General features: G+C 39.8%; 55 protein-coding genes, 8 long non-coding RNA genes and 6 other non-coding genes across 141 annotated transcripts; 34 read left to right on the top strand and 35 right to left on the bottom strand.

The window, feature by feature from the left end:
* Positions 1-14897: 14897 nt before the first annotated feature.
* On the bottom strand, positions 14898-68480 carry LOC125969205 (uncharacterized). The gene is made up of 7 exons (XR_007481504.1): positions 68387-68480; positions 66233-66316; positions 65826-65965; positions 44888-44947; positions 43663-43792; positions 39478-39573; positions 14898-16444 (listed from the first exon to the last, which is right to left on the bottom strand). It is a non-coding gene; the product is annotated as an uncharacterized lncRNA (long non-coding RNA).
* Positions 68481-89980: 21500 nt separating this feature from the next.
* Positions 89981-102196, bottom strand: suclg1 (succinate-CoA ligase GDP/ADP-forming subunit alph). Its single transcript, XM_049719951.1, has 9 exons — positions 102040-102196; positions 101175-101275; positions 99271-99387; positions 98939-99151; positions 98578-98635; positions 98273-98356; positions 96383-96534; positions 92600-92788; positions 89981-90363 (listed from the first exon to the last, which is right to left on the bottom strand). The coding sequence occupies exons 1-9, from the start codon at positions 102071-102073 to the stop codon at positions 90337-90339; spliced, it is 975 nt and encodes a 324-aa protein (XP_049575908.1). The 5' UTR covers positions 102074-102196; the 3' UTR covers positions 89981-90336.
* Positions 102197-102643: 447 nt separating this feature from the next.
* cisd2 (CDGSH iron sulfur domain 2) lies at positions 102644-105059 on the top strand. Its single transcript, XM_049719953.2, has 3 exons — positions 102644-102915; positions 103743-103957; positions 104334-105059. Exons 1-3 carry the CDS (start codon positions 102813-102815, stop codon positions 104421-104423), a joined length of 408 nt encoding a protein of 135 aa, XP_049575910.1. The 5' UTR covers positions 102644-102812; the 3' UTR covers positions 104424-105059.
* Positions 105060-105327: 268 nt separating this feature from the next.
* Positions 105328-112203, bottom strand: si:dkey-162b23.4 (sodium/hydrogen exchanger 9B2). Of its 3 annotated transcripts, none has more exons than XM_049719949.2 (13): positions 112061-112203; positions 110949-111216; positions 110446-110647; positions 110196-110366; positions 109715-109857; positions 109308-109435; positions 109044-109219; positions 108434-108540; positions 107889-108038; positions 107650-107758; positions 107322-107458; positions 106998-107220; positions 105328-106300 (listed from the first exon to the last, which is right to left on the bottom strand). In XM_049719949.2, the coding sequence occupies exons 2-13, from the start codon at positions 111114-111116 to the stop codon at positions 106239-106241; spliced, it is 1776 nt and encodes a 591-aa protein (XP_049575906.1). In that variant the 5' UTR covers positions 111117-111216; positions 112061-112203; the 3' UTR covers positions 105328-106238. The 3 variants fall into 3 exon arrangements, with proteins under 3 accessions (XP_049575906.1, XP_049575905.1, XP_049575907.1); XM_049719948.2 differs by lacking the exon at positions 112061-112203 and adding an exon at positions 111465-111992; XM_049719950.2 differs by lacking the exon at positions 112061-112203 and adding an exon at positions 111465-111680 and having other exon boundaries at positions 107037-107220.
* Positions 112204-112336: 133 nt separating this feature from the next.
* On the bottom strand, positions 112337-117192 carry bdh2 (3-hydroxybutyrate dehydrogenase, type 2). Its single transcript, XM_049719952.1, has 10 exons — positions 117039-117192; positions 115800-115890; positions 114942-115020; positions 114661-114757; positions 113867-113975; positions 113493-113553; positions 113231-113344; positions 112874-112932; positions 112706-112798; positions 112337-112563 (listed from the first exon to the last, which is right to left on the bottom strand). The coding sequence occupies exons 2-10, from the start codon at positions 115869-115871 to the stop codon at positions 112510-112512; spliced, it is 738 nt and encodes a 245-aa protein (XP_049575909.1). The 5' UTR covers positions 115872-115890; positions 117039-117192; the 3' UTR covers positions 112337-112509.
* Positions 117193-120745: 3553 nt separating this feature from the next.
* On the bottom strand, positions 120746-135211 carry tacr3a (tachykinin receptor 3a). Its single transcript, XM_049721153.1, has 5 exons — positions 134577-135211; positions 131174-131362; positions 130845-130995; positions 122670-122866; positions 120746-121153 (listed from the first exon to the last, which is right to left on the bottom strand). Exons 1-5 carry the CDS (start codon positions 134942-134944, stop codon positions 120832-120834), a joined length of 1227 nt encoding a protein of 408 aa, XP_049577110.1. The 5' UTR covers positions 134945-135211; the 3' UTR covers positions 120746-120831.
* A 7277-nt stretch (positions 135212-142488) lies between these two features.
* cnga1a (cyclic nucleotide gated channel subunit alpha 1a) lies at positions 142489-147655 on the bottom strand. The gene is made up of 8 exons (XM_049721215.2): positions 147323-147655; positions 147194-147238; positions 147022-147084; positions 146788-146847; positions 146579-146683; positions 145809-145915; positions 144617-145227; positions 142489-144527 (listed from the first exon to the last, which is right to left on the bottom strand). Coding segments are annotated over exons 2-8 (1851 nt in total). The 5' UTR covers positions 147196-147238; positions 147323-147655; the 3' UTR covers positions 142489-143624.
* An 831-nt stretch (positions 147656-148486) lies between these two features.
* enam (enamelin) lies at positions 148487-151593 on the bottom strand. Its single transcript, XM_049721272.1, has 7 exons — positions 151498-151593; positions 151363-151421; positions 150723-150746; positions 150497-150559; positions 150359-150421; positions 149254-149352; positions 148487-148969 (listed from the first exon to the last, which is right to left on the bottom strand). The coding sequence occupies exons 2-7, from the start codon at positions 151414-151416 to the stop codon at positions 148688-148690; spliced, it is 585 nt and encodes a 194-aa protein (XP_049577229.1). The 5' UTR covers positions 151417-151421; positions 151498-151593; the 3' UTR covers positions 148487-148687.
* An 11318-nt stretch (positions 151594-162911) lies between these two features.
* On the bottom strand, positions 162912-169791 carry sparcl1 (SPARC-like 1). Its single transcript, XM_049719462.1, has 12 exons — positions 169568-169791; positions 168685-168791; positions 167010-167065; positions 166873-166926; positions 165891-166796; positions 165226-165319; positions 164775-164896; positions 164525-164645; positions 164305-164441; positions 164007-164155; positions 163733-163881; positions 162912-163549 (listed from the first exon to the last, which is right to left on the bottom strand). Exons 3-12 carry the CDS (start codon positions 167061-167063, stop codon positions 163521-163523), a joined length of 1815 nt encoding a protein of 604 aa, XP_049575419.1. The 5' UTR covers positions 167064-167065; positions 168685-168791; positions 169568-169791; the 3' UTR covers positions 162912-163520.
* A 3064-nt stretch (positions 169792-172855) lies between these two features.
* LOC125968427 (dentin sialophosphoprotein) lies at positions 172856-177053 on the top strand. The gene is made up of 9 exons (XM_049719461.1): positions 172856-173013; positions 173262-173316; positions 173462-173506; positions 173718-173777; positions 173973-174026; positions 174112-174138; positions 174224-174289; positions 174432-174494; positions 174803-177053. Exons 2-9 carry the CDS (start codon positions 173263-173265, stop codon positions 176843-176845), a joined length of 2412 nt encoding a protein of 803 aa, XP_049575418.1. The 5' UTR covers positions 172856-173013; position 173262; the 3' UTR covers positions 176846-177053.
* Positions 177054-177337: 284 nt separating this feature from the next.
* Positions 177338-177411, top strand: trnai-aau (transfer RNA isoleucine (anticodon AAU)). The gene has a single exon. It is a non-coding gene; the product is annotated as a tRNA-Ile (tRNA).
* Positions 177412-177498: 87 nt separating this feature from the next.
* trnai-aau (transfer RNA isoleucine (anticodon AAU)) lies at positions 177499-177572 on the top strand. The gene has a single exon. It is a non-coding gene; the product is annotated as a tRNA-Ile (tRNA).
* Positions 177573-177944: 372 nt separating this feature from the next.
* On the bottom strand, positions 177945-181111 carry aptx (aprataxin). Of its 2 annotated transcripts, XM_049719465.1 has the most exons (7): positions 180962-181111; positions 180650-180696; positions 180283-180549; positions 179621-179680; positions 179319-179545; positions 178871-178974; positions 177945-178490 (listed from the first exon to the last, which is right to left on the bottom strand). In XM_049719465.1, exons 1-7 carry the CDS (start codon positions 181089-181091, stop codon positions 178327-178329), a joined length of 999 nt encoding a protein of 332 aa, XP_049575422.1. In that variant the 5' UTR covers positions 181092-181111; the 3' UTR covers positions 177945-178326. The 2 variants fall into 2 exon arrangements, with proteins under 2 accessions (XP_049575422.1, XP_049575423.1); XM_049719466.1 differs by lacking the exon at positions 180650-180696 and having other exon boundaries at positions 180962-181099.
* A 34-nt stretch (positions 181112-181145) lies between these two features.
* dnaja1 (DnaJ heat shock protein family (Hsp40) member A1) lies at positions 181146-186691 on the top strand. The gene is made up of 9 exons (XM_049719464.1): positions 181146-181280; positions 182034-182185; positions 182259-182445; positions 183675-183779; positions 184544-184771; positions 184846-184960; positions 185121-185236; positions 185322-185422; positions 185516-186691. The coding sequence occupies exons 2-9, from the start codon at positions 182054-182056 to the stop codon at positions 185747-185749; spliced, it is 1218 nt and encodes a 405-aa protein (XP_049575421.1). The 5' UTR covers positions 181146-181280; positions 182034-182053; the 3' UTR covers positions 185750-186691.
* An 837-nt stretch (positions 186692-187528) lies between these two features.
* On the bottom strand, positions 187529-194090 carry LOC125968429 (WD40 repeat-containing protein SMU1). The gene is made up of 12 exons (XM_049719463.2): positions 193907-194090; positions 193142-193352; positions 192640-192792; positions 192435-192551; positions 192188-192307; positions 191765-191884; positions 191552-191668; positions 191195-191322; positions 190522-190648; positions 190066-190227; positions 189194-189346; positions 187529-189017 (listed from the first exon to the last, which is right to left on the bottom strand). The coding sequence occupies exons 1-12, from the start codon at positions 193930-193932 to the stop codon at positions 188919-188921; spliced, it is 1533 nt and encodes a 510-aa protein (XP_049575420.1). The 5' UTR covers positions 193933-194090; the 3' UTR covers positions 187529-188918.
* LOC125968434 (perilipin-2) lies at positions 192462-198700 on the top strand. Of its 5 annotated transcripts, XM_049719468.2 has the most exons (8): positions 192467-192596; positions 193953-194045; positions 196592-196618; positions 196817-197012; positions 197332-197414; positions 197546-197783; positions 197869-198005; positions 198292-198700. In XM_049719468.2, the coding sequence occupies exons 2-8, from the start codon at positions 193953-193955 to the stop codon at positions 198643-198645; spliced, it is 1128 nt and encodes a 375-aa protein (XP_049575425.1). In that variant the 5' UTR covers positions 192467-192596; the 3' UTR covers positions 198646-198700. The 5 variants fall into 5 exon arrangements, with proteins under 5 accessions (XP_068506734.1, XP_049575425.1, XP_068506736.1 ...); XM_068650633.1 differs by lacking the exon at positions 193953-194045 and having other exon boundaries at positions 192462-192596; XM_068650635.1 differs by lacking the exons at positions 192467-192596; positions 193953-194045 and adding an exon at positions 192616-192726.
* Positions 198701-199197: 497 nt separating this feature from the next.
* Positions 199198-202240, bottom strand: rps6 (ribosomal protein S6). The gene is made up of 6 exons (XM_049719467.1): positions 202124-202240; positions 201425-201556; positions 200895-201105; positions 200295-200441; positions 199688-199845; positions 199198-199332 (listed from the first exon to the last, which is right to left on the bottom strand). Exons 1-6 carry the CDS (start codon positions 202127-202129, stop codon positions 199237-199239), a joined length of 750 nt encoding a protein of 249 aa, XP_049575424.1. The 5' UTR covers positions 202130-202240; the 3' UTR covers positions 199198-199236.
* A 534-nt stretch (positions 202241-202774) lies between these two features.
* On the top strand, positions 202775-212897 carry acer2 (alkaline ceramidase 2). The gene is made up of 6 exons (XM_049719578.2): positions 202775-203117; positions 203392-203506; positions 205192-205333; positions 205806-205943; positions 210150-210287; positions 211020-212897. Exons 1-6 carry the CDS (start codon positions 203004-203006, stop codon positions 211204-211206), a joined length of 834 nt encoding a protein of 277 aa, XP_049575535.1. The 5' UTR covers positions 202775-203003; the 3' UTR covers positions 211207-212897.
* A 416-nt stretch (positions 212898-213313) lies between these two features.
* LOC125968471 (tetraspanin-5) lies at positions 213314-219985 on the top strand. Of its 2 annotated transcripts, XM_049719577.2 has the most exons (10): positions 213315-213738; positions 215019-215069; positions 215808-215954; positions 216031-216201; positions 216284-216409; positions 216990-217037; positions 217640-217756; positions 217845-217906; positions 218251-218303; positions 218579-219985. In XM_049719577.2, exons 1-9 carry the CDS (start codon positions 213655-213657, stop codon positions 218261-218263), a joined length of 819 nt encoding a protein of 272 aa, XP_049575534.1. In that variant the 5' UTR covers positions 213315-213654; the 3' UTR covers positions 218264-218303; positions 218579-219985. The 2 variants fall into 2 exon arrangements, with proteins under 2 accessions (XP_049575533.1, XP_049575534.1); XM_049719576.2 differs by lacking the exon at positions 217845-217906 and having other exon boundaries at positions 213314-213738.
* Positions 219986-220116: 131 nt separating this feature from the next.
* mttp (microsomal triglyceride transfer protein) lies at positions 220117-230506 on the top strand. Of its 2 annotated transcripts, XM_049719573.1 has the most exons (19): positions 220117-221936; positions 222386-222415; positions 222996-223183; positions 223262-223405; positions 224476-224583; positions 224661-224777; positions 224862-225001; positions 225068-225218; positions 225339-225496; positions 225605-225773; positions 225843-225950; positions 226060-226272; positions 226483-226694; positions 226780-226877; positions 227074-227195; positions 227278-227505; positions 227667-227791; positions 229421-229591; positions 229672-230506. In XM_049719573.1, the coding sequence occupies exons 4-19, from the start codon at positions 223343-223345 to the stop codon at positions 229814-229816; spliced, it is 2328 nt and encodes a 775-aa protein (XP_049575530.1). In that variant the 5' UTR covers positions 220117-221936; positions 222386-222415; positions 222996-223183; positions 223262-223342; the 3' UTR covers positions 229817-230506. The 2 variants fall into 2 exon arrangements, with proteins under 2 accessions (XP_049575530.1, XP_049575529.1); XM_049719572.2 differs by lacking the exon at positions 220117-221936 and having other exon boundaries at positions 221974-222415.
* A 3113-nt stretch (positions 230507-233619) lies between these two features.
* On the bottom strand, positions 233620-239528 carry LOC125968468 (uncharacterized protein C4orf54 homolog). The gene is made up of 2 exons (XM_049719571.1): positions 235563-239528; positions 233620-233874 (listed from the first exon to the last, which is right to left on the bottom strand). Exon 1 carries the CDS (start codon positions 239463-239465, stop codon positions 235587-235589), a length of 3879 nt encoding a protein of 1292 aa, XP_049575528.1. The 5' UTR covers positions 239466-239528; the 3' UTR covers positions 233620-233874; positions 235563-235586.
* A 50-nt stretch (positions 239529-239578) lies between these two features.
* On the top strand, positions 239579-245951 carry LOC125968470 (leucine-rich repeat LGI family member 2). The gene is made up of 8 exons (XM_049719575.2): positions 239579-242320; positions 242593-242664; positions 242999-243070; positions 243161-243232; positions 243349-243420; positions 243600-243769; positions 244046-244210; positions 244409-245951. The coding sequence occupies exons 1-8, from the start codon at positions 242154-242156 to the stop codon at positions 245242-245244; spliced, it is 1626 nt and encodes a 541-aa protein (XP_049575532.1). The 5' UTR covers positions 239579-242153; the 3' UTR covers positions 245245-245951.
* A 549-nt stretch (positions 245952-246500) lies between these two features.
* On the top strand, positions 246501-251284 carry LOC125968890 (coiled-coil domain-containing protein 149). Of its 2 annotated transcripts, XM_049720389.2 has the most exons (13): positions 246501-246781; positions 247537-247698; positions 247780-247818; positions 248246-248353; positions 248745-248861; positions 248954-249126; positions 249211-249283; positions 249440-249524; positions 249636-249780; positions 249847-249923; positions 250422-250457; positions 250530-250571; positions 250649-251284. In XM_049720389.2, exons 1-13 carry the CDS (start codon positions 246731-246733, stop codon positions 251080-251082), a joined length of 1542 nt encoding a protein of 513 aa, XP_049576346.1. In that variant the 5' UTR covers positions 246501-246730; the 3' UTR covers positions 251083-251284. The 2 variants fall into 2 exon arrangements, with proteins under 2 accessions (XP_049576346.1, XP_049576347.1); XM_049720390.2 differs by lacking the exon at positions 250422-250457.
* A 337-nt stretch (positions 251285-251621) lies between these two features.
* On the bottom strand, positions 251622-253857 carry LOC125968892 (extracellular superoxide dismutase [Cu-Zn]). Of its 2 annotated transcripts, none has more exons than XM_049720393.2 (2): positions 253701-253857; positions 251622-252611 (listed from the first exon to the last, which is right to left on the bottom strand). In XM_049720393.2, the coding sequence occupies exon 2, from the start codon at positions 252596-252598 to the stop codon at positions 251978-251980; it is 621 nt and encodes a 206-aa protein (XP_049576350.1). In that variant the 5' UTR covers positions 252599-252611; positions 253701-253857; the 3' UTR covers positions 251622-251977. The 2 variants fall into 2 exon arrangements, with proteins under 2 accessions (XP_049576350.1, XP_049576349.1); XM_049720392.1 differs by lacking the exon at positions 253701-253857 and adding an exon at positions 253248-253460.
* An 87-nt stretch (positions 253858-253944) lies between these two features.
* Positions 253945-257318, top strand: LOC125968891 (uncharacterized). The gene is made up of 2 exons (XM_049720391.2): positions 253945-255763; positions 255969-257318. Exons 1-2 carry the CDS (start codon positions 255660-255662, stop codon positions 256585-256587), a joined length of 723 nt encoding a protein of 240 aa, XP_049576348.1. The 5' UTR covers positions 253945-255659; the 3' UTR covers positions 256588-257318.
* A 146-nt stretch (positions 257319-257464) lies between these two features.
* LOC125968635 (ATP-dependent RNA helicase DHX15) lies at positions 257465-263721 on the top strand. Its single transcript, XM_049719910.1, has 14 exons — positions 257465-257632; positions 258476-258818; positions 258896-259089; positions 259167-259326; positions 259689-259907; positions 260223-260390; positions 260699-260785; positions 260904-261053; positions 261128-261236; positions 261331-261522; positions 262416-262538; positions 262638-262828; positions 263051-263220; positions 263299-263721. Exons 1-14 carry the CDS (start codon positions 257571-257573, stop codon positions 263414-263416), a joined length of 2286 nt encoding a protein of 761 aa, XP_049575867.1. The 5' UTR covers positions 257465-257570; the 3' UTR covers positions 263417-263721.
* On the bottom strand, positions 263684-272277 carry LOC125968637 (uncharacterized). Its single transcript, XM_068650647.1, is given in 18 exon segments — positions 263684-264180; positions 264317-264425; positions 264499-264713; positions 264794-264903; positions 264978-265101; positions 265618-265843; positions 265846-266060; positions 266764-266867; positions 266942-267458; positions 268105-268202; positions 268696-268903; positions 269376-269484; positions 269558-269772; positions 269854-269963; positions 270038-270161; positions 270662-271105; positions 271617-271720; positions 271796-272277. Coding segments are annotated over 18 exon segments (3651 nt in total). The 5' UTR covers positions 272168-272277; the 3' UTR covers positions 263684-263933.
* A 484-nt stretch (positions 272278-272761) lies between these two features.
* ndnl2 (necdin-like 2) lies at positions 272762-275785 on the bottom strand. The gene is made up of 10 exons (XM_049719915.2): positions 275532-275785; positions 274991-275110; positions 274859-274922; positions 274673-274752; positions 274435-274529; positions 274284-274360; positions 274175-274217; positions 274043-274105; positions 273608-273722; positions 272762-273045 (listed from the first exon to the last, which is right to left on the bottom strand). Exons 1-10 carry the CDS (start codon positions 275580-275582, stop codon positions 272953-272955), a joined length of 801 nt encoding a protein of 266 aa, XP_049575872.1. The 5' UTR covers positions 275583-275785; the 3' UTR covers positions 272762-272952.
* Positions 273810-273945, bottom strand: LOC125969682 (small nucleolar RNA SNORA11). The gene has a single exon (XR_007481678.1). It is a non-coding gene; the product is annotated as a small nucleolar RNA SNORA11 (small nucleolar RNA).
* Positions 275786-275857: 72 nt separating the features above from the next.
* Positions 275858-289190, top strand: cygb2 (cytoglobin 2). Of its 3 annotated transcripts, XM_049719919.2 has the most exons (6): positions 275858-276356; positions 277023-277143; positions 278241-278352; positions 278592-278935; positions 283468-283699; positions 285025-289190. In XM_049719919.2, the coding sequence occupies exons 4-6, from the start codon at positions 278745-278747 to the stop codon at positions 285187-285189; spliced, it is 588 nt and encodes a 195-aa protein (XP_049575876.1). In that variant the 5' UTR covers positions 275858-276356; positions 277023-277143; positions 278241-278352; positions 278592-278744; the 3' UTR covers positions 285190-289190. The 3 variants fall into 3 exon arrangements, with proteins under 3 accessions (XP_049575876.1, XP_049575873.1, XP_049575875.1); XM_049719916.2 differs by having other exon boundaries at positions 278241-278935; XM_049719918.2 differs by having other exon boundaries at positions 275858-276128; positions 278241-278935.
* Positions 289191-294554: 5364 nt separating this feature from the next.
* Positions 294555-297744, top strand: LOC125969338 (uncharacterized). Its single transcript, XR_007481524.1, has 3 exons — positions 294555-295498; positions 296842-296892; positions 297156-297744. It is a non-coding gene; the product is annotated as an uncharacterized lncRNA (long non-coding RNA).
* Positions 297745-304910: 7166 nt separating this feature from the next.
* LOC125969070 (sphingosine kinase 1-like) lies at positions 304911-314958 on the top strand. The gene is given in 6 exon segments (XM_049720755.2): positions 304911-304967; positions 304969-305404; positions 309572-309721; positions 312015-312109; positions 312369-312484; positions 313765-314958. Coding segments are annotated over 6 exon segments (1692 nt in total). The 3' UTR covers positions 314603-314958.
* An 842-nt stretch (positions 314959-315800) lies between these two features.
* On the top strand, positions 315801-336508 carry ube2o (ubiquitin-conjugating enzyme E2O). Of its 4 annotated transcripts, XM_049720181.2 has the most exons (28): positions 315818-316348; positions 319093-319152; positions 319658-319768; positions 320071-320168; positions 320235-320298; positions 320505-320648; positions 320799-320908; positions 321254-321404; positions 321530-321587; positions 322057-322213; positions 322568-322723; positions 322872-323026; positions 323227-323339; positions 323474-323602; positions 323895-323984; positions 324068-324380; positions 324687-325036; positions 325138-325318; positions 325690-325826; positions 325941-326144; positions 326269-326326; positions 326789-327527; positions 327900-330371; positions 332962-333086; positions 334137-334294; positions 334376-334451; positions 334522-335387; positions 335656-336508. In XM_049720181.2, the coding sequence occupies exons 1-23, from the start codon at positions 315938-315940 to the stop codon at positions 327907-327909; spliced, it is 3999 nt and encodes a 1332-aa protein (XP_049576138.1). In that variant the 5' UTR covers positions 315818-315937; the 3' UTR covers positions 327910-330371; positions 332962-333086; positions 334137-334294; positions 334376-334451; positions 334522-335387; positions 335656-336508. The 4 variants fall into 4 exon arrangements, with proteins under 4 accessions (XP_049576141.1, XP_049576138.1, XP_049576139.1 ...); XM_049720184.2 differs by having other exon boundaries at positions 315801-316348; positions 334137-334451; XM_049720182.2 differs by having other exon boundaries at positions 324690-325036; positions 334137-334451.
* A 4862-nt stretch (positions 336509-341370) lies between these two features.
* LOC125969556 (inactive rhomboid protein 2) lies at positions 341371-366581 on the bottom strand. Of its 29 annotated transcripts, none has more exons than XM_068650903.1 (27): positions 366414-366572; positions 365039-365111; positions 364279-364376; positions 361393-361493; positions 361144-361287; positions 359649-359800; positions 359346-359529; positions 358980-359174; positions 358252-358380; positions 358002-358111; positions 357628-357846; positions 357334-357445; positions 357072-357146; positions 356831-356992; positions 356468-356553; positions 356285-356348; positions 356080-356174; positions 355898-355973; positions 355722-355822; positions 355208-355361; positions 350349-353040; positions 346425-350149; positions 346039-346140; positions 344730-345938; positions 343416-344673; positions 342492-343353; positions 341371-342223 (listed from the first exon to the last, which is right to left on the bottom strand). In XM_068650903.1, exons 5-21 carry the CDS (start codon positions 361273-361275, stop codon positions 352609-352611), a joined length of 2478 nt encoding a protein of 825 aa, XP_068507004.1. In that variant the 5' UTR covers positions 361276-361287; positions 361393-361493; positions 364279-364376; positions 365039-365111; positions 366414-366572; the 3' UTR covers positions 341371-342223; positions 342492-343353; positions 343416-344673; positions 344730-345938; positions 346039-346140; positions 346425-350149; positions 350349-352608. The 29 variants fall into 29 exon arrangements, with proteins under 29 accessions (XP_068507004.1, XP_068507003.1, XP_068507009.1 ...); XM_068650902.1 differs by having other exon boundaries at positions 364274-364376; XM_068650908.1 differs by lacking the exon at positions 364279-364376.
* On the top strand, positions 349369-351289 carry aanat1 (arylalkylamine N-acetyltransferase 1). The gene is made up of 3 exons (XM_049721774.1): positions 349369-349516; positions 350022-350176; positions 350366-351289. Exons 1-3 carry the CDS (start codon positions 349369-349371, stop codon positions 350669-350671), a joined length of 609 nt encoding a protein of 202 aa, XP_049577731.1. The 3' UTR covers positions 350672-351289.
* Positions 366582-367235: 654 nt separating the features above from the next.
* On the bottom strand, positions 367236-375347 carry acox1 (acyl-CoA oxidase 1, palmitoyl). Of its 2 annotated transcripts, none has more exons than XM_049721772.2 (14): positions 375114-375347; positions 374123-374282; positions 372129-372289; positions 371470-371577; positions 371203-371322; positions 371003-371118; positions 370584-370753; positions 370300-370462; positions 369934-370124; positions 369563-369742; positions 369374-369479; positions 369052-369195; positions 368414-368620; positions 367236-368328 (listed from the first exon to the last, which is right to left on the bottom strand). In XM_049721772.2, exons 1-14 carry the CDS (start codon positions 375220-375222, stop codon positions 368278-368280), a joined length of 1986 nt encoding a protein of 661 aa, XP_049577729.1. In that variant the 5' UTR covers positions 375223-375347; the 3' UTR covers positions 367236-368277. The 2 variants fall into 2 exon arrangements, with proteins under 2 accessions (XP_049577729.1, XP_049577730.1); XM_049721773.2 differs by lacking the exon at positions 372129-372289 and adding an exon at positions 373422-373582.
* Positions 375348-375351: 4 nt separating this feature from the next.
* ten1 (TEN1 subunit of CST complex) lies at positions 375352-379332 on the top strand. Its single transcript, XM_049721775.2, has 3 exons — positions 375352-375588; positions 376005-376162; positions 376242-379332. Exons 1-3 carry the CDS (start codon positions 375500-375502, stop codon positions 376397-376399), a joined length of 405 nt encoding a protein of 134 aa, XP_049577732.1. The 5' UTR covers positions 375352-375499; the 3' UTR covers positions 376400-379332.
* evpla (envoplakin a) lies at positions 376776-389169 on the bottom strand. The gene is made up of 22 exons (XM_049721745.1): positions 388933-389169; positions 386014-386113; positions 385792-385946; positions 385476-385599; positions 385256-385387; positions 385103-385144; positions 384772-384933; positions 384575-384682; positions 384095-384190; positions 383887-383997; positions 383281-383427; positions 382972-383126; positions 382807-382904; positions 382549-382721; positions 382157-382329; positions 381884-382022; positions 381606-381799; positions 381364-381514; positions 380997-381080; positions 380792-380899; positions 380621-380713; positions 376776-380535 (listed from the first exon to the last, which is right to left on the bottom strand). The coding sequence occupies exons 1-22, from the start codon at positions 388971-388973 to the stop codon at positions 377146-377148; spliced, it is 5976 nt and encodes a 1991-aa protein (XP_049577702.1). The 5' UTR covers positions 388974-389169; the 3' UTR covers positions 376776-377145.
* A 2295-nt stretch (positions 389170-391464) lies between these two features.
* On the bottom strand, positions 391465-399897 carry srp68 (signal recognition particle 68). The gene is made up of 16 exons (XM_049721717.2): positions 399728-399897; positions 399278-399344; positions 399062-399175; positions 398595-398790; positions 398046-398128; positions 397832-397941; positions 397662-397741; positions 397447-397587; positions 395741-395839; positions 395566-395630; positions 395004-395157; positions 394840-394934; positions 394636-394765; positions 394453-394528; positions 394289-394341; positions 391465-393650 (listed from the first exon to the last, which is right to left on the bottom strand). Exons 1-16 carry the CDS (start codon positions 399813-399815, stop codon positions 393423-393425), a joined length of 1779 nt encoding a protein of 592 aa, XP_049577674.1. The 5' UTR covers positions 399816-399897; the 3' UTR covers positions 391465-393422.
* LOC125969540 (uncharacterized) lies at positions 395839-397620 on the top strand. Its single transcript, XR_007481614.1, has 2 exons — positions 395839-397069; positions 397383-397620. It is a non-coding gene; the product is annotated as an uncharacterized lncRNA (long non-coding RNA).
* A 134-nt stretch (positions 399898-400031) lies between the features above and the next one.
* Positions 400032-404036, bottom strand: polg2 (polymerase (DNA directed), gamma 2, accessory subunit). 2 transcript variants are annotated; one of them, XM_049721719.2, is made up of 9 exons: positions 403811-404036; positions 403249-403600; positions 402970-403078; positions 402606-402711; positions 402342-402527; positions 401605-401742; positions 401451-401531; positions 401271-401371; positions 400032-400468 (listed from the first exon to the last, which is right to left on the bottom strand). In XM_049721719.2, the coding sequence occupies exons 1-9, from the start codon at positions 403820-403822 to the stop codon at positions 400303-400305; spliced, it is 1251 nt and encodes a 416-aa protein (XP_049577676.1). In that variant the 5' UTR covers positions 403823-404036; the 3' UTR covers positions 400032-400302. The 2 variants fall into 2 exon arrangements, with proteins under 2 accessions (XP_049577676.1, XP_049577675.1); XM_049721718.2 differs by having other exon boundaries at positions 403249-404036.
* A 188-nt stretch (positions 404037-404224) lies between these two features.
* Positions 404225-410360, bottom strand: LOC125969535 (probable ATP-dependent RNA helicase DDX5). The gene is made up of 13 exons (XM_049721716.2): positions 410191-410360; positions 409425-409605; positions 409206-409302; positions 408942-409075; positions 408688-408753; positions 408048-408189; positions 407774-407934; positions 407499-407671; positions 407304-407414; positions 406947-407008; positions 406672-406731; positions 405108-405329; positions 404225-405023 (listed from the first exon to the last, which is right to left on the bottom strand). Exons 1-13 carry the CDS (start codon positions 410229-410231, stop codon positions 404566-404568), a joined length of 1908 nt encoding a protein of 635 aa, XP_049577673.1. The 5' UTR covers positions 410232-410360; the 3' UTR covers positions 404225-404565.
* Positions 410361-411287: 927 nt separating this feature from the next.
* On the bottom strand, positions 411288-413453 carry LOC137840335 (uncharacterized). Its single transcript, XR_011086916.1, has 3 exons — positions 413306-413453; positions 412966-413055; positions 411288-412451 (listed from the first exon to the last, which is right to left on the bottom strand). It is a non-coding gene; the product is annotated as an uncharacterized lncRNA (long non-coding RNA).
* A 4176-nt stretch (positions 413454-417629) lies between these two features.
* LOC125969533 (centrosomal protein of 95 kDa) lies at positions 417630-423906 on the top strand. Of its 3 annotated transcripts, none has more exons than XM_049721712.2 (21): positions 417630-417867; positions 418243-418371; positions 418741-418848; positions 418934-419044; positions 419328-419451; positions 419658-419773; positions 419908-420137; positions 420257-420314; positions 420407-420468; positions 420540-420727; positions 420807-420942; positions 421114-421231; positions 421373-421500; positions 421591-421686; positions 421757-421895; positions 422011-422180; positions 422254-422328; positions 422414-422566; positions 422644-422790; positions 422966-423037; positions 423120-423906. In XM_049721712.2, exons 1-21 carry the CDS (start codon positions 417843-417845, stop codon positions 423294-423296), a joined length of 2562 nt encoding a protein of 853 aa, XP_049577669.1. In that variant the 5' UTR covers positions 417630-417842; the 3' UTR covers positions 423297-423906. The 3 variants fall into 3 exon arrangements, with proteins under 3 accessions (XP_049577669.1, XP_049577668.1, XP_049577670.1); XM_049721711.1 differs by having other exon boundaries at positions 417631-417867; positions 421319-421500; XM_049721713.2 differs by having other exon boundaries at positions 417631-417867; positions 420609-420727; positions 421319-421500.
* Positions 423907-425274: 1368 nt separating this feature from the next.
* On the bottom strand, positions 425275-459587 carry LOC125969534 (E3 ubiquitin-protein ligase SMURF2). Of its 2 annotated transcripts, none has more exons than XM_049721715.2 (20): positions 459172-459587; positions 447273-447311; positions 446294-446402; positions 443897-444030; positions 441412-441477; positions 441174-441258; positions 440672-440755; positions 438976-439187; positions 437755-437839; positions 436837-436995; positions 436360-436413; positions 431448-431661; positions 430217-430320; positions 430023-430137; positions 429749-429927; positions 429176-429313; positions 428951-429071; positions 428671-428872; positions 428464-428539; positions 425275-427848 (listed from the first exon to the last, which is right to left on the bottom strand). In XM_049721715.2, exons 1-20 carry the CDS (start codon positions 459221-459223, stop codon positions 427749-427751), a joined length of 2328 nt encoding a protein of 775 aa, XP_049577672.1. In that variant the 5' UTR covers positions 459224-459587; the 3' UTR covers positions 425275-427748. The 2 variants fall into 2 exon arrangements, with proteins under 2 accessions (XP_049577672.1, XP_049577671.1); XM_049721714.2 differs by having other exon boundaries at positions 436360-436416.
* Positions 456830-458130, bottom strand: LOC125969541 (uncharacterized). Its single transcript, XR_007481615.1, has 2 exons — positions 457761-458130; positions 456830-457123 (listed from the first exon to the last, which is right to left on the bottom strand). It is a non-coding gene; the product is annotated as an uncharacterized lncRNA (long non-coding RNA).
* Positions 459588-460306: 719 nt separating the features above from the next.
* trnar-ccg (transfer RNA arginine (anticodon CCG)) lies at positions 460307-460379 on the top strand. The gene has a single exon. It is a non-coding gene; the product is annotated as a tRNA-Arg (tRNA).
* Positions 460380-460968: 589 nt separating this feature from the next.
* On the top strand, positions 460969-467840 carry LOC125968529 (UPF0450 protein C17orf58 homolog). Its single transcript, XM_049719693.2, has 5 exons — positions 460969-461200; positions 461550-462179; positions 462356-462442; positions 466299-466490; positions 466895-467840. The coding sequence occupies exons 1-5, from the start codon at positions 461002-461004 to the stop codon at positions 467080-467082; spliced, it is 1296 nt and encodes a 431-aa protein (XP_049575650.1). The 5' UTR covers positions 460969-461001; the 3' UTR covers positions 467083-467840.
* Positions 467841-468885: 1045 nt separating this feature from the next.
* LOC125968528 (nucleosome-remodeling factor subunit BPTF) lies at positions 468886-495281 on the bottom strand. 4 transcript variants are annotated; one of them, XM_049719689.2, is made up of 35 exons: positions 494441-495281; positions 492753-493575; positions 491067-491118; positions 490774-490942; positions 490363-490623; positions 489371-489547; positions 489055-489224; positions 488545-488721; positions 488280-488461; positions 488010-488141; positions 486972-487101; positions 486461-486596; positions 486047-486349; positions 484033-485884; positions 483468-483592; positions 483008-483136; positions 482746-482896; positions 482604-482643; positions 482194-482419; positions 481860-481997; positions 480084-480211; positions 479812-479905; positions 479531-479709; positions 479082-479304; positions 478723-479003; positions 478381-478494; positions 478025-478186; positions 477824-477906; positions 475548-475773; positions 475145-475464; positions 474838-475011; positions 474530-474722; positions 473617-473701; positions 472231-472417; positions 468886-471436 (listed from the first exon to the last, which is right to left on the bottom strand). In XM_049719689.2, exons 1-35 carry the CDS (start codon positions 495015-495017, stop codon positions 471400-471402), a joined length of 8436 nt encoding a protein of 2811 aa, XP_049575646.1. In that variant the 5' UTR covers positions 495018-495281; the 3' UTR covers positions 468886-471399. The 4 variants fall into 4 exon arrangements, with proteins under 4 accessions (XP_049575646.1, XP_049575648.1, XP_049575645.1 ...); XM_049719691.2 differs by having other exon boundaries at positions 479570-479709; positions 489371-489550; XM_049719688.2 differs by having other exon boundaries at positions 489371-489550.
* A 680-nt stretch (positions 495282-495961) lies between these two features.
* On the top strand, positions 495962-496043 carry trnas-aga (transfer RNA serine (anticodon AGA)). The gene has a single exon. It is a non-coding gene; the product is annotated as a tRNA-Ser (tRNA).
* An 885-nt stretch (positions 496044-496928) lies between these two features.
* On the bottom strand, positions 496929-504020 carry nol11 (nucleolar protein 11). Its single transcript, XM_049720759.2, has 18 exons — positions 503842-504020; positions 503088-503201; positions 502922-502978; positions 502572-502720; positions 502413-502470; positions 502002-502143; positions 501655-501861; positions 501070-501146; positions 500564-500687; positions 500051-500142; positions 499769-499834; positions 499280-499464; positions 498740-498865; positions 498404-498634; positions 498229-498307; positions 497961-498053; positions 497571-497678; positions 496929-497404 (listed from the first exon to the last, which is right to left on the bottom strand). Exons 1-18 carry the CDS (start codon positions 503986-503988, stop codon positions 497291-497293), a joined length of 2169 nt encoding a protein of 722 aa, XP_049576716.1. The 5' UTR covers positions 503989-504020; the 3' UTR covers positions 496929-497290.
* A 367-nt stretch (positions 504021-504387) lies between these two features.
* LOC125969259 (beta-2-glycoprotein 1-like) lies at positions 504388-508114 on the bottom strand. Of its 2 annotated transcripts, XM_049721146.2 has the most exons (9): positions 507918-508114; positions 507073-507143; positions 506296-506472; positions 505937-506033; positions 505630-505706; positions 505288-505476; positions 505025-505204; positions 504682-504879; positions 504388-504552 (listed from the first exon to the last, which is right to left on the bottom strand). In XM_049721146.2, the coding sequence occupies exons 1-9, from the start codon at positions 508007-508009 to the stop codon at positions 504488-504490; spliced, it is 1146 nt and encodes a 381-aa protein (XP_049577103.1). In that variant the 5' UTR covers positions 508010-508114; the 3' UTR covers positions 504388-504487. The 2 variants fall into 2 exon arrangements, with proteins under 2 accessions (XP_049577103.1, XP_049577105.1); XM_049721148.1 differs by lacking the exon at positions 507073-507143 and having other exon boundaries at positions 507918-508079.
* An 801-nt stretch (positions 508115-508915) lies between these two features.
* On the top strand, positions 508916-576220 carry prkcaa (protein kinase C, alpha, a). 3 transcript variants are annotated; one of them, XM_049719335.2, is made up of 18 exons: positions 508916-509250; positions 511137-511168; positions 532651-532733; positions 543729-543840; positions 543991-544119; positions 552152-552308; positions 552395-552529; positions 552608-552701; positions 553648-553683; positions 555057-555200; positions 555311-555484; positions 556435-556526; positions 556857-556919; positions 557148-557286; positions 564565-564645; positions 565420-565527; positions 566964-567104; positions 572937-576220. In XM_049719335.2, exons 1-18 carry the CDS (start codon positions 509084-509086, stop codon positions 573099-573101), a joined length of 2052 nt encoding a protein of 683 aa, XP_049575292.1. In that variant the 5' UTR covers positions 508916-509083; the 3' UTR covers positions 573102-576220. The 3 variants fall into 3 exon arrangements, with proteins under 3 accessions (XP_049575292.1, XP_049575293.1, XP_049575294.1); XM_049719336.2 differs by lacking the exon at positions 553648-553683; XM_049719337.1 differs by lacking the exons at positions 508916-509250; positions 511137-511168 and having other exon boundaries at positions 532731-532749.
* A 2487-nt stretch (positions 576221-578707) lies between these two features.
* On the top strand, positions 578708-588558 carry LOC125969145 (voltage-dependent calcium channel gamma-5 subunit). The gene is made up of 6 exons (XM_049720900.2): positions 578708-578931; positions 583677-583917; positions 585728-585814; positions 586209-586349; positions 586810-586955; positions 587212-588558. The coding sequence occupies exons 2-6, from the start codon at positions 583722-583724 to the stop codon at positions 587473-587475; spliced, it is 834 nt and encodes a 277-aa protein (XP_049576857.1). The 5' UTR covers positions 578708-578931; positions 583677-583721; the 3' UTR covers positions 587476-588558.
* A 4386-nt stretch (positions 588559-592944) lies between these two features.
* Positions 592945-607264, bottom strand: LOC137840292 (uncharacterized). The gene is made up of 2 exons (XR_011086830.1): positions 607124-607264; positions 592945-593948 (listed from the first exon to the last, which is right to left on the bottom strand). It is a non-coding gene; the product is annotated as an uncharacterized lncRNA (long non-coding RNA).
* On the top strand, positions 593942-602776 carry LOC125969569 (voltage-dependent calcium channel gamma-4 subunit). Of its 2 annotated transcripts, XM_049721792.2 has the most exons (5): positions 593942-594345; positions 598768-598851; positions 599555-599695; positions 599940-600307; positions 600398-602776. In XM_049721792.2, exons 1-5 carry the CDS (start codon positions 594123-594125, stop codon positions 600458-600460), a joined length of 879 nt encoding a protein of 292 aa, XP_049577749.1. In that variant the 5' UTR covers positions 593942-594122; the 3' UTR covers positions 600461-602776. The 2 variants fall into 2 exon arrangements, with proteins under 2 accessions (XP_049577749.1, XP_068506719.1); XM_068650618.1 differs by having other exon boundaries at positions 599940-602776.
* On the top strand, positions 605028-614711 carry LOC125969570 (voltage-dependent calcium channel gamma-1 subunit). Its single transcript, XM_049721793.1, has 4 exons — positions 605028-605586; positions 612602-612676; positions 613231-613377; positions 613451-614711. The coding sequence occupies exons 1-4, from the start codon at positions 605349-605351 to the stop codon at positions 613681-613683; spliced, it is 693 nt and encodes a 230-aa protein (XP_049577750.1). The 5' UTR covers positions 605028-605348; the 3' UTR covers positions 613684-614711.
* Positions 614712-615030: 319 nt separating this feature from the next.
* Positions 615031-640787, bottom strand: helz (helicase with zinc finger). 3 transcript variants are annotated; one of them, XM_049721788.2, is made up of 34 exons: positions 640704-640770; positions 639231-639298; positions 638053-638283; positions 636652-636688; positions 636311-636435; positions 636031-636087; positions 635720-635771; positions 635547-635622; positions 635137-635335; positions 634736-634843; positions 634297-634438; positions 633805-633960; positions 633085-633355; positions 632259-632385; positions 631945-632157; positions 631638-631777; positions 630892-631071; positions 629908-630012; positions 629363-629541; positions 627702-627820; positions 626157-626302; positions 625595-625742; positions 625323-625506; positions 623907-624135; positions 623376-623652; positions 622275-622320; positions 621624-621811; positions 621268-621472; positions 621111-621181; positions 620209-620704; positions 619872-620118; positions 619139-619751; positions 618436-618736; positions 615031-618098 (listed from the first exon to the last, which is right to left on the bottom strand). In XM_049721788.2, the coding sequence occupies exons 3-34, from the start codon at positions 638263-638265 to the stop codon at positions 617752-617754; spliced, it is 5997 nt and encodes a 1998-aa protein (XP_049577745.1). In that variant the 5' UTR covers positions 638266-638283; positions 639231-639298; positions 640704-640770; the 3' UTR covers positions 615031-617751. The 3 variants fall into 3 exon arrangements, with proteins under 3 accessions (XP_049577745.1, XP_068506718.1, XP_049577744.1); XM_068650617.1 differs by lacking the exon at positions 639231-639298 and having other exon boundaries at positions 629908-630009; positions 640704-640787; XM_049721787.1 differs by lacking the exon at positions 639231-639298 and having other exon boundaries at positions 640704-640787.
* A 744-nt stretch (positions 640788-641531) lies between these two features.
* On the bottom strand, positions 641532-645239 carry psmd12 (proteasome 26S subunit, non-ATPase 12). The gene is made up of 11 exons (XM_049721790.2): positions 645025-645239; positions 644571-644630; positions 644258-644386; positions 644033-644140; positions 643720-643824; positions 643448-643597; positions 643061-643195; positions 642855-642967; positions 642539-642713; positions 642179-642256; positions 641532-641971 (listed from the first exon to the last, which is right to left on the bottom strand). The coding sequence occupies exons 1-11, from the start codon at positions 645130-645132 to the stop codon at positions 641762-641764; spliced, it is 1371 nt and encodes a 456-aa protein (XP_049577747.1). The 5' UTR covers positions 645133-645239; the 3' UTR covers positions 641532-641761.
* A 3391-nt stretch (positions 645240-648630) lies between these two features.
* On the top strand, positions 648631-684807 carry LOC125969571 (cytoplasmic phosphatidylinositol transfer protein 1). Its single transcript, XM_049721794.2, has 9 exons — positions 648631-648940; positions 673755-673903; positions 675432-675520; positions 676377-676384; positions 677433-677504; positions 679117-679212; positions 679513-679668; positions 679766-679829; positions 681140-684807. Exons 1-9 carry the CDS (start codon positions 648893-648895, stop codon positions 681496-681498), a joined length of 1041 nt encoding a protein of 346 aa, XP_049577751.1. The 5' UTR covers positions 648631-648892; the 3' UTR covers positions 681499-684807.
* An 866-nt stretch (positions 684808-685673) lies between these two features.
* On the bottom strand, positions 685674-691951 carry LOC125968825 (von Willebrand factor A domain-containing protein 7-like). 3 transcript variants are annotated; one of them, XM_049720265.2, is made up of 17 exons: positions 691804-691951; positions 691384-691603; positions 690204-690408; positions 689865-689950; positions 689645-689738; positions 689358-689453; positions 688909-689095; positions 688645-688815; positions 687961-688072; positions 687720-687836; positions 687377-687577; positions 687166-687301; positions 686949-687101; positions 686783-686875; positions 686553-686662; positions 686258-686422; positions 685674-686017 (listed from the first exon to the last, which is right to left on the bottom strand). In XM_049720265.2, exons 2-17 carry the CDS (start codon positions 691582-691584, stop codon positions 685703-685705), a joined length of 2442 nt encoding a protein of 813 aa, XP_049576222.1. In that variant the 5' UTR covers positions 691585-691603; positions 691804-691951; the 3' UTR covers positions 685674-685702. The 3 variants fall into 3 exon arrangements, with proteins under 3 accessions (XP_049576222.1, XP_049576220.1, XP_049576223.1); XM_049720263.2 differs by having other exon boundaries at positions 689358-689486; XM_049720266.2 differs by lacking the exons at positions 691384-691603; positions 691804-691951 and adding an exon at positions 690736-690940 and having other exon boundaries at positions 689358-689486.
* LOC125968828 (uncharacterized) lies at positions 691512-695855 on the top strand. Of its 2 annotated transcripts, none has more exons than XR_007481377.2 (4): positions 691512-691719; positions 691830-692412; positions 694946-695030; positions 695716-695855. It is a non-coding gene; the product is annotated as an uncharacterized lncRNA (long non-coding RNA). The 2 variants fall into 2 exon arrangements; XR_007481378.2 differs by having other exon boundaries at positions 691830-691877.
* LOC125968824 (von Willebrand factor A domain-containing protein 7-like) lies at positions 692665-702558 on the bottom strand. Of its 2 annotated transcripts, none has more exons than XM_049720261.2 (18): positions 702424-702558; positions 698866-699085; positions 698580-698787; positions 697958-698043; positions 697781-697874; positions 697081-697209; positions 696570-696756; positions 696283-696452; positions 696042-696154; positions 695692-695808; positions 695372-695548; positions 695159-695294; positions 694870-695022; positions 694701-694793; positions 694470-694579; positions 694053-694217; positions 693547-693870; positions 692665-693457 (listed from the first exon to the last, which is right to left on the bottom strand). In XM_049720261.2, the coding sequence occupies exons 1-18, from the start codon at positions 702426-702428 to the stop codon at positions 693011-693013; spliced, it is 2934 nt and encodes a 977-aa protein (XP_049576218.1). In that variant the 5' UTR covers positions 702429-702558; the 3' UTR covers positions 692665-693010. The 2 variants fall into 2 exon arrangements, with proteins under 2 accessions (XP_049576218.1, XP_049576219.1); XM_049720262.1 differs by lacking the exon at positions 702424-702558 and adding an exon at positions 699283-700962.
* Positions 702559-702648: 90 nt separating this feature from the next.
* On the bottom strand, positions 702649-706516 carry ftr84 (finTRIM family, member 84). 2 transcript variants are annotated; one of them, XM_049720268.2, is made up of 7 exons: positions 705845-706516; positions 705384-705479; positions 705045-705278; positions 704335-704491; positions 704205-704261; positions 703663-703746; positions 702649-703501 (listed from the first exon to the last, which is right to left on the bottom strand). In XM_049720268.2, exons 1-7 carry the CDS (start codon positions 706487-706489, stop codon positions 702960-702962), a joined length of 1815 nt encoding a protein of 604 aa, XP_049576225.1. In that variant the 5' UTR covers positions 706490-706516; the 3' UTR covers positions 702649-702959. The 2 variants fall into 2 exon arrangements, with proteins under 2 accessions (XP_049576225.1, XP_049576224.1); XM_049720267.2 differs by having other exon boundaries at positions 703663-703716; positions 705845-706514.
* On the top strand, positions 705150-711738 carry tppp2 (tubulin polymerization-promoting protein family member 2). Of its 3 annotated transcripts, XM_049720270.1 has the most exons (5): positions 705150-705289; positions 708442-708614; positions 709282-709473; positions 710202-710355; positions 710553-711738. In XM_049720270.1, the coding sequence occupies exons 3-5, from the start codon at positions 709283-709285 to the stop codon at positions 710742-710744; spliced, it is 537 nt and encodes a 178-aa protein (XP_049576227.1). In that variant the 5' UTR covers positions 705150-705289; positions 708442-708614; position 709282; the 3' UTR covers positions 710745-711738. The 3 variants fall into 3 exon arrangements, with proteins under 3 accessions (XP_049576227.1, XP_049576226.1, XP_049576228.1); XM_049720269.1 differs by lacking the exon at positions 708442-708614; XM_049720271.2 differs by lacking the exons at positions 705150-705289; positions 708442-708614 and adding an exon at positions 708649-708819.
* A 16211-nt stretch (positions 711739-727949) lies between these two features.
* Positions 727950-773521, top strand: LOC125969068 (uncharacterized). 7 transcript variants are annotated; one of them, XR_007481430.1, is made up of 6 exons: positions 727950-728141; positions 729067-729218; positions 757325-757536; positions 763197-763250; positions 763339-763402; positions 773435-773521. It is a non-coding gene; the product is annotated as an uncharacterized lncRNA (long non-coding RNA). The 7 variants fall into 7 exon arrangements; XR_007481428.1 differs by lacking the exon at positions 773435-773521 and having other exon boundaries at positions 763339-763550; XR_007481427.1 differs by lacking the exons at positions 757325-757536; positions 763197-763250.
* LOC125969067 (tumor suppressor candidate 3) lies at positions 742522-769121 on the bottom strand. The gene is made up of 10 exons (XM_049720752.1): positions 768966-769121; positions 757335-757504; positions 755652-755769; positions 754406-754546; positions 754097-754237; positions 753926-754015; positions 747326-747389; positions 746257-746331; positions 743760-743850; positions 742522-742803 (listed from the first exon to the last, which is right to left on the bottom strand). The coding sequence occupies exons 1-10, from the start codon at positions 769068-769070 to the stop codon at positions 742788-742790; spliced, it is 1011 nt and encodes a 336-aa protein (XP_049576709.1). The 5' UTR covers positions 769071-769121; the 3' UTR covers positions 742522-742787.
* Positions 773522-773686: 165 nt separating the features above from the next.
* LOC125969198 (zeta-sarcoglycan) lies at positions 773687-944451 on the top strand. 2 transcript variants are annotated; one of them, XM_049721032.2, is made up of 8 exons: positions 773687-774684; positions 875570-875779; positions 892748-892849; positions 911861-911948; positions 925325-925447; positions 925671-925743; positions 936459-936582; positions 941969-944451. In XM_049721032.2, the coding sequence occupies exons 1-8, from the start codon at positions 774646-774648 to the stop codon at positions 942176-942178; spliced, it is 969 nt and encodes a 322-aa protein (XP_049576989.1). In that variant the 5' UTR covers positions 773687-774645; the 3' UTR covers positions 942179-944451. The 2 variants fall into 2 exon arrangements, with proteins under 2 accessions (XP_049576989.1, XP_049576990.1); XM_049721033.1 differs by lacking the exon at positions 773687-774684 and adding an exon at positions 774701-776218.
* A 1109-nt stretch (positions 944452-945560) lies between these two features.
* On the top strand, positions 945561-945633 carry trnar-ccu (transfer RNA arginine (anticodon CCU)). The gene has a single exon. It is a non-coding gene; the product is annotated as a tRNA-Arg (tRNA).
* The last annotated feature ends 21771 nt before the right edge of the window (positions 945634-967404 follow it).

The following is a 967404-nucleotide window of genomic DNA, read 5'->3' on the forward strand; positions in this document are numbered from 1 at the left end:
AACCCTCGCACTAACTCTAACCCTAACCCTAGCTCTAATCCTAACCCTAGCTCTAACCTAACCCTCGCACTAACCCTAACCCTCGCACTAACTCTAACCCTAACCCTAACCCTAGCTCTAACTCTAACCCTAACCCTAAGCCTAGCTCCAACCCTAACCCTAACCCTCGCACTAACTCTAACCCTAACCCTAGCTCTAACTCTAACCCTAACCCTAAGCCTAGCTCCAACCCTAACCCTCACACTAACTCTAACCCTCGCTCTAACCCTAGCTCTAACCCTAACCCTCGCTCTAACTCTAACCCTAAGCCTAGCTCTAACCCTCGCACTAACTCTAACCCTAACCCTCGCACTAACCCTAACCCTTGCACTAACTCTAACCCTAACCCTAGCTCTAACCCTAACCCTCGCACTAACCCTAACCCTAGCTCTAACCCTAAGCCTAGCTCCAACCCTAACCCTAACCCTCGCACTAACTCTAACCCTAACCCTAGCTCTAACCCTAACCCTCGCTCTTACTCTCGCATTAACTCTAACCCTAACCCTCGCACTAATTCTAACCCTAACCCTCGCACTAACACTAACCCTCGCACTAACTCTAACCCTAATTCTAACTTCAAGCCTAGCTTTAACCCTAACCCTCGCTCTAACACTAACCTTAAGCCTAACTCTAACCCTAACCCTCGCACTAAGTCTAACCCTAACCCTACCTCTAACCCTAGCTCTAACCCTCACTCTAATTCTAACCCTAACCCTAACACTAGCTCTGAGATTTTTTGGGTCCCATTGAGATTCGAACCTGGGTCGCTGGGGTGAAAGGCCAGAGAACTAGCCACTACCCTATGGAAGCCTTGCGCTCAATGCATGGGACATGTATGGTTTTATGGTTACACGAGCAACTGTGTTGCAAATTTTCTATGATAAAATTTTTTGGGTCCAACTGAGATTCGAGCCTGGGTCGCTGGGTTGAAAGCCCAGAGCACTAACCACTACCCTATGGAAGCCTTGCTCTTAATGCATGCGACATGTATGGTTTTATGGTTACACGAGCAACTGTGTTGCAAATTTTCTATGATAAAATTATTTAGGTCCCACTGAGGTTCGAACCTGGGTCGCTGGGGTGAAAGCTCGGAGCACTAACCACTACCCTATGGAAGCCTTGCTCTCAGCGCATGGGACATGTATGGTTTTATGGTTACACGAGCAACTGTGTTGCAAATTTTATATGATAAAATTTTTTGGGTCCCACTGAGATTCGAACCTAGGTCGCTGGGGTGAAAGCCCAGAGCACTAACCACTACACTATGGAAGCCTTGCTCAGTACATGGAACATGTCTGGTTTTATGGTTACACGAGCAACTGTGTTGCAAATTTTCTATGATAAAAGTTTTTGGGTTGCCACTGAGATTCGAACTTGGGTCGCTGGGGTGAAAGCCCAGAGGACTAACCACTACCCCATGGAAGCCTTGCTCTCAGTGCATGGAACATGTATGGTTTTATGGAGCAGCTCACAAGCGACTAGCCTAAGATTCCACAGCAGATGTCATCACAACACGTTGTGTACACGAACACCTAGCAAAGTACAATACATAAATGTTTATTAAAAATAATAATATTAAAAGCAAATTTCAAACCAGCAATTTAATGTGAAATTGCAGTAGATATATTGGATAACAATATTTAGGTATACACGTTATTTAAAAACGACTATAAGTGTTATACTACGATACAAGCGTTTACCAGCTCAGTGGCCTAAGAGGAGAGTGTCCGCCCTGAGATTGGGAGGTTGTGGGTTCAAACCCCTGCCGAGTCATACCAGTGACTATAACAATGGTACCCATTTCTTCCCTGCTTGGCACTCAGTGTAAGGGGTTGAAATGGGGCCCCCCCTGCTGCTCACGATCATTGGGACTTTTGGCACTCGGTGTACTATAAAGGGGTTAAAATAAAGCAAGACAAGAACTTACTATAAAGGGGTTAAAATAAAGCAAGACAAGAACTAACATGGGTCACGATCATTGGGACTTTTGGCACTCAGTGTAAGCAGTGTCCGTATAAAACACATTGGAAAACATATTGGAGGACTTGAACGATTCGTTTGAACAAATCTATTGAGTGAACTGCTTCAAAAGATGTGGTTCACCTAAACTAACTAGAATGCACATCACTATCTCTCACGCTATATTTTCTCTTACGTATTCTCCCACAAGTTGGCCATTTCACATTAATCTCAGACACAATTCAAGTAATGGTTGAAATTTGCTTCACTGGCTGACTGGTGAACATGCATATGTGAAAATACTGGTGAGCCAAGCTGGTACCACACCTAATTAGACAGCCAACACTAAAAGAGTCCCTCGAGGGCCACTGCATATGCCAGTCCTTTTCAGATTTGGACCTGAATACAATTGCCCAGAAATGGGCTCCAATTTTAGAATCACTGGGGAATGGAGACAGCTTTGGAGAAAAGTAGAATGTCTGATGGATTCAGAATATTTGAAGGCCTTTTAGCATCTGACAGAAATAACTCAAGCTTGAATGCAAAATGTTCTTTCAACAGTATTTGTGGCATTTACTGGTACATATACATGGAATTAAAAATGGTTAAAATGAAGAGTATACAATGAAGAGTATACAATTTTAACCTCTACTTAGAGCTCAACATCCTGTAATATCAAAAATAACTAATTTGACTATTTTTGGTGGTATACATGCTTTTGGTGAGAATACTATTTGCTGATTTTATTCCGCCCTTTGAGACTTCACGCTTCATACCATTTTTCGTTTTTGTACTTTGTTACTTTTATACATGTGGGTGTAAAAAAAAGCCCAATATTTATTTGTTAGTTTTTGCTCTGAATCTTTTGTGTTGATGGCGCAAGATTCATTCCACCTTGACCTTTTTAGTTTCACACTAGATCGTTACATATTAAAAGTACTTTTAAACTACTTTATAGCATGGATTTTAAAACCATCCCGTTACTGTAACATGAATAACAAATAACTATGGTTGCACTTTCACACATGCACATGATTGAAGTGATGTGTGAGTATTCATGCATCCCATCATGTCACAAGGTTGCTCAAGCATCACATGCAGAAAAGCTCATTTGATTAACCTTTTAACTGCAGAAACATGCACCATCCAACAGAAAGGCGCACGCAGTAGCTTTGCTGAATATGTAACTGTTAATTAAGCATTTGCAAGATGATCAGTTGCACCAAGCGATGAAGTGAAACAAAGATTGAGTGAGCACGGGCATACCGCTCAGTTGGGACAAGGAAGGTTGCGTAAGGGCCTGTAGAAATCAAATACAGTTTGAATATAACATTAAGAAAGAAAGAAGGGTTACTCACTCGATTTGTATTTTTCCCTCATTGTTTAAATATATTGATTGGCCTTTGATACTATATTTGATGGAATAGTATGGAGAATTTCAGAATCATCAATAGTTGGTCGAGTGCAAAACAGAGACTGATGTACTTAAAAGAATAAAACTTTATTTTTAAGGTATTGTATACCAGCATTTCTTAAACATGCAGTCCTGCCTGAGTGATGCTCATATTATAGTTTTAATGAATGAAAGGATTTAATTGTGTTAGTGTACTTATTTCCGTGCAACAAAACCAACTTTGACAGCACAAGCCACATCGTCATGCAGCACATTAGATGTATGCATTATTCCACAACAAATGTTAGCAACATGCACACATGAACCCTGAATCACTATTCAAAATTTGATTTATCTATTTAACAAAATTATATCAGTCAGAGGAAGGCAGCATGCATCATGTGTGTGCGCGTGGGTGTGCTTGTGTGGGTGCATCAACTCTTGTCATAGGGCATTTTATGCTCCCCTTTGATGGGAAAACAGTTTTACATTAAAGCTAAAGCATTGCAGCGTGCTCAAAAATATTTCTCATCAAGACAAACATAACTTTAGATGTAGACAGAAAACAAGACCCACAATAATTTTGTACTGCAGCATTTTTACACATATAGTGTCCTAAAAAGTGAGTATAGTTGTCTAAAACAGTAAGTCCAATGTGTTAATTAATCAGTGTGCCAATTCTGAACTTCATTGGAACATTAAACCAATCAATTGCTACTTTAACGTGTCATTTGTTTGTGTTCCTATACAGATTCTATGACTTATTTAATGAACCATTTGTGATGCATCTTTAATTTGGTGAAAGTGTTAATCAGGCAAACCTTTATGAGATAAAAATGGGGACCAACTGCTTGATTATCTTTGTATATTGATGCAAAGGCAGTTTGAAATATGTTGAAGATCATTCATTGCCAGTCAGGGACTGAGCACAGCTAAAGAGCTGCGTGAACAAAAAAATGTTCACTTTTGTTTGTTTTAACCTCCTCTGTGCTTATCTTAAATAGGTCAAAGTCATCTATATTGCACATGTATCCTGTTCAACACAAAACATCAGAGAGATAAAAGATAACGGAATCAAAAGCAGATTTGAACAGTTTAAATTAATAATGACATTTTTAACATACATGAATTTTAATTCACAGCAAGTGGGAATTTATGCACATTCTAATTAATGCATTCTTTTTCATCTTTGTTCATTTCAAGGTGTTAAGCACTTAGCATTTTATTTAATAGTAAGGAAAAATGTGACACGCCATTTTATTTTTCAAATTACATTGACCTTTATCAAATGTTAGAACATAGTGTAAAAATGAGCATTTGTTTTCCAGGTTTCCTTTGAAGACTGCAAAAGAGGCTTTCACTATTGTCATATGAAAATCGTGGAGCTAATTATAATTTATGAACGCTTAAATGGAAATTTTCCAATTTTCCTAGATTTATTCAAGTCATTCTCACTTGATAGAAATGTTTTGACAGGCCTTCATTACAGCCACAAGGCAGAGTCGAGCTGATGGGGATTACAAGGGCATCTAGTTAGAACGTGGAAGTTTCCGTTGGGACGTGTTCCGCGGGTGTTCCACATAAAGCTACCACTGAGGAAAATTTGCTGCTGGACCATCGTTAGTGGTGTTTTCTGACTTTGTAGCCCTTTTCAAATGTATCTCTTTGTTTTCAATTATATATTTTATTCAGCCTGGTTATCCTTAATAGCTGCAGTCATATTTACTCGATGTCTTGATTATGCACCGGTGCAAGACGCTGGTCACAGAAGGCCATACTCTAAGCAAATTGTAAAAAAGAACCAGTGAAGGAGTGTTAACTAGACCATCCTTCGCACTCTCTAAGGATGATCACATTTCTATTAATGAAAGATGTCTATGGGGCATTGAGGGGGTTGGATTCTGACATCTGTTTCTGAAAAGAAGACGTAATTTTGCTCAAGTATTGGCTGTTCTTCTGCATCATGGAGACATTTCTGAACATTCTATAGAAACTATCCATGTCTAACCTGGGAAAGCTGCTATTGGTATCTTTGTGTAATCTTCTGGTGTTATGAGATACAGTGTGGATGACGTGTGGGAGACACACCATTTTTGTCAGAGCGTGGCATTAAGGCATTTTTTAGCATTCCTCCAGAGATTTGTAACTTCACACTATAAAATATGACTTTGCTATGAGTTCCTGCTCAATGCCAGAGCGACTGTGTCTGTCTAATCTCCTCATCGTTCCCCTGAGGACATTACCCACACTCTTTTTCATCAACATTTCTTGGTGAAATGAACACCAGTTCGTCTTCAAGTCCTATTTACTAAACTCCCTTGGGTACCCCGTCTCTACCTTGGGAGTGCATATAGGCCTATTGAATCAAATGTGAATTTTAATGTGATGTGCACTCATGCATAAAGCGTACAAAGTGACATTTTCTGGAACAAATGATGGCTTGGAAAAATGGGTATAAGAGCATCATCTCTGCAGTATAACAACATACTGAAATGTGAGAACAAGAATAAAAGGATGAATACATTACAGGACCCTAAAATTCAAGTCAGTGCAATTAATTTTTTAATGTAGTTGTGTATGTGAAACCAGTGAATTACTATTAGTAGTAGTAGTAGTCGTAGTAGTAGTAGTGATTTTCTAGTACTGACAAGCTCCTACATTTCAGCCCATTTGTCAGTAGTATTGTAAAAATGAGTGGAAGTGTGAACATTTACATAAGTTGAATTACAGTGTGCACCCCTGAAATGTAAGGTTGGGGCCCCTGTGCTCATAAAAAAAAGTTAGTCTGTAATGCCTGCATATAAAACTTGTATAGAAGTTCATCTTTGTTTTATATGTCATTGTAAAGCGCAATGTGCGCTCCTCGACGAATCCTGCTGAGAGTTAAACATTTACTGTAATTTCCGTACTATAAGCCGCACCGGACTATAAGCCGCACCAGCTAAAATTCAGGGATATTTTAGTTTTTTTCTTACATAAGCCGCACTGGACTATAAGCCGCACGTGCACATGAGTTTTTTTTTACAAAGAAAGACAGTACACAGAAAGCCGTAAAAATCCATAAATACGCCGCGCCGCCATTTAAGCCTCAGGGTTCAAAGTAACCTTCTGAATAAAATGCATTAAAAGTTCACATTCATTACAACTTGTTTTTGATGAGCAAAATGTCAGAAGAATTGAATTTAAATGCTGATTGATTGGGTTTTAATACAATGCAAATGGTCCAAACAGTGCCACTGCTTTGTGTAATCTCTGAGTCACATGGCAGAGTAAGAGAAAGGGTTTAGAGCCCTTTGACGCAGGTCACCTAGCGTGCATTCCTACTAAAACTCATAATAGTCACAAGCAACACAGCCAGAATAAGCAGCAGCCATAGTAGTGTTTCAAAATAGTATTTTTGTTGTTGTTTTTTTCTTCAAGATACCGCACAACAGTGGTCCACAGCCTTTTTACGAGTGTGTAAAAGTGATCAAGTCATCACAAAAATCACCCAAAAAAAATCTTATATAAGCCGCACCTGACTATAAGCCGCAGGGTTCAAAATTTGGGAAAAAAGTCGCGGCTTATAGTCCGGAAATTACGGTAATTAGATTAAAAATTGTCAGACTCATACCAAATAGCCATCTTATCATCTCAATTGAAATTCATTTTTCAGACGCTTTTCTACATATGAATGTCTTATTATGTCACTGCAGTCTATATTTAGGTATGCAAAGATGGATAAGAGGCCATTTTGCTGACGGCAGAGGTAGACACAGAGCCGGACATCATTAAAAAGAAGTGGCACTCCGTGAAAGCACTTGTGTTTTGAGACTTTGCTCTTCTTATATTTGGAACAATGACTAACTATTCACAATATACAAATGTAGCAGTTATGGCGTCTTGATTTGGAACTGGACTTGTGAGTTTTCTTGAATATCTCAGTCTTCTGGATTGCAACTGTATATTAATCATTGCTATGGTGCAATAATTGTGAGCAACTAAAACAAGCTGAGAGGAATACAAATGGTTTTGTTTGTCATAAGAAGCGATACAGAAAGCATTTAATGCATTTCACTGATTCCACTAAATGACCTTTATACCAAAATTGATTTAATTATGTCCCTCCCCTCAGAATCCTGCACTAAACATCCCATAATCCCAATATATTTCTTTATAGTTCATAAAAAAAATCACATCCTTCACCATGAAGGTCTATTCTTTTTTCACTGATCACTCTTAAAATGTTTCTACTACGTACTTAATTTAAGTACATCGCCAGGAAATTAAGATGATTGAACTTTATAGAACTTTATAGAATTTCCTGTAGTTTTACAGTGCATGTCTGAGCACAGAACAAACATAAAGTTAAAGGGATTGTCTGTAGACATCAGAAGCAGGATTGTCTCTAGGCACAGATCTGGGGACGGTAACAGAAAAAAAGAGAGCTGATTTTAAGTCCCACTGAGCACAGTAGCCTCTATCATCCATAAAAGGATGTTTGTGACCACCAGGACACTTCCTGGAGCTTACTGCCTGTCTAAACTAAATGACAGAGGGAGAAGGACTTTAGTGCAGGAGGTGACTGATGGTGACTCTGTCAGAGTTCCAACATGCCTCAGGGAAAGAGGAGAACAGTATGGGAGAGTGGCCCGATGGGAACACTTTGCTCAGCAATGGGCACATAGCAACCCACCTGGCAGTTACCCAAAGGTACCTCAAGAACTCTCAAAACACAAGAGACACAATTCTTAGGGATGATGAGACAAAGATTGAACTCTTTGGCTGGAGTGCCAGAAGTCAATTTGGGAGGAAACCAGGCACCACTCATCACATGGCCATTGCTATCCCTACTGAGAAGCATATGGTGTGGGGATGTTTTTTTTTTTGTTTGTTTGTTTTTTCTTCACTGGTGGGATGTGAGATTAGCTTGTGCAGCAATGTATAGAATCATGCTTGATGAGAACCTGCTCCTGAGTATGTATGACTTCAAATTAGGGTGACACTCCGTTTTTCTGCAGGATGACGATGATCCTAAGCACACAGACGTGACATCAAACAAGCAGCTTCATAGCAACTCTGTGAATGTCCTTGAGTGACTCAGCCATAGAACATCTCTGAAGGGCTCTAAGAATGGATGTGCCAAAACATGCACCCTCTAAAAAGATTACGCTTAAGGTACTGCAAAGAAAAATAATCGAAGGACAGATTTGGCATTCTATTCAGAAAAAAATGTATTTGCTTCGAAAATATTAAGCAAAGTCTGTTTATACAGATGATTTCTTTCTTTTTTTTAATGTGAATTCATTTATTCAATTTGGAAATATAAGCTGAATGGGATAAAGAGTAGAAAATGAATAGATGGATAGTCAAATATTGTTGGGAATGATAATGCAAGTGTGACAATTAAGCCAGGGCTAGAATGCCTTGTGCTGATACAACTAACAAAGCAGACGATTTATGTCCTGGAAAGTTGGAAAAGTCACTAAATGACTTGGTCTTGCCCTTCCTGTCCTGTTTGCTCCCACTCAGGTCTGATTTGGTAGATAAGAATCTGCACTTGCGAGGAGCCAAGCCATGGCACATTAGACAGATGTAAGCCCAAAGTAAGGTCACGATCAAACTTAAGTGGCCGAGACTGTGAACCTGTACCCTGCTCATTGTAGAGGTTAATAGGCTTTAACAAAGAATGGCTCCCCTGAGGAGAGGATGTGGAGTTGCTTGTTTTCAAAACTGAGCGTAGTCATGTCATGTAGGAAAAAGATGTGCCAGGGGTCATTCCTGCCGCGCGCATTCTCGTAAATGTATGACTGTGCACATTTGCACAAGCAATATGGTGGAAATAAGTGCATCAAGCTTACAGTATGTGAGCAAGGAAAGATTAATAATGGTAAGATAATAGACTTGTAGCACTTTGGGCTGGGTCAGCATTCTCCACCTCAGGATAATGAAGAGACTGATCTGCTTTCCAAGACATGATTAAAGACAATGCATCAACCCTTAAACTTGATTAACAATACACCTTATCTAATAGCTGGGTGGACAAAGTCCAATACATAAAACTTGCTCGTTAACTCATTGATGTGTTTGCAGATCTGTTCTGATTTTGATAGTTGCTCAAAACTATCGGGAAACACTTCTGGGGTTGCCAATTTCAATTGTGCAAACACAGTATCCGTACGAGCATGGATTTTTTCGAAGATATTTGCAAAGGGATTTCAGGGGGGCGCTACAATTTGAGAGATTACGAACTAGGTTGATTTGAAAAGTTACCGACTCGACATTATGTAACTGTCACGTTACAATTCTACAAGATCTATACCATGTGTATATTTGAATGGGATAATGAAAAATGCAGTCTCTGTTGGAAAGTGATGTACAACAAATGCTCAGCACATAGTGAAAATCGCTCTTAAAAAAGCCCCAATATAGATTTTCTTCCGCCTCCCCTCTTTACGGCAACCAGTTTCTTCCTTGACAATAAAACCACATTTTTGTGGTTAAATAAAAGTAATAAAGTACAATATACTGTATGTGAAGCTTCAAAACCTGTTACAGGGTGACAGTTTCTTGTGGCAGCAAATCACTTGGCTGTGAGTCCCCAACTTTTATCAAGCTGGTCAATTCCAGTCTAGCACAATGTGCAGAAAGCAAATCAGAGAACACAGATTGATTGGTTTAGGTATGTTGTTAAAAATATGTGTCTCAGTTTTCAACAGTGTTTCAGAGTGTGGAAGTAATAACAGTAAGATAATTGTTACATAAGTGTAATCTTTACTTGAAGTAGGATCACTGCAAGATGAGGTTGCCTTGAGGTTCATGTTTTCTCTGGAATTGGATATAAAACAAAACAATTTGACTTTAATTGAAAAACATTTGTTTTTATAGTCTTTAATTATTGCATCAATCAATTTTACAATGTTAAGAAAATGTGATAGAATAAAAACACCAACTATTAGACACACTATTAAACATCAGCAATGCAGTACATGAGGGATAAAACCCGTATATTGGGGATTTAAAGACTATGTGATAGGGCTTCCGCCAACTGCCTACGTCGACAATTAATGTGTGCGTATTCGCTGGAGGCGCTGAAAGTGCAATTTCTCTCTTCCCATCTCGGCAATGTTTTTGAACAGAAAATACGCAAATTCAGCTCCTTCATTCATTTTAATGATGAAATCATTGACTTTGTTGAAAAATCAATGTAAAGCACAAACCAGTAACTAAAATGGGAAAAAAGTATTATTAGTAGTAGTAGTCTTCAATTTGCATGTTTTTAGAACATGGGAGAAAACAGGAGTGCCCGGGAAAAAAAAACACATGGCACAGGGAGAACACAGGAAGGCTGAAGCCTGGAATTGAACCAATGACCTTTGCACTGTTTGGTGGATGTGCTAATCCGTCGACCATTATGCCACTCACTATTTTCGTATCTTTGTATAATTATACCACTCACTATTTTCATATCTTTGTATAATTAATTAATGTATCAGTTTCACATGCAAAGGGTAGCCGTAACCTCTGCCTGATCATACATCTGTGTCGCGCTCCTTGCCTGCAGGTGTATGCTGTGGTTCACTGTGTACTGTAACGTTTGTGATGCAAACAACACAGTGAGGAATAATTGGCATAGTGAACAAAAAACAGAAGAATACACATCCAATGAATAATTGAAATAATATGCTTGTGTGCTTCTTGCAGTTAAGAGTTTTTCTGTATCGTATGCCTGAATAGAAAGAAATCAATGGTTTTAGAAAATAAAATAAAAGAAAGGCATGTCAGAAAATGGCCTGATCTGATCTAATATTCCGCCATTAGAATTTATTGGGCACTGCAAGGTTACTCTCAAAATCACATACAAAATGATGCTTTTGGTAAATCAAGATCATTCAAGTGCGTGACTGCAGCTACAAATGCTCAGGCAGTGAATGTTGTTTCCTATGACGACTGGAAAGAGAGATTAACGGACCAGAAGAAGAAGGTAGCAGGTGGACAACAATGACCACCTGGTCCATCGATTCACAATCCAAGACTCATCCCAACTATTGGAAGCATTTGGTGAATATTAATGAGGGTGAACAAGATTAAACGCAGAAATGTCGTTGACACATTATATAAACTTTACAATTTTGTTTGTTTACATTGATGGGGCACAAAAAAAAATGAAATCAGGTTTAAAACCAAACTTTCTGTTGAAATTGTAAGACCAGATGGTGCTGGAGTGGACCATGACATGCTTGTCAAGCTCCTCACTCCCAGCTGCCAGCGGCACAGTCCACTTCCCAGAGCTTTCCACAGGAATATCGTCACCATGGCCACATCATGACCAGAGAAGTTGTCTAGAGGCCAGCTGGCTCTCCCAAAAACCATGAAGGGCGCACACAGGGATAGGAGAACAACGTTTTGATGCTTGATTAAACAATTATTGGAGATCCTTGTTTAGAAAAGTGCACATCTTTAAGAATTATGGGTTTCATTTGCCTTCTATAAATGTAGATGTTATGGTTGTTGCATTAGCGGTTTTAGTTGGAAATTAATGGCCTATTAGAACCATTTACTTTTAAGACAAGAGACCTTTTATTGTGCATCGCATTTCTTTAATTGTGGTCCCAAAGGACAACACAGCTCTTTCATCAATTATAAAAAAAACAACACATTTGTTATTTAATCCTGCTAATGCACTTTTTAAGGTGATGGTCCAACGTGCACTTATCAAGTCAACACTTAACAGCATGATCATCTAAAGTTTAACGTCCAAACTTGAACACATTATTCTGAATTATGTGAAGCTGGACAAATTAAATGGAATGGAAAAAAAGGTTTTATTTACAGTTTTTATATACAGTTTCTATTTCTTTATTTTATTTCTTTATTTATTGACGCTTTAAATTTTTTAGCAGAGCATAAATTCAAAACGGTCATTGCGGTTTCAAATGCATTAGTGCGAAATGAAATAAAATTAGGTATCTATTATTCTCATAGTTCACATGCAATTAATGAATGAATGGAATGATTTAACTTTTTTTTGCATTGGAACTGTGTTAAGGTTGTCAGACCAAAGGTAAAAGCAAGTCTAAATGATGAATCAAGAGAGTATTATTTTGAGGGAACACTAGCTTGTAAATACTGATAATGATTTGATGAAACACAGCTTTAAAAGTTGTGTAGAACGTGCCTTTTCTCTAAATAACCACTGCTGGTCACTCATCAATTAAGATTTGTCGTTAACCGGTTTCAGTTTCAGCCTTTTTGTTTGGGTAACCTTTTTTTGTCTTGATTATCATTAATGACTAACCATCCCCTTCTTTTTCCTCAACCTCTTCCTTTCCATCATTTACTTTTACTTACCTATTGCCTATTGCTCTACCCTCCCCCCTTACTTCATCACTCCATCTTCATGCCGGTGCAGGCAGAGAAATGCGACTTGGCTGTGACTAATCTGCTGGCAAAGCCTCCGAGAGCCCCTTGCGGTGGCGCCTCTTTGCGGAGGATACGTGATTGATTGGACCGAGGGAAAACTTTGTCAGGTCGGCCTTCATGACTGGATCTCTTGCCTGATAATAAATTCCCTCCTCCTCCTCCCAAGTACTGTGTGGAGACACATTATGAGACACATTTCCATGAGACATGTTGCCCTGGACTATTACAGTCCAACTCGTTGCCATATTTTCTACTTTCTCTTGGACAAACAGGCTTGACTCTCCACAGCCACCACGTTTAACGTGCAGTATGCTGATTAGTTCTGAAAGATGAGCTTGAAGCATGTGGGAGTGTGTCCCAAAATGGATGCGCAGGGCTTGTATTTGGTGCGCATATCAGATAAAAGCTGAGGGGAGAGAAGGAGGGGATTACTTCTATCGGCAAAGTGTCATGACAAATTGATTTTCTTGCTCAAATCCCAGACAATGGACAAGACAGAACAGGTTGATAGTTTCTCTCCCTAAATGGCACATTTTCTGTTTCCTTCACACATCAATGCCATGATTCATTAAAAATAGGGAGGTAGACCCGTGAGCCCAAAGAAGAGGAGCTAAAGCTTAGATTTTTCCTCTCTCTCTGCTCAATTCCCTCATCACAGCGCCCCACGTATTCATTTATCAAGTTTGTGAGTGATGACTATGCAGCAGTAGTCCATGTCCTCCATCACAGGCTCAGTCACCCATTGGAAAGACGAGAACGGTGTCTTCGTGAGCTCTCCGCCTCTCTCGCTCACTCACCCGTTCGCTCAAAGATACAGCACATCTTAGCTGAGAGGTAAATAAAAGATGGTGCAAAAGTTCAAAAAAGGATTGTGGGTCAGGAATAACTAGAACATGTTCAAGAGCCTGCAAGATATCAGTATTCTTATGATTTTTTTTTCAGTCAACTTTTTAGTGGAATAACATAATGACAGAATGAGCTGACAGAATGGAGTCATGCCAGAGAGCAGTAAGTAAAGCTTTGAGTCAAGATAGAGATAGCAAGTGTTGAGTGTGACTGATATCTGGATGGGCAGTTAGCAGAGGCATCCAAATGGGGCGGGAGATTGATCCAATCAGAGCTGTAAATAAGAAAGTGATTGTGAAATATCAGCAGTGATAAACACATTCATTATTGGAGGATCACAGCGCAATACCGAGGAAGTGGTTAGCCAATTCTGTCAAAAGAAAATGGTTTTGTGTCATAACAGCGACCACATGCTCAATTATATGCCCACGATAAACATTAAACAGCGATGAAGAGCCACGTGCAGAGAAGCAGAGGTGAAGAGCACTAAAAAACAATTGCATTTACAAAGAACAAAAAGCAAACAAGATACAATATCAAGATTCAATGGCAAGCTACACATAAGAAGGTCCAAATCCGAACTTGAAAGCAAAAAAATGTGTTATGCTTCCAAAATGAGATTTGTCGAGTAATTCAATTGTATGTACAATTATTCTTATTATATCATTTTGATTATACTGCATAAGAGGGGAAAAATGGCAACTTTTTCTCAATCTGAGTCTTTTCCTGACCAGTTACATATGGACATCTGGGAAGTATGCTCCATCGCTAAACTGTGCCTATAAAACCTGATTTTAGATCTCAGTCCACTCTAAATATGCTTTGACTGAGTGAAAATTGGTAAAATTAAGACAATATGAGCACAAAAAAAAACTTTTTCTAATGTGAGATCATCCAATCCCTCGAGAACACCAAGATGGAAAAAAAATGTAAAGAATAATGTCAAAGGCATTTACAGATTTGACCTATCTGTAGTCCATTGATGTCCAATATTGAGAAAAATGAATATTGCTCTTCTTTAACTGTACGGCAATAATCCCTGACCGTCTAAAACCAATTGTTTCAGAAATGTAACTTGTAGACTGCTAACAAAGAACCCCCTGCAGACATTTCAGAGTAATTCTGTACTTAATGGCCCATAGTCTCATAAAGCTAAATGTTAACACAAACGGCTGCCCCCTCCCCCCGCTGCCCCCTTTTAGCATTACATACAGTCCATAGTGTAGGGTAAAAAGCATTTTATTTTGTTGTCTTTCTTTCTTTGGTGTTTATCCATTTGTTTTGCAAGGCTGTGACCACATTGTGCTGGTGATATACAAAATGTACCACAATGACCAACCAAAACATACTATTTGTATAAAAATCCCATTGAATGCACCCTAAAGCAATATGACAAATAATACATCAATCAGTACCACACAAGCGCAAATTGAAATATTTTCCACACTTCCATGAATCAGCAAACACATTCATGCTCCTTGAAAAGCCACTCATCAAAGCTTATTTGTAAAAACATGAAGCACAAACCAGGGATAGGAAAAATAAATGTGATTGGCTTGTCATCTCAGTTTCAATCGCTGCACTTCCTGCTTTTCAGATATAACATGGATATGATTTCGTTCAGTGCTATTGAATCGTCATGATGTACGAACAAAACCGTAAATCAATGTCAAATGGGTGTTTGAAAATTGCTCCTTTGTGCAGTGAACTCACACTTCACTCAGTATTTGCAAGTTTTGACTGTTTTGGGGATTTTGCATTGGTTTACCATCGCTACTACTACCAGGAAGCACCTGTGCCGTGACGACATGGAATCCTGCTTTTACATCTGTATATTACTCACCTGAAAAACAATGTTATCTTTCCTGTCATGTAGGGGGAAAAGCCACAAACATGTTTCAGTATCTTATTAATCTGTACTGCTTCATGCTTAATTCAAAAAACAACAGAGGTACAGGTTAATGTTTATTCTGGAGGATGAAATCTGGCAGGATAATCTGAGATAAACATGCAACTATGAATGAAGAGGCATGCCGGCATGACAGAAGACTACATTGAGAATACAGATGTTGCATTTTTGTTTAAGATTTGGAGGAAGATGTGCTTGATCAATATCTGTTATTAGACTGTGGTTAAAAATGTCTTCAAACTAGGACTTGTTCTAATAAAACTGTTTAAAACCAATGTAAATTTTGGTACTGAAGCAGTCCGGTTTCAAAAAGTATGTCACCCTACTGCTCATCTCCAGTTTTTTTCCCCATCTCACAATCTGAGCTATCAATAATTGGCATTCGTGTTATAGTAGTATTTGTTTTAGTATTTTTCTTTTTTTAATTCCTGATTCCTGCTTCCTCGGAGCAAAATCAACAACTCATAATTTAGAATGTTCTAAAACTATTTGTACTTTGTCAAAACAGTAAGGGAATTGGTGTCACTTTCTGATCTGTAAAAATGTGGTTGGGGTCAGCTGAGGTTGTCTCGTTTATTGCTTCTCCCTTGAAAACATTTCAAACTGCGCCTCTGTCCAACTTAGAGCTGATATGACATTGGCTAAACAATTTGCTGGACACTGAAGGCAACATGGAATAAAAAACATTCCATTAAAAAAAAAAAAAAGTGTTTCACAGCCCGTTTTCATTCCATTATCACTGTATGGAGATAGAGATAGCTTCACACATCTGTACTTGCCCACTGTGAAAGTGGTGGTTGAGGGATGTTCTTCACCACAGCCTGTCATGGCTTTGACTTAGCTTGTCAGCATGATCTCACAGATGTTCTCTTGGGGTTCTGTCCGTGATGGCTATCCTGTAAACAAGTCACCCCATGTAAAGCTGAGAAGCTGCCTCCATTTATCAAACACACCATGTTTTGCTGTGTTCTGCCCTGTCCTCCCTGGTGACCAAGGTATAGCGTGTGTCAGAGGGGCATGTTCGTGGAGAGAGGTGTAATGAGCAGAGAGCAGGGTTAGCATCCCTTGTATCAAAGTCCGTGATTGTTTGGTGTGAGAAGGACATTCTGCACCAGTGAGCAGCTCCTTTAATAGAACTCTTCTTCCTAGGTCACAAGCATTAGTCTCTTTCTTAATGATATATAGATATATATAAAATTTATAATAATGTACCAACACAAAATGCTGGAGTCTGACCTGTTCTTTCATTTTTGTGAAATCAATGTACTGTAGGTTACACAGCTAGACAATCAGGGTTTACTGGTCATAACTGTGCTGGGGAAAACCAAAGCAAACAGCTTTACTTAATGGAAATGTACCTGAACAGAGGAGTAGCTGAAATCAATAAATCACACCTGACTCTCAGTGGCACTTACTGTACATTTCAGTGTGCTTCAGATAGCATGTACTGTATAAATAAATTAGATTCAGTTGACCATGAGATAAGTGCACTCCTATACTGTGAAATATTCAAACTGCAACTGCAGACAAATGTGCAGCTAGTTTCAACGGCAAGATGTTGACAGCAACATTAGTGGCCAAAGAAAGTCACCATATAATGTTTGTCCCATATTTAGTATTTTTATATGATTTCTTTTGGGGGTACATTGAATTACATACAATTTTTTTTTTTTTTTTACAAATTTGTGTTTAGTTACTGAGGGTTCACCATTAAATTATTTTAAAAGCACAACGAATTGTGCGGTAAAAACTATAATGAAACGGATCTATAAAAGCTGTTTATTAAAGAAATTCAATTAAAATATTTTAGTCTGTGTTTGTGTGAGGGTGTTGGTTTGTATTTTCCCAGAGTAATGTAGCAAACACAATGTACGCCTATGTCCCTTGAGGGGTCATCATAATCACCTCCTGCTCGTTTGACTGGCCTTGAAGATGTTAAAATGAGTGCTCTCGGCAATGGATGTGTCAGGAAACTAGGGGAAAAAATGATGGGGGAACTTTGATAAGTCCTCAACAGGGACATGAACTGTCAGCAAGACAGATAACTGGTGTGAAGTGGGGACCTTTCATTAATGTACCAGAATCCCTCGACCATCTGTTTAAGCTGACATGGCTTTTCAAACACTTGCAAAACTCATGTATGAATCACCTTGTGGCATTGTTTGTCATTGACAGTCCTTGGACTCTGCAGGTGATTGAATGTCTGTTTTTAGCAACAATATCCTTGGAGGTGTGAACGGTACTTATTTAATTGTGATTTTGGTAAATGTTTTAGTAAATATGAACAACGCCAATGATATGGTTTTTGATGTTTGACTTCATATGTAAAAACTGGAAAAACAATAACTTTCATGTGCAACAGTATTTAAATCTATAATTTTCATTTTCATTTTGGTGATCGCAGTTTTTTACCATTATATGCAACGTAAGTTAAGAATTTTAGAATGTACTAATTATCTCAAGAAAATGGTTTGAAGGGCATATTGATTTTGCAGATAAAAAGGGGCCTTGTGTTCATTGGATCTGTTTTAATTTGACCCCACATGTCACCTGGGGAAAAAGAAACAGACTCACAGAGGCAGGTCAAAAAAATCAAAACAATACCAGACAAATGCATCGCTGCACCGTGTGAGTTGGATTTATTACTGTGACATGGGAATTAACTGCGTCACATTTCCAGCAGTGACCGAAAGAACGAGATCTCGGATACAAGCGGCCGAAATGAGTTTTCTCCGCAGGATGTCCGGGCTCTCCCTTAGAGATAGGGTGAGAAGCTCGGTCATCCGGGAGAGACTCGGAGTAGAGTCGCTACTCCTCCACGTTGAGAGGAGCCAGATGAGGTGGCTCGGGCATCTTATCAGGATGCCTCCTGGACGCCTCCCTGGGGAGGTGTTCCGGGCATGTCCCACCGGTAGGAGACCCCGGGGACGACCCAGGACGCGCTGGAGAGACTATGTCTCTCAGCTGGCCTGGGAACGCCTTGGGATCCCCCGGGATGAGCTGGATGAAGTGGCTGGGGAGAGGGAAGTCTGGGAGTCCCTCCTGAAGCTGTTGCCCCCGCGACCCGACCCCGGATAAGCGGAAGAAGATGGATGGATGGATGGATGGACATTTCCAGCACTCGATTGATTCCAAGCAATGCATACTGTTTTATTGTTTCATTTAGAATATCACAGGGTAAACAATTGGAATGTTCTTTGCTTTGCACAGTAAGCCACTCTCACCCGCGGTGTCAACAATGACTGACCGGATTCAAATAATAATAGTTATCACAGGAATTTACATTTTGCCACACTTGCGGGATTCTAATTACAGTATACAATATACAATCAGTACTAAGAGGGTTATGTGGTACTGTATGATGTGATAAAAGGTTGTTTTTCCATTCAAGCCAACAGAACTCACAGTTAGTTGATAATGTTTCCACGCTGTTTCGAGTCAGTCAGAAAATTGAACAGTGATCCATAGTTTAATAACAGCTCAAAATGGGGAAATGATTTTGCTGCACTCCTCCCCACTAATTGATGCATTTTTTTTTTTGTCAGGAGAATTTGAAAATAAAAAACACAGTCCCTTCAGTGTCTAGCAACATCCCCTGCTCACCCGTAGAGAAGAAATAATATATATTTATTTTCATAAACTAAATAAATAGAGATAAAATAAAATAATGAACATCAAAAAGAGGAGCTCAGACACAAAAAAAGTCAAAGCCCAACTCTGTCAAGCCAACACTGAAAAAAGTGTTTTGTATTTTTACTTATCAGCAAACATGAGATACTGTCTTCCCAATGCACAGCAGTATAAATTGCAAGTCACAGGTGAATATATCGGACAAAAGCATTATTATTCCAGCATGTCCACACTATCGCTATGTCCTCCATTTACTATAAGCATTGCCCTCAACAATTATTTTTTGTCCTAAGTCAAACAAAACAGCACAGGCTGGTGGGTGCACCCTTGCTCAGGATTGGACAGCACTGTAATATCCTCAATATTAGTATTCAAACCATAGGCTAAAGTCCCATTTTCAAAACAAAGCAAATACAGCAGATTGAAGCTCCACTGAAGGCAGATGAGCAAGCTCACTGGAGTGGGCCATGCAGAGGGAGAGCTAATTTTTCATAATCAGTGACAGTTGCACTGATGTCAGGGCAAAGCAATCACTGAGCAGCATGAGTACAACTATCTTCGGCGGTGTCTGACGGCGTGCCAAGGGACCGAGGGCGAGACGGCTGCAGTGAGACAGAGAAAGTACTCAAAGCATGTGACAGGCAGAAAAGGAAAAACAACATTAGGAAACCCGAATGAAGGTAGAGAGAGTAATTAAATTCCAACAGCAAACTAAACATGAAACGATACTGCAAACATGTCTTGTAAAACTGGACTCTCCTTGACTATGTGGCCACTTTATACTTCATTGCGTGGTGGTCAATGATGACAAAGGTGATGTATACCTGGGGAAGGTAGTGAGGAACCTATTTTGATTTGGATCCACGTCTTGCTTCACTTGAAGTTCTTGGATTAATCTTAATTTAGTGAGGCGTCAAACATCCAAAGCAATACGTTGGATTTATTGTGCTATTATGTTCTCATCCCAAATTCTTGTCTAAGCATAATCAAGTATCACCCTATCCACAACTCATCTCTCCTTCCTTTAAAAACTTGCACACACAATTGTTTTAAAAGAACAATCATGTTTTATATCACAAAAGTCAAACATTGCTGGGTTCATATAATTAAGAATTTTGCAGAAAAATATACATTTGAAGCCTGGACCACCTTCCAGCATGCAAGATGCCAGTGAACCTCAAGAGTTTTCAATCCAGTGTTCATTAAAGTACTTAGCATTGATGATGCTCTAATAGTAGTAGAGTTTAAATTCGTTTACTACATTCACTCAAAGAGTTCTCAAGGCCCTTCTACCTTTCTGCTTTCTCCACAAAAAAAGACCTTGGTACACAATGGAGAAGTGACTTTTAATATGTTCAACGCACATCTCCGCACCAATTTTATGCCCATGTTCATAACATAGTATTTCACTAGAATATATACCTGAATACACGACTGGATAACAAACACACACACACACGCACACGCAGATACACTCACACGCAAATGCCCTCACACACAAACAAAAGAAATAAAAGAAGAGCCTGCAAAATAAATGGAGCAAGGCCTATAATCTATCATCTAAACTTTCACTTGGAGCCAAGGATATGAACAGGGGTGAAACTTTATTTTCTTTGCCCTTCTGTTATGAGTCAACTCTTTGAGTAAATGGAGCGGCGAGGAAGGTGTTCAGCTTCTTGCACAGCAGTCGGCAAAGGATGAGTTTGTGTTTCAGACAAGGTTCCATACCACACGGTCATTATGCATCTCTAGATATAGAATGAGATTTGAAAATGAGAACATAAACTGCTTCTTCATATGAAAAGTATGCCTGCAGGTAGTGCAGACCTTCTACATGTGCTCTCCAAATGAGTGTCTTATCAATAAGGGCCCCCAAGGGCACCCGACAATGATAGCACTCATCTTGTCGTCTTGCCAGTGATCCATTGCCTTTCGGGAGGTAAACACAGTCATTTTAATCTTTATACCTTATAAAATCTAGGCAAGTGTCCATCAATCCGTTTGGGATAAAACATAAAGATGCCAATCCATCACTTTTTTCCTCGTATAGCTTTTTCTTCAGGATTTAAAGTTCCTGCACAGCTTTTGGTTGCGATGTATGAGGATGTTCATTTGTTTCCTAACTAGGGTGCAAACAGCCAATAGAATCCGTCAATTGATTTTCTCCGCATTCACTGCCTATGCATCTTCATTGTGTGCACTCGGTATGTAGAAACTGATCATCATAAGATTTCACAGATGTAAACAATCTGACACATTTACCAATCTTTTGCTTCACTATCAAAATTACCCATTCCTCACTGCTTTGACGATGTTCAAATTGCCCTGTAATAAACCTGATGACCAGTCGTTTCTGCTAGTTTTTCCTTTCTGCACATATGTAGATACTGCAATGTATTGCAGATGTGTTTTGTTGCATAATCACAGTATATCATATTATTATTAACATTAGGATAATAACACAAACTCAGCTACTGTGCAAATGACACTTTTGAGACAAACCACACTGTCAAAAAAACTCTCACCAGAGTTTGTTTTAACTGAACCAATCTGATCAAGGCGTGAATGTGTTGAAGGGTAAGTAAGCAGCATGAATAATAGAATGAAAAAATGTCATATGAATAAAAAATAGGAGCAAGATACACAGATGTTCAAAACTACATTTTAAGTCACGTTTAGAACCAATGAGAGAGGGCATTTGGGGAGATGGAATGAGGGAATCAGAGTGACACACCAAAAGTGTTTGAGGGTGAATGAATGGAGCCGAGGGTGTGTCTCTGTTGCTAAACACTGCCTATAATAGAGGCCAAAGATTTGATGGCAAACTTTATACCCCTGCACCCACACACACAGTGCATTCCATCAGCACTTTATCTGGCCTTTTATTTGCTTTTATCGAGCATGGCGGAGGCAGCCCGCTCAGCGTTAACAATGTCGGGCTAAAGTCATTTCACACAACACTACTTGGTCATGTAAGCTGACAACTTTTATATTCCCTTATGTCCTTGGCTTGCTCTGCCGTATGGCTTCTCGGTAGCGGGCAGTGCTGAAACTAGTTGGTTTGCAGCACCGAGATTGCAGAGTGGCGTAAATTGGGCTAATTTCAAGCCTGGAGAAACCATTACAAGGAGGCAAGCATAACTCTTAGTGGCAGACAAAACTGAAAGCAGAAGCGTACATTGCTCATGGATCTAGTACATGCCGCACTGCATTTAACTGTTCAATACAGGTCACTGATGTGCACCAAAGCGTTTCACATGCAATTTATCCCCGTTTGACGACGAGTGCGTTTTTACGCTGTCGGTAGGGGTTCTGGTCAGGCTGCAAAGGGTTCATTCGGCTTAGTCTTTAATTAACCTCATGCCCTGTTTCTATACACACTGCCAGACCTTGGCTGACCTTACAACAATTTATGCTTGCAATAAAAATGACAAGGTTATGGAAATACAGGCTGACGCAAGATGTGACAGAAAGGTTGCTGGGCCAACTGTTAATGGGCTGACAGGCCATTATCCCTGATGCCACATGAACAGCTCAGTTATCAGCAAAACAAAGGTACTGGTGTTGGATTGAAGAAGATTAAGGACATAGAAGTAGATAGATACTTTAGGGTGGCCTTGGGAATATACTGTACATGGTGGGATGAAAACAAGCTAACAAGAAATCAACACAAACTCTTGTGGAGGGAGGCTATAGACAAGAGGTTCCACATCTGAGATAATTTTAATTGGTGGTCATCACTTCGCTGTGGGCTGGATACTTGACCGATAAAACGAACAAACTCAACAAATTTAGAGGGTTCAGTGTGCTTGACACTTCATCCTTGACAGTAATTTAATTATTTCTTAAATTCGACAAGTGGTCCTTCACTCAATTTATCATACGCCACAGAAAATCACCTTTTTAAGCTACATTTAAGTCCTTTTTTCCTACTTTACAATCTAAATGAAAACTAGTCTTTCCATTTCTGATAAAACACTGGTCAAATTAACACAATGACCTTTTTCAAATTAGAAGAATATTTAAAAGAAAAAATTGTCAAACATGTTTTACATTACGTATACTTAATTAAAAAGGACGTGGACACGCTATCAATAGTGGCACATTTCATAGACTATAATTACCTGTAGAGTACCACGTTTGAAATCAAGGGCAAGGGAAATAATTAAATCCAAGTTTGAATGGCTTCTCGCGAAGCCGATACAGCTGAGCGATGATGTCTGTATTGCTAAATCAATTAAAAAGTCGAATATGGGTCCATTCAGCAGCACAAAATTATCTTGTCATTCCGGGTAATTAGCATGCCATAAGAATTCACACCCACAAAGACACTGCCCATCAAACTGCAGGACAGTTGACGACATAATAGCCTGTTAATGTCATGAAGAAGACTCCCTTACTTCATCACCTGGCTGGCTTTACATTCAAGCAAGTAATGCTAAATTGTGACAACATTTCGTCCCAGATTGAGTTTAGGTGGCATCTCCATTAAGAAACGCATTGTAAAACACAGTTGCAGGGACAGCTCATGTACTGTAGCTTTGGCCCCTCAGGGATTTATCAAGACATTGGATGGGCTGCCCAGCCCAACACACACACACACACACACCATCAATGAACCTTTGCACTTGTATATATTGCAGCAGACGATACACGTATATATGTGTGTTATAAATATTTAGTAATAATAACATTTAGTTACTGTTGATGGTTCACTTGCATTTGATGCGTCCCACATTTAGAGAGGATCATATTTCAATTTTTCACAAGTTGTCGTTGACTTTATTTTCTGTTGTTAAGCAAATAAAGCAATTCAAAAGCAACACAAAAGGACACTTTGATTCCTCCCATGTCTTTATATCCTCCGCTGAAACACCTAAACTTTTCTATTATCCTAGTTGTTCAGTAAATTTGCATTCAAAAGGATGAATTCACCCAGTGGGACATAACTTTTTTTCATGAATAATTTATTTGCTAGGATTACTTTAAGAATTTCTAACTTGGCCAGCCCTCCAGCTCTTTAGACTAATTGTAATATCAAAAGGCTTGAAGACATTTTCATTAACTTTATAGAAAATGTGACACAGACAAGAACATACATTATATTCAATATTGCACTTAGCTGGTAGGTGTTTACTTACCATCTACATTGTGAATACTGCAGTAAACAAGAAATCAGAGCAGTGGTTTGTTTTTCAACTACCCATTAAATTAATTGCTGCATTAGCTAATTAGATATTTAGATTTGACCACTTAAAACCACATGCTATCCGTCTATAAGACATGAAGCTGTACTGGGAAAATCAACACTCGACATCAAGAACATTTTCATGACAAGATTTGTTATGATACATGGTGACAGAGAGGCAAGGTCTAAAAAGAAAATCAATTTTAAGTGACAGCGGGAGGTGAGAGGGAACTTCCTTGACATGTTTTAATTGCCACCTCTGCCTGTTGTGTCTCGCCTATGCAGTCACCACAAAGGCTTCTCGGGTAAAGGAGAGGAAGAGCGGGGAGGGGGAACTCAGATCTGCTCAATGCATCAACCGCACTTATCCTCTTTAGTCTCTGACTCTCTATTGCCTTATGGCTCCAGTACACATGACAAACCCACACTACTGCTATGACCTCTCTCACACAGTACTTGTTACTATACAGTATCTCTTAATTGCCATCTTCAGTCATCGGGGGAAACAGCAGACCTGCGACCAAAGGCCATCACTGCTTTCAGCGTTGAGCAACTAACTCCCTGATAAAGCCAACTTTCTCTTTTCTTTGTGCAGTTCAGTTATGAAAGAGAGACTGAGTATTAATAAAGTCTTAGAAGTCTTGCAGGTGAGCTGATGGATTTGAACCTGTCATGGTCTCTTTCACATGAAACACAATAGAAGGACAACCCTAAAGGTTGAGTTTTCAAAAGGTTTGTATCACACAAAGACTCCTGAAATATCCAACCTGAAAGCTTTGTCATAACCATACTGTTCGGGCGTTGATCATATGTGTCAATAAACTACTAATCATAAGAGGAAAGATGATTCAAGCATGTTTTTTTTTTTTTTAATCATCGTTTTGTTGCTCTTTCTAACTTTAAGAAATCTCCGACAAATACAATCAAATGCAAATTGTAAATCCAGTGAAAAGCAAGTGAACAAAATTGTTTCTATTTCTTTTTTTAAATAGAGTCACACCCCGTAACCATGTTGCAACAACTCAGTACACAACATCACAGCCACAGATTCACATTTTGCAACCATAATAGATCACTTGTCAACTTCAGCCATTTTATCCAGCGAAGGGGAAAGTTTACATATATTTTCCACAACACATACCTTGCAGGCGGCAGTAAAACTGCATTCTAATGCCGCTCTATATGCTATCTAAAATGGGTACAGATAGCAGGCCTTTGTTTACCGCAGGAGAGAAGCTTCATTGACATTCAGAAAGAGACATTTAGACTTTGCAGGTGTCTTTGTTAATACATCATTGTCTATTAAAGGAGCAGCTCTTGGAACTTGCTTGAGGCTAAATGGGAGTCAGGACAGTAACTTACTATTTTAGACATTCAGAAATATTCTGTTACTTAGCTAGCATTGCAAGAGTCATCCTGATTCAAGTTATACATTTGTTTAAATGGAAAACCTGCAGAGACATGTTAGTGCAGTGCATTCTGCACAGCAGTCAGTCATTTAAGTTTGAAAATATGATTTCATCAGTTGCAGGGCTGGATTCATCAATACTGAATGATAAGGGAAGAAACTCATTTCTAAAAGACAATTACATCTTCAATCTCAAGGCAATCAAGAAATCTGTTCATCACTTAAAGATATTACATTCTATGTTGTGGACAGAAAATAAACATCCTCAGAAAAGCAATCAAAAAAGTAATGCTTCAGGGAAATATTCCACTCATACAAAAACAGACTTGAAGCCTAATTGAATAACTGAAAAAACAGATAAATATCACAGAACAAAATAAATATATAAACAAATCCTTGACAAGAATAGTCATAGATAGCATTTATAAAAGTTTGCCGACACATAGCTGCAATGTTCATGTGTGTTTGTGGTTAGTCCAGGACACTTGATATTTCCTTAAACTAAATGTCATGAAGTCATTCAAGTATGAAATGTCAGACTAATTCAGAGCACACGCACAAAATATGAGCTCTCAAAGGACTTTCTCAAACTATGCAGGGTAATTCATCAAAGCATAAAGGTGGCCCGGTGCAGTTGGACCAATGAATGGACAAAATGCGGGTTCATTTGAATGGAATGTTCTTTAAAAGGAGACGTGCGTTTCTTCCTTCTTTTAAATCTCTCAGTAAAGCCTATGCTGTTGTATTATATCATCATATACTTGGTAGCTGACATGAAATTAGTTGAGTTAACTAATTATTATGTTTTAATTAGAAGATATATTAAATTAATTAAATAATATGCGTGGGGGTGTGATTGTCTGCGCCCGAGTCTGTGGGTCCGTGCGTGTGTTGTATAATTTTTTTGAGCCACAGGGTAGATTTGACATTAAAAACGCGAACTGTTGAAATTCTCACTGGTTACAAAACCAACGTTTTTCGTTCAGCTTTTATCCAAAACATGTTCACGGAACAACACATTCGTTTACACCTGCCATAACATTCATCCTGAAGTGACTCTGACTCAAAGGTCACATCAACAGGTATATTTTTTATATGATATTTTTTATATTTTATATCAACAAGTGTATTTTTAATCTTGTAAACCTGTGGAGACACTTTTTTTTTCAATATATCCCATATCTAAATATTCAAAAGGATCCAGGTTATTAAAACATAGTGTAGAATGGCACGTCATCATTAGAAATTCGTCTTGTAATTTATGATAATTTACCACATTTATGTATAATTATATTTGACTGATATTGGCAAATCAGATGATGTACATCTTTTTTGGATTTAAAATATGAAATCACGTGTCATTGTGACTTTACAGGCACTAGACGCAAATGACAAACAATACAGTGACTGCAAAATTCATTTAATTCTCCAAAAGCAATTTCAACTGGTCTGTGCTTCCGATGCACTTGTGAGACATCCTCTTGGTATTAAGAGTCTTAATAATCATCTAAAATTAAGATTCATCTGCCGAAACCACACCCTGCCTCGGGATTTGTGGAATCAAATATGAATCTCTTTGTAATGAATGTAGCAGATTATAGAAGGGAGTCAAGATCAGATATTATCACGTCACTACAAACTAGGCAAATACAGGTTCATTATTTACGCATGATGTTTAATACCTGATCCACAAAGTTGGATTTGTGTAAACCCTGCAAAAGTAAAAAAAAAGAGCAGAAACGACTGACAAAAAAAAGCAACGCAGCGTTGTTTGAGGATCTATAATCTTTAAAAAAAAAAAGGGGGGGGGAAGTTATTTGCTTTGGCCCGTATCAAGCTGTATCCATACACCATCAAGTTGCATTGCTCATTTATAGCAAAAATAATAAATACCAACACAAGCTCTCATGTGATAGAGTTGACGAGCACTTTGAATGACCTCTCTTACCGCTGCAACAGTCAAATTCATACTGTTATTAATATATAATGTGACATTCAAGTATGCGTACTATTCAATCAGGAAAAGTGCTGACACAAGAACTGTTCCAGAGATTGCCAAACGTGTTTTTTTTGTTTGTTTTTTCACGAAGGGTTCTGGTGTCTCAATCTGAACACCAGGAGCATGTGAGAAGAGTACTTAAGTACGTAAGAAAGAAATGTCGATGAGGAAAAAGACTAAATTTAGAATTGTGGGGATATACAAGTAGATTTCTGAATGCCATGCTAGCTTTGTGTGCTGGAGTGTAAATGAAGCAACTAAGACTAACACACCGATCGAACCTCACCATCTGGAACAGGTGGCCAAACCAGCAACAGATGGCTCGACCCACCCAACCTCTGACAACTCTTAGCAAACTCAGCTATGCGTCGATCAATAACACAGCTAACAGTGAGAACAAAAGGTGAATTAAACATTGCAGGAAATATTGATCATCATCACTCTGAACGCAGCTTGCGGCGCCGGCTACGCTCCGCATGGTGCAGCCCACCGCTTTACCATAGTAAGCAAATTTCTAAACGAAGGAAAAGAACCTGACCAAGATTCCATCAGTGGCGGAAAGCGAAGGACATCTAAATTAATAATATGAATATATAAATAGAGGCTTACATCATATGGTGGATGTTTCTATGGCACAGATGTATTCTTACATTAATACAGTGTCAGTCATCATTGTATTATTACTTTTATAAAGCAGGTTTTTTTTCCCCACACAGTGCTTGTCTTGCATCTTATAGAAAATTGTTGAACCGTGGGTGTTTAAAATTCACTCTAAAACATAAATCAGACTTTTTTAATAGACTTGGAGTTCATAAAATATGGATCATCGTATAGGTGTGGAGCTTGCTCTCAGTTGCGTGGTACAACCTTTTCTTGAATAATGAAAGCATAAGGTCTGACTTCACAGCCCTAACAGTCCCGTATCGGAAGTGTCCTAACACAAATCCATTTGGTTGTAGAAGACACCTAAAACAAAAAAAAGTTTCATAAAAAAAGCATAAAGTTACTATTTCTAAAATGACGTTTTCTCCAAACACTACAGCCTTTCCCTACTGCCCATCACAGGACTGCACTATTATCATTGTGGCAAACACTGATATTTCTCAGTGACAGCAGCAGTCTGGCATCTTTATAGATCACTGATATTTATGGCATAGCATTGCTGAATCAGGCTTATATTACTGCTACAAATGTCAGCAAAATATCAATACTTCCAGAGAGATGGCGACAGACTGAAATGAGTGAAATGATCAAGAGAAGACGAAGCTTGCTTTCATTAGCGAGTGGATGATAACATCACTTGATTAATCACCATCTCTCTTTCCTGCTGTATGAGCCAGTGGGGGTTGTGTTGCTACCACAATAAAATATTCTCTGTTGTGTAAATCAGTCTCGTGGGCTACAAATCTCAGAAAAATGCACTTAAAATGTTTGTTTTCCCCGTGACTGATGTACATTTTTGTTTTTGATGACAATCGTTATGAATGCGTACATTGTTGAAAATGTGGACCATTTAGAAGAGCGCTGTTGTTGCTGTTTGCACAAAATGAAAGCGGGGTGATGCCCCTTTGAAATTTGCTGTTATCCTTGAAACAAAATGCTTCCAGAAAACAACAGTTATACATAATGCATGATGTTTTGTTCCTGCTCACACATGATTCAAGGATTTTCTAGTCTTTATTTCTGCTGAGGTTACTTGAAAAAGACCTTGCACCAAATAAAAGCATCGTTTTGCTGTGTTTAAAGTGGACTCAGGCATGCAGCTCCCACAACTGCCGTATAGTTGTTCGTTGTTAATCCTCTGACAGTTACAGACTAGCTTGTGGGGGAAATGGCAGTTGAGGCAAAAAACCTGCTTCCTACTAATGGAGAATGTTTGTCTGTTTCTTATGATTGGCTGATGACTAGTATGGAGTGTACCCCACCTTTTGCTTTAACATCAAGTGGGATAGGCTCCAGCACACACGCAACCCTATCGAGGAAAAATGTTGGAGATAATGGATGGATGGAGGGAATTCAACACAAGGTGTGAATATTAGTACACCGTGTATACTATAGTATGTAGCCAGAAATGTTACATGGAAGTGTTTGTGTATTCTGTGACTAACCATGACATTTCGGTATGATAAATTGTTGCATTATGCAATACACTCCTTGTAACCTAATCACAGAGTCACTGAATGCAACTGATGGCCAACAAATCTCAGAGCTACGATCAGTGGGACTCGACCTATCTCCAGTTTTCTCTGCCTCTGGTATTTTGATATTCAGATTGACTTCAATATGCTCCTATTCAACCAGTAAAATTCCTGACACATGAACTGACGCATGTACTGTACACAACAGCAAAATCAATATTTAGACTACCAATAAATGATACACCCAAAATGTTGAATCGTACGTAAAAGTTGCAAAACAATAAGGTCGAAATCAAAAAGACAAATGACAAATCTCTTATTTTCTAAAACCTCTCCAAGACCCACGCATGCAAATTTAGGCATAATCTCTCTCGGTGGAAAATGCCAGCTGAGGCTAACAATGCAACAAAATAAATGTTTCAGCACATTTGCTGACCTTACTGTTGACAGGCACTACCTATATGGCAGCCCAAGTAATTCATATTTGTGTCAAAAAGAGAATTTCTCCAACCAGGAAGCTGCTTATTAAAACTCCTCTGCAAATGTAGAGTGCACTGAGTTTCTAAGCTTGCCACCTGGCTTTTTGGAATAAAGCTCTCAATTTGTTCCGTGCATATTTATAGTATGCAGTGTATCTCTCTAGCTTACTGATTTGTTAATGAGGTTACAAATTGTTGGTTGTAGCACATAATGAAAAAGGACAGGTAAATGAATGACTAATAGAGAGGTTCTTCATCTTTGATAAGCTTGTTTCAAATTATTAAAGCACATGCAGTCAGCCATAAGATCAGATGGGACGTATAAGACAAAGGAGAGGAGCAGGAAAGACTAAACACACATCAGAAACACCAGGAGGCACCACTGAGAAATACGAAAGCACTTGACCTTGGTTACAAAGATGAGCAAGCACTGAAAGGGAAACTAATTACACAAATAAAATAAGGATAATGAGTAACAAGTGAAACCAAATGGGGCAAGTAGGAGACACCCGCAAATAAGATAAGAATTTGAATTTGCATTGAGTTGCCAGATGACTGCTGGGATAGGCGACCCCGTGGGGACAAGCGGTATAGAAAATGGATGGATGGATGGATGGATGGATGGATGGATGGATGGATGGATGGATGGATGGATGGATGGATGGATGGATGGATGGATGGATGGATGGATGGATGGATGGATGGATGGATGGATGGATGGATGAAACTACATGCACAGCGGAAGACTGGCTAAGCCGCATCCAAAATAGCCACCATGTTTACATGATATCCAATGTTTTTTATTTTACCCAGTTATGTTTCATAATCAATCCAATTTAAATTATTTTTAACATTGAAATGGTCACAAATGTACATCATGGAACTTTTCTTTCTAAAATGACATAGCCAAAGACAGAATTGAAGCATTGATGGTATCATTTACCATACTATTATGGAATTATGGTACCACAAGCACTATGGTATTGGTTTTGTGTTAAAATATTCTGCTCAGCTAGTTTTTGTGTATCCAGGCAAATGAATTACGAGAGCAGATTCTATTACATCTTTTGAAAATCCCTTTGGATTTAGTCTCATAAAGAAGACATTATGAGGCATTTCTGACAAGAAGAGAAGATAGAGGAAAGAAAGAAATGCCAACCAATGTCCCAGACTGTCAGCACTGCCGTGCTACAATATTACCGTTTAAAATTTGCACATGAAAATGTGTCTATCATGTGCAAATGAGATATTTCTGTCCAGTCTGTCTGTCGTTGTAATTAGCAGGCTCACTTGTGTCTACCTAGAAAATGTGTTGTCATTTCAGCTGTCCTGTCACTCAAATTGTCTTTGTGGCTTGGACAAAATATTATTAAAGGATGTTGTATTTTCTACAGGTTGTAAATACAAATGAGGGAATGTCAAACAGATGATTAACGGATGATTGAAAAAAATAGTTTAAAGGCATATCATTACCAATATTTCCATTCTCAGGGGAAAAAAAACTTGGTCCAAGCAAAAACAGTTTCCTCACAGCAACAAAACATTAATGCTACATGTGTGTTTTCTTTTTGATATAAATAAATGAGTTGATTCTGTAGAGTCTGTGCACGCAAGAGTGAGAACACAAACACCCAAAAACAATAAAAATATTATTTTCACTTTGAACTATTATAGTTGGACACCATGTTTCAAATTCTGGGTTTCAAATAGACTCAGGCCGCTGCCTGGGTTTTCTGGTGTTCCGGCTCTCACCCATATTCCAAAAACATCGAAGCAGAGTATGCGGCAGACGCCTAACATGACTGTTAGGTTATACAATATTTAACTAAGTGAGCCATTATCTTCAAGGGGACAGGAGGACGTGAAAATGGAGAGATGGATGATTACAGTCTAATCGACAATATGCGACAACAGGCTGGTCTCACATGAATTACAAAACGAGTTACCTCAACATGTTTAGGATTAGTTGGCCTTGGAGGAGGTCCGTGTTGCGGGGCAAGCCAGATTTCTGATATTGGATCTAGTTTCATTGTGCAGGTATACCCATTGTTGTGACCAGTGAATGCATACATAATCTAGTCAGTGGTTGGAATATAAACTCCATTTTGTGAGGCCAGCGGCTCATTTCTTGGAGGTTGGTGCTCTCGCATAGGACAAGGTCAAGGTCTATCCCGCCCACCGTCTGCATCCATGATAAGATCAGCTTTCAGTATCTGTTCCAGTGATAGCTCCAAATTCAGTCTCCTGGCTAAGACACCATTTTCTGGTTGGGTAAGCCCCTTCGATGGGCGAGTTCTTCAACAGCTTCTCATGCATGTCTCGCTGTGTTTTTGTCTATTTTCTCCAGGTCACTTCTTCTGTTTTCTAAGAGTTGCAGAATTGTGTTTTTAGTGTTTGGAAGACATGCAGTATGTTTGTTGTTCCTTGACCTTGGTGCCTTGTGGTCTGTTCTACATTTTCTTATTTTAGGGCAAAAGTGGAATTCTTTTTCAAGATTTTGTTTCCAAGACAACAGTATGTGATCCAAGACAGAAGTCTGGACTTAGCCTATCTTATATATTTATTTGTGCAGGAACCAATTCATCTAATTAATTTTAGCTCAAACCCCAGATGGGTGGTGTAATAGATTTGACGTTTTTTAAGTCTTACAGTAGTGTGTTTAATTCGTATCATGTTGTAGTCAAGACTGAAGTCTTTCTCATACTTAGCCAAAAATTATAGTACATATGCTTCAATATATTTCGACTACTTTTTCAAAACTAGTCTGTCTAGGGATAAAACCATTGACATGCAGTGCCTCTCAGAGTGACTTTATTAATTTAGGCAAGTTATAATCGAGCAGAGAGTTAGCAAGAATGTAAAATGAGTAAGACTTCCATCTAAAACTTTTTTGCATCCAAGTAATGTCTTGTCTTCTCCCTGTTGCATTAGATTTTCTTTTAGTGTCTTAAAAGGCGTGTCAGGGCTTCAAACAGAATGATTGGAGTTAGGGCAGGTCTTTTTTTTAATGATCTGATACAGTAACTTGTCGAATACAAAATTGAACTGAAACAGGATCTAATTCTATCATTAATTTTACCCACCTATACAAAAACAAAAAGCTATTTTTGAGTATGGAGACCCATTGCTCCATTTAGCACAAAAGTTCCAAAATCAAATGCCAAATTTCACTAATAAACCTTCTATTTGTAATGAAAATGACATCTTTTCCTAAAAAGGCTCTGGGCTGGTCATTCTCTACCAGCATTTATTGCTCCTACAATATAGAGATTCCAGCAATTATTGCGAGGGGTAGGAGTTAATAGGGTTTATGAAATATATGAGGGTCACTTTGGTGTGAGAATGCCTTCCGTAGCAAGTGCTAATTAACATAGCTGTATGAGTGAGCACTCTCCGAAGCAAAATTCATGTCTGACTCACATATTAAGTGGTTGAATAGTATGGTGAAATTTTTTGGGCCACCATTATATACATATATATATTTTAGTAACGTTATAATGACACCATATTCAGTATGTTTAGAATCAGTCGCTCGAGAGCAGACGTCCATCAAGGACAAATTGGCATCAACAGTGAAACTAAACAGAGTCTCATAGTTATGTTTTTAGCGGGATGTTTCTTCCTGTAGTAGTGTGTAAAAGTCAACAAACAGTGAGGCTAATGTGGTGTCATGAAGTAACTCAAGTGCATCATTTAAAGAAAAAAAAGAAAAGAAGAGAAAAGTTTCCCCTTGAGGTTTGTAATGTAATGACTAATGAATATTGAATTTAAAGCTGCAATGGCCAACGATTTTTTGGTGAGTGAAATCATCAAAGAATGCCGTCTGTTTTTAAGCGTGCCAAATTTGTTTATTAGTGTTGTGACTTTTTTTTTCAGAAATTATATAGGCAGCTGGATTCACTCGATTGTGTAATTTTATACTTGAAGGGTTGACCTACTATAACTCTTTGTGTACAAACTTTTAAAATATCCAGAGAAACTTTTCAGAATACGCCCGTTTGAACTTTCAATAGTTAATGCAGAGGATGTGCTCATTGCTTTTAATACTCTAAGGTAAAAACTTTACGAAATCTCGTAGTTAGATGAGCATCAAGCCTAATTTAGTCTATTCTAAACATAATTATAAATTGATCAAATGTATTCACATTCACAGATTGGAAAGAAAATGGAAAAATGTCATTCAAACTATTATTGAACAATGATAACTGTGACAAATAAAATGTATCTTGTCACAGACAGCCCGGTAAATTAACAAATGAAAAACATTTTGACGATTGAGCTCGCAATAAATGAACTGTCACAATAAATACACAACATCACAGTGATGTTACAGAGAACTGTTTATGTGATATATATTGATTGCTAATATTAAAGTTAGCAAAGTAATTCATACTGCACACAGGAGAAGGCCCCAGTGATTTCCATTTCATTCACCAGTTTTTCTCATTCACAGAGTTCAATAATTCATCTGAAATTAATATGTACTATCGTCACTGCACAGTTGTGAATGTTTATAGTGTGAAAAATCTTTTGTTGGAATCATTATGTGCACATAGACAGAATATCTAACAGTGTTTATTGTTTAGATGTTTATGCTGATGTAGCTGAAGGCTACCCACCCTCATTGTGCCCCCTGTGTGCCAAGATCAATGACTCAGTGCTGACTTGCAGTAAAAATGATCAGTCTACTGCTTTGATAAATAATCCCTGTAATCCAAGAGAGCTCTTTTGGAGAGGGGAGGGGAGGGGGGGTTAACACCAATTTTGACAACAATCTCAACATCACACAATTTGTGGTTCTCAGCAACAATGTTTTGAGGGTGATTGGGTGGATAGGAGGAGTGGGGGCAGTGAATCCTTGCTGTGAACAGCAGATTTGGATCAGGTACTACATCATATGAAGCAAAAAATAAACATGGATGGGATGGAAATAAAATCCTCAATCTCTAACTGAGAAACTTCCTTTCCTTCTTTATACAGGGCAGTATTGGCTTTATTTATTTTGTATTTTTTGGTGTGTCATTCAATGAAGGTCAAACCTAATATGTGATAGCGAAGCTGTCATTTTTTATGGCAATCCAAAAGATGCGCAGTACGTTTTGCCACAAGGTTCGACATTTAACAGTGAAAATAAAAACAGTTGAGCAGACTCACGCATTAATTCACTGGATTTTTCCGACTAGTTAAGACATTAAAAAAGACAAGATAGTGCAGTCCCTGTAAAGAGGTGCCATTTTAGAATAACCTCAAGCTGTTTAAATAGATTCCATAGCTACCTCCACAGTGGCTGGGTTTGAAGATAAATTGCTACCAGTGGACGGCAGAAGGTGATTCATTGTGTCTCTTAATAGTGAGAATGTTATTGTCAGAGTAGTTCATTAAGTCATTACAACTGAGATGAAGAAACGCATCACTAGTACTATGACTCTTGTCAGACCATACAGTCTGTGCTCAGGGCAGAATTCAAAACCTAAATTAAAGAAGAAAAATAATCGGCTGTTCTCGCATCACAGGTATCCCCTCTAGATGCTTTATATCGTTTGAGGCCAAGTGAGAGTTGCTTTTCTTTCAAGTTGCTGTGATTGTATTCCATTCATTAACTCTTATACCTGTAAGCTAAATTATTTTGTCTATTTTCTTTCAACATTGTCATTTTCTTTTCCTCCACTTTGAACTTACAGTAGATCTAGGGGAGTCCACAGACATGTTTGAATTATTATAAATGAAGTATAGTTACTTATATATATATCCCATGCCATCACTCTCCTATACTGAAAACATTTAGATTGTTTTGTAAATTTTAAAGATTTTATATAGGGCTTATACAGAAAACTCAGTCTGGGGCTGTAACATCAGGAAAATCCTAATACAGGAGGAGAATTACTTAACTAGAACTTTAAATGTTTACCGCTGTTTTCATCAGTGTTTTAAAATATTAGTAGGCCTTTTTTTTTTTTTTTTTTTTTTTAGGACGCCTTACAGATGATCATGGTTGATGGCAAAGAGGCAGAATGAAAACATGTTTTCTAAAGGTTTAGTTCTAATTTTGATGATCATAAATCAATGTATCAATGGTGGATCAATGTCCCCAAAGACTACAATGCTACTATGGTAGTCCGCCTTCTCCAGAGAGAATTGTTATACATATTACGGCTTTAGTGACATTTATGATACAATTTCATTGGGCAGGCTTGTTGTTTCAGTATCACTCACCACATGCTCATTAAACTGTGACATTAAACTGAGCATTTGGAGTCAAATGGGTATTTCTTCATGGCTTGTTTGATTTTGACTTTGGGTGCATCTTTGGGTGTTATATGACTCAAAACACAATTTTGTTGTTGGAAAAGGGTTCATTAGACAATTAAGATGTTTAGAGGGCATTCTTCAGCATTCTCACCAACAAAGTCTCTTCTCTGGGGTGCCAGAATACTCGGAATGAGTAATTTTTTCCATTTGACTGCCAGCCGGCAACAAAGTCACTTTTAATTGACCAAATGTATTCTGAGAAGCAAATTCAATGGAAGGCACTGTGTGCAGTGCAGCTGAACAGATCTTGAAACCAGATAGATGGCTTGTGGTGTCGTTTTGCTTTTGGTCTCAGTGTGACTTGGTGTTTGGTTTTTCAAATGGGTCACTGCCATTCAATGTTCCCTTTCTAGCTGCCTTACACAGGCCTGATGTTTGAAGGTTTTGTCTGACAGCCCGCTTATACCTTTATTCCAGCACAATCTGGTTTAGAAAAAGAAAAAAAAAAATCTTGTGAAAGCACAGCCTGTAAGGTTTATGAGGTCAGCATAAATTGGACAAAGGGGAATGTGGGGGTTATTTTGTATTTGAATTGCTGTTTATTCAATTATGTATGATCAATTAGCCATACGGTAGTTACCTTTCGATTTGGACGTAACTCACTTCTATAGTTACTTACCATGACCACACTCTATGGTTGTTTGTATAGTGACGCAAATAATTAGACAAAGCAAACATTATTCACGTGTCAGCCTGTGATACTGATTTTTGTATTTATCTATCATTATATGATCTATCAATTTCTGTGTTGAGTAATACAGTAATCGTCTAAACATTGTGCATTCATTTGACTACATTAGAATATTAGCATTTGTTTTAAACTACTAAAATGTAGTTGTTTTTTAAACTGTTCCTTTGAGTTAAAGATGTACTTATGTAATTGTTACTTGGTATTGTATCTGTTTTTTGTTCACTGAGAATTATGACTGCATGAATAAACAGACTTGTGTTTTTGACATTGAATCAACAAGCTTGAGCCTTGCAACTTTACTCATGCATCCGTTTCAAACAGCACAGTTCTTTGAATTTCCAAGGTCAAGGGGACTTTACATAACTGACAAGGCTACACACCATACCTGCTCGGTTTAGCTATGCTCGCCTTTGTAACCATTTCAAAAACATGTACGATGTTCAATGCATCGGTCGGAATCAGACACACAATAGTGAAGAGGCATGAAGGCCTTTTTTGTAAGGAGAATGACGCAGGTCAGTGTAGGCAAGGTAACAGGAAAACCTGGCTTTAGAATGTGTGTTAATTTTATAATTTTGTGCCATGTATCCCCAAATGTGAAAAAGATGTAGTGATGACAACTATGCACGATTGATAAGTAACCAGCAGTGGTTTATGTCACTTACTTTGATCAAACCCAAGTGGTTCAGTGAGTGACGGGGTTTTCAGAGGAGGCCAGGACAGACACACTGTTTACCTCAGTCAGTCAGTGATTCGTGATATAATGCAGTGTGTGACCATCACTGGCTACAGATGATAATGCCACATTGCCAGACCATAATATTTTATTTATTTATTTATTTATCTATCTATCAATTGAGAACATTCCCATTTGTAATGTTGACCTGGCAGGCTAAAAGTAAAGCTCTAATAATGAAAAGAAAATCGGTGGTGTAGTAAACACAACCTAATCCTTTCAAACTATGGCAAGTTAAAAATGGAAAACAGTCCCTCGGTATTGGCAAAAACTATTCAGGATTATGGACAATTTAAAGACTTTGTTGACTTTGTTCATTTTAGATTGTGGCAGCAAGTAGGCAGACAAACTGCATTCAAACTCACAACCTTCTTGCTGTGGCGACAGTCCCAACGGATGCACAACTGTGCGGCTAAGATACAGTATGCGTTGCTCATAATCATTCAGATTGTGTGAAAGGAGCCCAGAGCTACAGTATCTCAATCCTGCCTATGGTTGGCAGACATATTGTCTTAAGAGAGTCCACACTACCACATAGGGCTTAAGTAACTATACTGTATTTCTATTGGACTGCACTTTATTTGGGACCCGACAGAGCTTTTTGATGGTGGATTAATATCGATGGACGTGGTTTGTGTTGGCAGGGGAGACAGTGTTGAATGCTAATTGTTTTGAAGGGCACGGGTTGTTATGGTAACGGGAGACTGCAGATGTGCTGTAGAGAAACGATAAATGAAACAGAAGGGAACGTAAAGATAAGGTGGACAGGCCTACTAACAAATATACTGCACAAAGGCACGTGAAACACATTTCGTTATACACTATGAATATTCAAACTAATGCTGGGCAAGTTTGAAGGACATTTGACAGGTAAATTCACTCTTGACAGTGCCATAACCAGCAATGAACCAAACATATATAATAAACAACCATTAATTGAAGTCCTAATTTTTAAACTGCCAAGACAAGTCAAGTGCAAATAATGTAGATATCTTGTTTCTTCACCAATTGGACCCTAGAGGAGCTCGATCCACTGATTTCATTTGTTAAAATCAAAAACACAAATGCACAAACCAAGATTGAATGATTCATCCATTAAGGATTGGACTTTTGAAAGAAAATGATATAAGGTTTAAATAACCAAAGTGAATTGTGAAAGAGTTTTAATCAAACATCATCCATGAATGTGATGTTAAGATTTTGATGTAGACGCTTTATTGCCATGAGAACAGGATGTTCATTTAACCATGCTGCTGCTTTCAATGTAAAAAGACACGTCATTATAGTCGTATGTGAATAATGAGTTAATCGTGATTCCACTCACTTACTGGTGCGGGACTCTGTCACTCACCTTCCTGACATTGCCGCTTTCAGCGAGGCGATGCGGGCCCACTTCAGCGTTTACCTCTGTGCACTTCTGACGAGCCGAGCAAAGATTCTGTTGCACCTGTGTTAACATATGGAGAAAAGGTCTCAGAGGAGATGACCACGTTTCTGCCTGGGTTCTCATTTGCAGCCATGTCTGTGGCACAAAACATGAGGTGCATAAAAAGGAATAGTATAGGCACAACCTGTACACATAACTAAAAAGCACTTCCACTTAAAATTGGTCCACAAAATGCATGTTAATAGGAAGGTTTTGATACAGTGAGTAAAGAAGTAAATTTTTGAACATTTTATCTTTTGCAGCATTGTCAACGCTACACAAATACTGCAGATGTTTCCTTGCTTTTATACTGTTTTTATATTTACTTGTGTATGCTATTTTATCTCTGTACGGCGAGCTTGATTGCCTTGAAAGGCGCCTTACAAATTAAATGTATTATTATTATTATTACTTGCTGAGCTGCTGGGTAGCCACAAACATCCATCTTTTTTCTGTACTACAAAACCTGTTCAGGGTTGCAAGGCGTTGACGTCTATCTTAGTTATTAACTTTGTGCGAAAGGAAGCCTGGACAGGTAAAAAGTCAATCACAGGGCACTTACAGTAAGAATACAGAGAACCATTCAAACTTACATAACTGCCAAGTGAACCCACTTACAAAAGTCAGGAATGCAACCCAACACATCGTCAGCGACCACAATTTTTTTAGTTTTTTTCCTCCACATTCACAGTGCATTAAGATATGCGGGGAATTCAATGTGACTATGTGAAATAAATAAATAAATAAATAAATAAATAAATAAATAAATAAATAAATAAATAGAATAATCCATTTTTATTTACCGATCTGAGAGGGTAAAAAAAGTGTTAGAATAATACAACAATGACAGGACTCTTGATAATGTAAATGTTTGGTAGGGCGGGCAAATTTAGAAGCGATTTGCATGGGATATTGTTCCCATCCCATTTTGAACAACCCACGTCACGCAAGGACAACAGTTGTTTTGACTGCTCCAAAATGACATTCCTCCCCCCAAGCATTCTGCTCTACCATATCCAGAACATTTCTTAAAATTCTTATCAGACTGAACAAAAGCTTCACAGTCATAATGACATTTCAGATGAAATCTACAGTCAGTAAGTTCTTCATTTTCCCACTAACATCCTGATGATATTCAGCACTGATGAGCTAGCACTGCAGTTTATATTCTTGCCAGCTGGAGTCTCTGGCTCTGTTATGCGTGAATGATAACAATAATTCCCAATTTTCTCAGTCTTGCACGAAGCTATTGTCGCAGACTACACATTACCTCCAAAATTTAATCACTTTGTGACTTTGAAATATAACAGTTGTCTATATGTTGCAGTTTGGTATTGGCGGTGTCACTATGTGTCTCATTCAGTTTAATTTCAGAAGGATTCCAGTGAAACCTACCACACATATGCAACGTGAATATATTTTTAAAGCTATGACTGCATGGTGAACATTAGACATAGTTTCTCTAACAAGCAGAATATTTCAGGTTGCTAATGATATGTTTTCACTATGTTCCTGGCGGCCATGGCATCCTTGTTTGCACAAAACGCCATGGGGTTATAGCTATAGCTATATATAGTATTTTATTCCTCCATCTTTCCAGTCATTTGGGGCATTGACAAATACACTGTAGCTGTGTGTCATCTGCATAGCCATTACAGGCAACATTGGCGTTCTGAACCATTTGAACCATAGTCAACATACTGACAGAACAAAAGTTGTGCAAGGACTGACCCTTAAAGGATTCCATATGTCATGGTCATTCGATTGGATTCAAAATGTTTCTTGGACTGCTGTGACTATTTTTCAGAGTTTAAAAATCTCCACAGGCAATATTGGCCTGTCACATTTGCTCATCGTGTCTCCCTACGTTTTCACACATCCAGCTGTTTTCTCCACAGTACCCGGAACCTGACTGCTGTAGCCACTGGGCAAATAGTGTTAATGTAGCTATAGGTACCACATGTTTCATATACTATGCAATAAATTAAATATCTCATCATTGTGATGATAATTCACATAGAAATCAACATAATTTATGGTTAATTGCCAACTCAGATGCCAAATAATGCTGTGCATATTCTGTTATTGCTTATTTTCTCAAAACATTATGTTCAAAATGCTGTATTTGATTGAGCAGATGGAGATATTCTTTAAAAGCATAATGTTACGAAACATGTTTCATTGCTTGTTTTGCTTAACATTTTAACAGTACATACAAACGCAGAATCCAATAATAAAAAGTTTCAGTTTTGTACTAAGGGAAGAAAGGAGGTTAATGACAACATTTGGCCCTTTATGATAAATACATTCTTAAAAAAAAACAAAAATGCATAGGCCCTTTTGACTTTTACATGATACATTTTTAATCAGCAGAGTAGTCATTTCCACAATACGAACATGAGCTGATAAAATCTAGCCAGACATACACCCTCCATAAAGTTGGAAGCATTTCCTACAATACGTAGGCCATGCAGAAAATAACCAAGTGTATAAGGTAACAGCCTTGATATGATCATAAATGCACTCCCTTAATATAGCCGTTACAGGCAATACATTTCTCAAATGATCCATGCAGGGTAAATGAATTAGGAGACATAAAATAATCTTGTTTGAAGCCAGTGCTCTCCTCACAAATTCTATCAACATTTCAAGCTGTTGGAGTGTGTTAGTGAATCAGCTAGCAGAACTGGTCAGTTAGGTGCCTTTCCAAACATGTGGCATCCATTTTAACTTCAATTTACAGTTAGCAATAAGGGAACACTTTGACTTTAAAGGTTGAATGGAGGGTGGGAAGAAGAAAAAAATGCTCCCCACCAGTAAACGGTGTATATGAGGAAGCACCGGTGCAAATGCAGTGGAATGATAAAGAGGAAAGCGTTGGGAAACCATTTTAAGAGGAAGAGGGAAGGGTTTCTTATTTAATCCCTGTGAGGCAAAGCGACTTAATGGAAACTCTCTCTTATCGGGCATAGTGCAGAGACCTTACCATTGCCTGTGCTTCACTTTGATGTGTCTGAGAAAGAGACCACTAAACTCGGCTTCGCCACATTTACGCACACAGAGAGGCTCGCAACCTCTTTCGCAGGTTACACTGTGCAATAGATCTTTGCCTCACAGATAAGCTGTTTTAGAAGAATTGGCTTTATTTTAGTATCCACCTCCCTTTTAATGTTCATAATATGCTCAAACCAACAGGTACTCCAGAGTTATGTGGATCGGTCCTGTATTATAATCGGTTGTTGCTTCACGGTACGGGATTGAAATGCAGTCTCTATCACATTACAGAAATGATATCGTTGATTTATTACTCTTTAATGGGTTTGGATATATTCTGCTAAATGTCCAATAGTCGGCATATTTTAATATTGTAGAAGAATATATCGATTGAGTGTTTTTTATTCTTGTTTATGGGCACCCCTACAATTGTGAAATGTAATTTACTTTTATGCTAATAAAATAAAAACAAATAGACTCATACAGATGTATATTTGTACCGTAATTCCCTGACTATGAACCGCTACTTTTTGCACAAGCTTTGAACTTTGCATTTTATAGTCTAGTACGCCTTATCAATGTTTTTTTCATTGTTTTTATGATATTATCCGAAGGATTTGTTTTGGTAATAGAAATAACAGGTAATAGAAATGAGGACATTTAATTTAAAACATCTGTGTTTTATAGTCTGGTGAAAATTACATAAGAACAAAAGAGCGTTTTCCTGGTGTGATTTATAGTCCAGAAATTACGGTAGTCCAATTATAATCCATTGCAGTGGTATGTCTACATATGGACGCCTATACTTACAAACATTTCGAGATACAAACCGCAGCCTCGCGATTATTTTGCATCTACATCTACTAGGTTTGAAAAAGCAAAAATAAAACGGTTTTGTTTTTCTGTGTGTTTTACAGAGAAATAGGGCAAAAAGCATGACATCTGGGACAGTCCGGTGCGCATTATTTGCTTTTACATTGGTTCCTACGGGAAACGTTGCTTCTACTTACAAACCCGATTGTGGAGCAATTAAATTTGTAAGTAGAAGCACCACTGTATAGAGGTTCATAGAATATTAAACAAAAAAAGAAGTATTTGCAGAATTGCCAAGGTTACCTGCATTCAAAGCTTTCATGTTCTTGTCTCGCCCTTTTCATTCTACGCTCAGTCGCGTGGCAACAAGATGATGACGACAATGTCCCAGTTGCCAGCATGCTGGTAACAAGTAAAAAAGGAGATTTTGCCACTGGAAAGAAGATACATAAACAAGATGTATTAGAAAAACAAATGTCAGCTTTAACAATTTCTTTTCTCCTCAGCCGCTATGTGTACAGTAGTTGTAGTAGAAAAAGTTACTGCTTGTCATGGCCAACACCATGTCTGCAGTCTCCTTCAAACTTTTATTCACACCCCCAGATCATATCGTCACATCTGTTTACACACATTATGTACTCATCAGCCTTAACAGATAGCACTTGTCAAAAGAGCAATTATTCCTAAAATAAGAGATAAGCTCGACAGCTCGAATGTAAGAATCAAGCAGGCATAATAGCCAAGCATGTAATTTAAGGGGGAAGGACAAGGAAAGACAATGATAAAGCGAGAGTGACTGAGACGTGAGGGCTCATTTGTCATTCAGATGTTACTTTACATATCACGTTTTAGACTTCACGTTGACTCTGATAACGAACCTGCTTTGTTAGACAAACATTATAAAAAGAAATGAACCTAACTAACAAAACCAAAAGACTTATGATGACACCAACATTAGGGTTGATATTATTTTCATTACTTTCACACAGACACACACATAGGCAAATGAACCACTGTGGAAATTATTGTTATATTACAAACAGTAAATGTACTTTTACATCCTAATGCTACACAATCTAGGAAACCTCACATATGTGACATTTTAACATCTCAAAGGAAAGAAAGCCATGGCTGGACTGTGGAGTCAGGTGTCATACGTACATGTTGCCCACCCTGGACTATTTCAAGTATTTGCTTCTGCTCTGACTAAACTTAAAATAAGAAATCGGAATGCTTAAACTCACTGGACCTCTTGTTATTCATCACACTGTGGAGAGGGAGAAGACCAAAGAGCGACTTGAGTGGATTTTCATGAGCCTTATTGCAGCATCGACATGCAAGAGGATACTTGGTGAATTATTCAACCCAAAATAACACATGCTCTCATTTTCGGTTTATGGTGCTGCGATGCTTCAGTGACTAGCGAGCTATGTGAATGGAATTGAAGCTTTCATTGTGTAAAAATAGTCAGCATCATTGAAATAAATAAATGAATAAATAAATACATTTAAAAATTCAAGATTATTACCTTTATTAATATTTTTCTTTCAAATTCAAACACCCAAACCCTGGACACCCTGGTCGTTTCCTGGAAAAGACAGCACAAAGCAAAGAGAAGCAATACCCAGTTAAAACACAATGTTGCAATCACATCTTTGGCACAGATGCTTTTCACTTATCTTACAAGATAGGTTTCATTTCAGAGGGAAAAAGTCAGGCAGACAGGATTAACTCATAGGTCAAATTTTGTCATTTCATTTGAAATGTAACATGCGACTGTGAAAATGGAATGAGAACTTGAATGTAGTAGTATAATGAAGCAAACTTCTGGTGTCTCATTATATGATATCCAATACCCTACTTGCACATAAAATGTAGTTAACTTTTACAGAATTTTTATGTAGTACCATTTAAGGCTAAACTAAGTTTTCATCATTAAGACAAGATCAGAACAGGTCATTTTATTCTTGCACGCCTAATTTCTTTTCTTTTTATCTCTGGCATTCTGAACAATTAAACCACGACCTTTATTCTATTCAGAAGTCATTGCTATTTCGGAAGCAAATCTACGTTACATCCAACCGTGGTTTCCCGGCCGTTACCTTCTCAGACTAATCGATATGCTGAGACTGAGCGCGTTTAATTAGAGTGAGGCCAGAAAATCTGCTCCCACTCTTGTTCAGCAATGTCGGATTTTTGCTGATGCCTCAATCCTCACCTTCTCACCCTGATTTAGCACAGGCTCAGCAGAGGAAACATGCTGTGCCTTCTGTGCTTGCTCCTGAGCATGAGGGACAATCCTCCATTGGGAATCCACACATTAGTGCAGTGGCCGGCGGAGGCCAGAGAAGACTCTTACTTTCTGCATGGCCAGCTACTGCTGTTCCCTCGCTTTTTAGGTTTCTTGGAGAGCATTTGAACAGCTGAAGGTTCTCTGCCTACGGCAGCTTCTGGTGTGAGAACTCACAATGGCAGAGGGAGCATTATCTCTTAAAACCCAGATTACAACTACGACTTTACGTTATCTACGGTGGTACACTTTATCTAGTGTGGTACATCTTTGCTTGAAACCAATCCTAGAAGTTCGATTCCAGGTAGTGTCGTGCAAGATATCTTAATGTAACCTTTTTTGATCTAGACCGCTGCTTCCAGGTTCGTCTGCAAAAAAACAACTGTTAATCCACATCTATAGTTTACTGGTAGCTAATTGTCTGCCTATGTACAGTCGTAGTACAAAAGCTGTAGATAGAAAAATATATAGATAAAATAAAGCAAGTTTGGACATGTTTGTTTATTTCTATTATTCATGGGCTGGCACGTAATTTGCCCATATTTAGAATAGCTTTATTCGCTATACATCCGGTTAGGTGCGCTCACATAGTATTTATTGGGAGTTCATTAATTAAATGTGACTTGATGATAGAATAGTAGAATTAAATCTACTCCAGATGAAAATGGAAAAAAAATCTTATCTGTATGAGAGTGAAGAGATACACGAGTTTGACTGACACCATTGATCGCACTTTGTATACTTTTGGATAAATGTGTAATTTGCATGGGATTGGTTTTAGTTAAAATGCCCATTTTTCCATCCATCCATGCCTTCATTTAGGTGAGCCTGACAGTATATCGGGTGGACTTTTCAATCAGTGCTTGCCTTTCCTAAAGGCAGGCATAGAACCTTGTAATTTACATCTAATTACACATGTTCTCATGCATGAGGTGGTATTCAAATTGTCTTTGTATTCTGTGAATCCATGACGCGTTGGTGTATGATCCACGGTTCATTTTATTATTATTTATTTATTGTATTCAGCTTTAGTTGTACTGTGATGTTTTTGCACCCACTTAGGTATACATAAATAAATCATTTCTGCTCTAATTAGGATTGAATACAGTTAATAATTACATTGCCTTCACAGTACAAGTTGTATTTGTTTTTGGAATGTAAAGCAGTATAACGATTGGATTAAAAAAAAAAAAAAAAATCAAATTTGAGCATCACACCCTCCAGTGAGAACATAGCCTCATAAAGTAAGGATTACACGTAGCCCAGAATTCAAGAGTGACTGTAGGAAGAAATATGTTTGATTCTATAAAAACATGGTGGAGGCTTGTGGATAGACTTTATGCCTAAAAGGACACAACTGTGTAGCAACCGCCACAATTCATTTAAAGTGTGCATATGTGGTGCAAGGTCAAGCAATCCGATTTCTAATAGGCTCAACGACACAAGTTGGAGAAAATTTTAATTAAATCGCCAAAGTGCATGCTGTATTTTCTATAAACGTTTGCATATTTCTGATAATGAGTTTACACTACAAAAGGTCACATGTTATCACAGCGAGGAGGCTTTAACAAGTGTGTTAAGCGCTTCTTCAATTATTTGGGTTTGTGAGGCGGAATATTAAGGAAACACGAGTGAGAAGGAAGAAACAAAGATTATCGTTGAGAACAGTTTTGATTTCATCAAGTTGCAGGGATGGAGTTGAAGGGGTCATGACATGAGGGAGGGAGAGAGAAAAGGGGGGGTTCAAGAAAGGAATTAATTACAGGAGGGGGGGATCATTACTGGGCTCTGAGCTCAGGGGAAAGGGATGAAAGCGAACCGGTAAAAAAGCTCCATGTGGAGGAGGAAGATCACAGTGAGAGAGACACATGACTAATACAAAGCAGCCTTCTGCGCACAAATAAGGCTTCTTTTTTTTTTTTTTTTAAGTCACAGTAATTATATAATTAGACAGTTCTCTGGTCTCAGTGGGTTGCAAACTCTCTTGAACCCCCGATGACATCCGTTCACATGAGATCTTTATCCTAATGGATTATATGGCTGATGGAATCAATCCTCCCATCAATGAACATTGCACTTATCTTGAGTCTGGTGTGTGATTGTAGCTTTAAGTGGAAAATGGCTGTCAGTGATGGGCATCGTTTGCAATTTTTTTTTGCAAGCTGTGTTCTGACGCTTGAAAATTGACTGACTTTCCACACGATTTGCTATATGTCAATTAATATATATTGTGTAGCGATATTGTATTGAAACTGAGAATCGTGATACCAACTCAACAACTTTCTTCATACGGCAATAACAACCAAAGCTGGAACAATGTGCAGTACATAAGACATAAAATAAAATATAATGAATAACATGATGACACTGTGGTTACAGTGTCGCTGTGTAGTATGTTCTTATATCATCCTGAAACATAAATTGATTTTTTTTTACTACGATTTTATTTGCTGGTTTGTTTGTTCATTTCCAGACTAAGTGATATCTGAAGCTCAATCCTATGCAGCAAAATTTAGCGAGGGTTTGCGCATGCCCTGAATGTCAATTGTTTTTCATTAGAGTTCGTTCAAGGTCACAAATGGTTGTAAAGACGTTCCACCAACATTCCCCAACCATTTTAATACTCTTCAACAGTTTTTCTTATCGTAGCAGTTCGCAATTGTTTACATTTTGAGAACAAAAACACAACATTAATTACGCGCGCAAACAGTGAGATAGGAGCTTTAGGTTTTTGAGGAACTCAAGGTTATGCATTGATAGAATGTACATTAATGACTTTGCACATAAGTGCTTAGAGCTAGTCTTCAATGTCAGTCAATGAAAAGGAAAAAATCTTGGAGACTCTACAGCACTTGGATTCTGAAGGAGACATTCTATTACACAAATACACGTTGTCATTTGGCCTTCTTTTTAAGTATCGTCATCTAGTTTCATGGGAGAAGCGCAAACATTTCACCTCTGCTGATTGATACCGCCTAGTTGAGTGACTTGAATTGCTGTTCTCACCTCAGTTATAAAAACAGTCACCTCAGCAGATAGTAATGGCTCGGCGCTGGAAGGTTCATCGAAGCATTAACTTATTGGCTTGATTAAAGTTATTAGTCATATTAAAGGAGAAACGAAGGTGGGAGAAAGGTCAATTTTAAGAAATACATACGTGACAAGAAAACGGAGAAAATAGCTGATATTTGACCGCATGGCTTTCACAAGAGTCTAGAACAAATTTGTTCAAAACAAAGAAGTATTTGTGTTGCACTGTTACTATGGTGAAGATATGAGGAAAATGTTATAAGGTGGTTAAACTCTAGTAGTTCTGATAGTTTTTTCATTGCAAATAAAAACAAGTTATTCTTGAATAGAATAGTAATATTGTAAGGATGTAAAACCTTAGAAGTAGAGTTCAAGTTAGAAAGCTTTGTTACCTAACAATAGAATATTATTTTAAAAATATTTTTCTTTTTAAATGGTGAAGCAATTCAGGAAAGAGAAATTTGAAGACAAGGGCTGACCTGCACCAGCCTGTAAGAAAATGTTTTTGTGTTCAATTTTATGAGTCACACGTACCCATCTTTGATGGAGAAGAGCAGAAAACTGAATTCTTCTTGCTGCCCTGAGCACTGATGCTTTATGTGCCCTGAAGGTAGCAGCCTTCAGCAATGCTCTCACTTCGGAATTCAGTCAGAGCTTCAGGTTTGGGTAAAATGTGATGGTTTTGGTGGTAAAGACATCAGCACATTTTGAGATGGACCTCAGAATGTCTGGTGCGTCTCTTCCAATCCACTTCTACCTTCTTACTAGATGCTTCCATGAACATTTACTAGTTTGTACACTGAAAACTGATTTTAACTGTGGGTTCATTCACATCATTTGTGCTGAAAAGGCACTAAAAACAGCTTTAAAGGGAATTTGTGAAGCTGCTGCACCACCACTATCTTGATAATCTATGTAATATATAGTACACTAAAATTTCAATTAAAAGCTCATTCATATAACACCTATTGTAAGTTTGTGTTTTCATGCATAGTTGTGGTGTGTGTGAGCAGGAACAGAGGTGACTGGCTAGGGGTCATCACAGCATGAAACACTTTTGGTTTGGGTTCACTGCTTTCAAAACAATCACTGTGACAAGTTCAGTGAAGCTTGACCTGAACGCTCCCCTCTCCTCAATCGAATAAGAGTGCATGTTTGTCCCGTCTGTATCTTTTCCTCTGTGCGGTAAATACAGCAGCTCTGTTTTATTTATGGGCAATCAAAACATGTTGATGTGTTTCATCCAGATTAATGTATTTTCCATTTGGAGGTCTGATTGTGATGAAGGAATAACATGCACCTGCTAATACTTCAAATGTCAAACAACAATTTCATATGGACAGCTTAATTCATACAAGGACTGGCTGAAAGCAAATCACTGCTCAGATATTAATAAAAGGAGGGCAACATCAGAGAAAAACAGTTTGTATAACTGAAATAACCTGAGCCATTCCTGTTTTCCTTTGGTGTTTAATTATAGGATAATTCAAAGACAAGATCACAGTGTTTTAGGGATCTATTTTCATGTCCAGTGCATGTCTATTGCGAGGAGTGGTCTAAATGTGAGCAGGGGTGGGCTAAATGGAGTTCTTGGTATTTTTACAACCGCACACAGCTTGACAAAATTAAAAGTAGGCATTGTGCACCATTGTGGGCCTAAATACGGCCGACTTGATTCACCGTCAATCAAAGCCATTACTCGTATTGAAAGCCTGCCAATAGTACAAAAGGCTACAGCAAGACTCCTGACAAAGGCAAGAAAGTTTGATCTTATCACCCCAATACTGGCCAACCTTGCGTTGCCTCCCAAACCACTTCAGATGCAATTTGAATGGTTTTCTACTTACGAAATATTACACAACCTTCCTATCTTGCTGACTTGGTGGTACCATATGTTCTAGCCCAACACGCTGGTCTTTTCGTTATTCCGAGAGTCAAAACATAGTCTGCACGTTCTAGAACACTCTATTCCGGCTCCTGCAATCCGGAATGCCAAACCTGCAGGAATTAAAGCCACTACCTCAGTAGAAATGTTGATATCTGTATTTAAGCCTTTTTTTACTCTAGGTTTGGTGACAACAAATGAATCTGAAGCAGTTGCCATAAAAATTCTTTACCGACCAGAACAAGATCTGAGCTGGAATTGTTGCTTTTCCGAATTCTGCATCGAATGACTGGGCCTGAGGAGGAATTACTTCCCCAGAGGCGTCTTCATGCAGCCCATCTTATTGAATGGATTCATACGTTGTCCTGTTTAACATTATATAGGGCCACATTATGTGTGAAATGTTGCCACAGTCTGCTCAACCTCGAAGGGGGAAATCCATCTGTGGTCACTTCGCAGGTTATCTTCTTTTTATTCCCCAGTGGTGGTTTGATTTTTTTTCTTTTCCCTGTTGGGAGGTTTAGAGGAAGGGAAGGATATTTTCTGTGAACTGTGGGCTTGTGGACTGAAGCCCTTTCTTTTGTGATGATGCAAACCAACACATCTCTGAAATAAAATCAGTGATCACACTACATATTCATCATCATGTCTATTACGGCTTTTACACTGGCAATAGTATGATGCTAGAGTAGATACATTCAATTTCCTATTGGAAAATGTTTTTAGAAATTACAACAAAGCTCCATCACGGAACAGTATTGTAGTTTTCATTGTATGGAGCCTACCATTTTGTCATATAAAAAAAAAAAACTACTGTGTGTTTACCTAATGTAAAATGACATTAATCTTCCTTATAGGTGTGTAACATTAGACGTTAAAGATATTCATTGGAGTGACATTTTAGCACTGCCAGACCAGATGGTACCATTGTGTTTGTGTGCTCAATCTTAATGGGAAACAATTAAGTGTCATTTCACATCTTGTGACTTTAAGATACGAGTGTGGATGAACACTTTGTGGATCAATTACACACAACCAATAACATAAAATAGCCTATATATTTGATTTACTATTATTCGCTCTAACTTTCCCCTCCCTCTCTTTTCTAACTGATAGCAAAACAGTAACAGACAAACAAAAAGTCAACACATTAAATTAATAAAGTTATTTGCTCCTGCGATTAAATTTTGTGGGAACAAATAACCTTGTGTTCTGCAGAGAAGAATCCTAAGACTTTATTCCCATATTCATGCTTGTCAACACTCAAACTCACCTTTGTTAATTTGGCATGATGAGTTAGACAACACTCTGGATGATGGCTCATGATGTGCATCCTTCAAGGCAATTATTCCTTTGTAGCACATGTAATTAAGTAGGAAAATAAAACGTGGTGACTTAATTAGGATTAATGGAACTAATTTGAATGGAAAGATTAAGTGTGATGTTTTAATAGGCTCGTATTTTAACATGGTTTTGTGCCTTTTTCACTGTCTTACTCTCCTTCTACATTCATCCGAGTGTCAGTGCGAATGTCCTCACGTCATTCCTTCGAGACCTGAAGGTGAAGACGAGAGGCACACTGACAGCCCTGTTAGCAGCTTCATTTAATTTGATCGTTTCTGGCTCCTCTGTTAGCCCCATCATAAAAAAGGTTTATCCCAACAGGAGGACACTCATTAAGAATTGAGAAGAACAACAGAACCTATCAACACACACACAGAGACGACAAAAAAACTAAATGTGTCTCAAAACATTCACCTTATTTGAATCTAATGTGTCTCAGTGGAATACAATCTGTTGCCTTACACTGGTTGACTTCCAAATGGCTCTAATTTCAGTGCATTTGTGTCTATAGGAAATCATGAAAAGTGAATGAATTTATTTCAACACCAAATTGTTGGTGACATGAATACTTTATCCTAATCTATGTGTGTGTCTTTGCAGCAACCCGCCCGACACTCTTCTTGTTAGTTTGCAAATACCACGTCCTATGAATGACAGGCAGACACATGGGAGTGTGAATTAGAATTCACCTCTAATCACTCTAATTCACCTCCTGTCACTCTGCCGGCTCAATCTCAGCCTCGTTTCTGCAACATAAGCTCACAGAATGCTGATGTTAAGACTCTGGGAACTATACGTGCACAGACACACACACGCGCGTGTACTCGTGCACGCACTCACAAAACACACATCATAGGTTAATCAACTATCTCCAAAAATGTTCTAAAAGTCCTTTATCATTACACTACTTTTTAAAGTTGTGCGTCTCTTTTGCAATAAACAATTTCTCAGTCCGAACGACAAAATCCATTCCCCCAAATTAAGCATTCATCTATGCAGTGTCTTTTTGTTGGCCAAACAAACTCAATAAGTGATAAGTCAGCTTATGTTATGTATATATGCAAACTGCAAACAAACTCTGAAAGAAACACAGCATCCCTTCGCTTAAGGGTTCTTTTACACCAGCCTATCTTCATCACTTGCACAAAGATCTCCTCCTCTGATAAGGTTTCAAGCAAACCAAAAAAAGACCCCATGGCTGTTTGGTCTTTCCTTGTTTCCTAAGCATTGAGATTCTTAGTCTGAGTACACACATAATGTCAGTCGGGCTGTTTTATCCATATTTTGCCCATTCCAGATCAAGGATGTCAAGCGACTGACTATCTTATGTGTAGTAAAGTTATTCTATAAGATTGTTCTTTGCTTTGAGCTCTATTAAGAGTGGTTTTGTCCCAATAGTACGGTGGGGGGGAAAAAAAGCATGACTTGGCATTTCAGATGAAAAAGGTCATACAACAAGAACAGAAGGAGCTCATAAGAGCTAGAAGTGTCTAATGCGGAAGGATACTTGAGAGATTCATTGGGTCTTCTGATAGGATCATTCCTCCTTTGTAGCAAGCAGATCGGTGTAGGCAGTTCAAGGTAGTTAACTCCAAGTTATTAGTTACCCAAGATTGCGGCTCAACTCTAAATCATTTGTCAAACTGAGATGCTATTTCAAGTGCGGTAAACACAAAGCTTCTATGTCTTTGTCTCTGCATTATCACTGAGATTACTACCATTATTAGCACAAATGCTAAATGAATGTTATATTTTATGAACGTTTTGAGAAAGGTACGCAGATGGATTGCGGATACTGTACTCTAAGGTTAATGTCAAGCGTTCACTGCATTATTCAAATGAGCATTAAAATCCAGCCCGATGGTTTTCATTATTTCTCAGTCCATTTTACACTCGCTGGATCGTTTATTAGGAACACGTGTACAATGTAATAACATGTATTACAGCACATAATATAACATCCACTAGACTATTAAAAAATGCTCAATGGCTGAACAGCAAATGCCATACTGGAGGCAAAACAAACTGATCAGGAATTATGATCAGATTGGATTAGATCATCGATCAAATCTCTTCAATGTTCAGGAATTAATTTGACTTTTAAACACTTGTGTTTCCCAGCTGCAACACACCTTTTTGTTGGGTCTATTTATAAATGCACAATAATTCTACATTCAACTTTGAAAAACAAGAAAGTCTCTTATGAATGGTGACATACAGTATGGGATGATAAAACTACTGGCAGTTGTTCCTTTTTTTCAGTTTGAAACAAACAAAGAACACAAAGTAAGTGCAAACAGCAGGTTGTGTCAACAGGGCATGCCTACTGCTGGCTTGAGGTTTGGGAACTGCTTGGATGAAGAAACACTTGAGATGAAGTGTAGAAAAAGCTCTGCATGTGTTCCAATGAAAACACCTCGCTATCGCCTTTATAAAGTATTTCTTCCAGCTACGCTGAGAAAGAATTTCTGACGTTTCGTAATGGTCGTCTGAAGTATTCAAAAGTGAGTCAAACAGTGGAGTCTGATTCCTGCTGTAACTGTAAGGCACAAAGAGAAACCTTAGAAAAGTAAAAGCTACCCTCCCAGCTTCCATTTGCTCGGGAGAGAATATACCTCACTACATTGTGCTAGTTGTTAAACTTAAATTGGGTAGAAAGTTCTTGTGCTCGTGAACTGAGACATCAGTGTTCAGGCGTCATGCACATGATAAACTCCAGCCATCTGTCACATTTGATAGATTTACACAGAATCACAATGCAGCCGCTGGGAACACTTGTATCTGATTGGCTGTCAGAAGTATAATTGATAACTGCAGCCACACTAACTGTTGTCTTGTGGCCTTTAACGGTCTTGATGACATGCATTCCTAGTAACAAGCTTTTTTTTTTTTTTTTTTTTTTTTGTTCTCTGTTGTGCTTGCCCGCAATTTATGATATCCACTGCATATACTTTTGACGACGGCCACATACATAATACAAAACAATCAAGGCTTCAATTGACTTTCTTCCCCTAGTTTTTACCAAATCTGACAAAAACCAATACGGGCAGAGACATGCTAAGCAATTATACACCAGGTAGTCACTTTACTTGCTGCCTGGATGATAAAATGACACTGGCGGTTTTTGCATTTTTTTGTTAGCACAGAAAAACAACCGTTGAGTAAGCAGGCTAGCAGTCTAGTCTATTCACACAAATCTATCGTGTCAGCAGTATGATCTTTGATTGCATGCACATTAAATGTTGCCACCCTTTTCTTGGCTTTAGTGATTATCTTTTTTCTCGGCGTGCCGGCAACATTCTCCTACTTCAGGCTCAAGGAACGTACTGCCACTTCTGGCCCATGGTCTGACCGGGTCAGTAAAATGACAAAATGAAAATGTTAAACATTCAGTGCTTTTATTTTAAAATCACCGCTTTTATTTTGATGTGTATTTAGGAATGACTGATGAGTTAGCAGTCCACTACAGTACAGGAAACATGATGTATGTTGTATGGTATGAATTATTTTGTCCCTTGGAAGAGGGAGCTGTAAAAGCTGGAAAAGAGGAATGCTAATTGGATGTCTCCTGGGCCAACTGGGATCCCAATTCACTTTAACAAGAACCACTAATTATAGGACACAAAGAGTTGCTATCTGCTGCCTTGCCGCATACTTTGCAGGCCAGAAACTCAGATGCTCTGTGTAAAATCAAAACCAAACGCATCGGGGAAGAGAGGCCTTAATTAGCCTTCCCTCACCAAAGCCTGGATGTAGAGAAATGTGCTGAGCTGGTATGTTACATGAAAAGACAGCAACTCGGTCTCCAGAAAAAGTTTTATGTATTATCTCACATTGGCATGTACCCTCACAGAAATTAAAAATATCAAAGACAGCCAGAGTGAATACAACAATTGACAAGTTCCTTTAGCCCGTATATGACAGATTCAACGAGGAGAGATGCCGAGGCGCACGACTGCACTTAACTGTTGTCGCATCATATTATGTATTTCAGTTATTGAAGTTGTTCTTCCACTGCTTTGTTTTTGTTGGACTTAAAGCCAGCTGTCAATTCCAATTGATAATGTCCAGAATTAATTTAATTGTCATTGTCAGTGAAAGGTACATTCTCAACAAGGAGTTTTATTATTTTTTTTACTTTGCACGCTTTGATCTTCTGCATGGACTCCAGAGAGTCTATTTCTGCTTTCGTCATAAGAAAATATGGAGAGTTCCTCATTTTGCTTCACTTCAGAATACTTCAGAAATAAGTGGTTTTCGAAAAAAAAAAAAGATGTATTATTTTGCCTGCTCTTGAAAGGAAAATAAAATGCTCTGAGGGTTTTTTCCCCCATTCTTTCCCATTTGGTAAGAGACAATGATTTATTTTTATTCCAGCCTGTGAGAATCTTGCCTCTGGCTGACATAACCATGTCCAGAAATTAATCTACTGTAAAATATGGGGAAAGAATCCTAACAGACGGTGAGAACTGCTGTTCACTGGACAGTTCCTCTTTTTTGGCTCATTCTCTATAAAGCCAAAAGATGGCTGCGTGTGAAAGTCCCAGAAGATCAGCAGGTTTTTAATTACTCAAACTAGCCCATCTGGCACCAACAACTAAGCTGCAATGAAAGTCACTTAAATACCCGTTTTTCCCAATTCACTTGTTTGATTAGAAAAATGTATAGCCCAAATACAGTTGGTTACTTGATATTATTCAACAGTCCAAATGCTGCACTTTTACAGGGTTTGGATGAACAGATCAAGAGCAATTATACAAATGTTTTATGTTGTAAAGGAAGGCAACAGGAATATAATAGCTGTTACCTCATTAAGATAGTTGCATGTTCTTATTCTTTGTTGTGACTTTTGTTTCTGTTTCCGAAAGAACTTAATTTGTGAAAGTAGGCAACGGGTAAAAATATATTGGAAAAAGTGAAAACGGGCAAAACGGGCATTGCATGTGCATGATACCACAATAATTATTCTGTCAAGAGTTATTATAAGGTATATCTGTTTTAATTATTGCTATTTCACACATGATATTCTCGAGATTAATAGATAACACACGCAAACAGAACGTTCCAGGATCACGCATATCCAGTATGTCCGAACAACTGACCTTTCTTGAACACACGGATGGAGCTGACTGAGATGGAGGAACTGCTGTAGCCACATTAAGCAGCCTGTTGTTGTTCAGCCACACTGTATCGTGTTTTCACGCTACATCACGTTTCACTCCACTTTAGTATTTCTGCCGCTTTGCGGTAAATAACCTGTCAGGCATACCCGGGTTGACTCTGTGTTACATATTCATGCCACATTTACAGGGCTGTTGCTATCTAAGAATGCTACTGTCTCAAGCAAAACTGAAATGGTATCGTGTTTTTTTTTTTTTGGTTTAATCATAATATTTTTTAGGTAAATATATGTTGGGGGGATTTGTCCAGGACTGACTGTATTAAACATCATATTTATGAACACAGACTATTTGTATGTGAACTGAATATGTCAAACAATACTGTTTTAATAAAAGGTAGTATGCAGCATCGATGATGACTCCTTTTCATAATCTACCAAAGAGAGACTGCTGCCTATGACACCATCTACATTTCTAAAACTCCGTGGGGTCATGTTTTCACTCTCATGTTGTGATGCCTGGTAATGCTGCTTTAAAGATTATGGCTAATCCTTGCTTTTGGCAGAAATTGATGAAGATCCAAGTAAAGTCTGCAGGCAACCATTCCAGGTGTGCCCCACTCCTCACCAATTTTCAAGTGGTAGATGATCTAGCTAGAGCACACCCGCAACTCTAAAATGGACATGCGCTATAGACAATGCATGGATGGATGTTTGCAAAGTCACACTGGAAGCAACAAAATAGGCGGTGAGTTGTTACGGTCATTCCTCTAATGCAGTAGTTGCACCCATTTTGAATATGTGTCTAAAACGAAAAAAATCTCAAGAGTTTAAACTGCCTGCAAAACGCTTTGAAATCCTATCACAGTTTCCACTAAGATAAGATAAGAAGCCTTTATTGTCATTGTATGGTGAGATACAACGAAATTGGGGAGCAACTCCAAACAATAAAATGAGTGAAACATCGAGCGTATAACAGTATACAGTACAATAACTCAAAGTGCAGAATAGATGAATAATTTATGTGCAATTCGTATGGACTAAGCTAAACATTTAGAAATACAAACTGATGCTAAACGCTCAATATCACAAATGCTTGCCATTCTACAACGGTGTAGAATAGCTTAGCAGAGTGTAATCACAGAGGTGGGCTTGGTCATTTCCCTGTGGAAGGAACAGCTCAAGTGATAATAACCTCACCACATGGCAAGGTTACTCTTCTGAATCCCACAGGAATGAGTAGGACATGCAGGGTTTGCATAATCGTGACTCATTTATCGAGATAGTGAGACTTTAATTCCTTAGGTCGGTCCGGTAATTGCATTTGGACTCTATCTGGGATCAACCCACCCTTTTACCTCTACATCACAAGACCTGTGGCAAGTCGGGTAGAACTTATTGCCACAGGTTCGAGCCCTTGATGCAGGCTGAAGGTCTGAGTGAAATTACACTATCCAGCCACCTGAGCCTGCTTTGAATGTCAGCGATTGACTGGCTCATGAAAAGTGCGCGGGCAATGTGGAGTTAAATGTCAAATATTGCTTTTTACAATAATTGCCTTCAGCGTCCTTGGAGGAGATGCTGTATGTCGAGGCTGATTAGGAATGGCAGCTTCTTGAATCTGAGCAGCTGATGAGCAGATGGGTGTTGAAATCCAATGAGTACTCAAACAAAACTGTTGCCAGGAAGGTCAAACCAAGCTGGAAGGTCATTTTAGAATGATGCGCATTCTTTTAAAAAAATCTGTGCCCACCACAGTTTGATTCCAAACTGTCAGTATGTGCATGTGAAGGCTTTCATTTATAGGAAATCTGAAGAGGGAACTTCTCTATACTTGCATTGTATGAATAATGAATGAAGGTTAATGTAACTGTATCAACGATAGGGTATTGCATCTTCTGAAAATTAGCATTTACGGCACTGCTTGAACCAGGAGCATCAATGTAAACACTGCACATTGCACTGTATTACGACATACACAAAAACATGGTACATTACTTGAAAGTTTTACTCCTAGATATTTTGAATGCCAGTTTCTCTCTGAATAGTTGTTTTGTTGTAACTCACTTTTAACCGACCATATTTTTCGCTCCATAAAGCGCACTGGATTATAAGGCGCACGCTCATTGATTTTTTTTATTTTAGAAATTATTTCATATATAGGGTGCACCGCCTAATAGTGCGGAAAATACGGTATTTAATAAATGTTCTTATTTTAATTTAGAAAAAAATAGAAATATATATCTATACATAATGACATAAAAGGCATTCTATTCTAGTCTCCTGGAGATCTGACATGAATATCAGGCTGTCTGTCAGGCAAGTCAAAACTGCATTAACATGCAAGCAATTGCGTCTTCACCTGGTTGTCTTTATCGCTACAGAGAAAATTGTTTATATTTGTGCAAATGAATGAATGCACTAGAAGCTTAATCAACTTGTGATCCTCTCCAGAGCTTCAGTAGAAGCTCATTTTCGTGGCTTTATAATTCCCCTCCCACAAACATACACACACATACGCACACGCCTGCGCAGACACAGACACACTCTTGATATTGCTCGCTCTTTTATAAGCACATCTTTCTTTTAGTGAATACGCAATACAGGTTTATGAACAGGGGTTCAAAATCAAATTGTTGGCACTCACAAGCACTAAACAACATAAACATCTTTTATATGCACTGAACTACTGATTGACTGAAATGACGTCCACCTCCCAATGTATTGTATATAGGCTCCAATAGTTTTTACCAGATACTTTTTAGTGTGCTCAACAGAATAGGATTACAAAAAGAGGGCTTTAAACTTGATAAAAAGGTTTAGGCATTTAGGCCTTAATAACTTTTTTATAATACTTAATTTGAGTGAAGAAAATCATAAAAAACTAAAAAAGAGCTTCTCAGGACAGTGCAGACCTCAACCAAGGCCAAGTGACAAAGAATCGTGAGTCAGCATCATAACCAAAACACCTAGAACTCGTGAATCCAATAAGGTCAAGTTGGTCTCAATGACCCCTGGCTGCCGACAATGCTTAATGGCTCTCCTCGCTCGGTGCTACTGGGGTGAGCAGTCATTGAAGCACACACGCGGCTTCACCATCTGGAAAGGCTCTTAACATAGGCAAACACCATCTCGCAGAAGATAGACCCAGATCCCTGCTGCTGCGGACCTTGAACCACTTCCAAGATTTTTTTTCTTGAGGGGATATATTTCTCTAGGCTAGACTAAAGGCAGATACCACCTGCACAACTGCATGAACTGCAACACGCCATGAGAAGTCAGGAAGGAGGTCCATCATGTTTGTTGGCCATACCCGGAGGGTACAGATATAAAAAGCTGCAAGAAACATGAGGAAAGTAAGACCTTCAACTTTTACCATTTACTCTCTGGAGAGGTGCCAAAACAGCAGAAAGTGCTCTCAAGCCAGCCACAAGTCATCACTTCACTTACTCCAATGCAATCTGGATCACTCAACTACAGCATCTTTTACACCTATAAATGCGTATCTGTATGTAATAGAATTGTATTTATAGTAGGCATGAGTACGAAAGAAATACCAAGCTCTAATGGGATTACACATCTGCATTCTCAAGATTATAATCACTTTTGGATTTTACGTTTTTACGCAGAAAGCTTCCTGGAACAGAATTCACTTGCACATAACAGGCATCGGCAGCAACATTGTGTAAAACACTTGATGGAAAATTGAAGGTTAAATATGTAATGGCAAGGGTTAAACTATTCTTATTTTTTTACAGGCATTTTCACTCTGACACTACCTGCTGAAGCAGAACAATGGTGCATGAAATGAAATTTGAACGGGATGTGTAAAAATTGCTATTACTTGACACATCGGCACCCAACCTTTTTTGCGCCACAGACCGGTTTCACATAAAGGGAGATTTTTGGCAAAAAAACAGTAGAATGCTGCACTTTTCAATTTTACGGACATTTCATATGTTTTTTTCATAGACATCAAATCCTTACAAATCTCACGCAACACCTTCTGATCCGGAATGTACTGTACATCTGTATATGACAATATAAGAGGAAAAAGTACTTTCAGTGGCCACCTCCTCTAAACTATGCAAATGTGGTGGTATGAAACAAATGTTTTTGCATACATCCTGAAAAATACTGGGTTAAAAACAACACAATTTGGGTTAAAACTTTGACCATCCCAAAACATCTATTGTACAAAACAACCCAACATTATTTTTTTCCCAAAACAACACAACTTGGGTCAAATTGACTCAACTTCTTGGGTCAGTCCACTGTTCAACGCAGCAGTTTTACGGCTGAACCGTCGGAAGAAAATAGAAGAAATGGAATAAGAAGAAGCAGAACTACAAGATGAAGAACAGTAGTCATGGCAACTGTGCGATGTAACTCAGCTACTGCCACAAATATGCGGTTCTCCGTCACAACAAGAATTTACTATTTATAGCAACAAAAGGCGAAATTACCAACCATGATTCTACCTTTGGCCACAATGTGAGGCAGGGTTCTAATAGAGGTAAATACTGAAATGCTTTGTGAAGTTTTGAAAGAAACCGGAACTTGTTGACTGCTGTGGACACAGTATGCATTCAGAAACTCACTCTGATGCCCGAAGTGTGTGTGTGTATGTTTGGAGAGGCAGAGCGTGCTCCCCTGCCATTCATTTCCAAACAGCCTGTTATAAAGCAATCACGGCAACTTGTGCTTAAACAAATTCCTTTCCTTGTACTTCCTGACAGACTGGACTCTGGCACTCTTATTTTGGCGCACTTTGAATATCATAACGACACATTTGAACAATGTGCCAAAATTGCGAACAGTCAGATTGAAGCAGAGCAAACACCGAGCATATTTTCAAGCCTAGCCATGGGGAATTTAGGAGCAAGTCCAAGCTCTACTTTTCTCCATCTCTGTATTTGTCAAATAAATATACCCCCGCAAAAATACGGCTTATACTGCAGTGTGACTTTTCTTCTTCATGAATCATTTTTTGGGGGGTAAGTCTCCAGGGTGACTTATAGACTGAAAAATATGTTAAAACTAATGACATTTACAGGTTTGCCTTTCAATTACAAAAAAGCTTCATTAAAAGATCTTATCACAATAATTAGTAAAAAAGTATTATGAAGTATCAGTACTGGTGTCAGCGAGTACTCGAATTTAGTCAAATTTAAGTACCAGTACTTGGTCTGAAAAAGTCATCCCTAACATATTTCTTATGTGTATCTTGTAATAAAAAACAACAACAATAATCTCTCTCGAGTAGCTTTCAAAGTGAAGGTCCATCCTTTAAAGACAACCTTTAAAGATGTCAGCAAGGACGCTTTCCCACAACCTGCAAATCCTCACTGTGAGGGCCTGGATAGCTGAAAGACCACAGCACAATATCAAGACATGTTCAGAGAGCTAAGAACCATGTGATATCCTGCTCACAGGACAGCTTCAAGCAGCTTAACAGTGCCCCAGTCAGCAAATATCACGTGTAACCGGGAAGACTTGAAGCTACAGGTTTGACATGTTGAGTGGCAGCAAAATGAAAGAACGGATAAATCACAACTGAGCCGCCCATGTCGAGTCACTGATGGAATAGATATTGTACACTGGACACCTATTTGCTAAACAGAATTTCTTGTTTGTGTTCTTGCCAGTGCATTTGCAAAGCTTTGAAGACATTTGTTGTGATAGTAATAATTCTGACATGCTGCCGATACATCAGTGAAACGCATCAATGACGTGACATCTTTATCAGATGTCTCCATTAAATGATAACATTGAGGAGCCACTGTTTCATTACCCCAATACATTTCTACCTATTCCCTCTTCATTTAAATTTCTGGTGGGAGGTAAACAGAGAAGCGAGCAGCGAGGGCCTGTGAATGTGCAATTAGAGGACTGAGTTAAACCCACAGTAAACATAGTTCGCTCAAAGCAACCCCAGTGAATATTCACCCACACGAAAAAACACGCAAGACACGTGGCTTGTGTTTCTGTCAGTCGTTAGCGAAAGTTTCCTTTCATTTGCCAGCAAAACAGGCGTCCGTCAGTGACAGATTGATGGACCTTCCAGAAATACTGATGGAAAGTCCAACCTCTGTTGGTCAATTTACGCTGAATGCCCAAGAAAACACGCCCCCAAACATTCAGGAAGAGTGCAATGTTGAAAAACAGTATAACAGAGTTCCTCTACAGCTACACAAGTCACTTGTTTTCCATAATTATTTTCAATCAAATACTTGTATAATATATTAAGAAACAAATTCCTCAAATCACTTAACAGGGTCTTGAAAAGCAGGTCTTTAGATAGACACCTCAGGATGTAATTTACCCTGTGAAGCTTTTAGGGCTGTTTGATTTCCAAAGCGCTGTCAACAGTGATGAATGACATTAAAAATATGCACGTTGTCTCTACCCAGGGACACCAAGCCGCTCATCAAATGTGTACAGCTGGGTTGACTGTTAGGTAGTAGATTAATTAAGTGTGTGGCCTAATTACTATGGCAGGTAGATGCTGAAACGGCGGTGTCCCTGATTATGTGGCGTTTGAGTTGTGGAAGGGGCCATTTGTCACTATCACCATGGAAGCTGGAGAACTTCCCAAAATACTTAGTGGTCGCATGCGTATGGTAGTTTGTGAAAGGCACAAATACGAGAGAAGGGAAGGCACTCTGGAACGCTGTAATGAGCTAGTTGATGAGATAGTTGTAATTTAAAGAGATGCAACGGAATAACAATGACGCACAGTGTATTGCTTAACTTGGGGTTGTACTTATATTTTCATATACAAAGCACTTTTCTCCTCCTGAATTCTTCATCAACTCCCTGTCATCGCCATATTTCATTTGTATTGCTGCAGCCCAAAGCCCTGCTTCAGCTTTTGTTGGCACTCTGCCCTCGACAAACTTGGCATGGTCCTGTCCAATTAGGCGCTTTGCTAAGATAGATACACTGTGTTGGCTTTTCTGGCTGCTGACAGGCCCCATCACCCAGAAATAAACATGGAAAACTGCTGAACCTTTCTCTATCCCTCAGGTGAGTTGAGAACTTTCAGAGGATTTTTTTTTTTATCCAAGATGGTCATCATCAAGAGTGTTGCGTTTTATTACAGCCTTTTCAAAAGTCAGATTTCTGCAGCTCAAACTCAAAGGACCCATTTCTCCAAAGTACTACGGTTGGGTTCGCATTTGTACAGTACGTGCTTTTCGGATGTTTTCCAATCTGCTCAGTGGCTTATTCATAGGAAGCCTTAAGTAGAATGCGGAAAGAATACGTCAGAGCTTGATCTCACCATGAGCAATGTCAACACATGCAGGGTCGGGAGGCAACGTATGGTACTCGCATTTGTGGTAAAGTGCAGTGAGTGTAGTGAGCATTGAGCCCACGGGACTTGCCAGCAAGCTGATTTTTACTGTAGGTCTTGTGTCCTTATTGTTCTTCTGAGTATATTTTCATTTGTTGTTTGGATACTTACTTTTAACATTAGCATAAAATTCAGATTATAAAACACAACCCCCTTGCCCCATCTTTAAATGATGTGACTAAATCTTGGGGCTTGAATTTTTCAGTGGGCTGAATCTAAAATATCAAATTTGCATCTTGAAGCATTTGTTTACTGCATGCTGTAATTTCGTTGTAAATGTTCAGTGAAGGTACTTTCAACAACACCACTGCCAATAATATCAGCCTAACATAAGTCAGCTATCTTCCTGACAACATTCATTATGAAATGCCACAGAAAACTAACAAAAATTAGCATTGCTATTGCAGTCATTTTAAACCATGAAAAACATGTTAATTTACGATAGACGCAGCAGTTCCACATAAAAATATACTATTAAGCGCTGCTTGTCATAGTTTAGTTTTGCTGACTGGGTAACTAATTAAATAATATTACAAAGTTATGGTTTTGTTATGTATACCTTTAGGGCACAAGCACTTCCTACAACATACACGAGAAGGGTTACGTGGAATTACTGTCATTGTAAAAGTTTTAGGACCACTAATAGAAAGTACTAAGCATTTAGTGTTCAGACTTTTTCGTTGTTGTTGTTGAAAACGGGGAGTGGATGAACCTCTTAGCGTCTAATGAATCGGACCGTTTGCATCTGATTAATTACTGTGTAATTTGGCCAATTTTACTTGCCAAATTAACATCACTGAACTCACTGGAAACCATTAATCCAGCAATCATTTCCCTGCCAGTTATGCTTGTCCGTGTTTGCAGAAGCAGCAGGCTAAGCAAGATGGCCTAGGAACCCAGCTCCCTAACTGGATCCATCAGCTCTTCCGCAGGGATCACATACACATTCTCATAACATATGCTGTAGGCATGCAAATGATACTATTACAGCTGTCAAGAGGAAATGCAGTTTTTATGAGCTCTGACAGAAAGCATTGGTAAGCAAACACTGCTTGAAAACCCAAGGACGTGTGAACAGTGAGACATTACATGAGTTAAAGCTGCTTTCAAAGCACGAGGCCAAGTTTAGTTCATTATGCAAGGAATGAATTCAGAGCCTTTTTTTTCGCTGCCCGTTTTGTAAACATTGCCACAAGTTAAGTTTTCACATGAAGGTTTGAGATGTAGTGTATATATTAAAAACAAGTTTTATAAGAACTTTTTTGTCACCGTATAATGAAAACGTGTTTTGCTATTGGTGCTTTTTGCATCCTAAACCTGGTTCACACGGCAGGAATATTGGCCGGAATTTAGCCCCGAATCTCCCCTTCGGACAATAGTAGACAATAGTATCCTTTATTCTGGTAATGGCTCCAAAGATAATCTTAGAAGATAATCATACCGTGTGTAGTGTCTTCAAGCTGCTCTTGGCCACTCGGAAGGACGTCCGACCTCAATCGATGACATGTCGGATTCATAGTTTGGAAGTCGGCTGACAATTTTAAAAGCTTGCTGTATGCCCCTGGCTTTAGGCAGCATTTTCTAAAGGAAGAAAAAGACAGACTAGAAGTCCTTCCTCGCTCTGTGTTTCCAGGAGAGCCCACACCCAGTCATTGATCACCCTCAGCCCAGATCCATCAGCCAGGGGAAAACATTGGAGGACAATCTGCTTGTTGGTGTTCGACGGTATGCTAAAAAACAATGGGAGCCCATTGTCTAGACCATTTTAAACATGAGATACCAAAGATGGGGCTTTTACAGCAAGTGGGCATATATTGAAGTGTGTATGGATGAGAAAGCTAAACTCACGTGATAGCCTTGGAAGAGGGAACTTGCAGAAATTGAAGCCATCAAGCACGACGCTGTGTTTGGTATGCTGTTACCTCGGAGTGCCTGAGAAAGAAGATCATAAGTGAGGATCATGCAACGTCTGAAGATCTGTGATGCGAGAAGACATGAGAAGAAAGATGCCAGGTGGCTGTCGTCCCCTAGGAGGGAGGACTGGGGCCTCACGTCGCCATATGTCAAACTCTCTCGCCTCACAGAGCACATTGCTGCAGTACGAGTAAGATGACAGAGGTGTCAACACTACATTTGCATGAAAACAGAGACAATTATTTACTGAATAAAAAAATAAAAATAAAAAAAGAGATTTTGACTACACAGAAATGCATTCACCAAACACCACTTGCAGTAAAATCGGTAAAGGTCAGAATAATCAAACATTCTCTGTGCATTTGTGTTGTTCTTGTTGTTGTTGTATTACAGAACAATTATTTATTCTACATGTAAGTGCAGATGAGACTTCAATCACAATGGAAGGCTATCCGATATACCAGTAAGTGACTTATCAATTTTTCTCCCTTTCTGCTCATTTTCATTATCCCTGTAGTATTCATTTGGAGTTGAGTAAAATTATGTTGCATAATAATCAGAGGTGGGCAGGAAGTTTTGACGTGGATCTTATTTTGGAAGTCAAGTAATTTAATTGTCGTGGCTGGTAAATATGCAGCATATTGTGTGTTACTGATGATTGATTTGGCACGAATGACACATTTTGTTTCGCCTAGTAATACACCAACCTTTTCTTTTTAAGGGTAGTTGACATTTTCACACTTTGCTATTTTTATCCTTATCACCTGTTGACAAGTCTGCCACGTGCGTGTACAAAATTTGGCACATTATGTATTTATTAGCACAAGTGCAGAAGCACATTCTGCTGGATTAAAGGTCACGATAACGAAATGTTCTGTTTCAAACACACTCGACATTCCCATTATCAGGCTGAAATAAAAAATGCTAAAAAACATTCACTACATGTTCCCTACGAGAGACAGGACAAAATGAAGGGGAAAAATTCTTGAAAAAAAACACCCAAATGTCATATTTTAGGGGGGCAGTGCCCCCAAGGCCCGTGCTTTAGCGCTGCCTTTAACTGTGAGGTGACTGTGCCAAACACTTGATCATCATGTCACTTGAAATTGAATGGACGCAGACTATTTGGAACCAAGAATAGTTTAAATGTGTCGCACAAACAAACACTACAAATGTATGCCATTGTGGCTACAATAATTCTGTGTTTTAATGGCTGGCACATTCAGCTACAGCAAAGAGAGCATTTGGTCGGATTGGACCGATAACAAAACTGCAAGAGAGGCCAAAGACAGCCTGAAACCATGAAAAGAGAAAAGGAAAAAGGGAGGGGGAAGGAATGGAGAGTGTCACAGCTCCACCCAGTGGTAAATGAATTTCTTTTTGTACTTAATTGGAAGCGCTTTGAGTAAGACATTTTAACAAGACTGTGCAATGACAGAAACAAGGTCGTTATGGACACCTTACAGTTATGGCTGCTATATCTGTGATATAATTGGCAGCTAAAAGCCCATTAACAATGGTATCAGATAACTAGCAGGGGTGGGGGCTACAACAGTTGAAACAACTTTAAAATATGTATAAATTGTTGACATTTCTGGCATTTAGCTCAACTCGGCAAGCAAGTTGTTTGCTCCTCTCAGTTATATCTTTAAGTTGGGGGGAAAATACAAGAGACAATAACTTCTATAAACTAATTTCTTTTGAAATGCAGTCAAGCCACGTTTCACAATGGAAAAACTTATTTTGGCAATTGAAATATTGAGCTCACTCAACGCGCACCTGCACCCCTGAAAAGTATAGGCAGTTTTAAAATCAAGCGTTTTCAATGAATATAAAAAAAATAAAAAAATAAACTCTTTGGCTGATCATAGAATAAAAACCTTCACCACAAAACAGAATAACTGCATTTAGGGCCATGTTTTTTAGCACCTAAAATATATGTTGATTTCCCCAAATCAATGTTCTTGTGCTTACAAGTGAAAAACAAAATACAGAGACACGCCGTGTGGCGGCCATGGCTCAGCGGTAGAGCGGGTTGTTCAGTAACCGGAGGGTAGGGGCTTCGTATCCCGCTGTGTCAATACACACCTTGCTTCCAGTGGCACTCACACTGGTGTAGGCCTGGGTGCAAATGTTTGGTGATTGGAGCGGCCTTAGGCACACAGTGGCAGCCACGCTTCTGTCAGTCTGCCCCAGGGCAGCTGTGGCTACTTAAGTAGTTTACCACCAGTGGGAATGGGTGGAGCATATGAAAAATGCATCTAGTGTGAGCGCTTTGAGTATAGGCTTCCATAGAGAACTATGATAAAAATTCTAATGTGTGTACGTGTATTTATGGACAGTGTAAGTATGTGTATGCGTGTGTGTGTGTGTGTGTGTGTGTGTGTATGTATGTGTGTATATATATATATATATATATATATATATATATATATATATATATATATATATATATATATATAGTATATGTACATATGCATGTGCGTGCATGTATTAAGTATATACACACACATTATATATATATATATATATATATATATATATATATATATATATATATATATATAGAGAGAGAGAGAGAGAGAGAGAGAGAGAGAGAGAGAGAGAGAGAGAGAGAGAGAGAGAGAGAGACACACACACACAATACACAATTGTTTGACCACTGAAAGTTAGAGAGCAGAGAGTGCCACTCAATAGTTATTGAATGTTTGGATGCACTCACTCACACACACGTACACACAGAAACAAACGTTTCTTGGAATTATCTCAAAAGCAGATATGCAGAAGATTGTGATTTGAAGAAGCACTGCCAGGAAATCTGGAATAGGGGCTGATGATGTTCCATTATTTCATTACAATGACATGATTCGGAAGATAGAGCTTTGTCCATATTGATGCCATCAGAAAAAATAAGCAACATTTTTGCAAATGATAAAAGAAGCCACCGTCATAGCAAAAAGACCCCCATTTATGGTCAATCTGTACAATCTGATTCAGAAATAATGTACATTTAACTCCCAAAGGCTCATGTATGACAGAATATATGTAATGTATGACAAAGACAAAATGTAATGACAATTTTGCTATCATTTTAGTTTGTTGTCATTTTTTAAACAAAGAAGGTAATTTAATTTTTGTTCTTTTATTTTAATTCAGTAACAATTTATTTGTCTTGTCTAAGTTTTACTTAATTACAATAACTGTTTTGTCATGGTCTCTGTTTCCAAAATCAGTCCAAGGCAGTCCGCGTAGACCTGCAAATTGGGTCTGGTAATTTCCCAGAGAAATTCACTAGGTTGAAAGAGTGACATGTTTCATACATATGCATGAATGGGTTATTCTCTTTTTCATACCACTGGGATCCTTCTTTTTTTCTTTCTTTTTTTTGACAGATATTACAACGGGTGACAGACTGCTGCCTGAAAAGTGAAACCAAGGACTCACAGACGCTCTGTGATTATGGACTGCAAGGGACAAGCTGCTAAAGATATTGCAGTGACCAAAGTGGATCTGGCATATTTGACATTGCTGTGATAAGATGTATGCCTACCAGACGGGAGCAGCAAATCCAATCTGTCTCTTCCTACATTTTGCAAACGTGAGACATTTTGGGGTTTTTTGGCCTTCTGGGACAAATATTCCATTTCAGAGGGACTCTAGCAGGTCTAATAGAAGGACTATCGTAAGTTTGTTGAGCAAGCAGCTCATTATCATAGCAACAATATCAAGTTTGTCAATGACACCTAGAGTCTGCAGTGGATCGTCCCTGTGAGTTTGCAAACAGTAAAGAAATACTGTTGAAGAGTCGAGTGCATCCAAACATTCAATACCTATTGAGTGGCGACTCTCTGTGCTCTAACTTTCAGTGGCCAGATGTTTGTGTGTGTGTGTATGTGTGTGTGCGTGTGTGTATGTGTAAAACATTGAAATGCAAACATAAAAATTAGATGAAAACGCCAGCGCATATACTTCAGCCTAAAATGAACGAGCCATTCCTATTTGTAAGAAATTTTACCATTTGACTTTGTCATCTTGAAATGCATCATCTTGGACTAATGTGTAATTATAATGACTACCCTTCAGCCTAATCAGTTGTATCCATCAGGCAGAAGTCTTACTAAATGGAAAAAAAAAATAGAATCTCAACATTTACAGGCTTTTACACAAACAAGCCACATTTTTAAAATGTCCTGAATTAGGTACTCTCAATTCCCATAGCACCCACCAGTGATCATTAGCCCAGCAGAGCATCTGACAGCTCATCCCCAACCGCTGCAAATTCTCTGGTACATCATTGCTGCTGTTTGCTGCCTGTATGTTTGCTTACTCAAGCACGGACCAAACATTCTGATCAACGTTGAGACAAACCAATGGGGAGGTGAAAAAATAATCCCAGATATTTAGAATTTATCAGCAATGTTTAAGATTGAAGATGGAAGTGGAGGAGGACAATGGCCAAGGTAAATTAGAATGTGGAAGACAAGAGGACAAAGAAATGTGAGTTATTTTCAGTGTCTTTATAGAGTGATTAATGGTGAGGGAAAGGAATTTCGGCATGTCAGCGGAGCCATGGGGATGTGGTTGAAAAGACGCGACGCCCTCTGAAAAGTTAGGCCATTAGAGAATCAGGCCAGTAGAAAATCATACCACTCAGACCTTTTCACTGACGTGCTCAAAAAAATTAGCCATACATTTATAGTAATGTTTGATCACACTGATTTAATTTTTGATTCAATACTGAGCTAAATTCAAGATGGAATTGGTCATTCCGATACTTTGTGCGGATGCACCAATGGCTTGATTTGTAAACGGTTTGCTGATGCAACTACGAACAAAAACTTGACTGCGCACACAAAGCAACTCTACGAATCTGCAAATTGCCACACACTTTCTTTCATCTGTTCTGGTGATTTGACAATTAAAGAATAAAATCAAATGGGCCACTCGGTGTGGTCATATGCATCACGTTGGCCGCCACTTCCCCATCCCTGTGATTCATTCACAGAAATTCTTGTATGGGCCTATTTGATGCCCTTTAAAACCTTTCCTTGGAAACAAGATTTTTTTCCGTGAAGGAGGCATTTAATACCTGTGTATGGTTCTTGTACTAAGTGGGCCGTGGAGATATTTCACTTAGTTGGACACTTGTCAGGGTGTATAATCCAACGCTGGATGAATGCCACACTCAGCCAAAATGAATACATACTTGATGTGCCACAAGACCTGTGCCTCTTTGCATTTTGTTGTTGCATCCTGTTTGCTTATGACAGGAAAAATAAACATGATTTGTTTCAAACACCTGAATCCCATGTCTTAAATCCTGCAAGTAAGAGGTTAAAGTCTGAGTTGGCATTCCAGAGTGAAGAGTGCAAGCGTACTTATAAGATATAGTTTATTAAAGGGGACGAGAATGGCAGTTTGGGGAGTGACAGAGCAATCTGAACGGGGCCTTGGTTAAAGAAGATTTGTGATCGCTCATGAGTAAGTGTTCCGCGAAGGTGCTTGCCAATAGCGCAAGAAGATAACACTGCCAAAATCGAATTCATAGAGCTATGGAAGGACTAGCTGCAGGGTTTGAATGGAAAATTAAAATGGCTCTACATCAACGCTACAACGAAATGGTGTGTGGTTGTTCTTTGGTCGTTTACATGATGGGGATATGACATTTGGACAACAGATCACCTTGAGAAAACAGGAAATGTCATTTTACAAATCTGTCATGCCACACCTCAAGATGGTAATTCAGATGCCACGCAAGCATAATGTTCTGTACGCACGTAAAATAATTTGGTCTCTAAAATGTACAACTATTATAAAATTATGACTTCATCTTCTTAAATAATACTTTCCAAAGTGGCTCTGAGATAGATGATCAAAACCAGAGTCATTGAAGACCACAGATGGAGGCGATGTGGAGAGGAAAGGAAAGAGAGGAGGTGGTAAAGAGGCAAGCGGGGGCTGGTGTGCGGATGAAAATTGATTTATTGTGGCTCTGATGAGGAGCGGCAAGCCAGGAGACAGTGGGTGCTCTCCAGGCCCTTATTGCGGCAGCATAAATGAAAAGCAATCCCCCACCCCTCTCCTGTTGTAATTGATACTGAGACCTCCGCAAATAACTTGAGGTCTCGATGTAGATATGTATGCGGTGTTGTTTTCTATTGCCGCATAGTACATTAGCGAATGCTTTTATAGTATTAACTACCTCTCATTAATATTCCAAATGATTCTGATAAACCTCTCAAGAATCTCTGGACACCAATATAAAGATTTCACAAAACAGGTCCGCATTCTGAGCCCATTCTTCAGGTGCAAGATCTTTGGCGAAGGAAAGAAGAAAGTACTACATGACCTTTTCAGAGAGTGTTTAGCACCCCTGCTATGTGGCATTTCATCAGACACACGAAGATAACCACTAACAATTTAAGCCTCATTGGAAGTGTTGTAGCACATTTGAAGGAGACACAATATAAATGGAGCTAAAGCAGTTTTGATGGGTGTCAGGTGAATGTTGGTTCTATACGCACAAACAACACAAAATGACTTTAGTAGTTATCGTCAGTAGGCTAACTGTTCCCACTGTAGAAGCTTAAGCACCATATTAAACAAATCCATTTTTACAATTACACTTTTATGGGGGCCTTAAGCTTTGACAAGAGAGGAATTTACTTAGGGTGCCAAAAAGGGCTGTGGGCCATAATGTGATGGCTTAAGGCAGAAACAATTGTAGTGCAGGTTGAGCATGCACAGCATTTTGCAGACATGACTTTTAAAAGCCACCTGTGACGGTAAAGAGTTCTGCAAAGCCTCGGAAACCTACAGCCATATGTAAACAGAGCCAAGAATATAAAATGAGAAGAAGTGCTACCTCAATAAGCAGATTCAAGATAAAAAAAAAAGAAAAAAACAACGGGAGGGATTTGACAATTTAAGAGTGGGTGAACATTATATTATGGCAGGTTTAAAATCCTATTCAACCTTACAGACAAAAGATGAGCATTTAACACAGCTTGGACTCGTTTTGCCCGAAATAGGGAAAGTCAGACTTTCTGAAGGTCGGCAGGTAATTAACCTTAAATGCTGCTGGCTTTTGTCTGCTTGTCTGTGGTCAGTAAATAAAATGCCTCGGGTAAAGAGCTTTATTGAAATACTCTCAGAGTTTGGCCTGCCGCATAGCAAGGCATTAATATGTGCTCCAGCAAGAGCCTGTCAGGATTTATTAGTTCCTGTCAATGGTATTCCACTGTAGGTGTCAGCTCTTGCAGAGAAGAAAAAAAAGACGAGAGAACAGACTGACTGTCAGGAGTCAACAAAAGGCTTTTAATGGAGAATGTGCTCCAGACATGCCACAATGAGAGTCACCGTGTTCTGCAGATGACTTTTTCACTCATCTTTTCAGACTCGATATGAAAAGTGACACAATTAGCCCTTGAAATCAACACACAAGAATGTTGTGGAGTTAATGTTGAACTGTTGCTATTGACTTTAAGATGGCATACTATACTGAAAAGATCTGTATATGCTGTGGCAGCAGTGAAAATTGTTAGATGGCCGTCGGCCTTTCATTTCAAGTTGGTAAATGATTTAACTAGCATGGACGAGCAAAGAGTAGTACAAAAATATATTTTATGTACGGCAGCAAACTATCAGTTTCTTTTCTAACGTCTACCCAGTACATCCTAGTCCAACATTGAAGCGAGATGTGCTGCACAGTTGTTACTGCCCTAAAGTCCCCCAAAAAATGTAATTGAGCGATTGAGGAATTAAGTTATCAACTGACATTTTTTTTTCTTTTCACAGCTATAAATTATATGCTGACTCATTCATCACAGAGTGCAGTAATTAATGTTTAAAAAAAAAAAGTCAAGTTGTCTAAAGTGGACTTTTGGGCTTGCCATCAGACAGCTATGACATTTAAGATAAATATAGAAAAATTAAAACACATTAACTTCAGTGCGCTAAGTGTACCTGCATATGCCGTACAAATAAAAGAAGGAGCTGTTGTTTATTTCCAGTGAGAAATGAACTCTGGTAACGGGCTTTATATACAGAGCCAGAAAGCATGAATTTCTACTGTGACAGATGAAAAGAAAGTAATTCCAAAGCAAATCCTCCGGGCTGTCAAAACAGTATACTTAAGTCTTAAAGGCTTTTCTTGCACTCCTTTCACACAGCAAGGACATGTAACATGTTCGACTGAACAAATTGCCAGTTGGAGGTATGTGTAAGGACATTATGTAGCAAGACCAGAAAAAAAATGTTAAGAAATTGAATTAAAAATTCTATCCTTGACTATCGTATTGCTTCCTGAAAAGAATTTTACTCTTTTACTGTGCAAAGTTTTACATATAGTTTTTATTCTAAACTTTGTGAATCATTTCGGCGAAGGGTGCCCTTTTTTTGTGCATGAGCACCTGCCATGCAAAATATCTGTTTACCTCCCTGCAATTGCTATTTAACAATGTGAAATAGAATTTTGTTTACGCTGCTAAACCTTCTATTGCTTTTTGTAATGTGATCCTTCACAGCCTCCTTGTTTATATCTCACCGCATAATCGTGTCAAAAGCACTGAGTCCCAATCAAAGAACAGAAAAATACAGTGAGTGCATGCTGTTTATTGAAGATACCATTCAATGTTTTTTTACTGACGTTCAGTTACACAACCAATTACCTGCAGGTACTACCTCGTCAAATCATCTCCAGAAACTAATTCTAATTTAGTCTGAGTCACACTGGACCGCTTAATAGCTATCAATGTGGCATATGGAGTTCTAATTCACCTGAACTAAATGGGCAAAAGTCTTGGGACACACCTCAAGTACTTTCAACCTGTTTTTATTAGTATTTTTATTCGTATTAGTATTTATTGTCCTATCATAGTACAAAAAATTGAAATGGCGCTTGCCTCAGGTTCTTGCACAGACTTTGACTCAGACTCAGTAGAAAGAAATAGAAACTAAATGCTGCTATAAAAGCACGCCAAAGATTTAAAGTGGAGAAAAAAGGAAAAGAAAATTGATATTCGTGACTGTGCCCAGACTGGCCGTTTGAGAAATGAGTACTGGTTTCACAATTCATGGATGGTGCATTGCCTTTGACATGTTTTAGAGTCTAAAATTTAGACTAACAAAAAGTTTACTGATTAAAGATGTACAGTAAAATTGGCTTCACAAAAACTTCCCGGGCTGCTTCTCTGTCAGCTAAACGACTACCATGTGTTTTTTTCTTCACCAAAACTGTGTGCTAATGTTTTTTTTGTAGCGCTGCCAAACCTGCTGTGCTGAACGTATCATCAAGGTGGAAGAGGCAGCTATAACACCCCCAACCAAAGAATAGTGCTGAAGGACAAAATAAAATGTGAAAAAACATGCTTTTCTTTGTAAGCTCTATTTGAGTCAGCAAGGACCAGGGGTGGGAGATAAATTGGGGTCATGAAAGAAAAGAGAATGTTGCAATTTGTTCTGTTACCAAGGTTACCCAAAGGATTCTGAGCGATATGACGCGACCTCTCTCTCGTGCTACCCTTTTGCCATCAGAAATGTTTGCAGCCCTTACCTTTTTTTTGTGAATAATCAATTAGTAGTAAGTTATTGTAAATTTAATTGGTCTTTACATTTTGTTTTGTCCAATAGAAACAAGGAGAATGGCAGACAGTTTTTCAAAAATCAAAGCTGCGCTTTGGGTAGTTAAAGAACCTTCAGAGATGGGAACTTTACCAAATTTTGTCAGTCTGTCCTCTATCCTTCGTCTGAATTAAGTGAGTCTAAATACACGAATATTGCAGCAGTCCAGTGGACTAGTAGTAAATTTTAAAAAAGACAGAGAAACAAAGAGAGGTCACCAACACTGTTTTAAGCACAGCCTGCATTATGGGAAGCATGCTGCAGCGAAGCTAGGTTAAAATATGCGTTTCCATTTTTCTATCTTGTCATAAAAGCAGCGGGTTGTAAGATCGAGCACCGAGTGGCACATCCAGAGAAGTACTCTAAAGGCATAGAAAATGATAACAGATTTGAGGCACTAGCAGGTCTCACATCACGTAAAAGGGAGATACATTAACATAGATAATGTTTTCAAAGCAAGCGTACCACACAGGGAAAAAAAATTAACATGAACTCTACCAAGAATTGTCTCCAGTATTTCACTCAAACTATATCAGGATGTTATTTATATAATCTTGAGAAGACAAAATAAAAAGTACTGGTAAAGTAATCCGAACCGATTAGAACCAACTCTGCCATGCAATTTGTGCACCATTGCAACCCACAACCATCCATTTGTTTTTTAGACTGCTCTTCACAATGACAAGCAGCCTATGGGTTTCATACAAACAGTTTATAGATAAAACAAAGATGTATTCTCTGCAACTGGTCTTCATGAGAGATTGTCTCTCACCCAATGCACCAAGGTCAATTGGGTCTGTCAAGGATAGCCGCTTTTCAAAAGAATGGATTGCTTTACACGTGCTGGTTTTATACATTTTGATTTGTTCTCTGCAACCACGAGACATCTGGACAAGGTGAGATCTGAAGAATATTTCGTCCTCAATCAAAAATATAGATTTAATTTCTATAATTGTACAGTGGTATTTTATAGACTGCTATTCTAGTCCTAAAAAATGATCACTGAGCATGTGTCGTATTCTGGAATATATTTCTATGAGGGGTGATAAAATAATAGAAATAATGGTACTGTAATCATAAAATCCGCATTAATTGACAGTAAAGTAACAAAAGACAATTTTACCATTATGTGAGTTAATTAGAATGACATTGGTTGTCTTGAAGCTACAGAAACATTCTGCTCGCGAACAGTGTTTTATTTTATTCAATACAGCCCAGTAGGGTCAAACGGAGTTTGTTCTTGGATACAGGAGGGCCTCAGGTTTGCTTTTTTTTTTTCTTGGTCAAATCAGACCTTTATTCACTCATCAATGCCTTTATTAAATGTTCAAGTTATGTTTATGAAAAAAATCCTCGCCAGTTAGTCTGTTTCACATTCTGTGCACTGCATTCACATAAAAGTTGTTGCTGTTGCTTAACATTTAAATAACCTTTATAAGATTTAATAGTTTAGTGCTGACTTTGCCCAAAAGTGCTATTTTAAAAGTGGTAATGAAATTGCATCAAAATATAAAATGAAATGTCGGGAGCAATTGCCATGCTTTCATTATCCTCAGCACTGTGCATTGTAGGATTGAAAATGATCATTTTAAATCAAAAACAGAATGACTTATCAAGTCATGTCATTCATGTGACTTTTTAATTCCGTCTGACATACGCAGTGACCAATATAATTCCAATTAAGATGTCCCAGTGTATGAGAAGAAAAGTTTGTTTCCAACTTTCCAGTCTTGGTTTGTTATTCATTTTCAAAAGTAAATACCTCAGCTTGTGCTTTGGCTCCGTCAGATGACATCACAAAGCTTTTAAAGAGTAGATGAGAATGCTGTGTGATATTTGTGTCAGGTGAGTTGCAGCAAGACCACCCACTGTAGTACAATCAGCTACCGAGTCAAGAGCGCAGCAGTTATTAGAAATGCTGTTTATTATTCATGTGTACTCACAGCATCTTCTCCAACACACGTTGAATTGCAAACATGTCTGGCCACTAGATGCTTGGCATGAACTCTGATCTAAGGTAGCGCTGAGAGTTCATTTTGCATTCACACTGGGACTCAAAGCATCATCCAGGAACACTTACTGTAGGATTAAATTATCATTTGAGCCTCCGTATGCACATTCGCTTAACAGGATTTGCATTGATAATACATTAGGGACTATAGATGACAAACGTGCTTCTGTTCCACTTAAGCCAACTTTAAGAAAATGTGGCTTAAGACCGTAAACCTTGTCCTGTGAGATCCAATTAAGTTTGCTTACGTCACATCCTCTTCGTGATGGGAAAAGCAAGTCAACAATGTTGATCCACCAAAACACATTTGTTTGCATTATACAACATGTACTGCAATGTCTTGTGGTGGATGCTAAAACTATCTGAACACTGGAAATTCCATTAGCAAATGAAATGTGAAGTGCTGCTTTGAATGTTTTATGATCATAATCACTTATGATCATAATCACTTATGGTCGTTACTGGTGTCGTTCAAGTAAAAAAAAGAAAAAAAAGACTTACAAAAAAACTGTCCTGCGAATGGCTGGCGACCAGTTCAAAAACTAATCGTGTGAAATGAAAGTTGAACCCTGGTCAATAACTAATGAGTGTCGATGAGCTGCTTAAGTCTCAACATATATGATATCAAAAAGGTGGTTCATACAGAATTTGGCAAGACTTTGATGGAAAATTCCAAATTGTACCTCCTTGCACAGCTCCTCCCACCTGACAGCATTTTAATTTAAAAGGTCTATTGTTATAGAGTGGGGCATCTGACATTTATACGTGCATATGAATATGGTCTCAATACAACCAAGAGCATTAAATCTGATCCAAGCAAGCTTCAATCACAGGAGAGCAAGCTGCAATATTCTCCACAGGATTAGGCTGCTTTTAAATTGGCTGCAGAGAACAAGATGAACTGTACACCAGCAAAGTAAAATAAGCCAGTGGCTGGAGAACAAGCGAGAGAGACGAGTGTGTAATTAGCTTTGTTAGGGTGAAGGGGGGGGGGGGGGGGGGGGGGGGGGGGAGCCATGTTTAACTCGAGAATGATGGCTCGGTTCTGTGAAATTAGTAAACCTTCAGGATATTATCCATTAGGTGGTAATTAAATTTACTATGAAACTTTTAATCAGCTAAATAAATTACTTTTCTCAATTAGCGTTGCTTGATTCTTCTTTGGAGAAAATGTTGTAATCATTTCTGCCTTACCTTGTTTTATGAATAGGATGGCAGCCCGATTTTAGGTCATTTAGTTGAAAAACATTCTATCTTTAACTCTTTAAGATGAATAATAGTAATAGGAGGAACTCGCTCTTTTGTAAAAGTTTTCTGCCCTTATGTTAGCTGGTCACTTCTTTCACTTGGGTTCATGGCGAGGACTGTGTGAGATTATGTATAATTCTTATATAATCTATGAACCTATGTATAATATATATATATATATATATATATATATATATATATATATATATATATATATATATATATATATATATATATATAAAAATAAACCGAACTGAAACTGTCAAAGGGGAAAATAAATTGCTTTATCTAAGTCTATCTAAGTCTATCTAAGTCTGCGCCACCCCAGGAGTGGAAGTCAGTTTGGCATTTTTTACATAATCCTAAAATAATTCAAAACAAAACATCTTGCTTTCAAGGTTTTGCACTTGGCAAAGGGTAAATTGGAACTTTCTCGTTACAGCAGCGGCAAGACAAATATAATGTTGTTTTGACCAAAAACTGAAAAATATTTTAACAAGATACTATTCAGACATGGCATTTGTACATTTGAATTGCTACATCTTTTTCTAAGTCTCTCCGACTCAAACAATTCTGTAGATATCTGTAGGACTGCCATGAAGACATGGAGGCGAATAAAAGACCACTTGAAACTGTGCTTGACGAAGGATGCCACTGGATTTTCTGTTTCAAAAGTTCCTGCACATTAAGTTGTATCCATTCAAACATGAAAAAATATTTGTATGCAGCTTAGCCAAGCTCCAATGAGCAAGTAAAAAGTTAATTATTGGCATGCTTGAAAGGCTGCAAAGACTTTTTATTAGGCGGCAGCGGCGTTAACACATTATGACTTGATGTCTGCTTTTTTCATTCAGTGAGTTGCCTGCAGTAAATTTAGAACGCATATAAATCCATCGACACTATTATAGTTGCAGGAATTGAGGTCAGAGTGCCAAAATATTTATCAACAGAAACAAAAGGACTGGGTAGTCACTGCCCAAAAAGCTGCAAGGTGGACCTGGCGGTTATCTGTAAAGATGTCAGTAGGAACGCCTGCTTCCCAAGCTTATGTTTTATCACCATCAGCATCTATAAGAATAAGTTACATTATCTCTTGTGCATCACTTAAGTCAGGACACTCCAGTAATTTTGCATGTTTGCCTTCCAAATGCAGTGACTGCTTGAAACTAAAAGGTCCTCTTTGATTTACTTGAAAGTGTCTTTGACCATGAAAGGGAAGAAGAATCACTCATCAAAAGACCTAACATTGAGTCCTGTAACAAAGTCTTGGCACGGCTGTTGAGTAAAATATGGTATGCATCTCAAGCACTTTGCCATTGTAGATTCCTAAAACAAAAGAAGAGTGAGCCCAGGGTGGCCCTCACTCTTTATCACCTGGTGCCACATGCGGGCAGAGATGAAGGTTGAATGTCTTATCACAGACACACCATTAAGTCCCTCAGCTTCGTGTGGAAATGTGTTGAGCAATGTTTCCAGCCTCTGTGATCTCAGCAGAGGTGATTGATTCTATGATGTGCTAACCAACAACAACCTTGATAAATATTTCTCTGTGGACAGGGAACCTTTCAGGGTGTGCGTCCTTTGTTAAAAGGACAGCGTTACATCATGAATTCAATTTAGTAAAGGATTTTAGCAGCAAAGCAGTTTCACTAATGTTCTTTTGAAAATATTTAATTTTAGGAGCCAGAATATACATCATGTTGTTCTTTAGGCATGCACAGATCTGTACACTAATTGACAAGTCTAGCTTTGATACTTGTTGATCCAAATACAAAACTACTGAGCCTAGCTTTTTGGGACCTGACATACACATACACTTTTCCTTCTTGGAACTCAACGAATAGCCACCCCATAGTCTTCATGGCAAGCTATTTATCATTGGTTCATATACACGAGACAGGATTCAAGCAATCAATCAGTTCATCAGAATAGCTTTACTGCTATTACCTGTTACCAGGCAACGAGATGTACTTAACAGGACCTCCAAAGAGGCTACTGCTAGTTTTAGCCAGAATCAAAGTGGAGGTTGTAATTGTAAGAGCATAGACTTAATAAGTACAAAGTATTTTCACACAAGGTATGAATAAATAGATGGTAGCATTTGAGTTTTCTTTTAATTTAATTTGAATCTTGTGAATTCATGCTTATATTAGTAACTTGAAAACTAGAATTGGTTTGTGTCAAGATTCAAGATTCAAGAGTTTTTTATTCGCCATGTTTGAGCGTGCCAAACAAGGAATTTGACTTCGGTAAATCACAGCCTCTGTTCAACATTTAGGTGACTAACAACAACACTCAGGACATGTGAAGAACGAAAGATATTCTCAAACACCCCCTGATCTTAAACTGATCTTAAACTCAAGTTGCAATATTTTCACTCATTGCTTACAGATACAAGCTGAAGCTGAATGAAGAGTTGTGATGAGTTTGAAATGTTCTCCTACGTGGTGGTAGTAATAATCACTAATTAAGCCATGAGGGGGAAAATAACTTTGAACATTATCTGTTTTTTTACACATAAAAGTTTGTGCAGTTTGCCATGAGGAAATGCACATATAGAGGCACTTGATCAGTCAGCAAGACTCCTTATAAAGTCTGCCAGTAACTCCCTTTAGGCACAAGCTATCTCGCTTCCAAATGTTTGGCCAACGCAGCTCAATGAAAGCAAAGTTTAATTTTGGATAACACTAATCTAATACTCGTATCTACAGAACATACAACAATGTTTTACTATCTGCATCTTTAGCTGCAGCTATCCTGCTCTTCTTTTATTAGTGATTAAAGGTCAAGGTTTGATAAAGACAAAAAAAAAAACACCTTCATAGTTCTATTAACCATTCTGCACCTTGTCCTGCAGATTTCACCATCTTGGTGAGCAGACTAATCAATAGTTTTCATCCCCTTGGCAAAGTATGGTCAAATTCCTATTGTAACAAGATTATTTGAAGACAAAATGGTGCAAGTCTTTAAAACCCACAAACCGCTTCAACTGAGATGGATTTTTCACCGAGCCAAAGTGTTAAGTGTTGTGTGCAGATATTTACTCATTCACAAATCATGTTCATGACATTCCTACAAAGTCTTCATTGCTGATGGACATCCTTTTAACCTGTCATACAGTACCGTAATGAAGTTTGCGCTATATGATTTATGTGGTTGTTAGTATTATGACAAAGATAGCATTTAAAAATATATATGTTTATTTGCATGAACGTTTCCATTGTTGTTTACATCGCAATGCATTCTGGGTAGTTATATAACGAAAGTGAGGAAGAAGCCCATGATGAAAATGTCAAATCCATAAAATTATAAAGATTTATGGGTGCTGTGAGCCAATCTGAAGCAACGTTGCCACAGGATGACCATTTTGAGACAGGGCTGGTCGAACACAACAAATGGAGCACGGATTGCTCAACACAACAGATTTTTAAACTGCTTGTGTTGTCGGGTAGACCTCAGAGATGTCGTTATTGACACAACTACGACGCCTTTTTCTTTTTAAAAAAAAGAAAAGCAATTTAAACATTCAGTCTGAATCATAGCCATTTTTTTAAGGTTTATAATAAACCAATCCATTTTTGAATCTGTTTAGAAATCTGCGAATTACGAGTATTTAATTGAGTAAATCGTCCAACTTACCGCAGTGCACCGGAGCAGTGGTGACTCAAGTTTCATGTTGTTTTTTCCTCCATTGCATGTTCGGTGTCCAGTGGTCTGGGGTCGTCCGTAGCTGCAACTACAGAAGAAACAGCATGGTTCAGGTGTTCTACACCTCCTGTCTTTCGCGTCTTTTAGCTCAGTTTCCACTTACCCCTCATGGGCGTTAAGGTTCCTTCTGAAGAAATATGGTAGCCACTGTATTTGGTTTTAACCATAGTTTTTAGCAGGATGCATCGGATAGCTGTCTCATGAGCAGTAGGCAATTAAAGGCCTCGAATGCATCTGGGCTAAAATAATGAGAGCACAACAGCCACAGGCCCTGGTCGGGGTTCCTTTTAAATGAATTGAAAGAGAGGAAATGTGAGTAAAAAAGTACAGGATACATAGGAGAAAAAAATGATTACATCACAATAAACTCAATTTTTCACAGTGACTTTGGAAGCTGTACTGAAAGATGGGTTTAGTTCACTCATTCACCCATCCATTCATGTTTCCTATGCCCTGGTTGTTTGACAACAGACCACAGCTTCAGATTCTTCTTACAAAGTAAACCATAATTCAACATTCTCGAATCAAACACAGAACGCTGATTAATTAAACATAACAGCAGCAGCAGTTTATTGCAATTTTGCAATTACCCCGTTGTTGTACATCTGCTGGGGATCTTGAAGGCACACACTCTCGACATACTCATATGTGAATGTGGCAGGAAGAAATACTCCCTTTGCTGAGAGTTTTAATTTCCGTTTAAAATGTGGATTTAAATAAATGTGTCGAACCTTTAAACAATATCCTCCATGTTGCAGGTATCTCATGGTACAGTGCGTGAGACAAATATTTGCTCTAGAGATAACAGAAAAAAGCCAGGAGTTCAAGTCCCGCACCTTACTGGTTTGGAATTCATTTTTCCCTTGTGTTTGAAAGTAGAATTTAGTGGACACTATGATTACTCATCTGTAACCCTAGCGCAACCACTAAAGCCCTGTATCTTAACAACACAGCAATTTGTAAATTGCACCGGAAATATCCAGCAAGTGGTGGAGCTATTCATGAGGCAAATGCATCATTCAAAGACATCCACTTTATTCTGGAACTAACACACTACTTTAAATCATTAGAAAGTTGGGGGTAAACTGGAAGTTCTTCTTTGCTCATAGTGACGCATTGGCAAGTTCATTCAATTTCATGTTTGATAAGCTCTCAAGTGAGTGGAAGAGATGACCTTGGATGCATTCGTAACTGATGGCTAGAAAACATCTTAAAAGAAAATGAATCAATGCTTCTGCGATCTCCTCCACCCCATCCTAACATTTTGTCCTCTTTCATGCAAATGTAGGGAACGATTTGAAATGAGTTACCATAGAGATAATTACAGCAGTCTCTGCTAGAGGGAAAAATATAAACTTGCCTCCAAACCTCATTGATAAAATACAAGCATTGAAGATGCAATGAGCAAAGGAAAAAAGGGAGCAACATGTCTTTTTATGGGGGTTCTCTAAGGCTACGACGATCAAAAACTATTAAAAAAATAAAAAGAAAAAGAAAAAAAAGTCTATACTTGGAATGAACCAGTTAAATCATCATGGTTTTGTTTGTGGTCTTTAGAACAAAAGCACAAAGTCATGCCCTTAAGTCCTTTAAGGGCATGACAAATCTCTTGAAAATGTCATTTAACATGGACTGCTGTATTGTAACTGATCCGTGAGTGATGGCTAACTGTGGCCATACCAAATTGTAATAATAATAATAATAGTGCAAATGCACAGTAAATGGATCATGTTGTGAAATTCATTTGAAATTTAAAAGTTTGCTAGTGTGTTAGTAGAAGGTCTTTAGGTGGGTTGAGCAGTGGTCCATTTTGCATGAGACAGGAAATAAAATACATATAACAGGCTAATTTCTGTAACAATGTGAGTCATGATCCTTACATCATTTTGGTACATCTTTTATTATTATTATTTTGGAGAATGATATTCTAGATAGTTTTAAGTTGTCTTGGGAACTGTTTTAAATTGTGCATAATGTACTTTTAAAAAGTAAATGCAGCACAATACAATTTGTAACAATAAAAATGAACATAAATGTTCAATTATATCAGTAGTATAGTGAACATCTGGTTAAATAGTCTCACATCCCATAGTTTGGAGCAAACACCGGGGTCATGTTTTCAGTCTACCTGGTAAATCTAAATTCAATATTTATCCTCCTGTAAATCCTCCTTGTTTGCTGCTTTGGCTCAGAGTTGCAGTGTTTGGTGGTGGTTGTTTTTTTTTTTTCCTGAAAACATCTGCCATTTTTGGCAGAAACCACATTGAGGGCAACAACAAAACAATGGACTGCAGGAATGAACCGTATAAAACGCGGAGGGGAACACTCGGTCAGCAGATCATTTTCTAAGGGTTCATAATATGGAACTACACATCCATTAATTTTATACAATTAAATTAGTTAGATATTGCACTTGTTTTTTTAGGAAGTGCATGTGCAAGCAGAGTCAGCTACAGCACCAATAACAGCTAAATATGACTCATTTAATTTAAGAAAGAATTGCCAATCATAAAATGTTACTCAACAGAGGTTTCCTTCCACACAAACAAATTAACCACACTGATTTGAAACTTGTAAGGGAGATGGAGTAAACATGACGTTATAGCACCGTCAGCAGGGTGCTCTCAAAGGCCTTGGGTGAAATGAACATCGACTAAAAGGATTCGCTCACACACCAAGAGGCCAGTGTATGAAAAAGAAGAAGAAAAAAAAGATAAAGTTGAAGGGTTTTTCATCAGAATGGCTAATGGTTCCCTAGTGGGCCGGGATGTTTTGTTTATCTCTTAATTTGAAAAATTAATGTGCTGTATAATGCGCCTTGTGTTTGACGGTATCTACAACAGCTGACGAGCTAAAGAGAATTCATACCACAAAATATACCTCGGTTGGATTAGGACACACTGCTGACAACCCCAAAGAGGGGAATCTTGATGAGGAGTCTAGCAAAAGCTGGCGGATGTGATAACTGTGCATGGGAGCTGAACATCTACTGCAAATAGAGACGCGTGTAAACACATCTCTGTAGCTACAGAGAAGAAAAATGCACTGTCACTCCATAGGATCAATATTGAAATAGGGGATATAATCCCGGATTACTACTGCTAAATTTACATGGCACAAGATATGAAAAGGCATTAAGATTGAAGAGCACAACTCGATAAAGGATAATACGGGGAACAAGAAACAGAATACATATGAGAGTCCATGGCAGGGGTGTGCAGAGACCTTTGGAGAGCCAAAAGCTTCAAATTGAAATGGAAGTTTACATTATTATTATTTTTATTTGTTTTTATCTATATCTTCTACCGCTTATTTGAGTCACTTTAAATGTCTTAATAGTTGAACATTAGCTCTGTTGACCATAATTATTCTGTGCCCTACATCCAAACACCTGCTGCTTCTGACCAGTTTTATTATTTTTAGTATATAAATATTTTGGGAGCAAAACCATCTAGCCATGCTTTCATGTGGACTCTTTCAATTTCATCACATTTTGCCATTTTGAACATGAATGAGCAATGTCAAAGTGAAGTCACATTGGTATGCCCAAATTTCACTGGTCTGCTTTGAGAAACTAGAAATTATCAAGAATAATATTCAACCACTAATATATATATGCAACATTTCATATCTTAATCCAGAAATGATGTATTAATAGTTACAGTAGCCTATATGTATTTCAACATTTAAAACCCCATAATATTGATTAGCAAAGCATTTTAAAGAACAAATATATTTGTTCAACCTCTGAATATCCCAGTGGTATATCTTTTTTTTAATAACAAAATAGCATTAACAGAATAAAAGAGCTAATTAAATCATTGATTAGTCTGAGTCTCTGTTGTAGACATTACAAGGACTCCATTTGTTTCTCTGCAATCTCATGAAAATTCATTGCTAAATTGCCTCAGTACTTCTTTAAACAGGTCTTGTTAGAAAGCAATGAAAAAAAAATGCAAATTATTGCATTCACTGCAGATTTTACAGAACGACACCGAATAGCAGGCAACACGTTCCTGCTCTATTTATTTTGTCAAGAAATATGCTAATGATTGGAGTCAACATATCAATTCCATTGATATTTGGCGTATCTTATCATCATACAGGATACAAAAATGTGTTTCTTAAGAAGAAACCAATCGCACAGATGATTGAGAGCAAAAAGGCTAGGAGGGGCTTTACTCTTCGAAGCCTATACATCGCCTTCACTGTCCTCATTCTTGCCCTCAATTCCCAAAGCAATCTCAAGTCAGCGGTTCTATTAAAACAACACAGCCTCATGCAAATTGCTACTGTCAAGCCTCTTGGTTTTATTTCTTGTCCTGAAAAGAGCTCGATGCTTTAATGGAGACCGTGTCGTGCAAACTTTGCACCATCAGGTAAGATCAATGATATCTATAAAACAATTTGACAATGGTCGCTGGCCCACATCCATGTAAAATGAGTATGAGGTGACACTGAATGGATGAACACTTAATTGAGAGTGAGTGCAAACAAAGCATGTAATTACAGCCAAGGACAACAAATCCAAGATCACCTATGCAGCTTTTCAGTCGACGTGTTGCCGCCGGAAATTAATTATCCTAATTGGCAGGTGAAAGCATACGCTTTTGTTTGCTATTGCAGCTAGCAACTGTTAATGACCCCAACACACACATCAAATTAGCTGCTACTCATCCATGAACCTGCAGCTGAAAAGAAACACTTTTCTTAACCTTACATATATCTTGTCAATTTAACTGAAAACCTTTTAGCGCTGTATGACTCACTTACCGGTTGCCATTTTGTCATCTCAGCACATCACAACTCATCCTATGCATTAGGTGTTTGCATATATGCATGTTCTTCTCAACATTAACACCGGTCATTTGTGGAGCTTTGTTAGTTAACGCCGTTACCAATGAGTAAAGATAGCAAAATGAAGCTTTAAATTTGCTTCATGAACCAGTTGGCAAGTTAGGGTGATTTGAGTCCAATGTTCAATCAATGCAACTGGTTCATGAAGCATCTTGAAGCTTCATTTTCTCACCAGTATTGATCAGGAAGAACATAATAATAATAATGATCTTGTCAAATACATTTGAAATGCTACATTTTGCAGCTTTTCATTATCAACCCCTTTGATTTCATTATACACATTTACTTTACACTTTGTTAGGTACAGTATCAGTGTGATATTGACACCTGGTATCGGTACTCACCCATCATTATAATGTAGAGAATGAAAGTCAATGTCAGGGCCTTTTAAAAAAAAATGGGCCACATTGTGTGCGTTCAATGGAACCCCTAACATTGAAAATATTGCACAATTCTAAATACTGTTTTACATTGTAGCAGTAATTTTGTCATTAACAAGCCAAGATTATGTCAATCCCCACTATTCCGATGTTAGCTCACTGAAAGTTCATTTGACGTAAATATGCCGCAACATTCCAAGGTTTTTGTTTGCTATTAAATCCTGCAAAGTTGTATTAAGCCATGTTTAAAGCAGCTTAACACCACCAAAGGTTAATATATGCTCTTTACAATACACAGTGGGAACCATTCCTCGCAGCCTCTCAACTTAAAAGTGAGAACTTCTAAGCTTCTATGCAAAAACAGCAGGCCTGGAGCTCCAGTGTCAGTCATTATGTTAATTTGCTGTGGCAGATTAAAAAGAAGCAAAAGAAACACATTGTAAACAGTTTCACACTGCATACACAGGCTAATCTGCCCTGGTGAAGATAAATACAAAATAAGGTGAAGATTGTTTAATACAAGGCATTGTATGCTACATTACATTTATTTGTTCATTTGAAGAGATTTGGCACGAGAAAAACTGCAGTAACCTTATCTTACCTCTCTGTTTTCTCCACTTTGTTTAATTTAATGCCTATGTATAGTAATGATGATGTAGTTATCCTAAAAGCTAGCTGTGGATTTCTTCATTTTTCTTAATTAAGAGATAAACAGCGCTATTTGCATTTTAGGTACATGCTTTTTTTTCGTCATTACAATAGTAATGACATTTCAATAACATTGAAAAATGATTAAGTCACACATTCCCATGACAAAATGCATTTGGTGTTTAAACTGGCAACCTACGAAATTCAGCACTTAACATTGCAGTATCGATTGGAAAAAAAAGGGTTAAAATTGTATCCAGTTTAGTCACACATAATTTAAAAAATGTCAGCAACAAATAGGCTTTAAATCTATTGAAATAGGTTTCAAAACTTCATCCAATGCAGGGGGGGGATTTCTAACTTGACTTGCAATAATATGAAAAGTACATCGACTTGTCTGTGGCTTGATTTAGCGACACAGACTTTATTCAACATATCCTATTTTAACTGGGTACCTGAAACACTCAAATGTAAAGAAAGCAAACTGATAATTACTGCAACAAATTTGATTACCACATAATAGATTTAATTGTCAAGAGACTTTGTGTGCAGCTAATCATGCTGATTAGCCTATAATCTGTTTTGTTTAAATTAACCAAACATTCTAATCTAGACCATCGTATATAATCTCAATAACAAACTTGGTTAAATTATTTTATTTAGGGCAGTGTAAATCCAAAACTAAAAATAATGTCTTTGTTCTGTGTTTTGAAGGGTGGTGCCCTTGAATGAGATGCGCGAACTTGAAGGTTGCAATGGCTCACTCCTACGCGCACGCACACACACACACACACCGAAGTGTTCTACCCCATTAAGTTCTCGCTAAAATTGGGTGATGTTTGCAGGCGGAATGTTAGCAAATCCTTAGTGACAATAGGCAAGATAACGGGAAAGAGTTTCTGTAAAGGAGACTGCTTTTACATAACTTCCAGACAATGTCAGTGTACTTTGCAGGATTTAAAAAAGTGTATGATGAATCTCAGATAATAAAGGCTTTGCATTTGGTGTTTTTTTCCTCAATTGGTCAACACTGTCTGGGTCACTTGTCATTTGATAATGGTCAACATTTGTGAAATATAAGTTAAGAACAATTGCCCTAAATTTCAAACTGCAGAAATTCAATTTAGAGTTTAAGATTTTGAATTGACGTGTGAAAAAGCAGTAGAAGACTGTAGCATTAATTTTTCACAAAAAAAAAATGACGCAGTATGATGATGAGAAATAGATCTTATTCAGATGGGCAGCCATTTACAAATGATGGAATACACTTCTTACAATAACAGATAAGGTCAACCTAAAGTTACAATGGCAGTCTTATCTCAGCTTTTAACATTAAGTGGAGCAAGGTAAAATCTGCAAAGCTTTGACATGGTGTATAATAGACCTCTTTTAAATACCAGCAAGATACTTTCCATCTTTCATTGTGTGCAAGTTCAACAGAATTACAATATAAACACAGAATATGTGCTTATGGTGGCTGAGATAATCAGGGTTAGAGAATGGGGGCATATGCACATCCAGAATCAGCTTGTTCATCTTGGAAGTCACACGTCTGCTCAAACTGCTCACAGCATCTTCCTCTTCTCAAACTCCTAAAGACAAGAGAGGAAGGAGAAAAGCAACGGGGAATAAAGTGAGACAGACAGACAGAAGGGAATTATTTATTTGTGTTGATATCTCATAGCTCTTTTGAAAAGAGAGAAACTGGCTGTGACAGCAGGAGAGAATCTGTTTCTATTTTCCCTAGCGTGGACCACACACGCATGCCGGTTCACGACCAAGTCGCTGCAGTCCATGAAATGCATTGATTGATCGGGAGAGCTCGCACCGCCAATAATCTGATAGACTTGAGCCTACGATTGCTTTATTTACTAAATCAGACCATGTGACTTTTTTTAACAAATATTTTAGCGATCTTGCACAAAAAGTACACTGGCAGAAGATGCCCTTCCCTTGGAAACCTCTATTGCATGGGATCTGGAGCGTTAACTTAATGCAAATGCCATTTATCAGGTCCACAGAACACACAAGGACTGGCCCATTCCAATAAGGCTTAGAGATACCTAAAGGTATACTGCCACCCTGAGGAGGCATTGGGTGAACGTTTTCAAAGCCTTCAAAGCCTTTAAAGCCTCTTGTTGTTCTGGGAATGGGCAAATGAATTAAGAAACCTTTTGGTGGGTCAACAGGGGAGTTGGGCAAGCAGCTGCTTTAACAGGGAGTCAGCATGGCCAAGTCATTTGGGATGAGGCTATTCAAGAAATAACTGTATAATGGCATGAAAAAGGGGGAATGAGAGAAAAGTAAGAGATGGTTGTAATGCACAGACGCTTTCAAGGCGTATATCCACAGTGTGGGTGGCGGCTTTGACAGGAGAGCGGCACCTGACAAGCAAAGGTGTCAAAAATTGAGGGAATGGAGGATGCCACTCAAAACGTGATGCCAGACAATGGCTTTTATTGAAACAGCAATGAGAACAAGAAAACATGTCAGGAAATAAGTGAAACACATTTAAAGGAGAGCAACGGCAAGCTGGACCTGACTGTGCCAGAAAGTGTGACGGCATCAGACTAAATTTCGTAAAGCGAAAATTGAATTGAGCAGGAGTCCGTGTAGGAGTTTGTAAACAAAAGTTAAGAAGGTTGTAATTATTCTTGCATGTTAATGAAGTCGTCAGATGAACAACTTTCCAGATATCACCTTCCTGCACCAGAGGCATGACTAATTCCAGCGGCTATCACAGTAACTATTGCATATTTGAATTAGTTTCAAACCGTGTCATCCACAAACAGCTTGGGAAATATGCAAGTGACGTGTATAAATTTGGAGTTTTAGGCAAACATCTAAATTACTGCTACTCCTGCACAAATTGAAATCCCACATGTAAAGCTTTAATTAATTTTTGATTGAAGTCATGTATTTTTTTTTTCATGAAAGTAGAGTGCGCAATAGAAAATGATGTTACACAAATCCATAATTTAAAGCTACACTATTCATGGTATGAAAGTTGCATTGAGAAATACGATCCTGCGGTCTTGAATATTAACAGAGACGTATGAAGGATGTGAATGGAGGTGGAGGGGGCAAAATGTGCAACCATATTGCGTGTTTTTCACAATTACACTCAATGATTATGAATTAAACTTAGGGGAGGGGGTGCGTGTAAATCAATATTCGCATTCAGAAGAGCCAGCAGCGGTAATGAAAGTATAAGATGACGAATGAGTGTAATACATGCATTCCACTTTTTATATAACCTTTTAACAACGATTCTGTTGAGATGTGCTGAAATAAAGACACAGTAGCCTTAACTCACCCACTGTCAAACGTGCATATATTAGATTCTAAACTACTTTATGGCAGATTAAAAGTTCCAGCTCATACCGTCCACTATTAGATGATACCGTATATAGTCTGAGTCCCGAGTACATGTAATAAAGAGAAATTCTGCATAATTTGGGTTTTATTTGGGTGCATCAATCTTTTGAGTTCTTTTTTTTATTTAACTGTATTGGTCACCTTACTAAGATAATGGCCAAAGTCATTGGTAACATTTGTTTTACCTAAATCATCTCATTATACTCACCACTTTACATCCTTACAGATATACAATTCTACCCTTGAAATTGAATTAAGGGTGACACGTAAATATAACCGCTACCCACAAGACCAGCTATGTCTCCTTTAATTACGTTTGAATAAATTTAAAGATGCACCCAGATTTGTGAGTCCTCTGACAAAAAGGAGAACTTCATGAGTATGTACCTAACAGGATTTAATTGCTCATGTAGTCCATGATGCTGGTTTCCATTTTAAGGAAAGACTCACCTTGAACATAGTGCTGCCCAGCTGGGCGGGGGACATGCTGACGACAACTCCAGCCGACTGCAGGGCAGCGATTTTCTCTTTGGCGCCTCCTTTTCCGCCAGCGATGATAGCACCGGCATGACCCATCCTACGCCCGGGAGGGGCAGTAAGCCCGGCGATGAAGGACACCACGGGCTTGGCGTTCGCACCCTGGACACATCAGCCAAGTGAAAAATAAGGAAAACGAAAAGAGGTGAAAAGCGGATAATCATCCCGTTTCCAAGTGCAAGGCCTTTTAGAAAAGCATCCTAATGGCGTACTCATAGGCAAGACAGAAAGAAATATAGGAGAGGGAGTATGCATAAATCATGGCAATTTGTTTTCTGCACCTGCATTTTATTTATGCATTACAAATTAAACAACCCATGTCCTCTCATTACAGAGCCCTGGCGATAAGAGTCATATGCAAGCAGCCGTCTCTGTCTCAGCCTGTATTATTAAAACAAAGGGTCAATCAAGCAGTTTAATTGCATGGGTTGGTGGATGACCAGATAGGGGCCAAGGCGCCTGCCATCTCAAATCATCTCATTTCGGCGATGCTAATTAGTCATGCAGCCACTGATTAGCTCAGCGCCTGTCTGTCTACACTGTTTGCTCCTTGATGGATATGGCGCTCAACAGTTTAGATCATTTCCAAGGTGAGGAGCGATAATATTTCATCCGTCGCAATAACATCATAACTGGAAAGAGGGATAGAATATCAATATAGCGCTTCAAATGATCCTTAAAACAGAAATAAAAAAATACAGTCTAACATCTAAATTTGTAGGCACTCAAGGTCAAATTTTGTATTTGCTTAATATTGAAAAGGTGGGGGCAACAATATGGACCCAGAATTGATAAACACCAGATATCTCCATATTAAATTATCAACACAATAAAACATTTTTTTTCAGAAACTGAAAACATTAATTAAAGCAGATTAGAGCTCACTGTACATTATTGACATAATAAAGAAATCAAACATTTTACTGCAGCTCTGTATTAGAGGGGCAATTAAGTCACAAAGGTTCTTTACAATATGTTCTATGTGTCCCTACTAGTCAAAATATGGTATTCTGAATAATATTGCATTTGTGAAACATAAATTAGGCCATGGGCAGCCATTTTTCCTTTTACTGCCACATGCTGTCGACTGAAAATGTCAGCAGTGTCAAAGGGCTCAGGCAATGACCATCATGGCTCGCCTGTTTTCTGGGTTTCGTTTGTATCCAAAATACCACCAAATAATGTAGGATGACTTTTTTTTTTTTGGCTATTAAATCCACCCAATATGTAGAATCTGCACTGGGCCTTATCTTTCACACTCATGTTTGTCTTTATATGTCCCCTGCTGGGTATGTACAGTAGAGTGTGTGGGCATCTTTCTTGCTCTCTCCCTCAAATGTTCGTCATTGCTTGGCTTTAGTTGCAGATCCCCGGCAAACATAAGATGACTTTTGCGACTAGCTGGCCTTTGTGGTACATTTAAGGACAAGGCTAAAAATAATATATGCGTCTGCCCGAGTTGTACGTGCAGCGGAGAGTGGAAAGAAAATCTATAACGTTGCTTTTGCAATAAATAAATCCGTTCTTATCGAGATAAGAATATTGTTCAGCCGTCACATCAGAGCACAACTGCAGACTCCTGTGGTTGTCCTTCTTCCCACTTTTTTCCAGACATTTAAATTTGAAACATTTCTTTCGAGGATTGAGGCATTGAGGAAGTACCATAATACATCGTCTAATGAACATGATGACACACAGATGGCAAATAATTCATGAATAGTCGGGAGTGAGAATATTGCGCATAGAGGCGAGCATCTTGTCACAAAAGACAACGCTTGCGTTTTCTGTCAAAGCCCATTGTGAACAAGTATTTTATGTATGACATGAGTTATTCTCTATTAATGTGCCATCCCAGACACCAAGAGTTCATTCCTTTGGAAAGGAGTGCCATAGCAACAATACTGAAGTCAGCAGATCAGTTTAGCAGGGTGGTTTATTCAATAAACAAGATTAAAAAGTGAGGCTAATACCACAAATGTGACCTGATGAAATACTGACATGGTTGCATCCACATTGGGAGTCTGGCATTGAGCTAGCTCAGCTCACATTACTATGCGGCGTTGTTTCCCCAAAATAACAAAAGGGTTTATGTAAGCTTGAGGGAGACAAGCTGGGCTAAAATTCATGAAGCTGAAATGGGATGGAAGAAGTATTACAAAATCTTCATGGAAGCTTGGGCGAAAGATACTCAAGCAAATTATCATGCGATTATCCTGTGTAAGACCTTATTTCTGGATTCAGGAATCCCACAAAACCAAAAGCAATGCTTAGCAGAACTTTGATACAAGTGACTTTTAATACCATATTATGATGGCAATCACGGCGGAAATTGATACCCAGTGAACCTTGAAATAAGCCCTGCATTATAAAATCTGACGGAACCAAGGTTGTTTTCTTGGATTTTACACAATTATGGTATTGACAGATTAACTCTGTCTCCAGCCATTCAAAATCGACGTAGTATAACAAACCTTTGCTCTACCCAACGTCACTAATATTGATAATTTGGTACATCATGCAGTCTGCATTCTGTGGTGCTGGAGCAGAATTCTGAAATTTAAATGCTCTAAAAAACATTTTGTAATTCATCCTGAGAATATAAACATTGTGAAAAATTAGTTCTAGATACACTTTGTTTGCCGTCAAGAGAAATTAGAAGTTATCTAAGTAGGTTATAAAAATGCTGTATTTTATTATTTACAGCATTACAAATAATATATTGGTTCATCTATTTAGGTCAGTGATTTGCAGTGACTGTAGAATAATTGAATGCTCATGAAGCATAACTTGGACATTTGTGGTGATAGTAGATGACTCATTAATTACGATCAGCGATGACGTGACATTATCTTTAGTAGACGTTGCCATTCAATGAGAAAGTCGAGGAGTGTCGCTTCCTATCCCCAAATTACTTCTACCTCCTACCGCCTTGCTACTCTGGCGATATGAGATGATAAAATGAGCTCCGACACGCACGACCATATTGACTTCAATAAACACTGCACCGTGTGACATCCTAAATTGTGAGGTACAACACTTTCTCTGTCGTGTTCTACCTATTCGGCTTTCTGTGCAGGCCATGTTACCTACTCTCTTTCTTGCTTCATTTGAACTGTGCCACACTGTCAACACTTTGGGTGACGGGCTGTGGTGGTTGCTGTTCGCGCTTATTTGTAGAAAGAGCGCGAGAGAGAAGTTATTCTCCTGAGACGCTTGCAGGAGATTTGCATGCATTAGAGTTACTGAGGGTAAATCAAATCAATTTCTCAGCTTCAGCGCACTATAAGCACACAAAGGGAAGACAGAAACAAAACACGCACACGCGGTAAGTAGCAAAAGTGCAGGTCTTGCCTGGATTTAAAAATGTCAATTACGGTTTCTTGCCGCACAAGCGAATCATCTTGCTGCATTGTATCGTCACAAAGGACGTGTTGCTCGCCAAGACGGTAGATTTACGGAACATGCCCCATGAGTAGAACACTCAAACGCCCATCCGTCATTCTTCGTCATGTTAAACGTAAACTTTGCAGAGAAAAAGAGGGAGGCCTGAAGCAGTGATCAAGAAGAAAGACTACCAGAGATTATATTGTGTTCTTGAGTCAGGCTGTACTGAAAAATTTGAAGATGATACCATATATTGAGACACTGTGAAAGGAGGGTTGGAGAGAGTTAAGTAAATAAGTAGGTGTTCCTTACCGAGTTGTGTTGTTTAAGATAGTCTGCTGCATTCTCCTCTGCGTTGCCTCCAATCTCTCCAATTAAGATAATGCCCTCTGTCTTGGGATCCTGCAGGAACACCTCCAGGCAATCTATGAAGTTTGTACCGTTGAACGGATCCCCGCCAATACCTTTGCAGGAGACAAAGCAAATGTGTGTTGTGTACCCACGACACTCTCAGGAGCATCCACGTGAATATTTGAGGACCACATAACAGCGCAGCCTGAGAAGGGAATGCAAATCAGACGAAGCCAACTTTAAGCCTCATACAGTCTGATCATCACAGCAGCGGCGGGCTCTTTCATGGCTCCTCATTGGGGATTTGTGAAAACAATTCAGCGCAACCGGAATTGCTTCTGGTGAGCAAACGAAATATTAATAGATGGATTTACTTTGAGAGAGATTTTTGTGTATTCTACATCTCGAGTGTATTTCTTTATTCTGCTTCATCAGGCGGTGCCCTGACTCTTACGTTTAACGACTTCCCAAAGTAATGAGACCTCCTTACCTTTTGCACATTACAGTACTTTTCATTTAATTTCAATTTGGACAGAAGATGACAAACTCTAAAAAGGTTCCCTATATTGCACTTGGGTTCCATAATATTTGCGCCACATTTGCGTCGTTACTGTCTACAAGAACAATAATTTATCAATGGGTTCTTTGACATATCACTGACGGAATCATCCGCCCCTGTCAGAGCTAAATGTTGAAAGTTGAAGACTTGGACTGGGTGCTTATTAAGTAGGGCAAACACTTTCAGCAAGACAACAATCTGAAATGTGGGGGAGCAGTTGCATATTAATGAACTACAAAGGGATATGAAAAGAGAAACCCTGTAAGCAAACCCTGTAGTCTTCATAAATCCCAATCCATCCATTTTGCGTACCGCTTGTCCCCACGGCGGTCGCGGGCGTGCGTGAAGCTATCCCAGCAATTGGTTGCAAAAACAGATATTCAACTGCAGGTTTCCAGTAGCTCAGAGAAAAGTTAACAGGACTTGTATTTAAATTTGTTCCACCACACTTTATCTTTAATGTTTCCTTTCGCCTCAAAAAAGATTGCCACGGACATTAGAGACATAAAGCGCTTTCTAAATTCTATGTCCACTGCAAGATTACACCTCCAGAAGCCCTGCATTCAGAGGGCAACATGAACAAAGATCTGTGGATCATTAAAAAAAAAAAAATACCCACACATTTTAAGAAGAAAATGTTATGAATAATAATCAAAGAGAAACACATTCACAGCAAAACAGATGACGATAATATTAGACATTGCACCAACGGTAATTTGCTGCAGCCCCGCAGGTCAGAGTCGGACTTTAAAAGACTCTGTCGCAGTCCCACCAATAAACCACTTTAATAAACTCTACGGCATTAAACTCTGTTGCAGCAGCGGCTTTTATGAAGTCAGACTGGAGGACACGCTATAATTAAAATGTCAAAATCTTAATGAACCCAAGTTGCTTTTGTGTTATTTTGGGGGTCAGACTTGACCTCCGTTATTGGTTGGGAGATAAATTGGCCAGGAGTTTGTTTGTGTGAAATAACAAATTTTCTTAATAGTTGTGTTGTCAAGAAGTGACCGCGCTTGCCATTATGAACAATTGACACTGACACACTCAAACGATCTACATAATATTCAGAGCGTGCAAATATTAAGAACCTCCTCAATGTGACAATATGCAATTGTTCATGACTGATTTAGTAATAATTAATTCCACAGCACAGTGGGGTAATTTGGAAAAACACATCAGCATATTTCATCTACGTGTGGACAACAGAGTATTAAAAGAATATTTTGTTGCATAAATGATGGCCTTTTGGTTAAACATTAATGCAGCGTGGCAAACAACACTGAGCTTACCGATGCAGAGGGATTGGCCAAGGCCAACCTGTGTAGTTTGGTGCACGGCCTCATATGTCAGAGTGCCTGATCTAGAAACAATACCTGATAAAAAGGACAAAGATGTTAGGATGTTAAGATGTTGTTTTTTGGGGTGGAGGGGGGCAGATGAATCATCAACACAATCAACTTTGGTAATTATAGCTGATTAAGTGTGAAACAGATAACTGGTTAGGGTTTAATTTAAATGCAGGGATGGGTTCAATAACATTTGATTTCATTAGACTTGAATCAATTTGAAATAAATACAACTGTGGAAAACTCACCAATCCTTCCTTTTTTGTGAATGTGGCCAGGCATGATTCCTATCTTGCACTCTCCAGGCTAAAAATAAACAGTTGAAATCACAAACATTTGAAAGAAAAAACGAACAAAAGACAGAACACGCAGTTTTCGCTCAACCTTTTGGAGTGTCAAAGTCACTCCCTCGTGTAGCTCAAATCATGAAAGATTCGGCAAAGCATCCAATTAGGTGGTCTCTGTTGAGTTTGCACTGCGTAAATCCCCAAAAATAATCTACAAACTCTTTTGTGTTTCTTTTCATCCGGCAATGTATTTCATTTCGAGACTGTGCCTGTGTGAACAGTACCATAGAAAAGCCAATACCGTACATGTTCACGTGCTTACATTAATGACTCCCGGGCAGTTGGGTCCGATGAGGCGAGTGGTGCTCTGGCGCAGGAGTCTGTGTTTCACTTTCACCATGTCCTGTTGGGGGATGCCCTCAGTGATGCACACCACCAGGGGAATCTCAGCATCAATGGCCTCGATGATGGCAGCTGCAGCAAATGGAGGGGGCACATATATCACGGTGGCATCAGCTCCTGTGCCTTCCTTCGCCTGAGGTAAGAAACAAAAGTGGATTAAAATTGGCAACTGTGAAACTGTTAAACACTGCCATCTAATGTCTATTTTGAAAAATGATTACAAACACGTATGTACGACGTGAACAAATTCACCTCCTTGACGGAGTTGAAGACAGGCAGGTTAAGATGAGTTTTGCCTCCCTTGCCAGGGGACACACCTCCGACTAACTGCGATCCATAGTCAAGAGACTGTTGACTGTGAAATGTCCCCTAGGTGAGACAGAGATGGAAAAGTCTGTGTGTGAATGAGTGTGAGATGAGGCTAACTCACTGCAGGGAAATCAAGAGACAAAATTTGTCATCCGGCATCATTCGGCAACTTTCACCAGGGCTACGTTAAAGAACACAAAACAGAGAATCAAAAAGTTTTTTATGGCAGAGATGATGGTACAAATGCTCAATAAGAAAGAAATAAAACTGCCTCAGCAGAAAAATAATGACATGGGTGCAGCTCAAGCACTTCCCTGAACAGAGGGAAAGAATGATGGCAAAATGTACAAAATATGAAATGATTCACATTCTGTTGTTATGATATACACTGTACATTAGCTTGGCTTTATGGTCTAAACCTAATTCCGTTCCACAAAAAAATTGATTTTTTTAGCTTTCAATCTATCTTTTAGGGGGGAAAAAAATCAAATGACATTCAAAACAAATGAGCCTTTTTGTTTGTTAGTCACCATGCTGGTACTTGCAGCCCAGTCATCCGGAAAAAAGTGGGTGGCTTCAAACAAAAGGTCTCGAGTTGCTCAACACATCAAGGTGTGAATACCATAAAATAAAAGATGGACTTTTGAACTTTTGTCTCATTGTCTTCTTTTGATCTGAAATCCAAATGTATTTTACAAATTAACATTAGAGGCTGCCCAATCACTTTTGAGATTTATTTTCTTCTTGCCATTGTTAATTAGTTTATCAAAGCAGACAAAACAGATTTTCAGCTCAACAAATTCCATCAATTAGTTGCATGTTAATTAGCACCGGGGATGCTGAGACAATGTAATGTGGCAAAGGGTCGGAGTGTATAAGAGGATAAGTGAATGATTTTCGAGTACAGATTACAATTTACAACTGTTATTGAGAGGAATTAGAAACAATGAATTATCAGTTCCATTCGAATGTAATACACCCCTCCTCTCTGCTAGCGTTGCTGTTTTTTTTTCCCCCTTACCATCATTATTACTGCAAATGGGACAATAAAATTGAAGAATGGCTTGCTTATCAAGCCAGAAGACAAAATGTATTCTCAATACCCCTGGCTTCATTTCTCATCCTTTTCTAATTACCTGAAGTGTTCACTGGAACCGTTTTATTATGTTGAGGGCAAAATGGTGGGAAAAAATGGCATGTGGCCAAGCACAAAGGGGGATGTAAATCGGCAAAGATTCATGTTCCTGGGCTGTCAAACACATTTGTCAAGCTCTGTTATTCTCCTTGAGCACACATGTCCAGTGTATCAATTGTGTTATGTCCTACATGTTTTTATAGATTGGAACAAGGACTTGGACACGTGTGGTCTGCTTGTTAGCACATGTTCAATTTGGGGAGAGAAGGTGGAGGTTATCTAAAGCAACAAAAGAAGTTCAAGACAACTAGCTGTCAATTAAGCTGATTTCCAATGCACTGCAAAAGTTTAACTGATTGAAAGTTGTTTTCCCTCCACAGGAAATTACTAAAGCGATTATACTAACCTGAAATGCAGAGAGAACAGAAATGTACCGTTTTATAGGTATTGCTGGAATAAGTGTGACTTAATAAATTGATCATGAAATCACAGCATTATGTGCAAAAATCCTATTGCATGTTTAAGAAGACATTTGCTTAAAAAGGTTCATTAGAACAAGTTATTGATATTTCATTTCACTACTGTACATTCAAAGAGTTGCACTAAGTTCGATTAGCACAGAAATCATTAAAGATCAAGAACTGGGAAAATATAACAATGAGTGATGCAAACACTGTTTGAATGGTAAAAATGTTTGAAAAAGAAAACAAACCTGCTTTCCTGTGAAACCTTGACAGATGACCTTAGTGTTCTTTGTGATGTAGAGGTTCTGTCTGGATCCTGTATAGCAGTGCCTGACGCCACTTTGCTGCACTGAACCGAGGCAAAAGAAAAATCAAATTGCATCAGGTCATTTGCAATTTGCAACATCTTCACTGATTATTTTCAAAGGGAAATTCAGCATGGTGTTTTAAGAAACAGTATCAATTCTGGTTAGTTAAGGCTAGCATGATATACAATTGACTGGACTGGGTTAACTGCTTTAAAGTAAACCAATGTCTGCATATGTAAACAAGAACGATGTGTCATGAGAGGATATTTGTAATATAACGTGGGCTAACATCAGAGTCATGAAAACAACCCAACCGTAACTGACATTTGAGGCAGTCAGGCGTGTAAAACCAGCAATCACGAGTGAACTTTGCTCTATTGCACCTCACACACTCAACTCCTCATTGACAATGTGCAAAGTACAGTTTGCAAACTCGAAAAGGTAATGAGGGCGTGAATGTAGCGGTCACAAATTCCGAAAGCAGGTTTCCAAAACTGATTGAATAAAAAAGCAATTGCATCCGCTTAAAGATCAAATGTGCTACACAGGTCACAGTTGAAAATCTAACCTGGCCTGGGAATTCACAACTGCAGCATAAAAGAGCTAGTTGGCGTCCAGTGCCTTTACACTCTATTCAAGGCGCTAACTTGCCTGCTACCATGCTAACTGTCAGATCACTCTATGTGCCCCCGTAGCAAAAGTAAAATAGAACATCAAACTAAAAGATCTAAGACACAACACCCCAAACACAGTTCTGCAGTAATAACAAAAACAATTTGAGGAATGCGTAATGCTTAATACTTACAAAGCAGCCTGCCAAATAACCTGCAGTGGGACATTTTCGGTCATTCGCCAATGACACCTGGGCCTCGGGACCCAAAGCACGGGTATTAGGTGTCCACAAATATCCCAGTTTTAAATTACAATAAGTCACTTGATGTGAATAAATACCTTTGTTCTTAGGTTTATATATAAAGCATTATACTTGAACGGGCTTTGTGGTATTTTTCTGGGACTCCTTATGGACCAAGATGGCATCACATAAACGAACAAAATATATATTCAGGCATAGAATCAGCTTCTTCGTATAGCTGGTGCAGTGTGGGTATTGTAGTGTTACATGACAAGCGACAATAATTAAACTCTAACACTGGAGGTCACGAATTGGGCTTGGCATCTTGTCACGCCGCGCGTGGACAAGGCGCTGTAAAACATAATGGGTAGCACACAGCTTCATATTTTGGGTAAATAAGATTGCATAAGGGGTCCGCACCGCCAACACTACCACATATGTGCTGTTCTGTTTTGAAGGTCAAATTTCCGATGTTCGTGGAGTAATCTCTTTGCACCGCCCTCATACTCATATCCAATAAAAATCCACCAACTCCTCTGGTGATGATTGGTTGCGCGAATCGTTCTAGGCATATTCTCGACGACTTTTACGTTTGTTTTCGCTTCTCACAAATAGTGTAGCACAATAGTTACGTACCGGTAAGTGATTCTACTGGGAAAATAACGCATAAACGAAGCGTAACTATTCAAGTCAAACTCGAATTCTGCTGCACTAAGAATTTCAAGATGGTTTTAGAAACTATTTCCAGGATAATAAAAGTTCAGCTCCCAGCATACCTGAAGAAGCTTCCACTTCCGGAGACGATCGGCGGATTTGTAAGGTTGACAGGTGAATAAACAATTGCAGTACTCCTGCTTGATGACTTTTGGACACTTTGTAGCTCCAAGCACCTAACTGTTACTGTACGTACACATATAACCAAGTCTAACGAGTCGGTCACTGTAAATTACAATGTCAGTTTACAAGCCGACCAAATACTGGAGCATCGTGAAAGCCCAAAAAGTGTTACATGCAACTTGGATTTTTCAATTCAATAGTAGTTTGCATTTGTACAACGTACGGATGAGTTGTGTGATGCGTTATTTATGCACATTACATAATTTGCGTTACTTGCATTATTTGTAAGCACCCATGATTGTTTTCCATTTTGGTGGCGGTTCGTTCATTAATTTACTCTACTGTAGATTGTAGAATGGTCACTCCCATCATTTCCATGCTCGGTGTGGTATTTGACCTGCTAGGTTTTTATACATGATGCAAAACAGGCGCAACCATCACGCTGGGAATGCAGGTCAGAGAAAGACAATTTCGATTGTAGGGCATTAAGAGCAGTGGACGCAATTGTTCCTTTGAAAGTTTTCTTCTCGTATAGTAAAGAACACTAAAGTAAAGAAAATAATCTCTTGGGCAAACTCTCACCAAAAAAAAAAAAAACATACACAGTCTACATTTGTCAATGTCACTTTGACAAGTAACTGTCATCCGATTACTCCACTGAATAAAGTGATTTGTTAATTTGTTGTTTTAGCAAAAATGCATGTTTTTTCTACATTGCAATAACTGAGTTATTGCAATGTAGAAAAACAACAGTAACGGTTTGTGGAATCAACTTAAAATTGAATATATACCAATTGTGTACATCCCTGTGTCCGTAGTGTCCGAATGGCTGCGGTTGCTGCCTCTGCTGGGCATCTTGGCACTACTAGGCTACATGACCATTCGGCCCTTCTTTCCCAAGAAGAAGAAGCAGAGAGACTCTCTGATCAACCTGAAGATTCAAAAGGAGAACCCCAAAGTGGTCAATGAAATAGACATTGAAGACCTTTACAGTGCAAATGTGTGCTACTGTCGCTGTTGGCGTTCCAAAACTGTAAGTCAATGTTGCAATCTTGTCAAGAAGTGTCTCTACATTTTTTTTTTACATTTTAAATTAAATGAGTCATCATAGTAGTGACTGACAGAGCAGTAGGTTCTCAGCTCCCACCCAGTGATACTTTGTGTGGGTGTGAATGTTTTTCTGTCTCTGTATGCCTTCGGGCGATTAACTTGCGGCTTAGCCAAGGTGGAGTGAGCCTGTTTTTTTCCTCACAGTTCGTTAGAATGTTCCCCAGCTCCCCACGATCCAGATGAATGTAGTATAGAAAATTGCTGGATTCGTAGATGGTTGGATGTCTACAGTACATGTATCTGGGTTTTAAAGTGGTTGGGAAGCTTGCTGATAACATGAATGCATTTCCTCTTTTTAGTTTCCTGTTTGTGACAAGTCGCACTTAAAGCACAACGAGCTGACCGGGGACAACGTGGGACCACTTATACTCAAGAAGAAAATCCTATAATAGAGAGTCCCCTCTCCTCCCTTACTTGCATTGTACATTTACACTCTGTAATTGTTTTTTTTATTTGCACGTACAGGTGAAAATGTAGTGTCTTGCAGTCATCATTTGAAGTCGTCCCTATGTGTTGACAAAGAAACGATAACTTTTTCTGTGGTTTCAGCAGCTCCATATTGGTGAATTGGATTTTCAAAAAAAATGTTTGGGACTATTAACTTGTTTGAATGTGTGACTGTGTGCATGTAGGTTACGCGTCTGTTTGTGCCCCACGATTGGCTAGTGACCAGTTTTGGGTGTAGCTCATTTTTCTCCCTAAAACAGTTGGAATTTACTCCAGTACGCCCACATCCCCTGTGAGGATAGCCAGTTCAGAAAATAGATAGATGGACAATATAAAATACTCAAGCACAAGTTAATACATAATGTGTATTTCTTGCAACTTTTCTGATGCGCCCGGTGATTTTACCCAATCATTTCAAACCAATGCACAGTCGAGTTGTATCAGCACTGCTGTCGAATATTACGTATAAAGCCTTACTGAGACTCATGAGAGTGACCGAAACGTTTTCAACCTGTTTCTTTTCTTGCACTGCACAATTAAACAATGACTGTAAAGTATTTACTTTACTTCCCTCCGAAGTAATTCTACCTGCCATTATTTTTGCAAATACGTTTATATATTATTAACTCTCATGTATACAGAGCATGGATATGTATTTGTACAGTAATGTTCTATGCTAAATGTTAGTATGTTAATACGGTAGCAGTCAAAGGTTTGGACACACTTTCTACTGAATGAGAAGGTTTGTCAAAACTTTGTTAATGTTCATCTGTAAGGTCACTTGTTGGCCAACAATACTGATAAATGGTGCGTAATAATTGTAAAATTGAACAACGTAGCAAGAGATTCACCGTGGGAAAACATTTATTGCATTAAGTTTCGTAAAAAACTAATTCTGAATTCCATATATAATGAATAAATATTCTAATACTGCACACAAAGTATCACACAATATAAATAAATGTAACCTCTTTAAATGCCTTAAATTACACTGCATACTTTTTTTTAAGAAATGAAAGGAACAAAACATGATAAAAATAACTAATAAAAGCTGATTTTGTGATTATGATTCAGCCTCAATTTTAAAGCAAAGGGAAATATTTGAATTATTGTATATACACGTACCTGAGTTTTTACACATTTTGGTAACAAATGATACTTAAAATTTAAGTGTAAAACATAAACTCGTGTTTTAAAAAATATACTAATTCACAATTTAGTAACTGCATTGGCGACTTGTAATCATTAGTATTACTGTGAGCCAGACTCCCTTATTTTAACAAATAGGAACAACCACAATCGTTAAAAAATGGAAAACATTCATAAAACTATTTCATTCAATTATTATGAACATTTTGACTCTCGTACGCTGCATGACCATTCACATGCTCAGATGTCGATCATTTGTTTGTGGCCTGGAAATCACCAGTGCCGATAAATAAATGTCATTCACGTGTGTGCTCCAGCTGGAGAGAAGAGAGAACAGCAGGAGCTGTCCGGAGACAGCAAGACAAAGCAAGCCACTCAGTGGCTAAAGGAAAGCTGACATATCCAACATGTCATTCCGGTTATTGTGTTTCAAATTAAAACTTGACTCGAATGTTCCATAAAAAATTAAATACAGAAATAGATGTTAACATTGAGGAGTTCCCTAGTAATGGACAATCTGATAGTGTTTCAGCCGTTGCAGACAAAATGCCCTCAAATTAAAACATTTTTGATTCAACATCCCATTGCTTGCATTGAGACTGAAGATGTCAGAGAGTACTTTCATACGTGATCGGCGTGTCATTGTCCTCATCGCCACCCGCCGCAGTGCCTGGAGAAGATGGAGGCAGCACAGGTGTCGGTTGCTAACATTTTATTATGCCATTACTACTTCCCAAAGTGGGCTCCTGAAACCTCATGTGCTCTATGAATTGTGTGCTTGTGTACTGAACAGGCAATGTTTTAAGAAACACATTTCAAGTGACTTTTTAACAGTAAACTTACCCTTGATTTGCATCGATTTCAATCCGTTCCTTTTTAGTTGTACCCTTGAGCTTTTGGGCTTATCAACGCTGATAACCTTGTGAAAGGATATGCGCTACACACAAAACATTTTAAAAGAATGTGCTAAACACAAAAATAATGGCTGCAAGTGAGGAGGAGCAACTCTTATCCTATGTTTGATGCAATTTTGAAAGCTTATTCTACTTTTGGGCTCTCATTAACTTTTCAAAATTGTATTTGCCTATATATCACTGTACATTACACTATTCGATTTTCTGCATGAGGATTCACCTATTCAGACTTTTTTTTTTACCTATTGTGTAGTAGGCATGCTGACTTTTTCTATGGAATATTAGAGGAGTGATTGCAGGATTTAATTACTGGCTGAGTCACTAATAGGTCTATTAAGGAAGGATAGCCAAGCTACATTCCTGTGACATTTACTCACTACTTCACAACTAGGAAGCATGTGTGGTGAAATCTAAGCTGGGTTTAGTTGATGAATTTCCAGATAGGTTACCTACCTAAAAAAAAAGCTGATAAATTCGGTTTGACTCGCTCACCACAGGCTGAAATCTTTGGCTTCTGCAGCAGGCATGGTCCACACAGGCCTATGATAAGGGCTCCGACTGGCGCAGTGAGAAGGATGGAAAGCACAGCCACAGTGAGTACGTCCATGCCGTACTTCTGCATCTGTTTGTCCTGCCTTGTCCTGGCCATGTCCAAAGCTGTCGAGCCAATGGCTGCCTGGTGATTTGAAAATCAGTTCAGCTTTGCCACCCCTCATGTAACAACCAAGTCTGAATGAATGTTTTTTTTTTTTGTTTTTTTTTTTAAAGAGAGAATACCTGCACTGTGGCTTTGGGCATCCAAGCCAGGGCAATGAAAAGCTTTTCTCGAATGTTAAAGCCGGCGAACAACACGCAAACGTAGGTGAAAAGTAGACGAACCAGCAGTGCAATGACCAGAGAAGCAATACCCAGACCTGTCCAAGAAAAGACATACAACATTATCAAATAACTTTTGATGACAACAGCTACCTCATTATGTTAAAGTCAAAGTGTACAGCTTTGGAGATCAATTGTCAAGCTTTACTAGCACATCAAAATTAGTCATAAATATAATCACATACAAAAAACAATTATCATTAGTAGGTGATTCTTTAGGTGCGCTCACCAACTGTTTGTGCCTCCAACTCCGACACTCTAATCTCTGCTCCGATTAATCCAAAGAGAAGTGGCTGAAAAACGTCCCATGCCCAGCCCACCACTTCCTCCACGCGTGCCTTAACAGACACACGGAACATGATGTTGATTGCTGTCACCTCTGACATGCATGCAGCTGAGAGGGAAAAACATTACTGGATAGCCCCTAATGAGTGTCAGTAAAAGGCTAAAAGCTTCAAACAGGGTTACCTTTTCTGTACCCCATCCGAGACCAGCAAGAAATGCCAACACTAGAGTGCAGAGGCCACCAGAACCAGGAAATCCAGCAACACCGCTGCCAAACACAGCAAAGACAGACAGGCCGAGCACCAGGAAGGATCGCTTCATCACCAAGTGTTTCTGCAAGGACAAATCACAGCCAGTGAATACATAATCTTAAGGTTAGTTGGAGTGTTTCCAAAATTGCACAGCACTGATGATTGTCGTTGATCTTGTATTTTGCTAAACGTATCAGCATGTTTTGAAAAAGGACAGATAGTAGGAATGTAAAAGGAGGGAAACACATGTATTAATTTGATGGTTAGAATCATGTGTTCTATTGCCTCCCTTTGTCCTACTTTTCAAACTTTTAATCCAAACTGAATTTTCAAGACTCAAGCACCAGTGGGGAGCTGAGCTCAGAAGCTCGGTCTTTGCGAGCCCTCAGCAACGGCCTTGGGTCAATACCATGTGGTTCAACTTTTAGACTCAACAATGGAGAGTGACCTACTAAGTGCAAGATGCTTAACGTCTACCTGGTCGAGACTGGGAAAGTACTGGATGAGGAAACCAAGAAGGATCCCAGCAAGCAAGCCACCGGCCACCTCCAGCACACCTCTCAAGATGTTGTACCATGTGGAACCTATAAGAAGGAGCAAGAATTACACAAAAACAAAGATTATATTTTAGCAGAAAAGTAGGTTGTTTTTATGTGTTTTAAGAATGATCAATTCTACTCTGGCAGTAAAGTATTAAAAACGGACAGTAAAAAAGCAACTAATCCTATCAAAAAGAAATGTTATAAATATTGAAAAATTATTTAAATACCTTCTTAAAAGTCAAGTTGTTTCAGAGCATTTTCAATGCCCTCAAATTGTTACACAGAGAATTTCAGTGTCCATTGCTTGTACTGTCAAAACGTTCTACATCAGTACAGAGGACTCCTTCCTGAGTTTCATACATTGGCGCAAATATTTTTGTCTTAATTATACAAACTCTCCTGTAAGATTGGAAAGTTCTTATTTGTGACAGCTCGAAAATTCTACCTTTCAAAAGAATTGCAAGCACTACTGGGATATATTTAATATGTTTCTCAGTGGTGACCTGAGCTACATTAAAAGTTTGTAGTGTCCTTCACTCCCTTACCTGTAGCAAAAGCAACACCCAAGCATGTTGTGAATCCTGTTATGGCGAGAATGTCGTCAAAGCTGCCCGCTGCCATCAACAGAGTGGGGATGCCCTGCTCCACGCCGTAACCATCCTTCTGCAGAAGCAACATGGAGGGCACCACCACTGCTGGCGACACAGCACCAAGCACAAAGCTGCAAAGGGATGACCCCATTGAATGGATGCATACATTCTATCAGATTGAGTTGAGCAGTTACAGACAGAGAAGGGGAATAAGTTTACCCAAGGATGAAGCCCCACACCCACGGTAAACCCATGAGGAAGTGCGAGACCAGAGCTATGGTGCAGGTCTCAATAATGCACGGCCCCACTGCCACACGCAAACACACAGACTTGAGCTTCCTCAGAGCCTGGGGAAAAGCACATTCCAAAGAGTATATGAATTTTTTACTTTTTTTAAGAATGACAACAATTCATTATGATGATTAATGAGAAATATATACCAGTACATTGAATATCGAATATTATCAAAGTAAAAAAAATTATCAAAAAACATGAATTTAGAATGTCATAATTTTCCAGCCTACATGTCATATTTAAGGGTGCAGGAGTAAAAAAAACGAACAGTTTTTTTCTGTATCTCTGAATCCTAATCAGTGTTACAATACTAAAATAATACAATTGCTTACCGAGGGATCCAAACCCAGGCCGGCTCTGGCCAAGATGACCGCTAGCGCAATGTTCCTGAGAGAGGCGGACCACCTGAAGTTAATGTACACACCGTCTGTTATTACTGGGATATTTCTCAGCGTGAAACCCATAAGCAGCATACCTGCAAAAGGAAAGAAATATTGTTGATCATTTGATCTTCCCACGGTGTTCACGTTTTGTTTCAGTATCAGATGGGACACATACTTATTGAATTAAAAAAGTTTTGCTTTTACTTAAAATTTGGACAAATAAGTAGTAACTATTAGTATACAACATTATACTGGAAAAAACAGAACTGGAGAATCATTGATTACCAAAATATATTCGACCAGTCAATCTCAAATCTGTTTATGCCATACAGTAGGTGCAATTGCCATAAAGTAAACCCAGCATTGCAAAGCATCAGAAAACAAGATGAGACCGATTTACTTTTTGTTTTAAGGATGTTTAATGTCCTACCAAGAAGTGGAGGGAAAGGAGGAAGCCTGGGCAGGCGGATCAGAGCCACCAGTTTGCCACCAATGACTGCGCAGATGAAAAGCACCGTAATGCCAAACAGGTTACCACCTGGAAGACATTCATCCTCTGTGACGGACCACACCACTCCGAAGAGCACCGCAGCCAAGAGGACTGGGGAAGACACAAAACAATAGAGTTATGAACAATAAAAAATATTAGCCATTATCATTGACATGGGTGAGGCTCTTACCTTTTGTAATGACAGAGGCCACAAGGCCTCTTGGAGGACAAGGGCAAAATCTGTGAAGCAAGGGGCAGCAAACAAGTGGTGGTTCTGTGTTGGTGCCAGCATCCACCACAGGGGTACGAGGAAGAAAATAGGTGGTTTCCTCTGTGACATTTGGACTGGAACAACGTCGTACCACTACCTGGATCTGGTTCACATTAAGATGCTGGGAAGAGAGACACAAAGCATAGATAGAACAAAACAATGTTGATATTTTATTGAAGAAAATAGTAGTGATTTCTAACACACTGATTGTAAATGTCTTATTAGACCATCGATATGCTTTTTCACAGGAGAGTACACAAGGCTCTCCTCTATCAAAGTTTCTATCACATGTTGAAAAAAAACACGAGCACAGGCAGAAGAATAGCCTGAGCACATTAGTGCAGTAGATAACTCAATTAATTATCATTTGTTTATTGAATTACATATTGCAGTTAAGGATAAAGAATAAAAGTTAAGAATACCTCCACATGGTTTCCTGACGGCAATGGGATTCTGTCAAGAAGTGGACTTGGAGTGGGACTTGGTGCAGGACTTGGTGCGGGACTGGGTGCAGGACTTGGTGCGGGACTGGGTGCGAGATTAGGCTCCGGAGTAGCAGGTTTGGACCGGGTGTCCTCCATGGTAATCATCTCCAGAATATCTGCTCCACTCTTCTGTCAAAGAACATTCAACTGAGGGGTGGAGTTGCTGGCCATAGATGGGGCAGTTCCAGTACTCGTATGTCTCCACCTTGGATTCCAACAACACAAAACATAACAAATCAATGTCTCCTACTGGGCACCTTTTTGCATTTCTACGTCTGATTTTAGCACTACTGTTAAATGAAAATATGTATTTTTAAAAACACGTGTAGTAGAATGACAATCCACCCTCAAGCATCACATACTACAATGTTTTGTCAACCACTAGCTGATGGCACAGGCAACAGCATTTGGTTAATCCAATATTGTCAACAGACCACACTAATCGATGCTTACATGCTTGGCCATATGGCGCGACTAGCAGTGGAAGAAGTAGGTGAACGTGGATGTTCCTTCCAAAGTGTGTCCCCACTCGTTTCTCGTTACATCCAGCCTATGCTAGCAGCTAAGCTAACTTTGTAAATTGCATGAATGGGTTGCAACTACTACGTCATCAACATGGGCGTAGTAATTTCGCACAACTTGCTTGAATCCACGCCTCCTGGTTTCCAATGTGCTTCGATCCTTGATGCCTTTGCAATTGCCATATTAACACTTGTTTGAAACAGTACAGTCTTACAGCAGTACTGTCGCCATGATTTTTAGCAACATTAACAACGAATTGGCGTATTAGCTGTTCACGAAACATTATTGAAGTATCAAGCAGGCTATTTGTGTATCGAACTAAAATTGGACGCAGGGCTCTACGAGCGCACACGCTTCAGATTAAAACATAAATGCACGAGTAAAGCATATTTTTCAGCAAAATATCTGACTCTTGAAATAGGTGCGTTTCAAGTAGCCTGTCCGATAATGGATGCTGACATTGAACAGAGAATCCCCAAACGTTCCTAGATTATTATGATCAATTAAATGTGAAAGTAAACACTTACCTCACAGCGCAAACATTGTCAAAGCTTGAAAACTGGCATTGGCAGCCTTTCGAGCAGATTGGCTGGTAGGGAAATGGTAATAAGAGGGATTAGTGATGTCCAGTTTGTCTGCTGTGTGGCGTTAGTGTAAGGTTGGGTGGGGGAGGTGAAATGCACACATTTCGTACTCAACATGTTGTTAGATTGTTATTATATTTTTATATTATACATCACATTTATACACACTGGACCATATTTTCGTGCCCGGCACAAGTCTTACGCAAAGATCAGTTGAAATGAGGGTTTATTTAGTTGTTTTAATTGGGTTTCTTCGTCAGTCATTTGTCAAGGCACAGGTACAAAGATTTCCACACAGAATTAATCATTATAATCAAAATGGGATAACATAGTTAATCCACCAATCTTCATGAAGCATCCCATCATTATAAGAGAAGCTTGCTTAATGCTCTTCAAAGTCTCCAACCTCCATCGATGATTTGCTCTGTGCCAGTCACATAGGCCGACTGTGGAGGAGCAAGCACACGCACATCATGGTGATAAAGTTTCGCAAACTGGCCCTGAACTGCATTTTTTTTTCTTTCTTTTAATATTACAAAGCAGTGTCAAGTCACCTACCATGGCTGCAAACATCCATTTTAAACTCACCTCATCTGAGGCCAGGTAGACACACAGGTATGCCACCTCTTCGGCTGTGCACATCCTGCCTGTTTTCTGCCGTGCCATGAAATCCTTATAAGCCTATAAGGGGTTGACAGCATGTATCCACATCAGAATATTACCAAGACTACCAAAATAAATAAATACGACTAGAACCTTTTCTGGGTCAGGTTGAGCTTGAATCCTACCCCTCAGTGATGGAGTGTCAACAGTACCTGATGAAAAATTTTGCTCACAGAGCTTCAAAAAGCACATTTTCTTCCTGATTACGAATTCCATTTGCATATGATGTAGAACTGAACGATTCTGAGAAATTACATCATTTTGATTAGACAAGCTGTGAAAGCCTCATTCATGCAACAGACATAAAGTATACCCCAAAACTTCAGAGTTACACTCTGTATTACAGTACCTTTGCAATTTCCACTATTAATGGTATTACTATAGCCTAGGAACTGTCACAGGACTCAGTGACATGTTTTTTGTGTAATTTACTGAATGTTCTTGACTTACCAGGACAAACACAATTACAGCGAATGCCTTGCTCAATGAAATCGGCGGCTATGGATTTGGTGAGACCAATCACGGCCGCCTTGGAGGTGCTATACACACATCGGTTGACCACACCTGTGTCAAGGAAACATATGTCACACGCTTGCTCGCGAGCTCGCAAAGCTGCTGTCGAGCATAAGAGGATTAACATGGTCATACAACAGTGCCTAATGTCCCTTTAAATAAGCATTTGAGACACAAGTGGATCTCAAAACTGCTTCACCTTTTATGCTTGATGCAACGGAAGCCATGTTTATGATGTTTCCAGACTTTCTCGCCAACATCTGCAATGAGAAAATTCATAGGGATGATGAAATCAAACTTTATAATTAATGGAAATTAGAAATGGTTCGGTGTTGGGAGATTTTATTAGGAATCAAAAGTCCATTTCCGATTTCACTTTGCTCGATTAATGCGGATTAGTGATTGAGCAGACACTGCCCATCATGACACAGGCTCAGAGTAAAGCTTATCTCAGCGGACAAAGGGGGGCTGCGAGGAGGGAAACTAAATAAATAAGCATATGTCAGTCAATTTGCAGCTGCAATGGAACAAGATCAAGTGGATTAGGCATTTAGTGAAGAGGGAAAGGGTCACCTTTGGCAAGAAAGCTCTAGACATTAGGTACATGCTCCGGACGTTCACATCCATGGTAAAATCCCAGTCGGCCTCTTCACAGTCCAAGATGGAGCCATGGTGCACAAACCTAAATTGACAACATATACGTTTAAAAAATATTCTAAGTACACGATTAAAAAAAAGCTGTAGCCATTAAAGACTCATAATATAAAATGCTATATAAAAAAAATATCCATTTGTCCAAATTATCTCCTTGCATCTTATACATCTTACTGTGCTTCTCACGTGACAGTATGACCTTTGCTAAGGAGATTTAGCAAAGGTTAAGGAAAGGTTAAACCTTGAGGTGGAGGGATTTTCGATATGTAGTAAAGTGGGAGATGGGTACATAAATAAACCAGGATGATGGCTGCACAAACAAAGCTACAGCTATTTAGTGTATATGAACTGACTTAAGATTGTCCTAAAGGTGTAAATGTGGAATCTGTATGATCATCGCCATTGGTCAGAATTGAAGAAGACTTGAAAAATCTTATGGCATAGCGTGTTGATAGAATGACTACACTCTTATATTGTTTATAAGCGCCACACTTGGACTTCTGACATTTCACAAGTTGAGAGGGCAAGGGGAAATTATTAGAAACAAAACATCTCATGCTACAATGTAGAGCAGTTTTACACAGCATACAATCTTGAACATAGTAGATTTTATGAGAGTGTTCCTCATTCAAATATATTATTAAAGACTCTTTTTTTTTTCCTTTTGGGAAACTACCAAATAATGTTACTGTTGTTAGAAAAATATATATTACCCTGCGACATTGAACAGGACATCTATGCGGTCATGTTCCTTGGCCAGGGCCTCCACTTGGTCTTTCTTGGTCACGTCCACCACCTTGGTCTTAATTCCTGCTCAGAAAGATAAAATGCAGAAAGATTAATCAGCTCATAAAAAGTTTTTACAACCCAATAATTGCAATAATGATGTATGAATGATGACCTATATATCCAAATCCTCAGTATGGATTACCACTATTGCTGAAATTGCAACACAGTACTTTATCAGCAGGTGGCGATATTAGCCAGTCTCTACCTTGAATCCCATCCAGTTCCTTGAGCTTCTCCTCATTTATATCAGTTGCTGTGACTTGAGCACCCTCCTTTGCAAAGGCCTGGCAATTTCAAACAAATTCATTACAATAGGAAAAATACTGAAAATCAAAATATTCCGAATTGCATGTTTTCACAAGAGACAGGAGTGCGTTGAAAATGTCTCAACCTCCCTTTCGGAACGATATCAAGGCAGAGTGATTATTGAAATTCTATGGCTGAGTTTCTATAGTCATAAGGTTACTGAATTCAGTGTGTCATTCACAGCAGCAGAGGGCCTTCTTGTATCAAAGCATCTTTCAAAGATGTAATATTCAACAGATCCCTAATACGACCAAGCCACATTTAATCGTACAAAATACTGACTACTAATACTAGTATCGCAATAGAATTGACCAATTTTGCTAAGAACAATTTCAAACTTTTCTCGTGTCACAGAGACATCTTGCAACATCTACACGATCATAAGAGCACACATATTTAGTGCGAATGATACTTTCTTACAGCATTGCCATGTAATAAAACAGATGTCAGAAACAAAAACGGTTATCGTTATATAATAATGGCTTGGTGTAATGTTGGGAAATATGTAAGCCACTTGCAGTTCAGTTATTCGTACGAACAAATCCACTGTTATTGCACAGACGTTTCATCATGCCAAATGGTTTACTTAATATGCCACATAATGGGACAACATTAATATTTGTTGCTTGCATACAATTGCAATATGCGTGTCAAGTGAAGAAACAGTGTTGACTGGCATACAGCAGCCTATTCAATAAACATTCTACACTGATAATGTGGAACATATCAGTGGGAAATACTTAATAAATCTCATTACTATTGCAGCAGCACGTCCAATCCCCTGCGCAGCGGCAGACAACACAATCACTTTCCCATCCAAGCGGCCCATGGCGCACTGATTCCAGCTGCTATATGAAAACAAGAGCACAGAACAACTCACAATAAGTCTGTTTTTTTGTTTTTTGTTTTTCTCTAAAAGGCACGATCGCAGACTGCTGAATTAATAAATAAAATGGAACCTGAAAATCCTTCTGAAGTGGCATAATGTAAGGCTCCTGCTAAATTTCTAACGTCAGCTAAGCAAGGATTTTCTCTTTTTTGGGGGGCTTTTCTGCGATGCAACAACAAAATGGTACCAGTTGAAGGGAAAATGTGTGATGGCAAGGCTTTAGCTTTATTTATATAGTATACATCATACACAAGGGAACTCAATGCAGTTATAATGACCATAAATAACAGAGGATGGAACCTATTGTGACCCAAGAGGACAATTGCACAGTATGCTCCGCTGTTTTAAAACAAATTACCCCTCAGGGGGATAATAAAGTTTCTGAAGTCTGAAGTATATAATAAGAGAAAAATGACAATAAGTCCCAAAAAAAATCAATGAGGCAACAGCAAATTCTGTTTTGTTTACGGTGCCATGGCAACACAATGCAGTTCAAATGCACTAAGGTTTGCTGGAGTTAATGTACTGTATTACTAATAGCGTAGTCCAATTGAGTGAATATGAGCAAACCATGCAGATTTCATTTTTGCTCCGTTTTTAGTGTTCTCTCAGTAGTAAGCGTTCAAATCCATATATGATTAAATGTACATGTGATTTGTTTGTCACCAACACACAGTGAGTCAGAACGGCACGTTTAAAGTATGCCGTAAATTTATAGTGGTCAAACAAGGTATTTACTATTTATTATTGCACGTATGAATATAACACTACTTATATATAAAGTAATTTGCATTGAATGTGACATGAAAACTTGCGTCCATTGACTCTACAGCCAACAAGACATTAAAGTGCAAAGTACGGACCGGATGACAGTCTGTGCTGCACGGCAATATACTTTCCTGCAAGCGCTAATATCAGTGTTATTTCCTCTTCGCTGCAAAAAAAACTGTAACATAATCACTTTTTTTAGAAAATGATTGGTCATGTGGCAGTTCGTAACTTAAAATGGGCACATTGAGAACAATTTACTGCAAGGTTTACTAACATGTAAATCAAAGGTGGCCAACTTGGACACCAACTTTAGAAGTTATGGAAGTGAAAACTAACCTTGTCTGGTCCAACGATTTTTGCAGCCGCTCGGTAGACACGTGATCCTGTTATAGCTTGCTGCTATTGGCCATTAACCCGGAAGTACTCCCGGTGCATTGTACTTATACTGCCATCTAAAAAACAAAAAGGAGCGTTAAATCTGTCTGTCTGTCTGTCTGTCTGTCTGTCTGTCTGTCTGTCTGTCTGTCTGTCTGTCTGTCTGTCTCTAGCTATCCATTTTCTGCAGTGTTTGTCATTATTACCGTATTGGCCTGAATATAAGACGACCCTGATTATAAGACGACCCCCTCTTTTTCAAGACTCAAGTTTGAAAAAATACATACGAAGTGAAAACGCTGGCTATCAGTTTCATATTGTGTCTTTTAAGTCATATCTTACTGAGTGGTGAATGTTTGCGAATGTATCGAGTTTTGTCAGCGTTTATAAAAGGTTGCAAACATGTTTGGAAATGCTTTTATTTGTCAGTTTTTCTTGTCGCATTGTTTGCTAAAACTGGCAACCAAGCATTCGTATAAGGTCTTAAGACATGTCTTTTTTATTTGCCAACGCTGGACCATATGATCAAATTTATAAAGTGCAGCTCAGGAGAGTTTGAATCATTTCTCAAGGGGAAAAAAAATCAACAACACTGCAAAAGCCATTGCTGATGATCATCATGTTCACCAATCACTTTAGAGTTAGGAGTGTCAAATCTGACCTGAACAGGTCAGTCCAATGTGTTATGCATGAGCTATTTGCCCATTTGTAGTGACCAGCCCAGCAGCTTGTATTTGATCGAGTGAGAGACGAAGTCAAGTCACCTCATGATTGTCACAATATCACAGATGAGTCTCTGAGGAGCCTTTGTGCTGCACCTCTCTCTGTGGGAAACACTACAATCAGCAAAGCACAATAGAGGTAACGCTAGACTAATAACATTTTGGCAGTGAACAACATCATACTTTGAAGTGTTTTATACTTCAATGAAAATCATTTGTCAGCTATGTGTTTGGGTGTGATGGATTGGTCTCCCACCTGATTTCTTTTCAGTTTACAATACAGTATGACATTTTCCTTTTCGAAAGCAAAACATTAGAGAAGCTCAATAGACTATGTGCAAACAAAATATGAACAATTAAGCTTTCTGCACACAGAATATGTTGCCTGCAGGTTCACCAGGTTGTCAATTGCTTGTCACTGCCACCAGCAGACAGTGTGCAGCTTACCAGATGCAGGCTGACTGTGGCAGGTAAAGTTCCAAATGTGTTCTAAGGTCAGCTTGCCCTGGCTTAATGAACTTCCTCATTTAAGACGTTCATGTTTATATTGCATTAGGTTGAGTGCACTGTGTTGATACCTTTGGTTAGATGACTTTCCAAAAGGGAATGCTTTAATGTACTTCAAAGAGGTGCCCCAAGTTATTGTATCAGGAAAAGGAGCAAGTGGTGGTGGCTGTCGACTGCTTGACAGCCACTACATCGGTTTCACCACCAACACCCCAGATTTTCAAACTGAATATGTAACAACTTTGCAAGTCCATAAATATTAACTTATTGTTTATTCTATCAAAAACTGTAATATCCATCCAGTAATTCTTTGAACCAAAAGGAAACTCCCAAAAAAAAAAAATTATAAGGCATTGACAATTTCTTGCATGTGGAGCAGTTTCCATGCAAGGCAGAAGACGTGATGCAATCGATTGCAATGCGTAATACAATTGTGGGCAGAACGGACAGTGGAAGAAAGAGCCCCATGTCAGTCTTGGAACAAATGGAAAATAAATAATAAATAAAATCAATGCTTCACCCTGTTAGGGAATGTTAGATTATTACTTTGATTTAACATGGCCTTAGAATGTTCCTCATGATGTGATACCGGTGTGTATGCACATCATATGTAACTTATTTTTTTGTCAAATAATCATGTGTGAGAACTGTGCTACCATTTTGCTAGATAGCTTTGTAATAAATTCACAAAAACATTTTGGGTGTCTTACACTTTATTTCTTTTTTTGCTATCTATGAGTGCAATAATGGATGTACAAAGATGAAATGTAGAATGTTGAAAAAATATGATTTTGGAGAAAGTTATTGTCACGTTTGGATGTAATGAACACAATGAAACGTATTCACACTGTCTGAATAACAACAGCAATAAAACACTGTTAACTGGTATTACTTATCATTATTATGATTTAGTCTTGAAATTGAAAAAACAAATTCTAAAAAGCAATAGTTAAGGTTGAGCTTGTTGCAAATATAATTTTCCAAATGCCATGATTTTTTTGCAGAATACACAATCCACAAAACATCTCCAAGGTAAAGATAAAGATTTACCACAGAAAATCACACAGTATACATTAACGTTCATACAAAACATAGCAAATGACACCTTTTTTAAAAAAACAAAAAACAAATATTTGACATACAGTAAATACACTAAACATTTAACTTCACATTCCGGTGCCTATACTTTCAAGAAGTCTCTAAACATTCAAAATTCTTTTTAAAGGGCTTGACAACAGTTATTTTTTTTTTTAAACTCCCATTAAAGTATATATTAAATGGCTTGACCAAACCAAGAACAATTAATAACCTTTTATTTCTTACATTACTGGTATTTTTTTCTTCCCTTACTTTAACATGGATTTTAATTTATTTACAGCAAAAAAGCACAAAGAGGCTTTCTTTTGTGCAAACACTGAGCAAAATGTGTAACAGATTGCATGGCACAGTTTAATTCTCTAATTTGATGTAAACCCTCAAAATGAAAATGTTAAAATTGCATCACAGGATACACACAGCACAGTAGACTGATATTCGCGCCAAGTTCACATTGTACTGTACATTTTTTTAAATGAAAAAAACACTGCAACTGAAAAACTCACTTTTTCTGTTTCTTTTCTCCTTGTGAGTCAAGATTCAATTCTGCTGAGAAACACAAATAGTTCCACACATTAAATGAAGTTCACAGTTAATAGGGCTGGAAAATAAACTTTGACATACTTACAGTATTTACAATTGCCATGGTATATTGTATAATTCAACCTGCTGAGAATACGCTGTCAGTCAAGCATGCGCAAAGTTTTAATTGTGTAAACTTGAGCAAATAATTAGAACCACAGGGCTGAGACGTTCTTCCAAAATAACAGCACAATTAACACTTTGATGTTAATTGAGATGTTTCCAAAACAACACAATGAAGACTTTGATGTTAATTAGCTCTCAAGGTTTTTGCCGAGCAAGAGTTCACTGTTGCAGGAGACACTCAATTTGATAACAGCGAAACTTTATGCAGTAATTGTGCAGTGTTTGACCTAAGAATTGTGCACGTCATTAAAATGCAAGATGCAAACACTTTTGATTGTATTTATATTGTATCATGCAAATGTGTAAAAATTGCCACATGCCTCTTTCTTCGTGTAACTGTTGATGCGTGACAGGAAAAATACTGTAATTTCTTGAGAATAACATACTCGAAATTTTACATGCAAAAAAAAAAAAAATTGTTGCCTAGTAGAGAAGTTTACCACTACCTAGGGACCGTGGAAAAAAAGGTGTACTTTTCCTTCCAATAAATGGTGCCACCACGGAGGGACCTTCGAGCGTTTAACCTGTAAGTTAACTTCTCTTTATGCACACCAAAAACAGAAAACAAGAAATTCAAATCCAAATAAAATAATTTTTGGAGCATGAATACCATATATATATATATCAAATCAATTTTTGAAGGGCAATTTTGGGAGCTGTATAATACACTAGAATAAAAAAGAATACAAGTGCATTGTATTCTCAAGAAATTAAATTCACACTCAAGAAAATTGCTCAGCTTGAGGAGTCGGGATCCCACCATTTTGTGTTTTCATGCTTCCAGTGCTGGAAGTGGCAGGCGTGTGGCGAGACGTGACGTAGCTTCTCTTCCTGGAGGACAGGGACCACTTCCTTCCGGAGCCGCAGCCATCACCATCGGCATGGTCGTAAACCACAACCATGCTGGTGTCCATTCTGGAGAGCGTGTACATGCTGCTCTGCCGCATCGGGTGTTGCCGGGTCGAGCGAAGTTCCAACTCATCGCAGCTGGACACCTTGATGAAAGGGCACCAGCGAAAGGCCCGCTTGAAGCCAGCACGAAACCTGAAGTGGCATTATAGAGCAGACCAAGCACAAGAACTGTCACAAGGAGGGAGATTGATCAGAGAGCATGGAGAAAATGACAGCGCCAAGATAAATCAAACTTCATGTGTGGCCCTTATATATGAAAATTTATTCTGCGGTCAATGACGATTGAGCGGGGCTGTGGCAAGATTTAAACTGAGATCCATTAGAGGCTTTGATTGTTTTATTGTGTCCCCTGAAAAAGTTTGTTTATGTATTGATTTTTTTAATGTAAACACTGAAACATCATTATTGCGGTAAGCGGAGTCAATACAAGAAAAATACAAGTAGGAACTTTAGGTCACATCCCATCGGTAGTCCATTAAGTTTCCAACCAGTCAGTCTTAAGAGTTAATCGGGCGTGTGACTGCAAATGATCCAATTCAATTTTTTTAGTTTTAATTGTGTCTAGGAGACATTAAGAAATTCGGGACACCTCCTAAATGGCCTTGTAATGCCACACATAGTTATGTTGCATTGTAAAACATTGCACTTTTATTCAGAGACGTATTTTTTTTAAAGATTGGTAAATTCATTTGCTAAAACACATATCGTCAATATCTGTATGTAAATTCATATTAATTTATACATCAAGACAAACACACCATCACATCTGTGGTGCAAATTACAGTAGAGTAGAGTAGAGTAGAGTAGAGTAGAGTAGAGTAGAGTAGAGTAGAGTACAGTACAGTACAGTACAGTACAGTACAGTATATGCGTATATTATATATATATATATATATATATATATAATATTGTGTATATATAATATTGTGTATATATATATATATAATATATATGTATATAATATATATTATATATACATATATATATATATATATATATTATTATTATTATTTTCAGACTACATCTGTCACCATAATAAAACCTTGAGATTTAATGAGACATATTTTATCCACTTTTGCAGTGACGTTTCATATCTCAGAATGAATTTCAAGGACCTTTGTGCAAAAAAAAATAAAAAATCTGGCATGTTTATGATTCTTAAGTAAATATATTCCGACATGAATGACAGTATGTATAAAAGGAGAAAGATGAATCATTGGCTTTGGCAGTGGTCTACGCTCTGCTGAGTGCCCTTCTATTTTCCAAGTCAATGCACCCAGACAATCGAAGCAGATATAATACACTTAGGACTAGATTAAAACTCACAACATATTTATCTTCTAATGACATACGAAACCATACATAACATAATCTTTTCGTGAAGCATGCAGTTTTTGCGGTTTGTAACAGAATGCAAATGTTGTGGACAACAACAATGCATCCCAGCTCACAGCTGGTACTTTGTCATGCATTTCAATATACAAGTCGGTGACAGTTTTATAAGCCTTAGAATCCCACGACAAAATTGTTATAAATCCGCCAAAAGAAGACGGAACTACATTTTTGGTCTGTGTACGAAACAAATGATAAAACCCTTTGTACATGAATGTTTTGAAAATGTAGCTTGCAGTTTTGCATTTTAACTCACCTGCTGTTCAGGCAACAGTATATAATGGGATTGTACATGGTGGAGCTCATGGCCAGCCACAGCACGGACAGATAAACTTGCTGGATGGACTTCCACTTGCTCAAATGCTTGTTGAGACCCGTTACAATGAAGTAAATATGATAAGGCAGCCAGCAGAGGGCAAAGGTCACCAAGACGATGATCATCATCTTCACCACCTAGTTTAAATAAAAAAACAAAGGGAGCAGATGAATGATATCCACAGGACAATTCACTGGTGTTGCAAGCACAGAAAAATCCATCCTGTAGTGTGAAACTAAACTAGCATGTTTATTTTTTAGAAGGAGAGAGGAAGCTGGAGTCAAATGGAGGAATCCCATTGAATTGTACCTCTCACTTTGCTAAATAAAAACACTACTGTTTATACTCAACTCATTTTGTGTTTAGCATCACTACAACCTGCTGTTCTACAATCCATGCTGGATGCGGATCACCTCCCCTGATCTATGTATTAACAAGGCCATGTTTTCTGCTCCAACATTCAATCACGGGGCCAGTGTTCTGACACTTGCTTTCAACAAGCCACTTTTGTGGATTGCAACTGGTAAAACAATCTTTGTGATTAACGTGGGCCTGCTCAGAAGCTAGCAATGGGAAACAAAACAGACACCACTGTGTCCCTCCTGAAATGTAAACTCGTGCAAAAACGTGTGCAGAAACTAACACACCCGCTGTTTTGACAAATGTTCTTAGCATAAAATAAACTGTGAACTCTGAGGATCAACAGCTCAAAAGAAGTCAGAAACTTTGTGAGAAAAGTAGTGAAGACTTAAGAGTGATACAAAGGATACATTTGTCAAATGCTATTGAAAACTATTTATTCTTTTCATTCCAAACTGATGGTACACAAGCAGATATTGCTGAAGAAAAAAAATCACCCCACTCATTGCAACCCAGATAACTTGCCTATTAATATTCTTCAAGTCATTTAATTCTCATGACATTGAATCGATCACAATGGGGCTGTTCTGGTTGTCTAAGAAGGTGTTTCGCCTCTCATCTGGGCAGGCTTTAGCAGTTCATGGTTGACTGTGCACAATTAGTCTGGAAAGCTGTCATCTTGTATTAGCGCTATTAGATGGGGCTAAAGTTGCTTATAGTGTTTCTGAAACCTCCGTCACTACCTGAAATAGTCTGTAATGTTAATTTCAAGTCAATATATGCAGTTGAAATACAGCGTGTGAAACACTGGCAGTCATGAGCTAAACTTCTTCAACTTTAACCATGTGCTTACTATTTTTAGCACAATAACTCCATATTTATGTTTTTCCCACTCGCTCAAAATGTCTGTATACTTGGATACACACAATTGTGCCCAATTTGAGCATTTTCCCTTTCTTATAATAAAAGAAGGCCAAATTGTCTAGTACTATCTCTAAAGATTATCCTGACCAATGTCCTTGTTGCGTGGTGTCCATCATAGTTTATTTATTGTTAAAATATCAACAAATTTCTATGTGTGTACCCCAATTAATACATCACATGACCACAAGTCCCCATGTAATCTGTACCGTCATCTGTGCAGTGGAAATAATCTCATTTATTCAACAATCTAATAATTAATTCAACCTGTCAGTCAGCACAGAACATTATGAATGGAGGGGAAAAAAAATTGGTAATTGAAGGGGATTCATTTCATTTTATTCAGTCTTGTTATATTACGATTAGGTACAATTGAGCACTATCTATTATGGTTTATGGAGATTAATAATTACCATACAAAATGTAGAAATCTAGATCTATCTATCTTTCACATTCCCATGCTAGCAAAAATGTGCTGTCTTATTCTGTCTATAATATTAATCCGAATGGTGCACCACTTTGTGGGACATTAGAATAATCACATATTTGTTTTTTAATTTATTATATATTCAGGTCTTATACAACCCAGTGGTGATGCTACTATGATTGATGATGTAAGAGTATATACTCCACTGACTTGTTTTGCCTTTAAAAAAGTAATGTCAAAGCAAACAAATAAACAAACAAACAAACAAACAAAAAATTCCTGAATTTGTTTCGTCTTAAACATTTTACATTTTGGTCACCCTGCCATCAAGCGTGTATTTTCACACACTGAAACAAGAATTTTGCACATGTACTTCCAAATGCCAATCACTTAAGATAGGGTTTAATGGAAATGAGGCGGAAAAGCTTATTTCACAGAGCTTGCATTTGTTAATATCACTAAATAGTTTTTCTGAGAAGTCACACTTTTGCACAGAGCTGATAAGAACAACTGATCATTCACAAACTGCACATATAAAATTAAGAGCACAATAAAGTGTATAACTTCTCCAGGTGCGATAAAGAAATGCCAGTAATACATAATATTGTGAACTTGATGGGTATGTTTTATTTTATTTTGGACAGGGGCACTGATGGTCTTCAGTCTTTTGGTATGCTTTTTTTTTTTGTTGATTCCATAACTGACACAGTTAACATTAAAAGACTGTCACGTGACTAAAAGCAATAGTTTGGGCATGTTAAGTACCAAAGTAACAAATTCAGCATATGTTGGGACATCCAGAAAAACACATCCGTCCATTGTCTAGAATGTTTGTCCGCTTTTGGGTTACAGGTGAGCGATAGCCTATTCCAAACATCCACTCAGATTCATTTATAGAACACATCGCACACAAAGCAAGTTTATTCGTGTAGCAACCTTCATGCACAATACAACTCAAAGTGATACACTACAGAAAACTAAATAATTTGATTAAAATATTTAAAAACAAGTTCAAGGTTACCATTTAGATTTCATGCAGAGGCACGTTAGAAAAAAAAAACATATTTTTTAAATTGGGAGTCAAAAGTGTCTGCATTTGGTAAAAGTTTAATCTTCACTGGTAGTTTGACCCTAGTAAGAACTAGGTCACCTGAGTCCTTGGATCTGACAACCCTCAACAAAATACACTCAAGTCTGTCATCGCATAGCACAAAATGTGAAAAGATTGAATCAATACATTCTCAAGAGTCTGTAAACAACCATTCACAGTCAAACCTATGTACAATTCAACAACAAACATTGTAGCTTTGTTATTTGTCCTTCAAATGTACATTGCGTGATGCACTACATGCATAAGTGGAAATCAGAATTGTATATTGTCGCTGAGATGAAAATGATCGCAGTAAAAATGACACACCATTCCAACAGACAATATCTTACAATGCCCTATATACTGTTGATTGCATCTACATTGAAATGAGCTGAGGGGGAAGCATATTGCTACTATACTGATTTGCTTTGCTTTGTTGAATAAAACTAATGAAACTCAAAGGCTAATGAGCTTTTTAATGCAGAAAAAAGATCCCGAGTTACAATGTAATTGACCTAAACAGTCTCGGGGCTTTCTCCAGCGCTAGATTTATGTTTGTTCATTATACCAATAAATGACCACCCATTAATTTGCTCGCAGTCAAAATGAGTCCCGCCATCTACAGTCTATTTGCGGTGTGATACAGCAAGGAGAGACCGTTATAATGATGCCTAAGTGGGCGGAGACAAACTGGGACAGTAGAAATAAAAGAGAATTTTAAAAATATTTTTTTATAGTACTTTAAGTTGAGGCATCTTGGTTTCTTGTCCTTTATCAGATCACCCTACACAATTACAATCATAATTCATAGTAGGTAAGGATTTTAATGCACTGAATCAGTGTCTTAGTTGTAGTGGCTGGACTATATTATCTTTATTTTACATCATCCATAACATTTTAAAGTGTTGTACCGGCTCAATATGCAGATTTGAGTTGGGCGTAATGGTTGTATAAACTGCAGGTCAGGTTTATTCCAACATTTGTTTTTTCCTCTTCAAGATTGAACAGGGCCTGTTTGACATTGTTGAGCTTCTACTTCATTCCAATTGTATTTATTTATAGTCCAGACAGCCTTTGAACAAATTTACCTCAAGTCCAGAGCATCCTTGTTAGTGCTTTACTGCTTGTAATTCTCAAGTGGTTGTTCCTCCAGAGCTCTTCTGTTTGGTAACCAACAGAGGCTGGACAAGACAGTTGAGGTCAAATTTGACATTGTCCTGGTTCCTGCTGGGACTAAATACTTCTGTTTATTTTATTTATTTTTTTAAGAATACTGTTCATTACCAGGGTTAGAGAGCTATCGCATGCAAGTCCACCGGTTGATTTGATGTAAATTCCAAATCAGTTTACGTCTTACTGAGACTGAGCAGAACAGAATGTGGTTGTAATTCACCCAGAGCTCATATGCATGAAAGACGAGTGAAACCATTCCCGTCCAACGCTCAAATAGAAATTTTACAATGGCACTTCAGAAAAAATATTCCATTTGCAAGGGTTTAGCAAAGAAATTGTTTTTCTGTATGCTGCCACCACTGTAGAGTAAATGTCAATGGAAAATGAAAATGACTGCCATGATAGAATAAAAAACATGATGTGTGTAATTGACACAAAATCCTTGATGCATGTTCATCAACAATAACACACACAAAAATCTAGAAAGAACTTATGCTGTGGAACACAAAAGGCTCCATGTTCGAAGCACATCTGCGCCATGGGGCAAATTCTGGCAGATCCAGATGTTTGCATCAGCTCAAGGTAAGCCTTTTCAGGTTACTGGTCTCCGCAAATTACCAACATTGAGTCTAACCTGACCAGGTCCAATTTTTGTGAGATTTGCATCTTTTTTGTCCATGGCCATTTCTAATGGCATATTTCTCATGAATTTGGTTTAAAAGTCTGTGGTCCAATGTGCCTCCCCAGTAGCACTGATAGAAAAAAATGGTGGCGCACTTCAGCATTTTGCCCATTCCGGGTTTAAGGCCAAAGAATCACAACAGCGACAAGTGAGACAAACAATCAAGTGGAGCACCGACTGACCCTTAATTTGCAGAAAACGATTGCCCCACTCCCATAAACCAAGTGCAGCATGCCCAAAAATGCTCAGGGGGTTTAGAGCATTGTCGCCACCGTCCAACACACCGACAACTCACAATCAAACTCTCCCCAAGAAAATTGACCAAGTTGTCCTCTTACCCAGATACTCAAACATCCCAAGGGCAAAGATCCGTGCTGTGTTGCCAAGAACAAGCAGTCCTTGTCTAAAAGAGCTATGGCAGACTTATAACATCATTAGTGCTCAACTCTGGGTTGACATTTGAAATACCAACCCCTGGGCATAGGCTGAAAATAGAGTACCTGTTGTGTTAGGTCGGTCTGTCAGTAAAGATGATGAGAAATCACAATAAGCAATGAATCCATGACCTGCCGCCTCACTGACCTGCTCAAGAAGTGTGTGATTGACGCAAAATGCGGCAACTCTATTTTTATAGACGTCACTGAAACATTCTGCCACAATACGTTCCTCCATCTACTTCATCTAAGTGACCTTTGCTTCCGTAATCATCTTGTCAACTGTAGTGAGTGGTTTACCGATGTGATTGCCTTGGGTAAAATGATTAGCTCTCTGCACAATATAGCACAAATCCGTGGAATAGGGTTTTGCGAGAATGGAAAAATGTGTAAAGTGTGATTACTGACAATGTGCTATGACTGCGAGAAATGTAACAAAGTAAATTTAACATGGGGAATGTTGAAAGTGTCAGTAGGCAACACAAATCAGTTTCATTTATTTTACCTTATTTATAGGATGACTGAACTTCAAAATCAAAAAAGTGTGGAAGAAGCAATACTAATGATATAGTGGGGAAAAAATTGGCGTGGGGTCTTAAGCTGACAGATCTCAAGTAAGATGAATGAATGACTACAAGTAAGTTTACGTTTAAATCAAAGCAAATGGGTTTTTATTTGAACAGGGGGTGGGGAAATTCGATCACTGACATGAAAATAATGTGTTAATCAACCTGGATCAGAAAAATCTTTACGATTATTTCTAGTTTTGACAGTGAACAACACAATGTATTTTCTATAATTGATCAAAACTATCTTTAAGGACTCAGGTTGTATCCAACCACTTCTGGTATTTTACAATCAGTGCTCTTTGTCTTATTGTCTTGGAGCAACTTTTAACCTGTGTCTTCCCTTCTTTTGTGCTCATGTTGCACAGTGTAGTTTTTCTGTGTTATGAATGTCATGTTGGCAAAATAGCTTTTTTTTTTTTTTTGTGACCTGCAAGCTGCAGTCAGAGTTGGTTACAAAAGCAAAAGTGAGCAGCCCTGGGCAAGACTCAAGCATAGCAAAAGCAGCTGACCTAAAGCAAATATATACCTGACTTTTGGCCAAAACAAAGCACGACACACACCACAAAATGCGCTGCTCAACATCGAGTTGAAAATGCCCACTCAGTGACCTGCACTGAAATCTCGAGTACTGTTCTTGAAAACCAACATTGCAGCTGAACTATTGGTTTGCTATTCCCACTAAATAATACATGAATTTCTTCGCTGTTTTGTTGCAGAAACGATTTGTGGTATATGTGATTAATCCTATCAAATCTCTTTTGACAGACTGTCTAAGAGGATTACGGGCTACATGTTACACAATCTAACACTGCACAGGTTTCCCAGTTTTTGCTTGACACACGTATGTATGTACGTCTGTCTGTCGTTTTATGAGGGTAGTTCAGCTTCCTCCCATTTTCCAGAAACCTGCAAGTCAGGTTAATTGAAAACTCTGTCTTGTCTACAGGTTAGGAATTGAGCGTGAATGATTGTTCATCTATACAATACAATGTGAGCCCTGTGATTGCTGTCAAGTGGTTCAGGGGCTACTCTGCCGGGCTCTCTTGAGATAAGCTTCAGGTAACTCAATAGATAGAAGTGCCGTTGTAATTATCCCAACCGCTAAAAAAGTCACGCTTGAAAATTGCAGGTGGAGCCCAGGAGAAAAACAATTAGTGGCCACTTTAAAGATAGAAAGTTCCATAATATGTTTTGTGTTACAATGTCACTGCTGCCTTAATATTTTAATTATGTTTTCTCTTTGCTTCAACACCAGGTTGTCAATCAAGAGATTTAAAATCAGTTATCTAAATACACATTGACATAGCCCAAAGCTGTTAATTACATCTAGTAGGAGTCTTCCCTCATGAGAAGATCAATATTTTACAAATTAACAAATTAAATCAACAACAGAGGATTAAATTGACGCTCCGAGGGGGTATGACCCAAATCATGTGAATTGTCCCTGATTGCTACAGGTTTATCCCAAATCTGAGTGGGAACAAAATGTAACAAATGGCAAACGTGCAAATGACCTTTTATGTAGAAAAACCTGCAGATGGCAGGATACAATTTTAAAAACGACTTACTAGCGCAATGAACTTCGTGACATTTTGACGTTTTGACATTTAAGTTCTGATCCAGTTGACTGATTAAAAGGTTGCCATTAGGAGTCGGACAGACTGGTAGGCTTTACTTCTCCACAGTGGCTCTTAAGAGTGTGTTATTGACTATTCTCTAATCGCACATTTTTGGCTCAAGGAGGACGGAGAGCTGCTTGCTGCGAGCAAGTGTGTGCACTGAATAAAATAAAGCCACTAACTTAATTGATTTAAATTGTCTTCTCTTTCTGAATGCACGGCTTTGGGAAGTGTTGAAGACACAGTTAAGGGCAACAAATCCAAGATGGTGAGGAATTTTAAACACACTAGTGGAAGTTGAAGGATTATTCCACTGCACACAAAGACGTCCGTAAATACCTGCAAACACAGCAAATGCCCATCATGCAGGTTTTCCTATATTGTTAAACTGTGCAAATGTTAGGTTCTCATTAAATTGTGTGTATGAGCTGTCTATTATTGGCGAATACATTATTCTAAATCAGTCCCTCTTTCAGTTTTTTTTTTTTTTGGGAGATAAAATATCGTACTGAACTGAAAAAAACATACCAATAGCATCATCAGAGGCTTTCATCACATTAGTGTCGAATTAAATAAAAAACCTTGTTGCTTTATAGTTGAATGCTACAGAGATTGGAAGGAAGGAAGCGCAACATGTGTTCCAATTTTGCATGTATGCCAATTGCTTTTTCTGCCTGATGCCCTTCACAAGCCTGAGCATCTCAGATAATAAGAAACTAATTGTAAAGATTAAATCATCACTCATTTCCAGATGTTGACAGTCATCCTGGTGAGTCATGGTGTAAATCGGAATATATGAATAATAATATGTACTGTGCATTTCCCTTCAAGCATGCCTACCTTTCTTTTAGCTCGGAGTTGTCCATGATAGTTGTCGGATGAATCTCCGGGAATCTCGCCTCCCCACAGAGTGACTCCCACAATAGAGTAGGTAATGCCCATTACCACCAAAGGCAACACATAGACCAGCAGAGTCACTATGATGTGGTACCTTCAGCGACATTTTTAAGAAAAAAAAAAAAGGTATATTAACTTCTGACATTAACATCTGCATTTCAATGTGTTAATAGTTAGTGGAAGAAGAAAACACATCTTACGTCTTTAAAAAACGGACTAACTTTCTAAATGAATGTTTTCATTTTAATGTCTCTGAATAAAAGACTGCTCACATCACAGGGTCGTCTTCCATGCGAGGCCACGCGACGTAGCACAAGGTCCTTCGAGGCAGAACTCGAATTTTGGAGAAGTAGCAGAGGGGAAAGGCCAGAACTACGGCAAGACTCCAGATGCAGGCGATGACTCCAGTGGTGACCTTGGCTGACAGGCGAGGCTTCAGTGGATGGATAATGGCCATGTACCTATGGGGTCAAGGGTCACAAGCTTTATTAACTTTTAGGCTAATTAATGCAGATCGTTTTCCTTACAAAAATGTTTTTGTACATACATATCCTATAGAAAATCATGCAGATGGGAAGTTTTGCATTCCGGTCATCGATTTATGAGAGGTCAATGAAGTGTAACCTCAGGTAGGGCGGGATGCCATCAGTCAGTTTCACTTCATCTGAAGGTGTTTGATCGGCTTGATGCCAGGGCCTCCAATCCAAATCAAACTTTTCAAACCAAACCAGTCCAAGCATGCGTTCACGGACCTTGCTATGTAGCCACAGGGTCACGCAAAATGTAATGAATGTTCCCAATGACACCGGGGGTCCCTGTCAGTAGAGTGCTTCACTCACTTGAACTCAATGGAGGAATTGAAAGTTCATTTCACACTCACTGACGGTGTGAGTCTGAGTCTGAGTGTATGTCTGCTCTTATATGTGCCTTTTCATTGCCTGGCAACTAGTCCCAAAATTAGTCCCAAAGTCATCAGAGGTCCAGTTCACCGTGACCTTGAACAAGATAGGAAATTGAGTTCAGAAAATAGATAGATTAACGGATGGACGGACAGATGCTCATTGTGAATAACATAAAAACACAAAAAGATTTAAATATACTCAAGATCTTCTGAAGCGGTGGAATATAGTAATACCAAAATACATCCCAGAGGCGGATTACTGACCTCTGTCATCTTGAAATCTCACCCTGACATCTTGACATGCTCGAAGCGACACAGGGTGCTTTTGGAAACCATCCCGTTGGAAAGCTTGTCACTACATCGTGACGGTAACAATTCATAAGCACTTTATCATCGCCTGGTGTTTAACTAGCAGCACTTAACGTTGCCAGGAAAAAGTATCTGCGTGCATGCTAAATGGCAAGCTGTCAGTCCCATGACTGGAGAGGGAAGATGATCGCCTGGCAGTCAACCTTGTTTCACAACATCAGAGACATTTTTTCATACATAAGGTCAAGGATATACTAGACACCATTATCAACAGCTATCTTTATCCCTTTGACTCTTGGTTTCTTTTGATTACAAATAAATTTGATTACATTCAGTTTCAAAAATGTGCTTTTGAAAACATTGAGGATGCCGTTTCTCAATGCGTTTTAGTCACTCTGCTATTTTCTGTGAAATTTCACCGGAATGAACACAAGCTGTTTCTATTCACTAAATTTACCTTACCAAATATTGTTGGAAGTTCTTTCGTCTGAAAAACACTTGCCAACCACAAGGAAGTGAAAGGAAGGACAAATTTATATCGGGTGATGAACTGTGGCCTTGTGCCATTTCAAGGGAGCATGGAACGAGGTAGAAAAATAAGCATAACCCGAGGTTACATCCTCATCACACAGGTCACGCCGGTGTTCTTTTTCTTTCTTTTTTTTATTTTATTGATGGAATCAGAAGGACACTAAGACCATATATATGAAAGTTACAGAAACCTTAAGTGAGCTTGCCTGTAGGAAACAGATTGTTCCCTCTGTGTGAGAGGACAATGCCTCACGCCATATCCCAATAGTGACGCACACACGTACACAAAGATGATGACGACACTGCCATGACAAACGACGCTCCTGTGATGAGCGTAAACCCGATCTGATAGTGATCACCACATTACCTGAAGTCACGTGGGGAGGAGACAGACAGATAATAATTCATGAATTGGTTGACCGATTCTTAAGTATGTTCATTGTGTGCGACTGATGGCAAAAGGATTTGTACTTCTGGCCAACAACTACAGCTGAGGTGTTGTTGATTCAGTCTAATCTTCTTTGTGAACTAAAAAATAACATCAGCTACGGGAAGTTGAACAACAATTAGTGGACCATCATCAGGGCAACTACTGTGCGCAATGTCATGAAACTGAATATTTTATTAGTCCCCAAAATAATCCATCCATCCATCCATCCATCCATCCATCCATCCATCCATCCATCCATCCATCCATCCATCCATCCATCCATCCATCCATCCATCCATCCATCCATTATTGGCACAGTTTATCCTCACCTCAATCTGATTTGTCCTGGAGAGGTGGGATACGTCTGAACTGTTGACCAGCCAATCACAGGGCACATACAGACAAACCACAATTTACACCTACAGATAATTTAGATTAACCTGTCGTGCCCGATTTTGGAAAGTGGTAGCAAAATGGAATCATGGAAACTGAGTGAAATGCCGATTTCTACATACACAGTCAGTGACAACTTTGAATTGTGCCAGCAAAATGTAAAAATATGTGTGATGGACGGCTCCTTGTAGTGAGTGAGGAGGCGGTCAGTCACACTTGAAACTGCCTGCCCTTTGTAAATATAGACGATCTAGCACTGTAGCACCAACATAGGCTGCAGTAGGCAAGAGCAACCCCACCCCATCAGTCAGTGGACTGCACACATGTAAGCATGAGAACAAATTGTGCAACACATGGAGCAGATGCCCTCCAAACATTCATGCAATTTGATTTCTTCTTTTAAGCTCAAGATTCCATTATATGCCTCTGCTGATGAAAAGCGGCACAGCCCAGATAAAGAATGAGCAAAGATATCAAGAATTCATGCTGAGATTGAATTTGGAACAATATGCCCCCGCCCCTCCCTTCTTTTGAGAGACACATTTTGGAGCTTTTAGTGTTCACATGCGGTTGCAGAACAGAATTCCTTCACTGTGGCATGGATCCTGAAATCCCTGACAGTATGCTGTCATAACATTGGGTAAACATGCACAATTTAATGAGTATGGGAGGGCTCCAAACTCAATTCTACCATTAAAAGCAATTGAGAGGCAATTGCGTTGCAGTCATACTGGTTGTGGAACTGCAAAGTATATTATAGCCTACAAAGAAAGGTGTGGGTTTTTTTTAAATACTGAATATCGAATATGAAAATGAGAAATGTTGGGAAGATCTCTCAGCATAATGCAGTGCTTTAATAACAACCCAATTAAGATATTTTGCAATCATCCATCCGCCAAAAAGGGGCAAACTATTAGAAACACCTGCCATCACAGCAAAATGCAAAGATGCAATCCCCAATTACACCAGTGGACATACTATTAATAGCTTCTATATATTGCATCTTACATCTGTGCATGTTTATGACACTGTTGTTGTTTTTGGATCTCTTTTGATGGATATGAACAATGGCCACAGTCAATTGGTGATGTGTAACGAATCAGGAACCCACCTATCAACGGCGATTGCAGTCATCGAGTAAATGCTGGCGAACACCGACGTTACCGGGAAGAAGTTGTGGAATTTGCAGTAAGCCTGCCCAAAGTACCACTCCCCGTGAGTCGCGTAGACGAAGTTGATCAAAGTGTTGAAGGCAGCCATGGAGGCGTCGGAGAAGGCCAAGTTGAGCAGAAAGTAGTTGGTCACTGTTCTCATACGCTTGTGCGCCAAAATGATCCAAATGACGATAAGATTGCCAAACACGGCCACGGCCAGCACCGAGCTGTAGGCGACGGACCAGAGGGCGACGCGCCATGGCGGCTGGACAAACTGGTTTGTGTAGTTTGAGGTTAGGTTCGATCCATTATGTGAAGCTGCCATTCTTGTCCCCTTTCTTCAAAGAAAAAAAAAAGAAAGGAAAAAAAGCGGATGATGGAGCTACCAAGAAAGACGCACAACGAAGTAGAAAGACTTAGCTACCATAGTGCGCAACCGGACCACATCCATAATAAAACATTGTCCTCCCATCTGAATGTTATCTGCCGGTTAATTTCTTGCCAAAACGTGGTCGGTCCGGATGTGTAAGTGTGCGTAAATGCCTGTTGAATGAGGCTGTGAGAGCAGCGCGGCGGCATACGCTTGACGCGCCGTGCGCACTCGCTGACGCACGAATAAAGCGGGCACACAAGCTGGGGGAGATTGATCGACGCTTAAGGTCGCTGTTTGAAACTTTATGAATAACAGATGCAAGACGGACTGCGCGTTATCACTATGCAGTGTGTCACCGTTATTATGTTTTCATCCCACCTAATCTCCCGTGGGAGCAGAGATGTGCAGGAAATCGAAATATTCCGGCTGTGTGTGTGTGCGTGTGTCAGATGCACCATATGGATCGGTAAGAAACTTGCCCATTCCTTTTTAGAAGGCTGGTCATGTCCACACAAACCCTAAAAAATTTTATACACAAACGACCCCACCTACGAGCACCACTAACAAATCACCGTTCTCATGCACCCGTTATAATTAATGAGAAGCGTGGGAAAATCATTTTCAAAGTTGCCATGTGAGAAACCGTAACTTTTTTGATGGCCACAGTAGCATATGCTCATTCCAATTGGCTATTTGCCAAAGTGCCATTTACTGTTTTTAAGCATTATTCTGTACCTAGTGTTCATGGGACTTGGCCAAATGAACCATTACAGACGCAAGTAAGTCTTCCATCAGCAGCAATTTAGAGAAGCACTTTGAGATATAATGAAAGAGTAAATCTGTGTTTTTCCTACAAAGTCTACATGTATCAATTTGCTAATAAACAATCCTGGTTACATTGTGTGTGGTGGTGGTAATGTAAATAAAATAAATACAATTTACTAAGTGACATTTGTAGTTTCGCTGTCTCAATATTTATGAGAAAAATGCCACCATTTCAGGGTAGTCTGGAGCATAGATCCTTGTATGCAGACTAGAATCAAACGGAAGGAAAATGCTTCATACAAACACCTTCATCAGAATAAAAATGCCAAATCCGATTTCATTTGGATTCACGTGGTTGGTATATTGCTTTTGACAGGGCCGGTCCTAGCCAATGTGGCGCCCTAGGCGAGCTTTTATTTTGCGCATCGATGATTTTCATTCGCTTAGAGGAGAAGCTGAAATTTGAACATCGACTACAGTAATAGTAAAAATAGTAAAGCATACAAACAGTGAAACACAGTTCACAGGCGTCTCTGAACAGTAGTTGATTTTATCCAGCCCTTGCTGATGTCCTTGAACTAGATGGATGAGAACCTACAGAGACAAATTGCCAATGCATCACAGTTTTTTAAATTTTTTGTAAGTGAAAAAATAAAATCTGTCGTTCCTTTTCATAAACGTTAAAGGCTGAAGATGTTAACCTTGCTGATTTTCACCATTTGTGGGCTTAACAACTGGTGAATCACAACACTTTGTGTAAAAGAGTAGAATTATGCTCTGATGCCAAATCTTGCTGGGCAACACTTTTGTTTTACTCAGCTGGCGGTCTGAGGGGGAAAACAGCAGGCAGCAAATATGTCATCAACATGAACAAGAGCTATCAAAAATTGCTGCACAAAGTGTACAACCAACAGCATGCCAACCGTTACTTGCACTCAACAAGACAAATCAAGCATTGAGCTCCCACACTTAAAATTTAGGATGTCACATACTGTGTACTAGTTATTTCCACGACCTCCATTGCACATTAATTCAGTTGGTGTGGGTCATTTGCATTCTAATGACTACATTTACATGCAGTCAATATTTAGCTTAAGTCAAATCATCTCCATAGAAAAAGTAAACCAATTACTTCATCCATCAATTAAAACCCTCACTGAAAAAAATTGAAACAGTTGTTAGAGAACAATGAAAGACTATTTGAGATTTATCCAACCAGTCATGCATGACAATTTCTCAAGCATGAAATTGAACGAGATAACCTGGAAACAGAAATCAAGGACGTCATTAAACGTACCTCAAATTCAGTGGTCAGTTTAGGAAAAGTGCGCATGGACTACATTTTAATGAGCAGTACTCCCTCACAATAAATAATACATGCAGAAAAATATTATCAGCAACCATCCTCCACTTTCTAATACCACAACATATGCGCAAAATTGTATCAAAAGTCATGATATTTTGCACATTTGATGCGAAAAAATTTACCCTGAACCACTCAACATCAATATATAGAATATCTGCAACCTTAATCAATCAAAAAAAAAAAAAAACTTAATTTACAATACACTGGAGCCAGCAAATATTAATGACAATCCAAATGCCCATCAAATCATCCATTATTCAAACGGCTTCTCCCCAGTAGGGTCGCCGGCATGATTTAATCTAACTAGTAATTGTAAACAGCATTATTGAACTCAGACCATTCCATTCCAGTCGCAATAACTTGACAGAAGATGATACAAAGAAGACTCAAAACAAAATAATGGTGGCAAACACAGACACTTGCTTGCAATGCATATTACATTGAGAAGATGATTACTTTACTTTGAGCCGCCAACCTGTCTACTCTTTTTGGAATTCAAACACTCCCCACCTGTTACGATTCTGGACGTGTAGAGGGCCAAATTGCAGAGAGTGAAGACAGATAAAATGCTTTGCAAGAATAACAGGAATGAAACACATGATGCTTTAAAAATTCAATATGTTAAAAATACTTTGTGAGTATTCAAATAAGTTTGAATTATTTACCCCATGGGTGTATTGAGGAACCGGCTGTTCATAGGCTGTGCTTCCATGTTTCCCCGAGTACACAGAATGGCTTGATTGCCATCAGGTAATTATAGTTGTTTTCTCATTGAAATGTCACCACATACACCGCTGAATGAAATGGCAGAGCCAGGAGCTGTGGAACAGTCATCAGCTCTTTTCCCAGAAGCTTTTGTGACGTGCTTCACAGCTCAGGGAGCAATTGTCTTTGATGATTGCAAATGTACCAAGGTCAGCGACTGATTACCCAACGAAAGAGAAATACCTTTCAATTATCTGCCAATTAGTCACAACAGTGGACATTAACATAGGAAAATTATGTTCCTATTAAGGAGTAAAGACATTTGGAAACAGTTCAGTTCTTTGACTTCAGAGTGCAGTGGGAGGTTTTTATACTAAGACATGATGTCTTTATTTGAGGTGAAACTTAAATGAAAGACCACTTTGCAGGAGCAGGAAAGCATCGGAAGGAACATTTAATTAAACCGATAATTTCATCGTCTAACCCTATGGCCAATGCATTTCCACTGATGTTTAATACTGTGGCTCCCGAAGAGCCATCATTTTCTATTTCTGGAGTTAGAGATTGTTAGCAATGTGCAAATGAACAATCAGTTTGTTGCCAGCAATTAGTGTTACGATTCGGCGTGGTGGAGTGGTGACAGAGTCATGAGAACACAAGCAAAAGGTGCCTGTGGAATAATTATTTAACAGCAAAAAGGCAAACCAGAGCACTGCACATGATCCAAACTGACATGCTAAGAACATGAAGCCCATTACATATGTGACTGACTTTCGACATTGACCAGACCCCCAAAGGAACAGAAAAGGGAACTAGATACACACAAAGTAATGATCAACGAGTGAGTAGCATGAGCCGGGAAGGAGCTGACAAGGAAGAAAGGAATACATGAAACCAAAGAACAAACACATTGTGCCAGCAAATCCATTGGACTCAGCAAGAGAAATCCTTTGTTCAACACCTTCGCCATTGACATGAAACAAAAACATAGATCACAACACCAAGTTCTGATTGGCAATCTTGCAGCCCATTTGAATTACCACTGTAAAGAAAGTTTCCTCCTCACCAGCCACAACAACAAAAACTTTTTGTAATTCTTGTGTTACCTCACTGTCTTGATAATTGAACTGTCCTGCAGGTCATTTTGATTTTGCTCACAGGCAGATAGAGGATTTCGAAGAGGGAGATGCGTTGGCCAAGAATCTCCCCTGCAAATTGCCTCTTGAGAATATCTTAAGCCGTATTGCATGTTGTTTATCTAGTATTCAAATGTAACTACTGTTGCTAATGTGATGACAAACACATCTTTGTTCGGACATGCTGTTGCCTGCTCTTACTCACATCGTATTGTCATGGCAACAGAATGTTTTAAAATGACCCATTCTGGATATATTAGCATGAATGATGTTGGACTCCCTTAAATTTCACATTCAATTATAGCAGCTGGAGTTTGCCGCACGCTCCAGCAATTTGTCTTCAAGCCCCGCCATTAACAGTGACTTGTGAATCTTGCAAGCCATCATGGATGTGCTTTTTCAAACCATTAACAGAGAAAAGAGGACTTTTGAGCGTGCCAATCCAGAAAATTTGTGATTCGGGTTGAAGTGCTGCCGCTGATTCGTATGACATTGATTGCTTACGGTCGATGAGCTTGTTTTAGTTTTGTATTTATATAATTTCCTTGCAGCACATTCTTTGCTTTAATAATAATACTTGCCATGTGTGAAATTGCTTATCTGTTATTGTTGTTCAGTTGAAAACAGAGAAATAAATGTGATTACCAATACGTAAAATTCAATGATATTTGGACTGCAGTTAATTTGTAATATGGATGTAGTGATATTAATATTGTGGTATCTTGGTTTCAAAATTTCATGCAACAATACTGTGGGAAGCCACGATATCAGTCACTTTTTAAACATTCTTATTTGTCATGCATGTTTAAGAAGAGGCCAACTACTGTAAAAAAAAAAAAAAAAAAAACATCCAAAACACTTTGAATGTTTTATCTTATTTACATTTTGATCTTCTTGTTTCTTTAACACCACTGTTGAGGCTGCTTCTTCTTTTACAATAAGTGTCACGACATAGTCACAAAAAAAGCTAAACAAATGAACAGAATGAATCTTTGCTGGAATAGTTTTCCTTCAAAACTTTTGGTTACATTCCCAATGCACCCATTTTGTGCTCTCAGAATTATTTTTGTTGTTATTTGGATGTAGCCTAGCAGGATTTGGTTGCTGGACTTGAACTAGATTGATCCTGTTTCTCTTCAACAAAGTAGACGTCCTGCACAGTAAAAACTCACGGTCACAAACACACACGCACACACGCACTCACATAACAAAGTGTATCCTTCCCTAACAAGGAGAGGATGGTGCAGCTTTAATTTTCTTTTCGGAACAAAATAGCATTTGCTTACAGGTATGAATGCTGTGCCATTCTAATGGAATGTCACCAAAACGTATACTTAAATATGTCAGCCTGCTTTGATTTGCTCTTATTTCCTGATTATGTAATAATAGAGCCAGCATTCCTATATTGGCACTCTACATAATATTAGTGAGCAGGCTATTCAATATGTTTTTTATGTTTTTTAAATATACAGTATTTACCTGTGAGGTTGTTATTATTATTTCTTTATTTTTATATCCAAAACGAATACAATTTTGAAAATGAATACAATTTTGGCCTGGTGAAAAATCTGATATTTGAACGTAAACATATAAACACAACATACATAAACTACGATCAAAATATGGCTCTCTCTTGGTTTGTTAGAGCCCTTTAAAGCTAGAAAGAGCAAATGCAATATAAACAATTATAAGAAGCTGCAATACGTCCTTTGTTGTTCTTGTAAACAATCTTTTATGCCACTTTTGATGATTGTTGTTTTGTTAATAGTGCAACAGAGGCAAATCCCCTCGGGCAATGAATTCCCAAGCGATACCTCTTCTGGGAAATCAGCAGCTAATGTCCCAGGATAAATGGCATGCACTCCATCAAGCCACGTTTCCTGCTCTGCCAGGATATTCTCATAGGCTTCTTACAATTTAGTTCATGACAACATGGAGTACGTGACGTGAATGTTACCACGAAGCAGGGCATGTTGAACATTCATGGAATGTATGGACGTTTAGTCAAAGGATGGCAGCTGTTAATGGGAAAGGGCAGGAGACTTGTTCTCCGTACTCTTTCTGATAATAAGTTCATACAGAGCAGCAATTTCTATACGGTACTGTATTTCCTCAAGTCGCGACTGGGAGCAATTATTTACATAACTCCAGAAAGTAGCTAGTAGGGGTAAGGCGCTAGAACGGAGGCCACGAGCAGGGAGGTATCGGTTATGCCTTCTTAACGAGACAATGAAAACACACAAGAGAGCTTGTTTATTCGTTAAAAGAGAATGTGATGAAGTAATGTGGCCTTACACATCTGCAGGGGTTGTTACAGTACAAATCATAACCATCGTAGTAACTGTCTTTTGGAGTATGTTTGCGCCGTTGTGGGAGCGAACACAATGGCTGTTTGCTTCCCGACTGATCAAATCCCCTGCAAATTTAGCACAGGTGAGATGTGTGATCTGTATGGCGTACAGTGCATGCAAAGTACCTTCTTAAGGAACTATAAGAGCTCCACTTGAGGATGATGTAAAGTTGGCCTCTGCTGCAAAGCCCTCTGGCAGCCCCCCCCATTATATCATGTATCTACAGTATGAACTGACATACTCATTACTAGTAAGTATAATTGTATGGTGGCATCAGTTTTAGTATATAATTATATTAAAGTTATTACAGTTTTTTTCTCTGAGGGCAATCTATTTTCAGGATTTCAAATGGGCGACAAGACCCGTTAATTAAGTCCCATCATTTATTGTCATACGTTTATTATTTTTGCGTTTGATTTCATTTTATAATACATCAGAATTGATCCATTATATGTGGTATTGCAAGAAGAAATTGCAATTTCAAGATTACATCAGAAAAAGTGCATTTGTCATATATAAATTTACCAAAGTAAACAAACAAGAAGTCTTCTTTTGGTGTATGACTAAATCAAACTTTATGTCTTATTGTGCTAAGGATTTCTTTTAGTTTTTGGTTCAAGTTTCCAAACATAACACAGCTATAAACAAAACAATAATATCATATTCTATATATTTTTGTGTTGTATGCGAGTTGAAACTGAAACATGAGGGACACCATTTTATACCTTACAGCACATGAAGACCCGCTATGAGGACCTGTGGTATAAATGATGACAATAATTTTAAAAAGCCATCCAGGAAAGAGTAGCTCTTATTTAAGATAATCACCAAGGCTACTATATTTACTGGTGTGCTTGATAATGTCATTAATAACGATTCCTGCTGCTAACTTGTTTCCCTGCAGATCTATACAGCTCCTTTATCCTTCAACCCAACGTTTGAGGTTTCCCATTAAAGTATGATTCTCTTTTGTCTAGCTCAGCAACATTGATTTTTTTTTCCTTTTCTTCATTAACTCAGTGGTGTGTTTAGTATGCACATTTATTAATGGTCAGTGAATAAAAATGCATTATACAGAAACACTCCAACCAACACAATTTATTTGGTTTAACAACATGTGACACGAGTAATGGTGCAAAACAATAGTGCTATATTGTTTTAATATAAGTGCTCCACTGTAGAGTTAAAACAACATGTTGTTTATCTTCAAATAGCATCTTCTAAATGAGAGTGATAGCACACTGTCATGTAAAAAACAGAATAGTGTTGTTGTTGTCTTGTTTTGTACCTGCAAAACCTAATTTAGCGGGTTAGAATAAAAAAATACATTTGAGAATAAAATTATCTTCACTATGATTAATACCACCGTGTGCTGCAACTAAGAGGAATACAAATTTGTCTGGTATTCCTTTTTTAATTTAAGTGCTCGTCTTTGACAGTGGCTAAAATATGACTTTGCATTTGAAGGGGAAGCCTAGAAACAAGCACAACCCCAAAAGCCTAAACTATCTCATTTACATACTCCCTTAAATGCTCCATTGTTTTAATTCAACATCTTAATTGAACACCTGCCCGCCACTATCTTTTGATGAATGGACATAGCCTGTTACAAAGTAGGACAAATGACTAGAATTAAAAAGATGGCACAAAGTTGCTCTCCATGAAGCCACCAGATTAAAAGTTGTACGCATTCAGTTCTTGCCAGCTCTAAATTGCTTCAAATTTATTTCATCTTGACTTTGTCCATCATTTGATTAGAGTTTGTAAAGAAAAGTGTTGATGGCATTTATAGTCATTAAAGCCCAGGAACAAACACAAAAGATGGTTGATAATCACACAAGGTTGTTTCGCTATCTTTCTCGACTTGTTGGCATCCTTCAGGTTTCTCCTCAGAGAGTATGATTGGTATGATTGTTTTTTGCTGTGTAACTCATTGATTTAATGCCTTTATTTATAAGCAGTGAAGAAGTTAGTTTAGTTCTAGGTTGTCCAGTCATCCGCAGCAAACTCTTCCCACTCATAGGTTATTAAATTCTTCAGTCAGTAGCACATTTGTTGTTTTCGCAGTACTATAATGACCATTTAAAAAAACATTGTAAATCAATGAGGAATTTTCTCTGTTTTATTGAATTAAATTGTGTACACTCGTAGGCATTACATCCAATGGTTACATCAGCATGTTCAGTTATTCTTTGTTGTTAGATTTGAATACACATAATATGCTTGTGTTCAAGGCTCTATTCACACAGAAAATTGTTTTGTGTTTATTATTTTTTTCTTCTTAGTGCTCTCTTCACGTCTTTGCCTTTTTATTCCTCATCCTTTGCTTCGGCCTTCTCTTCCTCTTCTTTCTCATCTTCCCTTTTCTCTTTGTCTACTTCATCCACTCCACCTTTATCTTCAGTTTTCTCCTCGTCCACTTGAACTTCCTCTTTTTTCACATCCTCCTCTACCTCATCATCATCTTCTATCTCTTCTCCTGTCAGAAGCTCCAGGTCTTTGATGCGATGCCACAGAGTCTTATCAGTTTCCTTGTATTTCTCCAGAATCTTCTTCAGTCTCATCTGCATCACATCCATGGTACCGTATAACCTGTTGACTTTCTCTTCCAGCTCCTTGGCCTCTGGCTTGATGTTAGCGGGATCTAAGTCAATCAGGCCATCTTTCATTAGGATCTGTCGGCCCTTCTCCTCCAGCATGCCTTTAGCATCTGGGTACTCCACCAGCGACTCCATGAGGTCATCCTTGGACAGACAGAAGAGGTCTGAGTAGCCGATGCTGCGAATGTTGGCTGTCCGCCTGTTGCCTGCTTTGCTGCCTTTGATATTAAGGATACTGATCTCACCAAAATAGCTACCGCTTCCCAGCACCACAAACTGAGTAACGCCATCATCGGCAACCACTGCGAGCTTTCCGTCTTTGATAATATACATCTCACGACCAATATCGCCCTTCTTGCAGATGTAGTCGCCAGGGCTGAACACCTGAGGCCGGAGCTTGAGCACCAGCTCGATCAGCAGGCCAGCCTCACAGTCTGCAAATATGCGAACTTTCTTGAGTGTGTCCATGTGAACTTGGATGGCGATTTCAGCTTTCAGCTTATCTGGAAGATACCGCAGTACCTCGCGTTCATCCTGTGCCTTGCCATTGTTCCACAGGTAGTCGAACCATTTAATGACACGCAATTCCAGCTCCTTGCTGACCTTTCGAACCTGTAATTGACAGAATTACAGTTATAATCTAATGGCGGTACATTATAATCAATCTTACAGGGAAAAAAAAACAACAGTAGATTTTCTACCTGCATGTATTGTTTAATGTTGTCAATTCGAGCTTGAAACTGGGCTTGGGCGGCATTCATGTTAGAGATCATGGTTGCAATATTTCCCACAATTGTGGCAAAGATTAGAACCCCAACTAAAAAGTCCACTACATGGAAGATAAATTCCGAATCGAGGGCTGGTGGTGGCGTTTCTCCGATTGTGGTTAGGGTTAATGTGGACCAGTAGAGGCTGAAGGCATACTTCCTCATGGGCTGGCCAAACGCAGGCTCATCCGGATCATCAAGAGCTGGGTAAACCCATTCATCTGACCCAAAACCAATCGACTTGGAGAATGAGAAGTAGAAGCAGGCGTTCCAGTGGATGATGATGAGGATGTACATGATCAAGTTTGAAATGCGGAAGATGTTGGGGTAGTTGGTTTTGGTCTCCGTCTTTGTGAAGAATTCCATCATGCGACCAATCCTTAGAAGCTTATTAACGCGAATCTCGGGGTAGTCCAGACCCAGATAGAAATACAGAACATCAGTGGGCAACATGGAGATGACATCCAGCCGAAACTGGAAGCTGTCGACGTAGCGATCGCGGAGCAGCTTCTCATCTTTGATCATCAAGCCTTGCTCAAGGTAACCTGCAAAGGTACAAAGTCAATCAATGAAGGATATTTGGATTATTCACCAGTAAACATGAACATGCACCACTCATGCGCCTACATTATCGCTATTCAAATTTAAAAACATAAAAACCTCGAGATGGAAAAATGTGACTGCTTAGTGCAGATATGCCACACAGCTATAACTTTCTTTGCAGGGGAAATATACATATACTTTATCAATATGTTTTCACTCATGTTTCCATCAACTCTTATGACTCTTTTGTTTCTTGAGTTTGTGCGCTTGAAAAAAAATTGCTTTGTTTGACTCCGTGGCCAGATTGATGTTGTGTGTGGTTATTGTTTTATTGACATAACTAAACCCTCTCATTGCAAGCCTAAATCGACACGTCAAATTCCCTCAATGCTGCGTGGGAAAAGAAGGAAACACAGCGACTTTTGCAAGCGAGTCGCCGTGATCCATCAAATGTACTTTTGAGAACAAATATGTTGTAGAATTAAGTAAACAGCAGCAGATAAAAAATACACAATTAAATATAAGAACGTTTTGACATCGTGGGTTTAGTTCCCTTTTAAAAACATCATCCATCTTAGATCACCTGTTCGCGTCCTGACAAGCATATCAGCCAGATAGATGAGGTCTGAGGTGTAGTCCAATAAAACCCAATAAAGGATGTAGTTGTGCTGCAGCTCCTCGAAGCACGCCCTGTTTACAGGTCAACACCACCAGAAACACAGCTGACAGATAGTTGTACACATTCTTTCAATTAATATCCCATTACCAGCTCTTAATTACTGTATACAGTGGAACCTTTGAGATAAAACACAGTTTTGGAGGAATGGCTCCTATTGTAAAAAAGAAAAGGTTCCCCATAGGAATAAAACAGCTCCCAGGTATAATAAATTACAACACAATCAGTGACCCAACTGACTGTTACCTTTTTTTAAACTCTAATGACTGAGAGTAAAGCTGTGACGTTGTGACAAGGAGCTACTTCTAGCTTAGGCGTTTTCAGAAATAGACATTTAATCAATCGGTTACTAGGTTGTACTGTTTCATACTTGATGGCTGGGCGGGCTTTCCAGAGACCCAACTATTTGAAAACCAAAAATATTTTCCCCCTAAAAATTCTACGTCCCCTTTATTTACACTGGCAAAAATAAAATCCGTCTGTGTAATTAAAAAGATTCACAAAAACTTTCAAATGATGACATTTTGTGATTCATTAGATTTGATGAAATGATACAGTGCCATTGTGCCATAGTAATGTTTGGTGATAAATTTATGACACCCAGTTTACATTTATTAAATGTGTTTAATAAAAGCTCTGAGCCAGCATGCGATTAAAAATGTTGGGAAAGTAGTCACCTAGCGATAATCATGGTCCAGTTGTACATGACTGGCAATGTTACGATGAAAAGCCAGTTGTAATAAATATTTCCAGCAGGGTTAATGACAAATATTTCTTTGGGCCTGTTAGAGAAGAACAAAAAGAAAAAGTAGAAGACAGGACAGAATGACTGAATAATTAATTGTCCATTTTGTCACTTCTGATGGAATCATCAAATTTTACTTACTTGTCTACATCCTTTTCTTTTTCCTTTTCATTTGGTCCTTGTTCTTGTTTTTCCTTCTTTCTGTGTAGTAGAATAAAAATTAACATGGTCAGCAGTTTACATGAAATGTAATCACTTTTTTCCAACTTGTCTCAAGACTGCATGGATTATGTAAAGTATTATTTAGTCTTTAGAGGAATTTAAAAGTGAACAAGATTTGAACTAATATCTTCCTGACTCCAGAACCGTACTTACTCAGCATTATTATTACTGTTGTTCATGTTGAGCAGGCAATTAGGCAATGACTGTGGTACAATCCTGCAGAAAATATAGTTTGCAAAAGGTCAATAAGTAAACTCAAATAAAAAAAAGACAATTTTCTTTACTTTTTATTATCCAACAAAGTTATACTTAAAGGTCTGCTCACATTTTGACCCCCGCTGTTCAACTGAGCGCATCATGAGAGCCTTGTCTTTTCCATCAATCCGCAATATGAAAACAAATAGAAGAAAATCCTTTTTTTGACAGATCTTGAGAAAAATAAAGTTTGACCTACCTTGGCCTCCATTTTGTTGTCTGCGAGAACCACTGATGTGCATCAGACTGCGCAAGCAGGTTTTCTGAAGCTAAATGGACAAAATATCAAAATGTAGTTACACGCAACATTGACACATAACAAGCATTGGGACCAAATTAAGAGTGTCACACAGACTTAGTGACCCTGATAAGGATTAGAAGGATTAAAGCTGCCTGAGAGGAGGGTAACCAAAGTCCACCTCGTAGCCCCCATGCAATGATAGATACCTTCATAAAGTGGAAACCCAAAGTACTAAAACCCATTTAGTGATAAAGCTTCTATTTTTCTCCTACTATTTTTTCTGTTCCGATGTTCCAAACATTTTGTGGCAAACACTCCCCCCACACACACATACTTCTGCTCTGTCAGCACTCTCAGCCCTATCAACTCTGATCCGATTAGATGTTGCCGGCTAGAGGAGGTTTTGATTCAGGTAGACCTTCATCCCCCGGTAAATAAAGCGTGGTGATGGAAATCCGAACCTCTGGCAGAGCAGAGCTCTTTCCACTTTTCTATCCTCTCAGGGCAACGACGTTCTCTTGGCTGAGTCGTTCTCCCTATTGGCTCCGATAGAACACCTTTTCCCTTCATGTTCTCAGCATCTATAATTAAATAAGGCGTGATGCTGTGACTACTGCTTTTCAATCCCACATTTTCACAAACTATTGCTATATTCTTTGACTTTATAACTTTATAAAAATTCATGGGTAAACTTAATGGTCATGCAGGAAGTTAATACTTGCTCAGCTCTTGGGTCTTTGGTAGCTAATGTAACTCATGATAGTCAGTCATTGTGGGCAACAACTAAAATTATGTGGTGGGCCTTATCTATATGTTTACTTCTGGAAGGAAGATGGAGTTTCTACAGAGAAGCCACACAAGCGCAGGGGAATATGTAAACTTCACACTTAGATAAGATTCAAAGGGTTAAGGCATCTTGTAACTGCTCGGCATGTGCTGCCATTACAATAGGCCATTTTTCTAATTTCTCAATACATAATGCATGAAGCTTAATGATTAAAAGGAGCTTGTTATCTATAATCAGGTCTAATTATGTATGTACTGATATGAATTGGCATTAACCTTGTCACATGCTTTTCTCCTTTGTCTTCTCTTTGTGTTCTGAGTAAAATCTATAGAAACTTTAGTTTATGGTATTTGACTTTTATTTAATACGTACGTATGTGGTAAAACTGATGAGTTGCACTCAGTATAGTAACTTCTCCACAATGTCAACATTGACCCACAAACGCATTTTCTTCCCTCTATATTCATGCCATTCCACCTTTCTGAACTGAAACTATACAGTGACATTATTAGCTGCTGGAAATATCCAGGGCAGAATTACACTACAGCACTGTCGGGCTCCGCTGCTGGTGGAGCTGCAGCTTCTGCTGCGACTTCTGCAACTGTCGCTTCGGAGGGGGCATCCACAGCTGCCTGTACATCAACTGCTGCAATTTCTGCAGCAGGATCAACCACTGCTGGAACATCAGTAGGAGCTGCGGGGTTTGCTGCGGGCGCTTCTGCTGCCTCCTCGGCCTCTTCGGTGTCCTCGGCCTCTTCTGCCTCCTCAGAGTTCAAAGGGGCAACAGGGGCAGCAGCTTTTGAGGCAGGGCTGGCATCCTATAATCCAGATAATTGAGAATATCTTAACATCTTTGGACAATTTAGAGTTTTCGACATTCATGTTTTTGGAATGTAGAAGGAACGTGGTTGAGCCCACACAAGCTTTTAGAGAACATACAAATGCCACACAGGAAGGCCAGAGCTTAGATTTGAACATCCAACTTCAGAACTGTGACACTGAATGTGAAGCATTGTCTTTAGTGTTTCTCTTTTGCACCAAGAAGAGGAAGTGCACACAGTGGTGATAATTTAATATTCTAAATGTCAAGCTTGCATGTCACCTCCTCTTCCTCTGATACGTCGCCAACCGGCTGAGCCGCTGCAACAGCAGGCGGAGGAGGAGTGGCAGTGGCCGTATGAACTGGTGCACTATCCACCTGCTGAAGAACCCTCAGTCAATGAGTTTTTGCATTTTCAAAAAAAGAAAAGTTGCATTAATTGCAGTGAGAACATATACCTTCGGTGCTGCCTCAGCTGGCTCAGCCTGGACAAAATTGTATTTGTATTAATGCACACCCAAATAATTATTATTATCCTAGCAGAAGCATTATTGCTCCTAATTTGGATTTTATTTATTCGACTATAGAGGGGAGCAGTTGTCTATTTGGAATGTTGAATAATTTTTTCCACACTTAATGAAGTTGAAGACAGTAAAACTAATTTGGAGGCTCATGGCTCACAAACAAAAACAACAACAACTACATAGTGACCACAGATACAAGTTAAACACTAAACTATCTGAAAAAAAGGAATGCGAATAATAGGTCCACCTGTTTTGGTTAGCATTGACGTTCAAGGTTAAGGAGTTGATTATTTACATTTAAATTAACTAACACTGTACAACAGATGGAAGTCCACTATTTCTTTAAAATATCTGGATCAAGAAGTGTTCAGGGGTTTAACGAGTTCACAGTCCGTTATTTCTGTATTGAATACAGACAATACGTAACATTTGGCAGATTTGCATGATTTGCAGAAATACCGTAGTTTTGGATGTCTTTGTACAAAGTCGTCAAATCATGATAATTCACTTGGGTTAAATTGCAGCAACTGGTTGTTGAAATCGGTTTATCTTTAATCCAAAAATATTTGTATAGTTCAAAAGGAGATTTTAAATGTCATATCATCTGCTTACTGAAAAGAGTGACATCTCTCCCTTAAGAATCTCTTGTTCCATGGGATGTGCCCACTAAGTTTGCCAACGCCCATGCGATGGAACAACAAACCTTACGTAACCATCCCAACGGAAACCCTCGAGAAATAAATGGTGTTGAATTGAATTACCCAAAGAAGCCTTTTGAATTAATGGTGAAGCATAAGCATCAAGCAAGATGAGTTAATTTGCCTCAATCCCGCTTTTACGGATTTGGTAGTTTGGGGTCTTACTGGTGGAGCTTCTACTACTCCAGGAGTCTCAGATGCAGGAAGGAAAGGGTTTGCCACCATCCCCTGAAAAGAAAAACACAAATGGGCGAGTATTTTTTTTATCTTCTTTTGAATCCAAATAAACGGATCCCTTCTAACCTGCTGCTGGTACAGCCTGTACATCTCCATCAGCCTCAGGGCCTCATTGGCATGCGCCGCGATCTGCTGGAGAAATACAAGACATCTCCAGACTCGCTAGTGCAATAGATACAATTACAAGTGCCATTTCCTACATCAATCAGCCCATGAAGTTCAATGGCCTGACCTACAAATATACAACATGATATTTTGTATGACAGAAAGCACAGCGATTAAACCCATTTACCTTGTTGTTTTCACTCTCCTGAACCTACAGGAGGAGAAGATTGGCAAATCTATGTTGTTGTGGGTGTCTCTCTCTTGCTCTCTCGCTCTCACTCTTTCTATGTGTATGTGTGTGTATATATATATATATATATATATATATATATATATATATATATATATATAAGGCGGCTCGGTGGCGCACTGGGTAGCACGTCCGCCTCACAGTTAGGAGGGTGCGGGTTCGATTCCACCTCCGGCCCTCCCTGTGCGGAGTTTGCATGTTCTCCCCGAGCCCGCGTGGGTTTTCTCCGGGCACTCCGGTTTCCTCCCACATCCCAAAAACATGCTTGGTAGGCCGATTGATCACTCCAAATTGTCCCTAGGTGTGAGTGCGAGTGCGAATGGTTGTTTGTCTCTGTGTGCCCTGCGATTGGCTGGCAACCGGTTCAGGGTGTCCCCCGCCTACTGCCCGATGACAGCTGGGATAGGCTCCAGCACGCCCGCGACCCCCGTGGGGACTAAGCGGTTCAGAAAATGGATGGATGGATGGATATATATATATATATATATATATATATATATATATATATATATATATATGTACACACTCACACACACATATATACACACGCACACATAAGCATTGAAGACAGACTTACAGGGGCAGTCGAGCAAGCGACAAACAGGCACATCATGATGACAGCTCGCTCCATTTGGACTGTAGATAAGAAATATAATACTCTTGGTTTTGTTAAAAAAAAAAAAAATCACGTATTTAAAATCTCACCTCCTACCTGGAATGGAGAATGTGAAGATGGTATGTCGATATGTCGCTGGAGGGGTGGAAAGTTTCTGCTTTCTCACATGCAGACCGTTTATATACAGTACCTGTACGTGCTATCATAGCCAATCAAGTCCCACCGTGCGCAAAGAAGAATGTGTTTGAAGACATAGATATGCTTCAAATATCAAAAGAAGAGGTGCATGGGGTCAAGGCTCTTTTTATCTTTAATTACATGCTATGTAAGGAGCACTCACGCACACGTCTTTTTCACTGACATAATAATTACGAATGCACAGTAATTAGATCAACTGTGACGAATGGGTAAGAGAAGATGTTTGGGTTGAGATTGTGCATCTCTAGGTGGGCAAGTGGGACAGAGAGTTTGCAGGATATGACTGCACACACTTCCAAGTTTCATGGGCTGGTGTTAGAAGGCCTGTCATGACTTCAGGGAATGAAGCCCGTTCCCTTAAAAATGTGAGAGCTCCTGTTGTGACAAGCGTTTGTCCCTGGGGGGAGCATCACATTGAAACTATCATTTTGCCTTTCTTGGTATCTGTTTTTAGATTTGCATTCCATAGTGTCAGTGTGTGTCATTATGATGAACCTCTACCTCCCAAAGTGGCTCCACATATAAGTGGTTTTCCAAGTAGGCCTGGGTGGCAACAAGTGTCAAGTGTTTTATATTTTTGCCCAAAATATTTTTGGGTAACTAAATCACGGTCAAGTTTCTTGGTATGTCCATGCAACCAGGTAAATTGCACAGAGTGGATGGCAATCAAAAGTGAGTGATACATTATATTAGCTATACCTCTTAATAGAAAAAAATCTGACCCAGTAGTAAATTGAGTTTCTGAATTAATTTTAGCACATTTTGGACTAAAAAATGGTGTCCAGTGTCCATTTTGGACCAGAAATTTTAGTGTACCAACTTTGGGCAATTAGTTATTTACAGATTGCTCCAAAATAGATTAATACGATTGAAAATGAATGCTAGATTTGTTTTCGTGAGAAAACAACAAACACAAAGTGAGGTTGAAAAATCAAAATTCTCTACGCTATTGGTCCTTCAAGTTTGGACTAGACTAAACACTCTTCAAAGGAAATGACGGCAGTTATCCTGCTAACTGGCCTACTTAGGTGCGTGGTACACCTACGCTTTTTTTCATGTGGAAAGGCCACCAATAAAAGGTCTTGTGTGCCTCAATTTACGCACCAGACCATCTTCAGTAAATGTTAAAGGAAATACTTTTTCCTCTCTCCCGCTCTCTCTCAAATCAGAATTTGGCTGAGATAAAATTGCCACAGTGCGCTTTGTCCTATAGTTATACGGCATTGGAGAGCCGGAACGGAGGTAAGTAGACTTACAATGAGTAAGGATAAGAAAAAAATCAATAAAGCTATAAGAAGCATGAAGGTTTGGAGGGGTCAATGGAAACATGCCAGTTCGCTTTCTACCTCTGCTTTACTGTGTGAATTTGGGTGGAACAGTGAAAAGCTTAGTGACAAAGAATTTGGTTTCCCACATTCTCCACATCATGTATGCATTAACGTACTTCAAGTACTTGAGATAGGTTGTCATGGTTACAATCATAATGGGAAATATAAGTAAAAAAGTGGTCTATAAATGAGTGGTCTCTATTAAAAGTAGCCTATTTGAAATGATAGAGTGCAATGGGTTCGTTTTTTACTTTGACAGTTCTGCCGGCCATCAGCATAGTCCAAAAAAAGTTGATTACACTATATGCCCCAGTGTCCAGCACGGGTTGACCTCTCTCTAATTTGTTTTTCACCTAAATGGGGTGAAAACATATCATTAACGCTGATTCATTTCTGTGACTCTTTCTTTTTGTTGCACTAATTGTGTAGTTGGCATCTGTCGTCTAGCACCTGCAAAATGAGACAAGGATTGGAAGACTAAAGAAACAAACAACAAAACTAATTAATTTACATAATGCAGAAGTGCTGCTTGAACATCAATGAGTAAAGACCACTTCAAAGTGTGTTGTAAAACATACAGATGCAGCTGCGGCAACGGTGGCTAGACAAAGATCCAGTGGCAATGAGTCCCAATGCTACAGATGTCACCTTCACCAAAATACAAGCACTTGAATGCAACAAAATAAAAGAACCTTTTGGGTGACTCAAGAATCAATGAGCATTTGTCACTCGTAAGTAATGACAATGACGCAAAATACCATGTCTTTTGAGGGACACATAAAAAAAAAAAAAGCAATGGGAGGACGTCTGGATCTAGGCTTTACTTAATTTAAAGTTTGTTATTCTTGATTAAACTACCCTAATTATTGCAATTTTTATGGTGCTTGGCAATCGAATTTCCGCTAGGGGTTTTAAATATAACAAAGAAAGGCAAATGGGGAGGGGGAATATTATTATTATTGTTATTATTATTATTATTAAACTGGCTGATCCTAAAATTGGCAGAGGTCAAAAGCAGAATTTCATTATTTTTATCATGTTTAAATGCGGCAGACAGTTTTTGATGAGCCAATCAGGTTGGAGCACATCATAGTTTTTATTTGTTGTTCATGAGCCATCGTTTTTTCAGCAAATAAGTGGTTGACTGTTACCTAAAATTGAACAGCTCTGAAATACGTTTCAATTTGCAGCCATTCAAGTGGTTTTCAAGTCCATTATATTCAGTAGATATACATTTTTAATATTGTAATTGGTGAACTATGCCAATTCGATGAGAGAGATCATATGACAATAGGTCATTGCGAGGCAAAACTTATCCTAATGGGCACAAATGAGTATTTTTATGTCAACTGTTTATTATTGACACAACAATTATGGTGAACCTACATGAAGCGACTTCAATGGAGTTTTAGTCCATACAATACGTGGTGCAGCATGACGAACAAAAGCAAACAGGAATGGTGATAATGATGCCCTCTATTGTGGTGTGTCACCTTTGGTGTGCTTGCTATGCTCTCCCACCTGAGGTGCATTCAATACAGACATCATGTGTGCATGTACAGTAAAAGACAAGAATAATAAATTCAGTCTTTTTATGGTGGCTCACAGTGTGCCCCTGTGTGGGGTGGCGTGGTCTTTGTTCTCTGATCCCCTCTGGTCTCTGTTTGCTTGCCTGGGATAAGTCAGCCCTGCAGTCTGGCTTACGTACTGAACAGCTCCTGCGGGCAGGTAGGCACACATTTGCATGGTTTGAGCCACCATCTGGAGCATAGATGCATTTAGAGCCAAGTGAGGATGAGAAATACACCGTCACGGATTTCACTGAGCTAGCTGATGGAGTGAGCATGCAGAGAGAGAAAAATAACAAATCTCACCTTGAGTTCCTCTCAATTGAGAGTGGCTGAGAGCGAGGGCTGCTTTATAAAGAAGTGACTAAAAATAAACATTATGAAATCATACAATATATCAAATGACAAGATAATTTTATAACACAAGGTTACAATTGGAGCATGAACACAATACGGTGATGCTGCCGAACCAAAGATTCATGAAATACGTATGTATTTTCTTTTCTTTCTTTGTTTCTACCCATTGATGTGATTAAAAAGTTTCTCTTGGCATCACCTGAGGGGTTGAGGGTGGACTTCCCAGTGGCTTACCTTTTTTAATTTTTTTCTATTTTTTAAAAAACAGTACATCAATCTCAAATCTTTTCCCCTCAGTTACTAAACCTCATTTTTTCCAATCTATTGGAGAAAAGGAAGTAAAAATAAACAACTAAAATCATGTGGTTGCACAAACATGAGTTAGCTTGCAAATAATAATAATAACAATAATAGCGACTCCCTCAGCATGCACAACAGTGGTTTATATTAAAAATAAGATGATTAGTGTCTGTGAGCTGTTCTTGAATGTTGAAACTGTAAACAGAACTAGTACATGATGGTTCGAGTTACTGACCTGACAATTTTATTGCAAAACAAATCAGGATTATAAGCATTATTGTGAGAAGCTGAGGAAACAATAACGATTAGTTCTCTCTGGATCGACGCTTGCTTTCAAGGGAGCACGTAAATTCAATAAAAGTAAAGGCAGGCGCATTTTGCATTGCTCATAGAGTGAAACAACCAATCAGATATGACAAGACAAATTGCCGCTTATGTCTCCATCGGTGAAGCAATGATGTGAAAAATCCACTAAATAGCCCCCATCTGCTTGTTTTCGACCATGATACGTCCGCAGTTCAATAGACATCACATCAGCACCTGTGAGGGAAGCTGATGTGTCATCGTATCACTACTGGTGTCAAAATATGCGAGCAGTCACTCGCTGGATGGGATGAAATGGCAAACTGTGCCCATCTCAGAAAATACTGTTAAACAAACTGCAACAGCGGTGTGTGCTTACTGTGATGTGATTTTCTCTTTGTATTATGTGTGTGAGACTGTGTTTGTGTGTGTTTTGTGCACACTGAGCAGGGCTCTTATCTCTCCAAATGCTGCAATATCCATTAAAACGTTTTATTTTTTCTTGCGCCTAGATAACCAAAATTCAATGTTGAAGAGCGAATATATAATTGATGTAAGACTTGGGGGCCAGTGTCAGTAGTAATGGAAAAATATCACTCAATATTAAAAACGCAAAAATGTTCTCTATGATGGACTCAAGCACTACAGCGAACAAAGACTGATGTTTCAAAGTTTGAACAGCAGTTAAGGGACTTTTGGAAAAAACACGACGACCATCAACCTCAGCTGCCTAAAGCACATTGCAGTGATGTCATTTCGACATGTAGAGTCTTGACTTCAGACTAGTACATCTCTTTGCACTTTTATTTATGAGATAGACTGTTCTTTCACCACTCCATATAAATGCTGTCAAACCTTGCTGTGGCTAAATGTCATGCATGGTTTGCACGTGATGCTGAGTCATGATAAATGGAATGCGGAGTGCAGAGATGGGTGAAGCAACGATTTTGCTGTTCAAAGGGTCAGGCATGATTCAGAACCCATGTTGATCTTGTGCTTTTGTTCTCATGTTAAATATGGCGCCATATTTACACCCGATGCAAACTATATTATTCAAACAGATTCTGCCCAAAGTTACAATAGACACAGCATTAGGTACCTCTTCATAATGGCTAAGATTGCTGCATCTGAAATTATGCTTTAATGATTGACTGGGACCTTTTGTACAACTCCAGGCTACAAGATATTAGAAACAGCTCTCTGGCCAATGATGAGTCCCCATTTTGTTAACATGGCAAACAGTGAGGTGAATCCAACCGACGCATTGAATAATATTAATCTATCAAGTCCCCAAAACTTATTGTAGCGTGTGTAAAGCCATTACTGGCTAATTTATAAACCCACATACAAATATAAGCGACAATAGAGAGTGAATTTCATATTACTTAATTGTGAAGGCAACATTTCACCAAGCAATTAAGATAATATTATAAAATGACTATCATCTGCAGGAAAGAGTTAAAGATTGTCATTTTCCAGACCATCGCTTTAATGACAACATTCCGCTCAACATATACAATAATTTTCATTTACCAGTATTCCGTGTTGTTTGGAATATTCCAATGAATGTGTCATTTGTTGTCTTCTCATGGGCCAGCGGTGGTCTGTGGGCTCTGCAAAACCAATACTCGTAAAAGACCATTTTATTGCCATCTATGTCCAGAATGGTAGCCTTAACTCATGTCTGTGAGATTGCTTTCAGACTTGCTGCTGCTTTAGTGATGGCACCGCTGTGAGAGCATTGTATCAGAGACATTTAGAGTCACACAACATAAACGTTAAAGAATCAGAAGGAATTTTGGACTCACGCTGATAGATGGATGGATCAAGCAAAGGAACATAAGAAGAAACTTCATCTTGGCCTTTGAAACTTTCATTCACACTACCAGAGCTACCAAAAGGAGTTTGAAACGTTTAGTAAAAAAAAGAATGAACTCGTATCTAATTAGATTCAGCCTTGAAGTAAGACCTTCGTTGGAGATCCGTGAGCTTTTGAATAGCTTCAGTGGGTTGACGTTGAAAACACGTTGAGAATACGTACACGTGACATTTCATCAGACATGAGGTTGGCTCAGCAAAAAACAAAAAACAAAAAAAAAAAAGCGAGATGCAATTTCATTAGCCTTTGGAATTCCACTTAAGAAAGACACACAGATTTGTGAAATATTTTAAACAAAATATGGAGTTAATTACCATTTGGCTACTATACAAGCTAACACTTTTTGAGAGAAGGCTTTCCATAACATTTTGCATTATTGAAATTCTATCCATTCATTCTGAATGATATTTCCAAGGTCACTGTCGTCACTTCCAAGGGCTTAAAGGTCAAGGCTCTCAAGCTCTTAAATTACTAAATTCATTTTATCTTTCCTTTAAGGACCATGCATTGGATTGAAAGATATCGCTCTCCAAAAGGTCATGGTTAAAAGATACATTAAAAATCAGTGGGAACTAATGAATCTAAACTCAACTCCTGATTGCTTACTCTAATTGAACAAGTTCTTTCTCAACTTGAACTAGTCAATATTCATCCGCATTCCCTTAATAGACTTGTTGATGACGACGTTCTCTCAGAATTGTTTCCTAATTTCCATTTGGACCAGAATTAGAAATCATTTCATGGTAACTTTTCTGGGGACCAGGGTTCTAATAATTGTAAGAATATTTTTCTTCCCAATAAATTTGAATTAGTCTTCAGAGCAGGTTTGTTAGTTTTTTTATGGTGTGCTTTGTGTGTTATTTAATACTTTGTTTTAATTATTTTTTTAATCAGTTTTACTACTAGTCTTAGTGTTATTAGGGTCATTAAGTAGTAAGTAATTTAAAGGTCTCGACTGTACGAATGTACAAAATTTGACCCTGGAATATATATTTTTTTTATTACCATTATATCCAGTGAGCAACATGTCATAATCTCTGAAAAAAATTGAGGTTGATGGAATTTCTCCAATCTTTGAGAAAGAAATAAGGTAAAATAGGTAAACCCATTTCACAGTGAAGTTTTGGATTTTTCTGTGTCTGTTTGACAGATCTCGGTCGATTTACAACATTTCCAGACTTGCATTTGGTAATGGACTCAAATCATCACAATTTGGGCATTTGGGGGAGAGCATGATAATTTCTTTTCCATTAAGGAATTTATATTCCATCCAGGTGTAGATGTAGAGCTTTCTGGCGAGCCACCTGGGAGAATCAAGCACAAGCTGTTCATTTCTAGTTCGTCTTGTTGCTATAACACAAGACGATTAACTTTGATCATCTACACAGTGATGGTCCAGAGATAATACTGGCCATTTTTTTATGTCACTGGAAATCCCAAACTTTGCAAAGACATCTGTCTTGATTACAGTTTTTGTGTTTATGAGGAAAACACAACCATTTTTGTGTCCTTTGACACATGAGGCTCCATCTTTCCTTTGTGTCACTGAAATGTTTACATTTCTCTTAATTCTCAGCTATAAAATACAAAAATGAATCGATAGCTTGCGTCTGCCTGCATTTGTTGCCCCAGGCAATAATATTTCGCTAGATGCTAAATGAAACAAGTATGTACGAGTATCGAGCCTTTGGGATGAAAATACAGATGTTACATTAGAGCCTCAATCATGCGACCTCTCTGGGTTTTTTTTTCTCCATGAATAAAAACTTTTTGTCAGGTTGTTATGACATGACCATGAATCATTAAATTTTGCAATTTTTTTTCTGAAGTCATCAGCTTTTTCTACTTTGTGGGCATGCGTACATGTTCATACAAAGAGGTTTGAAGATGAATACATGTACGTACATGTTGGACTTTTTTCATAAAAAATGCAAAGTTAGTATGTTTTTTTTTATTGAGGGAATAGACTTTGGAGAAATTACTTTTTAATTGTTTATGTACAAATCGTTGCGTATTTTTCCAGTTATCCAGTATAAAACTAAAAGAGGCAATGTAAATATTTTCTTACCTGCCTATTTCTAAGAAAAATGTAAGCAAGCCATCCAAGGTTTTGCAGGATTATGGCATCACAGATCCGCTGATTTACATAAAGATGCCCAACACGTCAAGTTTCTCCTCACACGACTGAGTATAAAACTGTGTTGTTGCTCGCATATCACATGCCCAAGCTCTGCCCCCTGGTCACCATGGAAACAAAAGAGTGATTTCAACCAGTATGACAAGCGACTGTTAATTGTACTGAAATCCTCAATCCTTTGTGCATGTTGGCAGATCATTGTCATATTTTATTCAGACATCTGGGAACTGTTTTAAATTGTGAAAAAGGTGCATCATATTAGCTTAGGAAAGTTAGCATTAAGTGTTAAGTGGGCTTGAAAAAAATATCATGTTGTAGGACTGTCTTCATCTTTATGCATTTGCTCGTTATTATTTGATCAACTGTCTGTCGCTCACTCTTAAATATAACCTCGATCACAACGTGCTATTATGGTATACAATGTTTTTCATTTGAGCACATGAAGGTGGTGTCATTGGAAAGAAGTGATGAAAGGACGCATTGTTTTCATTCTGAAGAGCAGCCGCTGAAAAGCTAGATTGAGCCGGCAAGTGCTACAGGTGAGAACAAAGCCGACACTGTATCAACAAATGCTGCATTATTATTTCTGAATATCTCACAAGTGGATACATTGAATTATGTGTTGTTTCTCTGCAGATATTGTTTTGTGTGTGCGTGCATGTGTATCTTGAGAACATGAGTCACAGATGGGCTCTAACTGCAGTTTTATTGGGATGTTGAGATCTTAACATGAACCGAAATGTATCCCTCTTCAGTTTCAATGAGGTAAGTCCATTTTAGGAAAAAGTGTGCTCTCCCAATAAGACATGATGTTCCCCATGGCATCGGTTCATATTGTTTACAACAGTAACACAATAAATTAGTGCACAAGACAATATCTGGATTCAATGAGTGCTATGAAGCTGCCTCTAAAAATGATTGAAAAATGATACATTTTTGCATAAAGTTTGAACTTGGGTGGACTATGGAATATGAATTATGTAAATATAAACTCCAGTGGAACTGCCAATCGTTTCTGTGGCACTCATTGATCTCAAAGTTGTTGTAATTTGAAAACAAATTCTTGCAAGTCATCATGCAAAGTGAGCACTCTTTATTAATTTGTTTAGTATTTCTCTTTGACAAGTAAAATGACTCGCTTGGATCGTAAGAGGCAAAAGAAATGTGTTGGCAGGAAAATAGCTAACTTTACTGGTGATTTATTGGTTGTCTTAGAGTTAGTAAAGCGCTGTATAGAGTGTCATAAGTTTCTTTAAATGTATTTGTGTCTGTAATTATGTGCTGCTGTGCTGCCAAGCCCTTTCCGATGTGGAGGAAAAAACAGGTTGTGTAAATATTTCATTCTTTGTAGCTCATCGTCAGCATGAAAATGAAATTATTCAATTCAATCATCGTATCCCTGGTCATCGTTTTTAACCTGGGCGTTTGCTTACCGTCTCTAAAAGATACGCTGCGTACCCGAAGCGTCATGGCTCACCTGTTTTCTTGGTATGGTCACATGACATTCTCAACTTGTGCACAATAGTTATTATGAATATGCTCACATGCAATTCCAATTAAGCTTAAGAAATAACTGTTATGTTGTGCCACATCAAAATCAAAATCTCTAATTTTCTGACAAAACGCAGTACTGCCACATGCCAATAATGTTTACTGTGCTTTTCAATTAAAGTGTTGAAAGACTAAATTGAAATTGAAGAAAAAACTATTAAACAATTGTAATGTTTTGATTGTCTCTGTTATGTGATGACTAAAGGTGGATTATGTTTTCCCCTCCCTGCAATTCTTGTATCCTCATAATTTAACAAGCTTTTTTGGGCTTCCTTTGATAGCACAAGACGAAGCTGATTTTTTGTTTACCGATTCCTTGTCTATTTGAGTGAAAGTAAAGCTGTGTGTTATTCGCATTCTGATTAAAATAGTATATATATATATATATATTTTTTTTTTTTTTTTAAGTATTCCTGTGCATATTTTTTTACCAACTGATTTACTGAGTATGTGAGCTTACGTTCTCACTGAAATGGTCGCAACGAAACCTCGTAACATTTAAGAATGGTGGAGCAATATGGACATGCTCTACTTAAAGCATAATTATGACACAGAAACAGGAAAAGTGCTGCTCTTATGTCATGAGAAAATGTTTTATCATGGAAGTAGTCATGAAGCTTTGCTTGGAACAAATGACACCATTCCAACTATTAGGACTTTGCAATTAAATCATCCACCTTTTAATACAATACATTACAGTACAAAACAGGTGTCAAAGTCCTCGAGGGCCGGTATGTTAGGTTAAATTATGAAAAAATACGATTGCACAATAATTTTTCTGTGAAGTGTTTTTTATATGAACTTTAAAAATTTCTCTTTTTCAAACATGGTAGAAGCTTAGTAACAAAGACACCTTTGCTATAGAATATTTTAGGATGCTTTCTTGAGACATAGATGGATATTTGTTTGCTTTTTGTCATTTGTACAAAACACAATTCAAGGAGCCATACCCATGCAGCCAGTACGCTGTGTTTCTGTCAATGAAATCCAGAAATTGTTTAATCCAGTGTTTACAAGATTTCATTGAAAAAGTTACTATTTTCTTGTCTGTTTAGAAATTAGATCCTGCTGAATTTGTTGACATTTTTCCCCCCCATAAATGTTCAAAAATGACTTTAGCAATCATATTGTTAGGCTAACATTTTCGTTTTAGTCATCACAATGACTCACAAAGCATATTGTATTGAGAAAATGTAGAATGCTTCCTTTTGAGAGGCCTCATCTTTTCCTCAGTGTCCTGGAGGTTTCTTGCTTTTCATCTTCTGCCCTCATTGTCATCCTCGTGGCGAGTGATTGCATCCTCCTGTGGCAAGCTGCTATCCCCCACTGACTCCTGATTTTTAGTGTCCGCCTTCCCGCTACCAGCGAATACTAAGAGCTCCATGTGCCCAGCAATTCACCTGCGGGCCTTCCCCAGCATGGGTTGCTGCAACCAGCTGCTTTGGCCCATCAGGTCCTGTTTGGCCCACTTGAGAGGTTCCACCCTGCTGGGGAATTCCACCAGAAAATTTGTGCTGCCATCCATTAAGTTGGGTCAATATTTGCGCAGTATGGTTGTCACTGATTCCTGGAGCTGGTCTATTTCTGTTAAGCTATGTCTCAGCACGTCCTGAGGACAAAGCAGATTCCCGCATTACCAAGACATTCTTTATCAATGCAGCAGCAGAAGATGAAGAGCTGATTGCTTCTTTGAAGCGGGGTCACCATCTCAAAATTTTGCAATCGTGTTTTGTATGTTACTGCAATCAACTGGACACTGCTTAAAATTTTTAGGATTGGTTCTGATGCCATTGCAGCCTCTTGAGACTTGGGCCAAAAACAATACCTGCAATTACCGCATTAACTTTTGATGTATGTACATGAGTCAATGTGGATTCACCAACACAATGTGTGTTCCATTCAGCTTTTAATGATTGCAAACATAAACAGCTTCTAAGGTAAGTTGCATAGTTGACAGAAATAATTTTTCATTCTCAGTGACGCTGCAAAATAATCTATTCAACGACAATTACAGTAATTAAGAAGCCTACCATCTAATACATTGTCGACTAAAAAAATGCATCTAAAACAGAATGAAATGTAGAAATTAAAATAAAGGATGTTGTTCTCATATGAAAGGTACTAGGATGCTAGGTCATTACATACATAAAAAGTAAAGAAAGTAGTGACTGCTCTTTGCAGCGAAAAGCAGATATTGGAATTTTTGCTCATTTTGGTCTGTTCATACTTGTGACGCTGGCATGAGGGACTGCTTTACAAAAAATATTCTGCAGTAAAGAACAGAAAATGGTCTTCCCCACAGTTGAAAGCCTAGATTTGTTATTTTTTTATAGATTTTAAATGAGTAAGGTAAAATATTAGCGTTAGAGGAAAGTTAAAAGGTCCAGCCCAACCCCTGATTAATCGATTACTGGGCTAAAATGTGTGTCATGCTCAAACCGAGTTGTATTTTTGGAGCATCTGCCAACTTGTGTCCATTAGTGAGCCACAAAGTGAACTTAGAAGAGAAGGTTGACGTCAATGTCATCTGTGGAAAGATGAAAATATTGGCATTTGAAATTGACAAAAAATATGGATCAAGTCCTAAGCAGCCAATAAATTAATTAGTGTGTAGCAAGTGCTTTCGCAATAATTACATTAAAGGGTTTTTTTTTTTCTCTCAATGACGTTCTTTACTTATTTCAAATTGGCATGTGTTGTGTGATCTTACTATTCTTGATGCCAAAACAGGAAGTCCACTCAGTAAGGGAGACCTGCTTGTCCTTGTCGGCATCACACTCTTGAAAGAAGCGAGAGGTGCAGTGCTCCATAGGTACCAGAGGGACTCGGAGCGGGGCCAGTTCTGAGTGGGACAAGATTCTGTACAAGAGACAGTTAAATATGTTCACAGTATGTAATATCCAATTTTTCTGCTTTCCTTTGTTGGAGGGAATAGATGTTGATCATATACAGTAGTTCCTTAAAACGTATTTTACTTATTATACCTGTCAGAGGGGTGTTGGTCCAGTTGAGCAAATTGCCAGTGCACTGGGTAAATGTACATGTTGTAGTTCTTCTCAAAGTCTTGAACCAATAGTTCGACTGAGTGATTACCAGCATGAAGACGTCGCTCGTTCTCATAGATTTTCTTCACCTATAAAAAAAGACCAAACAACTTCACATCTGTGGTGTTTGTTTTTGCTATTGTGGTTTATGGTGAAATATATTTTAAGTTCAGAGAACTAGAAGGGTAGAAAATGCAGCAATGGCAAAGTTTTTGAAATAAATAAAAGTTAAACGCGCTTTGAATCGTTGCTTGGAAGTGAGGTAGCCGGGGGACACATAGTCATGTTCATAAAGCTGCAGCAGCACATTTTTCAGCCAGTCCCTCATTCGCAATGGGAACTGGACCAGCTCGGTGTCCTCACATGGAGGTATCACTAAGCAAGAAAAAGAAAAAAAAAAAAAAAGGTCATTTATTTTCCATCCATGAGTTTGATGTAAAATGTTGACACGCTCTCACATTTGCATGGTCCTGTGTAGTCCAGATGAAGCCTGTGTCCCCTCTTGGTGCCTTCCAGCTTGCATTTAGTGGCGAAGAGTTCACACGAAGTGTTGTATGTCTTATTGTCCGTACCGCAAACCTTCAGAAATTAAATCACAACGAGCGATATCGGCGGTTTGTCTTGTTAGCATGTCTGCTTCACAGTCCAGTCTACTTATATTAAATAATGTGGTTGGACAAATAAGCACAAATTGTGTTTCATACTTACATGATCAAACTCATTCAAACTAGAGGGACACTGAGAGGGTTCCTGACAGACACAATTTGGCTTTTTATCTTCATCAAGTATGCACATTTTTCCACGCTTGCAGCGGAAATTATCGCATAGATCTGAAACCAAAAAAACAAACATTAATTGCACTTGACTCAATGATGTCATTCCATGACTGATTTGCTTTAGTTCAGTGTTGATTGCTGAAAATCCAGTGAGCTATTACTCAAAAGCACCATCCTGTGACATACCATCGCCTCTCAAGCTTGTACAGTGATTAAATTCAACCTGATGTGCCTGCATTCAGCCCCTAAGCTGGTAGAGCTGTGTTTTGCTTGCAATCATGAAGCAAGAATGGCTAATGCTGAAGTTTTAGTTAAATGCGCCAGTCAGCAGATTGCGAGACTGTTGGTTTAGTGATTGAGTCAATGTTTTGGCAGACACCAACCAGGAGGGGCTTCTGGGGCAGGAGAGGATCTGGCACTCGGGTAGAGATCCACCTTGGCCCTTATCTGCACTGGGTTCACACCTACTAAAGAGCCCTGCAGGATGAAATATGGGGAAATATTCAAATGTTTGCAAACAACGTAGAGGGGTGTGTGAATGTTTACTCTGCTTCTACTGCAGCTAAACCACATTTAGTCACATTTTTACTTTAGGAGCACCTTAATGGACACATGTAATTACTTTTGGCGCCACTTGAGGGCAGCAATACTGCCCTTCCAGAAATAATCATAAAAAACCACTAGATGACAGTATCACCCTACAAACATCTTCCTGTTAGTGTCTTCATATTATTTACGAGGACCAGATGGCCCACAAATTGAGAAAATTCACGTATATTTGACACCCATTGAAATGGAGAATTTCTCCATCATGAGTTTTCTGCGAAAAATGATTATCCGTTCTACCACGATCATTATTAACAATTGTAAGTATTTAAAAACTAGTGGTACTTGTACTACACCATAGCAAATTCCTGGTATAAAATAATGGTTTTGAATGTTACGGAATAAATTAATTCACTTTTCTTCTTTTTTTTTTAAATGTGTTTTTGAAATTTTTACAAAATGATTGTTTTCAGCTTTGGAGGTTCCCTCATGTGTGCCATACCCATTGTCCTGCTCTTCTCCTCTTTGCCTTCTGAACTGTGTTGTGATTGTGAGTCTCATGAGGCGTCTCTTGGCTCTGTTCGTGTTCATCTTGATTTTCCTCCCTTTGTGGGGAGTGCTTCCTTGTCCTTTGGTTCTTCTTTGGTCTCCTTGTTTTTCCACTGGCATCATCTCTACTCTCAACAGTACTTTTCTCCTCATCCTTTCCAGCCATCTGCATCTCTGAGTCTTTTGCCTTGTTGTCTTGGATTTGAAGCTGACTTGGCGCTCCTTGAGGTTCTGTTACATCGTCATCTATGACTCCAGCATATTTATCCTCTTTGATATCTGATTTAGAAACAGACGTTATTTCTTCTGTGTGGTCTTCCACTTTGGCTAGAGGTGGCATAATTGCGCTATCACCAGCATAGTCAAGATTTGATATTATCTTGAACTCTGAGCTGCCTTCAGATTCTTCCAAAGAAGCAACATTTCCTTCTCCTAAAGATTCATCATTTTTCTTGCTTTGCATCTCCACTTCAGAGTCTTGGCTTTCTTTCATTAACATTTCACCACCTTCCCCACTCTCATTTTTAACCCGCTCATCATGCGTCATTGCCAATTTCTCCTCTTGCACTTCTGTTTGTCTGAATTCCTTTTCATCTGCACCTGTGGTCACTTCTTCATCCATCTCTTGTTTTTCTGCTTCATCCTCTTCGGCTGCTTCCTTGTTGAGAAGGTCCACCAGTTCCTCCTCACTCAAGAGGACCGCCTCACTTTTTGTCATCTCAGAGTGGCTACTCGTTTTCTCGGCGGCAGCGTCATCTTCTGCGCTCGCTTCTCCTTCTTCCTGTTCGTGGTTGCCCTCTTCAACAGCCACTAAAGTGGGTAAGACTGATGCCTCGTTGGCCTCCTCAATGGCAACGTCCTTATTTGAGCAAGACCAAAATAAATTAAAAATTTTAGATATTTGTTAAAGGAAAATCATTAAAAGTGTACTTTACCTTTTCCTTGGCTTTGTGCGAAGTCCTATGTTTTCCATGACGATTATTTTCTACCTGTATAAAATTACAAATGTTAATAATTATGTCTGTATTTCAAAACTTCTTTAAATAGTCTGCAAAATTACTTTTCTACTCACAGATAAAGGGAATACTGCAGCCACAAGGCAAATAAGTACTATGCAGGCCCTCATGCCTGAAACAAAACAAAAAAATACAAATTATATTTCCATCAATCACTACAGACAAAATGGCAATGAAATGTTTTAAAGGACAAATCTTAGCAACAAACCACATAGATTTCAAAACCGTCAAATATTTTTCATTCCACACATTTGATTTAATTTGTGTGCAAAGCCGTCCCCCATCATCATGGTAGCGGGCCTCACTTTTAAAGCTAAAGTAAACATGAAGTGACTACCAGACTGGAAAAAAAGTAGACTAAGTCCACAGCCGCTTTTTGTTGTTGTTGCAGAGTAGAAGCAAAGCAGACATTAGCGGGTTTGTTCCCTGGGAACCAAGGTACTCTGGATTGGTCCAGTTAACCCATGCAGTTCAAGTCAATACATGGCTACAATGTGGGCAAATCTTGAATAAGAATTATTTTATTTGGTACTTTCATATATAGATGGAGAAATTCACTTTTCTTCATACTTTTGTAATGCTTGTAATACAAGTTGTGTGGACACACCTTGTCATTTATAGTTTTGGCAACTGTGTTCAAAATGTTGATTAGTCCAAAAAAAAAGTGAATGTCTTTATCTTTAAACTTGGTCATAAACGTGTCATCCTATTCATTCTTTAGACATTTAAAAAATACTTATGAAATGAGCTGTTGGTATATATTTGTGTTCATGGGCTGTTGTTGAATTTTTAAGAAGGGTGGGAGGAGGTATATTTTACCAATATTGTTAGCCGTGGGCGGGCGGTCAACAATTTAAAAAAAACAATAAAAATAGCACACTTATAGGGACTAAATAATACTGTAGTATAAATTTGTGAAAAAAATATGAAATTGAGTGTGGGTGTTTTTGGTACGCCAGCAAAATGTAAAATTATTAATTTTACTAATATTCTTTAGTATATTGTATTATCAAGAAATAATAATTAATAATAATTAAATCTCAAATGTATATGTAAAATAGTTTTTACACATTAGCCAGGTAAATTATATTATATACAAAATCATTTAAATTGTAAAATGAGTACTGTAAATGTGCTTATTTGACCAATTTCATTGAGAAATCGTTTCATTGACTAAACAAATATTAAAAGCCTGTCGATAATGTAAAAAAAAAATGGTCCATAGCCAACCCCTGGCCTATTCCTTGCCAACCCCGAGTCTAGACAGTGTATTTTAAGCTTTCATTTGTGGCATTATTTAGTTGAGGGAATTTCTCAACCTAATTAACTCTGGTAATAAATGTCAGTTCTTCAAGCTGCAATTACTGTAAAGTGTCTGTCTGCTAGAACATCTGCCACACTGATATATGGGTAAAATAAATGTGAACTATGTACTGGTTCGGTGGCTTCATTATGTAACTCGTCCACACTTGACTAATTCTCAGACACTGAATACCTTAACATGCACGTTTTCACAATTATTGTCTAGACATCTGACTTGAAGTTCTTATATAGCAGTATTCATTACCTCGACACAGAAATCCCAAAGTATCTGAGTAAAATAATCAACGCTCAACTTTGGCACAAGCACACTAGCAAGAGCTGCAATAAATATGTATTAATTAGAGAACATAAATTAATTCACAAATTATCAATCTGAGTATAAAACATCAGTACGTGATGAAATAATACCTGAGATAAGTTGCTGGAAGAACGAGAATCCTGCACAAGTGCATTAGTGTATGTGCCTCTGCTCAACCTGGGAAAAGTCCTTTTGTATTCCAGACGAGGATCAAACTCTACACAAACACACACACACACACAATGGGTCAGTCACGCCAACATTTTGACAAATGGGTTGGGGTCCAGCGGCCCTCAGCTTGTAGCCAGTCGATCACAGGGCACAGAAAATAAACCTAGCTTTTACATTCAAACTCTCATTAAAACCAACTCTAGAACGGAGCTGGAATTGAAATCCCGACACATCTCGACTGGGAGAAGCGGACAAGGCCAGCAGTAAGCAAGTCAGTGACCACGCTGAGTACATTGAAACTTTTTCAAGATATGGCAGCAGACTGGCTGAATGTTTGTTTCAATTCTAGTTTCCCAATAGCTCTTAAAAACTGATTTTTGGTCTTTCAGTGTGACAATTCCATGCGCTAGCCTCTGTAGATGTTCTCTGCTACCACATTCCAAAAACATGAAAATTCATTTCCGGCCAGTTCCTTTGACCAAGGTGCTGACACAAGGTCTGGATTTGGTTCCCCAGACAGTACTCAGCCGGCCACTGCTCCCTATGAATGGCTTCAAAGCAGAGAACACATTTTACTGAACATTCTAAGTACCATAAGCACAAAATAATACAAATGCATGAAACCTGTCCAAGGAAGAAAAGCATGTTCATCCTTTGATTTTGCCGTACCCGCTCAGAAATGTTTGCCTCTTGGATTGCCCCAAAACATGAAAATCACTATTTGTTAAAATGTTCAGAAACAATATGGGCTTCAACTGACATTTATCAAATATCTATATTCATATATTTATAATTTATTAAATTTGTTATTTTGTTACCCACCACAGTGTCACGGAATCAGTGGAGCAGGGTGACCAAATGCAGCTTGGACCAGGGTTTATTGAGGGAAAAGGTAGTTGGAAAGGAGGATGAGGGGAACAAACTAACAGAACCGGCAAACTAACATAACTTAACGACATGACAAAACAATTACTGGACGACAGAAACAGACAGACAAAGACGTGGGACGGAGACAAGAAACAAGAACGATCCGACAGGAAGTGACACACAGACAGGATTTAAATACGAGACAGGTAACGAGAGAAGGGTGACTGCGATTAATACATTGATTGTGAGTAGACACAGGAAGGGAGGGGCGAGTACACAGCCCCGGACAGAAACCATGACAACCTACACATAATAAAACAACCAGGGACGAGTCGTGACACAGATTGCTTAAAAAAAAAACTGTTCAATTTCCTAAAATTCGTACGTCACTGAAAATATTACGTCCTACTTTCTAGGTCAATTTGAGGTCCTTGAGGTCCAGATTCAATCTTTCTGCATAATCATGGCTCAAGAAAAGGGCACCCTTCAAAACGCCAAACAGGATGCGGTTGGGTCGGACAAAATGGCATAAAAAGACCATTTTGGGGTCAAGCGAGGGCCCCCATGAAAGATCACACCTGATGTGACATTGATGCAGGAATTCAAGAGCCTGGACGTCATCGTTCTCTTTACCTCACTCAATCCTCAAAAACGTATAACGTCTGTCACTGGCCAGAACACAAACAGTCTCATGTCAAACAAGTGCAGGTTGTGAAACCCATGATAAATGGACCCTATTTAGACCTTGTTTACAGATGACTGAAAATAGATGTTGGCAAAATTATCTTGATATGCCCGCTTGTTGGGCAGCACGGTAACTTAGCGGTTAGCGTGTCTGTCGACAGTTCGAAGGTCGAATCACAGCTCCAGACTTCCTGTGTGGAGTTTGTATGTTCTCTCTGTGCCTCTGGTCAGTATTTATTTTCTGTAACGAGCAGACACACATCACTCCCATAGTTCAAATGCTCAATCCGAGAGTACTTTGTGCAATGTCTGTTTGAACACGTAACAGTGATTTTTAATTCACTTTAAAAAAAAAAAAAAATCCAGCTCCAGACATATTCTTCTAAATTCAAGAATTGTATTTAACTTCTCAATCAATGCAACAGTCTTTGATCCATATTGCATATTGGGGTCTGTTTTTTTTTTTTTTTTTTTGCTGTTCAGAGTGCTGGCATTCATTATTCATATGATTTGTCTGCCTAATGCATTGAACCAACAGGTGATAGAAAAAGTCAAGTCCGTGGCAAATGTTCACTCGCCTCAAGTTATTTCCCTTGCGTAAATTCACAAATATATAAAGTGACTGCCAAGGTCATCGCGTCACTCAACTTCATAGAACCACACGGGGAACACACAGACATAGTAAACCGCATGTCTGCGTGCCACAACAAGCATCAATCAACTTCGCCTCACTCCGCCCTTTTCTAAAGCAGGACACCGAGTGGCGGCTGTGGTTTGCAAAGCGCTCCAGACTTTTGTGAACATCCCCAACCTAATTACAGGTTTCTTGTTCATGGCCAAACTCCAAGGAGGTTAAACAAGGAATTCTTTAGTTTTATTTAAAGCCAGACCATATATGGACAGCCAGGAAACTTTCATAAGCCTCAAGCAGGAAACGTACACCTCTTTATTTCGGTATCCGACATATCTTACTTCCCATAGCTCCAAAAACAGGCTACGGTTACATCATGACAAACTCTTTCTTATCTACAATAGGTTACATAATTAAATTATGATTTGGCCTTATGTTTAAAGAATAATGGTTTAAAAAAAAAACTGAGATACAATACAGAATATTTTTGATGTGTGTTCCTGATGTCGATTTATCCTACAGCCCCAAATCTCATTTACTAATGTTTTTTGAGGAGAAAATAGTTTGCTTATATGAACAATTGAAAATTATGACCAAAAATGGAAACTAATCGTTCATTCATAATTAACTGAATTGATTTTTTTTCTTGTCTCATTTTTTTTCTTTAACAAAGCAATAATTTGTGGTTTTTGTATCCAATACTCATTCAATACAAAAGGATATCAAAATACTGAAATATTCAATTGCTGCAGCACTAATATTCATTGTTACTGTAATTGCTTATGCAAATTAAGTCATAATGATGGTTAATTAACTATACTATAATAATCTGATGAGATCTGCAGGCTGGAATGTTGGGGGCAGATTATCATGGACAGACAGCAGTTTTGATTCAAGTGGTGAATATGTAAGTCAACAGGAAACAAGTATTACATCGTCTATGGAACTCTTCCGCTCTGAGTGGGAGAGGTTGTTTTTTTTAACCACAAAGGGACGAACACAAACCTTATAGTAATTATGACAAGGGCTGTGTAAGTTAAAATTCAGTTTGCATCTATCCGTCTATCCGTCCGTCCATCTATACATCCGTCCATCCATCCATCCATCCATCCATCCATCCATCCATCCATCCATCCATCCATCCATCCATCCATCCATCCATCCATCCATCCATCCATCCGACCCATCCATCCATCCATCCATCCATCCATCCATCCATCCATCCATCCATCCATCCATCCATCCATCCATCCATCCATCCATCCATCCATCCATCTATCCATCCATCTTCTACAGCACCGTGTCAAACTCAAGGCCCGGGGGCCAGATACGGCCCGTCACATCATTTTATGTGGCCCGCAAAAACAACTCAAATTCATGTGTCATTACTAAAATTGCAAATTGTCTTCACTTTTAAAAATAATGTTTTGTAATATATTTGAACAGTTTTTAATAGTCTGATTTGAGAAAGATTTTGTTTTGTAGCTTATACTATATATAATATGAGGCGTTCATGCATTTATTCGGGTTGACAGTCATCGTGGCCCTCCAAAGGAAACTATGACTACAATGCAGCCCGCGACAAAAATAAGTTTGACGCCCCTGTTCTACAGTATCTAAAGTGTCTGTATGTCTGTCTGCGGAACAATTTTTTGGTTTACACATCTGGACTTGTAAAGTCCCTTCATACTTTATGACACTTGGTTTGAAGTTGTAGAACTTTTTTTTTTTCAAGGAAAATTTACGTGCGTGCATGTGAGTGTGTGTGCGTTTGTGGTTTCTGTTTGTGGTTTGTGTGTGTAATCAGCACTGTCCCGCCAAAATGTGTTTTGAGCTTGATTGCTGACACAAATACATCTTGGCGTGTCCATAGAGGAGAAATCCGGAAGGAAGTGATGTAACAAAAGCATAATTTGGTTTGCATATATAGAGTAGCTCGGGGTTTCCTGCAGCATGTCCCAACTACGAGCTTGCCACTCACGCTTCTCCTGCTCGCTGTCACATATAAGCTGAAGCTCTGACAGCTTTTCATCTGGCGTCTGACTGAGAAAAGATTCTCCATTAAGCTTTGATCACTTCTACTCAGGTAATATTGAATATATTTACGTTGCGTCTTTTCAGTAAGTTAAATAAATGTGTTTGCCTTTTTCTTTACACAGAATATGTAATGTCTCTTTAGGTATTTGAAATGTGCATGCAAACATCTGCTTTTAACTTGAGTTATCTCTAACAATGATTCTAAAAATGATGATTATGCTCACATCTGAACTATTTTGTCTCTCTGTGTGAGTATGATCTAGCTTTATAGTAACGTGAAATACATGTGTTTTACAGAATGAAGGTCGTCGGACTAGTAATTTGCCTTATCGGGGCTATATTTGCCAAACCAGTGAGTACATACAAGTACAATGATTACTTACAGTTTTACCATTTTTGGCTTTTTGGCTATCATAAAATGTTATTTCTATGTGATGCTATACAGCTTTTTAAAAAATCACATACAGTGAAAACAAATGTCATTTTCTTTTGGACAGATTTCATTTAATGGCGCCACAGAGTCAAGTGAATCAAGTGAATCAGTGAGTGTTTTTTTTTCTTGTCTTTTCTTTAAATTCATTCAACACTAGAAACCCAGCACATCATTAAACTAATGGTGCAGTTATTATATTGTCTGCACTTCGAATCCTTCGTCTGCAGCTTACAGCAACAAATATTCAAAGAATGCACCAGCGTAATGATGTTGATGTTGAAAAGTAACATTAAATGTCCCTCCCTGTTTATTCCTTTTAGTCTCAAACTGGTGGTTCACATGTTCCACAATCCATTCAACATTCCAGCTACCCCCAGCAGGTAATTCATCTCACTTAAATATGATTTTATGTCATTTGCAAATCTTTGAGATTTGTTTCCTCTTATTGGGGGTGTTTTGGAGATCTGAATAACAAAACCAAAAAAAATGCATTGTATAACGAACACAGTAGTTACTATGTTGGTGTTCAAAAATATCATTAAAGGTCTCCTGTTTTCTGTGTTCATTTCTCCCAGTCTCTGGATGATCCACAATCCCATCAACCTTCCCCCTACCAGAACTACCAGCAGGTATTTTACTCGACAAGTGACTAAATTATGATATTTTGTTGCTAAAGGCATCATATTGAGATATTCTATTTTTTGTGGGTTTTAGAGCTCTGAAGAAAATCAGCAACAACAGGTGAGTGTTTTTGCCCATAGTTGACAGTGATAAACTTTTAAATTGTCGAAGAATATCATTAAATGTCCCTGTTAATTTCTTTCAGTCTCAAGCTGGAGGCTCATATGATCAACAGTCTTATCAGCAGTACTTATCCCAATACTACCAGCAGGTAATGTACTGAATATAACTGATTTTTTTGCATTGAAGGCACAATTTTGAGATGTTCCTCTAGCCTTTTTATCAAAAGAACATGCCCAATAATGGAGATGGTAAAGAGTATTATTGAATGCCTCTCTGTTCATTTCTCTCAGGCTCAGAGTGAAGGTTCCTATGATCCACGATCCTATCAGTATTTTCTGCAACAGTACCAACAGGTAATTTACTCTACATATATGACTTGATGTAGTATAGGCATAATTTTGAGATGTATTCTTTTCACTTGAGCTTTTGGTTTATTCGGAGTTTTGAAAAATTACCCTCACATTTTTTTTTGCATTGGGGACTTTTTAAGCCTACAGACTACGCAAAACTTTAATGACATGGGGCATGGAAAATGAATGGATGCAGCTGACTCTGCGAGTGTGCATGCAAGCCACATGGTGGCATACTGAAATCAAGCCCAAAGCTATTGGTAAAAAAAAATAGCTAAAGGCTTATTTTTTTTGCTTATTTTTTTTCTCAGAGCTTGAATCCAGCTTCTGTGAGTTCTGACAACCAAGTCGTAAGTCAGTCAGCGCAGCAAGCAGCTGACATCAGCGACACCACCAGCGAGGACGGGGACACAGTCAGCATTGCTGGCGACGCGCCTGACACCATTGACAGTGATGAGAGCAGCAGTAGCGAAAGCAATGAAGCCAGTGACGAGACTGACAGCAGTGACAGCACCAGCAATGAGGCCAATCAGAGCGTCGACGACTCAAAAAAAGATAGCACCGAGAGCAGTGAGGCCACCAGTAGTGACAGCAACCAGTCTAATGAAACCACCAAAAGTGACAATGATGGACCAAATCAACCTGACAACAAAAGTTATACAATCAAGAGCCCACTGAAAGTTATTTACAGCAGTGAGAGCATCGATGAGGAACCTGGTCAGACCTTAACGGGTAATAACGGAACAAGCAGCGAGAGCAGTGAAACCAGCAACAGCACTAGTAGTGAAAGCAGTGAAAGCAACAGCAGCGAGAGTGCCAGCGATGAAAGCAACGAATCCGCCATGGATAGCCCCAACCCCAGTAGTGAAAGCCATCAGACAGTTAAGGTCAGTGAAGTAAGCTATGCCATCAAGACCTCATTGGGAAGTGATGTGATTGACAGTAGTGAGAGCACCAGTCAAGAAACCATTCAGACCAGGGATGACAACAACAAAAATGTGACTAGCGACATCAGTGATAGCAGCGAGTCCAATGAGAGCACCAGCAATGGATCAAGTCAGACCAGTGACAAAAGTTATACCATCAAGAGCCCATTGGTAAGTGAAGTTATTTACAAACGCGGGGGTATCATTGAGGAACTTGGTCAGACCGACAAGGGGCATGATGGAACCAGCAGTGAGAGCAGCGAGACCAGTGAGGCCAGAAACGTCACAAGTAGTGAAAGCAATGAAACAAGTCAAGAAAGCACTGAGACAGACAGCAGCGAGAGTGCTAGTGATGAAAGCACTGAGTCCATTAGTAGCCCCGACAGCAGTGACAGCAGCAGTGAAAGCAGCAGTGAAGAGACCAGCATGACCAGTAATAGCACCAGTACTGAGAGCAATCAAAGTGTTGCTAGTGACATCAGGGAAACTGGTAAGGCCAGTGACAGCAGCGAGTCTAATGAAAGCACCAGCAATGGGTCAAGTCTAACCGATGACAAAAGTTACGCTTTCAAAGCCCCTTTGGTTCGTGAAGTTATTTACAAAAATGGACTCAATGGTGGTGAAGCTGGTCAGATGAGCAAGAGCAGTGATGAGACCAGTAGTGAAAGCAGTGATGACAGTACAAGTAATGAAAGCAAGGAGGCAGATAAGGGTAACAAGGCCAGTAATATCCCTAGTAGTGAAACCCATGATGCAGTGAAAATCAGTAAGGTCAACTATGATGTCAAGGCCTCGCTGGTAAGTGTGAATGACAGCAGTGAGAGCACCAGTGAAGAAACCACTCAGACCAGCATTACCAGTGATATACAAAATGACAGCAGTGAATCCAGTGACACTAGCAGTCATGAAAGCAGCAGGACCAGTGAAATCATCATTCGTAAGAACAGTAAGGCCAGGGACATCACCGGGCATGAAAGCAGTGAATCTAGTGAGACCACCAGTCTGGAAAGCACCACTAAGGACAAGGAATCCACTAGTCATGAAAGCAGTGAGTCCAGTGATACTACCAGTCATGAAAGCAGTGAATCCAGTGGAACCTCAAAGGCCAGCGACATCACTGGGCATAAAAGCAGCGAATCCACAGAGAGCAAAAGTCATGAAAGTAGTGAATCCAGTGCCACCAGTAGTCAGGAAAGCAGTGAAACAAGCAAGGACAGTGACAGCAGTGAAACGAGTAAGGCCAAAGACGACAGTCATGAAAGCAATGAGGTCCACCAAAGCAAAGCCACAGACTGTAATGATGGGGACGAGAGCTGTGAGAGTGAGGAGTATTTCTTCCAGGACATTGGCGATGATGCTCACTACTCAGTGGACAATCTCTTGGTGCCAGATGAAGACAACGTGGAGTTACAGCTGCGGAGAAGATGACCTCACATAAAACAAGTCTCCCAAATCAACTGCAAGACTGTTGAAGATGCTGTTTGGTGGTGACATGTGGAACATAAGCTATTTTTTCTACTCCTGAATGTGTGTTTACTGAAATTATTGTTTGCTCCTCTCTTCACCTGGTGGCAGAGTGTCTCTACAGTTTACTGCATTTTGTGTATGTCTTATAAAAATAAATCTTTAATTTTTATTTACCTGTGTCATACTTACAACAACGTGCAGCAATTTACTAGTAAACTATGCCTCCAACCTAAATACTGCATAGCGGTAACCCTCACCCTAACCCTAACCGTTCACCGGCATACAACATATGTAAAAAATAGACGTAACAAAAATTGCGGCCCGAACCGTGGTGGCCGGCCAATTTATTCGGTTCGAGCGTGGTGCTAACACAAAATCGCGTTCTTTTGGATTATTCCTTCGCGTCATCAGTCAAAACGTATAGAAACTTATACTACGCATTAGTGACACTATGGCCGGTTAGCTCAGTTGGTTAGAGCGTGGTGCTAATAACGCCAAGGTCGCGGGTTCGATCCCCGTACGGGCCACGTACTCTTTTGCGTAGACTGGATTACTTTTACTCGGTCAACGATAATAACCGTATAGAAACCAAGATTACGCTAGCAAGCCCCATCGGCCGGTTAGCTCAGTTGGTTAGAGCGTGGTGCTAATAACGCCAAGGTCGCGGGTTCGATCCCCGTACGGGCCACTTAAACTTTTGATTACTTGTCAATTTTCCAACATCTATTTTTTTTTTTACAGCTATTACATCATAACTCAGGACAGGATAACATACAGTGGCAGCATTCTTGTATTTGGAGACATTAAATATACTCTAATCCAGGGGTCACCAACTCCAGTCCCCTACTCTAATCTAATGCATTTTACTCAGCTTCTGTCACTACTAAAATCAATTGTGTTGCAGTTACTAAAAGAAATTCACAACTGTAATTTCACACCTTTTTTTTGTTCTAAAACTATGAATACAAAAAGCATTACTTTAAAGCATTATCTAATATTTTTATGATGTTGCTCAGTAGGTTACTTATAGGAGCACATCCAAATTTGGAACTACTAAGTGTTGACGTTAACATTATTCAGTATTTATTGAGTAATGTTATAACAATCACCATTATCTCCAAAAGACAAATACAAACAGTAACAATGACAAAAGTATTTCCTTTAATCTACATTGAATGTTTTACTAAGCAATTGAAAAGCCATTTAATAAGCGGGAAAAGAAGCAAGGTAGGTAGACCATTGTGTCATGATGCTTAAATCCACGAGAAGAGCATCTCATATTGCATCTACCTATTGTCCATATCACTCATCCTCACGAGACACAGGTGAGATGGTATCTATCATCTCAGTTAACTTTGGGTAAAAGGCAGGGTTACACCCTGGACTGGTCGCGAGCCAATTACAGATGTCCCACAACGAAGGTATGAACATTTGAGGTATCATCACGGACTGTCTGCAGGGAAATGAGACCTGAGATGCTGTTTCAGAGCTGGTATAGTGGCAAGTTCTTTGCGACACATGTGGCAACGTAGAGGTAGTTTTAACAATTCGCCGGTGCCTTCTTTAACTGTTACCTTTCCATCCGTTTCAAGCATATGGATGACATCTGCAGGGAAATCACAACAAAGAGCACAAAGTGATCAAATTTAGACCATTTTTTTTCATTTATAATTGTCCTAATGCTTGGGATGTCCGAAACAGTAACTTTGGTTCCTGTAGCCTTCCATGAATGGAGACTGATTTGTATTTTTTCAAAATAAGACGTGCCCCTATTTTCTGACATGTTTTGAACCAAACTGAGTCATAATTAATCAATTAGTTACATTTTCTGCACTGTCAATTGGAAATAATGCCCTGTTTTTGAAGGATACATTGAAACATGTTTTTATATCCATTTTATCCAATAATAAACAAAACAATTGACAGATTGATTTTTAAAAATAATCGTTAGTTGCAACCCTGCCATGACCAATATATTGATTTCACCTTGAGATTCAATAAAGTAGGCTGTTGTGAACGAGTTCCAGTGCTTTTTGTTCTTTAAGCAAGGAGAATCAAAGTCTTGGCTGATCACGTGGAGGTGCACATGACTGCAGGAGGAAAAAGACAACATTTGACACAAATGTATGTGTGTGAAAAAAATATCATAACAAGGTATACCAAAATCTAAATTGGTATTTTCATGGTTCAGCAACAGAAATGGCTGTGCCTTGCACAGGTAAAATCCTAAAATTTATTTTCAGCATGTGTGAAAGAAAGCTTGTAATTTGCAACATCATCACACTGCAACTGCGATTCAAATTTTGAATGGTAGTAAAACTAGTTGCCGACAAATCAGCCACTTATGAAAACAAACCGTTCAGTTGGGTTGGGCCACATTGATCATTGTGCAGCGAGCCCTTACTCAACAACCATCACTTAAAGATCCAGTTACCTCATACTTGGGATGGCATGGTAGCCACTGCGAAAGTCCAAGGAACTGGCGTGTGGGCACTGTTGAATCATTTGCTCGGCTACTTTCTGCATGTGCTTAACCAGGTTGGAGTGTTCATTGCACAGCGCCTTCAGGCTGGGAATGGATAGCCATGGAAGAACCAGCCAATGGTAACGTGCCTTGGGGTATTTGTCTTTGATTACAACTACTTGATCATCCTTGTACACCTACAAGAAATAAATATGTATGATAACCATATAACCATAGCTGTGATTTATTCATGAGCCTGTCTTTATAAGAACCTGCATTTTGGGGTCTTGCATTGAAGCCGTCAGCCCTTGGCTCCAATGTCCCACGCTTTCCTGTAACAGATTACTTTTTACTTATGATTTTGGCTGCATCTTACTAAATCCCCTTGATGTTGCTCCCCAATGAATTACATGGTGCTTTGTCCACTGGAATAAATAAAGGCCAAACCTCCAATGGGTGTTTATCTACCACAACACAGCACATCGCATTTGTAAAGCTGAAGTTTACAAGGAGTTTAAAAAGAAAGTTCTGCCGTATGCAGCATAGAATATATAAAATATTTTCTAGAGTGAACAAGAAAGAATTAGGGAATAATATTTAAGATCTGATGTCGAGACAAGAATCCATCTCACTAAAGTAATGGAGGCACAAGTGCAATGAAAATGTGTTACGTAATTCTGTAAAACCCTAATAAAGACCCTCCCTGAAAGAACAAACACTTATCCTAATGTATGTCCAAAACTGGCCACTCCATGAGAAAACATGGTAACTAATCAATTACCATATTTAATTTATTGTAAGTAACTGATTGTCATGAGGTCATTGGGATATGTCAAAAATGGTAGCATTATGCAATTGAATCAAAATTATTGTTAAAAAGTCCCGAAAAAAAGTTAATATATCAGCACAACATTTTCAGTTGTAAATGTCTTACATTGATTTTGCTTGAGTATTCTGCTCGGCCAGACCCAAGCAGTTGTTCAGATTTTTTGGCTGCTTTTCTACTGGGAGCCTCTGGACAGCCTTCTTGATCCATGGAAGACACTTTGAGTGGTCTCTTACAACTACCAGGATCTTTCTTGAATTGTATTGTGTATGGGTACAGCTCATTCACAATGTGGAGTAACTGGCCAGGCTTCATTTTGACCTCCTTCCCTTGACCAACCACCACAGAGTCGATGGAGGTGTGGTTTGCACCCAGCTATAGGATCAAAATGAGAAAGCAAATCAGTAATCATCTTTGAAATTAAATAATTAAAAACATCTTTATTGCAGGTATTCAATTTAGTATTTTCTCTTACCTGTTTAACGTGGACAAAACCTTTGTTGCAGTCAGCTTTCAACTCAACTGGTTTGAAAAGGATTGTTTGGGTAAAGTTGTAAATCAATCAATTTATGAATCATTGCATTTAAAAAGAACCTGAGAAAATAACCTAGATGAAATCAGTAGTATTATACTGAGTATAATCTGAGTCATGCAGATAAAGCCACATTAAAAGTATGCAAAACAGAGTTGTAACATTTAAGAATACAAAACAAGACCTTGAGATTAAATCATTAGTAACAAACTGAAATTAGATGAAGTCTAATCTATCTGGCGTAGTAGAGTTTACCTTGTTCTCTGGAGCATTTTTTGTCTTTAATAGTAGTTTCTGGCCCACGACCCAGGACAACTGGCTGAAGGTGAGGCAAGCAAATAGGTTTATGCGTTTCCTCTTGACTAACAAGCCAGCAAATTGACATTTTTGCATTTTATGTAGACTGAAAATATAAGAGTTAGATTAACAACCCGCCCACGGTTGCTTTGTTGACTGCTATCGGCGCCTTGTGATGACGTCGCCGCGGTGCCGCTTGCTCCGTGAGAGAGAAAATTCTGGAATTTCAAGTCTTCGCTTGACTTTTCGGCGGCGTCAACGTGTTGCTTCCAACAAGGTTTGAACGAGTTGTTGCGAGTACGCGAATGAATATTAGTGTATGAATTCCGTTAAATGGGTCAATATAAAAAATGTTACCATCGCATCTTAAACTAGCATTAGCTAGCGTTAGCAACAAGCAACAAGGCTCTCGAAAGCAGGGCCGGAGAAACGAAACCTTTTTAACACATTGGCAATGCTTTGCAATCACAAGTTACTTCTATTTCATACCCATTTCAAAGTATTTGTTCACATTTTAGTCTGTGTATGTCTCTTTCAATGTCTTAAAGTCAGCATGATTTTACACGTGACAATGATGAAAGAGGGCAAATGGCTTTTCGTTGAGCTTGTTGTGTCATTTGGGTTTTGTAATGTAATCATAGACAAAACAACCCGTGACAGTCACCACGTGGTCCGACAAAATCATCAAACTTTGCGTTTGGTTAGAATTGCTTTTGCGTTTGGTTAGAATTGCTAAGTTGTTGTGTATAAATGTCAAATATTTCTGATTCGGCCACTCCCTTGAAGAACTAGGTGGCATCACGTGTTTCCATGCCCCTAAAATATAATCTATTGATTCACTTGCAAATTACACAGACATAAAAGTCCAGTGTTGTATTTTGTAGAATGTACCCATATATGCGTATTGAAAGAGTAAATGAGTTTTCATGATTTCCCTTTTCAAAGGCTATCATCTCAAGGAAAACATGGTGAAGAAGTGGGTTACGTTAGGTCCTTAAATATTGTGTTTTCATGATCTCCCTTTTCAAAGGTTATCTTCTCAAGGAAAACATGGTGAAGGAAACGGGTTTCTATGATACGTTGGGGGTGAAACCCCATGCAACTCCCGATGAACTGAAAAGGGCTTATCGCAAACTTGCTTTGAAGTATCATCCTGACAAAAATCCCACAGAAGGAGAGAGGGTAATAAAAAGTGTCCAAATTGTGACAATTTGTATCCGTCGCGTTCTAATGAGAGTTTTTGGATTCTTTGTAGTTCAAGCAAATCTCACAGGCATATGAGGTGTTGTCAGATGCCAAGAAAAGAGAAATTTATGACCGGGGAGGAGAAGAGGCCATCAAAGAAGGAGGCGGTGGCGGTGGAGGAGGAAGCTTCGCATCCCCGATGGACATATTTGACTTGTTTTTCGGAGGCGTGAGGCGGATGCACAGAGAGAGAAAAGGTACGTCACTTGATTTTTTTCATAAGCTGTATTGGTATTTCTTTTATTGACAAACTACAGGTTGTTAGACAAGTCTGTTTCACTTTGCGTTCCCCTATAGCAGGGGTCAAATTCACCAAGGGCCAAAAAATTTGCTACTAGACGACGGTCGGATTGTTGAAATGTTTATTAAAACATATTGGAATGAACATAGCCTATTGAACCAAGACCTAATACTATTATTTAATAATTCAATGAATAAGGCAATATTTTCTTATGGATCTGTCAGTCATTTCAAGTGAAATCATTTTTCAACAGGCAAATGGATAAAAACGAACTTCCTTCAAAGAAAACCCGTATGTTCAGTACAATAAAATAATAAAGCAATATTTTGTTATGGCTCTGTTAGTAACCTCAAGGGAAAACATTTTCAAATTCAACTGTTTTTAAAGACAAAATGTTTCTTAATATCAAGATAAATAGAATGAGAGTGCATGCATTATGAAGTGAAAATGCATTACTGTGCTGCTCTATAATCCCACAGATCACTGTTTTAAAATAAGAAAAAATAATAAGAGGAGCTCATCTTCTGGCCTCTAATTGGTGACTTTTAAGGATAATTATTCAGTCTTGGACTTTATCTTGGCACTAAACAGACCAGGGTTCGATTGTAACGCTGGTCCGGACCTTTTGTGATTGTGTGAATACACGCAAATGAATCCTGGTGCCAATTAAAGAAACGGACCAAGACCAACTTTTTCAAGTGGTCTCGGTTTGCTTCAGGTGCGAATAAAAATGTACAGTCTGAATAGGAACCGCACCAAATGAAAAAAAAATCCAGACCAAACCCGCGGGCCTTGACTTTGACATAGCTTTGTAATAGCTCAATGACCTTTAAAAGCTATGAAAACCCAACTTCCATTTCCGGAATGCTATTGATCTTAATTTTCTGTAGCAAAGTATGAAAACAGAAAAGCTGAGAAATTATCATTAATTAATAAAGAGCAAATTTGAGTTTCAAAATTGTTAAATAGTTTTAGTTGGAGGTGGTAGGCCTCCAGTTCTTTTTCGGGAACACAAAACTCCTTGCATGTATGGTACATCTGTCTGGTGGCTGCTTTGAAAATTTTATCTGAAATCTGTGTTGAACACAAAACATCTTGATATGAGCTGTTATAAAGTGACAAAGTTGTGAAACACTCTGAACAGTATTGCATAAATAAATTGCTATTTTTTTCCTCCCATGGCAGGGAAGAACATAGTGCACCAGATTTCAGTAACACTGGAAGATCTTTATAATGGAGCCACAAGAAAACTTTCTGTCCAGAAAAATACTCTATGTGAGAGATGTGAAGGTATGTCTAAAGATTCAAAACTATAATAAATGCTGTGCTTTTTTTTTTTTTTAAACGCTTTACATAATTTCTTGCCCAAATGGCTTTATGGAGCCTCACAAAAACTCATCCACCCACACACACATTGACATAGCATCACATACCAGCGGTGTCTCCGAGCTTCTTCATTGTAGTTGTATTGATTTTAACAAACTTCGATTGTTCTTTTCTGACTGTATTTCTTGGATAGGCAAGATTAGTTCCTTTATCCTCTACTCAGCTGACCTAACAAAGCCTTGTGACATCATTTTTTTTTTTTTAATCTTGGTGATAATTTCCAAGGAAACATTCCAGTCGATTCTTTACTTTTTGATGTAATTACAGAGATTGTCTGAAAAAGAGACCTGATTTAAAAATAATTACAGAGAATGTCTGAAAAAGAGCCCTTATTTAAAAATATATATTTATATATTTTAAAAGCCATATTGAAAGTTGGGTATACCACCAACATTAAGATATTTTGGACTAATCAGAAGCCTAATGAAAGAGCTTTATAGAAAAGCACAGCAAAAACAATCTAATGCATGTTATACATATTTTACGACAAAGACATTTTCCACCAATGTCTCAATGCCAGACTTCCATTTATCTTGGACAAAAGGCCAGAACATTTGAAAACAAGATTAAAAATGGACTTTTTGTGTGAACAAGGCCTTTGTTATTGTGAAGAACTGCCATAGCCCAGAAATTGAACTCTGACAGCTTTTGAAATATTGCATCAACAGGTCGTGGCAGTCGTAAAGGGGCAGCCCAGATGTGCATGTCGTGCCATGGTACGGGCATGCAGGTTCGAGTACACCAACTAGTGCCGGGTATGGTCCAGCAGGTGTCCACAGTGTGTCACAGCTGTCAGGGCCAAGGTCAGCGAATCAGTCAGAAGGACCGCTGCAAAGCGTGCGGTGGTCGGAAGATGCTGCGACAGAAGAAAATTCTGGAAGTCCACATTGACAAGGGTAAGAACAAAGTAAGAGCTAACCATAATGTAGAATCGTCAATGAAAGATAAAGCTAAACCTTACATTGTACAGGGATGAAAGACGGGCAGAAGATCATGTTTCACGGGGAGGGAGACCAGGAGCCAGGTCTTGAGCCAGGTGACATCATCATTGTACTGGACCTGCAAGAACATCCCCGTTTCACAAGGTAACATTTTCACCTCTAAATGTTAATTATTTACACTGTGCGTAGGTTTGTAGGCTAGGAGTTGATCACATTCTGTATGGGCTGGATAAGTACACCACATTTGCACAGTGATATTCTCCCCGGGCGGTACGGTGATGCCAATTTTGCAATGCGCTTCCAGGAGAGGAGAGAATTTGACCATGTCGATGGAGTTGCAACTGGTAGAAGCTTTGTGTGGGTTCCAGAAGCCTGTGCAGACACTTGACAACCGAACCCTCCTCATCACGTCCCATCCAGGTCACAAGCACACTGTGTCAACTTCTTGCAAAAAGGTCCCGACTAAAACCAGTTAATAGATGCAAGACTGTCTTTTGACCCACAGGGGAACTGATCAAACCCGGGGACACCAAGTGTGTCAGCAATGAAGGGATGCCAATGTATCGCCGGCCATTTGAGAAGGGCAAACTCATTATTCACTTTTCTGTAAGCGAGCCACGTTTACGCATACATGCAACCCATGTCACACATTGTCTCACAAGCTTGACGTTTCATTTAACCCAAATTCCCTTCCTCTAGGTGGTGTTCCCCAAAGCCAACTTCCTTCCAAAGAACAGACTGAAGGAGCTCGAGCGCTACCTTCCGGTAAAGGTGGACGCAGAGCAGCCGGAGAGTATGGACGATGACCTCTACATCTACGCCGACCTTGAGGACTGTGACCTTGAGAGCCGCAAGCGGCACAGGCATCAGCACTACTACATGGATGAAGATGACTATGCCAGCACCGGAGGTGTTCAGTGCCAGACGTCTTAAACATCCACTTTGCATTCCAAAACCTTCATCTTCTAAAGTTAAGCGCCTTTTTAAAAAAAAAAAAAAAAAAATCTCATGCACTTTTTTTGGAGGGGGGGTTAACTTTTCTCAGTTGTCAAACTGAACCACAAAACTGTGTTTGTCGTCATTATTTTTGAAAGTCTGAAGGACTTAATTGGTGTTGCTGCTGTAATGACAATGTAAGAAAATGAAATCCTCTTTTTGTCCCGATAACACTTTTTTTATGCGGGGGCGTGGCATTCTGCTACAATGCCAATATAATATAGAATAACCTTTTATAGTATTACTGAATCACTTGCTGTTGTAAACATTTCGTCAATGACCTGTTCAATCCAATGTGTGTGTGTTAAAATGGAGTGTGCATGCTCACTTTTATTACATGTATGCTATTTTCTAAACATTTCTTAATTTTAAAAATGTGACTGAAGCTAAGCAGCTAAACAATGCTTGAAATTTTTTAGTTGAAAGCCTAATATTTAACTTGGGTTCACCAATTAATTCCCTACTGCCATATTAAGTGTGGTCTTTGTTTTGCTTTTGTACCTGTCATGAAAGGGGACAATTTGACAAGTCGGCAAAAAAAAAAAAAAAAACATCCTAAATGAGCCAAACTGTCTGCTGTTCCAGTAGTGTTTAAGATTCAGAAACGTTTAGGAACTGCAGTTTATTTGGGTTTTTAATTCAATGTTTACTTGGATACACCACTTGAAGCATTAGCATGTTATAAACGTTAGGGAATGACATCTGGAAATATAAATGACACATTTTAATCAACAGAAAGAGTTTAAGGCCTGCAGGTCATTCATTTTGTCTCATGTCATGGTGGTTGTCAAACTGGTTGTTGTTGACTGTAAATGCCATGTTGGTAGGTGGCTCTGCAGCTGTGTTAATCTTACCTCAATAAATGATTGTCTTAAGGAATGTTGAAATTATTTGATGATGCACTAAGGTGCATCCATTCTCAACAAAAGCAAAGATGTATTTTTCATGTCTGGCACATTTTTAAGTTATTTGTGTATCTGACTTATCCAATTTAAAAAAGCATACAAACATGCTGACAGTCGAATTGAAATCAGTTGGAAAACACATTATATCTGCAATTAGAGAAAATATATTTCGCTCAGCAGCTTGCAAAACCAGTTGCAGCCAGGACAAAACAGCTTTAACTTGGCAAGAGCCAGATTGATAAAAGTGAATCCTCAAAGGAGTTCTCCACAGTATTCTCGTTTTTTGGTGAATTCTCAAATATCGCGAGACCTCAGCTTGCAGGCAAGCGTACAGCTTCTCGACACTGACAACAATCCATCCATTTGAAAACATTGTGAAGTCTTGAACGAACCTTTAGCCCCACAACATCCAGATGAGCGCATCTTAAAAGCTGGTAGGTACTTTGCAGTACTCAATACTCGGACAAAGAATAGGTTCAAGAGCGTTTATAATTCCAATATTAATCCGCAAATGTATAAACAAATATATCATTAACTTTAAAGCAAGGTACAAGTAAGGAATGAGTCACATATTTCCAAAATTTTAACGTAATGGCAGCTGGTATAGTTGCTTTTGAGAATATTCGTGACTCTCAACATTTCAGGAAAATAAATAAAGGTTTCAAAGACAGTAAAGCACTGTACGTAAGTTGTTTACAAGTGTCTAACCGGTAGATGGCGCCAAAGCTACTATGAAAGACAATTCACGCCTGCATGTGTTAATGGGACCCAAGAAAAAAAGCAATTATCCATATAAACACGAACAACTATATGGAAGATTTTGGGGGATTTTACTGATTCTCATTTCTGACAGTGGCAAGCAGAGATACATACGTTTATATTTACACAAGAACAATGGCAGATGACTGCCAGTACCATTGGAAAGAAATACAGTATGATTTGCACCTTTACATTACTGAGAGTTGTTTGTACTACGGAAGAGTAATACGTGACGTCACGTTAATTGTACGTACTGTACGATATTCATACAACGTGCGTCACTGGAGCTTCACGGAGACTTTAGTGTTGTTGTCATGCAAATGCTAAAATAGCTCGATCTGAGTAATAATTAGCACTGAGGTAGCATGCAGAAACAGACAATACTGGGGAAAAAACAGATACAAAAACATTTACAAAAGTGCATTAGAAACAAAAAGTTACATATAATGCATTATTATACTCCTGATACTGTTTGTTTACGGCCAAACAAAGAACCGACATTGTTTTGTAAAAGTATTGTCACAGCAGTTCACCATCATGCATTTTCATATCTAAATACAAAATAGATGAAAATGAGTGAGTTTACACTGTGCTGGCAAAATTGAAACCATGATGAAGTAGGCACTACTAGTATTAAGGACCTACTTTGATTGAGCGTTCATAGACACGATACAACCATTAAATGTAAATACATGAATAAATCATCTGTTTAGAAAAGAAGTCATCTGATCACTGTAGTAAAAAGAGTTCTCACAGAAATGCTGCATCCGTTTTCATTGTTTTGTTGTCAGATGAGCTTGGCAACCTACATCCACAATATTTTGCTTTTGGCTATGTCCGTTTCTCTTCTCTCACCTGCAGTGAAGCTTTTTTTTTTTCTTAACTCATACAGGTGCCAATCAAGTTTCATTTAATGTGATATTGCTTATCTAGGGTTTAATTGTTGTCAATCCTTGCAAGCCCATGAAAAACCCGTTCGACAAGGATATTATTGTTTTAATGCTGAGAATATATGATCGCCTGAAGATCATAACTGGATTGCTCTAATGTAATTGCAGCTCCTGTGGCCATATTTACATGTTCACAAGATTGCTACATATGTTAACCAGCACTATAATCCTAAAATATTATACTATTTCTTCCATTTTTTTCTTTATTTGCATCCACCTGTCCATCTTAGGTACGCTGTGATGTTGAGGCAAAAGGACCAGTCAGTCACAAGGTGAGCCCACTCCAGCATCAGCTATTCTACTTTAGTAGTATATCTGTCTGTCACAATGGTTTGCTGTATGGTCTGATGCATAAAAGCACCTTTAGTAGACTCATTGTGATTAGTTGTTCGTCTGGTTTGTGTCGTGTCTCAATTCAGTATTTGTTGCACGTTGGAATGCAAACATCACGTGTGAGATTCTCCGCATCATCCAAGACCCTGAGTCATCAGTCTAAGGCTTCCACAGCCTCAGGAGGCCATCCACGCTGTAAGTAGCAATCAGATTCTCATGTGGGTGGTGAGTGATGCCAATTATATCTTTCTCATGGACCTGCAGTGGGCACAAAAGCACATAAGCACATTCTCTTCTAGCCGTATTTATTTTTCTGGTTAAGTCGTCCCAAATTCTTACATAACGCTGGCAACCTGAATTTAAGTAAATTATAATGCTCATACATGTTCCCTGCGGGCTTTTGATAATGAACGAGTATTCTGCGCAGGGCCTACCGTCAGAGTTTTCTCCAGTCTTGCTGTCGCGTAGTTGAAGCAATAGAGCACCAAGTCCTCTCCTACGCAGTAAATCCACTCACCTCGCGGGGACACTGCGCTGCACACAAACTTTGCTCTCGACTTTTTATCTGCACTAAACGTCTTGACAGTCTGAGAAGGAACCAAGCAAAGAAACTCATAATATCCTCCATAGAAAAAAATGACAAGTTTTGACTGAGACCAAAATGTTTATCATGTTGATTTCTATCATACTCAAAGCTAATATACTAACTAACGTTGACTTTGACTACGTCAGAGGGCCAAAAAAAGAAAGCTTTCAATATGATGTAGTCACTGCAAATTAAACTAAAAACAATAAACATAATATTTCTCTGACTGCAAAAATTATTTTCACTGGTCAACAGCAAATTTTAAGATCCATTTAAGTGTCTCTAAATGTATTTTTTGACACTAACTCAAAAATGTTCATCTGCTTTTCTAGCACTGTTTTTCAGATTCATTTTTAGTTTTTAAATTTGACCAATTAAAGTTTATGGAAAAAGTTTATTATTTTATGAATTTACCGTTATATTGTGACAGTAAAGAAAAAAATCTACCTGTTGCTGAACCCAACCCGTAAATCATAAATGTTATTGAATGTAAAAATAGAGAATAACATGGGCAGACTCAGAGTAGGTGCAAAAAAAATCATCTGAACATGAAAAAAATTGCCAAAACTCGTTAACCAATAATATTTGTAAAGATGGATTTGTTTTTAGCATTTGCTTTGGCACACATTATCGCAGGTGGGGACAAATTGCACTTAATTCCGCGTCACTCTACACATACAGACAGTGAAGAACTGTATGATTTGATGTGATCCCTCTTACCTGACCCTGCGTGTTCATGACAACAACCGTGCTGGAATGGTTGCAAACCACAAAGAGCTGTGGATTTTGGGGAAGAGTGATCACGTTGTTCACGGGGACATCCGAAGCCCGCGACAGAGACTTAAACGTGTGGATGCATTCACAAGTTTTGCTGTTCCAAATCTAAAACGTGCACACACAATAGTAATCATTCATTAAATAAAACAGTTAATCATCAGATGAACCTGTATTCAATAAATCAATAAAAACATCAGCGCCAGCACTTTTTTAGCACTCTTGTCTCTTTAAGTTATCCAATAATAATTGTGCATTTTTTTTTAATAAAAGCTTTCCATTCACGCTGCTCAGTGACTGGAATAAAGTTTCTTTTAAATGGTGAAACTGCATGACACTAATTGCGTTATGCATTCAAAAACTGTAAGGTGGCATCATGTCTCATCTGATCGCCCAATGTACCTTAACAGTACCGTCCGATGATGCGCTGATGATATGAAATCCATCCTGTGTGAACGATGCATCATTCACAAACGACAGATGTCCATTTAACTCCTTCAGTGTTTGGCCCGAACGCAGCTCATGGATCCTGAGCAAGACATAATAAGTAAATATGAAAGGAACCAACAAGCAATTATCTTCAACTCAAGAAGATATTTAGTTTTCCTTAAGAATGGACAAAATATGTTGCTGAGCTGGGAGTTTTGTTTAAATTTTTCAATGCCAAGCTGGGCTGTGAAAAAAAAGCGCCTGTCAATTCACTGCATTCAGTCTAGAAATTTGTGACTCATAGAATAGCGCATGGTGGAGCACGTGTTGTTCCTGAGCACATGGAGTCTCGACTGCCCCCACGCAAATTTATGTGCCGGCGACAGGGGAACGGCTCAGCCCACACACCCCTGGAGACAGAAATAGAAATATCTAACTTCTTTATTGTGATAGAGTTTGTTGTTGAGTGTGCGTGCGTGCGTATGTGTGTGTTTTGTTAAAACTGTCTGTAGAAAAATGCTCATCACTTGGTTGCCAACAATTAGCAAAGATGGTATTTGTGAACTTGTGGAGAATTCCCTTTGTAAATGATCCCAGTCGAATTTGTATTTTTTTTTTTTGTAAGGAAATAGCTTAAGAAACGCACCTGATGGTGCGGTCAAAAGATGCACTGAGGATTTGGTTGCTATCCTTGGAGAAACTCAGACAGGTCACACCTTGGTTGTGTGCATGCTCAAACCTGCGCAGGCACAGGCCACTCTGGATCTTCCACACCTTGCACACAAAGACATACGCAGAAGGGTTTCATAAAATAAGTCCATAAAATAACAAGGAACCTTCTACCTGCTGTGGCGTTGATTTATTTTGACAGTGCGATACATATCTAGCAATGATACACAACAAATCAGTAATTCCCAACATCTTAGCCATGAGAGATTATCACGTGACATGGAAAATTATTATTTTTCTTATTACGATTACAATACTTGATCGATGGATGTACCTTTATTTTTCCATTCTGAGCGCCGGTGGCAAGTAGATCTGAATCCTGGCTGAAGCACACACATAACACTGCATCGTCCATCATCATAAAACTATCTTGGGCCTGGTACTTTAAATCCTAAATCGAATACACGTAGAAAAGAGGATAGATTGTGTGAATGTCTTTCATGGACAAATAGATCAGCTGGCCTCTAGTGCCACTCATGGCGTTTACCTTGCTTATGTTGCCCGTGTGAAAGTTCCACACTTCAATGAATCCATCCACCGAGCCAGAGATTAAGTATTTGCCATCGGGAGAGAAACGGGCACATTCCACATGTGACCGACGTCCAAACTGCACATCAAATCAAAGTTTTCTTAATTTTGATTTTTATATAACAAAATTGTAGGAATTACTTTTTAAAAATTAATTGTGCTCATTTCTGAAGCACATGTTTTTTTAGCCATTTTTATCTGAATCTATCACTGCTAATTCATTTGTTGTGCCCAGTGACCTTTGCCCTCAGAGTGCCTGAAGGTCACATGAAACAATGCCAAAAATTGATTTGCAACAAATGCATCAATTCACAATTATAGCCTGTGAGCACAGCTTTCCATATTTTCAATTATTATTATTAATACATACGGTGTTGTTTACCTTAATGTGACGGTACAGTTGGGTTGGAAAAGTCTCTTTCTCTGCATATATGTCCTTTTTGCATGGGCTCTCGATGGTCATTTCAGGTGAGAGGCTCTCTGGTGAGTTCAGTCTCAACGACTCAAAAAACAAAAACAAATTTACATTATTGCTTCATCCTGAAAGTTCTCCCAAAAGTCGATTATGCCTAACTTTATGTGTGTGTATTCATCGCAATGTGTGTTCAATAATGATTTTGGATACTTACCCCGACTTCTTCCAGGAGGCCCATGAGGCGGGATGGCGGCACCACACTGACCTCCCTCACCAGCTCCTCTGCAATGGCTCTACGTCGCTTCTCCTTGCTGCTACCTTTTGGGTATCCCTGCAAAAGGAAGGAAGACCAAGGTGTCCCTCTACCAAAATACCTGTGAGCTGTTTCACTGCGCTGCAGCAACCTGGCTTGGTCTCACCTCACGCGGGTCAAAATAGGAGAGTGTGAGCAGGTGTTCCAGGTGGCTGTACCTCTCGGGCTGGGTCTGCTTCAACATGATCATCGGGTCGGTTTGTCTGAGGAGTGAACGGGCAGCGCCCACCTCCCTCATCTCAATCAGCTCCATTACCACCTGTTGGAGTGAATTTAACAGGAAATTATACAGCACATTCAAAATGTAGATTTTTAAAATGACTTGTTTAAAAATGACCCAAATTGAGTAAGAACAGCTCAGTATCCTTTCGGGAGATATCTAACATGTTTAGACTATAACTGATGCAGAACAGCTCTACAAACAGCAAATAACCGCAATCATATAAACATCGTTCAATTAATTGGTCTAGGATAGACGTAATGTCTATGAAAACTAAGCCACCATGAAATTTAGTGCTGTAAACCCAATATTTAGATGTTATTTCACTGAGTTAAAGAGTAAAGAAGTGATTTTAAATTTCTTGTTTCTGAGAAAAAACAAAAGTCACCTGTTCATAAAGGTCAATTAGTGTGTTGTCAGGCAATTTGAGGGATTCAATTGCTAGCAAGACTGAGTCCCAGTGGCCTTTTTGGATGTCTGCGATGAAGCTGTCGATACTCTCCACGGTATTGAGCGAGACTGTTGTCTCTTCCTGTAACGTGGTCAAGGTCCTGTAGAGGTTGTTCTCCTTTAGGTATTGCATTATAAGGCGAATGACACTACAGAGAGAAGGAAGAAATTGATAAAGCCATTGTTTGTGTTAAGTTTTGGGCCACATCTTTTTGTAGTCTTAATGTTTGTATGACGAATTGCACAAAAATTATGATAATAAGGAATAATAATAATTCTACACGTGGATCACATGTTGCCACCAAGTGGTGCTGATGTTCTTCTCTTAAGCCAACCGCGCTCATTAAACCTTTTTTAACACATTGTAAGAAAATCCACTAGAGCGCTTTTCCCCAAAGGAAGCAAATGAAATGTAATTATGGACCATCAAAAGCTTACAGGCTGGCGCTTTACGTCAACAGGCACATGCATATAAAACCTTGTCTCCTCGCAGCATAATCATTCTGCACATATAATTACAGCACCAAATGAGGACTTTGGCATTCATCAAAAAAATAAATAGCTGCATTTCAAACTGAATAGTAAAAATAATATTGCAAATATCACCGCATTTTAAAAAAATATGTAACGTGCAACTATCAAGGTGCCCTAATCGGCGAACGAGTTAAATGTATTCAATTAATTAATTAAAATGTGTTCTTACTCCGAGGGCTCCATCTCCATAGCCATGCTGACGTTATCTCCTGCAGATGCTGCAACAGACTGAAGTGCGTGGTGACTGCGCGCTCGTCAAAGCCACGTGCAGCTGGTCCATTGAGGCCCGCCCACTGCACGTGTTACTCGTGCGTGTCGTTCGGCTTGCAACAACAGTCTCGACCCCCCTCCCACCCCCAAATGCTATACAAAAGACCGAGAGGCTGCACCCCGCCCTCCTCCTGACGCATACCGACACATTCTGGCCAAGCACGTTTCGATGATGCTGCCCCATCAATCAACATCCAGCATCAGCACCACGCGGGAACATCCCACGTGTTTTAAAGCGTACACGGGGCCCAAAACATACATCTTCTGGAGAGAAACGTGATATGTTAAACAAAATGAATTCCTTCAATCTGAATGGATTTTTATGTATGTATGCAGCGTACCCGAAATGCACTTTTCCATAGGCAATACTTATGTATGCATGTGATTTATTTTCCTTTTTAATCAATTAGGGAAAACAAGGCAGCACAGTGAAATAATGGTTAGCACATCGAAGTTCTGGGGTTCGGTGTTTGAATCTGGCTGACACGCCTCTACAACGTTGCGTGGACATCGGGGACAGTGCCTCTGGATTGGCAGACTGGGGTGGTGGTTCCCCTCTTTAAGAAGGGGGACCGGAGGGTGTGTTCCAATTACAGGGGAATCACACTCCTCAGCCTCCCTGGTAAGGTCTATTCAGGGGTGCTGGAGAGGAGGGTCCGTCGGGAGGTCGAACCTCGGATTCAGGAGGAGCAGTGTGGCTTTCGTCCTGGCCGTGGAACAGTGGACCAGCTCTACACCCTCGGCAGGATCCTCGAGGGTGCATGGGAGTTTGCCCAACCAGTCCACATGTGTTTTGTGGACTTGGAGAAGGCGTTCGACCGTGTCCCTCGGGAGGTTCTGTGGAGGGTGCTTCGGGAGTACGGGGTGCCGAGCCAACTGATAAGGGCGGTTCGGTCCCTGTATCACCGATGCCAGAGTCTGGTCCGCATTTCCGGCAGTAAGTCGGATTCGTTCCCAGTGAGGGTTGGACTCCGCCAAGGCTGCCCTTTGTCACCGATTCTGTTCATAATTTTTATGGACAGAATTTCTAGGCGCAGCCGAGGCGTTGAGGGGGTCCGGTTTGGGGACCTCAGCATCGCGTCTCTGCTTTTTGCAGATGACGTGGTGCTGTTGGCTTCTTCAGGCCGTGATCTCCAGCTCTCGCTGGAACGGTTCGCAGCCGAGTGCGAAGCGGTCGGGATGAGGGTCAGCACCTCCAAATCCGAGTCCATGGTCCTCGATCGGAAAAGGGTGGAATGCCCTCTCCGGATCGGGGATGAGATCCTGCCCCAAGTGGAGGAGTTCAAGTATCTTGGAGTCTTGTTCACGAGTGAGGGGAGGATGGAGCGTGAGATCGACAGGCGGATCGGTGCAGCGTCGGCAGTAATGCGGACCCTGTACCGGTCCGTTGTGGTGAAGAGAGAGCTGAGCCAAAAGGCAAAGCTCTCAATTTACCGGTCGATTTACGCTCCTACCCTCACCTATGGTCACGAGCTATGGGTCGTGACCGAAAGAACGAGATCTCGGATACAAGCGGCCGAAATGAGTTTTCTCCGCAGGATGTCCGGGCTCTCCCTTAGAGATAGGGTGAGAAGCTCGGTCATCCGGGAGAGACTCGGAGTAGAGTCGCTACTCCTCCACGTTGAGAGGAGCCAGATGAGGTGGCTCGGGCATCTTATCAGGATGCCTCCTGGACGCCTCCCTGGGGAGGTGTTCCGGGCATGTCCCACCGGTAGGAGACCCCGGGGACGACCCAGGATGCACTGGAGAGACTATGTCTCTCAGCTGGCCTGGGAACGCCTTGGGATCCCCCGGGATGAGCTGGATGAAGTGGCTGGGGAGAGGGAAGTCTGGGAGTCCCTCCTGAAGCTGTTGCCCCCGCGACCCGACCCCGGATAAGCGGAAGAAGATGGATGGATGGATGAATCAATTAGGGAAAACAAGGCAGCACAGTGAAATAATGGTTAGCACATCGAAGTTCTGGGGTTCGGTGTTTGAATCTGATGATAGATTTAAAATGAAATGATAGAAATTTGCAATACTGTCCAAAAACCTAGCCGGTTTTTATGTTGTCTTCGTGGTGTTCGTTAAGATTTATGGATGTATCTCGTTTAGGAAGCATTACAACTGTTTACGCTCACCAAACCTGCCAATCAACAATTTTATTCCATCGAAATTTATGATTTGTTGCATTGATTTAGCTGTTTTCCTTCAGATGGTCATCTAAATTGTGTGTAAAATATTTGTCCACCATTTAAATTATTTTTCTTTAACTTGTCTACAATGAAAGCGAACGTAAAATGACATTGTACCTATTGAAAAAGATTTATCAAATATGGCCTTTGAACGCTAAAGTCTGCTCACTTTGACTGTCAATCGCATTTATACGCGGGGTATTCTAACAGCGCAAATTGTGTGATCATCTCGCGAGATCTACAATTTAACGAGACCTAAGTTGGCGTTAATTGGTCAGTCGCCGAAACGTGACGACAAAGTTTTCCCATAATTGGTGTTTAGGGTGAGGAAGTGGCTATTTCCGTTTTGCCATATCTTATAAATTCTAACGTCCTGTCATGTTCTTATGTTGTTCCTTCTGTGCTTTTAGGTAGCCAACATGTCGGGAGACAAACAGGTGAGCTCAATTCACTTTATTAACCCTTCGTTTGCTGCATGAAACATTTTCACTGGTGTCACGTTTAGGACCACGCTTTGCCTCGGATAGCTTCACTGCAGCACACGTTGACATTGTCGGGTTCCAATTGGGACCTCAATGTCCGCGTGACTGTTTTATATTGCAGTCGAAGTGTAATGTCTTGTTCGTATGCCGCAGAACGCTGCTGCTCGAGTGGCCCAGCTACCCCTGGTACGCTCTGCCTACGCCAGGCTGTCGGTGTTGTACACGGATACCAAAAGCAGCGGCGCCAGACTGAAACGTGTTTGTGAGGGCCTGGAGAGCAGCGTGACCGTGTTGGGTTCGACGGCTATTCGCCGAGTGTCACCTGTCATCTCTAAGCTGAAACCGCAAGGTGTGTGACTCAAAAGAAAAGTTTTTTTTTAACAAAAGAACAAAGTAATAAAACATTTAAAAAAAATACGGATATAAACAAAGAAAACACAAACTGACTCATGCAAACGTACTACATAGTGACCATACTTAGAATATAATATAATTCAGCATTATTGCAAGCAAATTTCAACAGCTCGTTTAATGGGCAAGACCACGTAAGTCAATGCAATTCTGTTAGCTGCTAAATTAAATCGATCTGGTTTAGTCTGTTTACATTTGCAAGAGAAATTTAAGATCTAGGCAAGTGGTTGATGCCCTCCTACTGTCTATTTTCATAGTTTCCTTTGCCAATGATGTTGCTTGCAAAAGTCTGGATTGGTTAGAGGCAACCTTCCCTGTGCTGCACACACCCACTGACCAGGTTAGGCATTCAATATTTCTTTTTGCTGAGATCTCTGATGAGCATTTTAACTCATACTGTCTTATTACCCCCCTCTCCCCCCATTTAGAATATGTTAAAATAACTGTCCTTCTTTGATGCTTGTGTCCCAGCTTGTAGATGATGTTAGAAGTAAGGTGCTGGAGGTGCAGGATGCGGTGACCATTGTGGCACATGGAACTGTGGACTGCGTGCAGCATGTAGTGTCAGGTGTCATGGTGAGGGTGCAGCAACCAGATGAGACGCTGGTGGGAAGAGCTGTCACTGCGTCCAGCATGGGACTGACTTCTGCACTGAATGTATCTGAAGCTCTGGTGAATCGTATGCTACCACCTCCAGCGGAAGAAAAAGGTAGGTGGCTGAGTGGGTAGGAATCAAAATATACTCTATTGTGGCTTGGTACTAAACAGAAATGTCATTTATGCTGGGTTTATAGAAGAAGAGGTCGTCTTAATTGAAGGTTCTAATGCAGCTGCGTACGAGAGGAAGTACTCGGTGCGGCTGATGACACTTTCCATCACGCTGTGCAAGAGAACTATCCAGCTGGCCGTAGCCAAGATGCATTCTGCTCAGGTCTTTACTTTGGTTTACCATCAAAAAATGTACAGGGTTTTATCGAGGCAAAATTGAATCCAAAATTCTCCATAAACACAATAATGCTGTTTTTTGCTTAGTATTGTAGTTGCGTAGAATAGCACTGCACTTTATGCACTCTACACATATTACTTGATTTGCTATTTGTACTTATGAACAACTCAATCGTATTAGCATATAAACATGATGTCCACAAAATGTCAAAAAAAAACAAACATGTTTCTTCTGCTAAGGAGAGAACTACCATATTTTCTTTAATTTGCAGATCATGGAGGCTCTTTCCACATCTTCAGGTCAACGTCGTATCCTGCAGTCAAGCCGGCTGGCCCTGACATGGAGTTTGGAGCAGCTCCCACTAAATATACAGCAACAGATTGTGGCAGCATTCTTCTACTTCACAGAAATGTATAACTCAAGAGTCACCCAACAGAGCGGCTCCAACCAAGTTAGTGTGCGCAACAGTGCAGCCGCAACACCAGAAGCAAGTCTAACTCCACTTAGGGGCAGCAAGAATAGTCCGCAGCCAAATTCTAACTGGCGAGCGAGGAGACCCGCCAGCATGTCGGTGATTGAGAGCCGACTGAGCTCATCAAGAAGAGGAGTGGGCATCGTTGACTGATTTCACTGAGTGGTTGGTGTACAAGTTTATGTAAATAAAGGCAATTTAAAATTGAGCAACTTGTTAAGTTGTTTTCAAGAGCAGCAAAAAAAAAAAAAAAACCATTTGACTTGCACTTGACAAAGTATTTTACAAGTTTGGTAACCTCAATTAACACGGGTGCTCATTATTGATGTAAGTCGAGAGTGGCCTCGCAAGTGACTAATTTAATAGACCCACACCAACCGATTCGGAACTGCTCAACCAGGGGTGTGAAACTCATTTTTATAGTTTTCTTCTGAGGCCCATTATGACTGTCAAATTTGGCCTGCAAGCCAGATTTTGACACCCCTGTGCTAAACTATTAAGTCCACATCCCCTTTTAGAGCATTTGCGTCATGTAGTTTAAAGTATGTACCGTATTTTCCACATCATAAGGCACTTTGGGTTAAAAGAAGGTGCACCTTATTAAATGGCGTTCCTCCGGGTTTTTGATCAAATTAAAGGCTTTAAAGTGTGCCTTATGGTGTGGAAAATACAGTATTCAACAATTGAAATTATGCTCTGAAACAGTTGCCTTTAAACCAAACATTACTTTATTTGACTTTGAGTTCACTTTTGGCTAGACTCTGATTTGGATGTGGATGCCCTGAGAGAAGAAAGGCGGCGCCTCTTGGCGATCTGTTCCTGGCGCTTCTCTTTGGCCTCCTGGTGAGAAGAAAACACAAGTCAATTAAAAGTCTCACAATAAAGTTGGAACTTTTATACAGCATCAAAATGTGAAGTACTAAAACGGCTCAGTCACAGGACACATAACTGTGCCAAAACGACATGTTTGCTTACTGCACAGAATGAATGTCTGAATATGAATGACATTGGTTGTAAAAAAGTAATCACACTATTCTTATTCGTTGTAATTAAAAGGCAAATAAGGTTGAAAAGAGAGCTGGAGCAACCAACCACAAATGTCAAGTTTGACCGGAGTGCCTAATGGGAGTATTGCACTCAACTAAATGCATGAATATTTGAGCTTCAAAGAGATGAGGCATGCCCTGACGATTACCTTCATCCTCTTAGCCAGAAGCTTGGCATACTCTGATGCCTCCTCCTTGTTCTTCTGGGTGCGCTTCCTCTTAAGGGCAATGCGGCGGCGTTTGTGCTGCAACACACGAGGGGTCACCAGTCTCTGGATCCTGGGAGCCTTCGATCTTGGCTTCTTGCCTGAAAAGACAAGGTCAACTGCCACTGAGAATGCATGCACAGGAAAAGACGGACAACAGTCCATTCTAGCCATTCACGCCAAAACCTCCACAAGGGTAAATTTCAGATTTTTCCAGAAATCTACACTTTTTTTTAAAAAAATGGTTGAAAATGGCTTGCTTGCTTAGAATATGAAATATTAAGGGCTCAATAAGCATGCTGCTTTTGGGATTTCCTGAAAAGTAATGGTTTGGGACACAGGAGGATTCTGCATGCCATTAGTGATTTTACAACACCTGAAGGGGGTAAAAAAAAAAAAAAACACATAAGCAGTCACTTATCTCACACTATCATGCAGCAATAGCATTGTGTGAAATTAGATCCAACACTTATTCCACTAATTCAAATGTATGCCTCTTGTCTCACTGAATGATCACAGCAAAATTTACTGGCAACACTAGGAGACTGACCTTCTTTAGTCAGGGGTCTCCTCACAACATATTGTCTGACATCATCCTCCTTGGCCAGGTTGAAGAGCTTGCGGATCTTGCTGGCCCTTTTGGGACCAAGGCGACGGGGAACGGTGCTGTCGGTCAGCCCGGGGATGTCCTTCTCACCTGTGGGGAGGACATAAAAAGGTCTCTTCAAGGTGAGGCGCGGTATTCAAGAATAAACAGTTCCCCATTTAGGAAGAAGCACAGTCAAAACTTTGACAAACATTTGTTAATGTGAGCGGACTGCAGATTAAACCAGCCATTGTTTGAGCTGGTCGTATCCTCTACAGTCCTCTACAGTTCCTTTGGCACACACTATCCCTCCTTAGTGACTGGAGTAGTCAAAAAGGACCAACTGGTGTGCCACGAGCATCCCTCCAAAGAGTTTCCGTAATTTAACATTTACTTGACTAGCAGCTCATTTTCCTCTATTTGACATTAATCAGTACAGAAAACAATTCTACATAAAATAATCAGTTCAGGTATTTTAACAATACATCATTTCAGACTTCCAAGTTAACCGTTCAGTGCGTTCCGACTGTGCACTCGAATGAGGCACACTCCTTTATACATTACCTTTCTTGACAATGACCAAGTTGAGAACACTGAGGTTAGCATCAACGATGCAGCCGCGGACAGACTTGCGCTTGCGCTCGCCAGTCCTGCGGGGACGGTAGCAAGAGTGGCCCTTGCTGAGCAGCAGGCGCACACGGCCTTGAGTCAGCACGCCCTGCTTCATTGGGAAGCCCTGCTTGTCATTGCCTCCGCTGATGCGCACCACATAACCCTGAGAGTGAGGAAAGATGGGGTGGTAATGAAGTCATGAAGCAACTTCTGATGCATACAAAATTATCAGTAAACTTCCACCAATTTTCAAAATAAACTCAAGATGAGTTTAATAGACAATGCAATGGGAGAGAACTGCAGTTTCAACCAGCCACTGTATAGGTCTGGTCGCATCTGGTGAGTCCTCTTCAGCTTCTTTGGCTACACACTGTTTCACCTAAATGACTACTGGTCAGTCAGAAAGTAATCGTGGTGAGCCACATTTACAGTAACCGCACACGGTTCCAAATCACATTTGAACAACTAATATTACAACTTACCTTCCACTCATCTCCAAGGGGGTCAGCAGCCACCTCGGTGGCCATGCGCTTCTCATAGAAGGTACGCAGCTTGCGTTCATCATCCACCTCAATAAGCTTTTGGCAGCCAGTGGCGGGGAACGAGATGTTGAGCTGGAAGACAACAGCGCATTTGTGACTTTTGACGTCAAGCAAGACAACTTGACGAGCGTGCACGTCAAATTTTACTAGCTAAGATTACAATATTAAGTCCTGTATAACTACTTTTGTGCCACTCAGGTAAGATGTGGACCTAAAATGTTCGATGAGGAAAGCTCCTGCTGCTAGTAATGGGCCCTTCCATTACAAACTTCACCGCAGGTAATTAAGATGAAGTTGGCCATACCTGAAAATACATTACCAGCAGTCATTTTAGCGTTTAACAGGGCTTAGCAACGGCCTAGAATTAGGACGGATAGTGCGAATACGCATATTTAGCAACTTGCGTCAAAGTGATCTCGAGTAGGTGCACATTTCTATTTGTGACTAGCCATGTTCCACACTACTCGACAACCCACAGTGCTAGCTGGCGCTACAATCAAAACGCATCCTCAGCGACGAGCGTATTATTACTACAGTTTTTAGGGCCATTTGTTTTCGTATTAATCCTTCTTTACATTTACGGTATTATTTGGGGGAAATTTGTTTACACAAAAGTATACGGTAGAATAAACGTTGTACCTTCATTTTGCAAACCGGCCCAACGACGGTCCGCCACGAAAAAGAGACCGGATATCCGCTCCAGGATCTCACATAGCGCTGAGATATTCTCGCGATATCTCACATGAAATATTGTCATGCTGAACAACGCAACAAAATGAAGAACGTTAAAAATACGTTTTATGTATAAATATGCAGTGCCTGCATATGGTCGAAAAAAAAGTCAAATGAATTCAATTTAATATTTGACGTTTCAACCAGGCTCAATTCAGCGTCGCCAGAGGTTAATTGTTCATACGTATGCTAGGCCAAGATAGTTCCTCTCACGGTCACCATCGTCCGTCTTTTGATAAATTCAAGCCTTGGTGTTAGACATTTGACAGTAAAGCAACATGAGGCATATATTATCAATCTGCAGTGTATTTGCACAGTTACCATGAATGATATTGGTATAAATCTGTAGTCATATTAATTTGATTACAATACCGTACGAACAATATAGAATGGTAATTTAGTTAGATGACGATAAGTTGATCTCCTGACAGACTACTGATTGGAGGTAGTAGATAACGACGTTTTTTGCTTCCAAAAAACAACTACTTGTTTGCATAGGGCTGCACTCTCCTACCGAAAGCAAGTAATCTTCGTCCCCACACACAGTCAGTGTCAACGCGATGACGTCGAATGTTACGTAGAACAGTAATCTTAGTCAGGTCACGGAACAGACGATAGATATAAGGCAGTCTAGAAAAATTTCTCATGCAATGTCCATGTGCTTGCCACGTACATAAATTTACCGGAGACCAAAGACGAGACATAACGGATTCTTCTCGCGTGTTTTGTTTATGCGCGGCGGGACGACAACACCGTTGTCTATCCCTTGAGCGCAACTAGTCCAGACATGAGTAACGCTGATCTGATTTTCTGGGACCACTTGCAGGCTGGCAGCTCAGATGTGGATTGGTGTGAAGGCAATTACCTTATTTATCCAGGCATCGCAGAATTTTACAACACGGTCAGTGTGCAATCTTTGTAAAAGCCGTGCGGGTTTTTTGTTGTTGTGTTTTTGTTTTGTTTTGCATATTAGCGCAGATCGGCTTTCCATCAACAGCTGTCACGTTTCTAGTTGAGTTTTTCTTTGTATTGAACTACCGCTTTTGAGACTTGATGTTTACCGTTTCGGCTGCAGCATCAAGTTACACATGTTAGTATAGAGGCCCTGCACGCTGGAAAACATCTGCCTGTGTGTTTCTTTTTTTTCATGGGTTTCCCTTTGTTTGTCATTTCAGATCAGCAACATTTTGTTTTTTGTTTTGCCGCCCATATTAATGTGCTTATTTCGCCAATATGCCACACATTTCAACAGTGGGATTTACCTCATTTGGACCCTCCTGGTCGTGGTGGGTAAGTTGGCTTGAGTGACATGATCTTTTACTGTGTGATAATGACTCATCTTCTGTGTCTAACACCTTTTATAATATGCATTTAAATATGCAGTTTACATTGAAGTTTAAATTCATGACAAAAGATGACACGATAAGCAGTTTAAACAAGTGAGGTTGCAATGGAGTTTCAGCAGATAAGAACACTTTATCCTGAGTGAAAGGAAATTGTGTTGAAAGTTAAAGGTAGATATATAAGGAATTTAATGCATACGAGTAAACCCAAAATTATAAAGTTCTTAATACAGGTGTAAAAAGAAGTTAAAAATGCATAACAAACACTTTGCTACTGTCTACTTGCTCCATAGTGAACTCCATAATTTCTTTACAATTCTTTAAAATAATATATTCTGTGCAGTTAAACACAGTATTGTGATTATATATTGCATTTGTGGAATATGAATCGCTGGCTATTATGCCACTTGCTGTCAATGAAAATAACATGACAGTGCAAATGGCTCAGCTTGCGAACGTTGCACGATCAAATAAAAGGGTGAGCCATGTTTGGTCATTCCCTGAGCCCATAAGACCCTATCTCACTTAAAAAGTCAAGTGTTTTTGAAAGCAGTGAATGCATTCAAGGTCGCAAATGTTTTTAAATGTACTCATTGTAATGAAAATTTGAGCATGTTAAGAACATTTGCGACCTTGAACGAACCCTGACAGACTGACCCCGAGTGTGCATTTTGCTATTTTTGCCAACAGCCACCGTTGATCGCCAGTGGGATAGGTCTTAAGGCACTTTGATGTCATTAGCATTTGATAGCAAGTGGCCCACTGAGATGGATGAAAAAAAAAAAAAAAACGGCTGGATTTTTTTGCTTAATTCAGACTCCATAGTTGCAATATAAATCCGTATGCTGTGTACAGTCCAGTGGCGGTGCATACAAATGTCAAGAAAATTTATGCCGTGACTTCTTTAAGAATATACTAAGCAGCCTGTCAAAAGACAGAATACCAATCACTTGACTAACTTGCACAAAAAACAAGCTAGGGGTGCTTACTTAGCCCTTTTTGTACTGAGTAGCCAGGACTGAGACATATGCACATTGGTCACGTTGTACTAGGAAAAAGTTACATAATAGTTCTATGGTCATGATATTATATAGTCTCATTAGCTGCAGCTTTAAACTATCCTCAATCATTCAACTCTATGTAATATAATCACAAGGATTAATCATTGGTTGGAAGAAGACTGGTCTGATTTCATTAGATTTGACTCAATAGTCTTCAGTCTTAAACGGTGCCTGTCTGCATGTAACAACGTTCGAGAGGAATTAGTGCCTTGTTCCCTCAGTGTTGATTTTAACCGACAGTAACCCCCTCCTTCCATTCTGAGGTCAGTGTGGATTCCAGGGCAGGTTTATATCTAAAATGGATTATGTGCCAAGAATATTCCATTATTTCCATTGTGGAATTTATAAATTGAATTGATATATACTTTTATCAAAAACAATTATACATATTTTAAATGCAATCATTTTTGTTCTGATCTTGACGCATCAGATGGTTCGCATCTTAATTCTTGGGAAGAGGCAATAGAGACTGTTTGGAAAAGTGGCGTCTTCTAATATACATCACATCCAATCTTTTTGGCACAGTTCGTTATTCTAATGAGTATGTTTCTTTTTATACTTCCCACTGTAGGTATTGGATCGACCTACTTTCACGCTACCCTCAGCTTCCTGGGCCAAATGCTAGATGAGTTGGCCATTTTGTGGGTCCTCATGTGTGCCATAGCCATGTGGTTCCCCAAAAGATACTTACCCAGGATGTTCAAGAGAGATCGGTATGGCCATCAGAATAGTTGATGATTCATAAACTAACTTTAGAACATTTAAACTGATATTAAAATCTGTTGTTACTCCTCGGTATCTGGAACGTGAGACCTGTTTTTTCTTGCGGACCATTTTTCTATTTAGACAGATTGAATTTCAGGTCTTAAATTAGTATTAAGCAGCAACCGTATTATGGCTTATGCTTGCTATTCTGTCACAAGACATATCCATTGCTGTCAAACCTTCAGTTTAATAATAGGTTGGTCTAAGATAGCTGACACCAGTAAAAGCTGCATCACATGTCCTTACTTCTCTTTCCATTGTCACACAGCCATTGTGGTTGCTGTTATTGCCCATGCAGATCTATTTTATAGACTGTCACTTAACTGTAGAAGGATGTTGAGGTCCCCAACAGCCCTTAACAGTGTTTTTCTCATGACTTAAACCTTTTTTTATCTAAGTTTGATTTGCTCTTTGCTCTAGGTCAAGGTTCAAAGTGGTTATCGGCATCCTGTCAGGAATCACTACCGGCTTGGCTTTTGTTAAACCAGTTGTGAACTCCTTGTCGCTCATGACTCTGGGCATCCCATGCACGGTGCTGCTTATCACCGAGCTTAAAAGGTCAGTTGTCCACTGGGATTTGTAACACTTGTGCTAAATGCATCTGAAGTCATGATTGATAAAGGCTCTACTTGCTCTTGACACTTTCCTAATGGCAGAAACAGATACTTTTTAGGATACATTTGCTGCTGCGCTTTATCGCTAGAGACTGAAGTTTTCTCCACCACAATCGATTGCAGCAGTCCATTTTCTTACTGCCCCAAAACTCCTCTCACATTGTCTCCTGTATTTTTTCGATGTTGAAAGGCAACCAGCAAATAGAGCTGTGTCAAACTACGCTAAGGAAAATATTTGAGGTAAAAAAGCAGGATTACTGCCCTAGGGATCCCATGGGCGGTAATAACCAAGAACGATGTCATAAATATTACTGAGACAACTCAAGCACTGCTTGCCATCATGTTTATAGAGCAGTGAGTACGGAAGGTTAACCAAAGGTCATGGAAGTGTTTCAAACTAAAATGAATTGCGAGGTTGTGAGCTGGTGTTTTATATAATCAGATTTGCTTATTACAAATCCAATGAAATGTCCCACAGAGTCTCTTAGTTAATGCAATAATGAGTGGGTGTAATAACTCTGCAAATGCTTTGACGATGGTGTGAATTCTGAGCCTGCCAAAACAAGATGATAAAAACAAATACAGAACACAAGTGATGGCAAAAATACATCTTTTGAAACAGTCCGACTGTGCAGGACAAGCTGTTAGAAATGTATTTATTTTTTTATCACGAGTCCCAGATTGATTAGAATCGAGGATTTTCTGGCAGTTTGTCAGGGCCACTCTCGGGAAGCCTGACAAGAGATCATGCAGGGCTGTTCCTAGCGCAGCCACTGTGGAAAAGTCTCTTGAGTAAGGAACCTTTCTTCATGAGAAGCAAGTTGGTAGGTCATTGACCCCTTCACTGCTGTCACCCTGTGATTGACTGATCTGTCCAGGGAGAGTTTAATGTGGAGGTGTTCGTTTACACACCCTCAACTTTCTTCAGACCGTACATTGACTTTACCAACCATTGGTCTTGCTCGTATATCACAATGTTAGTATTGTTTGTGTGTGAATAGGGTTTTTGACATTTTTTTTATCCTCTGTCCACAAGATTTCCCTGTTATGTAAGTTTCATGTCAACTAGGATTAAAAAAACTACTCTTGGCTCATTAAAATTAGACCATCAGTTTCTAACTTGTAAACACTTCAACGGCAGCAGATACAACACATTTCCGCCGATGGCTGTTTTTCTTTGTGTATGTGGGTGGGTGTGTGTACTGTATGTTTGTGTACTGACAAGGGGCAAATGTCATCTTGCAGATAGCAGTACATTCACTCCCCCCCATTTGACCTTCTGTACTTGTATTGTCGAGTGACCTGTTCTAAAGTCATTACAGAGAGGTATGATGTGAAAGAATGTTTCTGAAAACACATAACAAGCCAGGTTGCAGCCTTTCCCTCTGACTCTGCAATTTGGAGTTGTTTCCTTTTACTGTCGGACTCACTCACTATGGCTACTCTTCCGACATCAAGTCTTCTATTGTTGAACGTGATAATAATTCTTGACATTATCTTTGGTGCCAGTCATTCACGGAGGCGGCTTGTTTTTGTTGGGTGAGAATTCCTCCTGCCCTATTCTGACTTTGGCCTTTGTTAAGTACGTGATATGTTGTTGTTTGCCTTTTACAGCGCGATTAATTTCCCCTCATTTGCGTCACATCCACCAGGAATTGATGTAAATAACATTCCATTCTACTATGAAATGACTAATCGTAAGGGCAATAACCTGAATCATAGGTTAATTAATCCAACAAAAAATATAAATGACCTATAAAAAAAGGACTTTGGCATAGATATAGATCTTTGTGTCTCTGAATGAGATAAGTAAAGAAAAAAAATATATAAGTTATATATTTGACCAAGTATGTGTGCGTATACATATGTATGTTTTATACGCCCACACTATTCTGAGCACTGTATTCCAATTAATTCTGCATTTGTAGATTATAAACTAAGCAGGAAAAATCTCAAGGGGTCTCCATCTTGCCTTGCACTTGCCCTTTGATTGATGAAATTCATTATCCCTCGAAATAATCGAATTTAACACGGTTGTTGTTGCTTTGAGTGCTGAGAAATAAAGTCCCATGACTTTATGGAGATGAAAGTAATGCAAATAGCTTACTGCAATTTGGGTGTGAAAGCAATCCTCACGAATAATAATAATGAAGTTTTTGGTTCTGTATGTTGTCAGTACATCATTCTTTCATGAAGTCTACTTGTCACTTCCCATTTTTCCTCCCTCCAGATTTTCATTAAGCCTCCACCCAAGATAGACATGCCAGCCTTTTCACCACTTATCTTTACCTCCAACTGTCACGCGTTCATGAATTTCACCAGCAGCCCCCTCCTCAAAACAAGTCCTGGTGCTGCTTCTTATCTTGCATGCTTCTGTCGTAGCAGATAGTCACTGTATTAGAGACTTACTACTGAGAACTAATGGATCTGGCACATTTGCTTTGTTGGAAGGAAGTGCTTGTAGCGGTTGACATGTCCTAAAAGCCATGTTAGATGCTGCTGACTGGCTTTTGGCAGACACTATCCGATGTGACATAACGGAAGGCATTTCCCTTTGAGAGGAAGTATCACAAGCCAGCTAATCTACAGTATTTCCTTTTGCCCGAGAGTAGCCTCTCCTATCTGCCAAAACTCTTTAAATAGTAGACTAATTCATAATTAACGTAAGAATATTACTGAAGTGTCCCTTCATGCTCTCATTATCAAAATGTTGCATCCTTTTTTAGTGTGGTGCACCCGATATACTTCTCAGAACTTCAAATTACATTTAAAATCAAGATTCATTGGCATTTTTGTGCATACAGTAAATCTTTGTGCATCTCAGCCTACTTGCATAAAAAAAAAAGAAGACATTCACAAAATACTCAGTACAAAGTTAAAAAATACATGACCAGTTATAGATTGCCAGTTAGTGAATAAAGCACAATACATAGGCGGTTGTCAAATTTGAAGTCTAAATAAGCTAAATGTTTTGAATGGAAGAAAAAGGAACATGCATTGTTACTCAAAGGAAAACAAATTATACATAATTGTTTTCAGAACTTTAAACAGGTATGCTTCAATTAACTTGCTCTAATGCAAGTGAGACACCTCATCTCATGTCATGCTTGGCCAGTGGCTATTACAAATTTGAATGCCATGGGGACTAAGAAGATCCCTTGGTGGCCACCAATTTCAGTCCCTAGTGTAAAAAAAATTGTGTGAATTGCAAAGCAAATGTGACCCCACCAAGGTAGTATGGATTTTAATTTTCTTCATCATGTATGTGGCACATATGTACATACAAGTACTTATTTGAGGCTAACACCAATAGCTTTAGCGAATTTGTGAGTCCAACAAAGCTCAATGACCAAACCAAATTCAGGAGGCTGGAAAAAGTGTGAGAATGACCTTGGCAAATTAGTAATGACATTAAGAGCAAGATATTGTGATATAACGCCACAAAACAATGACCTGTCAAGAACCTAATGAAACCAGGAAATTGGTTGAACCAATTCACTTCATTTTAAAGTAGTAGTAGAAAACTTTGTCTCAACATTTTTGGGTGGGAGTGTCACCTCAATGTTAATTTCTCCTCGAAGCGAAGCTTGTCAGTGAGCATGAGTGCGTCACAGTGACTGCCATTCAGCCAGCAGCGGGCTTATGAGTGTATGCAATGTGCATGCTTAAGGACACAACTAAGAATAGTTTTGTATGAACAGCATTGTGGATTAGTCTCAGGGTCACTGACTTGGTGCAAGGACACATATGTATATACAGAGAACTAACTAGATCAGAGGATCTAGTATGCTCTCTTCTAAATATAAAAATATAAAATATTTTTTTTAAAAAAAGCTTTAGAAGAGAGCTGTTCATTTGTAGTTTAACACTCAAGAATGGACAGCAAAGATGGAGCAGTTAACACAGCTGGGAGGTCTGAGAACCATCTGGGAGATTTGTCAAACGGGAACACAAAGCTCAGTGTTGTCCAGAACACACCACCCATGTCTGTATGCTTGGAAAATTGTGAGGCCAAATGATTCCAAAGAGAGATTGTTTACAAATTGCAAAAGATTGCTTTTAAAAATCAACAACTCACTTGGGGCAATAACCTAACAAGCCATATAGATCCTGCAGAAACACTTAGTCGATGTTGTTTTGTTTGTGGCAGGTGTGAAAACCCACGCGTGTTCAAGCTGGGTCTGATCTCAGGGATCTGGTGGGCTCTAGCTCTGCTCTGCTGGCTCAGCGACAGGATTTTCTGTGAAATGTGGTCATCTGTCAACTTTCCCTATCTACACTGTGCTTGGTAAGTTCGCATAACAGCACACAAGAAACCAAAATGGAAATTATTATTGGCCTATATGAGTTTGGGAGTTGCAGTTATAAGTATTTCTTGCAGCTTTGAAATGCATGATGTATTCTGTAATCATTTGTTAATTCTAAAATATTTGGTTTACACACAAAAACAGCAATTTTACGTGGAGCATATCCACATTGTATGTTTGTAACTAGGGACTAGGTTGATTGCGTAGAAATCATTTTGGATTGTGTCTGCAAGCAGCAGCACAGTGTAGTTTTGTGTACATCATTTACATACACACGCACACAATCACAAAGGTCAAATAGTCATGAGAATTGTAGTTTGCTTTACTTCATTTCACAATAATTACTCGACAAATACAAATGTATTTAGAAAAAAAACCTAATACTAAACCTAATTAAACATAAACTAAACTAAAACATTTGTGAGAAATGAAAACTAACAGAATTACTATAAAACTAATTAAAATTGACTGAATTAAAAACAAAAGTGGAAACTACAGCAAAAAATAAATCATGAAAAATCCAAAATTCTTATAAAGTGGTTGTCTGTCTCTGTGTCTCAGCTCTGAGACAATCAGTTTGAGGTTGCTTCATTCCCAAAGCTACCCACCTGTAACCCCAAACGGAATAAGATGTACATTTTTATATTTGATTATTTTATAGTATTTTTTCTATTTTCTTGTCTCTGTTCTATTCACAATTGTCACTCTTGCAGGCACATCCTCATTTGTCTGGCTTCCTACTTGGGTTGCGTCTGCTTCGCCTACTTTGACGTTGCTAGCGAGGCCCCGGAGCGAGGTCCAGTCATTATGTTCTGGCCCAATGAGAAATGGGCCTTCATTGGCGTTCCCTACGTTTCCTTCCTCTTTGTCCACAAGAAATCAGCTATCAAGGTGACGTAAGGTAATCCACGACTGCCCAGCTGGTTGCACTTTAACATTTCTCACCAGGCCGTGTCCCTACAAGATTCATCGCCGGGACCAGTTGCCTCCATTAAGTATTTTGGATTGGATCACAGAAGTGGTATTTATTACCTGCAGTTTATTCTGAAGCACAGTCAAAAGAACAAACGTGCCACAAACAACGTAACTTGGGGACATTTCTGATGGCTTCCTACGATGAGCGTTTCAAACATGCCATGGAACTTGCCAGGAAGAGCATGTGATATGATATTATTATGTATGATGCATTTTCCGCTTTATTAAATATGTTGCACATGGTGTGGTAACTCAAAAAAAATTTTAGGATTTAGTATTGCCTTGACAAACTCCCTGCATCTAATCGGTGCATTCTGGCCGTTATGAAACCAGCATTGCTGACAAGAATGCACTGGATACACCAACTGTGATTATTACATCATAGAAAACCAGCTGCTCAGAGTTCACTGCAACTCCTCCAGTGATGTCTTTATTACCAGCATGATAATGTGGTTGACTGGAATCATACTCTTGTACTTTATTAACCAATGATGTCTTTGTATGTTAATGAATGAAGAGCCATATAACCGAAATGTAAAAAAAAAACAGTGAATGTTGACATCAAAATGGATTGGATTTAGGAATGGACAAACAGAAAATCACTATCATAACATTTCAGGTCAAGCATCAGTATTTCATTGTAATTGTTAAGCTGTAGGTAACTTTCAAAATGCTTTTGTTACTGTTTTATATTATATTTGAAGTGTGTTTGTTTTTTATTTAACAGCAGAAATCGCAACTCATGTCTCGTTTTCCGGAGTTTGTTTATTCAGTCCAGACACACAATGTTTGACTATAAGCTTAGAAAATGTATGAGAATTGTGCGCAAAGCCTAAATCATACTGGATAGTGTGTTGCCGAAGAAAACCAAAATATAAAACTCTCTTGTAAACATGGTACAGCATATAATTGTTTGCTGTGTTGGTATTTATTTTCACTTAAGGGAAGCAAAGTTGTCTTATTTCCCCTAACTCACAAACTGATTTATTTATTAAATTACAGTTCATAAAAAAATTACATTTTTTTTAATGTACAGTTTAAGGCTGTTTATTTTGCCAAAAATCATCTGTATTGAATTTGAAAAGGGAACCGTGGGTGCTAAAAAGCTTATGCTAAAAAGAAACAAATGCTTCACCTCAAATGATTGTATTCCATGTGAGAAAACTCACATGCGCACATGAGTGGTCAAATGAAGGTTTTCCACAGAACCTGTAGTCTTGACATTACAGTGATATTTAAACCCCCAAATAATTTGAATAACAGCATATTTACTATGAATGGTTTTGATATTGCATGTACATTTGTATTGCCAAATACTATATTTTTATTGTATCCTCCAGAAATACAGTATTGCCAATGTGAACAATGTCTCATTGTGAAGCTGAAGAATACATGATTGTGTAGTTTTCAATGAACTGCAGTGCACACTGTGCAGTCACAAAGCAGTAAATGATGTATTTTCACTTATGTTGATCTTTTTTTTCCCCATTGTAACGCAGACCGCAGCACAGAATTATTTATTTTCATAATTTATGCTGTTTTTTAAACAAACATTTGTAATAGGATATTGGTACTTTATTATATGCAATAAATGGAGCCAATGATGACTATCACAATTTGCTTGGAGCTTAATTCATTTGTCGTTGAATAATAGTTTTTGACCACTATGAGGCAGAGTTTTTCCACTTAAACTAGCCAAGGGATTGTTTTCGAGTGCCGTTTTCTCGTCTGGATACAGGTACAGTATTGTTGTAATTGAAAAGATTTTTTAAAAAGACAATTAAGGTGACTCAATTCAAGCCGCACTAAAATACCCTGAAAACGCAAAGCCTTTCAATATATTGCGGATCATCATTTTGTTTTATTTATTGCACACATTTGATTAATAAAGGTACAATATGTCTGAATTTATAAAAGTATTTACTTTTATAATTCTATACTCCTTGAGTCAATTAATTATCCAGGGAAAATTAATCGGAGACTCAGTTTAGGAAGTCCCGCCCCCTGCGAGCATTATGAGGCTTCATTTGTTTTCACGTGCGTCAATCAAACAGCCATGACACGATTGTAGCTCAAATAGGAAACCAGCAATTTTAATCTGCTTGAATTCTGTGGATTTATCTTGCAGTCAACCTTTAGGGAGTCGCGTATTTAGCAAAGTGATAAGTGTAAAGCAACGGACGTGTGAACGCTCCTCTGCGTGCGTTTCGTCATCGTGTAACGGGATGCTGTTTCGAACTAGACGCTGGAACAGTGTAAGGCAACGTTAAACCAAAATAATCGGGTGTTTTGTCTTTTTTTTTTTTTTTTTTTGCCGGAGAAACATCAATGTGATATCAAGGCTGAGAGGGCGGCAGGCACAAAGCATTCAAAATGATGTCAGGAAAGCATTTTAAGGCTCATGAAGTGAGCTGCTGCATCAAGTATTTTATTTTTGGATTCAACATCATATTCTGGGTAAGTACTCCCCTTGCAGAAATTGTCTTCGAGGCCCGCAACAACATTCTTCGGGTTACATGTGCAGTCTGCCATTAATGGAATATTTCAATGATGTGAGAGTCGTTTACCAGCCGCCTCTTGATAATCGTTGCAACAAAGCGTGCTGCTTGGGTGTACTTGCTGCCTCCATCAGGCATCGGATGGCTTTTTTGTTTTTGTGCACTGCTATGATAGCTACACGGCCACCGCTTCTGTTTACATCCATCCACCAGAAGGTTTTAAGGGTACTTCCATGTTTGTGCGATGGTCCTCTTATTCTCATTAATTGATGCTTATCATGCTCCAGGACAATTATGAGCTCTTGTTTCATTAAAGGGTTCAAATGGTAAGAATTATGATTTCTTCGTAGCTACTGGACTGACCAAAAGCATCCTATCGAGGTTTAGTGTTATGTTAAAGGGAACAATAACAATCAAGCTTTTTAGAAAAGTGCAAAACAAAAATCCAGACCTGCCCTTCTGCAGTTTGGGTAATGGGCTTGTTTTGTCATGTGTGTGGCTGTGATGTCTTTGGAATGGAATTTTGAAGATTAAACATGCATAAATCAAGGATCAATGGAACATTGCAGATGAAGGTATGAGTCAAGTGTAAAGGTTGTTTTTGGCAGGCAGGCTGTGTGTTGGGTGAGTGTGAGCTGTGATCGATAGCAGCTCCCGAATGATTGTGTATTCTGTTACCACTTGTGGGAATAAAGCAACTGAAGAGCATCGTCTATTTTGCCATCATTTAAATACAAACAAGGGCGTTATAATTATTCTTCTCTGTAACGACTTTCATTTTTGAGGAACTAAAAGTAAATGAAAACTCACCAGCTTTTGCACAAACATCTGGCTTGGCGAAAGATTTGACTTTAATGTCTCCGTACACAAGTACAAAAAAAAAAAAAAGGTCTGTAGCATTATAGTAGACTGAGTTACATAATTTATGTTAGCTGAAAGTTTTGGAACCTTCTCCCAGAATTTTCATGTCGGTTGGCCACCAGTTGCACCTCTGGGAATGTGTTTTAAGACGTTAAACGGTAGTTGGAGCTGGAACTTGCCGTTATTCGCGCAGTCATGATTTATTTGGGCTTTTTAAGATGTTTTCCAATGCGAGAGTCTCTTGCTGATGTTGCAGACTGTAATTAGATTTTTTTTTTTTTTAAATGCATGGATGGCAGCCAGGAAAGCCGTTGGTCTCCCAGTCCCTATCACGGAAGAATAATGTTTTATTTTTTCTTATCTCTCTTCCCAATCCAGTTACTCGGTATTGCATTCCTTGGCATCGGATTGTGGGCATGGAGTGAGAAGGTTGGTTTTCATGGATTAACCTCACATACTGTACACAGATTCAGTCTCATTGCTTGGTTGTGGCCTAACGCCACCTAAAAACTTTTATTATTATTGGTCTTCAGTCACTCATTCATGCATTATAATTTTATAAACTCAGTACAATAGGTGAAGTTAGATTAGATTAATCGGTTAGATGATTTAATTTTTGTTTTTTTTTCCACAGATTTTTTTTTTTTCAAATGTACACTTTACAACACAAAACAAAGATAATGATGTTCAAACGTTCCAGAAAAATCGTCCCAAAAACATTTTTGTCTGTTTTTGTTCCTGTAAAATTAAACAAAGACCAAAAGATTGTAAACTAGCCAAATGTTCTTTCTTTAATTCATATCAAAGTCAAAGTTAGCTTTATTGTCAATTTCTCCACATGCCAAAGACACACAAAGAAACCGAAATTTCGTTCCCCGCTATCCCACGGGGACAAGACATGGCCCGCAATAGACAATCAAGTAAACAAGTAAACAACAGCGTGCTGAATAAATAATGAAGAAATAACACAACAAATAAATAAGAGGAGCAAAAAAGGAGCAAGTGAGCGTACAGCAGACATTCCAGAAAATCTTTATTGTTGTAAGCATTAAAGGGTCAAAAAGAGGTTATTTAATTCATTGTATAGTTTTTAATCAGTCGATCAATTCATTAGTTATCTCTATGCCAAATAACTCCTTCTCACGTTTGCTTTTATTTCCACACCAGGGTGTTTTATCCAACATTTCATCCATCACAGACCTGGGGGGCTTCGATCCAGTGTGGCTCTTCTTGGTGGTTGGAGGAGTTATGTTCATTCTGGGATTTGCGGGTTGCATTGGAGCACTGCGAGAAAATTCTTTCCTGCTGAAATTTGTAGGTGTCTTCATCAAGCTAATTGTGGCCAACGTTTGCTTGTCATTTTACACTAGCTCTGATTGCGATTGTTCAGTTCTCGGTGTTCCTGGGTATCATCTTCTTCCTGGAGCTGACGGCCGGAGTTCTAGCCTTCGTCTTCAAAGACTGGATAAAGGACCAGCTAAACTTTTTCATCAACAACAACATTCGGGCCTACAGGGATGATATTGATCTTCAGAACCTGATCGACTTCACCCAAGAATTTGTGAGCTTTAGAGTTTGTTTTGAATCCAATTAGTTTTTGCTTATCTGACCTGAAAATACGTTGCCCATTTGTCTTGTTGCAGTGGGAGTGTTGCGGTGCTTTTGGAGCTGACGACTGGAATTTGAACATCTACTTCAACTGCACTAATTCAAACCCGAGTCGAGAGAAATGCGGTGTGCCATTTTCTTGCTGCACCAAAGACCCGGCGGTATGTATGTCAGTGTCTTTCTCCTTCCCACGCAGTTCCTGGCCATTCAGTGGAAAATAATCATGCCTCTGTACAGTCTTGCATAGGTCAAGGTCTGGCATGCAGAAATATTTCGACTGCTTGTAAAGTACTTGTCGGGGGAAATTCAAAAGCTCCTCCCTGTTACAGATAGTTTGGTTATCTGCGTCCTCCAGAAGCTGGCTGCCTTTAACTATTCAGGCTGGCATCCAACAGGACATCCAGGCCTCTCTATGTTTAGTCGTTTTGCTCTCTGCTGGCTCAGGGCAGTTTGAATGGAATTTTCAAGGCATTTTCTTATGTGCTGCTGAGGGAGCCTTCAATTTCTGAACATACTGTGGCAAAACAAATTTGGCAACCAATGCTTTAAAAAAGAAATCATGGTTTTTAGTTTTTTGCTGGGATTCATTTTCTTCTTCGCCTTGGTGTTGTTGTTTTTCTGATTATTTTTTATATTTCAGATGTGTAATAATCCAATATTCCCCCAGCCTGTTTATTTTTGTAACAAGCACAAACAAATACTCTTAGACTGGTAGTTAATGAAACTTCTTTTTCTTCTTAGGAGGACGTCATCAACACTCAATGTGGATACGATATCCGAGAAAAACGTGTGAGTATCTCGGAGAAAGATCTTTAATTTCTCAGAAAAAATGGTTCTGCTTACTGACATGAAAGCAGTATCGACTTAATTTGTGAACGCTGTTTCCCTTGGTTTGCTACTGATGTATGAGGTCATTAGGTTCTCCACCCATGAAACAATATCGTCCTTTCAGTAAATTTCTGTTCACTCCTCAAACTCTAGCAGCTGTGTCACCATCAGTACTGATGTGGTATTACTCATGCTGCAGCAATGCGGTGGGATTTGAAACCCCTCCCCCATCATTAGCTTTGGCCTGACTCCCTCACTTGGATCACAATGTGAGGAAAGGCTGAGGTTTTCTTCCTTTATTTATTTTTTCTAACTTTAAATGTGAAGAAAAATCAAGCACCTTTAATCAGTCCTTAGAGGAAAACAGTATGCTAAATACACTGTGTGAGTAATTTAGTGACAATATTGCAACAAGCTCTCATTTGGAAAAGCTTCAGAAAGCCAAAGCTTCCACCGCAATGCTAAGTGTACATCAGAGAAACTGCAAAGCACACCGTGACCTGAATGTAAATGTAAACAGACAGTAAAGTGGTGTGTTTGCTGTGGCTCACTGGACATTTCAGGACTCGGAGCAGAGGACATTCATCTACATTAAAGGGTGCGTCCCACAGTTTGAGAAGTGGCTTCAAGACAACCTGACAGTGGTGGCAGGCATATTTATTGGGATTGCATTGTTACAGGTGAGAATCAATGAGTCACTTTTTTGGGGGTGGAAAATCGTAAAAAATTTTGACATGTTTTGCGTGTGTGGGGGTTATTTTTTTGTAGATATTTGGCATCTGTCTAGCACAGAATCTAGTGAGCGACATTGAAGCAGTAAGAGAAAGTTGGTACGTTTCTTTATTCTTTCTATCAAAACATGACTTCTCTGGGGATTGTTTGTTTTACTGATGTATGTCTTGATGCATATTTTATTGCTGTGGCATGAAAATGTGTCTCGTCGTTCAGTACACTTATTACACACAAGAGCATAGAGTATGCTAGCATTTCCTTGTTTACTTTCTAAATCCAGGAAAGGATGGAAGCTGAGGGTGTGATCTTGTGCTTCCCTTTTCCTAATAACACTAAAATGTAACTGTTTTAGTGTGTTGTTGTATTTTGGGTGGGGCTGTACCCAAGTGCTTTTTTCTCAATGTATTTTGTAATGCTTCTAAATCTGCTTCGTATTGTGCAGTTTGTTCACCTAAGGATGCCACGTAATCTCCAGAGGCAGGAAGGATGTACTAGGTAAGCCTTGGGCCCGCCTTACACTGAGCAACACAGACAGACGAACGTGGCCGAACTGTGGCGCTGTGTACGAGGGTCTGCATCTAATTTTTATGAGCAGCTGACAGTGATTTTTTTTGTGATTCAAAATTCGGTCTGCAGATAAATGGCTTTGCAACATTCAGGTATAAAAAGCAATAAAAAATGCCATGTCTTAACCCCCCCTACAATTCAATTTAAAAACACACAATACAGTTAATAGGTGGCGCCTCAAAATGCTTTATTTCTCCCCTCAGACTCTTCAGACTGTACACCAGCAATGAGACACTTCAATCAACTTTAATGTACAAAATGAAGAGACTAATTTTTGTGTAAATAGTACTTGTAGAGTCAGTTTGTGGACCTATTTCTGGAAGACGCACAACCTCTGAAATGTATTGCCGAGTACATTGCGTCAAGCAGTTCAATGCAGTGGGCGTCCATTCTGTTGGTGAAGTACAGTAATTTTTAAAAAACATTTCTCGAAGGGAAGCAGCAGAGAAGGCTGCCATGTTGCATTCTCACAAAAAGTACTTTGTATTGGGAGAGGACCCAACTTTACACAGCTGTGCGTTTTTTAATGCTTCTTGTATAAAGTTAAGTCTATTCTGAGCAAGCACTGCATGCCTTTTGTCTACTGGTGGGGCATTGATTCGCCTATCCGTAGTGCTTTTTAAGTATTAGAAAATATTTGCGAAATTAGTGGCTAGTTCATTTGTGCAATTGGCGGGTTAGCACTTTGTGAAATGATCAATGGGAATTCGAAGTCGCCAAGGCTCGCGTAACTTGAGATTTATTTATGGCGTCACCTTATCAGACTGTGACATTCAGCACCTCGTAGTCCTGAGATGGATAGTTTAAGAAGGTATATATAGAAGGGCAAGGTTTTACTATTTTCAACTTGTTTGAAACATCGATCTTGAAGAAACAACAATTTGTCATCGTCAAAAGTCAATCTTAAGCACTTTAATCCTCTTGGAGAAATAACAATGCTTAGTGGGCAAATCAAGCTACTATACTCCTTTTAATTCTTCGATTTCTTTCAATGGGGAACCAGTGGACCACTATAGAGGCACTTTTTTGTTTTGCAGCAGTAACGTCTGCCGCTCTATTCAGCCAGTGGCGTCATTCATATATAATTTCTCTGTTCGCCCTCGCTATTTATTTGTTCTTTTAAATGTGTTTTTGTTTGTGATCTAATGTGTCTAATAAGGGAAAAAATGTCCATTGGTTTTACTGTATTAGCCAGTGGGTTTTCATGGAAAATTGAGATTTTCTTTAAGGCTTGTGTTGTGTTATGTTGTGTAATCTGCTTATTTTTGCACTTAAGAAAATAATTTAACGCTTACACGCAAATAGCATTTAAAAGTAAGCCACACACACCACCACCAGCACCATTATTCAAATACTGCAAAAGGTTTTTCAGGGTTTTGCGTTCACATCATGATTTTTGTTGTTTTCAAATCACCAAAAACTTAAAATGATTGTTAATGTTGATTGATCACACACTTTCTTACCACTCAGTGCCAAATATGTAAATTCTGCATATTCCTGGTTATAAATTAATATAGTCTCTCCTGAATTTTGTTCTGTCTTCTTTCTTGTGAATAACTGGGTTGTGGCAAGGTGTACATAAATCTGAATAAATGTGGGTCTTTCTATTACTTCTGTATGCGCTCTTCCCTTTCATATGACAAATGGTCATTAATGCGCAATTTCAGTGGAAATTGTGCGTGAACACTGCAGAGCTGAAACTGAACGAAAAATGACGTGGCCAGTGGTGAAGAGCCTTTGTGTCAGCCTAATACTGACATCTAGTGGTTAAAATTATTACACCCTACAAATAATTAGTATCAAATGTAACGTCAAACAATGGATAGCAAATGTCAGACTTGAACAAAGGCAATCGCACAAACCTTGCTTGAATTATAATCAAATAAATCAATAACTAATGAGGAATCATGGATAATGTGTCCATAAATGTCTTTATGCAAATATGAAAGTTAGTTCTGCTATCTAGCAGTTAAAAATAACATTTTTTTTTTCACGTTCAAGGAAAAACTAATCACTGAAATGTATGTAACGTGCATTAATTATATTAAACAGGAAGGAAGCGGGACAATGAACCATTACTCTAATACTGTAGTGCGTGACAAGCCTCACTATTAGTTTGAGCACTGATTTTTACACACGCGTCATTTTCGAAGGTTAAAATAGTGACTGATGTTTTGCAATAAAGTACTGTCACTTAAACTGAGGTGACTAATTTTAGTATCATAATCCGAGTCATCATAAAATAATCTGAAAACCATAGCGTTATGAGGTAAAAAGTCACATTGCCATGTCGTTCAGTGTCACCAAAGCACCAATGAATAACACTTCTACAACACGGCACAAGAGATAATTTGTTATTTAGATACACACGTTTGATAAGAATAGCTTTGTCTTGTAAACCACTCGTGACCTTTGCTCAGATGACAGAGCATAACTTTTAGAATTTTGTTTTTGCAATTAAATTAATTTTATTAACCACATAATACAATAATTTTGTCCATTTTTATGTGAGGTATTTTTTATTTAAGTAAAATACTGGTTAAACAACTATTGAACTGCTTCATTGTTTTTGTTTCAAACATATTTTACCCTTGTAATAATTCAGACTTGCACCCTGAAGGAAGAATAAGTTATGTATCTAAAAAAAAAACCATTTTCCTTTGTGTTACTTTTATTATACTATCCAATCTTTTTTTGTGAATGTTCATCCCATAGTGCAAAAGCAGTGTCATAGGTCATGATATATTTCCTGAACACTACGTGTACTAGATAACGCGCATTGTAATACACCTTCTCGTCCTGCCAAGACAGAAGTCTTTATGCATTTTGGACGCAGTCAGCTTTCTACAATATGACAATAGTAATGTAATGCAGTACATTACTATTATTTATTGTCCACCAGTATTTGCATGATGTCATGAATTCTAAAAAATAATCGGTGTTTTTGAAGTAACTAATGTACTGTTATGGTTTATGATTTCAGTTTGCATAAATGTTGTGTGGTATGTATAAATATGGCACATTCATTTGGGTCATTTATTTTAACAGAATTAGCTGTAGACTTAAAAAAATATATACACAGTTAAATTTACTCAATGCTGATTTAGAAGGTCCAGTCACAACAACTGTTTTCTTCAGTTCAGCATGACTCTGAACTAGCTAAGTGTTATAGAAAATAGATGGATCAAATTGAGAATCATGTGTGAGCTGTTTGCAAGTACTATCGTTCAATGTATACAAAGTAATTAAGATTAATTGCGCCCTCACTCCCCATGCATCCATCAATGCATGTTGATGACCTCCCCTGAGATTTTGTGTTTATGGATCTTGTTTCAACACTTAAGCACGAACATAATCCTTTGCTAAATTCCCAAGCAACTTTTAATAAACTTTGCCATAAAACTGGTGGCCAGCTAAACTTTCTAAAGAGCTGTAATTTGAGTCAGCGGCTGGCTTCACTCAGCAGAGACCTCCTACCATTTTGCAGCAACAAAGTCACAATTGTTCCCCTGAGAAGGAAATAAGGAGCCCAACATGAGGACGTGTCCCCACATCTACTAGGTAAATGGATTCATTCATTATTTTATTTTTTTTTATGTAAAGAGAACAATATTGCTTTATTTATTTTCCAAATGTAAGGTTGAAGACAATCAATCAGATAATGCCATTTCATTGATTGAGCAAATGATCACCTAGCCAGATGATCAACTACTGGTTCCTGAATAGGGGGTCTTGGCTACACCAATCAATAGCACAAGTTCCTGTCAAATCTGTGCTCATCAGGTTAATGATTTGCTCGTTATCTCGTATACTTAGTACTTGAGCGTGGAGTTTGGAGTCTGCCCTCCCCTCTGATAAAACATAATAGGACAAGCTTTGACTTTCTTTACCTCTTTTTGGCCCTGGAGTGCCAACCCGCACACACAGACACTTTTGTGTGTCAGTTTCATCCATTTGGCTGCAGAGAGAACACACAATGTTAACTGTTGCTGTGTTCTTGCTTTGCGCAGCCTCCTGTGTCGCAACGCCGAATGCCACTGGTGAGTCCTCTGCTCTGATTTTATTTGCTAAAGGCTGATATTTCATTCTACAAACTGTCATTTGTTTTATTTGACCGTGTGTCACTCCCAATGTCATCTCAGTAGAGATGCTTGCTTGCTGCTGATAAAAAAAAATATGTGTCAGTTTTGTAATGACAACAGATTAGCTGATCTCGCGAGACACACAAATTACTTGGAGCTTTGATTTGTTGAAATCAGTACGTGGTGATGAAATCATATAGTGACACGTCAGTTCATCGTCGCTCATTACTGGACTCCTAGCTGACAAAGAGCTTGTCATTCATAGCGCAGAGGAGTAAATGTTATCTTCTATCAGTGTGAACACACCCGGTTAAATGGCCACTGATTGAGTCAGCTCAGCAGTGGCTCAAGACTTAAGTTGTGGGAAAGTGAAACAAATTTGTGAAAGGAAAGTTGCATTGTGCTTTGCTGAGCTGTTATTTTGTGAGGAAGTTTTGTGACACAGGAAGAACAGTTAAAGCATTCTTTGATTGAACGATTTATTAAATGAACTGATTGCATTGGATGTTCATAAGATGTGGTGATTGTGTTTCTTCAGGTGGTGCTGTAGGACCCCAGCTGAATAACAACCAGCTGTACAAATTCAGCTACACCACCGAGGTGCTGTTGAACAAGGCCAAGGGGTCAAAAGTGGGCGGCGCCGGTTACAAGATCTCCAGTGATGTGGATGTCAATCTGGTGTGGAGAGATCCAAGCAACAAGGATGAGCAATTGATCCAGCTGAAGGTAACTTGGTAGTCTGTTCATATGAAACCTCAATATGCACAAACTCAATTTTCACCTGATTCCATATTTGTATGCTAGATCGCCAATGTGCGAGCGGACCCGTTGTCCCGTCGATCTGAGAAGAAAAATGTCCTCCATGGAACCACTGTTGAAAGTCTAATGGGCAAAACCAAATTGGCAGCCCTGACAAAGCCTTTCTTTGTGCACTTGAGAAATGGAAAGGTAAAATCACAACGTTAACATATTTTTAGACAACATTTGTGGGTAAAAATTTGCCATCTTGATTTTTAAGCTGATTTTTATGTTCATTTTTCATGGTGGGTGTTTCAGCGTATCAAGGACTTTACCATGCCGATTTGTTCATAAATATGACGTGAGTGTGCATTGAACATCTAAATCACTGCAGGAATTAATTTATTGAATGCATTATTTTTATAATCATCTTTAATACATATTTTTAAAATCATCCCACTAGCTGTGGCACAGCTATGACACATTTCCCATGCCCGCTTGATCTCCTTTATATCATCTGGGATGATGCACTTAACAAAGTGGGTGCCAACTGCCACAAGCTTTGTTTCATCAGCGCTTTAATTTTGGGGTTGTGGATTACGGTTTGGAAGAATGAGACTAAATAAAATGAGCGCCGTTCTGCCCGTGGAGGTTATTTATGGAAATTTAAGGGGCCAAGAACACACACACAGCAAAAGACACAAGCTGATCTATTTCTGGTGGTCCTATCTGATGTTGTGGTGAATGCCAAATAAATGACATGCTTATAGGGGACACTGTAGGATGATGTCATTTGCTTTGCATGTTGAGAACTTGGAGCCTAAGCAGAAAATATGATATTAATATGATATACAATACAGTGCTCAATATAAATGAGTGCAAACCCTTTGAAAAGTAAGATTTACTTCAAGTTTTCTGTCACACATGAACACTTTTCTAAAAGTTGATATTTATATATTTGTGGGATTTTTTTTTTATTCAAACAAATATCGATTCTGATAGGCAATTTGAGATTTTCTAACAAACCCGTTGGGGTGAACTTTATTTTGTACATTACTCCAAAATATAAATATGAATACCCAAGTATGTTTGGCTTCAACTCTACAGTTCAAATAATGTGATGCAAATAGTTGCTGATGTCATGAGTGTGCAAAGGAATCCTGACACCGCCATGAAAGTGAATGTGAGCTGTAGCCCGATCACCCTGTTGCTACATCTGCAGGTTAAACTAACATTCATTTTTCAAAATCAAATAATTCTGCTTTATTTCCGTTCTGCAGGTTAAAGCATTTTATTCCTACTGGGCAGAGCCAGGCCTCATCAAAAACCTCAAACGAGGGGTGTCCAGTTTGCTGCAACTGCAGCTCAATACAGGAAAAGTTATTGAGGTAAAGGTTATCATCAAACATGATATTTGATTAGAAGTGATTTTAATAAATTAATAGGAGTAATTATGTGGAAACAGAATGATGTGTCTGGAAGGTGCACAGTTACATACAAGGTGGAAAACAATCAAGTGACAAGGACAAAGTTGCTGGAGTCATGTAAAACTGCTGAGACTGGATTCACCACACACAGCCAGGTCAGTTAGGCAGCAACCATCTGCCCCATGATTGATTCTCCTGAAGTGTTAACACAGCTGTTGCGGTCCGTGTCTCTCCCTCAGGTTATGGGTGTGACCCGAAAATCTAGCTCCGTCACGGTGTTCACCCTTGAGGATGGTTTTATCCGCTCAGCCGTGGCGGAAGAAAATCACTGGATGATTGTCAACGCCCACCGATCTTCGGCTGCCAAAGTTGTGTCCAGGTAAAGAGTTTTTAGATAATCCATCATTAAAGCATGAAGATATTAAATTCTCTTTTGGCTTCACAGGCAAAGCTTCACACTAATAGGGACAGAAGCTGGACCCCTAGAGACCGCTGGAAAAGATGCGGCCGCGGTTGTCAAGTCCATCGATGCCAAGATAGCAGCTGTTGGCATCAAAGCGGAGAAGCTCAAAGCTCAGTGCAATACTTGTCCATCAGTCAGTGATTCTATTTTTATATCACACACTCTACTACTTTGCTCCAATTGTTCAACTGATAAATATTTTGATGATTTTATTCAATTTGCTCATTAACTAACGTTGTCTTGCTCTTCTCAGCTCTTTGAACAGTGGCAGGTTCTACAAACAAAACTGGAGCCGGGCACTTTGTCCAAGTCCACAGCCCCTCGCAGCTTCCTGGCGCTTATTCAGAGCATCAGGAAGTCGAGCAAAGACGATATCCTCAAAGTACTAAAGAGTTCCAGCAAGACCGCTCTGTACGTAGCTGTTATTCCCCTCAAACTTTCCTTTAGCTTTTCAAGGCAGAATATTTGAGGTTGACTATTCAGTGCCTTTAACCATTTATTGTTTTTGTCGACTTGTAGTCCTCAGTTGGTGGATGCTGTCACTTCCTCCCAAACGACAGCATCTTTGGATGCCATGCTTGAATTCCTCAACTTCACCGATGCCAAAGGTATGGTTCTGCAGGAGAGGTTCCTTTATGCCTGTGGATTCGCTTCACATCCTAATGAGAGGATGCTACAGACGCTGCTGGTGAGTGGGGGGAAAAAAAACCCACTTGAAACTAAACTTTGTTGTACTGATGCCGGTGTTCTCACACAGGACATTTCTAAAGGAAAGATTGGCAGCCCTGATATCAAGGAGTCCGTGGTGATTATTATGGGAGCCCTGGTCCACAAACTGTGTCAGAAAGGAGGATGTAACTTACCGGTGAGCTGCAAGGAAAAGTCTAGAAACTAAAGCAGTTAGTCTGTACAGAACCTGTTTATGATGAGATGTACAAGTCCTTCCATTCAGCTGATGATCTTCAAATTCTCAGACAGTCGTTGAGGTCAAGAAGATGATTCTGGCGGGGCCAGACAGCACTCAGGAAGAGTCCCAGGTCCAGATGTTCCTTCTGGCTCTAAAAAACTCTCTACTCCCTGAGGCCATTCCCATCTTCACCAAATACACCGAGTCAGAAGTGGGCGCATACAGCACCATCGCACTTACCAGCCTGCAGAGATATGACATCGGCCTCATAACTGATGAGGTGAATGACCAGCTCAAACTAAGACCACACCTGTCTGTATAAAATAAAAAAAAAGACTCCACTATTCATAAAGAGCAAAAAACTTCAAGTATTTGACACTCACCAAAATATTTATAGTTGCGAGCAGTATATTAATATTAAACACCTTACTATCATTGCAAAATTATCTCACAATGTTCCCCTAAAAATTTTTTAATAATGTCATTTCAGGTCAAAAAGACAGTGAACAGAATTTACCACCAGAATCGACGGATTTATGAGAAAAACGTGCGCGCTGCCGCTGCGGATGTCATCCTCAGTAGCAAGCCTTCGTACATGGAGATCAAGAATCTCCTATTGTCCATCGGACACCTGCCACACGAGATGAACAAGTACATGTTGTCTAAGGTCCAGGACATCCTCCGCTTCCACATGCCTGCCAGGTGAGCAACACAATCAAGATGAAATGTTGCTCAGAGCAGATAAGTAATGTGGAACAAATGTATGTTCAATTATGATTTTTTTCAGCAATGTTTTGAGGGAAGTTATGCGGGATATGATTTCACACAACTATGACCGCTTTTCAAAAGTCGGGTCATCATCTGCATTCTCGGGATTCATGGCACGTAAGTGGTCGACTTTATAAGGATTCATAAATGTTCTTATGACGATTGGAAACTGAATTATTCACCAAGTATTGGGTTACAAACATGAAGTGAAACTGAAAGGATGTATGGAGGAAGTTCCACCTTTGTTAGATTTCTTTTTTCACATTCCTGCAAAATTACTTCTAAAATGGCTGACTTGCTTCGCTTACCACAGAATCTGCTGACGTCACCTCCACATACAGTTTGGACATTTTGTACTCCGGCTCCGGAATCCTGAGAAGAAGCAACATGAATATTTATGGTGCTAGTAAAGGAGCAGTGCTACATGGACTACAGGTTTGAAGAGTTTGAAGAATTTTGCTAAAAGTAAAAAGTTGGGTTTGGCGACCAAAGTTGGTTCATCTCTGCTGTGGTCCAGGTTGCGATTGAGGCGCAGGGTTTGGAGTCCCTTATCGCCGCCACACCAGATGAGGGCGAAGGAGACTTGGAGTCATTCGCCGGGATGTCGGCTCTGCTGTTTGATGTCCAGCTAAGACCTGTCACCTTCTTCAAGGGTTATAGCGACCTGATGTCTAAAATGTTCTCCATGACTGGGGAACCCATGAATGTGGTCAAAGGTCTCATTCTGCTGACGGATCATTCTGAGGTATGCAAATAATTGGTCAGTATAAGCTCAACGTTCAAATTATTTTATGGACCAAGAGCTGTTCGTTTCTAGAATTATAGAATTAAATATGGACATATTAATGTCAAGGCACATCAATGGCCATAATTACTACTTTGCTTATTGTCTTTCTTCATTCACAGGTGATTCAGTTGCAGTCAGGTCTGAAGGCAAGTGCAGAGTTCCAAGGAGGGTTAGCTATCGACATCTCTGGTGGCATGGAGATCAGTTTGTGGTACAGAGAGTCCAAAACCAGCGTAAATAACAGGTAAACTCCAGAAAGCACACAATGAAAGAGTCCAAAGTTAAAGTAATGCCTTTACATGACCATAACATACTATAAATAGTTCACAACCTCGTATATATTCCATAATCTGCGGTATGTTTGTTAACAACCGTATGTACAAGTGTGATGGAACGCCTGTGGAGACCTCCACGGCAATTCTTAGAAAAATAACCTTTATGGTTGTTTCAGAAGTTCCAGCCATGTCACGGCACCTCAAATAGACGCGTGTTGATGTTGGAGTCATGTGAACTTTAAACGCTCTATAAGTGTTGTCTGATTCACTTGTTCCACTCCACATGTTGGAAGCCGTCCAGTATTGTGCTTCACACCTATCTCGCTTTGAGGGGGTCGCATGAAACGTGACGTCAGTCCTGTCTGGCTCGCTATTTTAGAACATAATACACGACAGCGGGCGCAGCTATCGGATGTCTTTGGTGGGATTCGGTGGCGTGTGGTGCTGTGCCAAATGACTATATTTTAACGAACCTATTAGTTGCATAAGTCGAGGGTTATTTATGATGCATTTACTTTAAGTGGCTGTGTAAAATATCAAACCGCGCAGTATGTCAGTGTGGGTGCTTTAAAAAAGAACAGTGGAAGCGGAGGGAAGTTTGTCTTCAGGTGCTAGTTTCCGTTCAAGAACCGAGCTCCTCAAAAGCAAAAGGAGACTAAACCTGCGTGTGCAAGCGAATGGCAGAGGCAGGTGAATGGATCAACTTAAGTGCCTCTTTCACCCTGATAATAGACTGACGGTCTATCTATAGACACAGAACAAACCACACACTCGCAGCTTTGCCGGGGCATGCCCCCATGGCCAAAGTTACAAACAGGTGGATTTTTCAATGGAGTCTTATGCGTGTTGTTGCATGTAAGTTGCATAGAAGGGGAGAGAGATGACGCAAGAGGAGACGCGCACACGTCACAGGCAGCCATTTTGTTCATCAATCGTGGTGTGTTTTCTCTGTGCCACTTACCGTTGCAATGAAATCAAACACTGAACGAGACAAGGATTCACCAAAGAGATGAATCCTGAACTACTAAGCGGTCAAGACAGTGCAAGCGGCTCGTGCCTTTAACTCAGTGACTTAGATTAGCAGGATTTGTTGGAGTCAACCATAGTTATTTCTAATTGAAATTGCATTTATTCAAATAGCAGCCAAAAATAAATTTCAAAACATCAAAGTGCAATTTTCAGTGGAAGTCAAGTCACAAAATGTCTTTGCAATTATATTTTCTATGCGCCCTCAACTAGTATTCAGATTTATATGTTGTGTTTGTGCACCATGAAATAAGCATAAAAATCTACTATTTTTTTTTTTTATCCATCCCAGGGGGCAGCCATTTTGCCTTGTACTTGGTGTAAACTGAAAATGATATCTCAGTGCATAAGAGTTCAGGATATTACTGTCCTGTCACAACTATTTTGTGGGTTTGGTCATGTGACTGTCACCAGCTAATTTTCAGTTGGCAGCTCATATTTCACATATTTCACAAATGCAATATTATTAATACCATGTTTTGGTTTTTTTATATAATAATTGCGGGTAGCATTTTGTGCATGGAAAATAAAAGAACCAGTTTCACTCAGCCTTCCTCTGTTGTGCTTTGCAGAGGAGCGTTAGTGGTCTCTGGTAATGTTACAGTAGACATGGACTTCATGAGCGCCGGTTTGGAGGTCAGCTTTGAAACAGAGGCCTCCCTCGACTTCATCACAACTGTCCAGTTCTCTGAGTATCCTTTCCTGGTGTGCATGCAGATGGACAAAAGCACCTTTCCTGTCAGGTACGAGACAATCCCCAATTCATGAACTCTATGCCCCCTCGGAAAAGAGATCTAACATCCCATTCCTTACTACTTTTCAGCGAGCACGTAAAGAAATACGAGAGCCTGTCATCGGGGAAAAGCGTAGTGTCACAAAAGAGCAAGAAGCTGCTTATCCCCGGCTCTGAATTCCCGCTCCACCAGGAAAACTCAAACATGTGCAAGAAGGTTTTTCACTCCAGCTAGTAGAGGAGAAAGCAGTAACTCCCAGGAGAAAACTTGCATGTTTGGGGCATTTTATATTTCTCCTCTGTGAGGCTTGGGTGCATTTCATCAAATATATGTCGCATCACACCTCAGCATCATGCCGCGAAACACCTAAAGAGACAAACGTGGTGAATGTGTTTTTTGCGTATGCAATGTTTACATTCCTGTGAGTGAGTATTTAAGTAATCGGATGTTTTGTTTGCAACTGGAACTTCTTTTGTTGTCATGTTATGGGCTTTATTTGAAAATATATTTATGTTGGGCACGTAACAATACAGTATAAAAAGGGGTTGCAAATGTAATTTTTAGATCAATTGCCTCAAAAATCTTATTTTGGTAAATGTCTTTACTAAGAAGGGGCAACTTGTATCACCCTTTCACATTTAAATATAGTACGAACACATTCACCGAAATATCACATTTTTCCCCATTAAGGTGTTTTACACGGTACATGCAAGATCTGGGGTTAAAAGAAAATCTTTTAAATGTCTCTGTATAATTGTTTTGTAATTTTTTCTTTTAAGCTAAAACGACCTTATTGGCTTCTTTGGAGATCACTTTCGGATTGGATGGGTAAAAGCATACACTAGCAACTCCATTTCTGTTGACATACTGCAAATTTACATTTGGAAAAAAATAATAAAAATAAAAACATTCTATATGTTCTTACGTACTGTACCTCCATACTATTTGTACATCTTCAATTCAAAGGTAGACTCATAGAAGCTCCCACCTTCTTTATTTTCTTGGTAGTACATTTAAAAAAAAAAAAAAAAAAAGGTCATGACACAAACGTTTGTCCAGGTGAGGAAATATTTTTTTGCATTCTCACTGACATCAGAGTTTCAGTTGGCATCCAAAACCAACAGCTGGGCCTTGTTGCAGATTCTTTCAAAAGCACAGAGAGCAGCTGGGGGCAAAGCAGTGTCTGCCAGTCTCCTTGCTGCCATGGCCACCAAGTAAACACAGCCGCAACCGCTCAGGTTAAACTTAAGCCTCAGTCGGGTGATGTTTCAGTGTCACCACAAAGCTAAATTTGCATGCTGGCAAGACAGCACATGTGCTCTATTGCCACTGCCATAAATCTGTATGATTGCATTTAACACTCAATATTATTTTTTTTTATACTTTCAAACATTCAATCACGTAAACACAGGCGTGGAAACACAGACCAAGGACATGCATATATTACAGACTTAGTATTTGCTATTCTGTTGGTATTTTGAAAAGGGAATAAATAGTACCAGTATGTATGTAAATTACAACACATTTCTTTCATTATATTTTATGGTTCTTTGATGCTTTTGCTTACACTTTTTTCCTTGTTTTCCCAAATTATTCAAATTTAGAATATCAAAATGTATTTAGTATTAAAGGGACAATGTGTAGAATGTTTTGATGTTCATTCGTTTATAAATAAATAAATAAGTAGATAAATAAATAACAGAAAATTCTACACATTAACCCTATTCAATTAAATCTATTTTTAAACTTTTTTTTTTTTTACATAGACTTATTGTGCTCATTTTATTAAACTTATTGTAACAATTATGTCGTACAAACTGGCAACATCTAAATGCAAGTCAATTCTGGAATATTTTCAGTATTTTGTTGCTATAAAAAATATTTAATAGCCCACCTTTTCTGTGGGGAAAGGTTAAATGTGAACGTACACATTATTGCTAAAAACCCATTCAAATAATGCAAACACCAGTAGCTTGCATTTTCAACTGGTCAACTTGAGAATGTTTTATTCATGTAACTTTGCCATTTTAGGGGAAAATAATCAAAAGATGTGCCTGCAACCTCTGCAGTCATTTGAATGTTGAACAGATATAATCCAAGTGCATTAAGTACAATAATATTCATTCATACAAATTATACAACAGACGGAAAATGCACATGTAGGTATGTTGGCGTTTATATTCATATCATAAATACAACAGTTTCCATTTAGAAGCATTCTTATCAGAGTCTAAATGATATACATACTATATTTAGTGTTTTACAATAAATAATCAAATAATAAACATTGGAGCCTCTTTTGCACAACTTGGCATTAAAAGGATACAAAGCAAAATGTTAGGGATATGCAATCATTTTCTTCCACATAGTATATCTTTAAAAGGGTTTTTATAAATGCTATATAGTTATCAATACAATTTGCACTAGTCCCAAATTAGAGATTCCACAAAGACAGATGGATTCAAAAATAGACGTTATGTGCAACCGTGCACTTCAAAATTCATCCAGTCAAGTTGCAATGAAGCACAAATTAGCCATTCTGCGCTATCAAACATCCGTCCAAATTACACACTCGTACAAACTCTGAGATAAGGGCAATTTAAATAAATTTGTGTGTTTTACACAAAGAAGGCAAATAGACTGACCAGCAGATTCAATTACCTTTAATACAGTAGGTTGGTAACCTGCTAAAACAACAGTCTGGACGGGGTGGTTTTGATCATTTGTAATGGCTCATTGCATAGTCAAAATGTATTCCCGGAGTGTTTATGATTGAATACATCCTAAATGTCATCCAATGCAACTGTTAACGAACATTTGAGGGGTGTTAAGGATTGTTTGTACTAGTTGGTGAGATTAGTGTTTGGTATAAAAGCACACTAACAGGCCTGTTCTCACTAGAATGTTGTAGGACTACAAAAAGGTCATTCATTGTAAACATGCATGTTGAGCCTGTTCTTTGTAGGCACTGGCGGAGCTAAGGGGGGAGGGGTGCGGGGGCAATGACTCCCCCTGAATTATGCATGGCCCCATCCAAATAAATGACTATTGAGTATATTTTAGATTTTTCTGTGAATCTGAAGAATTTTTCTAGTTTGTATTAAAAAAAAAAAAAAAAGGCAGCTGAAATAGGCTCAATTGAATCCAAAATATTCACGTCAAGTCATTTTTTCCAGTTTCCTACTAAATTCTCAGTAGAACACTAGCATGTTGTGTTAGCTGGCTCTTGTTCACAGTGAAGTAACATGACTCTCCTTTGTATGCTTGCAGAATGCTTATACCCCCTGCATGTGGAGCACACACACACACACGCACACACACACATGCATGCAGCAGACACACTGACTCCAACCTCAATACACCCAAAAGTGTAAAAATAAATAAACACAAATAGAGGAAGTCACCCCCTAAAAATCAAACAGGAGTCCCGGCTCCGCTTCGGCACACTTGGTGTGCTTTGTTCTCCTTGTGTCATTTAAGGTGCAAGCTTTCTTCCCTAATAAAACACCGCTGACTCATTCCATACTTTTCATTCCAGTGCTACAGTAGCAGGTGTAAACAGCACTGCGGCAATCATGATACAGAGGATGCATGTACTTCAAGTAGAACATGAGATTTCAATTTGTAAATAATTGCCTATTGTCAACACCACATTCTTGTGACACAATCCATCCATCCATTTTCTGAACCGCTTAGTCCCCACGGGGGTCGCGGGCGTGCTGGAGCCTATCCCAGCCGTCATCGGGCAGTAGGCGGGGGACACCCTGAACTGGTTGCCAGCCAATCGCAGGGCACACAGAGACAGACAACCAATCGCACACACACTCACACCTAGGGACAATTTGGAGTCTTCAATCGGCCTACCAAGCATGTTTTTGGAATGTGGGAGGAAACCGGAGTGCCCGGAGAAAACCCACGCGGGCCCGGGGAGAACATGCAAACTCCACACAGGGAGGGCCGGAGGTGGAATCGAACCCGCACCCTCCTAACTGTGAGGCGGACGTGCTACCCAGCGCGCCACCGAGCCGCCCTCTTGTGACACAATGCAAAAAAAAAAAAAAATCCACATTGAGCTGACTTCACTCTCGACAAATGGTCCCTGTCCTTAATACTATTTCTTTATGTCTGGTGACCAATTGACTTTTTTGCTAGCAACACATATTATGAGTCACTGTTTATACCTTGCAAAGCGCTGCCATGCAAAGCGACTAAACTTGTAATGACTTGAAGGATGTCTTGAAGAACAGGTGCTGACTGGGCTTGAAGGAAGGCGGATTTCTCCACGGAGATGTCTACAAATGAAAAGTAAGAAACCTTTAGTTTCATAACGATACTTGCATACTCTATCAGTTTAAGATCAGGTGAATTTATTTTCCTCTATGTATTACAGATGACGAATGATGCCAAATTTCCATCTATTTTTGAGCACCATATAATTGAGGTACCACCAAGCGTTCACTTCGAATGTGACGTATTTCACTATACTGCAGGGATTCAAAACACAGTTTATGCAGTTTATGTAAGAGTAAAGGGAGTACACTGCTGTCCACTTCCATCTGCCCGTTTTGGACTGGGCAGAGGGGGAGGGGGGCTATAAAAATTTGACCCTCGTTCCAGCCCGGTGGACTCGCTTCCACGGTGGAGCGAGTAGCAGCATCTGATCTCTTCCAGCAGCTGTCCTCTCCCTGCATCAGCACAACAAATACTTTACATTGACCTGACCTTTTCCTCCTGCTTCACTCTCCCAGCCATGCCCCCTTCACACTCACTCACTCAATGACACACACACACGGAAACACGCGCACACACACGCACACACACACATTGTACCACTTTACCCCATTACTAAAGTCCAGACTGAGGAATCTTGCAAGCTCACGCAGTTGTATTCTTATTCTGACACCTTCGTTGACAATAGACTGGAACAAATTACAAGCGTGAATGAGTCAACCCTTTTATTTTTTATAATGATCCTATTTATGGACTATACAGTGTTGGCTTTGTTATTTTATACTGAAACCATTTTCTACAGCATTTAATTTGGAATTATAACCCAGTAAAATATGGTGACACATTTAGCCTGACTACACCAAAATTACAAAAACAATTTCTACAAAACTTTGTTGAGGGTTGGTGACAAGGTTGGAGTCGGTAAGATTCTACGTTCCTGCATTTTTATCTAACACTCAACATCAAGCATGCAAACAAACGCTCACTATCCAAATAGTCCGACAGTGCCGTCATGCATATAACGGGGAACTTAAGCGATGCGGTTGAAAATGCGACCAAGCCCGGCGACAGTTCCGAGGGCTCACGTTACCTGTCAAGAAGCTCCCGTATGTCTATTAACGCTGACATGCTACAGCTGAGCTGAAATTTTATGTGGTCACGAAGGCCTTTAAACAACCGCATACACACCGCTTGACCTCAAACTCCTTAACCTCACGAATTAAAGAAAGTCAAACATCCTTCTGACGAAACAAGCCATTTATAAAATGATATCACTATAGCGCTAATGGTGGTCAGGCTCACTCGAGTGGGACTTGAAAGAATGCATCATATTGTCTTGCTTTGATTACTTGTTGGCAATCAGATGTCGAGTTGGCGCCGACCGGGACCTACCGCCCGTACCTCAGCGCATATGCTCCCTGAGTCTGGCTCAAGCTGTAAGGACAGCTGCACGCCACAGTCAGGACCGGCCCGACTCAGCCGTCATGCCCACCCAGCCGGCGCCATCCGGGTCATACCGCCCACGCCTTAACATGTGCTGCCTGAGTAAGGCTTTCAGAGCCTTCAAGGCCGCACCAATGTGGCAGAAGTAAGGAACATGTCTTGATTCCAAGACTAACTAACAAGTCAGACAAGACACAAGTGATCAGAGCAACAAAGAACATACATTAAACCCTAACTCAATTCAAATTAATTTAGAAAACTATGGCAGAGTATTGAATGTGACTGTTTAGGGAATGTGCGAACTTACGTGTGCGATGAGGTGTCTTTTTGGTCATCTGTGCTCCACCACAAAGCTCATCGTTGTTCCATCGAAGGAAGGCGGGGCGATGATTCTTGGACCTTGTTGCGTTGTGATGCTGATAATCGGCTTCCTGTCCGAGCTGACCGCGCTTCCTATGAGCGAAGGGGGCTTCACGTGTTCCGGCGGGGCCTCGGCCGTGGCACTGTAGTAGGGGCTTTCTGCCGATGGAACGTTCACTTCCTGCTTTGCACTTGTGCTGTTTTTCAACTTTTCTCTGTCTTCAGAGTGACCGGGCGACGGTGTCAGCAAGGCCTGAGCTTGCAGAGTTGGCGAGGGGATGAATCCCGGGTAAATCATGTAGGTGGGTGCAAACGCCCCCGGGCTCAGGGCCAGGGGCGGCATCGGGAGGGGCACAGGGGTGACGGGGGCGATGGGTGGTACGGGTGAATGTGGCACGTCCACATACTGGCCTGTTTCTGGGTCAAAAAGTCGCTTTGTGGAGGTCTGGATTGGCGTGTCCACTAGGTAATAAAGTCCCGTGGTGGGGTCGAGGAGCATTTTGCGCTGAAGGCCCGCCTCTCCGCTCGAAGGTGGAGGTGACAGAGTGGCAAAAGGGGGTGAGAAACATAACACTTGCTGTGTCTGCTGGCCCGCTGCAGGCTGGTGGTAGATAGATGAAGCTGGGCACTCAGCCATTAATAATCTTTTCTGCTCGGGTGTCTTGACGTCAACTTGTTGGCTGATGCTCGGCTTCATCTCCGTGTAAGCTGTCTCCTTGTTGGCCACTTTGATCTCATTGCCGTGTGTCAGGCCCGGTATGGTTAAATAGTTCTCTGAATCCCTTTGTGGGACGCTGGGAATAGTGGGGCTGATTTGGAACTTTCTCTGTTCCACCTGTGAATGTTTGCCAGGTTCAATTTTCACGGAGAAAGGCATAGATGGCGTCTCGGAGCTTTTCTGTAGACTTTGTTGCCCAGGGCTCGCAAGCGAGCTCGTACTGACGTGAGCTTTGTTGCTCTTGCCGACACGAAGGACACTTTTGTTGCTGAAGGTTTGGCAATGCGCTGACTCGTCACCACGAGGAACATGTATGATGTTCTCCGGACCTTCTTCGTTCCTTTCCGGCACTGCCGTGGTTTCTTCTTCTGCTCCTTGCTCCTCACGGGAGATGAGCGAAAGCACGTGACTGCCCGTGATTGGCTGCTGAGGTTGAGTTTTGCGTTTCCATTCGTTTCGGTCAAAAACGTAAAGTTGCTCCATTGTTTTGACAGCAGCTTTGAGTTTCTCCAGTGCGGCCTGTTTGGGAATTCGAGGCTCGAATCGCTTGTCAGCCACCTCGCCTCCAAACTTCTCCTGCCTTTGTTTTAATAGTTTGTCAGCTTCCGACTGGTCAAGATTTGGTGGCTTTGTTACAACAAGAGGGACTTTGCTGGTGGCACATTGTGGTGCCGTGTCTGCTTCTGTTTCTTTTGGCGATTTATTTGTTTTTACTGAGTGGCATTTAATGACAATGGGAGAAGGTGACACCTGTTTTACTGGCTCCTTTTTGGCCTTCTCTTCAGGTTTTTCAGTCGGTTCAACCGCACTTTTACTGTCACTATTATCCAAAGAAACACAGCGATATGAACTTTTCACCAGTTTTCGCACATCTCGGACACGGTAGATTGGCGTTTGAAACTTGCACTTGGTGTCTCGGACGTCTCGAACCGTAAAATTTGGGATCTTATCCGAAGCAGACAAAATATGACATTTGGCATCACCCCCTGCCCGAAATGTGTTGATGGAACTTATTTTAGGGGTTAACAAACTGGCAATATTCAGGGCCCCTCCTTTATTTTCCTTCACGCTTCTCAGACATATTTTGATTTCAGGTGTTTTTCCGCCTTTGTCGCTTTCTTCTTTACTAGCTGTGTTTGCTGTCTTGAGCACCGTGTCACATTCGGAACGATCCTTGTCTTTGGGGAAACGCTGGCAGCTCGGCATGAAAAGGAGTTTTGTGAGCATGTTGCTTCTGTCCGATTCCTCCTTGGCGTCCTTGGCGGCTGCCGAGAGCTCAGCCTCCTTCAGGGCTTCGTCGTCCTTCCAGGAATTAAACGCACTGCTTTGACTGTGACTGAGGCCTGTTTTAGTCACCTTTTTTCCTGAATCCTCGACGGCATCGCTGCTCCTCTGCTCTTCTGCCAGCTCACAAGAACTCGGCCTGCTGCCCTCCAAAGGTTGGTCATCTCCAGAATTAGTGTAACCGGAGCCTGATTCAGAGCTTTGCCTTTGAAAGCCCCTCCTGTCATTCCCCCCGTCCAGAAAGCAAGGGGAGAGCGCAGGGTGTGCGGCCGAGAGCTCGCCTCTCTCCATCATACGCTCCTGCTCAAACTGCATCTTTTTGGAGATGACATTTTGAAGCAGGCTTGATGCAAAGATGGCTCTCTTATGTGTGTTGCCTGTGCTGTCTGTGTGGTGATACTGCATTTCACAGCCTGACCTAGCCAACACTGCTCCACGCACCTCTCCGGACCTGCTCTTTGTACTTTTGAGTCGCCTGGTGGCTGCTTGTGTGTCTAAGTTGCACTGGACATTCAACGTGACCCCTCGCTGATCTTTTATCGCTGCAGCTTTGCACAAAGACTCTTCCTGATGAAATGTTAGTTTCTTATTACCCCGTGGGGCTCCTTGACTCTCCACCGTCTCATTCATTTCTAATGTGGCGCTGGAGGTCTTGTGTGCAATGACACTGTGCTCTCCCCCCCGCGGGACGTGTCCATAATTCCAATCCACATAAGCAGACCACTTGTTTAAATCATATTCCGACATGGACGACTCGCTCGAAGTGCTCAAATTAATCGTATCAAAGTAAGGACACGCCAAGCTTCGGAATGACCTGGCGGTTAAATTACGCACCTCCTTATCGGCGTCATCCAGCTCGCTGATGGAGCTGGAGGCGCCACTGGAATATTCATTAATGTCCTTCCGTCTTAGTTTGGTTGCAAGGTGCTGACGGCCCGGAGCGGGTATGAAATACTTGGCTGTGTTATCTCCCAGAGGTCCAGCGCTCATGAAAGAAAAGTGGCTCCTGTCTCCAAAGCGCTTGGCGCCCTCGTCCGTAATGCCGACGACAGGCTCCTCGCTGGACGTTTTGATTGATAGGTGGATTTTGTCCCCGACGACACGGTTTTTGCACACACTTTCATCCGAGCTGGCGCATTTCTCTGAATCGCAAAGATCGCTGTCGTCCTGCTCTGTGCTTGCACCGAGTGTGGCAACCTGACCCCTGCCCTCCAAGATCAGAGTCCCGGTTCGGGTGTCGTCGCTTTCAAACGAGGCGTAATCCACGAAGGAGTACACAACGTTGTCGTCCTCAAAGTCCCAGCTGGCACCACGGCCGAGGTCGTAATCGACGTCGTGGTCGAGTTCGGTCAACTGGATTTCATGCGTGGTAATATAGTGAGACTCGTCCTTAAGCGTGTCCGTGCCGCTGTGGTCGGACAGAACTACACTGGCACCGTCGTCCGACTCGGTTCGGCTGTTCAGGTACTCGTCTCCCTCGCTGCAGTCGCTCGGGTCCACTTCCACCTGGAGCTGCGTCTCATCTTCGGAGTGCTCATCGTAGGAAAGTTCAGCAGGTGTTTTCAAAGTTGGATCAACACTGCTGCACAAGTCCGCAGAGTCCACAGAGGCCTGTCCACGCAGCCCCTGCCTCGAACCGTCACTTTTGACAGACAGCTGGCTCCCCTCACCGGTGAACGTTACTTTCACAGTCTTGGCGCCTTCTGGTCTCATGTCCAAATCCACGTAGTTGGACTCATTTTTATTCTCAAAATGTCCCCCAGCGTCCTTAGACTTGTCCCCCGGGAGCAGCGTCCTAAGAGGTCCGGGGCCATCTCGGTAAGTGAGAATTTCCTCCGCTGCTTCCATGAGGTCTGCGATGTTGACCCAACACAGGACGGAAAACTCTGCCGGCTGCCAGAACGTGGGCACAGAGAGCCGCGAGTGAGATAGTGGGGAGGGGAGAGGGTAATGGGGGAGAGGGTGGGACCATTGGGGGAGGACCACCATCATATAATAGCTTTTTAACATTACCCTCAAGGTTATTCATTTGTTTCTTTTTATGGAATTAGTTTTTTAAACTGTACATTCAGCACCTCTATGGGATGAACAGCTCCTCAATATACCTTTCATCATTCTTAATATTTTTAAAGCAACAACATGCAGAGGTGACAAAAGTAGTTCTTCAAACCCTTTGCACTTCTTGCCTTCAAACTCTTTTGGAAAATAACTTCTGCTCTGTATTGAAAACATAAACATGATGTAGCAATCCGCACATTCATAGCAGTGTAAACATGTTTGAAAAGGCAATTGTTTGCTTTTAAATGAGTTAAAAGTGCATTCAATCTGTTACTAATCAAGCGAGAAAATGGGTAACGTAGTGTCTTAGCATTGGCAGATTGATGAGATGTCACAGTAAAACGAATAACACAAGAGTCAACCACTACATTGAGAGAAAGATGAATTGAAAAACAAGAAAATGTAGTAATCAGAACTGTTTAGTAGTCTAGCTAGAAACTATGTAGAAGCAGAGCACATGCAGTGTGAGCTATTAAAGGTTCCTCCGTGCATGCCCATATGTGAGCAAGTACAGGTTGAAGCGAGCTCCGCAGAGAACATCCACAGTTGTAGCTATTTGAAATGAAGACGCGTGCAGATCGATTTCTTAGAAAGGATACATTAAAACAGCAGGTGATCAATCGCAAGCACCATCATCGTCTGAGATGTTTTTTTGCAAACATTAGATGCTGATTCGTAACAGGGTTAGGGTTAGAATCGATTTGCAACGTGTACCTGGGGTAAAAATAGTGGCCTGAAAAGCAAAGCAGCAAATCTCCTGGTGTGAACAAGCATGGCAGATGTGCAGAGCTGACAAGTGTTTGTCACACAGCTGTCTGTCTAATCAAAGAGCTGACAAATGTCTTCCAGAAGGTGACAAACCCTCAGGGATGAGCCATGCTAAATGCTAGGACACTTTAACTCCTAATTCTCTTTAACCCTTCCAAACTTTTACAGCAGATTGAGTTATGGCTGCAACATGTTTGCTCACAACACTTATGAGAGGTGTAATTTCACTTGTCTAAACCTGACAGAAAAGGGCGGAAATTCAAACTGCTATTCTATGAATCTCCGCCCTTTTGTTTCTGATCCTAACATAATTCTTTCTGCTGCTCTTGCTCATGAACACAAGATGTTTGAGAGCATGAAACACTTGTGCATCACTCACTGACAGCATACTTGTCTAGGTTGCACCCGCCTCCGACTTTTGCACTGACCACAAAAAAAAAATAACTCAGTAAAACACAGTGCCATTCCTTGAGTGTTGTATTTATTTACTGTATGTTGGTTAGTCTATCATTGTGTTGAAAAAATCCCGGCTCAGCAGCTTTGCTATAGTCAGCATTCAAGACGAGACGACCACAAAGATAACACATAATGAATATGAGTAGACTATTCTATGAACAACTAATTTAGATACTGCAATCAAAGTATCCTGTCCATGTAAATATATTTATGTCTAATGTTAATTTTCCATGGCTGAGGGGCAATGGGGTCACTTTCATAACGTGCGCAGGCATTCGAGACATGAGCAAAATGTAACATCTGTGGTGTTAGGGGTCACAAGCGGCAGTCATCTCTGCATGAGTGTGAAAGACAAATAATACGACCGAGCAGGTGTTAGCCTCTGACGCAAAACATGTTTGAAATGTCTGTCAGTTTCCACGTATCATCCAAAGCTATTTGACAACAACATAGCATATAGCAAGAGTCTTGGTTTCAGTTTGCACGTGCCCACATTGTGTTAACGCCAGCAGGCAGAGGCTAAAAACAGCAATGATTGATGCAGAGCTGTGATGAATTATGCCAGCCATGGCAGACATGTACGATTGCTTCCACTTGCCGATGAAGATTCAGTTTCATCATCCTCACCAACTTCTTGTCCTTCAGCAAATTTGCCACCTTGTTAGGATCTGCTGTGACCTATTAGCCCCCCTCAAAACAAGCATGTGTTTTGCATTGAAGCATCTCAGTTCAATAGATTAATATTAGGCTTTTTTTTTTTTTTTCCGGCGGAGTGGGCTACCACAGATCAGCAAATTAAATCAAATAAGTGATGGTGAGCTATTATGTGAATTAGGGCTGTTGGAAAACATATAAAACAGGCATGATAGAGGACCTCCCTTGAGGACCAGAGGTTGACACCTATAATCTACAGGTACAAATGACCTGCCCCCTCTCGGTTTTAGAGAAATAAAATGTGTCCCTTAGGCATATCAGAATATTTTATAGTCAGATAGCTATATTGTATAATAGGATGATTTGGATTTTTATTTTATTTTTTAAAAAGAGTATGTTTGAGCCAATTTCTTTGTTCATAAATGAGCAACTGGCTGCATCAACAACGTTGTTCTTGGGAGGGCGCAGCCGCGTGTCAGTCGGTGTCAGGGCAGGAGCGTCCTCGACTGCTGCATTCTGGATGTCGCCCCGACGGCTGCTAGAGCAAAACATTTTCTTCCCTCACATTACAACGACAGGAGAGACAAAGTGACGTCCACAATGCCCCGTCTTCTGGTCTTCTTGTTTGCGCTACTGTGTATTTGCAGCGCTAACAAATGGAGAAAGAATTTTAAATGTCCTTCAGGATGTTCGTGCACGAAGGAGACTATCATGTGTGTTGGCACCTCGCACGTCCCGCGATCAGTGCCGAGTGACATCAACTCGCTGTAAGTAGCATCTCTCAGCACTATTTACGTAAACAGTATTAAAAATATTAAACGTAATTAAGCATGACATTAAAAAAAACATGTAATGAAATTCTCCATGTTCTTGGTTACATTGCAATAATAATAATAATAATAATAATAATAATAATAATAATAATAATAATAATAATAATAATAATAATTAAAGTTACTCGAGTTCCGGTCATGGGTTCTGCTGCCAGGGGTCCAAATGTCCCAATGTGAGTTTTTTATTTTTTATTTTATATCACCAGGAGCATCGTAAACGGCTCCATTGCAGAAATCCCAGAGGGGATGTTTTCACTCATGCCTTCTCTGCAGCTATTGTAAGTGTATTTCTGAACTGACACTATTGAGTTACATTTGCACATACATTCGAACCATAGTTGTGCAATTCAATGATCCCATACAAAAGCTGTACAGCAAATGCATTAAAGGTAAAAGCTCAGTTTTTAGATTTTCACTGTAGCTGCACTGCATTACTGATAGCTAAAAAACATAACCTAAATATTAGACAAAATTCAACAAAAGTATAAGTGTACTCATTCCGACAAAATGCAAAAAAACATTATCTTATTCAGGGCTGAGTTTACGAGGATGAGAGCGTAGTAAATAATTGTGCAGTGTTCCAATTTTTTCTCCTACTCTTCTGTTTTACAGGCTTCTAAATGCTAACTCTTTGACCACAATTAAAGATGATGCTTTCTATGGTCTTCCACATTTGGAATATTTGTAAGTAATTAAAACAGCATTCAAAAAAGTGAATCATTTTGTTTCTCGTCTGTGTATTTATGCATCCCTATTGTACTGTTTGTTGAACAGGTTCATTGAAGGGAATAAGATTGAAACTATCACCAAAAATGCCTTCCGTGGTCTGCGAGATCTAACTCATCTGTAAGACAAGTTACTCCACATTTGTATACAACCAATTAAATCACAGCCATCTAAATTCCAACCATGAGTTTTACAACAATTTTTGCTGATGTTCTCTCTTTGGGGTTTATGTTTAGATCCCTTGCCAATAACAAAATGAAGTTCCTGCCAAGAGACCTGTTTTTTGACTTGGATTCATTGCTGGAACTGTGAGTAAGCACTTTGTGTATGCAGTGTGTGTGTGCATTTCTACTTCAGCTGAGTCAGACTGCACTTTGTGTTGCGCAGCATTACTGTTACCCAAATGAATGTTAAACGCATATATCACGTCCAGTTTTTTACTGCACTTATAGCATTAATGTGTTTATTCCCTCGTGTGTGATGTTAGAGATCTACGAGGCAACGCTTTCCAGTGCAGCTGTGAGAACAAGTGGCTGATGACGTGGCTAAAAAACACAAACGCCACAGTGTCAGACATATTCTGTGCAGGTCCCACTGACATGAAGGGCAAGCGTCTCAATGACCTTCCCATTGCACCAGACCAGTGCATGTCTACAGGTAAACTGAAATGAAGCCAAAGCAATAACAGAACTGTCCCTCTATAATACAGATGACACCTTGCGTGGAATGAAAGAGAAGGAAATAATCAATGAAACTATTTAATAATTTAGCATGAGCTTACCCTGTGGAGGTCATTATACCTCAGAGTCCATATTTGATGTGTACATTTTTGCTGTGTAAATGTTGCTGTACATGATCAGTTAATTGAAGAATTTGTACTTTTTCACCTAATATATGCACTTGTACGTGTTTTGTGTCTTTATCCCTCTGCAGACTTTGTGCGTCACCAGTCAATTCCGATTCAGTCCATGTCAGCGGACATCTTCTCCGTTAAGGAGGACATCTATGTGGCCATGGCTGCACCCAATTCAAACAGCTGCGTGGTCATGGAGTGGGATCACATCGAAATGAATTTCCGAAAATTTGACAACATCACAGGTTGGAATGTACCCATTTCACACAAGGAAATGTTTGTGATGTACCGTCTCAATTTACTTTGTGTGGTCATGTTTAGATCATGGAAAGCTGCTGTATAAATGGCCCGGTGATGTTTCATGACACACAAATGTGCCGCAGCACAGTGGTTAGGAATTATGCTCTGTTGTACTGCTGCTGACAGATCGTTTCTCTCTCCAGGGAAGTCTGTCGTTGGGTGCGCGTCAGTCCTGATCGACGAGCACGTCATGATTATCGTCACGCAGCTCTTCGGGGGCTCTCACCTTTACAAGTTTGATGATCAGCAGAACAAGTTCACCATGTTTCAATCCATTGAGGTCCTCAATATCTCCAAACCAAATGACATTGAGGTCTTCCGCATGGATGAAGAGTGGTACTTTGTAATAGTAGACAGCTCCAAAGCAGGCCTGTCTACTCTTTACAAGTGGACTGACCAACCAGATCAGAACCAAACCGGGTTCTATACTTATCAGTTCTTGCATGAATGGTTCCGTGATACAGATGCTGAGTATGTTGAAATGGACGGAAAGTCCTACCTCATTTTAGCCAGCCGTTCTCAATCGCCTATCGTCTACTTGTGGAACAAGAGCACCTTAAAGTTCATGCTTCACAGTGAATTCCCAAATGCGGAGGACGTGGTGGCGGTCAAAGCTTTCCGAGTGGAAAATGAATTGTATCTGGCTATGACCTGCTTCATAGGTGACTCCAAAATACTCAAGTGGACCAGTAAGCAGTTCACAGAGATGCAGGCCCTTCCTTCTCGTGGGACGATGGTTCTCCAGCCGTTCTCTTTCACGGACAGACACTACCTTGCTTTAGGCAGCGATTACTCCTTCACTCAAATCTACCTCTGGGACAGTGAGACCAAAACCTTCCAGAAGTTCAAGGACATCTATGTGCAGTCTCCACGGTCCTTTACAGCAGTCACCACTGACCGCAGAAATTTCATCTTCTCTTCAAGCTTTAAGGGCAAGTCGATGGTCTTTGAGCATATTGTGGTAGATTTAAGCTTATAAATCAAAATACCCACATAGTGTCTCGATCCGATAGTATATGTGAGACGAGAATACTCTTCCATTTGAATTCCTGCAGGTTTCCAGAAGAATTCCGAAGTAAAAAAAATGAACTTTTTCCGGAAATGGTTCAGTCGAGTTAGCTCCTTGCATCAGTGCCAATGCAATACGATAAAATGTTCTGGATACATGCACTGTATGGCTATGCTCATTGTACAGTAATAGCTATAGATGTATGCTTTTATTGTAATTTTGTTGTACAAAATTTTGCCAAAAATGAAAGACATTGATAAGAAATATTTGCACTGTGACAGATTATTTGGCTGTGTTGCAATTGTGTACTATGCTAGTATATGTATTTGTCCAGTAACTCTGGTGATATGATGTGCATGGTCCTCTTACTCTCCCTTGGATTAGTGGAGCTGTCTATATAAAGCGCTCAACACAAATATACATTGACCTATGCAAAATGCAAAACACAAGTCTAAGCTGTTATTGAAATGCTTCTTGTGGTGCCTCTTTCATATTTTTTTAATTGCAAAAAGCAAGACAGTAAATGATTTGTTTTAGACAACCTCGTCACTTGACCAATAGAAGTGTGTACCTTGATGATTATTGTATCTGATGAATGTACTAGCAATGCTAATAGTATGCATTTCATGAAAATCAAATCCTTTATTCGTGTATGAATAAACAAATGACGACTACAATTCACTTTGGGTATTTCTTGTTCCTCTTTAAATGTGCAATTATATCAACATTGCAAACAGAAAGCTATTTTTCCCTGAACGTTTCAAATTGATACGACGTATCATAATCTGAAAATAAGAAATGTAACAAAAATGAAATATTTTAAAATTACAATTTATCAATAAACATTTTATATAAGAGGCTATGTAAATCTTACACTCAGAACGCTTGAAAGTAAAAGATACAATTTTTCCAAGTGACCATAAATGCGTCATGACGCGACATTGACGTCCAAAGATCTTCGGTAATGCAAGAGATAACGTTTAGGTATGTCTTTTGCAATATTTAGGGACACTAATGTCCAGCATCGTTATCAAATCATCATCGAGTATCATCTAACAATTATTACAAGTCACAATAAACGAAACAAATTTACTTGATTTATTAATTGAGGTTGATTCGGGTTAAGATAATAGGGATGATCGACATCGGCCATGTTTTAAAACCACGTGACTTTGAAGAAACCGCGGGATTGGCTCAAAGTGACACGTGATTGAGGCTAACCCTAGCCACCGAGATTTTTTTTTTTTAAAGGATTTAGCCGCTGTAACAGGAAACGGCAAAAAATGCGCTAATGCCACTGTTTACAAGAACATCTCTGATGACTCCTGCTAATTGTGTCCAGCTCATCGGCGTTGATTACCAAAACATGTAGCTGGAAGTATTTTGAGCAGAAAGGACACGTTTATTTGTGTCATATTTTGACGTCAGTAAGGTTTTTCTTGCACGTCACAGAGAGATGGATCTGTCAAGGAGGAGTGACGGCGACTGGCAGGGAATGGTAAACGAGGTAAAAACAAAACCTGTGTGTTAAAAAACGAGCCCTGGCTTGACCTCTCGAATCTCACGTCCTGACACTTAATAATAGTGCTATTTGTTACTAATGCCGCTTAAATGGCTTAGCTTGAAGCAGAGCTCTCCTTGTCTGCAGGGCACGATCACAAGGAAGTGATTTTTGCTGCATCTGCACAGTGCAAAAACACAAGTCTACATAATTTTTTTTTTTTTTTTTTTTTAGAAGATTGATTATCACGAAATATAGGTACAATTGTGTTTTTTGTTTGTTTGTTTGTTTGTTTTGTAGTGATGGAATGAGCAAATAATGTATAGAGGAACCCCATTGCTGTTTGTAGAAATCCTTACTCGGGGTTCCTGGGTTCAAACAAGATATGCAATAGCTTACTTTTCTGCAAAATACTAAATTGAACATCATCCACCCAGCCATTTTCTACAGTAGATAATATGTAGTCACAGGTGAGCTGGCCTTGCAGGGCACTGAAAAAATATAAAATAACACTCCCATTATTCAATGAACCTATCATGCATTTTGCTGGCATGATTGGCCCTCCAAAATGACTTTTTAGGAGACCCCCAAAAATGCATGTTGGTCAACCCTCAATTGCGATTACAAGTTTTATCGAAAATGGATGGATGAGACTGATCGGGTTAAAAAAAAAGTGATATATTCATGTCACATTTACAACATTAATTTTCCTTGCATCTGAAAATGTCCTTTGTAATGACCAATATCCATTCCCTTCCCAGTTCCTAATTTGTAAGCGGAAGCTGGAGAGCAAGAAGGAAGCTCTGCTTATCTTGTCCAAAGAGCTGGATACATGCCAACAGGAGAGGGATCAGTACAAGCTGATGGCCAACCAGCTTCGTGAGCGGCACCAAGGACTAAAAAAGAAATACAGGGAGCTCATTGTAAGATGTTTGCAGGCATTGTGAAGACACACAAATTATTTATCTGTAACACATTGTATTCTATTAATTCCCTCAAAACAGGACGGAGATCTGTCTTTGCCTCCCGAAAAACGGCACCAAGTAAGTTTTCAAAGCCAGATATTACACTGTCACAAGCCCATTATGAATTTGATTGCTGAGATCTGATGAATTTCATTTGCCGTCCTATGATGACCTCAAGTTAATTTAAAGACTTTGGGTGTTCTTTGTAATAAGCGTTGGTTCACATCCAGGAGAACTGAATTTCAACATGATTGTTTGGTTCATGGTGTGCAAGCTAGCATAGGACCAATTTCACCTTAATGCCCCATTCAAAATGAAACTGTGATTGACAATCGACCTTCACCCTTTGGGTTGCATCGAGATAGGTGTCAGCGTCCTGAACAGAATTAACAGTATAGAAAGGATGTACAATCTATCATGACATCAGCTAACTGCTCTAATTTGATCAATTGTATCAAAGGGTCACAATAATGACTTACACTAAAGCTTATGGCATTTTCCACAGGTGAATTTAGCTCAGTTATTGAGGGACTCAAGAGAAAAAAGCAACCGTCTCTCTGATGAGGTGAAGGAGCTGAAGCAACGACTGGCTGAAGCTCATGGAGACAACAAGGTCTGTGACATTACTCAATTTCCATGGGTGGGACATTGAACATCTCTAATTCCAATTTTTATCAAATGTGTATTTACCCAAATTACATCCGTATAATGCACCTCAATTTTGCACCCTGCTTCCTGGCATCCTGGCAAATCAACAACTAATAATGCCCAGGAAGTAAAAATAGATCATTTTTAAAAAAAAAAAAACATTTATTAAAAGGTGGGAACGCGAATAAATGTTTGTTCTTTAAGGGGATAGAAAAAAACGATATGTCCTTGTTTCTGTAATGGCGTTCAAAAGATGGGCAGCATCACCTTATAAATCCCCAAACATGACGAATATAGTTTAAAAACATCAAGTCTGCAAGAAGTCATCATCGTCAGATGGCTTTATTGTCTTCCAGCTCCTACGTATGACTATCACCAAACAACGACTGGGAGACGACGAGGTAGGCGCTCGCCATTTCCCAGCACATGAACGTGAGGACTTGGTCAAACAGTTGGAAAGAGCCAGAGAGCAGGTGAACATGACTGACCACTCGCGTTTTACCAACCCAGATGACCTCTGACTACATGGAGCTGTGTGTGTGTGTTCGTATTGGGGTGGCTGTAGAACGAATTGCTGGAGCACAGCACAAAGTCTCTCAGCGACGAGCTTCAGGATGTCCGAGCGGAGCGCGACGTGTTTCAGCAGAAGGCTCATCGCCTCAATGTGGAGATGAACCACATCGTTGGGAATGATGACGTTCGGATTTTGGATATCGACGCTCTCTGCATGGAGAATAGGTTTGTTGGCGTTAAGAACTTAAAACAACAAAAGAAGTGTGGAAGAGTTCTTGACCATTTCTTAACATGTTTGGACTATTTCAGGTATTTGCATGATCGGCTCTGTCAGCTTCAGGAGGAGGTCACCTTGCTCAAGACAAATCTGGGCAAGTACAAGGTACATGGATTTCACACGTTATGTTAGCTGCAACGTTTTTTTTTACCCACTGACTAAAATACTAAAATGTAAGTTACACTACACGACTGTAGGGGGAGACAAAGAGTTAAAAAATGGTTAATTTTGTTTTTAATACTGTATTTAAACTCATTTCAGAGTGCACTGGAATCCAGGAAGAATGTCAGAGTCTGCGGGAAGCCGAACAGCAGTGCACTCACTGGGGTGCTCTCAGCCAAACAAGGTGTCATCTCATTCGCAGCACACCCTCATCTCACCCTGACTTGATTTTTTTATCTGTCACATGCATTTGTGTGTTGGAAAGTTTGACGACTGTATCTGGGTGTGTATGCAGTGAAGGAGCTGCTGTCTGACGAAAGCGGCTGCACGCTACCCGTCACCGCCCAGTCCATTTCGGACCTTAAGTCCCTGGCCACCGCTCTCCTGGAAACCATCCACGAGAAGAACATGTTGATTCAGCACCAGCGACAAATTAACAAGTGCTGACTGTTATTTGTCTTTCTCTGCTTCACCAGCATGTTTCTTATTGGGTCCCTTATCTCCAGGGTTCTTGGAACTCGAGTTGCAGAACTGGAGAAGAAACTCAAAACATTGGAGACGTCTGGATTGTGGAATCTGCCAGGTAGGCAAATATGTGATCAGTGAGAAACATTTGTCTATTCAGTCATAATATTTAGGGATACTCAAGCCAACATTTTTTCAGATGAATACCAGTAAGAGTACTTAATTCTTTAGTCACCTATACAGATGCCAATAATACTAGTACTTTTTGATACATAAAAATCCTCACCCGAAAAAATGACAGTTCAAATATATCATTTCTTTGGCAGTTTTTCTTCCATTTTCTGTACCATTTTCTGCATTTTCTGCATAACATCGCGAGTATCGATGCCTTGAAATAAGGAAGTTATCGGCATCAAAACTGATACCCAGTATCAGTATTTGGCATCCCTAATAATAGTTTATAAATCCCCTTTATCTCTATCTATGCCTTGATTGCAAAGCCTAAAACTGTCTTGTCCTCTCACTTCATGTGCTTGAAAAATAATAAAATGGTTGAAGTACTTCTAATCAGCATGCAAATGATTCTTTCCTCTGCTTTTTGTGTTTTGTCCCTAAGGCCTTACTTACCATATCTCGGTGGGCATATGCGGAAGTATGTCTCTTTTTTTTTTTTGTTACTGTGAAACTATATCAAGATAATTAACACTATTTTCCTTCATAATAGAAGGAAAAGACAGCTGCAACACTCATCCACCAGACACATCAGGTTTGCAATAGCTTTCTTTTTTTTTTTCTTTCCCTTGTCTCATCATACTGTCATACATTGTGTGCATGTTTTCACAGGGGAGTCAGAGCAGTGTTCATCAGCACATCCAATGCAAGCGAGTGAAACGCCAGCAGAACCTCCCAAATCGTCCCACTCGTCTTTCCCTCCATCCGAAGAGGAGCCATCTAATCCTCCGACGAGAATCTTGCCAAACAGCCACGAGCTATGTGAAGGTCAACAATCCAAAGATGACAAGAGTGCAGGTGATGTTTTCCCCCCTCCAATAGATGTGAACACACGCCTTGTGTCAAACACTTCTGAGGGACCAACTGTCACATCCAACCGCACGAGAGAAAATAAAGTTGAAGTGGGAGCAGAGAACATTGAAACGGAATGTATCATAATAGAGGAACATGTCAATATCCCACCAACGGTTCCCTTTGAAAAGGAGCAGGAAATTCGGCAAGATCAGGATTATTTTATTGGGACAGATATGGCATGTTCTGTTTGACACTGTCTACTGTCAAAGATGATGACATCCAAACAGCATAGTTCTTCCACACTGGCACTGTACATTCCAGAAAACTTCTAGAGGCTGCTAATCTGTATTCTACAGTTTTTAACACAATTGTGCTTAAAAAGAAGAGTCGTGTTGATCGTTACTTTTCTCTGATCATTTTAGACCATAACTGAATACATTAGACTACAAAGCAGGCCAACAGGATTTTCATGAGTTTCATTGTTTCAGTGACGTGTTATGAATGTGTCTGTAGGGTCGAGCATCAAAATGTAACAAATAGCTTCTAGGAAAGAACTTTTTCAATATGGATTACTTGTAGAAGTAAAACAAAACTATCAGTTCTACTCAGAAACCACTCCATCAAGGATTTAACAGTTACAGTTTAACATTTGAACAAGATAAATGAGAATGCATATTGCATTTTTCCATAAGCTCAGTTTGGATCAGATGTAATTGTGAAATGTATTTTCAATTTAACCATTGGAAAAGTAGCCTTGGAGGACAGAAATCACCACTCAAAACAATTCAAATAGTTGCATCAGCTGTTTATTCACAAGATACACAAGCTACAGAGTGAAACAAATTGCGAGCACACCATTTAAAGACTGTGTGTAAGGGACACCAACGGCACTGTGGATGAATAGTTAAGACAACTGCCTCAGGAGGGGCACTGTTAACATATTCCAATTATAAGCACTGGTCATTGTGTGATGAAAGAACAAAAATGTATTTGTAAATAATTTCAAAATAAACTACTTTTCATATGTTTGCACAGCAAAAAAAACAATGGGCATATTGAGCCCAGGCGATGATGTAGGATTGATACATTTAAGATCTGCAAGCGCATGTAGAATAGATGTATGGCAACCCACAAAAAAGTGTGGCATTAAATTTTCTGCAGGCGCCTAGTCATCACCCTGGAGTATGTATTCCAGGGATTGGGGGAGGAAATCCCAATAACACAGCAACCGAGCCTGCGTCCTGAATTTCCAGAAAGCAGACTGCCAGCATCCCCCCCAAGGCCCAGGTCATCTTGGTGCTCGTGAATCACGACTGCTCTTCCAAGCACAGACAGACTACCAAATAGCGTGGCCTCAGATTCAAATGCTGCCATGATTTTGCCTTGTTGAGGCACAAAGTTTCCAAAATCTCCTGGGTGGTTGGGGTGATTGACACCTTCAGGGTTGTAGTGGCCTCCAGCGGAATCGCACCCTTGCTGCAGGTCTCCATACTGATGAATGTGCATCGCCTTGGGCTCTGGCCCGCTCCCCGTGGGGAATCCATTGAAGCGGAGCATCACTCGGAGCTTCCCATGAGGATAATCTTGCTTGAAGAGCACTTGGCCATAGACTTTGGGCAAACCCTCAGCTAGCCTGGTGCTTGGTCTCACTTTACAGGTTGCATACAAAGCGCCATTGTTTTGCCAGACCTCTGGTGGTGCCCAGGTGCTGGTGGAGGCTGAGGCACTCTGACAGAGGTACAGCACCAAAAGAAGGGACGCCACCATTATTGACTTTGGCCTGTAAGATATAAAAATATCCATTACAATTCAAATGCTCAATTTCAACAAAATTGGTACATAGTTAACAGCTTAAATAGAAAGTCCTTGCTTTAGTAGTATTTAAGGTTCAAACTGACAAAAAAAAAAAAAAAAAAACAGTCACTCGTTTTTATTTTGATGACAGCAACACGTTCCAAAAAGCCCCAACAGAGGCCTGTTAACCACTGCGTCATCACCTTGCCATTGCGCAACACCCAATGTGTTTGGTAAATGAGGACATAATTGAGGAGACAGATTTCCTCCCATTTTATGTTGCTTAACAGTCCGATTGGTGTTTGTAAAGCCTTACCGTTAACTAGTGACGATATTATTCTCTTGTTTAATAGGTAAAAGTTAACATAGTTGTGGGCATCTTGGGAAAACATCATGTAACAGCTGGACAAGTGAACTAGTTGCACAATGATCTAATGAAAACGGGTGTCTTATGCAGAATTCAACAAGCCAATATGCTAAATAAATTACACGAACCAAATGCGGCACAGGTTTTTAGGACTGCCAAAGTTGGCAAATTGGAATTTTTAGCGTTTTCAGCATGCACAAACCATTTCAGTCGTACTTTTTGAGTCAGCTTGGTGAAATAAAGAAATATACTCACCAGTGTTGATGCATTGTTACTACAATTAAGAAAACTGCAGAATCAAAGAACGTTTGAGCAACAGATTATTTTTCTTGTTGTATCGTAAGAGAATCAGGGACTTGAGGTCCGAGATCGACTGTGCACCCGCTTTCGTCAGACAACAGCTTCTTCACTGCACGCACCAGGGGTGGGCAAATCCAGTCCTCGACGACCGGTAACGGTAACGGTGTCGGGCATGTTTTATAGGTCTCCCTGCTGCAACACACGTGAAAATGATCAAATTTGTCATCTAATTTTGCTTATTGTCTGGCCATTTGAATTAGGTGTGTTACAACAGAGACTATAAAACACGCAAGACACGGGCCTTCGAGGACTGACACAGTCGTCAGAAGTTCCGTTACACAAAGGTATGTAACATTTAGAAAATTAAAGTTAAGGTGAGACGAGAGTGTGCCGTGAATGAGATCATACCTTGTTTGATTGAGTTGTTAGGCTTCCTGCAGACTGGCATTCCTTCTAAATTCCAGTGCACTCTGAAATGAGTTTTTATACAATACGTATTACAAGCAATAAAAAAAAAAAAAAAAAATCCCCATTTTGTTTTTAACTCTTCGTCTCCCCCTACAGTTATGAAGTATAGCTTACATTTTCGTATTTTAGTCAGTGGGTAAAAAAAAAAAAAAAAATATGACAAATAAAATAAGAAACAATGAGATTGCAGATACCTTTCTAGATAATAGTGAATTAAAGCCAGATCAAAATGATGTGGTAGTGGGTTTCAACAGATTCTTTGCTCATATAATACACTAGAAAAATACGGAGTCAAAGAGTGAATTGTATTTTTTGGGGGTATTTTTTTATTGAGGCACATGTTAGTGAGTTCTTTTTTTTCTATGTGGTTGTTGGAGTTTTTTGCTTCTTTGTTTCTTTATTCCTATGACTTAAATATAAACATAAATAAGAGCACAAAAATACTGCAATTAATCACAAATGTGGACTATACTATTCGCTTGTGAGCTGCTCCATGAAACCAAACATCAAAAACAAAAATGACCTTGACTTCAGATTTTGAAAGACTATTGGAAAAAACAAAAGAGTTGAATCCATTTCCATTGGATTTTATTAAACTAATAGAAAAGTTACAAAATGCATGCAATAGAAAAAAAGATGGGAGCTTTTCACTTGTTTAGCATAAATAAGAGCACATAAACAATTCATTACCAATGTATTTCCGTGCCTATAACGCATTTCACTTAACCTAAATATATTTCTTAACTTAATTAACTTAAATATATTTAAGTACCAGCAGCTAAAAAAATAGGGTTTGACTTGAGGCTAAATGCTTGAGAAAGAATCCATTTGAATAATCAGAAATACCATTTGAAGTACGAAGGGCCGCCCCTGGTAAACATGAAGAAAATAGTTAAGTTTACCCATGCGTAATTGAGCTCCACCCTTGGTAAAGCGACACCCACTGACTTGCTTACAATACAACACAGAAAAATATAATAACATAAAAAAAATATATAATTCTCAATAGAGGCTATTGTTACTTGCCACATTTTGGTACTGGGCCCTACAGATACATCCATAACAATTCACTGAAACAATGAAACTGTGCCTTTACGGAACTCCTGTTAGCGTTCTTTGTCGTCTAATGTGTTCAGTTATCATGAATCCCACTTTATTTTCTTGGTTGGATGTAAGAGATCACATCTATTGAGGGGGCAAAGACATCACCTGCACTCTCGTCATCCTTGGATTGTTGACCTTCATGTAGCTCATGACTGTTCGGCAAGATTCTCGTTGGAGAATTTCATTCGCTTGTATTTGGTGTCCTGATGAACACTATTTAATTTAAAACAGAGTCTGAGTTGCAGACCAAACAGGGTTAGAATTTATTGGACGGAATGGTCCGTTACTGAGACAAATACTGTACTGACTATAAACAGACTTCAGTAAAATAACATTACCTTCAAAAAATTCCATCTGGTGTAAAAAATGCTGACATGTTGAATTCCATTCCAGAAACAAGTACATGCTGTTCTTTTCCTACCCCCTTAAAGCACAAACAAGTATTTGCTTTCCCACCTTTTGTTAAATTATTTTACTTGATATCTATTTTTTCCTTCTTGGGCATTATGGGATTAGTTGTTGATTTGCCAGGATACAAACTTGAAGTACATTGTCATTTTGGTAAACACACATTTGATAAAAATTGGAATTAGAGAAGTTCAATTGTGAATTACTTGCTATTCAAATGCCTCAGCCATGGAAAGTCTGTGCTCCAGGTGTTTATGTTAAGACAACCATATGCATGTAAACGTCTCACAACTCATTTAAAAAACAGTATACACACCGCCTTTTGCGTATTTGTGCTCCACCCTCAGTAAAGCAACGCCTACTTATGATACAACGAAACATATATATATGATAACATTGCTTCGTTCGTCAAGCGATCCTTGCAGCAAAAACTTCCAAGATATTTGGTTCCCCATAGTTTTCTTAATTGTAGTAACAATGCATCAACACTGGTGAGTATATTAACTTGGGAATGCACTGCTGTCGTCAAATTTAAAATAATATAATACTTAGGGGATTTCTTTTTATCAGTTTGAGCCTTAAACATCCGTCAAGTCAATCAAATTATTTTATTTTTATTTACGCTGTACAGTATGTATCAACCTCATTGGAATTGAGCATTTATAGTATAATGGATGATGTTTTCATTTCTTTCAGGCTAAAGTGTATAGTGGGGGCATTGCTTCTGTTTGTGCTGTCCACCTGTCAGAGTGAACCAGACCAGACCGACAGAAACCAACCAGACGTCGGGCAAAACAGTAGCACTCGGTATGCAACCTGTGAAATGAGCCCAAACTTACCGCTGGTTGAGGGTATGCCCCAAATCTATGGCCGAGTGCTCTTTAGGCAGGGTAATCCTAATGGAACGGTCAGAGTCCTTCTCTGGTTTAATGGATTCCCCACAGGGAGCGGGCCACAGCCCAGGGCGTTGCACATTCATCAGTATGGAAACCTGATGAACGGGTGCGGTTTAACTGGAAGTCACTTCAACCCTGAAGGTGTCACTCACCCCAACCACCTGGGAGATTTGGGAAACTTTGTGCCTCAACAAGGCAAAATCAGAGCAGCGTTCGAATCTGAGGTCACGCTATTTGGTCATCTGTCTGTGCTTGGAAGAGCAGTCTCGATTCACCAGGGGCGGGATGACCTTGGCCTTGGGGGGAATGATGGCAGTCTGATTCATGGAAATGCAGGAGTTGTACTCAGCTGCTGCGTTATTGGGATTACCTCCCCCGATTTGTGGAGTGCACATATTGCGCAAATACGGGGAATTTAATGCCACATTTTGCTGATAGCCATACATGTAGTCAACATGCGCTTGCTGATCTTAAATGTCATAACAATCATACAAATTTGCACAGGCTAATAAGCCTGATACACTGATTTTCCCTGCTTTGCTTAGAAAATGTGTGGAAAGTGTTTTGAAGAAATTAATAATAATTAATGATACATTTTACAGGTAGTTCTTTTATTACAAACAAACACAAGGACTAATGCTTGCAATTGAATTACGTAATGCAGCCGGTGTCCCTTACGCAGTTTTTAAATGATGAACTAATGTTTTCTTTTGGGGGGGTGAACCAATGAATGCTTATAAATGATAAGACATTTACTTGGCGTCAGATGACACTAATGTGAATGAATAAATTGCACCGCTGATGCAACTATTTGAATTGTTTAGAGTGGTGATTTCTGTTCAAATGTTATGTAACTGTTGAATTCTTGGTGAAGTGGTGTCTAAGTACAATTGAAAGAGTATTGTTTTACTTCTACAGGGAGTCTATAAATTAAAAATGTTTCTTCATAGAGGCTATTGATATTTTCCACATTTTGGTGCTGGCACCTGCAGATACATTCATAACAATTCAATAAAACAATGAAACTATATGTCTTCATGAAAATACTGTTAGCTTGTTTTGTAGTCTAATGCATGTTTAAGTTTGTTTATGCTTAAGTGTTCCTAATAATGTATGTTCCTTGTGGATTAAATAAAATGATCACAAATCATTACAACGAGAGTTCTGTGCGCTTTTATTACAGCGGGGAGATTTAATGTTAGTAAATTGGCATTTCGGACCCGAAGCTGCGAAATAGAAACATTCTTACTCCCGACCAGCTAGCGGCGGTAATGCAACTACGACGCTACTAAACAGAATACTAACAAGGAAGAACCCAATGAGGAAACGCCGTTGCATTAAACCGGGTGAAGTAGTGGCCGCCGTTATTGATTATTAAAAGGTACGCCGTTTTCTCACAAAGATGTCCAAAAGACATCGTTTGGATTTGGGTGATGACTACTCCAGTAAGAAGAGATCCGAAGGGTAGGTGTGACGCTAAACGAACGCGTCCATTGAAACATTTTAGACGCTCGCGGGCTGTTGCGAGTTGGCTAGAAGCCTACGTTGTGATTTAATGGGAATAGAGATAAATAGCTAACCTTAGCGGTTTGTGCTGGTGGTGGTGACTCGGCGACATGCTGGTTAAGTAATCTTTATTGCGCCCAAGGTGATACGTGAACGTTTGGAGTGTTTTGCATTAGCTCGCATCACGATACGAGTTTGAGGCACGTGTATGAAGTTAGCGGGATGCTAGCAGCCATACCTGCTAGCTAAGCTAACTAGCTAGCACGCTAGCCCAAGCGGCAAACGAGAGCATTTTGTTAAATTACGTCTTTAAAGCCGTTCATCCCATGGTCTACATACATCAAAATTGTACAAATTACGCCCCTTTAAATAGCTTTAATACGGTATCTTGTCAGGCAGTGTATTCAAAATATAATTCCCGCATTCCCCAGTACGAGCTAATGTTGGCTCAACTGTCAATAGAAAGAGGTCAGCTTGCCTGTTAAATTTGTATTAAAAGCAGAGAGCTCAACCAATATATAATTTCAGAGGCTTCAATGTCAGGCTCTAAACCAAAGTTGTCGATTTTTATTATTATTCACAAAAATCTGATTTCACCCTCATTAGTAGAAAAGCAAGTGACAATGACCTTAGTCAACAACAGGTTATAGTTTATTTGAATTATTCTAGGATTCTAGATTTTTATTTCTCATCAGAAACAAGTTTTGAAACTAATAATTGACCCAACGCCATTTCGAAGTATAGTTAAACATCAGCAGACCATATGACTAATTTAACATTGCATTTAATTGACACTGACAGGCGTGACAGAGACTCAGATCGAGACCGTGGGGATCATTCCAGAGACAGGGACAGAGACCGGGACCGTGACAGAGACCGGGACCGTGAGAGAGATGTGAAGTCTTCAAGTGCACCACCTAAAAGCACACCGCCCATCATCACCATGCCTCAGCTGAAGCAGATGGCCATGCAGCAGCAGATCAATCCATTCACCAACCTGCCGCACACGCCTCGCTATTATGAGATCCTTAAGAAAAGGTTACAGCTTCCCGTTTGGGAATACAAGGAAAACTTCAGTGACATCATCACACGCCATCAGAGCTTTGTCCTTGTTGGAGAGACTGGCTCCGGCAAGACAACACAGGTGAGAAAACCCACACACAAAATGCAATTCAACTGAAATTGCAATGGAATTCATGGGACTTTTGCTTTTACCTGTAGATTCCTCAGTGGTGTGTGGACATGGTAAGGAGCATTCCTGGTCCGAAGAGGGCTGTCGCTTGTACTCAACCAAGGAGAGTGGCAGCCATGAGCGTGGCCCAAAGAGTGGCAGACGAAATGGACGTGATGCTTGGACAGGAAGTGGGCTACTCCATCCGATTTGAAGACTGCAGTTCTGCCAAAACAATTCTAAAGTAAGTCGCTGGCTCCATTCAATTATTTTCAAAACAACACATATCCACCTGTCTGATTCCATCTTCTGTTTATTTAGGTACATGACAGATGGTATGTTGCTAAGAGAGGCGATGAATGACCCTCTTCTGGAGAGATACGGAGTGATTATACTCGACGAGGCCCATGAACGAACACTCGCCACTGATATTCTGATGGGAGTGCTGAAGGAGGTGGTGCGTCAGCGAGCAGATCTGAAGGTTTGTATGTCCTCGCATATTTGGAATTTGAGGAGCCACTAATTTAAACTAATGTCCAATCCCCATGTTGTTTGCCGTCACAGTTGCCGTGGAGCGACATGAAAGTTTTGATTCAAAGTTAGCGTGAAAGAAGCAGCCAAATTAAATTTTCTTGCAAGACCCCATGAAATATACTTACATGTGCAGAACCTTTTCAATCAGAGTTCATTTCTGTTTTCTAGTCTTCTGAGGCCCTTACCAATTGCATTAAAAAAAGACTAAGTCAAAGTAATTGTGCAATTTTTTTTATATTCAAGAAAATTTGAAGGGGAAATATTTGCTATAAAAAAAAAGCTCACCAAGGATGTTCTCTTTTTGCTCAGGTGATAGTTATGAGCGCTACTCTGGATGCAGGGAAGTTCCAAGTGTACTTTGACAGTTGCCCCCTGTTGACGATTCCCGGCCGCACGCACCCGGTAGAGATCTTCTACACGCCTGAGCCGGAGCGAGACTACCTCGAGGCTGCCATTCGCACGGTCATCCAGATTCACATGTGTGAGGAAGACGAGGGCGATTGTCTTCTCTTCCTCACCGGTCAAGAGGTGAGAGCATGCTTGACTTTTAACCTCAAACATGGCATTGTCCTTAAAACCTCTTTCAACTGTACAGTTAATATCTCAGGAAAAATTCTTTGTAAGTATTGAAATTTCCCGCCATTCAATAAAAGTCGAAAGAGTTACCTGTTGAAGATGGCACCTAATGAGAGGGAACAGGAAAATATGATACTCATGAAGAGATGTTTGACACACAGTTTTGTTCGATATCCAAATCATACCACTTGAATGGCATTCAACTTAGATTTTCCCAGTGTTGTCAGTTTCTTTAATGTCCTCAAAAATAAACGTTTTCCTCTGTAGGAAATTGATGAAGCGTGCAAACGAATCAAGCGTGAGGTTGATGACCTCGGGCCTGAAGTTGGGGACATCAAAATTATTCCACTGTATTCCACATTGCCACCACAGCAGCAGCAAAGGATCTTTGAGCCGCCACCCCCGCGGAAACCCAATGGTGCTATAGGAAGAAAGGTATATTGGTTTAATAATTCAAGTTTGACCTAAGGCTAGGTGCAAAGTGCATCCTCACTGATGTGCACTGCTCACACTATGTCGACGTACAAAAGCTACACATGAAGCTACAATATTGCACACATACCAGCAGCAATAGAAATCGGTGGTTTATAATTATACACCAAGCATTCTTTTCTCAAGTGCAGTGTGACTCCCTCACTTGCCAATTAACTTGAGCTAATTTTAATTTAACTTTAAAACAAAAACTTGCCAGAAAAACACTTCAAAACTTGTTAACAGTTTGTTTGTTTGTTTCTTTGTTTTAGGTTGTGGTATCGACAAATATTGCTGAAACCTCTCTAACGATTGACGGCGTAGTCTTTGTCATCGATCCTGGCTTTGCCAAACAGAAGGTGGGCTGTGCAGCAGAACTTATTGTGGAGCAGCCCAAATTAGTTTGAGATGGGCAAATCTCACTTGAATCTTACACACAGTATATTGGATATAATGTGATTACAAATTTGTCTGCAGGTGTACAACCCTCGCATCCGAGTGGAGTCGCTGCTTGTCACAGCCATCAGTAAGGCTTCTGCTCAGCAGAGGGCAGGACGAGCCGGCAGAACCCGTCCAGGGAAATGTTTCCGCCTTTATACAGAAAAAGCCTACAAAACAGAGATGCAGGTGACATGCTAAAATGCTGTTCTTCCTTTTCAATAGCTCCTCTAAGATTGTACTGATCATGCTTTCCTTTTCAGGATAACACGTATCCAGAAATCCTGCGTTCAAATTTGGGGTCTGTGGTGCTGCAACTCAAAAAGTTGGGCATCGATGACCTCGTGCACTTTGACTTCATGGATCCACCAGGTGAGACTGTCCAGTGTACAAAGCGCTCAAATCAGTGAGGTGGAAGGTGTCTCATCCCTGATGGTGTTGTCATACCTCCTTGACCTCCTTGCAGCTCCTGAGACACTGATGAGAGCCCTGGAGCTACTCAACTACTTGGCGGCTCTCAATGATGACGGTGACCTGACTGAGCTGGGTTCCATGATGGCAGAGTTCCCCCTCGACCCCCAGCTTGCCAAGATGGTCATCGCAAGTTGCGAGTTCAACTGCTCCAATGAGATCCTTTCCATCACCGCTATGTTGTCAGGTAATGGCCAGGACCGGGCCCGCTCAGAGTCCCTGATGAATCCACATCAATTCACATGGGTTCAAAGGGTCTCAATACTTGAGCAGAGAAGAACTGTTAATCCAAAAATAAAATACAAAATTAAGTTGAAGCGTGCTGTTTTTCGTTTGAGCATCAAGTAATAGAATTTCCAAGGCCAACTCAGAATAAATGAATGCGTCTGTTAAGGGTGGAATATGTCGAATACTCAGACGTCACAGGCCAGCACTTGGATTTCACGTCTGAAAATTAGTGGTTCTGCTGTATCATTTTTGTGTACTATGGCACTATTAGTGTGCGTCATTTCAGCTTTCAAACTATTAGAACTTCCCCCACAAAAAAGTCCCAAATGTCTTTGAGAGGCTAAGGGATAGAAATGTCAATTGATGCATTTTAATAGTAACTAAACCGTTTCAGGTCCTTGTGATGAGAAAATGTAAATGTCTTATGAATTTCACACAGTGCAGAGAAGTGTTAACAAACTTGCCAAATTTAAATGAATAGTATATTGAATCAAACTTAGAAAAATCAAGACCTTCACTTGGCGATCAGGCGCTGTGGCCATGTTAGCTGAACCCTTAGCATGTGCACAAATTGTTTGATCCGCAAAAATGTATCCACTTAAACTCTCCGGTGACTCGAAAACTTCTATGCAATGACTAGAAGCGCAAGAAAACTTTTGCTTTCCAGATGTGCTTTAATGAACTTCCCCCAACCGTCTCTGAGCTAAGGCTGCAGACCCCCCCCCCCCCTCGATAGAGCTTGTGGTTGTGCCACTCCCAGCTGTCACCTCTTAGGCTTTTCTCTATTGTGTTGTGAATTTTTGACTCATCCCTGTGGGCGGCTTTGTTGGGGCCCATACCAACCTTGTTTAGTCCCACAGTGTTTTGTTCGCCCCACGGAGGCTAAGAAGGCCGCCGACGAGTCCAAGATGAGGTTCGCCCACATCGACGGCGACCACTTGACACTGCTCAATGTCTACCACGCCTTCAAGCAAAGTGAGTGTCAGTCACTAAGCTGGTCCACAACACAAGGTGTTGCGCATGCCTGTCACTGTCTTAGCTTGAAATCAATTACCTTTTTGTCCTCCCCTTCAGACCATGAGGCGAACCAGTGGTGCTATGACAACTTTGTCAACTACCGCTCGTTGATGTCAGCCGACAACGTGCGGCAGCAGCTGTCCAGGATCATGGATCGCTTCAATCTGCCCCGCCGGAGCACAGAGTTCACCAGTCGAGACTACTACATCAATATTCGCAGAGCGCTCTGCACCGGCTTCTTCATGCAGGTTGGTAATGCCGGTGCGCAACGTGGTGGTCGACGTTCGGACCGTCAGCTCCAACAAATACTAACTCCATAAGTGTTTGTTTTCAAACCAAATCCACCAAAGCATTTGGAGTGGTCCTCACTTCTGAAGTTTAGTTTCTTAAATGTAGTGAATGCAGCCTGGATACTGTTTGGCTCAATTGAATTTTACAATGCATTGACTTGCTTGTTGTCTGTGCTGCAGGTGGCTCATCTGGAACGAACTGGTCATTACCTCACAGTCAAAGACAACCAAGTAGTCCAACTGCACCCATCAACAGTCTTGGACCACAAGCCCGAATGGGTGCTCTACAACGAATTTGTCCTCACCACCAAGAACTACATTCGCACTTGCACAGACATTAAACCAGAGTGGTGAGCTAAAGTAATCGATAGGGTCATGGTCGTCCGTCAGTTCAAGTGCGGTTTCTGATGCTGTCTCTTGTGTTGCAGGCTGGTCAAGATTGCCCCCCAGTACTACGAAATGAGTAACTTCCCACAATGTGAAGCTAAACGACAGCTGGAGCGAATCGTTGCCAAACTAGAGAGCAAAGAGTATTCCCAGTACTAAACGTTAACCAATAACTGTCCTGAAAAAATGACAGCATACCATATAGTTTTAGATCTTTCTGTATCATCGTATCTTAAAACTGTTGACTCTTTAGCGTTTGGATTTTTTTTTATATATATTTTTTTTTTGTTAGCTTTCAGTTGTCTCCCACATTGTCCATTCTTCAACTGTAATGCCGGAAAGAAATATCAGCAAGCATTGGATCACTATAAATATTTTCAAAAGAAGCATTGTTTTGATGTTTTACGGTAGGGAATTGTTGACTGCTGGCTTTGTTTCTTTATTAAAGGAGCTTTGACTTACTACACCTTGATGCTTTAAATACCAATGTGAATGTCATGACAGAAATGCACTTGATGTTACACATCAACTTCATTCTAAAGCATTCATTTACGAGTTGAATCCACAAAAGATAAAGTTACCGGATAAAAGCCGCAAGGCTACGTGAGTGAGAATGTGAGAAAAACAGGATGTCAAAGGCGTTGCTCCAACTTCACAAGGTATGATGAAATTCTAATCAGGTAACATTACAGGTATAACCAAAGTTTGGGCTTATTTTTTTCCCTTCAACATCCTCAATTGTCTCTGGCAGGCAGCGGCCACGTGTCTCTGGGAGCTGCGATGCCAGGATTGCTGCCAGGACGGCTGAGGAGACCAAGACGAGTTGGGGCAGGTCCTTCCAGACGTCATCCAGTAAAAGGATGAGAGGAGCGAGGGCCACACCCATTCGGGCCATAGATGAGTTGAAGCCCATCCCGTTTTGTCTTGAACATAAATATTACAGCACAGATAGTTTAGTATTGTGACTGGCACTATGTGTATAACTTTTAGATGCTGAAATAAAGGCAGTATAGAAACTTACAACCTGCTGATGAAAAAAAGTAAGGTATGTAAGCGCACCTGACAACAGTGGGAAACAATTCAGAAGAGTAGAGCACTGTGGTACAAAATGATGCTGAAGAAAAGCCTTTTCCTATGACTGCCACCATTGTTCTCAGGGTTGACATTTCTGGGGGAAGGTCACGGGAATCATTAAGTATGACAACATCTGGATCAATCCTTGGAAATGCCATGACACCAACCTTTTGGTATCAAAATGTTGATTCCGAGAGAGACAGCAAGCAAGGTAGACATTCCCACCTGCGTGCGCTTCCTGCCAATCCTGTCCAGTAAGAAGAAACTGGACAATTTGCTCGGCACTTCCACTGATGAGTAGAGCAACTGAGTGAGGTAGACATTAAGGCCAAAGCCGCTGACATTGAAGGTGATGCCGTAGAATGCAATTGCTATGGTGAACCTAGGAACGAGAGAATGCGCTGTAACATTGTGTGACCCAAACCCACAATTGGATGTGGAGAAAAAAAATTATGCGCAGACCAAAGAGAACCAGTGCACAAGGACAATCTTCTCATTTTAGGTGTTCTCATCAAGTCCAAGTAGGAATACACTCGACTTTTCTTCTCTGTCACCACGATGGAGGAAAGAGTCTAGAAACAGTCAAAGGAATAGTCTTGGCAACTATTGAGAATCAGAACATTATCATTATGAGAACAACGCAAACCTCAGGTTTAAGTCCATGACACGATGCCTCAGTGCCGTTCATTTTGGCACATTTGACGAGACACAAATGAGCTTCCTCCACCTTTCCGTTGGCAATGAGCCATCGAGCTGACTCAGGCACCCACCTGGATGTCAAAGGCAAAAAATACTGCATTTAGTTTTGAGGGCCAGAATATTGAAAATTGACTTCCTATGATTTGTATACAAGTACTTTGATTTCTGAAACAATTGCTCACAGCTGCAGTGTGAAAATAAAATTTTCATTTGATATGACGTCCCGTGGTCTGCAAAAGTTGAATCAAGAAAATTGGACAGACTTTAGGATTAAAGGTTAACTTCTTCAACCACCCAAAACACTCCAGTGTTCTTAATTAATCTTTTGCACACAACCATAACTGGATGAATAAGAATTTACGCAGTCACTATGTCCACAATGTCTCAGTTACTAAATAACAGAGGGGTTGTGCAAAACAACCCAGGTTTGTAGAGGATCAGATCTATTTGGACAGTTGATTTGACTGTTTTGCACAAAAAGTGGGGGAAAAAAATTAAAAAAAAAGAGAAAAAAGAAATTTTCAAAACTATTTAAAGAAATCTGATGCATATACATACATTGTATATTTTGATCCATTGTGTTATACCTCCATGTAAAGACACCAAAGAGGACGGGCAAAGTGACGGCAACAGTCAACCACCTCCATTCGTTCACAAGGTAAGCAATGGGTACGAAGCAAATGCTCCCAAATGCCCAGGAAAGACTGTCAAAAATTCCAACCGTCTTTCTGTGCTCTATGTCCACCCACTCCACACCTGGTTGAAGAATACAGGGGCACACACACACACATATGTATAGTATGGATAAATAAAGCAACTCAAATAATGGTTGAGTTGAACATAAAATGCCATCTGATGATGTAAAATGACTGTACAGAGAACCAAAGAGACGATGACTATGCCAGTTATGCAAAAGCCGGTAAGGAATCTCAGCACTGCAAACATCAGGAAGGATGTGGCGAAAGCACTGGCGAGAGCAAACAGCATTCCAGAGAGATAAGATGTCAGCAGCATGATCCTCCGACCGAACCTGAGCAGGAGGACCAAGGAAGTCAACACATGGCAATCAAGAGGTCAGCTAACCCTTCCTGTTCATTTATTGGTCAAGGTCAAATGATTCCGCGTGGTATGGATGGACGGTTGGACTTTGCGCAAGCACCATTCATTGGCAGTCTGGACACACCGGCTCTTTTGTCAGTACAAAGAAAGAGTCGCTTAGATGTGTTGCTCACATGGCAGCATGAAGTAACCCTCGCTTTGTCCCGATGCTTTAGCGCTTCCCGTGGTCGTCATGGTAACAAAAGCTACACTCTCAATTTGCAGAAGACAGTACCTCAGCCCGCATTCTTTGTGTGTTTTGAAAGACCAATCGATGTGAGAGACCGGGTGAATTTTTTGCTTATTTCATATTCTACAAGTGCAATATTGATCAGAATACAATGTTTAGACTAGTAAGGGTGCATGGAACATGTTATTGCGAAGGGGAAAAAATGACTTGACTACTCTTTAATTTGTCCAGAGCCCCTCAAATGATGACATAATGACTTGTTTTTTGTTTGTTTTTATGACCTCACAAATTACGGTAAAATCAGATATTTGAATAAAATCTTCATGGACAGATTTGTGTACAAGCATGATCATAATTTTCTCAAGGGAATCAAAATCTAACCATGAAATGCCATCATCTCTGTGCAGTCAAGTCAACGTGAAAAGCAATGATTGCATTGTGTTACCTGTCACTCAGACTTCCAAAAGTCACAGCTCCAAACATTACGCCAACAAAGAAGATAGTAGCCGTGGATTGGCTTCTGCTTTTTTTATCACACACCAGGTCCCACTAATACAAACACATTCCACATCTTTACAAGGGAAAACCAATGACAAAATGTAAAACAATGTAATGTAGATCACCTGGGTGGCCAGTGTGGATTTGAAGGTAGTGTTATCATACACCCACCCATCCAGACAGGGCAAGGTGAGCACCTGAGTGACGTCAGACGTGTTGAAAAGCAGATGATATTGAGGTTCGGCGAACATCCGACAGGAGCTGCGAGTGCCGTCCTCCTCCAATGGGATGCTGACGGTGAGCCTGTCTGCCTGGGACAGATTCCTGAAGAGCCCTCCGGCAGCGACAAGGCAGTGGTGCGCGGGAACCGCCGCAATGAAGCTGTTGAGCAGAAAGTGGCAGGGCAGTGTGATGCGCCCTATGAAGCTGATGGCCACTATCATCTTCTGGAACCTCCCGAATCCGCCGACGTCAGAGATAATGTCCTCGAACTTCATGATGAGCGCCGGTGTGTGCTCCAGACATACACGCGCAGAGAGCGCAGCAATCCCACGCAAGAAAGGAGTACTTGAGACTTCTGGACCTCTTATCCAGTTTAGCAAGGCACAAAGGCCACTTCCACATCCACGTGTCTTCAGGAGTGGGCGTTACTTTATGTGATGTTACATCGTCTTCCAGCCTTTGCACAAGGATCGCGCAGACCCCCTGCGGTCTTCCATGTGCGACTCAAGTTTTGCGAAAAATTAAGTGATGCACGGATCCATTGTGAACCTTAAATTCAGATTGTGATCTTAAGATCAGGGAATGCTTTGAGAATAATTGACAATTTGTTTGTCTGTGTGAAGCCCTTTGAGACTGCTTGTGATTTAGGGCTATACAAATAAACTTGACTTGACTTGACTTGACTTGACTTGACTTGACTTGACTTGACTTGACTTGACTTGACTTGACTTGATCCTAGATGTCGATATCACTTACTAATAGTCACTCAACAGCTAATAGTGAGAGATTTCAAAATAACTTGTGTAGAGGTGAAAAACCACCTCGCTGGATTTAGTGTCATGTGTGTGACAGGGTCCGGAAGGTTTTTCTCTTATCCACAGTGGGGCAGCCGTGAGCAGAGTGGAGGAGGACCCACAGGTGTGGCTTATCCCCACAGGTATGGCTGATCAGGCTCGTTAGGGGAAGGCTTTTAAGGAGCGCGCTGCCAGCGGCTCGTCGCCTGAGGGCTTGCCTATGCAATCTCCTCTATGGCCGCGCATTTAGCAATTATCCAAGTCAACCCTACTTGTCTATGCTGAGTCTCCGGTCTGCCTGTTTGATCTTCACCTTGTTTTCCATGAACTCTGACTCTTTGTTGTTCCCTTCCAGCTCTTGGATCCCCCTCTACGGACACACACACCTCTGCTCAGCTAAATTTACCATTATAATGACAGAAATTGAAAAGACCACAGGTCAGTCATTTTCAACAATGAACATTATTATTAACAGTATTGTTTTGTTGTTTTCCTGTAGGGAACTGTTGACTGTTGGCTTTGTGTCTTTAATATAGGAGCTTTGACCTACTACATCTTGATGCTTTAAATACCAATGTGAATATCATGACAGAAATGCACTTGATGTAATACAAATCAACTTCCTTCTAAAGCATTCATTTACCAGTTGAATCTAGGAAAGATCAAGATAAAAAGGCTTCATGAGTGGCTTCAAGTCTTCATGAATGTGAATGTTAAGCTGAAAATAGCACCTTGCAGTCAGAAAAAAAAAAAAAAATCACATTTGATCTCTTATACTTGGCCTTGGACAGACGTTATGCTTCACAAGCTATGATGAAATTTTAATCATTGAACAGTACAGGTGGAACCACAGTTCGGGCCTATTTTCTCCCCTCAACATCCTCAATTGTCTCTGGCAGGCAGCGGCCGAGTGTCTCTGGCAGCTGCGATGCCAGGATTGCTGACAGGACAGCTGAGGAGAACAAGATGAGTTGGGGCAGGTCCTTCCAGACGTCATCCAGTAAAAGGACCAGAGGAGTGAGGGCTACACCCATTCGAGACATAGAAGAGTTGTAGCCCATCCCGTTTTGCCTTTAACATAAAAATTACAGTACAGACTGTTTAGATTCTAAACTGTAGAATCATGACTGGCACTATGAGTGCCAAGTCACGACCTGGTTAGAGGAAGCTAGTTTTGGGCAAGAGGTGAGGTGCGCCCTGGGCTGCTCCAGATTTTATGCAAATAGAAGCCTTGGATGTATCGCTCAGCAGTTTAAAATGATCAAATTGTAATTTTGTTTTCCTCAATATAGGAAGTGTGAGTAAATGTATATCAAGGTTCTCTTACTGGGTATGTTTTTTAAAACAAACATACAATACACATTTGTGTTTTGCTTTTAGATACTGAAATAAAGGCAGATAAACCATGAAACAATACGAGTGACATTCCTATTTACTTCGAGTTAATGTTCTAAACACACCTTGAATAGTAAAACGGGTCTTTATTTCAGACTACAGAATCCTACAGCCTGGTGGTGATAAAATGTAAGGTATGTAAGCGCACCTGACAACAGTGGGAAACAGTTCAGAAGAGTAGAGCACTAGGGTACTAGATGATGCTGAAGCAAAGCCTTTTCCTACGACTGCCACCATTGTTCTCAGGGTTGACATATCTGGGGGAAAGTCATGGAAATCATTAAGTATGATAACATCTTGATCAATAATTGGAAATGCCATGACACCAACCTTTTGGTATCAAAATGTTGATTCCGAGTGAGACAGCAAGCAAGGTCAACATTCCCACCTCCGTGGGCTTTCTGCCAATCCTGTCCAGTAAGAAGAAACTGGACAATTGGCCCGGCATTTCAGCTAATGAGTAGAGCAACTGAGTGAGGTAGACATTAAGGCCAAAGCCGCTGATATTGAAGGTGATGCCGTAGAATGCAATTGCTATGGTGAACCTAGGAACGAGAGAGTGCGCTGTAACATTGGGTAACCCAAACCCACAATTGGATGTGGAGAAAAAAAAAAATTGCACAGACCAAAGAGAACCAGTGCACAAAGACAATCTTCTCATTTTAGGTGTTCTCATCAAGTCCAAGTAGGAATACACTCGACTTTTCTTCTCTGTCACCACGATGGAGGAAAGAGTCTAGAAACAGTCAAAGGAATAGTCTTGGTGACTTTTGAGGATCAGAACATTATGATTATGAGAACAACGCGAACCTCAGGTTGAAGTCCATGACACGACGCCTCAGTGCCGTTCATTTTGGCACATTTGACGAGACACAAATGAGCTTCCTCCACCTTTCCGTTGGCAATGAGCCATCGAGCTGACTCAGGCATCCACCTGGGGGTCGAAGGCAAAACAAAAAATACTGCATTTAGTTTTGAGGGCCAGAATATTGAAAATTTACTTCCCATGATTTGTATACAAGTACAAGTAAATGAAATTTTCGTTTGATACGACGTCCTACGGTCTGCAAAAGTCTAATCAAGGAAATTGGACAGACTTTAGGATTAAAGGTTAACTTCTTCAAACACTCCAGTGTCCATGTTTGGACTTTTGCACACAACCATAATCTGGATGAATAAGAATTTACACAGTCACTATGTCCACAATGTTTCATTTACTAAATAACAGAGGGCTTGTGCAAAACAACCCAGGTTTGTAGAGGATCAGACCTATTTGGACAGTTGATTTGAATGTTTTGCACAAAAAGTGGGGAAAATTGGGGAAAAAAACTAAAAACTAAAAAAAGAGAGACAAAAAAGAAATTTTCAAAAATATTCAAAAAAAAAATCTGATGCATATACATACATTGTATATTTTGATCTATTGTGTTATACCTCCATGTAAAGACACCAAAGAGGACGGGCAAAGTGACGGCAACAGTCAACCACCTCCAGTCGTTCACAAGGTAAGCAATGGGTACGAAGCAAATGCTCCCAAATGTCCAGGAAAAGCTCTCAAGAATTCCAACCGTCTTTCTGTGCTCTATGTCCACCCACTCCACACCTGGTTGAAGAATACAAGGGCACACACACACATATGTATAGGATGGATAAGAAAAGCAAGTCCTCAAATAATGGTTGAGTTGAACATAAAATGTCATCCGATGATCTAAAATGACTGTACAGAGAACCAAAGAGACGATGACTGTGCCAGTCATGCAAAAGCCGGTAAGGAATCTCAGCACTGCAAACATCAGGAAGGATGTGGCGAAAGCACTGGCGAGAGCAAACAGCATTCCAGAGAGATAAGATGTTAGCAGCATGATCCTCCGACCGAACCTGAGCAGGAGGACCAAGGAAGTCAACACATGGCAATCAAGACCATTCGATGTGAGAGAACTTTTATATAGGCACATGGGAACTGTTTGAAAATGTGAACAATCACATCATCTTAATTTTCAATTGACAGACCGCTGAGATGGCAAGAAACAGGTGGATTTTTTGCTTATTTCGTATTCTACAAGTGCAATATTTATCATCATATGTTTAGAGTAGTAAGGGTGGATAGAACATGTTATTGCAATGTGAAAAAAAATGACTTGACTACCCTTTCATTTGTCCAGAGCCCCTCAAATGATGACATAATGACTTGTTTTTTGTTTATTTTTATAACCTCACAAATTACGGTAAAATCAAATATTTAAAGAAGATATCCGTGCACAAATCTGTGTACAAGCATGATCATAACTTTCTCAGGGAGTCCTTATAGGGAATCAAAATCTAACCATAAAATGCCATCAATCTCTCAGCAAACAAGTCAATGTGAAAAGCAATGATTGCATAGTGTTACCTGTCACTCAGACTTCCAAAAGTCATAGATCCAAACATTATGCCAATAAAGAAGATAGTGACCGTGGATTGGCTTCTGCTTTTTTTATCACACACCAGGTCCCACTAATACAAACACATTCATATGTTTACAGGGGAAAAAAACAATGATAAAATGTAAAACAATGTAATGTAGGTCACCTGGGTGGCCAGAGTAGACTTGAAGGTAGTGTTATCATACACCCACCCATCCAGACAGGGCAAGGTGAGCACCTGAGTGACGTCAGACGTGTTGAAAAGTAGATTATACTGAGGCTCGGCGAACATTCGACAGGAGCTGCGGGTGCCGTCCTCCTCTAGTGGGATGCTGACGGCGAGCCTGTCTGCCTGGGACAGATTCCTGAAGAGCCCTCCGGCAGCGACAAGGCAGTGGTGCGCGGGAACCGCTGCGATGAAGCTGTTGAGTAGAAAGTGGCAGGCCAGTGTGAAGCGACTTATGAAGCTGATGGTCATTATCATCTTCTGGAACCTCCCGAATCCGCCGACGTCAGAGATAATGTCCTCGAACTTCATGATGAGCGCCGGTGTGTGTTCCAGACATACGCGCGCAGAGAGCGCAACATTCCCACGCAATAATGGAGTAATCGAGACCCTTGAACCTCTTATCCAGTTTTGCAAGGCACAAAGGCCACTTCATACTTTCTACATCCACGTGTCTTCAAGAGTGGGCGTTACTTCATGTGATGCTAACTCGTCTTCCAGCCTTTGCAAAAGGATCGCGCAGACCCCCTGTGGTCTTCCACGTGCGACACAAGTTTCGCGAACAATTAAGTGATGCACGGATCGATTGTTATCGTAAATGTCAAATATCAATTCGATGGGTAAATAAAAAAAAATATCAATGACAGTAAAAGTATGGTTAAGAATTTGGCTAGAAATGTCTGTGCACATACTACCTTGTTATCGCAATAAGTAAATTATAATACATTGTTTGACCCAACGTATTGTATTTAAGGCAACACTGGGCCTAATTTTTATGTGGTATGATTAGATGGCAAGCAATTCAGTGTCCCCTGACTATTGCCCAAAAACAGCTGGGTTGGCGTCACGGACGTGAGGATTAGTCAGAAAATGAATGGATGGAGGACAGGACAAACAAGAGCAAAATATATGCAAAAATATTTTATTTCAAAAACAGTTGGAAAAGTTAGAAGTTAAGAAATAAAAACATTCCAAACTGATCTAACTTGTTCGATATCGAAGGTTTAAAGAAGGGCAACTAAAACATGCTGACATTGGAAGGACAAAAATTTTAAAGCTTTCACAAACAAATACATAAAAAGTTATAAGGCTAAAATTCATCTTCGGCTGCTCGAGCTCGGCTGGCTGTCTTGAGTCTTGTGAGCTTCTGCGTACTGATGTTTCCAATTCCGAGGATCCTGGTCATGAAGCTGACAAAAAGCAAACAAACACATCAGTGGCAAGTCAAATTTTCACTCAAACAGACACAAAAACACTTTTTTGCCGTTTTTATCTTATCACCTTAAATGTTGGCGTACCACCTAGCAATGAGTCTCCAGCATGGCTATACGCTATCACACATTAACAAAGTAAAGATGAGCAATCCTATTGCTTTTAAAATTTAACATTAACACTACATACATAGATGTGGTTCCATGTATCATTTGACAATAATCAAGGATGGACTAACCAGAAGGAAAATGCAGGCAATTGCCTTGAAATTTCAAACATGTCGCCCAAATGTCTCAAGAAAATTGATTCACATTTTTAAATTTGGAATTTTGAAATTTATAATCCTTAATTGACCATATTTAAAATGTTTTGTGATAAATTTTCACTTGAAAGGAGTACAACAGAATAACAGTTAGGTTGGCAAAAACCTTAAACTGGCAGATAATAGTGACCGATTTCAAAAGAACTTGTGTTGAGGCTCAAATAGAAATGCAGAAATGACAAATGACATCACGGTCATCACACTAGTTTGATACATACTTCTGCTACAAATTGAAGGATTTTGGCCTTGGAGACTTCCTTGTCAGCACGCGGACCCCAAAGAAAATTGTGTTCGGGTGGGTCACTGTGGGGGATGAGTACATACTCCAGATACCTGAGTATATACACACATAGAGCTCTAAATGTCTTTTTCTATAAAGAGAGATTCCAACATCTGCAGTGACCAATTGGTTAAAAAAAAATGTGTGGAGTATGTGCAAATGCAGACACATGCTGACTTCACGGCTGCATGCATGTATGCACTCCTCCATGTTGCTGTATGGTGTGGTATAAACCAGACTCTATGGTCTTACAGGATCTGGCTCTGAACACACCAGCGCTGAATCTCAGATGAACAGAAAATGTATGAAAGATGAAAATAAATAAAATGGATTAACATCATAATTGCGGTGCCATCGCAAGCGCCATCGTTACCGTTGTCGCACAAACTCATCTGTGACCATCTTCTTGACGTCGCCGAAGTCCTCGTGTTTCTTCCTGCAAATACGGTTCGTGTCGTCACCAGGTCGAAGTCAAGCATCAGTGGGTAAATGACGGAAATCTTACGTGGGGTTAATGCGGAGTTTTTCGAGCATGTTCCATATCAAGCCTGCAGGTGCAAATACATTTGTGAGCGGCACGGCAGGGATATGGCAGAGGCATTGTGGCGGCTTACTTTCTTTGGCCACGCCCTGTTTCATGAAGATGACACTCAGGATGAAAAAGAGCAGTCCCGTCTTCGGGTTGGCCACGCTGTGGTGAGCATGTCAAACAAATGAGTCACTTTGAAGGCTTTCAAAAGGCAAAACCATCTGTGGAGGATTTACCAGAAGGACGGTCCTCCAGCTGTTGCCTCAAACTTATTGATGAGGATGTACAATTGATTCTTTGTGTCTATATTGACCAATTTAAGGCCAAAAACCTGAACAGAGAATATTTAACAAGTGTCAGAAATAATAACGTTGGAACAAAGTAACTTATCTATTCTACAAAAACAACAGTAATACACAGTCATTGTTGGTCCGTTTACAACAAAGTATCCACCATATTTTGCTCCAGACAAACCTGTTCAAAGGTGTGGGTCACTCTCTTCATGATCTCAGGGTAGACATTTCGGTATTCTTTGATCACATTTTTCACCAAGTCTGAAACCAAAACAGCCTGGTCAAATTGCATTGCTGTCCGAATAGAAAATGTTGTTGCAATGTACAATATTGGAAGTGGTAGCATTGTGTTGTGACTTCCATGTACCTGCACGCCGTATGGGTATCTTCTTCTGATCTTTTACCAGGATGTACTGGACCACCTCAGTTATCTGGAGAAAACATCAAGGAATTTGCGTGAAACTGAAAATGGTCTAATATTGGTTATTAGTGTGCGTACCTTTTGGTCAACTTGTGAAGGCGAGAGCTTCTCGAGGTTTCTCTGGACCTGTGACACACTCGGCTGAGTGTACGTTGCATCTTCATCCTCACCCACAGTGCCTGATGAGCTTTGTGGTCTCTGTGAGAGGTTGGCACAATTGGTGTCAGAGAAAGGAAAGAAAGAAATTTAGTATTTTTTTTCAGCTCATCATTTTCATTTTGTTCCAAAACTTAAAGGTCCCACTATGATAGCTCATATTTAAAATGTAATGGATTTGATCAAGTACAAATGCCTTTTAACTGCGCTATAAATACGTCCCTTACGATGCATTTAGATAATTTATAGATTCTTAATTTGTTTTTCTCTGTGCATGTTTGAGTGACAAATTAAACTACCGATCAATCCGGCTGCCATGTTGTTGACATTTTGTGCGCGTGTGGGTTTGCATAAAGTTACATACAACTAGAAAAGGAAATATTACAATGATGAGGGTCATTTCTCGTTTTATTGCGAAATAATTAATACGAATTTGATAACCTGCAAATATGAGACGACTTACTTTTCTCTGTGAGGAGCTCTGAGAATTGGACAATCTCTTTCTCTGCGACATAGCGCCACACTAGTTTTGCAGGGGGTGGGGGTGATAAAGGACTTAAAACCTTACTCGTACGCAAGAAGCTGATGAGAAGCTGTTAGCCAACGTGCGCTTTATCTGACGATAAAACTTCCCGCTGTTGTGATAATGATACGCCGGCACACCGCTGCAGCCAAGCGAACCGGCGTGCCTACGTGGCGGCCATATTGAAAGGGGCAACTTTCCAACCAGACCATTAATCCATGGACATCGAAATTCAGTAGATTATTTTTACTATTATTAATATAACTCTATTATTATTGGCATAATGACAGGATGAGAATACCGCAATAGGGCACTGATTAATAACAAAGATGATGAATTAAAAAGACACGAAATCAAAACAAATAAAATTCCATTAACGCCAGTGGGCGTGTTCGCAGGGCAGGAGTTCGCTCCGATCCACTTAATTTCCAAAAAGACCAGTGTAAAGTTTACTTGCGGGTGCGCTGCCGCACTGTCGGATCGCGGTGTGTGCGCGCACTGGCACTCCATTTTTGGTGCACTCAGAATTTCCAAACGGTAAATTCGAGCAACGCACTGCATTTTGGAGCCATCACACTTGAACTAGTGCGCGCTGGGGGTCGCCACTCGTTTTTCAACCGATCTTCAAAATATTTACTTTTTGTCAATAGATAGATAGATGATAAAACGTGTAAATTTAATGTAAGAAAAAGAGAGCAACATTTTTTTGATTTACCTATTAACATTTCGTCCCAGGTTCCTGATTATATGACGTTGTACGTATCGGTAGGTAGCACAATGTGCCGGCATGCTTTGAGTTCGGTTATCTTGCCGTCCGTCCACACACAAAATGCGCGTTGACTTGACGCCTTGCCACTCCTAGCTTAGCATCGTCGTAAGCACGCGGTTTAAAGGGAGCATGTCATATTTACCTATGAGCAGTTCTTCTTCGTCTTCTTCTGGTTCTTCTTCGTCTTCCTCTTCTTGCAATTGGTTGGAAAACCCAAAATGTTTCGGTGTATTACCACCACCAAGTGGACTGGAGTGGGGAAGGGCGGGTTAGGTTTTTTTTTTTGCCTCTTTTAAGCTGCAATTGTGTCGTGGTAGCTATGGAGGGCGTTGCATCTACACTGCCAGAAATCTAACTGAAGAAAAGCGTGTTGAACAGGCTGTTTTATGCATTTCGAGGAAAATTGCTTATTTGAACCAACTCGGTTTTGCTCAGGAACTTATAAATATATACTCTGTTTTTCCGGCTGATTTCCCCAGTAGTACTGTTAATGCAAATTTATTAAAGGTTACCTTCTCTCGTGACTTCGTCTGGTAATAGTATTTCTGTTGTGGGGTATACTGTGGGATACTGTTATGAATGGCTATTCTTTAATGTATAAATTGCTATGTTTTGACCCCTTATTATATTACCTATGTTCTGTCATCTCACATATCCTGCAGCTGCCCTCCAACCATGCTTTGGCGGCGACCTCCCTGCGATCTTGCTTCGGCTGCACAAGCCCTGCGGCCGCCCTCGCCACCTGTCTGGCCCCCAGGACAGCCACCGGAGTGGCCCCACCAAGTACATTTCGTTATTCTTGATTTTCACAAAAATACACAGACGTGTTGGCCTAGCTGGGGGAAAGGGACATATAGATATATTTTTAAACGAAATTATACTGCAGAGGGCAGCAGAAGTATGTATTTATGATTATGTAAGGCTAGTATGGGCTGTAATAGTTATCTCCAAATTCTGTTAAAGTTGAGTGACACATCATCTTTGTTCATTTTGTCCCTATGAATGTCAGAAAGAATAACAGCCTTTGAAAGCTGCAATTTTGTAATATGCTGTGACAGCTTCATCTTTCAGTTATTGGCTTAGTTTATCCTGTTGACTCTGACATGTCATCAGCAGCACCCTCCACCATTCTTCTCCTGCTCTTGTCGTGACAACAGATCATCAAACATCTCAGTTTTATTTGATTGCAAAAATGACGGAGGGCAAATTTGTCTTTCTCACTGTGACTATGCCTAATTGAATGGAGGTAAATGTTTGACCTTTATTGCCACTTTGTTTCACCTCAATTTATACCGAATGGCTTGCAAGCAGGATGACAACAAACTAACTCATAAATCATTTTCATGTAGTGTTAAATCTTGTTTGGTGAAATGGTGATATGGGGGAAGGCACACAAAGTGGTGTCCAAAAATGTACACAAACTGGATGTGGAAACTGTTCTACTAACCCGTGTGTAGGCTGCAAAGAACATGCTGCAGGTTATCCACTTTTGTGCTCGCTCATGAGAAGCATTGATTGTCATATGCCAATCACATAATTTTCCACAAAAACAAAATTTGATGCCTAATCGATTGGAGCACCACTAATGAGAACTATTAAAAAGTTTAAACCATCACTGCACTGTGTAATGTACTTTAGGGATTTTATTGGCATTATATTTTTTAATTTACAGTCTTTTCAATGAGAGAGATGGAGAGATGCTTAAGGTCTCTCTCTCTCTCTCTCTCTCTCTCTCTCTCTCTCTCTCTCTCTCTCTCTCTCTCTCTCTCTCTCTCTCTCTCTCTCTCTCGCTCTCTCTCCCTCTCGCTCACTTGCTCACTTTCTCTTTTGCTGTGACCCTCTCTCTTTTATTCTCCCCCACCCTTCACTCATTCCATCAGGTTCCCTCACACATGCAGCCTGTGAGACGATGAGACAGACAGAAGACAAGTATGACATGGAGCAGCATCAGCACCACTGACAAGGATCTCCCAAACTGAGAGAGGACAAAAAGTATTAAGGAAGAGGAGGGGGAGTGAGAGAGAGAGAGAGAGAGAGAGAGAGAGAGAGAGAGAGAGAGAGAGAGAGAGAGAGAGAGAGAGAGAGAGAGAGAGAGAGAGAGGAGAAATAAGTTTCTTTTAAACGGAGGAAAGAATAACAAAGGACAGCTGGCGGACTTTTTTTACACTCTTTCTTTTTTCTCTTTGGGCCATTATCACTGTCTTTCCTCCCTTTCTCACCCCGTCTCTCAGTGTCCCCCTTTCCCTTTCACTCTTCTTCTCATCCTGGGTCTTCTGCCAGCTCCCGCCGTGGGGTCTCAGCTCTCCGTCACCCTCCCCCCTTCCCTTGCTCCCTACCTCCCACGGGCCTTGCTTGGAGCCTCCAGGCTCCTGCGCCGCAGGAGGATGTCTCGCAGGGAGTCTCCCCCGCTGCCCTCACCGGAGCAACTCCTTGGAGTGAGGAGGCGGGAGGTGGATTGCGACGAACGTCCGGAGCGCACCGAGCCGCTGTCCGATTCCGAGAGGGAGATCATCCAGGACACTTGGGGGCATGTGTACCAGAACTGTGACGACGTGGGGGTGTCAGTGCTCATAAGGTGAGTTGAGTCAACAGGTGAAAGCCTCCAAAAATGTGCTCGAGCCAATTTATCACATTCCTTGAGAGCACCTTCTAAACTTTAGTATGCTCAAATACAAAAAACGCAAGTTTGTGGGTAGTAAGAAATGGTTGAAGAAATAGTCTTCATGACAGTGGAGTAAATTTATTTTCTCATATATGAGAGTAATTTTAATAATTAGAAGTGGTCGTCAGTCTGTGATGAAGTTCCGTTTCTATAGCGGTGACAATTTTGAACATAAGTTGCAATGCCTTGTCGTCTGTCACTAATTGCAGTCGTAAAGACATGGCTGAAGGAGCAAATGATTTCCTGGAGTCCGTTCAGGACATTAAAGTAGGCAAAGTATATTTGTAAGGAACTGGCAGCTGATGTAAAGTAAGCAAGGGGGATCACAGATCTGTAAAGTGAGCACTTGGAGACCGACTTCCACCCTGATCCAGCTGTGCTGTCTACAAATATAGAGCCCTTAAGGCGTAGCGAGTGAGATGTTGTCACACAGTTGCTGTTCTCTATTGTACCGCATCAAGAGAAGTAATGATGGGAGGAAAACACATATGCACATGGACACACATCTGTATTAAATGGTAACCACTGTGCATGGTAGGGAAGTGACCAGCCACCACCAGCTTCTAACTGCAGCTATCAACAAAGAAAGTAGATGATGTTTCTGCCGTTTTGTGAACTCTAAAAATGAAGATTCTTCTTCTCAGTAGGACTCTGGCCAAATCATCCAAGGCACCTAGTACTGAGCATTGCAATTTATCTCAGTGTCAATTTCATGGATTTTCTTTTCTTAAAGGTTGAATTTGTGGTTTTGCAGTGCTAAACTGTCAATGTCGCACTAAGATTGTTGAAATGGATAGCAAACCGCAACCAAGGAGTGATCGGAGTGAGACAAACTGATTCCCGGTTTGGGGCGACAGAATCCCCGAGGGGGAGAAACAAAAGGGCAAGAACCATAGTTTGTGTGTTTGTGTGTGTGTGTGTGCGTGCGTGTGTGTGTGTGCGCGCATGCGTGTGTGTGTGTGTGTGTGTGTGTGTGTGCGTGCACGCATGCGCATGTGTGCAGCGTGTCGTCTTATCAGAGGGTGACAGAAATATGTTTTGGCACTTCTCCCTTCACTTTCTAGTTTTCATTCTTTACTGTACAGAAAAAGACGTCTTTTAAACACATTTTGTCCTCAAAGAAAAGATAATAAAATGACAGTTATTCATCTTCTGTTTAAAATCTTAATTAGTAGTGAGGAACGTTAAAACCAATTAATTCAAAGTTGAAAAGTAGATTGCACGCTGTGGAAATGATTGCATGAAGGCTGATTTGCTATTTTATATCTGTTTCTTTATCATCAATTTAAAGTAACAGTATAAATTAAGTTGACCTTAAAAATGCAAGTCAAAATCAAGTCAACTGCCTTACTGCCTTAAAATAAGGAGATTGGAATGGGCGTCTAATGTAAAGTACACCAGGGAGACCACAGATCTGTGAAGCAGGCACTTTTAACCCGATACAGCTTGTTTTCGATGATACTTGGTTTTTTTATAACTTTGTCATATGTTCTTCAATTGCTTAAATAGAAATTACACAACTGTAGAACTCTTCACTACTGCTGTGACAAGTCAAAATTCCTAAACAGTAAGATTCCACATTTTATCTCGCATTTGATCAGCTAGAACTGATGACTGATTAGAATTTGATTGGAAGTGTCCTCAGCCATTATTACCATTCTAAGGTTAGGGGTGCTAAACTTTGACATCAATTTCAGTCGATAGTAGGCGGTGGTGCTACATAAATTGTCAATCCCCTGAGTTGAATAAGAAACAGGTGGATTCATATGTTTAATTCCATTTATTACACAAATAGCTGTGTTTACGTACGAACGTCATAACTGTACAGCAAGGCAGCATATAGCTCCGTTTTGAAAGCGCTGGTATGGGAGAGGTGGGAGGCAATGAGTGGGTGCTGTATTTTTCTTGTTAAAAGATCACGTTTCCACCAAGGACAAAATGATTATAGATTTTTACTGCTCTTTTTTAAAAGGGACTTAGAGTAAAAATAATAATAATAATCTTTGAAATTATAGTAGTGCTGAAATTCCATGTAGGCCACGTGATAGACAAAGAGTATAATTATCAACAGTTGACTGACAGTTCCTCGGTTACCTAACAACCTGAGACTGACCCGGGGGTCAAAGCCTTGCACGGTTGACATGTTATTGTCGAGAAGATGCAGGATCAGTGCGCAGAAGTCAGCGTGGGCATGAAGATTTTTTTTTCACTTTGATGTCGCTCCATCTGCTCGGATGCTTGGAGCAGAGTGACAGTGGCAGCAGCTTCAGTTGATCCCAGCAATGCGTACAAATGCAATTGCACCACAGAATAAGATCTCCTTAGGCAACAGTGCATACGGCACATTCAAGTTGTATTGTTGAAGTGGCGTTTTGGTCTACAGCACAGTTGAGTTACAACTGAAATTTGATCCTCATCGTCACACTACGGGATATTAAAGAGATCTGCCACCATCTGGGGCGTTCACGGTTAAGAAAAGGCAACTTTATCCATTTGAATTGTCTCTATGTTCTCAATGTAAATAGTAAAAGAATTGCAGCTCTTTGTAACATGAACCTTCTGGTATATAGTTTATTTGTCTATCATCATCTGTGTAAACTGTTTGGAAGAAAATTCAGTATTTGTTTGCGATGAACTTCCTTGTACTCCAGACTTGAATGTGGTCTTCTTGTGCTGTGGGTTCATGTATATACGTATGATGCACCCAGAAATAAAGAAATATTTCTGAAAAAAGTAGCTTTAATGAATGATAGAAATTAATCACCATTTCATCAAATCCATTGTAGCTAGTCTGAGTAAGGTGCGTTTGTTTTTGAATTCCTTTCTAACAGCATGCAGTTTTTGAATAGTGCAATGGTGCATAAAAACACATCCTTGAAGGTTACTCACCCTCGTCTAAATAATCAGAAAAAGTCTCCCAGTTTGATTCAAGTATGATTAACAAGTTATGCTAATGGTGCCCATTTAACTTTAATGGATTCATTTGAATGCAGACACAGGTGCAAGAATGAGTTCAGAGCTCTCACGCACGGACAAAATGTTCCCCAGTTTGCTTCGGCAACACAAGATATTAAAGAAATGAAACATACATTAAATATGAAGTGCCTGTGACCGGGCATGTATTTGAATGTGTTTTGAAAATGTATTCATTTTATGAAACATCATTTGTTGACCTGTCTGTGGAGCGTGTTCATTAACTGATGGCTTATGGCATCCATCCATCCATCCATCCATCCATCCATCCATCCATCCATCCATCCATCCATCCATCCATCCATCCATCCATCCATCCATCCATCCATTCAATCAGCAGTAGCTGATCTCATATATTTTATGCCTATTACACTGGTTTTACCGTTCCAGTGAATTCCAAGCTGTTCATTTTCTACATATTGTACTAAATAGCATTAAAACTTCATGTCAGTCCAAACAGAGCAAAAGCTTTCCTGTCACCCAGGAAAAAGTCTGTCTGTAGCGTGACAGCTGGTCAAGCCAAGATAAAAATGCTATAGGCAAGCAAAAGTGTTTCTTGGCCTGGCATGACAGAACCGGTGTCGGTTAGATGCAGTTTATCAGAATTGCCCAGGGCCAAACTCTAACAGGGAAATAATTGTATCCACAATTTTGGCCAGCATGAGCAATGACAAGATTTAAATGAGGTCAAAGTAGTAAGTTAATAGTGTGAAAACTGGTGATGTTAAAGCTCCTGTAAACATTTTACATAATTATGTGGCCATTTTGCAACTGTATTGATGAAAATTAAATGCCTGAATCATTTACACATTAGCATTTGGCCGTAAGATTCAATTAGTTGGATACATCTAAACTCTCAAAGACTCGTAAGATCCGCAATATGCTGAGCACTTGTATTGGTGACGCACTACGAATTCTCCACTTTCCACATTCCACTTAAGGATTATGCCATACTATGCATTTAAATGCCATATTATTTGGATCCTAACCCGTCTATGAAGTCGAATTTTACTTTAGCTAAATTGACATTTTCAATTTAATTAGGTTCGATTGTATACTGTAGCTTTGTCTAAATGGGTTAATGTGTCTTCAGCAGCTTGATGAAACTATTAAGTGATGTTCCGTTTAAGTAGCTAAATGTAGTCATGCTAACGTACTTTAGCGCACAGCTCTCAACTCAGGAGTTAAATGTATCTCAATCCAGATTTGGATTGCGTTTGGAAAAAAAGTGGCGCTGTAATTTAAGGTAGTAGATATATACAGATAGGGTCAAAGAAAACATGGTGAATCAGCACTTAGCTGTTATGCTGCATGTCAGTGGAATGAGCTGCCAAACAGAACTGAAGTCATCCCCAAGTCTAAATGTTTTTAATCCAAACTATGTGGCTAACCAAAAGAGATGGACAAGACCATCTTCATTTTCACACGAGTAAAGCAAATGACATAGTTTTGTGTTGAACAATTTTCCCCAGGTTCTTTGTCAACTTCCCATCTGCCAAACAGTATTTTAGCCAGTTCCAGGACATGGAGGACCCCGAAGAGATGGAGCGAAGTAGCCAGCTTCGACAACATGCCCGCAGGGTGATGAATGCCATCAATACTGTGGTGGAGAACCTAAATGACCCGGAGAAGGTGTCATCAGTGTTGGCCCTGGTGGGGAAGGCTCATGCTATCAAACACAAGGTGGAACCAATATATTTTAAGGTAGGAATAAGATCATCTGTTGCACTTTTTCAACATGTCTTTGCTGAGCAAACATTATTATAAAGACGTTGTTAAATTTCAAGTCATTTTTTTAACAGTAATATGTTCTATGTGTCCCCCACTAGCCTAATGGCTAATTCGTGATTAAGACTGTGTTTGTTAAATATGAGTCAAACTATTAAAATAACGAGTCCTCCGTGATTGCTCTAAAATGCAAAAATCAAATTCGCGATTAAGTATAAGGTATGAAGGAAATTAGACCCAACTTGTGCCCATTACTTGTTGATTGCTAGGAAGACAAATCAGACAAACTACCAAGCAAAATACTCAACATTTTCCCCACCAAGTTGCATAATTAGCCATCAGAAAATCAACCACACATCCCTCTTCATATGATGGAAGACACTTCCTCTCTTCATTTCTTTTCAATGTCATCCTCTTAAATGCAGCTGCACAGAGAGCACATTAGCACCATTGAAGCCACTGGCATCCGATTGGCTACGGTGATTTAATTAAATAAAAACTTCAGTATTGAATTCTTTTTTCCATCTACATTCTGCATGTATGAAATGTAATCATATTACAGTGTAACCATAGAAAAGACATAACTGACTGAAAAAAAATATAGATATGGATATATATATGCCAGCATAACTCTTCCCATCTGAATACTATATGGAAAATGGCATTAAAAATGACTTTCAGACTTTCTGATCATACAGCAAGAGCATGCACCTGTACGTGAAATATGCGTTTATTCTCTATTTCTATTTTCTACTTTTGTTGCTGAGTGTATTACATCATGCAGTGTATTTCATGTCCCTTGATGCACATATGGCCCACGTCTTTACTTCAATTTTTTTTGTCCTCTCTACCATGTGACTCTCATTCCCTTTGTGATCCTCATCCACTCTGTTCTTTCATGTTTCATCATTGTGGACATTTTCAATTCTCACCTGTCTCGCCCACTTTTTTGCAGCAGTGAATTGGGCTGACGTCCCCCTCAGCTCTACTCCTACCTTACTTAATGATCTTATTATCGTGACAGATTCATTTGATTCACTTTCCATCTCACTGTTGCTCATATTCTGGCCATATTTTTTTTTAAATTATTTTATTTTATTATTTTTATTATCTTATCTACGTTTGTAAGTGGTGTGTCAGAAAAGGAAGAATCTTCCTAGGAATGTATGAAGGCATTGCAGGGAAGACTGGGAAGGTGTGTTCGACTTTGAGAGCAAAATGTTGTTTAGAGTTGGAATATATTATTCATGATGCCAGCCGTAGAACTTTTTTTTTAACACACCTCATATATCAAATTGCAGATATTGAGTGGGGTGATGCTGGAGGTGCTGTCTGAAGACTTTCCGGAATCCTTCACGGCAGAAGTGCAGTTGGTGTGGACCAAACTCTTCGGTGCCGTGTACTGGCATGTGACTGGAGCCTACACAGATGTGGGCTGGCTCCAGGTCTCCAGCTCGGCTGTGTGAAGGGTCAGTGTAGAGCTGTGCAGTGAACTTAAAAAAATGAAAACAGAGAATGACATGTTGTTCCACAGTGTTTACTTTGCAAGTTTTGCAAGCAAGGTTTCGCAGAAGGTAGATGATGATGATGATGATGATAACGATGATGATGATGGTGAGTAACATGTCCATTTGCTCAATTGCTCTCTGTATTTTTGCGACATTTTGGAGTTGGGGCTTTATTGCTGGGATTTTGTTGACTACATATCCTGGATAACCCCGATTAAAGTAGGCTGGCCAACATCTGCAAACACTAATGACAATTTAGCTCAAGTCAGTGATGGTTGGATATGTGCTTTTAGCCCCCCATGGGTGATAGTAATTATCAAGTCAACTGTCAATTGTTGCCAACCCCCACAAGAAAAGCAAAAGAAACTTCAAGCAATTTCCCAGTTTCATGCCTGTATAATTTCCTCTTTCCTCTCACACGTCAAGCACTTTTCTCCGAAACAAACTGTTTCTGTAGACAGTTAAAAAATGCAATCTTGGGTCGCTCTCATTATCTCTCTTTACTGGAGATTCATTTTTCCTTTCAAAAAGCATGGTGCTCATTTTGTTCTCTGAAATAATTCATCTGTTCAGCGAGCAAATTTGTTCACAAGACAAACTATTGATTGTACATAAAAGGTCAAATAATACACAAGTACAAAGCTATATATAATGCCAGCCGGAAAAAATGACACATCGTATTGATTTGAGAACAAGAACAACATAGGACATTAACAGTGATTTGTTCTGCCAAAACCGTTTCTACTGTTGAGAAAAAAAAAAAGATAAAAATGTTACTGTTAAAAATGCATCACTGCCTATGGAATACAGCTTAGTCTTCTGTTGCTGTTGACTTCCCACTCTTTGGTTTATTGTAGCCTAATCAGTGCCAAGGAATAAGCAGGACCTTTTTTTTTGTTTTGTTACTTAGTATTATTATAACAAGAAATAGCCTCAGTAGTGTGTGCACGAATCAAACATAGCCACCGCAGCCTGGTCACACACTGCTCTAGTTTCACTGCTCAGTCAGGAGCCGTCAGCCAACTGGTAGTTTGCGTTTGGTCACTCTAGCATGAATAGCACACTCAAGATAATTCCAAAACTGTTCAACTGAGATGAGGTCAGGACTATTGGCAGGCTCTTCCATTTTCTCTACACCCAAAGGGATTACCACCAGTTGCCATCTGTATCTCTCTGCAGTGAAGCTGCACTCAATGATGACAGCTTCATATATCCAGTGATGAAGATGACCATCATATTACCTCCATCAAAAAGTTTTACAATGTGCGCCTGTAGGTTAATGACATGCAATCTCAAGACATAGAACCTTGGGCTGCATCATAATCAAACTTGGCCATCAGTTTAGAGATTCTTTGTAGCTGGGCTCACTCCAAATTATTCAGCAACTTTCTTTTGCTGAAAATCATCTTGAAGTTGCCTGCCATACAAATTCTTCCCAATGACCTCTTTAGTAGTGTACTAAAAGCTGAACAAAGGATGACAACCAAACCAATAACACCAGCAAAATAGACTGTGTGACATAGAAAAATAATTATTTATTCCAAAATTGCATGTTCCTTACAAATGAAAATAAAGCATAATTGTGACAAAGAAATAATCTACAGAACACACTTGGGGAACAAGTTTTATTTATGTAAATGTTTTTTTTTAAATCATGAAAATTAAACTAAGCTCCTAATGTTATGCGCTTCATTAACATTTGCAGCTGATCCAACTCATACAACAAAGCATGCGTTGAAATTCTGGCTTGCCTTGGCTGTCTGTGTACAGTAATTTAGGAATAGTAATTAATGTTGTCATTTTTTTAATCCAAATATCTATAAATGCAGCAGAAAAAAAATTCTCTGTAAAATTTCAGTCATGTTATCACAAGAGATGCATCCTCAAGTCACACATACTTATTATATGATATTTGAAAGTAATGTCAAATATGTTTAGACAGGGAATGATTTAGAATAGGGTCAAATGTTGAAGCCCTAACTTTGGGACCATGGAACTGCTGACTGTTATTTGCTTTTTACTCTTTCTGTCCTGTAATCCTCAAATTTAACGGGGCCTAGCTCCTCTTTCGCTCTTTATCAACACATTGTGCGCTCTAAATATCTTGCTTGAACTCTGTCGTTTGTATAAGTGAACCGTGTGCAAGTGTACATGTACTCTTCTGCTTTCCCAATTCACTTCCACATGAATCTGTTTCGGCACCAAAGAGGGCTGTTCACTGTTTTTTTTTTTTTTTTGGGTGAAATACTTTACATTGGATTCACTCATGTCACATAAACACAATGAGATAAATGGAAAATGTCCGCAGGTGGGCACGATCAGCAACCACATATGTGCACGTTTCAAGAACGGTCCTCTCCTTTACTAATATTTACAAGCCTGTCACTTAGTTTAGACAATCAGATAGATATAACACATTAAAGGCTCCATTAAGGGTTTTAAAGACTCTTCCGGAGGTCTCGGAAACGGAGAACAGAGTGCTGACAAGAATTCAGTAAGGTTTTGTAGTAAAGCTACAGCAAAGAAATGCCATTTCTCGGTCTTGATCAAATTACAAAACTCACATGACCCACTCATGTAACCTCTCGAAATAATGACAATTTCAAGTCCCCATCCGTCAATTAAATTCCCAAGCATACACTGCAAATCTGTTTAGGATGGACATTTGATCCAATCTTGAGCTCGCATCTGCTCCACTGATGTCCTGTTTCTTCTATTCGACCTTTGTTGGCATCATCATCTGGCGTTTACAAGGAGGCAATGAGTCGCCGCTCCTCCTCATCTGCTCATTCATCTACTTAACGTTACATCCCATTGCCTCGGTAATGATTATTCTCACCGAGCGCTAAAACACTTTTACAAATGCCGTATGCTGTCATTCACTGATAAATGTTTTATAAGCGCCCCTTCCAATCAATTACAAAGATTGCACTTAGTTTGCCTCCAATAATGACTTGGAAGATTAAAAGAAAGAATTGACTTTATCTGATTTTGGTTCTGACCCTGTTTTCATTCATATGAAAATCTACAATATATGAAAATTCACAACTTGCTCAATAAAATTGACATTTTACATCTTATTTTCCTTTTCTCTTGGCTGCATGGCTTGCAGCATATGTACTATGTGGATGTTCGATTTTTTCTTTTTTTTTTGTCCAATCAGATTTCAGTCTTTCTGTGCCGTCGCGTTAATCTAATCTGAACCTTCAGAATTAGTAATGTTGGTTGATGTCACTTAAAATGTTTGCGATTTAGGAAGATTTAATGTTCATCTTCTCAAGATCAGCAGATGTGTTCTTCTTGAAGACCCAAGTCATTTTCAAGTTTTAGCTAGAGGCTATAAAACCTAACGACTGTCGATGATAAATGATCCGTCACTTTATGACTGGATTCCATGGTTGAATAGTAATAGTGTAGTTGTCATCTGCATGGCAAAAAAATCATATAGTAGTACACAAATGCACTGTGGCTTCCTGCTCTTGCCGACCTGCAGGTTTTGTGACATTCAATTTGCATCACTTTTTCATCATTCTATTTACACACACAAACACATACTATATACAAGATGCACACATTCTTACACACACACATACTTGTGATTGTGCATTAAATTAGCTGACGTGCACGCGCACACGCACACGCACACGCACACACACACACACACACACACACACACACATATATATACATACACACGTGTGCTCTTATCTGTTTTGTTGTGCAATTTTTCAATCAGTTGTTAAAAGTGCAGTCTTAATTATATTTTTCTAAGTATATCTCTGAAGATGACCTGACATATTTGAATAATATATCATCATGTAATTGTATACTATGTTGTTGGTGGGAGCAAGTGCAGTGGCTTTGTCGTATTTCAAGCATGTTTGCACATCTTGCCACAAACTTGTACCTCTGTAGACGTGATGAACATGAAAACAGTTAATAAAATGCACTTGAACATCTATCTCTGTCCTCTGTCGGGCTCCGTTTGGAAAACAAAGAATCACACTGTAGATCTTCTCGTATATTTTGACCTTAACTTCTTGCGATGTCGTTTAACAATGAAGAACATGAATTACTCGCTTTTACAGTGTATTTATAGACACAATGATAAAGCTGGTTGTTCGGGGCCAAATATGATGCATTAGCTATATTAAATAAAAAGAAGTATAAATATTCTTAATTAATGTTTAATGATTGCCTGTTTGTCGCTTGATGCTGCAAGCGACAGGACCAGTGGGAGGTTCATGCAAGGAGGATATTTTTTATCCTTTAATCATTGCCCTCACATACCCTGAGGCATTTTAGAAAATGATTTTGTTTTTTTACATGCATTTGCTCAAGTGCCTAACAAAACTGTATGTCGGTGTTTGTTAGAAGTTGTGGCACCATGATTTTGAGCAATGGAACATTCTTTTAAAAACATTCTGTATTGCTCATGAACACATTATGTATAGAAACTAACGTCCTTTAGGGACATTAGATTTAGTTTTTGCTTTGTCTCATTGGAGCTGTATGAAGATGGCGGCACGATTGAATGGCTGTTTTTATATATTTGCCCAACGATTGGCTGTTGACCCAGAATGTACCCCGCCTCTCACAGAAAATCACGAGGGATAGGCATCAGCACAACGTCAAACCTAATGAGGATAAGCAGCATAGAAATGGATGGCTTGATGGAGTCATATAAAGAGGTGAGGCTGGTAAACGATAACGCAGCAGCCAGAAAATAGAGCAATTTATCAATATAGGCTTCCATCAGGCGTGCCGCTTAACCATACGCTAAGCTGTTCCCATGGCAACATATTTCCCATCACCTGAATGTGTAATTCCAGAAGCGCTCTGCTAACAGGGTATCTCATACCGTGAGATTGATGCCCAAACGATGCAACAAAAACCTGAAGGTATTCACACCAGAGCAAAATTTTGGTGTCACACTTTGTTTAACTTCTTTATTTTTGAGATGTGAGACAATGACTCAGCTGTAAAAACAGACTTTGTCAACATCTCTGTCAATTAATTTTTTTATTTCACTGATTCTATTCAGAGTCCCAGCAAAGCTGAAGCCTTGATGAACCACTCCATTAACAATGACCTCTGCTTTGGAATCTCGTTAAAGGGAGCACATTAAGGAAAATTATCTTGTTAATTGTTTATATAGACACAGTCTCTGGAGCGCCTATCCAACCCCCAACTGCGAAATTAAATATCTTTTGTTAGCTGCCCATTTTAAAAAAAAAATGTGTATGTTAACTGTGCTTATTTTGTGTCAAGCCACAACCAGAAACAATCAAACTATTATAAGTCAAAAGAACGTAAGATCACGCCCTATTGAGTTTTTTTGAATGCACAGATTAGCATTAGCAAACTGTTAGCTTTGATAAGGTGCACGGAATTTGACACGGTGTGGTTTTGGTGTTTTGCATGCAATACTGTTTGTGCATTGCATGTGCAACATACACAAATCCTTACATTTGCATTTGTAACTCGGTGGTTTGGTGATGAATGTGCTGACTCATGTTGCAAAATAGTATCCATACCATCTTCTGAGCCTCAAAGGAAAACTCAGAATTACAAGTTCAACGGCTCCTGACTTCTGACAACCATTGAAAGAAAAGATACACTCATCGCCCAATAGAAAGAGATACTTCACATGTAGTTGTGGTTGTTTCAAAATTACAGACGTCATCATATAAAACCACCTGAATGAAAGCTGAAGGTCGACGCTATAATCGCATTGATTGAAGCCATGTAACGATCTCATTTGTGCGGAAGTGCTGAACAATGACAGCTGTGCAAATGATGCAGGGTCGCAATAAAAAGTGACCAGTGGTGTTTGGAAGTGAATATTGATTTATATGAACTGCATTTCAAAAACCACACACCAGAATACTAACATCGCTGTGAGCATTTTGGAACTGTCGGAGAGCACAACCCTGATTTGTAAGCAATGGCAATATTCCATGCCACTCTCGCCATCAACACTGCAGAGGCAGCCTGCCGAAATGACCAATTAGGTGCGCGTGAGCGTATATATCTCAGAGCGGAAGATTAGATGCACAGCCACATCGCTGCAACTTGACATTCCCGACAACCACTTGTGTGAACTTCCATCTGTGTGCTGTCCACGCGCCAGAGGTTTAATGACATGAGTGGTGACGGCAGAGTCACACACGTCGTTGAGAGGAATGTCATTTCAGGATTTTCAAAATCCATATCTTGCTCACTGACCACATATAAATTGAGCACAATGAGACATGGTGTTTCATTTGCAGCTGAGTGTGTCCATACTGGGTTTAGGTGAAATGAAACACTTATCCGACAGATTAACTGTGTACCGTAACTGAATGAAGGTTGTTGTCACCTTGTCTAATCTGGGATTGACTAATCCCACACCAATGCTGATCCAGACAGATGGGCAGGGTCGGTTAGAGACAGAGCCAACACCTGGACTCCATTCGTGCATGTTGTTTAAGGTTGCCTTTGCTACGGATGCTTCATCTTCTGTCACTCATTGGCCAAACTGCGGTGGGCTGTCGGCACCATGTGCACCACAATCATGGTTCTCTCAAGTTTGGCTATCGTACTGCGTCAGCATTTCATCAACCGAGTGAAAACGTGAGTCCTTTCTCTTCCCTTTCACGTTAATCCAGTTTACTGGAGAATTGTACTTTTGTACTAAGCCACGGGGGGTACTTCACAGCACAATAGTAGGAGCGACTATGATGGTGACTCCCAAAATTTGTTCAACAAACAAATAAATAAGAAAATAAGAAAATAAGAAAATAAATAAATAAATAAATAAATAAATAAATAAATAAATAAATAAATAAATAAATACATATTTAATAAAATCTCTCAGAGTGAGATAATCCTGACTCTTCCAATCTTCCTTGACTGCGGCACTAATACAAGCAAACTGAGAACACCTGCACAAGACACAAGTAACTGAGGGAGCTGAGTTGAAGACACAAGGGACTGGGATGACAAGAACAGGTGGACACAAAAAAACGAATGAGACAGATAAGAACCGACATGTAAAAAGGGGCTCGGGGAAAATATGACACAACAAAATCCAATCAAAACCAAATCAACAATGACAACAGTCAGCTAGGGTGGGCTCCGGAGTCCCGTGAATTTGAGCAGCAGAAGGGCTGATGGATATATACGAAAATAGGGAGACCGGGATAGACAATGCTCATTCTCATAAATAAAAATATTGTAACAAAAATACATTTATGAAACTTATACATACAGTATTACAAGAAGTAATTGAAAACATTCAGAGAAAAGGCCAATTTGTACTTATTTCTGTTTAAATCATTTGAAGTGTTTATGCTATAAAATGAGTGACCCAAAAAATAGGTGGGATACAACCTGGATTGGTCACCGCTCAATCACATTGCACATACCGCATCGACAAACAACCTTTTACATTCCCACCTATGGAACCGTTGAGTCTTCAATGAACCTAACATATGTTTTGGGAATATGTGAGGAAGCAACCGGCAAACACGGGAAAAAAATGTAAACCCCACACGAGAAGGCTGGAACCTGGATTTGCACCCAGAACTCCTCGACTGTGAGGCAGACACGCTAACCACTCGCATTGAGAATTTGGATTGTAAAATGTAAACCTTTAAGTCACCAACAATAGGCAGTTGTTATTTGCTTATTATTTTGGCATGACTGTGTTCGTTTATTAGGAACCATATCTGTTACAAAGTCAAGTTCCACCCACACTGTCCCATTTAATTTTTAAATGCCCTACATTGAGCTTTGTACCAATAATGCTGATGCTAGCCCTGAGGCTTCTTGTACATTAAGACCAGACATCATTAAAATTAATGGAATCAAATAGATAAATGTGAGGTCCTTTTCAACCTGACAGATATGGATCTGTCACGTGACATTAGGGGAGGTACTCTAGTTAGACATCAGCGTCTTAAGGTGGAGTTTGACATAGTGTCCAGTCCATGAGTCCATTCCACATCACCATCTCGAAGTCAGGATCTATCCAGGGTACTTGAGCTCATTAGCGCAGTAAACGTCTAAGGATCAATAAAGCAACATTAATTCTCAAAGAACTCTGACCACATTGACATTTGTTGCCACAGAAATCAATGATGATAAAAAAGCATACAGACTTGAATCATAATTACTGATAAGGAAGTAAAAATTGATTGCTGAGTTTCTTCTGACGCCAAGATGATACATTTTATTTTAACTACAGGGCAACCTTTGGTCTCACAAGCCTTGGAGGTCTTTCGATTTAGAATTGGAGCCAAATTTTCTGTGGAGAATATATTTCCCAAGTAGCACAAATCACATTTGTTTTTAAATGAGAAGAGCTTTTCATATCATGTATATTTGATCTGCTGAGCTATCATAAAAGTAATTTTGCTATGCATCTGAATATGATGACTGGGATGTTCGGACTTAAAATTCCTGCCAAGCAAGCAAAAATGGATCCTTATCAAATATCCAGATTGATATATCAGTTGGAACTTCAGTCAGGAAACCAATGAAGAAACAAATGTGCCTATACGAGAACATATCCTCTTAAGTAGGGGTGAGGACATTTGCAGACATAAACATAGGCAACTTCATAATTTGTCACTCAAGGGAATCCAAAGCTTTATGGCAGGCTGTGACAGCCAAATATGACAAATACGCAATTGAAATGCCAAGATCATTATGTTATTGTGCAGTGGCGGCACTGGCAGGTTGAAAAAGGCTGACACTCAGTTAGGATGCCCTTTTGAGGAAATGGATTTAGATTTCTGCCAAAACAAACACTTTGCATCCTGACAGGTGTTAGGTTTGCATTATTCCACTCTATTATATTCACTAGTATGAGTTATTATGTAAATATGTTGCATTTGCACATCTTTTCACTGTATAGGAAGTCATAATAACAAAACCCTACCGTGTAAATGATGAGCTATTTGCAAAAAAACATTGCTGTTTCTCAATCCTAAATGTTGGCGGCACCGTATTGATATTCAGCCCATCACAACATTTTTTTTTTATGGGATGTCACAAACAAATGCAAGCTCACACCTCTGCTGGTACTTCTTCAGAATTGCAAGTCAAATCTCGCGGATCACTTTCATCCCCTCCCAACCCTATTATGTCCTAAAAAAATAAAATGCAAAGTAATTCACAATTATACCCTGACCGGCTGACCTTTTCCCTCACCAGCTTGTGTTTCTCCTCATAGCGTTCCAAAAGACCCCAGAGAGAAGGCAACAACTGATATGCATATCAGCAAGGCTCAGATGTGAGGCCGTACAGGTAAACGATAGAATGCTTTAGCGTTTCAATTAATAAAGCCATGCCAATGAATAAATAATCTTTCTGGTAGATATAGCAAAACAGCAAGATTCACTTTCGCCATCTTTTATATAAACTTTTGTTTATAACATTTGTGGAGACTTGTCATCTTTATTATTTTTATTTTATTTAATAGTAAAACGTATATGTGAACTTCAACTTGGACTCTGGGGCGAGGGGTTGTCTGCAAATAAGCAGGGGATCAGTTCAACTTAAATAAAAGGGAGTTTCTGTCAATAATCCGAAAAACAAAATCTTCTCAATGGCTGAATTTGCGAATACTAAAATGTGAATGAGTTGAATATGCAAGGGTCAAATGTGTATCTTGTATTGGACACCACACGGAGAACTCAGACACATAAGGATACAGATTGATTCCAGCTGGGAGGCGGGGATTGGCGGTGACTTGCTTAAGGGCAAATCGTCAGCAGCCATCGAGCAAACTTGCTCCTCTCCAACAACTAGTTGACAATTTGACTTTTTTTTTCACATCACTGCTCTTATCTGTGCCCCTCCGGCTGCAAAACCCAAGTCCTCAGATGAGCTATTGCCGCCCCACTGAGTTTAGTCTGGATTGTTATCTATACCAAGCACAAACCTGCAAGGGTGAACCTTGGAATATACGCTGCAGAGAGCCATCTTGCTTTACAATTATTGCAACAAAGTATTGCCATTTTTAGTATGGAGAGGTCATCAGGCCTTGTTTTTCATTCATTTTGGTTGGACTGATGGTGGTGTAAGCTTACACCAGGAAACAACATGGACGGATCCATTTCTAGAATCAAGTAACAGTCTGTGAGCAGCTCAGTGACCAAGAACGCCGTGTATTTGCCTCATGGCAAAAAAGGTGGGCAGCCGGTCCGCTGATGTATGTTTACCTCAACACTGGAGAGATGTACGAGAGTGGAGCATCGAGAAGAGACAGGACCCCAGAGTAAGACCATCAGGACTAAATGTCACATCTTAAGATTCATTGTTTATTTTTTAAAACAGTGAACGAACCACAAATGTAAACACAATATTCTGCTCCGTATTCTGTGTAAGAGACCCGCAGGTATTTTATTAATAATACTGTTTTCTTTGTGCTGGCAACACATCTTGTATCACTTACACTTTGACGATGTAAACCATTGACTTATATACATTCAGAAGAAGAAAGTGGCGGTTATTTCCATGTTAGATTTTACATATCTGTAGGCTGCACTACGGTAAATATAGTCATTCGATTTAAAAAAGCACAATCTTGAAACTACACAATTAATTATCTCCTTTAACGAACTTATTTAAGAGACGCCTCCAGCAATGTGGGAGTTATTAACTCTCCACATTTTAGATGCTTTGCAAAATAACTACCCACTCCAGTACTTGATTGACAGGTTTAATTTGGCGTTTTATTCATTAAATAGAAGGCACTGGTGGTGTCGTAGTACGCCTGACTTCAATTCCCACTAAGTGACGGTGTGAATAATTTTCCGTCCCTATACGTGTGACTGACTATATGACTAGTTTAGGGTACGGTCTGCCTTTCACTTTTGTTGGACTGGCTCCAGGAACCCATGACTCTGAACAGGATAAGCGGTAATAAAATGGATGGTTTATTAAACAGTCCAAAACTTTGATATTGTCACAGTTACACAAATGCAGTATTCAAAAAGTGTCAGTGCCCATTTTAGTACTTTGTTTTTTACTCATCTTTATTCTATCTTCAAAAGGTTGATACCACCAGAAAGTCTGCTGAACACAGAAACTGACAATATATAATAATGATGTCAATCATTTTTAATTAATTTCTAATTTAATAAGACAATGCTGCTCCCAAAGTATCCATAGGGAAATAAATGAAGAGCCGAAGATAAGCAAGCACTGCGCAGGTTGTTAAACAAGATAGTAATGAATAAGTAGCACAGCAAAGAGGCACTTGTGGCTGATAAAATTCATTGAATTAGCACTGAAAATATATAGTACAAGGCCATGCCTTTGATCTTGTTGAGGATTCTTTCTCAGCTAATCAATATAAAAACTTTGAAGGCTTCGATTAACTAGGAAACGTGAGCTCGAAAGTTAAATTTCATGTCTTTATGTATTCAAATGGATTGAAAAGGATTTGAAAATCATTGTATTCTGTTTTGATATACATTTTATACAACAGTCCGACTTAATTGGAATTAATTACACAGTGTTTGAATCAAAAGAAAAAGAAAGCAAATAATGAAAATGTTTCATTTCTCCCAACCTACCCTTTGCCCCCCTCCACTTACCTCCCTCTTCTGCTTGAAGATGTGGGTATTGGACATGCAAGCTGTCATCAGGTCCATGGAGAGAAAACTGGTGAGCTCACTCAAGTTGCTTAAAAATATTCTATTCTTTGTTGAAGAAGACAAATGTTACCAGTCAGCGTTAAAACAAATCTCTTCTTTGGTCTTTGTAAATAGAACCGTGTAAAATAAGAATTCTGGTGCTTAGTGTTACTACTTTGCTCTTACTTTGCAGATGACACAATACCTCTTGAAATCTTCATATTGCTATCGAAACCGTGGTTGCTTATAGTTAACTATGGGAAGTAAAGTTAACATCTATTCTCCATATTCCAGAACGCTTCACTGGAGAAATATCCGCGCCGTGATTGTGGAAACAGTCCAGATAATATGACAGCAACAGCCAAGACAAATGGCATGTCCAGTCTTCATCACGGGCGGCCACTTGGAGGAGGTTGAATTGAGAATTGCTTTCATTAACCTTTAATGTTCTTTAATACCGTGTGACCACCAAACAGGTGTATAACTGCAAACTTTGGGTGATAACTGTCAGACATGAAATAAAAGAATCAATTATACAAAGTAGCACGGCAGCAACCTCCAACTGGCATCAACATTAATTTGCCATTTTCTTTAATTAATGTCAAGCTCAACACTACATTCAGTTGCATCCTGCTGAATCATAATGGTTATGTTCCAATGTACAGAATCTTTTCAGCAAATGCGCTCTTTCATCTTTTGTAAGTAGAATCATTTTCTTAAATATTCGGGTTGTTTTCCTGCTCGCTCTCCCTGGTATTCCAGCGTGCACTCATTTCACATTCCCCTGGAACAAAAAGGCAGCAAAAGACAGAATGCACCTCTGTGATCTGTAAAAGGACTGAGTGTTAGGCATCTACTCTATTAAAAACTCTATTATGGCAAATGTCTCTGCGCCATTGTGTGCCAAGTCCCAGTGCAATACTGCTCAAAGCCGAGGGAGCTAATGTGGCTAATGTTTCCCTAGGAACATCGCCTCTGCCAAGCATGCACTCTAATCATCATGCACTGTGTAATCAAGGTGATTTGAAACATGAATATCTGCAGGTCCACCTCTTGCTGTCGCTCCCCACGCTGATGAGCCTGTTGGACTCAAATTACAAGGTGAAAGCAGGACTTTTGTTGTGCATTTGGTCCGGTGAAGGTAATGAGCATGGTCTTCCTGCGAACATTCGCAGAGCACAGGAGTTAATCTAATGATGGGAGAGACGCACAATGCCTAATGACCTCGGAGAAGGCGACACGAGGTGATAGGGCGTCCTTTGGCTTGTATCTAACGCTTGTGTTGCAGATTTATTTTGCATTCTAGCCACCAGACTTGAAGACTCCCCGTGAGGACTGGAAGGCATCAAAGGGACATCAATGATTTTAGTGTCTCGAGAAACTAAAGATAGTCAGAGCTGTTGACTGAGGAGGAAGGCTAAGTGTTTTGTCATTGATTCAACATTCATTAATCATTATTGCCAATTGGGTGTGTTCATGCTGATGAGAAACCAAGTCAGGTATGGTGAGTAAAATTGGGATTTTAAATAAAAGATATTTGCATTGGTTTAACGTTCCGCACAGGTTTTCCTCCCAAATTGTTCCAAATCAAAATGGGGAATTTAAAATGATACATTTAACAATTCGACATTACTTGATAAGTAATGTTTAGATTTTTTTTCAATTGTCATTGAAATTGGGAAAAAATATCACTAAATCTGAGGTCTCTAACTCAACTTGTGTTGGCCTCTTCTTCTATCCTTCATAGTGCCAGATTTTTTTTTTTTTATGGTGTCAATGTCCGTGAACTTTGCGTACTTTTTTTTTTTTTTAATCAAGCCTGACACAGGTGATTTTTCTCTAGCTGGGCATTTGCTGAAGTGTTGCTTAGCAACTTGAGAAGGAGCAACACATTCTCTTCTTGATAGATGGAGATCAACATGAATTCAAAGAGACTAAGGGCCTTATTTTTTATCGTAGTGCAAAGTGCAGTCTAAGTGTCCGCAAGGGTGGACTTTTCTTTCTTTTGGTATTTTTATAGATATGTGTCGTTAGAAATTGAAGTTTGCGCCATTGTGGGAGTGAACACAGCCATCAAAGCGGCTTCCCTCATTCCGTTTAAGTTCAGTGTAGTCCATGCAAGACATGGGTGTGCGCCAAATCCGTTTACATGAAAGGAAGAGAATGAAGAGGAAGTGCTTATTAAATAAAGCCTAGTAGCTCACTTTTATTAAAAATACAATGAGTCTTGTATGATTATGGTCAGACAGAAGTCCAGAGAGAACCTCACAATGGCTTTGATGCCGTGAAAGTGAAAACTTCAAAAGGTTACACAAGAAGCTTTCAAGGTATATGGAAATATGCAAGTTGGAGAAAAAGCAAGTCATTGAGTGATGAAAATTGTTACATATTGTGTCTGCACAACGCAGAGATGGAGTACATCCATCCATCCATTTTCTATCAACACTGGAGAAAATTGAACTCGATAAGTAATCGAGACTGCCCTCCGCCGCAATAACTGCTCCGTGCAACAGCGAGTCGCAATCTGGGTTGTGAGGACCTCTAAAATCAACCGTCACACAACATGGTGTCTTGAGACATTCTCTAAATGCATGGTAGGACACAACCAAATGTATTTGGGATTGTTTTAATTTAAATTCCCATCTCAAGGCACCGATTGATAAACAACCACTTTTATTCACACACACCTTTGGAATAGTCAGAGTTTTCCTTAAACTAATATGCATACAAGAAAAGGGAGAACATCCAAACTCCACACCACAGAGATTTAAACACCGTATCGCAGCAGATGTGATAACCACATGACAATGCTTGTTTAAGGAAAATTCTGAAAATAAATCGAGATGAGGAGATGTTTTTAACTCCCCTGGTTTTAGAAAGCAATCCCCAGCAATCCTCTTTTTGTGGCTCAAAATATTTTTATGTCTGGCATCCCTACAATGTTATTGCTGCATTTACTTGAGAAACATTCCGTGCATAAAATCCTCTGTGTTTGTGTTTCCTGAAGAAAGCGTTTGGAATAGAAATCAGTGGGCAGTACATTTTTTTTGGTATCTACTTTTGGCCTGTGGATCGTTTTATACTTATGACACATTTGATGAGAGTGTTTCTTCATCCTAATGAGCATCCACCCTGCTGAAGCAAGCGGCGGCCTCCTGCAGTGCAACCAAGTGTCTGATGAGACGCCATTCACGGCCGCTGGTTTGGAGCAGCAAAAATAGTCTTGCAAGGGACATCCACATGTGACCGCCTACACGCAGTCCCCTGGTTAAAAGGGTACACTTTACCAAGGTGGCTGTAGTGTGTTTGGAGAGGAGATGAGAATAGCAAGGTGTGCCTTCCAAAGACTTGAAATGTTTGTTCGCCTCTCTCAGGCCTACTTCAGGAAATGAGCAGCGGCATCTATGCTCGAATAGGTCACACCTAGAATCATGAGAGCTGCGACTCTGGGTTGACACTGTCATGGTGGTAATGAGAGAATGGAGAACGCACAAGCCTGGTTGTTATATTCATAGATAACCCATTCAATTGATTGATTTTGAGAAGATATTTATTCACATACTGCACATTACAGTTTTAGCATGATGGCAAACGCCGTTGCTTCTGTTTGAATGTTTTGCAAATTCTTTGGCTTTCGACTGACTTTCGACTGTTTTCCATCTTTATATTATTTTGTGTTTCAATTGACTGTTTTTTACTGTCTTTGTGGTTGCCCCATTGCTACATGTGAAGCGCTTTGTCACAGCTGCAGCTGTTATAAAATGCATAATATAAATAAAGTTGTATTGTATTGTGGGAATTGTATCAAATCTGTGCATGAACAATTAAAGATGCAGCTGTGGTATGCTGATTGTTACAGAGTGTAGTCTACAATAGCATTTGACAAGTCTGATTTCTGTCCAGCGCCCACTGGCTTCAGCATTCCGTGATCTTTCAAGCCAGCGGTGCATTTCAAGTGTTATAATAACTCAATTTAATAGACTTATGCAAGAGTGCGCATTGCTTGTTTATGGCACATATCAATGCTGGCACGCTAATACAGCTGCCACTCTTTGATTCCTCCATTTTATACTTCATCAACCTTGCTATCAGAATGACCCAATAAACCAATGTAATATGGAACAATGAGAGATAACCCCAAACAGTTTTACAGAGGCGACACAAGGGTTTTCCTCCTGTCTACTCCTCTTGGCTTCATGTCAGTTTTAATGACTCTCTAACTGCTTGGAGAATGCAAAATAGTGGAATTGAAAGAAAGAAAGAAAGAAAGAAAGAAAGAAAGAAAGAAAGAAAGAAAGAAAGAAAGAAAGAAAGAAAGAAAGAAAGAAAGAAAGAAAGAAAGCCATTAGTGGGTTTCATTGTACTACCAAAGTGACGGGACAAAACATGCCGTTCTTATTTATAAAAGTATTACAAATTAAATTCCGCATTCACTGTGACATTTTGTGGCTCAACTGATTGTTTATGAATAGATTCTCAAGAAAGTGTTATTGAAATTTACAATGGACAAAGTAAATGGGTTTAAAGGGCATACAAATTACAACTCCCAGCTTCCCTCCATCGCCAACAGTTTGTAATTGTATTAATTGCACCTATTATTCATGCAGGCAGCATGGTTCCTGTTGAGTGTTCTGTCGGAGCGAGGACAAAAAAAGGCCGGCACGAAGCTGTAAGAAACAAAGTTGGAGGGGGCTTAAACAACTTCACAGATGGCAAGCGGGGAAAGACAAAAAAAACAACAACAGACTTTTAGTGAGGGAATGGAAAAGTAAGGGTGGATGTGAAATCAACTCAGAACATTTGGACTGAGTGCCTGTGCAAAAGGTAAGGACAAAGTTTAACACGTAATGCTCTTGTAACACCGTCTTCCAAATGATTCACTGAAAAAACGTTGTCTGTGAATTTGCGTAAATTTAATGTCAATTGGATGCACGAAACAAAATCATCTAGATCCGGATATGTTTTTTAAGTGGACTTTAAATCTATTTAACAAATATCGGGACCCAGACGATATTATTTTATGCAACCGCTTATGAAAAAATATTGAGTAATATCAACACATTTTGGTTTTAGGATGACAACAACAAACAACACTTTTTTTATAGTTTCTTAACTGAAACTGTCCCCAATGTTGATCATCATGTCAGAATCTTGAAATATTTTCTCACTAGAAGCATATTTGTAGCTAACACAGACTCATGTCATTTGAGAATACCGCGTCAAGTTTTTCAAACCTCAATTTGAAGGTTCCCTCCTGCAAAAATCTGTCAAACTATTTCAAGTTAGGAAAGGAACATCGATAGATGATCTATTTCAGTCTTTCTAAAGATGTTCAATTGGGTTTAAGGCTCTCGCGTTGTCTCGGATGTGAACTTGATGTGAAGCATCAGGACATGTCTACGTTTTTTAAGAGCTCTTGACAAGATTTTCATTTCAGAATCACTTATGCTGCCATGTTCTTAGCTCTCTTACATCTTGTGGCCCTTTATTTAAAGCTCTTGGCAGGATTTCGAAAGTCTGCCATACATCCGTTATATGTGGAGGGTTGAGGTTACGCCACTTCTTGCTCTTATATAATGAAGTCAGCGCTGCAACAATGGGGGCGGGCATGCAAAGAAACAGAGCAGAATTAAGGGGCAAATGAAGGAGAGCCGGGCAGACAGGCGAAATCTTTCTGCGAGCCTTCAATGCTAAGCGACCCAGATGGCCAGCGTGTCATGTCGGATGCCAATTTGATCTCAACATTGAGATCTAAACAACCCAACCTCCCACTTGGTAACCCGCTACTGTGTGTGTATGTATGCGTGTGTCTGTGTGCGCGCGTGTGTGTGCGTGTGTGTTCGCACGCGCATTTTTGAATTAGCTCTGAGTTGACATCTGTGCTGCGTGACCCCTTCAGTAGATAATGACACTTCAACTATCATCAAGCTCGTGTCAGTCAACTTGTGTTCAGGAGATTCATTGTTGGGAATGCCTGCAATTAGTGGCAATTTTTGAAATGAAACCCCTCCAAACGATGAACGTTTGTAGTGGTGTTCCATTCCGCCACATGCAAGGACAGCCCTCTTCCCCCACTTTAAAGTCTTCAAGGCTACAATAGACTCCCAGCTGGAAAAGTGTGGAAGGGAAAATCGACATGTCTCCATTCATGGCAGCTCCTCAGCTGTGCAATTTTTAATCAATCGCTTTTAGGGAATCAGCATCTCCCCTGCAGTTTGAAATGAAAAGGCTCTTTTGTTGGGAATTCCATAGTGTACATAATGATCTGGCTCTGAAGACACATCCACGAGCATTTTGAGATGCTGCAAATGACATAATGTGTTCATGAATGGCTTTTAAAGAGAAATGCAGCATCAAAGGAAGCAAGGTGCTCTCTACCTATGTGTTGTCTTGGAAGTCTTTTTGCACTGATGTATTTTGAGACGCACGAGTAGCTTGTGAATCTCATTTCCCCTCTGGCCCAGGTGTTTACTGGGACTATGAATTCCCATCTGCATATACGTTGTACACCTCCTCCTTCTTTTTCCACTCCTCTTTTCTTTTCAGTGGATGATAGGCTAGTGCCTGGAGCATCACCACCACAACACACGAATGACTTTGATTTGACCACGGAAAATATGCAGAACAGAATTATTGTGCAAAACATTGTGTTTCCTTCCCCCCTCCGCACATCGGTACGAAAAGTAAAACACATTGTGTTAAAGAAACAAAAGAAATGTTTTTGCAAAATGACAGTACATTAGTATTGGACATTGTATATTCTCCATCACATTCATTGTCATAAGGGTCACAGGTGAGAATTGGATCATTTTGACTCAAAGTGCGTGGTGTTTGAGAGTGAGTGGAGCTGTCCATGATTTCAGCTCATTCAGCAAACACATCCACAACATTAAAAAGCAGAGAGAACAGCTTTATTCTTCAATTTTTAAAGCTTCATTTTATACTTGGCCATCTATGTAATCATTTACACACACTCTTTGTTGTATCAAATATAGAAAACATTCGGTATTAAGGTACAGGCTCTCTAATCTATATATTTCAGTTTACTTCTTCTCCATACGAGACGTTAATAGACGAAAATATAATTGAACAACGTATACCAGTACATGCAATACAAACAATCAGTGGAATTTAAACAAATGATTTCCCCTATTTACTGTCTCTTCGGAATAGTTTAAAGACATTGCATGCAATTTTGAATGAAAAGAAAAAAAGTTTAATGCCGTACGTATTCTAAACTCACCGTCATTGTTCTTTCTAACATTGCCATCTGTTGGCGTGATAAAGTAACTGCGCTTCAATAATAACTGTAACTTGACACAGACGAGCAAGTCCCCCACACCCCAAAAAGGAATTTACAAAAATAAATAATAGCGCAAAAGACAGCAGTCTCTTTGCTGAAATTGATGCTGATATTGAAATTGAACTGATATTAAGAAATATGTTTCATTATATAAGTTAATTGTCATCATTTAAAATTTAAATGATAAAAATGTAAACTCTAAATACATTACCTCAAATAAATAGATAAATAAATAAATAAATAAATAAATAAATAAATCAGAAAATGGATGGATGGATGGATGGAAATAAATAAATAAATAAATAAATAAATCGTAGTGTTGATGAATTGTTTGGCCTAACACGTGTACTTTCACGTTTTACAACCCGTTTGCATGTAACAACCGCTAGAGGGACCTAGAGCACATCTTTTTCGCACAACTCTGTACTAAAGTTGCGGGTGAGCCATGGATAAGTTTACGTGTGAAGTTAACGAGAATTACCCCAAATACCTACATATGTGTCTGTCGATCTCTTGAAAATAATAGCTTACCACTATTGTTGAAGTGGTTCATCGTTGTCTCTTACCAATGAAACATTTTTATATTTGATATAAAAGAAAGGTTAAAGTTGTGTTTACTGCAGCGTGACCCTTGTGTTCAAATTTCAGTATTGACAGATAGAATACTCTTATTTTGAAACACAACCAGATATAGTAACATTCATTCAATCGGTGCTGACAATAGTCCGACCGGTGGCAGCTGTCAGATGTCCCCAAGTGTTCCCGAGTCTGGCTGCGATGTGATCGTGCGGCCGCCGCTGTGTCCCGGACCCCCGCCTCCAGGTCAGGATGGACCTGAGGAGAGCACAATATGGCCACAACATGAACACTCTGTACGGGGAATTCACAGCCACAGGTAACCGAAAAGTCAGGTGCGTCGTGAGCCTGACTGACAAGGAGCTTGTCGTCCAGCGGCTCACCTCGGTACCTGCGGGCCGGAACCGAGTGGTCCTCAGCCTGAAGGACTGCGTGGGCTGCCGGGCGTACCGGGAAGATGACAACGCAGACCCGGCCGCCTATCTGGCGGCCTATTTTTACCCGCTTAAGCGGCGTTGGATGGGCTCCGGGCACTCGCGGCAAAGAGTGGAGCAGTGCTTCCGTCTCGCCGCGCTCCAAGATCCGCGTGCCAATCTCGAAGAAGCGGAGAAGTGGGCTCGCGCCGTCCGGGAGCGCTCGAACCGATGGCAGCACCTTCGAGATGGTAAGAGAGGCTCTGTTTGCTCACCTTTCCTCCACATACCCATTGCCTTAAAAGATCTAAAGTTAAAGTAATTTTTAACTTTTTTTATTTTCTCGTCAGTTGTCAGTAACACGGGGCAGTTAAAATAGTTGGCATGTTTTGCATTCTTGAGGCTACTGGATCATTTAATGACTAGTAAGTGTCACATTCTGACATCATATAACTGGCACTAATTTAGTCTTTAATTGGTGCAACACTTGGCAGCACTAATTGTGCATAACACATCGAGGGGTACCGGGTTTAAATGAGCCCCTTTGTTTGCTTGCCATAAAAAACATAAGACCATAAAAATAGTTGTCGGTTCAAATCTTTATTTGGAGTTTGCGTGTTCTTCCTGCGCTTTTGTGGGGTTTATCTGGATACTCCATTATATTCCTACTTTCCAAAAAAACATGCATGTGTGAACACCGTTTTCCATAGGTACATGTTTGAAAATGTATTTTAACACCAAGAAAAAAAACATACTGCAATAATAAAACTAGTGGGATCGTTTTGCTGTGTCCAAATATAGGCTGCGTCTTTTTAAGGCCAAATTTGTCATCCACTTGACATAACTTCCGGTGCGTCTCGACCACACACTGATGTCCAAATCCACACGACCTTCAAATCAAACCTTAAAATCTGGCCTTTGTAACTATGGCAACGGGCCTAAAGGGAAGGTTGCTTTGAGCACAATTGCGAAGCCTACGTTGCTCCGCTTCTTCTTCCTCTACAACATCTCAAGGTCTCTTTCAATGCTTGTATTGTTACATATTTGTTTGCTCATTTTAAAAGTTAATTTTGACTATAAAAAGAACATGGAGGCAATAGGGCTGTTAAATTCCTGAAATATTAACAAGCACAATTATTCCTATGTGGAATGCTCAAGACTACCATAGATAAGTATCTTACATTTAAAACAAGCTCTCTGAAAGAACATGGAGTATCACAGGCACACCGTGACCCAGATAGCATCTGCCAGTTTGCAGGGATGTATTTTTTTTCTTACAAAACATACTGCAACTTAATACATCTTGTCATTGTCAGAGGAGGAAATAGCAGATGTGAGAGAGAAATGTGAGAAACTCAAAAGACATGGCACAGTAGTGATCGGACAGGTTTTGTATCCTGAGAAACCCAATAGTCTTTGTTGTCGAGCAATGCACTCCACCCACTTCATTCACATTAGGCCTCTGAAACCGCAGCTTTAACCTTCTCTGCAGAATTTAGATGAGAGAGCCTGGATACTTGTGAGAATTGATTTTAACACTGACATCTTTGTGATGCCTTAAGGTGTCAATCGCTAAGGGCTTTTTTTTTTCTTGGTGGGAAAACGATTAGATGACAATACAAGAGTGTAGCCACAGTTGTGTGGAGTTTTGTTCGTTTACTTTTTAGACTCTGCTGTCAGCATTCCACCAACACATCTGAGGTGGAAATGTCAGCAAGATAATCATTCATCGTCATAAGGCACACAGGCCTGATATGAATCACTTGTTGCGGACATACAGCAGCACCTCCGTCTAACCAAGCTGATCACTTTTTTTTAAACTTTTATCGGACTAATGTTTTCCAATGAGTACTAACTCAACTGGGATATCCTTTGACGTGTGAAACCACAGACGCAAAAATTCCAGGCCTACCTCACTGGCTGCTGTTATTAAATTATTAAGTTAAACCTATATATTCTCTTCCTGCTTTGTGTGCTCTGTTACGCACATACTTGCTGAGATGTTCTACCAGGACAGGAACCACCACTAACCATGTTAGTCAAAACCCTTCTGATGCAGATAATAAAATGAAAAAAAAAAAGCGCAAGATCATAGCCACTTCCCCAAGTGCCTTTTCATATCTTTACCCACATAATAGATGGTTGCGATAAGTGATTGCACATATATGTGTGTGAGGCCATTCATACTGCTCTAAAAAGACCATAGAAAGATTTGGTACATTTACAAACATTGATGATACACAAAGTGCCTAAATTTGGGTGTGTAAATAAGAAATAGTAGAATCTACTGAATGTAGCCTCTTTCGCGCTTTCCAAGCGTCAGTTCCATCTGTGGCGTATGCATCTCTTCGGAACAAAGCCTCGCCTTAGAACTAAACACGACACTATCGCATTGGGATACAAACCTCAATGTCGTCAACTCTCAGCCTCTCTTAAAATAGAGCCGCAGCCAGCTAACCACCAGCACCACCTCCTCCTCCTCGTCCTCCTCTTCCTCCGCCGCCTCCACTTCATCCACCCCCTCCACACCCTTTTGGTCTCGTTCAGCAAAAATGTGCCTCAAAGTCGCCACTTATTTTACAAGCAACATAATGGAAAAGGACATCTATTTGCTGCTGTGGCGAGGCCATTGGTGCAGTCTGCAATAAACCTGTATATTTAAAGTCTAATTAAAAATTAAATGCTCTGGCAAGGATATTCAAAACATTTATAAAATTGTTCCCTCAGTTAATTGGTAGGTTTTTATACATTTTGTTGATTTTGATGGAATATTGTTCATGTTATCAAGAAAAAAATAGTTGAGAAACAGATCCATTTGCATGTGAAGAGAAATTAAAATGTCCCCTTCAGGGACCAATAAAATGTTTTCTTTCCCCTTCACACAACTTGCAAAAGTATACAATTAAAATTGTGTAAACATTCTGCAGTGATTATTGCAAAAGATCAACATAAACTTGATTTTGGAAAGGCTTATTGAGCTTCAGATGGCTCGAAACCGGCACTATTTAATTTTCAGCAGATTTACATTGGATCTATATGTCATATTACAGAAGGGATAGATTCGCACCAGTTCAAATTCAAGTTAATCCGTTAATCCCTTTAATGTGGAAACTGGATTCCCTCCTAATGGGTGTTTGTCAGGGCTTAAGCGGCCTCGTCACCAAAGAGCAACAGGCAAATATAGGAAAACTCAACCTGTTGGTAGGTACAAAGAAACAGATGAGAGTTTTTTTTTTTTTAAATTCCAAATGATGTCTTGAACAATGTTGAGTTCAAGAAACATCGCTGAATATGGTCAGTCTAACTTGTTTATTCTCAGATTCCCAGACAGCGTGTGCCCAGATAGCTATTATAAGATCGCTTTTCCTGCTCTTGGGCTTCCCCTCCCCTTTCAATTAGGACATAGGAAATACTATGGCGGATACCTCAATATAGTGATTACTCCATTAAGTTTTGGGCCAGTTCCCATGCTCTCGAATGGAAGAAAGTAGAGGAGACGCAAAACTCGCTGAAAGCTGGTGCACAAACCTTTCTGACAATGGGGACTGCTATAATTTTTAAAGACAGTAGACAATCTAAGTTAATATTTAAGGTATATAAAAAAAAAAAAAGGAGATGGTGCAAAACGGCACATAATTAGCAATCAGGGCTCCCCCCATTCCTAACCAAACAAACCAGACTCATTATCTTCTGTCATAGATCCATTGGTCCTCTTCTGATCTGGTCCTCTTGCGCATGATGGGAAAATAAATATACAACTTGTGTCACAGTTTGGGCCCGTGCCACAGTGGCACTGCAGTTAATGACGGAGGAGGAAACTGGGAGTAGACATAAGCAAAGAGATAATTCACTCCGGAATGTCTTGGGGAGGGAGGAGTGGCACACAGGAAGTGGACGGGGATTTGAATGTGGCCGACAAGGGCACACAGGCAGCAGGGTCACGGCCGGTGGCGCCAACAGTCACGCCTCCTCATTCGCAAGGCCACCAAAGTGGCACTATTACCGCTTGTCATGCTCCGAATTCCACAAGAACATTCTTTGACGCTCTCTCAGTTGTTCTAACTGCATGTGTGGCAGCATACATGGTGGAATAAGTCAGCCTTGTCATAATTTGCTTATTCAGATGTGTTTTAGCATCACAAACAGGAATTAAGAACTGAATTCAACTTTTTATACCTGCGCTTAAGGTCACTAACAGTAACTTCACATTTTCATCAATGAATAATCCTGGGCGTTGCCATTTTGCTGTGTTTGTAAAACACAAACATTGAATGGATAATGGATCCCTGGAGTTCATTCAGGGTCATGTGCATAGCACAGAGTCAAACTTTAATCTCATGATGTTTCACATTATTTTTGTCAATGAATGTTATGTTGTTAGTTAGACATACATATGTACGTTATTTGAATACTTGCAGGGGTACTGCTTAATGAGCCGTCGCATCCGTGCCGGATGATGCTGCTGGTGAATCCACAGAGTGGGAAAGGACAGGCGCTCACACTCTACAAAAACCACGTCCAGCGGATGCTCAACGAGGCTGGCGTCTTCCACACGGTGGTCATCACCGGTGAGTCACATCGCAAATAAAATTTCAATTTGACGGAGGAGCGCTTTGGTCCTGCTGTGTTCAAACCAATGTGTGCTTGCTATGACATAAACTTGGAGGGAAAAAAAGCAGGCTTCTGCTAAATCATTAAAAAACATTGTTCCATTTGTTACAGCCTTTTTTTCCCTAAAATGAAATCAATTAATTTTCCCCTCCTAATTTTACACACAACAATAACCCAATAAGTTCTGTGTGGAAACAAATGTTTATTTATTTTGTTGTTTTAATTTATTAACAATAAAAGAGTTTGAAGAATTAAATATTTTTTGAATGAGTACACTTGGACTGTATATAAGGAAACAGTTTGAAGATTTAAATCCTTTTTGGTATGAATACACTTGGACTGTAAATAAGATAAAGATTTACATTCCTTGAAGGCAAGATAAAAAAGTACTCATTTTCTCTTGTCAAATATATCCAGTGATACAATTTTAGTCTCCACATTAAAAGTCAGACTATCCTTAACATTGGAAATGTTTTCTTTATTTCTTTTAATTACAAAATTATGATATGATGTCTCTTGTCAATTGAGTTGAATCACAAGCTCACTCATGTCATTCCAAGTTGGTAAACAAGCTCACCGCCAGACTTGACTGAATCGTTTCTTTTATCGTTGACCTCTCACTGATCATTTCTTTGGTGTCCCTCACAGATCTACAAAAAAAACTTGCCCCAAAACAGCTCTTCTGAACGAAATCCTCATGTTTTCATGCTGTCACAATGCTGGTAGACTGCCTTTGGCCCACGTGCGCACTCAGCTGTTATGTAACATGTGTGACGTACACGCGCACATGCATTCACATACTGTATGGATAAAGACAGAAAGATGATACACACAAAATCCCCTTTCATCATGATTTGATGTTTTTTTTTTTTTCATTCATCATAAGCCTCCATACGGGCTAGTGATGATTATGTAGCACACAGATTTATGATGAACTAGCGTGACACTAATTTGACCAGTGAGGAAAAATAACAAAACTGTGTATTAATTACTATGGGGAAATAACACATTATTTTTGGGGGCTTGCACTTTTAGCCACATTAATCCTGAAGAAAATGGTTTATGAGGAAAGACTTTAGGATTTAATCCTAAAGTGTATGATTACAGACAAGGAAGTTATTTTACAATCTATTCAAGTCCAATATTTCGAGCCACTTTAATCTCTGGTTTTAATCTGAATGTTACCCCAGTAATGATTTGGTTAGTTCTGACGCATATTAGACAACTCATAACGGGCATGTGTGTGTGGTGGAGGGGTGAGTAAGCATGTCTTGGTCAGTCCCAGCAGTGTGTCAGTAAGGATGGCACTGCAATGTTTGGTCTCCGTTACTGCACAAGTACCCAAGGATATCTGTCAGACAGCATTAAGAAGAGGACAGCACCCTTTAAATCCAGTTTGCAGTTGCTGGAGATTCTTGTCCTTAGGACAATTGTATCTGTATGGTTAGCATGGCAACATCTAACTACCTACTGTAGTGATCTATCACAATATACCGACTGCTTAAGTTAGCGTTCCTGTCTAAAGTTATGTATGTACTGTGCTTCTGCATGTTCTGACTTGTATGAGAGCAACACAGTGAGAAATTGAATTCATATAAATTCAATTATATTTGCAGCAGTTGTCCCAGGGCATCTGATTAAGCTATCAGAGCGGTTGGTGTGGTATTCACACACACATGCACACACTCACACAGTCGTCACCTGCTGTTCCTGAGGTGGTAGAGCACTGCATCTATTAAACAGCTCCCTGCTGCAGCGTGCACATTCATCTGGTGCCGCCTGCCTCTAATGAAGGATGCACAATCGGCACATTAGCGCTGAAACTTTCCGGATGGCAATACTTTACATCCGCCGCTGGTGTCGTAAATAGAAGCCGATTAAGGGTTTCAGCATATGGTTGTCTTCAATTTAATTTGTCCTCAACTTGAGTCTTGTTTGTGAATCAAAACATCAACCGTAGCACTCTTTCAACAAGTCTTCACTATAGAGTTTGTGAAATAAATTCTATTAAGATTATGTTAAGCTAAATATTTTGGGCAAAAACTGTGTTTTAACAAGGAAAGCAAATGCTGCGTCCTAACCGAATTGTGGGAGTTTACCTTTTTTATATTTATATTTAACTGTATTTCGACCCACTGAGACAGTATCAGCCAAAACGTAGACATTAATAAGCACTAAAAATAAAAAGGACTTTTGCTACACAAATGGGCAGAAGGGGAGACATCACTTGCTGTACTTGTGTTTCTACAGAACGTCAGAACCATGCCCGCGAGCTAGTGAGGGAGGCTGACCTGTCCCAGTGGGACGCACTTGTCATCATGTCAGGAGACGGTCTTCTGTTTGAGGTAACAAAATATGTGCTGCGAAGCTAAAAGTAAGTTCAACATGAAGGACATCATGACTTACTTACTACATGGACAAGTTGTTAAAACAAAGATGTTTTCAATCATATCTGAATTAAATGTGCAATTTGGTGCACAAAAACTAAAATGAAAATTGAATTGAAAAAGCGTGTCAATGAAATAAAATAAAACTGTAGTTTACATTTCTTTATTATAAAATACTTAGTGACCTTTTTTTTTTTTTTACATGTGTGTGTATTAGGTGATAAACGGTCTCCTGGACAGATCAGACTGGGAGGAGGCTATCCGCACCCCGCTTGGTATACTCCCTGGCGGCTCAGGCAACGCCTTGGCTGCATCCATACATCACTACGCAAGGTGGGTCACACAAATTGCAAAACTCACATTGACTGCTAAGGATACACCTGATCAATATACGCTGAACTGCCCATCCGCCATAATGTGTCCATCACATCCACGGCCGAACGTCAACATTACATCATATTGGTGAAAAAGATCAGTCCCAGAGGAATTAGCATTATGCAGTTTGAAAGTGGTGATAATGACATTGTGTTTTATATTTTGAACTTGTTGTTTTTATTTTATATGTATGTCCTGTAAAATAATAATATTATATATGTACAGCCAAAATCAAGACAGAAAATTGCCATGCATTCATTTATTTGCAGTAATAGTCCCAACAATAGAAATCATGTTTTTCCTGTTTTCTCTCTCCTCATCAAGGCTCGCTCAACAGCAGTAGCTGTCCATCAATTCATTCAAATTCTATGAGAACCATCCAGTTCCATTATCTAGTGCTCCCTTCTTTCTCATAAATTCCTTGGCCTGTGCCCGTCAATCCCTTTCGCATATGTCAGGGCTCCGGGGACAACAACAATAGCGGAAGGGTCCAGAGTCTGTTTTGTTTACACACCTCACACTCCCCGTCTGCTTGCTGCAGGCTGCTCAGCGGCAGGCAGTACGTTTTGGATTATTCCCCGATGAATAGGGGAAGCTTCGCTGAGGCTGCATGCTGTGCTTCAAATGAGCACCAACTCAAAGTTAGCTGGTATTATGCTATACGGCGATGAGCGCAATATGTGCCCCCAGGGACTGTGAGCTTGAATGAGACTCACGTTTGGTTATTTTTTGGGGATTGAACATAAAAGTAACAGTGCCCTTTTGGAAATAGGATGTCATGTCACTCTTAGAGTAGCTCAGGGTGTTTATTTAGTTAAATGTATATGCAATGTAAAGAAAATCACAGCCACCCAAGATGATACGCACACACCCACACGTACACATCATCCATCTGCCTTCATGGGTTTATCAAACTGCTGTGTCCCTACAGCCATTTTGGCCCAAAACAATAAAAATAACTCATGATTGATTTATAAAAAATAAAAAAATAAAAAGCACATTCAAACAGCAGCCTAGAATCATTTCCAAACCTCCCCAAATATTAAGGGCACCTTCATGTTTTCATCTTTGTCTGCACATTTATTTGGGGAACTTAAATATTAACGCACGTCTAATTAGGAGGCTGGCATCGGTTAGAAAAACATTTCTTCTTACATTTATAATTTATTGAGGCAAAATGTGTTTCACTGATTTTCTAAGATGTGAGGATATCTTTTTGATTCTTGATTTTCCCTCAGTGCTTCATTGGTGTCCAGTGAAGAGCTCCTGATCAGCTGCGGCTTCTTATTGTGTAAAGGTGTGGTGTCCCGCATGGATTTGGTCTCAGTCCATCTCTTCTCCGGGACCCGTCTCTTCTCCTTCCTCTCGCTGGCGTGGGGCTTTGTGGCTGACGTGGATGTTGAGAGCGAGAAGTACCGCCACGTCGGGGCAGCTCGCTTCACCCTGGGCACCCTGGTGAGGTTGGCCTCTCTTCGCGTCTACAAGGGCAAGTTGGCCTACCTACCTGTGACGGAAGACCGCAACCTGGTGGGATCCAGACTGAGCAACCATCACAGTGCCACCTTGCATCTCTCCAGAGACTTTCCCACGTGGAACTCTTTACACAACTCCTGTCACTCCAACAATTCGCTCAAGGCGAGATTTGAGCATTCACAGAGCTCCAGCAACACTCAGACGGGATTGTGGGATTCGGTACTCCCCCGGCTGGATGAGCCTCTCCCCGGGAGCTGGATGGTGGTACCCGAAGAAGACTTTGTACTGGTACTGGCCATGTACCAATCCCACCTGGCTGAGGACCTGCTGGCCGCACCAGATGCCACTTTGGACGATGGTGTCATTCATCTGTTTTACGTCAAAGCTGGAATATCCCGTTCCGCACTGCTCAGACTCTTCCTGGCCATGGAGAAGGGCGCTCATGTAGCCTCCAGCTGTGCTCATCTGGTGCACACCAAGGTGCGGGCGCTCAGGATGGAGCCGTATTCTCCCAAAGGGATTATAACGGTGGATGGAGAGGTGGTGGAATATGGGCCGGTGCAAGCAGAGGTGCACCGGGGCCTCGCAAGACTCATCAGTTGATGCACACTTGAAACACACACAAAGACACACACACACACACATCATATTAAGGCATATTTTAATCCAACTTCCATCATGCTACTGTCACATTACAAAATATTTAAATCTGGTTAAGCAGGGTTATTCTTTTCTCTTTCTCAATTGAGATGCACATATCATGCTTGTCAGCATGTTTGCAGAATGCTTTTCTGTCACTACCCTGCCAATAGAGACTAATAAGGGAATGATGGCATCAAAATCACACATAAACAATCTTCACCAAGTTGTCCTTAATGATGCGCTAATGATTGTAACATGGACTGTTAATTGTGGCTTTTGTCTGTTTTATTTTATTCCAAAGATCTCATGAGGACACAGTTGGGTTGCAATTCCTTTCCAATCATGAGCCTGATGCCTGCAGCAGGGTACAAATGGGCGTGGGGGACTTTCTATATGTATTGACTTGTTAAATGCTGCATGACGATAGCAGTGGTCTCCTCTTAAGAGACACACTATCTTGTTGCCGCAAGTGGTGCTTTAAGAGCATTAGCAGTGTCCTGAAAGGAGGGGGAGGCGTATTTATTTCATTTCAACACATTCAAAAGGAAAGGTGGACTCATAAAACAAAGATGTACTCATGAGGGTTGAGTAGAAAAAACTATATATGTATATAATTTTGTTTCTACTCAACATATATATATATATATATATATATATATATATATATATATATATATATATATATATATATATATATATATATATATATATATATATATATATATATATATATATATATATATATATATATATATATATATATATATATATAGTATTTCAGATCTCACGTTTTGCCTAATATTGTATTTAGTATTGAATTAAAAAAAATAAACAATTCATCATTATATTTTTACAGAATGTATTTCGTTTTAATATTTTCAAAAACAAACGAATCATCTATATAACAAAAGAAATGCAAAGGAAAATACGTAGTTAATAAATACATTTTAATTAACATATTATGTGTCATCTAAAACTTAAAATGTCGTCAGAAATATGAATACATTACTTAAACAATAAAATATACTTGAATAAACTCCACAAAGTATTTGTATATTTTGGTACATCCCAACCCTGCCCGCGGACCATACTACATTGCAAAACAAGCACTTGTCTGACACCTATCGACGAGAGATAGCACAACGCGATGACGCTCTCTCGTTACGCAAGTTACGCTATTTACGGAGCTTGCGTATCGCTACGTACTCTCGTGCCTTCTCGTGCTTCCAGGTTGCACTTTTTTCACCGCACAGTGTCGTCCGAGCGCTCCAGCATCACTCCCTGACAACAGCAGCGATGGCGGAGCCCGCAGCACACGATTCGACTGACACAGCCCAGCCTCCATCCACGACCCCGGGCCTTTCCCCCGCGGCAAGTCCGTGCTCCGAACCGCTATCCATGGCCCTGTCTCCCACGGCCGACGGGTCTCAGCGGCTTCTCTTCTCCCACGACTTGGTCTCCAGGAAGTATAGAGGGTCTCTCCGGTTTGGCCTCGTACGGATGATTCACGGCGAGGAGGAATTCAACTCCGACTCGGACCTTGATGATGGCGGAGGAAGAGATGGTGGTGGTGATGGAGGAGGAGGAGGAGGAAAAGGCGGTGGTGGAGGTGGACGAGCCCTGTGTGACAGTCGGCCTCTCGTTCGTGGTTTTGTCCGTGTCCAGTGGTACCCTGATGGAGGGAAGCAGGACATTGGGGAGTCACAGGTACCATGTCATTGCTAAAGTGTAAACAATTGACCCTTGACGGCTTTCTTTGCCTGACACGCTTCCACAAACTGTCCATTTCGGTAGTGGACAAGATTGCGCGTGGACTTGTTTTTCACTCTGTGCATCTAATAATTCATTTGCTTGAACGCCTTAGCCCAGATGGCTAGCTTGCTAGCGCTCGAAGCGTACATGCTAGCTAGCACCATAGCTCTTAGCCGTAAGTTGCTGAGTTAGTGCTGCTGATCAACATCCCTACACCGACTGTGCACTGTCTTACATTTTGTATGGTATTTATCTCGTGTATTATGAGATGTGTGCTTTTTGTGGTGTAGGCGAGCTCATCCTTACGACAGGTGCATGATAATGTCTCTCAGTGACGGGCTCATTCTAAACTTGGGCTAGCTCCTCAGCTGGGTGTAACCGATCCCCATGCATATTCTTAGGTGCATTTTGAATGATCTGTAAGGGAAAGGATGCATCATGACATTCCACTAACCTCAGCCACAGGGCACATATATAAACAAAAAGAGAATTTGTGAGGAAGCAGACATGCTTATCACAAGTGTTTCTCAGTAATATATATATACATTTCATTTTGTCTATAAAGAAAATGACAGCCAAGGCAAAAGTGTGCTTAAACAAAGGAACTGTGAAAGGAAATTACATAATTGTCAAAAAAAAGAGGGAACCGCATCAACTTGGCTTTGATAGATGCAACCAGTTTGTATCTTACTCAGCTTGTTCTTACAGCTGACCTGGTCCCAAACTTAGTTTTTTCAGTAATCACGGGGAACATTCCTTTCTGCATGTATGTCGCATAAAACAGAGACTGATCTGGAAAGAGTGTACATAGGCTTGTTTCAAAGAGACGTACGTGACTGGCCTAGAAGAAGTCTATTTCAGTCATTGTCTCACTTTGTCCCAGTGTGCCTTTTTAGCCTGCACCGGGAGTCATGTGCTGTTGTTTATCAGCCTTTACCAAATCTCAGATCAAATCAGAATACACCGATTTTACCAAGAAAGAACATTTTGGCTGTGCTTGCTGTGACACCACTCAAAGACTGCTGTTATTTTACCGCTTATCCCCACGATGAGTGCCTATCCCAGCAGTCATCGGGCAGCAGCCTACCATGCATGTGTCTGGAATATTCAAGGAAACCGGAGTTGCTGGAGAAATTCCACGCAGGGATGGGGAGAACATGCAAATTCCACACAGGATCATGCTCACAAATACTTCTTTCTGTCTTGAGTCTAGCTTCCACTACGCTGTGGACTTCATTGTGAGGCTCATCAGTTTGATTCTGATTAAGCCTAAAAGGCACTTTTTGTGTTTTACAATACAATGCAGCATTAGGTGTTGTAACTCTCACTATGTTCAACGAACCTGCCATTTGCATTTATTATGTCAAGGAGATATATAGCAGTTTATGTTCTGACACACAATGACCTTCCTTGGCACTTTCTTAAAGCTCTCCTTCTCATCCTCATCTCATCATCTACCATTCCAGTCATGTTTCAAATCTCCCCAGTTATCACCCCACATTTTCCCAGCTGGGAAATGTTGACCTAATATGCTGCTGACTGGATGCGTGCACTGCCTTGGGATAATGGATCTCATTTGATCTCTTGCTTCCATTCTTATCCGCAGTCGGCCCTGCCCATTAGGAGACAGACGACTCTCCACCGCGCGCACATACAAACCATTTTCTCTCCCCCCCCATCCTGCTTTTTCTTGATTTGTCACTCTCTCTTTCTGTTCTTTCTGAATCTCCCACTTAATGGCCTGCCCAAATATCTGCTCCGTGCCGCATATGCTGCTCATCTTCAGTTTCTTTGCCACCACACCCCTATCCTCCTCATGTCTCTGTCTGGTCGATAGACTTCTTCCTCCCTTCTACGTATTTTTTTTTTCTTTTTACATTGTCTTGCCTTACACAGAACAGTGATGCACGGCCTGTATATTAGGCACTGGTTCATTTATTCCATTGTTTTGTCTAGGTGGTTTAGTAATTCTTCGAACTCTGTGTCAATCAATAGCCTGCCGCCACTCGGCCCTGTCTCGTGGCAGCTACAAGAAGTTATCATGGTGTCATTGTAATTGATTATGTACTTGTTTTTTGTTACACCGACAATCATTAGCTTCGATTCCTACAGGAATTGTGTCTTTGCGAACCTTTTTGTGTGTGGTGAAAACAACATGGTGCATCAGTGGAAGAACAGCATACCTTCACCAATGCTTAGGCTGTGCACACCTATTCAACCATCTTATACTACATTTTTAAAAGTGTTTATTTTAGTATGTACTGTTGTATAATATATTTGTTTGAAACCCCATCCCCTCAACGAAGTTATTTCTTTTCAATTTATGCAATAGCTTATAGATTAAAATGTGTGCTTTGTCAGATGAATCTCCTTATCCTAAGTATACCGTGCGATCATCTACTTATGAACTTTATTTTAAGTTGTTGTCAGTCTGCTATAGTATCTTCTTTGCGTCCACCCTATATCAGTTCTCATAGAGGTTTTTTTTTTTAGTAATAGGAAAAACATAACTGGCACAGCACAGCTGAAGATTTGTATGTAAAGGAACCTGATGACCTATTTTAGTCTAAGGAGTGTCAGAATGAAGCTTCTCTTTCAGACTTAGTCACTCTTTTAGAATGATATTGCAGAATAATAATAAAAATGGCACAAAAATGTTTGAAAGATTCTGTATGTTAACATTTTTTTTCCCACCACAGCTGTTGCTTGAAGATCGATCCATCGTGATCCGAGACATTGTTCGACGCAATAATTCAAATGTAAGCCCAACACACAAATGCATCCGTTTTTTATTTAAAGATCTACAAATGTAACATAGAAAGCTCTGTTCTGGGGCTGCATTGCTAAAGGCTCAGAATTCCAATGAATCGGATGTTGGGTAAAAATAAAAATAGAATACAACGATTTTCAAATCCCACTATGACTAATTGATGAAGTTTTGAACATCCGCGAAAGTCTAGAGAAGACGTGCTCCAGACCTGAGACAGCTGGAGCAGTTTTCATCAATTACAAAAATTGAATTGAATTGAATTGAATTCCTTTATTGTCACTGTTAACGCAGTGATAACTGTGAAAATCTTTTGATTTTAGTGATTGCCCCAAAAGGTTGTGTAATATTAAATTGAGGTTAGCGTCATTTTTGTTTGTTCATTTTTGTTCAAAAAAAGTAATGTATCTTCATTACTATTTTTTAATTGGAGGGAAAAATGTGTTCAGGCACAACAAAGTAACTTTTGTTATCTCTCTCATCATGTGTAATTGCAGGACAGCCAGTGTGGCATTGTGACCAACGTGGACATTGAGTGTGCAGTGAAACTGGTGGGCACAAACTGTGTACTGTATCCTGTCAACAGCAAAGAGCTACAGCATATTTGGGTAATCATTCACATTTATCATCAAGAAACTAGTACGCAATTAAATACGCTAATTGAACCAGTCAAGAGCCTCATGCCCTCTCCTAGTAATCTCTACTTTTCTGACAAGTAAAATATGACAGTGTTGGGTGTTACAGAACTTGTAATAAGATTTGATTTTTTTTTTTTTTTTTTTACATTTGTTTAATGTACCATTTGCTAAATGGTACCAGTAACATAACAAAATTCCATTCCTTCCATTTATTTAAATTGTCTGTTATGTTTTGAGATAATTCATTGTTTGTCATTTTATTTTCTCCCCAGTCTTTCATGTACGGTGACTACATAGCTTATGACTTTTGGCTTGGGAAAGTCTACGACTTTACCAATCATATTATTCTCAAGCTCTCCAATGGAGCCAGGTAAGCTAATTTGAGTTTCATTGAGTGTCCGATTGTGTCAATTGATATCTTCTCATTTACTTCCAGATGTTCCATGAGCGTGGAGGATGGCGCCAAGCTGTACGATGTCAGTCCTCATGTTTGTGATCCGGTACGGAATTGATGCTCTCGTGATGTACTGTGAAATCTAAGCCACATGGCTGATTTATAATTTAAGAACATAATAGATATTCCTTTACTCTAATTTGTCTGTTGTGTCAATTTATGAGCAGCCCTGACAGTCTCTTGGTTGTTTAATAATTGAAATATAATGTGCTGTTTTTGTCTGCTGCGGCAACATTGAATGTTGTTTTTCAGGGTCTGTTCTTAGATGAGGAATATGGATTCTATCCAGGCCAGGTCCTGATTGGTCCTTCTAAAGTCTTCTCTAATGTCCAGTGGCTGTCAGGTGTCAAACCTGTCCTCTGCAGGAATTGCAAGTTCAGGGCGGTGGTGGAGGAGGTAAAGGAAATCTTTGCTGTTTCATGCAGGTTTGATGGAAAATGAAGCTGACATTAATTTTCAATATCAGTGTGTTTTGGAGCAAAATGTAAATACAATTAGTTTCATACTGTGAGGCTACAGTTGGAATTATTAATGTGATCTACTCAGGTTAAGGTCTCTGAGCTGAAGGTTACGTGGATCACCAAAAGCTTCTCCCCAAAAGGTTCTGATAGCATCTATCCTCCTCCCTGCACCATCACACAGGAGAACCTCTGCAGGTTGGTCCGCCCCCCTCACTGATGCAAATGAAGCGAATCTATCTTGTAATGGCGGGAAAACGAAGCTTCAAATTTGCTTCATAAACCAGTTTGGTTTTTGACTCCTCTCAATGGCACTCTCGTTAACATTGGAGTAAAAGCACACTGACTTGGCATTTCTTAAACCCTGAATTCAAATCAAGAGTGCCAACTAGAGGAGGGAAAAAAAATGCAACTGGTTCACGGAGCAAATTTGATTTCCAGCAGTCATATGTAGACACATTTATTTTTTGAGTTCGCCCGTTAAGATCCGACCATTGTTGTGCACTGTTCTGTGTGTAATGTTGCTCTTTTCACTGCGTTTAGGGTGAGGCGCCTGGGCTACTATGACCACACCCAGAGGCAGCTTGGAGACAGGGGGCTCTATGTGTTCCCTGCTAATGGGGATGCCACACGCATCACTTTTGAAGGACCTGAAGGGAATCCGGTTCCGCAAGAGGACCCTGTAGTCCGAAAGGTCTCGATTACATTAGGCATCTCTGATATTTAGCTTGAAATGACCTTGTTACCAAGTAATAAGTAAAACTGTCAGTTCACACAAAACTGATCCAGGTGAGACTCATTTGTGCATGTGTGTTGCAGTTGAAAAGATTTTTCAAGAAAGATTCTGGCAAGAAGACCGAGAACGCTGATACGCAAGGTGCCAAACAATGCTGTATTCTGATGAACAAACTGCAGTCCCATTTCCGTTACGCACATAAAGTCCTTATTCATTTGTCATGGGCAGAAAATGAAAGATGTTCCCACATCACCCCTCATGTATCTGGGAACTAAATGTATTGATGCCGTATTGGAGAGTGTTAAATTCAAGTGAGAGCTGCAGTTTGTCAGACAGACTCTCCACTAATGAAGCCCTGAGCTGAGGGAATAATTTGTTGATAAGTCATGCTGAAGTGCAGCACAGTCTGCCATATTCCAGGAAAACAAATGAAGATGCTAATTTATTCCCTCACTTCACACAGAAAAGTAACCCATCTAATTATTTTTGATATGATAAAACGGATTGACTTGCCGTAACATGTTTTTTTGTTCATTACTGTGTTATTTTTACTCCTATAAAAAAATTAGTTTTGAATTGCAAATGTATTGAAGTTTTCATTTGTCAACAGGCGATCACAAATTGGAACAGACAGATGCCTCCCATCACGACAATAACTGCCCTAACAATCCGAACCCGCCTGACCACCAGAAGACTCGCAACACTCCTGCTGAACACGGCGAGCACGATGCTGATGACGAGGCAGCAGAAGACACGGACGACACTAGGTATGGCAGTTAGCATTTACCTGAGACGCATGCATACTCGTGTTGTGCGCTACGAGTGAGTAAAAGCAAGCTTTTCACACATTTCTGTGAATTATTTTTGTTTATTTGACTGATCTTCGGTTGCATTCGTGTGAATACTATTATTTAGCTTATTTGTAATACCAACTACTATTGCATTTAGCCTTTTTTTTTTTTTTTTTTATTCAGACAAAATATATAAGTATTACCTTAAAACTTTTCCGACAGTTTCGGCAGCAACTTCCGCCTTCGTCAGAGAGTGTATTGCATTTGTTAAATATTTTACTGGATAGAGCAAATGGAAAAAAAAACTCACTCGTTCTACCTTTTTTGTAGTTCTCTGACATCATCGGCCAGCTCCACAACGTCTTCACAAAGCGGCGGTCTGGGAACCAACCGGAAGAAGAGCATCCCACTCTCGATACGTAATCTGAAGAGGAAACACAAGAGGAAGAGGACCAAGTTCTCTCGCGAGTTCAAACCAGGAGACAGGTGGGATGTCACATAGTCACATTATGTTTGGGCCACTTACCTCTATTGTTGCGCATTTGATTTATTTCTAGATGATACTAATATGTAGTATTATCATATTTTTCACAGTAATATAATTTTGGTTATCAAAATGTGTGTGTATGTATAGTGTGGCTGTGGAAGTTGTATCTACCAAGACCACAGCTGATGTGATGTGGAAGGATGGACGAGTGGAGAAAGGCATACGATCAAATGACCTCATCCCTATTCAGCACCTAGACGGCCATGAGTTTTGCCCTGGCGACTTTGTTGTGGACAAACGACGTAAGCCTATTGCAAAGTCATATATTCAAGCTGTTTGTTTTTGGACACATGATCATTAACCAGATTATTTTCTTCAGTATTTAATTTACCTTTGTTTTATCTCTGTTTTCTGTCATGTTTATTTAAGTCATTACAATTAGAGATTTGTATTTTCTATGACCGTAAGAGCTCCAAAATGTCAATGTTTTTCCCCCCCATAGCCCAAGCCCTCCAGGACTCAGGCGTGTATGGTGTGATCCAGTCTGGTGACCACAAGGGCAGGACATGTGTCGTTAAGTGGATCAAACTCAACGCCACCGGTGATGACGTAGAGGTCAGTCAGGAAGCCAGAGCACAGAGCTAAGCAATTGAAATAATTTTACCCATCATGCATGTTGAGAAACATTGTTGAGTCTATTACCGGTAGCATAGTTTATCTTTCTCTCCCTCTCCTCTCCTGGCCTCCAGGTTATTGGTGTGGAGGAAGATGTCAGCGTGTACGACATAGCAGACCATCCAGATTTCCACTTCCGTACCACTGACATTGTCATAAGAATATGGAACTCGGAAGTCGGCGAGAATGACTGTGAAAATGAGGTACGGTGTGTTGAAATTTTGAAAATTGTGTTTGTGCCCTGCTACTAATTATGATTACTACTTATGATATTAAACATATGGCCATCAATGATGTCTGCTAGCCAGAAGCTGAGCTAACTGTATTTGTGTATGCTTGTTAACCTCGTCTTAATATGTCCTGTTTCACATAAAATGATGATGGCTTTGTCACTCTTTCTGCATGCGAATGCTTCAGATTTGAAACTTGTGAATTAGCTATATAATATTCTTTGTTTTATTTTATGTATTTGGTTTGACATATCCCCACTTTCAGACATCAGTCGGCCAGGTGTCCAGAGTGGATGTGAGCAGCAAAGTAGAGGTGGTGTGGGCGGACAACTCCATCACTATCGTCCTCCCACAGGTGCCGTACAACCCAATCGCTAAAATGACAATAATGAACGCTATTGCCATCATAGTTGCTGAAACTCTTGAAATCCCACACAGCATCTTTACTGCGTGGAGTCCGAGATCGAGGAGACGGACTACGACTCGGCCGACGAGACAAGCAGCCTCCTGTCTACCGAAGAGTGGGAGGATGAAAGCGACAGCTGGGAGACGGATAACGGCCTCACCACAGAGGACGACAGCCACGTCGACAGTATGGATGTCACAGAGACGGTGACCCCCACATCCTGCTACTCCACATTCATCATTCCGCCTCAAGAAGGAGGCAAAGTCGGGGTCACCAGTCCCACCAAAGCAGTCGGTGGAAAGGAGGGCGAAGCGTTGGTAGTGGCGAGTTCAGCTTCTGGAGGAGGTGAGGGCTTATATTGACTTTTGCTTCTTGACACAGAAGAAAAGCTTACATTTATCTGAGAGTCGTTCATCCAGTCATTCTCCGACACACTTATCCTCATGAGGGTTGTGGGCGTGCTGGGTGAGGAGTCACAGTAGTACTATGCTGTGTTCTAATTTGTTGAATTGTGGAGTTGCAGATGTCTCGTTATTTATGTAATTGATGCACCTATTGCTGTCACCAAAAAATGACACAGAACGCTACATCTGGGTGGAAATGTGAATTTTTGGGGCTTTTGAACAAAATGTGCATTTTGTCGCACTCCAGCAGGCGCTGTCAACGGAGCCGAGAAGCCGGGTAAAGACTGCACCTCTCGAGGCTTCCGGGAGTTGAAGGAAGCCCTGAGGATCTTGGAGAGCCTCAAGAACATGACTGTGGAGCAGCTTTGGACCGGCCTCTCGCCGACATCCCCCACCTCGGTCGCACCGGCTTCGGCAACTAACGTTGCAAGCCCGGCGCCGCCCTCAGCCACTGAAAAACCCAACAAGGAGAAGCGCTTCCTTGATGACCTCAAGAAGCTGCAGGAGAACTTGAGAAAGACGCTGGATAATGTGGCTATTGTGGAGGAGGAAAAAATGGAGGCCGTCGTAGAAGCCGGCGGGGTTGCTGGTACAAAGGTATCTTCTGAGAATCCTCGATTCAGTCATCTGTGTCGATGTGATTTCTCTTCCTCTTGGGAATTTTTTTGTGTCCTTCCTTCTGTTTACGTACTATTCAGGCTGAGAAACCCGCAGAGGAGAAGACACACCAGGAGCCACAGACCCCGGTGGCTGGTCAGGAATGGCCCAGTGACTTTCTGAGTGACACACCTGTACTGTGCCAACAAAGTGGTGGCAGACCTGGCGTCACCTTTACCAGTGCCAAGGGTGAAGTGTTCTCTGTGTTGGATTGGGCGCCAGGTACACAATTTTTATCTATTTTATTTTTAGTTCTTTGTCATACTTGTTGTGATGTTGTACTACAGTGTAGTTGTGCTTGTCCTCAGGTTGTCTTTTTGTAGTGCTATGCCAATACTCTAGTTTTCACTTAATGGTTTGATTCGCATCAGTTCGAAAAGCGAATGAAAACTGCTTTTTTCGTGATCAGGAACATATTTAATTACATTTAAAGGGAAATGTCAGCAGTTCAACTGACTTCTGTTTGTGAAACACTAAAAATGGCATCCATTTGTAAAGCTTTCTTTGGTTCTGAGTGAATCAGTCAACCAAACCAGAGAAGACCATGCAGACTATCGCTCGGCCAGTTGTTTAAATTCTTCATGTTTGCGCAGAAACACACTCCTTTCACAAAATGGAATTTCAGCCAGCCGAGGCCAAGAAGTTCTTCAGCACCGTAAGAAAGGAAATGGCTCTGCTAGCGACATCACTGCCAGATGGCATCATGGTCAAAACCTTTGAAGATCGCATGGTGGGTTTGCATGTCTGAAATACATACACATATTTACAACATAAATAATAGTGTTTAGTGTTTAATAAGCTAAATGATGTTCAGTTAGCATTTTTGTGTCTTTCTCCCACACAGGACCTCTTTTCGGCTCTGATCAAGGGGCCAAATCGCACGCCTTATGAGGACGGCTTGTTCCTGTTTGACATCCAGCTGCCTAACATTTATCCGTCCCTGCCGCCTCTTTTCCGTTACCTTTCTCAGTGCAGCGGCCGCCTCAATCCCAATCTCTACAACAACGGCAAAGTCTGTGTCAGTCTGCTTGGCACCTGGATCGGCAAGGTAAATGGCCGCGACGTGTTGGTCATTTAAATCTTTTAGGAATTTTTGACTCCTATTATTCAATGGAGACAAAATAGTCAGCCGTGTAATAGTCAGCCGTGTCCTACATTTGTTTCATCAACAGGGCACAGAGAGATGGACCAGCAAGTCCAGCCTACTGCAAGTCCTCATCTCCATACAAGGTGAGCACATCCATCCATCCTAAACCACTTGCCCTGTTCAGGGTCATGGTTGAGCTGGGAAAATATCCCAATACACTTTGGGTAAGATGTACGCATGGGAAGCTCGAGCCACCTCATGATACCATTATAATTCAAAGAACCACGTTTTGATTACTCATTAAAGATGCATTTCTATATTTCCAGTTGTGTGTCTGTGGACTTAATAACATTATATAGGTAATGAATCGTATTGCTGTGATTAGAAATAATTTAATATGCTTACTACGACTGTCTGAAACAAAAGAGATGATTTTTTTTTTAATGTGTTTCCCCCCCACAGTGGAGCGATTTGAAAATTGCATTCTACTTTATCGCAATGTCGATTTGCATTTGATTAATTGTTCAGCCCTACTTACAAACTGTGTTAGGTGGCATGTGAGTGCCACGGTCTTATACTATTCCATCTTTTGCGTCACCCGGCAGGTCTGATCCTGGTCAATGAGCCTTACTACAACGAGGCGGGCTTTGACAGCGACCGCGGCCTCCAGGAAGGTTATGAAAACAGCCGTTGTTACAACGAGATGGCCCTGATCAAAATGGTTCAGTCCATGACGCAACTGCTGCAGAATCCCGTGGAGGTGTTCAAGCAGGAGATCCGGGAGCACTTTGTCTCCAATGGCTGGCGCCTGGTCCACCGCCTGGAAATATGGCTGGAGCTTCATGATGCAGCTGAAAGGGGCCACGCTTCACACGCGGCCTCCAGGGCTCATCACGCCAAACCATCTTGCACTGAGGCTGCAGAGGAGCAGGCGGTTCCGGCCGTGGCCCACGGCACCCCCAGGAAGGCGGGAGACAGTATTATAGAGGAGGAGCCAGAGGAAGCGGGACTCAGTCCGTCCACTACGTCCACCTTTCAGCAGGAGAGTGGCCAGATTTCAGACCGCGACGGCTCCCGAGGGTTTGCCGACCGCAAGGATGCCGCTTCGGTCACGTCAGAACCGGTTTCCGCCGCCGGCGACGGAGGGTTCGGCCAGCCGGTGGTGCGACCCAAGAAACGGAGAAAGAGCTATCGTAGCTTCCTGCCTGAGGGCAGCGGTTATCCGGACATCGGCTTCCCTCTCTTCCCGCTCTCAAAAGGCTTCGTAAAGAGTGTCCGCTGCGTGCTGCTGCAGTATCGAGCCGCGCTGGAGGCCGCATCCATCCCCGAGCGCGCTAAGGACGAGTAAGTGCCTCCTCACGCCTCTGCACGATCTGCTCTTCTTGTCTCCATCTCTTTCCATCAAGCTGCAGAGGAGCTTTTTACCACTGCAGCTGCACCCTGAGATAGCAGCTGGTAACCCAAAGGCTTTTCTGCCAAGTTAAATTGATGTCAACATCAAAACAATTGATCAAAATGTAAACATTTCATGCACTTTATTCAGCAAAACCCACTTTACGTAAATCCCCACATGTGGAACCGCAACGATGCAAGGGTTCATTGTATTTCACCTTTTGTTTCCCCCAGTGAATCCAAGTGACTTGTGTACCCCTTAACGTCTCTGATCTGCTTATTTGCGGGTGCCACCTAATCTCCTGTCTTTTTGTTCTCCTTCAGTGACACATAAAGATACAAAGGACCTCAACTGCAATGCGTTACAGAGACCCCCATCTGCACTCGAAGCAGGTGAATGTTGCCCCAACCCCCTTTTGTCAGTGGTGGAGATTGAAAACAATGGAAAGAACAGTGCCAAGGCCCTGATGACCACCCCGCGTTTCAATTTTGCTTGAAAAGCTCACAACCTGTTGAGAAAGACCACCGGGTTCCTGTTTAAAGCCCCGTTCTGCTGCCACTTTGTAGCACCGCTGATGCCATCAGTGGACCAACTTGCACTGATGTCTCCATCCAAATGTGTCAAGCAAGCATATGGGAAGGCTTTTTATTTCTCTCTCGCTCCCCCCCTCCTCAAACAAAACCACTTCTTTTCTGCCAAATTTTGCATATACAGGATTTCATCAAACTGCCAACAGCTTGTTAGGTCATTCATAAGGCTTTTATTTACTATATTACAGTGGTACCTTGACTTACAAATTGTATGACCTCACGACATCCACTCAGCATTCAGCCTCCCAGTTTGTTGACATATGAATAAATTGACCAAATATCAGCGCAGTCACAGAACAAATTAAACTCGTAAGGCAAGGTACCACTGTATTACCAAAATGGAATTTTGTGCTTTTGAAGTTCATTTTAAATCCAGCCTTTATCACTTAAGTCTACCTGAAATAACACATGCGCACACACGTACACACGTACTGTACAACTATCATGTCCATTCCATCGTCTCATCAAAATGTTGCCTTACTTGAAAAGAATCTTGTACAGAGCTGCTTGTTTGGTGTTTGTTGCAGTGTTAATCTCCTCATCGTTCCCTCATCTCTCCTCACTGCATGAATGGCACCAAACAACACTTCTGATAGCTCCTCCCTGGCCACGTGCGACTGGTTTAAAATAAAATTTAAATAAAGTCAGTATAGCAATTTTCCACTAGCTCTCCTTTCTGGGTTTTATTTTGCCAGGTGATGCTGTACTTTACTGTGAATGAAAGTGATACACTTGTGCTTCCTGGGGGAGCAGAGCAGTCTTTGTTTACATCTTTTTTTGTTTTGTTAAAATAACTTAATACATATCTTTTTTTTTCTGACTAAGAAGATGCTTGTAAGCTTTATGTGTTATGCTTGTAAGCTTTCCGTGTGCTGCTGAACTAATTTGATGACGAGCGCTGGGAGTTTTTTTTTATGAAGTTGGGAATGACAATTTGTTGCACGCACACACACACACGCGCGCGCACACGTGAAGTTCTGTGCTGGATCAGGCTTCCTCGACATTCCTACATAATTATTTTGCTGCCTCTAATGCTACAGAGAAAGATTTTCTGTTCACTGTAGCGTCAAGCTTGATTGCTCTACTCTCTCCTCCTTTCCTTCACGCTGCTGTCTGTAAATGTCAGCCATCTTCTTACATCAAGTGCAAACAAGCTCCTGAAATTGATGCCATTGCTTGTGAAGTTGTCAAAGATCTGATCAAGCACGTTGCTTTTTAACAATATTATTTGTATAGCTTCTCCCACACAAGCCAAAGCATGTAATATTTTGCTTTATAATTTGCCTTTCTGGCAGGCAACACAGACTTGACTGTACCATGTCATCTCCACAGTGGCCTGTTTTATTTATAAATACATATACTATATATATATATATGTATAGATAGATACATAAAGAGTTGAAGTTATGATTTGTAGCCTGATTCCCGGATGTCATACAGATGTCATGGATGTATAAACTCAAAGAGATGTGCAAATGCTTGGGCAATATGTACAAAATGATTTCATTGTTTTTTTTAATTGCATTTGTTGAGACAGATGTATAACATATTAAAATTTGCGAGCATTATCATAATGATGTTTCTTTTGTTTATTTGGATCCCCACTGTGCTACCGAAAAGTTGAGGAGATAACCAAGAATTGTACATACATGTGATTCTGCACGATTGTGAGGACAAGACCTGAAAAATAAAAAGTTGAAAGGATGGCTATTCCAAAATGAGTAGCCTCTATGAGGAATTACTCACCAAGACTTTCTGAAGTAGCCTTTTATTTGTTAATCATATCATCAAATTGCCAACTACAGACATTTGCCGCCTGGGAAAATAGAGCTCTCTAGATTGATCAAATGAATCATCATCACTCTACAAAAACCAAACTAAATATCCCAGAACCAGCAAGAAATGGAAGAATCCTATGAGCCTAAGATGACTTCAACCAGTAGGTGTCAGTAATGGGCATTGAAGCTAACATGTTCGGTGTTCAAAGTTTCAACGGAGTCCGAAGCAACCCTTTCCACAGTAGTCACCGTGACTGGCGACCACCTGGTGGCGTCAGTGTGCCGAGCGCCGTTGGACGATCAGGAGAAGAAGATTTGAATTGACGGATGTGACGTCAGGGCTTTAGGTAAATTGAAGACAGGTGTGCTCTAGGGGAGTTATCATATGCAGGTGCCACCGAGCGCGTGGGGGCGGACGGTTTCTCAGGTAAGCTAGCATGCTAGCAAATGTTTGTCGTCTCCTGCCGTTTTTCACGACGGACGACATGTTTGTTTGTTGGAGGATTTTCACACGGCGACTGTAGGCGTCGAAGTTAACTGGAGACCGCAAGGAGAGTTTTCAAATAGGCCCCAAAATGTGTGCTTTGTTGCGTTTTCTCACGAGCCTTTTTTTTTTTTTTTTTTTTTTTTTTTAATTTTGTTTGTCGCGGGATTATCGTACTCTCGTGACTCGGCAACGTCACTTCCACCGCGACGGTGGGCCTGGAGGTAAATTGTCGGCTGCAGGCAATTTAGCCCGTGAGCAAATGTTTGCAGTTTCTTACGATGCCATTTATTATTTCTTGCAGGATTTTCGCTGTCTAGGCAGTGCTTGAGGTTTGGGCACGGCACGCCACAATCGACTTTGCGTCGCGTCGTTGCGCGTTTTGGCGGTATTTTAAATGTCTTTGGCGTTTTTTTTTTTTTTTTTTTTTTTTTGTTTTTTTAATGCTGGCCAGCATTTTTTCATTCGTTTGTTTGTAGAAAGTTCGTAAATGACGCCGCCGATAAGGGCGTGTTTCTCACTATAGGAAATGTTAGTTTGACTCTGGTCTACTAAACCATTTTTTTATTTTATATTATGCGTGTGCCATTTCCGTGTCATGCAAACTGGTGAATGTAACGAATATGTTACGTCATGTCCAAATCGGACCAGATCCATTCAAAGATGGCGCCCGCCCGCTCTTGTTCTGTTACGCGACAAACATTTGTGCGGGTTATTTTCTCCCGTTTTGGACGCTGCCAACCTGGATCATCTGTTTTATGTGAGGTGAGTTGTAGATGATGAACTTAAAATATGAATTATAATCTTGAATAATTCTCAATTTACTACAGTGTACTGATTATATATTTTTTCAAATGTAAAACTACTTAGAATGTATAAAATTAAAATATTAACTATAATTTTGATAAATTATCATAACTTACTACAATATAATATTTTTTTCAACTTTAAAACTCCTAGTATGTATAATTGTTGGTAAAAAAAATCATGCCATTGGCACGCTACTCAATGTCTATTTTTGTTGCAATAATTTGCTTGTCTTTTGTAGCACTAAAAAAGATCACCCAGCCAGCATCCTTATACAAAGCAAGCAGGAGGCTCTTGAGGAGCTATTTCAGTGATGCTGAGGAAGAGTAGTCCTAGATCAGGTGAAAATCTGTTTTTGTCAAGTTTCAGCTTCCCAACACACAATGGTTGTCGAGTTTTAGCTTCCCAGCACACAATTAATGGCTGTCTGTGTTATTGTAGGCTACAAAAGGAGCTGAATGGGAAAAGTACAATTCCATATGAAAAGGCGCAATGGCCTATCCAAAGGCGCAATGGCCTATCCAAAGGCGCAATGGCCTATCCAAAGGCGCAATGGCCTATCCAAGGGCGCCATGGCCTATCCAAGGGCGCCATGGCCTATCCAAGGGAGCCATGGCCTATCCAAAGGAGCCATGGTCTATCCAAAGGAGCCATAGCCTATCCAAAGGAGCCATGGCCTATCCAAAGGAGCAATGGCCTATCCAAAGGAGCAATGGCCTATCCAAAGGAGCAATGCCACATCCATAGGAGCAATGCCACATCCATAGGAGCAATGCCACATCCATAGGAGCAATCCCATATCCATAGGAGCAATCCCATATCCATAGGAGCAATCCCATATCCATATGAACAATGCCATATCCAAAAGAGCAATGCTATATCAAGTCAAGAATCAAGCAGCACGCTGCAAAAGTCGACGTGTGCGGATCATGTGCCCAGGAGGGGGCAGTGTGGTTGCCTTTGGTTATGGGTGCACGACGGAAAGGTTGCAGGTGTGGCCAGTGTTTGGGGGTCTGACGGTTGGTCTTGCTTAAGAGGTTGTGGCTTATCTGGATCCAGCGGTGTCTTGCGCTTGGTTGCCATTGATGGCTCACTTGGGGGAGGACGTGGTGACTTGGATGGAGACAAAACTAAACTTTGACGTGGATCTGAATGTTCAATTTTGCCATATGATGTGTACCATTTTCTTTTTCTAACCTGCCACTGTTGTACTTGCTGCCTTCTTTGTTCTCCCCCCTCGGTGTAGGGCGGCGTTGGAGCGAGCCGATTCCGAATGTCCAATTTTGCAATTTGACTTGTACCATTTTGTCTTTTTCTAACCTGTCACTGTTGCACTTCATCTAACCCTAACCTACCACCACTGTGGTACTTGCGTTCTTTGTTCTCCCCTAGATGTTGGAGTGAGACAGTCACATTGTGTGTCTTTTTCTAACCTACCACTGTCGTGCTTGATCGAAGCCTAATCTACCACTGTGCGTCCTTTGTTCTCTAGGTGTAGGGGGCGGTGTTTGGGCGAGCCGGTCCACGAGGAAGACGTAATGATGCGAGCAGCGCCCAACTCATTGCATGTTCTGCCGTTTACAGGCCGGACGCAAAAAGGGGGGGGAGGGGGCGCACGGCCCGATCCGACCCGGCGACGGTCACCAAAAGCAGCTAGTCGCTGTGCTCAAGTAAGCAAGTGACTTGGGGTGCTCTTTGAGTTTCTAACATGTTTCTGTTTCTGCAGATGGCGACCGGGACGTGACACAATCTGATCAGAGGTGGACTGACTGCTGTGGCATTGATCTGAAGTCGCCGAGTTCTGAGGGAGACCCGCTTCCCTGGAGGCGTCGACCTGCGCAGCTTCAGCATGTGAAATGGATTTTTATTTATTTTTTGAGTTCACACCAGCGGTGTCCAAATGTCTGTTTGAGAATTCTTTGACACAAATTCATTCAATCAATCACAAAATGTTGCCATTCATATTTTGTGCTACAAAGCAGTGTTGCGTTCATTCGTGTGGTGTGTCGATCAAGTTGGCCCGAGGCTACCATTTGGACACCAATGGTGGGTGACGTGTGTAGGGCTGCACCTGGATTGGAAAACTGTCATATGGTGGTATAGGTCGTTAACATGCACTTTAGTAAAACAAAGATTTTTTTTTCGATTCATGTGGCAAATGAAACATGTTTTCTGGCCTCCTAACTATTTGTAATGAGTTTAGAAAATAACAAGTCATTGATGCAAGTTAAAGTTAACTGATCTAAGGGATGTCATTGCGATTAAATGGTTCCTCTCCATCCTAGAATTTTGCACAACTTTGCTCAATGCAGTGGTCTGGCCCAATACTGCCATATCATTGGTTTTCCAAAATGTTGTGCAGCCCTCATTGAGTGCCAAACGCGCAGCGACGGCAAGCGCAAGCGACCACCGCGCAGCGACAGCAAGCGACCACCGCGCAGCGACGGCAAGCGCAAGCGACCGCGCAGCGACAGCAAGCGCAAGCGACCACCGCGCAGCGACAGCAAGCGCAAGCGACCACCGCGCAGCGACAGCAAGCGCAAGCGACCACCGCGCAGCGACAGCAAGCGCAAGCGACCACCGCGCAGCGACAGCAAGCGCAAGCGACCACCGCGCAGCGACGGCAAGCGCAAGCGACCACCGCGCAGCGACGGCAAGCGCAAGCGACCACCGCGCAAGCGACCACCGCGCAAGCGACCACCGCGCAAGCGACCACCGCGCAAGCGACCACCGCGCAAGCGACCACCGCGCAAGCGACCACCGCGCAAGCGACCACCGCGCAAGCGACCACCGCGCAAGCGACCACCGCGCAAGCGACCACCGCGCAAGCGACCACCGCGCAAGCGACCACCGCGCAAGCGACGGCAAGCGCAAGCGAGACTTTTGTGCTTGTCTTGCAAGGTGGAAGAGACGATGTATGAAACGAAGAGCCGGTGGACGGAGGCCACCAGACCCGCGATTGGTGAGCGGGGTGCAAAGGAAGGAATCACCCAAAGAAAGCAGTCGCCAAGTGTTGAAGAGGAGCCTGATGCATGACTGGCCAAGGCTGGCTAGAGGCGGTGACATGGCAATCCAATCTGCAAGCGTAGTGTACACACTTGTTGGTTTTAATTTGATTTCCGTATTTTTCTGCCTTTCAGCTGGCAGCGGCTGGGGCGAGCGCCAGCCTGCACCCAGAGGGACTGGGCTGCACCCGCAAGACCAGGGAGGGGGCAGGTAATGAGTACTTTGACAGAAGTGAACCGCATGCAACTGAGTGCCGTTTGTCTTTTTGCACTTGTACGAGGCGGAAGACGAGTCCAACACCGGCCGGAGCAGACCCGGACCTTGGCCCGTGACGAGCGGCCCACACGAGACTGATGGGTGCAGATGCAGCCAGCGTTTCAGGGGAGTATGACTTTGTTTTTTCTTTTGTGCTTTCCCTACCCCTGTCTGTTTGAATAGGGTAACTAGTAGCACGCACGAGCATTTGGGTTGCTGTGACCCTGTAGATACGAATCGGCAAAGTAGACACCCCTTCCCTCCCTCCCTCCCTCCCTCCCTCCCTCCCTCCCTCCCTCCCTCCCCTCTCGCTCTCTCTCGCTCTCTTTCTCCAATGTGCCCGGCAGTACCTGCATGGCCTGGTGCGCTCAGGGTGGAACGTGGCTATACCTTGCCCTTTGTGGAACACCAGGGTATAATGTCTGCCTGCCTGGGTCCCAGTGTCGTCGACGGTGTCGAGGACGAGGAGATTCTCCGTGACGCTCTCCGTAACGTCACGTTTTCCTCTTTTTTCCCTCTCGGGGCCAAGCCAGCTCTCCTCAGGAGGAACTGGCCGGTTGCGCTTAAGTGCGCACCAAAGCCTCTTCTCATCTCCCCTCGCTGTCTCCCTCCCTCCCTCCCTCCCTCCCTCCCTCCCTCCCTCCCTCCCTCCCTCCCTTTTTGTAAGGGGTTAAACATTTCATAACCTGGATCGCTCCAATGCTGGAGGGCCATATGAGACATGCCCGTGCGCGCTGCTAGTTACCTGATTCAAACTTACCTTAGTCAAGATCGCTGGTGGAAATTTTCGTCTTGCCAAAACCACCACAGTATGTCTGCCTTTCAGGATTGCCGAGGTAGCGGATGGGACGAGTGCCTGCACAGAGACGGACCGGAGCGCAAGACCAGAGGGTAATAATAAACTTTATTTGTATAGCACCTTTCATACAAGAAATGCAGCTCAAAGCGCTTTACAACAATTAAGGAAATTATAAGCATTGAATGTTTCACATAGGAACAGACAGAAAAAGAACATGAACACGTTAAAACAAAAACATGAATCTATGCATACACAATCAATAAAGTGAGATTAAAATAGGAGCAAGCTTTAATAGATAGTTCTTGAGTACGTCCACAGAAATGAACCGCATGCAACTGAATGCCGTTGTTCTTTTTGCAGTTGCGCGAGGCAGAGGATGAGTCCAAACGTCAAATACCGGCCGGGAGGGGAACCCAACCATCGGCCGACACGAGGCGGACGGGTGCGGATGCGGCGAGGGCAAAGCGCCCAGCCAGCATTTAAGGAGGAGAGTATGACGTTGTTTTTCTTTTTGTGCTTTCTTTCTTTTCCTCCCTCCACTTTTTCACTGGGTGTGCACATTGGCCGTCTGCATGAGGCCTCTTTCTCAGCGCTGCATCATTTTGCAATATTGTTGTTTTATTGTTATTGTGTTTTTTAAATACATGAAGTGAACTGTTTGTACTGTAATTGTGTGTGCGTGTACCTCTGAACCTGAATTAAACTGTGAACTGAATTCAAGTGGTCCATTTTAAACATTGGCATGGGCAGTCTATCGTGCATACAAACTGGAATCATTTGAGACCTTCTCAATGACAAGACATTTGTAAAGTTAGTCTCAAACCAAATTGTCTTGTTAAATATGCAGTGTCAGGCTTTTTATTTTTTTTGAACTACACAAAGAAAAGCTGCATGCATTCTAAATTGTTGACAAAAGCCAAGCAGCCAGACACCCATAGATGCAAACGACAAGCGTACAAACGGTGTCTGTTGCGATCAATAAGTCATCTTTGGCAACCCTGCTTTAAAATGGCCACCGAACTCAGAATCTTGCAGAATGTTGGTACATTTTTCTGTACGAGTAAAAGCTGGTATTTTAATCTAGTCTGAGCCATTTTTTGGTTTGTTTTGAATCGTCATGCATCATGTGGGCGTTCTTGTGAATAAAATCAACAGTGTGTTTTCTTCCTGTTGGTGGTCTTGTAAATAAAGTCAACTTTGGTGTCAGTCATCATTCGCGATGTGGCTCAATCGATGTTGCTTCTCTTGAATGTGAAACTTATTGCATGTTTTGTTACAGGGCTTGATGTCTTCATTGGCCGTCTGACTACAAAAAAGGCCGTTGCTGTACAGTCCAGGTTGCTGCTAAAGTCAATTGAATTTATAAACATAGCGTGTAACTTCCGGGACTTTAGCTTTCAATTCAAAGCAGAGTTTCGTAACTACACGGCCAGCCTCGGCACATGTACTGGGTGGTAGCACCCAGTTCAGAGTAAAGGCCAGAGTGGTCTTATTCGTACCGGCATCCTTATGAAATTGACCATATCAGAAAGGCTAGATGTATTCCAAGTGCTGCCACCGACTCGCAGCATATTTGCCTCAACCTGTCTGATGCTGGCTCAATGCGATGCACCATTCGTTGTTTTGCCCAAAACAACCTAAGAAATAAAGTACTGCCAATGTGCATGTGTGTTAAAAGTACAAAACACTCATTTGCATGATAGACCACATGCTAGATATTTGCCTCAACCTGTCTGATGCTCTATGTAACTACGTGATCATTTTTAACAAGTTTCATTTTAATTAAGTACGTTACAAACGGTTGGGTGGCGGGTCAGAGCTTGCTTTGACAAAGGAAGTGTAAGGCGCTCCTTCCCTCCGCTAGCCTATGGGAGGTCCTTGGGCTAGACTGAGTACCCATTTAGCCCCCCCTTGTCAGGGTCACGATGAAGCCACGGGAAGCAGGTGGTGGATGAAATTTGAAGGCAGCCAGAGAGTATCTTTGTTACTGGTTTTGGACTTCGTCGTGCTGAGCAGAGGATACCCTTAGGTACAATGGTCAGGACAGCCGCCCAGTATGGGCACTGCTCGGACAGAAAGCCATGGAAAGACATTCAATTCTTTGGATGACAGAAGACTGGAGGGCCGTGGCCGTCAATGCCTTTTCCAGGCAAGACACCTGATGATGATGACAAATGATAGGTGCCCCAATTAGACAGCTGGGTCAATGTGACCCGTCTTTTGCGGTTTGTTCTGCCCAAAGCAACCTAACAAATACACATAAGCACTGCCGCCATCTCGACAATGTGCATGTCTCTCAAAAGTACAAAGCAAACAAGTTTATTTGTATAATACACTTCTAAACCACACGCTAAAATAATTCATGTGATGCAGAAAGTCTTCTGTAGCTTGCTATGATTTGCCAATTTGAGCAATGACGTATCCGGACCCGAGGCTGGGGGTTGCCCGTCCATGTGCCTAATCGCTCGGGCATTGATACATCAGCAATGCTTCTTTCTAGGTCTCCTCATGTCCTCAGCACTGCAAACCTTTGTGCCGGTACACCATATGAAGTAAATGACGGAATGTGTTTTTTTTTTTATTATTATTATTATTACACCTCCTCTAATGTGTATCAAGCATACCAGATCGTGTTTTAGAACAGCCTAGAATAGTAAATTACAAAAAGTTAAAAAAAAAAACTTGTAAAGTCCTAAAAAGTTATTAATTCACTTATTAATCGCTGAAAGTACAGGTAAGCGTCTGCCTACTCGTAGCCATCGCAATGTAGCGAATACCGCAGGGCGGCATATGCAGTAGGGAGCGCAGGCGGCAGAGAGCGCAGGCGGCATGGTGGGCAGAGAGCGCAGGCGGCATGGAGCGCAGGCGGCGCAGGCGGCGCAAGCAGCAAGGGTGGGGAATCGAACCCTGGATCTCAGGTGTTCAAGCGCAGCGACGGAGCCACTCGCCAAGCGTGGCGAGCTCGGCAGTCACCCCGCTTTCACTTCGAGTCATTCTTAGACGTTCAGTATTGCGCTCCGCGCGCGATGGGTAAGTACAAAAGGGAACAGACCGCCGCCGGCTGTCAGGTCACACTAGCCGACCGGTTAGTGACACGGCCTCTTGCCCCGTACAGTCCTGGTTCGATCCCAGGGGTGAGCACATTCACCGGGTCACTTTTGTAGGTGTCTGGATACATGCATATAGATTGCATATCCAAGTATTTATTTATGTGTAAACGCCCAGTGTGGCCCCGCCCGGAAGTGGGCGGAGCGATGCAGCTGGCCCCGCCCCCATCGAAATGGCCCCGCCCCTGGCCCCGCCCCCTGCCCTACTAAATGACAGTAGGGTAGGGGGCGGGGCGAAGCCCCGCCCCCTGCCCTACTAAATGACAGTAGGGTAGGGGGCGGGGCGAAGCCCCGCCCCCTGCCCTACTAAATGACAGTAGGGCAGGGGGCGGGGCGAAGCCCCGCCCCCTGCCCCATCAAAAGACAATTAAAAGTGTATTGAAAGACAGTAGGGTAGGGGGCGGGGCTTCGCCCCGCCCCCTACCCTACTGTCTTTTAATAGTGTATTGAAATTGAATTGAAGACTATTAAAAGACAGTAGGGTAGGGGGCGGGGCTTCGCCCCGCCCCCTACCCTACTGTCTTTTAATAGTGTATTGAAAGACAGTAGGGTAGGGGGCGGGGCTTCGCCCCGCCCCCTACCCTACTGTCTTTCAATACACTTTTAATTGTCTTTTGATGGGGCAGGGGGCGGGGCTTCGCCCCGCCCCCTGCCCTACTGTCATTTAGTAGGGCAGGGGGCGGGGCTTCGCCCCGCCCCCTACCCTACTGTCATTTAGTAGGGCAGGGGGCGGGGCTTCGCCCCGCCCCCTACCCTACTGTCATTTGGTAGGGCAGGGGGCGGGGCTTCGCCCCGCCCCCTACCCTACTGTCATTTAGTAGGGCAGGGGGCGGGGCTTCGCCCCGCCCCCTACCCTACTGTCATTTAGTAGGGCAGGGGGCGGGGCCAGGGGCGGGGCCATTTTGATGGGGGCGGGGCCAGCTGCATCGCTCCGCCCACTTCCGGGCGGGGCCACACTGGGCGTTTACACATAAATAAATACTTGGATATGCAATCTATATGCATGTATCCAGACACCTACAAAAGTGACCCGGTGAATGTGCTCACCCCTGGGATCGAACCAGGACTGTACGGGGCAAGAGGCCGTGTCACTAACCGGTCGGCTAGTGTGACCTGACAGCCGGCGGCGGTCTGTTCCCTTTTGTACTTACCCATCGCGCGCGGAGCGCAATACTGAACGTCTAAGAATGACTCGAAGTGAAAGCGGGGTGACTGCCGAGCTCGCCACGCTTGGCGAGTGGCTCCGTCGCTGCGCTTGAACACCTGAGATCCAGGGTTCGATTCCCCACCCTTGCTGCTTGCGCCGCCTGCGCCGCCTGCGCTCCATGCCGCCTGCGCTCTCTGCCCACCATGCCGCCTGCGCTCTCTGCCGCCTGCGCTCCCTACTGCATATGCCGCCCTGCGGTATTCGCTACATTGCGATGGCTACGAGTAGGCAGACGCTTACCTGTACTTTCAGCGATTAATAAGTGAATTAATAACTTTTTAGGACTTTACAAGTTTTTTTTTTTAACTTTTTGTAATTTACTATTCTAGGCTGTTCTAAAACACGATCTGGTATGCTTGATACACATTAGAGGAGGTGTAATAATAATAATAATAAAAAAAAAAACACATTCCGTCATTTACTTCATATGGTGTACCGGCACAAAGGTTTGCAGTGCTGAGGACATGAGGAGACCTAGAAAGAAGCATTGCTGATGTATCAATGCCCGAGCGATTAGGCACATGGACGGGCAACCCCCAGCCTCGGGTCCGGATACGTCATTGCTCAAATTGGCAAATCATAGCAAGCTACAGAAGACTTTCTGCATCACATGAATTATTTTAGCGTGTGGTTTAGAAGTGTATTATACAAATAAACTTGTTTGCTTTGTACTTTTGAGAGACATGCACATTGTCGAGATGGCGGCAGTGCTTATGTGTATTTGTTAGGTTGCTTTGGGCAGAACAAACCGCAAAAGACGGGTCACATTGACCCAGCTGTCTAATTGGGGCACCTATCATTTGTCATCATCATCAGGTGTCTTGCCTGGAAAAGGCATTGACGGCCACGGCCCTCCAGTCTTCTGTCATCCAAAGAATTGAATGTCTTTCCATGGCTTTCTGTCCGAGCAGTGCCCATACTGGGCGGCTGTCCTGACCATTGTACCTAAGGGTATCCTCTGCTCAGCACGACGAAGTCCAAAACCAGTAACAAAGATACTCTCTGGCTGCCTTCAAATTTCATCCACCACCTGCTTCCCGTGGCTTCATCGTGACCCTGACAAGGGGGGGCTAAATGGGTACTCAGTCTAGCCCAAGGACCTCCCATAGGCTAGCGGAGGGAAGGAGCGCCTTACACTTCCTTTGTCAAAGCAAGCTCTGACCCGCCACCCAACCGTTTGTAACGTACTTAATTAAAATGAAACTTGTTAAAAATGATCACGTAGTTACATAGAGCATCAGACAGGTTGAGGCAAATATCTAGCATGTGGTCTATCATGCAAATGAGTGTTTTGTACTTTTAACACACATGCACATTGGCAGTACTTTATTTCTTAGGTTGTTTTGGGCAAAACAACGAATGGTGCATCGCATTGAGCCAGCATCAGACAGGTTGAGGCAAATATGCTGCGAGTCGGTGGCAGCACTTGGAATACATCTAGCCTTTCTGATATGGTCAATTTCATAAGGATGCCGGTACGAATAAGACCACTCTGGCCTTTACTCTGAACTGGGTGCTACCACCCAGTACATGTGCCGAGGCTGGCCGTGTAGTTACGAAACTCTGCTTTGAATTGAAAGCTAAAGTCCCGGAAGTTACACGCTATGTTTATAAATTCAATTGACTTTAGCAGCAACCTGGACTGTACAGCAACGGCCTTTTTTGTAGTCAGACGGCCAATGAAGACATCAAGCCCTGTAACAAAACATGCAATAAGTTTCACATTCAAGAGAAGCAACATCGATTGAGCCACATCGCGAATGATGACTGACACCAAAGTTGACTTTATTTACAAGACCACCAACAGGAAGAAAACACACTGTTGATTTTATTCACAAGAACGCCCACATGATGCATGACGATTCAAAACAAACCAAAAAATGGCTCAGACTAGATTAAAATACCAGCTTTTACTCGTACAGAAAAATGTACCAACATTCTGCAAGATTCTGAGTTCGGTGGCCATTTTAAAGCAGGGTTGCCAAAGATGACTTATTGATCGCAACAGACACCGTTTGTACGCTTGTCGTTTGCATCTATGGGTGTCTGGCTGCTTGGCTTTTGTCAACAATTTAGAATGCATGCAGCTTTTCTTTGTGTAGTTCAAAAAAAATAAAAAGCCTGACACTGCATATTTAACAAGACAATTTGGTTTGAGACTAACTTTACAAATGTCTTGTCATTGAGAAGGTCTCAAATGATTCCAGTTTGTATGCACGATAGACTGCCCATGCCAATGTTTAAAATGGACCACTTGAATTCAGTTCACAGTTTAATTCAGGTTCAGAGGTACACGCACACACAATTACAGTACAAACAGTTCACTTCATGTATTTAAAAAACACAATAACAATAAAACAACAATATTGCAAAATGATGCAGCGCTGAGAAAGAGGCCTCATGCAGACGGCCAATGTGCACACCCAGTGAAAAAGTGGAGGGAGGAAAAGAAAGAAAGCACAAAAAGAAAAACAACGTCATACTCTCCTCCTTAAATGCTGGCTGGGCGCTTTGCCCTCGCCGCATCCGCACCCGTCCGCCTCGTGTCGGCCGATGGTTGGGTTCCCCTCCCGGCCGGTATTTGACGTTTGGACTCATCCTCTGCCTCGCGCAACTGCAAAAAGAACAACGGCATTCAGTTGCATGCGGTTCATTTCTGTGGACGTACTCAAGAACTATCTATTAAAGCTTGCTCCTATTTTAATCTCACTTTATTGATTGTGTATGCATAGATTCATGTTTTTGTTTTAACGTGTTCATGTTCTTTTTCTGTCTGTTCCTATGTGAAACATTCAATGCTTATAATTTCCTTAATTGTTGTAAAGCGCTTTGAGCTGCATTTCTTGTATGAAAGGTGCTATACAAATAAAGTTTATTATTACCCTCTGGTCTTGCGCTCCGGTCCGTCTCTGTGCAGGCACTCGTCCCATCCGCTACCTCGGCAATCCTGAAAGGCAGACATACTGTGGTGGTTTTGGCAAGACGAAAATTTCCACCAGCGACCTTGACTAAGGTAAGTTTGAATCAGGTAACTAGCAGCGCGCACGGGCATGTCTCATATGGCCCTCCAGCATTGGAGCGATCCAGGTTATGAAATGTTTAACCCCTTACAAAAAGGGAGGGAGGGAGGGAGGGAGGGAGGGAGGGAGGGAGGGAGGGAGGGAGGGAGGGAGGGAGGGAGGGAGGGAGACAGCGAGGGGAGATGAGAAGAGGCTTTGGTGCGCACTTAAGCGCAACCGGCCAGTTCCTCCTGAGGAGAGCTGGCTTGGCCCCGAGAGGGAAAAAAGAGGAAAACGTGACGTTACGGAGAGCGTCACGGAGAATCTCCTCGTCCTCGACACCGTCGACGACACTGGGACCCAGGCAGGCAGACATTATACCCTGGTGTTCCACAAAGGGCAAGGTATAGCCACGTTCCACCCTGAGCGCACCAGGCCATGCAGGTACTGCCGGGCACATTGGAGAAAGAGAGCGAGAGAGAGCGAGAAGGGAGGGAGGGAGGGAGGGAGGGAAGGGGTGTCTACTTTGCCGATTCGTATCTACAGGGTCACAGCAACCCAAATGCTCGTGCGTGCTACTAGTTACCCTATTCAAACAGACAGGGGTAGGGAAAGCACAAAAGAAAAAACAAAGTCATACTCCCCTGAAACGCTGGCTGCATCTGCACCCATCAGTCTCGTGTGGGCCGCTCGTCACGGGCCAAGGTCCGGGTCTGCTCCGGCCGGTGTTGGACTCGTCTTCCGCCTCGTACAAGTGCAAAAAGACAAACGGCACATGCGGTTCACTTCTGTCAAAGTACTCATTACCTGCCCCCTCCCTGGTCTTGCGGGTGCAGCCCAGTCCCTCTGGGTGCAGGCTGGCGCTCGCCCCAGCCGCTGCCAGCTGAAAGGCAGAAAAATACGGAAATCAAATTAAAACCAACAAGTGTGTACACTACGCTTGCAGATTGGATTGCCATGTCACCGCCTCTAGCCAGCCTTGGCCAGTCATGCATCAGGCTCCTCTTCAACACTTGGCGACTGCTTTCTTTGGGTGATTCCTTCCTTTGCACCCCGCTCACCAATCGCGGGTCTGGTGGCCTCCGTCCACCGGCTCTTCGTTTCATACATCGTCTCTTCCACCTTGCAAGACAAGCACAAAAGTCTCGCTTGCGCTTGCCGTCGCTTGCGCGGTGGTCGCTTGCGCGGTGGTCGCTTGCGCGGTGGTCGCTTGCGCGGTGGTCGCTTGCGCTTGCCGTCGCTGCGCGGTGGTCGCTTGCGCTTGCCGTCGCTGCGCGGTGGTCGCTTGCGCTTGCTGTCGCTGCGCGGTCGCTTGCGCTTGCCGTCGCTGCGCGGTGGTCGCTTGCTGTCGCTGCGCGGTGGTCGCTTGCGCTTGCCGTCGCTGCGCGTTTGGCACTCAATGAGGGCTGCACAACATTTTGGAAAACCAATGATATGGCAGTATTGGGCCAGACCACTGCATTGAGCAAAGTTGTGCAAAATTCTAGGATGGAGAGGAACCATTTAATCGCAATGACATCCCTTAGATCAGTTAACTTTAACTTGCATCAATGACTTGTTATTTTCTAAACTCATTACAAATAGTTAGGAGGCCAGAAAACATGTTTCATTTGCCACATGAATCGAAAAAAAATATTTGTTTTACTAAAGTGCATGTTAACGACCTATACCACCATATGACAGTTTTCCAATCCAGGTGCAGCCCTACACACGTCACCCACCATTGGTGTCCAAATGGTAGCCTCGGGCCAACTTGATCGACACACCACACGAATGAACGCAACACTGCTTTGTAGCACAAAATATGAATGGCAACATTTTGTGATTGATTGAATGAATTTGTGTCAAAGAATTCTCAATTTGATTCAGTATGCAGCCCTCAAACAGACATTTGGACACCGCTGGTGTGAACTCAAAAAATAAATAAAAATCCATTTCACATGCTGAAGCTGCGCAGGTCGACGCCTCCAGAGAAGCGGGTCTCCCTCAGAACTCGGCGACTTCAGATCAATGCCACAGCAGTCAGTCCACCTCTGATCAGATTGTGTCACGTCCCGGTCGCCATCTGCAGAAACAGAAACATGTTAGAAACTCAAAGAGCTCCCCAAGTCACTTGCTTACTTGAGCACAGCGACTAGCTGCTTTTGGTGACCGTCGCCGGGTCGGATCGGGCCGTGCGCCCCCTCCCCCCCCTTTTTGCGTCCGGCCTGTAAACGGCAGAACATGCAATGAGTTGGGCGCTGCTCGCATCATTACGTCTTCCTCGTGGACCGGCTCGCCCAAACACCGCCCCCTACACCTAGAGAACAAAGGACGCACAGTGGTAGATTAGGCTTCGATCAAGCACGACAGTGGTAGGTTAGAAAAAGACACACAATGTGACTGTCTCGCTCCAACATCTAGGGGAGAACAAAGAACGCAAGTACCACAGTGGTGGTAGGTTAGGGTTAGATGAAGTGCAACAGTGACAGGTTAGAAAAAGACAAAATGGTACAAGTCAAATTGCAAAATTGGACATTCGGAATCGGCTCGCTCCAACGCCGCCCTACACCGAGGGGGGAGAACAAAGAAGGCAGCAAGTACAACAGTGGCAGGTTAGAAAAAGAAAATGGTACACATCATATGGCAAAATTGAACATTCAGATCCACGTCAAAGTTTAGTTTTGTCTCCATCCAAGTCACCACGTCCTCCCCCAAGTGAGCCATCAATGGCAACCAAGCGCAAGACACCGCTGGATCCAGATAAGCCACAACCTCTTAAGCAAGACCAACCGTCAGACCCCCAAACACTGGCCACACCTGCAACCTTTCCGTCGTGCACCCATAACCAAAGGCAACCACACTGCCCCCTCCTGGGCACATGATCCGCACACGTCGACTTTTGCAGCGTGCTGCTTGATTCTTGACTTGATATAGCATTGCTCTTTTGGATATGGCATTGTTCATATGGATATGGGATTGCTCCTATGGATGTGGCATTGCTCCTATGGATGTGGCATTGCTCCTATGGATGTGGCATTGCTCCTTTGGATAGGCCATTGCTCCTTTGGATAGGCCATTGCTCCTTTGGATAGGCCATTGCTCCTTTGGATAGGCCATTGCTCCTTTGGATAGGCCATGGCTCCTTTGGATAGGCTATGGCTCCTTTGGATAGGCCATGGCTCCCTTGGATAGGCCATGGCGCCCTTGGATAGGCCATGGCGCCCTTGGATAGGCCATTGCGCCTTTGGATAGGCCATTGCGCCTTTGGATAGGCCATTGCGCCTTTGGATAGGCCATTGCGCCTTTTCATATGGAATTGTACTTTTCCCATTCAGCTCCTTTTGCAGCCTACAATAACACAGACAGCCATTAATTGTGTGCTGGGAAGCTAAAACTCGACAACCATTGTGTGTTGGGAAGCTGAAACTTGACAAAAACAGATTTTCACCTGATCTAGGACTACTCTTCCTCAGCATCACTGAAATAGCTCCTCAAGAGCCTCCTGCTTGCTTTGTATATAAGGATGCTGGCTGGGTGACCTTTTTTAGTGCTACAAAAGACAAGCAAATTATTGCAACAAAAATAGACATTGAGTAGCGTGCCAATGGCATGATTTTTTTTTACCAACAATTATACATACTAGGAGTTTTAAAGTTGAAAAAAATATTATATTGTAGTAAGTTATGATAATTTATCAAAATTATAGTTAATATTTTAATTTTATACATTCTAAGTAGTTTTACATTTGAAAAAATATATAATCAGTACACTGTAGTAAATTGAGAATTATTCAAGATTATAATTCATATTTTAAGTTCATCATCTACAACTCACCTCACATAAAACAGATGATCCAGGTTGGCGGCGTCCAAAACGGGAGAAAATAACCCGCACAAATGTTTGTCGCGTAACAGAACAAGAGCGGGCGGGCGCCATCTTTGAATGGATCTGGTCCGATTTGGACATGACGTAACATTCGTTACATTCACCAGTTTGCATGACACGGAAATGGCACACGCATAATATAAAATAAAAAAATGGTTTAGTAGACCAGAGTCAAACTAACATTTCCTATAGTGAGAAACACGCCCTTATCGGCGGCGTCATTTACGAACTTTCTACAAACAAACGAATGAAAAAATGCTGGCCAGCATTAAAAAAAAAAAAAAAAAAAAAACGCCAAAGACATTTAAAATACCGCCAAAACGCGCAACGACGCGACGCAAAGTCGATTGTGGCGTGCCGTGCCCAAACCTCAAGCACTGCCTAGACAGCGAAAATCCTGCAAGAAATAATAAATGGCATCGTAAGAAACTGCAAACATTTGCTCACGGGCTAAATTGCCTGCAGCCGACAATTTACCTCCAGGCCCACCGTCGCGGTGGAAGTGACGTTGCCGAGTCACGAGAGTACGATAATCCCGCGACAAACAAAATTAAAAAAAAAAAAAAAAAAAAAAAAAGGCTCGTGAGAAAACGCAACAAAGCACACATTTTGGGGCCTATTTGAAAACTCTCCTTGCGGTCTCCAGTTAACTTCGACGCCTACAGTCGCCGTGTGAAAATCCTCCAACAAACAAACATGTCGTCTGTCGTGAAAAACGGCAGGAGACGACAAACATTTGCTAGCATGCTAGCTTACCTGAGAAACCGTCCGCCCCCACGCGCTCGGTGGCACCTGCATATGATAACTCCCCTTGAGCGAGCACACCTGTCTTCAATTTGCCTAAAGCCCTGACGTCACAGCCGTCGATTCAAATCTTCTTCTCCTGATCGTTCAACGGCGCTCGGCACACTGACGCCACCAGGTGGTCGCCTGTCATGATGACTACTGTGGAAAGCGTTGCTTCGGACTATCCATTGAAACTTTGAACACCGAACATGTTTGGATGGAGGATACCCTATCAATATGACCAAATCTCCTTTTGTTTCCGAGCAGGCTCTAGTCGAGTGGTTAACGCCATTGCCTTCAATTAAATGAAAATATTTGTATCGATAGTTCATCCTAAAATGAATTGTTCTTGCAAAAATTCTGCGGCCGTTGCAGTGCTCCCGTGGACTCATTTTCAATTCAGTTGTTAAGAAACACCACACTCAATTCTTGAGTCATATCAAATAAATGATTTTCAAACGGGTCCAAACAAGTTTTTCCGGTGGCACCTGCATATAACTGGTGTTGGCTGGTGAGTGAACGATTCGTTCAAAAAGAACGAGTCTTTTCAGTGAATCACTTCCTAAAGTGATTCGTTCTTTTTTTACTTTCATATATAACTTCAACTAGTAGATGTCAGTAATGCCCATTGAAGCTGGTGCTTCCCCGCCGTAAAACAAAACGAAGAAGAAAATCAGCCAATCAGCAGCGCCAGCGAGCGTTACATGGAGGAGGGACTTTACGAGTCAGTGAGGTAACTTGGCGTTCACGAACGAATCGTCAATTGAGATTCGTTCAATCTCAGATTCGTTCGTTGGTGAACGAATCTGAGATTGGACGAATCACTCACTGAGTGAATCACTCATCGAGTGAATCACTCATCGAGTGAATCACTCATTGAGTGAATCACTCATCGAGTGAATCACTCACCGAGTGAATCGCATTTCCAGTTCACCGTAAACAGGAAGTTACGTCATTTTCTTCTTCGTTTTGTTTTACGGCGAGGTGGCACCAGCTTCAATGGGTATTACCGACACCAACTGGTTAAAGTCATACGAACTGAACAAAGAACGAATCACTTTAGGAAGTGATTCGTTCACTCTCGTTCACTGAAAGAAATCCGTTACTTTGAACGAATCGTTCACTCACGAGCCAACACTAGTGGAGAGAGAGAGAGAGAGAGAGACAGAGAGAGAGAGAGAGAGAGAGAGAGAGAGAGAGAGAGAGAGAGAGAGAGAGAGAGCGAGAGAGCGATATTGTTGTATGAAAGCATCAACAAAAAGTGTAGTTGAGCGACAGTATAAAGGGGTTAAAATAAAGCAAGCCAAGAACTAACATGGGTCTGGGTAATTACATTCTGCGCTATAATTTGTCTTAAACTACTACTTTTTTTCCCCACTTTATTGTGCATTTTATGGTTGATACGACTTGTACTCCGGAGCGACTTTAAGTCCGAAAAATACGGTACTTATTTATACATGGTGCTAAATCTGTATTCATCCATTCATTTTCATTCGCAGGGTACATATAGAACAAAATAAATCATTCAGAAGACAGTCGCTCTTCTCGTACACTGAATTGTCTCACTGTAAATCAAAGGGTATACCAGTACAGGCACCATAAAGCTGCACTAAAAGGATACACAAAATGCTTAAAGGGCTTTCGATCGAAATCCTTTCACATGATGTTGTTGACATGTGGCGCGCTAAAGCCAAATGTGATGCGGTGCTCGTGTTGGTGGTATGACGAAGAGAACTTATATCCTCGTCATACCACCAACTGATCCAGGATAAGTCACAACACGCAAAAACGAAAACACCCCTCCTTACCTCGTCTCAATATGATTATTGTTCAGCTTCAGCTCACTCACGTGTTGAAAAGGTTTGCTTATCCAGCTGGCAACTTAAGGATTACCACGCGGTCTAAGGTGCGGTGTGCGAAGGCTATAAAAGCTCCTGGTGCGCAAGGCTGGAGCTCAGTCTTCTTTACGCACGATACCAGCAGGATCGACAGAGCAGAAGGAAACGGGAGAAAAAGAAAGGGGGAAAAAAACAATCTTGCAGTTAACTAATTTGCCGTCCCCACGTAGGTTTCTTTACTTTACACTTCTGAAAGTAGTTTTGAAAGCATGTCAGTGGTGAGCTCCATGACGTTCCCGAAGCCGCTCCACATGCGCTCTCCAGTCTCGCAGGGACGTCGACACACGCTGCCGGCCAGCGAGTTCCGCTCCCTCAGCCCTGAAGACGCCATCAGCGTATTTGAGATCGAGAGAGAAGGTAACCGAGCAATGTCTATCTTGGGTTTAACAGTGGTGTCCAAAGTGCAGCTTGTGGGCGATCTGTGGCCTGATGCATATTCTAATTGGCCCGGGAACGAGAAAACCTTGAATTATTGAAAGCTTGACAATTAGTTAGTGGAATTCAAAATAAACCTGTAACATAAGATGAATGTTATTAGATGGCACATTTAAAATGTGATCTTTTTTACCCCCCTCCAAAACATACACACACATGCACATATTAAAAATGCTTCCAAGGTTCACTGACAACTCAAAACTGTCCTTTGTTAATACAAGTAGGTGTTTGTCACCCAAAGTCATCTGGCCTAGGCTTCAACTGACCTAATACGATAAATTATACAGAAAAGTAATTGATAGACGTTTAAATGTGGGGCATTTCACTTCTATTTTTTTGTACATGACCCTGAGTTGTAAAAGATTGGACATCCCTGGTCGACATCAACTATTAGTCAAAATTCATTTGTCCGCATATCCACTTACAGCATTCATCTCAGTGTCTGGTGAGTGCCCTCTCCTGCTGGATGAGGTACGTCATTTCCTCACGCTGTGTCCCGAGCTGTCACTGGGCTGGTTCGAGGAGGGACGTCTGGTGGCTTTCATTATCGGCTCACTGTGGGACCGCGAGAGACTTAACATGGTAAGAGTCAACACATATCCAAGTAACTTCGTCATGTGGTGCACGGGCATCTCAATAAATTAAGATATCTTAGAAAAGTTAATTAATTCCAGTGATCCGCACCTTCAGACGGATACCAAATCTCCTAATGCTGCCACTTTCATGTTGCATTTACAGATTCCTGTAGACTGACCTGTAGTTTTCTTTCAGGATGCCCTGACCCTCCACAAGCCTCACGGCATGACGGTCCACATCCACGTCCTGGCTGTCCACCGCACCTTCCGCCAACAGGGCAAAGGTTCAATCCTGATGTGGCGCTACCTGCAGTACCTCCGCTGTTTGCCATACGTTCGGCGGGCTGTGCTCATGTGCGAGGACTTCCTGGTTCCCTTCTACCAGAAGTCTGGTTTCAAGGTGCAGGGCCCCAGTGAGATCACAGTAGGGCCACTCACCTTCACTGAAATGCTCTACCCAGTCAGGGGCCATGCTTTCATGCGTCGCAACAGTGGATATTGAGACTTGGGACTTGTTTTTTTTTTCTCAGGATGGATACCAGTGGCAGGCCCCTGGTTGGAAAAGGAACAGTTTAAGAGACATTAGGCTCAGTGATCATCTCTTTAAAACAAGATGACACAATCAATTTGCCTTTGAGGAAGAGGAAAACATCTGGCATGACGCTAGTTTCAAAACACATTGTTTTAGAGAAAGGTCTAAAAGAATGCATCCATTAGGAAAAATATTAGAAAGGTTTTATATTTTCTTTTTTTATATCTTTATATTGCATTTGATAAATGCTGGACATTTACTATCAGTTTTGTATGTACAGTATATAGGACATATGTCCCAATACTTCTGTCCATGTAGTTTATCCAAGCCATGCAACCACAAGTCTATAGAGAGGCTGGAAAAATTCAGATTTATAACAAAATACCATTTAAAACTCATACAAAAGAGCACAATAGTCAATATGATTTCTTAATGTCACTTATCCTTATAAGCCGTTCAAGCTTCTTGCCTTCTCTGTTTGTAAAGATACTCAGCCTCTGTGCCTGCTGAAGTCTTGAATCAAGACAAATGTGGTTGAAATAGTTTTGTAATGTTTTGCTCTGAAGATAATAAAGAATATATTTTCGAGTTTGTCAGTGTTTATGTGTCCTTAAAAACTGCCTCGGTCGGCTATCTATATATTGTCAAAAATATAATTGAGTATTTAACAGTTCTTCTAGAAATTCATCAGTTCATCATAGCTACATCATCAACAATATCACAAAGTGTTACCCAATTTCAATTACAAAAGTACAGCGTCAAATAACAAAATAGGTTGCGGTACATTTCAAGACGCACATTATTAATAAAGTGTCATTTATTTTTACATGATTGCTTTAACATTACATTGATTTTCAAATTAGCTTAAAGTAGAGCTTTGATGAGACAAAAATTAATGTTCATGTTGCACTTTTTGTTTCTATCTAAAAAAGTCATTTGGTCCTAGTGCAAATAGGTGCTGTGAAGTCATGATTGTTTTCGGGGGTTCAATAGAAACATTCACATGCTTTCAAGTGGAAAAAAAAGAAAAAAAAAGGCACAGTGCAGAGGGTTCCTTTAAACAGGCAGTCCTTTAAACAAAGGGCTATCTTGGTGCTTAAAACAGAAGGAATTTGAAATTGTTACAGGCTAAAATGTGTTCAAAAGGGAAGTTGAAATCGTTACAGGCTAACATTTCTTCAAAGTAAAAAAAAAAAAAGATGAACAATAAATTATTACATCTCATGTTTTACATTATGTCAAATGACCTGCAAGTCAACAGATAAATCTCATGGCTCCCTCAATTTCTTATTCCCTCAGCATTGATCACTCACAGCCGCTTCCTCGATGGCTGTGGTTAGTAACAAACCTTTACGTAACAAACTGAAGGTGGGTAGAATGGCAACAAATCTAATCTCACCTCTGCCCACCACTTCTGTTGACCTAAACAATGTACACTTTTCAAAAACTACTGGCCTGCCAAGACAAGAGGATCTCTTCAAAACACAGAAATTCATTAAAACAGCACATTTGTCCAGTGTTTGACCCCAATGTCATTTATGTGGGGCATCCGATTCACCTAACTTGATAATGGTGGTATCCATTTCCGCTGGATCAGCCTTTGCCTGTATACTTTTAAAAATGCTGAACAAAACCAGTGATGCTTCTTTGGTTTCTTCCTGCTTTTTGCATTTGAGGTCCTGAGTAATTTTCCCATCCGCAGGGTCTAAAGATGCATTGGCCGAGCAGCAGGTAAATACTGGCAGAGTCCGACCTTTATGGAAGCGTGTTAATAATCAGACTCTGCTGAGTACCTTTGATAGAACAACAATAGCAGAAGTCACAATTGCCAAAGATTTAAAGAGCACTTAGAAAACCTGGATTATCTCTGGTTATCTTGGTCACAGAGGACATCAGCAAGGTAATGACTAGTGCACCACATGGTTAATGTCGTGATCAATATCGTACTTCTCGCAGAACTTGTTCGTGAAGGGCAGGCATGTGAGATGCCCCAGCCAGTACCAGTTAATGGGGTATATATAAAACCAAACAATGAGGGATGAGAACAGGCCAATGTAGGCCAGGAGCGAAACGCCAATGAGGATGCGTTTACGGTACTTGTCAAAAGTTCCAAATGTAACGTAGGGCAAAAAGGCAAACGAGAGCAGCATGCCGCTGAGGAAGCCAAAAATGTGGGCGATGTTGTCGATCCAGGGTAGAAGGCCGCACAAGAAGAGGAAAAAAACTATACCCAAGAGTTTTAAAAAAGCTTTCCATGGTTTCTCCAACATCTGCCAACTTTGAAAGAGCTCAACAAATAGGCACGCTAGGAGGCCGAACTGAGAACCTGCTGGACCCACCTGGAGGGACAGAAAGACATAACGTGAAGTCATTCACGTCACAAGAAAACAACATCCGGAACACTCAATTATGGATCTCGTTTTGACCTTTCTGCGTGTACTTCCCCACACTTGTTTGTTTTCTATTTTTTTCTTGACATTATATTTGGAACTTCCTCATTGCAAGACTTAAAAAGGAATACTTGAAAATATAGTTGACTAGAGCAAGAGCAATTAGCACAGAAAATTCAGGGTCTAGGGAGGTATGTTTAGCCAGTCTATTGTCGTAAAGGCGAGAGGATTAGTGTAAATGACGTCAGGTCTGATTTTGGAGTCTTGCCTGGTTGTAAAATGGCAGATGGCTAATCTGTGAAGACAACCAAATTCCACAAACAGACAGAAGAACGATTCACAGCGCGTCTACCCACACGGCCCAGACGGCAAGGCTGACAAGTTTCAAACGCACAACTTGGTCACTTGTCATTGGCTGAGATCAAGCCTTTATCGGAGATGCTATCACGAAGCAGTAATGTTCTTTTTTCCTATTGAGCTCTGCCTAAAAATCACCCGTTGGGATAAGCATGGCCTCACACGCTTACTTTCGCAACCTGAGGTCTGCGCAATCTTTCTAAAAATCTGCAACGTGTAAATATTGGCATCAAACACGAGTTATTCAAGTAATTTCACCAAGTCTTCTTAACCCCACACTTAATCCATTTACGCCACCTTCTTAAGTGGCTTTACTGTCCTGTGCGACACTTCCTGTAGGTATTCCTGGTGTGTGAAGACCTGTGAGCTGGTTAGTTCGTAGGCGAGTTGAACAGTGGGATTTCTGAGTCACACGTCAAGGCGCGTCACAATCCAAACTACTTCACTTCGCAATAAGGTGGCGAGAAAACAAAACAGGGTTCAAAAGGTCCCAATGTGATGTGACAGAGCAAAAATATATTACAGGTGACTTTTGCCTGGTTCTAAGTAGTTCCCATGGAACGTTTACAAAGTGGGACATTTCCCAAATTCCGTAGCTGTTTCTGTATTCCAGAATGAATTTTGAACTCGCAAGAAGGTGTGAGGATAAGAACAGGTTCCAGAACCGTCTCGGTGTAGAACAGTGAATAATCCCAGTTGGTAACAGCCTTTGTTTGGTCACACAATGGTATTAGACTAATCCCAAAAAGGAAGAAAGTCGCCATTTGCAGACCCCCCCCCCCCCCCACACACACACACACACACACACACGTGCAAAAGTCTTGCCAGTAAAAAGTAGGTAATCTTGAACATGTTTTTTTCCCACACCTAGTTTTCAGATCAACACGTTGCAACAGTAATCAGAACTGTTACTTATCATTTCGCAATGCTGGGTACATGATAGACACACACATTCAATAAATGAATTAAATGTATTTACAGCATTTTCATTATAATTTGAAAGGTGTGCTGTTCATGTGCCAGGTTGGGATCTTATCATGTGAATTATTATTGGAGGCCAAAGGCCCCTGGGTATTTACCAGTATGTCTCTCAAGAAGTCATTTGAGTAAATAGAAGGTTAAATCTGCTTTGATAATCCCCAGACTGGGGAAACCTTCTCCAGTAAGTGAACTAAGCCGCATTAAACCAGTGAGTGGGAACACTAGGAAAAACACAAGACAACAACAGCAGATATGAGGCAGTGCCGGAACATCCAGTGATGTTGACTGTTATCAACAGGAAAACACAGTTTGGCTTATTTGGTAACGAATTTCTATTTTTGATTTTGAAGGAAGCACAGAACACATACTATCTGTCTCATGAGATTTTTGTTTCTACTTTCCAAATACTCGCACTAGACCTTACGGTCTTCAATGAAATGTAAATCTAGTAGAAGAGAAGAAAGTGTTTGAGATTATAAGTGTGCAAAGATTGCAAAATTGACACAGTGTGTGTGTGTGTGTTTGTCATTGACTTGCGCCACAGTGTTAGATTGCACCATTAAACATGGCAGCACCGGTTAATGTTTTGGCAGTTTTGCTGCTTAAAATGATTTTAAAACTTCAACAAAGTAGTAGTCAAGTAAAAACCCAGGCTCGGGTCTCCAGTGGATGACAGTTATGGCTCCTCTATTGCACTATTTGCAGCCCCTGCACGATGTATGGCGTATGTGGAGGTCGCGCTAATGTATGACAAATATAATGGGAGAGAGAAACCCACCTCAGTTCTGTAGGGCAGGAAAAGGGCAGATGCAAGGTTTCCAGTTATACCACTGAAGACGTAAATGATGGAAATGCGCACCCACCCAGCCAGCTTCTCCAGGTCTCTCAATATGGTCATCTGAAACACTACTGATACCACGCAGTGTAGTAACCTAAACACAAACAAATATACACATGAATTTCTGAAGCTTGATTAAATCATTTGGGCGCTACACAGCCGGCAATCCATTTTGAATTAAGCTCTATGATTGTTCTTTAAAGAAAAACTCAAGGGTTCTTCACATACTAGGAACGAAGAGTATTTAAGAATCACACGAGTGAACGGTTAAAAGCAATACGGGTGATTTACAAATATTGCAAGTTAATGGTATTTAAACAAGTTGTAAAACGTTTTATGTAGAGTATCTCATTTGGTAGCAACATGTAGATCACTTAAATTTATGTTTAGCAGACTCTCAAAAAAATAATTAAATAAGTTCAAGACTAAATATTTTGCATGATGACGTGCATACCCAGCGTGGAGGAAAAGGGACAACCAGAAACGGTAGAACTGATCAGGTACATCAGGGTTTAGGAAGGGAAGCAGGCCACAAACGTCATCCAGACAATGGACCTGTAAAAAGTTGGCATGTGAATAAAAATAAATACTTTGAGACACACAAAAGTACATTTTGCACACTCACACTACCTGTGAGCATAGTGTGGCATCCTCATGGAAGTAGCCGTGCATGAAAGAGCAATACTCCCTGGTTGTAATCTCACACCTACGGGAAGGGTAAATAATGGCAATTTGACACGATCATACTGAACATGTCATATCTTAATGAGCCACTGAGGTCAGTCAAAAGGTAGATATGAACAACATCTCACCTGCCCTTAGTGCCTATACAGCAAGGTCGACCCTTGATGTTACAGTCCATGTGTCTGTAGCCGGTATGGTTCCATTTTTGTGGATATGTACACACCTGGACACACACGCACACATATCTATGCATGACCGCAAAACAGACAAAGAGTGTGCATGCTTTTGAACTGACAAAAAAAATTATTCTCCACAATATTTGAAAATCCTCACCGGCCACAGGGTGATGTCATCTGGCCACGTGTGAGGCTCTGCAGAAGCAGGCTCTTCACATACTCTTCACAGCACGCCACATAGTGAGGCAGAGAGGAGATTTGTAAAGATGCAGTCCAAACTTACAGGCCCAGTTATTCAATTAGAATAGCTTCTACTCATGCAATATGGGCATGTTCTCACCTGGGATCCTGGTGACATACAGAACCAGAGGACCTGCTGATATCCACAAGTTCATTGTCCCATTTGATGAAAGTGGCCAGTGTCTCCTGCGTGGACAGTTTGTTTAAGGATCCAATATTTATCACAAAATAATTCCCATGTAGAGGACAGTAAAAAAAAAAAAAAAAAAAAAAGAAAGAAAAAAGAAACAAAACAATTCTGCTGCATACTTTTGAACGAATCCTGTTAATAATTAGTATTATAAAGGGATTACATTGTCAAAGATTAAATGTGCACGTGCCGGAATGAGTTCAGCGCGTGCTACCATATTCCCACCCAGTAAAGTTGTGTTACAAACATGCGTGCATGTGCCGAGCAACATACAGAGCAGTCGGAGTTGAGAGTCTGCACACATCCAGAGTTGTCATTCTGAACACAGCACCCAGACTCTTTCTCCAGATCTTTGGCCTTCTGAATCAGACGGACTATTTGTTTGTCCTGGCGGATACATGGAGAAAACTTGGCCCCCAAATGAATCAGGTCATCCTGAGGAGGAGAGGAAATAATATTCTTCTTTATGAATGGGTCTGTATCAGTAAAATTCAGCACGTGAAGTCACACTTACAGATCTCGGGCCGATCCAAAAGTTCTGTTGTTGGATGTACTTGACACTCTCATAGATGCCTTTATTCTTCAGCACCTACAGAGGGCGATACAGGGCTGCATGAATTACAACAGACATGATGACAACAGAGACTTGACAAGATACTGTACACGAGTAAACGGGATCATAAAAATGTCACATATTGTGCAACAAAAAAAAAACCCAAGTAGAAATAACATGATCCTGTCAGGTATGGGGGGGAAAAAAGTCAATATTCACTTACTAGGTCTGTTTTAGAATGTTGTGCAAACCCCACAGGGGCAAAACCATAAGTACAGCAGGACAGCAACGTGATTACAATATGGACAAAGGTGATCCAGTAGGTAAAGTAAGGCCTGAAAATACAAATGATGACTTAAAAGCACGAAAAACATCTTCACTTACTCTAAGTGTGTAGTTTAAACACATTGCCCCACCCAACCCTACATTGACCTTGTTCAACCATTATGTTTTTGCAAGTGGTGGTTCTGCAAGTCAACTATTATTATTTTAGACATAGTAAGCCTCTATCCCTAACCTATGGCTGTGGAAGCCATCCAACTGCTTCTGGACGGTACTGCTAAGGCTGCGTCGGTAGTGCCGGTTCAGCCACTTGCCCACGACGCCCATTCCATAGTAACGCTTTTTGTTGTCAAAAGCAAAGTGCTTCACTTGGGAAGCGATGCGACGGCCACGTCGCGAATGGCTTTTCTCCTGGGCCGCTGTTGGTGTGCGAGGTGTTCGAGATACATCCTTACTGGGGAGAGGAAAGACCAAATAGGATTTCAAGACATTACTTTGATGCATATACTAGTCCATGGATATAAGGTTTACACATGCCTGTTGGAATGCCAGGATTTTGTAGGGAGGGAGAATGAATTGTTCTAATGTTATGGTTGTTGTTTTACTCACAGGCTTGAGAATTTCTGGTCTGGTTGCTCACTGGGAGCAAAAGCAGCGGACATTGGTGGTGACTCAAATACATCATCAGCCATAGAGTACAACTCATCGTGGACATCGACCTGCAAAAAAGTTGGTAATGGCTATAGCTAACAAAATCCTGGAGATTTTTTTTTGTTCAGTGAGGAGGAAAGATAAGTATGGTGCATCAAAAAAAGAAATTGTTGTAATGACAGAGCATTTACTCTGCAATCTGTCTGACCTTGCTAAAAAAGAGTGACTCAGACATGTCTGCTGAGTCCACAGTGTCATCGTCCAGCCAGCTGGGCCTGACAAAGCTCCTCCTGGGAAAGTTGCGGCCGGTAAGGGACCCCGGTAAGCCGCTACGGCCCTGGAGGTAGTGGTGGTGGTTGGGGAGGGGGTGGGGAGAAGGACACACACATAATTTGTCATAATTTTACTCATCAATGTCATCATGATCAAGACACTATTTTCTATCAGAAACCTTTCGTTTTCTAAAATTTAATGACAAAGTGGATGTCATCCATCGAATTAAGAAATTCCATAAGGCAACCTGGTATATTGCGATCATATTACATCACATTATATTATTCTAATGGCTGCCTCATTTTACACCAGTCTAACTGATTTGACTAAAGTGTTTCATTTGAATTAATTTCTTTTTTTCCCCCACACATTTGGCTGCCTCTGAGTTTTTCCTTGCCTGAAAGCAGGATGTAGACTAAGTGATGTTGATTTTTGTTAACGGTGGGCTTCTAACTCAGGACAGTCAACTCTGTGACTACTAATACAACTGTAACATATGCATGGACACACACACACACACACACACACACACACACACACACACACACACACACACACACACACACACACACACACACACACACACACACACACACACACACACACACACACACACACACACACACACACATACACATGCAGACTTTGCGGAGTCGGACCCACCCTCAGCAGGTTACTTGCTGCGCGGATGCTCATGCGGGCAACAGACTCCCTCTTACGTTTGGGCAAGCGACTGTACCCGGAGCGCTGGCTAGTAAAGGAGCTGAGTGAGGTGACCCCTGGGGTCTTGGGGGAGCGAGTGTCCCAAGAGTCTTCTGGGTAACGGAACGCTCGTCCCCGCGCCAGGGGGTCCACAATCTATCAAAGAGGAGGAGGAGATGAGAGATAGATGTTGCTATTAGTGACGAGCTCAAGGGGGAGGATGAACAGAAGTCGAAATAATATAAGCATATTGAGTCTGGTTGAACAGTGAGTTCTAGTCTTGATCAGTATGAAGTATATTTACATGTCTTATTGTCAACAGAGCACCTTAGGCATCTTGGGTGGGACCGGTGATTCCAGGCTCTGCTCGATGTTTGTGGCTGTGTCGGGATCTCTGAATTGTGGCTTCAGCTTGCCATAGCGTTGGCTGCAGTGGCGCAGACTTTTCTTCTGCCAAACCTGCTGCTTACTTTCACAGTCTTCTCCTATCCCAAACCACTGGGCTGTATTCCTGCGGGCACAAAGAAAAGATGGCGGACAGAGCTTTAGTCTGATAAGAGTCCATCAGGAAGGTCACAGGTTGCAATAGCTTTTTGCTCAGTGTTGAAAGGACAAACAATATGATCTTACTTGCGAATACTTTGTGAGAGCGAAGTCTGTCTTCCAAACTTTTCCCTTCGCTCTGAGGCTGACAGGCCTCCATCTCCGGCTCCGGTGACACTCTCGGACACAGAGCTGGTTGCTTGGCCGCCGGTGTTTTTCTTCAAAGATGGCCGAAGGGGCTGACCAAACCAGAAATGATGGCAATACATTTTATACATGGAGTAAAACAGACGGGAGAAGAAAGTTTCAAGTTGCTTGGGATGAATTACAAATAAGTAAATTTAAAAAAAAAAGCGATACTATCTTCAGAGTAGTTTAACTGTGCATGTATTATTCTCTGCATAACATTTTAATTAAACTGTATTTAAATTGAGGATAGTACAATAGATTGCGGAAAAATATTAGTCAACTAATTTACGACCTTAAGAACACCATGGAGCACAGGCTTTCCAAATGAAATTTCCAACTGTTCTTTTTTTGGGGTAATGAGAGTGCACGGTTGGTTGACTCTTGATAAATGTATGCATGGTGTTCTACAGTGACTGATCTTCACGAACACTTTAAGGGGGCAACATGTACCATAAAAGAGTTTGTCTTCTACTCAGTGGTACTGAAAAGCCATGTTTGCATTCTGAGCAAGGGGCCTGCAGGGGAGAAAGGTTTGGCTTCATGCCTACAAATGCAAAGGACAGCTGGCCAACATGATACTCTGCCCTGGCAAACAACGAGATTAACATAGTTGAACTTGAATGTCTTCCAACTCTAAAAAAAATATACACTACAGTCCTGATTCTTCGTCCTGGATCTCACTCCTGCACTATTGGCAGAGGAAGATTATTTTTGGTTGCTTGCGTTGTTGATCGCCATTCTCCTAGAGGATGAATGTGCAAGATCGTGAAAATTCCTAAGAGGTCTGCTACAACACAAACCAACTACCTAGTGAGAAAAGTGGAAAGTACATAAGGAAGTAAGGAAACATTATTGATCCAATGCATGATCAATATCTAAGTTGCTATGCCCCTGTTGTTCATTTTAGGTGTAGTATGAATAGAAAATTAAATATTACTCTTAACAGTCCATGAATGAACAGTAAGACTTAAATGTTTCACGCTGCAAGCAAAATCAGTGAGCAATGATAATATATGCATTGCTATTTTGTAAATTTCAGTGGAGAAGCGACAGACAAATGGATGGATTAACAAGAATGGGTCCATTTCCTTGAATATTCTGGACTCCTGTCAATGTCATCTGGGTCAGAATAATGCTGCCCAAGGACTTGTGCTGTACTAAGCATCATGGATGTCACGCAACGAACAGATGCTATGTTGTTCATCAGACGACTGGTTGAGATTGAAAATAAATCAACTGTAGCACTGCTGGCTGAAGCCCAGCCGAGCACTCCATTTAGCCTCAATTGCTTTCACAAGACCAACAATTAGACTATAACATTAAATATGAAAATCATGGAACCCCTTCAAACATGTTGGTGAGTGCTGAAAATAGCGAATGGTGAGAAACCTACCTGTTTAGTGGGGTCATGAGGCATCATCTCTTCAGGGTTGGGTATTGCTATGACAAGACTGGGTGGTTTCTTGCTCTTTAGACGGCTATCCGACTGCTGCCCATAAGGAAGTGGCTCATCCCCCTCTTGCATCTTGACGATGTTCTGTAGAAGAGAAAAATAAAGATATTCATTTGGTCAAGTCTTGGTAAAATAAATGAATACAAAATGACTGTATTGTCATTGTACAACGAAATTAAGATATTCTTCCAGTGGGAGGCTGCTGGCGCCACTGGGAGCAATTCAGGGTTCAGTGTCTTGCTCAAGGACACTTCGACATGGTCACCAGGGGTGAGGGTTGAACCCACAACCTGCAAATTAGGAGACAAACACTACCACTGTGCTAAACCACCCTTATAATTGACTGTAGGCTTAAAAATTCCTCAACAACCCACTCATTTATTTTTGTGGACTCATCTAAAGGGACTTTACTAAAATAATAATACATAAAAATAATTATTTGTTTTCACAAAGAGAATAATAACATCCTAGCCATATGAAAAGTGGCATTATCATGGCTTAAACTGCAATTTACTCAGATGTATGAGTGCTCATGCTTGACTTCTATTTTAAGAATGAAATTCAATTAAATATTTCATTTCACAATATCCTAATCCTAATGTCTGCCACCAACTGTGTTCCACTCCATCCATCACTGACTTATTGGATTAGCTTTTAACAGGGGCTGGAAATAACTTCACATGTGTATGATTGATCTAATTTGCCAGTGGAACAAATAAGCATTAGCTCAGTCGAGCAGTAATTACAAATCATTCATTTATATCCAAGGACCGGAAAATGCAATGATAGAGCCTCAAACTATCTTGACAAAGTCACAGCCAAGACGGGAACAAGCAGGTAGTGTAATTGTACTTCGCAGTAATCGGAGTAACTATCGAAGTCATCCTAAAGTGGTCCGAGCGCATCCATAAATGTCATGATAGCCGGGACAGCTTTGTTGTCGAGTCGAAGGACATAAAAGTAATGCGGGGCTCGAGATGTGTGTGTGTCACAAATGCAGCAGGGAAACTTGACAGCAGCTCAATCAATAGACTAGTTTTCTTCTAGACACAGACATCATTTCGCTGACTGTGCACATCCACCGACCATTTTCATTTTTAATGACAATTGGTGGTTATGTTTGAATTGTATCCAATTCAAGTGTATAAACATTTTAAGCTTGAATATCAAATCTTAATTCAGCTCCCTTGAGAAAAGCATTTATACGTCCACTCAACCACTTAAATGATGAAAGAACTGTTCTAATGGACAGAGCACTCAAGTGGTGGAGAGCATTAATGTAGACCGCTGTCCATATCCTCACTCTTCTCTAAAGATAGGTCTACATTCTTAGGACAATTAAGAGGAGTTTAGAAAAATAATGTTCTAACGAATTAGAAAATGTACAGACTGTGGTGTTTGAGGAGTGAGGATTTGCACAGGGAGTGTAACAATAAAAAATTTTTTTTTTCTGAAATGTTTTTCTAACTTGGCCAAAATGACAATAAAATGTTTGGTGAATTTTGACAGGTCATTTTTAAAACTGTGTATGACACCTGTTAAGCTGTTTACAGCACTCAGTGAAGTTGATTTCAATCTTTTAACTACAAAAAATTTTTTTTTGTGGTTTGTGTTTTTTTGACGAAGTTATGTTAATTGTTGAACCAACATGTTGTTTGTTAGGTCTCACGTATGCAGGTACAAGGATTCTACTCTAAATATTTTTAGGGTAGATCTTATAAACTACATAGTGTTTTGTGCGCGACATCAATGGCAGGCTTGATCCTGTTACAAGTGTGGGACAGAAGTCAGCCACCCACTAACTGACATCATAGATTCCAAAGAATCACATGTCATTGGCGTCATGAATTTCTACTGTAATCACATGACCTGGAAAGTAGCCTAGCCAAAATAGTTTGCTCAAACCGCTTCACAATGCTGCCTTTGCTTCATCAGCAGCTGTTGCAAAGGCATACTTCATCATCCAGCCCCACACCGACTGTTTGACCACAGGCGAGGCCGAGCAAATGCGCATATTATGCATTGGGAGGCAAAATGTGCTCTTATCATTTCGTAACTAACAACATCTTCCATGTGGGAAAACACCCGGCTGGCAGAATAGGTGTTATTTTACACAACTTTATAGTAAGAATATTTGGAGTTACATTACAAAATAGATAAGAAAAACAAAGCGATAGATAGAAGGTTTCACGCATGGTTGCTTTGTAGATATACACATTTTCACCCACGGTGTATTTTTGGCACGTTTCACACTCTGACTCAAGGTGACACAAAGCGCCTCCACATCTTTGTGCATTTCTGCACAGTTTCTGAGTTTTACAGCACTACAACTTCCACAGTTGCCAGGATGCACGCCGGCCAAAATGCAATTCCCTTTGTAGCAGTTCAGGAATGAACTGAAATCAGAGAGGTCCATGTGCGTGACATGTAGAAGTATCACAATCAAGTTGTTTTACAATGAATTATTGTAGCAATTATTTTATCAATTAATTTCAGGGGTATTTTAGATTGATGTTTATTGCATTTTTTTCTATATCGGGAGACTTGGGTCTGACGGAGGTTTCGCGGTGCGTTGTAATAACTATGACGATAACGCTAAGCATCATCTTCCATGCTACAACCAAGCACTTCTGATGCAAGTACTGTATACTGTTTGGTAATCAAGTGGATTGCGCAACATCCTTCCTCCTTTTACACGGCCTTATTCAGACTCTCTTCTGTATGGTGATCACAAACATGAATCAAAAATGACGGTCTCATATATTCTGATGAACTCGGTTTCTTCAATAGAATCTGAGGTCTTTCATTTTATCCTCATCAGGTTAAAGTTTGCCTTGTGACAGCTCAATGAGGAAATGACCCTGATCACTTCTTCTTTTCTTAATAGTCATCACCTTCCCTCAGAGACCTTGTCAAGTAAGGAGAGTCTTACAATAAAAGGTCTGACTCCGAGCTGCGGATGATGATCCAGTTTGAGATACATCAATATTTTAAATGTCCCTATAGAATTTATTACTAGACTTGATTGTTTCCAATATTGCTTATATGACGAAAAGATAAAATGAACAACCTTACTGATATTTAAGCTGTTGTTTTTGCAGGAATGTATTTTGAGCCGAGAATTCTAGCTGCCAACTCTGTTACGGTGGTTTCATTTTGATCCCTCAAGGTACCTGCAACGATAAGTAAGAGTGAACCCATTCAAAAATAATTAATTCAAAAATAATTTTGGACATGCCAGTTCTTGGTGTTCAATCTGTCCATGTAACAACTGTTCCAACACGGTAGACCACAACACATCAATCTCCTGCAAACAAAGGGCTGAGTGTCAACAACTATCTTGATTCATGGGTTTGATTTAAAGCAGGTTTTGTTATGTTCAGTTTTGGGCTCACATGTCACACGTCCGGAGCATGTTTTCTGAAAACGACCCCTTTGTGCTTTGCTATGCTGAAGAATATTGTGATAGTACAGAGTACAATAGCGATCATTTTGGTCACCACAATCACGACATGAAAACTTCCTACCAACTGATATTGTGCGAGAGGACACTGCAGTATGGGACCAGCTGGCAGAGTGTCTCAATAAAGGGAATATTGTGCATGGAAAAATACCTTTTTTTAAGACAGTCACTTGTTAGTAAAACAACAGCCGGTCACCTGATGAATTTCACACCGAGTCTTTTAAAATGTGGCTAAAATGTCAGCGCTGGTCAGTCGGCATCATGCGACCATGACAGAACAAGCGGTTTTCAGGCCAGCAGGAGCATAATGAGAATGCATCGAAATCTGTGGGTGTGTGTGAGTTTCTGTAGTACGTCAACAGTCAAACCTACCCAGTCATTCTTCACGTCCAAACTGAGAAATCTCCAGAGCTTAATGACTCAAAACCTTTGTCTTGTTCTTTGCCTGCATTAGCACACAATAATGTCGACAATTAGAAAAATACAAAAGTCACGGGTTCCCTTTCACTGCAAAAGAATGGTAAGACTGAATTCCATTTAAACACGCCAGAGGCAGTCTAAAACATTGCGCCATCCCCACAAGAATTGGCATGCCCAAACCTGCACACAGGCAAGGGAGTTTGTTCAGCTAAGCAGCAGCCTGGCTTCTCATCATCTCGAAGATGCCTACTTGAAAAGAAACTCTGCGTTATGCTTTATTGTTTAAGAATTCATGTGTTCCATTATCGAAACATCACTTCTTTGAGCGAAATGAGCACTGTTGTGCTCGACAGTCAACATTGCAAAAGAAAAGCTAGCAGTGAGATTTTGAACTCTGGAATCGTTTCCCTACCATCAGCGGTAGAGCAACAGATCTCTTGCCGAGTTCATATTTCATGGCTTCTAAAGCCATTGAATGGCTGTGTTCACACTACATAACTTCCTGTTTTAATTTGAGAATGATGATGTGATTTACATCCCACTGAGCCTAATAGTGTGTCAAACTAGATATAGACAGAGGTCATACAGTTCAATCTATGAGCTAGGTGGCGAGCCTAACCCAATTTCACCAAAGTAAGGTAAAAGTATTAGATAAGTTACACTTACAGGAATTTATGATACAACATTTAACTGAGTTAAAAAAACAAACAAAAAAACATCCTGCGCAGGTAACTTGCAGTACTAACAATGTAGGGAAGACTTTGCAATCTGCGGGCGCCAGGAGCTGTACGGCACAGTCCAAAAAGGCAATGAGGTTGTGTGCCGTGAGAATTTTCAAATGCAAAGGCTCAAAGGTTGGAAAACACCAAGCTACACAAACAAGATGAGCATAAATGGACACGAAAGTGTGCACGCGGTCCATCGTCACGTGACTGTGTTTGAATGGCGCCTCCCACATAGTTTGGAAATCAAATAAATGACATGTCCGAACACACGGCAGCTGCAATAGCGCAACAAAGAATAACACGAGACTAAATTGTGTGGAGTGCTCTGCTCAATTACTATGATTGGACATACAGCAGAAACTAAAATAATTATTTTACCAGATCAATTCGATTGAGTAATTTTAATTTCCTAACAAAATGTGTATTTATTGTAGATAGCCAGACAACAATTTACGGTGGCGATTTTGTGATGTCACCGCTGACTACTTTTACATTACCACGAGTAGCCCGCTGGCGACACGAAGTGGGCTAATAAAGCTAACTTTTTCCACGCTGTTACAAAATTATCGTAACGTCAACGCCTAAAGCTATATTCGACTCACCGGCAATAATGAATGGCCAACCTGTTCTTCATGAGCAGGTTGTATTTATCGGGATAAAAACGTCGCGGTGGGCAAGGCGTCCGCCGGTATGTCGGCACTTCCCTCTTTGTGTCTTCCCACATCCTTGGCTTGAATCGCAGCGGCACTACACAAGAGCGGGAGGCGGAGTTTCAACTGACCTCATCCGGAGACCAGGCGAGCTGGACGGACGCCAACTCCGTCAACACCGCCCCCAACCGAAAGTACAGCACTGCTCGGATATATTCCTACAATGCATTGACAATACCTATACACTTTATTTTTTGAAAAAAAAAAAAAAAAAAAAACATACAAGTGAACAGTCAGAGATTCTCAATGAAGTAAAACTGCTTGATATGCGGCCAAATGAAAAACAGTTCAAACGTCTGCTAATATGGTTATTTTTAGGCAGCAATAGTTCAAATGTATTCATTACGTAATTTGATTAATTTGCCTCGATTAATAATTGTTTGGTTTTATGTCAATAAAATTACATTCTAAAAGAAACACGTTTATATTTCATCGGTGAGTAAATTATAATTATAGAAACATTGAAATTTCACTAATTTGGGATTAAAAATCAATCTAAAATCAACAGGTTGTGCCAAAATCATGATAGTAAATTGTACATGAGAAATATAACATTAATATATAAAGTTAAATGAAAATCCCCAACGCAGTCTACCCCCATTATAAACGAACAATATTAATCAGAATACTGTGTTTAAACTAGTGGGGTCCACATATAATTTATTGTGAAGAAAATAAGTGACCTGACTTCCCTTTAAGACACCTACACAGAAGGACCGATGCACACTCTTTTATTAATATTTATTTTGACAACATGTCAAATTATCAATATTAGTAGAAACACAAACAAATATCCAACCAATTATGGTTAATAAACATCTTGGCTAATTGTTACCATGAATTTACATCATATATGAGAGAGGACATGTCCTGTGAAGATAATCAGTCTGAGAAGGAACATCCCTCAAACAGACAGGCACATATTTTGATAAAAATGTTTTCAGTTGTCCATATGAAAAACTTAAAGTACTACAGTTCTTTTATATGAAACATTGACTTTCCATGACATTAAAATACTTTGATTTGTAAGAAAGTATCTATCCACTTTTCTGTCTGTAAAATCCCAGAATCAACTTTACTTTATGATCATGATGCAAGCTAGTGTGCAATTATTCTAAAAGGCCCACATTTGAGCCACAACACAAGAACTGCCAACCCCAAGCCATCAAAAATTACACAAAATTGTTTGAAACTAAAAGGCCAAATCGTCCTTTAGGTTAAGCTGCTCTATTTTGCTTCAGGTATAAAATGCCCACAAAACTTGTGTCAAGGAGGCTGCACTTCTAAATATTTCTTTCTTCCAGAAGAGCAAGCAGCCCAGTCTACAGAAAACAAGCAAAAGAGATTTTAGTGTTGCCTTTGTTATGTAATTTTCAATGTTGCATTCTGTTCTTGTTGGGAAAAACTTAACTGGCAAACAAAAACCCACCATCAGGCTACAACAGAGAGGAGGACATATTACATAATTAGATCAGATTAAAAGTTTTGCGAATATACATTTTATTTACTTTCATTTTATTTAATGTGACAGCAATCTATGATTGCTAATCACATAATTCAAGACCATTTGATATCAAATTAAAAAAAAAAGATCGTTAAAAACCTTGCTTCCCCTGATTAATTTAGGGGCCTTCATGTTAAGGACACAGGTCAGTCTTGATGAGAATAAAGTCAAGAGACTTGTTGGGATTTGAAATGATGTACCATTTTCTATTTACATGCAGAAATGCTCACAGGCAGAAACGTGTGTTTCCGCTCACAGTTTAGACCTCAGCGGCTTCAGATACTTATGAAAGGACTCGTGGACCTGCAGAAGGAAGAATGCAACCGTTAATTGAAATGATAAATGGCTATGTTTTACAATTATAATCTTTCCAGCGGCATTTGCTGACCTCTGTAGAATTCAGTGGTGAGCGACGGGCCCATTCAAACATGTTTTCGTAGACATTGCCGTCATATCGCCCCAAGATTGAATTTAGCATCCGGTCATGGAAATCAAAGGCATCTACCAGCGCCACAGCATTTGGCCTCAGCTCGGAAAGAAGCTCCTTGATATAGGAAGTAACCTCTATCACCTGGGACCGCTCTAACAGTCCAGCCTGAGATAAAGTAGATGGAAATGTGGATGAGGGTTAGATAATCACAGATAGCAATTTACACAATTTATTTTAGACAATAAGAAAATCTTGAATTAGAAGTGACACAACAAAAGAAAATCCTTGACTGGGCATCCAGTATTGCTATACACTGTTGAATTGATATTCGAGCGACTTGACATCATATATATAAAACATTTTTAGCAGCTGCACAAAAAAAAATCCACTTTTTGTATTCTATTGAATAATATTTTATTTAAAAAATATGAAGTACTATTTTTCCTCATTAAAATTTTTGCAGGAAATACTACAACAGATTAAAAGCATTTCCATTCATTTCAATGGGACAAATTTCCGGTATGATTATTTAGAGTAACGAGTGTGGTCACACAACAAAGTATTATGTATTTTAAGGCACCGAGATAGATTTGTACCTGAAGAAAGTCTCCAGAGTTGTTCGACATGCCATGAAGTGCATAGAGGCGAGCAAGCGTTAACAGCACTGAGTGTATGGGGGCAGCATCAATCTCTCCCAACTTGTCAGCGAAGAGCTTCACTACCACATAGTGGCAGTGGGCCTGGAAGAAGTCAAATAGGAGGACACGGTGTTTAAGACAATCAGATAACCAAACAGTCACTATGCAAGAATCTTTTATTTCATTCAATTTTAAAGTAGAATAACCGCAGTGAATGAGAAGTTTGTTAGTGTTGCATGGGAATTTAAAACGTACTGAAATTCACATAAAATGGTCTTACATCAGAAGCTCGGACCAGGTCGATAGCGCTATTATTCCAGGCATCTTCTTGGCTCTTCTTGTGCTGCAGCTCCTTCTGGATGCTCTTGGCTGCCAGTTCGACCAGACTAAACACACAGAAGGACCATTTGCATATATCAGAAACAAATTGGCTGCTGGCTCGTGATGATCTATCATTCTTGTCTCATACATGGCGGCCCGCAGCTTGTAGAGCTCCACCAGGCTGGACAGGTCATTAAAATCGATCCCAGTCGATTTTGCGGCGATGAGCTGTGGTTGGATTCTTTGATGCTCTGCCTCATTCAGGTATGACACAATGCCATGCAGCTGCTGACCAGCTCTAGACTGCCTGTAGCTCTTCATCAAGTATCTGCACACACACATTTTATGTGCTGTGAGGGTGGAAAGACAGAATGCTGACGGTGTGATGGTAGATGTTTTCTGACCCAAACCAAATAAGAAAATCAAGGGCAGTGTGAAAAGGCCTTTCACAAAAATATGAACATCTAACTATGCAGCGCTAATATCGGTCCACCTGTACATTTGTGTGGAATGACACACCTTGCAGTCTGCAGCATCATGACTGTGTTCTCTCCCTCGTAAGTGCAGGTTGGAGTGAAGTCCACATATATGTCTGGCAAGGCACTGCTGCGGGAGTAGCCGTGACCTCCGCACGACATGCGGCACACCTCAATGGCAGAGTTGGCTGCCCACGTGGTGAAAGCCTTCAAACCCGCAGACAGAGCGTGGAGCTACACGGAGAAAGGTGGGGACAAACACAAAGGGTGGAAATCTTTCTGAACTCATTGGGAATCAGCAAACAAAACTAGATGGAGACATTGTGAATCCCCAGACATCTATTAACTATGCATTGGTTAAGATTTTGCTGCACCGAGAGATCACGTGGACTACATGTGCTATTAGTACCTCTGGAAGCTCACTGAAATCCCCCTGATGGATGTCACCAGTGATGCGATGGTATGTTTGGTTCATATAATGACCAACAAAAGTGAAGGCATAAGCCATAGCAAGCACTGGGAACAGTTTGTATTGCTGCGTCTGGTAGTCGAGGATCTGAGGCTCGGGTTCTCTGCAGGACAAAAACAAATATACATTTTGTTTTAATGGACAAATACACACAATGTTAATGTCTGAAGAAGCCAAATTAAATTGTTTGCTTGAGTGACGTCAAGAAGCCAGCGGTGACTGACCCTGGCCGGATTTCAGATTGGTGTCGGACAACGCTGTAGCGGATGGCGATGGTGCTGGATTTTGCGAGGGCCCGAGCGGACTCTCCTACAATCATGGAACGAATGAAAACCATTGTGCCATAAGTCAGTTTATCGCTGGGTGGCTTGAAGTAGGTGCCATCTGGGTCCACCTAGTGGACAGAAAAGAACAATTCAGCATGTTGACGTGCCAATTGAAATAAAATACATAAACTGCTACTCTCCTAAAATAACTAAATTCCAACTAAATTCTTTTGCTGGTTATCTAACATGCTAATTTTGTTTGTGGAAGTGTTTTAGATATCTCTGGGGGAAATTATGCATTTTCTTCAGCATACTTAAATGTATAAACTTGGAAACTGAAAATTACTTGACTATGCAATTTGCAATGATCGTCTGACCTTGGCGTATTTCATAAGCATGTTCTCCCGTGGTATCCGCACGTGGTCAAGTTTCAAAAAGCCGTTGTCAACTTCACTAAAGCCAAATTTGGGTCCAATATCGCCAACAACAATACCTATGGAAAATGAGTTTCTGTTCAATGAGAAATATGAACAGATATGACCTTTCAATTAAAAGAAATTCCAAATATTGTAGTTACCTGGCAGTGGTACATGTGTGTTCATGTCACGGATAGGCACAATGAAAGCATGCAGACCATGGCAGCTTCCCTGAGTATAAAGCTGAGCAAGTACAATTGCGTGGTTTGAGGTCTTCCCAACTAGAAAAGAGCAGCAGCGATTGTATGTATTTAGATTTTCAAACATTCGTATTTCAAAATGCACCAGTTAGTCCGACTCGGAAAAATGCAGACATCTCAAAAATATAAAATGTTTTGCATTCCTGGAAAGTGTATACTTGTACTTACGGCCTCCAGGCCACCATTTGATTGAGCTAACAGTGGGACTATTTAGGACAAACTCTTCTGAAGCTGGGTCATATGTGGCGGTGGTCTCCAGTCCTCGGAGATGTGTGCCTGGAGGAAAGGGATAAAGCAACCATTCACCAGTCACACACAGTCACAGAAAACACAATTATCATTCATCTAAATAATGTTAACTCAGCACTATAAATTAATTCACTCCAACATGGATAAAAAATAAATCACAGGAAGCGTCTCGGTAGAAAACAAGCCCATGAGAGTTGCCATAAAGTCACTTGCTAAATCTTTGAGTAAACATACTGTATAGAATTACAGGACTATAAAATGCCCTCTGCTGAATGTTCCATTACGACAGAGTAAATGTACCTTGTAAATGTTTGACAGATCCAAAAGCATGTTAATACTTATGTCCTATTAAATACTTTTTTCAAATGTATTTTTAGTCTGAACGACTCACCCAAACTGGAATATGCAAGAGATAAGTCAATTTTTCTGGTTTTGGCTGTTAGGCAGACAAATCTACTGACCCAGACATTTGGAATTAATAAGTGGCATTGCAAAAGCAGACCACATTTTTTCACTCCTTAACACAGCTCCACTCAAATCAGTAGGTGGACTTTGGGCCATGCTTTTCAATATTTTACCGTGGCCCATCTCAGTCTGAGCGTAGGTGCCGATGATCTCTAGGTTCCAGGCAGGCATGAAGAAGCGGTCCATTTGTTCTGGAGTGGCCTGGTTAAGCAGCGTGGGCAGGAACATTCCGAGATGCAGATCTAAAGGTTCAGGCCTGCCTGGGTGCACGCAGCTAAACCACAGAAGACAGAGGCCGGTGGGACAGGAAACCAGGTGGTAATGCGAGGCAAAGACAAGCAGTGGACAACACAGAAGCATTTTGGAGGGAGCAAAAAATTATGGAAAGCATAGGCCAAATTAAATACATGGAAAAATGAAAGTAAACATGCAAATGGGGTGTAAAAAAATGATGGATAGAGGGCAAGCAAAGAAGAAGCCATGAAGAAAGGAGAGAGCAAATAATTTATTCAATTTATGAGCTTGAAAAACAACAACAATCATTTGTGCATAATTTGTCTTGTAGCTCCACTTGTAACAGAGAGGAGGAATCGGCAATGCCAGGATAGGGGTGTGAAGTTTCACACTTCTCCCGTCCGGTTGTGTCAAATGTAAGTCCAAATAAGTACTGCATTGAGTTCATCAGATGCAATATCCTATTTGACTGGGTTCTATGAAAAAGCCAAATTCCGGACCTTCTGTTACAGCCCCGATGCACACATTTTGCATGATCTCTGTGCAACAGAAGTCACTCTAAACAGGATAGTAATAGCTTTAAAAACAAAGACTCAGCAATTAGTTCAATGCCTCGGTGGTTAGAAAATGGACATTCACTGGGCAGCAACAAACAATAACTTGATTGACCTACTTTCTTCTTTGCATGTTTCTCAGCCTTTTTGAATACAAAGAGATAATGAGTTGGCAACAACAACTCAACCTCTAAGTATTTTATAACCGAGGTACTTAAACATTCGGACCCTGCCCCAGTACCAAGCTGCATAACATTTGGTTACAGCTCCGAGAGGAATGAAAATGCATTAAAATATGGATGCACTTTTGATGACTATTTTTTTTTTTTTTTTTTAAACGGCAGCGCACTTTGCGAAACTTTGATTTCATTTTGGAATGTAGCTAATCAAAAGATAAATAACTCGTGGCTGCTGGTATGTAAACCTACAAAATGAAATTATTGATATTAGTGTAGGCAAAAATAACATAAATATTGATCTGTCAAACACATACTGTACAAGCAAGCCTAATCATGTTTGCACTTAGAATGGGCCTGTTTTCACCGGTCAAAAATACCAAATATATATATTTTTAATTGTGTTCAAAAAAGAAAATCAGAGGCATATTCATGAACTGACCGTGACCTAGCTCAGTTTGAGCATATGTGCCAATGGCCTGGTAGGACTCTGCTAGAGGTAACCATTTCTTGGACTGCTCAGGGTCACATTGGCCATACAGGGTTGGGACAAACATCGCAAAGTGTAGTCCCATTGCCTCGTGAACGTTGCCTCGAAACATACTGGATGAAAAAAAATGTATACAATCAGTAACTAATGTTTAAGTATTGACTTTCACTGAAGTCGTCAATGTTGGAGAAAGTGGGGAATCTACTCTTGGCAGCGGACTCAACTCTGCTTCATGTGGGCTAAGATTGCGTAATGAAGGCCTAGCTGTTTTACGATCTCTCAAACTCAACTGTAATGCATGTAAGGCTATGTATAGTGACTAGAGCTTAACAAAATATCTATAGTTCATAAATTAACTTTAGAATAATAAATATACAACTAAATACATCACATGGTCCGTGTCTGGTATTTAAGCACATGCAACAAGCTGAAAACCTCATACACCCTTTGACATAGTTTTAATCTGTACTTTGCTCCAACTTTATTTGTCCATACATACTAGCTAGAATGCCAGGGCAGAGTTTACATAAATCTCTTTGAAACTTTTTCCAAATGACAATTCACTCTGGAGTTTTGCCTTGTCATAGAAGTGTTGTATAATGTGTCATGCCATGCACATGACATGTACTTGTTTAAATCTGTAATCAAATTACCTCTTATAGCAGTAGATCTCCTCTGGGTCCGCAATGCCATACTCTCTCAACTTGAGGATCATTTGGGCACTCTTTCTAACAGCTTGGTCATAGCGCTCACTGCGAGACAAGAAGTTTGGGTCCTGTTCATTAAAGTCTGGGTCGTTCAGAACCATGGTCTCTGCAATGAAAAAGGGTGAAAGCAAAATAGTGAACCCTCATGTTTGAGTCTCAGCTACGGAGTGGATTTTTATTTTTTTGATTAGTTTGAGCGCTTTTAATGGACGCATGGGTCGGCTACAGCAGACAGGGAAGGCTAAATTGAGTTGCAGCATACAACGTGCTGTAACATGCCAATTTCCCTCAAATGTTCTACATGACCTCTATAAAATGATTTGAGAATAATGAGGAGTCGGACTATCCATCCTGTGATGTAGTTTGCTGACTAGCTGCTGTGATTCCAAACTAGTGTGCCATGACACCTTACTGTGGTCTCCTGTGAGAGATCAGATGTTCCGTGGTGAGTGATTTTAATTGGTCCAAAAATATTTTACTTCATCTTTGTTCATCAATCTAAACCAGTGGTGTAGTGTGAGAAGTAGAACAATTAAATTCATATAGCAGATGATGGCAGGAGGTATATAATTAACCTGTGTATCCACTTTGTGGCATATTTATTTGTTTGCTGATGACATTTTGTCTAATTTATGATCTTTGACTGAAGAAATTGCAAACAGTGAACTAGTGTGTTGCTTCTTGACACACTAGAACAATACACAGATAAAAACAACCGCGAAATTAACTTAATAAAACCCATTATCGTGTGTGCACTGAAATATAAAGGCACCATGAGCTACTAGCTAACATTAACCCCTAGCTTCATTTGACTTGACACTACGATTTAAGATTCGACAATAATTACGAACTATCAGATATAGACTATAGATTGAAAGTGGGTTAGAGGTTCACGGTATCCAAAATGACCTGTTAGAGTACGCATGCGACAAGTTACCAATTTCTCGCCTCCTCTTGGTCTTCTCGGGGCCTCCGTTCAGAATGTTGGTGAGTTTCTCAATGTCAAAAGTTGCCTTCTGCCTCTCGTTCAGTATGTCTGGATTCATGTTTGAGCCTGAAAATGAATTTAAAGGAGAAAAGTAGATTGAGAGCGACGTGGGTTCAGGTATGGAAGCGGCCTGTTCTCTCCGTTTGGAGAGGTTGGTGACGCTTGGTCACGTGAACAAACCCGGAAGTAAAAGATTATATATATTTTTGGGGGGAGACATGTCAATCTCCTTCGTCTCAACTCTTTTACAGTATTTGGTATTTGTTTAGTTTACGACATAACTCGAATTTTGAACGCGACGTGGAACGCGTCGTTGGTTATCACTACAAGAAGCCATGCTTCCTGCTGCTGCAGTGTATTATTTCCCGTGGGAAGTGAAGTCCGGAGCTTTGCAGGAAGGACAGTCTGTGCGAACATTTGGCAGGTGGGTTAGTACTAACTCACTTGAGATATTTCTATTTCGTTCACAAAGGTGGGGGGATACTCAGTGGTAAATACTTATTAGATGTACACACACAGAAAAGCACAAATCTATTCAAGTACAAAAGGAAACAAAACCTGCTTTTTAGCTCAATCAAAAATAAACCCTTTGCACACCAAACAATTCCCCCTTCTATTAGCTTGCATCGTGCTGTTTGTAGAATAAAAAAGATAGGCACAACTTTGCTAAAAGCTAAATTCTGACAGGATGTTATGGACCGATATCTCCTGCATGAGCAAATCAATTATATCTAATAGCCATTGTATTCCTTTGTTCAGACAAATTATATTAAATTAAATTATATAATATATATATCATATAATAAAATATAATATATAAATTATGTCAATTTTTTCTAGACTCACCCGCTATGAGCCCGAGAAGTCCCAGGCTTCACTAACAACTCAGCACGCTTCCAAAGAGCACCATGTTGTCATCAATACCTCATTTGTGGAACCATTTAATCCCATAATTGGAGCTCAATATGTAGTTCTGGGTGAAATTGAAACAAATGAAGGTAAGTGTTGTCTTTTTCAACACGTTCTTGTGTTGTTGGTTTTTGTTTTGTTAATAATTAAACATCTTTTGTCTCACAGGGGTGGAGGGGCTGCGGATCTGCGCTCGTGTCCTCAACTGTGTGGATGGTGTAAACATTGCCCTACTGCAAAAAGCCATCAACGAGCAGAGGAGCTTCTTCAAGGAAAGACAGAGCCATCTGGAGGATGCTGCAGTACAACATGCAGATATAAATTGATCTTGAACATGCTCATGGACTGCTGATGCTTTGGATTTTGTAGTTTTTTGTTTTTTTTAAATAAGGATTTACAACATACTTATGGTGTATATCTCCAGTGCTTTATTAAATCAAAGAAAAAATGTGCCACTCAATCAATAAGTGATAAGTAAGTGTTGACTTTTCTTAGTTCTAACTTTTGATTTCCTGCAATAGCTTTTGTTACAGCATGGCCAGAAAAGCATTTACTATGTAGCCATGACGTTATGGCATTACTCCCAATATCTGACGACGCTTGCGCTCTATAACATGATCTCATTTGAATAATTTGTGAAGTAAATCAGAGCAATTGTCCATTTTATCTTCATGTGTGTTTTTTAAAAGATGACACGAGACATTATAATTTAAATTTATTGACTGAGTTAAAAGTGAACAGTGTCAAGGATAGCCCACAGTAATACATAATCATATTAATTAGCATTGCACCATGTCCCAGTATTCCACAGTAGTAATATTATCAGGTAGATACTTCATTTGTAACATTCTTCTACTTAAATCATAATAACATCTGCCCACATCTGACATGTTTGGTAAACAAAGACATTTCGGCAGCATTTTTGGGGGGTTTGACAGAAAGCGTGCCTGATTCAAAAAGGCACATTGTATGCACCGTTTATGTTCATACAATATGACCCAAATATATTGGCAGATTTTTTTTTTCTCATCTATTACCTTCCAGAGCAGACATCGCTAAGGTGTAAACACATTTAGAATCTTGCATATCTGTTGTACGTTGGAGTGTAGCCAGACTCTTTGGAGGAGGCTGGCAACATTAGAAGGCCAGAGTTGGGGTCTCTTTTACAGCGATCCAGGGCTTGTTTGTAGTTGATCTTCTGCTTGGTGAGCGGATCTGTGATATCCTTCTTGTAATTGGTTTCAGATTGAATATCTCTCATCATGTTGCTGTCGATCATTTTGGATCCAATGGCATCCACGATGCTTATTCTTCTGTTGCTATTGGGATCAACCAGACCTCCGGTCAGGTGCTGCGCTTCCATGTACCATGTTGCACTTTCCTTTGGCATCCAACCTTTCTGGATGGCTTCTCCCACGGACAAGCGCTGTTTGGTCACTGGGTCTTCCACCCCGGTGTAGGCCTTTTGAGCGTTGAGGAGCCTCTGGAGCTGACTTTCATCAATGAGGCCTCTGGAAGCTGCCTTCTGAACCGAGTGTCTGTCTCTGGCGGTGATATCAATGATGCCGCCGGTTGCCGCCTGAGCCTCAAGCAGCTTTTGGGCTGTCGTTGTGTCGATAAGTTTACGCATGGCGGCGCTGCGTACTGTGAAGCAGGTGTTAGTGTTTGTATCCATGATTCCAGCAATTGGATACGTTTGTGTAGCGGCATAGTCAATTGAGGCCGACATCAATGGTGTGTTGGCATTTGGGACAAATGAGTTGAACTGGGCCTTGGACTTGCTTTCACCGGCAACCAGCAAGGCAAGTTCTGAGATGTGGAGTTGGCCTTGTTTGTACCTATCCAAATCCATCTGTGTTAGTCGGCTATCCCTCAGGGCATCTTTAATGGGGTACTGATTGCCACTCTTTCGATCCAGCAGTACGGATGTCTCGCCGTCAGGTCCCACGGAAGTAATCTCCTCCCAGTCACACTCAAGCTCCTGCAAATGAATGTACTGTTGGCGATCGATTAGTCGCCGCAGGTAGGCATCGTAAGGAGACATATCTTTGCCTGTGTCTGGATCCAGAATGGTGATTTTGGTGGACACGTTGGTCTCCTTAGTCCTGGTTTCAGCATGTTCCTCTTTCTGCAGGCTCAGCATGAGCTCGCGAATGGTGCTGTCACGCATATGGATCTTATCTTTCTCGCTCATGATTTCCCTCTCCATTTGCTGTACGTCAGAACCCATCTTCATGCTTCTGTTCCTGCTCATCTGTGATCTCTCACTCATGAGTCTGCTCTGCTGCTCGAAAGACAAGTTGATGTCGTTTTTCTTTGCCTCCAGTGTCCTGAGTTCACGAGTCAGGTTGTCCTTCTCCCTCAGTAAGTTGTCTCTGTTCATTGTTAGGGTCGTTTCTTCTCTTGAGCTGCTAGACCTGGTAGTCATCATATGGCTTGTTCTAGTACTGAGGCGTTTGATTTGAGCCTCAATGTCCTGTCTTCCAAATTTCATCTTAGAGACCTGTTCCCTCAGGCGATCCCTCTCCGCTTCCACAGCTTGGTCTTTTTCAACACGGACAACTTCCTTGTACACTTTCTTTTCAACCGACTTTTCTTTCTGGAGCACCTCAAGCCTAAGAGTGATGTTACGGATGTCTCTCTGGAGACGCAGGATATCACTGGTTTCCTTATCCATATCTGAGCGCAGGGCACTTGTCAACCTCTCAAGTTTTGGGTCCCTCTCCACTTTCAGTACCTCCTCAACAACAATATTTTCTGAAACCGCAGGCGGCGCATGTTCCAGCTGGTGGATCCGCATTCTGAGTTCCTTGAGTTCTGACTCTGCTATGATCCTCTTTTGATGCTCATCACTTGCCCTGAGGAGCCTCTCGTACTCTTCCACCTTTGTTCTTAGTTGCTGAAACTCTAAATCGATCTGACGTCGAGTCATCACTTCTTCATCCAGGGTCCTTCTCAGCCTCTCGTGCTCATGCACTTGGCGCGGGTCCTTCTGTAAACGTACAACCTCCTGCACAACCACTTTCTCCTCTGGTTTTTGTCTTTCCAACAAGATGTATTTGTTCTTCAGGTCAAACACCAACTCCTCAGTTGAACGTCGCCTTTGCGCTTCATCCCTCAATTCTCTTCTCAGACGGTCAGCTTCTTTCTCTAACAGAGGATCCGGTTCATATTTAATGACATCTCTGGTGAGGATTTTGGTCTCGATCTTGGACTTTTCAATCTTCCATTCATCTCTCTCTCTCCTGAGTTTCCTCAGCTGGTCTTGGAAAAAGTTGTAATTGTTGTGGATGATGTTAATCTGCTCATTTAACCTTTGAATCTCTCTCACGTTCTCAGGGCTTCTTTCTTCCTTCACCACCTCTTGAAGAACTTCTTTCGTTTCTATCCTGGGCTTCTGCGCTCGAAGGAAATTCACCTCTGATCCGATCTTTGTGATATCCCTATCGATGACAGAGCGCTGCGCGTTGGCATCTTGTATGTCTTTCCTCAGGCGTAAAATTTCTACCTCTGTGTTTGGATCAATGCGGAATATCTCATTAACGATTTCCTTCACCTCAACTTTTGGTTTCAGAGCTTGAACTTCCCTGTAGCGACTGTGGAGGCTAAACAGCTCTTTGGACAAGGAGTTGTTTTCCATTATCTCATTCTCCACCGATACCCGAGTCCTCTTTGATTCTGCGATGAGTTCGGGGTCTTGTTCGACCTTTTTAACTTCCTTTGTAATGATCTTAGGCTGGATGTTTGGAATCATTCTTTCAAGGGCATTAATCTGGCTTCTCATTTGGAATACTTCATCATTAATCATTTTAACCCTGCTCGTTTCTTCCGAAATTTCGGTCTCAAATTTCCGCACAGATCTCATCATCTCTGGGTCTTTTTCTACTTTCAGTACCTCCTTCTTAACCACCCTCTCTTTAATAAGTGGTTTCTTCTGTTGGAGGAACTCAAACTCTGACTTTATCTGCATGTACTCCGAGCTTCTCAGTCGGATGTCTTCTCTCAATCTTGATATTTCATCTCTCAGCATGGCAGCATCGATATCGAGCTGAGGGTCTTTCTCAAACTCTGTCACTTCTCTCGTCAAGAGTTTTGGTGCAGAATTTTTCAGGTTGTCCTCAAATTGGGCAAATCTCTTGTTATAGATGTCAATCTCACTCTGGATCATGGTCCGTCTCCGATACTCTTCGTTAAGTACCTTCTGAAGTTCTAGTAAGTCAGTCTCCAGTTTGGGGTCACGGTAGTATTGAAGCACTTCTTTTTCCTCAACACGCTCTACTCCTCTGCGATTCCTCAGTGACATCAGCCTATCTCTGAAGGCTTTTAGATTCGCCTCAACGTGAAGGGTCCTCTCCCTCTCTTCATCCAGCTCTCTGGAAAGATTGTTTAGATCCAAAGCATTCCTTTGCTGGCTTTCCAGTTGCACCTGATGTTGTGCCAACAACTGAACTTTCTCATCATTCTACAGCAAAGGAAATGACAATGAGTTCATAAATCATACAGTGATTTGTTTTGCGTACTGGGTCGCTTCTGGCCTGCCCTCTTACTTTCATCATGAGATTCTGGGCCAACCCCATCTGTATTTGCCGTTGACCATTTTCGGCTGACGCCTCAGCGTAGCGATTGACCAGATCCCTTTCCTGTCATAGAAAGAGGAAGGGTAACCTCTGCAAATTTCAAGAAAATGGTAAATATTATCAACAGGTTGTAGATGATACCTCTTTCTGGACAGCTTCAGCAAGTGTGAGCGTATACGGTCTCTTTGCAATAGTGGCGCCAGCATCTTCTAGCGTACTGTTGAATTTGCCAATGTTGGTATCATACTCCTGCACGTCGAAAAGGTAGTCCAATAATATTATTGTGCATTAAATCATTTATGTATGCTTCGACTCAGTGTTATGAATATTGGATGTTATGTCTTACACCAAGCAGAAGCTGAAGGTCTTGAGACAGGTCGGACAGTCTGTCTACATCATTGCCTTTCCGTTTCAGGTCGTCCATCACCCTCTGCAGTGAAGTGTCAGCGAGTGAGTGATAACATTCTATCATAGTGCTATAATTACTGATACATACTTAGGGAAGGTACAATGATGGGACATAAAAACACAGACATAAAAAATAATCTAAATAGGAAGGCCAGAATCAAGATTTGAACCCCACACTCCAGAACTGTGAGGCAGATGTGTTAACTACTCCACCACAATTGTTGATATTGTTGTTGTAGTTGTTATTATCATGAAATCAAGGACTAAAAAGCAAAATCATCCAAATGGATCAAAATGATTCTCACCTCCTGCGAGTTGTAAAGAGCAGACACTGAAGACACATCATCCTTGTAGCTGATATTGTTTTTTGGCAGGTTGTTCAGGAAAAAATTTAGGGATTTGGCTGAACTTTGGAACTCCTGGTTTTTGGCGGCAGCTTCTTGTAAGATGTTCTCTCTGGGGGAAAAATGATCTATTGTTTAAAGCGCTGCATTGTTTGTATTGATACATATGAAATTGAGCTGCGTGTGTCTGAACGGAGCCTTACCTCTCCTTTAGCTGGTGGTCCAGGTTTGCATAGCGGTTGTGCAGCTGTTTGACCTCTGTTCTCTGACGTAGGATGTCGGGACAGAACTCCTGGTAGCCCTGCTGCAGTGAACTGCATAGCTGCTCAGTGGTCTCTAGGTCCTGACTCAGCTTCCTCATCTCGGGCTGAGCCGATGCCACAGCTTTCCGTTGTTGCTAAAAACGGCAAAGGAAAATTGAGTTTTTCGCGGGTGTTGTGGAATGTTTGTGTAGTTTGAAAGGAAATTGTTATTTCCTTACATGAAGGCTGTCACTAGCAGTTTGAATGGAGTTTGTCACGTCAAGTATTGGGCCATCTTCACTGAGCCTATTCTCAAACCCTGAGATGAGGCCATCCACCTTCTTTATCTGATTCTCGAGGTTGAGGGAAGCATTTGCTCTGAAAACAAGCGCACAAAGTTAGAAAGAAGCACTACAGAAAGTTATTTCTTCTATTTTGCACACATAATAAAAGAATGAGTGAATAATAGAGATTTTCCTTCTAGGTCATCTTCCAAAGAAAACACTACTTACTTCTTGTTATATAGGTCAGCAAGTCCAGAGAGGCCATCATACTTGTTTTCGGCATTGCTGAGTTTGAGTGGCAGCGCGAAGGAGGCATTAGGATCTTTGGACAGAAGAGGCTGCAAATCATCCCGAGCTGCAAGCTTCTCCTGCTCCAGACCTTTCAGTGTCCTGCCAGCATGCTAAAAAAATTAAGAAAATAATTTTCATTTGAACGAATATGTCACTTTGTGTCACTTCCATAAGACACACCCACCAAATGAAAAAGCCACCTGAAATCATTTTCAGAATTCTGTGCTCAACCTTGTGTGTACATGCTGTATTGTTTGATTTTACCATTAATTAATCAATCAATCACAAATGTGCTGGGTAAATGTTAGCCCTTTGTTTATTTTCCTTACTTCCTGTTCCTTCAGCCTGTTGAGCAGATCTCCACTGGGGTTGGAGCGACTCAGTGGGGATCGTATGCGGTTCAGCATGTCTTTATCAGCATCGCCCAGGTCGGCGTTCAGTTTGTCCAACCGGAGACCCAGCGCTGACAGTCTGGGGTCCAATGTGGGAGTCGACGGTGGGGCTGAACCGGTAAATGGGAAGTTCATTTATTAGAAACGTGAGCAACATGTGAGGGGTCTGGAGACAATATATGGTTTAACAATGACCTGATTGCAAGGACCTGGCCATCTCTGACTTGTGGTTCTTGAGGCTTTCTGCCAGAGAGGCTCTCCTCTTCTTAATGTCTCCCAGTTCACCACCCAAACTAGTCAACGAGTGTGTGTTATTGTTGGTTGACTACATCACTGACTGACATATTTGTTGTTACTTACATGTCCACTTTGTTGATGGCCTCTGGATCAGGCGGTGGGATCACAAAGCAAACCCCTGGGAAGGTGTTAGTGACCCCTTTGTTGGTTATAACGTCCCAGTTCTCATTCTCGGGGTTAGACTTTAAGGTACACTTCTCGCCTCTTGAAAGAGGTCCCTAGACGAGGACACAGAAATACAGCATTTCATTATAAGGGGTACATTCAAGACTCATCCATAATATAAAAATCCACAATATAGAGAGAACATGTAGCTGGAATTCACACAAATAAAAAAACTTCCCGCCCGCTAATATTAAGTAAATGCTCTACCTTGCTCGACTCCCAGTCGCAGAGGGACTCCAATGTGACTGATCTGTTTGGGATGGTACGACGTTGCTTCAGTGGAGCAATGGTGGTGCTGCGCCTTCTCAGGTCCGCCAGCAGCTGCTCACTGTCCTGCACAGCTTTCTCTTCCGCCTGGTGGGAAACACACACATTTTACAAATCATCTTGGAGTTACTGCAAGGTAGGTCAGTTCTAATATCCCGAAAAGACGATTGACTGGTATCACACACTCAAAAGCACCTGACCTACATTTACAACTTCCATGAAATTGCATTTATCGGGATGTTTTCAACAGTTTTCATTTCATAGCACGTAGCTTGGCTGTGCAGTACCAAGTTGTTTGTGTGTTTTTTTTTTTTTAAGTGTCCATTCAGATTTCAGTGTCTGTGTTGCTACGTGTTGTGTTGTTACGTATGTAGCCATACAAACAACCTTTCACATTCCCACTTATGGACAACTTTTCGAATGTAAAACGTGTGTGCCTTGGCTTATAATCAAGGTTGGGAAAAAATACAGTTGTCTACTGGGCTGTCGGCTACCATATCTTAAATGGGACTGTGACAAAAGACGATGAAAGCTTTCTCTACATACCTCGAGTTGCAGCAGCATCTCTGAGCTGCTCACTCTGTTCATAAGTTTTGGGTCCAAGCTTCTGTTGAGTTTGCTCAGATTCTCTGACAGTTGCTCTGTGTCCAGTTGGTACTGCAAAGTAACGCGTTAGACAGTTAATTTGTGTCAAACACACAGGAAGGCATGTTCAGGTACACAAGAAGTCTTCTGAGTCATTCCCCATCATTACCTTTTTATACTGCTCCAAATTGTCCAGGTGTGTCTCCTGACAAATGCACAAGTGAAGGAACTTCTGCCACTCGTTGCGTACGGCGTCTCTTTGAGCCTGCAAGTGGAAGGTTGTATAAAATGAAGTGGTGAGCCAAGTGGCCATGACTGACTGGAATATTTTACATTGGGCAATGGGGCCTATGAACTGGCGGGATAAAAGAATCGCTTGACATTGTAGCTTCTTGAAATCATTGCTAATTTTGTACTTATACGTATTTGCTTGCGTGGGCAAGTTAGAAAGACTCACTCACGTAAAGACTCACTCATATAAAGACTCACTCTTTTTTTTTTTTTGCCTAGACTCTATAAGTGAACCATGCCCCACTATTTTGGAATCCGATAAAGCCATGTGGAGAATGTCAATAGCAAAAAAAAAAAAAATAATGTTTTCACTATGAATGCAACTGTGTATGTAAAATAAAAGTGTTTGGTAAAATACCTGTACGGTAGCGCTGGCAGGGTGCTTGCTCTCAATAAGTCTGTCTCCTTCATCCTGGAGTTTGTTCACCTCGCTCTCGTGTGACAACAGACTGTTGTTCTTGAAGTTCTTGAAGACAAAAACACATTTACCCCAGGTTAGCGCACAAAATCCCCATTAAGCCTCATCATTACTACTAGTAACTGGTCAATTCTGACCTCATACTGCCTGCGGACATCTGGAGGATCCACCATCCTGTCACTCCAGTCCTGCTTCTTGATCTTATCCTGCTCCTCTCCCAGGAAAGTCAGCTCCTTGTTGCAGCCTTGCATGTACTCATAAAGGCTGCCCAAGTAGTGGCCGCGCCACTTCGAGGTTTCCTTTAAGAGAGGGAAAAATATGTGAACAGCAGCGGAGGGACCATCGGAAGCACTGGCCTTCAGTTGTATCATAAATTCTAAGACATCAGATTTCATCCAAGTCAATCTAACCAGCCAAATACTCTGACTATTCTCCTATGGGATTTGTCAAATCCTCAAAGACACTCACAAGAAGGTTGTTGTACTGTTTCTTGAGGCCCACGTAGTTCTCCTGGAAGACAAGACGGTGGACGTCTTTTACTACAGTAAAATGTGTTACTACATAAATTCAAATAAAAAAACTGCACACAAGGTGTGAAGGTGTTAGGTAGTGTTAGTTCACCTTGGTACCAGCAGAGCTAACGCACAGTTGCGGATTGTAGGCTTCGATCTCCTGGTGCAGGAGTTTGTGAGAAGCAATTTGTTTCTCCAATTCTGCGATGGTAGGCCCATACTGGTTACTGCCCACTTGTGCCTGAAAACGCACACACAGGAGGAAGTGATTGAATGCTACTGCCCTTGTAGTTTGGTGAAAGGCAGTCAAACCGAATTGTGACACCAACCTGCTTTGTATTAAAAATAGGCGCCCAGTCAATCCTGGGCATGTGTGACACGTCATCAATCTGCTCATAGATGTCTCGATAGAAAGTGCAGTCCTTCAGCCAGCGTTCGTGAAGGTGGAGGACACTGGAAAGAAAAGGCAGACACACTTGATGATATTTTAAAGCAACGATATGTAGAAATGGTCTCTTAAAATAAGCCCACGAAAATCATGGCATCATAAAGCAAATAATACACCCCATCTGTAGGGGGAGCCATAATATCATCTGACAATGCCAGATTTTCTGACGTGGATTTTCGGAGACATTGTATACTCACTCGCTCTCGATCTCTTTGGCCTGCGGATGTTTGAGCTTCTTGGCTGTGTCCACGTCCAAAAAGAGGTCTTTCAAAAGGCTCTCAGCTTCGCCCAGCGTGTCACAGAGCTGATTTTGATGCTTCAAAGGGAGCTCTTTCCGCTCATTTTCTGCATCCTGGTGGAAAAAGACATGGTCATTTTTTTAAAAACCTATTGAGATAGGACTTTATGTAACTTTATACCTCAGCCAAGAGTTGCTCAGACTGGAGGATGTCTTTCTCCACTATGTCTGCATTCTTTTGCATCTGGGCGACCAACATGGCCAAATTTGTGGGCTGGGTCCTGCAAGATTGGGACAAAATGTCAAAGACCTGAGAACAAGCCACGTTAGTGGCTGTAATTCCCCCACACAGTTTATCCATCTCAGAATAACACTCATGGAAAGCATGTCTGTTTGTGAGTTTGCCTTTTGCCTTGCATATTTGCTGCAGCATGTCCAGATAATCACTGTATTGTAGTATCTCTTTAATTTAGATAGAAAATAGTGAGTACCAGTAGTAAAACATCCCATAATATTGCAAGACGAGAACAAACATCTAGTTTGTTTGCTCAGTCAAGCTTCAGCACCAGAAGACAGTGGGGTGTGTCGGCACAAGTTCAGATGCTTCCTCGGGCATGCGAGATTTTTGTCTGTGTCCTGAGCTTTACGTTGTTTACTGTACTATACTTTTGAGGGTACAGCAATATTTAAAGATGTTTGGAAGCAATTAAAATGCTATGAATTTTGGGGGTGAATTATAGTTAGTGGCATATCAATAGTCTGAACTATTTACTGTCACTTTTAAGGGAGCCTCAATTATTCACAGATCTGCTACTCATGCTGTATTCTTTTTTGCCTTAGATAGCAGGGGTCAATTGTAATTTGATTTTTTTTTTTTTGCCATTGCAACATTTTTTAATTTAAAACAAACTTATCATGGCCTCTGGAGGACTTTATAAAAACCGAAGTAGCCCCAGATGGAGAAAGCTTCCCTATGAGCCTACAAAAAACACCTCTATAAGTGACACGTGTCATTGAAACACCTCAAACTATTTCAAGAGGGTGGCGGCGTTTAGCATAAATCTTTTCAGCCACTCCCAAAGCGTTCTTCAAATTCACGCCATTCCACTGAGAGCCAGTGTCACTCATGTCTGCGTTGATGCTGCTTGTCATCCTTTCAGCCAGATAGACAAATCAAATGTTGAAATCAAAAGTTTGCATTAACTTAGTAGGGTTGTGCAAACATGTCATAATCTTGTCAGGTGGGCGGGAAATCTACAATTTTCTAATTGTCAGCACATTGCAGTGACAATAAACTCTTTTCCTCTTTATTTCCCCCTGCACGCACATCACAGTGACACTTTGCATGTCTTTTTAGTTCTTTTTACTTCATCAACGTCATTTTAAGTCGAATGTGTTATGTTTTTATGAAAAGTTGAATTGTTCACTTGTTGATTCCTTTGCGGTAAAGAGATAATTAAACAGCTACTGGAACATAGCCACCATATATAACCAAGTCAGTAATTACTACGGCAGACAGGGAGCGATGATCTGATTAACTGCCTTGACAAACTGGACTGGCTGCATAATTGAGCAGGGTTTGTCTACATTCTTTACCAAGATCACAGCACTGCAAACACTCCCTCATTCAAATGTGAAAACGCCCGAAAGCAAGGATTTTGCTGCAATGTCGACATTGTAATAAAGGAAGCGTAAGGGTGAAAAAATTGAGTGAACAAAAGAAATGAATATGTTGGTAAGTCATATTTTCCTCTTAAGATGCACAGAATGTGCCCAACAGCTGATAAACTCCTTTAGGAACCTTGGTACCTTTTGCAGTTTGTGAATGTGCTTTTGTAAGTCCATTTTAGGAAAAGGGTGTGGGAGACTAAGAAGAGTGGTTGGGTATGATTATAAAATCCAAATACTAATACAGAATATACCAAATTTTGAGAAGCCCCAAATATAATGATACTGTAGCTGATTATCACTGCAGCTTAAAAAATAAAAACAGTACTTGACGATTTCAAAGCATGGTTGGATTATGGTGGAGCATGAGAAATGTTGGCCAGGAATGATGATAGTAAAAACCTTACTAGGTCATGAATTTAATCATCTAAAATTCATCTCCAACTGTGGTTATCTGAAAAGATTGTTTTGCCACTGGAATGTGTAACTGCCCGCGACACTTTACGTTGATGCGGGTTGTCAAGCGTCAAATATTTGTAAAAAGATGAATACGGGTTAGTGTGTCTGCTGCACAGTACAGAGGTGTTGGGTATGGCCTCCCTGTGTGGACTTGGCATGTTCTCCCCGTGCCTGTGTAAGTTTTCTCCGGTTACTCCGGTTTCCTCTACATTCCAAAGACATGCATGGTAGGCCGATCGAGCATTCCAAATTGGCCGTAGGTGTGAGTGTGAATGTTTGTTCGGGTATGTATGCCCTGCGATTGGCTGTTGACCAGTATCCTGCTTTCTGCCCTAAAACAGCTGGAATAGGCACGCTTGTGAGGAGAAGCTCAATGGATGGATGGATACATTGCAAAAACATGAATTACCATTTAATTCTAAGCCTATTTTTGAAGGACAGAATTAAATACCGCCTTTCCATTTCAATGCCCCAATTTGAAAATACGATACTGTTTCTTCTATTCGCTTCATGGGTCGCTAGAATCATTGCCAACTGACTTTTCGGCATCGCTGACGGTGTACGTGTGCAACCACCAAGCATCTCGAAGTGTTAATTGAAAAGACCTGTTAATCAGATGCTTTCTATTCAAATGTACCACTGACTTGTACATGCTCATGAGTGGACTGTTGGGTATCGTTGCAGGCCAACGCCCGTACAGTGCAACTAAAGGACAGGAACCAGTTAAAGGGCCCGGCCCTCATTGTGCCACAGCTATTCTGACACACACAGTTCAGTGTAAGCAAATAGATTCTAATTTTATCACTACTTCTCATTTTCTAACCTGAGAGTTAAGTTGGGAAAAGGCACCATCATTGTTGATGCGGCCTCTCATTAGAATTTAAATGGCTAGGAGGCACACACACACACGCAGACTATGCATGCTGAGTCACATGACATACATATCAAAAAATGTATTTGTCAAAAAGCATACCTGGTGATGACCTTGACCGAAGTGTCTTTTTTCTTAGACATCCTGGCAGTGTATGGGGTCAACCGAGACTGACTGTAATTCTGTCCCTCTCTTACTCCTCCTTTGTGTCCGTCTCACTCACCCCGGTGTCTTTCAACTTCCTCGGGGTCCCACTGTCAAAGTCTAAACACAGCAAAAGACTCACTTACACGCGTTCATATCGGCACAGCCGCACCTCCTCCCAAGTGGCCTAGCAGGTGTGTCGCCACCCAGACCTCCACCTTGCATAGGGAGGACCGGACTGACCAGTTTTGCCTTCCTCCCATTTTGGGGCCCTGCCCATCTTTTTCATCAGGGGCCCATTCATCATTTCCGTCCTTGCATACCGTGTTTATTGCTTCTGTTCTAGTGAAAGCTACTTTACATTATTACATCAAGCATGGACCTTTACGGTACATTTCATGCTAAACGTCACCTTAAAGAAAACTATGTGTATACGTTACACACATACGAAAGTCATTTAAGAGCTGATCACACCTTTGAGTTTGTTCACTTTTGTCAGTTGAGCTGCACCCGTTTGGGCTAATTTCAAATGGAATTCAGCATAGACTACATGTCACTGATTGGAACAGCAACTTTGGAATAGTGTACTGCTTACATTAAAATTATATTAAATCTGTGAGTTTTGAAGCTGAGATTTCAGTAGCTTACTCTTTGTCACATAAATCACCTGGAGCAAGTCACAATCAAATTAAATTAAATATCATATTGGTTAAACAAACAGTTTAATTGCTGAATTTAGACTGGACAAATGCAATTTAACAGCCAAACATACTGGAAGAAGTCCAGCCAGAAGAAACTCACAAAAGACTTTTCTTTTTTCTTGGCCAACACTTGTGCCTTTCTCTGTTGGCAATGCAAGAAGTGAAAGAAAAAGCAAAACATGTGGAGTTCATGCTTTAGACACTTGCACATTTGTTGTCGTTTGACTTTCAAGGCATATTTTTCATATGTCATCATAATTTATTTGTATCTATTTAATTAAATTTAAAGGCATCTCAATTTGTGTAACATGTAATGCAAGTAATACTTCCTATATGACGCTTCAATCGCAAAGAATTGAAAGTGTATGAAATTTGGCACGGCAGACGGTGAGTGAATTACATAACGCCTTATATGGAATACACAGGACAGTAGATGTTTCCAAGTAATCATTAAGGACGACTAATAGTTTGTAAAGTCCCGTCATAAAGGAATGTGAGTCATTGGTCTTGGATGGTGTAGAAAAAAAAAATTGTGAAACAAGAGTAAAAGGAATGCAGCAGAGCAACTTTTCTTGCAGCTGAGCAGTGGAGCACTTACATATACTGGGGTGCGTCCTTTCATTCCAATTTGAGCTTCGGCTGTACTGTAGAACAGGGCTATCCTGTGTCATAGTGGTGGAAATATTGATTTGATCCTCTTCTGCACTTAAAGGTTTGCTAACCTAAAAAGCAAAAACGAGCATCCATATTATCATTGATTGTGGGAATAGACAAAAGAGGAGCATTGCTGAAAGACGAGTGGAATATTCACCTGTGAGGCAGCGCTCATGTACCAGTAAATGGACCAAGGTGTAAGCCTGTATGACAGTCAGATGCACAATCAATTTTACTGTAGTTTTACATTGAAACTTCATCATTCATTCAAATATATAAATATAAAAAATATAATATGATAAATATATTTTCTGAATTCAACATGAGTTCGAATATTTAATTCTTAGTTCAGGGACATTTCCAGTTATGAGGGTGTATTCAGATTTTCTCGAGTTTTTTCTTCTTAAATGAGTTCTATAGGTTATATATTGTCTAAAGGTTCAATTAGTTTAATACGAGAAAGACCTGGCATTTTAATAGGAGCTTGTAGTTGTTGTTTTTTTAATATCCACTTAAGTAATTTGAGATTAAGACCTTTTTTCATTTAAATATTTGAAAGTGCTTATTACAGTAAACTGCATTGTCACGTTTCAGAAACACAACGTGAAGTGACCCCTTCCATACACTATATATACATCGCTATAAATACTTTGAAAGGGTGGTAGCCTTCCAGACAATGTCAGCATCTCATCCATAAAAGGATGTGGTAGAGTTGTAGGATTTAAGGGCTTTGAAAGAAATCAAATGTGGTGCCACAGCTAATTTGGCACAGCATGCAAGAATCCTTATCTTCACCTCATACGGCACATCATTGCTCCATCCGGGTAGGGCACATTCTATGTGACGCTGGAATGTGTGAAGCAGATAAGACAAGGACTTGACATGCATCCAAAAGAGAGCTCTGGTTAGTCCACTATGATGTTAAAAATGCAACAAAGAGCGACAAACACGCCTTTGCGGTTAATGCTAGCTATGATGTACGCAAACCTACACACATCCACGCCCAGCTGGGGCATTCCAAGCACTGCACAAAGCCACACTAACACACACCACGACACCACCATGTGTAGTTCAGAGATCATGATGCCATTGAATATATGTAAATGAACTAAAGGAAACAGTTGGTGCAAATCGATTTCAATTATGTGTTCAAGTTACCCAGTTTATTTCTTTCGCTTCAAAATAAATCAATTGGACCAATTTTTTACAATGACAAAGGGGAATAAAATTAACTCAAGGGGTAACAAAAAAAAAAAAAAAGAGGGGGGAAAAAAAAATACAGCGGGTCTTCGGCTTGGACTAGTTGATAAATGGCCCAGAATGTCATTGCATAGCACAAGGCATCCTGTTACCTGCGTGGATACTATTTCTCATTTACTTGTTTAAAATATATTGCCTAGAAGTGTTTTTGTACAAATATGGTATTTACTGTTATCCATGATACAACTTGGAATTCTGGTTGTGTTGCCACAGAAGAATGAAACCTGATTATGAGGCTGGGAACCTCTCACGTAGAGTGAATATAAATCAGCGGTTAATTGATAAAATATCAAACAGTATATTTCGAAGGCCTGTGCAAAAGTCTAAGGAGTCTTTAGCTTTGTTGTTTGTTACAATAACCATGTATGACTACAATTCATAGAGTTCACTTGGTAGAGTCAAGTTTGTCTGTTTGCAAAAGGGTCAATAAAACAACAAAGCTAGTGCCAGCCTAAGACCTTTGTATAGTACAATATTTCCAGACAGGGATATTTATGATTCCAAAAAAAAAAAAAACCATTTAAAAGACTCCAACATGGTCATCAGGTAGCATCAGGTATGCTTAAGAAAAAATAAAATAAAAATGAATACACCTGTCACATTTTGGTAAATGTTTTGACTTTTCACAGGACCACCCCAAAGTGAAAATGTCAAAATGGGTCCCAACTGAACTTAGGAGCGTCCCCGGTATCACTTGGCTAGTTGGTGTTAGTCTCCAGTATGTTTATATGATGTAATCGCTCCCGTACTGGTCACTGGCAGTTCAACATGGCATGGCATTGGAACTCTACATTAGGACGGCCGAAGGTATAGATGACCAAATCCTTCAAACTAAGCAGCTGTGTGGTGCCATTTTGCTGTCATCCCATGAAAACAAAAGTACCAAATTGTGTGGGGTGTGCTCACTTATGAGAGAAAAGTGCGCCATTTGAAACCAATGAATCAGTTCATGTCAGTGTCCCAAAGGAAGTCACCAGCAAGATAGCAGAAGGTTGACTCCATATTCTACAGCCTAAAATATGTAGAGCATTTTTTAAAGGACAGTCACAAAGCAAATCAAAAAAGATGAATTAAGGATGCATTTAAAATTTTAATCTGACATGCTCTCCTCAAGAGTATGAGTGTTCCATTACATTACACCACCGCTCTGTGTTTCCATGCGGTCTAGACCATAGCAGAGGGGGCATTTTGAACGCACCATACGCTTCAGTTTTCTTCCCTATGAGCTTGCCTAAATTCAGAGAAGCAGGGCCCTTGTGCACTTGACTTGAGCACCACTGATAAGCAACCGGCTGTCTTGTGCTTTTGACCCGGTTACACCCCAATCACCTAAACCATTTGACTGTTCTGCAATGATTATACTCCCCTGAAAATGCTGGCTTTAAAACAACCAAATTTGGATTAAAAATTGCACAAAACAACCCCATTTTGTACAAAACAACCCTTTTTTTTTTCTAACCAATTGATCAGTTTTGAGGTTGCATGTGAACTCTGACAAATGAGAAAAAAATCAGGGTGGCGCTGCAGGAAAGACGAGGGACAAAGCAAACTAACGAGGTGTTTAAGGTCACACCATTACGGCAGTTTCATTAAGTGTACTACTGTGCCGAAGAAAAAATCTGCAAATGCTCTGGGAACAAAACAACTTGGCTGCAATCATTAAGACATGGTAACCGGTTTAACCATGACAAGTCATTAAAAAGATGGCAGGTAGATTTCATGACATTCCTTTCTCCAAAACTCATCCGCTTGTCTCACACGGAGGCACTGAAAAGTAACCATTCAAGAAAGATGATTCTAATAAGTGACACCAGGGAGGCTTCTCTTCACGTTTTAGCTGCCGAATCCAAAGATTCCCTTGATGTAGCCGGTTAGGCCGCCCTTGACCTTCTGCTCCACCTTGTCGTCCAGGGCCGGGAAGGCTACGTGGTTGAGAGCCAGGTCAAAGAACAGAGGTTTGCAAGGGATCGGCTGGAAGTCGGGCGGGAAGTGGACAAGGTTGGGGTGCTTCCCCACAAGGGACGAGTCCAGGCGGAACGTCTCCAAGCGGTCGCACAGAGGCTGGAGAATGACAAGGGGTATCGTTACCGTGACAAATGACTCAATAACGCAAAGAGAATTGTAGCACATGTCCACCCAAATGTGGGGATTGTTTAAAACCCATAATATTCGACATTAGTGTTTTGTTAACACATACATGTCTTAAAAGTCATTTGAAGATATTTAAGAACAAAAAAAGGTTTAAAATGTGTTCATCATTCAACGTTAAATATTATAATCCTCTTAGAATAATGTTTGTGTTTGCTGAAAATAATATATGTACTTTTTTCTCTTTTAACTTGTCGTTTGTCATCCCATGTTTCAGATATGAACCAGATAACTCGTTTTGGTCTTTGACCACAGCCTTCAATGTCTACAGTCTTTTTTGTGCTGTATTTTCTTCCAAACTACTAAAATGTGAAATTACATTAAAACGGGAATTAGATAAATATAAATATATTTTCACCGCCCATTAATTGGATGATAGAATAATAGCAGCAAAATGTGCAGTAGCAAGAATCTCCATCAAAATCCAGAAATTGTCTACGTACTGTACATACAGTAGTTACAAAATCAGACAATCGGGAAGATTAGTGTCATAATGTACACTCGTGGTGGTTACCTTTTAATCCGAAATGTTTTAAAAAGTTTCCTCTTACCGTGTTGTCTTTGATGGGCTGTGGAGTGGGAACGTCAACAGTCTCTCCGGTATCTGGGGAAAAAAAAACAGCTTATTGTAATTTTTGCTCCCATGGGGGGGAAAAAAAAAACATCACAAAAAAAAAAAAAAAAAAAAAAAACAGTGCCACTTCTAATCCTTCACCTAATATGGCTGCCGCTTGAAGAGAGTATTTTTCTGCATTGACTTTAGCAATGAGCTCCTGCACATCAGGGAGGTCCTGTCAACATCACAGACTACGTCAGTGATACAAAGGCTCCACGCAAAGCGGTAGTGGAAGCACATGCAGTACTGGAGCTATATTAGCATCTCAGTGTTGCTCCCAACCTTAAGGCTGTTGTTCATGCCCTTGGTCTTTGACTGCACCTCCTTGGCATACTTGAGCACCCTCTCATAGAGCACCAGAGCCTCGCTCCACTTCTTCACCAGAACGTAAGACTGGGCGATGTAGAAACACCTAGAAGTAAGACAAACATTGTAAATATCATGGGCATGCCATGTATTTATCACACATGTGGTTGGGTGGTTGACCTGTAGGCTTTGTAGGCCAGTGTCTTGAGGGACACCTCTTTCTGGAACCCATGGTCGTCCTCCAGGCCCTGCAGGGAGGAGAGCTCGGCCAGACTCTGTGGGGACACCAAAGAGAGTGGTTGTTACGGATGCCGTGTTTGGGGTACAGGCGTCCACACACTTGCCTGTAGGATGATGTCATAGAGGCGGATGAGGTCCTGTGGACGGGGCCCCCTTTTATTCTCGTCCCCCTCGGGCTCCTTCAGCTTGGCCTGCAGCGTGTGTGCCATGCTCTCGTTCCTCTTCACCAGCGTGCACAGCTTGATGTAGCTCAAATAGCTGCCAGACGACACCAGCGGCTTAAGCAAACATTCCGTCTATGCTAACAATTCAAACGTGACTATCAATACATTTGATTTGTCACCACAAAGTCCTTAAATCATGATTCACGAATCAAGATCTGACTTGAAACGGCCCGCTGGTGCCTCAACACCAAGTCGCACTGAACAAGGATTGTGCTCATACAGAAAATGTCAGCACGCTGTTCCATTTATCGTTCTTTAATTGGTTAACAACCCACATATTGCGTCACGCTTTTATGTAGCTCTCACTATTCCAACTTCATGTTAGACACTGTGGAAAACCACAATCAAGAAACTCCCTTTGCGCGATAATATATACAAGTAACAATAGTAACACCTTAAATAAATATGTAAATCACATCATAAAGACAAAATTAAAAACTACCTGTGCAGGAACTGCATGTTGGACACTTTTCCGTTCTCAGCATCCGAGCTTCTCTCGCGCTGCTTCTATAAGCAGAAGCATTAACCAAACATGTTAATTATTGACTTTTCAGGAACACCTCCTACTTGAGCTATAAAAAAAATCAGCTATTTTTCTAAAGGTGATATCATCATACCGCCTCAGTCTTGAGTTCTTCTCGCACCGCTTGGATGGTGTCGCGGCACTCGGCCAGCAGGGTCTCATACAGATGCTCTTTGGTCTCCTCGTTGGCTGCCTTCTCGAGGGGAAACAAGAAGATCAGATTAATCAAATCAAATCACGCTGAATCATGTGGATGTGTGTTAAGATATGCATTTCTGGAATGCGCACCATGTTCATACCGAACATACAATGTAATGATTACCACTTGCCACTTTGGCGTATTTGCTTTTCCCTCATATTTAAGTGTGTCATATGTGGTCGAGCAGATGGAATCAGTACAAATAGCTTCACAAATGTTGGGGGACAAATGTTGAGCTGGAGCGCTGGTGTGTTGCGCAATACCTGAATTTCACATTTGCATTTACTTTCGGCATGATTAAAGTCACAATTTCAGTACTCAATCACACGACCCCATCAAGGCGTCTTAAACTTAAGTAGTTTAAGTGGGAGACTCCAAGCAAGAATGTATGTTCAGTGATGAAGGTGAAGAAGACAGAGGCGGAGGAGAAGATATGTTGCCCAGCGGGCTCCTGATGGATTCCTGCACTCTACTTGCGCATACTTCACTATTATCAATGACACATTGTTCTTCACCTTACAACCACATACACTCGCACGTAGCCTTATATTACACATCTACAGACATTGCACAACTATTGAACAAAAAAGGAACACGTGATGGTCAGCATACACCATCTCAATGCTTCAGTTTGATGTGCTTTTTAAAAAAACACATTTACTTCCGAAAGCAGTCAAATTGACATCAATCTTTGCAATTATCACCACGTCGAGGCAGGGGTGATGGTATTTAAAGTCTCGCACTTACGTACCAACACCTTGCTACGCCCAGCAAAACCGGCTTTACCTGTTCTACATTCCCTGCGGTTGAGAAGGTGCATGCGTGCTGCACTGCAGACTGACATAAATAATGTGGCTCTTCACTACACAGCTCGTACGGGCGGAGGATGATTGTGTGTAAAAGACAAAACATGAATTGATTTGACTCTTGCATCGACACCTAGCGCACTACGTTGGGTGGGGTCTTAAGTATTTAAAGTAAGCAGCAATTCTATGTGGCACACGCAAACTGGGTGTTGTCCTGCATTTATGTGTGTACCGATATGCTCAGAATGTAGTTGTACCAAGAGCAGGGCTGAATGCCAGAGGGCGTGATGGGAGCGCCTACAAAAAGTGCCTGTGACAAAACCCGCAGGAATGGATTGGAGGTGGCTGTGATCGACCAAGGGCGGACAATGACACCCTTTGAATGTTTGGTAAACTACAGCCAGACACTTTCACAAAGGTGAGAATCGCAAAGACAAGAAAATGTTGCAGTGTTGGTTGATTTCCAAGTTGTTCTAATTCCAAATATAGTTTCTTTATAGAAACTAATGGGCTGTAATTTATTAGGGGATCAAACTGGCCCTACTTAGAAAGAAAAAAAAAAAAGACAGCAGCTGCCCAAGCATACTTTTATGACTTATCAAGGATATAAAGAAGTTAACTTTAGTATTAGAAAATAAAATAGCTAAGTTAAACTCTGATACTTTAAACAGACGTGCCATGAGACAAAAAAAAGGAAGGTTTTTGCAAAGTCATAATGTCGCATTTTCAAGCTCTCTAAGGCAGGTTGCAAAGTGAAAGGTGGTCTCCTCCATAAAATCATGTAGCAGTACTGACCTGAGCAATGGCAGCCTCGTTGTCTGGCAAACCCAACAGGAAGATGCGGACCTTGTCGATCTTGACGGGCACGCTCCTCCCGCGCCACTCCACCTCGCTCATGGTGGCCGCCTGCTTGGTTCTCGCCTGAGTGATCAGGGTCTGGAAGAATAAAGACCTTTGGTAAATTTGGAAGTGGTGATTCTTTTGTGAGTGAGTGACATCATTGTTCTCACCTCTAGTTTCTCAGCCATCATGCCTCCTCCTCCTCCTGTCAGTCTCATTTGCATCAAGTCATTGATAGCATTCTGGTCACCTGTCAGAAAAAAATCATGAATGAGAGGGGAATAGACAAGAGGTGTGATGATTAAAAATACATCTGTGAGTTATTTTCACAATATCTTACCTATATTGTAAGCACAGTATCGGATGTTAGGTGATATTTCGTCTACACGCTGACGATAAAGAGCTTCCAGCTCCTCAGTGAATGCACTTGCAAGCTTCTCATAGATGGTCCTTGAGTCAAAATTAATATTTTATTTTATCCCTTGACTCTGATAAAATTAATATATAAAAGAACTGAACGTTATGAGGAAAATAAATGGGAAAAAAGTGCTCACTTGCACTTGTTGAAAGCCTCCATGGCACTCTTCCACTTCTGCAATTCAAACTCCACCATGCCAGTCAGGTAGGATGTGTAGGCCTGCAAATAAAAACAAAATGTCAGTTCAGTGACTTTGGACAAAAAGGACAAACAATAAGCAGAACCACAGAGCACAAATAATTAGCAATTAGCCTATGTCGCCTTGGGTGCTACATCACAAGCTAGGTGGAACAATAATGTGAGAGTGGGGCTCTGCAATTTGGCAAAACAAATGATATATATATATATATATATATATATATATATATATAATAAAAATATTAAAAAATGCTGCAGAACAATTGAAAGGTTTTTCATCTTAATTCACATTCAACAAATGTAGTATCAATACAAATACTGTGTTTAAACTAGTGTGAATGCATGTAATTTATTTTTGCTCCATCATCATCACAATAAATGGCATGAAAAATAAAAGCATCCTCCAATTTATTTTGAGAGTTTAAAAATTAAAGTAAAATATGAAAAATTGTGCTACACAAGGCGGCACTATTAGACCTGAGAATACCTGCGCTTCCAGTTTAGTCTTGGCATCAACAGAGGGACTCTCGCACAGCTTCTCCAGCTTCTGACTGTGCTTGGCAGCTTTGCGGAGCCGTGCCAGCAAGTGAAAACGCTTACGCGGCTCCGTGTTGGCCTCCTGCTTCAACTGCATGGCGTAGCTCCATGCACGCTCCGCTTCCATCAAAACCACCAGCAAGTACCTACAAACAAGAAAAAAAAAAGTTGCATAAGCCCCTGGGTATAAATAAGCAATTTATGCCAGATATTCCTAACCCAGAGTGCCATTTCATTTTCAACAAAATTACAATTTGTTTACCACAAATGCATCTTTGGTCATCTAGCTAAGCCAGCAAATTGCAGCAACAGGCAGAAAATTAGATGCTCATCCACTATATGGTAAATGTAACCTGTGCATAGACCTTTTACCATTCACACAACAGATACAGTAATGCATTTCGCAACATTAAATACCTGCTGTCCGAAAGCATTTCAACTGTTATTTTTTTCCCAACAAACTTGTGCCGGTTTCCCATCTTGAATCCAAGAGTCTTGCGTAGACGACGTAGTCTACGAGAGCAGTAGCCCCTGCAAAAGGGCGGATAGTATTATGGCACAGTCACAAGTTCATAGAAGTTTAATCTTCTTACAGGAATAATTCCACTACTCCAGAACCTGACAGGGGCTTACCTGTATCTTTGGTAGTCTCCATGTCTGAGACCGTGCAACTGCTGGGACTCCTTAATGATTTGCAAGACTGCGAATTACAGTTAAGGAACCTTACACACACACACTCATGCGAATATTTCCTTCATTTTGACATACCACGTGTACCCAACATCACGATAATATCATACAAATGATTGACGTTTCTGTACAATACGATGCGCGTGTACTACATATCACGATCATCCCACGAAAAACACATATGTTATTACGTTTACATGGACAAGCCGACCAGAATAATTTCAGGGTGAGTTAGGAAAAGACGTTGAACTGTTTGGCAGTGACTGTTTCAGTGACACGTAGCCTAACATCGCTGGCCTCGGACACACCAAGCTAATATGCTAAGGTTAGCTTCGGAGCTTGGTAGTCTTAATAAAACACGCAATAAATATAGAACGCTGCAAAAAAAGATACTTTCAAGTCCAACTCCTCCACCCGGTGAATTTTCTTTATTTTCCTCCAAGGCAGAAGCTTTCGCTTCGTTTTGCTTGACTGTGGTCATTTCTAAAAGCTAGCGAAACTAAGCACAGCACAGCAGCCACAGGGAGTAGACACGCTGAATTCTTCACGAACGGACCAATGACGTTGCAGGGAGAGGACCAGACTGTCGGGAAGATCTCGCGAGTTTCCTCGGTCTTTGTTGTCAGTCGGAACTCAAGAAACGAAATAAAGTCAAACAAAAACCTCAGAATCACTGATAAAAATTAGACATTATAGCTTATTTTTCTTATATATTTATTTTGAAATGTACCTGATTCTTTCTGTACTTGACTTTGACAAAACCGATAGTGTTTGTAGGCTTTTTTTTTTTAATTGTGGAAAAAAATAAAATCAGGTGTTTGTAGGCATTTTTTTTCAATTGTAGAAAAAAAGAAAATCAGGAAATTAAAAAGACCTTTGGCAATGATTTTGTACCTACAAGATACAAAACTGTGGCAGTGAAGGGACAATCGATTATTAGAGCATGAAATCAGCAAGTGGATACTAATTTACATGTTGTCTGCAGCAGAGATATATCTGCAGAGGAAGTTCTTCAGTTCCGAAATATGCATGGTCTCCTTGATGGTGGTGTCTCTGTTGCGTATCTGTAGGAGGCCGCTCTCCAGAGTGTTCTCACTGATCACCGCAGTAAAAAGCACGCCCATCTCATCATATCTACAAGGCACCAAATACATACACGCAGTATTTAATCAATTGGTTAACATATATTGTATGTACATTCGAGTCCTTACAAAAAGCTAAGATAGTGGTTTTTCAGGTGAACCCTATGGATAAACCTACAGTCATGTCTATTTGTTCCATTTTGACTACTTTTTACACAAGTTGCTGTTTTCCAGCAAGAATCTGAAAGGCAAAAGCTTTTCCATGAATTGCCCAACACATTTCTTGGATTAATTTTAATCGATATTTAAATATTTAAGTTCATCGCGCTGTTCGCATTTTAACAACATAAGATTAAGATGACGCTGTACAAAGGATCACTAGTACCTTATCATTATAATGCTTTAAGCAGGCTGCCCTGAGATTAGGGGTGTCACGATACAACTTCTGGATTCAGGAATCTGGAATGAACTTTATATCAGCGCTAATATCCGAGATTTTGGATATTGAACACTAGTCCAATATTGTTTTTTGGTCTTATTTTAGATAAAAATATGGGATAGGGACACCACTGCCTCAGATGAAAGTGGCTAGTGATGCAGTGCAATAGAAACTCGGAAGAGTCACAGAAAGACATAGAAATGGATATCCTTGAAAATCTATTATTAACAGACTAGCAAAATGATTGAAAAATTGAACATTCAAAAGTTTAGAGAGTGTTGGATTAAGTTCAACTGTCAAGGTTATAGTCCATTTTAGGTTGAGCCTGCAATTTAAACCAAAACCTGAATTAACCCTAATTTTTATTTATTTTTATTTGTACGTATATTAATTTCTTTTTGATGAACATTTTTACTTGGAGTTGAGCTGATCCATTGGTGAGGGTGATGTCTCAAGATATCCGGGCCAAGCAGAGATTTTAGACTCTTTTAACTCCTGCAGCAGCCCTTCACAAACCTATAGCCCAGAAGCACAGTCAATTACAAATGACGCTCAGCAAAGGTAATGTAATTGCATACTGAAGTGTTTCTCTGACCTTCCTCAGCTCCATGGTGGCTCCCCTGCTAATACCTAAGGCCACTTTGACTGGAGCCAACAATGGATGTAATTTCAGAACCTGAAATTGATGACATGATGAAATAAGACATAAAAGAAATGTTTCATAAAAATACTTTTGTAGGTGGCTTTACTTTTCTCTGCTGTAGCTTCTGTTTGGTGTCTTCTCTCTTGTGTAGCTGCAGCGAGTTGGACAGAAAAGCCAATAAACCGCGATTGACGTTCCCGGTAATTGAAACCACGTGAGGAATAGACTTGCGCCCATCTCGACTCTACAGGATATTTGGAAAGACAAACAATGCAAGCAAATGATTATATACTTGGATTGTCCCTGGGCCATATACGCTCAAAATCTCACCGGCCATACTGTTCATGTATCCCTACTGCATTACAATGTTGACATTATATCATATTAATCCCTGAGGGGAAAAAAATCTGTGCCAGCAAACTTTTATGTTGTGAATGTTTTGAAGCACCGATCAAAAACAATACAGTCGTAATAATGGGTTTGATTTTTTTGTATTTGATCACTCGCGTGCCTTACGCATTGTGTTGCTTGACAACCTGGTCAGCTTTCACTCGCTTTGCACTGCCTCCTAAGCATTCAGTCATGCTCACAGTATTTGAATTAAATCGCTTGTGTTGAATTTATTAAAAAAATAAAGAAGAAAAACAAAACCTCAAGCTCATTCAGAGTAGCCTGGAGATGAACCACACATGTCACTGGCGAGGATTAACTTCCAGATCAATGAGTTGATTCCACATTTGAAGTGTGACATATTTTCCAAATCTATCTCTGTGGAATTCATGTCTTAGGAAAACGCCACGATCCGGAAAAGAGCATGTGAAGAAGCCATAAAGCAGCATAGACCTGGAGTTTAGAGCGGGCTTCTTTGTGCATCTGGAGCAGTTCGCTGTCTCCTCGGCTCCATAGAACCTCCACTGGCTCCTGTCCCCACGGGAATTTGTAGAAGATCTTCAAACCGCGTGACGTTGGCCCCTCTAGTTCATCTAGAGAGACGTCACTGCTGCTGAAGTCCGATGGAGCGAGGGCAAACTGGTCCCAAAAATAATAAACATAAAAGGTATCAATTTGACCAAAACATATTTTGAGCTTTATCCATCAAGAACTCACCTTTCTCCACCACTTGAGCCTCTGTCGAGCCCAGTGGTCCAACCATTGCGACGAGGTTCGAGAGGAGCAGAACCAGACAAGAGATGCCTGTGTGACTTCTGCTGGGCTGACAGAAATATCATTCTTGGAATTACAGTGGCACAGTTAAGAATGATTACTTCCCAGCATGAAGTTGCTGCTGATTTTTTGTTTGCTGGTTGGTCGGATGGATTGCAAAAAAACTGCAGATCAGTTTTATGAAAGACTAACTAAGGTGTGAACTAAAATGTAAGGGGTAAGACAGACATAAAGAATCACATTTCTGTCTGCTGTGGCCCTCTGGAATGCACACACAAGGGATGGTGGAGCGTCGATGAAGCCTCACCAGCCATCACCGTCTTTCGAGGACTGAAAACATCTACCAGTTTCAGCGATGCCAAATGGGAGCTTCCTGTTCACCATCTCAAATATGGGGACAAACTGCTCCAAAGACCCTTAGAAAATAAGCAGAGGGTACAATAAATGAATTCAAGAGTTGTCATTTGCACAAAAGAAAAGATTACATCAACCAATTACTTTTCTAGTTTGTCTTCACTAATATAAAAATATTAAAAGGAAAAAAAAACATGACAATCAAAAATAAAAAAAAGGATTGGATTGCTACCTGGAATGAGGCTGGTTCTCAACATAGGTGATGTCTGCAGAAACATGTGGACGTTCTGGGTGAGCTGTTCCCTGCTCAGCTCGGTCCCCTCCAGTATATTTGCGACGTTATTAGGATCTGTGACCGCCAGGTATCTCCATTGTCCCCTAGCTGCATCGTGACTTCCTGTGCTGCAACTCGGCGTGTTGATCCCGAACACCTGATCTCTGGATCCAGTCATCGAACGCCACCACTGGTGCAGCACATTCTCCCTGAGCTCAGTGCCCAGTGGGCCGTAGTTGCAACCTCTCCCACGTTTAAACAGCTCCACATTGTTGTCTCCAGGAGAGATGAAGTGTCTGTCCACAAAGAGCTGCAACAAAGTCCTGGTATGATCCAAATTGGTTGGTGGACAGCAGCGTCTTCTTACATGTTGCCAAACACGCGGCGTACATCGGAACGCACACTTTGGCAGGACTTTTTTTACTAAGTGATTGAACATGAGCAACGAGCTAGTAAAATGACAAATCTGTCAAATTTATGAATCCATCAGGGGAACATAATCCAACCACCAATAACCCACCTCAACATCCATCTATGGTGGCGTAAAGCTGTTTAAAATGGAGTTCAGGAAAAAAAATAATCACGATGACACATGCCAAGCGTTATTAGCTAGCTTGTTTTTTCGTCTGTCTCGAAACTTCTTTTCAAACTTTTATCGTAAATGTTTGTCCTACAATGAGTACATGGACAGAGTTACGTTGTTTTAAAATTCGTATCGGCTTGTAACCCGGAAGTTTTTGGGGTTTTTTTTTTTTTACGTCTTGCTTTTCTGTGTGTAAATCGTCCACAGCGCCATCTAGTGTGACCACCGGCGAGGTTCTGAACACATGATCTGTTTTACATCTACTTTGCCATAGTTTAACCCACTTATATGTATAACCCACTTATGGTACATATAACCCAAATTAAATTTTCCCAAAAAAAGAGACAAATCTACCCTTTTCTTATTTTTATTTAAAAAAGGGACATTGCACCATTTTAATAATGATCACATCACTTTCACTAATTCATAACACCAACGCAATACAACGCATCACCTAGTTAAATAACTAAGGAATGTACGGTAACACAAAATCAAGAAAAAGTACAGCACATGACCGTTGCACCGAAGGAGACGCTCTGGTATCACTCAATTAATCTCAAAACCTGCAGTAAGCAAAAAAACAAAGTTAAACATATAGAATACCGTAATTATAACAACTTCAAATGCGATCAGCGTGTTAATTGTCGACTAAACAAAGCAAAAACAAGGGGTTTCAATATCTTGTATGGCGACTACTGTGGAAAGGGTGGTGGCATGGGGTAGGGCAACATTGGAGGTGGGGGTGGTGGCTGTTGAGCCTGTGGCGGTGGTGGGGGATGAGCGACATAAGGAAACGGGTGGTTCATGCCGTTCTGGCCCGGTCTCTGCATGCCCCCAAACTGAGGTGGGCCCTGGAAGCTTTGGTTCCCAAAGGCTCCCGCCTGATTGGAAGGACCACCAAAATTACCTTGGCTATTGCTGTTGCCATAATGGTTGACATAACTACCACTAGAGTTACCTCCATAGCTGCCCCCATTTTGCACCTTACCCCCAAAGCCACCCCTTGGCCCATTTCCAAACCCTCTATCATTGTCCCTGTCCCTGTAGCCGCCGCCGCCGCCACCACCACCAAAGTTCTCACGCCGCCCACCTCCAGAATACCTATCTCGACGGTCATCTCTGAAGCCGCCTCGCCCCCCCCTTCCGCGACCTAAATGGAATGAAAACAAAGACATACTGCTGTCACATCTCGCGTCACTCAATTGTCACCATTCAACTTGAGTGGTTCTCGTACCTCCTCTGTCCTCTGCCATTTGGATGAGCTTGGGGTTAATGGCCTGGTTGGCCTCGCGTAGCACAGAGATCAGGTCATTTGCCTGTTTCATGTTGTTGGGGGTGAAGAAGGTGTAGGCTGTGCCCGTTTTCTGACTCCGGGCTGTGCGTCCAATGCGGTGGATATAATCCTCGGAGGAGTTAGGGTAGTCATAATTGATGACAAATTTCACATCCTCCACATCTGTGAGAAGTGTTGCAGTGTGGCAAAACGAAACATGGGGGCCACACGGGGATTTTGCACACCACAACAGCCAGACCAGAGCAAACAATTAGCAACTGTGAAGGCTGAGGTGGAAGGTGCTGTAGAGGCTGTGGAGGGAATGGGTTAGAGCAGCATCATTTGACATCTACTCCATGGGAATACTACTGTGGGAAGAGAGAAACGATGCACACTCCCATTGCTTACCATGGTCCAAATGATCCAAAAAAGACTTTTCACTCCCTCGTTGGTTACCAAGGGAGAATACAAATGCTTAAAGGCTTACCATGTAAGGAGTATGCATTCACTAGTCCTTTCCCAATGCAGCCAAATCCCCCACATGTTGTCAAGTGACATCCGGGAGCTTCTTCTACGCAGTTGGGCCAGGATATGCACTGGGGGCCTCCTCATATGCCAATATTATTCATTTTTGCAGGTCGTTTTTTCCCAGTACACCCTCAAAAGAAGCCACACTGCACGTCTTGCCAAGACCAAATAGATCAGCTATTCAATTGACAGGGGCCCCATCAAAAACAGTAAGCCTTGCGGGAGCCCCCCCCTAGCAAAAACAAATCCCACATCCCTTCATCTGTGTCATCAAGGCAAGATGTCCCAAGAAGCCAGTGTTCACTTGAGAAAATGTCTCTCATTGGCAGGTCTCGACATGACTTCTAGAATACAGGCGAGGGAGGAACTTTGGTTTGAGCTGTCGCTCACTCTTTCTCCTCACTAACCCCTATGCACATGTGCCAGGTCTCATCAATTTTCAGAGACTAATACAAGTTCTTAAACCGCTTTCTCCATTTCAAGGAATCCAGCACTTTGACGGGAACAAGCGAGAACCGAGAGCTGCGACAAGCACCTGCGCGTCGCCGAAAACAATCGTCCCAAATCTCAATACCGTACAGCGCTTTCAAACACAGCGACATGCAGCAAGCACTTTTTGGGGGCGGTAACGGTTTGAGTCGGAAACAGCTGGATGGCAGTTGTCGGGCGAAATCCACGGACAGAGAACAGATGTGTGTGTATTTCAACATGTCGGAGGCAAAGGCTTAGCCACAGAGCCTTTTGAGAAAAAAAATCACTGGCACACAAGAGCTTTCACCTCTCTAGGCCCACTGGGTGGCAAGCCAGTTGAGCACTTCCAATATGTCATCCTTCTCCCTCTCCAGGCCTGGGACTGTCATGCCTAGTGCCTGCCACAAAGACTCCACCTTAAGGTGAGAAAAACTCAGAAAATGCATAGAGAAGTTAAAGAAAGCAAAAACACTTTCTTTAAATTACATAACAGAAAAATAACGGTGCTGCTTAATGGCAAACTGACCTAAACCGCGGGAGGCCACGTCTGTGGCGATGAGGATCGGTGCTTTGCCGTATCGGAACTCTAAAAGGGGCAAAGTGCAATGGAATTAAAGAAAAACATATATGTCATAGTTGCTTTTCCACTGCATAGAACTGGCTTGTGCATGCAATGATGAAGCTGCACGACCACCGAGTGAAATGATGATCTAGTTTTGCAAATTTAGCGAGCGAGCGAGATCTGTGTTGTGCCCAGTAGGTACCATGCAGTGAAAAAAGGTGAGCTCATTTTGTTCTTACCATTAAGGACCCAGTCTCTCTCCTGTTGGCTCTTGTCTCCATGAATTCCCATTGCTGGCCACCTGTGTGAAACAAACTCTGCATGACAAGCAGCCGATCGAGCTTCAAAGCAATATCTATGCGGATATCCACGACAATAACAAAGGAATGAGCGATTGTTTCATATATTTTAAGATTATAACCAACTTCATTGTTGAGTACCTTCCACCAAATGCGATTTTTGACTTCCGACTCTTTCACAATGTCTGCCCACATATGCGCCGTTGTAGTGAATTGGTTTTTAAATCAGAATTGTTTTTAAATCAGATATGACAACATTAACTGAGTGAAATAAAATGACATTGGGGTAAAACTTACCCATCTCTTCTCATGCTCCTGGTGATCTCATCACAGCGTCTTTTGGTCTCCACGAAAATAATTGTCTTGTTTTCCTTTTCACTCATTATCTCCTCCAGCAACCGAAGCAGTCTGGAGACAAGATGACAGCTTGTTTTTAACTACCAGTATGAAATCATTTTGAGTTACTTAACTTTCCTCTCCAAAGCATCTTACTTGTCCTCCTTCTCCATGTCATTGCACACATCAACAATTTGCAGGATGTTATGGTTGGCGCTGAGCTGAAGCGCTCCAATGTTGATTTGTACATAATCTTTCAGAAAGTCCTCAGCAAGCTGCTGAACTTCTTTGGGCCACGTGGCACTCCACATCAGGGTCTGACGGTCAGGCTGGTAAGGAGACGGGCGACACTCAGTTTCTTTTGCCTTACAATAATTTTTACTTTGAGTCACAAGGCATCCAAACTTCAGAGTGATAGAATATGATCTCACCCGTATTTGGTCGACAATCTTGCGGATCTGTGGCTCGAAACCCATGTCGAGCATGCGGTCGGCCTCATCGAGCACGAGGTAGGTGCAACGCTGCAAATTTGTTTTGCCGCACTCCAGGAAATCAATGAGACGACCCGGGGTAGCGATACAAATCTCAACTCCTTGAATAAAACCACAATTCACACATTATTATTTACACGTCTCCCTTCTAGTAGTAGTCCCCTGGACCCCCAAAAAACTCCTGACGGAGAGATAACAGTCCAAAGCAGCGTACCTCTCTCGAGATCCCGAATTTGGGGTCCTTTGGGTGCACCCCCATAGATGCAGGTGCTCTTGAGACGGGAGGCCCTGCCGTATTCAGCAGCGACTTGTTGCACCTGCTGGGCCAGCTCACGTGTCGGCGCCAACACCAAGCACTGCAAAAAAGCATTAGTTTGCTTAAAAATGTGCATTCATCAATACAGTTAAGAGTTCAAACAAAAAGAGAACCTGTCTACTTGACGGTGCATTTCCTAACCATGCAAAACCAAACAAATACTTAATATAAATAAAAAACAACTTAAGAAATATTTGTTCAGTTCCAGAAACTCCCAAGTGCCGTATGTATTATTGTTGCAGGTGTCGTCATCTCTATTTCAGTCAACCATGAGCTCATACAAATTGACTTCTTCACAAAAACATCATTTGCATCCTCAAGCATAGCTACGACCGTTGTTTCTTGATACCACGTTGAATTACATTTGACTGATTTTTGTAGCACTCCAAGTGTGCATATTAACAAACCAATTCCAATAATGTATATTTATAATGCACATTTAAACACATTTAGTTCAAGCCAATTTCAGCTTTTGGAAAAAAAGATATAAAAAAAAATAGATAATAAGTAATACACATTTAAAGGATGGTTTACTTACAATAGGTCCATCACCATGCTCCAGGAAGGGTTGATGTTGGATGTGCACAATAGCAGGTAGAAGGTACTGAAGGATAACAGGGTGAGTACATATTAGTTTCTCTGAGCTCACCAAGCCTTCTGTTGTGAATTGTAAACGCATCAAAAGCTTAGTTACCAGCAAAAAAAAAACGACTTGTGTCTACATGCATTTGTGTGTCCTTCAGTGTCTTTGAAAAACCTCTGAAAACATCATACTTATGTTTCAATACGTACTGCAAGAGTTTTCCCAGAGCCAGTTTGAGCGATCCCAACCATATCTTTGCCACTGAGAGCAACTGGCCACCCTTGAGCTTGAATAGGGGTTGGTTCAATCCAGTTTTGTTTAATGATCACGTCCATGACATAGTCTACAAAACAGGATAGGCAAGATAAAAGGAAACGGACGTTATGCAACACTTTTGTTCCACTTGTCAGCATTGCAAACTTCTGCCTTTTGATTCACGCTTACATTTTCTAGGAAAAATCATTTCAACTCACTTGGAAATGCAGCTTCATTGAACCTTAAAATTGGTTTGGGGCATTCTCTTCCTTTGACTGTCACTTCTCTGCTTATTCTGTACTGCTCAACTTCTGGCTGAAATAGGAGGAAAGGAATCACACGTAAACAATGATGACTGCCCACACGAGCACAGGGGGAAAGTGTTACTTCATGTTAAACCACATATGGAAACGTAAACAACAACAATAAATGCTTACAAGCAGCCTTCGGGTGACATCGGGGTGTTCCTGGTAGAAGTTCTTTTGAAACTTTGGAAGCTCATCAAGGTTCCAGTGTCTCTTTCTTAGTCTGTCACCAGGGTTTCCAAACTTTACCGGGGGAGGTCCACCCCTGCCGCCTCCACCACCGCCTCCAAAACGAGGAGGTCCCCCACCATATCTAGAGAAGACACCATTTATATGAGGAAGTAGAATGTTTTATCTGGTTGAAGAAATGTAGTACATTTAAATGGAAGCTGTCCAAGGGAGTTTTTAATATCTGGACACTTGTGCGTTGCGTGCGTTCAAAGCATGCATGAAGTGACATTGAGGGGCGACAACGCAATCACAATTCTGCAGACCATTGAAGACAAAACGAAGCAATCAAGTCTATGTGTTTTGTCAAGACGGGAAGTCGCTGCGTCATAAACCCATGTCACGTTAAGGCTGTTCATATTTCTCCTCCTTGTGTTCGTGCCTATAAGGGCAGCTAATAATCACACGGCCCGGCCCGCAGTTAGCCAGCTTAAATCTAAAACCAATCGAGGGGGTTGTAGTACGTGACAGTATGTTCACTTTAACGCAGAAATAAATTAAATCGATTGTGTGGATGTGCGGTCCAGAAAAAGGATGGAGGGAGAAATTAAAACCGAGGCTTCTCTTGCAGCAATGTAGCAAAGGCGGCGTTTGACGTTAGCAGCCATTTGTAAACGGAAAGGGAAACAAAGCAAACTACTACTAAAAAAAAAAACAGCGGGTGACTTACCCTCTATCACGGCCACGGTCTCTGTCTGAAAACCCTGGCATTATGCAGCAGAGTAGACTGAAAATAAAGGCGAACCTAAGACAAATATGTTTAATGGATTAACAAGACCGGCTAACCACACACAGCTCGGCTAACTGAAAGGACGGAAATGACGCCACAGAATGCGGCGATAACGTCGTATCCCCCCCCCCCCCTTTGTACATTTGTTTTGTTTTCATATCTTTACCCAAAAGTAGCAAAACTCCGTACACTTTGACAAAGTAGAAAAACTGATATTTCTTTATTCAGAAGTAGCTAAAATACGCACAAGTTGTAAAAAAAAAAAAAAAAAGTCAGTACAAACTTATTCTTATCCATCCATTCATCCATCCATCCATCCATTTTCTGCACCGCTTGTCCACACAGGGGTCGCTGGTGTGCTGGTGCCAGTCCCAGGAGTCATCGGGCAGTAGGCAGGGGACACCCTGAACCGGTTGCCAGCCAATCGCAGGGCACACAGAGACAAACAACCATCCGCACTCACACTCACACCTACGGGCAATTTTGGAGCGCTCAATCGGCCTACCATACATGTTTTGGGGATGTGGAAGGAAAGGAGGTGCCCGGATAAAACCTACACAGGCACGGGGAGAACTTGCAAACTCCACACAGGGAGGGCCGGAAGTGGAATCACACCCTTTGAACTGTGAGGTGGACGTGCTAACCAGAGCCCTACTGATTTTTATGATTAATAATATTTTCTTGCAACTTTCTTTCTAGTTGTTGATAATGCAAAATAAGGTAATGATAAGAGAAAAGCATTTTGACTGAATATATGCAAATTTGACTAAATGGATGAGCACAGTTTTCGCAACACAGTATATAATTTAACTTTTTCTTGGAGTTTGCCACTTCACCCAACAATGACACCATAAAGTATTGACTAACCGGTGTGATTGCATTCATCCACTTCTCTGATTCCGGTCCTTATATGGTCGTCCCATATTTCTTCACTGTGAGAAAAAGAGATATTTTGGGAAACGCAGAAACTTGCACAACATATGACAGAAGGAATTTACGGGAAGATCTCATGACAAAGTCTAAATTGGAAACAAACATCTTTCTCATTCAAGACACTGCTGTGTTCTTGATTCTTTAATTCTTGTGCTTTCCTGTGATTGTCATCTTTGACATAAATGTCCAAACTCTGCCCTGTGTCCTTCCAGGGACAATGAACCATCTGGCATTCAGCATACAAGCCCTTTGTCATTATCGTCTACCGCACCACAAAAGACCCAATTTCATTTATTTCCACCATAATGTTTTTTGACCTCTCATAAGGTCTGTTTTCAGCTAGCTGAGATGCCTTGAAGAGGGAAGATCAGAATTTAGCGAAGAACCAGATCAGCGCTTCTGCATGTTTTTACATTATGGTAGCTGACTTGAAGTCTTAATTAAAGTAATTAATCTATTTCCTGTAATTTCCAGACTATAAGACACACCTGAATAGAAGCCACACCAGCTAAAATTAGGGGAAACTTCAGTCTTGTTCGTATACATATAATACTATAAGCTGCATTATGATTAAAATTAAATGTATTATCAAAACAAATCTTGTTACAATATCATCTAAATCATAAAAATAATAACAGATAACCTGCATTGAACTATAAACCGGAAAGTTCAAAGGCTGTGCAAAAGTAGCGATTTATAGTCCAGAAATTTCAGTATTTGATTTTAATTTAATTTATCTATTAGAATTGAAGAATTTTCTTGCTCACTATGTCTTTCAACAAATTAGAGGGATTATGCAAGAACAACCACTATTTTAATAGACAGACAACAAAAATGAGAAATTGAGGAGAATTCATTTTGAGTACATGAGTGTTAAGGTCCAAAAACTTAATACCAACCACAAAAACCAACAATGACAAAAAATAAATAAAACAAGCACGTAAATAACATTTTCCAACCCAAAAAAGCATGTTTAGTAGCCTGAGGATGGTGTTATCAAAAAGACAGTGATTGGAAGGAGGTGGAAAAAAGACTAAAACCACCTCACCGGAAAAGTGACGTATTGCACTATTTACATCTCTGGAGCCAGTTTCTCAATTGAGAGACGCTGTTTCGAAGATCGTCTCTTTCTCTTGTTAAAGCATTGAGTCTTTCTTGTAATCTGAAGCACCGTCTTGGGTTTCTGCCACAATCCGCGTATCTCGTCGTCACGGGCTGTGGACTGGTTGGGCAAGTTAGATTGCAGTCCAAACAAAATTGTGAGGGCACTGAAGGAAAAAAGTATGAATGGATCATTATCACAAAATCAGATGAATAGTGGGACCTCTTAAGTTGAACATTATTCATTCCTTGACATTGCTTTAATTTTACAATTTGGGAGAATTTGGTCATTTCTGCCTCGTAGTTCTGAGTTTCTGAGTCGCTGGTCAGACCTTTCTGTAGTGTTCAGGACATTTATGGCGTACTGAAAAAAACTATCAAAGCATTGAAATTACACAAGAATGTTTGAATTTCCACCTCTAGGTCAGGATTTAATCAACCTTTTTCCTGAAATCCTTTCCATGTTCACTGAGCTGAAGTCAGTAGGCAATGTTCAATTTTGTGATGATGGTTTGAACTCAGGTTTTGACTTTTAAAGGATATTTTCTCGAGAATTTTGGTTGAACGTCAAACTGGGTTTTCCATTGCATCTATTCACAGCACTATTTGACGTTACTTTCTTGATACAGCAGAAGTTTAAACATGTACATTCAAAAACAATAGTATAAGCTGTCTACTTACAGGCGAGGCGTAGAGAAACATTGAGCGTGGCTTGAAGGACACATCCAAGGCCGATGATTAGGAGAAATACATGAAACATTCTTTGTTGTGCTAAATGGATGCATATATAGTGTCAAAGACTCGGGGCTTAATGAACCAAATATTTTACAGGGTGTAAGTACTTGCAGAGATGCAAGTGCTTGATTCCTAAAGTATAAATGAATATTTTCACCGTTATAAATTCCATAATATATATAGGAACAGTAAGCTCCAGCAGGAATAGGAAGTCTATGACTTTACAGAAAACTTAAATCCAGATATTATTGTCAAGTATTCTCAGGTATGATGAGGACGAGATTACCTTTTCGATTTGTATCCTCACTGGACATCTGTTGTGCCATCTCTACGGGAATAATGCATTCACCTTTCAGCTCAGTGACAGTCGACAATGTGTCAATTCTACAGCGTGAAGTAACTGACACTATTTATCAATCATAAAAAGGGGAACTAAGAAAGGCTTAAGCACATTTCCTATTCTCTTTTTCTGTCATGGACTGCCACTTCAAGAATTTCATAATCCCATCACATGCTGATATAAGGAGAACAACAACCTTGCCAGCTGACAGAAAGAAATGAAAAGGCAGAATCACAGAATTGGTTTTTACACGACCGTGACACTAACTTCCATCGTTATTGTAAGTCTCTCGCGGCCGCGACATGGTGAGACTTCATCGTTCGGAGGCTCCACTGCAGATGGACTACATAAACGTGCCTCAAGCTTCAAGCGAAGAAGGGACAGAGGCAGAGACGGGTGAATATAAGAATTTTTAAGCCATATTAATCTGTTTATTTTTCCACCTTTATGTCCATGCTATTAGATTCATGTGAACATTTTCAGAAGAAAGTTTGTCAGAAAGTGTACAATAATGGTGGTTGGATCCTTCGGAATAAAGGTTTAAAGGACAACTGATCAATAATCAAATTAATCAATTAATATTTAGATAATCGATTGGTCGTCACAAAAGCTTGTGTAATTTATAATTGTCTAAATGGATAGAATTTCAGCTGCTCAGCAGTAAATGAAATACATTTCAAAATCCTACAAATATGTCTTTTTAATTTGGAAAACAACGTTTAGCATTTTGTTGTGTTTCTGAGCAAAGCAGTAACTAAATCTGAAATCAATTGAAATGATGTCCTGTTTTATAATAGAGACAGAAGTCACAACTTGTTTTATTAACTGTTAATCAACAGATTAATTGATTATTAAAATAATCAGTTGCAGAACTAATATAAATGTCTTACCAATTTAAAAGCATAGGGTAAAATACACAGGTGCATTATGATAATTTTGAAAAGTATGAACTTTGGAGGCAGCTCGATGGTGCACTGGTTAGCACCTCCGCTTCACAGTTAGGAGGGTTCGATTCCACCTCCAACCCTCCCTGTGTGGAGTTTGCATGTTCTCCCCGTGCCTGCGTGGGCTTCCTCTGGGCACTCCGGTTTCCTCCCACATCCCAAAAACATGCTTGGTAGGCCAATTGAGCACTCCAAATTGCCCCGGGGTGCGACAAATGGTTGTTCATCTCTGTGTGCCCTGCAATTGTCTGGCAACCGGTTCGGGGTGTCCCCTACCAGCACCAGCCCGTGACCCCCGTAGAAACAAAGCGGTACAGAAAATGGATGGATGGATGAACTATGGATGGTAGACTGCTATGCCTCTCAGAGCTGTCTGACCTAGTAATTTGTCTACGCTTTCTGTTCCTGGTCTGTATCATATGATATTTCACCAGACTGGAATTTTCTTGAAGACCATTTCCGTAGTTGTAGTGTTGTAGCATATAATTTGGTCACGATACTATTTGTGAGGGACAAATTACATAAATACAAAGATAATATTAAACACAATGTTCAATGATTAAATTCACCGCAATAACTTGAGTTCATTCATCATGTCTCTCATTGGTGCTCATGATAATGATGTCATCTCAAAGGCAGAAACGTGTACAGACTCGTCGCTGTGAGCCTCGGACTGTTGTGTGTCCTCCAAGCTGCTCTCAACATTTCACTACGTCTTACTTCACGTGAGTTTCAATTCTTCTTCTCTTTCTTTGTGGTGTTATACGTATATGCATGTAGCCTTGATATGTCATTTGGGAAAAAGTGTACAAATGAATAAGTGTAAAAAAAAACCAAACACAGCTAATAAAACCTGATATATATGAACAGGTATGTGTAGACTTTTTATATCCACTGGCTCATTTCCCTTTCAGTGTCTTCTGTCGGTGAAATAGACACATTTGCTGCGTGTGCAAACTCCACTCTCAACAAAGAAGTGAAAAGAAAAATCGATACTATTGGTAAGGATAACTGGGAACGTATAATCATTGCTATTATGAATGATTAACTCCGATCTGACTGGTTTTATTGACAGAAAATCGAATTAATTACTATCAACTTATATGTTTGTGTGTGTTAAAAAATGTTGAGCAGATAAATATGGACAAGAAGGGTGGGTATATTTTCCCTCCAGTTTGTATTACATCTCTTCCACGAGGAGAACGTGGCTCGGCAGTCAAGTCGACTGCCTGAGGAGAGGTGCAGACCTGGTGGTTGTCGACAGCAGGGAAGAGCAGGTAGCTCTGGTTCTTGTGTGACTCCTATTATTCACTATTTCTTGGAGTTGAATCTCAAAGAGAGCATGATGTGTTGCATTGTCTCTTAACAAGGAGTTTCTCAGCAAATTCAACAATATGATGTGGATCGGGCTGATCGAACGCGGGGGCACGTGGTATTGGGTCAACGGGTCTCAGCTGAAAACAAGGTTCACACTTTTTTTATGCACACGCACGCCACATCATTGCTTCAAAATATGTTTGCGCTTCATGACTAAATCTGACCCGTGCACACGCGTGTGCATGTGTGTATATGTGTGCGTGCGTGTGTGGAGATAGAGCAGTGGTTCTTAACCTTGTTGGAGGTATCGAACCCCACCAATTTCATATGTGCATTCACCGAACCTCTCTTTAGTGAAAAATAAAATTATTTCTTTCAAATTCAAGACATAATGATTTTTTACTGGTGCACAAAATGAGCCTTGCATGAATGTCACCTTGTTCAAAATCAACACAATGCATGAACTCAACAAATTACACACCTGCAAATCAGTGTGACTTTGCGAGACCAGTTCGCGGTATCACGAATTTGCACGATAAATCTGGTGTGTTCGGACCGTCGCAGTGGTGGCTCTGCCGAACCCCTGAGACCGCCAACCCACCGAACCCCGAGGGTTCGATTGAACCCAGGTTAAGAACCACTGAGATAGAGAGATACATAATTCATAGATAGATAGATAGATAGACAGATAGACAGATAGACAGATAGATAGATAGATAGATAGATAGATAGATAGATAGATAGATAGATAGATAGATAGATAGATAGATAGATAGATAGATAGATAGATAGATAGATAGATAGAGTGTGTGAGAGAGCAGGAGAGAGAGAGAGCGAGAGGGTGAGCGAGAGAGAGATAGACAAGACAGAGCGAGAGATAGAGACAGAGACAAAGAGAGAGAAATAAGGCGGGGATTAGAATGAAAATGAAAACTGTGTGTGTTTTCTTGTGTTACAGCTTCTGGGCTCCAAATGAACCCAATAAATTTGAAGGCAAAAATGAAGAATGTGTACAAATACGGTACAATGACAATATAAACAACTGGAATGATGTCGAATGTGAAGAACAACATTTTTGGATCTGTGAAAAGAAGGTGTGATGCAACTCTTAGTAGATACGACTAACTCTGAAACAATTTCATTTCATATATACATATATATATATACACGTTGCAGTGCTTTGATAATTTTAAAATGGTCTGATCTGCTTGTGTTTCGTATTACAAACATTGAGCGTTTGTGGAGAAACCACTGGGCTGAATAAAGAATACTTTTTTGTGCCATGTGACATCCATCTATTAACCTTCTAAAGCGCTTATTGTCATTAAGGTCGCACATGAGCTCAAGTCTACATTCCAGCTAATTTGGGAGAAAGGCAGGGTACCTCAGGTACCTGGATTGGTAACCAGTTAATCACAGGGGAGACCAATAAACATTCAAACAACCATGCGCAATCGCGGACAATTGTCCATAATGAACATAGCATGGATGTTATGGAACGTGAGAGGAAACTGGAGTGCTAAGGAAAACACACGCAAGCATGGAGGGAACATGCCAACATCAAAGAAGGCTAAATCCAAGATACAAACACTGGGACAATTTATGATTTAATTCTTTAGAATGATGCAACCCATTCATGACTTTGTATAAAGCGTACAAATCAGCAACAAATTGTAGAACGGAATTCTCTAAATTTAGGTTCACTGGCAAGAGTTAAAGGCTAGATACACAATTTTCATCAACTTAATGTCAACGAGACAAACGTTACAATTTATTTATTTCATTTTTTTAAATCGACATGAGTGAAATTCAAGACAATTTCTGGATATGGGTTTCTTCTTTTTTTTAATGATGACCTCAAACGTTGCCAAAATGAACGGAATACTAGAGAAACACGCAACGGAGAGACCATGCCAACTCCAAAGAGTTTACCTGCACGACCTACACGAGCGTATACCTGCACTGACAAAAGGTATCCAGCAGATGGCAGTAGTCACAGATCAACGACACTTCCGGAAACTAGCAACAAGAACATCCAATCAAAAACAGTAACATTTTAAGTCAGGAAAGACGGTTGTTTCTTTCTCATGCTGAAAACTACTCTACCAATACACTAACGTACATGTAGTGTCCGCTCTGGATTTCAGTTCTTTCACCAAAAACAACTCCCCGGGAATTTCCTTGTTTTTGAGCCACATCTGCCTCTCTTCGACAGCTGTTTCATGGGCACTCCGGAGGAAGAGAAAGGTAAAAGCGGAAGGCAACGATCGCTGTTGACGTACTATACGTAAGCTAACGCTAACTTTCCATTGCTAACTTTGTTGTTTCGCTCCATTTCTGTTATTGTTTTGGTACGTTTCCAGCCGAGTGAATAATCTCATATTGTATTAAATTCCCCCCAAATCGGTCAACAAAGTATACATTGTAAGAGTCTTTGAAGTCGGCGCGAAACCAAGTGACTTTAGCAGTGCTGGCTAGTTGAGTTGTTGAGTTAAAGTTGCGACACTTTGGTATCGATAGATATCGACGTGACCTGCTGTTTTTTATTGCCCTCAAAACTTGCAATACTGTGAGAAATTGTATGCGTTATGCAACTCAGTGTATGTTTTCTTCCTTTAACAGACTGGTTAGATGTGGCAAATGAGCTGCTCGGCAAGTGTGGCATTCAACAGAAGCTGACTAAACTCACAGACTGCGACGCCCATGTGTTTATTAGTCTCTATGAAAACATCCTGAGAGAGAAGGTTCCAGGTAAGATGACAGCAAACCGGGTGCAGCATCTATTCTGGAGTTCAGTTATGTTTGGAGACTTTCTCATGCGAAATTTTGATCTCTTTGTATGTATTGGCATGTGAAGAAATTGCCAATAAAGCAGACTTTAAAATACAAAATTTACAGGGAGGGCCACAATTTATTTTTGGGGTTAGTCACAAATCCATTTATTGAGACTGTTCAGTCTGCAATTGTTCAAAACACAATGTAGTTGTAATTCAAAACAACAAATGTAAAGTGTATTTTTTATTAATTTAGACTTAAAAATAAATGATTGACAATCATCTATTATTGAATGACAATTATTGATGGTTTCTATACTTGCTTGATTGTTTTCAATCTTTTCAGATTATATTGTACCACCACGCAGTCAAGAGGATGACATCCATAATGTTCAGTGTGTGATTGACTCGCTGTCACTGGATTATCTTCAGATTAGTCTCTCGCATATCACAGGCATTTAAATTTTTTTTGCACCATGTTTTTTTTTTTAGCTGTTTAGAATAACAGTCAAAATGTGTAATATCTATATTGCTAACAGGAGAAAATGTAATCAGGGGAGACAAAGAGTCAATCAAGAACCTTTTGGATATCTTTGACGGGCTCCTGGAATATCTCAGCGAGGCGATAAGTGAGGACTCACAGAATGACGGTGGGCACATCTAACAATACTCTCTCTTTGCTTTGACTGTTCTCAATATATTGACACCAGTTATTATGTGTGGTCTATTTGTATAAACTGAAAATCATTTTTAAAACTAGCTATGGAAAACAAAGAAACATCTCATTTGGCAGAACTAAGCAGTGCTTTGTTAGTGTGGCTTGAACTTCGCCACAGACCACATTATGTAACTTCTTCTGCACCTCATGATTGTCATGTCCCAGATAGAAAATACAAGGAATTTCTTCTTTTTTTCTTTTTTACACAAAATCAGGGTCACAAAATGGTGGTCTCCGAGAGGAAGCTCCCAGTGAAAGCGAGGTGCCAACAATCAGCAATGCCATCAAGCAGATAGACACAAAGATGGAGGAAGTGCGTTTATATTCTGATGATGGAACGTAAGTAAATTTTTGTAGCTCTTTTCGCACTGCCTGTTAAAGACGGGATGTTTCTGTATTGCTCTGTGTTAACCGCACTGCCACGGACTAGAGGCTGTTTATAAACAAGTTCCTAAATTCTAAACCACAACACATGTATTCCTAACAGTCGAGTGAGTCAACTGAAATGTCCGGTAATTTGCATGATCACATATCTTCCAATGCAGGTCCACTATGCAGTCGAGTAGGACTTCCCAACACTCCGGCAACAGTGAGCAGCCCGGCTCACCCGGCGAAGGCATCGGGCTTGGAGTTTCAGCACGCACGTTTGCAGATCAACAAGGTGAAGATGCAAAAATATGCATTAAAAAATACAAAGTGGCCCCTCTTTAGGAGGGAGTTTTTCTGTTGCTATGCCAGAAATAGTTGTAGGCAATTTTGCCCCCTGCATCTATTCTTTACCTTCTGACTCAACAGAACCAGCTGTCCAGATGTTAACCATGGATGCAGTCGCCACCACGGATGCAGTCACTGCCACTAGTCCCTCAGAGGACCAGGACCTACCTTTGAGTGTACGGCCGCACGCTGCCATTGCACTGCAGCCACCCACCCAGAGTGATTCTCCCCACCCCGTCGTCACAGACACACACTCCATGGAGCAAGACGCCGGTGGTGCCGAGGAGCAACACGACCATGTTGTCATTCAGGTATTAAAACCTTCTGTTTTTTTATTAGATTTCGTAGGGTCTCACTTTCCTAGTAACCTTTTTGACCTCAGTCAGTGCTTCTTTTTGGTCCTATGTTCAAATGTCCCATCATTCTCCAGGGACAGACCTCTAGCGCTGAAGCCCAGGGAGTTGTCTGCAATGGACTGCACTCTCCGGGTGGGTGAGAAAAACAAAACAAAACAAAACACAGTTGGTCCCCGCTTACATCTTGAGACTAACAGTCTGGCACTTCTGTGCCTCTTTTCCAGCCTTGAGTGAAAGTGAGTCAACAAGCCAGCAAAGAGCCAACGTTGCATTCGAGACACTCCAGGTAGGAAAGAAGCAGGTCGCCATATTTCCGGCATTTTGTACAAGTTTCAGCACCAAGTACAATATTTTCAGCCCACTAAGGGAGGCCCCAGGAGGGTTTTAGTCCACACGCAACCAGATGTGCTCATCCTCACACTGCAGGATGAGGCGTCGGCCACTACTCCGTCGCCACCAGACACGGAAGAGGAGCAAGAGGAAGAAGAGTCATGTCCTACGAGGAGACTGCAGGCGGAGAGGCTCCACAATAGCAAGGCCCTCGGGTAAAACTATTTCATGCAAGCATAGTTGCCCTCGCTTAGAGGATGTCTCGCTCAAGCCTTCACTGTTTTGTCTGAGCAGCAGATGGTTGGAAAAAGATGAGGAGGAAGAAGACAAGGAGACACATTCTTGCCGAAGGAAGAGCAATAAGCGAGCGGAAAAAGAGTTGCATCATATTTCGGAGAAACTAACCCATCGAATTGATGAGCTGGATCAGGTGAGATCAGGTTCAAGTGCATGTTTGTAAACTTTTTCTTCCTGGATTTTCTTGACCTTTCATTTGAAAATGCCGGAAATGTGCCATATAAGTAAAGCCCCCTTCTTGGAGCTCAACATTTCACTTCAAAAGCATCATATTTTCTTTTTTAAATTTTTGTATTTCCTGCAGATGCTAAAACGACTTATGGACACCAGTGGAGAGTCTGGAGCTGTCGGAGATTCAGAAGAAGAGTCTGACCTCTGTGACGACTTCGTAACGCAACGTAGGACTTCCAGACCACATGCAGGTGTGATGAAAATATGCATTTTCTCAGCTATATATTTATATTTACGCTCACTCAGAGCACATCCACAAGAGTTTTTGGGTATTTCAGGAACACTCGAACCCAAATCCACCCATAGGAGATCCTTATCCTTTTCCTCGCCAGCACGACATCACTCCGTGCTGGAGCGCTTGCAGGATGGCAAGCACGAAGCCCTGAGCCAACAAACGAACATCCCAAACCGTCCTCTGATGTGGCAAAGTGAGCCGCCGCGCCGTACTAAACACAGAAAGGTTGTTTTGATTTTTATCCATCCCATATATAGTGGTTGACTTCCAACATTCAGATGGTATTTATGGAATTCACGTTCTTTGTCTAACCAGACTGTGGTGAACCAAGCCTACGAGACGGAACTGGCGAGATTAGAAGGCAAAAAACGAGACGATCTGGACAAGGAACGACACAAAGCTCAAGAAGCTGTAAGTCGTCGCTGTGCTTCTCACCAACCACAGAGGTGTCGCCAAACAAGACAAGATTGCGTGTACACAGGAGCGAGAGTACAGAGAGGCCCTACTCGATGACATCCCCAAGGCACCCAGAACGCTTCCTTCGACAAGCAAGTACCAGCCCAAGGTCCACAAACAAAGCACATCGACGCGGCTACGAATCCCCAAGAAAACGCCACCTCGTAAGATGCATTCCTTTCATTTACATATGAATGAATGGGCTTGTAAGAACACAAACAATCAAATTGTCCCCCCAGAGCAAAGCATGATGTTTCGGCATGCAATTTCTCCTTTCAGTCAAAGTGAAGGAGAATGAGCTCCTGCCCTTGCTCCTGGAGGAGCTGCCGTTCCTGCATATTTCCCCGCATGAGCTGGGCCTTATGTGGCAGCAGCAGAAGCAACACGCAGAGCAACTCCATGCCCAAGCCTTCCCCCAGAAGCAGCGGCGCAGTCGATTCTCCCGAGAGGTTAGTGCTTGACCTGGTGTGGTCCTGAAGGTGGAGCGCAAGTGAGTCATGGATGCTTCCCCGTGTGTGGCAGTTGGAAGAAGCTCAGAGGAAGCATGACTTGCTGGTGGGGTTGGTACACAAACAGCAGGAGCACAGCAGACGTCTGGTGGGTTCACTCACATTTCTTCCAGTGAGTTCCAAACAGCCAAAAAAAGAGCAGGCTGTGACTCGCTATGGTCTCGATCCTCCAGAGGGACTTTAAAGAGCACAGTAAGCAGCAGAAGTGCAACCAGACCCGACTGAGAGAACAGCGGCAGCAGATCGCTCGGGCCAGGAAGTACTACCAAGACTACCACGTCCAGCACCGGGCTCGCCTCATGAAGGCTCGCGTCAACGAGGAGAAGGTGGTTGCGTGACGCATCCCACTTCTCAGCACTAACAAGCTGATCTGATCATCCGGCATGTCGTTTGGTTTGTGTAGATGCTTCGGCAACTCTTTGAGGAAGGTTTGGAGGTACAGAAGGCTCGTCTGAGGGAGCAGAGAGCCTTCGCTACGGAGCAACGGCTGGAGTATCAGAAACAACACCAGGACCACATAGAGTCTATGGAGAACTACTACAAAGATCAAGTAGGACCACTTGCACAAGTGTATGAGATCTGCAATAAGGGCTGAATGAAATATTTGCCTTCAAGATACGAACGCCACACTTTTATCCTTGAAGCCAATACTGCATCATACGGACAGCTGTTCTTAATCATTTGACTCTCATATTCTAAATCACCTAACCCTTCTCTGTTTGCAGTTTTCACTTCTGGCTGAAAAACTTGCACAAGAGCAACAAGAGATCAAGATTCGTAAAAAAGCTCAAGAGAAGGTTTAAAGAACAAGTCATGTTAAAAATATTCTTACAACACTACTATCAGGTTGCCCCTTGTTGAAGCAGTGCCTTTTTGCAGGTGCTGCTCAAGATGAAGCGCGAGCTGCGTTCCAAGATGGAGCGCGAGATCCGCGAGCTGCAGAAAATCATCATCCAGAACGACCAGGACGACCACTTCCAGGATCTGGAGGTCCAGAGGTTACGCAATCGAGTGTGCATGGCTTCATTTCACTGCCACAAAAGCAGTCTGCACTGACCGTGACACGTCTGGGTCTCAACTAGAGGAATGAATCCGAGGTGCAACGTCCTGGTAACTGCTCAGATTTGCACAAGAAGAGCGCGCTTCCGCAACCCTTAATTGGGTACAAGACGAACCTACAATTGAGTAACTGAAAGCAATCCGACAAATTGTAACCAACTGTACCTTCACTGTGACCTTAGTCTGTTGTAGCTGGTTGCCAGTACAAATGTTTGTTCTTATGCCAAATGACCAGAACACTGGGTTTTAACTTCCTTTTACCATGTGTGATTAAGTCTTCCTTCAACTTGTCTGTGGTTTATTTATTTTTTTAAATTAAATCTGGCCTTTTTTTTTTCTTTGTAAATACTAACTGGGTATTGGTGCGTTGTAATCCATAAAACAATAACAATTAAGTTTTAAGAAAACCCAAAGCTATTGGATTTCTATCTAACTGTAGCATTTGACAAGTGTGACTAAAGGTTTGTACATATTTAGGAGGGAAATTAACTTCTATGAAGCTCCCGATGATGTCTGAACCACCTTAAATGACATGAACAAGACTAATGCTGTTGTGGGTGATCTAGTCTGCACTTGAACCAATAAACCTCACGTTGCAAAGTTCTCACCACATCCACTGTTGCATCTATCCACACAAATACACATATACCTCTAAGTGTGTGCACTAGAACACAATTGACGCCAACTTTTAAAAAAACAAAAATTGGGAAGGAGGTGCGGTGTGAAGCCAAGTTCAGAATACAGCATCTTTTCAACACTGCCAGGGAAAGATAACCGGTGGAAGGTTTGTATTGTTACTATATGAAATAAAGCGATTTAAATGTAACAATTACAATTCAAAATGACTGTTATGTCAAACTTGAACTTGTACAGACAACAATCATTACATGGCAATACGAGAGATAATGACGTGCGTGTTTTGTGGTGTCAAGCTACTAAATTGTCTTCATCAATGAGAGGGCCATTATCATAATTTGTGAGCAGACATGCAACAGTGTACAATTGATTAACGCTGCCAAAATTCCTCACTGAACCTAGAAATGTGCATTTACATAAATTTGCTCCATGAAATGATCTGGTTGAGGGTTACCTGGTGGACTCCATAACTGTCAGCAACATCTTGCTGATTGGCTCCCTGGGCTAGGTAGTTCAGGAACATGAAGCGCTTGCCATAGATGATAGAGCTGGTACAAATCAACGCCCAGAAGTGTATCTTGATCATACCCTACAAAAAGAGAACACATATAAGACACAGTTGGTTTGGGAACAAAAAACATGCCTGATTATCGCAGATTGTTTGGACAACAGAGGAAGCTCTTTAAGTAACATTAAATTAAATCTAGGCATGTGCATGTTACTTTGGTTCTAGTATGCACGTACAAGTTGTACATAGTATTGCCTTACTTGTCTTACCTTGTCTAACGAAGGTCGAGGAGGTCACTAAGCAGATTGTCTTAGTTGTGTCTGCAGACAGCATCCTCTACTGTCTTGTCTCTTCTTTGGCAAGCCTTGGCGTTCCCTCTGAGACACATGGTCTTGAAGGGGCGAGAGTAATTGTTTCACTCCAACGACAGAGGGACAGCTCCTCTTTAACGTACCCTTTCCTTTAACCGATGCTGGCAAAAAAATGTTGGCTACACACCCGAATGTGGTGTCCAATTTGAAAGTTGTCCCTCTGGACAGCAAATATGTCTACACAGTGGGAAAAAACTAATACACTTTTGCATTTTTCTTAAATCTAATATGAAGGCACACAACGTTTAGCCCTTCATTTTGTTGTGGGTGCTTGAATTTTTAGCGTTGCCCGAGTGGTGTCATGCCCACATTGCTCACGCTATGGCACAGCAGTGACAGTGACCAGGAGGTAGTTGATCTGGACTGTTTATGGACCAGAAAACACAGGCAGAGCACACACAGTGAAATCATCGGTATTTCAAAATACTGACAAATGGAAATAATGAGTGATACGCATACATCTGTAAAACATATTGCTGTCACATCCAGACAGCAGTGTTTTATTGCTTCGCTTTCTGCAGGTGTACAAGAATTACCTGTCCCCCAACCTCGCCATCATTTTAATATTTTTACTTTATTGTCCATTTGTCAGTTACAAGCTCACAGAACAGAGCAGCTGTGGAGAAAAACGCAACATTTACTGTAACAATAAATACAAAAACCTGGGAAAATTGGATGCAGAATTATTGAAAAGGATGGTTGGTTTTATTGGGTACAATTCCAACCCCGACGAAGTGTTTGTTTACATGAGTGAGTCAGCCAGTAAATATGGCAAAGCAACACAGATGAGCTATGGACAAACATATGTGCGGCAAAGCGGAAACATGTGCGTGTGCATATACGGATGCAGTCTACAAAATCAGTCCATTTCGTATTTGGTACATAAAGGGAAGTGTCCAAGATGTATACATGACATCTGCAAATAACACTTGCTATGCATTTTTTACTTGTGTGAAATATAACATCAAATAAATCCTCTGTAAATGTTCATAGAACAATTTGTAAGCTCTTCATGGTTGCAGCCAGTAAAGAAATAAGAAAAAGGATTCACAAGTCCAAACAAATAGTTGTGGCTATGCAAAATGGACTTGTTGAGAAAACACGAAACTTTGTCCTCTAGTGGAAACATCCCCAGTAGCAAAGGAAATTCCTATGAATGTATGACTGTTGAAAAGTCAAGTGTGTCTTATTTTGCGTCAAGCCATCCTCATTTAAAAAATAATGTACAACCCACCCACGCTCCAATTGACAAAAAAAACCAACAACCTCAAAACACGTTCACCTGAGAATGCAAAGAGGTCTGGAACAGACATGCTGCATTTGCACAGAACACAAACAAAAACAAATCATATATTTGTACATATATATTTGTACATATACGTATATACACACACACACACGCACATACACACACAAACACACACACACACACACACACTCCTTGTATAGAGATATGTGTTCCTCTAGTCTGTATGTGTAACATATAGTATAGCAAAGTAGACATGATACATTTCAAAACAGGGGTTCCCCCACTTAGGCAATTAAAATGCTGGAAGCTATTTTATCAATTGGCAATCACGCACATCACATCTTGGAAAATACTTTTTTTTTTTTTTTTGGGGTGTCAAGGTTGATGTGTTTTGGGGTGTGAGGGAGGAACATACGATTTCATTTGTCTCTAGTTTGGGAAACCCTGTTTTCATGTTGGGTGTTGGGAGGCGGAAGTACTCCTGACATCATTGCTCACTTGCTAAAGTGCTTGACAGTGACGAGTGAAAATAAACATCTTGTCTGTCTGCAGCAGTGCACACTTTGCAACATGTCACAGTGAGCGCAGCGCGCACGGTGGCCAGGGTGAAGAACACATCCATACAAAATGTGGATGGATGAATGAAATCCTCAAAACAAATTAAATAAAAAATAGGCTCAACACTTTATATTGAGCGGCTTTAAAGACCAACAGTGGAACCTCCAAAACGGGGGAAAAAAGTGCCACAATATGAAATTGACACGGTTCTTTGTGTTAACACTCCATTAACTGTTTTCAAAGACTGCGTAGTTTGACATGATTTTTTTTTCTTCTCTACATGGGCTCCTAGGAAAAAAGAATGGATAACTTGAAATTCTAATTCATTCTTGGAGGTTCCGCTGTAAGGTATCGTGAGAAGAAAAACTTAAAGCCCCCCTTAGCTTTTCATACAAACGTGGATATGGACACATGTACACACATGCAGAACTTCTTCACCAGAGTCCGTTTCCTCAGCACTGACAAGATTGAATCGAGAGAAAAAAAAAAAAAAAAAATCAAGATTTATAGCAAGATCCAAAAACAATATATTACCTTTTCAGGGCTGCTTTTAAAAGTCGACTTTTTTTTCAATGAGGGGCTTGAGAATGAACTGAATCCCTCTTGCACGCACAGACACACACACACGCACACACACACACACACGCGCATACACGCACACGTGCACACACGCACACACACACACACAAACAAACAAACACACACGCACACAAGTTTGGACTGAGGTAGGATGAAAGTGCGCCTCTCCACTACAATATCTGATTTCATGAACATGGAGAGCTTGGGCAAGAATTGGCTACCTGAAGAAGTCGCGGCGAGAAGTGGCAGGAGCGTGACGTGCACAGAACAACGCTAATTCTCGTTCTGCGCTAAAAAAAAAAAAAAAACCACCCAGGAGGAGTATTCAAATGAACGGTGGGAGCGTGGTGGTGGTCTCTAAATCCGCCTGCTCATTCCCAAACGTGCTACAACGTAAAGAAACAAAGAAGGAAGAGGCGCTCTGAACGATATGGGAAGAACGCGGATAGCAGCGTGAAAGAAAGAGGAAGACTGTGGGATGCTCAGTTATGCTGCATGGATGAGTCCTTGGAACAGTCGCATATTAACACACCCACACACACACAAACTCATTCCACGGCAAAGCCGCAGGTCTCCTCGATGGCGGTCAGCAGCTTGTCGTATAGTTTGTCGTAGCTCTCATAGGGCGGAATGTCGATACGGTTGAAGCTGAAATAAAATCATGTATGTGAGATTTCTTTTAAAAAAAGAGAGAAGATATTCACAGAGAATAGCGCTACATGGGGGAGGAGTGGCTAAGTGAAGGAATGTTTGAAAATATTAAAGTATTTCTCGAACAGTTGATGACTTGAAAATTATGCCATTTGCAGTGATTTTATAAAACTCTGGAGAAAATGTGTTAAGTATACATTTATAGCATGTATAATCCATCCACCATTATCTAAATTGCTTATGTGCATATCGAGCTGAGCAATTACTCAAAATTCAATCACAATCACGATTACTACTATAATACTATAGTATGGTATATACTATATAATATAGTATAATATAGTGTCATACTAATACTATTGAAGTTTACAATTACAAGATTGGCAATTGTAACAAGAGTTTACATAATTATAGTTGCTTCAAAGAAATTTGTCTTAACACATCCTTAATATTTATAAAAAATATTTAAACATGTTCTTGTTTTGTACCCAAAAATAAATGATTACCAAAATAATTGTGATTATTATTAATTTTTCCATAATTGAGCAGCCCTGCATATACACACATGCGTATATGTGTGTGCGTGCGTGCATGTATTTGGATTAAACAAACCAGGTGTGGGCTTTGGGCAAATTGTTGGCGTTGGCATCAATCTGATGAATGGTAAAAAGTCGAGGCCCTGCAGCACCTGCAGGCAAAAACGACAAGAAAGCAAACAGAACTCAGCACGTTTCACCTTTTTACGTGTTACTTTTACACTTTGAGAAAACAGTCAAGTCTCTGAAGCTTTAATGACAAGGTGACACAGAAGAGCTGTACCTTGCAGCGCCTTGAAACCCTGCAGGGGCACCCTGGAGGAGCCGGTGACAAACTGCAGCAGGCGTGCCCTCCTCTCCTCATCAAAGGACTCGACCGCCTTCCAGAACCACTTGACGATGTTGCTGTCAGGCGTGCAGTGCTTGAGACGTGTGTTCGACTTCCAGTCGGAGACGTCGATCTTTCCCAGGCCGCACACGATCAGCTGGAAGAGCAGAGAGAACGCTAGAGAAGTGCCGAGGCCGAAAACGCCGACGGCATTCTGATGTCTTCGCTCTCGTACCTCGAGCTCCTTCTCGTCAAAGGACTTGAGCAGATGTTGTGGGATGACTTCATTGAAGCCTTTCTGCAGTGCCAAAAATTGAGCCTCGATTCCGTGTAGGAAACGCCAGTTCACATATAACCTGCAAAGTGTAGCAAACGCGTGCTGACATGAGATCAATCCAGTCAAACAGAGCGCTCTAATAGACAAAACACATTTCTCAACTTCTGACAAACGCCTTCATACCTGACGTACTCCTTTTTGGTATCCTCGCTGACAGAGATGCTCTTTCCGTTAGGTTTGAGCTCATGCTGGATGATCTCTCCATAAGCATTGTGCTCAACACAGAAGGTGTGGTCCAGGACGCCGGTGATGTCATTGTCCCTGGGGAGAAAAACACCAACGAGCCATCATTACCATGGCATGTATTTTAAAATATTTCCTTGATGTTGATCTACTGCATCTCATTCAATGTACTGGTGATATTTTTTTTTCCATACTTTCCAGACTTTGCATATTTTATATATTCTGTACATTTGATTTTGCATTACCTCTTGTACGCAACTTCATTCTAGGTTTGCTTAGTATACAAATTTTCATTCTACTTAATCTAATGGCTAAATAAAATCACAACGTCTGCATGACCAAATAAAACCAGCAGAGGGCGCCGCACGCGTTTCAATTGGCTGCTTTAGTATACATACGTATGTATGATTTACTGTGTGATTGTGTAAATGGTAACAACTGAAAAATATACAACACGTGAAGGTAAAGATTCTTTATATTATAACGTTATTCTTTGAGGGAAGGGCATCTTACAGGATCCAAACGAGACTGTTGTGGAGGTCGGGGTCTACAGACTCCATGTCATCCAGTGTGATGGGTTTTCCCAGCAGTTGCTTGTAAAAAGGCAGAGTGAAGCCTCCGTCGATGTAGTGGCCATGAAACACTGCCATGCCCATGATGCGACCCACAAAGTGGAAATACGACAGGTGCTCCTGCGGATGAAACGTGACATGAAAATGTACGTTAGACGTTTTATTGCCAAGATCGTTGGTGGCCAGACGCGTTTAGCCATTCACTCCTTCTTTACAGGGTTGACGGCCGAGTCGGGGTTGATCTGTAAAGTGTAGATGTCGTCTCTGGAGTACTGGAACAGGCCGTAGTACGGATTGAGCATCTCATGGGACAACAAGTACAACCATTCCCTAAGACACACGCAACATTTATGAAAAGCATTAATTCTATACACATTTATGTTCAGGAGGATATGCTCCAACAAAGTACCTTGCAACCCCGCCGTAGTCGAGTCCCTCTTCTCCTCTAAATTTGATCATCAGTCTTTTCCACAAATCCTTTGGTCGCATCTTCATCACCTGCCGGTACGACTCCTACGGTTGAACACATACGAGGCGGAAAATTACGATACAGAAATGGAGCACAAATGAAATAGAATGCCAAATAATCATCCTGCAGGGGATGTGTGGGGTTCAAAATAATAGCGGTTACCGTTCTCAAAGCAACATCATTTTTCATTTGATTTAACAGCACAAAATGTTTTTCCTTTCGACATGACGCAAGAGTGGACCTCTTGGGGGGAGTCCGGCCTCCAGAGGCTGAGTCTCAGTAAACATCTCTGCCCAACACAGCAAGCCACAGCTCTTGCTGTAAAGTCACAACAAGAGCTCGGCCGCTTTCAACATTTACATTGAAACGCTTCATCTGAGGCAGCATTGAGCTAAGTGCTGCCAGCAGCAGCTGTTCAACAGAACTTTGTGCAAAGCAGCAACTCGTGCTTGTGAAAGCACTGCACCTCAACCACATGCATCATGATGGATTTTTTACAATTCTCAAATGAATGTGTGGTACAGGACGCAGGTCAAGATAACTCTAAAGAAGCTGTTGTGCGTTTGCCACCTCAGTCTCTCTGCGCCAGACAGTGAGACGAAAGCAGCTCTGCACACTTCAACATCTGTCATGTCCAACGAGGATGAAGTCATATTTTTCATTGCTCAACTTGAACTTGTGAAGTTACGTCTGGCTCACCACCCTCGCCTTCATTGCCTCCGTAAGGCGCCCCGCCCCCGTCCCCATCCCGAGCTTCTTAGCTGCTGAAATCATCCTGAAAGAATGCCTCGCCTGGGTCAAACAAATGATTGGGAGAAGGAAAAGGAACAGAACGACACTCTGAGCTTGCGTGAGGGTCTTTCTGGTCTGCTTTTCCCTGGAAATCATAAAGTAATTCCAAGGACTGCTATGTTATTGGGCTGCCCCGGGCCTTTTTCTGGGGCACGTCATAAACACTTTGAAAGGAATTGCTCGTAAAATGCAAAGATGTTGAGAGCATTCCATTGTTTACAGGCATGTTTTGTCTAAAAAAAGCAAGGCATGTAATACATTTTGTATGCATACGAGTGAGTTGAAGGTTTTGCGTGTGCTTGTGTTGCACACGTTCAATCGCAGGTGTATGACACTTGGTGATTGGCTTCATTCTTTTCAGATATTCATTTTCTCTTACCTCAAAGATCTCCTCACGGCACACCTCGATGCGGCAGTGGCCCGCTTGCGGTTGTTGCTGAGAGAGTTCCTGACGTAGGATCTTGAGCTTTTGCACCAGATCTCGCTTGTACCTGGGCACCGTCAAGCACTCGGCCTCCTCCGGCAACTGGGCTGGGGAGAGAGTCTGCTGGGGGCCACTGGAAACTCCTTGGCCCTTCATCGGAACTGAATGGCTAGAGAGAATAGAGTGTGGTGGTGGCATTAGGCCTTTTTTTTTAATTGGGTACCGTCAACAACAAAGTGGATGAAGTGGATGGACCGAGGTGAACCTCCCCACCACAAGTGGAACTTCCATGACCCAGCCACAGGAGTGGCCACCCTTCTACTTTGAGGTAATGCTGGGAAAAGCAAAACATTTCTGCAAACTTAGCTTTTGTCTTTGTCACTCCAGACACTTCCTTGAATGCTACCAGTGAGGTTGAGTTAATTTACCACTCCGCCTCGGGTTCATCTATGCATGGTCAGTACAGCGGCCGAGACGCCCTCAAACCATCTCTGTGGTGTCGGCGGTGGGATGCCTGGGTGGCCTTCATAAAAACGTAATCCATCTCTCCCTTCAACAGGACAAGAGCCCACATTCTCCAGTGAGGAGATGCTGAGTCAGCAAATAGCCTCTTCACAAGAAGCTGCTGTCGTCTGCTGAGAGACGGGGGTGGGAGGGCTGGTCAAACAAAAGGCTTCTCACCGTGAGGTCTTCATTCACACATCAAGGAACGGGAAGCCTTCTAAGGTAGCAGTATATAAGCACCCACTTATTCCAACACGGCTCGTACACTTGAGGACCCCGGTTCAGTGGCTTGAGCCTTGCAGCCCTTCCAAACTAAACGGGTGCAGTGTTTCACGGCTCTGTCCCTGTATAATCAAGTCCACTGTTATTTATTTTTCTGGCAAGCACTGGGGCTTCTAGCATGTCAAAGTCTTTTCCCTGAAAAAAAGAGGAAAAGAAAAGATGGCCTTTAAACATAATGGAATGTGCTTTTTTTGACTGTAAGACGCCTCCTTTACAAAGCATATAATACAGCCCAAATTCAGCACACTTCTTTGGACAGCACACTGTAATTAAAAATACATTTTGACAAAGTTAATGGTCTCTGGTTTACAAACAAGAAAAGCTCTGCATATTTGATGGTGAATACAGAAAATGCCAGCATGGCAAATCTGAAAATCCACCAAGCTCTTCACCGCCACAAAATGGATAAAAAATGCTGACTGGAAGACAATGCAAATACAGCAAACATTCTTCTAAATGCTTGTGTGCATGTAGTCGAGAATGCTGGAATGAATGTTTCGCAAAAATATATGGTTAGACTTGGTCCTCATTCTGTATTCATATGTAGATGAATATAGTGAGGCGAGCCACAGACAGTATCTTTCAAATCCAAACCACAGCTTCTCCCCTTTGAAGAAATGCCGCCGGGCACTAATACGCCTGCTTTTACTGTCTTGCCTGCCACACCTTCATCCACTCATGGAAGGATTCTTCCACCATCCACAAGAGCCATCAGAATGAAGCCACGTCTTCAAAACGGAGCCCCCTTGATGGCCTTTTTGAGCTTGGAAAAGGGGTGGGGAGCAAATCATTTACATGGAACTCGGCCCAGTGAGTGTGGAGGTTTCTCCGGCGAGGCAATGTTCTTCTTGGCCAGGAAGTGTCAGCTCAGCTGCTTAGGGTATATTGAGCAAGAATGTTGTCATGGAAAGCAACCACGACTGGTCATGCCACAACTCTTGCCTCTTCTCGCAGCATCTCTTTTTAGACGTGCTGAATGACCGTCTGGCTCGAGTTGAAGAGGAAAACTAGTATCTCAGGTTTGAAATATCTCTTGTGATGCCCGTCCTGGAACTTTTCTGGCACGTTTTATGAACAGAAAAAGGCTTTTCCGAGGTTCTGCGGGGCAGTAATAAGTGCTGAGTGGGTGCAGTGGTGTTAAAGCTGCACCCGTCGCCGCCACCCCCCCCCCCCACCCAGGAACGAGAGTCAAAGGGGCCTTTATGAATCCATCTGCTGAGGGCATCAGCTGGGGTTCCTGCATTGTAAGAGAGAACTGGTCCAAACTACGGCACGGCTACTGACTCTGAAGTTGAATGCGTGCTGAAAAAATTATTTATCTGGACTTCTCTTTCTAGCATGAAGATCAGAATTGATCCATTTGAAGCCTAATAAGAATATAATAACACCAACCAACAAAACTGTAGCATGCTGTACCTACTTTTTTTCATTTCACATCTTCAAGATGCAGAGTGAAGAAATGATTGGGAAGCTATGTGCTTACTGGAGAAACACACTTGGGAACGTGGAACTTTCAAGCAGCTCGGGCACACATTTATATATGGTAAATTATGGCAGTGGTATATTCAAACTGTGAAAAGTAAGTAATCCTCACGACTCAAGACATTAAAGCAAATATTTAAATAAAACATAATGTTGTTCTTGGGGCAATACCCGCTTTGGCCCACTAAATCAGAATCCACGAGTGACTAAAAATACCTTCAGCAAACAGTGACGCAACTTCTCAGATGTACACTATGTGCTGGTGCATGGGAGGAAGCAAACTATGGGAGAGACAGTGTGGCAGACCACAGTAATGTGGCCGTGTCTGACTGTCTGACAAGTGTCTGACAACAGCAGCCTTCCACGGCCTAAGATGGACGGACGCCATACCCGCTACCAGAAATATGTTTGAAACAGATCCGTGCCATGCCTATGTCGAGGAACACAGAGGTGTCAACAACAGACACAATGTTGCATCACATTTCTTCTGCTCTATTGTGGCACAAAAAAACACCAAATGCTTCTGAATGCGGAAGACAAAAACATTGACAAATACAAAGAAGCAGAAGCACTTAAGGGAAAAAAACTGGCTGATAAAAATGGCAAGGAAAAATTGCCCTACATGGAAATCATTCTATTCAACAGCCTTTTGTCTCTGGCAGCGATAGAGCAACACAGATGTCTGCACGTTTTGTTGTCAGATGAGGTTGACACACAAAAGCCAGTACATTTCATTCAAGAGCATTATCAAGTCAAATGTGTTTGTACGTATGGTATGAATCCCCATGCACTCGCGCCCGGAATCTCTTTTCCTGCCAACTTGTGATGGATTTACACAAAACAGGTCGACTTTGGCCTCCACCACGAGCATTAGCACAAGGCAGCGTGCAGTAACTGATCCTGACATACAGGTACCACCTCCATCAAGGACATTCAAAAGTAATTGGGTCAAAGCCTTGCTAGATTTTAGCTGGGTCACGGTGTGTTCATGTGAACGACGTATAGCGTTGTTGGGTAAAATGTCCCCAAATCTGCGTGATAAAAGACAGATGTCCTGACAGTGAGCCAACGGAGAGGCTTATAACTTTAACAGTTTTTGGAACAGCGCAGAGGGTGGGGAGCAGCAGAGAGATTGAGGACAAGAGCTGATAGGGTAGTGGTGGTGGTAAGGTTCGGGGGGGGGGGGGTTGGATAATAATAGAGATGCAACGGTAAAAAGCCTCTTAAAGGCCTCTGCAGACAGTAAGCGAAGACTAGCATGCCCATGCAGGAACAATTACATTTTGTTTCCAAGGCATGTGCCTTATTCTGCTCATCTGCCTTCTGCTGCTGTTAAACAAGCCATTTTGAGTCACGATAAGCAACAAGTAAACAGAGCAGCGCCAAAGTCTGCAAGAATAAGCCTACAGTTTAGGTTCGGGAAAGGGGAAAACGCTGTAAGGACATTTAGGCACTTGGGAGCGGTAGCTGACAATGGATGAAGTCATATTGCAATGTACCCAGGGAAAAGCCAGCAAATCACCACGTGATGCATCTTTGTCACTGACAACATTCATATGGGAAGAATTTTTCATTTTCAAGGTAAAGAGCATTCAATAGCAACAGCAAGTGGTGCACAAATGACAGCGCTTCACAAATCCATCCATTTTGCCTGTTATCATGTCTGCAAACGGGAGAATCGGATGTTGTCACGCAACCTTGTCGATCCAAATAATGAAAGAAGATGAAAGTCCAGCTGACATGCTATGTCAAGGTGAGTTGAATTTACACCTGCTGTTTCTAAGATTCCTTATGTAGAGCATCCCAACCTTTTTCATTCTGACAGAGAGAGGCTCCATTAGAAAGTAGTTCCAGTTAATTTGGACTTTCTGCACCTTGTCTGGCCTCTGTTAGAACTCCCCGAATAAAGAGTTAAGACAAGCAGCTAATGATGCAGGCTGAAGAACATAGCTGAGCTCTGACTTACATCCAGAGGCGGTTCTCACACACACACACCCGCACGCACGCCCGCCCACACGCACGCACACACACATGGATACCATTTGACCAAAAGGCCAGATGCTGACTTCCCAAACATGCCTCTCGTACTAGTTTCTGTTATTACTGCAAGTGCTTTTGACTTTAAGATAATACAAATTTAAAATCTTTCAATAGCTCTGTTGCTTTTGTTTAAATGCTTCCTGCATGCAAATATGAGCAGACTAATAAAAGTACATTGCACAACTGGACAGGCCTTGATACTAAAGTCATAACTCAGGACTGTGGGTTAAATGATTTCCATAGATGATACATTTATGGCTCTATCACTTAGTTGTCTTTTCTTTAGCACATTTGTACTTGGCCAAGAAAGCCAAGCTTGCAAATATAATGCCATCATTTGAGTTGTCCAATAGATGATAGATGGAGGAAATTGGCCACAGTATGTCAGAAAGTATGTGGTAGAGTGATTGTATGAAAACATCTGTCACCTGTGGATGTTCATCATAATTCTCTTCAAGTACGTCAGCAATGGTACGTGTGTGTGTGCGTGTGTGTGTGTTGTCTGGATGCAATTACTGTGTGTAGGCTGTGCACATTTCAGTGTGTGCGCACGTGTTACCTGTGGTTAGTGTTTTGGCTGTCTGTGACCACACGGGATCCATTTGGACTGGGGCTGCTGGAGGGAAGCAGGAGTGGAGAACGTGGAGGGAAAAAGAGAACGGGAAGTGAGCCATAAAAGAGAAGGTGAATGACAGAACAGGGGGTTGAAGCACAGAAACAAGTGGGGACAAAAGTTAGGGAAAAGCGAGACAGGATAAAATAAAGACAGAGAGGGGTACAAAAGCAAAGCGCTCATTACAAGGTGTTTTTTTTAAGCAATTCTATAATTACCACATAAATACAGTGTACATCACATTACAATTCTATTTCAATCATACTACGTTGACTCAAACAAATTCATGTAGCCGCATGATAATCTATTTTTTTAATTAACACAGACGCCATTGTAATTCTACTTTTTTTTTTTTTTTAGCATGATCTATAATTTTCCACAACTGGAAAATGTCTGAGTAGGGTTAATGATTCCTTTGCTTACTTGAGAACCCGATGCAGGTTAGCAGACAGTCTCGGGTCTGTGAACTGGGTAGTTCGATTGTTGTGGTCCACAAAGTAGACGCGGCCGGTCGCAGTGTTTCTAATCTCCCAGCCTGGCGGCAGAGGGCCGAGTTCCTCGCAGTTCACATTACTCAAATCCCTGGATGACCATCAGAAACCATTAGCAGCAGTCATGCCAAATGAAATGGTTATTGGCATTACGTTTGATCTACGCTATGCAGGGTGCTTCATCTAGGTCGTGTAAAGAAAAGTGGCTGTAACTGAGTTGACATTTTTTACACAGGGCATGATTGTATTTATCACACAGGACCTTTTCAATAAGATCACATAGCCATGGCTTTTAACAGACTTATCCCTCCGGCAAACTCCTTGCTCCACTTTGTTAATTCTTTTTCTCTCCTGTACATTGACCATTATGAGGACACCAAAGCCCTAATGTCCTGGTGTGTATGTGTGCACGCTGTCCTTGTATTGAGGCAGTACGCATTAGTCATGGACACAGAGCACATGCCTCGCTGCACCCATCAACATACTAGGTCATTTTAGAAACCTCGTCCAAAGGGAACAAACACAGAGGTGGCATCTATGGGTTTGGCGCTTTAGATGCATGCTTCATCTATGAGCTGCAGCTGCACAGAGCGATCCTCAGAAATGTACTCAGCAATCCAAAAGAACACATTGGAGCGCTTGTGGAATTGCGAGTGGAGATCTTCTTGCAGGTGGTGTGTTTGGTTATTCCAACAATTTTCTTCCAACTGAGGAAAGGTCATTCCTTTGGGTGATCCTGACTGAATGTAACAAATGCCTAAAATACTTTCGATTTCTGAATGCATATATAAGTCTTCATGTACATCTAAAGAATCAATAGCGAGGAAGTAAATACGAAGGCGATGGCTACCTGGGAACGCGAGGGTCGTGCCAGGTGCTGACTCCAGTCTGTGTGTGCAGGAAGTACACTTGACCCTGTTGAGTCGTTCGTTGCTCTAAGAAAAGACAGAAAAAGACTTTAATTAAAAATTGCCAAAGAGGTCTACTCATCTGGCCCTGAGAGAAGAAAGAATGACTCAGTTGGTGTACTATGGAGAGGTCTGTTTATAATTAATGAGATGCGTAATCTGTCGGAATCACAGTTGACCAAAGTCTTTTCTTAAGACAGCAATGTATCCCATAATTCATTCAGAGACCTTCTCCAACAGGATAAGGCCATATAACAACTTACAAACGGTACTTATGTTTGGATCATGCCAAAACTGCTAATATAAAAATTGAGCCAAAGACACCAACAGGATGGGAGTGTGGGGGTGTCCATGTGTAATTTTTTAACAGCTTGTAAAACCTCTGTTGTATCATTTTTCTGTCTCTCTAGTTCAGTGGGTTCAGTTTGAAAAGAAAGCTCACCGACTAGCAGTGGAGCATCAGTGACTCACTTTGTCCAAGTGAGGCCAGCGTCACACATAGTAGGGATCCAACAGTGCCACCCTAAAATACTTGCATACACCATCGTCTTTTGAGGAACGATTCATTTTTAAAGACTCATAATTAAAGGGGAAGTCAACCCCCAAATTTCCTTGACAATAATATATTCTATATGCCCTCACTAAGCTCAACCTGGCATTGTGATTATCATTGCGTTTGCGGAATATGTTTTTGCGGAAAAATTGACCTGTTTTTATCCATCTTAGGGGGCAGCCATTTTGCCACTTGCTGTCGACTAAAGATGACATCAGAGTTGCTCAGTCACAACCAATCACAGCTCACCAGTTTCCAGAAGCTGAGCTGTGATTGGTTGTGACCTGAAAGTCATTTTCCGTCACCAGCAAGTGGCAAAACAGCTCCTCCCTAAGATGGATAAAAACAGGTGTATTTTGCCCGTTTGATTCACATTCCACAAACAAAACAATAATCAGAACATTGTGTTTCAAAGGTTTGAAATATTCTATCTATCACACAGCTAAATAAGGTAACAATTTAGTGGTCATAATGCTGTGGCTGGTTTATTCTTTGAATGAGGCATACCAGACCATTTAGTAATTACTAAAATGACACAATCAAGTCCAAATAACATTTTGCTTCAACACTGTGCGCGTGTAAATGAACGTGTATCTCTGCCATCTCTTACCATAACCCTCGGGCAGGTCGGGAGGCGTGTGCAAGTGCGTTCGACTCATGTAGTTGCGGTGTCGTTGTGATCGCACCCGTCTCTCTTGGAGTCGCTGTTCTCCGGGTGGGCCGCTGGCCTCTGCCCCGTTAACGGGCGTCATCACTGGTGTATTCTCATCCACCACACAGCTCAAAGGACGCCCGGATGGGCTGGAGTACTCTGAAGCTGGCCTGGAAGAAACCAACATGTATTTTTACTGTTTTGAACATCACTTCTGCTTTCATGCTTTCAACCGCAGCTTTGACTTACTCCTTCACATAGCAAAGTAGCCTAAGCACAAAAACAATATTCAATGTGGCTCTGAAGTAGGCTGACAAACAAAATGAGTTTTCAATTATTTGTAACATGTTTAATTGGTTGCAATGTGGAAATAATGAAAAGTATGGTCGAATACGAGTTTTGATAAGTGTGGTTGCGTGGTTATTTGAAAGCTTGGTCCAAAAATGTGCTAATGTGCGGTCGGAGGCTTTCTTTCTTGTCCTGGTGTCTAGACAAACAAATTAAGAAGCGTGTAATTATGGTATCATCATCCCTCAAAAGGCGACATGCATTTGAAGGTTCTGAATATTTATGCCGTATTAGTAGTGAACAGGAGGTTCTCACAACACTGAATCTTCAGTATGTTTGTGAGCTACTTAAGAGCAGGATGTCGACAGCAGATATCTGATAAGCAAACACAAACACAGACTGTCTGGCTTACTGACATTTGTGTGTGTAACAAGTCTGACCACTGTCTGGCTATCCACAGTAACTGACGCCTTGGTTATCAAAAACCTCGAACCCCTGTCTGTCAGCCCACCTCCTCCTCACTCCTTCCTCCTTCCATTTCCTCTTCCTCCTCCCCTCTCACTACCTCCTTTTCCACCACAGCTTAACACTAACCACCAACAATTTGCTCACTAAATGGATTAAGAATGATATGGAGAGAAAAAGTAAAAAATGTTAACCGATGCGATCAAATAAAAAGCACGGAAACAAAACTTGATTACAGAGTGTTTTTTCAACAATTCCTCAACCATTTCACTCGGGCACCAATAAAATCGAGCCAATTTCTTCATTTATGTTCACTATTCAGATTTTTCATTTCACTGCTTACCTTGCTTTGTGGCGGCCACTAAAACTGCAAAGAAAGTGCAGTTGAGGTAGGCGTTTTGTTTGCTTACTCCCTGACGGCTCCCGCTGATACGGGTCAAGAAGGAAGGCGACAGTCGTTCCGGCAGGAAAACGGGCCAAGTAAAACCTCGCTGTTCGACTGGCTGGCTTACTCGCAAACGTATTTGGGTATTGGTGTGCATGCGTGAGCTGAAGTAGGGTGGGGTGGAGTTAAAGGAAGTTCACATATTACCGACACGAGAAGGGGTCATTTGAAGTCAGTTAAATAAAGACCCTCCTATTGCTTTTTGCACAGTTGTTGTGAAAGTGCTAAATAAATAACAATTTACCGTGTTGTATTGTACCATATTGTATTTTTTATTTATTGTGTTAGCGTGAATGACAGATGTCTGGTGTGAAACGTGCCATATTGTGTATTAATACTTCTTTGTTTAAAATCATATTACTTCACAAGGTTAATGATGTAAAGTACCTATATAAATGATCATATTATTTTCATTTCGTTTTACATTTCTCAAAGTTAAGTGCAAAAGCAACGTACCTGGTAGGTCTCTCCCATTGTGTGGTGCGTGTGATGTGGTTCAGGTACTGTATTCTTCCAGAGGCTGTTCTTCTCTCTTCCCATCTGTTTAACACGTAAATTAAAACAAGAGTTTTTTTTCTTTGTTGCATCGTAAAATATAAGAAAAACATTGTTGATGTTTTGCATTGTGTTGCTTTGAATAAAGCATAATAAAATGTAAAAAAAATAAATCTGGGAAGGTAAAAATGATGTTTTCTTTTAGATGTACAAAAAGCCAAGAGAATGCACAGTTAGAAATTCTCCAACATTGTTAGAACGCACTGATAGTGAAGTAAATAAAACAAATAAAAATCTAGGCGTGGAAAAAATCAACAAGGAAAGGTAAAAAAATATGCACTCTTCAACTCATCAATGGATGAAAATGTGTGTCCTAAGAAAACAAGTATATGTGAAGGATGTTTTCTTACTAAACTCGTGAAAGCACAGCGAACACAAGCTTCTTCACAAACATCATACTGACCCATCAGGTAAGTCGTTGTCAAAGAGGCGACTGCAATCCACCACTGGTCCTCCGGTACCTATGCGGTCTCTTGATTGAAGACTTACTATAAGAGACGAAAAAGATAAACACTTTACCAAATCACTCAGTTTTATGACATATAAACACCGGTTTACATATAATGCCACTGATGCAAATGCAAAATAATAGGAAAAGGAATAAGTCCATGTACTGATTGATCATAAAAGTGTTGCTTTACCTACTATCTGCCCTCTGACTGTGTCATTATCGTTTGGGCCAAGCTTATTGAGGTCCAGTCTTTGATCTGCAAAGGGTAGAAGGATTCCCATTAATTCAGCACATATCCAAAGGTCACATCATGTCATACAGAAAGGAAAGTAATTCACGCTAAATCTAGATGCAGTACACAAGAACTTGACAATTGTACTTAAAAATAATATAAAAAAAACATTGAATACTATATTTTATATTTGTATGAATCTCATAACCGAGCAAAATGAGCTGGGATCCAAGTCTTATGGTTCCTTATTGACTCAAGAACCAGACCTACTGGGAACAGTACAGATTTTTACCTTCCTTTTACATCCATGAATTGATGAATGTGATATGAGCACTTGACGGCCTAAATAACTTTGTTCCAAGAAGCGTGTGAGCATCTGTTCCTTATACACGTCTAGACTAAACATACATTTTCTTTCTAAATAAAAGGCCACCATTGAGACAGTACATTTATAGTTCTCAACCACGAGCACTCACCACACCATTTAACTCCTAAAGGCTATGAAGAATGTGCAAACCTGCACTGTGTGTGGCTGTAAATGAAAACTTCCATGGAAGGTGTGGCTATGTTTTTCTATCTGTCCATTAATGTTGTGTGCAATATGATTTAAAAAGTAATGATAATAATGAAAGAGTAACATCACAGGTATGTTTAGAAAGCTATCTGATGCGTGTTTGTGAAGTGAGGCAGAGGATGTTGAGGTTTGTGACCACAACACAACAGGAAGAGGAGCTGGAAGAGGAGCTCGGTATGCTGCCAGATAGATTTCTAGAAATCCAGGACAACCCCATTTGGGGTTTTGAAACTTTGTTTGTATAGAAACTGAAACAGTTTTGTACAACTTTGGCTTTAAGTTGAATGACAAGTCAGCTATGGCTAGGAATAAACCCTCTAGGAATCACGGAGATTCCAGTAATGTGTGTGTGAGCGCTTTTTTCGTGTCCATGTATGTTTGCATCTTGGTCAGACCACAGAATGAGTGCGGTTCACATTTGCTGCACACTGGACAAGGACAAAGGATTTATGTGCAAATTGGTGTGCTGCAATTGCTCATGCTTCCTGTGGCTCCGATTAAGTATAGTGTCTAGAATGCTGGCTATACAATAACGTGGCCAGCCTGGAGCCGGACAGGAGAATGTAGTGTCTGTTTTAGAAAACCGTGTGCAAATCTAAAGTGCATGCCCTTTGGCCCTGGATAGGTGACAGCATTGTACTTGACTGGCACCATCATAAGACCTTTTTTTGGCAAGGTTGATCCTGCTCTATAGTTGGGAGACTACAATCTGGATTTAACAAAAATGTCACTAAGTATTTGGAGTTGACGCAAGAGGCTCTTAAACTCCACCACATTCATTCAGGGAAACCCAGACAGTTCAGATAAAAGGACATTATTTATTAGTGATATCCTGATGGCAGCAGTTACATGATCCTGCTTGACTCCAGTGCTTTGCTGCTCTCCATTAGAGATAAATGACTCATCTTCAATGTCCTCCTTAAAGGGTTATACTCTCTATTAAACTTCATTCAATATTCACAAGTCAGTCACTTGGTCACATAAAGTAGCTCAACCATGACATCTACGCCTCTTTTCAATAGTTCATGTCTAGAGCAGGAATGAGGAAAAAAAATATTTGCAAGTAAATGAATTATAGCCAAGTAATATATTGCTGATTTTCTTAAGTTTACTTGTCTGTGGTGACTTGGGTATGATCACCATTTTTTGCATTGTGTTAAAAAATGACTCCACTTTTAATAACGTTTTAAAACAAACCAGACATTCAATATTTACAAAATCAAACATGCTGATGGCGTAGTTCATATCTTTGCTGTCAAAGTAATTAAATACTAGATATTTAGTAAACATACACCTGAATATTACAACATTGGCAATAGGTGTGGGATTCGCAGACTTAACTTGCTATATTTCACCAAGAATAACAATATCTCGATTAAGCAACAGTGGTAAAAGAAAGAAATGCTTGTTGAAATTTATAAGTGTCATAAGGCTGTGTGTTGTGTATTTTTCTCCACACGAAATTGACTTATTGACAAAGCAGACTTGCTTCAAAGTTGCTAAAATTAAGTTAAAAAAAACAACAACTAATCATTGAGTGTACAACTTGGACACCGCTTGTGGATATGACTGAATAAATAGAAACAGTAGAGGGTGGTTTGAGAAATTCACAAAGGATGGGAAATAGTTTGGCACTTCCGGTATACTGTTACTGACGGCAGAGTGTGTGCGTGCTTGTGGTCAGGGAGCGCGACTTGACATAAGGGAAGTGGCTGTTATTTTGACAAGTCAGTGAAGGCTATCGTTCAATTGATATGACTCAGCATTATTCCAGGTGTCCAATAAATACATTGTCACCCCAATCACTCCAATGTGATATAAGATAATGATAATGGCGTGTCAATTTTCCAAAGGTGAACGACAACTTACAGCCGGTGTCTTTAAGTCTGTTGATAGCATTTGAGAGGAGGCGGACGCAACCGAGAAAACCAGCTCCTTGCTTTTTGTGTATCTTCTTGTGGTTCCAAACACTGATAGTGATGGAATCTGCCTTTCCAATATACCTGGAGGGAAACAAACAAACATACAATGGTGTGAAAAAGTGTTTTATATATTGACATATTATCGATGTTTTCCCCAATAAATCAAATCACCATTTAAAAACTGCACTTCACGTTTACTCACGATTTCTTTGGTTGATCTTTCTATTTGTTTGATGACCCTAAAGTATTGAAATTATGCAACAAAAAAATAGATGAGGCAAATACTTTTTCCTGGCATTTTATTCTTAAGTCAGAAATTAAAACTAAACATTATAGAGCACATTGCAAAGTTAGAGTTTTAGCACTTAGGCATCCTTGTACTCAGCTTTGAAATGTTACCTAAGAGTCTTTCCTAAGAGTGAGAACATATGCCGGGATTGTGGTGTAGACGTTCAGGCTGAGCAATAAGAGAAGACACAGATTTGAAAGTAAGTGTGTGAAAATGTGGTTTTGCTGATTTAGTGCAAAGGAAGCCTGTCTAGTCAGTGTTAAAAAAAGAGAGGAAATGCAGATGACGTGCTTTATATCTGCGGTACAGACAGATGTTATGTTTTGAAATTAGAGTAAACATATCTTGCCTGAGTTCACACTCAAATACACAACAACAAATGGCTGGACCCACAAACACAGAATAGCAGCACGTCAGCCTTGTAATATGACATCTGGCAAGGTAAGGTGTTCCCTAATGAAAACCACTTCAAAATGTCAAAATGTTTATTATGACAACTAAATCTCGGCATTTAGAACTAGTCATATTAAAATTATAATTACAACCCCTGTGGCTTGTGATTCTGACCAGGATGCAGTGGCAGGGCTTGGCAGCCTTGCTCTGTCGTATACTATGAGCTCATTGTACATTTTCCACTTTTTTAATGAGAAATAGATGACAAGTTATTTTGCTTATCCAGGTGAGTTAATCAACAGCGTCTATGCCAAGAATTAAATTTGGCGAGAGAAAAAGGGTGTGATTATTATTATTTAAAAGGATTACACTACTCAGGGCAATTTACAAATGGAGAAACGTGAACAAAGGTTGAAGGGCACACAATATAGTACCTATTTTATTATCATTCTGTGAACAAAATATTTTAGTCTAACAACATGGTGGCCCCGCTAATGGTCCCAAAATATAGTTTTCAGTGTGTAGATGTCATATTACACAGAGATGGGGGTTGTAAATAAACTAGGGGCCTGCTGCCGACGCACGTGGCCATAAAAAAGGACACGATAGCGACGCTTGTGAAACTGGAGTCTGCATATTGGGGGGTGTGGCAGATTGGGAAGCCACCAAGCCCACAGTCCCATCTGCTTTCAGTGGCATGATAGTCATTTCCTGAAGCAGAGGAAGAGGCCAGGGGTCGCTGGCGGCGAGCACGCTTCACTGAACGGTCCAAAAGGGGGAAGAGCATTATGTAAAAGCGGAAGGAGATTTGATGTGGATAGATACTGTCGGTGACGAAGGAGCAATGGAAATAAGAATTAAATGTCCGATAGGGTTAATGGTGCCGAGCAGGAGACTTTTCCGATAAAGGTTAGAGTTAGTTCTCACAAGAACGAGTCAATTCAGTATCATTGGGATTGCCAAAATCGACGGAGAAAGTTAAATTGACAAAGAAGACCCCTGTAAGACATTCAAATAAAATGGCACCTACAGGATTATGATCAAACTAAAGTCGAGAGCAGTTTTGTTCACAGAGGTCATTTTCAACCAAAAAGCTATTATTCTGTTTCCAAAATATAAGCGGAATTCACAGAAGGAACAAAACCATTCAAATTAGTCTGGGTTATTTTTCCTGGCCAGTTGACATATAAAGACAGACCTGCATATTCCAAAACCTTCAGGATGTTTTGTTCCTGTGCTTCACAGCTTTCGGCAGAAAGAACATAACTTAAACGGCGTTCCCCAAACACTTGCATAGCAACAACAATACAACAAGGCTGCATTCAAATTTTAAAGGCCCGCTGTAATTGGCTGAATATTGGCACTTATTTAATAGGTCTGGAATTACAAATGATTTCTGCAATAAAAATCCTGCCCCTAAAAGACTAGTAGTAGTGATTTTAGGGTTATTCTCATCAGATGTCCAAGAACTTTTTTTATTAAGAACTTTATCCACGACACAGTAAATTTAGTGCCCAGTATACCAAGACATATCTGGGCAGAAAACAGGCATTTCAATGCAAATTATTTTTGGACAGATTTTTCCAACACTGATTGATATCATTGAAAATGAATGCCACTTGAACATGAGTACAAGCATGAGTAGCATTCGGGTCTACTTACAGATCATAATGCTGATTCCATTTTGGGTCCAATGTATTTCTCACAGTATCTGTAGAGTGGCACTGCCCGGAGCCATCCACCACCACTTTGGCAAAAGGATCAGGTAACCCTGTCGAGCACAAACAAAAGTCAGACATATAGTATGTGAAGTTTGGTTAGCAATGAACAAATAAACAATCAAACTAATAAACATTACAAGTAATTTAAAGGTTTTTAGGTGATTCTTGCAGAAGCAATTGTGTTTTTAGTCTGATAGAGATACTCTGGTTAAACGAAGTGAATTGTAAAATAAAATAGCAACTGTTAATCTTCATCCAATTAACGAAATAGCATAGTAAACTACTGCCAAAGAAAATCCTCGCTGAAACCCAGAAAGGCTGGAATTGCACGTGTCCCAATACTTAGAGCTAGACTGGACAAATAGGGTCTTACCAGACCATATGACATTTGAGTAATCTGATCAGGGATCCATTTATGACTGTGCAAGTCACTTGTCATTTCTTAAGGCTTAATCGTGAACAACTGTTGCAGGCCAAACCCGTTTGGTTGCTTTAGATGGGCTTTCCGCTCATACGTTGTGTTTGTGCAAGAAAAGAGGAAATTAACCCATTATGGTTTGAATGACCTGACATGTCTACGGGAAAATTCTGGATGCTGGCTGAATGAAATGTTACAGTTACTGGCAAATACCCAAGATGTTTTGATTTTTTTTTTTATTGTATCTTGCATGCCAACGGCACAGCAGAAAATAATTATTTGTGCTAATTTATCTAAAACCATAACCTAAAGCAAAATGTTGACAGAAGTAGCAGTACTGAGGAATAAAAGATCCTGTGTCTTCCTTACACAGAATTTTTTTTTTGTTTGACAGTTACCTAATTTAGAGAGAGCCTTCAAACTATAGCCCCTTGCCTTCACTCAAATGCACAAGGGATCTGTTGGACGAGAATAGCAACACATCAAAATGGGTTTTACTTACGGAAGAAGTCTTTCTTTGCCAGGTTCTTTGCACAGAGGACTGGAAGAGAAGTACAAAGAGCAAAAGATTGAAACGAATGGTAAAGATGAGTACAATACACATATCAGACAAACGTCAGCATATATTGGAGATTTAAAGACAAACAAGCAATTTCTCATGTGAGCGCATGCGCTAAATGCCTTTGTCGGAAAATAGTGCGTGCACGAAAGACACTCATCTGAGCCGCTCTTCCTTTCTTGGAGACAAGGCATACATAGACATTAGATTGAGGAAACAAAACAAAGATATTTCATTTTGGGACGCTAAGCCATGATTACACTGCTGAGATGCGGAAATCTTGACAGGGCCCAAAATGACAGTCAAAAAGAATCTGACAGAATCACACCGCAAAAGATGTGGGACACAAGTGAACACGTCTCGACACAAATCAAATTACATGGGCTGGGCTGGGTCAACACTAACCATCAGCTCGTCAGAAAAAAAAATGCCGACAGTATGGGGCGCAGGCCAAGTCCAAGGCCGCCAGGACTGCATCCTGTGGGACAAGCAGACACCATGTTGTCGGCAGACGGGGCCCGCAGTCTTGGCGCGACATTTATGAACGACAAAAAGGATCACTTATGTTTAAATGGGTCATTATAGCCTAGAGTTAGGTTGCATGATTTTCCTACTGAATTCCTTTGCATCCAGGGTAATACTTTACAGTATGTGACTAACATTCACTTGGTGGCACAACAGCCTTACTCAAATGCAATATTGATCAAACCATAAACACGACCACAAAACATAAAATATACTATTACAGTATGTTTTAATGCAGCATTAGAAAGAATTTGTGGAATTGCCAATGGATGGATTGACTATGAACAAGTACAGCAGCTTAATTTTGAACTCCATCTGGTACTTGAGAATCGCACAAGAGGATGTCTTGGTCTATATATAAGTATAAAGTAAGTATCAAGTGCTCCGATATCAAACCCAAGCAACTCTGTTGAAATTCTCTAAAACTGTGGGTTTTTTTTTCCTTCACAAGATGTTTTATGTCTGCAATAGTACCAAGAGTTTGTAGCCATGTCTGTTTTAGTCTGTGTCTTCTCGCAGCAGCAACAAGCTGTGCCACACCTTTTTTGAGTTCAACTGTGTCGCTGACTTCTTATTTTCCAAATACAAGTCATTAAAATAATGGTACGGGGTCATTTTTACTGGGTAAAAATTGCCGTTCTAAATATGATACTCGATGCAGATTTGGTCCTTGTCGGCAGAACCAAAAGTTTTTGTAAGACACAAAACAGCATTCAAAAGGAAAGTGCAAAAAGAGTATATTTAGTTCAAGTGTGTGTGCAAAACACAAACATTTAGCACGCTAGACGACACTAGGCTAATGAGGATTATGAGATTAAACTGCACACTGGAAGCTGTCCTATTGTCATCAGTCGGTCTGGCAATTGTGCTGATATAAAAATTGCAAGATTTAAAAAAGAATTTTTTTTTATTTGCATTTTTTAGCACAATAAACTAAGCAGAAACCAATTTGACACAATAAAATAAGTAGAAACCAATTCCATAAGTATTGCCATTTAATTATTTTGCAAAGTTCATTACTAGTTTGATGGAAATGTATTTTATATTTGTTAATATAATAGCTTAATTCAAGCATCAAAGTTAAATAAGAGGTTCCATTTAGGGTATACTAAATGCTATGTGTGAGGTAAAGTCATTAAGTCGTGGGTCTGCATTATGAATGGACTAATGGATTTTTCATACCTAAAACAGGAAAGGTTTCCACCTCCGAACGTATTTTGTGTGTGTTACCTATTCAGCAGAAGTTGAAGTCAAGAAAAAAACACAAGTTTAAAAAAAAAAAAAAAAAAAAAAAGAAACGCACGAAAGGCACACACGGAAACACCTTGTATAACATTTATTGATGTACCTTCTGGTTTTAATCAATCGTCTGACACATATTTATAACATAGATGTATGTCCCAAATTTACATTTAATTAATTACAATTATATGCATGATAGTTGTGTATTTTGCGCACGGACAGTTGAGCACGTGATGGTGTAGGCCACACAGCCAGTGAATTTTGGACAGCTTGTCTCGAAGCATATTTTATAGTGGAAACTGAAATAGAATGACAGACTAGTAGTGATACTTTCAGTGATACTTTTTCCGAGCCTAAATTAATGTAGTATAAGACATGTATTGTGTACGTATACGGTAAAAATGTTAAAATTGGTGAGCTATGTTTAATTGTTGCCATATGAGCAGGCCATGGTGAGCTAGGGCTGGCAGAGGACCAGAGTCATTCCATCCAATTCTATCAGGAACGATAGGTCAGCTGGTACGGTGTTAATGACCGTGAAGACCCGCGGTGGGTGAAACCACATCTCTGTCCGTGGACCCAAGTCCTAAAAATGCTTACATAACAACCTGGCTACTGGTAGTAATGACAAGAAATTCACAGAAGCCACATCAACCAGACTTCATTTCACTAGTTTTAATGGTCATTGTTTTCGCAAGTTGTATTGATAGTATTTTTTTTTTTTTTTTTTAAGTTTTACTGGCTAGTCTACACCATCTAAACCACAATAGACGGATTAAAAACAACTGTTTTTGAACGGTACATAAAATCCACAGTTTGGTTCCGTAGCTGCGTTTTGTAGTCATTGTTTTTTCGTTTCGGTTCAGTGTATGTTGACTCTTCGGAAAATCAATCATGTCATGTAGAGTTAGGTTAGAACTGACAGAAAAAACACAGGACCCAAATTCATAATGTTAATATTAAATACTGTTGTACTATTTTGTTATATAGTTATATATTATATGTCGATTCCAGTGGCATATAGTAACAGGCAGAAAAATGAAATGCTCTACAATCATACTGGAAAAGCTACAATCAAATTGTGTGTAGTTCGTCAGTGACAGACATGTCAGAGGTCAGCTCTGTTCTTAACTGTGTTGGGTATTTGAAATTCAAACAGCTGCACTTTTAGGGCCTCTTGTTGATGCTACCCTCTGTTCCCCATTCATCAAAATTTCCTTCTAGTAAAATAAATTAGTTAGCAAATGAGATTATACTTTCACTATTATCTGAAAGGTCAAACACAGACATTTGATACTACTACTTGGCAGCTTGTGCTATGCAAACGCTATTGCTACATTCTCTCCCCTGTTGTGGTATTATGTAAACTCCTATTCAATCCCCAAAACTGACATCCAATTTAGGACAATATATAATCACCTTTGCATTTTCAATGAATAAACTGAACAACCAGCAGGGCATGGCAAATTGATGCCTCATTGAATATGATTATAACCATTGTATACCGCAAAAATCTTGGCTCTTATTCATCGGAAAATGCGCGGGGAGCCTCTGACAACAAAGGGCTGCCGTTAGCGTGGCGGGAGGGTTGTAACGTCTCAGTCTGTCTGAATCCAAAGGTCAGATTGAAGGTTAGCATTTGCTATGGTCAAGGGATTTCCACTTGCTCTCTCAGGGGATTTTCCAATATGTCAGCATGATCCGTCATGCCATTTATTCAGAGTGGGGGGCAGTGAAATTACAATTCAAGCCTTTAAAGCCCAGAGGGTTCTTGCTTTGGAAGCTGACCACAGACTGATAGATCAAGTAATTGAGATCAATGTTTTTTTCCACATGTAGAAAGAAAGTAACAAAAGAAGTATTTGAATAAGGACGGAATTTGCCAGGTTATGTGTTCAAGTCTACTGTATGGTTTTCATTGCATACTCTACTGAACTCGTGCATGGAGCCTCTTGTACTGTGGTAACACTTATTAGACCATGTCGCTAGCAGCTCTGTCCTAGACAAAGGGTTTGAGGTCACTAACTCCTGTGGACAATTGCGTGATCATCCAAAGCCAACTCCATGGTCAAATACAGCCATTTGTTCAATTATTTCCTTGGCAGCACTGCAAGGACATGGCGGGCTGACACGTACTGCATCAGAAACAAGTCGTTGGCTGGGTTTAATGCTCGGCCAAAAGGCATCGTATTTAGTCTCTCGTTAGTCCTGCATCTGGCCAGAATAAGATTATGAAACAAAAGGCCTGCGTGTATTTTTGTACATGTGCAATGTTTTCTTGGTTGGCTGTGAATGGCCTCGGCATTACCGTGACAACATAATATGAATGGTTTTCTGCAAGGAACTAAAACTATCTCGGTCATTTTGTTCACATTGTTTAGGGGAATGACCGTCGTTTCAAAAAAAACCAACTGCTAGTGAGACACCATAGTCGAGAGAAAGAAACCACTAATCTAATGGGTACCACTTTGTCCCAGAACGTGTAATAAAAACCCGGCAGAGCTCAGTGAAATGTAACTCAACCAGGTGGTAAAATGCACTACGCACTTTTGGGTGTCAAGTTTGATCACTCACTCGATCTATCCCAAAAGAGTCTGGTGGTAGTTGGACATCTGAGAAGTTGATCTTGAACATTCATCTTTTCCTGAAGACAAATACTGGCCTGAAGCATGCACTGACCCAAGAGGGAGACTCAATCCAGTTCTGGGGAGCCCCAGTGAACAGGAGCTGTGCCAAAACGTCATCCAAGTGGGGAAAGAGTAACGTTATGCTTGAAAGAAATAACTACTTCTAATTGTAGGTTACAGCTTACCTAAGAATACATCCTCATATCCCCGTCGGCTCTGTGTAAAAACCCGAGCTTCTCGACGCCAGCACAGCTAAAGGGAAGCTATAATAATACGTCCCAAGTAACATTTAGGAGATGTCAATGATTGTCAATTTACATTAATGTCTTAATGATGTCTTAACATCGAAGACGCTATACAAAAAGTACTTGGGAATAGCTAATGCCCAAGATCATTTTTCGAACAAAAACTGTAGCCAAATTAAATAGAATTGTAAGCCAAGGCCAATTGTACACTTTGTGAAAAATGCAGTTGTAAAGTCCCTCAAAGACACAAGCTCAAACCGCTCTCCTTGCTTTACTCAAGAGCTCTGCACATCCACTTTAGAAGTTCCACTGTATACAACATAGTCGGTGTGAAATGCGTAAAACCAAGCAAACGCTTGAGACTGGAGTTGCAAACTCACGTGTGAGTCATTGGCGAAAAATGAAGGCACAGGTCCTTCACCTTCACCCTTATTACTAGCCAAAGCTATATGCTGTCTCCTTCACAGCATTGTTCGACAGTTAAACAAAACACTTCCTCCTCCCTTCCCCACGTCTGCCTGGCGGGCCTGTTCACCTACTACAACACGGGGAATACACGCTGGCAACATGTCAAGAGCCAGAAGGCCTACGTGACCGACTTGCCAAAGCTTACACCTGCAAAAAGTCATGCTGTCGAGCGATGTAATTGAAATGTTGGGCAAATGCGTGCGTGCGCCTTAACCCGCAAGCTGAGCCTGACTGCATTTACCACATTTGTTTCTCCAACCCAATAAATACTTAGGATTCCAATTATGTCATTCCTTCAGAGGCCAACAGTCTACTGCTATCCCCGAGGAGATGACAACACTCTGGAGTCAGTAAATCTTGCTTGAGCAAACTTTAGTCATGACGCTAAGCAGGATAATGAGATAGCTACCAACAGATCATTGTTGTAATCTTTGTTTGAATCTCTATAATCAATAGCAAGATTTGTTGGAATGTGAACAAAAGACAGGGACGTCTATCGGGACCCGAATATGTGGAACACAGAACGTCTGGAAGAAGCGTCAGGGAGAGGATCATTCGCACCAAGGAAATTTGATAGGGATAACATTCTAGCAGCATAACAAAATAGGATATAAATTTGGATAGTTTTAGGGTGAGACAGTAGAACTTAAATTATTTTGGGCTTTATTAAATCTGGAAAAAAAAATGGCAGATCTACACAAATTAAATTTTTCCAAGATATACCTTCATGTTTTATATCAAATCTGTTAGTGGCCATCTGGCACGACACGAGTCAGTGTATGTACATGTGTCTGTTTCCTCAAGGAAACACAAGCAAAGTCAACCTTCTCTGCAGGGAATAGCATTACAAACAAAGCAAGGATGAGCCAAGACCAAAATAAGATGACTGCCATGGGTATGACGAGGAAAACAGTCATGTAACCTCTTAACGTGGGGAGTGGGTGGTCATGCTACACTGAGGAAGGATCACTGCAGTACAGAGGTATAATTGTACTAATGGCGGAGGTGGATGTCAATGAAGAAAACAGATATAGTTCTTAAAAAGAATTTAAAATGTGTCGAATGGAAGAGGAAAAACGATGTAGGCAATTTTGAAATGCGGAATGCGGATATATCATAAAAAATACAGTGGAACCATTCAGGCGGTACAAAATGAGAAGTTGATCACAATTTAGCATTAGTTAGTAAACGACACTGTTTGTGAATTATTATTATTATTATTATATCAGAATTATTCCCGAGACGGCTGGACATTGCACTGGACATTTTTCATGGCTAAAACAGTTGTGGTATCTGAAATAAACTATGTAGAGGTAATAATAGAAATAAATAATACAAATGTATTAGTTCACGGCTTTGTGAATACAGTACCGGGTACGCCACGTACTTACGGGCTTGATTGTGAGCATATGTTTCTCCATATGTTTCTATAAGGCCCACCCCCAACAAACACGTTACAGGGTCACTACCAAAATGGCAGCCAAACACAATGTCTTTGAGGAAATTTAAAATCTCATTAGGAAACAAAAGCTATTAAAAGTCTTTAAGATTGGAAAAGCAAACCCGACAGGAACATCGAATTGAAATATTTATTTGTATTTGCGGCATAAGTTATCGTACTAGTACAGAACAATAAAACAAGAAAAGAATAAGGGGGTGTGAATAAACTATTGATTAATAGTCAATCATTGTGATCAGGTGGTAGGAACATAAATATGGAAGAGTGCGGCAGTGAGGATTGTCATTTTAAGAAGTAAAAAAAAAAAAACAACCAGCATGCCTCAATCTGTCTTCTTCCACACTGGAACTGGAAACAGCCTCACGGTTAGGAGGATGCAATTTGAGTGTTTGTAAAGCAGTCATGCTGAATGGTCTACCAGACACACGCAAGCATGCACACATCAGTAAGCTGTCTGACCACAGAAACAGTAGCAGAAGAACAGGAGGAGAGAGTGGTCCCTAAAGACCCTAAACTGCTTTATTGCAACCACGGAGTAATCAAAATATAAAGCAGATCTATTTTCAGTTATATTAAAAAAAAGACAAAAGTTCACAAGGCACGCACGCACGCACACACGCATTCGATTAGTACAGTCGAAAAGACACCAGTTGAGTCATCTGTTAAGTGTCTGAACCAGATTCTTGTTTGAATGAGGACAAAAATGAAAGCGTGACAAAAACGCAGGGACGTGATGAGAGGCTGCGAAGAGCAAGAGTGTGTTCAGACGATAAGACACCGTAAACTGGCTATCGCATGTCATGGTTCCAGACTAGGCCACAACTTTTCATGAATCAACAGACGGATGTAGAGATGCAGTTTAAGATGTGCTGAGAGTTGCGGGGGGAGTCACATATCTAATTAATGAAGTGAACCTTTACTGCCAGTGTAACTCTACCTAAAATAAAAAGTAACAAGGGAGAGTTCTCTAACACGCTGCAGGAAAATCCTCCAGCTGTTCTTGGAAAGTTTAAGGCATACAGCGTGCTAAAGCCCACCTCCTCTCTCCGGTTAGAATTTCTTACGCAACATGGAGGTGTTCAGTCTTTCCATTTTCCTGCTCAGAAGTACACAGATGCCACCAAGTTCAAAAGTAATCGGAAAAGCAGATAATACCAACGATGGGCTGCAACAAGCAAATGGCTCAGACGTGAGCTTGTGAGGCTAAAACAAAACAAACTGCCATATTTATGGTAGAATGCTTATTTATAGATGCGAGTTTTAGCCACATCCATTCAGCAAGAAAATACAATTGAAGTTGAAGCGCATGGAAGTGACTTCAAATTGAAAACATCCACAAAACGGTGCTAAATATAGTAGAAGAGAGAAAGGTGGCAAAATGAGAGATAAAGCTGTGTTTATATTTGACAAGTTTAATAAAAAAAAAAAAAAACCTGTACCATCTCTGAGAATGCTGTTCATTTGATCATGAGTGAAAATTATCATGACTATCTTCAGGTAGCCTTCACACTTGCTTATAACACCCTGAGCATCGGACAGTTCCTGGCCGAGAACATAAATTGCTAGTCTGGAGCAACTTTTCTACTCACCCAACCTGGCTCTGTGTGATTTTTGTTTTTGGGGAGGGGGGGGTTGTTTGTTTCTATCCCAAGTTCACATTTTGGGTCACATTTTGAAGATGTGGACAACATCAAGATAGTAGCTGTAACAATGGCGCTACCCTGGATCCGGGAAGGATGCTTTCCGGTAGTGCATGAAAGAGTGGACGTGACAGCTGGGAAAGTGTTACACTCCAGTCCTGTAACTTTTCTGACACACCTTGCAACTGAGGAAGGAGACTGTGACTTCACGATTTGTCTCAAATCTTCCATTTTGCGGTCAGTACTGTTGAACTGGCAATCTTTGTCTAGTTACGTTTTTCCTGTTTTAAACTGGACCTTTTTTGGGTGAAGATCAAATGGAAGGTGAAATTCCGAAATCTGTGGAGTGGCCTATATTTGTCCTGTTTTGTGAGCACAAGCACACACGCACAGAAGTGACGTAAAGCTGAGCTAAAACTGGTCTAGGAGCAGATGCCGAATCCTTATCTTAACCAGCAGCTTCTAATTCCTTCTGGTCCCATCAACACGCACACACCGAGCACCGGTTTCCCCCAAATGTTTGAACACACGCAAACTTTGACAGCTGATGAAAAATGTAGCCGCGTGTTCCCTTGCCTGTCTGAGAGTTGCACGCTCACCGAGTACAGGAAGACGACGCTTCTAGTGGTTGGCTGCTTGTTGCACGCCAACTGGAGGCTAATGGAAGCAATGGATCACACTGGCGGACATACTCCCCTCCTTGCTGCAGAGTCGGCAAGAGAAGGGATTCATCCCCTAATACATCTCATGTCATTCTCCTTTGAGTGGATCCAGATTCCAACCAGTGCAAAAAAAAAAAAGAAATAAAACACCTCTTTCTGGACTGTGGGGAGCACATCTACTGTCTGGTGTCGACACACTCGGCAGCAAGCACTGTTGGGGTCATTATGGCCCAACAGTGCTTGCTGCCACGCCACTGTCTCATCAGGACACTATAAACAGTTTTATTGTGTTTTTTTTTTTTCTTCCTGATTTGTAAAACTGTGAAAAATCAAAATTGTTGCAGTTAAATACTTTAGATGGAAGTTGGAGTTGCATTGTGAAGTGATTTCAACATGTGGGATGCTCCCAAGTTATCAACCTGAAGAACTTGAGTTTGGAGATCATTTTCAAAGCTATTCAAGGAAGGTCACATCAAATGATTATAATGTTGGAACATATTCAGTTTGAACCGAAATTTTAAATAACTGCAATTTAGTTGTCTTTTTTTGCGTTTCAGTAGCTGAGTTCGTAAACTCGATTGATGATTTCTGGTCAACTGTTCAAATGTGACATAATCCAGTCAGAACAACCATTTTGCAGCTTTACACCATTTTAGGCAACAAAGTTTATTTTACACCTCTACCAAGGAGAAACTAGTATTGAAAAAGGTTGAAGACAATCCATAGAGCATTATATTTGCGTTAGTTCGTTGACTACATCCAGAGGACTTCATCTACATAACCATGGACAAAGATTCAAAGTCAAAGTTGAATTTTTGGGGAAACTCCAGGCTGCTCATATGATCATGTTGTTCAGAGCTGCCATAGTTGCCCTGGAGACACAGTGCTCGATGTCACAAGTCTTTGGCTTGGCAAATTGCCCCGCTCTGCGACACAGACAAAAAAGAAAACGATGAGAACACTACGCAGATAGTGAAAGCGGACGATGGTTGGGGTTCAATGTTGGGTCTAAATGTGCACGGTCTCAGACACACAGTAAGTCAAACGTAGCCACGACTCAACACTGGCCATGCTGGCAACGATCGCACACGTTGAAATTAGCAGCGGTGATCCCCCTGTGTGTGGAGGTGAGAAGCAATTCTTCTTGATCACTGTCACAACCGGCTTTCCGCTAAAACAAACCCCGAAGTCTCTTTTACGCTGCCTGTAAACGTCGTCATTTTCTGCCTTTCCCCCCCCCCCCCAAGTCGCTGTATGACGTGTCCAAACATTTCATTTCATACAACTCAAAGTGCTTCACAAAACCAAAAGCGCAACACCCGAAAGTATTTACAAACAAGGCAAGACGAACACCATAGCACAAGTTTGCACTGTGTTTTTGCAAACAGCCTCTCAAATATCCACACAAACTATCTTTGTCACCTGTTTCTGTCTTTGTCAGAAAAAAGGTGACTTTTCCACATAGTGTCGGAGTGGCTAGAATCATAAAAGGGACAGGAGGGTGCATATGTGTAAGGGTATTTCCGACCCCCCACCCCAGTTTTCGAGAAGTCTAGCGCAGACCTTGTCATGCATCTTATTATCTGTTAGCAGGATGCCATGTCACAGTGTGAACGCTGCAACACTTCGCCGGGTCCTGCTTAAAAGACAAAATCAGACGAACGGCATGTCTTCATTGAGGGATCAGCATTTTTGTATGATCTTGATGGAAATAAAAGGGGTCAAGAGTCACAGAATCATTTTAATTGAAAGACAGACTGAGGGTATGCCTATGATCGGCAAGACTCACATTTCCTCTCTGAGGTTTCACATTCCTGGGATTCCGTCTTAAGACCACTGCGACCCATTTAAAACCATTCCCCATATGGAGGAGGGAGGGGGGGGAAAAAAGGTCCGGCGTGCAGAAAGAACGGCTTTAAAGTGTGTAGATCTTATTACTGCACCTTGCTGTAATGCAGCGGCTGAGATGCAATATATCATGGGGACGTGTCATTCATGTGAAGTACAGGCAACATTTATCATCACACATGCCAAGCTGAGGGATCCAATGGTCAGCAGAACCAGCAGGAGTCTAAATAGTACAAATGGCATCAGGAACTCCTCTATCCCACAGCCCAATGCATTCTAATGCAAGATTTGATTCAAATATTTTTGAAGAGATAGCACAGCTTGGTAAAGTTGCTTGGGAGAGGGAAGTCTGGTCTTCCTTGCTTAAGATGCTGCCCCTGCGACTCAAGAATGAATGCATAGATGGATAATGGATGGATGGATAAGAGTGATCAGTTGCTGAATACATATGTGCCACAAATAACATCTTTGTTCATCTATTCACCAAGCCAGTGACAAATATGGACAGGCAAGACAATTAAATGTTCTTCAATATTAATCCAAGATTAATGTTAATGCCAATGTCTCCTGTATGAAGTTTTCAAGAAGGGCAAACTGGAAAAGCATTCCTGCATCTCTGATTTAAAATGTAGTCAAAAATGGTTGACCATTGTAATTCTCAAACTTGATTTAAATACATTTATCGTGGAAGACCTTGAGTTGAGGTGAATTTATGACTTTAGTTAGGACTGACTAGTTTAGTAAATGCATATGGAGGACCCGGTCATGAGTTTGTCTTGGGCCCTAAAATGACTAAATACTTCCCTGCTAATGAACTATACATTTTCTTACATGACTATTAATTTGCATGTTATTATTTACATTACTTCTGCTGTTCTTTGCCTGAAGCTTGTAAATAGAGAAAACTGATTGAATCATTAGGTTGTTTTTAGGACGAAACCCTATGTGAACGTAGGTCATTATGTATAGGGTTCACAAGAAGACTTTTAATTGCTAAAGTACAAACCACGTACGCCACATCGCCAGCTGACCACCAGCAGATGTTAGCTCGGCTGGCTAGCATGCTAACGCTTCCGAACGGTGCGGGAGGGGGAGAAGGGAGGGCAGGGGGTTTAAATTCGCTTACCTGTCAACCGCAGCTTTACTGGGCCATTCCTCCGAACTCCTTGGTTAGACATCCCCCCTGGTGTTCCGGCGTGTTGAAAATTAACAGATCGTACGATTCATTGGCTGAGTTGTTCAAAAGGTGTCTCCCAAATCAGCCCCCCCTGCTACTGTCGTATTAGCTTGTTGTATCACCATAGCACATCATTGGCCTGTGTACACTAAACAGAACGGCGTCGCCAACGAACGCATGGCTGAAAATGATAATCCTTAGTTGGAAAAAATGTAAGTCAGAACACTCCCAAATATCGTGCATGCCACAAACAAAATTAAAGGCGCAAAAATATAAAATCAAGTGAAAGGCTCGCCCTCCATCCGGACAGGCGCCTATTCGGCTAGGGTGCTTCGTGATGAGTGAGTGGAGTAGTGCACGACACATACAGGCACGTAAAGTGCAACGTGGTGAAACGATATCCGGTGGATATTTTCAAAAGAAAACCAATAGGTTTGACATGAAAATAAAATTGCAATTTCGTGACAAAATAGGGATTTATATTGCCAGGTGAGCGATACTAATATTAGTATATTAAGAGTGACTTACAACGCTAACAATTCTTTTTAGAACGTGATCTGTAAAAATGATCAGACAACAAACTTCATTCACATCAGATAACTTGGAAAATATAAATGTTGAAATTGTAGAATCAGATGTGTAAACAAAAATGTGAGTTATACTTTCACAAATATGTATAGCGTATATATAAATAAATACGTATTGGTTATGTGGGAGATGCTCAAATCGTGCTGACAAATTGGTTCGTAGCAACTTTCATAAATATTTTTGATTTTAACTTCCTTTCATTGAATGTTCATTTATTTACATTTTTGCGGGTGAAAATATAAACAACACTAATAGCCGAATGACATTTCATTCATAGCTTAACTTGTAATAAAACCGTATGACGCCATCTAGCGGAAGAATTTAGTTATTTCTTTATCTCATTCTAAATGAATCTGTGCCGCCGTCGACGTCGCAAAAAAATGCACGTTTTTTTTTTTTTGTATGAAAATAATACGAAATATTCACCAGAATCTGAGCTCAGGTATCTAAGTATATTAGTTTATAAGCTAAGAATTCGTCGTGTGCGCAGTATGACGACCCAGTGGCCTAATGGATAAGGCATCAGCCTCCGGAGCTGGGGATTGTGGGTTCGAGTCCCATCTGGGTCGTTTTTATGAGACGCGTTTGTGATGCAGCTTGATACTGTTGGAAAGATTGAGGTTCTTCCAAGATACCTAGTTAGCTTGTTTGTGATCTTTACGATCTTTTCTATTCGAAAAACTAACACGTTCCATAAATATTTTCCTTCTTGAGCAGCAAACATGACGTTAAACAATTGAATAATTGTACAGAACAGATGAAATAATCAAATAAAGCAAGATCAATTAATCATCCATTAACTGAACCGATTTTTCCTCACGAGGGTGCAAAAGCTTGAAACGCCCTAAACTTTAAACTGAAGTGTGAGATGTGCCTCCTCTCGACTTTGTTTCTAATACTGTACTTTCACAATAATCATCTTGAATTTAATTGATTGCTGCAGTTCACAAGTGCTGCCTCTAGAAGGAAGTAAAGCTTCATTAACCTTATTTGAACAATTGTAGGTGCACTGCTTACTCATGTGAACAGACGTTGACTAAAATCCACTACTAACACGTCAGTCATACGTCATCGGTCAATTGCTGATACCAGGCCCCTAATTTCCCCCCTTTTTTTTTGGGGGGGGGGGGGGGGGGGGGGGGGGTTAAAGAATTCGTTTATGATTGGAACGAGTGTGATGACAGCTGTACAATGTATCTGTGTGTCCGTGTAGGACGGCCCGCCTCGCGCTGCAGGCCCGTCCCAGTGTTGTATAAAAAGGCTCAGCTCTGCAGTAGAACCTGCTCTGGATGTCTCCTTCAACAACATTCACCAACCATGATGAGGATTAATGTGTTTGGTTTTTTCTTAATGTTCCATCTTCACAAGGCACAGGAACATGTTGTTAATGGTAAGTCTTGTTTTGTTTTTAAATTCACATCTATCTATCTATCTCTTTGTGTGTCTTGACATGCGGAGGAATTGACAATAAAGGAGACTTTGACTTTGACTTTGACTTTATCTATCTATCTATCTATCTATCTATCTATCTATCTATCTATCTATCTATCTATCTATCTATCTATCTATCTATCTATCTATCTATCTATCTATCTATCTATCTATCTATCTATCTATCTATCTATCTATCTATCTATCTATCTATCGTACCTACCTCAGTAGATGTTGTAAAGTTTAGCTCTAAATAGACTTTGCTTCTTTATATAAGATGTATGAAACTGAATACATTCTACTTCCAGAATTTTATCCTCTTGTTGAGAAAGCTCCATCTAGTTTTGTGGACCACCCACAGAGCAATCAAACCAGGCTGATGGTGAAAGAACCGTCTTTGCCCATCAATGAACTTTTAGAGAAGAGTAGCAGGACCGGCGAGTCCAAATTCTCCCTCCTTCCTTTACCTTCCGCCATCTGGCCAAAACACAGCGACCTGGCACCCGTCCCTCGCCACCATGGCCCCCACAACAAGAGCAAGCGCGGCCCCAAGAACGAGCACCTGCTGGAGTTGAACACGGATAAAACCAGAGGAGAAACAGCCGGTCTCCTTCCCAAACCTTCTTTGACGGCGTCGACAGCTCCGGCCGCTAACCGCACCTCTCAGACCGTAATCAACCCGCCTCACCCCACCGAGCCGGAGGGCTATCCCAACTCCAGATCCAGGAGCGCCCCTCACCCACAGCCTGCTCCAGCACCTTCTCCTCGCAGAGACCCCTCCAATAGACGCCTGGACCCAGAGGAGAACCGCCCGGGGAAAGCAGGTTTCTACCAAACCGGAATCGGCGCGGCGCCGCCTCGGAACAACAGCCGGCCTCCTGTCACCTTCAACCGGCGCTCCGCCAGCCTCCTGTACCAATTTGACATCCTCAGACGAGGTCAGTGTTCTGTCCTGTTTTGGGAACGCGGCCAATTGACTAATCTTGGAATGAAATCATTCTCACTTGTTTTTGGAGATTATAGCTTTCAAAAATTTAAAGGGTGTAACATCCCTGTTCTGTTGACATCTGTTAAGCAAGAGCAAGCATTCAAAGGTGTCATTTGCTCACCCCAGAGTCCGACCTCCCCCACGATGCCTTCTGCATGAGTGAGTGCAGGAAGGAGAAGGATGAGAGGGATTATTACTGCTACAGCGAGTTTGGTAAGTCTTGCAGATTGGTTATCAGAAACCCTTTAATTCAATCAAACAACAAAAATGAAGATACCACATTTTTCTGACTGATACCAGTACTTTCTACTCTTCTAATTTTGTATTTCTAGTTTCTGATTGTAAAACAGTCAATACTGGGCTAGTATGCGAAACTAGTATGCAAACGTCGCAAGCATCAATATCGTGAAATAAGGCTCGGTACCGGCAACGATACCGATAACTGTATGGTCCTCGTCCATCCGTAATGAAAACAAAGTACAAAGTAAAAACAACAGCAGCTACAACATCCATCCATCCATCCATCCATCCATCCATCTTCTTCCGCTTATCCGGGGTCGGGTCGCGGGGGCAACAGCTTCAGGAGGGACTCCCAGACTTTCCTCTCCCCAGCCACTTCATCCAGCTCATCCCGGGGGATCCCAAGGCGTTCCCAGGCCAGCTGAGAGACATAGTCTCTCCAGCGCGTCCTGGGTCGTCCCCGGGGTCTCCTACCGGTGGGACATGCCCGGAACACCTCCCCAGGGAGGCGTCCAGGAGGCATCCTGATAAGATGCCCGAGCCACCTCATCTGGCTCCTCTCAACGTGGAGGAGTAGCGACTCTACTCCGAGTCTCTCCCGGATGACCGAGCTTCTCACCCTATCTCTAAGGGAGAGCCCGGACATCCTGCGGAGAAAACTCATTTCGGCCGCTTGTATCCGAGATCTCGTTCTTTCGGTCACGACCCATAGCTCGTGACCATAGGTGAGGGTAGGAGCGTAAATCGACCGGTAAATTGAGAGCTTTGCCTTTTGGCTCAGCTCTCTCTTTACCACAACGGACCGGTACAGGGTCCGCATTACTGCCGACGCTGCACCGATCCGCCTGTCGATCTCACGCTCCATCCTCCCCTCACTCGTGAACAAGACTCCAAGATACTTGAACTCCTCCACTTGGGGCAGGATCTCATCCCCGATCCGGAGAGGGCATTCCACCCTTTTCCGATCGAGGACCATGGACTCGGATTTGGAGGTGCTGACCCTCATCCCGACCGCTTCACACTCGGCTGCGAACCGTTCCAGCGAGAGCTGGAGATCACGGCCTGAAGAAGCCAACAGCACCACGTCATCTGCAAAAAGCAGAGACGCGATGCTGAGGTCCCCAAACCGGACCCCCTCAACGCCTCGGCTGCGCCTAGAAATTCTGTCCATAAAAATTATGAACAGAATCGGTGACAAAGGGCAGCCTTGGCGGAGTCCAACCCTCACTGGGAACGAATCCGACTTATTGCCGGAAATGCGGACCAGACTCTGGCATCGGTGATACAGGGACCGAACCGCCCTTATCAGTTGGCTCGGCACCCCGTACTCCCGAAGCACCCTCCACAGAACCTCCCGAGGGACACGGTCGAACGCCTTCTCCAAGTCCACAAAACACATGTGGACTGGTTGGGCAAACTCCCATGCACCCTCGAGGATCCTGCCGAGGGTGTAGAGCTGGTCCACTGTTCCACGGCCAGGACGAAAGCCACACTGCTCCTCCTGAATCCGAGGTTCGACCTCCCGACGGACCCTCCTCTCCAGCACCCCTGAATAGACCTTACCAGGGAGGCTGAGGAGTGTGATTCCCCTGTAATTGGAACACACCCTCCGGTCCCCCTTCTTAAAGAGGGGAACCACCACCCCAGTCTGCCAATCCAGAGGCACTGTCCCCGATGTCCACGCAACGTTGTAGAGGCGTGTCAGCCATGACAGCCCCACAACATCCAGAGCCTTTAAGAACTCTGGGCGGATCTCATCCACCCCCGGGGCCTTGCCACCGAGGAGTTTTTTAACTACCTCAGTGACTTCGACCCCAGAGATTGGAGAATCCGCCTCAGAGTCTCTAGGCCCTGCTTCCTCAATGGAAGGCGTGTAGGTGGAATTGAGGAGGTCTTCGAAGTATTCTCCCCACCGACTCACGACGTCCCGAGTCGAGGTCAGCAGCACGCCATCCCCACTGTAAACAGTGTTGACGTTGCACTGCTTCCCCCTCCTGAGACGCCGGATGGTGGACCAGAATTTCCTCGAAGCCGTCCGAAAGTCATTCTCCATGGCCTCACCGAACTCCTCCCACGCCCGGGTTTTTGCCTCAGCAACCGCCGAAGCCGCGTTCCGCTTGGCCATCCGGTACCTGTCAGCTGCCTCCGGAGTCCCGCAGGCCAAAACGGCCCGATAGGACTCCTTCTTCAGCTTGACGGCATCCCTTACCGCCGGTGTCCACCAGCGGGTTCGGGGGTTGCCGCCACGACAGGCACCAACGACCTTACGGCCACAGCTCCGGTCGGCCGCCTCAACAATGGAGGCGCGGAACATGGTCCACTCAGACTCAATGTCCCCCGCCTCCCCCGGGACGTGGGAAAAGCTCTGCCGGAGGTGGGAGTTGAAGCTCTTCCTGACAGGAGATTCTGCCAGACGTTCCCAGCAGACCCTCACAGAGCGTTTGGGTCTGCCAGGTCGGACCGGCATCTTCCCCCACCATCGGAGCCAACCCACCACCAGGTGGTGATCAGTTGACAGCTCCGCCCCTCTCTTCACCCGAGTGTCCAAAACATGCGGCCGCAAATCCGATGACACGACTACAAAGTCGATCATCGAACTGCGGCCTAGGGTGTCCTGGTGCCAAGTGCACACATGGACACCCTTATGTTTGAACATGGTGTTCATTATTGAAAATCCGTGTCGAGCACAGAAGTCCAACAATAGAACACCGCTCGGGTTCAGATCAGGGGGGCCGTTCCTCCCAATCACGCCCTTCCAGGTCTCACTGTCATTGCCCACGTGAGCATTGAAGTCACCCAGTAGAACGATAGAGTCCCCAGAAGGAGCGCTCTCCAGCACTTCCTCCAGGGACCCCACGAAGGGTGGGTACTCTGAGCTGCTGTTTGGTGCATAGACACAAACAACAGTCAGGACCCGTCCCCCCACCCGAAGGCGGAGGGAGGCTACCCTCTCGTTCACCGGGGTGAACCCCAATGTGCAGGCGCCCAGCCGGGGGGCAATAAGTATACCCACACCTGCTCGACGCCTCTCACCGTGGGCAACTCCAGAGTGGAAGAGAGTCCAGCCCCTCTCGAGAGGGCTTGTACCGGAACCCAAACTGTGTGTGGAGGCTAGTCCGACTATATCTAGTCGGAATCTTTCTGCCTCACACACCAGCTCGGGCTCCTTTCCAGCCAGAGAGGTGACATTCCATGTCCCAAGAGCCAGCTTCTGCAGCCGGGGATCAGACCGCCAAGGTCCCCGCCTTTGGCTGCCGCCCAGCTCACATTGCACCCGACCCCTTCGGCCCCTCCCACAGGTGGTGAGCCCATGGGAAGGGCAGCTACAACATCAAGACATTAAAGTCACATGTACGACTGCCTTTTTTTTTTTTTTTTTAATAGGCACCAAAGAAAACCTTGTTCCGCTTCCCGACTGCGCTAATATAAGATTCAAGATATTAACTTTGTTTCCTCTTTCGGTAGCTAACATTCACAGAGCAAATTAACAAATTACAGACACAAATACAACTAATGTTTTACCTTTGATGCTTCGTTAAGTATTGTCTTAAGATTCACATCTTTTGTTTCTCAGAGAGGACCTTTTAGCTTGACTTTATGTGACATCATCTGAAATAAGCATGCTTTGACTGTTGGCTTGGAGTACCTGTCAACATAGGATCAAGCAGCTTATATTCAGCTGATCTGAAAAACAGCGTCTGCCAACATTTATTGAGCCAAAACACATTTTTGACTTCAGAAAAATCTGACAGCACACCACCAAACCAAAATGTCACAAACTGAATATCAACAACTATGATTTACTGACGCCCATCTCCCTCTAAAACAGCTGTCAACGGGGTCGTCCATGACATTGACGTGGTTCGTAAAGGGATACGTCTCATTACTCTGATGGTGAGCAGCGACGGGTTCTACAAGATGAGTCGCCTCTATGCCACCCCTGATAGCTTCTTCTTCAAAGTGCGACTTCTGGTCTTGGACACTTACAAATGCAGCAAACCCTGTCCTGATATCAAACTTGGTAAGTGCTTGATGTTTATTCATGACTCTGACTCACACAATTCTAGTTGTACACAAAGTTGATAGTAAAAACGGATGTCAGAAAATCACAAATATTTACAACCGGCAATTACGACGAGCAGAATTAGTGTACACGAATAAACAGATGCTATCAGGTAGGGGAGATAAGGATTTCTAAGTTTGCTAAACAAATCTACAATTTTGGTGGTTGTGGTAATAGAATAAAAACAATATGAATGTTATCAAACACCTTTGCCACAATTCTCCCACAGATGAAGGGTCAAGCATATGTTAACTAATTGGTTGCCACTGACAACTATAGACGTCAAAGATTCATTTGAACTGAATGGCAGTATATGGCTGAAAAAAACGTTGTCCTTGATTCTCTTTATTTTTGTTCCCAAGGAACCAGATACATCGTAATGGGCCAAATCTACCACCGGAGACGACATCTTCCAAACGATCTCCTGAACCTGCTCGGGGCCCGACTAAAACCAGGCGACGGCATCCTCAAGAGCAGCAATTATGTAAAAAGGTTCAACAAACGGAAGCACCAGAAGGTCCTGGAAGCCACCCGCTCCAAGTGTCGGTGAACTCAAACGTGAGACTTTTGCCCCGCTTGCAAGGGAAGAGACACAGCATCTTATCTGAACCGCTTCCAAATAACCTTTGAGTATTATTACACCAGAAGACGGTTAAGAGGCAACACGAGTAGTGATTAGCAAGTTTGCGTCGCAGTCGAGAGGTAGTGGGTTGAAATCTCGACTCTAGCCTTCCTGTGTGGAGTTTGCATGATCTCCCTGTGCTCGTGTGGGCTTTTTCCAAGTACCCCGGTTTCCTCCCACATTCCGAAAACATGCACATCTAGTTCCTAAAAGACTAATAATCCAAAGGTGTGAATGGGCATCCATTGTACCTCCCCCCGCGTCTCACATAAAGTCAGTTGGGATTTGGGACTTCAAACCGTGAGTGACATCACTGAGGACAAAATTGACAAAAATGGATGGAAAAGAATAAGTGAATGGATTCACTTTAACATGGACCACCACAATGTGCAGTAACACAATCCATCATTCAACTAACTACCAACATGTCTTCTCTTAAATGGTTTTTTACCATTAAACTACTTACGACATTAATTAAACAGTTCATCAGCCTTAAATAACTGTTATTCAAATACCACGTGACCTCTTCATTTATTCATGGCTGGTACATGAAGCTAAAAGGGGATACAATTGGGAACTTTCAGACTTAACACATGTAATCCACATATTTGATCGCCCTGTACTGGTATCGGGCAGCTTCCGTAAATGTACTGTATGTAATGCCTTTAAATGACTATGGATGCAAACCGTGTCGTGTCGTTGTTATTACTGAGCCGGAAATGTACTTTTAACGTAACAAGGATTACAAATGACACATGAGAAAAAACTCACAAGTAACCACAATACATGTTAGGCATTAGAAGATAGATGTGTTCATTCAATTCACACATTTTGTGACATTCAAATATCATAGAAGATAAGATCAAGAATTATTGACCCAATATTGCCTAAGCTTTGGTGCTTTGCTCAAGAGCACAATGGCAGTCTTGACATCTCTCCAGCTAATTTGTTGCCAAAGTTCAAAATAAAAAGTACAGTTTTGCACTGGGGAAGTAAATATGTTTATCTATTCCTACCCCTGGTTTCATGAAAGGGTGATCATTTGCACTGACTGTTGCATATAGACAAAGTAAATAAATTTTTGATGGCACAAGAAATGTTTTCTTACTTCGTGAGATGGCTCCAACATCCCAAAAAGTGGTCTCTCGGAACGTTTGTCAACGGGTCCGCTTGGTTCCCAGGATGTGGAAGAAGCATCTATCTGGGATCAGCGCTGGAGGGTTGGTGGTGGGGGGCAGGAAACTGGAGCCCGCTGCACATTTTGGCCACCATCGCAGTAGGAGGACATTCCTCATCAGAGGATGTAGTGGACAACAAGTGAGGGGGAGGTGCCACATGGAGGAAGTATGTGTTTGCTAGGGGGCTGAAACCATGCTGAGCTGGTGGTCATGTCTCAGCATACACTCCAGCCTTTATTTGGCACTTTGACGGATGGATGGAGGAGCAGAGTGCTGTGAAAATCAAAGGTCACCATGGGATGAAAGGAGCGTTGGTGTGAGCAGATCAATGCTAATGATTGATAACGCCTAGCTGTGCTGTCTAGGTTCATGTCAAGGAACATCTTGTTTAGGGCAAGGGGTTGGAGTAAAAAAATATTAACCCCGTTTTCCCACCAAAATAAATAGTGTATTTTCATGTGTAGTGGTATACCCCAAGGCTATGTCCTGGGCCCACTCTGCCAATACTACTCCCAAAAGTTTTCTTAGATGGTTCAATGAAACACCATATAAAGCAGGTGTCAGAAACAGTTCTTTATTATCTACATTGTAATTGTGTTAAGTAAAAAAAAAAAAAAAGACTCATTTTAGTAGTTAAAAACATAGAGTTCATTTTCCCTCTACAGTTACATTTCTTTAAACATTATTTAAAAAAAAAATCTGAATCATTTGTCGCTTTGAATAAATAATGAAATGCAATGTCAATACAAGATATTGTGCCGGATCGGTTGCTTCCTTACAAAAAATAATTCTTTACAAGAATGACCACTTTCATTCTACCACTTTCAATATGAAGGGCAACTCCACAAATAAACAGTCGAGTTTACTTCAATTAAAGAGGAAATATATTTCAAATATACAAGTGGGCTTATAGTTGCTGGTTCAAAGTGTGAAAAATGTCAAATTTGTACTATAGTAAGTCCAAAAGTTTACACTCTACAGAATTGGACAGCAGTAAAGAGTGGAAGATTGATTTTTTTTTTTTCTTTGTCATACGAGTGCTCGCCCAGTTCAGCTAAGACAAGCTTAAAATACCTTAGAAATGCAGCTAGACTATTTTGTGTAACAAACCCCTATGTTAGAAAGCCTACTGAGTCCCAGCTCGTTGTTTTCTTCCCTCAAATGCAGCCACAGACCGCAGCGTAATTGAGCTGATGAGAGGAAATGTCAACCATCCAATTATTGGGAGTGCTTTGAGCGAGAGTTGAGAGACACATGCGAGCTGACCTCAGGGAAAGTATGTAACAGGAAGCGGATGATAGAAAGAATGGACACAACTTTCCTGGGATGCATTTACAGTACATGTACGTGGGGAACCGTCTCCCAAGGTTCGTATAGTTTCCCCCCAACTTCCTGTGAAGTTTTTGGGAAGTGATGGAGGCAGTGGGTGGAAAGGCATGACCTGTGGGTGAGTCACAACAAATTGACACCCCCCCCCCCCCCAAATTACTCGTGAGGAAGTTTGTTTTCCTAAAACAGTTAAGTGCAATGATGCTAATCCTACAGAGAAAATATTGACGGGAATGTCGGAGCATGTGACGACTCCGGGGAATTTCGTCAAAACACATTCACGGATGGGATTATCTGATGGACATGAACACTGGGAGACAAAAATGTGAACTATTAACTCTCATATGCCCATTAAGATGCTGCTCAGGGGCATTCCAAAATTAGAAAACTAAACAATGTACTCCGGGCCACGTGGATTATGAAGCCTGCACTAAGCGGGGATTTTGGTGTGCGGACCATGCGGCAGGACAGTGAGTGGCAGAATGGTAACGCTCCTTCAAAAAGGATGCTACTTTAGCGAAATGCTACAGGTTGAGCTTTCTTTAATTAGAATTTAGAAGGATTTTGCACAAAAGCTAATACACAGTAAACTGGCGAAAAATTTAAATTCTTTGCTCGCTAGCAAAATTACCTTTTTTTTTTCATTTGTTGAACAAAAATCTTTTAGGTGGCAATCCCCTAATAGGATATTATAAAAAAAATGTTAGAGAAATTTATAATTTCATTACTTTTTACCCATTTTGATAAAATGTCACACCTAAGTGTTCACTTCGATACACTATACTTTGTAGTTAGTGTCTATTTTATGCATCATCCTTTAGATTGGTGCAAAATTATTTTCTCTTACACACACAATTTGGAGAAATCAGTGTCTCAACCAATGAGAATTAGTTCACGTCCATCAATCCTCCAATGCAAAAAAGTAAACTCAAATACATACACTTTTAACACCTCCCAGCTAATTTATTAAGTCATTTTGTATATGTACGTAATATAATTATTCAAAATTTTAAGTTTTCAAAAGCAATAACCATCAAAATTATGAAAACTAATCTCGAAATATCTGTCATGAACAAACGTATATGCGTTTCACATTTTCAAATGGCCTGATATTCTAAACTGTTGAGGTACCTGTTCATGCTTTCCATTGGACAGCGAGCATTTTTTATCAGTTTTATGAACGTTCATTTCAACTTTTTTTCTTTTTGTTAAAAATACAATAATTTCCAAACGACATTTCATCGTAAGGTGAAGTGTGTCGCTTTGGCTAACATTCATTATTTCTCTGAAGACTATCCCAGTCGACTTGGGACGAAAGGTGGGGTACACTCCTGACTGGTTGCTAGTTAGTCATTGGGTAAGAATATCACATTTGACAATAGTCTGGAATAATGAACAAAGTGCTGCACATTTTGTACCCCTTTGAGATTCTAATCAGAACACAATACCTGATAGAATTACCATTTCTGCAAGCAAAGAGAACCTATACGGTACTGCTGGTTCACTTCTTTGGCATCTGGATGTTTCCGCTTGCCCACACTGGTCTGAGGGGGAAAATCTCAGTCACAGAGTCCAGCTGTCACCTCAGATGGCTCAACTTCCTTTCCCTTTTCATCTGGAAGTGACCTTGGGTCATGAGACGCAGCACAACTTGGAGCTTGGAAGGTTTAATCAATCAAACGGTCATCCGTATCCTACTTTTATTTTCGTAAGTTTTTTTTTTTTTTTAAAGAGGGCACTAAGAGGCAGCTGATTGTAGTTTGTTGTTATGAGACCTACAGAGACGGCAAAGAGAAGGAAAAACAGTTGGTGGTATCATTTTTTTTTTTTATTATTAAAAGCTTTACAATATGACAAAAATATTTACTAGGGAAAATACAAAAAGATGTATTGGATGCCAGTGGGTCAGACATTTTGATGCAGACCGAGCAGCCATGTTGGTGAAACAGTGTGGGAAGCAACTACAATCGCCTTTAGAAGGACAAAACTACACACATTTTTCAAGCTACCTTTACAGGGCCTAGAATTATTTTACGGAAGAACAGAGCCAAAATGATCTGTTGGCTAAGAAATGAGGTCAAATGTCATATGGCAGTGTGTTGGGGCCTGAACAAATTAAACATATAAATAACTTTGAAATTATGAGGAGAGACATTTGAAGTTTGTATCCAACTTAAAAATAGCCGTCATCTGTTTTATCATCAAATACAACTGCTCTTGCTTTGCGTTACCAACATGGCTGCCATTCCCCAAATGTAGGATTGGGTTATATGAAGGTTTTGTCTTTTTGTTGCTGTTTTATACCAGTGAAAAAAAAACAGCAATTGCAAATTTTGTCTGTTTTTTTTTTTAAGAGTGACCCTGGCACCCAGGAGTTTGACATCACAATCTGCAAGAGAGACAGAGAGAGACAGAGACAATGGAAGGAGTAAATACATGCGGCTGAAGAACATTGCTGTTTAAAAGCAGTGTTTTCCAACCTTTACTGAGCCATGAGGATAACAAGGCCAGCCACAGATGGGTGATATTTTCTTTCTCTGTCTGGCAGAGTCGCTTGTTGCCTTCTTACCTGCTAGCTTTGAAGCCTTTGAGCTTCTGGACGAAGAAGCTCTCCAAAACCTCGGCACACTGGTAGAAGGGCGAGTCGCTGGGGTTGTAGTAGCGGCAGTTGTCAAAGATTTTGGTCATGTCTGCCACAAACTCCGTTAGCCTGACGTACTTGCGCTTCTGTAACCTCTCCTCCATGGTGGAAAGATCTGAGAAACCAGCATTGAAAAGACATGACCTCAGGGTATTTGCAACGTGATTTCTGGATGCTGAAAAGACTTCGTGATGGGGATAGTTTATAAAAAGGAAGCGTGCTAATTGGCTTCATATATAACATGTCGATGGGTGAAACAGCAGCGGGGCTGTGCCTCTAGCACTTCAGACACGGTAACCTCCTCAACCTCTTACCCACCCATCCAGGAATTCAGGCCTGTGCGACTTACAGCAAATATCAAAGAACCTCCTTCTTCCTCATCATCAGATTTCACGAAAAAACCTCCTAAACTTCAGCCCCACCGGCCAAATGTTCTCCCCCCTCCCCAAAATCAACAGGGTCTTTTTCTTGTGGTGGGTGGACTTACAAGAGCAAAGTGTGTGTGGGAGGGCAGTCTCTTTTCCACCGGGAGCCTGGCAGAACCAGTTCAGCTCATTAACGGTTTGTTTGTGTAAACGTTCAAAAAGACCCCGTTGACGCAAGTCTACATTTACATGGCTGGTTTGATCTGAGATGGAGGGCTTCCTCTCTCTGTAGGCCTCCGGGCAGCTAGAGGTCTGAATGTTTGAGCTGGTCAGACTGTGTGTCATTTCCAAAAGGCTATAAAGCAGCTAGTGAATGAAAACAAGTGGACAGCCGTATCAGGCTGACAATTTCGACCTTGAGTAAAGAGTCGTTGGCTTTTAGCAAAGCCACCTCACCGTGGGATGCTAAAGACGAATACAACAAGGGGTCCTCAGTTAATCACTGTTCCAGTCCTACAGCGGCAACGCAATCCAAATTTATATGCAAGTTGGTACATCGTTAACCTAACCACTAACACAGCAGTAAAGTCGTAATTACAGTAAATATTTCTTTTTCATGAACATCGGTTCCAGGCCATAAATAAAAGACAATTCTCCATGACATCACACTTTCTTCTGGGTGGCAAAAGCAAAAAGCGTTCTCTGGCATCACCATGTTATTTGACAAAATGATTTTTCTTCGTGCAGGGTGGTACTGGTAGTCTCTGGCTGGAATGCTTCGAAAAAAGTCAACATTTATAGAGATGGTCACTGATATGTATTTTGGTTAATAAACAAACATTTCAAGTTTTAGGGGAAATCTTGAAAGCTGGTAGATGAACAAATAGGGATTACAATTTTCCAACGGTAAAGATCCTGACTCACTCAAGACGCATGGACACAAACTTACCCATTGGTTCCTTGATAACTTTATAGTAGTCAGGGGCGTCGCTTGTGTCCACCGGCTCTAGGAATGGCCACGCCATTTTGTGTGCCTGCAGAGGGCGGGAAGACCCAGAGTTGAGGAGAAAGACATTCAAGAAATGTTAAATATGTCTGTGAAAGTGACATCTAGAGCATAGAGGTCAACATTGATGTGCCCCTCGAGAGGACATGAGGACTGTTGGAGAGACAGGATGAGAGGAGGAAAGATGCAAGGGGGAAAAAAAAAAAAAAAAAAAGGTCTGAGAGAAGGCAGTCATCCAACTCGTGGCGAGCTATAAGATAAGTTGGACACAGAAGGCTTTTGCTTGGTTGCTGTTGCACTCAGGAGGGGCAACGATGGTGGGTGTTTGGGCCCTTAATGACAATGCAACTTATACTAACAAGAGTTATGCTCCATGGAGAATAACCAACCTCTGTATAATATTAACGTGACGCGAGTTAACTTTTACTCCAAAAGCTGATCCCTTTACTAAGTTCAGCCAAAAGATTTGGCACTTTGTGTTACTCCACAGCGGCATGTGGCTCTTTCATTCCACTGCTGTAACAATATGTGAACACTTATGTGTAAAGACTTAAAGGAGAGGTTAATCTTTTTTTTTTATTGTGTAATAATGTACTGTACACGCCTTAACCACCCAAAAAAAAAAAAAATCTCTTTCGGCTGCTCAGTACCATAAGGATAAAGGGACAATATGTTGAAATCATTAATAAAACAAAACTGTAATTTACACCACCACTTTAAGTCTGCAAGTGAAGAGACACATTTTCCAAGCACAAGCAATAACCTCCATGTAAACCCGTCTTCATTGTTAAGACATGAGCTTGTTAGCATTTTGGTGGTATGTGTGTGTGGCTATTTCAGCTCGCGTCTCACTGACCGTTAAGGAGCGCAGGACTCTCCGCAGTCCCTCATAGTCTTTATCAGTGAGCGGCGTGAGGACCGTCATGGCGTCCTCGGTCGACTGGCACTGCGGGCACACGTATTCGTCTATGTGGTTGGCTTCGCTCTGCAGGATGCCTACACAGCGACCGTGGTACCAGTTCTGACACCGGTCGCAACCAATGTAGAACCTGAGAGGGGGGAGGAGAAAAGCAAGTCATTATGATGTTTTTTTTTTTTTTCAAAACAAAGGACACAGTGTACTCCTAGAGTCTCACGCTTTGATGAACTGGGGACAGTACTCACTGCGATTCATCGTACGGTGTCTGACAGATGCAATAGAGCTCCTCTTTGGTGCTCTTCCGGCCCTGCTTACACTCCAAACAGATGTAGTCGTCCATATCCTTGGCAACTGTCTCCGTTATTCCGACACAGTCGCCGTGATACCAGTTGGTACACAGGTCGCAGCCGATGTAGAACCTTCACAAGGATGAAGTTGATTATCACTGTATGAATACTTAAAGCCGCTTTTATTTTTGCATCGGACAAGGTGCTTTTTTTTGTAATGCAAATCTGTGACTTCTGCACACATTAATAAGCGAGGCTCTCATACTTGGTCTCATCATAGGGCGTCTTGCAGATACAGTAGAGTTTGGTGTCCTTCTTGGTGTCCTTGGTGCTGCTGGTGGTGGAGATCATCTTTTTCTTCTTGGACTTAGCTGATGTGGCACACTCCCTGTCCTCATCACGTTTCCTTTTGTGTATGGGGGTAACGGTGGTGGCGTGGTGTGGTTGAGTGGTTATGTTGTGCGCACGGACTTGAGAGTGGTGGCTGTGAGAGGCGGCGGCGGCGGCAGCAGCCTGGGCAGCTTTCTGCGCCGCCGCTCTCTCCTTCTCCTTCCGCATCCTCCACAAGTCCTTCTTTAGCTCCTCCTGAGGAGCAAAAATATTACAAATATAATCTATTAACCAGGAAGTCTTTGATCAAACGGACACTTCCCAGGACCGCCGTATACCTGGGCTTCTAGATGGAGCTCTTGATCAAGAAGCGCTCGTTTCTTCAAGATATCATTCTTCAGCATCTCTTTGTGGCGGTAAAGAAGCGATGCGAGCTTGTTGGCATTTGCCAACCTCTTCTTGGATGCCACCATCTCTTCCTTCTTCTTCCTTTTGGCTTCTTGCCTTTCATCTTTGTCTATGCGATCCAGGAGTGACTTCATGACCTGATTGCATACAATCATTCTGTACAAAAACACACAACAGATTAAAAAGGAAAGTTTAAAAAATATATATCTTCAAAAATTCCTTGATGGAGTATACCTACATAGAAAACAGCAGACAGAAGAGGATAGAACTATAGCGTTGACTAGCATGACTGTTGCTCAGAATGAAATAACCAATGAAATAGCATATGCTCTTCTTCTTTGAACCACAAAAATTGAAACGATATCAACAGCACTTCTGCTGGCCGTAACCACAAAGTGCTATCAATTATTTGAATTTCCTCAACGTGATTTAACAAATTATCAATGATGAATTAATTCATTTGTTATGCTCACCCCTATTGATGAAAACTACACATGGGAGAGGTTTGATGAAAGTTAAGTTTTGTCTCTGAACTAAAATGATTCAATTCACACGGTTGTGGTAACCATTTCTTTAAAAAAATAAATAATAATAATAGTACAAATAATACAGAATACTTCTAATGAGATGGACAAGTTCTACAAGCTTGAATGTTTTAAAACGGTGCCGATCATCATATTGATGTTAGTTGTCAGCTCTCCTGTGTTTATTTGGATTTGACTAGTAGGGGAGTGGAGTTGAGGGACATACTGAGAAACAGACAGCTTCACTGCTTATGCAAACATAGGAGACAGGAATGAAAGTTTTCAAGGTTCATTGATTTGTGTTGCCTTTCTTTCACGAAGAAAAACAGATAAGCTCTCAAATTATTGCATTAAAAATTGATTGATTTTACAGTAAATGTGGATCATTTATGGCTGCGTCATTTGTATGTTCACTTGTGTCTGCCAACATTCGCGGCTAGGGGAGAAAATTGTTGGTTCAAGTGAGCAACACAGCGCCTTGTTGGCTGAGCATTTGTGTGAACGGCACACAAACGCAGCCGTGGCTGACAGGGTCAAAGACAGGCCAGGAATTGCAGACGATGTGCACGCTGCAAAGGTGGCATGAACAAGGCCCGTCCGTCCGTGTAGGCAAGCGGGACACGAACATATCCATATGTTTCAAGACAAATAAATTAGCTTTTGTCATCTCTTTACATCACTGACAGCAATTTCAGAGAAAGTTTCCCAGCTACAAGCCTCATTACAGCAAACTACTTAAACATGTTGTTCCACATTATTGAACAAATCAGTTTTGTGTATAATGGGGAAAAGGAAACATCTTTTGACTAATGACGAGCTTGGGGCTAGTTCAGTGCTTCTCAATTATTTTCTGTTGAGAAAATATTTCATGCCCCCCACCTCTCCTCAGTGACTATAAATAGTATCATTTGTCTATAAAATTGTAATAAGTGCAGTGAAGGAAAACAAGTGAAAATTGTGTCTGATCCCTAATAAAACATTATTATCGGCGCTCCTAACATTGTTGATTAAAACATCTTAGTGTAAAATGCATTGAAGATTTACGAAAATGAGCAAAACAAACAGCACAGCTCAAGAATTTGAAATAAAGTGTGCGTGTGACCTGAAGTGATTAAAAATATGTTTTGCAGGAAAAGCAAAAGGAGGCAGCACGGCAAAATGGATGGAAAATAAGCAGAGACAGACTGCCAACGGAGCTGCCGGGTCAAAGTCACGCTAGTCTGGCTTTGGTGTTTCGGGTCTGTGTGAATGGGCACAGTGTTGACACAAACACGTGCGTGTCAGAGTCAGCGAACGGTCAGGGCATCATCTATCTGCAACGTCAACTTAGAAGACAGGAAGGTGTGGAGGATATCTTAACATTACTTGGCATTCCAGCTCATTTTTAAGTCCTACCTGCTAATAGATTTGAAGTAAGAAAGATGAGTTAGCAATCTCATCCACATGAAATATTTAGATCTGGAGGGGCCATGTGAGGTCTCCAACTGAAACTCATTATTGAACTGATGGTTGTGTCAACATTTATTGGGTTAAATGGAGGCCGGCCTTGCAGCTGTTCGTGGTTCCACACCTAAACTTTCCCATGTTCTGCAGTATCTCTCAACACGCTGTTGATCTATCTGATCAAGAGAGGAAGGGATACTACTCATACGCATGCACACACACACAAACACACAGCTAACCTCTGATTCTCTTCTCTCTCCTCAGGTGTCAGAGTCTTCTTCTGTTTCAGATATTCGATGACAGCGTTCTGCTTCATCACAACCTAAGAAAGAAAGACAACCTGTGGCATCAATATGGAAGAACATAGCTATTCGGTGGCACCTTGATTTATGAGTTAAATTTCTTCCGGCCCCGGTTGTGATGCCTTCCTGAGCCCACACCTGTTTCTGAATGATGTCCTTCTGGCTGACAGAGTTGAGAGCTTGCTCTTTCTTGGCTTCTGCAGCTTGTTTCTTCTTTTGTTGTTGCTGCTCTCGGAGCTGCTGGATCCTCTGCAGCTGCTCCTGTACGGAAGCGGCCTGGATGGTCACAACGTTCCCAATCTGCAGGGGGCCAAAATTGTGAGATATGAAACTCAACAGGCTGAATTCAATACAACATAAGTAACAAGGGTTTTAATTATTGTGCCAGTACAACAGGAAAAAAGCAAGGATTTTTTTACATTTTTTCTCATGCAAAATATTTCCCCCATATTCAACATGCAAAGATTTTGGATTTAGCAGGTTGCTTGTGCTACCTGTCCTCCTTGAGTAGAGGTGTGGCCGGCCTGCTGTATCTGAACAGGAAGCTGCAGTTTAAAGTGCTGTGGTAAAGATGTGCCACTTTGCTGACCTTGCAGCTGGGCCAACACCTAGAGCATCCACAGAAAAGAAACACAAATGGAACAAAATAGTGAGAAGGTAAGGCTCTGACCACACGCAACCATGAAAGAGAAAGTTTAATTTCCCTTTGGGATTAATTAAGCATAACAATGTCATCGTTCATCTGTCTCTGTTGAACTCACACATACTGTGAAAATCTTGAGGTTCTTCATTGGGAATGGCGGAAGTTTGTAATAACAACCTGTTTGTAATCGTACCTGCACCTGCTGCTGCAGTCCAGACATGATGATTTGCGGGGTTTGCTGCAATTGCACCTGGGCAGTTCCTCCCTGTGTCGTCACCTGCAGCGAGGTGGGAGATTGAATGGGCATGTGGGCCTGCGTCTGTGGGGGTAACTGGCCTTGTGGGGTGGACGCAGACGGGGTGCTAGTGGGAGCCAGAGGAGCCGTCCCTGGCTGCACTGGGGCAGCTGCCTGTTGAGCAGGCTGGGCTGGCGTTTTTGTGGAGTCAGAGTTAGACTGGCAAGACGGTGTGGTTCCTGTGAAGATTTTCGAGGAGTGGATCAAAGAGAGTGTGAGAAACCAAAATGACAATCCAAGTGTGTTTCCGGTCATACCTGTGCTCGGCGCAGGTGTAGCCACTGCAGATGGAGGGGTGAATAAGAAGCGCTGCATTTGGCCGTTGGGCAGAGTCGCCTGCATGAGCTGCTGGCCGGGACCGGGAATGACCGTGACTCCATGAGGTATGACCTGAAGCTGGCCGTTAGTCTGACCTTGACCTTGAATCATCACTGTGAGACCCTGGTGCGAGCCACCAACACCTGAGCCAGCCTGCTGCTTCTGTAAGGAGGCAGAGCAGAGGCACAGTGTGAAGACTAAATCATATTTTAATCACAATCACACTGTCCTGATGATTAACATCAGCTTGCAAGCTTTTGCAGCCACCATACAGCTGGCAATATGTAATCTTTAACGTCAGAATTCTCAGTAACAGTGAGTAATAAATGGTATTCAAGTCTATGATTTGAATGACTTTAGTATCATGTAATGAGCAACGCTCACTAACCTGTGTTAGTTGAGCTATCTGTGAGATGGTGAGTTTAACCTGGCCAGATGTCGTTCCAGTCGTAGCGGGGGAGGCTGGGCTCTGGCCAGTAACTGTGGCAACAGGGCTGGCTCCAGAAACTGGAGTTGACACTGTCTGGCCTTGTAAGATCTGACTTACCACTTGTTGGCCAGCCTGACCTAAAAACAAACAAGTGGCATGTTTAGTTTCTGCATTGCAAATAAAACAATGTTAAGTTACAGATATTTTAACACATAGACAAGCTTCAAACAGCCAATGACCTTGCTGGACCACAAGCGGTGTTCTGAGGATTGTTTTTCCCATAGGTCCACCTTGCTGGATTGGTGTCCGAATTGTTGTCATTCCAGGCCGGATCTGCTCACCAGGAAGAAAATAAATATTTACCGACAAGTAAAACAATGACACAGACAGGTTCCACAAAAATGGAGGGAACAAAATCTGCATGAAATACCAATAAGTGTAAGCCATTGTTGCACTTTTTAATGCACATTAATAGCGACACTATTAATTCTGAAAGTGAAGCATGGTGTACCGGTTGTTGGGTGCCTGGGATATTGGGCCTGATGTTCACAGGGGTAGTGCGAGGCAATTTGATAAACGTCTGAGCACCACCCGTAGTACCGGAAGGGATGATACCCAACACCTTCTGTTGCACAGTACCTGATTTTGGAGGCGTAGAAAAAGATAAGACACAAAAAATCAGAGGGTGTGCAACTCAAAAGAGAGCAGCAAATTACAGAAACGCTACATGTAAAGAACAAATAAAGTGGAAGGAAAACATTTGTGACACGATGGCACTTAGCACATATTAATTGTCTTATTCAGCTGCCACTATGCTTATGAAAGAAATTAAATCAGGAACCCTTCAGTCCTCCACGGCACCCCATTTTCTGCTACTTAGCACATGACTAGGAAATGTTCACAGTCTAAATATCCCCTTTGCAATACAATACTATGAAGCAGCCAGCGGCTTGCATGCTACAAGTGACAAGTTGTGCATTGACATGGCTCAATGTATTATTTGTGGGCTTCTCTCTTTGCAGGATGGCCAACGTTTGATCACAGCAATGGTAAATATTGGTGGAGTAGGTCAACAAAATCTTCAAAGTCTTGCTGAAAGCTTACTTGGGTTTCCCCCAACATATCTTGAGCTCCTTCATAAATTATTCACAACCTTCGCCCGACAGAGGGAGCGTTTCATATTTGTCGTGCGAGCACACGTGACGCTGATGGCTCAAACAGAAATCATATGAGTAACATTCTCGGTTTTCCTCAGATCCTGCTGTGTGTGTGTGTGTTCGTGCACACGTTTAACCACAACCAGTCAGGTAAACCTTTACATCAAGAGTTTCCCTCTTCAAACAGGGAGCTTAAATCTGGTTGCAAGTCTCTCCTCTGGTCACAGACATCAAACACAGATTTCTATGGACTGGTTGTTTGAGGCGCTTGATGAGTCGGGGCTCAGAAGAGTGAAGCGGTAGACTTTTATTCGAAAAGTTGAAGGGGGTGGGGGGTTGGGGGAACAAGAAAACTGAAATCCCGCAATAGAGAGTTACCTGTCTGGGAACTAGGCCTCAGGGTAAACTTGTTTTCCTGCCTAACTTCCTTAAGCCATTCCAAAACAAACAGGGCGCTCCGCAGTCATGCTGGATAAATAGACATGTCCATTAAATGGTCACACGCCACCTGAAATTAAGGTTTCTCCAAAAAGGTAAGAAAATTACTTTCATTTTTTTTGCATGAAGACTGAAGTGTTTTATCTACACTGGTTTCTAATATAGTTGTTAAAAATACATCCACTTTGAACCTCTACAACTGGTCTTGCTTTGAGAGTGTGGAAATTTGTCATTTGCATGTTTTACTTGGATAACATTGTGCAACAAATATGAGAATTGGATATTGCAACAATTAGTTGCTGCTCCTTTTTAATGAGCACAAATTCATCAATCGGCAAATAACCATCCAACAACACAACAGCCTGATATTACCTAAAGTTGAAAACAACAAAAAAGTTGAGCCAAATTCTAATTTAGATTCAAAGACCCAGACTTAACGGGTGTTCCGTCCCTAAATAATCGAACGAAAATAGCCAAGTTCCATTATATCACTATTCTGCCAATACCCAAACAGACAAGAAGATGAGCCATACCAAAGTAAGGTGGTGGGGACACTACAATGGTGCTGGTGTGCAAAGGTGTATAGAGACCTTTAGATTGTGCAATAAACCTTTGGATTGTGCAATAAAAAAAAAATCACTTTTGGCCCCCTCATCTGCCTCTTAGGTGTGAGGTAATAAAAGCCGGTGTACCTCCTTGTGACGTTGCCATGTTGACTGTGATAAGCTTGCTGTTGGCTGGAAGAGGCAACTTGGTGGTCACTACTTTCCCACCCACTGTGGTTCCTGTAATCTGAAACGTGTGCCCACCAGTCGTGGTCACTGTGGTCTCTGTCCAAGCAGACATAAAAAAAAAAAAAAAAAAAAAATCATATTGTAATGACTTCACTCACGAGTAGTTAAAGCTAAAATGACCACATTGTTAACATTCATGATAATGATAACGTCAAGCTTTCTCAGTTTAACAAGCACACTGTTCTGTCACTTTCGACTGAATTCAAAGTTTTGAATGATTTAATTGCAGTACCTGGTGAGTTTTGACTCTGTTTAATCCACGAGGCAAACGACTGCTGGAAGTTCTTAGTCTGCTGGTATTTGACAGGCGTGCCCATCTTTGAGGACAGCACCACCTTGGCGCTGGGAGTTCCCTGGCCTGACAGTGAAGCTACCATGACCTTAGGCGTCACGGCAGGTGTTGCTGGAGTTCCTGTTGGAGTGACCGTGACCGAGCCTGGTTTCTGCTCCTGCCGTTTCTGAAAGCACAATTAATATATGGTCATATATGACAAGAACATCTGATTAAAATCAATGTGAAACTCCTAGCGAAAAAAAAAAAAAACGGTGCCTATAATGAGGTTAGCTCAAGAGAATGAATGATTGCAATAAATCTCTTGGGTCTGCTCAGTGGGATACAATAACGTTGATATTATCCCTCACCTTGGCTTGTTCAGCTGCCTGAGCTTTCTCTTTTTCAACCCTAGGTAAAAGAGAGGATCAACATTTGTGATGATTTGGTAATTTGACAGCATTTATTACACCACTGACACAATGGAATCAAAGCACTCCTTTTTATTCTGACCTCTCCGAGAAAGCTCTGATCTCCCAGAGGTCGAGCTCCTCCTCAGCAACCCAAGTCTCGATCACTACGGGGCCCGTCTGCTTGGGAGGCTCGGGTTTCTTGGGACGCAAGGCACTGGAGCGCAGCCCTTTCCTCTGTGGCGTGTGGGTTTCTATAATGGTGGACACCGCACAAGTTGATTAATTCTGTAAATAAACCAGTTTCTTGTATCTCAAATTAGTCAACGACGATTGACTGGGATAAAAGCGCATACTGTATTAACCTTTTGGGGTCTCGGGTGCTCCCAGGGGGCAGATAATTTTGCGGATGCAGTACTCCGAGCGTATGCCGTAGGGTCCCACGTCGCGCCGTTTGATGATCTCTGTGGTGGTGATTTCTGTGTCTGACGTCTCTGTGGTAATGAGTGGGGATAGGGCTGCGTTGGTATGACGATGAGGAGGAGAGCCCGAAAAATGGAGCAAATGTTCTCCAACATAACACCTGTGCCAGCCACAGGAGATGGATTTTTGTATTTCGTTCTGTCTTATGTCTCAACGTAGGAACGCAGGATATATCACAACTTGATGCATACACACAAACAAACCTTATTTGTGGGTTTCCAGCAATGGTAAAAATCTAGATGAAAAACTCAAAATAAGAGTAATATCATAGAAACACATCATAATGTTTGAGTGCTCTGAGAAAGAATCCTTTATGGGTGGGGCTGAGGTCAGCGAGTCTACCTGTTCGTGTAGTACCGACGGCTGCAGACGGCTTGACGGCCATGTCGTCCCATCTCAAACAGGCCCAGAGCAGTCTGAGCATCAGACTCACACCAGCCAAAGTGTCCACTGTTTGCAAGCGATACCTGCGTATGTATGCAAAGTTGAGCATTAGAACAAACACTGTGCAAAGATTGCACTTTAGTTAGAATCACTCTCCAATTATACAGCAAAATGTCACTGCAAATGCATAAGTCAAAACTTGCACAAGTGACTCAGACAAAAAATGGAAACAAAAGCCTTAAAAAAGTTTATAACTACATTTTGATATAAAGTTAACAGCAATTCCCACTCTTGATTTTTTTTTTTTATGAAACTGAAATACTATATATGGAATGCTTTAAAAACTATTACTCAACTTGGAAAATAAAGATTTGACTTGATTTTTTTATTTTACAAATTACACTTTTTCCAGCGAATAAGAGTTATTTATTTATAAATTTATTTATATTTATTTTGTCCTCTATGTCAAAGGGTAAAATGAAACGTTCCCAGTGTGAGAGAGACAGAGAGAAAAATGACTTACCTCCAAGTGATGCCAAATGTGGGTCTGGGGGAAGGATACGGCCAAATATCCTGAGCCGGCTTGGCGTTGTAGTTAAAGACAGCGACCTCGCGGAATCCCCCGCGCCTTGCCAGGACCTTCAAGTTGTCATGCGGCAACACAAAAATGCTCTTGCGGTTGCTCTTGGTGACAAACTTGCGATAAGAAGGAAGCGCCGTGTCCGAGCGCACTTTCTTTGTGCGGGAGAATTTGCGGAGGCGTACTCGGCCTCTGGTCGAGTCTTCCTGGAATATGTCTGAAGTTACGCCACTGGCTGTTGATTTACTGCCCGAAATGGTTTTGTCCTTTTGCTGTGCCATTATGTCACTCTGGCTGTCTTCTGACGGACTGGAGGAAGAGATTTTGGTCACGGTTGTTTTGGTCATGGAAGTGAGGGTGGAAACGGCACTTTCTGTTGTCATGGCTGCTGTTGCAGCCTCTCTGGAAACCACTGCGGTGGTTGTTACCTCAGTCTTCAATGGCGTCGCTGTCTCTCGCTCACTGTTCTCTGCAAACTCATCACTTAAACTCGACTCTTCTGCTGAAGGTATAGGTGAGGGTGCCATTCTAATGATCTTGACTACGGGGGTATATTTTAAGCTGTGCTGCAGAGAGCTTGGAGAACAAGCCTGAAATGGATCCATGCTGTTTCCCAGCTTTGATATCTTCAGAGGCGGATTGTAATCCTGATGTGGTGTCGTTACGTTGCGCTCAAATGTTTCTGCAGGGGTCGGCTCCTTTTCTACAGCATGTATGCTTTTGTTCATAGGAGTCAAATCTCCATTAACCAAAAGTTTTTGTTCGGTGTTAATTTTCTGTGAAATACCTTCGTCTTCTACTTGACCAATGCTGTTCACCTTGGTATTGTTAGTCAGAACGCCATTATTTGGACTTACCAGGGAGTTACTCAACCCGACATCACTCTCTAAACCATCCTTACCGTTTATATGAGGGAGAGGATCAACTGAAACAGGAGAAGTGGGGTCTTCAGCATCTTTGATATTTTCCTGGTTTTCCTCAGGCCCTATACCATTTGTCTCAGTGGCTAGCTCCACTGAGCTTATTGTCTCCGGAATTTGCTGTGACGTATTCTCACTACTTATTTTCTCGGCAGCTTTTATAAGCGTCCTTACCGAGTCCTTTTTACTACTTGAGTCCGCGTTGGGTTCCTCAGACCCTATATTTTCGATAAGCCTGCCGTTGGTAGTGTCTAAACTGTCTGTTTGTTGCTCTGAAGAGCAATCTTTTGGCCCCGTAGTCCTTTCAATGGACTCAACCTTCAATTCCTGGGACAACATGATGGCTTGGTTTTGTGGTGAAGACGAATCTCTTTCAGCACCTGAACAGCAACTGTCTTTGGGTGTTGAATTAGGAACAGGAGAAAGGCGACCACTTACGTCTTCTGTTGTTTTAGAGACGACGGCCTGACCATCACCTTTAACTCTTTCAACATCTGCAGATCCACAAGTTTGAAATGCGCAAATTTTTTTCTCCTCTTTCACAGCTTTGAGCTGTGCCTGAGCCAGAGCCTGGGGCTTAAGCGGCGACCGCGGTCGTACAGGAGTGCCCAGTGGTGGTGGTGTTGAGGAGGAGGGTGAAAGAGGTGGGGTGGTCTTGGGTTTTGATGCAGACACATGTTGCTTCAATTTCTCTTCAATTGCATGCTGCTTCACTCGTCGCTCTAGCAGGCTGTCAAGTTTGGAAGACTTGACCTTCTTCTTGTATGCGATGCGGGTGAGGAAGCCCTTACTGACATCCACCACGTCGTAGTTAAAAGGACGAAAAGGGTCATCTGCAAGCTCCTCCTTCACAGGCTCTTCCTTGATACTGGACACTAGAGGAAAAAAGAAGGGACTATCTTAGACCGCTTCTTTCAAACAATAGTGCCTATTGGTCCAACACGTTCTGTTACACCATTAGTTAAAAAAAGCAATGGTATTGAAATATAGATGGCAAGAAGACATTTTTTACAATACTGTAATTGTTACGTCCTTACTTGTCTTATCATCTGCTTTCAGTTTAGTAACCTCCAACTCCATCTTGGATTCCGAGTTGTCAACAGGCATTTTTTCAGATGTTTCTGTTTCACACACAGCTTCGTCTTTTTCCTCTTCCATCTTCTCATAAGACTCCATGACTTCATCTAGCGGCTGAATATCCTGGGCAGGTTTCGAGGGTGGAGATGACTCTGTAGCTGCTGGATCACTGCTCAAGCTGGAGACTCCCTGAGCTTCAGGTGGATGGACACTGGGTCGTCGACTCAAGTCCAAAAGAGTGCATTTTAAGCCAAGTTTAGCATCTTTGGAAGAGGAAAAAAAGACCATACATTGAAGCTGTTCTCAACCAAATTGATTATCTCACATTTTAATAAAATATGAATGCATGCGTGACTCCCCCCCCGCCCCCAGACCTTCAAGTTCTTTTCGGTAGTTCGCATTGGTGTTGCCAGGAAGTCTTGGGAGAAACCTTTGGACATAGGTCTTGCTTATCCAACTCCAGCCACCGTAGCCAGTAACACGATACTCCTCACCTTTCTGTTTCCACACCTTCAAGGAGGACAGAAAGAGCGGGAATGAAAAGGAGTACAAAGTGTCACAGAAGAGTCAACAGTGAGGTTATATGGGAGAAAGTAAAAAAATGTGTGGAATGTGTATACAAAGACAGCGGGAGAGCGGGAAAAGGAATGTTTGGTTGCTGACCACCAACTGCTGAGGGCACGGCTCCTATTAGAGCTCAACTATCAGTGATGGTCACAAAGGACACAAGAATGTACATACGCCACCATTTAAAAAATAAGGGTTCACAGTTGAAGTAATTATATTGAGCATGCAAATCAAGTCCAAGACAAAATATTAGCTCCAACACAACAAATAAAACAAAATGGTAAAACATCCACTCAGGTTCCAATAAATGTTACCTACCTGGTGTTTAATTGGAAAAGTGTATTTGACCCAGGTAGCCTGTTGCATTGTCTCCTCTTCCTCCAGCTTCCTCTCCCTTTTCTTTATTTTCTCTTTTTCCTCACGCTCCATGGAAGTCATCCGGTTTAACCTAAAAAAAGAAAATAAATGTACATGTAATGACTATATAAAAAATCTTAAATATTATAACATGCATGTGTTTGAAGCCTACCCAATCCAGTGATTAATAGAAGCCTTCAGACAATTTACTGAGGTTAAAAATATACGCGCAGGAGACTTCAATGGTTACACGTAAACAATGTCATGGCAAGCACATAAAAGGCTATTTACTGTTAATGACTGTGAACATGTGAGTCTATATACTAAGATGATTACTGTAGCGGGAAGTCTTTTTTAAGTGGATGAGTGGCAACTATTTGAAGGGAAAAAAACGTTTTATGGCTGTATATCAAAGAGTATTCTTCTAAATATTTTGAGTAACTGGGCAAAATATTAGAAACACCTTTCAGTAGTTGTGGCATTACCTATCTCAATTTGGTGCTGGATTGTTCAAACACACATTTTCCGATTCCAACTCTGAAATGTTGGCTTCTTTAAAAGGGGTGTTGTGTTCACGCAGTGGTCACGGAGAGGCATAAGTGGGTGGTACTAGTAGTGGACCTGCAGTCTAAATATTATTTTTCTGCGGCTAGGGTGGGCCTTTTGATGTGATCTGGTTAGGATCACCGCTGCTTGCTGAAATGAATGTCCGACTGACTACACACTTCCTTTGTTCATGCACTGAATGCTTGGTTCAACATATCAATGCTTGTAACTGCAGGAAATCTTTGGTGTTTTGATTGTAATTGAAACTGTAAAGTGCTACACTTTATATGAAATGATATCAGTGCGGACAAAGGTCCATTCATTACATTACCCTTTAAGGTCTTCGCCCAATCAGATGTGCCGATAACAATACACTTTTCTCAGAGAATAGTTCAATCTATTCTGTGCAAGACATGCACACATAACAAAATGGTGATAGTCTGCTATGAGTACCTGGTGTGACCAAGTGAGTCCTTCCAGACTGGCATGGTTGCCACAGGCTTGATGGCACACTCCATGATGGCGAGAGCCAGGGCAAACTCTCTGGCCTTACTGCACATTTGTACCGCTTTGATCCAGTTGGTCCTACAAAAGAAAACATTTCTAAACACTTTTCTTTACATTATTGATTTTTTTTTTCTCAATAAACGTAAGCTGGCATCAGCTTCAAGAGAACAATCTGTACATACATGTACACGATAGCTGTTTTGCTCGGATCCATACCTGTGTGAGGCCCAGTTATGGTGCATGAATGGAGACGGAACATTGTTCTCCAGCTGAATGATGGTGAGCCTTATTGTAGAGATGGTGATAAGTTTAGAACCGTGAATGGACCCGTTCCATTTGAATTCCCCTGCTGGAGTCATGCAGAACTTGTGGGAGAGATGCCGCCTTTTGTCGTGATCCTAGTGAAGGTATATTGAAACCATCAGAGAAGCTATGGCAACGTCCAAGTTGTGTTCTGTGAGTACAGCCGTGTGGTACTTGCCTCTCTGTGCTGGTGCTTATTGAGGGCCAGGGTGTTTGTGCTGTACTGGTTATGATAGACTCGATATTTGCCCTCCTGACCGAGTTTGAAGTATTGGCAAAGCGTCCCCTTCATCACCACGTCCTTGCTGCGTGTACTAACACGGGTGACATCACCTTGTGCATTCACAACTAGAATCTATAGAGGGAGCAAGACGTATTTTCAGGTGAGTAAAAAGTTTGACATATTAAAAGAAACATCGACACAGCATGCTCATAACCACATAGTTGCTTCTGCAGGCGTTTGAAAATGACATCACAGTGCCCGAGGGCTCTATTTGCTAATGTCAGATTACCAAACCAAGTCAAGATTGGTTGTTGTTTCTTTGATTTTGCTCAAGTATTAATAATTATTGGGAAAAAAAAATTGCAACATAATTTAATGCAAAAATAAATTTGTCTCAGATCATTTAATTAATCCATAGAATAATTCATTCTAAAAATATTCGATTCATTATCATACATGCCTCACCTCTTTTCCCTCCTTGAAGCCTCTGTTGGCTTCATGAAGGGCAGCAGCAACCTGTTGGCTCTTCATCTGGCTCAACTTGCTCTCTGGGTTCCTCAGGCGGGTCACCATACGAGTTGCAGATGATTTCTTACTACCAAGACACTCACTGTTGGTGGAATCTTTACCATCTCCTACAAACACAGCATGAGTTTTAGTCAAAGACACAAAGAGCAAGCAATTTACATCGAATCCCCCCCGAGTTTGTAAAACCTCTAATATACAATGACATTCTCCAGAAAGCATATTAGAAAAGCACTGAAATGTTATTGTGTCTGACCTGTGTCTTCAAAGCTTGACAGGGATGACTGGGAGGACTTGTCAGCCAGATCTGGAGGTTCAGGGCCCCTGGGTGGGACCATGCTGCTATTACTGTTGTCCTCAATCACCTGGTTGGGATGGCTCAAACTTGGGACATCATCGCCACTAACAGCAACACAGTCTGACGATGGGTGTTCTGCTGCAAAAGAATAAAACACACACACACATGGAGTGAAGGAGTTGTTTTGATAACGCTTGTTTTGACTGAAGCAATATAAACAAGCCAGCCTTGATTGCCATGACTGCACAGTAAAAGGACAGGTGGAGCGGTGGCCACAATACAGAGTTAAGGTTGTGGCTCCCTCTGTCGGCCACTTGGAGCTCATGCAAGCAGTCCATATTTACAGACCAAAACAGAGGCGATGGTTATTACATAATCCTAAAATGAATGTAGCATTTTTGTAATATGATTCCATACCATAATTCACATGAACACAGTATTTATTATTAAAACAGCTGAGATTTTAACATGTTAATTTCTTCATTCCTGAAAATAACACATTTATCTTATATATTTTTGTATTCCCGCATCGCACCGGACAAATTCTTTTCAGTCTAATTCCAGTGTTATACAATGTTACGTCCTTTAAAGGATGCGTTTGTGAATGTTGCAGCTAAACAAGGAACAAGTAGGATCCACAGAGAAAACCACAACAACAGTCTGTGTCTACTTATTCATGTCCCGCAGGGCAAACGGGGAATTGAGACCTGGATTAGCAGGCAGAGCTCCGCTGCATTCAGACTACGATCTATTGGCTCGAGTCGGAACAGCTAATCAGTGCTAAAACCAACGATTATTATAGTAATTGATGAATCCATCAATTAATTGATGAAGTGAAAGCAGTTGAAATTGATAAAATTTGTTCAATGTTTTTGATGTTACTTTTAATTTAACATTTGGAAATGTTTTTCCACAGAACTCTGAGACATAATCCCTTGGGGAATAATTACCTTCATTTTTGACATTGTTTTTCTCTTCCACTGCCTCTTCCTTGGTCTCGTTGTCCTCCTCTTTGGTGGTCTCATCACTGACGCTGACAAGTTGTTGTCCTTCAGCGTCAATCAGCTTGCCGTCTCCGTTATCATCTTTCTCCACATCGATATCATCCTTCTCCTGCTCCAGACGAGCTTTAAGGGCCTCCTCGGCCGCCTGCCTTTTCACCTCTTCTAGCTCTTCCTCCTTCTTGGCTCGCAAACGCTCCAGGATCTCCTCTGGATGAAAGAGTGAGAAACTCAACAGTCATTGCATGATATTGGCTGATCAGCAAAGCATCAATTCAGCTAATTGAAACAAGTAAATAAAATTAAAAAACTAATAAATCATAAGTCTGCTAAAGAAATAAAAAAGATGGAGCTCATTACCATTGGCAACATTGAGGAAAGACCTGTTGTTGCCTCGAGCTTTGTTGGTGAGTTCCTCCGTGATGTCCATGTGTGTGTGAACCTCGTCCCGAATTTCTTCGAGGGCAGCATAGAGGTCGGCTTCCCAGTGATCCTTATCCAAGCGCTCGATGAGCTCACCTAGCTGGACCTGGCGCGAACAGAGAGGGAGAAAGACACTTGAGATTTTTGAAGCACGCAAGGCAGTGACCATTCTTTCATATGATTGAATAATTGAAGAGCAGACATTTGCAAGGAGAAATAGCTGTCTTTACCTTGGTGCTGTAATACCAGATTGATTTATTTTCCTGCTCGCCATCTTCCTCGCTAAAGGGGATAAAAGGAGGACACACAGGGGATTATTTTTGGAATGACATGGGGAGATATGACACATTAGAAAGAGGTGTGGTCGGGTTCAATTGGGAGAAACATGCAGAAAAAAATAAGCTGTGTGTGGTTGCTGTATGCAATGATTATTAATGAATCCGCCTGAGGGTAATGGGTGCGAACTGCAAACAGCAGTCAACATCAACTTTCTCTTTTAAAGTGTTCCAAATTCAGATCAACTGTAGCCTCGGCTAAAATACATCTGCCTTGACATGGGTATTCTTGTTGGTCTTCACCTTTACTGAATAAAGACGAGATGAAGATTACACAATACCCATTTCAGCAAACCTCTTCTTAACATGATCCAGAATGCCTTATGTCACAGTGGTAATCTCTACTCACACACTACGCCTGTGCCCAAATTGACCGAACATTTTCTGTGTAAGTTATCTGCATGTGCACACAGCCCCCGGGGTTGAAGCCAGGCAATGCTGCACTTGCTGGAAGCCACTTTGCTGAGCAGCTCCGAGCAAAAGATGAGCGTGAGGAAAGAGAAAGAAACTATGGTAAAAAGTTGAGCTGCCGGGCCGTAAATGTTGTATTACTCAGGTGATCCGTACCCAATCATCCAATGATTTATGAAGCAGGCCCTTGGCTGCTGTGGTGCCAACACACACACCATCTGTGTCTGTTTAATGTCAAGGTGCTATCCTGCTGGCTATAAGGATGGATGAGCGCAAGATCTCCCTTAAAATCAGAACCAGCCAACTATATCGACTATCATACTCTTGATAAAATTTGTAGGCTGCAGTCATAATGCATTTTAGGTCAAATATCTTTGCTAGCCTCCTTGCCAAAAGAGAACAATTAGAAACTAGAAATGCATGCTTATAGCATTCTATTGTTTTTATGTTGCAGTGATGCAATTTAAAAAAAAAAAAGATAGAGGACTATATTTAAATTTAAAACCGGCCACTGTTACAAATACACAAATTGAACATGATCAAAATAACAATGTGACCTCTAATCTGAAGACAAAAAAGTCTTTGGTCAATTAAGCAACGTATGCGCTTTGGTGGGCTACAACAATATCGTAAGCAGTTGCAGAACAAATTGCACCAGCAGTCCCACAAAATTTGAAGATGTTCAACTCAAGAGTTACAAATTCCACTAATTAGTACAAGTAATCATTTTTTTCAACTAATGCACATTGAATCAACACATGTAAAAACTACAATGGCGCTACACTTATTTACATCAGCATGAATGCTAATTATAAATCAAACCCCAGAACTGTGATAGAGACGTGCTAACCACTAACCCACTGTGCAGCTTGTTAGGGATGGACCGGTATCAATACCAGGTATTGGGCTAATACGGGTCTAATTTTAAGGCATCAGGTAATGTGGAGGTTGTTGATATCAATCACCGATACTTAAGGCCCAGAAAATTGACATTGACTAAGTCACCCTCAAAAGTAGTTGTTGCTATGGCAGATTGACACATTGGCGAATCATCATCTGGCTCCTTAAAAAAAGGGTTCCACATTTCTCCAGACAGATTGAAATTAATTTGTTGTGTGCAATCCTGCGAAGAAATACATTTCGACATTCGAGGTAAATATACGGACTTACACGACGATGCGGCGGTTCAAGAACCAGTATTTGCGACTGTGCCGGTCATATCCGACCGGCAGCTGGCGAAGGAAGGGTCTGGTTTTCTGTATTTCGGGTATGCAGTCAGCCACACCGGGCACCTTGTGCGCGACGCAAACCTCGCATTGCCACTCGTCCTCCGGCACTTCCTGCAGTGGCGGCTTCACACACTCCAGATGGTAAACGGCCGCACAGGTTTCGCAGCACAGCAGGTCGCCCAGGCGGTGGCAAACTCGGCAGTGGTCGTCGTAGGCTACCACACCTTCTGACATGAGCTCTTCCCTGGCGATGTTGGTCGCCAGGAACTGGTCCACTAGAAACTGAAGAACTTTGATTTTGCTCTCCAAGGGTTCAAACGGATAATCCTCTCCTTCCTGGAAAGGGAGAATGTGTCGATATTCCGGGTCACTCTCACAGTATGCCCGTAAAACCTCCGGCCAGGTCATACCGTCCACAAAATAAAGTGTGGAATTGACAGAATCCTTCACGTCGGCAGGCCCGAAGGTGGTGTTGGAGGTGTCCTCCTCTCTGAGTATAGCCTTAAGCAGGGCAATGTGAGTCTCTGCCAGGAGCGTGCACTGCTCCTGGCTGGCAACCGCCGCGCAAAAATCCTCAAAACGGAAAGGGGAGAGCCGCAGCACAGTGCCAAAGTTGCGGAGAACCTCGTACACGGCGGATACGTTGAGGAGCTGTGAGGTAGGAACCAAGAGGTCCTCGGAGGACTTGGGAAGCTCCAATGGGGGAATGTCTTGTGCCTCGAAGATGGGAGACTGCGGTTGCGCCACTCGACTCCTTCGTCGACCTGGAAAGCCAGCAATGAGAAGAACATTTCTTACTGAAAAGATCGAAATTCAACAATTAGAGCAATAGGCAGACCTTATGAAACTACATAAGAAGTTCAAAAGTTGAACTTTATATTATCTTGAATTGTCCCAAATCATTGCATGGACAAAATGGTTACCTGAACAAAACCTCCATAGATTAAAGTTTGCCTACCTGATTACTACTCGAGTGGTTGCTACCGTAACGACGTAATAATGAATGGGCTGGCGTCTGCAACAAGTCGGGGGAAAAAGGGCGCCTCTCTTCAAAACAAAGAACTGTCAAACTAATTCGGGAGCTAGCTGCAGGACACGTAGCTGAACTGCGTGCCTTCTTATGAGATTATCATTTTGAAATCCTATGTATAATTGCCGCAACGAATCCTTAACTGAGCTATAATTGAGGCATTTAATATAGCTAAATATGAAAAAAAGTTTTATACTTAACAATTGAAGATGCAAATATGTTTTATCAAGTTGTATTACAGCTATGATTACGTGAGGGCGAGTGTAGAAACCTAATGAATGAAATATAATTTGTACGTAGAACGCGCTGCAAAATTACGGTAAAAAAAAATGTTTTAGGGTGGGGGAAAAAACGTAATTTCTCTCAGACAGGACGAATGTGCAGGATCAGACTAAAGTACCTAAACCACGCGAGTCGACTGTAGCGTGGGGCATTTCTTTGCAAAGTGGCGGACAGCAGAGCACACGGTAAACAAAGGCCCGTTTCTCTGTGCAAGCTCCATTTTGGACAATGCGCCTTGCTTTGTATTTAGAGCTCAAAATAAAATGCACTCCAAGAGAGACAAGTCTCATGCCGTGCATTTGCAGAAGGACGCGTACCTGGGGTGCTCCCGTGCGAGCCTTGGCTCCTTGTACTACTCTCCGTGCAGTAGCTGGCATCATCATCATCTGGTAGTTCCTCCAGATAGTCCGAGTCGTTTCCAAAGGCCTCTTCTTCTTCTTCAAGATCCGACGAAGGGTTGTCGTTTAAGAGTTCATCTTCCTCCGAGCGGTAGCTTAAATTGTCGTCCTCCTCGTCGCTGTTGTCGTCGTACACCACCTTGGTCGGAGGCCGCCTCACTCCGCCTCTACTCCCGCGGCCGCCTCTCGACCCCCTGCCTCTCCCTCTGCTTCCTCTGCCCCGCGATGCCGCGCTCACCTCAGAGGTGGCGGCTCCAACTTTCTTGCGGCCCCGGGACAAATTAAAGTTCTCTCGGCCTGATATTTCTGTGTCCACCTCAGCGGAACCGGTGACACAAGCGGTGTCGGTTAAGCCGCGTCCACGACCCCGTCCTCTGCCCCGTCCCCGTCCTCGCATCCCTCTGCCCCTTCCACTCCGAGAGCCGCGGGTTGGCCCGGGTGAGCCTTCCCGCATCCCCGCTGCTAGTTTAGGCGGCCTTCCTCTTCTACCCCTCATTGTCGGAGAGCGCCTCTTCTGTTCCGCTTCAATCGCGGAGCCGCGAGAGGCCACGCACGACAAAGAAAAACTAGGAAAGGAAACACGAACGGGTCATGCAAAAGTTGCCGCGAAGTTCCCACCAGCGCACGGACCCAATTTTGGGCGCAATGCTTAAAGTGAATAGCCGGTGTCCCGCTCCGGGTCGCCAATCGACGCCATTTTTCTTCTCGGTTCTTTCGTTGAAAACACAGAAGGCCTCAAACCAGCGTCAAGCCAAGTGGAGTTTCCGGGGATTCTACCGGAAGCAAATCTTCCATACCATCAAAATAAAACTAAGGCAACATCGTGACACGAACTACATTCACGAACAGAAAGTAGTCGACGCCATAAAATTCAGTTAGACATAACACTTTGCATCGATTCCACAGAGCTTGTACTCTAAGCTTAATCACGCTGCAGTAAAATATAACATTTGACGCGTGACGTTTAGGAAGTGCTGTCTTTTTAACTTTCGTGTAACTTGACACCCACCACGAAGCGCCAATGATCTCGAATCACGTGACTCACTATTCTACAACAACGCAAATTGCATGCTACTTCATAAAACCAGTCGCACTTGCGAACACTCTATGGTCCCAGTGCTTTTTAAGAGTTGTCCTATTGTTTTGTGGGACCAGATCAGCTTGGACAGTAAATGCAGTCGTTGCTTTTATATCAGACATGGCGCCACTATGGTGAAGGCGAGTGAGCAAGAAGATAATCGTAAATGCGTCGAGCAAGTCGTCATAAAGTTAACCGGACCTGGGAACTGCATACATGCATTCGCTGTCTCGGTTAACTTTGGTACCGCATTTCAATGTGTATTACCTGATCTTCAGCAATATCACCAAATTGCTGAATTTTCAGGCCATCGCATCGTATTAATTTGGAAGTATACCGGATTTCGATCAGTTATTGAACATGTTGTCGTGGCCGAGTGGTTAAGGCGATGGACTAGAAATCCATTGGGGTCTCCCCGCGCAGGTTCGAATCCTGCCGACAACGGTACATATTTTTTCTAAACATACGGAAAGAACCAACAATTCAATTTGGAAAAACCTTTTTATCGTCTAATTTCAAAGTCAATCAATTGAATAAAACTGATAACAAATATGTACGGTAAACACATCTACTCCAACACATTTTACACGCATATTTACATATAACTATTTCTAGTTGTCCAGGTAGCATGATTTACCATTGCAATGCATTAAGTGTCGTGCAAAACAATAGGCCTACATACAGAGATATGTTTATTTAATATATTTTGTACAGTTTAAATAAAATGTAAGCTTAAATTTTAGTTCTTTGAATTTTCGGTTATTTCATAGTCTAATGTAATTTGAGGTATGCGCGAGAGTAACTTTTAGCCCCAATGTGGAAGCAGGATTCCTGTTCCTCACGTCATACTTTATTCCATGCTTTTATGTCATCAGTGATATTTAAAAAACACAAAAATTAAATACATTATACCAACTTCGGAAAATTATAACGCTTGTCATTCCATGCTTTTATGTAATAATATAAAATAAATAAAATAATATTTAAAAACACAAACAATAAATACATTATACTGACTTCCGAATATTATAACATTTATATGTGTCTGGAAACATATTGGAGATGCGCAGAGACAGAACAGGTGCTTGCAGATAGGCTTCTTGTTGTTGTGCAAAAGATTTACCAATAGATGGTGGTATTGCACTGTGTAATTGTCGTTGTTCATGAAGGTTTGCACGATCTTAAAATGAGGTTGCCGGTTTGCTAATGCACAAGAAGGCCATGTATTTCGATTAGGAAATAGGAAAGTTCAGCATTTCTTACAATGAAATTTTTGGCACTGTTGAATTAAAAAAAACAAAGTCAATATAAAAGGACAGACCAGAGAACTAAAACAAAATAACTTTATAGAGGCCTATCATTAGTACTTTTTTCTCCAACGCTTCATATACAGACTGCCTGCCCTGGCAGCATAGGCCACGTACAAAAACATTTTCGGCTAATATCCAGATTGTTTCCATTAAAAAATGCAAATAAAGATGACATGCAATACAACTTAATGGTCTAAATTTCAACATTACAATACATGAAAACACAATTTAAATGCATTATCAACATTTTTTTCCGAAACAAATGCACTGAATCTTTATACATATTGAGTTCTGGTGGCTAGCTTTTGGACATAAAACCGGCTTCAGGTTAAAATCTGGAGAGGCATGATAATTAGTTACTTAAAAGCATTACACAGAAACCTAAAAAAACTCAATAACCTCAATAGAATATTGTCTCTTATCTTGTTCTATCTTCAAGTCTTTGAGGTGTTTGAGACCTCCCTCAAGTTGTCCAAGTTCAGAATATAGTTTCACCTGAGGATACAACAGAAGGTCACAGGGTTAAAAATAAGACCATATGAAGTTCGTTTGATCTTGAGGAGTAACAGTTTGCATTTCAAAAGTGATTTAAACTAAAATGTGCATTTGATTTACAGATATAAACCTTACTGCTTGCACTGACAGAACAAGCAGGACGTACCTGAGACTTAATTAAATTGTAGAGGTTTACCAGAAGGCCTTTGGCCTCTGGGGTCATGACTAGAACTGTGAAATGAGCATCCAACAACAATCCAACCCAATCCATAATCTGTAAGAGAAGGAAAGAAAAAAACACATCCAATTGAATCAGTTAACAATAATGGCATACCTTATCAGTTGCTAGCTACTGCAGTACAAAAACAATATTGGCACTCAAAGATGCAGCCGGTGTAATACAGTACAAGAGCAATGAACAAAAACAAGTCATTACTGCTATCATGTTTTTATTCAATTTGCAACACCTATTGCCCGAGTTGTGCTCAGTTTGGTGCAACAGTTTTAATGCAGCTGTATCATGACAACTATTGTCATTCTAATTATTATTACAAACCTGTGTCACACTGGGCGCTCGGAAGGTGTGATTCAGAAGAGACGTTTCTTTGTTATATTGCAGGTAGAGGAAGTGCAGATACTGGAGGAAGATCTTGATAGGACAAGAAAAAAAAAATAGATCAATGATACTAAACGGGGAAAGTATGCTTGATGCAGGAATGCTTGATTTGCCAGTAGCTACACGACAAGATACCATAATTTCTCACAATACACTCACAAATATAAACCCCCCTGAAAATACAATATAGTGCAACTAAGGAACTCACGAAAACATGTTGTGATGAAAGATCTTTCAAATGGGGGAGAAGGAGGTCATCGCTGAATGCCATCTGTAAGACCTCATTTCTTCACAGCTTCAGTCAAGAATCAAAATCACATTTCCACCATATATAATCTGGTCAACACCTGATAATTGGTGTTTGTCTGCCAGTAAAAGGATACAGTAAAACAGCCTTCTGTAAGACAACTGGACAGCTTAGTTCTCCCCACGTTGCATTCCTTTTGTCCTGATCCACTGTTGTCATTGTGACATTCGAATGGTCCTCCAAAGACGACCTAGACCCATTCTGCAAGCCAATGGCTCCCTTACTGTGCTCCCTGGAGGTCAGAGTTTCCATGAAGGAGACACTGTCAGGCTCCGGCTCCACTTTTTCTGCATCACTGTCTGGCATACTGTAACAGAGCGTAAAATATATACATTTTAGGTTGACCTTAAAGGAAGACGTTTTTGGAATTGAGTCATTGGATTTGCCTTAACGGTTAACATGATCATTTTACCTAATGAAGGCCTTTAGGCAGGTGCAGGTGACAGCTTCTGGGATGTCAGGGAAAAAGTGTAAGCAGAGTTGACACAGTAAGTAATCCTTCTTTTCAAGGGCCAGCTGCACGAGGTCAGGGCACATGCTGTAAAGAGAATCAATCGCATTAAGTGTTTTGTTTCTGAAATTATTTCGCAAAAATAGTAAATTCCTATGTGCGGGTGACAAAAGTAAATCTAATGTGCATCTGGATTACTTAACGTTGACTCCCCTAAATGAAGAATGTACAAAATATTAATCTCATACATTAAATACAATTGTTTAACCCCACCAAAAAGATTTGAGTCCAGAAATTTTAGATATTGCATTTCTTTGGGACCTTATGGAAGCAACTGCAGGCAAGCTTATATTAGAACTATTGTCATGAGTTGAGTCAGTTGGAAACTCTAAATTTACTTTTAATTGATCAGATTAGATCAATACTTCATTAATGCGTAGATTTAGTGCGAAATTATAGTACATCCATAATCCTTTGGAAGGAAAAACAAAATTTACTAACCTGTGGCAGAGAAATTGGCTGTGTACTAGCTGCGCCAGCGCAGTCGGCGTGTAGAAGGCAGCATCTGCCAAGCTGCGGGACACCAGAGACGATGCCAGCTGGCCCACTGACTGATTCAGGTCTTGGATGGCTGCTTTGGACAAGAGGCGATGCACAATTTTCTGCACTTCCTCTGCTGATGCGGTCTATGTTATATAAAAATAAGCAAGGACTTATAATGCCATCTTGGAATTGTACCATGATGGGAATCAAACAATAATCGTATGCAACGTATCCTACATACATATGTGAACATGTTGACCTCATAATCGACCGCACATAAATATGGAATTGAAGTGTAGTTGAAACAGAGAGAGGATGTTGCTCAATTATGTTACACATTAACCTTCATCAAACAACTTTACCCCCAAAATGAGTAGTTTGCAAAATGGTACAAAACAAATACGAATCTAAATCTCTTTCAGGAGTCTAGAATCAAAAAAGTATTACCTTGATGAGCTCGAGAACTTGCTCAACTGTTAAACTGTGGGATGACTGACTCCTACTTGAAGTTCTCTGGAATGACAGTAGACTAAAATTAAGGATTGGCTAGGCGAAAGGAAGCCACAATAATCTACAGGTGGCACACAAAACACACGACAAAATGGTGCCGAGTTCGCACTTTGTTAACTAATCAGTACCATCACTTTTATGATTTGGGACTGAAAGCAACTAACCAAATCTTGTCCATTAGAATCTTCCTTAGAATGTTACAATAATTCACATACATACCAAAGTCCTGGTCCCTACTGTTCTCGAGGGCTGGGTTTTCTCTTCATGTAAAATGTTGTTCCATGAAGGCACTGACACCAGCGGTCTGGATTCTGTCAAATTTTCATAAAAATTAATTAATAGAGCGGCAAATCTATTTATGACAGCATTTCATTACTAAGTCAAAGACTGTATGCCATAAATGTAAACAAGATTGAGAAATACGTGTATACATTTTGTTGCGTATAATCCCAGCCATTGATGTATACTGTATTTAAACAGACCAGTTAGTGTCCCTTGAAAAGCCGCTTTAATAGATAACACAATTTTTTTTTCTTTTTTTTTCTGCTGCCACAAAGGGATTTATAACCAGTTCCAAATATCTGTCACTTTGCACATAAACAGTAAACGTAATTCTTTTGGTGGAAATGTGCAGACATTTCATGAGCAAAATATGGAGTCTGCGCACTGAGACATAAAGGGTATTCTTGCTATTTATCTATCTTGTGGAATTTATCGAATGTTTTGGCTCACCTACAGTCTTGGACTGCTTCAATTTGCCCAAAGCAGAAGCGAGTGAAGATTTGGTGCATCCGTATGGAATAACAGACAGGCATTTACCATGTGGAATGAAGAGCTTGTTGGAATAACACCATAGCTAAAAATAAGAAAGAAAGGTAATTTAGTAACAGTAATGGGTTTGTGCAAATGATAAGCTTGTAAACTGCTCTAAAGTTGTGAGGAGGGAATGAATCCCAATCACAATTGAGAGCAGATGTGATGCTCTACCAAAGTCATACAGTCCTCCATCAGCACGCACCAGCTGGGAGGACAGGGAACATTGGCCTACGGTCCAAATTACGACAAAGGATGTCATTGATCAAACTTTTATTTGCTCAATGACTCCTTGGTCATGATGCTACTTTAGCTAAACTTGCAAAGCCAAAGTCCCCACCGCATTTTAAGAAACATTGATAATATAAAACATTTGGCTCTGTGGATGATTTTTAAAAAAAACAATAAACGTGTTATGTACCTACCTGTCCAAAGATTTTACCCACAATTTCTTTCCCTGCTTGAAGTGTCTGGAAATTGATATTCCAAATGCAGAGGAAATCTGAAAAAGACATCAAGAAATGATTAGGTTTTTTTTTTTTTTTTTCCAAGATGGGGAGTAAAAAACAAAACCTTTATAATGGGCACCAGTTCTATGTGGATTTTCGCAGGGGTCTATTCTGTACTATGAACAAAGCCGTTGACACGCATACAAGGCTTTAACATGGAAGAAAATACGTTCCATTAATTTTTATTATTGGAAAAGCATCCACTGTCCAGGGGAAACCTCCTTTTGTAAATTAAACTGAAAGCGTGAGGTGGGAAAATCCAGTTAATCACCAAATTCATCTGACTGACTTAAGGAAACGTTACCTTCTGCAACAACTGTACAGTGCTCACAAAGCTGGTAACAGAATTGTCCAGAATGTTTCTTAAGAATTACAACGCAGGGGCCACTAAAGATTGCAGTTTGTCTAAGTACTTTTGTCAACTTAGTGCACAAGCAAGTTCTTGATCAGATGTAGAGGAGACACTTTCATGCTCCTCAGGGATGTGATGATGTCAAGTACCTTTACCAGTTCCGGCCGAGGGGTGCGGAACGCCAACAACAGCGACATGGGCTTCATCTAAGAAGACAGCATTAGCTGCAACCAACCGGTCTTCATCAACCGAAAGAGCCAGCAGCAGATTACGGGGCAGTGAAATGGTTTGAGAGTCCTCATTATGCCCAGGGCCCCATGCAGAGATCACACTCTGGTACACGTGTCCATTAGGATCTATATGACAGAGAGATGACAAGGCGTAGAGGAATTTAAAAATTGTGTCGCTCATATTTGGGCCATTAATTATGATTGCCATAATCACAAAAATCATGAAGCTAGAAAGCAATATTCAAACATAAGAAATGGAGGCTTACAGAGGTAAAGCAGATAGATGAGTTCATCTCTGTAGGATGCAGAGAAGCTAAGAGGCGAAAGGCTGGCGTCTTCTCGCTCCAACTGGTACTTCTGCAGTATGTTTGGGTTTACTTTCAGCAGGTACAAAAAATGGTCCCCTTTCTAGAAAAATACATTAAATGTTAGTCAAGCCCATTTAGAATGTAAGAATTACCGGGCGCAATCACAAAATAAACAATATTCTCATTCGAAAATATCTGCTGGAATAATATTAGCATTGTTTCCACTAAGTACCTCAATTTGGTTGACTATGAATGAGATTTATTCTTCCGATATGTAAGTAAGATGGAGCATTTGTAGCTATGCCAGAAAAATAATTTTGGGTTGGGTTGATTTATCATGATGAAGACACCAAAGAATAAATCTGGTACCTTTTCTGTTGTAAAGATGACAAACTGCTGGGTTTCGGCCACTATGTTGGTGCTCCACCTGAAAACAAACAACAGAAAACAAAGACAGCAGCACAATTGAAGCAAATTAAATCTTTCAATCTTTAAACTACAAATTGCAACAGTAGAACCTGTAGTTACCTGATGGTTTCATCTGGAGCCAAGACTTCCTCGACAGTTTGCTGAGGAGTTGCGAGAAGAGAATCCAGAAGTCTCACAGCTCCTCTCTGAAACAAGACCACGGGATCTTGTCCAGCAACGCAGTGGACCCTCCAGATGTCGGACGACACCTGAGCAAAACACACATGAATACTCAACTATTCAACACATCTGAAGCTGTAAGTCAAGACAAGCGACTTCCCAAACCCAGCAATTATTTCAAATGTGAAATACATAATAATAGTCCAAATGGCCATGCGACATGTAGCCTACAGTAAAGGAAACTGACAATAATGAGGAAAGCGTAGAGTAGAGGCAACAATCACACTTACAGTAGCTTTAAATGTTTTGTCCAAGAGATCATCATCTTCCTTCCAGATTCTGATCACCTGAAAAGCATACAAAATGAGACTTTAAATTTTGATGGACTAAACAACTGTGTAGCCTCTTTTGCATTTTGAGATGCCGATTGTGATGAGCAACACTGAATGAGTTTACCTTATTATCTGTTACTGCTACATATTCTTTAGTTTGAGTGTTATAAATTGCTGGAGAGGTCAAACAACTGCCTTGTTTGACAGTCCAGCTCCCCAGTGGCTTTTGGTCTGAAACCTGACACAAACATACGCAAAAAAACATCAACACGTCAGTGACAACAATTGGCTGTTACCAAATATGCAAACTCTGATACTGGTAACATATCTGCTACACTGGCACCAAACTGATTTAAGTGGATGCCAAAAGTGTCAAAATGTGTACATTATTCCTAGTCAATGGGACAGTGAGCTTTGTTCAGCTTAACTTTGATAAAATAATGTTTGCAACTTAATTAGAGCACGTTTGGTAATTTTGGTTTAGAGACACTAATTGGAAAGAGGAACTTAAAAAAACGATGTCCCATTGTGTATTAAATATATCTTTCATTGTCTGCATTTGTTAAAAATATTAAGCTAGTAGCATTATTACTTTCTAAGATAACTGGAGTCAAATCTACTACCAGAGGCTAAAACTTTTCAGAGTCCCACACTTAGGCGCATGATTACTCAGTGACCTTTGTTGTAAGAGGTTTAACTAGTAATATAAATTAATAACATAATATAAAGTAGTAAAATAAAGTATCCCAGACGCTGGAATGAAAGCCATTTTGTAGGCACTTTCTGAGCGAGCCAATGCTTTAACGTGCAAGTCTCACTCTCCAGCTAACTAGCTAGCCTCCAATCCCTTGATGACCCCAAAACACGTTAAACTTTACCTTATAAAGAGTAACTGATCTGAAGGCGTTACTGACGATTACATGGTCGCTATCCCTCTCCGGTTCGATGCCCTGAATGCAGGACTTTGTTGAATTTTGAGATGGAACTAGTCCACACAACGTGTACCCCTCGTACAGCACGGCCATGCTGGAATAAGAGAGGTGGAACTTCGGACAAGCTCGCGAGACAATAGAAAATGCGTAACGAGATTTCCGACGCCACACTCAAAATAACGAGAATTTGACACCGCCTACTTCCTACTCGCTATTAGCAAAGCAACCGGAAATACCCTGGCGGCCATCTTGCGTTGCCACTAGCTAAGCGCTCCTAATTTTTTAGACTTTTCCCCTTGTATTTTCCTTTTCAACCCATTTTAAACTGAATATGCACGCTACCAAGACTTACTTAACTTGTATTTTGTAGATGTAGCAACAGTGTTGTAATTTTCATTCCACAAAATAGAATTAAACTTTTATTTCATAAAATCAAGTTCATTCTTATATCTTACACAGAAGATTTCAAACACAAATTGAGCATCACACGCATTTTAAGACTCAAGATGTGCTTTATTTTTAGAGCCCAGAACAATGCTGTTAATGCTGGTGAGGGTAATATTCATAATCAGAGAAGGGATAGGCTTCCATCTCAGCACTGATTTATTTCGGAAGGAAGTGAACCAGAATACAAGTTATAGTCTATTACGCTTGGCTCTGAAAAGAAACATAAATAATTGGTTAGAGTAAAGGTTTGGGTTGTTGTTCAAGTTTTCTTGATATAGTTTCTCAATGTACCTTTATAGCATTTGAACAACTGGGAAATTATTATTAATCAATCACTACCTTCATAGCATTCGGGGATTTTAAGATTTCCATCGACGCACTGAGTTGACACAGCATAGCCACAGTTCCTGACCTTGTCCAAGCAATAGACTGACACAAGATCGCCATGGAGGACTCTGTTTGGCTCGAAGTCTGCGATCCAAATTTTTTTTTCTTTGTATAATATTCTTCCTCTTTTAATGCCAATACTGCAAGGAGCTGTTTGCCACAGAAACAATAAAACATAAAAACATGATGATAATGTAAAAAAAATAGGTGAAATTGTTGGGATTGTTACGCATAAATAACAAAGCAGCCTGATCACCCAAATATCAAAACGATATTATGTACATTCATGGCCTACCTTTACAGGCTGGTTTTTCAGACCACTCTCCATTTTTCTGACAAACAATTTGGAAGCTTCCATCCAGCATGTAGTTGCCATTGCAGCCGTACTGCACCGTCTCCATGAAGTCATAACGTCTCTGGTCCTTGCTGGACATGTAACCATTGAAAATGTTCTCTGGTGGAGGGCAAGTTACCACTGGAAAGATTTTGTATTAGACTGGTTCAGTCACTGGAAAAAAATTGTATTTGATTAATTGTTTTTTGTTTTTTTCACGATACCTCGACATTCGGGTGTCTTGGTCCAATTGCCACTGGCTGTGCACTCTGCATATACGTTTCCAAAAAGGACGTAAGGAGGCAAGCACTTATATGTCCCATAGGTACCAAAATATGTCGTGTTTCCTCTTACTATCCTGTTATAACTGATAAGACCAAACTTTGGGATTGGAGCAAGACCACAAGACACAGCTGCAAGATAAGAGAACGCATACTGTGTTGTAAATGGTAAACGTATCAATTAATGAAAAAAAAAAAAACCTTTGGAATAAAAGTGTGAAAGGATTACGTGTTGCAAATTAGAAAAACATTAAGAGAAAAGGAGGGAAATGGCTGGATACATACGTTTACACTCTGGTACCGATGTGCTCCATGTTCCATCAGCCTGGCATTTAGCATTTTGGGGTCCTGAAAGGATGTACCTATAGAAAGAAAACATATTTTATCAGCCATTTTTTTATTCAATCGGATACAAAGATATTTCAAGTTAACTTTGGAGGTTCCACTGAATTCACTCGAGTAATGTGTCCTGGGTATGCACGACAACCTCTTAATGGCATAAGAGTGCGCATCACCATTTCTAATTTGACTACTACTTGCATCATTTCTTACATGTCATCCATTGGAATTTAACTAAATGTTCTCACTTTACCCCTCGTGACAGGTATAGTTGATTATGCTCTGGTACACCGTATCCTCATAGTACAGATCTCCATTGAGCAGTTGGTCAGGAGCAGGACAATGCTTTGCTAAAAGATAGAACAGTATATTAGTACTGTTGTGAGTCTCCATATGGTTAGTAACATATTACCTGGCCTTTGCAATGAACAACTAAATTTTTTTTTTTTTCCAAAAAGATTGTCTCTTTTCAATGTTTTGGTATTGTATGAATAATGCATAATTAATTAAAAATAATGACATTACAAAGACGGAGACACAGCTTAGAATGATAAAAAAAAACACATCTAGGAAGTGTGCAGTGACATGAAATAATATTGAACTGGGACCCACCAATGCACTTCAATTTGGTTTCAGTCCACCTTCCTTGGTCAGTACATACAATTTTCCGAGGGCCCAAAATGGACGTGTATCCCGATTTACAAAACAGCACTAATTCTTCACCAGGCCGAAAGTGGCGCTGGTGCTCCACTGTTACAATGTTGCCATCCAGCTCAGGTATTAAACACACTGCAAGGACAAACACATAATTAGTGACTTGATGATTGCCAAATAAAGCAAGTGTTGATTAGCATTTGGGGTGTTACTCCATTCATTCTTTCTGTAGTGTTTGTCTTCAATAGGGTCTCAGGCTTGGGGGTCTTTGTTGACTTAGATTGAGAGGCACATTAAACCCTGGACTGATCCGGCAGTAATTTGCAGGACAAATCTAGACCTATAGATTTATATTTACAGCAATGGAAATTTTAACAGGGAATTTCTAGTCTTCGGTTAACATAGCATACGTGTTTTAGAATGTGGGAAAATGATGAAGAACATGCAAACTCAACACAAGATGGACTAAGCAGAGAGGAGAACACAGAACCTTGTAACACTGTGTGGGCAGGTTATTGCACAATGTTACCAGCTTGATTAGTTAGTTAGTTAGTTAGTTAGTTAGTTAGTCAGTCAGTCAGTCAGTCAGTCAGTCAGTCAGTCAGTCAGTCAGTCAGTCAGTTAGTTAGTTAGTTAGTCAGTTAGTTAGAGGGTTGGTCTACAATCAGTCATTAGATTACTAAATATAAAAATAGACAGCACTTGTGACAAGAAAAAGTATGAAAATGTAAATACCGTTGTCTTCTTGTGCTTTGACAAAGTTACAAAATGGGACTAATAGCCAAACATAGATAATATATTCCAACCTGAGGGGAAAAGCACAGAAATTCATGGTGTCCTTCCTGTGGTGACCAAAACTGTTTCTGAAATGTGTGTTGACTTTGACACAGCTATTTGTGCTTCTCCAAAAGTAAACAGATAAGAGAAGGACAGTACTTGCTCACATTTGGTTTTGATTCGCCTGTCAGCAGAAGCAACCTTTTAACAGTCACCTAATGATCATTTTACTGATGCTTCCAACTTGTGGAAACATGTTGAGGAAGGTGTGGTTCATGAGGGCATGCTTGAGGCTGTTTGCTGTGGAAGACCTTGATCGTACTTCTACATGTTTGGGATGAACGACATCAGTGATTTTGAGGCATTTTATGAAAAAACATTAACACCCCACCGACACTGCAACATTTTGTCAGCTGTATTTTTATTTGGACTGCCAGTGACCTTGGCAGAAAAAAGAATCAATGCTCTGAAATCTCTGTTACTGGAAGCTCTGACTGTGGACTTCCCCTTCTGTTGCAACACTGTTACGTTGTTATAAAGTACATATAACACCTACATTTGTGTTGTTGTGTGGCTTATATGTATTTACAGTATATTAATGGGACTCGATGTAAATTGTTTTAAGAGTTTTGGGTGTTGTATGTTGCGGTTGTTTTTGGTCCATGGAGTATTCCAAGATTCCATGAGAGGAGGTGGTTCATGGTCATAATAACTGATACTGAAAAATTTAATGATATTAAAAAGTAAAATTATGTACAAGATATGAATGCTCTATAATCAATATTTTTGAAATTCCAACTTACTGCACATGTATTCCGTTGCTATATGTTCTTGTAAAATTACACCCTGTCCATCCAACCATCCATTTTCTTTTGTGCTTATCCTCATTCATCATTCCGATTGCAGTATTTCACTTTTCTCCTTTTCTTCCTGGAAACTGGTTTTCCCTTGTCCTTTCCCCCCTCAAAACGGCGACAGTAACAAACAATGTACTTTTCTTGTTTTCCGCACGATGGCGGCATCTGCAGCATTTTCAGGGCGTGACGGTAGATCGCGTCTCAATCCTGTGTAGCGTGACAGTGTTGAGAGGACCATTCAAGAATTAAAGGAAGTTTCCAAATCAGGAAAAAGTAAATATTTAAACTGCAATACGATGTGGCAAAAAATTGTTGACCAGTTTTATATTTACAAATCAATGTGTCTGATGTAAGTCGTTGTGCACATGTGGAATCGATTCTCGCTCAGTGACAATGTGCATGTGAGTGTGACTGGTCGTTTGTCTCTATGTGTGCCTTGCAACTGGATGGCGACCAGTAGTCTGCCTTTCGCCCATTTTCAGATGGGATAGGCTCCAGCACCTCCCGTGACACTGAACAGGATAAGCGGTGTTGAAAATGGATGTACAACACCTGTTTTGACTGACTGGCGTCCAGTCCAGGGTGTCATCAATTTTTTGCCGGGAGTCGGGATAAGGTTAAACTCTCTCTCTGTATGGCTTCAGAAATCACTTTTATTACAGTGACAAATACAGTTCGTCTCAGCAGAACTTTTATTTATGCAAATAAGTGCATGTTTTGTGATTGATCCATTTTCATAGGTGTAAAAATGTCCTATTGTCCTTCAAATCTGGGATGACCCTACTCCAAAATCAAACAACAAAATAAAAATCCTAATTTGTGTTGTGTTTAATTGTAGTTAAAGGCCTTCTACGTCGCGGGGCTCAGGAGAAATGTAGATGCTTTTATTTTGAAGGGTATCGGACGTACAGTATGTATCTGGCTAACTTGACGGCGCTCTGAGTTGACAGCGCGGCGTCGTCCAGTGGCAGTCACAGGCGGGGAAAGCCCTCACTTGTAGTCTCGCACTCACCAAGTCCCCAGCGTGTCTCTCTGCTTGGCTCCCGACTCAGCGCCGCGCAAGGCACAGGCACTCTCGCAAGACAGCAACACGGAGCTTGCTTGCGTTCAACATGGCCGATACAAGTTTGATCGAGTCGTCCAACGAGGACGTAGCGAATAGATTTGCTCGCAAAGGTGCTCTGAGGCAGAAAAATGTCCACGAAGTGAAGAACCACAAGTTTACTGCCAGGTTCTTCAAGCAGCCGACTTTCTGCAGCCACTGCACGGACTTCATCTGGTAAGCCATCCGTCTCCGCCACCACCCAACCCGGCCACATCCACGCTTGCAGCCTGTTGCATATTGGATTGCAACTTTGCGCCCCCGAGCCTTCCTCCATGATGTTACGCAACTTTACTTTGCAACTTTCCCCCACCTGATTCTGCAAATCTCACCCTGTTTGTCGACTGAGCTGTCAAGAAGCAGACTTCCTCAGGGATCCCGGTGCCAAATGGGGAGGGCCATGTTGTTTATTTTTCCCGTATAAAGCACTTAACATGTGTAAACGTTGCGTGCATATGTAGTTTGTAAGTTCCGTTGCGATTCAAAGTATAAATTATTATATAAATAATAAACAGATTTAGGGCAAATTTAGAATCAGAGAGAACATTTACTGCGATGTTTCCTGCTAAAGCCGATGCACATATTGGATGAGTCATGATTTATTTCCCTTACCGAGGCATACCGCACTACTATTGTCCCCCAAAATCTTTTTCTTTAAGAGGAAAAGACTGCCACAGTGGAAACATAGAGTAGTTTTTGGGAAGAAAATTAATATGGAAAGTACGCCCCGTGCCAAAGTACAGATTCCGACTATTTTCACAGCTTCTTCTAAAGTTTTGTGACTTTTGCTAAGGCAATGATTAATGAGGAAAGGAAAATACAACTCATTGCGTTTGCTTGGCAGCTCAGTCACGTTTGGCTAAATTGACAGCAAGTAAAGATCAATAACAAATAAAATAATACTAACATTGGAAGGTCAGCTCCATAGATGTTGACGTAAAGAGATTCACATCCCAGAAAAAAACAATACTTTTTAGTTTTTCCATGTGTTTTTTCATGGTTTAATGCAGGGGTCTCCCCCCTTTTATCACCCCAGAGATGCATTTATAAATTAAAGATCTGGATAGCTACTCATGTTTAGTTAGATTTATTAACTGCTGCATCACTGAACTGAACGAGAGGTATAGAAAATGTACAAAAGTCTGTTTCAACCGTTTTCACTCGTATATGTATTAAAAATCATGGAGTTAAAATGCAAACTTTCTTTCTATAAATGCTACATATTAATTGGTCATCAAAGGGTCGGTTTTCATTTTTACACACGTGACAAGAAGAATTACTTAAAGCGGCCACATGAAAATCTAATGAATTATTCCTGTCCCACACATCAAGTAATGGAAAATAAAAACAGTTAATTGGATGCATACATTTATTTTGATTGCTACTGGTCTGGAAAAAAAGTAGCGAGTTACACTGCTATTTAATGATATGGTCCAACCTTCCCCAACAGGTTATTCTCAATCTCAAATTGTAGCGTTCCAGCCATATTCACAGTCATCCACTTTTGCAAGTGCTAGTATGATCTCATGGCCTTTACTACTTAGAGTTTATGACCTTGACAGTTTTACAGCAAGGCATGTGCATTGCCTAATGGCACTCCTTAGTCCGTAGTCCAGAGAGCTAAACATGTCCTGCAGTTACAGGCAACAACTTGTTCCAATGCACCATTGTATCAAAAGAAGCAGGGAGAGTCCACTTTGCTTTCTGGGTGGGACTCACTGTCAAAATATCATGCAGCTAAGCGGACCAGACCTCTCCTCTCGCGAGTCTGGCAGGAATCACACTGCGCCAGCTCTTTCCATAAAAACCATTCCAGACTGAAAGAATGCTGAACATGTGCACAGTGGAATCCCTGGACTTTGTAGTCTTGTGGTGAATATAAGGCTAGGGTAGCTTTACTTTTAAAAGACTGCCAGCAAACGCCTCATGATTATTTGTTTTACGTCATGCAAAGTGCTGACCCTCGCAACAATGCCTATTGTTGTTATTAAAAGCTAAGGGCTTTCTGATTATGTGAGTGGAAATGGTCAACTCATTTAATCCTGCTTTGTTTGCTTCCACAGGGGCTTTGGAAAACAAGGATTTCAGTGCCAAGGTAATCCAAATTGACTTCAGTTCTGGTTTGTTCAAAGATGATGTGTTTGTTTTTATGTGGACAGTAAGTGTGTGAGCGTTTGTGTGTGCGCACATACCGTGTGGATCATGTTCAGTGGTCGCTGTGGTTAAATAAGTGGTCATGCATGAAAGTAACTGAACAGAAATTTTGGCATCATATTCAGGCAAACATTTACACCCACCTCATATTTAGCTTTCGATTCTGCAGCCATGGAGCTATTGTTTTCCCACAACCTGGATAGTGTTTATTGTTTCTGCCACCACAAAACATGTGGTCAGAAGGATGTGGGCCTCAATCAACATTGTTTCCAATATGCTGTTGTATGGCAAGAACTGAATTTGGCAGGAAGTGAAGCAGAACACACGCAAACATACTGATGCAATTTGAGAAGTAATTAAATAGAGGAATATGCCAGTAATGCTTGTCTGAGATGCAGAATGGAGTTATATTTCTACTACTCCTCAAAGAGGTCTTCCTCAGATATAGGAAATTTCTCAAAGTCTGATTGGCGCATTCCGTTTCTTTAAAGCAGTATCAAGAAGTAGTGTCGCTTTCACTGGTGTCTCCATTTCTCATTTTTGTGCTATTAATCAGTTAATTGCCTTGTTTTTTTAAATTAGATTTAAAAAAAAAAAAAAAAAAAAGCTTTTCCACAAATAAAACTAAATAAACCAACCACATTTGTTTCAGGAATGTTATAGAAATTATTTTACAGTTTGAGGGTAATTCTCTGCATGTTTGTTTTTATTGATTCAATTGATTGAACATTCACCCATCTGTGTCCCCAAAATAAATCAAATCCTTTCTGGAATAAAACTGTGACAAGAAAATGTGAAGATAATGAAGTGTTAATACTTTCCGGATGCACTGTATGTCAGGCACTTGTCACAACATGCTTAACAGTTTACTTCTAAATCAAGGTTGAGTGTTTTTCATTTTCAAAGGTTATAAATGGCATTGCAGGAGTTTTTACTTGCTACGGTGTTACCTGTTAACTGTAGTTCCCTTAAACGTGTCACTGAATGCAACACTAATGAAACATAAAATAAGCTGAAGGTATTTGTGCATTATTTGTCACATATGTAGTATATGTTGTTAACACTGCATTCCACTCAGAGCTCCCACTCACCATCATTGTCAACGCCAGCATTTGTGGTATTTTTGCAACATTGCTAGATAAACACCTTGCCGGACAGTTGACCTTAGTAATTATGAGCTTTTCTTATGAGTGTCAGCGATAATAATGACACATTCACGACTCTTGGCTCAATACATCTTTCTAATAAACATAGAGGGGAGTTTTATGGATTGAAGTGTCACATATAATAGAATGAGTTAACTTGACATCAGAGTTCCTTATTAGAGTCGCTGGTTAGTTGAAGCCAATCCCTGCTGACCTTGGGTTGACACACCCTGAGCTGGTTGGCAGTCATGTTGTGCAGACTCGCTAACCACCGCTAAACACTGCGTTGCCTCGACGTAGCCCAGGAGAGAAAAACGAATCTCAAGTGGCCATGTCGTCTTCACTTTTCATAAATTCCCTTTCCAGACATGTTGAATAAATAATGACTCCCTTATCAAGGAGTGAGCGTTTCCGCTGCAACTTTTAAAAGTAGGAAAGGGCCTCACTTTGGAAAATCTGTTTGGCTATAAATTATTAACACTGAGGTGCTTTTATAAAATGGAGGTCAGGTGCTCCAGCAGAGCCGGGCGGTCTCTCAGTCACTCCTAGAAAAATGACAAGGTGATAAACGGGAGGGTGACATTTCTGTAACTGGATTGACATTTCATTTTCATCCCCGTAAATGTCCTTTGACTAAAAATAGGGATTACGCCATATTAGATCACACTTATGGGTAGTGTCATAAGCAGGACATTTTGATGACTTGCCCCCCCCCCCCAAATAGATCAGTTTTGACGAAATATTCATGAAAGAGAGATTTTCATCAGTTGACATTTTAGAGCATCAATTTACTCAGATATAAAATAATCTTCATTGCGAGCACAGTGGCAACGTTTGTACAGGATGGGCATTTAACTAAATTTATTTAAAAATGAAAATAGGTTGGATTGAAGACTGTCCATCATTTTCTTCCCAATTACCTTCTTTCCCAGTTCAGCTCAGACCTTGGGAAAGGAACTCTGGACTGTAGCCTAGAATTGATGAAAATGTGCCAAGCTTTAAAACGACGTGTAATCAAAAGAACCCAACTGACGTTAGAGTATAACGTTCCAATGGTGAGTGAGAAATTCGCAGTTAGTGATAAATCTCAGCACGCCATGGTGCACAGTGTCCGACATCTGCAGACTGAGTAGAGGCATTCATACACAAAACATTACTAGTCAGGAACTTGTGCAAAAATGTAGACTCAATCAGTCTTTCTCTCTCTTTTTGACACTACGTGACACTAGCAATGAAATGTTGTGTAAACAACACGTCTTGATGCTATCTGCCTCGTGAACAATCTTTCCAACTTTTCCTGCCGAGTCATGTTTCAAAGCCTTGGCCTTGGCCTGTCGCCATCCCTCAGCACAGTTTACCTTCAGTGGTTCTCTCCCTTGACCTGTTTTATTTAGATCCTGCTTAACATTCTTATCTCGATCTGAAGTAGTGCTTCAGTAGCTGCCCTAACTGGAGTTGTGAAGTGCTTGCAGAAACTTTTCAGTCTTTATTCAAGATGTGATGTAATCTAATTCACATTCATTGCCATATGATATTAAACAGCATAAAAAGAGAACATCTCACAAGTATAGATGTTTTTTTTATTTGTAGTACGTACTTCTATTTGAAGTAGTTAGCATAGGTAAGCATCACTGTGAACCGCAATTAAACGATTGCTCTTACTCTCATTTTATCTGTTTATCTTTACTCATCCATCATTTTTAAAATCGCCAGCCCTTGAGTGAGTGAGTTTTTGTCCATGATTCACATGAATACAAATAATTAAAAAAAAAATACATAAACAACCTTTCTTGCATTGACTGGTTGGGAGAAGAGGATGATCTTTGTGCTACATTGAGCACTTAACATTCAAACATGACACCTTGCCTTTAACCATAATTTAAGTAACTTGCACACACACACAGATGACCCTTTTATAGTCATCTGTGTCATCTGTATTTAAAGCATCAACTTAACAAATGTCAAGAAAACAGTAACTGCTCAGTGTTTGAACAGTGCTCAGAATCGTGGACGACGGCCTTTGTTGACAGTTGAAAGGTAAACTTCACCAGTGTTCATGTGCTCAGAACACACATTCTGCCTTTACCTGATATTGTTGCACTGGTAACTTGTCCAAACAGCATCTTGGTCTGTTTCCTCTGCTTCATCCCGAATCTATAATAGCGCTTGTCAACAGAGGAAACAATTTAGCTTGATAGTTTTCACAAGCACACATTTCCTTCTAAACACAAATTTACAGACAGATAAAGTTGGTGAGTTAGGGTTTGCTCACATCAGTCTGTTTTTAAATAAAAATAGAAACATTTGGTGTCTTTTTGGCTCCTGGTAAACCCGGCTGTGTTTTAGAGAGCAAAAGTACAAGCGACAGAAAGGTTCTCCAAATGATTCTTTTTTTAAATTCTCTGTATTGTGTAAACACTAAAAAACAGACATTTAAAACAGAGTGCATGCCTGTTGTAAAGGCTATGTTGACTGTTAGCAGTAGAAACACATTCAAAATGCAAATTATCAACCCTAAAATGTGATGAATCGAGTATTAAAACTATAGTTTGGATTAAACCTGATGGCCGAGCAGTTTGGTACAAAAAAAATGACTGTATACTTTTGATTAAAAAAAAAAAGAAATCAAGCATGGTTCAGAAAATGGATGGACCGAATGGAATTTAATGGATGAAATATGAAATGAAAAAGATGAAGATGCATCTTGAACATACTTTTTACCCTCTCACAGTTCCTGTCAACAAAGCATAAATAATTCTTTGGCCCTTTGAATCCATGTTGCTTGTATGCTCTGTGACATCCACAGCAGCGTTGACACTTGTTATAAGCCATGAGCATCACTTTGTGCATTTTCTCTGAGTGCCTATGGCGCTTCACTCCCCCTCTTGTCAGATCTCTTCATCGCTTGCCATTTAAACAGCGTAAATTAGCACTCGTGGTCAATTCGGCACTCGTATCTCGTCTTTTGGGCGTAATTTCATAAGACAGGGTTCCTGGAGGTAAGATCTTTCAACTGCTTGGTTGTCTCCGGCATCAAGATAGCTCGCAAAGCCGAGTCGCCAAATATACGCATGTATTGTGTTTACAAGGCGAAATGTACAGAACATATGTGCATTTAAAGCTCCTCTGTCCCTCAAAAAGTGATGCTGCTGTTTTTTTTTTTTTTTATGGACCTTTTTGGTGATTATGTTCTTACGACATGCAATACATATTACTTAAGCTCTTCAGGTTGGCTTTCAGGCTTGTTCCTTCCTTCCTTCAAGAACTGCTTCCTAATGTTGATACTTTAAAATGAAGTTTATATTGCAGGTTGTAATTGTGTAAGATGGTCTGAACTGTTGCATTGGTTCTAAAATCCTACTGGATCACTTTCAGATTCAAATTTTGATATCAACTTTCTCTCCTAACAGCATCATCCACCATGTGCAACAAAAAAACCTCTGCATGTTTTTGCTTTAAACCAACCCTTACCAAATTTGTCATGCAGTTTGGATTTCTCCGAAAGCCTCTCTCACATCTCTTCCTGTTCCCCACTAATCAATTCAGCCGCATTAAGAAGAGACCAAGCCATCATGGCAGCTGCATTATTTATCACCTCAATTCTCAATGTGCATTTGCGCTAAATTCATATTATACACGTCGGGTAGTGTTCATGTCATAGTCGTCAGCCTATTTAGGACCACATGCTCATCGAGTGAGTACACTGTATGTGTGTCTAAGTACACTTTTAAATGGCACGGTGATATTTGCTACAGCGCCACTCTTGCTGATTCTGTATTTGATCACCTCGTGAGTCTCTAGGGAAACCTGAACCACACTTTGATAAACACTCACTTGTCTTCAGGCGTCAGAAGACGCATCGTGTTGGCCGTGTCACTGTTTGATGAGAGGCTTTCAGTCCTGGGATGATGCCCATGTTCCCGCTGTCATATGAATATACTAATGAATGACTCGGTTTTTCATGAACGGGGCCACCTGTTTTGTCGTAAGTGTGCCCGTTTGCACAGATTAATTTTTTAGTTTTATGTGGGCAAAAGGATGCAATCCCTGTCTGCACCGGTTAATAGATGCTGTTACATCAACGGCTTGCAAATTGTCACATTTGTCTGCAAGCAAACTAGGCCTCTGTCGGTCGGGCTTGCTCGGTCCCTAAACTGGATTGTTTGCATTGACACTGACCTTGTGTTGGCCTGTCAAATTAAACCCTGGGATAGTTTTACTTTTCTGCGTGGCCGTGTTTGGAAATCTTGTGAGGTTACAACTCTGCACCAGTTTTTTCAATTTATTCAAGACACGAGATTTTTTTTTTTTTTTGTCACAGCACATATAGCCTACCGATCGCTAAGAACTTGTACTGGTACTTGAACTGGTAATTAATAACCGATAACTTGTAATATTTTTCTGACAATATCAGATGTGCAGGTTTGCTGGACTCATTTTGCAAAACACTCCAGAACCCATTATCCATTAGCACCCCAGTTGAAGACTGACTGAATACAAAACATCCTGTATTTTCCAATTATGATAATAAGATTAAAAAAAAAAAGTTTCACACTCATCTCCCCACGCTATGGCTCTAACACCTGATCCACGTTGCGAAGAGACAGAGTAATGATTTGCACAATCAACATAGTTTGCAGTCAGTTCTTCTGAAGGTGGGTTTTGTCTACCTTCATACTTATGTGTATGCTAATGATAAATCAATATTATAAAAATCCATGATGTCTGTGATTTAAAATTTAAAATAGTGAAGCTTGTAGACTCAGTGACCATAATGAGAGCACTCAAATATGCAGAGCTTGGGTAACCAATTGATCGATTTTCATGGATAAAACTCAAAATATTGGCTATTAGGTATTTTAAAAAAGGAAAGGTGTTGATTATATCATATTTATTCATGAAATTTGTACAATATCCCAATCAGGCCAGCATTAGTGAACTTGAGTTAAACCGACAGTCATGTGATGGCCCCGAACCATCGGACCACTATTAATGTTTTTTTTTCCTGCAAGTTTGTTTAAGTATTTGTCTGTCATGTCTCTGCTGTTCATTTTATCTTATTAGTACACCTAAATCTTGATTTTACGTGGACTTAAGAGTCCATACTTTGGGAATTGCGTTAACCTTGAAAGCGCATAGTATAGAAAGTCTGATTTTTTTAGAAAGGCATGTCTAGAAAGAGAAAGATTAGCAAACTTAGGTGGAAGAGAAGACAACAGTTGTTTGATCATACAGTATTGTCAGCCATCAGCCCCATGACATCCTTACTTCTCAAGAATAAATAAAACCTTTGACTGACAGTACAAAACACCATTGACCTGTGATTGACTCTTGATAAGTGGACTAAATCAGGTGGAATTGGCTCTCCGTGACCGAGCAGTAAATAAAAAAATTTATGCTTGGATGGACACAAGCATTCTAAAGAAAAACAACCATATTGTCGCCATCAGTTGCCCCAATTCACCCGTGGATTACTTTGACTATTAATGCTTAATGTTCCAGATGATATCAAGTTTTTATCTAGCTCCATCGTTGTCCGTCCGCTAAGTCGCTAAGCCTTTGTGCACAGAATGTTGGCCATCCTCCTGTTATGCAGAAACAAATACAAGCATCATATACACACTTTGAGGCATGCAGTGGTGTAATAGAATTCCAAAGATAATGCAAAGTCAATTATTCTCGCCGTAATTGAACAAAGACAGTGGCATACAAAAAGCAGTCCTTCAATATCTTGGATCATGATAGCCAACATGGAAGATCTTGAAAGGATCCTTAATTGGATCATTAAGGGCCTAGCAGATGTCTAATTGCTTTGCAGTGAAAAAAAATAGAATCATACTTTGTGTTGCTGGAAATTCCACATCTGCTCAGACAATTTATGTTTTCAACGCTGCTGTGTTCATGGAGTCCCTTAACATGCATTTTCCCCTTTTGCTGTTTTGAAGGCTACGTTAACACAAAGGTGGTTTGTCACAGGTCAGTGTATGCAGCAGATGTTAGCAAGCATGACAAACCTCTGTGGAAAAGATTTTACCTGGATTTGCATGTTGTTGTGAGGCTAATGCACAAGGGAAAAAAAATCCTTCTTTGAGCTCATGCTCTAAGCAGCACCTCTGAAAGGTGTACCTTTTAGAGGTGCATCCTGCTTTTGGTCAGGATCAGAACGCTTTTAAAAGTGAGAGGTCTCACTTAATCCCTGGTGAGGTGCAGCACTGAACATTACCAAGGATTAGTGTGGGATACTGTCTGAATGCATTAGAGTTGTATTAGATAGCTCTGTGATGGAGCAAAGACTAATGCACCAGACTCCGAATTACAGTGTAATCTACATTTAATTGCCTGCAGTTTTGATGTGATAATGGTATTATCTAACGCAGGAGCACTAAGAAAAACAACAGGCTGTGCAAATGGAACAGATACAGTCAGGTATAGATTCGGGCCATTATACAGACTGTTGACCTGAAGAGATTTAGACCTCCATCATTACAGCTTGAGAGGTTAGCAACAGTAAAATGTCATCCTTGGGCTGTCTCTCTGTTCCTTTTTGTAGTCATTGCAAAACCTGAACAATCACAGAGCTCTAAATGGTGAATGTGATGCCTTTTTTTTTGTCCTCTATGGCCGTTGTTGACTTTCTTATTCACTGTCCCCCCACACAAAATGATAGAGCCAAGCACAGAAATCCCATTATTTAGAATGTTGACATTTTCAAGTTCATGGTGTCCCGATTTTGACTTAAATCATTAAAACCATAATACAATGTTAAGGGAGTTTCCTTCTTTCAGATTTCTTGTTTTTAATATACACAATTCCATTTGAACTGATATGAGGGAGGAAATGTGAAAATGATAACAATAAAACACTCATACTTACATAAACGAACATAAAAAGTGTCTGTGTGACTATCCTTTGAGAGTATGTTTTTCAATTATGTTCAGACAAAATTGAAAGGTTAACTTCGAGCCAGCGGTTTATCCTGCCAGACTGTAGCAAAGCACACAAATACGCATAAAATAAATAACTCCAAATGCCGACTTAATTCTGCTCTGGTTTGCAAAGTGCTTTTTAATCCAAGACAAAAGATTTAATTGTCCTTAAACTCATAAATAAAAAAAAACAAAAATATAATCCCACAATGTTATTACACAGCGGAAGAGCGGTTACATTGTTCTGTTCAGCTGCTCACAATTCTGAGGTTGAGGGTTTGAATCTCACCTCCTGCCTCCTGTCTAGTTTACATGTTCTCCTTGCGCCTGGATTGGGTTTTTCTGGTTTCTCCAGTTTCCTTTCACATTGAGGACTCTATCATAACTCTCATTTAGGACTGAGCTATTTGTGTGTGTGTGTGTGTGTGTGGGGGGGGGCTTTATCACTATGCATTTGTGTATATCATGGTTATTATACTTACTGAAAACCTTTTGGAAAAATTTTTAATAAAAATGCTTAAAAAAATGAAAACTAGTTGAACGTAAATGTTTGTAAAATTAAAACTGTATAATTATTGCAAAAGTGTCCTTTGTTTTCATTGAGTTTTGGGTTTTCATTTTAAATGTATTTATTTTGGTATTGCTGGGGTCAAGAAATTTTTTACAATGCTTTTTATTTATCTTTCACTTGAAAAACTCCATATATAAAAACTAATAAAAAACTGAACTCAAAGAAAGAATTTGCTCAAGATGAAAGCTAATCATAATGACCTAAAATACTATAAAAAATAATAAAAAAATTAGATTTTAAGAAAAACAAAAGTCATAACAAAATAAAAACAAAGTCTAATGAAAAATTAAAGCTATTATAAACCCGTGGTATTTTGCCCTTCACAAAGACAAGCCCTAAAATGACTTTTGTTTCAAACACTGTATGACTGTTTAATCCCTATATTAAATCCCCATTTGTGAGGATTAAAACAAAATGAGTGGATTCTTGTGACCTAATATCAAAGGTTATTTAGATGGCGGAGTAATATACCCACCGCATTAAATGAAAATCCTTTGCTTGTTTCCTCACTTACGCTCAACTGACAAATCCCATCTTTTAACATTATCTGCCACACAAGTAAGTAGGAAATGAAACTAACTGCCAACATAATGGAATTTAGAGCACATATCTAACACCACCTTTCAAAACTATCTTTCGATCACAAGTGACAAGAATATGACAGTGTTCAACTTTTTGGAAGTGTAAAACCATAACTTTCATTCATTCAACAGTGATTTCACATAGTTTGATGTTCTGTGTGCAAGTGTGTAGCGTACACAACATTTACGTATTCCACTTATCAAAGAATGTTAGGAATTTTTTGGGGGCAAAATGCTCAACTTTGGTGATTCTATTGTATTTGATATAACTGACTGACGACAAGCCCAGGATGCATTCCAGTTCTTTCCCAAGGTCATCTGGGATTGGCTACAGTTTACCTGCAACTGGAATATGGAAAATGCATGGATGGATAGATCACTATAAGGCCTAGGTTATAAGAAATAAAATGCTAAAATTACATTCCCCCCTTGATTTGGATCCACCCCAAAATGTAATGGGCCACTCTGGCGCTAAAAACTTGGAGACACAAATCACTGACATCATATTACCTTTATTGAGCTCAAGCTTTATTGAGATTATCCTCCCATTGCCTCATCTGACAGGGAAATATTAAATATGCATATATTTTTGATAGAAAAAAAGTTGATTTTGTCACTATCGACTAATTGTTTTATTATATTGATTAATTGAACAATTATATAACATTTTGCATTAAAATGCACTACAAGACTTATATCACAAGAGGTAGTGATGTTGTACTCAATTTTTTTTTAAACTGGTTCAGATACTGGTTCTATAATTCTTTTCCAAAGTAAAAACAGATGTGTGCAAATGTCTTATTTTTATTAAACACAAAAGATAATTAAAATGTCTTCTTTCACAAATTAATCATTACAGATGAGAGGTTGAAAGAGACAAGTTGGACAATTTTAAGATAAACAATGTCTCCAAATAACTACTCATTTCTTAAAATAGTTGCCAATTAATTTTAAAATCGATTAGTTGTCAATCATCCGATGCATTTAGACACTTCTAATTCAAACAAATTCTGAGCGTCTTTACAGTGTTGTACATGCTGCCTCTTTTCTTCCTACACTCTGCTCTTTCATGCTTCAGCTTTGCTCAGATTTATTGTTTCAATAGTAAGGTTTGCTTTTATTGTATTTCCTTATTAAACTAGCTCGGGAACTAGCGGGCAAGACTTTTATAGCCTTTTTGTTCCATCTTGACTGTGCTCCAGTACACGAAGCAAAGTTTCATAAAGGGTAAAGGTTTTTTTTTTTTTTTTTTTTGAAGGTCTTTGGGAATGTTTTGTGAAAGTACATACTGTCTTCTTAAGTTGACTATTTAAACAGTTCTTTTAGTCAGACAGGGAAGATTATTTTTCTTGCTTTATATGTTTTGGCTACTTCCTTCAGGTCCATCATTGCTTGTTTTCAGGGCGAAGCCAAAACCAAACACACTAAAATGTCATAGAAAGTCTTCCTGGAGATATGGTAGCTGTCATACTTGAGATAGTTTTCTATTTTCACTTCCTGTAGTTATAATGCTCTACTGTTAATTAATAACAACAAATAAAACACATTATGAGAGTAAGGAGCAGTGTATATATTTTCAGGTTGACAAATAAACATTTTTTTTTTTTTAAATGTGATGGCTAAGGACCAGCGACCGCAGAGCTTATTTGTCAAAACAAACATTTCGTCTGCTGCTCAGCCTGGAGGCAACATCTTGAGCAGGGGTGCTTGTGAATGTTCCTTTGTTCATATGATACGGACATTTCCTTTCCTTTTCAGTTTCAGCAAGTAACAAATGAGTGAATTCTATTTAAATGCTACATGAGAAACAAACAATTTGGAGTGTAAATTTTGTGTGCCTGCTCAGGTTTCCGATATGACACATCATGAAATTACATGTAACAAATTCCTTTCCTCTAACCACCTCTTTACCTTTCACAAACGTTTATTTCTTCGCCAGACTGGCCCTGTGTTACATTGAGTTGCAGCATCAGCGATTATACTCTACGTACAGTAAACATCAAACACGCATTCATCTTAGTAGCTCCCGCAGCTAATGACTATCGACTTTGCAGTCACAAATGTGCTGGCCACAGTTTCCCTCTGACTCGCTTGTGAAGACCTTTGACAAGCTCGGCCGTACCCTTATTTTCCTTGCAGCTCATGAGATTGGCTTCTTTTTTTCGTATCTGCCTTAGGGGGACATACTATGTGATTGGCAGGTAATGTAAAAAAACGAAATAGCATTTTTCCCCTTGTAGTCCAAGAAAATACCTACGTGAACTTTGCTTCGGGTGGTGGTTGGATAGCAATGGTGTCTACTTTGTGTGTTCTCTGATGTAGCTGGCATAAAGGTCACTTGTACATTGGCTTCTGCATTGTGTAATGATTGGAAAAGAAAGAAAATGGTTTGAGGGGAACATTAAAAAAATATAATCAATTGCAGCATATTGACTTGGTTCTTCTTGCATTTTCTGGCCCAGAATTTCATTCGGTTTCATTCGACGTCTATCGTAGTGCATTGAGGAAAAAAATGTATTTAAAAAAAAAACATATGTATAAATATGTAAAAATACTGGGGTATAGAAATCAGACTGACCAAATTTGTTTTTACTCTACGTACCATTTTTAATAATAGTTGAAAAACAAGTTGCAAGCATCATGTGGAGTTGCTTAGTTCTTGCTCACATAATCAATTGAAGATAACGTATAGAAAACGGCAAATCAGCAGTAGACGTGAGAGAATATTGCCAGACTACGCCATTTCTAGTCAGGTCATCTGTCTCCTTCTCACTGAACTGTAATTTTAGCCACGTCACCCTCATCTAGTAGCTGCTCCTTCCTCCATCGCCTGCTGCCCACTTTGACCACCATCACGGCACTTCTTAGAAGCTTGATAGGTTCGAAGTCATGGTTCCAGACAACAAACCTATCAATGCTTTTGTTAAATGTGCTTTGGGAACACTAAGTGACTTTCTCCAAACAGCTCTCCCAAAGTTAAATTGCATGTGGAATTGGAGCACTGAATGTTACAATAAAAGGTGCACGCATCATTAAAAAGGAAAAACAAGTTCTATCGGCGGCCAGTGGCGTATTTGTTACATTGACAGTAGGTGAAAATTTACTTCATTCTGATATGTGCATTTTGCTTTTTCAATAGATCTAATTAGAGAAATTTCAGACATGGTTGAAAATAATAATAGCTAAAATTGATATAGGCACTAAATCAAGAATTAACCAATAGTGTAACTCCATTCCGAGAAGTGTGTCCCAATATTTATGTCCATGTAATATCTCACTGATGAGATCCCAATTACATTTCTAATGATTTGTTAATACCGTAGTTTTCAGACCATACACTTTTTTTTCAGTTTGTCTCATCTAGCAACTTAGAATATATTCAGGTACGAGTAGTATAAAATAAAATTTGAATTTAATCCTGAACCCAAAATCCTTATTCCTTTATTGTCAGTGTACAAGTACAATGTGTAAAATGCAAACAGTCAAGAGGCACAATGGCCTTGTTTCGCAAACATGAGGTCATCAGTAGCAAACGTGCATACAGATCCAAACAACATACTATCTGTCCTGTCTGGTATATTGCACTGCAGTTTCACACTAATGGAGATCACCAATGTCAAAGAAATCAAGATAGAAAACTGTTGCAAAACCTTCCATCCTTGTATTTTTTTTTTAACTATTTGTACTGTTACAGATTAACTTGACATTTCACTATTGTACTTTTAATATCAGCCAAACACCACCCATTTCCTGATGTATAATCAGCCAACATCGTCTAAACAGCATTTTCCCTTTTCCTGCTCTCGCTGGATTGGTTGTTATTTTGTGAGACGGGAGGTTGTCAGACGATATTGCCATAGGAGTGAGAAGCCAGCGCTACTTCCTAATAGATAAGGAGAAAAAACATGACACACGATCATACGCACACATACACTCATACCCGACACGGGGTTTTCAGTGTGTTTAAGTGGGCGAGTACTGATACCAAGTATCGGTAGTAGGCTGATACAGGCCCTATTTCAAGACATCGAGGAGTTTTGAAAGCTCTGGTTGCGTACTGGCATATAAACGTGCACTTGGTCAGTTGTGTTATTCAGAATTTGTGACAAATGTGCCTCGAGAATAGCAGAAGATTTAGATAGTGTGAAAAGCGCAAATGATGGAGTTATATAAATAGTGGTGTAGAGATTTCATTTAGCATGCACACATCTGCACAAATTTGACTTGGTAATTAAAGTTTTGGGCATAGCCTCCCTCCCACCCATCTCCTGCTCCTTTCACTGTCAGTGTGCCTACCCACAGGGGTTTTTTACATTTTTATCTCTTTTCCTCATTTGTCATGTCTTAGTTAATTTTCTTCTGTCTTCCTGTAATTTTGCTCCATGCTTAATCTATGATGTCTACCATTCTGGTTTATTTTTTTTCTTTTACCTTAACAAAATGTAACTTGCCATTATTTTTAGATATGTTCAGCTCATTTACAAAAATGCGGAGAAGCACAGTATAAAAACCTATGGATGGATGTTTTCAAACACAGTTTAGCAATATTAACGTCAATGACTTAACAATCAGCTAAAAATAATCAACATCATTTATCACAATCAATTAATTGACTATTGTGCCCATCCATCTCTACCAAACATTGTGTACAGTGCTTCTTTGTTGTCATTAGTTTTAGTGCGTTGCACTAATGGCATACTAGCCTGCCTAGTGAGAAGAAAAATGTGTGACTTTTTTCCCCCCCCCTCCTTCCTCCATTCCCTTACTTCATCAACACCCACATTATCACAAGATTAGTGAGCACCTCGTCGTTATTATTAGTCGGACATCTATGAGTAGACACTAATCATCACTGTCTGACTACCTTGAATTATATATTGCGTATTAATTTTTCATAAACGCAGCCTGACCCCCTTTTATTCTGAGTTTGTTTTTTAACTTTTTTTGGGGGGGGGGGCATGTGAATGGCTGAATTTACACCTAGTGTGACCTTTATACTGTATGTGATGCAAGCTATCTGCAAATAAAGGATTGTGCAAAGATTTACACTGAAAATAAGATTTCTCAACTATGAATGGGCATTTCTCAATTGGCTTTATATCGTTAAATATTCTTTTGAATGGATTGGAGGTTCTCTCTTTTCATGTTCAGAACTCCTGTTTTGATTCCAGTTGTGCATTGAGCAGAGTAATGCTTGTCAGTGGAGTTGTGTCATCATAGAAGTTTACATGGATGCATGGATGTTTCGCATTTGACATTTGGGCCAACTGACTGAACTGCACATTCTACTGCTGACAGCCAAGTACTGTTCTCCATTTTACCTCAGCTACTTCACCTACTATGGCATTTCCATGCACAATTACTCAACATCATGGATAAGAATGTTATTTGTCAAGGTCAAGGCTGTCCTTCTAACACACAAGTAAAATGGTCTCCGAGCTGCGAGAAGAGAAAACACGATCAAACGTATTGTATTGTAAGTCGAAAGAAATATCTACAATTCCTTCAAACGTGGAGAAAAAATATATAATCCTTACTTGTTAATCATGATAGTGAGGATTTAAATGAGCGCTCATTACATCCAGACCCTGAGGCTTTCACGCCTTATTCAGCACCCTGGCACCAGTAGACAGAAATAAAGCATTGCAGGCTTTCTGGAGGTGTCAGAAGTAATAAAAAATCAGAATGCTGCCAATGAGCAAAGTATTTTTCTCCAAAATGGACCATCAGTTTTAGATTTATTAGGCCCTGTCATAGAATGTAATTCATAACGTAACTAATAGCCAGGGACATTATCAACACATGCCGTCTTTGGCTCCATTTGCAGCAATAACTCAATGGAAACGATCTACTGCACATACTTAGTGAGATGCTAGCCCTGTGACCTACAACGATGTTAACTTATGGAATTAAAATTCATTTTTTAGTATGCCTTATTTTGCAGCTGATGTGAGCTGTTGTTATGTTACAAGAGAGTGACACATTTTTGGTCATGCGTGTTTGTTTCATAAGAAGAGCATATAAAAAGCTAGCGAGTTATGGCTTGGAAGAACTCATTTATTTATTGATTTATTGAGCAATGACAATGCGCATAAACATTTCTGCCAGTGCGCCACAGTTTGCCAACAGGCTATTTTCCTTCTGTAGTCAAAGCATGTCGCCAAAGCATGTAGAGCTATTTAATGAATGGGACAAAGGAGTCAAACACAAATACTAAATGAAAACACTCACAAGGAGCATGACGAGGACACTCACGCTGGAGGAACAATGTGCATGTGCCCTTCAAAGGTTCATGTCATCCATGAATACCTCAGTGTGTGCATGACTTTTTGCACAATTACACTTTATAAAAAGAATTGATTTCTTTACATTCTCTTTGATTATCATGATTAAAAAGAACAGTGGGACATCAATATCACAACCTTTCACTCCCATTTCCAAAACCTGCACCACTGAGTGGTGTATGATCATCATGTGCATCATATTGTATGAATAATGAAATGTCATTGGTCCTACACCATTCCATTTATAGCATTATATCTAATGCAATAAGAATAATAATTCACAGGAGGAGGTCTTAATCAGTACCTCTGACAGCCAAATTAAAAATCTTATTAGAAATGGCTGCTCTCCCTCCACTACAAAAATAGATTCGTCGTCAATGTTTTATTGAGACCTGTTGATGCAAAATCATTGGATGATTTATGTGACTCATTGATCCCATTTTGACCGAAGTGTGACACAGAAAGGCCTGTTGATGGAGACGTCCCTCGGTGTCAGTCGATTATTGATGAGGATGACAATTGGTTCATTCATCAACATACCATGTGGCTCTGTTAATGGTTGAATTGCATGTCTTGGAAATGTCTGAGGAACGGCAAGCATGAAGAGCAAAACATTATACTTAAATGATCTTGTGTTAATGTTACACACACTGACCATAGCCAGCAACCCAGAGCAACAACTGCACATCAACGGAACTTTTTTGTCTGACGCCAAAGGGTTTTCAGAAATTGTCTTTGACAGGCAGTAAAATGGCCTAAGACAGACGTAAACAAGAATAGATAGCTCCGCACAAAACTAATAGCAGCAAAGTTTTGAAAAACAGATTGGAAAATGTAAGTTCTTGCCTCAAGGCACAATAAGTGTATCTTGCAAAGTGTCTACTGGCCTTGCTCTAGATTATCTCTCCCTTCTTGGAATCCTATTAAGTCTATCCCGGATCACTGACACTCTGGCTAAACCAGATTGAACAGATCTTCTAGCAGAAACTAGATTTCACTTTTGATAAAAACCGGTTGTACATCTTCACTTCAAATGTATGGTTAACAATTTAATGCTCTTCCAATACAACTACCAAACATGACCATTGTTTGATTGGTCAAAGTCAAATCAAAGCATTGGTGCCATCATGGCATTTAATTGCTGAGGTTCATCTGCTTTAGCTCTTGACTGAAAATGTTCATTGGTGTACGACAACTGAGTGGTTGTAAAACACAAATATCCTTCTAGGCTTTTGGAGCTTCCCTCTCGAGAGAACAAATGTTCTCACCAGTGTTCTCTTCAATGACCATCACGGGGCCTGTAACGAGACAAATCCATAGTGACTGCTATTTTTTTCTACTGCTGGGTTAGATGGTCCGTAATGATTTTTATCTCCTTACATCCAAGCTGCTTTCATTCTTTTAGATTGTAAACGCTCTTATCGACTGGTTTGAAAATGTCAACACAGGTAATTGGTTAATGATTATCTTTTTCTCAAAGTATTCCAGATATTTTGTGCATGAATCATTTTGGGCTTATGACACATAATTTCGTTATTTATTTACTTTTTGGCTAGAGTAAAAGTTGCATTCAAAACAATAGGTTTAATTGTAAGAATAGTTTAAGGCAATGTGTAATTGACTATAAGTGAAGGTATTTCGTACCTAAAACAATCTTTGCTGAATGAAATGATCTCATATCCTTTTCCCCCCAAGGTTTTCAACTTGCAATAACATTGGTGACTTGAATATTTTAGAAATATTATTGTCATATGAAACATTCAGTGTTCTCTTGTTGTTATTCATTGTAAATATTTAAACACCGCTTTAATTACTTCTTTTTTTTTTTTTACAACCCTGCTTCTCCTATTCGCCCAGAGCGCTACAAAATGTGTACATTAGATTGATATTATGTATGAGATGATCCTACATTATAAAATGGTGAGTTTTTAACAGTAAAACAATCAAATGTGCTCATAATTAAGACACTGCTAAAAGCACATTGAAAGGGTTACATTGTTTGTTTAGAGTCTGCATAGTTGGTTTTATACTAGTGAATACAGCTGCTTCAGGAATTTTGTTTATCTTTTCTATCTTTGGAAGAGGCAAGTTCCTGTTCATAAATCAGTTATATTATTCTTCCTTGGGCTGTTAAATGAGTGTTTATAGGGGTTATTGTATAAAAGTAAGGCTTTACAAGAACACACAATTGAAGTGTTGATACACTGGCAGCCAGCCTAAAAAAAGTGTTTGATGAATTAGCGCTAGTGTGTGGACTTATTATAATATTTTCATTCCCATGTTATTCGTGTGTTTGTGATGCTTAAATATGGACAACTAATATTTCCTGTTGCTCAAAAGTGCACTAGATGAAGTCCAAAGCCAGAAAAATCTGGACTGCAAACAACCGAAAACATGGCCTGGAGCATATAATATTATTTTGTGTTTTTAAAGTCAATGGTGCTATATTACTGCTGTCATTCCCAGATCGGCAACCATGTGTCAGTGCATGGCCTTGGGTTCATTGTAAGGCAGCCTCCTTGGTTACCTACAGTAATTTCATTATATGACTTGTTGTCTTGGAAACTATGCTTGTATTTTTCCAGTTTGCCTTTTTAGCGTTTAGTTTTTCAAACGTTGTTAAAGTTTAGTTTAAATACACTGTGGACTGTTATTTTTACTAAACCCTTTAGTTTATCACCGCCAAACTCTTCTCTCTGTGTTATTGAATCACTTGGTTGTTCTCAAGGTTTAATATATCAGTAATTAAAATCTTAACGTCACAAAGCTTGAAGGCCAAATTTAATTCTCTCTTGGTCTCGCGCTCTCTCTCTCTGGCTTTTAATATGTCAATGTAAATGTAAATATGGGTGTGTGTCTATGTATCCATATCAAAGTGGTGGCTAATGGAATCATTGTTTTGGATCATTTTTATTTTTACTCCATGGCAAAGCTTCAGGAAATTGCTGCAATGAACCATTGACTTGTATAAGGAAGCAAGTGAATTGATTTAGTTGGAGTGGGGTGGAATTAGGTGATCTCAGAGGAGGGTGGTCTATTGTGTATTATAGTAAAAATCAATAACTATTGATTTTGAAACTGTCATTCAACTCTCACCCGCTTTATATTTAGTAATTGTGCCTGGAGGAAAAAAATGTTTTGTCACAGAGAACTACCTCAGGATCCCTGACAAACCTGTTACTACAACTTCTGTAATACAGAAAATGTTCTCTTGCGAGTTCCAACCTTACATTTCAAAAGAATCAATATTTTTTATTTTTCTTATTTCCAGTTGTAGTAGTCTTCCCAACTTGCCCCTGTTTGTGAGTTACTGGCTGTTTTCAGCAAATTCAGATATAGATGTCTGTGAAAAGCAAATAGAACCTCTGGGGACAAAATCTTTTTAGAGCCACATGAGGCTCTTTGATACCTCTAACTCTCTGTGACTTTCGAAAGTAATAAATAATAAGTATTGAATTTCAAATTATTTTTATTTGACTTATTTGGCACGCCACTTAGTACACGCAATAAAATGATAATGGAACACTGATGCAGACTGCCTTTTTTTTAATGTTCAATCCCCTTTGGGTTTCATTTAAAAAATATGAGGACTCTAATAAATGTTGACAATTTTATTTGAAAGTACCAAGTATTGTCTAATTTCGAGACCATTTATTGATATGTAAATGTTTATTCATATGTATATACATACATATATATATATATATATATATATATATATATATATATATATATATATATATATATATATATATATATATATATATATATATGTGAACACAACCGGTCAATCTGTGTGGCCTGTTGTGATGTCACTGCAATGCATAATGTGTCTGGGTTGTGGCTTGGTGCTGGTGTGATTTATTACCCAATGGTTTTGTTTTGATAATTGACTGTGCTGACCAAGAGCTCTGAGGGGGCACCAGAGGGTAGTCTGGGTCAACTTGTGGTGGTGTAATACGCCTGTGTGGAACTGCATTGATTTTCTGTCATTAATGGCAACATTCACTTTCTTTAGTGACCATTGCCCTTTACATAGGGGTAATGTTGTCAACAACAGCACACTTGATTATTTGAAGCTGCTAATTTATGAAGGATGCTCCTTGTGAAAGTTTTCATAAGCTCTGCACAGGCGAAGAATTACACATCCAAATGGCAAATATCTGCAAATGCTGGCATAAAGATGAGGGAAAACAAAACTTGCAGTCAGGAGCTTTTCATGCAGTGCCAGCTTCTTGTGTCAAACGTTTGGATTTATCTTTTCTAAGGCCATATTGCATTCCAATTTTATTCTGAAAACGAATAATAGTAAAAACCACCTGTTTGAAGTAGAAATATGTGCTGTGTGGCACACACTTTCACCCACACAGCTCTACTGTGAAAGTATACCTTATGTAGAGTGTGTGCGACACGCTGTGAAACATATGGCTGCATCTTCTAATATGCCTCCAAAATATGTTAAATATACAGGACGTATTTATCACAGAATGGCAACTGTGCAGCTCCATGGTGATACAGTGTTTATTTAGTCTTTTCTCCAAAGAAGACCTCAGTGGGAAGAGAAGAAGTACAGGTGAAGGTTTAATGGGCTCTTATGGAACAAAGAGACTTTTTTCCCCAACACTTTGCACTGTGCAAGTGTGGAATAAAAATCTGCCAAGCTTCTTTGAAAAGGCATTGGAGGACAAATGGAACAGAAACCACTAATGCAGTCTAATCTACTCAGGCTTACTCATTGCTAAGTGAAGACTGTAGAAACCACCAGTCCGATGATTTTATGCCATGAAGCAAGTGTCGATCTGGCAAACATCAAGTGAGAGTTTAGCCGCTTTGTAAGAAGCAAGGATGCTGTACAAAATGAAAATATGGACAGCCTGTTCTAACAAGGAGTTAGGATATATATATATATTTTTTTTTTTTTTACGAAAAGCCATACACTGTGATTTGTACAAAAATATAGTTGGTATGTTTTTTTAGACTCAGTTTTATGTCAGAAAAAAATATAAGAATAAGCTGTAATGCCATCACAGTAAAGTCATAGTTAGTATGTCTAAGAGGACCAGAGTTCAATTCTCAGCTCAGGCCTTCCCATGTGCAGTCAGGATTGGCACTTAAATAAATCCCTTTATTGATTGTAGGAGATGTTAACAACTATTAGTTAATTATTTATATTTGGAGGTTGAAAACTCTCTGAATTTCAGGATTCCTGCTTCCATGTTTCTGTCGTACTCAGTACGAAAATGAGGTTGCCTCGCCTTGTTGCCGCCAAGTAGTGCACTCATAAGCATCAAGTCCTCAATTATACCCATTATTCCAATATTTTCCAATTTTCTTTTCAAACAGAAGACATTACTAAATTACATTTTTTATAGTATTACACTAGCACGTGTAGTGTTATTGCTTGGTCTTTTTGGAGGTTAACGCTGTACTGCTTGCTTTTCCTTCAGTCTGCTTTGCTGCTGCCTATTTTTTTATTTTTTTATTTGCACTGAGCTTGTGCTGGCCCAGTGACACCCGCGTTGTCCCAATGTGTGTGTCCAACTGAGAATCTGCTGTCGACCGATTTCAGTGACCTCATCACACTTTGACAGCCAGACTCTGAGCTCCAACTGTATGTGGGTGCACATATATCAATTTGTTCAAGGATACGAGTGTGGTCTGGATGCTATATAGTGTCTGCCCAAACAGTTGCACTGTAATGTGTGACAAGAAGACTGGCAGAACCAGGACTCAATAACCAGCTGAGACCAGATTTCATTTGGTCTATCAATAACTGTCACTGTGCTGTCAACAATGATGATGATACAATCTGTATTAACCATCGTATTATTTAGCTCCTTTGTGTTGTCGGTCAATGTACATACTTCTTTGACACCAATTTCACTCCATTCTGCTGTCATCTTCTTTTTTTTGCAGTTTGCTGTTTTGTGGTCCATAAGAGGTGCCATGAATTTGTCACATTTTCTTGCCCAGGAGCGGATAAGGGTCCAGACACAGATGTAAGTAACTCCGATTGTAAGTAACTAAGTTTACAGTCAAGCCTGGCTGAACTTTGAGCTAAAGTAACAGAATAAATACTTTTTTGTTGGAACTGGCAAATGAAGATGGTGAAAAACCAAGAATTCGGGATTTAAGCTAAGAAAAATATTTTTTGTAATTTTGTTCATCCTTCTATGCCAGCTATGTTAGTGAAAAGTACAATTACGTAAATGGTCTTCCACTATGTTGCAAAACATAAAATATCCAACCTAAATAATTTCTATTTCGTGGTGTGCCTTGACAGTTTTGTAATGTTTTCATATCAATTTTTATACATAGAATTTTTTTGTTCTAATTTAAAAAACACCCCAATAAGAAATATCTCAGTTGTAGAAGCTACTGAAGACATAATAATTCAAGTTAGCATTATAAGAGCTACTGCATGTATAGATTTAGTCAAGATGCTGTGTGATTGACTCGAAGCAGGTGCAAGTGGACAAGTCAATTCATTTAATATCGATGTTTCAATGGGGTCCCTGGGTGCTGCAATTAGGAAAATGGGATTAAAATATTCTCCTCGTTGCATCACTGCCTCCACACAGCCCAGGAAGAGAAGATTATTCTATGCCAATAATGCAGGTTGTGATTTCAATACATGTTCAAAACCTTTTGAGCTTGCTCCCAGAACAGTGAGAGAGTTCAAAGTTTAATTGTAAATAATAAATAATCCGGCAGTGTTATTCTTGAGAAATTATGGTATTTTAGGATAGTCCAGTGCTTCTATATTTGTTATATTATACATTATTTTTTACTTTTTTCCCATCAAAATTATTTGAACAACTAAACAACAATTAATTGGCTTGTAGTTGCAGTTCAATCAACCACTGCTTGCCAAATGTGAAAACTCCACATTGCATGTGTCTGCTTGGTGGCCATGACGCGTTTATTGCCAGTTCACCTTTCAGTGTTACAGAGACCTAACTTGGCCTCTGTAACCAGAGACAAGCCAGACTTGTGCCGTTCAACATCATCGAAGCCTGAGCAGCCAAAAATAGTTTAAGCTGGGCCACCTCATTATTTAAACAGAAACAAGGGTTCAAAGAGGTTACTACTTGTGTTGATCCTAATAAAATGACAAGTTGTTCAAAATTAATTTAAAAATGTATTGTATTTCAACTCGTATGAAGTTATTTTTTTGTACCACAAAACATCCATCAATGTTTCTCATTTTACTTTATCCTAATTTGTTACTCTGAATGGACAATCCTAGCACAAATTATTTTCAGTATTTTTTAAACCTTTGTAATTGCTTGGATTTAAGTATGAATCGTGCATAAAATGCAATCTTATCTTCATCAGTCAAAATAATAGACAACTACATTATACTAATATATCATACTATAGTTACACTAATACCACACAATTTATAATCATTCACACTCCGGCTTATGCATATGCTAGCTACTATTATCAAAAAGCATTGCTCAATATGTGAACATCGACAATTGATGAGGAAATGCAGGTCATTTCCAAAGGAGTCAAATACTTTTTCTTATAAGTACATACATACTATAGTTGATGTTAGAATTCCTCATTATTTTTTTTAATAAGTGCCTAAAAAAGCCCCTTGGGTCACTTTGATAAGATTGTCATAACGATATTCTGGTCTGAGGAACTGAACCTAGGCCCCTCTGGCCACTCGTATTAATATTTATATTATTCATCTGCCTCATTAGGAAACTTACTGGATAGTGGATTTTTCTTTACAGTACAAGAACTCTTTCACTGATTTGCACTATGACAAAAGGCCCTCAATGTTCAGTGCTTACCCATTAGAATCTAATGGCTGTGGCCAACAGAGGGAGTGAATCTGCACAAGAGAAATATTTCAGGCGACCCTATGTGTTGGAGCAGCAGAGTGTTAAATGAGTCTCGCACATGACTTCACACTGGCCTCTTGCTTCACGTTATGTCTTTATAACTGTTCATTGGCCATGTGCCACATCTTTGTTTTCCAAAGATGCATGGACTGGCTATCTCTTGCTCGAAAGAAGTACTCCATTATCTTTTTAATATACATTTATATGCGCTAAGTAGTGTTGTTGCCATGGGTAACCACACATATTACATGGCATTCTGCCTCCCGGGCAAGCAGTCCAAGAAGAAACTCCCATGGCAAGTAAATATCCTTAAAATCTGCGGGTTCTTGGCTACCTGCATTGAATGACTCACAATAATGTTTTATAACAGTCCTACTGGAAAAGAAAACTTTCGTTGAGAGGCAACCACAAGATATTTTGGGTAACTTCATCTTACACTGGTAGATGCCGCACATTGCATCATCGTCACATTTATGGACATTTACGCACGTAATTGGCTCCTTTAATGTACTCATCAATGTTGCTTATTTTGGATTAGATTGGTTAATTTTGGTCATACCTACGTATCAAATGTCTGTAGGTGGAACGACAATAGCTGTGTCATCTGCGTAGACAGTGTTACATCATAGCATTTTCCACTGCACGGCACCAACATGGCACAATGCAGCGCTTCCATCCATCCATTTTCTATACCACTCGTCCTCATTCTAGTTGTAGGCAAACTTTGGCCTGTCCCAGCTGACTTTTGGTCAGAGGCAGAGTTGTCCTTGGACACGATTGCGCCAAAGCCCTGCTAAAGTAGGAATTTGTCTCAAGGAAATGGAAGCAGTGATTTACATCATTATATAGTTTGATATTGACTCTGCTCGCTTGGAACTCCAACTAACCAGGCATTATGAGAAGGTAGCAAGCAGTGAAAATTGGCAATCGTAATTGAACCGCTGTTTGGATCATACTGGGGTGACGCCAACCGAACAGGACTGCTTAGTGAAATTAAGACTTAATTGCTATATCTAACCCTTTCAGACTGTGACTCAAGTGGCATTACAAGAGCACAGGTGGTTTAAGCTTGTTTTTGCTAAAGCCATTTATTTGACAAAATGCTGCTCTTGTTGACTGCCTGGTGTAACGCTAGGAGTAGCAGCACGAGCGACTTTAGTGTTTTACAGGATAGAGGCATCAATAATGCAGACGCTTCCCTTTTCACCACAAGGCTCAGCAGATGAAACTGAGAGCTTTACTGTGCTTGTGTTAGTGCGGGTGCGTGGCTGCTGCATCATTGATGTCCACTTAACCAGCAGTCTGCTGTATATGACCCGAGGAAATCCACACTGATTTGCCCTTTGCTCTCTCAGTCTCTCTATTTCTGTCTGTCCGTCTGTCCGTCCGTCCGTCCGTTCGCCCGCCCGTCCGTCTCTCTTACTAAGCAACAGAATTGGCAATAGACAGAAATATCGTATTTACTGATGGCCTACGTTTTGAAAGTCTCAGTTTAAATTTTTAATTTCAAAGTGAGCTCTAATATTTAAAAACTTAAATCACTCAGGAAGAGACAGTTTTTACAGAAATGTCTGGAAAAACAAACACTGTGGTGAAAACGCTTGGAGCTCACCATCATGGTAAGGAGTCTGCGTGGAAATGGGAAATCAGATTAGACAGTGGGGCTAAATGACATCATGTGCGCCACAGGCATGGTTGCATGTCACAGACAATAGATCCTGTCATCAGTTCTGCGCTTCCTTCAAGCAAGGAAAGGGTGTTGCTATCCTCTTAAAATAGACAAATGACACCCCACTGTGATGTTCAACATTTCACAAGGTACTTGGCAATGCAAAAAAGATGGGACGCAGACTTGCAACTATCAAAATTGGAGACAAATTATCATGGGTATCTTCTTTCTTCTCCACAAACGGCTGGACCTCCAGGGCAACAGAAATTATACACAGTGGGAGATGAGGAACCCCATGCTGCAGACACGCCCCCTCTATGAGAGTTGCACAGGCACAAATCTGGCGCAGGTACATGCCGGAAGCAGAGACTGAGTGGAGGAAAGAAAGACCCAATACTAATGTCCTGGTTACAACAGATCATGCAAAATTGTAAGCTCAGCTCAGGTAGGCGTTGCTTTCCTTTGTATGACAGGAAGGAAGGAAGGAAGGAAGGAAGGAAGGAAGGAAGGAAGGAAGGAAGGAAGGAAGGAAGGAAGGAAGGAAGGAAGGAAGGAAACGGACCACCAAATTGCGTATGGATGGAAATCTTCTATTTGATATATTTTTTTACTAGCTAGGTGACCCTAATAGGCCGCCGTCAGGAAAAAAAAAAGCCCACTGCCTGCCAGGCAGGCCACATACGAGCGCGTCGGCACCTCCTGCTTTCTCATCCGACACTGATGAATCTGAGTCATTCTCGCAATTTTCACGAATCAATACTGACAAAAGGACGTCACTGACTCTCTCTCGCCATTAATTTTGCCTGAGGTTAGTCTGAGAAAAGTAAAAGAATTGAATCTGTCAGCTGGCTCATTATGCTGAAATAGGCTCCCCCAAATATTTTCCAACACATCTAGATTTACTCGTTATGCGGCTGACAGATGGTCGATGACTCTTTATTCTGCCACTTGGCATCTGGATCATCATCAACTGGAAGAACAAGTCACTTTCTCAACTGTACTCAATTGTTTTTATTCTCAAGTACATTAACTAGTACTAGAGATAAAAAAAAAAAAAAACAGCCGCGTCAATAAACGTTCAGCTCTGCTTTGCTCGGAAATGCAAAGCGTTACATCACGTTTCCCATTTTAAAAAGACCTGTTGATCCTGCTTGACCTGTTCAGTGACACACTGACACACGACATCATTACTCTCAGCCACACGGTACTTACACACTTCAACTTGCTTTTGCCTCAATTATTAATATGTTATTCAGAAAAGTAAAGCAAAAGTACACCCATCACAGTATTAGGCAGACATGAGTATTCTTTTGAGAGCAGTGTAATTTTCTACCTCTGTAAAGTATGATTACAACAATATACTGTAGTTAGATGAATACCTCGATGATGGTGTGAATCAAATATAATCTTAATCACTCTTTATTATCATGCATTTGAATGTTAGGTTTGCTTAATACTCTGCAGTGACGTGGCCCCTCTTTCAGTCTCCTGACATACCCTGCAGCTTCTTCGTCACCCTGACTGAACAGAACGAGCGGGATCGTAATGAATGAACTAACGAGTTGGGCCAAACTATAGTTAAAATCTCACGTATCATTTAGTGCATTGCTTGCAGATAAATGTTAACAGCTAGCACACAGGAAGGAAAACCCCCTGTGAGCTGCAGTGGCAACCTGCCCACCCTCTCAGCACTCATCAGCTTAGTGAAAGGCCAAGAGGAATGAGGGTGGTGATTTATGGGCTAAAAATAGTAACCCCGTCTAGTCTAACACCTCCAGTCCAGATAGATGATAACTCCAGTTTGTTCTCTACTGACTAACCTTTTGAACTTTAGTTCCGCTTGCCTAAGTCGCTGAAAAGGGAGCATTAGCAACCAGCCAGTACTGCTCTTACATCTTTTTCGAATGCACACGTGTCTTGATGTGCACTTGATGAGCGCTATGAAGTCTAATTGAAATGTGAAGCTCCACAGCGGAATAATCACAGAGCCAAAATGACACTTAATATCGTTACAGTGTTATTACGCTAAGTGCTGCATGAATTAGCGTATATAATAACAGTTTCAACTGGCAGCAGAAGTGTCTCTCTCAGTCATTAAGCTATAAAATATACAGTGAGAACTGGAAAAATATGTAAATGGTTTATACAGAAAATCTGGACGATTATCATCAAATGTACCTTAAACCCTGCTTTGACTAAATTGGTTGGCTTTTATTTACGCAGTTAATGACTATGCTTGATAACATACAGCAATTTTAGCGGGAGGTAATGACCATATTTCAAAGTGTTGTACATTACAATATGAAATTTTGTGTAGCTCTTGTTTTCATCAAAGCTGGGAGTAAATTCTATCCCGGCTGACATTTGTGACAAATTGGGGACAGCCTGGACTGGTTTCCTGTCAGTCTCAGTGGCACATACAACATGCTAGTCGCAATCACTTTTAAACCTGCATGCATAAATGTAAGCCTTAAATTTACTTAATTACTCTTAATATATTCGCAGAATTCTATTGTCTGCCAATGTCATAGTTATACAAACTTTCAAATGCAAGTTTGTCATACTGAGTTTATCGCTATGAGAGCGGTTTGAAGCAAATTAAATTTGATACATCAGGTGAAGCCATGAAGCTTTTACACTCAAGGGAGAACCTCCTGCCATCTCCTATTCAGATGTCACCTCTTGATGAACGATGACGGTAAAAACAAAAGGTAGTTTATGTAGGGAAAGGAGAATCTGATGGTAATTTGAGGCTCATACGGATCAAAAGATACAAGGCAATAAAGAGACATAGTGACAATAAGAGCGGTTCGTGTTGCTCACACACAAATTGCAAATGCCATACTAGGTGGGTCTCTTTTGACTCTGCAGGATGCAGGCAGGTTGTATTAGCTACTCCTCCTCTTTGATTAGCATCTAGTTCATTGAGCTCATTTTTGCGGGAAATAGGAGATTTCCTGTAACTAGACCTTTCGCGACGCTCATGTTTAAGGTAAATGAGCGTGTTCATGAATTTTCAAGCCCTTTTGACGTCGCAAAAGTCTGAGTAATATGCAGTGATCTGACTTATAGATGCAGATAGATGTCCCTGGCAGCAGAAAACCTGCTCATAAATGTCCACCCAAATAAATCAGTATACCGTTTTTATTTACTCAACACTAAAATCTTAGACTGAGTTCTTGATATAAAAATGATGATGGTGAGATCCACTGAAGGACTGAATCGTTGCTACACTTATTTGCAATTACAAGCTGCCTGCTGATGGCTTCGATTGCTCTGACAAATTCCAAAAGAACGTTGTTTGAGACAAAAAAAAGTTTACTTGACATTATTTCCTCTGATGAAAAGCCCCTGCTCAGCATCACTCTGCCAAGCATTTCATTAACAAGCCTGCCTGATGTCCTGCTTGCTAATGAAGCTGGATCGGCGAGTGAGGCCAATTAGCCGACATCAGTGGGCTGACCCCTGTGTCTCCGATTCATTACTACCTCCAGCAAATTTTAGATGAGTGCTGTCCATGACCTTTGGCTTTACATACGCACTTAGATGGGATTAACAGAAAAAAATGGAATAAAGACACGACTAGGCAAGACAAATGATAGTTGCCCCGCCGTCTTAAGAGTTACTGTTTGTACATTTTATTTAGTTCAGAGATTCTTCTGCCGAAACAATCACAACAATAATTTTCTCATTAACATCTACACCATCAGCAGTTCATCAATTTGGATCATTTTGACGACATTCACAGCAATCTTTTTGCACACATGCTTTAAAAAAATAAATAATAATAATTCTTACATAATATTGACTTATAAACTATGACATTTGGGATATTTATTATGAATATAAATAATACACACCAACTTTAAGCATCAATGTCAAGCATAAACGCTTCACACAGTGTAACTGAATTGAAACCCACACAAGAGTTGCGTGTTCAAGTTTTCAACTAGAAAACGGCAAAAATATCTATGAATAATCAGTTACTTTTTTTTTAAAACATGAAACTTATAAAACAACTTGCAGCGTAACATCCAATGGTGATATAATAAAAAAAAATTACTATGATAGAATGTTGAATGCATAATCCTATTATCATATCATGCCCATTATAAACGAATTCCCTTGATTGTAGATATGAGGACTGATATGCTCCATATAACGAATTTGGCTGGCATCAGTTTGAATCCCTCCCCTCCAACTCCGGTAGTGTGAATGAGAATATGCTCTCAAGTGCCCAACTTGATTAAAGAAAAAAATAAAATTAGATAAACTCTTTGCACTACAGTATAGTGCATTTAATTCTATTATCTAACAGCAATTGGAATAAAAAACAAAACAAAACATGATCCGTTGACTAGCATGTGCCAGTCAAATCTAATAAGAACTGCTTAAAGCAAGCATAGATGAATGTTTAATTCCATTGTGATGAACAACAAGCTGAAGGAACATGTGGGCACATTTTATCCGCGATGGCCTTTATTGGCACTATTATTAAAGGTCAACCATCTTCTAGGCTGCCTTGTACCAGCCGCTGGGCTGCTTTGCTGTAACATTCTAATGTCCTTATGTTGAGCCAAGTGATTAGGTTGCTCCTTTCTCCCGGCACCACTTGCTGTGGTACGACGGTGCCACCCGGTCGCTCTTGAATTTCCGGTGAGGCTGAAATTGGTGAGAGGATCTGGAGGCGCTGAGACACTTATCTAGTAGCCGCCAGAGATGTGTTAATGGACAACCCCGTGTGCTCAGTGATGTGTCGTCACTTATCTTCATTTAGGCTACAGGTTTCATTTCGTGCGCATTACATCTTCCTCCTAGTCAATCTTTAAATAGATGCACACAAATTATTCAGACTTTTCACACCTGCCATGTCACTTCATGTGAATTCATTTTAGCAATTACACCATGAAACTGATTCATTTACAACTATGATTAATAATGAATTGCTAATTTAAAAATTTGACATTTAATAGTACTAAATTTTACAGTGTGACCTCCAAAGTGGATCGTGCCCAAGTGTTCTCATTAAGGGTTTGTCAGGAAAACATAGCCCAGTCCAACAATACTTGGAATTGATCTGTTTCACTTAGATAATAAAAGATACCAGAAATTTGGGGGACCATATTTAAAACGAGTACAGATAAAAAGCTTTTTCAGGGTTATTTATAATGGGGTGTTTTATACGCTTGCTTATTATAAAATAGTTAATACTTTTTTGAAGCAATAAAAACTAACAAAAACTAACAAACCATGTTGAAAACTAATTTTAAAAAACAAAAGTCAAAATATAAAAACTATAGCATAACTATAAACCCAAAACTAATATACTTGTGGTATGTAGCCCTTCGCAATAATCAGCACCCAAGAAGCAGCTCACAGCTTGGTCAGTGATCCCTGCTCTAAGTTGTGCATAGGTGTGTGAATATATATATTTTTTGTTTGAATGCGCGATTAACCGGTGACTAGACACTTCACCCTTTGCCATGACCATAATGAGGACAAGCGCTATAGGCGAAAAATGGAAGTATTGGACAGAGTGCCAATTGTCCTCATGTCCAGGTGTTAGTCAGATCTTTGAATCTTGCAGTATTGGGCACTTTCACAGACTGGAACGTCCAAATTGAATCCTGCAGTATTGGGCTTCACAGACTGGAACGTCCAAATTGTTTCATTATCAAAGCTGCTGGGATTGTAGATCTTTTTTTTTCTTTTAAAACGCACTCCATCTGTTGATCTGTCGCTATCACTTGTTTGCGCCTTAGTGGAAGGAACAAAGCAGAGAAGGGGTGAGGTGACAAGAGGATAGTCCTTCAAGATCAGCTGTGTGGAGGTGGGCATGACTAAGTGCAGCTGGCATGGCTCCCCTCTCCCCTTCTGCGCTGTCTGTCAACCCCAGCTTGTCGTTATCGGCGCACACTCTGGCCCGCCTGCTAATTGGACAATGTGTAATGTTAACGGAGTGCGCAAAAAGATGGGCCTTGTGCGTCTGCCAGAATTTAAATAACTACGACAACATACATCATACTCGTCAGAACTTCCCGTTATTGAATTTAAATATTACGGCTTATGTTCTAATTTTCTCGTCATTAAATGCTAAGCTCACACACCAATAAAGCGACATGATAAAACCCGCTGAACAAAACATCAACAAGAAATCCATTGCATTACATCAACAACAAAACTGTGACTCGAACATCACCACCAGGTCTTGTTGCCATGGTAGCTTTAGTGAATTTAAGCTAAGCATGTTACAAGCAGCTTTGCAGTATCTCTGATGTTTTTTTTCATTTCTGATATGTGTGCAAGTATAAAGATTTGAGGAGAATTGAAATCCTGCTTTGGATGGTGGGACTCCATTTTAGAATTCAGGTGACGTCCGTACAGACACAGCTATTTTTATACATTTTGGGTCATTGAAAACTGATGTTTGGGTTGTAAATAAGACTCGAATTACAAAACTGGTGTAAAATTGGCATTCCCCTTTCTTTGTATGATGTTTCAATGTGTACTATCAATTCCATTTTTTTAATTCTAAAAATGTATTTGATAAATTTAACATTCACCTGGACAGCACCTCAAGCCCAAGAAATCTTGGTTTCAAGTATCGGCTTCGTCCCACCACTGTGGAATTTGCAACATCTCCTTTTGCTCATTCCTAATTCAAGGTGATACATTTGTATTTGTGCAGGAGCTAGAAAAAACATCACCCGTGTTTTGCTTCAGATTCAGCCATGAAAAGCATACGATAGAAATGTTCCTCTACGCTGAAAACATTTTTAAAAGAAATATAGGCAGAGACTTTATTGCATCAGTCCAGAGGCCAGTGTCAAAGTACCTGAGTTGGCAAATGGCTTCATTGATCAAAGCCACAATGATATACTGCCAGCTCCAACAGAGATTAATTACGCTCTTCCATTTACTCTTGATTTCTATCTCTCTGTTGATATTCTCCTCATCCATTACGCATTGGACCGTGGAATTCAGATTCAGAAACAAATTAAAGTGTTTTTCTTAGCACATTTGCAGTACATTTTTTCATGCACAGGATGGGTTTCCCACAAAGTGGTGCTGTAAAGAATTCTACTTAGCTATATTTGAACTCATTGGGGTGGAAAGCAGGTGAACATTCAAAGTTGTGTAGGTGCAAGTGTTGGTTCAGTACTGTTGCTCCGGCAGGCCTTTTGTTCTTCAAGTGAATAATTTTAAAACAAAGTGACAATCCCTTGTGGAAGATACACACGGAAGTGGTCTTGTCTTTTTATTGTTTTAGCTACAAGTTATTTCGATGAGATTCATCATGTCTTCGTAAAGCTATAAACAGATTATTTTGTTCAGACAATTATACCTGTCTGAACAAAAGAATCTGTTTATAATACAGATAAAGTTGCTTTCAGCCTATACTTGAAGTTAATGTATATACTAGATCACTGACCTTTTTTCTTTTCCTGTCCTAATTATTTCTTCAGGATCCCAGAACAAAACATAAATTTAAGATCCACACGTTTGGGAGTCCGACCTTTTGTGACCACTGTGGCTCTCTGCTGTACGGCCTTGTGCACCAGGGAATGAAGTGTGACAGTAAGTGCTTCATATATTCATATATTTTAACCCAAAATAAAACAAAACAAGACAGCTCTAATACAGAATGCACTTGCCGGCCACAATTAGGTACACCTGACTAATGTGCTAAACTGATGATTTTTTTTTTTTTTTTTAATTGTTCTCCAGCGTGCGATATGAACGTCCACAAGCAGTGTGTCATGAACGTGCCCAGCATGTGTGGGATGGACTACACGGAACAGAGGGGGCGACTTTTCCTCAAGTGTGAGGTCAGCGGGGAGAAGCTGCAGGTCACAGGTAGGTCGACTTGTCATTTGCTTGATGAGTACACTGCCGCTTGAATACACTTGTCTGTGCGAGAACATCCCGGCTATTGGCCTGTTTCCGCTGTGACTTCAGATCAGAATTAACACCAAGGCCATCTCATTTCGTACATAAAAGTCACCCTCAGTCTTTTGATACCATTAACCTGAATTAAACCTCTTTGGCCATTTATTCGACCCGCTTATTATGCAGTCAGTCAATCTCACTGCTAACAACCTGGCTGACTCTTTTGCTATCAGTTATCAGCATGGAACAACGGCAATACCCGATTTAGAAAACGGATCAATAATCCTCTTTGCTAGACTCTCCTGTAAGAAAGAAAATACCAAAGTGAATAGTCCAGAAGCAGCCAGGCGCGTGGGTTACTATATTTTCAAACTGTCACGACTGTACTGGCAAGAGAAGTCATAAAAACAACGTAAAAAACATTTGTAGGACATGTCTTCAAAACAATCACATGAAAAGTAGCAAGGATGGTGGTACCTGAGAGCCATCCACCAAGGCTTGGCTCAAAATGAACCGACAAATCAAATTTAATTACTTGCCGTCACGATCCGCCCGTTCATCCATCCGTTCGTCCATTTTCTTCAGTATGCTCTGTTTCTTGTTCTTTTTCAATCTGACTTCTAATTGTAATTGGTAGTTTTAATCTATTTGTGGGGTCAATCGTGGGTTCAATTGTCCTGACTTGATGACATCAAGAAAGGATCCATAGACTTACTTCTAATTAAACTGGTAACAATTAATTGAACAAAACAATGAATCAACAATATTTTCCACTAAAAACTAGATCTGTTTTGTGTTTGAAACCTAGTCATAGGTACTGAAAAGTACAGTAGTACTCCCATTCTGTACTTAACTAGAAGTACAGATTGGTTTAAAAAAAAGACTGATGAAACCACAAGTACTGCTTGATTTCTTAAGTAAAAGAAAAAGTACAGGCTCTGAAATGTAGTACAAAAATGAATGTTGGTCCATTTGTCGCTCACCATTGTGGTGGCAGAGAATATATTTAATCTAGGGCTGTTACACGTTGTTTGGTTGCTATTCAGACAGGATTGTACAATACAGTTCACAATGAGGGGTGCTTGCGGTCACTTGGCAATAATAGAAGAACATGTCCTAATGTGATGAATGAATTCTGAGGTAACATTTCCGAGGCCTTCTTAATCTGTCCTAATCCTCTTGCTGCAATTTGTTAATTTTGAGCTCCGCAGCCAAAAGAAATATCCTGATTGTGCCTACTATGTTTAAACTGTCATTAAATAAATCGCTGTCAGTGTAACACTAAAAGCTTTTAGATAACTCAATAAAGGTAGCCTGATGGGCAAAACAAATAATCAAATTCAAATTGACGTTATAATGTAGTGGGTTAGCAGGCACCAACAGCACCACTCCAGCGGAGGTAGTAAAACTGTTTATATCTAATATTCTTGAAGTAGACATTGTGCGATCATTTTGCAGCAAAGCTTGTAAAGATATACGAGTCTAATCAGTGAATAGTATTGACTGTTTAATGAGGAAGTCAACCCCCCAAATTTCTTTACGATATGTTCGATGTACTCCCACTAGTGTAAACACTGCATTCTGATTAATATTGTGTTTGTGGAATATGAGTTAAGCAGCAAAATGAAAATGACATTACCGTTGCCAGGTCCAGGTGAAAACCAATCACGGCTCACCAGTTTTCTGAAGCTGAGCCGTGATTGGTTGTGACTGACCAACTGTGATTTCATTTTCAGGCGACAGCAAGCGGCAAAATGTCTGCCTACAAAATGGATAAAAATAGGTCAATTTTGCTGCTTAAATCATATTCCTCAAACGAAACATTAATCAGAACTCCGCGTTTTGACTAGTTGGGCTGCACAGAACATATTATTGCAATGAAAATTGGGGGGCTGTCTTCTTTAAGTAGGAGTGCCATCAGAATGATTTTGTATTTTCAAATTAGTCCTAATGTTTGCATCAACAGTTTTTCACATAGGTTTGTGCCTCAATTTGCACACGTAAGAAAATAATTAGGCCTTGAATAATAATAGATATACTCCGTAAGTTGATATGCTATGCTAAGAATATCAAACTGACTGCAACTTGTATGCATAACATGCATAACAGTCTGAATTAAATAATGAAGCTACTCCGTAAACAACTCAAGTGTGTGTGTTTATTCGCAACAGCTTTTGCTTATTATTTGAAGGCATGTTGTAAATCCTCGCTCCGTGATGACAGAGAATTAGCACATCGGCTAGAACAAAGATGACGGTGGGGCGCCGACAGCGGGCTCATGTAATCATTCAATTAGCTTGGCTCACTGAGGTCAGCGCGTCATGAGGCACTAACTTTGTGACTCGTTCATTCATCAAATGAACAGCAGGTGGAGAAACAGGATAAATTATGGCTGGGAGTTAGGAAAACAAAACAAATCAAAGCTCCTTCAATATTGAGATATCGCTAATCGGTGAAAATAATAGATTTCGAAAAGAGTAAAACAATACAACTGTGTTTGTGTGACACATACACACAAATTTGAAAGTCGAAACGTGCTCCTCAAGGATAGAGAATTTGTATTCTTAACTTGATCTAAACGCATGATCTCAACAGGACCCGAGGACTTCTGAGTAATTGGTCAGAAATTTGAAGTGCTGCAACATGGCAATGAGACTTTTTCACCTTGAATTCAAAAGGCTTCATCAATTTTCTTAGGTCAATCAATATTCATGCCTGGGTGGGTGTGTCCCCTGGGGGTTGTCAACAACACAGTTGTTGTTTTTGCCGGGCGAGGTTAGTGTAATGTCAACCCTGCATACCAATCGGTTGTTCACTGGCAACTCGCTTGAGCCACTCTTCCTGGGAAATGAGATGTTTGCATGGACGGGCATCAGGTTCTTGTTTGAGGCAGATGAGAGGTGACGCCTCGACCCACTCCTGTTTAGAAACGTCTTTTCTTTTTTTCACGTAGATGGCTTCATTTACACCTCTTTCAAAATAGCAGCCCTCCCGATCCAGAATTTGTACGTGGCTGTCCTCGAAGCATTGCCGCCTTTCTTTACGAGATGCATATGGACAGCTGACTGGACTCGACGAAGCCACTCACCGATATTATGTCATGCGCCTGTGCAATGGCGGCTTAGTCTCTCGAGTGTCATTGCATTCCTCACGCTACTGCAGTGCATGACTTTTCTTTTAGGGATTTTGTCTTTGGGGTAAACCTGCTTTTTCTATGCATTGGTATGCAGTTGGTCTGAAGAAAGTATGTTCTTCCCCCATTCCATAACATTCACGTTAGACAAATTGCCCAATGGTGTGATGGGTGTGAATGGTTGTTTGTCTGTTCCACACGATTGACAGTGTACCCTGCCTCGTGATTAAAACTCATCTGGGATAGGTTCCGCCGTTCCAGTTCACCTGCAACTCCAATGAGGAGAAGTGCTGCAGAAAATGGATGGCTGGTGAGCCTGTCTGTGTGTGTATGTGTTCAGAACTGATGTACTAACCGCACAGCCCACTCATGCCATCTTGTATTACAGATTACATTAGCCGCTGTTGACGCCAAACGGGCAGCCTTCCAAACAGATTTGAGTTACACAGTTTAAATAGCATGCTGGATGGCGCGAAGCGAGAATCTTTACATTATTGTCACATGTACAGCGCTGCTCTCAAAATAAACAGCATCCACTTCTGTTTTTCGGATGTGAGTGGAAGCCCAAGTACATGGAGTAAACTCACAAAAGTTCTACTTCTTCTTCTTCTTGGCATAAGTGAGCTCTACCGATATGTCCATCCATCATTCTCTAGTGTCCAGAGCCAAAACGTTGTGCAGGAAGTAGAAGTCTGATGTTCTTTCAAGCATGCGCTAGATGCCGGCAAATAAACAATCTTCTGCGCATAACGCTTGCAAAATGAACAGATTTGTCACTGTGGCAGTTTCAATACAGAGGTGGTGAAATGGTGTTGTTGTGGGGAAAGAGCACTGGCAGGGAGATGCTGAAGGAGACACAAGAGGTTTTGTTTGTGTGGTGGAGGACAACTGTGGTGCTTTAGTGCCGTCCTTCGCTTTGCCATAACTCAGGAACACAGTTCCTTTGTATTGGTCAGTGCTGAGCAAGCCACCCTCGCCTTGGTCTTTTCTTTTCTCGATGTGTGCTAGTATTCACTGTATTACTCAAGAGCATCTTTGTGCATGTACTGTAATTTACTTCCTTGTAGTTCCCTATTTGTGGCCGTTACACAACTCTGCCACCTCTAGGCACTGTGGAGGAGTACATACTAGCACTCAGTTGCACACCCAACCGCCTTCTGTATATGCAGTTTTACGATTCAAATTTCAAGAAATTCAAAACTCACACCTTGATTACGTACTTTGTAGCGGTTTCTTCTCATTTCCCAGTTTTCATCCCTACTACTGACCAACTGCCCCATCTTTGTCTGTTAATTGTTAACCTATTTGACTTATTAAACTGAGCTTCAGCTGATGGTTCTGTGTAGGTGTGCACAGGTCGCAGGGGTTAGTGTTCAAGGCACATTTACTGTAGATGTGGGTGGACCAGAGAGATCCCATTTTGTCTTTAACCTTTTTTTCTTGGTTTGTTTTTCTTTTACTGTCAAAGCTCAAATCTGCCCTGGACTTTTGCTTGCAGTGTTTGCTTGTGTGCACACTTGCAACAAGCCAGAAGTAGAACATATCACAGTCTGATTAACTGGAAATAGTTCTTCAGTGTGTTTAGTGGTGAATATTGTTATCGTAGTGTAGTCGTACTTGAAATACATGTTCTAAGAAATAAGTGAATGCTAACTTGTTACACCTGTAACAGTGATTGGATTGTTCCAGATATGTAAAAAAAAAAAAAAAAAAGGGTCAAATGACTGAAACAGGTTGAAAGCGGGCAAATAACATTAATTAAATAAAACAGTCTTAAATTTCTGAAGATCAGGATCATAGATTAATTTCCATGTTATAACCTGTCAGTATTGAAGGAAAAAAATCCAAAGGTTTATCTAAATGTTGGCATGAACATTTTATCTTGTACATTTTGACTCCCTCTAGCCTGCTCTCTTTCTTTATTGTTTGCTTTTCACACTTTTTCCGGCTATTTTGAGATGCTGGCGGTAAGCAGAGGACAGTATCAGGTTTCTGCTCTCATTGCTTAATAGTGAGCATACATGGCAAACCAACAGTTGGTCTCGAGTTTTGGATTAGCGCGTTGCGATTTGGTTCGCTTGGCAATAGGCATACAAATGTTTATATAGCCGTGGAAGGTCAAATAGGTATAACCAGTTTCACTGTATATATATCTCACGCACACACGCACACACATGTATATATGGTTTAACCATATATACAGTCATTATTTTCATAGAGCTACACAGCATCATGCGGAAATTGTATTATATGAAGATTCCATGCATGTACATGAATCACTTTCCATCAGTAATGTTTTGTTTTTTAAGTCTCTCATATAAGCCCTTAATTCTTCATCACTGCTATTTTCCATATGGTCAAAATGCATGAGGTCTCCACATGTGGCCTCTCGCTCTGCCAGCTAATCAACCAGACAAAATAAATAAATAAATCACATTTTCCTCCCATTAGTGTCTCTGCTAAGAAAGAAGGCTTGCTGGAAGGTAGAGTTGAGTTTGCTTCAACAGTTTTTCTGGGCTTTGCATGCAGCCTGGCAGTGGACAGCAGCACGCATGTACAATGATTTAGGCCCCCGAGCTTCTTCCACTTTGAAGCCTTCGCTCTACAATTTCCTTCTTTGTAAAATACTCAATGGCACGGCACACACATGCCAAGAGATTTTTACCAGGAGGAAATCAACTTCAATATTGTTTTTGACTGCAGGAACTGAAGAGCCTTCATGTAACCATGCCAACTAGTTTTCAGCTATGAATATTTTAATCAGAAAAATACTTGGTCTGTGAAAAATATCTTGAAATGCTTTACAATCCATTCAAGGACACAGGCACACAATTTTCTACAAGAATGACACACTCCAAGGTGATGTATGGTGATGTCATCTTCAAGCCTTTATTAACTGTCAACCACCCAAGCAGCTCTAAAAGCTCACTACTCTCAAACTTAATGTTCCTTTTTCTCTTCTTTCATTGTGCTGTTGAAACTAAGCATTGGGAGCTGTCTTTTTTCTGCAGAGAAGGGTGTTTTCTACAGTGTACACAGTGGGATATTTAGGTAATGAGACTAAAAACTTTATTCAACTTGTTTGCCAAAGGATGCAGAGTGCAAACACGGCTGACCTCATTGTTCTGTGGACGGGGTCAACTCGTGTCAGTTGCGGTGGAGTAGAGTTGTCATGAGTGCAGAGAAGGTAACCATTGGAGATTGAACATACAGCCCCTCTATGGGTACAAAATCGGTGCTGGATGTCCTCAATGCAATCGAAGGTGAAGATGAAGACGCAGCTGTGGATGAAATCTTCATTGAAGCTGGACTTCTGACTTCTGCTGAACGACATTAGAATGGGCTTTTCGCCCTCTATCGTTTTAGTCTGGAAGTACATCTTAGAAAAATAACATTTGTTTTGAATTTTTTTGTCAGCGCGAGATGCTAGGTTTGGAGGTGGAGTAAGTAATTAAAACTCTTGTTAGAAAAAAACCCAATTTTTGTTTGCAGATGAGAAAGTTGGTTTACATGATTCCAAATCATCTGTTATTATTATGAAATCTGTAGTTGTGTAGCACAAAGACTGGTTGCCAGCCAATGGTAGTGGATATTTACACATGCAATTACTCACACTCAAATTCACACCTTTGGATAATTTTAGAGTCTTCAATTAACCTAATACGCATCTTTTTGCAATGTGGGAAGAAGCCAGAGGACCCAGGGGGAAAAACAACAACTTTGCACAGGACGATCGATCTGGACACCGAACCTCAGGACTGTGAGGCAGATGTGGTAATCCTGAGTACCCTGTGTTGACAGTTCCCTTTAAGTAATCGTTAAAATTGATTTTGTCTGCCTCTTATTGTTGATCTAATAAGCTTTAAAAACACATAGAAAATTGAAAATCTGTATAGGCCACTTTTCTTCCCATTTTTTTTTTACTTTCCACTTGCTCTTAGTGAGATTAATTGTTTTCTCTGTCATTTAGCACTAAAAGGTCTGTGAGTCTCTTCTTTAGTTCCCCTCACATAGTAATTCAGCTTTATTCTAATTTGAATAAAGCATGGACCAATAAAAAAAACAGAACATTTTGTAAATGCATCTTAATGTACGTCTATTCCTATGTGTGTGTTTTGTTTAGTTTAAGCCTGGTTAATGGAATTCTTGCCTTGTTGTTTACTGTCCATCTCACAACGGGAGGATAAAAGAGCCTTCCCCCACTTCCTGCTTTTGCTCCCTCTAAAGCTCAGTGTCACCGCACGCACGCACGGACGCACGGATGCACGCACGCACATTTGATCTTGAACACCTGCAGTGTGTTCCACTGATGTTCACCTGCAGTATCTGTTTTGCTTTTGTTTTTTTTTTACCTGACCAAAAGGACAGATGAAATGAAGTTGAATATTCATTGAGACTTCAGTGCAGAACAAATGCTCTAGCGGTCCCTTTTGAACAATTAGAGACCCTATTAAAAAAATAAAAATAAAATTCGTTCATGGTTCTCATTTGATTTTCAAATTTGAGGTTATTTGAAGTTCGCGATCGACCACAATGTGTTTATCCCAATGGGCTCACCTTTAACTCTTTATGGTACTACTAAAGTTGTTCATGATTTATTTAAATCATGTGGTTCTTGTATAAAAGTCTTCTTAAACAAACTTCTGGATAATCATTAATCATTTCATCCAAATTCTACAACGAGACAACATTTCTGTCTCACATTGAAATCTCAACAGTTACAAAGTGAAGACATTTTCTAAACTCAAAATGTGTATTGCCTCCAAAAAAGAAACAAATAATAATGATGATAATAATAATAATAATAGATTGGTTGCTGAATATGAATTCAATGAATGCAATAAACCTACACTTTTTTTCTTTCAGTTGGTGAAGGGAGGAATCTGATACCGATGGACCCCAATGGCCTGTCTGATCCATACGTAAAACTCAAGCTCATACCCGACCCCAAAAATGAGACCAAGCAGAAGACCAAAACCATCCGCTCTAATCTGAACCCCAAATGGGGTGAGACTTTTACCTTGTAAGTAACTGCCTCTTTGTATTCAGTTATTGGGATAGTTTGTAATTCTCTGGACCATTATGTACGTAATTCTCTGCACGTTCCAGTAAACTGAGACCTACAGATAAGGACCGCAGGTTATCCGTGGAAGTGTGGGACTGGGATCGGACAACCAGGAATGACTTCATGGGCGCCCTTTCATTTGGGGTGTCGGAGCTCATAAAGTCTCCAGCGTGTGGCTGGTAAAGACCCATTTCTTGACCTTTTAAGACTATGCCGATTGCACACTCATTTACTCACGCTGTCTCATGGTTTGTCAGGTATAAATTGTTGTGCCAGGAGGAGGGAGAGTATTATAACGTTCCCATCTCAGAGGAGGATGATGGGAATGAAGAACTGAGACTGAAATTTGAGGTGAGGGTTGTCCTTTGCTGATTGTTTTTTCACAGAAATTAATCTTGCTCCGTGGCAGGGGAAGGAGGCGCAGGCAGAAGTTACAAAAGTACACATTAGAGAATATCCCGTCTTTTCAGTGACATAGAGTTGAGAAGTTGACATTTTTTATTGATTTTAACTTGGTATAGCTGTTTCCCTATAAATAAATAGTTTGTCAGATTTATTTTTTACCACACCAACCAGAATAAATAATTCTGTTTGATGGGAAGTTTGAAAATTTTTTGGTAAATGTAAGTCTACTTGAAAATTCAAAAGTATTGCAATACATGACAATAATTTTTAGTTGTGAGAGACTTATTTCTTTATCAGCATTGTATGTAAGCTAATTGTAAAGTTTTTATTTATTTATATTAATTACCTTTAGGTACCTGTTAGGGTGAAATGCAGTGTGTTAGCATTTTTTTTATGCATTCAATCCACAGAAAATAGTAGATATAAGAAAGATAAATGTTCGTCTTCTCTAATCTATTTTTACCATAACGTTGTGCTCTGCACTTAACCACTAGATGTCAGCAAATAACAAAATACCTAGTTTTATTATTGACTAGCTCTTTTACAGTTATTCAGCCTCACCACATATCGTATTTTACATGAGATTGGCACACCACCAAAGAGAAATGTCGACAATGATGATGCGATAGTAGAAGATCATTAGTTTGTTCTGGCTCTTATATGACAGGAAAAGATTAACAAAAATATTGTATTGTCATTTTACCAACAGCTCTCACCATGTCTGACTGTGAATGGATCATGTTTATGAATTATTACAAAATATTGTTTCTGTGTGTGCCAGACTCTTCCTTGTCCCTCAACGTCTGAGCATAAAAGTGTCCCAGTGTAAAAGTATTGTTTGAGATGTTCAAAGTGAGTCAGGCCCTTTGGTTGCTTCTTCTTATGGTTCCAGGACCAAGCAATTTTGGAAGACTCTAAAAGGAAGAAAGTAAGGCTGCTCGCTCATTCGCTCGCTCGCTCAGCTCGGACAGGCTCTTGTCTTTGGCTAAAGCTTCAAGGTGTGCTGTGGTTTGGCGTAGTCTGCTGCCCTTTGCACATTAGCTAGACTCTAGTTCACGCAATTAACCAAACTAAGGCTGCTCCTACTTTGTCACAAGCTTGTTTGAAATCAATGTTGGACAGAGGGGAAGCACGTCATTGAAATACTTGAGGTCTGTCAGTGAGTTGACATGGAATTTGCCAACTTATCAAAAGTCAAACCAACATTTGCTATAGTCTCGTGTTGATTATGGTTAAAGGTGTGAAAATGATGTTTGCGTGGCTTTTAAACCTTTCGTGCTGGCTATAGTGAAAGTCGAAGTTCTCTGGATTGTGATTCTAGCCACAATATCAGGTTCAGCATGAGGTTTGGATCTATGTTTGTCCTGGCTGAGTGTGAACTGTGGACATGAAATGTGGTTGGGTTTTTAATGCATAGCCAATAGGATATTTTCCCATTTTGTTTGAATGACAAGAATAAAGATTGAAGAGTCACTTATAGAATGTTCTGAACTCCTGCTTCCACGCCAGTGTTGTATTTGAGAAGAATAAAACTATCGGGAAGGCTTGCCCCATAACTGAAGCTTGTGTGAAGCTTCTCATAGACCTCATAGATCTTCCTCCTTAGACCACAAACTAATTGAGAATGAATCAACAGCTCCTTTGCTGGCGACACCACTATTAATCAGCAGTCTTGAGAATCTCTATCGATCCATTGTCAATGCTCAGCATTTTTTTGCACCATGAAACGCTTTTCTTCATTTGTCGATAAAGATGAAGCATGAATTTGGCTTGAATGAGCTTCATGGGGAATTTGTCATGTTTTGGCTGTTGTTGACATGAGAGGCTTGTCTGGAGCAGGCATGAATGCACGTAGTAGTAGATTATGCCTCTCGACTTGAAATATCACTATGCCTGAGTGAAAGCTCAAGTTTTTTTTTTTTTTTCCAAGTCTTGGTCACTCAGAACAATATTGATAGGGATCTCTTGATTGAAGGTCTAGCGTTGACATGTTTGTGTGCATTTTTAAATGGTCAAGTGTTTAAGGGCACAAATGGATCATCATGTGGAATTTATGTGTAATAATTTCAAGTTTGTGAAAAAAGTCCACCCAACACTGGCCCGTTCCTATCCCAACAAGGAAATATAACATCGGATTGTGGCTTGAGGTCCAACTCAGAAAGTATTGTTATATTGCTCAATGAAATGTCATTCAAAGCAGATTATTGTCTTTGAAAGGGAGCATTTAGATTTGGACATTATTCAAATGTTGTGCTCCTTGGAGTGCATGTTGACGCACCCTGTCCTGTCATGTGAGCGCAGAAAGCCAAGCTGGGCCCAACCAAGAAGGCCACCACAGAGACAGATGGCAGCCCATCCAGCCAGCTGCCATTCAACAGCTTGGACCAAGTCAAAGTCAGTGACTTCAACTTCTTGGCTGTACTTGGGAAAGGCAGCTTTGGCAAGGTAAACTGGAATGTTGTTTTCTTTCTTTGTGGTACAACACATGTTAAAAGTCACCTTTCGCAAGAAAGTAAGCTCCTCTTTGGTGAAAATGACTTTTGTTATGACTGAAGGTGATGCTGGCAGAAATGAAGGCCACAGAAGAGCTGTATGCCATAAAGATCCTCAAAAAGGACGTGGTGATTCAGGACGACGACGTTGAATGTACCATGGTGGAGAAGAGGGTCCTTGCCCAGCAGGAGAAGCCGGCCTTCCTCACGCAGCTACACTCGTGCTTCCAGACTGTGGTGGGTACAATGCTCTTAGGTCAAGGTCGCTTCAAAGTACGTTGCTCTGAGCTAAACAGAGGACACGCATGACAAGTACAATGAAAAGGAGGGGCTTAAACAGGCAGTTTGTGTGGAAAACACGTAATTGCACATTTGAGTCCTTAGGGAAAAGAACAGACCGCGCAACCTGAGAGAACAAAGTGACGCTTGTACTATATAAAAAGAAAAAAAAAATACACTAAACCCTTAGAGGCCAAACACAGACTGAGGCTTAATAATAAAATGAGCAGCTCTGTGGCATTACGAAACATAAAATACATTTGGCCACTTAACCACGTATGCAATGAATGAATGCGGCGTACAACAATAACAAACTGTCTACGTGATTCATTGTGAAACTGCAAGCACAATAATGATAATAAATACAAAGTATGTATTGTTCTGTTCAATTATGCCTGGTTTTATTCCCATAATTTACAGCTTGTGAGGCTCAGTTGTACAGGATATATACAATATATTCCATTTCCATGTTAGAATGGCACTCAGAGGTCATGCTTTGTCAAGGCCAAACGATCCCTCTGCAATTTTAAATTGTGTCATAAAGATTTAGTATGCTTGTTCAATGGGATATTAAGAAAAACACAAACAAATAGGAAAACCTTAAGAAAAGACATTTTTGGATGTAATGAGTTCTTCTGTTCTTCTGTGGCCCGTCGCCCACCCCACCCCATCCCTCAATTCAATAAAGTTTGCAGAAAATCAGCCAAATACTTTTAATTAGTCCTTCTGACAATCAATGGAAAAAAAAAGATCATTTTGCAAAATAATATTTCCACCTATTGGTGCAGAAACCAGCAATGGAATTAATGAGAGTTTTCAAAGAATGCAAAATAGATTTAATGAAGAAAAAAAGAGACGTTCTGATTTTTCTATGTGCACTTTTTTCCCCCCATTTCTTTTGCACACAGGATCGTCTGTACTTTGTCATGGAGTACGTGACTGGAGGAGACCTCATGTATCACATTCAACAAGTGGGCAAGTTCAAGGAACCGCAAGCAGTGTAAGGAATTAAAAGCCGCCTTTTCTACAAATACTCGTTCATGCATTTCTGTCGTATTTATTAAAGCACTCACACCGATGGCCGCTTTACAGTATGTTAAGTACGAATATTGGCAACAAGGTTAGTTTGCAAGACTCTTTTGCTAATTCGATTTTTGTGTGGGGCTCCGCAGTGGTATAGTGGTTAGGGCGCCTCACAGTTAAGAGGTCACGGGTTTGAATCCTGGCTCAGGCTCTCCTCTGTGGAGTTTGCATGTTCTCCCCTTGCGTTAGGTTCATCGACTGCTTGTCCATATGCGCTCTGCGATTGGCTGTGTTGTTGTAATTGCAGGTTCTATGCAGCAGAGATCGCTGTTGGTCTCTTCTTCCTTCACCGTAAAGGAGTCATCTACAGGTAAGCATTTATTTCAGCTAATGACAATTATATTGAAGTCTACTTTTCAGAGAGATTAACTCTGAAGAGAAAGACATTTTTGTAAGAGCAATAGTTTTAATGAAATCAGTTAGCCATGATTGACATTGCAAACCATGTTCTTGAAGGCCGTTCAAAAATGAATGTGAATGCCTTTCAGGGATTTTTAAAAAAATATCAGTATTAACATGTATTTGTCTGCTTCTTAAGAGATCTCAAGTTGGACAACGTGATGCTCGATAGTGAGGGACACATTAAGATTGCTGACTTTGGCATGTGTAAAGAGAACATGTTAGATGGAGTGACCACTCGCACCTTCTGTGGTACTCCAGACTACATCGCCCCTGAGGTAAGGTTTAAACTTGGAAGACGTGTGCGTGTATATGTGTGCGTGTGTGTGTGTGCGTGCGTGTGTGTGTGTGTGTGTGAGAGTGAGCATGGCCTGATGCAAGAGGTCACTTGTGTCATCCTCACGGACCACATTAAGGCCACAGCCTCAGGACACACATGCATACAGACACACACTCGCTCACTCGCTCGCTCGCACGCACGCACGCACGCACGCACGCACGCACGCACGCACACACACACACACACACACACACACACACATACACACACACGTGTGCTTTCTAATGATGTAAGCACTGTAGTCAAGCAGACTCCCAGTGCGTCTGCTGTGAAGCACAGCATGGGATGTCTGCTAGTCCCCAGCAAAACGCTGATGCCAAAATGCTGCTTTGGTCCGCGCACAACCATCATCATCAAACACAGCGATGACAAATAACTTGTTTTTTTTACCTTAAGTGGCCTACATTCAGTATGGTGGCTTGGGTAGAAGAAACATGAGTGGAAATACGGTTTTCGTCATCATCTGAAATAAAACTTGAGACGTGATTTGCATGGCAGATTTTACAATTATAGAAAAAGAGCTAGCACGAATATCAGTTTTAGTTATCCTGCAGTAAAACTGCACGTCGAGCTCGGGTTAATGTTGCTGCTGGTGCTGGGTTGTTGACTGACCCTCCACAGCGGATCAAACAAGCGACACTAATGGCATGCTGCGTGTACAAATCCTTTTGCATATTAGGCGTCTTTCCTCCCTTTGTTGAAATTTCAACATTGCAAGTATTGCACGTCGCTCTATTCTCGTCCTTCTTAGTGAAATGTAACCAAACCTTTGAACGCTTCTGCCTCACAGGTGCCATCATTGTTTATGTGCGAAGTGACAAAATTCATGCTGACTGGAATCGCTAAGGGAATTGTTAGCATAATAGCAAACGATTCCAAGGAATTAGTAACATGGGAACTCAATTCCCATCCCTAGCCTTGACTCAGATATGAACTTAAGTGACCATTCATTTTTGAGGCTTCAATAGGATGTCCATATAGGGAAGGCTGTCCACAAGGCTTAGGATTCTGTAATGGAAATTTCTGATCATTCTTTCAGAAGAGCATTTATGAGGTCACACACTGATGTTGAACGAGAAGTTCTGGCTTGTAATTCATCCCAAAGGTGTTCTGTCGTTTCATCCATATCAGACTCTGCCGTCCAAGTTTTTATGGACCTTGCTTTGTGCCCTCGTACCCAGTCATGTTGAAAATGAGATAAGGAACCTGTTGCAATTATTTCACATACTGTAAGTTTGTCCAACTTTGTAGCCATTATCAGTTAGTTCCCTCCTGTTTACTGGGGACTTGTGTTATAGATTTTCTTCCCTGTCAGAATGAGATATTGTCTACATGGAGTCAAGGACAACATGCTGTGACTGCACACAGTCAGACTGACACTAATGCTCCAGCCACTGAAGGCACAGCAGGGATGGCATCGGCCGCTGCCTCCACCATGCTGTGAGTGAGTGGACAAACGTACAATAGCGCATACACGCTGTAGTTTTTTTACACACGTCGTTGGAAGTGTTACATACTTCTCAACGAATTAATAATTTGGAGAGACGACTGACCTCGAATGTGTCACAACATATTTTCACTCTCTTTGACAGATTTGAACTTTGTGGTCATATGCAACTAAGTATATTACCATTATGATTTTTTTTTTTTATATAGGAGACGCCATGGTATATTAAGAAACCTCTTAGTCCATCTATTTATTCTTTACAGTATACCGCCTATCCTCTCAGCCATATTAGAAAGGGTCTATTTAAATAAACATATATTGCGGTGGTAGGTTTCACTGAGCGACAAGTTGGGGTTGCTAACTCCCAAAGTAACCTCCTGCAAATATACCCCTTGCTTCGCTCAATATTTAATGAAATAATCCTGCCCCTTTTCAGAAGCTAAAGATTTTATCTAATGTCATTTCAGAAAACTGTCAAGCTAACACACATACACGCGCACGCACGCTTGCATATACAGGTACACTCAAAAAGCCATTAGAAAAAAAATCTGTCAATGATTTTCTATAGAAGGATATGAATGACAGTCAATATAGCTCTCTAATGTGAATCAATATCAGCAAGATTGAAATATTTACTTTTAATTTACATGTTATTACATGTTAAGATCTATTTCATTCTGATTGCTGTATCACGGAGCCCTCGCAAAGATTTTCAACACCTCACACAGCTAAGGAGCTAAGGAATTGACTTCTGATCTGTTTCTCATCTTAATTGTATTTATTTATTGTTGAGTTGCGATTTACATTACTTTTCCAGAGTCTCTCTGCTCCTACATTCCCTGCATGGAATAAGCAACTACTTTAAAAAAAACAAAAAAAAAAAAACAATGCAACTTATCTTGAAAAAAAAAAAAAGAAAAGCAACTTCTGTGTTAGTCAAACTGCTGAGATTTGGTTAGATTCTACATTTGTGTCACAGGTAAGGTGGAAGTGAAAATGAAGGAGGAATCCATTTGAATTTAGTGCAGCTCTGGATAAAGTCGTAGCTGATTTTTCTTCTTTCTGTGCAAATGATAATGCATGAACGTAACAAAAAGATCTTAAGATACACTTTTTGGTGCTGGAATTCCACGCTCTACCCATTGCCATTCAAATGTAAAAATTCATTTGTGTTAAAGTTGTAACCTGAGAAATATTCTCGCTTTCGACTTTTTATCGGCAGCTGGAGAATCACAGTGTTTTCCCTTGCCTGTCAGTGCACATGTGAACACACGCGTACACATGGAGTTATCGCTCTGTTTAGCCTGACCTATATAAGTAGTCTGTTATTGTGCCTGTCAGGGAGGAATGATTGCACTAATGTACATTTACACCTCAGTGACTTTGATACAACGAGAAAGCAATAGAGACAAAAAGCTGATTCTGTCAGGAAAACAAGGAGAAGTAAAAGCTATTAAATGTGCGTAAAAGAGCAGAAGAAGAAGCAAGACAATGAAGGCAGAAAGGAAGGCGTAAAATCAGTCTAAGGATGACTCGGTGACATTTCACAGGGCATTTGAGACTATTGAGCTGTCTGATACGGCACATTTCCCTTTGTGGTCTTGTTGACCCAAGCACACAGCTTCATTTCTGGTATTAAAAAAAAAAAAAAAAAAAAAAAAAACTCAGACTGCCATCAAGATGATGAAGTACAAATTTAGCTTCTTAACAAGCTCTCTTTTCCTTTATTCTATTTTTACTCTATTTGCTGGCCACTAGAAACACCTGCATTATCTTACAAGATCCAACATTGCAGCACTGTGCAAAGCACGTCCATCGCAGTTGTGATGCTCAGTTTTTGAATCCCTGTGACGATTCTCACTTTCCCTAAACATTCATTGTTGGTCTACTGAAGACTTTAAAAACAGTAGGTGTGAATGTTTGTCTATCAGTGCCACGTGCCCCAAAAGTCAGTCTCGCCCGCAGTCAGCTGGGATAGGCTCCAACTTACCTTCAACCCTAATGAGGAATTGTATATAAGCATCCTCAAATATCAGCAAGGCATTCACTGCAATGCAGTGAATTCTAAATAGTTTTCATATGCAGCACAAAGGTGGTCTGGGCTGCTCTGGTGCACGTACATGTACGTATAAGCATGTGTGTCTGAGTGTTGCTGTAAAGAGACTAGCCTGAAATAGCTAGCAGTCTGATCCAAAACTGTCATGTAGTATTAGGCCTAATGGGAGAGCAATGTCTACAGCAAAACACACACACATACATACACACATGCACGCGCACACACATGCACGCACAAAGAAACACCCCAACACTTGCGTAGAGCCAAAAACAAGTATAAATAAATAAATAAATAAATAAATAAATAAATAAATAAATAAATAAATAAATAAATTCATATAGATGTATAGATATATTGTAAAGCAGTAACTCTATGGTAGATGGACGTAAAAGATGATATAGGTCTGCTGGTATGTACACACACACACACACACACACACGCTCGCTCATATGCTGTAGTAAATCAGCAGAGTTGGCCAAAGGCTTTCATACAATAAAAGAAAAAAGAAAAAAAGAAACAACTAGATAAAAGCATTGGATGTCAGACTGGTTTCACACATGTCTCTTCCAATTGCTATTTCTTCTTCTCACAGCCTGGCTGATAGAAAGAACACTTACGTGACTTATTCATCACTTTCCTCCAACTCAATGCGAAACCCAAAACATCAACGCATTACATAAAGGTCAGCATGACCGAATTTCTTTTCTGCTGGTGGTGTTGCAGATAAGTTCAGGGTGACAACGGGCAGCAAGTCACAGTTACTTCACATTAGCACTTTTAACGGGGAGTACTTTTTTGTACACTCTAAAAGGATGAAATTAATATGTTTGGCCTAAAAGCATGTTGATTATATGAACAATATACTACACATTATGTCAAATATTTCTTTTTCATTTTCAGAGAACACGGTATTGAAGGGCAAATAAATATCGAGAGGAAATAGTGTTCACGTCGCAGTTCTATCATTTTTTTTCCCTGTAGCTCCAGTGCAGCTCCACCCCAGGTTGTCATGGTAATGAAGTCCATATTTGCCGTTGGCCTAACAGGATGCAGGCAGGGAACTAGCCATTTTTTTTTTTTTTGCGGGGTGGTCAGGATGACACAACGGAATACACACATCATTTGAATTGTTGTAATTTAAAAATAATGCACATTAGGTCTCCTATAAAATCGGCTGTATGTTTCATAAAGGTGTTACAATGGTGATGGCCTGGAACAAATTAATTTGCATTTATTAAATTTCAGTCTGGTTTCAGCACTTAACACTAGTCTTCCCTCTTTTTTTTTTTTCTTTTTTTTGGGGGGAAATCCTAAATAGCAATGTCATGCACTGTTTTGTCTCTCCTGACCAAAAGCTTCTTGAGTCTAAATTCCTTAATGTGGACAGTTTTTGCAGGAGACCGCAGGGGTCAATTCACAGAGACAGAGTTGAACGCATGTGACATTTTTCGGTGGGTCCTCAATGACACACTGTCTAGCGTTGGCTTTGTTCCGCTTGTCATACTGTCAGCTCGCAGCAGATCACCACAGGATTAAGTAAGCTTTCTCTCCTTATTAATCATCTGGCACGTAGCAGTACCATATGTACTGTTTTAGCATACCGCTATGTTTTTGGAGGGCCTATAAATTGTAACATACTTTTACCATTAAGAGCAGTTTGCTGTGTATGTTTTCTTATATTGTAATAGTGTGTGACAACAGGTGGTGTTTTTGTTTGTAGCTGCAAGGTCACACACAAACTCAGCACTAGTCTGGCGGGAAACAGGATTAAACAGCCATGCTCAAGAATTTCATCATCAGGATTTCCCTCAGTTTGCAGTCTTTGACCTGCTCGCTAATTAAAAGCACGGAAGAAAGACAAAGAAAGTTTACCTCAGGTCTTCTTCCTTCTCATTGTTCACCAAAGAGAAAATCCAGGATTAAGTTACACTTTGATCCATGAATGAGCATGTGTGTGCCGGTCTCCAAGTCTTAAGGCGCTCTGAATGCAGGGATGTTCACTAGGACGTTTTCACCAAGACAACCAGTCAAGTTCATTTTACCAATCTATAGTTGAAGTAAAACTTCATTTGGGGAAGATAGATGATCACGTTTCTTTTGCAATATTTGCAGAGTCCAGACATAATCTTGTTTTCCCTTATTGGCATGTGGCTTCTCTACAACTTACATCTTGATGCTTCATAGGAGTAATGACAATGCTGGGCTTGTTTTAGGTTCATCCTTATTTAATGATAATATTTTTGATTTATTTAGTGGCTTTCAAGGGATCCAAGAATGCAGTGGAATGGTGATTGCTATGTCAAAAAGAGGGTGCTGAAAAGTGCTGTACTACTTGTTTGACAATGACGACAAATCTGGACACAATTTAATAATGTTTTTTTGTGAATTAATACAGTGACAATTTTTGACAATTTGCACTGTTGGTAATTTTATTTCTAAACATTTTCAGGATTTAACATTGGTATTATGAATTGAAGGCTCTGTGACCTTTGATTTGTTTGGTTCTTGAAATAATACATATGAGACATATAATCAGAGTTCTCAAAAATCAGGTTCAGGTTTAGTACCGATCGATCCCTCTTGGTTGCCTCTGGATCTCATTTGTAGACTTTTCCCCGCGACTGACGCCAAGAGCAGGTATTATCTTTCCAATGACCTTTGAATACCAATGAGCACCCACCAACAGCAAACACTCCAGTCAACTTCTGCCTGCATCGTCAGCTTTCAGAAATGACACTCGCTTCTCTTTTTTGTGTTGCACTTAATTTCTTAGTTCATGCAAAAATAACCACCTCCGCCTTACTGAGCACTGCGAAGCAGTCTTGTGAAGCGGGTTCATCCTGAGTAGGTTTGATAGCATGGAGTCTCTTTTCCACAACTTTTGCATTCCGACATGGAGCATTTGAGTGTGATGAGTTACAAAAACCTCATTTTCATGGTCTGCAGAGCGCAGACTGAGAATCTTTTGCACGTCTGTCCAAGAGTTATGCAAGGTTATTTACTTGTGGAAGAAACTTGCTGTCCAAGCTCAACTGTATTCTTATTAGTTTAGGAGAGGCAGTAAGAGAACTAATTAAATGTTGTGTGCATGTTTTTTTCTCTACTCTTCCAGGGAATGAGGACATTCAAAAAGTGTGGCTTGTTTTCATGCATGAATGTGCACGTTCTTGCCCTTGTGTGAAGGGGTTAACATACGGAAGTCATGCAACCTTCGGGTGTGCAGAGCTGGAAGTGCATTTGTCAATCTTTGTGTGTGTTTGTGTGCACATGACCTGAAGTTATGTCCTTTAACTGAAAAGGTCAGATGTTACTCAGAAAGGATCTTTGAGAGATCCTAAAAACATTTAGATGTATTCCTTTTTTTGGGGCAGGGAGGACGGATGGGGGAAAGGTCATCATTCAGAATTCTATGTTTGTCTATGTCTGTTTTGATGGATTTAAACATATGAACAAGATAAGTAGTAAAAAAAATTGATGGATAAATGAATGAATCATTTTGTTTAATTGTGAATGGTTATTTGTCCTTATTGTCCAGTGATCGACTGGCAACTATTCCAGATTGTGCTGAGGACAAGTGCTGTAGAATTCGAGCGAATATGGGATGAATTAATCATATATCTTTTAAAAATCTAATTTCATCAATCCATTCAATTGGGAATATAAGAAAAGATGACATTGCTTCAGTCAGATTTCTCTTTTCTTTTGCTCCACAGATTATTGCATATCAGCCATATGCACGCTCTGTAGACTGGTGGGCATATGGAGTGCTTCTATATGAAATGTTAGCTGGACAGGTGAGTGTCTTACACACATACAGACACACCGGCACACATACACACACTTGCTCAGTTGTTGACTTACGAGTTCAATTTGTTCCATGACCATGCTCTCATTATTATATTCAGTATTATGTTTGTCTACATGTGTTGCTACACCATAGCTCACATTTTTCTCACAACTCAAGAACTCAAGTCAACAAACTGGTTAGTTGGGTCTCTCACAAGTGGTAGTATAACTGTATTGTATTTTCAACACGTTATTCTAAATCCATATTTGTTTTATTCAATGAATATAACATTTTACCTGAGATGTCCCTATATTTTCTGTGTGTGTGAAGAACTGGATCAAGAGGTCTTGAAGCAGACAGGCTATCTCTAGCAAGCCTAGTGGAGTGTTACCAACAAATAATTCATTTCCTCAACTGTTGAGACATCCACATTAGAGCTACTGATGATAACCACCCAGTGAAGAAGGCACAACGCTGCTCAGAGATGTCGTCATACATTGCTTAAAGATGCATTTAATTAACAATCGATTCCATCAATTGATAATCCACTAGTTATTGCTATTGATACTCCAGATATTTTAAATATGGCCAATTTAAATTTGTTTGTCAGAAGAAAAAAAAAAATTACAAATCCCCAATTCTGCCACTGTTGGATCCCTCTCATACTGTTTGGTACCACTTGACAAAAAATTCTTTGTGGTCTCAAAACTGCAACCATCTATTCATCCATCTTGTGATAATGGATGAAACACTCTCAACATCACGCTCTATCTGTCCGCAGCCTCCTTTTGATGGAGAGGATGAAGACGAATTGTTCCAGTCCATTATGGAGCACAATGTTTCCTACCCAAAGTCCTTGTCCAAAGAGGCTGTTTCCATCTGCAAAGGGGTGAGTAAAAGGTTTGATCAATCAATGGCATTTCAAACAAACACGCACACACGCACGCACATGCACACACATACACACACACACACACACGCACGCACACACGCACACACGCACTCACATTCATGCAAAAAAATGCATTATTACTATCAGTCTGAGTTGAAACTCATGGAAATCAACAATTTAAGTGCAGTGGAATTCACTTTCACCAAATCCAACATAATTTACATTAATATAAGAGGAAGTCTGCTCGTTCCACATTTGTCATCTTTAGTCCTGAAAGGAACAGCTCCCGAGTTCTATGTCAGTGTGAATTAGAATAGATGTTCTTTAAATCTGCTTTGGCCATGTCTTACCTTTTTTTTTTTTAACATGCACATATACATTATTCAAACACACTGCAGGAAAACCAACATTTTGTCCATTATAGTACCTCTAAGTTAAGATATTATGGAATCATGAATACATTATTTATCACAAGATTTATTTAGACAACAGCGTGTGCATTTGGGGCTTCTGGTTCTCGAAGGGGAAACATAACAGTATAACAAGTCATGCTCACAACATAGTGTCTCGGTCAGTGTAAATAACATTGTGAGTTAAAGTAAATTGGCCACAATACAAATGTTGATTTCAGGATTTAAATTGCAGGAATTAAACCAAGCAAAACATTTTTGTTACAGTTAATCTACACAAGGAAGAGTAATTGCTTTGGTATGTTTATTTGTTGTGATGGTCCTCTTCATATTTAGTTAGGTACTTAGAACATAAAGATGTGACCTCATTTATTCCTATCATTTTTTTAGGGCCAAAGTTATGGTTCCCCAGAGCTCACTTTTAGAATCCCTGATTTGAACTAAAGTATTGTTTTATTTTGCTATCAAGCTGTACATGGGAAAGCACAAATATAAACAATGTTGTAATTTTCGGTCACATATTGCACCAATGTTAAAGGCTTCAACCTAAACTATTTATGAAACCAAATATCATAGAAACTCTTGTTCAAAGAGACAAGTCATACTAAATTGTATTTTATTCTCGATGGTTCCATTTTGATGCATAATTTATGTACCATTTGGCCATGCAGAATTAAACACGGAGCTGATTTTTGTTGTTGCTGCTCATATTCCTGTGGGTACTTTTTAATTTGCTTTCTGAAAAAAAAAAATGTTTTCTGTGATATGATTAAAAGTGGCAGCAGTTCTCTAAAAGAAAAACAGAGAGGATATGTATAAAAAAAAAAAATCACAATTATGTCAGTTATTTTCGAGCCCTTCTGTGACCTAGAAATGCAGTGAAATCCCATTAAGGAACACTGAACACTGGCAAGGGAGTAAAAAACACTTTCCTCCGTTTGAGTACAACTGTGATGTAAGATAGCCAGTGCGAGCCACTTGTTTTGACAACATATCCACTTTGTTGTTCTAAACATTAAACAGCTAATGACTAAGCATCCATCCAAGCGTCTGGGCTGCGGTCAAGAAGGAGAGCGGGATGTCAAAGAACATGCCTTCTTCCGACGTATTGACTGGGAGCGTCTTGAGAATAAGGAGATACAGCCGCCCTTCAAGCCAAAACTGGTAAGTCTTGTGCACATACACTTTCAAAAAAAAGAAAATTATCCACCGTCAGGGCCATATCTTATGCATCTGTGGATAGACCTTGGCATTCTGATCTCTTGATCCAAAAGCTGGCTAGCAATGTCACCTTTTGAGCAAGGATGAGGGTTCTACATCCAGTCGTCATGATGAAGAAGAAGCTCGGTGAAAAGTGTAGCTTTTGAATTGTCTATGGTCCCACCATCACCTAAGGTTCCAAGTCATGGAACATCAACACAGATACAAGTGGCACAAATGTGTTTCCGTCGCAGAATATCTGGCCTTTCCCTTAGAGATCAGGTGAGAATCTCAGTTGTTGCAGAGGTGAGCTGCTGCTTTGACATCTGGTTAGGATGCCTCCCTGAACGCCTCAAGATGTTGCCGCCACGGCACAATGGTTTAGTCTTTGTCATATTTCATAGAATATGCAAAGAAAACGTTTCCATTTTGAACTCAAGTAACACTTTCCAAACCAATCAAAATGAGAGTGATTTAATCTTACATTACATTATTACATGAATATTTTTTGAAAACATTATTCTAACTTTTCCCGCCTTTATGACAAATCTCCATTCATCTACAGTATCCGTCTGCTTCCCTGTGCTCCGTTGTCAAGGGAATGCAGCCATTTAGGTAGCTCATGAATACTAAACACAACAAGTCATTACATTCCTTCAAGGGGCTACAACACTAAATAGTTTCATTGCTACTGTAATGTATGGAACTTACTAGGCATGAGTGGCACTCCAACATGAGGAACATTATTATCATTATGTTTGCAGTAATTACCTCATACTCAATCTGTGATAAATCCTGCAAGTCCTATCAATCCAATGGCAACAAAGCAAGATGAATAAAGGAAGAGTGATAAACATGAGAGTCATTCATCATCATCATCATCCTCATGGTTACTGGCGATCATTGTTCCTGTCCATGCATGTTCTTGTCCAGATGACCTTTCAGGAAAACAAAATAAGCAAAACGTAAACCCTACGACGCTGGCTGAAATAACATCTTGTGTTCTGACAATATGTAAGCTGGCTTTGGAAATCGTGACACTAAAATTCTGGTCGGATTATTTAACCTTCTGGGCATTCGAACTTCAAGTCAACACCAATTAAAATGTCAAGTGAAGAAAGGGCAATATTCCTTCAACAATGTTGTGATGTGAGACAATGTCAAAACAGAGCTGCAGGGACAGGGCATACTGTAGATTGCATCTGGCATACATATATGGCCCATAAATAATTCCATATCTTCTTATCCCAATGTATAATTAATACATTGTCAATTACTTATGAAGGTTACAATGAGGCAAGTATTGTCAACTCAGACATGAAACAAATATAAGCATGGAAACAGGCAGAACTACTTGTATGTAGAAGCGTGTGCGTGCTACATATTTGAATACAGTATTTATTTTCTTCTCTTAACCCTCAATGGCTCCGGTTCATCTAAAAAGGTGAATACCGGCTTTTTCACATGTAGAAAAAGAATAGAATCTCCGTGGCCTTTGTGCCAATCTTTTCTTGTGCTGGTCTAATTCTACATTAAGGGGAAGCCAATGCACGCATGTCGGCATTGTCATAGCACAGCGGATGTTTGCATGGCTGTATTGTAGATGTGGAAAAAGACAAGCGATGGTTGGGCTAGGGTGAATGTTGTGATCTGATACGTAATGCTCTATCATGTCCATCTCACCCAACTATGTAATACAGCACTGGGGACTTGTCCATTATCAGCCAATAGCTGTTGTTATACTCTTTTCACACTCGACTGCATCCAAGCTTTCCTCTCCATCCCATTCTCTCATCTTCCCTCTTTTTATGCACAGACATCCTTGCTCACTATCATTTCATCTGCCCGCATCAGTTGCACAATTCCAATCAATGCCTTCACTGCATTTTAGATTCAAAGGTGGATGAAAAAAATGTATGTCAGCATAAGCATCAAGGCATTTTTTTAATGTGTCCATCTATCATGGGATGTCGTTACCAAGGCAACACTGACAACATCCTTTGAGCAGTGTGTTTGCAAGAAACACCCACATATGGATGGCCAACATGCTTTAAGGAGGAAGGAGGAAACTAGGTCGAGTGTAAAAGCTGTTGATTGATAGATGTGCGAGCTGGAGCTGGGAATGAACAGAGGATCAGAAAAGAAGAGTGGGAGGTCTGTGTCATTGCGCAGACATCCTGAAACATTGGCCATGGACGGCATACCTAATGGCCGCTCGCATGAATTATGACTCACTGCAGCTGGAAGACAATGAAGGGTACATACACTTACAAGATGACATTGACACATAGCCTATTTTGGCCTGCTTTCAAAGGACTAAAATCAGATTTATTTACATTCTGCCGTGAACCTGGAGAAATACTAATAGTAGAAGTAGAAGCATCTTGTAGATTTTTAAACGATGCCTAACAAAAGTGCTCTCATTGAAGGTTTCTTGTTAGTGTGCCACAAGGCAAAATTTCAGATCTTTCTGAAGCAAAAGGGAATATTTACATTTACAACGCGGCAAGATTTTTTTTGCTTTTGAATGACATTTGGTAAAAGATGACTGATATCTCGTCACCTCTCTATGGGGCACAATGTGGCATTTGCAATTTGAGTCAAATGACACACTCACGCCTCTTTGGAAGGCAGTAGAACCATAAATCAAGCATACATCCAAGACTGTGAAAGCAACTAAAGTAAACCAAGAATTTTCTAGAGTTATTTAAAAAGTCCTAGTACTTTGACTCGTGTCTCTAAAATGGACAACATTTTTAATCCTTTGAGACCTCATAGATCAATCGTACACTGCAGTAATCTCTCATCCACGTTTTATTTTACACTAGGTTGGGTGCTGATTGGTCACAGCTTTCCGACAAGTAGTAAATATCAGCAAAGCAAGTGATTGGTATATGCAGCCGGTCAAAGGTCAAGCATGTCTTTCCTAAGCACTCAATGTGATTTAGTTATTGATTTTTCTCACTGCTAATCTGTGAAGGCTTTGCAAGGATGCCTCATTTTTCATTGGTAATGGAAGATTTCATTCTTCATTTTTAAGGGGATTTTAATTTTTAAATGTATGTATTCAGTGTTCCAATCTTCAAAAGTTGCCCAAAATATTTTAGTGCTACGTTAATCACACCCATAACCAAAAAAAAAAAAAAATCTTGTACACAAGGAAGAACCTAAATCCAATCATTTCTTGCTCTTCTCATAAACTGCTTATCTCAGTGCAACATATGCTGAGTGCAAATGTCTTCACCGCTAATAAACAACTAAATTTTGCGGTGAGATGAGGTGAAAAGCGGAGGGCTTCTCATAGTTGTGGCTGTCAAGAGAGCGAGGTAGTTGTGGCGCGTGAGAGCAAGTGGGTTGGCACAACTCTTAATGGAAGCGAGCAAACAGTTATCATCCTAAGTAGCTGACTTATTTTAATATGCTTGAGTGCAGAGGCGTGCATGGCAGTGTAGATGCCGAGAGGGAGATAGAAGGACCGAGGAAAAGCGATTAAAGATGAGAAGAAAGTAGGTCAAAATCCCATGTTGGACACTTTATCAATTTATTTAACATCAATTTATCAACAGCTTGGGTCATCAACCTGTAAGATTTGACCGAATCATTCAATGAGAATGAATAGTCTAAAGATTTCTAGTAAAAGTGGGCAATGATTTTTGCTCTGTTGTCAATCGTGGCATTCAGAAAAAAAAGCCAAGATGGCCATCAGAGGTCAAAGTGAGAAATGCGCTGCCCCTCTCGAGTGATGGGTAGTCAGTGATGGATGGAAGATGACAGTTGAAGGACGCGAGCGATACCCGTTAGGTATCTGCTGTGCATCAGTCACATACATAAACACAGGGAGTTGTTCTTTATGTCGAAGAGTGGCTTGGAGGGAAGTTCACCTGTCGGTAAAAATATAGTTTGAACAATTCTGACACACAAGCACGTTTGTGCTCCTTTATATGAACCTGTTTGTTTTTGTCCAATAAAAAAAGAATGACAGGAAAATAAAACTGTGCATGGCCAGACAAAATTATTTTTGTGCATGTTTGTGCACGTTCATACACAATTGACGCTAGCATAAACACAAGGAATGTAGGTCAATGGAGGCCCGTTCGTCCCTGGTTCGTCATGACTTTGAAAACTGCTCACAGCTGCCAGTAACCATTTAAAGCGACCATGACAAAGGAAGGAAGCCACAGGGGAACAAAATATCAATATGATGGTGAACATCGATGCACCAGCATCGATCGATTTTTTATTTTTTTTTTTGTGCTGTCTAATGATTTTTAGGGATTATATGAATAAGAAAAAAATTTGAGTTGTAATTGGGATTTTGTTCCAGTCCAGTCCTATGGGTGGTGAGACATGCTAAGACTTAAGTTTGATAATCCTATACCAAATAAAAATAACAGAAAAATTACCTTGAGGTTACCAAATTTCTGGAATTCAGGTGCTGCAGTTCTTGGGTCAATTCTATCCATTTTAATTGACTACAGTGTGATGGATGTTTTGCGGAAGCCTTTTTTCATTTGACTGATGCTTCACGTGTGTAGATGATGTTTGGGGTTGAAAGAGAAGTCATGAGCAGCCAAGAGGCTTCTGCTGCTCGTTGTCTGAGTTCAGGCCAAAATGCGGCAGAACAAAGTTAGAAGTTGCCCTACATGGCCAAGCACACGTGATGAATCTCTCTTGACCTAAATAAACAGCTCTGTCTGAACAAAACTCAGATCTTAATTAATCGGAAAAGGAAGGGAAAACCCCGTTAGACGCATAAAGGCAGCCGGGGACATCCCACGAGCAAGTTGAACTTATTCAGAGGAAAATTTAGACCACCAATTAGGTCAGGAGACACACTCACCCTCGTCTATCGTTATCTACATGTCTTTGTTATTGTTTAGTTCTAGTAGCTGTAGTTTTAGTCTGTTTTTTTAAACCCTTTTTAAAAATTCATTCACTGGAATCTTATGTTTGAAACTGTATAAAATAGCAATATATATATATATATATATATATATATATATATATATATATATATATATATATATATATATATATATATATATATATATATATAATATCTGAATTTGAATATGTATCTACTACATGAATTTATTAACCATGTAAATGCAATGTTAAATTAGTCAAGAACTCATGTAGAGTACATACTGTAATTTTTTTGCATGATGATTCGTATCTGTAGATCATATGAGCGCATCATTAATACTACAAAGCTCACACTAAATGAACCTTGTTTGTTTGAAAGTGTTCTGCAGCTGCGCCAATGCTGATTTGGTCTTGTGAACGCTCCACTGCCATTGATAGTGAATGAGATCTGGAGCATGTAATGTGATGTTAATAGTCAGGTGTTTTTATTTTTCTTCTTCATTTTTACGTGTCACTGCGCACAGAATATTCAGACGAAGAGATTGGTTCAACCATTTTCAGTTTGGTACGTTTTGTGATCCTTACCAACAGGTCGGCGTGGGAAATGCTTACCCACGATATGCGCAACAGTTTTTTTTAACTATTTACAGGATTATTTTTTTTTTTATGTGCCTTCCTAAAGATGTCACAATCCATGTGATTTTATTTGTAAGGACAAAATAGATGCACAGATCTATATATCTGCATGCTCATAATATAAACAGCTTTTTGTCTCACTCAGAAAAAGTTAAGAGACAGTTTTGACCTCAACCACATGGAAGTGACTCTGCAAAGGTTTTAATCTTATTGTCCACATGGAAGCCTGAATATGATCATCTTAGAAATAAAAAAGCAAGTGGAGTGAAAAAAAATTCTTTTTTGTCACTACAGTGTGGCAAAGGAGCCGAAAACTTCGACAAGTTCTTCACTCGCACGCAGCCTCAGCTCACACCTCCTGACGAGCTGGTGATCGCCAACATTGACCAGGCCGAGTTTGCGGGCTTCTCCTTCATAAACCCGCAGTTTGTACACCCGTCGCTCAACAACAGAGCATGAGAAGGATGGTCAACCTCTCGTAGTCACCTTTCAAGGAGCTCCTCTACTCACTGCCATCCACTAAAACTAAGCAACAACCTAATATATGACCACCACTTGACATTACAAAACTTGATGTATCATTTCTAATCACAAGCGGGAATTGTACGGCATGCTTATTTGTTTTCTATGGTATATTTTGCTATCTAGATTAGCTTTGATTTAGACTGTGCTGCCACAAGAAGTCATTTTGTTTAGTTTACTAATGAGCATGTATTGTGTTCAATGATGTCCTTTTTTTTATTGAAAGTTTACTCCAGAACTGGACGCACTGAGACAAAACAGTGTTCATCGATGTAAGTAAAAGAATATATTCATTTCAAAAGAGCATTCAAAGCATGGATTTATTCTATAGATGCATGAACTGTATGACTTGAGAAGCATTGTTGTCCACACGCATCGAGTTGGTGGCTCAGTTTTGTTTTGAATGAAGAAATAAGAATAGCATGAAGGCACCTCCTGCCTTGGCTACCATAGCCAAATATGAAGGAGAGGTGGTGCGGGCATTGAAAAAGCACCTCGTGAGAGAATGTTTCTGCGTCATGTTTACAGCCTTCTGCCCGTTTAACTTATTTATGTCTGTAAGGTTTTAGTGTCAATTGTCTCAATTGCCAGTGGTGGCGAAAATGAAGTCAGATTTGAATATACGGTAAGATGCAATGGAGCTTGAAAAAGAAAGAGCTATTCATTTTTGCCAGGTCTAGTTCCAAATTACAAGGCCCTACTAAACCTGCATTTCTCTGCAGATCGTCAAATCTTTTCTTTTTTTTTTGACCACATTTATGAAACGTTTGACTCACAGGACACACTTTGTGTATACCTTTAAAATAATTAACAGTTAACAGGGGTCAACCGATTCTCTTTAACATGCTGTTTTTAGAAAATAACATCACTGTCATGTAGACATTTGGTTTCTTGAATACAGCAGTAATCATGCAATGTTTTTTTTTTGGGGGGGGGGGCATTATGTTGTGTGTGAAAAAAACAATCTTTCATTAGATTTATGTTAAAAGTAGAACAATGTTTGTCTTTTTTGTTGCAAAATTATAAATACATCACCCTCATCTATGACATAAGAGCTTAGAACGCACCTAAATCTGTGTACAACGCCTTTGTAAATAATCATTATGGAGTATTTCAAAAGAGTCTAGCAAATTTTTATACCGACACCTAAATGTGCTTTTCTCAACATTGTTGACACGATCTACAGTTTAGCGAGCGCGCTCATAATATTGCCAGTGGCTCATTTTGGTAGGTTTGATGAACACTGTTTATCGTCGTTTCATTTGAAGTTATGTTGGACGAGCAAGCACGTGAACCAATCGCTCATGCATGTGCGTCATTAAATGCACCATGCCACCTAAATGTAATCGTCAATTTAACTAGAAGGTGACACTCTCCTCAAAACTCAAACAATTTCGGTCAGTTAGATTCTCACTCTACGTCTTCATGGTCAGTATTTACAATGTGTGTAGGATTTGAATCATAAGAGTTTTCGCGTCCGTTTTAAGGAGGTCAATTGTGATTTTCAGCAAACTTTCTCATTGGCCAAGACTTCTTATCCTATACCAGCAGATGTTATCATGCGAATTGAAAAGGTTTTTTTTCTCCAAATAAAGTTCACTGAAATACTTCCAGTGGAAATATATATTTTTTGCAATTTTTGTGGAATTTAAAAAGGAGGGCATTTGTTGACATTTTATTGATGAATACTGGTGGTTCTATTTTGTTAAATTGACATGGTTTATGTTTGACGATATAAACATTTTTCTTTTATGCAACAAAATGACAAAATTGATCAGTTTTAGAGTAAAAAAAAAATCACATTTGCTTATCTTAAATATTGTGAGTACTAGGTTTGCATATTTGCAGAGCTTTGCAGATATTCAGCGTTCATGCGTGCTCTCCATTTGCTAATAATTTTTAGGACATCCCCTTTTAGGTCATAAGTTCATGATTTTGTGGATTTAATATTTTTACCGAATTCATCATAGTGACAAACACATCCTTAGTGCTCCTTTAACACTGCTTGTTGTGTTGCTATAGACCAGCTATGTCTCATTAATGGGGTTTATAATCTTAAATGTTGTGTTTGTTATTTTCTTAGGTTTACTTTTGTGGTCATTGTCAGTTATCTTTCCAGCTTCTTCAGCCAATATGAGAATGTTATTTAAAAAAAAAAAAAAAAAAGGCACACACACATTCGAACTTTCTTTCCTGCAATATGTGACATATTTGATACCTATACACCAGATATAAAATCATCTTTCCCGTGCCAAACAGATAAGCTAGTCCCCCTAGTTTTTATGTGTTCCTCATTTTTATGTGCACCTGCAATAAACTAGTGTAAAAATATGCCAGAACATATTATAAGCTTCTTTTCTGGACACATAAAATGAAGCTGCTCATGTGTGATTAATGAAACCAAAACACTGAGAAAAGATGCAGGGCCTAATTAATTGACAGCCTCCACACATCAACTTTTATGAGTCTTTTGATATTGTTGATTCACGCGAGCATAAATACAAACACACATAATTTTCAACAACTCCAACTTCTCTATCATAAATCCCAGAAGGAAATTTTATGAGTCATGTTTATGTCTGTTTTACATGGTTTACGCTTGAGTCATTTTTTTTATTTAAATAATTATGGCCCGATACTAATGAAGACATCTTAAATGTAAAGTATGAGCGAAGGGTTTGTTTTCTTTCTTACACTACTGCTCCTTTACTGTACTAGGTACGCACGTGATAAGGCTTTCGATGAATCCTGTTGTCTTTTCATAGAAGTTAGTCTTTTCCAGTTAAGAGAGGTGAAGGACGTGTCATCCCTTAGAACGAGGGCAGAAATGCCTTATTGCCAAACTCATCACACAATCTCTCATTGTCCTTGTACATAAACTACTACTTCCAGTAGATGCCTATGTAGACAATAAATAGATGACATTGTATTTTGCAAATGTTGGTTCTCCTTCCTCGTCAGCCTGAAACCTTTAAAACGACTGAGCAACCTACCTTGTAAGTGATTGTGTCATTTGTACCTAATGTATGATAATGCAAATAAAAAAGGAAACTTGAGTTTCATACTTTGAAATCTTTTTACTATGCAAGTACATTTAAAAAATAACAAAGACCTTGAAAGTGGAGTGAACACATGAGTCAAACATGAACTTAACATGTATGTTTCTGGACTGAGGGAGGATGTCAGAGTACAAAAAGAAAACATGCAAACTCCACCCAGGCAGGCCTCAGTCGCCAAATTTCAGAACTGTGAAGCCGGCGTGTTCACCATTACTCCACCAGCGGGAAGGTCATTGCTAGCAATTATTTAATTTTTGTATTTTGCGTTCCCCTTCATGACCTTTCCTCAAATATTCAGACAGAAATGCCCAATGATTTGGAACAAAAAAGTATTCATTGCACAATTTGTTACATTGACTGAATCCACTGCTATGAAATGAGACGACTACGAACGGTTAATTTTTATGACACCCCAGCATTTGTAGATAGTTATTATGGCATATTCACACTATTATGAAATCTCCATTTACAATATTTATTTGCATTACACATACCTTCAAAGGCAGGCTTCCAGAAGCACACCTTTCGGTCTGAGCCCTGAAAGCCCTCCAGTCCCCTGAGTCAAATTAGCCGCACTTCTAATAGCTAATAAACTGACATCTGTGTTTATGGTATGAACATTGTGTACATGCACCAGCAATTATATGGCTAATTTAATGCATTTTGCTCATACTTGTTGGAAGGTAGAACAAGTGAAATGGCGCATTTAATGTTTCACTGCAACACATCAGTGTTTTAGTATCTTAGTCTCACACCACTAGGACTGAAAATGTTAATGAGTTTTTAAGAATAATATATACATATATGAGACCTTTAATTCCTCCTGCCGCTGCACCTACGTGTACATACGTATATCCACATTTGAATGTGTCTGTCCAAAGACTGAATGACATTCTTTCCTGAAACCAAGCACTAAAGATGTTTCCATCAAAACCTTGCCTGTGCAGTTACTCATATTTTCTAATACAATGAAATAACATTCCACCAGATTATTTTGATTTCCATTGATATTAAAAACAGAGCTCACCGTTATGATGGACAATTCTGTAACCACTGTGAACTACAACCACAATGATAGGACAAATGATTGTCATTTTTCGATAGGTCGAATATTTTACCTATTTTCCTTTACAGATGATTACATCATTGGTCAGTTTTTGATTTAAAAATAAATAAATACGTGACTGACTGTCCGGGGTATGCTGAAAAAATCATATTTCATGTTAATTTCTGCCTGTGGTAATCCAGATGGTGTGACCGACTTTGATATTTGGCTTTCAGAAGAGAGGGTAAAATCAAAGATGAAATAAAAGTGAGTGCTACAAAATGGCACGTGTGTGAGTGGTGCCGTCGCTGCAAGTGCAATGAGGGTTCATCTGAGCGATGACGTGCTCTTCAAGCATCCATCTTTCATCGTATCACCGAAGAACACAATGTGTTAGTCATACTGCAAATGTCCAGATGCTCTTCAAAGACGGCCCATATGTTCTGAGACGCCATGTTCTAAATCAGAGTGACATATGCACAGGGTATGTTTGATTCCACGTGACAACATGCTGCAATGTAATCTTGTTTGTGAATAATTAGCGTGGCTTGATACACATTAAATCCATACTGCATTATTTAATCACCCTTTACAAACATGGACATTAAGTAGGCTGCATTAACTCAGGCTAATCACATTATCTTTGGAATTATGTACTTATCATGTGGATGTGTATCCCTCATATGAGAAAAGTAGTGATGGCAGTTTGTCCCATTACTTAAACCAAAGACCAGCTAATGACCTAGTTCAGAAAGACCAATATACCATCCATTTTTATTTGCTTTTGCCCCCTTATCTCTCCATTTTCTATTCCACTTATCCCCATCAGGGTTGTGGGTGAGCTGGAGCCCATCTCAGTTTAATTGGGATGAGATCCTGTCTGATTGCAGGGCACTTATTGACAAAGAATCAATCACGCTTACATTAATACCTACAAACTATTTAGTCTTCACTTACCCTAAAGGTTATATCTGACTGCGCGGCAAATGCTAGTAATCGTTGCTGTCATGTTCTGGGTTTTTGTTGATTTTATTTTTTTGGTCATGTTTTGCTTCTGTCCTGTGTGTCTCTCAGTTATTGTGTTGTGTTCTTACAAATAATTGCGTATGGAGTGAATAATGGCTTCTGAAAAGGTTGCAAAAAGTTTCTAGTATGTTCACAGACAGTTTTGACTTGCCGCAAAATTTCACTCTCACCAAATACAAGTCCACAAATATTTTTTTTTGCTTGTAATCATGGAAAGTGATGTTTGCAACTTGATTTTTTTGTTACAATATTTAATAGTTCATTTTATATATCAAATAAAAAAACATACTGAGTGATGTGACGTATGTCTTTTTTGTTGGGGGGGGGGCTTCTTGCAGGGATGAATACAAAATAAATGAGCGTCTGACTGATTGATCGATTGATAAACACACGCAGCATCCATCAGCTCCTCAACATCATATAATTTTCATGCGCGCTTGACGTGCGCGAAGAGTCGGCTGGCACGTGCGACGCGCACTCCCTTTTGTGGAGCAAGTAGGCGTGCACGAGCCTGAGGTGTTCACAGCTGTGCTTGGTTCCAAAGTGGAGACTACGCGCAAGACCCACAAGGACACAACAAACAAAACACACCACTGCAACAAAGTAGCCTTTTCCTCAACGACTTTCCTTCGTGAAGGTAACCAATTTTGGATTGATCTTATCTTTCCGTGGCTTTGTTTTACTTATGTCTTATGTCACGCGCGTTACAATAACATTGTTGTTGTTCGAGGTCTTCCTATGCGCACCTAGAAGCTTTCATATGTTTTAACAAGTAACACTCTGTTTTCAAACTCGGAGTTCTAAACCAAGAGTTTATTTTGCTCTCTAAATGCAATGATAGTGGCAGCTGTTATTATTCAGCCTGAAGCTTCACGTTTATTGCCATCGACATAATTTAGCCACGAGAGAGTGAGAGGATGCAAATTTGCCTTTTGCAACATTTGGAGAATAATATGAGGTTAAATCGTCGACCCGTTTTATAATCTTAACATCTGTTGTTGTCTTACTGTTTACACAGTTTTCATCTGAGACAAGTGGTGTATCAAAAATAATTGTTTTTACCAATATACGTTGTGTTCCGTTTTGATTGACATCATCAGATATATATTAGTTTAGCAATAGTAGTTATGTTACAGCTGTACTAGTAAAGTTTGAGTTATTTGTTAAAGGTAGTAGTATACAATTAGTATAATTCAAATCCATGCATCGTGATACAGCTCTTCGACTGGATGTCGTTGAATTGTGCAGGACTGACGCACTGTGTTGATTCATGTCAGGATGATAAAAATAGAAATCAAGCATTATACGTTTTGATTAGATAATAGATCTTCCAGTTAAAAAAAAAAAAAAAAAAAAAAAAAAAAAAAGAAGTGGCTAAAACTACTCAAGCAATGGCTTCCAACACGTTGATTGATATTTCAGCACCACGGACAGCAAACCAAGAGCACATACGAGCTGCTTTTCAGTAAGCAAAAAGCACTTTGCTCATTTTAGTACCTGTGAACCAACTGATATATCATCCAATATTACATAATTGTGTGCATCTAGACATATTGTATATAAGTCTTGATGTTTTTGTTATTCTGTAGCAGTGCACAGCCCACGGGTTTGTTTGGCTGCCAGCCATTTGTCAACATGCTGGCCAGACAAAAAGTGCTACAGCAGAAATACAGTCATGTGTGGGAGGCCATCGTAATGTGTGTTTGCAAATGCAACATAAACACTTTCGGGGAACTGTCAGGGCTTTTTGTGGCAGTTGCAACTGCTGTGATGGTGAATGACAGGCGACTTGTTGCAATGAGACAGGCATTGATGCATTTGCTCTGTGTAGTGTTGACATCACAGTGCGGTATTTCCGACTGCGACTCCAATGAGGATAAAACCATGATTTTGGTTTTCTAGTTGTTGGTTTATTCTTTTGAAGTTAGCTTGTAAGCATTTCTATTGCATTCAATGGAGAATTATAGTTCATTGTTCAAGAAAAAATATTCACAAGGCTGTTAGCAATGATCGCCCTAGCTACTAACTGCACCCATGCATTTTGGGACAGAGACTCTCCACGCTTCTCTCTTTTTTTTTTTTTAACTGCAGGCACATATGAACTTATTATTAAAGTTAAGTAAACCCTGCAGGTTGGGGTTTGGCATTTACTAATAATGTATTGTCGTAGAAAGTAATGGAAAAATAATTATCACATTTACTTGGTAGAATTTTGTAAAATTGTTGTGAACACTTAAATGACTGTCACATGTCAAAGTGTTTAAGTTAACAACTCTAATTTAAGTCAAACGGTCTTGAAAATAAAGTTCAATCGCATATATTGTGATAAGACCCAGATTTTGTGTGTAATAAAAAACAGATTAATTAATTAAAGCTTGTAAAAAAACAATGGGAAGAGGACCCTGAAAAAAATAATTGCAAATTAACTGCAAATCACAATATTTAGGGGGAGTAATTAGATCACTTTTCAATTGTTCAGGCTTAGTAGATACACAGTAACACGTAAGCCTCACTTAATGTATGCATGCACAAGGGAATTTGGAGGGTGTGTGTATTTTTGGCAACACTGTAAGACAAAGTGTGCTGCTCCTCAGCATGCATTTTGAAGTCAAACAGAGGAAGGATCACAGGGGCCGCATCCAGCTGTGCGCAAACCTTATTCACTTACTAACTCTCTTTTCTTCTGTTGTGTATTCCCATGTGGCTCCTCATGCTCCTCTGTGCTGAGCTTGCTTTGTGTTTGTTGCCTGTCCACGCAGAGGTCATCCAGGGACTACATTTGTAAAAGGGCTCCGACAGATCTTCTAACTGCGTCAACATTTACTGCAAAAGCACATCCATGTTTGGATTCTGACTGTAGTTGGCCAAAAATCTCAATCAGAAGGGCCAACATGTGTTCTCGTAGCCAAGTGATGGTTTGAGCCCAGGTCAGATTCCAGCAACTAAGTTGTACATTAAGCAAGAATGGGAAGGAATTTCTTCTACAGAGCTTTGCAAAATCACAAATGCTTAAAGAAAAGGTGGCACAACGCAGTGAAATACATCCCCCTGGCCCAGCTTTTTTGGAACGTGTTGCAGGCTCCAAATTTAAAGTCAGTGAAGTCTCAAAAAAACAATTACGTTTATCAATTTGACTCTTGCATATTGTGTCTTTGTAATGTATTCAATTAAATATAAGTGTCAAAATTAATCAAATCAAAAACAGATCGATGATCAAATTAATCGCTTCGTATTTTATTAAGTCTTTGAAAAGTACCAATTTTCTTTTTTCTCTACTCCTGACTAGCAGACTCATTTAGCTTTTGTGCTTAATAAAAAAAAGACATTATCAATCCTTCTTGATATTGTATAACTGTTGTTTAGTTGGTTTGTAATCACCATAAAATACAAAATAATAATGGTTGGGGAAAAAAATTAATACACTATCCAAAAGTGTATCTGATTATTTGATAAAGCAATAGAATAATCAATAGAATTCACGGAATAATCTATATAAAAGTTGGTTTTAAAAATATTCCATTATGACAGCCCTAATTGTACTCTGTTATTTAACTTTTACACAGCATCACAATTTTATTGGAACACACCACCAAACTAAAAGCCACAAATGAGTAGCTATTGAAATAATGATTAATCTATTAATATCCTTAGTGCCAGGGGAGCACAAAAAGAGAGGTGCCATGGGCATCCAATTGTGAAGATGGATTGACGAAAATGCTTAGATAGGCAGCAAAATTACTTTGTCACGACACAAGACATGGATGATGGATCCACGAGAAATAACTTCTGTCTGCCCCCCTAGTAAATGAATGGAAACAAGTGAATGCACAGGTTAATTATACTTTCTGCCATTTAATGAAACGGCATTTAATTGGAATGCCTCAATCCACATGATAGCTTGGCCTTTACTTTAGCTGTCTGTCTGCCACATCTATTTCAGCCCATGACGCTCTAACCAAATAGCTACTTAGCAGAAAATCAAGTGGTTGTAGAATAAAAACACACTATATATACGTGGGTGTTTATTAGTAAGCAACATCTGTGAAACTATATTTAGAGTGGAGTCGCAGTGTTGTGTGTGATGTGGGTGGAAGCATAATCAGAATACTACTTAGAGAATGTGGGTGGACTGGGCAGCTATGTGCCAGATGTTTTTTTTAATATACATATATAAATAATCAATTTGAAATTTGCCGGAGGTGGAAATAGTTGAATCAGAATATTCTGCACCATATTAGTATGCAAAATGTAGGTATCCTTAATTATGAGTATCTCTTGGAACATCTCTCCAGGGACTTTGTGTGTTCTTCTCCATCTACAGCTTCCACACATATCCCCAAAACAGATATGTCAGTTTCATGTTAGTTTGCTCCATGTGTGCCATGTGATTGACTGGCAACAAGTCCAAAGTGTACCCCTAGATCCCTCTTGCACAAAGCCTCACATTACCCGAATCCTAATGAGGACAATTAACTATAAATAAAACATGGTAACATACTTCTCTGCATGCATGAGTTGAATAGAAACTGATTGCACCATGCTATGAAAGAAGGCTGAATGATGGTACTTATTTCATCATTAATGCATGTCTCTGGAGGGAGGGGGGTGGGGGGTTGAAATGCTTCCACTCATCCTCCAATCAGATTTTCTCCACAACCTGCTGACCTGTGGCTTACAGGTAAAGGACACAACTAAAAATAGCTCAGACTGTGTTTAACTCCACTTTTACTGTGGGAGTTTGCATTTCAACATTGTTAGTTAGTCAATACATGTTGGTTACGTTTTAGAAAAGAAATGTAACTCCATTCTTACATGCATCAGATTTTCAACTTGAAGCCATTTTAGATCGGTCACAGACAGCTTGTAAAAAAATCCAGGTTTGTTTTAGAGCAGTACTGAGGTGTAACAAGTTCCCACCTGGAACAGTTGCTCTCCGTCTTTTCTTTTCAGCTGGGGCTTTAGATTCACAGTAGGGAAAAAAGGAAAAGGCCGAGTAGAATTAATGAGTTAAAAATCCTTCCAAATAATTACTTTGCATCGTTCCAGTCTCACAGCGAGTGCTTAATACTGCAGCACGCTGAGAGCTCATTATGTAAAATCAATTCCTTTCAACATGAAATCCTGTGCCAAGCTCCCCAGCGTTCAAGCTCCTGCCAAATGTGGGACCGGCTATCATATGAAAAACCCATTGTTTTGAAGTTTGTTCGCTGACACGTTATATACACCATCTGCAATGCTGATTTTCATTGTTGTATTCAAAGGAAGCGGAATTGTCATTCTTGTTTTCAAGATGTTATAATCTTATGATCACACGGCCACTTTCCTTACTCTTGATTTACCTCCTCTTGTATGAAATATTTTTTCCCCCCTCTCTTCTCCCAGCTTCTCTTTCTGCTGGCGGCGCCCCTGTGCTCTTGAGCCTGTGGTATGAGCCTATGTGGCAGGAAGGCGCTGACGTTGCTGAGCAGCGTGTTCGCTGTTTGCGGCCTGGGCCTGTTGGGCATCGCCGTAAGCACCGACTACTGGCTTTACCTGGAGGAAGGCGTCATCCTTCCACTCAACCAGAGCACCGAGATACGCATGTCCCTGCACTCTGGCCTGTGGAGGGTTTGTTTCCTGGCTGGTATGTTCAACACAGGTGCAATTACACTACCTACTAAGTTACCAGTAGAATTTTATCACAGGCTTGTTGTCTGTGTGTCACAATATCTATTCTAGACCGTGGGTGCGTGACTGATGCGCCATACTTAAAGTGATTACAAGCAGCCAAGGCCATGATTAAAGTCAGCTCACTCCCATAGCGGCGCAGCCCACCCTTTCAATATCAGAACTTGCACAGTCACATTATTTTGTTTTTTACGTTTATGCTGATGTAAACGTGTGACTCTCAATTCTCTTATCTCCGTCTCTCTCCGCCGTTCTTTTCAACCCTGTTCAATATTTTTCCATGGTGTCCCACCGCACTTTTTATCGCCTGCTCTGTGCTGTGTGTGCGTGCGTATGTTCCGTGCGCTCGACACTGTAGAGTAGTGTTGGCTCGCGAGTGAACGAGGTTTTATGGACCAGCTCACAAGCAACGGGTGGAAAAATAAAGTAGTAACATTGTAGAAGTTTAGCAAGTTTTCTCCCCCCCCCGTTTTTGTTATTTGCTTGTCTAGGCTGTTCTAAAACACCAGCTTGTATGCTTGATACATATTAGATGAGGTAAAAAAAATCCCGTCATTTACTTCATATGGTGTACCGGCACAAAAGTTTGCAGTCCTGCGGGGAGCGCGCCCCACTATTTGAGAAGCACTGTAAGTGAATAGCAGCACATGCATTTAAAGAAATAATCTGATTTCATTCTATATTAAGCTCTTTCTCTCCACATCTAGTAGGTACTCACAGAGAAATGGACCAAGTGTGAAAAACACACAAGAGCTGTGACTACCAATCTTGAGGTGTTGCTGAAACTTTTTCATTGTGTGTCCAAAAAATGATTTTATCAGGTTTAAGAAGTGTCTTCTACTCAGCTTAGATGTCAACACAATCTTGCGATGCTCTGCAGCCAACTGTATTAACTGTGGTCACATGACGCCTTCAATTGATGCTGTTGAAAGCTGCTGCAAAGAGCGACAGTGTGCACTGTTACTTTCACACCTAAGGTGGAAAAAAGAGACAGCAGTTATGTCTTTGTAAGTGTTGAAAATACTTTCCACTCACTCAGCATTTTTAAAGAAGTCAAGTAAAGTGGCTTCCAATGTTTACTTTGTTATGCTGTCCATCTTGCGCAACTTTCTTTGGAGCAGAAATATTTGAGCTCTTCTTCTTTCGGCCGCACTAGTCCTCATATGACCGCCCAGGCTGTATGGAGGCAGGTCATGACGATGTGATGAGATAACAGATGTTTTCCTGAGACAGCGGCAGCCCATCCCATTTAACAGGAATGGGCTGTTTAATGGGACACAGTGTTTTAAGGCCAATTGAGTGGCCTTATTGCCCACTTAACTGCCACATTGTTTGACCTACAAATAATCACCGGCCATTATCACATGGCACAGTTTCAATGGGGACCTTGAATGATGTTGCATGGATCTTTTGGCTTACATTGATGTCACTTTGTTGCTTTCGTTGCACTTTTGGGAGGTCGTTTACTCAAAAACATCATTTGGGAGTCATGTTCAATGTGTTACTTCATTGATACTTTTTGGGAGACGTAGAGACAAGATGATCACTGAGCCTATGTCCACAACAACGGTAGTAAATGCAAAAGCATTGGCAAAACAAAACAAGAAATCTCAGTCCACAATAAAGTCGACATGGAAATGGTTCTGCCCCCACATATATATATTCCACATTTAAAAACATTATTGACATTTTATATACTTTCTTATGTCATACGTGACAGAAATGTGTTCAATTAAAGCTGATTGCCTGCCGCATCTTCTTTCTAGGGGAGGAGAAAGGTCGCTGTTTTACCATCGAATATGTGATGCCCACTAAAGTCCAGTTGACTTCGGAGTCCACTGTTAGTGTGTTGAGTAAGTAAATCCACATACAACGCGAGATCGAGTCTTCACGTAAATAAAACAATATATTTGCTTGACTGTTTAACATGAGTTGGCATACGCTCTTGACTGAGACCCAACTATTAGTATACAAGCACTTGAAAAGTCAAGTTCTCAAATATGATCCCTTTCACATTGTGCTCAATATTGTACATTTAACTTAACACAGTAGGAGGCTTCAAAGAATAAAGAGCCTTTTGCTTTTAAGAGTTTGTGTGCCTCTCAGTAGGAAGGTCAGACTCCATTTTGATGTGTAACCTTAAACTATGGGATGCTAAGGAACACTCCTAATGGATAGCCACAGGTTGCTGCTCTTTTTTTGTAAGTAATGTTGTAAGCAAAATTCTTCATATCTCTTTCATTACAGAGATGATCCGTTCTGCCACACCTTTCCCACTAGTCAGCCTCTTCTTCATGTTCATCGGTTTTGTCCTAAGCAACATTGGTCACATTCGACCACATCGCACCATCCTAGCCTTTGTTTCAGGAATCTTCTTCATCTTATCAGGTACGTATTTGGGATTCTATTCACTGAGAGACATCATGGGCCCTATTTTTAAGTCTAGTACAAGGTGCAGTTAACTGTTCGAATTGATGGAGTTAGTAGACAGGAAGGTGTGTTTGCGCCATTGTGGGAGTGAACACAGTCGTCTCTTTTCACGGCCAATAGACTTATTCATTCCCTTTAAATTCAGCAAAGGACTCAATGGAGTCATTCCACTGTCCCTGTGAGTGTTGTCTGCCTTTTGCTGCATATCAATTGATAGAGGCTTCAGCTCCCCATAGGCCTAATGCAGACAATTAAGTGCTACAGAAATGGATGGATCACTTGTGGCATTTTAAGCACAGTAGCATCGTGTTGTCTTTTTCATGTTGAATTTGCTGCTGTTTTTGATGAATAATGCTTTCTCCTGTAAATTCAAAATGGGTGGCAGTGGAACACTAATGTGTTCTTTCTGTGCTTGCAGGTCTGTCGCTGGTCGTTGGTCTGGTGTTGTACATCTCAAATATCAATGATGAAATGTTGAATAGGACCAAAAGCAATGAGGCCTACTTCAGCTACAAGTATGGATGGTCGTTTGCTTTTGCCGCGATCTCCTTCCTCCTCACTGAGGTAATGCCAGCATCTCCCCTTGTAGCAAAGCTTCAAAATGATTAATGCAATCACAGTGCACCCTAGCGGCGAAGCTGTACAATAACACAAAGGCAAAATAATAATCTGTATTGAAATCATTTAAGTAGCAATGGTTTGTGTCAGGAAGGCCAGCCTGTGTGAAAGCCTACTGTTGACAGCTAATGTGCCAAAATGATTATCTTCTCACTTTAATGTATTATGCTCCTTTTTCCAATACAACGATTTGCCATTGTAGACAGCCGGCGTGATGTCAGTGTACCTGTTCATGAAGCGCTACACGGCGGAGGACATGTACCGACCCCACCAGGGCTTCTACCGGCCTCGCCTCAGCAACTGCTCAGACTACTCGGGCCAGTTCCTCCATCCGGACGCATGGGCCGGACGCGGCCGCAGCCCCTCGTCTATCTCCTCCGAGGCTTCCCTGCAGATGAACTCCTCCAACTATCCTGCCCTCCTCAAGTGTCCTGAATATGAACAGATGTCCTCGTCGCCTTGCTGAAGCAAAGAACCACCAAAGGTTATTGCAGCAGCGGCCAAGTTGTAATACTGTGCTCTGTACAGTCATAGAATGTCATGACATTCAATACGAGAGCTGTGTATGGGAATTCATGACAAAATACCAGATGGTGTCTAGAGGGATGCCTTGCGGTTGCCTGGCACCATGGTTCTGTCTAGAACTGTACTTTGCAGTGGTGTAAAACTAAACTGCATCATAATGAGAAGCGTTAGAATTTTTTTCCCCCCTGTTATCCATTTCCATCATCAAGGTCACAGATGATCATTTCATACACAAAGGTGACTCAATGTACCTCACATAAAATCCAAAGTACAGCATTTAAATCAGAGAAATAAATACATTTCAAAGTATGGAAATAAAAGTATGTTGACTGAAATTACAAACAAATCACAGTAACAAATGTTGCAGTAAAATACTGCTTCATAAAAGCTATTCTAAACAAACAAGGGAATCTTGCCATATGTAAGACATACAAAAAGGAAAATATGCATCAATTCAATTCAAATTGTAGATATATTTTTGTAACTGATACCCTTCTGATGACAAAATAATCCTGTTCAGAATATTCCTAAAAGACCTGTGCCAAGGAAGACATTTGGAGCAGAGTTAAAAACTCTTGAATACAAACATTTCATGCAGCTTTAACATATTATTGAGAAACATTTTGTCTTGTGCAATTATTTTTACTTTAGTTCACTGCGATAATGATAGCTGCTCATATTTACTGTTGTATAGTGTCAACTCTTGTTATTAAAAGTATCCAGCATTTTCTGCAGTACATGTAAACTTGTTTATTCAGTATTTGTCTAACAGGATACAAGATCTAAACGAACACAAAAGTGTCCGTCTCAAGCATCTTTGTATATAGATCATTGTGATTATGACAAACGTGTGTAAATATGAAGTTATTGATGTATATAGACTAAGATTTGTATAAAGGAGAGTTTAAATATACATTTATGGATGTTCTGTTCTTTGATCGATAGCCATCGTGAACATTAATTGTTACAATATGACGTTAATTGTGACTCTATACTCAGTGAAATAAAGGGATTTGCAAAACAATTTATGTTCTGTTTTGTTGCACGTCTTTTAAAAGATACATGTATTAAATAACAGCTGTTCAGACAAAGATCTGAAGAAAAGGATTTGAACAAGACATCACCCATCTTGCCCTGCGTTTTGTCAGTCATGGCTGCCAACAAAATGATACAACTGTGAATGGCATTAATCAACTTGTTTAATAACTGCCAAACTGCAGCTTATCATTAAGTGAGCTATGTACAATATCTAAAAAAACTCAAGAAGTCGAGCTACTCACGGCACAACTCTAACGTTCGTGACTTTGTTTATCAATCTATGCCAATGACAGAGTGAGACGCAAAACAATTAAATACTCTTCAGAGAGCAGAAAGTATGATTAACCTGTCATCCAACAGAATATTAGTGTTGTCTTCAACCATACAGGCCCAGATATCCCAATAAGTACATTTGTAAGTTAATTGATCCTTTTTTTTCTATTCAATTTTTGTGTCAAGTGCTTTCTATGTATGCCTTGGCTCAGTAAAGGCAGGCAAACTTGAACTAGAATGGAGGCTGCGAGCCATTCAGTCTCTCTTCTAGGTCATAAATGGCACACGTCCAGCAGGTTGAATGGGACGTAATGATGCTGTGAATCAGATGGAAGCCGATGGTCTACAGCATGAACTGATTGCTTGATGGCCACCCAACTGAGCAGTTTCAGCTTTTGATGTGATGAACTGGCACATTCATGCAGTGATTGCACCCATCAATAGACTGCAAGTCTGAAAGGAGGTCTTCCTAAAGGCTGATTGGCTTTCGTGTGAGCTGTCTAGTCTCACAATCTTACTGGACTACAATCACTACATTGGCATAGACAAGAAAAATCATTCCAGTCCAGCTGTCATTTTTCTTGGTGTCAAGTCAGTTGTTTTCACAGCCATTAACTCACATTAAAAATGAAATTAAAAGAACAAGGGAACCATTTGCTTCTCTTGATGTCTTTGGGCATTTTTCATTTTTTATAAATATGCAACCAACACGATTTGACATGTAGTATTAATATTTTAAGGAATTCTTATTATTTAAGGTGAAATAATGAATGTACTGCATGAGAAGGGCATGTAACCTCTACTTTTGTCCATAAGAGGGAGCTAAGAAGTCAAGAAAGCAATGCTTGCCTCATATTGAGTTAGTGCTGGTTAGTTACTGTCAGCTCAACATAATGTAATTGTAAGGAAAGGAAATATTTATTGAATTCAACACTTCATGCCAATTTATGACATTTCAGTGCTTGAGGCAAAAGCAAAAAACATTCACACTAAAATTGCGCTTCACAATGAACTTTACAAGCCAAATGATGTTTATGAATACACAAGTTGTCTCCGATAGTTAAAGAGTTGCTCTAGTTGCTACTACAATAAACAAGCCATGACAAATATTTAGAACATAAAAAGATACAGTCATGGGGGGATTATGCACAGTACGGTGTACCTAGAAGTAAATTTGTTTGGACCAATATATCAATGACAAAAAAAATAACTCAAGAGCTGAATTTAAGAGCTGATCGAGACATCCAAAGGTTTACTTAATAACTAAAATCACAATAATATCAACAACACCAACATCAATAATAATAATAATAATAATAATAATAATAAATAAGGGAGTCCTCAAGCACAGGAGTTTGGAATACTGATCCCAAGCTTTGTGACTAATGTTACTAGTGTTACATAAGAGATGTGCAAAAATGCAAAACAAAATGGCTTTTTGAAGTCATTTTACACATGTTATATTACAATACATTTTGAGCTCCAAAATCTTCTGGGTCCACCCATTTGATAAAATAAAATATGGTCAGAAACACTAATTATTTTGGAGAGAATCCTAGATAGAGAGATAAAAAAGAGAAAATGGCCAAAAGGTAAAAAAATGTTTGCTCTCTCAAACACATGAATAAAAATCCAAGGCCAGACAAGCAGAAGCTTTCCTCAAAGGGTTGTTGCTAACAAGCAATAGAATTGAGGCCCAACATGTTCTTATTTAAATGGATTACCAGTGCAAATTGTACTCTGGGGAGTTTGCTGCTTTGATTTGTATTTTCGAATGGAAGTGCCTCATGTGTTCAGTTTACTGTTTCTAAGAAAACAACATTACAGCGTTTTATGACAAATTGAAAACACACAAATGTGAGTGTTCTTCACAAGACATTGCTCATTAGGCCACAGGATCAATAAGAAGTAAGAAAATAGTTCCCTCTGTTTTTTTTTACTGTAAATAAAACAGGAACTGAGGCATTGCCAATTCAATTATTCTAAAATCATCTGGAATACACAGTATTCATTCATGCATTCATTCATGCATTCATTCATGCATTCATTCATGCATTCATTCATTCATTCATTCATTCATTCATTCATTCATTCATTCATTCATTCATTCATTCATTTGTATTCCAAGTTCCTAACTGGAACTAAAATTTGCTAACACACGCACTTCCTCCCACGTTCCAAAAACATGCACGCAAGGTTAATTTAAGACCCTAAAATGTCAATTATGAATGTCAGTATGAACGTCTATAAATGTCTTGTGATTGGCTGGCGAACAGTCCAAGGCTTTGGTCAGTCAGCTGACTAACTGCAGCTCACCAGCAACACTAATGAGGTGAAAAAAAATGTATAGAAAATGAATGCATTGACATTTTGGTATGTGGATAAGTTCACTTATACTAGCATGCAGGTTTTACGCAATGCATTGCTTCAACTACACATACAATATTATTTCACACATTATATGGGTATGATTTATGTTCAGAACAGGGCAAAAGCATCCTTCAGGCTGTGATAGTCTACAACAGCTTGTCTGTGACAGCCTGAAGCTAGAGTCTGTGTTTGCTTTCCTTCACTCCAATTCCTCTCAATTTCCCTCTAAATCTCTCGGTTCTGCTGCAGGCTTCGTCTGCGTAGACGTCATAGACGCTGTTAATCCTCCACCCAGTGAACTGGGATATGGTAGTAAATTACTGTATCCGTATGCACATAAAGGCAAACGTCTAAGATACTGGTGCTCGCGATTGGCTGGCGACCAATTATATATTAATATAATTATATATATACTAAACCAACTACACGAGCACGAGGCCTCCATCCTAGCTGTAGCTTTCATAAAATCATGATAGCGATCAAGCAACGTGAGGTGCATATAAAAAAAGAATCAATTTCCTGTTTATTTTCTCATTTCTTTATACTCTACAACAGCTAATAAGATGACCTTATCATCTTATTGCGCACAACAGTATGATATTTACTGGTGCATCAGGGCCTTCTGCAAAATCTTTGAAAAGTGCTCTCTCTGATTAATTATTTAATTTGTAAGGTAAGAACAAAACCAACAATGGCAACAAACTATTCTTGAGAATACAGAGTGTTTATTTGTTCATTTAAATGATTTGGGAGACACAATATGCACACACTCAGCACAGCCATTTGCTCCTTTGTGTGGCCATAGTGCAAGATTTAGGTTATATCGTTCAGTAACGATTTTCAACCAAAATGAACGAAATGAACATTTACAATTGTCGCCCTTACAATTTTCCCATTATATCAGAGATGACATTTTCTCTTAGCACACGCCACACCACAAGATATTCGCTCAGGATTACATTTTTTAGTAATATCCAAATAACCTGGCTTTTGCTGACTTGGATCACAAGATTGATTCGGTCTGTTTATTGGTATATTTGTATCCCATGCAAATCTTGGAAATTTTAAGTAGCACAGGAAACGCATTACCTTGTAAGTGGATGTACTTTGGATGCTAGTAAGGATGGCCTCAAAGCACCCTGCAGCATCAGTGTCAATACTGTTATGTACTTTTAAAGTGCTTTTTCTTTCGTGCCGCGCACAGAGGGTGTCAGGAAGCACCCTACCAGGCAGATTGAATCATGAATTGCACTTTCTAGGAGCATGTCAAAGAAGGGGAAGACTTTCTACTGGTTCCTCCACACAATCCTAACTCAAACCTTTATCTGCTTGTTTAAAATCAACCTTACGTACCGTTGGTACTTTGCCTATCCAAAGTTTTGATTTCCCTTCATCTAGTGTGGCATAAATTGCCCTCTTCCTCTTCTGCTCTGCAATTTAGCTAAACGATCCTGTATTTTCACGGAACCTTTTTAACTCAAATAACCAGTCACTTTATTGACAGGGTCTTTCATTTTTCGTTTGAACAGCCTGAGACTCCTGGTCCATTCTGTACACCATGAAGCCTTGGAGCAATTATTACACTGACTCAGCACAAAAGTGATCCTAAAGAAAGTACAGACACATTGGGCTGCAACGGGTCACACATGCTAACCTCTTTACTGTTGTCCCTTAGAAGTGGTGAGTTTGTATCAAACCCACCATAACTTCATTTCATTGTATGATGATATGGTCAATAGTATGGTGTGGTATTATTTCGGAAGAGTCACCATGGATCAAGCGCAGTTAGTGGAGATGGTGAAAGGTGGGTGGTGCTTTTGACACAGTCAACCATGTGAATATATGGCAAAACTATTTCTGGAATGCTTTAAATAGGTTCTAGTCCTTTTGTTTTGCATTGGCCATTTAGATTGTTATATACAGTAAGCCTGATTAACTCTGGAATCTTGGGCCTTCCATATAAGTCTACTATTTAATCTCCTAACCTGCTCTCACTCGACAATGATTTAAGCACTGACGTCTTCATTCTCAAAATAATGCGTTACATTTTGGACTATGCAAATAGCAAAAAATGCACATCCTGCCTCTCATACATCTCCATAGGCTTTACCGGAAACTATTTTTTTTCTAATCTTACCTTCCTTCTTGATTAAATATCCACCAGTCCTCTCAAAAGCATACTTTTTAACAAGGTGCAGGGAGGGAGGGGGGTCACTGCCTGGAGTGACCAGGTTGATCCCCCCTGTTGCGACAGTCGCCACTCAGACTGCAGGATATTTTTGACTTCATTTTATCTGTAAGAAGAATATATATATATGAAAAAGAAAAAGGCACTCGCAGTGCAGCTAAAACTAGTCAGCCCAACTAAGCAGTGCATTAAAAAGATCAGGAATCAAATATGGTTTTTCATCTTGCTTTGCCTTTGGTCTGCTTTGAAGCAACACAGCTTTACACATAAATGTCTCTAATTTTCTTTTTAGATGTCTTTTTTTCCCTTCCCCCTTCATTTTATTTAAATCAGGCATGCAGTTGTTGTGATGACAGTCTTTCATTTTGTAGCTGCACGCCAAACAGGTTGAAGCGTGACTTTTTCGTTCTCTTAATTCGGAGTCTCTTCTCCCATTGGCTGCATCTCATTGATGGTAGGTGTGGTCTGGATATCGGTTCTTGCACTTTCAAAAAAGGCAGCTGTGGTCTTCAGGGTTCTTCTGACGGGTTCTTCCAGTGTTCCACCTGTAGATTCCGCAAAATACAAAATGAAAAGAAATGATGGACCTGCTGAGTCGATCTTCAACTTTTGCTGAAGTTTGGATGGACGTGGAGCGCAAAGCAGACACCTGACCAGACAAAGTGGTGATGATGGTGGGGTACTTTTGTTGATTTATTTTACACGCATGATGCGCGGTCATGGCTTGGTGTGATCGTGGGCTCCAGACGCTCCTGGCCGTCGTGGGCGCCTTCGCCGCATTTAGTCTCATGAGCATCGCCATCGGCACCGACTACTGGCTCTACTCGCGGGCGTATATCTGCAACGCTACTAACGCGAGCATGGACGACAGCCACGCTCAGAGCAAGAAAGTCAAAGGCGACCTGACGCACTCTGGACTATGGAGGATCTGCTGCATAGAAGGTAGAAATAAAACACACAAACTTTCGGGGTGTTTGTTTTAGCGCCGGTTTGGTCTTATTCCGTTCAAGAACTGGGATTACGCATGCAAATCAGACTGTGCATGCAACATGGGCGTGATGTGATGCGCACTGGAGGCAACATCCTGCTGGTTACGCAAAAAGCATCCTTGCGTAATCAAACGCGTGTCCAACTTGTCTCAAAGACGCGATGTGGTTACTTGCGAACTGCCTCCATGTAGTTCATGTTCAAACTGAGAAAGAAATGATCATCTATTTAAAAAAAAAAAAGTAGAACATTTGCGAGAGTGATTTAATTGGATCGGTTATGATGTTGATCTATGCACTCTACTGTATATAAATGATAATAACATAATGATCAAATATAATAGAGTGAGCTATAATTCCAAATGAAATATAACAGTTATATAATTACTAAATCACAGAATGTTAACGATCGCCTTTAACAGTTTATTTAAAAAAAAAAAAAGGCGACCATGCATAATGCAAAGGGCATCTTTTTAGGATGCAAGTACTGTTGGCCAATAAATCCATGACCACAAAAAATGCGTGTGAGAAGGTTTACATTTTTTCCTACTGAATATCAGATTGTTAAAGGAGCAGTATTGATACCAACGAACCCACACAAAACACAGAACAAGTGATGACTAAACCAATTATGGGAGTGATCGGAAGTACCCATGATAACATCATATATTCATCTTCAAACCATAAACTAATGTGTTATATTACTGTAAAACAATGATATTAAATTCCTCATTACTGTGGTTATTGATAATATTTCATAATTAAAAGAAACAACACAAAAGGGGGCCAAAATTAAGTTATTGCATGCCGTTCGTTGTATTTGCCCCCCACTCTTAATGGAATTACATTAAAAATGTAAAACCATCTTCAAACTCAAACTGGCATTGCCTCTCTCGTGCTTCAAAGCACTGAGCCTAATATAAGCGGCATCACCGCCAAGTGCACGCTACACTTAAAGCATCAGTCGGACTTTTTTTTTTGGAATATGTTTTCCAAGTCCTATCTGTGAAGAGGTGTCACATCTCCACACAAACACAAACACATTGATTACAGTTGCAGGGAAGTGAAAACAGCAGCTTTGATGCTACTGAGTGGAGGCCCTGAGCGTGCTACTCTTCACTTCAACTGAAACAGCGTAGCAGAAAATCTGCCTTGAACATTTGTGGTGTATTTGTTGTCTCTCGAAGGGATTTACAGTCGGCATAGTTTGCACCATTTTTTTCAATCTATGACAGGAAGTAAAGGAAAGATGGCTTGCACTGCAACAGTTGTATTGAGTTGGGAGGAATGAAGAACATAAATAAAGCCTTAGTCTGATGGCACCCTAGCTAACCATGTAGAAGCAATAAGGCTTGCCCCCATGTGGCAAACACACCTTTATGAAGGGGGAGGATGTTCATCATACTCATGTTGTGAGTGATGACAGTGTTGCACTGCAAACATTTACTCAGACTAGACTGAAACCAGAAGCCTCTTTTTGCCTCTCCAGGGAGGATAACGACCCCATATGTTTAGGTCTCAACACTCAATAGTAGCATTAACCTGATTTTCACAATTTCAGTATTGCTCATTTGTGGGCGTGGCTAAAAGAGAACCTGGGAGTCTAGCATGAGTTGCTCCTCCCCGACGATGTAAAATAACTGATGGCATTATCGCTTACGTGGCACAAAGCTAGATAGCTACGATGACGACTCCCTGAAAATGTATCATCCCTTCAGATAGGCCACTTTAGTCGCTGCTTTAGAGCATCTCACTGTCAGCAATAAGTGCGTGTCACTGCATGCATGTCACAAAGAGTAAGGCAGAAGTGTTGAGGGGGTGGGAGGGGCATTTGTAGAGTGCCCTGTTGATTGCCATGAGTGTGTGTGTGTGTGTGTGTGTGGGGGGGGGGGTTCAACAATACAGTTTTCATTTTAAGTTTTGTTTTATTAAATTGAATTACTGTGAATAATTTTTCAGAGTACATATGATGATTGATTAGTTGGTTGGTTAATCATTAGGAAATTCAGAGTACATATGATGATTGATTAGTTGGTTGGTTAATCTTTAGGAAATTAGGAATTTATTTTTTACTCATCTTGAAGTGATTGAGGCACAAAGTACGAGGTGTTCTGTGTGACTGCAATTGGCAAACGGGCTCTTGAGTGTGTCTGTCTCTCTTGTCAAAAGAATTTAATTAAGCCATTTGCTTTTTAGAATTAATCATGGATTTTCATTTCTAAAAGCTTGTGCATTGGACAGTGCAAGTGTACCTAATAAGGTGTCCACACAGGTAGTATTAATTAATTGTGGATACTTGCCTTTTGTCCTGCAGGGCCAGTTGTGGCTGTGGCCATGGTGTGTCTGCAGCTAGCATGACGTGTGTATGTGTGCGTGTGCGTGTGTGCGTGTGTGTGTGTGTTGAATACATTAGTTATGATGTCAAAGAAATCCTGTGAGAGGTCGAGCAAGAAATCTTATTGTGGTTTGCCGAGGGGAGGATGTTGCCACGGTGACGTTATGCTGACTAATAAAAGATGGACTTGCTCTAGGGAGAGATAATTCTACAGTTCCTCCCCCTCACCATATTCTTCCTTTCATCCCACCGTTATTATTAACTCTTATGTTTTTCTTTCTGTCTCGTCTATCTCCATTTCTTTCTTTCTCTACTTTATTGCGATTATCAGTGGACAGTGTTTGCTTCTTCCTGGACCTTTTCAGATGGCTCTGTTGGGAGAAAGATCCAATTATCTGAAACGCGATACGTTATAAATTTAGATGCACTCATAAATCAAAGTATATTTAAGATCTAACGCAGACACCAATCCAATGGGGCTGTTTGGTACATGAAAGAACAAAACTTTGTTACAGCAAGACAAAAGTGTAGAGTCTGTGTGAAATATTAAGTTTTGAGTCATTTAGCAACTGTTTAACAGAATGGTTGGATTGGTCATCTGGCATCCAAGGCAGATAACCTTTGGGCCGGCATCTATTGGGGCCCATGCAATGTGGTGAGGTGCTCACAATGCTCCAAAACTTCTCAGTGTAGGTGAAATAAATGGAATATTCTTCAGTAGCCAAGCCATTCACATGATCTCAAACTCAAACTAACAAATTGTACAGTAATAATTCTGGCTAATTCTTCCAGGTATGATTTCTTTTGTGCATTGCATCATTTAATGCTACCTAAACAAGAACAACAGACTTATTTTGACTGCCATCTAACATATTAATAGCTGGTTGTTCCAAATCCGACTTGAGTTGAATGAGGACAAACGTGAAGTTGTTTGCTTTAGCCATCATGTACGCTAAACTCCCAGAGGAGTCAAATTCAAACTGAATTCCTTTGCGCTCTCTTTCCTTGGCTGTCTTTATTTCAGAGCCTACATCAAATTATTAAGGCAGCCTCTGAAAAACGTCATAAGGATCAGAGACTTAATGTCAAGACATCATCAAGAGACACATGTGTGCTTTTATCTCATGCAGGCTGCTCACAGGTCTGTTTAAGAAGCCCTCAGTTCTACTGGTGAGATTAGCCCATTTTTCTTTCAACTAAAATATATATTAATGGATGATGTGTTGCAAAAAATTATGGCTATTAAAGTTAAGATGGTAAATACATGATTTCAGTGGTTGTGAACTCCCTTCGATTGAATTCTGCTATTGACAAAAAGAACAAATATACAACTACCCCAAAAGGAGCGTTATCCATATACTTCAGTTTCCACCACTGTTATGTAAGAATTATAGAAATCAATACTATCCAAAAATGCAATATCACAGCACCAAACTGTTGAGATTCAATTAATTACTTACTAATATGACATAAGTATGCAACAATGTAAATGACACTCACTAAAGATTCTTCAAAAATATTCAATAGTAATCAAGTCAAGTCAAGTTTATTTGTATAGCCCTAAATCACAGACAGTCTCAAAGGGCTTCACATAGCCAAAATTGACAATTATTCTCAAAGCATCCCCTGATCATAAGCTCCCAAAAGGGCAAGGAAAAACTCAAAAAAACCCTGCCAGGGGAAAATGAGAAACCTTGAGAAGGGACCACAGATGGAAGGATCCCCCTTTCAGGATCACCAGGTTATTTTTTCTCAAAATACTCTTTCGACCTTAAAGTCAACCTTGTGCCATCATTCAAGTGGTGCTGAAAGTGGGCGGAATCATCCGTTTGACATTTTATTTAAAGTCGAGAATTTGATATTCATTAGTGACCCATGTTTTATTCTGTTAAAAGTAGAAAATATACTTTGTGTGCCAAGTCTTGGAATAGAAAGTGCCTGGGGGCTCTGCACCTTTTTGAAACACACAAATCCTGGGTTGTCCTCAAAATGTAGCAAGAGAGACGCTATTTTATTTTAAGTGTTTGTCATTGTTTCGTGCAGGTATCAACAAAGGAAGCTGTTTTCGAATCAATCACTTCCCGGATGATAATGACTATGACACAGACAGCTCGGAGTACATTCTACGTGAGTGTTCTTGGCGTTGTCATCCTCACACTCTTCAATTCTTAATCCTCTGGCCTTTGTCAAGTGCTGATGCCTTCATCACAAAGGGGGGCTTCATGAGTCATGACGTTTCCATCCCGCCCCCGTTAAATCCGGATGTCAGGACGCTAACTGGCTCAAAAGCAATGACAAAGGGTGTGCCCATGACTAATTGGCCTTCCTCAAATCATGTCACCCAAGAGACACCCACTTAATGTTGTAGTTCAATCAATGTCAATGTAATTAATATAAATACAATAAAAAAAATGATACTAATATAACGATATAATACCAATTTTTTCAGTTTTTTTTTCTCCCCTCTACCAATAAAATTTGATTTTTACCTAATTAATTGAATCAGTTGAGGATAATGGTCATATTCATGGTGTAAAAAGTGTCAAAAGTATTTGTAATATATATACGTATATATTTTTATATCACAACAACCTAGCAATCGACCAAAGGCCCTGTACCCTATGCTACTCACTCACAATAAAACAAACTTTACTGATTAAATTCCTTGAGTCAACAATGACAATGGATGCAATGATCAGTTTAAAAGCACGGAAATGAAAAACTAATTCTCCAACTTTTGTTGCTAATGACTGGAAATAATATCAGCTATCACTCACGCCACTTTCAATTATAGTAACGCCCGCTTTTCTTTTTTTTCCCATCATGTCAGGTATCGTGCGAGCCTCCAGCCTCTTCCCCATTCTCAGCACCATCCTCCTGATGCTGGGTGGCCTGTGTGTTGGTGTCGGGCGCATCTACACCAGGAAGAACAACATCCTGCTCAGTGCTGGGATTCTCTTTGTGGCTGCAGGTAACGCCATACTCACGAGAAGACATCCACAGTCATCTCTGATTTACAAATGTATTATTCTCTTCCAATGGCAATGTTAAAAATTACATAGATCCTACTTTGGGTTCATACATACATCTGAAGTAATTTAAGGTGCTGATTAATGATTCTTTCATTTTCCCTCCAGTCAATCAAGGTGATGTCATCATGTCTCCATCCAGATTGCAACCAAGCTTTCTAATCTGTTTTTCCTCTGTCTCCTCAGGTTTGAGCAACATCATCGGCATCATCGTCTACATCTCCAGTAACGCCGGCGATCCCAGTGACAAGAAAGACGAAGACAAGAAAAACCAATATAACTACGGCTGGTCCTTCTACTTTGGCGCCCTCTCCTTCATTGTGGCAGAGTCAGTTGGAGTGCTTGCCGTCAACATATACATCGAGAAAAACAAAGAGACGCGCTGCCGAGCCAGGCGTGACTTTATCAAATCCATGACTTCCTCTTCGCCATACGCGCGCATCCCGAGCTACCACCGCAGACGGAGGCGCTCGCGCTCCAGCTCCAGGTCGTCGGAGCTCTCCCCGGGGGGGATGAAGCGGGGGGGAGGATTTGGCGGGGAGATGAGCATGCAGGTGGGAGACATATCCCTGTACACCTTCCGCACTGACCCTTTGAAGGCAGGCAGGCAATACAGTCCTGAGAGTGACTCTGGCTTCTTGCAGGTGCACAACTGCTTCCAGGAAGATGTGAAAGATGGAGGCAACAGGAGGACCACACCCGTATGAGCGCTCTTGTCTGACTTTACAATACGAGAGATATTACTTGACTGTACGTGTCTGTGCAGTGACATCCCAAATTATTATTTTTTTCATTGTTTCCCCACTTGTCATCAAATAAATGTAAATATAAGACACGGCTAACCCAGTTTTAAAATGATGATTTTATTTATGAAGGGGGAAAAAATAATATTCAAAGCTACCTGGCCTGGTGTGACAAATTGCAATGAGTCTTTGACGTCTCTGTGGGATATTTTTGCTCAGTCCTCCAACCAGAACATCACAGGGCCAGGTAGCTGAACTGAATGTTTCTTTTCTCTTGATGAATTAAATCATTTAAAATTTGCGTTTTGTTTACTTGGGCTATCTTTGTTGAATAAACTAGTTGAGGGGATGTTCACACATTTGATGATCTTAAACAATGTGGGGAAACTATGGGGGGGAAAAAAGGAATTTGTGGAGAGGGAAAATAAACAAATATTATATTAATGGCAATATGGCAATCAGAATAGCCAAAGCCACAATCAGCTTTTGCACGGATGTATGGAAACTGCGCTGCTTTTTTGGCTGGAATGAGTCCATTTTAGTCCAAGAATGACAATAGACGGTGTCATCCAAAGCGAAGATTTGCAAACTGGCGCATGAGATGCCAAGACCATGTGATTAGTCCACTTCAAGCCTTAAACGTCAAAGTGGGCGAGACTTAAGTAGTCGACTAATTAGTTGAAGTTTGAGTATATATATGTACAGTAACATATAGATGGACATACCCAAAAAGCATTCAGCACCATTCACAGTAGCGCTTATCCTGATGAGGGCTGCAAGTAAGTAACTTTGAATGAAAGGAAAGGAAAGGAAAGATTTGCCCTGGACTGGTCACCATCCAATTGCTGGGCACATAAAGACAGACAATCATGCACACTAACACTTAGCGACAATGTCGAGTCTTCGAGTTTTGAGTTCACCTAACGTGCTTGATTTTTTGGAATGCGAGATGAAGTACCCGAACTTCAGAACTGTGAGGCAGTTGTGCTAACTGCTTGTTCACCTGGCTGACTGCAAACACAATTTAGACTGATGGTGACTTGCGATTTAAGTTGTTACTTATATTGCTGTTGTTCCACTGATGCCCTGTGGGTAGCAGTAAAATACATGTTTCAACCTGATTTTAACCATCAATGGAATCAAAGAAGAGGACTATGCATCATATCATGGCCTGACTGTGGACTAAAAGTAAAACACAGACATATGCTTCATTTATTATTTGTGCCTTACTTTAAGATGAAAAATTATAGAGCAACCACAAAATCTTTTTGCTGTCTTGTAACAAATCGTATAAAAAAAACAAGACATTTTACTGCCATTTTGCAAAAAGAAATGTTACGTGATAAAAACGGATAGTTGCTCGATAGAATCTCTTAACTGAAGCAAGTCTCATCTTCAAAAGTGTTTACGAAAACTGCGTGTGTTTTCTTTAACAGCTGGTGCTATGCTCTCCTCTTACAAAAATGTGTACAAAAGCCTCCTAAAAAATTGTTAGCTCTAGTTTTTGTGTTCACAATATGTGAAATGTGCTAAACAGCTCTGAAACACGCTTTTAACGTGCTTTTTGTAAATACGGACGTGTCTTGCAAATTATGAAGGACAAAACATATTCCAGGGTACATCCGAAGCATGCGTGTTAATTCAAATCGATATAAATGCGTGTCGTTTGCTCAGGGACGGTATCAAGGACAAAAAATAATTTGTTGGAGTTCAGGAAAAAGCAAGCAGCTCCTACTTCTTTTGTTTACAAGAAAAGCAAATACTGTATTTCATTTGGTGTAAAAAAAAAAAAAAAAAAAACTCCATATCCTAGCTAATTGGTGGTTGCATGGCCAACTTGAATAAGAAAGCGCCACACAAACATTACATTTCATAGGCTGTTGAATGATTTCAGCCACATTATGAGAAAATACAGTATGAGAAAATACAGTATGTAGTATGTTTGCTTTTCGTAACTAAACGGAACTGTTACGACAAGGTGTATGATACTTACATGTCTCTGTTATGAACTAGTTGCCTTTGCGCTCAGATAATTTGGGTGATTTTCTGCCATCCTGAGAGTTCTTTCTTTGAATTGGCTATTTCATAGTAATGGTGTCACTGTTGCATGTCGGTTGCTTTGTTTGCATACTTGCAGAACCTGTTGGCTTATTTCAGTACAGTTTACAATAAATTTTATAAAGTGATGTCATGGGATTTTTTTTTTTTTTTTAAATGAGCAATGTTGTTATTTAGAGTTGAATTGGGGTTCAATAAAAATGAGGGAGAGATGTGCTCGTTGACCGGAGAGGTTATATTTGTCCACTGATGCAGGCGTGCGGTGCCGTAACGCTGGAAGGCAGACAGTCAGCCAATGCGAGGTGTTAAAGTGAAAATGCTCGATCAAACATAATGCTCGACTGAGCTAACAAGCTGCTGAACGCTTCCTCTCCAGTCTAGTAACATAAGATCAAGCAAAGCGGCTGTTGTCTGTGGCACGGCCATCTAGAATATCACACACATTCTTGTTATTTTACACACTTGAGTTGCATCAAAGATTTTCAATATGTTGCCCAGTTTGGAATCGGTCAAACTCATCCTCATGTGCTTGGCGAGTGTCGTTGGAGAGTCTCTGCAGATTCTCAAGTCGCAGAGCCTTGATTTAGAATGGATTTATTTTGAGTCCACTTGCGTGTGTGAATGTAGCTTGCTGATGCCAAACAGGTCGTATGACCTTTCTTCCTCTGCGGTCCTGAATTAGGGCGTCCGCTCAGCCAATACTGTTTATTTGACACCCGTGGATCTGCTCTGACATTTTTATCCACAATGAAGCTTGTGCCCTAATCCTTCTTGTTAAGTCCAGTGAAATATAGTGCCTCCTCCACTAATTGACAAGAGATTGGCATGGGTCACCTTTCCATGCACTCACATAGTCGCCAGACTTGTTAGCATTAGGTTGAGGTGCAAGAATGACACATGCTGGGCTGATGTGACAAATAGAAGATGACACTACATTTCATACGTCAGTCCTTGAGATTCCAAAAAACAATCAAATGACACATACTAAACAAAACATTTACATCCAATGGGTGTTTATTTTAGGAGTAGCGTCCTTGTTTATGTGAAACATTCCTACGCGTCAAGAAATTTGCTTCACGTGCATTTAGACTTTCTTTTCCTTTTTTGGAGAAGCATATCACAAACAGGTGACTATTTTTTTCCTGATCATGTCACATGTTTGTTCAGACAATGGTTGTGAGTGAGAGCGAGATTTGAGTCTTTGAGTTTATTTTTTACGAGCTGAATGGTGATTGTTATTGATAATCATTGAGACTTTATGGTGCATTTGCTCATGCATGAACAATTGTTTCAAGCCCAAGCACACCATAGTGTCTTCAAACTACTCAAACATTCCAAAATGTCCCATGTAGAAAATCAATCGTCAGTTCAAAAGGATGAGAACCTCATTCAGCTTTAACCCGTGAAGAAGTGTCTAAGTCAGATGGAGCTTCAGCCCCCTGGCGAGATTGCCTCTCCACAGGCACCCACTCTTCTTAAGTTCTTGAAAGTGTTAAATGGCTGACATTTCTCCCGGCAGGGGTCTTTATACCCTGCTTCCTGTGGATATTGGTGCCATGCAGTGGATCCAGCAACGACAGGGGAGACATCTGTCACTGTGATGAGGCTCGGTTTAGCCTTGAGCAATCCGAGTTGGAGTATATCCTTTCATTTGAATCGTGAAACACACCAGATATTGATGCTTGACCTCATTATCCGATATGTAACGAGCAAAAAACATCACTTGTTTTAGGGGCAACTTTCCCCAAGTCACATCCGGAACGACTGATTCTTTCTCTTTTGAATACACTCAGAGCTCCAAATGACTGTGGTTGTCTCTGATAAATAAACCAAAATCTTAGATAAATCCGACAGACCTTTTTTCAGAGATGCTGCAAACTAAAGGAAAATAATAATTCACAATTATATCTTTTATCTATCCCCCACTTGTCCAAACATGCTACCCTAATTGTTGCATTTGTGGAATATGAATTGGGCAGAAAAATTCAGTCGTGTCGGGGGGCGGCCATTTTGCAACTTGCCGGCGAGTGTAAATGACATCATAGTGTCTCAGGGCTCAGCTGGCGAACGTCACATGACCAAACACAGAAAACAAGTGAGCTTTGGCAGGCGTTACCACAATGCACCTGATAATTTGGTAACAGAAAGCAGACTCTGCCCAGCCTAAAAATCCTCATTTATATAAGTGTCGGGGCAAGTCTAACTTTTAGCGCGTTTATGAATTGAATTTAATATACACATTATTTAAAGGAGGGAGAAAGTGGTTGCCAGTTAATGTTGGTATGCTGGATCTTTATGGAATAGGTTTTGGTTTATTATTAATTTCCCATAAAATTCTGAAGGGGTTCAGAGGTTCAATTTATTCGAACATGCTGAGAGCAACGGGATAGGCGCACAACTTGACTCATGGGTCACATTTATAGAATTACAAACACACCCCCGGCCGGCCCCATTTGAAAACACCAACCGCCACATGCAGCTTCCACTATCCCCTTTGCTTGCAAAGGCAGACACAGTTGGTTTGGTCATCAGCTTTTCTGATCTACCTCAACAGCTGTGCCTCTAAACTTGCAGCCCCCTCGGTCGCAGCGAGCAGGATAAGGATCATTAGTGGGACGGAGGAGTTTGACCCTCTTCATTTCTAAGCACAGGCACACACTCAAAGCGCAGATAGAGCGACAGGAAGACAAGAGCTTGCCGCTGACTCATTCAAGTGGAAAGAGTCATCGATTGTGTATACGAGCAAAAGATATTCTTATTTCTTTGCTGGATTGAACACCGATCACCTGGGAGCATGGAAAAGCGCATCAAGATCAATATTGCCATTTTTGTGCTGCTGGTGGGCATGGCCTGCATGTTCACGGCCGTGGTGACGGACTACTGGGCCGTGCTGAGCCCCCAGGTGAAGAAGGTCAATGAGACGTGTGAGGCGGCCCACTTTGGCCTTTGGAGGCTGTGTAAGAAGCATATCTACATCAGCGCTGATGTCTACGATGAGAAGCATGGCTGCGGACCCATCACCCTGCCTGGAGGTGAGGCGAGGTGTCATCTCATTGTATTCCACTAAAACAGAACATGTTTGGCTGGATAATCTCCAGATGATTCCTCATAAACTAGCAAGGGGAGAGATGCTGCAGCACGTCAAGGTCATTCACGTTAATGAAAAAAACAAAAATCCCCAAAGCATCTTTTGTTCATGAAATGAAATAAAAATGATAGCTAACTGAAACGACATTTTACGTGCATATATATATATACCTATATAAACATAAATATGTATGTATATGTGTGTATATATATATATATATATACATATGTATACACACACATATAGATATATATGCATATAAATATGTATGTGAATATATATATATATATATATATATATATATATATATATATACACATATGTGTATATATATACACACACACACACGCACACACATACACATGTATTAGAACTAACTGAATCTAAAAAGAGTAGTCAAACTGAAATAAAATCAAACTACTGTAAAAAAAACCATCCAAAACTATTCTCACAATAGTGCGGCTTACACAAGCTTTGTTTTACATTTTGCACCTGTGTCTTCTTGAAAGTTTGAAAATTATGCTTATTTTTCATAAATGGTGAGTGGTGAATTTTCAAGTTAAAGTATAGAAACTTTGAGTCCAAGAGGAGGCCACATAGTGCAAGACAGAGGGTGCAACCACAAAATGGTCCAGTCCAAAAGAAATTAAAATGATGACTTTAAAATAGTAAGAGGAGAGCAACTGTTTGCGACTCAAATGTCACTGACGTAAATATGACTTATGATTAGAATACACAGCCAAACTTTAGTCTGATCACTCTCAAGAGTTTGAAAACAAGAGCCAAAGTTAAAAACAACCCAAGTTAAACAGTGGAAACTGAAATTCATTGTTCATAACGTACATGTGTATATTGAAGATGAACAAGCAAGCTCTGGCTTTCTGCACTTGAGAAACACAGTTCAAAAAGATGTAGATGAATTTCACCACTCCGCGTTCCAAGTCTTAGATTTTAAAACATTATTGTGCTTTGCAAATATGCTGCGGAGCATCAAAGTGACAAATGATGCCGTCAGTGCTCCTTTTTGGGACAAATAGGAGGATGAGACATCTGAGCCTCCTGAGAAGGCCTTTGCAGCAGATAGGAACCCACAAACAGAAAAAAAGGATAATCACCATTTGTTGATGTATCTAATATAAAAATATGCATAGTGACGTCTTGATTTAAAGAGTTTTTTTTTGGGGGGGGGGGGCAGGTATATTTCTATTAGGGGAGGATGATTTATTTTTGCAGTTCAAGTGTGGTCATGTGACGAATTGAACTCAAGGCAGCACTTTATTTATTGTTTATTACGGTAACAATAAAATTAATTTGGCAGAGTCGGGGTTGTAGCCTGTGTTTGTCCAAGTACAGTATACACAAATAGTAAAGAAGAAGAGTGTTTTAACAAAACAAACGAGGGAGAAGCAAACTGACTAGGCCTTCATCCAGAGTTTGTAGCCTAGGTTACACATAAGTAAATATACAAAGCATAGACTTACAGTACAAGCAGCACTTCAGTCTAGATGATCATGCACGAGAGGTTATATTGCACTTAAAAGCAGGTTTTGAAACACTACACTGAACTTACTTCCTAGTTCCAGATTAACCGGCACTTCCTGTCTAGGTAGGAAGTGTACAATCCTAATATTATAACAAATGCATCCCAGAATGCAGATTGTAGTTTTCTTTTATTTTTTGTGAGTCAAAATAATTTCTATTTTTTAAAAGAAGCACTTGCAGAACTACAATGTTTAACAAAGTCACATTTTACAAAATTAAAACAAGCTTTTTTTTTTTTTTTTAGTTGGAAAGATGATCTCCCAGTCAATCTCATTTAAGGAGCTCAAAAACACCATTCTTGTTCATCAACCAAAAAGTGGCCTTGATTGTTTCTGGCTGCATTTAGTTCAGTGCTGAGCGTTTTTTAATGCCGGTAAAAAGTCTTTTGCTGTATGGTGTAGGACATCATGTGAACAAGTTTATTATCTTGCTTGAGGGTCATTCAGACGAATTCAGCAACTAATGAAGCGGAGTCATTTTGCGGTCCACATAAATAGGTCTGATTAGCGGCCATCGCCGTGCTGCATGCCGTTGTTTACGAACTGAGTAAACCTGCTTGAGGAAAGTCGCGAACCTCGCGGGGCTTCTCTGACTCTGCTTGCTGTATTTGGAGAGGAACGTTATTGTTTATCACAGCCACAAGTCTTTAAGGGTGGTGTCAAAAGCCAGTGATAAAAAGCAGGACTAATACCATTAGTAATGCATTGAGATGAAGTCATGGCGAGGCACTCATGGGGAAAACTGGTGAGGTCTTATAGTAGATTGCAGGATTACGGTGTAGCCTCTGGGGTCCAACATTATCTATTTGGGGGAACCACTTTTCATAGTGGAAATAATGAAAATAGTATTTTCCAGCTTACCCTAAAAAGTAACAACAGGGAACTTTTAAATACGATTTAACCGTAAAAATAATGAACCACTCTTAGAGACCTGTCTTGGCTTTTTGTATGTGAGTCAGCTTACTTCATATACTGTAACTTCCTGTGTAAATTCTTCTTTACGTCTCATCTTCTTCTGCTAACCGCCCATCTTAGTGTAGAGGTTCCATTTGATCTAAAGACATTTCAACCAAGGCCAGTTGTTGAAGGAAAAGAAGAAACGGTTGCTGTCCATCACAGCAGAGATAAAATGAGAACAGTGAACTCAGCATGGCTCCAGACAAAACAAATATAGTATTTATATAATGTATTTTCAATATCTTTTAATGATGCCATGTAAAGTCTGTGGCAGGGAGTTATTAGAGATACAAATATAGGCCGCGTGAATGCTCAGCTGTCAAGTCCGGCAGCCGCGGCGGTCAAGTGTTCACAACCAGTCCGAGTCTCATTTTGAGTGACGGCACCACATGTGGGGACTCCACTGATCTCCAAAGTTTGTTGCCCCACTAAAGCAAGAACTCGCCCCCGCTGCCTTCACATTTCCAGACGTTCAAATTACCCCACACTCAACAAAAGTTCTAATGCAGTGAGGTAAAACGGCTGCTACCATTTGGCCTTCCTGAGTCCTCACAGGACATGCTCTTCTCAGGAGAGCGCACACAGGGCCATGTGCCAGCCTTCTCTGTGGAGGCTGGTGGATTTCCCATTTGGGTGTCAGAGCTACATAAGCACTGTACACACAGAAGAAATTTGATTAGGTCCATTGAATGAGTTCCAATATGAAATCTGCCTTTGCAAATACAGCAGAATCATCATGTACATAAATGAGAAAATACATCTATGGCTTTGAGATACATCCCATTCATTTTGAACTTTTGAAATTTGTAAAGGCACGTATTTAATATGGCTTTTGATTGTCTGCACCTTTGGTTTTATCCGATTCTGCGATCCACTGATTCATTTTGTTATCATTTATTACAAACACCGAAAGGCCTCTAACACCATTGTTTGTGGCGTGGACACCATTTTGTCGGTGTGCTCATGTGTCAACCATTTCACCGACATAACCAAAGTTATCATCACTCGTGTCACCTTACAACGTGACAACAAGCATCTTGTGATGGTAAGATTCAAAAGAATCTCAAACCAAAAATAGCCTTTTGCTGTGGATGAAAACAAAAACGATTGGTGATATAAAATGTGCTGAAATCCGATTACTTCCATGACCTCATATGATCCTTGGACAGATGAGTGACAATGAGCAATAGGAGCGAGAGTGGCTTGTCAACATAGCCGAGTAGAGTGCAATAAACAAATGTGACTGTTGCCTAGTTGACTTGCGCTCGCGTATGTTAACAGATGCTTGCATGTAAATTTACATCTAAACAAGATGTAAGTAGAATGTCTCAGGCCTCCACCAAGCTTGAAAGTTACAGGTTTACAAAAAAGAGCAGACTGTCAATTTTTAGGGGTGCTAGCTAGTATGTGAACGACTATACCACCAACCACCCTGTATTAACAAACTTAAAAAAAAGGAACTCTATTGTGTCTTACTGTTTTCCCATCTGTGTGGTAAGTTAGTACTCCTTGCTCATGAGGGTGATGAAACATTTTAGAAACAAATAGCTGGCCCCATTTATTTTTCTAATTGCAAATAGACTATGACCACTTAGTAAACATAATGTAGTGTGCAACACCTCATCAAAGTTTTCCCAAATTGGTTCTAGGTCTCAACTATACTACTGTAATTTTGTGAAATTGGGACATTTTCGCAAAAAAAATTGTTGCCTACGCCTTCATCCAGATTCTTATCAAAATTGAAGTAGTTCCTCTTTGGTAGACCACACCTCTACAAAGTTTTATGTAAATTGGGTTCTTATTAAGCGCCCCAAAATACTGCAAATCACTAACTAATGAATATGCAAAGCAACATCCATCAAAGCATTGTCTTTTCATTTGGGAATAATTATTATTAATCAAAAGCCAAGCAAGAGTCACAAAAACCTGCTTGAAATACATGTCGAGCACAAAGCCCCTCTCCCTCCCTTTTTCTCTGAGTTCATCTTCCTTCCGAGTATAGTGAGACAGAAAATGTCCTGACATTATGTACTAACAAGCTTGTTAGAAGAGAATGACGTGAAAGGATTTTAATTTCCTTAAACATGCTAATATGTAATCACATTAAGTACAAACACTCAAAGCTATTCATAATCCACAAGATTTGACAAGGTTTGAAGTTAAACTACAGTCAAATCAAGTGTGTCCTCCAAATTGGATCTTGTTGCTAAGTAACAATGTTTTCCCCCCTTCTTCATAAGTCCACCTTTCAGTGGAAGCATTTTTAGTACAGAAATGCTTCTGGTTTCTCTGTTTGTTTTTTTGGCAGGATGCCTACGAATACACTTAGTGGAACTGGTGACGTTTTGTTGCACATTCACACAAAGGTGTGATTATTAGATTTCTTCTAGATTTGTGAAGATACATCATTTTCTACCTAGTCTATTCTTGTAAATGGTTTTCTTGGTATGATTTGTAAAAACAGTACCGAGTATGAGTGGTGAAACATTATTCACACAAAATATATCAATGGTTTATATCATGAGCACCATTGCATATATATTTACTTGCATGAACCAATGTGATATTCTTTCAACTCATTCTAATGGATCCATTTGAGGAAAATTCCCTCAGGATTAGTTGATAAAACTTAAAGAGGAAAATGAAAGTATTTCCACATGAAAGCATTGCACTGATGTATCACAGTGAGCGTGCATGAAGAGGGATTAAGAACCCACATGCATGTTGAACCTCATCGCACGATGCACATTTCTGACATGAGCTAATGCAATAGCAACTTGTCATAGCAGTTTTTCTGTTACACGCGTCAACGTTCTACAGCTCACAAATGGCTTGGCCTGAAATGAAACTTCTTCATGTATGAGCTTACAGAAACATGCTGCCTTCCAAATAAAAAGCTCAATTGTGTAACGTGACAGCTTTATTGAGCTCTTCTTTATATATCCGGTGGAATGTGCACATGTCTGTAAGGACGGCACGAAGGGCAAATTCGTACCTTGTCGGTTTGAATCTGGGCTCCATCCATTCTATGTGGAGTTTGCATGTTCTTTCTCTCACATTAAAAAAAACATGCTTGTTAAATTTATTGAAGACTCTAAACCATGCGGCTGGCCACCAACCCTGAAACTGACAGTGACTTATTTTAATGCCAAGGGATACTAGTTTGATATACACTTGTGAAATAACAAATTAATTAATTTGAATAAAATTATGTTATTTAAAAAAGTGATCTCCGTTAATCAGAAGACACCGGTTATGTTAATGACTTCTCACAATAATTAGGACACCGATAATTATCAACAGGCAACAGTATACTTATAAAGCTATGCCACATTTTTCATATGAGCACAACAAGATCACAATTTCACATCACTTGAATGCTACTTTATATATTTTCCATATATATATTGGTTTTGTCATATGATGTATGTAGACCTTCTTAGATATCAAACGAGGAAAATAACATGTGAGAGACACGAGTTAGTGTGAAGTTACTGATAGACTTACATATTCACACCGTACAGTGACAACAGGTGGAGCATAATGTACGTATATGAATTCAAAGTTAAAGTATGCGGGGCAAAACTTGACGAGGACTTTGGAAAAGATTTGGAGCAATAAATAACACGGCACATAGCTTTCATTCACAGTTCACTCGACAGCTCTTCATATTGCTTGTGTAGTGCAAAGTGTTGCACACTGGCTCTCAGTTTAAAGTTCCGAAACGAAATGACAGCTGTCAGCTCGTAACGTACACATTGAGGTGTTAATATGCCAAAGCTCTTCGAATAACTTGCATTGTTCCACTCAGCAAGAAATTACAGCGCCACCTCTGAATTCGAACAATATGTTCAAGGACTTTCGTCCACCTCTCATTTGTTAGGTTTTATCTATTTTATTGTAGAAAATAAATGCAATACAAATTTAGAATGAAATATTAAACAGGAAAAAACTGAAAGGTTAATAATACAAAAGGGTGAAGAAAAGGTGATTCACGTTGCCATCAATTGTCATATACTGTTTCTCTTTTTGTAACTTTCTTGTTACAAGTGCAAGAAGCTCTTAACCACTTAATCATAAAGGCCTCGTGTCTACTTGCAATCTTACCGGGACGAGTTTTATGGAAATGGGTGGATGGACTTTGACAACAAAGAATGTTCAGATCCATCCATCCATCCATCCATCCATCCATCCATCCATCCATCCATCCATCCATCCATCCATCCATCCATCCATCCATCCATCCATCCATCCATCCATCCATCCATCCATCCATCCATCCATCCATCCATCCATCCATCCATCCATCCATCCATCCATCCATCCATCCATCCATCCAAATAATATCTGGAAAATTACAGCATGAAAAGTGACATTTTATATTTTAGTCTTGTTGAACTTGCTACTCTTCTTACTGTAATTGACATGAAAGAACTAATATCTGTTGTTTTATCCCCTTAGATGAAAACTGCACTTACTTTGGCCACTTTACACCAGGACAGGACTCTGAGATCTTTGAACACAAAACTCAAAAAGGTGAGTCTCTGTAGCTGCCCTCCACTCCACAATACTCCCCTCACCAATTCTCCGGAGACGGCTGCTTTCAATCTGTCATTGTGCGCTTGTGCATTTTGCATTCCCAGCTGTCCCCGCTGCAGCAGATGTATCGGATGGTGCAAATGTGAGCATTAAGTTGCGTACGCTTCCACACCCGAAACTAAAGATGCTATTGCAGGCATTCCTAACATAAGCAACCCTTTCCCCCATCATCCATCACTCACAGTCTATCAGCCCCACCAGTGACACGCACACTCCAAGTTCTCAAATAGAAATAATCTGTTCCGGAGTCTAAATAACTCTACGAGCCATGTTTTCTGAATCTCCTTCATTAATCATCTGTAATATTGATGGACTAGCCAGGAAACCTCTCACTAGCACAATTAAGGGACCAGTGCTTAGTCGAGATGTGTGTATCATGCTTGTATAAACAAATTATTACATTTTCCATTGCACAGGAAGTCTTTGAGTTAAAAATCCCAGTTTTTTTTATTCTTCTTCTTCAATAATGGGACAATTACTTCTCATTACAGAGTACAACATCTCTGCAGCGGCTATCTCCATCTTCAGTCTGGCCTTCATGATCTTAGGCTCCCTCTGTTTGATTGGCTCATGCACGGGTAAAGGAAAAGGAAGACTATACCTCCTCAAACCCGCTGGAATGTTTTTTGCCTTTTCGGGTAGGTTCACTGCGCTATAACTCCTCATCTGCACCGCCACCACGCAACTTAAAATTGTCCTTTATCTTTCCAGGTCTGTGTTCATTCATTTCACTGGAGGTGATGCGTCAGTCGGTTAAACGCATGATTGAGAGCGAGGACACCATCTGGATCCAGCACAACTACAGCTGGTCTTTTGGATGCGCTTGCGCCGGCTTCGTTCTTCTCTTTCTCACTGGTATCGCCCTCCTCATCCTCTCCATGCCACAAATGCCCAGGAACCCATGGGAGACCTGCATGGACGCCGAGCCCGAGCAAGTGGAGTGAGAGGCCGATAGATGTTAGTGATTGAGAAGAACAAGCGTTGCAAGGACCGTAGCCATGATGGAAAGTTTACCTCTCAACCTTTAAACAACTTGAATGTAGGTCAGTTGTACAGTTTCTAAAATACATACCAAAAAAGAAAATAAACACGTCATCTCCTAAACCTGTTGATGATGAAGATGGAGAACACAGAGCCCCGTCATTCACATGCAGGGAAACAGACCGATTTACATGATATTTTGCGATTTAACTTAGGTAAACCTGCACAATGATTTGTATTCCTATATTCTACTCCTGGTTCTTTTTAGAGTGCACACGTGTACCTTAATCAGGGGTCCAGCATCTGGTTGCGGTCACCTTCATCTATTTCTCCCCACATGATTCAAAATCAAATAGTTTTGAAATGTGACCATGGTGTGATTTGATAATTATGCTGTGCATGAAGTCTCTTGCCTTATGTATTATCATGTATTGTACATATTTCATGTTCCTCTTCTCATTTATTTTGGTGGTATCTCACAAGTAATGGCCCAATTGCAAAAACCAAATACAAATAAAAGAAAATGAGAATGGAGTCATATATTGAGTTTTAGATGAGTTGCATTTGACTATTTCATTTGGACTTTTTGGAGTAAATACACCTACAGTACAGGCGATAAGCAGCTTTGTATTAGCAAATGTATGTTTAAAAAATGCCCAGATTACAAAATCTGTAGAAATTGCTATTCATGCTGAAGCCCCCAATGATCTTCATGATGTGCTCTGCTGCAGCTGTGTTTGTCACCTGTACGGGATCTATCTATAAATTTGTCAGTCTGAAAAACATAAAAGTAACACCTTTTTGGTGCTACATGCTTTTTTGGGCAGTACCATCAATGAAGGGTTGTTCTGATTTTTTTTTTTAATACGTACACTTTATGGTGACTTTGTCTGGCTTTATTTATCAGTGTGTTTGAATTTTGAAATGTTGAATATTCTGCATTTGTGTGTACCTTTTTAATGACGAATAAATATGCTTGCTTTTGTGTTAATTGTGCATGACAAGAAGTAATGGGTACTGTCAGTATACTATCAAATCGCACTTCTGAAGATCTCAATTTAGTTAGTTAAACATTGATGGATGGATTAAAAACAGGTGGTTTGCTCTAATTCATATTACACAGAATCAGAATCTTGTTTTTGGACTAATGAGGGACAGAAAGTTTTTGACTTGACTTCTTTAATATTAATCAGTGTATTTCCTAGACGTGATAAGATGACATTTTAAAATGGGCTGAATACTAAAAAGACATTCATAAACTCACTCAAGCCATTAGTAGAAGATAATTCTGAAGGGAAAAAACAAGCGTGTTTCAATAAAAACACTTTAATAGAGAAACAAAGTAAATAACCTTTAAAACACAGTCTAAATCCTTTATTATAACCACCATCAGTTGAAATGGAAAAGAGTAAAACGGATCTATTCAGTACTTTTGCACCCACATTAGGGATTAGCCATTTGGGGCTGTGGGGGTGGATGGACGTGCCAGTCACTACACTCTGCAGGGACTAACAGATGAGAGCAACATGATGACAGAAAGAGATGGACACACTGATCTATCTCTGATGGCTGGGCCAAAGTTGCTCCCCTCGTGTTCCGCTCACAAATTGCTTGACTCGGGTTCTTCCAAAGACAAAAGCGGAGGCCAAAACATTTCAATCCAAGCAACACATATGAGGGGGGGGAGAGAGAAAAATGTAATAGTCTAATAGTCTTTGGCTCAATGCCGTCTGCCACAAAAACAAACAAAAACAATCAGAGCTGGAGAGGCAGTGAAATATTAGTATTGCACAAGTTCAGCCAATGAGCATCAGACACATCAGGGAGCAACCTCAGCTTGAGCCCCGCTTGAAACACAAAACATAGTACATGACTGATACATTGCTGAATGACATGTTACTAAAATAGAATAGCTGGTTTATGTCACATTGTACACACCAAATACACCAAAATGTTTTGACTGTGAAGAGTTGAACAAAAGTTTTGTTTGCCACCCACAGTTGATACAAATAAAAATAGGGATTAAAAAATGACCATGCACGAAAAAGAAAAATCATGATTGTAGTACAGAAACAGAAATCTAAAGTATTGTACAGTGAGGGGGGGGGGGGGGGGGGGATAGTGTGAAACAAGTTGTCATTCTGAACATCAAAAAACAAACATGTCGACATTTGAGCCCACCAACTGGATTTTTCGACTTTGACTTTTGTGAAATTGCATGATTAAAAAGGACATATCTGTTCGTTTGAATAGCATCTACAAAAATTCTCAAATTTAGGGTTCGTCAATACTTAGAAAATGCATATACACAAGTATACGTTCATCCGGTGTTAATAAGTGACAAGAACCTACACCTCGGCGATACAATGAAAATACCAGCACAAGAAGACGAGGAGGTCCCTTTTCACATTTTAAGAAGTTTTAACTGCTGTATGAAAAATCATGGCACAGTGGGATGACGTCACTAGTTTGAGCCAGACGGGGCAGTGAACACAAATAGCTGCTGCTTCCAACTTTTTATCTTATTGGACAAAATAGCAGTTTTGTTTTTCATTCGTTAAAAACTAGCAGTGCTCTCAGTACACCAGCTAGCAAATTGTTTTAATAGGAAGCAAAAGCCCCCCCCACCTCTCCAACAGAAACAAAATAAGTCTTTTTTTTTTTTTAACTGCGCTTTTGTACTTAGAAACCAATTAGGAGCAAATGAAAAGCAAATTGAAAGTCATTATGAAGTTGATTAAGGATACCGTGTTCACATTATTGTTGTTGGATTGTCTTTTTGGGAAAACATGAGCAGTGTGTGCAACAGTCAGATCTCAGCCATATCAGTACATGTTTATCACAAACGTGTGATTAGATCCCAAAAACAAGACAAAACAAAACATTTTGACGCAAAGTCTTTCCAATTACCCCGAATGCCACTCCACTCTGGCTTCAAAGTCCCTCCAGTTCACATTCACAAACCATCACAGTACTGCAACATACCAAATTGTTAGACCTTCTTGTCCTTCTACTAACAGCACATTTCATTTATCCTCTCTGTAACAATATCAGATTTTATTGGAGGTTTTGTCGAGCCCAAATACAACCACCACAACTCCTGTTCTAAGCGAGACTAAATTGAATAACAAGCAGCCACAATGAGAGCAGTGAGAGGGGATTGCTTCCACAGGAAAAACTTTATTAAAAATTCTAACTGATGCCTAAAACGTAAAGCATAAAAGCAATATTTGTTTCGTTTCTTTTCAACAGAATATGACGACACCACCGATTCCCTGTTTAAAGATTCAAAATGGGCTCTAATAATGGAGGGGAAAATGTCCATACATGACAACGCTTCAAGAAGCCAAATGTGGAATATTTGGGTTAACTGGCTGTGCAGAATGTCCAACATATCTGAAAACATAACAAGGGTCTATAATAATTTAAGGACATGTCTGTGGCATACGATTCAGTCATTTATTGTCTTTAATGTACAGATTAGAGGAAACTGTCTACTTCTATACACATCTCCATGTAGATTCTGTCAGCTGACCACTTAGCTTTTGACCCTTGCCACAACTATAGTAGTACAAAAACAAATCAAGTGAAAACTCGACGAAACTGCCAACGCGTGTGTTTAGTGAACAGCAAAACTAACTTCAATATGGAAGTAAAAATACAGGAAAGCTAAGTGGCCAACCAAAATTTCTTAAATTTTTTTTTAATACTTTTTTTCCTTAGCATTACGTACATATACAATTGTAGATAATATAAGTATATATGTTCATATATACATAATGACTATGTATATATACTGGTAATGCATTCATTGTATATACTTTTTTTTTTCACAGATATGTGAAACAGGATAAACGGTTACAAATAAAAGGTTTAAAATGCAACAAAATGCAGAAAACAAACCTACTGATCGAAACGATTTGTAAATAAACTGCACTATTTTTTTTGTATTTTTCAGGTAAGATTTTTTCCATTTTTTTTGTTTTGTTTTTTTAAAATGTTTTAGGGGGTATACAGGTAGAGGGTGACACTCATTTGAAGTAGGAATAGTAGCCATTGCTACCATCTGAACTCCCTATAGTGAGCTCCTGCAGGAGTGAGAGTGGGTCGCTGTTCTTTTTGGCCTGCTCAGGTCGAATCGCTCGTGGTTTGGGCGGAGCGCGGAGAGCACTGGCATAGGACATAGTAGGTGGTTTGTTTAGATTTGGAGCTGCCTGAACGGGCTCTGCAGGAGCCTGTTGTGGCTGCTGCTTGTTGGACATGAGGGGTGGGAACTGTCCAGGGTGCTGAAGGGAGTTTAGCGTGTGGGGGTGTGTTTGCTGTGCTGCCGGTGGCTCTGCCTTTACCTGCTCCTCCATCTGACGGAGGGCCTTGGAAGCTGACAAACACAAAAAGAGATCATCATATATGCTGCATACAAATATGAGAAACGCATTGTTTACTCATATACACATGTACAAAATTGTTGGCACCTGTAAATTAACTTAAAAATGTGAATTTGCAGTAATTAGAAGTAATCAATACACATGTATTGAAAATTAGACAATGGTAATCTGACAATGTCCTTGTGCCCTAGAACAGAATTATTTCAAAAAACAAACTCATGGCTGAACATAAATTTTGGTACCCTTTAACAAAACAAAATTAACCTTGTTGGCAGCCATATATTTTCTACTGTACACATACATGCAAACACCTCTTGTGAAAAAGCCTACCTAGAAGTTCCCGATGATGAGTGAGGGTCCCACCTCCATTACATGGAATGTTCTGGAATGGACCGGGACCACCACCGTTACTGGGCCAGAGCTCATGTGAGGGGTAACTGTAGGGTGGGGGTGGGTGCTGCTGCTGCTGCTGCTGAATGTGCGGATGAAGGTGGTCCTGATTTCTGTCTCCTGCACAGGACTGGGACTGCTGGGACATGGCATTGTGGCTATTGGCAAGTGAGGGTTGATCTGGATAGCTGGAGGAAATGCGGCGCTGATACAGGGGCCGACCAGGACCTCTGGGTTCATACTGGATACAGGATGGAAAAGATTAGAAAAAGATCAATGTTCTCTCAATTGTACCCCAATGAGAACATGACATTTATAGCCCTAAACATCATTCGTCAACAGAGCTCTACAGTTTCATCCAAACATAATCAGCATTAACAATAACAGTAATAAGGTGCCAGAAGTGATAAAATACTAGCATGTAATGCAGGAGGATATTCATGGAAGAAAAATGTCTTTTGACCAATTTTAAAATGTATATGCAAACAGCTGATTGCAAAAAAAATCTACAATTAGGTATTAATTCCAAGAAGAAGAATTAACCTAACACCTCCATTTTTTTGTACAACTGCATTTTGTTGTTTAGCTTTGTATCTAATACACTATACAACAAGCATAAACCAACTAAATGTTTGACATCTACCTCATCTACACTGTGCAGGGCAGTGGTTGCAGATGTTCTGGGTGACAATGACTGGTAGGACTCCTGGTCTTGACTTTGCTGCTGCTGCTGCTGCTGCTGATGTTGCTGCTGTTGATGGTGAAGCTGCATCAAATGGACTTGCTCCTGCCTGCTGGGTGGTGCCATGATGGGCAGTCCGTATGGAAGGCCGTGGGCCTGGTTACCTAACAGGTGGCTCTGTTGTGGCGGGCTCACGGATGTGCCTCCACCATGGGACCACTGGGTCTCCTGTAAAAGGTATTTGACCTGTGATGCAGGGGGACTGGCAGGGTGCGCTGGTGTCTGATAGCAACTGCTATTATAAAGAGAATTTCCAACGGTATGCTGCTGCAGAGCTGAGTTGTTGAGAACGTTGTTGTTGTTAAGGTGATCGCGTCCGCTTTCGTGGTGGTATGGTCCAGACGGAAATGGGCCGGCATGATTTGAAGTAGCAGCTAAAGAAGATGAAGGGTCAGCTGAGGCACGGGACTGGCGATACTGGAGAAGGCGAGACTGAGGAGGGGGTTGAATTTCACTTGCTTCCCTGGTTTCAGGTGACTCGTGCTGGGGGATTTCTCTCAGGAGGCCTGTGTACCTGACGAGTGAAAATGCGTTGCATGAGATCTTGAAAAATCTGACATCAATATAACTAAAGGTGAGACTAAACTGCAAATTCAATCCATTCTTTTTAAAACAGTTTTATGGATGGTCTAACCTGTTGAAAGGTGGACCAGTGGAATTTGCATCATCCTCTATGTTGGCACCAAGGGCCCAACTTGCTGCACGGTGTAACGGATGAGAAAAGCGAGTCATGGGTGGTTGAGCAAGGTGAGGGTTTTGTTGGGGCAAGGGGAAGGTGACACCCCCTGGGAGGAAAGGCCCTGCTGCTTCATTCCACTGGCCAAGCCTGGCAGCCTGCTGCTGTTGGTTCAGGACCTCCAGAGCCAAGGGCCGTCGCAGATCTGAAAAGACATGACATTACCTTTAAAATGACCGCCCTTGTGATTTTGCAAATGACTGTGCTAAAATTGAATGCATTGGAGACAACTCACCATGACCATCTGAATGCGGTGCATCTTGTCCTTCCTCCCCAAAGCTACTGACTCTGTTGTGGTGTTGTGATAGATTTGGGTGGTGACCCCCCAGGTGGGCCACAGAAGTCCTAATAGAGCCTCCCATCTCTTCAACGCTTCCTGATTCTGGCACATCTAAAGTGGGAGACTGGATTGCCCTATGTGGGGCAATATTGCCACTAAAGAAGGATGCGCTGTGACCCCCACCAGGGAAGGCAGGGCTGAGCTGACTCTGCTGGACCATCGGTGGATGTTGCGGCTGGTTGACCCGATAAGGGAGCCTTGAGACTGGACACTGCTGGGGGAGAGATCTTCCACTGACAGGATGTGTTGGGAAGGCAGGGTTGGGTGGTGCCAGATGATAATTGAGTGCTCTCTGACCAGCCGAGGGGTCTTTTCGGTGAAGCAGTGCATTTGGAAAACCAGCTATACCATCGGGCTGTGATTCCAGACTTCGACCTGTGTCAAAATCGCCCTGTTGAAAAACAGAGGAAAACAATGTTTTGCAATTAACTATGATTTTTATACATATACGTTATGTTTTAACAACTGGAGACTAGAGTTGAGAAAAGTCACAGTTGTATACAGCAAATGAGCTGCAAGCTTGTAACTACATTTAACTGGATTGTCCCTGTAATCGTTTAAGACTGATAATATACACTATAGTGAGCACAGCTCTCCAGTCTACATGTGAAAACATTTCAGAGAATTTTGCATATTTGTTTGTCTATCTGCAGACAACTTCCTGATTTATGAAAGACTAACCCCAAAAAGAACTGGAATTGAGAATTGCTTGGAACCGGAATCAAAATGATGAATCAGAATTATCTAAGACACAGCACCGTATATGGTCTGTAGACAAAATATTATGTACAGTGTACCTGTTTATCCTTAATTTCTGTGTTTTTTCTCTCAGGTGTCTGCTCCGACTTTGGACAACCTTCTAGTTTTCCTAAAAAGTAGTCAACAACAACAGTGTTAGCAGCATAAATCCTCCTTGAATTTAGAAACTGTTGTGAAACAAAAATCAAAGCATGCCATTTCTGACTGCATCCGACTGTAGATCTGTGTCAGGGCTTGGTTGTCCCACTCCAAGGGGAGAGGGATGGACCACTCCACTGCAAGGAATAGGAGAGCCTCGATTCTGGGCCTGCAAGAGGTTGAAGTTGTAGGCCATGGCTGCCTGGTGGCTCATGATTCGAGGGTCAACAGCAAAGCGGTTCTGATAACTTGGCCATGGCAACTAAAAAAAGACAATACACAAATAAGAACATCTTTCTTATCTAGTCTAAAGATTGAAAAAAATGTCAGATCTTCGATTTCAAAGTACTAGATTACTTTATCCATATTTGGCTTGCACATATTTGTCAATTGGTTATTGAGCACAAACTTACAGGAAGCGGCACAGGCATGACCATGTTTCCACCATATACTGCTGGAACGTAAAGGATGCTGGCGCCTGTGTGAGGGTCTATCCTTTGAACAGGACTTGGTGACTTGCCCAAGCCAGCTGGGGCGGCACCCACGGGGGGTGTAAATGCCTGGATTGGGTTTCCCATTAGAACAGCTGGGTTGGGCTGGACTGCAATGAGAGGGGGTAGAAAAGACGCTGTAGTTGCCATTTATAGGTACTAGGTTTCGAGCATTATTTTTTTTTTGTGACTTGGGTATGGCACTTTGGAGTGTTGTTTATTATATTTTATTTATTTCTCTCCTTTTATGTTTTAAATGTGTGTGAAATAAAGACATATCAAGTCAGTGATTCGACGTATTACAGGTTCGATGGGATTGCCGAAGGATCTTTTACTACTCTGAGTGACTGACACTTATTACTTTTTAATGAGAGCTGAGGTTCTAAGACATTGATGGTGATATGTCATTATTTCACCTCTAGCAATCGTGGCTGCCAGACGTGTATGAACATTCAACATGCACTCAGCATGACAATAATTCTGCTGTTGAGTTGGCAACATGTTTCATGCACTTTACTCTTCAGAAATAGTATCAATTACACAGACTATCAGAAGATAACTGCAAACACTCACCATAACCTTCAGGTGGAAGGTGCTCTGTGTGGTTGGCATGTTTGCCCTGCAAGATAAAAGGATCATTAGAAAATCACAAAGGGGGACTCGATAAACGCCACGAGTGGGGCTATGTGGGGCTCATCCAAAGGAAAGCCACGACTGTTAGGGTGGTCCTGGCTGTTGCACTTTCAGCACCTTTTCATTAGTTACGGGTAAGCAGGAATCAAGCTGAACAATAACAGAGCAACTAAGTAATATACTATTGTCTTGCAAAACAATAACAAATCTAATTTTGAGCTCCGACTCCGTAGTACAACTATGTTCCTAAGGATTTAATGTTGTAATATCCAAAGACAAATCGGTCATCATAATTTCTATCTGTCTCGTGTCGACCTACTCAACTTGCATTGAAACACTGAACCTCTATGCCAACCATATTAGAAAGCTAATCCAAAAAGCATCGTGCAAAAAGCTAGAATGAAACTTGTAACAATATGTGACTTGTGAATACCCAAACAATGGGATGACCTTTTCAACAAGCAACATGCTGCATATGCTGAAATGACATTTACGGGAAGCATCATAGGATCAAGTGTTTCATTGCTTAATTGCATGTCTGTGTTGCTAAATCCAGCTGATGCTGCGGCTCATTAGGCCCAGTAGGTGATGGCAGCATGTTGGCAGCAGTGGCGATTTCGTTAACCTTTACCTCAGGGCAGACAGCGGGTACATACACAGGCACATATTTATAAAAATAAATAAAAAATTAAAAAAAACAACAACGAAAACAACCCAAAAAAAACACACCCTAGTCCATTAAATGAATGGCCATAAAAGCAATTTCCTGTTGGGGGTTGGGTACATGAAACAACGGGGCAGTTTAGTCACACAATTTAGAGCTTCCATAAATATGGACTTGCTTAAAACATTGCTACTGTGCGCTGCAAAGCAACTGACTAATCTATTTTGTACCTATGGTCCTATCTTATTTTGTGTACACAGTGAACAACAAAGACTGCAACAATATCACTGGATATGAAAGCGAGTTTGATATATACAATTCGCAAGTGTTATTGCATGTTTTTCTAACCCCCCCCCCTCTACACATACACCCCTTACCTTAGGTGGTGACTGCTGCTGTTGCTGCTGTGCCTGTTTTGTGGAGGATGTCTGCACATGCTGAGGATGGGGATGGTGGTGGGGATGTAGGGCCTGTGAAGGCGGGTGCCCTTGCAGAGGCCTGAGGGCACGGGGGATGAATTCTGGAGCCAGAGGGTTGAGAACATAGGTCTTCTTTAGCTCCAGGGCCTCTAACTGGGTCTTTATTTGCTCAAAGGTGATGCCATGGAGGCTTGAGTTTTCATGGCAGATGGAAACAAAATGCTCCCAGAACTTTCTGAAAATGAATGAAGAGAAAAGTCAGCCATTTAAGTCTTCTTCAGTGGTTTCTAACCAAAGTATCACAACTCCAATACAGTGTTAGTCAAAGATAAATTCTTTCAAAACATCTGCTACAAGTTGCTCTAAACTACTACTATTACTTCTCTAGCTGAAATTAAATCAATTGGGATTTTTAAAATGATATTGTAAAACTATAGGTACTATACTTTCACAAATCCTCCAATGGTATGAAAGACAGCTTGCATTTACCTGCAGCGTCCAACAGAGCACAGTGCAATTGGGTCTCCCACGACCGCAACCAGCGACTGAGCTCTGGTGATGGCTGTGTTGAGCAGCTTGTAGTTGGACAAAAATCCATAGTCCAGGTCCTCAGTGGAATCCTCCACAAGCTGCTCCTTCCTCTTGATGGCTGTTTGTTTGCGCTTGCAGGTATGCCGCGTCCGCACCGTGCTTAGGAACAGGACCCGGAACTGTTTACCTACAAACATGTCTTGGTTGAGTGCTCATTCTAAACTGGCATTTCATTTAATAAAATAAATAAATACACACAGCTAGTTGTCGCTAAAGAATAATATTCACTTGAATTTAAATAGTTCATATAACAGCAAATTATTTTAAATCACACCACAAACATTAGAACCCAATAAAATCCGTAATAATAATAATTATAATAATAATAATAATAATAATAATAGAAAAGCAAGGCCCTGTAATTATTCAATAAAGGACTTTGCATATTGCTACTAGATCACAAAAACTAACATATGTGCCCTGTTCTAATTCACTTTCTGGCATTAACCAGAGTGTTGTTTGAGTGTATGTGTCTCCGTGCCTTTTAAGTGCAATTAATGAGGGGCTTAATGACCTGAAGAAATCATCTGGATAAGATGCAAGTGGAAGATGTATGATGCTTGATCAGGGGAGCGAACGCTCGAAGCTCTTATAAACTCCTTATAATAAGAATTGATGATGTGGAGGTTAATATACACGCTCATAATTACAGTGGGACATACCAGGGTAGTGTAGTGTGCTCACATTCCCAATGAGAATACATATTAAGAGTATCTCAAAAAATGAAATTGTGGAGACACAATATCATGGATAAATATTACCAAGGCTTTTGGGATGCAGTTTCCCCTCAAAGGGTCATTAAATGGGACCTCAATATTAAATGGGATTGACAATATTGACAATATCATATTTGTAAAAAGAAAAAAAATAATTGGCCCAATTTCATAAAGATCATTGTCCGAACTTTTTGAAAATAGATTTTTTTTTAATTTATTTATATAGTGTGGTCTTGCTTAATTAAAGTGTGTCTTGTGACACTAACATTTAAGTCCAAAAAACATACTGCTTATAAAACATATGTAATAATTTCTACAAAAAAATTGGATAAATTACTAGTTATTTGAATGACAAGAATCCACATAGGATCTGAACTGGTATTTGCTTCCAATGTCACCAGAGGCACTGAGGCGTGTTAAAAGACACTTTTGTCACTTCCTTAGATCATTCCAGTCAGCCTTCAACAAATGGCAATTCACTTCAATGCTTCTGACCAAGGGACACCTAATTGTAGGTGTCATTACAAGAGTTAAGCACAAATACTAAATGGCATGCATAAAAAAAAAAATGGTAACCTGGTAAGGCTGTTTTTCTCACCTTGGACATTGAGCACTCTTTCCACACTGACTTCATGCATTCTCTTCTTTCGGAGCTCGGCCCGAATGCGAAAGACCTGGTCCGAATACGGCGAAACCACTCCGATGCTACCCTCATCCAGCTTTCCCCAAGCTACTGGCCACTTCTTGCGCAACTCCTCCACACGCTCCACAATCTCAAACACCTGTAAAACAAAAAACATTTTTTAAACTAAACATGGTACTCAGATGTTTGTGGACAATGAACTAAAAATCAAATGTATTCTTCAATACCTCAGCATTGTTGTAGTAGGCAGTGCTGTTCTTCTCCTGGACATCTTCTCCTCGTGCAGTGAAGAAGGTTAGAGGATAGAAATCTTTGTGACAGGGCTGCTTTCCACTTGCCATCAGCTTGCCATCATAAAACAACTCTGACGTGTAGCTGTATATGAAAACAATAGGGAGGAATAAGACAAAAAGAATCAACATTTCAATCTAAGTCAGTTTATACACATCGTAGTAGTAGCTTCCCCTGGTTATCAGGTTCATAATGTCAAATTTGCATACATATATGGTTATACCAGAACAAAAAGACCTTGCCTTAGAACTGAATGTCAACTTGCAACTTTGTGTTCTTTTTTTTTTTTTATTTGATGTTCTTTCACAGTTCAAACTAACTTTTTGAAGCATCTGAAATACCTGTGAGCATTGCCCTAATCATGAGACTAAGCATTCTGAATACCCAAGTCAGTCTGCTTTCCTCTCTCTCGCTCTCTCTCTCTCTCTCTCCCCTCTATTAAGCATCTCATCACCCCACCACCATTCCAAGACCAGTGCACTGAGGGCTCACACCTACTTGATGATAGCTTCATGGGAGCGGTAGTTCTCACACAGAAGGATGCGGCACGGGAATTCTGAAGGGTAGTGTTCATATAGTCTGTCCAACAAGGACACGTGCAGGTTTCGCTCACGGGCGAACTCGCTGTACACAAATGGACTCAGCTGTAGATTGAAAAGGAAATTAGAGTAGCTTGGTTATTTTAATTATCTGCACAACAATACCTTTTAGAAGCAAATATTTTTATTAGCAGGCTGATAGGCAATGCCACAACATAATGGTGCCTACATAAAGAGCATTCTTTGCAGCTAGCAACCTTGGCAAAAGACTCTTCTAGCCACGAAGTTTTTGTTTTTTTAAATAGAACTTGAAAGATGGCCAACCCTATGCAATCATGAGATGAATAAATGGCTAGACAATGCAACTGTTTGACAGATTAACATACAGGCTTAAGTTAAAATTGGAACGCACAGCTAAAGTTGCGCTCATGAGTTTCCGAAATATTGGCAATCCTGGAAAAATTATGACTAAAGGGAGAGCAATTCATTACTTTCTTTAGTGATGTGTTTGGTGTAATTACAGGGCTATTCTGAAAGTTTTTTTAAATGTAATAAATAAAAATAAAAAAGAAAATCCCTGATCACTACTATTTTCTTTAAATAATATAATATATAATAATAAACCTATGAGCACAATGTAGAAATGGTTACATTGGGGAAATGCAATAGAAAAATAACAATTTGAAAGGCAATGCAGTTATGGACAGTTGGCACACAGGTGGTTGGTTACAGTTTAAACCCACTATTGAGTGCACCAAACGGACTAAGCAATTAAAATTAATTTGCTATGTGGAATTTTGTAAAGCTGTCATTCACTGTACTGTTAATCCTCTGCAATTTATAGAAAGCAGGAGATAAGGAAATATAAAGCTATAAATCCATATGTGGACTTGTAAAGCTTCACTGACGCTGTAGTTCACGCTCGCTGTGGCTGAGCTGCTTGGACAGCTCAAACAAGGCTGTTTTCTTATGATTGGGGGGGAAAAAACCAGGGCTAATATTTGCAGCAAGCTCTTCCGCTCACCCTCAAAAGTATTTTGATTTTATTAAGGTCTGACAGTGTGAAGACATCCCAGCATGTAAACAAAGGTCAAATGCCATACAAATGTCCATCCATCCGCGTGTCCCCATGGGGGTCACGGGCGTGCTGGAGCCTATCCCAGCTGGCATCGGGCAGTAGGCGGGGGGACACTCTGAACAGATTGCAAGCCAATCGCAGGGCACAGAGAGACGAACAACCATCCGCATTCGCGCCCACGGGCAATTTGGAGTGCTCAATCAGCCTACGATGTATGTTATTTGGAATGTGGGAGGAAACCGGAGAAAACCCATGCAGGCACGGGTAGAACATGCAAAGTCCACAAAGGGAGGGCCAGAGGTGGATGGAACTCGCATCCTCTGAACTGTGAGGCGGACTTGCTAACCAGTGCGCTGCCGTGCCTCCTCCATACAAATGTACGGCACAGAAATCAATATTCTTCTGTAGCCATTTTTGGGCACTTACCTGCATATGGTCTCCAGCCAACACAATGCGGGTGGTACTGCTAGCTAAGGCAAAAGGCATGATCGTCTCACACTCCATGGCCTGGGCAGCTTCATCCAACAAGATATGAGTGAACAGGCCTAAATGGAATGGACAAAGCATTTTTGATAAATGACTGCTATAACTTATACAAAATTCAATGAAGTACAATTTCATTATAAAAATCTCATGTCAAACTCAATGTAATTTTGTAACTTTTCTTTTCTATGCAGTTCGAAAATGGAGCAGGTCCTACTTGGAGAAAAAGAGCTATTTTGTGATAGTAAGTTTCAAACTTGATTGGATGGCCATAACATGAGGGGTCCCACAAAGGTCAATCCTTAGGCACCTTTTGTTATCTGTCATGGCTCTGCAGATAACAGCTATATTTATAAATGACAGTTCAAATGTCATGATGTGTCAAGCAAAAAAACTGCCACAATGATCAGCACTTACGAAAACCATTTAATAATAAATGGCAGGTTCTTCAGTTTATGTACGTAAACCCTGGCACATTTTCACTTCAGTCGCTTGCCTTTTACTGCAATACATCTGACCTGGAAAAAGCAACCATTTAAAACTAACATGAATGCCGCTATTGTTGTTCAGTACATCTAAAAACAGTCAACAAAGTGCGTTCATCGGTTTTCTTAAAAGCAGAATTAACTATACAATTAAATAATCAAAATCTAGGTAGTATCTGCTCCATTCTCTCAACAATACTTTATCCATATCCTAAATTCAACTTTGAGGCCATAAATCAAGCTGATTAGTAACATAAAGCAGCCTAGACATCTTTCCGAAGTACCCAAGCATAGCTTTGAGGATTTGTGATAGCATCTTGGTAGAGGTTTTCGACTGTTTACATCACCATCAAACACTAGGCGAGCCCAAGAAATGGAATGTGGGGAGTAGCCTAATGATGTAAAAATACATTAAAACTGGCAGATGGCATTCCCACGCAACAAAGTCCCCTCCCACTGACATTAAGAAGCAGTCATTTGCTTGCTCTGACAAAGTGTTTCGTTTAGCTGGTCTTTTAACGCTACATAAATGAGTTTCATCACTGACTGAACAGTAGCCCTATGTCAGGACAAGATAACAGAGTCGAGAAACTGCGGCTAACCGGATAAACACGGCTTTTCTTCAGCTGTCTCACCATGCTCAAGAAACAATATTCTTAATTAAATGGCTGTGCACATACCCAGTTCAGCTTACATACAGCCAAGTTGGACACGGCAAATATTTTTCACTTTGCAACATCAGTGTATAATATCATTGTTGTTAGAAATTTCAGGATTTTTGACATTAAAATAAATAAATAAATAAATAAATAAATAAATAAATGTTCACATGTCAAACCACAAATAAACAAGGGTTCAGAGCAAGTGAACCTTAAGAACATTTGAATATTTATCTTCGGTCAATGAAACACAGAGTAACCATATTTATAAATTTTAAACTCTTAATGCTACAACTATTTAATTATTCAAACGAGTTTGAATTGCCACATCTGAAAAATGCTCCAATACATTATGCTGTGCAATTGACGGTATTTCATTTCTTCAGGTTGGTATGCATTTGTGCCACGCCTTACAGAGAAATGGATTTTATTGAAGTACATGAGATGAATTGCGACTCACCAGGTTCCAAGTCAAGCTGGCAGAGGTACTGGGAAGTGCTGAGGGTGACCACAACCACACGATGCCTGAGGATGTCATCTCTTGTGGGCATTTTAAAAGTGACCTGTGTGTTGGCGATGAGACAGTACTGCTGGACCACTGGGTGGACCGTCTTCACCCAGCGGTTCCTAAAGTATACCCTAGAAAAAGAGGGGGAAAAAAAAGAATTAATGTTTCAATTTAATCAAATTTGGATATTTGTCAATCTCTCATTATATATTTTAAAATAAATTATAACTTACACTTAAGAGTTCTTGAATTTCAAGTGTCACTTTCCTTTTATTTGAGACTTATTTTCATATATTTTTGGTTTTAATCAAAACAAACATAAGCTGCTTTTGTTTAGTTTGTGAAGTTGTTTCCAAGTTTGACATTTACAGGAATCGCATCAGCTGTGCTCCCATCCGTGTTAAAAAAATGCAATAGACTTGTAAATGGAAGTGAATGAGTTAAATATGCTTTATTCTGATGGCTATGATGGATATCTTTAGTGCGCTTCTCAATACCTGAGAGGTCTGGCATGTGGATTGCCTGCTTCAACGTAAGGATGAAGGTAGTCCTTAATGTAAAGGTCAGCTGCACTGTTGGAGTGGGTGCAGATCAGAACCCTGCTGAGACAAAAGACCAGCCACAGAGAAATTATACACTGAACTTGCTGCAAATATTGTGCCCCAAGCTGCTCATAATGTGCCTGAAATAAATACCAAAATTCTCCCCCCACCTGCTTTTTTTTTTACCAAGTTCAATAACCAAAGATCAGAGATGTTACTGTTGTTGTGTTTACAAATGGGCATTTAAGAGTAAGCTGCCAAGCCAATTTGAATTATGTTGCTGGGCAAAACAGTAGAATAAATCAGCTCAAAGGCAATCCAAAGTGGGAGGTCTTACCATGTTGTTATCTGAGCAATGTTAAGGTTGATATAATGCTAGCATTCCAATTCACTAACCAGTACTCTGCAATGCAACCCGCATTTTACTTTTAATCAAAACACTAAATTTTTTAATTCAAATATGATTCCAAAAATACTGCACAATTATTCAACACAATACATGTTTAAAACGCAACCTATAAAACCGTATAGGTACTTCAGCTACAAGGTTGCTAAATTATTCAAAACCAGCAACATGATGAACTACTGACAGACGAACAAAAGGAGTTATTGTCACTGAGTGTATGTCACGAAACTAAAATGGTAACCTCTGTTTGTCTTGGCTTTTAAAACATCTATAATTCATCCAAAACATTGAATATTACATGCATTCAGAGGCAAAAGATAAAAAATTACATTTGCTGCCCATTTTCTCCCCAAAGATCTTTTTTCCACTTTCGTGTGACGTGTAGTCAACCTTCTGGCACTTAAGGAACTGAACATTCAACAAAGTATTTCATTCATTTTGAGGCTTAGGATAATTGGTGGTTTGGGACTAACAATGATTACAAATTCATTGGCCAAAACGTGGTACAAATAACACCCAATAAACAAGCATACCTGCTAGTTTCCTGGCGGAGGATGTGTTTGACAGCCTGTGCCAGAGTGAATGTCTTGCCAGTGCCATAGGGTCCAATAATGAGGACTGGGGGCAGGGGGATAGTGACAGGGGTCGTGATGGCCAAAATGGCCTCTTTCTGCTTGGCATTCAGACGTGGATCCAGCTGTTCATCCCACTGCCTGAGGGACAGAGAAGGATGGGTTCAGTAATGATTTGATAAAGGTTTTATTGAAATAGAGCCACTAAAACCTCGTGTATGCCGACGGTCTCTGCTCGACTTGGCATTTAGCCCAGTCTCCACCGACAAAATCTACCTAGCCAGCTCTGCGGATGCACAAGCAACCACACTGGGAAAAGAGCCGCCATGAATGACAAAGAAAGAAAAAAAAGAATGGCTTCCAAACAGATAAGTACTAAGACTATTATCTTTCTATCAAAATTCATATCGAATACAACAATCAATATCTGGAGCATAGCTGAGCGAAAGCTTAGTAAATTGCAGGGCTTCATATTGTGTCTGCCCTTGACTTCAGTTATTAAATCACAATCTGAAAGGCGCTTTCATGATGCCTGACAGATCAGAGAGTCAAAGTGTAATTGGTCATTTCATAAATTGGCATCACGGGCTCTCTGTGAGGATAGCATGATGTTGCAGTTCCAAGTTGCGTTTGACAAACTACGCTTCCGACAAAACTACTCGGTTGGAGGAATTGCAGCATTGATGAGTGTGTAATGCGAGAATTACCTGTTAGGGCTCCAGGGGATGGTCGGGACAAGGCTTACATCAGGGAAGAGAATGCTATTGTCTTTACTATCTTTGATGCGATCCAGGGCATAGTGCATCTCGCACAGTGGAAGCCTGTTCAGCTGGAACTGGAGCTCCACCTGATGCATACACAACATGATCCTTTGACTAAACAGACAATTTAAATCAACAGCTATACCCACAGTAACGAGATGGAAGGTTTCATCTTCAATCAAGAACTTTCTTAACCGGGAGACAGCTGAGAACCAGTGGGGGTTAATATATAAGGCATCATTAGGTTGCAAACCTGGAGTTTTCTGTCAGGCAGTAGTCCAAGTTCATCACAGCAGTCTTTGCAAATCCTGAGGAAGATGTATTCCTTGGTCTTCTCCTCAATCACAGCTTCGTAGACACGCTCTTTAACCCCCGGAGGAGGCTGGCTGCTGAAGCCCTCCAAGCCCAAAGGCAGGAAGAGAACTGAATTCACCTTGGTCATCACTAGTCGTCCAGCCAGTGTGTCCTGAGGGGTGATAGAAATGCTGCTGGATTTAACTAGCTAACAGAGAACGCAAAATGTTGATCTTTAGCGGTACTGCAATGGGAAATCTATTCACACAATACCTCAGACAGTGTTTTTGTAAGTTTAAAACGTGCAAAAAGTTGTCCATTTTGGGCATACTTGGCTCCAACGGAAATGCCAGTTAGCATGAAGCTGGATACCAGCTGCAGGCTTACTTTGATGTTAAACCTTGGGAGACAAAAAAAAAACAAGTTAGAGGACCGATTAACATATTTACAAACCAGTGGACCATCATAATTCGAAAAATCAAGGTATCAAATAAAAAAAAAAAATCTGATTTGGCCTGTAAATACAAATCACAGTAGATTGTAGTGATTGTGTAACACTAAGGGAACAAATTGGGTCTGCTCATTCAAAGTTTAAAAAAAAAAAAAAAAAAAAAAGCCCTGCTCTGAAATATCATCTCAGCCATGTTATTAGACCTCACTGGAAGTCTAATTGTGTGTGAGAAGTCTGACACCTTGTGGTAGGCTGAAAACACACCAATTTGGGATTGATTCAAACATCCAATTTCAAAATTCACACGGGCACTATTTGAGTAGGACTGTCAAACACAGCGGTGTAGCTTTGCTATTATCCCAACTGCCAGCATTTTTAGAAGATAATTTGCACTCTTCATCCAGTTGTGCCTAAACAAGATTTATTTACTTTGTCTTAGATATCTGGTGGAATAAGAAAGCTCAAAGGGCATGAAAAGTAATTTGGTATTCAATATCGTTCCAACACTGCCAATATTGTAAGCCGACAAAAATGATTCCCTCCTTTATTGTTGTAAATCTGACTGACTATTATCTATTTATGTGCACCTACCTGTTTATAGGAAATCCATTGCACCATACAATAAGGGAAGAAAAAAAAATTACTTACTTGCTAACTTCTTTAAATTGTGCAATCTCCTCTATGTAGAGAAGGTCATGGAGCCGGGCTTGGTAGTTTTCTCTGGTCAGAGTCTTGTCTAGAACTGACTGAGTAAAGAGCTGGTCCGCCGACAGTGGGATTTGATAGCGTGAAAGAAGGCTGCGCTCCAGATCACACATGGTCTCATTAGGTGTGAATCCAACTAAAGTCTTACAGGAAGAGTCCCAACGTTTGGCAGTCATCAAGAGCTGCTGTCTAGCTGCCATCAGATGTTCAATATCTAGAAAACAAAAGCAAACAGTTAAGTGCGTTGTTTTTTTTTTTAAACTTTGTTGTGTATATGACAAGGCGGCAGTGTCGCACTGGTTAGCATGTCCGCCTCACAGTTCAGAGGGTACGGGTTTGATTCTACCTCCAGGCCTCCCTGTGTTGAATTTGCATGTTTTTCCTGTGCTTGAATGGATTTTTTCCAAGCACTCCGGTTTCCTCCCAAATGCCCAAAACATGCATGGTAGGCCGATTGAGCACTCCAAATTGCCCCTAGGTGTAAGTGTGAGTGCGGATGGTTGTTTGTCTCTGTGTGCCCTGCGATTGGCTGGCAACCGGTTCAGGGTGTCCCCTGCCTACTGCCCGATGACTGCTGGGACAGGCTCCAGCACGCCAGCGACCCCCGCGGGGACAAGCGGTACAGATGGATGGATCTGACAATAAAGCTTCTTTTTGACATACCTTCAATAGAGGCAGCATCCACCATGATTCGTTGCATCAGCACTGGCTCCGAGCCAAAGTCAAAAACTATTGTCTGTCTGAAGGTGCCAAAGATCTCTGTTGTGAAGTCCACGGTGACCTTGTAGACACAGTGGTCTATGCCATTGTCTGCCGCCACTGTCCATACAGCAAAAATCACAAGGAGTGAAAAGGCCTGAATTTATTTGTCAACCGTTTCAGATAAACTTGACACTCTGCATTGTATGGCATTTAAAAAATACATACGAAGGGAGTACACTTGTTATATAAGAGCTCTGTCAAACATTTTAGCCAGGGAAAAGCAAGTACTGGTACCAGATGCGGATATCAGTTTAATTGCTAATTCAATTTGGGTGGTGGCTGGGGGGGAAAAAAGTAGCATGGGTCATCTGAATAGACAATTCAAGATGCGTACGAGGAAGGTGATGTGGTCCTGAATTCTGACTGTTGTGCATCATATACTAAATGACATACCTGCAGTTTCTTTTTGAGGAGTCCACTCTTGAGAGCCAGCAGACACAGTTTGGATCTGCTCCCCAGCAGAAACTCCTGTGATGGAAAAATGTGGTCTGTGGGCATCGTAGAGCAGGGCTATGCGATATAGCTTTCTGGGAGGCTGACACAGATGACAGAAAAGAGAAAAACGGTGGTTTAGAACAGAAAACACATTGCATTTTAAAATACTGTTCCATTCGCAATGGCAGATATAACCATTGGGTGATTATCAATAAAGGTGTATTATAAGTGTAAGGAGTGAGAGTGACAAATTGACAAACTACATCAACGTGGAGATTAACATAATTTTAAAGGGATTCAAGATAATAAGAAAAAACATTTGAAAATACTCAATATTCAATCAAGGAAAATGAGTCAAATGCACATCTCTGATAAAGCACAGAATTTACCCCCCTACCTTGCAGAGCAGTGAGAAGGTCCAAGAGTGGAAGGATTTTTTGGTGGTGACAGTTAGAGAGAGGCTTGAGCTGGTTTCAACAGCGACTCCTTCTAAACAATCACTAAGCTGGAAAGAGAAAAATAATTAGGTGAAATGCCTATACTTTTTTTTTTTACTTCTACAGGTTAATTATTGCAGACTTAGGGAAAATAATTCTCCATTGGGACTGAAGGGCAGGAGGGATTATAAATGCATTGTAAATAAATGGAAAAAAGAACAACAGTTATTTCCAAGGTATGAATTATTTTGCCATAGCCTGTGGTCAGTTTGCTGCAGATAAGCATCATAAGCAGTGCAACAAATTCAAATCTCAAGATAAAAGTGTCTATAGTATATAAAGTGTGTTTTCTATCTCATACCACTTTCTCTGGAGACAGAGAGTTCATCCACTTCTCAATTAGTGTCTCCATGTAATTTTCGGTAAAGTGTTTGCTCTCCTGCTGTTGTTTGAGACGGATGAGGCGCGACGCGTAGCGTTTCTGCCATTCCATTAGCTCCTCCTGCGAGTGGGCCGACGTACACTGGGCCCCATACCGACACAGACCCTGCTCCAAGTACCTGAAGGAGATGTGAGCAGTGTGGTTAGTTCAACAAGAAAGTTTTTTTCTTGTTTTTTTCTCAATTAAGAATGCCTAATCGACATGATGCTGCACAGTTAAATGCAGATGAAGATAACATTTGCCTTTCAACATCAGTCTGACAATGTAACACTCATCCAAACTTACAATACTTTCACAATTTGAGACCCACATTTGTGTTTGTTTCTAACCTTTTACAGAGTGTGTACTCTTCACTGCTGGTGACTCCTCGAGGAGGGGGCCTAAACTGCCAGCCATCCTGTACCTCTGTCAGGGTACACAAAGTTAAACGGTCAACGAGGCTGAATTAAAACATTTTGCAGACCACAAAGTTGCGTGCAAATTTTGCCAAACTTTTGCCTACCCTCCTCCTGGTCATCTGTGTATTCAGGTGCCATCTCACTCTTTTTTATAGCCTGACAGAAAAAAAAGGATGGGGTAATGGTTAGGTGGAGACCGACAATTATTATGGCATGGCTATTAATTGAGCACTGGAATTCCAAATGAGTATTAGATTCAAAACTGCTACAAGGGAGACTGAGCGGGATTATACAGTTACAAGTTTGCCAATATGACTCTCGCTTGTAGTATTCAGCCATGAAAACATGGCGAAACGGCATAAACAAGAATGGAGTGCAAGCATGACAATGTGGTGCACGGCAGTTTGTAACTGACCTCGATTTCTGAAAACAGAATTTTTAATCTGGATATGTCCTTTGCAACGATGCCATTCTGCAAAAGAAGATGGAGAATTTTATTACAGCAATGATTTGTAAGATGTATTTAAAGGACGTGCTTTGTTTTGGAGTGGAAGGAATGGTGAATTTTGTTACAGCAATAATCAAATATCTTAACACTAGAACACTCAAAGATGGCTTTAAACATACATTTGTCAACCCATCAGTTATCTGAACCGCTTAGTACACAATGTATAGTACATGTTCATTCAACGTACCGTTGGCTCTCCAAACAAGGCTTTAGAAAGGATGCTGGCCACATCCTGCAGGCTGCCATCCAACTGCATAGAATTCAAGCTGGCCTGGAGCAAACTGTCTCCCGCGGTCCGATCTTCTGCCAGGACTAGGTTAGACAGAAAAGCAAGAACATAATGCCTAAGACAATAATTAAAGTGTAGAATGTTCCTACTCAGTGCACTGTACATGCAAAGTCAGAGCCATCTGTACTCATGATGCACGCCAACTTTCTTTGCACCTCCGCAGTTTGTTGTCACCCCAAAAGTGTTCATGGCATCGGTTACTGGTATCAGTAAGTACTCGAGAGTTGAAAAATGCTTACCATGTTTGCAGTCTTGATCTGCTTCATCATATTTTTTCTGTTGTGAAAGAAAAAAATAATTTGAACAACAGCCACGACAAATATACTTGAGACATGCTGTTGGGGTCAGACCTTCACTCAGAAGTTCAGAGAATTACTTTCTACACTAGGCCTCACAATGGACTTGCTTCCACTGTCATTATATAATACAAGTAGTGTCGTATCTATAACTGTATAGTGTTTAATTTTGATGTTCTGAGAAGAGAACCGTGAGGGACAGATGTTGATTATTCTCATTAAATCTCCCTTGAGGGACAACAAATTATTATTCTCATTTAATCTTCTCTTTCTGGTTATAGGTGAAAGAGCAAGTTTAAAAACATCCTATTCATGAGTAACATCAATCCAATTTGGGGATTGAACTGGCACCATCAATATGTCTGGCTTGGGACCGCAGTGGCAGACATCCTCAAGAGCTCTGTTGTTGTTGTTTTTTTGGTCATTTATTTTTCTTGTTGTGTGTTTTTGTCCAACATATGCACCCATTGCAGACGTTTCCAACGTTTCAAAGGAGCGAGATTTGTGCCTAATCAGTAGCAGCGTTTCAAAGGAGCGAGATTTGTGCCTAATCAGTAGCACTGATCTTGGTGGCGGGAATGTCTGCACTATTTGACTGCTACAGTTCGACAGCCACGGGACGTTTGTAATTTTTGAGCCACTGTTGGGCAGCATTTTTAACGGCCCCGTTTTGATCAGAGAACATGTCGGCGCTGTTGGAAGGTCTGGTTGGAGAATAAAGACGGAGTGGCGTGGTGTACGGAGTTGTGCCTTGAATCATCGCCACTTGAAATTGACGCGGCTCTATATGGGGCAGGAGAACTGAACCATCCTGTCTTAGGGTGTTTTCACACCTGGACCCTTTTAAAAGAACCAAAGTCAGGCCTCTTTAAGTGGACCAAAAAGTGGACCAAGTGGAAACAAACTCAGTTCTTTTTGTGTTCACATTGTGAGTGTATTTCAAAGAGGACCGAGTTCTCTTCCTGGTTTTGCGCCTGCAGTCACGTGACCAATCTGTCTCTCTGTCAGTCACTACGGCTATTGTTTATGAAGAAGTGTTTGATCTATTTCAAACTTAGCTGGAGCAAATGCCTTTAATCGACTATCGAAAGGACACTTTGAATTTCTCCTATTTAATGTATAACCGCTTCAAACATCAAAGAATATGGAGGGATCGTTATTGTATTATTGCCAGTGTTTTATGTAATATTTCCGGCTGTATTGTTATTTTGTTTTTGCAACGCACTTCAATATGGCGCAAATTGATGTGAAAATGATGTACAAATGAAGATGTATTGCATTGTATAAGGGACTATTTAAATTTTGACGATGTATAACAAGACATTTGACCAGCACTGTACTCACCAACTGAAGAAAGGCAGCGATGCGGTAAAGCAGGGCGCGATTGCGGAGGCTTCCGGAAGGCGGGTTCGGTGAGAGTGGGGCGCCTGTGGATTGGACTTGGGGAGCGAGGACCGCCAAGGTGTCCGTGCTATGGCTCACTACTGCCTCATAGTCCCGCCTGACTAAGGATCTGCTGGCTTCTTCACATGATTTCTCCGCTCTCCTGTCCGCCATGACTCAGGGACAAAACTTCTGTGAGGGGAAGATTTTGGGGGGGGGGGGCACATCAACAAAGATATAGATACAACAGATATAGGGGCATGTAGGGGGGGTACCCTTCGCATTTGAACTGGTGGGGTACAGATTTGTGGTGCATGGGATTCAATACCAGTCATACCAATTCTCGGTATGTTTGTTTGTAGTCATATGTTAATTTATTTAAATATATATATATTTTGAATTCAATAAACATGTATTTTTTTTCAAAATTTAAACTTTGATAAAGCTGGATAAAAGTTTGCTTTAAGGACACACGACATGACGGAGGAGGATCTTTAACTAGACCAGCACTCATCACCACTATTCCATCAAACATCTTAATATTATCAGTAATGTAGGTGATATCATTTTATTTTGGATTAGTAAATTTCATTAAACAAAGTGAATGATTACAGATTTCTTTGGGAGACATTTTTTATTGATTGCAGCTACAGGTGGCTCAGTAGCCCCTCAGAGATCAGTTTAGCAGTTTATTGATATGAAATTCGGTTTCTTAAAACTTTCTATTCCTCATATTTCCAAACGCTACTTGTTCTTGCTTGTGATTTAAATGTGTTTTGCGTTTTCATTTCTTGAAACCATAACTATGGATCGTCCCATCAACAATGACTTCAAAGTCATGCTAAGGTTTTCCTTATGGTGTGAAAAAAGAAATACATTCTCAAGAGAAACCTTATATATGTGCATGTTGAAAATTGGACACAGCCGTTGGTTGTTGATTTCAAGTTGTTAACCCAACCATTATCCATAATGCTTATTCTGACTAGGGTCGTACAGTTATTATTGCATCTTGATTTGTTGAAACTACAATCAGACTTATAGCAATGACAAGTTGAAGACTATCACCTCACAAAAGGAAGTTACATTCATGCAGTTCACGCTAAATATTCTGTATTTAATAATCACTTTTGCAGATTTACCATTTGTTGTGGCTGGTGCATGCAATATCAGCATGGGCATTGAAATTTTGTCTTGCTTCAGTTGCTACCTGTTGACAATGAATTTTTTTTTAATAGCAAATGAGAAGAAACATCACCAACCACAACTACAAAATCAGGGGTAAATTGGTTGCCATGGAGTTGCTATGAGAAGGTAAAGGGTATGAAAAATCAAACATTAAAAAGACAGCACCTTTTAAGTTTGGCAGAACGCTGCTAATTTTTCTCTTTGTCACCCTTTTTCTCATTTATAGTTGATTGTACATCTTTTATGTCCTTTTTCTCATTTATAGTTGATTGTACATCTTTTATGTCATATAGACCTTATGTGGACTGTTTTCAGAATTTCTGGCCATGGTTATCATTGGAGAAGTGTATTTGTGCTTGTTTTTATAATAAAGTCGAGAGAGGGAGATGACAAAATGGGGCAAGAGAATTGGAAAAGTAGCTTGTTTACTTGCAAACTTAGCTTGAAGCAAAATTGAGCAACATCATGTACACTGTGATCGCAACATCTATAATTGAGGCACCTTTATGCAAGTCAATGGAACATTCTATTTTTTATCTCCTCTTTTCAACTAACATTTTAAAAATCTATTTGGATGAGACGAGATTATGCTTGGTCATTTATGATTGTAATATTATTATAATGTTACTATTTTATCTTTGGTGCACAGCACTTTATTACAACTGCGTGTTTTGTGAAAGTGTTACACAAAGTTGAAATGAGACAAGGATACCATACAACTGGTACGGCAAAAAAAATATTGAGGACTGCAATGTTTTGTGTGAGACTCGTTTACACAAGGAAGAGAACAAAAGCCCATCACTGCACTGGCTGAAATAACGGACCAGCAAGCTTAGTAGTAAAATAATAATAACAATAATAACCAAATTGTTCTCGGTTTGACGAAATGGTGCAGCGCCGTTTCAAAACTAGCCGACACATTTGAAGATCAGAAGATCGTTGTACTTCAAATTGATGGGATAGTGGTAGAGTAAGGGCTTACTTTTCTCTTTGAGAGGCAAACTTGTTTTGACTGTAACAAACGGTGACGTTTCAAAGCCTCGAAAATGTCTCCATCGCGCCGCGTTTCCACAGGCACAACGGCAATGCCCTTAACAAGGCGCGCAGCGATCGCAAGTTTGCTCGCTTGTTAAAACATGCATCTTCGCAGCACAAACCTTGAAAGCTTAAATAAAGAGTAGCAGGCTGCTGGGTTAATGTTAGCTGGCTAGCATGGCTAAACTGGGTTTGCCTAAACAAAACGGGTTCGGGCCTGTGATTCTGCCACGGTAAATTGGCGCATATATTTTATATGGCATCGGCCTGTTGTCTACACATAAAATCCAAACGTGCTTTATTTTCCTAATACTGCGCATAAGCAATTATTTACATCAGCCTTCAAAAAAGAAACAAAATGAAAGCTTTGAAAATGGGAAGTCAATACTTACCTAGCTTTACTTTCTACGCCATCTTGGATCCACTTGTCAGACTCGCGCAAAGGATCATGGGACAAAATGATCTGAAGGTTGAAAGGAGCTCGGGTGCGTGCGTGCTAGTTTTCTGTGACATTCATTTTGTTCAAAATATCAAAGTCACACTGTGGAAACTAAAAAATCTAAAGTGTTAACAGAGTGAATTTGAGATATTTGGTGAAATAGTAATATTTAGTAAAAATAAGCCTGGGTTGGTAGGTTCACAGCAATTTTGCTGGTAGGGGAATAACATTTCTTTGCATAAAATGTCATTTATGTAAAATGCCCTAGTAGATCACAGGTGAGCTGTAACCTATCCCAGCTGACATTGAGCAAGAGACAGAGTAAGGAATGTTTCATGCTCAATTGCACCAATTTAGTCGATCTCAACCACTGTACAATGGCAGAGTTGTGTGAGAAATGATCAGGTGAGTTGCAAGAAATGCCCCATTCTCATTCTTGTTGTTTTGTATTACACACAACAAAATAAGCACATATTTGTTCATCCAAGCAGAACAATTCAATGCTCTTCCAATTGACAAAATCAGTTGCCACAAAATACCAATGTTTAAGATTTCACACTGAAAGCAAATTGGTGAGGAGTGATATCACTTCAACTGCTTTTTCCTAATGTAAAATTTAAGACCAGGTGAGGTTGGGAAATGCTGCATGTCGTAGTCTGCAACTGTGATTGCACGTGTTATTGGATGCATCTGGCAAATTCATGAAAGTTCAAATTATTCAGGTGGTAGCTCACTTATTAGTACTGTAATGCTTGTCATTAAATAGTATATTACACATTCGTTACACAAACGGAAGTTTATTTTAAATGGTCAGGCGGTAACAATTCAAGATGAAGTTATAGCAAGATGTGACAGGAGTATACAACAGTCATTTATCCATTTTTAATGGACTAAACTCAGCACAGCCCTGCTGCCGTGCTTATACTGCAGATCTTACGTTATTGTATATTCAAAAACAATTCCTCAGAAGGAGGGAAAACTACAACAATGAAAAAAAACTACAATGTTGTTTCACTGCAGGTTGTGGATCATTTCCTCCTTGGCAATGAGATGTGTGGTCTTGTTGACCAGTGACATGAGAGAATTGAGTTTTTGTGACCAGTCATTAAGGAGGTCGTTGGGATCTTTGGGCCTCTGGAAGTTGATGATTCCGGCCAGACGGTCCACTTTGGCGTAGATGGTCTTGTTCACAACTAAGCTGGAGAGAAACTCCTCAGATTCCTGAAGAGTATATATAACATGCCAGATTTTTCCTTACAGCATTTTCAAAATTGGGAAGACTGTATCCTAAATGTACAATTTAAATAAAGGTAAATAAGGTGTTTGATGTTTTGGCAATACAATATGCATTTAAAAAATTCTTGTGTTTTCAAACAATGGTAATTGGACAACGGGGCTGACGGTTGCAGCCCATTAATCACTTCTTACGTCAATGGAGAGGTCAAGGAGCCCAGCCATCCTCTTCATGGTGATTCTGGTGTAATATTTGGCCATTATTCTTATGTTCTGAGGAAAAGAAGGGACATACAGACATACAACACAATCAACATTTGATTTTCTGCTGCTGTAATTGTAACTGTGCTTATATGGAGAGTGAGCCTGAGTGACATTTGCACATTATGCAAGCGGTGAATTATTATTTTTGTTTTTTTGGGTCTGAACATATCACTCTCAATAAACTAGCGTTCACCGTATTTAAAGATTAATGCTTCATGTGTGGATTGCTAAAACCAATGTTGTCAATGTCACTTGTTTCGACCAATGTCTGTCACTGAGTCCTGGACTTACATGCTCCACTACTCTGTTCTTCAGGTCCTTCCACCGCTTCTCAGCCTCCTCGGAATACAAAAAGACATCTGTAGCGGGGCTCCCAGGTGAGCCCTCTCGCAGCTCCTTCCCATAATCCTCCACAAGGGCAGCCCAACGCATAAGCTCCATGGTGGTGAATTGCTTCAGAAGCTCCCTGGAGATTGATCACGGTTACACAGAGACCACCGACATCGCATTGCACTATTGAGGGATACCGAGGACATAATTTTTAACAAAACGTGTAAAGATTGCTCTGAATACTTTCTGGAAGCAGCGTGTATTTCGTGTCACTTACTTGTATTTGGGAATCTCTTCCAATTTCTTATCTGCACTGATTCTGTGTACGAGGTCAGACTGTTCATTCTCATATGGTGCAAGAATCACGTACAGCACGACACTCTTCAGGGCCTAAAACACACATTCATTTTGTGCATACATTCGTTCATGAGGACAACTGATCAGTTATTGGGAGCAGGTATGTTTAATGTAGCACGGATGTACCTGCTGCCACTTTCTGCTGTCTTCCAAGATGCATGGGGTGTCATAAATGGCCCGATAGTGTTTGCAGATAGACAAGTAAGACCCCTCGTGTTGGTCCACTTGAATCATAAGGTTGTAATACTTCAGCTTCAGTTCCTAAATTGTTCATAGGGAAAAGAGTTTTCAGGTAAACCTTCATCCATATATCTGGTTCAGCACTCAATGGAGTTGCAGTAGAGCTGGACCCTTTCCCAGATGATTGGGCAACAAGTGAGGAGAACCCTCAAACAGTTGCCAGTTAATCACAGTTTATCAAACTCCTCTTAAAACACACAAAGAAAAAGTACACACCCTCACTCCTTTCTACTGAGCACAATTTTTACATTTGTTTTTATGCCAGTGTCTTACCTCACTGCCTTCCTCTTGGAAGAATTTGGTGTTTATCTTCTTGCTGATGATCTGTGTGCGAATGTAATCCTTGACAGCAACACAAAGCCTCATCTGTTCCAGGATGAACTCCACCTTTTCTTTTTTCTCCATTGAGCCATATGTCTCCACCTGAGGTGAAAAAAAAAACATTGATCAGGCAGATAGAAGGGTGATTACTTTGTTTGCAGCAGGATGAAATTGAACTTGACAACTACCACCATATGAACCCAATCCCAGCGATAGTCTCTTACCTGCAGCTCCTGAAGAATGGATGCTGCCTCTTTTACATCTCCACTTTGTTCCTTGATATTAGCCAAGGTCTTTGTGAGCCTGGCACGCTCAATCTCGACATAGATCTGGGAAGAAGATATGTTTCAACATTTATCAAAAGAAGCAAAGTCAAGCTTTGCCAACACGACATATTGAGGATAAAAAAAAGAATTTAAAAAATCTAAGCGACATTACTCTGTGTGGGGGAAAAAGTAGTTCATGAAATTGGCCAAAAGATGCAACAAAATGCCAAGATCCAAAGAAATTCAAAAACTGATTAGGGCTAATCCAAACCTTTCCAGCAGTCACAGTCCGAAGTGTGTCAATGAGCCGCAGCTTTATGGTCAAATCCGTCACAGAATCAACATATTTGTAACATTCTTGCACCATTTTAGCAACAGCCTAATGAGAGAAACAGTACAACACAAAATGGTTTGTAAAGAACAAAATCATGAGAAAACTATTTATTGAATGACTTCACTGGTATGAATGGACATCGATGGAAGTATTAAGTCTGACCTGCTTCAGCTGACTCCTCCTTTTGGAAAGTAGCATAATGTTTTCGTTCAGAGCATCCCAGTCTTTTGCTGCATAACACATCTGGACCACAGCCACAAGGATTCTCGATGTGGACACCATGTCTGATGCCTTTGCAGAGTATAAATAAAAATAACATAGAAATAAAAAAACATGTTAACAGCACCAAAATCCCAATCAAATCAACATATCAATGACTAAATGTGTCCAGGAGCCCTCCATTTACACAATTACAAGTGCTATCCTTGTAATTAATGCAATACAAATAAAGTTAACCATCATTATTGCAACTTACCGTTCTAGTTTGCTTCTCTAATGATAGCAGGCTTTCAACTGCTTCTTGCAGCTTGCCATCCTGATGGAATAAAAACATAGATTTTATATCACACGTTGCCACACGTTTAGCATTTGCAACATTTTGCACATTTGCATAGCACAAGCAATTATTCAAGTTAATTGTTGGGATGATGATGATGATGATGATGGAGACAGTTACACGGACGGCTAAACCTGCTAGCATACTATGCTTCAGTATACAAACAAGCCACCACCACCAATACCAAAGGTATTAAGATAGAAAATAATGGATGTGCAGAAGTTGTACATTTTATGAACTGCAAGCTTATAGTTTCAACGTATTTATCTCAGAGAGTTAGGGGGTATTTTTCAGTAACGTTAGCTTAAATGCTAGAAAACGAGTACTTGACACCATGACTCAGCCAGCGTTGGCCTCTTTCGCGACATCTTACTTTAGCCATTTTCTCGCATTCCGGGAGACGTTGATCTACAGTTGAGCTGTAGTCGACCTCCATCTTTACAATCTTTCCATCGGATCTTTCGGATCTTTCTTCTGCCATGTTTGAGATGTCCAGGTAACGATTAGTTACAATGGGTTTACTGCTCGTACGGCTACCGCAAGTATTTTGCCTGTCATATGAACGGGACTGGAAGTTGACCAATCAGTTACGAGGATGTTAAAGGTGTCCAGTACGCCTGAAAGACCCTGAAAGGACCCACTTTGGTTCCTTTTTAGCATGCCTGGTTATGTATCACTAAATACATAATTTCCCCCGTGTGTGCGTGCGTGAGTGCGTAAACAAATTTCACAGCAAATAGCCATCTGACTGATACTTAGGTAGAAAGGAAAGTATTAAATATGAACTTGTACACATACGTACATATTTATTTCATCCTATATTCCCTCTGTTATTACTGTATAATTTTTTTTTTTTGGTGTGTATTTAAACCAGGAGTGGGCTATTTTGGGGGCTTAAGGGCCACGTCAGTTATTTAAAATGGAGATTAGTAGATGACAATAACAAAAACAGTAAAAACGTGCTTACAAATAATATACAATCGTTTTAATTAATAATTCTCAGGTTTTATTACGTCATGTTTGTTTTTTTTATTTAAACTTGATCAAGGAAAGGCATTTAAGAACAGGTGATTTCCAAAGTCGATCTGGCAGCAGACTGCAGAGTAAAAATATAGCCAAATAAAAGGAAAAACAAATACACCTACAATTTATATTATTCTAATTAATTATTTTATCATTCAACATTTGTTCAATTCAAGAGCGTGAGCACGTCATCCTCACAGTTAGGAGGGTGGGGATTCGATTCTACCTCCGGCCCTCCCGTGTGGAGTTTGCATATTCTCCCCGTGCCTGCGTGGGTTTTCCACAGGCACTCCGATTTCCTCCCACATCCCCAAAACATGCTTGGTAGGCCGATTGAGAACTCCAAATTGTCCCTAGGTGAGATTGCGTGTGCGGATTGTTGTTCGTGTCTGTGTGCCTTGCGATTGGCTGGCAACCGGTTCAGGGTGGCCCCCGCCTACTGCCCGAAAACTGATTGGCTAAGATCCAGCACACCCGCAGTATAGAAAATGGATGGATGGATGGATATTTAATTCAAATTTAATTCAAAATGTAATGTAATTTCACGGGGTTTAAAATATTTTATTTTAACATATTTTATTTTTTAAATTTACAGTGATTCAATTGCCTTTGAAGATTGTGAATCAGTGTCACTTTACTTTAGTGACCTTGTAAAAATACACCATATTCAACAAGATTTTGCGACATAAACGACTCAAGCATGTAACGTCTCCTATACACCAGTAGAGGTCTTTGTTGTAGCTTTTGATTTGAATCTAAACTCAGGCCATAAAAAGAGCTTGAAAGGGTCAACAATTTCCCTCCGTGTAGCAGAAACAGCCCTGATTGCTTCACTGATATTTGAATCATAAACATAAAGATTGAAGAATTAAAAAAAAAAAAATGTGGCGTGCATTAGAAAGGCTCATATCAAAATAGGGCAATGACTGTCGTTGCATAAACTGACTTTGTTCTGAAAATACTTTACATGACATTATAAATATAATCTATCCTTTATAAAGGAGACTGGGTTGAGGGTAACACATATTTTACCTATATTACTATTGTCAACTGGTGTATTATTTTCTTATATAGCTTCTGAAAATAGCATCTTACATTGAAAATACTCAAATCTAAGTAGAAAATGTTATAGATGTTGGTGTGATTCTCTGCTGTAAAGCAGAACTAAGGTCTTTCACATCTTTTTTACCACCTTTGGCATGAAACCACATCTGAGATGACATCATTCTCTAATCTGCTTTTTAATCAACAAGACCTTATTGAAATTGTTACGTCATCAACAGGCCTTTACTTTCTGATCCCCTGAAGCGTCAGTAAAAGCAATAGGAATACAGAAAAAAAAAATAATCCTTCTAAATACTGTCCGAGTAAATGTTTCTTGCACCATGCATCAGAGAAACATGATGAAATCTCTGTTTGATCAAATGTCCAGCTCATATCAAATCATACCTCTTTTCCACATGGCCAAAGGCACTCCACTAAAGATAATGTGAAAGCAAACAGCTCGGCTGTCTCGCTGGAGCGTCCACAGTGGAACCTCCAAATTCAAACTCAATCCGTTTTTTGCCACTGCCAGCTTTTCTTAGTTTCAAAACAAATGTAGAGTTAATTCATTTAATCCTGGCTCAAACTGTCGCAACCATTAAAACATGTTTTAAGTTTACATGCTTAACAGCAAGTTTCAATTGAGCAAAAATTACTTTGAAGCAAAACTTCTCAAGTATGTGAAGACACCGAACGAGTGGCATCATCAAGCTTTTTAGCCCTCATAAAATAACCTTAAGCCTTGCCTTAGAATGTTGTAGAAGTTATCATCAGAAAATATACACGCTGGTAGTTTGGTAGAGAAATAAAGTATTGCAAATTGATATTTATCCATCCATTTATTTTTTGAACATCTTATCTTGATGAGTGTCATGGCCGTGCTGAAGTTTATTATTGTGAGAATTCATTAACATGATCAGTTTCTTCTCAAATGATTTGTTAATTATTAAAGGGACCAGTGATAGACCTTAACGTTAGCACTTAATCTAATAGGTCTGATGTAAAATTGATGTCAGCACCGAAATTCACCTTGCTGAAAATCTCGTTGATGATTTAATGCATTTTTTATGACTACATTCAGCGCATCTTAATGACGGACATTACTTGTGGGTTGTGTCTGGTTTTTCACACACGGGCCTGACTATGTCATATTGAGGAAAGGGGGCAAGAATTCTCACATCAACAGAATACAGTACAAAGCCAAGATTTTTAATGTCAAAACGGATCAACTTGTCAAATACTCTCGTTTCGAAATTCATGCCAGCAACATGTTCAGAAAAAGCTGGGATCAGGGGCATGTTTACCACAATTATATCACCTTTCCTTTTAATAATGCTGAATAATTCCCTTCAATAATTGTGGTAGCGTGATAATTTCCCAAACCAGAGGTTGGGGGTTCGATCCCTGGCCATTGTGACCTTGTTGATATAATTGAACCCCCATGTTTCTCCTGATGCTGTGTCATCAGTAGGTGAATGTTAATTGAGTGTGAAGCGCATTGAGGGCCTGATCAGGTGGATGCCTCCCTTTTGAGTTTTTCTGGGAACGTTCCGTGGATAACCCACGGCTAGCGGCTAGAGAAACAATGTTTCTTGGCTGGCCTGGGAACACTTTGGGTGGGATCCCTCAGAAAGAGTTGGAAGAGGTGGCTGGGGAGAGGGAAGTCTGGGCTTGACTGGTGAAGATGCTGCCTGACTCTGAATAAGTGGTCTATAATAGATGGATGGATCTGATTATAAAGTACACGGTCCATAGTAAGTATTTTATAGATTTGAAATGACAACATCGAGAACAACGTGCTGAGTATGACCCTTAGTTGTTTTTTTTTTTTTTTTTATAAAGGTAAATCTCAGTATGCTTTTATTTTGAAGCTCAAATCTTTTATATTTCCGGTTATGCTTATTGCGAGCTTGTTGCTAACTCCTGACTCTTGAGCTTTAAAGGAGGGGACAAATCCTTCAAACTGAGCTGACTTGGCATTGCAACGTTCCGCTAGCGAATGCTGGCTTCGGATGAGCGAACTCCGTAAGTCGGGCCGTACTTGGAAAGCACCATCCTCCCGTATGCGCTAACACAAAGCAAAGGAGTTTTGCATTTCTTTTTTGGATCCTACATCCCAGTGAGGAGGGAGCGTTGTGAGACACATTGTCAGCAGCACGGGCAGCACAGGGAAGATGTTGCTGAAAGAGTACAGGATATGCATGCCGCTCACTGTGGAGGAGGTGAGTTCTTTGCCTTTGAGGCGTTTTTGTGCTCCTATGAATGCTCGGTTTTGTCCAGCAAACTCATCTAACTTGGCTCGTCTGTGTGCGCGCGTTTGCGCGTGAGTGATGAAGTTCATGCCAGACAGCCACATGTCAATAGCACGCACGCACAAGCGCTATTATTATTATATATATCTATTTATGTATACGTTGTTGCCTCGATGATTTAATGTATTATTTTAATATATTAATCTAATTAATTGAATTAATTAATTTAACGTGTGTGCGCGTGCGCGCGCGCCAGTATAGGCTTGTGCTCCCGACACGCACAGATGCAATATATTATATTACAAGGCTCGAAATAAAAGCACTTATGCAAATCAATTACTTAATGATTTGGTTTTGCTAGGAGGAGCAACTTTATGTGGTATTTTTCCCCTGTAGGTTTTAGCAAAGCTTAAAAAATATGTATGTTAATACAGCATGAAATATTTAAATTTGTGAGTAATATTATTTGTTTGTTCTCTCCATAGTCTTAACTTTTGACTTTGACTTTTGCACAATAAATGTTCCCAAATTACATTACACCAGAGCTTTTTTTTTATTATCATTAATTTAGCTTGCTTCTAGACATAAAACAAGTTTGAGGCTATACACAATGTGTGTATAAAATAAGAGTTGATTCTATAAAAAAAGAAAACCAAATTATTCATTCATTATGTTGTCATATTTTATTCATTTTTTAATGAATTGCTTCAGTTCACTGGAATTAACCTATAAAAAATAAATAAGCACCACTAAGTTAGAAAGTTGTTCCTGAGGCAGGCATACCTTAATTGAAAAATGTCTCTGTTTTGTTTAAATCAGCACATATACTGGTACTTGGGTCCTTTCCAAGGATACATTTTGTGTTCATTTTCCATATTTGTCATTCGAGCTGACCAATTCACCTGAGCTTGTGTACAAGCTGAGGCATCAGAACCTGATTTTTGGTTCCCTTGATGGCACTTTAGCAATAAACCTACTGTATGTCCTCAACACATGATGAATACACACACGCGCACACACACTTGAGTGACGGATGCCCTCCCCCATTGTGTGCATTCAGATTTGTCTATCAGGTCTCGAGTCAAGTCTAAAATTAGAAGTGGAGGATAATTGCTCTCCTGCACTGGCATGCACATTACAAACAAGACAACACCTTTTCTCTCTCTCAATTGTCACCATCCGACAGCTAGTCTTTTATTGTTCAGCACTTTAGTGTTTTTGAGGCCTAGTTGCTCCCCTCTCACAGGCATCTGTTGACACTATCTGTAGAAAACGAACCTCAATGTAGCATTCTGGAGGCAGTCATGCTTACTTTGATAGCACATGAAATATGACTTGATGGAGCACTGGCTTCTTCTGATGGATTTTTAATGACTTGTGCAAAGGATGTGTCTCACCAATGCCTGCATGTTGATGTTTTTGATGAACCATAAAAATCACTGCTCTTGTGACCAACTTCAGGTTGTCATGAATTGCTGCAACATACACATTAAATTAATGCAAGTCAAACTTCATATGCTTAAAGACCTGATGATAAAATAATTGCAAAACTTGAATGTGACCTAAACAAGAGTCTGGTATCATACAATGACGGACCTGCGAGAAGTGTTAAAGTGCTTTCACACTGCACTGAGTTTGCGCTGTGCGCACCACGAGGTAGGACTCAGAATAATGCAGGCATGACAGTGGCACAGTACAAGTGTGCCAAAATCTGCCATTTGTTGCTAAGCTACCACACAAGCTATTTTTTGAGCCGAGTTCCTTTTTTCGCTGGTTTGGTTATAGTCACAGCCTGGCCATATGCATTTGGTGGCGTTATTTCAATAGAGTCCATAAGCTCCTCAAGACCACTTAAAAATGTATATCAGGCTAGGCAGGGAGTAGTTTGACAGCATATGTGCTACAACAGTATGCTTGATTTTATTCGAAGCCAATAAAAATTCAAAATGACACATTTATCTCACTTTCATCAAACTTGGTACAGCCAAAGTCGGAAGAGTTGCTCAACTTCCCAAAGCTGATGTCATGTTATTCTTTTGACCACAAACTAGTTGAGACTGATTCATCAGTACAGCACACGCCTTAATTATTTCAAGATGCCCTTTCCGTAAGTTCTGGAATTTCTATCATATGTATAATACATCCTCAGAATTCCTGGTATCCATGCACAAAAAAGTATTATCCATATAGTCATTTGATATATTAGGATCTCTTGTGGTCAGGCATGTTTTTTTGATGTAAAGATAAGTTCTCTTACCTTGTCAAGAGTTTCTACTGACACTCCTGCCTTTGTTTGAGCTGTTTCCAGGTGTGACACACAAAGTCCTCTAACAGAAACAAAGAAGAGCAAAGTCTGGATATGTGTTGAGTATTGCTGAAGACGACAGCGCGTTTGGAAAATACTTCTTGTCGTCCTTAGGACCCACTTCTATTTAAAAATAAAATAAGATAGAAACAAAAACAAACGTTTCTGACCCTTTTATCAAAAAAAAAAAATCCACTCTTACCACACCTCAGACCAGCGAAAATTATAAAATATAATTATATGAATTTGATACATTAGACATTGCAAATATAGGAATACCGTAAATTTCGGACTATAAGCCGCAACTATTTTTTGCAAATTTTAAACCCTGTATTACAAGTTTTAGCTGGTGCGGCTTATAGTCCGGTGCAGTTTATACTCCGAAAATTACGGTATATGTGCAACATTTCCCCAACCCATAGGCACCACTCGTCTATAGAATATGACAAAGTTATTTTTTCGTTTTCTCCATACAGTATACACACCCTTGAGTTTTAATGCCATTTTCAATTCTCAGCTTAATTAACTATCACACTTGCCTCTTTTTGGGGTGTACTAAGATATTATATACAAGCATATGTAGGTTGAGAATGTGGAAGGAGGCAGCTAAAGAGAGGGTAGAGGTTATGTTACTCGACCGTACTTGCAAGGAAAACCCAGCTAAAGCACGTTTTGCATTCTCTTTAGTTAGTCAGGTCTAAATGAACCAGGATGGAGACAAAGAGGCCACTTCTTGTGTTTGTTCTTCTCAAGGCTGTACGACGTGTCACGCCATCAATGTGTTTTTAAAGTTTCCTGCCCCTCCAAACAGAAAGGAAGGAAGGAGGCTGGAGTGTCAAATGTGCCAATGTAAAGTGACTGTGTAGCTGACTGTTAAGAATTCAGGCTAAACAAATGAAGGAGTGGATGCTAGTAAATAAGGGAGGAGTTGTGTTAATTTGGAATTTCCTCAGAGTTTTGCACGAATGACGGTTTGTTTGTGTGTGCGTGCGTATGTGCGGGCCTGCATGTGTTTTTGTCAAACAAGGTCATGTCTCTGTCTGTATATTCTCCGGAAACCGATGTCTCTGACGGCTTTATGACTGTTGCTTCATCACAATGGCAGATGTAGGACAGACTTGCTTCACGGTGTTTATTCAAGTTGAACTGTAAACACCAAAGAAATCATTGAGCAATGTCAGACAGCATGCGGTCTTCCATCAGCCACCTGTTTTAGGTCTCCAGACTTCCTTTTTGTGCATCTGTCTTTTTGAAGGCTCACCCTAAGCGTGCATTGTTTTAGGAAAGAAGTTGTGCCGCCGCTATACTTGTCATGTGACTGAAAGGAGGGGTCGGTAAGCTTGGTGGATTTACGTCACATCGTTGGTTTGGTTTTGTTTGATACTTTTTTGGGCATGACGGTTCATGTTGTCAAGCAACCTTAATCAACTCAAGAAAATAAGACAGCTATTATCCTTATGGTTAACTAGTTTATTTTTGAGAATCATGACTTGTTGCAAATAAAAAAAAAAGGTGATTGCTTTGTTGTGATCAATCCATTCTCAAAGGTGTATTTTATTCACAAGCTCATTTTGATATCTTTTCCACAACAAAGAGACATTTCATTTTCTGTTAGAAGTAGGTACGGATTGGAAATGATTCACATCTTTAGATATTAGGGATGTACAACAGGTCTTTTTTTTATGTATAAAGTGTAAGCATAATTACAGCCATGGTTGTGATGTCACTCATGTCACATCAGAAATTTCTGGTCTGGAAAAACAGACAAAACCATTTTTGAAGGAATTTAGTCCCATTGGATCCTCTTTTTGCCATGCCCAGCTACTCTTGGAAAAGATGAAAAAGGTCATAGGTCACGGTAGATGAGGTACCACAGAGTTTTTCCTTGCTACAGCTGCTTTCACTTACACCTCCCAGTCTTCAGCTGACAAGCTTATTTGCAAACTCGTGACCCAAAATGCTGACATCATGCAAAACTTCGATTGCTGCCCTTAGTCAGCATATGCTCTAGCTGCATTAATGACGTCATGTTCGCCTAAAATGAAGCCTTCATACAGGAATCGTAGGCAGGGCCCTACTGTTAGGCAAGCTCGGCAGCCGCCGAGGGTGACAAAATCTAGGAGGCGGAAAAATCATCAGGTGAAAAAGTCCACCCTGGCATTTTTTGCTGCCCACTCCCAAGGGTGGAAAAATTTAGGGGCCGGCAAAATCACTAGATGACTAGACACTCGCTAAACTAAAAGCTTGTAAAGTGATTAAGTGAAGCCCACTGATCATGTAAAATGACATGTTTTTTTGGTATGGATCAAAACATAAATGTGTATGCAATTGTATGTCAATCATAATAGCCTCAATAGAAATAGAAACAAAGTTTTGGTTGTGCTAGTAGTTTAAAGATAACTTGGAAATTGGTGGTGGTGGGGGCAGGGGTGCCGTTTTTGGAAGTTGCCTCGGGCGACAAATACGCTTGGGCCCTGATCGTAAGTTATGTTTATACAATAACAACATAGTTCAAACCTGGCACATCTTTGTTTTGGTTTTGGAATGGTTTAGTGGACATAAAACAGTGCTGGTAAGTATAAAATACAGTAGGCTAATGTGTGGACTTTGATGCAAGAAAAACATTATTTTTAAAAGCATACTTATTTTCAAGTAGGCATTACATTGAAGCAGCTGTTGCTACCATAAAGGGTAGATTGTAAAGACGTGCTTGACAAGTAGCTCTTTGCAACATCTTAACCACATTTCCACTGCTTGTAAAAGTCAGCTATTTTAGTTTTTGTTTCTTGGGTCACTCTTGTATTGAATGGGTTCGCCCCCATTTTCCCATATAGTATCAGAGATGTAACAGAGGTGCAACGAGCCTGTGCGTAGGGGAATGCCGTTATGCTGAGAAAAGGTGTGAAATTAAACGACCCACTAGACACTCACTCCTTGTGTAAAAGCTCTTGCAGTTGCATCAAAGCATGTATGTGTTCATTTAAAAAGAAATCACTAATTTGACCACCATGATTTTGCACTCATTTGAATCTAATATTAACTTACGCATGTCCGAAGGGGTCTTTTGGGAAAAACACAACTTCTTCTTTAGATGGCAGGCAATGAAGATGGATTGGAGATATTTGGCGATGCATGACTCTTTGAATGAGAGGAGGCCGAACTTGGTGAGTCAGTGTCCAGATGGATAACTGGAACTGCAGGGACAACTGGGCTGAGTTTTTCTCACCGTGGGTCTCACTTACTGCGTATGCAAAAAATGCGATCTAAAAGATTCGTACGCAACGTCCTGTGTGGTTAACCGTATGTGTAATGTTGTAAATTGACATACAGTAAGTTTCCTCTCTTTTCTTTGAAAAGAATAAAACAGTGGGGTATCAGCTTTTTTTATTTTTATGTCTCCTTCAGTCCTGCCTGTTTGTCATATTTTTATGTATTCTGCTTAGGCCACCAAACAATATTTCTTATTCATGACTTGAAGGGTCCGATTGTGTTTTTATTTAGTATTTTGTAAGAAAACAGTTTTTTTAATGAGTAAGACTGAATAAAATTCCATATCTATAAATTTAATACGACCCCTACTTGCCAAAGAATACATAGAGTTAACGTCTAAAGCCTTATTTAGGGTTAGCCGCGTAACTCTATCTGACCACTTGCATGTGGACGGATCGCTGATGTTGTTGATATGAGAACACACACACACACACACACACCACGGAAAAGCGTTTGTCTTCACGCAGCTGGCACATCCACCTGATCCGGACACCTGGTTGTTGCACTGTAACAAGATTACAAGTGTCATTTTTTTTCCCCACCGCGGACGATTATCTGTCATTGATATCCATGGAAGCGCTTGTGTTTTTTTGTACATGTGCCAGCATCAAGAATGACATTGACCATTTGAACGCTTGACTGCAACGTAAGCATGAGGCTTCAGGCACAAGATTAGGTTTAAAATGGTCACAGGCACGTTTTTTTAAATCTAGGTTGTGGCAGCATGGAGTTGGAAATGGCCATGAAATTCCATTAAATTCATCATCTTCTGCCTGTAGTGCTCTGTCATGTGTGAGCAGGAGTCTTACCCAGCTGACTTTGGGCGAGAGGCAGACGAGACTCTGTATTGCCAGTCAATCATAGGGCACAACTGAATCCTTTAATAGGGCCTTGGATCACCATTTCATTTCCTAAAGTGTTTGATGCACTTCTTTCATTCCAAATTCACCCAGCTGATCACATGATTTGGAACGTATAACTGCTATGCATTAGGTTACTCCAGTTTTTTCCGTTTGGTGCATTCCCTCCATCCCACACCCTTCATGGTCAGATTCCTTCCTTCCACACATGGTTTTGTTTAGGAAATGGGCTGTTTGTTTCTTTGGTGTCATGGTGAGGTGCAAGGCCTTTTACCATCTGGTATACAATGCAATGCTGTGATTCAATCAAAATCCCATTTACTTCCATTTAGTCCTTTGGAGGAAACCATCACGTGTTGTGATGGCCCATTATCCAACCATTCTCATTTCCTTATGTGCACGTACTTCTGTTTGTGTTCACGTGCGGTTTGCGATTGTTTCACAACGTGGGTTTTGCACATATCAAACATAGAAAGCAGAAGGCTTACTTAGCCACATAACCAATTGTGTGTCCCTCTCGTGACTAAGCAGTGGCACCTATACAGCATTCATGACGTGCGGCAACAATATATGAGAGAATTTTGCCACCTTTGTTGTTATTGTTGTTTTTGTTTTACAGAGACCATCTTTTTCCTTTTAGCTTTGTTGGGTCGAAAATGTTATTAAATATGGTCTAGCCTAGCCACGTCTAGTGCCAACATATGTAATGTTGTGTGTGTGTGGCTCTGTCTACATTTATTTATTTATTTATTTCAAGATACTCCCTCCACCCCCCCCCCCAAAAAAAATACACCATTGAATAATGTTGTAGTATTCCAGAAGTTTGCCCATGTGACTCGTGTTTATTCATTCTAAGATACTCTCTTCATCTTAAACATTTTACTGTGACTAAAATGTTTCATCTCTCAGAAATTGCATGTGAAATGGAAATGAGTCGCATTGGTTATCCTGTCACAAAAAAACTATTAAAAGACTTTAAAAGTTGCTATTTCACACCAAGACCACAACCAGAATAAAATGACTTAATTTTCTGAAAGTGTGTGATGTATTTTAACATACTGATATCATTTTATGTAACTATTTGTTGCTTTCTTGCCTTTTCATATTTTCACATATCTGTATTTTTTTTGGTTGATGAACTCATTCCGACTGGCTCATAGTGAGGCATGCAGGATCAATTTTGGATGAATTATAGCATAGCTATAGAGATGAAATTCCAAGCAATGAGTGGATGCAGTTTACCAAGTTTCTTCCAAATGTTTCAAATTAAAATTCTGTCTAAATCTTTCTGAATTCACAGTACACAACTACAGTTCCTTAAGGTGTAAACATGCTTTTGCTGTAGAAATCAGACATCTGGTAGTGTGCTAATAATTATCATAATTTTCATTGTGATGAGATGATGATAAGAGTTCATGGAATGTGATGCGAGATGAAGGCTCTTTGTGGTGCTACAAATACTTGACATTACAGTACAATAATTCATTTGCTAGACTGAGCTACTCAGTACCACGGGGCAGTTTAAGAAGAAGCACTTATGACGAGCTTATCTTAAAAAAGGAAGAACATTCAATGGTCTTGGGAAATGAGTTTATGCAAACCATTCAGACCCTTTGCCCTGAAACACATTTAGTAATGCAGTGAGGTTTGGAGCAGCGAGTGCTGAACGATGGAGCAAAGTGGCTATACTAGTATGTCGGACATTTTTATGTACACTGACACGGATGTTTTGATTAGTAAGAAGTCAAACTACTCAGCAATCTATTCTCAGTGAAAAAATAATTTCACAGAAGAATACAGGATTTCATCTAACCAGGTTCAATGTCGATAATGAATGGATGACTTACAGTTTCATTAAGATACGTACCTTCCATAAGCATTATCTGCTGTGGAAATAATCTGAACACTACATCCCGTTCCTGACAAAAGCACAAGGGGCATTAACACAATAAACAGGGTTAAAACATCAATGCTGCAGTATAATACACACAGCTGGAAGAAAATGGTAAATAAAAAGGTAATTTAGGATTAATAAAGGATTGTGTTTGTAATGTCATTATGACGAACATAACATGAAACATAATTTTGCTATGGTCTAGCCTGCATCATCTCTAGTTGGCTGATAGCACACTTTTGTTTTGTTGATTTTTATTTTTTAAAATCCACATTCCAACGTCATTATTCCATTACCGTCCTTTGCTTATGGTACCTTCAATTGTGGATTCTACCGCAGTGTTTGCAAGTTTCCCTCTCAGATACCACAAGTACTTAATGTGACCTCTGTGACCCATCTTTCTTCGAATGGCTTAACTCGGTAAACTCTTTTGGGCTCTTTGCGACAAATAGACTTTCATTTATATTGTACATTTAAGTTAATAACATACAAACAAACTTAATTAAGAAGTGCAGACAAAGTTTCTCCCTGCTACAGACATATAAAGCATGCTAAAGATAGCTATATGGGTCCACGCTTCATTATGAGCTCTCGTTGCTGTGGCAACCATTGCTATCCATACTTGCCATTGCCCTATAGCAAGGTGGATTATAGCGCTGTGGTGATTATAGTGTAAGACCCTCCCCAGGATAACTGTCAAATAATGAGGTAGATGATGAAGTCTTACCTTCCCTTAAGCTTCACCACACCAATCAGGTCTTTGCAGTGTGTTTTCTAAGCACCCCCCGCTTGGACACATTCATGTAAATAGCCTATGTTTACTTTCATATAGCATTCCGGTTCATGCTTCTCATCATGTTTACACATCTGGTTTAAAAATACCAACTAAATCCACTCTTTTTTTTTTTTTTCTTCTAAAGAAGTGTGAGTGTGTTCGTATGTTATATGTTAATGTAAAAAACTCTTTAGGCTCCAGCATAGCACACCCAAAACCCTTGTGAGGAAAAGCAGTTGAGAAAATGGATGGATATTTTATTGTGAATATTTTATTGTGATACAATTCATTCCAACCCTCACACTGGCTTTCTGTTAGTTAAATCTTGGTATTGGTCTGTAAATCTGCAAATGGTCTTGAACCAAAACATATGGAAAACGTAGCATCCAGACGTCTCAGGCCTCTGATGGATCCATTGTATGTCCGCAGAACCAGTACTGGACAGCATTTACTATGTGCCTCACCTGTGCAACAAACTCCCTGAATAGCCAAAGTCTGCTCAAATGTTTTGATTAAGTAAGAAAACTATTCACTATTCTCCTTTTTTGAATTCCTAATATTATAATATTTCATTACCATATTTATCAGACTATAAGTCTGTTTTTTTCATAGTTTGGCTGGGGTGCGACTTATACTCAGGAGTGACTTTGGTGTGAAATTATTAACACAATATATAATTTCCAATGTAATTTTCACACTAAACCGCAAGAGCGCGCTAGGCCTGTGGAATAATCGGAACTGCAACTGACGATGAGTCTGACGTAAGTGATATAGAAGAGGAAGCACCGCATCTTCTCCCGCCGAAGTTAGTGGAGTTGTTTAAAAGTGACACAGAGGATGAATATTTCATTAGATTTAGTGATTTGGAGTGACATGGATGGTTTGGTAAACTCAGGCATGTTCTCAGTTCGTTGTTTGTTTCATGTAACGTTACCATACCGTACAATTATTCAACCTGTTGTTGCTTCTATTCTATTTTTTATTAATTTTATAAATGTAATAAATTTTCCCCCAAAATGCAACTTGTACTCCAGTGCGACTTACGTATATACGTATTTTTCTTCTTTATTATGCATTTTATGGCTGGTGCGACTTGTACTCTGGAGCGATTTATAGTTCAGGAAATACGGTAATATTTAGTTTCTCTTTGTGTAATGCTTAATGTGTTATGTTAAGCGTTTTGAATTGTTTTGTAATGTGCAATACCAATAAACTTGCTTTGCCTTACCAGTCATGTAGGTGCTAAATGACTTAAACAGACGGCATACTGCTGTAGATCACATGATGCTAGCAATGTAAATCATGTGATACCCCCATATAAATAATGCCTCTACTTTTCCAGCGTTTACAGTAAATCTTGCAATGTTTGGTGCGTTGAATCATGTAAATAAGGGGCCATTGACCAAGGCAAAGAGCTTCTTCTCAAGTATTTTGTTTAATGTGACACCAGTTTAATACATACTTCTGGATTAACTCATTTTGTTCAAATCTTTTTTATTATGTTATTATTCATAAACAATTATCTATGTAAAGACTGTTGCTGAACCTAACCATCATTCATATATATGACTACATATATTGCTTTATTATATATGATCATTATTATGAAAGCCCAATGTGTTAGACAAAAAATGAGAGCAGATTTGGAATTAGCTCATAAAACTAATCTAATTGAATCTGTAATTATAAAGATACAATTATATTTGTGACATATATCACATTATCTCATGGCACATCACAGTCAAGAATCCAACTTCTTGGCTCAAGATATCCTGGCTTTGTTTTCAACAGCTTTCAGTATGAAGCAAAAAAACTCAGAGGTGTGAAAGTATTTTGGTTTTCTAATGTCAAACAGTTGGTATGTTGGTGTTCTAAATTCTAACATGCAAAGATTCAGTGCCTCCTGTGTGTGTTTTGGTTGTGGAGAGTTTCCATAACAACTGTGCATCTATCTTAGGTTGAACCGCTTTAGGAAAGAAACCAAATACTCTCATCTCAATCATGTTATGTTCATTTCAAAGCTGAGGTTGAACAATTGAAGAATGTATTTTATTTACACTATGTCCCTTCTTCTAATCACACTTAACCATGTTTTTACTCTTTTCAATATACATTTATGACTCTGCAAGCAAGTTTTATTACTGCAGCAACATATTCCTAATGAACTCCTCAGAGTATTGTTTTATTTGTTGTCATTGTTCTTCCTTGGCATCCTTAGACATATCTCGAGTCGCTCATTTCCATCCATCAATCGTCGTGCACATATTTCCCCCCTTATTTGTTGCTTTCCAGCTCAAGCCGTTTGTTCAGCGGGAGCAGACATCTGATCACCTTCCCACACATTTCTTTTTATATAGACATTCCTTAGTGTGCGTGCATGTTTCACGTTAGCACCTCCCTCTCACTTGGACACAACTCTTTCATGTGCTTTGTGCCAAATTGACTCACATCACTGAGATGTGGATTGTTTTTCTATTCATGCTGTCATTGCAAATAGATGAAGTTGACTGTTCTCTAAATGGAAAAAATGTGAAAAGCGCAAGACTTCGCCAATGCCAAAATTTGAAATTGAAAGGTGCACTCTGTGATACCCAAGCTGTTAGCAAGGTTAGAATTTTGCCGCACGTCCTATTCCAACCAATGAAAGAAAAAAACTAGACAGTTGTTGAAATCAGATAGACTAGCATAACTATCACTTTATTTCATTGAGAGTGTTAACGTTTTCATGCATTTCATTTTTTCGTTTGTAAAATTGGTTCAGTAGTTTGTCAGCAACATCTTTCTCACGCAAACAATGAAAATCACAAAAAACATTCTTGAAGGAAGTAATAATACTTCAATCTGTTGTCTCTACTTGACTCGAATGTACAGGCCTCCCCACCCCCCGACTCTTTCCTTCCGCTCCCTATATGTTCCTTTCATGTTTGTGTTTTTCCACTCAATATTTCCTTTCTGTATGCATTCAAAGCTCATGTTTGAACATCCCATCAAATGTTTGAGCAGGGTGCAAAGTATCTTAAGCGGAAAACACAAAAAGATGAAAAAAGTGTGGTTTGTCTCTCTCCAGCATCTAACTTTCTCAGTTGTCATTGTCTGCGTCACTCTACCACTTATGTGTCATACTTTCCGAAGCCTCATATAAGCAACTTTTGTTTGCTCCGTGTGACTTGAGCTGTATGTGTTCACAATTAGCGTGATTGCTTATATCACATAGTCTCACTTCTCTGTGAATTGTCAGTTTCTTGTTAAATCAGTGATGAGTTGTGAGTTAGACCCGAGCCTCCAGTGGATATTTAAGTCACCTCAATCATCTCTTAATATCCCCGTCACGTCACATTATAATGTACCAAAAAAACAACAACACTGTATAACACAGAAGAAGCAGAGGCATTTCACGAATTTGAGCATGAATAGCATTTATTATTTAAGTATTATCAAAGCAAAAAACACAGTTGCTGTTATCTTTCAATATATCACTCCTAACCTCCGCACTGCAGTAAAGTAATATTCATCTACATAAAAACTTGAAATAAATAACATCATACTCACCAGAGACCCTGATGCAGAGGCAGCAGAACTCCTTTCTCCTCTCCTTCCTGTTCTACTTGTACAAAAAGGCCACAGCATCCCCCCCCCCCCCTACCCAATACCATTGGTAAATGTATTAGTTACACATTTATCGGCTGATCAGTGATAGCTAGCATTACCCTGGAGAACTGCACCAAATCAGTTGGTACTATTCTCTAAGTCTTAAATTTCATACAGTGAGGTCAGTGGGTCTAGAAAAAAAGAGCAGCAACCTCAGGTGCCCCTCTGAAAACCAGACTAAATGAGTGTGTGTGTGTTTTATTAACTTAATCAATTGAAGGACTCAAACACTCTCAAATGGATATTAATTACTGCACCCCTTCATTCACCCTCTATGTACTGTATTTGTTTATTTTATCTTTTAATTAATTTTTACAATTCCCCAAGCTCATTTGTCATCATAAATTAGGCCTACATGCCTGGATTCCAGCCATGCGGTCAATTAGAAAGATTGGTATTCACTTTATGGCTTACATTGTACTTATCTTTTTCTAAGCTTGATCCAAGTCATGGGTTTGTGTGAAAAGCACTTTTGTAGCATCTTTAGAGATGAATGACGCAAGCAGGGGACTGGGAACTGGTCCAGAGGGCTGAAACACATGCTGCGGCCTCACGTCACGTTCCCTCTGTTTGTTTACTGCCCCCCCTTATTTCATTGGATGCCTCCATTTGACTGAGGGAAGACTGGTGGAGGAGGATGGCCAACGAATTTGATTTACGGGTATGTTGCTGAGAAGAAAGTAGTTGCGAGCAACCACTCTAGTGGAAATTTAGTATAATGAATTTGATACCCTCCTAAAATGCACAAATTATTAGCACACATTTTTCAGTGCTTTCTCTCGTTTTATTTTCACTGGTGAAAATGCTTCCTCAAGACTGGTGACCGTTTCAAGTAGGTCGTTTCAGGTCTTTTTTTTCCACAATTATTTTTAGGGCCAAATATGTTTTTATTTGACTTTACATTGAAGCCTACTACACATGTGCTGTGACAGTGTTTTTAGTGTATTGTGATAAACTGTAAAATTGAGACTCCTGTTGTTAATCCAACTAATTTGTAGTGCATTAAGGCCTCACTGGTTACATTTAAAATTTTCAAGACCTCATGCTTGGCTCACTGTGTTAAAATGACATTTGAACAATATTTGTCACTATAATTTGGGGAATATCTTCATCAGCAGTAATTTATTTTTTTGTTATGCCGCAATACATCATGTAGGTAACTTAAGTGTATGCAGCAAAGTCTCTGTTAGACTTGAAGGAAGTCTCTGGGATTCTTGTTTCCAGGACAGCTGCAGAAAATTGTGGACAATCCAACAACATACACACCCAACGCACACAAACACGCACACTGGTTTCCTCGCCTTGACAGACTGTTCCTCTCAGCAAGTCATTGAAATAGACACTCAGTGAAGGGAGTCCTATTGATCCACCAGCAGGCAGTGAGGTAAAAGAGCTCATTAGCGCTTTAGTCACACTCCTTTGGGCTGCCTTGCCCTGTAGCGTGACTGTGCTGCATTGTGAATGTCACAGACATCACTGGCTTACTAAATTTACTGAATGACATCTTGTGTTTCTGTACGCTTGCAAGTTCTAGAAAAATTTCAATGGTGAAAAGGAAAATTTACTATTTTCTTCTGATTTTCCCCAAAATTCTAAGGTCCTAATGACTTCTATTTCTTATTTTCTATGAATCCAGATATAATGACGCATAACAGGACAGTATTATAATTATTTTTAAAACCGTTTTGATCTTATTAGTAACACTAAAAGGGGGTAAAAAGAGGTGGTAATATTTGGACTCTTGTTTTAAATGAACATTAAAGTGCACTTGGGTTGAGGAGCTTTTCAAGTTGCCATATGCCGCATAAACTTTGGAAGTTGAGGAGAATTTGGTTGTTTATATTAGGATGTCATATAAAATAGTCTAGCATTGGTGTCCTGGATGTTCTGTTGAATATTGATAGTAACAAAAATAATTGAATTCCTGTTGAGAAATATTCCACGCATTACACTACCCACTGTCTCCCTGTGGTGTGCTTCCCCCTTCCACGATGTGGGGGCGATTGCAATTCCATAGGCAATCCCGGCCTTGGAGAAACATCTTCCTTGCGTCTCCCGACTACGGTTAGCTAGCAAGCAAGAACGGACAACAGTACTGTACGCCTTTTTACTGTGCAGCTGTTGGTGCAATTAAAGATGTCTGAGCCAAAGACTGTATGCAATGCTAAACATGCCATGTATCATTTGGTTTTTCATAATTCAATTCCCAAAACATGGAGCAAATTGTGTGAACACAGCCTAATGCTTATTGGAAACTTACTGAGAGACCCATTGAATGTCTGCTAGATAATCTTGTCGTGAGCATACTTGGCATACTGCAACCTTGTCACTTGGGCCATGGTGTCTTTATGTCCTTGGTTTTTCCTTCACAATTGTGTGGTAGCTCTCCACCTTTTAGCCTTTGTCCACTAGCATTTAGAATTCATTTAATGAGTTCCCGGAAATCACATCTATTTGCTTCTCAGGAAGCTTTGCGATGAGTGAAAGGAAAGCAAGAGCCAAATTGGATTGCATCCCGTTTTGGTCAAATGCCAAATGAACGCATTTGTATGCTTCAACTGTGGTTTTCTGTCTTTGTGTTTCTGTTCCTGCTGCTGATTCATTTGTGGAGTTGGATGTTTTGGACACAAAGTGAAGGGATTCCAAAGGGAACACTTTAGTTAGACCATTTTTGGCTTCTACTCTGGGAGTGAGAGCGCCCACACTGAGAGGAAAGGGGCCTCTTGCTGGCATGATCATTTTCATGTTGCTAGGCATTAGCATACTGGACAGTTTGCTTAAGAAAAAAAAGTAGCCAAGGAAAATTCAGTACCATCCTGTTTTTTTGTCCATGATTACTTAGTTTAATGACATTCCCCTGTTAAACTGTACAGGGAGACACAAAACATGTAATTGGCGGCCCTCAAGTGCCGAAGCTGGACAACCCTGGGTTAGTACATCTGCCTCACAGTTCTGAAGTTATAGATGCTGGTCTTCCTGTATGGAATTTGCATGTTCCCGACATGTCAGCGTGTGCTTTCTTCTCTTTGTTTTTCTCACACATTCCAAAAACATACTTTGCAGATTAAATCAAGACTTTAAATTGTCCGCTAGTGTGAAATGTTGTCTATTTGTAGCCTGCGTTTGGCTGGCGACCAGTTCAGCATGTACCCTGTCTCTTGACCAATGTCAGCTGGGATATGTTCTAGCACACCCGTGACACTAGTGAGGAGAAGCGGTACAGGGAATGGATGGTTGGATGTTCATCCATGTGAAGGAGTTTTACGTCCTGAACGTTACAGCGATAACTATAATTAACTCTTTTTATTTTGGTTGCCTTGGTAGCGCCACTAATTCCTTGTGACTAACAAATTGTGTTTGCGCTTGAGTGAAGACTTGAAGACGTGTGCATTAGTTTCCCTTATCTCTACACTCGTTAGCTTTACAAACCGCAGGGCCAATTTGGGACAAAGTCACAAAAGTCTAAATTGCACAGATGGCTGCTCACAGATCAACGGGTGCTCCCAAGGATAACAGTGAGCAACAGTACAGTTTAGAGCGAATTGACTAATTTTGTTTGCAGATTTCAATCGGCAGCAGAAACCAGATGAATGCTTTCTCATTATTCTGATGTTTGAGCGCAAACATTTAGTGTTTCATATACAAGAGCCTCATAAAATGCCTAATCTACATCATTATTTTTTTGCTCCTTCATATCAAATCAGCACCAATATGTACTATGGATTTGTTCACATTTTAAAACATGTACTCCAAAGTGGCAAAAAATGGAAGCAAGCGGTAGGCCTAACAGATTTTGTGGAGGCTGTAAAAGTCACACAGCTCTGTGTAGGCAATTTGAATTGACACACAAAGCTATTTTGGACTTTGATGAGTACAAAACAATTCAAAATAGATCTTTCCAATGGTGGGGGTTAGAAAGTCACGCTCAAAAGAATTGGTAAGAATGCCTGAATACAAAACCAACATCCGTGCCGGCACTTTATATTGATGCTGATACCATTTCTCATCTCACCAGCTTCACACACCGTTTAACTATTGACCACTTTCCATATTAAAGGTTTTTGGAGCTTGGCATCCCGAAAGATGCTGAGACTGGTTTCGGATGTACTGTGTTGTGCTGAGAAAGTAACACTGGCCCTGTGGACAGACAGCGTGAAGAGCCATTCAGAAGAACATCACATCAGCAGTGTGCACTACAAAGGCTGTTGATGTCAGCGTTGGGTGAGATTGAAGGAAGAGAGCATGTATAGTCAGCGGAGGGTTGTGTAGGTGACAGAGAAACATGTATGACCAGTACCTTACCTGTACATACTCTATTCCTTCGTCCAACGTACACAACAAAACAATCTCCTCTCTTTCTTGTCTTGTGATGCCTGTTTTGGAACTCCAGATGGCATCGGGCACACTAAAAATAGTTCAATCCCCGCTGAAGTCAATAAAGACAATAGATCCACAGTGAAGTCAGTCATACTGTAGTTGGTTTTGGTGTAAACATCTGTCCGACTGCAAGCACAGCAACTACTGCTTACAGCGGTATCGGCCTGGCCCACCCATGATCTATAATGGTGCGGTCTGACCAAACGCAAGCTTTCTCTTTACTGGTAGACAGCTGCTTCCACAACAAGCGGTTACAAAAGAAGGGGCGAGCACTCCACAAAGAAGAAAACATCTTTGTTTTCCTTGCTCAACGACTTGAACAAAACGCAACAATTGGTGACCCTGACGTGATTTGAACACGCAAACGTCTGATGATCACAAAAGTGATGTGTGGCATTGTTACAAAAAAATGAAGCTAAATTGGTTATCAGATTGGAAGAATTGACTGCTGTTCTTGTGTCTTTGTGCGTGATATCTGTGAAATTTTAATGTCAGTCTGTTGTCGTCCTTCTGTCAACAAGTCCTAGGCTACATTGTTAGAACTAGAAGTCAGAATGGCACCCCACATCCCAATTCACTATTCATCTTGACATTGGTGAATGAGTTCCAAATTGATTTGTATCTTTTGCACTCTTCCCCTCAAGATACGTTTCCACAGATATGGAAAATCCAAATGCTAAATGGAGTGCACTTATATAGTGCTTATAGCATTCCCAAAGCACATAACAAAGCCTCTCATTCATTTACTTGAAAGCTATTGAACTGGAAAGTACAGCGGCAGCCACTGGTGTACTGAAGGCTGGTCGCTGCTGCTTTAACTACTTTGCAATTTTGCCAAAGGTAGAATCTGGATCGGTTACTGTGTCTATTGGTGCTGTACAACTTAGTTAGTCTTCTGGGCAAACGCCCTTCGTTTGTTGCTGTGTGATTTGATGCTGATTAGCTGGCCAATTACATCGTGTACACGCTCACCCACTTCCAAGTATATCTGCAAAAGTATTACCTCCACAAGACGCATCTGCCGACCCCCGCATTCCAACGTCACACATATTGAGCTTCTCACTCAAAAGACCGCACACGCGACAATATGACTTGCTTTGTTCTGATAAGAGTATGAAATTTATTATTTGACATTTGCTCTTCCACTTCCACTCAAATAAATATTTGAATTACCATCGATTTGTGCACAGCCCTATAGTTAGAATACTATAGATTTGTATTGCTTTGAAAATTTGACAACCATTTGTTGATGGCACATTATTTATTTATTCTAAAAACGTTGTGTATTCTGATAGTAGTTTTACTTGTGGTCTAGACCTCGGCCTGAAGACCTTTTCCCAGATCTGGATTGTGCATTAAAGGTGAACATACATTTTGAACAGCGTTGAACTATAAAAAGACCCAAAAGTAACTAAGGGATGAAAGAGGAGGCAACACACACACACAAACAGACACAGACACACACACGCATGCACGCACACTCCCAGTGGGCATTCCCATCAAAGCTGCCTTCACTCAACGTGACCTTTTCATTTGAGTTGCGTTTACTCACCAAGGCCCTCCCTAGTCATTTACCCACATGATTAGCCACTGCGAGCACACAACAAATGAGGCCACTCATGAAAGAAAAAAAAAGATTGAAGGGTCGTGTCCCGAAAAATATATACTAGCTCACTGGCACATCATATCTAATAATGAAACAGATGGTGTCTTCAAAAACTATTGAACGCAATGTGCCAGATCACAAACAGTGTCTAGACACAAAATGTTGAAGCACAAAATTGAATCCGCGAAAATGCAACTTGGAGTGCACAAATGTCTCAAGATGTGACACCTTGATGGGACAAATTGCTGTGTGCAATGTCTTATGTAGCAAGGTAGAATGGCATGTCCTAATTTTATACAGTGCAAACCATATACATATATACATACTTCCGTAGACTGTGTATATCTTGTTGAACAATTCCATATTTTACTATTTATGCGTGAATTTCTTGTCATTCTTCTTTTGCATCATTGGAACAATAACAGAGTGGCCATTTTTATTCCACCCAGTATGCTATTTGACAGTCTGGTGGTCACAGTGACAATGGCAAAGTATGAGACAAGTTGAATGTTCAAGAGCAGCTTGTGAGTATGACAAGTAGATGAAAGGAAAATAGGAGAAGGCGAAAGGAAAAAGGATACGTTTGAGAAACTTGTGATGGACAAAAAAATTGGCTGAGCAAAGGGAGAAAAAAGGGTATTTGAAACAAAAATGACATTGTTGAAAGTGTCAAAAAGGGTGTTTAGGTGCAATTTTCCTTTCTCCTTTCTCACAGTAGTGTGGTTGACTACCTTCCCTGTAAATTCAAAGCTTGTAAAGGTCAGTTTGCCTGTCTGCGTATTGTTTTCCACAGAAAATGCTATGCATAGTACGTCGACGGACGAGTGGTCCAGGTGCGAAATACTCCACCAAGCCTTACAATTATGATAATTCTGTAGTTTTTGTGTTTTTGGTGGGCTTGTCAGAAAGCCATCACTTCAAAATAGAATATTTCTCTTTATTATTGTATGCCCTCTTCATACTGTTTCATTTTCTGCCCCATCACATCTGTCATTTATTCTGTGTTCTTTCATCCATCCTCTCCTTGCGTGCTTTGTTCTAGCTGGGACATCACCACCTACCTACCTTCTCTGTTGCTATCCATTTTTTAGGTCTCTGTTCCTCCTCTGCTTTTCCCTGACATAAAAAATGAAGCCCCTTCATAAATTTGGTATATATAAGTCTCAAAGTATGAAAGTTTTTCTTTTTCTTCTTAACTCTAACTTTCCCACTTATAATTATGACTTCATCAGAGCCAACTTCCTGCCACGGCGCTGTCTTTGTTTGCCCCTTCAGTCCGGGTGCAACTAGATTTTATGGACAGGTAGGCACGATGCCAGCGGTGGTGCCAAGGAAAGTTTTTTACTGTACTAGAATAAAAAGTGTAATTGCACATCCACTACAGTAGGTGGCATTGGCACTTTCATTGTCGGAATGTTAGCAGGGTGTATTAGGTTTTTTATGCCCCCCTTAAATAAGCCTAACAATGCCACTACCCTAAAATAACACTCCAGTTAAAATGTAATTATCACTATGGAAACTTGGAGAGCTTTACATTTACTCGAACAGTCTATTGATTCGCATTTCAGACCGATTGGCATTGTTCTACTCATTTGTTCTCGACAAGCCCTGTTTGTAAAACGTGTTATTGATTTTGCCCGAGATCTCTTTTCTTGAATCAAAAGATTTATTGCATAATCTTATATCTTATCCATACGTACTATGCTTACAATTAGCTGGGGGTTTCTGTGATTTGTGAACCCGATTCTGGTATCTGCTGAAGGAAGGTCTCGCACATCTTTTCCTTTCCGTGGGCATGAATTAATTGTTCAGACTGCACACTATGTGAATCCTTAATGTATATAGTTAATGACATTGCGGGGACTAAAAATGGCAGAGGAGACATTCAAGGGAAAGCGAGAAAACCTATGAATGCATACACCAACGTGCACTCACAGACATCTTGTCACACTTTTCTCTTGTCGTGTAAGCGGGCCGCAGCAGGTGTGTGCGGTTACTTTATATCACAACGCCCGACTACAACCTTCAAGATCAGTGACTAATTGGGTTTTAGAAAGCTGGATCTCTGTTATTACAAGCCATTGTTCAATCTTAGTTTATCTGCAGCAGGAGGTGGAGGCATTGCAAGTGCACACACAGCAGATGCCACAGATTGCTTGATGTTATCATGCTCAGATGGCTTGCACCAATAACTTTCAATTGCATTTATCACTACCAAGTACTCATGCGCAATCTTTGCGGTCGTGTTTTACCCTTTCTTTCTGCTTTACCCTTCTGTCATGTATGCTCCTACTAATTACACTCCTTGTACCCCTATTGACTCGCGGGCTTACATCTGAAGAATAATCTTATCTAGAGAGAGCAGCCCAATGCACAGTCACTTGCCCAGTTGATTAAATGTGCGCAGAAAGTGTGTGTGTGTGTGTGTGTGTCTGTGTGTGTGTGCCGTGGCAGGTAATGAAAGTGCAAAGCGATGGGGGTCCATCACAGTGCCAACAGCCGTATGGGATTATTTAAGTATGTGATTAATGATTGTGGGAAAGGCTGCAAAGCCAAATAATTGAGTTAAATTGAAATGATTTATTATTGAAAATTATTCACACCCCAGAAATGTGGAACTGCATTTTTTAAGAGGTGAGAATTGTTTCATAACCTCCAAAGGACATTATTGATATATTTTTGCCAACAACAATAATAGCATAAAATAGATTATGCATCACTGCTTTCGACCATATAATCATTTGTCACATTTATCTTGTTTAATCATTGTCTTTTACCTGCCTAATGGCAGAGCATGTATTGTAGGAATAGCCTCACCCTCCGCTCACACTTTGACAGGTTTTAATCATGCGACCACATTGGTTGTTTACAGGCCACCCACACACTAAAACCAAAAGAAATCACTGAGCTCATATATGGCAACAATGAACCCAGGGTTTTTTTTTTTTTTTGCTGTTACTGCTATTGTTGTTGCAATCCTCTACACAGAAATGGTGCAATTAAAACCACATAAGGAAGGTGCCAGCTCTTGTTACAATCAGTGTTTCAAATTTCAGATTTAGTGACCATCGGCAAAATGATCTCAGATGAACAGCGGCTCAGCTCCCTCCCGCATGGCACCCATGTTGCAAGCCCAGTATGGTGATTAGCAAAGCCATTAGTGTGCTTACTGCCTCACAATGACATTCAAGTAGGGAGGTACGTTGCTGCTGCTGTGTAAGTGGAGGTTAATTATACACCCACTGATACCGAAGGGACACCTTTAATGTGTGTTTTTCTTTTTTGCACTTTGAATCGCATTACAGGTGAATGAATGGTCTCCAGCATTCGTTGGTCAAAGTGATTGAGAATTACTACAGACTTGTTCGTTCTTTGTTGTGTAACAGAGCTCTAGCCGATGTGTTATTTCATAACAGCGTATCTAATTTGAAAATTATCAACATTTTCCTGAAATTTCCGATGGCTACCATGCCCATACTTCCACATCACCTTTGACAAGATTGAAGTATGCTGGCTTCCAGGATTAAAAAAAAAAAAAAAAAAAACATGCTTAGTGGACTACTGACACAATGGTTTAATGTTAACTTGACTAACCCATTCTGCGTAACTGGTTATACTGAATTACTATGTCATTTCATTATTGTAAGGCAAAACTACTGCATGTTGTAGCTAAAGCAATATGACCGGGTCTTCTGGCGCTCTTGAGTGTTTTATCAATATATCCGTGCTGTGGTGTAACAATAACAATCCACTAGATTGAAGGACAATAAAAAAATCTGAGTGGCTTGTCAGACAAATAAGTCTAAGGAAGGCACTGGCCTCTTTGTTTTGTTTTTTACTACCACATGATTATCCTGTGACGTTCCCAGAGAAGAACAAGCCAATAATACTTCATTATTGAATCATTCCCGCGAGTGATTACCTGTTTTACTTGAATGTCTGTAAACGAAATAACTGTTCAACCAATTTATACAAGGACCCGTTTGCACATTTGTTGCCAAGCACGCTGTTCAAATAATCACATCGGCCATCCTTGCAATTTTTAGTTGATGACGCTGATGTCATGCTATTTTTGTTTCGCCAACCCTGCCCTTTGTCCTCACCCTCAGTTCACCCTCTGCATCAGTGTCCTTGAATCCCTCATTTCTTCTGCGGTGTGAAAAAGCCAGAGTTATAATCAACTACATTATTCACATGTGCTCTGAGGTTGTCGGGGTCTTTCATGCCACAGCTGCTTTTAGAAACAGCTTCATTGCATTTGCGGCATCACAAGAGTGATGATGCCTTATTAAAGTAGCCAATGTGACAGATTGCCTTCAGGAGAAGAATCATCGCAGAATCTAGTTTAGATAGATTGATAAGGCCATTTGAGACACCAACCTCTGCCCCATTTTATTCAACACTCGAATCAACTACGGCTACTGTGCTTTGATAATGGGGTACTTGGAATGCTTAGTATTTTTTTTAAGTGGATCTTTGTCTAACAGGTTTGAAAACTGCTCTAGAAATTTCTGAATGACATCTGGAAATGTCATGATATGTTGCGATGTATTAAACAAGTAGTATTTTGGTACAGCTACTCTACAGCAATTCTCAATTAATAGCTCGACACCGCTGACTTTCGAATCAGTCAGTAAAATCAAGACCGGCTTTGCTTGCTTATTTCTAACTACAACGCAAGTACAGGAAATGCATTTAGTCATGCTGTTGGGCTGTAAGGGTTTCACACCTTGTCGTTTAAAAATTCTGTAGATGAAGATTGATACATTTCACATTGCACTACTCCATTACACTGCATAGGCTAAAGCTCGACCTTTAGTTGAGCACATGGCAGGTTCAAGATACATTCAAACAGATTTGGAGAGCAGCCATAAAATGAACTGGAGCTGTGCAGTGACTTGAACAACACCTGACACAGCAGCCACTCTTAAATGTAACATGAAGGTGACCCAAAATGTAAGATGTCACTGCAACTCATGTCTAAAGACTGCACACAAAAAATGGTCTCTTCATAATCTAATGCAAACTAATGCTTCAAACATTTTTCCCTATCACAGTGAATATTGTGATTGTAGCATTGCATTGCAACCCAAGTTATCTTTTTCACGTTTTGCATTTAATCTCATCCATTTTAAAATTATGAAATTATTATTTAATGAGTTAGGGACTTGTCTACTTGGATAAAGCTGCAACAAATGCTTGCGTAAGCTGCAATTTTTGCTTGCTTCTGCAATCTTTCTCAACATCAGCTGATGACCTGCTGGGCTTGTAGGCATTTGTTGTATTGATCTTTGCCAGAAACTGAAATCTATGACTCGAGTCATGCGCAACAGAGGCCGGGTGCTGAGTTGGCACATATTTAAATGTATTTGAGATGACTGCGTGGTCTTTCCCCTCTGACAGGTATAAAGGGCACAGAGAAAGAGAGGAGCAACAGTAGTGTAGTGGGTTTAAATTTCCCTTCACTGGCCTCCAGTCCCTGCTGCTTTAAAGCTTGTGAAAGAAAACAAATCAATCCATCCATATTCTAAAACCGTTTCTCCTCATTTGGGTCGCGGTTTCCAGTTGACAGGGAGAACGTGCAAATTCCACACAGAGATGTTCCAACAGAGATCAAATTTTAACAGTATTATACAAGATACAATTCAAACATTTGATTATCAATTGTATCAAATGTTGATCAACATTAATAGTCTTTCTTTATGCAGGGACAGTCTTTTGTATTCACACTGTGATGGATGGATGGGAATGGTTCTATGGGCGGGGGGTTCGTGCTCAATTTCTTTGTAGCAGCTTCAGACACCTAGCAAGTGTCCCATCTGGTGTATCAGATGCTGCTGTGCTTGTTGTCGTTCCTCAGCATCTCTGCAGGCTCTTCTTGATCTATCCATGACTTGTAATACCAGTGCCTTGTTTTGGCTGACAGCAGCCCGCCAGCCCCTGGCCATCAAACAACACTTCTCTGCTGTCCCATCTGTTCCGGACTAACACCTACTAATGCACCTTGCAAGCTTTCAAGGTTATTTATTATTCTTTCTCTATTTTGCAGTACCGCATTGGGCAGCTTTACATGATCAGCAAACACAGCCATGAGCAGAGCGACCGAGGGGAAGGTGTGGAAGTTGTCCAGAATGAACCTTTTGAGGATCCCTTGCATGGGCAGGGACAGTTCACAGAAAAACGGGTCTACCTCAACAGGTCTGTCACTTATACCTCTCATATACTCTAACCGACTGAAATCGGATGTGTTGTCGTTGTTGTGTAGAAGACAATGACAGTGTGTTTTTAATCGTTGCTTATTTACTCTTCAGAATATTCGCTTTCAATATTAACGCCGTCTTTTTTCCCCATCACCCACTCTAATATACTGTACGCTTTCAATTAACGCCTTCATTTTTCCTCAGTGTAGTAACGCCTCGATCTCACTTGAGAGGCAAACGTGTTTGCGCATTATGAAATGACTGTAACTGTTGAGCTAGTTGTCACTCCGATACTAACCCAAAAAATTACACACCTTCATGAATAGAGTTTACAAATTAACAAATTAGGAATGCCCACTCCTTTACAAAGTGTCATATTTTGCTTAGTCCTGCAAACAAGCGAATCTCACTTTGCACAGGTATTCACAGAGGCTAGCTATAAATAGAACGAACCATTTTGTGATAGTTTAATCTGTGAAATTTAACATGCATCAGTTATCAGTTGCAATCAGTTAACTCAAGTATGATGTAAAAGGAAAGAACAATGGCAGGGTGGGCAAAACGTGGTGGACGAAGTTGTTGCAGGAGACTCATTGGAACCCAATCACTTGTGTCAGCATTCACCTTGCAGGGGGGGATCATTGCTGACTATGCACACAGCTGCCCTGCAGGAGCAAAGTAAAAAGCCCAAGTTGTTTCCATTCATGTCCTGCCATTCGATATCATGGTGAATGGAAATTGCTTCCAAAAAAATCAAAACACGACACACTTATATCTGCTTTGTAAATGATGACATTTTTTTTTAATGATGCTGATTAACAATTTCCAAACCTTTGATTTGGTGAAATAGGTTTTTGTTTTTTGGAGCATTCATTTCTCATGTCCAGCATTTTAGAGTTTGTTTTTTCAAAAACTGGCCAACTGCTCACACCACTTGTAAGCATGGCCACACAGTTCCTGGCAGACATTTAAGAGTAAAGCCAGGAATGGGAGAAATCAACAGATGAAAGTGTGGGTGGAGTGTCTGTCGCTAGGACAGAGATGAACAGAGAAATAATCAATGCACACACTACATTTTATGCATTCATTTTATATTACTTTTGATTCACAGTCGGTGTCCTTGTCAGTCAGAGAAAGTGCAGATGGAAGGAGACTGCATTTGATACATTATGTTCATTATGTAGCCCACTTAAGATCTGGATTTCAACATTGTTCTCATCTGACATTGAACTATTTAAGAAATCTTGAGTGTATTTAAAAATATCTCTTCAGTGTATTCACGCTACATAATTACACTTGATAACGTTGCCGTTCATTTTTTTGCATGATGTTTTTGGAAGAGCCTAAACTCTGTGCAGACTGTGGAGAATATTTCTGTGTATGTCTCTTAGCAGTTTCAGAAGTCACACTTCTTTTTTGCTTCCACTAATCTGTACTGTGAGCAAGTAGAACAAGATGACTTCTTTGATTACAGAATCCATTTGAGCCTGTTTCAGCAAGCACCTCATTGTTTTCTGTCTCTGCAGTAAACTTCCCAGCTGGGCTCGGGCAGTCGTTCCTAAAATCTTCTACGTGACCGAGAAGGCGTGGAACTATTACCCTTATACAGTCACAGGTTAGCATGTTACAGCAGTTGGCATCAACTGTAATTTTACTTTTATTGTATTGAAGGTGACATAATACAACCTTAGGTTTCTGCTTACCTGAAGGGACATGTGGGAAAAGTGCAAAACTCAGCTCCAACTACACCTTAGTTGCAGGTTATTCAAACTATGACAGCAAACAATAAGTGAAGTTGGACCTCACACCCCCAAAAGAGTTTTTCTATTCTGTGATGAGTCAATTCGGCCAACAGGGCGAGAGACGGGGCACACCAGAAACTGGTTGCCAGTCAACTGCAAGGCACATATAGAGAAACAACCATTTGTACTCTCATTGCAATTAGTCAAGCTAAGATGCATTTTGGAAATGTGGGAGGAAGCAGGCCTACCTGAGGATAACCCACACAAGCACGTTTAAACTTCACTGGACAAACCCACACCAATAGAAACAGAACCTCCTTGTTGACACACAACTTATACAGTGCACCCCTCAGTGCTACTATAAAGCTACGTGCTGCCAACCCAAGTACCTGCACGCAAGGATATTTGATGCCCCTTAAGAGAAAAGCTGTAGAACAGACAGTGCACGCTGCCTGGCATGCTGACATTTAACGACTAGATTGATGGTGACTCAGCCATCTCACCGTAAGTCACACTTGTGCAGCCTCTCTTCCTCACTTGGCCAAAAGAGTGAAAACATCAACATGTTCCCAACATGAGAATGTATTCGGCAGACTGTTCATTCATCAGTGTTATTATATAAATGTGTTCATATTTTAAGGTATTTAAGAAGTTGTCAGCAATTAATTTTGTTTTTGTGCTTTTCCTGACATGACACGGATGGTTGGTTGTGTATCCCTCACCCTGTAGAATACACAGTAAGTATATTTCCTACCATTTGTGGACATACAGTTGATCAAACACAACAACTGCATATGTTCAATTCAAATCTTATATTTTTTCCGCTACACAACCAACAATAGTAGCAATGGTGCTATTTTAGGTGCATACATTACTGTTGTCCTTTGAGAAGATTGACTCATTAGTTTCTAACATTTACAATAAAATTACTTTGCAGTGATTCCATGCTGGGAAAAAAAGGAATTTACCGTATTTTCCGCACTATAAGGCGCACCGGATTATAAGGCGCACCATCAATGAATGGCCCATTTTAAAACTTTCTCCATATATAAGGCGCACCGGATTATAAGGTGCACCTTCAATGAATGGCCCATTTTAAAACTTTGTACATATATAAGTCCATATATTTGAACACGCCTGCCGTAGTGGCTCAATATTAGTCCATATATAAGGCGCACCGGATTATGAGGCGCACTGTCGGTTTTTGAGAAAATTGGAGGTTTTTAGGTGCACCTTATAGTGCGGAAAATACGGTACCCTGAAAAAATAATATGATGCATGGTTGCAATAATGACACTGACAATGTGACACGTGACCTGTGATGAATTTAGTGTTGAAGATTCACTGTATAATTTTGGTCTGCACTTTGCTTCTGGATGTCTATTATGTAGATAATAAATGTCAACATCATGAGCCACACTTTAATGGGATGGAAAAGAAGGCGTTGACAAGGCAGTGACAGAATGCTTGATATTTCTTTGAGTGTGGGAGGAATTTGCCATACATGTGTCAGTGTTGACACATGAAGGCTGAATTCACTTTGACAAGTGGCTCTGTGCCTAAATGCTATCAAGTTTAAGATTACAGCATCTTTGGCAGCGTTTCTTCTCACCACTCCAATGAAGTTTCAAAGCAGCATTTAGCTTACGGGTCAGTTTTATGTTGCGATTCATAAACTGGAGTTGAATTGTAATACATCAATGTGAATTATAGAGTAGAGAAAAAAAATAAGCTGACTTGCACATGCTGAAATAACGTATGTGTTGCTCTTTTTTTTTTTTTCAGTGCTCATTCCTTCCCAAGTTCTCCATTCACATAGAGACGAAATACGAGGACAACAAAGGTAGCAATGATAACGTAAGTGCACTCTGAATTTAAAGGCGAGAACAATGAGATTGTCAAAGATTTGGCACGGCATGAGCCATTTGGAATATTGAAGATCACTTTGCATAAGGCTGCCAAAGAAATTGCTCACCATCTTTTAATTGTATGGTCATGCAATTGTATCTCTAAAATTGAATTATTTATAACTGTAATATTTGTTATTAATTTGGTTTATTTTGTGGAAAAAAAACTAAAATATTATTTTATAAAATTCTCTCAACCGTCGTTGACATACCCGCATGTTTTTGTCTTCAGTTCTTAAACACCCCAACTTGCCATCTGTTCATCCCTATGCAAGCATGCATGTCACATATCACCCCCTCTATGCCAGCAGTGCTCAACCACATTGTCAATGACACCCTGGAAGGCTAAGATAAAAACAGTATAGAAAGAACATTTTCACATCTGTCATGGTGACAAAGTGCTGACCCAACAGAAAGCGACACAGCTGCTCTTAAAGATATCAAGCTCGATTAGCCATGAAAGTTGAGGAAAAACAAATGCTTGACACATTGACTGGATGCCACCATGTCTACCATCACTAAATGTCATAGGAAAAAAGGTTTCCTAAAATACATTTTCAACATAGTTGTGATATGGTATGAAAGCAAAGTTTATCAAAGGAAAAGGTGAATTTAAAAATATACTAGCTTCTTGTGATATTTCACCTTTTATTCTGTAAATAAACGATTAACACAATTGTTTCTTGGTGCTTAGTTGCCCAATTTGAGAACCATGTGGTATCGGTCCATGTTCAAGCCCAGCTGAAGTGACCTTGGCCAAAGCGTAGAACCTTCAACGAAAACACTACATTGTACAAATGTGTCCTTCACCCTAACATCTGTCATACATGCACTTAGATACCACTGCATGGCTTACTATCTCTTGTGTGTATAAAAACGTAACAGTCAACTGTAATCTCCCCCTCGAGGGATACTGAAGGATTAAATGCTGTTCCTCAAAAGATTAAGATGATGAGCGCTATAATGTTGACACTATTCCTAAAATGTAGTGATGACTCGAATAGACACAAATGTTTCCACTTCTTTCCAATGTATATTTCATACAGTGGAACTTTAGAAGTTTGGCTCATGGGGTGTATTTTATTTCTGATCAGAACCTTTAAATTGCCGGGGCCCCATGACTAACAGGGGTACCAGACAATTACATTTACAATTTGCATCATTGACAGAGAGGAGCCTAAGTGAGAGATTTTACTCCCTCTCACACACACGCATGCACACTATTCAGCTGTTTTATAGCTACAAAAAGCCATTTGGTGGCTATTGGGCAGTGGTATGCTAATAACATACCGATGAAGAGCAGGGCTCATGAATGAATAATTCATAGGAGGACACTTGGCTTTACACTGAATCTTTAAGCGGTTTTATTGTTGTGACCCATCAGTGTATAACAATGTCATCGAAACGCTTGACGCATTGTGAAGAAATAAAAACATGAGCACAGTTCCCCCTACTGGGTTTGTAGAGTGTTACACAATGGTCACAAACTCCATCCTTAGTCCTTCAAATAGTTGTTTTGTCAGCATATTCCCTTTTGTCAACCAAAGTGTTTGTTTTACCAGATCTTTGACTCCGAGTTGAAGGACCAGGAGAGGGAGGTGTGTTTTGTCGACATCGCTTATGATGACATTCCTGACCGCTACTATAAGGAATCAGAGGTGAGCTGGGCGTCTATCGGCAAATGCTGCTTTATCGCTTCAAGCACTTTTTCTGTCTCTGATGAGCTAATTTTATTCACACTTACAATTTGAGTGGATTTCCCCCCCCAAAAAAAAAAAAAAAATAATTTTGAATCATACAATGAAAATAATAGAAGTTGAAAATTTAGACAACAGGACACATTGTAATAAAAAAACATTAAAACACTTTGTAATCATGTGTTAGACTTTAAGCTCTCCTTTGTAGCCGTCATAACACAAATTTATTGTTCTCTGCGTGTTCATATTGCACCAATGCAGGACTTGCGATACTTCAAGTCAGAGAAGACATCGCGGGGCGTGCTTCAGGAAGGATGGAGGGACACGCAGCATCCCATCATGTGCTCGTACAAACTGGTCACAGTCAAGTTTGAGGTGTGGGGTCTGCAGACGCGTGTGGAACAGTTTGTTCACAAGGTCAGAAAAGTTTTGTCGAATTTGGTTCAGAAATAATTCTGCTAACAAAGAAGTCTGTATGAAAAAAAAAGGCAGCTCAACTGTTTCTGTGTTACAGTTGATTCGTGATGTCTTGCTGCTTGGACATAGGCAGGCCTTTGCTTGGGTGGATGAATGGATTGGTGGGTCAATCGTTCTTCAGGTTACACAATGTAGTCTTTAAATTCCACACACATAATATAAACCAAATAATTGGAATTATTGAATTATCATACTGTAATACTAAAGCCAGTCTTACTGAGTGACTGAGAGGTCCAAAGTCTTGACTTGCACTTGAGTATGGGTTCTTCCCTGAATCAGCATAATGTGTCCCACTGGACAGTATCTGTATTTTCTCATGCGTTCCAGTACACAAGTGGATGAAGAAGCCACAATTATAGTGTACTTGCTCATTCTCAGCATTGCCCTCGAGCAATTCATCTCATATGGAAGGAATTAAGGAATTAAATCATTATACTTATCGTGGGTGTATTTGTATTGGGTTTGTGTCCCAATACTTTTCCCCCTAGTGTATGAGAATAGGCATTTACTGAAATTTAAACCTCTACTGTGAATTTTCCAGAACTGTTACTGTTTATTATAGTGCATGTACTTTCACCTTACCTGCACTCCAACAAGTTAACTGTGCAACTGCCAGTCCTGCAACTCCCTAACTGCATCCATCCTTTTGGAATGACTCTTAACGCTTTAGTCTGCAGTGCTTGTGCAATCTCCACTCACCTTGTTTTCCCTTCCGTTGATCTCAACGTACTAATTTCTTTTGGATGGAGAATTGCCAAACCCATCCCAGCTTTCATCTTGGACCTCTGGATTTTATGCTTTGTCTGCATCTTGAAAATCTTCTGTCTGACTCTTCTACTTGGGATGATTGTCCTTTTACATGCTATTCCTCTAGTTAAGCTTCCTGCTCAACCTATTTGCATTTTCGCCACTTTCATCACCTTCTCCCCTCTCCCTGAACCGGAGTGCCTTTTCAGAGGAGTTACCCGATTTGCCCCCTCCCTCCTTCTTCCAGATATGACTTGGGATGACGTGAGGAATTACGAGAGAAACATGTATGAGAAAACCAACATTAAAGTTTGCCATGAACAGGCTGAGCATTCCACAACAAATCCATCTTCACAGGATGCCATACAGATCCATGAGAAAGCAAGTGTATGTGACTTTTTCATTATTTTTTTTCCCTCCGATATGAACCTTTGATATTTGATGACCTTTGATGACCTCCAATTGTTTTTAGTCATACAAAGTTGTTTTCTGCTTGGGAACATCTTCAGAGATCTAGAAAGAGGTGACACAAAATACAATGAGATTATACAAAAACAACAAAATAGTACTATGCGTTTGTCCGGTGCCTCTTTCACTCATCTTAATAATAATGTAGTTTTCACCAAACACCTCATTGTTGTCATTTAATGTCTCCTCAACCCAGACATGACAATGGATGAGGTGAGAGAATTTGAGCGAACAATCCAGGAGGCCACCAACCAGAAGATTGGGATGTTCCCCCCGTCGATCTCCATCAGCGAGACCCCCCTATCCTCCTGTTCCCTCACTGGTCCCGCCAGCGCTCCCTCCACTCCCCTGTGCACCGATGCACCCGATTCCCTTTCGGTCTCCAAGGACAGGCCCCGCAAAAAGTCAGCCCCAGAAACCCTGACACTTCCCGAGCCGTCTCCGAGCGGTGTGCAGCAGGGATCTGCTACTGGCCCACTTCCTTCTTTGAATCACCTTCAATCTTCAACATCGCCTTCCTCCAGCGCTGATCCTACTGAGATGGGAGAGCAGTAGATGGACCTTTCTGAATGTCTTCCCCATACTTTTGATCAGTTCCCCCCCCCCAGAATCCCAAATATTCACTCTTTCGGCATTCTCAGCACGACAATGATTGTTGTTTTTTTTGTGTTTTTTTTTTCAAAAGTTTGGACAACAAATCAATTCCCCTTTTACACTGAGATACTATCATAGCCACCCTGAATGGTTTGACCTTCACTTCTGCTTCAGAGCATTCATCTTTTAATTTTGTTGTGTAGCGATCCTTTGAATTTGCCATTTCCCTTGTTTTCCTTAGTTGGTGAAGAAAAAAAAAATAGATGCCTTATACTAGCGCCGCAGAGCCACCAGTTTCCCTTTGTATTTAGTCACAACACAAACTGCGAGTTCACATTAAAAAGGCTGCGGTTATGTTCTTAGGGGCCTAGATTATTTCCTAAAGTACACAAAGCATTACAAGATCAGTGTTCATACCTCAGGTCTCCCCTCCTCGACTTACAGATGTCACTGTAGACTTACTCTACATGCTTGTTGCCAAACAGCCACTTTTTATATTACAACAGCCTATACCTTGTAATGCTGAACCCACGGACTGTTTACAATCATAAAATGTTTGCCTATACGTAATAAAGCCATTAAGTACACTGGCAGTTTTGGCACGACAGTGTTACGATACCCCCACTTGTGGTAAGTATGTATGCTTGAATGGCTCATGTGCATACAGTGCTGTTTAAAACTAACTTTAGAAACTCTAGCTTGATCAAACATAACTAGTGTGTCACTCAATAGACCTCCAGAAAGGTGGAAATGTTAACAAAAGTTACCCAAAAAAAAGTCATAGGTCATATTTGTTTTTATTCATCTGTCAAGACACCAAGCTACTTCCTAGAAGACAATTCCACAAAATGCCATATTGGTGACAATAATCTATCTGCACCTTTATTCAGTCTCTGCACTATTTGATGGGTGGGCTCCTTGGCAACATTGCCCTAAAAAGTTTTCTTTTTACATTTTTATTTTATTTATTAAATTCTGTTAACGTACCAGTTTTAAAAATGGGGGCGGGGGCATTCTAGAGGAGCTTTTACACACCATAATACATTCAGAGTGAAGGGAAGTGTCCCGCGAAGCTCTATCTAAAGATGCGGGCATGTGCATCAAGCTGACTTGAGTATGTGCTTTGTTAGCAGAGCAGACACTTTCGCCTCATAACTGCATCGATTTTGTCTGATGAGTGATTGAGCAGAGAATCGTTCTTTATTGCCATGTTACTAGCCAATATATTCTCTCGACCTGGTGAAAATTATGAAAGGTTACAAAAATGTGGCGAGTCCTACTTTTCAACAACTCGAGACAATATTACAGTACATAAGTAATGGAGAATTTTTCAATTGTTCGAAGTACTTGTATATGCTGCATGGGATGTTCTTAACATATGTATACATGAAGGATGTTTGTATATGCAGTTTTCAGACGGAATGCCTTTGATGATGCAATTCGATGAATGCCTCAATGCTATAATTTTATATTAAATACATTTTAAGTGAGACGTGAGCATGAGAGACTACAGGCCTACAAACTACTTCAACTTGGTGCCTCTGCATGCCTCAACTGCATTGTCACATGTAATCTTACAAACCGTATATCAGCACCGGGTTTCTGTTTGGGAAGTACATGAGAATTTAGTGGGAAAACATACAAAAAAAGCACAATATTCGTGAACTGGACTATTTTGTTTGAATGCATCTGCCTTACCAATGGGCATGCTAAGATTTTGCCCCAAAAGACTGTTTTGCTGTTGTTTGTGCACTACTTTTAGTATGGAATCCTCCTAGATTCATATGTGCATGGCCTACAACATTCCGTGGTGTTGTACCTGAGCTAGGCATCATTAGACAATAGACATGCAGTTATGCCCCAAATGATTCTAACCTGTGAAACATTTGAACTGAATTTGCATGTGTTGAAGATCTGTCTGGAAATCAAATGACACAAGAAAGTATATAGTTTTCTTCCTTTTGAAAGTAATTCACATCTCTCACAATTTTGACAATGTCTTTGCATCATTCTTAAGGCTCAAGCTACCTAACAGCATAATACAGAACATTCTACGCAACTATACAATAAAATCATTGCATATTCCTGCATTCAAGGATATGAATTATTTTCATTATTTCTTCTTACCTATACCTTCTTACCTATACAGTCTTCTTCCACTTTCTTGTGTCTCCTAAAAGATCACAACATATAAATCTGTTTTAGCTCAGTTTGTCCGTCATTGTGGATTTAACTGCATGTGTCAGGGCTAACTTGTTATTCAATTTTTGTTTTTATTCCGCCGTCCATTTAGCTGTTACTTTTGAAATTGACTTCCGGTGTGTGTTTTGCACAGCCCAGTTACATCTGTGAAAGGGGCAACGCTCTCCTGGTAGTGATAACATGAGCATCCTCTTGTGGTCTTACTTGGCATAAAATCTTTAATATTCTGTACAGTTCATCATTAATTGTCGTATTTGTCTTATCATCTTTTTGTAAGGAGTACACAGACAACTCTGGTATTACCATCTCTCGTCAGGGATACATTTAATCTATGATGGGCTGTTACAATAAAAAAAAAAAAGAACACAATTTCCAACTATGTAATATGGTCTGCTCTGTTTAAGAGAGTAATGTAAATGCTGTTCTCATTTATTAGTATAGGATGTTCCTTGCATTTGAATCTGTTCAGGAATGTTTCACTGTTGTAACTAAAAAGTCTTAAAATAGACAGAAAGGTCTTGTTGCGTGATATGGTTGGCAGCTTCATGAATATGCTTGTATCTAAGAAGGAATTGTTGTTTCAAGTTGAATACTTTGTATTGAGTTTTGATTGAGTAATGCTGCTGGTGATAGTGGTGCACTTCATACAATAGTACCTTTTGTTTTCACTGCAGGACACATTTTTGTAGAGTTTGTAAAAGTTTCTTTTTAGTGACATGAACATGCTTTTTGATGACTCCCCCCTCCCTCCTCCTATTTTTGTGGTTGTACTTGAAGGATAAATTCATTCTGAAGGACCAACTTTTTTTTTTCTTTCTGCTGCACTTTTCGTTTGTGCTTACATGACAATTGGGGCCTGTCCCAAAAAGTAGATGAATGAACTACTTTGTGTATTCTTGTCTGCTTCTGCTTTGTGCAGTACACCCTAAACATTTTTCATCTGATAGTTGCTGAGTTCTTCCACTTTGACAATTGTATCTATTGTATTTCATTGGGTTCTTTATTGTAATTATTGTTTTACTAAGCAGAGCAAGACAAATAATAAAAAAAAAGTAGTTAATTGATGCATCTTTGTTTACAAACTGAAATGTTGTCTGTACATACATCATTATTTTATTTAGTTGGATTGTGTTCGTTATGTCTTCATTTGTGATAGCCATAGTATTCTTTTGTTCAGACAAGTTGCAAGGTCTTACCTTAGAAGCTTTTTCTGACAGTTTCATCTCTCTGATGAAGGCGGAAGTTACTGCCGAAACTGTCAGACCTTGCAACTTGTCTGAACAAAAGAATACTATGGCTATCATTTTATTCTTTTTACCGATTTTCACACGTTTGGCACGTTTGTTGCCAGACGTGGGTAATTTAAACAGAGCTTTCCCCATATATTTATTTGTAATACTTTACATTTCAAATACATCTCCGTGCTAGAGAGATTTAAAACAAAAAAATAAAAGTGGTTACAACAGACAACTGTTTAAAAAAAAACACACACTTGGGAGTCAGGATAAAAAAAAAAAAAGCAGTTTTAAAGCTAATAAGTACATGTTTTTTAATAGATTACGTTTTCAGTCCCCTTTGGAACAGCCCCAAATTTTGAGGCGCTCTCGGGACTCAAAGGAGTGCATTCCGCTTTGTGTCCACCCCAGCATTAAGGTCATTACAGCATGGCCAAGCGTCAAAATTTATTGGCTGTGTTTCTTTGTGTCCAATTAATATGTAGGAATTTTCCTTTTCGAAGTGACATGGTCATAATGAAAAGTACATCATTTGTATAGAATAAAAAAATCATGCAAGCATGTTTTGCTTCCACTGGTTGTGTGCAGTTAAATTTGCTTCACGACAGGGTGGGATTGATTCATTTGTAGCCAGATTGATACGAATAAGAACTGATGTCAAGGTTTAAAAAAAAAAAAAAAAAAAAAACACAAACACTGTTTATCAGACTCTTAAATCAACTTTATTGCTATTCTCTTACCTTATCAGTAACTGAAAACCTAAGTACAACATAGTTGATATCAGTGGCAGCTGCATCTTCCACCTCAATCTTAAGTGTCACTTCTGTTCCTGATGCTGCACCTTCAGGAGCAGTGAGGGTCACAATGCCCTTGGCGTTCCCTCCGCTATGCGTTTCTAAGGTGACAGAGTTGGGTGATGTCGTGTTATAGCCGCGGTCATTGGTGGCACGGACCATGAATGCCCCAATTCCACTGGCAGTGGTGACATTGAAACGGATGGAGGTGGTAGAGCCTGCTTCGATATTGGTGCTGTTGGCTTGAGCCTGGAGAAGAGAAAAAGAGTGAATTTTTTTGGGTTAGGGTTAGTGTGAATGCTATCATCCATCCAAACCAACTAAAGGCTCATACCAAATTGGTACCAGGTATTGGTACCGGTCTTATTTTACGGTCTCAGGACCTGTGGAGGCCGTCAATACTTCAGGCACTTTAAATTATGATGACTTTTGAAGGTTTAATGTGAACCAAATGCTATTCTGTGGTATAGATCTGAAGGAGTTTCTCACAGTCACATAGATGCTTGAAGTTCTAATCTGAGTGGAGGCCTGTCTCAGGAACCATCTTGCGGTTGACTTTGAGGATAATCTGCTGTCTTCTCCTCTCAGTCGAACAACAAAATTACCCCTTGGAGGTTCAATAAATGTCACCAAGAAGTTGGAACCTCCTAAGGACTGTTGCGAAAGGTTGAGGTAAAAAGAAAAATCAGATATTACACATTATCTATCTACTACTATCTACTTCTCTGTATATTAATGCATGGATTAGATTTGGTAGATGAGAATTCTGTTGCATCAAACATGCCTGTAATGTTCCGTTGACCTCTGTTGAGCTTGAGGTGTCACACAGTGTGACCTCTGTGACATGTATACTGTCACTTCCTGTCACTGTGACCAACAGGGTGGCATTATCACCTGAAATTTTGCACAGGAGATATCAATGCCATTTTTTGCGATAACCTGAACATAATATAAGAGGGCATAGAGGGATGATGACTGAGGAAAATGAGTATGAGGATGAAATTCATATCCGACCTACAAGAGGACGTCCTTCCTTTAGAAAAACGTCTGCATGGAGTCCTTTATTGGCTTCAACAAGGTTGTAGATTAAATTAACTGGGCTTTGACCTGATGTTAGCAGTGACAAAACACATCTATGAGACAATTTACTGTACCTGCCTCTTTAGATTTGATTACTGACCTGTAACCTTAACTGAGTAGGGGTCATTAGAGTCTACAGAGATTCGCCACAGTCCTGTTTCAGTGTCATTGTTTAGACTCAGTCGCCGTAGGTTACCTGCCATGCTCAAAGAAGCCAGTGGACCACTTAACTCACTGGAGCTCTGAGATACACCTGCAATGGAGGAGTGGCAAGTTCTTCATATACCAACAGCATGGCTGATGTTTATTATAAATACCTGTTGGGCTGATGAGATTAAAGTCGAGAGATGAGGTCCCTGTGATGTAGATAGTTTTGTTTGTCAGTGAGCCGTCAACATTAAACATAAAATGAGCAGGCCTTCCAGGATTTCTCACTCCTTGAAAAACTATCACCTAAAAGAGACATTCACATATGTTAAATGTACATGTGCTATATTGTTCTGTATGTATCCTTTGCTCTTATATTACCGTAGCACTGTCCGAAGAGTCCTTTATCACACTTGTGGGCAGAGCAAAATCTGACCTGCTGACCTTAATGGCCTGACCTCCAGAAGCTTGTGCCAGGTCATGGTAGAGCTGAGCATCTGTTTGGCTCAAAACTCGAGGCAATACATCCCTAAGGCTTCTTTTGCGCTTATGGGGTAGGACATCTGTCAGCAGGAAAGTCACCTAAAAAAGCAAGAGAAAACACATCAAGATTATTTGATGTACATTTTCTATTAATTTAATGAACTTTTTTAAAAATCCTGTAGGTTTTGAAACTCGAGACCCTGATGGCACTTTGGGAGCAAGGATGATGAAAAACACTTACTACAGACTTTGTGGTCTCAATAAGGGCAGTAATTGTGTTTTTCAAGTGTGCATCTTTTGCTAGGGTATTAGTGAAGACAAATATCTCAGATGAAGGCGGAGCCGCAGTCAGGGCAAGCTTAAGAAAAAAAAAAAATCTGAATTTTATCTCAAAAGAAATGTACTTTGAGGTGAAAACTACATCATTGCATTTAGTTAATTATGTTCCAAACAGAAATGGACATTAGCGTGAGAGCAAATACCTGCAGTCTAGACAAGCTCAACTCTGGGTTGTCACCTCCTCTATCGGCAATCAGGGCATTGATCCTTTCTTTGAACCTGTCTGCATCTGCTGTTGCTATCAGGGATCCAAAACCTGCCGGAAGCAATTGAACGCCCGTTTATTAGACTCTAGTGGATTGTCAGCCATCCTGAACCAATAGGAAATCAAAACTACAGTGATACTTTGACTTACAAGCTTAATTCATTCCATGTCCAACCTCATAGCTCAATTTACTCATCTCAAATCAATAATAATCCCCGTAAAATTATTACATCTGTTCCAGTCCCCCATAAATAGGCCCATTTTTGTTACATGCTTTATTGAAGCCAATTAAAATTGTAATTAAGAAAAACATGAAAATTAATAAGTTCTGTTCGCCTTGAACAAGTTTGAGTGTTGTGTGTGAGCGACATCCTTCAGTGTTTGCGTGAGTGTCCAGATGTGAGTTCTGGCCTACTTTAGCTGCTTGCAAGTGTTATAATTTTGACTATTTGCACCACTCTACAAGCAAACTAATTTTAGGTGCGCAAAAAAAACACACACAACCAATAAATCTACCAAGTAATAGCTTGTAACGCCCAAATGTGTGAATTGACGCACTTGCAAGTACAGGGACCACTGTATTTAATCCATGACAATGAAATGCGTGTGTGCGCCCTGCATCCCTGGATCATTGAAATCAACCAATGTGTAGGCTGGTGGCTCCTGCAGAGTTCCTCTCCTGCTGTCGATAATGTTAAAAGCAAGTTTCTTAGCTTGGGCTAAGCCGTCTCTCGTATTGCCTGTTGTGTCGATAACAAAACTCAGCACAGAGGACTGGGAGAGACCCATAAGCCTGCAGGAATGCAAAGAAGACAACCCATAGTACTTGTCTCCATCCTGATCAGTGTCAGCTTGGACCCAACAATTTTTTTCTAAAGTCCCTTACCGAAGGAAGTTCTCGTCTCCTACAGCTAGTCTGATGTCCTCCAGAAGATCCATAGTAGCAGTCACAGCCAAATTGGCTGCTTGACTGTGACGTGAGCCATGACTGGATACAATGTCATCCTTATTAATGCCCCCCACTGGCTCCTGCTTGCTCGTCTGGTCTAAAAAACCTCCATGGCTGCATTTGCCTTGAAACACAAACTCACGATTGCTTACAACCCCAGATGTTATAACATTTGAGTCCCACAGCTAATTATTGATGATAAATTATGCCCGATGCCAGCGATAGTGGTTCGTCTGACACAAAATAGACAAAGGTATTCAGGACAAAATATCGAAACGCTTCATCTTTCATGAGATTACCAGTCACATTTCAGTGTCAGTCCAACCCAACCCAATTTTAGCCCCTTCAAAGTTCAGATGAAATATTGTCAAAAGACAATGAGTTACCTTTTGGCTTTTTCGAGAAGAAGACACTGAAGTAGCCAGAGGTGAGTAGCCTCTTTTTCAGCACATTAGGCAAAAGGTTGTTGTCACAATTCTCTCCTGCACAGTTTCTACATGTGGGTTCATTTGGCCCTGCACTCAATGTATGACAATGATCAGCATAATCACATTTTAGATATTCCCAATTAAGTTTTTAAAACTAATATGGGGAAACTTCACATGTACCTAACATGCATTCCAAGTAAAATCCTGTTGTGAAACAAATGTTGTGAATAAATCTGGCAACCTACCTGCCAGATTCTCAAAAGGTTGGTCAGGGTTGATTAGAGCATTGTAAGGATCCGTGTTTCCCAGTTCCACCCAGTTGCTGTGGCTGTAGAAGTCCTAGGAATAAACAATATCACAACTTACACATGCCATACAATACTTATTGGTTTCATTTCATCTTCAAAATTTCATCACTATGTATATTTAACCAATGTCAATAAGATCAATCATCTTTGAAATCACCTGCAGAGTGTGACATAGTTGTCCAAGTGTTTTGCGGCCTGCGATAAAATTTGACTGTTTGACGCTAGCCTTCACAGCAGACATACCTAATCAGAACAATTCAACCAGAAGACAATTAGTAGTGGAAATAAAAATATGTATCGGACTAAATAACATGGGACAAACCCAAATCAAATAATTTTTTTAAGATCAACGGAACTGATTATGTCACTTGTTGTCAGGCAGAATTCAATGAGGCCCTCGTATTTCCCCCATAAGCCCGTAAAAATATTATACCATATACAGTATACAGTACAAAAAAAGACATACAACAAGAAGAGACAACAAGGAGTCCTGTACCTTGTGTGATCAAGTCTCGTCCTTTCTGGAAGGCCTCGTTATCAAAATGATGCTCGCCACTGAGTGCATACGCTAAATCCACATTTGCATTGTTCAAGTAAATCGATACAATGGAAGCAGAAAAAAAGATACTTGACAGGATTGAGGAGTTTGTTGAGGAGGAGCATTCCTTGTGCACTCTTTCCGCTGTTAGACTGTCATCAATCTGAAGGGAAAGGAATTGATGGTTAGAATTGCATTTGGGAGTTTTGGTGACTAAAAACTGAGGTTGATATATGGCAGTGGACATCTTGACAATGGGCCACGGCATTAGTGTAAGGCTCTACCATTCATAATATTCATAATTTTGTTCAACGTTACATCTTCAGCTTCACCCCACAAGCCAATATATAAAGGCTATGAATCACTCCACTACCTTTATTTTATTTCGCCCATCTACATATGATGCACAATGCGGCAAATTCTGCCAAATTCCCATACATGCCGAATGAGACTTGTACCAACACAAAAATCAAGATGCAGCAGTTTTGACCTGAAGTGGTGAACCACAGAATCCAGCCCTGAATTCAATGTCCACGATTTAAGTTGTACTTTAATCTACTCTGCAACATTCTGAGCTGTTTATTTGTTTGGGACTTTCATCAAATAAGTGATGCAGTAAACTATGAACATGACGTGATGTGAAGAGCATTGAGTAATATAAAATATGAAGTTATAAAAAATATAAAATAAATAAGAATCTAAAAAATATATAATAAACAATCAAAAAGACGGAAAATATCTATAAAAAGTTTCCTCTAAAATTAGCCAACATCAGAAGAAGACTGGCATAAACAAGGTAATAAAGAGCTGGCCACTGTTGTAGTGCGCCAAAGAAAGAGTCATGGGAGAAACCTTTCTGATGACGTTTCCTTTAACCCAATTTTAAATACTGAAAGCCAGCAACCCTGTGACAAATTAAAGGACCATAGCAACTGACAACATGAAGGACCCAAAATTCAGCCAGAATAGAGCAGCCCCATGATGTAATGCACCGACACTAATAATAATCAAAATATTGTTATAAGTTGCGCTTCTTCATGCCTTGCATTGTGCAGGAGCGTGGAACATCTCCCAAACAATGAGAAACATAAAGCAGACAAACACATCATTGAAGAAACATACAAGCCTAAATTCTTACAGTCAGACTGAATTCCTGTCCCGCTGCAGCAGCAATGTCTCGACAGACCTCGGCTGTCTTTCGGAGAATTGCCCTTATGGTGATGTCACGGTGCGAGGTGGACTTCCCATTAAGTATAGAGAGTGGTTGGAAGCTTTGAGTTAGACCTATGAGCATGATGACCATGGCCAGCAGCCGCAGGAGGGACCGCTTGGTGCTCATGGTGATGGATGAGAAGAAACTGAAATCACAAAGGAACCTGTCTTTTTCTCAAATCACTACAACAGATTAAACCAAGCTAGAGCAAACGATTGGAATTGGAATTATTTCAGTGAAACACTCCATGCTGCCTTTTAAGTATGAAATGTGATCCCCAGCAAAAATCTGAATTCCTGAAATAACCTTGCTTTAAGTACCCAAATTAAATACAAAGAGTCTCACCTTTTTATGTCTTACTTGTCCATTAGTTCAGTCAGAACTTGGAACGCTTCAGTCGCTGTATGAGTACATTCCAGGTAGGTAGATAGTGCTCTGTGTTTTCTTTGCTCTCTCACTTTGTGTGTGAGCCTTTGCGCACATTTGATTGGGTCCCTTCATCTATACCCAGAAATAGTGGAGAACAATAACAAACTTAACAATGAGTGGGGGAATTTTTTTTTTTTCTATAAAAACAAAAACATGCTCACTGGACACTGATGAGAGCACAGTGCCGTATTTCGCTTATTCTAAAGAAATGTCTTCCTCGCTCATGATCTGTGCTTTTGTTGATTTGGCTTTGATGAGATTTAGTTCTTGTTTTTTTGAGAGATCATTCTGTCTATGTTTGTTGGTTATGCCATAGTTTTCACCGGTCCCTTGTATCTTCCAATCAGAACTCTTAGCAACTTGTTTTGTCTAGGTGTTTGTTGTTGTCTCATCAATTGCTTGTATTATGTTTCCTGGTTTTGTTCTGTCTTTGTGGGTTCATTGTCAAGTCAAGTCATTTTTGCACTGTTTGCTCCGGTGCATTGATGTAATATATACAAGCAAATCAGTTTGCTTTTGCATCAGGTAGGTAACAAGCTACTATAACCTTGTCCATGACAATGAACATGTCATTAGGCTGTTTCATAGTGTGTACCGCAGTTCTTTTTTTTGGGTGTTATTGTTCCCCTTTTTTCATAGTTTTGTGGAAACTGTTTTGTTGTCTTTCACTATTTGTACATTTTGTAAATACAGTTTTCTATACTGCACCTGAGAGTGACTTTGACTAACCAAGTGACAAGTGTGAATGCGACTAGGTCATAATTCAAACCACATCAATACAGCCCCAAAATGATTTTTAATTAACTCTTGCCACGCTATTAAACATACTGTTAATTAAGCATTATCCTCACATGTCATTTTTCTGTTGTGTACCAAATGCGGTTAGATGAGAGAGCACTGCTGTAACCCCACAACAATGATTTGACTGAATCATACAGAAATTCAATTATACTCCTAAAAAAATCCCTAACCACATACAATAAACATAATTTTAGGATAAGTATATAAACCTTATAAAAATTACAATTCTCATCCAAACACCAATATTTAGATTTGATGACATGATATATAATCACAGTATCTTCATAATGTGCTGCAATCAATTGAATTCAATGCATCTCTTTCATTTCCAAAGTGGGAGTGCCGCAATTGTGGTCCAAACCCAAAGTGTTGTGCTCAAGGTGTGCCCTCCGTTGGGCGTGGTGGTCACATGAGTTGTAGTCCCATTAGTTGGAGTCATAGGAGCAACTGTGGTGGACTGTCTCACCTGGCCCACACAAACTCCAACATTCCCTACATTGTCCACAACAGACAGCTCAACTCTGTCTGCACAGCAGGAAGCCTGGTAGGAGATCACGGTGATGTTCTCGCCCCCTGGCCCGACCACTTGGGTTGTGTTGAGAGTGCCGTTCCCTTCACTGACGGTGATTCTATCAATACCCGTCCCATTTACACCGTCGGTCACGTTGGCCACAAATTCCCACTGGGAGGAATCGCAGGCCGATGAGGAAGAGGAACAGTTGGGGGATGTACTGACCTCTTGGCACACTGGACTGCTAACATCAGTCACCTGAAGGCAGATAGTGAAGTAGCAATATGATAAAATGTAAATCTGATATAATCCATCTATCCTCTACCGCTTTAGTGCTTTTCTCTTACCACAGCAGCAACTGAAAATCTTAGCACAACATAGTTGATATCACTCGAAGCTTCATCCTCTGCCTCAATCGTAAGCGTGACATCATTCCCCGATGCCACACTGTCAGGAACGGTCAAGGTCACGGTGCCATTTGCTTTCCCGCCGCTGTCTGTTTCTATGGTCACAGAACTGGGCGATGTGGAGGTAAAGCTGCGGTCATTGGTAGCACGCATGGTGAATGTCCCTGTTGCGCTCTCGTTAACGACTCCACCAGTTGTTTTGGTGACATTGAAAGGGACGGACACTGTGGAGCCTGGTTCTATGCTGGTACTGTTGGCTTGAGCCTAAAATAGGAGAACACCATTTAAAGTGCATGTTCACAGTTTTGAATCACTTAAATTGCAACTATCCATCCCATCCATCCATTTTCTAGTCTGTTATAATTTATCTGCGCAATGAATTCAACTGTCTGATTTATCAGTTTGTTGATTGTTGTTTTCTGAGAACTGAGGGTGTGTGAGCTCACCGTTATAGAAATGCTTGAAGTTCGAAGCTGAGTGGGGGCCTGCCTCAAGAACCTGGTTGGAGTTGCCCGTGTTGATGAGTTGCTCTCTTCTCCTTCCAACCGAATCACAAAATCACCAGCTGGAATCTCATTAAATGTCACTAGGAAGTTTGACCCTCCTAATGACTGTGGAGAAAAGGACAAGGCTAATGATATAAAAGCAGAGTAAATATCTGAAGTAGTAATTATTGAAGCCTGTATCAAACAAAGTACTGGAGTGGGGGACTTTTGTTTTGGTACACTACGCTGTTATACTAAACAAACCAAACGAATATTGAAGTAATATGTAGTATTTAGTGTTGAAATAATATCAGCGGCATATTCACTTTGTTATTAATGAATTGAGTTATCTGTGTTTAAGAATGTTATCCAACATGCCTCTGAGGTCCCGGTGACTTCCGTTGGCCCTGAGCTGTCATACAACGTGACCTCTGGAATCATTACACTGTCACTTCCTGTCACTGTGACCAAGAGGGTTGCATTACCACCTGAAAGTTTGCACAAGAAAGAAATTCAGTCATATATACAATTTTACATGACCAAAATCAAGACACAACTGGGGACATGGATAAACGATTTGGAGGCCAAAGAGTAAGATATGATCTTCACCTGTAATAGGACGACCCTCCTTTAGAAAGAAATCACCATGGATTGCTTCACGGGCTTCCACAAGATTGTAGATGAAGTTCAGTGAACTTTGACCTAGTGTCAAGAATGGCAAACATTTACAATGGTCAAAAGATCAATGTACCTGCCTCTTTGAGTTAAATTAACTAACCTGTGACCTTCACTGAGTAGGGGTCATTAGAGTCTACATTGATTCTCCACACTCCTGATTCACTGTCATTGTTCAGGGCCAGTCGCCGTAGGTTACCAGCCAAGCTCGAAGATGCTAAAGGACCACTAGAATCACTGGAGTTCTGAGAAACACCTGCAAGGGTAGGAACAGGATATCAAATATATCTAATATATACGTATATATATAATTTTGTATAAACATGCATAAACTGTGTTTTTTGGCAAGTACTTAGAATGAAGAAAAATATAGACGAGACAAACTAAAATACCTGTGGGGCTGCTCAGATTGTAGGAGAGAGAAGGGGTTCCTGTGATGTAAATAGTAATGTTTTGTAGCGAGTTATCAACAGTAAATGTAAAATTATCAGGCTTTCCGGGCTTGATCACAATTTGAAAGATCGTAACCTGAAAAAGACAGTGTAGAAAAGTTTTAAACATCTTGCGCAGTTTTTCCTTGCTTCTCTCCTTTGATTTTCACTGACCAAGGCACTCGATGAGGAATCCCTTATGACACTTGTCACTAGAGCAAGGTCTGCCTTGCTAACCTCAATGGCCTGACCTCCAGAGGCCCGGGCAATATTACGGTACAGTTCGGCATCAGCTTGATTCAGTGTTCTTTTGCGTCGACTGGACAAGACAGGCGTCAACATGAAAGTCACCTGGAAATTCAAGAGAGAAAAACCAAATGAAAAAAAACAACAACCTTGGTTGGTTCATATAGTGATGATAATTTCATAATTTGGCCCTAATATACCTCAAACCTTGCGATGTTTTGACATTTTAAGATGTAAAATGGACTCACTTCAGACTTTGTGCTTTCTACAAGGGCAGTGATGGTGCTTTCCAGAAAAGCATCTTTTGCTGGAGCATCAGTGAAGACAAATATCTCAGACGAGGATGGAGCAGCAGTAAGGGCAAGCTGTCAACCGAAAACAGAATAGTCAAAATGTAGCCACTGACCTGAATAAAAAGTCAATTTGCAGAGTTTACTTCTGAATCATCTGTTGCACTTATAGTACTTGGATTTCTGTGTGACTTAACACCATTCTGTTCTCTTAACTTTCCCAAAATAGACACAAGTCAATTAGTTAAATCCAGATTTAGTAGATTAGTATCTAAATTGGAAATTGTATTCACTGCGCTTCAAAACACCTGGAGTCCAGAGAAGCACAACTCTGGAATGTCTCCACCCCCACCGGCAGTCAGCCCATTGATGCTTTCTTTGAATTTGTCTGCATCGGTCGTCAACAGCAAAGGTCCAAATCCTGCAAATGATAAAAGAATATCAAATTATTCGTTACAGTATCGTGTGTTCTCTACAACCTGCAACCTGAGACTAAGTATAGGAGAGTTGAAAGCATGAATATACTTGGTATGAGTGCTTGCTTCCTACCTGGATCATTGAATGGAACCAATATATAGGCCGAAGGCTCCTCTTGGGTTCCCCTCTTACTGTCAATGATGTCAAAGGAAATTCTTTTAGCTTCCGCTATGTCATCGCTCATGCTGCCTGTCGTGTCGATGACAAAACACAGTGCAGAGGACTGGGAGAGGCCCATCAGTCTGCAAGAATTTGAAAGACAAACCATATTCACTGCATGTCTTCACCTTGACCAGTTGCATCTCGGGATTAAGAAGGCTCCGTTAAAAAGGGTTTCCCAAGATGTTCATTTTATGTACCGTGTGAAGTTCTTGTCTCCTACAGCTGTTCTGATGTCCTCCAGAAGCTCCATAGTGGCATTCAAGGCCAAATTTGCTGCTTCTTGGTGAAGTGAACCATGGCTGGACGCAAATGTGTCTTTATTGATGCCCCCAATTGGGTCACGTTTACTCGTTTGGTCAAAAAAACCTCCATGGCTGCATTTACCTTGGAGCACAAAGGAATACAATGGATTGTGTACCACCGCACAATGTATCATTCATTTGGATGATTGCTGATTGCATTGATTCGAGAGGAATAGGTCGACTGTGATCTGATATACAATTTTGGAGGTTTTTTTTTTTAGTGGCGCTGTTTTGGATACATTCAAACACATTTCGATTGGCAGATGCTCAGTTTCATTGCAATCTGTTTATTATTCTTTTTGTGTCCAAGAAATCCAATGTTGTGTTAGGCTGCAAAGTGATCCAATAAGTCTAATTGATCTTTCAAATCTGCAAATCATTCATACAACAAATTTTGAGCAGTTACCATCTGGTTTGTCTGGCGATGTGAGGCTGAAGTATCCTGAAGTAAGAAGTCCTTGCTCCAGTACGTCAGGCAAAATGTTGTCATCACAGTTGTCTCCTGTGCAGTTTCTACACGTTGAAATATTTATTCCTACAAGAAAATTAGGTCAGGACAAATCGGATCGCGATTCAATACCCAATGTTTAAAAGACAAGCTTTTAAACCTATTGTGGTTGCAAGCCTATCTCTTATTGTAGTGCTAATCAAGCATATGTAGTACGCAAGATGTGTGGAGCATTGGTTACAAAACGGACCAGTTTATCATTCTATCGCCAATAAACAAAATGGATGGAGGGATAATTAAAAACTTTGAAAACAAATATTTTATCATCCACTGTTGATCTTGCTTCAATAAATGTCCAAATTCCAATATCTACCCATCTTCTATTTTGCGTTCATTTTTTTTATTAATATTTTATATTTGTACCCAACTCCAGAGGGGTGGTGCCGCACCAGTCAACCTTACCCCACATAACTGGCCCCAAGTATGCTACAAGAGCCTCATTGTATCAGGACCGGTTTGAAAAACAAAGCATCCTAGGGTAGACATGATAAGGTGACAGTGTGCCTTTTGTTGTGTTTTACTAAAGCTATACACCCCATTCACACAGAGCAGTAGTTGCTATGGAAAGCATTCCTTATGAATATAAACAGCATCCTACCGGCCACATTTACAATAGTTTGGTCAGGTTTGATCAGGGCATTGTAAGGAAATGTATTCCCTAACTCCACCCAGTTACTGTGGCTGTAGAAGTCCTGCAAACATACAACATCATAACTTATTATACGCGGCATCACTTGCATCACGCCTTCAGAACTACACTAGTCCTTAAACTCACTTGTAGTGTGTGACATATACGACCGAGAGTCCAGCGTGCAGCCTTGAAGTTCTCCAGTTTTACACTGGCCTTTACAGAAGACACACCTGCACATGTGATACAACAAAAAAAATGAAGTACAACATAGCCACAATCCCGTTTCACCATGTGGAACAAATAAAGACAGATTTCATCTTAGTTGGTGAAGCAAAGTAAGACACAAGATGTTTCGTTTCTTGAACATGATCTTCATATTTTGGTTGGTGCTCTTCACCAACCAGTACCAATGACGTTATTCTAGCATACTGGAACTTCCCCGTGTGGGACAAATAAATCTTTTATCTCATCTTATTAGGCAGGTGAAGCAATGTTATATAAATGTTTTCCTTTTCTGAACATGCTCTAAATATTTTGGTTGGTGCAGTTCACCAACCAGGACCAATGCTGTATCTCATCTCATGATGAGGCTGATGATGATAGAACTTTATTCATCTCAGCGGGGAAATTTACTTGTCACATTGCAAGATTATAAGTGCCAAATTTAAAAAAGGATAAATAACAGACAAGGACAGCAGGTGAAGCAATATAAGAGGAAAAAAAAACACATAGAAGGATCAGCAACTCAACAAATGGTTTTGTGTACCTTGTGTGATTAGGTCTCTCCCTTTTTGGAACGTCTCACCATCAAAATGGTGCTCATCACTCAGGAAAGATACTAAATCCACATTGGCATTGCTGAAGTATATATTGGCAATGGAAATATGGAACAAGACACTGGACAGAAGTGAGGTGGAATGGTCTGAAAATGAACATGCCGCTTGTACTTGCTCAACTGTGAGACTGTCATCAATCTGAAAACAGAAAAAAAAAGTCAAAAGCTGTTTGTGAAACGATTATGTGAGACTAAACAAGTGTGTGGCTTATTTTACAGTTAAAACAAAGTCCCTTCCATCCGCCACAGCCATGTCTCTACAGACTTCAGCAGTCTTTTGAAGAACTGCCCTTTGGGTGATGTCGCGGTGAGTACTTGAATTTCCATCAGACACAAAGAGTGGTTGGAAGCTTTGTGTTAGGCCTGTGAGGGTGAAGACCACAGACACCGACAGCAAGACTTTCCACTTGTTGCTCATTATCATGATGTGGAGAAACCTAAATCACAATGGAAATTCTCTATAAATCCCAGTTTGTTGTAAAACCATCACTCTTTATTTATAATTAAATCCACAATCAGTTGCAAGAGCAGGAGTAACCCAGTAATAGAAAGAATTTAGAAACATGATATAATCTAGGGAACACACAAGCAAGAAGAAAAAAAAAAAAAAAGACGTTAAACTTGACAGACTCACCTTATATGTTCTTGTAGTTGACAAAATTATTATTCAGGCTGCTTTAGTCTCCCGATGAGTATATTTTAGTTCCCAGGATCAACACAGGTAAATTGTCTAATGTGGGTCCTTTTTGATTTGAGAGCCGCCGAACTGTGTGTGCGTGTGTGTTTGAGTGGGAGCGCTGTTGTGTTTGAGTGTCTCCTTGTCTTGTAGGCTGCTTGAATGAGTTGCGATAAAGAACTTGCCCACACCCTCTCATGTTTTGTTAGCACCGATAGATTTTAGCAAATGTCCCAAGTAGATGCTTTTGATTTTTAGTGCAGATCTATCTGCTGTTGAATTTGTAGACACACAAGGATTTTTCAAATTTAAAAATAATGTTTTAATCTGTGATAAACCCCACACAAGAAGATAGAAAATCATAAATTTACAAATTTTGTTTGAATGATGTGAATTGCTGTAATAATCTCAACATAGACCACCACACAAAACATTTCCTTAATAAACATTCGGTCTTGAATCTAGTCCATCAAGGCAAACCTCTCTTACACGTATGATCATATCATCTGATCTAACAAACATGAAGATGAGCAGAAACCTCTAGGTGTGCGCCAATGGTTTCTGAAGAGAATCGTAAGATGTCAAGAAAAAACTCCGGGCTAATATATGGAACCTAAATATTGAGTTTATACATGTATGTAAAAATGAGGCTACCTTTTGCCACTTGTAAATACAAATATGGTAGTTCTATAATGAGATACTTCAAATTCTTCTAATAACAGCGGTCTCGTTTTTATATCGTAAATCCTGCAACTCATCCTATTTTTGAGCTACATTTTATCTATAGTTCCAATTTAATCGGACATTATGTTGTCTTCAGTATCATTATTGAAAATCAACTCATCGAGGTCTGCGTTCCACATCAAGCCCTGATCTGTATGTCTTGACCTCTCACGTTATTGTCATGCTTGCTCAAAAATGTGACTTAGAGTATGGTGCTGTGAATTCTCAATCTCCCCAATGAAATTGGATCCCACCTCGTAGTTCTTATCGTTCTCATGTTAAACACAATGGACAAGTGTATCGGGTGAGAAGATATGAATTACTGAAGCCGGTCCAGCAACATGTTTAGTGACTAAGCAACAGTTAAATGGTATTTAGTCCACTTGTAAACATGCTGAATCAACATAGTCAACAAAACAAACACTTCTCCTTTGAGGCCTTTGTGGCAAATACATACATTTGCCTCCTCACCCCTATTTTGAAAACATGACTAAATCTTAAAGTATTGTTTAACATTCCTTGAATGCCCAGATACTAACATCACATCAATACAATTTATTTAGGTAGGAAAGCTGTTAGAACAGCTTTTGTAAAACCATTTCACATCATATTTTAGAAAAAGAGAACATATGGAAATGTGGTCTGTATTAATTGACTTTTATTTACTTGACTACATAATGCCATTTGCACTGCTAGCACAGATTAGATTTAGATAATAGATAATAAACACGTCTATGGCTTCATATACAGCAGATGCTTGCAAGTAATTCAAGTAATGTACTACGTGTTATTATTTGAAATATTTCGTGTGACTCATCGTGAATATCTGACACGTACAGACAAGCTTAGTAAAACTAACAAATACAAAAAAAGATAATCAATGATGATTATGAAGGGAGAACTTGAGGAAAGTGAAATTTATTCAAGAGTGACTGGGGGAGTTTTCATAACCACCACAGCATGACAGTAGCTTACAGATTGGAAATAAGAAACACTCTGCTGACGAGTCTTCTTTCGATATGCCCTCACAATTATGACAGAGAACACAAGATAGAGAATGATGGCAAAAGTGACAATGGCAATCCACCACAATCCTTCTTCTGGAGCTGCAGATATTGGATGTAACATCTGTCTCTCTGTATCATACACACAGTCAAGGTTGCTGTCCAACATGTAGGTGACGTTACAGTCCTCAGTCATGTCAGGGTGGACACCAGACACTTTGAAGACCTCATATGGAGGAATCAATACCTGATGATTCATTTCCAGCGCAGAGTAATGGCTTATGTCGGCACCGAAACACGTGTTCATCTCAAAACACATGGAGCTCCTTTCAAGGCTCCTTTTATCAGAAGCTAACGTAAAGGAGCCAAACCGGACTTGCTTGTTAGAAATGTCCACATGTAAAGGTCTTTGTGTCCGGTAGTTGGCTTTGAGACATGTCACTTGACTGTGTTTCAAAACCTGAATGGCTTCACTCAGAGAAGAGTAAAGCTTTGAATGAATCGAAATGGTCTCATTTTTGCTCCTTTGATGTCCACTTATTTGCCCAGTGTTTAATTTATTGTTGGAATGCTTATCCAGAGACTTTGTGTAGATGTATATGGCCACAGTATGCCGTTTCTCAATGTAGGCGTGGGCTGGCTTCCGAGCCTTTTCTTCTGCATCGCTCCAAGCCTGACTGAAGTCTGTATCCATTGTCTTTATAACCATAGCATCAGTCAATACAATGGGTTTTGTATTGCAGCCGTATCCCCTGGAGTCGTTGGCTTGTGTTGAATCCTCAACAAAAGGAAAAGTTGAGGCTCAGCATTTATCCACTAGATGGCAACATAGCATTCTCTTTGAGAAATTTCATCAAATTACCTTTTCGGAAATGTACTGGCAGTGGGGTAGAAGATAGATGACGATAGACATAAGCAGGCAGGTTAGGAGAAGAAAGGTAGTAATGACCCATGCTAGGTTCCCCTGCCAAGTACATCTAGAAAGGAAAAAAATAACTGAGGACTGAATACAGCATAAAGGCCTTTCAAAAAATACAGCATTTTTTTCAGTATTTTTGTAACACACACACACAAAGGCCAACCACGTTACAACCTTGCATTGATAAAAATGTCCCCAAAGCAAAAGTTAAGTGCTGTCATGCACACACATCAAACAATGAAGATATTTTCTAATGAAACACATTTTTTGTTTTCAACTGAAACTGCACCTACATTTTGATAGATAATCATAATAGTATTTGTGAAAAAACATTCTGTATTTGCTTCATTTAAATTCGTGAATCATAAGTTGATCGATCTGCATCATGTGTCACAAATCAGATGGAGAGATTGTTTCCTTAGTAACTCATACACAATTCAATGCAGGCCTTACCCCATGAAGAGAAGCACGTAGGTGGTCTCACCCACCTTAGTTCTGAGACAAAACTTGCTTTTCGGTGCGGTACTCTTAGTTTTGTTTTAGTTTTAACTCAACACCCTCCTCAAATGAAATGCCAAACTGGATCTGCTAGTATTGCCACACCCTGCGCTGCAATGATGAAGTCAGCGTCTAGTTCGGAATCTAGTCACAAAGGCCAGTTGGAATAAATCATAATAATAAAATAGAATACAGCTTTATTTACACAGGGCATTCCACAAAAACTGCAGTTATAACAAATTGCTTTACATAACATAAAATATTGATACAACTACAAAGACAGTGAAAACAGTAAGGCTTGAAAGCTTACTTGAATGTATGTTGGGTTTAACTTTGTAAAATCAACAGTTCGGTGAAAAGGAGAGGACTGAAGACTAGTATTCAGATTTTTTTATGAAGCTGTCACGATTAAATGATTGCACATATTTTAAAATTTTACTAATACAGCATGCACTGCACAACGTAAAACAATTCGACCATATTTGAGTATTTTAGTAAGGTGTGGGACTTTGTTTGAGGTGACAGAGGGTAACTGATGAGCCCACACCGAAGCCCGCATACAAAGGTTCGCTGAACCGAGCTTTAAATCTATGGATGAGCTCCATCCTTTCTGAGACAGAGTAAAATGCCACCGTGTTGCCGCCATAGTCCAGGTACACGCCGATTCGTGATGCTCGGGGTGCATTGGCAAGGTCAAAGTCTGCTTTATTGTGCCACGCGGAATATCCCGAGTCGGAGCAGAGCAGACTCCAAGACTTGTTGTTGTAGCCCAGCAGGCTGTGTGAGTTCTTCCCCTTGCGACTGATGCTTTTGTAGGCCACCCCAAGGGAAAACTCGCCACTCCACTCAACTTCCCAGTAAAATCTGAAGCCGCTAAGTGGCTCCTTGCACAGCACTTGGGAGAAGCCATCGAAGCGTTCCGGATGATCAGAATAAAACTGGACTGTCTTCTTCCTGGTGACCTTCTGGTTTCCATCTGACAGGACCAGCTCTTTATAGGCTGTATTGGCATCGAAGGACATCTTACAGGCATCTAAGAGCAAACACATTCCTTCACTTAACTGCAATCAACGATCACAATTAACCCATATTAATCCACGATAGTAATTATAGGTAAGGCCAGAGAGAGTAACTTGATGTTGATTCTCAGGGCAGCATTGAGCCAAGAGTAGAAGGTAAGGTTCAACAACTCACATCTCAAGAAGTCTGATCTCGTTTTTGGCTCCTGAAAATCCACTCTGTTAGGAACTGTTGCAGCAAGAGAATATGAAACATTTACTGTGATAAATTGAGATCAAATGAGGCCACTTTCCTAAACAAAATAATGGCCACAATGCTTTTTGCAATCAAGTTTAAACAACTGTAAAGTCCCTCTTTCAAATGATGCCTTGTTTTTGAGTAACATTCAATTTGATGGCTAAGCAACACATTTTGTATAGGTCAAATGTTCAGTCCGTCCAGTATCCAGTTCCCCCAGGTACCTGAATACAGCACCAACAGAGTACTGAATTTTTGTTGGGCCGCTGTGATAGTGGTTCTATTGATCAAACAACAAAAAAGTTGATCAATGAAGTTAATAAGCATAGTGAAGACACATTTTATGGAACAGATTCCTTGCGAGAAATTGAAGCAAGGAAATATTATACCACATGAATATTTCACAATTTGTTTTGTCTTCACATATGTATATTTGCTCAATAATATCACTATAATTTGATGTTTTGGTTTACACTTACCTTTGATCCGTTTGTCTCCATTTCTTGGCAAAAGGATGTACACAGGCGTTTCGCTTACTGTTAAAAGGAGGCAAATTACATTTGTCTGCTGCACAGTGAGCAGCAAACACAATGTTTTTTGGGGACAAACCTGTCTTGGAGATTTTACTGAGTTCCTTTTTACAGATATCATCAAGATGTTCCTTCATTTCTAAGGCTGTTTTGCTCATCTCGCTGAAAGAGAACTGAGGGTTGATGAGCACTTTGGGTACCATGGCTTCTGGAGCAATGCACAGAGTTGGGAAGTTCTATTCAACAAAATAAGACAAGAGTTACATAAATCAAATAAAAAAAATAAAAATAAAAATAAATTGAACCATTTAACAGTGCTATTTTTGGGTAATTAAATGGAACTCCACTGACCAAATTCTGAAATTATTCCGAAATAAATGACAGTTGGTGACCTGCTGTCACGACTCGTCTGATTGTTTTATTATGATTCTGTTGTAATGGTTTCTGTCCGCGTCTCTGTGTGCTCGCCCCTCCCCTCCTGTGTCTGCCCATGATCAGTGTGATCACCTGCCTCTCGTTACCTGTCGTGCATTTAAGACCTGTCTGCCCCTCACTCCCTGTCGGATTGTTCTCATCTCATGTCTTCTTGTCTCTCGTCCCACGTCCTTGTCTGTCAGTGTCGTTTCTGTTAGCCACTCTGTCGGTCAGTCACCTTGTTTTGTTAGGTCGTTTATGTTAGTTTGTCCGTCTGTCTGTTCCCCTTCATCCTCCATTCCAACTCCCCTTTTCCTTCAATTAACCCTGGTCCAAGATGCATTTGTTCGCCCTGCTCCATTCCAAGCGTGACACCTGCAGAAAGTGAATGTTGTCTTCTGTTTCAAGAATCTGCCTCAGCTCTGCATCTCTTCTCTGCAGCTCCAGTATCTCCTGTTCCAGACGCTCCACATAGCCATCAGCTTGGGACATAGCCGCCTGCATGTTGGCTGTTATCATCTGATGGATTTCAGCCTTCCAGCGTTCCACCGCCTGTAGCATCTCATGGAACGTCTTATCACTCTCGACTTGGGCCCGCTGGGCACAGCTCTAACAGACAGGTAAGGTCATTTTGTCAGGATGTTTAAGGTACATAAAAATATAATTTTGGAATGACTTGCAATCTATCAGAGTGTTAAGCTTGACTGGTCTTACTTTGAGAACATCAACATTATGCTTGAGCTCTTGCAGCTCTTTCATCCTCTCCTGAATTATGTGCTGGACCTCAGACTGTGTCACCACCAGGACTTTCTGGCAGAAACAAAGGATAAGAAGGACTTTATAAATCTCATCTCCTCTTACTTTGGAGCTACTGTAGGCTGTTAAGTATGACATTTTACTTAACAGGACTTCAAGATCACACTGTTTATTAAAGTATGACATTTTACTTTAATAAACAGGGTGATCTGAAAGTCTTGTGTATGATTCATGAAACATATTTGAAGCTTCATTTTCGATGTCTCCAATTTTTGTTTAAATTTGACTGACAAAGTGAGTAAGGTAACCAATCAGTACTGTTTCGTGTAACGATCTTCATGTCCCAGCCAATGACCAGACCGTCCTAATCTCCAGCAGCTTCTGTGGAAGTGTCTTTTAGTTAAGAATGCCTACTATACCTGTTTGTCGATGCGCTCCTCCTCCGCAGAGGTGATATTGTGGCCGCGGTGCTCTCGAACAGTGCACAAGACACATATACACATCTGGTCAGAGCGACAGAACAGCTCCAGGCCCTTCTCATGCTGTGGGCAGATCTTCCTGTCCAGGTGGCCTGTTTCATCCACCAGCTTGTGTCGCTTGAAGGTAGACGACTCGTAATGTGGCTTCACGTGCGTTTCACAGTAATAAGCCAAGCACACGAGGCATGACTTGACTGCCTTGTTCCGCCGACCCACGCAGAAATCACAGAAAGACTCCCGTTGCATATAGGGGAAAGGTGTGAGCTCTGGAAGTTGCCGGCGAGGCTCGTGGTAGACATCCGGTAAATCGCGTTTCAGCACAGGTCTTGGCGTGAAGGTCGCTCTGCATTGGGGGCAGCTGTAAACCCCCATGTGGTCAAACTGATCCCAGTAGATCTTGATGCACTCCAAGCAGTAAGTGTCCCCACATGGGATGGTGACCGGGTCTCTGAGTGCATCCACACAGAGAGGACAGATGGCATCTGGAGGTGAAGGGAAACTCGACTCAGCCATAATGCTTTTAGAACAAATGCGTGTAGACTTTTTTAAGCATATGTAGATCTCTCTGAATAAATCAAGAAGCATCTGAAGCAGAAGTGACCAAACACGGTGACATTCTGCTTTTTTATGCTGACATTTCGAAAGGGGAGGTTTTGTGTACACTACAAGCAGACAGCCTGTCTCTTCACCCACAACGACGTCTCTTCGTCGTCTGTGTTGAAGTAGCAGTCAGCGACCTTTACAAATTTTAGTTTATCCATTGACATATGGGTCAGCAAGAAACTGTAATGTACTTTTTGTGGACCCAAAGCACGCTTTTATAAATTCAGAATGTATAAAACATTAAAAATAATTCAAGGCAGTGACGGCTGAAATAAGCACTTAAGATCCATATACTCCTTCTTGCTGTACAGATATGTTCTTTTATTTTGTGTGCGGGATATACCCATTTATTGGACATAGTGTTTTTCTCCCTATGATGAAGGCCAGAGGAAAGGAACAACAATAAAACAGTTGCAGTAAGCTGTCACCAGGAGCCAAATTGAATGGAACCCAAATTAATATTATTGCTAACCCTCGCAAGTCCCTGCTATTTACAGTTTTACCGTGTCAAAATGATTGACTGTGAAAAAGATTTTTAAATCAGCAAACCAATGGAGACCCAAGATGTTTTCACTGTGCTGTAAATGAACAGATTCGAAATCGCTGAGTTTCAGTTGCACTGTCACGACTTGCTCATTGTGTTTTTATACAGAATTTCTCAGCAAAAGGTTTCCGTGCTTCTAGCTGTTTCCCAGTGTCCATGTGACTGAGCAAGTTGAGTTTCATGATGGTGCATGTTTTCAAAACAATTCTTGTGTACCATGAAGAGAAAACATGCTGTCAGGATGTGGGCACCTACGCAAATACATGCTATAATGTGGACAAATAATGCAAGGTGACAATATGCAGGATTTAGATGAAGTGTGCATTGTGGGCATTTGACAGCAATTTAGGGAGTGATCACTCGCCCTTGTGAAGGAATCTTTCAGTTGGCTCATACAAGTATGAATAATCAGGTGCTTACATTTTGTGAGATCTTGCTGCAGCCTACTTGGCACAGAACCAAAATAAGTGATGTTGCTGAATTTGTTTGTGGAGGCGTTGCCAAAGTAAAGTATCTAGGTGGAACGTCTTGGATGAGTCACGGGGAACATGTGGCAAATTAGCTGTGTGATGAGATGGAGGTCTGTCAGATGGAGTGGATCCCTCTGTTTGTGGGAAAAGGCAAGAGGCGGGCTGTGTAAGCATATGTTTGGGAGAGGAAAGAGTAGATATAATGCTCATAATGATGCTCAAAGGAGGGCAGCCCAGCTCTGATCCTCCCATAGGATGCCAAACAAGGCTGACTGGACAGATGGAGGGAAGGGAAGAGAAGCCATTCGGATTATGAGAGGATGAGCAAGTCAAACAGAAGAAAATACATCGTCTTTTGACCAATCCTTAAAACCATTCATCACGCTGGGATAAAACAAGCATTCAACTTCAGCCAAGGATATAAATGTGTGAGAAGAAAAAATGAAAAACTATACCTCTGAATGGGTAAATAATAATAATAATAATTAATATAATGGGCAATACGTTTCTTTTTTTTAATTAGTTTTTGTTATTTTCCATGTTAGTGGATATTGCTCAGGCTTACCATCATGAAAGAGTTTGATGGGATTTATGGGTCAGCTATGTTGTCAGTGCGCTTTGTCCTTTCGAGGATGACTCTCATCATGTGCAAACAAGCCTACTACTGTCATTGTGGCCCAAATAGAAGCTGTCACATATGCATGATGAACAAAATAAAAGTATGGTTGTACCGCAAAAAATGCACAGAACACTGTAGCATAGCGGGTAATACAAATACAGTAGATTACAATAATTAATAGGATATACTAACAGCATGTTTTATGAGACAAAAAGAGACAGAAGCTAAGTGGTGGTGATGTCACTGATGGTGCTGGGTGGTACTCTCTCCCTCCTCCCCTTCTCTCCTCCTCCTATCCAAGCATCTGCATCGATGTCGTCACCGCTAAAGAGCCTGGGAGTGGCAGAGTGGAGGAAAGGAAGTGGAGGAAAAAAGAAGGGAGGAGGAGGACAAGAAGGTTGAGCAGCCGTGAGCGATTTCCGGGATTTCCTTAAAATATCCACGGGCAAGCAATCCTGCAGCCTACAGCAGCAGGTACACTTTGTTTTCTTTGCAGTGGATGCCCTGAGGACAATGCAACAGGGAATACTGCCAGGAGGACATTGTTTATATGCCAAAGGATTGCACTTTCTTTGCTCCAGCAACATAAATAATATATCTGTCAAATGATTTTGAGAAATACTACATCTTAGTGTTATTTATCTACGTGCTACTACTTTTCGAACTGTTTATTTTTACAGTGAGTGTTTGAATATTCTAATAAGCTAATTAATCCTGTCATCTACGAGGTGATGTTGATCATGACATCATGTAAGGCAATTCAAAATCGCATCCGACTTTAGGTAGGTTTAGATAAGCATAACTGAAAAATATATGAGGTCTGAATCTATGTCTGTGTCTTGAATTGAGGGCAAAAAGAAAGCAAACGACCTTCATTTGTTATCCTGCACAGAGTGGGCCAAAGAGGGGCCATTTGTAAATGGGGATGATTGAATTAAACTGGCCTGCGATCAGCTCGAGTAACAGAACTGTGATGGATGTGCAACTGCGGGTGCATGCTTCTAAAAAATTCAGAGCCAAACAAAATAATCACTTCAACTGATTAACATGCCAATCAAGTTTTGGAAATGTTTTCCTTCAACAAAAATTGAGACGTACTCTATTCCAACCCCCAAAATAATAATGCTATGCGTATCCACAGCATGGCTGAGGGCTCTGTGTCGACAGCAGAGGTGGAGATGTCCTTCCACAAATTTGCCATTCATGGTGACACCAAGGCGACAGGGAAGGAGATGAACGGCAAGAACTTTGCCAAAATCTGCAAGGACTGTCTCATCATTGACGGCAAGAATGTCACCACTACAGATGTTGACATCGTCTTCACCAAAGTCAAGTAATGTTTTCAATGCAGCATCGTTAGCAGACATTTGTAACAGGGCAAATCTAACTTAGTAAAGGATACCTGACATGACAAACCATTAATAGATTTAGCAATATTCATTTAGTCCGCACTATTACATTGAAAGCAAATGAAGTATCACTCCACAAATCCAATGTGATACCGCGGGATGCTGCCGGCGATGGGAAAATGAAGCTTCAAAATGTTTCATAAACCAATTGTGTTTATTGCGCCCTCTAGATAGCACTCTCTGTTCGCCTTTGAGCCAAAAGCTCACTGACTTCCGATTTCCTAAACACCTTTCTTTAAACCGATAGTCCCATCTAGAGAAATAAAAAAACTGTTTTATGAAGCATTTAAAAAAAAAAAAGCAAATACCCTGACTTACACCATCACATATTATTTAAACCTAAAGCAAGTTCTCCTCCCACAAAGAAGAAATCTCGCTTGCCAGCAGGCTGTGACTTGCCATCCCTTGATCTAAATATATGTGTTTATTAAATTGTGATTCTTGTGTCGAATGCCACCAGGATAGGATAATGGTAATTGCAAATCACAGAAATCATTTGAACACATGCAGGTGCCACACAAAGATTACATTGACTACTTAAAGAACCTCTCACATTCCTGCATTACATAAAGAATCTGATGGTATATCCGTCCTCTGGCACTGGAAAGATTTTTCTCAGAGGAGCCTACAACGGTATTACATGTTTCCTCAGGTCCAAGTCAGCTCGTGTAATCACATTTGAGCAGTTCATCATGGCCTTGACTGAGCTGGGCCCGAAGCGCTTCAAAGGCAAGAGTAAAGAGGAAGCTCTCCAGCTCCTCTATGGGCTCATTGTTGGCAAGGAGCCTGCCAATGCTGGAATCACTGTGAGTACATTGTCATTAGTTCCACTGCACTCATGCTTCCTTCTCCAGATGAAGAGCTTGGTGCTCCACATGAGGCACAACAGAGAGGATGAGACAACACATGCTTACCAATTTCAGTCAATTGAAACATGTTACAATCGCAGTGATGTGACTGAGAAATTACCTTGTGTGTGGTTATTATTTTATTGTTTGATTAGAGACCAGCAAAGGCAGCGGCTGTGGACAGACTGACCGACACGTCCAAGTACACAGGAACACACAAGGAGAGATTCGATGATTCAGGAAAAGGAAAGGGAAAGCTTGGACGCGAGGACATCCCAGACAGTAGTGGCTATGTTGCATCTTACAAGGGAAGCGGCACTTATGATGACAAAGTGAAGGAATCCTAATCCTGAAGACACACATACGATTTTGGTCTTTCTATATTTTCAGGTAATATGCACGTATTGGCAAGCATATAAATTGAATTTGTGCTTAACTTTGTGCCTTATTATGCAAATCTCAAACGTGAAATGAACTTCAAAATATTCATACATTGTATTTTTGGAATGGAGAATCATTTATCGGGCGTCAGGCAATGATAATAACACCAGCCTTGTCACCTTGTCAATTGATCACTATTTATCCCATTTACATCATTGAAAAAAAGGGATAACAGGAAATAATTCATATCATAATAAAATTCTAAATATTAAATTGGCTGTAGTAAATACTTTGCCAAAGATGAGAGATTTTTGCTGATATGCCAAAGAAAAACTGCTTGAATACTACGTGTCATACTAATCTGCAGCTAACAATGTAAGGCCTGAAACTGGTGTCATTTAATGACATTTAGGAGCAATAGTGGCACAATAAAAAGAAGTGCAAAATGTTAATTTAGATTGCTCCTCCTTGGATGCCGAAATTGAGTGCTCATGTGTCTTTGCCTTTGCATCTCAATATAACCTAAAGTAACCTGATAAACAGCACTTGATAAAAATCCTTTCCTTTCACATCCGTGGCATATGATTAAAATTAAAGTTTAACTAGCATAGTACCTTATGTTTATATTCAAGGAAAAGTGGGGGGAAATGTAATTTACTATATTCTAGTCATGTGCTATCAACAATTAAGTACCCAGTGTAGTAGAGTAAAAAGATATTGAATGAGTCGATTTACCTTTATATTGCCACACTTAAGCCATTAAGTTGAGCTCTCAATACTGTCTTTGCAAAAGGATTGCATATTACTAATATAGACTTTATGGATGTGCAGCATGTAGGATTTAGACCTAATAAAGGAAAATTGCTTGTGGAACGAAGTAGCACCATTGCAGTGTCTCTGCTAGACTGATTGTAATTAAGTAAAAAATTCAATAAAGTAATTACTTTTACAACATCAAAACTGGCACTGTTCCATTTGTTACTATGCTGATTCATCCATTTTCCATTTACACCCTCCACCTCGGAACTTTGGAGTGCATTAAGTCTTTAAAAGTACAGCGCTGGACACAAAGCTTTTTTTTTTTTTTTTTAAAAGTTATTTTTATGTAAAAGGACAATGTGAAGACGTGAAGTACAATAACCCTCACGGTTTCTCACCTGCCTCACAGTCAGAAGTGAGTCATGAGATGTGGGTGCTGTTTTTTTTTTCCCCACATGCCCAAAATATACTTGTTTGGTTAGTTGAGGACTCCAAAATGTCTACAGCTGTGAATGTGAAGTGATCTGTAGTCCAAGGGTGAAAAACAACTGTCACCAAAGCTCAACTAAGAAGGACTCGGGTTCACATCTGTTGAGGACAAGCACGAGAGAAAAAGGAGCAATGGATCGTTACATTCGCAATGTTCCCAATGGCCTAAATCACAGGTGTCAAACTCAAGGCCTGGGGGCCAGATACGGCCCGTCACATCATTTTATGTGGCTCGCGAAGACAAATTGTGCATCAAATTCGTGTGTCATTACTAGAATTGGAAATTGTCTTCACTCTTAATAATATCTTTTATTATTATTTCTTAACCCCCCTGGCCTAAATTTATTTTTTGAGGTTATACAGTGATGCTAGCAGATAACCTGACACCTTTGACCCCAAATCACTACTGTACACATGTACACACACGTCATACACCTTGATACAGTGCAGAGCCTCTGGGGATGCTGCCTGTTGATGCGCCCCTCTTCAACTGAAGTGAACACAGAGATTAAAGGGTACCTCCCGGTACAATTTGATCAGATAACGTCAGTAAAGAGATTGTTATTCCAGAGGACTGATTCCATCCATCCATCTGGACCTTTAAAAGTCAAGCATTGAATGGAAAAAATCTTTTGAGAAACAACTCAGCAGAAATTTTGTCTGTATTTCCTTTTTTAGTGGATTATTGGTGGTGTTTACAGAGTAACAAAGTCAGAGGTTGGACAGGAGATTAGGTGTGGCATTTCAAAAAGGTATAAGTATTATTCTTGTTATTTTCTACTCACATATTTTTGAGGGAAATGCAGTAATAAAATGTACACCAATTGATTCATGTTAAACTAATATACCGTGTATCATTGGAATATTTGGATGACTTTTTAATCATGTGCAACACAGTTTTTTCAGTGAATGGTTGCAATAATGCCAAATAAAAATAAATGCCACAAAAATAGATAAACATTTCCACAATATCTATTCTAATGTGTTTTTATTCCTACTGAGAACTTTCCCTTCAGGTGTGAGATGCAAAGGTTCTCGTTTTGTCATAATCCTGCTGTGGCACAGTTGAAAAGCCCAAATATCCATCAGCGTATTCAAAACGGTAGGTAAAAATTACTTTTTTGTTTTCTTTAAGTAAAAAAAAAAGATTCAAACCACAATTTGATGTGGTTACACGCCCCAAAATTTTTATCAAATTGCCTGCATTTTTTTGCGGACAAAGATAAAATATGATATGAACCTTAGCATATTTGGGTGCATATGTCTAATATATTTGTTCTTGTGTTGTTATTTGAAATATTGTTGATTTAAAATTTGATGTACTTTTATGTTTGCATAGGCACTGGAGGATGAGCTTACGTACAATGAGTAGGAGTTCGAGTGTGCCTTCAACAGCTGCTGCTGTGCCAGCCTCGAACTCCGAGAGGTCGAAGATGATCTCCTACTAAGGGTGCTGAACCTGACTATGACCCTGTCTCAAATGGGGGACAGTATTCTCAAAATTGTTGGTATGTATAAACATAGCCAAAGGAACTCAAAGCTCCCAAAACTAAAATATTTAAAACAAAATGAAAAAAAAAAAAAGAAAAATCTAAAGCTATTGCATGTCAAGGATGAAAAAGTTTTACCGCTGTTGACTCCAGCATCCATAACCCGGGTTATTTTGATATTTGCAGAGGTGGGAGTGGGCAGGAGTAGAGAAGTGCACACAAATGGTGATGATTGATCACAGTTCAAGTGACACTTATCTTTTTTTACATTGAGCGTTTGAGACTGCCACCACATATGTTGAGTCTCTGGTATGGAGTGCCAACAACTGCGACAGCTGATCGTGACTCCAAATGCAGCAGCTGCAGCTTCGTGCCAGCCCAAACTGCGGCGTCCATGTTTAGAAAGCAAAAGAAGCACACAAAGCTAAAAAAAAAAAGTACAAACAAGAAAAGGTCAATAGCAAGCTGGAGCTACCGTAACATGCGCCGACTATGTAAAATAATATTTGTTAGCTATTCATTATCAACAAGCCAAAGTTTCCTGTGACTTTTTTTTAAACACTTTCTCAAGCTGTCCAAGTGAATGAGTGAGCCACGGAAGGCGACGTTATCTCATCCTGTCTTTTTTCCTGTTGGACTGTTTTTGTCTCAGGAGGGATGAGTGTTGCATTCACTGCCTATTTGAGCCTCCAAACAAGTTGCCTCGGGCCTTTCACCAAGAACAGCCCAATCCCTTATGATGACATCATCCTAAACCATGGAAATGGATTCAACCCAGCTCTCGGTAAACGTAGCACCGTATCAAGATCCATGCATAACATCATTAGATTATCAAATCATTTTTTTATGCGTATATCCCACAAACCATTTAAGTCAAAACTCTCTGAGGCCTGAACACATTTGGAGGCTCTCTGCTTTATCCAGCTCTAGCTTAACTACAAGCTCAGCTAAGTGTGGACAAAAGGATGAAATATAATATAATCACATAATATCAAGAATATTTGCATATAAACAAACATCATGGCTGTATGTAGTTTTCAATCAATCGATCTATTGCATCTCAATATTATTCTGTCAATACCGCATGTAACTATCAAAACATTTCCTTCTTCAAAAGTACATTGTAGTTTTTTTTTTTTCTCCTTAATATTTAGCACTTGAGTCCACCGTGCTTTCGGTGAAATCTCATCTTCATTGCGACCTGGTGTATTTAGAGCAGTTTCAAAAGTAAACACATATAAGTCAAGAATTGTTGCTGCAGCACATTTGAGAATGCCCTTGGCTGAATTCATTTTGGAGTGCTGTTAAGTGACTTTGTGGCCTTTCTACGTGTAGTTTGTTTTGCTTGTCTTGCTTAACTGCATAGGTTTGTGTAAAGTTGACTTCAAGTCAGTGCTCTCGCCTAAGACACTGACACAAGATTTGTATTTGGCCCTGGAGCCTACACAGTTGCCGCCCAAAGCTCCTTAGGGATGATTACGTACAAGCACAAATTTCTCTGCACATCGCAAGACAGACATGTTACAGTACCATTGCCTCACAATAAGAACAAATCAAGAACCAGACAATTAAATTAAACCATGTTAGTTTTGTGTAAACATGATTTTTTTTTCTTTGCCTGGCTGTGTGAATTGACTGATCTAGTACTTATTTTAAAACCTTATGCTTCCTGTGCAAATTCTCTCCAACAGATGGCAGCATTATGAAACAATTTGGTTCAAAACGAGTTCCTGCCTCTGCTTGGACTTCAGCATTTATGAACACGGGCATAGTTATGATGATTACACTAAAATAATCAAGAAGTGGGAGAGAGGGATAAGGCTGTGGGAGGAATGTGAGGCAAAATGGTGAGTAGATATCGCAAAAAAAGACAAATGAGCTACTGAGTGAGACAAGAGAATTGGCTGAGGGTCTAGTGCAGTATGGATTTTAGTGTGGGTTCACAAAAACAACAGCGGCATTGAAGTAGGCATCAAATCTGCAGGTCCGGTAGAAGGCCAACATAGACGAGGAAGGTTGGTGGAGAATGAAAATGTTTGGCTCGGATGAGCGACCCTTGGAGAAGGTAGAGATTGGAAAGGAAATAGGCTGAGGAGAGAAGTGTTACAGAAGAGATAGACAGTGAGAGTGTTACCTTCAGAACAAAAGCAAATGTGGGAAAACAAATGAAGGTGTAGTGCAGTGTAATCACAGGAACATAATAGAGAAAAGATGCAATGGAGGAAAGGGTAATCAGAGGAGAAAAGAAGATGTGTGGAGAATTGGAACTGTGCACAGGTAGGAGGAAGCTAATAGCAAAGGAATTGGTAAGCGGATACAAGGAAGAATTTGGCAAAACGAGAAAAGGAAACAAGAATGGAAAGAGCAAAAAAGTGAGAAAGAAGGGTAATTCTTAAGCTTTATTCTGTAAAGTCAGGTATGTGATGCCTATCACACAAGGGGCCTTTTATTTTTTTTAGTGATTCGAATACCAGCAGGTACATCTTCATAACCTGACCAAGGCGCCAAAGGAGCAATTACTGCAAAAATTACCATAGAAACACAAGTTGCTCAAATCACCCCGACAGTAAACTCGATACACATCACAGATTTTAGTGGTTCTCCGGAGAGGAGTTTGCAAGGTTGCCGCGTGCTGAGGGGCAGAGGCTGCTGTGTTGATCTTAAAACGAGGACTAAGAAATACAACAAGGATCCTATTAATGTGGGAAATCCCAATCACCAAGCCCCCTCTGTACCGATGAGAATTCATCGAGCATAAATCCCATTCCTATGGTGACACAATATCAGACCATGTTTCTGATACATCCATTGGCATTTCTCTTTTGATGTTTTTACTTGAAGAGGGAAGAAACACACTGGAGTGGAAACAAATTATGGAAATTTGATATTTTGTTGATGTTTTTATGACTATACTTGTGCTAGACTGAAAACACAGTAATGTGCATGCTGTGCAATTGGCAATCTCACCTTGTAAAGAAAAAACATTTGGCTGTGCACCAATTTTTTTTTCCCTCACTTGGAGCTCCTCCTCTAATTGCTTTGGCTGGAGAAGTGGTATAAGGACAAACACACACACACACACACACACACGCACACACGCACAAAACAACGTTGTGATCAGCCATTGCTTTAACTGGTTGTGGCCGTGGTTTGGTTTACACTATGTTGCTTTCAGGATAAAACAGGATGATTGTGACTGAACGCAGGGGGATTTTTAAACATTTTCATGAGAAACCTTGTTGTCTGTCGTAAAACACGATGCATGCAACAGCACTTGCTGGGGCTTAACACAAGTTGGAGGCCATTCCCTCTGCGTGCTTTGGTCCACGAGATGGATTAGTGAATTAGAAAATTATTATTTACTGAGCGCCACTATGTGAGCTTATGCTGATGCGGACTCTGGAGCCGGGCTTGGCAAGGGAGTTTTATGGCATCCATGTTTCATCTAGCCCTGACAGAAGGTATATGGATGAGTGAGCCAATCAGAATGTGATGGGTCAAGAAGGAACATACTGATATCTGTGTTAAACTGTAAGCGGAACCCTCTTGCACCTTTGAACCTCCAGGATTCAGCAGCCACATCCCCACAAGGCACTTCACACATATTGTGATAGGTCGTGAAAAAAAAAAAAAAGAATAAGCATGAAGGTGGTGGTCAAAAGCCCAGGCAACATTAGGTTTCAGGCAAATGGGGTTGCCGTAGTCACCGGGAACATTGTGTAAGTGTAGCCTAATTGGCTGAGTCACCAGAATTGGTAGAGGCACAGTGGCCCTACTCGTCCAACACGTCCCTAATGACTGAGCCCTTCACCCTGTTGCAAAGGGCGAGCCAAGAGTCCCTGCAGAGGAAGCTCATTTTAGCAGCTTCTATCCAGGATCTTGTCCTCTTGGTCACTACCCTTAATTGTCACCATAGCTAAGGGTGGGAATGTAGATTGGCCATTAATTGGCCATTGGATGACAGTGCTGCCGTATTACAGTGGATACTGCATCGAAGTGACTGTCCACCTCATGATTCATCCATGATGGAGAGAGAAGAAAAAACTGCATCATCTGTCTTCATCCCCAACCATAGCCTCTGTTGCTGAGGTGCTCCAAAAAAGTGTTTTTTAAAATACATTTTCAATTAAATTTTATTCAGATGTTAGCAGTGATGTTAGCATCTGAATAAAGGATGAATAAATCTTCATACAAACGACATGTGCCACTTGCCGCCTCCCTCTTTCTTTTCTTTCATCGTTTATCTCCTTCAAGTGATGTGCGACAGCAACCTCTCGTGACTTAGGAGCATACATTTGTCTTACCGGCCCCACACTGTTGACTTGTACATTATTGCCAGCTGGGATGCTTACTCGGTGCTGCAAATGAGAAGCGGCAGCGCTAACCACTGGTCCACCACTTTGATGATTTGATTTCCATGTCACACTTCATTGCGCAGAACTGAACCGCAACCAGCTTGTTGTGGAACATCAAATGTTAAACCAGGAATAATCTTCTGTTGGATGCTGTCACAAGTCATTTAAATGGCTCAATATCTACTCTGTCTGTCTAAATGTGACACCTCCTATAATTACATGTGCTTGGGAAAAAATTGTGTGATTTCCCATGTATTGTGAACCTCTAATTTACTCAGATACTGTGCAGTTTTTTTTTTTTTTTTTCTTAACTTGATTTTCACTTTGAGTCGTTTGACTTTTTCTTGAATTGGCCAGCATGGTGCAGCTCCTTTATGTAGCAATTAGTCCGCTATACTTTGCAAAAAGCGAAAGGTTATCTTCTGTGTGCAACCCTCTACCTCTGCTAAAATGCATATGACACATCTTTATCAATTTATGTTATGACCTGGCCCTTTGTCAACCTACACAATCGTTTAGTTACCAACCAGTCGTCCATCTACACACAATATGTGGATGAGTAGCCCACCATTTGCATAGCTATTCATCCACCCATCTGCCCACCTTTTTATCCATTTGGCTCTCCACCTATTTATCAACCTACCCACACACCATCAATCATTTTTCCACTTGGAGATGACAACCACTGTGGACAATGCCGGCATGTGAAGTTAAATGTCTCTCGATGGTGGGTTGATCGTGTATGACACACATACATTACGGAGGTTATTTGTTATCTCACCCTAACAGTAACAACTTGAATTGGATGTAATGTGCCATAATGACCAAATCCAGAAGGAAAGATGATATAGAGCATTCTATGTGCAAGTGTGTGGGATTGCCTTTGAGGCCCCTTTCAGATGGTGTGATTACATGGTGGGGAGTCGAAGCAATCACCTCCTCCCTTTTGTTAAATGTGTTAAAGGGATGGCAAATAGCTGTGTGCATGTGTGTGTGCATGTTTGTCTTCAGCCACACGATTATTGCACTTTGTGGACTGTGAAATGGCAGGTTAATAGGAGCTGCTGTGCCCACCTCATCTATTCACCTCAAGACAAATACATAATACATGTACCGGCACTCAGTTGAGTGCACAACAGAAAACAAAAGCCTGCTGCCCATGTGTGATAATATACCGTCCAGTACTTTATAAGTAATTTGGTCTGTGTCCTGTAAATATGGTAGAGGTAGCACATAATCATTCTGGGATGCTAGTCTACCTCTAAGGCTTGCCGGATGAACTAATGGAAAATGGAATACTTTGACCCAGAATTAAACTGACACCATCATAAAACCTTAACATTATTTTCCAGTCATATACATAAGTGGTACAAAGAAGTGTGCCATTTTTCATTTTATAATTGATGACAACTTATTTTGGATTTTATCTTGTTTAACATCCAAGACAGAGACTATGGCCCAACGGTTAGCAACGCATTTATTCTCTTGACCACCATGATTAATTTTCTTTGGTGACATCACAAAAATAAATACAACCCCAACTCGTACGGGTAGATTCCGAGATAAAACACTGATGAAGAAGAACTCAAAAGCGTAAAGGCCAGAAGTAGACTGTGTTTACATTCTTCAATAGTTAATTATTTGGAATGCCATGGACTCACGTTCCTCCAGTGTTGGAGGCAGATATGAGTAACTGGTGGCGTTCTACTCTTGCAGCATGTGCCCAAGCCAGGGATTGAACCCCCTGGCCATCAACATTTCATTGGTTTGACAGCGCAGAACGCTGACCAGTGAGCTAAAATTCTGGACTGCCAATTGAACTCAGCATTCTATAGCATTTGAAGGGACCAGGAATACCGTATACTCACAAACTTTTTTCTTCTTTTCCCCAACATCAGGGTGACACTTGTCCCCCGAAAAATCCAATAACAACTAAAAGCAATCTTGGCATGCATTACTTTCTGAAGCTATGGTGCTTTCACAAACGAAACAAAGGGCAGTGTTTTCTTGCATTTGTTGAATTATTGTCAACTTGGCAGTCACTATTGCAAGTGATTTGTTTGTGACTTGGCTCATCTCTCCACCCCAATGGTGATCATGTATAACCCACCCCCATTTGATTGAACAATGAGATATCAACATACTCATATGGAAACGTAATTATGTTCCCTACTTGTTCTCAGCTTGACTGTGATCACATGGACAGTGGCCCGTCTAGCCCCTCTCACACTTACTCATTCGTGCAAGCACAACGCACGCCCATCCCGTCGTTTCGGTACGTGCGCTACTGTATTTGCATCAGTGTGTGGGCTGACAGCAGCTGTGTGAAACGTGGTAATGGTAATGAAGGCTGGAAGACAAGGAAAGAGGTAGAGAGGGGGTCAAGTAGACCACAGTGCAGCAAACACACACATGCACGCACACAGGTACGTGCCTTTATTGCCGCTCCCTGCTGACTTAGAGGACAATGTAAATTCTGTCATGGATGAATAATAACACCGCACATGCACACATCTTCCTACACAAGCACATTTTTGTGTCTATTTTCTTCCTAATTTCTGACACCGGAGCAGACCTCAGGCACATAATAAGCAGTGAGTAAAAATAGCAACACTGGATTTGCACAAATCCCAGATGCTTGGCTTCCAGAAGATGCTAATTTTGTTATGGGGCCACACAGTAAGGCATGAAGTGTTTTCCTGAAAAGCAGAAAAACAGAAGATGTGACTTCTTTTTAAAAAAGAATGCGAGTAATTACAATCTAAACCTAAGCAGGACTTACACTCAGCCTACTGTACAGTCAGTGTAAAGCCACATTTTCTATTTGTGACAATATGTTGTGACTAATTTCAAAATGTGCATATGAAATACTGAAAATAGAGGAACAATATTTTGCATTACTAGTCTATTTAAACAACCTGACCTGTAGAAGTCATTTCTCACTTTATGGGGTCTTGACCTGCCAGTGCTCATCATATTATAATAATGTTCTCTGAAACAGCTCACGCTGCGTGGGTGAGAAGAGCTAGAGGGAAGAGAGAGAGAGAAAAAAAAAGACTTGTCGAAAAACTATATAAGGACTTTAAGTTACACGTACGATTTGACACAGCCAGATTTGTTGTCGGTTACAAATCAGTGCGGTTTGATATGCTGGACTTGTTTGGAGAGTTTCTTTCCTCCTCACGATAGAAATGATTCTCTCCTGACTATGGTTTTAAAAACTATGTAACAGCTAACTACGTTTAGTTGTTGTGTGTGAGGAACAAGCAAAACAGTGTGTGTGTGTGTGTGTGTGTGTGTGTGTGTGTGTGTGTGTGTGTGTGTGTGTGTGTGTGTGTGTGTGTGTGTGTGTGTGTGTGTGTGTGTGTGTGTTTGTGTGGTCTGTCTGCTGTCTGACATGTCTGATATGACAGACAGTTCCCACAGGCTGTTTGATTGGCAGCGGATGAAGAGACGTTCTTAAAGAGTTACACTATTGGCTTGTAACATATTTTGAAACATTTACTTATATTAGGGTTGGGCAATGATTTAATATCAGTATATATTGGGATAACAACTCATCAGTATCAAACGGTGCTCACTATAATATTGATTAAAAAGAAATCAAGAATGTGTACAACCGCTACAGGTGTACACCACTAATACGATGCTTCCTTTTTGTAGATAGTCAAGCAAAAGAAAATGATTAAGGAAATGATTGCACACATGCTGGTGGTTAATCAATATGCAAGACAGCAGCATCAATTTCATGATAATTTGCTGGTGGAAATGTCAAAATTAATTGTGAATAACCATAAATCTGTTTCACATCGTGCATCCGCAGAAAATTACCTACTTATAATAATTTGTTTTAAGAGAATAACGATGCAGTCGTGGCCTTTCAGAAAATAGCTCTTCAAATATGAATACAAAAGTTACACTGATGCTTCCCTTACATATCATTGTGCGCAACCTCCACAAACACACTCCTCCCTCAGATAGTTTGCAAATGTTGACAGGCTTGGCTTTGCTGCCGTTGAGTGCTGAGATTTGGCAGGCAAGGAAAGGGAAGGGAACATTTTCTGCGTGTCACTGAATCCTGAAGGGAGCTGATGTTCAGCCAAATGTGCTGAATGCAATCCATGACAAGAGCAAGGATAGCAAGGATGCTCCAGGCCACAGTATTCAAACCACCCATCATGTGGGACATGACACGTCGTGGACACCGTGTGCCAACGAGAGGCTTCAATGTCATCAAAACAGACAAAGCATGCTGAAATGTGTCACCAGTGCCAAGCATCGTCATTAAGAGGGCAAAGACTGACTTTTTAATGTGTTTAATGTGGCAATTTGAATATAAATTGTCGTGAATATTGAAGTCCAAGTGCTGTAGGGTGTTGCATTATTTAAGACACATTTTGATACATTGTAGCAGTACATTCTTTGAAAACACGAATTCAAGTGGTCCTAGAGGTTGAAAAAGCTTTTGTTAAAAACTCAGTTTCAATGCGTCCTGACTGAACTTCTGTATGGACAAGTTTACTGGCAAAAGTTAGCCCGGAGGCCTGATGTCATCCAGTCTGCGATTGCAGGTCACAAAAATACCCTTTACGCATCCAAGAGCATCCACAGACACAATAACACACGGCATAAACAAAGTCATGTAGAGGCTCACTCCCTCGCTAATAGTCTGTGATATGGCTGTGCCACTCAGTGTTGAAAGCCGCAGAAGCATGAGTGATGATTATGGGGATGCAGAGCACACACACACACACACACACACACACACACACGGTTTACGCAATCACCGCCTGCAAATGTCCTTGCACCACCGGTTCTCGTTACCATTTCATGCCTGCTCTGATAAACATTTAAATACCTGCGCTCACGATATGGATCCTTGTTAAGTACGTGAAAGACCGATGGATTTTATTTAAGCGGCACCTTTCAATGCTAATACATGCTAATGGCTGTATCGTACTTGTTCTCAAAAGACCTCGGCTTTACATTATTCATAAAAGAGGCTCACAATATATCCGGCACAAAAAAGGAAGCAGTTGAACAATTTAAGGATAAGATGAGCCATTCAGATTCAGATAAAAACCTGAATAAACATTTGATCCTAGGAAACAACACAAAGGAGATGGGAAGATTAAAGTTCATTCTTGTCCTTGGAAGAAAACTAAATTGATAACAACTGAGCCTTAACACACTGATCATAGAGATGGAGTCAATTAAAAAAACGACACAAGAGGATACTTTGCCTCACTAAAAAGACACTTCACTTAACTCTCTAAGGAATAGTTTCCCCACAGCATTTCCCTAAGCAGCTATTTATCATCTCAGCTCTTCTGCAAAGGTACAAACGGATATAATCATGAAGTATTAGGGCATAATTCTATTTTGGTGTGCGTGTACACCATCATTAAGTATTTTGACCAGTGCTTGAAGAATCATGATAAAAAATATATAGTTGTTTGGAAGAGAACAATATTACACTGCAACATGACTGAATAAAAAACAAGACACGGGCAAAACACAATAAAAGATTGAAGAAGTTACAAATGCTGTGGTGAAAATCGGCCTTTTGTTTCAATCGAATATGAAAGCAAAGCAGTATTTCTGAGTTTGTGCATGGACATGAATTGTGATGCGATAATCGTTTATTATCTGCTTCAGGTATGTATGTATGAGAAGGAGTGGGATATTACAATATTTATCCATTTGACAGTCACACACATTGCTGTACATATGAATGAAACTGTACAGCCTGTGTGTGTGCGTGTGCGTGTGTGTAATCTAGCTGCGCTGTCTTGCACATTAAAATGGATGCACACTGAGACACATGACACCTACGGTGCAGCTCATCTGCTCTGATGAATGTTTTTCCCAGCTGCATTTGTTTCCTCTCATAATCGCGTTCTCTTGCTCCCCGCTAGTCGACTTTGCATTATTCCTTATGCACAATCCACACACTCATGCACGTACACCAATATGGATTACTGCTGTCTGTCATCTCATGATGCGCTGTTAAAGGCAAAAAAAAAAAACCCAAAACATTCACCCCCTGCATAATTTGTGCTTCTTTTTGCTTTATACGTAGTTGTGTTTAAGGCTTGAATATCCTGCTAATGATAAGACCAGGATTAAGGGTGCTCGCTCAAAAAACACCAAATAATACTAAATGTTTATTACCTTACTTGTAAAACATTATTGCATCCTTTCTATTGCAAACTGACAACTTTAAAATAATTTTATAACCAGATGCAGCAACGACAGCAAAGCTATGCATCTAAATTTTGTGTAGATGTTTTTCAAAATTGGCTTCATTTAATCAGCTGAAGAAAATACTGCAGATTACAAAATAATAAATAGGACCCACATGCTTTTATGATTGTATAAAGACAAGCGTGGAATTGGTTTAATAAATAGGTAGTAAGGATCATTTGTGCAGGTTTTGAAGAGAAACACGTAAATTGTGCAACTCAGGATTGCAAAAGTGATGGAAATAGTGAAGACACAAAATCTGTATTTTGCTAAAGGTCACTTTTTTCACATTGGTTGGGAATCAAACCCCCAACCTCCACTTTGCCACTGAGCCGTGCTGACTCATGTCGCACATCGGTACATCTTGCATTACATAAGCTTTTGAAACGATAATTGGTGAGTGTGAGAATTCATGTGAAAGGGTGATAATACAGAAAGTACAAAATTGTGATCGCTGGTGAGTCACCTATTCTTAACTACTAAATAAATAATTCTCAAATCTTAGATTAGAACTCACTGTCCTTCATACCCTACAATTTAATAGTCCTGCAACTCCAGTGAGACTTGTTTGATCATTAAGTCTGGCTGAGCTGTAAATGAAATGTGCCACTTCCATCAACAAATGATTAGACAGTTGTGTTTGGCACACTGCACAAAGGCCTCCAAAATGCGGAACGTGATTCAGCGGGGAGCGCGGCAGAAAACCCACGGGGGTCTGATGACAAAAACACAGAAGACACTGGAGAGGAACAAGTGAAGAGAGATGATGCTTCACAAGGCAACCGGTGCGATCAAGTGTAATTAATAAGAATGTAGGAGAAGATGGCAGTGACATCATGATAATCAGTCGCCGCAGCGTGAGGCAGCAAACAGCAACACCCGCAAAGCCACAACGGTGGTATAATGAGGGATCAGATGTGTCGCATTACAAAGAGAGCATTAGCCACTTGTTATCAACATAATTAGTGCTGCTCACCTGATACTCTTCACTTGGTCTAAAGCTTGTGTTTTCTAAAAGAGGTTCCATACTTTATTGGTAATACTGGTTGGTGTATGCTACAAGAAAACGTATCAATGGCATTTAGGTGTTCTAGTTTGTGCAGATGCACACACGCGGACCTCCCATTGTGTGTACACTGGGGCGTTGCTGCAATATGAATCAAACCACGATTTTCATTTCCGTTGTGTACAAAGGGATTGTTTTTGCAAGTATGAGCTTGTGTCAAAGCTTACTTTTGAATACTTCATAAGGCCGTCATATTCTTAGCAACTGCTACAATGCAGTCAAGTCCAACAAAGTTAGGTAAATAAACTGATTTTGCTAGGGATCAAAATGTGAAAAGTGAAATCAAGTTATTGATCTATGCTTTTTAGCTTGTGCAGGGGCTCAGTAGGGGCTGAACTGGAATCCATCCCAGCTGACTAAGAACTGAAACATATAGATCGAGTACCAGTCAATCACAGGGTGACTGTGAACCATACGTTGAGGGAGAATTGATCCTTTGCCAACTGCATTAAAAACAGCTCTGTGAAATATAACATCACCATTGGCCCATTCTAAAGTAAGTATGGGCAAGAGGAATCCAATGACAGCTTTATACATTTATTCAAAAAAAATAAAGCTATAAGAGCTTCAATCTTGTGTGAGTTTCAAAAGCAATCTTGTATGGTTATAAAAAAGACTTGGAAAAAGACAGGCCTTTTGGTTATTATAGAATGCTTTCTTTTCTTCTGATAACTGATAACAAGTGGCCAAGATTTTTTTTAGATATTTGCTGTCTATCTGATTATAATGGGAACGAAGGGGGGCTGTTTCAATTGGTCAGGACTCGTCTGCGTTCCATCCCATAACAGCGGAAATGACCTCTCTATCTGCATGTGAGCAGGAAAAAAGAAAGAGAAAGAAAACCATGCGTTCAGTTGGACTGCTCTTTGCGCGAGACTTCCACTGAGCACCAAAATAGGGCTATTAGCGTCAATTACCCAATCAGTGCTTTTGTAATGTGGAATGAAATCCCTTGAAAAACTCTACTCAGAACATGTTCCACCAGACACTGCCTAGCAGGGAAATAAGGCCTAGAGTAGACAAAAGATATGGTGGTATCGTACTTCGACGGGTAAATACTCCCCCTGTAGCCCTGATGTTATACACCTGTTTTTTTTTTCAAGGCGGGAACTCTTTCGGTAGTTTGGAGTGTAACCCGCCGCCATACAGTGATTGATTGTGATAGTATGCAGCATGATTTTCTGTTTGTGGCTTATTGTATTGTGCAGTGGGAAAAAAACCTCATATTTTCTACTTTTGCGATAAATCCATCTGTATTTGATATACGGCTTAAGCCGTCGCTCCCGGCTCTGGTTCAGATACTTCTGCCGGAGCACAACTGTGTGCATTCCCAAAACTTTTGTGTGGTTGTGTGTCTGATATGCAAATGTAAGCAAATGGTTTAGGCCCGCAGATGGTGAGATGTTATCAGGATTTATCAATGTAAAAAAAAAGAAAAGGTAAAGAGGATTATTCAGCAGCATAGGGCTATTTAAAAACGTGTGTGTGTGTGTGTGTGTGTGTCTGTATTTATTACTATGCCATTATATTGGATGTGGCTGTACCTCGAGATGTGCATCTAATCTCATGCTTCAGTGCCATGTTATGTGTCCTTTACAGTAGGCAACAAGGTGAATGTAAACAGTCTGCGTGCTATCCATAACAGAGATCTGTAATTAGTTGTTTGTTTGCTCTAACTTAAGTGGCAATAAAAAGTGCAGAGAAATATTTTAACCTAGGGATGACATTTACCTGAATGAAGAATTACATATATTTTCTTATTTAGGAAGTTTGACCTGATACTTTTAGTTTTAGAAGCTGGTGCGTATATGTACTTATGTATCGGTATAAAACAATAACTTTGTATATTTCTGTGGTCATTTCAGGTGAACTCCATTTACATAACAGCACTCTACTGTTTACTTATCACTTTATGAGTATCATAGCGTTTCTGTCAACACTATTTTGTTAGCTCTCTGCAGATAAGCTCTGCTGGGGAGATTTTGTCTTGACAGCAATCTTTCATGCCAAGCCAACCAATATAATGTATACCTGTTTCCTTTTACTGCACTTCTATTTCAAGAGTTTATAGTGGGACCTCGGGAATGCTAAGTAACCGTAATACGTAATTTGAATCGTCATTATCATTCTCTTCACTCTTTTTTTGTCTATGATTATATTTCTATTAATTTTTCAATCACATATATAGTCCATTTACCTGCGGGCTGATTAGAAGCATCAGTGGCTGAAGCCAAAATGTGTGAGGGGTTTCTTTTTTCTGAACCTGCATTTGACACCTCTGCACACAATAAAAAGTTTGTCAATCACTCATTTACTCTTTATGGTATGGGACACATAGTATCCGATCTGGTGAATGAATTTCTCCTTTATACAAAACCTAATTGTGTGTTTTATGTAATGTACACTGGATAAAATTACTTCTATGGTGTTAGATTAGGTCTCTTAATAATTAGATAAGTGAGCTGAGGTAGTAGGACATTGTGTCACTGTGGCCTTTCCTGATGGCTTGCATCACCTTACTCAAATCCGGCCAGTGTTTAAATTATGACCGGCCCGAAGCATCGTGTCATTAAATCAATGTGTGGCCCTCGGGCACCGTCGCGGGGACCTGCGCGCCCCAGAGCGAGCCACAGAAATGAAACGCGCACGCACGGGAACGCGCAAAGGAGCGAGCGCTCATGATTGGGTGCGAGCGCTCATGATTGGGTGCGAGCGCTCATGATTGGGTGCGAGCGCTCATGATTGGGTGCGAGCGCTCATGATTGGGTGCGAGCGCTCATGATCGGGTGCGTCCCTTCTCAGTTCACGCGCACACAGGTGTCTGTTTGCAAGATTATCAGTGACACAAACATTCCCTCATTTAAATGTCCGAACACCAAGGATTAAGGGGACGCTAAACTGAGAGACGCTGTCAGTCACACTGCACAAGGAAAATGCAAAATAATCCACGGACTACTGGTGAGAGCTCTGATTAATTACTACTATTTCTGCAAACAGTACTGCGCGTCCGCGCCGTGCACTCACAGTGATTGCAAACAACAACAAAACTTTTTGTGATTATTGTGTATTTTTGTTACGTATGAAGTTGAAATAAAAAAAGATAAAACGGAGAATGATTTAATTTGGATTAAAAATCTGACATGATACAACCTGGCCTGTTTACTGCAGTCCAAACACCAATATCACCCTTCTCATTAATACAACAATAACAATAATAAAACAAAGCAGACAGCAAAGGATATAGTTACATATTTGGAAGTTTATTTATAATGGCAATAGTTTGAGGAATGCCAGTCCGAATGGTAAACATTTTCATCTAACAAAATCTGGCGCCCTTTGCAAAAACTTTGGACACCCCTGCATTAAGTAGTTTAACTGAGAATATGCAATCTTCTGGTGGTTACTATTAGCATAGTGAGCATTGAAGCTAAAATAATCAGGTGAAGAATTCCCCCAGAACCTAAAAATGTGATGTAGCAGCTAAAAAATGTTATGCTGCAGCCGTTAAAAAATGAGACTGAGCGAATTTTCTCCGATTTTATTAAAATTGTGTTACACTTTGTAGGAAATTATAGCTAGAAAATTATATATTTCTGGGGGGTGCTAATTGATATTTCAGTGAATTTAGCAATCATACATTACCTAAATTCACACACTACACTAACACTTCTACTATAATTACTATTATTATAATGTTAAATATACAGTACATTTGGAAGTAAACATACTCTTCATTAAATGAGTTTAAAGGTGATGAGCAGAAAAATGCACTCACTAGAATTCTTATGCAAGCAATCATGACACCATTGCTTTAGGTCATGAGCTTGAGTAGTGCTGGTAAAGTGAATGGCTGTAGCCATTAATTTAGATGCTTTCTTTCCAGGACCTGTTTTTCCTGATGCGCCATCCACTCTCATCTGCAATTTCCACTAATGAAAGCAGCCCCATATTAGCTATGCACTTCAAACAAATCCACAAAGACAGTGAAGAAAAAGAAGAATCACGAGCATGTGTGTGATCTTGCACAAAAGGAAGGTAAGTGGAGATGGCCCTCAACCACCCGTAGGCAATTCTACCTAAATAAAATTGGTGTTGTGTTTGTGTATGCCTGTGATTAGCCTCACATCTACACGCCTGATTATGGTTATTTGCATATAACAGAATACGATAAGATTACTATTCCACACACGGCTTTGCATGAAAAAGAGAGGCACACCCAGAGAACTAATGAAGGTGCTAAGGCGCTGGAGGATGTGAGAGTAGTGCATTAGATCAGATCACATCAATGAAAATTCCAATGTCCATCTCTTTATGTCCTCATGAATATGGGGCAGCTACCATTTATGCAGTGTATTATCAGTAACTAAAGAGCCCTAAAGAGCGTATTAGTCCTTGATTAGTGGTTGATTATCGGGTCAGCATGCAATTTAAATGGCTGTTTACCTCTACCAGCTTGTGAAAGGCAGTGAGAGCATCTGAGCAAGGCAGAGTGATAAATGTATTGTGAGTGTGTGTCTTAGTGGGTATGCTCCTGTGTCAGACCCTTTAGAGATGAGGTGGAAATGTATTTCCCATCCAGCAGGCACTGAGGAGGAAACCAAAGCAAAATTGCAGTCACCCGTGAAACAAAACAGTCTTTCTGTCCATCTTGTCTGCTCTTTGTTTCGACCTATTTGTGGGATTCAGGGAGAAAAAACAATTTCCAGCGGAGTTGCGTTACTTGAGTAAAAGAAAACATCATTTTCCAATCCCGAGCCCTCCCATGGCATTAATGTGATCATTCATAGTAGATAAAATGAGCCTGACTGAAAAAGAAACGTGCACTCAATGAGAGGCATCGTTCAGATAGTTTATCTCAGTGAACCTTATAACATTGCATCCAAAATGAATTTCTATTTGCTATCTTCAAAGTCAACATGTTCCATGATATTGTGTGATTGGTTGACAACAACAAAGAAATACTTTGTAAACGTAGACTCTGTTCATTTGTAAACCATTAAATGTTTGGATGAGAATATCTCCTTGAGTAAATGTGACTTTTTATCACTACGCTATAACGACAAAAGGCTGACATTCTTTGTCTTTGTAGTCACAATTGATTTTTTTCTGTCTTTCATATCAACATGAGTAAAAAATTTAATGAAATGTAACTAGTGAACTGTTATTTTCAAAATTGTTTTCAAATTATGTCTGTCATCCGGTCTGCAGTGTGGTTCTGATACGTGTTTTTTTTTTCCCCAAAGTTAGCCTGTTTCCTTGACATGTCTAAATGACAATCCACGCACACAAACTGTTACCAGATGCAGAAAAAAAATCTTTGCTCACATTTTTTGTTTTTTTAGTTTGACCTACCCGAATAACTGAAGGAGTCGTAAGAGTAGTACGAAGGGCGAAGTAGAAAAAAAGTAGCTACTGTGGGCTATGTGAATTCCCGGTATGTTCTTTAAGATCAGGGGATGTTTGAGAATAATTGTCAATTTTCGCACATGTCCTGAATGTTGTTAGTCACCTAAATGTTGAACAGTGGCTGACATCTACCGGAGTCAAATTCCTTGTTTGGCATGCCCAAACAGGGCCAATAGACTTCTTGAATCAACTTCTTGAATCAACTTCTCGAATACTGCATACACTTTCTAGGAAATCGCTAAGCAGGAAATTATAGTAATCAATTTGATTACTGATAAAAGCATGTATAAGCATCTCTGTGCTGGACACAGAGAAAGAAATTAAGGGTGTCTTGGTATATTTATTCTTCAAGTTATAAAAACTATTTTTTGTTAATCGCTTAGACTGAGCTATATACACGTGAACTCAGTTTAAAATAACACAAAGGTTTTTCACTTGGTGAGGAATGTTGATAGTGCTTGCACATTACTTTAGAGTTGCCTCAGAGCTGATGACTGAAACTTCAGTTTTATCATGGTTATGATGGAAAAACATCTCTTCCAACCAGGATTTGATGTCTAACATACAATTGAAATGAGTGACTGGTGACATCAGGAGACACAGATAAACCTTGAGCCCCTTCCTCTTTGCTTTAAATTCTTTCATATAGTAAATTCACTTTCCCAACACTAGTGGACTGGCGAATAGCAAGGAGAGAAAGTAAAAATTAACGCAAATTGAAAGGGGGCTTGAATGAACCCCCAATTACAAAAAAGAAACTTTAAGCCAACAAAAGCTTTTGTTAAAAACTACAATGGTGGCTTAAAGTCTTGGATGCTGTCATCATATTTCTATCCGGGCAGATTATTATAGAGAGCTCTCTGGGCTTTCTAGCTATTTTTCCTTGGAGCATCTCATTGTGAGGGCTAAAGTTACTTCATTCATGGCTGATCCATATTTTCTGTGCAACAACATGACTGGCATTTTAACCATTGTGTGTAACTAACCACACTACAATGCATGTACAGTGTAACACAATCAGAAGTTGCTCATTTTACTTTTGTCATTTTATTGTAGCTTATCTTGCTGCATTTTCATTTACGTGTGTACCTCTTGTCCCACAGTTATTTGGAATTAGTTTCACTGTATTTACACCGTATTGTCTAACCATCCATCCATTTCTTTTTTTAACCATCATCGGTGCCTTTGGTAAATCTCTCCAAACACATTGAAAAGCACAATGTCTTTTTTAGCTCTTTGTGAAATTTAGTACAACATTTTCTTACATCCTGCGCATCTCCTGGAGGCTTGCACCCCCCTCATCCCGAAAACCAAGTGAACCCCCCCTGCTCAATACTGCTTGCCCTCATTAGAGTCACAAGTGAGTTGGAGCCTATCAATCCCTACAAACTTTGTGAGGGAAGAAAGGGTACATGCTGGACCGGGCACTTAATGTCTTCATGAAAGTCCAATCGCGCAAAGTACAAAGACATGCATCATATTTGAATGGGTTGGAAACAACAAAGGTGACATCTCCCGTTGCTTATTAAAGCTGGGATTTGAATGCACCTGTAGCATCTGGCAAAACCCTCAAGGGAACACAGTGTGTTGATTAGGTGCTAAAAAACATGTCAAAAATGCTGACAGGAAGCGTTCTGCAGGGAAAATAGAACATTCATGGTAAGTTTATGGTCAGACAACTGACAGCTAATTAAGTATCAAGTGGGAAGATGTTCAAAAGATAGCAAAAACAGTAAAAAAAATTCAAGAAAAGTTGCCTTAACAATGTATAGTTTTGCTCAAGAAATCTGAAGCAATATTGTCAACCCAACTTAGAAGAAAAATTTGCCCCAGAAATATAACCTGTTATGAGTCTCCCTATTTGGAACATTAAACAAACCTGGTACAAATGTGACATACTTTCTTAATTTTACTCAGACTCATTTATAGTGTATCATTTGTTATAATTTATTGATAAACTCTAATTCAGTGAAATAGAATAAATTCCAGTGGCACCCCTGATGAGCTTTCATGGCATGTTAGTGCACGCCAGCTCCCCGGTTGGGACTCACTGAGTGATGGAGCCAAATGGACAGAATGAATCGCAATTGTTGTCAAGATGTTCAATCATTACCTATTTCCATTGGGTCAAATGATGTTCATTTGCATTTGGTCAAAATCCAGTATGTCTTTTCTGGCGTCTGGAAAAGGTTACTACAAGGACGCTGAATTGGAAAGTGAACCTCATATCAATACTGCTTTTATCAAAATGGGATGTCAAAATTGCCTTTGCTTCATAGCACACAATGTACATTCGGCACAACAGGCTGCAGCTACGAAGTAATGCACCAGTTATACACGTTTTATAATTCTCTCTTGATAAAAGTGCTTTTGTGTGCTAATAAAAGTGATGGGTCTATAAAGTCCAGTTCAGAAGCGGAGTGGAAAAGGCGAGCTCACCTGTATCTACTCTTCTGCTGCATCCAATTATCTGTAAGGCCTAGTGAGCCTTGTTGTTTGAGATGCCCTTCAGAGAGTCATTATTGTGTAGTGCCGTTATTAAAGTACAAGCACGCCAGGTCACGTGTTTGCTGACCCATGCTTATGGGGCTGCTTTTGACTTCCGCCAGGTGCTCTTGGTCCTACAAGGCTGTGTCTTTGTTGTCCCCACACTTAAATGGCAATGTCTAAAAAAGAGATGAGTCACTTAAAATACACTCTGCAGATGAAGCATCAGTAACCCGCGGTCCAAAGCACAATATTTTACCGAAGATCACCATCCAGCAAACATAACCCAACCTTCCATCTATTTTCTTTGACTTATCTGGGGTCATGTCACAGGGGCAGCAACCCAAGTGGAGAGGCCCAGACTTCCCAGTCCACAGTCACTTTGTCCTTCTGTCCCGGGAAGATCCCATGGTACTCTTCAGCAAGTCGTTGTGACTTAGGCCTTCTCCTGGTGGGAAGTCTCTAGGACATCGTATCAGGAAGACCTCCAAGAGGCATCCGCACCAGAAGTCCCAAACACCTTATCTGGCTCCTCAAGATGGCTCCTCTTTTCTGAGCCCCGCCCGGATGAGTCGGCTTCTTAGCTGATCTCGAAGGGACAGCCCAGAAACCCTGTGGATCAAAGTCATTTGGGTTGCTCATATCCTAGATCTTGTTCTTCCGGTCATGACCCACATTTCATGACAGGTTAGGAGGGGAACATTCTGAAGATGAAGAGCTTACAAATAAGACAGAGTTACTTAAAGTCCTTCACTTGGGGCACGATCTCATCCCTGACTCAGATAGGGCAGTCCATACAAGACCATGGCACTAGATTTGGAATTGGTAATTTTCAAGTCCCTTCATATTGAAGTATTGAAGATCAAGACCTGATCAAGTCAAGAGAACCACATTATCTACAAGTTCAGGGAAAATTTGTCAATGAAGGTTCTGAACAGAATTTCTAACAAAGTGCAGCCTTGGTGGATTGCAGTGCCAAAATCACGTACTGGTACCAATTAAACCGACTCAGATGCAGATGGAAAGGGAGAAAAATATAGTGACAGACAAAAAAAAAAAAAAAAAAAAAAAGACCACCATAACCAGTTGTTATCTGGTAGAACCCAAACACCTGAAGTATTTGGACACGCCATTGGGGACACTTGACACCATCAACTAATGCTCAGAGATGGCCTCTTCATTTGTGTGGCACGTTTATACACGTGCATAAACATGAAACTCCTTGACCCGGCACTGCGGTACATCTTTATGATGTGTGTATAATTCCAACATAATGATTATTATGTTTGTGGGGGCTGGAGCCTATGCCAGCTGGTGACAAGTGGACGACATCGTTGACTGGTCAGCAGTCAATCATAGGGTGATTGAGGATGGACATTGGCCTGAAATTGCGCTTGACCCAGCTGCATGAAGGTCAGCTATGTAAAAAAAACTACGCTACAAAATGTTCCCGGGGCCAGTGATGCTCCTTAGTTAGGCCACATACATGTGGGAGCTTGTCACAAAGTGGCAGGATCATTGCCTGACACATTAGTTTGGATTCCAAAACTCCAAACAGCAATTTAAACATAATGAGATATGTCTGAGTGGAAAAAGTTTTATTTTATTTTATTTATTTACCAACCCACCAGTGTGTTCAGCCCTCGCATTTCCATTGATTACTCTGTCGATTTCCTTCCCCTCTCGTGTCCCACTAGAGAAGAGAAAATAGAAGTATAAAATCACATTAAGTGTTTATTATCTGGCTTACTCTAGAGCACTGTGCTACGCAGTCCCACTCGAATGTACTGTTTTTTTTCCCTCACTTATACACGGGCAGAAATACACACTTAGAAGCCAACACATGATCCTTGACAGGGAAGGCACTATAAAAGCATTGATAAAACCATTTCTGTAATAAGCTGTGTTTGTCAAACTGTCACTGGTCGACTCCAGCCAGTATCACAGCGTAAATAAACGGGTCAGACCTTCAGGGTACCTATCTATACAACCACATACACCATCTTTTTTGGGTGGCGGATGTTCAGAGTTGACCCAAGCCCGCCTGTTATAGCCACTCGCTTTATATATGCATTTTTCTTCTGTTTAAACAATAATAATAAAAAAAAAATCAAATATGCTAAATGAAACAAGGGGCTCTATTCTTCTAGGTAGCACACTCGAGGCAAGGTGCAAACGCTAGTCGAGCCTGATTTTTGTGCGGGCCCAGGGTTCGCTGTACGTGTTTGCCAAATTGGCAGACAGCTCTCTGAAACATACACGGGTACAGGGAGAACATGCAAAGGATGAGGCTACCACAACAACATATGTGAACATCTATTTGTCCATCAGAGAGGTCGGTAAAGAGTGAACTCGTTAAAAAACAGAAATGTCTCATTTGGTATTGGTAGCTTTCTATTAGCAAGCACTGGTGTCGCCAGATGATTAAACATTGCCTTCTTCCCTTCAGAGAAAGACTTGAATTGGAGTCATGTCCTTGGTCTCTAGGAATGTGTTGTGATGGCTCTCGCAGTATCTTTTGAATTTGGTTCTACGGCCTCTTGGATTGAATGCTTGACACCAAATTCATTTTTCTTTTATTTATATATAATATATATATATATAATATATATATATACAATATAATATCCATCCATCCATTTTCTGAACCGCTTAGTCCCCACGGGGGTCGCGGGCGTGCTGGAGCCTATCCCAGCCGTCATCGGGCAGTAGGCGGGGGACACCCTGAACCGGTTGCCAGCCAATCGCAGGGCACACAGAGACAAACAACCATTCGCACTCGCACTCACACCTAGGGACAATTTGGAGTGATCAATCGGCCTACCAAGCATGTTTTTGGGATGTGGGAGGAAACCGGAGTGCCCGGAGAAAACCCACGCGGGCTCGGGGAGAACATGCAAACTCCGCACAGGGAGGGCCGGAGGTGGAATCGAACCCGCACCCTCCTAACTGTGAGGCGGACGTGCTACCCAGTGCGCCACCGAGCCGCATACAATATAATAGAATACCAAAATAATATAATCTAGATAGCCTTTCCTTTCTTAGGTGTGTGTCATGTCTTAAACGACTCTATTTTGCTGCAGGATACAGGTAGTAAGTAACCTTAGTGATTTGCACATGGACATCATAAAAAATAACTGCTTTGCCCATTTGAAATGTGTTATTAAACAAAACAATTGCCGCAGAGGCAAACATAAATAATAAAAATAAATAAATAAATAAATGCTTCATGCTGTTTATGCTTAGAAATTGGCAAAGGCATTTTTTTTTACCACTGAACATTCTCGCACACCTCAGCTACCAACCTTTATTTATATCGCCACCCCATTTTAACGCACACACCGAAGGAAATGCCATCGAAATCAGAACCTCCTCATTATAGATAATCAAAATGAAGATTTACATTTATACTTTATACTTCTTCATGATGGTAAAATAGCTGTCGGGTGAATCAGAAAGTGAAAAGAAGAGAAGAAATTCAAAGTTTAGTTTTCACAGTGCAAATGCGAGTCAATGGTTAGATCTGTAATCTAATAATAATGTATTCCGAGAAATGTTCAGCAAGGGGTTTTGACTCATGCGAATGTAAATGTCTCCTGAGTGCTCAGCCACAATTAAGGCGCTGAACACCGTGAATTATGTGAGCAATTATGTGAATGTCCCACAGAGAAGTGGAAGCAAAATCCAGCAGTTGAAGGAAAGGCCATTTTGGTCCACTTTTCTTCTCTTAGGGCTTGACTTACAAAGGGCTCCTCCAATTCGATTCATCACGCAAGCAGAGCTGTGCTACTAACTGGGCACACTCAAGATTCCGTCTTACAAATGCACAAAACTGTCTTGGAGTTTGGTTTGCACATTTAGGGAGAAGAATAAGGAGAATCCAAACACAAAAGCAGTCATTCTTATTTTGTTTTTTAAATTATAATACATTTGAATTTGGATAAACTATTCTTTCACTTGTAAACATTTCAGCATTTTTCAAGAACTATTTCTTTAGCCCCATCTCCCTAAAACGAATTAGCTCTTTGTCACCCCTTTCAATCTTTTTGTTGCTTCAACTAATTTTTCACCAAATTATTTGTATGGAAAAATTAATTACTAATAAAAAAATGCTATCAATTTTGCATTATTTATCTTACCATCCTAAAGTGTCACAAAAATAAACCATCCAATCCTCTAAAAGCTGTCATACTTAAGCAGCAACAGTTGCACTAGACACTCACATGGCCATTAACAGCAGGTTCCATTTCTTGTCTTTTCTTCTCTGACTGCAATAATGGGCAAAGCCTATGTACATGCTGAAAGGCAGGTTTGTTGTGAAACAAAATAATGATGAGGGGAAAAAAAACCCAATAATAAATTGGCTTACATTTTGTGTCTGTGACAGGATTGTTCGTAGCTGACATCATTCCTCTCGTGAGACATTCTCTCTCTGCGCCTGTGACACGCAATCATATTTTATGCCCACTTTCAAGCACAATTGAAGCTCTAATAGCAGTGGCCTGAGAAATAATGGGAGCAGACATGTATAAGGATGTAAAGATGCATGGGTCGTGATTGGCTTCAATGGCGATGAGGTTAATTGTGATAAAATGGCATTTGTCCGTTCCTGCAATGAATATTTTTTTCCCCCTCCACAGTTCAACATAGTTGTTTGGTTTTGCAGGAGTGGAAAATAGAACATCAAATGATGCCGCGATGGGCAGTCTGCTAGTAAGTGTAGATCTAGTTAAGATTAAATGGTGCTGGTTAGCTTTCAACTTTTTCATATGAGACAAATTTTCGATGGCTAATTTTGCATGTTTAGATAGGGTGGGAAAATGTGATGCAGAACATTTCTGCAAATTTAATGAAATGCCACTACTTATAGTTTTGTGAACCTTTGTGAAACATCCATTCATACACACCCACAATGTAAACAACAGTCTGTCTATTCCTATAGACAAATAATCTAAGCACAATATTGTCGAAAGTCGCCTTGCCATTGTATATAATAGAAACACCCTTCCGATTGCAAAAAATCACACAATTCACATGTCAAATGTGTCAGGGATAATTGCAGAGCTGTGAACGTTAGTTTGCTCCAGGCCAGCAAGAAATATTACATAAAGCAGAACTTTGACAACTTTGCTTTTGTATTTACTGAAAATGACTTTATAAAGTGTGCACTCTGAATCTTTGCTGTTATTCATTTTCAGATAGCACTAGTCATGGTTTTGAACGTTGATATCTGCAGCGTAAGCAGCTGTGTAACTTTTATCGTGCTCAATGATTTTAAAAACGACAATGCTGTCACTATCAAAGTGAGTCTGATGTCGGTTATTTTTAGTGGACGGTGCGACCGTAGGGAATGACAGTGTGGATATTACTTTAGATTGTTTTTACACAAAAAAGTGTCTTGGGAAAAACAGTTTATTCGCAACAGGAAAATAACAAACAAAGTGGCTGTAGAAGCAATTTGTGCAGAGGTGGCTAATCCGTAAGGACTTTGGAGTTGGAAATATGGGGTGGTGGATCAGTGCCAAACTTAGTTAGAATCGGGCTGCGGGCTAGACAAATTGCAACTCTTGGTTGGAGAGCTACTAGTCTGCATTCTGTCTCCTCTCGGGGTGCCCTTGAGCACGCTATTTGCATGAAAGCGTGGGCCTGCTTCTCTTTAAGTGTGTATCAAAAATATAAGGAGAGTGTCTTTGATTTTCCCGTGGGGCATCATAAAAATAATACACAGCAGTGTAGACTGAGAACCCTTTGGAAAGATTCTGTTAGTAGAATAGATAGAAAATAAAATTTGCCAATCAGTGAATTTAAGACAGCGTAAACGACTCGAGCAATCATGTCAATTGATGTGCAATGTAATGCTACAGTGTGTAAGCTGCTGCTCCCAAAACTTGCTCTTGCATGCTCAACTGGTAGCAGTGAGTCGTACTCTAGTTTGCAAATGCTACCATTGTCTGGTTGCCTATTGAGGTACTACTAATGCACAAGCGTAGGTTCCACCTCATTAGCGAGCGTGGTAAAAATCATTGAGTGTAAATACAATCCAATGTGCAAAAATAAGAACAACAAGAAAAAGCGGGAATACCGAGCTCACGCGAAAGCAGAATGACAGCAGAGACTGAGAGAATCTCCAAGTAATAATTAAAAGCACTTTGAAGGCAGCTCTTTGAAGGTCTCTTTCCTAAATAAGCACTTCTCTTTAAAGCTGCTACGTCGGTGATGATGATCTCAGAGCCCTCTGGTTGTTGTATGAAATGTGTGTTTTGACAGTTTGTTTGTGGAAGAAAATTAGCTCCGAGGATGGCTACTAACTTTTTGCAAATTTTGCGCTTTGAAGTCAGAAGGGGATACGTAATTGTTTGCGGGGATGGATAGAAGCGCGCGATGGTCCTGTGGGAACCGATGGGTGGAATACATTGGATTCCTGCTACATATTATTCCTATCAATTAGCAACCATTACATTATCATTAAGCCTACTCAAGGCGTGGGTGAAATCTCACTGAAATCTTCTGCATCATTAATAGAAAGTGAAATAAATGAATAAAGAACAGAATAAGAGAACCTAAGAACAAACTTTCCACACATCAGATAAATGTTTAAGTTTAAAAATCCAGCTGGTTGTTGTTTACCACATACATGATGGGGTGATTAGGACAGTTTTGGGTTGTTGGGAATAGCTGCCATGTGAGGAGAGGGGATTTCAAAGATTCTTGAAGCGTTTAAGCTGCTGGACTTACACCCAGCATGCATGGGCTTGTGCTTTGATGGTGCTTCTGTTAGTGGGCGGAGGGCACTGTGCACAGATCTCAACATTCTTACTTGGCCAACCGTATGACTGGCACTACTTCAGGTCTCAGCCCCTTGTGCCAACACTGGTGAATCATTTCAAACTAATTAGACAAAATTTGTGCACGCAGAAGGTCAGTAAATGTTCTGCATATATAACATGATCCAGTCACATTTCTAAATAAGGGAGCCAGAGTTCATGCACGTACGTAAAGTAGAGCTATCATAATAATAAAAAAAAATCTTACAGTATGTGGGTGTCTCAAAAAATGTGAACTAGCAGAATTATCATATTTGTACAGGCACATTTTGGGAGAAAACAGAATTCACAAGTGTTTCATGTTATAAAGTTTTTTGTTTGAGTTCTGGAATATGAGATGTTCTATTTGTATAGAATCGTGCCCAAATGCTACGGCTGCACGTGATTGCACATCCAGCCACCCACACAAACAGTGATGCAACCGAACAGCAACAACCGGAGCAGCACCCAGATGATAATTATTTGAGCAGCCTGAAGAAAGCGTACATGGACTGATGAGATGAGAAGAGGCGCCACAGCAAGGTGGCATCAGACCTTAAACAGATAAACAGCAGGACTTTTGTCAAAGTTTGTCAGGCTCGATAGGATGCTGACACAGAGGTCACTGCAGAGAAGATGCTGAAAGACAACAGATGGCAGCCTGCAGCACCACCTCAGTATTGTCAAGCGATCCAAGGGGAAAAAAAAACGTATACGAGGGTGGCAGTAGCTTGTGTGTAAAGTCTTGGACTTTGGAATCTGGTGGTGTAGCTACAGTGAACCCCCTTTTATTATGGTTGTTTGTTTGAACCAGTGTTGTCACAGTTAACTTCAAATTATGGTTATTTTACTCACTCAAGGTACAATGTTAGTGTTCGTCCAAGTTTTACTTCTGTTACGATCAGATGCCATTAAAGTGTCTGATATATATAAAAAAAAGGATCAAATAGATGTTTGTGTGCATTAGCTCCCCATTAATCATACACTATAGACTGACTAGGTAGATACAACACGCTCCTTTTGAGGTAAGACACTGAAGGGTTGTGATTTTCCAAAAGTCGGCAATTATCTTGTTTTTGGTGTTAAACTCCTGATTGTTGTGGATGCATCAAGACACCATCTCCATCTGAGCTGATGCCCCGAGTAATCAATGGAATAATCGATTGGATAATCGATTCCAAAAAGATTTGTTTTGTGATGGCCTTATCCAAAACTATTACTTCTATTCCTACTTCCTTTGGACAGAGCAAGAAAAAGTTCAGATAGATTTATGCAAGGCCTTTTCACTAGTCATCAATAAACACTATCTCCTCTGGGTTTGAAATATTTTTCCAACAGCGATTTCACATCAGTTATCTTAACATAGCATTTTTATTTTCTAGGTACAGCATTCAGTTTTTCAGGATTTGCGTCTCATAATATTTTTATTAGTTACCCTTTACCCCCACGGTCAATACAAAATATGACTAGAAGACATTTTCTGTTCATTTGCAGCAGTAGCTCTGCTTCACATTATTCCCTAAATCCAGCACTCCATCTTTGCATTGATTGCTCTGGCAGTCTTGACTTCTCTCAAAAGTTTTCTTTTGCATTTATACAACCACACAAGTCTGCACCCGCATGCCCTTTCACGGAGTTGAGCAGAGGGTAAAATTGACACACAAATGTTTTTCAGCTGTCTTCATTTAAAGAAAATAAGATCACTTATTAGTTTCGAGCATTAGAGATAGTTTTAGATTTAATACCTAATAATCAACATCAGTAACTCATACTGTATGTAAAATATGGATGTTTTATGCTCACCAAACATACTCTACATCCAAGGATTAAGAGAACGCTAATTACAGACTTTTGGTACGCAGCAGGTACAAATGACCTTTTTGGTATCTAACTGTTGACTAATACACTGATTTTGCTCCATCTGATAGTCCCCCATGTAGATGCCATTTCACTTAATTTATTTTGTCAACATTATAAAGGACAAGAAAAAATGGAACAATGATAACCGCCCCAGAGTGCTCACATCAAATTAATTCTTAACACTCATGTTGTAAAGGTCCAAATGATTTGGGGCTTAAATGGAATAATCGTGGATATTTTTATTACAATTGTCAAAAATAGGTCTATTCGTCACGCCACTGTTATTCTTGCCCACTCACAACAAGTTACATAAATGGTTCCAATGCTCCACACAACCCACTCAATGTTTCACTTCATGCGTGTTTTTCTGTATGCCTCAAGGGTCTTAGTCAGTAAAATGTAAAATAAATCCACTTGCAGAAAAGTTGTGAACACATTTATGTGCAATGCAAATCAATGTAGATTTCTGAGTGGCTGTAGCAATACGTAATTCAGAGACTAAATTAAAAGTGGCTGTTCATTGTTCTTATTTTATTTTATTTTTTTAATCACAACATGAACCTAAAGCATGAGGATATCAGGACAACTGCAGGTTGAGAAAAACTTGCAAAACAGCTTCTTCAAATGGATTGTGTTTTGACTCCGACAGAAAAGTAAGGGCCGATATTAAAAGTTTAGATATGATGTGGAGACAATAGTGAAATATTGCTGCATCAGAGTATATGACAAGTTTAATGCATCATTTGAATGCTGGCAGAAATGATAAGAAATGACAGACAGAGTTGTGACAAATGCCTTTATTTTCCATTGTAAGGAAGGGCTTTATCTAATCAGCTAGCAGAGATGATGACAACAACAACAACCACTATGACAATAACAAAAACAATGTGACTACTATTTATTAGGTTACAGATATTAATATTTAAATAACTTAAAAGCATAACACAAACTGAAGATTCAATAGCTAGGCTGTGTCCGCCTCTTCAAGTATCTTGTCGACTTCTCTCACCAACCACTTTGGTCATTCTCTGACCTACAGCTCCTTCTTTCACTTAATAAGGAAACTGAAAGACAAGGGGGAGGGTTTGTTCCATAACACGGGCAAAAAGAGAGAGCGAGAAGGAGAAATAAGTGCATATTACTGACAAAAAGAAACTGAATAGTGAATGCTTAACTGTCGAATGGCATTGAAATGATTAAATTCAGGAAATATAGAAAAAATAATAAGCCTCCCCTGTTTTTTCCCACTTCAAAAAAAAAACCTTTAGTATGTCAGGCTTATTATTGGTTGAAAATGTATTGCAGAATATAGTGATCTTTTTTGTATTATGATGAAGTATTCTTCAATGAAAACTAGTTGAATCTGTCACAACACAAAAGCGAAGCGTAGCAAATGCGCATCTGATCATGAACAAATCTGAGGGTATTCAGCAACAGAAAAGCACTCCAACTGGTAGCACTTTTTTCTAACAGCACGATAATTTAAGACTTATTGGCTCAAAACATCTCTCATAGCTGAGCTTCCCTCAGTGCATATATTCCACTTGGTAACAGTCATTAGACTAAAAGTCCTACAAGGGAGCTGGAAGAAAGACCTGTGGTTGTTTTTAAAGCTACATGTACCAAGAAGATTCAGGCGCACTTAGTATTTATCTGTCCTGGAATCAGTTTTAGTGTTTGCCTTTGTATGTTTTCAGTGGCCTGTATTTGTTTCGTCATACAGTGTTGACCTCTAGTACAAACTGCTACAGCAAAGTGCCATTCTTATTTTTTTAATTCATTCGCTATGTGTACAACAAAATGTCACAAACAGAGTCAAAGCTGGTCTCTAGAGAAAGGTCATTGGCTCTAAAATGTGTAGTTGAGGACTCTGCTTTGGCAAGGTTTTTAATCAAATTGAACGACGTAGTAGTTGCAATGTCATTGATTTATGCGTGCTATTTTAATTTGGGCTAACGGCACGCTACCCCAAGCTTGACAAAATGACAGATCCATAAAACAGATTGGTGACTGCAGTTACCTGTAAGGGTATCCGTGATACTTCGACCTGAAAATGGAAAGTAGGAAGCTGAAGAAAAACACCACCAGTCCGAGGCCAACCAAGCAGATAACTGCAACGGATAAGAAGCAGACATTCAAAGATTGCTATAATTTCAGAGAACTCTGACATCAGAAATAGCTGAACTAGACATCAGGACATTGTTTAATAAAATGTCCAAGTTTCATAACTAAACAACGATATATCTCAATCTTCATGTCCAGACCTCTTGCCCGTCATCATCTTGTTTTTCAGCAGATTACCTTCTCACGTCCTTGGTGGTCATTATTATGCATATAAAGCACAAGCATTAGCTTGCCCAACATATTTAGGCAAGGAAATACATTATTTTTAATCCAGTCATTCTGGAAGCAACACTTGCATTTCCTTTATCGCCAACAACATAAACTGTTAAAAACCTAATTCAGAGAGATAAACCCGGAAATATTTGTGTTGTTAGTTTGCAAGTTGTTGTACAGTATCTACCAAATATTTGCTGTACTATTTCCATGAATAATTACATGTTTCCGGTTTGTTAAACAACTACAAAGTGTGTGCCTCTTAGAGTTCGGATCCATAATTGTGGGTTAGCTGCTGTATCAAGCAAAGAAAATAACTACAGGGGTGAAAACAATTAAATTTGGATTAAGCACCAACATGGAAACCTGGAGGGATACTGCTGGTCATCTTTCAGCAATCCCAACAGTGACTCATTACTTACGTATGTTAATTAAAATCAGAATATAATGGCACAGACAAATGTAATTTATTTCCTAGGCATGGGCCAGCGAATACAAACAAAGTCATCTTATTAAGAAGATAAATATAATGAACTCTTCTACAATGGAGACACAAGATGACTCAGCGGGATGATGTTTGTCACTGCATTGCATTGTTACTTTAAAATGATGTGCAAGATTTGTTAATGCCGTCTACATGATTCATCTTTGTAACAAACAGCAAATTTTGATGTTTTTAACCACACGATAGAACTCAATAAAGTCACTGTCAATGGAAGAAAGTATTTCCAATGACGTGTACAATATTTTCTCTACCAGATGAGTTTTCCTACATCACAGGGCAAATGGGAGTTTGAGTGTGAATGTTTTTGTTTGGTGCATATTATGCATGCGTAAATTGTTTCAAATAATTTCACTCGTCATCTATGTGGAGTATTTTTGTATCGCTAGATCTGCTATTTTGTTAATTGAGTGGGACTTGGATTTATCTCATAAAATGTGAACCACTACAAAACTAAAATCTAACTTAAAGAAATATTAAATTATTTCTAAATCTAAAAATAATTAATGTAATCTACAGTTGATCAACATTATCAACAGGTGGTATTTGCAAGATTTTACTTCATTTTTTTAGTTTTTAGCATAGTTGGTAGAAATGCAAGCAACTCCAAGTCCATTTAGAGAATATTTTATAAACTTGATTTATTTTGGAAGACTCGTTCATTCTTCTTTGCAGTTTACATCTGTTTTCATATGCCTTCAAAGTTTTCCTCTAGTTTTGTGTAAATCTTAGCCTCAGCCCATGATTCAGAATATCTCAGTAAAAGTTTTTTTTCAGCATTTATATTTTCCCTCTATCTTTAAAGTATCCTTGTTGTGTGCCGCAACTTTCACAAATAATTATAATAAGATTACTCTGAGTGCCTCTCATTAAATGGCATCAGAATTGAAGCCAAATAATTTAGATTTTTCTTTCATCTTGCTTCTCTAGATTGGAGAATAGCTTTGGTGCTTTTTTGAGGGAAAATAAAAAGGATTCAAGCAGGCTTTCATGTGCTCTTTAATCAAAAGTGGCTTAGTGGAATGCTTAAATTGATGGTTTTCATGTATTAGGTTGACCAATCCGATAGACTGGCATGTATTTCATAGTCACTAGACTTTATAGCAATCTGATTGGCTGGATTGGATTAGCATGGCCAACATATTGGATTTGCATAAAATCCAAAATGTTGGCCACGCTAATCCAATCGACTGTAATGTCTTTAATTTGCTGACTGACGAATCATGTCATTGATTGGCTCCACAAAATAAGACATTACACCTACAATTGCATGGGAGCAATATATCTGACGTGGGAAAGATGTAAATATCAGGGCACATCATAATACATAAGTATATAATAATAAGTAGCAAAACATAAAATAGTGAGCATAAAAATAAGAGGGATCTCAGAGGACATTTGTTGTATTAAGTTTAGCTTAGAGTGGTTGATGAAACATTTTCATCTGGTCATCAACCTGGTGTGAGAAAACAAGTAGCCTAACAAGTAACAGACAAAAGAATGTGATAGTCTACGGATAACATTGATTTGATCCCCTCTAAGACATTTTGAACAAAAATTGCATGTGAGGTTAACAACTAACTGCTTATCCTGTTTCCACTTTTCCTTAGCCTTGCCACACATTACTTGTCAAAGACAAAAAAAAAAAAATCAATCAGTAACGGTAGCCTTTACTTACTTCTCCTTTTGCCGACATCTCCCTTAGAAGTAGCAGCTTCATTGAGCAGCACCATCCCCATGGTGATGGCAGCATCTGGTGAATGGTTGTCAAGGAAACCATACACTCAAATCTTGTATACTGCCCCAAGAAAAATTGGTGAAAACCTACAGAGTAATGCTTAGCAGAACAGAAACAGCTCCTGCTCAATATACACACAATAACACTGATTTATAATCCAGTACAAAAGCCCGAACCTGAAAGTATATAATGGTTAGTGGAATTTAAAAAAATATATATTCTAATATTACAAATTCTTTATACAGTACATGAAACGTGCTCTCGTGAAAATTTTGTAGTGGGCTACAAATTTAGTAACTATTAAATTGGACATACAGTGCAGCAACACAGGCGCAATTTCAAGCATGCAGTAACATTTGAAAAACGATAATGCTCTACACAAAAACACGCACACAAACACACACACATGCCAAATCCTTCTGGTAGGAACACGCCTGTGTTGGTTTCGCCTTTCTGATCATTTCAATTGAGTTGGTAAGGCAATAAACGGACAAAGTAAGGCAGATGAGCAGAGGCAAGCAAATGTAGCGCTGCAGCAGGTGCGACCTTGAACTGCTTATTTGCCATGAGGACAACCGCAATGGCCACATACATGCAGTAGCACAAAGTGCAAGTATACAACAGTGCAAAAACAGAAATGCCAACAGAGATTTTACTTCAAAGAAGTAAACAGCCACAATTTATCATAGAGAATTTAGAAGAAATGAAACACCGAGGTTAGAGGCTGTCTTCGTACACAGTGGCAGAGGAGGTGGCCCCCCTACGGAGTGAACAATCTGATGGCCAAGCTTTCATTCTGAGTAAACAAATATAACTGACAGTATTTGGCTGTTGTTTCTGAAATAGAACGGTGGGCTGTGTGCAAGCAAATTAAGAAACAAACACAGCGTGGAGAATCAAATACATTTGCTGAGCAAATGAGCTGTCGTAGACCGCACAGGTTGTTTAATTGATTTGCAATTTGCTGCATTCTAGATGTATACAGACAAACATATTGGCTAAAGGATACTCAGGAGAAGGATGATGTGAGACTCCGCCACAAACTGAGCCTGACTGCTGCCATGAATATAACTCTGTAAGACAAAGACAGGTAGAGTGATAGAAAGGTTAAAAAAATACAAGTGAACTCACATTTGTTAAAGGCTAGTTTCTTGATTCATAACAGGACTAAATAAACACGAAAACCTTATACATTATATGTTCCAGTTTTATGCCACCGCTTGACTTCTATCACAATAATCAAATTCAATTAAAAACAGTGGAAAGTGTATATAATATACAGTAATGTATATATTCAACACAGGGAAAGCAAGCATTGGCTAGGCTTATCAAAGATCATACAGATTTCATGCTTGTACTGCGTAGATGTAAAAAGGTGAATTTATTTCTCTGAGTGGCCAGAGTTGAATGGAGACCTACGGAAACACTTAAATATGTATTCCATTCAAGATCTTGCCACCTAAAGGAAACATCTACTGACTGTTGTGTGCTGCTGATGTGCCCTCATAAGAGCCTCACATGTATTCCAATCTGTTCTGTAAATTCCAAGCTGCGGTCGTTGTTAAATTGCCAATGCACTGACTGACCTTCATGTTGTAAAAACTTTGATAAAATGAGAAAAAGCTGGGGGAGACCGCAAAATCTGCCATAAATACTGTGCTTAGCGTACCGTGCGAGTAACTCACCGTGGCGACCCCTGACTAAAAAAATAACATCGGCGTACATCCAAGACCATGTTATTTGTCAAAAGCCTAAAACAATGGCATCTACTCAGAATTTTTTTTTTTTTTATACCATGGTCTTCAGAATTTAACGAGAGACTATAGTCTGGACATTGAAAAGGGATTGAAAGAGTTTAATCTCACAATAAAGGTAGAAGTAAGGGATGGTATTTACAGACAACCTACCTGCCTTCATCATTGTTAGTTTTAGCTGATTGGTTGCGAAATCCTCAGATTTTCTCTTTCTCACTCTACCCACTCAAGTACCCAATAATTATTCCTTGCTTCATAAAGAGCTACACAAGACGTATGAGAATTCATTCTAACTTCATTGCTGTCAATTCGTACGTGATGAGGGAAAGGCACAAAGACAGACCAAGGAGTAGTCCTTGGAAATGAGAAAACGGTTGAATGGAGGTCTGATAGTCCTTTAAGCCTCTACAGATTATTAACACCCTGCTTTACAGCACATCTAACGTCCGTTTCTCCACTTGACTGCCCTGGTGTTTATTTCTTTTCCTATCAGACATGGGTGAGAATGGAGTGATGACAAAGAAGGAGTAGAAGGGTGGTCAGATATTTCTTGCTTCACTGGAGGGAAATTAAGAATGTTTTCACTTGAAAGCGGACATAAAAACCACAAAGGCTCAGGCCTAAAGCTGATACTATTGTCTTTCCTGCAGACAGTGTTGTCTTGTACAAGATGGGGCTTTTGAATTGTTATCAAAATGCCTTTCTTACTCTGCAGCCAACAAAGCAATCCTTATTTGCACAAGAACAAAAGGTTGTTTCTGGTGGCACTACAAGAGGTTTGGAAGGCGCTGTTTGATTCTTCTATTAATAAGCCGAGGAGTTGCGATTAAATTGTTTTAATAGCATGATATGTTCTGTAATGGGTAAAGATAATTAGTTTTCTTAATATAATGAGAGTGCTGAGAAAAAACGTCTTTGTCAAGCGTAACAGCAAAGTTTCTAGGGGAAAAAAAAAGTTAACTGCTGAGCCACAAATCCACATGTATCCTGACCCAAAAAGTCATTTTCACTCATTTTGTAACGTTGAAGAACTTTTACTCCTCAAATAAACACGAGTTCAACTAAACAATGGAAGTCTCTTACTTGTCACAAAATGTCAAATGAAAACTGTAGTTTACAATTCACACAGCCATTACTAAGCTCCTCCAGTATGTGCAACCAGACAGGCCTTTATATAGTGCAGTCACTTCAAATACACAAAAATACCTTATCTCTGAAATTTACTGGGAGTGGGAAGGAATTCCTGTGAATTGCATGACTAGAAAGCATCACATAGATATATTTGACTTTTTGGTGCACTGCGACACACCTGCACCACCCCGAATTTAACCAGTATCAATAATTGATGAATAAAATAACAAATATGCTGTAATTACATTTTAAACCATAAGGAACAAACACTAGTTAACGCGTCAATTCATACTTTACCATGCCAACCGTAATTCAATGAAATGCATTTACGCAACTTGAATAAATAAAATCAAGTAGTAGATATGAAAAACAAACAACAAACTAAGAAATACTTTGAGTTGGGAGCCGGGGAAGATTTACATAATATGATTTTATTATGAATCTTTGCTAACAATGTTTCATACAAACAAGTAAACAAGTGCATATAGAGCCTTAAAGGAAGAGCAGTGCTTGGAATGAAAAATTCCTCAATCCATTGCCAGGCACTTCCAATTAATCTGATGGATTAGAATGTGGGAATTCTATTCATTAGTGTGCAATGCTGAATGTGTGCTTCAGCCTTTGTATTCACACATGTCCACTGTATAATAAAAACGAGTAGATAAATGCATGTGCTTCTGAATAGGGTTAGGCTTGTCACTGTAAAAGCAAGCTTTGAACTGTAAAACAAAAAAGAAAATTGCACTTGAAGTGGAAAAACAAAAACGCATAACTGCATTCCATAACTTGGTCGGTTTAACAAATGATGGCTGTACGTATGTATTTAAAACGCATCTTACCTGACGTGTTGATGTAAAAGCATAATGTCAAGTAATTCATTTCAGTATCAACTGTAAAACCGGAGACGTCTCGTAAATTGTTAACCTTCTACAGACCCAATTATTGTGATGAATTAGTTTTTGTTGTTAATAAGAATAAGATATGAACTTAAAAAAAGCCTTGACATCGTCCCCCAAAATGTAAACAGCATAAATGGGATTTTGCATTATCACAGACAAAAATGCAATGGTAAAGACTTTTATACATTACAATGTTGTAAAATTGAGTAGCATAGCTGTATAAAATAGTCACATATTCACCTGCAGTTTAATGAAATCATAGAAAACTTTGTCTTGTTAATGTTGCACAAATTATATATTTAGTGAAAAACTAACCAAATAAGTCGATAGAGGCTACAGCCTTTTGAAAACTTGTTTCAGTATACTAATTCACTAAGATGTTTGTTCTCTACTTGGCATGTACTTGATGCAATATGTTTTTGTTGTCGCTAACGCAAGGAAAAAAAACGTTATCTACTACCATGTGATTGCCTAGCATTACTCATTCATTTGAATACATGGACATAAAGATACCGTTCTTTTATGAGAACTGAACAGCCCATTTGTCAGACAGTGAAGCAAATTAGGGGTCTGTGCAAAGCAAGCGTGTAATATGTACAAAATTTATCAACACATGCAGCTAGATGTACAACCCATTTTAAAGGCCATACTTTTAAAGGCTAAGAACAGGTGCATTGGAGTAAGTTGTAATTTATATTTGCTGTATCTCATGTCACAGGCAGCAAGATAAATACCAAGAAACAGTACATAGTGGGCATTAAGTGTGCTGTGTGTTTATGGTTACTGCTTTCCTCTTAATCCAAACCACAACAATGTTGGCCGTTAATAGCCGGAGGCCATGTAACCTTTTCAAATAGCCACATTCCTCCCTTTCGAGACTATCATGTGTTTGGGGAATGTGGATGTGTGTGTGTGAGTCTGTTTCATTTGCAAAAGGTCAGAAGGCACTCAGACAGCAAAAGGGGAAAATAAAACGTCGGCAAAGCTGAACCTGGAGGAGGGTGTGCTGTGTTAGTGGGTCATTTTTAACTTTCATACTGACAATCTGAAAGATGGAAAATACTAGAGATACAACTCTTGAATCTCCCGGACAATTTTGAGCTTTCTCAATATGTCACAGATTCAATGCATAACCAGGGGCATACTATATTGGATACAATTATTTCCAAAGGGTTTCATATTTCGAAGGTAGTGGTGCCTGATATTGCCCAATCTGATGGATACTGTGTTTTATTTAAAACATCAGCCCATGCTAATTTGAAAAAAAGTGGAGCAGAGGTAATTAGAAAAGCGCTATATCGATGAAAACACCTGTACATTATTCACTCTGGCTTTTCCACTGTCACCAAGCCTGCAGCTTCTGTTGATGACCTTAGTGACCTTAGTTCTGAAGATCTAACTGTAATGGATTCCATTACCCCAATTAAGAACAAAGTTCTGTCAGTCAGGAAAAAGTCACCTTGGACTAATATCCCAATACCCCGCTGGTTAAAGCTAAAAAAAAAAAAAAAAAAATAGAGAACTTAGACAAAAAGAGCTCAGTGACGCAAAACCAAAGTCCACATTCATTACGACATATTCAAAGACAGTCTTCACATCTACAACCAGGAAGTGAGGAATGCTTAACAATCATTCTTCTTAGAAGTTATTAATACAAACAGTAATAATGCCCGCACACACACAAATAGCTTACTGCCCATGCTGGCTAACATAAAAACTCAGTGGTGTCCTTCTGCAAGCTAGAAGTCTACTATTCAGTAGGCAATAAAAGTGTTTTGATGTTTGTTTGGGATGAAAAAAAAAAACGCTTTTCTGTGACAGTAACAATTGCAGAAATGGTTTACCCCATCATGTGAAATCAGTTGGAAATATGGTAATAATGTCCTCAGCTAATAGTGTGTAAACAAAGAAGTGGTTGATAGGAAGCCAGAAAGGCGGACTTGAATATTAAAAAGGATGCATCTATATTGTCTATTTGGTACTGCTTAATTAGAAAAGCCATGCTCCATGCATTCTTGCAAATGTGACTGATTTTGCTTCTACCCTTTTCATTCATTCCACTGGATCACGCACAGCTTATTTGTTTGTAGGTGTGCCACTCTATCTACAATTATGTTTCTGTCTCATCATGCGTGTGTTTGTCTGTGTGTGCGTGTGTGTGTGCTTGCACAGTGCTGAACTTCAGGCAAATTACACTATACCTGCCCACTATTACTATTTATGACTTCAACAATCCTTTCAATAAAGTGTACCTAGAAATTACACTACAGGTGTCAAACTCAAGGCCGGGTGCCTGATCTGGCCCGATCGATTTATTGGCCCGCAAAAGCAAATTGTGTCTTTCATGACCAATGCAAAAATCTGTATCAAAATTTCCAATTGTCACGTGTAATAACTCATTTTGTTGAGATTTTTTTGTTAGCCTTTAAACAGTAACTTGAACAAGTACTAAACAAACTATTACCCTTGGTTTCAGAACTAGTAATCCATCAATTTGTAATCTATGTTATAAAATGCTGACACGATTAAACATTTATTTGGTTTCACTGCCATGACGGCCCTCTGAGGGAAGCTGTGACTACAAAGTGGCCCGCGACGAAAATGAGTTTGACACCCCTGATTATACTGTCTGAGGAAGCTGATGCAAATGGGGAGGGAAGTGGAAGATCAGAGAGGAATGTAAAAGGAAGTAACACAAAAATAGGAGGGAGAAGAGAGATATCTTTTTAATATTGTCTGGCAGGTGCGAACCAGTGACTGCGAGAATGAAGGGAAAGTGAGATTTCAGGATAGCTCAGAAGAAAGGTGGAAAATGATCATAAATAAAATTAGGAAGGCCATTTGCACAAGAGCTACTAAAGCAATATCTGTTGCTATTTTGGCTGAATGTTTGGGTGAGGCTCCCGAGAAAGTGGATCTTTGAAGCTTAGCTTGTACTCTGTGACTGGAATTGCAGAAGAATTGATTGTATGCAGTTATCATTTCACTACAGTGGACTCTTGTATATTTGCTGTTCAGCATTTGTGTACTCGCCTATTTGCCTATATTGGGGGAACCTCTCCTGGTACTACCTCCAAGTATTTTGAGATCATAGTTATACTGTATTTATTGTTTAAACTATTATAATAGGCAATTTTAGTCACTTTTTGAGTGACCCCTGCAACTTACGAGTTTTAGCTTTTGTCAGTCAAACTCTGTCCTCAACTTTGGCACGTCTGTAAAGGGACTATTAATGCTGAAAAGTACATATAGCTACAAATAATGCCATTCAAGCAACGTCTTTTTCGGGGACCTCCCTGTAAGAAAATGCCACGCCATAGTGTGCACGTTATATATACACTGTACTAAAAGACTGAGTACAAAGCGAAGTTCACACTGCAGGGAAATGCTACCCAGACCAGATTTGTATTGCTTGTATGCGGCATGGCCTCTATCTGATTTTTTTTAATGACTCCATTTTTATTTTTTTATTTAAATATTTGAAAATAACCTTAAAATAATTCATGTCACCTGTCCAGTGAGAGACAGAAAACTGAGAGGAAAAGAGCTCCTGTGGCAAAAAGACATGACTCACAGGCTTTGTACAAGATGACTCTGATCGGTCTCTGAAGTCAAAGTAACTGCTCATACTAGCTGTAGAACAGACTCAGGCATGCTGGCTCAGTGCTGACCTGCTAGCAGGTGGCAACACTACCAAGTGCAGTTTTACTCAAGAGGGCTGGGAGATGGGATGAAAGGAAAAAAAAAGGTCCTGATGGGAGTGTATCATTTTTTTGTGTGTATTTTTGTGCAAGTGGATGTCTGCGAGCAATATGGAACACTTACCACTTGTCCATTCTGTGGGTTTTTGTGAGCATAGGGAGGACCTCTGATGTGATTCCACATCTGACCAGAAGTCATTGCAAAAACGACACACTGAGTCAAAATAGGAGAGAGAAGAAACACTATTAAAAAAACATTTGATTAATTTTAAGTAGTGAAAGCTGTTGTCCATACCAGTGCTGCCATTGCCCATCCGGTTTTGTTGTATATGAATTCCAAGTTGTTTCTTCTCAGGTATAGTAGACCTCCAACAAGAGAGACTAACAGAGCCAAAGCAATGGTCCCTGAATAATTAGGAGGACGGAAGACACGGATCTAGAGAGAAGGACATAAAGCAATTGTTTTATTCTTGCTAAAACTGAACAAAAAGTAAAACTACTGTAAGAGGAGACTTTGGTTTTGTCTTATCAACACCCCCAAACATCCATTTAGCAGTGAAATGAGTTTCTCCGCTCCTAAGCACTCCTCATGTGTGTAACATACCTGGACATCTGTGCGGTCTGCAATCCACTTGGCCAGCTGCTCTGAAGCAAAGCCAATCCTCTGTAGGTCAAATGTGTCTGCTCTTTTCGGCTTTCCCTTTGCTGGAAAATGCATAAATGTTGGCGCGCTGTTCATGTTCAGCTAGAAATGAAAACAGAAAATCAATAATCAAAGTATTGATATACATTATGCAAGTTGTATGTGAGTGTATCTCCACAATTCCTGCAAATATTGAAATCAAGCATAGTGAACAAATCATGTAAATAAGTTTGATTTTATTTATTTATTGCTGCAACATCAGCATCCCTTTAACTGCAGACATAATTCCATCAAATTTATATCCAGATTAAACAAAATAGAAAGAACTACAAACCAAAGGCAAAAGTCTTTCTGCATGTCTGCTATCCACATCAAACAATTCCATTACTGTGTTGAAGCTATTTAAAGTGTTCACAAGTCTTTTTTTTTTTTCTTCTTTCAGTAGAAAGTGTTACTTCTCCAAAGGATTTCAATACTTATTTACTCATTGCTTCTTTTTTCTATGTTTTCATGCTGCTGGGTGGTTTTCCATTCAGCCTAAGATCTGTTTATAAGACACTGGCTCACACATTTTGCTCCAAGATGCGGCAATAATCTTCTGATTTGATCATTGCTTTGATGCCTTCAATGCCTCCAGGACCTGTTGCACCAAAGCAGGTCTTCAGCATGACAAACAGTCTGCCGCATAACATGAGAACCCCCAAAAGCTTCACTTTGTCTTAATATCTTCACTTATTGCTTTGCTGATCATGTATATATAATTAATCTTGACAAAATGGCCTCATTTGCATTAATTCATGATTATATTTTAAATTATGGACTAAAAACTGTGTCGGTCATTTTTAATGACTGTGAGCATGGATCAAGGCATTACAAAACAAAACAAAACAAAAACTGCATTTGAAGACATGGGGAAGGTGTTCATGTCCCTCAGGGTGTCCTCTGGGTGCACTCCGGAAATATGAGAGTCCCTGATGCAAGCCCGTTTGTCCCTGATCTTGGTAATGCATCAGTAACAAAATAATAATAATAATAATAATAATAATACATTTGTGTTGTCATGAGATGTGTCAACAAGCAAATGCCTCAAGAGCCTTGGATGGTTTGAACACAAGGATAAATTCAATGTGTGGCGTGTACTGTACGCATTTTGCCAAACAATATACGTAGCAATTGTAGAATGCAAGGACATATACACAATACAAACCTGTTGGAAAACATCTGCTCCTTCATCATAGTCCACTACGGTGAAAAACAGCTTGTTTGAGAAAGCAGATGAGTAGCGCCATGAGTTTGCTAGGACCTGGTACTCCTCATTTGCTTGCCTAGAACATTTAGGTGTGACAAACAACCGTAATGAGGACAAACCCAGACACAAGCAAATATATTAATGATCACCAGACTAGTTCCAAAACTAAGTATCCTCTTTGCTAGCTAGGACATTACTGTAAATTGAAGATACCATTACTGCACAAATTCCTCTAGTTACAATGTTCTTGAATGTCAAGTGTGATAAAACATGCAATGATCAGCCACTATTTGCGGAAATAGAGATCAAGTGATGCCTAAATAGCAAAAAACCCTTTGACAACATCCCAAAGATAGTTTTTACGTTTAATACCATTTCAAACTCATAACATTACCCTTGACTTACACATGATATGTGTGATTTTGAAGTGCATGCGTACCATTCTTCTGCCTCCTCGGCTAACGGCAAATAGGCAATATTTTCAGAAGGTAGGATGCAAATAGAAATGTACTTCAATTCGTGATATCAAATTGATACAAGTGATATAATAAAAGATAGTAAATGTGAAATAATTATTGCAACTTATCGCATTTAATTGTGACTATACAGGGCCTGGATGTGTCAATACCGGCATGGCGGCCACAAATGTGTTGATGGTGTTGACCCGACAGAGCCACTACCTGAAAAGACTTTATGTACAATGTTTTGTACCAATTTTTTGCACCAAACGTATGTATTATGCAGTTGGGTAGTAGGGCATTTGAGGGTAGTCGTAGGACAATTTATTCTTCCTGACTCTGTTTTGAGACTGTCTGTGCGTTTGGATCGATCACACACTTTGTTTTTAAATGGGAGCACCGATTGTTTGCGTTACTTTCCTTTGAAGGCACTGTCATGCGCCCCAGCTTGCAAATAACATTTTTGCTCACTTTCCAAGCATAAAGTCAAACCAAGTTCAAATCATTGATCTGGCAATTTTTCTTAACCTTCTCCCGCTAGTCTGTGCTATCAGTGCTTGAAGCCACTGTCACATTGAGCCAGACGATGACATTATCAACCATCATTATCGTGATTGGTCGGTAAAGTCTAAATCTGTACTTGAGGCCAAGTATTTATCATTTAGACCATCTTCCGCATACATCTCGCTCGCTGACAGTCTATTTCAGAAAGAGAATTGTCCACTGGTTCATCGAGAGTGTCTAAACTATCTGCAAGACATGAAATATTGAACTTACCATATTTCTCGCCATCTCAAAGCATTTACCACTGAATGCATTCTTACAATCAACAACAATTAAGTACGGCCCTCTCTTTGCTACTTAAAAATCTGGTAATTCCAAAGATTTCCACTGTTTTGACCCATGAAACTAAGAAATGAGATACATTCCAAAGCTAATCTGATTGTAAATTTTGGGCGAATCTCCTTAACAGACAATCACCAGTGAAAGCATTGCCTTTTATTATTGTCTAATATTGTGCTATGCTTCAGCAAAGCGTCTCCTGTCTAATATCCCGAGTCCTTCAGGGTTGACTGACGCAAGTCATTCAACTGACAGAAAGATGGATGAATGGTGCCGACTGCAAGTACTGCCAGAACGCAAGCATGATGCCAGCTTGAGCTTTGTGTGTAGGTGCACGTACCGACAGACGGAACACTGCCTTTGAGGCTGCAATGCCGTAAACATGACGATGACAGAGTAGTTCCTGGGCGGGGCTTTGACAAAACGACGGAACTTGTCACCGTTCATTCGGACAACAGAGCGACGAGAGGACCACTCCATCATCTGGTCCACCTTTTCAGACAGGAGGTTCTGGAAATAAAGGGGAAGAAACGGAACATTAGGTTTGTGGCTAAGATGAGAAATGAAAAATGATTGTAGATTGTTGCACTGGACATTGAATGGGCAGAGATGCCCTTTACATCATTTCTCAGGAACATTCTGGATGTTTTGTCAGGAACATTTGCATCACAGGCAAAGCAAAAACACACCAAGAGAAAGGCTCTGAAAAACTATTTTCTTTATATTTTGACAACATAGCCTTTTTTACTTTTTTAATTCATTCAATACAATGTTTTGGAACTGTATCATTATTCTGATCTACAATGATTCATCTGTGGTAGTTGAATCACTCAACAGGGGCACCATTTTCTAAAAATCGGAAGCTTGTTCTGTGCACCTCCCAAATGAAAACCAAACAGCATTTGTTCAATTATAGGCTCACTGTGCTCTGAAACTGCTTTTATTGTAAGTGAATGCATCTCCGCTTTGGCCATTGGGTTCCAATATGGTTTCCACCAATTTTCCCATTCAAAAGAGGGATTTCTTAAAATTGGCTTGGTGTAACACCTGACAAAATACTCATCGTTCCCTTACACACAAACACAGAATTAAGAAGCAACAAGAAAGTGTTTCTCACATAAAAAAAGATTTAAAAAGGAGTGAAGGGGAGAGAATGGCGAGCGAGTTAAATGCAGGACAGAATGATACCGACTTGGTAGTAGTTATAGTGGTTACAAAGGTTTGTTCAAAACTATTAACACAAATAGCTGTGATTTTTGATGTTCATGTTTTTCAGATCCTCATATAATGTGTGATTTCCCCATGTTTTTTTTTAAATCTATGAATATATTCATAATTTTCAGATCCTTTATATTATCTTCTAATAGGTGTTTATTTAACATTACATTGTATTGTATATTCAAGCCAACAAAGGTTATTTGCCTTAATTTGGCTCCCGATATGGAGATATTACACCAATTACATTTTCTTGTCTGTTTGTCTCTGTTATTCTTTCCATTTTTCAACTCTATTGAATTAGAGCAAAACTTCATCTTTCTAGCTTCAAGTTTGCCTTCCCACAAGCTGCCATTTCCAGAAATAACACGAGCTGTCAGTGATGGGAGGAGATTTGTCATCCTAGCTGGCAAATAACAAATATTTCGAATCAAAGCATTTTTCTACTGCCATTGTCCATACACCATTCTGCCCATCAACCTCGGGTGGGATGATTTTGTGTAATTTTTTTTCCATTTTGCAGCCACATATTAATGCAGCTGGGTTTCTGTCAGCAGTATCAGATGTGTGCTCAGTCAAATAGACCTAGCTTTCATTGAATGGTTTGAAGACTATTTAGGAAGAGATAAGAGTGGATGAAAAAGGAAGATGATAAAAAAAAAAATGCATAGGCAGACATCAACAAAGGAAGAAAACCTAATTATAAACCCAACAAAAAAGCAGAATGAAATAAAGAAATACATTTAAGATTTGGTTTATAAAAAGAAATCAAAACAGATGGTTTTAAAATAAATCCACAAAAAGAAGGTTCAGTTTGCAAGGCCAGCTGATTTGACAAGCCAGACTATGGATTGCTCTTTTCTATTACCATTTTTATTATTGCATTTGTCAACAAAAGCCACAAATCAAACTCATAAAAAATTGTCCACATGTAAAAATGTAATTATCCTGTATAATAGACGGTAGCCACGTCTATATACTAAACAAACTCCCTCAAGGATTTTCACAGATTGGATTATAAATTTCTTAAATTTACAGTTAACAAGGAATATTTTGAATGTTTCCAAACTATAATAAAATTTACATGTAAGAATATAGCAATTAGTTAGTGATGTTATTTTTGTTTGTTTACCATGATAACTTCTACATATTAGGCATTCAATGGCATAACACAAACAATATAAACATATTTTGCATTCTACTTAATAATTCAAGCAGCATGGGTCAACTGCGGGTGGTCCGATGATTTCATTAAGCCACACTACAACAACAGCAAAAGAAGCACATCCATCTAAATCTACCCAATATCAAATTAAAGAGTGAAAGAAGAGTGTTTAATTAACAAACTTTAAGCTGTTTAAATGGCTTAGATTTTCGACTGATTAAAGGAACCCATTTGCATATGACCCTCTAAGACTCCACATGAGAAAATGGGATGTTTTCAATCTATCAAATCTCAATGTGTATTTAAAGTAGTCTTGCACCAAGTATCGGTACTCATATAATTTTGGTTGGCAAAAATAATATACCATAATGTCTAAATACTGGTAATTGAAATAAATATAAAATAATAATCAGCTAAAGCGCTCCAACTAAGCCTAACTGTGACACGTGTCATCCGGTTAAATCCTTCTCATGTAAATAAATAAATAGATAAATATATATCGGTGTCTTAATACTTATACTGGTATTTTAAAAAGGAGGGTGTGTGCACACGGGAGGCGGTTTTCTCGATCGGCCCCCATTCAGTGATGCTATGCCGTACAAACGCGGTCAGTGCATTTTGGCGATGGAGTGGTAGCTTTTTTTAGCGACAGGAATTATAAGTATAGTTTATTACTGTTGTGAAACATAGTACTGTACATACGGGCCGGTTGGGTCTCCAACTATCAAGCGATCACTATCTTAAAAGAGTGAGTGTGAGTGTGTGTACTAAATCAACAACTGAATAGCTTCAACAGAAAAAAATGGTCCTTCTGGAGTGGCCCAGTCAGGGTCTTGATCTAAACCTGAGTGAGATGTGACATGACCTCAAGAGAATGATTCACATCGTACATCCCAAGAGTATTGCTAAACGAAAACAGTTCTGTAAAGTGGATTTGTCTTAGAGTCCTCTTGACCCTTGAAGAGGTTTGATTTACAACTACAGAAAACAATTGGTTGGGTTTACTGCTGCCAATGATAGCTCAATTTATTAAATCCAAAGATTGACATCTTTTCTCACTTTGTGCTGTGACTTTCACTGTAAAACCTTTTACAAAACAAAAACCTTTCACTGAATGGCATGAACAGGACTTAAACCAACAGTGAGTGACGTGTCAAATCTGTTAATGGCAAGCAATTTGTGATGGAATAACGAGAGCCGAAATGCAAATTTAAGTACTTTTTCATGGTCAGTAAAGTGCAAAAATGACCGTAAATGAGGGAATTAAGACGTCCATTACTGGGTTAAATCTACCTCTATGGATTTGGCATTTGGAACATGTTAAAACAAAGACAAGCGATAAAAGGTCTGATATAATGACTTGAAGCCACATCAGCCAATGTTTTATTGCGACCTTAGCTTGATGAGGCGGTTAGACATGAATGGGCCACCACGCCGACTAAAGAGCGAAAGCTCTTTTAGAATGAGCCGGCAATAATGTCACTCAAGAAAAGCTGCTGGCGAGAACGTCCTTTTTTATTATCTGTGTGGGGGGGGGGGGATAAAAACCTCCCCTTAGGAATACTCTAAAAGACAGTTTAAGAGGCTATGGTAACTTGCAACAATGGTGAAAGCCAAGTTTGCCTTGGTTAAGTACTGTAGTGATAGAGAGAGAGCGACAGAGTTTGATCAGATTCTCTGCGGTGCTGCGCCAAGACTAATTGGCTGGTCAGCAATGGGAACAGCTGGGAGGGGGTGTGGCCACCAGTTGCTCCGTTGAAATGAGGAGTGCAATGATCATCCGCAATCAAACTCCTCATTAGAGACATGATCTGTCAAGCATGGTTGAAAGAGTCTTTCTTCTTGGTTCTTGTTTATTTCAGTGATGTCTGCAGTTCAGACGTTAAAGCCTTTTCTGATGTTATTTGAAGAATTTGGATAGTGTCAAGAAAATGTTATTTTTGAATGATTCAAACTGAAAACCCTGATCTTCACAAGTAGAAAATACAGTGAACATGCATGCTTGCAGTTCGGCACCTACAGAGTCATATATTTTTTCCCCTCAATTTTATTTCAATACTTTTTGATATTTGGGGGAATGTCAGAAATGTCACTTTATTAGAGAGGTGCAACAAGCATATGGATTTGGTGGAAGGCCCATAAATGTTTGTGTGATATTAGTTCAACAAAACTGTGTATAGTTGTGACTTGCTGTATATCCATACGTATATGTGGTTTATCCCGTCTCCAGCTTAATGCTAAAATATATTTGCATTTGGATGTTATTGCATTGTGTTATATGGTGTCATTTTGAAGCTAGATGCACAGTTAGGTTTAGGCGTAGTGCTTTTCCAAACTAATGGAAAAGTACTAGCTTGCTTCCCTTGAAGGAAGACTGCAACTCTTAAAATTAATCCAGCAACAGCTTGTATTGTATAATATGCATCAGGGTTACCATGGTGACAATGACTGCATAAAATTAAGTTTAAAATCAGGACATAATTTCATGACATTCCCTAAATAAATATCGCTGTCCCCAAAACTTCATCGTTCCATTTAAACCTTTGAATGAAACATAGTCAGCACTGTGTGTGACTGTCATATACAAGCAGTGTGAGTAAATGTGTAGTTCTGTATTTTGATCATGTGAAGCTGAGTGAAAGTTTTGGAAGATGTGTTCAGTTTGAAGTGTCACAGCAACGCAAGGCTGTCTGGGAGGATAAGAGTGTGATGCCTTATCAGCCACAAGCCAGACACACACACAAACACACGTTCCTGCTTAGTACATTAACACACATACACACACGCACGCGTGACGTATGGGGTGCACAATAGGAAATCACACACGCTCATATCAGCGATATAGAAACGCTTGACACTTGTCTCCCTTTGGAAGAAGGGGTTGGGAGGTGGGGACAACAAGCGGGAGGGAAAAAGTAGGGGGAGCAAAAGCCTGCGGGACAAGGCTGCAAAGTGAGGGGTGAAAAATGAGAATGCAAAAGTGTTGAGGTCAGCAGAAGTGATAGCAAAAGATAAAGTGGCTAAAAGAACTGTGTTATTCTTTTGTAGGTCAAGAAGAATTCAGAAGTTTCATGACTGATCACAATGTGAAATTGCTAACAGTGTGCATTTGGTAAAATTAGTAAATGGCCTTCAAGATGTTTATCTTGGCAAACTCACATAAGGAACTGGGGAGAAAAGACATCAGAGCTGATATATACAACTAAAGATAGGTAAATGGAACAAAAAAACTTTCGTTGACTTCCAAATAAAGCATTATTTTTCATACAAAATAAAGTAGAAATCTGCAACCTGAGTCATTTTTAATATTATCACACAACTTTAAATATAAGTTTGTAAAACTGTCTGTAAAACATAAGAACATCAAATTATTTCATAAATTACTTTTGTGTTACGTTGGATGTGACTTTGCTGGCTTAACATGCAGCAATGTTTGGTGTAAGAAAATAATAATATTGGCTTAACATTCCTTATTTTGGCAGAGCTTTTGCAAAACCAAAAAAAAACAAAACGTGCAGTTTATTTAGACTTAATCCTTTTGGTGCTAGTTGATTTTTTCCCCTGCAAAAGTCATCCATTGCAGCAGTCTAAATTGTCAGACTGAATGTTGCAAAAAAAGCCAAGGTAAAAAAAAAAAAAAAAAAAACATGACTGTTGCTGAACTCAAGTAATGACAAATGAATGTGCTTCAAATGTTTTGTGACTGTAGAAAGTTCTTTTTCCAAAGGCAATATTCTATAACTTCAGAGGATTTCCACTGTGTATTGACCGTAAAATGGTGCCAATATAGATTTTTTTTTTCTTCCTGGTTTCGAATTGAAGGCAGCATGACACAAACTGGAGTTTACTTGTATAGCTGAGGCTGCTGCACCACAGGTGTCCGACACAAAGCCGTTTGCATCTATTTGGTACAAACCCACCAGGAGGACTGACTGCTGGGGTGTATTTTTTATGTTTCCCTCAGAAAAAGAAAGAGGAGAGGGCAGCACTTGCTCATGCAGGAGAGCAGCCACGAGCAGCCCATAAAAGTGAGTAAAGGGATGCTGAGGATGTCACAGCTGCTGGGCTCGTCATAGTTTATTCATACCCTTTTTATCACTCGTATTATCTGTGTTTTTCTATTGCTTTATGACTATGCTATATACTTATCATGACAAGTACAAACTTTATTTGAAATTCGCCTCAAATTTTTAAAACAGCCTTGTCTTTATTAGTAGTGGCAATTGAAATATCAATCAGTTCTTAGCCTTCGTAACAACAGTATGAGGTTAGGATATCTGAAGACATTTGCGTGCATCTGAGTCAGGTCACTTGAGTCGGTCAATACAGAATCCCGATCTGAGACATTACCAATACACACAAGATGGTCTTTAATTGACTGCAGGCTGCTCAGAATGTGGTCGGCAATGAGAGTTCATGACGGACCTATGCTGATAAAGACCTTTTTCGCAGAAATTAACCCATCATGGTCAGTGGCCAATCACTACACTCACTAATAAATGATAATAGTCTTATACAGTATTTAGACGTTGATCTACTTGATGTTTAAATGTGGTATTCTGAATAATACTGAGTTTGTGGAGTATGCATTAAACAGCAAATCCATCTGATTTTATCCAGCTCGGTCGGCCATTTAGTCACTTCATGTCGACTGAAAATGACATCACAGTTGCTCAGGGCTCATATAACACCGAGAGATTGATTTTCTCGGGGGGTAAATGGTAAATGTTTTTGCTTAGTTCCTATTCCACAAAGGTAATGGGAATCGAAGTGTTTAGACTAGTTTAGACTAACAACTCATAAACTGGGCAAAAGACGTCATGGGGGGAGAAGGAGGAACAACAGAGGACTAAAGTGACTTGCAAGCCATCCGTCACTCGAGAACAACCCCGGTACTACTGCATCAATAATTCACAAAACTACACCTAATGAGTGCAATCATCCAAACAAATCCTGGCTGAATTAGAGGCACTTTTTAACTATAGTTTGGCTTGGATTGCCACTAAAGTGACGGAATGAAGGAAGAAGATGCAATATTCATCTGTTGGACACTTGAAACATACACATTTATTTTCATGAGCAGGAAGGGATGGAGAGAATCAACCGAGTGACTGAAAACTGCATGCATAAGAGAGGAATGGGAGAGTGAAATACTGAGAGACCCATTTCGCAACAGGCAGAAGAAGAAAGAGAGAGGAAAGTCATGAAAGGATATTCTGTCCTCCCTCTTTGTGCAATAAGCAACTGCTGCTGAAGTGCAGGTGATAAGTGAACATTCACAACAGCACCCGCAAATCCACGGAACCACAATTCAAGTTTCCTACACAGCAAAATCACAGTCTCGAAAATGAATTTTAAAGCGGGGGTGGCAGAAGCTCAGCTTGCAAAGACTTTTAGCCGAAAACAAGGAAATGGGGAATAGGAGAGGTGCGAGGCTGCTAACATTGTTGAGCTGACAAAGTACCCCCAAACTGCTCCCATGTTCCTCTTTGATTGGGTTTAAATCCACTGAGCGATGCTCGGACAGGCAAACCGGAAAAAGCAATCGTATTTTATACATACACCTTGGGATTTCAATTAATTCTTGTCTTTTAGCATTCATGTTTTGTAACAATGAACTGAAAAAAAAAAACAAATTTGATAGACAATATTTAATTCGAGAAAAAAATCATCGAGCTACTGTAGAGGTAAAATTCACCATAAGGAAAATACATTAAAATATAAAGCATGACTGACAAGACAGTGGAAGCATAAGTAGATCAGAGACATAACCTAGGGACGTTGTCATGAGGAATATCTCCAAGACAATGTTGAAACTCAAAGATTAAAAGCTCAACTGCATGCAACCATGCTTCTTTGTATGAACGGTGAGTTATCATTTCAGGATACTTTTGAATATATTTGCTAGAGATGTTTGACATTTTGTGAAATGCACAATTTCACATCATTTATAGATAGGTCCTACACTCAAAGACTTATTCTATCCCCATTAAATAATCACCACCAAAAAGAAGATAAGTGTGATTCAGTCACAGGGACATGCCTTCCAATCTAAATTCTGTTTTATGTCGCATGTAAAAGCAGTGCATTCATCACTATTCAATTAATCCTACTAGAGACATGTATTATGGCTACACCATGTGATTTGAATTTCAGAATTCAGACAATGGCAACATCATCAATTATCTACCCCAAAAGGTGTCTCCATTAAATATATATTATATACATTTTATATATATTATTAAATTGAGCTTCCTCTATTGAAGACCTTTGTGTCACAACTTTAAGTACTGTTGTTTTGATAATTGTTTTTCACCTTTGTCAGTCTATCAATATAAGCATATTCAACATAGAATTAATTTTGGATGTTTCAGAGTTTTCTTGGAGCAACAAGGACAAATTATTTTCTGTTAATATCACAAACTATGGATGTTAGAACAAAAACCTACATGCTACAAACATAACAGGCAAAGAAAACACTTGATTATGCACAAGTCTGAGATGAAACCCAAAGTCAATAGTGCTTGCAGAGTGTCAAAGATTTCTCAGCCACAATCTAAACTCAGCAAGTAGCTTGGATTATGACCTGAAAATGAAAAGCTTACTCTGTAGTTTATTACGGCTTTATTTTAACGATTGTATTGGTTCCTGGAAGCAAAATCAGGAACAGTATTTTGCAAACTGTCGCTTTATAAATATACAAGTCTCAAGATATCCGCTGCCTGCATCTGCCTTGGACATTTTGTCCTCTCTTTGCCCCTTGCTGACTCCAGATGCCTCAATATAGGAAGTGCTTACATTGGTTCTTTATTTGTGCAGTAGTCAGCCTTAAGACAGAAGCACAACACAAGCCAGATATTATATCTAGCAAAGCTGAAGTGATGAACGAGCAAGTGTTGAAGGGCTATAAATATTCTTTGCTCTCCATGACTATTTCCTCCCTTTCCTGAGGGGTATATAACAGGATTTAGAGAGGCAAGGGTCTACCGCTGCTGCCCTAAGTTCCTTTGCAAAAATTGGTTTCATTTCTTTTCTACTGTCTGCCAGAATCTCAATGCCGAACCCTCGCCTTAACCCTCCGGACTCAATTGTTACTTCAGCTATTACCCATAAATACTAAGGATGCATGATAACTGCCTTTTTTTTTTTTTTTTTTTTTTTTTGAACCACAGATACCGATAACTTTCTGCTTCTACAAACCAATACGATATTTTTTGGTGTAACACATATCATACATGTGTGTGTGTGTGTGTGTGTGTGTGTGCGTGTGCGTATAGACAGACAGACAGAAATAGATAGAGATGCTATGAAATGTGCTATATAAATAAATCTGCCTCTGTGGTTAATGGCTCAATCTCTTAAAAGAATGCTTTTTAACAGAACCTAATCATTGCTTATTTGTTTGTTCAAGGTTCCCCCTCTCAAATGCTGTTGACTTTGTTAACTTTGCATTCAATTATGCATGTACACAAAGTGTTCTGTCAATACCTAGCTTATATACTCCATTCTATTTGGAAACTTCATCAGTTTTCTATTTATATGCAAAGTTAATTCAGAAGAAATGTGCTGATGACACAATGCTGCAGTGATGTTTAATGCAATGTTGTTGAAACAATTACAATTTGATGGAGCAGTACAATAATGCCCATGATGGACTTACCGTTGGAACACAAACGTTCAAAATACCATGAAAATTGAATTAATAGAAGACCAAAATTCTGCTTACAAAATAATGAAATTGTTTTATATTGCCGAAAACATTTCATTAATAACGTGTGGTCAACACAAGGGCTAAGGGTAACAGTTTCCAGAGAATTGTTTTTTCACTGAATAGTGCACATATCTTAACGGGAATAACTGTAAGTTAAGAAGGAGGGGTTCTTACGGGAGAAATAGAGAGAGAAGTGGGCAGCCCATCATGTTTTTTGGCATTTTTTCTGATGAAATATAATGAACTTTCAATGCACTAAATCATGTGCTGCTGGGGAAAAGTCCCCGGACTACCTTTCTGTTTCACTGCCAATTTCATTGAATGGCAATAAACACATTGGAAAACACTTGCTCAAACTTGGTTGTAGGAAAAAAATAATTCAATTAATAATAGACAACTAGTTTTATACCAAGTACTGGTATCAGGACCATATTGTGAATTTTGGTGGCAAAAATAACGTGATACCATAATTTCCAAAGACTGGTACTTCCATCCATCATATCCATCATCCGGACCACTTTATCCTCGTGAGGTTTGCATGTGTGCTGGAGCCTATCCCAGCAGTCTTTGGACAGAAGTAAAAGAACGCAATAGGCTGGCGAGCGTGTCAAAATGAGGTTTGGTGAGTTGATTGCTTTGCAGACACTTGGATAACTGGATCAATTAGAAATGTAATACTTGACGTCATTCCAGCAGACTTTTAAAGATTGGTATGTATTAAACCGAACGTAGACATGCTGCCGAGCCCCAAATGTGGAGATGGCGTGCGCATAAAGTGCGCCCCGATTTTTACAAGGTAGCTGAATCACTCAAGTACCCATTTCACCCGTACATACATCACGACATTAGTTAACTGCAAATAGCAATAGCAGTTTAATGGGTGTATGGAGAAATAATTACATACTATGATGTGCCCAAATCCGCCTCACTGTTAAGAGGGTGCGGGTTTGATTCCACCTCCGGCCCTCCCTGTGTGGAGTTCACATTTTCTCCCAGTACCCACGTTTTCTCGGGCACTGCGGTTCCCTCCCACATCCCTAACACATGCTTGGTAGGCTGATTGAGCACTCCAAATTGCCCCTCGGTGTGAGTGCGAATGTGGATGGTTGTTCATCTCTGTGTGCCCTGCGATTAGCTGGCAACCGGTTCAGGGTGTCCCCCGCCGACTGCCCAATGACTGCTGGGATAGGCTCCAGCACGCCCGCAACCCTCGTGGCGTGGGGACAAGCGGTATAGTAAATGGATAGATAGATATGCACAAAAGTATTTCCATACTGCATATTTTTTAATACCAATGTTACATATCCCTGGTATTAATCTTAAAATAAATGTTAATGTATAATTGGCCCAAAAATGTAATACTTCTATTACTGGAATTGTATTAGAAAGAGCCATCTGTTAATGCGGGGTTCACTACATCAACCAATCTTTGAAATAATCAATTGCCACAAGACAACACAAAGAAGCCAGTGTACACAAATGTTCTGTGTTTGATCGGTTTTATGAATGTTTCATTTAAGCCATTCTCAATAAATCTCAATTTACTGTAATTGTGGCTTCTTGAGCAGTGCTTTTCTGCATTATGAGCAGCATACTACTGTATTATGCACATTATTAATCAAAGCATCTTCCAGCAGTGGCCCACGATTGAATGCAAATCATGTGGAGAGCACTACAGAAAGCTTTCTATGCAACACTGCAAAACGTAATTTTCAGGTAGACCTGAGATTATTCAAAATAAGCAGTCAACCAATAATTCGGGATCATTGCTCCGTGCTGTCAACGTCTGCTTGACGGACCACCAGCGGATTCAACCTAAATGATCGAGAGACAAGACAATATTCTCTTAAATGAAATGCATTCCGGAGGTAAAACCTTACCTCCTTTTTCTTCTGTCCTCCTCCAGACGGCAAATACAGCATCACAAGAAAGAAAACATACAGGATCGGGAGGTTAGCAAAGCATTTCACCCCAACAAACGCCATGACGGAAAGATGCTCTGGTCCCGAGAACACGTCTAAGCCAAGTGATTGGGCGCTGCTTTGACCAATTGGCGCAAGGGGATTTATTCGCGATCATTTCTGGGTATTGAAGTTCTTTTTTTGTTTGTTTTTTTTTGTTATCAATATCAATCGATCCATCTGTCCATTTTCTTTACCAAATGAAAAGCTATTTTCCATTTACGTTTACTTTTATCTCTGTCACTTTTTGAAATGTTCTTTTTAATGAAAGATTATTATTATTATTATTATTTATGATGACTATGATGATGATGATTGATGATTGATGATGATGATGATGATTGTTGTTGTTGTAGAAATAACCACAATGGCACTCAGCAGAGCTCAGACCTGACCCATATACTAGCTCAGCAGTCCCATTTTGGATATTTACAGATACCCATATCCTCTATGTCTTAATTTGATTGATCACAAATAATTGTGCTTTATTCAGTGACAACAAATGTTATTTAAAACATAAGTGTGAATTATGATATCTAGTTTCCATGTTCTTGCTAACAATCTCATTCATTTGTTTTTGTTTTTCCTAGCCCAAATCTTGTCGAGTAGCTACTAGACTAGAGTGCTTTGTTATAGCCCTATTAGCATTTATATATATTTTTTTATTTTTGTCTGATCAGATTAATAATTCAAACAAAGCCTCACCTTTAGTATATGTAATTCGAATTATCTGAGCTAACTGTCAAAATGAAAAAATAATTATTTGCATAACTAATACTGAATGAAAATAAATTAGCAAGAATAAAATGTACCATACAGCAGAAAAGCAATGATACAGAATTGAAAACTACTGTGCAATATCGTACTTCATAACAATCCAATTAGATTGTATTTTACACCACATAGTCTTCCCACAGCCCTGAAGAGGCATGATGTAGTTTCATGATATTGACACATTGATCCGATATGCTGTAGCGTATTAAGTATCCATCCATTCTCTGTACCACTTACAGTACTTTTCCTTCACTGTCTTTAGCAGAGAGGTGCGAGAGGCGTGGAAAACCCTAAACTGGTTGCAAGCCAATAGCAGGACACGTGTAGTATAAACAAACAACCATTCATACTAACATTCACGCCTCCAGACAATTTGGGGGCATCAGTTAACCTATCCTGCAATGTTTTGGAATGTGGGAGGAAACCCAAGCACTCAAGGAAAACCCAGGCGGGCACAGACAGTACATGCAAACTCCACACAGGAAGGCCTGAGCCCGAATTTGAACACACAACTGCTTAATTGTAATGCATGCATTAAACAGAATATTTCAAAGTAATTTCCACATGAAATAAAGTATTTGAAAAAAAGATTCCTGAGAAGAACACAATTTCTCCGTACAAATCAGCACTGAATTGATGGCACTGGTACCACTAGACTAATTCAGTGTCATTTACCCCCGAAGTCTTAAAGTACTTAGAAAGAAAAAAACAACTAACTTCCTTATCCATATTACATTTGAGTAATCTGGTTAAAGTGTCACTGACAAATTATGCAAAGGTGCTACCAACTCTTCTCGGTGGGCTATACTGTATGTACCCATGGGGGGGTAAACGAAGACAGGTCTTTTTACTTGTTGTAACCCATGTCTCATTTATTCTTTCATTTTAGTATTTTCATTTCATTTTCCCCATTTCCATAACACAAGTAAGTAACTAAATTAGAAGTCTGTTTTTGATGAGTTTTGGCACTGAACTGATGATGTTGTAACATTTGCATATGCGAGCAAGCAGCTTGAGGTAACATTCCAAGTAAATTAAGGGAAAGAAACTGTTTATGGCGTTTGAACATGCAAGAGGAAGGAAGCCTAGGGACATGGAGGCAAGAGAAAGGCGTAGGGTCGGTGATGTCATGGTGCTGGCACAGGACCAGGTGGCTGAATTTGAGGTCAGTCACTCCCTTCTGAATAAATATGACAAAGCCTTTAGAAAAATGTCTCCCGAAAGACAGCACAGTGTTTATTGAAAGCAAGCTGATGTTTGTGTGTGGCGTATATGAGTGTGAGTAAGCGAAAGCGGTTGAGCGAGCACAACATCAAAAAGGAGGGAGCGGGGAGGGAGGAAGATATCGGGAAATGGTGGAATTGCAGGGAAAGCAAGAAAGGTTGAGAAGCCTGAAGAGAGACAGTGTGAGAAGCGAGTGTAAAAGAAAGAAAAAAGCAGAGAGGCATAAAAACAAAGGAAGCCATGCAGAGAACGAGCGAGATAGTCATTAATCCAATGTTCGTTATCTTCCACTGACTCCCACAACAAATGCTCCTCTGTGTTCTGCGGAGTGTTGCTCACTTGGCCCATCGTTGTGCATGTTTGTCAAGTATGCCATTTACATAGTATGTATGTAACATGAATGTATCATTTTAGACATCTGACACAACAGTCAAGCTACGTGACTGGCAAGAGGGGTAAAAGCAAAGAGAGCATGAAGAATTAATGGTGATGTGTAGCCTCTTCCAAGCACTAAAATGCAAAATGTATCATGGAGGTATTGCTGCGATCTGGTCTTTCGTTTTGTTTTATGTTTTTACCAGGAATACATGGGAATATTTCTGCACAGCAACATCAGTAACACTGACTGTGAAGCAGTTTAACGTGCAATAAAAAAGTAGGGCTGGGCGAGTACCGAAACCAGGTATTGGTGTCGTTATCAGCCTTATTTCTAGGTATCGGTCCTCGCGACGATGGCCGATACTAGTATTGGTCAACTTCTTGTGGCCGTTCTACGATCAGGAACTAGAAATGAGAAGATTATATAAATGCCTTATTGGGATTAGCCAGGTCGTCCTTTAAAAGTATCGGTCATTGTTTTTTGGGAGTAAATTGTATGTACCAAAAGTACAAGTGGTATCGGTAGTCCGCATCTCGTACTGGGATCGGTCTGAATAAATAATGTGGTATTGAACATCTCTAAAACTGTAATTGAGGTAGTATATGGCAACACTTTTCCACTTTTTGAAATGTCAACATAAATTATCACAACAAAATGTCTTTTCAGCACTACAATTTTGGACCCTGCTTAGTTGAATCAAACAAAGCACGTGTGCGTGGTCTTATGAAATTGATGTAACTAGTTGTAGTAGCAGGGAAGAGGTATTTGTCTTTTGTGTTTCGGTGTGGCTTCAGAATAAAGGCCATTGATTGCCATCTTTTTCTTGTAGAAACACAAAGCCGGTACTACACATTTTTCCCCCTACTTTAATCCCACTGCTGTACAATTTTGTGATTTATCAAGTGCTTTACTCGTTGAATACGAGGAATGATAAAAAAAAAAGAAGCTCTTCTTCTGTGTAGCTTATGGTATTTCTATTTTTAAATCAAGGTCTCTCTCTCTCTCTCTCTCTCTCTCTCTCTCTCTCTCTCTCTCTCTCTCTCTCTCTCTCTCTCTCTCTCTCTCTCTTTCTCCCTCTCTCCCTCGCTCAATTCACTCTTTTCTTCCAGTGTGTCAAATGATAATATATGGCCGGCAGGCGGCGACATTCTTACAAAGCACAAGGAAGATGAGAATAACATGAATAGCACTGTAAAAGTATCCAGTCTAATTGACAAGTTCAGTCCAATGCCATTAGCTCAGCATATCCAACTTATTTGTATGTTTATGAATTAATATGTTTTTTGCTTCTTGTCCTCAAAACAAATTAGTTCCATGTGTGAGGATGCAAGAACCTTTGAGGGGCAGACTGTGTTTCTCGCAGCACTCCATTGGAGAAGATGAACTTGAATGATCATTATAGACAACATATCATCTGTGACAGAATTAGCATCCATCTCTCCATTTTCTATGCACTTACCCTGTTGAGAGTTGCAGGAGCTGGAGCCTATCTCATTTGACTGACAGGCTAAAGGCAGATGACATCCTGGACTTGTCAGTCAATCACAGAACACAGACAACTATTCACAGTCACATTTACACCAATGCAGAGTGAAAACTGAACATGAAAGACAGGCAAATGAATCAAGAGACCAAATAACAGAATTGGCAGGGACTAACAATGAGAGATATTAAATATATTATTTTGGTGTCCACCTTAAGTCTAGCACAATCGTATGCATGGGGGGGGGGGGGGGGTGTTCTTTCTTTTGGTATTTTTGCAAAGGTGGGCAGTTGGAAACAGACATTTAGGCTGTTTTACGGCCACATTGAGGGAGGATGGCTGCTGCAGATTAGAGGCAATATATTATTTGCCTCACCTCACGCTATACCTCTGGTTTTATGTGATCACCGAAACCTGAATGTGTAATGCACAAGTATTAAATATACATTAGCCTGACTCTGTAAAATCAAAGTGCACCTTATAATTGTCTGAAAACATTACTAATCCTTCTGTGTTCCTTATCCCAAGGTGGGCGCTGGAAACTAAGGAAGATGACAACATTCTCTCATTGTTTGGAGTGCATGTCCAAAACATTGCTCATGTAGACAGACTCAACTTCCTCGTCGTCGCATTCTTCTTCTTCTTAATAATAATAATAATAATAATAATAATAATAATAATAATAATAATAATAATAATAATAATAATAATAATAATAATTAATAATAATTAATAATTAATAATAATAATTAATAATAATTAATAATAATTTAATGATAATTTAAAACAAAATCGTTCAAATAAATCACTGCGGTAAGCGAAAGTTGTAACAAATAGCTCACTGCTACGTCCGGATGTCGCTCCTATAATTGTTTCTACGTCAGAGCCCTCAGGCATAGGATGGATAAAGTTCTGAAGTAAATTGTTTTTAATTGTGTTAAAAGACCAACCTGATTAAAAAAAAAAGGTGAAAGCTTCAAAAGTAATGCAAAGCCAATTGATTGTTTTTCTCTTACGGTAACGCACAAATACGCGCATACGCGCGCACGAACACACGCACGGACACACGCATACACTATATGAATAAATTAGACTGTACACAGCCTAAGCCTGTGTCCATCTCTCCTCTGGCTACCAACTCTGCCGTTCTACTCTCATCGTCTCCTCAACAACCCCCTTTCTCCCTCACACACTCCCTCTCTCTTGCTCCCTCACATTCTGTTCCCTTCCTCTTATTTGTGGAAGAGCTGCTATCTCTGGCGGTTTGCCGCATGGTCGCTAAAGACTCAACATCATCTGCTTCCCGGACTCTTCAACACTGCTGCACGGGCACATGCCACACGGATGTAACGGCATTCACCGGACCGCACCGCAACGGGTCACTGGAGATCAAGACTTCATTCTGGCAGAGGCTTTTCTTACTCAGATGTAACTGAGACCAAGAAGGGCGATAAGTGCGCATCCTCTGTATGTGAAAATTGAACCACTTTGGCTGGATGACGGAGTCCAGATTTTAGCAACACGTCCACCCAGGAAAACGCAACTCTCCTTAGGCTCCATTGCTGCGATGTAATGATAGCGATCAGGATGATGTTGGAACAGAGTTTGGCCATCTAAAGAGCATCCGAACTTTTCTCAAATTCTATTTATAGGCCTATGTACAGTTTCCTTGTTTTGGTCATCGCGCAGGACTTCTATGCTGGTTCCAGAGTAGGCTCATAGCCCGAACCGCCCTCCTCATGGAACGATCAGCATCTTTGGATATAGAAGCGCTCAAGGTAAGACGCTCAGCCGACTGTTATGCGCTCGCCCCCGGGGGCAGAGTTAGGATTCACCGCGCTTGCGATGCTGGGTAAATGGATGTACGGGTGGCCAGTTGGACGATGACTGCGCCCCCCGCTCCTCCCCATCCCCTTTTTTTTTTTTTTTTTTGACCCGCACCTGCAAGTGGGGAATTAGGTCACCGGTATGCTGATATTAAATCCACGTTCCACTTCTAGATGGTTTTCGTACAAAATATATCAAAAAGGTGTATGGTGGTGGGATTCTCCAAACACGCTCATCACGCTCTGCTTAGGGCACTAAACGGATTGCAGTCGTGGTATGTCAATTCAGTGCGTGGGGCGAATTTCAATAATGCTTGGCTTGCACAGAGTTGCTGTGTGCGTCGGTGGGATACTTATCTTGAATAACGGGACAGAATGGGGCGGATTCATGTGCAAGAATTTAGGAGAAGTAGATAGGGAGGAATAATCCACCCCATTGCTGTTTTTCCTCTTTCAATCTCCACTCATGTGTAGTGATAGCAGCAGTTCGTGATCATTTTCAAGTGCAGTGCACAACACCCACTTGAAAGATATTACTTGCTGCTGGAGTGGGTGTGATGTGTTGGTACTTCTGACCAGAACCACGCTATATACAGTATTTTTATCCACGCTATAAAGACAACAGAGAAGTTTTGGCGATAACATTGGGCATATCTGCACAGTGCACGATTTAATAAGAGTCAACCCAAAAGATGTATCAACATATCTGCTCACACAAATAAAATAATAGTCCAGGGTAAGGCATATGAATTTCTTTGTACAGTCTAATATTAGGGTTGTTGTGAATTTAATTAAAAAAGTTCAATTTAAAAGTGAAGACCATGTTGTCAGTGTGATTGTTGTTTGTCTATATATGTGGGTCCTATAATTGGCTGGCAAGCGTACCCACTCCTTGCTTAAAATCATCTGGGATCGACTCCAGTTCAGCTCATTCGTGACCCTAATGAATGCACCAACTATGAAGAAATGGAAGAGCAAACGGCACAATCAAAACTACAGTTTCTAACTTTGTAAAGGCTTAATTTTAATACATCTCTCTTGTATTGGATGTCTTTAGATTTTCAATGTGTACGCAAGGAAGTCACAATAATGTAGGGCTACTGTAGCCTACATTTATCTTCTATATCAGTGAGTGTGTGGGCTGTGTTGGGATAAATATTATTCACTAAAATCCAAACGGGCTATAATTGAATAAATCTCAAAATACCCAAATAACCATTTCCATGTTGTTTTTCCACACATGCAACTAAAGTGACTGGGAAATTTGAGTTACATAATATGAACAAATTCAAAAACTTTGATCTGATGTTACAGCGTCTGTTGAGAGATTGATTAAATTCAGATTGGGTTAGGTTTCATTTTACTGGGGAACCTTTCTTCTTGTACTTCTGGGACTCATTTATGGACGGACAGGTAAGCAATTTAAAGGGGTGGAGCCTCTTGGAAATGTTTGTTCAATCAAAGACACAGGCCACATGGGCAGTCGGTAAGAAATATTTGGCTCCTTTTTCTAGCACTTTGTTAAAATGTGGATATATGCTTTTAAGTAATTTAAAGTCAAATTTCATATGGGACTGTGATGCAGATGATGATTTTGTGTAGAAATATTAATTTTCCTCTATGCTGTTACTGGTAACCAACAATTGGATAAATCAGCAAATCGAATCGATGTCATTCGCCTGGGGTTTGACATTTCAAGCTGCTTTTTATGTGATCACGCTTCTGAAAAGAAATTGACTTTGCTTTGGTATGCTGGTTGCCCAATCGAAAGATAAAAATTGACATTCGGATTTAAAAAAAATAACCTTAAATGTTAGTCAGTCTACTTAACCTAAAGAACTGTTTGACATATTGTATTGAGTAATCTGTAATGCATATTGATTGTCTTTGTTTGTCCTGATGCCATAATTTGTGCTAGCTTGTGACATTTACTTGATTTTTAAGTGGACATGGTTAACATACTCTATCATAAAATGTCAAGCATTGTGCATGACATTTTATGGAAATGTTTGTATTTGGTGTTTATTGCAACACAGGCTATATTCACTTCTTGATTGCAGAGTAAGTGTCAATTTTAAGTATGAAGCTGTGAGTAGGTAGCATGCAGTGGAAAAGTATATCTGAACAACTATGACTCACACTATATTGGAATTTTTCTTTAAACCAATTGTCCCATAAGGTGTTCTTAAAAGCTTTTTATAGATGCGGTGGTGCTGAAAGGTTTATTGCGAATGAAGTTTAGTGTAATACTTCAAAAAGGCACTCATTAATTTTTTTTTTTTTATTGTTTAAGAAACTTTATCCATGTGATTCCCTCAACCAAAATCAGAGTAACAAAAAGAAACTAATTCAAGTGAAACTGCCAAACCTCTTGTCAGGTGTCATCAATAAGTTGTTGGCATGGCTAGGGCACAGTTCCTGTGGCCTAACATAAAGATTTCAAGCACAAAGAGCATTTTTGGGTGTCTGCCAATGAAATTTCAACCAATCGGAGTGTGAATGCGTCAACCTGTCGGCTGAATAAAAATGATTTTTGTCCATTTCCACCTATCTATCCGTCTCTTCTTCTGCTCGTTTCTTGAGCTGGTATAAGATCCTTGGCTCTGTTGAATGCATCTGCTTTCACCTCTGCTGAGCAATTTTTAGAGAGAAGAGAGAAGTTTATCGTTGCTGAAAAGTCCATAATTTCACACAGAATAAATAATCCTAATTAAATGTGCATTCACATGTAAATTATAGTATGGTATATTAAGGATTTGGTTTGCTACCAAATATGGCTTTAAAAATTTGGAACACAGCCTTCCTGTCAAATAAATATCGTGTTTTATTGTGCAAGTTTGTGTGTGTGCGTGTGTGCGTGTGTGTGTGTGTGTGCGTGTGTGGTTGTGTGTGCGCGTGCGCGTGTGTGTTCCATAAATGCAATCAGAGGATATGAACAAGGACAACTTTGGGGACGTTGGGATTATACCACTTTAGACCCAATATACAATATTAAGGGCTTCTTTGGTCTGTGTGTGTGAATGCGATTAAAGTGTCACTGCTTGTAAATCACTTCAGGTTTCAATATCAATTTGGGAGGTTTAAGTGCTATTGATTGTCAGAAATAGCTGGGCCATGAATTACATTCATTAGAATCAATCAAGGCGTAATGAATTTTTGTCCAATTGAAGATTAAGATCAAGTTGTATCTGTAAAAAACAAATAATTTAAATTTGCACTTGTAAGCTCAAGTCTAGGCTTTGAAGAGCTCTTTAATAGCTCGAGTGAGACATCATTCTTTCATCTCGTCATCGCTGAAAATTGATTTCACAGAAGCTTTGCGCATATAGTCTTGATTGATCATACAAACGCTAAAATAGATTGTCTCGGCTGATTTTGCATCTTAAATAGCATGTCTGAAAGGCTCAAATGCTCAAAGCAGCACACATTTGACATAATGTTTTTGAAATATCAACAAGAGTTATCATCTATTCAGCAAAGCAGGTTTGGAGCTTCTAAATGACCAACGCTAACATGCAGCCTGTTACAAGAAGTCTTGATGTTACATGTGACAAAATAATTTCCTTACATATTGATCATCTCCGCACACTGTGACAAGTGGTGCCACCATGCTTACCTCTCGCAAAGCGCTTTTGCAGTTTTTGTGTTTGAGACTAGGGCTGGTAAACGTTTTAAGTAAAGGTGTGATCAACAGCCAACTTCTGCCAGTACCTGAGCACATGAAGGAAAAGATCAGGAGTAACATAAGACATCGCACAGATTATTTTTCAAGATTAAAAGTCAAACTAAATACATTTTTAAAAAAAGTATGCTTTTTTTTTTAAATCTATTTTCAGTTTTATATAGTATCCCTCAGCGGATGTGTGTCAAAATATTGCCAAGTAAAGTTTCAGAACATCTAAATGATGGGAAGCTGCCTATTAATTTGTCTGCAAAAGGATATCCATTGCCTTTTAAACTATAGCCAGAGTGAATCAACATTCGCATGGTGACTGTTTACCCACCGAGATTTCGCCCCCTTATATTCAGTAGCCACCCGAGGCTAGTTTATTTATGCGTTTATGGGCACTGAGCATCCAAAACGGAGCAATTAGTGGTTCAGTGATTTTTTTGGTTTTTTTTTGTATTTTGTTTTTTTGTTTTTTGTTTTCTCCTCTCTCCTTTCCAAGGGCACGTCTGAATATGTTGCACAAAAATGATATTGAATAAAACTAAAACGAAATCTATGAGGTCTAAATTTGATGCCCAAATAAAATCCTATAATGTGAAAGTTGCATAAATTGTAAAGGGCTGCATTCTCCTCACATACTGAGGCTGATGTGAAGCACCTAACAAAACTAATGCATACCATCTACACTGTTTCGGACGTTATGGTACTGATAATGAGCCACAGCTATTTTCTTTTTACATTGTGATTAATATTTAAAGGGCATTTATGATGCACATAAATAAGTTAAATGACTGGTATACTAATACAACTTTGACCCAGTATGCATATATTATTATATGGGCACTAGCAATTAGTTTCTTTCTTTAAAATGTCACATGGAGATAAAAGATGCCGAATCAAACAGATTTCAGTCACAATAGCATTCCAAAGTGAAGGACTTTGGATCTGAATGACATGCCTTTCAACCACAGAAGATATATGATTGTGTTTTATTTTTTAGCAGTTTCGATACCGTCAGGAATTGAAGAAAAGCTTCAATTTTATCTTTTAGATTTGGTGACGATTGCTTATAAGTTGTGTTAAAAGTTTAAAATGATGGTATTCAACTTCTTTTCTAAGCATTGTTTGGATGGGGTAGTAACATCAGATAACGGCATATGTAGACTAATCAAAAATATTTAGATTCATTTAACACAAACAAAACATTATTTAGGCATGATTTTGATGATGAATGAGGAAAATACATGGTGTCATGAATACTGGAAGCAGAAGTGTGCACTTAGTCCTCTTTGGGGAACAGGTGCAGAGTTGTACTTAAAGAATAGCTTGTAGAGGCCATGAACCTACATGCCATCTATTACCATTATTAATATCACATCCGATACACATTGAAGGTCAAAGCAAAGGGTAATGAGCTATGGTCTGATAAGGGCAAATGTAATTACTTTTTTTTATGTATCCACAGTACGGATTAAAAGTGTTGCAGAAAATAGTGTTGGACTAAACCTATGTGATAAAGGTGGTCACTGAAAATTTAGTGGTGCACCTGTAGTAGTAAATCTTTTAATTTTATTTTTATTTTTTTTTAATATAAATCAAGCTCAGCGCTTAGGTAATTCTACGCGACTGACTTATCACGAGAAGCAATGAGCGGATTAAAAAGAACAGTCCTCTGGGATATTTGATCAATACAAGCATTATCCTTACAGTACATAGTGTACAATTAAGTACTAGCGATTTTGTTTGTAGAGACACAAGTGTAGCTGGAGCTGTAAAGCCGAAGAGGCTTCAGAAAACAAACATGATGGTGGGGAACATGGTCCAAGAGGGAAATCCAGGGTCCACATCCTGCTTCAGATATAATAATTACACATTAAACTCACCATTACACATCCTGTCCTCCTGGACACCAACTATGCCAGTGTTAGGAAACAGGAGGCCAATGCATTTGGCCTTCAGCTGACTCGGACTGGGTCCTTTGATTAATAAAAAACAAAAATATATATATTTTTTATTTTTTAGGATGGAATCATGAATGTTTCCTTTACCACATTGGACCTACTTGTGTTTTGGGTTTATAAAATAAACAAAAATTCAATTATTTCATTGGGTGTCTATCATGCATGGATTTTTACTAAATTGGTTTTTATTAGACACCACAGTGGCCTTCAGATTTTCTCCTAAATTAATGCCGCCGCTGGTTGCTGTTGTAGTTAAAGGCGGTAGTTGAAGGACTAATGACTTTGTGTAGATGTTAGGCTAATACTTATTATTATTATTATTATTATTATTATTATTATTATTATTATTATCGTAATTGTTAATGATTTTCTATGACAACAATAGCATATTAGACATCTTCATCTTAAAAATATATGGTAGCGGTCCAGTAGCACATTTTTGCTCGTTTCCAGTTAGCTAGTAACATACTATAGTATACTTGCAATGCAAGAAAAAATATTTTAGGGCCCAAGAAGTGCGCACATTTTCTAGTAAACAACATTAGTCAGATCCACATAATTGTAGCTGTTGAGAGAACACACAATGTTTAAATACTCCATTTGGCCATGATGTAAAGCCACCATTGATCACATTGATGTCGCTTGTCATTGATGGGTGGGGCAGCAATTGTCATCATTTCCCAAACCTGTTGAAATGGATTTTGGACATGATCCAGTTGATTTTATTGATGCATGTGGCAAAGTAGCTCTCCCTCATATCAGTGATTAAGCCTTGATGCTACAGTGTATGAGTCACTTGCATGACTCTAATATAATGGCAGTGCAATCCAACATTGACACGCTGAATAAATCAACCCAACAATCATTAACACTTCAACACTTTGTGAGAAGCTTATATGTAAAGCCTGGCTACACACTATTTGATCTTTCAACCACAACAGTTCAAGTTTCACCCTTTTTCTTTCCCCTGATGAGGCGGTTTGAAATATGCTAACAAGATTGACTCATTTATCTTGTCTGGAGGATTATTAAATTAATGTATAAAAATATGTACACAATTATAATAAGCCATGCATGTCCCAATACTTTTATCATGTGCATGTTAAATTTAAGAGCAATTAAAGGGCTTATCGTACTATTTTTCTCTACCTCCCCTCTCAATTGTGAGCTCAAGCAGGTGGCGTCCTTTATTACCTTAAGACAATTATTCCCCTGATACTGTTTAATTTGTCATTCCGATACAGCAAGGGAGCTATCGTATTGACTGATTGTTGAAATGACATTCAAGCAGTAAATAATGTTTTTTAAAAATTATCTTTCACCAAAACGCCCACTCTACCCCTACCACAGCTACTGTAGGCTGATAATTTATATCGAATACTGAGTTACATTCACACTGCATATCCAATAAAGTGGCGCATCAGAGGCATACATGAGATTTTTTTTTCCATTTCAGGCAGACCTTTATGCATTCACACCGCCAATGCTAAAAAGACTGTTGCTTCGCCAACAAATTTAAACGCCACATCCTGCGTCCGTACCTTACACAAGCACACCGGTTAAAAGTCAGAAAAAAAAAAAAAAAACTTAATTGGCCAGTGTGAAACAGGTTGATAAATAGCCAGGGGAAAAAATGTTTGGTTCATTTCATGATTCAGTGTTCTCCTATTGGCTACTTGATTATGAGGTTTCATTTTATTTTTGTTAATTACATTGACTTTACTATATGCAATTTAGTCCTGTTGATTAGACATGAGACCAAGAAAGTCTAGCTGATTATTGTGTCAATGCTATTTTCGTTTAATTAGCATTATTTAATGGGCTCCTTCATTTGAGCATCAAACCACTAAGTGAAGCCAGCATGGACTCACTGGAATACGTGTATGTCCTTAGAAAAACAATTACACACAGTTTTACTAAACAATCACAAATCACCATTTACTGAAGTGGTAGTAGGTCAATTAAAACCGTCCTAGCTAAAGATATAAATGTGTGTTTAGAAGTAAACTATAAAATAAGTAAACCATATCCAAGTGCTGAACATTGAAGAGAGAAAAGTAGGAGCAATAAAACCCTAAAAAACATTAAATAACATTTCGTAGTTAATTTTTTAGCCTGATTCCCCTTATTGGATTTTCTCTGACTGAAAACTCAACAAAGAGGCTGGAATCGTTGTAAACAATTAACAACGTTTACAAAGATAAGAACCGTTTTAGATAATTAAAGCCTTCACTTTCAAAATGCAGTCACACTTCTACAATTGACAATTATCAACATTATTTGATTTATATTTCTAGCGAGGGTGGAGAGTTGGGGAGGGGGTGAATTATTTTCATCAGTGTAACCTGTTTATCTTTAACTACAAATGTATGACTACACATTGCTTATTTTTTCAAAAAAAATAACCCCATGTACATATACATATTTTAAACAGAAAGATTTCTGCAGCAGTCGTTTTGTATTTGCTCTTTATCGCGCTGTACATGAGTGCTTCCTCCGAAGGTGCGCCATATGTGCCACCGAAATGGCCCAGCATGTTTACATGAAGTCACCAGCAGCATATTGCGTCTACATGCATCTATCGTCTTGCTGTTCGCTCTCCTGACAAGTCACTTATCGCTTCTCCAGCTGTGACAGCGCAAAACTCATGCCTGCTACTTTTATAGGCCAGGCCAGGCTGCATGTGCATTAAAAGCACATGACGCATTCATATCACTCACACAAATGTGTGCCGATACCCGTTTTTGTCTGGGGATTTTTTTTTCCCCCTCTCTCAAGGACAAAACGGAGCTCATCATCAGCCAAATGAGCCACAATGTGTCAAGGGGAGGTGGAAGAGCAATATAAGCAATGCAAGCTAGGTGGCGTGTATTTTTCATTTTTTGAGGGCTAGGAAATAAAAAAACCTAGAACTGGATCTTCAAAGATTCCAAAGGAGCGATGAAAAGCATTGCACTGAAGGTGACTGAGTGACATGGCAGGTTTTTCTATATAAGGATGTTTTGGGAGTTTGACAATACAATATAAGGAGCCGTTTTGATACAAGTCCTTGCTCTAAATTCGGTGCTGAGTCGCACCCCCCAAAGAAGTACTCAAAGCTTTGTCTTCTCGTCCCAGATATCTAGCAGGCAAAAGGAGATAGCAGGGAAGTAATCAGCCAACACATTATTAACCTCCAGACTCTTTGCAAAACCCTAATTCTGTTCTTCCTAATTCATTTTGCACTTTAACTAATTTATCATTCTTAGGTGCAAATCAGGACAAGAATGAATCGGACTGTTTTTATTGGGTGCTTGGATACACATTATAGGGGGATATGATCTTAAATTGTAGGGTTTGTTTCAACTCGTTACCCATTTGCTTGTTAGCAGGATCATAAACAAACTAGAGTCTTTAACAGATGGAGCATAATAGTAAACATTACCTTCGGTGCCTGTCTGAATAAAAGTGTTCAAAAAGATCCTGAAAGATATTTTCTGGTTGGATAACAGTATAATCAGTTTGAATGCACTTAACCGTAACATTATTTCACAGATTACAATTTTCCAGTCGTTTTCCGTATTTGATAATCTGATTCTGTAATTTAGCACTCACATTTAGAATGAGTGCGTACAAGCAATTGATTGGTATATTTTTCAATGACATTCAGCTCTGTGTCTGGGTATAGCCGGTCAATCTGCCAACACTGCAGTTTTATTGGCAGATATTGCTATATGTGATTCATATAGGCAAATGATCAAGGCCTACTTCAGATTTGAGGGAATCCAATAACATGCCTTTATTTTTCTGCCTACGCTGCCACAGAACAAATCCAAATCATCCAAATCCAAATCAAATTAGTCGCGAAACAAATATCTTTTTTTGTTGTGACACAAAGCATTTGTGTTCCTTGACATGAAGTGTTCATCCTCGCCTGGAAATCCCGACTCATCGTTGTACCAACAATTGAGTCTGGTGAGTAACCTCACTTTTGAGGCGGGGCCAACAGCGAAATGAACCAAACGGTGAAGAGTGGACATGATGTCGAAAAAGTAGGTGTCACAAAAGTAGCTGGTAGGATGTCATGATCAATCAAAAATGCCAAATTGTGTCACATTCACAAAAATTGGCACAGATCCAACATATAGAGTAACCCTCTAGCTTACACTCCTTTATTTTTTGCCCATTTCCTCTTTTATATTATTATAATATACCTACAGTGGACAGCGCTTCCTTCTTGACAATCGCACCATGTTTGTGGTCCAATGGAAAAAAAAATACAGTACAGTATATGTGAAGCCTCTAAACATTGTTTCCTGGTAAGAACATTAGGAGGTCGCATTTTTAGTAGTAAAAACTGCTATAAAAATACAGCATACCTGCATTATTGCTTTGGCCATGTTACTAAATTGACTTAAATGTGCTGTCTCGACTGATAGAGATTGGTTAAGGAGAGAAATCAGGTTGGGGAAGAGGAGAGTGTTTACTCATTTAATGATATTAATAGCACTAATACCTGCAGAAAGCCTTTAGAGGAGAGAAGAGAGCCCATGGTATAAAACGAAGCACAAGAGATGCAATTTGAAATCTCAATAGATTCTCAATCTAATACAGCAAGAGTTTACATAAAAACAACCAATTTCAACCTAATCTCTTACAACTGAACAGAAATAAACATGCAGCTTAGTTCAAGTGAGTTCAAAGTATCGACTGTAGGCATTTATCTTTGACTTTTGTTGTGGTCATTCGTTCCAAACAAAAGCTCAAAAGGTTAGTAAGAGAAGAGAATTAAGTCAGCACACTCGCATTTAGAATAGTTAAAACCAACTCAATAACTAGCAGGCGACAAATAAAGTGCATTACACTTCTGCCATGTATCATTTAATGTTTTTATTTAGTGCTTTGATGACGACCATGATTACTGGAAACTAATTGTTCACTTGTATGAGAGTTAAGAATACGTCAAAACTTGAAAATGTTCAATTTCAAATGAGGTTTAATAATGGGAAGCTTTTGAATACATCATAAAAGCATAATTATCTCCATGGTGCACAGGCAGGGCTTCTGCAACAATGCATTACAGCAATCAATTTTAACAGAACAAACCAAGTTAAATGTATCTAACCTTAAAATGTTCTCTCTGTCCAAGAAAAAAAAAAACTATCCAGACGTTTAATACCATCGACAATTACACCACACAGATTTTGCAACATTTCTCAGACCTACTTTAAGTTGCATTCAAGAGCAGTAATGTCTTCAAACTATTTTAAACACTTTAAATTGTAAATATTGTGTGAAAATAACACATAAAGTGGGGACATACCAATTGAATTGAATCAGAATTGATATTGCATTACACCTCATCTCACACTGAGACAGTCGCTCTTTATGACTAAAGATAGCAGACACACATGATCTTTTATAAACGGAATGTAGCATTGCAAATTGATTGAATTTCCATGAAATTAATATTAAGCATCCCAAATCAGTCATACATGTGGAATAGAAAAATAAAACCTAATGATAGAGTAGATTTTCAAAGCCTAAGGTATGACTAATCCATTTCACCACTAAGTATATACTCCCTGGCAGAAACATTAGGTACACCTACACAATCCTATTCAATACTAGAGCTGCATTAAAAAAATCAATACATTTTTGAGTCATTACTTTAACAGACGTTATTGACAGTAGTCAATAGTTCGTCTGACTTTTCATGGTATAACTATAATCGAGCGAATAGTGAAGTGGAGATCAATTCAAATCTTGCTAGTAGTTTTAACATTGAAAACGTCAGCTTTAATGCAATGCAATGTAATGTAAAAAAAATGTAATGTCATGTTTTGTAATGAAACCCCACCATGCGAAATGAACTGCAATACAGAATTTTCCACTTTGCTCTCCAGAAAAGAAAATAATGAATAAATAAAGCAATGAAAGACAAGCATTTTGTCAATCAATGTCACAGGAGCATCACTTGTCCCTAGATTCCTAAATCACAGCAACCGCCGTGCAAATAAAAGGTTCTTTCAGGTGTGCAGGTATTGACTGCAAAGGAATCTTGATGTTTGGGAGCATTCATCTTAACCTGGAAGCAAATCAACTCCTCATATCTTTGTTCCTGCACCTTTGCCACAATGCCACAAAGGACGACAGGCAGCCCATGCAACTTTCATTTCCAAAATTGAAAATACTCTGAGGGGAAAATAACGTATTCCCTTTTCTTTTTGACATGAAAGAGACTTGTTTTGATATGGGACGCATGATGCGGTTTCTTTTTCATTGGAAAAGTCTCTTGATCTTGCCCTTAACCCTGTTGTTGCTTCATTTGTCTCGACCGTGCCTGTTTGAATGATGTCAATCTAGTATCTATCCATCTATCTATCCATCTATCTATCTGTCTATTCATCTGTAGGCTATAGCAACTTTTGGTTAGTACAGCACAAAATCAGTCAATACGAATTCTGTTTACCGTATTTTCTGGACAATAAATCGCACCAGCCATAAAATGCATAATAAAGAAGAAAAAGACAAGTCGCAATGGGGTGTAAGTCGCTCCTGAGTTTAAGTCGCACTCCCAGCCAATCTATGAAAAAAAAACTAAAACGACTTATAGTCAGGAAAATAAGGTACGTACTATATCCGGACGGTGTCAGGTTCACAATCTGCTTCAAATTTGAATAGTGCAGAGATATCAGTTTGCTTCCTAAACACTGTTGCAATATCCCAAATTATAATAGGTTTAATCTTTTTTCCTATTTTTCTCAGTTATTTTTACACCTGACCTGTCACTTGTTCCTCACTTGTTTCTTGATTTTACCCCTCCACCCCAACCATTTAAATCTTCCAACCAAATTCTAATATTTATAAAAAACTAATCCTCATTAACATTCTAAAATTGTTATTGCGTTCGGTACGAGATCAGAAAAAAATCAAAGGGGCGTACTCATTTATTTTGGGCACTGTAATTACAAAAGGAATGGGAAATGAAAGGAGCAGAGTTTAAATTGATTTCTCCACTCAGTACTGCAATAAAACCAAGATGGTGTTCCAACTGGCTTGTTCCACCTCCAGTGCCCTTTGAGGGCATGGACAGCCACTTCCTTCAGTCCAGCCTTGATCTGACCTCACACAAAGAATGTTAGCTACACGGGCATCACCCCGGGACCCCAAATTCTTGACGTTTCATCTTGTGGTGGAAATGCAGTGAACAGGGTTGCCCCCTGAATCCCCCTGCGGCTTACCTTTAGATAAGTGCTCAGAAACCTTTTTGAAAACGAGCGCTGCTTTTTGGTTACAGATTAAGTTAGAAGTTGCATAACCACCAACAAAATTACAAATTTGTTCAAAGTACATTCAACATTAGTATTATGTTATGATTTGTAATTGTAAAATATGTAAAGACAAAGGAAAAAAGATGAGTGGTCACTCATTTTTACGGAGTGGTAGCGAAAACCACAAATCGTGGAAGACAGATGAGCAAACCGTTGCAATTTTAATCATTTACTGTTAATTGTGTAAAGCACATTGTGTACAAAATGCACTATACAAACTTGGCCGTACCTTGCAAAAACCAATGCAATCTGCATTTCTTTTTGTAATTAATTTATAGTGTGTTGCGGTAGTACGTTTTTAGAATACTGTCACAAATCCTGGGTAACACCAAGGGGTATTCCTTTTGCCATTTTATTACAGACATAGAAGTGGAAAGGTTGAGCAGAGCAGGTTTCAGAGTAACGCACATGAGGCGTTGAACCCATTTTTTTCCCTCCCAGTTACATAAAAGGTTGGGTACAAGAATGACCTTGTGTGATGGGCCACATCTTACTATACTCATTCTAAACACAATGACATTATTAGAAAACATGTACTCGTCCGTTCTGGTAAATTTCTCTTACATAGTACATAATTCGGTTCATCAAAAAAAAACGGAGGTAAGGTGACATTTGAATCGACTGTGTTCTCTCGCGAGAGAAGAAGTGTTCCGTTCCGTCTAATGAAGATTTACAAGAGCAATGGAAAGATCCATCACAGTAAGTGTCCCGCCATGTGTCTCCCTGACTCCTACCTTGACTGTTGCCACATTTAACACATTTTATTCCTGCCACATTCAATTTCTCTCTTCATCACACCAAACAGGAGTTTGAAAAAAAAAGAGGTGGGGATAACCTTGAAGGTAATCTGATATTCTTTATTGACTACATGCAAACATGTTTAGATAGAATAGCCGTTTTAAAAAGGACTCTGGACTGAAGTAACACCGGACACCTCTTTGCATCCTATCTTCTATCGTCCCTGACAATTTTCCTTTCCATTGTTTTTGCTAGTTAGTGTCTTCAAATGACTGATGTGTTTAATGCTGCTTCAAAATAGTGATTTCAGAGCAGATGTCTTCTGTTTGTCCATTGGGGCAGTAGTTTGTTTTCACTCAAGTATGACCGTGTTAACATTTGAAAAGTAATGTGAGCAACAACAAAAGAAGTCAAACCTGAGAGGAAAAAAAATCAGTCTTGAGCAAACGCTAAAGTTTGAAAGAAGCATTGACAATGCCACAACTCACACCTCGAACAATAAACATGCACTCGAACATGTCAAATATTCATGCAATTTTTTTTACCAAGAAATTGTCATAATTTGATACTTTCACCACAATGCGTGATGCTGTTGCTAGGAGATAGTGTAGCCAGTAGTTGCACCAGAGGTGGTGAGAGAGAGAAAAAAAAGTGAGAGCGACAAAGAGAGTCACAGCTATTGATAGACGTTCGTTTGCCAGCTTCATGATTTTGGAGTGTATTAGAAACAGTTCGGTAAACAAGATGTTTGCACCGAATAGTAAATGTAAACACAGTTACAAGATCTGAAGTTTCACACATGAAAAATTCAATTCGAAAAAAATACTTGTCTTGACTCGTTTGCAGAAGTCTAACATAAAACAGATTTTTGTGTAACATCAGAATTGTAGTTTCCCGTGAGATGTTTTTCAAAATCACAAAAAAAATTCATAACTCAAAGGACATTCAACATTGCCTTTTTATTAAGACATAGTTTGATCAACAGATTAAGACTAAATCGATGCAGAAGAATTTTCTATCATCCAAAAGCAGAAATTAACAGAATTAAAAAACATATTGCGGTATTATTAAAATGCAAGTATAAGCTATTATCACATAAGCATAATGTAAATTACAAAAACAATATAAAAGCAGTTGTTAATGTGAAATACAATAATAGATAAAATATTTATTTGATTCCCATAGCGGCACATAGTAATATTGCTGACCTGAGCTTAATTTGAAAGGTGAGCCAGAATTTGTGAGAGAGAAAACGAAATAGAGGTATATGTTAAGTCTGAAATGAAATGTATTCCACTTAAACAAGCTCCCAAAAAGTCTTCCGCGGTAGTATTTGGATGCGTGTGACAAAAGGAAGCAGAAAGAGAGCAATCATAGTATTTGTCCATCTGATAAACCAAACAGATCCCTGATCAATATTCAATTCCGTCCAAATGTTGAACTCACTATTGTCTGCCTCGCCTGAACTCAGCTTGTAAGGTTTGGTAGCCAACAAGCCAATAAACAAATAACAGTAATGATTCCCTTTTTCTCCTGAGCCATGCACCATCCAAGTGTATCTCCTGCTTCCATCAAACCCCATTGGCACATTGTTTTTAGTGCTCGCAAATTCTTCTGTGAATGGGTTGAAACTGAGTTCAAACCCTCAACAAGCCTTTTTTTTAAGATGAGAAGTAATGCAGTCAAGTGGAGGTGACGCAAATGTAAGTTCAGACTTTTTTTCCAAGTATATTTAAAGTAATAAAGACGAAATCAGCCTAAAAATCACCTTAGGATGAACTTACAAAATTTGTCTTTAAAATGTAGACATGACAACTTTTAAAATGCATCTTAAAATGGTTTATTGCAAGATGTTGTTTGCCCTAATTAGTTTGTATTACTCTTTATCCAAAATAGTTTTTTTATTCGAATCCACCTAATTGCAGTGTGGCTGCACATTGCAACCCTACAAGTGTTTATATATTTTGCTATTTTTTCCCTCGGTTACACATTAGTGATGAAAAAAATCTGTTACACATCAGATGATTTTCATTCATATTTGCAATTCTGAGTATTCTCTTTCCTCTTACAGTGTACTAGTTTTGAAGTATTATTCACCAGTAGTGATGCGGAATGAAAAAGGCATGGAAAAAAGAGAGCGAGGGGGAGAGAGAGGGAGTGTGTCTGTGCGCCCGCCTTTGAATGAGAACAGGCTGTAAAACTGTTGTGTTCATCTCTCTTCCATCCCGAGTTGAAGGCAATAATATGGTGATTGGGATATGATCTATATACTGGAGGCTTGGCCTTGTACAGCAATTGGTGTCTGCTTCGCCTCTCTCTCTCACACACTTATACACGTGCATACGGACGGGCCCATACACTTCCATCAAACACAGATAACTCCGATTACAGTGAGAATTTGTTTTATAATTCAGCATTCTCTTTTATATATTAGTTAATTTATTCTTTGCCTTTTCTTGTCCTGTGTGATTTGCATCCTTTCACCTTCTTATCCACCACTTCCATTCTTCCTTCCTTCCATTCTTCCTTCCTTCCTTCCTTCCTTCCTTCCTTCCTTCCTTCCTTCCTTCCTTCCTTCCTTCCTTCCTTCCTTCCTTCCTTCCTTCCTTCCTCCCTCCCTCCCTCCCTTCCTCCTGTGTGCACTGTATATTATATACGTGTTTAAGTATAGGTGTGTGTGGGAGCCAAGATTGTGTCACAGCTTGAGTGGTTTGACTTTTCCCAGCTCTGGATCAATGAACACAGAACAAAGAATGGTGTCCCACTATATATATATGTGTGTGTGTGTGTGTGTGTGTGTGTGTGTGTGTGTGTGTGTGTGTGTGTGTGTGTGTGTGTGTGTGTGTGTGAGACAGAAAGAGAGTGAGAGAAGAGAGAGTGAGAAAGAGAGATATTGTGTGTGTGTGTGTGTGTAAATGTTATCCGGTTTGACTGAAATCCCCAAACAAGGATATACAGTCAAACATATTTTCTGTCAACACGGCAATACGACAAAATTGTCATCATATTTGCGTGAGTGCGCGCTTCTGTCGTGTACCCCCGGTCTGAGTACTCGGGACCCTGCCGTCTTTCAGTAATCCATGTTAGGAGGTTTGGTGTCACTACCCGGATCAATAAAGCTTACCACAATCACACCCACTGCCCACCTTTAGTATAGCCTTATATTTTCTTGGCCATCTCTACTTCAATTCACTCACTAAACTCAATATTTTTCCTCTTATTTCTCACCATTCATTTTTCAAATCTTCAAACGTTCAAGTCTTAAGATCATTCCTCTTGCGCACACTCACTTATCTTTTCTCTTGCTTTCTAGTTTTCTACTCTCAAGGGTACTTACCATTCTGTCAATCTGTTTTTCTTTCACTCCATCACTGTCTTCATCAGCATTCACTCTTCCACTTCCTCCTCCGGATCTCGTTTTACTTGCATTTTAGTAAGGCGTCACTGCATCATAATTTTAATGCGAAAACTTTTGTAAATCTCTAAACAGAACAAAATTGAGTGCATGGGACTCAAACATAAACAAAATCTTGATAAGTTACTCATTGTGTGAAAGCAGCATGCGGGTGCTGGTTTGGGCCAAGAGGTTAAACTGAGAGTTAATGAGGTTCCATCCATCCATTCCTTGAATTTTTTTCTGCAAAATGAGCACTTGATGACGTTCAATACAACTTTAATTTCATATGCAGGAAAGCAACAATATTTCTTTAAAGTTTTTTAAAGGTGACCTTCGATCATAATCGCAGAGTCATCTATCAAAAGAAGGCGGCTGCAATTGTGACATCGATGCGATTTGTGGATTGAATGAAATAACCGATAAAAGTCAAAAGACTTTCAAAATGCTCTGATTTTGAATTTGGGGCCATTGAGTCGTGCCTCTTTATTTAAGTGCGTTCCCACTTTGTAGTTGCTACAGGCCCACTCAATTTTGGCGAGATGAATGACAGGTACACCAAAAAAATCCTCCAAGAGGACATGTGGTCATACATATACAATTATTATACTGTACATTTATCTCGTATTGTGTTTTTGTGTTTACTCCTTTTTTTTGACCGTTCAAATTAGTTTCAAATAAATAAAAAAACTCAATCCTTTCTCTTCTCCCAATTGGTTCACCTCACATGCTCCCTCCATCGCTCCCTCACTCATCACTCTCCCACATCATCCACTTTACCATGCTTTTGAGGAAAGTAGGGGAAAACAAAGAGGTTTGATCAAAGGAACGATTTGAATGAGACACGGCATCTTAAATATCCATGTCTGGCACGCACGTGCTCTTTTGCACATGCACGTTCACTCAAGCAATTGTGCACGTGCATGCACAAGTACATTAAAGTGGATTTGTTCACCTTTTATCGCTGTTGGGGATTGAGATTAAGATTATAAAACCATGTGCTGACACGTGTATACACACACATAGCTATGATGTATGTACACGCACAAGTTTTGTCATAAGAGACTTGCGCTTAGCCAGCCTGCATTCTGCCATCTCTGGGGCTTGACACTCGTACATTTTAGCTTTCATCTCCCTCCTCTGCTCTTCCTCTCGCCTCTGCATCTGTTCCTCTGGGATGCCGCTTCTACCTCTCATTTCTTTAATTATGCTTTTTATTTCCAATAGGCCTCCAGTAATGTTTTCTGAATTTTGTAATTCTTGTGACGTGCATGAAGAAGACGGTCCCTGAAATAGATAAATGTACGTCATGTGGAATGATTCTGTCAAGTCAAAACTAACTTTTTTTTTTCAATTAAATCCAAATCATGCTTTTGTTCAAGTCTTTATTAAAGTCGCCTTTCAACTCATCAGCAGAAACCATCGGCGATTATCTCTAAATTCTCTTATTTTCACCTTTTCATTTATCATACTTAAGTATTCATTAACATTTGCAAATTATTACCCGACTTAAGATGGAATATGTACTTTTATAACTACTAGCAAGATTGGAATGTAGCCTCACTTCTCTACTACCTTCATGTTGCGTTGGTCACCAAAGCCATGCTCGTATGCATGTGCACGCGACATGGCTGCTACAATAGATTATTTTAATAAAACTCTACAGTCGGGTCATACGAACAGTCTTAACCCACAAGAGTGACTGAAATAACTTGACTAGTCATGAAGCTTCTATGAGGATGTCCTTTGGAAAGATGAAATACAACCAGAGCTTGTCAGCTTTTTGTCTACAGGCAAAAAAAATGAAACATGTACAAAGAAAATAACACAGTTGCTACTTTGGAGTGAAAATCGAGAAGTCTCTGTTATGTTGAACTTGGACTTGCGGTGGGTACAATGAAATCCTAACAACTTCAAGGCATTTTGAAACACAAATATGCTGGCCAGCTTCAAAACGTTAGGCCAAAGCTGCAAGCTATAAGTCCCGAAACACTCAGCTCAAAACAATGCACTATTCTGAAGTGGCATTTTCTTAACGATGATCTAAATCCTATTAAACATCTGTGAATGTAAAGCTGCGGTGTTCAGTCAGGAGAAAGCACTCTTCAAATCTGAGACAGCTGGAGTAGTTTGCGCATGAGGAGTGGTGAACAGGTGCCCAATTTTCATCCAGAGTTAGAGAAAATGTTTAACTGAAGTTATTGTTGCGGAAGGTTGTGCAACAAAATTTGAAGGTTAGGCTACAATCAGTTTTCACAGCTCTGAAAGCTCACACACTGCATTCATTCACATTTCATTTCTGCAAGATGTGGTTTGATGCTATGACGACGTGGTGGACGTGTGCAGGAATGTCACATTTAAATAAGGTGAAATTATTTTCTTGTGCGAAAGCAAACTGAAGTTCATGTTATGTTAAATCAGGTGCATTTTATCCCACCATAAAAATAAACAAAAGGTTAATTTAGGGTTGTCTGAAAAAGTTTCATCAGCCTTGCATTAAATGGAGGGAAATTGTTGACACCTTCACTGTATCAAGACAGTTGATGAGTGGCGTAAGACAGGACAGGAGGCAGATGCTGAGTAAGGCTTTTGGCTATGAGGAGCTGTATTAATTGAGGCTCCTGCTGCACTAGTTCACAAGGAGGTGAGCACATTTATCATCTTTTTCATTAGCATGCGTGTCATCTTTCTGCTTGCTTGGTTTTCAAGATCAAGTGGAAGCCAGGCAAGGACTGCAAGCCTTGGTCTGTCTTGTCAAACTCATCTTTGAGGATGGTTACTGTAAGTTAGTAAGACAAAGTCACACTTGTATACTTTTTAAAATGGCATTCACCTCTTGAGTTTGAATATAACTATTTTGTGGCATAGTCTTAGGTTTTGTGGTACTATTTTATACGTATATGATTTTAAATAGCATCATACATATCTTAACCTTTATATTGGCATGTTTCTCGCAAAAAATAAAATGTAAGAGCATTCGTAAGAATCCCTTAGTTTGACTTACTATTGTTTCAACTAAAAATGTAATTTTGGTGTCAGAAAATGCAAACATTTTCTGAACCGCTTTTCTTAACGATAAACAAAATGATAATTGTTGAATTATTTATTGTCGTGTTTTATTGCAACAAAGTAAATAGATAGCACAACATACAAGTATTGGTATTGAAAAAAAAAAGACCCCCTAAGTATTGTAGCAAATCAAAATCATCCGCTATTGTCCATGGCTAGAAGCAAGTGGAGTAGTCTCCGTATAAACCTAATAAGTGGAATGTGATTGACAGGTCATGAAAATTGCAAAACACTGCACCACCAACTAGTGCAGGGACATACTGTACCATATTCTGCTCTGCTGTTTTTCCTCTTATTTCCCTCCTCATGCCTTTTCAACATTCTTCTTTTTTTCCATGGTTTGTGTGTGATTGTGTGAGAAACTGATTTTGTATCTGGGAGGCACAACCTACATGACATTAGGGGTGGAAAGAGCAGAGTGAGTCATGATGACAGGCCACTCACAAATTAAACCACGGCAAAGTGATAATTGATAACTAGCAATGTTGAACATCTACACTGAATTTAGTTGTCTTGCACATCATACTTACAAAGCCTTAGGGAATCTGAAAATACACCGAAGTACTCGAACAAAAACCGGACATTCTGACTTTTCTTTTAATGCTGAAAGCAAAATCTAACGTTCAACCGATTTAGAACCACTTATTCATTCTCAATACACATTATGTTTAATAAAGCTTAAGCGAATTTCGACAGAAAGCAATGAAATACATTTATTTTTACATCACACATCATTGTAGGCAACATTAAGCCTTTGTGTACTCGAATTCTTATAGTTAGACCACAGCGGTGTGAAGTAAGTCCTGAACAATGAGGACTTTGCAAATCTAGAGCACATTCAAAATAATTGGTCGAAATGTGCTTCAGCATTCCCCCCGAAAATTGTCTCTTCTGCTCTTCTAGTACTTCTACTTTTACAAATGTGTGTGCTTAAGCTTGTTTGCCTCCATTTTATTCATTTTCTTTTTATGTGAATCGACGTTTTTTGCTATGACTTGCAAGGGAATAAGATCACTGCATGGTGGCAATGAACGCACAACAGTGAACAATTTGTTAATAATGAGGCTTCAAGTTGTTTGATACCGCTCCCAGCTAAATTTAGTGCCAAACAGATAGACATCACATACCCACAGCATTTGACAAAAGGACCAATGGCTTAATTTTTCACAGTTTTGAATCCTTATTGTATTTGCTGTACTTGACATTTTTTAAATCATTCAAATTTGACAGGGTTGTTCATTTTTTTCATCTCTGTTCTGTGTCAAATTGAGTAGATACTTTTTTCGCTTTACTAAGACCAGATACTTAGATCAGTTTTTTTTAATTTTATTTTGAGCTTGTTTGATGTCATGGTACATTCAGAGGTTGCACATCTCTGTAAGTCATGTTTGTTTCTATAAAATGTCACATTGCAGTATCCATAATGAATTCATACTCTCACTCTGAATTGTTCGTCAGACTGAGTGTCCCTGCTGAGGACACTGACTAACTTGATGATGGCAGTAGAGAAGCTACAATAATAGCAATCAGTCAGCATCCGTGTTGATCAGACTGAATCCTGTCTGCAGGAACTAACCCTTCATTGTCACTTTTTGTCTTCTGTCTGGATGGCTTTTCTTTCTGTTAATGGTTTTATTGTCTGGCATTTAATTAGTGATTCCTTACCATTGATCTGGGTATAACTGTACATGTTTATTTGCATGTGTGTTTTTCCCATGTGGCTAACAAGCATGGCCAATGGAAATGAAATTGTGCAAACACATTCTGTGTTATGGTTTTAATATATAGGAAGAGCACTTTTCATCAGCATTGCCTCAACTGGTGGTCAGCCTCAGTTTTTCAGCAGCTTCTTCACAACGAAGTGTTCTATTGATTTTTATAGTTCAAATAAGATGAAAAGGAAGACTGGTGTGAAGAGGGATACATAAGAATAAAGAAGCACGGGGCAGGGGCTGTTGAGGCTCTGAGCTTGGCTTTTGTCTGTACTAGCAAAACTACCTTTTATCCTTTATAATTTGATTGGTATGATCAATATGGTCTTCATACAGCAAAGGCCTTCAAAGGCTAAAATGAGGATAAAAGGATAAAATGTGCCGTATAAATAAAACTGCCTAGATGCAGCAAAATGAGGAAATATAATGATGATTGCGTGTAGTTTGCAATTGTGGGTATTTAGACATAATTTAATACTTGTTAAACAAATCTTGATTTAAGCCAAGTACTTAAACTACAATTGTATATTACTAGAAGTCAGCTACTATTACTCTGTGCATACATTGTGCTCAATGCACACTTGGTCGGAGGGAATTTTAGGGGTGCATGAGGACCCCAACAATGGAGCAGAAACACCAAAAAAAAAAAAAAAAAGCACCCAATGTGGATGATTTTAATTTTCTCTCTTTATTCATTTATTTTTTAAATTTCGTTTTTGTAATTTTAATGAGAAATCCCTTTGTCAATGCTGCAAAACCGCAATACATGTGGCATTAAAGTGCTTTATGCAATACAAGATATGCCTCACCAAAATCGGACACACTTTCATTTCATTGTCACAAAATAATTAGGAAATGGAAAATGAACAAAGCAAAGATGACGCCTCCTGACAAGAAGATAGTGGCCCTCACTGCAGTTGGACAGAAAGCTTTTAGAATGGATTTATTCCATGCAGGACCCACAACAGTGTAGTGTCCATAAAAATGCGAAGAAATCAATCCACTATGAAAGTGTCTTATTATCTTCATTTTTTTTTTTTTTTTTAGTAACGTCTTTAGTGTTCTGTATGACTTTCCGTTCCTGCCAGTCTTCCAAGGACACAGCGAAGGCCTATTATGGTTTGTCATTCAAACAACCTAGTGGACAAAACTGGAATATGTCAATTTTGTTATTAGCCAATGGGGCTGTTATCATTGAGCACAATGTTACGCGTCGCAACAATGTGAAATGACCAGGAAGAAGAGCCAGAGCAAATTTAGTAATCTACGTCACTGTAAGCACATTTAAAGTTCATTCTTGGACAATATTTGTCTAGGTTCAAACTGAAGGCAAATGTGACCTGATCGGATGTGTGACTTGTATCGCATTTTGTTTATAACAGTCTGAATGGCTTAATTTTGAGTTTTTTAAATCAGACTTGAGTCACTCTCTGTGGTCCTAAATTTGATACGTGTTATATATTTTTAAATGCAACGGCAGTCTGAACGGACAGCTCGCATATATCCGACATCTATAAACACGTTGTGAGGGATGTCCTCGCTTCATTTGCCCATCTGTCACTTTGGGGACACATTTAGCTCACATGCCAGACGGACTAATATGTGATGTGAATGCTCATACACAAACACAAAAATCTTATTTTACAAATTGGGGATTAATACCTGTAGTGTGAACTGAGCTTTTGTCACAAGTAAAACGCAGAGCAAAATCGATTTCTAGCAATAATCCCTCAAGAGCTCTTGTATCAGCCCCTTAACCCTGACCCCTAACCTTATACATTTTTAGTTGTGGAGAGAAACCTGAACACCTGAAGTGAACTCGCATAGACAACATGGAGAACGGAACAGATGAACCACAAATGCAAGTGTTAAGCGGGGCTCATACTTCATGTCATGTCAAGTCAAGTTTATTTGTATAGCCCGAAATCACAAACAGTCTCAAAGGGCTTTACATAGACAAAAATTGACAATAATTCTCAAAGCATCCCCTGATCTTAAGCTCCCAAAAGGGCAAGGAAAAACTCAAAAACCCCTACCAGGGGAAAATGAGAAACCTTGAGAAGGGACCACAGATGGAAGGATCCCCCTTTCTGGATCACCAGGTTGTAATGGATGCAGAGAGGCCACAAGTAATACATATGAAAATCAATGAAAAAATGGATGTCGGAGGTGCCCTCGATTGTACAGGCAGTGTCTTCAAGGAGGTGCAGTTTCCTCATCTTGAATTGGTCCCCGATAATCCAGCTAGCCGTTATCAGCTTTTGCGCCACCTAACCCCCTCCCCATGTGATGCAACAAATGTCTAGTTAATGTTTTTTTTTCTTTCAGTTTAAAAATAACTCATTTGTTTTCAACAACAGAATAGATTCTTAGATATTTAGATCAAATGCACGTTTTACAACGTCCTTTTACTTTGTCTCGCTATCGTGTCATCATAACAAAAAATGCTGGACATCCCTCGATTTCTGTCTTTCCAATTGCTCGGTCCTCGGCTTTAATAGACGGAATGCCCCAATTAATTACCAGTACCGTCCACTTGAGTAAATAACTGCATACCTCAAACAGAAAAACAAATTCTGACGACTGGGTTTCTGGAAGATACCGTGCTGATTATAATTGTGCTAAATGATGTCCCTTAGCAAGCTCCTCCATTAGATCAGGTTAATTTTGTGTGCTGCCAATGGCTCATACCCCCCTTGACACATGCAGCGTGATTAATTAGTACAATTAGCAAAACCAGCTCAGAAAGTCATCTTGACAAAATATTTCCCACGGTAAGGGTGATCAATTCAAAAACAAAGTAAGCCCTGTTCCAAGTAAGTCATTGATTTTAGACGGAGGTGAGCGCAGGAGGGTTTGAGGGGAGCGACACCATGAGCGGAGATTAGATGAGACAACCTGTGAGGCGGGGGGGGGGGAAGGGAAGGCGCGAGGAGGAGATGAAAAGGGCATGCAGAATAGGAAGGTTAAAGAAAATAAGCTGCAATTGTTGCAGGCATCAACAAGACAAAGGATGGTTGGCATTAAACATGGAAGAAGGAGAGCTCGTTTTCATCATCTTAACTATTTGGAATCTCTGAATGTGTCCTGAAATGCAACGCAAGTTCTCCTCTCCACCGCCCTCTGGGCCCTTCATGTTTGTGTTTGCGTTCCATCGCTCACTTCCTTTGCCTCATATTGATCCCTATCATGTTTGCAGTCAAAGTACTCTTGCAGGCAAGCATACACGCATGTTCATCGGCGCACAAGATGGGATTCGCTTGATCTCGTCCCTAGATGGGGAACATTGTGAAATAAAAGGAGTGACACTGTGTTGCGATAAGGCAAATTGTAGCTGCGAGCCACACTTAAGCGCGCGCATTCACACGGTAATGATGTCGAAGGAAAATATAGCGTGAAATTAATTTCGGGGAGAAAGACTTGCGTTAATTTTGTTTGGGCATGGTGCTTCCCCCGCAGGTAATTGTGTATCTTGGTCTGCTATGTAGCAAGTCGGATGGCTTCAAAAACTTCCGATACTTTTTAGGGAGAATCAAAACAACAGTCCTTATTATTTCACATATTAGGCAATGAAATCATTGAATTTAAAAATCTTATGAAATGCTCTATAAAACATTTATTAACATTCAAATCATCATAAACTGGCTGTAGCAAAGAAAACCACAGCGTCTAAAACACTTGAGTTATCTCTGAGGGGTAAGTCTGCATAAATCTTTAATGTGAGACTTTACATCAACAGGAAACCTGTTAGAACTTATCTTTAGCTTTTTTTTATTTAGGGTTGATGGGGCTTGCCTACAACCAGCCTAAGCTTAAGGTCTGCTTCAACTCACACATAAGCCTTATGAGGACAAATGGTATCGAAAAAGGATGGACGGATGAATGGTTTGGGACTCCATCAGGAGGTGTCCTATTTAGTGGTGTTTTATCAATGATCATTTTCTGCTCCATTACAATGTTCCCTCCATGCGATCAAAGTGATCTCATGAGATTTCCTGACTCGGCATTAAACATATTTTGGTTTACCCTGTGAGGGATGCTACCTAAGGAAGTACTGTACTTATTTGTTCATGGTTCACAAATCTTAACCAGAGCAAATGTGATAAAAATATAATAAAAAAAATCAAATCGGCCACACTCTATTTTTATTGCATCTTCCAAAAGTGTGTTAAATTTAATGTCTGACAAGTTTTAATATTTACTATGGATTTAAAATATGTTACAGTATGCAGAGTGTTGGCAATGAGTGCTGGGAGAGTTTGTTACACTTTAGGGCACCAAACAACTAATGCACAGGTTGTTATGCTCAGAATGTCTGCAGGCTAGAAAAGTTCCAGGGAATTAGAATATGCATTATTTATTCTTTACAAATACATTTGCTGACTATTCGGTGTTGTATAGATTCACACACAATTAGATGCGTTAACAAAGGCATTACTCTCATAAACCAAAAGTTTTGTTTTGTTTTGTTTTCCATTGCATAGCATACATTTTTTCAGGGTAAAAAAACCCAACTCATTATGAGGAAAACCCACAACTCTAACAGAATATAATTGAATTAGATGACATGACCCAATTAAAGCAGTAATATTTTCTTCCAGGGATGGAGAGAGAATAATGAATCAGCCAACAAGAGGAAGTAATACTTCAGAGTACAAACACAGTTGTATTCATTTTGGCAGCCTTTTTGGGTTTCATTTGTCTAAAATGTTGCAGCTTTGGGTTACATCCAGTTTCATCCACTTTACGTTGACAATTTATGGGGGTGTCCTCAAGCACTATATTTTTGAAGCCTGACAACTACAAACCAAAAACTTTTCTTGACAATGACAAACTTGAGTCAAGGACAGTGTTGCCTTTGGAAGGACCAACTTAGAATTTCATTAACAGTGTGTCTAGTCATGACAGAATTCTCAAACTTTCGTCACTTGTCAAACTTGTTGGATTAATGCTTTTTGTCAAATCAAGAAGTTTGTACTTTATATTTTGTCACGATTTCCAATACTAAATACATAAGAGTCTCATATTGTCCTTTAATATTTTGTGTTTTGGAGTTAGGCTTGTATGAGGATACTATTTAGACAATAAGTAAAAAATAAATGAAAATAATTCGAAAAAAGTTTGCTTTGGAGCATTAGGGGCAGGCTGGTTGCATTGAAGAAAATCTAACATACTTTAACTTGCATTTTTATGGTCTCGGTTTTCGGCACGGTAACATGTTAGCACATTTAGTACACAGTTCAGAGGTCGTGGGTTCAAATCCTGGCTCCCATCTTTCCTCCTACAATGCACATACATGCCTGATACGTTTACTGAAAACTTGTTTGTAGGTGTGAATGTGACTGTGAATGGTTGTTTGTCTAAATATGTGCATTTTGAGTGGCTGGATAGCGATTCAGGTTGTTTTCCACCTCTCACCCAAAGTCAGTTGGGATAGGCTCTAGCTCACCCAAGTGAGGATGAGCAGTACAGAGAATGGAAGGATGGATTTCAGTAAATCTTTCCCAAAGTTTAGAGTGGAGGCCTCGAGCCTTGACACCCACATGCACTCAAACAACCCTCAGCATATTGGAGTCCAAGCGGGTATTGGAGCTACCCAGGAGAGCACAAGTGTACTGACACTTTGATAATTGTATGCCAATCACACAGACTCTCATCTGCGCCACATTGACACACAAAAAGAGGTACAAGCACAATTTTGTCAGTAAGCTTTGGGGATAAACCTCATGCAAGCTCATGCACGCATGCACAAATGTCAAAGTGAGGTCAATTTGGTCAAAGCATGCCCACACAATCCAAGATGTTTTCCGCAATGCGTCTCTCTGCAACCATCCTTCCTTTCTTCGTTTACTACCAGAGCTCTCATCAAACTTTAACCAGGCGGCATAAACAGCTTCAAATGGAATAAAACACTACAGCCTGTTACAGTTGGACCTCAGACATACTCCAGTCTCACATATATAACATGGAGTAGCACTCGCAATGTTAATCTCTTACAGGAACTGTACTTGAATTACTAAAAAAGTCCTACATTGGCAATTTGTGATTGAATTTCACATAAGGTGTTTGAAATATACGGTATGAAGTCCAATAGTCCCCTTAGTCCTAGTACCACATGTTTTTTAACTTAAAGTCCAAAACAATGTACCGTATTTTCTGCACTATAAGGCGCACCTAAAAACCTCCACTTTTCTCAAAATCCGACAGTGCGCCTTATAATCAGGTGCGCCTTATATATGCACCAATATTAAACCACTACAGCAGGCGTGTCCAAAGCCCGGCCCGCGGGCCAAATGTATATATCTTCTATATGGACAAAGTTTTAAAATGGGCCATTCATTGAAGGTGTACCTTTATAATCCGGTGCGCCTTATATATGGACAAAGTTTTAAAATGGGCCATTCATTGAAGGTGTGCCTTATAATCCGGTGCGCCTTATAGTGCGGAAAATACGGTATATGTAAACACACATCCTGGTGTGTGTATATATATTAAATGTAGGTGTCGATGTCGTGACCAGTTTCCTGCAATGTAATTTAACACAGCTGTAATGTGCTTGAAGGGTGTTTGAATATGACCTTGCAAAAGGGTGCCTGACTATGATATATGATCCCTCTGCTGTATGTAAGGAATACGTATGCCGTACAACTGCTGAACACCACATGTTCTGCAGTGTATTGGTGACGTGATCCAATTGTGCACCATCATTTGCCTACCACCTCATTCTTATCTTCTCGAGTGGAGTTGCTGTTTGAGTCAAGTATTGAGCGTGTCGGGTCATTGGCCCGGCTGAAAAATGTCTATATCCACAAACCTTAAACTTGGCTGCTATTTCTAGAGCAGCTTCGTATCAAATTGCCCAAGCAAGCCATTCTAGTCGACTGAGTTCGTAGTAGGGTCAATGTAATTTCTGACATAGTGCAGTAATCAATTACATTCCACGTAAACTTTTATTACAGGCATAGACAGCCCCTCCCCTCCCCCCTTTCATGAAAACTTCACTTAAAGTACAATTCCTGGAATAGGAAGAGATATATTTATATTTTATTTTTAGACATGACTCACAACAAATCACCAACTTGGGAAATGACCCTCTACTTTGTTGTTTGTGCATCAAAATATTGATTTCCAAGACAGAATTTTAATTTCATGCTTCAAGCGAGACAATTTGATATAAATATATACTAAATATACTGTACAGACCCATGAATGACAAACATGTCACTAACCCTCTACTCAATAAACACACACAGCAAACAGATTATTGTAACACACAAGGAACAGAGCTGTCAAGACTAAGTGGTGATAAAAACCTAACAAGTGGAAATGACATGAACAAAAGGCACAAGTAAACAAGACATTGGAAAAAAACAATATACATTCAAAGCAATTCAAAACTCCATAAGCGCAAATCACGACAGTGGACATTTAAGTTGTTGTTGGTGTTCGGTAATAGGAAGCATCAGGTATGAGCATCAGGTATGAGTCACTCAAAGGTTTTGTTGAACTTAAAAATAGAGTTGAATAGAAGACAATGCAACAAGTGTATTTTTTTTTCAGTTTTTCCTTATCTAACCACAAAAGTAGAGAAATTGGTCCTTTAACACAACCCCTTTTACCTTCCTGATCAAAATGGTCTATTGTCCATGTCTGTATTTTAGAATTGAATGGGTGTGTGCAAAGGGTTCAATTTAGAAAAAAGTACTCAAAATAATCGTCATCTTCTATTTAATTCCATCTGAACAAAAGTAAAAACCCTTTTAACCAACACAAGTGTTCAGGGCTGTTTTTCTGTGCTTATTTCAATCAAGAAACATTGTCTTGTTCTGACAAAATTGCTGTAATGGTACCAACTTTATCTTCTAAAACATTGATTGCTTTGAGGAGTTGTAAAACAGTCTAACCATTTTGCGTGGATTCACATTTTATGTTTGAATTAGGATACTTGTTTTAATTTTTCTCCATTTGGATTTTGTTGTGCTCTCCATTAGACTGCTGGTGCTTGCTAGCTAACTTGTTGAACCAACATTCCACTCTGGCATTGGCTATATCACAGTCTTGTCCCAGTGTGCCAGTGTCATAGTAAGTGACCGCCTGATAAATCCCCACCGAAACTCATCCACCCAAAGCTTCTCACTTGACTTTATTGAAGGCTCTTTAGGAGTCCATCCCCCAGCTGCCCCATGCAACTGAAGTTAAGTCCCAATGATCATCGTCACACACGCATCTGGGTGTGGTGAAATTTGTCCTCTGCATTTAACCCATCCCCATGTGATTTTAATCCATCCTGGGGGAGAGGGTAGCAGTGAGCAGCAGCGGTGCCGCGCTCGGGAATCATTTGGTGATCTAACCCCCCAATTCCAACCCTTAATGCTGAGTGCCAAGCAGGGAGGCAATGGGTCCCATTTTTATAGTCTTTGGTATGACCCGGCTGGGGTTTGAACCCACAACCTTCCAGTCTCAGGGCGGACACTCTACTACTAGGCCACTGAGCTGAACTGAATCGGAAATGATATGATTGGTTGTCCCCCAGGTGAAGGTGGACATCCACAGGCTTCTGTGATTGATGTGACAGGACTGAAAATTGTAGAAAGTGTATTGATGATGTCTAGTGACATGAAAGAAGGTGTATCTATTCATTTGTCAAAAAATTGCACATTGAGGCATTCACTGCTCATGGGAACTACATAGGGGAGCCCCCTCATTCTCATAATTTGGATTGGGCCCTGAATGTAAATTTTTCTAAAATAAATTTAGAGTGAGGGATAGAACACACCTGGACATATCGCATGACTGTGGTTGGGTAGTTGATCCGGAATATAATCCATGCCAGTTTGGTGACAATCTGTTATTCAAAACCACTACTGCTCAAAGGTCAAATGAAAAGACTTGCCTATCCAAAGCATTTCTTGGAGTCTAGACTATTCACCTGTTCTGCTATCAGATCCTACTAAACTGTTTAAGAAAATTAACATTAGAGAGACAGTATAGTTTAGCTGAAATTTTATATTCATGTATTGAATATCATACATGTTTCCTATCCATAAAGGTTTGTCTGGCAATATAGGTGACTGCCTACACCAGTTCTTCAAGTTGTAAGAGAAGAACAAAGGTCATCCACCGAATGTGAGAAGACACAAGTTTAAGCATATTTGAAGCCATTTTGACACAGTACCCTGTTAGGGTATGAGGTAAAAAGACAGGCTGGCCCTGGGAGAGATGATAAAACGGTGGTGTTTCCTCAAGCAGCAAATTTGTTGAGATCTCAGGGTTAGTGCCGCATGACACAAAATCCCCGTAGGAGAATAGTGAGAAGGACAGGTGCGCACATTCCAAGTTGAGCCACTGTTCACAACAGTTTGAACAAAAACAAACACAAAATGAGACTGGCGCTCAACAAATCTTGGTGGAAAAATTGTTGCCATTCTATAACACACAATAGTCTCAAGCAGACTTTGGGTAAAATGATATCAAGTGGGAAAATAGTGGATTCTCCAGATCCTCGACAAAATATAATAGTGAAATCTTCCTTGATATATGTAGCGCCACAAAGTGATGATGGAATCCTTTATTTTTCATACACAAAAGATCCTCGGCACTTCTGTAAACACACAATTTGCATTATTAACCAGTCCATTGTCTACATTAACTACACATAAAGTCCAAGCACATCACAACTGATGAAAATGATGTTCTGAAGGCGTTTGTTGCAGTTTAAAATTAATTTAATCCATTTGTATCTCTCTTTTGAAAAACAGACATATCTCTTATGAATAGCGGCATCATTTTCAAGAGTTATTTTGCCGCAGTTTTGAAAGAAGAAAATTTGCAGACCAATTTACAAGCATTTACATCAAATTGCCACATTGCTTCTATATGTAACATTTGAGACATTTGTACAAATAGTTTTGTGTACGGAATGTGTCAGTGGCGTCTGTTTACCCACTCATGTCTCCCCTCCACCTTCCATGTCATTAAATGTCACATCTCCCTTTTTAAATAGCACTGACTTCACTTAACACAGCCCTGGCAAAGTTCCTCTTCTACTTTAATACTGTATTGGTGTGAGGCAAAAGTGCACACATTCTAATGTACCGTTCAGACAGTCAGCATAACTCAGTATGGCTCTGTGTTGAAGCTTAGGTGCACTTAGTCTAAAGTGACTCTTTCGCATCAGCTTCTAAGGTCTCCATCAAAATCAATAGAGAGAATTGGTCTGGTGGTTCCCCAGGGAAGGTTACAATATGTAGTGCGACTTGCTTTGTGTGTGTGCGTGTGTGTGTCGGGGGACATAGTATTGAGTCCAGGAGGCAGAATAGAGAAGAGTAAGCTTACGGGATGCCATAATGGATCTACAACACGCTCCTCCCCCTGACTCTGTGTTCCCCCCCCCCCCCCCCCCCCCCCCCTGTGTTTCTCTGTCTCTCTCTTTCTCTGTCTCTGTCTCTCTCCGTCTCTCTTCCTGGCTACTTTTCTTTCGTTCAACCCCACGTTTCTTGGCATGACCTCACCTCCTCATACTCCGGTCGTAAGACCTCTAAGCTCTCTAATCCCCCTCTTCTCTTTGGTCTCATCTCATCTCCTCCTCTTGGTCCACCTTGCTCTCCTCCCTCAAGTCCTCGCTATCTTCTCCCTCCCCTTCTATGGCCTGCGGATGTTGAATGCAAAATATTTGGTATGCCCTTGCTGAGTGGGTGATGTGAAGTTCTCAGTGACTATTTTTCTGTCTAATTGTCACAAATTATTGACATTGCACGTGGCTTAAAGTCAAACCGTCAAGTACAAGTGGAACTTTCAACTGTGGTTGTACAGTTGTGCATTGTCGATCGGAAAAAAGCTTCTAAAGGCATACAACTCCAAACAACTGCCGCATATGATGACAAGACATTAGGGACCTAATGGACCGCAGCGACATAAAAAAAAAAATCGTAATTTAACCAAATTGTTCAGAAAAATTGGATCCATTTAAAAAGTCACAAAATCTGAACAAGATATAGCAGCAACAGAATATGAAACTATTCCACACCAATACTGTGGGTGGTGATGATCGGGTGAGTCATTGCATCAAGTAACAAGCTCAGATTTTCCAGAGCCCCAAAAAAAAAAGGTGAGGATTTCACACCTGCATGGATGGCTGTTCGACTGTAATTTCAAACTAATTAAATAAGCTACACAGAGAAGTGCACCTGTGTCAACTAGAGGGAATTCAGACTTGGCTACATCGGAGCTTGTAAGCATCCATTGGACACGCTGCAAAGGGCACTTCAGCATCTTTTATGTATTGCACACTGTGCACATCCTTCCTGTAATGGACGTTGTGCAAAATTATTTGACTCTCCTCCAGAATTTTCTGCTCGAGTCCTATACCTTCCCAGAAGCATTCTGGGATGTTTGATTTAGGAATCTGGACTTTTTCTGGCCAAGAAGGAATGATTTGGGAAAAGTTGGGAAAGCCAAGCATAATAAAAGACAAGCTAGCATCAAAAGAAATCTATTGCTCCTATAGATTTGCGAAGCTAGTGACTGCATAAAAGCCATGTGTGATTGAACCCAGGGTGTGTGGGAACAGGATGTACTTTGCATCAGCAGCGGTATCAGCACCAATTGTCACAAGGCCATGAAATACAATGTAGCACAACTACAATAATTCATGATCAATTTGTCTGACATTTCAAAACAATTTACATGTTGTTAAGCCCTCCCCGCTGATTCATATTCTTCCTGTTGTGTGTGTGTGTGTATGTGTGTGTATGTATATTATATATATATATATATATATATATATATATATATATATATATATATATATATATATATATATATATATATATATGCAATGTTAATGGGCAAATGAACACACTGGTTTGGGAATTTCCTGAAATGAGATGATTGCAAAGGTACCAGGAGTTCACCTGACACCAGCAATACAACCCTTTAAATTGCACAAAATCATTGATGCGCCTGGTTAGTTACCATATCTATCTGCATGAGCAATTGACTTTGGGCATAAATCAGACCCAAAATGTATTTGACACTGTACTGTCTTCCTAAGCTGCTCTATTTGTCTAGCCATCTAACTCAAACTCATAGAATTGCACGACCTGTATGTGGCAGTTAAATGCGATGAACTGGTGTTATGTTAATATCAACATTCTAATGCGTATGGAGAATGGACCTCTGGCATCCACCTTACGCTCAGATGTTAAGGGTGTTGACGGTTACGATGGAAGGAGTAAAGGGCAACATCCTAACATTTATTTCATTTCCAAACAGAACAAGAGCAGTATGTAATCGAGGCCATTTTAGCAGTGCTGCCATGTTCGCCCCATTGACCTAATTCCAGTTGTCTTAATATGCTGCCGTTCTTAATAGCCAACGAGTACAGCTCATTATAAGCACAATCATGTGCAACATGGAAGCGCGGAGAAAGTAATACCTTGAGTACAGCAAGCGGGAATATTTAAAAACTGTCACAGTTGGATCTTTTGCCAACAAGCCCTAGTTGTCAATGACTAATAAAAGCTCAGGGCATACTGAGATTTTCCAAATGCCCACGCACCAAACCATTAACGTTAATGTGACGTAGAACCAATGCCAGAAATAAATGTTTTCAAATAGGCAAATCAAAAGCCACAACGTAATTGCTCCAAATGTACCCTCCATTCCAAAGTACCCCACTCTAGTCCAATTGATGGCAGGAATAATTCACACTGGATGTCAGTTGCCAAATATTCCCTCCAAACATTTCCACTGTCTCTTGTTCCTCCTTGGCTGTCACCATGATCACATGTTTTGTTTGTTTGTTTGTTTTGTTTATTTATTTCGAACATTTAAAGAAATACAAGAAAGAAAGTAACAATACTGAAAATATTAACTCCATAGTACAATAGAGAAGAAAGAAAAGAAAAAAAAACATTGCGTTATAAATTTTCACTTTATCATAAAAAATCTTATTTGTTCAAAAGGGAGTAGAAGGAAGCCTAGGCTTATCTAGCTCTACCCCTTGTAACCACGTTTGCTTGATTCCGTCAAGCAATTCCGTCATCACATTGTATTTTATAGGACATATTTTATGGACTTAATTTAGTTTTTCTCAATCAATATACTCCAACACTTTGTTCCATAATAACTATGTCCAAATTTAGAGTTTGAGTGACTTATTTGGGTTTCTTTCAGCTCTGAATGTGGCTAATAATCATATAATTGCATAAACATTACGGCTATCAAACAATTTTACTTTCAAATTATAATTTATTTATCACACAAACTAATTCTGAATATTCTTGTTACAACTAACATAAAACAGAGAAATATGGTTGACTGATACAAAGATGTTCTCATCTCATGTCCATTTAAAATATATTGTATTTCATCAATAAAGTAATTTAACAAAAATGGCATTTGTTGGAATAATCTTGGAAAAAATGAACACAAATGAGAATTAGGCTGAGTACACCTGAAAAACACATCACACGTCAAGCCAAGATCAACAGCAGAGCAGCACCTATCATTTTTCTATAATTGAAATGGCAATTTAATTTTTAAGCCATGTGGTGCTCAAACATTGAAATCAATTGTGTGACTTAAATGCTGGAAGCGCACAGAGATCAGCGCCAATGTGTGTTGTGCAAACAGTGGAAAATAGGAAAAGCACATTGACATGCTGTGAGGCACCTTGCGGTGTTTGTGTGGATTTGACATCTTTGCCACTTGTGTGTAACAGCACGACAACCGGGGTAGTAGGAGCAAGGAGATGTGTTCTTAGACGCCCCACTAAGGCATTAATCCATGATTCATAGTGTGTGTGTGTGGTCATGCATATCATGTGGTAAACTTGAAGTGTCAGATTACAGATAGGTAAATACCTCTAACTTCTAACTGGGGCCATGGAATGTGTGTGTGTGTGTCTGTGTGTGTTTATTGCTGTTTTACTTTTTGTCCCTAGATGTTTCCGGAGGTTCTTTACTGTTGATGTGTAATGACTAAAAAAAAAGCCCAAGGAATTGTGATTCACCCAGTGAACAAACCACCCTTCATTTTGAATGTAATCGCTCTAAAAGCATTATTCCTCCTCTTTGGTGAACTTTCCAAAAACAGATGTGAGTAAAGTTCAAATCAAAAAGTAAAGCTATGACTCAAACAAAGAGGAGCAGTGATACATCAATGCCTGCAAGGGTGGCAAGAACGCAGTGTTAGATGAGAGGCATTCAGAAGCTTTGTGGCATGACTCAGGCATTGTTAAAATGTCGCGTGATGGGGACGGAGGGGTTATGGAGTGAAGAAGGTAAGAAGAAGAAGCACCCAATGAGAGGAGATAGAAATCAGTTAATAGAAATGCTATCTAATGACTTCAGTGACAGAGTGGTTCCCATTTGCCAAATGACTCCTACTTCAATATATCTGACAATTTCTAATTTGGCCAATTAAAGTGGTGTTTCATGATGTGAGTATAATGCTCATTGGAAAATACAAAAACTAGAACAAAAGGCAATGATGGGGACTGTAAATGAACAATGTGATTATCATGAGACCATTACAAAATTGTGTAATTGTAGAAGTGTTCCTCGAACTGTTTGGTGATGCACATTACTAAATTGTGTCTGACTGTTTTATTTCTACATGGTCATATTTTTGTGTCATAATTTCACAATCTCTTTGGTGGACAACAACCTACATTTTGTGGAACTAGCAGTTAGTGGACAATCCAATCCAGTGGGTTATACTGTGGCGAGCTACCATATGTATATTTATAGGCAGCTTGCATTTTATGAATTTCATCTAATGGAAAAACTGGAGGAATCTCATGAAAGATTGAAGCGGGAACAGATTTATATCAGTTGATGGATGGATGGATGGATGGATGGATGGATGGATGGATGGATGAACGGACAGATGGACGGATGGACTGATGGATTGATGGCATATTTTTTTACAAAACAAAAGCCACTAAATTCTCACCAAGATAACCTCTTTTATTTCCAAATTATGCTAAATAAGATGGCTTTATCATTGCATGCATACACATTGGGCAAGTTGGCTTCATTTTGAATCTTTCACTGGTCTGGAAGGAACAAAAGCTGATTTCCAGCATCTATGCACAGCTCAGTGGACAAGAAGGATGACTTTTTTTGCGGGAGGTGCTTTTCCATTTTTCATGCAGACGAAGAATTTGACACCTGAAATTTTTTGACAGGAGGGGGTGGGGGGTGGGTGGCTGTAGGAGTGCGAGAGACCCCACTGAACATTAACCACGGCCAAAGTTGAACATGAAAAACAATTTAATCATGGTTCCCAGTCAGCCTGGTGGATTGACTGAATTATGTGCATGAGCAAATGTACGCGTGTGCAAGTGTGCGAACAGGCACACAGATGGCTGCAGGTATATTAGAAATTGTGTAGGGAGTAAAGGGACCAAGACTACTCTCACTAGTGATAAAGAAGCAAATAGTCTTATGTGACCCCGAAGTGACTCCTCATAGGAAAAAAAAAGGAATTGGATCCACAGGCTGACATGTTTAATACTAAATGTAACAAGATGGAAGTATGACTGGGGACCTCTGCCTTGTTAGATTACAGAATCCACCTTCTCTCGCTTCAATTGTAACTTTCTATTAATGGTGGTATTGCCTCCTGTGACAAAGGGCAAGAGTTTGGGCTTTTTTTTATTTTTTTTGGGGTAGAGGGTAGTTGATGTTTTTGTGGATTGCAATGTAATCAAACTGTGGAGAGCTTGCATATTGTACCAAGCCAATTATCTACTGCATTTTGGGAAAGATCCTGTATTTTGCGCTTGTGGGTGCCTCATTCTTGTCAGAGAGCACACAGTTGATTGCCGCTCAACTACTTCTTTTTTAATTCATTAACAAAATAGTACAATTGGCTTCTTTTAATGCTACTCGTTATTCCAGGAGATTGTAATTTGGCTCTAATGTACATTTATATGTATATATAATACACACAACCATGTTTCATTGTTTGATCCCCAGTTAAGTGAACATCCTTCAAGTCAAAGTCAAGATCCATTCTCCCGTATCGAATTCCTATTCTTCAGATATATTCCAATCCTTTTAATCTTTCTTTCCATGGGAAAGTCAAACAGTGCATTTACTAAAGGCTCCTCCGATATTTACTGCGTAGCGTCATCAATATTGTCCAATCATTTCAGCAACGTTAACAGTATTGGGTCTTTGCATGGCACTTGCTTGTTCAACAATAACAATGCATGACCTTATAAATTACAAATATCAGTTTTGTGAGCAGTTGGATATGCTCATTTTATTTGATGTGCCGATTGAGGTTTCAATGTTATGTTTCCAGTTCATTTTCTAATCTGTTCCACTTACTGCCAATTTCCACCTTTGGCCAGAGGGAAGAACTGCACTGCCCTTTCAAAAACATGGAAATAATACAAATTATGTTTTTATTCTAATGCAGAATAACACTTAAACCAAACTCCCTAAACATATGCCCATTGAATACACCAAACTGAATTAACTCTTACGACTGCAAAGAGGAAGAATTTCCAAGCTGTGTTGCTTTGTTTTCCACGCCTTGGCTTTGGAGCAAGTAACCTTTTTTGGTCGCCAATTTCAACAGTCTGGTTCCTCCCACTCAGATGTTGGGGAGAAAAGTTACAGTCCATGCTGCCAGAGTTTATGGACAGTGTGTGTGTGTGTCGCTCAACTTGTTGCTCCCGATTCTGGCGGCCATACTGAAAAATGAGGGAAGGAGCGCTGTGAGCCGTACATGAATCATTGAGATCCTGAGCTGTGGGGATGCTGTCGATAGAAGCGCCACAAGTGACTGGCTGCAGTGAGGCTCATGATTGTTCAAGAGATCCACTTTAAAGTTGTTAATATCATTAATGATGGTAGTGGTGTGTATTGTGTGACGAGTCTTGCAATACGAGAACATGTTTTTTTATTTTTTTTATTTCAAATACAGGCATCAGTATTGTCAAAAATGCTCACACATTTTCGTAACGGACCAGAAGTTTTAGCCAAAAATGTTCCGCGTAAGCAGTCCCATACATTGGATTGCAAACAAATAAAATTTCACCTAAATAAGTAAAAAGCAGATACATTTGGGATTGCTCAAACCAGGTCTAAATTGATGTGTGTAATAAATATTTGAATATCAAATATGATGATGATATGCGCTTTTCAAGGAACACTTTGCTGTGAAAACCCAACACCTTGAGCCCAACAGTCTCATAATTATTATTTTTTTAAATTAATCTGAAATAAATCATTCCATAGTGAAATGACTTTGACTTTGACTTCTTCTCGATGCATAAATGAGCAATCTCCCCCAGACAGTACATGTTGGTGTATTGTAATCCTTAAACTGTTAGGTATTAAATCATTTACTCATCGTTTTGATAACTTTTTAAAAATAGAGAGATGAGACTTGGGTGTAAGTCTGTTTTCACAACTCCTTCATTCCCTCCTTATTAACTCATGTCCTGTGGAAGCTAACCTTCTAGCATCACCCCACCCGCCACCATCTGTGTTAATTACACTCCAGTGTGGATCAGGGAGGATTTATTAGATGCAGGCAGGCTTAGGGTTGCTGGCATTTTATTTATTAATGATCATCATGATAATCCGCCTTTCAGGTAGAATGGGAATTCATGTGCGAGGGTACCAGGCGGGTTTCAGACTGTCAGAGGTAAAGTGATGTCTATATACTTATCTACATAAAGGATGAACATAATCATTGATTGTTAAGAGGCATGTTGATTGTGTGGAGTAGATTGCTGATAAATGACGTCTTGAAGTAATCAAGGTAAAACGAGATCCACTAATTGTCTGTAAACAGCAGACATACCGTTGATTCAGTTCTAATGAGTTTGTTGTCTAAAAAAGTAAACGCGACATCAATTATAGGAAGTTCCATCCACGCATCACTTGATGACAATCTTACTTTGCTAAAAAGTATATTTTTGTTTGTGTTCTGGTTCTTTGTTTTGCCATTGTTTTCTCCTCCCAGGCTGACATTTTTCTTCCATGATGCCTCCTCGGCTCAGCTTCACTCTTAACCTCACTTTGTGACCCCTATCGCTCTTTCCGTACTTTCGTTGCTTGCTCGCAGCCCCCTCCCCCCATTATTTTTGACAGGTGAGGCTTTACAGCTTATTGCTTCACTCCTTCCTAAAGTGCTTGCTTCTGTCTTCCACATAAACACCATTTTTGGTCCTTTATAGTCCAAAACACCAGTCTTTTTTATCCAATTATCCGCTGTCAGTACATTTCCAATGCCAGGCGGCCATGTTGTCTGACTTTCTTTTTGTCCTCTGTAACCTTTCCAATCGTCACTTTACCTTTCATTCATTGATTTCTTTATTCCCTCAATGCCAGATCCTCTCACACTCCCTTCCTCTCCTCCAACATCACACTCACGTATGTCCATTTGCACAAACTCCAGCCATTCTCCAATATCCTTCTTTTGCTTTCCTCTACACGTCTTTACCACCAGGCTGAAAAAAATGTGTTGCATTATTATGCAGACTTCTCTGTTGCTGTATTTTTTTTTTCAACCAATGCAATCCTTTTATCTACCAGCCTCTAGAATTAATAATTGGGAGCTATAAACCATTTGCTAGCCCACCACCCAACCCCCACTGCTCTCAAATTGAAGTGATTGATGGCTGGTGGGAGTTCAAGCCAGCTGTGATGTAATGATGCTACAGCAAGACAGGTAATAAAAAATGGCAAAAAGTGAATTTTGGTAAATGCTCTAAGCCGATTGTAGCCCTTCGCTATAGATCCAATAGGAATAACATGCAAATGAAAATATACCGTTTTATTATTATTTTGAAGAGAGGGAGTCAACATGTCTTCAACAGCTCTCGTAAAGGCACACAAACACACTCAAAGATTTATTACCCTCATAGTGCATCAAAGATGTGTTTTGAAATCCACATCCTCTTGAATTGTATTTTTAAAATTTCTTTGTGGACTTTCAACTGTTGCAGACAAATACAAACAAAACAATAAAACAAAACATCTATTCACCGATTCCTCTTCTGAGAAACCAAACATACAGCCCGTGATGTGTGTGTGATGGATGTGTGTGTGTGTGATGGATGTGTGTGTGTGTGATGTGTGTGTGTGATGTGTGTGTGTGTCTCCTTACCAAGTTGCTTTCCTTTAGTCTCGTAGACAAATAATGAAATAATTTCTTAACTAAGCTGAACAAAATATTATCTAGCCCTACCTTAAACACTTTGAAATATTACAAAAATATATAATTTTTGTGACCTGAAAAATAATTTTTGCTTTGTCCTCCATGTTTGTGTAACGTGATGAAGTGACAGTAAAGAGCTTATCATCAATGGACATCAACAGCTGATGTTTTATCACCCCAAAGGTTGCAGTAAGCCATGTTTATTTTGGTGTGATAAGGCCAAATGTAATTGAAGAACTCGTTTAAATATTGCTGTGACCTTGTTTATGGTCCCTGTTTGGGTCCCTATAGGGAAAAGAACGATGCTTGTGCTTTTAAGTTATTCTGAGTTGCTTTATGATTAATTACTCAGAGGATAACATGGATGCAAATATACAGTGCATGGACACACACACACACATTAACGATATATGTATAGACATCTTTGCTTTTAAGCATGCAGAATTAAATGTCTGACGGGGGTTGCTTTCTATGTTTGTGTGTGTCTGAGTGAGGGGTGGGATGACATTTCCTGGATCATGTAGCAACGTGTGTTTGATCTTCACTTTCATCTTCCCTGCAAAGAAAGCCAACGTTACTGGGTCTCTCTCTCTTTCTGCTCTCTTCTTCCTACATTTTGTGTCTTGACTCGACCTATGTGTGTGCGTGCGTGCCAACGTTTATGTGTGTAGGTCGGCCTGCGACAGAGCTAAGCTCAGTGATAAATAAGTGTGTCCTCTTCGCCTTAAGGTGAAAGAATCCAGGGCGTGCATTCCCTCCTTCCAAACACACCTTGCATTAGGGAAGGTCGAGGGGATTCGGCAGTGTGTAATAATGTGTGTGTATTGACTTTCTCCCAGTAGGTGTGTTATCTGCACCTACAGTAAATGTTGCCAGTACTTATTTTCTCTGATTGTTGTAACCTCGAGACAAACACGAGTTATTGAAATTCAGGCAAAATTGATTCACCGAGATCGCTCCTAACCTTGGGAGTTACTACGAAAAAGCAGAAGCAATATGAAATAGTAACCTTAATAATAATGTGAAAACCTGAAAGTGATAGTTGTAAATTGCGCTTCATTACTTTAATCAAGTGAAGTACAATGGCCATTTAACATGAGCTGGAAAGCTAAAATATAATATGCTGCAGGGGGCTGTTTGAAGACACACTTTGAATGGCCTGCAAATTTACTTCAGTTTACAGATAAAATGCTGATTATATCAAATCTCATCAAGCTTTTTACTCCTCGAAGCAACAATTCAAAGATAGCCTGTGTCTCGAGAGCATCCACCACTTAATGTTCTGCAGTGCAGTTCCGGAAGGCCTTTCTCCCAATTAAGTAGAATATCATGTCAGGAAGCATCACAGTCACCTTGTGAACATTTTAGTTGTATCTTTTACTTGGTGGGACTTGCATGTACTTCTCATGCTTGTGTGTGTTATTTCTCCAAGTCCTGTTTTCTCCCACATTCCAAAATCATGCATGCATTGAGTCCAAATTATTCATAGGTGTGAAAGTGGGTGTGAATGGGTTGTTACATATACAGTAACTCCAGGATGTATCAACTTTCAAAAGTGGCTATTTATTTATTTATTTATTTATTTATTTATTTATTCATTCATTCATTCATTCATTCATTCATTCATTCATTCATTCATTCATTCATTCATTCATTCATTCATTCATTCATGTATCTATTACGCAGGGGTCAAAACAGGATTGCCCCCTGTTCATCATAGTACAGCAAATGGTTCTCTCATTGGTCCTGCAAAAGTAGTTTGCAAAAAGATATACAGAAGAAAAAACAACTCACATCTTTGCATTAATCATAATAGAACAAGACTTAACAATGTCACATTTTGAATTCCATAGTGAGCTTGTTTGGTTGAATCTAATGCAAGGAGCAAAAAAACACCATGCCACAGGTAAACTCCAAAACCTCTTGCTGTGTAACCTAATGACTTAATGTACTCTTGTCAACAAACAGCACATTTATACAACGATATTAGAATGTCATGGACTTAGAAATTGTCAGAAAACCTGGTGACTATTCACTCTTTTTTAAATATAATAGTTGAACTGTTTTTGTGTGGTGACCAGGACATTGACTAAATGGTGTGTACAAAGAGACCTTTCCCTTACATGAGAAAGACACATAGTCATCACTCTGTGAGTTGTCAGGGAGCTATGGCATACCCAGAAAAATACAAACTACGTAAGTGACAAAGCCGTTCCTCCATTTTTCACTTTCTTTTTCACCCTACCCATCACTGTCATGGTCTATATTCCTCTCCTCCTTCAGTACCGTGTCAATCCTCCATTACATCGTGCCCATCATTATTTACTCGCCTCAGTCTCCCTGCATGTCTCTCCCTCTTTTGTCCCTAGTGAATGTCATTTTGTCAGCCAGTTGTCATCTTTCCTGCAGCCTCTCATTCACCCTCCTTTTCTTTTTGCTGGCCGTTTTAAAAACTAATGAGTTACTTGGAAAGTTGTCATTCAACCAAACAAGCTTAGTAGAGGGATGGAATTGATGCAAATGAATGGCTTAAGCAGTGCTTGAAAACACACTTATGGGCAGATAAAGGGGGATATTCTCTATGCCTGGAGGATAAAATCATACTCTGGAAAACTACCATTTTTATCATAATACCGAATATGCATCAGAAACAGGATTTCTTTTGATCTTTCACGCTTATATAATCATAATTCTTTCTCTTCACTCCAAATTAGGCCCACGAAATCCAAATAATCAAATTCCCCGGAATAGCTTTGCTTAACCCGATTGATGATTCACTGCTTCCTATTTTTTAGGCTCTCTAAATATGTTTTCATCAACAATATTGACCATAATTTATCCATCTGGAGTTGCCAAACTCACTATCCCTGCCGATCAGCACTGCAAAATAGTAATGATGGGAGTAAGGGCATCACTAAAGTAAAAGAAATATAGTATATATTCTCAAGCTAATTAATTACATTTTCCATCACATTAACACTACTACTGTTAATGCCAAATTACACTGTGCATACATTATTTTTATTATTACAGAATGGAATATATTTTCATCAGACCAGCAAGCTCCTTTAGCGCATAGGCTGTTTTTTGTTTTCTTTTTACGACGACCGGCTGAGGTACAATCAAAATTAATTGTAAGCCAATCAGGATCGTTAAAGAATTGCATGTTGTTTAAGAGCGAAGAATACATGACAACTAGTTTGTTTTTTATTATAGACTAATTTAATGACTTAGTTACTTTTGGAGCAAGAAATAAGTAACTATCACAAATTGTATAGATTGATGTTCCCAACACAGGCTGCACATCCTTTGAAAGTCCTTGAAAACTAACCCTAACCCTACACCAATACTATTTGGTGAACTACAGTAGTCAGTACACAAATCATAGGTTTGTCCCTTCATAGTGAATCCTACTTCCTCCACAGTATGTCTGAGCCTGAGTTAAAAACAATCGTTTCAGCTATAGCAGCATGCAAAAAAAGTCATCTTGAGAGTCTGAATTCCTCTGAGCTCTGAGCTTCGTCGGCTGATGCTCAACATGGCTTTCCCCAGTCAAATGTAGGGTAGACACATTGAGATAGATTTGCAGTCTATTTATACTGTCATTCCTTTATTGTATTCCTGTATATATATATATTGGCATTTTTTCCCCCCAGTTTTAATTCTCCTGTGTTTCACCTTGTCACCATCCATTTAGTCAGGCAAACACTTACTGTGCTTGTACAAATATCTTGTGGCTGCTTGCTATGTAATTGCTGCTCCAGTTGGGTCAAAAATGGACCTCACGACTTATCCAAGTACTCCCACAGGGTTACAGATGAGTACACTTGCAAATGTTTTCCCATAGGTAAAAAAATAAAACCATACATGAATTAATATGAAGTACAGTAACAGTACCCTGGTGATTACTTACTCAATATTTACTAATGCCATTGTTTTTCAAGTACCGTAATGAGTGTATTAAAGCCATATATTGCACAATAAACACTCTTCGCGTACTTCGTTCACACAAAAGTCCGACACGCACGCACACACGCACGCACGCACACATACACACACACGCACACACACGCACACACTCCAGGGACTGTGTTGGCATTTCACTCCCGCTCATTCTGTCATGCCGGCATTACGAAGCCTTCCAGACACCTCTCAGACAGATTGGCTTCTCATCTTTAAGACACATGATAATGAATTTACATCACGGCCTTTGGCTTTGGCATAGCCGCGGGAAGCACCATTCCAGACTGCATTTATGCAGACAGATGCTTTGTACCTTGGTGAGACGTCACAGCAGGATGAAGTTATATTTAAGAGCTGAATGGGATTGGCTTCTTCATCATTCATCAAAATCGTAATGTGTCAAATGACAGCTTAGTTAGTGAAGGTAATATCTTGTTGACGTCGCCATCCTCTAGCACGTGTTGGTGTTTTGACGCTTTCCAGTGGCATTTCATGATTTTGCCTGATTTGGTCTCGCATTTTATATGTGAGCTGTCAGCTGCAGGTGCAATGTGCACAAATACAGTGCATCAACATGGTTGGCAGTAGAGAATGAATTTTGCTTAACTCTGGCAGCTTTGACAAGGCAGAATCTCAGCAAAAAATAAAAATTTCGAGAAGACAATAAATCTGTCTTTAGAGCAAAATAAGAGATAATAACTAACGGAAAATAGATTGAAATGAATAAAACGAGTTCAGTTTTCTATTGCTGTTTTACTGCGATGATTACAGTTGCCGGCTCTTCGCTCAAACGGGACTAACTCAGTGCCAATAATTTCACTCGTGGTTTTTGCCTGAAACAATAAATTAACTGTCTGAACTAAAGACTGTTAATTCTCTATACTGATGTGTTATAGTACTTGACCTGATTGGGGGGAGAAAAAGTAATCTTATCCACTAAGTAGAGCAATGGTGCTCTCCTTTTATATTCACATATTGAAATCACAAAAATAAAAATAATAACGTGAGATGTCCTCTGACTTGCATTTATTAACATGCATATTATTTTTCGTCCTCCTGACTTACGAGTTCCACCAGATCAAGCTCACCTGATTCATTGCTTTCCTCTAGTCAAAAATACTGTGCGATCAATCCCAGTCTTGAGTATTAATCATCCCTGAGGTAGCAATGATGGAAATTTCATAAACTCATGGGAATGGAAAGCTGTCAAATTTAGTCCGTTCCAAAGGATGGATGGTGAGAGAAAGAGGAAGAGAGTTGATCTTCTTCACATTACAGCTCAACTACAAATTGAACAAGAAATAGCCTGACGCCCACAGTTCTTACGCCTATGGCCAAGGAGGAGAAGATAAAAATCACACATTTGATGACATATATATATATATATATATATATATATATATATATATATATATATATATATATATATATATATATATATATATATATATATATATATATATACTTAGTATGAAACTTGATTAATAAAGTTTAATAAAGTTAAATAAGTTTAATAAAGGAAACTGTCTAATCCAGGAACAGATTTTTTTCCCATTTCCATTATGTGTTATGGACAAATTATGTTTTCAGAGAGTCCACTGCACGTCTTCATGCCATTGGAGGGTTAGTGTAACTCCTGCATGCATCAGAAGGACATGCAAACTGCATTCAAGACAGCATGCTGCATCATCATTTTTCCATGGGTCTGAATTGGATGGGAAAGAATGAGAATAAGTTAGAGGAAAGTGAAGCAAGGTTTGGAGGTTAGAGAGGGCTGATAAGGCCTTGAAAAATGCAAAGGAACGAGGCTATGAGAAGGTGGAGAAGGACAAGTGAGGCGATGGATGAATAAAAAGCCAGTCCTTGCTGCCCCTTCCCCTCTTCTTTTTGCCCTCCCCTGGAGGATGGCGTGATGGGGTCGAGATGAAAGAGAGAACGTGAAGGAAGAGTGAACCTCTCAATCCCTAAAAGGGTGAAGAGAGGGATCAGAGCAAAGGCCCCTGACACTGTGAGCAATGTCAAGACACACACACACACACACACACACACACACACACACACACACACACACACACACACACAAGCACACACACACACACACACACTGCTTTTCTCATTAAGCCTCTTTACATCCTTAAAAGGTATGTTCAAAGGTGACCTTACATTTTAGCACACCATTCAATTTGCTTTGACCTTCTTAATTTTCTGACCCAGCTTCCAAATCTCGACTTGCTGCCAGAAGACTCATTTAAATTACTTTTACTTTTGAAAGCTGAATCTTGAAGTTCCAACAATATTTTTTTGATGTGCTCCACTTCCTGTGTTATTGCTTTGTGAAGAACGATGTTATTTCATAAATGGAGATGATGTGCGGTAGGGTGGTTTATGGCCGCATGTTTGTAATTATGTTTGTAAAACACAAAATGTTGACCCCATTCTTGTACTGTACACAAATTGGGAAATTACCAGGCTACATTAACCACATTTACGTGTAATGTGAGATGTGAAAAAAACTAATCCATCCAAATTCCCCAAAAGTATTAGAATATTGTAATTAATACAGTTGTATTAATCATTTTAAAAGGAGAGCCTGTCACAATAACCGGAGAGACCAACATAGTTATCAGTGTGGTTTCATGGCTTTAATTTCAGCCCCACTCTTGACTCATAAATCTGGGCATTCTCATGGATTTGCATGGCAACAAATGTTGAGCTTAAACTCGGACTAATTAAGTCAACACTGCAAATCTTGGAAAACAACAGCTACTTCCAAGTCACTATTCTCACATTTGGAGTTATTTACATTTCTATCCAGGCTTTCAGTTTTCTAGATACATCATGCTCATCCTCCCTTTTTATCTCCCCACATGAGACTTCATCTAATCATCCAGTCAACCCTCCAAAATCCAAACGACTGATTCCATTTCCAACTCATTCCTTTTCCCTTCATATCCCCCTGTCATTATATGCAATCATTTCAGGCCACACGTAATTGCTCGCTATCTTAGCAGCCACATTCTTAGCACCCATCATGATCTCAGGGTAGGAGTGTGAAGCTCTATTTCAGTATACCAACGTGGTCATATATTTCCTAGTATGGAAGGATGCCCCTAATATGCAACACCTTTAGGTTAAAAATCCATCCATCCATCCATTTTCTGAACCGCTTAGTCCCCACGGGGGTCGCGGACGTGCTGGAGCCTATCCCAGCCGTCATCGGGCAGTAGGCGGGGGACACCCTGAACTGGTTGCCAGCCAATCGCAGGGCACACAGAGACAGACAACCAATCGCACTCACACTCACACCTAGGGACAATTTGGAGTCTTCAATCGGCCTACCAAGCATGTTTTTGGAATGTGGGAGGAAACCGGAGTGCCCGGAGAAAACCCACGCGGGCCCGGGGAGAACATGCAAACTCCACACAGGGAGGGCCGGAGGTGGAATCGAACCCGCACCCTCCTAACTGTGAGGCGGACGTGCTACCCAGTGCGCCACCGAGCCGCCTAGGTTAAAAATGTTCAATAAAAATGGGTTGTTTTGGGCAACTCCCTTATTCAGTCCAAATTAGATTGTTTTTAACCCAGTATTTTTAAGGGCGGAGCAGTACTATTACAGCTAATGTTATTCTGTAGAGAATGTGCAAGTGTTCTAACAGGCAGAACGGGTTCCCTTTCTGTGAATTCACTTGTAGTTATTTTATTTTTTTTTAAATCCCTATCAGCCCAAAACTCCCGCATCTTGCTTGAATAGCTTCCATTCAGTGTGTTACTTTGAATGACTGAACAGCACATTGTGAGTTTCCATATGGTCAGTGTTGCAGCACTCAGAGTACATTTCCAAAATCATCCTTAGCATTAATAATTTATGAGAATAGTATATATACCTAATCTATATATAATTGAATGACTATCAATGTACCTTGGAATCGATACACATATCACTAATGTCATATATTAAGTATAGCAACAAATGAACTAATATTCGCTCATTACAAGCCAGTGGACCTTCTACATCATTTTGAAGCTGTCATTTGAAGCAAACACTCTCCCATATTGTTACTTTACATGTGGCCATACCTTCATTAGTGATACTAGTAAATTCAATAAATCCCAACCAATGATCCATTCAATATTTGTCATGCTCTCTCACCCATACTTGCACACATACAATTACATAGTCTTTAAGTCGGAATGATAGATGTCTGTGTCCTTCCTGACTTGAATTAATGGATGTTGAGAGTGCAAAATCATACAAGCGCAAAAATGTGGTATGATTACTAGATGGTCTCTGAGGAGTCCATATTGATAAATTACCAATCCACATCTGAACCTGATTCATGATGACAATATGCACACAATAAGGATTTTTGCATGAGCAGCAGGTTGCGTAGACCATGAATGACCTCTCATATATATATACTATATATAAATAGAGTTCAGGTCAATAAATGGTCATGTCTGAGCTAATGACTGAATGTCGGGAAGAACATTAGGCTTTGCATACAAATTGACACACGGATTCCAATGCTTTCTCAACGAAAAATAATATATCAAGTCGACTTTACGTTTTACATGGAACCCAGTAAAGTGAAATAATGCCACAACTCTTTGGATTTTTCAAAACCATATAGAATCCTGAAAACAGATAATTCTATATGTGATAATAATAGTGCTAGCATCAGGCTTTAACAGACGTTGGAAAGTTACAATGTCTTCAATAGAACAGGATGGGATGAATGGGAAACATACGCCAGATCCTGCTGTTCTGGCATTCATCCATTACAGAGAGGCCTTTGTAAAGCGCAACTGGCAAATTAATCAAGCTCGTACCATAAAATGGTGACATAACTTGAAGTCGTATACAGATGAGGGTTAGCATCTTGTCCAACATTACTACAATCTATTGTCAGAGGGAGAATGATGTTGTCTTTCCTAAAACTAAAACAACATGCCATTCAGCATTAGCTATGCTTCAAGACCAGTCAGTCGTATGACATTAAAGACCGTGAAAGGACATCATGTGTGCTGTGTTGTCCTATTTTACCGTATTTTCCGCACTATAAGGCGCACTGGATTATAAGGCACATTTTCAATGAATGGCCCATTTTAAAACTTTGTCCATATATAAGGGGCACCGGATTATAAGGCGCACCTTCAATGAATGGCCCATTTTAAAACTTTGTCCATATATAAGATATATACATTTGGCCCGCGGGCCGCACTTTGGACACACCTGCTGTAGTGGCTCAATATTGGTCTATATATAAGGCACACCTGATTATAAGGCGCACTGTCGGCTTTTGAGAAAATTGGAAGTTTTTAGGTGCGCCTTATAGTGCGGAAAATACGGTAGGTTAATCCTGTGTTTTCACCTCAAATCACATTATAGACCTCAATCGCTGTGAGTCATTAAAGTTTTGCAAAAATCCACAGTTAAAGTGTGAGATCTGCCACTCTGTGCTCCAGCTCCACCATCATGTAGTTGAGAACATTTATGAATAACATGAGGCTCTGAGTGAGCGCCAGTTCTTGCTTGTGTTCCAAAGTGGAATTGTGAATTCTTTCATGCCAACACATTTAATGCATCCAAAGAGCAAGGCAGGCAGAAGGCTCTGATCTATTCAGTGGAACAGCAGGATACAGAGTGTGAAAGTCAACAATTTCAAGCATTATTTGCTTATGCAATTGCATCATATGCTGATTGTCATCATCTTTCCAATTTGGTTCGGCTGGAAAAGTCCAAAGCTCGAGATTGTGGATTTGGGAGTTTTGTTGTGTGAATCAATATATCTGCTCCAGTTTGAGTGTGCATTCATGCATCTTTGAGGTGAATAATAACTTTTTTCTTATTACCCTTGATATGCATGGCGCTTCTAAGCCTCGTGCGCTGAACTTCAATTACTGGGCTCCCTCTGGCTTGCCTTTTATCACTAAATAAGAAGTGCCCCAATACTGTGTTGGTGCATGTGTGTGTGTGTGTGTGGCTATGCAGGCAAATTCATGTGGTTACATAAGAAGTCGTAAAAACATAGTCTTACATAGTGAGTATACAGAAAAGCAGTCAGCCATGAATGACAACACAGTCATGTTTGTGGTGAGATTTGTCGAGGTGCACGTGCATATGCCATTTCTCATGCAGACCCACATGTGCACACAAACACAATCTTGCGTGCTGCATGCACATTCACACACATGCACACAGACACACATGCACTTATCAAACAACCAATCACAAATCAGGCAAAAACACAATTCTAGTTAAACAGTGAGATCATCATCATGCTAAATTAATGTGCAAAACCCACTCGTCCCATATATGCTCATTGATAATGTCCCAACATTACAATGGCGGTCAAACGTCGACATTAAATCATATTAAAGTGTGAAAAAAAGCATCAGCGCCAACTGACTTTATACTTCACTTGTAAGGAGCTCTTCCACAAGCCGATAAGACTTGGCGTTAAAGCGGCAATCACAAACAATACAATCATCATAATAATGGGCTGTAAGTTACAAAATTGTTGGGGTATTTGACGAGCCACCTGTACAGTGTGTTGCTCGGCAACCTGGTCGACTCCTAGTGTGCACTGCCTCCGAAGCATTCCATTATGAGCATTATGAATATTCTGTTAAATTGCTTGCATTGGATTTATTAAAAAGTGAATGCAAAAACACACACACCTTGATAGTAACCCTTGGGTGAGTTACACACATCACCGGTCCTCACTTCTGAATTCACATTGCAAGTTAATTTCTCATGACTTATTTATAAATTGGATCGCTAAGGAATTCTCATGTCTCATGAAAATGCCACAATAAATGTCGACGTCACACACATTCACATTTCATGTTAGACTTGATGAAAAGTTAACAAATGGAGTGGTTATTTCTGGTCTATGGTGAGAAAAAAACAATGACAATAAAAGACAGTAGAGTAAGTTCCACTTAGACTGGTTTATGCCCACGTGCAAATGTTTGGTGGTGGTCGGAGGGGCCCTACTGGCATTCGCTTTCCTGTCAACCTGTTCCAGGGCAGCTGTGACTACTTATGTAGAGTGTGAAAGTGTGAGCGCATGAATAATTGATCCACTGTAAAGCGTCCTTGAGTGTCCACAAAAGAGCCATGTAAATATTATTATTATTATTATTATTATTATTATTATTATTATTCAAAGAGCAACCGCGGTGTCAGTTCTTATAGCCACTCTGTTCTGACTTTCTTCTCCAGATTTGGACACTAATAGTGTCTATATGCTCTGTGGAAAGGTTGCCAAGCTTTGGATAAGAATACCGATAAAGACAGAGGCGATGTGGTTATAAATCACATACACACACACACACACACACACACACACACACACACACACACACACACAAACCAACCAACCAACATACTCACACAGTCAGACAAACACTCAGATAACATAGGCAGCTCGACCTTCACTCCAGCATGTTGTGTATTATTCTCCCTCTCCTCCCGCTGCTGAAATACTGATGCTTATCTACTGTACTTTACAGAAGATAACTTGAAGCACACAAGAGTGAGAAAGAATGGGGAGAGTGATAGAGAAGACGATGACGAGATGTGAAATGTGAGAAATGGGGAGAGAAGTTGTAGCTGTAGGACGGATAGTCAGGCAAAAAATGCGAAGGCTCTGAATAATACATACCTTACCCAAATAATAGATAGCGAGGCTTGGCATGGTGAATGTGCTTGTGAGTGTTGTCCTACATTTGTTAATTTGCTAAATTTTGTGTTGTCCCCAAAAATTTAATATTATAAAATCAATGGGAGAATACTTACTGGCACCCTTCAACACGTTCACAGTAGTTGTATATATTCTCATACAGCAGCTGCAACGCTTGTCATAAGGAAAATGATGGATAATGTATTTCCTCAAAGATTAGTTGAGAGGAAAAGCTAAAGCTAATCAAAAGTAAAGCAATTAATATATTTCTTGTCTGGGATGTGTTAGACTGATGTCCATCGATGGAACATGTGGTTAACGACAAGAACCCCTCACCAAATCACCTACTCTAACTACTTAGCCACAGCTACCCAACCAGAACAGAATGTCTCTTGTCACGTACTTAGTCACAAATCACTCGTACGCAAAGTTACCAGTGTATTTTACTGATTGAGTGAAATCTTTGTGTGCTTCCTGGGGACATAAACAAATGAAAAAACAACTCATCTTTGAAAACCAGAGTGTTTACAAGGACAGCATTTCAAAATGTTTGTAGTAGTTGTTTAAATTGGTATTAGTGTACTGTGCAACGTTTCTATCGTTGAAATCACAAGTTAAACGTTGCCTTGCTGCCCTGTTATTTACATTGTTTACGTACAGATTCAGTTATCGGAATTCTATATTGCGCCACCCAATTAGCATACATGGGGAGGGGAAGGGCGGTGATTTATTTTGTAAAGTGGATGACGCACCCAGTGATTTATTGAGGTGCAGTGTCTAAAATGCCGCTGTTTTGCAGTGCCCCATTCCCCTCGTTTGGACCTTTGACATGTCCCTTTGACTTTGGGCTTGCTAGTTGGTTCAAGAACCTTTCTTTTCTGCCTTATGTCCTTTCCTATGATCTGTCCTTAAGCATGTAATAGCAGCGGGATCTCTTGGCTGGTTACCTTTGACTCTGTTTATCACTACAAGATGGACAATACGGATGTATTTTTAAATACTATCGTTTGATGCCAGTTTGCCCTTGGCAAAAACAAAATCTGGAATGGTTTTCAGGTTTCAAAAGCTTCTTTCCTGTTGCTTGGATTTTATTTCAGAGTATGGTACATGTGTTCTCTTATGTCTCCTTTTTTATGTAATGTTGAAGTAGGCCATGCTGGCCTCTGCAGCTCAGCTGTGCTTGTCTGTATATTGCAGTACATTTGGAGACGTAACCAATTATATAAAATGGTCCAATGTATCAGGTAGACAGGTCTTCAAATGGCAATGACTGATGTGTGTCCTGAATCAAATGTGCACAAATACGTCACATGAATGCCCTCACATGCTGACTCATTTACATCCTCCACTTAGACTCAATGTTCATCAAATGTTGGCTATCTTTGCATATGACCTTAGACAATATCCACAGAGGTGGATTAGAATCGGTCCTTAGGACGTCAAATTGCCTTTTTGGCTAATGTCAATTTGGGCGTTCCAAGAATGGTTCTATTTCGAGGCTCATTGGTCCAATCAGTCTTTGCTTCTCACATTGATAAAGTAGCCCGGTCCATTAGGACTTCGATAAACTAATGTACTGAGTTTCTTAAATGGAAAAAAGGACTAATTTGTTAGTGAATAAGTGAGTGTTCCCTTGAAAAAAGCTTTTTCTTTTCTTGGAACAAACGCCACATTAATAACAATCCAACTGCTTTCGTGAAACAATGATCATTCACCGGCCATTAGTTCTATCATATTCTGGTAATGTGCTGAATGTTGACTCTGTTGGAAAGAGTTAGTTCTTTCATATTCTAGTAATGTGCTGAATGTTGACTCTGTTGGAAACGGCACACATTAATGCTGTCTCTAACCTACTTGAAAAGATGTGACTAACAATGCACGATGTATGTTATGCATATTGTATAAGCTATTACCCACGGCTCGGTGCTGCCAGTTTTTGCCAACTCTTATTGGCTATTTGTTTAATATAATTAAATGCAACAGACGTGCACACACAAACTGGATGCTGCTGACTCATACAGATTAGAAGAGAATAATAATCCTATTATCCTGTTGTCTTTCCTACCATGTCTTCTATTACATTTGACAAGAGCTGAACGTTGATGAAAGTGCACGTGTTTAAGCACGGTGCCGTTTACGCGATTTGTCAGCATATCAGCATGAGTATTTGTTTTCTCTGATCATGTTCTCAACACAAACTGAAGCTAACTGAACCACAGGACAAAGTCAGTGCATCAATAAACAAGCCACATTTCCACACTTCCATAAAGTTGAGGTAATTTTTTACTTTTAGTGCGTTAACCTTGGATGGCTGCTGATGCTTGTGACCCAGTAATAGTTAAATTGCTCTAGATGGATATACAGGGCTCATAATGTCCATTAGAGAGAATGTAAAATCAATAGTTGCCATACAGTTTTAAATGCAAGCTTTGAAAGCATCCATTTGCTTTGTCTTGCTCTTTTTTCTTTTCCCCTTCTCCCGTGCCTTATGCTTTTACAAACCCTCCCCCCAAAATTCAAATTTAACTACAGTATGTCAAATGTACAAATTTCCCGCTGAACTTCTGACTGGAAAGCTGCTTACAAACCTTGTGGTCATACTACACCTGTGTGATTTTATTGAAGAAATGTGAAAACATTGGAGGTCTTCCGTGGAGTACTCAATGCATTTTTATAGCCCTTCTCTAAAATTAGGCTCACTTCACCTGCAAGTCTCTTCATCCATCATTGCAGTGTCTATCTCTGTCACCTGCTAAATAGCTTCAATTGCCTCCATGTCTGTATGGATGAGGGACAGATGCAGCCAAATTGACTCATTTAACACACACACACATACACACACACACACACATACACACACACATGCAAAGAGCAATTACCTGCAAAAGTGCAGTTGGTAGTGGCCTGATACTTGACACTTGCAACTAAGAGTTGACCTATAGACCCTAGTCTTCTTGGTATAGGTGCTGCCTAATGACTTAATCTTCCTCCACTTGCTCTTTGTCTGCATCCATTAGTCTCTCCACTTCTATCCCTTTTGACCTTCTTCCCTTCACCCAATCTCTTCCTTGCACAGTGCAGTATCTGTCTTTTAATCTGGATATCCCAAAATGGATCACAGACTGGGCCCTCCAGATAGCCAGACACATTGCATGGTGACTGTAAAATTTCACACTTAAAGTATTCAGAAAGAATGACCAGTATATGTTTTTTTTTTTTTTTTTTCATATTGAGTCACAGCATGTCATTGCTATAGTAACTTAGTACAGTCACCTTTTACTTTAGCACACTAGCATTATTGTTAGTTTTATTGCTTCTGTGTCTATGAATTGCATAAATAATGTAATTAGGCAAAATAGCTAATTTAGTGCAATTTATTTGATCTTCGTCTGCACATTCATTTGATGAGGTCCTCCACGATGCAAAAATAATCACTTCTGTCTACACCATAATTATAGCTGTCGTGTTATGCACCCATCTTATAAACAGTGGCTTCAATTAAAGTAATTGTAAAACTGTTAAGATGACATTTTGTCAGAAATTACACTGAGGTTATAATTCATTATTCTGCTAACAAGAAAAAGTTATTTAGTTCAGTCTAAGTCACTTTTCTATTGCCATGAGTCACTGTTGGCGCTAACAGTAATCATAATGAAAACAAATCACATTTTTCTTTGCCAACAATAAACAGCCTATTTTGGTCTTACCATTGCTGTTGTGTTGAACTGCTAAATTGGCAACCCAAGCACTGCATGTTATGTTCACTGATGAGTCCACATTCTGCCTACAGCATTTGGAACATAGAGTCCAAGTGTGGAGAAGACACAGACAACACTGAACTGATTGTTGCTCCATTAGGGTAGCACCTTTTGGTGGAGGCGGTATGATAGGTAAGGCGGGGAGCTTCTCTCTCACTGGAAAACCAAGGCTTTTCTTCAAGGCAGGCAATTTCAATGCAGAGAGATATCCAGATGAGATTGTGCAACCAGTGGCAATCGAATTCTGCCCTCTAACACGAGAACACCTGACCCCGCAGAGAGAGGGTTATCAGGAACTACTTCCAGAATTTAGGAGTTAAGAGGGAGGAATGACCTGCCAGCAGTCGACCTTAACCCTATTTATGGGATTGGTATTGTAAAAAAAGGGGTTATTCTATCTGTTAGTTTACTGAGCATATTATGAAGGGTACTGCATGATTGATAGTTATCTTGCTTGATTTCTGGCACCATGCCAAATGTTGTTAAGACATGGAAGCCAACCAAGCCACATGACCTGGGTTGTGTCAAGACCAGTGTTTACTCCATTTATAATAGATCTTGTCTGTTGTAAAGAATATAGCAGGTGGGCCAATGTCATTACCCAGCCCGGAGGCAAACAGGAAACTGTCTGCTGAGCAAATATTGGGCTACATGGATAAGCATGCAATGGTTGCCATAGTAACTGGCCCATATGGGATGCCATATTTAGTTGAGACTGGTGTATTTTGCCTGCTGCAGCCGAAAACTGAGGAATTGGCCATATCAATAGTGTTTGTGTGTGTGTGCGCGCTCCTGTCTACCTGCGTGCGTGCGTTCGTGCGTGTGCTGACATTTTATCATGGCCATTTTATTGATGTCTGTGTGTTTTTGTGGTTTGGAATTGTGCAACTCAGCATACACACTACAAAGGCGACCAAGATTTACCCTTTTTTGATTTTAGTGGGACACCTGGGCCAAGGCCACAGGGACAGAGCGGATGGCCTGTTTCATTTTGTACTGTCAAGGCAATTTCTTGACAAAGACAAAGAACATTTCAGGGCATGGCAAACATGATATTTTCTAAGAACTTGACAGTAATGGTGTTTTGAGTGTCATTGTGAAGCACAAAAATCAATTACCTAACAATCAGGGATTACCTTGAAGAACTTCACAGTAAGCAACTTTGAACTATGTGTATAGATAGGGTCTCTATGGTTTTATTTGTTTCTTTGTTAGTTTTTGTTTGGATATGGACAATAACTGACAATGCCCCAAAATATCGTCATCACAGTCATGCCATATGCAATATGCGTACATGCAATAAAATCTTATTGAAATGAACTTTATCTAACTTTGACCAATCTGATAAAACCTCAAATGGGCTTCACCATTCAATCGGGAAACTGTAAGTTATTACAAATACATTTGCTTTATTTTTCCCGCATGGAAAAAAAAGGTTTTGTCTTATTAGTTAATAAAAAAATAAATTAAAAAAAAAGTAATTTATTTATATCCAAGTGTGGATGAAAAAAATATCCTAAACCTAGCTTACTGGAAGACATACTTTGAACATGAACTAAACATTTAAAAATCCTCTCTTACATTTCCATTACCATCCGCAATGTACAATATATACCTGTGCATAATCAGACCGGCAATCTGGCATATAATTTGTTGTTTTAATTGTATGAGAATGTGCAATTTATCTTTGAATGACATAATGCAGTGCGCCTAATCAATTCATTCAATCTTTACTGTTCTGAGTTTACCACCATGGATGACTTTGCCATGTCCAATTTGTGTTGTAATCCATTTAGAGCACCTACACATTTTAATTAAACATGTGTAGTGCCAGTATAAATAGAGGACACGAGTTAGCAGGCACACAACTTTATTGACTTTATAAAACCTGTTTATGAGTCTACTGAACTGACATGAAAATCACAGTGCTTTCAAATTGTCCACTGATATTTTGTCCATGTACAGGAAGCAGAAGGTCTTTTATATGTTTGTGCATTTGAGCAGTGCAAGTGCAAAGATGAGATCTTGTTACATATGCAAGGGGTGGTGCGGCACTAAAAAGACAGCTGTGAGTGAAGATGAATAAAAACAAAAAATGCTTGTGTGCATCTCTCCTCAATGATTTTTCTTCTATCACTCATTGAGTGTCTAAATATTTTTCTGTGTTTTTTTTTCTTTCCACTGAGATGAGACTTCTTTGCCTTTCTTTTTCTTTTTCAATGGAACATTTGCCTAAAAACAACTTGCAGTTCAAATAATCTGCAATACATCAGACTTCTTTTTCACAATTTTAGTGATGCTGAAACAGCAGGGTAGCAGAGATGGCCATTAACTACAGAACTCCAAATTTAGTTTGGTAAAAGGTCAAACTTATTATAATGTGCATGCAAGGATAATAACCAATAAATAAAAATAAAATCAATTTTCATCACATTTGTATACTGAAAACATTTAGTGTTTCTTTTTAACAAGCCAGAATGTTGACTTGACCGGTACGTATTTGACAAAACAACCGTCGGACTCAAAATGTCTTTACTAACATTAAGCAATTATGTAAAAAATAATCACATAATTAATCATATATATCAAAGTATGACATTGGAGATTCTGGCCCGACGTCAGCAAAATGGACATGAGTATGATAATTCAGTACAACAATGTCAAATAAAAAAACAAAAATATTTGGTTGTCCCTGTGGTAGACCTGCTGAACAAATATTTTCATTGGTCCTGTTGATCAGAGAGGATGGAGACATAAGGCGTTGGTTGTGTGCATTTTAGGATGGAATACATGTTCTGCTTAGAATCTGTAAAATGATTACATAAACTCTAATGGCGAAACAGATTTAATGACCTGCAATCATTTGGCAATTACAATTAATGACTGTAAAGAAATGCATGAGCACAAGATGTTTTCTGTCTGTATATAATTGTTATAATTGAAATCATGACTTCTTGTGATTTATAAGGCACTGGACCGAAATGTATCGGTCAAGCAAACACTATGTGACTTGACAGGAAGCCTTTGCAAAATCCACTTTCCATTGAATTTAATTAATCACGTGGGTTGTTATTTAAATAACTTCTGGAAATTATAGTAGTTATCAAGTAACAATAGCTTTGATGACTTTTGCAAAGAGGTTGCTTCTGTCCACTTGTGCCAGCAATGTGAAATGCAACCCTGACTTTGTACACAAAAATCATAGACTACCAGATTTAAATAACTTTATAAATGCACACTTTTAGGGACTATACGGTAAAAAATGTTGAGTACTGTGGTTGTTTTTTTAAATTCTTAGTTGAAAACTGGATTTAGCTGTGTCATATCCCCGGAAATGTACCGTCTCAGGGAATTTTATCTCATCCTTCATTTGAACTGTTACATCAAATGTTTCTCTTTTTGACTGGGGGATTAAATTCTATATGTTTACCCTCTACCTGACACCCACATTCTAATACCTGATGCAAATACCCTTTTCAACTATGTACCCATCAGAGAAAAGCCAGCTCTCATTTAAATTTGTCTTCATAACACTGTAGGTACAGTAGTGAATATAATGTAACAGCGTAATAAAACATTTATTTTGTGAATACAAAAGAGGTGGTGCATTGTCTAAGCACTGCTTTGAGTATGTATTCTTTATCGTGTCACGCCTTGGGCTCTTCCCTTGGCTGTGTTTTAAGGTCATCAGTCTTTGTTAACCATTATGGTTTCTTCACCAATGCACTCGTGTGAGCACAGCATCTAGGAATCAATAGCCAATAAAGTCTGATCAATGGAGCTTACTGAGCAATCTAATGGTTCAAAGGTCTTGTGCATGGCATTAATGCTTCTGGTACTTAAAGATCTTTTTGTGTCTCTACAAGGATTCCATTGAGACATTTGCATATTTGTATTCAATTTGTATTAAAAAGAAACACTGCCTAATTTATGGTTGTGTATAAGTGTGGTCGATTGCTTATGAGTAAGTATCAATAAGTGGAAGCAGTCTACCACTACTAACTGCCATCATTTCACTTTGAAACAATAACTTTCACTGATGACATTTGTAGCGATTATTCAGACAAACAAGAATCACCATGTTTTCTTTGAGAGGGGGGGCTCATCAGTGTCCTCAATCGGTGGAGGCAGATGTAGCTTAGCATAAAGAATGAGCTATCCAACTGCTCAACATGCCCCAAGCACTGGAAAGCTGTCCATTGCTATCTCAGTATTAATGGTAAGGTCAAATGCAGTCATGATGCTGATGGACTCAATGCCGGCAGCTCTTTCATGTTTGGCGTAAGTTGACTTCCGATTGGAAACGCATCGTGACCAATGACAGCGTTTTTTTCAACGCTAAGGTTGTGCGATTGATCTTCAACCCTGGTGACCATGTCAAAGTGTCCTTGAGCACGACACTGAATCCCAATTTGCTCCCAGTGTGGACCTGGCAGCTCTATAAAAAAATGCTACATGTATACTTAAATTCAGTCCATTTACCATATCTGATTCAGTGAACCCAGTTTAATAGATAGTTATTGTAAAGTGCAATTATACAAAGCAATTGGGTCATAAAAGCACAAAACACAAGAAATGATCAAATAATAATAACAAGCATACACGAAGAATGTGTTCATAGCTTGAGAGCTTCTCAATCCCGGCCGTAGCTCTGCAGCGCTGAGCAGAGATGACAGACCTTCAACCGCTGTCAACTGTAGTATTAGAGTTGATCGGGAATTGGCCTTGACAAATATTACTTTTTTGTCTCATTTGTAGTTTTGGATCATTGGGAAATGATTTAAAACTCAAAGCTGAGTTCAATCGTCACGCATAGCGAACGACATACCACAGTGTTTGTTGGCCTGAGGAAAAACCTTTATACCATTTTAATCTTAAAAAAAAAAGACATCACATATTTATCTAAGGAGGTAATTTTTTCATCAAGCGGTTTCCCAATAGCTTGGAAAATATTGACTGTTAGGCCACGTGACATTTCCAACAGAAATGTGTTGCCTTGCGTATGGTCAGATTGCTGAAATTCATAAAATGACCCAGATGATTGCAGTCAGTCATTTATTTACCAGAAGTTGCTCAATACAGGGAGTGAATAAGATTCCTATTTGGCCAAATCAGTGTAAAAGCAGAGACTGGAAAACAGCTGTAAACATTGATTAGCTGAGTCACCCACCTATGCTCAATCATATACGTATTTACTGGCAGTTTCTCAGTTTGTAATGACCGGAAACACTCTATAACACTGTAGCACTTACACCAAATACTAAGGCCGCTTAATTTATGGAAACTTAGCGGCTATTCATGTCCTTATTTCATGATAAAAAAGCAAAGGAAAAATCGGTCCAAAATTGTCAAACGCGATCGTGTTGTGTCTCTGCACATCTAATGGGAGGTTAAGACGAGGCCAGCAACAGTGTCATTGCCACTTTGTTGCTGCACCTGTGTGTGTTTTGCATGCGTTGTGTGTGGTCTGTTTCCTTTGGTGCAAACAAATATCAGAGCTGCTTGAGTGTGTGTGTGCGCGTGTGTGTGTGTTTGCGCGTGTGTGCGTGTAATCACATTGACAGGCTTGGCTGCAGGTCCTCGTCACCTTGTCTGTACGCCAGCAGGGCTCAGTCGTCTCTTAGATCGTACTTCATGGCGGTAAATTGCACATTTTATCAACTTGCTAGTGAGAAATTATTGTCAGCAAGAATATTGGGTACCAAAAAACATTGCATTAGACAAGTGTCAGACTGCATCAATTGTAATACTTCTTTATATTCCAGCAATCATTACAATATTTTTCCCTTTGGCTTTCTGTGCTTTTTTTGTTTTGTTTGTGTGACTCTTCCACAAACCGGCAGCACTGATGGAAAATAGAGGCAATTGGACGACAAAATTGAAATTATAACCAGTGATGAGTCTACGGGCTTTTTTATTTTTTTAACCTTCAAGGCACTTAAAGCACTTTAACACTGTCTCCTCATTCAACTACAGATGATGCAGCATCAGGAGCAGCTGGGCTTTCAGTAGCTTGCTAAAAGAATACTTAGACGTGATCACAATGCTGAGTATAGAAACTTTTGGGTTCGGAGACAACCACTTGAACTATCTCATTCCACAAATAATACTGGATTTGCTGGTTTGGGAGCAGTGGCTTTTTAAGAGGGGCACACATTTAAACACACGCACGCACACTCAAGCAACTCTATTTGTTTGCTCCAAAGGACACACAAAAAGGTGGGCAAGGTTGTCCTGGCTCTCCTCAAACCGCCATTGGTTATGCCGTCAAAAGTAGTACTCGCATCTCTGTCCTGGCAACACATTAGATCAATGCCAGAAATCGATCAAGCACTTAGTCGATCGCTGTTATCTTCCATCAGTACACAAATGCAAAGTAGACCGGTGTGTTTTTTTCTTCTGTATGATTTTTGATAGCCATGAAAAGATTAGTCTGAACCTACCATTGGTTGTTACTGTTGTATTAAATTCTAAATGTCCTATCTTCTGGAGTGGGCAACTCTCTGCAGCAATTCTGTTTGGTCGCACTTTCCAAAAATAAGGCAGAAAGAGCAGAGCAACCAAAATGGCTGGGAGCAATGAAGTCTCTGTGGCATCGTCCTCCTCTGCCACTTTCTGTCTGCTTATTCAACTTTGGCTTCCACTTTCCCACCTGGCTTCTCTCCTCCCTCATCTCCCTCTTTCACTCTTTTCAGCGCCTCGGCCTCTGAATCATTAATGCTTGGCATGTCATCATGATCGCTGTGGATGTGAGCTGCGTTCAGAGTGATTAGTCCTTCTCGCTGTGCTCACTTGATCTACCACTTGCAGCAGCACATTGGCAGCTAACGTGACTTCTAACACGGCCCATCATCAAATATTCACTAAAAGGCTCAAATTAACATAAATGACATACATGGTTGTACTCGCACACACTTCTCTTGATGCCCTCTCGATCAGTGAGTTTCTAATTGCAGAGACCCGCTTGGCAACTCCACGACTTTGTATGTAGCGTGAGGTGATTCTTATTCAGCCTCTGCTTGAGCTGCTGCCCTTTATTCAAAGAAAGCAGAATTTCCATACTATATCCAAAGCTACATTCATATAGTATACACAGAGAGAGATACTGCAGTTTAGAATTGTAATGAATGATACTTTGCTTGCTACAGAAACTCCATTGTGATTCATGACAATAGAATTGAACTTGTCTAGCTAAATTATGGGCTATTAAAATAAATGGAATCCAATAGAATGTTTTGGTTTTGTTCTCTTTTGAACAAACTCACCCTGCATACTTCAGCAAAAATCACTCTAAACAGCCTAATGTGGTATACATTTTGGGATTTTAAAATTATTTTTTATTACTGCAACTAAAAAATTCCAATTGAAGGGAACATATTTTATCCAGTCTTGTGTGACAGTTAACTTTGTGCATTTACAGTGATAATTTGTACTATTGTATTGCTGTTCGTCTTGCTTTATGGTAATGATAATGGTGATGTTAAAGCCCCATTCACAATTAGGTGACACGACAGCTGCAGTAAGTAGACCTTTCAGTACCTTGCTCAAGGATACTGAAGTCTCTTCACCTTTAAAAAAAGGGGACCATTATTGTGCCACCACTTCCTGTGATCTGATAGGACACACACTGGAGGAATGGTTACTTTGTACTAATTACGATGACCTACTGCAGTACCTACTTTTATAAGATTAGTTCAATATCCATAAACTTAAAGAATCACAAACTTGGCTGTAACCAGTGGATATGATGTTTGTTTTTTGTTTTTTTTTCTCATCGCAGCTCCTTTTGTGGTCTAAGAGGGAAGCTATGGGGAGTTGACCTACATCCACATAGTGACAAACAGCTATTATAGGCGGTAGGCCCAATTACAGTAAATACAAGTAAACCACGAACTCTGTCGCATGTTGCATTTGTCGTCGTGTTATCTTGCAAAAATACTAGTTGGCCTTCTAACCTTTGCAAAATGAAAGAGAAATCACTGTAAGTCTTGTAGCAAGATGGAACATCAAATTGCCTTCAGCAGCTGTTTGTTCAGTTTTTCAAGCTTCTGCTTTTTGCAAACAGGTAGTCCCCAAATGTTAGAAAGCTGCTCTGAGCACGGCAACAAGGGTGGGGTATGAAGTGAGGGGAAAAAATAGCTCAAGTCGAGAGAAAGAAAGCAGGAAGAAGCACAGAGACTTTAAAGATGCCAACATTGCCAGCAGGGCAGTATGGTTAATAACATGGTTATTTCTTTTCAAGCATCTTTTTTTAATGTGTTGGTCTTTAGTACACACACACAATGGGTTCAAGGTAAGGCTTTGACTCCTCTGAAATACACTGTGTGGGAAAAAAAAAACATTCTCCTTATCTGAACCTAGGAATGGTATTGAATTTATAAAAACATTTTAAAGGGAATGCCGTCCATCCAGATATTAGGAACTTAGACACAACATAGGAAAAAAATGCCCTCCCACAAACGTCCAAACCAAACGTCTAAAGCAGTCCCAACAAATACTGCGACTTATACCAGGAGCGACTTATATGTGAAATTATTCAACATTTTTTGCTTTCAAACAAAATTAACCTTTGCTCCTGAAAATGTCAACAGAATCCCAAAAAGAGTATTTACCACTTATTATCATCCCAGGTAGGCTGCCAAGTGTTAATTAATGATTTTTTAAATCAAGTTAAATAAGTAAAATGTCACCCCAACATTGAAAATCCTTCCTGATGGGGCACTTAGAACTAGAGAGGGTTAGCAAATGCTGCTAAGAGATAGAGGGGAAAAAACACTTGATGAATAAAAGGTACAATGTATTTCAGAGTACAAATGGAACATAGCATTTAATGGAAGGCGTCAGTCATTCACAACAGCTGCACCACCTAATTCGGTAAGTTTACTGGCAGTATGTGTTTCCATAAGTGCTTTTGCCACGTACAAACAAGCCACCTGACGTTGACAATGTTGAGAGCGAACAACATTTTTTTTAAATTACTGGGCTCTTTGTCATAAATAAACATATTTTAAATCATTCTGCACATCTTGTGTGTTTCTCACCGAGACGTTGTATGCCCATGTCTCGCAGAGAACATTTGCGTCGCCATGTCTATTTTCTATGTTGAAATATTTGTCTATATACCGTAATTTCCGTACTATAAGCCGCACCGAACTATAAGTCGCACCAGCTAAAATCCGGGGATATTTGAGCTTTTTTCTTACATAAGCCACACCGGACTATAACCCACACGTGCACACAAGTTTTTTACAAAGAAAGACAGTACACAGAAAGCCTTTTTAAAGTTTGAATAACATAATGATGTCTTTCTAAACATTGCCTGTGATGCAGCAGTAGTACCGCAGCAACACGGAAGTGTGCACGCGAGTTATTAACAAAGAAAGACTGGACACAGAAAGCTTTTTTAAAGTTTTAATAACATACCTTAATAACAACACGGAAGTAACACAGCATTAATAGGGTTTGATTAAATAAAACATACCGGTAAAAGTCACTGAGACGCGGCGGTAACACAGCAGCAACACGGTAGCACAGCACTAACAGGGCTGATTAAAAAAAATATACTAGTAAAAATAAAATAAACAGCTTCATCGTCTTCATCTTCCTCCTGTGCACTGAAACCATCGAAGTCTTCCTCACTGTCCGATTGGAATAGCGTTAGATATCCTTCGCCTCACACTTTCTCAGTCTCTCTTTCGTCGTCGCTTTTATGCATTTATTCGAGTGTGATGAGGGTCTGTTCATGTTAATCTTATTCATGCACGAAGCGCTAAATTACATCAAACCAGCGAGCGACACGTATAGCTCCAGAGTAGACGGGACCACGAAATAAAGAAAAGGGTGCCGCAACACAATGTCATCAACATCGACTGCCTTTAGCTTAAAAGCGGCATCATATGCATTTCTTTTGTCCCCCATAATGACGGTTTGTGTATAAAAGCTTGTAATGTCCGTCTTGATCGCGTTCTGCGTGATGCGCGAAATGTTCAAAACAAACTAGCACGTCTTCTTCGGCACATTATCTCTTCTTCGTCTGTCTCGCTCTTGCTTCCTGCTAGAGCGCCCCCTGGAGGCCGTAAAACGAGTTATTTGTCAGTTTGTTTTGTAGCTTTTATTGTATATAATATGAGGTGCTCATACATTTATTTGGGTTGACAGTCATAATGGCCCTCCGAAAGAAGCTATGACCCGCGAAAGAAATGCGTTTGACACCCCTGGTTTGACACCCCCTTTGACGCAGGTCACCTAGCATGCATTCCTACTAAAGCTCATAATAGTCACAAGCAAGACAGCCAGAATAAGCAGCAGTCATAGTAGTGTTTCAAAATAGTATTTTTTTTTCTTCAAGATACCGCACAAGAGTGGTCCACAGCCTTTTTACGAGTGTATAAAAGTGATCAATTCATCACAAAAATCACGAAAAAAATCTTATATAAGCCGCATCTGACTATAAGCCGCAGGGTTCAAAATTTTGGAAAAAAGTCGCGGTTTATAGTCAGGAAATTATGGTAGTCAAGTCACGTTTATTTGTATAGCCCTAAATCACAAACAGTCTCAAAGGGCTTCACATAGCCAAAAATTGACAATTATTCTCATTCTGGTAGTGTTAATAAGAAAAGGAAACTCTTTCGCAGTGACGTCAGCAATCTGCCTGATGTGAGTCCAAAGAGTGTGTAGAGAGTAGGCTATTTGGGATAGATTTGCAGCAAAGAAGTAACGAAGTGACAGCAGCACTGCTATTTTTTGTTGGTGCACTTAAACTTTGGCCCTGGCAGCCTTTGCAGTTGTGATCCAGAAATCACTGCAATCCAATTTTACACTTGCATAAACAGTTTAATCCAAAGCCACCAGGTACGTTCTTAAATAGATGGACACTCTAATTCAGTCTGTTCCGCTGGGCTATTTCCTAAGCCTCAGCTTATTTTTGACCACTCCTTGCATGTATTTGAGACAATAACTCGAGCTTTAGAGGCTCCTTATGAGCTTCTGCTGCGCTGCCTCGTGTTTGTATTCAACTCAAGGGATTCAGTAATGGCCGTTCCCCATGTCCCAGAACTAAGTAGTTTCCAATTTTGGCTTACGGGCCAGCATAAGCATCTGAGGCGCCATTATGATCTTAACACAATAGGGTTGTTATTAATGCAGTATTAAGTCTTTCTCTGGTTTGTTTCCCCCTAGCTAAATAGACACAGGATACAATGTCTTGAAATTATAGGCTTTAAATTGAAATTTAACTGCCACTTATTGGTTGATTGCACAGAATGTGTGTTTACCAAAAATTGAAATATGATCACAAAAGCGTCTGGTGGCCATGTAGGATAAAAATGTTACACGATGACACATTTTCAAACTAAAATAATTTAATGCCACATAAAGATAACAATCGTAGCTCAGTGTTATCAATTTTGATACATCAATTGCATCATTTTTTTCAATCAAACATTTCGTGTTTGTTTCTGACAACCCGTGATTAATCAGTAACTTCTTTATTGAAAAATGAACAGTTGATGTGTCAAAGAATAACATCCAACTGGTCTCCCATCTTGCCTTGTGTGACATGCACAGAAACCTTCGGGGTCTCAAAGACAGTTGGATCTTACAAAACTCTTGCAGCAATCCACGTAACACAACTGAAGGTTAGATACAATATATTATTGAAAACCCTCCTCTTTTGTTTTTCTTAAAATATATACTATTCTATTGTAGTCTAACAAGAAGAGAACTCGTAGTTGAGCTACGGGATTGGTGTGAGTCTGAGTAGTCTAAACTCTGAGTGGACTTTGTGTCTGTACGTGATTGGACAATAATGCCAAAGAAGGGTGGGTCTTTGCATTTGACAGTAAGGAGCGTGAGTAAGTGTGTTGGCATAGCAATTAAAAAAAAAAAAAAATACCATTGATTTTTGCAACTATTGTACACATACATATTTTGATGCGAGTTCTTCATTTAATGTTTGTTTTTGCTCAAATACCTTTAGAATGTGTTTTATCAAGTGTGTTTTAATAGGTTTAGTACTGTACTGTTTGTACTGTTGGTAGTCAGAGTTTCAGAAAAGCTCTGTGTTTAACTTTAGATGTTCCACTGTATTAGTTAGATTGACTGCTGGGGGAATCAGTGGTAGTTTTTGGCTTCCATCCAGTGCAACAAGCAGAATGTTGTCTCAGGCTATGTCGACCGTGTGATGGACAAGTGATCCATCCAGAATGTTCCCCAACCTCCCTCACTCCCTCCCTGTGACCCCAGGCAAGACAAGTGGCGCAGAAAACGGTTGGGTGGATGCTTTTTTGCGCGTTGTTGTGTGGGCTGTGCATGGCTCATTATGCATCGTGCAATGGGTCACTTAAACAGCTGGCACTGACTCTAGTTGTGAGTTTGCATTGCAGTGTGTGTCAGAGTGCATCTGGATGTGCAGGCCTCGCTCAACTATAATTTTAGAAACACGGTGCGAGCAATATACAATTTTCTCTTTCTGTCACAATGTGGCTGAAACACAGTTATTGAAACATAATTGAAGATAGAATGCTTTGTGGAAATGAGGTCTGAGTGGATCCTGGGAGAACCTTATATCGATTAACTTAAGAACATTTTTCACTCTCAATAAATTTAGTTAGCCGCTAAAAGGGTACATTTTGATTTTGTCTACTTAACTATCCAATTTTCACTCTGTAGCATGAGTGAGAAAGCGAATATGTAACCTGTATCCGTTATCATAGTTGGTTAGTAAAAGCACATTTTAGTGCTTGAAGTTGCAATATCTGTACCGATTCTTAAACTTTGTGACTGCTGGGAAGGACTCATGACCAGCCGTTAAAGGTGAGGAACGTTGCAATAAAGGACGAGGGGGTCCGGAAAAGTCTAGATGGAGCACTTGGCACTTTATACAACATAGCAGGCGTCAAATAAACATCTTGTAACTGGCCCAGATTCTTTTTGGAGGTGCACTACGAGTGGTCTACAGAACTTAAATGACACAGCTAGAACTGTGATCCAAACAAGAACACGTGGGCCCATCTTCTGTTGCTGATGTCACTGTTTTTTTAGCCAAATGTGAGTTGGTCAAAATCTACTCAAAACCATCACAAAATAATCTTAAAATTATAACTGATTCTATTTTGGTTAGAGTTCCTGCAGATCAGAAAAGAAGGGAAATGTCCAAAACTCTAAAATAAATGCTAATGTTCATATAATTAGAAAATGCCTTTTAGCTGCTGACCCCACAATCAACCCAAATTCAGGATGGATTAACAATAATAATGATGATGATGATGATGATGATAATAATAATAGTAATTCAATTTATATAGTGCTTTTCAAAGACCCAAAGACGGATGGATGGATGGATGGATGGATGGATGGATGGATGGATGGATGGATGGATGGATGGATGGATGGATGGATGGATGGATGGATGGATGGATGGATGGATGGATGGATGGCGTAGCAAACATTTGTCAGCTGGATTTGATGGAACCTTCACACTTGAAATCAGGACATGCTTTGTGGGACACAATTTGTTATTTGTTGCCACCCTTTGAATACAGGCCCTGATTTGAGACACAGCCAAGGCCACCATCCAAGTAGGCATCGGCCAAAACCTTTTTGGGCAAAACGATTTAACCCATTACAACGCCAGCATGAAAAAAAAGGAGTTCAACGCATTCAAAGTGTTCCTTCTCAGTAATTCTATTGGGCAATATCGCTCTAAAATGAGTACTGTAATCAGATTCCCATCCCAAGGCACATGTCATCTTATATATATGTTGTATCGGGTGTGTGTGTGCGTGCAGACCACCCGCTAAACGCTACACAATGCAATTTAAAACAGCTAAAACAAGAAGAGGCGTATTGAATTCATCGGCAGATACCAGAAAAACTAATGTAATATATCCTGTATGTCATACACTCAGCCTCTGAGGACCTGATAACCCATTCACCAACAAAGTGGCAGATTTATATTTGATATGAGGCTATGAGTGGTGGTTTGTATACTTTTAAATACAATAATGGAAAAATGCTTTGCATGCCTTGCCGATTATCATCTTTAGCGTTGAGTTTTAAATATGTATGAAAATACATAAGCTATGTAAGTATGAATGAGATCTCAATCTTTTTCCTGCCTCACAGGCCAGTAAACCAAACAATTGTATAAATGGTGTCCCATTAGTAACGACAAATGATTCATTTATATTCCGTTGCCATCCTTCTGGCATGATACCATTTACAATGCAGACATCACTAACAAATGTTAACATCCATTCTTCATGAGGGATGACAAAAATGGGCAGCTGGTGACTTCTCCGTAGTGTTTCACAGAACGAATGGTTCTTGAGGAGATGATGACTTCATGAAAAATGGAAGCGCCTCTTGATGGGTTGTCTGGTTTTGTAGCGGAAAAAGAACAGATATCATGCAGATGTGCACACCAAGGGATTGTCATATCCAGAGAGGGACTACTCTTCATGACAGGACAGTGATGTAAAGTGACATAGTGACACAATGGAATGTCATGAAAAATGATTTTCAGCTGCTTCTACGAATTGAACACATTTCCACAAAAGCTAAAATAGTCAAGTATTTGGGGGAGGCCTAAAAGTAAAAGGAATGAATACTTGTGTGAATAGTATTAAACTATTTCTTAGATTAATATGGATGTTAAACTGGACTTTGAACTTAAATACTAAGGATGCAATGAAACTGCAAAAAAAACAAAAAAAAACAGGTGAGACTGGACATATGTAATACGTAAAATTCCTCACTAAAACATTGAAAAAACAATTAAAATAAAATGTTTTAGTCAGAGTGATGTCATCTAAACTATTTTAGTTTAAGCCTAGTTTTAGTTGAGGAAATACCATAAGATTATGGTTGACGAGGACTGCTGCAAATTTTCCCGACTAAATAAACTACATTTAATTAACTAAAATAAAAACTGTGTGAACATTTTCTGAAAGACGCTACGTCCACCTTAGAGAAGTTCTTAAGTGTGGTGCAAGTACCACCAGTGATAGGTGGGCTCTCTCTAGTGGTATATTTAAGAATCACTGATGTGAATTCACATAACATTACAGTGTTTTCATTTTTTGTCTTAATTCTGTACGGTACAGCTGACAAATAAATTCTATTGTATTTAACTTAAGTGCAATATACTATGTATAAAATATAACATGCACTACATATTTTAAGATATTTTTACGGTTTGTGCACAAAAGCGTTTAATTTATATAATTAATTAAATAGAACTTAAGCATTTTGGACAGCATTAATGGTTTACAGTATAAGATTCAACTTATGGTCTACCACAATATAGGTATATATTTTTTTCTAAATGAATGACTCTATTACGAAGACACAAACACTGAAACTATAAAACAAAAGCGCTACTTAGCCAACGTTGGCAAAGCCAGCAAGGATATGAGGTGGTGGATCATTGTGCTACAATTACATTCAAAATCAATTCATGTACAAAAGCTCCAGAAGTGGTTGCCAAAGAAAGAGCATGCATTATTAACAAGACTGGTTGTGAGAGAAGTTGGGAGCATGCTGAGGTTTGTATTAAAGTCTGATTGCTGGGGAAAAAGAACAGATACTGAAAATTAATTTGTTCAGAACGTGAAATAGGCAATTCTGTTCAATCCAAATAAGAGGGAGAGGGAGGGAAGGAGGTAGACAGAGAGTGAGAGAGAAAAATGATAGTCATGATAGACATAGTCTGTGATAGATGATGTTTGTCTCCGGGGAGTTGCATTCAGTTATTTAAAAGTGGCGGTCATCGTAAAAACAAGCATATGCAGTTCATTTCTGTGACTCACTCAAATAAGGCAACACAAATTGAAGTATTTGTCTCTAATGTATAAATGGGGCAAAGAGCTCAGTCACCTGGGAGGAACACAAGAACAACGATGAGGCTCCCCCACAGAAATAGTCTTAGGTCATTTCCTCATCGTAGACATCGAAGTCTGCATAAATGTACTATGCAGGTGCACATGGCGGTTTAAGTGGGATGAATATTTTAACATCATGCACGCCACGTGAGCATTGAAGTCATCCAGTAGAACGATGGAGTCACCAGAAGGAGCGCTCTCCAGCACTTCCTACAGGGACTCCAAGAAGGGTGGGTACTCTGAGCTGCCGTTTGGTGCATAGACACAAACAACAGTCAGGACCCGTCCCGCCACCCGAAGGCGGAGGCAGGCTACCCTCTCGTTCACCGGGGTGAACCCCAATGTGCAGGCGCCCAGCCGGGGGGCAATAAGTATACCCACACCTGCTCGACGCCTCTCACCGTGGGCAACTCCAGAGTGGAAGAGAGTCCAGTCCCTCTCGAGAGGGCTTGTACCAGAACCCAAACTGTGCGTGGAGGCAAGTCTGACTATGACTAGTCGGAACTTTTCTGCCTCGCACACCAGCTCGGGCTCCTTTCCAGCCAGAGAGGTGACATTCCATGTCCCAAGAGCCAGCTTCTGCAGCCGGGGATCAGACCGCCAAGGTCCCTGTCTTTGGCCGCCGCCCAGCTTACACTGCACCTGACCCCTTTGGCCCCTCCCACAGGTGGTGAGCCCATGGGAAGGGGGACCCACGTTTCCTTTTCGGGCTCTGCCCGGCCGGGCCCCATGGGTGAAGGCCCGGCCACCAGACGCTCGCCTTCGAGCCCCGGCTCCAGGCCTGGCTCCAGAGGGGGGCCCCGGTAACCCGTGTCTGGGCGAGGAAAAACACAATCCATTTCTAATAATAATAATATTAATAATAATAATAATAATAATAATAACAAATGCACAAATATCCAGCACTAGTGTTTTAGAAATAAACGTATTCAGTATTTGGATACAGCATCCACTGCCTATTTTCAGGTGATGATCGACAGCCTGCGGTGTGTGGGCGAGAGACTGCAGGCTCAGTGGTGGTGTGCAACAGTGATGTACAGAATGTGACTGAGCGATTGATGGTGATTCCTATTGGGCCTTCACACACCCAAACACATGCAGCTGGTGCAGCAGCCTCAGTCTGAGTGGCAGTCATTCCTCGATGTGAATCTAATGGCTAATTAACATGCACTTAATGATCTCCAGCTCTCAATATCTTCCTCTCTGCCGTCCTCAGCTCAGCTTCTTGCTCTCCACCTCCTCCTCTTCGCTGTAGAATTGAAACTGTTTCCGTTGAAAGGCAGCAGGCTATCAGGAAGCTAACTAACTGTCTTTCTTTGAGAAACACATGGGCAATGAAAGACAGGGGAAATTAGAGGTTTTTGTATTTGTCTTGAGTGCAAAGATGGACAAGTGAATGGATGAATAGCAGCACTTGGCTCAGCCCTTGGGCAAATGCTTAATTTGACTTCTGCATTGCAATGTAATACATTAAGTATTTTTCCACAGTGCAGACAACCCAAGGTTCACTTTAGCGCTCTTCTTCATCCTCGTGAACAAAAGGACTGTTTATTTACAGCTCGGCTTGCCATTCAAACTTTATTTGTGTAGCACTTTTCAAGGCTCCAACCACTATTATTTATTCAACACGTTGTTGTTTACTTGTTTACTTGATTGTCTTTTGTGGGCCATGTCTTGTCACCGTGGGATAGGGGGAAACGTAATTTTGGTTTCTTTGTGTGTCTTTGGCATGTGGAGAAATTGACAATAAAGCTGACTTTGACTTTTTAACCAAAGTACCGAACATGAGAAAATACGCAGAAAACCACAACTAAGATTCAGTAGTCCAAGGTACAGTAGTCAAATAAAAATACAGAAATGAATACAAATCAATATAATAGAAATCAAATGAATGTCTCACTCTGGCTTACTCACTAAAATGCGCTTTGGCTGTTTCTGGTAAAATCCATACGCTATTCTGTTGCTTGTCATCTATGTGAATGCATGAGTGACTGTGTGCCGTTCCTAATGTGACAGATTGATGTAAGGTAGCATGTATAAAGGAGTCATCAGGCAATTAGTCTTAAGCTCCCTGTATCAACAAGCCCAAATGCTGAACAAATTGTATGCAAAATGAAATGTCTAGTAGTAGCATTACAGAACAGCAACGTAAAATACAATGTTGTAAAGTATGTGAATATTGATGAATCATTTGCATGTACAATACAATGCTGACCATAGTCATGGGATCTAACAACCCCCCACGCACACACACACACGCCTTCCGCACACACACACGCACACCTTCCCCTGAAATCAATGTCAGACACTCTTTTAATGACTTCCCTTGACACGCTCATCCTGGCAGTTTTGTTTCTTCAAATACAGGTTCACATTTTCTTGTTGATGTCACATCAGCTTGTTGATGAGTAGTTTTATCTTGACTTCATGTGTCACTTTTTTAAAAATATATTTGTTCAGAGTTTATATGTTTGTCACTGTTACACAGCCCTATGGGCTACTTCTAGCAGTTTGAATGCATTAGTAATACGTTCTGGTGCATAAGTAGTGGTCCTGTCATGCAGTTGGCTTTTTCTGTGTATGGGTTTTGCTTTTTTCACTGCACTTGAATGTTAGAAAAGCAGCCTGTGCTAGTGAATCATGTCGAGGGATGAGAATTCTAGTTGCAGCCAACTGCATATGTATTTTTTATACCAATATTACAGTTTTCCTACACCAAATATGATGTGTGTCAGAAAGTTCCAAGTCTGGTGTCCAAAAGACACTTTTAAACACAAACAAAAGTTTCATACAAATGAGTTTCACTGGTGATGAGGCATGTATGAAGACATTCAAAGGCCATGCCGATCGCATTCTCTCGAGAATCCTTCCCGGAATGCATGAAGATATGGCAGAGTTGGGTTTGGATGCTGTATTAGTCCTGAGGCTTTTCTGACACATCATTTTTGTACATTTTTAGGATCTATTACCTCGGTTCATTACTGTGAAGCAGGACAGGCTAGATAACAAGGCCAATATTTCAGGCTCCTATGAACCTTTTCACATCAATTATTTTATCAATACCACTGGTATCTAAATGCATAACAGAGTTTAAAGTGATGATACCAGCCAAGTGTGTGCCATGAGCTGTGATCCATGGTGAACATTTTACTACGCTGACTGGCCTTGTGACCTTTTTGTCAATGAAACAATTCCTCACAATGCTCACTGTGAAATAAGGATATTGCAATTTGTAAACAAAGGAAAGCCATTTTGGCAGCATTTGGGCTACCTGCTATCATTGGTTTCCCTTGACGTGTGTGTGTGTGTTGTTGCTGTGGTGGTGGATGTACTTGGCATGCATTGTGTCTGCTTTACTTTCTGCGACGGAAGGAGCAAAAGAGCACATTTCCAAGGGAGTTAAGCCATCAAAAGCCTCCGGCTTGTTTCCGTTGTGTCTTACTTCCTCTTTTGGACTAGAGGAAATCTCAGTATGCATTACTATTGATCTCCAAAGGGTAAGGATTTGCGTTATCACTCTCTTGTATAAGTCTAAACCAATAAAGGAAGGTACATGGGCACATACACATCTACAGAGGTTTGTGATGATTACTTTTTTTGCACTTGATTGCTTTACAGGCGTATTCGTACTGTAATTTAAACTGATCCCACCTCCCCAAACAACCCCTGGCTTGCTGTGTTTTAATCTTTCTATCTAAAGAACCAAGTATTCTCAATCTATAAATATGAATACTAGTTTGTTTCCCAGGTGCTTTTCTGACTCACATTTGTTGCTGTCTAAATCAAGATATTCTAAATGGTGTAATGTGTCCTATGCAACCTCTAACATGCCACACTGCTAGCAGCCTGCGCAAAAGGGATGAAGGGAACAGCAAGAAATTAGCCTAAAAATAGAATCTCCATTTGTGGAAGATGATTTGTCCCATGAAGAGTGACTGTAATCAGTACTTTGGAGAGCAGAGGAAGAATTTTTGAGCACCAATAGGCTTTTAGACAAGGACGGGTTCACATTCAAATATGAGACTCAACAGATACAAGCTGATGACGTTTGTTTTGTTTTATTTTACTCAATGCCATACAATAGCAACAATATTTTAAATTGAACCCTAACCAAAGAGTAAAGCTAAGCTTCGAAGAATAGATGAACTGAATGAATGGCATTTGCGTGTGTTTGGGTATTTGTTGGGCTTCCAGGTGTGGATTTTGAGGAACAGCAACCTGTTTTATTGTTCTTTATTTGTAGGTCTTGTTTTTAGTGGTCTTTGGTCCTCTCTCAGGTGAACTTTGGTAAACCCGAGAAAGGTCATCTTAAGTCAGCCATATTGGCTGAAGATCTCTCGGGGAAAATTAGTCCTTATATTTTACGCTCCACTCATACATGTATATTGTCATACTTCTAAAGAGACCAAGACAAAGAAACCAGATGGTGACAAAAGTAGAAGAAGATTTATGGACTTTATAAGGTCACGTCTTTCCGTCGTACATATGGGTGAAGTATTGTTATGGGAGTATGAGCGTTGAACACAGGAGGGATAAGAAGGTGTGCAAAAACAGGGATGAAAAATGGTGAGCCTATTATTCTTAGACTTGCAGTTATCTACAAATCTGCACTGCACTGTTATAGTAATAAAATAAATACGGGGTACAGTGTTGTTTTTCTTTGAATTATTTTTCTTTGAACTTCTTTTAACTTCCAGTGTCCATCCCCAAATAAAATCCCATGAGATCTTTCAACTGCCCAATTTTGATACCAGCTTTTTAGAAAATCCACTTTATGGATTTCTCACCCACATTTTTAACTTGCTGTTAAAATGTCACAACATGTCCTGCCCAACAAAGGACTGAGGAAAGGTTGGTTTTTCCTTTTCATGGCACAGGTGGTGCTGACAGCAGGCACTGGCACAAAGACAAGACTTAACAGTTGGCAAGACTTTAGAAACCCAAGCCAAACCCAGCCTGTGTATTGTTAAAGAAGGAATATATATATCGTGCACACACTCAATGAGTCATTACCAGTCACAGAAATGCTGCATTTACCTTTAAGTAAGCCTTTAAACTCGGCATTTATTGATGTGCATTCGCCAATATACTCAGAGCAGCACGAAAAGGTCTGATTGCTAAATTACTGCACATGAGACACAAGCGACACTTGTCTGATTTATTATTGGCAGTAACCTCTCGGCATTTATAATTTTAACTGAAGAATGTCCAAACAGTGCAAACCTTATTATGAAACCACCACTGTGCAACTAAATAGTTAATGTTATTCAAGTATCAGAAAAGATAGCAGGCATATTATTTGTGTCGACGCATTATTTGTATTCAATACTTCGTCATCTTTTGTCTGTTCAATTACTTGGAGTCTGTGAAATCTGAACAGTGTATAATCCTGTTTCTAATACCTGAAAGGATAAAACAATATTTACTTTTAAATCCTCTTTGCGAGAGCACATATTGGTTAGCTCATCTCCCCTATTCAATTCTAAGTTTCAAGCTTGCTTTAGGCATTCCTGGCATTTCAGTTTTAAACATTGGATAGTCATTGAATAAAAGCTGGGCTTTATCCCGCCCATCAGACCCTCAGCTTCCTTCCTCAGCTTAGGCGCCCATATGAATAATTTGATGCTGACTGAATTGAGGTCTCGTGAGGTTTGGTTACGAGGTCACGAGTTAATGACTGGATTTTCATGACAGGACATATTTTCTCTTGTTACTGTGGTGATACTCCAAATGTCTTTGAAATAGTTGAAGTTTAACTGTATACTATCTCTCTTACCTACCACAAGAATGAACTAAGTGTGAGCTATAGCCAAGCAAAAGGTGTGTTTGTAATGTTTCATTTTGTAATCAACAGCAGACTACAACACAAACATGGTTTTGTTACTGTGTTGAGGTTTCTGTTAAGAACTTCATGATTAAGCATTGACTGGTGCTTTTATTTTCCTTATAAGAAGGACCAGTTTACTGCTGTAGGGAAAATAATGTTTTTTATGTACAGTACTAGTTTCCTACTTGGAGATCTGAACATGTTTGTTAGAAGATCTGTCCATGTAGTTGCACTACGTATTTAACCTATTTAATAGAAATACATCACTGTTTTACACTTCGGTATAGGTTCTCTGGTTCTTCATGTATTGTTGGATAATATCAAAGCCTCATTTAACAGGTCTTAAAATTGACTCGAGTTTATCTGTTCATAGATGTGTTTAGGCGTGGACAAGGATGTGCTCTCTCCAGGGGGGATGTGTGTTGGTGGTCGCTATCTGGAGCTTGTTAGTCTTTGATTGCAACCTAATGACAACACTGGCATTGAGGTGCAGGCCAACTACACAAACACGCACGCAAACGTGCACTTACCCACACACGTCTCATGTGGAAGCTGTTGTCATATTACAGGTAATGAACCAGCCCATATGTCGCCATTCTGAAAGTGTAAGTGATACCTAGCACAGCCCCTCTATATTTTCACGATAATGTTATATTATTAAGGCAAGGCTATTAAATCCATGCATTGGAATATCTGAATATTCTCATATGCAGGTGAAACTACAAGTCTGGGGGAAAAAAAATCGGAATTTTTGAATTACATGTTCAAGAACCCACCACCACCCTTGTTTGGTCCTGATCTTGTTTCATTAAGAAAAATCATGCACTAAAAATATTTTACCAAATTGTATTACATGTTGCTGAAGAAAAAATATATTTTTGTAATATCTCAAGCTTATGTTTAGAAGTAGCCCCTTTTTGGAAGATGGAATTCACTATTTCTTGACATTGCATTTCAAGTGCATGTTGAGCTTGACACATTTTAATTCATTTCATCAGGGACACCCAGGGTTATCTATAAATATCATGGTTGGCTATGGATTTTTCGGTTGGATGTGGCATTAACTTGAGAAAAGGAAAGTGCAGATTGAAAGGTGGCAAACCGGAGGTTTTGGTAGAGGAGGATGTAAATGACATGTCTCAAGGCTTGCATCGACTGAGATTGTGTTTTCCCTTCAGCCTCCTCACAGTAGCAGATGGCCTTGCTCTTTAATCACGTTGTGTGTGTGTGCGCGTGTGTGTTTGCACGTGTTGATGCGTTGCAATAAAGACAGTGTGTCCCTGCAAGCAAGAATATAATGCATGTTTCCATACCTTGGATAGACCTGGAAGTTTTAATTAGGTACTTGTCTGCACAAAGGTATACGTATTTGCTTTAAAAAAAAATAAATAAATAAATAAATAAAAGACTATTCGACATAAGTTAGCAGGCGGACTGTCAATTTTAACAGTTGTGTCGTATTGTTTATGCGTTTTCCAATGGGCAGGTTCATGTTTACTGCCACCTTAACAGCAAGAATGTACCTGGTTGGTGACAATTGCTCAAGTTGCAGGGACTAAGGAAGCAAGTAATAAAAGGAGGCAAGGGGGCTCGTAACACACTCAAGGGAATAAATAAGCGCAGGAAGCTATTATGCCATTGTTGCTTTTGCATTGGCATTTCAGTTGGACCCATTAAAAATGGTAACAGTGGTTGAACATAAAGAGGGGAACTGCACTCTTAAAAAAATCGGCAAGATGACTGACATTGTAGGACATATTGAGCGGCAATAATATGAGCTATAAGGAGCAGAGCCCTCTTATGAAATGAAAATTTATTACAGTATCGTGGAATTTTTATGGCAAGATATTAGAAAACACATGGGCTGCCTGTTGCTATACTATACATTGATTGATATATTATGCAATACATTGCTGTCCAAATAAAGATAGCATTACAGTATTGCATGATGAAACAATGTAAATGTATAAATTTAGCACATTAATACTACATAGATTTGCAGAGCACTTCATCAAATAAGACATTAACAAATAATAATAATTATAATTTAATGGGTTCAACTGAAATAATTAAATAATAGTTATATTTGGACATTTTTAATTCTTAATGGTTACAGAGTAATTTGACTTGCAATCTTTATGGAAAATATATGTTTGTATCAATATTGTAACAAACAAAACACAATTGTATTTGTATTCATTCAAACAGGTGTTTAACTCGCATCTGCTTTGTTGTGTGACATTTATATGAAATAGGCAGACATTGCACATACACTTGACAGATGTCTGTGTAATGAAGCTCGTCATCACACACACAGACACACATGCACACACACATACACACACACCTGGGAGACTCTCATCTTCCTGCAGATTTGAACCCTCAAGCTCTGTTATTGAGTAGACAGAACAGAAGCAGAGCCACGAGAGGGAGAAGCAACCACTAGAGATATAAGAGGAGGGAAGACAAAAATTAGGCTGTAGAAATACTCCATTGTGACAGAGATCACAGACAAATAGAATCAATGTAGGTGACCAAAAATAAAACATGCATTGGTTTTGGGAACGAGAAAAAGCAGGAGGTAGCAGCTGGGATACACAGATGGAAGAAGAGTCAGGATTAAAAAGTGATGGTGCTCATAGAGACAGAGCTGAACAGTGTTGCATATGTCGTATGCTGACCCTCGGCTAGTGGAAGACAGTCTGGAATGATTCCAGCCCTGAAAAGCCAGATGTCAGGAATGAAAGCCAAGCACATCTGGCAGGTGAACATGTGTGCTGCATGCTTGTGTGTTTGAGCTGGTGAGCTGCAAAGGGAGATTTGCTCTTGTTCAAGATGGCCAATTATGTGTCATGAGTTCCTCGTTTTTAGTTAAACAATAAATGCATTGTCTCATTTGGTGTGATATTATCATTATCGTTTAGCAGATGCTTGTATCTAAAACAGCCTGCATGGAACCGTTTTGCCAATAATTCTGAAACAGTTGTGTGCATCACGGGTGCTAAATTTGAAGGAGAGTTAAGAAAAGTTTCTGAAAAAAAAAAGGCATTTTAACGAATAGCATGAGAAAATCTAACCATGAATTATTTAACCATCTTTTAAAGCTGCTTTACGGCAAATTAGAATGTTTCTCATTTAATATAGGCATGCACTGTGTGGAATAAGTCTGTTCAAGGAGTTTTTGGAGCTCACTTTGTTGAGGACACTTTGGAAGTCACAAGTCAAGCAGTCTTAGGGGGGGACAAAGAATGATTGCCCCCTCCTAGTATGTCGTACGGAAATCAATAATGAATTTCCATCATGTTCTCTTGCAGAGTTAAAGCAGAGTTACGATTTTTCCTTTACTACACCTGTAAAAACGGTATGCACAAAATGGAGTTATCAAGGCTGCCGCGGGGTCCATGACTGCAGCATAGAGTGAGAAATGTAGTATTAACATGTCAAGCCCTGAGTTTTCCTCAAGACTTTTTCATCTGAACTTGTCTTGATAGTCAACATTTCACAAACACCAGCATGACTTCAACAGTAAACATACATACAAGTTAAGTTGTGTCTCTTAGTCAGTCTTGAGAGTGTTAGAAGTTTAATCATTTGCTTTGACTTGTCGTCTGAGTTCAGGGTTTGTGTAATGACAGCTGTGGGTGTATGGGTGTATGGGTGTGTGTGTGTGTGTGTGTGTGTGTGTGTGTGTGTGTATGTGTGAGAGTGTGCGCGTGTGTGCTGTCAACATTATCAAGTGTGCAAATAAAGACCTCCACACATAAAATCCAACCAGGTCCTTTCTCTTCTTTATAGCCTGGTCCTTAAAATGGGGGGAAAGTTTCCCAAAAGTTGGAAAAAAACAACTACTACTAACTATTGATAGATATCCCAACAATTGTGAAACCGTGATGGAAGATATTGAGCAGAGTATAAAGTTTTTTACGCAAACTCCTTGAGCCTTCTTTGGATTTTGTGCAACATCATTCACACAGTACCAAAACCTGAGATTATAAATTAGGTATATTACCCAAAAATTTAAACAACCTATATGTTGCCTGGGGAAAAAAGCACAATACACAAAACAACCTCAGTGAGGCAAACTTTAGATCAGATTAACATTTCTCCTGGTTGACTTCATGTTAAATTTTTTGATTGCATGCTTATGCCTTTACCCAAACTTAAAGCAATACAAGAGCCTGAGGCTGATACTTCAGTACAGCAGCAGATTTACTTTGCAACTTTCTTCAATTACAAGAAGCAATTGCTTGAGAAGGCAGACGTGACCCACCATCACATTACCGACAATCGTATTCATCACTGAAGGTTTCATTTGATGTATGCAAGCATCTGCATTGTATGCTTGTGGGAAGCAGTCATATTACATAAAGGCTTACTGACTTGTATTTACATGTTCCCCTTAAGAGACCAGCGGAAGCTGACGTAAAAAAGAGAAAGGACAGAGGAAGAGATGTATTCTCAATCCTTCCTGGCCTTTGTTCATCACTTGTATGCCTCAGAAGAATGTATCTCTGATGGAGTACAAGTGTTCAACAGCATACATCTGCTATCCCCCTAGCAGCTCTCTGCTTCTCTCTCTGCTTCTCTCTCAGCTTCTCTCTCTCTCTCTCTCTCTCTCTCTCTCTCTCTCTCTCTCTCTCTCTCTCTCTCTCTCTCTCTCTCTCTCTCTCTCTCTCTCTCTCTCTCTCTCTCTCTCTCTTTCCACCCTGCATAAGTCTTTTTCTATCCAATCAGTTTCACTTCTCCCCATCCACTGACAGTTTTCTGCCCAGTTGAAGTCTCATCATTATCCCGTCCTCTGGCTCTATCTGGACCATGCACTATTTCAGTTTGGCCTTCATCTGTCCATCTCCTGTGTTTGTCCTGTCTGGATCCCTTCAATTCCCTGCCCTCATTCTTGGTACCAGCTGCAACCCCTACAGCCATCCCTCATTTCCTCTGTGCCAAGATCAGGGCCTTTTTCTCTAATTGGTCATGGAGCGAGAGGGGAGATAACTAAAATGAAAAGAGCAAGCAGTTGAATCAAAGATCGCATTTCAATTTGGCTAATTCAGGCACTCATGGAATTCTCAATGTTATTGACTTGTAAGAGAAAGTATGTGCACCTAGCCACCGCATATGTAAGATCTTAGACAGTCTTATTTGAGAAATATAAACATTTTTGACTAATATTCTATGCTTTTGGTCATCGCTAAATCTCAACTCAGATATTGTACGTGCTATCCTCTCATTTATTTATTTTAGTTACACAAACAGAAACATAATTTACAATATACTGGACCAACAGGTTGATAATACATTCAGTTACAATTATACTTATGCCAGGGCCTATCCAGCTCCAGATTAAAAGAAATAATACAATCTACCCTCATAATGATTGTACAGTGTGTAGAATAGGCACGTCAATATATAAATATGATGCAACAACAATAAATGTGTGTGTATATAATGTAAGAGCATCATGAGGAAACATTCCCCTACTTTGCCCGAAGTCATGATTAATCATTGCTGTCTCTTTGGAGAAAAGTTTGTGTTTCGGTGGTCTGAGCTGCAAGTAAATTGGCTTTTTGATTTGGTTTCCCGTGGCGGTGCAACCAGTGTGAGACCAGACACTTGTGAGGCATCGGATAATGTTGCGCTGAAATGAGATGAAACATTGGGTGCAGGGTTGTGTTTTGAAATACCCCCTGTGCCATTCTTTTCAAACCATTTCCTTTGTTTTCTGACACTTATTATAGAACCACAACGTTCAGAGAAAATAATCACCTAATCTTGCCAAAATGTTCAACTACCTTCATGCATGATACAAACAAGTCTAAGAAATAGACCCGAGGAGCAGTGTTTCTCAACCATTATTGAGCCGAGGCACATATTTTAGATATAAAAACCCTAACACCAAACTAACCCTTTTGTTATATGAAAAACAACATATGTTTGCTCCTTTTAGGGACTTGCAAACCTAATATTGTACAGTCATTGCACATTTATTTATTTATTGTTTGTTTTTTTTAACTTTAATGGATAAAGAGTCCTTGGAGTACGTCTCATATGGAGCATGCCATTTTGTATTTGCTGAGCATAGTACATACATTTTGAAATCTACATAAATCATCCATCCATCCATCCATTTTCTGTACCGCTTTGTCCCCACGGGGGTCGCTGGCGTGCTGGAGCCTATCCCAGCCGTCATCGGGCAGTAGGCGGGGGACACCCTGAACTGGTTGCCAGCCAATCGCAGGGCACACAGAGACGAACAACCATCCGCACTCGCACTCACACCTAGGGGCAATTTGGAGTGCTCAATTGGCCTACCAAGCATGTTTTTGGGATGTGGGAGGAAACCGGAGTGCCCGGAAAAAACCCACGCGGACACGGGGAGAACATGCAAACTTCACACTGGGAGGGCCAGAGGTGGAATCAAACCCGCACCCTCCTAACTGTGAGGCGGACGTGCTACCCAGCGCGTCACTGAGCCGCCTCTACATAAATCAATGACTTTTTTTTTTTTTTTACATTTTTGTGCATGTTCTCTGTATCAATGTCCTACTAGTATTATGATGCCCATAACATCTGGTGGTGTGTTTAATTCCCTGTTCATGTGCGTGTGTTTTAGGCTGTGTGATAAATGTCCACTCCAAGGACAGCAGCTTACTCCTCTCCGATTGGTTTCTTTGCTGCTCTTCCCCTGTTACGGGCACCCTGCCAACAAGCAGCCTTCTCAGCACTCTATCATTCCGTGTACGCCCGTATGCATGTCTTTACGTATGTTGGGTTCTTAGGTGTTTTTTTTTAAAAAAACATTTTTATGATACCTTCCTAATTCCTAATTGGGCGGCTCGGTGGCGCACTGGGTAGCACGTCCGCCTCACAGTTAGGAGGGTGCGGGTTCGATTCCACCTCCGGCCCTCCCTGTGCGGAGTTTGCATGTTCTCCCCGAGCCCACGTGGGTTTTCTCCGGGCACTCCGGTTTCCTCCCACATTCCAAAAACATGCTTGGTAGGCCGATTGATCACTCCAAAATTGTCCCTAGGTGTGAGTGCGAGTGCGAATGGTCGTTTGTCTCTGTGTGCCCTGCGATTGGCTGGCAACCGGTTCAGGGTGTCCCCCGCCTACTGCCCGATGACGGCTGGGATAGGCTCCAGCATGCCCGCGACCCCCGTGGGGACTAAGTGGTTCAGAAAATGGATGGATGGATGGACCTTCCTAATTTCAGCTGCTTTAAAAACAGCTTTAAACTGCAGGTGATTATATAATACATCCCACATATAACATGTACTTCAGCATGACTAAATAATTACAGATGACATCTTTGCAATTACAAATCCACCTTTGATGATAACGATCAGGAAATAAATTGAACAAACTAAAAAATAAGCTTTGCGTCAAATAGTTAAGCCTGGAAAAATAAATGACATAATGATCCGAATATGTTACTCTCGAAAAACTGTGATTCAAACTTAATATGACTATACTTTAGTCTGTGCTGTGGTGATTTAAATATAAACACAATTTAGTTTCAGTGCAAAACGCTGTTTTTAATCCCGCTTTGGCAGATGATAACCTTGTGGGGCAGTTGGACTTCGGCAAATGCAGGCATGTAATCTCCCAAATGGAAAAAAAAAAATGGATTTGCCTCAAATTTGTATGCCTTCAATGATTGTCGAAAACATTTTGATAAAGGCATCCGCTAACGGCAAGGTTTATGTGTGACAAAAGCAAAAAGTGGCTACACACAATGTCCACTTCAGAGAAAGGTATTAGTATGGATGCTTCTATAAAACGAGTCTTGTTAAAAATCCATTCTCAGTGCCAAAGGTAAGAATGTGTATCAATCTACTAAAAACCATGATTGTTATGAACAAATGACTATTATAATAAGTATTATGAAAACCATTATTTAGTGCAAAATAAAACAGAGGTGATCCTGTTAATATATATATATATATATATATATATATATATATATATATATATATATATATATATATATATATATATATATATATATATATATATATATAATATCAATTATATAGTGCATTTAACATCATTTCTAATCTTTTCCTGTATTTTCCGCCTTGGTTAAGCTATTAGAGGTAAACCGCTCTCTGCAGCATGCCCTCTTTAATTAGCTCAATTACTATTGACTCTGGCATTCCAGCAGTTCTTCCCAGTACACAACAGCTAAAGATTATCATTCTTTTTCACATTCTCCTTGGGGAATCACACTGTGTGCTTAATGTTAGGGTTCAACTTTAGTTTTGCTGCATGTAACTTTCCACAAGAGCCCTTGGTTGATTTTCGCTTCTTTCCAGTGTGTGCGGCAACGTTTCCAAAATAATCACTTTCCAAGAAAAGTGTCGCCTTTGACATTGTGGCATTGTCAAGCCATTGTCAACACTTGAGATTGGTCAGCATTTTTTTTTTTAATACCTGACTCACATGGGGACTGATCAATAGTACAGATTTGTGCAAAAAAAATAAAGTGAGAAAGTGGGACAGAAAAATTTGGACATGACATTTCAGGCTGACTCCAGCATTGTAATACCTTCATTTTTTCCCTAATATCATACTTAACCGCTGAACTGTGCTTCCTTTCAGAAATTCCAATTTCTGGTTGAATGATTGTCAGTACATCTTCCACTCTTCTTTGGCATTACCAACAAATAGAGGTGTGACAAAACACAAGCATCTCAAATTGAAAAAAAAATACATCGGCTTCATGCAGAGTAAATGATTTCATCCTGATTTGAAATTGTTGTATCTTGGAATTGCTTCTGTATATTTGTTTTGTGGTGTTATGAGAATAAGCTGTACAATGGATGGATGAATGAATAGATAGCAATACAAACAAAGTTAAGAGGAATTCAGGATGATTCGCAAGTGGCTGAGAGACGATGAAGATAAACAAGAGAATGCTGGATGATAGAGGACATGGCACAAAGATGCAAGGGAGTTTGTGTGCATGTGTGTGTGTGTAAGAGAGAGCTGTAAGGGCACCAGATGTTGAGGTGATGAATGGTTCGCTCTGGCAGCAGAGGCAGGACAGTGACACATAAGACCTTAGATCACATGGCTGTCACATACACATACTCGTGTTCTCTGTTGTGACAGTACTGGAATGGACCCTATCTATTTCCCCCCCCATGTCTCCCTTTTGTTTTCCGCTTCTAATTCTCTTGTACCATCCCCTGTCATATTGACGTTGGTCTATCCTCTTTGTCCTTGTAGTTCAACCGACACCTTTTGGGTCTTTTATGATTTTCCTTTTAATTTCCTGCATCTATTTTCCTCCACTTCCTGTCCTTGTAGCAATTATTTTCTTCTGGCCTTCATGACTTTTTCATTTGTGTTTATCTACATTTGGTCGCCATTTTAATTAAACCCATTCAGATATGACTTATTCACATTTTACATAAATATGCTTCTTCGCATTGATACGGCCGCGTTGGAAATGCCAATAATGTACGTATATATTGGGGACCTCAGTGACTTCATCCACCCTTAATACAATGATTGTAATTTCAACATTTTCTGAAATAATGTACATAAAATGCAATATAAGTATGCATTAGCATTAAAGAGGAAACAGGGCATTATGCATAATTGGGATGGATACAGTTACTCCTAAAACAAGAAACAAAGTTAACCCTTTCTCTAAACAACTCCAAACCTGTACACGACAATAATCTTTTGGAGCAATTAAACAACCAATATCTGCCTGACAATAAAAAAGAAAAAACATTTCAGCTCTGTGACCTTAAATCCACTTTCTTTTCTATTTTGGCATTTGTAGTGATGCCTTTGTTGTTCAATGTGTTTTCAATTTAGTTTTTTTTAATTACGAATCTTAATTTGTATTACTCAGCTGTGACGTTAAATTACAGTCAATCAAGTTGTATTTTCAGTTTTATCTCTTCGGTTGCAAATGCGAAAATTATGATTGACTTCAAAGTCAAGTTTATGTTCCGAACTCTGACTTTCAAATTAATGAAAACCACAAAAGTTAACACTATTGCCATAAACATAATTTTCTCAATTCTTCTAACAAAATAACTTCTTTGTGTTTATTTTTCCACTGTGGATACCTTTGCACAGTTCAGCGTAGTCATTGTTAACTCTAATTGCTTACTACATATCATTATCTACCTAGCTCGGTCAGATTATAACGTACACAGCTAGGGCGCCTGCTCTGGGACTGAAAAAACTACACATCAGCCATGTTGAGCGTCAACTGTGTTGGACTGGATATGTTTAATCAGTGTGGCTACTGTGAACTTTGAGATTTTGTGTGCATGTCTGAGGACACTCCCAATGTGTAATAGTGCGATAAATCAGCCTCACCCTCAACCTTATTCGAGTATCTCATCTAATTTGTCCCTTAACAAGCCATTGAAACAGCAGACTAATTAATGCGTCATTGCTGCACAGTAACAGCAGGCACAGGTCAATGCTGCATGCTGGGAATAAGGCATCTGTTTGTTGTTGCTGAGAACCCGAATATAGGTGCGTGTGGCAACAGCATGTTCAGCAGAATTAGTAAGCGCTTTAAGATGCTAAACTGAACAGATTTAACTAAATATAGCAACAAACCCATTTCCCCCCCTTAAAGCCACAGTTTAGGAAAAATACACCATTGTGGCCCCTGCTACCGTATAAATATTGGATTTTTATAAACTGAAAATTAGTAAATGCTTCAATTTCACCATGTGGGTGTAGAATAGACCACTTGTACTTCCTTTAAATCAGAGTCCTGTGTACATTTATTATATACAACTAGATTAACATACAGTAATCCTTAAAATTCAGCACAATTCGGATATATGAACAAGAATTCATTGACCTTCAACTTTACCTACTCTACAATTATCCATTTTTTTCTGTGACTTAAAAAAATGGCACTTTAAAGTGTTATTTTATTTTTCCTCTTTTCGTGTTTTAAATATGTTCGAAATAAAGACAAATCAATCAATGGATCAATCCTCAATTAGCCTTATTTTGTAATTTGTGTATTCTGTTTCAAACATGATACTCAAATAATATCAATCAATTGATCAATCAATCCTCGATGGTGTTCAAAATAATGTGGACCAACCTTGTGCCAGCTTGTGCGCACTGCAGATTCACATTATACACCCAACTGAGAGAAGAAAAAACAAAAGACTTGAAGTGCCATTCATCAGCATGGCTGCTTAAAACAATGTGTTTGCACTTCTACCTCAGACTTTTCTTCCTATTTATTGTCTTTGTGTGAGATCCAGAGCCTTGAGTCAAACTGTCAAGAAGTCAAGATCACAAAGTCTACATTGTCCTTGAGTGAGACAATGAAGTGCTGGTCAGACACATGGTTAAATCAGTGCATAGCTATTTAAAAAAACATTGGAGGGTTGATTATTAGTTTTTTGTAACTTTATGGCAAGAAATCGTACACCATTCGAAACTTAATTTGTTTCCAATTTAAATAACTCCACATTGGTAAAGAACATGCATTTGTGCGATGAGCAGCGGAGCTCAGTATGTCACGCCCATGAAAAATGTGCCAGATCTTTTCTTCTGGTACATTCAATTGGTAACTGAGGAGAGGCCAGGCTGTTGTAGCTCTCTATAGTTCTTCCATGTGCTGCATAGGCTCCTGATTACTGAATAAATAGTTAAATTGTCAATATGTCATGTTTCTTTAAACTTTAGTCTAATCTGCTGACTGGGAGGCTCAACTGGCTTTTGATATTTTCACAGACACGCACATTTGGCACCGTTTAAAAGGGGCGTTTGTGCCATTGTGGGCATGAATGCAACCGACTTGATTCACCGCCAATCAAAGCGGCTTTAAAATCGGTGCATGAGAGGCGTACAAAAAATATAATAAAGATGATAATAATGCATTCAATAAATCCATCTCCACAATGATCCACAGGGCTGAATTTTGCAATAACTTCCATTTTGGACCAGGCCATGCAGATGGAAGAATAAAAACCTTACAGTAATTCCAGTTTATTTATCACTAAGACTCTTCTTTTTTTTTTTTTTTGTAAAATGAGTAAAGAACATGCCACTCATAAAGCTGTTATCATGAGTTATGTATTTTCATGAACTTTTGTGGTGCCTTTTGTTGGCACGGCTTCACGCTGATTGTTACGTATATCTCCAAAATACTCCAAGTTTTGTGTTGCCTGTGTAATTCACTCCATTTTGTTCTGTGGTGTCTTTAGCATGATAAAGAGTTACCATAGCGACAATATTAAACAGTGCTAGCCTTGTTACGGTGGTTTATTTTCTACTGTTTTGAGAGTGAAGGCTCAAGTTTGTCAAATACAAAGAAACCAATTTGGTGCAGCACAGCACATCCGAGAGGGCGCAGTATTTGTATCTACAGATGAGGGCCAAGGTTAACAAAAAGTAATCAAACGGCACAAATTTCCCAATGAGTTCATTTCTCTAAGGGGCAAAATAATTGGATTGATAAAGGGATGTAATTAAAAAAAAACATTTTGAAGAGAATAAAATACTAGCATGAGTGAGGGCACAATTCTAGGATGAATATATTCACTTTCTTATCTCAAACTACTTTTCTATTACATGCCAACTTTGCCAGCCTGTTTGTTCCACTCATGCCATTCATTTATTGTGCAGTGTTCACCGGTTGACATACGAGCAGTCCACATAGAAATTTGGACATGAGCGACTGCCGGACATACATCACACACATCATTCGCACCACATACTCACTCACACTCTTTGGTCCAGGCAGTGAAAGGGAGCTTTGAGCAGAGCTGCGGGGCTGACAACATAAGACTCAATTAGGATGTCAGAAAGAAATGCAAGTGGAGTGAATGATGGCCACAGAAGTAAAAATGTGAATGGTGCAGGGGCAATAATAAACTACACTGAGGAGGTGTAGGCGATGTGAAACACTCTGATACAAAGAGATAGCGGAGCCATTGGTGGTTTGTGCTTTTGCGTAATAACACACTTAATAACGCAGTAGAGTGACTGATCCAATGTAAAGAATGACCAAGTGATCTATTTAGAGCCGCTACAAAATTGTCATGTTTATGCAAACACACCTTATATCACAATATCATTTTAGACATTTGAGTGATTTAAGGGAGGGAAGAAAAAAATCTGTGATGACCTAAAAACTTGGACAAGGTTATGGGCAAGATGATGAAAGAAGTGATTTGTTCTCGAATTCAGGTTGCCATTAACATCCAAGTAATATAAATTATGATTGAATTTGAAATCAGGTCTATTAACCTAGATACTGTAGGGTACTGAAAACAGGAGGTCGCTTTATGAAATGGAGGTAACATCTCCTGAGACTTTCTACATGTTATATCCATTTGTCTGTCTTAGGCTGGCCTGCCAGGTGGCAGTACACAGAAAAGAAGCACAAAGACCACTGAATTGCAAAGTGTGACACAAACTGTTGAAAATATTAAATTTTGGCATCACAGGTTTTAAATGGAGTACGATATTATTAATTGCTATTTTTCTAATTTAAAAAAAAAAAAAGGACCGGTGTTTCTTCTGATATCAAAGGCTTTGCTGAAATCTCAGTCTTACTGCACAGCGGCTGTGATGGTCCGTAAAAGAAAATTAATTCTGGCTCTCTCTATGGCCTGTTACCAAAATGGCGGACTGGTGTTTAGGGACTCCTGTGTTGAGCTGCCAGTAAGAGCAAAGGATGCCTTCATAATCTTAATTTGTCCTCTTTTTTTGTTGTTGTTGTTGTTCCATTTTACTCTGTATGAAGCTGGGTAGCATGGTAAATTGATTGATTGATTGATTGATTGATTGATTGATTGATTGATTGATTGATTGATTGATTGATTGATTGATTGATTGATTGATTGAAAATCACTCTTGTATTACTTAGCAACCATAGTTATTGAAATTTGCCAAAGACAAACATGGTCATTTTATTATTATATAGCCCATGAGCTGTCTCATACAACAGAATTTGTAGTGTATTTGTATGAGGTGAAAAAAAATGCTGTACAAAAAAGAGGAAGCATGGAGACAGCACAATGATGGAGTAGGCCAGCTCAGAGCAGGGTCATAAAGCCTATGTGCTGATTCTGTCACTGGCAAAGATTTAAACACACACACACCAGCTCACACACACACACACACAGTGACATACACTTTCAGCAGGCGTCCATTACACTTCTCACAGCGTGCCCTTGGAGAATCTTGTTCTTGCCATCTTCATGCAATCTCTTAGTGTATTCCCCTTTGTGTCTGTATCTTGTACTCACACACTTTCAGGAAGGCCACATTTATTGTTGTTCTACACCATTTTAGATAAGAGCAGAAAATAATGTTTTCTTTGCCCTTCCTTCAAAGTCACAGCTTCTTTCTTTGAATCACAATTTACACACAACTTTTAATCCAAACAATTTAGCAGTGTAGGCTCCAACTTGCCAAATGTTTTTAATATGCTGCCAGGATACTGGCTGACTGTGAGTGGCAGCTGAAGTGTCACTGCTGGTGTCACTTTTGTGGTGGAAAGACAGTTGCATAAGTCACTGTATTTTGAGGACTTCTCAAGGAAACCTCTTGGCGTGTCTTCTGCCTGGCACAGAAATAGCTGAATAATGGCTGTAATAACTCAGAGACACTTAGCACATACTTAAGAAAAGCACAAATTGCCCTGCTATTTTCATAAGAACAAAATGTTGACGAGCAAATTATTTTCATGTGAATCGTTATTATTGAGCGTGCCCCACTGGGTTTGTTTGTTTCACAATAAGCCATGACTGAAGTAATAACAAGCCTTCACATCTTTTTTCTAATGCATGATAATTTGAGTGATTAAATTGACAAAATGCACCCTTTTGACTTTGTCCTGGGCAAAGTAGGGCCTGTGAGCCACATCCGGTTCATCAACCGTCTCTGCATTCACAGTTGGTGACACGACTGAGGTCACCGTAAACTTTATGCTGGTACTCGCGTTTCAGTGCTTTTTCATAAGGGACTCAGAGGTTGCCTGAACTTTTGGAATGATACAGTTTTTTTTCATTACCATTCATCTTTTTAAATATCTGAACAGTTTTTACTAGTCTCTGATTTCAAAATTAGTTAGTCATCAGGTAGCCTATACTCTATATCATGAGACGTTCATACATTTATTTGTATTGACAATCATAATGGCCCTCCGAAGGAAACTATGACTACGATGTGGTCTGCGACAAAAATGTGTTTGACAATCCTGATTCTAGAGGGAGAAAAAAATATATATATATCATTATGTTTGTATAATGCCCGAATGCTCAAACAAATCCAGACTGAGCTATTGTTTTATAACCTAATGATATTACTTGTAAAATAATCTATTTTTCATACCTGATCTATGGTAAACTTTTCCCTTTCCAAGACTTTAAGCTGCCAAGAATAACTGGGCAAAATGACATTTTTCAGTCATCAGTCTGCAGCTAATGTTATGCATCTAAGCAGTTTGAAAAAGCAGTTTAAAATGAATGCTCCTTTTCTCTGGTCATGCTTCCCAAATTTTCTGTCCATTCACCCATCTGCTAATTAGTCTCACGGGTCTTGGGGGAAAAAAAGACATCAATAGACACAGATAAATCTAGACAGAGACAAATGAGAACAACTCGTCACTCAGGAGCTTCTATAAATAGGATTGTATCAGTGTTGGACCAGCATAAAATTTCACTGATAAAGGAATTGAAATGATGGAGAAAAACACATGTGTAATTAAAAACAAGAAAGAAAACAGCCTTTCTTCTTTATTTTTGATCCGTGGGAAACGATTCCTTTTTTTTTTTTTTGAAAGGCAAATTTCAAGGCATTTTGCATTAAACAGCTCACTAACAATTGTGCATTGTTGTAGTGTCTTTATTGAAGCTAATGATTGGCTAAAATATTTTGTCAGTTACTGTATTGCCCTTGTCTTGCTTGACAGTCAGTGAATATGGGCTGAGACTTTCTAAAATTGCCTTGGTGAAGATTTTTTTGGGGAAGCAGAGTGGAGAGAAAAAGTTTGAAAAATGAAGGGCAAGTATTCTAGAAAATGGATGGATTCATCATCATAATTTGAAAAAACATTCTTTGTGTGATTTATTCCTTCTGTACCTCAGTGCTTTTTTATATTCGGCATTGTTTGTTTAAATGGGAACAGCTGTTTTGTTTTGGGCAGCAAAATATTATGCTTTTAAGTTCTCCACAATATGCCTGCAGAGCATTCTTGTAAATCAGTTCAAATAGTTAACGCTTCACCGCACAGGAGGCTTGTTTGCATGTGTTCTGATTTTCACACACTGTTTGTGTTTTCCTGTGTTTGATGGCACCCGGAGAGACAGTCTCATATTGTAATTGTCCGTATTTTTAGACAGTTGTGCTGTTACTTACTTGCTTGTGTGCATCTTTAGTTGTGCAATGCAGGTGTCAACATGTTTGATAATGACAGCTTACTAAACACCCGAGTCCTCATCGACACACTTTTGGAATAGCTCATGCGCATGCTCACATCTTGTACACTCATCAGTTGACAGAGTGCGCTGTGATTGTTAATGTGCTTTAACTTGAAAGACAATATTACCTTTATTTATAGGTAATCAAAATGTACTTATTCATGTTGCTCTGTCTATTCAAAGTGTGGCAGGAAACTGAACCTAGATGGTTTTAGTTGTGACCCACAGATCACCCACACAGACATGAAGAGAACATGCAAACCCAGGATGGAACAGTAAGCACCATCTAAGTTGCAAGGTGTACATTTAATATTTTTGACATGGTTTCATAACTTCTGTCCACAGCGATAGTAATGAGTCTTTAGTGTTCCTCTCAGGTTGTAACGTTGTATAAATGCATTATAGACATGCAACCTCACAAAGCCATCCGTATGTTTACTATACATTTTGAATCGAATCAGTTATTTTTGCTTTAATATCTAATTTAGTCACACAACTTTAATTCAAACTAAATATACATTTGTTTTTAAAAATCAATATGTTTTTATTAGTTTTTGGTTAGACAATTTAATAAGTGTTAAGCTGACATGTATGAGGACATGGTGAATCAAATTACACTAAAAAGTGAACGAATGAAGTAGGATTGTTAGTAGTCGGCGACAAAAAGTAATCTGGATTTTAACCGTCTGCAATGACTTTCAAAGGGTGCATTTAGCCTTTGCTACATATATATATAAGATATGTATCCTATGTATATATACGATATTGGGCTTGTGTTACTTCTGTTCAGCTTGTCCATTTGAATGTGAAGAAGTTCAGTTCTTACGTACGAGGTGTGTCCAAAAAGACACTGTTTGTCAAATACAAATTTACAAATTACAACTTTACCCTGTCAATGTAATCCAGAGGAAGAGGGATTTTTTTTGAGTGGCCATCTCCACTACTAATGCTGTATTTGCTGTTCCTGACACTGAAGCGGCTAATAGAAGATAAACAGAATGTCAGACATTTGAAGGCCAACAATTGATTGGATATGAGAAGATGAAAGGAGAGTATGGCTGTTTTATGCTGATTGTCAGGCACATTGGATTTCCGCAAGCACTTCACATATGCCAGGAAGAACAGACATGCATACTAATTACACCTTCATACACATTTCAGCTAGGAATCTTAAATCGTGTGATTTATGTTTGTGTGTGTGTGTTGCTCATGCATGCCTTGTTCTTCTTCATCCATCAACTCCACCTCTAGCCCACTGTCTGACTGCATACCAAATTTACATACAGTGCAAGACTGTGCACTGTATATATATTTTTATCCACTCTTGCAGAATTCAGCACAGCAGTGTCTGACTTGACATTTGCCTCACACCCCAAATGCATTAATATTCCTGTGGTTACATAATGAGACAGCATGACTATGCATCGGTGTCCAATTCAGGCCAGACTGTAGCCTTTCGCATAAAAATGAAACTTTTCAACATGGTGATGTCCCGAGCCTCATTGCTAGCAGGGATGAAACGGTGCAATCTGACAAACGCTTTGAAGAACCCCTTGTCGGTTGCTGCTAGTGTGATTTGACGTTTCTCCTAATGGATTTTGAGAGCTTTGTACGGTAAATGCATCTGAAACAAAGATGACTTAAGAAAATAGTATTTTCCCTGTATTCTTATCTCTTGTCTGTATTTCTTTTTTTTTTAAGTGAATGCTGTTGATTTTATTCTTCACATTTGATGGAAAGCAAATTAAATCCTATTATCCCCGCGTTACCTTTCCCTCTCATTTGTGTGTATGTCTATTTAGATTATTTTTGTTCGTAAAAGTGCATCATATATATAATTATATATATATAATTCTATGTCATACATTGCAGAGTCACAAAAGCAAGGCTCCGATTGTGTCTGAACATATTTAAAGCCTCTCCCGAGCCTCTACATTGCTTATTATTTATTCATTAATTCATAATTTACTTCGTTACAACATCTGTTGCCAAAAACCGGGCATACACTGTGCACATTAAGCCGAATATGACTTGTCAGATTCATTTTTGAATCCCGGCCAGTTTCATTTCTTTGTCTGACATTGTTGATTGTGCAGTGGTTCAGGCAGACATGAAGCGGTCAGTTGGGGCAAATATCTCACACAATTTAAGTGGTTACATTTAAATTTTCCAAAGTGAGACATTTCCGCACATGGTGAAACAAACGTGAAATATGTTAAGTGATGTGCCAAAGTTGCTTTCTTTTGATTTTTCAGCACAGATCAAGACACAAATCTGGCACAAACACTTTTCTGGTGCGTACACTCTGAATCAACAGACAGCAAAATCGTTTTGGTTTGTTTGCAACAGATAGAATATATTATGCAGTGATCATTTTGCTGTGACTGGCAACTTGCCATCTACTGACCTGGCGTTATTTTGAACTCACCATCAAGCGTGATTTTGCTGTGAATTCCGCAAGAACATTTTCGTGGGAACAAAACGTATAGTAATGTTTTCCTCATCTTTGCTGTGAATTAAAATGTCCATAGACTTTAGCCCAGTTTTCATTTAATCAACGACATATATGTTTTGTTCTGTTTTGTCTTAATAATTACATTAGTCCACAAAAGTGCAATAGATTTAGTCCCACTTATTGTTTATTGGTTCAACGGAGGTTTAAGTTTCATCCAGGGAAGTTTTGAAACTCCAGCATGTCTCTCTTGTCTTGTAATATTCACATCAAAAGGCACAGTGACATTTACACATGATGTTGTAGAACATACAGGATGACAATGCACCATTGGACATGCTTTGCTTTATTGCCACATGGCATCATGGGTCCATTCCTTGATATTTTATGATAGTTCAGTCACCGTGTATATGTGTTAAGTGAAGTGGAATAAAGCCCCTGCGGTGTAAAGACAGACACACTAGAAAGCAAAGCATCTTGTGACAGGAGTGGTCAGACTGGTGGTGATGCAAATCTTTTACTATGGGTAGATGAACACAAATTGCTCCTGGTAAGAGAACCATTAGAATAAATCATCAACTCTCTCCTTCGATATAACTGGATCATTATAAAGATGATTTACTTCACAACTGGAGGATTATACTGTACTCCATTAGATTTGTCTAAATGGAGGTAATACATTTATAAAGTATGCATTTATTGTATTGTCAACACATGCATGGGTGCACACATAACAGGCATAGATGCAATTACACACACATTGAAAAGAGGACTTTGACATAAAACTTGCATGATTATTCAGGCCAAGTGTTTCTTTGTGTTAGCTGCTTTGAGAAACAGAAAAGTGCATTTTCTTTCAGAGGATGGAAACTTTGCCAATACAATATAGCCCCGTTGAAATTCTGTTTAGTTAACCAATTAACCTAACTTGCTTCCCTGAGAGGAGTCGGTAGCATCTGGGGAGATAATAAGGATCATATGTACAGCAGGTGTCTGCTGTCACAAAGCCAGACTCTCCCGTTAATCTTCAACGACCTTACAAAAGTTTAACTTTACCCTATTTTGAGAAAGGGGGTCAGAGCCAGGACATAAGACCTTGGGCCTGCCTTTTTAAGATAAACAGGGCCCCTGTAGAGAGGAATATAATAGGTTCATGTGTGTTTGAGACCAATAAAACAAATTGGAAAGTCAGTGCTTTTTCTTTTGTTTCTACGGGAGACTAGTCAAGCGTCAGCATTTTTGGATTCCCTGCTATTGTTGTTATAATCATCGCAAAAACACCCTTTCACCAGGAGAGCAAAAGTACTAATTTGTTACAGTCATGCAGACTAAGCAAATAGAGATGTGTGTGGCAGACAGTGATGAAGAGGTGCTCAAGAAATTAGGTGGTGAATAGGAAGATAGAGAAAGCGTCTCTCAAAAGTACACGGTAAAGAGAGTTGTGGAGGTGGAGACAGACACAGATAGGCTGATAGCGGTGCCTTGTAGCCAGTGTCCATTTCTCCTGCCACCGATGAATCCTGCTGCACGACAACTAATGGACTCAACCCTTCTCTGGTGTCTTATCTTCCCACTCTCTCATTCGCTCTCTTCTACACTCGCCATCCACTTCTGTCTGCCTTTCTGCACTCGCCTCTGTGTCTGCTTTATCCTCCGCCTCCCTCTTTCTACTTTTTTCTCATTCTTATCCAGCCCTCGGCTCCACACTCACCCCTGCTCCCTGGCTTCCACAGTCTCAGTGAAACGAGTACTTAAGACAAAGGGAACCAGTGAAGACCCTCAAAATAAAATTGAAGATAAGCAGTTCAATGGCCTTCAAACAATTTCACATGTCCAATCCAAGAAAAACAGGGCAGTAAGAAAAGCATGCAGATCAATATTAAAATAGAATTGAAGTCAATTATGGATCAAAGCCTTTTTTTTTACCATGCCCCAACCTCATGCAAACATGAACTATGTTGTCATATTTTTGAATGAAGTAAAATGAAGTAAATTATATTTACCACACATATCAGCAAAGTGAAGAATCTGAAATGCCATCATTACCACAACTTAGACCTACTCTTACCAATACCTGATCTTACGTCGAGACTACTTTGTGTCACCAAATTGCCTGGTGTTCATCAAGGTAAATAATTAGAAAAAGGTCCACTCCTCTTAAGTGTCCTTGGTTCTCTGCTTCGGCTCTGCACACCGCACAAAGAAGATGAACACATGCAGTCAGGTAACAAGAAAAACAATAAATAGAACAGAAAGTCAAGGCAGCATGTCAAAACTTCCATCTTACACTTACCCTGTCCAGGGTCTTTTGGCAGGCAATGTAAATAACCGTATGCGCTTATCTCGTGTAGGATACTCAACCGTTGGAGTCTATCCCAGTTGGCATAAGAACAGAAGCAAGGCCTGGGACTGATCATCCGTCAATCACAGGGCTGACAAATAAAAAGAGACAACTAATTACACTCACATTTACACCCATTGGCAATTTATAGTCTTCAGTTCAATTAAAATGCAATTTTCCTTTTGTGGGAGGAAACTGTAGTTCCTGGAGAGAAAGAATGTGAGGGTTAGGGTTAGGCTAACCCTAACCCTAAAATCACTACTGTGAATCTAGTAAAACTCAAACTCAAGTCTAGAACAGAACATTTAGTATATCTGTAGGTGTCAGATGTAAACTTTGTCTCTATTGTACTGGTAATTCAGTTCAGCAATTGGTCATCCTCTTAAGACAAATAAATGTCTCTCTCAAAAAGACGCCTTATTTTTTCCCCCCAGAACAGGCAATGGCTTGTAACTTTAATTACTTCAGTCGATACTTGATATTGCTCACACATGGATATTAAAGAGTTAACTGCTGATCCCATTTGGATCATATTGCTAACCAAAGCAACAGCCCTGAGGCACCTTAATCAGTCTATCGACTGAATTAAAGTGTGGAGTCTTACTAAATGTTGTTCATAGCACAATGAACAATCAATCTTATGTTATTTGTAGATTATTTCCAGCGGTTAGAAATCCCTATTGAGCAGCAGATGGTCGCTCTGCAATGTTCTGCATGTCCGTGTGTGTGTTGTCATTTCTATTTTGTTGTGAAATACGGTTTTAGATAAGGCTAGACTAGACGCCTCCATTTGGCCATTTGTTTACATATATGGCCAATGCCACTGTTTGTGGAAATACAGTAATACTGCTCTCTCTCTATCCATCATATTCACCCTTCCTGTCTGTGTTTCTACTACTCGTATTGAATTTTCATTTTTCTTTGCTTACCCGCAGGCTCACTTATAAATAAGACACCTAGTAAAATGGCAATTGTCAAAATAATTGTCCAATGATACCTCTTCATCTAAAATCAATCTTCATTATCTAAATGTGTTGGCAAAATGGTTTTTCGAAATCCATTTTACAATCTGACAAGGTTATCACTGTGTAATAAACGGATGCAATAGAAATGTGAAATAAGAATTTTGCATTGGGGGTTTCTACATGTGATCATGAAATATTGTCTTTGTCTTTAGATTTGGTAAATCAGCACATGAGTACTGTCCAAGATTATTTTTTTACTCTGTGTTCCAAGAATCTGTATACCTTATGACCTCCTTGTTCGTTGCCGCAAGGTCGGTCATGTTTAGCAAGTATGACAGCAACTTCCAGAAGACCTCGTAGGCTGCGATCTGTTCATCTGCTCTATGCAATGTCCGAGGCTACTGCAACAAAAGTGTCCAATACAGTGTATGTGTGTGATATTTCACAACCCTATTCAAAAATTATGACACATTTGTTCTTTCAGATGACTCAGGAGCAGTACATTCTGGCAGCGCAGCCAAACTCCCTGCACCAGCGGGGGTCATCAGTGTGCGGAGCCCAAATGTACCCTGCGGTGGGAATCTACGGCTGGAGGAAAAGATGCTTGTACTTCTTCATTCTCCTCCTTGTCGTCACTATGATTGTCAACCTGGCGCTGACCATCTGGATCCTCAAAGTCATGAATTTCACTCCGGTAAGAGGCGAGCTGCCTGTGTGTCATTAAAATGACAAAATGTTATATGGGTCAGTGCTCATGAGGGAGTTTATGTGAGGAATGCTTTTAGGGGTGGTTTAAAAGGTTTGCTGTCAGGTAAAAGAAAGGTTCTACTATTTGTGAATTACTCTAAAATGTTTAAGAAAATGTGCTCAAGAAACTAAGAGGTGCTACTTTACCCAGCTTCTGTGTTTGTCCAGGTGTGATGTTTGCCAGTGGTATGGATTAATTTCAGTTTTCACAAGGTCATCAGTTAAAAAATACTTACGTAATTCTGGATCCAACTATTAAAAATATATAATCTGGATTAGCAGTGGCATATTCCAGTCTAGTGTTGTGTCAAAATAATTTTCATCCCATTCTACAAAGAGCAACATTTCTTTAACTCCAAACTCTGTCCGCCAATCAGTCTGGGTTCATCTACTTTCAAGCTAGACTCATCCAAGGGTCACAGGTCCCAAGCAACCAATATCCCATATCGCCTCAAGGAACCAAAAGCTAAAACTCTGATAGAGAGTATGCAAATGGTGCAGCATTTCACCTAGCTTATGTTTCAATATATATGAGGATATAAGAGCAGCAGTAAAAAAAAAAAAAAAAAAATCAAAGGAAGGAGGGATGCAGTTAAAAAAATATGTATGCCTGCGGGATGGCAGCCAGCGCAAGGTATAAAAAAAAAAAAAAAAAGAGCAGAGGATATTTCATTGGCTAACGGTGTGAAAAACAATATGGAAAACCACAAGACCGGAGTCGTAAAGGCAAGAGGCGAGAAAAGGGGAAGAAACATCAATAAAAACAAGTCAAAGTGAAATAAATAAAGTATGATATGAATATATTAAAGTGCTAGCCATATAATAAACTGTTTTCATCATCATTAGTAGATTTATGACAATATAGCCAAAGCTTACACTTTAAAGACGTGATTTAGAATTTTTAAAATTGAAGAGCCGAGCGCATTATGCTAAAGAGAACTGTTTTGGGGTGGAAATAGTGTCCATGAAATGTTTCACAATTCATTAAGGATGTACAGTATAGCATGCATGCTCAGCATCTCCCTTCAAGCATCTGCTTTCTTGCTCCATAGAGACCCACTGATCGATTTTATTGCTTGCCAGAGTAAAAGTAAAGGGATGATGAGTTGGAAGGCGGGTGTTGGAAACATCAGAACACCTTTCAGTTGGACTCACAACTAAATGGAATCACAGATGGATTTTTTCCCAACTCATCTGATTTGTATAACTGGCTGCAGGGATTTGATGAAAGTCTTTGTTCTGTTTGTGGTGACAAATACAGACTATTGAGCAAGGGTCACCAACTCCGCTCGTCAAGGGCTACTAAACATTGTTTTCGACGTTCACCACACCTGATTCAAAATGATCAGCTCACCAGCAATCCCTGTACAATCATCAACTATCTTGATTATTTCACACCTAAAATACTGCCTCGGAGGACGGCATTTGGTGACCCCTGACCTTACTCTTATGGTCGACTGGGGTTAAATTAGAACGTCTTGGACAATGTGATTTCTGATAATACACCCGCACTCTTTTTCCTGTGCTGCAGTTAACCCTCCGACTGCTGGTTGCTTCTCCAAGGCTTTCATTGAGATTTTCTTCAATTACAGAAACCTTACTGGATTTTGTAGCACCTTTATAAATTGTGTGTCTAGAGCCCTGGTTTAATGAAACAACTCGTGCAGCTAAAAAGGAGTGCTACAAAGTTAAACATAGGTGGAAGAAATAGCTGCAGGTACCTTATGGAATTGTAAGACTGCTGACACTGCTACCAGAGCATCATTAACGAGGCCAAAAGAGAACATTTGTCAACCTTTATTAAGGCTAAGCATCTCAATCCACATGCACTATTCAAAACTATTGACTCTATTCTTCACCCCCTCAGCCTATTGAGACAATCTTCCTCTGAAATGTTTAATAAAATCCTCTCGTTTCAAACTCCACATTTGACCCCTCTATCCGTGTCCCTTTTTTGGGTGGTGCTGAATTCTTTTGAAGCTGTTTCCTAGAGGTTTTTAGAGAATGTGGTTTGCCACATTTAAGCTGTCCAGTTTCCCGTATGACGCTGTTCCTCCTCATTTCTTAGAGGAGAGCCTCTCGAGTGGTCAGTCAGTTTTTGGCTGTTGTCAACAGCACTACTGAAAAATAAAATAAAAACTTGGCCTTGATCAAGCTGTGTTGAATTCTAGAGTCATTCCCAAGCTGCCTTTTATTTTAAAAATTCAGGAGAAAAGTGGTGCACACTCAGCTGAGATAGTTTTTGGATAAACATAACGTCATGGAGGTTTTTCGGTCAGGTTTTAAGATGCTGCATGGATTAGACTTAGCCCTGTTATGATTTTTTAATGACATCCTCCTGGTAATGACACTGGAGACTGCGTGTCTTATTTTGTTGGACCTGATTTGATTCGGTGGACCACAAAATCGTGTTGGTTCATTTGATTTTTTGTAGAATTTATTTTAAGATTCTTTCGTTTGTCTTTGAATCCCAACCTTTACTCTCTGAGCTCCTCCACTAATGCATAACTGCCCGGGGCCTCAGGTCAGTGGACCGGACGCTACTGGAGGTACTGAGGATTAAGTGGAGGAGATTCAGAGGGGACCAAGGAGACCGTTGCCAGTCCCTCCCTTTGGAATGATATCTCGTTAAATATTTGGCAAGCGCCCTTATTGTCAGTCTTTAGAACTCCTCCTAAAACACATTTTTATTCTTTGGCTTTTTACTCAGCATGAGAATTGGCATTGTTTTATTGTGTTTACTGATTTTATTTTATTTATTAATTGTTTTGAGGATAAAGCGGTTCAGGAAATGGATGGATGGATGTTGAGTTTGATTTTAACTTTAAGTACAACACTGCATGCACCCCGTGGTTATTTTTTAATTCCTCCATAAATAAAGTTGAGGAGAGAGTTGAGACCTTGCCGTATTTAGTTCTGACTGAAAAGGTAGACCAGAAAGAGATTTGTTTTTGAAGAGACAGTTTTGGCAGTAAATGTTGGTGGAAGGCATTGGCTCAACCTGTGTTTGAAAGGCAGAGGGAGTCAGCAAGGATATTCATGTATGCACATTGTGCCAGCATTTATTCAGCACCTGCGCCTGCTGATGTGTGTCAGTGGAAGCCAGCCTATTCATGCATTCATGTGTGCCTTCCTCTTTCAAATATGTGAGCATTTGCTGCAGAAATATTAATTTTCAGCTGACATTCCATTTATCCTGCTTTCCTCCTCAAGGTTGTGCTACAACTTTGCAGTTTTAATCCCTCGTCACCAAACAGATCGCATAGCAAAGTGTGTGTGAGCGGGTAAATTGTCTCAGTTTGACGGAGGTTTGACTTTTACTATCAGTTTGTGAAGTATTTTTTCATTATTTTTAAATGTGGTTGTTTGCAAAACACCATGGAGAGAGACGTTAAGGTTAGAGCCACAGCATACTAAAAAAAAATAAAAAAAAATATTATTATCATTATTGTGTTTGTGGAATTGGTATTTTGTACCTAAAAAAATTTTATTCCCTCAACGTACTTTGCATAGCAATTTATATCTTTCTTTCAAGAGCCATAAAACTATGTACATACGTCTTCATTTTTAGAAACGGGAACATTTCCAATTTGGCTTTCTTGTCTCATCAACCCCGTTCTTTGCAGCCCTAATGATGTACCGGAAGCAATAGACTAGAGATCTATAATTGGTACTTGATAACTGTGCATGCATTTACATTTCACTGTATATTATATTAATCCACAAGGATGCAATGGTTAACAAGTACTTGACAAATTAATATGATGTCACCATCTTACACTGTCACTGGAGAAATTAATTAGATTTTCTCACATTAAACAAACTGTAAATATAAATGGCATATGAAGGCAGATTACTGCAGGAGAGAAAAGCCAAAGCTTTCCGAATCATATGCGGAGCATTGTCTTACTGATTTTTAGCCGGACTATTTGAATTTGTCATTTTCTTAGGCTGAAAAGGGCAATAGGTACACGATCTCAATTAGTGACCGGGCTGCACTTTACTGTCATGGCTGCCGTAGTCATTCATGCTCACCAGATTTGTGTACATTTTCACACTTGCCAAGAGTATCTTAAGTCGTTCAGCAAATATAAGATGAGCTCTCTGTGGAAAAAGGAAAAAGCATATCCATATGTGCAGAGTAAGTGTGTATGTGTGTTTATTTGCATGTGTTTATTAGTGTTTGTTAAAAGAAAAGAGTGTCCCATTGTGCAGGCTCAGCTTCTCCCATCCGCCCTCTGCCTTCAGGCTCCTCAGGGACATGATGAGCTGATCTGTTTTGCTCCCTGATGAAGTGGAAATGAGTGGGTGATCTGTAAAGAAAGAAAGGCAGCATTTTAAAAGTGACTGTTAGTGTCAGTGGTCGCACCCATGGTTTGTTCACTTCCTCAAGAACATAACAAACAATGTTCTGTGGTAGATGTGGGCTGTTCACTTCCTCAAGAACATAAAAAACAATCTTCTGTGGTAGATGTGGGCCACACAGTTCTTTTGTTGTTGCAGATCAGGTAAATCTAACACTTCAGTACAGGAGAACATCGCCATCTTAATCCTTATCAGTGCCCTGTAAAAGAATAGCAACCCTGTACAAAGATGTGTTCCATATTTCATTTTTTGCATCACACGAGATTTGCTTGTCATGTGATGGGCATGGTTTGTTACTGTATATTTTTCCTGAGAAGTTTTGGATCATTTTCTTTGCACTTTGCTATGCTCCGTGTGTGCTGTTGAAGGCAGTATTAGCACTGAAAGCTGCTTTACTCAGCTCCTCTGCCTCTCAACATCATTATGGCTGCTCACACCTGCACACTGGAGTTTATTGCATACACACACCGGCACACATTTTTCTCATTTTGTCAGTAGCGATGCTGACCCGAGGTAATGGGAGAGTCCGGCGTGAAATGTACTGTCCTCCTTTGACACGCACTCTTTTACCGCGCAAACAAACATGCATAGACATTCACGCACACTTTAACACTCACAGATACACAAAAAGAGGTTAATGCCATAGAACAATTGAGTGCTGGCACACTTCAATTGCTTGGATAGTCAATTCATATGCTGCTTGGTGCACAGCCACAAGTACATGCGCACGAACACACACACACACACACACACAATACAAAGCAGGGAAAACCTATATCATTGAGTTTGATATATTATTATCTTGAATGCATCCATCTAGATAAGTTAAAGAGAAAAAAAGATTGTTAATTTTTAGGGGGCAGAAGCAACTTGGTGATTGGGCATAGCCTCGTATGACCCGCTAGTCGGGACAGGTTTGTGTATTTGTCATATTAATGTTCCGTCTCTAGTACATACAGTATGTCACAATTAATGGAATAGGACTTTATTGTCTCTTTATATTTACATTCTTGAAATGAGTTACAAAACAAAGAGGTTATATATGTCTTTGAGTCCACAGAGGAAAAAAAATACAAAGCTAGAGATAACCACCTCTGTAAAAGCAAAGATATTTTTATGGTGTCAGCAACATTTTCAGTTTGATGTTAGAAAAGAACATAAAAACCTGATTTGTGCTTTTATGCATAAACGCAACCGCCCGTGACAGCTCAATTTGATTTAGTCAGCACTATAGTCTTATTATCTTCAGTAAAAATATGTCCAAAAAAATGACACAAAAAACACACACGGTGAGCCTAACGCATCCTTTCAGTGTGTACAGATCTATAAGATCTAAAGCATGTGTGTGTGTGTGTGTGTGTGTGTGTTTGTGTGTGTGTTAAGAAGAGGATTTTACATTTAGTGTGTCTTTAATGTATGTGTGGGGATGTGAAATAGCCATCAGTCAGCAGTTTTCTACTTGTTATCTCAGCTGGCACTCAATCATAGATATTAACAATGATAAATAATGAACACACACTCATTTTTCAGGGCCCCAGAGTGAGGGTGTGCGTTTGTGTACTAATAGGAACAAGTGTGGTACTTTAAGTGTTTGTCTCGCTGTGTCTTAAGGGATCAAGTTGCTTATGCTGAGTTTTATGCTGACGTTGTTGTTTGTGTGTTATTTCCTGTGTTTATTTCATGCGACATGATGCCATGCTCTCATAGCTCCTGACCCAAGTATAGAGTGGTATGTCAAATTAGTGGCACAACAGTGCCGTTTAAATGTTGTTATCCCGTGGTTTTAAACAATGTTAAACCACTAGGAAGGATGTACTGTGGTAAGTAAGCATTCATCCGCATATCATCTCATTAAAACCATTGTCCTGCCTAATTTCCCTCACTGATTTTCTAATGGGATATTCCAGAATGAAAACTTTCAGCGATGGTGTTTTATAACGTTTCAAGAGATACTCAGATGTCTTAAACTGAATCATTTAATGGCGCTTGATATTAAGTAGGAATCAGACGACAGAGCAAGTCACTGTTCTAATTTTAAAGGCTGCCTACCTCTTTATCAAGTAAACTGTATATGGGGTGTGACAACAAAGAAATGAGACTGTCTCAGCCAAGCTCATGACTCAATGCAATTTGGCTAACTGCTTATGTGTGGTTCAACTTAAACTATTTTTCTTTAATTGTATCATCTCTCACTTTGTGGCTGGGGCTTTTATTTAGCAAAGTCTTTGTCACACCACTGGAGGTGGCACAATTACAGAGCAACAAAAAACGTGGATACACACGATTCTGAAAGCGATGAAGACATCTTATGTATTTGTGAATTTAGTCAAATGTGTTCCTTTTTATTATTTCAGGTTAAACATCATCATTTTATACATTTAAGCGATTCTGAAGCTTATTTTGGAAATAAGAATCTAAATTGAAAAGGTTTTTTGAAGATGTATTTTATGCTGTTGAATCGCTAAACCACAACCCCAAGAAAATATTTTTTTAAAAAGCAGAATCCAATGTCCAAAATCCTTTATGTCGTCGCTGCAGTGGCTAAAGATAAAACAACGTGCACAGCCATGTTTTCGTATGGGCCCATCTTTGTCTCAAATAGAGATGACAGTCCCTGATCCAAAATCCAAAGCAGCCCCTCGGCATATACAAGCACGTGTCACCGGTCCCATTATACTAATTGCACTTTAGGAAAGTGTGGTTATGTCTTGTCGAATTTACTGCTTTAGTCCACAACATGTTCTGTTCCCTTAGTGCTTTTCGCCTGAACTGTGATTTAATTGTATCATGGTCAACGTAGCGAGCCTGTCTTGCGCCCCAAGGCATGCATGACAGGACCAATCCGCAGCTGATCCCCTCTACATCCCTGCGCTGTACTCTTTGTTGGGACCTACCTGGATCTCCAGTCAGTCTGGACCCGGTGAGGTCTAATTCTGATTTCTGTTGTTGGTTACATTAGGATAGATGTTTATTTCTTCTTGGAGCTGTTTTGGTTCAGAGGTGCTCCATCACACTCAACCGTTGACATGCACTTTTTCACATGCTTTGTGTTTGAACACTTCAAAGCTATCACAGGTGAAGCGACTATGTTTGTAGCTTCGGGTGTGTTCGGCCGAGCCACACTTCGCTTCTCAGCAATATCCCTCCGGTTTGGCTCATCTGAGGCTCCTGTGAATTTGATCGCCAGTGGCGTTTTCTGCTCATGTCATCATGGTCACATCCTACATGTAATACAGATGACCACAAACAATATCAATTTTTAAGTCATCTTATTTCTAAAAGAAAGATCGTAAAAAGTGGTCCAGCAAAAATAGGCACTATGAAACATGTAGTAAGCGTAACCAAGCTTGAACTGTCTGCTACTAAAGCTTTTTAGCTCCATAATTACCGTTTCACCGCTTGGATAGATGGCTTCTACGCACAGTGCGCTATTACAGCTTAGTTGGCCATGTAGTCACTGGAGGAGAATCCCATCTACACCGAGTACAGAGCAGTGACGCAGAGGGGATCAGCTGCAGATCGGCTTTGGTCCTGTCATGGCCAAGCTGCGCTTCAGTAGCTGGAGAAATTTTAGATGGATGCAAGTGAATTTGCGGACTTAAGAGATGTTCTCATGTTACCGAAGAGGATGGCTGCTGTCTGGCTGCTGTCTGGCTGATGTGCTGAATGTCCTTCTGCTGGGAGATCATTTCCCCTCTCTACACTATCTAATGTCTTTTACTGGACCTTGGGTTATTGGCATCCAGAAGAAATGATGAGTAAACGCACATTTAAGTAAATATTCTGATAGTAGTGCGCCATAATTCATAATATGACTTGCATAGCTGTAGGAAAAAAACTAAGCTTGGTTATACAGCCCAATTTAGATGTCATGGGACATCCTCTACTTGCTCAAGTAACCATGCTTGCAGTACTGTAATAAATGTTATTACCGCAGAAATGCTGATGCTTGGTCTATTATCCAAGGCGAATGTAATACTTTCAACCCTAAATGTAACTTATGGAAGTAATTGGTGATGTCAAATCTGAAATTGTCCAACTGCATGCTGAGGAGAAGACCATAAGCTCTATATGGTAATCCAAATGGGATGCAGGTATGAGCATTTTACTTCACAGATCATACTGAGAATGTACTTTTAATGCTAATCCGAATGTTATGCATAGGAGAACTATAAGCAATGTTCTTATCAATTCATGTTGCTTTCAAAGAGAAGCAGTAGCCTACTCTTGTATAATGTAAAATATTCAGCGATTTAAAGTAAGTAAAGTAATTCTTCCTCCATCCTTGGTCAAAATTGAGTAAATACTAGTCACAGTTTCCATCCGTCCGCAAGTTTGTACACATGTAAATGTGTTTGGACGCGCACATTCTTACATATTATTAGGGAACAAACATTGCCTGAAAAGTGATGATCTCAGAGCAACAAGGAAGCGATATGACATACAGTATGTATGTCTGTAATATTGAATTATCAGATAAGGAAAAACAACAACACAGCCTACAAAAGAAACTGTGCCTGTTAACTAATGTGCTACCCGAGAAAACCATGGTTTCACACACAGCGGTAGCCTCTTGACTGATGACCTGTCCATCTGGGAGTCCAGTCCAATCTCAGGCCTGATGATCTGAAGTTGTGTTTCTTCACACACTACTGCTCTGGGATATTTGTGTGTGAGCACAAGGCACTAATTTGTGTCTTGGTGAGCATACTCTTTATCTTGTCCATGTGAGCATGTGCTATGTTGAACATTTTCATATTAAGTGATTGCCCTTCATTAACACCAGAAAAAAACACCCAAAAACAATGTATGGCCTTTTTTAATTGAGTAATTCCAGAAGTGTCCATTTAATATGCACCTCCGGTGTCAACTCATTTCACTTATTACTTTTTGTTCAATAATGAACATTATGAAGTAAGATAATTTGCTATAAAGGTCAAATTCTGTTGACCAAATAATGAATTAAACAGGTTTCAATGGGAAATGTCACTGCAATGATTTGATGTCATTGTGACCTTTGTTGAATGTGTCACTCATCTTAGTATTCACTGTTACAATCTAAGACAACAACAAAAACAAGAACATAGATAGACATTGCCGTTCTTCATTAGAAGATATTATTATAGAATAGCATGCGTATTTGATTATTTTTGTATCAATTTTTACGTTTGTTCACAACAGAACTTGAACTTTGACCTTATTGCTTATTGATGCGGTAATTTTGTCCGTGTTACAAGAAACATTTTCTGGTACCTTGTGATAGACTGTGTTATTTTCTATATACATACATACAAGGCCCCCCATCGGGGTTGTGCTACCTGGTGTGTCAGCTAAAGTGTTGACAGCCTCCTGGCATGTACGCCACATTGATCTCCGTCATCCACAGATGAGCGCTCTGAGCGTTCTGGGAGGGATCAGTCACTTTGGACAGCAACTTCAGGGATTTGCCACACTGTCAAAACAACATCATAACACTTAGCCACCTGCCTCGTATGGCGTAAGACCACCTGTTGTTGACCCATCAAGACATGGACCGCACAAGCCCTCAGATGGTGCGCTGTAATATCTGGCAAATTGTTTTCGTCCTGTATAGTATATGATGGTGATGGCACCGTGGATCAAACTTGTTTATCCAACACATTCCGCAGATGCGCGTCTGGATTACGACCCGAGGATTTTGGCTGTGAATTTATTTGTGTTCCTCAAACTTCTACACCATGAATACCTAATGACGCCGACTTATTTCAGCAAGGCACTCACCCAATCAAGGGTCTAGACTTGCATGTTTCAGAATCACACTTAGGAAAACAACAAAAGCATCTTTGTTGACATCACATGATTAGAAACAAGGAATTGAATTGAAGCATTTGTCTAACACAGCATGTACAGTACATAATTTAGCTGTGCAGATAGATGACTGCTTAGACACTGCTGCAATGGGAGCTGCACCCACCAGTGTGCTAATGACCGTTGGTGAATCTAGAAGCATGCAGTATGTGACGTTTTACTTTAAAAACGTAAAAGGGAATTGATGTAAATTATCAATTGAGGTGCAAAGCTCCTGCATCTGTGACACGCTTCCATTCTGTGGCAGATTCCCCTCAACTATTTATTTCATACAGCGCTGAATTTTGCGTGATGCATTCGGTAATGCAATTGCAAATCATTGGCTTCTTTGGCTACTCGTTTTAAAGTTACATAATAGCTCTGTCTGCCATTTCTTCAAGTAAGAAAAAATACTTCTAATCAAGTTGCGATTATATCAAGTGCAATCTTGCACATGTTCTCTTAGGATCATATTTACATAGATTCAGTTCTTTCATTATTGTTGCTGAATTAACGTTGACATCGATAGTCACAGAACTAAAATTCTAAAAGAGGTCTCCACAATTGTCAAGCTCGATGTCATGAATTAGTTTGTGGTGACATCCGAATCATTGGGTGACTAAATATCCGAGTATACATCACATTTTCACAGAGATACCGTATTTGTAAGTTAATTCTTCCAAACTAAATTATGTTCTTGCAGAGTTTTGTATTGCGAAATAGTCACTTGTGTTTGTCTCTTCCTCATTTTTGGTCTATCATCTTTCCGCATTAGACAGCAAAGGTACAATTAGTTCAATTTAGAATAATTCATTGACAGTGTTCATTCACTGCAGTAATTTATCTTTATTTTTCATTGACATATAGCTTGGCTGTTAAATTTCAAAACCAATTCTGTTGTTGTTCCAAACAATGTCAGGAAAAAAAACAGACACTTAATTGGCCAGTACCAATCGATATAATGAAGGCCAGATGGCCAATGAGAAATGATTATGTTCATCTGTTGCTTGCAGCATTGTACGCTACTCACGTCCTGAAATGGAAAGACAATTTATTTGTGTTAACTTTTTAGTAAAGGGTTTACCTGACCAGTTCTTAACAATCTAAAAATGCTTGATTGAAAATATCCATCCTTCTGTTTTCTGAACTGCTCATCTTTGTGAGGGTTGCGGGGGTGCTGGAGCCTATCACAGTTGTGTTTGGGTTGTAGGTGGGGTACACCCTGAACTGGGATTTGAAAATGATTCTTTGTCCTGTGGTCGAATCATTTATTGGTCCCCACAATTTTGATAAACTGGGTGGGGCCTTCGTCATTTCACCCACAATACTTAAATGTGATCCATGTAAGATTGTATATTGTCATGCAATGGATTCTATACTTTGCTGTCAAACAAACAAAAAAATACTCCACAGAGTAATGTAATGTTTATTTTCCTTCTAAATAGGGAACAGTTACTTTCATTTTATGGATGATGAAGTAGATACCTTCCTTGACTCCCAACAGGGAGCAACATATTCCATCAGATGTCTTTCAAGATGCAGTGAAAGGAATTGAGATGCCCTTGATACCTCCCAATATCAGTTAGACAAACCCAACGTCATTCAAGTCTGAAAAAAGGGATGAACAGTTTTGAAGACCCACAAGAAAGCCCTTAGAGTACTAGATTATACGGCTGGAAAAATCTCTCATTTGCCATTATCTATTGAAATACAAGAGCATCAGACCATAAACATTATAAACCAATTCCACTCTGTGAGGAGGGCATGACCTTTTTACTTAAACTTTAAATAATGCATTGTTTGACATTGAGCTAGTTTTGATGGGAAAAACATTTCTGTCATTGGTGTGGCATCTCATACTTCATACTGTAGGTCTCAACTTTGCCAAATGCCAGGCATATTTTATTTTATTTTTTTGCCAGCGCAAATACCAATTTAACAGACCGGTTTCTACCAAGCTGGAAGCATTTGTAACTTCTTTTAAATGAAAAGGACTAATGTAAGGCCAAAATGCCAAACTCAAGTCACTGAAATGATTTTGGAATAACAGGTTTCTATATTGAGATGTAAAAGCTACCTTGACCTTGTTTCAGTGAAGCTCACTTCCTTTGGGAAAAGCTTGTACTTTAAGTTGTTTTGTTTTGGTAATCGTGCCCTATCCTTCATATTTTCAATCTGTCAGTGCCTCTCCCATTGAGTTTTAGATCTCTCACTTTTGTTTGTTTGCTCACCTCAAATGTTCATTTTACCACTTTCTTTCATCCCTTCTCTTCTACATTTCACTCTCCATCTCTCCCGGGCCAGTATGTTTAACCAATATGTCTGCAGTGACTGACAGCACATGAAAGACCCTTGCCTAATATGCACTCATTTAATCTTGTGGGTGAAGATAAAAAAAATATATATTGGAAAGTTGAGCACATGCAGGCAATCACTTTCAAATATGCATGTCAATACCATAGCCTTGTCAGCTCTTTACACAAACAAAAACTCAGCACACACACTTCACCATCTGTCTACATGCTGCCATGTGTACACTGCACTGATGGATTGGCTAGAGGCATACACACACTGTCACATAAACAAACACACCCACAAACTGAAAGGGTTCCATGCATAAATCACATGCAGTTTTGTGTGCAGACAAGCTGAAACAAACCCACGCTATTCCTATTTGCACATAGTGCTACCTCGCGGTGTGTCGAAAGGTCTCTTGAACATATTTTTGAGGATGACTATGTTTACTAACTCGCATATATTCACACTGTTACTCCAACAGTGGAGGCACATCTTTGACGTATTGTGTTCCTCTTTCAACGCAGCACAGTCTTGACTCTTGGCTTTGCTGTCAACCTTACAAAAGAAAAAAAATCTCTAATGCAGTTTTGTAAACTCCTTTGCTAGTTTGATCCTAAGTAAAGTGGAACCACAGTTTATTCTGGAATGCAGTGATTTCTTTGGATTGGATTTACCGTTTTTTTAGTTTTTTTTTTAAAGAATATATTCTAATGTGATTGGAATCACTCTGTCATAAAATTTGTGATTCATTTCACATTGGGAATCTTTTACCTCCCATTGTTTAATTTGCTATGGGGGGGCAATGCTGAATTAGCTCGTGTCGATGTAGCCATACTGCATTGACATTTGCATTTTTTGTCATTTACTAGAGTAATGCTATCTGTTCAGTAATGCTATGTTCAAGGACACACACACACACACACACAGACTAAGAAATCACTCCCCATAATGTTTTATTTCACCTGCCGTCCCTCTATGAACAAAACCTCTTTCACATTTCATGTCTAATTGAGTTATCTCCCCTGACCTATAAGGCCACAGAAGTTTATTTGTTTTGGAGCCCATTTGTTGAAAATTGCCCATTCCAAAATGACACTCATGTCATGCTACACCGTGACACAATCCACAAGGTACAGCAGGTCAAGCATCTAATTTAATGCCTTCCCCAGGCAGGCACTGACTACTGTCTACTGTGTCTGCTGTGCTGGTTATGACTTCATTTCCACAAAGTCTTATGCACTCTCGTCAAGAACACAGAGTGCATCCTGCACCGACACACTATGCAGCTTCATATTAACACAGACCAGCACACATCACCTAACATTAGCTCCAACACATCCATCAACAACATAGCCAGTCATATATTTTATACACTGCTTGGTATTCAGGTCATATTAGTCCTAGTCAGAGAAGTGACCGGGTTGTTGCTGTGCATGGAATTTAAACCGCATAAGGTATCTTCTGTCACTCAATAATATCCTTGTCATATTTTAATTTGGCTGTTTAGCATTCACTGTAACTAGTCAGGTCTATTCTTAACTTAACCCTTAAATTTATGTGGGACACGGAAGTTCATGAGTGTATTGTATAGTGCATTATCTAGCACTCTATACGTGTGTAAATCATACATCGAACTTTTTCAGGTCCAGGATTTTTCATTTTGTCATGTTTGATAAATGTATTTAACCTTTTCAGAGATATTGGTGAAAATGTTTCATATTACTCAATCTATAATAAAGTATTCCATCCATCCACTTTTTGCTCTACCTCTTATCCCCATTAGAGTTGTGGGTAAGATGGAGACTATCCTAGTGGACTTGGGGAGAGAGAATTGAGGTACACCCTGAACTGGATGCCAGTCAATCATATTACACTTAAAGAAACAGAACTTTAACCAGCAGTTTACCAAGCCTTTTTTTTTTTTTTTTTTCAGAAAAAGATGTGTGCTGGAAGATTTGGAGGGCATTTGACCACTGAAGCAACTGCTCATTCCAAATCTGAGAGCAAGGTCATGAAGATAGTTAGAGCAACCTGTAAAAGTTTGAAATCAATACTGTAGCTAGTGTGGCGTTAGAATGATGGCAGTGATATTTTATTGTTTATTTATTATGTCTCACCGATGGTATTCATATGAAATAAGGATGTTCAATACCACATTTTTCAGAATGATACCAACTTCAATGTAATGCAGTGTCATACTGTAATCTATTGACTGTTGGATTTTCTTTTGAAAATTACTTCTAAGCCTATTTCAAAATATGTTTCAACCTTGAAAGTGAACGTTTTCTTTTCTCGATTTAATGCTCACCTTCAAGTAAAAAAAAAAAAAGGAGAAACATAATTTTGCCCTTTTTTCATTAGCTTGAAAATCCAATGTGACATCTCGCCCCATGTAGATAACTTACTTGAGGATGGAGCAACATGCCAAATATTCACACTCTCTATTTGATTGCTTATACGTAACTCTGCACAGACTAAAGAATATGAACAAGACATGAATACAAAATATAGAGCCAAGACTTTGGTCTTTCATTTGGTACATTATTTATATAATATTTTTCTAGTCCAAGAGATACACTAAAGTGTAAAATGTGTGACATTAAGCCCCGGTCGCCATGTAATGGCAACATAGTATGGCTGAAATCTTACTGGACAAATAATATCATGTATCCACATACAGTACTGGAACCAACAGCCCAGGGATATTGTAAATGATCAAAAGTATAGACTGTTGAGAAATGTGTATATTAATATAATTTCATGGGTCAAGTATTACAATTTGGGGTGTAAATGTAGGTCAGTGCTTCTGTTAGTGTTTAGGCCATCAGGCAAGGCCATTATTGGCCATGACAGCTCACCTCTGTTGTTTTGTCCTCTTCATCAGCGCACAAATGCTCTTCAAGGTGACAAAATGCCACATTTTGCGGGAGAAAATATTTTTGAGACCGATATTATATTGTAGTGTGCTTAGTTATAATAAAACTGTTTGGCCCAGTTTGCACCTGGTTGTACGGGTCCGTTCAGCTTAGTACATTTAGTATGAATTTCTGAATGGAGCCAAAATATCTGGATATGTACAAGTTATGTATGTCGCAATATATATTTTTTTTAAATTGCATGTTGCTGTAATATTCATGAGAAATAGTTTCCTTTTACTTGATTGTTTACTTGACTGGAGTGTGTACTTGCATGTTCTGCTTGTACTTTTTGTTCATTGTTTGATTCTGTAGATGCTTCTCCTGTGTTCTAATGGGGATGTGTGTTTTTCCATTATGCTTGTGTTTTGGACTTTTCAGACCTGTTGTTATTTTTTATTGAATAAGCGTCATGCGCCACTGTTCATTTAATTTAATGGCCGCAGATCACAGAAAACATCTGGCTGGTTTTTGTTATTGATTTTTTTTTTTTAAATCCTTTAACGGACTGCCAAGTCTGATATTCTGGGATTTGTTCTAGATCTAGGTGTGCATTAAATTGCACTACTACTAAAATACTTTGCATCACTCATGCGCTACCAATTTTGGTACGCACTTTAATAATGCTTAGCTTATTTTTTCTAATACGCAATTTAAATATGGGTTTCTATACGTAATATGCATTGAAGAAAAGAGCACACGAATATAATGTTTTCCACGTGAATGAGAGATTTCTTTTTCATCCATCAATAACTTTTATCTTAGGATTTTGTTTTGATAGAAGCATCTCTTGAGCCTGTCTCTCTTTGAAACTTTCTTCAGCTCCTCGCCCTTAATTCTCCCATTCAAGCTTTCTCACGCCGAAGGTTTCCAATTAGAAAAGATGTTTTGGTCTGTTGCACCGGCAATTAAGGATAATTAACAATAGCATCTTTCCACATTCAGTTCCATTAAAAAATATCAGACATTTCCATCGATAAATGTGATTATGAAGGGGAAAAAAAGTCAAGTGCCCAGCAAGTCAAACTCATTCGTATTCATCGTAGCCACTGTGTCAGGTCAGTCATTATCGCCTCATCGTGTAATTGAGACAAGAGTGAGCTCAAATATTGACAGCAAAGTCATTCTCTGTACTGATGTCAATGCTTCTGTCCTTGTTGAAGACATTTTTAAAGATTTTTATAATGTCAAGTGACAGTAAACAAGACTGTTTTTGTACCAGGTGCTTTCCCTTGACCGAAAAGAAATTAGACTCATCACTGTCACACTCAAATATCCCACCAATCTATTCCATTGAGTTTATTACACACACTCAGTCTGTCGTACGATCCTAAAAATTTTAAGTCGTATTTTGACTTGACGTGACTGCATGCATTGTCATATCCTCAAACGTGACCCTTCATGCCAAAAATGTCCTTGAAAAACATACACTGTTCTTCTGTTATTATTAATATGTTGTGGCTGTTCTCCCAAGCAAGCACTGACCACCATCACCCTCTCTCTGGTTGTAGGAAGGAATGGGCAATCTGCGAGTGACCAAAGAAGGGGTGAGACTGGAGGGGGTGTCTGAATTCCTTTTGCCTTTATACGTCAAAGAGATCCAGTCCCGAAGGGTAAGTGTGGAAATGTAAGGTTTTGCCTACAAGTGTAAAGTGCATCTGTTGCATGGTTTAAATTGTAGTCTTTAATGTTTAATGTGGGGTTTCTTAATTGTACAATACTAATAATTTAAAGTAGTTACAAGTCCATACACTTGCTCGGTTTGTGAAATCATTGCAATTACGCTACATCACTTACCGCAGAGGTAGCACATATGAAAAGAAAGATTCAAATCAATTCTGGATCCCACCAGAGGAGCCCAGTACAGGTACATGATTAATTTTTGTGGGTGAAGAACACTGGTGATGTTTTTTTTTTTTTTATTCAGATCTGCTTGAAATTCTTTTTAATATAATTTGATCTCCACATCTGTCAAAAAACAAATGCAACATCTTTCAAAAGACTTATACAGTTCAAGTACTGCATACTACACTATACAATTATGCTGCCAAAAACGGTAGGCTACTAAATACAAATGAGACTTTTACACACATTTCCTGACAAATATATGTATTTAATTTTTAAAAACACTACAGTAGTATAGTAATAATTCAACATAATTCAATCTAAGTCAAATTGTCATCAAAATGGTTGTGCTTACAGAGATATTGTTAATAGAATAAAGCTTATTCTGATTCTAAAAGCTGTTTTTTTTTTAAAAAATACAGGTTTTTTTTTAAATTTTTGATGAGCACTGAGTGTTTCAGATTATCTGGAACCAGATTGTTTGTGTTGTATTATTTATTTTTGAGTTACCCCCTTTTTTCTTATCACATTGATAATACTAACCTTATTTAGTTTACTTTAACTCGGGATTTCAATGTAAATAATACATAGGTCATAAATATGAATCTTAACCAAATATTCAGGCTTTCCCAAGAAGGTATCTATCAAAATTGTGCGTCTGTGGATGCATGCGTGAGTTTTTGTATCTCACTACATGTTCTGACATTTGATTCAAAATACCTCCATCCATCAAACCCACCCAGAATTGTCATTGATTCTGTTAGTGAAGGCGACATAGACAATGGGTGCGCACTTAGAGCATGCTTGAAATGGCTATGTGTGTAAAAGCGTGTGTTTGTGTTATTAGGGCAGCTACACGAATGACACAGGTTTTGTGCATTTATAGTGCGATGGGACGGGAAAATAGAGGGAAAAGTAAAAAAAAAAAAAAAAAAAAAAAATCAGTCTTTCAATCCAAACTTCTTCCCATTGCTCCAGCCATGAGATTATTGCAGCTCTAGGATGATATTACACCATTTATCCATTGCGCCGTTTATCAGTGCGAGTGGCTTCAGAAAAGGATGGAGCTGTGGAACATCAATTGGAGAGTTTGGAGGATGTAATTGAATTCGATGTCCTTTCAAAGAACCCAGACATTGAGAGTAAAAGACGTGGCAAAACTTCGCCGACTACTGCACTCAGTACGACAATATGAATTCAATGTTTTGGTACTTGCTTGACATGCCTAAAAAAATGTTGGTGTGTATGTCATTATTGGGATTTATCACAAGACTAATCGTAATGCAACAACAAAAGATTGTGCATGTGTGATTTTGCGTGTTTTTGAGTGAATGTCTGTTTTATATTGTCGAAACCTGAGTTTTAACTTTTTAGTATCATTATTGTAATTATTACTGTACATTGTAACATAGTCTATCTTAAATATATGGTTGAATATTATAAAGTATTAACATGCCTTTTAACAAGTTTTGATAAATGACTAAATAAAAATGAACAACTTTATAAGACAAATAAGAGGAATCAGTACCAGTTAAAGTTGTAAAACTATTCTAACCTAATTACTATGATGAATTCTTTGAATATTGTTTTCTATTTTCCGAACAGGCAGCAGATTATTTTGCTTCTTGTACAGTAGATAAACTGATGGATCATAAATATTAAACTTTTAGATTGTTAGCATGACATCCAGTCTCATCAGATGCTTGTCCAATTTCCTTACACAAAAGAGGCTGAAGTCAGTTTTGACCAAATCTGAATTGTATGTTCACATTGACATGAAAAAAAAAATCTGATACATGTCATATGTAGGTAAAAAAAGAAACCAGAATTGACCTGCAGTATGATAATGATCTTCTTTTCAGTAGATGGACTGTCTCCTATTTCGACATTAACAGCTATCACAATTGACCATAAAGGATGCAGCGGTTGCACTGGTTAAGGGGAAACTTGCTGAATCGGAAGTATATGGAACTCCTGGAGGACCCAATAAGCTACTTTATGAGAAGATACACTGAGAGATAGGCACTTAAAAGGCAGAAAGAAGGGGTGAAATGAAGATGACAAGCTGGAAAGAGATAGCTGCAGATAAATGAGTGACCACAAATCAATGACCGTACAAAGGGTTGATGCCACAAATTTTTCTTTTTGCAAATGTTCACTCTATTTGAATTTAATGCCTGCAACACATTCTAAAAAAGCTGGGACAATTTCATGTTGACCTTTTGTAGTAAACATGACCTATCCTTTTAACAAAACTCAACAATTATTTGGAAACTGAGGTTAATTGTTGTTGAAGCTTTCTTAGTGGAATTATTTCTTTTTTTTTTTCTTTTAATCAATCCAATAACTCCTCATCCGGAAATTTCCTGTACCCGTACCCTAACTATGCCTCTAACTAAGGCCTTTTAACAGATCCGTTACTGTGTAAATAAGAATCATCTGGTAAATTATTTTTGTCTTCATTTATAATGCAAAGTTATATAACAATGAACACTTAGGGAAAGCATCGTGTTGATGTGCTATACTTGTCTTGTTCGTGTCCATTTATCAACCCGGAGATGTCAAATTGGATTCACTTTCATTGGGCATTCATGCATCCCTTTTACTAACAATCATACATTAATAATGATGCCTTAAAAGGAAGGAAATCTTTTTATAACCCATGATAAGTTGAAAGCCGATATACTGTACAAATATTTACACAGTCAGTCACACACGAGTCCGCGTGCACACAATCACACAATGGCTAACAGTGACAACTCAACTGAGAGAACGGCATATTTCTCAGAGCGACACATGGAGGAATGTAATTCCTGAGTGGTGATGAAAGACAGGATAATAAAAGAGCCGTGAATATAAAAACATAAAGAAGGAGGTCTTTTTGCAGTAAAGTAGTCAGAGTGAAGCAACCACTCCAAATGGGAAGAATGAAATGAATGAATACGGGTAAATGGGGCGCCAATAGGAAGCATGTTTATTGCCTTTTACACAATTGCACATATTATTTCGAAAGCTAAGATTCACAGGACTGGTGCCAGGATCCGTGGATCTGGCCACAGGAGGAAAAATGATGATAAATTGATAATAACAAAATATTAAATTGAAGATACCATCATGTTTGTCCATGCCTTTTTCATTTGTTTGTTTTTTTAAAGTAATTCTGCTGAACTGCAACTCAAAAGCAATATCTGATTTTTACTGGTTCATTGAAACTTTTATTACTATTGTTTTTTTTTATTATTATTAACAGAAGGGTAGCAACAATTTCATCCATGTGTGTATATTATTATGTCATGCTTGTGTTCTACACACTGCACCTAATTTCCAATTCTGCTAGGAGGGACATTTTTCAATTACATTACCTTTAGCCACCCAGTATGCAGGGAGATGACGACAGATATGTGTAAGGTGAAACACATCAGCATGAGTGCAATTGGAACAGATGGCTTCTGTAAAAGAAGACATGATATACTGAATTTACAATACTGTGCAAGTGTTCTACGCCACCACTGTCCATGTAGTTTTAATTGACTTTTTATCTATCCCAGCTGACTTCAGGCGAAAGGCAATCTCAACTGGTTGCCAATCAGTTGCAGGGCACACATATACTGTCCAGCACAGAGACAGACATCCATTCACACCTTCACTGAGTGGGAAGTGAATCCATACTGCCTGCACCAAAGGCGAATTTGGAGTACCACTTCGCCGGCAGTGACTATGAAGAGTATATGTTCGTAAAAACTCCATCCTCCGAACCTTCACAAGAAAGTGCTGGGCACTGATTTAGTTGGTGTAGCTTGGACTGCACAGGAGTCACCACCCCTTATATCAATACCAAACCCACATATCAAAATAAAAACAGGCTATAAAAACTAGGTACGTTTTAGGTTATACAGTACAATATATGTTTTTAAATAATACTATCAATCATTGTAACACTGGCACAGGCAGGAGCCTCTTGTGCAGAGCGCTGGAGTTGGGTGAGATGGCTCCAATGAGTCCAGTAGTGAAGAGGATCCATTTTAATTTATTTCAACTTCATTCGATTGCAAGTTGGAAAATAATGTTCATATAGCCTAAATGAATTTTTTTTAAAAACCAAGACTGTTAAAAGGGCTGAGATTGGTCTTTTCAGCGAATAATTATATTTGAGAGTAGGTATTCTTTTTGATTTTATTATTTGGGGGATGTGACGCAGTGGTAGAGTGGTTGCCTTACAATCCAGATGTTGGGGGTTTAATCTTCAACCACTGTAACCATGCCAAAGTGTCCTTGAGCAAGACACAGAACCCCCAGTTGCTCCTAATGGCATGTCATCAGTAGGATGTGAAGCGCTATACAAGTATAAGCCATTTACCATTATTTGAGGAAGGCACCGATGGTACTGTTTACTCTCCAATATAGTCCTGGCAATGCCCATCAACTTCTGTCAATGAGCAGATCAACAAACACAGGGAAGACATACAGCACTACATTTTTTTCTTTTTCTTAAGAAATGAGCCTTGGCTGAGGTCTGCGCTCTTCTGAGTGACATACTTGTTATAGTATGTCATTATATACCTGCTACTGAGACAAATGCAGTGACACCTTTGGCACTGAAGTGTGTATTTATGTTGCATGACTGGAGAGCTAGGCAGAACTTTGAACCAAGAACAATGGTGCTTTGGCCGGAAACTCAAATCAGCGGACTGTTGGGAGGGCATTTAAAGGCACCGGCGAAGCTTTGGAAGTCCTGAAGCAAGGATGATGTGGACAGAGGATAAAGCTGTTCCGTTGCCAAAATTTCTGCCAGCTCTGAGAAACTTATCTCGAACCAGCGCTTGGAGCCTCTTACACAAGGCATGTGCTCTGTGACAATAAGGGTTCGGGAGGAGGGAAATAGCTGGCAGGATAATTAAAGCTACAGTCCTTGACCACTTTCAAGGTAAGAAGAGGTGAGATTGCTAAACTGGGAGATTCAGTCAGATAATAACACCAATTTTAAATTTGTATGCATTCTTTATCTAGATTTGAGTCATGTACTAGCTCTATTACCTTGTCTTTGCCCTCATTAGATCTTACAGATAAGTTTGAAAAGACATCCCTCAACCAATACAAAGATCTTGGTGGAGAGACAAATGTAGACATTTGATCAAATAGAATTGAATGATTGAAAACTGATTGCTGGAAGGTACTAAGAAATTGTTCTAAGTACAAAATCAAAAAATGATAACTTAAAGCACAGGTGTCAAACCCGGGGGCCAGATACAACCCACCACATAATTTTATTTGGCCCACGAAGACAAATGGTGCAAATGGTTTGTTGTTGTTTTTTTAAATATTTGACCAGTTTTCACTAGTCTGATTTGAAAACGAGTTATTTGTCAGTTTGGTTTGTAGCTTATACTGTATATATTATGAGGTGCTCATACATTTATTTGGGTTGACAGTCATAATGGCCCTCCGAAAGAAACTATGACTACAATGCGGCCCACGAAAAAAATTAGTTTGACACCCCTGACTTAAAGGTTGAATAAGACTTAAGTGCTCTAGCACGAAGCGCCATAAGACGTGAGCAGACATCACGAAATCCTTGACTCTCCCAATACGTGTACAGGGGTCCTGTAGTAATTGCTCTACACAAGCCCATCCTCACTATACATTCACTAAGACAGACTCGTGTCGCCAGGTCTGTAATTGTCCCCAAAGGGACCACATAACAACCTTAACTGACACAAGACACAACTTAAATGCTTTTCTTTGTTTGTTGGTTTTTATTAGACTTTTCTTCTATCAATGATCTACGACTATTTTTTCCCCTGCACAAACTCCACCTGTTTTATGTCTTTTGGTTTGAGTTTCAGGGTCCTTTCTCATCCATGTAGTCATACAGCCTCCCGAGAGACTGTCCTATTTACGTGGAGTCGACTGCCTGGATAAGGGCTTTGCTTTCTTGGGGGAAATCGCTGTCACAGACAGATCTGATAGGATAGATGTTAGTATACTATGGAAGGAGGTAATTTATAAAAGTGTGTGTCTCTCTAGGGGTGTAACACAATATGATAAACATACAAAAGATAGGTAAGATTGGAAAATGTTTCAAACTGTAATTAAAAGAACCTCAGCCCATGCAGTGTCCTGGAACAGATTGCTGTTGGATAATAGTGGCGAGATAACTTCATTTCTCCTTGTCAAGAATGGATTTATTATTCACTCTTTTTCCACTCTATACTTTTCAGTGTTCTTCCCTAGGGACATGAACTTGCTGAAACTTCTCCAACTCCGCCACTCTAATTGAATGCTGGAGGTTTCTAATAGAAAAAAATTAGGTGGCTCCCATCCTGCCAGTCTCTATTGATTTTGACTTTGAAATATTGTCAACAATTTTAGGTAGATGTGAGCACACAGATGCAGACCTCAGTTTAGGAGGACATTTTGAAGCTGTTAAAGTTGTTACACTGTGACCGTGTGGATGTTATTGTGAGTTTGTTTGGCTTTAATTGTCCATTATCCGCACTAACTTTCTCTCAGAGGAATTGCAGCAGGCTGACTGTATTTGTCTTAAAGTTATTTTAGTTGTCTTTTTTGAAACAGGAGAGGTACAATAATTTCAAAGACCACAGGTGAAGCAACTCTGACTTTCCCATCATATGGTGTGTGTAATTTGTTTTGGCAAATGATACTTTTTTGTTGCACTTTTTTTTTTTTAAAACCTATTTCCTCCCTGTGTAGTGTGCATTGCCAATAAGCGTTATCTCGGAAGATTATTTCTAAATTATCGATACAATTTGTCCCGTGGAAAGTCTCATGCTTCCTTTATTTACTTGCCTGTCTGTAAGTCACACACACACACAAACAGACAGACAGACAGATATGTATTCTAAGCTCGTTTCAAATCATGATAAAATATACCAAACAATGGTCAGATGAAACCAAGGTAGAAGTTTTTGGCAAAAATTCCAACACCACCCTTATTGTGCGGTGGTTGATTTTCTACTTGTTCTACAGCAAGCTGCAAGTGCAAGTTGCATTGAACCCATCAATTGGTACAAGACACAAACAACGGAAACAACAATAGAGGAGATCAAGGGCTTCCCGTATTTACTTTTCAGCATGTAGCAGTTGGCGGAGAGGAGAGTGGCAGCAGTTTCAAAATGGATTGTTGCTGTGAAGTGAAAACTGTTGAGTGTAACACCACAGCTTAGGTGCAGAAACATGGTAAACTAAAATTATCACGTGTGATTTTTGTCATATCTAACAGTGATTCCTTAAATGTTTACAATGAATGCCATTTGAACATTAGAACTACCTTAATGTCCAATCAGGTGGCTCTCATATCATACCTCTGCCACTCACAAAACCTGGGAGCACTAAATGATTGCAATTCAGGACTCTCAGATATAATATTGACTCTCATTCAAATCCAACATTTATTTAGTAATTTGGCATGGCAGCAGCATCTCTGTATTTAAATTCAGTCTCTGAGGGAAGCCTAAATTCTGTTAACCTTTTAATTGGATCCCATGAAATTATTCAGTATATCAAGTCTTTCCTCCATCTGTTCAACAGATATACAATTTAATTAAATGAAACACTGTGTCAACCTTGGACTCTTCACACGACGTTTTCTTTCTGCAACCTTAACACAGAAATTACCATTTTTCCCGGAGTATAAGCCATTACTTTATATATGAACAAAACGAGATTTTCCCCCAACTTTATCTGGTGCGGTTTATAATCAGGTGCATCTTATAGTCCGGAAAATACGGTACTACAATACACTGTGAGAATAAGTGACATGTTGTCAGGCGTCAAGAGGGCTGCTCCATGCAGATATCCGTGGATAGGTTGACAAATGTCCCAGGGTTTCCACATCCCCCACAACATTAAGAATTTATCAAACAAGACGGTGACTCTTCCACTCTTGATAAATTAAATATAAAGTTTAAAAAATTACATTCCGACTCCAGGTTTGATTAAATAGGCTTTGTATAAAATATATTAAATATAGCTTTAAATAATTAAATACATAAATAAAGTGGCCTTCATTATCTTTTAACAAGATTTTTGGAATGTCACCAGAATGGACGCAATATTAGCCTTTCAGAGAGGAGAAAAAGCGATCAGGTGAAGAAGAATATTTATGGTGTGCTCCTGCCCGGCACAGTCTCAGAGGTCACTCACATCCTTCAATCACCATAAAAAAAAATACTGTAATCTTAAATCTTGTTCGGAGAAAATGCTCTGACCTTGTTAATTCCAAGAATTGTGATTAATATGAGGTTATCTGTGAAATAAGTGGCTTTCCAGAAATCTTCCACATTGAAGATTCTGGGAAATCACCTTGTGGACCACAAAAGGATATTTATCATAAAAAGGGATACAGATGATATAACTGACAATGAATTGACAAAATATAAAAATTGTACTTGTCTTTTCTCCTTTTTTCAATCCTTTTGTACCTGAAGTACAGCTGTCTGGGCTCATACATCTTGTGTCACAATTACATGAGACATTGGAAATTAGAGTTACCAGGCATGTGTTTGGAACGTATATGCTGAAGCTATAACAAAGTAATTTACAGAACATGTGAGATAAAACATGAACAATCCTACAAGCATAACAAACAAGCAAATATTTTTCTCCATTTCTATTTACGCTTTATTTGGCATGGTGATAGATGGAGGAGCGATTCAAAGTCTACTTTCACCAGTTGATCTGTCATGATCACAGCATGCTAAGTTGGAAAGCACCGCAAACAAGAAACTGTAGTATCCATTGGTGAGTAACATACCGTAGACACATTCGGAAAGAATGGTTCAGATCTCAAATTTGATTCTCTACTTTAGTTTTCAAACTCCACATCTCCTCCGGGCCCCTATGTTGATGACGCTCTTCACTCTGCAGCCTCACCTCCTCCAGTCATCCATCCAGCCGTACCATCGCAGACAGTCCAAGAGCACAAACATTTTAGTTGAACCACATGGGTCTCTTACAAAAACGCTGCGCATTTAGGCGCAAAAAACAAGATCCCCGTGGTCATAACGCGGTAACGGCCGAATAGTGCCGACATTTCCCTCAATGGAAATGGTAATAATGCAAGCATGTGTTTCCGAAATGGTACAACCATCAAGCACCGTTATTCTCCTTTAATAAATGTCATGGCCAAGTATGCTAAAAACACGCAATAATGGGTCCACATGACATACAGTAAAAATTAAATGACAAAAAAGGTGAGAAATACAAATTAAAGTGAAAACAAAACTCAAACCACTCAAAGGTACCATCTTTGATGAATTGTGAAGGGGACTGGGCCATATTACTACCCAGAAAGAGGCATTACAAGAGTAGTTATTTACTAATTTCTCAAAACAAATTGATATAATTAAAAATGCAAGCTAATAAAATGTTTCTGATCAAAGAATAGGCAAAAAGAGATAGTATAATAAGTGAAAAAATGGGCCATCATCGCTGGTCCATTCCTTTAATATATATTTATCTGTGCAGTCTTCTGTGGAATATGTATCTTTCAAGGTTACATTCATTTCATCAACTTGTATTTAGCTAATTGTTGTGTTTAATTATGTAAAAAAAAATCTTCACTGAGGCTTGAGAAAAGTTGATTGAAAAAAATGGCTCACTCCAAGGATGCTGTCTGTCCTCAGTTTAAAAGGTTGTACTCTGTCCTCTGTTGACTTCCGTGCAGTTTCTGATACCCTTAATTTCTTGTATTACAAACTCTTTTGAGTATTAAACTCCTTACCAAACTATAATGGGTTTGTGGCCTGCTGTTCTACTGCAAAAAAATGCAGTAATGTACGATAGCTGTAATATTACTAAAATAATATTCAACTCTGGACAGATCCACCATAAAATAATTTTTAGTCCTTACCTCTTTATGTCCTTCCCTTATGTTGATGCAGATTTTATTCATTTCTTTATGTTTATATTATTTTCACACCATCTCTCATTATCCATTGTGATTTGTTAGCTACTGTAGCCTAATACTTTTATACTTTGACCGATGTTTGATGTTCAATCTGTATACTTAGCTAAATCCTATATTTTTGTATAAACCACGTTATTTTTCATTTCTACCATGTTCATACGGGCTGATTCATTGAAATTTGCTCATGTCTATTTTCATCCAAATGGTGGCCATCACAGATCCACTTTTGTTGTTGTCTCTTACTTGTAAACCACCCTCCAGCAATTACGGTGGTAACGACTCTGTGATTTCATCTGCAGGGATGCCAATGTCAAGAAATCTAACTGAGCACATGAATCAGCCTAAGAATATTGAAGATGTGGGGATGTAAAATACCCAGGCCGATGTTTATTGACAACCTGAGATGGGAGATTAAATACAAATGAAGCAACTGCTGCACCGAATGTTGCTGGGATACAATTTTAATAACAAAAGTTTTTAAAAAAAAAACGCCTCATTGATTAGTTTTGTGCAATGCAATACTAGTTGAACCAACTGGTGTACCTACTAAATGTGACTTGTTTTAGAAATAACTAGTTAAAGATTCTGATGAAAAGAATGTGAGTTTAAAAGAAATCCCATAAACTGCATATTGCTGTAGAGCAGGTTCTTAAACTGGTTCTCTTTTGAAGAGCAGTAGAAAGTCAGTATGTGCTTCCTGCCTACATTTGATGTGAGCTGTTTCCACAAAGATACATACAACATATACGTAGTTCAATTATTAATTTAACCACATGATTGTGACTTGCAAGCAAATAAAATAACATGATTGCCTTTATTGTAAATTATCTGCTCCGAGCATATTTTTCATAATCCAATGTAGCTGGCTTTATGTGCCTGTTATGTTTACTGGTCCAATACAAACTAAATGGAGGAATCGCCTAACGTAGAAATACTGTTGAATGACAGTACGAATAGCACATGGAGATAAGCATTATAAAATGAGTTTCCATTGGTTGTTGGATAGATATTCATTACTGGACAAGCAGGAGTATACAAATTTAGGTCAAAAGGTCTTTTTTTTCCCCCGCATCGATAATAACTTATTTACACTACATTGATGGGATAGGCAGTCCAGTCCTTGTTGCCACTGAGTTATTTCATTCATGACTTCTATACCAAGTGCACAATTGTGCATAGTACTGATACTCTATTCAGCTTAGGTGCAGGTATATGAAATATATACAGTGTCAATAAAAACAAATCCACTTTGGGTGGCTATTCATTTCTATCCATTCTGGCTTAGATCTCTGAAGCAAAGAAATCACAGTCATGCCAATGGAATAACAATATTGAAGATGTATTGCAATGAGATATCAACCAATCAATGAGCAGTAGTGTGTGTTTGTGTCATCACCCGTACCCAAGCATCACCTTCAAATTAACACCTAGTACTCTCTTCCCCCCGATACTGTTTGAAGAAATACATGCTGTATTGAAATAGTAATGCTAGTTGGTTGATCTGTGATGTTTTGAGGGAAGAGGTGACACTGATGGAATGTTCTGGGATCGTTACGCCAAATTAATACCATAATTGCCCACAGCACTTCTTACATATTGTTGATCCTCTTTTGTATTCACTGTGTGAACAGGACTCTACATGCACCTAACCTTTTGCTGACCTCGTCCCATAGGTTTGTCACTCAATTTTTTTAGACTTCAGCAATTAATATATAAAATTAAAAAAAAGAATCTGAAAAATTGCAACTCGTCCCCAACAATTTCACATTTTTTCATAGTTATTATAAGGAGGTATTATGTCCTGGATTGCCTGATATAAAAAGGTAATGTGAGCTCCAACACAGTGACACAAAGAAAGTCATAATGCTTCCAGTAGAGCAAGCGCTTTGAGCTTTGACAGCTTAAATGTAAGCTCAAATTTTCTCCATGAGCATTGATTTTTAAGTATAGATACAGATCATTTAACACACGTCTGCTGTCATAACACAGCCTAAGAGTTGATTTTGTCAGTGATTCATCAAATGGCTGTCAGCCCTATTTTATATCACTGTCTTTGCTACTACTATTGCCGAGGTTCAACTTTTCACATGGAAACATCTTAAAGGAATAGCGACTGTCATAAAGATGTACACTCCACATCAAATATATATGAATATTTATTTTTGCTGCAGACCAAAAGCATTTGGTTAGACTCCCTCGCTCGCCCATAGATTTATTTTATTTCATCCTCCAAATTTGCCTTTGTATTTCAATTCATATTCCGTGAGATGCTCTGTGGTGATGCTTCTTTTTCCATAGAGGTTTTTTTTTTTCCATTTCTGAGACAAACACCCTACCCTGTTGTTTATCTCCTGTATTTCCCTGCGTTGTGGACTTGTTGGTCTTATATCCTTATGCATCTTCATCTGTAGTTCAAGTTGTTTCTTAAAAGCAAATGGTCCCTGCTTCTCATTGCTTCTACCTCCCTAGACTTTCCATTTACTGCAATCTACAATAAAGTCTCAATGAACCTCATCCTTCTTATGAGAACAGATGAACTGTTAACCACTGTCGTCAATTTAAACTTTTCCAAATTAGGACCTTAATTATCAAATAAGTCCTGAGAATACACTTTTTAAATGGTCTTTAAAATGTCACATTATTGTTCAAGTGAGACAAACCTGCTGACATTGAATAAAAATCCGATTGCACATGTATGATGATAAGCAACGTTAAAATTGTTTTCAAAACTTTGTACAGTTTAAAATATTTTTATGATGTGAGAGAGAGATTGAGAAATTAGTTTGACAGGGCATCTGAACTTCAGAATTGTAAATACTTTTTCCGATTGGGTATTAAGCATGTGGGAATGTTTCTCTCTACTTCTGCAGTTATATGGCCATTGGGTACCAAAATAAGACATTAGTGCTACCAGACAACAAGCCCATTACTTATTTAATAGTGCTTGCAAATTTAGCAGAATAAATAAAAGAGGAATAGAGGGACACCGCAGGCTGTTTAATCACTCACCGTTTGATTGGTATTCTGTTTTTTAAGTCTGACTATAGCGAGAACTATGTAGCTACAAGTCCAAACAGATCAATTTAAACCAGCCTCCCGCCTGTCTCGATTCAACCAACTCATTTATTACTTGTTGTTACATTATTTAGAACGGAAGCAGATGCGATTGGAGAGGGGGAGATGGGCTTTGAAAAACATTAGGTACAACAATTCTTTTAAAGATAAATTATGCAATTAAAGGCATCACTGCAGTTCGTGGTAGAATCAGAACTTAGACTGGCATTATGCAATATTTGTCAAGCATGTTTTCTAGAGAAGCACAGTGGACAAGGAGTTAGCATGAATTGCAGTTCCTCTGTGGAGTTTTTTTTCTATTTTTCATGCTTATGGAAATAATGGTAACGTAATTCAAGTACCATCAAATGTGTAACTTGATTACTTTTAATTAGTTTTAGACTACTTTGATACCAAATATGCCTTAAAAAGGGAGTCAGAAGAAGAGCCTAAGCGTTCAAGAGGATGCAGATATTGATCTGCAGTCAAACTTAAGCTTTATGTCCATGACATCCTATTGTAATATGTGGCGACAGCTTTTGGGAACTGAGACAATGAAGCCTTCCAAAAAAAAAACACTTAATACCTTGCTTCCATATCCAACCTCTTATCTTCGTGAACTAAAGTATAGAGTAGACTGGACATAGATATTATAACACAGAGATGTCCTTGTCTGTCATTACCCCAAGATGGGACATTGAAGAAAATCAGTCTCAGTTCTCCCAATAATCACAACAATCATTCACCATAATGGCAAAATGTTTCAAGGCTTGACTACAAATAAGCATGTGGATAAACATGTAGCTTACACACAACACAACCAAGTACGTCTGCTTAGAACCAGGAAGCACTCTGGCAGTGAGTGTGACGGACAGGCTGAATGCTGTTATTAGGCCCATCTGTACTCGTGCCCTGAGGCTATGATGATGAACCAACACTCCACATCTCACTGTTCATGCGCTAATTACACTAAGTGCCTGAGGCCCCTAGCCTTGTGCCTGCAACTATAATCAATGTCAAATCAAATTATTAACTGAGCTGATGTTATGGTAGCTCACAAGTGCTTGTAACATTTTTATGTTAATACTGCTTTTCTTCTTTTGTGTAAACAACAAGGAAGGATAATGAGGGAGAGCTGAGTGAAAAGAATACAATCAAAAGTGAAGTGAGCATGGAAAAAAATAATATTTTTATTGTAATTCATTCTCTCCCATTTCCACACTTGGCAATGCATTTATAAACACGTGAAAGAATGGGTTATAATGTGTAAGTGTGAGAATGCCACCTTGGAAGCGAGTCTGTGAAATTACTTCTTCCTGACATTTTCCACAATGCTGCATTCAAGAATGACGGTGGAAGAACATATCCAATTTGGAATATACAGTGCGAGTTCCGAGGTCAAAAGAGCAACAAAATGGACAACCGACGAGAAGCCACAATGTGTGGTGATTATGCAAAGAGGCCTGATAATAAATCATTCATAGCAGTAAATTATTCCCAGGCAAAATATTTTTGTTAAATGATATTGTATTCACCAATTATTGTATATTTGTGAAGTATTCACTAGCAGCCTCTGTTCACTATCCAAACATTTTTTATATATTATATATTTTTATATATTTTCAACTGTACTCCACGAACAAGGAAGCTCTGATCATGATTCTGATCATTTGAGTTAGGTGTATTGGAGCAAAACTTCTAAACATGCAAAATGCATGAATAACAGCACCATTTAGCAGATTGAATAAAAACATTTAAATAATGTTGAATAATGAATGGGAATCTTGCAAAAACACAATCATGCATGTAAGTGCAATGTAGATTGGTACTGTGATGTTATCGTTTCTTCACAGTTATTCATGACGACTGCATAATGGAGTAGTATGACTAGTAACAATTCATAAAATGAGGAAAACTTGCAGTAGGCCAAATCAAGTTATGACACACATCTAAACGATGTGCGAGTGAAGGCAAGCGGGGGTCAGGAAAGGGGTTGGTCAATTTTATAATGGAATGCTTCCAAGTTTGTAGGAACAGTTTAGCGATGGCCTTTTATGTTCCAGCAAGACAGCATGTGCCCCAGTGCACAAAGCAAGAGCCATAAAAGCATGCTTGGATGACTTTCATTTGGAAGAACTTGACTGAACAACCTCATCAAACACCTTTGGGATGAACCAGAGTACAGATTGTGATCCAGGTTCTCTCTCAGGACCAACAATATCAATGACCTCTGACCTCACAAATGTGCTATGAAATTCCCACAGACACACATGCCAACAACATTTGGTAGAAAGTCTTCCCAGAAGAGTGGAAGCAATTATGGCTGCAAAGAGGTGGACCAATTCCGCAATAATGACTTTGGAAACGCCGTTAACTTCAGGTGTTTAACATGTTAGTTTTATATTCCACTCCTATATATGTAAGTTCGTGCATGTCAGGTAATGTGTTTATGTTTATATTATAATACTTGCTTCTGCCATATTTTACCGCATGTCTCAAAATCAAATGTTTCATTGCAATCTTTTTGGTTAGCCCATTGTTATATGTAAACCGAGCTCCAGTTGTATAAATAAAGTTGTATTTTATTGTACTGTATATCTGGTGAGTACTTTTGCTTTATAGTACCGACATTAACAAAAAATTCAAGTAAAACATTAAATTCTTAAAAAATAAAAACACTGCTTATATATATTACTATTGATAACACTGGAGGTGAAATGTTGGATGGAGATGTGATAGAATTACAAAATTCAGTTATACAGATTTAAGGGTTTTCAATGTATTTTCAAATTTCTTTGCAAAAAAAGCAATGGGAGAGTTTGTGCAAGTGCGTACATGCATGTGTTTGGTTGTAGCTGTTGTGGGATATTGCTGTCTAGAATCATAATATAAAACTTAACCTCTTATCATTACATGTTTTATGAAGAAATGCTGCAGGCTAGTCTGGTAGTATACACTTGTGTTTTTTTAATCAGTGCTCTTTTACTCGAAAGGATTGTTTGTGAACGTGGCATTGGATTGTGTCGAGGTTTATCTGAGGTAGACTCATCTATATTCATTGTGAAGCTGAGCTAAAAGTGCCCCAGATCTGTTGACAGTCAGATTAGAAGAGTCTTTGTGATTCCTTACATTGCTTCTACTGTCAATGACAAGAAAATGTGGGATTTATTTGTTTTATAGATTTTTTTTCCTCGTTTCAAAGGTTGGTATGGTCTTACATTTGTTTTCACGATAATAGCAGTGTGAAAAGAACTGATTAAAGCAAAAAGATAGGATTGGACAATTCCTCTGCATTCCTTCAAGACGTGTATGTCAAGCCACCCTGAGTTCCATTGCTGGAAAAAGGATGAAATGTGCTGAAGAGTTGACAATTTGTCAAAAACATCAGCCTGAAGAGAAATGGGGCAACATTTTATGGACTGATGAAAGCATGATTGTTCTTTTCGGGTCTCAGGCCACGCTTCCCCCCCCCCCCCCCCCCCCCCCCCCCCCCCCCTTAATGTAAGATAGCGACGCATGATGGCACAAACATGATACAAGTGACGCTTCCCATATTATGGTGTCAGGCCTTTTTGTTACATTGCAGGGACCATGGATCAGAAAGTCATGTTGACTTATGTCAAAGAGAAAACGCCCTTGGAATGGATGCTCCAACAAGGATTCCAAATAAATAAATAAATAAAAAGCAAGCAGATCAGCTTCATTAAGATTAAGATGGAATGCCTAGACCTTAATCCAATGTTATACTTACTTACTTACTTACTTACTTACTTGGGGTTACATATAAAAATTACTGTTCCTGAGGGAAAAACTAAGAAAAGAAGAGGAAGTGACGAACTTGCACTTAACTCAACTGTATATCTAGAGCACTTTAAAGCAAAGCGCTGTATGTATATTGAAATTAAGTCAACAACAAATACAGGTAAAACAATAGAGAACAAAGACAGTAAAAAAAAAAAAAAAAAAAGTCTCATGCTGAGAGAACTCTAAAATGTACATGGAGCCAATGAAAGGGACATCAGAGTAGTCGTTCTGTACCCCCTTCTTCCGAGTGCTAAAAGGTGTGCTGCAGCACTTTGGACCAACTGAAGATACATGATGAAGGTCTGATTGACTCCAAACTAACACTAACCTTAACCCAGTGGAAGTAAACATAACAAGCACAGGCCATGGCCATTGAGTCCCTGATTTGTAGTGATGATGTATTGGTATACATGTTCCTGTAATGATAAGAGCTATAAAAATCATATCTGATGCCTGACATTTTAAAGGCATTAATTGCAGCTACCTCATTTTCCAATACAGTAGATTTAATTATGGTGACTATATCCTCGTATTCGGCACATTATTCGGTGTCAACCAGGTGTTGCACAAACAGCAATTAGCGTCTGCTTAGTATTCATTATTTACAACTACAATTTCCATTCATTTGCATATGGTTGCTTAATGAAATAAGACTTTCCATATACAGTCATGGTTTTAGATGACTGAGCAATGCACTTAGTGAATGGCATCAGGGGCGCTCATATGCACTGCCCGTTGAGCTGGAATGATGTTGAGAACATTACATCTGTCAAGCTGCACAAAGCAGCCATACGCTTTAAACAGAGTGGAAAGATAATATAGTAAAGCTTATCCCAATCCTTCCTGAAAATAATTAATCCAGTGTGCATGTTTTTTTTGGAAGCATATAAGTGCTATGTGCATCAAACCATTTTATTGTCTGCCTGAGTGGCTGTTGTGTGCGCATTTGTGTGTGTTTGCAATGATCTGTTTGACCATGTACATGACCTTAATTAAAACCGCTCTAATTAGTGTGTGTGTGTTTGTGTGTGCGTGCGTGTGTGCGTGTGAGTCAAATGTGGCATCCTTTCTTTGCATGCTTGTGTGTCTTTGCTTCATGTGGTGTCAGGAGCACAATCAGCCTCATCCATTTAGGTGTAAGTATGTGCCGTAATTGTGTTTCAAGAGCAATCTGAGTATCATAAGAAAAAGAAGTTGAATACAGAGAGAAAGATGTACAGAGATGATCACATTTAATTCACCACCCAATGTAAAAATCCTTTGAATAAACATCTGCATTCACCAAAATCATTTTCCGTGATGTTTAATTAACTGGTATGTAGAAAATAACAAAGTGTATTTAATTGATTAATAGGTAGCTAATAATGAGCTATTTTAGACTAGTTTTTAGTTACAAAAACATGTTTTCAGTTTGAAACTCCTCAGTCATCTTTATGATGCTGGATGGTGTGTTCTGACATGTAGTCGAATTGCTGGTACCCAGTATTTTATTTCTTAAACCTGAAGGGATCATTTATGGAAGATACATTTGTCTATATCACTAAGCCAAAACTTGCAATTTGAACCATGCAACAAAGGATTAATTTGGGGAAACCCTCACAGAAATCCAGCCATCAGTGAGCCATTCAACTAATGGTGCCAAACAAAAACACCATTTCAAGGCATAAAAAGAAAACAAATGAAAGCAATGGGACAGAAAATCATGTAACTTTAGGGAGCAAATGGAAGAAAAGTGAGAGAGTGATGAAAAGTGTGAATTTGAGTGTCTCAATCTGGCCGTGGGATCGAAAAAAAGGTCACATGGGTCACCGCTTCCACCTGGGCCTCACAGTACATACAAAAGCAGTACTTCTCACGTATGCTCTTGATGGAAGCATAACAAATGGCGGAGCTGATACATTTGGTCATCTGTGTTGTGGTATGTGTATCTAGGTCGGTAATTAACATTAGTGGAGCAATTATTTTAATGACACCCCTCTGTATTTTTTTGCAGGACAGTCCATTGATCATGCAGTCGGATAGAAATGTGACTATCAATGCTAGGACTGATGACGGACAACTGACTGGTCAACTCACCGTGGGTAAGGCACCCAAACACACACACATATACACACAAACACATACACGCGCGCACACACACACACTATGCGAAGAGTGAACAAAAACACATAAAAGAAAATAGATCATTTCTCAAAGGACATTAAGTTATATTGCTTTGTTTTTGCTTGACTTCCTAAATGCATTTACCCCCCTCTGTTTACTAAACTAAATACTATCTGTTTCCATTAGGCTTTCTCACTGAGCCTTGAAAGCAATTTTTTTTCTTTGACCGAATCATTTTTATCAGCTCTAATTGGATTAGTGAAAGCCTATTGTTCTTCAGAAGATATAATTCTGAGCTTGTGTGGCGTGTATGACGTCTTCCTATAGAATTTAATAACTCAGGCAAGCATGCAAAGACTTTGAACAAATCTGTTATGAAAGTTGTATGCTGTAATGTGTTGAATGACAAATGTGTCTGCCCAATGTATGACTCATTTTCATTCATCCAGCTGTAGGGAGAGATCAGTGTGATATGTTCAAATGTCTCACTTCTCGATGGGAATTTGCTAGCTCATGTCTGCACATTTGTCTGGTTGATAGATTGGTGAGAAGTAAATTAAAGTAACCAGTAGTATTAGAGTTTAATGACTTGGAAAGGTTAGCCTCCTAATGTCGTGCGAACAAGGTACACAGAGATGAGCTAATTATGAGACTGCAACAACAGTACAGTTATGATTGATGTGCCGCCATTTGTGTTGTTTATGACTATTAAGCCGTGTGTGCGTGTGCGTGTGTGAGAGTGCGTGTTTGTGTGAGTGAAAATGAGCAATGAGAAAATAACTATTCAGTTCATCGATCATTTGGCACATAAATATTTGAATCTCGTTATTTGTTTTATGGAGGCTTGAAGACAAGGCTAAATTTTATAATGTATGGATTAGGTTTAACAAATAAATTTAAATATTTGAATCACAGTATTTGTTTTATTGAGGCTTAAAAAAAAGGCAAACTTTTATAATGTAGATTAGTTTTAACATCATGGGACATTAAATAGATATAATGTACAGTGTGTTATTTTAAGAGCGTCTTATAGTGCTCCCTATGTACAAGTGTCGTTGAATTCTTAGCACATTTAGCGGCTGTGGATTTTGCCTCCCACACCTTCCCTGCTGCGCTTATCGTTCAGTTTCAGTTTCCCAGTAAGAACAGGTTACAAGTCAGAGCAATATGAGGTCTGTCTCATACGCACGAAAAAAACATTAAAGGAAGTCTTAAGGGTTAGCATGAGCTGTCAGTGTGTTAGTAGCCTCAGAGTTCTTGCTTTTGTACTCTTGACACTTGAATTTGCACCTTGGGGGCCAACCCTTGAGTATCTCCAAAGATGACTATTTACTATTTTTTTATGTCACACCAGCAAGTTGAAACAAGTCAGAGGTGGGAGTAAGTCACATTTGTACAGTGATATCTCTCAGTTTGAAGTCTTAACCTTTAAGTTTCAAGCAAGTCCTTCTTAAATTGTACTAAAGCACAATAACATAGCATTTCTTAGTACCAACAGTTTCATCTAGAGGACTAAAAGAAATGCAACTGATTCATCAAGCAAATTTGAAGCTTCACTAAAAATCACTAAAAAGAATTTGTTCACAATGCTAGTTAAGATACAGACCAACCATTTTGTTTGTAGTGCTTTAAAAAGGCAGTGAGTTTATTCTGATTGAGACTGAAATGAAGATGAAACAATTACAGAAGTATCAAATCCAGACCCAGAAAGTAAAATCCCAGGAACAGTTTGACTAAGTCTACAGGTGCTTGTTCTCAACGGCCTGGAGCTCCGGGACACAAACTGTGGCTGGGTTTTTTACTTTCTGGACCTGGATTTGACACCTTCGAAAAATTGAGACATTTAAAATAAATTTGCGAGTACTCAATAGTCAGGAATAATCTATAGATCTTGTGCCAATAATATTGGCAAAGATGGAAAGTGGTCACTTTTATCGATCGATCGATCGATCTATCTATCTATCTATCTATCTATCTATCTATCTATCTATCTATCTATCTATCTATCTATCTATCTATCTATCTATCCGTCCATCCATCTATCCGTCCATCCATCTATCCGTCCATCCATCTGTCCATCGAACAATTTTTATTGTTGTTTTTAATAACATGAAGATTAATGCCATCCCTATCACATGTGGTATTTTGGTGATGAGCTTTGCAAAACCAAATCACATTATATTTAAAGTCCAATTCAGGTGTTTTTTTTTTTCATATCCCTTATCTTGTGCAATGCTACAGGGGTGTATTTATAAGTCATCTCTTTTCATAAGCTGACCAGGCACTCCCACGTCCACACATGTACAGCCTTGCCTTCTCTTAGACTTTGAAGGTAGGAAATCCCTGACAGCTCCCTTCCTACTGTTAAAGCTCCCCAAAGCAGCTTTCCTCACCAAGAAACCCACTTTAATGCTGATGTATGTGAGTGTGTCTGCATGCCTATCTTGGAGTAGGCAGAATCAGTCTGTAAAATTGGTTGGCGCGACAGTCTGCAGTCAATTTAGTCAGGTCGCCAGAGGATGACATGAACTGTGTTGCATGACCTACCTTACGCACACACACACGCACACACACGCACGCACGCACACTTTGAACAAAGCCAAGCACAGGCTCGGAATTTCTCCTGAATACCAATGACTGGATACTACATATTAAAATGCATTGCACATGCCTCGTGACAACTGTCTTCACACAGATACTCTGAGTTCAGACACAAAAACACACACACGCACATGATTACTTTAAATGTCTAAGTGGCTCCTTGATAAGACAGAATGAAAAAGAATGAATTCTTCGGAGGATTATCTGGAAACTCCTTGGTCTTGGCCTGCCACTGCTTCTCGCTTCCTTTGTGCTGACTCGCCAACACGTTTATGTTTCTGTCCCTCACACACAGAAAAACAAAAACATATTGAGAATGCTTCCTCTTAGGAATTACCCAGCCAAAAACAGCATTTTTCCCTCTTCACAAAAACGCTTACCACATTTGAAGTAGAAATGTTTCACCTTGGTAAAACCCCGATCTGTATTCCATCACAAGAACAACTACTGTTTGTACAAAATCGTATTTCACTGGAAAGGAAAGATAAAATAAATGTGAAGTCCATCACTATATGGATGGATTAAGTCAAACACAAATGGAAAATGATAAACTGTACCATAGCAGTAGTAAATCTTCAAAATAAAAAAAATGCCTGTGAATTGCCTTTTTTAAATGAAACTTTTTTTATTTACTCTTACTAATTCTATATAAAATAACCATTACAAAATGATTGACAAAGTGGGCAAACTGTTTTAAACACATAGATTACATTAGACATTCCTTTATTTGTCCCACACGGGGAAATTCCTGAGGAATTTGTGATATTTGGTTATTTTCCTCAACCTTAAAACATCACCAGACCTATAGCGATCAAACCAAAGTTTAGAGATACCACACTATGCCAGCAAACCGATTAATGTACATACAGTATGTTATGTCAACACAGCTGAAGCTGTCCTGTTATGAATTTGATGTGTTTTCCTTGTGATGAAAGAAACGGTTTACTTTGTAAGTGCCTTAACTTAAGTTAAACACACTTAACAAGTGAGCTCCCTTGAGCATGCATCTGCTGCAGAAGAGATTCCGAGTACGCTTGTTGGCCTTGGGCACTTTATCTCATTTTTTATTGCACTCACTCACTTCCTTTCATCCCCCTTTCTCTTCTTTCCCTCCGTCCTCTCTGTCAGCTCATTTATGTGAGTGAGAACCTTTCATTTTTGTGTTCTTAATAGGCAACCATAAAGATGATGTGTGGATTTTGAGTTTTTGAAGCCCTACCCTTTCACCCACCTAGGTAGTGATGTTACGGCATGAGCAGTTGGATCCTGGCCATCAAAAAGGAATAGAAAAACGTATTCCTGGTCAGATCCCATTGAGTTGAGTACAGTTGAAGACTATAAAACACTGACATGAACTTTCGTGGACCACTAATCACATAAGCATTACAAGTTTAAGTTCCGCTTATTCTGTGACCCTTCCCCATGATGTCTCAATTTAAAACAGCTTTGCAGTTGTCGTCCATTGTCTTTAAGTTTCTATTAATATCACTGATGAACTTGCTCACCATCTCTGTTCTAGGTCATCCCAAACATTTTGATAGGCTCTAGGTTTGGATTCTCAAGTTCTTGGGAGAAAAAAAAAAGTCTTATTATGATAAAATTCCAGGGGACACTGATTGGTTAGTCTCTTGCTTATCAATATTCTTAGCATGTGTAAAGTTGTTCACCTGTTAAGTGAAACGGCAGAAGGTGCAGCATTAATAGTTTTTTTATTTGACCGGAGCGGTTATTCCTCAGGTTTATTCGGCTTTTTGTGCGCTGTTATCTTGGCAAGGTTGTTAATCATAACAGCAAAATGTATGCGAGTGTCTAAGTGTTATGCCATGCCGTTTTTATTGAATTTTCATTTCCTTAAGTGCATGTACCGCTAATGAATGCCCACGTTCTTGAAGTAGAAGAAATACTGGAAGGGCTTAAACATGTAGAGTGGTTAATTTTTCTTTGGCTCGACAGGCCCATGAGTTTAGTTAGGACAAAGCCGTGCATCTTCACATTTCATCCACAAATAATGCAATATTACTTTGCATCTGAAAAAAAAGTTGTAAGCGGTAATGTGGGAGCACTATTGATGTGCCCTGGAGCAAAGCCCCTCAACTCATTAGGGTCCAACACTTTTGGATTTGCTTCGTTTAAATTGACTTTATGCAATGACTCCTATAGTGCATGTATACAACGTTTGTGAATTAGATTTAATAGGATTCATCAAAACAAGTTACATAAAATGTTTTTTGTCATGAAGACTAATAGACTTGTTTAAGCAAACAGACTTAAGGCATTCAGTGAACACCACCTTGGTGAGCACACCATGCATACTTCATTACTGTCCACTCAAGAGAGTGGACTGTGGAACGTCAATATCTGGGAAAGTAAGGGGAAGTGGAGAGTTTTTTTTTTTTTTTTTTTTTGCTCCAAACAAGTGACCCTTCAACTGAATGCAAACTTGCCAAAACTTCTCATATGGTTGACATGTGACTTGATAGTTTGTTTGTTTTTAATTTGCAGATTTTTTTGTTGTTGTTTTTTACTACCAGAGAATATTTTTCTGGTCAGGGGAACTTGGTATTTTTATGGCAAGGGGATGATGGAGGGGATGAGTGGGCAACTCTGTGATCAAGGTGGCTTTCCTGATAACAGGGCGCTCGTACAGATGGGACAGTGTCGATTGTGGTGAACCAATTATTTTGCCGGCTTGCGCTGTGATGTGTGATAGTTTTGTTTTCCATTTGCTAGTGAGGAAATTCTACCAGAATGTTATATTGGCAATGATGACTTGTTGACCATCATTAAATATTTTTTATTGATTCTAACATTTATCTATTTGAAATATATATACATACACAAGTACACTGTGTTGATATGTTGCTTATTTATTACAGTATATGACATGCATAAATAGCGGTGAATCATTAAAACTTCATTTTAAAATCTTAATATGGCCTATTACATTTGACAATGACATTCTAGGGACTTTTATTGCACAGAAACTATGAGCCAGTGTAATTAAATTATTCAAGCATTAAATACTGTTCAACATAAAACAAATATACATATATAAAGTAAAATTGATAAGGCGTACAAGGCTACTTTGAATACATTGCTGTCAAAGACTACAAAAGAAACATTAGTGATCCTCTAATTTTAGCTATTCATAGAAACCTCTTCAGTGTTCAATCCACCTTGATGTACATTCAAAACAAATGAGAGCTCCTTAATATACAATCAAGAGACCTGAGATCCATCCACTGAGATGAAACATAGGAGAAACAAACACGTGTAACTCCCCGTCAGGAGAGGAAGAACACGTCTGGCCACCCGTGGTCTGTGTTGTCCACTAGGAAAAGCAAAGTAACAAATGTCCCCACTGCCATGTCCATGAACGAACTTGATTACATCTGAGCGCCATGAAGAAGCAATCAAAGGCTGTTTCTTTGTTTGACACTTAGCACGACTGCAAGAAGCTACACATGATTTTCCTGCAGTTTTGTGAACCAGTGCTCATTTTCTCATCTCACATTATCATTCATAACAATGTGTGTGCTCCACCAGACGTCAGCTTGCTATTACCAGGGTATTCACCATGTTGTGTTTGTATGAGAGTTTGCAACAAAGGCTATTCATTGCCATCTACTGCCTTGTTCTTTTCTGAGTCCGTTCTGCTGACTGCAAAAATTGCAATCGACCTTGGTGGAGGTCTATACTGTGATTCAAGGTGCATATATCATTCTGTACTTGCAAAAGTACTTTTTTCCATTTCAAATTGTGTGTATGAAAAAGAAGTATAATTATTGATAATCAGTGCAGGTTTTTGATTTCCATCTTTTTAAGGTCTAAGTGCTCCCTCCCTTGATTGTCATTTGTACCGTTCATGCAAGGTTTTTAATCACATGTGGATCTCATCTCTTCATGCAACGCATTAATTTCCCATCGACTTTGTTACTGCCTTCTAAACTCCATTTTATCGCTATCATCATCTTTAACTTCTTACACTAATTACATTCTCTTTTATCAGGGTGGAATTACTCAGATCATTTCTCCGATGCTGTTGCTTGGAAATTGGGATTATAAAATTGCTGAAATTAAGGGACTGAAAGGCAAAAGGTTAATGGGTGCTATGTGGTAAAAGTATGTTGATGGTCCCAAGGCAAAAGCTTTAATGTGCCGTTGTAGTTAAGATTTGTAGATTTGTAAGTGCAAAATAAAAAATTCGGCGAACCTAATGAATGCAATTGTGTTTTTGAAACATGAGGTTGCCGTCGCAGTTAAGCAGCTGAATGTCGGCGAAAATTGGTTTCTGATTAGTGTGCGGAGAGTGAACACTTGCAAAGCCTTGCATAAAATTCAATTGTTCCATTACACACATTCTAATTATGAATCTACATCTTTGCAAATCCCCCTCTGAGAAACAAATGGTGTACATAACAATCATGTTTCACAGCGATCTCATTTTCAGCAAGAGTGAGGTCTTTCTGCCTTTAATTGGTGGCAGAAAAAAAGATAATGCTGAAATTAGTATGATACTGTGTCACTGTCTCATCTAATCAATAGATCAAACAGCCCAACTTGCCCATTTTATAAAGCCAGCCCTTGATCAAGTCAATAATTTTAATGAGCCATTTAATAATACATAGCTTGGAGCATTAATGAACTGAAATACATTTTAAGAGGCTGCCAAGGGCTCGATAAAGACGTGGATGTACTGCCATTGTTGATCCTATAGCTTTAATTCTGTTTATATTATGCAGAGGTCAATTGACTACCCTACCTTGCTACACGTCATACTATATTTTCATCAGTTGTCCATAAGTGTGGGAAAGGATGTAACTGCTGCAGCTACATGGAGACATCCTTCAGCTTGATAGTGAGTTGCAGACCTGACATTGCAACCTTGTTTGGACGATCGACTGTATAACGCTCGAGGCGTGACCTTGCTTATCCTCACATCGGTTGTTATATACTGTGCAGTAGGCTTGTTTTTATTTTCAGTCTGACATGTCCTTCAACAGAAACTATTAAATAATTATTATTATTTTGAATAAATAAAGACAAATGGTTATGGTGTTTTCCTAATCATTCCTTTCTATTTGTTTGTAGATAATATTTAATTATTTTCATAGAATGTCCTTTCTGTAAAAAAAAAAAAAAAACCTACCAAATTATTATTATTATTTTTTTTTTTTTTTTTTTTTAGAGGAACAACATGCCCATTCTCTCCACATACACCAGTGATGAAATGCCACTGACTTATACCACCAGACCTGCCTATGGAAATATACCGTATTTTATAGTTATGTGAAAAAGTCGAGAGCCACCTCATCATTTTAAAGATGCAATCTTTAGCTCGGTATTAAGGCTTCCCTTTGTTCAATATCAATCAAGCTAAAGGACAAAGGGGAAAGGGAGACATCTTTTTTTTCTTCTTCATTTTTTCTTTTTTATGAGCTTGGAATGTGTCTGAAAATGAATATTTTATTGACTGCCATAAAGTTACAGCATAGTGTACTGACACTTTTTTTTTCAAGATTCATCTTTACACTTAATCATGACAGTCAAAGGAGGTTGTTGGAAAACGGTGTTCAATTTCTCTTTGTTTCTATCAGACATGATCCAAATATACTACCAATGATCAGACCTCTTTAGTGATCACATTCAGAGTATTTAACTTATTATTTCACTTAGATTCTTAGTTCCCTCTTTTCTTTTGTGTGTGCATTGTCTGTTTGATGGTAAATAAAATAGTTTAAGTTCACATTTCTTATGCTGTTATGAACCTTGGAATAATATTACACAGAGCAAACTGCAAAAAAATAAAAATGGGAAAGTGCAAACGACCTCCATGGAGGAAATATGTCAGATATTAAAATGATTTATCAGAATTAATGAAGTACATGTAAGCTGTCATTATCTATTATTGCAAGACCTCAGTAAGGCGTGTGCAAATACCAAATTAATCCTGCTGTTTATTGCAATTCCCCTTCATTACACTTGTGCTAGCTCTGTTGAAAAACTGCCCACATGTGGTAGGTAGTTTGAATAAATTTGTAGGTTATGCAATATTTTTGCTGTGCAAACCTCCTGCAAAACAAAGCAACCTCTTGACAGATATGACACTTAATTAGTTTACAACTGAACTTACTGTATGTCACATCCAGAACACACCAGACTGCACAGCACCCTAAATTTCCATATATTTTTTTACATTCTTTTCAGACAAAAGAAGCTCATTGGTATTGACTGTTTTTGCAAATGCAGAAATTAAAGATTCTAAAACAAGACACCAAAAAAAAAACAGCATGATTAGTGCAGTAAAACTACAACTCGTTGTTGGCTGTTGCTTTAACAACACAAATAATAATAGCAAAAGAAAGCCAAATTTTGTGTGTCGTATACATATTAAGTACATTGATTATGATGTGAGCACTAGGTTGCTAAAAAAACAAATCATATTGTATCATCGCATTGCAGACTTAAATTCAGATTGACAAATGAAGCCAGTAACAGCACTAATTTGTCTTCCCCTTTCATGTTGTTTTTATTTTATTGAACATTATGAGCATTTTAAATAACACCCACCACCACCACACACATACACACACTCTGCAATTGGTCAAAATCTAAATGTTTCTTTCCTAAGGCTTGTTGAAGAAACACTCAGAAAGATTAAAGGTCTGGCCCTGCTTTTTTGACAAGTAAAAAAGGTTCCATTAAAGCGGTGGTGCTGGTGGTGACCCTATGGTTTCATGTTGTTGCCTCATAGATGTGGCAAAATAATGCAATTGGTTTTGCCTTTCATCACTCCAATTTCAGACATCCACTCAGTGGCTGGCCTCACTTATCTTGAATAGTTAGGAGTTGTGTTTGCTCACACCACTAGAGAAATTTTTCTTTAGTTTTTGACACTGTTATTTTGGGGTCATTGATTGCGTAGTAGCCCACACTGGCTTTTTTTTTTTTTTTTTTTTTATGAAAGTTTTTATTTTGCACAAACAGCTTCCCTGTAACCATTAATAGTGGTTGAAAATGGAAGTTGTGTTGCATATTGCACATAATGTGCATATACAAATTAAGAGGAGGTGAAACAAAAACAAACTCAGCATCTCAATGTTAAACCATTAAATTGTTACACTTTTTGCTTCATGAAATACGATTTCTTTTATGCCTCAAAAGTCCTGCTAGGCACTGGTATCATTTTTACTTTGACAGTTAAAAAACAAAAACTTTTGATTCAAGTGTAGTTTTACTAGCATTCAAGCAGTAATGTTTTCAAACACTGCACATAAACCATTTTATATAGTTTTGTAAAAACATTTCCCCGAATAGAGTATACATCCACAAAGAAAATACCAGGTCTGACTTTTACCAAATGCAGTATGTATGACTAATAAAGCTCTCTCACATAATCGATAAAATAATCCTCTTAAGCTTGTCATAAGCAGATGATTCTGAAATATTTTAAACTGTCCAATGTATGCAGCATTGGTGCCTAGTGTGAACAACTCGCATAACTGCAATCTGCCATTGTCAGTACACAACACAAATCATCGCTGCACGTCATATGCAAGCCGCCATGCTCATCACACCACTAATTCTTAACATGTTACCTTGCAAACACAGCCAACAGGGTCACTGAATATTTATGAAATGTAATACTTTTGACAGCAAAGAAAATGGCAAGCATATCATCTCGACTTACTCTATAAATGATTAAATGAATCCACAGATAAGATGAGACACATTTGAATAAGTCATCAGGATGGTGAGTTTTCAAATCCACTCGTAGCTTAAAGCATTTTCACAAGCTAATGAGTGTCATCTGTTTGACTCTTCAAGGTGTTTTCACTGCTATTTATGACTTGATATAGTGTAAATATTCACAACAGATCCGTCCCCAGGCCGCAGTTTTAGGGTAGCATTTGTAATGCATGGAAAAAAGGCCAATTATTATTATTACTTCAAAACAACTGTGTGTGTGGCTCAGTGCAGCATCTACAGATTATTTGAGAGAATGACTAGTTTAATAATCATGTCTGATTTGAAAACAGGACCTCTCACAATTTTAGAAAAATCCAAAATAATTCAAAAATAATGGCAGATTATTATTTTTTTACACAAAATCTGTCACTGTGTTTAATATATATATTTTTAAAAACACTCCAGAACAAGCCAGTTCACGAGTCAATTCGTAAGTTTCTCCAATATTGACTCACTAGTTTAAAGTCATTTCATTGAGTTTTGTTTGCCGCCAACTCTTCAAACTTAGCGGGAATGCAGCAGCCACAGATTTGAATAGAAGAATAGAATGTTCGAAATGTTTTTGGATGTTCGAAGATGCTATAAGCCAATGACAGGCAGCTGAAGTTTAATAAACACGCTTAGTGTTGCGTTCAACATGGTGAAAGCTATTTGGCTCTTTATTTACTTGAGTGGCACGCAATGGCAGAAGCAATTATTAAGAAATCAAGGAAAACGTAAGATGATCGCTTAATGAAGCACTGTAAAGACAATTTTAATTAGAGTTGATTAGTGTCTGTTTGGTAGGATAACTTTTGTGTTTATTTGCATGATTAACACTTCAGACGGTTATTTGTATTTTTAATTCTTGACTCTTCTGAAGTTTTTCTCACATAATATGCATTTGTGGCTACAAACACTAATTTAACGCCTGGAATTAAAAATCCAGTATAGCCAAGCTGTATAACTTTATTATGGCCTTAATGTTTTAATATATAGTAGTAAAAGAAAAGTTACTTGGCGACGATTTTAATGCCCCCTTTGATTTAATTACAAAATCGAAATTGGTCAACAGAATTATTCAGATACTGTGCATCATAAATTTAAATTGGACTATTCTTTCAGTGATTACATTCTTTAGTACATCTATTAGTGTAGCTGAGGGGAAGTAAAAAAAAATGACTAGTCACACTTTGATTTGATTATAATTCAGAGTTGACATTAGGTGACTACAAGATGAGCAAACATCAATTGTGTTTCAGTGTCCCCCCCCACACACACCTTTTTGTTTATGTCTAATCTTTGCTCCCATCATAAGTGTGAACACGTATCAACTCATCACCACAAACCAGCAGCATCATTTTTCCTCCCTCCACATAGATGTGTCGCAGTGGCAGCACCAAGGCAAATCCCCTCAGGTTGTATGTTGAAATCCGAGCACTGGCATGAGTGTGAATGGCCGTTTATCCATCTGCACCCTGTGATTGGCGAGTAACCAGTTCAATGTGTGTCCTGCCTCTCGTCCAAAGTCAGCTGGGATAGGCTTGAAAAATATTAATTATTTCCTATGTCCTTTTTAAACATCAGCAAATTAGAGTCCGCAGAAAAAAATACTTTGGTACTGAGGCTGGAGAGAATGTGTCCCCATTGTGTATTGTTTGCAAACTTTCACCCCATTCATCTCCAAGCATAATATATTTATCCATTTTCCACTCTCATGGATTTCCTAGCTTTTCTTAAAATCTTTTATCCACCCTCAAGAAATAAGTGATGTGAATAAAACACATCCTTGAAAATGTGCTGACCCATTCCAATGCAAGGAAAGCCGCTCTGGAAGCTACGTATATTATGTGACAGAGCTGAGCAGTGAAACACTACTCGCTGGATGTCTGAGACAGCACATCTCCAATTTGAAGCAGCCTCTCTTTCTCCATCTAACTTGAAAGTCATTTCTTCCCTTGCTTTCATTCCCCTGTCATGGCGCCTGCCAATGCCCCTCCAAACCTTTACATACATTTCTAACTCTGGCACACTTCACTTTAGGATGAGTCAGGTTTTCAAAACCTTGTCTGCTTGATTTCTTAAAGTTGTCCGATGGTTTAAAAAGGACAGCAAGGGGTGAGGGGGGGATACTCTGACTTTGATGTGGCTAATAATGTTTGACTGAGACTGACAGGACACTCTTGGGGCCCTATTTTGGGAGACTGGCACCCAAGCGTGCAAAATGAGCATCGCTTCTTTTTCGTGCCAGCGCAAGTCTAGGCTAGCAAAAACAAAAAGCAGGTATCTATGTGTGTGGTGGTGGTGGGTTGGTGTGATATCCAAAGCACACTCTCAACCATAGCTCAAATGCAATACTCCAACATTTACAGATTATTTGAGAGAAACACCATCTTATCAATCATGTCTGGCTTCAGAGACCTCTCACAATCTTGCTCAATGCACAAAAAGCGAAGTGGTGGAAAATAATATTCTAGCATCAATCAAACAAAATCATTTTTTCTTTAAATTTGTCATATCTAAGTGATAAAAAACTCAACACAATTATTTCTAACCCAAAAAATCGGTAAGATGATGAAATGAAATAAGATCTTGACTATTTTTTTCTTTCTACATTTTTAATGATGGTTAGCTTTTAGAGATGTGTGCCTTAGGTGTGGGGGAGCAGAAGTAACTTGGCTCGTAGGGATGGGTGAGTGAGTGCCAAAAGCAAGTGCAATCTGTTATGATGTATGAACACACCATTTAGCACCATTTCCGTAAGGTATTAATCAAATATTACAATCTTAGCAGATGTGCTATACATCCGCCAATAGCACACAAGGCATGAGCATCTGAACCTTTTTTTAGCACATTGCAGTTCAGAGTTGACATTTTTCTAGGGTCATTTAAGCTAACCCTTTACGCTATGTGGTTCTCTTGGACACTTTACATGGAACCATCCACATGGTACATTTTTTACGCTTTGAAAGTTCCTGTGCTCCAAATCCTTGACTCAGATCCCATTTTCTTTCCGCCTGATCAGGCTCAGAGATGGTGGAGGTCCAGTGTCAGAGGTTTGAGGTGAAGAGTCCTGATGGAGAGAGAGTTCTGTTCTCTGCAGATGAAGAGGAGATCAGCATCGGCACTGAGAAACTCAGAGTGACAGGTGCTTTTATCCATTCAAGCTGGAATTGTTCTTCTTGGCATTGTTCTTTTTATTATTGGCTCAAAAATACTCAACATGCACACATATCAATCTATTCAAATACAAATTATACTTTCATCCATATTGTAATGCTGGAAGATGGAGTTAGAGTGTCTTATGCAGAAAGAAGGAAATTATTTTTCTTTTCTTTTAACCTAAATATGTCTCTTGTATTGTTTCATAGGGTCAGAAGGAGTTGTGTTTAGCCATTCCGTACAGACGTCACACGTGAGGGCAGAGCCATTCCAGGATTTAAAGTAAGTGCTCTGCTATAAATAAGGAATATAGATAATACGCGGGTCACTCTCCTGCAGCTCTCCAATGTATACCTCATCTTCTGTCATTGATTTTTAACTTGCACAACCCCATTTAAACATGTTCATGTTCCTCGACTGAAGCCATATTCAAAAAAGATGTAGGGACAAAAAGAAGTGTAGAAGGACTAATGTTCTTTTTTTTTTTTAAACAAGCTAAAAGGGTGAGCGTAAAGAATGGGAAAGGGAAGCTACTATGAACATTGCTCCACTATGTTAAACATTGTTACTATTATGTCAATTGATATTAGTACATAGTACAAAATACAAACTAAATTCTACCACCACTCCTGTATTTAAGCCACTATAGGACACAAACTCAAGTAAAAGGTTATCTTTATTTCCATGCTTCCTCTGTGTGACTTTTAGCTGCTTTTAACTGTGTTGACTGCCAATCACAGTGACCAGGGAGCTGGAGGCAGCTCAGATCACTTTGTCACTTGAAACGTTAAATGAGTTCTCCCAAGGATAGCGGCTGTGATGGACGTTTCAGACACTTAAAAGTGAAGCGCAGAGTGCTTGAGCTTAGTTGCTGCTCGTGGCAACCAAATGCTCTTTTCCAAATAGCACACTATCACAAGATTGTCACAGTTTCTGCTGTGATAATAACCACTGTAAGTTGTTTTCGTAATATTCCGCTTCCTCAAAAGTATATGGGAGGGAGACTAAAGTGCATTATGTGTGATGGTTTGAGATGTTCAAAAGAAATAATCTTAATATGGACTGATAAAGTATTGAAAATTTAAATAAATAAAAAAACTAATGAGAAATTGTTTTGTTGCTACCCTGTGCCAAATCCATCTCCACTTTATAGATGGATAAAAAAATGCTTGTGTTTTATATTAAGGGCATCAACAATTGTGGCTCATCAATATAGTAAACAAGTATGCTGTGAAAAGCCATAAGAAATGTCCACACTACAGCAGGATTTCCTCCAGATAAACAACTTGGTTACAAATATGATCTATTCTGAAGCAGGGATGCACTTTACGGTATTCACTGAGCAGCAATGAAATACGAATCTTCTCATTTCCATATAACACAGACAGTAAAATTGTTATTCAACTAAGCCGAGAAGCTTTACTCTTAGATGTCTCATTGATTAAAAACCTCTGACTTGATCATCTGCTGAATTCATCAACTGTGGTTTGCACCACGGAGTAAAGGATCATTTTCTTCCAGCTTGTTGATTTTGAAGGCCGGTATCTCAGAGGAGCACAAACAAGCATAAATAAAGCAGTCATCACTTTGCTAAAGCAATGATCATATTGAAATCATTAAGTGACACCAGAGTTTTCATTGGAAAGGAAAAGCCCTGGTTCTCGAGGGTACGGACATTAAATAAGCAACTGCATGGGGAAAGCAATACTTTGCCCGGGCGGGGAGAGTGAAATCAATAGCTGAGAAGTCTCACGCCGCTGCATCGCTATGCTCGGAGACATGCGAGACAGGTCTGTGACTATCTAATGCTTGGATCCACATCAGAGAGAAGCAAGCTGTTGCTGAGTCAGTTTCTCCCCACCGGGATCCACACTTCCATCCTCATTCTCGTCCTGCTTCTTCTCCTCCTCCTCCTCTCATTTAAACCCTTGATGGCATCTGAGAAGGCCCTTGAGGGAGATTTAACTCTTCTGTAGGCAAAGGCGCTGATTTGAGTGAGCTCTTTGCCATTTTGCCCTTATCCCCAAGACTGTAACCTTCCATTTGCAGTTCTTCTATTTTAAATCTCTTGTGTTTCTCAAGGGCATCGGAGAGCATTCAGTCTGTCAACACGAGAAAATACTGTAGTGCGACTTAAATTCAACAGAGCGAACATACTTCCAAAAAAAAATAAAATAAAACTTTTAAAGTATCTAAGTGCAGCTTCATGTTTGTTGACTAAAAACATTCCGTGCTCACTTTCAAATTGAGGCTTTCGGATGACATGGTATTGCTCATTGTGTTCTTTCTTTGCCGTTAGGGATTATTTACAAAGTCATTTTGAACATGATTTAGTTATGATTTGCCGCAGCTCACATTTTCCAACATCACACTGAAACAAATTGATCATCCTATTGTTGCAAATGCCCATAGTTCAGGCCGTTCATTAAAAATCTGATGGTAGTGAAAAAACACATTTAGTTGAGTAATCCAGTCTTGTTCAATTTTATAATGCAATGCTTCATCTTGATGGAAATCTCAAGTGAGCCAGCTCCTTTTAAGATCAGCAAAACATCTGTAAATGTATCAACAAATTTATCCTTTGAGGTATTTGATGCGAAGTATACTGAATTGAAAAAAGAAAAACATATTGCATAAGCTTATAGACTTCATTCACTTTATGAGGTTCCAGTGTATAGCATGAAATATTGCCATGTAAATTGTCATGCTCACTCCCTCTTTTTTTTTTTTTTATTTCTAAAGCCATTCAGATTATGCTCATGGGAAATCTTAGATGACTGCACAATTTTTTTTTTTTTTAAGTGATCTGTGCTAACATGAACCAGGAGAGAGTTGGCACAAAAAGTATGCAATTTTCCCACATGGAAACATAAGAAATGGACTACATATTCTTAGTTCATCGACTAAATAGCTCTTTCTTTTTCTCACGTGATTTATCCGGAATAAGCATATAGTACGTGGTGAAGAGCATTTGCATGGGTAGACAAAACCCTTGGGGCCTTTTTTTCTATATTCTCAGTTACTGTCTTTTTGATATGTCTCTTGAAAGGGCTAACCTAGCAAGTGATCTTGTTTTATCCCTCAGCCTTTTCATTCAAAGTCCTGGAGTGGTGCTGGTGGATGCGTAATTGCTGCTAATTGCTGTCACTGAGTGTCCCACTTGTGCTGCATTAACTTATTAAGTGAGCCTTCAGTGAGGCTCGACGTCCTTAGCAAATGACAAGAGATACTGTTAAAATCAAATTGAAGACACCTAGCACTGACCTCATTTTTGCCCTCCATCTATCTCTCCATCCCACATAGGTAGTAGGTCCCGTAGCCCTCCGCATTACAAAATGAATATTCTTCTTTGATGTTAGAAGTTGTTTTCCTGCGGTAGGTCTCTTAAGGACAGAAGCGATTTGACTTAATGGCCCTGCGTCCTGGCGGCCTATTTCCAAACCAGCCCAATTAAGAAATGTATCATTTCAAAAGAGGGAGTAGGGAGATGAGTCATCACCGAAACTCAGTCTACCTCCACTCTCTCAACCTCTGGATTGAAAAACAACAAAAGCTTATTTCAAGGTTGGAAGATATATTCAATTAATAAACATTTTATAGCTTCGAACAGTGGGAACTCGTGAGATGAGTAGCGTATAATGAGATTCTCGGCAAGTGACTTGGAACATTCAAATGGGCCAAACTCATAGGTCTAACAAATTATGTGTCTAAAATGTGTCTGAGCCCTCGCCTTTCTTTTCTTTAAATAGTAGGATCTGAGGGAAAGTATTTTCCACACGATTGTTGAAGCGTTAATTTAAGCAGGTCTTTCAATGAAGAACTTGATGAAGGAATGTAGTGTGGGATGGCAAAGAGCACCACCTAATTAGCTCTTAAAAACTCAGTGAATAAGGCTGCCCCTGGCTGTTTTTTTTTTTCTTTGATTAAAAAGTGGGGTTCATGTCAAGTTATTGGATATCATTAAATTTTACAATACGCCACTTTCTCTTTGAACTCTGTCTTTGGGGAAATCTTCTCAAGAGTTGTGTCTAAGGAAATATGCTGTTATATGAAAATAAAAATGTTATTTTTACGGTTGTAGTGTAGGTTAATAATGTTTATATATGTTTATATATATATATTTATATATATTTTACACAACTCCCAACTTCAGTGGTATTATTTGGTATTATTGGAAACTACCTTAAAGGGGCCTATTTTTGTTCCCAGCGGGTTGTGGCAGTGTAATGTTCTCATGGGTGGAGTTTTCATTTCATCTCCAGCATGTGGACATCTAATCATGGAAAATTACAAATGACATAAAAACTCAATTTTAAGCATATACATGGATTGGTAATTATTACCTCAGTCCGAACATCATCCATCATTATATATCAGGTGCCCTCTTTTTTTTCCCCTACATCACATAACTCACATATTGTATATCACTATGGTGATGTGGAATGTAAGTTGATCATTTTGTGAAAACGGAAAAAACGTATTCATGTCTTCACTCCACTCCAAGGCTTACTCATTGCTACCATTTTCATGGATGCATCACAGGATCTAATTTATTGTCACTCTCTTTCTACTTCCCTTCACTTTTGTTGCAGTTGATTAACAAGAGTTCAGCTGCAAACTGTTTTACCAATAAATGAATATGTGAACTAAATGAACCACGGTTAGATTGCTTGAACCTGCAGAGGAGTGTGGCTAGTCTTTCACTACTGATTAAATTATCAGCTTGGTGCCCCATCAGAAGCAAAAGCATGAAATTGCCTTTTTTTTTATTTTTGTTTTCTTGCAGTTACTCATTTCACATTTAGAAAACATTTTCAAAGTTGAGGTTTGTTGTGTAAAAGCAGACAAAGCACCACTCTGTCAGCTACGGATTCAGCATATTATAAAAATAATTTGTGGCCGCAGATTAAGACATGCGCTTAACACATTACTAGTTACAATAAATGTAATTGCCAACAGTTGATGAAATTATTCAAGTGGATGGCTTTCACTTTCATTATTACCTCTGCCTCTTTCAAGGCAGACACACAAATACACGTTTTCTCCATAATGTGTTCGCAAGTCACTTCACTAACTGAGAAAGGGATTGTATAACCTTTTAAAACAGCTGGAGGCTTTCTCTTCTCTCTTTTTTTGTATACCTGAAAGATTCATGGGGCAGCACATCAACCTTTCCTTCTCGCAGGTGACGAGAGCAAATCATGAGGCTTTTGGAATGCCATATTTCTACATTTGGTTTTGATCTGAAGATGGATCCTTCAAATTCCAGGCCTTTCTTGCTCTCATTCAGAGCTTTTTTGAAAAAATTGAATATGTTTTACAGCCTTTGTGGATGTGATTGGATGTGACAGAGGCACTGAGGCAAATGACAGTGCATTTAGCATGAAAAGGTTATAAGGTTTGTGTCCCAAATGGCAAGGTGGTGAGGCCTTCAATGGATCTGAAGACGAAAGGGCAAAAAGGATGTTCCCCAAGTCTTGTGGGAAATATAAATCACACTTACAAGTCTTTTTTGGAACATTTCTGAACAATAGTGTAAGCTCTCTCACACAACATTCCACTGCTGTTAGATCCACTCATAACCTATGGCTACAATTTAAAAAAAAAAAAAAAAAGCTATGTGTTAACCTGCATTAGAATGTCAGGAACACATGAATCTTGGATATTTGTAGATGTGAACATAATGAAAGTAGCAATAATTTAGTTGCTTTAAAAAATGCCAAACAAAGCCTCTCTTGATTTAATAAGATGAACATAAAGTCCATCCATTCGTCCATTGCTTTGTCTATTTTTTTACAGCACTTAGCCCCATAAGGTTCATAAGTACGCTTAAGTTTACGCCTTCACACCACAATTGCCATCTGAGTATTTTACATTAAGTTTCTGGTAAAATGGTTCCTTGACCAAAATGTTCTTGTGGCCCTCTGTTTCGCAGTCACACTGTAGTCACAGTCCTTGGAACATGTATGATTATAGCAGGTTCCATAGCAGGATGAAATGAGTTTAGGGGTTCATATTTAGTGCTAAAGTCTGCTGTGCATCAAGCAAGGGCTGGCAGTTATCTGAAACTGAAAACAGACAGGAAGTATTACAATCAAGAGCTCCAAAAGTTTCTCAAGAATCGCTGGACAAAACTTACTCTATATTGAGTGAAGAAGTTCTGACGGCATGGTGGAGACTAAAGCCAGCTTTGAAAGCTGCCAAGTGGCTCCAGCACACCTGTGTCAAAACACACACAACCACACAAAGAGGCAGGCTGAGCTGAGGGTGCACAGACTGCAGACTGAACAAATGTCCAGTTTTGCTTGGGTTTATCAGTAAAATATGAATTGTTTGTGTATCCTACGCTCTGGTAGGTCATGTCCTATGAAATTTTAACCCAATAAGTGTCCTTTACTTTATATTTTCTCTGCTGAATATAATGAATATAAACAACAGTAAAATGTTTCACATACGCACAGTAGTCAGTCTAAAACCTGCTGGAATTCTTTCTGTTGCTCTTCTTCTCTTATGACTGCCCCCCCAGGAGAGCTTGTGGTTGTGCTGCTGCAGACTTTGCAGTGGATATGCCGAGTCTGATTACTTTGTGCACTGTACTGCTCCATCCTCTTAAATGTTACATAGAAACACACCACAATGAATACAAAAGAGTTTCATCTTATATTCAAGAACGATAATGCGGCTTTTGGGTGTCAAGCACAGTAATCATTGCCAACTATGAGGGTGCTTTAAGTGTTTTCTTTTCCGGGAAATCCTGTACATCTCAAAAGCCTTTGGGATAAGCAGTTATCCATAAAAGTATGTATGACCATTGACTGTACCAAGATCCAATATAAACAATCGCTGCCTTGGCCAGTATTGTTCAGACATATTTTAAATGGTGAAGATCATGAGTCATGGAGAGGAATTGTTTTCATGAATATCTCATTCCAAATCATGAACAGAAATGTCAGACTAATCTTTTTTTGCTTTGTGCATTTAAAAGTAGAATGTCCACACCATAAGTTCACATGCTGCCTTAATAGTGTACATTAATGAACTGAGACCTTGATCACTGAGAGCCATTAAAAAGCAATAAAATGCCATTAGGAGGAACCTTTTTCATACGCTCACCGGTCACAACGTAATGGACACCTGCATTAGCTCTATTCCAAATGGTGCCATTACTTTTTCTCAAAATGGTGCAGTCCAGTTGTACAAGCACATTAACAAACACCATACGAATGTTATATTCTCTGATAACGCCAATCAAAATTAAACGTTTTATTGAAACAACTCGTCTCTCTTCTGCCATCAACGTTCACAGTGAGCTGTCCACAGAATCAGACTCACACATATATTTATTCTTAAGGTTTTCAATATATTTTTTTTTTCCCAATGCTCTTGTGTTTTTCCGTGAGTTTTTTTTTTATGCGAAAGTAGCTCAAGGATATATTTAAACCTGTTTGTCATACTGCAAACTCCAAACCAATACTTTTTTTCTTTGTTGATCAAAAGACCTATGCATCAAAGTAGTCTGAATACTTTGCTGGTGGGAATGAAGCACTAACAAAATGGAGATTGGTTAATTTTCATAACATGCCCAATATAACGCTGAGCATGATAATGTGTAGGTATTTAAAGGAACGGGAGGTGAGGGTGTCAAGGTGACACCCGAGGGATGAGACGCTTGATAGTTCGGCCGTAAAAATGCATATGCTCATCAGAGCCTCTCTGTACTCGGCTTAGTAATCAAATGAGCTATCATCTATACCTTCTTTGTCCATGAATGCATGAGTACAAGATGAAAACCAAATGCAATTGTTTGATACTCAAAATTGCTCTTCCCTGAGTGTGCCTGCTGGTACGGTTCTTCTTTGAGCCTATAGCTGTCCAAGAAAAAAATGAAGTTGGGGTTATAACCCTCTCTCAATACATCACAGTAGATACATTTTCTTGAACTCTGCTTAATCTTTAATTAGTTTTGATGACACCACCATTTTCCTACAAAGAACTATAGAAATAGAAACCATTTGTTCTAGGTCAAACTGTTGCCATGACAATGTTTTAAAAGTCATGCCAGTGTGAATGATCGCGTGGTTACTAGCTTTAATTGGTAGTCTACAGGTACTCTCTTCTCTGTTAACATATTCGATTTGATCCGTGTGTATTTTTGTTTCTCTTCTTCATAACCTGACTGCTTTTTCCCCTATTATCTTTCACCGATCAATAAGTCAAACTCAATGTGGAGTGCTTACTTCCAAAACTTTTTATAACACTCTGAAGCGCCTCGCTGCACAGCAGCTGAACCGTGTCCCGCCAATAAACCTTCTCATGACTCATCTACGCCTCCACTGCTCTCACCTGCTTCCAAACTAAATAAATTGAATTCATTTTACTTCATATTTGTGTTGTCATAGAAGGATGAATAAAGGCTGTATTCATTTAATTATAATACATTTACCTTTTTTTGGGGGGGCTGGAAGTCAGTTTTTTTTTTCATAGTTTAGCCGGTCCTGTATTTGAATTATTCTATCTAGCCACCAAAAGGCAGTACAAGTATTTATGCATTACTGCCGGTGGCAACCTCTTTACAACATGCTAGTAAAAAAAAAAAAAAAAAGAAAAAAGAGTGGCAGCATTGTACCAAATGTACTTGCCACCTGCCAAAAGACAGTATAAGAACAAATGAAAGCTGAAGAAGAGTCGTCATGGCAACATTCCACCAACACAATATGCTGATAGACTAGTGGAATGGAGTTTTATGTAGAAACGCTGTGTGGATGGCTTACATGGTGCCAGTGAAGCCTTAGGGCAAAAACTTCATGTCGACAAACTTTTGCGGTCAATTTATTTGATTTGCTGGACTTTTTTTGCCAGCTCTGGAACCACTATTATTTCAAAGACAGCCTCCATTGTGTTGTACAGTGACTATCGAAGTTGCTCAGAAGTCTCGTTCGTCTTGCTCTGGGTTCGACACCGGTTCAAACATATCTGTGATGTTTTTCTCCTGATTCGCACCCGGTAGTCATCATATTACGCAAAGACATGCTGTGCACACACCTTGCCGCAGAACAGCGCATGGTGAGCACTGGCTCATTTGCATGAGACAGAAATGCCTACAAGAATCTAATGCTCTTTCAGACACCGCACGATATAATTTTGTATTCTTCTGGGATTTTTAACAAACCACGGGTCACAGACATTTTATTAAGACATCTGTTTTGATTTGTGGAACATTTACCTCCTTTGTCCCTCTTTAAAGTTATTTTTAGGTTCCTTTCAATGAGCAGTTTTCTATTGACTGCATTATGCTCCTTTTTGTTTGACTTCGGGGATTTCTCCTTGTCTCGTGAGCTACGGCCTCTTCTGCGTTTTTCTTCTTATGCCAGGCAATTGCTTTTGAGCCTTCCCTTGTGTTTTGCCACTCATCTCACCAGTCTTATTAACTTGAGTATATGTGTCTACAGTTGTCATAGTTCATATGCTTGTTTCATTTTTACTGTGCATTTTTCATTCTTGCCTACACTTGTTGCTGTTGTCTTTTTAACCGCCCACCGTGTCAGAAGTTGTGCATCGCATGATTACGATTATACAACTCATAGTTGTTTCAGATTATTGATGTTGGCAAGAGGAACGAAACACTAAAACAAGTGCTGTCCACCAACTAATCAAAAGAAGAATGCTTTCATAATAATAACCTCTCAAACCTGATGACCAAGTAAGACCCATTTCCATTTTTTGTTTTGTACTTGCGTTGGAAAACAAAATGAAAACCTCTCTTAGGGAATCTTCTTGCTTCTCTGCTTATGGTGCAAATTGTCCAGATAAAGAAGAAACCCTACCTTTCCGACTGAGCCTGAGGATAAACAATTTGTCGACTCCGGGGACCTTAACTATTGATGAACATTAGGATGATAATGCCAGCAATCCCCCTTATGGCCACGGATTGGACACAATGCATTAGGTTAATCTGCTTGTTGCCTTGTTTTATTTCCCTCGTCAATCACTGAGTAGAGTTTAAGGAACCAGAGAAAGTGTCTCAGAGTAAAATGTATCTCGACAAGTGTCCCAGTAGCAAAGCCTTTTTCCGATTTGATTTTATTGTGAACGTGCTGTTTAATTTATTATACTCCCCCATCATCAATTGTAATTCCCTCAGCTTTGCCAAAAAGACCTTTTATTCAATTTCATTTGCCAGTTTACCCTTGAGCGAAACAGCAGCACTTATCTAATGCCAATGCACTGTTTAATCTTCTCATATTGTTTTCAACTTTGTGTCAAGCGCTACTGACCTTGCACGCTTCAAGGAGAGCAACACCAACTGCATTCTTTGCTCTTTTGAGCACTTCAGACTGTTTTGTCGGGGTTTTCCGTATTCGGCGTTCACATCGAGTTACGGAGACAGTCTTTTAAAACGCTTTACACTCTCAAACGCCAATACAAGGATTCTGTGTTTTTATTTTTGCACTCGGTGTATGAAGTTATCCTCTGAAAGCCTTTTTTTTAGCACTGTAATTACTGGAGATATGCTGTTTATCAAAGTTATTTACTTGGAGCACACTTAAAATCGTCTATACAACCTTTGTGGGATTTTTTACCCATTGCTGCTCTAAATATTAGAAGGACAAAACAGCAAACGATTTTATGGGTTCCTGGTAGCCTTGCTCTCTCTCTCTGTCTCTTTCTGTCTGTCTGTCTCTCTCGTCTGTCTTTCTGTCTGTCTGTCTGTCTGTCTGTCTCTCTCGCTCGCTCACTCGCTCTTTCTCTCTCTCTCTCTCTCTCTCTCTCTCGCTCTCTCGCTCTCTCGCTCTCTCGCTCTTTCGCTCTTTCGCTCTCTCGCACTCTCGCACTCTCGCACTCTCGCTCTCCTGTATATCCCAGGTTCAGTATACTTTGAATGACCTCACCAATGACTGTAATAGTTGGCTGACATTGCTTAATGCACCTTCACATTGTGAACTCAATCATGGTTATAATCCAATCCACTGAGTGTTTTTCTTTTTTTTTTCCCCCAGGCTTGAGTCTCCAACTCGGACGCTAACCCTGGAGGCACCTCGAGGTGTGGAGATCAATGCTGGGGTTGGAGACTTAACGGCATCATGCAGGAAAGACCTCCTGCTGCAGTCCTCAGAAGGAGAGGTGAGTATACAGTATTTAAGATGAGATAATCCTTTATTGATCCTCACAGAGGAATACAGAGGATTTGCATGACCCAGTGTGCAATCGATCAGCCTTTCTACTATGTCATGAAATTTATGTGTGATGTCTGTGTTTATCTCGTCTGGTTTGTGTGCTTTTAAATACGAGACAATATAGGCCCCCCCTTCATTAAAGTACCTTGCTGGGCTAATGAGCATCATCAATCTAGTGACCTTGTCCTTTTCTTCTCCCCTCCTCTCTTGTATTTGGGAAAGTGACTTCATTAAAGCTGCTCTGATGAGCTTCGCTGTCATCTGCTGCCGTCATGTGTGTGTGTCTTCTATTAGCCTGCTATCTTACTGTCTGTCTCTTTGAATAACAGCCTGCCACATGGGAGCAAGAGCTCATGCTCCGCCATTGTCAGTGTATGTGTGTGCGTGCGAGCGTGTGCGCGAGCATCCGTGCATGTGTCCACTCGAGCACAGTGTGTCATTAATTCTGTAATTAACAGAAGAATGCCTCATCATTTGGACACACTGTCAAGTTCCATCATACATGGAATACACTTTCTCCCTGTTTCTTGCTCTCTCCTACACACACGTGCACACACACAAGCACACGCTTGTGCACACATGCACATCATATCAAGTCTTCGAAAACAAGCATGATGATCCTCTCCAAAGCGCATTTCTCATTTCCTCCTTCCCACCAACCTCTTGGAATCCTTTCATATCCCCTCACATGCGCTCCTCACACCTCTTTTCTATACCCTCTGACCCTTAATCAGGAAGAGTACACCAACTCATCCCTATATCTACACAGCAAAGTGTTGGACTTAAATTTAGCATGCGGTGAGAGCACCCATTGATCTATTGTTTTTTTTAGATCGTTGACCCGAGGGGTGTCACGGTAGTGGAGCCAATCCCAGTTGACTTGAACAAATTCAGACTGATGATGTATTTTTAGGCGGCAGGAGAAACAATGCACTGCTAGAGATGCTCAGCCCACAGTTTGGAAAAACCTCTTTTACGTGTTCTCCTCCTCCATCCTCTCAGTCTGTCATATCTGAGTAACCCAGCCTATCTAATTAACTTTCCTCTGCCAGGGTTGTACATCAGCATGACTGTCACTTTATAGGAAGAAGGAGGGGACTTTTTTCGCCTCTTTTGTGTCAGTTCTCTCTGTCTTTGCATTTCATGCATTCTTTTGTCCTCTGTTCCCTTCTCATCCATTATCTCTGTCTCTCATTCTCTTTCTTTCCGTCTCCCTGTCGTGCATGCATTAATGGATGTCTCCCAGGAAGTGAACAATAACATGAATGATAAAGCTGGCTTACGCAAGGATTGGAGCAAAGTTTGACACCAAGGCTCTATAAATGAATGAATGAATCCCAGCATGAAGGACATACTGTATGATGCCACTTGAACTTGTCAATCTTTACACTAGTTATGTGTATGGGGTTGGCCATATAAATCAGACAAGAAGTGTTGGCACGTGATTAATTTCTTTTTTTTTTTTTTATGAACACCGCCATATGCCAAAATGTGAGCACAGTTTGATGCAATAACTCCAGATCTCAAAATGACATGAACGATGTGCTGAGACTTCCAAAGAGTTTAGGCGTTGAGGTCTGATTAGAGCATATAAAACTGCTGTTATAGTTCTGTGTCAATTTGCCCATTGAAAACATGTAAAATTTGATTTGAAAGAGTGTCTTACAGCCAGGGGGAGATTCTTCTGAGGCTCTGTTTTAACTATTTGGCTAATTTTAGCAAATGAAACCCACAGTTAGCGTGGCGGGATGAGTCATTGGCTGATGATGTGATGAGAATGGGCCGTAAATAGTAATCTAAGAAGGTAGAAACAAGGGCAAACGGATCATTTCTTTGTGGTGAAGACATTGAGTGTGGTGAAAATCAAGTTGGCTTCAATTTAATGGTTTTATTTTCTTGGCTTAATGAAACCTGAATGACTTAGATTTTCAAGCTACAGTTTATGGGAAGCGGCACCGGCACACCATTACATGTGCTGCCTCATCCTCAAATCAGCTCACTCAAATTGGAATCACTACTGTGTGTTAATCGAAGCCATTTTTCATATAAGCATACAGCACACAGATCCCGTAAAGGGCATCTTATCCATGATTTACAATTCCTTTTTACATGTTCCAATATTAATTTGGACTGACTGCTAACCCTGTCAAATGAACAGTGGCAAGCTGATGATGAAACAATGTAAGGGGCGGATGGAATGAGTGGGGGGTGGAGGAGGATGGCAGCAAATAGATGTTTCTGTCGATTTTGTGGGACAAAATAAAAGTGTGTGGGACAGCAAGGCTTAAAGCCAAATCAATGTTGTCAGCAGCTGGCATTTAAGAAGGGACCATTAAAGTTTAGAAAGTTTGGAAACGCAGTCCTGGAATTAGGGCCAAATGGGCTAAAGGTAGAGAGCAATGGGTTCCATTAAAATTAGAGCTGGCGGGTCCTCTCGTTATTTTCCTTCACTTTTGTTATTTTGTGCTTAATATGTCTTACTCTCACCAACTCCAATTGTCTCATTGATTAATTCATTACCATCCTATCATACAGTGGTGAAAATAATAATAATAATTATTATTATAATTATTATTATTATTATTATTATCCAATGTTTAAATTGATGTTTTGAAAAATATATAGTCCATTCTGAGATGTGGGTTGTTCTAATTTGAAAACAGCCTTTACATTGAACAATTTTAAATATAATTAATTTGTTCAAGGTTCAAACTAATATCATGATAAAATAATTTCTTAACTGCATGGGAATTTAAGTAACATTTTATAACAATCATAGAAGAGAAATTAAACATTCTTTATCGCTACATCATATCATTACTACATGATGACATGTTTTCCTCCTTGTGCTGTTTGAGAGGTTAATAATGGAAATATTTTATTCATGTTACTGTAGGGCTTGGTTGAACAATGTCAAGGCTTATCAAGACTAGCTTGGAGGTGTTTGCTCGACAGAGGTGTTGTGTTTTGGCTGCTCCGCTTTTGTTTGTCCATTAACCTGTGAGCAAAGCAGCAGAATGTTGAGTGAATTAAAATGTTGGAAGGATTTGTACACAGTCACTGGGGCTCACAATGGCAATGACTCGTTCAAATTGAACTGGCTCACACAAAATATTAGAGCAAATAGATTTACAGTCTTGGCTCAATGGTGGTCAGAGTTTCTGCCGCACAGCCAGGGAAGTTGGCATCAAATCTCCGTTGGAACATGTCTATGTGAAGTTTGTTGACTCTGTTTGAATGCCAGATTTGCGAGTCACGGTATATATATATATATATATATATATATATATATATATATATATATATATATATATATATATATATATATATATATATATATATCTGTCCATAGACTGACTGGGTTTTGATTGATTTTGGCAGACACCTTGTTTTGCTTCAGTGTGTCACAGTACATGTTGGTATTGATGGTTCCAGTAATCCATGTCCTTAGTCTGCTTGTCTTCAGCAAACCGTTGGCGGTCTTTCTTATTTGTCATCTTAAGAAGAAGCTTCCTTGTGGTGATGGCCAGCTTCTGTAACTTCTATTTTCCAAAGACAACTTTCTTTTTGGATACAACGCTGAGCATGCACACTCAATGTCTTAGTCCTGTGTGTGCGTGTGTGTGTGTGTGTACAGTATAGCATTGTTCTTTGTGTATGTGAAGTGTGTGTGCACATGTGGTCAAGCAGACTGACCATTATTTCTGTCCTTTAGTGTGCCAATCATTTAGTTTGTTGTCAGCTTCAATTCACTGTCTGTACATTCAGTTCGCCAAATGGTCTGTGTAATAGACTCAGATGGTGTCACCACCTCCAATGTTGAAAGCTTTGTGCTTGTGGGTATGACAATTTTTGGCAACTTGACCTGATGGTCAGCAAAGGCAACGTTTGAGCATTGTGTGCAGAATTATTTGTGGTGAGCAAATGCTATTGTTTAGTGTGGAATTTTCACAAATGTTAAACGGATGGAATCATTTTTCCTCGAGTCTCCTATTTCATTGTGTCAGAATTGACTTTGTCATTGCGGTGTGCAAAAGGTTCATCTATTTTTACCTATTCAAAATGTCCTCCTGTCTCATCTCATACTATTTCTTAGAACAGCCCCCAATGATCAATGATCCTTGTCGGATGGACGGACGGACGGACAGACGGATGGATGGATGGATGATGCATGATGGATGATGGGTGGATGGTGGGAAAACAGTGATCAGTGGACAAAAGTGTGGTAAAAAAATAAATAATAATAATAGTAATAATAATAATCAGTTGTGGCCCAAGCCTTTCCTTGGTCATTACTGTATCTACAAGTGCTTAAGGAGTATGTAGTTTGCGGAATCCCATGTAATTGTACAGGGATTGTTGCAGAGAGGATGTTAATAATTTAAAACCTTTGAGACCATTTGAAATGTTCCGGTTACCCGCGTATCTTGATCCTGGTTAATAGCTGATGGATGTTCTGCTTTTAGCTACACTGATATTTAAAATGCAATTGGAACTGCAATTTTGCTTCACTTCATCTTGCAGAAACAGTGAGATAGTGCGGATGTACGTAGATGTGTGTGTGTTTTTAAACAGATCAAGATGTGCCCCGTCAGCCAGAGTGAAATCATTAGTTAAACTAATTGCTTCTCAAATGTGATTCCTCACTTGTCCAATCTCTCTCCATCAAGTTGTCGGCCTCTCTTTGTATTTCCCACCTCCTACTGCATACACTCAAAAAGATGAACTAGCAGGTTTGTAAGTATTTGATTGAAATTTATTAATTATTGTTTTCAAAAATGTTTTTTGTTTTCATCAGCTGAACATGATATCAAAATAATCCAGGGAATTTGTTTAATTTATGTCAACCCAATGACTCCAATATGCTCATGTGTCATTCAAATTCAGGAGAATCACTTTACAGACTTAAAATCTTTTCATCTCTTCAATTTGACCAGTAGGTAATTAATAAATATAGACTCAGATTCATTTAGCTCAACGAGGTTAGCAAAAGAAAATGTAATGTCACAAAGACATTTTGACATGTCAAAAATGTTTGCTGACAAGAAAAACTGTTTGCGAACTATTAAAATTGTTGCCGAACATCTGATGAGCATATTTGCGATTATTTGCGACCTTGAACACCCTGATGAAAACTCAGCCTTCACTAGGTTCACAAACACTCGCAAATCTTTGCTCCTCAGGGGGATATGGGTTTAAGTGATCACTTTTTGGTCTTTTCATCATTCTTACTGTCAATCTGTTCTAATCTGTAATTTGTTTCTTTTGTTGGCTCCCCCAGACAATTAATGTTATGAGCTCAAACCATCTTCTTAAATTCCTTGTGTTCCCAGATCTTTCTAGACGCAAACACCATCCGGCTGGGCAACATTCCCCTTGGCAGTGCGGTGGACCCACTGGAAGGTGCTGCAGCAGGTACCACCTACACCAAACAGACAGGTGTGTACGAACTGTGTGCCTGCGCCAACGGCAAGCTCTACCTATCACCCGCTGAGAAAGGCTCGACCTGCCAAACAACAAGTAACTTTTGCCTCTGGAGCTGAAAGCAGAAGGCGGACATGAAAGTGAAAAACAATGGACCACAGGAGAGAAGCTAATGCTAGCCAACAAACTGAATCAACACGGATCATAACTGGTGGTCAAGCTAATGCAAGCCAAAAGACCAGTTGTCTGTAATCTGGCAAGTCGTATAAAATGGAAAAGATCTTGGCAGCACCAACCACCATGGCCTGTGGATTTGTGTCAAGACAGTCCCAACTAAAAAACTGCATCAGGGATGAGAGAGAGAATCGACTATCAGCTCAGTTACCCACCAAATTGGAATATGCCAGTACAACATGTTAGTCAGAAGAATGGAAGAATTTGGTGGAACTGACAAAGGTGTCACACTAAGGACATGGATGTCACAACCGTACTAAGTCGAACTATCTGATACAATCCTCGTGTGGCTGTTGTGTTTTAAGTGCGACAAAAATGGTCATCAGACAAAAACAAATGTTGAAAGAAAGTGTAGTGCTCATCAAATGATTCAAAAGCGAACGGTATTGACTGCAACCTCACCAGCAGGAACACAGACAAGGACCGTGGGTCAACCTCAGCTCAAGATCATGTGTTCAAGCTGTAGGTAGCTCCCACTTTTGGTTTCATCTCGTGGGAAGCTGAGGCTAGCGAATGGACCAAGCTATACCAGAAAGGCCTTCCCTTTCCTACCCACCTGGTATTTTCACCCAATTGTTATAGTACAACTGAACCCCACACTCGCCCCTTTCAGTCGCAAAATCATGTCACAACAAAACTCGACCCTTTTCATTATTTATTATTTAGGTTTATATTTCAAATGTCTTCAAGAAAACAAATCTTTCTTCTTTTAAATGGCCAGGCTCAGGTTACCAGCAGCAGACAAATAGTGTTATGGTGTTGGTTTGACCACCACACTGGGGCAACAGTACAACTAGTTCAGGTCTCATCATGGACTTTAAGGTTGTGTTTACTCTTGTCATTCGGTTTTCTGGTCTGGGCAAACATGGAAAAAGACACATAATATGATACTGATTGATTTCACGTTCACACCGGCAAGAATAAACGTAAAAAATGACAATGACTATACTGACCCAATATAGCTATCAAGTCATGTTTGTGAATTATAATAGACAAATAAATGTTTTGGAAATTTGAGTGTCTTAACAAAAAATAAAGCTTGTTACCAAGCAACCTTAAGGACAGTGTGAACACAACCTAAGAATCATCCTGTATTCCCCTTTGCCACAAATTTAATTTCCTGTTATTTTTTTAACAATTTTTTGTTATTTTCTGTTTTAAGCCTTCTTTTCTTTTTCTTTCATTTTCATCTGTTGCTCAACTGATATTCTTCAACACTAAATTTAAAAAAGTCTTGGTGGTAGGACTTCATACCTGAATCTTAATTCTTCATCTTACCAACACAGTTCTATGCCGACGTTGTGGGACTATTTGAGAAAAACCCTTTTCTGTAGCGGCACGTCATGGTCAAGCAACCTTCATGTGGAAGAATTTAACACATCAAACCCCTTTTGGATAAATTGTGTGGAGGCTCCTTCGAGTCTTTCCAAGAGAGTGAGAGTTTTTTTTTAGCTTCAACTCCATGTTTTCTGCCATTTTGGTTGTGTTGGCTAGGTGTCCCAATATTTATGTCTTTATTGTGGCTTTTGGAACATGTTACATCCATCTTCGCTGACCTTTGAACAGCTCTGCAAACTAAAAGATAACAACTATAAAGATTCCACAACAATATTTAGTGATTTTTTTTTTTGTTTGTTTTTAATGATTTAATGATTTTTAATGAAAATGTGTGATGTGACTGATGCATAATCTAGGTGTCATCCCCCCAACCCCTGAAGGGCAATGAGCTGAATAAGTATGTGCTCGGTAGGATTAAGGCCCCAAGGCTGACTGACTCTGTTTTTTTACAAAGCGATACACAGGTGCCTTTGCTGCTGTTGGTAAAAGCACATCCCAGTCTGGACGTTCACACTCCGCTTAGTGGACATCTGCAAGTGTCAACCTATTTTTCGACCTACCTACGTACCTATGTACTTCCTATTTTGCCCCCACCCCCTGACAACACACACACACACACACACACACAACCAACTTTACTACTCGGGTTTGTCGTTGCAGTATATCCAATGAAAAAAGAGAACTATCCAATCCTGGTTTTAAGTTGTTTGTTTTCTGACTTGATTTTACTCTTGATAAAAAAAGCACAAACGATGCCATGTATATACGTAAGAATACCAATAAAATAACACAATAAATAAAGATATTCTTTTTAAAAATAGTCTTGTGCATGTGAGTTTGATTCTTCTTGTTTCTTCACTGCAGGACTGCCATTCAATTTTCATTGCTAATATCAATAATCCTGCCATATGCGGAACGCAGTCGACATATTTATAGTAGCATTAAGGTCCAGTAAGCCTAATAAACGTTCTCAAATGTTAAGACAGTGAGTGGGCTGGGGTCTCTTTTTTGGGTGGTAGATTTTTTTATCTTTCACAGTACCACATGCAGTACAATATTATGAAATGTTTGAAATACTTTACTTTTCAATCAAGTCAAATGTGGGTTCCTCCAGCTCTAAGTGGCATTCACCATGACAAGTGGAGCAAGATAACATAAAAGATGCTCGAGGAGCCCAAAGTGCCGGTTTTCATGGATACTGTCGGGCAATTTAAAATATCCTGCTAGTAAGAAATAAATAGGTAAGGTGTTGGTCATGACCATGTTGCTAGCAAATCAAGCACTAACCTATATGCGTGGTGATTCCATGGGCCCTACACTGAAAAAAGTATATAACAGCTGTTTAATGTTTTGTTTTTACTTCAAATAGTTCAAAGTATTAATTTGTTACTTGCAATTATGTGCTGTTTGAATAACGTTGCTTTGCGTATCATTCCGATGCATTCGAAACAATTTTGAAAAATTCAGATAATTTTAAATTTTTGAAACCAATTTAAATTTAAATTGTTCTATTGTGCAAATAGAGTTTACATAAAGGTAGTGATGGGAAAATGAAACTTCAAACTTGATTCATGGACCAATTGTTTTTCTTCACTTCTAGATGGCACCTTATTATTCAACATTGTACTGAAAGCACACTGACTCGCCATTTCTCAAACCCCTTTTTAAACCATCAGTGCCATCTAGGGGAGTAAAAAAAATCCATCAACTGGTTCTTGAAGCAAATATGAGGCTTTATTTTCCCTTCACTACATAAAAAAATTGTGGGTTTTTTTCAAAAGGATTTTTCATATATTATGCGATGAATCCAACTTAATTATTTCAAATGTGTACAGGTTTTTATTTGCCTTAAAAAGATAACTTTGGTCAAATTTTAATTCCATCGGGTGTTTCTATTGAATTGATAATATTCATTTCAGACCTTCGTGTGCCCCAGTGGCCTAATGGACAAGGCACTGGCCTCCTAAGCCAGGGATTGTGGGTTCAAGTCCCATCTGGGGTGTTCTTTATGGTAAATTCAGTTAATATGGTACAATCTACCCAGTGGCCTAAACTAGGGAAGCTGGGATCAAGTCCTGTCTGGGGTGTTATCCTTTCTCTGTTTAGTGACCGCATAAGACACTGCGGTGTCATCTCTTCCTTGATTGCTAAAGTCCTTTGGGTGTTTGTATTGAATTCCTATAACATTTTCCAAGTTTTATGTGCCCCAGTGGTCGTACCTAATGGATAGGACACTGGCCTCCTAAAACAGGGATTCTCGGTTCAAGTCCCATCTGGCGTGTTCTTTGAGGTTTGGTAAATTCCGTCGGGTGTTAATTTATTTCAATGTTCTAATATGTGCTCCAGTGGCCTACTGGATACATTGAATTATCCCAGTACAACATTTTTCCTTTCTTTTTTTTTTTTTTTTTTTTTTTTTTAGAAAGACAATGTCATATAGTTCTTTTACATTATACAAAGTAATCCCAGTAAAACTGTTGACCATGTGATATTATTGGGATAATTAATTTGGTCTGTCATCCATTCATGATAACTACGCAACCTAGGCTTCTCACAATGGGGCTGTAGAATAGATTGCAGTACTAACACCCACACCTTTTTTTTATCATTTTTCTCCACAGGAGGTGTTATAAAAGAAAAAGCAGGGATTTTCTTTAAGCAAACGACCCTCAGGAGGCCTGTTATAGTGGGAGTTAATCCCGCTGTCAGAGGTATCAAAGTAGCACGGACATAAAGGTGATAGTGAAACAGTCTGTTCTTATTTAATTACTCACTTTCTACAGGATTTATGGCCCTCTGCATGTTTTTTTAATGCAGGTATAATTTTCCCTATTGCTTGTAACGCTCCTTTGGAAATTTAGAACCAATTACTTGTGTATGTATAGGGAAATGGGTCATGTTAGGTATCTGCACAATTGACATCTGTCGGAATTGTTTGTAAAAGTTTTTTGATTTATACATTTCCTTAATACTTCAATCATTTCAAATCGCATTAAAAAATCTTGTATGTCCAGGATGAAATGCCAAAACTGTGACAAACATGGCTGAACAACCATGTGCAACACAATGCAGATTTTATTGATTATTATCGGGAAAATGGGATGCTGGTCGTAGTGCAGAATCATGATCAAGTGGTCAGGATGGGTGGCGTTCTGAGCCAATCAGGTCAGTATATGGTCAAGGTTGGCAACAGGAGTCAGCCGGGCAGAGAACAGTTAGCGCAGGGATGGCATCATGGACAAACTGACAGAGATTCTTCTTCTTTTTGGATTGTCCGGCGGTTGGCCACCTATCAGGGCATTACCGCCACCTACTGTTCCAGATACTGGGTCAGAGCATAAACTCACAATCTAAAAATCTACCTACCACTGGCTATTACACACATATTTTAAGAGAGTGGACACAAAATAAAGCCAGGGGGCACAGATGTAAATCTATATTTTCTCGTATAACCCTGCCACCCTCAAGAAACCCAAAACTGACAGTTTGCTGGAAGTGCAGGGTTTAAGTAGCGCCGTTAACAATCAGGGACAGATGCCCGTGATTGCAGGGGTGGAGCTGAGAATGATTTGTAAAAAAGTTACCGGTTGGGAGGCAGGTGGTGCAGGCGTGTGACAAAAAACACTTGCAATGTTTCTTGTTTTTGAAAATACCAAGATATTGTCATTTGGTCACCGTAGTTTATGGCACAATGCACTGTAGAACAATTATCGTACTCGATACGTGGGACTTTCAAGAGGATGACAACAGAGGCACAACGGAAAAGTGACTAAATTGCTATCGGATTTGCAGCCATTAGTTTACTTTGACAGCTAAGAGGAAAATGTGTCAACAGATCAAGGTAAGACAATATATCATTATACTTTTTTTTAAATAATATTTGCAATTACTGAACCATTGAGAAAGTATTTGATTTAATTTATGCCGAATTCACCTATAAATTTATAAAGAAATAAAATGAGGGATTTACTAAAGGGGCAAAGATGTGCCAAAGTCCTTCATTATGTACCTGATCCTGATCTCACGAGGAAGACAAATTGGAAACAGAGGCATGGCTCTTGGGACTGCAAGGAAATTAAATACTGAATTCAGGAGGCAGACACACTCAATCACGCTGCTCTTTTGTTAAAAAAATACTTGAGAATTGAATCCCCTACTGCTTTCCAAGCAAACATCATCGCTCTTGTAGTTTTTTTGTGTGTGACAGAGGCCAGGTCATGCGCGCACGCAAACGCACACACACATTTGTTTAACAAATGTAAAAGATATCATTGAGGGGAACTTTGTATTTTTGAAATCCTATTTAATATATGAATAATTTAAATGTGCCCTTGTGGTAAACCGAATTTTTGGATCAGGAAAGTCGTCATCATTACTCATGACCGAGAAATGTGGCTGTTCAGTACCTCATGTTAAGAACTCTTTTTATTTTAGAGTTGACAACAATTATAAAAATTATAGTTATTCTCTTTCCATTTCCACGTATATTTTTTTATCTTTCTATGACAACTATACAGTAGAGATTCTTAATGTCGTTTGTGAAATAAATGTTTTGCTTCATGGGATATTGTTCAGCCAATATACTTGTGATTTTTTAAAATTTTTGACTTGTATCTGACAAGTTAAGATATATATATATTTTTAATATTCTTGAATAAAAATAATGCTTTATTTAACTAACCGCTCTCACCTAACTACAAGTATATTTATTTTGAAGATGAATAAGACTACTGTATTACAGGTGTAAAACATCAACCCTATATTTAAGCGTGTGTGTGTACATGCACGTGTGATCTTTTGGCCCATGACAGATAAGAATTAATCATGGTCTATGCCATATGGTGTCCGTGTTTCGACAAATTCCCCCAACAGGTAGGGTGCCTTCCTCAAAAGCAAGGACGCATACATCCAGCTGAGCCCTTGAAATTGCACACAGACGGGGAGCCGTGTGAGATGAAACAAAATGATACCTCCATTCTCAATTTAGAAAATGCACACGTACTGACGGTACCATTTCTTATCCTCTTTTGATTAAGTCCATTTCTACATGTATTTGTATTCAGCTGTGTTAGAACATGAGCATTCGAGACCTTTGTACCGCTGATATTGAGACACAAGAGGTGGACAAGAAGACAAATTAGCACTCAAGCTGACAACTGGCATCCTCCCCTCCAATTAAAATTAACGTTGGAAAGGCTCAGCAAAAAATTAATATGCCATGTCTGCATAAAAAGCTTTCATAATGGTGCAGGCCAACATTGAGCCTAATTATGGAGAAAAGGAGGCTTTGATTCAATAGTCTTTATCAGGTGCTTAGTTTTATGTTAACGCTGAAACATTGCTTTTGAAAAAGTAAAAAGTGAACTATCCAAATTAAATATTAAAAATATGTCATTAATCTTTCACTTAAATTAAACAAATAGCATACATGCATACATACAAAAAAAGACATTTGTTATGAGTTTCATTCTCAAAGGAAAACGAATAGATTTCATGATTATTCAGATTCTGACACAATCCAAGTTCAAAATGTAAAGGTGTTCAACTTTGACGTTCAACTTGTGACATCTTTAGCTGCAGTGCCCCCTGATCTTCTAATGCACTGTAGGTGTCTGGATGAACACAGTTTTTTTTTTTCTGTCTCCCCAGTGGTGACTATGTCGTGCTGACAAGTTGACAGAATATTTGATTGGGTGGGCTAGCTGTCAGCATGAGCGACACTTGGCCACCTCTTGCCATAAAGTGGCCTCAAACTATCGAGATGAGCCGAGCTTTAATAAGGCTGCACTCCCACCGTGCATCAATTTTCTTTTGCTTGCCAGCGCACATACCACGATAGATGGTGTCTTATACATTCAGCCACTGAAAGTTGTGTGAAATTAACAGGAGCACCTTGTCCTGCTTGCTAGATTATCCCTTCCTTCTAACACTTTTTAGGTCACCGTTGAATTCACATTCCCAATTTATTATGTCGCGAACCGGTGTTTGGCCAGGAGATCATGACCCACTAACAAGAACATTCTACATAAACCAAGAATTTTTATTATCAGTGTTCCACTGCAAACCTTAGTGGCAACTGTTTGCAAACATGTCAGACTTTTAGCCAGCATTATTACTGCTCCTCATTAAAATGCTTTCTGCATTTATGTTTGCCCTGTTTGTCTAAAAAATGTGGTGTTTCTGTTTTGAAGCCAAAAGCACTTATTAATTGCCTTATTGCTTAGATGTATATGTTTAAAGTTTCTGTCAGCCTGCAAATACATACATGGTTATGAGTGGGTGTTTCTTATAAAATGTAATTGCTTTGCCGTCTCAGTTTGCTTTTATCCGCTTATGTGTTGTGTGCTGGTCAACAAACAAAAATAATAAAAGTAGTCATATTTATTTATTATATAGTTAAAGGACGTAAGACCACTGTTGTCAAATATTATGACTTATTATTGTGATGATTAGTTTAATGTTGTCCTCAATGGAAAATAGCAATATTATTTTTATTAAACTAACTATAGATAACTATTGCAACATCGAATCGGTGAGGTAGTCTGTCAGTCTTTTTATTTTTATTTTTTTTTAACAAAGGCAACAACACTTGGTAAAGTCTCTGGATAAGTTCTAAACAACAGAATAAAATTTTAAAATGAGTAAAGCGTTATACCACAAGGTTGTTGATTCACTTACTTCACTGTCGATCAAAGAGGGACTCGGCCTCAAACACTTCATCCAATTGTCATGCAGAACCTGAGCGTCCGGCCCAGTTTGATAGAACCATTCATCAACCTGACCTTGATTTAAAAAAATAATAATAATAATGGTGCTAATACCACGTTAGCTCCCCTTTCATTGCTGGGATGATCTTATTTTTCTCTCGTCTGGAAGTCTGGATTTTTAATATCAAAGGCTTTAACTGTTCGTGGGAAATTAACGGATTTGCTAGCATAGCAATCTCTTCACCATTGTGCACAAATCCTTTGCATTTTAGACTGAGAACTTTAATGAATTTATTTCTGGCTCCTTCTAGTGATTTTTCGTGGGACAGTAGCGACTTAATATAGCCAATTACTATCCAAGTGTGGTGACTTGGAAGGATAGTTCCTTTTTTTTCTTTTGTATGGTTTCTAGGGCGGTGATTATATTGCTTCCAGTAGGGAAGCAGAATGACAACCATAGAATGGTGGCCAAGTAATTCCATAGGGCAATCACTTGCATCGTTTAAAGTCCAATAAAAGCGCATATTTCTGCTTTTAACATCAGATTGTTATTGTATTTGACAGACTCAGAAGTCGTGTTCGGTATTCAGCGCAAGCCTCGTTTCAACAAGAAGGCTCAATAAAATCTCGCTGGAGATGGGCTTTTATGTAAGCACAAGTGGACCTGTGGCACAAAAAAAGACACATTTGTGGATATGTGCATAAGTACCAAATCAAGTCTACTGAAAATTATTTCAGAAATTGTCTGTAATTTATTATGGGAAAAACTGTTGATAAACCCAAAAAAAAAAAAAAACAAAGACACAAATGAATTGGGCCGCATAGAGTGATTAGGACTACTTTACAATAACGAGCTTTGGCAATTTAGATTTTGGTTAAGGCATTTCTGGGTGGAGTTTTCATATTTTCCCCATGCTTGCTTCGCCGATTGTTTAATTATTCCTACATTTCGAAAACATGCATTAAGTGTATTGAAGACTTTAAATTGTCCATAGTGAATGGTGGTTTGTCTATATGAGCACTACAATGGACTTCTTGATCGAGGTCAGCTGGGAAAGGCTCTACTTCATCCTCAATCTTTCATGACGAGCAGTATTTAAAAAAGAAAAAAAAAAGTAAAGGATGAAGGGAGAAAATGAATGGTGGACTAAAATGTTGGTTCCTGTTAGTCGACTGAAGAAATCCTCGGGGACTTAGTGGCCAGAAAGGTCATCTCACTTTTTATTCCTGTATCTAATTTTGGTGGAATTTGGTCTGTTGAATGTGCCATTCAAAACCACCCCTTTCATTGATTTACTTTATGACTGCATAACAAAAAAAAACCTTGTGAATTACATTACTTCTCATACAGTGCATACTTGATATTTCTCTAACTTTTTATAATTAAGTTCTTCCTTTTAAAAGCATTTCAATGTTTTAAATAGTTTTGCTTTTTTTTATGGTTTAATACACACTACTGCCTCATCACCACATTCCATTACCTTAAAAGGACTCATATTATTTGATCTACTGTATCATATAATAAGTAATGGTCCTTGGATTTATTGGGAGGTTTTGCCACCTCACCATATTGGACATTGCATAGCACATGCACGGACACACAAACTAGTAACAAATATCTAAGAGTGTGCGTGTGTACAAAATGTATTAGTTACTAGCACCGAACAAAACATAAGGCATCCTCTACCAAAAGTCGTAATATGGTTTATTAAATCTTTTTTTGTGAAACATCTTTATTCATATCGTGTACATCTCATCTTAAAATCAACAGCACTGTATGCAAAATGTATTAGAGATGATAACATATTTATAGATGAAAACAACAGAAAAAAAATCTCATTTTGAATTAGTTTTATCTCATTTGAATCGCTCACAGAAACATTGTTTGTTTATTTGCACTGATGTTATCATTGGTGGGAAAACAGTTTTGCTGGAGAAAAGAAATTAATTGGAATTCAGTGACTGAGCCAAATACAGGGAGAAGGTGTCATATTTAATATTGGCTTGGGGGGGGGGGCTGTTGTGATTTCATATCTGGATTTGTGTTGCCACCTGATGGCCGCAATGGGTAGCAACTTAATCAGACAACTGTCGCTCATTTGTTTTGGAAATGAGGACAAGAAATAATGGGTACATCAGTACAAACACAAGCAAAGCTTAGGGAGACAGTCTAGCACAGGAAAAGAGCTCGGTGAAGAAACAAGCACAAGAAGAAAAAAATCGTCTACCTGTTCTTGTATAAGGGCTGATTGGTATCCAATGCAAGAGCTGCAGCACTGCAGAAAGAAAGAAAGAAAGAAAGAAAGAAAGAAAGAAAGAAAGAAAGAAAGAAAGAAAGAAAGAAAGAAAGAAAGAAAGAAAGAAAGAAAGAAAGAAAGAGAAAGAAAGAGAAAGAAAGAAAGAGAGAAAGAAAGAAAGAAAAAGAGCATGTATGCAATAAACACTTGGCTTCTCATGCAAAAGCACAACGTTTGTGTCAGCAAACAAGGACAACACTAAAGCTCAAGTTAAAACCAACCGCTCTAGTGTGAACATTGCTACTTTGTTCCAGTAACTGTCGGAAAGAGATAAACAGAGATACTGTGAAACCAGTGGGTTTGTTATTAAATCACACTGAGGTGTTCATCAAACTGTTATGGCCTATTTTGCAACAGCAATTATTGCTCAGGGCTCTGGCAGAATGAAGGGATTTAGGTCAGTCAGGGGAGTGTTGCTTGGCCCTTTCAGATGTTAGAAATGCAACTTTGTATTAACTGTTGTTGACCAAGTGCATGTATAGTTGCAGGTTTCCCCTGCTTATGAGTGTACTTGAAAGTAAAACAATTGGGTTTTTAAGAATAGCTTGAGGTTACAAAATGTTCTTTAAACTCGTGAATTCAACTTGATTTCATGAGTTAGAGCAGCTCATAAAGCATTTTAAAATTATATTCGCTAACTCAAACTTAAAAATACTTTTCCAATGTATGTTTGTAGTATTTTGAATGAAAATAAAACTTTGGGGTAGAATCAATCTGTTGAGCAAAATTGATGGTATTGAAATCTGACTACAAAATTATTCTAATTTTATTAAATTAACCATACGATCTTTTTGTTTATATTTTACTAATCAAGTCTCACAAGTAAAATTAATACACGTGGCCTTGACATTAATGTTACATGACAAATGTATGACTCATCACTCATGTTTTAATATTAATACAAAAACATGTTAACCACTCTAAAATGTAAAAATAATATACTCTACTTTATCTTTGAGACTCATCTGTAGATGCTTACTAAACCTCAAGTGTTATAAAAGTATAACATCTCTTGGATTTTTAAGTCTTTAGGACTGTGCAAAGCCCTTACTCTAGTTTGTTTGTTGGAGGAAGGACCTACAATTGCATGTCATACTTTTGTAATGTGTTTTGCTCGACATGTACTGTAGCAGACTCCCCAAACTGGTTCAAGTGCCTTAAAGTTATGCTTTTCCCATCCTGCTTTCCTCAACTTTATGTCTCTGTAAGCGCTGCTGCGTTTTATAGATGTTCTCTGTGTGCACCAAAGACATCCCGTCAGAGATAACAGCAAACCAAGAGAGAGTCACTTTCTCTTCCGCTTGATTGTGATGAGAGGGAAAGGTTGGCTGGGGACGCCTTTTTTGTGAACATTATATTCAGATGTCTGAAATCAGCATGAGGGCAACTCAGGCGTTACTTCTGACACTTCAATCCCACGGCAACATTTCAACACTGTCGAAAGCCTATGGGTAGAGTGAGAAATAAGTCGTATTACTAATTCTTACACCAAGGAAGTTCCGTCACATACTTCACATCAAAAGACCAATCCGTGAATGCTGATGCGATTTCTTAAAAGACGCCCGCCCCATGAAAAAAAGACTAGGTTCAAAAACTGAAAAATCGTACTCCTTAATTTATAAACATAATCAGGATTATTTTTCAGATGAAGGAAATAAGAAAAAATCGATTTTACGATTTTATAATTTCCTACTTTTCCCACTTGGTATGTCCTTTCCGTGTAATGGCAATACGAAGAGTTCATGATGTCTTAAAACTGCTTTACCACAAGGACAGAATGCTTTATACAATGTGGCTTGTATTCATTTTACTACGCACAGGTGAAAAGTTGAAGCAGGTCCTTCAAAGTTCGAGACTGTTGGCATTTAGGATATTAGCATATTTCATTCTCTGATCCCTCGAACATGTCTAGCAGTGCACAAAATGTTCATGAAATCCCCCATTCACCGGTGTCAAACTTGTCCTCTCCTACTGTTCCGCCTTTTGTATCACTGGAGCCATTAAAAAAGAGCTAATTACCTACCCAATCTATCATTTATTGTAATTTCCCTCGATAAAAAATATGCCCTGCTCTCCGCTCAGGCATCGTGTCTTTATTGAGATAAATGCTCTTGTGCTAAGTCTTCACACAGACCGTCACATCCAGGACACGGGGCCCCATTCCAACACTGGCCCTGGGCCACGTACAACTCATCTTGAAAATGTCACCTTGATGAGAATGGTGATGTTCAATCAACTTTATTATACAGTGGGGACTTTTGAGGACATTTGATGCTATTAATAAAGGAAATGAGGGACCTCATTTGTAGACGCTATATACTGTACTGTATATTATTGATTCCTCTAGAATTGCTGGGTTGTGGACTTAATAAGACATAAGACAGAGTGAGTAATAGTGTGATGCTATTTTTCCTTCGGTACTACGTCAATAACACCCTCAGCTGTTGTACACTTAACCTGAATATTTGCTCGGTCCTGTATTGATTGTCAGAGGCTTTTTTCCCCTATTGTTGCTTTGTGTTGTATGACTCTACTGCGACATACTGTGAGAAGTTCTAAAAAGGAGTTAACTAAAGTCACCAAAATACTACATTACTGCAAAGTATTTTCAGGGTACAGTTCTAGTCTTGGATCTTGTATCAATATGCAGGTAGAAGAGATGAAGTGGAAATTAGTGCCCAAATATTAAGAGTAGGGATGGACCAAAAGGATGACATGGAACAGAAAGATTTATGAGAAGGTTGGGAAGAAGGGAAAAGTGAGTTGCAGGGGTCATGACAAAGGACAATAGATGTGAATGCTGTGCAGTAATTATCTTGAAATAGTAATACAGCTCAAAGTGCCTTGAGGGCCCTTTGGTAGATAGCTAATGTTCTTGTTCTCCCATTGTCCTCCCCATCAGACTGCACTGATGTCCACTGTGTGTTTGTGTGTGCATGTGCGTGTGAGCGTGTGTCCATGCATATCTTCACGCTTGACTAGTTTCCTCATTGCTGCAGTCCTCTAATTGTCTCAAGGAGACGTGGTGCTGGAGGAGGAAAAACAATAACAAGACTAAAATGGATTAGCGCAGATTAGTTTTGCCTCTTTGTTCTATAATTCATTTTTATTTTATTGATTGTTGTCTATTTAGTCTGTGTATTATTTGGTGAGTCACCAATCAATTACAGTGTATCCATTTTGTGGGTCTTGACCATAGGTCCTATTGGTACTGTTGTATTTTTCATCTTGTCATTTCATCCAACCGTTCATCCATTTTCAACATTCCGTGCAGGGTGGCCAAGTTTGCTTGAGTTAATCCCATCTGACAAAAGGCAAACAACACCCTAAAGCATGTAGTTTCAAAGAAAAACATTCTATCATCTTTATTTCCAGCAATTTTCATCATTGAAACTGCAAAATTGTTCTAAATAAAGAATGACGACTTGAAGAAATCTGTTGTAGGGTCAAACTGTCACCATGCAGAAAACTATATTTCCGATCATATCCATCCATCCAAGCAAGTAAGCAGAAGCTCAGATAACACCACACATGGAAAGTAAGAAAGAACAGACCATAAAACACATACAAGCACTTGGAGGTGCGCAGATGAGAGAGCCACTTGACAAGAAAACAAAGGAGTGATGCATTATGAAGTCGTTTTGAATATGAGATATGGCGTTAATAATGATGCTGCTGTCTCCTTTATTTTATTTATTGCCCCCAAGATCATTCAGCCTGCACCTTTGCATACCCAAGTAAGCTACTGTCATGGAGTGAATATGACGGCGTTAGATTTACCGCCGTGTTGCTTCGCAGTGACTGTGAGCGGCGTTTCCTGTGCGTTGTGGGCTGCATGCTTATGAAGTTCATGAAAGCATACAAATCAGCTTGTCCAGGGTTTATTTAGCGGAGCCCACAGTTCAGTCATCTCTGTTAGAAGAAAATACAGACAAAAAAATGATTTTTAAAGGAGGTTTTGGGTTATAATTCAAATTCTGATTCCCATGACTTATTGCACTCTGACAAGAGATGAAAAGTGAAATTAATTTAGCATGGCATTGACATCTTCACTCCCCACTATTTGCCGATTATATTACTCATTGATGTAGGCCGATGCTTGTTGTAGCTCTTCTAGTTTCTGGACCGATGCCATCCCATTTATCTTGATTCTAAAGGTAATGATGGAATTGAATCTCTAGCCACAGACTCAATCAAATATGAAAGACTAAGACAAGTTAGAGGTCATCAATTTGCACAATAGAGCCAAAAGCCAATCATAAACAAGCTACTTTATCTTCAACAGTGTGCAAAGTTTATTCCTCCACACATGAATAAAACTCAATATTATTCATCCTGCATAAATGCATTAGTTTACTCGACTTAAATATTCAAACATTACATATACAAACATTAGTCTGACCTTTGAGTTGTGTCATTGGAGTGGTCATCGGGCGAGACTGGATGGTGATGGAAAAGAACTTCCCTGACGCAGCAGTTTGATTAGACTAAGTTTTTTATTCTGTTCACATGCTGATGTCGCGTGTCTGTGCCCCTGCTCTCGTGTCTCTCTTCTTAAAAGAAGCAGCCTGAAAATTCTAATTTCAAAGGTTTTTTGTCCCTTCAGATTCTTTCTCCATGTAATTTTCTCTTGGCGTACGTATAGTAATAAAAATTTTACCTAAGAAGTAATGGTGAATAGGATGCTACTCTTTCTTTACAAAGTATGGAGAATTGTTTTCCAAGCTACATGTAAATGAATTAATTTTCTAAGAAATTGCACAAATAAATTAGGCACAGGCGTATATTATCTGTTCTTCACAGCCATGCATTTCTACAAACTAAAGATTTAATACAGATGGATAGATTCAAGCTACTCTGGAGGTTGCGTTTTGAATTTTTCCACAAGTTCTAAGAGAAAGACTAGTGCATTAGGTTGAAACAAAGTATTCACAATGTTGTTCACATCGTGTCATTTTGACAGCTCATTCCAGAAGTAAACTCACTCTGTCTTCCTTACTTGCTTTTTCTCCCTCTGTCACGCTCAGATCTTCTAATAGAATTTACTTCCAGGTCGTGTACAAAAGCGCAGGTTCCATTTCTCTACAGCCACTGTGAACTATCTCCAAACAATTTGAAAAGCAGCCAGACCAAAATGTAAAGATGTTCTTGGATCCACCAAGATATCCCTTTTCTATTCTTGCCAATTGGACATGCAGTACCTCAACCTTTGAAACAAAAACCAGCACGCAGCATAAATGCAAATATAATGCAAATCTAGAAATAAAAGCTTTAAAAATGAGTGAGGATGAAGATGATTTCAAAAGGAGAAAAGAAAATGACATGAAGGAGAGGGGGCCTCATCAAAAGTTTGAACGCCAATTACAGGCAGATTTTTAGTCACATAAGGTCCACACAGGCATGTACCTGCCACGGGGGGTCAGGATGAGAAGCAACAAAACATTTGCACCTCCATTTAATGATATCTTTCAAAGGACAATTCATCCATTCATCTGAACTATACTTTTAACTTTGAACATTTAGGGCTAGTTGTATATGTGAAGGGATGCCAGTTATGTCCGTGAATAAACAGGTTCATTTCAGAATGGTAATTGAGCTTGACCGTTGTGGTTCAATTAACACAAAAGGGGATGTTTTGTGGTTTGAGTTGATTGGATGTGTACTGCATGTCAACATCCCTTCTTGCTTTCTGGATACCAATTTCTGCTCTGAACGAGATGCAGCGGAATGTTTATATGAGCACACGCCTCAAACTAATAGCCTGTGCTCCAAAGTAAATCAGAATACGTTGCGTTACCTTCCCCCACCAGGAGCTGTCTCGTGTTCTTAAAATCAATTGGTTTGTAGTGTCTATATTCCAATTGTGGCTCCTGTGGCTTGCAGTGTGGGCCACACTGCATAGTTTATAGTCTGCAGATTGGAAAAGTCAGCTTGTGTTGTAAAGGTCATAAAGTGGTTGTAGGTGGCTGTAGGTATTAATAATGGTCATAATAAATAGAAACAATAGCCCTAAGTCCTAAACATGTTTTATAACAGAATCTTTTACTTTTAAGGTGCGTATTGCTGAACTTGTATATTGCAGTGTTAACTATCAAAATGGTCAACTGGCTGCAGATGGGTGGGGGCTTTGCACAAAATTTTGATTATACTGTCCACTGGAAAAAAAAATTGATTTCATATTTTTATTTATAGATGCATATATTTACAGTGACAGCTTACTGTGACCCAAATGAGGACAAGCACTTTAGTAAACAGTGGTCATGGGAAAATGAAGTTTCACATTAGGTTTATGAACCAGTTGTTGGATTTTTTTTACTCTTCCAGATGGCACTTTCTGTTCAACCTTGGAGAGCATGCTGACTGATTTTTTTCTTCAAACTCTTTATTTAAACCATCCATCCATCCATTTCATATACCGCTTACAGCGCTTAGGGTGAGGGTAGCTGGTGTCTACCACAGATCACTTTGGGCGAAAGGTAGACTAGACCTTGGATTGGTCATCAATCAACCACAGGGCACATATGTATACAGTAGAGCCAGTTCAAAGTTTTGATTTAAAATATTATCACATCTTGTCGTGCGATTACATTTTTAATGGGAAAGTAAACTGAGTTGAAATTGTTGCTCACATTAAAATATGCCACTGCCACTTTGAATGAGGGATAAAGTCACATTTTCCTCCATGTTACCTTTTCCTCCCATCCCCACTCCACTCCATTCCCCTCCCTGTTTTTCATGTTTGTTCTTCCTACTGAGAAACTCATTTTACCTTGACGCAGTTGTTTATTTTCCCACAGTCCTTTGGCATTCCTGGCAGCGTTTGAAGTGACACACTAAAATGAATGTATCCCCCTTTCAATGCCTGACTGATTCATCGCTTTTCATCACAAAGTTTCTCAAGTTTTAAGAGCAGCTGAAATTGTTTTACCACTATTCTTTACCTACTTTTTGTGGATGTATATGCAAGCCTCACATTTCCTTTCAGTGATGCATGATGATGATGATGATATATTGTGGTGCGATTGATGGAGACGCACTGTACTGTATGAATAGATCAAGAGAGCGGCAATATTAAATCAGGAAAGTGACTTTGGATTCTCTTCGGACTTGTAGAACAGGCTGAAATCATATTTGAGACTCATAGCATCCACAGAAATGATTGTAAATAATAATGAACTCGAAGAGACTTAATTTAGTGCTTGCTAAGACAATAAAAAGATCAAATATCTGCTCGTGCCTCAGCTTCACAGTGAATGTAATGGCGCATCATATCAGTTAGACAATTCCATGTTTACTTCAGTCCAATCAATTGGGTCCATCAAAGTATCGCTAGATCAAGAACCGCCCACATGCACGCAAACTCAATGAACATAAATTTACCTTGCCTTACTCAGTTACCCAGAAATAGCAATGTTACCATTTCATCATATTATTCAAATCCTGCTGCCAATGGTGTTAAAGTGGTGTAAAAAAATAAATAAATAAACAAAAGAAATTATGGTGAGCCAGGGCTCCACGTTCACGGGGGCTTATCGGCTATTATAAAGTTTTGATTACTATCAAACCCCACCCATCATTCCCTCCCCATCATCTTATCTTACCCACTTAGTTTGTCATATTTGTACTGTTTATTCTTAATTTTAGTACATGAATCATCATATCAGCTGTCTGTGTACCATATTGTATATGATCTGAAAAGTGCTGTTTACTCATCCGGGATTTCTTTGTTTTTTAAATAGTAACGAAAAAGTGGAAACCAGTTCTGTTATCCAACACAAATGCTTGCCTGACTCTTGGTCGTGAAGTATGAAGAGAATATATTGAAAATTTATTGCCTGCTCATGTTACAATTTTGCTTTTATGGTGGCAAGATGGCTTCCTCCAAATCATTCATAAGTGGAACATTCATACATGGAAACACTGTGAGACGAGTCTTTGGAAGAAAAGTGAAAAAGATAAAGTTCATCACCCCTAGAAAGTTTAAACCAACTATCATAATTAGCACATTGGAGCAAACATGAATAATATACCCTTCATCCATTTCCACCTTCATCATAAGACCAAAATCTTATTTTCTTCTGTCATCCATCATGCAGCATCTTTTGGCGTTGCATTAATAAGTCAAGAATGTGCTTTTTGGCCTTGACACATCCCCTGATTGCTGACAGCAGAGGTCTGTTGGTGGAGAGATGTGTGTACTGCTGAAATATTGAACATCCCAATACACAGCAGATGTTAACCTGTGTGTGTGCACATGCGTGTGTGTGTGCATGCCCTCCTGTGCGCACTTGCTTGACTGGGATTACCTGCTGGAATGCTATGAATATTTTAGATCGCTCCAAATCAAGCCTGAAAGTTAATGATGTTAGAAAGGATAATTGAAAGAAGGATAGGGAAAGTATTAGGAGTAGTATGCGTATCATATGGTCCTCAGATCATAAATTCCATGTGTTCTCATTTCATGTGCACTCATCTCACTAGTTTGACTGAATAAAAGATTTGGTGTATTTCAAAATGACTTATTGTATAATTAGAACGTTTCCAGGACGTTGATTGTTATTATCCAACTTTTTCCCCAAGCATTATCCAACTTTTTCAGCATAATAAACAATGAATCACTTTGTGAGTCACTAAATGACTGAGTCATTCAACTTAGGTTAGGCTTGTAATGATAAGAAGTGAATCGCTTATAAAGTTCACTTGAAATATTCATTGTGAACGTTAACAAATGAAATTTAAAAAAGAGATCAGTTCAACGTTTCCAGTAGATTTGAACCTATTACCTTATGTGAATTTTACGAAATGAGATGGATGACATGCACTTACATTAAAATATATCAAGTTATATTGGGTCATAACCTAAAATAGGGGTTCACACTCGGTCTCTTCTCTAAAAGGCATGAAGGACATTCTCTAGGCCTTAACTCTGGAGATTGACTTGGATACTCTCAGACTCTACACAATTGTATTTTCCATGGCTTTACTCAGCAAACAGCAACAACAATTACAACCAAACGTAATAAACACATTCACACGATTGCTGCACAGCCACAACTGACAATGCACAGACTGACTAACCCTTACCCAGCAGCCCGTTGCTAACATGATCTTAGAACAGCCAACGCTACACTTTGCTGACGCCCATGTCACTCACCAATCCAACCTTTTAAAAGCTTCTTTTATAGCCACAGATACAAAAGTGTAGCATGTGTAGATGGCAGCTCCTAGTGGGCAAAAACAGTACCAGCATCTCACATGGATAATGTAATCATGCAACATAATTTTTTAGCCAATAACTTGAATGATCAATCGGAGAAATTCTAGAATAATCAATTCTACAAATATTCTGTACCCTCAGCATCTCTTGCATGTGTGTGTGACTGCGTGTAAGCACAATAATTACCCTTATGCCTTAGTTGTTTTCTCATTTTTTTTTTTTTTTTTTTTAAAAACGTCAACACATTCGGAGGAAGGATGAGCTTAAAAGAAATTATTAAATTGACAAGGTCAGGACCAAAATAAATTGAAATTCCCAATCAGCTAATCGAGTCATCTTAATTAAAAATGTCTTTATCGTTAAATTAACGAACATGATTTTCTGCTTTTTAGTCATTTTATGGCTCAGACATCTTTAATCACCTCTGACCTTGAGGACTGATAACAAAACCAATTGCTCAACTACATTTTAGAAATTTCCACAAGTGGTGTAGGGATATAAAAGCACATTGAGCTAGAAAGTAAATTGGATTTCAATGTTGATTTTAAAAAAAAAAAAAAAATGAAAATGAACAAACGAGAAGAGACTTTTAGGGTATGCATTAGTGCAGTATTATAGCACAAGCCTGAGTTGAGATTCAGAAGTTTTAAGTATTTCCAAGGACAAGATACTTATTTGCCATAATTAAATTGTCAAAATGAAAATAATTAAAACACGCAGCTTGTTTCTCTTGCTCAAATGTCTTTGTTGGCATAACAGAAAACTGTTTGTTCTATGAGTTCAAATATGGATGAAAACAGGACACACAGCAGGAAAAATACTGAGATATGTGGGAAGAACAAGACAGGCCGACCAATTAAGGACAAAGCAGCAGGAGAAGAGGCTCTGAATAGTCAGCGTTTTGTTTTTTTCTTTGTTTACATGCGTCTGTGTGTGTGTGCATGCACATGCATGTCTTTGTGTGGTGTCACAGTAGCTTCCGTTTTAGTGCCACAGAATCCATTGCAGGCTTTGCTAACATTAGCTTATTGTTGAGGGAGTTTTTGGGTGGGTTGCGAGAACAATAAATGTGCTCAGCAGCAGCCTTCGGAATTATACTTTGCCTGGGATGGGTGCTTAATCCCCTGATCAGAATTTAAGTGGATATTAGTGTATGTTAGTTGACGGTGTAAATAAAAACATCAATATTTCAGGTATTGCTTCAGACCATCTGGTGTACATGTAACAAAACATTTCCTTAAAAGAGCATCATACCAACAGTGCGACATGGTCGTGTGATGGTCTGAGGATGCTTTTCTACTTCAGGACCTGGATGACTTATTGTGATTGATGGAACCGTGCCATGAGATTCTTCTTATGTAAAATGATGCCTTGGCTCAGTAAAAGTTGAGTATCATTGCTCCATAGTGAGTGTGAATATGATTGAGCACTTTCCTTTTTGAGGCACAAGTTTCTTTTTCATGTTGCATTTTGCTGCAAACATTGTTGACTGCCTGCTGTCAAACTGTCAGAAAAGGTTTCCCACTCCAAGTTGAGTGTGCATAATGAGTGACGAATGATCTATGGATCAAAACCAGTTGGCAACAGTTGGTTTGTGTGTCCAAGTGGTCCGAGGAACTCCGATGTCTTGGACTTTAATTACTACTTCAACATCTGCTATTTTCTACAAAGCTTGTCATTGATATCAACTTGGGTAAAAACTTGGAATTATTGAGAATTCACAAAAATCTGTTTATCCTTCACGCCAGTGTCTCTCTCAGTTGGGGTCCACGTGTGTGCAGTAGTTATAGGGTGCCATGGAAAGAAAAGAAAATTGAGTTATTTTTGAAAAATTGAAGTTATTTTTGTTCAATATTTGTTGATTTCAGTCATATTGAATTTATTTTTATTTGTTGCCACGATCAACTGTTAAAGGGGAAAAAAGTCATCAAACAGCATTTAACACCTTAAGCAGCTTAAACGCCTCATAATATTATGTTTACGAATGACTTTAATATAACCATGCAGTAGTGCAGCGTTGCAAATTCAGGGCTTGTGCTGTCACTTGAGCGCCTCATGCACCATTCATGAACCATTGCATTTTATTACTCCTTTTACTCACTAGAGGTCACTGCTTAAGCACATTATTTGGACAAGGCAGGGCACTTTCATCTTCGTGCAGGTGGGTGCCAAGAAACTAGAGGTCAAGTCCATTAAAAGAGCATGTAAGGCTGAGAAAAACCTCTGCAGGCATTTGGTCTAAATTAGCTGACAAGATTGGGACACAGGGAGCCTTCAATGTTGAACTTTGTCATGATGTTCTAGTTTGGTTGAATACTATTATTATTTCTGCAGTAATCATCCAACTTTAACAAAGGCTTGAAATATTTCACTTTGTGTGCGATGAATGGTGAAGTAATATAATAGCATTTCACTTCTAACGTTTCACTCTTTGAAACAAATTGAAATAAATTGATTTTCCATCTATATTCAATTTTGTGCATTCCATACACAATGTGCTTCGTATACATACGTTTAAAAGCATTTACAAACAAAGGGGTCAAATACACTTAAACGCAATATAAAGGCATAAGAAGTAACTTACTAAAATTATTAAAAGTGCAGTGCAAAAACAAGGTTTTGGGAAAAAAATAATTAAAAATGCTTTCAAAGACTTTTATCATAACGATGGTATAGTTTTATCCTGCATTTAAAAGCATTTACACTTTGGTTAACTAGTCAAGCATCATTACATCTGCAGCTATTTGTTGAATTTCATCTTTATGATAATTCTAGATTTTCATGAAGTTAACTATAACCTAGGCAATAAAATATGCAGTTTGAGAACACTGCTATAATATTCAAATTGACCAGCTCTTTTGTCACCGCTGTGTGTAATTCTACAGAATGTCCAGTGGATGTCGCCGCAGTATAGTATTTCTATTCCTGTTTTCACAGTAAAAACAGGAGTCATTTTTCAGCGCCTGAGTAACACTTCCAGGAATATCATGTTAAGGGTGATAGGAATCAGAAAAAGGCGTACTTTGCAACTTCTTCATCCCCTTTACAAAAAGTGTCTTATTCTGTTTAACAGGATATTTTTTTTACCTCACCAGATTTAACAACTTGTCATATTTATGGCAAGTTCTGAAATAGTTATAAAATATGTAATTGTGTGCCATTACTGTAGCTACAGTTGATATTTATATTTGTTGATGATCATTAGTGGGAAATTATGCGCAAAATTAAGTATTTATGAAGAGGGCAAATATTTTTCAGGGCACTCTATGTCCTGTTTAAAATGATACTGATGTAGTAGCTGAATTATTCCGAGCATGAAAGAGTTATGAGACCTCATTTTTACTGAGATGATGGAATACTAGACTGACTCCCCATTACCTCTTGCCAAAACTGTCACATAACAGATTTATTTCTAACGCCACCTCAATAAAACCGAAGATCATCAAACCAGCTTATCCTGGTTCTGAATAAAACCCTCAATGAGCTGTGTCATGTACATTGAAATTTAGTATGAGGATGTGCTCATATGAGCACATAGATATACAGTATTTTAATTACCGTTATAATCCATGTGTAAATAATCAAAGCTATGACAGAGTTAAGGAAGTAATCTTTTTGTCAGATATCCTCTGCTGATCGCCATCCTCTTCTTCATCCCAACATCTTCACTTCCTCCCTCTCTCCCTCTGCATTTGCATGTGTTCCCTCACGTGGATGCAGCACCAGCAGCATGAGGGGGAACAAAAAAGAGGGGGGTTTGTCTCTAACACTAGAACTGCAGCACTCCTGTAACTCGCCTTTTGAGTCTTCATCTATTGTTTTTTTCTGTGCTTCGTTGACCTCATTTGTTGGCTTTTTCTTTCATTCTGTCTTTTCTTTGTTTCCCACCATTTATTCTATATAATATAACATCTTATCGTAGCAAAAAGCTCAACAGACAACACAGACATTAGTAGTAGATACATTCTATTTTTCCTCAAAATGTACTCCATGCTTTTTCACAGCTTAAGTTAATAAAAACCCATGCACCAGGTCACAGGAGTGTTAAACTGCCCTTAGCATCATAAACATCCACCACACCGCACAGATGAAGGCAGATTTTATACAAGATAATTGCAGTCGAGTTTGCACCAACAAAGACCTGAAGGCAACCCTTCGGAAATAATTCCGCAATTAAATCCACAAACAAAGGAAAGCAAACATGCTGGGAAACAAAGTTGTTGTTGTATCTTCGTTTGAGCAAATCAAGATTTGTGTATTTTAATCCTCTGTTTCCATAATTATTCTTCCACTTTTGCCTGCAATTCAATGTTTTTTAAAGTACACATGAAAATAATAGGTCACATAGGTCAACACTAATGCCAAGTTTATACTTTGTGTGAGCCTAAGCGCAGGTAAATGTTTTTTTTTTTCCTATGTTTACTTTAAGCTGTGTCCTCTCAATTTGTTGACCAACGACCAGTGTCAATAGTGTATTTATTCATTTCAAATTTAGGATGTGTCACATTCCAAAGTTCATTGATTTATAATTCTTACTGGCATTTCCCCTCACGCTCAATAGGATAGTCGTCAGCATAGCTATGCAATCGACTCTCTATTTCACAATACTGATTCTCTCCCTCTTTAGCTCTTCCAGTGTTATATCCTGCCTACTGCTTAAAATAGTTACAAGCTCTCCTTTGGGAATGGCAACAGAGCTGTGCTGTAATACTGTGTGTGTGCGTGTGCATGTGTGTGTGTGTAATTTGAAACCATTGCACACAAGGTCATTTGTGGACAGCATTGGAGGGACTGCTTTTTTTTGCAGAATCTGCTCCAAGACCTGGTTGGAGAGTTAATAACTGTGCTACACTTTTGGATTTAGTCAATATAAGGATAGTATAATGTTTCTATGGATAAAATAATCACAAAGTCAGCAACTTTATAGGTGAGAAGCAACAGACACTTGGGATGATGTAATGAGTCAAAAATGGTGACATCTTCCTGCAATACAGTCCAACAATATAGTGTGTCCTCTACACACTTCCACTTAAGCAGCCAAATGTTTCTGAAGTTAATTCCTACGGTATATTCTCATGTTTATACACAGGCCAAACAGAAATCATCGACATTTTGAATAAACTAATGAGGAACAATTTATAGGGCAGTAATTTAGAATCCTGCGATTGGCCAGCGACCAATTCAGGTGGGATAGGCTGTAGCACCCCTCATAACCCTAGCAAGGATAAGCGGGTCAAAAGATTAATAAATTAATTATCTTGAGTCAGGTGTTCTGTGTATGAATTTTGGGTCAAATTCTGTGGAATGTTGTTCTCGTGCTTTTAGGAATGTTTTATTATAGGTACTTGGGCTGCCTCCCTCATAATAAAAAACATGCGCTATTTTAACTGAAGATTCTAAATTGCCCATAATGGGTGAATGTGGTCCCAGTCAGCTATGATAAACTGGTTATAATAAGCATGATGCTCAGTAGAAAATAAAAGTTCAGATCATTTCTGATCATCAAATTGTATCCTTGAGGCTATAGCTCAATCCAACTAGCCCCTGTGACA

The sequence above is a fragment of the Syngnathus scovelli genome, chromosome 5 (genome assembly GCF_024217435.2).
Source record: "Syngnathus scovelli strain Florida chromosome 5, RoL_Ssco_1.2, whole genome shotgun sequence".
Lineage (NCBI taxonomy): Eukaryota > Metazoa > Chordata > Actinopteri > Syngnathiformes > Syngnathidae > Syngnathus > Syngnathus scovelli.

Coding starts and splice junctions, on each gene's coding strand:
- mttp (XM_049719572.2), top strand. CDS start 222,352: ATGTTAACTGTTGCTGTGTTCTTGCTTTGCGCAGCCTCCTGTGTCGCA. Junction 223,406..224,475: donor TGCACTTGAGAAATGGAAAG/GTAAAATCACAA, acceptor TCCGTTCTGCAG/GTTAAAGCATTTTATTCCTA. Junction 225,951..226,059: donor AAGGAGGATGTAACTTACCG/GTGAGCTGCAAG, acceptor TCAAATTCTCAG/ACAGTCGTTGAGGTCAAGAA.
- LOC125968528 (XM_049719688.2), bottom strand. CDS start 495,017: ATGAGGGGTAGAAGAGGAAGGCCGCCTAAACTAGCAGCGGGGATGCGG. Junction 489,225..489,370: donor GTCAAGCTTTGAAGACACAG/GTCAGACACAAT, acceptor CTGTGTTTGTAG/GAGATGGTAAAGATTCCACC. Junction 478,495..478,722: donor GACTGCAGCAGCAGGTGCAG/GTACGATTACAA, acceptor TGGATGCTCTAG/GTGTTGGCCCAGCTGCAAGG.
- aanat1 (XM_049721774.1), top strand. CDS start 349,369: ATGTCAGTGGTGAGCTCCATGACGTTCCCGAAGCCGCTCCACATGCGC. Junction 349,517..350,021: donor ATTTGAGATCGAGAGAGAAG/GTAACCGAGCAA, acceptor ATCCACTTACAG/CATTCATCTCAGTGTCTGGT. Junction 350,177..350,365: donor ACCGCGAGAGACTTAACATG/GTAAGAGTCAAC, acceptor GTTTTCTTTCAG/GATGCCCTGACCCTCCACAA.
- LOC125968891 (XM_049720391.2), top strand. CDS start 255,660: ATGATAACATTGCTTCGTTCGTCAAGCGATCCTTGCAGCAAAAACTTC. Junction 255,764..255,968: donor GTAACAATGCATCAACACTG/GTGAGTATATTA, acceptor CATTTCTTTCAG/GCTAAAGTGTATAGTGGGGG.
- enam (XM_049721272.1), bottom strand. CDS start 151,416: ATGGAGCGAGCTGTCATCATGATGTGCCTGTTTGTCGCTTGCTCGACT. Junction 150,422..150,496: donor ACAGGCTGTACCAGCAGCAG/GTTAGAAGGGAT, acceptor TTTTCTTTTCAG/GGGATGGTGGCAAACCCTTT. Junction 149,353..150,358: donor GAGTAGTAGAAGCTCCACCA/GTAAGACCCCAA, acceptor AGGGTTCTTCAG/CAGGTGGATAGTGCACCAGT.
- LOC125968824 (XM_049720261.2), bottom strand. Junction 696,155..696,282: donor GGTTCCATTCAATGATCCAG/GTAGGAAGCAAG, acceptor TATCATTTGCAG/GATTTGGACCTTTGCTGTTG. Junction 693,458..693,546: donor GATTTTCAGTTGCTGCTGTG/GTAAGAGAAAAG, acceptor ATCTGCCTTCAG/GTGACTGATGTTAGCAGTCC.
- LOC125968468 (XM_049719571.1), bottom strand. CDS start 239,465: ATGGAAGCAGCGGAGGAAATTCTCACTTACCGAGATGGCCCCGGACCT.
- evpla (XM_049721745.1), bottom strand. CDS start 388,973: ATGTCTAAGAAAAAAGACACTTCGGTCAAGGTCATCACCAG. Junction 385,947..386,013: donor CTGAGCAACTCTTGGCTGAG/GTATAAAGTTAC, acceptor TTTTTCCACCAG/GATGCAGAAAATGAGCGGAA. Junction 383,428..383,886: donor AGATGCTGCTGCAACTCGAG/GTATGTAGAGAA, acceptor GTTTCCCACCAG/GCGGAAGAGAAAGCTGTGCA.
- LOC125969535 (XM_049721716.2), bottom strand. CDS start 410,231: ATGCCAGGGTTTTCAGACAGAGACCGTGGCCGTGATAGAGG. Junction 409,606..410,190: donor GACCGTGGCCGTGATAGAGG/GTAAGTCACCCG, acceptor TGTCTTCTCTAG/ATATGGTGGGGGACCTCCTC. Junction 407,009..407,303: donor AGGAGCATGAGAAGAGATGG/GTAAGTTTTACC, acceptor TGTTTCACACAG/GTGGCCAGCAATGGGAATTC.
- LOC125968471 (XM_049719576.2), top strand. CDS start 213,655: ATGATGTCAGGAAAGCATTTTAAGGCTCATGAAGTGAGCTGCTGCATC. Junction 216,202..216,283: donor TCGACTTCACCCAAGAATTT/GTGAGCTTTAGA, acceptor GTCTTGTTGCAG/TGGGAGTGTTGCGGTGCTTT. Junction 218,304..218,578: donor AGGCAGGAAGGATGTACTAG/GTAAGCCTTGGG, acceptor TTCTCCCCTCAG/ACTCTTCAGACTGTACACCA.
- ube2o (XM_049720184.2), top strand. CDS start 315,938: ATGGCGGAGCCCGCAGCACACGATTCGACTGACACAGCCCAGCCTCCA. Junction 319,153..319,657: donor TTCGACGCAATAATTCAAAT/GTAAGCCCAACA, acceptor GTGTAATTGCAG/GACAGCCAGTGTGGCATTGT. Junction 325,319..325,689: donor TGTGTTGGATTGGGCGCCAG/GTACACAATTTT, acceptor ATGTTTGCGCAG/AAACACACTCCTTTCACAAA.
- suclg1 (XM_049719951.1), bottom strand. CDS start 102,073: ATGTCCCACTGCAGGTTATTTGGCAGGCTGCTTT. Junction 101,276..102,039: donor GTTATTTGGCAGGCTGCTTT/GTAAGTATTAAG, acceptor GCCTCGGTTCAG/TGCAGCAAAGTGGCGTCAGG. Junction 98,636..98,938: donor ACTGCCCGGGAGTCATTAAT/GTAAGCACGTGA, acceptor GTTTATTTTTAG/CCTGGAGAGTGCAAGATAGG.
- LOC125969067 (XM_049720752.1), bottom strand. CDS start 769,070: ATGGCGTTTGTTGGGGTGAAATGCTTTGCTAACCTCCCGATCCTGTAT. Junction 757,505..768,965: donor GAGGACAGAAGAAAAAGGAG/GTAAGGTTTTAC, acceptor CTTTATTTCCAG/AACCTCCTGTCTGAAAAGGT. Junction 754,547..755,651: donor GAGCAGATGTTTTCCAACAG/GTTTGTATTGTG, acceptor TTTCATTTCTAG/CTGAACATGAACAGCGCGCC.
- ftr84 (XM_049720268.2), bottom strand. CDS start 706,489: ATGCTTCTTGATTTATTCAGAGAGATCTACATATGCTTAAAAAAGTCT. Junction 704,262..704,334: donor CAGTAAAATCTCCAAGACAG/GTTTGTCCCCAA, acceptor TCCTTTTAACAG/TAAGCGAAACGCCTGTGTAC. Junction 703,502..703,662: donor GAGATCAGACTTCTTGAGAT/GTGAGTTGTTGA, acceptor GTTTGCTCTTAG/ATGCCTGTAAGATGTCCTTC.
- LOC125969145 (XM_049720900.2), top strand. CDS start 583,722: ATGAGCCTATGTGGCAGGAAGGCGCTGACGTTGCTGAGCAGCGTGTTC. Junction 585,815..586,208: donor GTCCACTGTTAGTGTGTTGA/GTAAGTAAATCC, acceptor CTTTCATTACAG/AGATGATCCGTTCTGCCACA. Junction 586,350..586,809: donor AATCTTCTTCATCTTATCAG/GTACGTATTTGG, acceptor CTGTGCTTGCAG/GTCTGTCGCTGGTCGTTGGT.
- helz (XM_049721787.1), bottom strand. CDS start 638,265: ATGGCGGACAGGAGAGCGGAGAAATCATGTGAAGAAGCCAGCAGATCC. Junction 625,507..625,594: donor CCTACTACAACAATGCTGAG/GTATTGAAGAAT, acceptor TTTGTTTTACAG/GTGTTTGAGATTGTGGAGCG. Junction 620,705..621,110: donor CAGAAATTAAGGATAAACAG/GTACACTGTACA, acceptor GTTTTTCAACAG/GGCGATTTTGACACAGGTCG.
- cisd2 (XM_049719953.2), top strand. CDS start 102,813: ATGGTTTTAGAAACTATTTCCAGGATAATAAAAGTTCAGCTCCCAGCA. Junction 102,916..103,742: donor CGGATTTGTAAGGTTGACAG/GTGAATAAACAA, acceptor CTGTGTCCGTAG/TGTCCGAATGGCTGCGGTTG. Junction 103,958..104,333: donor GCTGTTGGCGTTCCAAAACT/GTAAGTCAATGT, acceptor TCCTCTTTTTAG/TTTCCTGTTTGTGACAAGTC.
- prkcaa (XM_049719335.2), top strand. CDS start 509,084: ATGGCCGATACAAGTTTGATCGAGTCGTCCAACGAGGACGTAGCGAAT. Junction 553,684..555,056: donor AAGACTCTAAAAGGAAGAAA/GTAAGGCTGCTC, acceptor ATGTGAGCGCAG/AAAGCCAAGCTGGGCCCAAC. Junction 564,646..565,419: donor ATGAAATGTTAGCTGGACAG/GTGAGTGTCTTA, acceptor ATCTGTCCGCAG/CCTCCTTTTGATGGAGAGGA.
- cnga1a (XM_049721215.2), bottom strand. Junction 146,848..147,021: donor AACAGTAATAATAATGCTGA/GTAAGTACGGTT, acceptor TCTACTACACAG/AAAGAAGGAAAAACAAGAAC. Junction 145,228..145,808: donor GCTTGTCAGGACGCGAACAG/GTGATCTAAGAT, acceptor GTACCTTTGCAG/GTTACCTTGAGCAAGGCTTG.
- aptx (XM_049719465.1), bottom strand. CDS start 181,091: ATGTCAATTTGCTGGCTTGTTAGTCAAGAGGAAACGCATAAACCTATT. Junction 179,681..180,282: donor AATACTCAAGCAAAATCAAT/GTAAGACATTTA, acceptor AATCTGTTACAG/GAAAGCGTGGGACATTGGAG. Junction 178,491..178,870: donor CTACTTTATTGAATCTCAAG/GTGAAATCAATA, acceptor ATTTCCCTGCAG/ATGTCATCCATATGCTTGAA.
- LOC125968890 (XM_049720389.2), top strand. CDS start 246,731: ATGGATCTGTCAAGGAGGAGTGACGGCGACTGGCAGGGAATGGTAAAC. Junction 249,127..249,210: donor GCTCTCTGCATGGAGAATAG/GTTTGTTGGCGT, acceptor GGACTATTTCAG/GTATTTGCATGATCGGCTCT. Junction 249,284..249,439: donor CAAATCTGGGCAAGTACAAG/GTACATGGATTT, acceptor AACTCATTTCAG/AGTGCACTGGAATCCAGGAA.
- polg2 (XM_049721718.2), bottom strand. CDS start 403,729: ATGTTCAATCACTTAGTAAAAAAAGTCCTGCCAAAGTGTGCGTTCCGA. Junction 403,079..403,248: donor GAGAACCAGCCTCATTCCAG/GTAGCAATCCAA, acceptor TTATTTTCTAAG/GGTCTTTGGAGCAGTTTGTC. Junction 401,532..401,604: donor AGAAGCTACAGCAGAGAAAA/GTAAAGCCACCT, acceptor CATCAATTTCAG/GTTCTGAAATTACATCCATT.
- LOC125969534 (XM_049721714.2), bottom strand. CDS start 459,223: ATGTCTAACCAAGGAGTTCGGAGGAATGGCCCAGTAAAGCTGCGGTTG. Junction 446,403..447,272: donor GGCAAAGAAAGACTTCTTCC/GTAAGTAAAACC, acceptor TGTGCTCGACAG/GGTTACCTGATCCTTTTGCC. Junction 444,031..446,293: donor TGGAATCAGCATTATGATCT/GTAAGTAGACCC, acceptor GTTTCCCTCCAG/GTATATTGGAAAGGCAGATT.
- LOC125969259 (XM_049721146.2), bottom strand. CDS start 508,009: ATGATGAATGAGGATAAGCACAAAAGAAAATGGATGGTTGGATGGACA. Junction 507,144..507,917: donor AGCAACGGAATACATGTGCA/GTAAGTTGGAAT, acceptor TTTTCCCCTCAG/GTTGGAATATATTATCTATG. Junction 505,707..505,936: donor AACTATACCTGTCACGAGGG/GTAAAGTGAGAA, acceptor TTCTTTCTATAG/GTACATCCTTTCAGGACCCC.
- dnaja1 (XM_049719464.1), top strand. CDS start 182,054: ATGGTGAAGGAAACGGGTTTCTATGATACGTTGGGGGTGAAACCCCAT. Junction 184,772..184,845: donor GGAAGTCCACATTGACAAGG/GTAAGAACAAAG, acceptor TACATTGTACAG/GGATGAAAGACGGGCAGAAG. Junction 185,237..185,321: donor CCTCATCACGTCCCATCCAG/GTCACAAGCACA, acceptor TTTGACCCACAG/GGGAACTGATCAAACCCGGG.
- LOC125968529 (XM_049719693.2), top strand. CDS start 461,002: ATGTATCTGTGTGTCCGTGTAGGACGGCCCGCCTCGCGCTGCAGGCCC. Junction 462,180..462,355: donor ATTTGACATCCTCAGACGAG/GTCAGTGTTCTG, acceptor TGCTCACCCCAG/AGTCCGACCTCCCCCACGAT. Junction 466,491..466,894: donor CTGTCCTGATATCAAACTTG/GTAAGTGCTTGA, acceptor TTTGTTCCCAAG/GAACCAGATACATCGTAATG.
- srp68 (XM_049721717.2), bottom strand. CDS start 399,815: ATGACCACAGTCAAGCAAAACGAAGCGAAAGCTTCTGCCTTGGAGGAA. Junction 397,588..397,661: donor TGATGGCTGAGAAACTAGAG/GTGAGAACAATG, acceptor TTATTCTTCCAG/ACCCTGATCACTCAGGCGAG. Junction 394,342..394,452: donor TCAAGCGGCAGCCATATTAG/GTGAAGGATTAG, acceptor TTTTTTCCCCAG/ATACCGGAGAGACTGTTGAC.
- LOC125968434 (XM_049719468.2), top strand. CDS start 193,953: ATGCTGCAACAGACTGAAGTGCGTGGTGACTGCGCGCTCGTCAAAGCC. Junction 197,415..197,545: donor TGCACACACCCACTGACCAG/GTTAGGCATTCA, acceptor CTTGTGTCCCAG/CTTGTAGATGATGTTAGAAG. Junction 198,006..198,291: donor CCAAGATGCATTCTGCTCAG/GTCTTTACTTTG, acceptor TTTAATTTGCAG/ATCATGGAGGCTCTTTCCAC.
- LOC125969198 (XM_049721032.2), top strand. CDS start 774,646: ATGGAACGATCAGCATCTTTGGATATAGAAGCGCTCAAG. Junction 892,850..911,860: donor AAGAGATCCAGTCCCGAAGG/GTAAGTGTGGAA, acceptor ATTTTTTTGCAG/GACAGTCCATTGATCATGCA. Junction 925,744..936,458: donor GAGCCATTCCAGGATTTAAA/GTAAGTGCTCTG, acceptor TTTTTCCCCCAG/GCTTGAGTCTCCAACTCGGA.
- LOC125968635 (XM_049719910.1), top strand. CDS start 257,571: ATGTCCAAAAGACATCGTTTGGATTTGGGTGATGACTACTCCAGTAAG. Junction 259,908..260,222: donor TCTTCCTCACCGGTCAAGAG/GTGAGAGCATGC, acceptor TTTCCTCTGTAG/GAAATTGATGAAGCGTGCAA. Junction 260,391..260,698: donor ATGGTGCTATAGGAAGAAAG/GTATATTGGTTT, acceptor TCTTTGTTTTAG/GTTGTGGTATCGACAAATAT.
- cygb2 (XM_049719916.2), top strand. CDS start 278,745: ATGTCTCGCAGGGAGTCTCCCCCGCTGCCCTCACCGGAGCAACTCCTT. Junction 278,936..283,467: donor GGGGTGTCAGTGCTCATAAG/GTGAGTTGAGTC, acceptor AATTTTCCCCAG/GTTCTTTGTCAACTTCCCAT. Junction 283,700..285,024: donor TGGAACCAATATATTTTAAG/GTAGGAATAAGA, acceptor ATCAAATTGCAG/ATATTGAGTGGGGTGATGCT.
- acer2 (XM_049719578.2), top strand. CDS start 203,004: ATGAGTAACGCTGATCTGATTTTCTGGGACCACTTGCAGGCTGGCAGC. Junction 203,118..203,391: donor TCGCAGAATTTTACAACACG/GTCAGTGTGCAA, acceptor TTGTCATTTCAG/ATCAGCAACATTTTGTTTTT. Junction 205,334..205,805: donor AGGATGTTCAAGAGAGATCG/GTATGGCCATCA, acceptor TCTTTGCTCTAG/GTCAAGGTTCAAAGTGGTTA.
- LOC125969571 (XM_049721794.2), top strand. CDS start 648,893: ATGTTGCTGAAAGAGTACAGGATATGCATGCCGCTCACTGTGGAGGAG. Junction 648,941..673,754: donor TGCCGCTCACTGTGGAGGAG/GTGAGTTCTTTG, acceptor TCTATTTTGCAG/TACCGCATTGGGCAGCTTTA. Junction 677,505..679,116: donor ACAAAGGTAGCAATGATAAC/GTAAGTGCACTC, acceptor TTGTTTTACCAG/ATCTTTGACTCCGAGTTGAA.
- LOC125968427 (XM_049719461.1), top strand. CDS start 173,263: ATGAAGGTCGTCGGACTAGTAATTTGCCTTATCGGGGCTATATTTGCC. Junction 173,507..173,717: donor CAAGTGAATCAAGTGAATCA/GTGAGTGTTTTT, acceptor TATTCCTTTTAG/TCTCAAACTGGTGGTTCACA. Junction 173,778..173,972: donor ATTCCAGCTACCCCCAGCAG/GTAATTCATCTC, acceptor CATTTCTCCCAG/TCTCTGGATGATCCACAATC.
- si:dkey-162b23.4 (XM_049719949.2), bottom strand. CDS start 111,116: ATGATTACCATGGAGGACACCCGGTCCAAACCTGCTACTCCGGAGCCT. Junction 109,858..110,195: donor TCCTTTCCCTCCACTTCTTG/GTAGGACATTAA, acceptor TTCCTTTTGCAG/GTATGCTGCTTATGGGTTTC. Junction 106,301..106,997: donor TTTATCAGCTTTTTTTTTAG/GTAGGTAACCTA, acceptor CATCTTCTCCAG/GCACTGCGGCGGGTGGCGAT.
- LOC125969569 (XM_068650618.1), top strand. CDS start 594,123: ATGGCTTGGTGTGATCGTGGGCTCCAGACGCTCCTGGCCGTCGTGGGC. Junction 594,346..598,767: donor GAGGATCTGCTGCATAGAAG/GTAGAAATAAAA, acceptor TGTTTCGTGCAG/GTATCAACAAAGGAAGCTGT. Junction 599,696..599,939: donor GATTCTCTTTGTGGCTGCAG/GTAACGCCATAC, acceptor CTGTCTCCTCAG/GTTTGAGCAACATCATCGGC.
- ndnl2 (XM_049719915.2), bottom strand. CDS start 275,582: ATGTCGCAGAGAAAGAGATTGTCCAATTCTCAGAGCTCCTCACAGAGA. Junction 274,530..274,672: donor TGACCCACACCTTTGAACAG/GTTTGTCTGGAG, acceptor TTCTCTGTTCAG/GTTTTTGGCCTTAAATTGGT. Junction 273,046..273,607: donor TCCTTCAATTTGTAGCAGAA/GTATGTATCAAA, acceptor GCTTTTTGTCAG/CTTCATGACCAGGATCCTCG.
- LOC125968825 (XM_049720263.2), bottom strand. CDS start 691,584: ATGAGCACCAAGCGGTCCCTCCTGCGGCTGCTGGCCATGGTCATCATG. Junction 689,951..690,203: donor ACGAGACTTGATCACACAAG/GTACAGGACTCC, acceptor TGTTCTGATTAG/GTATGTCTGCTGTGAAGGCT. Junction 689,487..689,644: donor ACCTTTTGAGAATCTGGCAG/GTAGGTTGCCAG, acceptor CATTGAGTGCAG/GGCCAAATGAACCCACATGT.
- sparcl1 (XM_049719462.1), bottom strand. CDS start 167,063: ATGAGGGCCTGCATAGTACTTATTTGCCTTGTGGCTGCAGTATTCCCT. Junction 166,797..166,872: donor CGCACAAAGCCAAGGAAAAG/GTAAAGTACACT, acceptor TGCTCAAATAAG/GACGTTGCCATTGAGGAGGC. Junction 163,882..164,006: donor GACCAACACCCCTCTGACAG/GTATAATAAGTA, acceptor TCTCTTGTACAG/AATCTTGTCCCACTCAGAAC.
- ten1 (XM_049721775.2), top strand. CDS start 375,500: ATGCTTCCTGCTGCTGCAGTGTATTATTTCCCGTGGGAAGTGAAGTCC. Junction 375,589..376,004: donor TCTGTGCGAACATTTGGCAG/GTGGGTTAGTAC, acceptor AATTTTTTCTAG/ACTCACCCGCTATGAGCCCG. Junction 376,163..376,241: donor TGAAATTGAAACAAATGAAG/GTAAGTGTTGTC, acceptor TTTGTCTCACAG/GGGTGGAGGGGCTGCGGATC.
- LOC125969533 (XM_049721711.1), top strand. CDS start 417,843: ATGGGCACTCCGGAGGAAGAGAAAG. Junction 417,868..418,242: donor CACTCCGGAGGAAGAGAAAG/GTAAAAGCGGAA, acceptor TTCCTTTAACAG/ACTGGTTAGATGTGGCAAAT. Junction 420,943..421,113: donor GAATTGATGAGCTGGATCAG/GTGAGATCAGGT, acceptor TATTTCCTGCAG/ATGCTAAAACGACTTATGGA.
- LOC125968470 (XM_049719575.2), top strand. CDS start 242,154: ATGCCCCGTCTTCTGGTCTTCTTGTTTGCGCTACTGTGTATTTGCAGC. Junction 243,421..243,599: donor TTGGATTCATTGCTGGAACT/GTGAGTAAGCAC, acceptor GTGTGATGTTAG/AGATCTACGAGGCAACGCTT. Junction 244,211..244,408: donor AAAATTTGACAACATCACAG/GTTGGAATGTAC, acceptor TTCTCTCTCCAG/GGAAGTCTGTCGTTGGGTGC.
- tppp2 (XM_049720269.1), top strand. CDS start 705,234: ATGGAACGTCTTATCACTCTCGACTTGGGCCCGCTGGGCACAGCTCTA. Junction 705,290..709,281: donor GGCACAGCTCTAACAGACAG/GTAAGGTCATTT, acceptor GCGTATCCACAG/CATGGCTGAGGGCTCTGTGT. Junction 709,474..710,201: donor ATCGTCTTCACCAAAGTCAA/GTAATGTTTTCA, acceptor ATGTTTCCTCAG/GTCCAAGTCAGCTCGTGTAA.
- tacr3a (XM_049721153.1), bottom strand. CDS start 134,944: ATGGCAGCTTCACATAATGGATCGAACCTAACCTCAAACTACACAAAC. Junction 131,363..134,576: donor ACTGCAATCGCCGTTGATAG/GTGGGTTCCTGA, acceptor TTGACCCCATAG/GTACATGGCCATTATCCATC. Junction 122,867..130,844: donor AACTCCGAGCTAAAAGAAAG/GTAGGCATGCTT, acceptor TATTTAAACTAG/GTGGTGAAGATGATGATCAT.
- rps6 (XM_049719467.1), bottom strand. Junction 201,106..201,424: donor CCCTTGGAGATGAGTGGAAG/GTAAGTTGTAAT, acceptor CCTCACTCTCAG/GGTTATGTGGTGCGCATCAG. Junction 199,333..199,687: donor TTCTGGCTAAGAGGATGAAG/GTAATCGTCAGG, acceptor TCTTCTCACCAG/GAGGCCAAAGAGAAGCGCCA.
- acox1 (XM_049721772.2), bottom strand. CDS start 375,222: ATGAATCCAGACATACTGAACGAGAGGCAGAAGGCAACTTTTGACATT. Junction 374,283..375,113: donor CAAGAGGAGGCGAGAAATTG/GTAACTTGTCGC, acceptor TTTTCATTGCAG/AGACCATGGTTCTGAACGAC. Junction 370,125..370,299: donor ATTTCAGTGAGCTTCCAGAG/GTACTAATAGCA, acceptor TTCTCCGTGTAG/CTCCACGCTCTGTCTGCGGG.
- bdh2 (XM_049719952.1), bottom strand. CDS start 115,871: ATGGGCCGCTTGGATGGGAAAGTGATTGTGTTGTCTGCCGCTGCGCAG. Junction 112,933..113,230: donor CTGTAATTGTGTTTGTCCTG/GTAAGTCAAGAA, acceptor ATTTTTCATCAG/GTACTGTTGACACTCCATCA. Junction 112,564..112,705: donor TCTACCTGGCCTCAGATGAG/GTGAGTTTAAAA, acceptor GCTCCTCCACAG/TCGGCCTATGTGACTGGCAC.
- nol11 (XM_049720759.2), bottom strand. CDS start 503,988: ATGGCCGTGCTGTACGAGGGGTACACGTTGTGTGGACTAGTTCCATCT. Junction 502,721..502,921: donor ACAAAACATTTAAAGCTACT/GTAAGTGTGATT, acceptor TGTTTTGCTCAG/GTGTCGTCCGACATCTGGAG. Junction 501,862..502,001: donor CATCTATCTGCTTTACCTCT/GTAAGCCTCCAT, acceptor TCTGTCATATAG/ATCCTAATGGACACGTGTAC.
- LOC125969556 (XM_049721746.1), bottom strand. CDS start 361,275: ATGCAAGAGGGGGATGAGCCACTTCCTTATGGGCAGCAGTCGGATAGC. Junction 358,381..358,979: donor CAGCAAGTAACCTGCTGAGG/GTGGGTCCGACT, acceptor CACTACCTCCAG/GGCCGTAGCGGCTTACCGGG. Junction 356,993..357,071: donor TTTGGATCGGCCCGAGATCT/GTAAGTGTGACT, acceptor TCTCCTCCTCAG/GATGACCTGATTCATTTGGG.
- psmd12 (XM_049721790.2), bottom strand. CDS start 645,132: ATGGCAGAAGAAAGATCCGAAAGATCCGATGGAAAGATTGTAAAGATG. Junction 643,196..643,447: donor TCCAAGAGGAAGGCAGTGAG/GTAAGACACTGG, acceptor TGAACAATTTAG/GAACTGAAGCTGAAGTATTA. Junction 642,257..642,538: donor AGAACAGAGTAGTGGAGCAT/GTAAGTCCAGGA, acceptor TCTTTTCCTCAG/AACATAAGAATAATGGCCAA.
- LOC125968429 (XM_049719463.2), bottom strand. CDS start 193,932: ATGGCTATGGAGATGGAGCCCTCGGA. Junction 192,552..192,639: donor CCTATTTTGACCCGCGTGAG/GTGAGACCAAGC, acceptor TTCCTTTTGCAG/GGATACCCAAAAGGTAGCAG. Junction 191,669..191,764: donor ACACGGGCAACATAAGCAAG/GTAAACGCCATG, acceptor TATTCGATTTAG/GATTTAAAGTACCAGGCCCA.
- LOC125969570 (XM_049721793.1), top strand. CDS start 605,349: ATGGAAAAGCGCATCAAGATCAATATTGCCATTTTTGTGCTGCTGGTG. Junction 605,587..612,601: donor ACCCATCACCCTGCCTGGAG/GTGAGGCGAGGT, acceptor TTATCCCCTTAG/ATGAAAACTGCACTTACTTT. Junction 613,378..613,450: donor AATGTTTTTTGCCTTTTCGG/GTAGGTTCACTG, acceptor TTATCTTTCCAG/GTCTGTGTTCATTCATTTCA.